Source organism: Hemiscyllium ocellatum, chromosome 7 (genome assembly GCF_020745735.1).
Source record: "Hemiscyllium ocellatum isolate sHemOce1 chromosome 7, sHemOce1.pat.X.cur, whole genome shotgun sequence".
Classification (NCBI taxonomy): Eukaryota; Metazoa; Chordata; class Chondrichthyes; order Orectolobiformes; family Hemiscylliidae; genus Hemiscyllium; species Hemiscyllium ocellatum.
In genome coordinates, this window is record NC_083407.1 from 60,508,053 (window position 1) to 61,661,485 (window position 1,153,433).

The 1,153,433-nt window shown below is 40.6% G+C and overlaps 8 protein-coding genes across 15 annotated transcripts; 4 read left to right on the forward strand and 4 right to left on the reverse strand.

Annotated features, from left to right (window-relative positions):
• Window positions 1-6,280: 6,280 nt before the first annotated feature.
• Window positions 6,281-52,834, reverse strand: ccdc14 (coiled-coil domain containing 14). 2 transcript variants are annotated; one of them, XM_060827905.1, is made up of 13 exons: window positions 52,499-52,834; window positions 43,601-43,656; window positions 41,441-41,516; window positions 41,259-41,331; window positions 40,319-40,459; window positions 37,207-37,440; window positions 36,904-36,998; window positions 33,097-33,613; window positions 27,682-27,823; window positions 19,288-19,370; window positions 17,178-17,396; window positions 16,941-17,073; window positions 6,281-7,382 (listed from the first exon to the last, which is right to left on the reverse strand). In XM_060827905.1, the coding sequence occupies exons 1-13, from the start codon at window positions 52,556-52,558 to the stop codon at window positions 6,386-6,388; spliced, it is 2,826 nt and encodes a 941-aa protein (XP_060683888.1). In that variant the 5' UTR covers window positions 52,559-52,834; the 3' UTR covers window positions 6,281-6,385. The 2 variants fall into 2 exon arrangements, with proteins under 2 accessions (XP_060683888.1, XP_060683887.1); XM_060827904.1 differs by having other exon boundaries at window positions 33,097-33,616.
• Window positions 52,835-95,179: 42,345 nt separating this feature from the next.
• On the reverse strand, window positions 95,180-133,583 carry LOC132817356 (ropporin-1-like). Its single transcript, XM_060827765.1, has 5 exons — window positions 133,471-133,583; window positions 119,224-119,347; window positions 106,481-106,642; window positions 103,602-103,771; window positions 95,180-95,228 (listed from the first exon to the last, which is right to left on the reverse strand). Exons 1-5 carry the CDS (start codon window positions 133,581-133,583, stop codon window positions 95,180-95,182), a joined length of 618 nt encoding a protein of 205 aa, XP_060683748.1.
• Window positions 133,584-147,302: 13,719 nt separating this feature from the next.
• kalrna (kalirin RhoGEF kinase a) lies at window positions 147,303-892,270 on the forward strand. Of its 5 annotated transcripts, XM_060827256.1 has the most exons (61): window positions 147,303-147,906; window positions 454,403-454,477; window positions 457,143-457,257; window positions 467,972-468,164; window positions 471,849-472,361; window positions 491,739-491,861; window positions 502,667-502,858; window positions 508,200-508,331; window positions 508,963-509,193; window positions 549,091-549,213; window positions 560,433-560,624; window positions 582,143-582,312; window positions 583,112-583,286; window positions 586,652-586,847; window positions 590,302-590,468; window positions 592,484-592,603; window positions 595,684-595,902; window positions 596,591-596,740; window positions 600,236-600,350; window positions 600,871-600,986; window positions 601,523-601,645; window positions 617,470-617,652; window positions 622,470-622,588; window positions 627,880-627,946; window positions 631,631-631,740; window positions 635,616-635,685; window positions 640,785-640,874; window positions 643,587-643,679; window positions 644,389-644,500; window positions 656,049-656,239; window positions 661,665-661,766; window positions 663,811-663,953; window positions 671,568-671,670; window positions 702,463-702,709; window positions 778,275-778,558; window positions 779,233-779,385; window positions 796,607-796,699; window positions 802,224-802,351; window positions 811,945-812,011; window positions 813,281-813,384; window positions 819,700-819,769; window positions 822,669-822,755; window positions 828,718-828,810; window positions 829,888-829,938; window positions 830,241-830,318; window positions 832,129-832,314; window positions 833,626-833,797; window positions 834,682-834,926; window positions 840,913-841,160; window positions 842,394-842,529; window positions 843,808-843,867; window positions 861,354-861,381; window positions 861,524-861,686; window positions 866,754-866,875; window positions 867,964-868,095; window positions 869,613-869,784; window positions 871,011-871,019; window positions 871,941-872,009; window positions 882,076-882,276; window positions 890,810-890,948; window positions 891,556-892,270. In XM_060827256.1, the coding sequence occupies exons 1-61, from the start codon at window positions 147,840-147,842 to the stop codon at window positions 892,099-892,101; spliced, it is 8,973 nt and encodes a 2,990-aa protein (XP_060683239.1). In that variant the 5' UTR covers window positions 147,303-147,839; the 3' UTR covers window positions 892,102-892,270. The 5 variants fall into 5 exon arrangements, with proteins under 5 accessions (XP_060683239.1, XP_060683234.1, XP_060683235.1 ...); XM_060827251.1 differs by lacking the exons at window positions 147,303-147,906; window positions 454,403-454,477; window positions 457,143-457,257; ... (22 more) ...; window positions 890,810-890,948; window positions 891,556-892,270 and having other exon boundaries at window positions 592,487-592,603; window positions 595,711-595,902; window positions 779,236-779,385; window positions 840,913-843,112; XM_060827252.1 differs by lacking the exons at window positions 147,303-147,906; window positions 454,403-454,477; window positions 457,143-457,257; ... (24 more) ...; window positions 890,810-890,948; window positions 891,556-892,270 and adding an exon at window positions 840,802-840,904 and having other exon boundaries at window positions 592,487-592,603; window positions 595,711-595,902.
• An 18,584-nt stretch (window positions 892,271-910,854) lies between these two features.
• On the forward strand, window positions 910,855-974,266 carry LOC132817100 (kalirin-like). Its single transcript, XM_060827257.1, has 12 exons — window positions 910,855-910,933; window positions 922,660-922,762; window positions 928,251-928,317; window positions 930,513-930,616; window positions 949,389-949,458; window positions 953,743-953,829; window positions 955,238-955,330; window positions 956,751-956,801; window positions 961,514-961,591; window positions 963,278-963,463; window positions 964,113-964,284; window positions 972,333-974,266. Exons 2-12 carry the CDS (start codon window positions 922,698-922,700, stop codon window positions 972,467-972,469), a joined length of 1,110 nt encoding a protein of 369 aa, XP_060683240.1. The 5' UTR covers window positions 910,855-910,933; window positions 922,660-922,697; the 3' UTR covers window positions 972,470-974,266.
• A 6,132-nt stretch (window positions 974,267-980,398) lies between these two features.
• On the forward strand, window positions 980,399-995,081 carry umps (uridine monophosphate synthetase). The gene is made up of 6 exons (XM_060827907.1): window positions 980,399-980,556; window positions 981,066-981,219; window positions 982,546-983,250; window positions 989,167-989,342; window positions 991,173-991,287; window positions 994,765-995,081. The coding sequence occupies exons 1-6, from the start codon at window positions 980,422-980,424 to the stop codon at window positions 994,941-994,943; spliced, it is 1,464 nt and encodes a 487-aa protein (XP_060683890.1). The 5' UTR covers window positions 980,399-980,421; the 3' UTR covers window positions 994,944-995,081.
• Window positions 995,082-996,033: 952 nt separating this feature from the next.
• Window positions 996,034-1,011,575, reverse strand: LOC132817461 (plasma membrane ascorbate-dependent reductase CYBRD1). The gene is made up of 4 exons (XM_060827908.1): window positions 1,011,043-1,011,575; window positions 1,009,597-1,009,805; window positions 999,165-999,319; window positions 996,034-996,719 (listed from the first exon to the last, which is right to left on the reverse strand). The coding sequence occupies exons 1-4, from the start codon at window positions 1,011,227-1,011,229 to the stop codon at window positions 996,422-996,424; spliced, it is 849 nt and encodes a 282-aa protein (XP_060683891.1). The 5' UTR covers window positions 1,011,230-1,011,575; the 3' UTR covers window positions 996,034-996,421.
• A 35,729-nt stretch (window positions 1,011,576-1,047,304) lies between these two features.
• Window positions 1,047,305-1,098,318, reverse strand: dcaf17 (ddb1 and cul4 associated factor 17). Of its 3 annotated transcripts, XM_060827259.1 has the most exons (16): window positions 1,098,259-1,098,299; window positions 1,097,734-1,097,934; window positions 1,095,091-1,095,380; window positions 1,093,841-1,093,944; window positions 1,091,700-1,091,790; window positions 1,085,836-1,085,972; window positions 1,081,715-1,081,793; window positions 1,080,329-1,080,418; window positions 1,075,498-1,075,605; window positions 1,073,748-1,073,853; window positions 1,073,511-1,073,653; window positions 1,067,925-1,068,034; window positions 1,066,789-1,066,876; window positions 1,063,304-1,063,384; window positions 1,054,872-1,055,027; window positions 1,047,305-1,048,076 (listed from the first exon to the last, which is right to left on the reverse strand). In XM_060827259.1, the coding sequence occupies exons 3-16, from the start codon at window positions 1,095,274-1,095,276 to the stop codon at window positions 1,047,954-1,047,956; spliced, it is 1,602 nt and encodes a 533-aa protein (XP_060683242.1). In that variant the 5' UTR covers window positions 1,095,277-1,095,380; window positions 1,097,734-1,097,934; window positions 1,098,259-1,098,299; the 3' UTR covers window positions 1,047,305-1,047,953. The 3 variants fall into 3 exon arrangements, with proteins under 3 accessions (XP_060683242.1, XP_060683241.1, XP_060683243.1); XM_060827258.1 differs by lacking the exon at window positions 1,097,734-1,097,934 and having other exon boundaries at window positions 1,098,259-1,098,318; XM_060827260.1 differs by lacking the exon at window positions 1,097,734-1,097,934 and having other exon boundaries at window positions 1,048,009-1,048,076; window positions 1,054,872-1,054,972; window positions 1,098,259-1,098,318.
• Window positions 1,098,319-1,098,456: 138 nt separating this feature from the next.
• mettl8 (methyltransferase 8, methylcytidine) lies at window positions 1,098,457-1,144,161 on the forward strand. Its single transcript, XM_060827261.1, has 10 exons — window positions 1,098,457-1,098,490; window positions 1,102,986-1,103,190; window positions 1,103,802-1,103,893; window positions 1,104,794-1,105,164; window positions 1,109,109-1,109,158; window positions 1,119,602-1,119,662; window positions 1,120,043-1,120,185; window positions 1,135,910-1,136,016; window positions 1,139,588-1,139,653; window positions 1,143,842-1,144,161. Exons 2-10 carry the CDS (start codon window positions 1,103,030-1,103,032, stop codon window positions 1,143,994-1,143,996), a joined length of 1,206 nt encoding a protein of 401 aa, XP_060683244.1. The 5' UTR covers window positions 1,098,457-1,098,490; window positions 1,102,986-1,103,029; the 3' UTR covers window positions 1,143,997-1,144,161.
• Window positions 1,144,162-1,153,433: the final 9,272 nt, after the last annotated feature.

Below are 1,153,433 nucleotides of genomic sequence, written 5' to 3' on the forward strand. Positions count from 1 at the left end.
CATTTGCTACAATCATGGATTATTCCCAGGTCTTGAGGGAAGCTATTGATAGAGGAATATTCAGAATGGGTAACAAGGCAGAGCTGAAGCTACAGACCCATTCATTTTAACATAGATCCTTGCTAATATTCCCTTTAGTAACTATCTATCTAATCACCTTGCTAGAGAATTGGTTATTAGAACTCTCAACGTGGCTTCTAGAAGAAGATAGTTCAATCTAACCAACATGTTCAGATTTTTTAAAGTTGGTACTAGGTTGGTGGACAAAAGTTAAAATCCCCATGACTCGCATTTTGTATCAAGAAAATGATTACATTATCAGATTTAATATAATCCTGTGATGTTGCGGGGTAAATAATAATTGAACAAAGAATTGGTTGCATTCTTCTTAGATACAAAGGTAGCTCTTGATAGGAGGTTTCATTTCAGGCACAGACTATTGTGGATCAGCATTATCTTCATAAGTCTACATGTCAGAATTTACATTTGATGAATGGCGTCAGTAAAACATTACAAATACATCAAAATTTTAAATAAGGCCCACATCTAGCACATTTAGAAGCACAAGAGCAGGAGTTAACACCCCCCCCCCCCCCCCCCCCCCCCCGCACTTCACTAAAGACTTATTTATTACAAAACCATCAACTCCCACATACCTTTATACACTTCTTCACACCCTATATCGTGCAAGAATTCCATTCCATTCTCTCAGTTTTTCTACTCCATTGCATTTGTTCCAATGATACCACCTTCCTCTGATATGTCCTCTTTTTCCCTCAGCCGACAATTCCCCACTACTGAGGTTGACAGGACCCTCAGCCACATCTGATCCATTACGCACACTCTATCATCATCTCTTCCTCTCATAAAAATGGTGTGTTCCACTTGTCATCACTCTGTATCCTACCAGCCTCTGCATTCAAAGGTTCATTCTCCACTATTTCCACAACCTCCAGGTTACCACCAACAAACACATCTTCCCTGCTTCTCCATTATCAACATTCTGCATGACTGTTCCATCCTCGACACACTGGTTCACTCTTCCATCACTCCTAACAGTTCCTCACCCCATCAATGCACCTTCCCATGCAATTGCACAAGATGTCACACTTGCCCTTTCACCTTCTCACTGTCCCATGTCCCAGTCTCACATTCTAGGTGAAGCAATAGTTTAATTGTATTTCTTTCAATCATATCTACATGCTGCTCACATGGTCTCATTTACAATGGCAAAACCAACCGCAGACTGGGTGACCACTTTGTAGAACATGTCTCCTCTAAGAATGACTCCAACCTTCCAGTTGATTGACATGTCAATAAACCATCTTGCTCCCATGCTGTCCTGGGCTTGTTACAATGCAATGAAGTGGGTTGGACATCGTCTATATGGAGTAAGGAGTTGAACAAGGTTCTGCAAGTAGATTGGCTAGCAAGGTTAGTTCAAATGGAATACAGAGCGAACTAGCCATTTAGATACATAACTGGCTCTTAGGAAGGAGACAGAGAGTGGTTGCATTTCGGATTGAAGGCCTGTGACCAACGATATGCCACAAAGATCGGTTCTGGGTCTAGTGCTTTTCGTCATTTTTATAAATGATTTGGATGTGAATATAGGAGGAATGGTTAATAAGTTTGCAGATAACACCAAAATTGAAACAGCGAAAAAGATTACCACCGAATACAACGGCACCTTGATCAGATGTAAGGAGTGGCAAGTAAGAGTTAAATTTAGAAAAATGAAATGTGCTGCTTTTTGGTGGGGCAAATCAGGGCAGGACTAATGGACTTACTGGTGAGGTCCTGGGGAGTGTTGCCAAAACAAGGTGACCTTGGACTGCAGGTTCATAATTCCTTGCAAGTAAACAGGGTAGTGAAGGTGGCGTTTGGTACACTTGCCTTTGATACTCAATGTGCTGACCAATAAAGTTGGGAGGTCATGTGGCTGTACAGGACATTAGTTAGGCAAATTTTGGAATGTTGCATTTATTTCTGGTTTCCCTGCCACAGGAAAGATGTTGTGAAACTTGAAAGGATTCAGGAAAGATTTACAAGGATGTACAAGGGTTGGAGAGTTGAGCTATTGGGAGAGACTGAGGCTATTTCCTTGGAGTATCGGAGGCTGAGGGGTGACCTTATAGAAGTTTATAAGGTCATTTATAAACTCTGGAGCAGTTCTAGCAGATGTGATGCCACTGTTTAAAAAGGGAGTTAGACAAAAGATGGGAATTATAGACCAGTTAGCTTAACTTCTGTAGTGGAGAAAATGCTGGAATCTATTATCAACAAAGAAATAGCAAGGCACCTAGATAGAAATTGTCCTACTGGGCAGAGGCAGCACGGATTCATGAAGGGCAGGTCATGCTTGACTCATGTTTTGGAATTCTATGAAGACATTACGAACACAGCGGACAATGGGGACCTCGTAGATGTGATGTACTTAGATTTCCAACAAGGTGCTGTACAAAAAACAGCTGCATAAGGTAAAGATGCAAGGTATTACAGGCAATGTATTAGCATGAATGGAGGACTGGTTAATCAACAGGAAGCAAAGACTAGGAGTAAATTAGTGTTATTTTGGTTGGCAGTAACTAGTTGTGTGCCTCAGGGATCAGTGTTGGGACCGCAATTATTCACAATTTCCATAGATGATTTGAAGTTGCGGATCACGTGTAGTGTGTCATAGTTTGTGGATTACACTAAGGGAGTGGTAGAGCAAAGTGTGCAGAGGATTGTGAAACTTTGTAAAGGGACATAGATAGTTTAGGTGAGTGGGCAAAGGTCTTGCAGGTAGTGGAGTACAATGTTAATAAATGTGAAATTGTCCATTTCGGTAAAAATAACAGTAAAATGGACTATTACTTGAATGGTAAGACATTGCAGCACGCTGCTATGCAGAGGCACCTGGGTGTCCTTGTGCATGAATCACAGAAGGTTGGCCTGCAAGTGCAACAGCTAATTAAGAAGGCAAATAGAATTTTGTTCTTCATTGCTAAAGGGATTGAGTTTAAAAGCAGGGAAGTTATGTTGCAGCTGTAAGGGTGCTGGTGAGGCCACACCTGGAGTACCGTGTGCAGTTTTGGTCTCCTTTTACTTGAGAAAGACTGTACTGCACTGGAGGGGATGCAGAGGAGTTTCACTAGGTTGATTCCGGAGTTGAGGGGGGTTGGCTTATGAGGAGAGACTGAGTAGACTGGGATTGTATTCATTGGAATTTTGAAGAATGAGTGGGGATCTTATAGAAACATATAAAATTATGAAGGAATGGATAAGATACAAGAGCATATTTCCACTGCCAGGTGAAACTAGGACAAGAAGGCATAGCCTCAAAATTGGGGGAGCACATTTAGGACTGAAATGAGAAGGAACTTCTTCAAACAGAGGGTTGTGAATCTATGTAATTCCCTGCCCAATGAAGTAGTTGAGGCTTCCTCAGTAAATGTTTTTAAAGCCAAGATAGATAACTTTTTGAATAGGAACAGAATTAAGGTTAATGGTGAGAGAGTGGGTAAGTGGAGCTGAGACATGAAAAGATCAGCCATGATCTTGTTGAATGACTGAGCAGGCTCAGGCTTGAAGGGCCAGATGGCCAACTCCTACTCTTGCTCTTCGTTCTTACGAGGAGCATGGATAGGCTGATTAGTCAAGGTCCTTTCACCAGGGTAGGGGAGTCTAAAGCTACAGGGTATAGGTTTAAAGATGAGATAGGAAAGATTTAAAAGGACATAAGCAGCAACTTTTTCATGTAGAGGGTGGTGTGTGAATGGAAATTAACTGCCAGAGGAAGTGGTGGAGGCTGATACAATTACAACATTTAAAAGGCATCTGGAATGGTACGTGTATAGGAAACGTTGACGGATATGGGCCAAATGCTGGCAAATAGGACTAGATTAATTTAGGATATCATGTCTGCATGGAAGAGTTGAACCGAAGGGTGTGTTTCCATGCTGTACATCTCTATGACTCTCAGTGCAACTAAAAATGGATGAAGAACACCTCATTTTCTATCTAGGCACATTATACTTAACATGGTTGAACATAATCTCTGTCCGCAATTTTGATAACTACAACCTCCCCACCATTGTCTTGTTTGCATTTTGTTGGGTTTGCTGTTCCCAGAGCAAAGCCATTTTCTCATTTCCACAGCTATCATTTATACCCATTTTACATCTCTGTCATGTACAACCATTAGCACTCCCTTTGTCTTTTGCTTTGGACACCCTTGCCACCTCTTCCACGCATTCTTCTTGCCCTTCTATCACCATAAAAACCACAATATTCCAGACCCTTTCAGTTCTAAAGAAATCATATCAGACTTGAAACATTAACTCCGTTTCTCTCTCTACAAATGCTTGAGATTTTCTGTTCTTATTCCAGGTTCCAGCAGCTGCAGTATTTTGCTTTTACTTGACATCAGGGAGATATGGCTGAATCATTTGAAATAATTATAGGATTAGATAAAGCAATTAAGATACTGATGCATGGAGAGATAGAAATATACAGTATATACTTACGGAGGTAGAGTAAGATGGATAAAGAGAGAGAGTGAAGGAACATATATTAGCTATGCAAACACAGAACAAGGGTAAATGTGGGGAGGTTTTACTTTCATTTCCCTCAAAAGGACAATGACTTTTGCAAATTGTTCAGCTCATCTATTAAGATTCAAAAAGGGACCGAGATAAGCTCACAAATTAAACAAATATCAAAGCATAAAAATGGTGGGGAAGATTGGGTGATGTACCACAGGGCTATAATCTTAACCTGGAAATTGTTTTGATCGCTTTCAGTGGTCACATAAATTACCAGATTTGATGTTTTAATATTAGTTTTTATTGTTTGTAATCTCCTGAATGGAATTGCTGCTGGTGGATGAGAAGCATTGGGAGTCAAGATGCATGACTATACAACATCAAACTAGCTCCAAAATGGTGGTTAGGATCAACTTTGGCTTTATCTCCATTAGAACCTGGATTAAGGCTGCCCAGATTTATAAGGCATAGGACTTTAAGCTAGGATTCAGGAAAATTGCATCTTGTTGATTTCAGCTGCATCTGGACTTGTGCCTTAAAGAAGGTGGAAAGCTTGAGTGGAATATTGTTGAACTATTGGGGGTCTCATCAAATCAACTGAAAAGTCAGCCAGAGGCCTACATATGAATAAGGATCAAGAGTAGGCCAACTTGGCCCTTTGAGCCTGCTCTGACATTCAATATGATCATGGCTGATCTGATTTTGATTTCAATTCTACAGTCCTGAATATCCTAATAATCTTTTATACCCAAGATAATCAATAAGCTACCTACCGCTGCCTTAAAAAAATTTAAATATTCTGCATTGTCTTTTAAAGAAAACAATTCCAAACATTCTTCATGCTCAGAGAAAAAAATGTTTCCCCATTTATTTTAAACCAAATTTTTCAACCTCAGTTTTAATCTGCCTCTTCCAGGGCAGGCCTGCTGAATCACATGCTTCTTGGGGAATGCCCAGCGCCAGCTATGGCCTTCCCACTGCCTCATTAGCAAGACCCTGCAGCCAGAAGTTCCACCCAATGAGAGCTACTGGCAAATCAGAATCAAGCAGAGTGTTGGAAAGGTTGACCTTAGGCTTGGACTCATTCAGGGTTTGAGAAGGGAAGGTACTGGAGTTCGGGTTTGCCACAACCTGTCCAAATAATTTTCCATCCCACCAACTGACCATCTTCAGGACCAGAAGATTGGCCTCAGTGTCTAACATACAGCACCAGTCAATCGCTCGAAGTCACAGTTCATCCGCAGTCAATTTTAATTTAAGCATTAGCAATTACAACATATCCAGGTTAAACAAAGGATAATTAAAATGGTGCCGTTTTGGATTGCATTAGAAGTGCCCACATAGGGCAAGTCTGATGATCAGTTTATTGAATATTCAGACCATGCACAGATGCTTTACATTGATGTCCCACAGATGCCAGGAAATAATTTGAGGATTGATAAACTGTTGCACTTCAAAAGGCTTGGAAAGTAAAGTCTTCTACATCTTTGACAGAAGTGACTAAGGCCTGTACACACATGGAGTCAAAAACAAATCTGTACAAAATGTAATTTCCTCTTAAAGAGACCTGATCTTTATAATTCATGAAGTGCAAGTACAAATTGAAAGAATTTCACCCAAATGAAGTTTCATTTGGTTCTAGACTGAAAACAAACTAGTAAAGAAGCACCAGAGTCTATTTTCTGAAATTAAAATCTAACAAGAGAAAAAGAAATCTGTGATTATAAAACAAGAAAAAAAACTTACCTAAATATAAAATTCAGTGCACAGTATTAAAAATAATATTCCATTAAATCTAATCATATCATGTTAAAAAAAATCAAAGAACACAATTTATAGATAAAGGTCACTCATTATTAAATATTTTGAGATCGATTTATCTCAAGGTCCACCTGCAAGCTCTTTTGTAGTCTTGCAATGTTAGCATCTAGGGCTGCTAAACTATTCTTGAAGTCTTGTTCGTCACGAGAATTAAATGAAGAAATAGATGACATACTCCAACCTGATTTTACAGATTTATAATCAATACTAGAGAAACTTGAATCTACTGCTGAAAACTTGTCTTTATACAATACTGTCCTGTTTCTCTGATCTGAATGAGGTGTACATGAATTTAAATTAGATTTTGGAAGATCTATAATATTGTGTGGAGAATCAATACTATTTAGGTCTAAATGTGTCAACCGAATCTGCTTATTTTCTGCCTCTGCCATTCTTGATGTACAGTTGTTTACCAGAGACTTTTCCTTTAAGTTGTGAGTAACAGGTATTTCTTCTGGAAAAGGCTTTTCTGGTTTTTGTAAACCTTCCAGGATACATGACACTACTCCCATTCCATTACATGAACTTCCATTGTCATAGTGCAACTTCTTTGATCCACTGTTCAAATGTAATGGTATACAATTCCTCCTTTCAACGGATTCATTTTCTTGCTTGGTGGCACTGCCAACTAGTGGAATGTATGTGGTTTCATCCAGCGTAGAGTCCCCACTTCCTCTACTAATATGGCATTCAGTCTGTGCACTGAACCTGCAAAAGCTTGTGGGTGAAGACTTTGCTGACAGGACATTATTTTGGCATGTTCCTGTGGTTGCAGATGTTAAGTAAGGGGGATCTTGCATGGTCAAAGGTTCAGATTCAGGAACTTTATCAGATGGTAAAGCTCGAGAGTTGTATTCAGCATTATTATCCAGATTTTTAAGGTAAGCTGTCACAGAACTCAAACCTGGAACATCCTTTAGTTGTTTCTCATATTCATGTAGAAGGTTTCTGGTAAGTCTGGATGTGGGTTTGGTTTTCATGCAATCTATGCTAAGGTCTGAAAGGAGTCTTGCCATGCTGCCTTGCAGTTTCCTGTAAAAACAAATCAGCAATATAGTCAGTTGATGAAAATACTAAACATTTCTTAACGAATACAAAGCTAACACACTATTAGTAGTGCAACTGACACAAAAAGATTGCCAGGTCTGTAATTTAAATGTGATTGAATGAAGCACAAAGGTTTTGGAAGAGGAATCCATTTCACGTTCTTGACAATGAATCACAGACAGAAACTAAGATAAAATAAATATGAATTCCTGGTTTATTAGCCATTCTTAGCTTCTTGATTGAGTATTATTTGAGCTATGTAATAGAAGAAAAAGGAGGAAATAGTAAGGAGTTCACAGTGAAGACTATGAACAAGGCTACAGCAGAATAAGATGAAAGATGAATGAGTGATTGATTGATTGATTCCAAATTGGAAATTTGGTTCAAAGTGGAAACTTGATTCAAAGGCTGACAGAAGTGCTTTAACTAAGGCTTACTGCAAGAAGCAAATTCTCCAGAGTAACAGGTGAGTGGGAGAGGATAAAAGGTGTAGATTAGGAGGTCGACCTGCATTGAGATCAGCAGTGGAGTGATACTACAAATCACAGAATATTGGTGAATACTTTTTAAAAGTAAGATCTTTAGGTTTCCTGTTTTTCTTCTTTTCTGACAAAGAACGGTGAAATTATTAGTCTGAATTTTCATTTTAGCTAATAAAAACAAACTATCGTTACAATTCACCCTAAAGAGCAGGGAATCTTAAATAATTAAGTTAAATCAAAATGGTAATGATGGCATGACAGGTGATATGCTGTTGCTGTGACATGTGAAAGCTGCTGGATAGCAATGTGATCCAGAGTGAACACATCTATAGTAAATGTTCATAGCTCAAGAAACTTTGGATCTGAATTGAGGAGCTGAAGTCTGAACTGCAGACATTACGGCACTTGAGGGAAGGGGACAATTACCTGGTTATTTTACTCCAGAGGGCAGTCATACCACTCAAATTTGGTTAATCAAAGATGGTCTGTGATCAGGAACAAGACAGTGTGACTGCAGGTCAAGCAGATAGGAGGATCTGAGGTTAATACTGAGAAGCCTTGCCCTCTGCAATTGTCCAAAGTTATGAGGTTTTTGCAAGCTGTGAGGACAAGAATGGGGACCGCAAAGAGGATGAACACAGTACCTTGGTAGAGGGGGTACATTAAGTGAGGAGCTGAATTAGGAATGCTTTTTCTGGTAGGGAGTATTACAATTAGGGATAGTGTTCCCTGTAGCCGTGAGCAGGCTTCCTGAAGGCTGTGTTGCCTGCCAGGATCCAGGGTTAAGGACATTTCCTCAGAACTAGGGAAGAACTTAGGAGAGGGTTGAATGGGATCCAGTCATTGTCATCCATCATCTCTGAAGCTACTTACTTTAACGTCCTATAATGCATCCCATTGGTAAGGAATTTATCGATCTTTAATCCCATTAGTTTCTCTAATATATTTCCTCCAGTGAAAGCAGTAGTATATATTTCCTTTTCTCTTTTTGCCCTTTTATTAATTAGAAATTTTTGGAATGTTATTGGTATTTTTTACGGTGAAGACTGATTCAATTTCTCTGCCTCTTATATTTCTGCAATATTATTTCCCAAACCTCATTCTCAATGTTCACTTTGGTTTTCTCTTTATTTTTTACGCATTTAAACAAGTTCTTGCTGTCAAGCTTGACAAGAATTGCAAGTTTACCTTCAAAATTTATCTTTTTTTTGGTGATGGTTTTTAAAACTTTCATAATCCTCTGGCTTGCAGTGTGCCAATAATTATTGTATGCTTTTTCTTTCCATTTGAAATCCTTAATTCCTTTGGCCAACCACAATTGGTTTATTCCCTTCTGAGAATTCATCTTCCTCGCTGGAACATATCATTGCTGTGGGCCATGAACCGTTTTCTAGAACACTGGTCATTGTTCCTCAACTGTCTTTGCTGTTAAACTACTTTCAACACCCATATCTAACTCCCTCTGATATTAAAGCAAGCTACAGAGATAGTGGGTACACTATTAATAAACTTCCAGGAATCCTTAGATTCTGGAAAACTCGCAGAAGTTAGAAAATTGTCAATGTTACAAGTTTGTTGAAAAAGAAAAAAGGAGACAAGAAACAGGTAGGTCAGTTAGTTCACGGGGAAAATATTTGAGACTATTATAAAATTTAGAAATACATGTAATCAGCAGAGTCATGAAACATGGCTTCATGAAAGGCAAATCTACCCATCAAATTTAATTGAATTCTTAGAGGTAATAAGAAAGATAGATAAAGGAGAAACAAAGGGTTCAATATATTGGATTTTCTGATTTTCAGAAGGCACTGGATAAGATACTCCACATTAGGATTCTTAGTATGATAAGAGCCTATGATGTTGGAGATAGCACTAGTATAGATAGAGTCTTAACTAATTGGGGACAAAGAGTTGGGATGGGGGGGGGGAAAGCATGCGGTTGAATGGTAACTTGAACTACCACAGGGATCAGCATTTGGACCACAATTATTTACAATGTTTGCTAATGACTTTGATGAGGAAAATTTATGTATTGTCACTGAGTTTGTGGATGACACAAAAGCAGGTCGGAAAAATGATGGCAATGAAGCAGGAGTCTGTAATGGGATATAAATATGTGAAGTGAGTGGGTAAAAACATGGAATTTAATATGGGAAACTGTGAAGTCATGCACATCGGCAGGAAGAACAGAGGAGCTGAATATTATTTAAATACAGAAGGACTATTAAAAAAAAGCACGGGAATTTGAGTGTTCTTCTGCATGAATCACAAAAAGCTAGAATCTGAGTTCAGTGATGTAATAGTGATGTTTGGGCGGCACGGTGGCACAGTGGTTAGCACTGCTGCCTCACAGCGCCAGGAACCTGGGTTCAATTCCCGCCTCAGGCGACTGACTGTGTGGAGTTTGCACGTTCTCCCCGTGTCTGCGTGGGTTTCCTCCGGGTGCTCCGGTTTCCTCCCACAGTCCAAAGATGTGCGGGTCAGGTGAATTGGCCATGCTAAATTGCCCGTAGTGTTAGGTTAGGGGTATATGTAGGGGTATGGGTGGGTTGTCGCTTCGGCGGGTCGGTGTGGACTTGTTGGGCCGAAGGGCCTGTTTCCACACTGTAAGTAATCTAATTTAGTAAGTAATCTAATTTAGAATTTAGGAAGGCATTTGGAATGCTCACCTTTACTTCAAAGGGAATGGAGTATAAAACTAGGGAGGCTTAACTAAAATAATAAAAAGGTACTAGTCAGACCACAGCTGAATTACTGTGAACAGTTTTGGGCTCCTTATCTAAAGAAAGAATATAATGTCATCGGAGGAAATCTAGAGAAGATTTACTAGGCTAATACTAGGTATAAAGGGCAAGTCTTATGAGGAGAGGTTGAGTTGGTTTGACCTGTACACCTTGGAACTTAGAAGAATGAGGTGACCTTATTGAAACATTTCAAAGTCTTAGAATATTGACAGTGTACATGCACAAAAGTTGTTTCCCCTTGTGGTATAATCTAGGGCCAGAGGGAATAATTTAGAAAAAGAGTTCACAAATCTAAGACAGACATAAGGAGAAATTTCTTCTCAGATGGTGATAAATACCGCCAGAAGTTTGTCACAGCTGGGTAATTAGTTATTTTCAAGGCTGAAATAAAAGGGAATCAAAAGGGTATTCAGAATAGAAAGACAAGTGGGAGTTCAGGATATCAGATCAGCCATGATCTAAGGAGAGGTGATTAGGCACTCTCATATTGGAAGCATTCATTGCCTAACATCTGAGAATGTTATTTGCCATTTATTGCCCAAGTGTAAATATTGGAGCATGGGTAATAGAGAGTCTTATCTCATATCTAAGGAATTTAAATGAAGCCAAAATGAAGTCAGTGAGCAGAATACTTTGGACCTTCAATGAGGAAGCATTTGAAGATGTAACTCAAGACAAGCATGTCCAAGGCTCAGATGAGAGAACATGGAATAACTTTGTAAAAAAAATGTTTTTCACTAGCATTTAAAGAATCTAGCGGTCATTCTCAATATACAGAAATAAAAAAAATCATTATTCAAGAAATATGATGTCTTGAAATACTTTGTGCTTGGTTTGGGAAAAGTAACCCTCCTGATTTTCTCATGAAGTTTAAACCTAGCTGGAGAAGGAACTTACTTTGTAGATCTGAGTTACTGATCCAGATATTTCCTATAGCAACCTGTTCAGAGGCATCACTATACATTTCAGAAGAAGGTGGGACTTTGAACCCACATTTTCTTGCTCAAGAGAATCATAAGACCCACGCACTATGCACAGCTCTTCCAGGAGTATGGAACAAATAAATCCACAGCCTAAAACATTTAGACTGTTGCATGAACAATATTAGCACATTAATACTTTCTTGTATCCTGCACTTAAGCCATAAGTATAATTCTTAAATTAGCATACAATGCAACTTTGATACTTCTTTTCAGGAATAATACCATCTGAACGTATTTGTCATCCAATCATATGTCAATGAGGGCCATCAAGTAGTCAAAATTATTCTATAAAGAGTTGCAACCCTGCTTCCCTCAAATAATTATCTTTTCCAACCATAATATCAACACAAAAGAGAAAGTCTGTTATAGCAAATTAAATCTCAGTTGGGATTAAAATCAACTATATGACTCCCTTACATGGACCATAAGACATGGGAGCAGAAATTAGGCCATTCAGCCCATCGCGTCTGCTCTACCATTCAAGCATGGCTGATAGGTTTTTCAACCCTTTTTTTTGCTTTTTTCTCATAACCCTTGATCCCCTTGGCAGTCCAGAACTTATCTCTGTTTTAAATACACAATGGCCTGGCCTCTACACCCACCTGGGGTAATGAATTCCACAGATTCACTATTCTCGGACTGAAGAGATTTCTCCTCATCTCTGTTCTAAAGGGTCTTCACTTTACTCTAAGGCTGTGCCCTCACGTCCTCGTCTCTCCTGTCAACGGAAACATCTTCTCAACATCAACTCTGTCCAGGCCATTCAGAATTTTGTAAGTTTCAATCAGATCCCCACCTCATCCTTCTAAACTCTATCAAGTATAGACCCCAGGGTCCTCAAACATTCCTCACATGGGTTAAGCCTTTCATTCCTGGGATCATTCTCGTGAAAAATACAGTAGACACCCTGCGGGGGATATGTTCCAAGACCTACTGCGGAAGCCCGAAACCGCACATTGGAGCAAACCCATTCATTTAAAATGGGAAACTTACCTTCCCAGCAACCCCCTGGTTCCAGAAGGTTCCTTATAATATGTTCAGGCCACGGAAAACGATTCCACGGATACGGGGGGGGTCGCTCTGTATTAAATGTTTTGACCTCAATCACTTTCTGTGGCAGATAATTCTAGGCTCAACATACTCCAGGTGAAGAGATTTCACATCAGTTCTAAATAACCTACCCCATATCCTTAGACTATAACCCATGGTTGAAAATGTGTTGCTGGTTAAAGCACAGCAGGTTAGGCAGCATCCAGGATCAGGACAAAGGGCTCTGGCCCGAAACGTCGAATTTCCTGTTCCTTGGATGCTGCCTAACCTGCTGTGCTTTAACCAGCAACACATTTTCAGCTCTGATCTCCAGCATCTGCAGACCTCACTTTTTACTATAACCCATGGTCATGGATTCCTGACCATCGGGAACATTCTTCTTGCTTTTACCCCATCTACTCCTGTTAGAATTTTATAGATTTCCCTATGAGATTTTCCTCCTCTCCATTCTTTTAAATTCAAGTAAAAATAATTCATAACTGATCCAGCCTCTCTTCATACTACAGACCTACTATCCCAGATCTGTTAAACTTTTGGTATCCCTTCTCAGATAAAGATGACCAAACTTGGATACAATACTCCAGCAGTAGTCTTACCAAGGCCCTGTTCAGGTATTATGATCTTCCTCCTCCTGTACTCAAAACCTCTTGCTATAAAAAGTCAAATTACATTTTGCCTTCTTTACCACTTACTCATCTGCATGCTTATTTTCAGTCTGGTGTATGGAGTCTGGAGGGCATCCAGGTCTTGTTGCAATTTCCCCTTCCAAGTCGGTTGTTGTTCAGATAATAATCGGTATTCCTGTCCTTGCTACCAAAGTGGATAACCTTATATTTATTTACATTACACTTCATCGGTCATGCAACTGCCCACTCAACTTGTCCAAATCTGTGCATGCTTCCACCCGGCTTGTATCATCTGCAAATATGGAGATGTAACCATCAATTCTCTCATCTAAAAATCAATAACGTATCGAGAGTGGTTGGGGTCCAAGCACTGATCCCTGCCGTAGCCCACTAATCTCCACCTGCCACTTGAAAGAAAGATCCATTTATTCCTATTCTTTATTTCCTGTATGGCAAATATTACTTAAATTTAAACCACACAGGTTGTGTTCTGAGAAATAAATCAAAGAATGTCTCAATGTAAGATGACAAACTTTAGGGAAGGAAATATATCATCTCTATGCAGTCTGGCCTACTCATTGTAACTATTGGTGACACTGAACTGTGTTATGACTCACTGGGGTAGCGTGCTGTAAATCAAGCCCAACCATTCTTCCAGAAAATGTCCCCAAATAATTATTTACAATACACAGATCCAAACCATTACGACACAACACTACTAACTAAAACTCTATAACCTTTGTAAATACTATTTTGCACAGACACACAAATAGGGAAAACAGAAAAACTGGAAAATGAATTCAGTGGTCTTTGCTTCCTGGTTCCGATGTTGCGATGATCCTTCTTTAGCTAGACAGTCCTCTTGTTGGCCAAGTTTGTAAACAAACAGGTTTACTTGCAAAGTGGGGCTTATTTAATCATTTCAAAAGTCACAAAAAGCAAGTGGTTTACTTCAGGTTTAAACTGAGTCTTCGAGCAGATAACAGGCAATTTCTAGGCTGGGAGAAGATTTATCTCCCTCAGGTTGCAACAAGAACTGCAACAGGACACACCCTCAGCTCTACATCACCGACAATCTGAAATTCCAATTACTGCTTGTTCAAACAGTTGTTTACAATGCCTGCCACAGGTATCAGATTACTTTCTTTTAAAACTGATCCACCCTTTCAAATTCTGTTCTTAAAATGGCTTTTTCATATTTCAGTCCCCAAGTTTTTAAATAATATAATCAGTCCTTACAACCTGAAATGGCCACTCAGTACAAGGTCAATTAGGGCCAGGCAACAAACACTGTCTTTGCCAGCAACACTTGTTGCATGAAAAGTAACAGAAATATTTGCTGAATGGATGTGGAAGCATTTCAAATGCTGTGGAGAGTACGAGGGGCCATTAAGAATTGGTGGGTGACACAGGTAAGAAGATTCTTGCAATCAATGCTATGTTTCACACCTCTTTAAAAGATGCTATTGACAGGGTGGGCTCTCCATGAAAACTGGTGTGTATGAGCTACAAGTTGCTAGGAATGTACCAGACAGATCAAAATTTTTGAACATAGGCTCACTGTCCATTCATTTCTCCCTTGCTTGTAAAAACTGGGAGCACTAGGAATGGGGGTAGGAGGAATGTGGCCCTGTCAACTTGGCTGACACCATGAAAATCTCGCCCACTGCGTCAAGTAACTTGAGCACCTTAAAAAAGCAGGCAAGTAAAGTGGCAAGGTTTAAGGAGTGAAGACATGAACTCAGGCAGCTGGAGGCACAACTGGCAGTAGTGATCAAAATGGGGGATGTTCAAGTTGGAAATAGAGGAGCACAAATACCTTGGAAGGCTGGAAGACATTGCAGAGGTTGGGGGAGGCAAAGCAATTCCAAGCTTTGAAAACAATAAGCAGAATTTTAAAATGCTGGTGCTACTTGATGCCAACAAAAGCCTATATACATTTGAAAATCACGCGTTCCGATCAAAGACCAAAAGTAGCTCCATATAAATTTCAATCTTTCTTTTTCCTGCTGCAACATTGATAAAAATCTTCAGCTGCCTTATTCCAACACTTAACATCCTCCCAACCTTGCTAGATCAATGTGCCCATTTAACCACCTTCCCATTTTCATCTTGAAGCACTGAAGTTTTATAACATTTACAATTTTGTACAACTAAAAGACATTGTTGTTCATCTTGCCTCGAAATAGGGCAATGAAATATCTTATGTTCCCTAGAGAGATTAGGAGGGACAATTGCAATTGCCAAAACTTCAGTTAATTGTACTGGAAAATTCAAATCTTAAAAAAAAGCCAAAAGTTGTCAAGAATGCCAATTAAAATTTTAGAAAAGATTGACAGTACATAAACAATCTTTTGTCATTATCTTCATACTGGAGGGAAAATTATACTTAAGAGGATCTGCTTCATTTATTAACCCTCTCATTCAGCTCAATGTAGAGCTTTGAGATACATCCCAAATGGATTTAGAATCTGATCATAAGAGAAAGGATTGCCAGACAAGGCCAAATATCCCACAAGGGCTGGATTACAATCCTTCACTCCACATCACTCTCTTCAGACATAAAATCCTGTGCACTATTACATGTTAGAAAGTTAGAGTTAATAATTACATTCAATTATATTGACCACATCTAGTCTTGGAGCAACAGATTTTCTAAGGATAACAGGGAAATATGCTTATAAGTAGGAAGAATGGATTCTGTTCTGCTTTAGACCTCTGATCATCACATTGTAAACCAGGAGTGATAATTAATTAGTTTAACAAACATGGTGAGTGATAATGTTGAGACAAAAGATATTGACAAATCTTGTAATTCCATAAAGCCAAGCATGCTATCCCTGAGACAAGGACAATTATCTTCAATAAGTCAAAAGATGGAGGATGAAGCCAATTCAGAATCTACAAACTTTAATGACACACAATGGACATTTGTTGTTATGTGAGATATCTGGACATGTCTAATTTGTTTGGGGCATGGTTTGTTCTTTTCACTGCTCTTGTTTTTCCTCTCTATTTATAATCACTGGATTTCAAAACGTTGAGATCCTTCTCACAAATGCTACTTTTAACTTGTTGAATCCAACATGATAGTTGCCTAGGAGTTGATGTGAATGTTACATTTCTGCATGTTGGCTTTTAACACATTACTGAAGCACTTCTGTCCTTCTCAATAAGCTACTCGCATATCTCTCACAGCCAGTTGTCAAAATGTTCATCCACAATCATGGTAAGACCTCCCACAACAAACCAGAGGCTGAAGCACTTATGAGATAAATTGTAACATACAAATAATTTACCTGGAACTGGAGAAAATGCAACAATTATCCTAAACACATTTCACGGCAAAAATGCAAACCACAGAAGTATACATTCAGACAGGCAAAGCCAACAATCTCAATTTTCCAGCAGATTACTAGAATACTAGCAGGCAAGGAACTCTCCTCCCTCGAAAGACTGTCTCCCAACCTTGAGGTGAAGATCAAACGGCTTATTATTCCAAGCATAGACACATTAACACATCAATGTACTTCTCACACAAGCACTACAGAATTTTAAAAAAAGGTGCAACAAATTTAAAAGCACATTTGGAAATAAAAACTTTATTTTTTAAATATTGAAGAAAAAATGTGATGAATAATTTACATTAAAAAGTTACCTGGTTAGTTCTCGTAATCTGTTCACTTCTGCATCACGTTGTCGAAGTGTTATTTCCAAAATTTGATTTTCCTTCTCGGAAGCCTCCAACTTAAGCTGAATGTTTCGCATTTTTGTCAAGGCTTCACCTACTTCTATAGGAGTAACACTAATTCAGTAAGAATTTATGCTTCAATCTAGTAACATTCATTGTTATTTTTTAAATTTCTTAATAAAGTTAAAAAAAAATCTGACCTACCAATTTTGACTCGAGTTGTGTCCATCTCACATTGTTGGCTCTTCTGAAACAGATCCTGTTCTTTCCCCTGCACTAATTTGAGTAGCTGTTTGTTCTCCTCTCGCTGTTTATCTATCACATTCATCAGTTCTTCATTTTTCTTTTGCAAAGATTCCAGCCCCTTCAGAGACTCTGTCAGCTGAGCTTGCAATGTTGTATTCATGGACTGCAAGGAAATCACTGCAAAATGAGAAAGAGAGCAAGAGCAAAAGAATCAAAGACAAATGTTGTGACATTTGTATTAAAAAGTACAACAAAATAAGTAATGTAAAAGTAAGTCATTTCTTAGCCCATCCAATTTCCTTTCCCACTGAATGCAAAAAAAGCACTTGCATGCCCAGAAGAATTTTGGTATGTTAAAATATCAAGAATTGAAAAATACATAAAATTCAACTTAACTGAGCAGTAGAATGCAGGTGTTTTATTTTATATTGTATTGATTTGATTTATTATCCTTACTTTTGACATTTTACTTCAACAATTCAGACTTTATTAAAAATAAATCCAGCACCCCTTTATATTAAGTTCCAAATTAGCCACATTTCTGCAACAGCATTAACTGGAGATAGTTGATTCGTACATTACCTTTTCATACCATGTAAAATAATAGAGAATCACAGAACCCTGAACTTATGTTTATAAAGTCATAGAGTCCACAGGGCAGTAACAGACCCTTCAGTCAACTTGTCATACCGACCAGGCATCCTAAACTAAACTATTGTGTTTGGATCATATCCTTCTAAACCTTTCCTATTTATGTAGCTGTTCAAATGTCTTTTAAATGTTGTAATTGTACCCGCCTCTTCCTCTACCAGTTCATTCCATATATGCACCACCCTCTGGCAATTCATCTGATGACCCACATCTGAGAATTATATACAACAACCTACAAGGATGTGACTGTTTGGCCCCTTATGGCCCGCATCATCATTCTAGATCATGGGTGACATCTACCTTATAACTTGTTTTCCTGTCCTATCCCCATATCCATTAATTAGTATTGTGGAATCAATCAATTTCCTTTTGAATAAACCCAATGACGGAGTTTCAAGAGACTTTTGGAGGCAGAGAATTCCAAAGATTCATTACCTTCCAAATGATGATATTCCTTTTTTCTAAATGGTAATCGCTTTGTTGAGAAACTGAGACCCTAGTTCTAGATGCCCTAGCCAGGGGACACATTCTTTGTACATTTACCTTGTCTAGCTATTTAAGAATTTAACATGTTTCCATTACATCACCTCATTCTTTTAAATTATAGAGAATAGAGATTCAGTTTCCTTAGTGTCTCTGTAGGACAGACTCTCAATTCCAGGAGTTAGACTGCACTCCCTGTGGTAATACATCATTTCTTAGGGATGGAGACCAAAGCTGCGAACAATATTCCAGGTATAGTCTCACCAGCAGTGTTCCCTCTAATTTTCTTCGCGGTTGGTCCGTGTGCAGCAGTGACTTCGGGATCTGGGAGTCAATCCTGCCATCACTGATGGTTGTGTTCAGAACATTGGAACAGCTGCATGCCCATAGACCAGTTCAAACTATTGTCCCAGTTTAGAGGGAGAAAAACCAACTTAAAATCAATCACTTACCTACTCACCTAAATTAATACATCCAAGCTGCAGCTAATGGGTCTCTCTATCTCCAGCTGCTTCCCCTTAGGCCATTCCTTTTCATGAAAAGACAGAATGGCATCTCCTCCCTGACTACACTGAATTCTCTCACTTATAAAATTCTCACAGTTAAGCACTCAGCCTCACTGCTCACACAGCTGTGTTTTTATGTGTCTAAATGATCAACCAATATGAAGTTGAGATTTTCCTGAGAATCTAAAATTTTAACTATTGTGGTAATCAACATAATTTACAGGCAAATATGTTTGTGTTATTGTTATTTTAAGTTTACTTCTAAAGGAACTCAGCACAAAAAACAATACACTAGCCTCTGATTTCCGAGGAAATGTTTTTTTTAAATAAATAAACTTAGTTGCTTTCAGATTATATAATTGCAAGGATTCAGGAATGAGCTTTCGGTTGTAGTATAATTATTAAAAATAAGTAAATGTGCTATATACCTTCAAAGTTGTTTTCTCCAGATCTGGAGTCTTTTTCAGCTCTTTCCCGTTCTCGAAGTTGCTGGTTTAATATCCTTAATCGTCTACAAAGTAGAAAAGGGAAGAACAAACTTACATTTAGAACTAAAATCAGATCTACAGCAAATATTTACCGGTGTTCAAAATATGCTAAGAGCTAACATTTTAAATTGAGAGGAAAAATTCAAGATGTAGCAACAACATTTAAACCCAAAGTAGAATATTGCATCTGCTGGAGATCTGAAATAAAAAAAACAGAAAATGCTGGAAATTCTCAAATATATTCTGACTGCAAAAATACAAAGAGCCCAGATATTTGCAATGAACAAAGCTGAAACATTAGCTGACTGCCCACAAGAAATCATATCTTGTCTGCAGAGGGAACTTACTTTCCCTGGTACAAAAGGGCACATTACCTGTTTTACTCCTGCACCCCACCACCATACAAGTAGTATGAAATATGTTTGATGTTATAAAGATTTGGTAAGGAGAGTAATTGTTATTATTGATGAAGATCTTCCACTGAATTAAAATACTTCAATTTAACTTACTTATGGAACAATCCAATTCATTTTGGAAAAGTAACAGTACAATTGAAAGTTAGACAGCATATGGGACAGCATTTCTTATAAATGAACAAAAATAAAGCAAAAAAAGTTCTAATTCCATTCTAACTTTAAGTTTTTCAATTTTACAAGAACACCTTCTTGCTTCAAGTAAACAAGCAAGTAGATTTTTAATGCCATGTGCAGCTCTGTTTGAATCTTTCCGCTAGTATCATTACATTTGACTGAAATAATATCACATTGATTTAACACTGTTGTATCGAGCACATTATATGCCACTCATTTAAGACTCAAGATTACAAGTGAAATTAGTCTAATGCGAATAAAAAATAATCTGTATCATAGCAACAACTCTCAATATTTGTATTCTGCTTATAATGAGTTCAGTGAAAGTTGCAAGATTTTAGGGCACTCCAACATGGCTGCATCAAGATCCACATCTGCTTTCATTCAGTCCAGCTATTTTTCAGAATTATTATTTTTCAAAATTCACCCTACTGGAGCCTTTGCAATGGTGGATTAATTCCTCTACCTGCTGTATCAGGCTTTTGAACAAAAAAAAAAATTTGAAAGTTACACTATCAGTCCACATTCCTCAATTACAGGACAAGGTGAGACCATCAACATGGACACTTGGGAACCATAGGAGATGAACTGTGATTTGTGCATTTGAGCACATTGGAAATGATGGTTTAGTTGTACCCCTCAAGGCAATGAGCTTCTCAGTAATTGCTGCTGTTTAGAAAAGGCTCAGTCCATTGTTTCAAATAAATGACCTTTCATCAGAACAGTTCTCACTCTCCACAGATATCACCAGACATACGGAGTAATTTCAACATTGCTTATTTTATTTCTGGCTCAAAAGCCTTGTTTTTTATTCACAGACAAATGGCTATAGCAGAATGAATCTTTTGAGAATTGAATTTATACAAATGAAACTACATACTTTGGTTTAACAGCAGCAAATCTACAACTGTTAAAATTAATAATTACTTTGAATATCAAAAGGAATATTAATTAAAAATCCATTCTTAGGGTGTGGCCACTGGGGCAAAACCAGCTTTTACTGCCCATCCCTGTTGCCCTAAGGTGGTGGTGAGCAGTCTTCTTGAACCATTGTAGTATGAAGGTATTCCCGACGTGCTGTTAGGGAGGGAGCTCTAGGATTTTAATCTAATGGTGATGAAAGAATTATGATGCATTTCCAGATCAGGCAGTGTGTAACTGACATATAATGATGTTTGTATGTGCCTCATGTCCTTGAGGAGATCGTGGTTTGGGAGATGCTGTCAAAGAAGCCTTGACAAGTTATTGCAATGTACTTTGTTCATGTTACTTACTGCATCAATGGAATACCAATGGTAGAAGTGAATATTTAAAGGCAGTGAATGGGTTGCTAATAAAGCTGGCACAACTTGTCCTGGAATCCTATATGTTTCAATTAGATCACCTCTCACTCTTCTAGATTCCAGTGAGTCGAGTCCCAACCTATTTGATCTGTGCTGATAAAATATCCCTCCAAATCAGGGATCTTGCTATTGAACTTTTCTGAACTGCCTCCAATGAAATTGTATCTTTCCTCAATTAAGGAGTCAAAAACTGCTCACAGTACTCCAGATCTGGTCTCACCAGGACTTTGTAGAGTCGCAGAAAGACTTCCCTACTCTTATACGCCAACTCCCTTGAAATAAAGACAAACAATTCATTAGCCTTCCTGATTACCTGCTGCACCTGTGTGCTGTCTGCACTTTGAACACAAGTACACCAAGTCCTTTTGTGTTATGGGTTTCAGCTTGTAAAATACTGTTTTTTGTTCTACCTTCCAAAATGGGTAACTTCACATTTTCCTAGATTATTTGACAACTTTTTACCTACTTACTTAACCTATTAATCTCCCTCTTTAAACCATTAAGATCTCTTTTGCAATTACTATTTCCATCTGTGTCTCATCTGTAAATTTAGTTACAGTAAATTAATTTCTTCCTCCAAATCATTAATATATATTATAAATGATCATGCTCTCACTACTGATCCCTATGGAACCCAACTAGTCATCAAACTGAAAAAGAACCCCTTATTCTCACTTGCTGTTTCCTATCCATGAGCTAATTCTCTATTCTTGCTAAAATACCACCTCCAACATCATAGGCTCTTATTTTATGACAACTTTTGAGAGGTACCTTGTTGGGTACTTCTTGAAGGCCAAATACATCTATTTAATCCCTTCTATCCACTCTCATTGAAACTTGCTCGAAAAACTCTCTCAATCAGACACAGTATCCCTTTCATGAAGCTATGCTGACACTGCTTGATTAGATTATGATTTTCCAAATGTTCAACTGTTACTTCCTTAATAATGCCTTGTATAACTTAGCAAGATCTCCCATTTTTATACTTCATTCCTTTGAAATACTGACCAACAATCCATTTGCCTTCACTATTATTTATTGAACTTAGTGTACTAGCTTTTTGTGATGCATACCAGAGGACTCCAGATATCCCGTGTACTCCAGCCTTCTGCACTGCCTACCGTGTTTAAAATATATTTTACTTCTTTATTCTTTTCTCTCTATTTTTCTTGCCAGAGTGGAATACCCCATATTTTCCCATTATATTCCATCTGCCAAGATTTTGTCCACTTACTTGATTATTCTACATCTATCCTGTGGAAGCCTTGTGTCATCACTATCTGGTTTCCTCGTATTTGTGTCATCTGCAAACATGATGGCAATATATTCACTTCCCTCATCGAAGTCATTTATATATTGGAAATATCAGTGGCCCCAGCAGTGAGTCCTATGGCATTGCCATCCCAAAATTGCCTTACCCATTTCAACTTCATCTTCTATTTGTGAGCCAGTCCTGTCTACTCTAATACATTACCCCCGACACCTTAATTATTTTATCCCAGGTTACCTCAAGATAAAAGGACTACAATGTTAAATTCTGACCAAAAGAATTTCAGAAATCCAAATACATTACAGCCCTTGTTCCCCTTTATTTGTTACCTCCTCAGAAGAATTATATTTTTTATTAATTAATTCATGGCAGGTGGGCATCATTGGGCAATAAATGCTGGTCTAGCCAAACATATATAGCTGCCCTCACCCTGATCAGCTGTCTTCTTGAACCGTTGCAGTCCATGTGCTGCAAGGAGATCTATGATATTTCAGATCCAGTCCCAGTGACACTGAAACAATGACAATACATTTTCATGTCAGGATGGTGAGTGGTACAGTGGGGAAGCTGCAGGTTGTAGAGTTCCAATGTATTTGTTGTCATTGTCCTCCTTAGTGGAAGTGATTATTGGTTTGGAAGGTCCAGTCTCAGGAGCTATGGTAAATTGTTGCAGTGCATCTTGTAGATGATACAAACTGCTGCTACTGAACTGAAGTGATAGAGGAAGTGAATGCAGTAGCAATCAAGCAAGCTGTTTTATTGTGGATTACATCAAGCTTCTTCAGTGTTCCTAGAATTGCACTCATCCAGGCATGTGGGATGTATTCCATCACACTTCTCTGACTTATGGCTTCTAGACGTGGACAGAGGTGAGTTACTTGCTGCAGAATTCTTGTATCTATTGCATCTATTTGTACAGCCACACAATCCCTTTGGCTCATCAAGTCTGTGCTGACCTATCTACACTTAACCCAAATTCCAGCATTTGGCGCATAGCCTTGAATGTTGCAACATTTCAAGAGCTCACCCACATTTTCTTTAAAAGCTTGCCTGCTTTTTCACCTCTACTACCCCCAACCAGTGCAATCCAGATTCTCACCGTTCTCTAGGTGAAAACGTTTCCACAAATGCACTCCAAACCTCCAATCCTTGACCTTAAAATTATGCCACGTTAGTGACCCTTAAACTGAGGGAACAGATGCTTCCTATCCACCCTGTCCATGCTCCTCAAACTTTCGCATCACAATCAGATCTTCACTCAGTATTTTTTGCTTTAATAACCAAGCCTCTCCAGCCTCTCTTTATAACTAAAAATGCTCCATCCCAGACAACATCCTCATGAATCTCCTCTGCATCCCACCAGTGCTATTACATCCTTCCTATAGTGAGGCAATCAGACTCAGACAATACTCCAGCAGTGCCCTAATCAAAGTTTTGTACAGTTCCAGCATGACCTCCCTACTCTAATTATCTATACCACAACTGATGTCGGCTAAGTATTCCGTATGTCTTCCTAAGTTCTCTTTACCTCTCCTGCCACCTCCAGGGGACGATGGACAAACACCCTGTGAGTTTCCTTATATCCTGCCATTCATCGAGTACTTCTTTATCCTGTTACTTCTTCCAAAGTGTTTTTCTCTCACTTTTCAAGGTTAATTTCCGTTAATCTGTCTATCTGACCAACCCATCTATATCCTCCTGTAACTGAGGACTTTCGACCTCATTAAACAGCCAATCTTGAACTTCAAAGTCTCTCTTCCTGAATTCTATATCTACATCTTTCCTCCTCTGAGTAAAGACAAGTGTGAAATACTTGTTTAACATCCTACCAATACCGTCCAGTTCCATGTACACAATTTGGCCCCATGATCTTTGATGGGCCCTGTTCTTTCACTGTTTATCCCCCTCTCCTAATGGAGTGAATATCTTGGGGTTCTCCCCAATTTTACCCATCAGTGTTTCCTCATTCCTTCTCTTTGCTGTCCCACTTGCTCTCTTAAGTTGACCTTTAAACTTTCTAGACTCCTCCATTGCTCCATTGATGTACTCCCTTTGTACCTGCTAAAAGCCCATCATTTTATCCAATTATAAATATTCATAGACATCCAGAGATCTCTAGGTATGTTGCACCTAAATGTCTCCCTAAAGGGAACATATTGGGCCTTTTTGAAAACACACACACACACAGTTCCACTGAAGACTTTCCCACTCTCCCCAATCTACTTTGCCCAAATCGTGCCTTATTTTAATAAGGTCTATCTTCCCTAATCCAAACCCAATTTTTTGCAGATCATCTTTTTCCTTTTCCATAACAAATTTAACATTGTATTGTGTTGTGGTCAATATCACTAAAATGCTTCTCACTGCCACCCCATGTCCCATCGAACTGAATTAGGCCCAGCACAGCACTGTCCCTTGTTGGAACTTCTACATGTTGACCGAAAAAATTCTCGTCTATACATTTCAAGAAATCTGCACCATCTAAACCCTTTTGAACCATGACTATCCCATGTAATTTTGGCAGAGTTTGAATCTCCCAAATTCCCTATTAGTATTGTTTTTACAGATGTCTCTGCTTTTCTGTTGCCTGTTGATTGTTTGGGAGCCTATAACATACCCCCAGCAGTGTGACTACCCCTTTTTTATTCCTAACCTCTGCCGACAATGCTTCATTTGAATACCCTTCCAAGATAATGTCCCACTTTGATTAATAACGCGACATCATCTCCTCTTTTATATACTCGCCCATCTTGCCTGAAGATCCTATACCCTGGAATGTTGAGTTGCCATTGGAATGAAGTCAGTCAGGTGGACCTCATAGAATACAATTCCCTGATTGGATCAGATTAACAGCCCAATCAGGGAGTCCTGGCTGACAGATATAAATAGGAGTGTCAAGGGTTCTACTCACTCAAGGAACTGGTTGAGAGTTAGGTGTGCTATGCTCATGTAACTAAAGGGTGACTTGTGATCGGATACCGGCCTTCATGGAGTTATTTCAGCCAATCCTGCCCCTCCCTCAATGATATCTATGTGATGGCAACAATATCACAATTTCATGAGTTAATTCACACCCTTCACTCATCTGCCTTATGTATAATACTCCTACCATTTAAAATAAGGGTCATCCCTAAAAGCCTACTCACTTAAAACTCAAACTTGGCTGAACTCTGTCTGACTCAGTTCTTTCACTATATTGCTATTGTACTATTGCTTTCTCTCCCATCCTCCTGCCAAACTAATTTAAAGTCCTCCTAACAGTACTAGAAAGCCTATCTGCAAGAATGTTGGTTCCAAACTGGTTCAAACGCAGACCATCCCACCTGCACAGGACCTACTTCCTCAGAAACCACTCCAGTCATCCAGGAATCTAAAACCCACTATCCTGCGTTAATGCTTGAGCCATGTATTCCCCTCCCACTCCCCCAAGGACATGGAAGTCTTGCGCCTCATCCACTGTAAAATCAAAGTCACCCAATAACTGGAGGAGGAACACCTTATCTTCTACCTTTGGACCCTTCAACCACACAGCATCAACAGACTTCACTAGTCTCCAAATCTCCCCCCACACCCCCCCCCCCCCACGTTATCCCAGATCCAACCCTTTTGACCTGTCCTTTCTGTCCATCTTCCTTCCTACCTATTTGCTCCACTCTCTCCCGACCTATGAAAATTTCCCCCACCTGCATCCACCTATCGCCTTTCCAGCTACCTTCCCACCCCCACAACACTATCCCCACATTTATCTCAGCTCCATTCCCCCTCCACATTCCGGATGAAGGGTTTATGCCCAAAACATTGACTCTCCTGCTCCTCGAATGCTGCCTGACCTGCTGTGCTTTTTTAGCATCACATTTTGTCATGTATTCATCTGGCCTCTTCTGCCGTTTCTGTGCTTGCTAGCATGTGTCACCATGAGTATTCCAGAGATAATAATCTTTGAGGTCCTGCTATTTAATATACTGCTTAGCTCCCTGAATACTTGATGCAAAACCTTATCCCTCATTTTACCAGTGTCCTTGGTCCCAATGTGTACCACGACCTCTGACTTATCACCTTCACCTTTCTAATTGGCTTGACAGCAGTGTCCTACTAATGGAAAGTACCACTTATGTTGTGGGTGCATAGTAACAATGTGAAATGACAAGCTTCACCAGTTATCCATGTCTTTGAGATACCTTACACTTCTAAGGTAAAGAGTAGACTGGACAGTTTTGAAGGCGCAAAAGACACAGCTAACACCCATTCATGAATACACAATGAGCAGTAATTAGATCAGGATAACCACTTTCTCACAGTTATAGCATTGAAGCAACACATTTCTATATAAAGCTTGCAGTGTGAGCAAATGGCTCAGGCCAAAGAAGCTGAAAATGTGTTGCTGGAAAAGCGCAGCAGGTCAGGCAGCATCCAAGGAGCAGGAGAGTCGATGTTTCGGGCATGAGCCCGAAACATCGACTCTCCTGCTCCTTGGATGCTGCCTGACCTGCTGCGCTTTTCCAGCAACACATTTTCAGCTCTGATCTCCAGCATCTGCAGTCCTCACTTTCTCTCAGGCCAAAGAAGGCAAGCTTGAGCAGAGAGCAGATAACACATTCGCAGATTTCAACTATAATGTCAAGGAAAGGGAGCTTGTTAAATTGTATCACTTCAAAGTAATATTGAGCACCAGATGGTGCACATTAAGCTTTGCTTTTGTAGACATTCTGACCTGGATTCAAGTACCACCTGCTCCAGAGGTGGGTAATATGTTTGAAGAGGTTAATTGGAAAATACTTTAAAATTATTTTTTAAAAAGACATTCTTACATAGCGTCAACAATAGCAAACTGATCTATATGTTAGAAATCTGAAAAGGATAGAAGGATTGGATCATTCCAAATTCCTCAAGAATTTCCATGGAAACGAAAAAAAACTGATAGTGAGAGCTCAGCGTGGGGCTGGAATCCCATCTCAAAAGGTGATCAGCAAATCATATTTATCTTGCAGTATGAAATGGAACTAGTAAGATGCTTGTTGCCTGTACTGGTGATTCCTTACACTAACTGCTATTTTAGTTTGACAGTCAAGGGAGGAAAATTAAAAAGGAATAAAAGGTGCAAAACAGACATTAGGATAGAAATATTACTAACCTACGCAGCTGTGCATTCTCACTGCGTAGAGGTTGGAGACTCAGAGCTATTTCTGCTTGTACATTTGTGCTTCCAATCACAGTTGGTAGTAGAGAGATACTATCCTCCAGTTCCATTATCAATCTGTGAGCCTCAGAGTCATCTGCCAATAAAAAGACATTAACAAATCCTATCAATATATGTTGCATATTAATACTTGATCCATATCAATGCACATCTTACCCACAATGTACTAGATCATGGTTTCAATTCCAAAATATTTATCCAACATTAATCAGATGTAGCTGCTTAGCTCAAAAATGGGATTCCTAAAGCCTCAGGCGACTGTCTGTAGAATTTGCACATTCTCGCAGTGTCTACATGGGTTTCCTTTCACAGACCAAAGGTGTGCAAGTTAGGTGGATTAGCCATGCTAAATTGCCCATTGTGTTCAGGGATGTATAGATTAGGTGTTTAGCCATAGGAAATGTAGGGTTACAGGGATACGGGGATATGGGGAGGGGGGGGGAAACAAGTCTGAACGGGACGCTCTTTGGAGAGTTGGTGTGGTCTTGTTGGGCTGTACGGCCACTTTCTAGGGATTCGATGATCTATGGTTTTGCTTCTGAGTCAAGTATCGGAGATTTACCAGCTCACCTTGCCCCCACCTGTTGAAACCATCACCTCAGGAGAAACTCACCCAAAAGGTGGAATCTTTGACCCTGGATGGGCAGAAGTACGTGCAGGATGGAGTCAGGCTTGCTGCCGACAAATGCATTTTGAGGCTGCCATAGGGGCTTCTGAGTGCTGAGGCAGGCTAGTTTAAAAGGCCCACTTTGGTTTTCTGGGACTTTTGCTCCATTGTTTTTTTTTGCACATTAGACTCTTATAGCCCTCAACATCCCTCACCAACTCCCCATATCAACTTAACACTGACTGAGACACTTAACTAAACACAATCTTTGTAAGCAATTTAAACTGTAGAGAAACATGTCTCTTGTATTCCTCTTTTAAAGTCCTCATACAATTTCACTTTCCATAGAATTAGAGTTCTTTTAGGGAACAGCCAAAAATCCTTCCAGCAATTGAAGAGTTTACATATTCCCGGTTTTTTTGGAGAGTAATATCAAGTGACTGTCCCCCACATTTAAGACCAGATGACAAAGGAGTAGGCCATTCTGCCCACTGAAGCTACTCCACCATTCAATGAGATCTTGGTTGATCTTCTACTCAACTCCACTTCCCTGTGTTTTCGCTATAATCCTTGATTCTGCAAAATATTGTTCAAGGAAACTGTCCCAAATACAACTTTGAAATGCCATTTATTTATCTGTCTTTGCCACATCAATGTTCAATCAAAATTGATCTGCAATAACTCTGCCTATCTCTATGTTGACAGTGCCTTGCTTGAGAAAATACCAACTTATTGAGTCTGATAGCGATGTCACCTTGTGAGACAGAAATCTGTGTTTTCAAGCCCAAAAATAAATCAATATCGGACCTAGATCATCATAACATTGCAACATCTTTCAATTAAGGCTTTAAATCAGTTCCAGACAGATATGATTTCTCCAAGCGTACAACAAGTTTCTCCAAGCATACAAAAGATGGTGCAGGCGCAAGGGAAGCCAGTCATTGACATAAATTTGCAGAGTGGAGAAATGGGACTTTTCAAGGATGCCATATGGGCAGGATATGTAGTTTATAAATGTATGTTTGCTTGATTATAAACCTAAAAACAAAACAACGTTTGCACTGAGCCAAAAGGTTGTTAGATCCAGTCTCCTATTTCTACTGGATCTTCCATATCCAAACCACGTTACATTGTCAAAGAACTCTAATAAATAAGTAATCAAACACAAATTTCACAAAACAACATTTATTCAGTCAGATTATGTAACGATTTTCTAAATTTCCTACTGCTATCTCACATTCTTCAAAGAAAAATGTTAACTAGCCGAGAGTATCCTGCTTTCTCCCTTTCTCTCATTCAAGTGCGACACTTTTATGGTTTTCCTATCTACGGAGGTCTTTCCATAATCTTGAAATTTCTGAGAATTACAACTAAATTTGGTTTAAATTTCATAAACGAAAAAGATGTACTTTTTTGGTTAATTACTCAGAAAAAATACATTTTAATTTGGTGAATGTAACATCATAGAGTCACAGAGACGTAAAACATGCAAACATACCCTTCGGTCCAATCTGTCCATGCCAACCAGATATCCCAAGCCAATCTAGTCCCATCTGCCAGCACTTGGCCCATATCCCACTAAACCCTTCCTATTCATATACCCATCCAGATGCCTTTTAAATGTTGGAATTATACTAGCCTCTACCACTTCCTCTGGCAGCTCATTCCATACGTATACAATTTTCTATGTACCACCTTCTGCGTGAAAAAACTGCCCTTAAGTGACTTTTATAGCTTTCCCCTCTTACCCTAAACCTACTAGTTCTAGATTCCCCCACCCTAGGGAAACGACTTTGTCGATTTATCCTATCCATGCCATTCATGATTTTGTAAACCTTTGTAAAGGTCATCCCTCAGCCTCCGACACTCCAGGGAAAACTGACCCAGCCTGTTCAGCTTCTCCTTATAGCTCAAATCCTCCAAACCTGACAATATCCTTGTAAATATTTTCTAAACCCTTTCAAGTTTCACAATATCTTTCCAATGGGAAGGAGACCAGAACTGCACGCAATATTCCAACGGGGCCTAACCAATGCCCTGTACAGCCGCAACATGACCTCCCAACTCCTGTCCTCAATACTCTGACCAATAAAGGAAAGCATACCAAATGCCTTCTTCACTGTCCTATCTACCTGTGACTCCACTTTCAAGGAGCTATGAACCTGCACTCCAAGGTCTCTTTGTTCAGCATTACTCCCTAGGACCTTATCATTAAATGAATAAGTCCTGCGAAGATTTGCTTTCCCAAAATGCAGCACCTCGCATTTTTCTAAATTAAACTCCATCTGCCACGTCTCAGCCCATTGGCCCATCTGATCAAGATCTCCTTGTAATCGGAGGTAACCTTCTTTGCTGTCCATTACATCTCCAATTTTGGTGTCATCTGCAAACTTACTAACTATACCTCTTATGCTCACATCCAAATCCATTTATATAAATGACAAAAAGAAGTGGACCCAGCACCGATCCTTGTGGCACTCCACTGATCACAGGCCTCCAGTCTAAAAAACAACCCTCCACCACCACCCTCCATCTTCTACCTTTGAGCCAGTTCTGTATCCAAATGGCTCGTTCTCCTTGTATTCAGTGAGATCTAACCTTGCTAACCAGTCTCCCATGGGGAACCTTGTCAAACGCCTTACTGAAGTTCATATAGATCACATCTACCGCTCTGCCTTCTTCAATCCTTTGTTACTTCTTTAAAAGACTTAATCAAGTTCGTAAGACATGATTTCCCACACACAAAACCATGTTGACTATATCTAATCAGTCCTTGCCTTTCCAAATATATGCCTTTCTATTCTGTCCCACCTCCAACATCAGGCTCACTGGTCTATAGTTCCCTGGCTTGTCCTTACCACTTTTCATAAACAGTGGCACGACGTTAGCCAACCTCCAGTCTTCCGGCACCTCACCTGCGACTATCGATGATACAAATATTTCAGTAAGAGACCCAGTAATCAGTTCCCTCGCCTCCTGCAGAGTTCTAGGGTACACCTGATCAAGTCCTAGAGATTTATCTACCTTTATGCATTTCAAGGCATCCAGCACTTCCTCCTCTGTAATATGGACATTTTCAAGATGTCACCATCTGTTTCCCTACAGTCTATATCTTCCATATCCATTTCCACAGTAAATACGGATGCAAAATACTCGTTTAGTATCTCCTCCATTTTCTGAGGCTCCACATTAAGGCCGCCTTGCTGATCTTTGAGGGGCCCTATTCTCTCCCTAGTTATCCCTTTGTCCTTAATGTATTTGTAAAAACCCTTTGGATTCTCCTTAATTCTATTTGCCAAAGCTATCTAATGTCCCCTTTTTGCCCTCCTGATTTCCCTTTTAAATATACTCCTACTTCCTTTATACTCTAAGGATTCACTCAATCTATCCTTTCGATGCCTGACATATGCTTCCTTCTTTTTCTTAACCAAACCCTCAATTTCTTTAGTCATCCAGCATTCCCTATCCCTACCAGCTTTTCCTTTCACCCTGACAAGAATATACTTTCTCTGGATTCTTGTTATCTCATTTCTAACAGCTTCCCATTTCCCGGCCCTTTACCTGCGAACATCTGCCTCCAATCAGCTTTTGAAAGTTCTTGCCTAATACCGTCAAAATTGGCCTTTCTCCAATTTAGATTAGATTACTTACACTGTGGAAACAGGCCCTTCGGCCCAACAAGTCCACACAACCCGCCGAAGCGCAACCCACCCATTCCCCTAGATTTACCCCTTTACCTAACACTACGGGCAATTTAGCATGACCCATTGTATGTTTGGAGTTAAAATCCTTGACCATAACCACCCTATTATTCTTCCAGATAACTGAGATTTCCTTACAAATTTATTTCTCAATTTCCCTCTAACTATTAGGGGATCTATAAAACTCAATAAGGTGATCATCCCTTTCTTATTTCTCAGTTCCACCTAAACAACTTCCCTGAGTGTATTTCCGGGAATATCCTCCCTCAGCACAGCTGTAATGCTATTGCTTATCAAAAACACCACTCCCCCTCCTCTCTTGCCTCCCTTTCTGTCCTTCCTATAGCATTTGTATCCTGGCATTAAGCTGCCAGTCCTGCCCATCCCTGAGCCGTGTTTCTGTAATTGCTATAATATCCCAGTCCCATGTTCCTAACCATGCCCTGAGTTCATCTGCCTTCCCAGTTAGGCCCCTTGCATTGAAATAAATAGTTTAATTTATCAGTTCTACCTTGTTCTCTGCTTTGTCCCTGCCTGCCCTGTTTGACTCACTTCTGTTCTCAACTGTACCAGTCTCAGATTGATCTCTTTCCTCACTATCTCCCTTGATCCCACCCCCACCTGACTAGTTTAAATTCTCCCTAGGAGTTCTATAAATCTCCCTGCCAGCTCTAACAAATCTCCCTGCCAATATATTACTCCCCTTCCAATTTAGGTGCAATTCGTCCTTCTTGTACAGGTCACTTGTTCCCCCAAAAGAGGTTCCAATGATCCAAAAATATGAATCCTTCTCCCGTACACAAGCTCCTCAGCCATGCATTCACCTGCTCTATCCTCCAATTCCTGCCCTCACTAGCTTGTAGCACCGAGAGTAATCCAGATATTACTACTCTCGAGGACCTCCTTTTTAAATTCCTGCCTAACTTTCAGAATAGCACCGGAAAACGTAAGCCACAGTAGATGCAAAAGATTAAGTGAGTCGTTAGTAGATATTCCACTTGCAAAAACCAAAAAGAAAATTGTAGCATTTATTGCACTTACCTTGATCAACAATTACAGCCTTCAGTTCACTCAGCAAGTATCTGATAGTTTTCACTTTCTTGGCTGTTTTGTCAGGACTTTGCTTTTTAGGTTTTGTGTGCTTGTCAAAGCTTGTCTGACAACTAGTGTCTTTTACTGATGTAATATCCACAAAATTTATGTGATCATCTTCACTCGTCCCATCACTTTGCTCAGTATCTGATTTATCAGTCCCTTGCGCTTCCCAAGCCACTTGCTGAAACACTTCCCCTTGATGCATTGGAGTTGAATGACACTGGATACACTTCAGTAGCTCTTGTTCCTTTCGTTGTTGTTGTGGGCAGTGACTTCTCCCTGTGTCAGCGTCACAAACCATCTGAGCTAAAGGATATGCAGTGACAGCAGATGTGACTGCAGATGGAGGAAAAGTCACCACAGGTTGTGTTGGAGGGACAATGGTAGCTGAACATGAATACGCTGGTACAAAGTTCAATCCTTTTTGAAGAACAGGTTGATCACAAAGCTCAGTGGGTATATTCTGCTAAAACAATGGAAAGTGAATGAATAAAAAGCATTTGACAAAATAGATAGTGATGACCAACAGTTCTTTCCTCAGGAATTAAAATTTATTATGGAAGTATAACAATCCAAGTTACTTAAAAATTTAATGTGAGGCAATGAAGGTTATGAGTGCTCTGTCTTTTCCACACACTCCTGAGAGATTCAATCAACACCAACCCAGTGCTCCTGCTGCCTTTCCCCTTCCCAGGACGTACCAAGAGATTAATGCTGGTAAGACTACATCCCCACAAGGCTACCCTCCTTAAAAGGTAAGCTGCCTGTGGAATTGTAACAAGTACCAGTAAGTTCAACCAAAATGTTTAGATAGCAGCCTAACTTTGGAATAGACTTAGGCCTCTGTTGGGCATACATTGCCAATGCAGGATCAACAGGCTCTGATTTTTCACTCTACATTTCTCTACCAATTAAAAAAGGTAGACTAATAGAGTTGTAGTACCAATAACAGATAACATAATGAAAAATTATTCAAAGGTGTACATTTTTCCTATGTGAGTCTTTTCAGCAGTTCTAACGAAGAGCAACCCCCAAAAAATTAACATTGCTTCTTTGTCTGTGGATACTATCCAACTTGCTAGTTTCCATTCTTTCTGTTGTTTCCGATTTCTAGTATCTGTAACACTATTTTAACTGATGAGGACAAAATAAAACGAAAGTTTACAATGTTCTAGCAAGATCAAATTCAGATTCAGCAGCAAAAACAATTATGGTTGCTACAGTTAAAAAAAAAGTACTATTGAACAGGGTACATGAAGATTTCTATATAGTCTTGAAATATTAGTCAAAATATAAAGCATACTAGATTATGGAGAAAGGCAATGCAAATCATGAATAATAAAAACAATGACAAACTGAATTTTCTTTTCCTGAATTTAAACAGCTATTAATATAAAAGAATATAAAAGGGCGGCACGGTGGTTAGCACTGCTGCCTCACATCGCCATAGATCCGGGTTCAATTCCCACTTCAGGCAACAGTTTGCACATTCTCCCAGTGTCTGTGTGGATTTCCTCTGGGTGCTCCAGTTTCCTCCCACAGCCCAAAAAAATGTGCAGGTTAGGTGAATTGGCCATGCTAAATTGCCTGTAGTGTTAGGTGAAGGGGTAAATGTAGAGGAATGGTCGGGGTTGCTCTTCAGAGGGTCGGTGTGGACTTGTTGGGCCGAAGGGCCTGTTTCCACACTAAGTAATCTAATCTAATCCTCAGAAATCACTAGAATAAATTCAGTAAGAGAAAGCTGTAGATTCAAAAACATTTGGTGTTAGCAATGTGAAAATCAGTGTTCAGGAGATAGATTGTGATGGACATGTCAATCATTTCCCATCACGAAACTAACTTTTTCATGTTAACCTTTTTTTTAAAACCCCAGATGTAGGGTAAACATTTATTATATATACAAATGAAGACATTCTATAACAGCACAGCTAGAATTTCAAAATATTTAATGTTTTTAATCATTAATTATAATGAAATAAACATACTCATTCATTCTGGTCCTGAACAACAAAGAATATTCACTTAAATCATTTTACTGCCGTATTCATTTTCTGACGTCCTCATTAGCTGGAATGCCATTTATGAGGATGACATCTTCACAGATGTCAATTCCATCAGGTTTTAATGTTAACTTTTCTTAATATCCAGAAGTGCTATCATATACAATGAAATTATTTTTTTGCTAACTATTTTGAAATAAACAAATTGTTCCAGCTATGCTATTAAATATTGACACAAAGTGGTACCGAATAAAATTTAAACAGAGCTGTTCGAGACATACTAGTCAGTGGTGTCACTGAATTGCACAATGCAATAACTATTTGTATAATGTAGGAAGTATTCCCCAATAAAATAAGAGGGACATGACTTATTTTTAAAATCTTGAGACTGCCTGTGGACCAACTTACCCACTTTATGATTGAGGATTCAATTCAATTTCAATTTTTAAAAGGATATTTTGTTTAAAAGACCATTTCTAGTCAGCATTTTAAAAACTGAGAATTTTCTTGAAGAAAATTATCAAGTTAATCAATTTATTTAACATTTTGTCCTGAAGTAGTAATGTGTATTTTTGAAAAAGGATTAGCTTAAATTGAAGAAATTTACATATGGTAAAGTTGTCAAACCAAAGGAACGGAGAATAATTTTGAATGTAAAACATGAAGGGCATGCATTTCCCTTATAGAGTAGTCCCACTGAATCCTAAAGCTTATGAGAGAGATAACTGATGGTGGTTTAACTGGAAGCTCAGCATGCCTCAGGAATGGAGAAAAGGTTAAGGAAGAGTCTTTCATAATAACTTTAGCCTGTGTGTGAATTGAATCCACGTTGTTGGCATCACTTTTCATTACCTGGCCAACCGAGCTAATCAAACTTTATTTACTCCTTTATAATAACACCCCAAATTTTTAAAAATTAGGATCTTACCTAGAAACTGGCAACAGTCATGCTTCAGTGTCCAGGGAATGTGTTCAATATAATCAGGTCCAACTAAACAAGATCACAGCACTGCCAAACTTCTTTCTTCTTGAACAACTAAAACCACTCCATTTTAGTTTTTATGGCACAAGCTTACGAAGATGCAGAGTGTGGGAAAAATCCTGTTTCTCCAGGTTGTACAGAATCTTGACCTTTTCTGTTGAGGTATTGGATTTCTCAACTTCTCACAGAAGTTTCAGAAGGAAAGTTAGTTGTTTTGGAGCCAACTTAGTTGGGGGTCACCCAACTCAAAACATTTGCCCAGTTTTTCTCTCCTCAGATGCTGCCAGGCCTAAGTTTCTCCAACATTTTATGTTTTTTGGTTCAATTATTTAATTGACCCCAAAGCCTATTAATTTAGGCCAATATTTGGCTGAAGGTATTTTCTTCCAAAGTTAAACACATCTCCAAAAAAATCAGATAGAAGAATGTGACAGAGTGAAAAAGGAGGTTGGGATCAGAGAAGTCCAAGAATAGTGTAAAATGGATGTTAAATTAAATAAGACAAAGTGGAAATAGACTCAGAAAATAAAATTTGGCAGCCCCAAAAGAATGAAAATAAAATATTTATAGCTTAAAAGATGGGTTTTCAATCAGTTATCAAAGCAATAAACTACTTCTAAGTATATTTTAAAGCTTCACTTTACAAAGTACAAATCTGATTATCCAGGAAGATTGAACCCTCCATAACTGATGCTTTTACTGTTATCTACATTATGTTCCAGATATGATATATAAAAAATTTATTACAGAACAATCCATTTATATACTCACTGAAGGTATTACTAATGAAGGCTCAACATTCTTTGGAGACATAGTCGGTGTAGAGGTAGGCAGTCGAGAATTGAACGTTGACACAACTTGGGGTCCTAAAGTAAACATTATGAATATTTAATATGAAACTAATGGTAGTTAACGTAAACAAATGAAAATTGTGGTGTGCTATTATTGGCACAGAAAATTATATCAAGCATGTACTGATATCTGTAAATCATCCTAAGCATTCCAAATTAAAGAATAACATCGAGTTTTTTTTAACTACATCATTTGCTGTAAAGAAATTAAGCGTGATCTTACCAGAGTCTAAAACTGTGTAGTAAGATCGAGGCGATATCCTTACTGAAGGACCTACTGGAGCATGGTCATTTATAAGACCCATTTGTGTCTGTACATGATCAGAGAGGCAATGATTTATAACAGGAGAGTTCTGACTTGATGAAATTGTTGAGTATGGCTTCGTTGACATATGAGCAGTGTTGTTCACATCTACTTCAGCTGCATCAGGAACCCTCTTGAAATTTGGTGTTGAAACTAAGTAGAAAATTAATTTAGTTTGGTAACGTTAGCCAGTATAACACAATCCATTCAGATTAATTAGCTACAGATACAATATGAACCTTATAATATTCACAAATGCTTTTAGAAAATCATAATTTAAAATCCTCAAAACAGGAAGTGATTTGGGAATATAAAATCCTGTAAATCAGACAGTAACCTGCAAAGTCAAGCAATTTTGAGAAATGTTTGTGATCAAGAGTTACAAAACCACCAGACTGACAATCTGAATGGATCTTAAGAAAAAACACTAATATTAACATTAATTAATTTTCATATTTCCCATCAGACAAAGGTTTGGAGTGTATAGGTTCCAGATGTCTGCATGGCCGCCATCAGTGGTGCTCAATGTCAAATGACTATAGGTGTAATTTAAATGAAGTAATAAAGAAAGTAGGCATCAAATAGGCATCTGTCACAATAGCCATCTGGCAGAAAGCTTTGGGTCCTTGTTTCACAGGTAGAAGCTTTTGATACAGCTTATGAATTAGAGTTAACAAAATTATTTAATCAGTGTAACTCTTGATGATCTGTTCAGTCAGATTATCTTTCTGTAACAATCTTTGGAAATAATCCAAGTAGTCATAATTAGTGATTTCCTGCATTTCCCTTGAACCAATGAGAAAGCTGTTTTGGTTGCTGTAGTAAAAATTGTTTCAAACATACCTATAACTTGAATAAAAAGTGAAAAATTCTGGGTTTTCATCCTAAAACAGAAACACTAAACAAAGTAACATTTATTTTTAAAAATGTTAATAAATATCACAAGTCACTTCTAAAGTTAAACTGAAAGCAGTAAACGTTTGTACCTTTGAAACGGAGTCCCAAATTTTCTATAGGAAGTGCTAGAGAAAATCAGGCAGTCTGGCAGCATCTTGCCTGGATGGATGCAGCTTCAACAACACACAAGAAGCTTGACACAATACAGGACAAAGCAGCCCACTTGATTGGCACCACACCCACAAGCATCCACACCCTCCACCACCAACACTCAGTAGCAGCAGTGTTTATTATCTACACACAATCAAAACGTTTGGCACTGGAAAAGCACAGCAGGTCAGGCAGCATCTGAGGAGTGGGAAAGTTGACGTTTCAGACATAAGCCCTTCATCAAGAATGCTGATCAGGAATTCCTCTGATGCTGCCTGACCTGCTGTGCTTTTCCAGCTCCACACGTTTCAACTCTGATTCACCAGTATCTGCAGTCCTCACTTTCTGCTGTACTATCTACAGAATATTGCAGAAATTCACCTAAGATCCTCAGATAACACCTTCCAAACCCACAACCACTTCCACCTAGAAGGACAACCGCAGCAGATATGAGGGAGCACTACCACCAGCAAATTCCCCTCCAAGCCATTCACAATCCTGACTTGGAAATATATCACTGTTCCTTCTATCACTGGGTGAAAATCCTGGAATTCTCTCCCTAATGACATTGTGGATCAACCCACACCAGGTGGACTGCAATTGTTTAAGAAGGCAGCTTGCCACCACCTTCTCAGGGGCAACTAGGGATAGACAATAAATGTTGGTCAGTCAGTGATACCCACATCCACAAATGAATTTTTAAAAATCCATAGACAGTATTTATTTACATAACCCCATGGCATCATTTTTTTTCAAACTGAATAATCTACAAGCAATGTTTACTCCAAAATGTGAAGTTTTCAGAAAAATCATTTTGTCTTTTTTGCAAGCAGTTTAGTCCATCAGAAAGGCTCCAAGCATTAAAGCCAGATGATGGAATATTAAATTTTTTTGTCCAAATTTTACACTATTACACACCACTTCATTCTCCAGGTTACCTATTCTTTGTTGTTTTGTAGCAACCTGCCTTTTCAATTGTTTGATGAAGTAGAACTCAGGAATTGAAAATGACTTGAGACATTTGGGGGATGTACATTCTACCATGGATGTTTTAGTTATTTCCAGAATTACTTGGCACCAATGGCTTTGGAAGCTACAGGAGTGTGTGGTCAGATTCGATTTTTACAGGTAATAATTAAGCAGAGCTTGCAGCTATAAAAATCTTAACAGTGAGCAGCTGACACTCCTTTCATGTGCAAACATTCACTCTGCATCTTCTATCTTCACTGTTGAACGATTTTGTGAAGCATGCAGCATGCCATAATAATTTTGAAGTCCCTCACTGACAAGTATTCAAATGCAGTTTTATTTGTGTTCAAGCTTCAGAATGGCTCACTATACTTAATGATGCATTTAGTCATTCATTGGAGCTCGAAACAGTGCATCGGTTAGGTTTCTCTGCATGCCAGCAGTAACATTTCAAGAAGGTATTCTTTATCTCTTAGCCTACATTTCAAATCTGCTTTCATGTTCAAAGACATCAGTGAGTTTGGAATGCCATAGCATGACAGCATCATTGCACGCAGCATCAAAAGGATATCCAGCTTTGTATTGGAGTGAAAGTCCTTTTGATTAACACATACCCTGGATGATCATAGGGTGTGCAGATTGCCACTTAGGCAGTAATACCTCTGTGAAACGAACTAGAGGTTTAAGCCAATGCCCACTCATTATGATTGCACTTCAACGAATAAAGCTACCACAGTTGTTTAGATTTGGTAAATAAACCAGTTATTTGTATTACACGCATCTATCGACCAGGACATCTTGGCTATGTTAATGGAAAAGACCTGAAGTGAACCAGAGGTAGAGGTAAAATGACTGAAGGTGATGATGACTTTATTTCATAAATAATTCATGAATTATGGATTTATCAAATTTTTGCACCTATAAAATTTGAATTACAATATGAAACATCACACAACTGTTTCATGATACAAGCATTCACATATATATTACTTAGTTTATCTTTTCTATAACTCACCAGTCTCTTGCTGCACACAAATAGCACAGGAAACAGGCCTGTTTTTCTTGACTTCCTTTTTACTATTTTCTCCTTTGTTGGAAGGCACTTTTGCTTTTCTAACATTTGTCTTCTTTGAAGGCAGAGCAGCAACTTTCTGATCTAACAGTGGTTTGCATAAAATAGAGCATTAATACATTTTCTAATATGTACAAATGTTGACATCATACTGTCTGATTAAAAAGATTGATAAATTCTTGATGTCACAAGGAATTAAGGGCTACTGGGAGAATGCGGGTAAGTGGAGTTGAAATGCCCATCAGCCATGATTGAATGGTGGAGTGGACTCGATGGGCCGAATGGTCTTACTTCCACTCCTATGACTTACGGTCTAAAATTTTTTGCCAATATTTCTGATCATGATTAGACAGTGAACTTCACCACAGGAACAAAGCAGAAATCCATTTTCTGCAAGAATGGCCCCAATCTACATATGGTTGTCACTTCAAGTCACCCTTCCATTTCACCTTCTTGACTTTGACTTCTGACCTTATTCCAATCAAAACTTCAGGAACAGTCTACTTGCTTCCTAGATATTCCACAAAGCTCTGGTTTGAGTCTAGTGATGAGAGACTGTTGTTGTCTTCCCATTTTATTACTGGCTTCTTTTATTTATATTCTACTCTGCTTTTGTTATGAGTGGTTTTCCTGGTTGGTCCTTCAATGCACTTTTACAACTTGACAAAATTGACCTTTTGCACACACATCTAGCACATTTCATCTGAAAACTGAAATCCATTTTCAACCCTATTTAAAATGCTAACTCATCTTTTCAGATGCTGATAGTCATAAACACTATATCTATCAAATTTTGTATGCAAATGAGATTACATTAAAATCAATGTTGGCATATGAAATCACATTGTACTTCGAACAAGTGAAGAGTGACAAAATAACATACCTGCTGTCTCATTTTTCAAAATATCCTGCAATAAAGCTGCACATCGATCAAGGCCTTTATGAATATCTGTAACCTTTGGAAAAAAAATAACCATTTATGCTATCAGGTGAAATCCAAGTATTTAAGTGAAACAATACTACAACTAACACTAGAAGAGGCAACCATCTTATAGATGTTCATACCTGATCTTCAGAATCTGTGGAATACAGCGAGTAACCAGACTCTACAGAATTTGTTGAAGCTTTTCTACCTGTAAGCCTAATAAAAAAAAACCAAAATGGGATCAATAAAACATTTGCTTTCCGTGTTTAATATAAAAAGGGAAATATTTTGCCTCAACTGCTGCATAGTGCAAAATCTCACAGGATTTATAGCAATTTTGTGTTTCAGGGCAGTAAAAAGCTGCTGTATGTATGCAGCCTGTTACATGCACAAAAGGCAGCTTACAACCAATTAAGTATTTTTGAAGAAGTATAATCACTGTCATAATGCTAGAAAGGCAGAGGCCAATGTGCAAAGCACCACACAGTAATAGAATAATAGGCAGATTGTCTACTTTTGTGACATTAATATGGGGTAAATATTTGCCAGGATACGAAGATTAACTCCTTCACCTCTTTTAAAAATAGTACTGTCAGATTTTCACATCCCTCTGTGTCAGAAAGCTGGTTTATTTTTTCTAAAAGCTGTTCCTTTTCTCAAGGGTACTGTGTCCATGGTTGTTTTCCAGAGTGATAATAAACCACTCTTGGTGACGATTAGTCTGGGTTGGTACAGAGATTAATGGGTATTGAGAGGCCTTTTTGTTTATATGTAAATAGATGAGACTTTAGGCCAAAGTGGTCATGTTTTAGAAGTGACCTGTATAATAAAAAGGGAAGTGGCCAGCTCTCCAGCTAAGCAGCTTTGTTCAGTCCATTACTGGTTTGGAGTTCAACAGTGAACTGTGTGGAGGCTCTCTCTCTCCCTCCTTCTAACTTCAACCTGTAAGCAGGTGTTCCATTTGTACTGGTTTTTAAGGGAGTTTGCTTATTGGGACTGTTGTATATATTCAGAACAGCATAATTAAGTCTAGTTTGGAAAGACTGAGTTCTGTAGGGGTTCTTTTTTCTGTTTTTTTGTGTTTCATTGTGTAATCTTGTGAATACATTTTTGTCTGTTTTAAAATCGCGGAGTCAACCTAACTACCTCATTCCAGACAATTTTCACTGTACACTTATCGAAATAAATTGCAAAGTTATGGTCTGGGCTGCCTGCTTAAGAATGTTTTGAGTGGTCTGGTCTAGTCCATATCACCCGAAAGAGCAGGAAGAACTTTGGTTTAACATATACAGAAAATGGCAGCTCCGAGTGCAGAACTGTCTCAACGTTGGAGAAAAGTATGTCTACATTTTTGTGCACAAGATTTTGGAATGAGACTTTAGCTGGTAACCATCTAATTCCAAGGCACATGCATTGTTGACACTTACTATTTTCCTCAATTAATGTTTCTATCAGCATTTGTTTATAAAAAAGGATGGTATCTAGAATGTTGCAAATTCATCAGAATACAATCAGTCCCTGAGTTGCAAATGGGTTCTGTTCTTGTATCTGTTCACAGATTAATTCATCCACAAGTTAGAATACCATGCAGGACAAATAAAAATAGTTGTTCATAAGTACAGGAAATGTTTGCAAGTCAGATCTTTAAAAATTCCACTACTGTATGGTATCATGTTACTAATTGCAAGCATTCTTAAGTTACATGTTTGTAAGTCAGGGAGCCCTGTACGGCTTTTCTAGGGCTCTTGGGTTGCAGCAGTTGGGTCCCTGCCTCTAGGTCATTAGATCAGAATTCAAGTTCCACCTGCCCCAGACATTTGTTAGATGGATCTTAAAATAATGTACAGCATTCCATTTAAAAAAAACATGTTATGAATTAGCATGTTAAGTTAAACCTTTTACTAAACAAAAGATATATGGTGGCAAGAACACAGCAAGGACTGCATGGCTTTAAATCTTGCATAATTATGAGAATAGTGTAAATTTCACTTTTTAAAAAATCTTACAAGTCTCAAGAGCAATCTCAGCCAGATTTGCATTCCTGAAAGCTGGGACACAAAAAATTAGACTCCAAATGAATAATAAATACAGATAAATACAGAACTCGGTATCAGAGAAATAGTTCTATCCATACATTTTTTGCTCAGATCTCAGAACTTGAAATATGTATAGCTGCTATAACTTTTCCCAAAACGTTAAAATGTTTTCATATTACATAACATTAAAGTGATTATAATTGAAGCTTTTAATATAAAAAAGTTAAAAATTCAGCAAAATGGCCAAACAAATGGACACCTTACCTCCTTTTCCCACTACGTTGCTTGTAAGAGCCTACTAACCTTCCTGAAGAAAGTGCCTATCAAGAAAAATGAGACCACTTTTATGCATTAACACAAAAAAATCCTTAAACATGTTGACAACTGGTAACTAAACTGTACTAAAAGGTGGGCCAAAGGAAAGGGAAAAAAGTCACCTGACTCCTCAGCATGTATTGTTTTTGTAGCAACACCTCTCACATGTGCATCACAATTTGAAAATAACAGTTGTTAAATTGACAGAAAACCATGTGATAAAATTTTACATCAAGTTTTTGTCCACTAAATTATTAACAACTGAGGGTGAATTATACTAATCAAAAAAGTAAAATTAGCAATGCAAAAATTAAAGATGAATCATGTTTGATACAATAAAATGAAAATATTTCACAAATTTACATGAAATTATCTACTGTGTTTTCTAACAGCATTAAAGTGTTCACTAGAACTTTTCACAGCTGCAGTGACAAGTTGAAGGTGAACACTACATGTTAATGTGTGCAATTTCTGATTGGCTACCAAATACTTGTCATTTTACCTCAGTTCTTAGAGTTTTCTTTAATTTCTTGAAATACATATTCAATTGTTTGTTCAAATTATTGCCTCAATTATATGATCCTTCAGTCAACTATTTCACAGAATTCAACAACTTTAGGTCATATGTCTTGGTAACAATTCAGCTTTTTCCATATACACGTCCCCATGACCATTGGTTTTCAAACTTATTGTCTGTGGCCCATTTAGGCAAGGCTGAATACCCACAGGTCACCACTATTCCTAACTTAACTGTTTTCATTTACCACTGCAAAAACAACTTAATAATATATTGGCATGGACAGAGGTTTGATTAATAATCAGGAATCAGGGAGTATTGATACATGGGGCATTTTCAAGTTGCCAAGCTGACTGGTGGAGTGCCACAAGGCACCAGAGTTGTAGCTTCAGTTGCTCACAATCTATGTTAAAGGACAGAATGAAGAGACAGAATAGTGCACCTCAGTTGCTCATGATATAAAGCGGAAATGCAGGTGAAAATAAAAAGAGAAATAATTCACTTTTGAGGGGATGCCAGAAACAACATCAAGGAAAAAAGGGGGTCATGCAAAAAATATACTGCAATAACCATGTGTGACTTCAATATGCACCTAAATTGAATCAACCGAATCGGCAAAAGTAGCTTGGAGGGGTTCATTAATTATTCTAAGAAACTGTCCTGAATACAATGGGTTATGGAAACAAACAGGGAACTGACAATTTTATATTTGCTAATGGGGAGCAACAATCATAAAAGTGATGAATTAATTTAACAAATCGGTTTTTGTCCCTATGCCACAAGCTTTTTTGCCAAATAATCTCTCCAGTCTTCCATAAACCCTCCGTTTTGTTTTTCTACAAACCTCCCTTATTTCACCTGTTTATAACAGATTACATTCTTAACATTTCTCGACCTTAAACCTAGTTTCTTAACTTCGGGTCTGACATAATGCATATCCCCCATTTTAGTCACTCAACCGCGTAGTCCAAGACTTCCCAAAGTGTGGGGGGCAAGACCCAAGTGAAGTCGCATGCCCTAAGCACAATGGCTATTGTGGAACTTTGACAGAGTTTTAAGGGCTACACATGCCCTCAGAGATTCCCACACTCCCCACCATCCCACAACTAATTCTTACTGAGGGGATGCCACAACTTTCAAGACTCAAAATGGAGTCAAGGGCAAACATTAGGCTTTCCCTTCTTAAACTTCTCCCTGGTCAATCCATCTTTAATATGCTTCATGAAGGCTACTTTAAGCATAGCAAAGTGGTGAGCACTGCTGCCTCACAGTACCAGGATCCAAAGTTCGATTCCAGCTTCGGCTGACTATCTATGTGGACTTTGCACATTCTCCCAATGTCTGTGTGAGTTTCCACCAGGTGCTCTAGTTTCCTTTCATAGTCCAAAGGTGTGCACATTAGGTGGATTGGCAATGCTAAATTGCCCCATAGTGTCCAAGGACATGTAGGCTAGGTGGTTTAGCCATGATAAATGTGGGGTGGGGGGATACGGAGTGGGCTTGGGTCTCAGAAGGATTCTCTTTGAACAGTTGGTGCAGACACAATGGACCAAAAGATCACTATCTGCATTGAGGACATATTGTGATTTTTGTCAAGCGTGTGGTGCTGGAAAAGCACAGCAGGTCAAGCAGCATCAGAGAAACAGGAAAATCAATGTTTCCGGCAAAAGCCCTTCATCAGGCCTTTTGCCCGAAACGTCGATTTTCCTACTCCTCAGATGCTGCCTGACCTGCTGTGCTTTTCCAGCACCAAATGCTGGACTCTGATCTCCAGCATCTGCAGTAGTCACTTTCACCCTGTTATGATTTTTGACCAAACTTACTTGTTAGAACAGGGTTTCCTGATTAGTAAGAAATGAAATTAAATCATAGTAAGAAACAAAGTAAGATCAGAAGGGTAGAATTGAGGAAATGCAAAGATGAAAAAAAAACATAGTTGCAGTTATGTACAGGCCCCCAAACAGTAGTCAGCAACTGGGGCACAAGATACATCAGAAGATAGAAAAAGATGTGTAGGAAAAGCAACATTACAGTGATCACAAGGGATTTCAATATGCAGGTGGACTGGGAAAATCAGGTTGATACTGGATTGCAAGAAAAAGAATTTGTGGAATATCTACGAGATGGCTTTTTGGAGCAACATGTGATGGAGCCCACTAGGGAACAGGCAATACTGGATTTAGGGTTGTGCAATGAGGAAAACTTGATCAGGGAGCTTAGGTGAAGGAACCCTTAGGAGGCAGTGATCATAATATGATTGAATTTACTATGCAATTTGAGAGAGAAAATAGAACCAGAGGTAACAGTATTACAGCTGAATAAAGGTAACCACAAAGGCATGAGGGAGAAACTGGGTAGAATTGACTGAAAGAGGACCTTAACAGGAAAGGCAGTGGAACAGCAATGGCAGGAGTTTCTGGGAGTAATTCAGGAGACACAGAAGGGATTCATCCTGAGGGAAACGAAGCATGATATAAGGAGGATGAGGCAACCGTGGCTGACTAGGGAAGTCAGGGATAGTACAAAAGCAAAAGAGAAAGCATATTGTGTGCTGAAGGACAGTAGGAAGCCAGAGGATTGGGAAGCTTACAAAACCAGAGGACAACAAAAAAAGGAAGGGAAAGATTAAATCTGAAGGTAAGCAAGCCAGTAATATAAAAGACTGTAAGAGTTTCTTTAGACATATAAAGAGCAAAAAAGAGGCAAAAGTGGACATTGGACCACTGGAAAATTACCCTGGAGAGAGCAGTGGCGAAACGGCCGAGAAAAATGGCTGAGGAACTCAATAATTAATTTGCGTCAGTCTTCATGGTGAAAGACACAAGTAATATCCCAAAAATTCAAGAGAGTGAGAGGGCATAGCTAAGTATGGTGGCCATCACTAAGGGGAAGGTACGAGAAAAACTGAATAGCCTGAAGGTGAACAAATCACCTGGACCAGATGGTTTACATCCAGAATTCAAAAGGGACATAGCTGAAGAGATAGTGGAAACTTTAGTAGTGATTTTTCAGGAATTGCTAGAATCAGAGAGGGTTCCAGAGGACTGGAAAATTGCTAATGTGACACCCCTGTTTAAAAAGGGAGTAAGGCAAAAGATGGAAAATTACAGACCAATTAGCTTAACCTTGGTTGTGGGTAAGATCCTGGAATCCATTGTGAAGGATGAGATTTCTGGATACTTGGAAGTGTAAGATAACATAGGGCAAAGTCAGCATGGTTTCATCAAGGGGAGGGCATGCCTCACAAATCTGTTAGAATTCTTTGAGAAAGTAACAAGCAGGTTAGACCAGGAGAGTCAATGGATATTATCTATCTGGACTTCAAGAAGGTCTTTGACAAGATATCACACAGGAGGCTACTGAGTAAGATAAGGGCCATGGTATTAGAGGCAAGAGGCTCGCATGGATAGAAGCTTGACTGTCTGGCAGAAAGCATAGAGAGTGGCAATAAAAGCGTCCTTCTCAGAATAGCAGCCGTTCACAAGTGGTGTTCCACAAGTCTCAGTGTTTAGACAGCAACTTTTCACTTTATACATTAATGATTTAGATGAAGGAACTGAAGGCATTCTGGCTAGGTTTTCAGACGATACAAAGACAGGTGGAGGGGCAGGTAGCATTGAGGTTGTGGGAAGGCTGCAGAAGGATTTGAATAGGTTAGGAAAGAGGGCAAAGAAGTGGCAGATGGAGTACAATGTGAGATACTGTGAGGTCATGCGCTTTGGTAAGAAGAATAGAGGCATGGATTATTTTCTATACAGGGAGAAAATTCAGAAAGTTTGAAGTGCAAAGTATCTTGGGAGTTCTAGTCCAAGATTCTCTCAAGGTAAACTTGCAGGTTAAGTCATTAGGAAGGGAAATGCAATAATGGCATTTATTTTGAGAGAACCTGAATACAAAATCAGGGATGTACTTCTGAAGTTTGTAAGGCTCTGGTCAGATGAGATTTGAGCCCCATATCTCAGGAAGGATGTACATGTCCTGGAGTGTGTTCAGAGGAGAGTCACAAGAATAATCCCAGGAATGAAAAGCCTAACATCTGAGGAATGTTTGAGGACTCGAAGTTTATACTCGATGGAGTTCAGAAGGATGAGAGGGGGATCTAATTGAAACTTACAGAACACTAAATGGCCTGGGCAGAATGGATATTGGGAAGCTGTTTCCATTGGTAGAAGAGACTGGGAGCCGAAGGCACAGTCTTGAACTGAAAGGAAGACCTTTTAGAACGGAGATAGGGAGAAACTTCTTCAACCTGAATGTGGTGAATCTATGGAATGCATTGCCACAGAAGGCTGTGGAGGCCAGGTCATTTAGTATATTTAAAACGGAGATAGATAGGCTCATGAGTATCAAGGGGATCAAGGGTTACTGGGAGAAAGTGGTAGAATGGAGTTGACAAACATATTAGCCATGATTGAATGACAGAACAGACTCGATGGGCTGAATATCCTAATGTCTGCTCCTACGTCTTATGGTTTAACAGCTATTGATATGGCTCAGTTTGCACAGGGCATAAATATATTATACAAATACAAGGTTTTGTTAGAAAATTTCAAAGTTCTCCACTAAAGGGTTAAGGAAAATGCAAAGGGATTTTATGAACTTATGAAGGACAAAAGGGTAACTAGGGAGAGAATAGGCCCCTCAAAGATCAGCAAAGCAGACTATGTGTGGAACTACGGGAGATGGGGGAAGATACTAAACAGGGAGCTCATGGAATACATTAAGAACCAGCCATTTGGAGACAGAACTGGCTTGAAGGTAGAAGACAGAGGACGGTGGTAGAGAATTGTTTTTCAGATCCTTTGGTCCAACCCATTCATGCTGACCAGTTTTCCCAACCCAATCTAGTTCCACATCCCAGCACCTGGCCCATATCCCTCCAAACCCTTCCTCTTCATATACCCATCCAAATGTCTTTTAAATGTTGCAACTGTACCAGCCTCCACCACTTCCTCTGGCAGCTCATTCCATACAAGTACCACCCTGTGTGCGCAACGGTTGCCCCTTAGGTCTCTTTTATATCTTTCCCCTCTCATCCTAAACCTATGGCCTCTAGTTCTGGACTCCCACCCCAGGGAAAAGACTTTGCCTATTTACCCTATCCATGCCCCTCAATTTTGTAAACCTTTATAAGGTCACCCCTCAGCCTACGACGCGGCAGGGAAAACAGCCCCAGCCTGTTCAGCCTCTCCCTATAGCTCAAATCCTCCAACTCTGGCAACATTCTTGTAAAATCTTTTCTGAACCCTTTCATGTTTCACAACATCTTTCTGGTAGGAAGGCGGCCAGAACTGCATGCAATATTCCAACAGTGGCCTAATCAATGTCCTGTACAGCCGCAACATGACCTCCCAACTCCTGTATTCAATACTCTGACCAGTAAAAGAAATGTCTTTTTCACTATCCTATCTACCTGCGATTCCACTTTCAAGGAGCTATGAACCTGCACTCCAATATCTATACGGAAAGGCTGAATGGGCTGGGGCTATTTTCCCTGGAGTGTTGAAGGGTGAGGAGTGACCCATAGAGGTTAATAAAATCATGAAGGGCATGCAGAGAATAAATAGATAAGGTATTTTCCCTTGGGTGAGGCAGGCCAAAACTAGAGGGCATAGGTTTAGGGTGAGAAGGGAAAGATATGAAAGGGACATAAGGAGCAACATTTTCACGCAGAAGATGGTGCGTGTATGGAATGAGCGGCCAGAGGAAGTGTGGAGGCTGGTACAATTGCAACATTTAAAAGGCATGATGGGTATATGAATTGGAAGGATTTCAAGAGATATGGGCCAAGTGCAGGCAAATGGGACTACATTAGGTTGGGATATTTGGTTGGCATGGATGAGTTGGACCAAAGGGTCTGTTTCTGGGCTGTACATCTCTATGACTCAATGAATATTGTGCAGTGTTAACTGTGGAGAAGGACATGGAAGATACAGAATGTGGAGAAATAGATAGTGACATCTTGAAAAACGAGTAGCACTGAAAAAGCACAGCAGGTCATACAGCATCTGAGGAGCAGGAGAGTCGACATTTTGGGCTTAAGAAGGGCTTATGCCTGAAACACTGACTCTTCTGCTCCCCGGATGCCGCCTGACCTGCTATGCTTTTCCAGCATCATTTTAACTCTGATCACCAGCATCTGCAGTCCTCACTTTCTCTACGTCTTTAAATGCATAAAAGTGGGTACATCCCCATGACCTGATAGGTGTAACCTCACTCCTGCCCCCTGTCCCCCACCCCCGCCAATGGGAAGATAGAGAAGTGATTGCTGGGCCCCTTGCTGAAAAAGTTAGATTATCGATAGTCACAGGCGAGGTGCCAGAAGGCTAAAGGTTAGCTAAAATGGTGCCATTATTTAAGAAAGGTGGTAAGGAAAAGCCAAGGAACTACAGACCAGTGAGCCTGACATCGGTAGTGTGTATGTTTTTGGAGAGAATCCTGAGGGACAGGATTTACTGCATTTGGAAAGGCAAGGACTGATTAGTGATAGCCAACATGGCTTTGTGCATGGGAAATCATGTCTAATAAAGTTGATTGAGTCTTTTTGAAGAAATAACAATGAGGATCGATGAGGACAGACCTCTGCTTTTTCAGCACCACACTCTTCAACTCTTCCTCATAACAGTTCCTCAGTTCTGAAGATGATTCCTGTTGGACTCTAAACGTTTGTTCTCTCTCCATAGATGCTGCCAGACTTAAGTTTCTCCAACATTTTGTTTTTTATTTTGAACTCCAATATCCAAAATGTTTTAGTCTACGCAACACAATGCTCTCAACAAACAATGAATGTCTTAGTTTAGTGGAGGGGTTAAATGTTGGGCAAATCAGGAGCGACGGTTGCCAAGTTAACTTATACTCCATCACAATCACACACACACACTTTACCAAGATTTCACACACACAAACACACTCTCTCTCACATGCACTCATACTCACACACACACACTCTCCCCCATGTACATGCACAGACATAATTCTATTGGTGAATTTGTATTTGCAGAATTATATTTGCAGATTCATTCTATTTTGCTCAAAAAATGCACAAACCGCAGGCAGTCAATTTATATTTTGTAAATTCCACTTTGGAAATAGAACCAGTCTGACTCAAGACTGGGTACAGCCAGATCCAACCACACATCTTTAATGCACTGTCTGAGCTGAGATGTCACCTTTTGTTATAAAACCTTAAGTTATCTCAAGAAGGAGACTTAAAAAAAAGTTCTGGGATTTACATACTAATGAATCAAAACATTCTAAAAGATGAATGACTTAATCCAGGTTTGTTCAATATATCATTTCAGTTGCATGACAGTGCAACTTTTGCTATAAATTCTGTGTCTTATGGTCTTATTCCCCACAATCACCTGAATAGTCAGCACTCTGAAAGCTAGTGCTTACAAATAAACCTGTTGGAATATAACTTGGTGTTGTGTGTTTTTAGTAATAACTTATGACCACTCAGCATTGCTCAGAGATTCTTGCTTGGATAAGAAAAGTTTATTTATTTAACGTATCATACATTCCTGAAATGTTTAGACAAATGCAATTTCCCACTTACTGTAAAATGTGGCAGCACAGTGGCTCAGTGGCTAGCACTGCTGCCTCAAGGGCCAGGGACCTGGTTTCACCTCCAGCCTTAGGTGATTGCCTGTATGCACATTCTCCCCATGTCTGCATGGGTTTACTCCAGGTGTTCTGCTTTCCTCTCAGTCCAAAGATGTGCAGATTAGGTGAATTACCCATAGTCTTTAGGGAAGTGTACGTTAGGTACATTGGTCAGGGGTAAACACAGGATAATAGGGTAGGGGAATGGGTTTGGGTGGGTTACTTCCAGAGGGTTTGTGTGGACTTGTTACACACAATAGGGATTCTATGAAAATTTTCAGTCCAAATATTAGTCAAGTTATGAATCTGTGTCCTCAAGTTTCACATTAGAGATGACTGTTAAGTGGATGTTTTCTCCCAAACAATGAAAACAAAACAACTAAACACCAAACTGAGTTTGTAAACATCCAAAACAATCCAAACAAATCCTATCAGCAATCGAATTTAAATTAGTATATAGTACCCTCAAACTAAAATCATATTAGAAATCACATAGCTCACTAACAAAAACAGAAATTGGAGAAACTCAGCAGGTCTGGTAACATCTGTGAAGAGAAAATAGGGTTCTAAAGTTCGAAAGGGTCACTGAACCCAAAACGTTAACTCTTTTCTCTCGACGTATACTGCCAGACCCGTTGAGTTTAGTTTCTCCAGCAATTCCTGTTTTGTGTCAGCTTTCCAGATTACGCTAACAAATGTTTGCAACAATTCTCAACATTTCTTACCTTCGAAGCCTTCCCAGGTTTCATCTTGATTGTGGTCTCCCGATTGTATCCGAAGGGCATCTTCAAAGCAGTTTATATGCCAATGATGAAAGGATGTTCGACCAAATCAAGATGTTCCCTGCAGGATATCTGACAGCAAGAGCATGACTCCAATACCACTATCCTCTCCGAGCTTCATAACACTGCCCCACTCGCCCACAAGATACTCGCCAGTGACACTTTAAGCGATTTTAATTCAAGACGCACCAACGTTTTAGCAATTATTTATAAATACATTGTCACACCAGCACCATCCCCGGGGAACATCCACCTCACTGTAACAGAAACTTTTCCTTCCAGCCATCACCAGCTGACAGCGGCACCTCAGCGGAATTTCCGTCTAAGATAACCGCATTGATTGGCTGCGCTGAGGGAAAGGCCCGCCCCTAGGAGGAGGGGCACGCGGTGAGTGGTGGAGGGAGCTGCCGTTCACGGATTCAGCCCAATCCCCTGACAGGGGAATTTCGAAGGCAGGGCGGTTGGTGGCGCGGGCCCGGCCGTTAGCTGCTGCTGCCCGGGAGGACGGAGGATTCGCGGGGAACAAGCCTCCTGTCCCGCTACTCACTCACAAAGTGAGGCCACTTCACGGTGCACACTTTGAAATAACCTATCATTTGTGCATGGTACTTCTGGATATGAGAAAGCTGGCTTTACGCAATTATTTGGAGATGCCGGTGTTGGACTGGGATGTGCAATGTTACAAATCACACAACACCAAGATATAGTCCAACAGGTTCACTTGGAAGCACTAGCTTTCCGGGTGCCGCTCCTTCATCAGGTGGTTGTGGAGTGCAACCGAAAGCTAATGTTTCCAATTAAACCTGTTGGAGTATAACCAGGTATTGTGTGATTTGTGGCTTTTCGTAAGTAAGCGTTCACTCTAAATACATAGAGTCATAGAAATGTACAGCATGGAAACAGACCCTTCGGTTCAACCTGTCCATACAGACCAGATATCCCAACCCAATCTAGTCCCATTTGCCAGCACCCGGACCATATCCCTCCAAACCCTTCCTATTCATGTACCCATCCAAATGCCTCTTAAATGTTACAATTGTACCAGCCTCCACCACTTTCTCTGGCAGCTCATTCCATACAAGCACTACCCTCTGTGTGAAAAAATTGCACCTGAGGTCCCTTTTAAATCTTTCTCCACTCACCCTAAACCTATGCCCTAGTTCTGGGCTCCCCCACCCCAGGGAAAAGACTTGAGTCTATTTATCCTATGCATGCCCCTCATGATTTTATAAACCTCTGTTAGGTCACCCCTCAGCCTTCAAAGCTCCTGGAAAAACAGCAGCCTATTCATCCTCTCCCTGTTGCTCAAATCCTCCAACCTTTTCAAGTTTCACAACATCCTTCTGATTAGTGTATAGTATCTGGTGTCATCTGAAAATGTGGGTGCAGTGCAAAGACTTGACATGCATTTTTTAAAAGAGCGTTTCTAATTGACATGTTCAGAAATGTTGGTGTATGGGCTGAAGCAGGTCGACCTTGAACTTGGGCCTCTCAGGTCTAGATGCAGGCATGACCACAAAAGGACCCTTGGCAAGCAATAAACATGGAAACATAGAAAATAGGAGCAGGAGGAGGCCATTTTGTCCCTTGAGCCTGCTGCACCATTCATCATGATCATGGCTGATCATCTACCTTAATAGCCCAGTCCTGCTTTCTCCGTATAACATTTTATTCCATTTTCCCCAACTGCTATATCTAGCCACCTCTTGAATACATTCAATGTCTTTGCATCAACCACTTCTTGCAGTAATGAGGTCCACAGGCTCACCACTCTTTGGATGAAAAAATGTGTCCTCATCTCTGCCCTAAGGTTTTGGACACACCCATCATCAGGAACATCCTCCCTGCATCTATCCTGCCTAGCCCTGTTAGACTTTTATAAATCTCTATGAGATCCTGCCACATTTGTCTGAACTCCAGCAAAAATAATCCTAATCTAGTCAATCTCTCCTCATATGTTAGTCCTACCATCCCTGGTAAACCTTCGCTGCACTTCCGCAAGAGCAGGAACATCCTTCCTCAGAAAAGGAGACCAAAACTGTACATAATATTTTAGGTGAGGCCCCTCCATGGCCCTGCATAACTGCAATATACACCTGCTCCTGTACTCAAAACCTCTCACTATGAAGGCCAACATAACATTTGCCTTTTTTACCACCTCCCAATTTACAGCAATTCAGGTAGTAATCTGCCTTCTTGTTTTTGCTTCCAAACTGAATGAACTCACATTTATTCAAATTATACTGTATTTGCCATTGATTTGCTCACTCACCCAACCAGACTATGCTGAAGGATGACTGCATCCTCATCAAAGTTCAGCCTCTCACTCAACTTGGTAACATCTGCAAACTTTGAGATGTTACATTTTGTTCCCTCATCCATATCATGAATATATTTTGTGATTTGTTGGGGTCCCAGCACAGATCCCTGTTACTACCTGCCAATTTGAAAAGGATCCATTAATTCCTACTCTTTGTTTCCTCCCTGCCAACCAGTTTTCTATTCATCTCAATACACCTCCCTATTCTCATATGCTTTAATGTTGCTCAATAATCTCTTATGGAGGGACTTTGTCAAACACTTCCTGAAAGTCCAAATATACTACACCAATTGGATCCATCTTGTCAACTCTAAATGCCTTCATGGAATTTCAACAGATTTGTCAAGCATGATTTCACCTTCAAAAATCCATGCTGAATCTGTCACTGGCTTCTAAATGCTCTGCTATAAAGTCCTTGATAATGGATTTGAGAATTGTACCCACTACCGATGTTAGGCTTACTGTTCTATAATACCTTGGTTTCTCTCTACCTCCCTTTTTGAGTATTGGAGTGACATTAGCTACCCTCCAATCTGCAGGAACTGTACCAGAGTCTATTGAATCCTGGAAGATAACCACCAATACATTCACTATTTCTAGAGCCATTTCCTTAAGTACAGGTAGTTTTGGGAAATGCGCATTTTGGCAGCATGATTTGGCTATAAAGCGCTGAAGAATTAGGGAACAGTATTTTCGAGAATGCTTCCCTCGAGAATGATTCCAACGGGGATCAGTTCATGTGCTTCATTCTGCACGTGCACCAATGTCCGGACTGAAGCCTCCACACTGTTCTGCGCATGCACGATGTTGACACCAGCCTTCATGTCATTCTGCGCAAATGCTGATGTCAGCTGACTATGAGAGGTACTGTACAGAGAGCAGCATTTTTACATTTTTTAAATGTACTGTGTTAGCTTTACTTTTGTTTCGTTAATAAATATGATTTCAAACATCATTCAGGATGTACTGTACTTTGCGTTAGACTTCTGGGTGATCTTTGAGTGATATTCTTTGCTGGTCTGTCCCAACCCCACATTTCCCATAGGCCCATTATTTCTATTAGGCAAAGTTTTGCTGGAATGTAACTATGGCATTATAGGAGAACCACCTGTACTCTGTGATTTAGATTATCAAGCCCTGGGGATTTATCTGCCTTCAATCCCTTCAATTTTCCCAGCAGCATTCCTCTACTAATGTTGATCTCCCTCAGTTCTTCCCTCTGGCTAAACCTTGCATTCTCCAATATTTCTGGTATCTGATTTGTGCCCTCTTTTGTGAAGACAGAACCAAAGTATATATTCAGTTGCTCAACCATCTCTTAGTCCCCTATTATACATCCCCAACACCCCCCCCCCCACTTTATGTTTGTAGGGGACCTACATTTGTCTTCACCAAATCTCTTTCTCTTCACATACATATAGAAACTCTTAGTGTCAGTATTTATGCTCGCAGCAAGTATATTTTTGTCCTGTATTTTCATCTTCTTAATCAATCCCTTGGTCTTTCTTTGCTGAATTCTAAACTGCTCCCAATCCTCAGACCTATTATTTTCTTAGCCAATTTGTATACTTCTTCCTTCAATCAGTTACTATCTCTAATTTCCTTTGTAAGCCATATTTTAGCTCTCTTACCCATTTTGCTTTTGTACCAGACAGTAATGAAGAGTTGTTGCAGTTCCCCCATGCATTCCTTGAATGTTTGCCACTGACTATCCACCGTCATCCCTTTAAGTAATTCTCCCCAACCAATCAAGGCCAACTCACCTCATATCTTCATTGTTACCTTTATTAAGATTCAGCATCCTAGTCTCCGAATCAACTATCTCACTCTCCAACTTGATAAAAAAATTCCATTGTATTATGGTCGCTCATCCCCAGATGGTCTTGTACAGCTAGATTGGCAATGATTCCCTTCTCATTATACAGTACCGAGTCTAAGATGGCCTGCTCTCTATTTGGTTCCTCCATAGACTAGTCAAGAAAACCATCCCATATACACTCCACAAATTCTTACTCTACAGTGTTGTGGCTAATTTGATTTACCCAATCTACATACAGATTAAAATTACCCATTATCTCCAACATTCCCTTATAACATGCATCTCTAATTTTCTGTTTAATTCCATTCCCAACAACACCACTGCAGTTTGAGTGTCTGTATATGACACCCACTAATATTTTTAGCCCATTAATATCTTGCAACTCTACTCATACATACTTATCATTGTCAGAGCTAACATTCTTTTTCATTATTATGTTAATTTCCTCTTTAAGCAGCAATGCCACTCAGCCACTCCTTCCTTTTTGCCTGTCCTTCCTAAATCCTGAGTACCCTGGAGCATTCAGTTCCCACGCCTGGTCACCCTGCAGCCATGTCTTCATAATCCCAATTATATCATGCTTGCTCTCATCTATCTGTGATTAGTTCATTCATTTTATTGCAAATATTTCCCGCATTAAGGCACAAAGCCTTTAAGCTTGTCTTTTTAACATTGTTTGTCTTGCTCCCAATATTTTTCTCAATAGCCCTGTTTGAGTTTTGTCCTTGGTTTCTCTGCATTTCACTTTTCTTATTCTCTTTTCTACCTTTTGTTTTTGTCCTTGCTTCCTCCTTCCCTGACTCCTTGCATAGTTCCCATCCCCCTGGCATATTAGTTAAAACACTCTCCAACTGCTCAGTCCCAGTCCTACCCAGGTGTAACATGTCCAATTTGTATAGATCCCACCTCCCACAGAACCAGTCCCAATACTCCCGGAATCTGAACCCTCCCACTGATACCATCTTTTCAGCCACGTATTTGTACAAGGTATCCTGTCATTTCTAATCTGATTAGCACTAGGCTTCGATGGTACTCCTGAGATCACTACATTTGAGGTCCAATTTCTGAACTTGCTTCTTAGGTATTCTGCTTTTAGGACCTCATCCCTTTTTTCTAACCTATGTCACTTGTACTGATATGTACCACAATCACTGGCTGTTCACCCTCCCCTCAAGAAGGTCCTGTACCCCACCCGTAGATATCCTTGACCCGAGCACGAGGGAGGCAACATACCATCCTGAAGTCTCATTTGTAGCCACAGAAACACCTGTCTATTCCCCTTACAGTTACCCCTATAACCATTGTTCTGGCACACTTTTTTCCCCTCTGCAGCAGAACCAACTGTGGTGCAATGAGTTTGGCTGCTGCTCCTGCCTTCCCCTGACAGGTCATTCCCCCCAACAGTATCCAAAATGAAATATTTGTTTTGCAGGGAAATGACTACAGGAGATTCCTGCACTATCTGCCTATGCCTTTTGTTCTGTCTGGTGGTCATCTATTCCTTCCTGCCTGTGGAATCTGAGGCTGCAGTGTGACCACCTCTTTATACATACTATCCATGACACTCTCTGTCCCCAGCTGTCGCTCCAGCTCTGAAATCAGAGCTTGCAGCAGCTGTAGCTGAAGGCACTTCCTGTACATATGCTGACCCTGAGAACTCCAACTGACAATGGCTTGCCACATGGAGTAAGAGGAGCAAACCAAGACTTTGAGCTCTCCTGCCATGGTTAACCTCTTTAATTTAAACTTTGGAAGGTACTTTATATTAGGTTAAATCCAGTTATCTGAGGCCCTTCTTTCCTGATCCATGTACTACTACCCTTACAAATAAGAAGCCTAAAAAAGGACTGTAAGTGATAGAAGTTGTAAGGATTTACCTGCCTTACCCACTACTCACCACAAAGCTCTCTCCCTTGTCACCTGCAGCAGGGCAAGACTACTCACTGTTCTTTGACAACACTCCCTCCATAAACTACTGTTTGGTGGTGGTGACTGTGCTGATGCAAATCTTCACCCTGACAGTCAATCACCAGCGCCACAGCCCTCTGTTGGATGCTTGTCTTCACCTGAACTACACAAACCATTGTTTGGTATTAGACAAACAGGTGGCTGGAAGAACTCAGCAAGCCAGCCAGCATCAGGAGGTGGAGAAGTCAATGTTTCAGGTTGAGACATTTCATCAGGTTAGGGGAGGGGGAAGGGAGCTCAGAAATAAATAGATGGAGGGAGTTGGGGCTGGGGGAATGATAGGTGAAATATTGGTAGGTGGATGCAGATGGGGGTTTAGTGTGTGAGGTAAGTGGGAAGGTGGAGCAGATAATTGGAGGGAAGATGGACAAATAAGGTCAGGTCAAGGAGGTGGGGGGGGGGAGAGTAATGGCTGGACATGGGTGAAATTGGTGGTGGGGCGATAGAGAAGCTGATGAAGTGGGAAGTGGAGTGGAAGGGAGGAGCCAGGGCTGGTCAGGGAGCTGGCAGGTGGGTGGAAAGGTTATTTGAAATTTCACTTACTCAGTTTCCCAAGTCCCTTGGTTGTCTTATATATCTACCGTATGTCCCTAAAGAACTAGTTTGAGAAATGATTTACAATCTCACAATGATCCTTAGCAGAAACCTGTGATCCAGAGTAGGCATCATCCTCAAATTGAGGGACAGTCAGCCAGGATAACAGAACTCAGTTACAACAAAGGATTTGGATCTCAGTTTTGTGGTAGAATTATGTTGTATTCATTAGTGTAAATTTAAAATTTAAAAAATATAGCAACTTACTGGAAATTAGAAATAAAAGTACAACATTGCTAGAAATTTTGTGAACAGATAAGTGGTAAACTAGCTGTTTGTTTTTTCCACTCTAGTTGACTGCAACAGATCTTTTTTTGGGATTTGCCAATTCAGTGAGTGCTTAATTATTTTACATGCTGTGACTGTAAAAGAAACACACACAGATCTGCTTGTACATTTAAATATAAAGGGTAAAAGGATTTATTATCCATGACTGTTAATTTATGGAAATACACATGTTCACATACATACACAAAATAAAAGGGTAGATATAGTGATTGGAACGAGGGCCATTGAGTATGAAATCACTGGTTGGAGTTGTTACCCTCAGCCTGGATTCCAGAAAAAAACAGAAGTTTCACCCCAAGGGCTTGTACTTCCCCTGGGAACCTGTGCCCCACAACCTGAGCCACCTCCGGAATTTTAGTTTTGTTCCTTTTAAGGACATAAAACAGCAGGTTTGTATCAACTGCTGCTGCACACCGTCCACCTCTTCTTCCTCATCCACCGCCCAGACACGCCTTGGCATGGCCATTTGCCACCAGGCGGTGGAGATCCCCAGTGGAGGGCTCTCTACGCAGGAGTCCTCTCCCTTTCTCTCGGAGATCTGAGGTGGAGGGTGCTACATGCAGCGGGCCCCTGCAACCACAGGTTGCAGTGGTTCACGGACTCCCAGCCCAACTGCTTGTTCTGTGGTGCTGTGGAGTCCGTGGACCATGTATATATTGGGTGTGGGTGCTTGCACTCCCTTTTTGATTTTCTTAAAACTCTTCTTCTCTGTTTTTGGTTGCACTTCAGAACCACACTCCTGATCTTTGGGAGAGCCCGGGTGTCTCTGGAGAAGGAGTGTGTAGTGTCTACCAACATCCTCGAGATTTTCAGGGGAAGATGGGCACTGCAGGGAGTGGAGTGTAACATCTCCCCCTCCAATTCCATTTGGATTTAATCCCTGCCCTCCCCTTCACTTTTTGATCACACAACGTTGCCATTTCTCGAGAAGGGCACTGCTTGTCACTAGCCACTCGTGTGTTTCCTTTCTTTCTGGTGGTAGAACATAAATAAAGATTTATGCACTTGTTGTTCTTCACTGTCTCTGACACCTGCACAGACACAACTTTGGTGCTGGGGTACAATAAGCACTATTGCTGTCGGGGGAAAATAGAGAAAAGAAGATAATTAGAAGTCTCGGAGATTCTCTTCATTCTAGGGACTGGCTCTGAGCTGGCTGGTCAGAGTCCATATAATATGCACATGTAAATAAAGGGTGACTTGGTGACAGGATGCCAGCCTCCATGGAATTACTTCAGTACTTTACATCAAAAGAATGCTGATTATATATAGATCCTGTAAGTTGTTAACTTGGACGGTTTCAGACTGGGAGAAAGTGAGGACTGAAGATGCTGGAGATCAGATTCGAGAGTATGGTGCTGGAAAAGCACAGCAAGTCAGGCAGCATCCGAGGAGCAGGAGTTTTTGACTATTCAAGCATAAACCCTTTATCAGGAATGAGACTGGTGGGCCGGGGGGCTAACAGATAAATGGGAAGAGGTTGGGGCTTGGGGAAAAGTAACTGGGAATCTGATAGGTAGATAAAGGTGGGGAGGGGGGAGGTGGGAAGGTGATAGATTGGAGAGGAGGGTGGAGCGGGTAGGTGGGAAGGAAGATGGACAGGTCAGGAAGGCAGTGCCAAGTTGGAGGCTAGGGACTGGGATAAGGTGGGGGTAGGGAAATTAGGAAACTGGTGAAATCCACATTGATGCCGTGTGGTTGCAGGGCCCCAAGCTGGGAGATGAGGCATCCTGGGAGTAGATGAGATGGAGGAATTGGGAATAAGGGATGGCATTTTTACAGGAGGCAGGGTGAGAGGAGGTGTAGTCCAGGAAGCTGTGGGAACCAGTGGGTTTGTAGTAGATGTCCGTGGTTAGTCGGTTACCAGAGATGGAGATGAAGAGGTCCAGGAAAGGGAGGGAGGTGTCTAAGATGGTCCAGGTGAATTTGAGGTCAGGGTGGAAGGTGTTGGTGAATTTGATGAACTGTTCAATCTCCTCCTGAGAGTACAACGTAGCGCCGATATAGTCACTGATGTAGCTGAGGAAAAGGTGGGGAATGGTGCCAGTGTAGCTGTGGAAGATGGATTGTTCCACATACCCATGATGGAGAGGTCCACAATCCCAGTTACCTTACTCCGGGCCCTACCGCTCTCCCATTTTTTTCTCAGCACCCCGACCCACAAGGCCTGATGAAGGGCTTATGACTGAAATGTCAATTCTCCTGCTCCTCGAATGCAGCCTGACTTGCTGTGCTTTTCCAGCACCACGCTCTGGTTTCAGACTGGGCTGGATTGTCGATTCACATTTGGCTTCAAAGTAATTAAAGGTACTGACAGATGATTTCTGTCTTTTCTGGAGTCAACAGTTGCTAGGCTGAACTTTGCCGGTCAATGTTCCCTCTAATCTGTGCTTGTGTGCTGCCACTCCAGCATTCGGCACACGGTGATCAGGATGCAAATGCACATCGCAGCATTGCTTTTCGATTATGTAAGTTGCTGCCGCCCAGAGACTTTGGAGGTCCAAACAGAAGTAAAAGAATTAGAGGGAACACTGCTGGCCAAACACCAGGCAGGACCCAATTTTGCAAGATAGCTCAAACAAAGCCCACTCAAGGCTCTTCAGGTCCCATATCAGACTGCCTCCCCTCTTCTGACTGGCCCAGAGAAAATCAGCTTAAGAAGGCAGTTTTCATTATTTTTTTAAAAACTGGGTTTTATAACAATATAGATTGCTAATCATCTGAAGAGATATATTAGTACACTTTTTTGATTGTATTGAAGTTCAAACTTTGAAACATTTTAACCCAAAACAGAGTGGAAACCAAGAAATGTTAAGGCGTAAAAACATGATGTCCAATATTTTGGGCCTGTGCTGCACTTTGAAATTTCAATGAGGCACAACTTAGTCCTGCCATTGTGCAAACAGCAATTACTTGTATTTATATTGCGCTTATAATTTGTAAAACAAAGTGCCAAGGTACTTCACAGGAGCATAATCCAATAGAACCAAAGAAAGGGTGGCAGTAAAGCTTAACCAATGATGTATGTTGAAAAGGGCTTCGAAAAGGAGAGTGGGTACATAGGGTTGGGGATGGAATTATAGAGCTCAAGGCCTAGATGACTGAAAACTCAGCCACCAATGCACAATAAAGGTGATGGATGTTGTACAGGAGACTAGAATTAAAGGAATGCTAGTCCAAATTCTGGGAGGATTCTCTCACATCAAGTAAAGCAGATGTTACAAATGTTATAAAGGGTCAGTATAATATTTGCTCCAGTGAGGGCCATTGTAAGCAGGAATGTTACTTCTATTTTTAAAGTATTTGACATAGTTGGGTCAGAAATTACATGAAATAACAACATGAAATGCTTCATGTAATATGTTGTGCCAATTAAGGCATATGTGGAAATTCTGGCTGAGGTTTTCAGAAATGATAATAGTCTCAAATATGTAGGAAGACCATCTTGCTGCAAATCAAGTGGTCAGCTCTTACTGGATAAAAGCAAATTACTGCGGATGCTGGAATCTGAAACCAAAAAAGAGAAAATACTGGAAAGTCTCAGCAAGTCTGGCAGCATCTGCAAGGAGAGAAAAGAGCTGATGTTTCGAGTCTAACTGACCCTTTGTCAAAGCTAGTGTCGAGTGCTTTCATGTGGTGATGCATGGCCCTGAGTGTGGCTTTTAAGATGTGGCGAGAACAGCAGTTGGAAAAATGTTGTGTATCGTGCAAGTACCTGTAATCTTGGAGGCTGCATGCAGGGTGGAATTTGAGTTGAAATCCACGTGGAGTAAGTCGGAGGCAAAGACAGTCACTGAGGAAGGAAATATGGCTGTGGAAGCGAGTCTTAGTAAATACCTTGTCTAACACTGAGAGAGAAAAGGAAAGCAGTGAAGACGGACAGGGGGAGAGAGACAAACAAAAATCCTGTTGGAGAGAAGGACAGTGCTTCTTCAGGGTAGGCATTCCTGGAAGAGAGGTTGCAGTGAGTTAAACACTGGATAAAAGCAAATTACTGCAGATGTTGGAATCTTAAACCAAAAAAAGAGAAAATGCTGGAAAATCTCAGCAAGTCTGGCAGCATCTGTAAGGAGAGAAAAGAGCTGATGTTTCGAGTCTAACTTTGTCAGACTTGCTTAGATTTTCCAGCATTTTCTCTTTTTTGGTCAGCTCTTACAATCATCATAAAGGGTTAGTCTCTTTGAAGGGCTTTGCAGGTGAGCTTTTGTGTATGGTCAATTTGCCTTGGTTACATAGAATCATAGAGTAGTAGAGATGTACAGCATGGAAACAGACCCTTCCATGCTGACTAGATATCCCAACCCAATCTAGTCTCACCTGCCAGCACCTAGCCATATCCCTCCAAACCCTTCCTATTCATGTGGGCATATCTACCATTTTTGAACATCATAATGAAGATACTAGTCATCTCCTTTGCAGAAAATCAGGCCCACAAATAAATCTTCATTTTTGATAAGCCTAAGCTTATGACTTAATATCGATAGATTGGTGAACCATAGGTGATCAGAAAGCTTGTTCACTGAATTGACCAAGTCCTCTCATATTTTTCTCCACCTCTAAACCCGAAGGATAAGTGCTATTGGAGGATGTAACTTTGACTACAAATTGCAGATATAGCTTATGAGATTTTAAAGTGAGAAAGCAGTGAATAATCAAGACAGCAGATTTCACTTGAATACACTGTCCCAATATTTTGATTGCTTCGTAAGGCAGAAAGCTGATGGATATTGCTCAGTGTTGAAATATGGATTTGTTGAGTTTCTTCTGCACTACCAAAGTTTTTTGAAAATGAGAATGCATTAGCTGTAACAACACAACAGTGTTAAAAACTAAATGAAACTTTCCAACCTAAATTTCATTACTTTCTGTCAAGCTAAATAGCTGAACTTTCATAAAAGAAAAGCAAATTGTTCATTTTTCAGGATATCCCAAAAACAACATCACAGAGTAACAATACTGGGTTTAAGATTCCAAAAAATACGTTTAAGATGAATCCTTAACTCTCAATAAAAGACCTGATACAATCAAGGTTGCACTGTTTCCTTTCTAGTTCCACTCCTCTACTGGGCACAACAGATATTAAATTAATCAAGTTGATGATAATGGCCAGCTATATAGGTCTCAGATTGTATCAGGTACAGTATTAAGAACAAACCAGCTAGGTTTCTTTGTTCAGCAACAAATTATTTATTCACAATAATAATATACTCAAAGGGGCAAAACTTAATGACATACAGTTTCAATTTATAAATGCATCCTTTTGAGAAAGAAATATACACACAGGCAAGTCTGAGGAAAAACAAAAAAAGACCAAAACTCTGCAGAACATTGACTTTGAAATACATTGGCCAAGCAAAGCACAACAAAATGGATGTCAACGACCATAAAACCGTTGATATAGGTGCAGAAAAAGGTCAATTAGCCCATCAAATCTGTTCTACCATTCAATGTGATCATGGCTCTTCTGATAATCCTCAACCCCATTCCCTGCTTTCTCCATATACCCCTTAATTTCCTTACTGATTAACTATTAGGTGGCTCAGTGGTTAGCATTGCTGTCTCATAGTGCCAGGGACCCAATTCCACCTAGGGGGTGACTATGTGGAGTTTACATGTTCTTCCTGCATCTCCTTGGGTTTCCTCCAGGTGCTCTGGCTTCCTTCCACAGTCCAAAGATGTGCAGGTTAGATGGATTGGCCATGCTAAATTGTCCAGGGATGTGCAGACTATCTGTGGAGAAATGCAAGGTTATGGGAATAGAGTAGGGAAGGTGGGATGCTGTTCAGAGTGTTGGTGTCAGTTCATGGGCTGAATGGCTTGCTTCCTCACTGTAGGGATTCTATGATATTCCTCTCTTTGTTATTTCTTGTTATGTCTCCTTCCCTTTGTTATTTCTTATCTCTGCCAATATCTTCTGATCCTAGATAATTTCTTACTATCGTACTTATTTAATCTTGTGCAAATAATACAACCCCACTGTAGTGATTGGAACAAGGTCAGCCAGGTGGATATCATAGAATATGAATTCTCTGATTAGGGCTGTTAACCTGGTTCTGTCTGACAGATATAAATAGAAGTGTCAGGGGATCTATTCACTCAAGGGGCTGGCTCTAATCTAGCTGGGTCAGTGTCATTTACGATGCATGTGTAAATAAAGGGTCACATGGTGACAGGATGCCAGACTTTGTGGAGTTATTTCAGTAGTGATGAGAGAAAAATGCCCTTGAAGAGATTTGGTCACAACGGCCATCTTTGAATTGAGCATAAGCATTTCTGCCATCATGCCGCTATTTGGGAGGCTTGACTCGTTCAATCCTACTGTCAAAGACTGGGCTGAGTATGAGGAAAGGATGCATTATTTTTTCCAGGCTAATGACATTGGGGCAGATGAAAAGCAATGAGTAATTCTCCTGACAGCTTGTGGACACACAGCTTTTTTGGTTATCAGAAGCCTAACTTTCCCTGAGCCACCAGATACTAAAATGTTTCAAGAGTTGATGAATTCAGCTCAGGAATATTATGACTTCAAACCTCCTCTAATTCCAAGATGCTATCAGTTTTACTCAGCAGTTCAAGAACCAGTGGAATCCATATTGGGATTTTTGACAAGATTAAGGTGACTAGCAGAGGCACGTGAGTTTGCTTTAACACTAAGTGAGATGCTGAGAGACGGTTTGGGAAGTGGGATTAGTGATGTGATCATGCAAAAGCATCTACTAGCTGAAACCCAACTGGACTTCAAACGGGCACTACAGTTGGCTTTGTCATTGTAAAATGCAGCAAATGGAGGATATGAATTACAAGGTACGTCGATGGAAGTGGACACTCTTGACAGGCTGACTGTGTTTGGGAGTACATCTCTTGAGTGGAGGTGATCGCATTCATAATATATCCTGAACAGAGGGACCCTAGATCAGCCCACAGCTGAACTCCAAAACAAAGCCAAGCAGTTAAAATTTTCCTGAAGATCTGTGCCAGCAGGCCATTTTAGTTGCTGCCAGTACACAGATTTTAGACATTGATGAGTCCCACTAGGCCTGAATTGAGCAAGAGAACTTATGGTATCCAGTAGAGTGCACATCCTGGGAAGTTCAACTACAACTCGTTTGGAACAATTAAATTGCTTAGCAACATTCAAATCAGAACCAATAAAAATTCTAATTCCAGTTCTAATGGAGGTCAATATTGGGTGCAGCTGTATCGGTGATTACCAAAATTTGCTCTGAACTCCAACCCTTAAGTCAGCCAGGTTGAGAATCTATACAGGAGAACATCTACAGCTTAAGGGTACAACTTGGGTTTGGGTTTCTTAATTAATCAACTGCTTCTCATAAAAGCTTGATGGGGTGAAATTGGTTAAGTGAGGTTCAACTTGATTGGCTCAATATTTTTCGATTTAGAAATGGCTGCCTGAGTGAATGTCCAATTAAGTACCCGGAAGTTTTTCAGAAAGGTCTACAGACTATCAAAGAAGCCAAAGCTTGGGTAAGAAACAATTCCATGATTCTGCAAGGTGCACCCAGTGCCATTTGCCTTACATGCAAAAGTAGAGGCAGAAGTCAGGAGAGTGGATAGCACAGGAATCATCAGTCTTGTACAGTTTGTAAAATGGGGAGCACTGATTGTACCAATTATGAAGCTCAATGGGTTGCTTCACCTTTGTAGCGATTTCAAACAAATGGTAAACTACTTTTTCACAGCTGAATAAATACCCAATACATGGCATAGAGGACCTACAAGCAAAACTGGTGGGGTTGGTGGGGGGTGCTGTCCTTCATGAAACTGCACATGAGCCATGCACACCTGCAATTGTGATTAGATGAGGATTCCCAGAAACATGTTACAATTTATACCCATAAGGGTTTGTACCAATGTATGAGAATGCCTTTGAGGTATCATCAGCCTGTGCTATTTTTCAGTACATGATGGAGAACCTTTTTCCCAGGTTGCCATTTGTCTGGTTGACATGCTAATAACTAGGATGACCAATAAAGAGTATTTAGAACTGGGATCTGCCCCTCACAGTTTGCACTGTACCCTTATATTTATATCAGGTTTGCACTGTATCTTATTGTGTAGATTGTGGTTGTATCGTATTTCCAAATGTGCATTGTGTTTTCTGTATCTCTGGGAAGAGTTAATTTTGCTGGGGTACTGGGGTATGGGTTTCCTTTTATGCACTGTTTTTCAGCTGTTCACTTTGTGTTTTTATTTAGAGGATTGTGATGTGGTTTACTTTGTTGGTTGTGTGTAATGCTTTTCCTGTTTGTTATAGGAGGATTCGAGGCCCCACTTCTGCACAGTTTTTTTTTCTGTTAACTGTTAGTGTGTTATATGTATTGTCAATTTGTATAATTGACAATTATGTCTGTATATTTGAATAATAAAAAAAAGGAGTATTTAGAGAACTTAGACACAGTGCTTAAAAGTTTCTCCAAGGTAGGTGTATGCTTTTGGAGGGGAAAATGTGTATTCCAGGCACCACAAATGACCAAACTGGGCTACAGATTCAACAAGACCAGGTTACACCTATTAGAAGATAAAGTGAGGGCAATCAAGATGCCCTGGCTCCTATGTCTTTTCTGGAGCTTAAATCTTTCCTTGAGTGAATTATTCAGAAAATTCATAAGTAATCTGGTCTTGATTCTATTATCCCTACATTTGCTATTGAAAAAGGGTCAGCCTTTGCAATGGTCTCAGTCAAGATGTAGCCTTTAGGGAAGTGGAGAAGTAGTGATCGTCATCTTAGGTGTTGGCACATTACAATGCCAAGTGAGATGTGATGCTGACAGGTGATGCCTCCTCATATGGTATTGTTGGCTCACCAGTGGCCCAGTGGAGAGGAATGCCTCATAGCTTCCCAGACTTTGGCTGATGCTGAACGAAGACATGCCCAGACAGCGAAGAAAAGTTTGGCATGAGAAAAGTCCACCAATACCTTTTACGGATGTAAATTTCTAATAGTAACAGCCCACAAACCCTTGCTACAGCTACTCAAAGGGAACAGGTCCATGCTGCCCATAGGTTCAGGTTGAATTCAGCTGTGGGCTGTTTTTCTAAGTGCATACATTTACAAGTTGAAACACCTTCTGGAAGGCCAAGTAGCAAGGGTTTGTTACGGTTTTTAACTTTCTGGACACCCTTCCAGTCACCACAGGATTGTAGACACAAAAAGATTCTGTCCTAGCAAAACAAATGGTGGTAATAGGAGAAACATAAGGACCATCACAACCAGAATTGAAACCTTTCTGGAGCTGGCAAGACCTGATCACCATAAAGGACATCATAATATGGGGAGCAAGAGTGTTTGTTCCAAGCAAAGATTGTCTTCAGATACTGGCTGATCTCCAACAGGATCATTCAGAGGTTTCCAAAATGAAGATATTGGTGAGATAGTGGCCAGGATTGGATGTGAACTTAGCCACATTGGTGGACCAGTGCCCAGAATGCCAACCAGTAGCAGCTCTCCCACGTTAATGGAAATGGCCACATAAATCCTGGGCTTGGTTAAACATCAATTATCCTTTCATGGGCTGTATGTTTTTAGTCATTATGGAAGCCCATTCAAAGTGGTTGAACCTGTATAGAATCCATTCATCATTGGGGATGACAATTGAAATGTCGCAAGCATCTTTTGCAACGCACAGACTCCCAGAGGCATTGGTCACAGACAACAGGCTATCATTTATTAGCAGGAAATTGGAGAATTTCCTAAAATCGAATGGCATTTGGCATGTAAGGACAGCACCGTAGCATCCATCATTCAATAGTCTGGCAGAAAGAGCAGTCCAAATGTTGAAGGCAGACTTAAAGAAACAGCCTACAACTTCACTCAATTCCAAACTGTCCCAGTTCCTGTTTGATTATAGGACCATCTATGATACAACCACGGACAGCTCCAGCAGAGTTGCTAATGGGGAAATGCCTCCACACCAGGTTAAATTTAATCTTCCGGGAATGGGGTGTGTGTGTGTGTGTATGTGTAACAAACAGCATTCAGGAAGCCAATGCCGGACACACAACCCCTGTAAGGGGGAGAGGCAGTATATTTCAGGGTACGAGGTGTGATGGGAATGACCCTGCAAGAGTTCAAAGCATGATCGATGCGGGGTTAGGTCCTGCGAAGTTTAGGTAGGAGAGGTGGTCCTGAACAAGCATGTGGACTACATCGAAGCTGCAACCTCACAAACGGTGCAGGAGCAAAACATACCCGGCCCCTCAGAACATCCAGCAAGGTTGTCAGAACCCACTTGTAAGAAACCTCTGAGAATGAAATGGACATGGAAGATGTCACAGCCTCAAAGTCATTACAGCTTGAACAAAAGAATGAATTTTGGCCAAGAGGCTATGGACACAAAAAGCAGGCTATGTTCAGTACATGCCATCTGCATGCAAGGCTGTATAGAGGAACCGGACCTGGTGAAAAAATGCCCTAGGAGAAGCTGCAGGAAAAAGAACAGGATTATGTCTCAGGACTTACAGGGAGAGAGATGTAGTGATTGGAATGAGATCTACCAGGAATAGAACATCATAGAATATGAGTTCCCTGATTGGAGCAGTTAACTTGGTCCAATCAAGGAGTCCTGGCTGACAGATAATAAACAGGAGTGTTGAGATTCTGTTCAAGGAGCTAGCTCTGAGCCATATGGGTCAGTGTCATGTACAGTGCACTACCATGGTGTTATTTAACCCACCATCCTTTCATTCCTGCCTGTTCTTTCAAAAAGTGACATGTTTAGTTCTCAGCTTTAAGCTCCATCCTAATCATGTCTCCATGATGTCTATAAGGTCATACTCATTTACCTAGTAGTGCTGTTAATTTTTTGATTTTGTTTTAAATACAGTTAAAATTAAAGTAAAGCTTAATCAGTGATGTAAGTTTAAAAGGGTACTTTAGGATAGAGAGAGAGAGAGAAAATAGAAGGGATTATTTGTTCAACCATGACTGATCTGAGTTAGCTGGTTTAATTCTCATCTTCATTGATTGTCCCAAAGACTTATATGATTTAAATGACAGACTGCTGCCTGGAGTACCATGACAATTTGGCTTGTGTAATCCTTTACTCTGCTAGATATACTTTGAGCTGAAAATGTGTTGCTGGAAAAGCGTAGCAGGTCAGGCAGCATCCAAGGAAAAGGAGATTCGACGTTTCGGGCATAACCCCTTCTTCAGGAATAACTTGAGGATATACTTTGACTTTGTCAAGGAAAATTTGTAAAGGAAATTATATTGCTAGTCTTGTTTTAGCCACTGACTCCAGATCGCCATCCTTAACAATTGGCATTTTTTTCAATTTTAATCAGAGGACTAATCTTTTGTTCCTATTTTTTGTCTATAAACCTTGTGAAATGTTACCTCCAATTCCAAGTGTCTTACATTGGGAAATCTTATCAAATGCTTTTTTGAAATACACACAGATGAAATCTGTAGGTGCAATCAAGTTATTGAATATATTTAAGGTTGATGTAACTTAAATCTTTGGTCTCTCAAGGAATGTTGGGAGCTTGTAGAAAAGCTCTCCTCAGATGCTGCCTGACTGGCTGTGTTTTTCCAACACCCATCTTTTGACTCTGCAGTACTCACTTGCTCTAGCTTGTAGAAAAGTGGAGTTGAAGCCAAGGCCAGATTATTCATGAATGACAGAGCAAGCTTGATGGGCTATGAAAGCTACACTTACTCCTATTTCTTATGGTCACCATTTACCACAATGCAAAGGTGTAGGTGTTGGACTGGGGTGGACAAGGTCAGAAGTCACATGACTCCAATAGGTGAAGTGAAGAGAAGCACATAGATGCAGAATTTATTGGCAGAGAGATCAAAATATTGTACAAATGATGGGAGCGGAGTGTCGACAGCCTTAATAACAAGTCTCTGCAGGTGAGCAAAAGAGTCAGATGGTGTGAGTGAAGTGTCAAAAGTTGAATAGCAATCGACGGGATGACCTATGACCCAGTTAATTGAGGCAGATAGATCATTGCAAAAAACAAAATGGTGCTGGAGACAAACCAAATGGCTAGAATATCATGATAGGTACAAGAATTGCATGCTGAGAGTCTAACCAAAGTAACAAGTAATCCAAAACTGTACAAACTAATTAAATCATAATAAGTTATCAAGGTGATGTTAAAATAGGACAGTAAGGAAGATTTTACAAATACAGAAGAGTATGGTAGAGTTACAGGTATTGCAATATGAACCCAAGATCTTGGTTAAGATCATCTTCTTGGGTACAGAACTTGGTTATCAGTTTCTGTTCAGTGATTCCATGTTGTTACGTATCTCAAAGGCCATCTTGGAGGGCGCTTACCTGAAGACTGGAGACTGAATGTCATTGACTGCTGAAGTGTTCCCTGGCTGGGAGGGAACATTCCTGTCTAGTGATTGTTGTGTGGTGTCCATTTATCTGTGTCATAGTATCTGCATGGTCTTGCCAATATACCATGCTTCAGGGCATCCTTGCCCGCAGCTTGTGAGGTAGATAACACTGGCTGAGTCACACGTGTCTGCCATGTATGTGTTGGTGGTGTTCCTATGTGTAATGGTAGTATCCATGTTGATGATCTGACATGTTTCGCAGAGGCTGCAGTGACAGGGTTGTGTGGTGTTGTGGTCGATGTTGTCCTGAAGGATGGGTAGTTTGCTGTGAACGATGCTCTGTTTAAGGTTTAATAGTTGCTTGAAGGTGGTAAGTAGAAGCATAGGGATGATCTTGGTGAGATGCTTGTCATCATTGATGAGATGTTGAAGACTGCAAAGAATATGATATTGTTTCTCCACTCCAGGAAAGTACTGGACGGTGAAGGGCACTCCATCGGCCATGTCCTGTGTCTGTCTTCTGAGGAGGTCATCGCAGTTTCTTGCTGTGGCACATTGGAACTGGCGATCGCTGACTTATGAGGGTGTCTTTCAGCACCTTTAAATGTCTGTCATGTTCCACCTTGTCTGAGCAGATTCTGTGTATATGCAGGGCTTGCCATAGGGCATGGCTTCTTTAACATGTTTAGGGTGGAAACTAGAGAAGTGCAGCATTGTGAGGTTATTTGTAGGCTTGCAGTAGAGGTACTGATGTGTCCCTCCTTGAAGGAGATGCATGTGTCCAAGAATGAGACTGATTTTGAAAAGTAGTCCACGGTAAGTCTGGTCGATGAAACTTGTTGATATTGTTGTTTAGGCTTTTCAGTGGTTCATCTCCATGAGTTCAAAAGAAGAAAATATTGTTTATGTATCTGTTGTATAGCATTGGTTTGAGGTCCTATGCTGCAAAGAAATCCTGCTCGAAGTTGTGCATGAAAATGTAAGCATGTTGGGGTGTAAATTTGATCCCCATGACTGTTCCATGTGTCTGGATGAAGAGCTGATTGTCGAAGGTGAAGATATTATGGTTGAGGATTAAGCAGATGAGTTGTAGGATGGCATCTGGAATTGGCAGTTGTTGGTATCCAGTACTGAGGCTGTTGCAATGATGCTGTCATCGTGGGGGATGTTGGTTGAGATTGCCAAAACATCCATTGTGACAAGTAATGTTCCTGGTTCAACTGGTCTGTGGGTGTGGAGTTTCTGTAAGAAGTATGTAGTGTCGCGACAGAAGCCGGGGTTTCCATGTACACTGGGTTTCAATATACCCTTGACATAGCCAGAGAAGGTTTCACACAGGGTCCTGTTGCCTGATAACAATGAGACATCTGGGTGTGCTGATACTGTGTATTATTGGAAGGCAGTACAAAACTCCTATGAGAGTGCATAGGATACTGTCAAGGTCTGGATCAAAGATCTTGATCAGTCTGTTGAGTTGGTGGGTGTGTCCTTTGGTCAGATCAGTAGGTTGTTGTCTTCAGTGTTCCTGGTTGTTCAGTTGGGGGTATACTTCTTTCCAGTATTCTGTTCTATTCTGAATGATGATGGCTCCTCCTTTGTCTGTTGGTTTGATAACAATGTTGCGATTGCTCTTGAGAGCATGGATGGCGATGTGTGACATTCTATGCTATCTTGTGAGCACGGCTGATGAATCTGGCATTAACGTATCTCCTGATGGCTTGAGTATACGTGTCGAGCCACGGGCAGGGGCTGTCTAGAGGGGTCCAATTCTTCTTTTGATGCTGCATTGTGGATCTCTCTGTTGACTGTTTTAGTTCATTTGTTTTCTCATTGGGCTCATTGCTGACATCTTGTGGTTTGCAGAAGAATATCCAGAGCCTCATTCGCCTGATGAATTCCCCTGTGTTTGCCGAAAGACCAGCGGGATCCATTTTGGTAGAAATTGTACCCTCAACTGAGAACTTCGATTTCATCCGGTTAAAAGGTGTGGTTAGACAAGTTGGCAATGGATTTCCTTGTGGTGATACCGGTTTCAACTGTGGTACTGGAGGAGGCTTGGTTACCACTGGTGGTGATGCCATGTTTCTCCAGTTTCCTATTCTTGGTGTGCATGTAGGTGGCATGGTTTTGTTGCCTCGTCTGCTTAGCAGTGACTCATAGCTGATTCACTGTATCCTGAGTGCAAGCTCAGAATATGGACAATGATTTCAAGGTTGCAGCATCTGCTGTAGAGCTGGTGGATGAGATGACTGAGGAGTGTACGAGAACTACGACAGCAGAGTCAATCAGTGTAGCCTGTATTGTAGTTCTTTTGGGATCTTCTCTACTTTCTGCATCTCTGCAGAAACTTGATGTCTGTGTTGATTGGTGTAATCTTCTTGGGGATCCTCAAAGCTTTGAGTTGGCATTTTGTGATGTCAATGGTAACCATGATGTGGAGGTGCCAGTGTTGAACTGAAGTGAACAAGGTCAGAAGTCACACAACATCAAGTTACAGTCCAACTCGTTTATTTGAAATCACAAGCTTTCAAAGTGCTGCTCCTTCATCAGGTGAAGTGTTGTGAAACACACAGGCACATAATTATAAGCAGAGAGAACAAAAGATTGTACAAGTGGAATGAGTGAAGGGTCAACAGGTTTAACAACAAGTTTCTGCAGGTGATCAAAAGTGTCAGAAGGTGTCACTTGGCCAATGTTGTCTACCTCATACACTGCAGGCTTAGCATGTTGATGAGACCACGTAGACGTTATTCCAGACATTTTGGTTTTGTCTCCAGCACCTTTTTTTTATATAATTATCCCTCTGCCTCGATTACTCAGTTCAAAGGTTATCCCTTCACTTGTTATTAAGCTTGTCGATACTCCACTCACACCATTTGTACGATTTTTTGATCTCTCCACTGATAAATTCTGTGCCTGTGTGTTTCTCTTCACTTTACCTGATAAAGGGGCAGCGCTCTGAAAACTTGTGATTTCAAATAAACCTATTGGACTATAACCTGGTGTCATGTGACATCTGACCATGACCATTTATCACATTTGTAATTTCCTCATAGAATTCAATTTAATTAGTTGGATTTAATGTTGACATAAACATCAGCATAAAAGCTCCCTGGGAGCAGCCAGGTGCATCTCTTTATTTGTAAAGAGCAATGTACAACTGGTCAACGGCCAGAGATGAATAATACATGTTTGTGCTTATTTCCTAATTAGATATCACAACATTTACATTTACAGAGCTATTTGAAGACTCAGCCCAGGTTGATGGATGGATCCTTCATGATATAATGCTAGTGAGGTATGCTGCTAGAGGCAACATTGAGCATGCCACTGGACTTCTTAAAATGTACCTCTACTACCTTGACGGGTCCAGAGGGACTTTAAAATAGAATATTACAGGTGCATCTGTGTCTGCTCTTCAAGCAATTTAACAGCATTATAGATGTATCAACTCATATGAACATTCAAGAAAGAATGCACATCAATGCAATACATTCCATTCAGGAATAATGTCAGTGTCCCCATTTCCTCTCTCGCCATTACATTGTAAGAAACATGGGATACTCCATGACCATTATATCTCGTATAGTGACAGGCCCCTATATGTCTCAATAATGATATGTCATACAGGAAACAAATCATATTGTGTGTATTTCAACAAATGAGACAAGCATTAAAAAAATCATTCTTGCCACCTTAGCGCACATACATTCTTTCAATTTTCTTTTTCTACCATGATATCTAGGCACAACGCCAACAGCATCCTCAGAAGGCATGGCACAATGAGGGCTCCAACATCTGAACTACAGATGTATGATTCAGTGGTGGAGAGGATGAGGAGATGCCCCTAACCCTGGAGATGATTACCCTGGGCAGCTGCATCTCCTTGCCTTTCAGAAAGGAAGGTATTCCTAGAGGGAAGTCTGGGTGCCTCATACCCTTTTACATAGTCACTGCTGCACCCTCCCCAGAAGTAGAGCAGTGGAATGCGGGTCACAGTGCCCACAGATCAGATGTGCAAACTTGCTCTCCATGGCAGTCATCACCTCCTCCTATGGATTAAGTCAGGTGCTCAAATGCCTGAGACATGACAGAACCCGTGCTGCACACCTACTGTAAAAACATAAGAAATAGGAACAAGAGTAGGCTATTAGGCCTCTCCAGCCTACTCTGCCATTCACTAGGATCTTGGCTGATCTGACATTCCTCATGTCCACGTTGCTGCCCTTTCCCCGTAACCCTCGATTCCCTTACTGAAATAGATTCTATCTATCTTAGCCTTAATTATACACAAAGGCTCTGACCCCACAGCTCTCTGTGGAAAGGCATTATGAAGAATTACAAACCTGGAAGAAATTCCTTCTCATCTCAGTTTTAAATTGGCACCCTTAATTCTAAGACATGCCTTCTTATCCTAGACTCTCCCTTAGGTGAAACATCCTTTCCACATTTACTATGTCAAGCCCCTAAGGAATGCAATTTGTTTCAAAGAGATCACCTCTTTTATTCTTCTAAGCCCCAGTGAGCAGAGTCTCAACCTGTTTAGCCTTTGCTCATAAGACAATCCCTCCAAAGCAGGGATCATCCTAGTGAACATTTTCTGAACTACTTCCAATGAAATGATATTTACTTAAATAAGGGGACCAAAATATCTCACAATATTCCAGGTCTCACCAGCACCTTTCCAACTCTTATACTCCAATCTCATTGAAATAAGCTCCAAAATTTCATCAGCCTTCATCATTATCTGCTGTACCTCTGTGCTGACTTTTTGCACTTCACGCACAAGTACACCCAAGTCCCTTAGTGTTTGAAGTCTGTTAGATATTTTCTGCATTTAAATAATGCTGTTCACTTATTCTCCCTTCCAAAGTGAACAACTTTGCAAAGTACACTAAAAAATTTGACAACATTTTGCCTGCCTCCTTAACCAACCAATAGTTCTCTGTAAACTGTTTGCATCCCTCTCAACTTGCCTTTCCACCTATTTTTGTGTTATCTGAAAATTTGGATATGTTATTGATGCTTCCATTCTCCAAGTCATTAAAATATATTATAAATAGTTGCAGTCCAAACACTGATCCCGATGGAGTCCCAGTAGTCATAGTCACCAACCTGAAAATATCCCCTTATCCCCATTTGCTGTTTCCTGCCTATTAGCCAATTGTCTTTTGATGCCAATACACTACATTCAACACCGTGGGCTCTTATCTTATTGCTTAACATTTTGGGAGGTACCATGTTGAATGCCTTCTGGAAGTGCAAGTACAACACATCTAATGGTTCCCCTCTACCCACTCTGGTTGAGATTTCCTCAAATAGAGTGATTGGCCTTTCATGAAGCCATGCTAATTCTGTTTGATTAGATTAGATTATGATTTTCCAAATATTCTGCTATTACTTTCTTAATTGATTTCAATACTTTTAAATAGATGTTAGGCTAATTGGCATGTAGTTACCTACTTTTTGTTCCTCTTTTTTTTAAAATAAGGCATCATGTGACATGTATTTAGTCCTCTGGTACTTCTCCCCAATCCAAAAGGTTTTAAAAAATTACAATCAATGCATCCACTATCCTTCCTATCGATCCCTTCTGCATCATAACTGCTTCAATAAATTCACCTCTTATATTCATTGGAGTTTAGAAGAATAAGCCCTAACTTTCTTCAGTGGATAAATCCCTCATCAGAGGAATGAGTTAAGTGACCATCCCTGAATAGCTTCTAGCACATTATAATCTACAGACAGCTCATTTAGTTATGTTGTTGCTGAGTCACTGTTGGTGATGACTGCTTGAAATCTGCTTCCCAGAGTACATTGTCCTTACTATTCTCTCCTTCTTAAATGTTAATAATCACACTATACGAACAGGTCCAACAGGTTTATTTGGAAGTACTAGCTTTCATCAGATAGCTGTGCAGCGGGATCAAAGACACAGAATTTATAGCAAAAGATCACAGTGTCATGCAACTGATACGATATATTGAACAAACCGAGATTGCTGTTAAGACTTTCATCTTTTAGAATGGGTTACCGGTTTCGGTTCATTAATATGTAAATCCCAGAGCTTCTTTCAAGTCATATTCTTGAGATAACTTAAGGTTTTATAAAAAAAAGTGTCATCTCAGCTCAGCCATTGTGTCTCTCCACCAATGCTGCCAGACCTGCTAAGTATTTCCAATATTTTCTGTTTTTATTCAGATTGATCTGAATAAGAACTGAGAAAAATTTGAACTGTCACTAGTTTTGAGCAAGGGATGTGTGGGAAAAGGTGCAAATAAAAAAGTAAATACTTGTATGGCAGACAGGGAAGTTTGGCGGGTGGAGTTTTGTGAAGGAGGGCCAACTCTAAGGATATTTAAAGATGGTGCGCAGGATCGAAACGTGGAAGTCTCACCTCCAGTTTTTGACACAGTCCATTTGTGTTGGTCGAAGAATGGGAGCTGCCATATATCACACAAGTGAAAAACTCAAACTCAGCAGAACCATTTGAAATGAGTGATGAGTTCAAATACACTTTGTTTTTGCTGTTCCAAGGGCGGTAACCTGCAGCACAGGAGTAATGAATTTATAGAGTAGCTGTAAACAATCTTGAAGGGTGGGTAAGATGTGTTTAAGTGTCATGACCTGTAGTTTTTCTAAAAATCTCCAGCCTTTTAAACATCGTGTTGTTTATACATGGTGTGGTGGTTAACGCAGAACTAATGATCCTTTACCTAAGGCTAATGGTGTTAGCCAGTAAATCCACCATTAGATTTCTGGGACACTATGTCTAGAACTGTGGATGATCCTGCACAGATAGATTGCACCAGAACAGAGCAGAGATTGAGTTTCTTGCAGGGAATTTTGCTAGTTCTTGTTGTGGGTCTTCGAAGTAACTTGCCCGGGGTGTGAGAACCATGATAGTATATTCAAGATCAATAGCAAGATATGGAGAACACCTGGGAGATACAGATAGAGTTAGAATAGTAAGTTAATAGGTAGAGTTGCAGGAAGGAAATAAAATTGTGTCAAAATTGCAATGCTAATGTATTTATGTGAATACAGAGAGTGTGTTAACTAAGACTTGTTAGTTATGGATGCAGATTGCCATGTAGAATTATAATGTTATGGTTATAACATGGGTATGGCTCAAAGAAAGCTGGGATTAGATGTTTAATATTTCTAGCTGCAAGCTGTTCAGAAAAGATAAGAAAGGATAAAAAGGTGGAAGTGTGGTAGTAATAATTAAGAAGGTCTTTGCAGCACTGCAGAAAGAGTATGTCCCAGAGAATTCAAGGATAGAATTAAGGAACAAAAAAAAAATCCAGTTACATTACTCATTGTAGTCCATAGTTTACCAACTAGTGGGAAGGATGTAGAGGAACAAATTTGCAAGGAAATTAGAGAGGGGTGTAAACATTGTTGAATAGTTATAATGGGTTTTTTTAATTATCCAAATACCCAGAATAGTGGCACAGTAACAGCAGAGGGGGCAAATATTACTAGATTGTATGCAGGGGACTTTTCTACAGCACTACATGCTCTGTTCAGCAGAAAAGAAGGCATACTAGACTTGGCTGTTGGAACACAATGGGCTAAATAGAACAAGTGTCAGTGGGAAGCATGCAAGGGACAGTGCTCAAATTCATTTGGAGGTTTATTTCGATGGAGGAAAGGGACAAAAGACATTTTCAGAATGAGAGTAATTAACTGAGGAAGAGCCGACTTCAAAGGGACAAGAACAGAGCTGGGCTGGACAGAATGGAACTGAAGGTTGATGGCATATACTGGAGCTAAACAATGGACTACCTTCAAAGAAGTTATTGATCAGGCATACCTGGCGTCTATTCCCTCAAAAGGAAAAGTTAGGACAAATAAACCCACAGTTCTCCAGATGATAAAAAAGAGATTAAAATAGGAAAACCTGCAGAAATCTGAGGGACAGAATTAATCTCCATTTGGAGAGGCAAAAATTGATTGAAAATAGTCAGCATGGCTTTGTCAGGGGAGATCATGTCTGAAGTGACTAGATTTCTGGTGTGAGTGCTGCAGTGGATGTCCTCAACATGGACTTCAGTAAGGCTTATGGCAAACTACCACTTAGAGAACTGGTCAAATGGTATTAGCCAACAAGTCGTTAACAGGGGGAATTGGAATCAAAGTTGGTTTAATGGCAGGGGACAGAGGGTAAGGGTCAAAGGTTGTTTTTTGTGCCTGAGCACCCATGTCCAGTGACTTACCACAGTGTCAGTGAGGTAACAGTATGAGTTGCTGAAGGTAATGCTGCTGATGTGGTTCCAGGATGAGACACTTCATTTATGATGATATACTGAAGAAGTTGGGACTGTTTTCCTCAGAGAGGAGAAGGCTAAGAAGAGATTTGATAGTAGTATTCAAAATTATGAGGGTACTAGACAGAGTAGATAGTGAGAAACCGTTCCCTGTCATTAAAGGAGAGAGAACAGATAGCATAAATAGGAAGTAATTTGCATAAGAAGCAAATGTAACAGGAGAGAAAAAAAACTATACTCCTTATAGGTATGGTGGAGGCAGGTTAAACTGGCATTCAAGAGGGTATTAGATATCTATTTAAATGAAAACAATATTCAGGATTATGAGGAAAAGGCAGGAGAATTGCACTAAAGTGTTCATTCACCAACTGGTTCAGACAGAATAGACCAATCTACTTCTGCATTGTTACAAAACTGTGATTTAATGTAGGTTCAGAGGCCAGCCAATTAGAAGTGATTGGAGAGTTTGAGTTATAAAGAGAGGCTATAATGTTGGGACTCTTTTTCCCTGGGGCATAGGAGGCTAAGGGGCGACCTTATAAAGGTTTATAAAATCATGAGGGGCATAGATAAGGTAAATAATCAAGGGTAGGGGAGTCAAAACTAGAGGACATAGCCTTAATGTGACAGGGAAATATTTAAAAGAGACTTGAGGGGCAACTTTCTCACACAGTCAGTGATGCAAATATGGCATGATGCTTATATGTATTCTTCCTGATTACAGAGGAAGTGGTAGAGGCAAATACAATTTCGACGTTTAAAAGTCATTTGGACAGGTACATAGATAGGAAAGTTGTAGGGGGATATGGACCAAATAAAATGAAACTGGATTAATTCAATTTAGGAAACCTGGTCAACATGAAAGAGTTGGGCCAAAGGGTTGTTTCTGTGCTGTATGACTCTAACTGTATTCAGATTTCAGGAAATGGAAGTTTATTATCATAAATGGGTTAAGTCACGCTAATAAAGAGAAATTGTTTCCAATGGCAGAAGGTTTGTTAACCAGAGGAAAATGATTTAAGGGTTTTGACATATGAATCACAGCTAACACATAAGGAAAATCTTTTTTGACACTGTAAATGGTTAGGATTGAGATGCACAGGCTGTTAGTGTAGTGGAAACAGATTTAGTAGTAGCCTTTAAAAGATAAATGAACAAGCACTTTAAGAAGAAAAGATTTGCTGAGATAAAGAAAAGACAACCACAGTGCGACTCATTGGATTGCTGTTCAAGAACTGGCACTGATCCAAAGAATGCAATGGTCTTCCCATATGCCATTCTATCCTGTGATTCCATAATTAACTTGTTGAATCCTATGTAATCAAACAGATTTCAATTAAAATAACTTCCATATTTATTTAGGAATTAAATGGATAGGTCTTAATTAAATTCCCCAGTTTGATACCGTGTTGTGACACGAGGTAAACCCCTCTACTAATTTAAACTAGCCACACAGAAAAGATTCATCCCGTGCTGTAATCTGTTAACATTCAAGAGGCAAAGAACTATTCTTTAGGTCATAATTTAAAATAAAAATTAACAAATATATTCTTTAAGTCCAACAAAGAATATTAAAACCAACAACTATTTACAACTCCTTTCTCTTAAACCTATCTTTTACCTCCCACTCTACAGTACTAGTCTGATAAAAAAAATCCCAAATAATTTTTACAAAAAAAGCCTCCCGTTTCAAACCCAGCCAGATTTGCTGATTCTCCTCTGGTTTTTCTCTGTAGATTCTCTCCAGGTCAGCCTCGATGTCCTCCGGCACAAACTCATAGGCAGGAAGCTATCAGATTCTGCTGGCCGTCTGGACTTGTTGGTGACTTGCCTGTTCTCCCTCTAAATGTTCAAAATGTATGGTTTTATACCCCAAAGCATTGGATCATTTCATTGGTTTTAATATTATCAAAGTACTAAACTCAAATTTTGGTATCTTGGGGCATAATTTAAACTGGCTGAATTTGAATTTGGTTTTGTTCTATAGCAACACCATTCCAGCTGCTGCTGTTTGTTTCAATAAAGTGTTACATTGTTACCTTTTCAGGACTTTCCGTGCTTAGTCAGTCCTTCCTAGCTTTTCAAGTCTCTTAAAGGTACAGTATATCTCTACACCTTCATTACAACTGTGAAAGAAATTACTTTAGATTGTACATCAGAAACCATTTTTGCGAGTACTGCATAACAAGTTATTAACTGATTCTGCAAAAAAGCAGTAAAAGCCTTCAGATATGCGAATCTAAGTCATTTCAGCATCACCTACAGATGATAACACAATATTGTAGTCCATTATGAATACTTTGGGTCATGTTGATGGTCTTGTACATTTCTCACACGCTAATATGAGTTTAACATAGCAGCAAACAATGTGAGTAAACCAAAGATCAGCAGTGCAAATTACTAAGAGTGAAACAAATGCTGATATTTTACAAGGTGTACTATAAAACTCAAATTGTGATTATAGTTTAGTATGATCAATTAAAGTTTCACACACATCCTCAGACAGGTGAAACAAAGACACACATGAGAATTCTTAGAGGCGTGGCATTCTAACCAGAACTTCATCAATAAACACATCAATTTGTACCCTATCTACCTTCCCTTGAAAAAAGAACTGGAAATGACATCACCCATCTTAAGAAACCAAGACCTATAAATAGAGACGTGGGACATACCACCTGCACTTCATCCGAGAATCTCACTGATGATGTTACTTAGTATGGTGTTGTAACGTCTGAAAACAAACTTTCAAGCTCAGCTAGCTAACTTTTATACTTATCATCAAGCTGAGCTACAAATCTTCTCAAAAATCGCTATCGGTATCTGCAATTCAGGATAATCTTAATAGATGTATAATAAAGCACCATGAATGTTTACTAATGATTGGATCCAGACATGATGACCAAAAGGTACACCAAATCTATTCACATCACACTATGGAAGTGCTTGTTGTGAGTAGACACTACTGAAGGGTGAATAACTGTAATCTATTTTTAAATCGATAAAATAAGTCACATCTGGCACAAATCTGTTGCCTCTACACAAGAAAAGTAACATAATTGTGACAAAATAAGCAATTTATTTCTTGAACATTTTTTTCTTTCTTGATGGTTACAGGACAAATGTTTAATATCATTTTCTGCAAGCTTTGGAATATAACATATGGCTTTGAGCCAAAAATATTAATATACATCAAAAGTTCAATTCTTTTCAAACATAAATTTGTTTAGAAACTTAATGGCTGCTCAGTGTGTCAAACAGTGATCTTAATAGCAAAACAAAATGGATTGGGACATACATCCTTTACAACAGAAAACTTATGAAAATTTATTATCCTAGGTAAAAATAAGAAATACAATTTTCTAATACTGTTTTTGTATCAAGGGATTGTGTATATGTCTGTATCATGCCAGCTCATCAGCAAGAGAGTCTGAGGCCAACAGACAGACAAACTTAAGTCTGGCTCCCTGCTAGCATTTGTCATATAATTAGTAACTGCTAATGGACTAAAAATCCATCATAAATTAAGAAATAGTACTAATCAAAGTGCTTGTTATTTTGATATTTTGAGAATGATGACTTCTAATTATTGGAAATACATTGTTTATATTGAGAACTGTTTATACACTGTTTAATGCCATTTAAATGTGTCTATTGATTTGAAGTCTGAGACTCGACCTGATATATTCCTGCATTTATGAAGATGAGGTCATGCAACAGCACATGACATATTCCAGTAAACTGAATGGTGCTGGAAAGGGTTGTTTACTTTATTCTGGAGTTTCACATCACTTAACTAGAAACTTGACAAGTAAATATAATTAAGTGGAATGGCCACTCACCCGTGGAATAAATTTATTGTAAAAGTTCAAACAAAAGTCGGCACAGTCGCTCAGTGGTTAGCAATGCTGCCTCACAGCACTAGGTCCCAAGTTCGATTCTAGCCTCGGGTGGCCATCTGTGAGGAGTTTGCACATTCTCCCCTTGTCTGTGCAGGTTTCCTCCAGGTACTCCGGATTCCTCCCACAGTCCAAAGATGTGCAAGCCAGGTGAATTGGCCATGCTAAATTGCCCATAGTGTTAGGTGCATCAGTCAGAGGGGAAATGGGTCTGGGTGGGCTACTCTTCAGAGGGTTGGTGTGGACTGGTTGGGCTGAAGGGCCTGTTTCGACACTGTGGGGAATCTAATGCAACATACGGAATCATCAATCTTAATACAATCTCCTGAGGCAAAATTCTGTTGTTGCTTCCTGCCCAATCCAAAAATTAGCTGAATGTGATTCCGTAGTAAAATATTTACGCCTTACTTTGTCTTTTCAGATATTTATAGTAAGATTTACCCACAACGTTTTCATAAATGCAATTTAATCTGTGAACAACTTTATTCGTCCTTCCTTCAAAAACCTCCCATTCCCAGCTAATCACATAAAAAAGTTATCTTATCAAGTCATGGAGTAGTTGAATTTTTAAGATGAAATTTTTGTGCCAAAAGTCGTGGGTGTTAAAGGATGTCATCATATCTACCAGAAGGCAAACGTGAAGACTGCAGATGCAGGAAACCAGAGTTTAGATCAGAGTGGGGCTGGAAAAACACTGCAGGTCAGGCAGCATCCGAGGAAACGTTGATTTTGCTGTTCCTTTTATCAGGAATCCTAATGAAGGGCTTTTGCCCGAAACGTCAATTTTCCTGCTCCTCGGATACTGCCTGACCTGCTGTGCTTTTCCAGTAACGCTCTGATCTAAACTCATACCTACCAGATACATTTGAGATGCCTTGGGTAGATTCATTGCCACCAGCCCATCATATTGTAATTAGTCTAAGTTACTGATATCAAGTGGGGAGGGATGTTCACACAAATTCTTTGGCAGAACTGAGACTTAGTCGAAAAGAGTGATGCTGTAAAGCACAGCAGGTCAAGTAGCATCTGAGGAGCAGGAGAGTTGACATTTCAGGCATAAGCCTTTCATCATTCCCGATGAAGGGCTTATACCCAAAATTTGACTCTCCTGCTTCTCAGATGTTGCCTGACTTGCTGTGCTTTTCCAGTGGCACACATTTTGTCTCTGACTCTCCAGCATCTGCTGTCCTCACTTCCTCTCAGAAGTGAGACTTAGTCTTGTTGAACAGAAGAGATTTATTACATAGTACTTAATTGCTAATTGCATTATATCTGAGTTGCATGATAGTCTCTTGTGAGATCTCAGGTTAGAGTTAAGATACACATTTAGCAATGTGGAAAGTAACACGAGAAAAATAACAACCAAAATGTTTGCTATTCCCAAGAGCGATCCTTAATATTCTGAAAGATAAACCTTATCTTATGCTGTGAGTTAACCCTTTCAGGTACTAGATGTCTTATATAACCATGGGGTCAACAGTTGCACGGTTAATGCTTTGTGGAGTTGACATGTTGCTTGATTTACTGCCAGAGAGATCACTGTATTGAATAAAGTGAAAACATAATACCATACTAAAGAATTTATATTTTATATCTAATGCTTATTTGTTTTTTAAAATTACAAATTATGTACATTTCACCTTTCTATTTTTATGTAGAAATGTTTTTAAAATGAATCACTTAATTTTCATTACTTTCTCACATTTACAATGAAATTGAATCATTAATATCTCCAAGATTATACTTTGAAATTTTTGATCTTTGAATCCTGAAAAACTAGTCAACCTTTTACATAATGTATATGAAAAGTACACTTAACACTATTCTAATGTGTACCTCACTGGCTTCAAACAGTCTGTCCTCCTAAACATAATGTCATCTAAAACATTGCTGCTCATATTTTAACAGGCACTAGTTCTGCATTCCCTATCTCTGCTGTGCTCACTGACCCATGGTGGCACCGAGTCAAGCAATTTATTGATTTTACAATTCTCATCTTTGTTTTCAAACTCTCCTTGGGTTCTCCTCTATCTATCTTTTGTGATTCCCACAAATCCTCAACTATCACAAATACATGTACTAATTCTGGCCTTGTGCACCCCAATTTTAATTGCTGTACCTCAGGTGGCTATGTTTATTAGTTGCTCATTCCCTCTTAAAGTGTTCACATGGGATCCCATCCCATCCAGTGGGATGATTTATTATTTTAAAGGCACTGTTTAAATATAATTTGCTGTTTGTGAGATAGTACTTGAAATGTGAGTGCTCCTGGCAAGGCCAGCTTTTATAAGCCATACCCAAGTGTCAATTGAAAAGATGATGATGAGCTATTTATTTGAACAGCACAGTCTATGTGGTATAGGCACACCATGGTGCTGTTGGATAGGAAGTTTTAGGTTTTTGACTTAGTGACAGTAAAGGAACATTAGTACAGCTCCAGTCAGGAGACCAAATGACTTACAGGGAACTTTCAGGTGGTGGCATTTCTGTACATCTGCTGTTCTCATCAATTTTGGCAGTACAGCTGCTGTTGAGGGATCCTTGATGAGTTTTAGATAATGCAAGGTGTCATTGTGCACCAATGGAGAGAGTGAATGTTTAAGTTTATAAATGGGCTGCCAATTAAATTGAATTCTTTGTCCTCTGTTGTCTAGCTTGAGTGTAATTGGAGCTACACTCATCCAGCAAGTGGGTTTTTCTTCTTCCTCCTGAAGTGTACCTTGTAGGTGGAGAACATGTAATAGAGAATGAGCAGGTGAGGCTACTGCATTGACTTTGTGGAGACAAAGTCTCTTCACACTGAGAACGCGCTTCATAGAGTTATAGAGATGTACAGCACAGAAACAGACACTTCGGTCCAACCTGTCCATGCAACCAACTATCCCAACCCAATCTAGTCCCAACTGCCAACACCCGGCCCATATCCTTCCAAACCCTTCCTATTCATTTACCCATCTAAATGCCTTTTAAATGTTGCAATTGTACCAGCCTCCACCATTTCCTCTGGTAGCCCATTCCATACACATACCACCCACTGCGTGAAAAAGTTGCCCCTTACGTGTCTTTTATATCTTTCCCCTCTCACCGTAAACTTATGCCCGCTAGTGCTGGACTCCCCCACCCGAGGGAAAAGACTTTGTCTATTTATCCTTTCCATGCCGCTCATAATTTTGTAAACCTCTATAAGGTTACTCCTCAGCCTGCAACGCTCCAGGGAAAACAGCCCCAGCCTGTTCAGCCTCTCCCTATAACTCCCTGGCAACATCCTTGTAAATCTTTTCTGAACGCTTTCAAGTTTCACAACATCATTTCGATAGGAAGGAGACCAGAATTGCACGCAATGTTCCAACAGTGGCCTAACCAATGTCCTGTACAGCCGCAACATGACCTCCCAACTCCTGTATTCAATAGTATATGTGGAACAGTCCATCTTCCGCAACTACACTGGCACCACCCCCCACCTTTTCCTCCGCTACATCAATGACTGTATCGGCACTGCCTCGTGCTCCCACGAGGAGGTTGAACAGTTCATCAACTTTACCAACACCTTCCATCCCGACCTCAAATTCACCTGGACTGTCTCAGACTCCTCCCTCCCCTTCCTAGACCTTTCCATTTCTATCTCGGGCGACCGACTCAACACAGACATCTACTATAAACCGACAGACTCCCACAGCTACCTGGACTACACCTCCTCCCACCCTGCCCCCGGTAAAAACTCCATCCCATATTCCCAATTCCTTCGTCTCCGCCGCATCTGCTCCCAGGAGGACCAGTTCCAATACCGTACAGCCCAGATGGCCTCCTTCTTCAAGGACCGCAGACTCCCCCCAGACGTGATTGATGATGCCCTCCACCGCATCTCCTCCACTTCCCGCTCCTCCACCTTTGAGCCCCGCTCCTCCAACCGCTACCAAGACAGAACCCCACTGGTTCTCACCTACCACCCCACCAACCTCCGCATACAGCGTATCATCCACCGTCATTTCCGCCACCTCCAAACGGACCGCACCACCAGGGATATATTTCCCTCCCCTCCCCTATCAGCGGTCCACAAAGACCACTCCCTTCGTGATTCCCTCGTCAGGTCCACACCCCTCACCAACCCAACCTCCACTCCTGGCACCTTCCCCTGCAACCGCAGGAAATGTAAAACTTGCGCCCACACCTCCTCCCTCACTTCCCTCCAAGGCCCCAAGGGATACTTCCATATCCGCCACAAGTTCACCTGCACCTCCACACACATAATCTATTGCATCCGCTGCACCCAATGTGGCCTCCTCTACATTGGGGAGACGGGCCGCCTACTTGCAGAACGCTTCAGAGAACACCTCTGGGACGCCCGGACCAACCAAACCAACCACCCCGTGGCTCAACACTTTAACTCTCCCTCCCACTCCACCGAGGACATGCAGGTCCTTGGACTCCTCCATCGGCAGAACATAACAACACGACGGCTGGAGGAGGAGCGCCTCATCTTCCGCCTGGGAACCCTCCAAACACAAGGAATGAACTCCGATTTCTCCAGTTTCCTCATTTTCCCCTCCCCCAACCTTGTCTCAGTCGGTTCCCTCAACTCAGCACCGCCCTCCTAACCTGCAATCTTCTTCCTGACCTCTCCGCCCCCACCCCACTCCAACCTATCACCCTCACCTTGACCTCCTTCCACCTATTACATCTCCATCGCCCCTCCCCAAAGTCCCTCCTCCCTACCTTTTATCTTAGCCTGCCTGGCACATTCTCCTCATTCCTGATGAAGGGCTCTGGCCCGAAAAGTCAAATTTCCTGTTCCTTGGATGCTGCCTAACCTGCTAATATTTAACCAGCAACACATTTTCAGCTCCTGTATTCAATACTCTGATCAATAAAGGAAAGCATACCGACCGCCTTCTTCAGTATCCTATTTACCTGTGACTCCATTTTCAAGGAGATATGAACCTGTACTGCAAGGTCTCTTTGTTCAGCAACACTCCCTAGAACCTTACCATTAAGTGAATAAGTCCTGTTAAGATTTGCTTTCCCAAAATGCAGCACCTCACATTTGTTTGAATTAAACTCCATCTGTTAGTTCTCGGCCCACTGCCTCATCTGATGAAGATCCCGTTGTAATCTGAGGTAACCTTATTCACTTTTCACTACACCCCAATTTTGGTGTCATCTGCAAACTTACTAACTATGCCTCTTATGCTCGCATTCAAATCATTTATATAAATGACAAAAAGTAGTGGACCCAGCACCGATCCTTGTGGCACTCCACTGTTCACAGGCCTCCAGTCTGAAAAACAACCCTCCACCACCACCCTCTGTCTTCTACCTTTGAGCCAGTTCTGTATCCAAATGGCTAGTTCTCCCTGTATTCCATGAGATCTAACCTTGCTAATCAGTCTCCTATGGGGAACCTTGTCAAATGACTTACTGAAGTCCATACAGACCATATCTACTGCTCTGCCCTCATCAATCCTCTTTTTTACTTCTTCAAAAAACTCAATCAAGTTTGTGAGACATGATTTCCCACGCACAAAGCCATGTTGACTATCCCTAATCAGCCCTTGCCTTTCCAAATACATGTATATCCTGTCCCTCAGGATTCCCTCCAACAACTTCTAGGAAAAAGTGAGGACTACAGATGCTGGAGATCAGAGCTGAAAATGTGTTGCTGGAAAAGCGCAGCAGGTCAGGCAGCATCCAAGAAGCAGGAGAATCAACGCTTCGGGCATGAGACCCTTCTTCAGGGATGATTCCTGAAGAAGGGCTCATGCCCGAAACGTCGATTCTCCTGCTTCTTGGTGCTGCCTGACCTGCTGCACTTTTCCAGCAACACATTTTCAGCTCCCTCCAACAACTTGCCCATCACCGACGTCAGGCTCACTGGTCTATAGTTCCCTGGCTTGTCCTTACCACCCTTCATAAACAGTGGCACTACGTTTGCCACCTCCAGTCTTCTGGCACCTTACCTGTGACTATCGATAATACAAATATCTCAGCAAGAGGGCCAGCAATCACTTCCCTTGCTTCCCACAGAGGTCTACGGTACACCTGATCAGATCCTGGGGATTTATCCACTTTTATGCATTTCAAGACATTTAGCACTTCCTCCTCTGTAACATGGACATTTTTCCAGATATCACCATCTCTTTCCCTACATTCTATATCTTCCATGTCCTTTTCCACATTAAATATTGATGCAAAATACTTGTTTAGTATCTTCCGCATTTTCTGCAGCTTCACACAAAGGCTGCTTTGCTGATCTTTGAGGGGTCCTATTCACTCTTTTGTTACCCTTTTGTCCTTAATGTATTTATAAAAACCCTTTGGGTTGTCCTTAACTCTATTCGCCAAAGCTATCTCATGTCCCCTTTTTGTCCTCCTAATTTCCCTCTTAAGTACATTCCTACTTCCTTTATACTCTTCTAAGTATTTACTTGATCTATCCTGTCTCTACCTGACATATGCTTTCTTCTTTTTCTTAACCAAAGCCTCAATTTCTCTAGTCATCCAGCATTCTCTGTACCTATCAGCCTTTCCTTTCACCCTGACAGGAATATACTTTCTCTGGACTCTCGTTAACTCATTTCTGAAGGCTTCCCATTTTCCAGTCATCCCTTTCCCAGCAAACACCTGCCCCTATCAGCTTTTGAAAGTTCTTGCCTAATACTGTCAAAATTGGCCTTTCTCCAGCTTAGAACTTCAACTTTTAGACCTGGTCTATCCTTTTACATCACTATTTTAAATCTAATAGAATTATGGTTGCCGGCCCCAAAATGCTCCCCATCTGACACCTCAATCACCTGCCCTACCTTATTTCCCAAGGGTAGGTCAAGTTTTGCACCTTCTCTCGTAGGTACATTCACATACTGAATCAGAAAGTTTTCTTGTACGCACTTAACAAATTCCTCCCCACCTAAGCCCTTAACACGATGGCAGTCCCATTGTATGTTTGGAGTTAAAATCCCCTGCCATAACCACCCTATTATTCTTACAGATAACTGAGATTTCCTTACAAATTTGTTTCTCAGTTTCCCTCTGACTATTAGGGGACCTATAAAACTCAATAAGGTGATCAACCCTTTCTTATTTCTCAGTTCCACCTAAACAACTTCCCTGAGTGTATTTCCGGGAATATCCTCCCTCAGCACAGCTGTAATGCTATTGCTTATCAAAAACACTACTCCCCCTCTTCTCTTGCCTCCCTTTCTGTCCTTCCTATAGCATTTGTATCCTGGCATTAAGCTGCCAGTCTTGCCCATCCCTGAGCCATGTTTTTGTAATTGCTATGATATCCCAGTCCCATGTTCCTAACCATGCCCTGAGTTCATCTGCCTTCCCTGTTGGGCCCCTTGCATTGAAATAAATAATTTAATTTATCAGTCCTACCTTGTTCTCTGCTTTGTCCCTGCCTGCCCTGACTGTTTGACTCACTTCTGTTCTCAACTTTATCAGTCTCAGATTGATCTCTTTCCTCACTATCTCCGTGGGTCCCACCTCTCCCACCCCCCCACCTTACTAGTTTAAATCCTCCTGAGCAGCTGTCACAAATCTCCCTGCCAGCATATTTGTCCCCTGCCAATTTAGGTGCCATCAATTCTTCTTGTACAGGTCACTTCTACCCTAAAAGAGATTCCAATGATCCAAAAATTTGAATCCTTCTCCCATATACCAAGTCCTCAGCCATGCATTCATCTGCTTGATCCTCCTATTCCTGCCCTTACCAGCTCCTAGCACTGGGAGTAACCCAGATATCACTAATCTCGAGGACCTCCTTTTTTACATTCATGTCTAACTCTCTGTAATCTCCTCTTAGTGTCTCAACCTTATCCCTTCCTATGTTGTTGGTTCCAATGTGGACAATGATCTCTTGCTGTCCCCTCTTCCCCGTGAGAACGTTCTGCACCTCTCTGAGACATCCTTGATCCTGGCACCAGGGAAGCAACACACTGTTCTGACTTTTGCTGCTGGTCACAGAAACGCCTGTCTGTACCTCAGACTAGAAAGTCCCCCAACACAATTGATCTCTTGGAACCCGACATACCCCTCATTGCATTAGAGCTAGTCTCAATACCAGAAACTTGGCTGTTTGTGCTATGTTCCCCTGAGCATCCATCACCCCCTACATTTTCCAAAACAGCATATCTGTTTGAAATGGGGATAGCCACAGAAGACACCTGCACTAACATCTGATTGAAGATTTGTAGCTCGGGTATCCGTTGTTGTGGTCCCTAGCCAGGGAACGAAACGTTTGCAGCAAAAACTTCCAGCTCGGCGAGCAGAACCACAACATTCCTGCACTAACTGCCTACCTCTCTTACCTTTCCTGGAGTTAACCCATCCATGTGACTGTATCTGTGGCTTTTCTCCCTTCCTACAACTGCCATCCATTACATCCCCTTGCTCTTGTAAATCCTTCATTGCCTCTCACTGTCTCTTCAACCAATCCATTCGCTCTGATAGGATTTGCAACCAATGGCATTTCTTGCAGATATAATCTACAGTAAACAGTAAACTCTCCCTAAACTCCCACATCTGACAATAAGAGCATATCACTCTACTGAAGGCCATTTTTGCTCCTTCACAATCTACAGACCCAGAAAATTGCATCGTTGTATTCATCTACAAAACCCTGCTCCAATTTAAATTAATATTTTTGGCTTATATTTTAAATTTAATCAAGAGACATATCTCAAAAAACATATAATCAAGAAAGAACCCACTCTACTCACTACTGCAGACCTACAGTAAGGCCACGCTTAAATATTCACTTCTGTTTCCTTGCTGAGACCTCTCCCAAATAGGTTCCTCCAAGATTAGTTATGAATTTCACTGTTTGTTCATCTTCCCAGATGCATTCTGATGTCCAGCGATACATGAATTCAAACAGCAAAGCCAGTAACTGTGCAGGTTCACTGCTCTGTCAGTCTCTCTGTCTCGCTCTCTCTCTCCTGCATTGACCTCACCATGTGCTTCCTTTGTCTGTTACTCTCCCTTTTAAAACTGCTGTTGTTTTGACATTTGTTTTCTCCAAAATTTGCAAAACAATGCAACAGCATATAGAACAATAATTGCTACTCCTGGAATTTGAGGAAATCACCCCCAACACCTAAAATACCTCAAAAAAGGTGCAGGCTGTTACAGCCAAAAAATTTTCCTGTCCTCCATCTTGGATTACCCAGAATCTTCATTATATTGTATGACAATGCCAGTGTGTTAAATAGGTAAAGAACTGATGAAGCAGCTCAAAATGGAACATTCAATAAGCAAGCAGAAATGCATTCTACCAAAAATTGTAACCTCACGGTCTGGCATATTCTTATTCCAACATTAAAATTTAGTCTGGGAATCAGCCCTGGTTTAACAACGATTGCAGGAGAGCTTCCCAGAAAGCAAACCAAGCATGCCTAAAATTGAGGTGCTTTCCTGGTGTGACTACAATACAGAATTATAAACATGCCACAATTGAAACACAATTCTAAAGACTGCTATTCCACAAACAATGGATCAGACCAACATGTTGCAATCCTTTCATATGTAGATTTATCAGTAGCAGACAATTCAACAATTAGGGAGCTTTTTAAGGGAATCTTAGACTCAACTATTTTCAGCTGTTTTTCAATCGTCACCCCTCCATCATAATATCAGAAATGTAAATGTTTGTTGATAATTACTTGGCATTAATTTGTTTTTCAGCTCCACAGATAAGCTTCAAGCTTGGGTTGATATGTTGCAAATTAACATCCAGGATACGCAAGTGTCAGATAATGAACATCTCCCATAAGAAAGAATGTAATCATTTCTTCATGATTTTCAATGGCATTACCATCATTAAACCCCACACTATCAACATCCTAATGTATTGCCATTTTCCATAAACTTGGCTGATCCAGTCTTATAAATGTATTAGCTACTATAACAGATCAAGGATTGGGTATTCTATCATGAATAACTCACCTCTTGCAAACATTCCACTTGCCACATATTCCACTTGCCTTCTTGCAGGTGTGAAAGAATTCCTTGTTTTGAAGGGATTCATGACAAGAATGATTTTGTAGTGCTATACAAGCTGGAAAACAATAATTTCATGAACTTGACATTCATCTAATAATTAACTCGGCCCTTATAAGAATTGGGAAGAGAAGAGTAAGGGCGGGAAAATTTGGTGGATTTCCTGATCGCCATCAGAATGTCCCAGAGGTGCCTGTTAGGTTGTGAAGTAGCCTTCACTGTGTTTGTATTTTGAAGTGGCCAACTTTGGAGAGCAGTGTCATTTTAGGCAGTCTTTTGAAGAATTGCTGAATAGGCTTTGGATTTTTCTTTTCATTTTTATAGAAGAAATTTGCAATGCTTAAAACGGGTGACATCTTCGCTCTGAAGAAAATTAGTGCCTTAAACTATAACATTTTCCATCTATTTGTTTTTCATCTAACTATGCTTCCAGTGCGATATCTGGCACAGTACTCAGTTACAACATTTCTTTGCATTCAATCTTCTCAAATCTCTGAAGTATATTCACCCTTTTTTCCAAATGGCTCTTCTTTTTCATCCATAGGATAAATGAATAAAATTACAGAAAATGTTTCTTGGAAAGTAAGTTACAGAATGAGTGGGAAAGCATATTTGATGCATTATGGGTGATAAAACACTTGGAGATTCTCAGCAATAAGTAGATAAGAATTGTTACATTTGAAGTTTTGGATTTACACTTTTGTTATACTTGCACACAATACATTACATAAAACTGATATCAACCAGTAATATAACATGTCACTTTTTATAATTGTTTTTAAAATGAACATAATAAAACATTAATTAATATTGAACTTGCTAAATTTTCTGCTAATGCAACGCTGATAATTATGTTGATTAGATATGTCCTCAGATAATAAGAAAGCAAAATTGTTTGAACAAATCAATGAGTTGCTTTATGGATGTTAACAGCTAATAGAACATGTCTGTTATTGATACATTAAACACAGACCTCAGAAAATACATGACCTCACTAGAGTAAGAGGTTTATTGATCTATGCAACTTATGCAGCACTACTGACACAGTAACTCCATTATCAAGAGGTGAGTTTTCTAAAGATGAAATTAATTTCATCTATTACGTAACCTTCAAGTTTCTGAAGTCGCTGGATGATATATTACTTGTTCGGTCAGCAGTTGGTGAAATCACTCACTCTGACAAGTCCATCATTTTCAGCACTGTAGGTCACAAGGAAAAGGTACAATAAAGGTGCAAACAGCACAGCAGTAAATACTTCATAAATAATTGTTTACTATGTAAACAAAAAAAGACTTGATTGCTTGTTCCAGCTTTCCTTTATATAGATATAACATTTATGACTGAAATTATAATTTAAACACAATTATAAATATTATAAAATTTCAATTATGAATGATCAACCAAACAATCCATATCAATACAAAAGGGGAAAATTTTGATTAGGTCTGATAATGAATGTGGAGACCATGATATGTACTCAAGCCTAATCATACTGAGGCAGATAATATGGAAACTACATGCTGCCTGCTTCATCAAAGATTGTATGGTGCCCAGTGTGAAACGTACTGCCAACTGATTAGACATTCAGAAAGGGCTCACCACTGCATGATTAGTGTGGCATACAACTAGCTGCACTAGCTCTGTGGCCCTCTTGTCAGGGAGGTGCATGTAATCTGCAGCTAGAAGACTTTGGTGATGAAAAGAGAAGTGGTGTTACATCAGGGTGAGGATTCCCAGGTTCTCAGATGCAGCTGATGGAGTTGATAAGGTTCCACATGGTAGGCTTCTCTGGAAGGTTAGATCATATGGAATACAGGGGGACACTGGCAAATTGGATACATAATTGGCTTGATGGTAGGAAGCAGAGAGTAATAGTGAAGGATGCTTGTTAGTGGAAGGAGGCCTGTGCCAAGTGATATACCTTGAGGGTTGGTGCTGGGCCAATTGCTGTTTGTAATCTGTATCAATGATTTGGATGAGAATGTACAAGGCATAATTAGTAAGTTTGCTAATGACATTAAAATAGGCAGCATTGTGGGCAATGAGGAAGGTTATCCAAAATGGCAACAGGACCATGATCAGCTGGGGAAGTAGGTCAAGAAAATGGCAAATGGAGTTTAATATAGATAAATGTGAGGCGTTACATTTTGGCAAGTCAAATCAAGGTCTGAGTTTCATGGTGAATGGTAGGGCATTAAAGACTGCAGTGCCACAGAGGGACCTTAGAGATCAGGTACAGGCAGACAGGGCAGTGAAGAAGGCTTTTGGCACATTGGCCTTCATCAGTTAGGGCATTGAGTATAGAAGTTGGAAGTTATGTTGCAGTTGTACAGGACATTGCTGAGGCCGTACTTGGAGTATTCAGTTTTGGTCATCTTGCTAGAAGAAGGATGCTATTAAAATGGAAAGAGTGCAGAAGAAATGTATAAGGATGTTGCCAGGATTCAACTGTCTGAGTTATAGGGCGAGGTTGGATGAGCTAGGGCATTTTTCTTTAAAGCGTAGAAGACTGAGTGGGGTTCTTATGGAAGTGTATAAGATCATGAGGGGCATGGAGAGAGTGAATGCAGTCAGTCTTTTTTCAAGGGTAGGGAAATCGAGGACTAGAAGGCATCAGTTTAAGGTGTGAGGGGAAAGAATGAAAGGGAACCTAATGGGCAAACTTTTTACACAGAAGGTGGTACGAATGTGGAATGAGCTGCCAGTGGAAGTATTTGAGGTAGGTACATTAACAACATTTAAAAGGCATTTGGATAAATGCATGGATAGGAAAGGTTTAGAAGGATATGGTTGAAAATGTGTTGCTGGTTAAAGCACAGCAGGTTAGGCAGCATCCAAGGAACAGGAAATTCGACGTTTCGGGCCAGAGCCCTTCATCAGGCTCTGGCCCGAAACGTCGAATTTCCTGTTCCTTGGATGCTGCCTAACCAGCTGTGCTTTAACCAGCAACCCGTTTTCAACTGTGATCTCCAGCATCTGCAGACCTCACTTTTTATTAGAAGGATATGGGCCAAGTGCAGGGAAATGGGGTCAGCATGGATGGACATTTTGGTCAACATGGACCAGTTTGGGTTGAAGGGCCTGTCTTCATGCTTTAGAACTCTATAACTCTCTATGAATAGAAGGAGACGGATCTCGTTTCTGCAGGGAATTCAGAGGCTCTTAAGTCACACCCTGTAAAGGGAATGGGAATAAGATACAATTTGAATAAGTGGCCAGGGAAGTCAACTCCTGGAGTCTAGCTTGAGAACTGAGTACATTGCCAGAAAAAGTAAATGATTTCTCCAGTGTTTCAATGTCCATGAACAACTTCCATCCAAAATAGCACCAATGTCTTAGGTGTTAATTGTATGATAGCCCAGTTGATTATATCCATCAATTATCAGGACACATATTTAACATTTTGATGCTTGGTCTCACTTTCACACACATGCTAGTGCTGCCAGCCTCTCCCTCTCTCAAAGCTTCCACATGCTGTCTGGTTAATGATCATGATCAAAGAATTGATTGTGGGGTGGGGTGAGGACTGATCTTCACGAAGCTGGATATGAGCCATGCGTACATGCAACTGTGATTAGATGAGGATTGCTAAATCTCTGCTACAATTAATACCCATAAGGGTTTGTACCAATATACAAGACTGCCATTTGAGGCATCATCAGCCTGTGCCATTTTCCAGAGGACGATGGAGAATATTTTGCAAAGTCTACCCCTGGATGACATGCTAATAACCAGGAAGACCAGTAAAGAGCATTTAGAGAACTTGGACATAATCCTTAAATGTTTCTTCAAAGTGGGTGTACACCTTAGAAGGGAAAAATGTGTGTTCCAGGTACCCAAAGTGACCTACTTGAGCTGCAGAGTTGATAAGATCACCCTATACCCATTGGAAAATAAAGTAAGGGTGATCAAAGGAGCCCTGGCTCCCGCATCTGTACCAGAACTTTGGTCTTTCCTTAAGGTGATGAATTATTATGGAAAATTTACAAATAACCTGACCTCTATTCTGGCACCCTTACATCTGCTTTTGAAAAAGAGTCAGCCTTAGAAATGTTCTTGTCGCCAAGATGTAGCCTTCAGGGAAGTGTAGAAGCAGTGATCTTCATCTAAGGTCACCCAGGATCCCAAGTGAGATGTGGTGCTGATATACAATGCCTTCCCCTTCAGGGTGGTGTTGCCTCACTGGTGGCCTAGCGGACAGTAACACCTGATAGTGTATGCTTCCCGTCTTTGGCTGATGCTGAACAATGATAATCCCAGATAGAGAAGGAAGGTTTAGCGATCATAATTGATGAGAAAATTCCACCAATACCTTTACGGATATAAATTTCTAATAATAATGTTCACAAACTCCTGCTAAGTCTAGTTAAAGAGGACAAGGCAGTGGTGCCCATGGCTTCAGTGTGGGGCTGTCATTCTAAGTAGGAGAAAGTGAGGTCTGCAGATCAGAGCTGAAAATGTGTTGCTGGAAAAGCGCAGCAGGTCAGGCAGCATCCAAGGAACAGGAAATTCGACGTTTCGGGCATAAGCCCTTCTTCAGGAAACTTCTTCAGGGAAATTTCCTGAAGAAGGGCTTATGCCCGAAACATCGAATTTCCTGTTCCTTGGATGCTGCCTGACCTGCTTGCGCTTTTCCAGCAACACATTTTCAGCTGTCATTCCAACTGCATAGGATTACAAGTTGGAACACCGTCTGGGAGTCCAAGTGGCAAATTCGGATATCTTGAGCCGCCTCTGGTGGTGCCGCATTAGAACAGTCCATTCTCTGGCAGTGCCCAGAGTGCTAACAAGGTTAAAAAGTACCATTACCAGCTGCCCTATGTTCTTGGGAAAGGCTGGGTAAAGCCTGGACTCGGTTTAATGCCAAGTATCTGGTCCTTTCATGGGGTCTAGGTTGTTAGTCATTGTGAGCGCCCATTCAAAGTGGTTGAGCATGCATAGAGTCCTTTCGTCAAATATGAGGATGATGATTGAAAAGTTGTGCGCGTATTTGCAATACACAGACTCTTGGAGGTGTTGATCACAGATAACAGGACCTCATTTACCAGCAGGTGATTTCAGTATTTCCTAAAGTTGAGTAGCATTCCTAATGTAAAGACAGCTTCATCCATTGTCCAATGGCCTAGCCGATGGAGTAGTCCAAACTTTAAATGTAGGCTTAATAAAACAGCCCACAGCTTCACTCGATACAAAACTGTCCTGGTTCTATTTGATTATAGGACCATCCTTCATGCAACCACAGGGATAGCTCCAGCAGAGTTGCTAATGGGGAGAATATTCCACATCAGATTAAAATGGATCTTTCTGGATTTTGGGGTGGGCAAGTTAAAATGGCATCAGGAATTTCCAATGCCAGACACAAGACCTGTCTACTTGATAGAGGCAGTTTATACTGTCGGTATAGGAAGCAGAGTCACAGGAACCGGACTTGGCCCAAAACAGCCCCAGGAGAAGCTTCAAGAAAAAAAAACGGGCCTTTGTCTCTTCAAAGGAGAAGGATGTGGTGATTGGAACAATGTCAGCTGTCAACCTGGTCTAATCAGTGACTCCTGGCTGACAGATATAACCAGGAATGTTTGATGTGAAGGGCACTGCTTGTCACAGGCCACTCGGGTGTTTTCCTACTTTTCCTGGTGGTGGAAGTTGAATAAAGATTTGTACACCTTGTCTCTCACTGTGTCTCACAGCTGCACACACACACCATGGGTACTGGGGATAAAAATAATAAGCACTACTGCAGTTAGGCGGTAGTGTGGGGGTTAATATATAAAAAAAAGAAGAAAAAAAAGAAAAAAAAACCAGGAATGTCAAGGGTTTTACTCACTCTACAAGCTAGCTCTGGCTTAGCAGGGTCAAGGTCATGCACTATGTATGTGTAAATGAAGGGTGACTTGGTGACGGGATTCCAGCCTTGGTGGAGTTATTTCACAGATCTTCTTGACATTTAGTTTTGTTCCTTAAGAGCTTCCAACTCATTTTGAAGTTTCTGTACTTGCACTCGATTCTTCCAGTACTGTCAATGTTCAGCTTCCTCTTGGCCAATATATTTTCCTTTTCATGACCTGCTCTAAAATGGTTCAGCTGCTCCGTGTTTATTTTCCTTTTTGTTTCATTGACGTACGGACCTCTTACCCTTTCTGCTTCAGTGGTTGTTTGGTTTCCTCTATGTCCTGCCTGAGTTCTTTTTCTGCAGCAGTATAGTAGGCAATTATTTCTGAAAAGACTGCCCAATAAGAAGCTGTTTGTTGTGCACTTTGTGCATCGCGACTTGATTTTAAAGATCTGATAATTTCTTCAGAATTGCTTTTCAGCTCAATTCTATGCCTCTGGAGTTAGTCCAGCTGAAGCTGATCTGTTTCATGTGTGGTTTATTCCAGATCTTCTGGTAATAGATAATAATTTCATTGGATTGATGACACAGGTGTTATAGTTTGTTTTGCTTCCTTGTTCTCTTCCAGCTCTTCAATCACCTTGGTGAACTGTGTGGAAGTATCCCCTAAGGACATCACCATCTCAGAGATGGTATTCTCATTTTTGGATTTATTCTGAATAAGTTGTTTTCCTCTTGGATTTTCATTTTTCTCTCCACAGAGCAGAGCTGATATTATAGCCCCACTAATTTAAAATAAGTGAAGTATTCTATTCTTCACTGATGTTCAGTTCTGCAAGTGTTTCTTGTATTGTCTGCTTTGATCTAGTTGTGTGTTCAACATTTGATTGATTCCAATGATTATGACAGATGCAAGATTAGGGCACATTTTTGGACTTGCAATTGTTGGCCTAACAGTATCAATGTTGTGGAATATCCGTAACATCAAATAAATTGATTATATTTGCACTCCAACATTATTGACTCTGCCCGTGGAAGTAGCAAACTGTTGTATATTGGAAGTCGTATATTCACCGTGGCTTCCTATACCCGTAGATCCATGTCTTTTTTCAAATTTGCAGATGAGGTATATTACTACTTGCCCTACTAACTTTAGCCAGTAACAAACACTTTTCTGAGAATAGATCATTTAAACTTTTGCAAATACTTTTCTGGTTTGATTTCGTTGATATTTTCCACAAATCTGTCAGTATGAAACATGTGCTTACTACCATTTGTGTGCATTGTTAGAAGGACCTAGTATATCCCTCCTTCTGGTGTCCATTTCCTTAGCTTCCCTTGCAGCACATGCAGAAACTAACCACCATCTTATTGGTCAGACTGAAGTCATGAGATTCATGCTTGTTATTACACTAGCCTATCTTGGTGCATACAGGCTAAAACTAATTCTAACATGCCTGTGGGGACCAGTGCTTAGACGGGCATTCAGGCTCTCAAAGAGGTGCAGAAATCTGTGTTTTCACTGTTGGCATCTCACAAAAAAGCAAATCAACTGTTCAGTCCACTGAGTTAATAAATGTACAGGCAAAGGTACCCACATGATAATGATAAAGAGAACATACGAAAGTGTACGGTTCTGTTATATGTATATTATTGGAAACTCTGTATTTGTTGCTATGGCAATTGCAAGGGAGCACTCACAGTCCATAGACCACTGTGTCTGTGATATCACTGCCAGCGAGGCTGCAAGATGTGTGCAATGGCTTCATATTTTGACTTTACATTTATTTAATGTAATAGCTTGGTTCTCTTGAAATAAATTGCAACGCTTGGTGGCTTAGAGAAGCTCTGAGTAAGAGCCCTTACTGTCTTACCCTATGCCCCATTCTCTGCCCTACTTCTCGAGTTAAGTGCCAGGCCAGATGATGAATGGGGTGGTCAGAGGAAAGGATGAAGCAGCAAGGGGAGTGATGAGCAGGTCACCAAGAGCAGTGGCAAGTGAAATGGCTAAACCATCCAGGATAGCAGACATTCATAAACATAGTAGGCATTCACAAACTGACTCTGCTATGCAAGGGCATACCAACTGTATGATCATTGAGCTGTTGTGATATGTTTCCTATTGATATATGGAGTCCACAGAGCCACGTGCAGGTAGTTAGTGGCATCCTGCACTGATGGAGATTCCACAAGATTTGAAAGGTTATATAGCCAGTCTTCCTCTTGTAAAAGGAAATTAAGGTGATGAAGTTCCCTCCCCTTTCAAGCTGGGTCTGTCTCATCTTCCTGATGCAGCAATGCATGGCATGTTGGCCATTTTTACCTACTTCAATATTGAAAGATCCTGAGGCATAAAAAATCAGGACACAATTGTTTTTGTGGCAACTGGCACACCCTCCTTGCTCTGCTATACACCATCAGGTCAGGTTTGTAAAATATAGGCACTTCAGACTCTACTACTGTCTGATGTGGGAGTAAGAACTGTTCTTGTTGGTAATTGTGAGTTGTAAACTCCCTTCCTCCTCCTTCTTCTAAACACACCTGTCTTATTCTATACACAACACACCATCTACAAGAGGGACTGCAATGATTATGCTTACTATCGAAAGCATACTTCCTCCTGACAGTAAAAACATACTTCCTGTATAAAATCCATCAAACCCCTTCAATGTATCCAGCACCACTTAACCATGAATTTAGAAACTTCTATAAAGCCCTCCAATAGCACTCAACATTCCCACAAACACTTTAAAGAATTCAAAATCACCTCATCCTCAGTGGGAATAGTGATCTCTCTAACTCGGGCATATGAGAGCCCCATTATACCCGTTCACCTAACACAGATTAATAGTGGACAGTAACATAACCTATCTGCCCAAACTTGCAGTTGACTTGCCAAATCAGCATTCGGTGCAATTTAACATTGTGATCTGTTCACACTGCTTGTGTGTGGCACACCATGCTACTCTTGTACCTGCTACTTCCAAAAGAAGAATGTTGTACATCTGTATGCATATAGATGTGTAATGCTAAACCTTTAGATAAACTGCATCAGATCTATGTAGCACATAGTGAGCTGAAGGGCTGGTTCTAAACTAAATGCATCAAAATAAATGGTTGATTGCCATGTGGCAAGAAAAGTCTTGTCTGGCTCAATTAAGTGGCCTTCTAATGGGTTTACTCAGGGAAAGTACATGAATTTTAAATGATTTTTAATGCGGTGTATTTGTAAAGCAATATGTGGTGAAAACCACAAACTTTTAAAAAGAATCATTTTGTTTTGATCCGACTCTTAAAGAACAGTTGATCATTCTAACTGTGACATCCAAGGTTGAAAGGCTTTTTTCATTTTCTGCTGTTATGTCTCCAGCAACTAGTAGTCATTAATTAAAAAGGATCTCTATCTATATGCATGAAAGTCAAATCTGTAATTCCTCATGCTTCTTTTCTTTCAGAAGAGCCCGGCGTGTTTCTGGAACCTATTTGTCTTTTCACTTTAAAAAGAGGTGAATGAACTAAATGAACCTTGTAGAGTGCTGAAAGAGATGTTCTAAAATGACTTTCTTGACATCTAACATCTCCTAAACTTAAATCATTTCTCTTATTGCCTTCTGTAACTCACCTGATATCCGACTTTATCATCCGTGATTTAAGGAAGGAGTTTAAAGAAAACTGGTAACCCTTGTATGTCATGTATGTCACTCAATATATATTTACATCATACAAAACACAATGTACTTACACTTGCCGCTCAATGTTGTTCAACATTTTCTCAATCTGTGATCGATGAATTTCACCATCTATCATGGCAAGGTAACTGTAGAGGAATCGAAATGTGGTATAAGGGATTCGACCACCGTCTTCACTTGAGCTTAAAATTTCAAAGGCATATTTCATGGCGTTCGTAATATTCTGTGAATAAAAATCAAAGTCTTCATGATTTGCTGGCAGGTTACATTCCAACATAAATCAACTCTAATATTGTGGCTATACAATTCTTTTTCCTGTATATTTCCATATTTGCCACCTATGGAACAACTCCCACTTGCCAGCAATTAAGTGACCACTAAATATACTTTTACTCACGTTTCCCATCACAAATATATTTCCGTTCCTAATTAAATCTGACCCATTCCTAATTAAATCTGGCATCTGAGGAATTTGTATTACGTTTTCCAAGTTGCAAAATTCTTTAGTGAATGGACTATCTTAAACTGGGCACAATATCCAGCTACTGCCTGATTATTATTTTGTACAGATCAACCCTTTCCTTTTTTTATCTTCAGAAAGGAAATTATGAAACAAAGCTATCCATGAAGCGCGGTTGAAGATTGGTAATATGTTCTGTTAATGACAACAGATCAACTGTAAATTTTAAATCTGAATTGATAGATTTTTGTTATCCGGAAGTATGAAGGAACAAAGGTACTTGAAGTAGATTTTTTTCTTGTCACCAGGTGGAAACAGGAAAAAGCTTTGCCTTTTGGTCAGAAACTCACCTTCTGTAGGAAATTGATTGAAGTTCAGCTTTTCACAGGATGAACCCTTAACTGATATGTGTTTCCTGACCATTAAAGCCAATGGGTGTTTGAATGGAACCTGGTCAAATGCAATGTGGGACTCATTAGACACTGATGGTTGTCATCATTGATGCTGTTTGTTGACCTGCTGGAAAGGTCTGTGATTTATATTAAAATCTGCATAGAGGAACGTAAGAATGCTTGACACTCAGGGATTCGTTTCAATGATGACAATTTGAATGGAATTGTAATGGTGGGAGGGCGTACCTCTTTCCGAGGTATATAAGAGAAGACCATTTTACCGTGCAGCACAGGTACCTCTGTTCTGTGTTATCATATTCTACTTCCAATTCTTCATCTTGTTTTTATCTCCAGCTGCCATTCCTCCCCAAATGAAGTGTATTTTTCAATCTCTCTCTCTATGTTATGTTATGCCGACCACTACCATGGCTGAGATCTTTGCAGGAGAATATTTGAAGACAATAAAAGCACATCTCCAGAAACCTATTGACTCTTCAAAAGTTGTTCTGCTGTGCAAGTGTTAATGGTTGTTTGTCTAGTACTCCTGTCAAGCAATGAATGGCCATTTCTTCAAGGAATTTTTCATATCCTTGCATCCTTCCATGTATGTTGGGGATTGGAATGAAGATTTGAGGTAGATTACATGGCCGAAGGTGAAAGGATCATTGTAGCTGTGAGCAAAGCAAGCACATACATCATGAAGGCTCCTGTATTCACAAGCCCCCACTTAGACATTGAGTGTGTTCACACTCTGCTTTAGGATGAATTTCACTCAGTGCTCTGGTGGTTAAGTGAATGTAATAAGTGATGCTCTGCATCAGAGGAATCCAGCAATGGAGGTAAAACCCAATATCCAGTGCCCAGTGAGAACAGGGCCTGTTGATAAATGGATGTGCTGTCAGCTCTATTGAAAAGGACATCAATGACCAACAAGATGTAGTAATTTGCTACCCTATGTGAGGTACCATCAAGGTCCACATCTTATCCTCGAATGAAGGTAAAAGAGAAGTTCACAGCCACATTGAATATAATGGACAGTACTAAGTTCTGACATCCAGTTGCTGCCTAGTGTAAGGTTGGTGACATGAAAATATTTACCTGTGAACATTTTCCTGGAGTGCAAAAGTCTGAGAAATTGTGTGTCTATCAACCCCATGTAGCTGCTTCCTCAGTAGTAGATCCTGTATTATTAGATGGGCTTCAGTTGTCTTCCTGCCCTTCTTTCCTCTCTCATGGTCATTTGATGCCTGATGTTTTGCCCTTACTGTGAAGGGTGTTGTCCCTCTTCACCATGGGTTCCAAAATCTGATGGTTGGCTTTTCACTGGAAGCTGAAGCCATAATTCTGAATAGGTGACTGCCTGAATATCTTTGACAACTTTGTCACTTGCCATACTGTCCATGATGCCAGGAGATGGGGAATGGTACCAATGTTTTACCATGCTCTGGTGCTGAGTTTTTGCTCTCCCTGTCACCTTTAGATGGTCACTTTCTGATGGTACAGTACGTCTGTCAGTACTTAAAAAATTGAAATGTCGGTCTCTGTATGTCCTAAACATATTTTGTAACATGTTCAATTGGCCTAAATGAGAGGAGAGTTGGGCATCTGTTCTGCAGTGGTGATCATTGTCAGCACCAGGATTGACTCCCTGAAATTGAAATACCCATTGGTACCAACATTTTTGAGACCACTTCCAAACCCCATTCCTGACGTCTAGGACCCTGAAAGTTTAGCCCAGGAATTAGGTCACAGATCAGAAATTATCTCACTGAAGGGAAGAACAGGTATCTGGGTATAAAACACTTCTTACAATTCTTATATTCCAATGTATTTAAATGTCTAATACACATAATCTACAATCTGATTAACCTTTTTGAAGACTGCTTCTATCTCCAATTTTAATATTAAATGTTTCATTTGATAAGATCGCTTGTTTTCTGCACATGTAACTTCTTGACATCTTGGGTGGATCTAGTGCATTCCAGTTAAATAAACTTATTTAACTTAGTGAACAGTTGCCAATCATCTAGGATGTTTGCAGCATATTGTTAAACTAAATTATAAAATAAGGAATACTTACAGGATCAAGAATGCTGCAACCCAACGCAAAAAATTTCATCCATTCAATCTCCACGCCAAAGCCACCCACAGTCATTATACGTCTTAGAATGTCTGGTGGCAGACCAAGATCATTCCATTTTTGTTCAATTTCTTTTGATTGGACAATTAATCTTCCATTTACCTTTAGGCAATAGATGATAATTATATTAATTTTAAAGGTGATGTACCAGAAAGGTTAATGGTAATTATATGAAATAAGATATTTGAATGAAGTTTGAATAAATCACAAATTGAATTACAAAGGAAGGGAATACAGTAATTTTTTGATCAAAATGAGTAAATCACAACAAACAGTATTGTTTTATGAGGTATTATTACTATTGTAATTTACACAATGTGTCAGCCCAATTGCACCCTACAATGTCCCACTTTTGCACCTGTTCCCACCTTTGCATCCAGCAGTTGAACTTCTATGAAGACTTTGTGCAGCAACTTTGCACACTAAATCAGCTGACAAGTTGATTTCAAAATGAGCAACCTGCAGTTGAGTTCATGAAAAATAGAAGGCTTTTTAGTTATGCACATCCTACACCATTTTTCTGAATCCCAACTGCAACTTTGAAGAAGAAGTGCATGCAGCATATTTATAATGCCAGTGGCATTTCTTCATGTGCTTTATTTTATTCATCCACAGGAAGTGTGTCGCTGTTTGTACCATCCCTAATTGCGCTCAGAAGTTGGTGCTGAGCTCCCTTCTTGAATTGCTACAGTCCATGATGAGAAGGTGTTGTAAGGGAGAGAGTTCCAGGATTTTGTTCCAGCAACGATGGCTCAGTGGTTAGCACTGCTGCCTCACAGTGCCAGGGTCCCAGGTTCGATTCTAGCCTTGGGCGACTGTCTGTGTGGAGTTTGCACATTCTCCCCGTGTCTGCGTGGGTTTCCTCCGGGTAGTCCGGTTTCCTCCCACATTCCAAAGATGTGCAGATCAGGTGAATTGGCTATGCTAAATTGTTCATAGTTGTTAGGTGCATTAGTCAGAGGGGGGGAGATGGGTTACTCTTCGCAGGGTTGGTGTGGACTTGTTGGGCCGAAGAGCCTGTTTCCACATTGTAGGGAATCTAATCTCAACAGTGAAGGAATGGTAATAAATTCCAATATGTAGCTTGCATGGAAATTTGCAGGTGGTAGTGTTCTCATGATTCTGTTGCTCCCATTCTTCTGGGTGTTAGAGGTGGTAGGTGCTGGCAAAGGAAATTCAGTGATTAGATTAGACTTACAGTGTGGAAACAGGCCCTTCGGCCCAACAAGTCCACACCGACCCGCCGAAGCGCAACCCACCCATACACCCCTTTTACCCCTTACCTAACACTACGGGCAATTTAGCATGGCCAATTCACCTGACCCGCACATCTTTGTGACTGTGGGAGGAAACCGGAGCACCCGGAGGAAACCCACGCAGACACGGGGAGAACGTGCAAACTCCACACAGTCAGTCGCCTGAGTCGGGAATTGAACCCGGGTCTACAGGCGCTGTGAGGCAGCAGTGCTAACCACTGTGCCACCGTGCCGCCCATAAGTTGGTGCTGAGCTCCCTTCTTGAATTGCTACAGTCCATGATGAGAAGGTGTTGTAAGGGAGAGAGTTCCAGGATTTTGTTCCAGCAACGATGGCTCAGTGGTTAGCACTGCTGCCTCACAGTGCCAGGGTCCCAGGTCCCAGTGAGTTGTTGTACAACTTGGAGGTGGTACAGTCTGCTGCTGGTGTGCATCAGTGGCATGGGAATGAACGTTGAAGGTGTTAGGTGGATGTCATTCAATCTGGCTGTTTTGTCCTGAATGATGTTAAGCTTTGGAGTATTCCTGGAGATGTACTCATCCAGGCAAGTTGAAAATATTTCATCACACTCCTGACTTGTGCACAGGCACTGAGGAGTCAAGAGGTGAGTAACAATTCACAGGATTTGGCCTCTGACCTACTCTTATAGACAGAGTTTACATGGCTGGTCCACTTCAGTTTCCAGTTGAGTTGTAACCCCCTGAATGTTTGTAGTGAGGGATTCAGTAATGATGATACCACTGAGTGTCAAGGGGCAGTTGGTGGATTCTCTCTTGTTGGAGATGGTCATTGCCTGCAACTAACCTGGCATGAATGTTATTTGTCAGCCCAAGTCTGGATATTATCCAGGTCTTGCTGTATTTGGACTTGAGTCGAAAAGTGTGATGCCAGAAAAGCACAGCTGGTCAGAATGCTGCCTGACCAGCTGTGCTTTTCCAGCATCATACTTTTCAACTCTGACTCTCCAGCATCTGCAGTCCTCACTTTCTCCTAGTTGCATTTGGACTTGGATTACTTCAGTATCTGAGGATTTGCAAATGGTACTCTTCTGCAATCAGCAAACATTTCTACTTCCCACATTATGATGGGGTAATTGACATTGATGAAGATGCTGAAGATTGTTGGGCTTAGGACACTGCCCTAAAGAACTCCTCAGAGATGTCCTAGAGCTGAGATAACTGACCTCCAACAACCACAGTCACCTTCCTATGTGCTAGGCATGACTCCAACCATAGAGCGTTTTCCCCAAATTCCCATTGACTTCAGTTTTGTTAAGGTTCTTTTATGGCACAGCTGATGAAATTCTATCTTGATTTCAAGAGCAATCATCCTCACTTCCCCTTGAATCCATGATTGTTCTAAAACAGTAATCAGGTCAAGAATTGACTGGGCCTGGTGGAACCCAAATTGAGCATCAAATTGTTGTTCGTAGGTGCTGCTTGATAGTACTATTGACCACACCCTTTAGATCTTGCTGATCAATGAGTGTAAGCTAATAGAGCTATAATATGCCAATTTGGATTTATCCTTTTTTTTGGACAGGCATACATGGGCAAGTTTCCTCATTGTAAGGTATAGGTTGTCTAGGGGCATGTCAAGTTCTGCAGCATAATTATTTAGCATTATTATCAGAATGTTATCAGGGTCCATGGCTGTTGCAGTATTCAGTGCCTTCATGTCCCTTGATAATCACAAGGAGTGAATTAGTTTGAATGAAGGTTAATATCTGTGATGCTGGGGACGTCAGGGTGAGCCCAGGATGGATTGTCCTTGGCATTTCTCATTGAAGATTCTTGCAAATGCTTCAACCCCGTCTTCTGTATTTATATGTTACGTTCCCTCATTGAGGAAGATGATTTGTGTGGCCTGCTTCTTCAGTGAGTTTAATTGTCTCCACAATTATTCCTGATGAAGGGCTTATGCTCGAAACGTCGAATTCTCTATTCCTGAGATGCTGCCTAACCTGCTGTGCTTTGACCAGCAACACATTTGCAGCTGTGATCTCCAGCATCTGCAGACCTCATTTTTTACTCCACAATTGTCAGCTGGATAAAGACAGGACACCAGAGCTTAGATTTGATCATTTATTTATGGGATTGTCTAGTCCCGTATGTTGCTTGCTTCTCTGCTGTTTTGTACCCAACTAGTCCTCTGTTGTAACTTCACTGTATTGACATCTTATTTTCAAGTAAAGCTAGTATGCCCTCCTATACTCTTCATTGTTATAAGGCCAGCTGTTCTAAAGGGTATTATTGAAAGCATCTCCAAACATGTAAGTGTTTACATCTTGTACATGATTTATCTGGAGCAAAATTAGCAAGAATACTTCTTGGCTTCCATAACAATCCTTTTGCATTATACTGCGCCTTCATTTAGATCTCCATCACACTAATGACATGGAAAACTGAGCAGCTGGAGCAGGTGCATATAGTTTTCCAGCTGAATGAAAATAAAGCCGAAACCTGAAAACAGTTCATACCATCTGTCATTCACACTGAGTTTGCACTGTGACACTATTGCTAATGCCACACCCATTCTGTGTCCAAACCAACTGACTTCTTATATGTTCAGTATGTTGGTTCAGGGACCAATGGGAGTGTTTCTCATCAAAATTCAAAGTACATGGTATAGTGTTGAATAACAGCTCTGCATCTGCTCCAATTAAAGCAACACTGATTAGATTGGTTATTGTGTTTCAATGAAGGAGACTTATATTTCTTTGAAAGTTTCTTTACCAATATGGCAACAGTTTTTATTTCAAAATAATTTCTGTTATTAATTATGATATCTCATTGTACAAACCAGTACATTTTCTTTCTATTGAATTTTTTCACTTACCAAGAATTCATATTAAAACATCAGTCACAAAATTAGTGCTCAGTCTTTCATTTTTGATTGCATCAGATAGTTTTGCTAAACTGAAATTTTCATTTGGCTGTTAAGGTTAACTTATAAAACTATTTAAGTTCCATCATTTTGTATTTCTTCTGGTATGAAACACGACACAAAGCAAAACAACTGTTAATTGGGAAACTAGTGCTAAGATTTTGCCACTTTTTCTCCCTCTTGCTTATTTTCAGCACTATCGGGTCAGATTTAGTGTCATATAAATAATGTTAAATGCAAAAGAAAGAATATTTATTTGATGTTTTAAGTTTTGCCAGTTGTTCAGAAATGTACCTGTGCATAATTTTATCTTAACTCAGGAATGCAACAACAATGGATAGCTGATAAGATATGGCTAGATCCGAATTATTCATCTGTTTTATTCTGTTATGATCCTTGAGGAGACTGCCAAATTTATGTTTCAGTCAGGGTTGGAACATGTAGCATTTTTTTTTGCTTAAAGTAGATAAAGTTTGAAATCTAGGTACTTACTAAGAAAATAGAGGCACAAAATTCCAGTTTTGGACAAAAAGGATAAACTTTACTGTACAAAATTATAATTGTAAAACAAAATGCATGGTTCAAAACAACTTACAGTCTACCATCCAGAATTAACACATTTGTAAATATGGCTGGCAGACAAATGGTTTTCAAACATCCACAGAGCATATCCTAGAGTGGATACAATCAAGACAGATCCCGTTGATATTTCAGCAATCTCTCAATTATAGTAACACTGTGTTACCCATATTTCTTAATGCATACTTTTGTGTTTGTCTTCGCAAGAAAATATGGATGATGCAGACATTCAGAAGGAGGAATGTGAATTATTGGTTGAGCAAAGAAATATTAAGGGGTTTAGCATCTTTGAAAGGAAATGATCATCAGGCACAGATGAAATATATCCCAGAGATATTAAGAGAAGCATGAAGGAAATATTGAAGGTTCAGTCCAATCTCCTATGACTGAACATAAACATTCAAATATCAGAAGTGAACAGAAAAGGACCATTTAGGCCCGTAAGCCAGCTGCCCCATTCAATAAAATCATGGCTGATCTGTGCGTTTAGAATTCCTCAATTCTATATACCCCGATAACTCTTGATTTCTCTGTCTATCAAAAATCTATCAATCTCTGTCATCAACTCCACTGCCTTCTAAGGCAAAGAGTTCCAAAGTTGCACTATGTTCTGAGAGAAAAAAAATCCCCCACTTCTGTCCTGAAAATGCAATACCAAACTTTAAAACAGTGCCTCCTGATTCTGGACTGACTGCAAGAGGAAACATTCTATCCATGTTCTCTTTGTCACGACTATTCTAGTGTCATACATTTCAATCAAGTCAGAATTGACTCTTCTAAACATTAGTGAAAACCAGCTCAGCCAGTCCATCCTATCCTCATAAAACAACCTGCTTATTTCAGATATCAATCAGAGTAAACATCTTTTGAACAACTTTTAATGCATTTCCATCATTCCTTTACATGAGAACAAACTGCACACAGTATTCAAGATGTGGTTCTTCCAATGCCCTATTGTAACTGAAGCATACTTATTTTTATGTTCAATTCCTCTCATAATAAAGAATGGCATCTCACTAGCCTTCATGATTACATGCTGTCAGTGTAGACTAATGTTTTGTGACTCATGCACCAAACATCTAAATCTCTCACTTCAGAATTCTGCAGTCATTTTCCATTTAAGTTGTACTCTACTCTTATTCTTCATGCTAAAGTGATCAACTTCACATTTCCACATTATATTCTATCTGCTTTTTTTTCCCTCCACTCATACAATCTGTCTATATCCATCTACAACTTCCTTATGACTTATTCACAGTATACTTTCCTACTTATCTTGATGTCATCTGAATATTTAGCTACCATGCCTTCACTGTCCTTATCTTAGTTATTGATGTAAATTGCCTACAGGGCTCCACTCATCACATCCTTTGAATCAGTAAACAACCCTTCTATGCATACTCTCTGTTTTCTACCAACCAGTCAGTCTTCTCACTATACTAATGTAATGCCTCCATACCATGAACTTTTATTTTGCACAATATCATTTGATGTGACACCTTGTCAAATGTATTCTGAAAATTCAAGTTTGGTATGCCTATACAATCCCCTTTAACCACAGTGTATGGTACTCCTTCAAGAAACTTGAATAAATTGGTTAAACATGATTTCCTTTCAACAAATTCAGTGCCGATTCGTCCAAATTACCTTATTGTTTAGAAATGTGTGTAGCAACAATGACTTTATGATTTATCTAACTACCTTTCCACAATAAATGCAGCTGGTCTATAGTTTTCTGTTTTCTGCCTTGCCCCCATCTTGAATCAAAGAGTTATATTTGATGTTTTCCAAGCTGATAGAACTTTTCTTGAATCAGAGAATTTTGGAAAATTAATACCAATGTTCATTGGCAACCTCTTTTAAGATGCTAGAGTGAAGTTCATCTGGATCCAGAGACTTGTCAGCCTATAGTTTCATCAATTTGTTCTGTTACCACATCATACATGATTGTAATTTCACCAAGTTCCTCTCTTGCTTTCATCTCTTGATTTACCACCATTACAGGAATGGTATCTTTATATTCTGTATAGTGAAGGCAGAAGCAAAATATTTGTTCATTTCATCTGCCATTTCCTCATTATCTAAAATTAATTCTTCATTCCTTTCTCACAATGGCCAGCATTCATTTTACTTAGTTTTTTAAAAATACCATTAGACACATTTACATTCTGTTTTTTACATGTTTCGTTACCTTCCTCTTCTACTTGTTTCTCCTTCTGTTAATCTTTTCATTATTGTCTGTCTTTCTTCATATTCTGAGTGATCATCTGTCCTGCCACTCTTCTTTGTGCAGTTATATGCTTTGTTCTTAAATCTCACACTTTCCCTAACATCTTTAGTTAGCCACTGATAGTGGATTCTTCCTGTACAATTTTTTTTAATAGCTGGAATATTCCTCTTCTGAGTATTCTGAAATATCCCCTTATCTGTCGCTGTCTCTCGATTGTTCCAACCCATAACCTAGTCTGCCAATTCACTTAAGCTAGCTCAGCATTCAAATCCATATAGTTGACCTTATTTAGGTTTAAAATTCTAGTCTCAGACCTAATCTTCACCCTAACAAACTGGATGTAAAATTCCAAACATACTGTGTCACTCTACACAGGGATACCTTTACTCTGAAGTCATTAATTACTCCTTTCATATTTCACAATACCAAGTCTAATATAACCTCCTGTCAGTTCCTAGGCATCTCTCTGAAAACCATTCTGTGAATTCCTCATTCCAGATTACTACTGCAAATCAGATTGTTCTAGTTTATATGCTGATGAAAGTTATCCATGATTACTGCCATCTTATTACACATGATTATTGCTACCTCTTTGTCATATGTGTCTAATATTACTACGTTAATACTTTATGCCCCATTGTAGATACTATTAGAGGGCCTGTAGATCACTTCCGCCAGTGATTTATTTTCCTAAATATCCCTCATCTCACCAAAACTAATTCTACATCCTAATCTCCTGAATAAAGGTTATCTGTAACTATTGCACAAATGTCATTCCTTGATTAATAGTTCTATGTCTCTGCCTTGAATGTCATTACCCCGCAATATTCAGGACCCAATCATTGTCATCAAGAAGACATGCTTCCATAATGGCTACCAGGTTATACTTATTTACTTCAATGTGTGCTATCAATTTGTTTACTTTGTTTTGCATGCTGTACTCATTCAGATGTCCAGCCTTTAGTTTTGTCTTTGTGTTCTCTTCAAAACATGAAATCCTGATTTATTCATTTGTTCCTAGATTTTTTTTTCTGTCTGTGTTCTTCCTGCCATTTTTTGGATTCTTACTTCCTTCACATATTATTAATTCCTCACCTTACTCTTAGGTATATGGCATCTTTCAACATTTGATCCCTTTCCCCTTTAATTTTAAACCCTCTCTACTTCCTTATGCAGTTTGCAAGAACACTAATCCCAACATGGATCAGGTTTAGACCGTTGAAATGGTACCACCTCAATTTTCTCCGATACTGGTGCCAGTGTTCCACATACCAAAACCAACTTCTTCGAAACCAGTCCCTGAATCATGTATTCACCTCAGTAATTTGCAGTAATTTAATCCAAAGTTTGCACATGGCTCAGGTAATAATCCAGTGGTTATAACCTGAAAGGTTCTGCCTTCCATTTAATCCTGGAAGTCTCTAACATTTTATCATTATTTAGGAAGAGAAAAAAGTTGAACGAGTAGTTTGTCAGTCTACCTTGTTGATAGACAAAATATTGGAAAATGTATGATGTACAGTATTAATCTTAATTTAGAAAAGTACAGATCAATTGGTGCAGGCAGCATCGATTTGTCAAGGGAAGGTAATATCTGACTCTCAAATTTGGGAGGTAACAGGGAAGGCTAATTGGAGTGATGCATTTGATATCGGGTATTTAGGGGATTTTGGCAAGACTTTTGACAAAGTCCCATGTGGCAAATTGATCAGGAAAATAGATGTACCTGAGATCCAAAGGAAAGTAACAAATTAACTCAGTGCAATGAAGCAAAATGTAATGGTTGCCAGATGATTTTGAGACTGAGTCTGCTACCTCTGAGATACTTCCCAATTCACTACTAGATCCTTTGCTTTTCCTGGTATAAATCAATGATTTGGACTTAAATATCAAATTCATAATTACAACGTTTTCACACAATAAAAAATTGGCTGTCTAGCCGATAGTGAGAAAGGCGGTTGACTACTGCAAGAAAATAACAATAGAGCTGTCAGGTGTCAAAAGGAACTTAATCTGTTCAAGTGAGGTATGCATTTGGAAGTGGGATATAAGCCAGGGGCACACACAATAAAGAGTATGGAAAAGGTGATCAAATAAGTTGTTAAACTTGAGAAGATGCTGAAAAGATTTGCAAGGATGTTTGAATTGTGGGGAGAGGCTGAATCGTCTGGGGCTTTTTACCTTGAAGCATTGGAGGCTGAGGGGTGACCTTTTGGAGGGTTATAAAGTCATGAAGGGCATTGGTACGGTTAATAGTCAAGGTCGTTTTCCTCGGGTGGGGCATCCAAAACTAGAGAGCAAGATTTAAGATGAGAGGGGAATGATTTAAAAAGGACCTGAAGGGCAACATTTTCATGCAGAGGGTGGCATGTGTATGGAATGAGCTGCTAGAGGAAGTGGTAGAGTTGGATACAATTCCAACATTTAAAGGTATCTGGATGGGTACGTGAATAGGAAAGTTTTAAAGAGATATGAGGCGAATGTGGCAATTAGGACGAGATCAACTTCAGATGTCTGGTCTGCACAGATGAGTTGGGACCAAAGGGTCTGTTTCTATGCTGGATGACTCTAAGCATGCAGAATACTTTCCTTCATTAATCAAGGCACATATTCCAGCTATCCCAATTTAGCTCACATAGCATGTTTCTAAGAAACATTGTACAAAATGAAAATGCACAGACAGAAATGACTTTGCCATAAAATATTTTTAATGTTCTTGCTGTGGAGGGAATATTTCCCACAACTTTTACTCTGCTCATTGCAACCTTAGCACAGATATAGCAAGCAGTGCCTCAAAGAAACCTAAATGGCACCTGAACTAACAACACACAATGGAATCTGCCAGTAATCTTTCTTATAGTAATGGAAACACGCAATCAGGACAAGGAGTAGTTCTGACAGCACCACAGTTACATGGTTTGTGTTAGATCCAGAAGGCTAACATATGACTGCTGCAGAATTTGCAAAGGAATCAGGTGGAGGATGCCTGCCTAAGCATTAACAGTAAGTTCAAGAATTGCACCAAGCCACTCTCAGTCATTGCCACCCACATCCACTTTGACCATGAAGATAACCTTCACCACAACATTGCTCTGTCTCATGGGATAATTTAGAGGCAAAAAGTTCCAAAGTTGCATGTTCAGGTGGTCAGCAGGAGTCTGCAACTGGGCCGGAGCTTGGCGAATATGGAGTGATGGCCATATGACCCAGCCAGCTACTGAAGTACAGAGGTATCATCAGGATTGAGTACCAAGAGCTCGCTGTGCTCTATACAGAGGTATTTTATAAAAACTCAAGCTGTTATGAATGCTGCAAGTGTTGAAACTGAAAGTAAGTTTCGGTGAAGGTTAATTTCTGCTACAATAACTTAATGATCATGTTAAATCAAAACTCAAGGTCGTGGTTGGCAAAGCTGTTGTAGAAAGCTTTTTAAAATCATTCTAAAATGAGTATGCATTAATAGAATATGCTCCAAACTGTGGCTATTGATAAAGTAGCAGAAATATTATGTTAAAACTGTTATAAAATACTCATTAGGCCATTGCTAGAGTATCGTGTACAATTCTGGTTATTGCAGGAAGGATGTGATCACTCATGAGAGCATTTATAGAGTAATTTACAAAGATGTTGCCCAGAAAGAAAAATGTCAATAGAGTTACATGGTTTGTTTTCTTTTGAATGAAGTGGCTGATGGGAGATTTATTTGCAATGTATAAAATTATAGGGTGAATAGGAAGTTCTTATCCCTAACCAGGGAACATGGCTGAAAAAAACTAGAAAGAAGAAGGAGAAAAATGTTTTCATCTGTCAGCAGTAATGGTCTGAAATTCATTTGCCTAAAAGAGTTCAAGCTGAAGAAACCCTCTTAACATTTAACAATTTCTCGGACAGGGACATGACGTGCCATAACCGACAAAGCTACAGATCAAGGGCTAGAAAGTAAAACTAGGCTAAACAGCTCTTTTTCAGTCAGCACAGGTAATGATTGCTGAATTACCTTCTTCTGTGCTTTAAATGTCTATGATACATTTAATGAAGGACCTTGTGGGATCTTGGGAAACATTGCAAATGTTGATGATCCCCAACTAAAAAGAATTGTGTATAGGAATTGAGAGTGGCATCATGGTGACTGTCAAATGCCTTTGGGAAGTAGGACAGTATTTCAGATCTGCTTTCAGCTTCATGGAGGTATTCAATTTCTCCATTGCTTAAATCCATTCAGTATATGCGGAGCTCGAGCAATATTGTCTTGAATGACATTTTCTCAATGTTGATTGTCTGTTGGGGCAGTGGATGCATTTAGTCAGCTACTGGTCATGGTATCTCATTTGACAGACCTTCCCCTCTACTCCTCTTCCAGGTCATCTATCATAATCAGAAACAATAGGCTACAAAACAGATAAAGCAATTGTATTGCTGTTCTAAACACCTCTCTATTTTTGTACTCTGGAAATTATCAGGAAACTAACAAGTATAGATAGCAACAATGTCAGAAAATGAACTGCTAAGATAGATGAAAGGTATTAAATACACGTAGAGATAATTCACATCCTGTTGGAGTGAAACCCCACATTGCACTATTTCTCTTGTGGACTCTAAGATTGATAACCATAAATCCTGTCATTATTACGAGTCTGCTAGAAAATTAATTTCAAGATATAAATGCCTGCTGTGATGTAGCTTATGATAATATTTCAAATCTAACAATTTCACAATCACAGTAAAATTCAAAAGGACTCCTTGCCATGAAAACACCCAGCTATATATTGACTTCAGTGAAGCAAATGTTGGAGTGGTTAGGAAATCTGTGGAAGAGTGGAACTCATGCATATGTCTTTTTCCTTGTAAATTTCTGGATTTTGTACAAATTGACAACAGAGTATAATGTAAATGTCCATTCTAGTGGTGTGATTTCCTAAACTCCCATTATCCTCTTGTGCCCATGCGACCTGTTAGCCACTGCAGCGCAGACACAAACAGTCCCCTGTGATTATCCATGTGGTTGATAAGAAATCAAGTTAACCAACAAACTACTCCTGCTCCTGGGAATTTCACATTGTAAACTCTGTGTACCCAGGCTTCTGAACCATAATATATGTAATGAACCAAAGGTAACCATTTGATGACTGAGCTGAAACTGCTGACTGGTAAGAGATTGGGGTTGCTTTTAGCCATCAGAAATAGTGGTCGGGATGTGGTTCCCTCCTGTTTGCCCTTGCTTCACTGCTTAAGAATAATGAGGTAAAACAGGGAATCCACCAGCTGTTTTCGAACTCTTAATTGTCACAGCAAGGATCTCTAGTCAACCATGCCTTTCACATATTCGCAAGTCTGTTAAGATATGTTTTACTTCAATGTGTACATTATTTTTCCAATGCTGTGTTTCAATACTTGCTAATAGAATGACTAAGTTAAGCTACCCAAAAATAGTGTAATTGACTATAAAATGAGTTGATTGCTTATCAGGTATTTAGTTGAGTGAAACCTTACAATATCTATTTCCACTGAAAATGTTAAAGTAGGTATTTCATACTCTAAATATGACAACATTCAATGCAAGTGATTCAGAATAATTAATTACAATAAAAATAAAACTTTGTTGGGGATTTTAATATATTCACAAAAAATAAGTAGAAATATGTTTTTTTTGTAAAAAAAAACTGCATATGTGTATGGTTTTAATTAATGAATTTGTTAATAAAAGTGAAAGCTTGCAGACTTTGCTTTCTTACTTGTGCATGCAAGGCCCGTAATAAACCAGGTGTAAGTGTTGGTTTGCAGGGGGGTAGAGATGATGATCGTTCTTCTCTTGATTTTCCTGGACGGTATCCTCCAATTGAAAGATTTTGAAAATAACTACAGAAAGAAGACATATATAGAACAATACACTCCACAAAAGAAATCATGACACATTTAAAAAAAAAAATAACTTAGTAGGTGAAAGACTAAAGCGATTTTCTACTTAAACTGAAGTTAAATCATCTTTTCAGTTAAAATTATAAGAAATGTATAGCCCTTTAATATTGCACTGCCATTCAGTAAGATTATGATGGATTTTCTGTCCCAAGCTCTTTTATACCCATTTCATAGAGTCATAGAGAGGTGTAAAGCATGGAAACAGACCCTTCGGTCCAACCCGTCCATGCCAACCAGATATCCCAATCCAATCTAGTCCCAACTGCCAACACCCGGCCCATATCCCTCCAAACACTTCCTATTCATATACCCATCCAAATGTCTCTTAAATGTTACAATTGTACCAGGCTCCACCACTTCCTCTGGCAACTCATTCCATACCTGTACCATCCTCTGTGCGAAAAGTTGCCCTGTAGGTCTCTTTTATACCTTTTCCCTCTCATCCTAAATCTATGGCCTCTAGTTCTGAACTCCCCCGCCCCAGGGAAAAGACTTTGTCTATTTACCCTATTCATGTGCCTCATAATTTTGTAAACCTCTATAAGGTCACCCATCAGCCTCCGATGCTCCAGGGAAAACAGCCCCAGCCTATTCAGACTCTCCCTATATCTCAGGTCCTCCAAACCTGACAACATTCTTGTAAATCATTTCTGAACCCTTTCAAATTTCACAATGTAATTCTGATAGGATGGAGACCAGAATTGCAAGCAATATTCCAACAACGGTCTAACAAATGTCCTGTACAGCTGCAACATGACCTCCCAACTCCTGTACTCAATACTCTGACCAATAAAAGAAAGCATACCAAAAGCCTTCTTCACTATCCTATCTACTTGCGACTCCACTTTCAAGGAGCTATGAACCTGTACTCCAAGGTCTCTTTGTTCAGCAACACTCCCTAGGACCTTACCATTAAGTGTATAAGTCCTGCTAAGATTTGCTTTCCCAAAATGCAGCACCTCGCATTTATCTGAATTAAACTCCATCTGCCACTTCTCAGCCCATTGGCCCATCTGGTCAAGATCTTGTTGTAGTCTGAGGTAATCCTCTTCGCTATCCACTACATCTCCAATTTTGGTGTCATCTGCAAACTTACTAACTGTACCTCTTATGCTCGCATCCAAATCATTTATGTAAAGGACAAAAAGTAGAGGGCCCAGCACCGATCCTTGTGGCACTCCACTGGTCACAGCTCTCCACTCAAAAACAACCCTCCACCACCACCCTCTGTCTTCTACCTTTGAGCCAGTTCTGTATCCAAATGGCTACTTCTCCCTGTATTCCATGAGATCTAACCTTGTTAACCAGTCTCCCATGGGGAACCTTGTCGAACGCCTTACTGAAGTCCATATAGATCACATCTACCACTCTGCCCTCATTAATCCTCTTTGTTACTTCTTCAAAAGGCTCAAGTTTGTGAGACATGATTTCCCATGCACAAAGCCATGTTGACTATCCCAAAATCAGTTCTTGTCTTTCCAAATACATGTACACCCTGTCCCTCAGGATTCCTAACAACAACTTGCCCATCACTGACGTCAGCTCACTGGTCTATAGTTCCTGGCTTGTGCTTACCACCCTTCTTAAAGAGTGGCACCACGTTAGCCAACCTCCAGTCTTCCGGCACCTCACCTGTGACTATCGATGATACATATATCTCAGCAAGACGCCCAGCAATCACTTCTCGAGCTTCCCACAGAGTGCTAGGGTACACCTGATCAGGTCCTGGCAATTTATCCACATTCATGTGTTTCAAGACATCCAGCACTAGCTCCTCTGTAATCTAGACATTTTGCAAGATGGCACCATCTATTTCTCTACAGCCTATATCTTCCATATCCTTTTCCACAGTAAATACTAATGCAAAATACTCATTTAGTATCTCGCCCATTTTCTGCGGCTCCACGCAAAGGCCGCCTTGTTGATCTTTGAGGGGCCCTATTCTCTCCCTCGTTAGCCTTTTGTCCTTAATGTATTTGTAAGGTATTAAGGTATTCTCCTTAATTCTATTTGCCAAAGCTATCTCATGTCCTCTTTTTGCCCTCCTGATTTCCCTCTTAAGTATATTCCTACTTTCTTTATATTCTTCTAAGGATTCACTTGATCTATCCTGTCTATACCTTCCATATGCTTCCTTTTTTTTCTTAACCAAAGCCTCAATTTCTTTAGTCATCCAGCATTCCCTATACCTACTAGCCTTCCCTTTCACCCTGACAGGAATATACTTTCTCTGGATTCTTGTTATTTCATTTCTGAAGGCTTCCTATTTTCCAGCTGTCCCTTTACCAGCAAACACCTGCCCCTATCAGCTTTTGAAAGTTCTTGCCTAATACCATCAAAATTGGCCTTTCTCCAATTTAGTTGAAAATGTGTTGCTGGTTAAAGCACAGCAGGTTAGGCAGCATCCAAGGAACAGGAAATTCGACGTTTCGGGCCAGAGCCCTTCATCAGGAATGAGACTTCAACTTTTGGATCAGGCCTAATCTTTTCCACTATTTTAGAATTATGGTCGCTGGCCCCAAAGTGCTCCCCCACTGACAACCCAGTCACCTGCCCTTCCTTATTTTCCAAGAGTAGGTCAAGTTTTTCACCTTCTCTCGTAGATACATGAATCAGAAAATTGTCTTGTACGCATTTAACAAATTCCTCTCCATCTAAACCATTAACACTATGGCAGTCCCAGTCTATGTTTGGAAAGTTAAAATCCCCTACCATAACTACCGTATTATTCTTACAGATAGCTGAGATCTCCTTACAAGTTTGTTTCTCAATTTCCCTCTGACTATTAGGGGGTTCCACAATACAATCCCAATAAGGTGATCATCTCTTTCTTATTTCTCAGTTCCACCCAAACAATTTCCCTGGATGGATTTCCGGGAATATCCTCCCTCAGCACAGCTGTAATGTTATCCCTCATCAAAAATGCCACTCCCCTTCTCTCTTGCCTCCCTTTCAATCCTTCTTGTAGCATTTGTATCGTGGAACATTAAGCTGCCAGCCCTGCCTATCCCTGAGCCATGTTTCTGTAATTGCAATGATATGCCAGTTCCATGTTCCTAACCATGCCCTGAGTTCATCTGCCTTCCCTGTTCGGCCCTTTGCCTTGAAATAAATGCAGTTTAATTGATCAGTCCTACCTTGTTCTCTGTTTTGTCCCTGCTTGCCCTGAATGTTTGACTCACTTCTGTTCTCAACTGTACCAGTCTCAGATTGATCTGCTTCCTTACCATCTCCCTGGGTGCCCTCTCTCCTGCCGCGCCCCCAACCTTACTGTGTTTAAATCCTGAGCAGTTCTAGCAAATCTCCCTACCAGTATATTACTCCCCTTCCAATTTAGGTGCAAATTCTTGTACAGGTCACTTCTGCCCCAAAAGAGATTCCAATGATCCAAAAATGTGAATCCTTCTCCCGTACACCAGCTCCTCAGCCATGCATTCATCTGCTCTATCCTCCTATTCCTGCCCTCACTAGTTCGTAGCATTGGGAGTAATCCAGATATTACTACTCTTGAGGGCCTCCTTTTTAAATTTCTGCCTAACTCTCTGTAATCTCCCTTCAGAATCTCAACCTTTTCCCTTCCTGTATCGTTGTTTCCAATGTGGACAATGACCTCTTGCTGGCCCCTCTCCTCCATGAGAACATTCTGCACCCTCTCTGAGACATCCTTGATCCTGGCACCAGGGAAACAACATATCATTCTGCTTTTTCTCTGCTGGCCACAGAAACATCTGTCTGTACCTTGGACTACAGAATCCCTGAACACAATTGATCTCTTGGAAGCCGACGTACCCCTTGTTGCATTAGAGCCAGTCTCAATCCCAAAAACTTGGCTGTTTGTGCTACGTTCACCTGAGAATCCATCACCTCCTACATTTTCCAAAACAGCATACCTGTTTGAAATGGGTATATCCACAAAAGACTCCTGCCCTAGGTGCCTACCTCTCACCTTTCCTGGAGTTAACCCATCCATGTGACTGTATCTGAGACTCCCCCCCCCCCCCACACTTCCTATACTGCCATCCATCACATACTGTTGCGGTTGCAAATTCCTCATTGCTTCTACTTGTCTCTCCAACCAATCCATTTGATCTGATAAGATTCGCATCCAAAAGCATTTATGGCAGATATAATCCACAGTAATACTTAAACTCTCTTTAAACTCCCACACCTGACAAGAAGTACATATCACTCTATTAAAGGCCAGTTTTGCTCCTTCACACTCTACAGATCCAGAAAATAACACCGTCTTATTCCTCTACAAACACTGACCCAGGTTAAATTAATAGTTATGGCTTATATTTTAAGTTTAATCAAGAGACATATCTCCAAAAACATAATCAAGAGAGAATCCACTCTACTGCAGCCTTTCTGTTGGACACACTTAAAATAATGATTAACTTATCTGATTCTGTGCTGTGAACTTCGCCCAAACAGGTTCCTCCAAGATTAGTTGTGAATTTCACTGTTTGTTAATTTCCCAGACGCACTCCAATGTCCAACAATACATGAATTCAAAACAGCAAAGGCAGTAACTGTGCAGGTTCACTGCTGTGTCAGTTTCTTTCTCTCTTTCTCTCCTGCACTGACCTCACCATGTTTATTGCCTTAAGGTTCAAACATCTATCTTAGTTTTGATTTTACTTATCACATGAGCATCTATACCCTTCTGAGGTACAGAATACAATATCTCATAAGTCCCTTGAGTAAAAGAAATAGTTCCTTACATCAACTAAAATGGCTAAAACCTTGTCCTGAGACCATGCAGCCATGCAATTTGCGTTAGCACTGTGTGCTATTTTGCTTTTAAAGAGTGCACTGGTGGTGTACATATACATTGGTGCGAATCATTCTGGATCCATTTTGATGAGACATTACTGCACCTAGGTGATCCTGCCACGGTAACTACACAAAGCAGGCAGAATATAGTACTAATTAGCACATAATGCAGATTTAGTACTGGCACTGTGAGTTTAGAATTCTATGCTTCATCTAAGGTTATCTCTGACAAATTCACAAATGTATGTCTTCATTTTTCTAACTCGTTCAGGGGAAGTGATGATTGTACCAACATTTATTGTCTATCACTAATTGCCCTTGAGAAGGTGGCAGAAGAGCTGATGACTTGCCCTGCTCCAATCCATTCAGTTAGGTACATCTACAATGATGTCAAGTAGGGGGTTCCAGGATATTGACCTAGTGACAGAGAAGACTGGCAATACATTTCCTGGTCAAGATAGTGAGTGGTTTGGTGGGAAACTTGAACATGATTTTATTGCCATGTATCTGCTCCCTAAGGAACATGGTTAAAAATCACTCCATACCAGGTTATACTCCAATAGGTTTATTTATAAGTACAAGCTATCGGAGCGCTGCTCCTTTGTCAGGTAGCCAATGCAGTAGGATCATAGGACACAGAATTGAGAACAAAAGATAAACATGATGTCTGTGTCAATATTTACTTCCAAATAAACTTGTTGGACTATAACCTGGTGTTGTGTGACCTTTAACTTTGTCCACCCCAGTCCAAAACTGGCACCTCCACATTATGGTGACCATCGACACCACAAATAGCTGGCTCAAAGTGGAGAGGACCTCCAAGAAGATCATGTATAATGACACAGACATCATGTTTATTTTTAGTTATAAATTCTGTGTCCTATGATCCTACTCCACTAGCTACCCAATGAAGGAGCCGAGCTCTGAAAGCTTTTACTTTCAAATAAACCAATATAAACTGGTGTTGTGTGATTTTTAACTTTGTCCACCCCAGTCCAAAACTGGCATTTCCATATTAAGGAACATAGGTACATTTCTACAGTACATCTTGTAGATAGTGCACACTGCTGTCCTGTACAACAGTGATGGAGGGAATGGATGTTTAAGAATATGATGCCAATCAAGTGGGCTGCTTTGTCCAAGATGGTATCAAACTTCTTGAGTGTTGCTGGAGCTGCACCCATCTAGGCAATTGTGGAGTATTCCATTATAACCTTGACTTGTGCTTTGTAGATGGTGGACAGGCTTTGGGAAGTCAGGAAGTGAGTTACTTGCTGCAAGATTTCTAGCCTCCAATTTTATTTAGTGGCCACTGAATTTATTTGGCTAGTCCAATTCAGTTTCTGGTCAATAGTAACACCTGGGCCGTTGATAGTGCAAGATTCAGTGATAGTAATGCCACTGAATGTCAAGGGGCAGTGGTTAGATTGTATCTTATTGGAGGTAGCCATTGTCTGGCATTTGTGTGGCATGAATATTACTTGCCACTTTTCAGTCCAAGCCTGGACATTATCCAAGTCTTGCTCCAATTGGACATGGACTACTTCTGTGTCTGAGGAATAGCAAATGGGCTGAATATTTTGCAATTATTTGTGAGCATCCCTCCTTCTGACCTCATGAAAGAGTAAAGGACCTTATGATGAGGAGAAGGTGAGGAGATGAAGAGGCATTTCTTAACCCAGAGTAAGCCTACGGAAATTTCTAATGCAGAAAGCAATTGAAACCAAAACATTGAATGTGTTCAAAAGGGAGTTATGTATAATTGTTGGGCTAAAGCGATCAAAGGATATGGAGATAAAGTGACAACAGGTACTGAGTGGGATAATCAGCCATAAGAACATAAGAGGTTAGAAACAGGAGACTTCAGAGCCTTTGACTTTGATCTTTATGTCGTCATTGTCAACAGGAATAGTGCTAGAAGACTGGAGGATAGCAAATGTTGTCTCCTTGTTCAAGAAAGGGAGTCAGGTCAACCTTGGTAATTATAGATCAGTGAGCCTTACTTCAGTTGTGGGTAAAGTGTTGGAAAACACAACAAAGTTTTGTGAAGGGTAGGTCGTGCCTCAAATTCCTAGTGAGTTCTTTGAGATGGTGACCAAACAGGTGGATGAGGGTAAAGTAGTTGATGGGGTGTACAGAGGAACCTCGATTTTCTGAATATCAATTACCCGAATATTGGATTATCGAAGGAGAACTGGAGGTCCTGATAGAAACATTACATCAAAGAGCTGTTTCAACCCTGATCACGTCTTTTGTTTACAATGATTAAAAATGATCTTGGCTCACTGAAATACTGCTGACAACAGTCCTGGATATTGATAGGAGCCCAGGCACCATCTACAAATGGTTGATCTCCCACCCACTCTCCCTCTCCCCACGCACTTTCCCTGGAGTTCTACATAAGGGTGAATCCTAAACCACCCCCTTCCCAGATAATCTCTCTAACATTGTCTCTACAGGGCAGAGGTGGAACTTGTCAAAACGTTGTGCCTATGTGTGTGGCTGTGTGTGCTGGGGGGGGGGGGGCACGGCGGCCAGGGGCGGGGGTGCAGATGGGGGGGGGGGGGCGCGGGCGGTAGATGGGTACAGATGGAGGGGGGCTTGGGGCATTGCTGGCCGGGATTGTGGGGGGAGGGCGGTGTTGGATGGGGTTCCGCGATGGGTGGGGTGGTTGTGTTGGACAGGGTTAGGAGGCAGGTGGGTGGCGGTGTTGGATGGGGTTGGGGGTGCAGGTGGAGGACAGTGTTTGATGGGGTTCGGGGCAGGTGGGGGGGGCGGTGTTGGACAGGGTTGGGGGGGCAGGTGGAGGGCAATGTTGGACAGGGTTGGGGGCAGTTTTGGATGGGGTTGGGGGCAAGCAGGGGCGATGTTGGATAGGGTTCAGGGCAAGGGGGTGGTGGTGTTGGATAGGATACGGGGGCAGGTGGGAGAGTGGTGTTGGACAGGGTTTGGGGGCAGGCAGGGGTCAGTGTAGGATGGGGTTGGAGGCCGACGGGGGGATGTTGGACAGGGTTGGGGGGCAGGTGGGTGGGCAGTGTTGGATGGGGTTCGGGTGGATGGGGGGGTGGTGTTGGACAGGGTTCAAGGGCGAGCTTGGGGAGGTGTTGGGGGGTGGGGGTGGGGGTGGGCAGGGTGACAGTGCTGGTGGGCGATGTTGGATGGAATACGGGGGGCGGTGTTGCGGGGCTGGGGCGATGTTGGACGGGGTTGGGACAAACCGTGGAGGGGGGTGGTCGCAGGGGCTCATGAGCGATGTGCTGTAGTCTCCTGAACAGGAAACAGGCTTCACAGAAAACTCTTGGGTCCCAGAGGAGAGGCATTGAATCGATTAACCGAATAATCAGTTATCTGAATGAAATAGTGCCCGCCCATCTCGTTCGGTTAATCAAGGTTCCTCGTATATGGATTTCAGTAAGGTATTTGATAAGCTTCCCCATGGCAGGCTATTGCTGAAAATACATGGGATTGAGGGTGATTTAGTGGTTTGGATCAGAAATTGGCTTGCTGAAAGAAGACAGAGGGTGGTGGTTGATGAGAAATGTTCACCCTAGAGTTCAGTTACTAGAGGGGTACCACAATGATCTGTTGTGGGGCCATTGTTGTTTGTCATTTTTATAAATGACCTGGATGCGGACATAGGAGGATAGATTAGTAAGTTTGTGGATGACACTAAGATCGTTGGAATTGTGGATAGTACTGAAGGATGTTGCAGTTTACAGAGGGGCATAGATAAGCTGCAGAGCTGTGATGAGAGGTAGCTAATGGACTTAAATGCAGAAAAATGAGAGGTGATTCACTTTGGAAGAGGCAACTGGAATAAAGAGTACTGGGCTAATGGTAAGATTCTTGGTAGTGTCGATGAGCAGAGAGATCTCGGTGTCCATGTACATAGATACCTGAAAGATTCCACACAGATTGATAGGGTGGTTAAAAAGGCATTGACTGTGTTAGCTTTTATTAGTAGAGGGATTGAATTTCGGAGCCACAAGGTCATGCTGCAGCTATACAAAATTGTGGTGCAGTCGCACTTGGAGTATTGTATACAGTTCTGGTCACTGCATTGTAGGAAGGATATGGAAGTTTTGGAGATGGTTCAATAGAGATTTACTGGCATGTTGCCTGGAGGGAGGGTCTTAAGAGGAAAGGCTGAGGGACTAGAGGCTGTTTTCATTTGAGAGAAGAAGGTTGAGAGGTGACTTAATTGAGACATATAAGCTAATGAGAGGATTAGATAGGGTGGACAGTGAAAGCCTTTTTCCTCAGATGATGATGCTAGCATGAGAGGACATAGCTTTAAATTGATGGGTGACAATATAGGACAGGTGTCGAAGGTAGTTTCTTTACTCAGAGAGTAATAGGGGTGTGGAATGCACAGCTGAAAATGTGTTGCTGGTCAAAGCACAGCAGGCCAGGCAGCATCTCAGGAATAGGGAATTCGACGTTTCGAGCATAAGCCCTTCATCAGGAATGAGAGAGAGTAGCCAAGCAGGCTAAGATAAAAGGTAGGGAGGAGGGACTTGGGGGAGGGGCGATGGAGGTGGGATAGGTGGAAGGAGGTCAAGGTGAGGGTGATAGGCCGGAGTGGGGTGGGGGCGGAGAGGTCAGGAAGAAGATTGCAGGTTAGGAGGGCGGTGCTGAGTTGAGGGAACCGACTGAGACAAGGTGGGGGGAGGGGAAATGAGGAAACTGGAGAAATCTGAGTTCATTCCTTGTGGTTGGAGGGTTCCCAGGCGGAAGGTGAGGCGCTCCTCCTCCAGCCGTCGTGTTGTTATGTTCTGCCGGTGGAGGAGTCCAAGGACCTGCATGTCCTCGGTGGAGTGGGAGGGAGAGTTAAAGTGTTGAGCCACGGGGTGGTTGGGTTGGTTGGTCCGGGCGTCCCTGAGGTGTTCTCTGAAGCGTTCCGCAAGTAAGCGGCCTGTCTCACCAATATAGAGGAGGCCACATCGGGTGCAGCGGATGCAATAGATGATGTGTGTGGAGGTACAGGTGAACTTGTGGCGGATATGGAAGGATCCCTTGGGGCCTTGGAGGGAAGTGAGTGTGGACGTGTGGGCGCAAGTTTTACATTTCCTGCGGTTGCAGGGGAAGGTGCCAGGGGTGGAGGTTGGGTTGGTGGGGGGTGTGGATCTGACGAGGGAGTCACGATGGGAGTGGTCCTTGCGGAACGCTGATGGGGAGGGGAGGGAAATATATCCTTGGTGGTGGGGTCCGTTTGGAGGTGGCGGAAATGACGGCGGATGATACGTTGTATGCGGAGGTTGGTGGGGTGGTAGGTGAGAACCAGTGGGGTTCTGTCTTGGTGGCGGTTGGAGGAGCGGGGCTCAAGGGTGGAGGAGCGGGAAGTGGAGGAGATGCGGTGGAGGGCATCGTCGATCATGTCTGGGGGGAATCTGCGGTCCTTGAAGAAGGAGGCCATCTGGGCTGTGCGGTGTTGGAACTGGTCCTCCTGGGAGCAGATGCGGCGGAGACGAAGGAATTGGGAATATGGGATGGCGTTTTTGCAGGGGGCAGGGTGGGAGGAGGTGTAGTCCAGGTAGCTGTGGGAGTCAGTCGGTTTTTCATAGATGTCTGTGTTGAGTCGGTCGCCCGAGATAGAGATGGAAAGGTCTAGGAAGGGGAGGGAGGAGTCTGAGACAGTCCAGGTGAATTTCAGGTCGGGATGGAAGGTGTTAGTAAAGTTGATGAACTGTTCAACCTCCTCGTGGGAGCACGAGGCAGTGCCGATACAGTCATCGATGTAGCGGAGGAAAAGGTGGGGGGTGGTGCCAGTGTAGTTGCGGAAGATGGACTGTTCCACATATCCTACGAAGAGGCAGGCATAGCTGGGGCCCATGCGGGTGCCCATGGCAACTCCTTTAGTTTGGAGGAAGTGGGAGGATTGAAAAGAGAAGTTATTCAGGGTGAGGACCAGTTCAGTCAGTCGAAGGAGGGTGTCAGTGGAAGGGTACTGGTTGGTGCGGCGGGAAAGGAAGAAGCAGAGGGCTTTGAGTCCTTCGTGATGGGGGATGGAGGTGTACAGGGACTGGATGTCCATAGTGAAAATAAGGCGTTGGGGACTGGGGGAGCGAAAATCCTGGAGGAGGTGGAGGGCGTGGGTGGTGTCCCGAACATAGGTGGGGAGTTCTTGGTCTAAAGGGGACAGGACCGTGTTGAGGTATTGGGAGATGAGTTCGGTGGGGCAGGAGCAGGCTGAGGCAATGGGTCGGCCGGGGCAGGCAGGTTTGTGAATTTTGGGCAGGAGGTAGAAACGGGCGGTGCGGGGTTGTGGGACTATGAGGTTGGAGGCGGTGGATGGGAGATCCCCTGAGGTGATGAGGTCATGGATGGTCTGGGAGATGATGGTTTGGTGGTGGGAGGTGGGGTCGTGGTCAAGGGGACGATAAGAGGAGGCGTCCGCGAGCTGGCGTTTGGCTTCAGCCGTATAAAGGTCAGTGCGCCAAACTACCACCGCGCCTCCCTTGTCTGCGGGTTTGATGGTGAGGTTGGGATTGGAGCGGAGGGAGTGGAGGTCTGCACGTTCTGAGGGTGAGAGGTTGGAGTGGGTGAGAGGGGTGGACAGGTTGAGTCGGTTAATGTCACGGCGGCAGTTGGCTATAAAGAGGTCGAGGGCGGGTAGGAGGCCAGCACGGGGTGTCCAGGTGGATGGGGTGTGTTGGAGGCGGGAGAAGGGGTCGTCAGAGGGTGGGCGGGAGTCTTGGTTGTGAAAGTAGGCACAGAGGCGAAGGCGGTGGAAGAATTGTTCAATATCTCGACGCGTGTGGAACTCATTAATCCAAGGGCGTAGGGGAGCCTACAACAGTAGTAGACTTGCCAACCTTATGGACATTTAAATGGTCATTAGTTAGAAATATGGATGAAAATGGAATAGTATAGGATAACTGGGCTTCAGATTGGTTCAATTGGTCAGCGCAACATCGAGGACTGAAGGACCTGGACTGTGCTGCAATGTTCTATGTTCGATAGAGGAGAAGGAGGCTATTTGGCCCAATAAATGAACTCCACCATTTGATTGTGGCTGGTATGTTTTTCAACTCCATTCTCCTGCCTTTTCCTTGTAACCCTTGATCCCCTTACTGATCAAGAACCTAGCTATCTCTGTCTTAAATGCATTCAATGCCTTGGACTCCACATTCCTCTGAAGTAATGAGTTCTGTAGATTCACCACCCTTTGACTGAGAAATTCCTCCTCATCTCAGTTCTAACGAGTTGTCCTTTCACTCTGAGGCTGTGCTCTCAGGTCCTACTCTCTCCTATTAGTGGAAGCATCTTCACAGGTCCAATCTTTCCAGGCCTCTCAATATTCTGTGAGTTTTAATATGATTTCCCTCATTTTTCTAAATTTTATTGAGTACAGAACCAGAGTCCTCAACTGCTCCTTATCTGACAAGCCCTTCATTCCAGGGATTATTCTTATGAACCTCCTGTAGAGCTTCTCTAATGACAGTATATCCTTCCTTAGATAAGGAGCCCGAAACTGCTAACGATATTCTGACTAGAGTCTTGTACAGCCTCAACAGTATACCTCTCCTCTTGTATTCTAGCCCTCTTGAAATGAATGCTAAATGAACCTTAAGAGAATCTGGAACTTGGATTTCTAAGTCCATGTGTGATTCAGATTTCTGAAGGCAGTTTGCATTTAGAAAATAGCTTATGCCTCCAAAGCGCACAATCTCACATTTTTTCACACTGTATTCCATTTTCCACTTCTTTGCCCATTCTCCCAGTCTGTTCATGTTCTTCTGCAGCCTCCCTGCCTCCTCAACATTACCAGTCCCTCAACCTATCTTTGTGTCATCAGCAAACTTAGCAACAATGCCTTAGTTCTGTCATCCAGATTGGTAATGTATAATGTGAATAGTTGCAGTCCCAGTACTGACCCCTGCAGAACTCCATTAGTCACTGGCTGCCATCGTGTGAAAGACCTCTTTACCCCACTACCTGCCTTCTGCCAGTCAGCCAAAGCTCCTGTTCCCCAGCTCTTCAGCATCTATCAGATCACTTCATTGCCTGCTCCAATTGTGTAGAACATAGTATGCTAGGATGATGTGGTACACTCAACCATCAAACAGATACTGACTCCACTTACCTTGTATATTGTCCCAGACATTTCCTTGTTGCATTTCGCATCTAGAGAATGTAAAGTAATGGCAGGCAATATATTTCATGGTGAACACCATCAGTACTAGTCCCCACCTTGTCACTAAATATCCCGGCAGAGCCTTCTGTTTCCTTTTATCTTGCATTTCTCCCCAGCCCATTTCCACCCATCTGCATCAACTCAATGGAGACTCACCACATTTAAATATGTCTACAATTGTCCTCCCTGCCTCATGAACACCAACATTACACTTTAATGATATCCACTCTGGATCACCATGCTTTCTTGTGAAGGCCACAATTGTGGTCACTGGCAATAACCCTCCTTCCCGTGTAGCCTATCATGACTTCCAATGCTTTTCTACTTACCTTCATGTACTAGAGACTCCCCCCAGCTCTGTCCTAATCCCCACTACTACAAATGTCTCTGTTTTCCACCCTCCTGCAATGACTACCCACTCCTTTCAGCAGGGATGTCACCTTTGCCCCTACACTCCCTTTGCACCCATCTCAACAACAAATGCATGGACTTTGGGCCCAGCAATGTCTGGCTGGTCGTTGGTCGGAGTTAGATTGAGGTTGGGTATTGAATCTAGCAGGGATGGCTCCGTGGCTGGAGTTACATGGGAAGATGGAATAGAGGTTGGGGATGACCTGGTCATGGGGGTAGTTTTCTGAAATCCATGGAGTAGAAAGATTTAGGAGCAGGCATAGCTAGGGCAGGGGTGCAAGTGGGGGCTTATTTTAATAGCTACACATGAGTTAGAGTCAGTTTTAACATTTTAAGTTTACATTATAATTATTAAGCTTCAGCGAATTGGAACCCTCCAAATTCTCCTGCTTTAGAATGGGTTACAGATACTGGGAAAATTAGGAAGTTAATTTTCTGGGCAATTCCCAAGGAGTTTGCTGCTCTGGAATTCCACATATTAACTGCAGAAGCAACTATTTGGCAATTGGAATATCTGGGCACTAGCCTCATATTTTCTGTAAAATGCAATAATTTTTGATCTCATTGTTCTTGGTGCCTGTTCTAAGCCAGTGAAGTGAATATTCATGTCAGAAATCATAGAGAAGTCCATGTCTTTTCAACCACTATTAAAGCATAGACCATTTGTGTGAAGGCCAAATGTAAAGAGATAAATCATGAATAGAATAAGATAAAAATACACTCTAAAAATGTAACCTACTCTGTAGACCATTGAATAATATCAGCAGGCTGAGCCCTAATGCAGTCTTTAGTATATTGTTTCAGGATGTCAGGAAGTTGTGCTACAGATCCAAATTTATGCGAAGAAGGCATCCTTACTGGTCCTATGGAAACATGAAATTGATAATTGCTTATGTGAACAAATTATTGACAACAAATGAAATATTCTTCCATTTTAAACAGCTGTATTTAAAAGTAAACATGCATTCACAAACTGGTACATCAGTTTTTATAGTTACAGGCTCATGTGCCACAAGTGAAAAAAACTTTATCAATAAAACAGAAATTCCAAATCTTGATTTGCACTTTCTTTTGCCCCAGAGCAAATTCTGAAGTCTAACTTTACTTCTTAGTTGATACTAATTGTGATATTTTCCCAGCTGGCCACTCCTGAAGCCTTGTGGTAATTGCTACTTTTACCAATATGTGGTCATGGATAAGAATTTGTTGAGGTAGCTCATCATCATCAATCTTACTTTGCATTGTTTTGGGCCCATCCATTGATTTCTGGTAGAAGTTAGACCAACATAGAGCATCTACAGAGAGACACTATTGTTTTATAACTGCAATATATATTAGTCATAGAGTCATAGAGATGTACAGCATGGAGACAGACCTTTCGGTCCCACTTGTCTGCACTGACCAGATATCCTAAATTAATCCAATCCCATTTGCCAGTGTTTGGCCTATCTTTCTCTAACCCTTTCTATTCATATACCTATCCAGATGCCTTGTAAATGTTGTAATTGAACCAGCCCCCAACACTTCCTCTAGAAGTTAACTCCATACACACGACTCCCTCTGTGTGAAAAAAAAATGACCCTTAGGTCCCTTTTAAACATATCCTCTCTCACCTTAAACCAATGCTCTCTAGTTTTGGACTTTCCTGGGGAAAAGACCTTGACTATTCACCCTATCCATACCCCTCATGATTTTATAAACTTCTATAAAGTCACCCCTCAGCCTCTGGCGCTCCAGGAAAAACAGCCCCTCTCCCTATAATGCAAACCTCCAACCATGGCAATATCCTTGTAAATCTTTTCTGAACTCTTTCAAGTTTCACAACATTTTTCCTATAGCAGGGAAACCAGATATGATAGTAACAAGTTACATTTGGTCAAGAGCAATTATTGGGATCTGAGGAGTCTAGTCCAAATCCATCGTGTCCTTCCAAAAATTAGAACAGAACTACTTGGTTCTACTTACAGACTGTAGGTGACATCTATGGCCTGGGCAGAGCCGATGTAAAAGGAACATTAATCCCTTCAGAACAGTTATCTCATACGTTCCTCTTAAGCTTTTCCCCAAAGTTAACCCATTCTACAGCCAGGTACATAACGACAGTATACTACATTTGTCACTACTCCATCTATACCTCAAGTCTGTATCTTCACAAATGTAAAGTTCTCTGGATGTTTGCCTATTTCGCAGAATGTACTTTTTACAGACACAGATGAATGGTGATCTTTCACTTGAAGATTGTTGAACCTGGTTCTGATCTGTGGATCATTTCTCTTTTGGAGCATCTTTTATCTTGCTTTATGGAAGATGGTGTTATTTGTAGATATGGTTATAGCTCCATTACCTTATCTAGAGACCTTAATTCTCATGAATTTTCTTTGCAGAGGAATTCCTTTCTGCAACTCATATTATGGACTAGGCCAGACCACTCAAAACACTCTTAAACAGGCAGCCCTAAACCTAATTTTGCAATTTGTTTCAGTAAGTGTACAGTGAAAATTACGCTGAGTACGATAGCTAGGTTGGCTACTAGATTTTAAAACAGACAAAAAGATCTATTCACAAAATTACACAATGAAACACAAAGAACAGAATAAAGGCCCCCAAAGAACTCAATCTATCCAGCTAGACTTAATTAAGCTGTTTCAAATACACACCACAATCCCAATAAGCAAACCAGTACAAATGGAACACATGCTTACAAGGTTGAAGTTGAAGGACAGAAAAGAGAGAGAGTTTCCACACAGCTCCCTGTTAATTTCCCAGTTCAAGACTGAACTAAAACAGCTCAGCTCAGCTCAGCTAAAGAGCTGACCGCTCCCCTTTCATTATACAGGTCACTTCTAAAGCATGACCACTTTGGCCTGAAGTCTCATTGTTTACACATAAACAAAAGACCTCTCAAAATCCTTTCCATCTCTGTACCAAACCAGACTGATTGGAGCCCGGCCCGGTTTATTGCCCCTCTGAATAAAGTCAAGGTCAGAGTCTCCTTGAGCCAAGGAACAGCTTTTAGAGAAAAAAGGGACTAGCTTTGTGACACTCACATAGCTAAAATCATCGAGGACCCTTAATCTTGTGAATACCCATTGTGGAAGACAGCTGTTCAGTCAAGGAGAAAGTGAGGACTGCAGATGCTGGAGATCAGAGCTGAAAATGTGTTACTGGAAAAGCGCAGCAGGTCAGGCAGCATCCAAAGAGCAGGAGAATTGACGTTTCGGGCATGAGCCCTTCTTTAGGAATCATTCAGGAATTCCTGAAGAAGGGCTCATGCCCGAAACGTCGATTCTCCTGCTCCTTGGATGCTGCCTGACCTGCTGCGCTTTTCCAGCAACACATTTTCAGCTGTTCAGTCAAGACAAGTACATTCTTTCTCATCATGTCCTGCAATTCTGGACTAGTTGATAGCTTTCTGATGGCATTTGTGGTGAATAAGATGCTTCAACTGGACCATTCCATCCTTTTCACCATGTCCTTGTTCTGTGGACATTGGCCTAGCTCTCACTGAGTCATTTGGAACTTGTTTTTCTTGAGTTGTTGATCAAGGCTGGGCATGTTACTGTTGAAGTAAATGCTTTCAGATCCTCAGTAATTTCTCTGAAAGATTAATGCAAACTTAGCATCATCTCTGTCATTGGCATTGGCAGTTAACTGGGCATGTCTTGGAAATGTTCCTGTTTCTGAACACCCACAGAAGCATCATTTGGTTGTCTATCCAATTGGCTGAAATTGAGGTGTCTAAGAGAATCAAAGTATAGAATTTCACCTGTGGTTAGGTACTTCAATATCCACCAGCAACAGTTCTTGGCAGCACGTCTATTGAACATGCTGGTTGAATCCTAAAGGACATTGCTATTACACTCGACATGCCACAAGTGGTAAGGGAAGCAATAAGAGGACAAAACTTACTTGTTCTCCTCCTCACAGATCTACTTGACCAGATGAATCTGTCCATTTGTCAAGCAGTCCTTAACCTCATGACCTGGCATATCAGCCATTCTAGTATCACCTTCAATCAAGGAAACGTGCAGCAGACTATGCCTGGAGCAGTATCGGGCATAACTAAGAATGACATGTTAACCTGGTGAAGTTACAACAAGTGGAGCTGGAAAGACACAGCAGGATAGACAGTATTGGAAAGTTGACATTTCGGGTCTGGACCTTTCACCAGTCCTGATACCCGAAACATTGCCTTTGCTTGTCCTCCAATGCTGTCTGATCTGCAGTGCCTTACCAGCTCCACATTTTATTAACTCTGACTTCCAGCATCTGTAGACCTTAACTAGCTCGAAGTTACAAGGACTTTTGAAACATGTGTTGCCTGTAACGTAATTACATCACCAACACTTTAAGCACTGTTTCTAAAGCTCGATTTTTCTATAATATGGGGTCGCACAAGAATACATTATAGCGGAATGACCTGTATGCAATAGATTAAAAAAATCACAACAAACTGATCAGACCCTGCCACATTCAGTCAAGAAAGGTGGAGTGCAATTCAACAACTCAATGGAGGAGGATGCTCAACAAGTATATCCATCCTCAATGATGGGGGACTCTAGCACCTCAGTGCAATTGACAAGGCTGAAGCATTCACAGCAATCTACAGCCAGATGTATTAAGTGAATGATTCACCTAAACCTCCTCTTGATATCCCCAATTCCACAAATTCTAGCCTTAATCCAATTTGAACCACTCCACATGATATCATGAAATAGTTCAAGGCACTGGATCCTATAAAGGTTATGGACACCTTTCATTCACTCGTGGGACATGGGCATCACTGGCTGCCCATCAATTATTGCCTGTTCCTAGTTGCTCTTGAACTCAGTGGCTTGCAAGGCACTTCAGAGGGCAGTTGAGAGTCAACCACATTGCTGTTGATCTGGAGTCACATGTAGGCCAGATCAGGTGAGGATGGCAGATTTTCTTCCCTGAAGGTATGGGTTTTTCCCTTACAATTGACAATGGTTTTACGGTCATCGGTAGGTTCTTAATTCCAGACTTTTTTATTAAATTCAAAATCCACCATCTACCATGGCAGGATTTCAACCCATGTCTCTAGAACATTAGCTGAGTTTCTAGATTAATGTCTAGTGGTAATGTCACTAGGTCATTGTCTGGATGGTATTGAGCTTATGTTTTGGAGCTGAAATCATCCAGGAACATAAAGTATTCCATCACAGTACGGTTTTGCGCTTTGTAGATGGAGGATAGACTTTGTGTAATCTGGAAGTGAGTTACTCATTGAATTCAAAACCTCCAACTTAATATTGTAACCATAGTATTTATATACTGAATGCAGTTCATGGTCCACGGTAATCTCCATGATGTTGATGCTGGGGGATTCATTAACATTCTGACAATATTCTGACAATAACACTGAAGATTTATGCTCCAAAACTAGCCATACTCCTAGCCAAAGTGTTCCAATCCAGTTCAAACACTGGCATATACCTGATAATGTGGTAAATAGCCCATCTAAGCACTATTCACAAAAACCATAACAAATTGAACCTGGCCAATTTAACATTGTCTGCCAGTCTATTCTCAAACATCAACAAAGTAATGGAAGTAAAACAAAGTAATTGAATATTTCACTAACTGCCATGGCAGAACTTTAATCCATGCACCTATCACGTCAGGCTCACTGAAGTCACCTTCTTGGGCGGCACGGTGGCACAGTGGTTAGCGCTGCTGCCTCACAGCGCCAGGGACCTGGGTTCAATTCCCGCCTCAGGCGACTGACTGTGTGGAGTTTGCACGTTCTCCCCGTGTCTGCGTGGGTTTCCTCCGGGTGCTCCGGTTTCCTCCCACAGTCCAAAGATGTGCGGGTCAGGTGAATTGGCCATGCTAAATTGCCCGTAGTGTTAGGTAAGGGGTATATGTAGGGGTATGGGTGGGTTGCGTTTCGGCAGGTCGGTGTGGACTTGTTGGGCCGAAGGGCCTGTTTCCACACTGTAAGTAATCTAATCTAATCTAAACATTAGGCTGGACTTCTGGATTAGATTAGATTAGACTTACAGTGTGGAAACAGGCCCTTCGGCCCAACAAGTCCACACCGACCCGCCGAAGCGCAACCCACCCATACATTTACCCCTTACCTAACACTACGGGCAATTTAGCTTGGCCAATTCACCTAACCCGCACATCTTTGCCACCGTGGATGAATGGATAATAATACTACTATGCCACCAACTTCCCTTCCAAACTTATGACTCCTACCATCCAGAAGGATAAGGGCAGTGGATATATGGGAACACCCTACTTGCAAGTTCCCATCTAAGGTGCACATCGCCCTGCATTGCAATTATATTGTTGTTCCTTTGCTGTCACTGGGTCAAAATCCTAAAGCCCTGCCTAACAGCAATGTGGTGTGCTCCACCACATGAACATTAGCACTTCAGGAACACAGTTTACTACTACCTTTTGAGGGAAATTAGGGATATTCAATAAATATTTGCTTAGCTAATGATGCCCACATTGTGTAAACATATTAAAACTAAGGGAGCTAACTTCACAGAGAGAGCAAATTGAAAGTAAGAGTTTGCGTGTTCTCGCTGTGTCTGTATGGGTTTTCTCTGGGTGCTCCAGTTTCCTCCCACAGTTCAAAGATGCACAAGTTAGGTGAATTGGCCATGCTAATTTGCCCATGGTGTTCAGTCATGTGTAGGTTAGGTGCATTAGTCTGGGTAAATGTAGAGTAGGGTAGGGAAATGGGTCTGGGTGGGTTGCTCTTCGGAGGGTCGCTGGGAACTTGTTGGGCCAAAGGGCCTGATTCCACACAGTAGGGATTCTAAATTTTTAATTATCTGGTCTGATCTTCCATCTGGATGCAAATATTTTACCTCCTAGAACCATCCATAGTATCAGCAGTTGTGGATTTATTATGAATTTCCATAAGTTAGTTCATTAAATGATGAATCAAGAATAAATATGGAATCTGATGTTGATTTTTAAAAAAAATTCAAGTACAGGTTGAGGATGATATTTTTATGGCCAGCATGTATTCATATCCTGAATTGTGTTTAAGAAGGTATTGATGAACCATTTAAAACATTGTAGTCTGTGAGGTAAATTACAGTGAAATATCTTCCATCTTTCTTTGTGTACTACTTATTATTAAATGTATGTTTTGTTAACCTGTGAATGAAACAAAAAAACTTACTTTATATGAAAATGACCATAATATCAGTCCGCCATATTACTTTTGTATCAGCAGTTCATGGCAGAACATCTTCTTGCTTCAAAGTTTTTGAGGGCAACTTGGCAACTGAATTGAGAACACCCAAAACTGAAACTAATTTGGTCCTGGATTAGTTAATACTTTCCTTTTCAACCTTCTAAAATTCACATTTTAATTCTGGTATCCATACTTAACATGAATGAAATCTATTCAATCTTCCAGAGATAAAGTGATTGCAAACAAACGAGGGTACAATTCTAATTCTTGTCTCACTGATTTTCAATAGTGTTTTTCGATCTACAAATGCAGCCACTTTTATAACCATCAAATTTGCTTCTTTTTTTCTCTCATTTTAAAATGCTTCATTAATTGTTTGCTTCCCCCTTTTACATTTCCCCAAAATGTATTTTTGCTAATGCCTTTTTGTCATTGATGCATTGCACACTGTCTTTTGCATCCTCAACCCTCTTTTTAAATAAAACTAATGACTTACCCTCCTTAAGTTATTAGCTATTCACTTCTAAAGAAACACTAATAAATAAATATTATAACATAACAGATGGCAATATCTGTCACAATAAATACTACAAACATGAATTATTTATAAAAATAAATTATGGAGCTGAAGTTCAATTTGTGTCAAGATAGTAAATGGGAAATTATAGATTGTGAACTGTTACACATCTTGCCTAGTTTTAACTTTCCAACTTGAATTCTATCTCTAATATTAAATGTGAGACCCTTTTTAAAAAAAAATTCTTAGGATGTGTGTGATTCTGGCAAAGCTGCACTAGTTTTTCCTAGAGCCCTGAGAAGGAAGTAATAAGCTTCCAGCTTGAACTACTACAGTCTTTCGGTGAGGGTGCTCCAATATTTTTCATTAAGTATGAAACAAAGGAAGATAGTGACAAAGTACTTTCTTCATCCTACTTTGTTTTCTTTCTGTTGCATTCAAGTAAAATATGCAAACATTCTATTTAAATACATTTTTGAGAACACACAGGCACAAGCTGGAAGACAGACAGGTACAAAAGGATACAAGTATAAAGGAAGACGTACACCTGGAGTCTATCACAGCAAAAGTAACAGAGTAAATGAATACCGGACACTAAATGGTTATCCTTTAAAACATTTGTCCAATTGGAAGATAGAAAAATATGCTGTGCAGAGTGACCAACATAGTCCTTTCAGGAGTGACCTTGCTGAGGTGACAAGAATATTAAAAAAATGATAACATTCTGAATGAATGCTAGGAAAGGGCAGAGTGGTTGCTTTGTTAGTCAGGCATGCAGAGATGACATTAGGTCAAAATACCCCAAACATAGATTCAGTTTGGATAGCAATAGGGAACATAGGAAGTCACTTGAGGGAGTAGTTTATAGCTTGCCTAACTAAACACACTATGGAACAGGACATATGGAATACATAATAAGACCATAAGACATAGGAGTGAAAGCAAGGCCATTCGGCCCATTGGGTCCACTCTGCCATTTAATTATGGCTGATGGGCATTTCAATTCCACTTTCATGCACTCTCCCTGTAACCCTTAATTTCTTGCGAGATCAAGAATTTATCAATCTCTGCCTTGAAGGTACCCAACGACCCGGCCTCCACTGCGCTCTGTGGCAATGAATTCCACAGGCCTACCACTCTCTAGATGAAGAAATGTCTCCTCATTTCTGTTCTAAATTGACCCCCTCTAATTTTAAGGCTGTGTACATGGGTCCTACTCTTCCTGCCTAATGGAAACAACTTCCCAGCATCCACCCTTTCTAAGCCATGCATTACCTTGTAAGTTTTTATTAGATCTCTCCTCAACCTTCTGAAGTGGGCGGCACGGTGGCACAGTGGTTAGCACTACTGCCTCACAGCGCCTGAGACCCGGGTTCAATTCCCGACTCAGGCGACTGACTGTGTGGAGTTTGCACGTTCTCCCCGTGTCTGCGTGGGTTTCCTCCGGGTGCTCCGGTTTCCTCCCACAGTCCAAAGATGTGCGGGTCAGGTAAATTGGCCATGCTAAATTGCCCGTAGTGTTAGGTAAGGGGTAAATGTAGGGGTATGGGTGGGTTGCGCTTCGGCGGGTCGGTGTGGACTTGTTGGGCCGAAGGGCCTGTTTCCACACTGTAAGTAATCTATCTAAAAAACTCTAATGAATACAATCCCAGGATCCTCAGCCGTTCATCATATGTTAGACCTACCATTCCAGGGATCATGGGTGTGAATCTCTGCTGGACACGCTCCAGTGCCAGTATGTCCTTCCTGAGATGTGTGGTCCAAAATTGGACACAGTATTCTAAAGGGGGACTAACTAGAGCTTTATAAATTCTCAGAAGTACTTCGCTGCTTTTATATCCCAACCTCCTTGAGATTTCTTAATCACAGAGTCAACCTGCGAATCAATCTTTAGAGAATCCTGGACTAGCGGCACGGTGGCACAGTGGTTAGCACTGCTGCCTCACAGCACCTGTAGACCCGGGTTCAATTCCCGACTCAGGTGACTGACTGTGTGGAGTTTGCACGTTCTCCCCGTGTCTGCGTGGGTTTCCTCCGGGTGCTCCGGTTTCCTCCCACAGTCACAAAGATGTGCGGGTCAGGTGAATTGGCCAAGCTAAATTGCCCGTAGTGTTAAGTAAGGGGTAATATGTAGGGGTATGGGTGGGTTGCGCTTCGGCGGGTCGGTGTGGACTTGTTGGGCCGAAGGGCCTGTTTCCACACTGTAAGTCTAATCTAATCTAAAAAAAAAGCACTCCCAGATCCCTTTGTACTTTGGCTTTATGAATATTCTCACAGTTTAAAAAATAGTCCATGCCTGTATTCTTTTTTCCAAAGTGCAAGACCTCACACTTGCTCACATTGAATTTCATCAGCCATTTCCTGGACCACTCTTCTAAACTGTCTAAATCTTTCTGCAGCCTCCCCACCTCCTGCCTGTCCGCCTAACTTTGTATCATCGGCGAACTTCCCCAGTCCCTTCATCCAGATCATTAATATATAAAGTGAAATGGAAGGTTTAAAAAAAAGGTCCAGTGACAATCATGGGTGATATAGATTAAGTGAATCAGATTTGCAAAATTAGTCTGGAAGATAGGTTTTTAGAGTATTTTTGAATAATTCTTATGGCAGCACATGCTAGAGCCAACTAATGAGCAGGCTAATCTGGTAATGTGAAATAAAACAAGATTAGTTAACTAACTGATAGTAAAGATGTTCCTTTGTAGCAAAGATCATACCATGATTGAATTTCATATATACATCCAGGAAGGGGAGACTGGGCCAAATATTAGTGTTATAAACTTAGTTAAGGGTAATTATAGTGATTAGAAGGCAAATCTCACTAAAGTTAACTGAGAAATCATTAAGGCAAAGGTCAGCAGGGATGCAGTGTCAGACATTGATACAAATACTTCACAAAATCCAGCAAAGATCCTTTCTAGTGAGAAAGAAAATATCTGACTATCTGGGATAGGCACCCAATCCATGTCGAAGAAAGTTAAATATAGTATAAAACTTCAAAGTATAAAACATAAATAGAAGATTGGATTACATGTTTAAAAATTAGAATATGAGTAAAAATTGACTGGAAATGTAAAAGCAAAAGTAAGAGTTTACTGGTATTTACAAATATAAAAATAAGTCATGAATTCTGGTTCTCTTCTCAATGAGCCTGAGAAGTTAATAATGTAAAATCAGGAATGACAGACATATTGAACGGATATTTTGCATTTCACCATAGAAAACTGGAATAATATTCCAGAAATAAGTCTACACCAACAAGTGAAAGTGAGGGAAGATCTTAAAATGATTACAATCACCATTGAAAGTTTACCGAGAAAATTATTTGAACTAAAAGCTGACAAGTCTTCAGGTTCTGATGGACTTTATTTTAGGATCTTAAAAGAAATGGTTGCTGATACAGTAGATGTGTGGATTTTAATTTTGTAAAATTCTTTAAATTCTGAAAATGGGATAGGAAAATAATGCATATAATCTGTCCATTAGGAAAGGTTGGAAACAGAAGCAGGAAATTACAAGCCTTAACTGTTGTTGGAATCTATCATTAAAGTATTTCAATACAATTATGCAGCATCAACATTGCTTTATGAAATGACAATCATATATGATACATTAATTAGACTTCCTTTAGTAAATAAAGGCCAACCTATGAAGGTCGTCAACTTAGATTGTCAGAAGGCATTTGACAAGGTGTGCCATCAAATAGTACGACACGAAATAAAATTTCATGGGGTAGGAGTAACATGTTAAAAAATAGGAGCAGAATTAGGCCATTTAGCTCATTGAGTCTACCCCACTATTTGATCATGGCTGATATGTTTCTCAACCCCCATTCTTCTGTCTTCTCCTGTAACCCTTGATACTCTTACCAATTAAGAACCTATCCATCTCTGTCTTTAAGACAATCAATGACTTGGCCCCACAGTCTTCTGTGACATTGAATTTCGCAGATTGACTACCCTCTGGCTAAATAAATTCCTCCACATCTCAGTTCTAAAGACCGTCCCTTCACTCTGAGGCTTTGCCCTCAGATACTGGTCTTCCCTACTAGAGGAAACATCTTCTCCATGTCAACTCTATCCAGGTCTCTCGCTATTTTGTAAATTTCAATGCGATTCCCCCTCATCCTTCTAAACTCCACAGAGTATAGACTCAGAATCCTCAACCACATATGACAAACCCTTCATTCATTAAGAAAGGATGGAGAATTGATTGGCTAACTGGAAATGGGAAGTCATTTTTGGGTTGATAAAATACAATAAGTGGAGTGTTGCAGGGATTAGTGATTCGACTTCAACTATATTTACAATATGTTCAATATATATGAAGAACTTGGATGATGAAACTGAATGTTTGCCTGGTAAATTTGCTGCTCGCATAACTATAGGGTAGGAAAGAAAGTTGTGAAAATAGCAGGAGTCTATATAATGACATGGATAGGTTACACGGTTGGGCAAAATATTGGCAAGTGGAACATGATGTGTGTAAATATGAACTTGTTCATTTTAGTTGGAAGAATAAAAAATGTATTTTAAATTGGAAAAGACTGCAGAACATTGAGATACAGAAAGATCTGGGTGTCCTGATACTTGAATTATTAATGTACATTAAATGATTAGGAAGGCAAATGGAAAAATGGAATATTGTTTATTGCAAGGGAATGGAAAATAAAAGTAGGAATGTTGTGTTAAAGTTGTACAAGGTGTTGATGAGATGACATCCACAGTTGCTGGATACAATTCTGGACTCCTTATTTAAGAAAGGTCATAATTACATTTATGAAAGTGAGGACTGCAGGTGCTGGAGATTAGAGTCAAAAGTGTGGTGTCGGAAAAGCACAACAGGTCAGGCAGCATCCGAGGAGCAGGAGAATCAACATTTCAGGCAAAAGCCCTTCATCAGGAATTACATTTGTGATAGTTCAAAGAATATTTACTTGACTGATTCCTGGGATGGAGAGTTTATCTTATTGGGAAAAGTCAGACTTGTGGGGCCTGAATCCATTGGACTTTAGAAGAATGAGAGGTAATCTTATTGAAGCATCCTGACAGGACTTGACAGGGTGGATGTTGAAAGCATGTGTCCCTAGTGGCAGGAACTTGAAACTTAAAAACAAGGAACCTTCATTTCGGACAGAGATGAAGGTAAGGATAGGCAGGAAAGTGGGGTTGAGGCCACAATCACATCAGCCATAATCATATTAAATTGAGGAGCAGATCTGTCAGGTCCAATGGCCTACTCCTGGTCATTACTCATATGTTCCTATGGAGTGGTGGAAGTTAAATTGCAGGTCTGCAATTAGCCAGGAACTCTAGACCTCATTGCTAATATTTAATTGCTGGAAAGTATGTATGTAAATGACAGGCTAGGGATGAGCAAAACTCCTCAAACTCAAGCCATCACTTACCAATCATTATTATGACTCACAAGTGAAGAATGGCCACTGGGGTTGTAAACCATAACGGGTCTACATGTCGACTTCTGTCATTGGTTCAGGGAGGATGGAGAGCAGAAATTGGAGAAATGTAGAGTTGATTTAAAAAAAAGGAATTTGGGCTTGGTTGTAATTTTGTCACTAAAATAGAGAGGACCAATGTAAAACGTGACATCATAACCAATATGTTTTAAGCTATATCACGACTATTAACTTTTTATGGCGTGTAACCAATACCTGTAAACGTCTAGACGGCTCTGTTCTGGCGTTATTTAAATGGCAGCTTATTAATAACACATAATTCAAGTATCGCACTGATTTTTCTCTGTTATGGGTCATTGTCTTTTTCCTGCGCTTACGCCGTTTCTTAGCAACTCGGTGACCGCACAAATGATTTGACGACGTTCTGCCCTTGCCCCTCAGTTTGTGTGGTCAATCTGAGCAAGTTCTGCACCCGCGACACCGTGAACAAGATCAAATCCCACTCATTTCATCATTAATAGCCTGAAATAGAGTACAGCAAGCGCCGGCATTACTGACCTAACGTCAATTGTATTTGAGAAAAATAAAAAAAAAGATATTTTTTTTAAAAATTACTATCGTATTGTGGAAAATAATGAAATGACCCTGTTAATGACTGTCAAATGTAATGTCCCTCCGTTTATTTACATAACACGGAGATGTTCCGTCTAAGTCCAGGGAGAAACGGAATTGGTGTGATGAATGAATCCACTATTGCTAAGGCTGATGTCGAGCAGATGGGCTGTGGTTACAGGAAGTATTTTGGGGACAACAGGTGGGCTTAGGTCTTTAGGGAATGTCTTATTCCAACTTCTCATTAATTCAATTAACATAAACGCTCTTCAGAGCGATATGGCTTTTTTTTGGAGCCAATTCTTCAAAGTTGATAAAGAGCTATACCTAAAAGTAATATATTTTCCCTTGATCGATATTGACAGATGCACTGCATTGTGTTGACATTGTAATGAGAGCATTTGTACTGCTTTACAGAAAGGCGTGAATGGGTGAACGGTCCCAAAAATAACCTTTGAAGCCAGCTTGATAATGATTGATACAATGTAACTCCTGGAGGACTTACTCTATGATTGCCTTATTGGGCAAATCAACGACGAATTATCATCACTTTCAATCAGAATACACTTGTATCTACCAGACTAACCCCTGCCATTTTGCATAAAGCAATTTAATTTGGATCATATTCTAGTCTGATTTGTTAAATGCGAATGGTGTATTTATTGTGCACTGGGCTGAGAAAAGTCGGATGTGGTTCAGTACATCGACAAACGCTAGAAGGCGCCATGTGGCCATTCCTCGGCACACAGCGAAGTTGCAAGTCACAGGGACAGTGATCTGTGTTAAATGAGATTTGAACCATTCGGCTGAATGTGAGAATAGTTTGTTGAAGCAAGACTCAGTGCTCCCCTTGTTGTCCCAGACCGCCGATGTCCGGTTACTGACACCCCGCCGTCCCTCAATGGTCTTTGTCAGTACTTGTTTTTCTCCTAATTTTTTACAACCCCACACCCCCAAACAAAATGCAGACAGCCCTCCGGCCGGTGTAACTGTCTCCGGGCCTCTTGTCATTGGGATCATTTCCACGGAAGGCTCCGGAAAGCTGATAACATTGAAGTTGGCTGCAAAGAAGACTTTCATTTCACGGAATTCTCCAGTAACGCAAGGCCTAATCGGGGGAGAGTTGAAGTAGTGGTGGCAGGGCTCCGGAACTGTCCGCTAGTGAAAATGCATTGAGCGAGCCCATGTGTAGCCTATTGTTGCTATTGTGATGCTGCTGTTGGAGAGAGGAGGGCGCCTTTGAACAATAGAGGACAAATATAGAGGCTCTTGGTCGAGCACAGCCTTCCCCAAAACACCACTGCTTAACAGCACCGAATATGGAGCCTAGCCTGCAGTAGAAGTGGATGTAATTTGTTGTATTTCTGCACCGAGCCAACGATGAATTCCGCAGAAGGGGCAGACGAATGCGTCAACGATGGTGACATTGCAGCATTTTTCAAGACAGGTAAGTGGGAATATGATGGGGAGGAGAGGGGCAAAGGGCTTTGTGGGGGCTGGCAAGTGCTTTCACCCTCGTTCAATGTATGAAGCAGCATCCCCAGCATTGCTATCACAATCCACGAGTTCGTGTGGCCCCTGGCAGGCCGACTCGCCCACTGTATTCATGCATGTGTACATTGAACAATGAAACTGTTTCAGGAAATCTGATGCTGGAAAAGAAAATCTCGGATGAAGTCTTTGACAACTGACATAAAGATAACCAGCAGTGCCCTTTTATTTACTCTGGCATATTTTTGAAATTGCGGTAATTGATAACATTTTATCACTCTGTAAATGGAAAGGAACACTGATGTTGTCTTGCTGTAATGACACTCCTCGGTTGCCAGGCTAGGGCAGTGCTCGTAGCATTGAAACGAAAGCTCAATGGCGCTTTGTGCCTGCTCGGAAATCAAGATTGCATCGTTTGAATTTTAACCAGTTCATGTTTTGTGTAAAACTAAACGCTGTGCAAATTGTATTGATTTGAAATTCTTAATTCTGAGAACCGTACTTCGAGAATTGATGGATACACTTGCTAGCATTTCAAACAATAAGACAGTACATTTTGACTATAGTTAAATCCATTTCAATAGACAACCTTTATCGTGAATGTGTGCCACCGTTTTTACTGTCCTGGAAGTTGCCATCTAGCTACATCTCGAATACCTATTGCAATGTTAGCTCTCTATGCACGCCAACGGGGTGACTTGTAGGATTTGCTGGTGGAGCTAAGCACCGCCTCCGCTGCTCATTTTTAGATATGCTGCAGCTGTATCGAAAAATTGTCTCAGGTTACAATTTGTAATCAATAAACATGATAGCTAACTTTATGTCCTCAAAGTCTGAGTTCTTCCTCCTTTCAGAAAGAAAGGTTACAGGCAGTTGACAACTGCCTTCTCAAGGACATTTAAGGATGGACAATAAATGCTAGTCTTGCCAGCGACGCTCACACCCTCATGAAAGAACCAAATAACTAGTGATCTAATGACCTTTTCTTTATGTTAATGTTCACAGTACCCGTGGTGAAACATCACGGTATGAACTAATACATCTTTCCCTTTAACAATACCACTGAAACCTGATTATTTTGCAGTCGTAATGATGTGCAATAATCATTGTCTCACATTACATAAAATCACCACATTAACATACACATCAACAGCAGGTACAAAGAGATTGTGATTTTTTTTGGAGTAGAACTCAAGGTTGTGCGATAACTTTACCACGCCCCACCTCCCCCGTCCCCCCACCGCCACCGTGTTTCAAGGATTTAAAATGACACTCCCACGCTGTCATGGATTTTTCTGTCCTTTTAAAAAAAATATCTAATTTTGCATTTGATGTTGTGTTGCAGGTCATCACTTACTAGCATGTCCCTTTTTTTATGATAGGCTAGCGTCAGGTGTGACAACTGCCTGACAGCGAGTGCATTTGATCTTCATCTGTGCTGGCTGGTGGGTTATGGATGTACAACTGTTGCTCCCCAGCATGCCAAAGGTTAAAAATAACAGGCATCATGGAGATGCAGGGCTGCTCTTGTCACGTTCTATTGTTTTAAAAATCTTATTAAGATATGCCAACAAAATACATTGAATGATGACTTTGAAGTTTAAAGCTTCCTGTTAGTGGATAGTTGCCTTTGGAGTTCCATGATTTGTATCCACTTAGGCCATAAACAAACCTGTCTGTCATTTTTGTGATTATAGGCTGTTGAGGAAGTTGACAAGTGCACTCACATTCTCAGCATTGTTAGCTTGATAATCAATGTTACACCCTTAGAGCACTTAGTGATGGCTTGCCATAAATTTGCGGAGAAAAATTGGTTTGTTTCTAATTTTCAGTAGTTATGTGGGTGATAGACACAAATGCGACATATAGTTGAGATATACCTATCTCAGAAACCATGACTGAATACAAATTTAAAACCATGTTCCTGCCTTTTCTCTCTCTCTTTGTTAAATATTGGCAAAAATAGTGGATGAACACTGAGCAACCTTTGGCATATGTAATGTTTCTTCGGAATGACTCTGTTCTCTTATTAAGAGTTCAGATAACACATGCAACATTGCAAAATATTGAATAACTCATGAACTAATAATGTGCTTTCATCAGCACATGGTCATAGCCATACATACTAAATCCTATGTGCCTTTTAAAATGCCAATAGTTACAAATAATAATCAATAATTAAACGTTGTAATTCTTTGACTTTAAGACAGCTTATTAGTCTTTTGATATTTATAATATCACAAAATTCATTTTTATTAACATTATTTTATTTCAAATGTTTTATTCAAAAATTGGGTGAAGTAATCAAAGTTTAAGAAAGGTAACAGTATTTTTTAAATAAAAATCTGTGTTTTCTTGCTCCCATCTATAATGCATTAAAAGTGTTATGTATAGCATATTTTTGAGTAAGCATCACATTTACTTCCTGGCATTCATTACCCATGATGATTAACACATTGCACTTTTGTGTAGTCTCAGCCTCTTTGTGAAACTGCCATGTGACATGTTTGTAACATCTAAAAGGTCTTGTAATTATTGAATAGTTCCTGTAAGTGTCACTTTCCTGTTACAATTTGTTCATAATATGCCTATTGTTAAAAATAAATTGTGTTATTTGCTGATTTATTATTAGAGACACACTGGTTATAAATTAGAAGTTGAGTCACGTACAAGTTCTAGTGTGTAATATGCATTGCCTACAGCTATCACTTTCGACTGATACCTTCAGATTTATGTCACAGCATATGTCAATGTATCAGAATAGCACTTTTTCAAAATACTTTAGTTATTATACTTAATTTTAAATTCAATCAATTTACGTGAAGTACATGATTTTTGTCTTGCTAACTGAATGTTCAAGCTAGGTGGTGCTGTGATCGTCTCTATTTTTAACTCTCAGCACTTCCTGCTATTTAAATTTATTTTCATTAGGACTGCCCCTTCTTTGTTTCTACACAGCGCATTGCCAGTATGCCAGCTGCCTGATTCAATTTTAGGGCATGAAGCTGTACCATTTAGAGTCATAGAGTCATAGAGATGTACAGCATGAAAACAGACCCTTCGGTCCAACCCGTCCATGCCGACCAGATATTCCAACCCAATCTAGTCCCACCTGCCAGCACCCGGCCCATATCCCTCCAGCCCTTCCATCCCCATATACCCATCCAAATGCCTTTTAAATATTGCAATTGTACCAGCCTCCACCACTTCCTCTGGTAGCTCATTCCACACATGTACTATCCTCTGCGTGAAAAAGTTGCCCTGTGGGTCTCTTTAATATCTTTGCCCTCTCACCCTAAAGCTATGCCCTCTAGTTTTGGACTCCCCCACCCCAGGGAAAAGACTTTGTCTGTTTAGCCTATCCATGCCCCTCATAATTTTGTAAACCTCTATAAGGTCACCCCTCAGCCTCCTAGCTCCAGGGAACCAGCCCCAGCCTGTTCAGCCTCTCCCTATAGCTCAAATCCTCCAACCCTGGCAACATCCTTGTAAATCTCTTCTGAGCTCTTCCAAGTTTCACGACATCTTTTCAATAGGAAGGAGATCAGAATTGCACACAATATTCCAACAGTGGCCTAACCAATGTCCTGTACAGCTGTAACATGACTTCCCAACTCCTGTACTCAATACTGTGACCAATAAAGGAAAGCATACCAAACGCCTTCTTCACTATCCTATCTACCTGCGACTCCACTTTCAAGGAGCTATGAACCTGACTCCAAGGTCTCTTTATTCAGCATGTGGATGTACCTACTAGAGAAGGTGCAAAACTTGACCTACTCTTGGGAAGTAAGTCAGGGCAGGTGACTGAGGTGTCAGTGGGGGAGCACTTTGGGGCCAGCGACCATAATTCTATTAGATTTAAAATAATGATGGAAAAGGATAGACTAGATCTAAAAGTTGAAGTTCTAAATTGGGGAAAGGCCAATTTTGATGGTATTAGGCAAGAACGTTCGAAAGCTGATTGGGGGCAGATGTTCTCAGATAAAGGGACGGCTGGAAAATGGGAAACCTTCAGAAATGAGATAACGAGAATCCAGAGGAAGTTAGGGTGAATCCTGTTAGGGTGAAAGGGAAGGCTGGTAGGTATAAGGAATGCTGGATGACTAAAGAAATTGAGGGTTTGGTTAAAAAAAAAGGAAGCATATGTAAGTTATAGACAGGATAGATCGAGTGAATCCTTAGAAGAGTATAAAGGAAGTAGGAATATACTTAAGAGGGAAAGCAGTAGGGCAAAAAGGGGACAAATAGAATTAAAGAGAAACCAAAGCGATTTTACAAATACATTAAGGACAAAAGGCTAACTAGGGAGAGAATAGGGCCCCTCAAAGATCAGCAAGGTGTCCTTTGCGTGGAGCCACAGAAAATGGGGGAGATATTAAATGAGTATTTTGCATCAGTATTTACTATTGAAAAGGATATGGAAGATATAGACTGTACGGAAATAGATGGTGACATCTTGCAAATGTTCATATTATAGAGGAGGAAGTGCTGATGTATTGAAACTGTTAAATGTGGATAAATCCCCAGGACCTGATCAGGTGTACCCTAGAACTCTGTGGGAAGCTGGAGAAGTGATTGCTGGGCCTCTTGCTGAGATATTTGTATCATCGATAGTCACAGGTGAGGTGCCGGAAGACTGGAGGTTGGCTAACGTGGTGCCACTCTTTAAGAAGGATGGTAAGGACAAGCCAGGAATTATAGACCAGTGAGCCTGACATCAGTGATGGGCATTTAGTTGGAGGGAATCCTGAGGGACAGGATGTACATGTATTTGGAAAGGCAAGGACTGATTAGGGATAGTCAACATGGCTTTGTGTGTGGGAAATCATGTCTCACAAACTTGATTGAGTTTTTTGAGGAAGAACAAAGAGGATTGATGAGATTGTAGATGTGATCTATATGGACTTCAGTAAGACGTTCAACAAGGTTGCCCATGGGAGACTGATTAACAAGGTTAGATCTCATGGAATACAGGGAGAACTAGCCATTTGTATACAGAACTGGCTCAAAGGTAGGAGACAGAGAGTGATGGTGGAGGGTTGTTTTTCAGACTGGAGGCCTGTGACCAGTGGAGTGCCACAAGGATCGGTGCTGGGCCCTCTGCTTTTTGTCCTTTACATAAATGATTTGGATGCGAGCATAAGAGGTACAGTTAATAAGTTTGCAGATGACACCAAAATTGGAGATGTAGTGGACAGCGAAGAGGGTTACCTCAGATTACAACAAGATCTTGACCAGATCGGCCATTAGGCTGAAAAGTGGCAAATGGAGTTTAATTCAGATAAATGCGAGGTGCTGCATTTTGGGAAAGCAAATCTTAGCAGGACTTATACACTTAATGGTAAGATCCTAGGGAGTGTTGCTGAACAAAGAGACCTACCACTCCCTGAGAAAAGGATCAGGAAATGATATCACCACAGAAAAATTACATCACCAACCTAAGGAAACCTGAATATGGAAATAGAAAGTGGGCCATGCCACCAGTGCTTCATCTGGAGGCTCACTGGTGATGTTACCTAGTATGGTGATGAAATATCTGAAAAAGAATCTTCCAGCTCAGTGAGCAAACCTACATCAAGATCATTAATGCTGTCTTGATGAAATAAATATTTTCTTCTCATCAAATCTGTCAGCTAACTTTTCTAAAATCACTGATGAGCATCACTGGCCACTCCAAATTATGAGGGCAACTAATAAACAACAACATTGCTACGGATCTGGAGTTATATGTAGGCTTGAACTGATAAGGATGGCAAATTTCTTTCTCTTAAGGGTTTTTAGTGCAAGCATTTACAGTAATCATGGACACTAATACAGAGGTGAGCTTTCAATTCCAGAATGTATTAATTGAAAGTAGTTTCCACCAGATGCCATCGCAGGATATTAACCCACATTCTTCCCAGAGCATTATCTCTGACTCTGATAGCACCACTACCAGCTCCCATGGCTAATACTATGAGATCCAGAGCTATATCGCATATATTTAAAGTATAGATCAACTAGGAGTAAGTGAGGACTGCAGATGCTGGAGACCAGAGTTGAAAAATGTGATGCTGGAAAAACACAGCAGGCCAGGCAACATCCGAGGAGCAGGAGAATCGGTGTTTTGGGCATAAGCCCTTCCTGAAGAAGGGCTGATGCCCGAAACATCGATTCTCCTGCTCCTCGGATGCTGCCTGGCCTGCTGTGTTTTTCCAGCATCACATTTTTCAACATATATTTAAAGTATGTTTTATTTTACACAGGAATGCTTATGGCTTTGCAATATCAAATTTTATGTCATTTTACACCGCTGTCTTCTTCAGTCTTTTCGGTTAACAGTGGCATAACTTTTCACATATTACCAACCTTTAGACCAATATTATGACAGCCTTCCTTTTTAATTTTTGAACTATGATGAAATAGGAAAACTGGCCCCAACAAGTTGTTATAAAACATCTGAGGAAGATGGTGCAACTGCTATTGAGGTAAGAAAAGTGAGTGGTATGACAGATGAATGATTGGTTCCAGGATGCAAGATGAACTCTTGCTCCTTGAGTTTTTCTAAATGGATTGAATTATCAGTCTGTGTTAGGTAATACAAGCAAGATTAACTAGTAACTGACAAAGCAATTAAATAGTTTTTGAAGATTAATCAAATTCAATTACTTTCTCTTTCTCTGGATTTTGAGCTTATTGAAATCAGGTATTCACTAGTTTGGAAGTGCTTGATAAGCAGCTTGGCTACTTTAATTGACTTGCAGTTTGGTTATCAATTGAACTAAAAAAATCTTTGATTTGTTAGACTCTTCTTTGAGGGCCCAAGGCATTATGGTTAATTAATTCACTACTCATCGTCAATTGTGAGGTCTGTGTTCAGTATAGATGTCCAGTATTAAGTCATTTCTGGTGCTTGTGAATGATGTGGAATAGTTTTCATTTTTTCCTCAATGAAAGGAGAAAAATATGAGAATTGTTGCCTGGTACTGTTCTAAATATTTCTGGCTCAAATATAGAATTTACCCATCAGAAGTTATTGTAGTTGAATGTGGTGCCGTGCAATTAAGAATATTGCACTGTTATGTTTAAAATGACAATATTTTACAGCAATATTTTATAATAATTGGTGATGTGTGCTTTATTAGTCTGTGTAGGTTATGAACCTGATCCTTTAAATACATGGAACATATGACTTAGGATATGAACAGGATTAGACCATTCATCCCTTGAAGTCTCCTGCCATTCAATGAGATCATGGCTGATCAGATTATAATCACACATCAATGTTCTGTCCGATTCCCATAACCCTTTTCCAATACTCTACATGAGTTAGCTGCTGTCACACACTGGGGTTGTGTGCGTCGAGTCTCAACACAAGATGGTGCATTGTGCCAGAAGCAGCTACTAATGCAGAATGTATTCCCCAAAGAGTAATCAGCTTCTGTAGCACTGCATCCTGTAGGCCTAGTTTGTCCCTCAGTATTAGAGGATGTACCCTGGGGCATGGGGTGGAAGGAGGTGCTACCAAGGCATGGACTTGTGTTCACCTCTAATCTGAGATGGACAGACCTAAACATTTTAACATTGGATTTGAAACTATTGACTCTGCTGATATGTTCAAGAATTGTTAGAACATGTACCATGGAATGTTATGAACTGCCAGACTCATTTATTGAATTACTGAGTCTGCTCCAGAGCAATGACCTTGCTCCAATCTTTCATAGCTGGCATGCATTCAGAGAGCCATCATGTTCTAAGGGAGTAACCCCTCTCCATCAAAAAGGATAGTTGTTAATTGGTTCTTAGATAGCTGACAAACACTCCCTCATTAGCTAGACAGTGTGTGCAAGATAATCTGCACAATTTTACTCCATTCTCAATAATCATACATGATTTGTGCAATCTTGTTTAAGCATTCAAAATGGGTCCTATTATGTTATGGGGACAGGACTATAAAGTTAATATTACAGATCCCTTGGAACTGTTTGGACACATCTTAATTTTATTGCCTGTTATCAATAGATTGGTGGTGAATCAAGCTGGATAGCAATTGTTCAGCTGATATTGGGGGTCATTCTTGTAAACAATAGAACATTGCAGAAAATGAATTTTGAGGTGTCAGTTATGTAAAGAATTAATTAGCCGAGTAAAAAGCGGTTTCAAAATTATTTCACCTATGGTGAGCCAACTCCATCAGCTGCTGACAAAGAACTGGAAATAAAGGTTTCTTCTAACAATCAAGGGAGTTGTTTTTTTGTCTTGGGAACACTGTGTATTAGAAATGCTCTTTAAAGCACATTTGCTATTTTCCTAGATGTTTCATTTTTATTCTCATTCAGTTTTTACCCTTCCTTTAATTTTGTAAGGCCTGTTTCATGTCAAAATTAATATTTGTCTTGAGGTCAGTCCAATCTGATAGCCTAATACACATAGCATGTTCACCTGAATTTCCCATTAAATTTTTAATATTTTACAACAAAACTCATAAAACTACCAACTTTACATGCAAACAAAGTAGTTCAGTGGCAGATTCCCCATGGTAAATGTTATTGTAGGTAGGGGAGCACTTAATCAGGCAATGGAATTGGAGACGGGGATCCCATCGCACTCCTGCATCCGTCCTGATTAAGCTTGTGGGCGAAAACTCGTACATGACATTGCTGCTCCACTGCCAATTAAGGTTCTCACACAGGCCATTAATAATTATTTAAGAGCTTGATCCAGCCATCACTGGTGTTAACTCAGCAGTGGAAGAGTGTCTCATCATTCGAGGAGCACCATAAGGAAACTCATGTCAGGTTGCAAGTGGTCCCCACTTAAGGTATAGTGATTGTTCAAAGCACTTAGCATCAAGAAAGGGGTCTTGCTGAGAACCATGCCTCTGCTCTTGCTGCAAGGTCCACCCTGAGACACTCTTCCTGCGACCTCTTACCTTTGACCTCGTGGGTGTGGCACTGACAGCCATCACCATCTTCCCACCGGTGTTGCCATACAGTAGAGCTGTCGGCCTTTGATATGTTGGCATCTCTCAGTGAGTAAGACCTCCTCGTCTGGGCTACGCCTTGATATCAGGGAAGGCTTTTGCTGCCCAGGTGTCTAAATAGTTACGTAACTCAGCAGGTCTTCCCCATGATGAGGGATTGCCACAAGCTTTCTAGCTGACCAGTGAGATCCCCCATTACCCCTCACAATGTGGTCCAGTGCTTCAAACATTTTTGTTCAATTTACATTCATAATATTTTTAACTACTTTGCATAACATAAAATTTGACAGCTACATTGATAAATTGTAGATTAAAGGTTAACAGACAGTTAAAAAAGGGCAAATGAATAGGACATGTGTGTGTTTAAAGATTTTTATTGAAGCCACTAAGTTTGAATACTGACCTTTCAGCTATTTATTGCCACAATTTGAATTCTCTATACTAGTTAGACAACATCAGTCTGTAAAGACAGATCACTCAAAAAAGGTATTTGGGTTCATTTACTACCTCACTTTTATCTCTGTAAGATAACACTATTTGACAGGTGTGGCTGCCATTTGTAGATAAATGCTATACCAAAACAGTAGTATTTTCACAGCTGCTGTAACCTTGAATTCCTGAGGAAAGCCAGTGAAGCTATCGTATGTGCTCCAATGCTGATAATCATAAGGAAGTACAAATCAGTAACTAGACATGTTCTATATCAATTATATAATTTGTCCTGTAATTTTAATTGTCCATTGTTGAATAGTCTGTTCGTGTTCTGGCTCAAAAATGTAGAATAAGCATTTGAGAAATTTACCAGACCATTATCAGTTTTTACTGGTCATTGATTTTTTAAAGAAAGGTCAAACTAAAAACCATGAAAAAAATTGCAAGAATAAATACATTTTTGTGTGCCTTCTGGGCATACCAGGACCCAGCTATTGTTAGTTAGAACAGACAGTTTTGTACACAAACTTAGAAATGTTATGTCCTTTGAATTTTTCTGTGCACGCGTTTGACCATCTAGTATATCTAATAATAATCATCTAATATAAATCTTTTGTATTTATTTTTGCAAGTGCATTGATTGATGGTGGTTCTATGCAGAGTGCAACAAGACATACAAACACAGAAATATTGTTCAAATTTCTGAGTTTTGCAACAATGGAGTTCTGCTAGTTCAATTAATAGGGCTGCCATAATCCATTAGAAAACAAATTTTGGTGGAGACACTGCAATAGTAATGTACAGTGGAGATATATGAGCCATTTTACACCTTTTGAAGTTGAAGATCTTTGGGGCAGCACGGTGGCTCAGCAGTTAGCATTGCTGCCTCAAGCACCAGGGTCCTAGGTTTGATTCCAACCTTGGGTGACTGCCTGTGTGGAGTTTGCACATTCTCCCTTTGTCTGTGTGGGTTTCCTCCCACAGTCCAAAGATGTGCAGGTCATGTGAATTGGCCATGCTAAATTGCCCATAGTGTTAGCTGCATTAGTCAGAGGGAAATGGGTCTGGGTGGGTTACTCTGCGGAGGATCGGTGTGGACTTGTTGGGCTGAAGGGCCTGTTTCCACACTGTAGGGAATCTAATCTAATCTTTAAGTTGATTCACAAGTGCTATGCCAAAGAAGGCTGGGATAAGAATCAGATTCTACTTAAAACTTAGGTGCAAATTGCATTGAAGAATAAAAATCAAAATCAAAATCTGCATTGTCACTTTCGACAAGCAGAGAAAAGGCTTACCGATATCAGCATAACAAACATCTACTTCTCACCCTTCATCATATTTCTTATCAAGGATGACATGAACCAACATATCCTCCACAATTACTATTGCACACAAACTTTCATTATGTCAAATTTACTTGTACACTTTTGTCACAGACAGCGATAGTAGAAGGAATGCAACTAGCAATTGCTCAAGCTTGCAACTCAAAATTCATCCCTGCAGTTCAGAAATTTCTTCAGTGTCAGGATCCAGGGATGTAGACATTAGTCTAGGTCTCCCTAACCCCTAACCCCTGCATTATTTCTTTTTTGGAAGCCTGAAATCAAAGTTGATTATTTTAATAATAATATTGTGGTAGCTTCCAGGATGATAGTCAATGTTGTACATAATATTTCCATGGCCAGTTCATTTGATGAGTGTAAGTTGTTTCTCTGAACACTGGCTGCAGGATTATTGTGTGAGACAATAATGTATTTTTTTTACACTTTGTACAAGAAGTATGCCTAGACCACTCCAATCTATGCAAATACTACCTAATATTTCCTTTGCAAGTGACAGTGGTTAAGGTGTAGCTTCTTGTAAACAAGTGTTTATTATTTGTTTTATATGGATAGTCATTGCAGAATGTCAAACGTGGCACACATCTGGCTTCATATTGTGATAACCATCTGTTCTTCAAAAAGAGCCATCCCTAATACTGATATGATCTATAGTTAAAAATGTGTTGCTGGTCAAAGCACAGCAGGCCAGGCAGCATCTCAGGAATAGAGAATTCGACGTTTCAAGCATAAGCCCTTCATCAGGAATGATCTATAGTTAACCTACAGTTATTTTGTGGTGGATGTTTTGAAATAGAGATGGTGAAGGTAGATTTCTGTATATGTTAATGTTAGAAGTTGGGTCATGATTTTATCTGGAAAGCTACAGATACCAATGCAACTCTATTTAGCTGTCCCTCAAGAATGATTCATCCAATATATTTACAAGCTAACAAGCATGGATTCCATTTTGTATGCCATTTAAATGCCAGCAATTACCACATATTGCAAAGCAATACAAATCCATGGTTGAATCAAGTCTCAATGGAACATGTCTAGAGGACAACATGCAGGAAAAATTACCAAGAGACGTAGGCTTGCTGAATATTGCTATACGACATCACTAAGAAGCCTGCTGGAACAAGACACTACACACAACTGGATGAGCAAAATGCCTTGATCAATACTCTGAATCTCTTGCAAGGTAATTGATTTACATAGTTATTCAACTTCAGTTAGAAGGTACAACTTGATCGCATTATTCAAACCTTTGACTTCAATAATCATCTGTTTGGAAACTGAATGCACCCATATTTGAAAAAAAAGAATTGTCAGCTCAATATACTCAAAAGTAAAGTACTGCAGATGCTGGAAACCTGAATTAGAAACAAAATTGCAAGAGAAACTCAGCAAATCTAGTAGCATCTGTGGAGAGAGAATTAGAGTTAATGTTTCAAGTCCAATAAAGAAGAGTCATATTGGACTCAAACATCAATTAACATGCACTCTTACCTTTGCATTCTTCCCTGTTGCCGCATAATAGAAGTTGTGCTCCCACCACCATATTCATGTAATTGGGTTACAGCCAACACACGTTTTAAAAGTTCATGCTTTAGAAACAGTGTTCCCAATCCATCAATTGTATTACAGTGAATTCATAATAATGAAATGTACGCTGTAGCAAAATGCCCTTTAGCCCATCGCGGAATTCCTGATGAAGGGCTTATGCCCGAAACGTCGAATTTCCTGTTCCTTGGATGCTATCTACATGAGCCCCACTTCCCTGCACTAGGCCCATAGCCTTAAATGCTATGATGCTTCAAGTGCACATCCAAGTACTTTTTAAATATTCTGAGGTTTTCTGCCTCAGCCATCCTTGCAGGCTAGAACCCCACCACCCTCTGGGTTTAAAAGATTTTCCTCAAATTCCCTCTAAAACTGCTGACTTTCACTTTAAAGTTATTCTCTCTTGTCATTGAATCTGCAACTAAGAGAAACAGGTGTCATCCTGTTTATGCCCCCCTATAAACTTTTATTCTTCATCAGGCCCCCTGTCAACCTTCTCTGCTCCAAAGAAAACAAACCAAGCATAGCTAGCCTCTCTTCATAGCTATCCCAGGCAACATATTAGTGAATCTCCTTTGCATCCCCTCCAGTGCAATCATATCCTTCCTTACATGTGGTGACCAGAATTACACACGGTTATTCTGCTGAAGCTTAACCAAAGTTCTGTACACCTCCAACATGACCTCCCTGCTCTTATAATCTATGCCACAATTGATAAAAGCTAGAGTCCCGTATGTTGTCTTAACTGTTCCATTAACCTGTCCTTTCTCCTTTAGAGATCTGTGGACAAGCACCTCAAGATCTTTCTGCTCCTCTGAGCTTCCCAGTATCTTGCCATTCATTTAGTACTTCCTTGTCTTGTACCTTCTTAAAGAAGTGTATCATTTCATATTTATCAGTGTTAAGTTCCATCCACCACTAATCTGCCCATCTCCTGTAACCTAAGACTTTCCCCTGCACTGTCAGCCACCTGGCCAACCTTTGTGTCATCTGCAAACTTACTTATTGTCCACCTGAGTTTCTTATCTATATCATTCATGAATATCAAAAACAATAAGTGACTAAGATCCCTGTGGTATGCCACTGCACATCAGGCTCCAGTCACACAAACAGCTTTCTACCCATCACCCACAATTCATTTCTTGGTGTAAGTCCATAATAAATCAAGTCAAACATTAAATATTCAAGCAATGCAGCAAATTTTTTTTGAAATATTCTATAATAATTAAAATAGTCTATGGATAAAATTAATTGAATGAATTATAGAATTGGTTTAATAAATAGCTCTCAGTCAGAGGATAGATTTTTCTCTTCAGAAAGTGCCAGGAATGAATTTACTTGGTTGTCAAGATATTGGTTTCACTGATCTGTTGAAAGCATTATTGTGTATGTTCTAGCTTAGTCAAGTCGAACTATCTCCAGACTTGTCAATAGCAGTGCTGACAGTATTTGCTAATGAATATATTTAATACTTAGGCTGAACAAATTTGATCTTACTAATTGAAATTAACAGTACAAAGTATGTGGTCCTACACTAAAGTAAAATTAAACATCTATTGTTTTGATTTAACCCTGTGTAACATGCCATTTGAATACACAGATGAGTCAAATGTCATGAAGCAGGAATTCTTTATTCCACTGGCATCAGGCCAATAGAAACATGAAGAGAAATTAAAGTCAACCAAGGAAGACTCAAGGCAGAATCTTCCCAGACACTGAATGATGGGGTTTTGGTGAGCAAGTGGGAAATATATGTGAGATGACAAGCAAGGAGCTTCTCCGAACTGAGAACAAAATGTTTCATTTTCCAACCAAGTGTTGAACAGCGAGTTGAGATTCTCACCAGTGAGTGGTGAGAGGCTTGATCTCGCCTTACTGATATACAGCTTCCCATTCTCCCCGCTGCCAGATAGAAACTGGACAGTGTCAAGTCTTGACATGAAAGTCAGTTACTTGTTGGCTCCAGCTCACTGCTTGCTCCTCTGAACCAGTCAGCAATATCTTAGGGCACACTTTATTATCAGTACTCACTATCCATCCTCATCAACTTATGTACTCATACTTTCCAAGAGTCTCAGGCTCTGAGGCAGAACATCTGTGCTGGGGTCTGGGTTGCTTAGCTTCCTAGGCAATATTAAATTGGTGGCTTCTGCTGCTTCTGTTTCCATCTCCTGACAGGTCATCTCTGCTCCATGTTTTAGGGCAGGTGTAGGCCTCTTCCATTGGAAGCATCGACTGGATTCACAACACACAGGATCCCTCGCCACTCTTTGATCCAGCACTTAAGGTATCATGCATCAACAATATCACTGAGGGAGTTTCTTGCTTCCGCAGTATCTACAGACTTCTCCTCAAACATTCCTCCCACCCTTCACTCCAGAACCATTCACAAGGCCTTTCCCACAGCTGCCAGTTGAACCACATTGGTGTAGCTGCTGAAGTCCAGCCATTTGAAGACTCTGTGGGGTTCAGGATCTCGGACATACTGTATTTCATTCTGACTGATGGAAGAGACCACCTTCCTCTCTCACCCTCTCCCCCCCACCAACTCAACAGTTATCATGCCAGTTCCTTAGAAGCTCCCATCAGCTGGCAAAGTATTGGTGAGTGTGCAGTCTATTGATGCTGGTATCATGCAGCTGAAACTGTCTGAGATCCTTTTTCTTGATAAATGGCAAAAGCAAAGTATGCCTGGCTCTAACCCCATCTGGAACCTGATTTGGTTCTGAATTGGAGACATTGCAATGAGTTGAATCTTTGACTGAATCATGGGGAATCATGGTCAGATTCTGTCAATCCTACAGTACTTGTTTACACGTGATGAACAGGTTTCAAATGACTGCAGTTTCTGCTGTTGATACCTTAAAAGGTCTGTATGATTGATACTTCTATTGGTCTGAAGTAACAAATATATTCTTGAAAGAAATTGGCAAATAAGCAGTGATTAACTGTTTTCTTTTTTACTATCACAAGGAAAGGCACGATGGCACAGTGGGTGGCAATGCTGCCTCACAGCACCAGAGACCTGGGTTCAATTCCTGCCTCAGGCGACTGACTGTGTGGAGTTTGCACATTCTCTGTGTGGGTTTGCTCTGGTTTCCTCCCACAGTCCAAAAATGTGCAGTTTAGGTGAATTGACCATCTTAAATTGCCTGTAGTGTGAGGGGTATGGGTCGGTGTAGACTTTTTGGGCTGAAGGGCCTGTTTCCACACTATAAGTAATCTATTATCACTGTCATAGTTCTTCATATTGAATCTTTGACTGAATCATGGGGAATCGTGGTCAGAATCTGTCAATCCTACAGTACTTGTTTACATGCGATGAACAGGTTCAAACGTCTGTAGTTTTTGCTGTTGATACCTTAAAAGATCTGTATGATTGGTACTTCTATTGGTCTGAAGTAACAAATATATTCTTGTAAGAAATTGGCAAATAAGCAGTGATTAGCTGTTTTCTTTTTTATTATCACAAACTATTATCACTGTAGGTGTCATAGTTCTTTATATGGGATAATGGATGAATGAGCATAAAATTGAAATATGTTGACAAAGGAGGCATAAGTTTTAAATTAGATTACTTACAATGTGGAAACAGGCCCTTTGGCCCAACAAGTCCACACCGACCCGCCGAAGCGCAACCCACCCATACCCCTACATATACCCCTTACCTAACACTACGGGCAATTTAGCATGGCCAATTCACCTGACCCGCACATCTTTGGACTGTGGGAGGAAACCGGAGCACCCGGAGGAAACCCACGCAGACACGGGGAGAACGTGCAAACTCCACACAGTCAGTCACCTGAGGCAGGAATTGAACCCAGGTCCCTGGCGCTGTGAGGCAGCAGTGCTAACCACTGTGCCACCGTGCCACCCAACTGTGCCACCGTGCCGCCCACTGTGCCACCGTGCCGCCCCCACTGTGCCACCGTGCCGCCCCCACTGTGCCACCGTGCCGTTTGAATGGAGGGCTATGAATTGGCATGTTTGGGTCATACACAGTGTATGAAGGCTCTGAGGCTGTGATGACTAAGACCTTAATGGCTTTACTTTTATCTTTATAATTGGGATGATGTTGCTTTGAGCCAAGGTAGCCCTTTTAAGCTGTTGGCCTCAGCATCCAGCAGCCTCTTTGGCTGCTTTTGAAGTTGTTCCTTGGATGGCTGAGCCAACCCATCATCCTGGAATGAAATCCTGCCTTTCCAGGCACATTCATTCAAGGTATGTGAGCCAAGCCAGGAATTTTCCTGACTCCTTGATGTTACCATTTTCCTAGATGGCTGTAATTAAACTTTTAAAAAAAGTCATATTTTGTCAAGAAAACCAGTGCTTGCATGTTAGCATATATCACTTTCAGTATGTACAGTGTGCTAACTGTGAGCCTAAGTGACAACCCTAAACTGGGTCTCCATGTAATTTCTTGCATACACAGGATTATTTAGGAAATGTTGTCTATTTGTAGAATCAAATCATTGCAGACTGAAATAATGTGTATTTACTCTGTGCCTGTTTAAAAACAACAAAAAAGGTGACAGTCCAAGTCAAATGAGGACATCTGAAGTATTTTGGGTCTGAGACCTCGTGACCATGCAGAAAGCACAGCATTTATGTGCCAATGTTCTGGTCTGGTTACAGGGACCTGGGGTATTGTGGGAGGCTTCTGGGGAGGTGTTGACATATGGTGCTGGTGGGAATAAGATTGAGGAGGTCTGTAGTATTGCACAGGGCTTCATAATGTGGGGTGAGAAACTGAGAAGTTATGGTTAGGACCATAAGACCATATTTATGGTTGTGGTAGATTCTTGATCAGTAGGGGACCAATGGTTACAGGGAAAAGGTAGAAAACTTCATGTGAGAACAATCGGGGGTGAAATGGCATACTCCTGTTTAAAGTCTTATGATCAGGTGGGGTCTGAATATCAGTGCTAAGAATTAGGTCAGAGATCTCAGGGCTGGGAGCAGAAGTGATCAAAGTGAGTATCCTGTTTTTTTTTACATTCCATGCTGCTCAGCATTCATTATGTTAGAGGCAATCAGAACTCTGGCCTCAAGGACAGCGAAAGTTATTGGAGGAAGGACAAATGGCATTAGGTCACTTAATTGCCATTCTGAAGTGGGAAAAGGATACTTCATGCTTGAGACTTGCCAAAATGTTGGCTGGCAAGGCTGGTACAAAGACTCTGTGGTATGACTACAAACTCGGACACAAAATAGCACCTAATAGTGAAATTCCAGGTCAGTGCTCATGAGGGTGGAGGTGTATTCAAGTCTTCCCATTCATTACTGCTTGGAATCCTCTGAATTTCTGACCAGAGGAACATCTGGCATCTGGGTACGCATCAGTTACAGACAGAAGAAGATCAGGTGAAATGAAGAAAATTAGTCTTCTTACTGCCTTACTTCCTTGAGAATGTTTTTCTTGTGTCTATTGTAATCACAGTTTTGTCTTTTGCAAAATGACCTGAGCATCATAACAGGGATGGAAATGTGCTATAATCAGACATCTCCCTTTTATTTCTCTCTCTACTTCCAAGGAACTGAGCATTATTAAGTTCTACAGAGAAGAAAACATAGTCTTTATACTATTAAGATGTGAAAGTCTGTTTTTTTAATAAATTCATCATTTTCTTTGCAGTTGTTTCATGAGTTGAAAGTAATTAATGACACTATTTGTTCAATTTTTACATTTACTGACAAAAATTATTAAAATTAAATCTTACCCATGTTGAACTTTACGTTATTGTCAGCTGCCTGAAAATTCACTGTCATAGAACAGTAATTAATGTGGACTTTTTCACTTATTGTTCAATTCTATTTAGGAAGTGTCAGAATGTACTATTTAATGTAGGATATGACCTTTAATCCCTGTCGTATTAATTATTTTTCTTGACATTTGTTGTTATAATTTAGAAAAGCTCCACACTGTGGTAAAGTGAGTAAGGAAGAGTGTGGGGCTTTACGTTTTCATTGTAAACAGGGTTGCTTGTAGCTCTGGTCTTGGAATCTGCTTGAAGGGAATATGATAAGGTGGCTGTAGAAAAGTCAGTACTGCTGGCTTTTTCACAACTGATAGTCGTAACTCTGCTTCAAAACAATGCAGCTAAAATTACGTCTGTCAGATTGAACAATAGTTTGGGTAATGAACTGCCAATGGCTTTTCATTGGTTGGAAAATATTCCATGAAGAAATAATGCAGCAATGGCAGATGGTGATTTGGATATGATAAACCAATAGGGCTGTAAAGATAGTGAATGGAGCTTTAATCTTGGAAAATAAAGAAATGATCCTAAAAATACTGTTCACTTTATTTTGCTTCACAGTGTGTTTTTATGGCATGGGAGGAATAATTATTTATATTATTATTTTAATTAAGATGTTTGATGTCCTTTTTAAAATGTTTGCAAGTATTTAATGCCTCACTATTCCCATTTTCTAGTTAGTTACTCCATCCTACCTTTACTAGGCATCCCATTATTGTTTCCTATAATCTAGTGTTTAAATCAGCCAGGTGGATAAACTGGTTTATGGTTTACTATTGGTTAATAGGTTATAGAATGGAATTGGGCAGTCTTTTATTCTCTTCTCTTTCTTCTCCAAAGAATTAAAATGCTTCAAAATGTTGTTTAGTTGTTAAAGTCAATGTAAGTCTCCCATTGTTATAAGATGTAAACCATCCTTAATATAAAATTACTATTAGTAGTTACTCCTATTAGTCAACTGCTATTAGTATTTTGTCTCAACATTAGTTATTTTTGCTCATAAGATGCAACGATGCTAATCTTTTGTGAGCAGATTTTGTTCATTGAAGTGTATATTAAAGTCTTTGAGGATGAATTTATTCTTTTATTCCCCAAAAAACAATTACAAGACCCTTTAAATTTAGAATACATTATTTTAGCTTGATAAACACATGAAGGAGTTCTGTCATAGAGTCATAGAGATGTACAGCATGGAAACAGACCCTTCAGTCTAACCCGTCCATGCTGACCAGATATCCCAACCCAATCTAGTCCCTGAAAATTTGGGGCATGATTATGACACAATGCTACAAGACAACAGTGCTCATTGGTATCTTGCAATTGTAATGAAGAGTAAGCCTGCCTTGTTGGTTCTGGGCAAACCATAACATGATATATTGAGAAAGAAAAATGTATTTCTGATGCTTTGGACAGGAACTACTGCAAATGGTTTATAACTCTCATGCCATGTAAGGCCGCAGCCCTTGACCACTATCACTTCCTTTGCCTGGGTTAAAGCAATGATCATCTGCAATATATATTGCAGTGTATATTTGGATTCATTTTTTTAGCATGTTTGTGAGATTTGATCTATAAATTTGCACATTGAATGAATTTCTCTAGTACAACACTTATTATCAGGTTTCCATTTTGAAACTGGCTGACACGTTTCCAAATACACAATATTGCTTGCTGTTGGGCATCAGTACTGACTGGGTCCCATTTTGAAAGCTGAAAACATTTTTTTGACAACCCAGTTTCTTTCATTCTTCAGTTGTACCACTGTTGCCACATTCCACACCATCAACCTCTTGAACTGGACCCGATATATTCTTGCAAATCGTGAGTAGATGCCTGGATATTCTCTTGTTAAAGATGGTAATTGCTTCACATTTGCAAAGCTGGATTTATCCAGATTTTTGTTTTGTGGACAAACCATGCCTGCATATACCACAGTGAAGAGTCTTGTAATTGTTATTTGGGAATAAATGGATAAATTCATCTTCAAAGGCTTTAATGTGACTCTTCAATGAACAAAATGTGCTTGCAAAGGATTAGCTTCATGACATCTTATAAGCTAAAAATAACTAATGTCAAAGCAAAATACTCCACTTCACCCATAGTTTTATATTAACGGTGGTTTACATGTTACATTAGCCAATTCTTAGTTATATGGGAAAATCTTGATGAAGGGAGTAGGCAGCTCTGGTGCATTGGCCATCTTTCCTTAGCATTTATGTTCAATGCACTCAATTGGTTCTGAACAAAATATGAGTGGAATTGAATTTATTTGATACAGATGTTTTGATGTTGGGGATTTTGGGAAAAGGAACTGTAGACTGCTCCACTTGACACTTCTAGCTTTAAGTACTTGCTCTTCAACTTTTTAACCGTTGTTCTTTTGGCTATTTTGCAAAGGTGTCACCGTCACTAACTGTAATAATGGATAGATTATATGCAATGAATGTTTATTGAAAAAAGAGCATTACTTTATACAAAGAGACATTCTCATTCTTACATTCATATTCATCCTGCCCACATGCATAGAGGATGCATATGGTTTGGAAGATGAATTACACCAGCTTTAACCACAGCTGCCTCATCAACTTAATGAGTTTTATAATTGAATTGAAGAACAAAGCTTGCTTTATGTGATGCTTGATACATCCTTAGCACAAAAACAATTTACAACCAATGAATTACAGTACTTTTTTGAAGTATAGTTACCTATTGCAAAATGAAACACAGCAGCCAATTTGTGTACAACAAGGACCCACAAATAGCAAATGACATATATGACCTGTTAATCTATTTTGATGGATAAATGACAGCCCAGAGAACTGTCTGCTATCTGTGTGAATTTTTAATTTTTTTTTGTTATTTATATGGTTGAACTAGAGAACGCATGACACTGTTTCGACATATTCACATCTGCAGAGAGAACTAGATAGCTTAGTTTATTTTCCACAGGAGGGCTGGTTGTTTCTGTACATAAATAACATTTAATAGAAGTGGTCTCATGTTGTTGAAATGTTAAGGACCTGACTTATGATGCCTATTGGGTATTTAAGGCAAGACATCTATTTAACAGCAGGCAAACTATTTAATATGTAAATCAGGTGACAAGAGCAAACTATGCCACCAAATTCTCAGAGGTCTGCTCTTAACATCCTCTCTAATTAAATCACAGAATTGGTTAATAATGCAATTGTTGTCCCAATACATATAAACATATGAATTAGGAGCAGAAATTGGCAACTCTTCCCTTCGCTCAATAAGACATTTATTTCATATTTCTGCCTACCACTGAAAACCTTTCACTCCTTACTTATCAAGGATTTATTTACCTCTTCCTTAAAAATATTTAATTACTTTGCTACCGCCACCTTTTCAGGAGAGAATTCCAAAGACTCATAATAATTGGTGAAAAAAAATTCTCCTCGTCTTTATATTAAATGGGTGGCCTTTTGTTTAAAAAGACAATGTCCCTGCATTCACTAGGTTCGCCAAAAAGAAAGAGCATCTTTTCTGCATCTACCCTGTCAAGACCCCTCAGAATCACACATATTTCAATCAAATAACCTCACATTCTTTTTAACGCCATTAGATACAAGCCTAACTTGTCTAACCTTACCTCTTAAGGCAAACTGCCATTCTAAGTATTGGTCTAGTAAACTTTTAAAAATTCCTTTAGCCAAAATAGAAATTTTTACCTTTTCCCATATTATACTCCCGTTTGTCAGCTCTTTGCCCACTCACTTAAGCTGTCCATGTCCACTTGGACCCTCATTATTTCACCTTTACAACTTATTTTCTCATCTGCATGCATGGCCCTTTTCACCCAGTCATTTATGTAAAATGTTGAGGCCCTAGCGCTGATCCCTGTGACAAGACTTATTACATCTTGTCAATCATAAAATGACCCATCAAAGCCTACCATCTGCTTTCTGTTACCTTGCAAATCTCCCATCCATGCGAATATTGTCACCCACTACATGGTGAGTTTTTATTTTCCACAATAGGCTTTGATGTGGCAATTTATCAAATACCTTCTCGAAGTCTGAATACAGTACTGGTTCCCCTTTATTCATAGCATGATGATTTTTCATGAAGTTTATTTCACAGAACAATGTTGATTCTGCGTGATTAGCTTGAATTTTTCTAAGTTCCTTGTTATAATAGTGGTTTTTAATATCTGAATGGGGCTGGGGATGGAGGTAATAGGTCAGGGAGGAGAGTGGAGTGGATAGGTGGAAAGGAAGATAGGCAGGTAGGACAGGTCATGGGGACAGTGCTGAGCTGGAAGTTTGGAACTGGGGTGAGGTGGGGTAAGGGGAAATGAAGCCACTCACCTGCAATCTGCTGACACCCACCCCCCCCACAGATCCCACTGTCACCATCCCTGCCCCTCTGAACTCTGAGGGGAACACCACCCCTGCTCATGACTCCACCCCGATTCCCCCACCACCACACCCACTCCAGTTACAGGCTCCACCCCTACTCCCAGCTCCATACCCACACCAGGTCCCAGCTCCCAGCTCCCAGCCCCCAGTTCTGCCGAGTTTTCACCATCCCTCCAGACCTCCCCCTCACTGAGGACGAATGAGCAGTTCTCAGCAAAGGACTCACCTTCATGCCCCTCCGCCCACGCATCAATGAATTTAATACACGCCGTGACGTCAAACACATCTTCTGCCGCCTCCGCCTCTGAGCTTACTTTCACAATCAGGACCCTCGCCCACCTTCCGAGGACCCCCCCTTCGCCCACCTCGAACACACTCCATCTACCTGGACACCCAGCGCTGGCCTACTACCCGCCCTCGACCTCTTCATTTCCAACTGCTGCCGGGACATTAACCACCTCAACCTGTGTGCCCCCCCCCCCTCCACTCCACCCTCTCACCCCCACAACGCGCAGCCCTCCAATCCATCTGCTTCAATCCTGACCTCACCATCAAGCCAGCAGATAAAGGGGTGCAGCATTAGTCTGGTGCACTGACCTCTACACCGCTGAAGCCAGACGCCAACTCGAAGATACCTCCTCCTACTGCCCCCTTGACCATGACCCCACCTCCCATCACCAAACTGTCATCTCCCAGGCCATGCAGAACCTCATCACCTCAGGAGATCTCCCACCCACAGCATCCAACCTCATAGTCCCCACACTGCCCGGCTCGACTTCCTTCCCAAGATCCACAAGCCTGACATCCTGGCCGACCCATTGTCTCAGCATGCTCCTGCCCCACTAAACTCATCTCTACCTACCACGACACTGTCCTATCCCCCCAGTCCAGGAACTCCCCACAAACGTTCGAGACACCACCCATGCCCTCCACCTCCTCTAAGACTTCCGTTTCTCCAGCCCCCAACGCCTCATCTTCACCATGGATATCCAATCCCTCTACACCTCCATCCACCATGACCAGGGCCTCCAAGCCCTCCGTTTCTTCCTCTCCTGATGTCCCTAACAGTACCCTTATACCGACACTCTTATTCGTTTGGCTGAACTGGTCCTCACCCTCAACAATTTCTCCTTTGAATCCTCCCACTTCCTCCAGACCAAAGGGGTGGTCATGGGCACATGTCTGGGCCCCAGGTATGCCTGTCTCTTTGTTGGCTATGTAGTTACACCAGCACCACTCCCCACCTCTTCCTCCGCTATATTGATGACTGCATTGGCGCCACCTCGTGCTCCCACGAGGAGGTTGAGCAATTCATCAACTTCACCAACACATTCCACCCTGACCTTAAATTTACGTGGACCATCTTTGACACCTCCCTCCCCTTCCTGAACCTCTCCATCTCCATTAATGACGACCAACTTGATACCAACATTTTTTACAAACCCAGACTCCCACAGCTACCTGGATTACACTTCTTCCCACCCTACCTCCTGCAAAAATGCCATCCCGTATTCCCAATTCCTCCACCTCTTCCGTATCTGCTCCCAGGAGGACCAGATCCACCATAGAACACACCAGACTGTCTCCTTCTTTAGAGACCGCAATGTGGTTAAAGATGCCCTCCAACGCATCTTGTCCACATCCTGCACCTCCGCCCTCAGACCCCACCCGTCCAACCGTAACAAGGAAAGAACTCCCCTGGTGCTCACCTTCCACTTTACCAACCTTCGCATAAATCAAATCATCTGACTACATTTCTGCCACCTCCAAACAGACCCCAACACCAGGGATATATTTCCCTTCCCAACCCTTTCCACCTGCTTCAAAGACCATTCCCTCTGTAACTACCTGGTCAGATCCATGCCCTCCAACAATCCACCCTCCCATCCTGGCACCTTCCCCTACCACCGCAGGAATTGCAAAAGCCACACCTCTTCCCTCACCATCATCCAACGCCCCAAAGAAGCCTTCCACATCCATCAAAGTTTTACCTGCACATCCACCAATATCATTTATTGTATCCATTGCTCCCGATGCGGTCTCCTCAACATTGGGGAGACTGGACGCCTCCTAGCAGAGCACTTTAGGGAACATCTCTGGGACACCTGCACAATCAACCACACCGCCCTGTGGCCCAACATTTCAACTCCCCCTCCTACTCAGCCGAGGACATGGAGGACCTGGGCCTCCTTCACCGCCGCTCCCTCACCACGTGACGCCTGGAGGAAGAATGCCTCATCTTCTGCCTCGAAACACTTCAACCCCAGGGCATCAATGTGGACTCCACCAGTTTCCTCATTTCCCCTTTCCCCACCTCACCCCAGTTCCAAACTTCCAGCTCAGCACTGTCCCCATTTCTTGTCCTACCTGCCTATCTCCTTTTCCACCGATCCACTCCACCCTCCTCCCTGACCTATCACCTTCATCCCCTCCCCCATCCACCTATTGTATTCTATGTTACTTTCTCCCCACCCCCACCCTCCTCTCATTTATCTCTCCACCCTGCAGGCACTCTGCCTGTATTCCTGATGAAGGGCTTTTGCCCGAAACGTCGATTTTCCTGCTCCTCAGATGCTGCCTGTACTGCTGTGCTTTTCCAGCACCACTCTAATCTAGAAACTGGTTTCCAACATCTGCAGTCCTTGTTTTTACCCTGTAGGAGAGATTAACCAAACAGCTGAAGCAAAGCCAGCAGTTGGTGTTCAAAAAGCCTGGATCAATGGTTATGATTTGAAAATGTTGAACTCGATGTTGAATCTGAAATATTGAAGTTTCTCATAATAAAATGAGATGCTGTTCCCTGAACTTCTGTTAAACTTTATTGTGACAGTGTGGAGTACTAAGGACAGAGAATGGCAATGAGATACAGAATTAAAATGGCAAATGGCAAAAAAGCTCAGGTTCGCACTTGCAAACTGAATAACAAAACAGTCTTCAATTTGCACTTAATCCAACCAGTCTAAATAAGACCAGATCATTTCACATAGTAAATTGTAAATGGTATAAATATAGTGCTTCTTCAACTGGAAAGATTGGTTCAGGCCTTGGCAGGTGTGAAGGAAGGAGGTGAACAAAATGATGCTGCATCTCCTGCACTTGCATGAGAAGGTGCTGTAAAAAAAGAAAAACAGAAGTTAGAGTTGATGGAATGGAGGAAATGGACCCTTTAAATGTTGAATGGGAAAGGGAAAGTGGAGGGAAAGCTATGTTATCACAGTGAGTGGTAGAATTGCTGATCCATTGAATATGGAATCTGATGGAATAGAATGTGGGGGCTAGGGGAACACAATTGTGATTCTGGGAGAAATGACAGGGCTGGAGCTAGCAGTATGGACATTGGGACATTAAGGTTAACAGCTTTGCCAGCCATAGCAGAGGAGAAACTTCAGTTGATGAAAGAGGAAGACAGAGCCAAGTCATTGGTTTGGAAAGTGATACCACCAACAGAAGCTGTATCACCAAGATGGAGAAACTGGGAAACATACAATGAGCCAAGAAAAGAGGCAAGTGAGCAGATTTGATTAGGAATGAAATAGAATGCTCCGTGTATCTGATAAATGTGCAGACAAAACCAGGATCCATATGGATTCCCACAAAGGCATTTTTTTATTTGGATGAAGTTAAATGAAACAGTATTCAAAAACATAAAAGCATGTTCACTTTGGCAAAAAGAGTAATGATGGATCAAGAATATTTGGGCCTCCATTAAGGGAAGATGCAGAGAGGCAACTAACTATCTTGAAGAGGGTTAAAGTGTAGTAAAACTAGATATTCATGGCGAAAGGACAATGGTTAAGGCCAAGAAGCTTTTAAGATGGTGGATGTTAGTATCTAACAGGATACATTATGCAGTATAAACAAGTGTGTTTACAGATGAAACCATCAAACTATGATGTTTTTTTTTCCCAGTTAGGTCCATCCTAACAAAAACACAATGTATTCAATTAAAACCTGATGCAGCAATGTTTTAGTGGAGCTGTGAAGAAAAAAACTAGAATGCATTTTCTTGAAATCTGTAGACAATTTCTTATGGAGGAGATCTCAGGCATTTGAATAAAATAATTAAATCTTGGAAGTTGGACTTTGGGAGCTTTTAAATGTATAGGGTGGGACGTGAGACAGACTGTCAGGAATAATAAAGTGTCAATGGTCATACCTAGAGAAAGTTAACAAGATCCTGATAAATTGGCGAAAGTGAGGACTGCAGATGCTGGAGACTAGAGTTGAGAGTGTGATCCAAGATGCAGGAAAATTGACATTTTGGGCAAAAGCCTTTCATCAGGAATGAAGGGCTAAGATGGACAATCAAGTCTGCTCTGCCATTCAGTACAATCATGGCTGACCTTGGCTGTAGCTCCACCTTCTCACTCACTCCCTGTATCCCTTGACTCCTTGAGAAATGGAAAGTCTGTTTCAGCCAGCCTTCAATATATTCAACAATTATGTACCCATTAATCCCAGGTGTAGAGAATTTGAAAGATTCACAATCTTTTGTTTGAAGTAATTTCTCCTCAGTCCTAAATGATTGGCCCTTTATCCAGAGATGGGACCCATGTTTAGTTTTTCTGATGAAAGCCTTTTGCCCGAAATGGCGATTTTCCTGCTCCTCGGATGCTGCTTGACCTGCTGGGCTTTTCCAGCACCACACTCTCAATTCCTGATAAATTGGGCCCAATCCTCACAAATGTGAGACTTACAGCAAAAGAAGTGTCAGTTCAGGTGAGAAGCTTAGTTGGGCAATTAAACTGGTAATGCACACAAAGACCAGACTCTGATGTATTAGAATTCAGCACCATGCCAAAATTTGCTACTGTTAGGAAGTGCAGAAAGCAAATAAAAAATGAAAGGAATTATATTCAGAACAGTGTGCACTCAGAATTCCACCCGTGGTTGACCCAGAAAGTGTGAAATTAGTCATCTTTACTGGTGCCTAAAACACTAATCTTCCATATGGTTATTTAATGATCCCAGGATCCATTATATTTTTATTTATGAGAAATGATCAATGTTCTTTATTGGCCTGAGAATTGAAAGAAAATAAAGAAAATGATTAAAAGCTGTGGAGATCACTTGTGCTGGTAAAACTGAAAGATATGTTTTGTGTATTTATCAAGGATTTTAAAAGAACTCCTTTGTCAGAGGCAATTGGAAGAAATGTGTCTCTAGAATGTTATATTGATGACTATTCATTCTGCTATTTCTTTCACGGAAAAGTTGTTGAGGATTGATCTTGTGAATATAAAGGAACTGTTAGAAAGGAAGGAGATCTCTAAAATAACTTACCTTGATGCAAGTCAGCAGGTAAGAGATTGTTGGACAAAAGAATTGAGAATCTGAAGATATTGTTGGGTGTCCTCAAAGAGAGGTAACGAATGAACTGTGAGGATGTGATGTAATCCAATTTTTTTTGTATGTTTTCAAGATTGGGAGAATGTGAAGTATGTTTAGAATTGATTATTATAATATAACAAAAGTGTACTGTATCTTTTATGAATAATTTTTCTGTTTATATATTAATTTAGAGACAAAAGAGGGAAATCTGTTAGTATCTAATCGATTCTGTTGATGGATGCTAACTAACTGGTTGTTGAAGGTAGCAAGGTTTACAAACATTGGATTTTGTTTCCCTAAATATACATAGATGTCTAGGGACCTTGACCATTGTTTCCTTAATTATATACAGATGTCTAGGGGCTGTACCTCTGAATCAGGATGTCTGTGTTCAGGTCCCACCTGCTCCAGAGTGTACAATAACATCTCTGTATAGGCTGATAAGGAACAATGCCTACTTAGGTGTCTAGATAAAGATGATTCAGCCAGAACCAGGGGAGGAGAGACTTTATAAGATATACGTTGTTGCACCAAAAAAGGTGGAGAAGGTGGAGCTACAGCCAAGGTCAGCCATGATTGTACTGAATGGCAGAGCAGACTTGATTGTCCATCTTAGCCCTTCATTCCTGATGAAAGGCTTTTGCCCAAAATGTCAATTTTCCTGCATCTTGGATCGCACTGCTGAAGCATTCCAATCTTGATATTGTCTTCATCACCAGGGTTGGATGCTTTCTAACAGTGAGGGGCATTAGAGGACTGACAGATAAGGGCCGCAAGGCAGTGGATAACTGAATCCTTGCAATATAACTACACTGCTGATGTATCATTAACCTGGGAAATCAGCTGACAGCATTGCACAGCACTATAGTAAGATCTTCTTTGCAGTAACCTAGCCTGCTGTTAGTGCAGACCGCAAGCACAAAAGTAATTTCTCCACGAGCAGAAATCAGTTTGATCTTCTGACAGATCATGTCAAGGAAATAGAAGCTGGATTAGTTATATGGCCAATCATGCCTGCTCTGCCATCAATAAAATCATGGCTGGCCTTGGTTACAGCTCCAGTTTCTCACCCACTCCCCATACTCCTTGACTCCTTGAGAGACGGAAAGTTTGTTTCAGCAAGCGTTCAATGTATTCAACAATTATGCACCCATAAATCCAAGGTGTAGAGAATTTGAAAGATTCACAACCCTTTGTTTGAAGTAATTCTTCCTCAGTCCTAACAGATTGGCTCTTTATCCAGAGACTGATCCCCATGTTTAGTTTTCCCAGCTGGTGGAAGCAATCTCTCATCATTTACCTTGTCAAACCCCTTCAGAATTTTGCATGTTTCTGTGGGATCAGCTCTCATTCTTCTAAACTCAAGAGTATACAGATCTCCTCCTGTAGGGGCCAATTGAGCCAACCTTCTCTGTATCACCTCCAACAAGTAAAGGAGAGTCTTTCCCCTAGCCTTAATAATTTAAATTTGATAATACTGCAACAAGGATATGCCCTGCAGTGACTGTAACCTTGTGCCTCCTAATGCACCTTTTGAATTAGATTAGAATTATTCGTTGATCAAATGTTTGTGGATTTAAGAATTATTTAACATTGCTGAAAAATGCATATTCAAAGCTTTTCAGCTTGCACTCATCAGAAAATTAGATAAGCATACAAATTGATGTGTAAAAACCTGCTTTAATACTGCATGAGATGGCAGTGCCGATTGGTTGGTGAGTGTACCCTGATGGGTAGAGGAGTTGCTGTGGAGAATGTACACATTGATGCTGATTAACAGTTAACGGCCAAGTTTTGTTGAAGTTTTACATAAGACAGGTTGTTTTATGATTGGTTCGGCATTGTCCTTAGAAATGAATCAGCAAATGGTTCTTACCTCTTTAGCTGAGGTGAAACAGCCACAATGTGTGCATATTTCATAGGTTTGCAACAAAAAACAAGGTCCTCTGTGCTAATAAATGTAATTTTCAGTAGGTGAGATTGCATCAAACTGCAAGCCTGGCAGGCAAATTTAAATGTATTGTCATAGAGTCATAGAGATGTACAGCATGGAAACAGACCCTTCGGTCCAACCCGTCCATGCCAACCAGATATCCCAACCCAATCCAGTCCCACCTGCCAGCACCTGGCCCATATCCCTCCAAACCCTTCCTATTCATATACCCATACAAATGCCTTAAATGTTGCAATTGTACCAGCCTCCAGCACTTCCTCTGGCATCTCATTCCATACATGTACCACCCTCTGTGTGAAATAGTTGCCTCATAGGTCTCTTTTATATCTTTCCCCTCTCACCCTAAACCTATGCCCTCTAGTTCATGACTTCCTGACCCCAGGGAAAAGACTTTGCCTATTTATCCTATCCATGCCCCTCTTAATTTGTAAACCTCTATAAGTCACCCCTTAGCCTCCAACGCTCCAGGGAAAACAGCCCCAGCCTGTTCAGCCTCTCTCTATAGCTCAAATCCTCCAACCCTGGCAACATCCTTGTAAATCTTTTCTGAAGCCTTTCAAGTTTCACAACATCTTTCCGATAGGAAGTAGTCCAGAATTGTACGGAATATTCCAACATTGGCCTAACCAATGTCCTGTACAGCTGTAACATGACCTCCCAACTCCTGTACTCAATACTCTGACCAATAAAGGAAAGTATACCAAACGCCTTCACTATCCTATCTACCTGTGACTCCACTTTCAGGGAGCCATGAGCCTGCACTCCAAGGTCTCTTTGTTCAGCAACACTCCCTAGGACCTGACCATTAAGAGTAGAAGTCCTGCTAAGACTTGCTTTCCCAAAATGCAAATCTTCAACACGATTCTTAGGACACTTGGGATTATTTAGAAAATATTGTCCAATTTCAGTAACAAATGTAATGTTGAAGTTGTGTTTTGAGTTTTGAAAGCATAAGCTGATTATGTAGAAAAAGTACCTTGCAGGTTGCAAACAGTCAATAATTTGAATTAATGAGAGCATTCTTCATGGCAGTATTTCTACTGATTAGAATCCATTTGCCAACCAACTAATACTGTCCTCTTATGCCATTTAAATGTTGATTTTCCCCATGAATTTGTGTTCTTGTGAAATGTCTAAATGAATGCAAAATAGAAATCTTTGAAAGAATGTTGCTTCTTTCAGCAATAACTCAAGTTCTGTACGACCAAACAACAAGTTATTTATTAATAAAAAGGTAGGGTGTAGTTCTGTACCATACAGATAGACAGCTGCAAACTGCTAATACAAAGTACTTTCCTCCAAAGCTTTTAGCACCAAGCTTTGGGGTATTGATCGTCAGTTCCAAAAGACTTCTAACCAATCCCAGAGATTTGACATCTTAGTCTGAAAGTAAAGCTCACATGCAACATGTCATACAAATGTGACTTACAATTAGTGGAAACAAAAAATAAATTAAGATTTTAGTTAAGTAAATATTTATCTGTTGATTTATTTATTGTCACATATTTTGTTACAAAATACAATGAAAAGCATTGTATCATGTCGCCGCTCTCCAGCGCCATCTTTAAAACAGAAAAATACACCAAAACACAGAATGTAAAGGCGGGAAAATAAAGAAATAAGGAAAAAGTATTCAACTTTACAGTCCTTCATGTTAAGTGCTCTGCCACAGCCAATGGGTCTGGGGTCCAGGCACAAATTCCCTTTGCCACACTGGAGGGTGGGTCTTCCCACACTTAATGGACCATAGTGATTCAAGAAAGCATCTCTCTACCACTTTGTTGATATCTACTAGGGCTGGCTGGACCAGCCAGCAAGGCCGAGATCTCAAACTGCAATAGCAACCTAGAGGTCCTGTATTTATAACCGTGGGGCCTTTTCCCACAAAGAGATTCAGGTTAACGACCACCATCTTGGATCTGAACTACACCCTACCTTACTTTTAATAAATAATTTGTTGTTCGGTAAAGAGAACTTGAAGTGTTGCTGAAAGAAGCAACATTTCATTCAAGCTTTATATCTTGCATTATGAATAAAATATATAAAGTGTGAAAAATTAAAATGCAGATAAAAACCATATTGGACATGCAGGCGACTTGAAAGCAAGTAAATTAAATTCATATTTATGCTGCATATAATGCATTCTATAGATACTTAATTGAAGGGATTAGCTTTCATTGTTTTGTTTTATTTAAGACAATATGTTTCATATTTGTGGTCACTTCAACTTTCTGCATTTGTTGACAGTTGTGAAATGCTGCTTTGGTAGGCCTGCAGTAAAGGATACTGCAACTTTCAATAAACTTCAACAGGAAAGTGATTTGTTGCAGTACTTTAATGTTGGACTTGGCACTTTCGTGCTGTATTATTTGCTAAATCAATGGCTGTTTTGTCCTTCTGATCTTGGGGTTGCATTTTGGCAGAAATGCAGTTAATCTTCACATTTGTCCTTCTTCTTTAGAGTCTTTTGCAATTGGTATTGAATTTCACACACTATCCAAAAAAAGCTGTAACAAAATATAAACCAAATTTTCTTGTTACATGTAGATGAGTTAGCGATAATCAGAATGTGGCAAGAAGGAACAGAGCATATTAACACAGTGGTGTACACAGCAAATAGGTTTGGAATAGGGAAAGTATCTGAATATACACTATTTGTAACAAAAAAAATGAACACAATCAAAAATAGTAATAAACTGATATGATCTGAATACAGAGATGTAGCTGCAAAGTGACCAAGGGTGGAAAATAAACAGTGATACTTAGTATTTTGAAGAGGTATAAGAAAAGGAAAATGAGGTAGAGATGAATGAATGAACAGAAGTTAGAAAGGAGCATTGTTTAGAAAACTAAGATGTAGAATCAGTTTGGATGGAGATAAGAAATAGCAAATGTAAGAAAGCATGATTAGGAATAGTCTATCGTACCCATAAACAGTGATTACAATGTAGTTAAGAGTATGATTGGAGAAATGATCAAAGCCAGAATTAAAAATATTTTCAGGGCAGTTTCTTAGAACAATAGGTTATGGACCTCACCAGAGGAAAGATTTGTAGTCTTGCAGGATAGGACACAACAACTTCTAATATCCTTCAACTGGAAAGTGATTTGTTGCAGAGCCATTGCCTTCTGAGGCACCTATTCATGAGCCATGTAGAACTTCTTAAGGAGGCCTGATTTTCCACATCACTCTTAGAAACCAGCTGAGATTATGTCAGTATTTGACTGGCATTCTCTTTTTATTTCTCTTTTTTTGCCTGTGAAGGTGTGAGACACCGTGAAAGACACAAGGCTCATGAATCTTTATTCAAATCTCCACCACCTGGAAGAAAGGAAACACCCGAGTGGCTAGTGACAAGCAGTACCCTTCACATCAAAGGGCAATGCTGTGTGATCAAACAGTGAAGGGGAGGGCAGGGATTAAATCACAATAGAGTTGGAGGGGGAAGTAATACGCTACACTCCCTGCGGCGCCCACCTCTCCCTGAACAACTCCAGGGTGTTGGTGGACACCACGTGCTCCTTCTCCAGAGAGACCCAGCCTCTAACGTAACCGAGGAAGAGGGGCAGGCAATCGGCCTTAACGACCCCCTCTACGGCCCGCTGCCTGGACCTGTTTATGGCCAGTTTGGCCAGGCCCAGGAGCAGACCCACGAGGAGTTCTTCAGACCTGCCCTCCCTCCTTCGTACCGGGTGCCCAAAGATCAGGAGTGAGGGAGTGAAGTGCAACCAAAGCAGAGGAGGAGAGTTTTAAGAAAATCAGAAAGGGAGCGCAAACGCTCACGCCCAATATACACGTGATCCACGGACTCCACAGCGCCACAGAACAAGCAGTTGGGCTGGGAGTCCGTGAACCACCGCATTCTGCGGTTGCAGGGGACCGCTGCGTGCAGCACCCTCCACCCCAGATCCCCGAGAGAAAGGGGGAGGACTCCCGGATAGAGAGCCCTCCACTGGGGATCCCCACTGCCCGGTGGCAAAGGGCACGCCAAGGAGTGTCTGGATGGTGGATGAGGGAGAAGAGGTGGACAGTGTGCAGCAGCAGTCTATACAGGGCACGCCTTTTTACCCCTGAAAGGGAACAAAATTAAAATTCCAGAGGCGGCTCAGGTTGTGGGGCACAGGCTCCAGCGGGAATTACGGGAGCCTCGGGCCAATGTGAAATTCCGTCCGGGCTGGGGTGAGCGCGGACGGGATCCCACCGCACACCTGAGCGTCCTCCAACTGGTGCACTACGTCGGGTCCGAGCACCACCGTTTTAAGGCGTTGGATGGCGGTGGCCACTTATCGGACATCTACTGCTGCCCTGCTCGCTATGTCTTAACTGGCATTCTCCCCAACAACCTGTCTTTTGTGGTTGATGGTGACACTTAATTGGGTACTTAATTGCCTCAATTGACCACCTCACTGCGGTGTTTCCAAAACATAAGTGTGCACCCAATGAATGAGGTTAGAATAGGGGAAAAACTGTAGAAACGTATGATGCTGACCCCTCCTGATGACTTTCCTAGTCATTTTACCAGTCTTCTACTTCTCAGCTGGTCTTCAAAGGTCTGATATAATCAACCGTGTAACATTCTTGCAACATATCAAAGTTTGCAGCATAGCTGTAACAATTAACCAAATTAAATGTAAACATGGATCTATGGTGGCACTCTTACCTTCCACCAAGAAGGTGGTAGGTTCAAGCTATGAAGACGTACTGATCTGCCAGGGATGTGTTGTTTCATTTGAGGCATAAAATCAACATTTTCCCTGGCCTCTTGGGTGCATGTGAAAATTCCATGGCATTATTTGAAGAAAGGAGAAAGTGAGGACTGCAGATGCTGGAGATCAGAGTTGAAGCGCATGGTGCTGGAAAAGCACAGCCAGTCAGGCAACATCGGAAGAGTAGGACAGTTGACGTTTCAAGCATGAGCTCTTCATCAGGAATGAGGGTGTGGCCCAAGGAGACTGAGAGGTAAATGGGGTGACCAGGAGGTGGAGGGTTGGCTAGGGGGAAGTTAGCTGGGAATGCGATAGGTAGATGAAGGTGGAGGTGTGTGATTATGATAGGTCAGTGAGGAGGGTGGAGCGGATAGGTGGGAAGGAAGATGCATGGGTAGGACAGTTTAAGAAGGCGGTGCTGAGTTGGAAGGTTGGATCTGGATAAGGTGGGGGAGGGGAGATGAGGAAATTGGTGAAATCAACATTGATTCCGTGTGGTTGGAGGATCCAAAGGCGGAAGTTAAGGCGTTCTTCCTCCAGACGTCAGGTGGCTAGAGTTTGGCGGTGGAGGAGACCTAAGTCTTGCATGTCCTTGGCAGAGTGGGAGGAGAGCTAAAGTGTTTGGCCACAGGGCAGTGAGATTGTTTAGTGCATGTGTCCCGGACATGTTCTCTGAAATGTTTTGCAAGTTTGCGTCTTGTCTCCCCAAAGTAGAGAAGACCACATCAAGAGCAATGGACACAGTAGACAACATGCGTGTGGAAGTACAGGTAAACCTCTGTTGGATGTGGAAGAATCCTTTGAGGCCTTGGACGGAGGTGAGGGGAGAGGTGTGGGTGCAGGTTTTGCAATTATTGTGGTGGCAGGGGAAGGTGCCAAGAGTTGAGGGTGGGTTGGTGGGGGCGTGGGCCTAATGAGGGAGTCATGGAAGGAATGGTCTGTGCGGAACACAGATAGGTTGGGGAGGGAAATATATCCCTGGTGGTGGAACTAGTGGAGTATGATGCATTGGACCTCACCTTCCACCCCACCAACCTCCAGATACAATGCATCATCCTCTGCCAATTCTGCCACCTACAAATTGATCCCACCGCCGGAGATATATCTCCCTTCCCACCCCTATCAGTGTTCCGCAGAGACCATTCCCTGTGCAACTCCCTTGTTAGGTCCATGACCCCCACCAATCCGTCATCACAAGAAGTGCAAAACCTTACTCACAGCCCCCCCACCCCCCCTTCACCTCTGTCCAAAGCCCCAAAGGATCTTCCACATCTGGCATGTGTACTTCCACACAGGTCATCTACTGTGTCTGTTGTTCTTGATGTGGTCTCCTCTACATGGGGAGACAGGATGCCAATTTGCAGAACATTTCAGAGGACATCTCTGGGACACACGCACTAAACAACCCCACTGCTCTGTTGCCAAAAATTTCAAATCCTGCTCCCACTCTGCCAAGGACATGCAAGCTCTAGGCCTCATCTACCGCCAGACTCTAGCCACCTGACGTCTGGAGGAAGGACGCCTCATCTTCCACCTTGGGATCCTCCAACCATACGGGATCAATGTTGATTTCACCAATTTCCTTATCTCCCCTCTCCCCACCTTATCCCAGATCCAACCTTCCAACTTGACACTATCCTCTTGAACTGTCCTACCAGTCCATCTTCCTTCCTACTTATCCGTTCCACCCTCCTCTCTGACCTATCACCATCACACCTGCCCACCCACCCACCTTCATCTACCTATTGCATTCCCAGCTACCTTCCCCCCAGCCATTCCAGTCTCCCGTTCATCTCTCAGCCCCCTTGGGCCAGCCATTTGTTCCTGATGAAGTGCTCATGCTGGAAAGGTTGACTCTCCTGCTCCTTGGATGCTGCCTGACTGGCTATGCTTTTCTAGCACCACGTATTTGAAGTAAGTCAAGGCTGTTTTTCTGGTGTCCTAATTAGCATTTCTCCTGCAATAAAATAGATAAGCTGATCACTGACCAGCTTGTTGTGTATTTGGGAACTGACAATTCAAAAATAGTTGGAGAGTCTTGGAAGACCTTCAGGATGTGAGATATGCTTTTTAAATGAAACTACTTTGTTGCTTTTCTTTCCTGTTTGTCTTTCCTTTCCTTCTTACTATTTTTCCAACTAGGTGCGATTAGATAAATCTTCCAATGAAGCAATGGATATGTGATATTTATTTCAGGATAATTAGTTGATGTGTCCATTAGTGCATTAAAAAGCTAGGAAATGATTAAAAACAGAAACTCAGTAGGTCTGGCAAAGAAGTCATACAGGACTTGAAATATTAACTCTGTTTCTGTCTCCACATACACTGCCAGGTCCACTAAATTTTCCAGCACTTTCTGCTTTTATTTCAGATCTCCAGCATCTGCAATATGTGCTTTTCTACAGAAAAATAAAATATTTGGCAATGGAATTGATAGTGCACAATGCTCGGATGACTAATGCAGTCTTGTCATGGCATTGGTGTGGGTTTCATGGTTGTGAGTCAGCACATATTTCAATGGATAACTAATTTGGAGTTTGATGACTTTTGAGGCTGAGGAGTATTTATGTAATTCTTCCCATTAGGAAAAAGTAAGGATAGACTAGATTCTCATCAGAGTTGAATATTCTAGATTTTTAGGTGGGATTTTTGGAATGTCTTTTTCTTTTTCCTTACATTATTATGTTCTTGAAATAGGATCTCAGTAACAGAAGTGACCCTATAAACAGTTTGCTGGCATTGTCCTACTGTGGAGTAAATGCTCTATTTGCTAAGCTACTAGACTAGAATTACATCCATTACAAGTGTAGTTCCAGATAGAAAATGTTACGTTTTGCATTCTAGCTTACATTATTTCATACCTTTGATATCACTTGGTATTTGTTTTTCATTATTGAGTATTGAGAAGGATTTTTTAATCCTTAAATGTATCAAGGTATTTGGCCCATTTTGAAAATGGACTAATTCATTTCTGTGATTTTATGATGGCTTAAGTACATCATAATGAATGAGGACTGAGAAGCCTTATTCAAAAAATGTTTCTTTTTTTTCCCAACACCACTCATGAAAGGATAAACTCCGTTCTGGACACACTTCCACATGTTGTGACCTTCACTCAGGTAGCTTTTATCCATGTGAGAATTAACACAATAAATTTGAGGTCTTTCACCTGGGCCTTGTTTGCATTCAGACTTGTAGTTTCAGCAAAGGTTGATGAATAGTGATTAGAAATGTAACTTGAAGTAGTTTTGTTTTAATTTACAGTTTAACTAGCTGAGGTTTGGCTTCCTTTATAAGTACGCATAAAACATCATTTATGATTTTCCCACAATATACAGCTGGCACGCAGAAATTGTCTAAAACCAAAACCGAAAAAATGAGCAAGATGTAAAATAGTCACTAAATGCAGCCAAACCCTGTAACCCTAAAACTTCTGAAACTTTCCTTTACAAAATTAACTACAGATAAAATGGCTCAGAGCATGATCAAGGAATCAGTACTATTTTTATTAATAAATGCCGACTGGAACAAATGCACTTAGACAATGTGTTAGCTCACAAGGCATGAAGCCCTTTATCCACTTAAATGACACCATATGCATTGGGGCAATTGCAGGCAGTTTTTGAAATGTGATAGTTTACTGTACAGTGTACAGATGTCTGCGATTGAAAGAAACCTCTGCTAAGCATTAGCACATTAAATAATATTTAATCTGTAACTTTAGTAGCATAAATACTTCAATAGACTCTCATAATGCTTAAATTAACTACACCTTTTCAAATTGTCCTAATACATTCCAAAAGGATTAAAAAAGCAATTTGTACTTTGTATATTATGATTTGCACTTGAAAGGAGTAACATGCGAGTGGTGCATTACTGTTAGTACAGAACTTGAGAATTGCTCAAAAAAGGCAAAATGTTTCCAAAGCTTTTTGAGCAAGTGGTGGAGGCTGGTACAATTGCAACATTTAAGAGGCATTTGGATGGGTTTATGAATAGGAAGGGTTTGGAGGGATATGGGTTGGGTGCTGACAGGTGGGACCAGATTGGGTTGGGATATCTGGTCGGCATGGACAGTTTGGACTGAAGGGTCTGTTTCCATGCTGTACATCTCTATGATTCTATGATAATACCAATTCCAGGGCAAAATCAAAATTTACGCTACATGACAGGAGAGTGCAGATTGGCCAACAAGTGGACTCCGATTGATGGAGGCATTGTTATGGGGAATGTATGGGTCATGGTGATTGAGGGTTAACAGCTTTGTTTAAATTTTAAACAGAGGAAGTTGACTTTGATTTGTCGGTGACATGCCCTAAGAAATAAATCAACTGTTACATATTAGGTGGAGTTTGAACAAGTGCAGTGCATGTACATATTCTTTCTGTCAGCAGAGAAACAAACCCTGTGTATTAATGTTTGTGACATGTAGGCGTGTCACACTGTAATATTGACTTGTCTTACAGTCCTAATCTGGTTGTCAACACAATCATCACACACTCTGGATTATCCAGCAAATGTTAACCAATTACAAAATCACATTTTGGATACTATGTTGTGAGTTTGCAAGTGTGGGATGATTGGGTGTGACCAGTACTTTTGCTTGTTACATCTAACAGCATATTACTTCAGCTGTCTGTAACAAGCAAGATGCTGACTGTAACCAAGCAGCCCACACTCTTAAAACTCACAACACAGTGTTCAATTTCAGATGTGATTCTGCAATCGAGCAACATTTGCTGGATAATCCTGACTGTGCAAAGAATTACAATGAGGAGAAAGTGAGGTCTACAGATGCTGGAGATCAGAGCTGAAAATGTGTTGCTGGAAAAGCGCAGCAGGTCAGGCAGCATCCAAGGAACAGGAGATTCGACGTTTCGGGCATAAGCCCTTCTTCAGGATTCCTGAAGAAGGGCTTATGCCCGAAACGTCGAATCTCCTGTTCCTTGGATGCTGCCTGACCTGCTGCGCTTTTCCAGCAACACATTTTCAGCAAAGAATTACAATGGCAACAATGAAAGATTTTCAGATGAACTCATAGTGTGGCACACGTTTGTATGCTGGAAATAACATATGGTAATACATGGAGCCCTTTTTGCAAACACAAACAACATGTTTTGTCTTTTTCAACTCAAGAAAATAGGTGACAACCATTTGATTATTTATTTCTCAGTGCAATATTCCAAATAATCAGAGGTATCCTGTCAGGTTTTAAATTCAAACAGTCCCTGGCAGTTAATTAACAGTCAGTCATCATTAAATCGTCCACTCTGCATGACAATGCTTCTACCAATCAGAGTCCAAATGCTGATGAGACAGCACTCTCTTCTAATGCAATATAGGTTTTGATATTCCCCTTGGAGAAGTATTCTTGCTCATTGTCCTGAGTGAAAAACAAGAAGCATCAACAAGCTTATTTTTCACAAAATAATTACTCTAATTGCTACTTGCAAAATGCCGAACAACCTACAGAAAGTTAATAGTTATGTTTGCACATGATGTATGTGCGGGATACAGGGAATATTATTGGACTAGTGGATCAGCTGCTCACTTGTAGATAGTGTTGGGGGAAAATATGTGTTTTTTTTCAGTATTCAGAATACAAACTGTGGGGAATGTCCATCAGTTACCCAGTTGTGAATAGAGGAATAATACTCAATGTTGTATATAATGAAAACTGGGCGAGGGGTAGTGGGGGGAAGGGATTACAATAGGCACTGTTACCATCTGTTCATATTGTTCATAGTGAAACAGCATTACAATCAGCAGAAATAATAGCTTTCATTTATATAGCACTGTTGATTTAGAAAATCATCTTAAAATGCACAAATGATACAATCAGGCAAAATAGATGTCAAACCACCAGCGCAAAATATTAAGAAGTACAATGAAAGTTTGACTAAAGAACCAGGCTTATAGGATGAGAGTGAGGTGGTCAGGAAAGGAGAGAATTTGAAATGTGGTTGCCTCACTGATTGAAAGAATGGTTATCCTAATAAGCTGAGGAGCAAGGGGGTGCAAAAGACGTTGCAACCAGGAATGGAGAACTTAGAAAGCTACTTATAGTGCTAGACTAAGTTACAGATATGATAAGGAGTGAGGGCAGATAAAAATTTAACAGAAGGATGAGAATTTTAAAATTGGGAGCCAGTTAAATAACAACACCATGACTCTATAACACAGGAATAGGTTTTGTGGGTAATCAGGAATTTACTGTCACATAAGATAATGTTCGATAGATACAGAGGTTTGGGTGATTTAAATTTATAGGGAGTGGAGGATGGGAATTCAACCATGCAAGCCTGGAAGTGGCAAAGTCATAGATAAGGAAGAACTGAATTATTTGGATGGTGGGCTATGTTATGAAGCAACAGATTGCTCTAGTGGGATTACACTGCAGTTCTGAATCAGTGTTATGGTGATGGGAAAGCCAATTTAAATGATTTTCAAAATAATTCTTGCTATGATTAGTATATTTGCTGATTTCAAATAAACTATGATTACAATTATAATTCAGCAAACTTGTTCACAAAAACTTTAGGTCGATTTTATTTCTGGAAATTCTGGCAATATATATTCATCATGCGCAGACACAGGAACTGTTAAATATTCTGTCCTAAATTCAGACATGTCCTTCATCTTGTTTTCTAACTCCCTGGTACTGACCTCACCCACCGCCTCCACAACCAACTCCAAGCTCCCTGAAAGCTAGAGAAGAGATACCTGTTCAAGGCCTTTGCCAAATTCTTAGGATGTGCAGTGACTGGAAATATCAAAGAAGGAAGATTAGAATGCTTCCCTCTCTCTTTATGCAACTGATAATAACATCCGTCTGACCAATCCTGATGCAAATCCAATTCAGCTCTGTCTCCTATGTTGGAGTCTGTGTATTGTACAGAGGAGATAAGTTTAGAGTAATGGTGAGCTCACTCCTTTTTGTTAACAATTTATACCTGAGAAGAGGTCAAGCCAATTACATCTAAGAACACAAACTTTGCATTTAGATCAATAAGCTAACTTTATTTTGAAGGAAACAGGTTTAGTTGCTAATGATCATGATTATTTGATGCTTGTTTATCTACTGGGCCCATGATTTTGAGCAGATGTATTAAAACAGACGATGGGAGCCCAGACTCCAGTTCAATCAAACTTGAATACTGGCTAAACAAAACCAGAAAATATTGGAGAAACTTAGCAAATCTGGCAGAGTTTGTGGAAAGAGAAACCGAGTTAGAGTTTTGATTCTGTTATGGCTCTTCTTCAGAGTTTGAGGATTGTGGATTTTATGTAGAATGGAGATTGAATGTAAAGAGATAGTCAATTCAGTTTCAAGCAAAACTAAAGAACACATACTAAGAGCATTGATCAAAAAGGCATGGTTAAAACAGGCAAGTACAGTTGATATACCCTCACTGTGAGATATAATTTTGAATCTGATCCATGTTTTTGCTTTTGTCTTCTAATCACTGCTAGACTATCAGAATTAATGAACCTGACATACTTTGTGCCTAGGAGAGATGGGAACCACATCTATGTTACATTATACATTCCAACGTGCTTGCTGAAAAAAAACTGTTACATTTGTTAGTGGCCTTGATAATGGCATTGGTAAGTTGGAAGTGGTAACAGCAGTTGTGAAAGGAATGAATTAGTTTACAGGAGATAGCAGTGATAAAGCTTGAAAAGCAAAGTCTGGAAAGGATATTTATACTTACAGAGGACAGATTAATCCAGGATGATAGTGTGCTGCTACAGGAAGCCCTGATTTTAAGAAAGCAATGGAAATTTACAAAAGGAAATAGCGAGCTTTAGAGTGAAATGGTGGCACTTTCAGGAGGAAATTGGAGAGAAACGTTCATTTACACAAGATTGTGATTAAATTGAAAATGACTATTTGGTCTACCATACGGAAAATAATGTTTCAGTTACAATAATTTTCCTTACATAAATATTTTTGAATTTTGCTTTTGGCTATGTTACAGTCTTTTTTGTTTTTTCCTTTGCCTTCACCTACAACACAGAATGTGAGAAATGAATATTATTTATTGTGAACAACATCAAAATTGAGACAAAGATTAGTTTATTTCCTGGTAAGAATGAATGAATGAATGATGACTTATTGTCACTTGTACTCTACAACGAACAACACAGTCAAGTACAGTGAAAAGTTTCAACTGTCGCCACAATCTGACATCATGTTGGGTAGTTTCAGAATGAAAAAAATAAAAAGGTAGAGCTGAAAGAGTGTCCATCTTCGTTCCCCACCTCTGCCATTGAGTCCTGGGCTCTGAGACGAATGACTCATGACACTTGTGCCGCCACTCCTCTGCCGCCTGCTCCGGATCCACCAACACCAGAGTTGCCCCTCTTCAGGTGTTCTCACCGCTGGACAATGAGTATGTTAATATAAGTTGCCTTTGTTAATTCAGTTGAGAATTTTTGAAGAGAACAAATAGCAAAGATGGAAGAACGGAGTGGACTGAGTGTATATGGGTTTTTACATAGTAATTAGTAAGTATTTCACAGAATTCATATTATGATATCAGTGAATATGCAGCGGCTTGATTTGAGAACAGTTTCATGACTGGAGTCCAAATGTTTCAATGACTGGATGTTTGGATTGTGATAATGTGCAAGTTTGCCATTGAAATATATAAATGACTTGGATTTTGGCAGAACCAGCAAAATTTCTGAATTTGCTGACAATAGTAGGGCTTTGCTAAACAGTGAAGGAGACTAGAGAAATATTCAGCCAAACATTGTCAGCTTAATGGGAAAAACAGGCAGGTAACAGACACAAAGTATTATACATAAAGCTGAGGTAAGATGTTTGGGAGGAAAAACAAGGAATGGAGTTATGCATTAATAGAAATAACTTTATTGGTAGAAGGATTGAGTTTTGGAGCCAAGAGGTCATGCTGCAGCTGTACAAAAATCTGGTGCGGCCGCATTTAGAGTATTGCATACTGTTCTGGTCACCACATTATAGGAAGGATGTGGAAGCATTGGAAAGGATTCAAAGGAGACTTACTGGAATGTTGCCTGGTATGGAGGGAAGGTCTTATGAGGAAAGGCTGAGGGACTTGAGGCTGTTTATATTAGAGAGAAGAAGGTTGAGAGGTGGCTTAATTAAGACATCTAAGATAATTAGAGGGTTAGGTAGGATAGACAATGAGAGCCTTTTTCCTCAGATGCTGAGGGCTAGCACAAGAGGACAAAACTTTAAATTGAGGGATGACAGATATAGGACAGATGTCATAAGTAGTTTCTTTTCCCACAGAGTAGTAGGGGCATGGAACACACTGCCTGCATTAGAAGTGGACCCACCAACTTTAAGGGTATTTAAGTGGTCATTGAATAAACATATGGATGAAAATGGAATAGTGTAGCATACATAGGCTTCAGGTTGGTTCCACAGGCCAACAGGCCTGTACTGTGCTGTAATGTTCTACGTTCTAAATGTAGGAAAGTACATGAGTTAACAGGGTCCAAGGGATTCAGATACATATTATCAGAAAGAATCAGTGTAGGTGCATTTAGCTTCAAGATTTAAAAATATGGATTTGAGAAAATAAAGTTCAAAGTATCTGAGCATTTGTGGCTCAGTATCAAAAGATTTAATTGATAATATTCCCGTGAAGTGCCTTAAGATGTTACAGTCACCAGTTATAGAATAACTAAGCAATGTTAACTTTATTCATTAAATATTGGTTAGGCAACAGTTAAAGCACTGCATTCAGTTTCATGTTCATTATTAATAAGAATTTTTTTAGTGTTCAGTTTTGGTCACCTTATTACAGGAAGCATGTTATTAAGCTGGAAAGAGTGTAGAAGAAATTTACAAGGATGTTGCCAGGAATCAAAGTCTGAGTTAGAGGGAGAAGTTGGATAAGCTAGGATATTTCTCTTTTGAGCATAGGACACTGGGGGGGGGGTTTATAGAAGTGTATAAAATCATGAGAGGCATGGATAAGGTGAATGCACTCAGTCTTTTTCCCAGAGTTGGGGAATCGAAGACTAGAGAGCATCAGTTTATGATTAGAGAGGAAAGAATAAAAGGGAACTTGAGGGGCAATGATTTTACACAGAGGATGGTATGCAAATAGAACGTGCTGCCAGCAGGAGTGGTTGAGGTGGGTACATTAACAACATTTAAAAGGTATTTGGGCAAATACATGGATAGGAAATATTTAAAAGAATATGGGCCAAATGTAGGGAAATGGGTTAACGTGGATGGACATTTTGGTCAGCATGGACCAGTTTGGGCCTATCTCTGTGCTGTAGGATTCTATAAGTCTAACCTTGGCTCCATTCTGGTGGAGTTATGCTGAATGTATTCTCTGGATTTTATTATGAGGAGAAACTTCAGATACCGAACTCTTTCCACTAGAGCAGCGAAAGCTAAGACGTTTTTTAAAACTATAAAAGGTTTTGTTAGAACAAACAAGGAAAGACTGTTTCCTCTGCTCTGGGACTCAGTGATGGCATTGATTTAAAGTTGATGCCCAAAGGTTGAGGGAAGAATTGAGCAGAAATTTCTTTACACACTGAGATGCTGGAATGTAGTAGATTTTGCCATAATGATACAAAAATCACTGCACATTTACAGAGAAACTGATACTCTGAGAAAATCAAGACATTAAGCTAAAAGAGAAAATCAAAGCAGTAGGATAATGTTAAATTACTTTAACAAAGGGTACAGCCCAAACACAAAAAAAAAACCAAATGGAATTCTGTAGCATAAATGTCATTGCGCACCAAAAAATATGAGGAACATTATCAGTCAACAATTGTAATGCGGCGCAATTCATGTTTAAAACTGACTAAGTTCTAACCACGAAACCAATATAGTGAAATTTTAGAATACCATACTCTCTGTCATTCTTTGTGCTGGTATATTTCCTGTAGCATTACTCATGGTGAATCAGAAGATATTCTGTTTCATAAGAAACATTAGCAATTGGTGCAGGCTGACACCAGATGGCTTCTCAAACGTAGACAGGAAGATTTTGGCTGATCTTTCATCTCAAATCCACTTTCCAACCTCAACCCAAATACGTAGATTCCACAGTAATTACAATGTTAGACTAAATATTCTATTCTTATGTTTTATAAAGCTAACTCTCAATAAAATTATGTATGCACACACTTCAGATGAAAAACATTGAGTTCGAATGCCTCCTGGAAATATGCAGAATGGACAGAATGTGACACCAGTGAGCTACACTGATTAGATGCAAAAAGTGCCATTTTAGTGCTCAAAAATATCAGCAAGTCTTTCACAGTTGAATCAGCACTCAACAGCAGGTAGGATGTATCCCACAACTACCACTTGCATTTTTAAAAAGGATCATTGGCAATTTATTTGTTTGTTACTGGTTTGCATCTCCTGGCTTTTACTAATTCTAGAAATGATTGGTTCTTCCCATGGCTGTTTGAAGTTGCAAAAGCACATAGGGTGTGGTGTATTGGTTAGTGAAGGACTTTTGCTGACTTCAAGATGTCTGCATAAACAAGTTGCTCCCAGATATGGGTGTGGTAGATGATGTGAGTTTGCCTCTAGCAGAGTGCTTTGCCTTATGCAGCAATGCTTTTTATGTCATCCCCTGTAACATAAAATCCAGTGTGTGATTGAAGAATCCAACAGACATTGTTACAACTAATTATTATGTGCAAACATTACATTCACAGGCACATAGTACTTGGGCTAGTATTAATCTATAGTTTCACATCAGAGTAACATGATTCTAGTAGTGTGTCATGCTTCAAGTAATCCCAGAGTAAGGGAGAGAATAAAATGTTTTATACCCTCAAGTCAAATGCTATATACACTACTGATACCATGCGCATGTCTCTTAAGGATAAACTGATACACTGTCAAACAACACAAAATTGCCTGCCTTGAAAAGTTTTTAACTTATCCTCAACAAGATATACATGGTTCCATGGGCATATATTGTCAGTACAGTAAATACACAAGCGGGTAAAATTGAGTTTATAAGATTAACATTTCAAACTTCAGAATAATCCTTTGGAGGTATGACAACCCATCCAGACACAAACTATGTGCTTGGATTACCTTGATTCCTTATGATTTCTCAGGGCTGAGTACCACAGTCAGGAGAAATTTTAAATATACAACTGTGATGCCAAGGCCAAGTGCTAGAAAATGAGATTAGAATAGTAGCTGTTGTTGAAAGATACAGACATGATGGGCCAAAGAGCTTTTTTCTGTGCTGTAGACATCTATGACAATGAATATGAAGTCGGTTCCGGAACTGGCATTGACTGACATCCTAACAACTAATTGTGTCTGTGTGGCTACACTGAGACCTGGACATACTGGTGGCCCTGCCACTGCTGGATCATTGGTATCTACCAGGTAAAAGACTAAAAGGAAATGGCAACTATTTTGCTTCAGTCTACACTATCGGGGAATGCAAAATAATAATATCTGTAAAACTGGAGGTTGAACGAAGTGAGGGACATGCGTGGAAAAGAGGATTAATAAGTGAAATTAATCATTTCTGGGAGTGATCTATGGACTCCCAAACAGTAATCATAATATAGGATTAATTGTACAGAAAAAGGGTGCTTGTGATAAAGGAATGGTAATGATTGTGGGTGGTTTTAATCTATGCACAGATAGCTAACAGTAATTTTGATGATGAGTTCATAGAATGCATTTGAAATGTTCTGGTACTGACCAGAGACCAGGCTAAACAAGATTTGCTACTGTGTAATTAGAAAGAAGTAAAGATACTTCCAGGTAGCAGTGATCATAATATAGTTGATTTTTATATTCACTTTGACAGAGGGAAGAGTGGGGCTACAACCCAGATTTAAACTTAAAAATGGGCAACAATGTGGGCATGAAAGCTAAGATAGCAGAAGTGAACTGGGGATATTAGACTAGCAGATAGATCAGTAGAGAAGCAGATTTTTAAAGTGATAGTTCAGAACACTGAAAAATAAGTACCTTCCCGCTATAACTGAGCACTTCATAACATTAGTAGCAATCGGGAAAAAATCAGCATGGTTTTGTGAAAGGGAAATTGGTATTTCACAAAATTCTTCAAAGCAGTACCGTGCATTATGAACAAACTGGACCCCACTGATGTTCTGCGCTTGAATTTCCAGAAGGCATTTGACAAAGTTCCACATATTTACTTATATTGATGTGTTGAGTACTAAGAGCTATTCCTTATCAATCCCACAGCAAGGTGGGAAGCAAAATGTGCCAGTTGAAATTCAATACCTGGACTCCAAAAGACCCTGTTCTGGCACCAACATTGTGATTAAATGTTGTTTCCAGTCACTAGAAATCTGTCTAATGAGAGAGCAGCTCTATGGTCCCAGTAAACTTTACTTTTTTTTTAGAAAAGCAGTTGGATATAAACTGCCTGATCTAGTGGGGAAAGTTTCATGTCTGTAATCAAGGATAAAAACTTAAACAATGAATGAGCCATCTCTAAGTTTGTCATGGAGCCAGAGGGGTCAAGGGAAAGTGCAATAAAACTACATGGGAGATAAATAAAAATCATATGGATTGCTAAAGAAATATTGTGTTGAAGGTTACATAATTAATTTGCTTTCTGTTTGAATCATCCCAGAGCATGCAACATAACCATAAAGGTGGTGATCCATGATGGAGCTTTTGTTAGAAGGTTGTTTTGTTTAAATTGTTTGAGCATTTTTTGCTAACAGAAGCAAGCAATTCAGTTTATGAGCAAACAGAGACAGTTGCAGTTTTGGTCTCGATGGAGGCTACAAATAACTGAGCTGATAAAGCCAAATCAATTAAATGTCAATGAGTTTGACCTGAAAATGCTACATTTTTTTCAGTCATTGGGAGGGACATGGTGAAGTTCTGTATTAGTTTGGATTTCATGAGTGAGAAGCAACTGCAAGATATTCTGTAGCTTGCAGCGAGTGAAATCATCTATCATGGCCCTCACAGAATCTAACAGCAGAAAGCATTTTCCAGAATTATCTCAGAAAACCGTGGTAAGCCAGTTGGGTTTCCACAGCAACCTGAATAAGGAGCTGAGGCATCCACAGTCACACAGTCTGGAAGGAAAACGTGGAAGGTCGCCAAAAAGCTAATGCAAGAGCCCAGATAGATTCTTACCTTGAAGGATATCTAGAATATTGAATATTGAAGGGAAATAAAATGAATTCCAGAAGTCTGCAAAATGGAATCCACACCACCATTCACCATATGGTACTCTTAGTTAGAGGGAAAAAAAAACTGCAAATGCTGGAATCCAAAGTAGACAAACAGGAGGCTGGAAGAGCACAGCAAGCCAGACAGCATCAGGAGTTGGAGAAGTCCAACGTTTCGGATATAACCCTTCTTCAGGAAGAGCTATGCTCTTCCAGCCTCCTGCTTGTCCACCAAATGGTATCCAGCACTGATGTCCTCCTGGCATACCATCTTTTAATATGACAAGATGCATGAGTATTACCCCACTGGTACATTGTGGTTGGGGCAGGACCAATCCTCTCATGCTAGTCCAAACCGCTGTTCAGTTGTGGAGGAGAGCCCAGGAATAATTCAAAGCAGCAGAGGCACTTATTTTTCATAAATCAATATATATCAATATGTCAATCACTATATACTGGTTATATTAACTCTAAAGCATATTAACTATTATTAACCAGAAGTGGAGAAGACATGTATGCTTTCATGAGGTGACCATTCCACAGTCTAGCAGCTGTCTTCTTGAACCTTCACCCAGTGGCTGTGTTTTATATATTAGACTGGACAGAACTTCAGCACTACTGACAAATTAATTTTTTCACATCCATTCACTTATACAACAGTCTGTGGCACAGTAGTGTACAGTCAGGAGAACGTTGCCCTGGGAGTCCTCAACATTCAGTCCAGAACCCCTGAAATCTCATGGCTTCAGTTCAAACGAGGGTAGGGAAACCTCCTGCTGGTTATCATCTACTGTCCTCCCTCCGCTGATGAATCAGTATCCTTCCATGTTGAACAACACTTGGAGGAAGCACTGAGGGTGGCAAGGGTGCAAAATGTACTCCGGGTAGGAGATTTAAATATCCACCACCAAGAGGTGCTCTCAGCAGCAGTACTACTGATTTGAGCTGGTCGGATCCTAAAACATATAGCTGCTTGACTGGGCCTGTGGTAGGTGGTGAGGGAACTAACAAGAGGGAAAAATGTACATGACCTCGTCCTTACCGATCTGCCAGCTGCAGATGCATCTGTCTGTGACAGTATTAGTAAGAGTTACCAACGCACAGTGTTTGTGGAGTAGAAATCCCACCTTCACATTGAGAATACCCTCCATTGTGTTGTGTAGCACTATTACCATGCTAAATGGAACAGACTTTAAGTAGATCTAGCAACTCAAGACTGAGCATCCATGATGCATTGTGGGCCATCATTAGCAGCAAAATCATACTCCAACACAATCTGTAACTTCATGGTCTGGCATATACCCTAGGAGAAAGTGAGGACTGCAGATGCTGGAGATCAGAGCTGAAAATGTGTTGCTAGAAAAGCGCAGCAGGTCAGGCAGCATCCAAGGAGCAGGAGAAGGGCTGAAGAAGGCTCACACCCGAAACGTCGAATCTCCTGCTCCTTGGATGCTGCCTGACCTGCTGCACTTTTCCAGCAACACATTTTCAGCTCTGGCATATACCCTACTCAACCATTGCCATTAAGCCTTGGGATCAACCCTGATTCAGTGCCAAGAGCAGCACTAGGCATTCCTGAAGATGGTGTCAACCTGATGCAGTTACCAAACAGGACTATTTTCATGCCAAATAGCATAAGCATTAAGTCATCATCAGAGCTGAGAGATCCCACAACTAAAGGATCAGATCCAAGTCTTGCCCCATCCAATTGTAATTGGTCTTGGACAATTAAACAAGTCACTGGAGGAGGAGACTCCACAAATATCCTATTCCTCAATGTTGGAAGAGCCTAACACATCAGTGCAGAAGTCAAGGCTGAAACATTCGCAGCTGTCTTCAGCCAAAAATGTGAAGTGGATGATTCATCTCAGCCTCCTCAAGTGGTCCCCAGCATCACACCTACCAGTCTTCAGCCAATTTGATTCACTCCACGTGATATCAAAAAATGGTTGGAAACACTAGATGCTGCAAATATCATGGGCCAAGATTACATTCCAGCAATAGTATTCAATACTTAGCTTTCAGAACTAGCTGCTCCCCTAGCCAAGCTGTCCCAGTACAGTTACAACACTGGCATCTACCTGTCCAATTACTGCCCCATCATTGTACTCTTGATCATCAGTAAAGTGATGGAAGGTGTCATCAACATTGCTATCAAGCAGCACCTGCTCAGCAATAACCTGCTCAGTGTTGCCCAGTTGGGTTCTGTCGGGGCCTCTCAGCTCCTAACCTCATTATAGCCTTGTTTCAAATGTGGATAAAGGAACTGAATTCCAGAGGTAGGGTGAGATGAGACTGACAGCCCTTGACATCAAAGCTGCAGTTGACCGAGTGAGGCAACAAGGAGCCCTCACAAAACTGGAATCAATGAGAATCAGGGGCAAACTCTCTGCTGGTTAGAGTCATACTTGACACGTAGGAAGATGGTTGCAGTTATTGGAGGTCAGTCATCTCAGCTCCAGTGCATCTCTGCAGGAGTCCCCCAGGATAGTGTCCTGGGCCCAACCATCTTTAGCTGCTTCATTAATGACCTTCCCTAAATCATAAGGTCAGAAGTGGGGATTGTTTGCTGCTGATTGTGCAATATTCAGCATCATTCTTGGCTCCTTAGACACTGAAGCAAATCATGTTCAAATTCAGTAAGGTCTGGATAAGATCCAGGCTTGGGCTGACAAATGTCTGGAGTGTGGTGCTGGAAAATCACAGCAGGTCAGGCAGCGTCCAAGGAACAGGAGAATCGACATTTCTGGTGTAAGCCCTTTATTCCCCTTGGGCTAACAAGTGGCAAGTAACATTTGCACCACACAAAATCCAGGAAATGACCAACTCCAATAAGAGACCATCTAACCACTGCCCCTTGACATTCAATAACATTACCATCACTGAATCCTTCACTATCAATATCCACAAACTCAACTGGACTCATCACATTACAAGAACACATGAGAGTCTAGAAATAATGTAGTGAACAATTTACTTTCTGGCTCCCCAAAGCATGACTATCATCTACAAGGCAAAATTTGGGAGTGTGGTAGAATACTCCCTACTTGCCTAGATGGGTGCAGCTCCAACAACACTCAAGAGGCTTGATACCAGCCAGGATAATGCATCCTGCTCGACTGGCAACCTATCCATGAGCATCCAATCCCTTCATCACTGATGCTCAGGAGCAACAGTGTGTACTATCCACAAAATTCAATGTAGGAATTCACCAAAGATCCTTTGGCAGCACAATCCAAACCTATAACCACTTCCAACTGAAAGGACAAGGGCAGGAGATACATGGGAGCACCTCTATCTGCAAGTTCTCTTCCAAGCTACTCACCTTCCTAACTTAGAAATATATTGCCGTTTCTTCATTGTTATGAGATCAGAATCCTTGAATTGCCTCCTTAACAGCATTCTGGGTCAACCTACAGCACATGACCTGCAGTGATTCAAGAAGGCAGTTCACAACCACCTTCTCAAGGTCATCTAGGGATGGGCAATAAATGCTGGACAGCCAGCGATAACCATGTCCCACAAATGAATAATCAAAAAAATTTGGTCACAGAAAGAATGAATTAATCTTTAAGATTTTGTACGAGAACAGAACTCTTAGGAAGTAAAAGGTGGAACTGAGTTTTTTGTACACATCTCAATTAGTCTTAGTGATCAGTTAACAGTACTTGATTTGTTTCATTCTTTTTGATGTACAACAATGTTTATTGTTTTTAAAACATATGAGGCTGACTTATTACAAGGGTAGAATCACATAACAGAGGGGTTTAAGTCAAAATGATGTTTTCTGTCCGAAATGACACTGTTTCCGAAGGGAATCTTACAGTTTTTTAATATTCATTCATGGGATGAGGGTGTCAGCCAAGCCAGCGTTTATTGTCCATCCTTAATTGCTGAGAGGGCAGTTAAGAGTCAACGACATTACTGTGGTCTGGGGTCACATGCAGGCTAGACCAGGTAAGAATGGCATTAGTGAACCAGATGGGTATTTCCAACTATCATCAATGGACTCAATCATCATTAGACTCTTACTTCCAGGTTTTACTGAGTTCAAATTACACCATCTGCCATGGTAGGATTTGAAGCTGGGTTCCCAGAACATTACCTGGGTCTCTGGATTAATACTCAAGTGATAATACCACTAGCTAAGAAAGGCATATGCTGCATTTTTGCCATCAAATTGTACTTCTTTTGGAGGGATTTTCTTAAAATATTCTGTAACTCTGCAAACGGGTTTCCAAATATAGATTGCCCCTCTATGTGACATGTATGCTAGAGCAGGAAGAGGTACCAAAGAATTCCTGATTATAGAGATTTAATTTTGGCTCAATACAGAAGTCCTGGTAAAGGCCTCATTTTAAAGGGGATGTGCAACATTCATCAAAAGCCTGGACTATCTTTACTGTGAAAATCAAAATACTCCTTCATTTTCTAGACAATGGATCATTCCCGCGGATAACTTGCACTTTTTGTCAGGTTAGTCAATTTCCTTGTGGCAAGTAATTAATGTACAGATCAGTAAAGTTCATTAGTTGTGATGCGGTGTAAAGGTAATCAATAAGCCATGATTTTTTATCAAATCATTGTGTTTCTGTGAATGCTAGAAGAAATAAATTATATTGATGGTCATCAGATGTCCTATTGTCAATCTGCAACAATCCGATATAATTTCACTCTCTTTTTGAAATAATGCATTATTTTAGATACAGATTGCTGCATTTCAGTATCCAGAATGCATGGAACTTCCTTAATATGTTCATACCTCAGTCGACTCACGTTGCACTTTTTCAGCAGCTAGTACAATGTGAAGGCTGGCATAAAGGAGATGAAGGATATTCAGTCTCACAGTTTCTATTAATTCAGTGATCAAGAATGAACCACAGCATGCTCCACTACATAAACTTTTAATAATCTGTTGAAATTTCAGAGTCTGGGAGTCCTATCAGTACATATTCGCTGTTGTTTATCGAATTATGTTGATCTGATAAGTCATTCATTTTCACTCCATAGAATTTGGAATTAAAGTTTCAATGTGAGCCAGAGTGAGAGATGAATCTCGATGTGAAAAGAATTTTCTTCCTCCTCAGAAATGGTCTATTTGTCTCTTCTAATGGGTAGAAAATATAATTTAGTTTATGTTTGCATCTACCTTCCAGTCCCATATTGCATTCGTGATTCACACTGGACTAATTCACTGCCCCTCTGACCTTGTAACTGGTGGTCTTACACGTGATTTTGATGGACCCTGTGCAAGTTCTCACAGTACACCTCACCCACTGGAATAAATAAGGATCAAAAACTCTTGACAACAAAGTCATATGAGAGTTATAGAAACTTATATCTGATTAGTCACATAACAATGCAACTGTGTACTTGTTTTATGACTTCATAAGTTTTACTTGGTTCTATTCCATCATATTTTCTAAATCCCACTTGAGGAGTTGGGTTCCGAGATGACTGCAAGTTTCTTGGAGCAATTGTCATCTCAAGACCATGAATTTCTGCAAGGGAGCAATGTTGTCTAGCCGTGCCTTAGATAAAGCATTTATAGTCCTTTGAAGTTTGAAACTGTTATAGTCATGCAAAGTATCATTTGGTTCTTTCAAAACTGCTATTAACAGCTCTTCCTGAAACCTTTTCCTACAGATATTGCCCCTATACTTGACAAACATAATATAGATCTTCATAGAATTACCAAGGATATCACACACTATTGAAGCACACTCAGTTACCATCTATAAATGCAATAATGTTGTTCATGAGCTACAGTTCTTCATGTGTACTGCCTATATGGCCAAGTCTGTCTTGGCCCAATGTTTTGAAAAGAATTGGTGGCAACGCATACCTGAAATCTTTGTGTTTAGTGATATCTACATGCTTCTTATATGTCAAAGGGACATACAAGAGTAGGTCATTCCCCCCATCCAACCTGCACTGCCATTTAGTAAGATCATGGCCTCTAATGCACATACCAATCTCCCCCAAATAATCTTGAACTCTCATGCTAGTAGTTTTTTCCTCAAATATTCATAGGATATGGGTATCACTGGCTAGACCAGCATTTACTGTTTTTCTGTAATTACCCAGAGAACAGTTAAGAGTTGACACATTGCTTTCTGTTTGGGGTCATCTATAAATCAGACTAGGTAAGGAATTCCTTCCTGAGAGGAAATCATGAGTGTTTATTACATTGACATCCTTAGCCCATCTTTTATTTAATTTTTTTATTGAATTTCATGATCACTGGCTTGTTTCAATTTCTGATTTATTATTTGAATTTAAATTTTGCAAACTGTGGTCGAATTCAAATTGAAGTCCCTAGAATATTAGCCTGGAGTTCTGGGAGTCTAGGTTGCTGACATCACGTCTCCATCTTTTCCTTACATGTCTTGCCTTCAAACGAAATGGAACTTGTGAACTGGCATATTGAACATGATCCATCTGTTTCTTTTCCTGGTTGATCATAAGTATGGAAAATCCCTTTGAGGCTGATTGTTGCAGTAGCAAATGCATACTTTAGAGAGCCATTTTCTCTTTACAGTGCATTTTAAATCTTGCATTTGTTTTACTCCATTTGTACAACATTCAGTCAGCATGGTAGCTATGGAAACTAATAGTTCAGTGCCATGTATCCTACTGCTAATTATAGCAGAAATGTCCTGGATTTTTTTTTCTCTCTACACTTACGATTATTATTTAAACAGTTGACAGATCCCTTAGTGAAAGCTACATATTGTACGTCACTTACGCATTAAACATAGTTCGACATGAGAAATTTAAAGACAGAAATGCTGATGTGTTCTGCAGCTCTGCCAGTATCCAGGGAGAAAGAAAAAGAAATAACGTTTAAAATCAATCACATTTCATTGGAACTCAGATTATCATTGTCATTTTGAGTGATTTTATGACTAGGTTACTCACACGTGGACACAATCTGTAAAAATACTTGTTTCTGCCCATTTTCAACTATAACCAGGTTACCCCTCAAATGCATCAAGAAATACATTTCTAATGATAAAATATACTTTGTTTTATATATTTTTTGCATTGGTTTAAGGAATTTTCACATTTATATTCAAATGAATGTTTGTACAAACTAAAATGGAATCTACTCAAAAGAGTTTGAAGTGGATTTGGGCCACTATTTCCTGATTGTGCCCAAGCAGAAAATATGGGCAGAATTTTTTCAAGGGCTTTGATTCTTTGGCATCAGGAGAAAATGGGAGTCTAAGTCCTCTTTTGCTGGCAGGGGGACTTGCTTCATGATCTGTCCAGAGCAGCTTCCACATTAGCCAAAACTTGGCATGGTGGGCACTGCTGAGGTGTGCAGAAGAACCTGGGTGTACAAGTTACGTTTTACCAGTAAAACCCAGAGAACCAAGCAAGCAGATCTCTGGATGGCCTAATGGGGTCAAAGGTGAAGCCTTCCCTGTCTGTGACCCCTCTTTGCAGCATGGAGCCTCTAGTTTCAATGATTTCCTGAGCATTTGTTTGGGATAACAATGCTATTCCTATAAGTATAATTCTGAATGCCTGGTGGATTTGTCAGATTCCAAGCAATTGAACACATTCCTGCTGCCCAAAACGTTAATTCTCCTGCTCCGTGGATGTTGCTCGACCTGCTGTGCTTTCCCAGCGCCATACTTTTCGACTCCAAGCAATTGAAGTCTGGAGCACAAACAGACATATCCGTGGTCATCAGTGAGACATTAGAATGGTGTGTTGCCTCGCTGGTGGCGGGGTCAAGAATGTCTCGGAGAAGGTGCAGAATATTCTCAAAGGGAAGAGTGACCAGCAGGAGGTAATTATCGTTGGTACCAATGACATCAATAAGGAAAGGGACGAGGTTCTTCAGAGAGAATATAAGAAATTAGGCAGGAGGTTAAAAAGAAGGTCCCTGAGGGGAGTAATATCTGGACTACTACATGACATGTGGTAGACAGAGTAGGAATAGGAGGATAGAACATATTAGTGATGAGGAGCTGGTGCAGGGGGCAAGGATTCACACTTTTGGACCATTGGGATCTCTTCAGAGGTAGAAATGACTGTATAAGAGAGACAGGCATCACCTGAATTGGAAGTGGACCAACATCCTTCCAGGAAAATTAGCTAGTGTTACTCAGGAGGCTTTAAACTAGTGAGGGAGTGCGGGGGAGGGAGGGGGTGGGTGGGTAGTAGTAGTGTTCGTGGGAACCAAAGCAATGGTGAGAAAACAGAAAAGGCTGAGGTTGTTACAGTAGATAAGGGGAACAAGTCTAATAGTCAAGGCAGACAAGAACATGGCAGGTAACAAGGTAAGACTGATAAATTAAACTGCATTTACTTCAGTGCAAGAGGTCTAACAGGTAAGCAGATGAACTTAGGCCATGGTTGGGAACATGGGATTGGGACATCATAGCTATTACAGAAATGTGGCTCAGGGATGGACAGGACTGGCAGCTTAATGTTCTGGGGTATACATGCTATAGAAAGGAAAGAATGGGAAGCAAGAGAGGAGAGGGAATGATGTTTTTGGTTAGGGAAAATATTACGATTGTGTTTAAAAAGGATATTCCTAGGAAATCATCCACTGAAGTTTTATGGGTGGATCTTAAAAATAAGAAAGGATGATCATCTTATTGATATTGTATTATAGGCTTCCCCTCAGTAGTCAGCAGGGAATTCAAAAGCAAATATGTAAGGAGATCTCAGATATCTTTTTTTAAAATTGTATTGGTAGGGCATTTTAACTTTTCAAATATAGACTGGGACTGTCATAGTGTTAAGGACTTAGATTAAGAAAAATTTGTCAAATGTGTACAAGAAAGCTTTCTTATTCAATATTCGATTGGACCTACTAGAGAAGGAGCAATACTTGACCTTCTCTTGGGAAATAAGGCAAGGCGGGTGACTGAGGTGTCAGTGGGGGAGCACTGGGGCAGGTGATCATAATTCTATTAGTTTTAAAGTAGTTATGGAAACGAATAGGAACTGATCAAAAAGGTTAAAGTTCTAAATTGAATTAAGGCCAATGCTGACAGTTTTTCGCAGAAACTTTCAAAAGTTGATTGGTGGAGGTTATTTGCAGGTAAAAGGAGGGTTGGGAAGTGGGAGGTCTTTAAGAATGAGATAATGAGAGTTGAGAAATAGTATATTCCTGTTACTTTGAGGGTCAAGGCTGGGAGGTGTGATGACTAGAGAAACTGGTCAAGAAAAAGAAAGGGGCATTTGTCAGGTGGGATCAAGTGAATCCCTAGAAGAGTATAAGGGCAGTAGGAGTATATTTAAGAGGGAAATCAGGAGGGCAAAAAGGAGATATGAGATAGCTGTGGCAAATAAAGCTAAGGAGAATCCAAAGAGATTCAATAAATATGTTAAGGGCAAAAGACTAACTCGGAAGAGAATATCAATAAGTCATTTATGTGTGGAATCACAGGAGATGGGTGAAATACTAAACAAACTATTTCATTTTAGTAGAGAAGGACATGGAAGCGAGGGAACGCGGTGAAACAAATAGTGATATCTTGAAAATTGTCCATGCAACTGAAGAATAGGTGCTAGAAGTCTTAAAATGTATGAAGGTAGATAAATCCCCAGGATCTGATCAGGGGTTTCCCAGAACCTTGAGGGAAGCCATGGAAGAGATTGCTGGGCTCCTTACTGAGATATTTGTACGATTAATAGCCACAGGTGAGGTGCCAAAAAACCGGAGGTTGGCTAATGTCCTGCCATTATTTAGGAATGGCTATAAGGAAAAGCCAGAAAACTATAAACTGGTGAGCCTTTTGTCAGTGGTGGGTATGTTGTTGGAGGGGATTCTGAGTGACATGTGGAAAGGCAAGGACTGATCAAGAGTAGTCATCATGGCTTTCTATGTGGGAGGTCATGATTGAGTTTTTTGAAGAGGTCACAAAGAAGATTGATGAAAGCATAGTGGTAGACATTGTCGATGGGACTTCAATAAAGTGTTTGACAAGATTCCGCCTAATAGACTGGTTAGTAAGGTTAGATCACAGGGGATCCGGCGAAGCTAGCCAATTGATTGCAAAATTGCCCTGAAGGTAGGAGACGGAGGGTGATGTTGAAGGGGTGTTTTTCAGATTGGAGGCCAGTGACCAATGGTGTGCAACAACGGTGTGCTTTTTGTCATTTATATGAATGATTTGGATGTGCTTATAGGAGATATGGTTAGTAGATTTGGAGATAACACCAAAATATAGGTATAGTAGACAGTGAAGAAGGATATCTCAGAGTACAATAGGACCTTGATCGAATAGGTTGAGGAGTGGCAGATGGAATTTAATTTAGATAAATGTGGGGTGTTGCATTTTGGTAAGGCAAACCAAGGCAGGACTTATACAGGAAATGGTAGGGCCTTGGAGAGTGCTGCCGAACAAAAAGACCTTGGGGTACAGGTGCACAGTACCTTGAAAGGGTGGTGAAGATGGTGTTTGGTACACTTGCCTTCATTGGACATAACATTGAGTATAAAATTTGGGAGGTCATGTTGTGGCTGTACAGGACATTGGTGGGGTCACTTTTGGAATACTGCATACAATTCTGGTTGCCTTTCTTTAGGAAGGATATTGCCAAGGTCTTTTTCTGAGGATGGGGAATCTAAAATTAGAGAACATATATTTAAGGTGAGGGGAAAGATTTAAAAAGGACTTGCAGGATAATTTTTTCATGCAGTGAGTGATGTGTGTCTGGAAGAAGCTGGCAGAGGCAGTGGTGAAGGAAAGTACAATTACAACGTTTAAAAGTCATCTTGATGGGTATACGAATAGGAAGGGTTTAGAGGGACATGAGCCAAAGGCTAGCAAATGCGACTCATTCAGATTGGGATATCTGGCCAGCACAGATGAGTTGGACCGAAGAGTCTGTTTCAGTGCTGTCTGACTCTGTTAATGACTACATGAGTTGAACTTTTATTGCAGTAAATAACTGTCTCAAAATTGTGACTATGGATGTTATTATTAGTATTTAAGATGACTGTTATGTTATCACTGTGTCTAAGCATTTGGATATCAGCTTGGTAGAGGTCATTTTCTGCGCTGAACTTTATGCTTCCTACCAGTGGGTTTCCATTTGGAAGGCTTGTTAAATCTAGGGTACAATCTGTCAAATACCCACATCTGTCCCCAACTCAATTATTACCATCAACAGGCCTGACATTGGCAGTTAGTGAGACAGTTGAGGCCTTTATTTGGTAATTCATTTTCACTTAAGCACCTCAAGATACCACCGTTAGGATTCAACACACGATAGAAGAGGCTGACACCGAGCAATTAGCTTGGTAACTTTCAAGCAATACTGTGTAAGCCACATCACAATGCGGATCAAACCCACTTTGAAATGATGCCTTTGACTTCACCTCAATATTCTTTGGTAGTGCAGTGGCTCAGTGGTTAGCAATGCTACCTCACAGTGCCATGCACCTGGGGATGATTCCACCACTGGGCGACTGTGCAGAGTTTTTGCATTCTCCCTGTGTCTGTGTGGGTCTCCTTTGGGTGCTCTGGTTTCCTCCCACAGGCCAAAGATGTACAGGTTAGGTGGATTGGCTAAATTGCGCACAATGTCCAGAGATGTGCAGGGCCCAGTGGGTTAACCATGGGAAATGCAGGGTTACTGGGATAGGGTAGGGAGTGCGTCTGGATGGAGCAATCTTTGGAGGATCATTTTCTGTGGACTTGGTAGGCCAAATGGCCTGCTTCCACACTGTCGAGATTATACGATTCTGAGCAAGCTGCAAGTGCTGTGCTGTCTCCACAAATAAGGAAAAAACCTTTTGGGCAATTCTGGTAAGTCGCAGGAAGGGCAGAAGATAGTGAGGTGGATAGTAGGTGGGGGATCAGTTGTAGCTAGCATCAGGCCATCTTTAGTGCCCATTGGAGCAAAAGCAAAATAATTTAGAATAAAAACTAAAAAAAAACATTGTGGAGCCTGAAAAAGTCCTTCTCCTGTTGGCTCCATAATAATATCAAGTAACACATTTTACTCATCTTTATGTTGTGGACACTTCCATTGTAGCAACCTATAGTGAGGGGCAGATCCGGTGCTGAAACCAAATCACTTTCCTTGATGGTTCTCATTTGGATATGAAAGATGCCCAGCAGTTGTGTGGCCTTAAACATTTGCAGAAGACCTTGGATACAATGCGTAACAATGCAAGATTAATCATTTTTTGCCCTATGTTTTTGTTCAGCTATCTATCAGCCATTATGATGACTGATTACTACCTCAAAATATATTTCTTCATGATGAAAGAAGAATTACATATCTTTCTTATACAATAAAATACTTTTAATAGATAAATCAAGTAAATGTCTCAGAAGATTAACCAAAGAGAAATATTTGCTGTTATTTCATCATGGTGTAAGATTTCAGTGTCATGGGAAGCAGAATGTAATTTGGTGAAAAGTACTGAATATTTTACTTTACCAGACACTGATAACAATGGATGATCTCTGCATCTGGCAGAAATAGAAAGAATCAAGTAGCCTTCAAAATATCAAGTAATTGTGTTAATTCAGGAAAGTTGCATTGTCAGTGGTAATTATGTTGCTTGTATTAAGTATTCTTCTTTTGAAGTTTATTGAAATGCAACTTGACAAGACATATATGGTAATAGTTCTACAGAATGCAATCATTAATTGGTTTCTACTTTGATACAACATTCCTGAATAGAAACAATGTTCAATTTATCACCATTAACTTTGGATTCTTCAGCCTACTGTGGTTCATTTGCAAGTCTTCAAATATAGAATGGGATTCTCCTTCACCCATGTGGGTACAGGCATTCCCTTGTGAATGGTTTACCAGTTGTATGTATTGGTGGCCACCACTTTTCATTCAAACATTGCATGAAATACAGCATTGTATTGTGCAATTTTAGGAAAGAGACTGCAGTGCATAAGGACAATGGCTTGAGTCTCCAGTGTGTATTTTGTTGTGTGTTCTACTTAGGATCACATTCATATCATGTTTCACAGTAAGTGGTTCTCTCTTAGTTTCTCTCTCTCTCTCTCTTTCTCTCATTCTCAATCTATCCACACACCCCCCCCCCACACCCTTTGTTTAAAACACTTGTTAAGCTCCTCATCATTTCCATACAGTTTGTTCCATCTGTTTGTCAATCCCAGAAATAGTGATCAGTCAGAAGTATGATTCTAATTCATATTCAATTCTGGATAAAACACACTGTCCTGAGGTAAATTGTTTGGGAGATTTTCCTGGAATGAATATTTGGGAAGCAACTCCTCATTGGTTTAGAAGGCTTTTAATTCAGCTACTAGGATTCCTTCTTTCAAGTGAAACAGTCTAGGATAACATTTCCATTTAAATGAGTAGGCTCACTCTGGTGTTAGTTTCTCTCTCTCTCTCTCTCTCTCTCTCTCCTGCATTGACCTCACCATGTGCTTCCTTTGTCTGTTCTTCTCCATTTTAAAACTGCTGTTGTTTTGACTTTTTTTGCCAAATTTCCAAAGCATTGCAACAGCATGTCAACCAATAATTGCTGCTCCCTGGAATTCAAGGAAATCACCTCTAGCACCTAAAATACCTCAAAAAAGGAGCAGCTGTTACAGCCAGAAATTTTTCCCGTCCTCCATGAATATGAATAGGAAGGATTTGGGGGGATATGGGCCGGGTGCTGGCAGGTGGGACTAGATTGGGTTGGGATATCTGGTTGGCATGGACAGGTTGGACTGAAGGGTCTGTTTCCATGCTGCACATCTCTATGACTCTATGAGGCTGGAGGAATCGATCCTACTCTTCCGACCCCCTTTCTTTTGGGGTGTTAGTTGAGAACTAGGTACAGGAGTAGCTGGGAGACCCGGTGTTGCACCTTCTAGCTGGACATTTTTTTTGTCAGAGCATTAGAAGGGAGAAGAGATAGCAGTGCAAAAGAGAAATGTGAAAGTGAATATCAATTTCCATTTTTTGGGTCCCCAATAATCTGCGCTCCTGGAGACCTATTGGCTCCTATTCATTGACATTCAGTGAAGTTACAAGAAACCACAGAGACTGTTGCCACAATGTAGCAATTTTTTGTTATTTTTCTAATGCCAGCCATAAAGTTCAATTTCATAAATAACAATGGGCATTTGTCAGAATGGCTTCTCAGCTGCAAGATCTGTACTGTATTTTATCATTGTTTCCCACTATCTGTATCCAGAACACTCAATAAACATATAGATGAGCTAATAAACAAACTGAATGTCATAAAAAAGGTAAGCATATTTATTTTAAAACAAATTTTAAAAGCATTTAATTTAAAAATTACATAATTTATGCTAGTGTTCCACATTAGTTTCTCAGTTCTGATGAAGTGTCATCAGACCTGACTCTGCATTCTCTCCACAGATGCCTACAGAAGTGTTACGTTTTTCCAGCAATTTCTGATTTTGTTTCTGATTTCCAGCATCTGCAGTTCATTTTTTTTTTGTTTAATTACCTGGCATCCAGAAACCTCTGAAAAGAGTCTCCAACTCTTACTTAGAGTCAGAGATTTCGGATGGTCCCAAGTGACATGGCTTAATAGTTATTTAGGGAAGGTTACAGGAATTACAATCTGTTTTAAACTCCTGCATGTTTACCAAACTGACCAAATCCACCCAAACCCAATGACTCACACTGACTCTCTAACTTGATCCGACCCCTGACAACACTCCTGATCTTCCTGAGAGATTTGACTGCTCCTGGATTCTCCTCAATTCCCCTGCCTCCTAGATCCATCATGCCCTTGATAAGTTTTCCCTTGAGTTCGATATCCTTCCCTGACACGTCATTTCAAGTTAGCCCACTAGAACCAACCTGACCCCTGACTCCTTCTGACCACTCACCAGGACTTGATTCCATCACTAATTCCCTTCTCCCAGAAGCCTGACTGCCTCCACATCTTCACAGATGCATCCTCTCATTTCAATCTGACCTGACTCCCCTACTCGATTGCCAGTATCTTGTCCTGAACCGTACCTGCTCCTGCCTCCACGTTCACAAACTGGCACCCCTGACCCAGAATAAAAACTCATCTATTTACCAACCACCAAATCCCCTTACCCACTTGTTGCCCAATGCCCTTACCCACCTGGTACCCAAACTCTGTCCCACTTGGCACCTCAGCCTTCACTCCTCTGGTCTCCCAAACCCTTTGCTCACCCACAACGTCAAACCCATGACCAACTGGGAATCTTACAAACCACCCCACCCACCCACATGGAACCCTGTCCCCTTATTTAGCTTACGTTCTGACCTTGTTTCACTGTCTGTGAAAGTGGTTTTAGCACCTTTAGGTGCTGGGATATGGCAGAAAATGTCATACCAAACGTTTCAGTGCTGATCCACTTTAGTTGTGGCTTCCTGAATTCTTGGACTATGCCAAACCTTCAGCTGAGTGGGCTCCTGGCCAGATATTCATTTGATAAAATCCTCTAAAGATAAGTGTGTTTCATTTTCTATGATTGGAATCATAAATTACTCTATCTCTGCCATTGATGCTGCACAAAAATACTGCTGAGTGTTTCCAGTAGTTTTTGGTTATATTTCATAGTCCCGCCATTACTCTGATGTGAGTCCAATGGAACAGATTGAAAAATTGTTAAAAAAGATGTGGTTTGTTATATGTAGGGGGTTGTCTGAGATTTTCATATACAGTAATCCATAACCTAATCATGCAGGTCAAATGACTTGATCTGGCCCCCAAAATTAGATTACTCTTAAATCATTCCTGAGTAAAAGTTATTTTATGCAGAATACACACCGGTTACAGAATTCTGAATCAACTTATCACGGGTTTTGTAAAAGAATTGGAATGCTTTGCTTTTTGTACATTTTCCAGACTCGTATACAGTGCACTAGTGAATGATGTTCCCAGAGCAAGATAGCAACTCCTTAGTGACATCATTAAAGCAGGAAAATAACTTGCAGCAGATTTCAAGGGATCTCCTTCGACTGACTATGCTTTAATTTACTGTCATTCTTTCACATAGCTTGTATCTTGCTGTGCTGCCAAAATGTTTCTCTTGAGAGTGGAGGTTTGTATTGTTAACCTCCCTTGGTTTTAATTGGCTTGAATGCAATAATCTGGATAATAAATGCACTCTAGACAAAAGCAGGTGGTAAGAGCTTGGCCAATGCTGTCGTGCATTTTAGCTGAAGGTTGTGCATTATCCCATAAAATGACCTCGTGCTGTAAGTTGCTTAAACACAGGAAATGCATTATGAAAATTGAAACACATTTACTTCAGTCATTCAACTATTTCTTCCAGAATGCCTTTCCATTGAGACCAAAAGAAGGAAATCGCTCCCTTTCCTAGTATATCTTCATTTGACTCAGTTGGTCATCCTGTATACAGTCAAAGTGTTCCTTGCCTAGTTACCAATTTTACATGCATACTTGGCATATTTCCACAATACTGGCATATTGCCATTAGGAAATGAAGGGTTTTGTACAGAAACAATAGATCAGTTTAGAAATGATTTCATAATGAAGCTATTACGTATTAGACAGAGCATAATTCAAACCAGCATTCTGATGTCTGTGAAACATTGATGTATTAGAGCAATATGGCTTTGTGTCTAAAATAAATATTAACTCCAAGAGTTTTTTTCACTGATACTGTCATCATTCAGACTGCGAAGATGTCACGGCATCTCAAAACTTCACTATCTCTTGAATAGTTGAGTAAGGCAGATAAAAAAACACTGAAAAATGTATAAAGATATATATTTTTTACTAATATTAAGCAACTAAAAGACTTGTGGCTTCCTTCCTGAGTGTTTTGACATTTTAAAAATTAATTCATGGAATCTGTGCGCAAGATACTTAGGCCACTGTTTCAATGTGCAGTTTCTTTCTTACCATTGCACAATCCCTATCACATTTCCTCTAATTTTTGAGTGAGTATTGATGTATCAGCTTCTAGATGATATGCTGTGGTCCTGTTGCACTCATCCACCAAATGGAGACTGTTCAATAATACTCCTGTTCTGTTCTTTATCAACGATGGATAAGCTTTGGTGAGTTGAGTGTTACTGACCACAAAACTCCCTGATTTGTTGTTGTTATTATAGTATTGATGAAACTAACATAATCGCAACCTCAGTCATGCTATTTGAGGTTTACTGGGATGATCGCTGTCATTGGTACTGAGCATTCTTCTTGGACAGATAAGGAAATGAACTTTTATACTTGAACTTGCATCTGCTCAGCATCTAACATCAGACAAATCCGTCATTGCTATTTGTTCACCAAGCAGTGTTGCATTCTGAGTTATCTCAGTTAAAGATTAATCAATGAACACAAGTTGGTTATGCTGCTCATTGGCTATCTAATTGCTTGTGTCTTCTCAAAAACCATGCAGATTTTTCAGTGTGAACCCTTATTAGTGTTGATAACAGTGAAACACCTTCTGCCAATCACGTATGGTCACACTTGTCCATCTTGCTGACAGTATGCAACAAGTTATATGCCAATGTTATTAACCTTAATTAATTCTGTCTTCTGTTTGGGTTCCACCTTGAGTCCAAAGAACCCTATGAAATCTATTATTGGTCCTTTGTCCAGTTGTTCTATGTTCAGCAACTGAATGTTCTTTGACCTGTTGTTCCATGACTGAATGCTCCTTGACCAGTAGCATTGCATACCCTTAAATCTTTCAGACCTTGACATACTTGTACAGCAGGTCTCTCAAGCACAATTGTTTAGACATCAGAAAAGGTGACTAATTCCAATGTGCATCCAGGCCACTATAAGAGGAATCACAGCACCTACAACAAACTACATTTCTGGCCTCACATTTGGAATTCCTCCAATGCAGATTTCATGGGACTATCACACTGTCAAAATTAAGCTACTCCAAGTGGATACTGATCCAACTCAAAATCCCAAGTTCGTCGTCAGATGAAGTTAATATTGCCTGCAGTTATGCCTGCTGTTTTGCAAGAATCCTCCTCAAATTGACACATTGATGAGACTTTTGTCATTTGCATAGATGATTTGGATGCGAGCATAAGAGGTACAGTTAATAAGTTTGCAGATGACACCAAAATTGGAGGTGTTGTGGACAATGAAGAAGGTTACCTCGGATTACAACAGAATCTTGACCAGAGGGGCCAATGGGCTGAAAAGTAGCAAATGGAGTTCAATTCAGATAAATGCGAGGTGCTGCATTTTGGGAAAGCAAATCTTAGCAGGACTTCTACACTTAATGGTAAGGTCCTAGGGAGTGTTGCTGAACAAAGAGACCTTGGAGTGCAGGTTCATAGCTCCTTGAAAGTGGAGTCACAGGTAGATAGGATAGTGAAGAAGGCGTTTGGTATGCCTTTCTTTATTCATCAGAAAATTGAGTACAGGAGTTGGGAGTTCATGTTGCGGCTGTACAGGACATTGGTTAGGCCACCTTTGGAATGTTGCGTGCAATCCTGGTCTCCTTCCTATCAGAAAGATGTTGTGAAACTTGAAAGGGTTCAGAAAAGATTTACAAGGATGTTGCCAGGGTTGGAGGATTTGAACTATACGGAGAGGCTGAACAGTCTGGGGCTTTTTTCCCTGGAGCGTCGGAAGCTGACAGGTGACCTTATAGAGGTTTACATAATGATGAGGGGCATGGATAGGCTAAATAGACAAAGCCCTTTCGCTGGGGTGGGGGAGTCCAGAACTAGAAGGCATAGGTTTAGGGTGAGAGGGGAAAGATATAAAAGAGACCTAAGTGGCAATGTTTTCACACAGAGGGTGTATGGAATGAGCTGCCAGAGGAATTGGTGGAGGCTGGTACAATTGCAACATTTAAGAGGCATTTTGATGGGTATATGAGTAGGAAGGATTTGGAGGGATATGGGCCTGGTGCTGGCAGGTGGGTCTACATTGGTTTGGGATATCTGGTTGGCATGGACGAGTTGGACTGAAGGGTCTGTTTCCATGCTGTACATTTCTATGACTCTATCTGAATCTCCAGGCTCTCCATGCAAAAGATGAAATCTCCTGAGCACTGTTCTCAACATTTTTCTCCTGTCATCTATTCCTAGTTCTTCTACTTGGGTTATTGTGCATAAGATTGCATGGGCTCCTCTGATCCTATTCTCCATTCAACCTGCCCAACCCAGACATTTCCCACCCTCTTAGGAGCTCCAGTAATCCAATAGAGGACTAAGGGGCAGAGTACATTTATGAAAAAAGAAAGTAAAATGACCACCATTGCTTTAGAAGCCATGTGGTGCCTTTGAAATCTAATTGTATTGAATATAGGCTTTAATGGTGTGTTAATATCAGAATGCTACATTCAATAACATTTCAGATTATGGTTTTAGTCAGGTGATTGTACATGAGGATGTGAGCCATGGAACACTTCCTGGTGAAATCTTTAATTATAAATGTCATGATGCAAACACATAGCCACTGTTGGAATGTTTAAATCTGAGGAACTTTGTTATGTATTGGCACATATTTAGTACAGTGTCTATTTGAAAAGTGGGTAACTACTTTTGTCCAATAGTCTCATTGAAAGCTATGCAACAAAAACTGAAATTGATACTGTCCTGATGATCTCTTTCTGTTCCTCTTGAGAGTCCTCCTTTGTCAGTACGTAAATGCTTTTAGCTCCTTTATTTTGACCTCTTGCAGGAGCAGTGCTATATCAGCATTAGTAGAGTGGAACTTGGGTCCTACAACAGTTTGTGTGCTGTTTATTACACAACCAACTATTTGTGGTTTGGAACAAGCAATATTCTGATGAATACTTGTCATACTTTTAAGTTGCTGTAAGTGCTTAAATATTCCTACAATACACTGTTTCCTGCCACTTGGAAACTTTTCTTATGCTTGGAAGTGATATTATGCTCTCCCAGAATGTGATAGGTTTGGCATTAGTACATTAAGACTGGTGGAGATTCTCACTTAGTCCCCTTCGAGGCATGATCACAGGGACATAAATACAGAAATATGGTCATTCAGCCCCCTCAAGCCAGTTCTGCCCATTCATTTAGATCATGGCTGATCAGTATTAGAAGCCCATCTATCTGTCTGAGTTCCAGAACCTTTAATAATCTTGCCTAAGGAAAATCTGTCACTCACAAGTTTGAAGCTTCTGGTTGACATAGCCACAACACTTTTGAAGAGATGAATTCTAGGCTTATACTACTTTGTGAGTACTTTCTGACACTACCCTTGAGCAGGCTGGATTAATTTTAAGATTCTGTCCCCTAGATCAAGATTCTTCCTCAAGAGAGAATAGTTTTTCTCTATCCATACCATCAAATCTATTACACTTCTTAAACACATCAGTTAGATTTTCTTTATTCAAGGGTATCTGCATTTTTCTAAGGAAAACTCAGTCTGAGTTCACTACATTGAGAAAACATGCCATTACCTGTAAAAGTACAAACTCTCTCAGGATATGAATTTAAATCTACTGTGCATTTATTGCCTCCAATTTGTATGATTACAGAAGAGGAAGTGCTGGTTGTCTTAAAACACAAAAGGTAGATAAATCCTTGGAACTGGATCAGGTGTACAATAGAACTTTGTGGGAAGCTAGGAAGTGATTGCTCGGCCCCTTGCTGAGATATTCGCATCATCGATAGCCACAGGTGAGGTGCTGAAAGAGTGGAAGTTGGCTAAAGTGGTGCCATTATTTGAGAAAGGTGGTAAGGAAATGCCAGGAAACTATTGACCAGTGAGCCTGACATCAGTGGTGGGCAGATTGTTGGAGGGGATTCTGAGGGATAGGATTTACATGTATTTGGAAAGGCAAGGGCTGATTAGCGATAGTCAACATGGCTTTGTACATGGGAGATCATATCTCATGAACTTGATTGAGTTTTTTGAAAAAGTGGCAAAGAGGATTGATGAAGACAAAGCAGTGGAAGTTGTCTGTATGGACTTCAGTAAGGCATTCAACAAGATTCTGCATGGTAGATTGGTTAGCAAGGTTAGATCATATGAGATACAGGGAGAACTAGCTACTTGGATACAAAAATGGATCAAAGATAGGAGACAGAGAGTGGTTGTGGAATGTTGCTTTTTGGGCTGGAGGCCTGTGACCAGTACTGTGCCACAAGGATCGGTGCTGGGTCCATTGCTTTTATCACTTATATAAATGATTTGAATGTGAATATAGGAGATATGGGAGTAAGTTTGCAGATGACACCAAAAATTGGTGGTGTAGTGGACAGAAAAAAAGGTTACCCCAGAGTAGAATAGGATCTCGATCAGATGGGCCAATACTCTGATGGACTGAGGAGTAGCAGATGTAGTTTAATCTAGATAAATGTAAGGTGTCGCATTTTTGGTAAGGCAAACCGGGGGCAGAACTTATAAACCACTGGTAAGGACCTGGGGAGTGCTGCAGAGCAGAGAGACCTTGGAGTGCAAGGTTCATAGTTTGTTGAAAATGAAGTCGCAGGTAGACGGGTTGTTAAAAAGATATTTGCTATGCTTACCTTCATTGGTCAATGCATTGAGTATACCGGTTAGGAGGTCATGTTGAGCTGTACAGGGCATTGGTTAGGCCATGTTTTGAATACTGCATTCAATTTTGGTCTCCCTGCAAAAAGTAAAGTGGTGTCAAATTTGAAAGGTTCAGAAAAGATTTACAAGGATATTGCCAGTGTTTGAGAGTTTGAGTTATAGGGAGAGGCCGAGTAGGCTGGTGCTATTTTCCCTGGAGTGTCAGAGGCTGAGGGAGTGACCGTATAGACGTTTATAAAATCATGAGGAGCATGGATAGGGCAAGTAGACAAAGTGTTTTCCTTGACTAGTGGAGTTCAAACCTAGAGGGCATAGGTTTATGGTGAGAGGGGAAAGATTTAAAAGGCACCTGAGGGGCACCTTTTTCACACAGAGGGTGGTGCATGTATGGAATGAGCTGCCAAAGTGGTGGAGGCTGATACAGTTACAACATTTAAAAGGCATCTGGATGGGTACATGAATAGGACGCGTTTATAGGGAAATGGGCTAAATTGGACTAGATTAATTCAGGGTATCTGATCAGCACAAATATGTTGGACCGAAGGGTCTGCTTTCATGCTGTACAGCTCAATAGCTCTATGACTGTAACGAATTCAGCAACTGAGACAATTATTTCTTTGTGGTTCAGACAAAAAGTTGACTTCTACATTTGAATTGCAAAAGTTTGGGATACAGCAGAGAAGCAACAATTGCATTTCAAGTGGGAAGATCTTGGAACACTGAAGAAGAATGGCTTTGAAAAACTAGGATTAGAAGTTTGAAAGCATTCTGAAACTTTTTTAAAAATTGCAAAATAAACATTTTTTAAACTACTTGGCTGAGATACAATGATGAGTGGTGAATGGGATTGGTACAAGTTACATAGTCTAAGCAGACTTGTTAAATTTAGAATCTGTTGAATGTTGAAGATTAGCCGGTAGGGCATTGGCATAAAACCTGAAATTATTGGAGAAACTCAGCAAGTCTGGCAGCATTTGTGGAGAGAAAGCACAATGTTTTTGGGTCCTTTCTTCAGAGAATAAACTGAAAACATTAATTCTGCTATCTCTATGCAGATGTTGCCATACCTGCTGAGTTTCTCCAGTAATATTTATTTTTAGATTAGATTAGATTACTTACAGTGTGGAAACAGGCCCTTCGGCCCAACAGGTCCACACCGACCCACCGAAGCGCAACCCACCCATACCCCTATATTTACCCCTTACGTAACACTATGGGCAATTTAGCATGGCCAATTCACCTGACCCGCACATCTTTGGACTGTGGGAGGAAACCGGAGCACCCGGAAGAAACCCACGCAGACACGGGGAGAATGTGCAAACTCCACAGTCAGTCGCCTGAGTCGGGAATTGAACCCGGGTCTCAGGCGCTGTGAGACAGCAGTGCTAACCACTGTGCCACCGTGCCGCCCACAGATTTCAGATTTCCGATTTCAGATTTCCAGCATTCACAGTTTTGTTTTATTGCAGGGTATTGGTATAATTCTAGAGGTGACAAATGTATAACTGAGGACTTCAACAGCTGATGAACATGCAACATATGCAAAACTGTGTGCTGTTATGGGGGTCCAAATAGGTAGTGTTAATAATGGTGCAAATATGAGGTTGGAAGCTCACCTGGAGTAAATATGATACCAGCCTTGTGAATAGACTGGTTTGATCAAAGAATATTCCCAGAGTGATGGAGTCTGCAGCTGGGGAATGGGGTTTAGTGTGAGAATTGAAAACGATATCTTCAGCTTCCCCGGTGTTTAGTTGGAGCCAATTTATGTTCATTTAGTGATGGTTATTGGATAAGCAGTCTGATGATATACCAGCATTGGAGGAGTTGAAAGAAATGGTGGTGAGGTAGACCAAGGTGTTCAAGCCAAGGGTGTGGTACTGGAAAAGCACAGCTGATCAGGCGTATCTGAGGAGCAGGAGAGTCGCCGTTTTGGCAAATGCCCTTCATCAGGAATGACAGTGATGTGATCTTTGTGTCAACAGGCAAGGTGTTGTCAATGTACTTTGAAAACCACTGTTGTGCTTTCCAGTGGTGTTACCAAGGGATTGCATCTAGATGATAAATTAAAGGAAGCAAAGATAGATTCACAGGGACACCAGAGATACTTGTATATGAGCAGGAAGAGAAACTATCGCAAGTGATATTCTGGATACGATTAGATAGTTAAGGACAGAACTGAGAAGAGTATCCCATCCAGGTGAATGATGATGAAAAGGCCTTAGAAGACAATGATGTGACTATTTCTGTCAACAGGCAAGTGTAGAAGAGCCATAAACAGTATTGCAGTCAAGAGGGATAGGTACATTGAGTTATTTTAATGTTTTAATCTTTTTCTAACTACTAAGAGGTGGTTTGTAATTTGTTCTTAATTCTTTTCCCTTTTAAAAGTATGCAATGCTGTTAATTCCCAAGTCCTGCTTGTGAAATCCAAGTTATAATGGACCCACAACAAAATATTTTGGTTTATAAAAAAAAGTAGGATTTATAAATGCATTCAAGATCCAAGGGAAGAGTTTGGAATAAACAGTTATACTCACAAACATTCAAGAAAGAAAGAAAGCACAAAAGGAAAAGAAGTTGCAATTATAAATGACTTAAAATCAAAAATATGATCATTAATTCATGTGAATAGAAGTCCAATAAATCAAAGTCCAATTAAGTCTTTCAGTTGACAAGTCTGGCAGAATTTCCTCTAATAGGAGCTTGAATGCAGATGACTGTAATTGAACGCACAGCAATATAATCCTAGTAGACTCAGAAATTAGTTCACTTCTCTACCAAAGTTGGATTTTCCTGTATACAGGATGATACTCGAAGTAGACTGAAGTGAAGCCTGGAGCTGCTTTGTTGTGGACTGTAACAATGTAAAAAGCAGATTATAAATAAAAGTTAGCACTATGTCATTAAAAGCTATTCAAATAAACCAGCAGTTTCAGTCATTGGGTAAGGCTCCTAGTTCAGGCACTCAGGTAAAGGGATGGTTTTGATGATTCATCAAAAAGCATTGCATTCTTTAGAAGATACTTGCAGTGATCATGAGTGTCATCTCATTCACTGTAAGCTTCAATGGTGTCCTTTGTTTCAGTCTGTCTGAGGAGACATTTTGCAGAGTGATATTTTATGTAGGTTTGTCTGGGTTGTCTGTACAGTGCAATGTGCAATATTCAAGCAGGATAGGATAAGCTTTTGTGCTCTAGTCACTGCTGATTGGAACTTAGCAGAAGTTATGGTCAAATGGCATATGTGATCAATGGTATTCACATTGTTAGTCCACCAAAGTGCCCATTTAAAACAAATACAAGAGAATATCATTTTTTAAAAACTTCTTTCTACACACCATCTGGACATAATGGTCATGTTGGATCTCTTTTGTGCCCGAAAAAAAAAGATTCAAACTTAGATTTCCAGGAATGATGGGAATTGATTTGGGAGGTAACAAAGCATTCAAGGACTTTAGCAGGAAAAGGGAATTTTGTGATGGGATGGTTGTTTACAAGGACAGGGTGGGAGGCGAGTGTGGTAGCATGTATAAGTTTTCCCTAACTTTCTAAACCCATGAACTCAACCAGCTATAAGGACACGCGCAGTGGATGCTTGGGAACACAAAATCTGCGAGGTCCCCTCCAAATCAGTCACCATCTAGACCATGGAACAATATCGAAGTTCTGTCATTGTCTTTGGTTCAAGATCCTGAAACTGTCTTCTTAACAGCAGTCTGTTTATACCTTTACAATGGGCCACAGCAGTTCAAGAAGACACTTCCTCAAGACTAGGGTTGGAGGATTTGAGCTATAGGGAGAGGCTGAGTAGGCTGTGGCTGTTTTCCCTGGAGCATTGGAGGCTGAGGGGTTACCTTATAAAGGTTTGTAAAATCATAAGGGATATGGATAGGTTAAATAGACAAGGTCTTTTCTCTGGAGTGGGGGAGTCCAGAACTACAGAACAGGTTTAGGGTGAGAGGGGAAAGATTTAAAAAGGAACGAAGGGGCAACTTTTTCTCGCAGAGGGTGGTTCATGTACGGAATGAGCTGCCAGAGGAACTGGCAGAAGCTGGTACAATTACAATATTTAAAAGGCAACTGGGTACATGAATAGGAAGGATTTAGAGGGATATGGGCCAAGTGCTGACAAATGGGACTAGATTAGGTTAGGATATCTGGTCGGGATGGAAGAGTTGGACCGAAGGGTCTGTTTCTGTGCTGTGCATCTCTATGACCCTATTTCAAGGGCAAGAAGCGAAGAGCAATAAATGCTGGCCTCGCCAGCAACATGTCCATCCAATGAGCAAATAAAAAGGTACAAGTTCAGGGCTAAGGCATGGGGGCCATAAGACTATAAGACATAGGAGCAGAAATTAGGCCATTCAGCCCATCGTGTCTGCTCCGCCATTCAATCATGTCTGATAACTTTCTCGGTCAAGAGTGTGGTGCTGGAAAAGCACAACAGGTCAGGCAGCATCTGTGGAGCAGGGGAATCGATGTTTCCGGCATAAGCCCTTCATCGGGAATCCAAATAAGTTTCTCAACCCCATTCTCCTGTTTTCTTGCTGTAACCCTTGATCCCCTTGACACTCAAGAGCCTATCTCTCTCAGTCTTAAAAATACTCAATGATCTGGCCTCCACAGCCTTCTGTGGTGGTGAATTCCATAGATTTATCACTCTCTGACTGAAGAAGTTTCTTCTTATCTCTGTTCTAAAAGGCTTCCCTTTACTCTAAGGCTGTGTCCTCAGGTCCTAGTCTCTCCTACCAGTAGAAACATCTTCCCAACATCCGCTCTGTCCAGGTCATTCAGTATTTTGTAAGTTTCAATTAGATCCTCCCTCATCCTTTCAAACTCCATTGTCAGCAAATGTTCCTCATATATTAAACGTTTTATTCCTGGGACCATTGTCATGAATGGGATAGTGGGCTTTAGGATGCTTTATGTGGAGATCTAGCTTGGTAAGATAGTAAAAGGGCAGGACACAGCAGAGGCAGCGGATTGAATGGTGGGAATTTTGTGACAGACCAATCCGTGCACATGTTGGAAGTGAAGGTTGTGGAAACAGGGAGAAGGGCTTAAAAGATCTGCATTAGAGAAATTAATTTACAGATTAATTTTGCATTAATTGTGAATTATCCTGAAATAGTGAGCAATTCTTGCAGATGAAAGGACGTCCTAATAGTGTTTTATCTGCTCAAGCCAGCTGTGGTGTTGTATTGCTAAACCATATGTCTGTCCTTTCAAATCTGTGCTCTGTGGATATAAAGAAGTAAAGATAAGTGCCAATAGGGCAATGGCAAGAATGAAAGAAAGTATTGGTTTAATTGGAGAGAAAGACATAAAAGATAGAGGTGAGGGTGGAATTGACCAAATCAGTGGCTAGGGGTTACAAAAGTAAAAGTGACAGTAAGATCAAAAAGAGTCATAAAAAATAATAAAGAGTTTAGACTGTTCTGTAAACTTCAGTGTAGAAAGACCAAGCACTATTAAACATAGACTGCCAATTAATTATGAGCTTGTTTAATTTTCTGGCATGGACTAACTTTCCTCCAGGGCATCGTTTCCTGAGGTTTTTTTGAGCTTCATTGTAATAGTGTAGAAGGAAAGGATAAAGAGGCTGGAGTGCAAGTGGAAAGGGATTTTGATATAGCAAGTGATAAGGAGCTGAAGTTGCTGAAGTAGTGAAGAAACAAAGGTATTCAGTAAAGTGGTCTCTTCATTTACATTTCATTTCGCAAATTAAACCTCACCATTGATAGTGGATGCAATATCGAAGGTAGAGAATATGCAAGTAAATTGTTGTATCACTAGGGAAAAATGTTGCAGGGCCCTTTACGTCTAGTGTTGATTTTGGATTATTTTCTCCTTTTAATAGACAGATACGTAGGATGAAGACTCTCTGCTTGACTCCATATGATGTGCAACCAGGTGTCAAGAATCATTCCAGATAATAAGTCAAAGAAAGGAGCAACAGTAGATCATTTTCAGGCTATTATTGCTTCCTTTCATGTGGAGTCAACTTTCAAGAGAAGGAAGGAGGCAAGAATAATATACATGGTACACACTTCTGCTGATCCTTAGACAGTCTTCATCACAGTCGCACAAGATGGTTGTAAACATTTATTGTCATAAGATATCACTACTTTCTACCTTGACTAGTTGAGTCAATGACTCTGGCATTGAGTTGCTAGGTGAAGGTTATTGGAGGATTAAACTAACTGTAAAGGCATTATGGGGCCCTCTTGTCATGCAGTGGTAGTGTCCCACTGGACTGGGAACACCAGGTTCAAATCCCACCTGCTCCAGAAATGTGTAATAACGTCTCTGAACAGTTTGACTAGAAAAGCAAGTTAAGTTTTAAAAATTAAAAATTTAACTGCAAAGGCATTCTGTTTCCACTAAATCTGGGTTATTTAATTACTTGGAGAAAGTGAGGACTGTAGATGTTGGAGATCAGAGCTGAAAATGTGTTGTTGGAAAAGCGCAGCAGGTCAGGCAGCATCCAAGGAGCAGGAGAAGGGCTGAAGAAGAGCTCATGCCCGAAACGTCGATTTTCCTGCTCCTTGGATGCTGCCTGATCTGCTGCACTTTTCCAGCAACACATTTTCAGCTCTTATTTAATTAGTTGGCATCTTTCACTGGAGATAAATATCCTCTTTATGGTTTAATTTATTTGATTCAATTAAATCTGTAAACTTGTAACTTTAGGACTTTTCTACTCCCTTCAGTTTCTGCAGAAAAAAAACTTTCTTCGCCAGATTGAGGCCTTTGTGAACAGAGTAAGTAACTTTGTACCTTATTAACCAACCTTTCTATTCTCTCTATCTTGACCCCAAAGAACCTAATACACTTCATTTAGATTCCTCCGTCAGCTTTCTCTGCTCCAAAACACCAATCCTAGCTGCCCAATATTTCCTTAAAACTAAAATTGTGAAAGCCCTTTGAAATCTCCTGTACACTTTCTCAAGGGCTCTCACATATTTCCTATAATGCAATGATCAGAATTATATGCAACACTCCAGCTTTTATACTTTTGCAGAGTAAACGTCCTGTTGCAATGTTGCATGCATCGGCTAATAATGGCAAGAACTATTGCAACTTCTTGACATGTCCAGCTGCCTGTCCCAGCCATCTTTTGTGATCTGTGGACATTCCCTCCAAAGGCTCTTCTATCTTCAACAGTTCTCAATGTTTTTACCGTTTATTGTGTTCCCTTATCTTGTTAGCCTTTCTCAAATGCATTTCCTCACTCTTCTCTGGATTGAACTCAATTTCCCACAGTTGAGCCCAACTAACTAGTCAATAAGAAGTATTGAAAATTCCAAATGGCAACTGTATCAACAAAAGAATGTTCAAGCTGTGGTCAGATATTAGTTTTTTTTCCAGATTAACGCACGATGAACGCTTTGACTAAAATTCAAGAATGACTCCTGGATTAGGTCAGTAAGGGTTTCTTCAAAATGTTTTGCTTGAATGTAAATTTTATTAACTTGTAATGACATAATCTTTCATTGTAGTTATTTTTCAATGTGTGTTTATTTGAACATGACTAAAAGATGTGAAATTGATTAAGGACTTTCACAAAGGGACGTTGACTGCTCATGTTGAGAACTTTATGAGAAGATAAGATAGTCAAGGGTGATGGCAGTAGTAGGAGTGCTGCACATAGGCTTTCTAACTTCTATCTATTCCATCTTTATCTTGTGCTTGGATTGATTTCTGGAAACAGGAATGTCAGCAAAGATCCAGAATCATGCCCTGCCCAATAATTTTGAAGATCTCTAGTGCTGGTCTGATCAAGTTCTGCCTCTTTTTAAAATTCCACCCACTGATCTGGCACGGATTTACATCCAAGTTGTTGTTTCCAGTCCATGTCTGCTGAATGACATCTTAACTTAGTTGATTTAGTTTTAGTGTCAGAGTGTCGTATAGCATAGAAAAAGGGCTTTTTGGGCCCACCATGTCTACACCAACCAGCAAACACCAAACTTCACTAATCCTATTAACAGGCATTTGGTTCATAGTCTACCATAACCCACCATTTTAAGTGCTCATCCAGTTGCTTCAAAATATTGGTGAGAGTATCTGCCTCAACCACTATCTCAGGCAGTACATTTTGTATTTCTACCATCCTCTAGGTAAAAACATTTTTTTATCAGATCTCATCCAAGCCACTTGCTCTTTGCCTTAACCTATGTGTTCTGATCTTAGATACATCTGTCATGGGGAAGAGATTCTTATGATTTACTCTGTCTGTGCCTCTCATAATTTTGTACACCTCAATCAGATCACCCCTCAGCTTCCTCTGCTCCCGGGAAAACAAACCAAACCACTCTTTTGTCTCCTCATAACTGAGTCTTTTCATCCCAGAAAACATCTCAGTGAATCCCCTCTGCACCCTCTCCAGTGCAATCACATATTTTTAATAGTATGGTAGAATTATTGGTTTCCATCCATATTTCAACTGTGACCTGACCAGTGTTTCATAAAGGTGTAATAAGCTCTCTTTGCTCCTACATTTTGCACGTCAGTTAATGAAGGCAAGTATCCCCTATGCTGTCTTCACTACCTTTTGTAACTATGTTGACATCTTCGGGAATCTATGGACGTGTACACCAAGTTCTCTTTGTTCCTCAATACCAAGGACCTACCATTCATTATGCATTATGCATTCCTTATTAGAGCTTCCAAAATGCATCACCTCACACTTATCAGAATTAACTTCCATCTGCCCAATTTACCAGCTGATCAATACCAGACTGTAGCCTGAGACCATCTTCCTCACTACCAACAACACCACCAATTTTCTTGTCCTCTGCAAACTTACAAATTATATCTTCTACATTGACATCCAAGTCATTAAAATACATGATAAACAGCAAGGGTCCCAATATCGAACCTGGTAGTAGACCGCTGGTCACAGGCTTCCAATTACAAAACAACCCTCCACCTTCAGTCTTTACCTCTTATTTGGAAGATCATTTTGGATACAATTTACCACTTGTGTTGGATCCAATGAGCTGATACCTTTTGGATCAGCTTTCTGTATGGGACTTTGTCAAAGACCTGACTGAAGTCCATGTAAGAAACATCAACTTTTCCCCAATGGAGAACTGTAGAATATAAGTCACACTGGTAGTTCAAACTATTGACCAGCTCACTCTGTGCCATTTTAACACAGTAGTTCAGTTCCTTTTTTGGTTATCTTCTGATCTTTGTAGCTAGAATGATCAGAATCTGTAAATCAGAAACTGAAATGTCATAATTATTTCATTTTGAAATGTTATTTGAAACATTGCAGTGATTTTGTGCCTTTTACAAAAAACTATTAATTTTCCTAAAAATATTAGTGCAACTGTAAATTGGGAAAATGTATATTAAACTTGCATTGTTTTCCCCCCACTCCTTCACCATTGGAATCAGATTCATATGCCAATGCTTAATAATAGGTTCAAAGTTCATTTGTTTCTGTTTCCATTTCATAAATTTGACATGTTTCTGTTAATTTCAACCAGCATGTTGGAAAAAAAAGGAGACATTGCATCATGACATAGACTTGAGCCATTAGTTAAGAAGACGTGTCTAATAGGATAGACATTGGACTGCAATCAGTGGAAGAATGAAAGCATGTTCCAACATCAATTAATAGTTTTTTTTTATTTTGTTTTGCTTGACTAGCAACTGATTGTACTTCAAATGCAACATGTGCATGTTGCATTCAGGACATCCGTGATAAGGCATTGTATAGATAAAAGTTCTATTAGATGTAAAATTGACTTCATTTATTTTCCTGGGATTTAATTACAAATGTTTAATGCAACTCTCATAAAAATTAAAACAAATCTGTAAATATCTACATATTTTAGTATCGGTAAAGAAGGTCCTGCCCTTCTTTTTGACAATGTTGTTGATTGTAAATTTTCATAGAGCGTGTCTGATTTCATGCTCCTATAGTGTGTTCAATATTTTTAAATGTATTAAAATTCGTATAAGTTTTTTATGTACAAACAGATTGCAGATTACAAAATAATCTGAGCTTGGAAATATAGAGCTTGGAAAAATGTGCTCCTACATTTTCAGCCCTTCTGTCTATTCAGGACTAGATATTATAGAACTTCCACAATCAATCATATTAATAATTTAACCAGGTTAGCATTAAGGTTGGGAATGTAAGTTCAGCCTGTGAATATATGCATACAAAAATATTTTCTTTTTACTTTTTGCCCAACATGAGTCTATATTTGAAATTAATGAGACAAATTACATTTTATAAGGTGAAATAGTGCTGTCAAAATGATGATTTTCAGGATTTGTGCTACCTAATTAGTTATATTCAAGGAAATTGTCATGACTGATGATTAAAGCTATGGAAGTGTTTTACAAATATTATTAGTGTTATCTGAAAGATATATTGTTATTTTTAGAGGAAAATAAGAGTACAGACTTGTAAAAGTGTGATGTCAACAGTCCAGGGACAGTATGTCCCTGTTAGGGTGAAGGGGAAAGCTGGCAGATTTAGGGATCTCTGGCTGATGAGGGATATTGAGGCTCTGGTCAGGAAAAAGAAGAAGGCATTCATCAGGTTTAAGCTATCGGGCTCAAGTGAATTCCTTGATGACTGTAAAAAATGTAGGAGCACACTTAAGATGAAAAACAGAAGAGCAAAAATAGGGTATGAGATGGATCTGGCAGATAAGGTTAAAGATAACCCTAAGAGGTTCAATAATTATAATAAGAGTAAAAGGGTGGCTAGGGCAAGAATAGGCCCCATTAAAGATCAGCATGTCCATTTAGGTATAGAGCCACAGAAGTTGGGGGTGGTATTTAAAGAATATTTCTCCTCAGTGTTTACTGAGGAGAGAAGCATGAATGCTACATAAATAAGGGAAACAAGTGTTGATGTTTTGGACTGCATGCATTTTACCAAAGAGGAGCTGTTTGCAGCCTTAAAGTGCATTGAGATGGATAAATCCCCTGGGCCTGATAAAGTTCAACCTCAGTTGATGTGGGAGGCTAACAAAGAAATTGCAGAGGCCCTTGCAGAGATTTCTGCCTCAGCTTTAGCCACTGGTGAAGTTCTGGAAGACTGGAGAGTGGTAACGTTGTTCCATTGTTTTAGAGAGGTAGCAAAGACAAACCAGGGAACTACAGGCCAGTGAGCCTGACACCAGTGGTAGGCAAGATGTTGGAGAGGATACTGTGGGATAGGATCAATCAACATTTGGATAGTCAAGGTTTGATTACGGATAGTCAGCGTAGATTTGTGCTGACAAATCTTTTACAATTTTTCGAAGAGGTAACGAAGAGGATAGATGAGGGTAGGGCAGTGGATGTTGTCTATATGGAGTTTAGTAAGGCCTTCGACAAGGTCCTGGACAGCAGGCTAGTCATGACGGTTAGGTTGCATGGGATCCAAGAAAAGCCAGCTAATTGGATTCAAAACTGGCTCGATGGTAAGAAGCCCAGAGGATGATGGTTGAAAGTTGTTTCTCGCAGTGGAGGCCTGTCACTACTTGTGTACGACAGAGTTTGGTGCTGGGACTTCTGTTATTTGTTATTTACATAAATGATCTGGATGTAAATGTATAAGACATGATCAGTAAGTTTGTGGATGATACAAAATAGGAGGTATTATTAATAGTGATGAAGTTTATCAAAAATTAAAAAGGGATCTTGATCAGATGGGGGGGGGGGGTGGGCTGATGATTGGCAAATGCAATTCAATACAGATAAGTGTGAGGTGTTGCACTTTGGAAAGTCAAACCAAGGTATGACTGGTACGATCCTGAGGATGTTGTAGAAAGCAATGTCGCAGGGAGATAGGGTGGTGAAGGTGTTTAACATGCTGACCTTCATCGGTTGAGGCATTGAGTCCAGGAGTTGGGACATTATGTTACAATTGTATAAGTTCTTGGTGAGGCTGAAGTTGGAGTATTCTTCTGCTCCCTTTGCTCCAACCCCAATCTCACCATCAAACCAGTGGATAAAGGGGGTGCAGTGGTAGTTTGGCCTCTACACCGCTGAAGCCAGGTGCCAACTCGAAGACACCTCTTCCTACCTCCCCCTTGACCAGGAACTCACCCCCTCCCCATCACCAAACCTCATCACCCCAGGAGATCTCCCACCCACAGCTTCCAACCTCATAGTTCGGGAAACCGGCACTGCCTGATTCTACCTCCTACCCAAGATCCACAAGCCTGACTACCCTGGCCAATCTATTGTCTCAGTCTGCTCCTGCCCCATTGAATTCACTTCCACTTAACTTGATACTGTCCTATCCCTCCTAGTCCAGGAACTCCCCACGTACTTTCGGGACATCAACTGTGCCCTCCACCTCCTCCAAGATTTCCGTTTCCCCAGCCCCCAATGCCTCATCTTCACCATGGACATCCAGTCCCTCTGCACCTCCATCTGTCATGACCAAGGCCTCCAAGCCCTCCATTTCTTCCTCTCCCGATGTCACCACCAGTACCCTTCCACTGACACGCTGAATTGGTCCTCACCCTCAACAATTTCTTCTTCGAATCCTCCCACTTCCTCCAGATGAAAGAGATAGACATCGGCATCCAAATAGGCCCCAACTATGCCTGTCTCTTTGTCGGCTACGTAGAACAGTCCATCTTTCAAAGTTAAACCAGCACTACTCTCCATCTTTTCCTCCGCTACATTGATGACTGCATCAGCGCCACCTCGTGCTCCCGCGAGGAGGTTGAACAGTTCATCAACTTCACCAACACATTCCACCCCGACCTTAAATTGACCTGGACCATCTCTGACACCTCCCTCCCCTTCCTGGACCTCTCCATCTCCATCAACGATGACTGACTCAACGCTGACATTTTCTACAAAGCTACCGACTCCCACAGATACTTGGACTACACCTCCTCCCACCTTACCTCCTGCAAAATTCTATCCTGTATTCCTACTTCCTCCACCTCTGTCCCATCTGCTCCCAGGAGGACCAGTTCTATCACAGAACACACCAGATGGCTTCCTTCTTTAAAGACCGCAACTTCCTCTCCCACATGGTTGATGATGCCCTCCAACGCATCTCATCCACGTCCCGCACCTCTGCCCTCGAACCCCACCCTCCAACCGCAACAAGAACAGAATCCCTCTGGTCCTCATCTTCCACCCCACCAACCACCATTATCCACAGACATTTCCGCCAGCTACAAATGGACCCCATCACTCGGGAGATATTTCCCTCACCACCCTTATCCACTTTCTGGAATGACCGTTCCTTCCATGGCTACCTGGTCAGGTAGAGGGAGATGGACCAAATGCAGGCAATTGGAACTAGCTGAATGGGCACATGGTCCGCGTGATTCTTGATGAAGGGCTCACGCTCGAAACATCGATTTTCCTGTTCCTCAGATGCGGCCTGACCTGGTGCATTTCCAGCACCACTCTAATCTTGACATGGTTAGCATGGTCAGTTTGGACCAAAGGACCTGTTTCCATGCTATATTACTCTTTGACTTTTTGACGATAAGTCCAAAGCAGAGTTTTGTCCGTGAAGCCCCAATTACCGTGGCAGGACCTGGAATTATGCACCACTTTCGTTTTCTTGCTTTTCCCCATTTTGGATGTGATCAGAATTAAAATTTCAAGTGCTGGCAACATGCAAGGGAAACACATGCAATTCCATGACAAGAGAAGCTCCTTCATGATGACACTGCTGTATCTAAAGGTAGGATATAGAAGAACTTCCTGGGGAAATAGGGAAGCTCTGCTTCACAATGAAAGTCCTTTCTGACCAAAAGCAATGCCATTAACAAAATACTTACTGAGAGCACAAAGGTGGCATAGATTTTGTTTTTTTTTCAACTTTAAATTTTACATCTAAACAATTCAAATTCCATTGGTTTCAATTTCTTCATGTGTGCATTGTATCATCATTATTTATTGAAACTAGCTTGCTGAGATGGCTAAATGTCATGGTGCACCCTCATGATTGGTATGTGTTGATGGTTCCAGGAGAGTTCAGGCAGAGCATTGAGTGTGGGAGTTGGGAGGCCATGTTGCAGTTGTATAGGATATTGGTTAAGCACTTGTGGAATATTGTGTACAATTCTGGTCTCCCTCTTACTTGAAGAATGTTGTGAAACTTGAAAGGGTTCAGAAAAGATTTACAAGAATGTTGCCAGGGCTGGAGGGTTTGAGTTATAGGGACAGGCTGAATGAGCTAGGGCCATTTTCCCTGGAGTGTTGGAGGCTGAGGGGTGATTCTATAGAGGTTTATAAAACCATAAGGGGCATGGTCAGGGTAAATAGACAAGGTTTTTTCCCTGGAGTGGGGAGTCCAGAACTATAGAGCATAGGTTTAAGATGAGAGGGGAAAGATTTAGAGGGACCAAAGGGGCAATCTTATCACACAGAGGGTGGTGCACATGTGGAATAAGCTACCAGAGGAAGTAGTGGAGGCTGATACAATTACAACATTTAAAAGGCATCTGGGACTGGATTAATTTAGGATAACTGGTCGGCATGGATGAGTTGAACTGAAGGGTCTGTTTCTGTGCTGTATGTCTCTGTGACTCTATTGGAAGAAACATTGTTATGTTTTGTATTTACTCTTTATTGAATATTTATTCAAGTGTCCAGTATTGTACTCTCAGCAGGGATAACTGAAATGTTATAGGTGAGCTTAAAATCTTGCAAGGACTGGGACAGTGTCAGAGGCCACATCTGGACACAACTCCTTTGGGACCTTCTCCATTTTGATTGACTGTTCTTTACATACATATACTCCCTACCTCACCATTGATTGACCCTTGTAATTCAAAGTGTTCATGTACACTGCCATTCTCCTGTACAGCTTTGTGTCATCGAGTTCTACAAGGAAAGCTACTGAGATTGGATGCAACTATACAAAGCCAACTGGTACACAACACTGTTAAACTAATGTGAACCAGGTGAGATTGTCATGTACCACTGGCTTTATCTTAAAGTATGGCTTTCTTAAAAAACGTTTTGCACTATGAGTCTTCATTGGCATGCAAATGTATTACAAATATGAGCCCATCAGTGCTGGCATGAGGTACTATCCACTGCAAAAACCCACCAACGTTATCTTTACATCTCTACTCGCTGTTGCGAAAACACAATTTCTGTATCGTGCCAAATTCAATCACACCATCTGCCATGTTTTCCAATCATGCAGCTCCTTAAAATCCACTCCAAGGATACTAGTAACCTGTGAAAAATGCCTACAAATCTTTATTGTCTTATACTGCATACCAAGTTGTTTTTTTACAAGCATTTTTATTGTCATCTATCTTAAAGTTACTTAATCAATTTTAAGTAACTAGATTAGCTGTGTGAAGATCTTCTTGAGTCATCCATCATTGTTGCTAGGATAAGAGTTCTACAGTTTGATTTACTGTTCATGAAGCAGCATTTGGAACAGTAAAATATGCATAAACGCTTAAACCTTTGTGAATCTATAATGGTAGTAAGACAACAAAGAAAATAAGGTTGGTCTTCAAAGAAAATAATAGTCCATGTACTTCCTCCATCCACATAAGTAAAACGTTGTAGACTACTACACAACATCCGTTTATCATTTTGGCACCACAGTGCACATTTTAACCAGTAAATGATAGCTGAAAGATCAAAAGTAAATTGCAATTGAATTTACTTACAGTCATAATTCCACAGGACTGAAATAGAATTTTATTATTTCCATTTATCCATTGTATACAAGCTAAAGGGATGGCAAGTGCATAGTTGTTCTTAAAGCTAGTAATGGACTTTTCCTGTATCAATATAGCTGTATCTGAAGGTAAGAGACTGTTTCTTAATTGTCATGAAGTTGAAGGCATATACTGTACCTTTAAGAGAAGAGTGAACGTGGTTTTGCACTAAGAGCTGACAAGCACTTGTCATATGACTAACTAGCAGTTCCAGAGTGTACTGGAAAATTGAAAATATGTAGCATTTAGCTATGAAATAGATATCTGAGGTGGTTGCTGTTTTGACAACAACTTGAATTTGACCAATCAGTTTAAATTGTTTCTTAAGGTCCTAAAATTCAATTGAGTTTGAATGTATTGTTTTGCCAACATTGAACTAATGAAACGATCTGATGTTGGGACCATAAAAAGACAGGCAGTTTGAAAGTCAGACAAAATAACTGCCATCGATAGAGTAACTACCATCGAAACATTCTCTATCAAAGATACCTTTTCATATGAAACATCTTCATAGTAAAAAAGAAAGAAGACAACCCAGGGATATCTTCAGCTGAAAGAAGAAAGACACCGATGACGACAGCTGCTGCATAGTTTTGAAATTAAGTCGATGTAAGTTTAGTGAGTGTTTCATTGGAACAGTATAGTGTTATAAAGTTGGAGGCAGATAATAAGCATTTCAGAGAAAGTTGGGGGGGGTGGGGGGCGGTGGTGATGGGGGGGCTACCAGTTGTGCATAGTTGTTGTTTAATGTTCACTTTTAGAAATTAAAGAATAAATTGATGTTATTTTCTTTAAATGGTAGAATTTGGGAGTTCTCTGTTGCTCATATATTTTAACAAATTGCAGGGCAAGATGATCTTTTCTGGGTGTTTACTTTAGTTAACAGAGGGATTCACTGCCATGTCATAATGCTAATGAAAAGGGAAAAGGAAATGACTGTTTTTTTCTAAATGCATGTTCAGGGCATTTTGTCAGACTCAAGTAACATGTTGCTACTGGAGATTTGAAAATTAATCCTGTTGAGAGCAGATTTAGCTGAATGTCATTAAGCATTTTAGTAATACTGGGGCTTTTGCTTTAACACATGGATGACAACTCAAAGTTGATGCTTAGCATTTATTAGGTGATTTTAGAATTATGTTATAAGAGCCTTTGGATTTGTACAAAGGAACCCAAGAAGAGTTAATAATGTGGAATTCTAATTCATTTAAAAATAATTTCCAGATTTTTTTTGTTCCGTCATGCTTTGTGATGAAATGCTAAGCTGCAAAACAGTTGAATTTTGTTTTATCCTGTACCTTGCAAATGGTTCCTTTCAAATCACTGCACAACCCTGTCTCTTCCCCATCACTATAGGAACGTAGAAATAGGAGTAAGCTATTGAGCCTGCTCTGTCATTTAATGTAGTCATGGTTGATTGAGCACTTCAATATCTTTTACCCACATTGTCAAACATCTATCAACCTCTCCAGTTGTCAATAACATAGAATTCCAAAGACTCACCACTGAGTGTAAAGGGAGGCAATGATATATTGACAATGCCATTGGACTAGCTGTCTAGAACCTTAGGTAACTGTTCTGAGGATATGAGTTTGAATTCCACCATGGCAGATGGTGAAATTTGAATTCAATAAAAATCTGGAGAGAAAGCTCGCCAATAGTGACCATATAACCATTCATTAACTAATTTCCTTTAGGAAAGGAAATCTACTGTCTTTACCTGGTGTGGCCTGTATGTGATTCCAGTTCCACAGTAATGTGGTAGACTCATGAATGCTGTTTTTGTAAATAGGGATTGCCAACAAATGCTGCCTACTCAGTGATGCCCAGAGATGAATGAATAAAAAGAAGTCCTCACCTTGGTTCTTAATGAGATTCCCCTTCTTTGTAAATTGTGCCCCCTGGTTCTACACTCTCCAACCAAGGGAAACAGCTTACCTGCACCTACCCTGTCTAACCCATTATGTAATTTGTACATTTTAATGATCACCTCTCATTCTTTGGAGCTCTAGAACTTTAGGTCCAGTTTACCCAATCTTTCTCATAACCTGAGTACAAACCTGATGAACTATTATTGTACTCCCTCAATGGCAATAATATCTTTTGCAAGACAAGGATATCAAAACTCGGTATCCCAGGTGTGGTTTAACCAATCTTCTACACAATTGAAGCAAGACTTCCCTATTCCTGTTTTCAAATTCTCTTGCAGCCAAGATAAATATTCCAACAGCCTCCCTAATATGTTGTTGCACCTGCAAATACTAGCCTTCTGTGATTTATTAACAGGAACAGAATATTTATTTATTTGGCTCAGTATCATAGTTAGTTTTATAATGTTCCTGTACAGTTCCTTGGAGCATTTGATTGTGTTACTGGAATCACTAATATTAGTTGAAGCTGTTGATCCGGTGAGAAGAGGAATAAGTGACTGGACTGACAGTGACAATGTCTACATCTGCCTGCAGCCTTGCGCAAATTATCTCCCAGATAAAACAAATTCTGGCTGTTTGGATCATTTATTGACATTCTGGATATATACTTTATGAGGTGTTAGGACCACATCATTCATATCTGGACCTGGTAAAGGGTTACCAAGATTGAAAGCTTTTATCATTCGGATAAAATGAAACATTTTTACCCATGATGGATATTTTTATTGGATTATTTCTTGCTGGGAACTATGGCATTAAAATTAGTTTCAGTTGCCTGTATTGAAAGTGTAAATTGTATTTAATACCATTTCATAGGCACTAAAATGCATCTGGTTGTTCAAGGGGAGTACAGTTTGGTCTTATTAGATATCATTAATCAACCTATACAGACATGTTATGACATATGTCTGGAGCAGTTGGGACTTGAACCTAGACTTCTGGCTCAGGGTGTAGGGATACTACCAGTGCACACCAAAAAACTTAAATCTTGTTTTATTAAGGTCAGTTAAAGGTAAAATGTTGTCATCAGTCAGTCCATCAATTTCTTCAATAATAATTAAGTTTGAAATGCATGTAGTCTCAAGCTGAAAGAACTAAAAGAGATCAGTGATATAATGGAAGGAGCCATACCACAATTCAATTCAAACATTTGGTGAATAGCTGCCCACTTATGTATGGGAAGCACAAGGGGAGTGGTTCCACTTCTTGGAAGCCCCATGCCACCAAGGTAAAGTCCAGCAGTTTTATTTGAACTCACAAGCTTTCAGAGCACTGCTCTATCATCAGGTGAAGTAGAGGGAAGCACACAGGCACAGAATTTATAGGTGTCTATGTGCTTCCCTCCACTTCACCAGACCAAGGAGCAGAGTTCCAAAAGGTTGTGATTTCAAATAAACCTGTTGGACTATAACCTGGTGTCATGTGACTTCTGACTTTGCCCACCCCAGTACAACACCAGCACCTCCACATCTCCGAAGGAATAGTGTTTATCCATTGTTCAGGTTGCTTCCATGCATTCCATGGCTGTACCGGTCCTGTGACTCAATATGCTGGGTGTTTGTCAGGAAAAGACTGGATGCTTCCCACAGCATCCTGCACTTCCTCTGATAGGGATGTCCTCTCAAAAGATGGACAGAACTTCCACAGCTTACAAGGCATTAAAGTACTAACACCGCATTCTGAAGTATTTGGATCTCTGCCCTTCTCGGCAGGAAGATTATTCTAATCTACATTTTTGACAGGAAGGGTATTTTCTATGTTTTATGTTCAAACTGGTGCAATTTTCTTTTTCTTGCAAAAAGTAAGTGATAATACTTACTGGTATTCAAAAGTTGTCAGTTTATTATGTGTTCAGTAAAGAGTACATCATTTTTAATACTTTATTGGATTATTCACTTTAATTGGAAATTAAAATAGCTTTGCTTTCCAAAGCTGTGGTTGTGGAAGTTGGGAGGTGGGGGTGGGAGGGGAGGGCGGTGTACAGATGATGTAAATAGTAATACAGTCAAAGACTAAAGTGGAAGTGATTAAAAATAATACCTGTACAGCTGAATAAACAGTTTAAGACCTCTCCAAGGGCAGATCGTAATCAAATTAGAATTTTTGCCAAAAGTCCTCCATTTCAGGAGTTTATTTGCATCAGCATTTTAGAGTTGTCTCAAATAAGTTGTGCACTTTAGCCAATGGCATTTTATTGTTTGAATTGATTACTTTTAACATTGAATGAAACAATAGGAGGAATGGATAAAGCACAACTAACTGTGAAATATGAATTGAATCTGCAAGATTGAGTTCTAGTTAGTCTCTTGGGGGGGGATACATTTATCATATCCAATGATCTATACTCTATTTATAGCCTGTGAAATGAGGAAAGGAAACTAGACATACAACTCTGTCAGTGTAATATTATGCCAATGGAAGCAAAGCTTTTGTTAAACTTCCAACTAAAACTTGAGAGAATTGGTGAAGTGATGAAATAAGCCATTTTTAATCTTGGCGTGATTTACTTTCTCTGACCATTCCAACACCATTTTTAACACTATGTCCCACATGAATAACTTTAATACATCAGTCTGAAATGTTGACCTATTGCCATCTACATTTCAAGCTATTAAATTGATTTTCCAGAACTATATAAGTTGAATGTTACACTTCAACATGTTTAGAAACACAAAAACACAGAAAAATAGGAACTTGAATAGGCCATTCAGCCCACCGAGCCTGCTCTGCTATTCAGTATGACCATGTTTGATCATCCAACTCTGTAGCCTGTTGTAGTTCTCACCCCATTCCCTTTGATTCCTTTAGCCCTAAAACTACATTTAACTCCTCCTTGAAGACAAGAAGAAAACAAGTTTTGACTGGAGGATAACTGGAATGTGCCTTCAGGGTGGTCATGTGACTGTGTTCTGAACTTAGTGACTTTGTGCATTATTGCTGCTTTCATTTAGGAGTTCATCCCTGCAGATTGGTGGTGGAAGATTATAGAACTTAAAGCTCTTGCAGTTATCGTTGGCCATTGGGCAGATACTGAAGTGGATGTCAGCCCGATTTTCCTGCTGCAGCTCATTCTCCAAATCTCAGATTTAAATTTGAGTCATTTGAAACAGCAAGCCAATGATGGGAAGAGTGCTGAAGTCACATTTCATGTAAACAACTAAAGGAAATACTGTCACAGAATTGGGAATACCTTTCGAGAGAAAAAGATAGCTCAATTCATTATCAGTTTTCATTGAGGAGGCAAAGGAGATATCAGCAATAAATAAGGAAAGACAGGCAAAGGAATATTGCTTGATGTGAACAATGAAAGGATACTGGCTACTAATCACTCTAACTGTGCTGCCTTTCATTTACTGCCACTGAAAAGATAACTAACTATGGCCAGGCGCCTCTGAGAAAGTATAAGACATAAACAGGTTTTATGTGGTGAATGATTGCAAATGAATTTTACTGGAGTTTACAAGTGCTTGCTTTATGTATTTTCCCTTTCAATATCCTAGCATCCAGCATGTATTGATTTTGTCTTTCTGCCCATCAAACTGACACTGGCTCTGCTCACCCTGGACAATGTCCCAGATATTTTCCAGTTGCATTTCTCATCCAGAGAAAGGCAAGTGATGGAAGAGAACACTCTCAGCACTGGGCCCTGCCTGATGTCACCAGTACTTCTGGCCCATGAGCCTCCTTGCTATCTTTTACCATGCTGGACACCAACAGACAATTTCCATTCATTCATTCATGTTGGAGGCCTACCACATTGAATGTAACCTCCAACTGTCCTTTGTAGCCCTGAGGGAATGACATTATACCTTAATGCAGTCTACAGTTCTCCTCTATGCTCCCATGTGGAGGCTACAGTGGTGATCACTACCAGAATGATGTTGTTCCACCTACTCCCCATGTACTTGAGTTTCCCATTTGTCCCCGCCCTTTTGCCTACCTTTATCTATGCCTCTGCTGCCCACCTGGTGAGTCAAGGCTCTTTTTAACAGTGATTGCCCCACTTTGTAATGACAGTACCCTCTTACACCATCCTCAATAACCAATGCACAGATTCCTATGGTCTCTGGAAGACTTCGAAAAGCAACCCCTAGACAGACCCCGACCACTGTGTTTGCAAATCCCCCGACAAATAAAACTAATCATGCCCCATTCCCTGAACTGTAGTCCGACAAATCCCCTGAGTGTGATGACTTAAGTGGATGACTAACCGTGGCCAAGCCCCACAGATTGTACCTATCACTGACAGGATGGGGGCCCTCTGACTCGGTTGAGAACTAATCTTCAGACAGTTTCTGACATGGGCATTTTGTTGACTACACATGCAATGTGTTTGTAGTGGAGGCTGCTGGCACATTAATGTCTCCATTTGTTGGGTACTGTTCGGAGAGATGATGCCCACTTCCCCCTGGACAGATCTCCAAGGACTACCAGACAGTTTGTGGGACTGCAATAAAGAGTATGTCAGGACAGCACTACTGATAGCCTTTGTCTATGGCTGAAACACCAATGTACCAACAGGGAGTTAACATAGAGGGCCCATTTTCAGTGGAGTACCACAGGGATCAGTGCTGGAGCCACAATTATTTACAACATACATTGATGACTTGGATGAAGAAAGTGAATGCACTATCACCAAGCTTGTGGATGACACAAAAATAGTTGAGAAGGCGACAGTGAGAATGACACAAGGTGACTATAGAGGGATATAGACAGGTTAAGCAAGTGGGCAAAAAGCTTGGTAGATGGAATATATGTGGGAAAATGTGAGGTTATGCACTTTGGCATGAAGAACAGAATTGCTGAATATTATTTAAATGGAGAAACTACAGAAAACAGCAGCATTGAGGAATTTGGGGATTTGTTGTGCATGAATCGCAAAAAGCTAACATCTTATTTCAGCAGCAAATAGGGAAGGCAAATGGATTGTTGACCTTTACCTCAAAGGGAATGGAGTATTTCACACAGTACTTCACACAGAGGGTGGTGGGCGTTTGGAACGCATTGCCAGCAGAGGTGGCAGAGGCAGGCACGGTAGATTCACTTAAGATGCATCTGGATAAATGCATGAGTAGGTGGGGAATAGAGGGATACAGATGCTTAGGATTTGACCGACAGGTTTAGATAATACATATGGATCAGCTCAGGCTTGGAGGGCCAAAGGGCCTGTTCCTGGTCTGTAAATTTTCTTTGTTCTTTGTTTTTATAAAAGTAGGGAGATTTTGCTAAATCTATACAAGACTCTAGTCAGCCCATAGCTAGAAAACTGTGAACAGTTTCCTTATCTAAGGAAAATATATTTGCATTGGAGGGAGTCGGGAGAATGTTCATGAGGTTGAATCTGGGTATGCAGGAATTTTTGCATGAGGGAATGTTGAGTAAGTTGGGCACAATAGCGTTTAGAAGAATGAGAGACAACCTTATTGAAACATGTAAGATTCTTGAGGAGGGTGGGTTTGATAAAGTATATGTGGAAAGGTTGTTTCCCCTTGTGGGAGAGTTTTGGACTAGAGTGCATAATCTCTGAGTAAGGAGTCATCCATTTAAGACACAGATGAGGAAAAATTTCTTCTCTTGGTGGTTATTGAACTTGTAGAATTTTTTAACTGCAGAGACCTATAGGCAGAAAGTGGTGCTAAGGATTTTCAGATCAGTCATGATCTCATTGAATGTTAAAACAGACCTTGGGGCCTGAATGGCCAACTTTGCTCCTACATCTTATGTTCTAACAAGTAAGGCATGACAAGGCAAGGCAAGACGTTGATAAGCGTGCAGTTAGGCACTGACTGAACGAGTGCTAAGGGAGCAAGCAGCAACTTTGCGATACAGCCTGGTCCAAAGTGTGTGCTGGGCATCTGCATTTCAATGTTTATTGTCAGTACACCTTGCAATGCAAATTTGTGTTTTTAAGGATCCTGTAAGATAATCGGAGAAATGCGAGGATGATTGTGAGGGTTGGCAAATGTTAGATGTCAATGGCTGTGGTTGAGGGGTGCTTGTGATTAGTGCTTATGTATCATGCCCTGAGTTGTCGTTTGGTGCTGAACAACATGGAGACTTTTCACAGTCAACAGCGAGCTGAAGTTGCCAGGTACTTCTGACTTCCATGTTGAGAATTCTTCATTGCTCAATGAGCAAAACTTGCTCATTGCATTTGGCAAGATAGGAAGTGGAATGTTATCGAGGCAAGTTGAACATTAAAAAGTGTTCAACAGGCAGTAATACTCTCTTACTTGGCAACTTGGCACTCCTCGCAAGAAACATGCCTTGTCCCTTGGAAATTGCAGAAACAATCCAGTGATTTGCTCCTGATGTTGAGATGGCCCTCACTGAGCTTCTTATCCAAATCTGCCACCAATTTCTCTGTAGCCTATGTCATTCAGACTCCTATAAGATTTTCATCCACTGCCTCTGTTCAAGAAAACCATTTTTAATGGGCTACAAAGACCCACTCCATATTGTTGGCTTACATACTGTGAATGTTACTGAGAACTGAAATAAATTAAATTGTGCAAAGTGGTGGGTTAAGATCAAATGAAACCAAAATATTTTTCTTCAGAAATTATAAATAATTTCACAAAGTTCTGCAGATATATTTGATCCTTTTCTCCTTACATTTTTCTTTCCCTGTGAGTACAGTATCTAAACAGGTTTCCTGACTCTGGATACTGTTTCAAGTAAAATCAGTGGTATTGATGCCCGGCTTAACATTATTATAGGGTAAAACTGGGAGCCCATCTGTTTGAGTGTCTTGTTGTTGACTGCAGACAGGGTTCTTCTGGCACTGCCTGATTAAAATGGTTGTGGCTATAATCCAGCCTCCTCCTTGTCAATGGTCTTCCTGCGGAGCACCTGCTGTATAAAGAAGCATTGAGCCACCTGTCTTGTCAGTCTGTGAGATAGAGTTGCGACAAAATGGTTACTGGAAAGCTGTCTGCTGCCACGACAACCCACCATGGATCCCTTTAGCAGTGTTTAGGAGCAAAGCCCAGTTACAAAGCAGTAAACAAACCCTCTGGGTCACTCTGATCTGCAATTGTGATGATAAGAATTACAATTTGGATTGACCAAACAGGATTAAATTAATTAATAAAATCTGTAGGTGGTTCTGTACCCTGGAAACTAAAAAGGCTTTGCATATAATTATAAATAAATGCTTTCCATTAAAAAAATTGCTGTCATGCATAATGACTAAAATGATTACAATTGTCTTTTGCACAGTGAGCATGTTACATAATGGAGCTGTTCATGAATATTAGGGCACATGTCAGGCCCCTTGCTTTCTCCCTCAGGACATTGTCTTCGAGGCATTTGTGATCAACCTCAGCTGCTCCTATGGAGGAGGGAAACCTGTTTCCTGTGACCTCTTTATCCAAGAAGCCAATCTGCTCTTGTAATATTGGTTGTTGGGTTGCATTCGGGAGAAGCTCTAGATAAGGAAAGTAAAAAGGATATGTAGCAATACATTAGGAAGAAGGTGGATGGCTAATGTTCATTTTGTACTTGATTGTATGAAACGAGAATATGATTTTGTACTATTTTCTTATTTGCAAAGCATAGGGTTATTTGTTTCTTATCCACTTATTCAATAGTATGATCTTCAGTGACATTGCCATATAGTAGCAAAGCCATCCCATCTGATAACATGACAGATACTGGATGGAAAGATTGATCTGTTATTTGAAGATGAAGGGAGAAGGCATTGTGATGAGAAGACCCAGATAACTATGTTCAATGTGTCAATACGTAGCACTTACAACATAGAAACATGATATTGGGCCTAAAACATCTATGTTGCTATGCATCTGCCAGGTGGGCAGTAATGCTAATCATGTGGGCGGCATGGTGGCATAGTGGTTAGCATTGCTGCCTCACAGCGCCAGAGACCCGGGTTCAGTTCCTGCCTCAGACAACTGTCTGTGTGGAGTTTGCACATTCTCCCTGTGTCTGCGTGGGTTTCCTCCGGGTACTCCGGTTTCCTCCCACAATCCAAAAATATGCAGGTTAGGTGAATTAGCCATGCTAAATTGCTCATAGTGTTAGGTGAAGGGGTAAATGTAGGGAAATAGGTGGGTTGCTCCTCGGAGGGTCGGTGTGGACTTGTTGGGCCGAAGGGCCTGTTTCCACACTGTAAGTAATCTAATCTAATCAGGTTCACATATCCTGAAATTCCTTTTCTCTCACCCCCTAGTCTATTCTTAAATGTTCTGGTGAATGCTGCTTGCTTCACTACCTCCAGTTGTGTATTCCATAGCCATGCAAATCTCTGAAATCTGTATCTGTCATCTTTGCAAAGAACCTTTTTCATGTTGAAATAATTTGATACTTAATAAAATATTCCAAATTGTACTATCACTCACATAAAAATAATGGGTCTGTAATCAACTGGTGAATCTTTCTCCTTTATTGAAAATAGTTGCTCTGTTGGTCACTCACCAGTCAACAGGCATGAATCCACTGTCAATAAAACTCTGAACTCCATTTCCAGTGCCTTCACTATTTCTTTCCCATGGTCTTTACACCTCCTTCCCTATGCATAGCCTCGCTGTTTCACACAGAATTCCCTATGCAGGTTCTGGCACTTCCTTTCTGTTTGCCTTACTTAACTTTTATAACAATTACCATTTTTATCTGACCTTTGATGATTCTGCTTTTACTGTGATATGTCTTGAATACATTACTGTTTCTTTTTGCATGTTTTGGGATTCCCACCTGACAGCATCTTCTTGTTTTCTTATCTTTGTTTAATTTCCTTCCTCTATTTCTATTCTTTCTCAGACTATTTACCATATCCAAATCCTCCAATTTTAGTTTGTTTCAAACTTCTAACATCCAGGGCTTTCTGCAGTTTTTAATGGCTTCCTTGCAGATTTATTTCTTCTGAAGTTGTCCTTTCAATATTCACTTTAGTAGAGGTACCTTGTTAACTAGTGCTCCTCTCCTGCAGCTTAGCTGCTCTCAGTGAGGTTACTATTCATGTGTGTGAGAGCTAGACTTTGCTAGTTACAAACCACCCATTGACATGATTATGATTTTTGAGGAGGTCAGATGGGAACCACATTTTGAAGGAATTGTGATGACTGGCAGTATGATTTACAGTAACACGTGATGTCCTTTTTCACATTGTGCGACACAGTTTTCATCTTCAGAAAATGGAAGCCTGTCTTTTTTGAATAGTTGAGTGTGTAGAACTTTGTAAAACACAATAACTGAAACTATTGCATCTTAGATGCTGGGATGCATCAACAGCCTCATAAAATTATTATTCCTTGCTATGAAGCCAAAACCAATTAATTCTGTAGCTCTCCAGTAAAGTGCATTAGCCATGGATGAATAGATGCCCAGATTGAAGGCTGAGAGACAGGTTCATAGACCAGCTCACCACAATGGCATCATGGGTCGGGTGGGGTCTGTGGGATAGTGGTGATGCAATTTTAGTCCAGAGGCTTGGCTAATGCTGTGGGGACATTGATTCAAATTACACTATGGAAACTAAACTCAATTCATAAGTCTGGAATAGAAAGCTATTTTCAGTAATACAGATTGTTCTGCTGTAATGTGCGTTTCATCAATGCGAATTCGCTGTAACACGATTGACAAATTGGGGATGCTGTTTCTAAAGCGCGAACTTTTAAATGTGTGTTGCTGTAACGTGATTACTTTAAGTGCTGTTTCTAAAGCATGATTTTTCTATAACGTGAGGTTGCACAAGAAGGCAACCATCACATTATAAAAGAACTGGCTGTAGTAACCATTAAACTATCACTGATTTCTGCACTAAACCCATCCAATTCCCAAATCTCCTTCAGGGAAATAAATCTGCCATCCTTACATGAACTACCCTACATTCGTTTCCACTTTCACAGTAAAGTGATTGGCTCTTCATACTCCTTGGAAGCTGCTTAGACATTAAGGGTGTTAGAGTTGGGCAACATATAGAACATAGAAAAGTACAACACAGAGCAGGCCCTTTGGCCCACGATGTTGTGCCGAGGTTTAATCCTAATGTAAAATATAATAACTTAACCTACACATCCCTCAACTCACTGCTGTCCATGTGCATGTCCAGCAGTTGCTTAAATGCCCCTAAATACGCTGCTTCCACCACCACAACTAGCAACGCATTCCATGCATTCACAACTCTGCGTAATGAACCTACCTCTGACATCTCTTTTATACCTTCCTCCTAATATCTTCAAACTATGACTCCTTGTACCAGTCAATCCTGCCCTGGGGAAAAGTCTCCAGCTATTGACTCTCATTACCTTGTATACATCGATCAGGTCTCCTCTCTTCCTCCTCTCCAGAAAGAAAAGTCTGAGCTTATTCAACCTTTCTTCAGAAGGCAAGCCCTCCAGTCCAGGCAGCATCCTGGTAAACCTTCTTTGCACCCTCTCCAAAGCCTCTGTATCTTTCCTATAGTAGGGCGACCAGAACTGGACACAATATTCCAAGTGTGGTCTCACCAGGGACTTGTAGAGCTGCAGCAAAACCTCGTGGCTCTTAAACTCGATCCCCCTGTTAATGAAAGCCAAAACGCTGTTTGCTTTCTTAACAACTTTCTATCCACTTGGGTGGCAACTTTGAGGGATCTATGTACTTACACACCCAGATCCCTCTGTTCCTCCACACTGCCAAGAATCCTGTCTTTAATCCTATTTTCAGCATTCGTGATTGAACTTCCAAAATGCATCACTTTGCATTTATCCAGGTTAAACTCCATCTGCCATTTCTCAGCCCAGCTCTGCATCTTGTCTATGTCGCACTGCAGCCTGCAGTAGCCTCGATACTATTGACGACACCTCCAACCTTTGCGTCATCTGCAAATTTATTAACCCACCCCTCAACCTCCTCATCCAAATTATTTATAAATACTACAAAGAGCAGAGGCCCAAGAACAGAGCCCTGCGGGACCCCACTCAACACTGACCTCCAGGCAGTATACTTTCCAGCTACAACCACTCCCTGCCTTCTGTCAGCCAGCCAATTCTGAATCCAGATAGCCAAATCTCTCTGTATCCCATACTTCCTGACTTTATGAATGATCCTACCATGGGGATTAAATGCCTTGCTGAAATCCATATAAAACACATTCACTGCTCGACCACCATCGACCTGTCTTGTCACCTCCTCAAAGAGGAGGGCCTTTCCAGTGCTGCTTAGTTCACATGAAAGAATAAAGAAAGAAAAGTCCCCACTATAATTGCCTGAAATGACCCTGTACCATAAATTCCTTCACTGTCACTGGGTCAAAATCCTGGAATTCTCCCCCTAAAGGCATTGTGGGTCTACCTACAGCACACGAACTGCAGCAGTTCAAGAAGACAGCTCACCAATTCTTCTGCAGGAGCAACAAAGGATGAGCAATACGTATTAGCAAAGGCAGCGATGCTCATATCCATGAGTGAATGTAAAAAAAAAACAGATATAGATATCAATTCCATAACCACTGGGAATACAGTGTTGATAGATGAACATGGCTGGATGTCCTCTGGAAGTAGATTGTAGATTGGGAGAAGGCAGATTTTATTAAAATAAGGCAAGGTCCGGCCTTGAGTCAGTGAATGTGTGTGTATGTGTCAGGTCTAACATGTCCCTTTTAGGGTGAAATGTAGGAGCAACACTTTTTTTTTTGCCCCGATTATGGTAGGAATTTGGTATCCACTGCCTGGAAAGGTAGTTAGGATGGGAAATCTCATGATCTTTTAAAAAAGTACTGAATGAGTACTTGAAATATCACAACATTCAATGCTATGGGCCAAGAGGTGAAAAGTGGCACTAGTGTAGATTGAGAGCAATTTTTGTCAGGGCAGACTTGATGGGTCAAAGGGCCTCTTCAGTCCTGTATGATTCTATGATTCCAATGAGTAAGGCTCAGCCTACTTACCTTCTCCTCATAATACAGTCCTTCTAAACCCAGGATCAACTGGTCAGGGAGGGGTGTCAGGCTAAGAGTGGTGTCAGGGGGCTGGAAATTGTGCAAGTGAAGAGATCAGTGCTGGGGGAGTGGAGAATGTTGGGATGATGGATCTAGGAGATGGAGGAAAACTTGAGAGATGAAGTTGAGTCTGGTGATTCGTGTCCATATGTGATTCGGGATGGAGGGAGTCAAATCCACGTGAAGTCAGGATGTTGCAGGGACTTGCAAGCAAAGTTTCTGCTGTGATCGTCTGACTACAACTTCTTGTGATCTGTACTGGTGCCCCCCCAATCTCTTGATTGCTAGCTTCATTTCCATTCCACGACTCCCTACTCTGCCATCTTGGCTGGTCCCCTTTCTCCCTGCAGATTGTCGCTCCTTGGCTGTAACTGACTTTTCCACAAGTAATCTGTGCTGGACACAGAGTTTAAAGAAATAAGATCCTGCTGTTAAATTCAGCAGGATCTATATGTTCTTTGGTTTCTTCCCTTTAACCACGTTCCCTCAATCCCTTCCCACATTCCTGCTGGTATCGAGGCCATAATGTTTTTCTTTTTTACAAGTGAAAATTGTCTTACATTGAGCATACTGAGTTGTAATGAATCTCTATTAACTGAAATAATAGAACACTCAGAAAAGTCTACTTTGTCTAAATTACCTGGTTGAGTCAGTTGTAGATGTGGTTGGTAGATGCATGTGTAGCTGATAAAATTGGTGTCCAACACTGATCCCTGATGGGACATTTGTAAGAATGTTTTTTATTATCAGCATGACGCTGTGGGTAATAGCAAATGGGTCAAAAATGCAGCTGCTGTCTGGAGTACATTTGTAGCTCCTTTAGGATTCATTACACAGCAAAAAAATTCCTGAAGCGAACCATATATATTAAATTCATAAACTACTGGAAGAGACCTCTGCACTACTGTACATTTATGGGAAAACCTGAATGTTATTGCCTGTTAACAGCGTAGTGGACTAAAGCAATAAAGAAAACTACTGTCAAATGGTGTGTTGGAGCTGTATGGAGGTGAATGTGAAGTGACCCACGTCACCTTTCCTTGCCAGAAAAGTACAACGCCTCTGTCATTCTTGCCCCAAGTTAAAGATGCCAAAGTACTTTCAGCTGAAACAGGAGAACGTTCGACATTACTTTAAAGCAAATGGCTGAACTATGCTTCTTTTGTGGCATAATACTTTTATCATTAAGCCATGGGCAAGTGACTAATTCCGATCCCATCATAGCCATTGAGTAATTGGGTATGAAAAAAAACCATTATTTTATGGGCTGCACCAGGCAAAATGACCATAAAGGTTGTAGATTGTCATAATATCTCATGTCCATCAGGAAGGTTCCTCCAGCCACTACCCAGTCTAACACACAACCCACATTGAATATTAATATCCTGAGGACAACTAGGGATTGGCAATAAATTGTGTCTGGCTCAGCATTGCCCATTTTCTAAGCCACATTTTTAAAAATAAAACTGATATAATGGAGTCAGCTCAGCTGGACTATTGACAACATTCTGTCCCAAAACATTTAGGGATCAAAATAAATGTCAAGACATATGATCTTGCAAGAATTAGTAATAGGCCAAAAGATTGGGAATATTTTTGAAACCAGCAAAGGATTATTACAACAACAATGATGCAAGAGAATCAAAGTTGAAGAGAAAACATAAAAGAAAGAGACAGTAAAGCTTCTACGAGCCTATAAAAAACAAAAGTGCGGCATATGTAAGCATTGGACTCTTAGAAGAGGACACTGTGGCATTACAAATAGGAGTTTGAATAAATAATTAATATCTGTCTTCTTAGTAGAAAACGTAGAAGCAACTCATAAAACAACAGAACAAGGGGCTGAAGTGAAGGAGAATCTTAAACCAATGGCAAAGAAAGTATAAGGAAAACGAATGGGACTAAAAGTAGACAGTTCCCTTGGACCTTGTTGCCTTAAAGGAAGTGGCTACAGAGATTGTCGATGCACAGCTCCCCAGCCCATCATTCCTACAGCAGAGTGTCCATTTCTTTTTCCTACAGAGCTGGTCTTGCTAAATCAGAGTTAGTTGGTCAGTGATTAGATTGAGAGACAATGCCAGTATTTAAAAATGAATGCAACAGTTGCTTGATAGAAGAAGGAATGAAGAGGTATTCCAGCTGTTCCTTTCCCTTCATTAACTTCTCTGTTTCTGAGATAGGCTATAGCTACAAATCTAGCAACATCACAACTACCTGCCTCGTGCTTCCTCTCACCCCACTTTTCATTTTCCTATTAGAAAGTCCAGCATGGTACATGGATGTTATGCACAAAGTTAAATGTTTTTGGAACAGAGATCAGGTCCACACGTTTAGTGAGAGCTTTGTTTCAGTTCATCACACTCCATAAAACTCTCACCCCACTGATTACTAGCTTCCCATATTTATGCAACTGATTGTCACCCAATTAACCCTTAATTAATACATCATCATGTGTTCCCTTGTTCCAGTAGATCTTGGGCATCCTTTCAGGTTTAGGGTTCTTTGGCAGGTTTTACATGCTTCTTTCATCCCTTGCTATTTTGCATTAACCATTCCACCTCCTCTGGTTCCACTTAATACACCAGAACTTGTCTTATTATTGTCTCCCTTTACTTCGTCTCATCATCCTGCTAACTTATTACGATCTAGTTCCTTTTGTCCTCTTTTTGCCTTTCGTTTTAATGTCATTTTATTTGCTTAAAATCCATTATGCTTTTAACTTTTTTTGATTCTGAAAACAGGTATACATCTGAAATGTTAACTATGTTTTTATTTCCACCAATGCTGCCTAACTTGCTGAGTGGTTCTCATATTTTCCGTTGTAAGTAATGTCCCTTTAAAGAGAAAACCATTTCTCGTGTAATAACAAAATTATTAACCCAGACTGGATTTCAAAATCAAAATCAAAACTTTTGAAGACTTAACTTTTTAACCTTGCTGGAAAAATATATTGTCCTAAAATTCCATTATTTTACTGTTCTCCTTTCCTTACCCATTCGAAGAATGAAGTAGAGTTGCAGTAGTTGGAAACACATTTTATGCTTTTAATGCACTGCTCCTTCGTTATCTGCCATTGGCTGTCATCTATGAAAAATGCTGCAAACTATGCTTTCATGGAGTAAAAATGTCAGTATTTACTAGATCAAGAACAAATGTGGACTTTGACAAATATTTGCTTATGCCAGGAATTTTGCCCACACTGTGTTAGGTTAGCACAATTGCATAAGGGCTTTGAATTAATTAAAACCTGGTTTTGTAAATACATTTATTAGCAAAAAAAACTTTTTTTGGCTTTAAAAAAATATAAAGTTATAAAAATTATAACAAATACCAGTATAATGAAAAAACACAAATTTCAATACAACTACTGTCTATTAACTACTAACCTCCTCTATAAAACAAAACCAAACACTGTGCAAAACAGCACCAATAAATAAGAAAGTGACTCAAGGAAAACAAAAGAACACACATCTCAAAATAACAATGCTCGGTGCAAAGCTCCCAAACAGAAATGGGAGTGTTGTGTATATATCCGCATTAACTCAGGAGACCCCTTCCAGGGCCCAGGGCTCAGCAAACTTAACCATCCTGGTTAAACAAATGCCCTAGTTAAGATAGCAGACGAATCAGTGTCCAAATAACTCAAAAAGAGCTGCCATCTCATTTAAAATGGTCTGTTGTGTGGTGCACCATATTTGTGAAAAATTTCAAGGAAATGTGTTCCATAATTAATTTCTGCCATCCCAGCAAGCCTGACGGGTTCTCAGACACCCAATTCATCAGAATGGTCTTCTGTGCACAGTAAGTAAGAATGTTGGATAGTTTCTTCCCAGGCCTGTCTAAAGGTGATAAATTTGGTAGACCTACAAGGAGAGATGTTGAGTCTACTTTAACTTGGGTCCTCAATACTTTCCCTTTCTCTCCTGCCTCCATGCTCCAATAAACACCGAGCCTGTGGCATGTCCAGAAGGAACAGGTAAGAGTACCTCCACTTATTTTACATTTGGGGCACATTGGAGATGTCCCTTTTTTAAACTTTGCCAGACAGTCCAGTGCCAAATGAACTCTGTGCAGAACTTCTAACTACATAGCGTATGAAAACTTGCTTTTAATAAAATACTCATTTTCTGAAGTGCATTTGACTCTAAAAGGACTACAGCATGTTTTACAGCAAGGGACTGTAAAACCATCACAATTTTTTGACAAGTTGCAAAGGATTTCAGATACAGGTTTTTCACACCAAGAAAAGGTTTATATAATATTTAGAGTGACATTTCAATTTTAAAACAATTCATAGGTATTAGTCATCACTGTGTAATCCCATTTGTACATTTCTCAGTCAGCTGTTCAGCAGTGCTAGAACGCCTGACCACAGCAGAAAGATTCCTCTTATTAACATGACAAAATGGCAAAACCATTTCAAGGTACAAAAACTTGTTTTCATTTTCAAATGTTCTTTATAATCAACACCAACAATGAAAGATTTTTGGCGCAAATATTTTTAAATGTTTTAGATGTGGTTGAAGTGATTTATTTGTTATCTTGTGTCATTGTTAGTTGTTTAAAACAGAGGAGATTGAGCGGAGGGTACCTGATTTTAGGTTTGCATGAATAATGCGTCTTATTGTGAACAGCAGCTGGAGCACCAGGATCCATTATCACTTCACCATATGTGCTTGTGGCTTAAATGACTCTAGGGCTTCCACGAAACCAAAGTAGATTAACTATTTAAGTTCAAGATAGAGGCAATTTTATTCATACAATAGATGTAAAAAAAATGTATGAAAGCATTTGATACTCAATCCAATGCTACAGAATTAGTGTAATGAACAAATTGCTTTCTGTAATGGTTGTGTTTCTGCACAATAAGGAACAACTTTAACTTAATTATAATTTTCCCCGTCATGATTGAAATCCTCCTCTGATACTCCAAAAACTACAATTGTGAAAGATTGCTTATGAAGAGGTATGTTTCATCCTATTGGTATGCTACATCATTAATGTTCATATAATGGGTAAATCATAAAATCATATAAAGCATATCCACAAATGGTAATATTTGGTAATCCATTGGCCATCTTTCTACAGTAATTGAAAGCTTAGGATATGGTGCTATTAAAAATTTCCAACTGTGGTAAATTCCTCAAATCTGAAAAATTACGAGAACTATCGTTTGCAATGTGTAGGAGATGGGATCAAATACCTTCACAGGTCCAGTGCTCAAACAATGACTGCTCTTGTTTTTTTTGTCACCTACTTTTGTGCGATCTAATAAAAAAATTGATATATTTTGCATTTTATCTGTGAGGAATTACAGTGCGTTGTCATGGGAAAAAATGTGTTTGATAGCAAAGCAGATTGATGGCAGTGTACCAGCATATCTACTGTGATTGGAATTTTGACCTTTGAATTTGAGGATTAATCTTTTAATTGCAGGGGAGGTGTTAAAGATGTGATTATATAAATTGTGAGCGCATTTCTTACAAGATAATAACTTGCATCTGCTAAATAAATAATTTAGACTGTACCTTTTGATCAGTTTTGGTGCTGGTTTTGAAAGAAAGCAGAACCTGTACTTTCATGAAGCATTTAATATGGTAAGCAGTGGCTGTCAATGTAACCTGAATACAGGAATCAACTGAATAGTGGTTCTTTGTCAGAATTTTCTGTGCTGCTTTAGGAATGATGTGTATTATGAATAAAAGGTGAGTGTATCATAAGACCTTCTCTCGTAAGAATATGTCCCTCCATTTAAAAAAAAGTATCCAGTGTTCCTTTGCATTATTTGGAATATTTTGTATTAGATTTATTGGGGATTCTGACCAAATTGGTACACTTGCAGGACCTTGTTTTATGACTTTTCTAACAGGATGAAAATGTATAACTATTATTGTTAACCAATGTACCCTGAAAAGTTTCATTAGTGTATGTGTTTTGTCAATATGCAATACTTCAAATGTTTTTATTTGGCTGCAGCAAGAAGTGTGTAGTATTTAACATGGACAAAGGCCTGCACAATACCATTCAGACTGCAGTACAGCATAGAGAGAATATTCAAATAATAGCCAAGTACTGCAGATCTAAAATAAAACGGAGAAACCTGATTGGTCTGGGAGTGACTGTGGAGACAGAGACAGAGAGTTAATGTTTTGAGACCAAATGATTCAGGAACTGAAATGTTAAGTTCTCCGTAGAGGAACACTGTTGCTGATGTTACCCTGAATGGCATTGCTGGCATCTTCCACATCTGCCAGTTAAGGTTTAGAGTAAAGGTCATTCAAAATAGTTCACAATTAAAGCAGCATAATAATTTCATTAACACATAAGTTGTTTGATTAATAATAGTTCTTTTGAATCCTCTTTATTTTAGAGGTCCAAACTTTTTCTAATAGAGGTTAAGAAGTGTTGTACTATGAAATGAAAACAGAAATTCCCATTTTTTTCAGATTTTTATTCAGCAGGTATTAGGGTTATGAATCCAATACAGGTAAATGGAGTTCGGATACAGAGCAGACATGATCTAGCTGAAAGATAAAATCCATGCTAAATGGCCTATTGCTGTCTCTATGTTCCTAAAACAGCTTGGAAACAGTGCACTCTTGTAGAATATGAATTCCCATACAATTCCTCACACAGTGTGTCTCTGGATTTGGTTATATTCCATGTTTTTTTTTCACAGTGAGGATGAAAATCACTGCAAGTTTACCTCAGGGCTTTCTCATGACTTTCTAGCAGCTGCTCAAGAATTGATTTGTTGGAGGCCAGCAAATAGATTGTGGCTTTACGTCAGGGACTGCTGTTTAGAAAGTAAACAAAGAAGAGACAGAGAAAATAAATGAACAACTATCAATATCTGTTGGCTGTTATATTTAGAGCAAGAAAGGTTTCAGTGATCAATAATCCATTAGAAGAGTTAAAATACACTCTACTAAAACATAAAATTCCTGTAAGTTCCACTGAGATTGGCAGTGAAATGTTAGAATTGATTATCATAATTTTAATGTAGTATCAAGAGTTGATCTGTTCAATATGTTTCTTGGGAAATCCCTCAGGATTAAGAATGATCTGCTTCCACTCTGGTGTTCTGATTCCTGAGGTAGCTAAATAATCCACTGCTGGATCCACAAACCTTGCCACTGTTTGCTGAAATGGGTATTTGAATTTCTTGTGTTTCTTCTACTGTTTGCATTTTTTTCTGAATCTAGGCTCAAAAAAGTTGGTTCCTTCACAGATGTCATTTCTCCAAATTGGACATTGTTGGGCCTGATATCTCCATGAGTTGGCAAGAATATTGTATCTTTTTCAGCATTTGAGAACATCTTTGAAGCATTTCTGATAATCACTTGCTGTGACAAAGCCTGGAATCGAAACATGTTTTGGAAATTTTGTGTCAGGTTTACAGATGATGTGGTCCATTTAACACAACTGATTGATTATTACCAATCCCTCAATGGATACATTGGTATGAGAGAAGATTGTGACGTTGGAACACCAGTGAATTTGCAGGATTTTCTGGAGGCATGTCTGATGCTGTACCTCAAGGGATTTGTGGTGTCTGCAGTTCATTGTTTATGTCTCTGATTTCCACTGCCCTGTAGACCATAATTGTGATATCAGGTTTGAGATATTTGTTGTCAAATACTTTGTTCCTCAAATGACCAAAGGCTGTACTGATGGGTGGAGGCAATGTTGACTTTCATCATTATTATCTGCTCTCACTGAAAAGAGGCTCCCAAGGAATGTGATTTGATTCATTGTCCAATGACTCATTGTGAATCTTGACATTTGGAGAGCACCATTTGCTCCTTTGTCTTCTGGATCCTGAAGGCCCATTCTCTTATACTCCTCTATGAATGCATTGATGATAATTTGGAACCCAGACTCTGAATGTGATGTGATGCCTTCACAAGAAGGCTAATTCTTCATTCTCCACCTGCTACACAACAACGTGCAAACCATGAGTAACATTGATGGACCATCCTCAGACCTAATAAGAATGCAAATGGGGGTTAAACTAGGCTGCGTCATTGCACCAATGCTCTTTTCCATCTTCTTCATTGCAACTTTTCACCCCATCTCCATGGTGTCACACCACACCAAATTGGATCACTCTTTTTTGTGAAGCTATAGTGCTTTCATGTCCTTTCAGCCTCTAAATATTGTATAAAACTAATGAATGCTTTAGCATTTTTATTCACTGTCAAGATGTGGACCAGCATTTACTTTCCCATCCCTAATTGCCTTTAAAAGGGCTGTGGCGAGCTGCCACCTTGAACCACTGCCATACATTTGATGTGTAGGTAGACCCACAACGCTGTTAGGGAAGGGAGTTCCATGGCTTTGATCCAGCAATACTGAAGGATGGTAATATACTTCCACATTGCATGATGAGTGGCTTGGAGTGAACTTGCAGGTAGTATGTTCCCATGTTTCTGCTGCCCTTATCCTTCTAAAAAGTAGTGGCCTTGTGTTTGAAAGGTGCTGTCTAAAGTGAATTTCTACAGCGCATCTTGAAGATCTTGAATGACTGATTGTCGGTGTAGAGGGCCTGAATGTTCGTGGATGTAGACCTAATCAAGTGGGCTGCTTTATCCTCTAGACAAGGAAATAGGATACGTGAAAAAAACATCAGTCATTCATTGATAACTTTCAACTTTAAAAAAATACTTTATTTTTCTCTGCAGAACAATAAATATATCAACTATCTACAACTGTTAAAGTATCAGCATCAGAAACTACATGTTCTTGAATCTTTGTATCTTGAATAAATAAATATTGTACAATTAACATTAAAGATTGGAGAGCCAGAATTGCCAAACAAGCAGTGTTTTTCTCTGAAGCACAGACATTCGAACAGTCGAATGGACACCTGGGCTGTCAGTGCTCTCACTAAAGTGTTGAACATTTATGGGGATTTATGGAAGTGCTTATAGATCTTCATCTCATTCCTCTGGTTTTGTTTCCTGGCCCAAATCTTAAAGACTATCTGTTTTCAATGGTATCTGTACACGGTGGCACAGTGGTTAGCACTGCTGCCTCACAGCGCCTGAGACCCGGGTTCAATTACCGACTCAGGCGACTGACTGTGTGGAGTTTGCACGTTCTCCCCGTGTCTGCGTGGGTTTCCTCCGGGTGCTCTGGTTTCCTCCCACAGTCCAAAGATGTGCGGGTCAGGTGAATTGGCCATGCTAAATTGCCCGTAGTGTTAGGTAAGGGGTAAATGTAGGGGTATGGGTGGGTTGCGCTTCGGTGGGTCGGTGTGGACTTGTTGGGCCAAAGGGCTTCTTTCCACACTGTAAGTAATCTAATCTAATGTAATCTAATCTAATATTTAGAGTCATACAGCACGAATCAGAGGGCTTTACATTTCCTGCAGATTCAGGGCACTGGTCCTTCTCACATCTCCTCAACTAGCGTCTTCAGCATATCATCCAGAAACGTTCACACCCGATGTGTATCATGACATGGAGATTTCAATCTCAGGTCAGAATCAGTTAGAGATGGCTTTCAGCATCTGTTCCAGTTATGTTGGACTTTTTCCTTAAAAACTTCTTGTTAGCTTGAAGTAGTCAAGACTAGTCCTAAGTAATGCAAGCATCTCAAGGTTTTAGTACCCCTACTGAGGCCTGCAGCTGGTTACCAATGCAGTTCGCACTTGCTGCATGCTGAAATCATGTTAAACAGCAGGCAGCATGAAATTGGCCTGCTGCCTGCATCAATTTGGATAGATAATTGTGCATAGGCAAAAGTGAGGACTGCACATGCTGGAAATCAGAGTGGTGCTGGAAAAGCTCAACCAGTCAGGCAGCATTCGAGGAGCAGGAATATTGATGTTTTGGGCAAACACCCTTCATCAGGTGTTAGCATCGCTGAATCTTCCTTCCCACCTATCTGTTCCACCCTCCTTTCTGACCTATCACCTTCATCCTCACCTCCATCTGCCTATTGCACTCTCAGCTACCTTCTCCCCAGCAGCAGCACCCCCCCCACCTCCCCAATTTATCTCTTCACCCTGGAGGCTCCCTGCCTCATTCCTGATGAAGGGCTTTTGCCCGAAATGTTGAATTTCCTGCTCCTCAGATGCAGCCTGACCTGCTGTGCTTTTCCAGCACCACTCTAATCTAGAACATTGTGATGCAATCCCTGCATTTGTTTGCAGTAGCTGTTGAACTTAGCCTGTAATGTATTTCTAAAAACGAGAACTGTGGGAATACCTGACACTAAAACATTTTTAATTTATTTAATCAAAAAGTGAGACTCTACACTTACTTATTTTGATACAGAAATGCTACGACAGGGTACTAGAATGGTACAGTACCATTTTACTGACCTAAAAATGATATAAATGACTTCTTATTTTCACTGAAGCTTTTCCTTTATCTACTGTTAAAGTAATGTTTCCCAATTTAGTCTTACTGAATTTTATTCAATGGACATGATATAATAGCTAGAAGGAATAACAAATTAGATAAGGGTTTGGTTAATGGTAACATCGAGCTAAAATCACCCAGATTACTTTTCCAGAAATATGAATTCAAATCCCACAATGTGAACTGAGGGATTTAAATTCAATTAATTGATAATTTATGGAAGAATAAGCTAGTCTCAGTAATGGTGATCATAAACCTGATGGATTGTCATAAAAAATGATCCAGTTCACTAATTTGAGAAGCAAATCTGCTATTCTTACCCATTCTGGCCTGCAGAGTAATATGTTTGACTCTTAACTGCACTCTGAAGTTGCCTTGTAAACCACTCAATGATCTGAAATCACAGCAGAAAAATCGAAGGCAAATAAAAACGATAGAGTACTTGACAGTGACCAGCCAGTCCAGCCAACCATGTAATGTCCTCCTCATCAATATCTGGAAAACATACTAAAATTGGCAGTTGCACAGACTAGCGAGGCAATAGCTTTCCTTAATCATACTCACTGAATTGTACCTCACACTGAATATTCTAGACTCCTCCACAACTACTTTATAGCATGCTCTCTGCTACTGTTAGGAAACCCAGAACAGCACAGTTGAATGGGTGTAGTCTTGATACTCAATGCAGCCATACGAAATCAAATGTGGGCATGGAAATCTTGTGCTGAAATCTTCTGAGCTGATGAACCAATACTCCTCCTTGCTGAACGCTACTTGGAAGATGCATTGAGGTAATGAGTGTGTAGAATGCACTCTGAGTGGGGTCTTCAATCTATATCACTAAACCTTGCTCAGTAGCAACAGACTGACCACGCTGATCAAATTTTGAAAGACCTATCTGCCAAAAGGGCCTGCAGCAGATGGTGAGAGAATCAATGAGAGTGAAAACCATGTTTGCCTTTGCTCAGATCCATCTGTCAATTACATTATTGGGAAGAGTGAGCACCAGACTCCCCTTGTGGAGATAAAGTTCACATGTTCCATTGTATTGTTTGACACACCCGCAACAGTAAATGGATAGGCCAAAACAAATTTAGGAGCTTAAAACTGCAAATCCATTCGTTTTTGTGGCCTGTCAGCAGGAGCAGAGCAATATTCAATCACCCTTTCTCGACAATTAGCATCAAGCTACAGGTCCAATACAAATTTAATAAGGCAGTTTCAGAGGGCACATGACAAGTAATGGGTTAAAAACAATGACTGCAGATGCTGGAAACCAGATTCTGGATTAATGGTGCTGGAAAAGCCCAGCAGTTCAGGCAGCATCCGAGGAGCAGTAAAATCGATGTTTCGGGCAAAAGCCCTTCATCAGGAATAAAGGCTGCCAGGCATAACTTAAAATGCGGCACCAACCTGGAGAGGCTACAACACATCATGCAAAACATGAACAGGACAAAGTAAAGTGATCCCACACTTTGTGGTTCAGATGGAAGCTCTGCTGTTGTGCGACATGCAGTAGTGAATGCTGGTGGATAATTAAATAACCAGAGCAGGAGTCTCCTAAGAGATACCCATCCTCTGTGATGGCAAAGCTCAGCACATACAAGATACAAGAAGATGCAAAATATAAGAATGAAGCATATCTTTAGCCAAATGTGCTAAGCAGAAGATTCATCCCAACCTCTTTGTGAGGTCCCCAGAATCGCAGATGCTGTTTGACTGTAAATTCAGTTTGTATACATGTTACTGAGAAATGACTGAAGGCACTGGATATAAGGCTATCGGCTCTGACAACAACTAGACTGTTGTTCCGAAGATGTTAGGTTAAGAAAAGTAGCAATTACACATCAAGAAACTGCCAAATGCTGTTCATTTTGGATTTCATCAGAGTCATTCAACTCTAGATCTCATTACCTCTTGGATCAAACATTGTAAAAGAGCTGAATTTCAGAGTGACTGTTCTTTACATCAGTGCAGTACGTGACTGTGCATGGCAAAAACTGAAGTGAAACCCCTCTACTATTTGCATTCTTTCCTAACAAAAGGGAAGGAATTTATCAACAGGTGCAAAATTAGGAGCACGAAGAGATTAATCTGGCTCTTGAGTCTATTCTATCATGTGATTCGGTCATGGATGGACTAATTGTTGTCCCAATTCTACTATTCTGCCTACTCACTTTACTCTTTGCTGATTGTCAATCAAGAATTTACCTCACTCAATCTTGTGCCGGTGTCTTTGCTGTTCTCTGGGGAGTTGTTTCTGGAAAACAATCATCATAATCCTAAAATATCTCTGCAAGAGTTCCTTAGGGTAGTGTCCTAGACTCAACCATCATCAACTGCTTCATCAATGATATTCCACCCTTCAGAAGGTCAGAGTGCAGATGCCTGCTGATGATTGGACAATATTCTGCATCATTCATGACTCCTCAGATATTGTTGCACTCTGTCCATATGCATCAAGACCTGGACAACAGTTTGACCTGGGCTGACAAATGGCAAGTATCATTATAAATGTTAGGCAATGATAATTTCCCGTAGAGTCTAACATTCTTCCATTGACATTTAGTGGCATTATCATCACTGAATCACCCTTATCAACACCCTGAAGGTTACCCTTGAACAGAGCTTATCAGAGTCAGCCATATGAATATGGCTATAAGAGCAGGTCAGACACTGGAAATTCTAAACAAGTAAATCAGCTTTTAACTCCCCATGCCTGACCACTTTCCATGACGTACACGACAGGAATTTTCTTCTCTTACCTAGGTGAATGCAGCCCTAACAACACTCAAGAAATTTGGCACAACCCAGAACAATGTAGCCCATTGATTGACCCTACATCTGTGACCTTAAAGTTCAGTCCATTCAGTACTGCCACACAGCAGCAGCAGTGTGTATTACTTATAAAATAGACTGTATCAACTTACCAAAACTCCAAAAAACAGTACTTCCCAATACAAGAAAATTCTACTTCCCAGAAGAACGAGGACAGCAGATCATGAGAACACCACCACACATAAGTTCACCTTCAAGCCACAAATTGGTCTGACTAAGGAATATATCACTGTTCCTACCCCGTCTCTGGATCAAACATCTGGAGTTCCCTTCCTGACAGAACTGTGGGTTCACCTACACCAGATGGACCACAGTAGTTCAAGAAGGTTCACTCCTACCCTCTCAAAGGTGATTAAGAATGAGCAATGAATGTTGGCCTTGATAGCAATTCTCACATTCCATGAACAAAAATGCCTGGTGTTTTTATTTGAATTCCAGCATTGGATGTGGGCATTGTTGACCAGGCCAGAATGTATTGCCTATCCCTAATTGTCCTTGAACTGTGTGGCTTGTTTCACCATTTCAGAGGATATTTAAGAGTCAACCATATTGTGAATCTTGAGTCATGTGCAGGCCAGAACAGGTAAGGATGGCAGATTTCCTTAGTGAAAAGGAAATGAGTGAATCCTTAGTGGGCTTTTTACAACAATAAACCTTAAATTGGCATTAGACTAGCTTTTAATTCAGATTTCCCCAACTGCATTTGTGGGTTTCAAATCTATCTCCCCAGAACATTAATCTGGACTTCTAGAATTACCAGCCCAGTGACATCAACACTTGTATGGTTTAGATTCAGATAATGCTTTGTGGAGGTTTCAGCATTAAGAGTACAAATCTATTTTATATATTGTGTAAGATTATAGATCTGGAAGATTATTTGGAATAATGAAGATTGCAAACTAGAATTCTGATTGATAGAACATTATTTCACAAAAACAGAAGTGTCACATTTGTCAACAAACCTGAATTAATTTTAATATTGAGTTTCAATTTAAGGTATTGACATTGGGAACTTAACCAATTGGTATGTTCTCAATCCCAGTTACTCAATGAACAAACAAAGTCAGACAAAGAAAGTACTAAATATTATTTGGATTATTATCCATATTTTGAAACACAAGATCATTATTAGATAAACTCAAAATGATAGGCAAATTGGAGTCAGTAAACTTAAATGGCAGAAATAACAAGGAAGGATCTGGGCGGCACGGTGGCACAGTGGTTAGCACTGCTGCCTCACAGCACGAGAGACCTGGGTTCAATTCCTGACTCAGGCGACTGTGTGGAGTTTGCACGTTCTCCCCGTGTCTGCGTGGGTTTCCTCCAGGTGCTCCGGTTTCCTCCCACAGTCCATAGATGTGCAGGTTAGGTGAATTGGCCATGCTGAATTGCCCATAGTGTTAGGTAAGGGGTAAATGTAGGGGTATGGGTGGGTTGCGCTTCGGCGGGTCACTGTGGACTTGTTGGGCCGAAGGGCCTGTTTCCACACTGTAAGTAATCTAATCTAATCATAACTTGTCTTGACAGACCACTTTGCATAAATCATCAATCTGAGTCTTAAAAATCCATGAAAATACAATCCTTCTCACAAGGACTCTCAGTTCCTCATTAAGGATTCATCTAGCCTGATTGCCAGTAAATAGCGGCATGCAACCATCCTGAGTTCCACAGACACACATTAAAGTGACACATTTCTTGACGATGTTATCGTCAAGTAACAGAAGCAGCTGTAGCAACTCTATATGGGTCTAGTCTCAGCTTCTGAATTTTGCTTCTTTATTCTTCAGCCTGCTTTTACTGCACCACTGGAATCATCGCCTGTGATCTGACAAATCCCTGTGCCTTTTCGTATTGTTTCAGTCTTCCCAAAAGTTTTAGTTTCAAATTTCAGTTTTGGCTTTAATTTCAGAGGAAAGGTCAGTCTCATTTCACAATTTTCCTATTCGATGAGGTAATCTCTGTTGGGATAAAGAGAAGGGAACATACAGAAGATTGGATTATGCAGAGGTGTACATGGTAGAAGATGTAGAATAACGAGAATTGAAGAGGTACTGAAGGATTTGTGAATGAGGCAATTAATTTTGAACTAGATGTTTTGGGATACTCAGAATCATTGATACAGAGTCATAAAGATATACAGCATAGAAACAGACACTTCAGTCCAACCCGTCCATGCTGACCATATCCTAAATAAGTGCCAAGAGATGTGGGAGTTCTAGACCGGGATTCTCTCAAGGTAAACTTGCAGATTGAGTCAACAGTTAGGAAGGCAAATGTAATGTTGTCATTTATTTTGAGAGGACCTGAATATAGAAGCAGGCATGTACTTCTGAGGCTCTATAAAGCTGTAGTCAGATCACATTTAGATTACTGTGTACAGTTTTGGGCCCCATATCTCAGGAAGGATGTATGGCCCAAGAGCGGGTTCAGAGGGAATGCATGAGAATGGTCCCAGGAATGAAAAACTTAACACATGAGGAATGTTTGAGGACTCTGAGATTAAAATCAATGGAGTTTAGAAGGATGAGTGGGGATCTAATTGAAACTTAGAGAGTACTGAGTGGCCTGGACAGAATGGATATTGGGAAGATATTTTCATTGGTAGGAGACTAGGAGCTGAGGACATAGCCTTAGAGTAAAAGGAAGACATTTTAGAATGGAGATAAGGATAAACGTCTTCAGCCAGAGAGTGATGAATCAATGGAATTCATTACCACAGATGGCTGTGGAGGCCAAGTCATAGAGTATATCTGAGATGGAATTAGATAGATTCTTGATTGTCAAAGGGGTCAAGGGTTATGGGGGGAAAGTGGGAGAATGGGTTTGAGAAACTTATCAGCCATGGTTGAATGACAGAGCAGACTTGATGAGCAGAATGGCCTAATTTCTTCTTCTATTTCTTATGGTCTTATAAATCTAGTTCCATTTGCCAGCGCTTGGCCCATATCCCTCTAAAGCTTTCCTATTCATATATCCATCCAGATGCCATTTAAATGTTGTAATTGTATCAGCTTCCACCACGTCCTCTGGCAGTTCATTCCACCCTCTCACCCTCTGCATGAAAACATTGCCCCTTACGTCCCTTTTCCTCGAGTTTTGATCTCACCAGCCCAAAGAAAAGACCTTGTCTATTTACCTTATCCATGCCCCTCATGATTTTATAAACCTCAGCCTCTGACACTCCAGGTAAAATCGTCCCAGTCTATTCAGTCTCTCCCTTTACCTCAAACGTCCAACCCTGGAACATCCTTATAAGTCTTTTCTGAACCCTTTCAAGTTTCACAACATCCTTCCTATAGTAGGGAGACCAGAATTGTACACAGTATTCCAATAGTATCCTTACCAATGTCCCGCACAGCCACAACATGACCTCCCAACTCCTATACTCAATACACTGACCAATAGAGGAAAGCATACCAAACTCCTCCTTCACTATCCTATCTACCTGTGACTCCACTTTTAAGGAAATATGAACCTGCAGTCCAAGGTCTCTTCATTCAGCAACACTCCCCAGGATCTTACCAGTAAGTGTATAAGTTCTGCCCTGATTGCCTTTCCAAAATGCAGCGCCTCATATTTATCTAAATTAAACTCCATCTGTCACTCCTCGGCCCATTGGCCCATCTGATCAAGATCTTGTTGTACTCTGAGGTAACTTTCTTCATTGTCCACCTGTTATGGACCAGGCCAGACCCCTTCCAACATTTTTAAAGCAGGTGTAAAGTGGATATTCCAGGAGTGACACTGCTTAAACAAAACAGAATGTATTTACAGACTACTGAATGGAACGTGAGCAAAAGAGGACTGAATTTAGAATAACTAACCTATCTGAAAACCCACTCGACTCTCTTGCAACTTATTGATGCTGTTCCAAATACTTGCAACATCCCCATAAACAACCCCTTGGCAAAATAGGTAAAATACAACACGGTTCTGACAGGTGAGATGTCAGAGAGAGAGAGGATCAGCATGGAGATGTTTCTTTGACCAGCAGCCTTAAACAGACTGCTTGCTAAAACCCAAACCTGAAAAACCCTTAACTGAGAGAACTGGCTACCTTCCTTTCATTGTACATGTGTTTAAAAAAAACATTCAAAGCCTTTTCAGGTAGATATTTCCAGATATATTGGAATCTCTCCCTTTATGACATCTCTTGAAAATAACCCAAGGACAACATAACCATGTTAAAGAAGCAGCATTGCAACACACTACATCTCCAATTTTGTGACTGGGACTCAGGGCTGGATTTTCCTGAGGGCTTAGGGGTTTTGTTGATAGGGTTAGGTTTCTGCTCTGTGCTTGGCAGAATGATCAGCCAAGGAAGCTATTGGATGGTTGCCTTGTTCAGTAATATTCTATGCAGGGATGCATGAGGGATTTATTTTCATTAAGAGAAAATATGCTACCCTAGTCATAGTGACTGTGGAGATGTTGGGATATGGTACAGATTGAAAATTGACAAAAACAAGATACTGCAAAACTTGGCTTAACTTAAAGTTGGTCAGGCATCATGACCAGATGAGATGCATCTGAAGTTGCTGAAGGGTGTGTGGGCACTGCGGAGAATTAAATATAATCTCCCAACCAAATAACATTTTGTTCAGTCTGTCACCAATTTGTCTTAGTGTGGTGGTGCGGTACATGTTTTGCACTGCCATGCATGCCCAATAAGTTAGTGGCCAGCACAAGCTCAACCTTGGCCATGAAACTCTAAGGGAAAATTGTTTAGCCAAAAGGGATGGTGCCAAAGGAATGAAAAATTACAAATGTTTCATTTTACGTCACAAAAGAAATAAGGAAAGACCCAACAACTACAGACTAGTGCAAACGTTTTGACATAATACTTTTATGCAAAATTAATTAAACTTGAACAAGTGCAGATTAATTAAGGAAAGCCAACAGTAATCTACTACAGTCAGATTGTGTTTAACCTTCCAGTTTGAATTTTAACAGGGTGGGTTTGATATGCTGTACATGGACTTCTGAACAGCCTCATAATAAAACTTGTCACTGAAATTGGAGTCCATAAAGTAAGAAGGCTGATGACAGCATGGTTCTGGTTGAGTGACAGAACACAGTCACAGTGAAGTTTTTTTTAAGACAACAGGAAGGTATGTATAAGCGATGTTCTGCAGGAGGGAGAGTTTTCGCTGATGTACATTAATGACTTGTATTTGACAAAATTTCAAAGCTTGAAGAATAACACAGAACCTGGATATCTCGGGTGCCATTTAATTTAAGCGTTGGAGGACTTACTGACTGGCTGAACAGCCAGCAAAACTCCTGCATCACCTTTTTAAGAAAAGGTCTGCTTGTATTAAGTGGCTCTTAGGAAGAGATTTAGTTTTCATATCTTTTCATAAGGAAATTATGGAGGGGAACGGAGGTTAGTGCAGACTTGTGACTCATGGTCTTGAGATAAAATGAAAACAAAAAGACTACAATCCAAGACAAGTGAAAATAATGCCTGCCCTGTGATTTGCTACATTAAATGGTCGGGGCATTTGAAGCTCGTGATGTATTTATGCCTCCATCACCTTGAAAACTCTACATGTGCGTAACTTGTTTCCATGGTGAATATGAAAGGAATTGCAGCATGTTTTGTGGATGAGGTGCTTTTTTTGTTGTTGGCTAAGCCTGTTTGATGTTGACACTGGCACGGCTAAATTGCTGGTATCCAAGAACAAATATGGCAGATCAACATTGAAGCGGTGTTGGGCAAAATTGCCACAGGCAAAGCTCTGCTCTTTCACTGAAACTTTATTACAATCCTAATTAATTCCACCTACACCATTGAGCAACTATGGAGAGCAGCAGCATGTTGGAGTAAACAAATTTGATTCAAATTTAGTATATCCTGAAGACTTCTGTTATAAGATCATAAGAAATAGGAGTAGGAGGAGGCCATTCAGCCCAGTGAGCCAACTCCACTATTCAGTAAGATCATAGCTGATAAGAACTGTGGCCTTAATTCCATATTGCTGCATGTACCCCATTGTTCTTAACTTTCTTCCTAATGAAAAATCAGTCTGACTCAACCTTAAATGCTATCTGTTGAAGAGACTTCTGAAGACTAATGACCCCCTTAGAAAAGAAAATCTTCCTTAGCCCTAACTTAGGTGGGACAGTCCTTATTGTTAAATTGTGTCCCTAAATCCTGTAACATTTAACTTGATCAGCTCTCTTAGAGTCTGATGAGTTTCACTAAAATCACCTCTCATTCTTCCAAACTTAGCTGAATTGGCTCATGATAAGACAACTCCTTCTTCCCAAGAATCAGCATGTGAATTTTGTGAGCTTCTTCCAATGCAGTGCAATCCCTCCTTAAGTAAGGACTCTGAAAGTATATGCAGTACCACAGGTGCAGTCTCACTAATGCCCAATATAGTTGTGGCAAGATTTTCCTACTTTTATAATCCATCCTCCTTGCTAAGATTTTATTTGCCTTCTGAATTACTTGCTTTGCACACTCATTTTTGTTTTGTGATTCACAACCTAGAGCATTCAGCGCCTTCTATCCTGCAGCATTCTGCAGTTTCTCTCCAATTAAGTAATATTTTGTTATTCTATTCTTCCTACCAAAGTATACAACCTGATATTTTCTTGCTTTGTACTCCATCTGCTGATTTTTTTGCCCAGTCACGTAACATATATAGATTCCTATACAGACCTTTTCCTTATCAAAATTTGCTTTCCTGCCCATCTCTATCATTGGCAGATTTGGTAACAATATAGTGAGTGATTTTTGAGAAGATTTGTAGTTCAGGTTGATGATAAGTATGTAGGTTTCCTTGCTGAGCTTGAAGGTTTATTTTCAGGTGTTTCTTCACTATACTAGGTAACATCATCAGTGAGAGTCTCCAGTGAAGTGCTGGTTGTATGTCCTGCCTCTCTATTTATAATAGAACTCCATCAACAAACACATCGATTTAGATTCTATCTACCTCCCCTTGAAAACAAGAACTGGAAATGACATCACCCACTTTAAGAAACCAAAACCTATAAATAGAGAGGCGGACTTACCACCAATGCTTCGCCAGACACTCTCACTGATGTCGTTACCTAGTATGGTGATGAAACGTCTGAAAACAAACCTTCAAACTCAGTGAGCAAACTTACATACTTAACAATATAGTTTGTCCCTTCAGCCATGGCATTGATATAAGATCTGAGAATGTGTTGCTGGTTAAAGCACAGCAGGTTAGGCAGCATCCTAGGAACAGGATGCTGCCTAACCTGCTGTGCTTTAACCAGCAACACATTCTCAGCTCTGATTTCCAGCATCTGCAGACCTCACATTTTACTTGATATAAGATCATGGATTAAGGAGACAGCAGTACTAATTCCTACTGTACTCCAATAGTTACAACTTGCCAAACTGAAAATGATCAATCTCTCATAACTCCCTGTTGCTACTCTGTTCCTTTTCGTCTGTTTGTAGAAGCTTTTTCTATTTGTTTATAGGTCTCTTACTAGTCATAGTCATAGAGTAATAGAGATGTACAGCATGGAAACAGACCCTTCCGTGGGGAACCTAGTCGAACGCCTTACTGAAGTCCATATAAATCACATCTACCGCTCTGCCCTCATCAACCTGTCCACACCAACCAGATATCCCAACCCAATCTAGTCCCACGTGCCAGCACCCAGCCCATATCCCTCCAAACCCCTCCTATTCATATACCTATGCCCTCTAGTTCTGGACTCCCCGACCCCAGGGAAAAGACTTTGTCTATTCACCCTATCCATGCCCCTCATAATTTTGTAAATCTCTATAAGGTCACCCCTCAGCCTCTGACACTCCAGGGAAAACAGCCCCGCCTGTTCAGCCTCTCCCTGTAGCTCAAATCCTCCAACCTTGGCAACAGTTTTGTAAATCTTTTCTGAACCCTTTCAAGTTTCACAACATCTTTCCGATAGAAAGGAGACCAGAATTGCACACAATATTCCAACAGTGGCCTAACCAATGTCCTGTACATGACCTCCCAACTCCTGTACTCAATACTCTGACCAATAAAGGAAAACATACCAAACGTCTTCTTCACTATCCTATCTACCTGCGACTCCACTTTCAAGGAGCTATGAACCTGCACTCCAAGGTATCTTTGTTCAGCAACACTCCCTAGGACCTTACTATTAAGTGTATAAGTCCTGCTAAGATTTGCTTTCCCAAAATGTAGCACCTCACATTTATCTGAATTGAACCCCATCTGCCACTTCTCAGCCCATTGGCCCATCTGGTCCAGATCACTATTGTAATCTGAGGTAACCCTCTTCATTGTCCACTACACTCCTAGTTTGGTGTCATCTGCAAACTTACTAACTGTACCTCTTATGCTGTATTCCAAATCGTTTATTTAAATGACAAAACATAGAGGGCCCAGCAGCGATCCTGGTGGCACTCCACTGGTCACAGCCCTCCAGTCTGAAAATCAACCTTCCATCACCACCCTCTGTCTTCTACCTTTGAGCCAGTTCTGTATCCAAATGGCTAGTTCTCCCTTTATTCCATGAGACCTAACCTTGCTAATCAGTCTCCCATGGGGAACCTAGTCGAACGCCTTACTGAAGTCCATATAGATCACGTCTACCGCTCTGCCGTCATCAATCCTCTTTGTTACTTCTTCAAAAATGTCAATCAAGTTTGTGAGACATGACTTCCCGTGCACAAAACCATGTTCACTATCCCTAATCAACCCTTGCCTTTCCAAATACATGTACATCCTGTCCCTCAGGATTCCCTCCAACAACTTGCCCATCACTGAAGTCAGGCTCACTGGTCTATAGTTCCCTGGCTTGTCCTTACTACCCTTTCTAAACAATGGCACCATGTTTGCCAACTTCCAGTCTTCCGGCACCTCACCAGTGACTATCGATGATACAAATATCTCACCAAGAGGCCCAGCAATCACTTCCCTAGCTTCCCAAAGAGTTCTAGTGTACACCTGATCAGGTCCTGGGGATTTATCCACTTTTGTACGTTTCAAGACATCCAGCACTTCCTCCTCTGTAATCTGGACATTTTGCAAGATGGCACCATCTATATCCCTACAGCCTATATCTTCCATATCCTTTTCCACAGTAAATACTGATGCAAAATACTCATTTAGTATCTCGCCCATTTTCTGCGGCTCCACACAAAGGCCACCTTGCTGATCTTTGAGGGGCCCTATTCTCTCCCTCGTTACCCTTTTGTCCTTCATGTATTTGTAAGGCATTAAGGTATTCTCCTTAATTCTATTTGCCAAAGCTATCTCATGTCCCCTTTTTGCCCTCCTGATTTTCCTCTTAAGTATACTCCTACTTCCTTTACACTCTTCTAAGGATTCACTCAATCTATCCTCTCTATACGTTACATATGTTTCCTTTTTTTCTTGACCAAACACTCAATTTCTTTAGCCATCCAGCATTCCCTATACCTACCAGCCTTTCCTTTCACCCTAACAGGAATATACTTTCTCTGGATTCTCGTTATCTCATTTCTAAAGGCTTCCCATTTTCCAGCCGTCCCTTTACATGCGAACATCTACCTCCAGTTTTCAAAAGTTCTTACCTAATACTGTCAAAATTGGCCTTTCTCCAATTTAGAACTTCAACTTTTAGATCTGGTCTATCCTTTTCTATCACTATTTTAAATCTAATAGAATTATGGTCGCTGGCCCCAAAGTGCTCCCCCACCAACACCTCAGTCACCTGCCCTGTCTTATTTCCCAAGAGTAGGTCAAGTTTTGCACTTTCTCTCATAGGTATATCACATATTGAATCAGAAAATTCTCTTGTACGCACTTAACAAATTCCTCTCCATCTAAACCTTTAACACTATGGCAGTCTCAGTCTATGTTTGGAAAGTTAAAATCCCTATCATAACCACCCTGTTATTCTTACAGATAGCTGAGATCTGCTTACAAGTTTGATTCTCAATTTCCCTCTATTAGGGGGTCTATAAAACAATCCCAATCAGGTGATCATCCCTTTCTTATTTCTCAGTTCCACCCAAACAACTTCCCTGGATGGATTTCCGGGAATATCCTGCATCAGCACAGTTGTAATGTTATCCCTTAACAAAAATGCCACTCTCCCTCCTCTCTTGCCTCCCTTTCTATCCTTCCTGTAGCATTTGTATCCTGGAACATTAAGCTGCCAGTCCTGCCCATCCCTGAGCCATGTTTCTGTAATTCATATGATATCTCAGTCCCATGTTCCTAACTATGCCCTGAGTTCATCTGCCTTCCCTGTTAGGCCTCTTGCATTGAAATAAATGCAGTTAATTTATTCGTCCTTCCTTGTCCTTGCCTGCCCTGACTGTTTGGTTCACTTCTGTTCTCAACTGTACCAGTCTCAGATGGATCTCTTTCCTCACTATCTCTTTGCGTCCCACCCTCCCCACCTTCCTAGTTTAAATCCTCCCAAGCAGTTCTAGCAAATTTCCCTGCCAGTATATTAGTTCCCCTTCCAATTTAGGTGCAATCCGTCCTTCTTGTACAGGGCACTTCTACACCAAAAGAGATTCCAATGATCCAAAAATGTGAATTTTCTCCCATACACCAGCTCCTCAGCCATGCATTCATTTGCTCTATTCTCCTATTCCTGCCCTCACTAGTTCGTAGCACCAGGAGTAATCCAGATATTACTACTCTTGAGGACCTCCTTTTTAAATTTCTGCCTAACTCTCTGTAATCTCCCTTAGAATCTCCACCTTTTCCCTTCCTATATTGTTGGTTCCAATGTGGACAATGACCTCCTGCTGGCCCCTCTCCCCCGTGAGAACATTCTGCACCCTCTCTGAGACACCCTTGCTCCAATATCAGCTTGCCATTATACTTTCAGTCATCCTTTGCTGGTTTATAAACATTTCCTAGTCTTCTAGCTTACCACTAAACTTTACAGAATTGTGCATCTTACTGTCAACTTCATTCCATCCTTAACTTCCTTTGTTAGTTGTACATTATTGTTAATGGTGTTGAGAATTGGTGCATTGCAATATCTTTGGAATTGTCTGCCATTTTTCTCTTTTTTAAGTTTTGAACTATTTTTCATTCCACTTCAACTAATCCATACCTTCACAATTGCCTTTATTTAAGTTTAAGCCAGTCATTTCAGATGCAAATTTCTCATCCTCGAACTGAATGTGAAATTCTGTCATATTATGATCATTCTTACCTCAATCATCCTTTGCTTTGTAGTCACTATTTCATTCTGTTTCTTTACACATTATCAGGCTTAAACTAATCTGTTCCCTAGTTTCTGCAATCTCCTTTCACCAATTTGATCATTCCAATCTTAAGAAAATTAAAACACGCATGATTAATGCAGTATCATTCTTACAAGGCCCTCCTACTTATTGTGTTGTCCTCACTGCAGTGTCATTGCTAAATCCACCCACTAGTGTCTTCCTTCCTTTGGCATTTCTTATCACCACCCAACTGATTCTACATCTTTTGAACCAATATCATTTCTCACAACTGTACTGCTCTCAACAGAGCACCTCACCTTTCATTGTTCTCTTCCTTTCCTTCCAAAATGTTAAATATCTTTGAGCATTTAGCTCCAGTCTATAGTCAGTTGCAACCATATCTCTGTTTTGTTCATCATATCGTACTCATTTACTTCTGTCTATTCTATAAGTTCACCCATCATTTTTAAAAATCCTGCATGTATTCAGATAAAGAGCATTAATTCTGTTTTTTAGCATTTTACTATTTGATTCTTTATATGATTGCAGTATTGTAGTCTTAGTCTCTGTCACTTCCTGTTACACCTGGTTCTCAACACCTTTATCTATATCCTGCAAGATTGTCTTGCTCTTCCTTTTTAACTTCCCAAATCTCTCCCCATTTAGAATGTCTTAATGGTACAGATCTCTGTTTCCCCAGCATGGTGTCAGTGCCAAATGAATTGAAATACATTTCTCCCACACTAATCTTTGAGTATACATTCAGCTCTTTGTTCTTCTCTACCTGATGTCAATTTGAAAATTCTATGTGATGTGAGCATGTTTACACTTGAGCTGAAATACACCTTAAACATCACCTTCTCACAATTATAAAATACATTTTTAGCTATTGGACACAATTTCTCATTCCATATTGAAACAGGTAAATGTAAGACTTCATGCTGCCAATCAGAGTGCCGATTTGTCGATGTCATTCCCACTCACAGGTCATTTTGTTTGGAAGCAGAGCTGGGAATACGAGGGTAAATGATGGGTTGCCAATCATGGGAAGTGAATGGCCACTCAATCTCAATTAACAGAAAATGACAGGAATCTTCCAGTTGGACTATAGACCTCTCTCTCCCACCCCCTCAGTGTTGGGAATGCAGATAGAATAGCCAGTATTCCCAGCAAGCTTTGTGTTCTTGCTCTTTGCCTGACCACTGTGCTGTCCACTCACTCCCCTGTTGAGGAGTTTCCTCTCCATGATTTTAGTCCAGATTCTGTGTCCATTTGTAAACATTGTAGAGATAGTGTCTCAAAATGGAGGCATCCTCTTTCTTATCAGGAATGGGAAGCTGCTGCCCATTCTGGGCTCAAAGGTTTCCTGGGGATCCTCCTGTGTCGAGAGCTTACCATTGTGTTTAATTGCAGGTGAGCTGCCCCCGGCCCTTAATTGCCCAATTTGTGGAAAATCGCTGCTCAGTGGCTGCTTTCCACTCTGCATCCATTCTATCCTGAACCATTTGTTAACTTAACTTCCATTGGGATGGTTCCCAATTCCAGTTAATATTGAAAGATATTGATACTCCACAATCTATTTAACAAACTCACCAACACCCTTCGGCGAGAAACTTGTAAATTAAGTACACTACACATTGTGTTCTATTTTACTCTGTCCTCTTCATTATGCCTCCATTGCCATTCTATTTATGTAGGAAATGTATAAGTTGTTAAATAGTCCTGTGCTGTATTTTTCTTATTATAGTCTTGTCTGTTCTCTCTTTACGTCTATCGTTTCTTGGTTTTCTCTGACAGTACTTATTCAACCATACCTGTTAAGTGACACAATATTCCAAGTTTCTTCCTGGCCAATATCTTTCAGGCCTTCAAATTGATTTTACCTTTCTGTTTTGGGCTTGATGCCATGGAGCCAGTTGGAACTTTAAATATCTTAATGAGGTAGCAAGACTCATTAATTGCTATTCTACTTTCCAACATTAACTGTGCTCAGTTGGTTTTTTCAACCCAAGGAAGTTGAGAAATCTGACGGCATTATCTGTGGTAATAGATTTCTGGATCCAAGAGGTGAGTACCTTTACAATGACCTGTTGGATCCAGTGCATTTCTGGGCAGCTCCTACTTTATTTCCCTGACTCTGCCATGTGACCATTGGTCCCTTCATTTTACTCCTACCAGACCTTTAGCATCCACTCCAAGATCCACTCTGATCTCTCTTCCAAGGCTCAGATTGCCATCCTACACCTTTGGTCATGTCCAATGTACTGAACGAGTTGCTTCTCCTCCATTAAACCTCTACTCAGGATTGACTTCCATTATTCTTTCACAATTGCATTAACCTTCTTCCTCTGTTGCTGTTGGATTTAATTCCTTTATCATCCCACCTTAATCCCTGCTGATTAAATCCCACCCTGCACCATCTTCGCTGCTGGTTTTCACAGACCAGTGCCCTATTCTATTGGCAACTAAGTCAAGCTGGTATCTGGCAGGAGGCACAATGGTGATATCATGTGAAACAATGGGGTAAAATGGATTAGAATTCCCTGTGCTTTTCAAATATGACTTGTATGTTTGGTAAATAAAAATTACATTAATAATGTATCACAGGAGTTTGGAGTATGCCAGTCAAGGTAGGAATGGCAGGTTTATTTTCCTGAAGAACATAGGTGAAACAGTTGATTTTTTAAAGCAATCCAGCATCTTATATTGCCAACATTTTGGTGACTTATTAAAATGAGATGATGATGGGGTTTGTACACATATCTTTTGGGCTGTAGGCCATGTACCATAGGTTGAAAGCTACTTTATATCTTTCTCAGAATTATGTGGAAGGCAGTTATATCTTGTCACCAGTTATAGCTATGTCACACTCAAAATAAACTAATAAGTTGTCACCTTCAGAAAGTCAGGCCTCCCTTAGAAATGTTAGTCTGCAAAACCTTTGCAATTTACTCTAATAATAGGCATTAAACTTCATAGCATAAAAATATACAATGACAACTTGTGTTTTCCAAGGGTATCCTGTGATAGGGTACTCTGATTAGATTATGTCTGCAATTAAAGTTAAATATTTCTGGCACTTGGTAACTATTTACCTAAACTAACATCTATTAGTAATTGACTATATTGATTTGATTTTTTATTACATTTACTTCGTGCTCAGCCAATTGCATAGAAAACATTCTCCCAGCTTGCAGTTGCAGAAGGTCATTTTAACAGGTTGTAAGAATCTATATTTAAGCTAAGAAACAGAATTAATAAAGGATTCACAAAGTGTGAAAATATACTCTATAACAAGAGGGTATAGTTTTAAGGCAAAAGGCAAGAGGTTTATAAGGGATTTAGGGAAAACTTTTTTTCACTAGAGGAAACTTCACGACCTTTCAAAAGTACTTAGATGAGTACTTGAAATGTCATAACATTTAAAGCTATGGGCCAAGTGCTGCTTTGTGGAACTGGTGACGATTTAGTGTAGTTTTTTTGTGGTGGGGACTCAATGGGCCAAAGGGCCTCTTCTGTACTGTTTGATTCTTTGATTCTATGACTGCAAATACTTTTTGACCAAAGCAATAATATATATATATATATATTAACAGTGATGTATACAACATTTGTAATGTTACCACATGAGTACTGAGTCTTTCTTTTTGGATTTTATTTTGCTCACTGCTTTGCCAAATTCATTTATTAATACATTTGAGCTAATGTATTCATGAAAAGGATGTACAGGGGTATGGTTGCACACCAATATTGCAGACAATGATTTCAACTTTATTGTGTAAAAAATAACATTGGCATTTGTATGATATGTAATTCATAGAAAAGCTGTAAACGGTGCAGGAGAACTACTTGGTACATAGATGTGTGTATTGTTTTTACTGTAAGTTGCTGCACCTTCATTGCAATTTGTCATGTTTTGCTGAAGTGAAAATATTGTGAAAACCACGGGCCTATGGTATCCCAGTTCAGAATTTAAGAATAATGGGCGGCACGGTGGCTCAGTGGTTAGCACTGCTGCCTCACAGCACTAAGGTCCCAGGTTTGATTCCAGCCTCAGGAGACTGACTGGGTGGAGTTTGCACATTCTCCCCGTGTCTGCGTGGGTTTCCTCCAGGTGCTCCAGTTTCCTCCCACAGTCGAAAGATGTGCAAGTTGGTGAATTGGCCAGGCTAAATTGCCCAAAGTGCTAGGTGCAATAGTCAGAGGGAAATAGTACTGGGTGGGTTACACTTTGGAGGGTTGGTGTGGACTTGTTAGGCCGAAGGGCCTGTTTCCACAATGTAGGGAATTTAATCTATATAAAAACTACATGCAAGGGCAGTTGTGACTTGTGGTGTTTTCGTGCTCCATCCGTGCAATATTAAGGATAGCCTATCTCATTGATACTGCATTACCACAGGAGATAAAGCTGTCAGAGAGTCATATTTAGCTGTTGCCTGAAAACCTATTTGAGTGTAAAAAACCAAAACAAGCTCAGTGTGACCTCTAAGCTTCAGTTGGTATAAGGTCAATTGTAATCAATAAAAGGATGGGAGACATTAGCTTGGAAACAAAATACTGCAATCTGTAACCTTGGTGGGGTTAAGGGGGTTTGGTGGCTGTGGAAGAGGGATGGTGGAGAGTGGAACCCGCAGAATTGAATTGTTGGTCTTATTATAAAATATGCATCACGCAGTGAAAATTGAATTGCAAAACATTGATGATCCAATGAATTTGTTACAAATCAGCCTATGATAGTGTCAGCTTAGTTTAGATCTCCATGGCATCAGTGAAACAAGCTGTACTTTAGAACAGTGCAATGCTTCCACAGTCAGCATTGCCCAGATTATAAAAAGAAACATTAACAACTTCATAATACTGAAAGTCTGCTGACCTTAATAACCAAATACACATCCAATAAGATCTATCGATCCACAGAAAGGAAAAAATTATTTTGTACCAGCAAATGATAATCATTTCTAAGCGAAATTAACATGCCAAACTTTACAACAATACAAATGGAAGGTGGGTGGTTGGTGTGTGGGTGGGTACACTGTGCAAGAATTAACATAAACCAGAAATCTGAAATGATTACTTGAAGCGAGCTTGGGAAATTAAAACTATTACTGTCCGATATGCACAGTCATTGGGTAAAAATTCCTGGCCTCTGTGTATACTGAGACCATGTTCTACATCAAAACTCGATTGATTGACTGTTAAATACTGGTCCCTCATAATATGTTACAAGGTCAGCCCAATGGATGATGATAGACTATTGTATCACTTTTCTCCATGAAATATTCTGAGGTTTTTATATAAAATGATCTAAATGCATAACTAGAATGTTTGCAATTTCTTTTCAAAGTGACAGTGTAGTAGCAACTACTCAACAATATCCTTTGTTAAAAAAATCTACATTTCACTAGCTAGCTGATACGTAGAGACCTTCAGCTTAAGAGCCTCCAAAATGAGCTACTGCGAAATTCACACAAATAAACTCTGGGCTTGCCCAACGTGCAATGCCTACTGACATGTTAATGTTAACAAGACAATTACTGAATTCTAGACAGTGTAGGTGAACATGACAGCACATTTTCAAATCCCTCAATTATACAGAAGGGTGCTGCTGTGCCGAAGACTGTCAAACCATATAGCCAAGAGAGAATACTAGTAAGCTGCCCAGGGACATCCTATCACCTCAGCTAATTGCTTGCAGAGATCTCTAGAACCAGACAGGAACAATCTCACCTGGCAGTGACGTGTATAAATCAGCAACCTATTAAGGTATCATGATAAAACAAAATACAGAATCACAGTATTTGTACAAACACAGAGAATGCTGTAGAAATTCAACACTCAAGAAGAGTTCTGAAGAAGTCATATCACACTCAAAACATTATCCTATTTATCTCTCAACAGATGCTGCCAGATCTGCTGAGTTTCTCCAGCATTCTGTGTTTGATTCAGATTTCCAGCATCTGAACTATTTTGTCTTTATTCATAATATCGTGTACATGGCCTTTAAATATATTTAATGTCACAATAATTTAAGAAGCAATGATTTTAAAATAGAATGTCAAAATCTGCAGGTTTGATATCAATTAAAAAAATGTCCTTACTGATGGGAAGATTAAAAGGAGAAACGTATTGACTGAGTTAGTGGTATGAGATTGCAGAGTTCTGAGTTGCAGCGAAACCTGAATGGCCCCTAGTACATGAACCATAAAAGGTTAGTATGCAGGCACAGCAAGTAATTAAGATAGCTAATAGAATGTTAATGTTTATTGCAAGGCCAACTGATTGTGAAAGCAGGAAAGTTATAAGGTTTGTAAGGAAATGCCCAGCAGTTACAGATCGACTCACTTAACTTTGGTTGTGGGAAAGTTTTATATCAATATTAATTTGGTATCAAATTAATAGTCACATGGACACATTTAGATTAATTAGAGAGAACCACCATTGATTCTTAAGGGAATATCATGTCTAACTAACTTGTTGAAGCTCGTTAAAGAGAGAACATTGATATTTCATTAAAGCAATGCTGTTGATGTCACATACATGGACTTTCAAAAGGCATTCGCTATGGTCAAATATTATAGCCTAAGGAATAAAAGGGACAGTAGCAACATGGATACAAAATTGCATGAGTGATAGAAAGCAGAGTCATGAGAGTCAATTGATATTTTTCAGGCTAAAGGAAGTTTTAGAGTAGGGATCGCCAGGTGTTGATAACCGGACAATTGATTTTCTAGATTTAATATTAATGATTGAGATCTTAGAGTTCAGAGGATAATTTCCAAGTTTGCAGACAGTACAAAACTTGGAAGTATTGTAAACTGTGAGCAGAACAGTGTCAAGCTTCAAAAGAACATAGATAAATTGGTGGATTGGGCATATGGATGGCAGATCAATGCGGAGAAATGTGAAGTAATTCATTTTGGTAGAAAGACCATGATGAGGCAGTATAAAAAAGGGGCCTATTCTCAAGGAAGTGCAAGATCAAGTGGAACTCAATATGTATGTGCGTAAGTCATTAAAGGGGTTCAATCAATGTTTCAGAATCATAAAACATCGAGACAGAATAGACAAGGAGAAATTGCTTCTGCTCACAAATGGATTACAACTGAGAGTTCACAAATCAAAAATCATTTGTAAAAGAAGTAAATGTGATGTGAGAATAAACTTTTTCACTTCGTGAGTGGTCCAGGTCTAGAATGCACTGCATGGAAGTGTGATGGTGGCTATTTCAATCTTTTATTTATTCATGTGACATGGGTGTCACTAGTTAGGCCACCATTTATTATGTATCCTAAATTTCCCTTGAGAAAATGGCGTTGAGCTGCCAACTTGAATCACCAAAGTCCATGTGCTGACCGTAAACCAACAATGCCATGAGGGAGATCATTCCACAATTTTGACCTCATGACACTGAAGAAACAGTAATATATTTCCAAGTCAGGATGGTGTGTAACTTAGAGAGGAACTTGCAGCTGCTAGTCTTCTCATGTATCTGTTACCCTTCTACTTGTGCTGTCTGACCAGCACTGGTGAGTCTTTACAGAATATCTTATAGATGGTTGACACTCCTGCTGAATGTTGGTCATGGAAGGAATGGAATTTATGGATGTAACACCAATAAAGTGGGCTGCTTTGTCCATAAGACCATAAGGTATATGAGCAGAAATTATGCCATTCAGCCCATTGAGTCTGCTCCGCCATTCAGTCATGGCTGATAAGCTTCTCAAGCCCATTCTCCACCTTTCTCCCCATAACCCTTGATCCCCTTGATACTCAAGAAGCTATCTCTCTCAGTCTCAAATATACTCAATGACCGGCCTCATCAGCCTTCTGTGGCAATGAATTCCATAGATTCATCACTCTCTGCCTGAAGATGTTTCTCCCTACCTCCATTCAAAAAGGTCTCCCTTTTACCCCAAGGCTATGCCCTCGGCTCCTAGTCTTTCCTCCCAATGAAAACATCTTCCCAACATCCACTCTGTCCGGGCCATTCAGTATGCTGTAGGCTTCAATTAGATGCCCCCTCATGCTTCTAAACTCCATCAGGTATAGTCCCAGAGTCCTCAAACGTTCCTCATATGTTAAGCTTTTCATTCCTGGGACCATTCTTGTGAACCTCCTTTGAACCCACTCCAGGCCAGTCCATCGTTCCTGAAATAAGGGGTCCAAGCCTACGCACAATACTCCAAATGTGGTCTGACCAGAGACTTATAGAGCCTCATAAGTACATTCCTACTTTTATATTGAAGTCCTCTCAAAATAAATGCAGTCATTGCATTTGCCTTTCTAACTACTGACTCAACCTGCAAGTTTATCTTGGGAGAATCCTGAACTAGAACTCCCAAGTGTCTTTGCATTTCAGACTTCTGAATCTTCTCCCCATTTAGAAAATAGTCCATGCCTCTATTCTTCCTTTTGTCCTGGATGGTGTCAAGCTACTTGAGTGATGATGGAGCTGCACCCATCCATGTAAGTGGGGAGTACTCCATATTACTCCTGACTTGTGTCTTGTAGATAATGCATAGGATCTAGGGAATCAGGAGGCAAGGTACTCACTGCAGTATTCCGAATCTTTGACCTGCTCTCGGAGCTGCTGTAATTACATGACAAGTCCAGTTTAGTTTCTGTGCCACTGGTGCCTCCCAGAATATTGATAATGACGGCTACAGTAATGACAAGTATCAAGGCTTTCAAGGGGGTTTTACAAGATTATTTAAATCGCAATAACATGCAGAGTTATAGGAAAAAGGGATGAGAGTGGAACTAAGACATGATGCTCATTTGAAAAGTCAGTACAGATATGATAAACCAAATAGTCTCTTTCTGCCCCATAACAATTCTATGATTGTGAGGTTATGCTTCAGTTATACAGTGAATTGGTGAGACCTCATCTGGAATACTGTGTACAGTATGGTCTTCTTATTTAATGACGAATGTACGTACATTGAAAACAATTTAGAGAAGGCTGAATGGACTAGTATCTGAAATGGACACATTGTCGTCAGGTTAGAGAGGATAGATTTATGTCTGCTCATGTTTAGAAGAGTGAGAGACTGTTTGAAACAAATGAGACCCTGAGGGGTCTTGATGGGGGTGGATATAGAAAATATGTTTCCTTTTGTGGGAGATTTCAGAACTTGGTGTCACTATTTAGAAATGTCAGATCATCAATTTAATACAGAGATGAGTCGAATGTTTTGTCACAGAGGGTTGTGAGAGTTTGGATCTCTTGTTGAACAGCCAGTGGAGCAAAGTCTTTCAATCTTTTTTAAGGCAGAATTAGATAGATTATTGATTGTTACTGGGAGAAAGATTACCGTCAGTAGGTGGGAATGTGGAATAATCAGATCAGCATGATTTTATTGAATGACAAAGCAGACTTAGGGGGCTGAATAGCCTACTCCTACTCCGAAATCATATGTTTTTAGATGCAAACAAAAATCATGAAACATCAGAGCATCACAACTGGATACCAGAGCAGTGAATAATATCTGAGTAGCTCACTGACCAGTCATGATACTGTTGTTTCAGGTAACCTACCTTTGCTTCTTTTGTGAGATCATAAACAACAACAAAAAACTCTTCCTGCATTGTTGTGAGTCTGTAGAATTATATAACACTTGCTACCATCTCCTTTCACATTGCTGTATTTGATGCTTATTACCAATGTAAATGATAATGTTCTTTTGGGATCTTCTTTTGTGACAAGTCAGATATTTAGATTGTTGTCAGATAAGCTTGTATCTCAACATCTCAAAGCTTCAGCAGCTGCTGAAATGCATGCAGTCCTCTCAATTTTGCGGTTCTACCTTGTTCCATTTGGGAACATCCACCTGTTATATCTTACCACATTCTGATGATACGTAAATCCTGCATAATTCAAAGCAATTAATCCTCGGGTTTCTGATGGAATCACTTTATGCAACAATTACAGCAGCAAGGTGACAGCCCTGGAATTTCAGGAACTAATTCAGTAATACAGGTTGTAATTTCAGGCTTGACAAGAGGGAAAATGAGAGGTTTGCTTATTTGCCTTGTATCTTGTGAGATTTAGAGACCTTGCACATAACCCTCTTTTGAAATTGCACATTTTAGTAGCAGATGTGTCTCTATGCCCTGGCAATCTGACTTTGACGTCAGTCATATTGATGCATGCATTTCCTATTCATGATTTGTCCTGTTTGAATTTCATGGTCCCTGAAATTTGAGCAACACTGCCTTAAATCAGAACATAAGGATCCGTTAGTATGGTAACTTTCGATGTAGGGAATTTAACTTTTCATTAAAACTTGTATTTAAACTATATATGCGGCTTTAATACTTCCTTTTTGTTGATCAGACAAAAGCTTAGCTGTATCTGTTCCTAAAAAAATCAATGACATAGGAAACAAAAATGTTCCTATGAGGAACATCACACTATTTTTAAAACCTTCACCCAAGCACTGCAATATATAATGCTATATTCAAAGAAGTTTAACTAGCTTGATACCTGGAATGATTGTGATGTTGTGTGAGTATATGTTAACCAGTCTGGCCTTGATTCTACCGGAGTTCAGATGCGTGAAGGGTGACTTGATTGGAGTCTGTTAGATCCTGAATGGTCTTGAGAAGGTGTACACGGAAAGGATGTTTCCTGTTATGGTTGAGTCCAGAACAAGTGGGCACTGTTTTAAAATTAGCTATCACTCGAATGGGGGAATGGCTTAAATGTGCTCCTATTTTGTATGTGCCTGTACAATAGTGATGACTGGAGGACATAGCAAAATTGAATTTTAAATTGTTTGAAGATGTTTAATCCAGCTCCAGGAAATAATCACAATAACTATTTGACTTTTGTTTTAAAAAATCGGCTTTGGTCTGCGTATGATATCAGTGCCAGATATCCAGTTGAATTAAAGGGAAGTGAATATATTCTGTCCACATGTTGTGTCAGTTTGTTTTGGTTTTCTTGTAAAATCTTTATCAACAACAAGATTTTCTTTGAAATTTCATGGAGACTACAGAGTTCTAGGCATGTTACGTGTTACCATCTCCTTCCACATGACATGCAATGCTGTTTGATAGTTTATCACCACCAAAATGGCAACCTTCCTTTGGGGTCTTCCAGGAAGCTCATCTTAAATTGTTGTCAGAAAGATTTACATCCCAATGCCCTGAACCTTCAGAAAGTGTCATGTCCTTTGTTGTATCAATGCTGCTTTGAAATATAAGCAAAATGTTAAATCCTGCTAATGGACCTTGCTTTTATTTGCTCAGTGTCAGTCATGTACATATGGTTAATGGAAAATCAGCAGCCAGTATTCTGTTCAATTGATCAGACACAATGAGAAATGTCCTTTTTGATTCTCTATAAGTTCATTTCATGCTACTGCCGCTCGTAATTTCATTCCCAGATATCTCCAGAGATTGTTAATAAATATGGCTTTGTTCACATCCCATAAGCACAGATAAAATGTATCACTTGTTATAAAAATAGTTGTGTAACTAGTTTTTTTATACGTGTTTCATTGATTAAATAATTTAGCATTTCATCATTGAAATATTGAAAATTAAGTTTAAAATTATTACATACAAATTGTTGCTGAAGTTATTTATTGTTTTAATGTACATTCTCTGCAGAGCATTAACAATGCATGCTTTATGTAATGAAATATTATTAAAGCTTCAGGGATGTTTATGTTGAGTTGCTGCAGCGGCTGAGAGGAATTGGTGTTAATGGTTTCACTCTGAACAGAAAGTCTGCCTTGGCCCTCAGGCTGTAGTGACTTGCCAAGAATAATTTGACATAAAATCCTGTAAATATATGTATTGTATATTTGGCAAGATTTATTTTAGTTTGGGGAGGTGGGAGAGAGAGAAGAACCTTGAGCATTAATTTTCTTCCTTGATAGAACACTCAATTTTTAAACAGATCAAATTATAAAATTATGCTGAGATCTAATGATATGACAGTGAGGTACATTCTAAATTGTTAATGCAGTTAGTCCTGCTAACAAATATGAATACTAACGAAGGTCAGATAGCTGATATTGACAAAAATGTCATTTACTAAGCTATTCTATACCTGAAAGCTGTGAAGGTTACAGATGGTCCCAGTCTCAGTTCCAATTCCAGTTAACAGGCATGTCCAGGAAAGAAATGTCATAAAGTGAAATGTATCAGTTTTGTGCTGCATGAGTAGGTATACTGACAAAACAACCTGGATTCCAGGAACGTTCTGGCAATCTACCACTAATGGCTTTTGATGTGTCAATTTCAAAAATGTAAATAAGACAATGTTACCGAGTTTTCTCTATGAAAATAAAATCATATTAAACTGTTGCATCTTGGAACTGTGCTGAGCTGTTATAAATTGTAAAAGGCTTAGTAACATGTTCCTCAATGAACATTAATTTTTATGACTGACGTCAGGTTGTGTTATAACGCAAAAAGCAGCAACTTTATGCATATACCAGTTTTATTTCTTTGGCAGCTGGTGCATTGCCTCAGTTAGGTAGGTGCAGATAGGGCTAAATATTAAATATTTATTTGGTGAATTGTGGTCATAGCCTGCCAGCGCTCTTTTGGCAAAGGTAAGTGTTTCATGTCCTGTCAAAATCAACAATTACAGCTGTAATGGCTATGTTTTAAACCCTTTCCCACAACAGTTACTGGAAGAGGTTTCTATTTTTAGCAGTGTAGATCATTTCAATACAGTACTATCAGCAGTATGAAAAATGGTGCTGAATAATAAATGAGAAGATGATGGCTTCTGGAAAGGTTGAGTGTTGTATAATATGTGGAATATTTTTGCCATGCTGTTTATGCAGTGAAATTGTGACACGATGTACCCCATGTGGTAACATTTCTGTTACAAGCATGCCCACACATAATGGACTAACTTGCAGTGGGCCTGGAACCCATTTATCCAAGAATGAACTCTGTTCTGGCACTTTAATTATTCAGGACATTATTCTCCTGCTTCCAGGTATCTGACCAATCAGAGAATGCAGGTGGGATGCACCACTTCTTATTAAAGAGAGCCTCGTTGGGGAGCAGAAATGATTCAGATGAACCTGCATGGAAATTGGAAGGAAGTTAGGAAAGCTATACCATGGATACCTGCCTGGAGGCTCTGCTGTGGAATCTGAGGGTCTGAAGTAATGTTGCTATTTTCCTGCAGGCAGGAGGGCAAGGATAGCCTCAGAATCCGTTCCAGACAGACAATGGAAGTGCCTGAGGAAGTGAACAGCAGAGGTTGGCCCCTCAAACCTGCAGATAATGAACTAAGCTGTCCAAGTGCTTCAGTTGCAGAGGACAAATAAACAGCATAACACTTATAGATACCAAACCCCTCATTCTAACTTCACGAGGGGAGGTGATTGTTCAGTGTTATTACCTAGACGACCAATTCATCAACAGCAATAGACAGGCCAACAAGAGGTGAGGCCATACTGGATTTGGTTCTGGGTAACGAACCAGACCAGGTGTTAGATTTGGAGGTAGGTGAGCACTTTGGGGACAGTGACCACAATTTGGTGACTTTTACTCTAGTGATGGAGAGGGATAAGTGTGCACTGCAGGGCAAGAGTTATAACTGGGGGCAGGGAAATTATGATGCGGTGAGGCATGACTTAGAATGCGTGGCTTGGAAAAGTAGGCTTCAAGGGAAGGGCGCAATCGATATGTGGAGCTTGTTCAAGGAGCAACTATTGAGTGTCCTTGATAAGTATGTACCTGTCAGGCAGGGAGGAAAGGGTCGTGTGAGGGAGCTGTGGTTTAATAAGGAATTGGAATCCCTTGTTAAAGGGAAGAGGGCAGCCTATGTAAAGATGAGGCATGAAGGTTCAATTGGGGAGATTGAGAGTTATAAGGTAGCCAGGAAGGATCTAAAGAGAGAGCTAAGAACAGCAAGGAGGGGACATGAAAAGTCCTTGGTTGGTAGGATTAGGGAAAATCCAAAGGCTTTCTATAGGTATGTCAGGAATAAAAGTATGACTAGGGTAGGAATAGAGCTGAAAATGTGTTGCTGGAAAAGCGCAGCAGGTCAGGCAGCATCCAAGGAACAGGAAATTCGACGTTTCGGGCATAAGCCCTTCATCAGGAATGAGGAAAGTGTGTCCAGCAGGCTAAGATGAAAGGTAGGGAGAAGGGACTTGGGGGAGGGGCGATGGAGATGTGATAGGTGGAAGGAGGTCAAGGTGAGGGTGATAGGCTGGAGTGGGGTGGGGGCGGAGAGGTCAGGAAGAGGATTGCAGGTTAGGAAGGCGGTGCTGAGTTCGAGGGATTTGACTGAGACAAGGTGGGGGGAGGGGAAATGAGGAAACTGGAGAAATCTGAGTTCATCCCTTGTGGTTGGAGGGTTCCCAGGCAGAAGATGAGGCGCTCTTCCTCATGTTGTTATGGTCTGGCGATGGAGGAGTCCAAGGACCTGCATGTCCTTGGTGGAGTGGGAGGGGGAGTTAAAGTGTTGAGCCACGGGGTGGTTGGGTTGGTTGGTCCGGGGTGTCCCAGAGGTGTTCTCTGAAACGTTCCGCGAGTAGGCGGCCTGTCTCCACAATATAGAGGAGGCCACATCGGGTGCAGCGGATGCAATAGATGATGTGCGTGGAGGTGCAGGTGAATTTGTGGTGGATATGGAAGTATCCCTTGGGGCCTTGGACAGAAGTAAGGGAGGAGGTGTGGGCGTAAGTTTTGCATTTCTTGCGGTTGCAGGGGAAGGTGCCGGGAGTGGAGATTGGGTTGGTGGGGGGAGTGGACCTGACAAGGGAGTCACGGAGGGAGTGATCTTTTCGGAAGGCTGATAGGGGAGGGGAGGGAAATATATCCCTGGTGGTGGGGTCCGTTTGGAGGTGGCGGAAATGACGGTGGATGATACGCTGTATATGGAGGTTGGTGGGGTGGTAGGTGAGAACCAGTGGGGTTCTGTCCTGGTGGCGGTTGGAGGGGCGGGGCTCAAGGGCGGAGGAGCGGGAAGTGGAGGAGATGTGGTGGAGGGCATTGTCGATCACGTCTGGGGGGAATCTGCGGTCCTTGAAGAAGGAGGCCATCTGGGCTGTATGGTATTGGAACTGGTCCTCCTGGGAGCAGATGCGGCGGAGACGAAGGAATTGGGAATATGGGATGGCGTTTTTACAGGGGGCAGGGTGGGAGAGGTGTAGTCTAGGTAGCTGTGGGAGTCAGTTGGTTTATAGTAGATATCCGTGTTGATTCGGTCACCCGAGATAGAAATGGAAAGGTCTAGGAAGGGGAGGGAGGAGTCTGAGACGGTCCAGGTGAATTTGAGGTCGGGGTGGAAGGTGTTGGTGAAGTGGATGAACTGTTCAACCTCCTCGTGGGAGCACAAGGCAGCGCCGATACTGTCATCGATGTAGCGGAGGAAAAGGTGGGGGGTGGTGCCAGTGTAGTTGCGGAAGATGGACTGTTCCACATATCCTACGAAGAGGCAGGCATAGCTGGGGCCCATGTGGGTGCCCATGGCAACTCCTTTGGTTTGGAGGAAGTGGGATGATTGGATAGAGAAGTTGTTCAGGGTAAGGACCAGTTCAGTCAATTGCAGGAGGGTTTCAGTGGAAGGGCACTGGTTGGTACGGCGGAAAAGGAAGAAGTGGAGGGCTTTGAGTCATTCGTGATGGGGGATGGAGGTGTACAGGGACTGGATGTCCATCGTGAAGATAAGGCGTTGGGGACTGGGGAAGCGAAAGTCATGGAGGAGGTGGAGGGCGTGGGTCGTGTCCTGAACGTAGGTGGGGAGTTCTTGGACTAAGGGGGGACAGGACTGTGTTGAGGTATGCAGAGATGAGTTCGGTGGGGCAGGAACAGGCTGAGACAATGGGTCAGCCGGGGCAATCAGGTTTGTGGATTTTGGGCAGGAGGTAGAAACGGGCGGTGCGGGGTTGTGGGACTATGAGGTTGGAGGCGGTGGGTGGGAGATCCCCTGAGGTGATGAGGTTATGGATGGTCTGGGAGATGATGGTTTGGTGGTGGGAGATGGGGTCATGGTCAAGGGGGCAGCAGGAGAAGGTACCCGCGAGCTGGTATTTGGCCTCAGCAGTATAAAGGTCGGTGCGCCAAACTACTACCGTGCCTCCCTTGTCTGCCGGTTTGATGGTGAGGTTGGGGTTGGAGCGGAGGGAGTGGAGGGCTGCACGTTCCGAGGGTGAGAGGTTGGAGTTGGTAAGAGGGGTGGACAGGTTGAGGCGGTTAATGTCACGGCGGCAGTTGGCTATAAAGAGGTCGAGGGCGGGTAAGAGGCCAGCACGGGGTGTCCAGGTGGATGGGGTGTGTTGGAGGTGGGAGAAGGGGTCGTTAGAGGGTGGGCGAGAGTCTTGGTTGAAAAAGTAGGCACGTAGGTGAAGGCGGCAGAAGAATTGTTCCATGTCTCGCCGCGTGTTGAACTCGTTAATCCGAGGGCATAGGGGAATGAAAGTGAGGCTTCTGCTGAGGACTGATCTTTCATCCTCAGAGAGGGGGAGTTCTGGAGGGATGGTGAAAACACGGCAGGGCTGGGAGCTAGGACCTGCTGTGGGACTGGAGCTGGGAGTGGGGGCGGGGTTAGGCGCAGGGGCGGGAACGGAGATCGGCGTGGGGGCGGGGTTAGGGTAGGAATAGGTCCAGTCAAGGATAGTAGTGGGAAGTTGCATGTGGAGGCTGAAGAGATTGGGGAGACACTGAATGAATACTTTTCATCAGTATTCACTCAGGAACAGGACATTGTTGCTGATGTGAATATTGAGTCACAATTAATTAGAATGGATGGTTTTGAGGTATGTAGGGAAGAGGTGTTGGAAATTCTGGAAAGAGTGAAAATAGATAAGTCCCCTGGGCCTGATGGCATTTATTCTAGGATTCTTTGGGAAGCAAGGGAGGAGATTGCAGAGCTGTTGGCCTTGATTTTTATGTCCTCATTGTCTACAGGAATAGTGCCAGAAGACTGGAGGATAGCAAATGTGGTTCCCTTGTTCAAGAAGGGGAGTAGGGCTAACCCTAGTAACTATAGGCGGGTGAGTCTCACTTCTGTTGTGGGCAAAGTCTTAGAGAGAATTGTAAAGGATAGGATTTATGAACATCTGGATCGGAATAATGTAATCAAGGAGTCAGCATGGTTTTGTGAAGGGCAGGTCGTGCCTCACAAATTTTATTGAATTCTTTGAGAAGGTGACTAAGGAGGTGGACGAGGGTAAAGCGGGAGATGTGGTGTATATGGATTTTAGTAAGGCATTTGATAAGGTTCCCCATGGTAGGCTAGTGCAAAAAATACGGAGGTATAGCATTGAGGGTGAGTTGGAGGTTTGGATTAGGAATTGGCTGGCTGGAAGAAGACAGAGGGTAGTAGTTGATGGTAAAGGTTCATCTTGGAGTGCAGTTACCAGTGGTGTTCCGCAAGGATCTGTTTTGGGACCATTGCTGTTTGTCATTTTTATAAATGACCTTGAGGAGGGGCTAGAAGGTTGGGTGAGCAGGTTTGCGGATGATACGAAAGTCAGTGGAGTTGTTGAAAGTGAGGAAGGATGTGGCAGGTTACAGTGGGATATAGATAAGCTGCAGAGCTGGGCAGAAAGGTGGAAAATGGAATTCAATGTAGGTAAGTGTGAAGTGATACACTTTGGTAAGAGTAACAAGAAGATGGGATACTGGGCTAATGGTCGAATACTTGGTAGTGTGGATGAGCAGAGGGATTTTAGTGTCCATGTACACAGATCTCTGAAAGTTGCCACCCAGGTAAATAGGGCTGTGAAGAAGGCATATGGCGTACTGGCTTTTATTGGTAGAGGAATTGAGTTCCGGAGTCCTGAGGTCATGTTGCAGTTGTATAAGACTCTGGTGCGGCCACATCTGGAGTATTGTGTGCAGTTTTGGTCGCCATACTATAGGAAGGATGTGGAGGCATTGGAACGGGTGCAGAGGAGGTTTACCAGGATGTTGCCTGGTATGGTAGGAAGATCGTATGAGGAAAGGCTGAGGCACTTGGGCCTGTTTTCATTGGAGAAAAGAAGGTTTAGGGGTGACTTGATAGAGGTGTACAAGATGATTAGGGGTTTAGATAGGGTTGACCATGAGAACCTTTTTCCACGTATGGAGTCAGCTATTATGAGGGGGCATAGCTTTAAATTAAGGGGTGGTAGGTATAGGACAGATGTTAGGGGTAGAGTCTTTACCCCAGCGAGTCATGAGTTCATGGAATGCCCTGCCAGTAACAGTGGTGGACTATCCCTCTTTATGGGCATTTAAACGGCATTGGATAGGCATATGGAGGATAGTGGGCTAGTATAGGTTAGGTGGGCTTGGATCGGCACAACATCCAGGGCCAAAGGGCCTGTACTGCACTGTATTTTTCTATGTTCTATGTTCTATGTTCTAGGAGAATTGTACTCCATCACAGTCTACAACCTCATGGTCCAGTATATCATTCACTCAACCATTACTATCAAGCCAGGGAATCAACATTCAATGGAGGGTGCAGGAGGGCATGCTAAGAGCAGCAATACGCATGCCTAAAAATGGAGTCAACCTGGTGAAGCCATCAAAGAGAACTACTTGCATTCCAAACAGCATAAGCAATAAATGACAGACAGAGCTAAGCAATGTCATGACCAACAGATCAGATCTAAGCTCTGTAATCCTTCCACATCCAGTCTTGAATGGAGGTGGACTATTAATCAAATCACTGGAGAAGGAAGTTTCACAAAGATCCCCATCTTCAATGATACACGTGTCCAATGCATCAGTGCAAAAGATAAGGCTGAAGCATTCGCAGCTATCATGACTGGACTATGTTCACAACTCTGTCATTTCGTATGGTCTTGGGGAGAGCAGTTGCCATACCATGCTGTGAGGCATCCACATAGGATGCTTTCTATGGCACATCTATAAAAGATGATCACAGTCTTTATGTCACGATGAATTTCCTTAGCCTCCTGAGGAATTCGAGGTGTTGCTGTGCTTGCTTAACTGTAATGTCAATATAGATGGACCAGGACAAACTGCTGGTGATCAGAACTTGATGCTCTCAACCATCTCCACCTCAGCACATTGGAGCAGACAGGGACGTCCCCTCCACTCTGCTTCCTGAAGTCGATGACCAGCTCCTTCGTTTTGTTGACTTAATGGAGAGATTGCTTCTTTACACCATGCCATTAAGTACTCTATTTCCTTCCTGTACTCTGTCTTGGCGTTGTTTGATATCTGCCCTATAATGGTCATGTCATCAGCCAGCTTGAAAAGGAAGTTGGTGTGGAATTTGACCACACAGCGGTGTGTGTATAAGGAGTCTATTGGGGACTGAGTACACAGCCTTGCGGGGGACTGATGTTGAGGATTATCATGGAGGAGGTGTTGTCACCTATTCTTACTGACTGTGGTCAATTAGTCAGGAAATTGAGAAACCAGTAACAGAGCAGGAAGCAGAGACCCAGGTCCTAGAGGTTTGTTTGGAATTATGGTGTTGAAGGCGAACCAAGAGTTCCTAAATAGGAGCCTGACTTAGCTTTCTATATCCAGATGTTCAGGGATAAGTGTAGGGCCAGGAGGATGGCGTATGCTGTGGACCTGTTGCACCAGTAGGTGAATTGCAAGGCATCAACGCAGTCTGGGAGGCTGGATCTGGGAGGTAATCTATAACCAACCTCTCAAAGCACTTCATGATTATGGATATCAGAGCCATCGTGGAGTAGTCTTTGAGGCATAATTTTTCTTTGGCTCTAGGATGATGTTGTTTTCTTGAAACAGATAGGGACCTCAGATCGTAGTAAGGAGAGGTTTATGATGTCTCGAATACTCGTGCCATCTGATCCAACAGGAGGCTGATGGGACAGGTGACATTGTTTCACTGCCCTTCTGTTAAAGTGAGCGTAGATGCTTTTATGTACTCTTGCCTGCGTTCTGCTTGACTTAGCTTTGCAGCCCATTGTGCCATGTATGCCTTGCCACAAACAATGGATGTCTGTGTAGTTAGTCTGGGTCTTGAGCTTAGTTTGGCATTGCCTATTGACATCTCTGGCCTTACAAAGGTCACACTTCCATTTCCTATAGAGATCAGGGCCACCCGATGTGAATGCCTCAGGCCTGGACTTCAGTAAAGTGTAAATCTCCTGGTTTATCCGTGGTTTCTGATTGGGGAATGTTCAAATTAATCTGAACGGCATGCAGTCATCTACACCATCTGTAATGGTAGTGGCATACTCATTTAGGTTGGCCATTGAGTTCTTGAATATGGACTTGTCCTTTAAACCCTTCTGTTTCCTCTGATTCACTCCATGTGATATCAAGAAATGATTGGTAGATGAAACAAAACTTTGGGTCCTGACAACATTCCCGCATTAGAATGGAAGACTTGTGCTCCAGAACTTGCCACTCTCCTAGCCGGTACAATTACAACACTGGCATCTACCCGGCCCAGCTATGCCCTGTACACACAAAGCAGGACAAATCCAACCTGACCAATTAATGCTCAATTAATCTATTCTTGACCATCAGTAAAGTATTGGAAGGTGTCATTAACAGTGCCAGCAAGCAGCACTTGCTCAGCAATAACCTGCTCTCTGACATACAGTTTGAGTTCTGCCAGGTCCACTCAGCTCCTGACCTCATTCCAGCCTTGGTTCAAACATGGACAAAAGAGCTGAATTCCAGAGGTGAGAGTGACAGCCCTTGACAGCAAGGCCATATTCAAATGAGTGTAGCATCAAGAAACTCTCACAAAACTGGAAACAATGGAAATCGGGGGAAACTGCACTAGTTGGAATTTTATCTGGCACAGAAGAAGATGACTGTAGTTGTTGCATCTCAGATATCTCAGTTCCAGGATATCTCGGCAGAAGTTCCTCAGGGTGGAGTTCTATGCCCAACCATCTTCAGCTGCTTCAACAATTGACCTTCCCTCCATCATTAGGTCAGCAATGGGCATGTTTGCCAATGATTGCACAATGTTCAGCACAATTTGCAACTCCTCAGCGTCTGTGTTCAAATGCAACAAGATGTGGACAATATCTAGGCTTGAGCTGATAAGTAGCAAGTAACATTTACATCACACAAATACCAAGCTATGACCATAACCGGTCAGAGAAATAACTTCATAGAGGCTGGTCTTCCATCTCTAAGTCACCCTTTATCTACACATGGGAAGTCTTTAACACTGATGCAGCTTCCTCAGAGCTAGTTCTCAGAGTGTCAGGATGTCTCACGCTCCTCTTTTTATCTGTCAGCCAGGGCTCCCTGATTGAATTAGTATTAAATTAATAGTACTAAATTAAGAAGGAATTCCTTGACCCAGAGGGTTGTGCATCTATGGAATTCCCTGCCCAGTGAAGTGGTCAAGGCTTCCTCAGTAAATGTTTTTAAAGGTGAGGTATATGATTTTTTGAACAGTAAAGGAATTAAGGGTTATGGTGAGAGGGCAGCTACGTGGAGCTGAGGCCACAAAAAGATCAGCCATGATCTTATTAAATGGCAGAGCAGGTTCAGGAGGGCCAGAAGACCTACTCCTGTTCCTGGTTCTTAAGTTCTTATGTTCTAAACTTGACACCATCCCAGACAAAACAATCTGCTTGATTGACACCACATCCAGAAGCAACCACTTCCTCCACCACCGACACTCAGTAGCAGTAGTGTGCATTATCTATGAAATACACTGCAGAAGTTTTCCAAAGATCCTTAGACATGTTCCAAGCCCACGAGGAAGGACAAAAGCAGCAGATATATGGGAACACCTCAACTTGCAAGGTTCCCTCCAAGCCACTCACAATCCTGACTTGGTAATATATCACTATTCCTTCACTGTTAAAATCACACAACACCAGGCTATAGTCCAACAGGTTTAAACCTGCTGGTCTATAACCTGGTGTTATGTAGTTTTAACTTTGTACACCTCAGATCAACACCAGCATCTACAAATCATTCCTTCATTGTTGCTGGGCCAAAATCCTGGAATCCCCTCCCTAAGGGCATTTATTGATGTCTACAACATGTGGAGTGCATCGGTTCAAGAAGGCAGTTCACCATCATTGGAGAAAATGCAGAGGCATGGGATTGAGGGTGATTTTGCAGTTTGGATTAGAAACTGGCTTTCTGTAAGAAGGCAGCGATTGGTATTTGATGGAAAATATTCAACCTGGAGTCCAGTTACTAGTGCTGTGCCACAAGGATCTGTTTTGGACCACTGATGTTTATCATTTTTATAAATGACTTAGAGTCAGGCATAGGTGGATGGGTTTGCAGATGACACTAAGGTTGGTGGAGTAGTGGACAGTGTGGAAGAATGTTGCAGTTTGCAGAGGGACTTAGATAAACTGCAGAATTGGGCTGAGAGGTGGCAAATGGAGTTCAATGCAGATAAATGTGAGGTGATTCACTTTGGGAAGAAAAACAGGAAGGCACAATACTGGGTCAATGGAAAGATTCTTGGTAGTGTGGATATGCAGGGGGATCTTGGTATTCATGTACATAGATCCCTGAAAGTTGCCACCTAGGTGATAGTGCTGTTAAGAAGGCATACGGTGTGTTTGGTTTTATTGGCAGAGGGATTGAGTTCCGGAGCTTCAATATCATTCTGCAACTATACAAAACACTAGTGCGGCCACACTTGGAATATTATGTACAGTTCTAAACGTCCCATTACAGGAAGGATGTGGAAGCTTTGGAAAAGGTGCAGAGGAGATTTACTAGGATGTTGCCTGGTCTGGAGGGAAGGTCTTATGAGGAAAGGACTTGGGTCTGTTTTCATTGGAAAAAAGAAGGCTAAATGCGGATTTGGTGGAGATATACAAGACGATCAAAGGATTAGATAGGGTTGACAGTGAAAGTCTTTTTCCTAGGATGATGATGTAGGCTTGTACGAGGGGGCATAGCTACAAATTGAGGGGTGATAGATTTAAGACAGATGTCAGAGGCAGGTTCTTTACTGAGAGAGTAGTAAGAGTGTGGCCTGCCAATATAGTTAACTCAGCCACATTAGGGAGATTTAAACAATCCTTGTATCAGCACATGGATGATGGTGTGATAGTGTAGGGGGGTGGGCTAAGATTAGTTCACAGATCGGCGCAACATCGAGGCCGAAGGGTCTATTCTGCACTGTATTGTTCTCTGTCCTATGTTCTGTCCACTTCTGGCGGGAAAACTAGGGTGGCAATAAATGCTGGCCAGCTAGTGACATCTACATTCCACAAGGGAATTTTAAAAAAACTAGCATTCAATAGCACAACACTTTGTTCAAACTCCATGCCTTGCAATATCTCTCATCCCTCTCTTTCAAGGCACTTGCTTCCTTCTGGGTGGCACGGTGGCTCAGTGGTTAGCACTGCTGCCTCACCATGCCAGAGACCGGGGTTCAATTCTCGCCTCAGGCAGCTGTCTGTGTGGAGTTTGCACATTCTCCAGTGGGTTTCCTCCGGGTGCTCCAGTTTCCTCCCACAGTCCAAAAATGTGTAGATTAGGTGTATTGGCCATGTTAAAATTGCCCATACTGTTAGGTGGAGGGGAATGGGTCTGAGTGGGTTGCACTTCGGAGGGTCGGCGTGGACTTGTTGGGCCGAAGGGCCTGTTTTCACACTGTAAGTAATCTAATCACCATCTGATCAATCAGCATTCACAATCACCTACTGTTTCGTCACCTAAACCACACAGTCATTATTCACAAAGGTCACCCCTTCCCCCTGCCAATCCATTCAAATACAAATGCAAATTGTTGTGCAGATTTCAAGTACCCAATGGAAATGAAAATGGTTATGACTGCACCCAGAATGGGCAGCTTAAGTGCCTCATTTTGTGAGAGAAGGGCCTACAACTCTCAAAGGGTAACACCAGTAGACACACGCCCAGAAAGTGAAGGTAAAACACACTGGTGAGCTCACCATTCCATGTAGCCCTTAGACGTTAGCCTATTAGCCTTTATCTGAGCTCTGCTGAAACTTTCATGCACCCAACTAATGTTTGTGATGTAATAGCAACGTCAGTGTATTTGGAAAGATGGAGCCGAGTCACAGGAAGCTGAAAACCCACAAGCCTGTTCATAGTGCAGCAGCTGCGAGGCACCTCATGGAACACTGGCAAGGGATAAGGATCAGTAGCTTCAGTACTTTAAAGTTTGCAGTTTGGTGACACAGAAACTTAGGCAAACAGATAATAATCACAAGTGAACATATATTTACAACATAGGCACTTACTTACAATCAACTGCCACCAATATCCCCTCAAAGGTTTTTTTTTTACTTAGATTAGATTACTTACAGTGTGGAAACAGGCCCTTTGACCCAACAAGTCCACACCGACCTTCCGAAGTGCAACCCACCCGGGCTCATTCACCTAATTTACGGGCAATTTAGTATGGCCAGTTCATTTAACCTGCACATTTTTGGATAGTGGGAGGAAACCGGAGCACCCAGAGGAAACCCACGCAGGCATGGGGAGAATGTGCAAATTCCACACAGAGAGTCGCCTGAGGCGGGAATTGAACCCGGGTCTCTGGTGCTGTGAGGCAGCAGTGCTAACCACTGAGCCACCTTGCCACGGTTCATCTTCCTCTCCCTCCCAGTATGTCTCAGTAGAGCCCATTAGCCTTGGACTCTGGATTGGCCAACCTTGGAGGTATTGGTGTCCAGAAGGCTCAAACATGCTGCATATATCCTTGCCAGATGCAAATGTCCCCTCCTGGTCAAGCAGGGAGGTGTTGGGAGGCCCAGGCAACTTTAGGAGACCTCTGGGTGGCCTGCATTTGGTTCTTCCTCCTGGTGTGGAACCACCCACCTCGTTGTGTGGAAGGAGTGAGTGCCTCATCCCCCTTTGTCCTCACCTTTTATGCTGGGGACTAATGGCTAGAGAGAAGGTGTGTGTGTATATCCAGCAGACTCTGAGACTGCTGGGCCTGGCTTGCCATGGCTAGACAATCACAGATTGTCTAGCAGCCAGATTTCAGTGTCATTGCTGCAGTGCTGCAGCCTGCAGGTTAGGTTGTCAAATGCCCCCAACAATCCAGCCCACAGTACCTGTGTCAGCTTGAACATATGTATGAAGTCTGTGGCAACACCATTGTGGAGGAGGCATGTCTTGTGGGGGAGGCCTTGACTGCAACCACCATGTACAGACACCGCTGGTACCTGCAGGAGCCAAAGGAGAGAAAATGTTACGATAGAGGGTGATGAGGTCTGCAGGTGAAAAATACATTGATGGCAGCCATAGACCCACAGTGCCATTGGCGAGGGACATTCAGGATTTTAACCCAGCAATAATGAAGGAATGGTGATATATTTCCATATCAGGGTGGTGAATGACTTGGAAGGGAACTTGCTGGATAGGAATGTCTCCGCAAAACCTCACAGAACTCTGTCCTCTGTAAAAAGGTTGTAAATACTAACATCGGGTACCTGACATTCAGCCTTAATGAGCGCTGTTTCCTTTTGTAACCAGAGCACTGGAGGGATTCAGTGAGATAACATTAGATATCCCTGTGTTAGTACTGGTTCAGGTGAGGGAAAAATGGTGATATGTCCTGAGTGAATGAGCAGACAGCTAAGAGGTCATGTTGGATCAATGGTAGTGTTGGGCTGGATAAGGGTAAGTGAGAGAAGATACTGCATGCAGTACTGAGAGTGGTGGAGCAAGAACCTTGGTTGGGAGGTGGGTGTAGTCGCAGAAATTGACAGTGAGATAACAGAGAGGAAGTAGTGGCACTTATCCTGGCGAAGTGGAAAAGGTCGTTGACCTTCTCCCAGGATGTTCCTCCAAATCACAGAGGCTGCACTCACCTGGGTAGCAGCTTCTGACCAGGTTGGCAGGACCTGGTCTCTTTGCCTCCTCTGGCAGCTCTCGGGAAAGAGGATGTCCTTCCTCTGTACCACCCTACCCACCAGAACTGGCAAAGTAACTAAAATGTCCCTTTGTCTTGCATTGCATCCACCAACTGTGTGCACAGGGCAGCTCCAGAATGCTTGTCTGAGTATGCAGTGGCCTTTCAAATTTGATTCCAGAGCCAGAGATGCTGAACTATTCTGGGATAGCTGGACAATGATGAGCAAGTGGGAGAATTAGGCATGCATCAGCCAAGAGGGGTGCCTGAGGGGTGTGATAGGTAGTTAATGAGTTGACTTTGGGATGATAGCATGAGAAAGCTGTTTAGGTCTCATGGAGAGAAATTCTTCATTAAAACTTGACAAAAATGAAACTTAGCCAATTAATGGTAAGTTTCAGCTCCCAGGTAGAGCAAACAACCAGGAAGGCAAATGGTATGTCAGTTTTTGTTGCAAAAGGATTGGAGCATCAGAATAATTATTACAATTACAAGGACATTGATAATACCACACTTGGTGTACTGTGTGTTGTCTTCCTCACCTTTCCTAGGAAAGGGCATACTCATACTTGAGAGATAGACTCCTGGAGTATTTCAGCATGAAAGAGATCCTTCAGCCTGTTCTGCCTACATTGATCATCAAATGTCCATCTATTTTCTAATCCTATTTTCAAACACTTGACCTGAAGTCTTGTATGATAAAAACAAGGGCTGCAGATGCTGGAAACATCTCTATGTTCTATTCCTGATGAAGAGCTTTTGCCCGAAACGTCGAGTTTCCTGCTGCTTGGATACTGCCTGACCAGCTGTGCTTTTCCAGCGCCACTCTAATCTAGACTGAAGTCTTGTATGCTGTGGGAATTTCAAGTGCTTGTCTAAATAGTTCTGAAATGTTTTGAAGGTTCCCACCTTTGGTGCCCCTTCAGGCTGCGAGTTTCTGTTACCCACAACCCTCTGGATGAAAAGATGTTTCCTCAAATCTTCTCTGTATCTCCTGCTTCTTACAGTAAATTACTGTAGTTATTGACTAGTGTATTAATTGGCAAAATCTCTCCCTATCTACCCTGTCTATGTCCCTCAGAACTTTATGCACCTCCTTAGTTTTCTTTGTTGTAACTGTAATAAACCAACCTAACATCCCTTCATATTTGAATCTTTCCAGCCCCGACTGATGAATTTCCTCTGCGTATTGAGTTAGATTTTTCTTAACATTACCTGAGCATTAAACAGCATTTCGGTCAGGTGTTAGGACTCCGATTTGAATGCTATCTCCTGAATTCCAAACCATTGAATTTATCGAGTCATAGAGATGTACAGTATGGAAACAGACCCTTCGGTCCAGCCTGTCCATGCCGACCAGATATCCCAACCCAATCTAGTTCCACCTGCCAGCATCCGGCCCATATCCCTCCCCTTCCTATTCATATACCCATCCAAATGCCTCTTAAATGCTGCAATTGTACCAGTGTCCACCACATCCTCTGGCAGCTCATTCTGGATACGTACCACCCTCTGCATGAAAAAGTTGCCCCTTAGGTCTCTTTTATATCTTTCCCCTCTCACCCTAAACCTATGCCCTCTAGTTCTGGACTCCCCAACCCTAGGGAAAAGATTTTGTCGATTTATCCAATCCATGCCCCTCATAATTTTGTAAATCTCTATAAGGTCACCCCTCAGCCTCTGACACTCCAGGGAAAACAGCCCCAGCCTGTTCAACCTCTCCCTATACCTCAAATCCTCCAACCCTGGCAACATCCTTGCAAATCTTTTCAGAATCCTTTCAAGTTTCACAACATCTTTCCGATAGGAAGGAGACCAGAATTGCACACAATATTCCAACAGTGGCCTAACCAATGTCCTGTACAGCAGCAACATGGCCTCCCAACTCCTATACTCAATACTCTGACCAATAAAGGAAAACATACCAAACGCTGCCTTCACTATCCTATCTACCTGTGACTCTACTTTCAAGGAGTTATGAAGCTGCACTCCAAGGTCTCTTTCTTTAGCAACACTCTCTAGGACCTTATCTTTAAGTGTATAAGTCCTGCTAAGATTTGCTTTCCCAAAATGCAGCACCTCGCATTTATCTGAATTAAACTCCATCTGCCACTTCTCAGCCCATTGGCCCATTTGGTCCAGATCCTGTTGTAATCTGAGGTAACCTCCTTCGCTGTCCACTACACTCCAATTCTGGTGTCATCTACAAACTTACTAACTACCTCTTATGCTAGAACTCCAGTCTGAAAAACAACCCTCCACCACCACCTTCTACCTTTGAGCCAGTTCTGTATCCAAATGGCTAGTTCTCCCTGTATTCCATGAGATCTAACCTTGCTAATCAGTCTCCCATTAATGCAAAACATACCAGGTCCGTACCAGGCACATGATGTTACCCATCTAATTTCCTCTCTACATGGTATAGATAATGCTTGACCTCAATGTCATAAAAACTAATATTGACCTGACTTTAATTTCAGTTGCAATGTTTTAACAGTCCTATTCTGTATAAAGGAATTGCTCTGAGACATTCCTTTAATCGAAATTTGTTAAACTACAAGGTATCGTGCAATGGTTTTTTGAATGTTAAGTGGGATAATTTGTTCAGGGAACCCGAGTGTTAGAAAGACTAAATGATTTCAGGTTGATAATTTCCAGAAGACTTCATTCTTGTCTTTTAACTAGAAGCTCCCAGGTCAATTCCCATTCCAGGACTTGATGGCCACAAATAGCGTATCTGTAATGTGACCATATAAGTTTATTTTAACCTTGCAAGTCCTTCCACTGTGGCTGTGGCAGGTGGTAGGAATGGGAAACATGGTCAGCCATGTTTGATGCAGACAGATAGTACTATAACCTCTGCTATCAGGCTTGCAACGTATTCCAGGAAAATAATAGTCACAGAGACAATTGTAAGCATGTGCTGTGTCTGGCTTTTTGATTTTTTTTATACGTGTTCATGACGTTTTCATGGATCTAACTACATAGACCCCTAAATCTCTCAGGACCTTCACTGTTTCTGGACTTTCCCCATATATAAACTATGATGATCTATCCTTTTAGGTCCAAAGTGGATGACGTCATAATTCTTTGTGTTAAAATCATTTGCCAAAGTTGTGCCCATCTACGAATCTATCAATGCTTCTTAACATGCTATCTTTGCATCATCAAAAAACCTGGATGTGTGGCTTTCTATTTTGCTATCAAAGTTAATAATAAATATCGTGAATAAATGAGGCACCAGTACAGTCCCTTGGAGGATACCACTAGCTGTATCTGGTCAGTTAAAGTATCTGTCCATTATCCTTACTATCTTCCTCCTGCCTCAAATATAATTTCTGAAATAGATGAATAACTTGTTTTTGACTCTATGAATTTCAACTGTTAACTTCAATGTATGAGGGACTTTGTTGAATGACTTCTGGATAATCTTTATAGAAATTCCCCTGCCTATTACTGTATTCAGTTATAGTCTGTCCATTATAAAATCTTGCTGGCTCCCTCTGATTAGGTAAACATAGACTACATATGTGAGGAAGCAGGTCATTTGGCCCATCAAGCCCACACAGATCCTTTGAACTTGACACACAAGGTGGCCACCAGATCACAATATGGAGAGAAACAGCAGAGTAGGTACAGACTCTGCCTGGAGCCACCAGAATGCCAGCACAATGCACTCTCAACCCAATTGATTAGTTTAAGGCGGGTGGGGTGAGAATGCACATGAGTAATGTACACTACCCGTCAAAGTGTCTGGGTCCAGCCAGCACCTCTTATAGAAATGCTAACACCTTGACACAGACTCAATATGAAATGCTAATAGTCAGGGCTGTAGTAATCATCCTTCTCAGGAAGAGCGATTAGCGCCCATTACTACAGCAATGGATTTTCGTGCAGACATTGAAACTGACAAAGTCTACACTGAAACTAACAAAGGCTGCACTGGAACTGACAAAGACTGTACCGAAACTATCAATGATTCTGCAATGTTTGCCATAAATAAACCATGTTACGAAGACAGTAATCTCATCACAAGATGTATAAACGTTTCTTGACATGTTCTCTGGGTTGAGAGTAGACTCGCAGCCGACTACTGTTGGTGTCTTTGGCTGGAGCTCTGGTATTTTCTTGTGCAATAAACTCTGTCATTGAACCTTGACTCTGACTCCAAGACTGGTGTTTTTTCCCTCACAACAATACTATGGACAAATTAGCATACCCAATCCACCTCACCTGCACATTTTGGACTGTGGGAGGAAACCGGAGCACCTGGGGAATGTGTAAACTCCACATAGACTGTCACCCAAGGGTGAAATTGAGCCTGGGTTCCGGCATAAGAGGTAGCAGTGCTAACCACTGAGGCATCATGCCACCCCAACATGCTCAAAGTGTTCAGTTAGTCTTAACTATCTTCCTGAGTTCTCTATCTGGAGGAAAATTTTATGCATTGTGACAAAATCTCCACCATCGGTAAAGAACCAGTTTCTGAATCCATCCCAGCCAGAAGGAGGATTGCACTCCATGCTGTGTATCAATATTATCCATGTCAAAGAACCAAACAACCAGCCCCCACAGGATTTAGGTTAGATTAGATTACTTACAGTGTGGAAACAGGCCCTTTGGCCCAACAAGTCCACACCGACCCTCCAAAGAGAAACCCACCCAGACGCATTCCCCTACCTTTACCTAACAATTTAGCATGGCCAATTTACCTAACCTGCGTATCTTTGGACTGTGGGAGGAAACCCACGCAGACACTGGGAGAATGTGCAAACTCCACACAGACAGTTGCCTGAGGCAGGAATTGAACCCCGGTTTCTGGCGCTATGAGGCAGCAGTGCTAACCACTGTGCCACCATGTAATATACAATTTGATATACATATTGTAAGCTGGAGCTATGGATAGTAATGTTATGCATTCCAGTTGCTTTCATCACATAGATCACCAGGCAGCTCTCTGGCTCTTACCCCTTGCCATTGACATACATTGGAAGGGTGTACAATTTGACACTCAACCTGTTTGTTAACATTATGAATGCACAACACACCTTCCTTGATCTGTAATTATAGACTCTAGTAAGTTCCTGCTAACAGATGTTATCTCATCTTTAATTCTCTAGTTTCCCTCACACTTTCTTAAATAATAGTGACATCTGTAGTTTTCTAATCAAAAGGAGCAGCACCTGAATTGAGGGAACATGAAAGATTATATTTAGGGCATCAGCATAAGCACACTTACAACAGCAGAGATGGAACCCATTGGACAAATTTGCAACTATGCTGCTTCTTGTTCTTCGGATTGTTCTTACTACTCGATTCATATGTTATTTTGCTCTCCTTGTACCTCTTTATGTAAAGTTTGTGATAACCTATTTATCAAAATATCTAATTGTTTCCTTTGATTAGCACCACTGCTCTTGGATGTGAAGTGATCATGAATTTTCGTGCATACTCTCATGATTTTTGGCATTGATTATGGGATTAAACTGAATTATGATGGAATAACTTTGCTTGTATTCTTTTAGTTTTGCAAAGGTGAACACGATTGTCTTTCAAGGCAGTGCCATAATTGAAAAACTGAGTATATCCATATAGTGAAATAACTTTGAAAGTTAATCATTGTTCACTTATGTAAATCTTCTGAATTCAATGAGTGATAATTTATCTTTTATGACGTGCACAGGTCACTTATGTAAAATTTCTACTTATTTGCATGGTGATAAGATGGAGTGGATTATTGTTGAAAGTAGTGAACTTATGTTTAAAATTCACACAAAATTCCTCTGCCAACCTCTTTAACAATGGTGTTAACCAGAAAAAAGAATTTCAATAACAGCTTTTTAAAGTGTATACTGTCTACAATGACACACAGAAGCACTTTTTAAAATAATTAATGTCAAAAATTAAATGTTTCAGTTTTGTGATAAGAAAAGCTAGTGCAGCTATATTCTTGTATAAGTCAATGAAAGAGATTATCAAAAATAAAAATCTTGACATACACAGATATGCTTCACTGGAAGGTTAATTATTGACCCACTAAAGTCTTCATTTTTAATACAATGGGTGAAATAGAGCTCTCAATAACGATAATGTGAAGTAGGATGCTCTGTGTATTAATAGTACAATATAAGTAATTGGAAACATACGTGTCTGCAGGTGATGGCAATCTTTTAAAACCTTTTTATGTTTGTGATGACGAGATGAGTGACTCACTGCACCTCTTTAAAATTCAACAGATCTGTTCTTCTCCTGAGAGTGTATACTGAGAGTGTATACTGTAGTTGCTTGCGCTTGGCACGGAATAAGAACTTTAACCATTACACTGAATTTTATTCAAAGGTGCATGCTGCAGCTGGCTTCTTCACACTGTACGTACTCCCTCCCTGAATATACCAGTTTAAGGAATTCTTGCTATCTTTATTTAGCTGGATAGAATTAACATGTATCGTATTTCAATCAGTCTGCTTTCTGATTTCCACACTGACATTTTTCTGATGCTTCCTGAGCACAGTGATAAACATGCTCAGTCCTGACCCCAGTTGGAAGCCATTACAGATAAGTAACCAGCTCCAGATAGGTCCGTAGGAATATAACCCTCACTGTCTGCATTGCACTTCATATTTCCGGCAGCAGTCCTGAAGTGTTGGTGTATAAAAGCGCTCAGAATGATGGAGATCGCTGGATCAGCTATTGTCAGAATTCCAGGCGTGTGTGCAATATGACAGCTGTGGTTCTGTTATGCTTCATGTCTTCAGGCACTATGAGTTTCCGCAAAGGTAACAGTATACATTGATTCTAATTTAATGTTATAGTGATTCTCTCAAACATTTTTAGTAAATGCTGCTACATTTTGTCATCAAATGTATTACATTAAAAGCAGCGTTGTCGTGTGGGATCTGTATGTTTCAATAATGTGATGAGCATGAAGTTAATTTGTGTTTCAGAAAAGGTGCTTTATAGTCATTGAGCTGTCAAAAGTTATTATTTGTTGGTATCATAACCATATTTCTTAAATGTAGAAATGGCTGTAGTCACTATCTGCAGTTCATCCCATGGTGAATAAGTGAAAGCTGTTCTTCTGAATTCATGTGGATGAGATTGTAATCTTTTCTATGGCATTGCTGCATTCATTGCTGTAGAATATTTGCAAACTAACTAAATACCAACTGATTTTTTTTTCTGGTGCACTTCATGTTTGTTCTTTGCATTTGTATTTATCAGAGATCTATGCTTGGTAGTGGTGATCGTTCAATGTTTCATAACCTTTTCTCGTGTCTAATAATATCAGATAGCATGCAAAATGATAAATAAACTTAAGCCATCACCTTGGTTTTGATTTATAATGCATTTAAGCAATAGCGATATTAATAAATTGCATATTTAACATAAGAAAGGGATTTTTCAAAATAAAAAAACCCTCCCATTTAGGCCAATAGAACAAGAAAATAAAAATACTTTTGAATTTCATACTTGGTGCTCAATAGACCATCGACTAAGTTCCTTTAGCAATTTTGGTCACTTGCAATAACCTTGTATAGAGGAAGCTTAGGTTATATTTTCAATGCTGATTTCTTATTATCTAAATAGTGATTATAGCAGCAGAACATCCATCTGTCCAAAATCCTTGAAAAAGGAGGTGGATGCATTATTTTATCTTTATTTCTTTGTGGGTTTTTTTTTCCTCAGAGTACTCAGTATTCTCCAAGCAAAAGGACAGACAAATGACCTGCTCCCCAAGTCTGCCAATAATCCTATTTAAATGTTAGGAGAAGTATAGGAGAAGCCTGTTTTTTCTGTTTTGAGAAATACCTTACTCTGGTTCAATGTTCAATGTTAATTGTTCAATGGTCTGTAATTTTGCTGTCCTTCCATTATTAGGGAACAATACTTATGGAAAACATGAGGATTTTCAAGAGATCTGTTTCATAGCATTGGAGTATTTTAAACCAGAAACAAGTTGAGAACCAAACAGGAGAACCAAGCCAGATAGAGAGCAAGACAATTGTAGAAGGTCCTAGTGAGAAAGATAAGAATGTTGAAATACACAGGGAAGGAACAGAATAATGAGAAATAGAGAATTCAAGTAAAGGAATGTCAAAAATACTTAAGAGGTGCAAGATTGGAACATGGGGGGAATATAGTGGAAAATATAAAGAATAACAAAATATAATTTACACATAAAAGGAAAATAGAAGAATACAAAATAAATTTACTATTTAACAATATTAGTGACAAGCTGGTAGCGCAGGACAACAAATTTGAGAAATGGTTAAATTACTCATTCTGACAATTTCCGCTCATGGTGCTGATTCACCTAGAATTGGGTTATTCTAAAGTAAATAAGTAAATGCTGCTCTCATTTTCTTGGAGCAAGAAAAAGCAGCAATAAGTAGTTTAATGACAAACCTGCAAGCCTTAGTTTCACTGTGGGAAAAGTGTTTGAGGTTTTGCTAAGATATAATGTCTGAAAGGACAGATTCCGCTTACAAAGGGCAAAGCCCAAATGATGTCCAAACATTTTAATAGATTTCTTTGACAAGAACTTTCAGATCTGACTGATAGTAAGATAGTAGATATGCTACTATGGATTATAGGAAGGGACTAAGCACTATACTTAAAACATTCTTATTCATGAGGTGCTTTGTTTTGAGATACGTGAGAGAATATTAAATCAATGAATGTTTAAATGATAGGTAAGAAATATCTAGTTAAACCCTATTGCTGTTCTGGTGGTAAAAGGTTCCTAGCCTTCATCTGTAAAACTAACTCTTTCAATTTGTACAAAGTATGGTAAACTTGATCATAAATGGGCATTATTGTTTTGTATAAAGTCATAAGAATGGTTTAGTTTAAACAATAATGCAGTTTCTTTTTTAAAAATATACTATGTGGAAACTTGCACAGTTTGTGTATTTTTTTTGTAACTGCATCTAAAACATACTTCCTGTGTGTTTGACTCTTTGTGTTACACTAATCGAAGGAGCCATTTGATTTAGATCTCTGGACTAAGTATGTCTTATAATTTTTATAACCTTAAAGCAGTTGCAAAAGTTTGGTGTATGCACCCCTTGGAGATGGCAGATGTCTCTAAGAGATTCCTTTTATCTTGATTGTGTAATTGGGAATTTTCAGGGATGAGAATATTTTTCCAACCTCTGGGTCCTTCTGTTCATTCTCCAGGAATTCCCAAACACAAGTGGATATTATGCTCAGGCTATCACCACCACTTGCCTTCCCTTGTTTACTGCTGTTCTGATCTCAGGTTATTTCACTCATGCTTGCTCCTAATGGATTCACAGTTAGATATGGTCATGTTTATCAGAGAAATAATCAGTGATTGAAGGGCCAGTGAGCAGTGGGAAAATATCCAGTGGCACGTGAGGCTGAGCACTAGCTTACTGCTAGAATCCAAATGGTTTCGGAGAGGGAGGGGTGGCTGGGTGACCGGTAGGTTAGTAGACTGCTGGGTGGACTTGGCCTGCCTGACCAAGGCTCTCATCCAGTTGGAATTAAGAAGAGGGACTGCTGATTGAGTGAGTAGTGGGAAGAGAGGCTGCTGATTGAGTGCAGGAGCAGGGGGTGTTAATTATTAGTGAGTAAATGTTTTCACAACATGGAGATAAAAAATTGTAATTAGCTTCTCCACCCTACTTTTAATATTTAAATTATAATATTTAAATCTTTCAAGTGTACCAGTGAGAGAATGGTAAACTTAGTATAAAATTATGTCCACTATATCTTCTGTTATGACCAGGTAAGGCAAGGTGTTCCAGCTGCCTCTACCAAGACTCTTCAGCTGGCTGCAACAAAGATTTATATTCTTTTCAGCATGAGGCCATGCCTTTCCCTATTAAACATGCAGTTACGTAAAGTTGGCTATGTACGTAAGGAGAAGAAAGTGAGGACTGCAGATGCTGGAGATCAGAGCTGAAAATGTGTAGTTGGAAAAGCGCAGCAGTTCAGGCAGCATCCAAAGAGCAGGAGAATCCACGCTTCGGGCATGAGCCCTTCTTCAGGAGCCAAGGACAAGGTTTATTTGAGTGAAAGAAAGCAATCTTATTATCTGCCAATCAGAAAAAAATTTTAAAGCTGTGACATCAGGCATACAGATGCATACAGGAACAAAGTTTGTACTATCAATAAGATGCACTAAAGAAATTCACCAAGCACCCTTTGACAGCACCTTCCAAACCCACAAATACTTCCATCTAGAAGGAGAAGGGAAGCAGACACATAGGAATACTACAATCTGCAAGTTCTCCTCCAAACCACTTGTGGTTCTGAATTAGAAATATACAGGGCCAAAATCCTAGAATTCACTCTCTAACAGCATTTTGCATCAACCACAGTACATGGACTGCAGCAGTTAAAGAATGCAGCTCACCAGCACTTTCTGTAGGTAAACTAGAGATGGACAATAAATGCTGGCCAGCCAGTGACACCCACGTCCCACGAATGAATAAAAACAACTCACAAGGTATCCAGTGTGACAGGAAGATGAAATGAATGTACAGCCCTTAGTTGGTAGGGTGTGCTTGAAGTTTAAAGATTTTAACCTAAGACCATGACTGTTTAATTGACATCTTATATCCTCAGCAGTGAGGATGGTTGGTTTGACAAAGCTAAGCTAATTTGTTTGGTCATTGAATTGCTGTGGTCATTTTAAATCAATTTCTATTCCATTTTGAAACTATTTCAGACCTTGGAAGTTCCACATATTAAAATCAGATGCAGTTTGAAAATCAATACTCTGGATGTGTCACATTAGTGATAAGATACAATGATCATATAATATGTCATCAAACTGTCAGCCTTTTTGGTTATAAGTATTTTAGATCATGTGGTCATTAGAAGGTTACTTTAAAATAAAATAAATTGCTCATTCAGGGTACTCAAACATTTCAAATATCTGAAGAGGGGTACACAATTAAAAACATTTAGAAACCAAAAAAAAACATCAGTTCAGTGGCTGCACGTTTTGCTACTTGCAGATGTTTCATTTCATGCCAGTGCTTCTGCACAGGAAGAATCACTGTGGTAACCAAGTGAAAGAAAGGATGATATTCACTTTCCTAGTTCTCTCAATCATAGTCACAGAAGCTTGAAAAGGAATATTATTTAAAGGATAGTGCAATAAAAGCTTCAAAGGAGATAAAATAGCATTTTGGTATAATACTTGAAGCTTCGTTGAAGATTTGCTTGCTTTCAAGACTAATATTCCTATATTGAACTGAAAATACATTTGGATTTTTTGGAGCATAACTGCTATTATGTCTTTTGGGTCTGTTGAGTAGTATCTTTTCAGTGCTTCAATTTGTCTTTGTTTAAAATCTTTTGCAGCATACAGTTAATTAAAAGGATATATTTTAATGTGAAGGTGAGTGGAAATTAAGTCACTCATAAAAAAGGACAAAAGAAAATCCCACCTTGCATTTCACAATTGGTCTGTACTGTTGTTTAATTTATTAATGATATCTGCAGGGTTCTCCATGCCAGCAGTAATGACAGTGCTATGGCATGGCAACAGCAATTGGCATGTTTTTAAAAAAGTAGAATTGTAGGGGTGCTTACTCAGAAGTCACAATGAAACTGGAAAACGTCATACATTGAAATTATTTTATGTGACACATGGACCTGCAGCTGCCAAAACAAAATAGCCTGGACATTTTATCATTTGCTTATGGTGTTAATATAGAAAAACCAATTATTACAGGGTAGAGATTAGTAAAAGTGAACTAATACTAACTATTGTTGAATCTGCAGTTAGAACATTTAGCTAGTTTGGGAAGCTTATTTTAGAAAATAAAATGCACATAAATTGTAGCAAAGAACCATCACTTTTACATGGCCGTAATATATCCTTCTTATGGATGTAGTTGTCTGGTTTTATAGACAAGATGCTTTCGTTATGAAAACCAATATGAGTAGCTACTTTCTATCCTTTAGAACTAAGAAGGGACCTGAGAGATGTATTCCAAAATTTGAGATGACTATGTTAAATAGAGAAAAAAACTCTATCCACTGATCAATGATTGGGCAACTAAAAGGCACACATTTGAGATGAACAACAGTGGATGAGGTTTGGAGAACGGATTTTGGACAGATGTTTTTCAAAACATGGAGTGCTGAACTGGAAACAACATTGGGAGAGGGACATAGAAGGAAGATTCACTGGAACATTAAAAACAATTTGAATGCATGGAACAAACAACTTTAAAAAATCAGGAGAGGGTAATGGAACAGCAAAACAAATAGCTGAGAGTGAGTGCCTCGCTTGTCAGAGCATATATTGCTCCAACAAAATTAGCGATTAATAGTTGCTTGATGGTGCAAAACGTGAGTATTGCTGAAGAAAAGACACATGCTATCAAAGCATTTTGTCTTCCACTCATGAGGACAGAACCATATGGATATCAAATCTTAAAAGGAACAACAGTTTCTGCTGCATGAGAACTGACTGACTCACAGACTTTGATTGGCAGAGGTATTGTTCCAGGTAACAGCCAACTTCCAAGCTTTTGTTCAACCTCAAACCTGGAAAGTCAACTCGAATTAGTTGACAGATTATTATGGATTTATTTAGAAGGAATGGCTGACCTTCAGGCTTTTATTCGATTGAAAAAGTTTGAATTCATTCTGCAGATTTTTTTTTAATCAATGCATTACTACACACCTCTGGAGGAGGTAGACTTAAACTTGCCTTCTGGATCAACAGGCAGGGATACTGTCAGTGTGCCACAAGACCTCCATGAACCAGATGTGACTTTTCTCCACAGACAATTGGCATTGGTTTCAGTGTCATCACTGGACTCTTCTAATTCCAATTTTTTATTGAACCCAGATTCCATCATCTGTAATGGTGGGATGAGCCCAGGTCTCCAGAACTTTATCTGGAACTAGGGATTAATAGGCTAGTAACAATACCACAAGGCCATCATATCCCCATGTTCATTCAATTTGCAAAGGACTGGGCCCTGTGAGTGAATATAGGTGGCTTCTAGAGTAAGTGATTCTGTGATCATTAAAATTAGTTATTCATGCAACTTTTACCTCAGACAGGGTGGAGATGTTGCCTTAGGTCCATTCATGAGTTTTTAAACTGTGCAATAATCTGTGCTCTGATCAAGGTAACCATTGTCCTCCAAGATACCTTTTCACTCTGAAATAGCGCAGGGTCAGTTTGAGAACGTGTAAGCACGAGGCCACCAGCTTGTCTAATATTCCACAAGATCTAGAAATGTTTGAGCTGTCATTTGAAGCATCTGTAGTTAAACTGGCCCATAAAATTATGTCTATAATAACAACTTGTTTTTGATGGCCTTGTCATTCTGGGGACTCCTGCACTGGCTTTTTGCCTGGGCCTCTCTACAACCGGCAGTGGGCATCACTCCCAATGACACTGCCAGCTCTTGGAGGTAGGAAATCACCCCCTAAAGACATCGAGGACTTTGTCATAAACCAGGTTACTGGCCGATTTGGCATTAAGCTGTATTATTGGCTGATGGGGGAACAGGGTTGTTTCCACAGAAAGACAATGGTGGTGTTGCCACTCGCTTTCAAGCCAGTGAACCACTGCATGACCATTAAATTCTATCCATTGTTTCAAGTTTAGAACCTGTCAGAGGTAATTGGCCCAATACATTAACTGCTTTTCTCTCCACAGATGCTGCCAAACCTGCTCTGTATTTCGGGAACTTGCAGTTTTTATTTTACATTTCTAGTATCCATAATATTCTGCTTTTATGTTGTTATAAGTTTCTAATCACTGTTTAAAGACTGGCCTGTTGGAATTATTCTTAATGCATATCCTTTAAACTTTATTTTGCTGATTGTCATACACTTAGACTGGCACCATTTTTCATTTTCTTGGGAAATTGGTTTCATCATTTAATGCCATTAGTATTTAAACATTACTGCGAAGTTTTTATAGGACACTTAAGTTAACAATTTATAAAAAATTTTCATAATTCAACAAGTTCATACTTTTATAATTCAAGCATCTTGAATATTTTTGAATTTTAAAAATATAGATTTATCAAAATGCAGCTTATCATTTGTTATCATTTAGTCTTCTTGGTGATAAATATCACAATCTTCATGGCATCACCCACTTTGTAAAACTGATTTTTTAAATCTATGTTGAGTAATCCTGCAAATGATTTACTTTTTTTCTAAAACACCTTCAGTATTATAGTTCTTGTTAGTTTTCTTTTTTTCCATTTGTACTTTCTTCATTCCTTTTGTTGCTATTAAACTGTAGTGAACAGTTTTACTAGGTATACATTTTCCATTTTTGTCAAATTTGGAATCGGTCAAGATAAATTTTATACAAATTATACCCCTCATAAAGCCAACAGCTCAGTTACATTGTTAAATTTAGACCTTGCCTAACTTGTGTCATGGAACACAGACTTGTTAAGACCATAGTTATTTTTTGTTGCAGTACACAGAAGTAAGGTATGCAGCCTTGATGAAGGAGAGGATATGAATGCAGAAGGCATGATGTTTATGCTATAGATACGTCTTGTGGCATTTCCCCAAAGGAAGCATTGATTGAAATTTCATTTGGTGCATTTTCTAGAATTTTGCTGTTGATAATAGAATGTAAACCTGTGTATTCTCAGTAAAACTCCACTGCAGCCTGAACTCTCCCTTTCTTTCCAACACATTGATACTGAAAGTTGAGACTCAAGTAAAGCCAGTTAATATATTCACACTAGGAAATGTTATCCTTATTTTCCAAAGAAGTTACAATTAATCTTGTGTGGAAAAAACTTTATATAAGAACAGCTAGCATTTTCCAGAAAGTCTTTTTGAGGCAAAGGAAAAAGTTTTAAAAACTGCATCTAAACTTATCGGAGTAAGTATGAAATGATCAAATCTCCCAAGAACCAACAGTTTATTTAACATTTTGCTATCAGGAGTATATAACAAACAGTTTAGAAAGTAGGCTGGTTGGTTCTCACAGTCCAACTCTCAACCTGATATAATCAGATCAAACAGCCATTAGTCCTGCTTTCCAAGTACTGCTGTGTGCTGTTTTGTGTTCTTCCTCATCTTTACATATATGTGGCCCTTACTCACAGGATCTGATGAGATAAGCTCAGATTTCAAATGAATGCCGATTGCCTGTCTACCACTGTTCGTAACCTCATCATTGCCTTTGTATTGTCAAACATCCTATTTTGAATGAGTATCAATTTTCTGTAACTAAAGTTATAAAGCAACTGAAGTCATTATCTTAAGTGTCTGTCACAAACTATTTATTCTTGCTGTCAGTTCCGTCCCTAATTTATCTCTCAGCTCGCTTAACCCCCAGCCTTATCACCACCCTCCCCCCCCATTCACGATGAACCTCTTATGCCCAAAACATTGATTCTCCTGCTCCTTGGATGCTGCCTGACCTACTATGCTTTTCCAGCACCACAGTTTTTGACTCTCCCAAGTGTAGACCAAACCCAGACTATTTGAGGATGAGCAGGGTGGAACACTGTTTTTTCTCCCAGGGAGTACTATTATTGCTTGACAGGTAATTGTCAACTTCTTGGAAGCACGTCATCTGTCCAGCATTTCACTTCACTTTCCCGCAGCTTGCTTTCACTAAGGCATGGGAGTAGCTTCAGTGACATTATGTTCTACCTCTGCTAAGGGGCCAAAAGTAGAGGCTGGATCACCACCACCAAGTCCATCAGCAACAGCAACAGCGAATACCTTCTCTTCACCCTCATGCCCCTCCATGGCGCAGAGGGAATGGAGACAGGAATTCAGCTCGAAACACAAATACACGAAACACAGATTTGACAAGTAGAAAGAGCAACAGTTCTTTTGACCTGTCAGAGTAACAGGGCTTCAGGAGGCTCAAGCTGTCATGTCAAGTCACTGTTTACATTGGCAGACTCTTGGAACAAGGTACCAGGTGGGCTTGCATTGACACGTGGTGTCAAAGTGCTGTCTTGGAGATTAGCTCAAACCCAAAACAATCCCCATTCTCTATCTTTCATCAAGATATGTGAACTCTTTTTGTGCAAGGAGAGAAATCAAAGTGATGACTGTAATGGCTTGTATGGAGAGGAAGGAAGACACAATTCATGGAAGGCTCCTGTTGTGAGAGGGGGCAAGAGGCTGAAAGTGCATGTGAGTATTGACTGGCAGGTATATGATGAGGTGCCCTGAAAGAGTGAACTGAGTGGAACTGCAGTTGGTATCACTCTGAGGTGTGGTATGTAAGAGAACACTGTGAAAATCAGAGTGTGACTATTGGCTCAAGAATGTGACCTTTCTCACCTTTATGAAGTCTTGTTTCCTATTGATGTAATGTCTTCATGTGGAAAGGACCACATCCTGTTGCTGACTTCCTCTGCCTGCTTGATTGGAGAGGTTGTCCTGTTCCTCTGGCCAATGAGGAAAATTACCTTACTGCAGCTCCTTAGATCTTGCAGCAAGACCTCCAAGTATGAGGGGGAGGTCGCAGAAGCAATATTTTCAGGTCTCCTAACAATTCCTCTTGTTGTTATAGCCTCAAAAATACAAGCAATGGTGAGCTTGACTTATGCATCCCTTTCTTAAATAGGGCTTTTCAGCTTTCTCACTGTCCCTAGTTGGGCAAAGATTTGGAGGTGCGATGACCAAAGCATGGTGGGTGTTAAATGGCCAGTTGCAGTGGTACCTATTCCACACTTGAAAACAGTTTCATTCTTCCAGCAGGGCAACAGTGATAAAGTGCTGTCTCACAAGCTGTTCACCTCCTTCTCTTTTCTTCTTGGCCTACCACAGCTTTTGGGCTCAGGACATCTTTAATTTAAAATTGTCATCCACTTTTAATTCCTTCATGACTGTATCCCTGTCTATCTCTATAGATTTGCCAACTCGACATATCGGCACTCATCATCCTCCATCACCAACTCTTATTTATTCTTATATTTTTTCTTTGCATTTACCCTTTCCTTCTCATTACTACTGTCTTCAGCCACTTTAACTCATGCTTTGAATTTCTTTCCAATAAGGAAGAAATATTTATGCATGTCATTGTTGTTTTGATTTGAATTGATGTTATAACAACTGATTTTTAAAAAATGGATTCTTTACATAAAGCTGTGAGTATTTTTGGTATTTTTAGAGTAGACCTTCATTTTTCCGAATTGAATTTTATTATATTATGTTCTGAATTCTATGTATCATGCCATTATATATATTCCGCTGAATCAGAAATCAAAGCACAATCTGATATAGTTTTTGGTCAATTTGTTTGATAATTACCATCTGGAAGTTGTTTCCTTATTGTTTGGACAATGGAATTGCTGTTTAGCTAGTTTGAGTTGTGATGGTTCATTGTATAGTTGTCGCTTGACCGGAACTTTCACATAATACTTTCTTCTTGTTATTGGTAGCCATTTCCATTCAGATCATAATGGTTTCTTTCAGTTTTGTGTTTAGGTTTGTACTAAATGCAACCTTAATTATCAATAGCTGCTCAATATCAGTCAATCTGCTGTTGCATTGCTCATGAGTTGTCTCCATATTGGCAGTTAATGGATCATGGACCCAAATTAGTTAGCCACATTGAACATTGAACTGGGATTTTTAAAAATTAAATGGACTCCACAAGTCAAGAATGGCTGAAAATGTGAATATAGAAAATTGAATTTGCTGACTGTTAAAGGTGTCTGGGTAAACTTATGGAATATCACACCTGTAGAGTGTCAGGAAAACTTTAAACAGAGAGACTTAAAATAGAGAGATAGATGGCTTATACTGCTTAGCCCACTCAGCAGGAATGTCTGTGATTTATATTTAGAGTATGGACCAAGTGACATGTTTATGCAAGGGTTTTAGTGGGGTGATGCACTAGAGTGGACTCAAGTGCTTTAAAGGTCACAGCTTGAGGCATCTCTGCCCTATAAGTAAAGAAAACAAATTGTTCTGTGTGCTAGAAGCCACACCAGTGAGTGAAATCACTACAGAAAAGGAACTGGGACAAAAGCCTGCCAACTAACTTCCAACACTTTACCCACAACCAAAGTAAGGCTCACTATACTATAATTACCAGGGTTGTCTCCACTCCCCTTGAACAAGGGGAAAACATTTGCCATTCGCCCATCTTTTGGCATTATTCCTGTAGACAATGACAACACAAAGATCAAAGCCAAAGGCTCTGCATCTCCTCCCTGGCTTTCCAGAGAATCCTAGCATAAATCGCTAACAGCCCAGGGGACTTATCTCTTTTCACACTTGCCAGTATTGCTAACATCACCTCCTTATGAACCTCAATCCCATCTAGTCTAGTAGCCTGTATTTCAGTAGACCAGTTAAATGCCTTTAAAGTTGGCAAGTCTACTACTGTTGCAAAAGGTAAAAACAATGACTGCAGATGCTGGAAACCAGATTCTGGATTAGTGGTGCTGGAAGAGCACAGCAGTTCAGGCAGCACCCGAGGAGAATTAAATTGACTTTTTGGGCAAAAGCCTTTCATCAGGAATACAGACAGAGAGCCTGAAGGGTGGAGAGATAAGTGAGAGGAGGGTGCAGGTGGGGAGAACGTACAATAGGTGAGTGGGGGAGAGGATGAAGGTGATAGGTCGGGGGGGAGGGGGGAGTGGATAGGTGGGAAGGGAGATAGGCAGGTAGGACAAGTCATGAGGACAGTGCTGAGCTGGAAGTTTGGAACTGGGGTGAGGTGGGGGAAGGGGAAATGAGGAAACTGTACCCCTACAACTACTCTCTGGGTAAAGAAACTACCTCTGACATCTGTCCTATATCTATCATCCCTCAATTTAAAGCTTTGTTCCTTCGTGCTAGCCGTCAGCATCAGAGGAAAAAGGCTCTCACTGTCCACCCTATCTAACCCTCTGATTATCTTATATGTCTCAATTAAGTCTCCTCTCAACCTTCTTCTCTCTAACGAAAACAGCCTCAAGTGCCTCAGCCTTTCCTCATAAGACCTTCCCTCCATACCAGGCAACATCCTAGTAAATTGCTCTGGACCCTTTCCAAAACTTCCACATCCTTCCTACAATGTGGTGACCAGGACTATACACAATACTCCAAGTGCATCTGCACCAGAGTTTTGTACAGCTGCAACACGATCTCGTGGCTCCGAAAATCAATCCCTCTACTAATAAAAGCTAACACACCGTATGCCTTCTTAACAACCCTATCGACCTGAGTGGCAACTTTTAGGGATCTTTGTACATGAATACTGAGATCTCTCTACTCATTTACACTGCCAAGAATCTTACCATTCACACAGTACTCTTTATTTCTGTTGCTCCTTCCAAAGTGAATCACCTCGAACTTTTCCTCATTAAACTCCATTTGCCACCTCTCAGCCCAGTTCTACAGCCTATCTATGTCTCTCTGTAACCTGCAATATCCGTCAGCACTATCTACAACTCCACCAACCTTAGTGTCACCCACAAATTTATTAACTCATTCTTCTATGCCTTCATCCAGGTTATTTATAAAAATGACAAACAGCAGTGGACTCAAAACAGATCCTTGTGGTACATGACTCGTCACTGAGCTCCAGGATGAACATTTCCCATCAACCACCACCCTCTGTCTTCTTTCGGCTAGCCAATTTCTGATCCAAACCGCCTAATCACTCTCAATCCCATGACTCAACATTTTCTGCAGTAGCCTACCATGGGGTACCTTATCAAACCTTACTGAAATCCATACACACCACATCAACCTCTTTGCCCTCATCCACGTGTTTGGTCACCTTCTCAACTCTATAAAGCTTGTTGAGGCACAACCTATTCTTCACAAAACCGTGTTGACTATCCCTAATCAACGTATTCCTTTCCAAATGATTACAAATTCTATCTGATTAGATTAGATTACTTACAGTATGGAAACAGGCCCTTTGGCCCAACAAGTCCACACCGATCCTCCGAAGGGCAACCCACCCAGACTCATTCCCCTATATTTACCCCTTCACCTAAACTACAGGCAATTTAGCATGGCCAATTCAACTAACCTGCACATTTTTGGATTGTGGGAGGAAACCGGATCACCTGGAGAAAGCAATGTTATGCTTACAATGCTGTAATGTTCTATATTCTATGTTCTAGGTTGATATCCCATCATCAAGTCACCCTTTATTTACACATGGAAAATCCTTGACACTCATCCAGCTTCCTCACAGTGTGAACATAATCTCAAACACTCCTATTTATGTCTATTAGCCAGTGCTCCCTGATTGGACCAGGTAAACTGCCCCAATCAGGGAACTCACTTTCTGAAGTCCATTTGGCTAACCTTGTTACAACCATTACAGTTTTCAGTTAATATGGTATTCATTTTGGAGAAGTTAACAGATGTATGTAACATATTTTATTTAGATTTATGCCTGGGTATAATATTTTATAGAGACCAGGCACTGATAGTGTTCAGTGGCATAACTTATCTTTCTACAGTATTTTTAAAAAATTGTATATAAATGCTGTTCCTACTTCCTGTTATTTGACTTTTTGTTGTCATGTTTCATGTTGGACTTCTCGTTAACATTTTCCTGTTTAATTTCTTATGACCAAGTTGGTAGATATTGCATTTGGAACATTGTGAGCAGTTTTGCCACCTTTTCCAAAGGATGAATTCCTTGCTTTTCCTTCAACTTTATTCAGTTGTATTAGTATTTTGCATGCTTGAATGGATTCACTTTTTCCCTGTGTGTGAAGGTTCACAGACTTCTGGCAGCAGTATCAATGTCCTTCTCCTCATCCAGGTAGTAGTGTTTTATTCTACAGAAGCTTTCACTGATCATATTGATTCTGCTCACAGATCAAAGATGGGTAAGCTAGATTTGGTTGTTTCTCTTTTTGTGCCCTAGTACTCTTCACTAAATTGTCCACCACTGCGCCTCCCTGGGAATACTGTCTTATACATAAATTGTGCATATTTACGATCAACTATTTCCTGCTTTTGTGTTCTTGTGCCAAGAAATCACAATATGTTGTTTGTTGATGTATCTATGCTCACATATATGTGGAGAGGGAGAATAATTCCAAATGATTTGAAGACTGATATCATCATGTTTTGTTAGATTTAGATAAGTTAATGATAAATCCTATCATTTTTGAAGGCTTGATGTTAGCAAGTGAGATTTATAAGGTTGGTGCTGTAGATGTGTTCAGTAGTCCAATTTAATGTATTATTTTGGGGTGTAAATGCATTTGCAAATTAGGCCCAACATTTACTATATTTTGGTATGCAGCTGTATTCCTCTGGAACATATAGATGCGTTGGGAACGAATGAAGTAATCCATAGCGGGTGCTTAATAGGACCATTCAACTGCAGGGCAGAATAAGAGAAGTTTTAAGAAAGGAATAAAATTTGAACACTGATATGAAAAAGTCAACAATAGAGAAAGATTGTATGGCACAAAGGCAAGGTGAGGGTGTGACAGGATCATATGACAGGGCATCTGCTGGAAAGAAGGACTAAGGAAGGTGAAGCATTAAAGGATATCATGCAGAGCGTAGTAAATGAGTAAAGGAAATGCTTCTGAGGCCATGCAATGGTATAGTGTAGGTGGTATATTGTAAAAGTGAAAAGTTTATATCAAGAAAGGGAAAATTTGGTGACTACAGGAATGTATGGGGAAATAGATGGAGATTATGCCATGGCAAAAAGGGATCTAATGGAAAATATGGTACAGGAGCAAAAAAAAATTAATTAGGATCTAGAGTTATATTGAGCAATGCACAACAAGGAACAAACAACAACATACAGCCTAACACTATTTTCTTTGCTGAAGGCATTTCCTGAGTGATGTGGGGATAAGGTTTGTGTACCTTGAACACAGTAACTACTGCCTGCCACCCACATATCCCCACCCCAACCCAAGATTTCACTGAAACTATGGTTAACCCACCTCTCCAACCCATGAACCCATTGTTGTCCTGATATTTTCTGCTCTGATATTTGTAGTTTTTCAAAGTATTGCTCCCTCTTTTGATTTATTTTGGTGCAATAATGCTCTTGTACCTTGTATTATTTTCAAATTCTGTTTATTGTTACACTTGAAAACATACTGTCTCCACTTTTTCCTGTTCTTTTCTAGTGTTATGTATAGAATAAAATACCACTTGTTTTCATTCCTTACAGAATTTGGACTTTGATCCTCAAAGCACCAGTATTATTATTTAATAAGAATAGAATTTGAGTTATTTGGTCTTTGTAAATCAGTAACCCAAATGTTATCCCATGTATATTTTAAAGCAAAACCTTGTCAGTATCGCAGTGAACATTATCATGGAACACTCATGAAAATATAGTGAGATCAGGTCAGGAAATACCAAAAAAGGTAACCGATTGATTGTGTAAATAAAGGTGAGAGGCACCAACGTAGAAATTGGAATCTGACTGTGAACGGTAGGTAGCAGATAACAAAATAACATTTAATTTTAACATTTTCTTTTTTATTTCAAAAATAATAGTGGGCAGCCTGAGGGAAAATTTGATACAAGAATGGATTAGCTGCAAGGAGCAATAATTAATGGACAAAATGACTGAAATTTCAGAAGATGAAAATAACAGCTAATATCAACAAACCTTTAAATTTTCGTGTTCAGAAAGACTTCAATGTCCTAGTACATGCAAGAGCAACAAGCAATTATAAAGATAAATAGCCATGCTGACCTGTTTTGCATGAGGATTAGAGTAGAAGAATAAGCAAATCTCACTATAGTTACATACAGCTTGTTAACTTGGCATGAATGTAATGGGCTGAATGAACGTCTTTTGTCCTATTATGATGCTTTGGAGCATACAATGCTCTTCAAAGGGCCTGACAAGGTGCATACTGGATAGGCTTCCCTTGCTAGGAAATCTGGAGAATGAGTCTGAGGAAAAGACATCAGTTATTTATGAACATTTATTTTCACTCAGCAGGTCTGGCAGCATCTGTGAAGAGAAATCAAAGTTAATGTTTCAGGTCCGGTAATCCTTCCTCAGAATCCCAATTCTGCCAGACCTGCTCAGCTTTTCCAGCAGCTTTTGTTTCTGTCTCTGATTTACAGCACCCACAGGTCTTTCGGTTTTTATTTATTTTCACTCAGTAGATACCAAATCTTTGGAATTCTGTACACCTGAGAGTCGTGGATGATCCATTGTTGAATATATTTAGTCTGAGATATGCATATTTTTAATCAAGAGATGTGAGGAGCTGGCAGAAACACAAGACTTTTGGTCAAAGAATAGTTTTGATTGTGCTCAATGGTCAGGGGGCTCAAGGGGATGTATGATCTACTCCTGCTGTAATTTCTTGTCATCTTATGATCTTGAATTTGTAGTACAGAACTGGATATGTAGTGAGCCCAGGGGGTATTTCAATGCCATATGGTGACAGAAGGCCTGAAGCTATGTAATGTCAGACAATCAGACTTTTGCTATTCATTTTAGGCTGCGAACAAACTCCTTTTACTTTTATGTAATATTGAAGGCATGACAAGTAGCTTTCCATTTTAAATGCTGAGATAAGTGTAATACTACATTTGTGAAATAAAGGTAAATCTAGTCAGTAAGTCAGTATCCATTTGCAAGGTCAAAAAAACAGCCTGCCTAATTCAGATGGATATCTTCTTATTTGAATCCTTGGTGTAATATTCAAATAATAATAAGTGAAGCATGAAAATGCTCCTCCAAATGGTTCCTGACATAGAACCACCAAGTGAACGGTTGATACAGGGATCACTCTAGAAGCTGCAAGTGTAAATGTTCAGAGTGAATCTTGTCCAGCCAGAAGAAGTATAAGTGCCGATCTGTTGTGACTCAGATAACCCTCTTCCTCTTCTGACTGGGATTCATGGAGAAACTATTCAGTTTTTCACATTCCCAATTAACAAGATGTCTGGGACTCCTGGTTTAGCATGTACAACATGAGAGCTTCTTGCTGAGGACGTTAAATGATCATGTTACTCACTACCTTTCCAATATTAACTATTAATGAAAATTAACAACATCTATTTACAATATTATCTTGGCTTTTAGGCTATTGTCTCTCATCTTCCATTGGTCTCTCTGCTGGACTGATCTAGGTCAAGTTAAAAAAAATCACACAACACCACACCATGTCATAGTCCAACAGGTTTATTTGGAAGATCTTAACCTCCACAACTACCTGCTGAAGAAGCAGCGCTCTGAAAGCTTGTGCTTCCAGATAAACCTGGTGTTGTGTGATTAACTTTGTCCATCCCATTCCAACACCGGCATCTCCAGGTCAGATCTAGCTCAGAGATAAAAAACACCTTCTTGTATTGCACACCACACACAGCCTGAAACTCTGACCAATTTCTTCGGTGTCTTCATTGGAACGAAGCCTATTGATTTATAATTGCACATCCAAGCTGCAACATGCAGCCTTTGGCCTCCCATTGGTCGTTATATTTTTGCAACTAGGAGAAAATGAGGACTGCAGATGCTAGCGATCAGAGTCAAAAAGTGTGGTGCTGGAAAGGCACAACCGGTCAGGCAGCATCTGAGGAGCAGGAGAGTTGAGTTGACTTTTTGAGCATAAGCTCTTCATGGCAAGGGCCTGAGGGGGTTGAGTGATAAATAGGAGGGGGAGTGAGGCTGGGGGCAAGGTAGCAGGGAATGCAATATAAATGTGGGGGGTGATGGTGATAGGTTGGAGTGGGGGCATGGAGCAGATAGGTGAGAAGGAAGATAGACAGGTAGGAATGTTCAAAAGGGCGGTGCCGAGTTGGTGGGTTGGCTTTGGTATAAGGTAGGAGGAGGGAAAGAGATCAGGAAACTAGTGAATTTGACATGTCAATCTACTCAAACACTTTCTCATCTCCAATATTGTGGCCCTTGTCCCTAACGACACTGTTACATCTGAGTTAAAGACATTTCAAGAGAACTTTATTCATTCGTCATTTCAAAACCACCCCCTACTTCCAGCCAAACTCGAATCTTGGCAATTTTTAAGTAATTTTTTTTGAGAAAGTATGTCTGCACTTGGGGTGGGATGGTGTTCGGTTAAAGCAATTACCAAGCACTGGAATTGCGACACACGGTTATCCATTGCCTGGTTCAGTTGAGGCAGGAGGCAGCAAACGTTTGTGCTGCTTGCTTATCAACTTTATAGCAGTGTGCAGCACAGAACAAAACACTGCTGACAGTCTGTGCCCTCTGCAGGGGGCAAAGATCCTGTAAGATTAACAATGACTAGTTTTGATTTTTTTGTGAAACTTGAAAGGGTTCAGAAAAGATTTACAAGGATGTTGCCAGGGTTGGAGGTTTTGAGCTATAAGGAGAGGTTGAGTAGACTAGGGCTGTTTTCCTTGGAGCGTCAGAGGCCGAGGTTTATAAAATCATGAGAGGCATGGATAGGATAGATCGACAAAGTCTTTTCCCTGGGGTGGTGGAGCCCTGAACTAGAGGGCATAGGTTTAGGGTGAGAGGGGAAAGATATAAAAGAGACCTAAGGGGCAATGTTTTCACACAGAGGGTGGTACTGGTGTGGAATGAGCTGTCAGAGGAAGTGGTGGAAGTTGGTACAATTGCAACATTTAAAAGTCATCTGGATGGGTATATGAATAGGAAGGGTTTGGAGGGATATGGACGGGGTACTGGCAAATGGGACTAGATTAGGTTGGCATATCTGGAGGGCCTGGACAGGTTGGACTGAAGGGTCTGTTTCCATGCAGTACATCTCTATGACTCTAAGCCCTCCTTAAAGGGGACATACAGTCAGTTAGTGGAATAGTTTCAGCATAACTTTGATGGAAAGAAGGAGACTGCCAATGGAACAATGGGAATCGGTCAGATGTGAAGCAGGAGTCCTGATTTCTGTGAAAATCAATGAAGCAAATACTTTACCACCATTCACCCTTGTTTTCAAAATATGCTAATATATTTGGCTACATTCTTTGGTTCATTGCAAGTAACACCACAGGAAATTAATTAATTCCTTCCTCTAAAATGTAAAAGTATTAATTTCTGTGATTGTAATTCCTACACTCTGGGTGAAAAGACCTTTCCTCATCTCCCCCTCTAATCTTTCTACCAACCACTTTAATGTTATGCACCTGGTTACTGACCTCTCTGTTAAGGTAAACAAGCCCATCCACTCTATCCAGATCTGTCACAGTTTTATATGTTTCAGTCAAATGTACAAAACCTTCTCTGTACCTATTAAAATGACCCCAGCCTATCCAATAGCTATCCCCATCTTCATAATTGCATTTGTCCATTCCCAACGACATCCTTGTAAATTTCCTCTGCACACTCTCCAGTGCAATTAAATCTTTTTTGTAATTATGTGACAGTATTGCATCCAGTACTCAATTTTTGGCTTAATTTGTACAGTCCCAACATAACCTCTCTGCTTTTGCATTCTATACCTCATCTCATAAAGAAAAGATTCCATAAGCTTTCTCAACTTGTCCGACTGCCTTCAGGGATTTAGAGACATTCATCTTGGATCCCTCACTTCTCTGCATCTCTCTCTATTTTCCTTTTAATTGTGTATTCCTTTGCCTAGCTTAGTCTCTCCCAACTGCAGTACCTCACACTTCTCAAGCTGAATTTCATTTGTTACTTGTCTAACTGACCAGTTCATTGTTACCTTCCTGCAATCTAAACTGTCTTCCTCAGTAACAACTGTTGTCCAGTTTTTGTGTTGTCTGTAAACATCTTGATTAATCCCCTATATTTATCTCCAACTCATTAAATGTGTACCATGAAAGCCTACTAACCTACTACTAACCCTGTGAAGCCCCATGGGAAACAGTGTTCCCATTGTAGAAAAATATCTGTCTCCTAATACTCTTTGTTTCATGCCACAAAGCCAATTTTCTATCTAAGTTGCTGCATTTGCCTGAATCCTAAGTATTTCTATCCAGTCTGCCAGGTGGCATCTTGGAAGAAGTTTTTTGCTAAAATCCATATATGCTTCATCAACAGCACTACCCTCATCAATCCTCACTGTTGCTGGCTCAGAAACTTCAATCAAATTGGTCAAACGTGCTTTTCCCTTAATAAAATCATGCTCTTTGATCATTAATGATTGATCCTCATTTTTCTATCCTATCACTCAAAATTGATTCCAACAATTTTCCCACTACTGATGTTAGACTGACTGGCATGTCATTTCTTGTTCTCTTTTCAAAAGAAGTTCAATGTGAGCAGTCCTCCACATCAGTTTCCATGGAGGATTGGAAAATAATACTCAGGCCCTCCATTATTTCTTTCCTAGCTTCTTTTAACAGCCAGAGATACATTTTGTCGAGACCTGGTAATGTATCCATTTTTATGGATGTTCGTCTTATTCCTCCCTATGTTTATTGCACACAATATTTCACTCTCCTCCTCTTTGGCTACAACATCTGCATTGTGGCTCTCTTTTGTGAATACATTCACAAAAATTCAACATCTTTCCCCTCAACATAAACATTAATTTTTTTGTGCTTTATGCGTTCTAATCTTTCCTTCCTTACCCTCTTACACCCACAATACTGCTGAAATACATTTGGCTTCACGTTGATTTTGCTTATGAATATTATTTTCTTACCTCTTTTTGCTTTACTAATTTCCTTCGCTCTAATTTCTATAATTGTTTTGACTTTCTGTAGTATTGAGTTCTTGGAGTCAGATCTAATCATTCTTGCACTGCCTTAAGTTATCCTTAAAAGCACCTTGACATCCAGTTTGCTCTAGATTTGATGGCCCTACTTTTTTTTTTGCTTCGTGGGAATATATACTCTTTGAATCTTCTCTTTAAATGCTTCTCATAGCTCTGAGACTGGTTTACATTTAAGTATCTCCAATCCACTTTTGCTAAATCACTCCTCAGCTCAGTAAAATTAGTTCTGCCCATATTTAGAACTCCTACTCTTGTTCTGACTTTGTCTTTTTCCATAATTGTATTGACATTAACTGAGTTGTGGTCACTACCATCAAAACATTGTCCCTTTCCAACTCCTTTCACTTGCCCAGCTTCATTCCCTAAAACTCACTCCAGACCTGCACATTCTGTTGTTGGACTTGTTAGAAACTCGTTGTAAAGGTTCTACTGAATCTAACAATGCAATGCCAATAACTCCAATCATTTCACAAGAGAACTATGTCACTTCAGACTGTGGAAGTGAAAGACCTGTTCCTTTCCTGTCCTAATGTTGCACTTCTCAGAGATTTGTTTACACATATGCTCTTCTCTTACTCTTCAGCAGTTTGGGGCTCTACATTATACTCGCAGCAGGAGGTTACTCTTTATTACTTAGCTCAATCCATGTTGGCTTCATTTGTTGATCCTTTTAACATATCACCCCTCCTCAAAGCAGGAATTGTTTGTTAATACAAAATTGCCACTACCTTTTTTTTAATCCCCCTCTTATCTGGAAACTCATTTATCAGAAACATTGAACTGCTATTCCTCTCTTTTTAAGCCATGTTTCTGGAACAGTTGTGATATCATACTTCCATGTTTCGACCTGTTCCCCTTAGGCTAGCTCAGTCCAGAAATGAAAACTCAATGTTTTGACTAACTCTGTGTCCAGCAACAAATCCAAGCTTTCTTTGGGACCCAAGATGTGAAACCTAACTCCTTGTTTAGTGTATAATTTTAATATGACAGATAAACCTCAATGAAAAATGCTGGACATCACCTTGCATAAGAACAGGGTGGATTAGAATTTGTCAAGTTTTTGTAATGGTTTTCACTAACAAATATCGAAAATAATATTTAGCAATTCAATTTAAATTTATTTTTTGTTTTTCTTTTCGGAATACAATATTGAGTGAGCGCAGTGGAATTCTATCTTACTCTTATGTCACAACATAAGATAAATATTTCTATATAACAATTAACTAAAACAAAATACACATTCCAAAAACATATTATGTTTACAAGTTTTACTGTCTTATTATGATAACATTAAGAATACCTTTCCTGAGACATGACAATTCGATTTGATTTGTATTTGAAAATAAGGACAACTAGAAAACTGATCTATTTCCCCTAAGTACAACAAAATACTCTTGAAAGACAAGAAAATTAGATCATAGGCTGGTAATTCTACAGCAAACACAGGTTGACTCCCCAAAAGGTGTTCACTAACTGTACAGCATATATTCAAAGTGTGATGGACTACTATCGACTTTTGGTGAGTATGTGCGGCTCCAGCAACACTCAAGAAGCTCAAAGCCAAAAATCAAAGCAGTATTTTTGAAAAACAACCCCGTCCTCAATCTTAAACAGTCAGTCGCTCCACCACTAATGCACAGTGGTAACAGTATGCACGATCTAAAAGATGAACTGCATCAATGAGATAAGCTCCCGACAATCATCTGTAGTGATTGTAACAAGGTCAGCTAGGTGAACCTCCTAGAATGAGTTCCTGGAATGGGGCTGTTAATATGGTCTAATCAGGGAGCCCTGGACAACAGATAAGAACAGGAGTGTCAACCATCCTGTTCAGTCTGAGAGCTGGCTCTGAGGGAGCTGGATCTGTGTCAAGGACTCTCCATAGCTAATTAAAGGGTGATTTGGTGACAGGATACTGGCCTCTGTGGAGTTACTTCACCATCCAAACCCTCAACCTTCACAACTAGGAGGACAAAGAGAATACCAACACAAGTTCCCCTCCAATCATTACATCATCCTGACTTGAATCTATATCATTGTTTTTTTGTTGTCCCTGGGTCAAAAATTTGGACTCTTCTTCTAATCGCTGTGGGTGGACCTCCTCCACATAGACTGTAGGGTTCAAGATTCGCCTGCACCTTTTTGAGGCTGCTTAACAATGGGCAATAGATGCTGTCATTGATACTGATGCTCACTTCTGAAAAAGAAATTAAATCATGAGTCGTTAGAAAGTTTTACAGTTTGGAATTCATGCTATCTTCAAAGAGCAGATGGTAATGGAGTAGTGGGGCTGAGCTTGGAGCTTGTCCACTCCTGCTGGTTTTCTTTCTTTCTTTTTCACTTCTGCACTTTTTTTGTTGTCTTTTTTCTTTGTTTCCTGTTCTTTTAAGCCTGGAGAGTGGTGATTGAGGGAGAAGGCCTCTGGTAGCGGTAACAGTACCAGGAAGAGATGAACCTAGCACAGCCACCTCAGGGTCTCACAGTGAGTGAAGGATGGGTCCTGGAGCTGACTCCCCTGGCCTGGACCTGCAGGCTAGGCTGAGGTTCTAAGTCCACAGCTAAGTCCAGGCACCTGTGTGGTGCTCTTCTTTATCTTGAATGTGCAGGTATTCCAGCAGCCTGGCGGGCGATCTTGGTCAGGAGTGGCGGTCTTCTTCAGCAGAGGCCTCAAGCCCAGTATTCCAGCAGCCCAGTGTAAAGACCTTGTCCCAGCTGTGTCTTCAGCGTATTCCGTCATTCCATAATCGACTTTCTGTGAGCCCAGGAGCCATTAACTGAACTTGACGAACTTTGTCTTAATTTTATTTTTGTTTATTATTAGGTATGATTTCTGATCTTTGTAGGGGTGACTTATAAATCTTTTCACTGTATTTTTCACATGACAATGAATTTCTCTTCTATTCTATTAGACACAAGCCGTTAATAAAAATGTTGCAATTGTATAGGGACTTGATGACACCATACGTGAAATACAGTGTGCAGTTTCGTTCTCTTTTTCTGAGGAAGGATGTTCTGGATATGGAGGGAGTAGAACAAAGAATTACCAGATTGATTCCTGGGATGGATTTAGGACTGACGTCCTAAACCCAGGATCAGAATTAAAGAAGAATGAAGGGAGCTGTCATGGAAAACTATAGGACTATATAGGATTAATAGAGATGGGATATTGCTGATGACCAGGGAGTCCAGAACGAGGGGTCACAGTTTAAGGATATAGGCTAGGCCATTTAGGACTGAAATGAGGAGAAATTTCTTTACTCAGAGAGCGCTGAGCCTATGGAATTCTCTGACACAGAAGGCCATTGAGGCCAAAACATTGTACGTTTTCAAGAAGGAGTTAGATATAGCTTTTTAGGGCTAAAGGGATCAAAAGGCATAGGGTGAAAGAGGGAACAGGGAACTGATTTGATGATCAGTCATGGTCGTATTGAGGGTGGAATAGGCTTGAACGGCTGAGTAGCTTACTTCACTCCTATTTTCTATGCTTCTAATAAATTATATTAATTAGACTTAATTTATATATGTAAATTGTACTTAATGTAAGACAGGAATTTTTTCTTTGTAATTTAAAATCAATATTAAAACTTGATATGTATAGTTGAAATTAAGTCTCTAGTTTTCTAATTTAACAGAATAATTGTGAAAAAAAATTATAGCCCAATAATCACAATCTTCAGCTACATTTTAAATTCATGAACTTTTATATTAAATAGATTCCTGTTTAAATATATTAGCAAACAGGCAAAGCAATCTAATACTGATAAGATTTACTGTACTTTTACACATTGGAGAGCTTGGTTATGCAAGAAAATCTTTCGGATTTATCTTTCAGTAAGATTGATTTTAAAAGGCTGGACTGGATTTTTTATTTAAAAATAGTAAAAAAAATTGTTCCGTTAAAATTAACTACCTACTAACAAGTTGTACGAATATATATTTTTAAAATGTATTATTCATCAAAATATTGATTTATCTATCAGCAATGGAAAAGTAACCAATTACAACACAACTGAGTATTCATTCTTTGTTGCTTATAAAGTAATTCATAAGCCATTCCCTAACATTTCCTTATGTTAACCCTAAATTTGCTTAGTATTAGGTTGAACATATGCTCTTGCTGTCCTGTTGCAGGTTAATTTGGAGTAATATCCGTAAGAGTCTTAAAGCCATTGTGACACCGAAGATTATTTTATCTAGCAAGAGCAATCTAGTCAGTCACATTTCCCACTCTGTTCTTGTAACCTTGTAGGTTCATCTCCTTCGAGTACCTATCCCGTTGAAATCACATATCAGCTCTGCTTCAAAACCCTCATATACAGTAAGCTCCAGATCATTACAAGTTGCTGCTTAAAAGTATTCTTCCTCAACAACAGCCCAACCCACTCCCAGCCCCACCCATGCTTCGGTCCAAGACATTCAATCTGTGTCCTCAACCTTCTACAACCAGCTAATGGGAAAAGGTTTTTTTTAACGGGTTGTGAAAGGAAAGCGAAAAATGGGTGTAAAATGATCAGAAAAGCATCATAAATAATTCAGAGCATTAAAGTATGGGAACATTGTAACAGAAGTTTCTTTGATTGAAGTAACAGGAAGATAAATGCATCTGTTAGAACATAGAGCATAGAACAGCACAGGAACAGGCCTTTCGGCCCTCCAAGCCTGCACCACAACATTTTGTCCTTCCATACTAGAACTGCCTTCACTTACAAGATCCATATCCCTCTATTCCCTTCCCATTCGTGTATTCATCCAGGTGCTCTTGAATGCTGCCATTGTGTCTGCTTCCATCTCCTCTGGCAACGCTTTCCAAGCACTCACCGTACTTCGTGTGAAAACAAAACCTCACACGTCTCTTTAAAATCTCACACCTCGAAGCTGTGTCCCCTAGTAATTGACCCCTCCATCCACTCTATCCAATAATTGGTCCATTCTTAGGAATTGCAGTTGAAAAACAAGTAATGAACCCACAATTTTCTGAAATGCTGTCCCTGAATTATTTACTTGCACCAGGTTCAGTTTCTGCTTTATTTGTGCAGTCAATGTAACAACAAAGAGAGAGGATTTAATTTTCCTCTTTCTGAAGTCGTGAGAACAATGGCAAGTGAGATGACTCAATCAGATGACAGTTAAAAACTCAGATCCTCACACCTTATAGAGAATTCAAAATTGCACTGTTGGGTAGCGAGAAGGTTATTTTCATACATTTGCATCTCATTTACTTGCATAATTTGCTGTATTAACTTCACAATCCCAATATTCTTTTCCACAATTGCGAAACACAGATGGTACAAAAACCTGAGGGGTAAGACGAAGCAGACACCTGTTGACTTGGCTTGTCAGCATCAATTGGAGCTCGCAGAATGGCTGTAGTGCCCAACAAGCTTCTGTTTACATAGAACCACTCCTTCTGCTCAGCTGCCCCCATGGTCAGTGGACACAGTCTTCCACACAACTCTGCACTGGCAAAGCACCAGCCTCATGCTAGTACTCAAGTCAGCTTGAGGGCTTCAAACCCTTACATTCGAGGTGAGGGAGAACCAGGGCTTGCATGCCTATGGCAGACCATTCTCTGCAGATTTTTAGCACTGACAATGGAGCCAGGTATCTTCACTGTCTTAACTTGCTTTGTAGCACAGGAGGAGAGGTAGGCAATATGTGGTGGTGGGGGACACTGACGGGTCAATGTTTCAGTCACAGAATAGTTGAACGTGTTGCTTAGTGCTATATCAGTGTCAGAGCTCCAGCATGTGCCAGCAACCAGCACAACAAATACACTGTGTGTGCTTGAAGAAGCTGGCAATCTGAGAAGGTCAAAATGGTGGCGTGTTTAATGTGGTGAAGATGGACTCCAGTCAGTCAGAGGGTACTGCCACACTTAGTCAGAGGGCTGGTCTAAGAGCAGTCTAGGTGATTGGCCACAGAAAGTGAGGCATTTGGTCCTAATTGAATCTGGGCGTGCATATTGTTAGAACCTGGGAATCGGGTCACAATCAGTTGTCAAGGTCAAATGGAAGCAGTTGAAGATTACATGTAGGTCAGTCAGGGTGCAGTTGTGAGATCACTCCAAGGAATTGGCCTTATCATTAGGGCTGTCCTGCCAAGTCAATACAGACTGCATCTAGGCCAGGCTCTGGCAACCTCCCTTTGCAGCACCTTTAGCCTAGGAATCTTCCACATGAAGGTGTGCATCTTGACTACAATCCCAGAAGTTAAAGCACATGGATTTCTAATGGATGAGACTGATGTTTTTGTGAGATATGATCGTTTGCCGATTACAATATCCTATAGCCTTGAGCTGTGAGAAGAATCTCCTTATCTGTCTTGTGGGTCTTACTTAACCCACTCCTTCAGAAGCAATATACTGCAGCAGGCATTGTAACAGGGTAAGTGAATGTATATTTACTAAAATGATAGCTTTATTTACAATAACCTGTAATAGTTACAGGTCCTCAGTATGTTCTCTTCTTTCTCTCCCTTTAACAATATCTATTCACAGGCTTGACTTTCAAAGCTGGAGTGGAGGCAGCCAGTTCTGTGGTTGGACCTGTTAACTTTGCTAGTCGTCCCCTGCAGCATTATAGCTCAGGGGGCCCAGTCTGTTGACAGTCTCCCACCAAGGTCCAGGCTCAATCTGTTTGGCTTGAACTGACTGCAGGCTTTGCGAACTAAGGTGATGGTGTGGAAGGAGGGCAGTGCACCTCTGGAATGCCCTGAGAAGAAGCTTCTGGGGTACCTGGATGTTACTTCTCCTTCCTGTGGGTGCCTGGCTTCCATAGAGGAAGAGGCACCTGGAGGTTGTAGGCATTTATTTCCAGCTTTCCTTGCCATTGAGTCTACTCTGGATAACAATAAACCAAGGCAGTTCTAACAACGGGATTTACCTAATGTACTTTACTACAATACATTACAAAAAATGCAATAACTGTAATACATGATTAGCTTAGGTGCAGCAATGCTTACACTCAGAAGTGGAGACTTGAGAAAGGGTCAGATTGAAACAGGCCTGCTCCATCTCAACCTTCAGACGCTGACTAAATGACCCTTCCTGAACTAGCCAGTTATCACCCTAAGGCCATATTGCATTTGTTCCATACAAGCTAACTGCGTGTTCCAACTTTCACCTTCCAGTCGCCAGCAATTAGATCAGTTTGATCACTGCCAAATATCACAAATGTGTTATTTCCCTATGGTTGGTTTGATCAATTACTCAGAAAGACATTTGCTCAATTCTTGAGAAAGAGACTTATCTCCCGTTTTAACAAACTTTGATCTCAGGCTTAGCTTGCTCAGGCTGTTGTAACCTTAATGTCATTTACTCAACTGAATCAAATTTACCCAGGCAATTCTGTGATCAAGCAAACTCAATTTTTCTGATAAATTGTGTCCATTATCATATCCAATGTCCTGGTCTGATTTAAACAGAACTTCAGCCAGACACTTGTTATAGTTCGGCTATCAATGCTGAGTTTTAACACTTAATTAAACATGCACATTCTTTCAGGGAGGCCCAGAAGCATTAACACCACTGATCTTCCTCATCATTATGTCATCATCTAACTATTGAATTTTCATGGAGCAGGCTTCATAATTTTTTCTATTCTTGCAATTTCATTTCAGCTAACACATCAAATTTATGGTTAATATCTACAAGGTCCTTCAGCTGCTTTTGCCTTGCCATGAATGCTGAGAACACATGGTTAAAATGATGGAATACTTGCTGGCATCCTTTCTGTGGAGATGGCCAACAGCCCACGTGCCAAGAATGCTACGATAGTGAGAATGTTGCAGGATCCATCCGTCCATCAGCCCACCAAGTGCTGTACCAACCTGATGTTGCTGTGTCTGTCTCTGCAGATTGTCAGCCATGACTGAGAACAAGGGCATTTCTTCCATATTGACCTGAGCAGCTGCCTGGTATCTGGCAGTTCTCTGAGTATCATGCATCTCGGATGTTTCTTCCTTCATTGTCTAGGGAGATATGACAGTAATCTGGTCACCAGATTGTACTCTGACTCTAATTCTGATACAGTACTTGCTGGAGTGAAAATTTCTTTGTTGCTGGGGGGTGCATTTGACTCTAGAAAGTTCAGAGTCTTTCTCCTCTGAGGTGGAGCTGTCACCCAGAGGTTGAGGATGTGGAGTCTACCTCACTGAGTGCTGCTATTGGCTGCATAAGAGAAAGGAAAAGGTAGATAAAAATTTATGTGGAACGTGAATTCATAAGTGCTTGTGGTAATTGTAGAGGAGCATTGCACAATGGAGTTTACTTGATTGATTGCCCACTGTGGTCTCCCTGCTGCTGCATGAGCAGTCCTGGTCTTTCCTGACCTGCTCAACTGCCTTTGTCCTGAAGAATTAAAGGACTTGACATCTGTCACCTCTTCACCTGCCTTGGGCCTCTCAGCTGGTTATGGGTTATTTCTCCTGAGATGAAAGAAAGAGAAGGATTAAGTATTTTGGAACTATGCAATGGCAGTTAGTGATTGTGCATGTGTATGAACAGGAAAGGCAGTAAGTGTACTCAGTGAGTGAGTAAGAAACAAAGAGGGCTGGAAGGGTCAGTAATTCGAGAGGATGAGATAAGTGTGAGCCCTTGCGTGAAGGTGTGGAGATGCTGGTGTTGGATTGGGGTGGACAAAGTCAGAAATCACATGACACCAGGTTATAGTCCAACAGGTTTTTTTTAAAATCACACCTTCAGGTGTCGAAGGAGCAGAACTCCAAAAGCTTGTGAATTCAAATAAACCCTGCTGGACTGTAACCTGGTGTTGTGTGACTTTTGCCCTTGAGTGAACATAGTGCATGTAATTCTGAGAGTTGTAATCCATCGCATTTTGTGAGAAGTGCATGCAGTGACAGAGTTGAGTAAGGGATTGTCTTGTAAGTGTGAGGTAGTAGAGGTATAATGGTATCATTTACTCTCAGAATTAAGGGATCATTGACCTCCTAGTCACACTGTTGGCTGTCCCTTTTGGCAGTCAAGACAGCACTGAACTGTGCCAGGCTGTCTGGGTTTGGGGAGTGTCAGAAAATATTTAGTTGAATAAAAATAGGAACACAAGTCCAGAGATAAGTTATTAATACAATTTTTCCTCATACTTTAATTCCAATTAAGTGAAATGGAGTACTCAGATACTGAAATATTCAGTAATACACTTGTAATTTTCTAGCAGATTCATTTTGATTTCTGCTACAACTCAGACGCAAAGTCTGTATAATATGATGCAGTCAGGCTGCTTTCTGTTCTCCTCTGCATTCTTCGACAAATACTGGAGAAATACATGGAAAGTACAACTAGTATTTTGCTATTTTTTTCTGTGTTATGGGGAGCAGTTTAAACCATGTATAATCCATTGAAATAGGTCTAGATTTGTACATAAACTATATTTATAATTTGGTTTTTAAAGCAAGATAAACATAACAGTCTAGCGTCAAATCTGACATAATGGTTTCCTCTCCAAAATAGAATTATTCCAGTGACATTATCGCCCACTGTCCTTCCTACTTTGGTTGTCACTGTTACTATGGTAACTTTAGAAGTATTCAGGGGAATTGAATAAAATTTAGCAAGCAATCCTTATCCCCTCATTGTCTATAATCATTTTTCAACAGTGTTTGCACATAGCATATGTATTAACACGTTTCTTTCATTGCCATAAGATGACTACATCTAACCTGCAATTAACTGTTCCATATAAATTAAAGTGATTTTTTTCCTACTTGGTATCAAGTGAAATTTTGCTGGGACCATGACAGTGATTCAGAATACAACCCAGTACAATCTTGAGGACATAAGGTGGCCATTCTTGTCACTTGGTTTTCAGCCTGCCAGTTAATAAGAGGACATTTTGACAGATTCACTATAAATTTAGAATGCAGGCTTAGTTATTCATACTGTGGGCACATTTGAAATTGGCTGCTTCCTTTTGAATTTAAAATGATTGTCTATGCATTATTGTTTGAGTATTCCTGACAGCTTCAGTATTCTGACAGCTTTTCCTTCATTACGTTATCTGGCTCTACATAACAATGATGTATGGACATTTTTTTGAAGTTTAATTCATTAAAGTTTCTTTTATCCTTTTAATAACCTAAGAAATTGTGATATTTCTATGATTCTGAAACTGACAAGCCTATTTAAATGTTCAGTAATTTAAATTGAATTCGATAATGGATTGCTCGAGTAAAAATGAAGTAATTAATTGATTTAGTAATGAGGATCTATCTCAAATGCTTAAGAAATATTGTATACTAGAAGTGTTAGTGATCTCGAACATAACATGTCAACATTTTGGAAAATATTTTGCTGTGTTCAATCCCAGTAGAGGGGAGCATAAAAGAGGTCCATTTGGCCCATTGAACCTGTGTGAGCTCTTTTGAAGAGCAATGCTTTTAGTCCCATTTGATGACTCATGCCCCATACCATTACTTTTTTGCCTTTAATGTGTTTGTCCAATTCCTTTTGAAAGCAATTATTGAATCTGTTTCCATCACTTTATCAGACTGTGCATTCCACATCCTACTAAATGATTAGAATGATTATTTTGACATAGATCCAAAATTAGGTGGCTTGCTTAATTGAAGTGATACCTCCTTTCCTTTATAGATGGATATGTAGCCAAAACATTTCTGATGAATTTGAAGATATTTAAAAAGTAAAGTTTCCTTCAAGAGTAAAATACTTCCATTTTTAATGCCATAGTAGGCTTTTGGTTCAATATTTGATGACTTTGCATGAAATTTGATTGGCCGATTCTGATGTGTTAACCAAGATCATGATCTCACCTTGATAATTTAATTGTTCCATGTTTCAGCATTTGTGGGGGTAATTTTCTTTTTCAAAATTGCTGTTTTAACTAAAGGGAAGTGGTAAACTGTTTGACAAGTTCAGCCTGGTCATAGTTTTTCAGTTCTGTACTGAACAGGGATGCAATGAACTTTGTCCTTGTCTTTTCTTCAGTGCATAAAATGTCGAGTGCAAGTTAAAACATATGGCAAAATAAAATCGTTGAATGGTTACACAAAGCCATTCAGCCTGTCAATTCCATATTAGTCTCTACAAGAGCAATAAGGAAATTCCATTACCCTGCACTTTTCCTGGAGCCTTAAGGTCTTCCCTGTACAAATGATTGAAGCAACCTTGGAAGTTTGCAGCTCAAAGGGGGGTCAGTTGGTCCATCATATTTGTTCTGGTTCATTGCTGAATGTTACAACACGTGGTAACCCTCCTGCTTAATTTAAAAACAGCAACACAGAAAAGATTTATCCTGTGAGTAAACATCAAGTGGCCAAGAACTATTTAAAGTAAAAATTAACAACTTTATTTCCTAAAGTATAACAGAGAATAATTAACTAACCACTATTTACAATTTCTTTTTCTAACATATCTTTTAACTTCTCTTTTATAATATTAGTTAGATAAAACTCCCAATTAAACTTTACAGAACAACACTTCTTGTCTCAAAACCAGACAGCTGTAAGTTCTTGTCTTTGGATCTTCCTGTGTCTTCTTTTCTCCTTGTTAGGAATTTCTGCGTCATAGGTTACTGAATGAAGAGGTACTTTTAAGAGAGAGCTATTTTCAAGCAGTCAGTTTACATGCTGGGCCATGGCAGTTCTCCTCTCAACTGTTCCATTTGCCATGGTCTTATACTCCAGAGCATCAGATTGTGTCATTGGCTTTTAAGATTGTCAATATACTCATTTCAAACTTGGTTGGCAATTGGTATTTTTTATCGGGGTATAATTTAAACTGATTGGCCGGATTTGAATTTGTTTTTGTCTCCAGGCAACAAACCACTCGAGTTGTTCAACACAGTGTTATGTGCATTGTTGCCTTATTGAGAACACTTAGTGCTGTGCCCGGTAGTTCTGCTGCTTTTAACTCTCTTAAAGGTACACCCACATCTTCATAACACTGAAGCAATCCAAAACTATTCCCACTGTTCTGTTCTCTCTCTCTTCAGTTCTGTATTTTGTTTCTTCAAGTGTACACAATCACTTTCTCTTTAAAAAAATTGCAAAGGTTTCTGCTGTGATCACTGACAGAGGGAAAAAGAAATGCTCAAAATACATGGTCTGTGTTAAATGTGAAGCAGTGCCCTTAATAACCCCACATTTTAGGTAAATAATTTATGTTTCCAAGATCAGAGATCAAGCAGTGAATGACCAAAAGGAACAAAAAATGATCAGAACACACCAATCTTGCCACTCAGCTGCCTAGAGAAGAAGTTAGCCTCACTGCAGGCATGAATCGTTTCCAAAATCCAACAATTATGATGTGAAGTAAGCAGTTGATAAGTAAACTTTGTATTTAACATCAATTTTTGACACCTGAAATCTCAGGTGTACATGGAGAATAAATACTTTCTCTGACCCGAATGTTGACCTCCAGTTGACCCTAAAGGCCTCTGGTTCTATAGAATAAGTTAAATAATTCTATGTAATCAAAGTGGTTGGTACTTCACAAAGCAGCTGTGTAGATGTGCAGCTCATTAAAAGAGTATGGTCATTGTATAGATAGTATGGTCATTGTATAGATGGTCATTGAGACTAGATATGGAGGCTGGATAGAAACAATAACCAGTTGGTACAGCAATACAAGACCAGACATGCTCCTATAGCTAAAATGTAGTGCCCAGATTATTAGATTGTAGTGAAGTGAGTAGCTGCAGAAGAAGTTCTGCACCACCAACTGACACATGCAGAGAATACCCAGGACATCCCAAATTGTAGATTCCACCAAAGGAAATACTATAATTTCAAGTGTGAATGCTGTTCTAATACAAGCTGTAAAGCAATAAAATAAACAATTAGATAGTTATTTTAAAATTCCACATGGCCAATTGCATTACTTTTATACAGATTGAAGGCGATAAAGTGGAGTATATTTACTTAATTGACTTTTCACTGAACTTCATGGAGCAGTTTGTGTGTGTATTTATTGCTGTAGTGGTGGAAAACAACTTGTTTACAATGGGAATAATGCTTTGGGAAGTGTGGAAATTAGAGCGTAGCCTGAGTTAAAAATGGTGACAGCAGTCTTGAGGAACAACAAATGAACAAAGAAGGTGCTTGGATCAAAGGTTTGACTGTCAGATAGACTGCCTTGATATTTTATGCCTTTTTTTTGCTACTTTACAAGCTTCCTTGAGAATTTGGCAGTGGCAGCCAAATAAAGGGTATGACACTGAAGCAGAAATGACAATTCCACTGGGTGCAATTGTAAATTCTGCTGGATGAATAGAACACAGGAGAGATAGAGTAGTGGATACCCAAGGCTTTAAAGCCTGTCAAAAAAAGCTGATACATTGTTGACTTACTGATACATTGTTGAGCCAAGTGACACAAATAATGAGTGCCAACTCTCTATCCTCCAGGATTCCAGACAGGTTTCAGAAAACATTCAGTAATCTGACCAGGGCAGGCAGAGTAACACATGAGAATGGGCAGTAACACAGAAATATTTTAATGTTCTTTTTATGTTTATTTCACTTTACTTCCAGGAATACATACTTTGAAGAGGTTCTCCTCTTCTCTCAGGTGGAATTTCTGTTGGCTCTTCCATCTTATTCGCCCTCATTGTGTTCTGTTTTCCTCTCCCATTTGATCAGATATTTAGGAAAAAAGCTCTTCTACAGCTAAATTTATTTGATCAGCATTTATCTCCAGCTTCAACCTACATACTGTAGATTCTATTTTGCTGTAATGTAAGCTGTTTCTTTCCAACTGTTTTTCCAGTTTTTTTCAGAATTCTAAATCTTTTTTTAAAAACTTATACTTGTTCTGCTTTTGTAGACAGTAATGGTTCAGCGAAGTATTAGATTTTAACATTATTGTATCATATATATGGCACAATTCTTTTAATGCATAATTATGAAAAGCAGCAAGTTTCACAGACCCTGCAGTTTACTACTTGCAGTTGTGAAGTAAGTTGTAGTTAGTATGCTATAATATCCATAAACACCATCAGGAAAAACCATGTTCTCTTTGCTGCACTTCCTCTGCTGACCTATGTATTTTGAATTTGTTCAAGAAGTGTAGGTATCGCTGGCTAGGCCAGCATTTATTGTTCATCCCTAATTGCCAGTGAGAAGCTGTTGGTAAACTGCGTTCTTAAATCACTGCAGTCCTTGGGGTGGAGGAGTGCTGTTATGAAGTTCAAGGATTTCGACCCTGAAGGAATAGCGATTTATTTCTAAGTCAAGATGCAGCTTAGAGAGGAAATTGCAGGTGGTGATGTTCCCACTTATCTCCTTTCTCATGGTAGTTATCATTGACTTTGAGGTGCAGCTGAAGGAACCTTGGTGCATCTAGTAGATGGTACACATTCTCCTGCCATTGTGTCAGTTTAAATTTAAATGTAATTAATTTAAATTAAATATAAAATATAATTATTTAAATATAATTTATAGCAAAAATATTAAAAAGTAAATCACTGTTTTGCTTTCTAAAATAAACTAAGTAAAAAATAGGAAATAATACACCACATACTCTGTTATTGCTCTCTTTGTGGTCTCATTCATAGACCTTAGCCATTACCAAGTCAATGTATAACAGACTCAAAGAGTGTGGCGCTGGAAAAACACAGCAGGTCAGGTAGCATCCAAGGAGTAGGATAGTCAATGTTTTGGGCATAAGCTCTTCATCATCGTTCCTGACGAAGGGCCTATGCTTGAATGTCGACTCTCCTGCTCCTCGGATGCTGCCTGACCTGCTGTGCTTTTCCAGCGCCACATGTTTTGATCTGATTTCCAGCATCTGCAGTCCTCACTTTCTCCTAGGATACAACAGACTGTTTAACAAGATTTTTGGAAAGGCTTTCTGACTTTAAGTCCATGGCTGCTTTGTATTGAGTGTTTGCTGAATGCACTCAATGCACAAGCCATTTGTGCACATGCTTATGCAGTATGATGAATGTGGGAGAAGAAATTAAATGTGGTAATTTAATCTGAGATTTGCTGATGTTCGTAAGCTGCAGATAATGTTGTTGAAAGGTGTTGCCATTCCAATGGCACTGTTATACAGTTTTTTGATTTTCATCTGAAAAGGAATATTTGTATACTTCATATTTGCAAACAGATTGTTTGCATCGAGAATCATAGTTACTTTGAATTATGTTTGTTGTTGAAGTCAGTTTCAAGAATAGATGAGAAAGATCTTTATAGGCCAGAGCACCCTGAAAATAGCATCAGCACTCCCTACTTGACTTTCTCTTGACTGAAGCTTTTAGTAGGTACTTTTCAGCACTAAATTGGCGGGATGAGATTGCTCTGCAGACCTTTTCCCTCCACTCTCTGCCCTTGGAGCCTTTCATGTGATTACTTTACCCTTACCACTTTTATACCTTCTTCCAAGAAAAATAATTGTGTTGGCTAGATATGGGGGACAATTGTTAATAAACTAAACTCTGACCCTGCTCTTCACTGGATAAGTGAAGGATTGGCAATTTGTGGCCCTGCTCTATGTAGAGAGGTGTGCTAGCCTGTCAGAGGGTTGAGACTGCTGTGAATTTCACTGTCTGAGTTCTCCTTCATTGTCTGTCACTAACCTTCCCAAGAGCACAAGAGAAAAACCTAATTACAATTGCCTTAAAAGGTAGTTAACACAAAACCTGAAGTTTTTGAGAGCCAAGCATTGTTTGTTGATTTCAACAATGCAAACAGTTAATGCTGGCTTAACTCACCTTTGCTGGCAGCATCTGTAGAAAGAGAAACAGTTTATGGTTAGAGTCCAATGGAACTCTTGTTCAGAATGTCTGATTCATTTATATTTGTGTTTCATAGATAACTAACTTGCCATTACTCAACACATTATAAGTCCATATACAATATTTATTCATAACTTGTCAAGTACGTTTCTCAAATGAGATGGTTAAGAATAATTTACATAAATTACTTGATGTATTTTGCAGAATGCTTCTGATTTAATATACAGTGAGGTATCATAAGAGCCCAGAATCAATCAGTGAATAAATACATATTTGAATTAAAAATCAGTTGCCGACAGGCTTTTCTTGTTATAATAACACTATATCTGAAATAGATATAATTCAAAGATGTATTAATAGCGAGAAGCTTTCAAAACACATCAAGATCCAAACCTTGTCATCTCTGAAACTGAAGGTTCTGTGTTCCATTTCTAAGGCTTGAACATCTGATCTAAGTGCTGAAGTAGTCTTGCACTCTCAGACATGCATCCTTTTTGATGACAAATTAAGCTGAAGTCCAGTATGGCTTGCTGAAAATGTGTTGCTGGTTAAAGCACAGCAGTTAGGCAGCATCCAAGGAGCAGGATATTCGACGTTTCGGGCCAGAGCCCTTCACTCCTGATGGACGGGCTCTGGCCCGAAACGTCGAAGTTCCTGCTCCTTGGATGCTGCCTAACTGCTGTGCTTTAACCAGCAACACATTTTCAGCTCTGATCTCCAGCATCTGCAGACCTCACTTTTTACTCCAGTATGGCTTCTCAAGTGGATGACACTTCATACAGAACAGCAGTGAAATTAACCCCAATCTGTCAACATTTATTGTTCAGTTACATCACTAAGAAAAAGAAACAAGTGATATGATCATCATTTAATTGCATGTGAAACCTTGTGACAAATTGATTGCATGTCAATGGATACACTTCCTACATTACAACGAGGCTACATGCCAAAAATATTTCCTTGGATGTAAAATACTTTTGGTGTCCTGCGATCATAAAAGACATTCTATGTATTCAAGTAATTTATTTATTTTTTCTTTAAATATTGCAGCTTGGCAAATGTATTATCTTCTTAAATTGTGAATTATCAATAAATTGCAACTGAACTGAGAAATAGTCCAGCATCCTACAGGTTGGTGAGGGTAGGGGAGGATAGTATAGCAGTAGATACGTTTCTTCACTGAAGGTCTTACACCCTGAAATAGATTAAAGTGGAGTGAAAATTGGTATGCTGCATTGGATTAGAATGTCTGAGTGACTTGTTTTGTCAAATGTTGTTCTGGGAATCCCCATGGCAGCTGGGAACTGTATTTCCCAACTGCATAGGATAAGCAGGTGCTAGGGATTTGCCCATAGTGCTACTTGTGTACACATGTCCCATGCAGGTCTCCACTTACACCGCAAACTCCAGTGGCCACAATCTGAGGCTAACTGTTGTGATCAGGTTCAGAAGAATTCTGAGGCCAGTGGACTTCCAAATCAGCAATTTCTTGTTCCTTGGAATTCATTGCCTGCTAAAAGCTTTCCTGTTTATTAAAAAATACACTGTTTGAAGTAAACATTTTCATTTTAGTGGCATTTTGACTCTGATATCAAAAGATAGAAATAGAAAAGTATCTTGTGGTATCAGAGCTAAGTACTGCCAAGTGACTAGGATTGTTTTGCTTTGCTTGAGGTTTTCAACCATTCCTCTGCTGTGAGATTTTTTTTTAAAATCCTTCTTTCCTTTCGTTGCTGTATGGTGAACCATAAATGTCCTGTAATGATACTGGAGTTGCCTAAAAACCACATGGTCCAACTCATGACAGAAGAATGTTTTCTTTGCCACATGATATTTTTCCTTTACTTTTGTTTTTCCACTATATTTGTGCTTGTATTTGCATAGTACTTGCTGTTATTTACTCAGTTGGTAATGCAGAGATGTCAAAGCAAATTCCCTCATTTTTTGAAATATTGGGTGCTTAATATACTGCAATCTTTGAAATGATGAAACTCTGAATAAACATGTCTGTTGTAACACACCTGTAATGCACAGGCAATGCACAGGCATTTCTAGCACAGATATTTGTGTGGAATTTGCTGTAAAAATTTGCCTGAAGTCTGTTGACTGGTATTTTATAAACTAGTTACACAGGATGCTTGAGGCACTATATGTGATTTGTCCCTGATTTGCAATATCATGGCTAAGTACCGTACAAAACTTTCAGATGTTGATCTGGTAATTAGAACTGAGTTCTTAAAGATATTCCTCCTTGGTTTCTAGGTGAGAGGTAACTTCTGTATTTGCTTTTTACTGTCATGAATAGGAAGAGTTTCCAATTAATTAATGAGTGTGCAGCATGCAACCACATAATATTGGTAGATGCCAGGTGCCATGATTCATTTATTCTGTGGCATTCAACAGTGTTACCATCATTTAATGGAGTTTTAAAACATGGCATCTGTGGCTTATGACTGCATTCCTAAACCAATGAACTGCAGCTGAAAGGAAGTAAAATGGAACACATGCCCCAAGATTACAAATTGATGATACCATTGGCATTCTAAAGCAAAGTTTCCCTTTGCTTGCCTAAGTTGGTGGTAACTTATTGCTTAGTGATGAAAATGGTCCCACAGGGAACCAAGCCTACCAGTTGTATTTATAGAAGTTTTAAGAATTTAACTTAATTGCCAAAAACTCATGGACCAATAGAAATCTCATTATCATTACGGTTGAGAATCTTTTTTTTTGCTCCCACGTGGAATATCTCTTGCAATATGTGTGAAGAAGAAAGGAGGCAGAATTGTCACTTGTATAACTGCGCATATTTTTCCTTTAACTGGGTGGAGAAAGGCAACAGAAAACTAGACCAAGTCACTTTGCATGTATTTGGGCAGATCCACTAATTTCATAAAATGCTGAAGTAACTAGTATATAAGAAAAGCTGAAACTGAATAAAGGTAAAATTATATCCATTAAATTGTACAATAGATGCTAATTAGACACATCAATACAAATCCAAAAATACTTAGATTTGAATTTGTTAGCGTACCATCTTTTTTTAAATCTACTTCACATTGAGATTTCATTTTGTTGGTAGTTTAAATCCAAAGACCCCAAGTGTTGCTTTGAAATTGACCACCTTGCTTCATTGAGTTAGTGAATGAGTTGCATACATTAGGGGTGCTAATAGAAGCATTATTGGGTTACAGTTGTTGATCAGTGAACCTCATAGTTGTAGGCTTGAAAGTACCCAATGGATGAACATCCTGTGACTGTGTGTGTGAAAAACTTGAAGTTTCTCAAAATGACTATTGAAATTGAAAATGTCAATGTTTAGTAAAATATGTCATTTGGTTGCAATTGCAACCGGCAATGTCGATTAGGAAGAAACGTTTTCCCTTGATGAATTGATCAATGATTGAGGCACGGATTTAACGTAAGGATAGAAGGTTTAGAGGAAACGTGAGGAGCAGTATTTTTCACCCAGAGGATGCTGGAAATCTGGAACTTATTGCCTGTACACGTGGTAGAGGCAGAAATGCTCATAACATTTAAGAAGTTTTTAGCTGTGTACATGCAGTGCCAAAACATGCAAGGCTCTGGGTCAAGTGCTGGAAAATGGGATTAGAATAATTAGGTGCCTGTTTTTGACCAGTGCTGATGTATTGGGCCAAAGGGGCTTTTTCTGTGCTGCAGGTCTGTGCACAGATCATTCTGTGCCAATTTGCAAGAACACAAATTCAATGGAAAAAAAAACCCAACATTTAGACTGTTAGTCTGAAGAGAGCTAATAAGTCAGCAAGTGGACACTGATTGATAGGGGTTTTTGATAGGGTTACTGTGGTCCTTAATGGTCTTTCTCTCATTATCATTTTACTCCGAATGTGGCTGTAAAACAACTTAGGATTCTCAATAATATTGAAAGAACTGTGGATGCTGCAAATCAGAAACAAAAACAGGAATTGTTGGAAAACCTCAGTAGGTTTGGCAACCTTTGTGGAGAGAAATCAGAGTTAAGATTTCGGGTCAGGTGACCCTTCCTCAGAATTCAGGACTTAGGATTCTCCTTTATTTTATCTGCCAGTATCCTTTCATATTCCCTCTGAACTCTCTTCACCTTTTTAAGTTCCCTCCTCCACATTCTATATCATTTAGGGCTTCTCCTGTTTGCGCCCTCGGTACCTGCTGTAAGGCTTCCCTTTTTGCTGAATTGCATTGTTGTATGTCCCTTGATATCCATGGTTCACAGGATTTTATAATCCACCCTCTTTCTTTATTGGAACCTGTTGGCCTGAGTCACATCCCACTGTTCTGAGACAGCTTTACCTGGAAATATCTGTTCCCAGTGTACTCTGGACAAATCATATCTGATCTTATTAAAATCAACCTTCCCCCAGATTAGATCTTTGATTTCAGACCTTGAATTTTTCCATAAAAATCTTGAATCTAACAGAGTTATGAAAACAGAAATTGCTGGACAGGATCTGGCAGCATCTGTGGAGAAAAAGCAGAGTTAATGTTTTGAGCCCAGTGACCCTTCTTCAGAACTGGAAGGAGTTATGAGCACTGATAACAAATACTCCCCCATTGATACTGCAACACTTGCTGATCCAGGATTGCCCCATCACTTAGAGGGCTTCCTATACTGGCATAAGAAGCTCTCTTGAATGTATTTTACGAATTCTGCTCCCTCCAAACTTTTCCCTGTATGGTTACTTCAGTTAATGCTGGGAAATTTGAGGTCTCCTTCCATCACTACCTATTATTTTTATACTTTCTGAAATTTGCCTCAGCATCGGCTCTTAGAACAAAGAACAAAGAAAATTTACAACCCAGGAATAGGCCCTTCAGCCCTCCAAGCCTGAGCCGATCCAAATCTACTGTCTAAACCACCCAATTCCTAAGCATCTGTATCCCTCTGCTCCCCACCTACTCATGCATCTGTCCAGACGCATCATAAATGAATCTTTCACCTCTGCTGGCAATGCGTTCCAGATGCCCACCACCCTCTGTGTGAAGTACTTGCCACGCGTATTCCCCTTAAACTTTCCATCTCTTTCCTTGAAAGCATGACCTGGTGTTATTGATTCCTTCACCCTGGGAAAAAGCACGTCTCTATCCACCCTGTCTATACCCTTCATGATTTTGCAAACCTCAATCAGGTCATCCCTCAATCTCCTTTTTTCTACTGAAAACAAACCTAACCTACTCAACCTCCCTTCATAGCTAGCACCTTCCATACCAGGCAACATCCTTGTAAACCTTCTCTGAACCCTCTCCAAACTGTCCACATCCTTTTGGTAATGTGGCGACCAGAACTGTGCACAGTATTCTAAATGCGGCAGAACAAATGTCTTGTACAATTTTAACATGACTTGCCAGCTCGTATTCTCAATTCCCAGTCCAACGAAGGCAAGCATACTATATGCCTTCTTGACCACTCTATCCACCTGTGCAGAAACCTTCAGGGTACAATGGACTTGCACTCACAGATCTCTCTGCCCATCAACTTTTCCCAAGGCTCTTCCGTTCATTGTATAATTCGCTCTAGAATTACTCTTGCCTAAATATATCACCTCACATTTGTCTGGTTTGAAATCCATCTGCCAATTTTCTGCCCAACTCTCCAGTCTATCTATATCCTCCTGTATTCTTTGACAGTGCCTTATGCTATTTACCTTGGACTGCTCCTGTTTGGTTTTTAAGTTTCATTGGTGTTGAAAAGTGTGGTGCTGGAAAAGCGCAGCAGGCCAGGCAGCATCCGAGGAGCAGGAGAATCGACATTTCAGGCATAAGCCCTTCTTCAGGAATTAAGTTGGTGTGCCAAGTGGGCTGAGATAAAGGTAGTGTGGGGGGGGGGGGGAGGATTTTGCGGTATGGGCGCTGGAAATACGATAGGTGGAAGGAGGTGAGGGTGAGGGTGATAGGCCGGAGAGGGGGTGGGCGCGGAGAGGTCGGGAAGAAAATTGCAGGTCAAGAGGGCGGTGTTGAATCTGAGGGTTGGGACTGAGATAAGGTGGGAGGGAGGGGAAATGAGGAAGCTGGAGAAATCTACATTCATCCCAGTGGTTGGAGGGTTCCTAGGCGGAAGATGAGGTGCTCTTCCTCCAGGTGTCATGTGGCCAGGGTCTGGCGATGGAGGAGGCCAAAGACCTGCATGTCCTTGGTGGAGTGGGAGGGGGAGTTGAAGTGTTGAGCCACGGGGTGGTTGGGTTGGATGGTGCGGGTGTCCCAGAGGTGTTCCCTGAAACTTTCCACAAGTAGGCGGCCTGTCTCCCCAATATAGAGGAAATCAGATAGGGTGCAGCGGATACAGTAAACGATGTGTGTGGAGGTGCAGGTGAATTTGCAACGGATATGGAAGAATCCATTGGGAGGGAGGTGTGGGCCCAAGTTTTGCACTTCTTACAGTTGAAGGGGAAGGTGCTGGGAGTGGAGCTTGGGTTGGTGGGGGGTGTGGACCTGACGAGGGAGTCGCGGAAGGAGTGGTCTCTCTGGAATGCTGATAGGGGTGGGCAGAGAAATATATCTCTGGCGGTGGGGTCTGTTTGGAGGTGGCGGAAATGACGGGGGATGATACGATGTATCCAGAGGTTGGTGGGGTGGAAGGTGAGGACCAGTGGGGTTCTGTCCTGGTGATGATTTGAGGGGCGGGCTTCAAAGGCGGAGGTGCGGGAAGTGGAGGAGATGCGGTGGAGAGCATCGTTGACCATGTCAGAGGAGAAATTGTGGTCTTTGAAGAAGGAGGTCATCTGGGTTTTTCGGTATTGGAACTGGACCTCCTGGGAGCAGATGCGGTGGAGGCGAAGAAATTGGGAATATGGGATGGCGTTTTTACAGGGCAAAGGGTGAGAGGAGGTGCAGTCTAGGTAGCTGTGGGAGTTGGTCAGTTTGTAGTAAATATCTGTGTTGAGTCGGTTGCCCAAAACAGAACTGGAGAGCAAACCTCGGGTGATCGACTCAACACAGACATTTACTACAAGCCGACCGATTCCCACAGCTACCTAGATTACACCTCCTCCCACCCTCCCCCCTGTAAAAACGCCATCCCATATTCCCAATTCCTTCGCCTCCGCCGCATCTGCTCCCAGGAGGACATATACCACTCCAAACAGCCCCAATGGCCTCCTTCTTCAAAGACCACGATTTCCCCTCCGATGTGGTCGACGATGCTCTCCACCACATCTCATCCACTTCCCGCTCCTCCACCCTTGAACCCCGCCCCTCCAATCGCCATCAGGACAGAACCCCACTGGACCTCACCTTCCACCTCACCAACCTCCGGATACATCGTATCATCCTCCGTCATTTCCATCACCTCTAAACAGACCCCACCACCACGGATATATTTCCATCCCCACCCCTATCAGCGTTCTGGAGAGACCACTCCTTCCGCAACTCCCTCGTCAGGTCCACACCCTCCACCAACCCAACCTCCACTCCTGGCACCTTCCCCAGCAACCGCAAGAAGTGCAGAAATTGCACCCACACCTCCTTCCAAGGCCCCAATGGATCCTTTCATATCCATCGCAAATTCACCTGCACCTCCACACACATCATTTACTGTGTCCGCTGCACCCGATGAGGTCTCCTCGACATTGAAGAGACAGGCCGCCTACTTGCGAAACGTTTCAGGGAATACCTCTGGGACACCCACATCAACCAATCCAACCGCCCCGTGGCTGGACACTTTAACTCCCCCTCCCACTCCACCAAGGACATGCAGGTCCTTGGCCTCCTCTGTCGCCAGACCCTGGCCACACAATGCCTAGATGAAGAACACTTCATCTTCTGCCTAGGAACCCTCCAACCACACGGGATGAATGTAGATTTCTCCAGCTTCCTCATTTCCCCTACCCCACCTAATCTCAGTCCCAACCCCCGGATTCAGCACCGCCCTCTTGATCTGCATTCTTCTTCCTGACCTCTCTGCCCCACCCCCTCTCCAGCCTATCACCCTCATCCTCACCTCCTTCCACCTATCGTATTCCCAGCATCCCTCCCCCAAATTTCCACTCCCCCGCCTTTTATCTCAGCCTGCTTGGCACACCAGCCTTATTCCTGAAGAAGGGCTTATACCTGAAACGTCAATTCTCCTGCTCCTCGGATGCTGCCTGGCCTGCTGCGCTTTTCCAGCACCACACTTTTCAACTCTGGTCTCCAGCATCTGCAGTCCTCACTTTCTCCAAGTTTCAAGGATGTGTCCAAGGTTAAAAGCTTCAGCAAAAAAGAATATGTTCACACCTTGAATTACCTTCGAGTCGGGCAGCCTATAACTCCAGATGCTTATTCAATGGCCTTACATCGTCACTCCTTTTATCATTTAATGTGTCCCGTCTTCCTCCTACTCACAGGACTTCATTTCATATCTTATCCTTCCTCTCTCTCTATCTCTGCGTTCATGCTTGCTGAAATCCAGTTCTTGTCAAATGTTTTCTTGTTCTGATGAAAGATCTTGAACCTGAAATTTTAACCTTAATTCTCTCTTCACAGACTCTCCCCAACCGGCTGAATATTCAGCAGTTTTTATTGTCATTTCAGATTTCTAGCATCCACAGCATTTTCTTTTGCGTCTGATATACAGTGACCATTATGGATAGCATCGGACAAATCACTGTTTTTGTCATGTAGCTTAACTATATGGATTAACTTCGAAATAATGATCTAATATCTACATTAAGAAATGGGTCATGCACTTGATGTCATCTGCAATTTTAATTCACTAGATTTTTGGTCTTTGTCAAGACCCCTCAAATAGATTATTTACAACTTAGAATTGTTTCTCCTTGTGATTAATCAGAGTTCACACAAAATCACGTTCACAAAATTCAAGTATTCTTATATTTGGTTCGAGAGTGATTTATCATAGAGACCAGACACTCTTCCATTTTTGTGTAAAAATATATTTAGTGTCCCTAATTGAAATATTGTCAAGTTTCATGAGAATATTCACTAAAATTGTTCAAAAACACCTCATAGCATGCAGTCAAATTGCAATCAGTTTTAGTGTTAAAAGTTAATTTTTTTTTTGTTTCTGTTCTCAATTGGTTGTGATTTTGCCAAGGTAAAATGAGCATTTAAATTTTTCTTAACATGATGAATGCTGCATCTCTGTTAATGAGAACATTTGATTTTGATGGTTTCCTAATGTGAAAATAGGCCAAGGAAGTTGCTATGGTTACCTTGTGAAAGAGGGCAAACCAGGAGCAATGAAAGGAGAATGGTAGAGTAATGTGGTTGATTGAACCTGAATTTAATGAAGCACAGTCAATGATTAAGGTTCAAGGTTATGTAAGAATGTCATATTGCAGGAAATCAATTCTAAACCATACCATGTGACACTTCCTGTGATAACCCTAATTTGTTTTAAAGAGGATTTTCGAACACTGCTTTACAATAACATTCCAGAGATTGTCCTTGCATTTGGACTGCAGTGAAGACATGGAATAAAAACTAAGATCTTTACTCCTTTTTTCTTTCATTACAGGACCATTTATTTTGTTGGCTTAGGTCAATTTACAGAGGACTGACTTTGGCTGTCACTATTAGTTGCTTTTATAGATATTGTATATGAACTAAGCATTACCAAAGTCACGTGAGTTAGAACTGGGTTGCATCCTCAAGGACTACAGCGTTTCACCTGCACATTAAAATTTGTACATATATTTTGAAACAGTTTCCAGTCAAAATGAAAAATAAGTTAATTTAAACCAGTTGCAACTTCTACACATTTTGCTGTACAGGGGAAAGATGTTGACCGGCATTGAAGCATATAAAAATATGTACATTGCAGTATTATACAATGCTGAATTGTTAACCATGCACGCCAGGCTCTCAAATAAACTTAGAAATTTACAAGCATCCTGTATTTATCACCCTGATACAATTTAATTGTCTAAGAAATTTTTTTATTTTTATCGCTTTAAAGTTTTGATTTCATTTTGTGGGACAAGAAAGATGCAAAGTAAAGATGAGAGAAGGAACAGCCATAAAGAAAAGGATCCTGGAGTAAAAATTGTATTTTTAAAGTGTTTACTAATAAGCTATTGTTTGAGGTGACTTCATTAAGTTTTAATGAAGCTTTGTGTTTGGGAGAAATTAGAGAGTGCAGTTTCAAGCCTTCATAGTAACCTTTATAATAAATCTACTCTTTACATGTGGCTGATTCTTGTCAGAAATTGGCTAAATGTCATTTTAGTCGAGTTTCATGAGGCCAACTAGGATTTCTCATACTTATGTCACAAGCGTGCCTCATTACCTAGGTACCAGATTGGTAAAGCATTCCTGTCGTCCACTGAAAACCCGGTACTCCCATTTGCTATAGGCAGCACATGCTCTTGTTGGGATGCCTGGCACTGACGCCATCTTTAAAAGGTCATCATGAACTCCGACAAGCCTGTCAGTGCAGGTCTGCATTGTTCAATTCATGACATTTGCACTGGGGAAATTGGAGCCCTGTTGTGTTGACAGGGAGGTCCTAGTGGACAGGATGGTGCAGAGGAGGGATGTCTTCTACCCATAGGACAGCCAGAGAAGGCCACAAACTAGATACTGACAGCCTGGTGAGAAGTTGCTAGCTGGGTCAGCACAATAAGCTATCTAGAGAAATGCCCAGCAATGCCCCAAGGCAGTCAATGACTTCCTCCACTTCACCAGGTTAAGTGCCATCATCTCTCTGCTGCCTCAAACTCACTCTGTCTCTTTTACTGCACACAACCTTCTGTCATTTTTACTATTTCATGCAACATCTTCCCTCAATCAGTCTCGCCCACCATCTCCTAACCCTCCATGCCCTCTGCCTTGCCTGCCCACTCACTGCTTTTCCCCCAGCTGCAACAGCTCCTACAGCTGTGCCACTCATTTTCATCTCACTCAGTGCCTTTCTTGTCCCTTTCCAGGAGAGAACAATACATGTTAGGGCTGAGGGAGCCATGGTGAATGAGGGGCACCCAACATTTGGCTCCTGAAAACCTATAAGGAGGTGATCCTGGACCATACTGATGAGGACTGGGTATGGTCCTGTGCAGACACAGAAACATCCTTTTCTCGACAGCCAAGTAAGAAGCAATGTCCATTGCCGTGTTACATTCCTATTACAGGTCTCCCTGAATGCTCCTCGCAGGACAGCTTGGAAGTGACTGGTTCTTCCACTTCCACCCTCAGGCCTGTGTAAGTTTGAGTTACAGAGGGTATATTCAGCCTGTATGGGCCCTCTAGTGATGAAGGGGTCACTGGATTCGAAAGATTCTGCCAGACTTTCAGTTTCTCCAGCAGTTTTTGTTTTAGTTTCAGATCTCCGATATTCGCAGATCTTTGATTATTATCTGGATCTTCCTTTGACCAATTTACCCCAGCCCCAGGCATACCATACCTAGTAGTGCTCTCTGTCTGTCCTAGTGAGGACAGGGTATTGCTGACTGTTGATAATCCCCATCCCACTTCACCTCTTTCCCCTCAATGGTCTATTGTATTGAGTTGCTCCCATCACTATTGTATCCCTTCTGTACCTCAGGACTCTCCTCCAATCCCCACCAGAAACTCCCCAGTGTCCTTCCCACAGCATTGTCTCCTAATAATACCTCTCCCCATCTTTGACCTTTAGTGCCTGGACCCGTAAGACTGACCATGGACCACACCCCACCCCCAATCGCCACCCCTTGAGCAACTTAACTGTGCAGCCCCAAAAGTTGAAGGATCAGACTGATACACGTACAGCTCCCTAACTGTGTTCCTGAAACTCACCAAACAAGTAGCAGTGGAACCTCAGGACTGACTGGGACCCACTCCATAAACTGTACAGATGTGTTCCCCCAGCCCTGGGTAACTGTCTGAATGCTACCACATCCTTGGACAGATGCCAGAGGTGTCTTTGACTTACTGCACAGTCTGTCCATGTCTGAAGGGTATCTCCCCGGACTTGACTGAGGAGTGCTCCCCTTTAAAATGGCTGTTGGCTTGAAGCATATGTCTATGTTAGGCACATACATGGCTGGTACTTGGTGCAGATGTAATACTTAGGTAGGATAGTGCCATTGCTATTACATATCCTTGACAATTATGACAAACTGTCAGGCTTTACTTTGGCTCTAAACTTCAAATCAGGATGAAAACACCGTGAACCTTTAAAATTTGGTTGGTGTGGCAAATTGTATAAAGACAAGGCAGCTATGTTGTAAATAACAAGTAGACACAAAGTGAGTGAGCAAGGAGCCCAAAGGTGCACCGTGGTCCAAACCATGAGCTGAATGCCTATCCCTGCACCCTGCTGTCCCTGTGCTTGTAGCAGTTTTGCAATGAGACGTATTGGTGCACTCCAAAACTAAAGTGCAGAAGAGTGCTGTCAGTGGATCCGAGATGTGCAATGATGATGAAGTGAGGCTGGCATGTCAGATGTCAATGTCCCTGGGCGTGGGGCTCATGCAATTAGAGTCATAGAGATGTACAGCATGAAACAGACCCTTTGGTCCAACCTGTCCATGCCGACCAGATATCCCAACCCAATCTAGTCCCACCTGCCAGCACCTGGCCCATATCCCTCAAAACTCTTCCTATTCATATTGCCATCCAGATGCCTTTTTAATGTTGCAATTGTATCAGCCTCCACCACTTCCTATGGCAGTCCATACATGCACCACCCTCTGCATGAATATGTTGTCCCTTAGGTCTCTTTTATATCTTTCCCCTCTCACCCTAAACCCATGCCCTCTAGTTCTGGACTCCCCCACTCCAAGGAAAGGACCTTGTCTATTTAGGAGACAGTGAGTTCAACAGATGCTGGAGGTCAGAGTTAAGAGTGTGTTGCTGGAAAAGCACAGCAGTTCAGACAGCGTCCGAGGAGCAGGAAAATCGGCGTTTCGGGCATGAGCCCTTCATCAGGGATGAGGCCTCATTCATGATGAAGGGCCCTGCCCCAAAACATTGATTTTCCTGCTTCTCGGATGCTGCATGACCTGCTGTGCTTTTCCAGCAACACACTCTCAACCTTGTCTATTTACGTTATTCATGCCCCTCATGATTTTATAAACCTCTATAAGGTCACCCCTCAGCCTCGGATGTTCCAGGGAAAACAGCCCTAGCCTATTCAACCGCTCCCTATAGCTCAAGTCCTCCAACCCAGGCAACTTCCATGTAAATCTTATCTGAACCCTTTCAAGGTTTGCAACATACTTCTGATAGGAGGGAGACCAGAATTGCACACAATATTCCAATAATGGCCTAACCAATGTCCTGTACAGCTGCAACATGACCTCACAACTCCTGTACTCAATACACTGACCAATAAAGGAAAGCATACCAAATACCTTCTTCACTACCTATCTACCTGCACTCCAAGGTCTCTTTGTTCAGCAACACTCCCTAGTTTTTGCCATTAAGTGTCTAAGTCCTGCTAAGATTTGCTTTTCCAAAATGCAGCACCTCACATTTACCTAAGTTGAATTGCCACTCCTCAGCCCATTGGCCCAACTGACTAAGATCCGGTTGCAATCTGAGGTTTGCTCCTCTTGGAGTGTGCCATGAGATTTTGGTGACTGGTGTCAAATTTGAGGCAGCAAGCTGGACTTGTCAGGTTCCTGCTCTGACTTTCAACCGTGGAATTCTCAGCATCCATTTTTCATCCATAGGATGGGAAAATCCATATAAATAAGGTCAGATGGGCTTATAATGAGTGATAATGAGCGATAATCCTTGCAAATAGGCCTCCTGCTGCTGACTAGCAAGAATCTCATCTCACTGGCCAACACTTGGAAAATGGGTCCTTCTGACTTCAGTTTTGGGAAGGACTTTGCTGGACGTCTCACTTGATTTTCCCAACTTTCATGCCATGGCTCACATAATTTAGGAGCTGAGAATGTTCTGCCCCTGTTATTTACACCATATAAATCCAGTAGGCACAGATTGATGTTTGTGCTGTTCTTATGTTTCTTAACATATCATTCTATCCTTCTTCCAGTGCTTAGATAGCTCCCCTAAAGCTTGGAGGTGCCGGTGTTGAATGGGGTGGACAAAGTCAGAAGTCACACAATACTAGGTTATTGTGCAAAAGATTTATTTGAAATCACAAACTTTCAGAGCATCGCCCTTCATCAGGTGAAAAAGCAGTGCTCTGAAAGCTTGTGATTTCAAATAAATCTTTTGCACGATAACCTGGTGTTGTGTGACTTCTGGCTTTTCCCCGAAGTGCACCTCTGCCAAACTTTAAGAGAGTGTTAGGTTATAGGTAGCGGGAATTTTTGGATGAATTCAAGATCATGAAAGGTGGGAACTAGATGGTCAGGGGAGCACTACAATGATATTTTAATTGCACTTGTTTTATTCTTATATTTGTGAGAAATTTACCAATGCAGCATTTCTTATGAATATTAGTTGAAAATTTGTATTAAGTGTTGCAGAATATATACTAGGTATGTATGGCATTTATTTTGTTCAGTTTAATTTTACAGTGTGAAGGCATGTGGAAGCAATGAAAGCAAGTAAATGTTCAATGGAGTTTCAATCCGTTTGTTAAGATGGGCATGTTATTAAATTCTCTTATTCGCATCACTTAAACAGCCATAATTCTGGAAACTGATAAAACAAGTGCACTCATTGTGCATTTTCCTTCAGTCCAAATATTGAGTCTCCTAATGATTAATCTGGAGTGTGTTGCAACTTCCAAAGTGTAACCAGCCTAGTGCTGAGACTAGTTCCATAAATTATGAATTATCTTGAGGGACTGTGTCAATTATTATGTTAAGGAGCTCTGTGTTCACCTGTGAGAGCTGAATTCAAATCCAACTGTCGCAGCTGGAATACAAATCTAAACTCCCGACAGTTATTAGGAATCCTGCATAAAATGAGTCTAGCTTGTGTGGACACAGTCTGCAATTGCCATTACTTTCTAGCAAGAATTGTCTTTAAATTTATTGAACTTAACACTAAACTGCAGAGTCTGTAGGGAGTATTACGCTGAAGTAAAGGTTAGGAACATTGTTATTGTTGTCCCAGAAAGGGAATTGTGTTTTCCATCTGTACTGTATTTTACCTGAAAACAAAAAGGCTAGTTATTTAACCTACTCAATGTATCAGCTGCCTGTTATATTGCATATTACAACAACATCCATTTGTATTACACCTTTACAAACAAAGGATGTGAGTAGGCCCTTTGAGTTACTCTGCCATTCAATGATGTCATAGCTGATCTATTTTTAACATCAACATTACATTCCTGCATCTTCCAATAAGCCTTCAATCTCTTCATAATTAAGAATCTATATACCTCTACCTTAAAAATATACAAATAATCTGCATCCACTGCCTTTTGAGGAAGGGAATTCCTCTGAGTGAAAAAAAGAATTTCTCATCTCTGTTTTAAATGGGCAATCACTTATTTTTGAACTATGACCCCGAGTTCTAGATTCTCCCATGTCTACCTGGTCAAGTCCCCTCAAGATCTTATAAGTTTGAAATACATTTTGGACTCTAGTCTCCAACATCTGCAGTCCTCACTTTCACCTGTTTGCATTACGTCACTTGTGACTCTTCTAACTCTAGAGGATACAGGCCTAGCCTGTCTCACCTTTTCTGATGAGGCAATCTACTCATTTACTGCAATAAAACATCTCAACGCATTCCAGGGGGGCAATCAGACAAAAATAATATTAAATTTCTATTGGAAGGGATGTTCAAAATTTTAAATTCAAAGAAAATTCTGAATAATTCATCTCATTTCTATCCTCCATTTCAAATTTGACCTTCCTTTCCTCTTCTCTGACAGCTTTTAGCAGGAGGGATCTCGAAATTAGTCAAGCTTACAATTATTTTTGCTGTATAGCTGTTTGCTAATAATGTATAAGAAATAGGATGAGATAAATTTAGGATATCAGTTTGAAGTGGATGAGTTGGACTGAAGGGTCTGTTTCCATGCTGTACACCTCTATGACTCTATGAGTCTAAGTGGACTGTGTAGAGCAGACACCTCAAGACATTGGAGCAGTGCCACCAATGCTCCCTGTGTTAAATCCTGTGAATTGGCTGGAAGGAAAGATGCAGCAACACCAGTATCCTTGACCAGGCCAATATTCCCAGCACTGCGACACTGACCATGATTGATTGGCTATGATCAGCTGGGCACATCATTCACATGACTGACATGAGATTCCTCAAGCAGATGCTCTACTCCCAGCATTGAAAAAGCAGGCGGACAGAGGAAGCACTTCAGTGATATCATCAAGCCTCCCCATGAATGCACATGAAAGCAATGAAAACAAGTAATTGTTCAATGGAGTCTCAATCCTTTTGTTAAGATGGGCATGTTATTAAATTATCTTATTCACATTACTTAAACAGTCATAATTCTGGAAATTGATAAAACAAGTGCACTCATTGTGCATTTTCCTTCAGTTTGAATATTGAGTCTCCTAATGATTAATCTGGAGTGTGTTGCACCTTCCAAAGTGTAACCAGCCTAGTGTTGAGGCTAGTTCCATAAATTATGAATTATCTTGAGGGAATGTGTCAATTATTATGTTAAGGAGCTCTGTGTTCACCTGTGAGAGTTGTGGAATTACCACAGACACTTGGTAAATCACTAGCACAAGACCATCCAAAAATGGGAGAGAAGCATCTGGGAAGTTGTTGAGCACCTCGAGAATTGTCATCAGGAAACAATGGAAGTGAGGCGAAAACAGCGTAAGAAGCACACTTCCACATCAAGATGTCACCCATCCCTTCCCATTTCCGCCACCTTTTCCAAGTGTAACAGAACCAGTGGTAGTGGTATCAGTCTGTACAGCCATCTAGGAACTGACCCTGAGGGTAGAAGATAGTCACATTTGTCTGCAAGGGACTGCCAATGATATGAAGTTCGGAGTTGAGGACTGACAAAACCTTTTTATAAATCTGGCAGGCTTATAGACAAGAATTACGCCAGGAGCTAACTGAGGAAAACATAAGCAGTTTCTAAATTGTTTGAAATGTTACCACACTTTTTTGGATTGCTTGACCATTTTTGTCCAGGACTACTTGCAATAAAATTATTTCTAAATGCTGAACTTTTAAAGCAAATGTGTTCCAAATCAAAAGAATGCTAAGATTAAAATGTTGGTAAAGTAATGTTTTGCCATCCGCTCCATCAAAGTTGTAAAAGAATAAACATTTTTTTGGCTTTTGTTGCTAATTAGTAATGACTTCACACTCATTGAGTGAAATTTTGTGCTGCTACCAGGACCAGGAACAAAGGTAGGTGGACAAACGTAATCGAGTGAAAAGCTAAACTTCAGAATTTGAAGAACAGGATGAAATTACATCTTTACAACTTTGAAGGCTGACAGAGCCTCTCGATAGCAAGTGACGGAAAGCCCTTTTGCCTGCATTTGCAACCCATGAATCAAACATAGAATGCTGGAAAAGCTCAGAAGGTCTGGCAGCATCTGTGGAAGTGAAAGAGAGTTAATATTTTGAGGTCAGTATGACTGGTCTTCAGAACTGAAAGTATATAATCGAAATGGCAATAGTAAGGCATGGTTAAATATTGGACACTTAAGTACATTTTTGAACTTAAACTGGTCAACCTATTGATGGAAATATTTATGTTGTGTAAACGATTATCTATTGTATATTGTCTACATTATTAACATATAAAATTGTATATAATATTTATAACTATATATAATATCGTATGCACTATTATATGTTATGGTAGACTACAACGAAATGTTAGTTTTGATAAATGTGAGGTGTTGCATTTTGATAAGGCAAACCAGGGCAGGACATATCCAGTTAATGGCAGGCCCCTAGGCAGTGTTGCTGAACAAAGAGACCCAAGGGTATAAGCCCATAGTTCCTTGGAAGTGGAGTCACAGGCAGACAGGGTGATGAAGGAGGCTTTTGGCATGCTTGCCTTCATTGGTCAGTGGGTTGAATAGAGAAGTTGGGATGTCAACTTACACCTGTACAGGACAGTTGTGAGGCCACTCTGAGAGTATTGTATTCAGTTCATGTCTCCCAGTTACAGGAAAAAGTTTGTGAAACTTGAAAAGGTTCAGAAAAGATTCCCAAGGATGTTGTTGGGATTGGAGGGTTTAAACTATAGGAAAACTGAATAAGCTCAGGCTTTTTCGCCTGGAGTGTTGGAGGCTGAGGGGTGACCATATCGAAGTTTATAAACTCATGAGGGGCATGGATAGGGTGAATAGCCAAGGTCTTTATCTCGGGGCATAGGTTTAAGGTGAGGGAGGAAAGATTTAAAAAGGACCTGAGGGGCACCTTTTTCATGCAGAGGGTGGTGCGCACCACGGTACGAACTACCAGAGGAGGTGGTGCAGGTGGATACAATTGTGGCTTTTAGAAGGCAGCTGGGTGGGTACATGAACAGGAGTGATATGGGCCAAATGTTGGCAAATGGGTTTAGATCAGTTTAGGATATCTTTCAGTGTAGAAGAGTCTGAAGGGTCTGTTTCTGTGTTGTAAAACTCCATGACTCTATGACTAGCCCTGTCGTTAGAACACAATTGACTATTATTGATTAGTTTACTCAAAATTACTATGTACAAAAGTAATTTTGCTGAAGTGACCTACTATGAGTACTTATTTGATTTATTATGATTCCAACATCCAATCCTCTGTAAACAGAACTTTTTCCAACTAAGATTTGAGAAAACCAAAGATATATTTAGATACCCTCTGTAAATTTAACTGTCTATTTACCTAGCCACCTAGAGCAGCCTTTTCTCTGTTGTTAAGTTTGAACCAAACTATTCCCATCATATTTGGCTCTAAGACTTGTTTCCAATTACATATCCGCTCCATCATCAAGAATGACTACTCCTACCTCGATAATATTTCCCATTTCTAGTTTTCACTTGCCTTTTCCTCAAATAAGTCTATTCAACTACATTCCTTTGTTAGCCTTCCATTTTCCACCCTTTATAAACATTCCTTAAAATCTACTCATTCAACCAAACTTGAGGTTCCTATGCTAATGTCTCCTTATTTAGATAAGATTAGATTAAATTGTGGCTTGTTGTCAATTTTTGTTTGATAACATCCCTGTGAAGTGCTTTGGGACTTTTCACGCACTATATAACTGCAAGCCATTGTTGTTAAGTAGGAAGGATAAAGAAACATAGAAAATAGGATCAGTAATAGGCCATTCAGCATTTCAGGCCCAGTTCCACCATTCAGAATAATTATGGTTGATCATCCATCTCAGTATCCTATTCCTGCTTCCTCCCCATACACTTTGACCCCTTTAGCATTAAGAACTATATCTAACCTCTTGAAAGCAGTCACAAGTCCCACAAACCCAAGTTATAGTCCAACAGGTTTATTTGAAATCACAAGCTTTCAGAGCATGCTCCTTCATCAGGTGGAGTGTAGCGAAATACACAGGCATAAAAATTTATAGGCAGAGAGATTAAAAGATTGTACAGTTGATGTGAGTGGAGTGTTGACACTCTGCCGATAAATTCTATGCCTGTGTGCTTCTCTTCACTCCACCTAATGTGGGAGCAGCGCTCCAAAAACTTGTGATTTCAAATAAACCTATTGAACAATAACATGGCGTTGTCTGATTTCTGATCGTGTCCACCCCAGTCCAACAGCGGCACCTCCACTTCTTGGAAGCATTTAATGTTTTGGCCTCAACTACTTTCTACAGTAGGGTATTCCACAGACTCACCACTCTGTAAGTGAAGAAAATATCTCCGTACGATACTGAATTGTGGCCATGGTGCTGGATTCCCCTGAGATCTGGAACATCCTTCCTGTGTTTACCCTGTGTCTAGTCCTTTTAGAATTTCACAGATTTCCATAAGAACTCCCTCATCCTGAACTCCAGTGAATATAGACCTAACTGGTCCAGTCTCTCTTCGTGTATCAGTTCTACCATCCCATGGATCAGCCTACTAATAACTTGTTACACTTCCTCACTAGCCAGACAAGGAAACCAAATTGCAATCAGTATTTCAAATGTGATTTCACCAAGGTCCTGTACAATTGCAGCAAGACAGCCCTGCTCTTGTCCTCAAAATCCTCTTTAGATTAGATTAGATTACTTACAGTGTGGAAACGGGCCCTTCGGCCCAACACGTCCACACCGACCCACCGAAGTGCAACCCACCCATACCCCTACATTTACCCCTTTACCTAACACTACGGGCAATGTAGCATGGCCAATTCACCTGACCAGCACATCTTTGGACTGTGGGAGGAAACCGGAGCACCCGGAGGAAACCCACGCAGACACGGGGAGCACGTGCAAACTCCACACAGTCAGTCGCCTGAGTCGGGAACTGAGCCTGGGTCTCTGGCGCTGTGAGGCAGCAGTGCTAACCACTGTGCCACCGTGCCGCCCACTATGCCACCGTGCCGCCCACTGTGCCACTGTGCCGCCCACAAAAAGGGCGACATGACAGGAGTGGGATGATGCTATGATGGCCTAGATAAATTTGCCTTCTTCACCCCCTCCTGTATCTGCATGCTTCTTTTCAGTAACTGGTCTACCTAGACATCCAAATCTCATTGCAACCCCCCACCTTTTCCAATCTGTCATCATTCAGATAATAATCTGATAATCTGCCTTCCTTATTTTGTTACCAAAGTGGACAGCATCATATTTATCCTCATTATATTTGCTCTGCCATACATTAGCTCCACTCACTCAACTTGTCCAAACCACACTGAAGCATCTCTGCATCCTCATCATAGTTCACCCTCCCATCCAGCTTTTTGTCATCTAAAAAATTGGAGATGTATTTAAATACCTAATTTAGATCATGAATATGTGTTGTGCATAGTTTGGCTTCTAACAGTGATCATTGCAACAATACACTTGTCACTGCCTGACACTCAGAAAAAAGATCCATTTGTTCTTACTTATTTTTTCTGTCTGCCAATCAGTTCTCTATCCATATTAGTACACTAACTCAATCCCATGTGCTTTCCTTTTTCAAGCTAGTCTCTTTTGTGGGACCTTATTGAAAGACTTCTGAAAGCCCTGTCTACTTCCTATTTTCTATAGTGAGGTTCATTAACTACTCTCTATTCCATTGAAACTATTTGACTCCACAGAATCTTGAAAGATCACCAATGCATTTACTATTTCTATTACCACTTCCTTAAGTGCTTCAGGATGTAGATTATTAGGCCCTGTGGATTTTTCAGCTTTTAATTGTATCAATTTCTCCAGCGCTATTTCCCTACTAAAAATAATTTCCTTCAGTTTCTCCTTCTCATTAGATGCTGCATTTCTAACAGTTTTGGAATCTTATTTTTGTCTACTAAAATTTGGATTTAATTGTTCTGCCATCTCTTTGTCCCCCAGAATAATCTTCCTCTGTTTCTGACTGTAAGGGAACTACATTTGTCTTCAGTATTCTTTTTCTCTTCACATGCCTATAGAAGTTTTTACAATCAGTATGTGTTTTCTTTCAATTGTACCTTTGTACTCCTGCTCCCAATCCAGGTCCACTGCTTTTTTTGGACAACTTGTATACCTCTTCCTTGGATCTAACACTATCCATAATTTCCCTTGTTAGCCAAGCTTGGGCCACCTTGCCCATTTTACCTTCACACCAAACAGGAATAACAATTGTTTCAGTTCCTCTATGCTCTCCTTAAATATTTGAAATTCCTTATCAACGTTTAAATAATGCCCCCCCCCCCCAATTTATCATAGCCAGAATCATCCTCAATTTGCAACAATAAAGGAAATGATCAAGTAATAAAATACTGAGGATCAGAAGATAAAGATTTATTGGGGGGAGACAGATTTCCCTCATAAATGATTTATACCCAACGGAAGAGAGGGATTTGCTTGTGGCAGATTGAAACTGAAATGGATGAAGTATGAAATTAAGGTTAGATGTGATGATTTCAAAAACTGCATCGATGCAGACAAGTTCTGAAATAGCATGTTATATGTAGGTTTAGTAAAAGGCAAGTTAAAATACTTGACAATGATGGTCTACAGCTGTGACAAAATATGATTGATGATGAAATATAATGCAATTAAAATAGATCAAAAAGGATCCAAAACCAGTAATTGATGACTGGTAAGGCATGTGCCTGATTTGATTGAGGTCATCAAGCGTACATAGGATGCTAAGCCATATCCAATAGTATGCTATCCTTATAGGAAATCTGACGGTTTGACAGCAATGTTTGATGATTTTTGTTCCATTAGTAGTCCTGATCATAAACTCTAAAAATGGAAATAAGTACAATCAATTGAATGTTATGCTAAGATCATAGATCCATTTGAGGGAGATGTGTGTTTCTTGAGAGTTAGCTGCCTAAAGTTTTTGCTGATTTAAAAAAATATTATTCAAACATACAATAGTCTATCTTTATCTAGAAATCAATTAAGAAATGAATTGTTTCCTGACTTTTGTATACATCAGTGATTCAGGTCTTGATGTCAGGTTGTTGATGCCTTCAGGATCAGTACCTCCTTCCCTGTGGGTCAGGTGGACACACATTCCCAGTGCCTATTACTAAAGGGCTGTCTCTCATTCCCAGGGACTATTACTGATGGTCCCCCCCCCTCATTCCCAGTGTCTGTTATTCAAGGTTCCCCCCCTCATTCCCAGTGTCTGTTATTGAATGTCCCCCCCTCATTCCCAGTGTCTATTACTGAATGTACCCCCCTCATTCCCAGTGTCTATTATTGAAGGTCTCCCCCTCATTCCCAGTGTCTATTACTAAAGGTCCCCCCTCATTCCCAGTGTCTTTTACTGAATGTACCCCCCTCATTCCCAGTGTCTTTTACTAAAGGTCCCCCCCCCCTCATTCCCAGTGTCTATTACTGAAGGCACCCCCTCATTCCCAGTGTCTTTTACTAAAGGTCCCCCCCTCATTCCCAGCGTCTATTACTGAAGGAACCCCCCTCATTCCCAGTGTCTATTACTAAAGGCCCTCTCTCATTCCCAGTGTCTATTACTAAAGGTCCCCCCCTCATTCCCAGTTTCTATTACTGAAGATCTCCCCCTCATTCCCAGTGACTATTACTGAGGGTCCCCCCCCCCCTCATTCCCAGTGTCTATTACTAAAGGTCCCCCCTCATTCCCAGCGTCTATTACTGAAGATCTCCCCCTCATTCCCAGTGACTATTACTGAGGGTCCCCCCCCCCTCATTCCCAGTGTCTATTACTAAAGGTCCCCCCCTCATTCCCAGTGTCTATGACTGAAGGTCCCCCCCCCTCATTCCCAGTGTCTATTACTAAAGGTCCCCCCCTCATTCCCAGCGTCTATTACTGAAAGCCTCCCCTCATTCCCAGTGACTATTACTGAAGGTCCCCCCCCTTCATTACCAGCGTCTATTACTAAAGGCGCCCCCTCATTCCCAGTGTCTATTACTGAAGGTCCCCCCCCCTCATTCCCAGTGACTATTACTAAAGGCTCCCCCCCCCCTCATTCCCAGTTTCTATTACTGATGGTCCCCCCTCATTCCCAGTGACTATTACTAAAGGTCCCCCCCCCCCATTCCCAGCGTCTATTACTGAAGGTCTCCCCCTCATTCCCAGTGACTATTACTGAAGGTCTCCCCCTCATTCCAGTGTCTATTACTGAAGGTCCCCCCTCATTCCCAGTGTCTATTACTAAAGGCCCCCCCCCTCATTCCCAGTGTCTATTACTAAAGGTCCCCCCCTCATTCCCAGTGACTATGACTGAAAGTCTCCCCCTCATTCCCAGTGTCTATTAATAAAGGTCCCCCCCTCATTCCCAGTGACTATTACTGAAGGTCCCCCCCACTCATTTCCAGTGTCTATTACTAAAGCCCCCCCCTCATTCCCAGTGTCTATTACTAAAGCCCCCCCCCCTCATTCCCAGTGTCTATTACTAAAGGTCCCCCCCTCATTCCCAGTGTCTATGACTGAAGGTCCCCCCCCCCTCATTTCCAGCGTCTATTACTAAAGGTCCCCCCCCCCTCATTCCCAGCGTCTATTACTGAAAGCCTCCCCTCATTCCCAGTGACTATTACTGAAGGTCCCCCCCCCCCCCATTCCCAGCGTCTATTACTAAAGGCCCCCCCCTCATTCCCAGTGTCTATTATTGAAAGCCTCCCCTCATTCCCAGTGACTATTACTGAAGGTCCCCCCCCCCATTCCCAGCGTCTATTACTAAAGCCCCCCCCTCATTCCCAGTGTCTATTACTGAAGGTCCCCCCCCTCATTCCCAGTGTCTATTACTAAAGGTCCCCCCTCATTCCCAGTGACTATGACTGAAAGTCTCCCCCTCATTCCCGGTGTCTATTACAAAAGGTCCCCCCCTCATTCCCAGTGACTATTACTGAAGGTCCCCCCGCCCCCCCACCCCATTCCCAGCGTCTATTACTAAAGGTCCGCCCCTCATTCCCAGTGACTATGACTGAAAGTCTCCCCCTCATTCCCAGTGACTATGACTGAAAGTCTCCCCCTTTATTCCCCTACTCTGGTCACTATCTCTGTCTGTTGTTCTGTTAATTTTTCTCCTAAAAGCAGTGTAAAAAAATGGATTTTGTGGAGAAGTGGAAAGGACAACCTTTGTCCTTTGAGCGTTTGGCACCAGGTCAGGATGACTGTGAGTTTCAACCATTCAGATGAAAATATGATGAGAGATTTGGATAGGTGAGGAATGGGTGGAACTGTAAAGTAGGTTAATTTGCAGGGTGGTTTTGCTCAATGCTCTGGGTGCACTACCTCTAGGGTTGAGAAACCACTTTGCTGCTGCTCATTTCCTTGACTTGCTTGAAGAGTCTAGCTGTGATAGTTGAAAGTTTCTGCGCTGATCCGGATGTACAAAGGGCACCCCTTGAAACTCGTGCCTCCCTTCCTTTCCACCTTCCAACCACGTGACATCTGAAAAGCTGCCTTTCCAAGTTCTAGCTGCCTGACCACGCCAACCATACTATGGTTTTGGCAATGTACAGTTTGTATCAGTTGGAATGTTAACAAGCTTAATTGCCCTTTAATGTTTGACTAAAGACTGCGATTTCACCAACCATGTGCTGACTTTTTTTGATGGGAACTGGGTCAGGGTGGGCAAGCAAGCAGTGGACAAGCTGTCTGAAGTATCATGTGCCAAAAAGATGCCCAGCAAGAGGCCTTAAATTCTAGCTTGATGCTTCGTTGTGAACACAGAAATAACTGAATAGGGATGGTTGATGTACTGTTTGGTCGTCTGGTTTGTTTGACTTTTCAACTATTAACACAAAAACGATGTCATGTCATTTATATAATGAGTACAGTAAGCAGTTTTTCATGTGTTGGAAATGTGTGTTAAGTGGAAATGATGTTGAGAACAAAATATAAATGATGCATAGGAATAAGGTAAAATCTGAAAACAGGCAATTAAAAGGCTAATCTAAATAAAACAATTCTTTGTTTTAATTAAAATAGAATGAATAGATTAGGATGAAGGCAGGATAAAAATGCATTTTGTATGCTTTCCTTTATTGGTCAGAGAATTTAGTACAGGATTGGGAGGTCATGTTGTGGCTGTACAGGACATTGGAATATTGTGTGCAATTCTGGTCTCCTTACTATCAAAAAGCTGCTGTGAAACTTGAAAGGGTTCAGAAAAGATTTACAAGGATGTTGCCAGGATTGGGGAATTTGAGCTATAGGGTGAGTCTGAACAGGCTGGGGCTGTTTTCCCTGGAGCATCGGAGGCTGAGGGGTGACCTTATAGAGGTTTACAAAATTATGAGGGGCATGGATAGAGTAAATAGGCAAAGTCTTTTCCCTGGGTTGGGAGAGTCTGGAACTAGAGAGCATAGGTTTAGGGTGAGAGGGGAAAGATATAAAAGAGACCTAAGAGGCAACTTTTTCACACAGATGGTGGTACATGTATGGAATGAGCTGCCAGAGGATGTGGTGGTATAATTGCAACATTTAATCGGCATTGGGATGGGTATATGAATAGGAAGGGTTTGGAGGGATATGAGCTGGGTGCTGGCAGGTGGGACTAGATTGAGTTGGGATAGCTGGCATGGATGGGTTGGACCGAAGGGTCTGTTTCCATGCTGTACATCTCTATGACTCTATGACTAAGAGAAGCAATAGAATGACCAAAATGTGAGGTAGAATAACAGAAGAACATTTTTAGAATTAAACTGAGAATGCAAGCGTAAGTACCCTAGTATACTTGTTTCAAACATGAGTTGAGTTCAGCATTCCTTTTAAAGTAAAACATTGTTTAAAATATTATTTGTACATTTATGCAGTGATAATGAAACCATTTCATTCTGTAATAAGAAATTAAACATTCATGTAATTGATGTGATTGCCATTTATTATTTTCAATGAAGGAAGCAGAAGCAATTATGGATAGATGAACATTAAAAGTTTGCTTAAACAAGCGGGGAATGGCAATATTTGAACAAAGTTGTAGCGATGAGTACTGATTCCTAACATCCTCCCTTTGATCTACACTTCTAATAAATTACAACAAGAAGTACTCAATTGATTGTGAAGCACTTTGGGATGTCCCAATGTCACATAAGATGCTCTGTAAATGAAAACTCTTTCTTTTGTAAAATAGTTGGAAAGGTTTTCAATGTATATATGCCACTATAAATCTGATTCAGAGAAGACTGAATCATAGAACAGCTATAGCACAGAAAGAAGACATTCATCCCATCAAGCTCATACCAACTCTTTGTGCCAGTACTTTGAAACAAAGAAACTAATGATGTTCAAATGTTTCTGCTTTAAGGTTTCTTCTATAACCAGTACAAAAGTGCTGCTATGTTTATGGAAGTAAATTTGGCAGGCAGCTCATGACTGATGTGGTTAAGTCCTTCAGCAGGGTAAATAGTATGTACAGTATATTTGTAACGATGGGAGAAAAGATCTTAGGATTAGCAAATATTTATGACTCATATTTTTAGTTTATAAAATATAATTAAAATTGTTCCATTGAATCATAATGAGTTTTAAGATTTAAAGGTCTTGCCCAATCAAGGAGCATGGAGTTTGCACAGAGTTCATAAAGGCATGTTTATGCATTTTTGCATTAAGGGATTTTTAAATTCTGTAACTTGATTCTAGAAATGTTTTACCATTTACTGAGTCTGTGTAATTTCAAAAACAGGCTATTAAATCGACCGAGTTTGAGATTGCTACACCTCAGGCTAAAAATGGGATTGGTACCATTTTGGGCATGAGATTGTGATTCTCGGTTAGTCCAAAACCAATCAATTTGAACCCAAATCCTCTCTGCTGCCACCTTGTTTCAATTAATCTGGCAGTCAACTGCTTCCCTGGCTGGTCCAATGCTCACTGGGCACTCTGAGGCTGTTTTAGCAAGCCTGCAATTCGTGAAGGCAGTGTGCTCTTTTAAATAGAAGGTTCCTGTGTATAGAAGCTACTGCAGTTGGCGCGCCAGACAAGAAAAAGGGCTTTCAGGTTCTTGGTTGAGGTACTTCAGGAATTAATCAAGGTTTTCAATTGGAGGAGAGAGACTGTATTTCCATGGAAGGTCTGGAGGCTCTGAAGGAACACACTGAGTAAGAAATGGGAGTGATGAAATCTTGCCCTGAGTACCTGACTGTGATGTCATAACACATTGAATGGCCACACACAGATAGCCGAGATCAGTGAATGGAAATGTGACATCTCTAGCCACCTGCCATACTGCTCAATGTCTCTCAATAGGATTGCCTGTGACCTTCAACCCGATCAATTCTTATTCCAGATTACGCCTCAGAGGTACCAAGCCCTCTAAATACCTCAACAACAACTGTGGTACTCAACAACACTTGATGTTTCAGTGCTTTTGGGTTGGCAGTGTTAGGATCCTACCTGCCACACTAAATTCTGCACTCCATAAAATTGAGTTTTCATAGATAGGGTATCGGCTGCTGGATAGTAACTGGAAAAAGATATTGCAGTATTTGTGGGTTCGGGGTAGGGATGAGTGGCACCACAAATTAATGACTCTCATGAATCGCAGTAAATGGAGGTTCGAAGGCTGCAATAGCAGAAGTTTAACTTTAACATCTTTGAAACTGAAGCAATGTTTTATTAGACATATTACAATTCAATTCAAGTAATCTTATTGATACATCAAAGTTCAGGTGGAACAGAATGATCCTTTTCTGGGAATGTGTAAAGAATAAAAGGGGAAAACTAGAGGCCATTCTTTTTAGTTAAAAGTTAGTTTGAAAGCATGTTTGAAGAATAAATAGGCCAAATTGGTGAGAAAATTGAAACCTCAATTGTTGTCTTGTCATTCCAACATAAAAGAATCGCTATGAAACCAAGAGAGACTTTTATCCTGTCTCCATGTTAACCATACTGTTTAAAAGAAGTCATACTCATTTTCAGTCTTCTTCAACATGTCCACAAAGTTTTACATATAATTTGTACATACAATGTATGCAGAACAAAATCTAAAGAGACTTCATTTTAAACTTCCATTACTATATTTCAGAATGGTTCCATTTTTTTCTTAACGGATCAGTTCAACAAATGCAATTTTGTCAACCACTACCTTAGCATAATTTATAATGCCAGATATTACAGCCAACATATCCGACAACTATGTGTAAAACAGATTTCAAATGGCAATTGTAAGTGCCTGAAATGTGGCAGAGTGATTAATATGGTGAGGCAGAAATTGTTTGATTTATTGCCAAGTCACTAAAAGGAAACCAAATTTTAGATTTTTCTTTTTTTCAAGATGCTATTTGCTAGACAAGTCATCATGAGTACAAACAAAACAAAATGCTTGTGTTAGTTTGTGTAGGTGCTGTCATTATAAGCATTTCTTCATTTATACTCATGAGGACTTACCCAATAAATCACATTGAAATTTGGTTTCATTCTAATGATACAATCAGCAGCAGAAATGATTTCTTTGATAAATGTGGCTTAAGTGCAATGTTTTATGCACATTTCTGAGTGCAGAGGAAAATGAATATATGTTCGTAGACCCCTGGTGAATTTGTGATATTTGCCACACAACTTCTAGTCAGGTGGTTTACAAAGCTTTCTTTTAACTCGCGGTATATAATCATTTTCAATGTTTGTGCTTTGGATATCTTACTGAAGGACTTTGTAAACCAGCTAAGTTAACCACAGACTTCCCAGACTGCTTAGTAATGTCTGAAAGTGATGTCAATTAGCTTTCCGTGCTATTTTAAACTGTAGTATCACTTTCCTGCAGTCTTTTTGACAACTTCAGTTCTGCAGTAATTCATTAAAAGAACACATCTATTTATTTTCTTTTTTCCATTTCACAGCCATGTACAAGCAGACCATCCACTCCCAGATGTCTGCACTTCTACTTTATGACCATCTACAGACGTATATGAGAAGAGTGAGGGCAACACACCTTGTGATTTTGTCCTACTCAGCTAGTAAAGGCACCATTTCTGTTCCACTGACGGCTTGAGAAAAATTGGCAAGTTGTTGCGTGGGGACTTGTGATTGTAAACATGCATTCTACTATGCAGTGACAAAACATTAATATATCAGTGTTCTTTATAACTAGGAATTTACATGTAGACAAATATAGTAAAACAAAAATAGTTCTTTTACTAAAAGAAGTTGAGATAAACTTAAAGCTCAAAAAATCCAAAGTACCTTTAAATATTTTAACTTCACCAATCTAAGTCTGAATATGCACAAGTTCAACAAAGTTGATATTGTAGTTCTGCAGGATGATAATGCAACATTCAAGAGTTCTGAGATAGGCACAGTGAGGTGAACAAACCATCTTGAAAATATTGCGAAGGAGTGACATGACAGATGTTACAACGATTTATTTGGATGTTTATTTTACTTAGTGGAAACTTTGGTTTCACAATTTGACCTTCTCTTTTATTAGAGTTGCCATATTTGCTGGACCATAAGATAGTTTCTTTTAACTGGAAAACTTCTCCTAAAATTACCACATGTCACATGCCCCACAGGTTGCCCTCAGTCACATAAATCATTACCAAGTGTCTCAGAGTTACACACATTTGTTAGAGTGTTGTGGTTGTTTTGAAAGCTGGTGTGAATGTAATGGATACAAAACAGGAAAACAATGTTCTTATCAAAGACATTTTGGTCCGTTTTTAACTGAAAAGATTATTTGGGTTTAAAAGAAGCAAGAGAAAGAATTATTGGAAATAGAACAATACTTGGACAGGTTCAATTTGTTCACAATCCGGCACTTGTATTTAAAAAATGTAGCTTTAATACAGCATTTATCAAATAGAGATATTGTGTTACATAGGATACTATTAAAAGTTCAAGTCCACAAATTGTGATGAGACATGACTATGCAGCAGAACAAAATCTTTTGAAGCAATTTATCCGCATTTACTTTATCATAAGGTCATTTTTATTCATAACCAAATGCTGTGCTGAGTATTGAGTTTTTTGCATTTCTTTTTATATAATGGCTGCCATCAAACATTTTCCTAACCCAACATGACTGCCCATTTATCTTGGCATCTTCCAATCCTGGCTGGCACAGAAATGGGCAGAGCAGCATCTTCTGTCGTCTTGCAGTCTGCAGTTTAGAGTTGGGGAAGATATGACAGACCCCCCCTTTTTATAGCACTATTGCCGAATGCAAGTAAATTTTAAAAAGTCCTGCCTTTGAAAAATTGGTGAATGGGTGAGTGAGTGAATGGGTTGGAGGATAAGTGGGTAGCTGGGACCTAGAGATAGTGAGATAGTTGGGTGGGAGAGATTAAATGTGTGGTTGTGGGGTAGTACAGTTGATTAGCAATCAGGTCTGGTCAGGAGAGTACATAGGTGGTTGAAGGAGGGGCAGTGTGACTATGGACAGTCAGTTGTGAGTTAACCTTCTTTGTTGTTTAAACTATCTAACATTTCCTGGGTAAGTCTGCAGATAAGTCTTGCACATCTAGTTCAAATCTCCTTCTGATGTTCCGTGACAGAGACGTTCACAGAGGGCCCTGAGTAGCCGGGAATTCACCCATCAAAAGTTTAAACTTCCTGGGCAATTCCCATGTACATCCATGAGCCAGGACTTCTGCAGCTGTCCTGATAGGAATTTTCCATTGCATGTCTCGCTGTCATTGATCTGGAGATCAGAGGATTTGGGCCAATAGTTTGCCTCTATGAGAAAGCAGTTAGCTTGATTTAGTTTTACTAGAAACCTGAAATAACGATAGGTTTAAATAGAAAACAAGTTCATGAATGAATTACTTAACATTACCTAACATAACTGCTTTTGTTTGTTTGGAAACCTATATCTGGGAGTGCGGAGGCTTACGTATGTTGAAATAATTTTGAGAAGCAAAGCTGTCCTTTGATGCTTTAAAGTATATCTAATGATCAGAAATACACCTGGACAAATTGTGTAAAAATATAGGCAACCATTTGATTGTAGTCTGATTGTGCTGTCGAAGAAAAGAGCCATACCACCAGAGTCAACCAGCCTTGACGACAAATTTCACTGCAAGCTGGAAAAACAGCAACTCATTTTTCACTTGGGGACTCTGCAGCCTTCAGAAGGCAATCAAGAGTTCAATAATTTAAAGGACCTGAGCACTTCCTCTCATGTTGTTACTCCCAACTTCCACAACCAGACCTTGCCACCATATGGGCTAGACAATCCATTTTCAGCTATTGATTCTCCCAGGCTGACCATTACCCGCTTCTTTGCTCGTTTGTTGTTTTCTCACTCTCTCTGGGCTCCATCTCCAAATACCGTTTACCCCTTCCCCCTCCCCTACCCCATCTTCAATGTATATACCAAACTTTTCAGAGCTGCAGTCAGTTCTGAAGAATGGTCACTAGACCTAAAATGTTAAGTATGCTGAGTTTTTTCCAGCAATGTCTGCTTTTGTTGTAGACTAAAATAGTGGTTCAGGACAGTGCATGCAATGCATGGCAGAGCAGGAGGAAGATTAATGATCTCCTGTGCTCAGCAAATGTAAATGACATCGTCTTCCTTCTGCACTTGACTGTAGCCAACCATGTGGACTGGAAACAGGCCAGTCCCTGACATGACTACAGCATCCCCCTAGTCCCACTGAGGATCCGTCTGACTTTAAGATATGACCATTTGGTTGAAGCAATGCAGTCTGTTTGCTGCATAAGCTGCTGGTATGTGCTGTCAGTGTGACATAAACATAACATGGTACTGTGCGGTGACATATCCACCTCCTTGACTGTTCAGTGTTCTGAGCCTTGACAAGCTGCCTGCCTTTTCACCAAAAAGAAATGCAAACCACAGAGGCTAGTCGTGTCCAAGTGAGTGAAAATGCAGAAAAGAAGCTAATAGCTTCCAGAGTACATGCGTTTGTGTGCAATTGTGGCCCTGTGCAACTGAGCAGAAACTGTCATGAATATCTCTGAGCTGTAAAGTGCAGTCCCGGAGGGCTTCAGGGCAAAATGAAGGGCATAATGTTGTGGTGAGGCTGGTATCTTGCTGATGATGACCTGCATGGATGAAGGGTAGAAAATAACATCGTCCCCAGAGCATGCAGGATCATTGCGCTGAAGACAGATGTGGATAAAGGTCTGGAGAAGCAATTGGCAAACTGCTGTTGTGAGATAACCTCTGTGATTTTTGTCTTCAGCATTAGCACTATCCAGATTTCCTGGGGAATGACAGGAGAATTGGAAGTGGCATAGAAATGAGCTGAGTTGGCTAATAATAAGATGCAAATACATGGAAATACGATTGTTGTGCTGCCCAATTGTAAGATTCTCACACTTTAAATCCTAAGAGGAAAACGTCTCTGTTGATGTTGAGATGCTAATGCTTCAATTTTCGTTATACTTTCCCACATTTCTCACCGTTGCCCTCATTGCACAAAGGAGCAGTAAATTCTGCCCAATGTAATTTGACAGGTAAATTGTCACATTCCAGTAAGCAGAGAAGAGTGTCGTGATGTGATCATTTCATAGTAACAGTTATGTTTGAAAAATAATTAGAATCCTTCAAAATTTCACACAACGTTGTAAATTTAATTTGGTAGCATATTGCATGGAATGATGTTCAAAGAAAAAATGAAAACATCTTGGACTTCAATGCCAGTATTTATTTAAGAGGCTAATGACCGTTTACGGAGCTCAAAGTGTTAAATGAACGCATTCTTGTGATTTCATACTTTAATTTTTCAATCCATTAATCCTCCTTTCCTGCTGAAGTATTATGTAATATGCTTGAGGTTGAATATGTGTTCAATCAGGCCAAAAACTAGGGAAATAAGTGCTCACTTTTACAATGATTGAATGGAGAAGAAAGGTTATGGAAACAATTTAGGTTCATTTTTAGAAGAACAATAATCAAAGCAAGGTAATACTAGGAAAGAGGAAAGAAAGTGGTTATCAGAGACTGATAGAAAAGTTGAAAAAATCAGTCACTTCTTTCATCCTGCAGTGACTCGTTGGTGCCCCTTTAACTGGACTGATTACTTTGCATAAAAGCAAAATGCTGCAGATGCTGGAAATCTGAAACAAACACAGAGAATGCTCGAGATACTCAGCAGGTCTGTAGAGAGAGAAACAGAGTTAACATTGAGTCTGGTATGTTTCCTCTTCCTTAAGAAGGATGGACAGAGGTAATGTTTTGTATGATCAAATTAATTAGGAATCAAATGGAGCAGGCTGTTGGCCCCTCTAGTCTTCTGTTCCATTTATTAATCACGTGATTGATCTGATTTTGAGTTCAACTCTGCTTTCCTGCCTATGCCTGATAATCTTTGTGAGTCAAGGACTTAAATATTCAGTGACTGTGCTCCACCACGTTTTGGGGAGATTTCCAGAGGCACATCACCTTCTCAGAAAAACCAGTAAATGCTTCTCATCTCTATTTTCTTTCCCCACCTCATCAGTCTGCTTGTCAATGATACATTTCAGAAACTAACTGACGGATTTTAATGATTTGCAGTGTGCAGATAAAGCCCAAAAATGGTTAGCTTTTTGCAAAGATGTAGATCTGATTTTGGAATGTTCTTGAAAGATTCATTAACGTTTGAAGATAAGGCAAATTGACTAATTTGCAATGTTGTAGCTTGTTTTATTGAGAAGATTTTGATTGTTTCATAATGCTTTTGCTTTACTGTTGCTGAGGTGGAATTAATCAGAGCTTTTTATATGTGAGCAGAGTTTTTCAAATAGTTTCTTGAATGTAGATTAGTTTGAAGTATGATGGAAGTTCTTAATGGAAATATTTACTTTTCAGCTTAATCATTATGTAGCATCAACCAGACTGGGAATAGCCGTAAGGAAGAATTCCACTATTTTCTTAGCATTAAGTTAGGACAGTGTTATAGAGCTTGGCACTCTATTGAATGTCTCTTCATTGATTATTTTAATGTTACTTGGGTGATTTGTCTTAGTGTTGCATGAGCTGACACTGGATTTTTGATGTGTCTGGGAGTGCTAGATATTATACTGTTAATTAATTTTCACATAGCTTGCAAAATACATCCTTGCATTCAATGTTAACAGAATTTATTGAAAAATTTAGAGAAAGGTACTATAGTATTGTGCAACTGCTTTAGAATAATGTGTTTAACTTTTTTGGGGGATGTGGACCTCACTGGCAAGGCAAATTTGTATCCCATCTGTGTACTCTGAAGATGTAAAAATGCAACTCCAAGATCTAAGATTGAAGTCCAGAGTATGCCAAACCAGGTAGGGATGGTAGGGAAGGTCTAATTTGCTTTTCACAAGGTTACATTTTCAGCATTAGCCCACAAATTTCTGTTGTGACTATTTTGCCAGTTATCTGACTTCTGTCTGTTTGTTAACCTTGATACTATAAAGATAGCTGGCCCCCAGGTTTACTGGGCATTTAGAATGTTCCTTGTTTCAGTCCTACTCTGGCTGCCACCCACAACACCTTCTCTGGTACATCAATGGCATTATTAGTGCTGCTTCCCTCTCTCATCATTGAAAAAGTTCCATCGATTTTGCTTCCAATTTCCATTCTTCTCTCACCAAATCCATCTGCCTCTTCCCTTCCTTTCCTGGCATTCCTGTTTCCATTTCTGGGGATAGGCTGGCCACCGATATGCATTACAAACTCACTGACTCTCCCAGTTACCCTGACTATACGTCCTCACACCCTGCTTCCAGTAAAGACTCTTCCATTCTCCCAATCCTTAGTTTTCATTGCACCAGTTCCAATGATGCTAACTTTGACAAGGGAGCCTCCGAAGTGTCGACCTTCTTCCTCAACCAAGGATTCCCCACCACTGTAATTGACAGGATCCTCAGCCGTGTCTGACCCATCTCCTGCAATTTGACCCTCATTGCCCTCCCGAAACAGCGATAATGTCCCCCTCATTCTCATCTTACACCCACCAGCATCCACATCCAAAAGATCAGGAGCTACCATTTTTGCTGCCACCAGCAGGATGCCACTATCAAGCACATATTCCTTTGCGATCTCTTGTCAGCTTTCCAAAGGGATCATTCCCTCCAGGATCTTGTTCCACTCCTCCTCCATTCCCAACACCTCCCGACATCCTCACAGCACCTTCCATGCAACTGCAAAAGATGTAATACCTGCCCATTTACTTTCTCCCAGTTCATTATCGAAAGCCCCAGGCACACCTTCCAGGTGAAGCAGCGATTTACCTGCATTTCACCCAATCTAGTGTACTGCATTCGCAGCTCACAATGTAGTCTCCTCTGTATTGGGGAGACAAAGCGCAGAATGGGCAACCACTTTGCAGCATACCTATGTTCCGTTCTCCCTGTACAAGGATCTCCGTGAGTCTCTCTCCCACTGCACAACCCCAAGTCATCTCCTCTGCCCTGAAGCCCTTCAGACTCCCACCTCCATTGAACTATCACATTCTCAGTTACCCTCCCCCAGCCCCAGCCCCCCTCCCATTTATCTCTCAGCCCCCTTGGCTCACAAGTCTCATTCCTAATGAAGGGCTCTTGCCTGAAATATCGATTCTCCTGCTCCTTGGATGCTGCCTGACGTGCTGTGCTTTTCCAGCAGCACACTCTCTATATTGGTGGAAGTGTTTGGGCATGTGCATTTTGCAACTGACTACATATGAAATTGGGCATTTTAAACAGACGATGTCTGTGTCTAGCTGAAGCGGCTGATGACTTTTCAATTGGAAACTAGAAGAAATAGTTGGGTTCACAGATTGTGTCTTGGCGACCAGGACCTGACTGAATCATAATTTGTCTTATCCATCTCTAAATCCAATCCATTGGATTTTCTGTTGAAACGGAGGGTGATCAATTTCCTTCATGAATGCTTCAGTCGAGTCATCATTTGCCTCAGTTGGAGTTCTATAATAAATTCTAACCAGACAAATTTTTTTTTTCATTTTCATCAGCTTATTATGAACTGTTTTAAACAAAATATAAATAAAATCATTCAGAAAATTGATTGTTCCTTTCATTGAATGTAGCAGAAAGCCATTTCAGAGAGGATGTTCAGTTTGTTAGGAAAATATATTATCTGTCCTAAGTAAAGAAAAAGGAAAAATAAGTATATTCTAATTGAACCATTCTGTTTCTTTCCCCACATACCATTCCATACTATTTTATAGTGTCATTGAAACATTATCATGGAAGAGCACAGAGTCTGTTTTATTTCTGATTTATTTTCCCATCTTTCTGTCGGATATATTCTGTTTTTATATCCACTGTGTGCTCCTAATTTTTCCCCTACTCTTTTCTCTTCCTCAGATCTTTTAAAATTTCTTATAACTATTTCATATCTCTCATTCTATATTCTATAATTTATTTGTTATAACTGATGAACTGAAGAAGTGGTGGAAGGTGCACTGTGAGTATTTCTCCTTTTAAGTGATCAGCGTCAGTTTGGAATCCATTTAAAAACCTTGAGCTTAAGTCAGTTTTGACCTACGGCTGCACATTTGAACATATGTCTGTGAGGGTATATGCCACCAGAAAGCAGGAGTAGTACCATTGATCCAGATTGTTATTCAACTGACAGCTGTTTAAAAGGATTTTTATCAGTAGCCTTTCAAGATTTGGTAATTTTACAGATATAAAAACACAGGAAACTGTACTGGTAATTTAACAAATTATTGATATTTCTGTGGCAAAGAGTAACAACTAAAAAAAAATTCTTCAGAAAGTACCATCACTTGACATTTGTGTCAGCATAAGAGGTGACATTAGATAATTTCAAAAGATCAATTATGCCAAATGTAAGGTAAGCAGTGAAAGTTAGTTCTGATTAAATGTTTGAATTACAATCTTAGATCCTTCTGAGAGTCAAATCAGCCAACTACAGGTTTTTGAGTTTTACTAGATCACAGCTGTTCTGTTTTAATGTAGATTACTAGTGATTCATCTCTCCATGGAGTGAGCATACACTGCTGTGGTCAGTGCTCACATGCAGTCATTGTACTGCCTCTTTGTCTCAGCACAGAGTGCAATCTGCCTGTTGAAATTCATTCAAAGATTTGTCACAGATGGAGATTTTTTTAACCTTCGTTAACTTTTAAGTACTAATGTTGTCGTGACATCAGATTTGAAGGAGCCATTGGCAATGAGATACAATTGTTTAGGAACCAGATCTTTGGGGCTACAATTGATGTTTTACGTGTAAACACTTCCAGTTTGGTGAATACGTGAGGGGGTGTATATAAAAATCTACTGGGGAGAAAAATACTCTTTAAATCAATCTTCTCAAATATGTTGTAACAAACCTTCAAGGCTGATTGGACATGGACCCTGAGCTGGTAGTCCAGAGATAAGGACAGTAACATTGTGATACAAGGACCTGAGAATCCACGTGAAGTATGCAGAATTGGTAGAGCACTGATTTGACACCAGCGCTGCCACTTGGGCTGCAGAACTCAGCCAATGGCCTCTCTTCATCTTGCACAGCTGAATGCAGGTGCAACAATATGCTAATGTAGTGCCACTATTTAAGAAAGGTGATAAGGAATAGCCAGGGAACTATAGACCGGTGAGTCCGACCTCAGTGATGGGCAAGTTGTCGGAGGGAATTCTGAGAGACAGGATTTACATGTATTTGGAAAGGCAAGGACTGATAAGGGATAATCAACATGGTTTTGTGCATGGGAAATCAAGTCTCACAAACTTGATTGAGGTTTTTTGAAGAAGTAATGGAGGATTGATGAGGCCAGAGTGGTAGATGCAATCTGTATGGACTTCAGTAAGGCATTTGACAAGGTTCCTCATGGGAAGCTGATTAGCAAAGATAGATCTCATGGAAAATAGGGAGAATTAGCCATTTGAATACAGAACTGCTTGAAGGTAGAAGACAGAGGGTGGTGGTGGAGAGTTGCTTTTCAGACTGGAGGCATGTGACCAGTGGAGTACCACAAGGATTGGTGCTGGGTCCACTGCTTTTCGTCGTTTATATAAATGATTTGGATGTGAACATAGGAGGTATAGTTAGTAAGTTTGCAAAATGGGAGGTATAGTGGACCGCGAAGAAGGTACCTCAGAGTACAATGGGATCTTGATCAGATGGGCCAATGGGCTGAGGAGTGGCAGAAAGAGTTTAATTTAGATAAATGCGAGGTGCTGCATTTAGGAAAAGCAAATCAGAACAGGACTTACACACTTAGTGGTAAGGCCGTAGGGAGTGCTGCTGAACAAAGAGACTTTGGAGTGTAGATTCATAGTTCCTTGAAAGTGGAGTCTCAGGTAGATAGAATAGTGAAGGCGGCATTTGGTATGCTTTCCTTTGTTGGTCAGAACATTGAGCTGCAAAGTAGAAATGCTGATGCTGCAAAATAGGATTGTTTTATAATTTATAGAGCTACCTAAAATTGCAGTTATCTCTAGGAAGTGGTGTGACATATGCTAAAATATTTGATCCTAACTTTGAAGATTCTACAAAACCAACTTGCTTCCAGCTCTGGGTACAGCAGTAGGTATTCCTCTGGAACTATATCATGACAAGGAGGAATGCAAAGGCAACACAGAGTACGGCAAGCTACTGGACAGGGAAGAGGGTAAAAGGGGAGAAGGCATCTTTCCAGGAGGCAAAATCCACCAAAGGTGTCCTCGGAACAATTCCTTCCCTTGAACTTCAGCAATAAATAAGCTTGTTAAATGTTCCCATTTGATTAAGGTCAACATCACTGAAATCTGACTAGTACTTCTACAATAACTACAAACTCAGAACAAGACAAACTGGATTGCAGCTGTCCTGTGATACAGAGCTTCAGTGACCTTCCACAGCAAGCACATAGGTTTGTGAGAATCACAGACTTGTCCATTGTGCAGTGTGCCATTTACTGTTTCTGTCTCCTGTCTGGAGGTTTGCCTGCAAACTCCGAATGTACTACAAGGAGATATTCCACTCTCTTAATGTCCACCATGTAGTCAATTCTGATATATGGCTTATCTTGCAGGTCAGTGCCTAGCATCAGTAATCATGAAACCCTTATTCTGCAGCAGACGACGGTGCCACCTGTATTTCAATCACTGACGAATCAAAGGCCAAAAACTGAGCAAAAAGAGGTAATGTTTGATGTAATGGCACATGATATTAGTGTGCAATCCATGCACATGTTGACAATAGGTATGCAAGGAAAAACATGCTGTCACCTAAAAAGATGATAAAACAGACTATTGGTCATATTGGTGCATTGAAGCAATTCTTCCTCGACAACAAAACCGGAAATAGCAGGAAAAGCTCAGCAGGTCTGGCAGCATCTGTGGAGAGAAATCAGGGTGAACATTTTGAGTGACCCTTCCTCAGAACTCAATACTTCCTGGACTCTGGAAGAACTGTTCAGTGCTTAGAAGAATTTCTGTCAATGTCCACTTTCAGCTGCAGCATGGTGGAAAATTTTCCACTGTGATGGCAAAGCTGTTGCTATTGGCTCTGCATCATTTGGCTCAGGAGAAGAAGGAAGAGCAGGAGGAGAGAAGGAGGAAACACCTTTCTGACCAGACTGTCTGTGAGCAACTCATTCAAGTAAACCTAACTAAATTCCCCAGTCAGCGACAGTTCTGCATTTTAACATCTGTCAGTTACCAATCATCACAGCATTCACTTGGCCATAATACAGATATTAAAATCAATACAAATTTGAAAAACCAAATTTATAAATGAAACTATTGCGATTTGCGTACAAACATAAGCCACTCATTTGTATGTATTTGCATAGTATCTGTCTTAGTAGTGCCTTTGATCCCTCAGCCATCTTGCAACTACCCCCCCACCCGATGAAGGGCTTTTATCTGAAACTAGGAAAAAGTGAGGACTGCAGATGCTGGAGATAGAGTTATGTGTGTGCCACTGGAAAAGGATAACAGATCAGGCAGCATCTGTGGAACAGGGAAATCGATGTTTCGGGCATAAACCCTTCATCAGGAATGAGGCTTGTGGGCTGAGGAGGCTGAGAGGTAAATGGGAGAGGGTGGGGCTTGGAGTAGGTAGCTGAGAATGCAATGGGTAGATGAAGGTGAGGGACAAGGTGATGGGTTGGAGAGGAGAGTGGAGTGGATAGATGGGAAAGGTGATGGACAGGTCAAGAGGCTGGTGCTGAGTTGGAATCTTGGGACTGAGATAAGGGGGGGGAGGGGAAATAAGGAACCTCGTGAAATCTACATTAGTCCCATATAGTTGCAGGGTCCCAAAACAGAAGATGAGGTGTTCTTCCGCAAGGCATTGGGTGGTTAGGGTTTGGCAATGGAGGAGACCTAGGACTGCGTTTCCTTGGTGCAGTGGGAAGAGGAGTGGAAATGTTCAGCCATGGGGCGGTGGGGTTGGTTTGTGTGGGTGTCCCAGAGATGTTCTCTGAAACAATCCGCAAGGAGGTGTCCTGTCTCCCCAGTGTGGAGGGGACCACATCGGTGCAACGGATACAGTAGATAACATTTGTGGAAATACATGTAAATTTCTGTTGGATGTGGAAGGATCCTTTGGGGCCTTGGATGGAATTAAGGGGGCAGGAGTGCCAGCATCTTTGCACTTCCTGCAGTGGCAAGGGAAGATGCCGGGAGTGGGGTGTGGGCTGGTCGGGAGGGCGCTTGGTTCTGACAAGGGCGTCACGGAAGGAATGGTCTCTCCGAAATGCTCATAGGGGTGGGGAGGGAAATATATCCCTAGTGGTAGGGTTTGTTTGTAGGTGGCGGAAGTGACAGAGGATGGTGCGATGTATACAGAGGTTGGTGGGGTAGAAGGTGAGGATCAGGGGCGTTCAGACCTTGTTGTGTTGGGAAAGTTGGGGTTCAAGGGCAGAGAGGTGGGAAGTGGAGGACATGCGCTGGAGGGCATCGTCAACCATGTGAGAGGGGAAATTGCGGTCTTTGAAGGAGGAGGCCATCTGGGATTTTCTGAGGGGGAATTGGTCATCCTGGGAACAGATGTGGCAGAGGTGGAGGATTTGGAAATGAGGGATGGCGTTTTTACCGGAGGCAGGGTGGGAGGGGTGTAGTCCAAGTAGCTGTGGGAGTCCGTGGGTTTGTGGTAGATGTCTGTGGTTAGTTGGTCACTGGAAGTGGAGATGGGGAGGTCCAGGAAGGGGAGGGAGGTGTCCCAGATGGTACAGGTGAATTTGAGGTGTTAGTGAAGTTGATGAACTGTTCAACCTCCTCATGGGAGCACGAGGTAGCGCTGATACAGTCATCGATGTAGTGGAGGAAAAAGTGGGAGATGGTACCAGTGTAACTATGGAAAGCGGAAAGTTAAACATACCCGACAAAGGAGCAGGCATAGCTGGGCCCTATGTGGGTGCCCATGGCTTACACTTTGGTTTGGAGGAAGTGGGAGGATTGGAAGGAGAAGTTGTTAAGGGTGTGGACCAGTTCAGCGAAGTGGATGAGGGTGTTGGTGGAAGGGTATTGGTTGGGGCGGTGTGAGAGGAAGAGATGGAGGACTTGGAGGTCTTTGCTGTGGCTGATGGATGTGTGCAGGAAGTGGATGCCCGTGGTGAAGATGAGGCGTTGGGAGCTGGGGAAACAAAAATCTTGGAGGAAGTGAACGGTGTGGGTGGTGTCCCAAATGTAGGTGGGGACTAAGGGCAATAGGACATTGTCAAAGTATGCAGAAGTGAGTTCAATGGGACAAGAGCAGGCTGAGACAATGGGTCGACCGGAGAAGTCAGGTTTGTGAATTTTCAGTGGTAGGTAGAATCAGGCGATGCGGGGTTCACAGACAGTGAGGTTGAAGGCTGTGGATGGGAGACCCCCAGAGGTGATGAGGTGTGTACGGTCTGGGAGATGATGGTTTGGTGATGGGAAGTGAGGTTGTGGTCGAGGGGCCAGAAGGAGGCAGTGTCTGCGAGTTGGCCCCTGGCTTCAGTGGTGGAGAGGTTGGTGCGCCAAATTACCAGAGTGCCATCCCCCTGTTCTGCTGGTTTGATGGTAATGTTGGGGTTAGAGTGGAGGGAGTGAAGGGCAGGGGGATGGGATCCGGACTTGTAGTCCAGCAAGTAGGTTAGCTGCTTTTCAGGATGTCCAAGAATGTAGGGAGGCTGTGGAGAAGGTAGCACTGACAGGAAATACTTGCGGACACAGAGATGGGCTCAAGTGTGTATACTTCAACGCAAGGAGTATCAGAAATAAGGTGGGTGAACTTAAGGCGTGGATCGGTACTTGGGACTATGATGCTGTGGCCATCACGGAAACGTGGATAGAAGAGGGACAGGAATGGTGGTTGGCGGTGCCTGGTTACAGATGTTTCAGTAACATTAGGGGGAGATGGTAAAAAAGGAGGGTGGCATTGCTAATTAGAAATGGTATAACGGCTGCAGAAAGGCAGTTCGAGGGGGATCTGCCTTTGCAGGTAGTATGGGCTCAGAAATTAGAAAGGAGCAGTCACCTTGTTGGGTGTTTACTATAGGCACCCCAATAGCAGCAGAGATGTGGAGAAACAGATTGGGAAACAGATTTTGGAAAGGTGCAGAAGCCACAGGGTAGTAGTCATGGGCGATTTCAACTTCCCAAATATTGATTGGAAGCTCTTTAGATCAAGTAGATTGGACGGGGCGGTGTTTGTGCAGTGTGTCCAGGAAGCTTTTCTAACTCAGTATGTAGACTGTCTGACCAGAGGGGAGGCCAAATTGGATTTGGTACTTGGTAACGAACCGGGACAAGTGATAGGCTTGTTAGTGGGTGAGCATTTTGGTGATGGTGACCACAATTCTGTGACTTTCACCTTGGTTATGGAGAGAGCTAGGTGCGTGCAACAGGGCAGGTTTTACAATTGGGGGAAGGGTAACTACGATGCTGCAAGACAGGATCTGAGGAGCACAAATTGGGAGCATAAGCTGTCAGGGAAGGATGTCGTTGAAATGTGGAACTTTTTCAAGGAACAGATACGACGTGTCCTTGATATGTATGTATCTGTCAGGCAGGAAAAAGATGGTCGTGTGAGGGAACCTTGGTTGACGAGGGAGGTTGAATGTCTAGTAAAGGGGAAGAAGGAGGCTTACATAAGGTTCAGGAAACAAGGTTCAGACAGAGCGTTGGAGGGATACAGGATAGCCAGGAGGGAGCTGAAGAAAGGGATTAGGAGAGCTAAGAGAGGGCATGAAAAATCTTTGGCGGGTAGGATCAAGGATAACCCCAAGGCCTTTTATGCGTATGTGAGAAACATGAGAATGACGAGAACGAGGGTAGGTCCGATCAAGGACAGTGGTGGGAGACTGCGTATTGAGTCGGAAGAGATAGGAGAGGTCTTGAATGAGTACTTTTCTTCAATATTTACAAATGAGAGGGACTGTATTTTTGAAGAGGAGAGTATGAAACGGACTGGTAAGCTAGAGGAGATACTTGTTAGGAAGGAAGATGTGTTGGGCATTTTGAAAAACTTGAGGATAGACAAGTCCCCCGGGCCTGACGGGATATATCTTAGGATTATGTGGGAAGAAAGAGAGGAAATTGCAGAACCATTGACAATGATCTTTTCGTCTTCACTGTCAATGGGGGTGGTACCAGGGGACTGGGTAGTGGTGAATGTTGTGCCCCTGTTCAAAAAAGGGAATAGGAATAACCCCGGGAATTACAGGCCAGTTAGTCTTACTTCGGTGGTAGGTAAAGTAGTGGAAAGGGTACTGAGGGATAAGATTTATGATTATCTGGAAAGACACTGCTTGATTTGGGACAGCCAGCACAGATTTGTGAGGGTTAGGTCTTGCCTTACAAGTCTTATTGAATTCTTTGAGGAGTAAGCATGTGGATGAGAGTAGAGCAGTGGATGTAGTGGACACGGATTTTGGTAAGGCATTTGATAAGGTTGCCCCCGGTAGGCTTATGTGGAAAGTCAGGAGGCATGGGATAGTGGGAAGTTTGGCCAGTTGGATGGAGAACTGGCTAACTGGTCGAAGTCAGAGAGTGGTGGTAGATGGTAAATTTTCAGCCTGGAGCCCAGTTACAAGTGAAGTTCTGCAAGAATCAGTTCTGGGTCCTCTGCTGTTTGTAATTTTTATTAATGACTTGGAAGAGGGAGTCAAAGGGTGGGTCAGTAAATTTGAAGACGATATGAAGATTGATGGAGTTGTGGATAGTGAGGAGAGCTGTTGTCAGCTGCAAAGAGACTTAGATATGATGCAGAGCTGGGCTGAGGAGTGGCAGATGGAGTTCAACCCTGTCAAGTGTGAGGTTGTTCATTTTGGGAGGACAAATAAGAATGCAGAATACAGGGTTAACGGTAGGGTTCTTAGTAAGGTGGAGGAGCAGAGGAATCTTGGGGTCTATGTTCGTAGATCTTTGAAAGTTGCCACTCAGGTGGATAGAGCTTGTAAGAAGGCCTTTGGTGTATTAGCGTTCATTAGCATAGGGATTGAATTCAAGAGTCGTGAAGTGATGTTGCAGCTGTATAGGACCTTGGTAAGGCCATATAGTAAGGAGTACTGTGTGCAGTTCTGGTCGCCTCATTTTAGGAAAGATGTGGAAGCTTTGGAGAGGGTGCAGAGGAGATTTACCAGGATATTGCATGGAATGGAGAATAGGTCGTACGAGGATAGGTTGAGAGTGCTAGGCCTTTTCTCATTGGAATGGCAAAGGATGAGGGGTGACTTAGTAGAGGTTTATAAGATGATCGGGGGAATAGATAGAGTAGACAGTCAGAGACTTTTTCCCCGGGTACAACAGAGTGTTAAAAAGGGACATAAATTTAAGGTGAAGGGTGGACGGTATAGGGGGGATGTCAGGGGCAGGTTCTTTACCCAGGGAGTGGTGGGGCATGGAATGCGCTGCCTGTGGGAGTGGCAGAGTCAGAATCATTGGAGATCTTTAAGCGGCAATTGGGTAGGTACATGGATAGGTGCTTAAGCTAGGACAAATGTTCGGCACAACATCGTGGGCCGAAGGGCCTGTTCTGGGCTGTATTGTTCTATGTTCTATTGCGAAGGCGGAAGGTTGGGAGGTGGTCTATTTCACTGTGGCAGTTAGAAATGAAGAGGTCAAGGGCAGGCAACAGGCTAGCACAGGGTGTCCAGGGGGATGGCCTGTGTTGGTGGCCAGAGGAGGGATCCTCAGTGAGTGAGCAGGAGTCTTGATTGAAAAAGTGGGCATGGAGGCAGAGGTAGCAGAAGAGATGTTCGATGTCGCAACACATCTCGAACTCATTAATCTGGGAGTGTAGAGGGATGAAGGTGAGGCCTTTGCTGAGGACTGAACGTTCATCCTCAGTGATCTTGGGGAATAGTAAAAACATGGCAAGGCTAGAAGTTATGACCTGGGGTGGGGCGGGAGTTGCCACTAGAGTGGGTGTGGTTACTGGGTGGGAAGTGACATCACCAAGGGAAGTGACGCTCACCATGAGGGCCTATAATGGTGCTTGTGGGGGCAGACATGATGTAAGATGTGACGTCAGTGACATCGCCGGTTGAGTTCCAGTGAGTGATGTAACTGATGGTAGAAGTGATGTAGTTATCTGTGATCCAGTCAGTTACATCTCTAGGGGCGGAAGTGGCTATAGCAGTGACAACTGCAGGGGCAGAGGTAAGTATTGCATCAGTGCCGGTGATGGTGGATCCAGCGATAGTCGCGGCGCTGTGGATCCTGCGGTGGTCACGGAGGCAGTCGTCTTTCCAACGATTGCAGAGGTGGTTGTCTGGACAGTGATTGTGGAGGTGGTTGTCTGGACAGCGATCGTGGAGGTGGTTGTCTGGACGGTGATCGTGGAGGTGGTTGTCTGGACAGTGATCGTGGAGGTGGTTGTCTGGACGGCGATTGTGGAGGTAGTTGTCTGGACGGCGATCGTGGAGGTGGTTGTCTGGACGGTGATTGTGGAGGTGGTTGTGTGGACGGCGATCGTGGAGGTGGTTGTGTGGACGGCGATCGTGGAGGTGGTTGTCTGGACGGTGATCGTGGAGGTGGTTGTCTGGACGGCGATTGTGGAGATGGTTGTCTGGACGGCAATCACGGAAGTGGTTGTCTGGACAGTGATTGTGGAGGTGGTTGTCTGGACGGCGATCGTGGAGGTGGTTGTCTGAACAGTGATTGTGGAGATGGTTGTCTGGACGGCGATTGTGGAGGTGGTTGTCTGGACACTGATTGTGGAGGTGGTTGTCTGGACAGTGATCGTGGAGATGGTTGTCTGGACAGCGATTGCAGAGGTGGTTGTCTGGACGGCGATCGCGGAGGTGGTTGTCTGGACGGTGATCACAGAGGTAGTTGACTGGACAGCGATTGTGGAGGTGGTTGTCTGGACTGCGATCGCGGAGATGGTTGTCTGGACAGTGATCATGGAGGTGGTTGTCTGGACAGCGATCGCGGAGGTGGTTGTCGGGACGGCATTTGTGGAGATGGTTGTCTGGACGGTGATCGCGGAGATGGTTGTCTGGACAACGATTGCGGAGGTGGTTGTCTGGACAACGATTGCGGAGGTGGTTGTCTGGACGGCGATCGCGGAGATAGTTGTCTGGACGGCGATTGTGGAGGTGGTTGTCTGGACGGCGATTGTGGAGGTGGTTGTCTGGACGGTGATCGCGGAGATGGCTGTCTAGACAGTGATCACGGAGATAGTTGTCTGGACAGCGATTGCAGAGGTGGTTGTCTGGACGGCGATCGGGGAGGTGGTTGTCTGGACAGCAATCGCGGAGGTGGTTGTCTGGACGGCGATCGTGGAGGTGATTGTCTGGACAGTGATCGTGGAGGTGGTTTTCTGGACGGTGATCGCGGAGGTGGTTGTCTGGACAGCGATTGTGGAGGTGATTGTCTGGACGGTGATCGTGGAGGTGGTTGTCTGGATGGTGATCGCGGAGGTGGTTGTCTGGATGGTGATCGCGGAGGTGGTTGTCTGGATGGCGATCGCGGAGGTGGTGTGGTCAGCGATGGCGGAGGTGCTTGTCTGGACAGCGATTGCGGAGGTGGTTGTCTGGACGGCGATTGCGGAGGTGGTTGTCTGGACGGCGATTGCGGAGGTGATTGTCTGGACGGCGATTGCGGAGGTGGTTGTCTGGACGGTGATCGTGGAAGTGGTTGTCTGGACGGCGATTGTGGAGATGGTTGTCTGGACGGTGATCGCGGAGATGGTTGTCTGGACAGCGATTGTGGAGGTGGATGTCTGGACGGCAATTGTGGAGATAGTTGTCTGGACGGTGATCGCGGAGGTGGTTGTCTGGACAGTGATCGTGGAGGTGGTTGTCTGGACAGTAATCGTGAAGGTGGTTGTCCGGACGGTGATCGCGGACATGGTTGTCTGGACAACAATTGTGGAGATGGTTGTCTGGATGGTGATCGCGGAGATAGTTGTCTGGATGGCGATTGTGGAGGTGGTTGTCTGGACGGCGATCGTGCAGGTGGTTGTCTGGACGGTGATCGCGGAGGTGGTTGTCTGGACAGTGATTGTGGAGGTGGTTGTCTGGACGGCGATTGTGGAGGTGGTTGTCTGGACGGCGATCGTGGAGGTGGTTGTCTGGACTACGATCGTGGAGGTGGTTGTCTGTACGGTGATCGTGGAGGTGGTTGTCTGGACGGTGATCGCGGAGATGGCTGTCTGGACGGTGATCGCGGAGATAGTTGTCTGGACGGCGATTGTGGCGGTGGTTGTCTGGACGGCGATTGTGGAGGTGGTTGTCTGGACGGTGATCGCGGAGATGGCTGTCTAGACAGTGATCACGGAGATAGTTGTCTGGACAGCGATTGCGGAGGTGGTTGTCTGGACGGCGATCGGGGAGGTGGTTGTCTGGACAGCAATCGCGGAGGTGGTTGTCTGGACGGCGATCGTGGAGGTGATTGTCTGGACAGTGATCGTGGAGGTGGTTTTCTGGACGGTGATCGCGGAGGTGGTTGTCTGGACAGCGATTGTGGAGGTGATTGTCTGGACGGTGATCGTGGAGGTGGTTGTCTGGATGGTGATCGCGGAGGTGGTTGTCTGGATGGCGATCGCAGAGGTGGTGTGGTCAGCGATGGCGGAGGTGCTTGTCTGGACAGCGATTGCGGAGGTGGTTGTCTGGACGGCGATTGCGGAGGTGATTGTCTGGACGGCGATTGCGGAGGTGGTTGTCTGGACGGTGATCGTGGAAGTGGTTGTCTGGACGGCGATTGTGGAGATGGTTGTCTGGACGGCAATCACGGAAGTGGTTGTCTGAACAGTGATTGTGGAGATGGTTGTCTGGACGGCGATTGTGGAGATGGTTGTCTGGACGGCGATTGTGGAGGTGGTTGTCTGGACACTGATTGTGGGGATGGTTGTCTGGACAGTGATCGTGGAGGTGGTTGTCTGGACAGCAATTGCAGAGGTGGTTGTCTGGACGGCGATCGCGGAGGTGGTTGTCTGGACGGTGATCACAGAGGTAGTTGACTGGACAGCGATTGTGGAGGTGGTTGTCTGGACTGCGATCGCGGAGATGGTTGTCTGGACAGTGATCATGGAGGTGGTTGTCTGGACAGCGATCGCGGAGGTGGTTGTCAGGACGGCATTTGTGGAGATGGTTGTCTGGACGGTGATCGCGGAGGTGGTTGTCTGGACAACGATTGCGGAGGTGGTTGTCTGGACAACGATTGCGGAGGTGGTTGTCTGGACGGCGATCGTGGAGGTGGTTGTCTGGACGGCGATCGTGGAGGTGGTTGTCTGTACGGTGATTGTGGAGATGGTTGTCTGGACGGCAATCACGGAAGTGGTTGTCTGGACAGTGATTGTGGAGGTGGTTGTCTGGACGGCGATCGTGGAGGTGGTTGTCTGAACAGTGATTGTGGAGATGGTTGTCTGGACGGCGATTGTGGAGGTGGTTGTCTGGACACTGATTGTGGAGGTGGTTGTCTGGACAGTGATTGTGGAGGTGGTTGTCTGGACAGTGATCGTGGAGATGGTTGTCTGGACAGCGATTGCAGAGGTGGTTGTCTGGACGGCGATCGCGGAGGTGGTTGTCTGGACGGTGATCACAGAGGTAGTTGACTGGACAGCGATTGTGGAGGTGGTTGTCTGGACTGCGATCGCGGAGATGGTTGTCTGGACAGTGATCATGGAGGTGGTTGTCTGGACAGCGATCGCGGAGGTGGTTGTCGGGACGGCATTTGTGGAGATGGTTGTCTGGACGGTGATCGCGGAGGTGGTTGTCTGGACAACGATTGCGGAGGTGGTTGTCTGGACAACGATTGCAGAGGTGGTTGTCTGGACTGCGATCGCGGAGATGGTTGTCTGGACAGTGATCATGGAGGTGGTTGTCTGGACGGTGATCGCGGAGATGGTTGTCTGGACAGCGATTGTGGAGGTGGATGTCTGGACGGCAGTCGCGGAGATGGTTGTCTGGACAGTGATCATGGAGGTGGTTGTCCGGACGGTGATCGCGGACATGGATGTCTGGACAACAATTGTGGAGATGGTTGTCTGGATGGTGATCGCGGAGATAGTTGTCTGGATGGCGATTGTGGAGGTGGTTGTCTGGACGGCGATCGTGCAGGTGGTTGTCTGGACGGTGATCGCGGAGGTGGTTGTCTGGACAGTGATTGTGGAGGTGGTTGTCTGGACGGCGATTGTGGAGGTGGTTGTCTGGACTTCGATCGTGGAGGTGATTGTCTGGACTTCGATCGTGGAGGTGGTTGTCTGTACGGTGATCGTGGAGGTGGTTGTCTGGACGGTGATCGTGGAGGTGGTTGTCTGGACGGTGATCGCGGAGATGGCTGTCTAGACAGTGATCACGGAGATAGTTGTCTGGACAGCGATCGCGGAGGTGGTTGTCTGGACGGCGATCGGGGAGGTGGTTGTCTGGACAGCAATCGTGGAGGTGATTGTCTGGACAGTGATCGTGGAGGTGGTTTTCTGGACGGTGATTGCGGAGGTGGTTGTCTGGACAGCGATTGCGGAGGTGGTTGTCTGGACAGCGATTGTGGAGGTGATTGTCTGGACGGTGATCGTGGAGGTGGTTGTCTGGATGGTGATCGCGGAGGTGGTTGTCTGGATGGCGATCGCGGAGGTGGTGTGGTCAGCGATGGCGGAGGTGCTTGTCTGGACAGCGATTGCGGAGGTGGTTGTCTGGACAGCGATTGCGGAGGTGGTTGTCTGGACGGCGATTGCGGAGGTGATTGTCTGGACGGCGATTGCGGAGGTGGTTGTCTGGACGGTGATCGTGGAAGTGGTTGTCTGGACGGCGATTGTGGAGATGGTTGTCTGGACGGCGATTGTGGAGATGGTTGTCTGGACGGCAATCATGGAAGTGGTTGTCTGGATAGTGATTGTGGAGGTGGTTGTCTGGACGGCGATCGTGGAGGTGGTTGTCTGAACAGTGATTGTGGAGATGGTTGTCTGGACGGCGATCGCGGAGATGGTTGTCTGGACACTGATTGTGGAGGTGGTTGTCTGGACGGCGATCGTGGAGGTGGTTGTCTGAACAGTGATTGTGGAGATGGTTGTCTGGACGGCGATTGTGGAGGTGGTTGTCTGGACACTGATTGTGGAGGTGGTTGTCTGGACAGTGATCGTGGAGATGGTTGTCTGGACAGCGATTGTGGAGGTGGTTGTCTGGACACTGATTGTGGAGATGGTTGTCTGGACAGTGATCGTGGAGATGGTTGTCTGGACAGCGATTGCAGAGGTGGTTGTCTGGACGGCGATCGCGGAGGTGGTTGTCTGGACGGTGATCACAGAGGTAGTTGACTGGACAGCGATTGTGGAGGTGGTTGTCTGGACTGCGATCGCGGAGATGGTTGTCGGGACGGCATTTGTGGAGATGGTTGTCTGGACGGTGATCATGGAGGTGGTTGTCTGGACAGCGATCGCGGAGGTGGTTGTCGGGACGGCATTTGTGGAGATGGTTGTCTGGACGGTGATCGCGGAGGTGGTTGTCTGGACAACGATTGCGGAGGTGGTTGTCTGGACAACGATTGCGGAGGTGGTTGTCTGGACGGCGATCGTGGAGGTGGTTGTCTGGACGGTGATCGTGGAGGTGGTTGTCTGGACGGCGATTGGGGAGATGGTTGTCTGGACGGCAATCACGGAAGTGGTTGTCTGGACAGTGATTGTGGAGGTGGTTGTCTGGACGGCGATCGTGGAGGTGGTTGTCTGAACAGTGATTGTGGAGATGGTTGTCTGGACGGCGATTGTGGAGGTGGTTGTCTGGACACTGATTGTGGAGGTGGTTGTCTGGACAGTGATCGTGGAGATGGTTGTCTGGACAGCGATTGCAGAGGTGGTTGTCTGGACGGCGATCGCGGAGGTGTTTGTCTGGACGGTGATCGCAGAGGTAGTTGACTGGACAGCGATTGTGGAGGTGGTTGTCTGGACTGCGATCGCGGAGATGGTTGTCTGGACAGTGATCATGGAGGAGGTTGTCTGGACGGTGATCGCGAAGGTGGTTGTCTGGACAACGATTGCGGAGGTGGTTGTCTGGACGGCGATCGTGGAGGTGATTGTCTGGACGGCGATCGTGGAGGTGATTGTCTGGACGGCGATTGTGGAGGTGGTTGTCTGGACGGTGATCGCGGAGATGGTTGTCTGGACAGCGATTGTGGAGGTGGATGTCTGGACGGCAATTGTGGAGATAGTTGTCTGGACGGTGATCGCGGAGGTGGTTGTCTGGACAGTGATCGTGGAGGTGGTTGTCTGGACAGTAATCGTGAAGGTGGTTGTCCGGACGGTGATCGCGGACATGATTGTCTGGACAACATAGTGGAGATGGTTGTCTGGATGGTGATCGCGGAGATAGTTGTCTGGATGGCGATTGTGGAGGTGGTTGTCTGGACGGCGATCGTGCAGGTGGTTGTCTGGACGGTGATCGCGGAGGTGGTTGTCTGGACAGTGATTGTGGAGGTGGTTGTCTGGACGGCGATTGTGGAGGTGGTTGTCTGGACTTCGATCGTGGAGGTGGTTGTCTGTACGGTGATCGTGGAGGTGGTTGTCTGGACGGTGATCGCGGAGATGGCTGTCTGGACGGTGATCGCGGAGGTGGTTGTCTGGACGGTGATCGCGGAGGTGGTTGTCTGGACTTCGATCGTGGAGGTGGTTATCTGGACGGCGATCGTGGAGGTGGTTGTCTGGACGGTGATCGCGGAGATGGCTGTCTGGACGGTGATCGCGGAGGTGGTTGTCTGGACGGTGATCGCGGAGGTGGTTGTCTGGACTTCGATCGTGGAGGTGGTTATCTGGACGGCGATCGTGGAGGTGGTTGTCTGGACGGCGATCGGGGAGGTGGTTGTCTGGACAGCAATCGCGGAGGTGGTTGTCTGGACAGTGATCATGGAGGAGGTTGTCTGGACGGTGATCGCGAAGGTGGTTGTCTGGACAACGATTGCGGAGGTGGTTGTCTGGACGGCGATCGTGGAGGTGATTGTCTGGACGGCGATCGTGGAGGTGATTGTCTGGACGGCGATTGTGGAGGTGGTTGTCTGGACGGTGATCGCGGAGATGGTTGTCTGGACAGCGATTGTGGAGGTGGATGTCTGGACGGCAATTGTGGAGATAGTTGTCTGGACGGTGATCGCGGAGGTGGTTGTCTGGACAGTGATCGTGGAGGTGGTTGTCTGGACAGTAATCGTGAAGGTGGTTGTCCGGACGGTGATCGCGGACATGATTGTCTGGACAACATAGTGGAGATGGTTGTCTGGATGGTGATCGCGGAGATAGTTGTCTGGATGGCGATTGTGGAGGTGGTTGTCTGGACGGCGATCGTGCAGGTGGTTGTCTGGACGGTGATCGCGGAGGTGGTTGTCTGGACAGTGATTGTGGAGGTGGTTGTCTGGACGGCGATTGTGGAGGTGGTTGTCTGGACTTCGATCGTGGAGGTGGTTGTCTGTACGGTGATCGTGGAGGTGGTTGTCTGGACGGTGATCGCGGAGATGGCTGTCTGGACGGTGATCGCGGAGATAGTTGTCTGGACGGCGATTGTGGAGGTGGTTGTCTGGACTTCGATCGTGGAGGTGGTTATCTGGACGGCGATCGTGGAGGTGGTTGTCTGGACGGCGATCGGGGAGGTGGTTGTCTGGACAGCAATCGCGGAGGTGGTTGTCTGGACGGCGATCGTGGAGGTGGTTGTCTGGACAGCGATTGCGGAGGTGGTTGTCTGGACAGCGATTGTGGAGGTGATTGTCTGGACGGTGATCGTGGAGGTGGTTGTCTGGATGGTGATCGCGGAGGTGGTTGTCTGGACGGCGATCGCGGAGGTGGTTGTCTGGACGGTGATCGCGGAGGTGGTTGTCTGGATGGCGATCGCGGAGGTGGTTGTCTGGACGGCGATCGCGGAGGTGGTTGTCTGGACGGCGATCGCGGAGGTGGTGTGGTCAGCAGTGATTGCGCCTGTGGCGTGGCAGGGGCTGAAGTGATGTCATAATTCACTGCAGCATTTGTGGCTGGATCGGCTGCATGTCTAATGGCATCAGAACAATTCCAGAGGCCAAGAGAAGCTTCTGGAAAAATCGGAGAAACACGAGTATAGAGGTAAGTACATGAAAGTGTGTTTAACTTTCACCCCATGGCTGAACACTTCAACTCCCCTTCCCACTCCACCATGGACATGCAGGCCCTGGGCCTCGTCCATCAGCAAACCCTAACCACCCGATGCCTGGAGGAAGAACACCTCATCTTCCACCTTGGGACCCTGCAGCCACTCGGGATTAATGTGGATTTCACCAGTTTCCTCATTTTCCCTCCCCCCTATCTTATCCCAGTCCCAAACCTCCAACTCAGCACCACCTTCCTGATCTGTCCATCATCTTTCTCATCTATCTGCGCCACCCTCCTCTCCAATCTATTACTTTCTCCCTCACCTTCATCTATCTGTTGCATTCTCAGCTACCTTCCCCCCAACCCTACCCACCTCCCATTTGTCTCTCAGCCCCCCCTGGCCCACAACCCTCATTTCCAGCAGCACACTCTCAATTTATGCCTGAAACTTTGATTCTCCTGCCTGACCTGCTGAGTTTTTCCACCACCACCCATTTTGACTAGTGCCTTTGCCTCTCCTAATGGTGTTACATGATTCTACTTCCGGCTGCATCAATGTTGTTGGAAGGTTGCTTGCTTTCATTGAAGGAGTCTGCAGATATATTGCCCTAGACCATCTCCAGGTCTGAAAGACCCAGCTTTGGATTGTACCATCTCAGACTAAGCAACGTGGGTTTGGGCCTGTGAGCTGATGGACAACAGCAAAGGCACTGATGGTGTGGCAGTGATACAGTGGTGAATGCTGTCATCCTGAGAGAAAGTAGCAAATTGAAGGGAATCACTGTCACTCTCCTGAATAGATCTTTTGCAACCATGGTAATCTGTTGCTTGACCCTTGGTAAGTTCACATTCGGAGTGTTGTGTTCAGTTTTGGTAATTTTTATAAAAAGAATACAGAGGCAGTGAAGAGGATCCATGCATGTACATGAGTACCAATTACCAGGAAAGGATTAACTAGCTGTTTTTTTTTGGGAAAAAAAAAGCAGCGGGATAACCTAATAGAGGTCTTTGAAATTATGGAATGTTTTGATAGGATGGATTAAAAAGAAAATGTTTTCCGTTCTGGAGAAGGGTCTATCTAGAGATCGTCCTATCAGATAACGAATCACAAAATTGAATCGGAAACTCGGAAGAAAAGTCATCACCTAAAAAATGATTAGAATATGGAACTGACTGCCACAGGGAATGCTTAAGAGAATAGTATTGATGCATTTCAGAGGAAACTAAATGAACATTTGAACAAAGTTGTGGAGGTGAGTACGATGCTGAAAATGTGTTGCTGGTTAAAGCGCAGCAGGTCAGGCAGCATCCAAGGAACAGGAAATTCGACGTTTCGGGCACAAGCCCTTCATCAGGAATGAAGGGCTTGTGCCCGAAACGTCGAATTTCCTGTTCCTTGGATGCTGCCTGACCTGCTGCGCTTTAACCAGCAACACATTTTCAGCTCTGATCTCCAGCATCTGCAGACCTCACTTTTTACTCGAGGTGAGTACGATTACAGCATTTAAAAGATATTTGGACAGGTACGTGGATAGGAACGGCCTAATGCAGGCAAATGGGACCAGTTCAGTTTAGGAACCTTGGAGTTAGCATGGATGAGTTTGATGAAAAGGTCTGTTTCTGTGCTGTATGATTCTATGAGAAGCGAATAGGAAGTTACAATGTTGAAATTAGATGAGAGAAAAAGAAGAGAGAACATTTGATGGGAGCATAAACACCAGCATGGACTGGTTGGGCTGAGGGCCTGTTTTACGTAACTTGATGAGATTGCTGTAAGACTCTGCATGCTGCTGTCTGAGTTGACACCATAGCACCACTAAGACATCAGCCATCATGCATTATATCATGGTTGGTTCTGCTCGTACGTTAATGAATTATGGTTAAAAATATAGTTTCCACGCTCTGCCCTCAGCCCTGTGCCAAATTGATGCAGGACCCCATGGTCCTTTATGGTGACAACAAGCTTTTTGGTAAACCTACCTATGTACCAAACATTGTCATGTGCCACCCACATAATTAACATTCTTCTGTAGGCTGCCCATTGAACTGCTCATCTGAGATATCTGGAACAGAACTCAAATATTGGCACTTGTACAACTTTGTTCCTTTCTCTTACTGCAGGTCCCTTGTGCCTGGTATCTCGTCACGGTCAAACATATGAATAGGAGTAGGAGTAGGCCATTCAACCCTTCACATACATCATGGCAGTTCTGTTTGTGTTCAAAATTCCACATTCCCATCTACCCTAATAATCTTTGATTCCCTCACCTAACAGGATCTACCTCTGTCTTGAAAGTATTCTTTTACTTCCAAGTTTGCTGCCTTCCGAGGCATAGAGTTTCAAAATCCTAAGAGAAAAGTTTACCACTTATCTCTTTCCTAAATCTCTTCCCTTTATTTTAAACAAATAGTTTCCACTATTTTTCTGCTGACTTATAAGACAAAATATCCTTTCTGCTTTCACATTGTCCAGACCATTCATGATATTGTACACTTTCAATCAGATAACCCCTCACTCTTTTAAGCTTCAGTGAAAACAAGCCCAGTCTGCCCCATCTTCCTCATACTACAATACAGTGCATTTATACTCTTCCTTAAACACGGAGAACAAAACTGCAAATATTATTTGAGCTGTGGTCTCACCAATATGCTCCATATAACTGAAGCATAACCTTCTTAGTTTTTGGTTTAATACCTCTTGAAATAAAGGAGATCATTCCCAATCCATTGCTGTACTTGAATTCTAACTTCTTGTGACTCATGCATGAAAGCATCTACTGTAAATCCTTCTGCACCTAGGAATTCTGCAGTCATTCTATATTCAATCAATACTCTGCTTTTTCATTCTTCCTGCCAAAGTTAGCAACTTCACATTTCCCGACATTTGTCACATTTTTCCCACTCAGTTTAACTAATCTATATTGATTGACATCCTTGTAATGTCATCTTCACAACATACTTACCTATCCATCTTTCAATCATTTGCTACCTTAGCCTCTGTGCTTTCACCCCTTCATTTAGGTCATTGCTATAAATTGTAAAAAGTTGAGGGCCCAGCGCAGACCACCGCTGCATCCCACTGATTAGACCTTCCAATCTTAAAAAGATCCATTTCTGCACACTCTGTTTTTTGTCAGCCAGCCTGTCTTTCATCTGTGTCAACATGATACCTTCTTGGCAGAAAGAATAAAAAAGAGAAGTCTATTATCTGAATATCAAAGTTTGCAGAGGTCTAAGGTGCGGAGTGATCTAAATGTCTTAGCACATAAATCACAGAAGGTTCGCATGCAAGTGCAGCAAATAATCAGTAAAGCTATTGGAATGTTACGGTTTATTCTGAGAAGAACTGAATAGAAGGGAGTTTATGCTTCAATTATGCAGGTTCATTGGTGCTGCAGCTACATCTGAAGTGCTGTATATAGTACTGGTCAGCGTATTTGGAGAAGGATGTTAATGAGTTAGTAGTCGTAGTAGTTCAAAAAGCTTTGGGTGACTAATACCTGGAATGAGTGGATTACCTAATGAGGAAAGGGGGGGTTTAGAAGAGTCAGACCTGACTCAATTGAAACACATAAGTTGCTGAGGAGACCAGATGGATGTTGAAAGCATGTTTCTTCTTGTGGGAGAATCAAAAAGTAGGAAGTCAAAATTTATAAACTCAGGGGCAACCATTTAAAATAGATGAGGAAACATTGTTACTCTTGGAGGATTGAGAGTCTTTGGAATTCTCTTCTACAAAAGGCAGTGGAGCTAGAATCTTTACGTATTTTTAAGGCAATGGTAGATAGATTCTTGAGTGAAAGATTATTGGGAATATGCAGGAGTAGAAACTAAAGTTGTGGTAGTCCCAGAGGACCATAGGTCTACTCTTATTTATGGGCAGCACAGTGGTTAGCACTGCTGCCTCACAGCACCAGAGACCCGGGTTCAATTCCTGCCTCGGTCAACTGTCTGTGTGGAGTTTGCACATTCTCCCCGTGTCTGCGTGGGTTTCCTCTGGGTGCTCTGATTTCCTCCCACAGTCCAAAAATGTGCAGGTTAGGTGAATTGGCCGTGCTAAATTGCCCGTAGTGTTAGGTGGATTAGTCAGGGGTAAATGTAGGGGTGTGGGTTTCTCTTCAGAGGGTCGTGTGGACTTGTTGGGCCGAAGGGTCTGTTTCCACACTGTAGATAATCTAATCGGAAGAGAGGACTAGTAGTGAGTTTAATCTGAGGTCCCCCAGTCTCAGGTGAGGGATAAAGTTGAGAAGATAAGATGATCATGGTAATGTCAGCCGGTACAGTTAGGGTTAAAAGCAGATCAACCATGATCTTACTGAATGAAGAAAACATTTCAAAGGGCCAAATGGCCTACTTTTGTTGTTTATTAATTTTGTGTACTGTTTGTGCTCTACTGCTGGTCACAATCTCAGCCATAGCTGCTTCAATGGTGGAGAACTATATCTATTCCATTAGGCTATTTCCTGACACCCTGTTTACAGGCCCAATTTAATTTAATGGTCACTGGTGCCAGCAAAAGACATCATCAGACTCATGGTGAAGCAGTGATCCTACTGGATTTGGAAAGACGTCCTTCTCATATACTCAGAAGAGTAGGTTAGTACTGAAGTCAATGTTTTTTGTGTGGATTGTTAATGTGTAAGTCATCTAACCCATTTAAATTGTTTCCTGCCTCATTTTCTCCAAGGGTCTAAGGTTAAAATCATGCCAAATATTCCTAGACATTTATTTGAAAAGGGATAAAAAAAAGAAAACGTGTTTAAATTTACATTATTTTGTGTTGTTAAGAATCTTTCTTTACTGTTGAAACCACAAAGGCAAGCTATTACTCAGCTACATGTCCTTTGACCTGAAGAATTACATGCGGAAGGGAATTTGGTACTATTAGTGGGGGGGTGAGGGTGTTTGAAAATAACAGAGAAAACAATCTTGCAAGTAGAAAATCAAACTGCTATGAAAACATTTTTTAAAATCGTTACAAGCACTGTAAATTTGTTTAACGTTGGAGTAATTTTTTAAAATGGTAAAAACAACTGACTACCTTATTCAAATACGTTTATTTATTCTGCTAGATTGATTCTAATGACATTTAAATTAAAGCTATGCTCACAGAGTCCAGCTGTCTCTCAGGAAATGCCTTGGTGCCTTCCATACAGTGATTCCTGAGAAACTAAATCTATTTTACAGCAATAAAAAGGCCATAAAACACACTGAATAATTTATTGCAAGCTTTCTGTCAACGAGAAGGTGTGGAGAGGTTTTGCAGAAGAGATTGCTTCAGGAAAGAGGTTTTTTTTGCATCTTTGCTTGATAATTTATGAGCACGTACACTGCGAGTTAGAGTACATCAGCAAGTTGGAAATATAATACATTGTCAACAGTACACTACAGTGATTCACAGGCCACAAGCAACATTCTGGTCCCATCCAGCTCTGATTAATGCAACTGATCAGTTAGGATTTTTGTGGTAATTCATTGTTTATAACTTTAACATTTTATGTTATTGCGAGTAGGATTCCTAGTAAAAATATGGCAATTTAATTAGCAATTAAATCTGCAGTAATTATGTCAAAATCATTCATCCTTGTGTACAAATAAGATTGTCCATTGGAGAGTGATGATGGCTTGCAGCTGCATTTATACACATTACCAACATAAAAGAAATTGAAAAAAAGTACAAACGCCTGCTACACAAACATTAAAACTGTGTGATCTTGAATCTGAGTAGATATTGCTCCAAAATTCTTCAGTTGGGCTGCACTAAGTTGGCTATTACACAATAGCAAACTTGTGGATTCTGGATTGGTATGATGTATACTTCAGTAGCACCTCAACATAAATTCTGTTGAGTTTCAGGATGCAATGAAGATTCCCCCCTCCCTCTTTGTCACAGCCTCATATTATGGAATTGGGATGGAATGTTTCCAATTTGATTGCTTTCTTGGGACTAAGTTGAAAATCACGTAACACCAGGTTATAGTCCAACAGGTTTATTTGGAAGTACAAGCTTTCAGAGCACTACTCCTGCATCAGGCAGCAGTGGAATAGGATCATAGTAAACAAAATTTATAACAAAAGATCATAGTGTCATACACTGATGCGATATATTGAACAAAACTAGATTGCTGTTAAGTCTTTTATTTTTTAGAATAGGTTGCAGGTTTCGATTCATCAATATGAAAATCCAGAACTTCTTTCAAGTCACATTCTTGAGATAACTTACGTTTTTATAAAAAAAACGGTGACATCTCAGCTCAGACAATACATTAAAGGTGTGACATTAGAGACAATCTGTATTCCAATCTTGAGTCAAACTGGTTCTGTTTCCAAAGTCGGAATTTACAAAGTGTTACATGGGTTTTTTTAAACAAAATCAAATGTATCTGGAAATGCAATTCTGCAATTTGGAAAAGCAATCAGAACAGGACTTACACACTTTGTGGTAAGGTCCTGGTGATGTTGCTGAACAAAGAGACTGAGGAGTGCAGGGTTCATAGTTCCTTGAAAGTCGAGTCGCAGGTAGACAGGATAGTGAAGAAGGTGTTTGGTCTGATTTCCTTTATTGGTCAGAGTATTGAGTATAGGAGTTGGGAGGTCATGTTGTGGCTCTGCAGGACATTGGTTAGGCCACTGTTGGATTATCGCATGCAATTCTCATTTCATAGAACAGAGAACATTATAGTGCAAAATGCCTCAATATAAATTCTGTTTATAGCCCTTTGCATACAGCCATTCGTCCCTCAATATTTCACCAAATTGTGAACCAATCTGAAGCCCATCCAACCTAAACTATTCCATTTTCATCCATAAGTATATCCAATGACCACTTAAATGCCCTTAAAGTTGGATTCTACTACTATTACAGGCAGGGCTTCACATACCCTTACTACTCTCTGAGTAAAGAAACTACCTCTGATATCTGCCCTATATCTGTCACCCCTTAATTTAAAGCTATGTCCTCTCGTGCTGGCCATCACCACCCGAGGAAAAACGCTCTCACTGTCCACCCTACCTAACCTCTGATTATCTATATGTCTCAATTAAGTCACCTCAACCTTTTTCTCTCCAACAAAAACAGCCTCAATTCCCTCAGCCTTTCCTCATAAGACCTTCCCTCTATATGAGGCAATATCCTAGCAAATCTCATCTGAACCCTTTCCAAAGCTTCCACATCCTTCCTATAATGTGGTGACCAGAACTACACGCAATGCTCCAAGTGTGGCTGTAGCAGAGTTTTGTACAGCTGTAACATGACTCATGGCTCTGAAACTCAATCCCTCTACCAATAAAAGCCAATACAACGTATATCTTCTTAACAACCCTATCAACCTGGGTGTCAACTTTCAGGGATCTATACACATGGACATCGAGATCTCTCTGTTCATCAACACTACTAATAATCTTACCATTAATTCAATACTTCTTTATTCCTGTTGCTCCTTCCAAAGTGAATCACCTCACACCTCTCTGCATTAAACTCCATTTGTCTCCTCTCTGCCCAGCTCTGCAGCTTATCTATGTCCCTCTGTAACCTGCAACTTCCTTCCGCACTATCCACAACTCCACCGACTTTAGTGTTACCCATAAATTTACTGACCCATCCTTCTATGTCCTCATCCAGGTCATTTATAAAACTGAAAACAGCAGTGGCCCCAAAACAGATCCCTGCAGTACCCCACTAGTAACTGAACTCCATGAATATTTTCCTTCAACCACCACCCTCTGTCTTCTTTCAGCTTGCCAATTTCCGATCCAAACCACCAAATAACCCTCAATTCCATGTCTCCGTATTTTGTGCAATAGCCTACCATGGGGAACCTTATCAAATTCCTTAGTGAAATCCACATATACCACATCAACTGCTTTAACCTCATCCACCTGTTTGGTCACCTTCTCAAAGAACTGAGTAAGGTTTGTGAGGCACGATCTACCCTTCACAAAACTGTGTTAAGATCCCTAATCAACTTACTCCTTTCTAGATGATTATAAATCTTATCTCTTATAACCTTTTCCAACACTTTACGTACAACCAAAGTAAGGCTCGCTTGTCTATAATTACCAGGATTGACTCTACTCCTCTTCTTGAAAATGTGGACAACATTTTCTATCCTCCAGTCTTCAGGCACTATTCCTGTAGACAATGACAACATAAAGATCAAAGTCAAAGGCTCTGCAATCTCCTCTCTGGCTTCCCGGAGAACTCTAGGATAGATCCCATCTGGCCCAGGGGACTTATCTTTTTTTACACTTCCCAGAATTGCTAATACCTCCTCTGTACGAACCTCAATCCCATCTAGTCTAGTAGTCTCAGTATCCTCCTCGACAAAAATGCATTTTTCCAGTGTGAATACTGACAAAAAGAACCATCTGATGAAGAAACAGCACTTCAAAAGCTCGTGCTTCCAAACAAACCTATTGGACTATAACCTGGTGTTGTGTGATTTTTAACTTTGTACGTCCCAGTTCAACACTGATCTCCAAATTATATTCATTCAGCGCTTCTTCTATCTCCTCTGACTCCCACACAACTTCCCACTGCTGTCCTTGATTGGCCCTAATCTTTCTCTAATCATTCTTTTATTCCTGACATACCTGTCAAAATCTTTAGTGTTTTCCATGATCTTATCTGCCAGTAACTTCTCATGTCCCCTCCTGCCTCTTCTTAGCTCTCTCTTTAGGTCTTTCCTTGCTAACTTGCAACTCTCAAGTGCCTTAACTGAGCCTTCACATCTCATCTATACATATGCCTTCTTCTTCCACTTGACAAGTAATACACCTTTTTTAGTAAATCACAGCTCCCTGCCTTACAGGTACATATTTATCAAGGACATACAGTAGCTGTTCCTTGAATAAGCTCCACACTTCAATTGTGCCTATCCCCTGAGGTTTCCTTCCCCATCCTATGCATCCCAGATCTTGCCTAATCGCATCATAATTGCCTTTTCCCCAGCTTTAACTTTTGCCCTGCATTGCATATCTATCTCTTTCCATCATGAAAGTGAACGTAACCCAATTGTGGTCACTGTCACCAAAGTGCTCACCCACCTCCAGATCCAGCACCTGGCCTGGTTCATTACCCAGTACCAAATCTAATGTGGCCTCGCCCGCTTGCTGGCCTGTCTACAAACTGTGTCATGGAAGCTCTCCTGCACACATTGGGCAAAAACTGACCCATCTAAAGCACTCTAACTATAGTATTTCCATTTGATATTGGAAATTTAAAAGTCTCCCATAACATCTAGCCTGTTACTATCGCTCCTGTCCAGAATCATCTTTGCTATCCTCATTTTCGCCATATCCCTGGAACTATTTGGAGGGCAATAGAAAACTCCCAAAAGGGTGACCTCTTCTTTTCTATTTCTCACCTCAGCCCATACTACCTCAATAGATATGACCTCAACTGCCCTTTCTGCCACAGTAATACTAGCAATGCCACACCTCCCCCTCTTTTACCACTTTCCCTGTTCTTATTTAAACATCGAAATCCCCGAATCTACAACAACTATTTCTGTCCCTGCCCTATGCATGTCTCCAAAATGGCCACAACATCGAAGTCCCAGGTACTAACCCATGCTGCAAGTTCACTCACCTTATTTCAGATGCACCTGCCAACAAAATAGACACCCTTCAAACCACCTTCCTGCTTGCCACTGCACTCCTGTGACCTTGAAACCTTATTTCTGACCTCACTACTCTCTACCTCCTGGACACTAGGGCTGCAATTCAAGTTCCCATCCCCTGGCTGAATTAGTTTAAACTCTCCTGAAGAGCATGAGCAAATTTTCCCCCAGGATAATAGTACCCTCTGCTTCAGGTGTAGACCATCTTGTTTGTAGAGGTCCCACCCACCCCAGAATGAGCCCCAATTTTAGAAAACCCAGTTATCCGAAACCTTCCCTTCTGCACTATCCGTGTAGCCATGTATTCAACTCTTGTCTTTCCCTATTCCTCGCCTTGCTAGTACGTGGCACAGGCAACAAACCAGAGATAACAACTCTGTTAGTTGTAGCTCTAAGCTTCCACCCAAGATCCCTGAATGTCTGCCTTAAATCCCCATTCCTTTTCCTTCCTATCAGAAGGATGTTGTGAAACTTGAAAGGATTCAGAAAAGGTTTACAAGGATTTTGCTAGGGTTGGAGGATTTGAGGTACAGGGAGAGGGTGAATAAGCTGTTTTCCCAAGAGAGCTTTTGCCTGATAAATCAGTTTTCCTGCTCCTCGAATGCTGCCTGACATGCTGTGTTTTTCGAGTGCCACACTCTCGACTCTGATCTCCAGCATCTGCAGTCCTCACTTTCGCTTGTTTTCCCTGGAGCATCAGAGGCTGAGGGTGACCTTATCGAGGTTTATACAATCATGAGGGCCATGGATAGGATAAATAGACAAAGTCTTTTCCCTGGTGTGGGGGAGTCCAGAACTAGAGGGCGTTGTTCTAGGGTGAGAGGGGAAAGATTTAAAAGGGACCTAAGGGGCAACCTTTTTATGCAGAGGGTGGTGCATGTATGGAATAGAGATAAAAACAATGACTGCAGATGCTGGAAACCAGATTCTGGATCAGTGGTGCTGGAAGAGCACAGCAGTCCAGGCAGCATCCAATGAGCAGCGAAATCGATGTTTTGGGCAAAAGCCCTTCATCAGGAATAAAGGCAGTGAGCCTGAAGTGTGGAGAGATAAGCTTGGGGAGGGTGGGGGTGGGTAGAGAGTAGCAATGGGTGAGTGGGGGAGGAGATGAAGGTGATAGGTGAGGGAGGAGAGAGTGGAGTGGATAGGTGGAAAAGGAGCTAGGCAGGTCGGACAAGTCCGGACAAGTCATGGGGACAGTGCTGAGCTGGAAGTTTGAAACTAGGATGAGGTGGGGGAAGGAGAAATGAGGAAGCTGTTGAAGTCCACATTGATGCCCTGGGGTTGAAGTGTTCCGAGGCGGAAGATGAGGCGTTCTTCTTCCAGGCGTCTGGTGGTGAGGGAGCGGCGGTGAAGGAGGCCCAGGACCTCCATGTCCTCGGCAGAGTGGGAGGGGGGGTTGAAATGCTGGACCACGGGGCGGTGTGATTGATTGGTGCATATGGAATATGCAGCCAGAGCAAGTGGTGGAGGTGGGTACAATTGCAGCATTTAAAAGGCATCTGGATGGATATATGAATGGGAAGGGTTTAGAGGGATATGGGCCAAGTGCTGGCAAATGGGATTGATTAGGTTAGAATATCTGGTCGGCATGGACGAGTTGAACTGAAGGGTTCATTTCCATGCTGTACATTTCTATGACTCTGTGACCCTGATGCAAATTCTCCTCATGGACTTATGTGTGTGTGCATGCATGTGAGGGAGTGAGAGTGTGTATGTGGGAGAGAGGCAGAGAGTGAGAGAATGTGTGTGCATGTGAGAGTGTGTGCAAGTATGTGTGTGAGCATGATGCAATTTATGCCTGTGAGAGGGTGTGCGCATGGGTGTGAGTGTGGAGGGTGTGTGTGTATGTGAAGTTGGATAGAGCATTAGAAAGGCTTAGCCTGGTGAGGGGTTTCCAGAGTTTAGGGCCGAAGCAGATAAAGGCAACACTGCCAATGGTATATTGATTAAAATTGGTGATGCATAAGAAGATGGAAGTGAAGAAGTACAATGAACTTGGGAGGTTGTAAGGCTGGAGGAGCTTACAGGGGTAAGCAAAGATGAGGCTACAAAGAGATTTGAAAGCAAGGAAATTGGAAACTCAAACATTGATAAACACTGTTTAGAACAAAGAACAAAAAAGAAGTACAGCAGAGGAACAGGCCCTTTGGCCCTCCAGGCCCATGCTGATCATCATGCCCTAACTAAACTACAAAAACAAACCTGCTGCCTTTATTCAGTTTGTATCCCTCTATTCCCTCTATATTCATGTCACCATCCAGATGCCTCTTAAATGTTACCAACATACTTGCTTCCACCACCTCTTCTGGCAGTGCATTCCACACTCCCACCACTTCTCTGCATGACAAACTTGCCTCACTCATCTCCCTTAAAACTTTCCCTCTCTCACCTTGAAACTGCAATTGAAACTCCAACCCTGAGAGAATGTCTCTATCCACCCTATCTCTGCCTCTCATAATTATGTAGATCTCTATCAGGTCTCCTCTCAGCTACTGCAAACAATCTTAGTCCTTATAACCTTTCCTCATAGCCAAAGCCATAGCCAATTTCTTGGGGACACTTTCAGCTATATGTTGCATTCTAATGGAAAGTATTGAATTTAAAGAAAATTACTTAATGAGGAATTGGTTTGCATAACGGGCAATCTCATATGATTCTGACGTTAACTGACATATCGGGGAACAAAACAGAGAAGTGGGAGCATGAGGATGCTGTATGGGAAGCTGGGTTATTCAGAGAGCCTAAAGGACAGTCAGACTTATCCAGCAGAAATGATTAACCCAGGAATATTTTCTGTAGAGTTTGTGTTGGAGCTCTGGCTCCATTTCATCCCAGAAGTTTTGAAGGAGTTGTAATTATTGCTGTAGCCAGATTTGCAACTGAGTTTGAAAGTAAGGAATGTAGCAAAGAAAGGATCCGCTGCTTTCATCACTTAAATCTCAACTTTGTATCATAATTTGGTATTTTGCCGACATTTTATGAGGAAAGTTGTAATTGGAAACCAGATTAAAGAATGCTTAGAGACATTAAATAAGGAAATTGTATGTAATTTCACAAACTTACTGAAGGAAGGTGGATTGCCACATCGCCAATCCCAGCCACAAGGCTTAAGTTGAAGCCAGATTGCTGTCAATTGCTCATCATGTGGTGGATGTGTACGTTCGCTCTTTTAGAGACTCAGCATTTCTTAGCATTTTGTGTTGCCTTCTCTTGCTGGAGGAATATATTATGTTTATTTATTTCTACAGTTTACAGATCCTACAATCACTATTTGACATGAGCCATTGAATGTGGATAATAATAGAGTGTACAAGGATCTAGGATGAGGACCTCCATCCATTGTATTGAACTAACAATAATGACCGGAAATGAATCAAAATTAAATTTTATGGAACCTGTCCTTGAAATGCAACCCTAAATCCCTGGCATCATCCTAAAATGACAATGTGGCAGTTTCTGTTGCACTCTTTATGAATTTCCCATCCCAGTATATCTGACTAGCAACTGGAACTCCATTGAGGAAGTGAATTATTTCAGATTTTTTTAATGGAATCATCTTTTTTCGATCTTGGTGGATTTGTGTCCCCTCTTGTAGCACTTCCAGCATTGCAAATGGAATTGCAGCATGAAAGGAGTTGGGAATTTCAGAGCCCAAGTATTTTTCACAGCTGTAACTGTGACATATGAAACAAAAACAGATACGCTTCACAGACAATGCAATCAGTCCACACCATTGATGGATGACCATTGTGCATAGTGCTGCGGATAGACTGATAGTTGGTGAATGATTGGTCTGATTGAGGGGTGAGCAGTAAAATGGAGCTTCTAGTCCAATGAATCCTGCTACATTCACATTATATTTCACATCCAGTGCGGCACCGTGGCTCAGTGGTTAGTACTGCTGCCTAACAGAGCCAGAGACCCAGGTTCAATTCCCGCCTCAGGCAACTGTATGTGTGGAGTTTGCACATTCTCCCCATATCTGCGTAGGTTTCCGCCGGGTGCTCCAGTTTCCTCCCACAGTCCAAACATGTGCCGGTTAGGTGAATTGGTTATGCTAAATTGCCCATAGTGTTAGGTGAAGGGGTAAATGTAGGGGAATGGGTCTGGGTGGGTTGCTGTTCGGCAGATCGGTGTGGACTTGTTGGGCCAAAGGGCCTGTTTCCACATTGCAAGTAATCTATCTATCTACTTAGCTGGTTGGTAAGCTAAGAGCCTCTGCCCGGCAAAAAAAAAATGTTTTTACATGTCATCTAGATATACGTTGTTCTATCTGGGAGAAATTGTGTACCATGTCCCTTTTAAAATTGCTTTAGAATCGTGTGGGTGTTAACAAAACAATTGCATTAGTACCAGACTGCTTCAAAATGTTGCCCTTTTGTAGGAAGAGATTCTGAACTAGTATGTCAATAATCTGTTTTTCTGATGCCTTGTCTATAAACTTAAAACACTTATCAATTATTTCCCCATCTATAATTACGTTCTGTTAAATGACAAGCTGTTACTAATTATTTAATGTATGTTTAATCATAGATATTATTTGAGAGGTTTGAGAGAATTACATTGTAGGTTGTGAAATGGATAGACCTAAATGGGCATCAGTAATGTTGTTTCATAGTACAATGTGAATATTATCTGTAAAAGATTAGTTTAGTGTTTAAAATGTGTATGGAGATTTCATGCATGTTATTTCAGTCTATTTTTAATGATGTGCACATACTGTGAAAGTTACTGTTAGCAGTATTGGGAAAGGAACACATCTGCAGAGCTCACATTGCCATATACGTTTTTCACATTATACTTCATGTCATGTAAATTGCCTTATAAAATAGCAACTGCATTCCACATTACAGCTGTTTCCTGAAAAATATTGACAATTTCCAATCCAAAGATGATGACAAAGTGTGTGGAGATGCACCACTATGGCCTGTCACTGAACACATACTGTTGACAAAACAGAACTCCTGGAGGATATTATTTGAATTTCAAGATCTTTCATGGGGCCATCTCACAAGAATAATCATTGTTAATACCAGAAAAATGCACCTAGTTAGAAACTTACACAGCAGGTCTGCACAACATATGGGTAAAAACAATGACTGCAGATGCTGGAAACCAAAGTCTAGATTAGAGTGATGCTGGAAAAACACAGCAGGTCAAAAGCTGTGTTTCGGGCAAAAGCCCTTCATCAGGAATACAGGCAGAGAGCCTTCAGGCTTTTGCCCGAAACGTCGATTTTACTGCTCCTCGGATGCTGCCTGAACTGCTGTGCTTTTCCAGCACCACTCTAATCTGCACAGCATATGACATGGAAATAATCATTCCAAAAATAGCTATAATACTGACCTCAGTAAGAGACTGCAACGCAAAAGTAAGCCCCACAATGCTATAGAAAAGTTAATGTTGTGCCTTATTTTTATGATTAATATGGTTAAATGAATATTCCACAGATTATTTTGGGCATATTACCTGAATATATTTGATACAATTATGATTTCTAAAGAAAATTGAAGTACAGTCTATAACTAGAAGAGCAATTAATGCAATATATTTATTTCTTATTTCACCTTTCTGCTGGGATCATCTAGGATATCACTTATCTGTTAAGTTAAAATGTGAATATCTCTTGTGAATGCTTAATAAGTGGCTTGCTCCTGAGAACAAAAAGAAACAGTGAAATTGATAACATTGAAGTGTGAGACTTACATAAAACCTATTAGGCAGTAACTCAGATATGACAAATGGTATGAAGACTGGTGTCTGACATGTTTGCCTTTAGCTTGTGATGCACAAAATGTGAAGTACAGTTGAAACTGTACACTTTTTTTGCATGTTGTTCCCATTCACCTGAATTTATTAAAATGAATTAAAGTTTTTGATATTTTGCCAGAAGTTCTTGAAAATGAATTTTCTTTCTGTTTTCAAAATATTTCCAGTTCATAATCTAGACCAGTATTTGTTTTGTAATTTCAGAAAAATTGAGGAAATGTTGTGTCAATCTTGCTTTTCATAATTAACTTCTCTTGCATTTGTTCACCTTTCTATAATGTTGTTGCCACATCTCTGTTTTACAATTAGATGGCAATGAGGGCCAATGGCACTGCAACTGTGAGTTGCCTTCTTTTTCAATTGCATTACATTCAGGATGCTTTAGTCTGCAATTTATAAGGCACAGCTGTAGCCTGGATCAGCTTACTCAGGAGAAAATGCAGAGTTTCTGAGACTGAAGACTGCAAGGACTTTCACTCATGATTTTTTGCAGCTGCACAGCAGTTTCAGGATACTAATGTTTTTTATTTGGCATTTTTCGTACCCTGACATAGACTTGTGGAAGACAAAATTTTGCCTCTCATCACTCCTTACCCAAACTGAAGATTTCTCAAGACCAGGTATTACATTCCCCATGAGTTAAGAGTTCCAGTCCAGGATCCTCTCAAGGTAAACTTGCAGGTTGAATCGGTAGTTAGGAAGGCAAATGCAATGATGGTGGTGGGCAAGTTGTTGGAGGGAATCCTGAGGGACAGGATGTATATATATTTGGAAACGCAAGGACTGATTAGGGATAGTCAACATGGCTTTATGCATGGGAAATCATGACTCACAAACTTGATTGAGTTGTTTGAAGACATAATAAAGAAGATTGAAGAGGGCAGAGCGATAGATGTGATTTATTTGGACATCAGTAAGGCATTTGACAAGGTTCACCTTGAGAGACTGATTAGCAAGGTTAGATCTCATGGAATACAGGGAGAACTAGCCATTTGGAACTGGCTCAAAGGTAGAAGACAGAGGGTGATGGTGGAGGGTTGTTTTTCAAACTGGAGGTTTGTGACCAGTAGAGTGCCACAAGGATCAGTGCTGAGTCCACTACTTTTTGTCATTTATATAAATGATTTGGATGCGAGCAGATGACACCAAAATTGGAGGTGTAGTGGACAGCGAAGAAGGTCACCTCAGATTACAACAGGATCTTGATCAGATGGGCCAGTGGGTTGAGATGTGGCAGACTGAGTTTAATTCAGATAAATGTGAGGTGCTGCATTTTGGGAAAGCAAATCTTAGCAGGACTTATACACTTAATGATAAGGTCCTAGGGAGTGTTGCTGAACAAAGAGCCCTTGGAGTGCAGGTTCAAAGCTCCTTGAAAGTGGAGTCGCAGGTAGATAGGATAGTGAAGAAGGCATTCGGTATGCTTTCCCTTGTTGATCAGAGTATTGAGTACAGGAGTTGGGAGATCATGTTGCAGTTATACAGGACATTGGTTAGGCCACTGTTGAAATATTGTGTACAATTCTGGACTACTTCCTATCGGAAAGATGTTGTGAAACTTGAAAGGGTTCAGAAAAGATTTACAAGGATGTTGCCAGGGTTGGCGGATTTGAGCTATAGAGAGAGGCTGAACAGACTGGAGCTGTTTTCCCTGGAGCGACGGAGGCTGAGGGGTGACTTATAGAGGTTTACAAATTATGAGGGGCATGGATAGGATAAATAGACAAAGTCTTTTCCCTAGGGTCGGAAAGTCTAGAACTAGAGGGCATAGGTTTATGGTGAGAGGGGAAAGATATAAAAGAGACCTATGAGGCAACTATTTCACACAGAGGGTGGAACGTGTATGGAATGAGATGCCAGAAGAAGTGGTGGAAACTGGTACAATTGCAACATTTAAGGCATTTGTATGTATGTATGAATAGGAAGGGTTTGAAGGGATATGGGCCAGGTGCTGGCAGGTGGGATTGAGTTGGGATATCTGGTCGGCATGGACGTGTTGAACTGAAGGGTCTGTTTCCGTGCTTACATCTCTATGATTCTATGACATTTATTTTGAGAGGACTTGAATATAAAAGCAGGGATGTACTTCTGAGACACTAAAGCTCTGGTCAGACCACATTCTTATGGAATGTGATACAGTACTCTGTACTAGCCTGGATGAGTGCAGCTCCAATAACGCTCAAGAATCATGACTTGGAATTACACTGCAATTCTGACATTGATGCTTGGTTAATATGCTGGAGCTACATTCCTAACATCACTGTTGTATAATGACACCAAAAGGATTACAGTCGTTTAAGAAGATAGCATACAACATACTCTAAGGGCATGATTTGGAAGTGCTGGTGTTGGACTAGAGTGTACAAAGTTAAAAATCATGCAACGATCTTACATGGATTCAGGCAACATCAGGTTTATTTGGAAATACTAGCTTTCAGAGCGCTGCTCCTTTACCACATTGTTGTAGAGTATAAGATGTAAGATGGTGAATTTATAGTAGAAGTTTACAGTGTGATGTAACAGAAATTATGTATTTTAAAAAGACCTGGATTGTTTGTTAAGTATCTCATCTTTTAGAATGTTAAAACACACGCAACACCAGGTTATAGTCCAACAGGTTTATTTGGAAGCACTAGCTTTTGAGGTGCTACTTCTTCATCAGGGGGTTGTGGGACATAACCATAAGACACAGAATTTAGAGCAAAAGGGTTACAGTGTCATGGAGTTGTAATAATATATTAAACAACTTTAGTTAAAAATCACACAACACCAAGTTATTGTTCTTAAACAAATTTAGATTAAGTCTTTCACCTTTTAGAATGGGATATGGTGGTTTAGTTTCTTTAATATGTTAATCCTAGAATTACATTCTCAAGATGGCGTTAGCTTATCTAATAATAGGTGTCATCTCAGCTCAGACAATGTATTAAATGTGCGATGATAAAGTCTGTACTAATGTTGAGTCAATTCTATTTCTAAAGTGGTGATTACAAAATCTGACATGGGTTTTGCAGTTTTTGAGCAAAATAAAATGTAATTCTGCAAACACAAATTCACCTCATAAACTTATAAGTGTGTGCGTGTGCAGTAGAGACAGAGTGAGTGTGTGCATGTGGGTATGAGTACATGTGAAAGAGTGTGTGTATGTATGTAAGCTTGGTCAAGTATATGTGTGAGTGTGATGGGGTATAAGCCTGTGAGAGGGTACGTGTGTGGTGTGAGTGTAGGGTATGCATGTGTGTGCGTATGAGAGAGAGTTTGTGTATGAGAGAGCGTCTGCGTGAGTGTGCAAATATGTAGGAGTGTGTGTGTGTGTGTGTACCTACGATTGTGTGTGTGTGTGTGTGTGTGTGTAAGAGTGAGTGTATAGTGCAGTGGGGTCCTTGTAGTATAACATGAACACAGTCCCAGTTGAGGCCTTCCCATTGGTGTCCAACTTGGCTATCAGCTTCTGCTCGGCCACTTTGCATTGTTGCTTGTTGCATCTTTTAGAATGACCATGATGGTTTCAGTTTTTTCACATGTAAATCCTAAAAGTTTTTTTAATGTTACATTCTCAAGTGAACTTTAACAATAGGTGCCACGTCAGCTCAGATAATGCATTGAAGGTGTGAGGTGCCCTGTATGAGGCTGTCTGTGCCCCAATGTTCAAACAGATTCGATTTCTGAAAAAGGGATTTACAGAATCTTACATGGATTCATGCAGTTTTCGAACAAACAAAAGTGTAATTCTGCAAGTACAAATTCACCTCACAAACTTGTGTCTGTGTGTGTCTGTGTGCATATGGGTGTGCATGTATTGGGGGGAATGTCAGTGTCTGTGAGCGTCTACTCCTCCTCCAGAATAACAATGCAACAAACCTCTTTTTCCCTCCATGAATCTGCTAATAAACATCATCATCACTACATCAAACATATACACCCTTTCTTCTATCTAACCTTCATATGCAATAGGACAAACTACCAGTACATAATTGGTTCTTCTGTGAAATCCAAATTGAGCAGAAACCAATTCTTTAGGAACACTGTGCTTCCCTGATACCTCAATGTACCTTTCTAATAACTAATCTAATACTTTCAGCTGCAGCTTGGCAGCTCATAAATGACAGTGTTAAGAGGCTGAGATAACATTCACTCCTGGGCAGCTGCGGCCTCCAATCGCATTGCACTGGCATGATGTTCTGTCAGGGATAGATGTAGGTCTGGCCTATGTTATAGTCTTGGGAAAGTCCTAGATGATTTGTATGGTTAGAAATACAAGCAGTTCACCTACCTATAGGGAGCCAAAGACATTTAAGAGACAGAGGGATGGATAATGGTAAGCCAGGAGGAAAGAAATGCTACCAATGAATACCATAAACAGGTGAAAGTGGGTTGGCTGTACTGAAAGCAGGCCATGTAATCAGAGGATCTGATGTGTGGGGATGGGTAAAGGACATGGAAGAAGGTGTTCAGGCCCAAAAATTACTGACCTCGATATTGAGTCTTGAAGGTTGCAGAGACCCCAAATGGAAAATGAGCTTAGGCTGAGCTTTGCTGGAGCACTGTAAGAAACCTGAGACAGAGATGTTGGCCAGGGAACACGGTGGTGTGCTGAAGTGGCAGGCAACTGGAAGCTCGGAGTCTTTGTAGACTGCAAAGTGTTTGCCCTATCTGTGTTTCATTTCCTCAGTGTAGAGGACTCCACATTCTGAGCAAAGAATACGGTAGAGTAGATTGAGTGAAGTTAGAGAAATCAGTGCTTCACCTTCTCCAAGATACTATCAGTTATAAAGAATGGCCATAGAGCCTGACATATTAACTCTGCATCCTCTCCACAGATTCTGTCAGACCTGCTAAATTTCTCCAATTATTTCTGTTTTGTGTTATATTACCAATATCTGTAACTCTTTGTTTTATTTTAATGAGAGAATTGGTAATTGTTGCCACTATTATGTCTATTCAGCTAGCAAGAGTATGATTTCTGGGAGGTTTGGTGGCACTAATACCCAGCAGTCCATGACTCCTTATCCTTATTATCTTAATGACATCTTCAAAGTTTAATTCTGTAAAGGTTGGGGTGGTTCTTTCGTAATGCCTGGATGCCACTCTGCGCTGCCTGTTGCAATGAATCCTACTACATATACACTTAAAGGTACACCTGTTGAGGTTGAATTAGTATTCCCTAAAGGCTCACCATAACATTTTGCTTTTGTACCTTATTATTTTATTTATAAAGCCAATGATCCAATCTGTATTGTTTAATACACACATTCTGTCCAGCAGCCTTCAATGATTTGTACACTCAACATCATGTATATCCCTGTATGCCTCTGGGGTTGCAACCCCTTGGGAATTATATCCTTTATTTTATTTTTCCTCAGCTGTCCTTCTTCCCAAAATGTATCATTTAATACTTTGCATTACATTTCAGCCTCTCTATGACCTCTGGAAGTTAATCACAATCCTACATAGTTCACAATACTTTCAATTTTATGTCAAATACAAATTTTGAAATTTTCCCCCGTACCTTAAAGTCTTTATACATATCAAGAAAAGCAATGGGTGCAATGAATCTTTAAAAAAGTCTATTATCTAACTATCTCAAGACTGAAAAAAAAATTCACTACCATTCTGCTTCCCATCATTCAGCCAGGATTATACCCTTGCTGCTTGTGTCCCATCTGTTCCATACCTTGTTTTGTGGTATCCTATCAAATACTTTCTTTGCAATTTCATGCAGCCTCTTCAACTCCAAAACATTAATCAAACCTGCCTGTTACCTCATCAAAAAACTCAATCAAATTAGTTAAACATGCATTACCCTTTATGCTGATTAATGCCAAAAACAGTTCCACTGAATATGCAAGTGGGCTAAGCCTGGAACACCTCCTACAAATTTTTTGCTGATTGCCATCAGGCACAAATCTATTTTCCATTGGCATAGCAACGGAACATATCACTATGAGCAGCTATTTAATTGAGGGCAGACTGAAGTTTGTGAAATAATATAAAGGCTTCACATCCTGCCTTGTAATAAATGGTTAGAGTGGGTTGGGATGATAGAAAAACGCTTTTGCCTTTCAGCTGTGTCCAGCATTTGGTGTAAGTGCCGTGAATTCTAAACAAAGGGAAATGGCCATTTAAATCAATCAGACAGCATTTGAGCAGGAAGTTCCAAATAAACCACACATTTGAAATCTTGTATAAACAGTTGAATCATAAAATATATACATTCTGTGGTATTCTGCAAACTATTTGGATAAAATCATGACCTCTAAATGTTTGTGCAAACCCTATCATATTGCAGTTTCAGCATTTGCTTGATGATCCAATCAAGATTTGTAGTATTTTCACAAAAGAAGATAAACTGCCAGTTTAAGGATTTTTGGAAGAAGTGTGTGAATATCAGAAACCTGAAGTGAAAAATAAGCACTTCAGAAATGCAGAGTCAGCCAGATTGTATCTTTTTCAAATGAGTCGCTTTCTGAATATTTTCAGAATGTTCTCTGAGATTATTTTAAAACTATTTTCTATATTTCAGCAATTTTCTTATGTCAGCCAATTACAAGTCAATCCATTCAAGAGACAAAAATGCCTCACCCAATGTGCACGTTTGGATATTCAGCAGGACAGATGAAATCATGATAAGGAGAATTAAGCTGAAACACTTGATTGAACTGTGATCCCATTTGAGATTGGATATATCAAATAGATTGGGGATTGAATTGGCTTTCCATTTCATTCTCCACGGCAACCACCTACGTTGTGACCAAGGACGTTATTATGACTTGGAATTCAAGGTACCTTTCTTCATGAAAAAACTGGGACATAAACAATATTACTATACATTTTGGTCAGAATCTACTTGGAAGGATGCATTTTCTTTGATCACCTCATCCTTGTTTAGCTATCAATAAACAGATGCAAAGTCAAGTAAGTGCAGGGCAGGTCGTTACTTTGCACAGTGGTCAATTTTGAGGGTGTGGTGCTAGAAAAGCACAACATCTGAGGAGCAGGAGAATCGATGTTTCGGACATAAGCCCTTCATCACATTCCTGATGAGTAACTTATGCCCGAAACATCGATTTGCCTGCTCCTCGGATGCTGCCTGACTGGCTGTGCTTTTCCATCACCACACTCTTGACTCTGATCTCCAATATCTGCTGTCCTCACTTTCTACAAAGTGGTCAATTTGTTAGTAATGTATTTATGGTTCTGGTAGACATCGAATACCATTGTGTTACTAAATTTGCTTGATCCCTGGGTGTAAGGAGAGAAAAGATTTTACAAGTTCAGGTCACAGACACCAACAAGGCAGTCATGTTACAGCAAGCCTCAAAGAAACAAGCTTTACCCAGGAGAGTCCAAGCTTTAACATGAAGTCAACAATTCACTGAAGGGTACATTTCAGGTGTGTTCTTCATTTTTGTAATAAAATGAGATGAGAAGTGATACTGATTTATCTTTTGTATTCATAAACCAAACAAATATTCTTCCTTATATGTTTTCTCAAACATGGAATAAATCAGAATTACATTTCTCCTCATGTGAACATGGTCCACTTCTTTTTAGCAAGAACCAAAGTATGTGCATAAGACTCAGATATCTACACCAGAATGCAAGGCAAAATCATTACTACAGTCATGCGTCTCAATGTTATCCGAGCAAATGGAAGCGATAGGAATCAATTTCCATAAGAGTAAGAGAGACAAGGTATTTTCCCTGGAGTGGGAGAGTCCAGAACTAGAGGGCATAGATTTACGGTGAGAGGGAAAAGATTTAAAAATGACCTAAGGGGCAACATTTTAATTAAGAGGATGATGCATGTATGGAATGTGCTACCTGAGGAAGTGGTGGAGGCTGGTACAAGGAATGCTTGACACCACTGAACTGGGTTAGATATCTGCTACAGATCCAAATTGATAGAAGATAACTATAACTGTCTATTTTTATGATGTTATCATATTTATTGTTGATTATTGTATGTGTTCTACATAGATTTCAATAATACAGTAAGTAAGTAATTCACTAATCTAAAATGAGAAGATACTTAAGGTTAGATTAGCATGTTTATTCAGTGAATGGAGCTGATTCAATAACACAAATGACAAAGTTGTTCTGTCCTTGGACAAAGCTTGTTTAAATGTAGACTCAGATGAGTAATTATGGCATTCATAACTCATGAAGTAGCTCCAATTTTGTGATCAAAATAATGGTGACACTAATTGCAGTCACACTAAGTGCAGTTAAATGGTAAAGATGAAGTCACCATAGTTCTACTAAACCATAGGGTTGCTCTCTTATTAAAGAAAGACAACTGATGTGTTTTCACCTGAGGATCACCTGGGGCAAGGGGAGTGCTTGAGAATAAGAGTCCTTCATAGTAAGCTCAGCTAGCCTGAGAATTGCACACAGCTCTCTGCATTGCAAATCAACTGTTCCAGCCAACTGAGCTAGAATTATGCAATGAAATTTACATTATGAATATTTGACTGAGCTCCAAACCCCACCAGATTCACTTCAGCAGGGGATGTTTATACAGCTGTCAAAGGTATTCTGAACTTTATTTTGATTCACAATCCTATGAGTTCTTAGTTGGATTTTGTTGATTTTTCAATACTTTTAATAAAATAAATGACAGTTTCTGGTTATGTAAGAGTTTTGAAGTATTTTTTCAAATTAAATTTGAATTGAGCATTTGATTAATGGTATTAAGAGCACTTCCTAAGATGAAATGCTGTGTAAAGTACTTTAAGACCATAAGATGTAGGAGCAGAAATTAAGCCACTCAGCCCATCAAGTCTGCTCCACCATTCAGTCATGGCTGATAAGTTTCTCAACCCCATTCTCCTCCTTTCTCCACGTTACCCTTGATCCCCTTGATATTCAAGAACCTATCTATGTCAGTCTTAAATATAGTCAATTCTGTGGCAATTAATTCTATAGATACGCCACACTCAGGCTGCAGAAGTTTGTTCTTATCTCCATTTTAAAAGGTCTTCACTCTTCTCTAAGGCTATGCCCTCAGGTCCTAGTCATTCCTACCAATGGAAACATCTCTCCAACACTAACTCTGTCCAGGCCATTCAGTATTCTGTATTCTTTAATGCATCTGAACACTTTCCCAATTCTAATCCTTGTCTTTTCCAAAGTAAAAGCCATATCATCAGTCATTGTTTAAAAGACACACTTGAATACTAATTATGACATTTGAAGTTGTGAATCACTTTTAAACTTAAATGGTTGTATAACAAAATTGAGGGTCACAGTAGAAGAGCCAGTATTAATTCGAGTGAAAGATTGGCTGAAGGACAGAAAATAAAGATTTGTAGTAAATAGCTAATTTTTCCTACTGTATTTTGAAAATGTTCTGAATATTTATTTTTATTTTGAAAGTTTAATGAGTATCTCACAGACTTCTGAACATTATTATAGAGCTTGTGACATATGTATTTATTGGATACTGGGTAAGTGAGCATATGGTGATATGAGGGAGGGATGCAGGGGAAATGCGATATATATTTTGCATAAGAGAGTGTAAGGTGGGAGTGTGTAAAAGTTGAGGGGCAGGATTCCTAACTCTCATATATGTAACTGGGCTGCTATCCCAAAGACTGGTCTTCTAACCTACCATCTTGGCTTTCACCTGCTACAGGCTGCTTTGGGAAATGCTGTCTGGTATCCCATGCCTCTGGTATCCTTTGATAAAAATAACACTGATGTGCACTGCTGCCCAAGAGATGGAATTGCAATATGTGGAAAACTCCTGACTCACAATTCCTACCTAAGGAAAAGTCTCACCCAAGCTCTTTCTTCTGTCAGCTGTGCACTATTCACTCAAATATCCTGCATGAATATTTGATTGTTAATTACCTGTCAAACAGACAAATCATGTTTTACTTTAAAACATGTTCAGTTGCGTAAAATTTCACAAAATAATTTTGAAGAAAACATGTATAGTCACTGAATCTTTCTGAAAGGACTATTCCAATTAAAAAATCTTAGTCAACAGCACAGGACATAAATCAGAAAGAAATTGAAGTCCCAAATAGCAGGCTTATTAATGAATGCATGCAGCATAGCTATTACCTTTATCCAGCCAGGTAATGGACCAGGATTCAACAATATGGCGCAAGTTTTAAATAGGCATCGTCCCTGGAATACACACTGCTGCACAAACTCTACAAATGCAGTGTAATTATAACGGTTATTTCTGCATTTACATTATTGAACAAACCGTAACAAAAATAAAAACCTCTTCACGTTCTTGCTTGCAGTGTTTTGGCCTGCACAAGAAAGTGTTCATCAAACTGTGCTGTATCAAATCACTCTGTCCTTGTTAAATAGGAACAGATAGTAATAATTACTCTGGACATTCTCACTTTACTTGTGCACATTATTTTTTCATTGATGTTGTTTTCTAAAAAAAAGTTGTTATACTTTTTTTAGAAAACAAAATCAATGAAAAAATGTTTTTGGTTTCCACAAATTCATAGTAACATATGTCTGGTAATAATCTCAGGTTGTCAAAGCTAGAAATATAAGAGCAGTGCATCGAATTGATGTATAATTACTTTACTGGTGCAGCAGTCAAACAGGGAGATAGCAAACAGATTTTCTGCTGGCAGCTGTTCAGCCTGCACCCTCCTTAACCTTTCTCGACTTTGTTGCTTTCCTAACAATGACTGCAGTGCCTTCCAATCTCCGACATTGAGCTTCCTGGACTGGACTTTATTTTGTTGTTTCATTATGTTGCTTTAAATTTGTTAAGCTTTTGAGTGCTGACTTCCTGGAACTCTACCACTCTTTCTACTTTTAAAACAATGGATCTGTAATCTTTTATTTCTACTATTTGAAATGTATGGGATGGCTTTATTTGTTTTGTTATTTTCATAGAAATCATAGAAATCATAGAACAGTACAGCACAGAACAGGCCCTTCAGCCCACGATGTTGTGCCGACCACTGATCCTCATGTATGCACCCTCAAATTTCTGTGACCAAATGCATGTCCAGGAGTCTCTTAAATGTCCCCAATGACCCTGCCTCCACAACTGCTGCTGGCAACGCATTCCATGCTCTCACAACTCTCTGTGTAAAGAACCCGCCTCTGACATCCCCTCTATACTTTCCTCCAACCAGCTTAAAACTATGACCCCTCGTATTAGTTATTTCTGCCCTGGGAAATAGTCTCTGGCTATCGACTCTATCTATGCCTCTCATTATCTTGAATACCTCAATTAGGTCCCCTCTTCTCCTTTTCTCCAATGAAAAAAGTCCAAGCTCAGTCAACCTCTCCTCATAAGATAAGCCCTCCAGTCCAGGCAGCATTCTGGTAAACCTCCTCTGAACCTGCTCCAAAGCATCCACATCTTTCTTATAATAGGGCGACCCGAACTGGATGCAGTATTCCAAGTGCGGTCTAACCAAAGTTTTATAGAACCGCAACAAGATCTCACGACTCTTAAACTCAATACCCCTGTTAGTGAAAGCCAAAACATCACATGCTTTCTTAACAACCCTGTCCACTTGGCTGGCCATTCTAAGGGATCTATGTACCTGCACACCAAGATCCCTCTGTTCCTCCACACTGCTAAGAATCCTATCTTTAATCCTGTACTAAGCTTTCAAATTCAACCTTCCAAAATGCATCACCTTGCATTTATCCAGGTTGAACTCCATCTGCCACCTCTCAGCCCATCTCTGCATCCTATCAATGTCCCGCTGCAGCCTACAACAGCCCTCTATACTGTAAACGACACCTCCAACCTTTGTGTCATCTGCAAACTTGCTGACCCATCCTTCAATCCCCTCATCCAAGTCATTACAAAAATAGACGCCCAAGGACAGAGACCTGTGGAACGCCACTCACCACAGACTTCCAGGCAGAATATTTTCCTTCTACTACTACTCGCTGTCTTCTGTTGGCCAGCCAATTCTGTATACCCTGAATCCCATTCCTCCTGACCTTCTGAATGAGCCTACCATGGGGAACCTTATCAAATGCCTTGCTGAAGTCCATATACACCACATCCACAGCTTGACCCTCATCAACTTTTCTAGTCACATCCTCAAAGAACTAGCCACATCCTCAAAGAACTTTTGAATTTTAAGAGAACTATATGCAAAAATACAAAGAACAAGATTACAATTTTGCCACAGTGGACACTCATCTAACACTATATTGTGACCTTTTGCTTTCATCACAGTATTTGTACCTGTTGAGGCAACACCTATGTTAGATCCCATAACAAGATGTAGTAACAAGGTGCTGAAAGATCCAGCATACACTCATTACAGCTCTGGGCCCGCACATATTTTCTGAGCTAATGCTAAGCTGTTCAATTACAACAGTAGCACGCTTCCATCAGCATGTCATGCTTCATGTCTAAGATGGAGTTGGAGATCCTTTCACCATCAAGTCATACATATGATATCTCAAGCATGTCTCATAAAGGTATACTGCATACTAGCTGCAAGACATAACTAAATTCACACAAATTCTTGATCTAAAGAGTTTTCATTCATTCAATTCTTTGAATTATTAACATGGGTATAAATATTCTGTCATAATCTAGGAGATGGAGTGACATACTAACACAAGTGCTGAATGGCTTTCAAAGTTGTCATGCATGCAATTTCCAAAGCAGCAAGTTGTTTAAGTTCCTTGATTAGAACTTGTGTTATCATTCCATATGGACAGATAACATTTTCAAAAGGAATTAATTAACTTCCATTGGTTGCTTGGATATTTTCAATAGGCAATATTTTCACATTTTAAGAAGGCTTTGACTGTAAAAAACCAGCTAAGTCAACATAGATCCAGCATTACTTAACAGAAAACTAACGTCAAACTGAAGAAAATGTACTTTCACATTAACTAATTAACTCAATTGAGATGCATCTTGCAAATCCTTTCCTATGTGCCATGCTTCCGATAGCTGTGTAGGATTAAACAAACAAGTCCACAGTTAGTTCCATCTCTCCAGCAGTCTCACTTTTGTCTGAGGCACTCAGTCAAAATTTCTATTGTCCTTCCAAGATTGTTCCAGTCAAGTCTAAATCTTCAGAATTCAATCTTCACCAATAAGTCCTAGCTTGGCATCTTCTTATTCCTAAAATCACCAAAATTCCTATCTATTTTGTCTCTTTCTTTTTGAGCCAAAGGCAAATTTTGCAGCACGGTGGCTCAGTGATTAGCACTGCTGCCTCTCAGTGCCACAGACCCGGACTCACTTCCAGCTTCAAACGACTGTCTGTGTAGAGTTTGCACATTCTCCCCATGTCTGCATGGGTTTCCTCTGAATGCTCCGGTTTCCTCCTACAATCCAAAGATGTGCAGTTTCGGTGAATTGACCTCATGAAATTGCCCATAGTGTTCAGGGATGTGTAGGTTACATGCATTAGTCAGGGGTAAATGTAGAGTAATGGGTTTGGATCAGATACTTTTCGGAGGGTCGGTGTGGACTTGTTGGGCCGAAGGGCCTGTTTCCACACTTTCGGGATTCTAATTCTTATTCTAATTCTAATTCTTCACAAGCACCCTACTTGGTTGTTAGCAACATATGGTGTTGAGAAAATGTCGATAAGCAGGGAAAGAAAAGAAAGAATATAGTTTTGTTGCAGTCTATCCTCAATCGTAAGTTAAGAGAACATGTGTATTTCAGAGATGAAATAATGAAAAATAGTGAAGAAAATTGAAGAAATGTTTAACAGTTAATCAAGTCACTTGGCATAAAAATACAATGTAATTGGCCTTGCCATCACCAAAACCACAATATTAAGTGTTATATATTCTCTACGTTTATTGTCAGGTTATGAGTTTAGAAAGTGGAATCTTCATCACCCCTGTCAATACCAAAAGCCAGTTGATCTGGAGCCCATTGCAAAAATCTGTGTAATGCTATTAAATATTAAAAAAGAAAATAGCATGATTCAAATTAAGGAAAAAGAACATTTTCATTTACTTAAAAGCTATAAGCTAGTAAGGAGTGGGAAGTTAGTGAAGATGGTTAATGAGTTGAACTAACAAGTCATTTTGAATTTGCTGCCAGGCTGTTTCTTGAGTTAAACTTGGCCATAAATGTCTTAATGAGGGGCCAGAGATCCTTTGCATGATTCAGCATGACAAAGAGTTTGAACATCATGCCTTAAAATACATTCCTGATTGTATAAGTGCAGTTAACATATCTAGTCTACTTGAGAAAATATTTTTACTTATTCTTGTAACTGATTGTGAGAGATGGTACATTTTTGGATTCTGTATTCTCATAAAATAAGTTGAGGTCTGTACTTATTTCACATCATATTCTGATAAAGTTCGCTACAGTATGTTCATTAACCAATACTGGGTCAGAACATACTTTGCCAATAACTGACAATTCCTCCTTCTCAAGAAAATATCAGTTCAATAAATAAAAGGGCCAAGCCTTTCAAATGTATAAATGAATTAGGTACTGATGAAATCAAGTTCAAAATGAAAAGTTTTTAAAAGGACTATCAATACCATCCTGTGCAGGCAAACATTCCATCTGCACTAGATTTGTTGTAACATTCCAATAGAAACATTCTTTGAAAAATTAATCAAAGTTGTCAAAACAAAATGATTAATTATTTCATTGATAGCTTTGGTTTTGATTCTAGCCCACAAAATACTTTAATTTTTGTGTTGCAAATGTAAAACTATTTTAATTATATGCCTGCAGTTTTGAATTCATTGGGTGATGTGTTCACCCACATAGCTGGATGGGAGTATAACAGTGCTCACTATTATACATAAAAATCAGTCTGCAACTTCCAATGACTACAAATGAACTATTATACACTAAGTAAGGAAATTGTTGTTCAAGATGTCTTGCTGCATGAGAAGCTAATAGGTAATTTTATCGCACAGTGAGCTTTAGCGTTAAAATAGATGGAATGTTTTGAAGGTGCTGCACTACTGAATATCTACCTACTAAACCCATCATAAAAAATTAGGGCTTATCCATTCCAATGAAAATACTCCTTTAATTGCATAATATATTTTGACTGCTTCATCACCAATAACCCCTCTGGTATTGGAAATTAACTTTAACAAACATGATCATTCATTCTTTCAGATTTTTTTTCTTCCTGAAATTTTAGAGAAGTAAGTTTGTCTGTCTCTAATTTCTCTTGATCCTGTCTTTCTTTCCCTTGCTTTCTGTATCAGGTTTAACATTGATAGCAATGTTTCCACTAACACGTATTAGTTCACATTCTATCCTGCTATTAATGATTCTTCCATTTGCTTTGTTAAGAAGATAGGCACAGGCACCATACGTACTGTAGAGGTCAGTGTGCTTTGTAGATAGTTGGCCAAAAGAACTTCCAGTGCAAAAGCCCAGAGGAAGTGTATCTGCAAATAAAAGAATGACAAACATCTGGTTCCTTTCACTCAGCATGCATCGTAAAATCTTGTTCGATATGGTTTTGTGAAAAACATTTTTGCTTTTGTTCCTGTTTTGATCATTTAATATGGAAGTAACCCTTTATTGCTAATTAAGACACTTCTGCCTTCCAACAAGCTGGTCATTTTGCTTGCAATATGCTTGCACCTTTGAGGCTTGGGTAAGACACTGGTATCCACAGGATGTTAATTTGAACAGCTGTCTGCCTGCCAAGAGTTTTGGCCATTTGAGTTGAGCTGACATAAAACATTCAGTAAAAATCTGCAAGAAACTCTTTACAGGATTTCTGCAGAATCTATTCAACTGCTTTTTTTTAAAATCTGGTCTTTGCTGGAGTCCAAAGATTTTCTGCCAGTGGGAGAGTTATTTGTGGCAGATGTTATAGTATGGTGTAGGTACTCTATTAAATTGTAGGTACCTGAACACGGGGTGTTCGTCCATTTGAAATTTACACAGACATCCCACAGATGAATTCTTTTTAGATGTTATTAAGATTTCATATTTGACTTTAGATCTTGACACCATTTGGAGTTAATTAAATGACCTTAGAAATGTTTGAAGAGATTGTATGAATTTCCAGAATAAAGATTTGCTGTTTCATATTTCTTGATTATACATCCATAATTCTTGGTTGTGTGCTATATGAATATAAAGTAGAATGTGGTACTATGCTCTTTTTTGCCACAAATATTTATACTCAGCTTTACTTAGAGAAAGGATTTTTGCAAAACATCCTTAAATGCTGCACACTTAATCTCAAGTAAAATAACAACATTTTACCATACTGTATATCATTCAGGGAGAAAATTTGCTGTTTTTACCTGGTTTGACTTTTAGGTGACTCCAGACTCAATGTCTTAGTTAACAGTAAATTGCCCCCTGAAATGTCTGAGCAAAACAGACAATTCATGGACAATTCAGGATGGACAATACATGTTGGCTTTACATTCTCATCCCAAGACCAAATTTAAAATATTTCAGAAATCATTTGAGTTATGAATGTTTACTGAATGTGAAGTTGGGAAGCTTTGTTTTACTGGAACAACATTATGAAGCTCTGAAGTCAATGGGACGTTTTAAAAATACTTTTACAATTACCTTTTTGTATGACTCTTTCATGAGACATGAAAATTCAGGATAATAAATTGATTAAAAACAGTTTCTCTACACCTAAGTTCCTCTCTTCTGTCCATTGTTCTCTTATTTTCATACCCTAACTATTTTACTGTGTGCTATCTCATCCACACTACTATGTCATTCATGTTGCCCAGTTACCCTCAAACCTTCTCTCATTTGTCTAGATTCCATCTGTGTTTATCTTGACTTTCCCATTTTGCTCACTGAACCTATACCTACCAAAGTTCCAGTGCTCTTTCTGAGCCTGACACCTCCCCTTCTCAAAGCCACCTGTACTCTCACCTTCTATGAGTCCCCACCACAAGATTGTACATTCCTTATCTCTAACTAGCACTCGACCTTATCCAAATCCTCGCTATAGTGGTCACCACACTCTCTGCCATGCAGTGCCAACAGACAGACCCCAGACAGAAACATTCCACAGCAATGACCTAGCCCTGGACTGCCAACTATGTGAAGCAGCCTTCCTAGACATCTCCAAAGTCAGCCATAACAGGACAGAAAGATACTGAGATGTCTGCCTTTCCACTCTTTTCCTGACTGTGATCTTCCTATTCCCACAGACCTTTCCTCTATTTACCTGCTTTTGCACCACTTGAGTTTATTCTAACCTGATATAAATCCATAAGGACAGATCAATACGTACTAACTCTGAATTTTTGGAAAGCATTAAATTCAGAAGGTACAAGCCTTTTACATGCATTTAGCTATCTGATTGGGTAAAGCTTTATTCAAAGCTGAAAATGTGTTGCTGGTTAAAGCACAGCAGGTCAGGCAGCATCCAAGGAACAGGAAATTCGACGTTTCGGGCCAGAGCCCTTCATCATTTCCTGATGAAGGGCTCTGGCCCGAAACGTCGAATTTCCTGTTCCTTGGATGCTGCCTGACCTGCTGTGCTTTAACCAGCAACACATTTTCAGCTCTGATCTCCAGCATCTGCAGACCTCACTTTTTACTTAAAGCTTTATTCAAACCAAGCACGTATTTACACTGATTGGTGCTTTTATCACAAGATTTGGGTACATGCAGATAGGCTACAGAAGCCTGCAGTCATGAACATTGACCTGTCTTTTGTGGTCACTGAATTTGAATGTCAGTTTATCTCCCTGGCAGGAATCTTACTTTTTGACTCTAGCACAGTTAAGGAATCCCCTCCTCCCATCCCTGCTTTCACTGAGGTTAAAAGATTTCCTTTGTGTATGTTTCCCTTTCTCTTCTTCCTTTGACTATCCTTGTTCTTTTCTTTTTTGCCTTACATCCCTCCTTCTCTCCTTCTTTGTAGCTGTGCTTCATCCAGCTGTTGCAACATGCATTTGTGTTTCTGTAAGACTTGCCTTCCTGCGATAGCACTGCCACAGTTATCAGTCCATGTATAATCAGGATTTGTTTTAAACTCCGCACCAGAGCTTTTGTTCACTTACTCTCAGGAGACTTCCACAACATAGCACCATAGTTATAACTGAATAAGTACCTGACATGGTCATGTAAATACAAAACGGTTGAACTTCTTGTTTTTGAGGACAAATTTTCCAAACTTTGTGACAGCATACCCACTTCAGATTAGCATTTCAAATGTTTATTGGTATTGCTTATAATCTTTATATGAATATTTATTGTCCATTCTCCTCACATTGTCCTTGATTCAAATTTATATTATTTTTCTTTCTCCTTCATTCAAGCTGGTACCATTCCTCTGCCCCATAATTCATACTGAAACTTTTTTTTGCCCACTCCTTCTCAGTTAATATTGACTCTCCCCCTCCCTATTCTGAAACACCACTCTCTCTTCTCTCCGTTTCATGTCAGTGATCCATTTTTCCTCCCTTCTCCATAAAGCACCATTTCCACTGCCTTCCCAAATCCTTGCTTTATTTACCTTCCGCTTCATTGCTCCTGAATTTCATTACCCTCTCCTCTCCATTGTCACCTCCCACTTCCTTCAACTTGTTTCTCTCATGATATTCTACTTCCATCTTGCCGTACATTCTTCCTTCTCTTGTATTCTCTTCTGTGTTGCATATTCTTATTGCTATTCATTTGCTCTTGCATGTCCCTTACCTGAGAACTTTAGCCAATACACCATAGAGTCATAGAGATGTACAGCACGGAAACAGACCCTTCGGTCCAACTTGTCCATGCCAACCAGACATCCTAAACTATTTGCCAGCACTTGGACCATGTCCCTCTAAAGCCTTCCTATTCATATACCCATCCAGATGCTTTTTAAATGCTGTAATTGTACCAGCCTCCACAACTTCCCCTGGCAGCTCATTCCATACACGCACCACCCTCTGTGTGAAAAAGTTCCCCCATAGGTCCCTTTTATATCTTTCCCTTTTCACCCTGAACCTATGGCATCTATTTCTGGACTCCACCAGCCCAGGAAAACGACCTTGTCTGTTTATCTTATCTATGCCCCTCATGATTTTATAAACCTCTGTAAGGTCACTCCTCAACCTCCAATGCTCCAGGGAAAACAGCCCCAGCCTATTCAACCTCTCCCTATTGCTCAAATACTCCAATCCTGGCTACTTCCTTGTAAATCTTTTCTGAACCCTTTCAAGTTTCACAACATCCTTCCATTAGGAATGAGATCAGAATCGCACGCAATATTCCAAAAGTGGCCTAAGCCAAGCAATATTCCAAAAATGTCCCATACAGCTGCAACATGACCTCCTGTAGTCAATACTATGACCAATAAAGGAAAGCATACAAATGCTGCCTTCACTGTCCTATATACCTGTGACTCTACTTTCAGGGAGCTTTGAACCTGCACTCCAAGGCGTCTTTGTTCAGCAACACTCCCGAAGACCTTACCATTAAGTGTATAAGTCCTGCTAAGATTTGCTTTCCCAAAATGCAGCACCTCACATTTATCTGAATTAAACTCCATCTGCCATTTCTCAGCCCATTGGCCGAACTGGTCAAGATCCTGTTGTAATCTGAGGTAACCTTCGCTGTGCGCTGCACCTCTAATTTTGGTGTCATCTGCAAACTTACTAACTATACCTCCTATATTCACATGCAAATCATTTATATAAATGACGAAAAGCAGTGGACCTAGCACTGATCGTTGTGGCACACCACTGGTCACAGACCTCCGGTATGAAATGCAATCCTCCACCTTCACCCTGTCTTAAAATTTTGAGCCAGTTCTGTATCCACATGATTATCCAAATGCAACCAGGCTGGCATGGTGGCTCAGTGGTTGGCATTGCTGCCTCACAGCGCCAGGGACCCAGGTTTGATTCCTGACTTGGGAGACTGTCTTTGTGGAGTTTGCACATTCACCCATGTCTGCATGGCCTTCCTGCAGGTAGTCAGGTTTCCTCCCACAATCCAAAGATGTGTAGGTCAGGTGAACTGTATATGCTCAGTTACCCATAGTGTGAAGTGCATTAGTCAGGGTAAATATCGTGTAATGGAATGGGTCTGGGTGGGTTATTCTTTGGAGGGTCGGTGTGGATTTGTTGGGCCAAATGACTTGTTTCCATACTGTAGGGAATGTGATCTAATCTATATTCCATGAAATCTAACTTTGCTAACCAGTCTCCCATGAGGAACTTTGTTGAATGCCTTACTGAAATCCACATGGATCACGTCTGCTACTCTGCCCTCATCAATCCTCTTTGTTGCTTCTTCAAAAACCTCAGTCAATTTCATAAGTGATTACCTCACTCACACAAAAGCCATGTTGACTATCCCGAATCAGTCCTTGCCTTACCAGAGATACTTTATTTAAGCATGACCTTAGTGTTAAATAATCTTATTGCCACTTCTGTGTAATGGAGGCAGACTGTGCTGACTTCTATATATTGTATTACAGAAACTGCAATCTATGCCAGAGGTCCTCAGGTTGAAGACACCTCAAAATGCATAGAGGCTTTTCCACAAAATAATGTGAAAGTGCTTCTTGAACAGGACAATATAGATAGGTGATGTGGACAAGTGCACAAGACATGTAGCTGGGAGATGACGTGGTTATGCATAAGTGAAAGAATGGCAAATAAATGTGAGAATGCAGCCACTGGTGCAATGCAGGTTGGGATGACTGCTTCACTTGGAAGGGGATTATGCATTATGAATTCCTGAATGTGCCACTCAGATCACTTGTCGTCCTGCTGTACCCAAGGTTTGCATTGTGCTCAGCCTTCAAGAAAGAGGAGATTTTCGTTGAAGTATTTATGTGCTGATTACTAAATGAAAGGGTGACAAAAACGTTTGTTCAGAGCAACATTTTTTCGGGTTTAAATAGAATACTGTAAGATGGTCATAGAAGTTGGTTGTTTGTGATTTCAAATCCAAATGAAACAGAAAGGTTCAAAAACAATTGAACTCTGCCATTGTGTTAAGAACAAGAGAAAACACTGTTATAGTGAAGGCATTAGATTGGAGTGGAGAGGGGATCCTAGCTCTCTGACTGCAAGTAAATATGGAGAAAGTGAGGACTGCAGATGCTGGAGGTCAGAGTCGAGAGTGTGGTGCTGGAAAAGCACAGCAAGTGAGGCAGCATCCGAGGAGCAGGAGAATCGACGCTTCGGGCATAAGCCCTTCATCAGGAATGAGGATTGTGAGCCAAGGGGTTGGCGAGATAAATGGGTGGGGTGTGGGGCTGGGGGAGGAGGTAGCTGAGAGTGTGATAGGTAGATGAAGGTGGGGGTAATGGTGATAGATCGGAGACGAGGGTGGAGCAGATAGGTGGGAAGGAAGATGGACAGGTAGGATAGGTCATGAGGATGGTGCCGAGTTGGAAGGTTAGATCTTAGATAAGGTGGGGGAGGGGAAATGAGGAAACTGGTGAAATCCACATTGATGCCGTTTGGTTGGAACGCCCCTAGGTGGAAGATAAGGCATTCTTTCTCCAGGCAATGGGTGGTTAGGGTGTGGCGATGGAGGAGGCCCAGGACCTGCATGGCCTCAGCGGAGTGGGAAGGGGAGTTGAAGTGTTTGGCCACATGCCGGTGGTGTTGGTTGGTGCGGGTGTCCTGAAGATGTTCTCTGAAGCGTTCTTCATGTAGGCATCCTGTCTCTCCAAAGTAGAGGAGACCACATCAGGGGCAACAGATACAGTAAAGTGTAGGTAAAACTCTGATGGATATGGAAGGCTCCTTTGGCGCCTTGGACGGAGGTGAGGGGGGAGGTTTGGGTGCAAGTTTTTTTAATTCCAATTGTGGCAGGGGAAGGTGCTGGAGGGGAGGGTGGTTTTGTGGGGGTCATCAACCTGGCAAGAAAGTCGCGAAAGGAATGGTCTTTATAGATGGGGGGGGGAGGGAAATATATCTCTGATGGTGGCATCCATTTGTAAGTGGTGGAAATGTTGGCAAATAAGTATATTGATTAACCCTTTCAAACAAGAACTGATTTCTAGCCCCGGTTTTCCAGTCATTCAAACTGGCACTTAAAAAGACAGTCACCATTTTCCAAACATCATAGGAGGCAACTCTTTCAATTGCCATGTAATTAAGGATATTTGCCACTATACAGTAATCAATTAATCATTATTAATATAATTTCTGTGAGCTGGTTATTACACAATGGAGGAGTCAGTTCCCAATAAATGATTGTGTCATTAATCTTTCACAATTTTTTTCTCTCTGAGCTGGAATTGATGCATTTTAGAAAATATCCTTGTTAATAGTCCTTTGTAAGATTTTGATTGCCTGGCCTTACTGGTCCAAGATTAGTATTGGGTGGCAAAATTGGACATTGCTACAAGAGGTAATCAAATGTTATGACATCTTTGTAAACAGTACAGTAGCTGCTATGTAAAGGATTCTAAGATATGGATAGATTCCGCGTGCTTAAAATGAAAAAAAAAAAATCAATAAAAATTTCATATCGTGGCTGAACCTCTTTTTGTTCTTGTTGTTTATGCCCATGTTAAACCAAAAGACATAGAAGCAGAAATAGACGATAGGCCTATTGAATCTGCTCTGTCATTCTCTGAGGTCATGATCGGTCTGATAATCCTTAACTCCAGTATCCTGCCTTATCCCTGTAACTCTTGATCTCCCTTTCCTGATTAAAAGTCTATCTTACCCTTGAATATACATAAAGACCCAGTCTCAATAACCCTCTGTGACAAAGAATTCCGCAGATTTTAACCCTCTGTATTAAATTATGTAACTTTTATTTTCAGTTTTATGAACTGTGTAAAGATTAATATGCGATTTAACAGCCCAGGTATTTCAAACATTTTCCTACTTTTGTTGGGGATGGGGTGAGTATATATGGACACGCTCCTGGGGAAGGACCAGTCCTCAATTTCAAACTCCAGGAGATAGTCCCAGCTACCTAAAGGCAAGGGTAAGACTTTTTTTTATTACTGTACAATGTCAGTAACCCAATGAAGTGCAGCAAAATTACTATTGATTGTTAGTTTAGATTAGATTCCCTAAAGTGCAGAAACAGGCCCTTTGGCGCAACCAGTCCACACAACCCTCCGAAGAGTAATCCACCCAGACCCATTTCCCTCTGACTACTGTATCTCGCGCTATGGGCAATTTAGTATGGCCAATTCACCTGACCTGCACATCTTTGGACTGTGGGTGGAAACCGAAGCACCTGGAGGAAACAATGTTATGCTTACAATGTTTCATTAAATTGAGTGAATATAAATTTTTGTCCTCTAAAGTTTAGGTTTTTATTGATAATCCTGATGGAGAGAATTTCACTCGCCACACAGTCTGTGTGACTGATTTCTAGATAAGGAAACCGGTTTCTGAGTAATATTGCTAGAGTTTATAAACTGTACCAGTGGATGGCCCAGTGGTAACATGGATCAGTGACTAAATACACCTGATTGTACAGTGGTACAATCTGGGCTTGGCTCTATGATTGCCTAGAGTTACTGATCATTAAGTGTAGAAAAAGCTACAAGGTTATACTTTGTTGCATTAAGAGAAATAAAAATATCAAAGAGTGAAGCAGCTCAGGCTTCACTGTATCTTGTTAGCCAACTCAGATCTGCTTCAATGCAGAACTGGGACAGTTCACGTGCCTATCCTCTCTTTTGGGGAAGAGAATGACACAAGGGAAATTAATGAAACGGGAAGACAGAAACTGCTTGAATGGTATTGTTGCTGCATCAATTTCAGACATTAATTTACTGTTTACCTTGAACTGAAACTTCAACTTTAATTTATCAAACAGTAGAAGTGCTTCACAAGTCTATATATCACCTCATCATTTTTACTGTACATTATGTAAGTATAGAGACATTGAATTAATATTTTATTCATTTGTTGATGGAAATTTGTGAATATTGCACTTGTATAATTATAACTTCAAATACCTTTAACTTTATTCTCCTCAAAACGTACATATGAAAAGTTTTGTGTGTTATATGACCTGATTATTACCAGTGAAACTCTCTCCTTGTGGAGAAATCCTGAGTGTGAATAGTTTCCCATTGGGAATCCAATGCTGGAACATTATTGTCGGTAGATTATCCTGCTCATGAAAAATGACTCTAATAAAAAGCAGATATGTGCTGGCAGGTACCAGATGCTGTCACCATCTTTAGAAATTATCAATTGTAATTGTTTTATATAAGCAATTCAAATTTAATATGTACAATTATATTCTAAAGGTAACTAAGTGTTAAGGACAATGACCTCAGAAATCCATGGCCAAAATCATACAGTAACTTCAGCTGGGGTTTGACAGAATATGCAACTTAGGGAGCAATAAGTCATCTTTACTTGTCAGACAGAATTTTCACACCTAATTACCAAAGTTGTAGGAGAGGGCTGCAAATGGAGATTATTGGTATTCCTCCTTTCCCAGGCCTCAGTAGGACCTGCTATCTGATCGGCAGTGCAGCAGTTTGCCCAATTAAACTATATGTGTCAGTATTAAAATTGCAGATATAGGGATCACGGTGGGTATTCAGGATGCCAAGTAACCTGAGAAGTTTGTAAGGTACAGATTTCCATCCACATTAGGCTTACAAAGAGAGAGAACTCAGAAAAACAAAAGTTTATCAAATCTGCTCCTACTCACAGTCCGCCATGGACTTCCTTCCACATCACCACTTGCTGATCGAAAACTTTAGGGACCACTCCAAACTTCAACTTAAACAGAAAGTTAAATATTCCTCGTGTTTCCAAAAGAAGCAGAGTTTTAAGTAGTACATTTTTGTACCTGCACATAACTAGCAAATTCTTGATTTAAAGAAAGATATTTTGAAGAGTGGCACTTTTTCTAACCTTAACAGATCACACCAACCATCACATTGTTTCCAGTCAATTCCTGTATCTCTGAATGTCATCAGCATGTCTCCCCTCCCTGTATGAAGTTATAGAATGAATCTATGTATTGCACCTGTTTGTGCATTTTTCACAGTAGCCACTGAAACATGAAATAGGTTTAAATTTTTGCTTGCTGGAGGCTATAGTAATTGAGTTAGAATTTTGAGCTGCACTGTTATGGCTATACCAGCATGATTATTTAATGTGGCATTGAATTTTATTTTGTACCACTTGAGACAAATGTAGTCTGTAATATAGTTTATAAGGATGAACCTTCTGACCATTCCCTATGAGTTAAACAATGTGGTCTTTGTCTTTTCTGTTGTCAACAGATAGTAGCCATCTTCTATAAACCAGAATAATTATATTATCTTTGGCTATGCCAAAGGGAATAGTATGTGTTTATTCTCATTTTCTGGTGACTGTGTTTCCAAGTAGACCATATAACAGAAAGAATGAGCATTCTTACAGTTCAAAAAAACATAATGTTCACAATTGATCAGTCAATAGTAAATATTCATTCTTAAAGGGAGTCTGCCTAAAATGCTGTTAATCATAGTTCTGTTTGACCTAATTTTTTTTAGTATAGAACAGGATGTGTTGCTATGGGTTACTGTCAATGGTTGATAACATTGGTTTTCCCACGGGTTGCTTATGTAGCAGCTTGCACACCTCACCCAGGAGACTGGGAGATTGATGGGCTGTGCTTTGCCTTGCAAAATTTCATTTTTCTTCCATTGTGAGAAACTGATTTAGTATTACACACAATGTGCCTTTATTGTGTTCTATGATATTTCAGTTTATTAGCCGTATTTATTATTCCAATCATGGTACAAACTTCCGGCAACCTCAATTAGTATTACCAAATAAAAACTGTATTAGATACACAGGTTCATTTTAATTTTTCACCATGTAGCATTTTTTCTATAACTGTATATTGTGTTATCTCTTCTTCTTCCTTATGTGGCAGCTTTTTCTTTCAGATGTATCCTGTCTCCTCCTCCCTTGTCATTAATGTCTTTTTTCCCTTATTCAGTGACATCATTCTCTTTGTTTCCTTACACATTGGATTTGTAAGGCGAGCTCATCCTTCATCTATCAAGCACCGTTTTTTGTTCATGGTGCCCTCTGGTGTTTGATTACTGTCATGATTACACATTTTATCATAACAGTGGAATAGATGGTCACTATTTTTATTTCACACTTTCAGGGAAGCTTTCAAATTTGGGCATCTTATGGTTGCAGAAACTTTCAGTATCCTGTGGATAGCACTTTAGGTCTTATTATCTTTGGAGCTCAGTTTGAAGGCATGACAAAAGAAACATATGTTTTTTTTCCTACTGCTGCAAGCTCATTCATGTTCTGGAATTTATTTTTGTCTTCAAATTTGGAACAGTACCACTTTGTCCTAAAGAGGTATTCTAGCACATCATTGTCTTACTGCCACATTACCTTGTGCCTTTCAACTTGGTTTCCTGTGGTAGGTGAAAATACCTGATCAAAATACTACAAAGTAATACCCTGATTTGATATTGGATTTTCTATCTGATATCTTCAGATCTCTTTTACTAATGCCATGTTTTCCTCATTAGGAGAAATGTTTCATTCTTATTTTCTCTGATTGCTGTTAGTATGATCACATCAGGACAAGCTCATTGCAATGTTAGTCCTAACAATTCCACAAAGTGAGCTGTTAAATGAATAGAGGCCTGTAATCATTTTGACTGTTTCAAAAAATAACTCTTGGTTCTCCGTGAATTAACTGAAGCACTGTGTGTGATCTGGCAATGTTACAATGGTAGAATTCCATGAGTATAACCCACAGTCAGCTTTGAATTGCAGTTGTGTGTTATGAGGTCTCATGCTACCACTGAAATATTGTATCATTCCAAACATGATGCTGATTTCAGTTCATGTAATGCTTTGTGCATGTTCGAGTGAAAAAAAAGCAGTCCAAAAATATCATTTATTTACAAAGCAAAAACAGAAACAGCTGGAAGTACTCAGCAGAGCAGACAGGCTCTATGGAAGTACAGAAGTTAGTCAATCAACTATTAGGTCTAAGATCTTTCCTTCGTGTTGGAAACTATTACAAAAAAGCTGCCATGGAAAAAAGGAACAGGAGAAAATGGGGAAGGATAAAAGAATGTTATGACATGAAAACTAATGAACTACTTAGATGGTGAACACGAGGTGGTTAAATGGCAAGTAATAATAGGAGACTTTTACATTAAGAGAAATGAACAATATATTGAGATGCAGAGAGTGTGCAAATAGCTGGGAGCAAGTGAACAGTGAAAAACTAGCAACGCTAAGGAGTCTAGTGAAAGAAGAAAGCAGGTCAGCATGATGGATTCAGGTCACAGGTAGGTTGAAGGGGTTTCTCAGTAATAATTAGCCCCCTCCTCCATCTCCAGAAATAGCAGCATTAGCTGTTACCATCATTAACTTTTACAGAGATGGCAGCAGAATCTTCTGGATCCCACATGGGGTTGAACTTTAAGGCAGATGAGAAGACATTTTGAGGAGAGACGAGTCAGGTAAGCAGCTCAAGGTATTTCCACCTCTAAATGATCTTCCCATAAAAATAGCTGGAGAGTCTGCCATCGAGCAGCTTTAGATAGACTACCTACTGAGCTTCAAGTAATTGGGTGGCCAACAACACCCATGAGGATTCCTGTAGGACACCTTCCGACAAACATTAATCACTCACATCACTGTGTTAAATTATATCTCCTTGTGTTGAGGTGTTTCATTGCTGTCTGTGTTCTCATGTGGTTTACTAGTCTCCTCTTCATTTTTTATTATATTTCAGAGTTTTGTGCTATCTGCACCCTTTAAAATGATGCACTATATGCCCAAGTCCGATTCTCTAATGTACGTCTAAAAGAGTAGTAGTTTCAACATTGACTCCTGGGAAACCCACTGCAAGCGCAGACAAAATTTAAACATGATGGTAGAGGCTTTGGTGATTGGAGCCTAAACCAAAAGTAATCCTTACCTCAGATGATGAGAGATCTCTTGGCTGCATTTTATGTCCATTCAGAGATGAATCAATTGTGTTAAGGTTCCCATCCCATTAAAATACAGGAACCTACCCTAATAATCTTCCAGCCAATCAGAGCGTGTCAGCTGTCACTTAGTTTCAGCAGTGTGAGTGGTGACCATTTTTGAGGCTGGACCCTGTCAAGAGCTATAGCAATGAATGCCACCTGTACAGCAAGTGGGGCCAGGGTCACTGGGGCCAGTTAGGTAAATACCAGTGAGGACTGTTGCATGGATAGTTTAGATTAGATTAGATTAGATTCCCTACAGTGTAGAAACAGGCGCTTCGGCCCAACAAGTCCACACTGACCCTCCTAAGAGCAACCCATCCAGACCCATTCCCCCACATTTACCCCTGACTAATGCACTGAATGCTATGGGCAATTTAGCATGACCAATTCACCTAACCTGCACATCTTTGGACTGTGGGAGGAAACCGGAGCATCTGGAGGAAATCCACGCAGACACGGGGAGAATGTGCAAACTCCACACAGACAGATGGTTGATGAATATAAGGAATGTTGACACTTGGCAGAACGTCACTATGGTGGGGCCCCAGTTTGGGTTACAGATTGCTAATTGGAGGTGCCATCCTTCCAAGTCCATAGGGACACTGCCATATTAAGCACTTTATTTCTGTCAATAGCAGCTGTGCATGCAGCTCACCACCACTTTCTCAAGGACAAGTAGGGTCAATAAATGCTGGCCCAGTCAGTGATGCCCACATCCCACAGTCACAAGAAAACTCAACTGAAGCTGGAAAACTGCCACTGGGAATGGGGACTGCTGAATGTTAGCCCCGACCCTCCTGACGTTCCTGATTTCCCCCACCACTCCCTCCCCACCTGGCAACCATCTCACTGCATCTCCTATTCTACCCTTCCTCATTTGTAGTCTGAATGTGTCACCAATCCTGGGTCTTGCAGGATGCAGTGCTGGTAGATACCCAAGGTGCTTGGTTGATGCTGATGGCAATAAGGAGTAGGAATTCCACCTGGGTTCCAGGCCCTGCTGCTGGTCACTTACTGCACACTCTCCTGAAAGGATGTGATTCAAGACTTCTACTGGCTCTCCAGACTACAGGCAAAGCTTCCATTATCTAGGTCAGATGTTGTCTTTTGTGTGGAGAAGGATAGTTCTAATCCAATTGTGAGCTACTGATGTCAGCATTGTAGCAGAAATTGATGTTTATGCATTGGTGCATTTTTATTGCCATTAGTAGCCAACTGGGTAACCTGTTGGTGGCTGGAGATGTTTAATTGAAAGCTGGAGCCGGGCGAGCACGCGGCAAAATTGTTTCTTCTACAATGTAACAATTTGCAGGAGCTGCCTCAGCACTGGTAATTCAGTTATGGCCACATAATGCCTTGCTTCACATCAGCACTCAGCCACTTTGAATGACACAGCTATTTGAAACAGAACTAAGTTCAAGCTGTTATATTGGAAGTGGACTTTAAATCTGACTACCAGCAAAGAGAAGGAAGGAAAGTTGTGAGCAACAGCTGTCAATTTTAAAGTTGTCGACTGTACAATGACTCTTTTGCATATTGGTTGTTCACCCAAAGCAAATACATAGTAGGCAAGTTATGAAAAGTTGTCTCTAATTTCAGTTGTTTTAATAAGGTGCCATTCGCTGATTCTGAAATCAATATTTACATGTTTGAAATTAAATAAGCAAGTTCTTTTTTAATTTGTGTTTTTTTTATCTGGTGCATTTATTATAGCATGAAATATTTAGGAAATTTAGTTCTGGTCAATCAGTTTTGGAAAAGTATTTTTCCTACATACCTGATTAATGATTATTGTGGATAAAATTGTACTCATCTTTGGTTTGTGTTTCATTTGAATGCTAAAAATAATATCTTGTATCAAGCAGATTAAAACTTTTATTTTGATGGTCTTTATTTTGATGGAGCAACTGTTGCCCCAGCCTGCTGATGCTGGCCATTCTGTTGGACACATCTGAATATCATTTCTGTTTATGGTTTGGAAATAGTTTCATGAAAAGATTCACACCTTATCTCAAGAGTGCCTTTCTGACCCAGAGTTTGGAGAGTTGCACAAACTTTATCAGGCAACAATTCCGAATAGAACCATTTGTAATAGACTGAACCCACAACACACAACACATTTGTTTCGATCTGAATGTGACTTTATATTTAAATAGAATGTTCTTGCAAAAAGTGAACTGGAGATTGTGAATTTCTGAATCTAGTTTCCCACTGCCATTACTGGAACAGCCATTGAATGTAATTCATTTTACTTTGGTCCATTTGAGAAAATAATTAGCACCTTATTGGTCACAGAGGAGCAGAAGAATCTTTGAATGCATTCAGCCTTTCTTTTGGCAAAGTTTGTTTTTCTGACTGCTATGAGTCTTTTGAGAAAACTGAGTGAATACCACGTGGTGCAAGATGAGGAAGTGTACGACTGTTTTTTGGCTTCATTGTTGGCAATGAAAAATGCATCACCATCGCTGTATTTTCTCATAGCACAGTGTTTTACTTTTATAGAGTCATAGAGTCATAGAGTCATAGAGATGTACAGAATGGAAACAGACCCTTCGGTCTAACCCGTCCATGCCGACCAGATGTCCCACCTGCCAGCACCCAGCCCATATCTCTCCAAACCCTTCCTATTCATACACCCATACAAATGTCTTTTAAATGTTGCAATTGTACCAGCCTCCACCACTTCCTCTGGCAACTCATTCCATACACGTACCAACCTCTGTGTGAAAGAGTTGCCCCTTAGGTCTGTTTTATTTCTTTCCCCTTTCACCTTAAACCTATGCCCTCTTATTCTGGACTCCCCCACCCCAGGGAAAAGACTTTGCCCATTTATCCTATTCATGCCCTTCATAATTTTGTAAACCTCTATAAGGTCACCCCTCAGTCTCCAACGCTACAGGGAAAACAGCCCCAGCCTGTTCAGCCTCTCCCCATAGCTCAAATCCTCCAACCCTCTCAACATCCTTATAAATCTTTTCTGAACCCTTTCAGGTTTCACAACATCTTTCCAATAGGAAGGAGACCAGAAATGCATGCAATATTCCAACAGTGGCCTAACCAAAGTCCTGTACAGCCGCAACATGACCTCCCAACTCCTGTACTCAATACTCTGACCAATCAAGGAAAGCATACCAAACGCCTTCTTCACTATCCTATCTACCTGCGACTCCACTTTCAAGGAGCTATGAACCTGCACTCCAAGATCTCTTTGTTCAACAACACTCAAGTATATAAGTCCTGCTAAGATTTGCTTTCCCAAAATGCAGCACCTTGCATTTTTCTGAATTAAACTCCATCTGCCACTTCTCAGCCCATTGGCCCATCTGGTCCAGAAAACAGTGACACCGCATTTGCCAACCTCCAGTCTTCCAGCACCTCACCTGTGACTATCGTTGATACGAGTATCTCAGCAAGAGGCCCAGCAAACACTTCTCTGACTTCCCACTGAGTTCTTGGGTACACCTGATCAGGTCCTGGGGATTTATTCACCTTTACCTGTTTCAAGACATCCAGCACTTCCTCCTCTGTAATCTGGACATTTTGCAAGATGTCACCATCTATTTCCCTACAGTCTTTATCTTCCATATCTTTTTCCACAGTAAATACCGATGCAAAATAGTCATTAAGTATCTCACCCATTTTCTGTGACCACACAAAGGCCGCCTTGCTGATCTTTGAGGGGCCCTAATCCCTCTCCAGTTTTACGTGATGAGCAAGTTATTTGTTTCTCTTGTATCATTAAAATTTACGTGGCTTTGGATAGCAAAGCCGAGGCAGATGGACATCAGTTTTTATGTTCTGATCTGGTTATGGTGGGTATGTGGCAAATACAAAATGTTCACTAGCATCCATGAGGTTCCTTATTTTCAAACACATGTAGCATCAAAATGGAGATGCCTCTGAAGAGATTTGACATCTTTAACATTAAATGATGACAGCTTCCAGGCCATCATCATGAAGGAATATTTAATGACTGGTATTAGTCATGTAGGGTGCCTGACAAGCCAACCCTCTGAGGTGGCTTGCAGGCCCTTGGAGGTGGTTGTTTTGGGAGGGTGTTGAGAGTGGACGCATGGCCCCTTGTTTTCAAGCGTTCAGTGCATGATTGGGGAAAGTGGGGTGTTGTTGGATGCTCCTTAGAGCTATCCCTGCTCTTGCTGCTGACCCCTTCCGAAGACCTCCACTGCACAATTCCTTTGTGCCGTCATTCTCCAACCACAATGACTCCAGCACCTTGTCTCCTAGCAATCCTATAGGCCTCAGCTGGGTGTCTAGTATCATTAGGAAAACGAGATAATTAGATTAAAGTTTTGCAGAGTGAATAAAAAAGGTGAGGTAGAAGGTTAAAAAACAGAACCTCAAAAACGGTAATCTCTGGCTTACTCCTGGTGCTAAATTCTAATGAAGAAAGGAAGGGTAGGGTGGATAAATCAATTGCTGAAGAGGTGATGCAGTGTGCAGTGATTCAGATTTTTGGACCATTGTGATCTCTTCTGAGCTAGAAAAGACTTGTTCAAAAGGGATAGCTTTCATCTGAACTGGAAAGGGACAGATACCCTGGTGGGGAGATTTGCTAGTTCTATTTTGGGAGCCTGTAACCTATTGGGTAAAGGGATTCCTAAGTAGCAATGAAAATAGAAAGACAGATGAGGATGGTACTGAGTCAGAAAATATCAGGCTATTTAGAAAAGACAGACAAGAGCAAGTCAGAGAACGAGGTAACTGAAGAACTATACTCCATTTATTTAAGTGCAAGGACTCTTACAAGTAAGGCTGATGAACTCAGGGCAGATATCGGAACATGGGACTGGGATGTCATAGCTATGATAGAAACTTGGCTGGGGGATGGACAGGACTGGCAGCTCAGTGTTCTGGGTTTCAGTTGCTATAGGAAGGATAGAAAGGGAGGCAGGAGAGGAGGGGGAGTAGCATTTTTGATTAAGGAAATTTTAGTATTATAATTACAAGAATAGAGAGGATTGTCCAGTGGAAATATGTGGGTTGAAATTAGAAATAAGAAAGGGATGATCACCTTGATGGGATTGTGCTCATTATGTTGCTCAACAATAAGGAGCTGCCAGCCTCTCATTAACAGCCAGTTTTTGCAAGACAAGGCCTCCATCCCTGATCCTGGAAAATTCTAGCTAAATCATGTGTGTTAAGCACTTAACTGACAGAGGCATGCTTTCTTGAAAAAATATATTGTACATCTGTTGGAGTTTCTGATCAGGCATGAAAGACCACTGTCAGCTCCATAAAATAATGGGCAATAGACAATATACTGAACACAATGTACTATCCATTGCTTTTGAGTGGGTCACTTTCACTCTTATCCCCATTCCCCATTCCTTCTATTGCTGTGGAGAAATGACTGTGGCAGAAGATGGGTATGTCCATCTACAGAGTGCAATTTTTAGCCCACAATCTGCATTTGACAATTCAGCACGTGATTTTGAAGCTGCCCCTATCTGCCTCTTCATGTGCCACCCTTGTTGTCCGCGGGTTGCTAATCGAGGCTTAGGCAAAGATCTCAGGCAGCATCAGGCAGATGTCCAGGCAGCATCAAAGGAGAATTGACGTTTCTCAGGATCTCAGTGAGTCCGCATTCCCAACACCCCTCCCCGAAGTCCCATGATTTTGTATATGTCAATCAGATCCCCCCTCGGCTTCCTCTGCTCCAGGAAAAACAAACCCAGCCTATCTACCTCCCTCATAATTGAGCCTTTTCATTCCAGGCAACATCCTAGTGAATCTCCTCGACACACTGTCCTGTGCAGTCAAGTCCTTCCAGTAATGTGGTAACTCGAACAGTACATACAGTTTCAACTGTGACCCAACTAATAAAGTTTATAAAGTTGTAACATGGCTTCCTTGCTCCTATGTTCTACACACAGCTAACAAAGGCCAGCATCCCATATGCTTTCTTCCCCACCCTGTCTGCCCGTGCTGACACCTTCAGGGATCTATGGACTTGTAAACCAAGATCCTTTTGTTCCTCAGCATTCCATAAGGATTTAAAATTCATTGTGTATATCCTTCCCTTATTAGAACTCTCAAAATGCATCACCTCCCACTTACCAGGTTTAAAATTCTATCTGCCATCGATCTGGCTAATTTACCAGCCAATCAGTTTGCGGCACGGTGGCACAGTGGTTAGCACTGCTGCTTCACAGCACCAGAGACCTGGGTTCAATTCCCGCCTCAGGCGACTGTCTGTGTGGAGTTTGCACATTCTCCCTGTGTCTGCGTGGGTTTCCTCCGGGTGCTCCGGTTTCCTCCCACAACCCAAAGATGTGCGGGTCAGGTGAATTGGCCAATCTAAATTGCCCGTAGTGTTAGGTAAGGGGTAAATGTAGGGGTATGGGTGGGTTGCGCTTCGGCGGGTCGGTGTGGACTTGTTGGGCCGAAGGGCCTGTTTCCACACTGTAAGTAATCTAATCTAATCAATACCAGACTGTAGCCTGAGACCAGCCTCCTCACTCTCAACATGACCACCAATTTTCATAGTTAAAAATCACACAACACCAGGTTATAGTCCAACAGGTTTAATTGGAAGCACGCTAGCTTTCGGAGCATCGCTCCTTCATCAGGTGATAGTGCGTCGCTCCGAAAGCTAGTGTGCTTCCAATTAAACCTGTTGGGCTATAACCTGGTGTTGTGTGATTTTTAACTTTGTACACCCCAGTCCAACACCAGCATCTCCAAATCATGACCAATTTTCATGTTATTTGCAAATTTACTAATTACATCATCTACATTCACATCTAAGTCATTGATATAGATAATAAATAGCAATGGTCCCGCATTAATCCTTGTAGTACACTGATGATCAGAAGCCTCCAATCATGAAAACAACCCTGCAGCATCAACCTTTGTCTCCTGTTTATGGAGGTGCTGATGTTGGACTGGGATGGACAAATAAACCTGTTGAATTATAATCTGGTGTCATGTGACTTCTGACTTTGTTCTATTTGTGAGACAATTTTGGATCCAGTTTGCCAACTTGCTTTGCATCCCATGGACTTTTCCTTATCTTTTGGACCAGCCATTAATGGAGGATTTTGTCAACGGTTTTACTAAACTCCATGTAACTACACTACCCTCATCAATATATTTAGCCACCTTTTCAAAAACCTCAATTATATTAGTCAGACAGGATGTCCCTCCAACATATCCATGCTGACTATCCTTGATCAATGCCAGCCTTTCCAAGTATTGGTTAATCATATCCTTAGGGAAGTTTTTCAAATAAAAGCCCTGCCACTGATGATTGGAGATGTCGGAGGTTGGACTGGGGTGTACAAAGTTAAAAATCACACAACAACAGGTCATAATCCAACAGGTTGAATTGGAAGCATTAGTTTGTGGAGCGTCGCTCCTTCATCAGGTAGTTGATGAGGAGCTGAAAGCACCTGATGAAGGAGCAGTGCTCCAAAAGCTCAAGCTTCCAATTAAACCTGTTGGACTATAACCTGGTGTTGTGTGATTTTTACCCCTGCCACTGATGTCGGACTAACTAGTCTGTAATTACCTGGCTAATCCCTGATGCTCTTCTTGAACAAAGGAGCCACATTATTGTCTTCCAGTGATCTGACACTTCGGCTGTGGTGAGTGAAGTATTAAATATGTCTGTCATGACTCCAGCAAGCAACTTCCTTTACCCCACAGCAGCCTGAGATACATCCCATCAAGCCCTGGTGATTAATGCACTTGTATGCACATATAAACATCTAATACTTCCCCTTATTAATCTTAACGTATTCAAGATCCTCATCATCTTAAGTGAAATCTCTGGCTGCAATGCCTTTCTTCTCTCTGAAAATAGATGAAGTTAAAAATCACACAACATCAGGTTATAGTCCAACAGGTTTATTTAAAAACACTAGCGTTTGGACCACCACTCCCTAAGACTTCATCCACATCCACTGGCTCCATGCACAGATCAGCCCTTGGTCTCTATTATGGTTCCCTCTTTCTCCAGTAATCCTCTTACTCTTCATATACTTATAAAAAGCTTTGGGATTGTCCTTGATCTCATCTGCCAGAGTTATTTCATGGCCCCTCTTTGCCCTCCCAATTTCCTTTCATTAACTCTTTCAAGACTGTTTCAATCTGACTGCTCCATCATGAACCTGGAACAGAATCTTCCCAGTCCCTGAATGACTTGGGCTATGGTAGAAATTTGGGGAAGTTGGGTGGCATGTCAAATGATGCCTATTCTGACATCAAGACCAAAAAAAAATCACATTTTCCAACCAAGATGAGACTCTTGCTTCTGGGCATCAAGAGATCTATTAACATGGAACATTCCTCATTATCACCCTTATACTGTTAGAGAGCTCAAAGACCACTCCCATCAGTGTATTTTTCATCTCGTTGTTTCTTACTGGCACCAATATGGATTCTTCATCATGAGATGATGGCCTCGTGGTATTATTGATGGACAGTTAATCCAGAGCTATAGAGAATGGTTTGTGGACTTGGGTTTGAATCCCACCATGGCAGATGATGGAATTTGAATTCAATGAAAATGTGGAGTTAAGAATCTAATAATGACCACGAAATCTTCATTGATTGTTGGAAAACCCACTTGGTTCATGAATATCTTTTAGGATAAATGAAAATGCCATCCATATTTGATCTGCTTTCGTCTAGATGTGACTTCAGACCCATAGCAATGTAATGGACTGTCAGCTGCCGTCTGGGGAAATTAAATTTTGGCAATAAATGCTGATCTAGTTGGCACTGCCCACATCCCATGAATCCCATGAATAAAAATTTTAAAAACTCTGATCCAAGATCATTTCTTGTTAATGCACTAATTCTGTCTCATAATATCTCACAACTCTTCCTTTCTGTCCTTTGAAAAGATCACATGTCTCTGAATAATTAGTTTCCATTAGTAGGCACGGGGGAAAAGTGTAGCAATGATTTAGACAGGGCTTGAAGATAGGATGTAGCCATGAGCAGGTAAGCTGAATGACCTGGAACCTAACAGAAATAGAACATTACAGAGTAGTACAGACCCTTCAGCCCTCGATGTTGCAGTGACCTGTGGAACCATATCTGAAGCCTATCTATCCTACAGTATTCTATTTTCATCTATATGTCTATCCAATGACCATTTAAATGCCCTTAAGGTTGGCAAGTCTACTGCTGTTGCAGGCAAGGCACTCCATGCCCTTATTACTCTCTGAATAAAGAGACTACCTCTGACATCTGTACTATATCTCTCACCCCTCAATATAAAGCTATGTCCCCTTGTGCTAGTCATCAGCATCCAAGGACAAAGGTTCTCACTGTCCACCCTACCTAACCCTCTGATTATCTTATATGTCTCAATTAAGTCACCTCTCAACCTTCTTCTCTCCAATGAAAATAGCCTCAATTCCCTCAGCATTTCCTCGTAAGACCTTCCCTCCATACTAGGCAACATCCTAGTAAATCGTTTTTGAATGCTTTCCAAAGCTTCCACATACTTCCTATAATGCGGTGACCAGAACTATATGCAATACTCTAATTGTGGCCACGGCAGAGTTTTGTACAGCTGCAATATGACCTCATGGCTCTGAAACTTAATCCCTCTACCAATAAAAGCTAGCACACTGTATGCCTTCTTAACAACCCTATCAATCTGGGTGTCAACTTTTATGGATCAATGTACATGGACACTGAGATCTCTCTGTTCATCTACACTACCAAGAATTTTACTATTAGCCCAGTACTTTTTATTCCTGTTGCTCCTTCCAAAGTTGAATCACCTCACACTTTTCCTCATTAAACCCCTCTCAGCCCAGCTCTACAGCTTATCTATGTCCCTCTGTAACCTGCAATATCCTTCCGCACTTTCCACAACTCCACTGACCTTAGTATCCTCTGCAAGTTTACTAACCCATTCTTCTACGCCCTCATCCAGGTCACTTATAAAAATGACAAACAGCAGTGGACCCAAAACAGATCCTTGCAGTACAACTCTAGTAACTGAACTCCAGGATGAACATTTCCCATCAACCATCACCTGCTGTCTTTGTTCAGCTAGCCAATTTCTGATCCAAACTGCTAAATTACTCTCAAACCCATGCTTTCGAATTTTGTGCAATAACTTACCATGGGGAACCTTATCAAACGCTTTATTGAAATCCATATACAACACATCAACCGCTTTACCCTCATCAACCTGTTTGGTTCTCAAAGAATTCAATAAGGTTTGTGAGGTATGACCTACCCTTTACAAAATCATGTTGACAATCCCTAATCAACCTATTCCTTTCTAGATGATTATAAATCTTATCTCTCATAACTTTTTCCAACACTTTACCCACAACCGAAGTAAGGATCACTGGTCTATAATTACCAGAATTGTCTTTACTCCCCTTCTTGAACAAGAGGAAAACATTTGCTATTCTTCAGTCCTCTAGCACTATTCCTGTAGACAATTACGACATAAAGATCAAAGGCAAAGGCTCTGCAATCTCCTCCTTGGCTTCCCAGAGAATCCTCAGATAGATCCCATTTGGTCCAGGGGACTTATCTATTTTCATACTTTCCAGAAATGCCAACACCACTTCCTTGTGAACCTCAATCCTGTCAAGTGTAGTAGCCTGTATCTCTGTATTCTCCTCGACAATATTGTCTTTTTCCAGTGTGAATACTGATGAAAAATATTCATTTAGTGCTTCCCCTGTCTCCTGTGACTCCACGCACAATGTCCCACTACTATCCTTCCTCTAGTTATTCTTTTATTCCTGACATACCTATCGAAAGCTTTAGGGTTTTCCTTGATCCTACTTGTCAACAACTTCTCATGTCCTCTTCTGGCTCTTCTTAGCTCTCTCTTTCGGTCATTCCTGGCTAACTTGTCACTCTCAAGTGCCTTAACTGAGCCTTCACGTCTCATCCTAACATAAGCCTGCTCCTTCCTCTTGGAGAAAGTGAGGACTGCAGATGCTGGAGATCAGAGCTGAAAATGTGTTGCTGGAAAAGCGCAGCAGGTCAGGCAGCATCCAAGGAGCAGGAGAATCGACGTTTCAGGCATGAGCCCTTCCTGAAGAAGGGCTCATGACCGAAACATCGATTCTCCAGTTCCTTGGATGCTGCCTGACCTGCTGCGCTTTTCCAGCAACACATTTTCAGCTCTGCTTCTTCCTCTTGACAAGAGATTCAACATTTATAGTAAATCACAGCTCCCTCGCTTGACCACTTCCTCCCTGGGACATAGAGTAGCTGTTCCTTGATGAAGCTCACCTTTCAACTGTGCCCATTCCCTGCAGTTTCCTTTCCCATTCTGTGCCTCCTAAATCTTGCCTAACCTCATCATAATTTCCTTTGCCCCAGCTATAGCTCTTGCCCTGTGGTATATACCTATCCCTTTCCAACCCTAAAATCAACGTAACCAAATTATTGTCGCTATCACCAGAGTGCTCACCTGCCTCCAAAGCTAACGTTTGGCCTGGTTCATTACCCAGTACCAAATCCAATGTGGCCTCACCCCTTGTTAGCCTGTCTACATACTGTGTCAGCAAACCCTCCTGCGCACATTGGACAAAAACTGACCCATCTGCAGTATTTCCAGTTGATATTTGGAAAGTTAAAGTCTCCCATAACAACTACCCTGTTACTATTGCTCCTATCCAGAATCACTTTACTACCCTTTCCTCTGCATCTCTAGAACTGTTCAGAAGCCTGTAGAAAACCCCCAACAGGGTGACCTCTCCTTTCCTGTTTCTAACCTCAGGCCATTGTGGTTGAAGTAGTAATGTGCAGTTGTAAGTGCATGGAAGTATCAGTCATGTCACTTATGTGGCGTGAGAAGTATTGGTTTGTGGCTTCTGTTCTATTATATTGATGGCAAAGATTGACTCTGGACTGCCAACACTTGACTAGCTGCGTGGCTAAGGATCAAAGATGCCACTGGCACCATGGATTCTGAAATATCCTGACAATGGCAAGTACTCACATCTACAGTGAGTGGGAGAATCTGACTAGCATTGGTGCCAAAGCCATCAAAATCCTGGAACGCACTTCTCAACAGCATTGTGGGTGTTTCTACACCACAAAGACTGTGTGGTCCAGGAAGACTGCTCTTCACCACCTTCTCAAGCGCTATTAGTGATGAGTCATATTCAATGCTTCCCTAGACAGAGAAGCCCACATAGTTTGATTTGGAGAAAGAAACAAAACAAAATGAAAACACTAATGGATCTAATTTCCCAGCATCCAAATGATGATGGACATTTTATATTGCAGCAACTGCTTTACCTACAGAAATAGGAGATTTTTACTGTGCAGAATGGCATTTGAACTTACTAGTGGTAAGAAGGTTAAACATTATAAAAAGTACACACATATTGTATGTTCGTGCATGTATGTATTAAGATAAATAATTTAGCTTTACTTTTCCTTGCAAAATCATATTAGAGAAAAGGAAAGCATTAGCAGCACATTACCCAAGCCATGGAAGAGATACCGAACACAGTTCCTTTTTTTTTGTTTTGAGAAAGAAAGCAACAAGTGATCAAACCCCCAAGGATATATCCAACTTTGGTTGACAACCTTAGTTTGTATTCATTTTCCATTGGCATTTAAAACAGCATATGATTGGGATAAAATCCTTCATAAAATGTGAATACCATTTGTGGGTTTAAAAGCCATTTGTGACTTTCTACCGATTTTCACAGATGCTTAAGGGATCCATTGCAAAACACTTACGCCAACATTCACAATTTGCTCAAAATATATCCTGAAGTGTTTTATCTCTGTGGACATATTTAAAATTCTCAGTTGACCTTATTGTAATCTTGGTGTAAGATGTTACAAGCCCCTTTTTTTTTCCCTGTCTTGTGACTTAAACAACTCAGCAGTTACAACAGTAATTGTTTATTTTGCAAATGAAAGAAACATTAATATCAGACCTTCAGTTGAAAAGCTCTATGGTGGCGCATAAGGTGAACTTTATAAACTAATGAAAAAGATCTGAGTATTTTCAAAGGAAAACATGTTATGGAAGTTTGGATGAATATACAAACAATCCAAGCCTCATTCATATGGTTCTTGGCAAGATTTGCTTCCCCATGAAGTATGTTACAGATTTGTAAGGCAATCATAAGCATGTTCTCGACCATTATTTTGAATATTCAAAGTTGGTGAATTATAAAGTTGCTTTTGAGTTGATTTGAACTCTGATGTCAATTTTAAATAAATAATACTTGGTATAATTGACAAATATATGATTTAACCATTTAATAGTTTTAGTATTGAAAGCCAAATTTACTTGTAGTTAATGAATTTGAACTGAAGATGAAACTTTGCCCTCCACAAGTCATTGACTAGGGCCTACATCCTTCAATAGAATTGCCAACATATTTATATTGAATTCTGGTGAGTGTGTGGAGGACACCCCACTGCACATAGGTTTCATACTGGCACTGAACCAGAGGCAGAAATATGTAAACCATTAGCAGATTTAGTTCTGTAAAAAAGTACAGCTATGGTGTACAATGTTAAAGTATCTTGCTAGAAATAATTGTTTGCTTATGGTGGAAGGCGTAATAGTGCAAAAGTGAATTACATGGAAATATTGAGTACATTTGATATTATAATTAAAAATGAAAATAAAATTTGCATTTAAGCAGCTTTCTTTCCTACAGCAACATACTGTTTATTGTGGATTGATTATGACACAGAATTTACTTTAGTGGTTTTAGAGTAAGTTATTACAAACTGTTTATTTCTGAGATTGTTGCTTTCTGAAATAGTGTGGAGGCAACAGCATTTATGCCATAGTTTGGGGGGAGGAGGGTGTGCATTGGGGGTAGTGAGTGTACGGTGCCAGTGAAGAAAAACTGTTGATAATTCAGTTTAAGTGATTGGAATGTGAGAATGGCAGAACAATGGTGTGTCTCCTGCCAGACTTGAAAGGATAGTAAGTGGCATAGGGAGGAAATGAGGACATGATAACAAGCTGAAAGAAATGGAAGAAATATTCACAATTTAAAGGTGTTGAACTCAACATTAAGTCTAGAAGGCTGTAAAGTGCCTAGTCTGAAGATGAGATGCGCTGTGCTTCACTGGAACACTGCAGCATACTGAGGACAGACTAGTGGGCATTTGTCTTTCCAGGTGAAGCAGCATTTCACCTGTACCTCCTCCAATCTTGTGTATTGTATTTGCTGCACCCATTGTGGCCTACTCTACATTCAAGAAACCAAATGCAGACTGAGTGACCGCTTTGCAGAACACCTGTGGTCTGTGCACAAGCAGGACCTCACCTTCCTGTAGCTGGTCATTTCAATTAAGTGTCCTGCTCGCATGCCCACATGTCTGTTCTGAGCATGCTGCAGTGTTTCAGTGAACCACAGCGCAAACTGGAGGAACAGCATCTCATCTTCAGACTAGGCACTTCGCAGCCCTTCTGGACTTAATATTGAGTTCAGTAGCTTTAAATTATGAACATTCCTTCTCTTTGTTTTAGACTGTTATCATGTCCTCCCCTCTTCTCCCCCATCCCCCATCCTTACAAATCTGGCATGAAACATACCATTGCTATGTCGTTCTCATATTCCGATCACTTAAGCTGAATGATCAACATCTTTTCTTCACCAGCACCCTACACCCACTACTCCCACCGGCGACCGCCCCCAAACTTAAACATAAATGCAGTATTTCAGCTCTGATGAAGGGTTTTCTAGACTTGAAACATTAGCTTGCTCTCTCTCCATGAATGCTGACTGACCCACTGTGATCTCCAGCATTTGTTGTCTTCAGTACAGATTTCAGCATATGCAGTAATTTATTCCTGCATTTGCTACCAAAGTAAATAACCTCACATTTATCCACATATTATTTCATCTGGGTACATTTGCCCACTCAGCCAACTTATCTAAATCACCCTCAAGCATTTTCTGCATCTTCTTCATAGTTCACAGTGCCAACCCAGCTTTATGTCATTTGCAAATTTGGAGTTAGTATATTTAGTTCCCTCATCTAAATCATTAATAAATATATAAATTATGAATATTGTGATCTAATAGCACTATTTATCAGTAGATTATTCTGGTATCCTAGCCAACAGACCTGTCACAGTCAGTATTTGCAAAATGACGAAATTTCTGTTTAGTCTCATTGTAAAATCTTTCTGTGTACGAAATTGCTGTTGTATATTTTCTCAATGGGTCACTACATTCAAAGTGATTCACTGTCCACAAAGTATCAGGAACTTTTGTGTGGTGTATGATGAATAATTGTATAAAAACTACTCTTTTATTTAAAGTTTGCATTTAAATTTTGAGGGAAAAATTCACAAGTTGTCAATTTTCTTACTTTGTTGAAGAATTATAGTCATGGAGTCATAGAGATGTACAACACAGAAATAGACCCTTCGGTCCAACTCATTCGTGCTGACCAGATATCCTAATCGAATCTAGTCCCATTTGCCAGCACTTGGCCCATATCCCTCTAAACCCTTCCTATTCAACTACCCATCCAGATGCCTTTTAAATGCTGTAATTGTACGAGCCTCCACCACTTCCTCTGGCAGCTCATTCCATACACGTACCACCCTCTGTGTGAAAAAGTTGCTACTTAGGTTCCTTTTACAATTTTTCCTCTCAGCCTGTGCTCTTTACTTCTGGACTCTCTCATCCCAGGAAAAATACCTTGTCTATTTATCCTATCCATGCCCCTCATGATTTTATAAACCAGTATAAGGTCACCCCTCAGCCTGCAACACTCTAGGGAAAACAGACCCAGCCTATTCAGCCTCTCCCTCTAGTTCAAACCCTCCAACCTTGGCAACATAATTGTAAATATTTTCTGAACCCTTTCAAGTTGACCAACATCCTTACGATGGGAAGGAGACCAAAATTGAATGCTCCTGCATGGTTTCTGCCTCTGTTTAGTTGGAAGTAGATAATTACTGTTGGTAAATTAAGGACTTCTTATGTAGCTACAAGTCTTTGCTTTAATAGAATTCATCTGACACAGAATAAACCTTGGTTAAGAGCTGCTCTGCAAAGCCCAGGAGACATGTCATCCGACTGGAAATGGAACGGACATAGTCTGCTGAAAGAGATGCTTGTGGAGTGTTCGCCAGCTGTTTATAGATTTTTTAATACAATTTATTTTCAGGATTGTTTGAGAACTGCTTTTCATCTTTTTGTTTTTGGGTTTTATTCCAACCATAAAAAAACACAAAAATGGCTCCTTATCAGACTTGGAAAAAATACATCCTGAAATCAATAGTTTTTAGCAAGGGAGTGCTCAAGGATCACCTTCCTGATACTATTAGGTGTTCACATCCAGCGGTATAAAATATCAGTCTCGTGAGTACTTTGGATGTCTGTTCAAGTATGGATTAATCTGTACTCAAAGTAGTCTATTAAACAGGAAGTCTGTGTGATGCATAAGGGGTTTAGTTCTTCCTGTTAATCAATTTTAACTGGAATAGTATTCATCTTCAGTGACTATATCTTGAAGATTTCCAAAGTAGATAATTACAAATGTTTGTTTTGCAGGACCTTTCAGAAATGATGGATTAAAAGTATCTGATGTGATGCCTATAATGAAGGAAAAAGTAGCCTTTGTTTCAGGTGAGTATAGATATACTAAATTAACAGTTTATACAGCTTAGACTTCAGAGAAATTGAAAATAAGCTTATCTAATAACTGAGCTCTTTCCCAGTGACTAGTTAAGCTGTACAGACCAGAAATGTCACAGGACTGATTTCAATGGGTGGTAGTCAGAGTGATAGAAATTGCATTGGTGCTGATGGAAGAAGCAAAATCTTCCAGGATTCTCTTGCCACATTGCTGCCTAGCAAGCTCTGCCAAAAATGTAAACATCAGTTAATGTCGGCATTAGCCTCAATTATGATGCTTTCCATAATTGAATAAAAAGTTCAGTTGCTTCTAATATTATTTCTCCACTTTTTGTGAATGAAAAAAGATAAAGAGGTGTTTACCATTAACATTGTATTCTAAACTGTACTGTCCCGTACAGAGCTTATTAGGCTTTGCTCAGAATCAAACCCATTATCCTCAGTGTTTCCAGCTACACCTTCTTGATAAAATCACAGCATTGTTAGCTCCTTCTAGAGAGTAGTAACTCACCTCAAAGGAGTAGGGCAGAAAATCCATTTCTATTTGGAATAGCTGATATGGCCATTTTGTGTTAGTAATAATAAAATACCACCCAAGTTTGCTGTGTTTTCCAAACATTGATCTATAATAAATTCAACTTTATTAAGGAGGATCCAGCTGTTTCAGCCTGAGAGAAGAACACCCACAAAGGGCAATATTTATAATTTCCAACAAACCCCCATCTGGTGCCTGAATTTCAAAGAAATTCCACTGACCACTTCAGGGTGGCCAAGCTTAAGAGAGACACTATAACCTTGCAATAATGCATTGAAAGAACAATACTTTTAAGTTTATAACTTTACTTTCATTTTATCAACTACCAGCTGCAAATCACTAGCTATGTCTGATTTTATTCTTACATCGGATTGGGACTTCACTTGCAACGCTGGTATATGTTGCCCTTTCCTAATTGCCATGGGCTGACAGGCCATCTAGGCCATTTCAGAGGGTGGATAAGAGACAACCCCATTGCTGTGGGGCTGAAAGTCCCTAAAGGATATCAGAGAACCAGATGGGATTTTTATGACAATTGGTAATGGTGCCGTGGCATCCGCCAGCAATCCCAGAAATTCTTGCCATGGTAACAGTGGAAAATGCTAGGATTAAAATGGTATTTTAAAAATTTAAAAGGGCACCAACCAGAGGGATGGTAGTCTTAAACACTACGTCAGTTGTCATTTTGATCAAAATTATGCCATCAGTGACTGTTTTAGAGCAAGTTGGGGAAATGCCTGCATAAAACAGTAGTAGAATAACCCCTAAAAGGGAACTATAGAAGAAATCTGCATGTTATTATGCGACAAGTTGCAATTGTCAGCAATGGAGAACAATGATGGCAGGGCAAACTGGTCGTGAGCTTTGTTAGCTGAAGGCCTTTCTTAAAATGTGCCTGACAACTGACACAACTAAGCTATTCATAAGCAGATAAGGAATAGGAAAATAGAAGCAGGAGTAAATCATGTGGCCTTTGGGGCCTATTTTGCCAAATCCAATGATGGCCAAACTTTTTATTTTTCATCCTCCACCAGTATCCCTTGGTTTATTGAGAGACAAAAAAAAAATCTGTCTGTCTCAAGCTGATGTTTGGTCACAGATGGAACATTCACAACAGTTTGGGGTACAGAATTCCGAAGATTCACAACTCTTTAAATGAATGAGTTTCTCCTTGTAACTGTCCTAAATGATCAACCCCTTGTCCTTAGACTGTTTTGAATGTACAACACAGCAGTATGTTCAACACACAGTCTTTTATTGATGATAAAGGAAAAAGTACAATGTGTGTGTCTTATGGAAGAGGTCACATGACTACAACAGATGAGGAGGGACATTTATGCATGGTTGCATTTCATTTCAAACAAGACCGGTGCTTTTTGTGTTCCAGAAGTCCCAGTACGTGGAAGCACCCTAAAAGCATCAACCATGTCAAGCCCATTTAGAATCTGAATGCTTCAATAAGATCACCTCTCATTCTTCTGAAGTCCAGAAAATATAAACCCAAGTTAAACAGCCTCTCATCATAGAATAAGGAGCCAATTTACTAAAGTTTTGTTGTGCTGCCTCCAATGCTAGTATTTCTTTCTTTAATTTGTAGACCACAACTTCAAATCTTCACACAGATTTGAAGTTGTGGTCTCACCAAAGCCCTGCACAGTTGTAGCAAGGCTTTCTTAGATTTGTACTGGCAAAATGGCTAACATACCGTCTGCTTGCTATACCAACAAGCAAACTTTGTGTTCCTTGCGTAAATACATCCAAGAAGTGTTGAACATTAACAATTCAAAGTTTCATGCCTTTTAGAAAATATTCTGCTTTTCTGTTCATATTAGCAAAGAAGTGAATTCATAAGGGAATGACATTACTGAGGATGTGGGATGAAGTATTTTACCTGGATTTGCAGTTAGGAGGGCTAGGTTTCAGCTGGCAGGAGCCTCAGCACTCTTACAGAATCTGTTCAGCCTGATATCTTTGCAGAGCTGAGAAACTGGGGAGGCATTGTTTCTGAATTCCAGTACACACAAGAAAACATGCAATGAATTTAAACAAAATCTTCATCAGTTGTATATCCATACTGAATTAATTTAAAGGCTTACATCAATACATATAATTTCATTGCAGGAGGACGTGATAAAAGAGGTGGTCCAATCTTAACGTTCCCAGCTCGGAGTAATCATGATAGAATAAAACAAGAGGATCTCCGGCAACTTGTCACATACTTAGCAAGTGTGCCCAGGTAAAGAACCAACTTTGTGTTTAAAACATTTTAGGGACAAACTTATTATGAGAATTTTGTTCTTAGAAGTACAAAATTTTTTGTGTTAAATATTATTTAAATATAGGTAAAATTCAATATGTATTTTTCATACTTAACTGGAACTAGCAACATAGATAAAAGCTCATGGTTTTGAGGTAGTATTAGCGTGAATAGAAAATTGGCTAACTAACAGAAATAGATAAATGGATCACTTTCGAGTTAGCAAACAATACATAGTTAGCCACTGCACAGATCAGTGTTGGGGTCTCAACTATATTAACTTTGATGAAGGGAGCCACATATATTCTGGCCAGATTTGCTGGTAGTAGAAAGGTAGACAAGAAAGCAGGTTTTGAGAAGGAGGATTCAAAGAGTCTGCAATGAGAACATTAAAAAAGTGGAAAAAATTTGTAAAATTCAATGTGGGGTTATTTTGTAAGAATCATACAAAAGCAGCATATTTATTTAAATGGAGGGCGACTGCAGAATACTGATTGAAGGGATTTGGATACCCTTGCATATGAAGCACAAGACATTAGCATACAGACACAACAAGCAATTAAGAAAGCAAATGGACTGCTGGTCTTTATTGCAACAATGACAGAGTACAAAAATCAGTAACCTTTGATACAACTGTCCAGGGTGCTAGTGAGACTGCATCTAGATAGAACTTGCTTATTAAAGGAGTCAGTTCAGAGAAAGTACACTTGTTTGATTTCTGGTACCAATGGGTTTTTCCTGTGAGCAAAGTTTGGTTCTTTCCTCATTCAAGTTTATCAGTAAAGGAGTGATTGTAATGAAAGTTGTAAGATTCTGAGGGCTTTTATAGCACACATGCTAAGAGAATGTTTTCCCGACAGTACGATTTTTTTAGATCAGTTGTGAAATCAAGGGCGATGAGGGGGCCGGGCCGGAAAGTGGAATTTGGCTAAAATCAAATCAGCCATGATCTTTTTGGATGGAAGAATAGGTTTGAAGGGAGAGGTAGCTAACTTTTATTCATTTTTCCCATGTTGTTATGAGCCGATGTTATCCATGTGATGTTATCCATGGTTTCATAGCCTGCTGATGTTCACTGCTTGGTTTTACTAATTAATAAGGTCACTTGAACAACGTATCAGAGACCATGCTTTATAACAAACTCAAGAAAAATGCTTAAATTAAGGACAAGTACAAGAAAAAATGAGAAAGTGTGGCAGAGAGTGGCAAAAAATTGTGACATAAAACCGGGGAAAATCTTATCTGGTTGTATTTTTTTGTTCAGGACTTCAAGTACTGCAGGCAATATTATTGATTAAAGATGATGCCTAATTCATCATCCTGACAGAAGTAACTTGATCCTTACCATTCAAACTGGTAGTCATTAATTAAACATCTCCCATCAATTACAGTTGTACTCTACAACAGTTCATTTCTCTGTGACCTGCTATGTGAAGGTATGAGATAAAACTAAGCCTGTAGTGTCTAGCAGTAGAACAGCAGGATTTATACTGATCAATCATCATTTGTGTTGTTCTGGAAACACTGAAGGTAACATTTACTTCTTTTGAAGTTTGACATGTAGATTACAGATCATTAAGTCAATGATTTGCAGGTGATGTCAGAAATACTGGTACCTGACTATGATATGATATACTGTGTAATAGTGTCACACAATATCATGTTATAACTGGAGTGAAACTATCCCCATTGGTGGAGAGGTCGTGAATCAAAGGAATCAATGCTTTTTTATTCATAGAATTCCTGCAGTGGGGAAACAGGCTATTTGGCCCACACTGACCCTCCGAAGAGTATCCTACACAGACCCATTCACCTACCCTATTGCTGTACATTTCCCCTGACTAACGCACCTAACCTACATATCCGTGAACAATGTGAACAATTCAGCATGGCCAATTCACCTAATCTTTACAGCTTTGGACTGTGGGAGGAAACTGGAGCATCCGGAGGAAACCCATGCAGGCACGTGGAGAATGTGCAAACTCCACACAGCCTGTCACCTGGATCCTAGCACTGTGAGGCAGCAGTGCTAACCACTGAGCCACTGTGCCACCCAGCTGACATGAAGAAAATCCTTTTACATGCTAAGCAGTTAGGATGTGGCATACACTGCTTGAGAGTGTGGCAGAGATTAATTCATTTATGGTTTTATAAGGGAATTCGATGGTGAACTGAAGAGAAACAAATTTGAAGAAAATGGCAGAGGGATATCCCAGATTGAATTGATCACGCTTACACAGACACACAGGGCTGAATAGCCTCCTTCTGTACTGTGACTGGTCTATAATTGTATAATTGTTGAATGTCATTTCAGTCCAGTTTTATTTAGAATTAACTTATTGCAATCACACATTTGCAGAACAAGAACAGATTTTCATTGTTACAGTATACACCATTATGCATTTTAATTTCTCATTTATTGAAGAAGTCAGACTTTCTTCATGTTGATGATTAAAAGAATAGCTGTCAGTAGAAAGTTGCAATATGTGTTTCTGTTCAGTATTGTTGTTGCGGAGCAGTTGGAGACTCTGGTCACTGACAAACAGCTACTGTGTACGTGAGTTTTATAATATAGTTTACTGGAAGAATGGGGACTTTATTTAAAGGACGTCTATGGCTCTAGTGACTCTTTGATTCAAACAGCATAAACCTGAAACTTGCAAGCATAAAATCACAAGGAGGAATATCCTTTATTTCAGATTTCCAGTATCTGCAATATTTTGCTGTTATTTGAGTCTTTAATCTGTTTTCAGCAGCCATGGTATCCTGAACAAGCTTTTTGAAATATTGCCAATTGTACATTCCACACAACTGTATCGAGTTCTTTCTCATTTATAGGACATTTATCCAAGAAAATATTCAGATCTGATTTTCATTGTATGTTGGATTGTAATTGGAAGCAGGGATGCTCTCTCATAATAATAATAAGAACAATACATTTCAACAGCACGATAACCAAAGGCATTCAGCCATAGTCATGGGGAAAGGGCTACCTGCTGAGCTTCATTCTTTGAGTGGTGGTATTTTCTCTGAATGAGATGTTAATTTCAAAAAAGTATGATTTCTACCATTTATTTGTGTTAGTACTTTGAATCAAGAAATGCATTTTCACCTTTATGTAGCTTGATGCTGTTGCATATGCATAACACATAGCATATTAATAGTTGTAACAAAATCATCATTATGCCAATGAATATTGAAGTCAGAATATATTAGGCACATTATTTTAAAAAGTTCCCATTACTGATGATAGAAATGCACCACTGTTGAAAATAAAGTTCTAAATTATGCTTAATTTTCCTTGAAAGCAGCTTTGAAAATGTTCAATAATGGAGGGAGAAATCTGTTCTGAAGGTTGCTGACTGATCTTTCAACTTTGGTTGGGGTAGAACCTGCCAGTCTCAGAATGAACGCTAGTTATACACACCCACTGTTCTTTGCATTGATGTCAAAGCATTTTTACCTAATATAAGGTACAAAGTATCACACTGGAGATTACATCACTCACAAAATGGGAAGAATGATTTGCACACCAATCCAAGTGATCTTTTGCAGTGTGACTATTTATAATCTGAGATTCAGACTCCACCTTAAATTATGGGAATAAGGACATTTGATTGCCTGAGAACAAGTTCTGTTGAGGCTTCTCCAGGGCATATAGGGTGGAAATCCCAGGTAACAAGTTCAGATGCAATCCCTTATAGGTTGGAAATGTTTTTAAGCATATTTTTAGGGCTCCAGTTTGGTTTTTGGGGGCACTTGTTTTGGTCTCGCTATCTCATTTATCAGGTGATGCAGTCATGTTTTAGCAATACCTTGTGTGTTTGTGTTGACATATTGAGTATTTGAATTCACACTTAAGTAGAATTCAAAGAATTGATTGATATCCTCAATAATTATAAACCTTGTTTTAAACGTAATGCCACAACACACAAGGGAAACATTATTTAAACAGTATTTGAATTGTCAGAAGACAATAGGCATAAGTTAACAAAAAAAGTATTTTTTTCAGAATAACTAAAAAAACTTCTACACACAAAAAGCCATTACCCAAAACATACCTTCCACATCTTTGGGTTGTGGTGAGGATGGCGGGGAGGAGAAGGTCAATAGATACATGCTATACAATTTGCATCTCGGGAAACAGAAAAGATTATGGGATAAGGGTGAAGTGGGAAGGAAGGAAGATTATATACAAACACTCATCTTCAGTGGTTTCAGCCTTGCTCATTTCACGGCTTCAGTCTTGGTCACAACAATGTAGTTTGCTTTTCAACTCTTCCTCATTTACAGTTTTAATGGAGAAGCGGGGAAGGATGGAAAAAGCAAGAGTGAGGCAGAATTTGTGATACTTATCTGTAAAGCACTACTGCATCTCCTACAAATTCTTTGAAGAGGTGACAAGTAGGTTAGACCAGGGAAACCCAGTGGATGTGGTCTATCTAGACTTCCAAAAGGCCTTTGATAATGTGCCACTCGGGAAGCTGCTGAGCAAGGTGAGGGCCCATGGTATTTGAGGTGAGCTACTGGTATGGATTGAGGATTGGCTGTCTGACAGAAGGCAGAGAGTTGGGATTAAAGGTTCTTTTTCGGAATGGCAGCCGGTGACAAGCGGTGTCCTACAGGGTTCAGTGTTGGGGCCGCAGCTGTTCACATTATATATTAATGATCTGGATGAAGGGACTAGGGGCATTCTAGCGAAGTTTGCAGATGATACGAAGTTAGGTGGACAGGCAGGTAGTACTGAGGAAGTGGGGAGGCTGCAGAAGGATCTAGACAGTTTGGGAGAGTGGTCCAGGAAATGGCTGATGGAATTCAACGTGAGCAAATACAAGGTCTTGCACTTTGGAAAAAAGAATAAAAGCATAGACTACTTTCTAAACGGTGAGAAAATTCATAAAGCCAAAGTACAAAGGGATCTGGGAGTGCTAGTCGAGGATTCTCTAAAGGTAAACATGCAGGTTGAGTCCGTGATTAAGAAAGCGAATGCAATGTTATCATTTATCTCAAGAGGGTTGGAATATAAAAGCACCGTTGTGCTACTGAGACTTTATAAAGCTCTGGTTAGGCCCCATTTGGAGTACTGTGTCCAGTTTTGGTCCCCACACCTCAGGAAGGACATACTGGCACTGGAACGTGTCCAGCGGAGATTCACACGGGTGATCCCTGGAATGGTAGGTCTAACATACGAGGAATGGCTGAGGATCCTGGGATTGTATTCATTGGAGTTTAGAAGATTAAGGGGAGATCTAATAGAAATGTACAAGATAATACATGGCTTGGAAAGGGTGGACGCTATGAAATTGTTTCCGTTAGGCGAGGGGACTAGGACCCGTGGACACAGCCTTAGAATTAGAAGAGGTAAATTCAGAACAGAAATGCGGATTCATTTCTTCAGCCAGAGAGTGGTGGGCCTGTGGAATTCATTGCCGCAGAGTGCAGTGGAGACCGGGACACTGAATGTCTTCAAGGCAGAGATTGATAAATTCTTGATGTCACAAGGAATTAAGGGCTACGGGGAGAATGCGGGTAAGTGGAGTTGAAATGCCCATCAGCCATGATTGAATGGCGGAGTGACTTGATGGGCTGAATGGCCTTATTTCCACTCCTATGTCTTATGGTCTTATGGTCTTAAATAGTAGAGGCTATTATAGGGAACCTATACATGTAGGGTCAGACAGTTCAGGAGCAATGTTTGGAAGCATTTTCACACACAAACGTTGGTAGATGTTTAGAAATCTCTTCCAGAAACAACATTGCTAGGTTAGTTGTTAAATTTAAATCTGAGGTAGACACATTTTTATCAAGCATAGGTTTTAATGGATTTGGACCAAAGGCAGATAAGGAAGTCCACAGATCAGCCATGATCTCGCTGAATGGTAAAACAAGCTTGATGGGCTGAATGGCCCACTCATGTCCCTATGTTACTATCCCTTACCTCACCCAAAAATAAAATCATTATCTGGATTTATGCTTTAATACACCTATTATTAATGACAAGAAGCTTGTCATGATGCTATACTTCCCAGTATATATGTATTTGCCCTTTGATTCAGTGCATAGCCTCAAGCAAGCTTTTCAGGAAATGATTTGCTGCTGTTGTACTCAGGGTTCATGGCACTGTGGTGACGCTCCTTTCATGGCTGCTCACTCTTTGAACTGAGTGATTACTGGCTGCACATCTGGAGTTTGTGCCTGGCAGGCAGCTGGGTATCAGCTCCTTAATGCACCTCTGTGAAGTTAGGAATGGTAAGGCTATTGCCTGGCAAGTGCTGCTTTCTAGTGAAAGGCAGCCATCTGCAAGTAACCCCTAGCTGTCACTGTTTCACAGGACCTTGGATCTGCGTGTGCCTCTAATAGCTGCTGCTAAGATCTTCAAAAACTTTGAAATTTCAGCCTCCAGGACTAAAGGCTTGAATGGAAGTTGATACTTTTGTGACGGAGAGGACTGAGCCATTACATGCTGTTCTAAAGACACCAACAAAAATAGCTTCTCTGATTCAACATTGAGTCACTCATTTAACTTCCCTTTTCATTTTTTTATCCTTAGTGTCACTGTCTTGTATCTTTTAGAACAACTTCTCCAGGTTGTCACTCAACAGCCCACCTTTTCAACCTTTCCTGATATAACATTCATTTCCTCTAAAACCCCATAATTGTCTTGGAAACTAGAAGTGAAATGGATGCCCCTTAGTTCCAAAAGACTATTTTTTGAAACAGAGTATAGTACAGATGAATGTGGTCATGGGTTTAGAAGATGCTGACTAAATATATTTGGTGAAATTCTACAGTGCTACTGAGCAGTGGTGGTGTGGAATGAATGTTTGTGGATGTGGTTTCATTCAAGCAGGCTAACTTGTGCTGGATGATATCAGGATTCTTGAATGTTGAGCAGGTGTTTGCTTGATTGCACTGTCGATGATACATTTTATCACTTTGCTGATGATTGAGAGTTGACAGATGGAGCGGCAATTGGCCAAGTTGGATTTGTCCTGCTTTGTGTGTAGAGGAAATACCTGAGTGATTTTCCACATTAGCAGGTAGATGCCAATGTTAGAGTTATACTGGAACAGCTAAGCTTGGGATATGGCAAGTTCAATGGCACCTCTCTAGCTGGTAATACCTGGCTGTTCTCTCTGAAACGAAGCCCGCATTTAGGAAGAAGAAATGATTCCACAATTTTATACTGTTTGTTCTAAATTCCATCAGAACTGAGGGAGGGTATGAGATATGTCTAAGGATGGATTTGGGTCAGGGTGACATCACCTTTCCTGAATCCATCTAACATGCACCACTATCGAAGATGACAAATCAAAACAGCCACTGAGGAACTTATAGCAAGAGTATTGAGAGTAAATTAATGTTTTCTTATGCCATTATGTTTTGTTTTGGATTAAAGACTTTTTTTGTGTGGAAAATTTCCATAAAATATCTGAGAAGTTTGCAGTCTTGTTTCCCCAGGGAGAATTCCTCTGCTAATCATGTTGGATGATGAATGAGAGAGGGCACCAGTTAAGAAGCTCAGAAACTAGGCTTATATCTAAGCATCACAAGGCATCCTAAACCTCCTGTTCCTCTGATTACAAGAGAGTAGAAACACAAAAAATCCAAAATCTTCCTTGAGCTTTTGTGTAAGGAGGTAATAGTTTACCACAGAAACCCTGGAAGAATATTGCATTATCTTACAGAGAGCATTTCAGAGTTTGTGAAGAAACAGGAGGTGGTCATTACTGCACAGAGTTTGTCTGACGCTAGCTAATTCCAAGAGAAATGTGTGAGCTCTGGCAGGTCAGTCAGTTTGCTTCAATAAAGACACATCATTAATGACTTGTTTGCTTGAGAAACTAGGTTCATTACACTTGACACTAAAAAAGACAATTGAACAAACAGGCCATTAATTTTGGTCAAATAACAGTATCTGGAAGACTGCTTAGAGTTGCATTCAAGTGCCTATCAGTCACAACTGTAAAGTAAATGATTTTGTCAAGTGAAAAGGTCTTCACTCTGTTAACATCCAATTAGTGTGTAATTGCATCTTAATACCCACAATGTAGGGAACTGCCATGATTCATTTGTCCTTTAGCAATCTTGTGTCTTTATTGTGTTTCAGAATCAAGGAGTAAAGTAGTTTGTTTTGGAAACAAGGCATATCCACGTCTCTTCTAGTTTCTAAAACTACTGCAGAGAACCACCACTGAAACTTAACGATGCAAGATTCTTAACATTGAGCACAGCTCTAGTATGTTGAAAGGAATGCCCAGATATCTAAATAGGTCTGGAGGCTCTTTCAGTATGCTCCCAGTATTGTCTTGCATGTTATGGTGCCATGCCCTCTGTAATTCCAATCCTCAGAAAGTCATGTATGTTGACAATATGTAAGAGAGGTTCAAGTCAGAACCTGAGCCAAGATATCAGTTGTGCACACAATAAAGCAGGTGTCAATTGCTGGGAGAAAGTTGCAAGAAAACCCCTTAGTTGGCTAATGAAAAGAAATGCATGAGCTTCATACATTTGATATCATCGTATCATCCGTCGTCATTCCCGCCACCTCCAAATGGACCCCACCACCAGGGATATATTTCCCTCCCTCTCCTATCAACGTTCCGAAAAGACGACTCCCTCGTCAGGTCCACACCCCCACCAACCCAACCTCCACTCCCGGCACCTTCCCCTGCAACCGCAAGAAATGCAAAACTTACGCCCACACCTCCCCCCTTACTACCCTCCAAGGCCCCAAGGGATCCTTCCATATCCACCACAAATTCACCTGCACCTCCACACACATCATTTACTGCATCCGCTGCACCCGATGTGACCTCCTCTATATTGGGGAGACAGGCCGCCTACTTGCGGAACGTTTCAGAGAACACCTCTGGGACTCCGGACCAACCAACCCAACCACCCCGTGACTCAACACTTCAATTCCCCCTCCCACTCCACCAAGGACATGCAGGTCCTTGGGACTCCTCCATCGCCAGACCATAGCAACACGACGGCTGGAGGAAGAGCGCCTAATCTTCTGCCTAGGAACCCTCCAACCACAAGGGATGAACTCAGATTTCCCCTCCCCCCGCCTTGTCTCAATCAAATCCCTCGAACTCAGCACTGCCTTCCTAACCTGCAATCTTCTTCCTGACCTCTCCGCCCCCACCCCCACTCCGGCCTATCACCCCCACCTTGACCTCCTTCCATCTATCACATTTCCAATGTCTCTCCCCCATGTCCCTCCTCCCTACCCTTTATCTCAACCTGTTGGACACACTTTCCTCATTCCTGAAGAAGGGCTCATGCCAGAAAAGTCGATTCTCCTGCTCCTTGGATGCTGCCTGACCTGCTGCGCTTTTCGAGCAACACATTTTCAGCTCCCTTCGTACATTTGGTCTCAGTCAGGAAGTGGGGCACGAGAGAGAGTGTTCATGATGCCATTTGGTTTGGAGATTAGTTTTGTTCTTCAGGATGATGCTGGAATAGTGAATGGTTTCAGAATAGAGAGTAATGTCCAGAAACACTTGTTGAGAAGGTGGGTACTGCAGATGCTGGAGATTAGAGTCAAGATTAGATACCTGCTCCTCGGATGCTGTTAGACAGTATTCGAGGAGCAGGAATATTGACATTTTTGGCAAAAGCCCTTCATCAGGAACACTTGTTATGGTCCAGTCATGAGAAGTGAGGTTGAGATGGTAGTGTTTCTGGGTCAGCAAGTGTAACGAGCTGTTGGCTATAAAGTGTAGAGAAACAAATAATATGATGCATGGGGAGAAATTTGAGTGAAGGTGAGAAGGTGGTAAACAATCAGGATATTTAAGTGAAATAAGATGTGCTCCTTGAAGGAGGAGAAGGTGCCAGAGGAATTTGGAGAGACACAAAAATGGGAATTGGTAATAAGAATGTGACCACTATCAAGGTAACTTTAAACTTAGGAGCTATGAAATAGGGTTTCTCAAATTAGTAAGAGGAAAAATAGATAGGTGCCAGAAAGTGTCTTCTCTCACAAAGAGTGTAAAACCTTGAATTTCACCTGCAAATAAGACATTGAAGCAAAAATGCAGGAAAAGTTCAAGACTCAATTGAGTGTTTGAAAAAAAAATGGATGTTAGGATTATTGTGAAAGGGGTGAACCAACATATGCCAAATGGTTTTCATCATCCTTAATTATTTTCTAATCTGATCATTGGACTTGCAGTACTTGAGCCCCATATATTCTGAATATGCCACCTCATTTGGATCAATGTAATGACAGACTTATCATTCTATTTATCTTCTATTGAGGGTTGGTTAGCTCAGTTAGTTGAATGGTTGGTTTGTGATGCAGAGTAAAGTTAACAGCATGGATTCAACTTCCACATTGGCTGAGGTTACCAAAAGGTTCCAGTTACTCAACCTCTCCCTTCATCTGAGGCGTGGTGACCCTCAAATTAAGCCATCACCAGTCATCTTGCTCAAATGAGACAGCAGCCTATGGTCTTGTGACTTTATTTTTACTTTTATACATTATGTATTTAAATATTCATATGCATATGCACACATCTATGTAGATATAAAACATATACTTTTGATAGCATTATGTTATATCATATGCAATAAAATACAATACTTCCATTTAGAAGGAATCATTGGACTGAATAGACTCTCTTTGCTGAATAATGTCATATACATGGATCATTCCAGTAAAATCCTCTTTACATTTTAACAGTGAAGATGTGAGTAAAAGAGGATTTACTGTTATCATCGATATGAGAGGTTCCAAGTGGGATTTGATCAAGCCTCTACTTAAAACTCTCCAGGAATCTTTCCCTGCTGATATCCATGTTGCACTGATTATCAAACCAGATAACTTCTGGCAGAAGCAAAAAACCAACTTTGGGAGTTCAAAATTTATATTTGAGGTAAGCATTATACTTAAAATTATATGCTCCAACAAATGAAGGATAAATTGTTGATTATTGATGTTTTTATTAACTGTTTATTTTTGCAATAAATATGACAATGCAAAAAATATTGTTTTTAAAGCAAGGGAGGAATTAAATAACAGAGGCCAGGGGCAGGCAAGTAAAGACTTCAAAATAGAAGGTAGAGATAAAGGTAGAGACAGGCACCTATTGCACTGTTTAAAATAATAACTCTTCCCTCAAGTCTGAGAATCTTGAACACTGAGACACATTGAGTAAAAAGTGAGGTCTGCAGATGCTGGAGATCAGAGCTGAAAATGTGTTGCTGGTTAAAGCACAGCAGGTCAGGCAGCATCCAAGGAACAGGAAATTCGACGTTTCGGGCCAGAGCCCTTCATCAGGAATGAGGAGAGGGTGCCAGGCAGGCTAAGATAAAAGGTAGGGAGGAGGGACTTGGGGGAGGGGCGTTGGAGTCAGTTTCATTGAGATTGTCTAAGAAGCTTCCCTTATTGTCCTTCCAAATGAAAACAGCAGATTGAAAAAAATGACCCGAACTTAATTCCTGTTTGTTCCGAGCAACAAGTGATCTGGTGAAATAAATGCAGACTAAACAATGAAATAGGTCAGGTTTCATTTTCAGAGCTGCAGGAGATGTTTCTTCACGTCACCACTTACCTGCATGCAATATGGCGGAGTTAGAGCTAAAGCTGTGACTGCTGCTTTAATTTAGGGAAATGCAGTGGATGATATACACATCAAGTGATCACTATTAATTATATAACCATTGTTTTTAATTTATAACCAGGGTTTCACTTGAGCCCACAAGAAAAGTCACAGGTTAAAATTGAGACCACTTGTTCATACATTTATGCTTATACAATTTTGTAAAATATAAAATCCCTAAAGTTTGGCTCTAGGCCTATCCTTCACCACCTTGCTTTCTAGAACAGAACGGTGTAGCAGAGAACAGCTGCCAAAAGGGATGTTTGGTTAAGAATAAGTATTTAGACAAAAAAGCCACAATTTCTTGTATGAATTGTGGAAATAGAAGGAAGTAGAAGTTAGAATAGGGACACCATTTGGTATACTCAGAGTCTGAACTGTATGAAAAGTAGAACAAATGAATGGCTTTGTGGACATGGGTTATGCTCCTACCATAAAGGAAATAAGGTATAATTTTGGTGTTGACATTTCTTACAAGAAGTGAAATCAGAAGTTTAGCATTTTGTAAGCTGGATTTGCATCACTTGAACTGAAATGAAAGTTTGCAAATTCTATTGGTGTCCTTCTGTGAAATTTACAAGAAAGATGATCTGTTAAATAGATCTGAGACATGATCAGAAAGTGATAGATTGGAAAAGACTATGTATTACATCAAAGATATTACTGGATTGTACAGATGATTGCTGAAATTCAATTTCAAATTACTGGATTGTGCCTGTTTGGATAAACATGTTTCTAACTGGAAAATGGTTCTTGGAAAGGGACTTCTGTTGACTCTGGTATATTGTGCCTTGAAAGAATTTCTGGAGAAATTATTTCTATCAGCCTGACTGGAACAAATAGAACTTAAAACAAAAACCATCGTGAGAGAAAAAGTATTACGAACGTTAGTGGAATTTAAGGATGACAAGTCCCCTGGATCTAATCACCTGCATCCAAGCACCTTAAAAGAAGCAATGCAAAGATAATGGATGCATTGGTTGTATTTTTCCAGTACTCCCTTGTTTCCAGAAAATTGGAAAATTATAAATGTACCACCCTGTTTAAAAAAAGTGTGGAAACAGAAAGTAGGACACTATAGTTCAGTTAACCAAGCATCTGAAAAAAATGCTCAAATCCATTATTAAAAATATATTAGCTGGACATTTAGAATACCATAATACAATGATAAAAATTACACAACACCAAGTTATAGTCCAACAGGTTTAATTGGAAGCATTAGCTTTCGGTTGCACTCCACAACCACCTGATGAAGGAGCAGCGCTCGGAAAGCTAGTGTTTCCAATTAAACCTGTTGGACTATAACCTGGTGTTGTGTAATTTTTAACTTTGTACACTCAATCCAACACCGGCATCTCCACATCATAATACAATGAGGCAGAGTCAACTACCGTTCTAAAAGGAAAATCATGTTTGACAAATTTATTACAGTTCTTTGAGGATGTAAAAAATTTGGTGGAAAAAGGGGAAGCAGTATACATGGTGTATTTGGATAACACACAAGATAGGAACTGCAGAGCATTATTGAGACCACGCTTAGGATACAAACATATTATTAATTAGGAGCCTAATCCTGACCCACTCCTGCACCTTGATTGACAGATTTTGAAATGGTCCAGCTCCTTGTCACACGTTTCAATAAAAGTTGGAAGATCAGCAGTTAATGCAGAAGATAGAATTGGAACATTGAAACAGTATTAATGGGCAAATTAATCTCAAGATTGCCAAAGCGAAAGTTATTAGGTGCTTATTCCATTATTTGAAGTATTATTGTTTGTAATGAACCTCCTGAAACTGAAAAACAGCAACCTCATAATAACACATGATGCAGAGAATTCTAAAGAAGATGATGGAAATAATTATATTTACCAACAAATTATACTGCTCACAAGGGTTTTAGTCCTATGTTGAATGTATTAGTCATGGTCTCCTTTAACTCTACACTGCTAGATAGTGTTTGTGCTTTGATAATACATTGGAACAAATTTGTTGAAATGTTACCTTGACTTTTTAGGTGGGTTAAGAAAGTATTACCTGCTTTAGGTTTGGTATTGACAATATATTGAAATCAGTAAAGACAGTTATAGCTCCATGTAAAATAACTAGGGCAAACCATTATATCAATCCCAATATATTCTCCAGTGAGCCATCTGTATTACTGAATAAGCTTTGTATGGAAAAAACACAAAAAAACTTGATATCAGGTACCATAGTCAGTTATTTTTATAAAGCCAGTGGATCTCGTCTGTGCAGTCAGGACTTTATTGTATCTCCTTAACAGTCATGTGGCCTATTAAATAGACACAATTTAAAATAAGATTGCAGGGTAATTAAATTATGTTCACAATGTATAATTCTGTAAATAAATATGAAAGTGTCTAAAGATTGGCTTCCGTTCCATCTTTCATTAAATTACTTTTTAGAATGGATCACACAAACCATAGTAAGATAAATGAGCAGGCAGTCTGCTTTTTCTGTCTTGCTTAAGAGATTAGCTAGGTCACCGGGGTATTCCATTCATCTTTGAATTGTGTCATGGGAACTTTTACATGCATAAGGGCAGAAGGAGCATAGGCTTACAGTACATTTGCGCCCTTGACAGTACAGCACTTTCCCATTGTTTCGAGAGTGTCAGCCTTGACTGTGTGCTTAAGTTTCCATAGTGGGGGTTGAACACTTGACCTTCAGTTTGGAATATATCCTCACAATCAAGGCTGACAGTTCAAAAATAAAAATAAAAATCCAGCTAAGCCAATTTTTAAAAAAAAAGTAATGGTAATGTAAAGAAGTGATTTAAAGTCTAATATTCTATACCTGCTGGATCCGTGTCAGAAATCTTGGGGTGTGGGGGTTAAGGGGTGTGGAGAGTGGATAAACTCTTCTTGCTCCTGTAAATTTAAGATTTTCCAGTTTTAATGCTGAAATGCTGATTCTAAAACAGTGGGATATCTTTTTCAGACAAGTATGGTATCTGTAGAAGGACTTTCTAAGTTGGTGGATCCTTCCCAATTGACTGAAGAATTTGATGGTACACTGGAGTATAATCACGATGAATGGATTGACCTTCGACTGGCCTTGGAAGAATTCATAAGCAGTGCTGTGCATTTGTTGTCCAGACTAGAAGACCTGCAGGAGATGTTGGCAAGGAAAGAGTTTCCCCTGGATGTTGAAGGTTCTAGAAAATTAATTGATGAACATACACAATTGAAGAAAAAGGTTATCAAAGCCCCGGTGGAGGAACTGGACCATGAGGGACAAAGATTGCTGCAGTGTATAAGGTGCAGTGATGGTTTTTCTGGAAAGAACTGCATATCTGGCAGTGCAGATTTTCAAAGCGTTGTGCCAAAGATCACCAGTCTACTGGATAAACTACACTCAACTAGACAGCATTTGCATCAAATGTGGCATGTTCGGAAACTGAAGCTAGATCAATGCTTCCAACTTCGGCTGTTTGAGCAAGATGCAGAAAAGGTAAGATTTCATCTATGTAGTACTTAACTTAATGTGCTTGTTAGAAGGTTAATATGAATTTACTTGATTCTCACCCATCTCTTTTCTCTTATATAATATCAAACAGAATTCACTTTCGAGGAATCACATGCAATTTCTAAACTGAATAAACTGCAAATGGTACTTTACATTGAGTTTCAACAAAAATTGAAATGTGATCAAGTTTTCTTGCGACTTTATTCAATATTGTTTGAAATTTTCATCCATTTTCACTTGATAATTGACTACCAGAACAATAATTGTTTAAAAAGTTAGAGAGTTATGCTATATATTTGTTTCATATGGCTGGAAAGCAGTTTGGTGTCGAGGTTAACAATCCATCCAACAGCTTCAGCTGATTCACTGTGAGTGGTTAAGGTGCTATAAGGGATCAATCTATCAGGGCTGGCATTCAGTATATGCAGGATGGTCTGACATGAATGATCACAGTCACAATTTGAGCTTTTCCTCAAGTTCCACCTGTGGAGCAAGTGGCCAAATTCTCTCTGGCCTGTCTTCAAGTGTTTGAGGGTTGTCCATATTTTCCATGGAAGATTGGCTCTTGAGACTTCATCACTAAATTCAGCTTCCTCTTTGTGGTCAACCGGGAGGTGTGCCATTAAGAGGTGGGTCAGTCATCAGTTGTACGATGTGATGTTGTTTCCAGTACGGGTGACATGACTTGAGGCTCTGTGACAGTGGAGGTGCTTTGTTCTCTGTCAGCCACTGGTTTTCTTTAAGGAAGATATTTTCCCTGTGAATATCATGTGGTTCAATGTTCTCCCAGTACACATCAGTACATTACTAAATCAAAATTATTATTAACTCTAAACCATGAGCCCAGTTGTTTCATTCACATCCCTCCAAATGCAAAGTTGTTGAAGACATCAGGACTGGCGCAAAAGGTGATGGATGTTGCTAGGCTCAGCTTTCTGTAAAGCTATGCTTGTAAGATTGCTGTCAATTCTAGAACATCCCTAGACTAGATGCATATACCTTTCAGAACCTCTGTTTATAGACTGAATGACTTTTCCTCAATACACAACCAGTTTGTTCTGGGCTTGCAAGCTTCTGTAACAAACAATTCTATATTTAAAACAAAATCCCTGCCCATTGTCAGTGATGATCCCAGAATACTTTTCTCCTGCAAACTGTTGGCTTATACTCTAGTGAAGGCCATTGGGGACTGAGGGCAGTATTTAAGACATGGTCCACAGATCTTGAGGAGTAGGTCAGAGCAAATAGATTTTGGTACAAATTCTAAATTATCTTACGTCCCTTTTTGTTGGCTTGGTTAAAAAAATCAAAAAGGCTTCTTTTTGAAATAAAAGTGCTTGACACATGAATGTTTCTGGCATATTTATGCCAACTTTAGTTGCCCTGAGAATGTGGTGTTGGTGAATTAGCTTCTTGAGTGTCATTATAGTGGTGCTGATGAAGTTAAATAACTATCTTGTTGGATGCTTGAATGGACATCAGCTTTCCTTCCTAGAGAATATTAATAAACCATTTAACTTCTATGACAGTGCAATAATTTCATGGTTGTTTCACTTTTACTTTTTTATAAATCAGCATCATATTTCCAGTATTTTTAACTGAATGCAAATTTTCAGAATAATGAATTCAGATTTATTGATTATTAATGCTGAAACCTAACCAATACCCAGCTGTAGTTATGCTGTAAAGTGTGAGTGTTTCTAAGTAGGGCTTAGTGAATGTACTTAAGATTTATTCAGTGGTTATTTTTAATTAACCTTCTCAGACATCTTAAGACAAACCTCTAGGGTGGCCTTCTGGACTAGAGATAGGGTGCTATCACTGCATCACAAGACCCTCAAGACTTATTGAGTAGTTTGTTCTTTTAAACAACCTGTACAAAGATGTTATTACAAGACTTGAACATGGGCCTCCTGATTGAGAGGTTGAGATGCTACCACTGCATCACAAGAACCTGAAGATTTATAGAGTCGATATTAATAATCAGATTTTCCAGATATGTTATGTCACACCTTTGGGGCAAGTCTGACTTAAATCTGGGCCTCCTGGCTCAGAGGTGGGGGCACTGCTACTGCACCACAGGAACCCTAAGATTTATTGAGTGTAGGTTTTTCTAATTAACCTGTTCAGCGATATTATTCTATGCCTCCAGAGCAGATGGGAGAAGAATCTCAGTCTGTTGGCTCAGAGTTAGGGACACTACCACTGTGCCACAAGACCCCTAGAGAAAATTGGCAAATTGATACCACTGAATAGACATGAAGTTCAAATGGCATTGAACCTTATTTCCATTAATTTTCCCCTGAATTTCTCACATGACAATTAAACATTGGTAGATGTAATCCACAAATAATTTTCATGGTCCTCAACAATAAAGACGTTTTATTTATTTCTCTTTGACATTATAATGTTGTCAGAATTCAAAACTAAAACCAAAAATAATCAATTTATTCCACCTTGCCAGCTAAAATCTTAAGCCCTAAATTCCCATGATTTTACTGATGATACAAGAGATTCACTTTCTTGATTATAAATTGAAGATGATGGAAGGCTCAGCCATGGACATTCACAAATCATGATTAAATGCGACATTTTTAAAAAAGATACATTTCATTGCTTGGGTTAAGGTCCACTCAACAGACACCTTATCCATGCAGTTTAGATCAGGAAATAAGCTCAATTCTTTTGGAGCATCTTAAGACAAGGGGCTGGATTTTGTATGCCTTTACTGGATTGTTGTTGGTGAAGGAGCATGTAAAGTAGGTCAGCTAGCACACCCACTAACTTCTTACCTGTTCCTGAACTGAGCGCCATAATTCACAAAGTGGGCAGCGATCAAAATCTGCAGCTTGCCCATCATATGTAAATAATTAACTAAAGGTCAATTAGGTATTTGACTACCCTATTGACCTGAATAATATGTTGCCTGTACCAAATTATGTTGGCATGGCCAGTCACGCAGCAGTGTTCAGACTGTTCCTTCTGGTCTACATGAAAAATAGCAAGATGGAAGCAGGTTCACCTCTTTGGGGTGAAGCCTCATTCCTTGAGGGATGCCAAGTGTGTATCAGGTGCACCTGCCCAAAGATGGCACTGACCCAGTCCTTCATTTTATATTGCCAGCCCTGCAAAACTGGGTCCCTTACACACTCCTTTGCCTTTCCCTAGACTCTAGGGTCTGTTTTAAAAACTTGGGATTGACCTTTCTGTGCAGCCATTATCCTCTCCAGGCTTATTCCTGCAATCCAGGCAGTGCTGGGGTTGATGTAGCTGCTGGTCAGTCAGATTGACTAAGCTCTTCAGGCAAGACTTCCTCCCACTGAGAGGCAGAATGCCATTGTTCATGAATTTATCTTCCTCTCAGCATGCTATAGCAGTCAGCTTCTAGCTATTTTTCTAGAGGCTTTGTACAGGTCATTTGCTTTTCTCTTTCTGTCCATCTCCCTTAAGCCTTCCCGTCCCCACCATCACCAACCAGTTAAACGCAGCCCAAGTTTGCTGTTGTTTCATACTGAATGCTGGAAATACAACTATTGGTGTGCCTAACTCTTTCTTTGCAGTTTGAACATATTGTGTACTTTTACTTTTTTTTGTATTTTTGTATAAATCTTTATTTCACTAATACACCTGGGAGGAAATTGACGTATGTAAGCAGTACAAAAACAGCTTGTAGCAAATTGGCAGCTGATGTATCATTGTGTGCCTTCTTTCCACTGGAATTCACAGAACAGTAGTTCAAATCCTTTTTTGGAAACTTATTTCCTGGTCTTAATGTCATTTTTACTTGATTTGAGATAATAGTCTTGGCAATATTTTGCAAGAAAATATAAATTAAGAACTGCCGGAGTGTATAACAGGTTGCCAATGTGTTGCAATTCTTTTTTTGTGTTGCTTTAATTGACTATTTTGCTCATTGCCGAAATGGATATCAAGGCAATTACAATGGTGCTGAAAGTTACAACTGATAAACTTGGGAGGAGGAAATACTTCTCCCTTTTCTAACAGTGAGGCATTACTTGGATTAGGAGAGCAAATTTATGAGGGTGCAAATCTTGATGCCTAATGATACCTGAAGGTGTGTACTCACTACCCTCAATATCTAAAGACTCGTCTTTATAGGCAAAAACATTTACTCCCATGTGGCACAGCACTCTTGTCTTTGACATCTCAGCTTCACTGCAGAGCCAGTGACAGCTAGACCATCTGGAGCAGGCTGATTCACAGACAACTTCACAAAATTCATGGGCACTCCAACAGTTGTAAAGGTCACTAAAATCTGAATGCGCAATAGAATCCTTCCAGACCACCCTAAGGGACATGTGTTAAATGAGACAGTCTGCAAGTCAGACCTATATAAAAGCAAGTGACTGTTTCCCAGAGGCAGCACCAGATTCACTTTCTCAGTGGAAAGAAGACACCAGCTAAAGTGTGCACGGAACCTTTACTGCCTATCATGTCACCAGGGAGTCCAGAGCATTGTGGATAAAAACCCATGTGGCTATCAGGACTTCTCATAGCAAAATAAATGAATATATCATTAGGAAAGGGTATCATTTGACAAACGAACCTTGTTCTGCTTCTATTGATCCTTGACTAAAACCACTATATTCTGGATTTTCCACAGGCTGTAGCCAAGTTAACAAGAGGGTGTAATGCATTTTCAAAGGCTATCCTAGTGTAAAATACAGGGCTCTAAGCTCCAAGGAGACCCACAGTTTTGGGATTAAAGGTCAAGGCTACTGTACTGGAGTCAGGGGTGGGTTTGATGTCCTCATGTCTGGGTGGGGATGTTGTATATATGTGTGTGAATACATTATGTTTTGCACATAGCTAATTTACTGCAGTTATTATTCTTGTGCAAAATGGATATGAAAATGCACTGCATAGAATCACAATAAAAAAGATGACCATTCAAGCCAATATGCGTGTGCTGGCTGGTAGAGATATCCAATAAGTGTCATGCCATCTGCTCTTTTGCCTTGCCCCTCTAAATGGTTTGCTTCAAATTATTAGTGGAGTTTCTTCTAAAAATTATTAATCAATCCATATAACTTGGTCTTACTAGCCAGATTTATCCCTGTCCCTGTTTTGGGACAGATGTATTAGTAGTACCACATATCTTTGGAGGACTGGAAGATTATAATTAGAGCCTCCACAATATCCATTCATACTTTCTTCAGTAATATATGATGCATCCCATCAAGACTTTCCTACTTTGATGACTTTCAACCTTTGAATTATTCCATCTTTATTGATTATCTCCTTTCCATTATCACTACTGTCTCCTTCTTTACTGGGGCATTGGCACCATTCTCTTTTGTAAAGACATCTTTGCTCTCTGCCTCCACAGCGAAGTCTTTTTTGGTGTTTCCATCACTTCACCATTCCTTTGATTCTCTTCATGGTAAGCTTGAAAATGCCTTTTCCATTAACATTGAACCTTTCTGTTATCACAACTTTTGAAATAACGTTTAGAGAGTAAGTGCATGCATTTTATTTTGCTTTTCACGATGCTGAAAGACATCACTGCTAAACCTGGAACCATAACCTCCAATGTGATCCCATGGATATAAATTAAAAATAATGATGAGGAATAGCAAAGTGCAAAACTTCAAAGAACTGAATGAACTAAGTGTTGGGATACATGGATTGCTGCTGATCCACTTCATTGGACATTGATCACTTTTCAATGTATTATACTTCTCAATGTATTATATGATTGGATCCAAACAACCGCACTAGTAAATATCAATACAGCCTCCCTTTTCTTTTGTATCTTGAAGGTGTAAATATTGCACTAACACACAAGAAGGTGAGGGGATTTTCTATTTGTCAGTTCAGCACAACAAACATAACTGCTTGCTGCTTATGCAAACATTGTGGGTGTATTGGTCCACACTCCTTAAGCTATGATGATTTTTCTTAGTTATAGAGAGCCACCATTTAGACTGACCTCTCAAAAGCCACCTGCAAAATATAATATTGAGGCAGGATTTTCAGCCATATTTGGGGATGGGTACTGAGGCTGAATATCAGACAATATACTGGCTTGCTGGCACAATATCACACTAGAATTTTCCATATTGCCCTTCAGATTTCCTGAAACATCAGGGACTAGGCTAGCCACCTGAAGTAAGTGTCCTTGTGACAGAGCAGGGTAGGGGAGCAGGACAGCATTCTAACCAGGCTCTGAGGTCTTTTCTGCTCACCCTGGCCACAGCTATATCCACAGACCAGGGATCCCACTCCACAATGGTCGCCCATCTGTTGATTCAGTTTTCATTTAAAAGTTTAAATGTGGCAGGGAGGGCACATGTGCAGTCTCTTATTGGAATGGTAGTTTGCAATAACTGAGCTGGAGAGCCTCCTATTGACTTCAAGTGTTCACCCACAATCCTTAATTGGATGACAAACCTATTCTCTGACCACACTTTGGCCATTTGGTTCCCAACAGGGGTTTGTGATCCTCATTTGAGCTCAATATTTGGGTTCTTACCCAAAACCCTGCATTTCCTGTTTTGATCAAGAATTGATAATACAGTATAAAAATCCTATGTTGCCATAGAATAGATTGTAAAGTTTTATTGCGTAGAATAATTGAATAATTCAAAATGTTGCAGGTTATTTTAATGATGGCTAATTTATTATACCTTAACATTCATCAATGTTAGATATTGTGGTTTGATCAGTAGTTTGAGCTTTGGACATGAGAGAAGAAAATATGTATTGAATCTCAGAATGAATGAATGAAATGAGTACCACACATTATAATGTCAGGGAATCAACTAAATTCTGCAGAAGATTGTGTGGACTGGTCACACTGTGGCCACAATATTACACAGTATTGTGTGTAATCCCAGCTAATACTCTTACCCTTACAAATCCACATGCCTCTGTTTCCCAAATATTCCAGTAATCAAAATGCAATGATGTTGTCCTTCAAGTGTTAGTACCTTCTGCCTCATGTACTCACATGTACAAGATCTAGAAATGTTGTTGTATTGGTGAGTGTTTAACTGTGCAAATTGTTTGTGTTGATTTCACTGTAGAAAAGAATGACTGATAAAATCACTGTGTCTCTGGCTAGCGTCCATATTTAATTATGATATTGACAAATGCAAGTAATTTAGATTAGATTCCCTACAGCGTGAAAACAGGCCTTTCAGCCCAACGGGTCCACACCAACCCTCCGAAGTGTAACCCACCCAGACCCATTTCCCTCTCACTAATGATCCTAACACTATGGGCAATTTAGCCTGGCCAATCCACCTGACCGGCACATCTTTTGGACTGTGGGAGGAAACCAGAGCACCTGGAGGAAGTCCACACAGACACGGGGAGAATGTACAAACTTGACACAGTCACCCAAAGCTGGAATCGAACCTGGGACCCTGGTGCTGTGGGGCAGCAGTGCTAACAACTGAACCATAGTGCTGCCCATTAATTGTAATATTTTTATTTCGCAGGTAATGTAAGAATCTGTGAAAAGTGATCATATTTGCTTCTATATTTTTCATTTCTTCAAATCCAAGAAATTTGCAGTGCCATAACAGAATGTTGGAATTTCATCTTTAAATTGAAAAAAAGTGTTATTAATGAAACACAAACTGGTATTCCAAGACTAATGCATCTTCTGAATCATAATGATGAATGGTTTATGGATTGTAAACTAGAGCTAGTTCATAGGTTCAAGCATGTCTGATTTCCCAGAGGAGAGTTGTTAAGCCCTAGCTTATTAAAGCAGCCAGCTGGAATTAGTTCTGCCTGTTAGGATATTTTCCTTAAGGGGTGTTGTTTTAATGTTTTGAGAGACAGAATATTTCACCAAAGAAAGGCATTCTTTTGACAACAAATTGAGTGGTTTTGCCTTTCCGTATCACATACAAGTGCTGGAACTTTAAATGTCAGGGGAAAAAATTCTTTTAGGTTGACTTGCCTGCTGAAGACTAATATGTCACATTTGAGTTAGATAGTGAACAGACACTGTACTGTCAGTCTGAGTAATCTCAGATTTGAGGCTAGAACAAAAATGAAGACATATATTGGACAACATCATGATGCTGTAAACTAAGTTCAACACAAGGACATGCTCTGTGCTACTGTTTTGAAAGATGTTGATGGCAGGGGTTTCAGTGACAGTAGCAACATTGAATATCAAGGGGTGGTGGTTTGATTGTCCCTAACTGGTGATGGTCATAGCCTAGCATTTATGTGAGGCAGATGTTACACAGAGGAGATATTTTTATTCTATTATGGTCGTGCTTGCCACACAGTGCAGCTTCAGACTATAATCCAACATCCACGCATTTCTCCCCTGGACTCTATTATCTTTCTTTGAGATTTTAAAATGAAAATAATTGAAAAAAAACATAAAATTAAACAGTGTTGAAATTAATTAATGAGAATTGTGGTCTGAAAGAAAAGATTCATCTTTCGAGGAGATTTATAAGTAAAAAAAGAAAAAAAATGGGTTGTTGAGAAGGAATGGCCTGATGAGACAGAAGGGCCATCATGAACTCAATGTTTACATCGAGCAACAAGATGGTGAGTTTATGAATGACCCAGAACATATTTTGAATTTATAGACATGATGTAACATTGGAGTTGAAATTATTCTTAAGGAATGGAATTGTGTTAGAATTTGAATTCAATAAATGTCTGGAACTAAAAGCCATATAGTGATCATGAAATCATTGTCAATTGTTGGAAAAACCCCTTGTGATTCACTAATATCCTTCATGAAAGGAATTGCAGTCCTTACAGCCTGGCCTACGTATGACTCCAATCCACAGCAATATGGTTGACTCTTAAATGCTCTATGAGCTGGCCTAAAAAAACTATCCAGTTATAGCAACAGTAATGAGGAAATTGGAATTAAACCAAATGGACCACTTGTCATTGAATAGGTAACAGAAATGGCAATGCAAACGCAGTTGTGTCAATACAACAAAGTTTTCCTGACATAATCGTCCCACAGAATCATACCCTTTAAGACAATGTCCACCCCTAGGAATGTCCCATCCAACCAGTAAGACAGGCCCAGCAGAGATGATGGCACAGTGGCATACAGTCAGGAGGGACCTGTCCTAGGAGTCTGTGGACTCCATGAAGATTCATGGATGAGATCTGACATGGGCAAGGAAAACATCTATTAATTCCATATACCATTCACCATGAATTAGTGCTCCTCCATTTTGGACAGACGTTGGAGGAAGCCCTGAGCTTGGCAACAGCATGCTGCGTCCATCACCAAGTGTGGATTGGCAGCAGCACCACCCATCGAGCTAGTCCAGTCCTAAAGGACATGGCTGCTAGACTTGGTCTGCAGCAAGTGGTAAGGGAACCAACAAGAGGAAAAAGCATCTGACCTCATCCTCACCAATCTGCCAGCTGCATATCACAGAATCAGTTAGAGTGACCACTATACAGTTTTTGTCCCACCTTTGCATTGAGAATAATATCCATTATGTTGTGCGACACTATCCCTGTACTAAATGGGGCAGACTTTGAACAGATCCAGCACCTCTGGACTGGGCACTCATGAGGAGCTGTGGGCCCTCAACAGCAGCAGAATAGTAATCCAATGTAATCTGCCTCATAATGGTTCCCATATCCCCCACTCTACTATTACTGTAGAGGAGCAGGAGAATCAATGTTTTGGGCATAAGCCCTTCTTCAGGAATTCCTGAAGAAGGGCTTATGCCCAAAATGTCGATTCTCCTGCTCTTCGGATGCTGCCTGGCCTGCTGTGTTTTTCCAGCACCACATTTTTCAACTCTGTTCTCCAGCATCTCCAGTCTTCACTTTCTCCTAGTTGATCTTAAGGACCTTGAACCAAACTGGAGCCAACAGAAATCAGGGAAATCTGTCTGTTGGTTGGAGACATATCTAGAACATAAAAGGATGATTGTGGTCATTGTTGGTCAGTTGGCTCAGCTCCAGGAGCCCTGCAGGTGTTCCCCAGGGTATTGTCCTAAGCCCAACCATCTTCAGCTACTTTATCAAAGAGCTTCTCTTTATCATAAGTGGGGATGTTCACCGATGATTGTGCAGTGTTCAGCACTTATCACTGTTCCCAGCTACTGAAGGAGTCCATGCCCAAATGCAGCAAGATCTGGACAATATCTAGGCTTTGGCTGACAGATGTATCACAAATGCAAGGCAATGACCATTTCCAATGGAAGATAATCTAACCATTGCCATTTGACATTTAATGGTGTCACCATCACCTAATCTCTCTCTATCAAAATCTTGGGTGTTGACCAGAAACTAAACTGGTCTAGTCATATGAATACTGTAGTCACAAGAGCAGGTTAGAAGCCAGGAATCTTGCAGGAAGTAACTTACTTCCTGATCCCCCAAAGCCTGTTCACAACACTCAGGTCAGGAGGGGATAAAATACTTCCCACTTGCCTGGATGGGTACAGTTCCAGCCACACTCAAGAAGCTTGACACTGTCCAGGACAAAACAGCTGTGCGTCCCATCTACAAGATGCAGTGCAAAAATTCACTGAGTCTTCTTAGACAGCACCTTTCAAACCCACACCCAGTGCCATCCAAAAGGGCAACGGGAGTAGATACATGGGAACCCAGGCACTGCAAGTGCCCTTCCAAGCCACTCGCCATCCTGATTTGGAGCTAAATTGCTATCCCTTCACTCTCACTGGGTCAAAATCCTGGAGCTCCCTTCTTTAATGCACAGTGAATGTGTCTCAGGACTGAACTTCTTTAAGAATGCAATTCACCAGCAAATTCAACAAGGGCAATTAGTGATGGGCAACAAATGCTGGCAAAGCTGCTGAGGCTCACATCCCCAGAATAAATAAAACAACAATATGTATGAGTGCACTTCCTCAAGAGGCACAGACTGGTGAAAACATACACTGGAACTCGGATGGAGCTGGGCATCCTGTTGAGCTCACAGTCAGCAGCATGTTCAACAATGAACTGCAAAAGAAGCATTGAAATGAGGCAGTATAAAATTTGTGCATTATGAAACTCACACAGAAAAACAGGAGTACTTGAAGTTTTGCTCTTCTATATTTTTATTGGATATTTTCAAATTTAAACTTTCTGCATTACTGAGTTGGTTTGACAGTCATCTGTATTCTAAAATTTAGTCCACATCTGCAACCATCCATTTATCTCTTAGCAACATTCTGTCTGGTCATTCTTTCTTCAACCTTTACAATATCTTTAATGATTGTTATTCTTTTCTTTGCCCAATTCACTTTCCAATTCCTGAGAAAGTTCCACTTGGTTTGGAATTGGACCATACATCTGTCAGTTCCAGTGGGGAGTTCCATTGATTGTGTGCCGAAATCTCCAAGACTGCTTCTGAGCATTGAGCAAGTCGGGAATCACAAAGGAAACCAAATAAACATCAAAAGTTATCAGTGGTCTTGATGATTCAGTATCCTGTTGACAAATTAAGCTCTGCATTGTCACTCATCTGTCCTTAAGCATAATTTGAGAATAAGTTTTTGCTTCCAGTGATTAACATTATTATTATTCAATACGTATATTAATCTACATTTCTGCAACACAGCCCAGTTTTAATGACATTTAGTAATTCCTCATTATAATGTGGCCTTGCTTCTTCTTCCCTCTTGCTCCCATGTAATAGCCGGCCGTGAAAAACAAACACAGGAAACATTTTGAGTCATCAGAATAAAACAATTGTGGTTATTGTGCTCCAGTATATAGCCTGGATCCTTAAAATGTTCAGACTGTTCCAATAAATTTCTGCATGTAACTTTAAAGCCCTAGGGGGAAGTTAACTTGAATTAAGTTAGCTTTTGTAATAGCTGCAGACTGTGCCATTTAGTGATTCTACTGTTGTACAGAAAATTTGAAGTTACAAACCTTTTCAGAAACCTTAACTAACTGTACATGTAATTCTTTCATTTGGAGGAGATATTTTCATCTGCTGAGACTGTAGATAGTATGAAGGGTTACCAATTGTAACATGATAAATCTAACATGATTGGACGGCACGGTGGCACAGTGGTTAGCACTGCTGCTTCACAGCGCCAGAGACCGGGGTTCAATTCCCGCCTCAGGCGATCGACTGTGTGGAGTTTGCACGTTCTCCCCGTGTCTGCGTGGGTTTCCTCCGGGTGCTCCGGTTTCCTCCCACAATCCAAAGATGCGTGGGTCAGGTGAACTGGCCATGCTAAATTGCCCGTAGTGTTAGGTAAGGGTTAAATGTAGGGGTATGGGTGGGTTGCGCTTCAGCGGGTCGGTGTGGACTTGTTGGGCCGAAGGGCCTGTTTCCACACTAAGTAATCTAATCTAATCTAACCTTGGATAACCCTTAAAGTGGAACATTTTCAAATGTACAAGTTTGTTTTGAAAATTAAATTTAAAGGGAGTTAATTAAGAAATTGACCTCCAGATGCCACAATGAAGGTAGCACTCAAGAAACTAAGCATTATTTTTCTGAGATGCTGTGCTGACTCTTATTTGTGAGCCAGTGTGTGCTATTGAGAAAGGATTCATCACTGACATTAGTCCAGCCGTCTGATGAAAATCTGTTCAAAAATAATTTCTTTATTATGTTCCATGTCAAGTTTCATTTGTGCCTTTTTCCAGGGAAATTTAGCACAACAGAATAAGTATCTCAATTTGAAGTGACTTACTCCTGCTATTTTACTTGGTTTAGCACATGATTGCAGAGATGTCATTAAAACCACACCAATACTAGTCTATTCCTTAACATTGCATCAATCATCACTACTTAATGAATCAAAGTAATGTCTTAACTAATATAATAGATATCTCTATCTAATATCATACAATGACCATGACCAATACATTCATTATATGATTAAAACCATTATCTTGAATTTTCCAAGCTTCTGGTGATGGATTAGCAGGGGAAGGGCCTGTAAGATGTCACAGGGTATCTCCACTCTTACTGTACTTCTGCCATGGGCAGGAAATCTATAGAACTCCCCTCCCTGGTAGTGTGTTAATTGAGGCCTTAAGCAGCAAATTCATAATCCAGTAGGTGAAGGTGAGGACTGCAGATGCTGGAGATAAGAGTCAAGATGAGAGTCGTGCTGGAAAAGCACAGCAGGTCAGGCAGCATCCGAGGAACAGGAAAATCATGATTTTCCTGCTCCTCAGATGCCGCCCGACCTGCTGTGCTTTTCCAGCACCACTCTAAGCTTGACTTGAAATTCATAATCCAGCCTGGTAGGGTGCGAGCTAGTGACGAGAGAGGAGTAGAGGGCCACCTTCACAGGCCTTCAAGCAAATTGGAGGATGCTACTCGCCAATGTCCCCCACCATTACCCTCCCGCCATGATGGTGGGGACTCTGGAGCAATGAAAAAACAGACCCTTGTGAACAGTACAGTCCATTCAGGTTCAACATTATCTTCATCCTTTTCTCAGGGCTGCCTTTCTCGTGTGTCATTTCAAAGATCCCTCCTCTTTATTTTTGGAACATTCCATTAATATTTAGTGAATCAAATCTAAAGCATCTGTTAGCTTTTCCTGGGGCATTCCTGGGATTCATTTGCCTACTATTACCATTCCAATTTTGACTCCTGCTAATATAACCAGATTTCATAGTTATGCTTTTATCCGGATTCTATCTGTCTTTAATTCTTCCATTACCTACTTCTAAACCTGGTAACTATTGAATTTTCTATTCTTTGGAATAGAAAATGAATGATTCACAAGGAACCTTTTCAAGACAGCTGATGTCTGAGCAAACATTTTTTCAGAGATCTAAACTCCAGGAGAACCACTTGTTTGTCTACAGGAGGCAGCTCAGCACAATCTAGCAATTTATGTGTGAATACTTATCCTGATCTTTATCCAGCTTTTGTACAATGTGGTAAAGTCTGTGATATGAAAGATGCTGTATGAACTATAGTATGTTGCTTTTGTGAAATGACTCGCCATTTACTGAAATCCATCAACTTCTGACCAAGCCTCAGAGGAATTTAACAGGATCTTTCTTGGAGATTTCATCCAGGAACTCTGTTAGAAGATCCAAACCTTTGTCACTATCTAACTCACATGTATGGCAAAACAATTTCCTTTTGATTTTATTTCCTGCAACGAGCAACATCCATTTCTCTTTTGTGGAATAGTAACCTTGCCCACATTATCAATCTCACTGTTTCACTGATCAAGTAATCCTGACACTAGAAACATTGGAGGGTAATTATATCCCAATAATTTATCGAGTTGTAGAGTCATAGAGATGTTCAACACAGAAGCAGGCTCTGGTCCAACTCGACCAGATATCCTCAACTAATCCACTCCCTTTGCGAGCACTTGGCCCGTATCCCTCTAAATCTTTCATATTATTATACCCATCTAGATGCCTTTTAAATATTGTAATTGTTCAAACTTCCACCACCTCTTCTGGCAGCTCATTCCATACATGCAACATCCTCTGCATAAAGAAGTTGCTCTTTAGACCCCTTTTAAATTTTCCCCCTCTCACCCTAAACCTATGCTCTCAAGTTCTAGACTCCCCCAGCCCAGGAAAAAGACCTTGTCTGTTTACTCTTAGTCATGCCCCTCATGATTGTATAAATCTCTATAAGGTCATCCTTGAGTTTCTGACACTGCAAAGAAAGAAATTGCTTTCTGTAATTTCGATTAGGGCCACGAGGACTTCAGTTTTATGGCGAGAAAACTTGTAGATTCCAACCAACGTCATTAGACAACCATCTCCTGTTACTGCTCTAAAACTCAGATAATCAGCTAGTGAAACAAAGAACTGGAGGCTAATCTTAAGAGACTGTGAAGCTTTTGTTTATAGAAACTAATATGAAATATTATGTACCTCCAATTCAACAACCTCAATTTCAGCCTGCTCCAGTATAAATGTGAGCACTAATAAGTCCCCAGTTAATGCACACTATATGATTACAACTAAAATCCAGTTGATGTACAACTAACAAATGGCAGTTCTTCAGTATCTGAAAACAAGAAATCAGAGGGAGAAAGTTTGTGTGAGGAATGGATGTTTATGGAGTGAGAGGCAAGAGGTCAATGGCAACTTCACAACAGTTCACCCATTAAGCCATAAAGATGGGAATATACCAGGGGTTGAGAAAGGGCATAGATAGGACCATATTGTCATCCTCAATGGTCTCAGCAATAGCAGATGCCAAGAGCTCGATTGCAACCAACTCCATGTTTTTGAAAGCCATCGCCTTCACAGGATTCAGGAGATTCTTGTCCTCTTGACATCTCTGCGATTACCTCCTACTGTATCACACTTTGTCCTCCAAGAGACAGGGCCGAATGTCATTGATTGTTACTGAACAGCTGGAGATAAGTGGAAGCACTGAGGGATGAGTGAAAAGCTGGTCTTATTGATTTGTTGGTGAAGATGTGGTGGAGAATCTAGAACGTTGGCAGAAGTCTTGGGTGCTCAGCAGTGTTGCTGTGGAGAGATGGGACTATGGGGCATTGAGCAGCGTGATTATTTGGTGGAGTGGTGGGTTGGGCATTTTACATGGGAAGATGCATTCGCTGACCTTGACTAACCACCTTGAGGACATTGGACTTCTTGTGGTGCCGCTACTATATCCTAGGATTGAGTTCTGGAGGAGGTGGTGGCATGCCGGTAGTATCACTGGGTTAGTAGACCCAGAGTGATGTTCTGATTACATGGGTTCAAATGCCATCATGGCAAATGGTGAAATTTGAATTCAATAAAAATCTGGAAGTAAAAGGCTGGCCTAATGATGACCATGTAATCATTGCTGTTTTTTGTAAAAAACCAACTGGTTCAGCAATATCTTAAAGGAATGAAATCTGCCACCCCTATTTGGTCTGCCCTACATAAGTCTTCAGATCCATAGCCAAGTAATTGGATGTTAACTGCTGTCTGAGCAACAAGAGTGGATGATAAATGTAGGGCTGACCAGGGATACCTATGTTCACAAAAGAATTTAAAAATGACCTCCTCGCTCACCTGTTCCCATTTTTTTTTCCGAGGGTGGACCTTGAGGGTCTCCTAAGATATTTCATTCTGCCCAACCTATAAGAGTTACCTAACCTGTTAACCAATGGAAAATAGAAGGATTAAGGCACTCTCTAAAAGCTAAAAGAGCCAAGTCCTACCCCAGGTAGAGCATAGTGAACTTTGCCAGAGGACAGGAAGGTGGTGTTTAACAGACAGAGCACAGGGAATATCAAGTGGAGAAAATCAGGAAGAAAACATTACTGGCGGGTCACAGTACATTACTTCACAGTTAAAGAAACAAGCAGCTTTAAATTCAATTGAACAGTGCCTCCTGTCTCTGCCAGCTCATATTCCTGTTTGTCAGCTCAAATACCTTTTATTGGGACCTGAAAGGCAGTTCACTCTTCTGTTGTTGATGTTCATGCAACAGGAAATGAGATGCAGTATGCAGTAGAGCTGTGCAATACGAAACTCACTTAAATCCAAAGAAGTTTATTCAAATTACAGCACCAACCATCTCTTGCCCTTGTGTCACTTCAGTTGCACTGAAAAATGGTACCAGACCTGGGTGAACTATTGACGATAGCCATAAATAGTTAAACAGAGAACAGACAATACTCAGACTGAGTTTTCATTTAAATAATATGCATGCAAGTTGTGTATGCAGAAAATGTTCTTGACAAGTTTGAAAGTGGGATTCATTCAGTGCTTTGTGGAGCAAAATTGAGGGAATTAATGAGAAGACCTTAAGTGATATCTTTGTAAGGGGAAAAGTAAGATCAATATATAAGATATAGAGGAGATAGATATTGTTCAAGACAGAAGATCTTTTAATATGAATAGCACAATTATGTCTTACATATGGCACTGCATTGTCCATCACGATCTGCCGATGTTACTGCTGCTCTAATTAGGTATCTTCTTTGAAGCTTTCTTTTCCAGGCTTTCATTTTATGCAGCCTTTTTGTGCATTGTGTGTTACATTAATGGAGCATTACAATCATGATTTTGAGATACTTCCAATCCATTCTACATTTCTGAAACACGACTTGAACATTGCTGCTTGATTGTGTCTCTGATGGCAGGATAGGCCTTGTTACTGTGGTGTTCAGATAATGGCCTGGGAATGTGCAAAAGTATCATCAATCATGGTTTGAAATGGGAACCTTGATAAACCACTCAGCATTTTTACAATCAGAAGAGGTGATTTATTGAAAAGCAATAAAATGAAGGCAATGCAGTGGCTCCCCAAGAAAGTAGGTTTTCCATTGCACACTGCAACTCAATATACAGAGTGGCTTTGTTTTCTGTTGATGAACACAATGGCATTGATCCACAAAACACATACTGTATGATCACAGGGGTCCAATCAATGGTGTCTTAGAGCATGAGAAATTTTTCGACCATATTTTAGGCTGTTTTTGTTGTTCAAAGAGGAGAAATAATTGCTCATTCTGGCAAATCTATCGTTCTTGACTTGATCAGTGTATTTGTATACTACTAACATTACTGACATCTTAAGGACTGTAGAGCACAGTTCAGGATCATTGTGGCTGCCACAGCAGAAAGCTGAGTGATGCAAAGTGTGAGCCTCAGGAAATCTTAATGAACGTGGAATGGAAGGAGACCTGATGTAATGGGTGTCCATGCCTTTTCTAATTTCCAGCACTTGGAGTGGTATAGTCTCGGTGGAGGTAGATTGTTGATCAAGTTGCAGGATGTGTCATCACTAGTTAATAGCAGTTTCTGGAAGCACTGCTGCAGGCATAGCTGAAGCAAATGCCAAGGCCCAGATAGTCCGGAGTTAGAGTATAGGTGGGCAGGTGTGTCTGTCAGTCCAAAGGTGTACAGGCTTGGCGAATTAGCATGCTAAATTGCCCATAGTGTTAGATACGTTAGTTAGAGAGGAATGGGTCTGGGTGGGTTTCTCTTCAGAAGGCTGGTGTGGACTGGTTGGGCACTTGATGACACTCTATAATACCCAAATAGGTGAATTGACTTATTTATTGTTTCACCAAAAAAACTGAGTAACAGGAAATCTCCTCTTAATAAACTGTACAAGGGAATTTCCAATGAGGCAAACCCATTATTCTTTCTTTAAAACTGTCAGCAAGTTAAAAAAGGAGCCTCATAAAGAAGGTGTCAGGAACAATAGCGAAACTTCACACAGAGTCATACAGCACAGAGGCAGACCCTTTGGCCCAGTTCATCCACGCTGACCAGATATCCCAATCTGACCTAATCCCATTTGCCAGCATTTGGCCCATATCCCTCGAAACCACAAGGTACTGATCCAGCTGAAAAATAATTCTTTACTAATCATTGTAAGTGACAAGTAAGTTCTTGAAAACCTCTTCTATTTTATCCAATTTTAAAAATTGCATCTAAGCATAAATTATGCAGTAATGGTCGAAAATGTGGAATTATAGTGTCATCATGTCATTATCACTTTCTTGAAATGCTGAGTTGAAGACGGGAAATTGGTCAAGCAGGAGAAAGTGAGGATTGTAGATGCTGGAGGTTCCTGAAGAAGGGCTTATTCCCGAAACATCGATTCTCCTGCTCCTTGGATGCTGCCTGACCTACTGCGCTTTTCCAGCAACACATTTTTCAGCTCAAATTGGTCAAGCACTCATGTCTGCAAGGAGTAAAGATCCAACTTTCCACCTCCTTGCACCTGTCAGATGATATTTGCAAAAATATTCAGTGTGTTACAATTTGTTATTGGGCTGCTGCCAAATGTGATGTGGAGGAACAGGAAACTAATTCAGTCAACTGTGTATTTCAAATAGCTCAGTCACTGGAAATCTGTTGTGAACATTGTCAAATTCTTCAGTGATCTGTGGGTTAATATGAAGAGGTACCAAGTGAATTTTACAAAGCAAAGTTGACCTGCCTGCTGTCTCATCAGTGAACATTATTATATATGTAAATGAAAAATGCATCTAACTGATGAAGCAAACCTTGGTTATTTTGTACACATACTTGAAAGTGATGTACTTAGAGAATGAAGAATTTAGACATGAAGAAATAGGACTGACTCGGTGGCTTTTTGGTGGGGAGCTAGCACAGACATGATGGGCTTAACAGCCTTCTGCTGCACTGTAAAATTCTGTGATTCTATAATACATTCTTTTGTAGACACATGATTCAATTCTTCAAAACTTTGAAAGCTGACATAAACCGGAGTTGCTGATAGGAAACAATCTTCATCTGTGTCTCTTTCTGTTGATTTTTTAACTTCATTTGCATTTTTTCTCCAACTCTCTGACGTTTACTTGTCAAATGACTCTAAACTGTTTTAATTTTGATTATGTGCCTGTTTCTTTCTGATATTCCGTATAAGTGACAATTTCCTGTTAACATCTTAAGAGAGGTTTCATCTCGGAAGCAGTTCTAACCTATTTTATTTTTATTTAGATGTTTGATTGGATTAGCCACAACAAACAATTGTTTCTTCAAAGTCACACTGAGATTGGAGTGAGTTATCAGCATGCTCTGGATCTACAGACTCAGCACAATCACTTTGCTATGAACTCAATGGTAAGCACTTATGACTTGTAATTAAAGAGAAAGATATCAAAAATTGCTGGATGGAAATGAGATTATTTAACTACATTTCACAGAAAGCATTGTGAATGCACAATAACTTATATTAAAAGTATGCATTCATGTTGTACTTTACTGCAGTAAAATATTTGAAAGAGCTTCACAAATTTGAAATTATTTCTAAAAGAATGGAATTCTAGTCCTTATGCAGACAAATGTTACAATCGTTCACTACCAAATGTGCCCAATGTCAATGCCTAGACAGCTGATGGTACAATTTAAATTCCCTTCTCTTTATTAAAAGAATATACAGTACCTTTTGACTTCTTTGATTCCACCACACAAATATAGAACAAATGAGGACAATCAACAATTTGATTTTTCAAAATTCGTTTGAGAAGTTAATGGACTGGATTTTGTGATTCTTTTGATGTCAAAAAATATCATCTTCACTGGAATTACTTTGTGAGACTGACTGCATCTTTGGGTAACTGCACCTGTGCAGGTAAATGTGGAAGTCCAAGAATTGCCTTTGTTGGTTCTCTGCTGCTCCTGTGCTGTTGAAATCTCCACACAGACTTCATTTACATGTACATTCCTTTGCTCGCATTATCTACACTGAAAGGACGACAGTCATTCAAGAAGGAAGCTCTCATCTCTTTCTCCAGAACAGTTAGAAATTGTAGGCTGCATTTCCTTTGATCCATAAACATTTTTTAAAAAAATCCCAATCATTATTTCATCCTCTGTAAAATGTATATAAAATAATGGATAATCAATTTTTTTGGGGGGGGGGTTTACTCAGACAGTAGTAAGGACGTGGAATGCTCTAACTGCCAAAGTAGTTAACTCAGCCACATTAGGGAGTTTTAAACAATCCTTGCATAAGCACATGGATGATGATGGGATAGTGTAGTGGACGAGCTGAGAATAGTTCACAGGTCGGCGCAGCATTGAGGGCTGAAAGGCTATATTGTTCTGCGCTGTATTGTTCTATGTTCTATGTTCTATCTATCCGAATGCCTCAGAGTGGTTCATTGCTCATCTTGCTGAATAGATTTTTATCAACCACTGAACTGATGAGAACTTGCCCTTGATGCTGTAGTAATGCTGTTTTTTAAAAATCCCCCAAACACTTATGCCTGTTAATGTGGGGGAATTGAGTTTGTACTACTATACTACTTCAAACTACTAATGAGAAAGCATCTCTGGCTCTGGGAACTATTTTTCTGTTTGTGAAATGTTGTTATTCCCATTAGGAAAAAAATGTTGTTTAGTTTTCTATTTTATATTTGAAAAGTTTGTTGACGTTCTACTACATGAATGTGCTGGAATACTCCCCAGTTGCTTGGATGAGTGGAGCTCCAAAATTACTCAAGAAGCTCCACAGAATCCAGGATGAAGCAAACCCTCTTGATTGACAGCCCATCTAACACCTTCAACATTTACTCCCTTTACCGCCACACACGGTAGCAGCAGTACGTACCATTTACAAGATACCGTACAACAATTCACTAAATCTCCTTCAACGGCACCTTCCAAACTCCCAACCCCATTGCCATCTAAAAGGATAAGCACAGCAGACAGGAACACCACCACCTGCAAGACCCCTTTCAGGTAAAACACTATCTTGACTTGGATCTATATTACCATTCCTTTGCTCTCACTGGGTCAAAACCTTGGAATTCACTTCCTAAGAGCACTTTGGATGTATCTACACCCAAAGGACTATAGTATTCAAGAAGGAAGCTCTCACCATCTTCTCCAGAACAGTTAGGAATTGGCAATAAGTGCTTGACTAGGCAGCAATTCCTTTGATCCATAAACATTTAAAAAAAAAATCCCAATCATTATTTCATCCTCTGTAAAATGTATATAAAGTAATCGATTATCAATGATTTTATTTTTTGGTTTGCTATCTATCAGAATGCTTCAGTGTAGTTCATTGTTTTTCCTTGCTGAATAAAGTTCATGGTGCTGGTGCTGCAAGTCCCCTTGTAAAAGTGACAGAATCAAGTAATTGTCACCAAATGTAAAATCTATACCACAGAGATTTCTAGATCTTTGTTGGCAGCTTTCTTCAAGTTCAGCAGCAAGTACCATTCAGACCATTGTCTATAATTTTAGTTCAATTTAATCATTCGCTAATGAAAAAAAATTCTTATTTTTGTAGTACTTCACAGGAATGGTTGTTTGCAAAATTAATAATATTACAATTGAAACACACAAAGCAATGAACTTGTGCTTCTGAAGGACAATCATTGGATTGGAAACATGTCTCCATAGATCTGTCAGATCTGCTGAGTTTCTCTAGCAATTAGTGCTTTTGTCTGAGATCATCAGCATCTACAATTCTTTGTCTTTTATTTTATTTTATGCTTCTATTGTCCTGAGCCTCAATCAGACTCATTCTGAATTAGTGCTTGCAGTTTGGGCATGTTTAAAATGACAAAGGGGTGCAACGCATTAGATACAAAAACTATTTATTTTGGTAGGGGCATAACCCTAATGTTAGAATTAGACCAGTTGGGCATCAAATCCAAAGCATTTTTACATATGAGAGTAATGAAAATGTAGATCCCTTTCCCCTAAAAGACTGAGTTTCATCAAATGAAACTGTAAAGACACAGATCAGTTGTTTTTTAAGAGGCAAGGTTGTCAAGGGATATGTAGCAAAAGTAGATGAGTAGAGTTGGGTGCGTAACAGAACAGACTCCAATTTCTAATGGTAAGCAAACTGTAATTTTCTCACAAGCACTATCCATCATTAGCTTCAGTTAATTTTGAAGCAACTTTGAAGCAGTGTTCTTCAACTACCAATAAATGTTTCACATCATTTGAGAGATGGGCCACTATTGCAGCTTTGAGCAAAATTTCAATGGACTTTTAAAATTTTTTTTTATTATTTATGAGGCTCTGGTACGCTGTCAAAAGTGTTTTAAGATTACTGCCTCACCCAAGGTGACAATTTAGGAATTTTATGTTACAATTAATTTTTCCAGTGGCCTGTTATGCCCTTGAACTTTCCTGCCTGCAGTGAAAAGAAAATGGCTTTACAAAATTCAGGCCTCATCAGTCTACTTAATGACTGTTTGACACGGTCTCGTTATTTACTCATCATATACTAGGGGAATTGTTAAAACAATATGAATTTATTAACATGGTCATTGTGAAGTCAAATTTGTTGGCAGCAAAATAAGCAATTTAGGGCAAAGGGTACTTTAGTCCCTGTTTGGTTGGGAAAAAAAAATTTAAAATCTTCCAACAGTTTATAAAAACCAGCAGACATTCAAACTGGTCAGTAAACATTTACCATTCCAACAGCACTGAAAGTTTTCAATATTTTGTGTAAATGTGGCGCCAGTAAATACAATGAGGACCACCCATCAAAAACATTTGCTACATGTTTTGCTGACCAGTCTGGATGAAATTTAATACAAGCGGCAGTTAATCGTTGCTTATAGATACAGAGCTGAAGGAGCTCAGTGAGCTCATTGTCTCTGTGCCAGCCAAAATCAATGATCTGATCTAATCCTACCTTCCATCTCTTGGTCCTGGAAGTGGCTGCATATCTGAGGTCATATCCAAGGCTGGATTTTACATGCTTCTGCTGCTGGGCTTGAAGGCACAAGAGGTTCATAACATTCAGCACAGGGCCTTCACATCACCTACATGCCTGCCCTCAACCAGTCAGAGCCTTCAGGTAGCTTGGCTGTCCTCACGCTTATTGAGGTTCTTAAGGTAACAATTAATAGCCTCTCAAGGATCTCATCCCAACACCTTTAGCTGTTTAACCCACAAACTGCACGGATTGATGTTGGGTCAGGGGCATTGAGCCAGGGGTGTGGGGTCTAGCCCCTGTCAAGGCGTGGGCTGCTTTCAGCCCAGCCAACCCATTTTCACCTACTTATGGTCCCCGTTATCAGCTTTTCTGACTCATTGGCTTACTATTATACCTCCCTTGGTCTGCTTAACTGTCTTTCTCTCCTTCTGGGTTCCATCTCCACCTATTGTTTCTTCGTTTAGCCCTCCTACCCCCTTCCCACCCTTGTTTTCAACGTGCATGCCATCTTTCACTGTACTATCTTGTTCTGAAGAAGGGTCACTGGGCCTGAAACCATAACGCTGCTTTCTGTCCACAGAGGCTGCCAGACCTGCTGAATTTCTCCAGCAATTTCTATTTTTATGTAAAAGGCAATTCTGAATTTGGTTATTTTGGAAATAAATCTGGCATTATTGAAGTTATGATGATGAAAGAATATTTTAATGGCAGTGATCATAATTTAGAGGTAGAGTTGTTATGAAATACAAGGTTAGCACCTCATCACCCAAAGCAGTCCAGATGAGTCCTCTCCTGAGTTGCAATACTCTTGTGAGGTATTTTAAAAATTCAGCTGACTGAATTGGCTAAAAGGAGAGGTCAACACTTGGTCAGAAACATAGAAACGCAGAAAATAGGCCATTGAGCTCACTGCATCATTCAACATGGCTGATGCGCTAACTCTACACCATACTCCTGTCTCTTCCCATACCCTCTGACATCTTAGAAATCCATCTAATTCTTTATTAGCTATGTTCAGTGACTTCATCTCTACAATTTTCTGTTGTAGAGGACTCCACAAATGCACCACACTTTGAGTGAAAACATTTCTCCTCACCTCAGTCCAAAATAACGTACTGGGTAATGAGGATTTGTTCTGGATCCCCAGCCAGGGGAAACATAATCTCTACATCAAGTCTACATAACCCTTTCTGAAAGTTATAATCAATTCATGATTTAAATGAGATCCCCTCTCATTCTTCTAAGCCGCAATGAATACAAGCCCAGTAACCAACGTCTCTTGCTGTGCTCCATTCAGCAATCATTTTTTCTCTGAAAATTAGATATTTTCCCACATACCAAAACTACACATAATACTCCATGTGTGGTCTCACCACGACCCTTACAACTGCAGTTAAAAAAATCCTTACTTCTCACTTATCTACAGACCCATATTGCACCTGCCAAATATTTGACCACTCATTCAACTTGTCTAAATCACCCTAAATCTCCTTTATGGCCTTTGATCTAATTTTGTGTCAGCAAAACTGTAAATAATGCACTCAATTCCCTCATCCAAATCGTTGATATATACATTGCTCAAGCACTGATTTCTGTGGTACCCCACTAGTCACTGTCTTCCCCTTCAAAAACAACCGTTCATGCTCTGTTTTTCCTATCTGCTCAATAATTCTCTATCCATGCTTTTCTCGTATTACCAAACCCATGTTCTTAGCTTTTGCACAATAATTTGATGCCATCCTTAATTGGTTTTGTTAATCATGTTTGGACCACTTTTCTACTTGTGATTTCACACACCTCAAAGGAATGTATAAGTGAATATATTAGATGCACAGAGAGCCTTAAGGAGGCAGGGACTGTCTGTGAGATAGCAGAGGCAAAAACAGGCAGCTGCTATATCAGCAGCGGCTGTTGACTTGCTGATTAGAGCAGTCAGCTGCTCTGGAGGCCGTGGAGGTGGAACAAAAAGGAACACAGAGGCAAAGTTTAAGAGCAGCAAGTATACCAGTGCTAGTTGGTCCCACAGATCAGATTTAAGAACAATTACAAATAATTTTACTTGTCACTTGACACAAAATCAATGGCTAGCACAAGCATGGATGAGACTGTTTAGGCTCACCAGACATTTGAAAACTTCAAACCTAAATCATGCCCATATTAAGCACCTAAGATGGTGACTGTATTTCTCATTGATGACACACAGGCACACACGCGTGCTAAAATGATCCCGGAATCATCAGGATCCTGAGATGAGCTGCAGGAGCAGGGCTTATGCCCGAAACATCGAATTTCCTATTCCTTGGATGCTGCCTGACCTGCTGTGCTTTAACCAGCAACACATTTTCAACAGTTCTTAATTCCTGCCAATATTAGATCTTGACCTTGAGGCCTTTTGAAAATCTGGCCTGAACAGCGGCTGTTTGGGAAAGGGCCAATTCTATTAAGCTGTGATGTGATTTGACAAAAGTGGACTAGAAACAGCAACTTGTAGATAAATCCATGTCGGAATAATAGGAGACAAGAAGGAGCAACAGAGACTTAAGAGCAAATATCATAAACAAACAAATGTTGAGACCTCCCTAGTGCTCAAGAACATGCAGAATAGGATAATAAAGGTTTATATCAGATTCCAAAAGCTCAAAAGTTCCTGAAAGCCAAGGAGCATATATTAAGTTCAGGAATTAAATGAGAAAGGTAATTAAAGAAACAAACAGAAGGCATGAAGAAATATTTCAAGTGATATCATGAAAAATCAAAGATGTAGTGTGTAAATATTACATTGTATATATGTAAGGAGCATGATAACAGCCAAAGAAAGAGTAGAACCAATAAAAGACGATGGAGGTAATTTGTGTATGGAGACAGCGATGTGGTCATTGTGCTTGATGAATACTTTAGGCCTCCTGCTCCCATATATCCTCATGTCCCCATATCTGCGTGCTCTTCTCATTTGCCCCTCTTCTTTCATATCTCCACTACTCCCTGCAATAACTCCACAGAGGCTGGCGGCTGGTATCCTGTCACTCGTTCACCCTTTATTTACACATGGAGAGTCCTTGACTCTGATCTGGCAGTGTCTCACACTTCTGTTCTTCAGTGTCTCACACTTCAGCCAGAGCTCCCTGATTGGACCAGATTAACAGCCCCAATCAAGGAATTCATATTCAATGAGGAATTAAATGTCATAGCCATTCAAAACCTATTTTTTTTTAAAACTTTATCTTATTAAGAAGCCATAAAACTGTCAAAAATAGTTGTTTAGTAATCAATTACTCATTGGCCGACCATTATCTTTCCCTTGGTCTGCTTAGCAGCATGTTTTTACAAGTTCATAAACATCCATATCAGTTTGCCCTGTTGAACTGAATACAATAATGGAGTTTAAAGTTTAGTCAAAATCAAAATCAGGTCTAATGCTTCAAATGCTGAGCAGGGACAGTACGGTGGCTCAGTGGTTAGCAATGCTGCCTCACAGCACAAGGGACACAGGTTTGATTCCAGCCTTGGGCAACTGTCTGTTTGGAGTTTGCACATTCTCCCCATGTCTGTGTGGGTTTCCTCTGGGTGCTCTGGTTTCCTCCCATAGTCCAAGGATGTGAAGTTCGTGCTAAATTACCCATAGTTAGATGTATTAGTCAGAGAGAAACGGGTCTGGGTGGATGACTCTTTGGTGGGTCAGTGTGGACTTTTTCCACCCTGTAGGGAATCTAATCTAATCAGATGCATAATCTGTCAATAAATGAAAATATCAAAGAACAGGATAGAAATGACACTGCAGTTTGAAGCTAAAAACTGTTTAGATTAAGTTCCCTACAGTGTGGAAACAGGCCTTTCAGCCCAACAAGTCCACACCGACCCTCCGAAAATTAACCCACCCAGACCCATTTCCCTCTGACTAATGTACCTCACATTATGGGCAATTTAGCATGGCCAATTCATCTAACCTGCACATCTTTGGACTGTGGGAGGAAACCAGAACACCTGAGGAAACGCACGCAGACACAGGGAGAACGTGCAAACTCCACAGGCAGTTGGCCGAGGCTGGAATTGAACCTGAGACCCTGGTGCTGTGAGGCAGCAGTGCTAACCACTGAGCCACCGTGTCACCCAGTTTAGTATAGAGCAACACTTTTCTCGACTGGATAATACAATGTAATTCATCTGAAAACTTTACCATTTTCATAATACTAATCGACTTAATGGTCACCTGCCATAACTAAGGTCATAATATTCAAAAACATTTAATTTATCATACATGTTATGATCCCTCTTGTGACTGATATCTTCAAAAGAGGTTCTTGAGTTCTGAGAGGGAAAATTCATAGTTATCTGCCATTATTGCAACTTCTCTTATGTTCAGAACTTTATGGTCTGAGTCTGTTAACAATACTACTCTAAAATTTCTAAAGTCTTGATCAACCATTATAACCAACATCTAACAAACTATATTTCCTTTAGTAAAGTCCATAGAAACAACTCCACGTTCTGTATTCTTCCTTAAATTTCTAAACCTCTACCTGTACGCTTCTGGCACTAATCCACATGTGTTAAGAACAGCAATCTTCCCATTTTATAATAATAACTAGTTTGTAATTCATCGAATGGTCTTACAGCCATGATAGTACTATAGCAATTTTGTCAAACGTTTCAAGTCCTTCATTGAATTTGGGCAATAGACAAATATTCCAAGTCAAATCAAAGCTGGGATTTTAATCTGAGCCATCATGATTTTTTAAATGCTAGCACCATTACATAATGTAAGCTTCTGGTCCCCACTTCCTATTTTGGACTTGCCCTTTATGAGTTGTACTTTCCTCTTTTATTCCTTGAAAGTCAAGTTCATGTTTTTGCACTTCCCTTCATTTTCCTCTTCAAATTCTCACTCTTTCTTTCTGTTTTTCATTCCTTTCTAATTTGAGTCTTTCATTTTCTTTTTCTAATTTCCATTGTTTATAGCCAACTCAATCTGCATGCTGTGGAGATCACCTTCCTCTTCCTCAAAAGTCAGGTTGAGACAATACTTCAGCAATTGCTGCTTTTTTGCACGGACTTTTACATCTAACTCCAATTTTTCTGCCAATGTCTTCAAATTACGCTTTGTTAATTGTCACAAGGCATTTACAAAAAGGTTCTCCCTTTCTAAAAAGTGTCCAGGCAACATAGCAAAGTTAACTTTTAACAGAATGCCGCAAAAGTATCTGAATTTTTGCTTATTTAAATGCTTAGTATTTTAAGTGTGCATATCCCTGCTTCTGTGTTTTTATCCTGCAAGAGCTCTCAATTTATGATCCCCGTAGAGACCAATAACTTTCAAAACCAGATTTGAACTCTCAGTGATTGATTTGAATGAGTCAGTAACAGGATTTCAAGTTTTAAGATGTTTGCTATCTTAAACAAACAAACTTAACACCAACTAAATATTATTTAGTAGGCAATTAATATTTTAAGTTATAAAAACGCTAACTTATCAGTTCCTTAACATCAATGACAACCCCATCCATCATTTATATTACCTCATGCTCTCTGCAGGATTAGAATGTGCAGGATTCAGGCAAAAGCAATACCCAGCTTCCTTTGGCTTGCTTCTCTTTGTTTTGCTGAGCCATAAGGTGACCATCAAAGGTCCTTTCCCTCAGTTTTCCAAGAAATTCTGAATTGACCTTCAGCAGCATAGCTCAATTTGAGGATTATTTCCTCTTGTCAGGCCAAGTTAAATTTACCGTAGTCTTTAGGTTTCCATGAATTCCACCTCTTTGATCAGAGTGTTTTTCCTTTTCTGCATTCTGTCTGGTAGACAGCAGAAAAACCTGTCTTTATCCTTCGACTGATTGCAGGAATTCCTCCTTGTTTCTCCCTGCATTCAACATTTCTGAGCCTTGAGAAACTCTGCAATGGTGAAAACATTTGCCTTTCCCTTTGCCTTCAACTGTTAAATGTGGCACATGCATAATATTAACACTCATACTAGGCCTCCCAGACCCCCATTGTAACCAAGCATCAGAAGCTTGTTATCAGGCAGAACTCATGGAAGATTGCATGACTTTCTTTATTATTAATTTTGAAGGAATCCCAAGATTGGGTCAGAATTTGAAAACATGCTTGCTATCAATCTGACACTGACAGAGACATAAAAATCCAGTCTATGTGTTTATATTTATAAAAGAGGAGGGCAAAGCTGACTTTATAATTAAGAAGGAGAGGTATGACATATTGAATCAGATAAACGTATTGAATGAGGAAGTATTAAAGTTTGTAACATTGTCTTTATCAGCCAATGCAACAGATCATCAATTTCCCAATTTTGTCAACTAAACAGAGAAATTCGTATTCCCTAATAGAACATTGTAACATTAGTTGACATTAATTTCTCTGTGCGGGGGTTATAGTCTAGTAGCTACCATGGGCATTTCGTGCAGAGCCTGGGAAGAGGGTTTCATTAGTCTCCAATAATCATGGGCTGGCACCCTAGAGAACCTGTTGCGCTTGGCTCAGGGACCAGTGTCCTGGGCCAGGAGCAGTACCAGTCTCGGTAATTTTTGTTCCTACCCCACTCTACTCTATGCCTTATTCAATATCACATACTGGGTAGGGATTGGGTGTATCCAAAGCAAGCATGATGTGAGCTACAAGTCAATCTGCTATAACGCATGTTTCATTAACGCCATTGACAAATTGGAGACATCATTTCTAAACCACGAACTTTTAAAATGTGCATTGACTATAACGAGACTACATCACCAACATTTTAAGCATTGTTTCTAAACCGTGATTTTTCTATAGCACAAGGTTGCACAAGAACACAACCATCATGTTATTGAAGATCCACCTGTAATGCCATAGAGCAAATTAGGCAGTGCAAGGAAATTGGAGACCTAATTTTGCTGTTTGTTTTCTTAGATTATTCATTTATATTCAGGTTAGTGTTTTGAATCTTGTAACGAACAATTTGGCTGTGTAGAATATAGAAATTGGGAAAGGTAATAAAATGTTTTATACTTTTGCACTGCTTTGTCTGAATAAGTTCCTTTGAGTGTACTTCTGATGCATTCAATTCAAATAGATTGTTGTGACATTTTAGATTTGCATACTAATTGGAAAAGCATTCTTTTGGAATTATAATTCTATTTATTGAAAAGGGAGAATGACTGCCTGAAAAAGATCGAAAATAATTTAGAAATGTTAATTTATGAACTTAACTACAATTCATTTTGTAATTGGCAATCTTCTGTTTTTTCAGAATGCATATGTCAACATCAATCGCATCATGTCTGTTGCATCAAGGCTTTCAGAGGCTGGTCATTATGCATCCCAGCAGATCAAGCAGATATCTGCCCAACTTGATCAAGAGTGGAAGAGTTTTGCAGCCGCTCTAGATGAACGTAGCACAATCTTGGCAATGTCTGCTGTATTTCACCAGAAGGCTGAACAGGTGGGTTTGAGGAAAAAGACTATGGCATGTATCTCAGAATCAACATAGGACGATAACCTACAGAATCAACATCTCTCTAATAGGATCAATATTACATTATATTATTTTAATGCTTAAAATTAATAGTAATAATGAGATTTTTTTAGCTGCTTCAATTTAAACTATTGCTGTTCCATGGTTTTTCTAGGTTGTATGGTTAAAAGGGCATGGTTAAAATTGCTATAATGTATCTTTTACAGTACTAAAATCATTGCTGAATGGATTGTGGTAATTAGTTTAAAAATTGATTTTTGGGACCAAGGAGGCTATTTTACAAAACTGTAACAAGTGTTAGCTTTATGAAGTATTGTATTGCTGTCAGGTTCTGTAATTCAGTCTGTGAGGTTAACATTGTTTAAATTTATTTGGAGGCTGTGATTAAGAAATCCTAGGACACCAGTAGAACTCCCATGCAGACTATCTCAATTCCACAGGGCAGACAATGCCCCATGTCAGGGTTGCACAGGTACAATGGTACCAGTGGGCAGTGCTTTGCAAATATATTTCTCTCCCCTGCGTATTTTTTGCTTTCCATTCCGAATGCTTCGTGTAAAATGTATTTTTATCTGCAAAAGTACACAAACTGCCTCACAATAGCAATCCTGCTACAAATGATTATAATTAAAAACGTCCCCTTGCGTTGTATACATTTTTTAAGTTCTAATTAGCCAGTCACTCTCATTATTAGAAGAGTTTTAAATAGTAAACATGTTACACTCAACATTTAATTACAGTTTTGAAGTGTCAATTAAAGGGGTTTTAGGAGGTTATTGTTATAGATGTGCAATACAATTAGCTGCATTCAAATTGATTGTAATTTCACGATGTGTTAAGAACTGACAAACATCTTGAATATTATATCTGGAGCCACTTTTATTATAATTCAATATGTAAATTTTGTATTGATTACTTGGAATTTCAAGCTTGTGGGGATCATATTCCTTAATACAATTCATTTTTCTTTGAATACCAAATCCAGTAATCTTGCCTGCAATGTATGGAAATAAGCAATGATACTGAGGAGAATCATAGAATCCCTATGGTATGGAAACAGGCCCCTCCACTGATCCAGTCCACACTGACCCTCTGAAGAGCATCCCAACCTCCACCTTACCCCTGCATTTCCCATGGCTAATCTACCTAGCCTGCACATCTCTGGGCATGATGGACAGTTTAGCATGGCCAATCCACCTAATCTGCATAGCTGGACTGTGGGAGGAAACCAGAGCACCCAGAGGAACCAGCCTGCTAGGGCAGAAGAGAAGCTGAATAACTGATCATGAGAGTTGAGGTCAGCAAAGAATGGGTAGTCTGTGCTGAAAGCAAACCATGTAATGTGATAATAGGCCTGAGAGTGGATGAAAATGGGTTGGCTGTGCTAAAAAGTGCTTGTGTCATAACAGGACTGGGTATGGGGGTAGGTAAAAAACACAGAAGAATGGAATCTGGCTCAAAAATTATAGATGAATCTGCAGAGTTCCCCAAGTGTAGGAGCTTGTGCTGAGGCTTGCTGGAACATTGACATGGGAACATGGTGGTGTATTGAAGTGGCAGGTGAAAGGAAGCACTGAGTCATTTTTGTGCACACAATGTAGGTGTTCTGCAAAGGATTCACCTACTGTGCATTTTGACTGTGCAAAGTAAAAGAGATCACTCTGAGAACAATGAACACAGTAGACTAAATTGAATGAAGTGCAATTAAATCATTGCTTCAACTGCAAGCTGTGTCTGGGGCCTTGGTTAGTGAGGAGAGAGGACATAAATGGGCATTATTATACCTTCAGTGATTTCATGGCAAGATGCTATGAGGTGAGGGGAAGTGTTGAGAATGGAGGAGGAGTGGACCAAGGTATTGTAGAGGGAACAGTTCCTGTGAAATGCTGACAAGAGAAGGGAGGGAATAAGTGTCTGCTGGTGGTATCCCACTAGGAGTGATGGTTAATGATCCTTTGGATGTGGATGTTGGTGAGATGATAAGTGAGAATGAAGGAAGCCCTATCATTGGGTTAGGAAAGAAGGTGTGAGGGCAGAAGTGCGGGAGATAGGTAGGACATGGCTAAGAACTCTGTCAATCACGAGAGTGGGGAATTCTCAGTTGAGGAAAATGTGAACATTTCTGAGGTCCTCTGCTGATCTCAACTCTTATTATTCAGCTTCTATTCTATTCTGCCCTGCCATACATAATCCTCTGGTTTATCTGCCCCTTTTATCTCTATGCCTCTGGGCCCCACCTATCTGCTCACCTTTCTTTTCCCCAACCCTCCCCCAACATCACCTTCAGCATAAATACCAGTTTTTCCTCACTGCTATCCATTCTGATGAATAGTCACAAGATTCAAAATGTTAACTCTGCTTTCTTCCCACAGATGCTGCCAGACTTGCTGAGTTTTGCCAGCAATTTCTGTCTTTGCTTCAGATCTCCAGCATCAACAATTTTTTGTTTTATTTCAATGGATCAAATCCCTAACATTAAAGTTGCAAGCTTCCAGCTAATGCAATTCCTTCTACACAAAGTCAGGAAATGACCACTAGATACTGCAAAGGCTATAGGCTATGATGACATTCCAGCAATAGCACTGAAGATTTGTGATCCAGACTTGCTGTTACCCTAGCCAAGCTCTTCCTGCGCAGCATGGCATCTACCCATTAACATATAATATTTCCTAGATATGTCCTACATACACAAAGCAGGATCTATCCTAGTCAGTAAATTATTGCCCCATTGTCTCCACTCAATAATGAGTAATGTGGTGGAAGTAGTCGGTGACAGTGCTACCAACTGGCTCTTCCTCAACAATAATCTGCACACTAAAATTCAGTTTGTGGTCCAACTGGCCCATTCATCTTCTGACCTCATTATAGCCTTAGTTCAAACTTCGATAAAAAAAGCTGAACTCCTGAAGTCAAGTGAGAGTGACTGCCCTTAATATCAAGGCAACATTTGATCAAGTGTGACATCAAGTAGTCCCAACAAAACTGATGTGATACTGAGTACATAAAAGCTCCAGGATATTACTGCAGGAATTCCTTCGGGTAATGTCCTCGACCCAACCACTTACAGCTGCTTCATCAATGAGCTTTGATCCATCACAAAGTCAGAAGTTGCTGATGATTGCCCAATGTTGAGAACCATTTATGATTCCTCAGACACTGAAGTAATTCATGTACAAATGCAGGAAGACCTATAACATTCTGACTTGAGTTGATCAATAGCAATTATAATTCACAGCACACAAGTGCCAGTCAATTACCAACCTAACAAAAGAGAATCCGCCCTTGTCATTCACTGAATCATTATCACTAAATCCCTATTAACAACATCCTTGACCAGAAACTGAGCTGGACCTGCCATATAAATACTTAAGCAACAAGAGTAGATCAGAGATTAGCAATTCTACAGCAAGTAACTCATGTCCTTATTCTCAAATCCACCCAGCATCTATAAGGCAGAACTCAGGAATGTGATGAAATACTCCCAGTTGCTTGGATGTGTGGAAATTCAACAGCACCCAAGAAGCTTGACAACATTCAGGGTATAGCAGCCAGAGTGATTGTTACGCCATCTAACATCTTCAATATTCACTGTCTCTACTGCTGAGACATGTTGGCAGCAGCATGTACCTTCTACAAGATGCAGTCCAGTAACCTCATCCAGACTTCATTACCTCCATCTTCCAAACCTGTGACTTCTGGCATCCAGAAGGATAAGTGCAGAAGATACATGGAACCACCTTCTCTTGCAAGTTTCCCTTCAAACTGCATAACATCCTCACTTGGAACTATATTATAGCTCCCTCACTGTCATTGAATAAAAATCATGCATCTCCATCCCTAACAGCACTGTGGATGCACCTACACACTAAGTAGTGGTTCCAGAGAACTACCATATTCTCAAGAACAATTAACAATGAGCAATAGATGTCACTCTTTTGTGCTGGGCTCCTGATCCTGGGCTGAGAGTGTGGTGCTGGAAAAAAGCAGCAGGTCACGTAGCATCCAAGAAGCAGGATAATCGATGTTTCAGGCAAAAGCCCTTCATTCTGATGAAGGGCTTATGTCTGAAACGTTGATTCTCCTGCTCCTTGGATGTTGCCTGACCTGCTGTGCTTTTCCAGCACCACACTAAGGACTTTGATCTCCAACATCTGCAGTCCTCACTTTCTCTGATCCTGGGCTTCAATTTATCCTGTTAAAAGAAAGCCTAACCAACTATGAGATAAAAGCAGCAAACAAAAAGCACCCCTTTCCCTCTGCACTGAATATGAGGCTATGCACTTGCATAGGAAGTATAAATGTGAAGAGTATTTTCTAAATGGAGAAAGGTTTTGGAAACTGGATCCCAAGGGTGAAGAGTTTTTCATATGAGGAGCAATTTAGGACTCTGGGCGTATACTTGATTAAATTTAGAAGAATGAGGGAGGATCTGATTGAAATCTACCAAATACAGAGAGGAGATGATAAATAGGAGGGGGGGGGGGGCGTGAGGCTGGGGAGAAGGTAGCTTAGAGTGCAATAGGTGGATGGAGGTGGGGATAAAGGTGATAAGTCGAAGAGGAGAGTGGAGCGGATAGGTGGGAAGGGAGATTGGCAAGTAGGACAGGTCATGAGGATGATGCTGAGCTCTAAGTGTGGAACTGGGGGAGGATGGGGGGAGGGGAATGAGGAAACTGGTGAAGTACACATTGATGCCCTGGGGTTGAAGGGTTCCGAGGTAAAAGATGAGGCATTCTTCCTCCAGGCGTCGGGTGGTGAGGGAGTGGTCTTGGAGGAGGCCCAGGACCTGCATGACCTGCATGTCCTTCGCAGAGTGGGAGGAGGAGTTGAAACGTTCGGCCATGGGGCAGTGGGGCTGATTGGTACGGGTGTCCCGGATATGTTCCCTAAAGTGCTCTGCGAAAAGGCCTTTAGTCTCCCCAGTGTAAAGGATACAATAAATGACATTTGTGGATATGCAGGTGAAACTGTGACGGATGTGGAAGGCTCCTTTGGGGCCTTGGATGGAGGTGAGGGGGGTGGTATGGGTGCAGGTTATGCAATTCCTGTGGTGGCGGGGGAAAGTGCCAGGAGGACCCAGCCTCATTTCTGATGAAAGGTTCCTGCCCAAAACAAATTTTCCTGCTCCTCGGATGCTGCCATTCAATACAGTTTTGAAGCTGTTTCCTCCATTCTTTCAGAAATGCATGGATATTGTAACAAATTGGTGTATAAAAGATTCTCCTTATCTCTCTTTTGCTTAATTTCACTGAGATTTTATAAGGGAAAAATATGTTTAGTATTAATACCTGCTTCCAATTTTATTTAGTATTTGTCAAGTGTTGATATCTGGTGCAAAACCTGTGCTGAAGGAGGACTTCCATCTGAAATGCAAGATTTGGAGATTGCAATTCACCATCATCAAACGCTGTATGAACAGATCACGCAGGCATATGCAGAGGTAAAGAACTGACGCATTCATTTGAAGAAGGTTTACACATAATCACCACACTGCTTTCATTGTTCTATCTTTCTGCTTATTATAATTCAACTTCTGCTCTTTTATTAGTTGCTCAACCTATTCAATTATAAAGCAATTCTCAATCAGTTACACTATATTTCCCTTGACGTTTCTGACCTGACTTTTGTAAGTTTGGCAGTATAATTCAGTCAATGTCCTACATAAAATATCTACTATTCTATTTGTTCAGTCAAGCCATCTGTAGTGTTTACAATTTTTGTTCTATGTAATTTATAACAATCCTATTTTATGGTCCTTTGCCTTGAAAGTTTGTACAGTTCCAGATAATTGGTTATACTTGTCAGCTTGTTTTATTGATGAAAATGCTTTTTGAGGCCATGAAACAGCTTAAGTAAGCCATTTTAGCATGACAGTTCAAGCCAGGCAGAGCTAATGATTGTAAATAAGGTAGAGTCGTTTGTAAGTTTTAAATAAACATATTTAGCAGTATAAAACAGAAAAACATTGAAGGAAGTTTAGCAAATTTAGGGGCGACTGATGATTAGTGCCAGAATCAATTGTTCAGTTTGGTATAGCACATTTGATACAACTCATATGATATTTATCACAGGTAAGTCAGGATGGCAAAGCTCTTCTAGATGTACTGCAGCGACCGTTAAGCCCAGGGAATTCTGAGTCACTCACTGCAACTGCAAATTACTCCAAAGCAGTCCATCGAGTCTTGGACATTGTGCATGAAGTGTTACATCACCAGAGAAGGCTTGAAAGTATCTGGCAGCATCGCAAAGTACGTCTGCATCAACGGCTTCAGCTGTGTGTTTTTCAGCAGGATGTTCAACAGGTAAAGCCTTGACTTATCAGATCACTGAGATGTGAAGCATCTTTTGCTTTACTGATGCATGATTTCTTAATCTCTAACTTTCAAAATGTTATTATTTCATTAATGGTTGTCATCATTGTTGCAATGTATAATTAATGCAGACCTTTTATGTGATAAAACATTCCAAAACATTTCACCATAACATTGGACAAAAATTGACAGTGAGCTACTTGGGACCTATTAGGACAAGTGATCAAGATTTGGTCAAAAGGCCAGATTTGAAAGGGGAAAGACAGAGAGGTTTGGGAAGGAAATTACCAGTGATGAAGTGATGAAAATCAGCAATGAGCAGAAGGTCAAAATTGAAGGAGTGCAGAAATCTTGAAGGATTGGAGACTATTTCAGAAATAGGGAGGGGTGAGGCCATAGAAAGGTACTAAATGCATGGTCAAGATATGGCATACAGATGATTGCTAGAGGTATGATTATTGTGCAGTGTTTATTAAATGGGCTAGTGATTATGTAAGAGATTGTTTTTAACAGGATCTTGACCAGATGGGCCAATGGGCTGAGAAGTGGTTGATGAAGTTTAATTCGGATAAATGTGAGGTGCTGCATTTTGGAAAAGCAAATCTTAGCAGGACTTATACACTTAATGGTAAGGTCCTAGGTAGTGTTGCTGAACAAAGAGACCTTGGCATGCAGGTTCATAGCTCCTTGAAAGTGGAGTCGTAGGTAGATAAGATAGTGAAGAAGGCATTTGGTATGCTTTCCTTTATTGATCAGAGTATTGAGTACAGGAGTTGGGAGGTCATGTTGCAGCTATACAGGACATTGGTTAGGTCACTGTTGGAATATTGCGTGCAATTCTGGTCTCCTTCCTATTGGAAAGGTGTTGTGAAACTTGAAAAGATTTGCAAGGATGTTGCCAGGGTTGGAGGATTTGAGCTACAGGATGAGGCTGAACAGGGCAGGGTTGTTTTCCCTGGAGCGTCGGAGGCTACAAAATTATGAGGGGCATGGATCGGATAAATAGGCAAAGTCTTTTCCCTGGGGTCAGGGAGTCCAGACCTAGAGGGCATAGGTTTAGGGGTGAGTGGGGAAAGATATAAAAAGAGACCTAAGGGGCAACCTTTTCACACAGAGGATGTTACACATATGGAATGAGCTGCCAGAAGTTGTGGGGGAGGCTGGTACAATTGCAACATTTAAGAAACATTTGGATGTGTATATGAATGGGAAGGGTTTGGAGGGATATGGGCCGAGTGCTGGCAAGTGGGACTAGATTGGATTGGGATATCTGGTCAGCATGGACAGGTTGCACCCAAGGGTCTGTTTCCATGCTATACATCTCTATAACTGCATATGGTAAGATGAATGGGGAATATCATTGTGATTACATCCTGGAGATGTTGTGAAATATGGTTGAAGGGAAAATTCACATCATGGAGAAAGATTTGGTGCAGTGTAACTAGTAAATCAGAAAGGGAAAAGAAGGGCTTGCTGGGTTTGCAACAAGGTTTCTGTTGGTATTAAATCTACTCCACGAGGTGGATTTTCCCCTTAGAGGTGAATGGCTCAAGTTTTTGCTAACACTGTGCACCCACCTCGGAAACGGTATCCTGAGCAGTGTGATTTCAGTTCTGTAAAAACTGGATCATTTTCTCTTCCTGTATTTTTGATTGTAGACTGAAATGGGAAAAGAACTGTTTTGTAATCCAAGGATTCTGGAATGATAGTTTAAAAGTAAGCTATCAGCGCTTGTTGCAAGTATGGTTCCCACTACTGTTTGTTCAAACAGTGGGAGAGATTAAGTTGCAGAACTAGAACCAATAACTATGTATAAATGAGATTTGGCTAGCAGCAAGTAGCTGCTTAGTCTATGGAGTGGTGACTGGTTGTTGATGACAAAGTCTTTGTGGCTGCCAATAGCAGTGGCTCCCAAGGAATTGAACAGTTTGTGGGTGTGAATGTCAGAAGCCATCAGATCTGACCTCTGAAAGGGCAGGTGGTGTCCTTTTCTCTGCAGTTATCATACCTAAGGCCTGAGGAAAGCCCATTTATTTTCCCTTCATTTGCCATAATCTATTGCTTTTAACTATTACATCAGAGACTTTATACATTGCGAATCAGTTGTTCTGTACCACTTGCAATGAAGTAAAACCACTTGAAGGAAGTGATCAATAATAGTGAGTCCTGACAAGTCACACGATTGTCTATGCAAGCCATGTAAACAGGGATCCTTGAACTGCCTTCCCAGGTTGTTGCTCCATCTAATACCAATGTTTCTATGTCTATCGGTATGCATGTGTGTGTTAAGAGGTTTATAAGTGGGTTAGAGTAGTGCGAAATGATGACAGCTCATAATTGTTTACCTGTGGTTAGAATCTATTTATTTGTAATAAACAGTCTACCTTGTTAAATGCAGAAACCTGGTCCATGTTTTCTATCAATCTGTGTCTAAAGGACAGGTAAACTGGGCAATTTTGCTTTTATAAAATCTTTAATGTTTTGACAACTCTGGGACTAGCAGGGCTTGATTTCCAGTCTGCCATCAGGCAGCTGAGGAATTAGGTCAGCCCCTCTGCCCCACGACACATATCAATAGGAGCCAAATACCAGAGTGGTCTGCTGAAAGAGACCTGCCTCAGTTCTCTGGGACTTTGTCCAAGTTAAGTATTTGTCAAATATTTGGCCCTTTAACCCCCACCCATCACTCCCCTTTATCCGTCCAAGACACTCTCATAACGTCAATACCAACTCATGCACCCTCAACCATGATAATGGTCCCACGTACTTTCCACACCAACTCATAGCACATCTATTCCCATTCACCCAGCATTCCTTCCTCAAAACCCATGAACACTTTTGTGGAAATGACATAAGTGGGAATGTTTTAAAAAGCAGAAATACATAGCATTTTTTAAAAACTTGCTGTTACTACAACACTATGAAAGTGTCAATCAACCAGCACTTTTAAATCACTTAATACTTCTTCATCTTGTGTAAATAAACATCAAACCATTAGTAAAATAAGTCTAAGAAAAGAATGCTTGGGCTGTCAGTGATTTAATGTTTCCCCTGTGTACTTAGTTCAACAAACTAATGGAACTCTGGGCTCTTAGCCCCTTTGTTCTTTCATGGTGTGTGACCATTGTTGACAAGACCAGCATTTAGTGCCCATCCTTATTTGCCATTGGTCTGATAGGGCCAATTCAGGGGACAGTTGTGAGTGAACCATCAGGCTATAGGTCTGGAGTTACTTGGAGGCTGTACTCTAAGAAACATCCATTAATTAATAGATACTGATGGATGTTTCCAGCAATCAACTATGGTTTTGTGGGCACTGTTAGACTAGCTTACAATGCCAGATTCTTTTCATTAATTAAATTTAAATTCTACCAATTGCCATGGCGGGATTTGAATCTCTGTGCCCAGAGCATTAATCTGGGTCTCTGGACTTTTAGCCCATATGCGTTGCTACAGTGCCACTGCCTCTCCCCCTTATATAATTAACAAATAAAATGATGTCATATTCCAATATTACATTAATCACCTTCTACGTTTCCTCTAGTATCTGTCTTCCAGGTGCCTTTGCCAGTATTCATGCTATCACAGTGGTTGCTGATTTCCCTGGAGGTGGCTAATCTCAAGCTGCTGTGCTCCTGGATTGCCCATTTTTGGAATTGACAATTTACACCCTGGAAAGATAGGGCTTTGAGCCTCACACAAAACCCAATGCTTAGATTGCTGGACTGCCCCATGCTCCTTGTTATTGCATGCAGTATTCTCATATGTTGTGCAAACCACCTAGAATTTAAAAATGCATTCCCATTTATTTTGTTCTATAAAACTCCTATCAAAGTGCTTGTCTGAGTCCTCTGCAGCAGAATTCACCCACCAGGAGCATGAACCTTTGCTACCCATGCCCCCATAGGCAAAAGTGAGGACTGCAGATGCTGGAAATCAGAGTCTAGATTAGAGTGATCCTGGAAAAGCACAGCAGGTCAGGCAGGAAAAATCCGAGGAACAGGAAAATCAACATTTTGAGCAAAAGCCCTTCATCAGGAATGGAGGCAGGGAACCTCCAGGGTGGAGAGATAAATGGGAGGTGGGTGGGGCTGGGGAGAAGGTAGCAAAGAGTACAGTAGATGGAGGGGGATGGGGATGAAGGTGATAGGTCAGAGAGGAAGGTGGAGTGGGTAGGTGGGAAGGAAGATTGGCAGGTAGGACAGGTCATGAGGATGATGCTGAGCTGGAAGGTTAGAACTAGGGTAAGGTGGAGGGAGGGGAAATGAGGAAACTGGTGAAGTTCACATTGATGCCCTCTGGTTGAAGTGTTCCGAGGCTCCATGCTGTACTCATGACCCCTTGCCTGGCTGCAGCCAATTCATTTCTAGGTAGAGTTTTTTTGAAAGATCAGATTCCCTGTAGTGTGGAAACAGGCCCTTCGGCCCAACAGTTCCACACCTACCCTCAGGAGAGTAACCCACCCAGACCCGTTTCCCTCTGACTAATGCACCTAAAACTATGGGCAATTTAGCATGGCCAATTCACCTGATCTGCACATTTTTGAATTGTGGGAGGAAACCAGAGCACCCAGAGGAAACCCACATAGACATGGGGAGAACGTGCAAACTCCACACAGAGAGTTGCCCAAGGCAGGAATCGAACCCGGGTCCCTGGCACTGTGAGGCAGCAATGCTAACCACTGAGCAAGCCCTCGAGTTTGCCATGATTTAAGGGCAGCCCACCACCCCTTGTCCTAATTGATGGCCAATCTGCCCATCTCAGGAGAAGGTCAGTGGTAGGCTGGGATGAGGGAAACTGGGCAGATTAGCGTGTTTGAGCCTCAGGTGGACAAAAAGGGAGCGGTCCTTTACCATCAGCTCACTTTTTATTTCACTAGCATCTGAATCCTGCTTGCCCCTCCAGCCTTTGGAACCTTTTCATTCCTCCCCCAACCTCACACCACCAATTCCAGGCTTGTTGTTCAGCTAATCACTAACCTCAGGAGCCCTCACACTTACCTTACATCTGTTTCTCAGCTCTGTTTTCTGGAATACAGTACCAAACATTGACACTGCAAACAGAGACTGGATTTCCTCCCAAGATGGAAAGCCTACCTCCAGCTATGTCATACTCCCCAGGATGTCTGCTGTGAATGTGGGGAGCCCACTGCCTTTATAGGTGGGGTTGCTGGAAACCACATCACCCATTTTGTTTTGCCAGTGGTGTTGTTTTCTGCTTGGTGATGATCTGGTTGTGCTGCAATGAGCAGTCTACAGGACTAGTGGTACTGATGATAGGATGTTGAAAAATGTGGTGCTGGAAAAACACAGCAGGCCAGACAGCATCCGAGGAGCAGGAGAATCGACGTTTCAGGCATAAGCCCTTCTTCAGGAATGAGGCTGGTGTGCCAAGCGGGCTGAGATAAAAGGTAGGGGGGGTGGGAATTTGGGGAAGGGGGCGCTGGGAATACAATAGGTGGAAGGAGGTGAGGGTAAGGGTGATAGGCCAGAGAGGGGCTGGGGGCGGAGAGGTCGGGAAGAAGATTGCAGGTCAAGAGGGCAGTGCTGAATCCAGGGGTTGGGACTGAGATAAGGTGGGGGGAGGGGAAATGAGGAAGCTGGAGATATCTGCATTCGTCTCGTGTGGTTGGAGGGTTCCTAGGCGGAAGATGAGGCGCTCTTCCTCCAGGCGTCACGTGGTCAGGGTCTGGTGATGGAGGAGGTCAAGGACCTGCATATCCTTGGCGGGGTGGGAGGGGGAGTGGGCGGCACGGTGACACAGAGATTAGCACTGCTGCCTCACAACAATAGAGACCCAGGTTCAATTCCCACCTCAGGCGACTGACTGTGTGGAGTTTGCACATCCTCCCTGTCTCTGCGTGGGTTTCCTCCGGGTGCTCCGGTTTCCTCCCACAGTCCAAAGATGTGCAAGTCAGGTGAATTGGCCATGCTAAATTGCCCGTAGTGTTAGATAAGGGGTAAATGTAGGGGTATGGGTGGGTTGCGCTTCGGCGGTCGGTGTGAACTTGTTGGGCAGAAGGACCTGTTTCCACACTGTAAGTAATCTAAACTAAAGTGTTCAGCCACAGTGCAGTTGGGTTGATTGGTGCGGGTGTCCCAGAGGTGTTCCCTGAAACGTTCCGCAAGTAGGCGGCCTGTCTCCCCAATGTACAGCAGGCCACATCGGGTGCAGCAGATACAGTAAATGATGTGTGTGGAGGTGCAGGTGAATTTGCGATGGATATGGAAGGTTTGGGCGCAAGTTTAGCACTTCTTGTGGTTGCAGGGGAAGATGCCGGGAGTGGAGGTTGGGTTGGTGAGGGATGTGGACATGACGAGGGAGTCGCAGAGAGGAGTGGTCTCTCCGGAACGCTAATAGGGATGGAGAGGGAAATATATCCCTGGTGGTGGGGTCTGTTTGGAGGAGGCGGAAATGACGGAGGAAACAACGCCTGGAGGAAGAGCACCTCATCTTCCGCCTAGGAACCCTCCAACCACACGAGATTAATGTAGACTTCTCCAGCTTCCTCATTTCCCCTCCCCCCACCTTATCTCAGTCCCAACCCCTGGATTTAGCGCTGCCCTCTTGACCTGCAATCTTCTTCCCGACCTCTCCGCGCCCCCCCCACCCACCCCCTCTCCGGCCTATCACCCTCACCCTCACCTCCTTCCACCTATCATATTCCCATTGCCCCTCCCCAAATTCCCTCCCCCCTATCTTTTATCTCAGTCCGCTTGGCACACCAGCCTCATTCCTGAAGAAGGGCTTATGCCCGAAACATCAATTCTCCTGCACCTCAGATGCTGCCTGGCCTGCTGTGTTTTTCCAGCACCACATTTTTCAACTCTGGTCTCCAGCATCTGCAGTCCTCACTTTCTCCTCCCTGATGATAGGAAGTGGCAGCTCAATGTCAGCATGCTGCCTGAATCAGAAGCGTGGGTCCAGGTTAAATTTGCATCTCAATTCCAGGGACAACCCAATTGAGCCCCCTTCCCATTTCCATATTAAACCAATTAGCCAGTAAAAGTTGTTCAATTTGAATCATTCTTGTGAAATGACTTCCATGTGTCGCACAACTGATGCCAAAATTTCTCAGCAACTCTTCCTGACACACCACATTTAGTCATGCTAATATTTCTGCCTGTTTCTATTTTAGTACATGGCTTGGGAAGCAATTAGAAATGACCACCTGTAAAGGCAAACCCCTAAATTTGTTTTCTTATTTGCTGAATTCACATTTCAGGACTTGAGGCTTTTCTTTCCTAACACCATTGGCTTACATGGACGGCAATGACTGATTACTTTCCTTCCATTTGAAAAAGGTTTCTCACGTGTCTATATATTGCTCTTATCCTAGCAACTGGAAAGCGTGTCTGTACTGTTATCCTTTATGGAGATCTCTCTCACCATCTGTTTCGCTAATCACCTTGCCCTTTCTTTGAACCAATACTTGTTTACTGGTGTCATTGATATTTTGTTTACTGGTCCAACCTCTGACTCATCAATAGCACCATGCGAAGGTACAGCTTTAAATCTCTTAGAGCGCCTAAGTTGATCCGAGCTCGTTTGTTCAGAGTTTTTCTTTCAGTTTTCCCTGTCTCCCCAGTGGTCATCCATCTTTGATGCAATTCTGTCTTCTCTCCATTTCGTAACAGTGTTACTGTTGTCATGTGCTTTTGGAACATTTTAATTGAACGAATGTTCACTTTATGCTACGAAGAAATAAAATACTTTTATCTAATTGTTTGGAGCTCTCATGTTATTTCGCTTCCATGGGTTTCAGATAGCTAACTGATAACAAAAAAAATTGGACTGATTTTCTGAGTCCCATTCCCATTCCTGCTCTAAAACTGAATATGAGCACTGTTACTCCAGTTCTGTCTGGGCTCGGGAATGCTATTATTGCCTGTCCTGTGCTGTTAGCGTGGTACAAGGATACCCTGGCACAGGGCTACTCCCTTGCTTAGCCTTGTGCTTAGAACAGAAAGTATATCTGCAGACTGCTGAGATATGGGCCTTTTAAATGATGATGAGGATTGAAGGCCAAATTGAATCTGTTAGTTAGGGTTAGGGAATGGCAACTGTGTTGCTTTAAGCTAAAAATGACTCAAAATATATCGTCTTGAAATATTTATCTTTCATCAAACATCTAAAATATCTAGGTTATCAACTAATTATTCAGTTCCTATTTGTAGTATCTTGCTGTTCCCAAATCAGCTGCCATGTAACTTATTTATGTTTCAACCTTGATTATTCTTTAAAGGTTCTTTTGTTGGTTGCAAAGTGCTTTGGGAAGTCCGAAGGTCATACAAAGTTCTTCTATCTTTCTTTATTTATTGGTCAGAATGATTTGAAATGAATATTTCATACTCCAATTACTTTTAAATTGTTTGGAAGCCCTGTGGAACTCTTCAAACAACTTGAATTTTGTAGTTACTGTATTTACTGTGTATAACTGACTGAAATAATCCTATGTGGGTTCTTTGCTAAGAGATGTGTGAAACCCCCTAATAAAAGTATAAATTGCATTCCTCGGCTGATTTTCTGCTGCGAATTACAATTTTTTGATCAGTAGAACCAGACAGAAATTCAGGGCCAGTGTCTGAGGAATGCATGCTTGCTTGACAGATTAATGTTTGTTTTCCCTTTTTCAACTGTTAATTGACAAACCGGGCATGATTGCTGTTGTTGAACTTCAGTATCCAAGTTAACACTTGACAGAAGAATGAACGAATTAATTGCCTGAAAATAGAAGGGAATATAGTTCAGTTTGTAAGTAATACAAATAAAAAGAATTTCAAAGAAAGATTAACCTTCTCAGATTTTGATTGGTTTGCATTATTAAAGTATTTATAGCAAAACGCGAACAAATGAATGAATTAGTATTTTATAGGAGACGTTCTTACTATTCCGGTTGTTATCTTAAATTGAATATTTTATGGATAATGCCCCGACTGGATTTTTTTGAGCACTGAAATTCCTTTTAAAAATAACATTTTATAGACTTGTGAAAAGAGAATGGAGAACTGCTGTGGTTAATCCAGCAAATTAATGGGACTGGTTAAGTGGTAATGAAAACAATAATTACATAATTATGCAGCCTGTGTAGCCTGTGAGAGCCCAAAGACATATTGTCACTGTACTACAACTAGAATGATTCTTAACCATTTAGTAACCATGCTAAGTAACGGATGATAATGAGAAATAATGAAGTCAGTGGTATAGCCTGTATATAATTTAGATTTTAAATTATTATATGACTATGCTCCAAAATTCTTTGGATCTGGGTGGAAAGGTAGAATTGGGACAGCTTTGGCCTTCCTCCTCTATCATCAGAAATCGTAATTTGAGTGGGAATGGGCTTCTGAATAACATTGAGAACAAGAAATGGCTCTTTGTCCCTGGCATTCAGAGTTTATTTAAACAAACAAGGTTGTTACCTCTTCCCTGAAGGAGATGCTTGTATCCTGGAGCCTCCAGGAATCAGTAGAGAAGAGGTGAATGATGTTGCACTGATGTTATCAGTCCCTGGGATTCTTAAGCGACATTTCTCAAAAATTATGCATATTCACTTCAGTTCATGTCACATCGTAATCTAAAAGCATTGCTTTTTTCAGTTACCAACCCAAATACTGCCTCTGATTGCATTTTAATTAAATTCAAAGATTAAGAATTCACTACAGGAGCTCCATAATCCAATTTTTGTAAACAGAGCATCCAGTTAGCCAGACAAAACAGATTACACAAAGTGTAGTTTGTAGATCCCATCAGGACCAAATTGTCACCTTCTGAGCATACTGTGTAAACTTCTCATATCACCATATGGACTAACAGAGGAATGCAATGTGGATATTATTTAATCAGCCAGCCTGCTGTTAAAGAGCGCCTGTGATGTAAGATAAAATGCTGATAGAACAGCATGGATAAAATAGTAGAAAGACCAACAAAGTGTAATGTCTGTATCCTTTAATGTTGGCATATGCTTGTCCCCATGTGCATTGCTTGTGAAATTTCAGCAGGTTTTTAGTGATCAAGGATTTTCTACACTGCCATGAAACCAGATAGAACACTTTCTAACAGCAATGATTTAACAGTTTTCACTTTAACTGTTCTACTTATTAACATTACCACTACTTATGTGAATGTTATGACCTGTTTTGAATTTGAGACTTTAACAACAAAAAGATGGCAATTGAAAATTGATTTATCAGAAAATTTGAGAAAATATGCTACCTGATGTTCTTAGTTCATTGAGATAATGCGTATGGCTTCAAAAACATATATTTGCATAAATATGAATTCATAAAATAAACTTCCATTGAGTTTGTTCTTTTATGCATCATGAAGACAAGGTAATTTGCATATATGAGTAGATTATGGTTCCTAAAACATAAAGCTTACTGATTTTACAAATCAGTTGTCGTTAAAATTTATTCACAAATTTTTGTTTTTAAGCTTATCTGTTTAATGTTTGGACAAATTATGAGGTCAATTTTTATTAACAGAAAAGGATATGTGAACTGCTTGGCTGTTTTAAAATTGTTCAGTACAAAATAATTAATACATATGAATCATGCAACAGAAATACAAATGAGATAGCTTTGGCAAATAGAACTAAGAAGAATCCAAGAGTTTTTACAAATACATTAAGGACAAAAGGGTAACGAGGGAGAGAATGGGGCCCCTCAAAGATCAGCAAGGCAGCCTTTGTGTGGAGCTGCAGAAAATGGTGGAGATACTAAATGAATATTTTGAACAGTATTTACTGTGAAAAAGGATATGGAAGATATAGACTGCAGGGAAATAGATGGTGACATCTTGCAAAATATCCATATTACAAAGGAGGAAGTGCTGGATGTCTTGAAATGGGTAAAGGTGGATAAATCCCCAGGACCTGATCAGGTGTACACTAGAACTCTGTGGGAAGCTAGAGAAGTGATTTCTGTGCCTCTTGCTGAGATATTTATATCATCGCTAGTCACAGGCGAGGTGCCAGAAGACTGGAGGTTGACTAACGTGGTGCTACTGTTTTAAGAAAGGTGGTAAGGACAAGTCAGGGAACTATAGACCAGTGAGCCTGACGTCGGTGGTGGGCAAGTTGTTGGAGGGAATCCTGAGGGACAGGATGTACATGTCTTTGGAAAGGCAAGGATTGATTAGGGATGCTGCAAATGTGTTGCTGGTCAAAGCACAGCAGGCCAGGCAGCATCTCAGAAATAGAGAATTCGACGTTTCGAGCATAAGCCCTTCATCAGGAATAAGAGAGAGAGAGCCAAGCCGGCTGAGATAAAAGGTAGGGAGGAGGGACTAGGGGGAGGGGCGATGGAGGTGGGATAGGTGGAAGGAGGTCAAGGTGAGGGTGATAGGCCGGAGTGGGGTGGGGGCGGAGAGGTCAGGAAGAGGATTGCAGGTTAGGAGGGCGGTGCTGAGTTGAGGGAACCGACTGAGACAAGGTGGGGGGAGGGGAAATGAGGAAGCTGGAGAAATCTGAATTCATACCTTGTGGTTGGAGGGTTCCCAGGCGGAAGATGAGGCGCTCCTCCTCCAGCCGTCGTGTAGTTGTGTTCTGCCGGTGGAGGAGTCCAAGGACCTGCATGTCCTCGGTGGAGTGGGAGGGGGAGTTAAAGTGTTGAGCCACGGGGTGATTGGGTTGGTTGGTTCGGGCGGCCCAGAGGTGTTCTCTGAAGCGTTCCGCAAGTAAGCGGCCTGTCTCACCAATATAGAGGAGGCCACATCGGGTGCAGCGGATGCAATAGATGATGTGTGTGGAGGTACAGGTGAACTTGTGGCGGATATGGAAGGATCCCTTGGGGCCTTGGAGGGAAGTGAGTGTGGAGGTGTGGGCGCAAGTTTTACATTTCCTGCGGTTGCAGGGGAAGGTGCCGGGGGTGGAGGTTGGGTTGGTGGGGGGTGTGGATCTGACAAGGGAGTCACGAAGGGAGTGGTCCTTGCGGAACGCTGATAGGGGAGGGGAGGGAAATATATCCTTGGTGGTGGGGTCCGTTTGGAGGTGGCGGAAATGGCGGCGGATAATACGTTGTATGCGCAGGTTGGTGGGGTGGTAGGTGAGAACCAGTGGGGTTCTGTCTTGGTGGCGGTTGGAGGAGCGGGGCTCAAGGGCGGAGGAGCGGGAAGTGGAGGAGATGCGGTGGAGGGCATCGTCGATCACGTCTGGGGGGAATCTGCGGTCCTTGAAGAAGGAGGCCATCTGGGTTGTGCGGTGTTGGAATTGGTCCTCCTGGGAGCAGATGCGGCGGAGACGAAGGAATTGGGAATATGGGATGGCGTTTTTACAGGGGGCAGGGTGGGAGGAGGTGTAGTCCAGGTAGCTGTGGGAGTCAGTCGGTTTATAATAGATGTCTGTGTTGAGTCGGTCGCCCGAGATAGAAATGGAAAGGTCTAGGAAGGGGAGGGAGGAGTCTGAGACAGTCCAGGTGAATTTCAGGTCGGGATGGAAGGTGTTAGTAAAGTTGATGAACTGTTCAACCTCCTCGTGGGAGCACGAGGCAGCGCCGATACAGTCATCGATGTAGCGGAGGAAAAGGTGGGGGGTGGTGCCAGTGTAGTTGCGGAAGATGGACTGTTCCACATATCCTACAAAGAGGCAGGCATAGCTGGGGCCCATGCGGGTGCCCATGGCAACTCCTTTAGTTTGGAGGAAGTGGGAGGATTGAAAAGAGAAGTTATTCAGGGTGAGGACCAGTTCAGTCAGTCGAAGGAGGGTGTCAGTGGAAGGGTACTGGTTAGTGCGGATGGTCAACATGGCTTTGTGTGTGGGAAATCATGTCTCACAAACTTGATTGAGTTTTTTGAGGAAGTAACAAAGAGGATTGATGAGGGCAGAGCGATAGATATGATCTATATGGACTTCAGTAAGGCATTCAAGAGGGTTCCCCATGGGAGACTGATTAGCAAGGTTAGATCTCGTGGAATACAGGGAGAACTAGCCATTTGGATACAGAACTGACTCAAAGGTAGAAGACAGAGGGTGGTGGTAGAGGGTTGTTTTTCAGACTGGAGACCTTTGACCAGTGGAGTGCCACAAGGATCAGTGCTGGGTCCTCTACTTTTTGTCATTTGCATAAATTATTTGGATGCAAGCATAAGAGGTACAGTTAGTAAGTTTGAAGATGACACCAAAATTGGAGGTGTAGTGGACAGCGAAGAGGATTACCTCAAATTACAACATGATCTTGACCAGATGGGCCAATGGCAGAGAAGTGGCAGATGGAGTTTAATTCAAATAAATGCGAGGTACTACATTTTGGGAAAGCAAATCCTAGCAGGACCTATACACTTAATGGTAAGGTTCTAGGGAGTGTTGCTGAGGGGTGACCTTATAGAGGTTTACAAAATTATGAGGGGCATGGATAGGGTAAATAGGAAAGTCTTTTGCCTAGAGTGGAAGAATCCAGAACTAGAGGGCATAGGTTTAGTGTGAGAGGGGAAAGATTATAAAAGAGACCAAGGGGCAACCTTTTCACACAGAGGGTGGTACATGTATGGAATGAGCTGCCAGAGGAAGTGGTGGAGGCTGGTACAATTGCAACATTTAAGAGGCATTTGGATGGGTATATGAATAGGAAGGGTTTGGAGGGATATGGGCCGGGTGCTGGCAGTGGGACTAGATTGGGTTGGGACATCTGGTCGGCTTGGACGGGTTGGACCGAAGGGTCTGTTTACATGCTGTACATCTCTATGACTCTATGACTCTAATCAATCAATAAGAGTCGAAACAATGTTTAACATAATTTTTTTCATGTCTGCTGCCTGAACATTTTTCAAGTCAACTTGTGGAGATGAAAGTTTCCTCTCTTTGATGACTGTAAGAATAATTGTAACTGCTTATAACTACCTTCCAACATTTATTGCTAATTGGTAACTTTTCCTTCTATTTGAATATATGTTGCATTCCAGATACCTTGTGCATTCCCTACAAGCATGAATTTTGGATGAAAATAAAATCATTCACGCATTCTTTAGCCTACACTCCACGCCTTGGATATTTAATATGTCAGCAAATGCACCACCAAACACTTGTATTTTTCCAGCACTTTCCGTATGTGGGAACACAGCTCAAAGCATTTAACGTTGTGGGGAGGGAAAAATAAAATGATAAACAGGAGGCGAAAAGGGAAAAACAGCTAAATAATTGGTGAAAAGAGGGAAGTCTTTGAAAGCAGATTGGGAATCAGCTAAGTAGTGCAAGACAATGGAGTCCAGAGGGCAGGGGAGGAGTCAATAAATGAGCAGCCATGAACAATGTGATGAAACAACCAGAGGACAAAAAGCCTGGAATATACATGAAAGGGTTTCAGATTGAAGGATATATGGTTCAGTGAAGTGAGGCCATTGGGAGGTGTGAAAGTAATGATGTGGATTAAAATTCAACTCACTGGTATGGAGTAGGAAATGTAGGTTGGGAACATGGTATTGTGGAGTTTAGTACAAGTGAGGATGCTAACGACAGCATTTTAAATAAGTTGAAATAGTTGAGACAGGAAGATGAATAAAGAAAATTTAGAAAAGTTAACTTTTGAGGCAGTGGAGGTATAGATTAAGGTTTGATGGCAGAAATGGAGGGATAGAAGAAAGAAGTGGGAATATTGGAGGTGGAAGAATGTGGTCACGATAATTAATAAATTGAACATGGAACAAAAAAAACCTGAGATAGATATCAAGAAGGGGGTTTCGCTAGTTCAGAATCAAATGGAGTAAAAGCTCAAAAAGTTGACAGAAGCCAATGATGCACAGATGTAATCATGAAGCTGGTTTCACATTTACTGAATTTGAAAAGGAGAAAACCTTTTGCTGATCCAGGTCATATCTGAGACTAGCAGCTTATGGATGAACAGAAGTGGTAGACAGCTAGAACTGCATATTATCAACATTAATGTCAAAGATCATTTTCTGCATCTGATGGTAACAATGTAGAGGAGAACATAAAGTTGAAGAGTTGATCAAGAGCATACTGCTAGGGGAAACCAAAGGTACACGCAGAGGGCAAGAAACAGTTGAAGGAAATCTAATGCTTCCAGAGCAGATACAATAATTCAGTTCACCAGATTGAAGCTTCAAGCTTGAGGGTCAGGACAGCCCCTGGCTAGGTAGAAGACAGTGAGAGGAATTGATCACAAACATAAAGGCAGAGTGACTGGGATCAACATGATTGTGGTGGGACTTACAGGAATACTACTGCTCCTCCAAGTCCCACAAAAAGTAATTCAACACTTGCTGGAGCTTTTAGCTCCATCACACCTGGAAGTGGGCGAAGTATGAATGGTGATCAGTGCTGACACCAATCAATTCTAACCTAATATGGCGGTCAGATACTCTTTACAGTTTATCTGAAATAGGCGGACACTTTAAATAGCCATTGACCCTATTCAAAATGGATCTACCTGCATTACTGAGATTAACAGGTGAGGCAAATTGCCCCAGTTTGAAGGTGATGCTACTCTCTTACTCCCAGGCGGAAACAATGAAAATTGTCTCAATTGGAATAATTTTAACCCCAAAAACATGGGGAGTAGGGCAGTTGAGAAGATAATTGGTTAAAAATGCAAAACTAGAACCCAATCTGCCTTCAACTCAACCATTCTGATTTTAAAAGCAGCAGGATGAAAAGTGGGGTATTTTGTAAAAAAAAACATTTTAATTTTATTCATGTGTGAGGTGTGGGTGTCATTGACTGGACCACCATTTACTGCCCATTCAAGTTGCCTCAGAGAATGTTGTGGTGAGCTGCTGCTTGAACTGCTGCAGTCTATCTGTTTTCGGTAGACTCATAGTACCATTAGGGAGGAAGTTTCAAGTTTTTGACCCAGTGACAGTGAAGGAATATTTCCAAGTCAAGATGGTGAGTGGCTTGAGTGGAATTTACAGATGGTGGTGTTCCCACATATCTGTGCATTTTAACTTGGTCAGGTGGTAACTAAAAGATTTTGTAGGCTGTGTGTGCCAACATTTTAGTAGGAATTCAATTTTTTAGTCTACATCAGCAGGCTTCCTTAGTTCTCAGGAAGCCCAACAGGTAAAGTGAACCAAAGAGGCTGATCCAGAAGGTAAATTAATTTCCAGCACAGCTATGGGTCAGGAGAAACAGGTGTGTTACCCCCAGCCCAAAACTAAACCTGTCCACACCAGTCCCACTGCTACAGTCATGTTCCTGGCATCCCCTTCTTGAATCCCTGAGTGGTAGCTGAGAGTTCCCAGCACTACCTAGGATTCCAGCTGCCATGACAGATGTGAGACACAGATTGAAGCATCATAAATAATAAATATCAGGGGAGCTAAGAGAATACTTTCAAGACAATGATGTGCTTCAGCACCTTTAAGAGAAAGACTTGCTGAGGAAGTGAAGTGGTGTGGTCAGGAGTTGAGCAAAGAAGATTTGAGGAAATAACTGATAGGCTTCACCAGATCTGTGTGTTGGGCATTGAGGGGAAGGTCGGGAAAAGCAGCAGAGAATGAGGTAGATAAGGTTTTGGGATAAACAAGATTGCTGGAAGTATAGGAAAGTGTAGGTAAATTAGAAGACACAGTGGAAGAGATTTCCCAGTCTTTGATTTTGGAACTACAGAAGTAACACAACTAGGGAAGTGCAATGCAAGAGAATAGGCAGATGTTTTGAACATTACAATTATGAATGTAAATGTAGTATTTATAATATTGCAGTTTTCAGATTTACTTCCAAGAGCATCACGTTTCATAGGGGCTTCTACTCAGACTTGAATTAAGTTCTGAATGTATTTTAAAATTTGTACAAGGAACACCACCTTGTGGCTATGATTAAAATATTTTATTGGCATGTGAGTATTTCTGTCATTTTTTTGTTCTTCATTTGAGGAATTTTTTCTTCATTTGTATAAACAAGTACAAAGCATTTGATTATGTTAGCATACTAGTCTCTCGATTGAGAAGGCTGAAGGCAGACCCTAATCTTGATTAATGCTCTTGCTGAGGATTTGCTAGAATTGGAACAGCCCTTGTGCAGTTTATGTAATCTTGCATTATCTTTGTGCATTGTGACCCGCAGGTGGCACTTTTACAATCCCTGTGATTAATTGAGCTTCACAGAGAGCATAAGAATATGATAAATAGGAGCATGAATAGGCCATTCAGCTTGTCAAGTCTGTCCCAACATTCTATAAGTTTGGAAGGCAACAGTCTAGTTGCATAATTGGAGGACTGTTAATCCAGAGACCCAGGTAATGTTCTGAAGACCTGGATTCAAATCCCACCGTGGCAGATGGTGGAATCTGAATTCAACAAAAAGAATCTGGAATTAAGAGGCTAATGATGACCATGAATCCATTGTCGATTGTTGGAAAAATCCTTCTGGTTCACAAATGTCCTTAAGGGAAAGAAACTGCCTTCCTTACCTGGTCTGGCTTACATGTGTCTCCAGTCCCACAGCAATGTGTTTGCCTTTTGACTTTCGTCTGGGCAATTAGGGATGGACAATAAGTGCTGACCCAGCCAGCAACATCCTAATCCCATTAATGAATGAAAGTCTGATCTGCCCCAGACTTCAAATCCTCTTTCCTGCCAATTCTTCGTAACCCCTTGATTTTTGAAAAATCTTATCTACTTGCTCTTTAAATCTAGCCTCCACAACTCTCCAGAATTCCAAACATTCACTATCCTATGAGAGAGGAAATTCCTTCAAATCTCATTTTTAAATGAGTGTTCCCTTATTCTGTGCAACTATATCTCCTACACCAGGATTCTCCCACTGGTGGAAAGATCTTCCCAACATCTTCTCTGTCAACTCCCCTCAGAATCTTCAATATGAATCTTCAATAAGAACACTGCTCATTCTTCAAAACTCTAATGAATAAAGCCCTAACATAGAATGCCGACAGAATGTAAGTAGGCCATTTGGCCCATCAGGTCCTCCAAAGACCATCACACCCAGGCCCACCCTCTAACCTTCCCATTGTTCCTGTCACCCTGCATTTCCCATGGCTAATCCACCTACCTTACACATCCATGAATATTATGGGCAATTTAGCTTGGCCAATCCATGTAACCGGCACTTCTCTGGATTGTGGGAGGAAAGCACAGCACCAGTGGAAACCCACACAGAACGTGGGGAGAATGCACACATCTCCACATAGACAGTCACCCGGGAGTGGAATCGAACCTAGGTCCCTGGCATTTGAGGTAGCAGTGGTAACCAGTGAGCCACTATGCCACCTTATTTTAGATTAGATTAGATTAGATTAGATTACTTACAGTGTGGAAACAGGCCCTTCGGCCCAACAAGTCCACACCGACCCGCCGAAGCGCAACCCACCCATACCCCTACATTATCCCTTACCCCTTACCACTATGGGCAATTTAGATTGGCCAATTCACCTGACCCGCACATCTTTGGACTGTGGGAGGAAACCGGAGAACCCGGAGGAAACCCACGCAGACACGGGGAGAACGTGCAAACTCCACACAGTCAGTCGCCTGAGTCGGGAACTGAACCCGGGTCTCCAGGCGCTGTGAGGCAGCAGTGCTAACCACTGTGCCACCGTGCCGCCCACGGTTATCTTCAGCAATTCTTGATAAGCAAAGTCCTTTATCCTAGAAATCAGCCAAGTGAATTTCTTTTGAACTTCTTCCAATGCCTATATATCCTTTCTTAAATACAGCGACCAAAGTTGCAATCTCTACTCCAGGTGAGGCCTCACCAATAACCTAGACAAGTGTAACAAGCCTTCTGTATTTTTAAACTCTAATCCCATCAAAATAAAGGCTGAAATTCCATTTTCCCTCTTAATTAGTTGCTGCAACTCCATTGTAAGTTTTTGTACTTCATGAACAAGAATACCCAAATCCCTCTGGTCGACTGGAGTTTTACTGTTCCCTGTTCTCAGATCCCCAGCTACATCTTTGAAGTGTCACACTCTTATTTTAGCTACTCTCTTTCTTCTCATATACCCATAAAAACCCTTAATGTTCATATTTATATTTTTTGGCAGTTTACTTTCATGTTTGTCCCTTTTTATTAGCTTTTTAGCTATCTGCTGATTCCAAAAAATTCTCAATCCTCTGGTGTACCACTATTTAGTTTTTCTCTTCATGATCACCTTACTTCATCCTTCTCATTAAATCCTTTTTTGGAATGGAATAATTTGTTGCAGTGTGTTATGAAATAGCTGCTTAAATGTCTTTCACTGCTTATCACTAACCTTCTCCTTGTCTATTTTCCCAACCCACTTTAGAAAACTCTTTATTTATACCTCTATTATTATGCTGATATTGTTTGAGAGCAGTGGCATGTGACCTGAGGTGCTCCCTCTAAAGCTGGACGTGAAATTCTACAATGTTGTGATTGCTATCCCTTTGAAGATCCTTAACTGCAAGATTGCTCATTAATCCTCTTCCATTATACTTTATTAGATCTAATATAGTTTCCGGTAAGGTTGTGTAACCTACTGCTTTAAGAAGCACTTCCTAATCCCTCTATAAATTCATCTTTGATTTTACCCTTGCCAGTCTGACTTTAACAGTCAGAATGCAGATTAAAATCACCAATGACAATTGTAGAGCCTTTCTTACACACCTCCATTATTTTCTGATTTATATTTTGTCCTGCAAGGCAACTCTGTGTAGGCCCAAAGATGACTCCCACTCATTATTTCTTTCCCTCGCTGTTCATTATTTCCAACTGATTCTACGTCACAATTGACTGCATGTATATCACATAATCATCACTGTACTGATGCGTCCTTTATTAACAGTGCTCTACCACCTCCTTTTCTGTTTTGCTTATTTTTCAAGAACCTCAAATCACCTTGAATATTGAGTTCCCAGTCTTGGTCACCTTGTAACCACATCTCTGAATGGGTTCTCAAGATTAGTAACAGCTACTTTCTATTTCCAGTGAGCATTATGATTTGCATCAGTCTGAAAAGCAACACGAGTCATATTTGGCATTGTGAGTATCAGGCTCAGCTCAGTAATTAAGGGGCCTCCATGTCCATTTCTTCCTGGCGTTCCTTTTAGAGCCCATAAGTTCAGAGCTGTCTAAAGTTACCAAAAATCAATTAGAATTCCAAACTCATCTCCCGATGTTATCCTCTGAGCCCAGCCCCAGTGCAGCTTAACCGTCTGTGCTGCACTGCCCCCACCCCCCCCCCCCCCCGTCAATCGACACTAGGGTGGTGGTGACCATTGATGACACTTTTTCCCACAGGAAGTCATTTGCTCTAATACACTATTGGTTCCCCCCCAGTCCCCCACCTCATAATATTGTTTGGGTTTCTGACCCTCAGTTATCGTGCTTTCTGCATAAAACAGCATATTACCTCCAAACCTCAAAATTGGCATCTCCCTTGCCCACCACAGCAATGGCTCCAATTATCCCCCTTGACTTTGGTTAAGCTGAAACCCAGGACTGACATGACCCACCCTTCCTGACTTGGACAGGCATTGCTGGCACATGGTGCAGGTGAGAGATTGACACCATAACTTTGATTAATGGGTCCTGTATTAAAAGGCAAGACAAAATAGAAGCACAGTGAGCATTTAAGCTCTAGTAGACTGGGCGAAGCACGAAAAGACAAAGCATGGCAAAGATGCACCAAGTGAAAGAACACTAAGAGAGAAAGTAAGGCATTCTGAGATGCAGCCTGGTCTAATCCAGGTGGTAGATTCCTGTCCCAGTACGCAATGTATCCTGGTAGCATCATTACAATGACTGATGCCAGTGCATCTAGTATAGCTTTTAAGAGAAGAACCACATTGTAACTGGATCAGAGATGAGACATGTGGGTTCAGTGAGAATATGAGTTCCCTGATTGAGGCTGTTAATCTAATATAAAAGGGTGAAATGTCAGGGACATTTGGCCCCTGAATGCTTAACAGTGAGAGGCATTGCTATGTAAAAGGCTTTGTATTTGTAAGTAAAGGGCGATTGGTGATAGGGTGCCAGCCTCTGACGAGTCATTTCTGAGGAGAAAATGGGTTTCATGATGCCAGCACTGTGGAGGTGGTGGAAATGGTGGGGGATGACCTGTTTAATATGAAGGATGCTGGAGCAGAAGGGAAAGTAGTGAGGCAGGTTTCTCACTAAGCAGTGGCGAGTTGACAATTAAAGGGGGATCACAGCTTATTAAATGCTTTCCTAATTCTACGGCTTGCCTTATTAATATTCACCCTCCTATCTTACCAAACACACCAAAAAATATATCAATATTTTGAGGACAGTCAGGAGGCTAAGGGAAATAATGTTGCTCTGATATTCAATGTTGACATCAGGGCAGTGCTGAGAGTTGATTTAGGTTCTATGGGGAATAAGGTTGAATCGATTTGAGTGGAAATTGGAAATTCTAAGAAGAAAAAGTCACTGATAGGCATAGCCTATAGCCCAGCAAATAATAACATCACATTGGGATGGTCAATTAACAAAAAAAACTAATGTCTGTAAAAATGGTATGGCAATTATTTTGGGGCATTTTAATCTACATGCCCGTTGATCGAACCAGCTTGGTCATGGTAGCCTTGAAGAGGAGTTTGTTGAGTGTATCTGCGAAAGATTTCTTGAACGGTATATAATGGAACCCATGAGGGAACAAGCTATGCTAGATCTGGTCCTGTGTAATGAGACAGGAATAATTAATGACCTCATAGTTAAGGATCCTCTTGGAAGGAGTTGGGAACCACAAGCAGTGTGTCAAAGTTTGCCAATTACACTAAAATGAGTTGCAGAGCAAAGTGTGCAGAAGACTGTGAAACATTGCAGAGGAACATAGATACAATAAAATGGGTGGGCAAAGGTCTGTCAGATGGAATACACTGTTAATAAATATGAAGTAAACCATTTTGGTAGGAGTAACAGTCAAAAGGACTATTACTTGAATGGTAAGAAGTTGCAGTATGCTGCTGTGCAGAGGGACCTGGGTGTCCTTGTCCATGCATCACAGAAGGTTGGTCTGCAGGTGTAACAGGTAATTAGGAAGGCAGAGAGGTTATGTTGCAGCTGTATAGGGTGCTGGTGAGGCCACACTTGGAGTAATGTGTACAGTTTTAGTTTCCTTATTGAGAAAGGGTGTACTGGCACTAGAGGGGGTGCAGTGGAGGTTCATTAGGTTGATTCTTGTGTTGAGGGGGTTAGCGATTGAGGAGATACTGACTGAACTGGGATTATATTCTTTGCAATTTAGAAGAATGGGGAGTATTTTATAGAAGCACATAAAATTCTGAAGGGAATAGGTAAGATAGACATGGAGAAGATGTTTCCATTGGCAGGTGAAACTGGGACAAGAGGGCATAAACTCAAAATTAAGGGGAGCAGATTTAGCACTGAATTGAGGAGGAACTTCTTCACCCAGAGGGTTCTGAATCTATGGAATTCCCTGCCCAGTGAAGTAGTTGATGCTACTTAAGTAAATGTATTTAAAGCTAAGATTAATTTTTTTGAACAATGTAGGCATTAAGGGTTACAGTGAGAAGGCAGGTAATTGGAGCTGACACCACAAACGTTCAGCCATGATCTTATTGAATAGTGGAGCAGGCTCGAAGGGCCAGATAGCCTAGTCCTGCTCATTCTTATGTTCTTAACATGGAGGTCAGAGCGACCTCGGCTCACTGCTAGCTGCAATAACCTCCAGGTTGCTCAACATTAAACAGCATCTCAGGACACGATTCACTGACACCAAATGCGCACACCCTCCAACCATAGACATCGGTACCTGACATTTGCCATCCCCTCATAATCTACTTGGCATCTCTCCGATCCACCTGCAGGACACTTTGGAATTGCAGACCTGTGGCCTTGGGGCACGCCAGCAACTAGCATTGAAAAGCTGCTGTGAGGCCAGTTTAGAATTTAGAATTAGATTTTATTGTCACATGTACCCAAGTACAGGGATACAGGAGTGCAATGAAAGGTTTACAAGTCGCCATTCATCGTGCCATCTTAGGTACAAGGTACCTAGGTACAAAATCTTAAGCAAAAAGTAGAAAAATAAAGAAATAAGTCAAAACTCCAATATTACAGTTCTTATAAGTATTCAGTAGTAAATAAGAAATAAAGTCAAAAGTTTGAACACAAGGACTGCACTCTGCTCACAGATCCAAGCAGAGTGCACCTCAAGGCTACTAGCTTGGTCATAAAAGAATTCCTCACTCACTTCACACCTAACAGCATGCTTGGACCATCCATAACTTGCCTTACCTTGCCTTTGCCATGCCCATGATATCAGTCAGACAACAGGGTAGTATACCTGGATGGCCAGCTGTTTTCATATAAGGGGGCAGTGTGCAACACCAATCTCACATCTGCTCCCTGTGCCAGCAGCATATTCAGCAAACACATAACTAACCCGTCATGTACCATCTGCTGTATCATGCTCTGTACCATGCATTCACAATTAGAAACCCCAAGATACATGACAAAAATATCAAAGAGTATAAAGAAAAATACTTCCACATGATGAGATAAACAGGAAATACTTTTCATCAGCAGTGCTTTTTTCCCAAAGGACAATGTCAAATTATGCTCCTTCATTTAAAGTATACAATGCTATTTTTATAATTTTATAATTAAAGTAATTCAACGCAGGCCATCAAAAATCAATTTAATCATTCTCTGCATTTCAGATCATTTAATAATTAATCTCAACCCTTTTTTGGCAGTGTGCCTGAGAATATAAAATAAAATTGACATTAAGTAATTAGACTTTTATCCTGAAGCTCAGCTGCCAATATTTTCTTGGTATAAAATTCAACTGATTTTATTTTGGTTCAGTGGCCATATGTGTGGCACAACTCAATGTGGTTAAAAAAAGCATTAAAAAACCCCACCATTAAGTGGTTACAAGGGTCTATAAAATACATTCTTTTTCAGTAATTTGAAATGGAATGTATAAAATAAATTTCAGATTGGACAGAAAAAGTTTGTGTGTGTGTGTGTGTGTGTGTGTGTGTGTGTGTGTGTGTGTGTGTGTGTGTGTGTGTGTGTGTGTGTGTGTGTGATATATTTTATATATATATATAGGGATTTGTAGTGCATCACTTGTAGTGATGCTAAATATGGAGTTGTACACACAATCCATTCTGGAATGCACATCTTAATTGACAGGATGTTGACATGTAAACCACGCAAAACCATATTCTTTCTTTTCTAAAGATGAAGGACATCATATAAACTCTGTGCTTTTAGTGATGTACCCAGGTGTCTTGTTTGGGATGAAGGTCAGGTAGATCTCATTGAGTATGAGATTCCTGATTGCAGTTGTAACCCTGAGCCAATGCAGCTGACAGATTTAAACAGGAGTCTCAGAATCTCTCACTACTGTAGGGATGGGCTCTGAGCTAGCTGGTCAGAGTCCTTGTTCTATGCATATGTAAATAAAGGGTCACTGCTGACATATATTAGATGGTGGACACAAGAAGATCCTGTCCTGGCAAAACTAAAACAACCAGCAATGATAGGGGAAACAAAAGGACCATTACTACCAGAAGAGAAAGGTTTCTGGACCATGTGAGACCAGATTAGAGGCATATTATTATGGGGAATAGCAGTGGTTATCCCAAGTAAAGGTCATTGCAGATACTGGCTGAACTCCACCAGAATCATCCAGGGGTTTCCAAAATGAAGGTGTTGGCAAGAAGTTATGTCTGGTAGCTAGGATTGGATGCCAACAAAGCTGCTTGGATGGAGCAGTGCCCAGAATGCCAACAAGGATAAAAACTACCACCAGCAACGTCCCCCACATTCGTGGGAATAACCAATCAAATGTGGACTCAGTTACACAATAATATGCCGGTTCTTTCATGGGCTTACTGTTCCTGGTCATTGTGGATGCCCATTCAAAATGGTTGGACATGCAGAGCTAATTTATCAAACTTGGGGATGACAGTTGAAAAGCTGTGAGCATCATTTGCAAAACACAGACTCTCAGAAGTATTGGTCACACAAAATGAGAAGTCATTTACCAGTAGAGATTTCAAGTATTTCTGAAAGTGGAATGGCATTTAGCATATTCGGACATCTCCATAGCATCCATCGTCCAATGGTCTGGCAGAAAGAGCAGTCCAAATGATTAGATTACTTACAGTGTGGAAACAGGCCCTTCGGCCCAACAAGTCCACACCGACCCACCGAAGCGCAATCCACCCATACCTCTACATTTACCCCTTACCTAACACTACGGGCAATTTAGCATGGCCAATTCACCTGACCTGCACATCTTTGGACTGTGGGAGGAAACCGGAGCACCCGGAGGAAACCCATACAGACACGGGGAGAACGTTGTTGAAGACAGGCTTAATAAAACAGCTGACAGCTTCACTTGATACCAAATTGTCCTGGTTCCTGTTTGATAACAGGACCACTCCTCACACAACTGCAAGGATAGTCCAGCAGAGTTGCTAATGAGAAGACTCCGCACCAGATATTCCTGGACCTGGGAGGGAGGGTGAAACAACATCAGGAATGTCAATGCTTGCCACGTGCCTCCACTAAGTGAGAGGGATGGTTTACCTCAGAGGACAGTTTGGTGTCGAAATCATGAAAACAGCCCTGAATGGGTACAAAGTGAGGTCAATCTGAGGTCAGGTCCTGTGACAAATAATGTTCGAGTAGGTGAGGCAGTCCTGAACAAACATGGATCATCTGAAAGTTGTTACCTCGCAATAGGTACAGGATCAAAACATGCCTCGTCCCTCAGAACAGCGAGAAGGCCTGTCAGAAACTGTGGGTTATCCCCCTCTGTCGAGCATCAAAGAATCCTCAGAATCCAAGATGGATACAGCCTTGATGCTGTTACCACTTGAAGAAGAGGAGGAATTCCTTCCAAATGATCTCGGTGCAAGTGATGGGCTACAGTCCAGTTCACGCTGCCCATGACTGACTCAGAGTCAAAGAAATCAGAACTATTAGGAAAATGTCCCAGGGGAAGTTATATGATAAAGAACAGGCCATATCCCCAGACTTGGGTGGGGGAGGGGGTGGATATTGGAATGAGAGGCAGGTGGATCACATTGAGTATAAGATCTCAGATTGGGGTTCTTGACCTGAGCTAATCAGGGAGCTCTGGCTGACAAATATAATCAGGAGTCTCACAGACTCTCGCTCCTCTTGAGATGGGCTCTGAGCTAGCTGTTCAGAGTGTGTGTGTAAATAAAGGCTGGCTTGGTGATGGGCTACCAGCTTCCTTGGAGTTATTTCTCCAGGCTTCCTAAAATGCAGGCAAGTTAGAGAGAATAAAAGCAAAGTTATGGTGGATGCTGGAGAACTGAAATAAAAATAATATGTGCTGGAGAAACTCCGGTCTAGCAACACCTAAGAACTGCAGGTGGTGGTGATTGAAACAGCCTTTAGCTCAGCTGAGATGCTATTATTTGCTTCAAGGACGATCTATTTTGTCATAAGCACATTTGATAAATGGTTTTGAATTGCTACCTTCAAGTAAATCAGCACAGTAAACATATACACAACAACAATTGGAATTTTGTTCAGCATGTTTGACAGGATCAAAAAGAGTGGCACTGGAAAAGCACAGCTGATCAGGCGGCATCCAAGGAGCAGGAAAGTCAACGTTTCGGGCATAAGCCCTTCATTAGGAATGTGGAGAGGAAAGGGGGATGAGAGGTAAATAGGGGGTTGAGGGTGGGGCTGTGGGGATAGGTGAATGCAGGTGGGGTAATTATGATAGGTCAGAGGAAAGAGTGGAGCAAATAGGTGGGAAGGAAGATTGACATGTAGGACAGGTCAAGAGAGTGGTGCTGAGTTGGAGGGTTAGATCTGGGATGAGGTGGGAGGAGGGGAGATTTGGAATCTGGTGAAATCGATGTTGATGTCATGTGATTGCAGGGTCCCAAGGCAGAAGATGAGGCTTGCTTCCTCACGTTGTCAGATGTCTTTGATGTGGTGGTGGAGGAAGCCCAGAACTTGCGGGAATGGGAGGGGAGTTGAAGTGGCCAGCCACAGGAAGTTGGATTATTTGGTGTGTGTGTGTGTGTGTGTCCCAGAGATGTTCCCTGAAATGCTGTGAGTTGGCATCCTCTCTCCCCAACGAAGAGGAGAGCACATCGAGAGCAATGGACACAGTAGATGAGGTGGGTAGATGATGTGCAGGGCAATCTCTGCTGGATGTGAAAAGATTCTTTGGGGCCTTGGATGGAGGTGAGGGTGGAGGTGTGGGTGCTGGTTTTACACTTCCTCCAGCAGCAAGGGAAGGTGTCAGGTGTGGAGGGTGGGTTGGTGGAGGGTGTGGACCTAACAAGGGAGTGACAGAGAGAATGGTCTCTGCTAAATGCAGAAAGAGATGGAGAGGGAAGTATATCTCTGATGATGGGGTCTGACTACAGGTGGTGGAAATGGCATAAGATAATGCACTGTATCCAGAGATTAGTGGGGTGGAAGGTGAGGACCAGGGGCATTCTATCCTTGTTGCAGTTGGAGGGGTGGGATTTGAGGGCGGAGGTGCGGGAAGTGGAAGAGATACACTGGAGGGCATTGTTGATCATGTGACAGGAGAAATTGCAGTCCCTGAAGTAGGAGGACATCTGAGATGTCCTGGAGTGGAATTGCTCCTCCTGCGAGCAGATAATGCAGAGATGGAGGAATTGAATTAAGGGATCACATTTTTCCAGGAGATGGGGTGGGAGGAGGTGTAGTCAAGATAGCTGTGGGAGTCGGTCGCCGAAGATGGAGATGGGGGGGTGCAGGAAGGGGAAGGAGGTGCCAGAGATGGTCCATGTGAACTTGAGGCCGGAGTGCAAAATGTTTGTGATGTTGATAAACTGTTCAACCTCTTTGTGGGAACATGTGGCTGCGTCCCCACTTGCATCCATCTCTTGTCTTTCCACCAGCCTTGCCCCCAGGTCCACTTGGTCAAATGCAGTCTTAACATCAAGGGCAGTCATTCTCACCACACCTCTGGAATTCAGCTCTTTTGTCCATGTTTGAACCAAGATGAATTAGGTCAGGATGAAGTAGCCCTGGCAGAATCCATACATAATGTATGGAAACTACATATGATAACAGAAATATATGTCACTCTGTAAACGTAGAACATATAACACAGAACAGTACAACACAGTACAGGCTCTTCAGACCTCAATGTTGTGCAGATCTTTTTTTCTGCTCTAAGCTCAAACTAACTTCCTTGCCCTTAATTTTACTATCACCCACGTGTCTATCCAAGAGTAACTTAAATATCCTTAATGTATCTGACTCTACGACCACTGCTGATAGGGCATTCCATTCACCCACCCACTGACCTCTGACATCTCCCCTAAACCTCCCTCCAATCACCTTAAAAGTATATCCCCTTGTGATAGCCATTTCTGTGGTGAAAAGTCTCTGACTAATCATTCTATCTATGCCTCTCATCATCTTGAACACCTCCATCAGGTCACCTCTCATCCTTCTTCGCTCCAACGAGAAAAGTCCTAGCTCCCTCAACCTTCCTTTGTAAAACATGCCCTCCAATCCAGGCAGCATCCTGGTAAATCTGCTCTGCATCCTCTCTAAAGCTTCCACATCCTTCCAAAATGAGGTGACCAGAACTGAACACAATATTCCAAGTGTGGTCTAACCAGGGTTTTACAGTGCTGTAACATAACTTCACGACTCTTAAACTCAATCCCCTGCTAATGAAATTCAACATACCATATGCCTCCTTAACAATCCTATCAACTTGGGTGGCAACTTTGAGGGATCTATGGACATGGACTCCGAGATCCCTCTGTTCCTCCAAACTGCCAAGAGTCCAGCCTTTAACCCTACATCCTGTCTTCAAATTCAATCTTCCCAAATGAATCACTTCACATTTTTCTAAGTTGAATTCCATCTGCCACTTATCAGTCCAGTTTGACATCTTGTCAATGTCCCATTGCAACCTACAACAGCCCGCCACACTATTTACCTCTCCACTAACCTTCATGTCATAGGCAAACTTACTAAATCCATTCCACTGTCTGGTCTAAGTTATTTAGAAAAATCACAAAGAGCAGAGTTCCCAGAGCAGATCCCTGCGGAACACCACTGGTCACCGAGCTCCAGGCTGAATACCACCCTTGTCTTCTGCGGGTCCATCAATTCTGTATCCAGATAGCCAGTTTTCCCTGTATCCCATGACTCTTTACTTTCTGAATGAGCCTGCCATGAGGAGCCTAATCAAATGCCTTGCTAACATCCATGTTCACCACATCTACTGCTCTACCTTCATCAATGCCTTTTCTCACATCCTCAAAGAATTCAGTAAGACTTGTGAGGCATGACCTGCTCATCACAAAGCCATGCTGACTATTTCTAATCAAACTATGGTTTGCCAAGTAATCATAAATCCTGTCCTGTCTCTCAGAATCCACTCCAATAATTTACTCAGCACCAACATAAGACTGGCTGGTTCTTAATTCCCAGGATTATCCCTGTTCCCTTTTTTGAACAAGGGGATAACTTTTGCCACCCTCCAATCATCTGGCACTACTCCAGTGGACGGTGAGAACACAAAGATCTTCGCCAAAGCACGGCAATTTCTTTCCTCATTTCCCCTAGTAACCTTGGGTATATCCTGATCAGCTAGGAGAAAGCTGCAAATGTGTTGCTGGTCAAAGCACAGCAGGTTAGGCAGCATCTCAGGAATAGAGAATTCGACGTTTCGAGCATAAGCCCTTCATCAGGAATCGTTTCGAGCATAAGCCCTTCATCAGGAATCTTTTTACAGCTAGGAGAAAGTGAAGACTGCAGATGCTGGAGACTAGAGTTGAAAAGTGTGGTGCTGGAAAAACCTAGCAGGCCAGGCAACATCCGAGGATCAGGAGAATCGACGTTTCGGACATAAGCCCTTTTTCAGGATATCCTGATCAGCCCAGGGGATTTATCTATCCTAAAGTTCTTCAAAATTTTCAGCACATCCTCTTCTTAACATCAACCTGTTCAAGCTTATATGCCTGCTTCATGCCATCCTCACAAATGTCAAGGTCCTTCTCAGTAATGAATACTGAAGCAAAGTATTCATGAAGGACCTCCCATACCTCCTCTAACTACCAGGCACAGATTCCCTCGCTGATCGGCCCTACTCTCACTCTGGCGATCCTCTTGTTCCTCACGTAAGTGTAGAATGCCTTAGGGTTTTCCTTGATGCTACCTGCTAAAGCTTTTTTAATGCCACCTTCTAGCTCTCCTAAGTCCATTATTTAGTTCATTTCCGGCTATCTTGTAACCCTCTGGAGCCCTGTCTGATCCTTGCCTCCTCAGCCTTAAGCAAGCTTCCTTCTCCCGCTTGACTAAATGTTCCACATCCCTTGTCACTCAAGATTCCTTCATCCTACCATCCCTTCCTTCCCTCAGTGGGATAAACCTATCCAGTACTATTACCAAGTTCTCCCTAAATAACCTCTGCATTTCTGTTGTGCACTTCCCTGAGAATATCTGTTCCCAATTTAGGTGCCCAGTTCCTGCCTAATAGTATTGTAATGCCCCCTTTCAGCTCCTATCCCTCTCCATGAATATAGTAAAGGTAAGGGAGCTGTGATCACTATCACCAAAATGCTCTCCAACCGAGAGATCTGACATTTGGCTTGGTTTGTTACCAAGCATCAAATCCGAAATGGCCTCCCCTCTATTCAGATGGCAACCAGAGCTACAGATCTGAGAACAGAGTAGCTAGTGAACAGCCAGATACAGTGTGCAAAGAGTCTGTGAGGAGGGATGGACAGTTGATAGGGCATAGTTGCAGTCAGTGTGATGGGTTGAAGTGTGTCGACTTGAACACAAGAAGTATCAGGAATAAGGGTGATGAACTTAGAACTTAGAACTCTATTCAGCCTATCTACATACTGAGTCAGGAATCCTTCCTGGACATACCTGACAAAAACTGCTCCATCCAAACTATTTGAACTAATAAGGTTCCAATTAATATTAGGGAACTTAAAGCTACCCATGACAAAACCCTGTTACTTCGGTACCTTTCCAAAATCTGCCTCTCATATGCTCCTTTGTGTCTCTGTTGCAATTGGGGGTGGGAGTGGGAGTGAGGGGTCTGTAGAAAACTCGCAACGAAGTGACTGCTCCTTTCCTCTTTCTGACTTCCACCCATTCTGACTCTATAGACAACCCTCCTCGATGACCTCCCTTTCTGAAGCTGTCATACTATCCCTGATTAGCAATGCCACTCCCCCACCTCTTTTACCCCACCCACTATTTCCTTTCTAAACCCTGGAACATCCAACAACCATTCCTGTCCCTTTGATATCCAAGTCTCATTGTGGCCACAATATCATAGTCCCAACCACTGATTAATGCTCTAAGTTCATCACCCTTATTCCTGATACTCCTTGTGTTCAAGTCGACACACTTCAACCCATCACACTGACTGCAACTATGCCCTATCAACTGTCCATCCCTCCTCACAGACTCTTTGCACACTGTATCTGGCTGTTCACTAGCTACTCTGTTCTCAGATCTGTAGCTCTGGTTGCCATCTCCCTGCCAAACTAGTTCAAACAAAAGATAACAACTTCTAAGATACTGAGTCTCTTCAATCTGGTTTCAGAGTCTGCAATACTGAGACTGCCTATTTACAACATAAAGCTGGAAAACCCACTATGTTGTCTGATTGTGGGATGTGACAACTATACTATATACATGAGAATTTCAGGATTTGTCACATTAAACACACAATGACTGCTGAGGTCAAATTACCATTTTTTAATTTTTGATACAGACATGTACTTTCCAAAAGGAGCAACTGATTGGTGTTCAGAAGTGGTGGGCTGACTGGCTGATTCGCTCCCCAACCACCACCACTGCACCCCCCCCACCAGCCATTTTGTTCTGCTGCGGGACATCTTGTGGCTTGGCGATCGCATTGCCAACCTCTGGGTCCAAAGCTCTGCTTCAGGTCCCACACAAGGAATTCCTAGCTGTTGAAAGAGTGACTATGTCCATGATGTATTTCAACAGGCTAACAGATAGTGTAGGAATGCTGCCACACCTCCACACTATTCCTGAGAAAGGAAAAAAAAATTGTGTGAAGATGTACTTATTAAAAACCTCATCTGATTTCCTTCTCCCAACCTTAAAACAATGAGGAAAACTTTGCTGTCTTTTCTACCGCTCTGGTTGAAATGACCAAAACCAGAACATTCCAAATACTTGGTCTGATGCCATTTTAATCATTGCAGTTACATACCACCCACTTTGTGAGCCCATTCGTTTGAAAAAAAACAAACCACCACCAAATCACTTGCATCTCTAATTAAATTAGAAATTGACAAGCAGTGCCCACCAGTTCAACAATATCTCTGAAATGAACGGTGGGAAAAAGGACACTAAACCAAAATAGATTTGGATGGGGAAATAAATCAATCCAGCTTCCGCGGTGCCCACCTTGCTTCAAAAGCTTTGATGGGCATTGGTGGATATGACATGCTCCATCTCCTCGGAAACCCGGGCACGAGCATAGAGGAGCAAGCAGGAAATCACTGCACCCTTCATGGTCTGTGCCTGGACCTGTTGGTAACCATCTTGAACGCCCACTTCTTTTTAACATTTTTTTCAATATCCAGAAAGTATTTCATTTATGAATCTCCATGTTACTTTTTTAAAAACTTGTTTTCTCACCAAATCACCCATATCACCCATTTCTGTCTTTTTTTCTTTTTATATGCATAATGTTAACACACAGAGACACACACACACTGAATGACTTCTTTTTGCAGCACCCAATCACATGTGGGAATTTCCATTTATTATCTGCCACACTAAAAATCACCTGTGTTTTTCAATTAACCAAATTATGTGCAAAATGGCAGAAATGGGCCATTTCTCTCTTTTTAATGAAGCCCACTATATTACAGGTCATTAAAGATGGCACTTTGTTTAATGTTATGCTGATCATTCAATTTATTACCATTTGAATTCTGTCTCACAATCAAAAGATTCCAGTAAAAGCAAATCTTTAAGAAATGAGAGTTAGTGGGGAAACAGACTGATTTTGCAAGAGATTAAGAAGAACATTCAAATATTCAATAATACAATATGGCTTTTCAGTCCATTTGGCAATGGGTGTCTCAGCTCAAGTGTGATGCTTCGATAAAAAAGAATTGGAAAGCTGTCTGTAATACCAGGATTAATAGTTTGGATATTCAGTGATGCAAGGGATTAACTTACGCATTTTATGGCCTTACGTTTGTTCAGAAAGAAAAGTTCACTTAGATAACATGTATATAACAAAATAAAACACTGGTTTATTAGCTAAACTAAAAAGTAAAATATTATCAGCTTTAAAAATCTGGGATCAAGATCCACTACAATACTGAGGGAAGGTTGCATCAACAGATGTACCAACTATGGGTGTGTCATCAAACCAGGGCCTTGAATGCTTTTTCAACTGTTTCAAGTGGACAATAAAGGACCCATGATACTTTGTGAAAATAGAAGACTTTTTCTTTTGTATCCTCCCCTCAACCAACAACATTGTTAAAGCAAATTGGCTAATTATTTCTCCCTTGCTGATTATGGCACTCACTGGAACAGAATAGGTTTTTTTAAATTCATTTTTGTCGGAAGTGGGTGTCGCTGGCTGGCCTGCATTTTTGGTCTATCCCTAGTTGCCCTTGAGAAGGTGGTGGTGAGCTGCCTTATTAAACCACTGCAGCCCACCTGCTGAGAGTTGGCCATTAGGGAGAGAATTCCAGGATTTTGATCCAGTGACAGCGAAGGAATGATGATATATTTCCAAGTCAGGATGGTAAGTGGCTTAGAGAGGAACTTGAATGTGGTAGTATTCCGGATTAGCGGGGCTGGAAAAGCACAGCAGTTCAGGCAGCATCCGAGAAGCAGTAAAATTGACATTTCAGGCAAAATAACGTTGATTTTACTGCTCCTCAGATGCTGCCTGAACTGCTGTGCTTTTCCAGCCCTACTAATCCAGAATCTGGTTTCCAGCATCTGCAGTCATTGTTATTACCCTGTGGTGGTATTCCCATGTACCTGCTGCCCATGTCCTTCTAGATGGAAGCAATTTTGGGTTTGTAGGTACTGTTTGGGGATCTTTGGTGAACCACTGCAGGGCATCTTGTAGATAGTACACATTGCTGCCACTGACGTTGGTGGAGTGGATGCAGCACCAATCAAGCGGGCTGCTTTGCCTAGGATGCTATCAAGTTGCTTGAGTGTTGTTGGGGCTACATTCATCCAGGCAAGTGGGGATTATTCCATCAGACTCCTGATTTGTGCCTTGTGGTAGACAGGCTTTGAGAAGTCAGGAGGTTAGTTACCCGCTGCAGTTTTCCATGCCTCTGACCTACTCTTGTAGCCACTGTGTTTATGTGATGAGTCCAGTTGAGGTTCTAGTCAATGATAACTCCCAGGATGTTGATAGTGGGAGATTCAGTGATGGTAACACCATTGAATGTCAAGGGGAGGTGGTTAGATTATCTCTTGTTGGTGATGGTCATAGCCTGGCATTTGTTTGGCAAGTAAGTTACTTGCCATTTGTCAGCCCAAGCCTGGATATTGTCCAGATCCTGATGCATTTGGACATGGACTGCTTCAATATGTGAGGAGTCATGAATGGCGCTGAACATTATGCAATCATCGGCAATAAATTCCCACTTCTGACCTTATGATGAAGGGAAGGTCATTGATGAAACAGCTGAAGCTGATTGGGCCTTAGACACTACCCTGAGGAACACCTGCAGAAGTGCCCTACAGCTGAGATGACTGACCTCCAACATCCATGACCATCTTCCTGTGTGTCAGGTATGACACTAACCGTGGGAGAGTTTGTCTCATGATACCCATTGATTCGAGTTTTGCCAGGGCTCCCTGATGCCACACTCGTTTTGAATGGAGCCTTGATATCAAGGGATGTCACTCTCACCCCTTGAATTCAGCTCTTTTGTCCATGTTTGAACCAAGGCTGTAATAAGGTCAGGAGATGAGTGGCCCTGGGTGTCACTGAGCAGGATATTGCTGATCAGATGTTGCTTGATAGCACTGTTGATGCCACCTTCCATCGTTTTACTGGTGGGGCAGTAACTGGCTGGGTTGGATTTGTCCTGCTTTTTATTGCATACTTGGGCAATTTTCCATATTCTCAGGTAGGTGCCAGTGTTGTAACTGTACTGGAACAGCTTGAATAGGGGAGCAGCACGTTCTGGAGCAGAAATCTTCATATTGCCAGAATGTTATCAGAGCCCATAGCCTTTGCTGTATTTAGTGCCTCCAGCCGTTTCTTGGTATTGCATGGGGGTGAATGGAATTGGCTGAAGACTGGTATCTGTAATGCTGAGGATCACTGAAGGAAGCAGAGATTGATCATCCACACGTTACTTCTGGCTGAAGATTACTGCAAAAACTTCAGCCTTATCTTTTTTATTGATGTGATGGGCTCTTCCATCATTGAGGATGGGGATATTTGTGGAGCATCCTCCTCCAGTGAGTCATTTAATCATCCACCACCATTCACAACTGGATGTGGCAGGTCTTCAGAACTTAGATCTGATCCATAGTTCGTAGGATTTTTTTTAGCTCTATCACTTGCTGCTTATGCTGTTTGGTATGCAAGTAGTTCTGTTTGGTGGCTTCACCATCTTCATGTATACCTCATGCTGCTTCTGGCATCTCCTCCTGCACTGACCATTGAACCAGAGTTGATCCTCTGGCTTGATGTTAATGGTTGTGTGGGGGATATGCTGGGTCATGAGGTTACAGCTTATGCTGGAGTACAGCTCTGCTGCTGTTGATGGCACACAGTGCCTAATGAATGCCCAATCTTGAATTGCAAAATCTGTTCGAATTTTATCCCATTTGGTGATAGTGCCCCACAACACAATGAGCATTATGCTCATTGTGAAGATGGGACTTAATCTCGACCAGGACTGTGTGGTGTTTGCTGTTAATGATCCTGCATTGGAGAGGTGCATTTGCAGCTGGCAGATTGTGTAAGGATGATGTCAAATATACTTTTCCCTCTTTTTGGTTCCTTCACCACCTGCTGCAGACCCAGTCTAGTAGCTGCGCCCTTTAAGATCCAACCAGCTCGATCAATAGTACTGCTGTGAAGCCACTCTTGATAGTGGACATTGAAATCCCCCACCCAGAGTACATTTTGTGCCTGTGGTGTCCTCAGTCCTTTCTCTAAGTGTTGTTCAACTTGGAGGAGTACCGCTTCATCAGCTGAGGAGGATGGTACGTAGGAGGTTTCCTTGGCCATGTTTAACCTGAAGCCACAAGATTTCATGAGGTCCAGAGTCAATGTTGAGGACTCCCAGAGCAACTCCCTTCTGACTGTATACACTGTGCCACCACCTCTGCCGATTCTGTTCTGCTGGTGGGACAGGACATATCTGGGGATGGTGATGGTGGTGTCTAGGACATTGTCCATAAGATGTGATTCTGTGAGTATGACTATGCCAGGCTGTTGCTTGACTAGTCTATGAGACAGCTCTCCCAATATTGGCACTAGTCCCCAGATATTAGTGAGAAGGACTTTGCAGAGTTGATAAGACTGTTTCTGCTGTTGTCTTTTCCAGTGCCAAGGGTGATACCAGGTGATTAATCTGGTTTCATTTCATTGCAGCAATTGGTACAATTGAATGGCTTGTTAGGTCATTCAAAGGGCAGTTGGGAGTCAACTACATTGCTGTGGGCCTGGAGTCATATGCAGACCAGATCAGGTGAAGATGGCAGATTACTTTCCCTGAAGGACATTTGTGAACCAAATGTGTTTTTCCAACAATCAACCATGATTTCATGGTCATCATTAGACAGTTTTTTTTAATTGAATGCAAATTCCACCATCCATTGTGGTGAGATATATCTCCTGCTGTTTAGAAATAATCGGACACAGTGCAGCATGTGTTTCCTGTGAAACAATGTTTTATAGTTTGATAATGAAGACAGAATTCTCCACAGGGAATATCAGAAGCCAATTTCTCTTCTGTTATGTGTCTAACAAATCAGAGTTGACCATGCATAGGGCAGAAACAGAGGCAGCAAAGACACAATTAAGTCTCCACTTACATTGTATTGATTTCCTGGAGTTTTCCAATTGTGTGTAACACAATCTGCACCTATAGGGGGCACAGATCCAATACTGGTATTTTCATGTGATGGACAAGCCACTCCAGCACTCCCTGTTATTTCTGATTCTCCCACTTGTTGCGTGTCAACCTTAAGCTGGTACTCTATCTGTCCCTGAAACTCCTCAAACTGGAAAGTACCAAGTGCCATCTCCTGTTTCCTTTCTTATCAACCTATGTTACCATTGGGCTTAACCGGGGAAACTCTTTTTGGTTTTTTTTCTGTTTATTCCATTAATTTATATTAAGCTGTCATTTGTATGCCATATATTTCTGTACTGTCAAAAGTAGTGACCAAAAATATGCTGTTTTACTGAAGATATAGCTTGAAAGTGGCTTTTCTGCCTGCCAATGGGTTAATAAAAACAACTTCACTCAGATATTATGATATAAGTAAACTTGGTAAAGTTTTGTAGTCACTGTTAAACTGGTTTTCTGACAGTTATCCAAATAAGAATCTAGCTGCAAATGTGTTGCTGGTCAAAGCACAGCAGGTTAGGCAGCATCTCAGGAATAGAGAATTCGACGTTTCGAGCATAAGCCCTTCATCAGGAATGGATGCTGCCTAACCTGCTGTGCTTTGACCAGCAACACATTTGCAGCTGTGATCTCCAGCATCTGCAGACCTCATTTTTTACAAATAAGAATCTAACCTAGTTAATTAAAATATAATGTGTAGTCTGATAGACTCAGGTAATCTATTTCTCTTTTCTCTTTCATGGGATGTGGTATTGCTGGCAAGACCACTATTTGTTGCCCATCCCTAATTACGTTTGAGGTAAATGGCTTGTTGGTCTATTCTATCAATCACATAAGAGTTAACCATGTGGACCTGCAGACTGGGTGAAGGTATCAGCTTTCCATCCTTAAGAGAAATGAACAAATTAGACAGGTCTTGCAATAATCAATGATAGTTTTCATAGTCACTATTACTGAGATCTGTTTTATATTCTAGATCTTTTATTTTTTGAATTTTAGGTTCCAAAATAAGATATGAGCCCAGGGCCACAGAGTATTAACCTGGGCCCTAGTGACATGACCACTTCATTAGCATCTGTCTGTCATTGAAGGCTTATTGAACAAGCTGTTAATTTCTTGAATCCACAGCTACTGTTTATGGAGGATTTTATCAATTTTAAATTCTTTATCTTTTTAAATTCTTAATTTTACTTTACAAATTTTAATGAGATATAATCCAACAGGACAGCTGTTTGATGTTGGCTGACTCCAAATGCCTTTAAAAATGGCTGGTGGGACACATAAGTGGAAGACCCTCATTTCAGCCAGATCCAAATTTGATCGAAACTCAACAGTGATCCATGAAATTAGTTGTGAGGTTCAAGCAGACCATATTTTCATAGTTACAAGGAGATAGGTCTGCAAAGCAGGAATCACAGATTAATGCAGGAGGCATAACCACTTTTGAAGGGCAGATAAAGCATCATAATCAAAAAGGCTTTTCTGCAGTTTGGGGGTTGGGGGGGTGCGGTGGAGAAGTCCAGAACTAGAGGGCATAGGTTTAGGATGAGTGAGGAAAGATTTAAAAGGGACCTCAGGCGCAACTTCTTCACACAGAGAATGGTATGTGTATGGAATGAGCTGCCAGATGAAGCAGTGGAGGCTGGTACAATTACAACATTTAAAAACTGTCTGGATAGGTATATATAAGTAGGCAGGGTTTAGAGGGATATGGGTCAAATGCTGGCATCTGGGACTAGATTAGGTTGGGATATTTGGTTGGCATGAGCGAGTTGGACTGTAGGGTCTGTTTCCATGTTGTATATCTCTTTGACTCTGTAACTCTAAAAATATTTTTCACGTGACTGCTAAGATCTGTCCTTAGTTTCTATATGTGGTGATTGGCTACAGAAGTAGCATGGGGGCAAAGAAGAGTAATGAGTGGAGTTGTTCATGATAGATGTGGTGAGAGTTGAAAGCTAGTGAGCCTAATTGTGTAATTTGTCTGAAGTCTCAGAAAACTGAGCCAGGCTTTCTAACTAGGACACCTCTGCACTCAGCCACTTCTGTGGCTGCCTCCTGAATGTTCTGTGCCGTCAACACCATTCCCCCCCACCCCCCACCCCGAAGCACAACTTGTGCCTGTGTGGGCTGTTTCCAGAGAGATGCGTTGCCAAGTCAGAAGATTTTCTGATTCACGATTCCCGCTCCCATGGTGAAAATTTAGCCCCTTGTCTGCTAACTGTTGTAGTTAGTAGAAATAAAATAATGAAACAACGACATGAAAAGCATAATATTAATTATGTTTGCAGTGCACTTGAAAATTATCTGTTATTTTCTTCTGTGTGACCAGTTAATAATGATTAAAACTGTAATAAATATATTTATTCTTTTAATATGTATTTAATAATTAATGTGTAAAATAATGTGCTTATGTTATTCCACTGCCTGTCAACAACAAGGAAAATCTTACAGAGACATGGAACAAAACAAGTGTTTGAAGAGGGATCTTTACCATTCTGTTTTGGTCTTGTTACAGTATTTGGTGGTTGTTAAAGATTGACTGAAATAGAAGAAAAATGATAATACTAAAAACTGACAAAATACTGCAGTAATCTCCAGATACCTTTCTTTGTCTTGCATAGTGAACAGTATACTAGCTACCTGGTTGTCAAACCTGGCAGTTCATTTCTCTTGGGATTCAATTAGTTGGTCCTTCATACAAATTGCTATTCCAAAATCAACTTCTCCCAATTATGGATTTCTGGTGAACTGATTACAACATCCTCTTAATCAAATATTATTAAGCTATGAAAAAACGTGTGCAGCATGATGCACTTCAGTGATTTACTTCTGTTGGTTGTCTTGCTGCTGTATCTTACCATTTGTGTTTTATTATTACAGGTTTTAGACTGGATAGAAAATCATGGAGAAGCATTTCTAAGTAAACACACTGGGGTTGGGAAGTCACTTCATAGAGCTCGGGCTCTTCAGAAGAGGCATGATGATTTTGAAGAAGTGGCTCAGGTAAGAATTATAGCTCATCTTATAACACTTTATTAAGACTTTTTTTTTAGATTAGACTTACAGTGTGGAAACAGGCCCTTCGGCCCAACAAGTCCACACCGACCCGCCGAAGCGCAACCCACCCATACCCCTACATCTACCCCTTACCTAACACTACGGGCAATTTAGCTTGGCCAATTCACCTGACCCGCACATCTTTGTGACTGTGGGAGGAAACCGGAGCACCCGGAGGAAACCCACGCAGACACGGGGAGAACGTGCAAACTCCACACAGTCAGTCGCCTGAGTCGGGAATTGAACCCGGGTCTACAGGCGCTGTGAGGCAGCAGTGCTAACCACTGTGCCACCGTGCCGCCCGTAATTATAAATAATTAGCAATACTTTAAATCTCTATGTTATTACTGATTTATAAGTCTTGGTTTTCTCATTATAACAATGGAATACTTTCTGAAGGAAATAAGCAATTAAACGAAGTACCTGTATAACACACAGTCAAGACTGTCCTCAAATGTCAGTCTGGAATAGTCAAATAACTCCCAATAGTCAGTGAACTCAACACACCATGGCCTTGCTAATCTTCAAATTGTCTAAAATCATTCAGTGAGATAGACTTCATTTCTTCATGCTCTTATATTTAATTTAGTGAACATTTCTTTAATTATTGGAGTCTTTATCATCTCTGATAGCACTTTGTTCATCGACAGACTCTAAAAATGTTTATTTTATTCAATTAAATACTCATTTTTTTGTTAATAAGTGCCCTATTTAATGCATTCTTTACTTTGTTGCACCTCAGAAGCCTTGGAGGCAATGGGGTTCAGTTTAGGTAAACTGGCAGGTGTTGGGTAGAACAAGTTACCCAGAGAAATTAGTTTGGCTTTCTCACCAACTTGTAAGTTACTCCTAGTTTTCCAGAGACAAGGGCTAGCAGCAGCTTCAATGGGAAGTGCAATTTTGTATCAAAATCAGAGAAGCACTACTTTGAAACTGTAGAGGAGGATATTTAGAAGCAAGAATATTTACATTTGCATCCTGAAATAACTGCACAGAGGCTGGGTCCCGCCACCAAGTCGCCCATATACCTTCTGGCTCTTGGCTGCCCCACCACACCTTCCAGTCACCGCTAGGACAGCCCATCCCACTCTCTTCTCAGGACAACAGCACTCAAGACGACCTTCTCATCTTCTGGCTCTCAAGCCGAGTGGCATCGAGGTGGTCTACCCACCTTCCGACTCTCGGAGAAGCCTCTCACCTTCTGGTTCACAGGACAGCCTAACCCCTGCCAGCTCTCGGGGTGACAGCTTTCAGGATGACCTATGAGCCTCCCATCTCACACTAAAGCCTGCCAGACCCAAGGACACACAAGACAATGCAAGTGATAAACCCAACAAACAAAAAAGCAGAGTCAGTGACCAAAAACAATGTCCCCTCTTACCAGGAACAGAGTCCACAACCGAAGACAGAGTCCCATCCCGAAAGCAGCAAATGCACACCCCACAGCACACACACACAGGTGTTCAGTCTCCCTGGAGGCCTGGTGTGTCCACAGAGGACTGGGCCCACTCACAGGAATACAGTTCATTGTAAAGGTGCAGTTAACTCACAGGGGCTCAGTTTACTCTTGAAGGCAGGGTCCACTCCAGTGTGCATCAAATGCTCACCTCCCAGTGCACACACAGGTTTTCAGTCTTTACAGAGGCCTCGTCCACCCACAGAGTGCCAGGCCTACCCATGGAGGAACAGTTCATCTGGAAAGGTGCAGTTGACTCACAGGGGCTCAGTCCAAACACCAAATAGTGAAAACACATGCAACAAGGAAAGTGCAGACTCTAAAAAGCCAGATGTCAATGGCTAAACCCTACCACAAAATCAGCATAGTCCTTTCTCAAAATAAACCAAAAACAAGAGTAACACACAGGCTGTAGCCAGCCAATGAAACAACAGTTCCCAAACGAAAACTGAAATTCACCTGTAGCACATTGAGTGTAAAGATCAGCCAGTTCAGAAATCAGTTCCCTTAAAAACAAAAACCAACAGCCATAAATACTGGCTGTGTGGCCAGCCAGCTCTGAGTCAGTCCTTAACTGAGGAGATTCTAATTTCCTGGCTCTATTGGTCAGACAAGGCTTTCCTGTTTGGAGTTATTAACCTGGGTCAATCAAGAACCTCGTAGTTAATGAGGTCCATGTAGTCCCAATCACTACATCCCTCTGACTCCTACATCCAGAGATATTGGCCTGGTCTTTCACTTGTAGCTTTACTTGAGATGGTTTTGCCCAGGTCCAGTTCCTTCACCTCAGACTCAGACACAGGTGGTGTATACTGGACTCTGGCCCATTTCTTGCATCTATAAAACCTCAGAAGAGTCTTCTCCCTCCTTCTGGTGGCAACGGTATTGAGGCCACATCCATTTTGGACTCTAAGGTTTCCTCAACACTAGAAGGACAGGGAACATCTACAGTTGCTGCTCACTGTTCGGTCTGTTCTGAGGGGCTAGGTATATTTTGTTCCTACCTGTTTGTGAGGTAATGGCTTTCAGGTGATCACATGGATGTCGGTTTCCTCGCTGAGCTGGAAGGTTCATTTTCAGACGTTTCATTACCATACTAGGTAACATCTTCAGTGAGCCTCCGGACAAAGCGCTGATGATGATTCCTGCTTTCTATTTATATGGTTGGGTTTCTTTGGGTTGGTGGTAACATACCCTGTTGTGATGTCATTTCCTGTTCTTTTTCTCAGAGGGTGCAAAATGGGCTCCAAGTCAGTGTGTTTGTTGATAGAGTTCTGGTTGGAATGCTATGTTTCCAGGAATTCTCGTGCATGTCTCTGTTTGTCCTAGGATGGATGTGTTGTCCCTGTTGACGTGGTGTCCTTCCTTACCTGAATGTAAGGATACTAGTGAGAGAGGGCCATGTCATTTTGTGGCAAGTTGATCTTCATGTATCCTGGTGGCCAGTTTTCTGTCTGTTAGTCCAATGTAGTGTTTGTTACAGTTCTGGCACAGTATTTTGTAATGTAAAGCAAAACTAATATCAGGTTAAACCTGGTGCAGAGTCTTCTCCCCATCAGCAACTCTGCTGGAGCTATCCGTGTTGTCGCATGTGAAATGGATTTATAATTGAACAGGTACCAGAACAGTTTCATCTCAATTGAATCTGTGGGCTGCTTGTTTAAGCTTGCCTTCAACATTTGAAAACAGCTGTCCTTATATGCTAAATGCCAATGGACCTTAAGAATATTCAAACTACCTCCCTGCTGTTAAATGATGTCCCATTGTCTGTGAACAATACTTTCAGAGGTCCCTATTTTGTGAACAATGCTCACACCTTCTCACCTCTCAGCTCAGAGTTTGCTGAAAGATCTTTATGCATGCCAACGACTTTGAATAGGCATCCACTCTGACCAGGGATATTGAGCACATGAAAAGACAGGCATACTTGACATGTAACTGAATCCAGGGTTTATCTGGCCATTCCCATGAATGTGAGGTGCCAGTGGTGGCATTCTATTGTTTTTGTTGGCACCCTGGGTACTACCCCACCATCGCAGCTATGCCAGCATCCAACCCTGGTCACCAGATATAGCTTCTTGCCAGTATCTTCATCTCGGAAACCCCTGGATGACCCTGGTAGAATTCAGCCAGTATTTGGCCGTGAGCTTTACTTGGGATAATCACCCTTTCTCCCCACGTAGTATACCATCCTGGTCTCACCGGGTGCAGAAAGGTTTCAATCTGGGTTGCAATGGCCCTTCTGCTACCCCTATCATCACCAGCTGTTTTAGTTTGCTAGGACAGGATATTTTTGTGTCCACAGTCGGGTATTGTTTGTGGTGAGTGGAAAGGTGTCCAGAAAGTTCAAAACCTAAACAGAATTTCCCGGGGAAGGCATCAGGCAGAGGAGTATCCACCAGTGGGAGGCAGCTCAAGACATCCACATTAACTACTTGGCTTCCTGGATTGTGTTCTAACTTGTACTTGTAAGGTGCTGAGAATAAGGGCCCAACACTGAATTCTATGGGAAACTATGAGCAGCACCGCCTTGTCTTCCTTCAGTAACCCTTGCAGGCATTTGTGATCTGTTACTATAACAAATTCCCATCCGTAAAGGTACTGGTGGAACTTCCAAAGACGACCGTCAAACTTTTCAGTCCGGGAAGCATACACTATTGGGTGTTCCTGTCCGTTGGCCCATCAGTGAGCCAACACTACCCCAATACCTTATGGGGAAGCATCACTTGTCAGGTAGATCTCACTTGATATCATAGTGGGCCAACACCTTAGATGATGATAGCTGCTTTTTAACTTCCCTAAAGGCTGCTTCTTGGCTCTGTGACCCTTTCCAAGGCTCACCCTTTTTCAATTGCAGGTGTAAGGGTGCCAAGATGGAGGCCGGTTTACGTATGAATTTTCCGTATTAATTCACTAACCCAAGGAAAAACCTAAGCTCCGGTACAGAAGTGGGAGATGGGGATCCGTTGATCACCCTCACTTTCTCTTCTCACGAGTGTAACTTTTGTCGACTCTGTAGCAAAATAGGTCACTGGGGTGCATGAAACACTTTTCTTTTCACTTCTAAGGTATATGACCACTTGGGAGAAATGTTTAAGCGCTGTTTCCAAGTTCTACAAGTGCTCTTTATTGGTCTTCCATGTTATTAGTACATCATCCAGATAAGTGGCCTTTTAAATGTTCTCCGTGGTCCGCTGGAAAAGAGTGCAAGCTGATGATATCCCAAATGGCAGTCTTGTATGCTGATATAAACCCTTGTGGGTATTAATTGTTGTGTACTTATGGGACTCCTCATCCAGTCGCATTTGCAAATAGGTGTGGCTCATGTCCAACTTCATAAAGGGCAGCCCCTCCCCACCAGCTTTGCGGATAAGCCCTCTATGCAAGAGATCAGGTATTTATCCAGCTGCAATAAGCAGTTTACTGTTTGCTTAAGATCCCCACAAAGGCGAACCTGAGCTCTCAGGCCTCACATTCGGTATGACTGGTGCTGCCCATTCTGCAAACTGCAATGGCTTAATGATTCCTTCACTTTCCAGTCTTTTGATTTGCACCTCTACTTTTGCCAGCAAGGCAAATGGCACTGGGCAGGCATTGCAAAATTTCAGAGTTGCATCCTGGTCAACATGTAAAGTGGCTTTGACACCTTTGATAGTCCTGAGCCCTTCTTGAAAATCCCCTGGGTACTTAACTAGGACTTCACTGAGACAGCTATTTTCCAAACGAAAAATGTTGAACCAATCAAGATGAATCTTTATCAACCAATTCTACCCCAATAGGTTTTGGCCAGAGCTTTTCCTACCATCAGAGATAAGCAGGCACCAATGCTTCCCATAAGAGGCTGGAATTGAAGTCATTCCCTTAATCTGCAAACAGTTCTCCAGTGTATGTTCTCAGTCTGGCTGAGGTCTTGCACAAGCTTAAAGGTTAGAGTCCTAAGCAAATCTTGTTAAAGACAGATTCTGCAACCACAGAAACAGCTGCGCCAGTATCAACCTCCATGGGAACTAGGTGACCATTTAAAAAAGCATTAAATTTAATTGGCTCTGATTTGGGTGTCATTAAGCAACTTAATTGTTCCAACCCACATGTAGAGTAACTGACCAGTGTGTGCACTGTTCTGGGTAACAGCTTATGAGTTTTCCTGCTCAAGTCAGACCAAGACTCCATGCTGACTTGAGTCCGCATACTGGCAGCAACCAATGGCTTGCCGCCCCAGATCCTGAAGAACTGTTTAGCCACTTGGCTGATGTTCTGCTTTGGCCTAGGGTCTCTCTGCTCAGGACATGCTCTGTATGAGGCTCTGTGATTGCCTGCACTCAAGTGGTTTTCCCCAGGCTCAGTTAGGCAGTTCGTGGTTTCCACTTCCACTGGGATGCCCATGCTCCACTTGCCGCATTCTCTCATGACAAGGCCAGCTACAGAGCCTGTTTGAAATCTAGTTGGGCTTCAGTTAGTAAGTGTTTCTGCTTGGTTACATTTTAATCCTACATGCCAAACCATCTTTCAACATCTCATTCAGGATTTACCCAAAATCATATGACTCTGCTAGTCATGGTAACCTCATCAAAAATCCCAATACGAATTCCCCCAGTTCTCTAACAGCCGAATAAAACCAACAGTGTCTCAGGATTAGAGGAGGTTTGGAGCCATAATATTCCTTAACCAACTCTGTCAACTCTTGGAAGGTTTCAGTGTTTGGTGCCTCTGTGAAAGTTAAGTGCCCGTATAACCGAAAATGCTGTGGGTCCACATGCAGTCAGAAAGATTACTTATCGCTTTTCATCTGTCCCAATGTTTTTTGCTAGGAAAAGATATTGTATTCTTTCCACATACTGGGCCCAGTCTTTGACAGCAGGGTCAAATGAATCAAGCTTTCCAAATAGAGGCATCATCCCAGAAAAGCTTACCCTAACTCCAAGATGACTATTGCAAGTGAATGTTCTTCAGGCATGTCCTATTTACTCCCATAGGCACTGAAATAACTGCACAGAGACCAATGTTGTGTCATAAAGTCACCTTTTATTTATTAGTGCACAGTAAAGTGGTTGTGGCCAGCCAGCTCAGAGTCAGTCCTCAACTGAGGAGATTCTAATCTCCTGGTTATGTTGATCAGCCAAGGTTTTCCTGATTGGCTCAGGTTAACAACCCCAATCAAGAATCTCATAGTTAACAAGGTCTACCTGGTTCCAATCAGCAGAAGTCCTGAGTTCTTTTCAGGTACAACCACAGAGAGCCTGGTGGGAGAATTTCAGAATGGAGCAGAGGTCCTTTTCTCTTTGGAAGACTGCTGTTTGCCAAAGGAAATTGGTGAGCGGGCAGGGTGAAGTGTGAAACAATATGTCAGCATAAACATATTATCCCCAGGATCTGGCTGTTGTCCAGAAAGGAAGTCAGTAATGACATCAAGGGTGCTGAGACAGGAATCACCTTTAACTCACTCATACTTCTGCTGAACCCAAGTGGATTCAATAATTGCCTTGAGCCTGTTAATACTCCTCCCTTTATTTGGTGTACTGCCTACAAGACCAAATATGACTTCACAGAATCTCCTTTTTTTAATGGTTAGTCTTTGGAATTCTTTTCCATAGATATATTCATGGGTGAATTAGTTTGATTGACACGAGAATCATTGGTTGTTGGGCACAGGAAAAGAAGTATCATTAAGGTCTTGATCAGATCAGCCATGATTATTGATTAGCAGAGCAAGCTCAGTGGGCCAAATGCCCTCATGCTACCCCTGTTTCTTATGATCTTATACTCATAGCCTGAAATGCTGCAGTTCATTCTGAACTAGATTACTTACAGTGTGGAAACAGGCCCTTCGGCCCAACAAGTCCACACCGACCCGCCGAAGCACAACCCACCCTACATTTATCCCTTCACCTAACACTATGGGAAATTTTGCATGGCCAATTCACCTAACCTGCACATTTTTTTTTGGACTGTGGGAGGAAACCGGAGCACCCGGAGGAAACCCACGCAGACACGGGGAGAATGTGCAAACTCCACACAGTCGCCTGAGGTGGGAATTGAACCCGGGTCTCTGGCGCTATGAGACAGCAGTGCTAACCTCTGTGCCGCCGTGCCACCCACTAAGTGTTTATCATGCATCATGTGATATGTTTATTGAAATATTGTGAAGATTGACGATTTGGCAAAAGACACATGCTAATCCATGTTCACCCTTTGTGTGAAAGCTAGCACATAACAGGAAGAAGCTGCACACCACATTATGGGATCCCATCACATGCTAACACTTGTTCCCATGAAAGAGACCTCTCTTAGATCAGAAATCATACAACCACCAGCATGGAGGTGTCATGCGTGGAGGCATAGGACATTTGTTGGTATCTTCCCTTCCTCTTTGCTTTGTCTTTAACTTTTTGTGTTACACGCTGTCAATCCGCAGAACATTGCAGCTTGCTATTCCATAGCACAGCCAAAGATTTGCTAATGCTTACCTTCTTCGTTTTAGATATAGTCCCTGTTCCAATTTTCCAGAGCAATGAAATAATCAAGGTGTAAATTCAGATGGCAATGCATCAGCAACCATTCTTGCTTGGCCAAGTACCCAGCAGAGAAATAGTTGCTGTGAATGATTCAGATAGTGAGTCTGTGCGGCTGCATTACAAGATTCTCACATGAAGCAGGTGTGATAAAAACATAATGTTGAAAACATAACCAGAGAAAAGCAACAGAGGTGCATAGATTAGTTGTTGATTTCTACACACAAGCAGTTACTCAGTGCATAGTGTTGTCGGCAAGGGAGCAGCTAGGATAGGTTTGGTAAGTAGAGTGGAATCTATCAATTGATATATATGGTTGTTGTGAATTAAAGGATTGGTCAAAGCCAGCATGTATTTATGAAAAGCAGATCTATTGGAGCTTTTGAGGATGTAAGTGATTTAAACAATTTGAGTGAGTGGGAACTCATGTGGCAGATGCAGTACAATGTGGCTAAATATGGAGTTATTACACTTCTGTGTGAAAGGCATAGTATTATTGAAATGGTGATACGTTGGGAAATGTGGATGTACAGCCTAAAAATAGCTTAAAATTACAAAGGGATATTGATAGACTAGAAGAATTGCCAAAACTGTGGTAGATGGAGTTCAATCTAAACATGTGTGAGGTTATCCATTTGGGCATGTAAATAGAAAGATTAGGGTACTTTCAAGATGATATGGTTAAGTACAGTGTACGGCCAAAGAGACTTGGGGGTCCAGTTGCATAGATTTGTAAAATACTAGGGACAGGTATAGAAAATAATGAAGAAGACTAATGGATTGCAGCCCTTTATGTAGAAAGGACTGAAGTATAAGGATGCAGAAGTTATATGCTACCTAGACATGTCTTGGAGTACTGCAAGCAGACCTGGGCATCACACTTTAGGAAGGATATCTTGACCTTGGAGGGAATACAACATGGATTTATAAGGATGATACCTGGACTTCAGGGGTTAGATTATGAGGAGAGATTAAACAAATTAGGTTTTTAACATCTTGAATTTAGACGGTTAAGGGGTGATCAGATCGAAGTCTCAAAGATATTAACAGGAAAAGACAAGGTAACTAAATATAAATTATTTCCACTGGTTGCACTGATAACAGAACTGGGTGCATAGTCTGAACGTTAGGGCCAGACCATTCAGGAGATATGTTAGGAAGCACTTCTATAAGCAAGAGTGGTAGGGATTTGGAACTCTATTCTACAACTAACAGTTGATGTTACATCAGTTGTCAACTTTAAATTTGAGAGAGAGAATTATTTTTTAAGCAAAGTTATTAAGGGATATATGCCAAAGGCAGGTACGGAGGACAAAAAAACAAAGAACTGCGAATATTGGAAATTTGAAAGAAAATGGAATCTGAGTTCTATAGACCAGCTAAATCTGCTTTCTCTCTAAAGATGCAGCTAGACTGACTGAGTTTCTCGAGCATTTTTGTTTTTGTGGCAGGTATATGGAGTTAGACCACTGAATAGCCATGATCTCCTCGAATAGTGAAACAGATTTGAGGGGCTGAATGGTCTACTTCTATTCCTGTGTCCAAAGGAATCTGGCTGTCCTTACATACAAGTAAAAAGTGAGGTCTGCAGATGCTGGAGATCAGAGCTGAAAATGTGTTGCTGGTTAAAGCACAGCAGGTCAGGCAGCATCCAAGGAACAGGAAATTCAACGTTTTGGGCCCGAGCCCTTCATCAGGAATCAGGAATCAGGTGCTTTAACCAGCAACACATTTTCAGCTCTGTCCTTACATACAAGTCAATATAAGCAGGCAAAAAGGTGCAGCAATTAATTAGAAAGTCAAATGGTATATTGGCCTTCATTGCAAGCAGATTTGAGATGAGAAGTACGGATGTCTTAATGCAGTTAATCAGGGTTTAGGTGACACCGCAGCAAAGTAATGCATTTAGTTTTAATTCCTGTTAAAGTTCCAGAAACAGGCTGAGCTGGACTGAAACAGAAACAGACATTACTGGAGAAACTCAGCAGGTCTGGTTGTATTTGTGGGAAGAAAGCAAAGTTAATGTTTCAAATCCAATGCCTCTTCAATAGAACTGACCCAATTGACCTTGTTGTTACAATGAGGCAGGTGAGACAAAAGCAAACATTTTGTAAGTTGGTTTAAATCAAAAATATAGAAGTTCATACAAACTTGCTGATTGATTTGCAGAATTTTTATAACAATTGTTTTCAAATTAGCCATAGCTCATGTACGTTATTTTGGATTATGAAGAATTGTGCATATTCAAAAATACGAAGCAGCCCAGCTCCCTGTAGCTCACCTGTGTCCTGGGACATGTTAAAGCCCAGTCAGCTTTCTTAATTGATGTTAGATTTTATTTTAAATCACCTTTTAAAATGTTACTAGTTACCTATAATGTAAATCAACACTAGTAAATTAAACAGAATTATTATTATATGGTCCATATGCCTTCACATAAAGATTTAGGATGAAGTATTTAGTAACTCCACAAGTTGGGGAAATTTTGCATACCTCGGGTGGTTGATCAAAAGGAGACAACAGACGTGTAGTTTTTTGAAGGAAGTTGTTCACTGTATAAGAGGCTGTACCAATGATTCAGAATCTGAGAAAATTTCAACTCCATGATGTCTGGAAAACTATAACAAAGCAAGCATTAATTTTCTGAAATGCTGAGTAAAGCACTTTTGAAATGCAGAAATATTGAATTAATTTTGTGGACATCAGTGCATCGTATTTGTGTGTTTCTTACATTTGTGTTAATTTGGTTGTTTTTCCTATAAGTATTAAAATGTATCCTTGCTATGTCACATTATCTGATAGACCCAGAAGGTGTTGCAGTTGTTTGGCCAAATATTTCTGTGTTGAAGATGAATTGCTGTAGTAATAGGCTGGGAGAATCAAATCACACGATAACTGTTGGAGATTCCAAGGATTTCATAGATAAGCATGCACTTTTGTGTTCATGTACATGACGATCTAGTTGTGGAGCAATGTTCCATTTTAAATTATACACTGTTTGGTACCAACTGTTGAAAATGGAATCTGTGCTGACTGTTTTGCCAGATGTTTTTTTTTCTCTCCCTTTTTCTAAAGGAAATTATTAATGTGGTTTATTTTAAGCTAAAAAGATCATCTGTAAGCGTATTACTGAGCACGTAAACAGCCACAACAGCTTTCAGAATTACAAATCCGTTCAATTTTCTTCCATTTTTAACTAGAATACTTATACAAATGCTGATAAGCTGTTGGAGGCAGCAGAACAGTTAGCTCAGACTGGAGAATGTGATCCTGAGGAGATCTACAAAGCTGCTCGACACCTTGAAGTACGGATTCAAGATTTTGTACGAAGAGTGGAGCACAGGAAACTTCTGCTCGATATGTCAGTGTCATTTCACACCCACACAAAGGAGGTAAGATAAAATGTCTCATGGCTTTGAAACTGCCTGAAGCTGACGTTCAATTTAGAGCTACACGTAGATTTGAAAGTATTCTGGGGTAAGTTTTAGAATATTTTGTTCCTGGTACAAGCCTCAGTAAAGTACAAAATGATTTGTGAAGCTGGCTTTACATGCCCATATACTGGGGAATTTTCCCTGACAGATCTTTTAGGCTATCAGGGAAAGTATGTTAAAAGTCCAGTAAAGCATCACTTCATGTAATCTAGATGGATGCAACACTTGGCACTGAGGTTGCTGACATGACATGGGTATAGGAATATAATCTGTAGCCTTTCCTGCTCTCCTTATATTCTTATTGTTATTGAACTTTATTGACAATTTTGGTTTACAATTAAAAATCTTATTTTGCTGTTTAATTCTTGCACCATCTTTGCATTTTATTTCCTTTTTACCAATACCTTCCGCAGCTCACTGCTGAAATATTAATACTCCATAAACATCTGCCAAAGATCAGAATTTCTTAGAGCGTTCCAACCATGCAGCATAGTTTATTGAGGAAGGTGAGAGGAGTAGCCATACCATTGATAATACATGAGCCCTGAAATCTTAAAAGGATGGATAATATGAAAGTTAACTAGAAACTCCATAACTGCAGAAAATATCTGATACAAAGCCAGTTCATCCTGCAACCAAAAGAGAAAATGCTGGAAAATCTCAGCAGGTCTGGCAGCATCTGTAAGGAGAGAAAAGAGCTGACGTTTCGAGACTAACTGACCCTTTATCATAGCTTTGACAAAGGGTCAGTTAGACTCGAAACATCAGCTCTTTTCTCTCCTTACAGATGCTGCCAGACTTGCTGAGATTTTCCAGCATTTTCTCATCTGGTTTCAGATTCCAGCATCCGCAGTAATTTGCTTATATCCAGTTCATCCTGCAACTTTCTCAGAGTGAATATAAAACATTTCCAAGGGAAGTCTAGATAGCTGTGAGTAAAATGTTGAAGACCTGTCTTAGGGTCAGGAAAGTTTGGAAATTGTAGTGGGGCATACCATTTGGACCAGAGGTTTTAATGAACTTCAAAAACTGGAGGAGCTATCAAATTTTCCAGGGACAAAATTTGATGTCAACCATGATGATTGAATAGCATGGCCATGGTCAATCAGCACATACATGGCAAGCAGTATAAAAACCTAAGGCACTGATGATTGCTTCATATCAAGTAAAGAGAGAAACTAAATGGCCAATTGACAGTTACAGGCTATATATACCATGCTAGGCAATACTGAGGAGACATAAATGGGACAGAACTTAAGTGCAAAGATTTCAACTTACCTTTACAACAACTCACCTGACATTGTTTCTCCAAATTGACCTCTGTGATATCCAGTGCATTAATTTATGGAAGTCTGCAGATCACTCGACACCCAGTTTTATTGCTTCTGGTATGGTCATGTTAGTAAAGGCAACTTCGAAGTGAACTGTACAGATCAGACATTTGATCCCATTCTATGCTGTCAGATCGAAACCATCTTGGTATTAGGATCAGGAGCATTATCCTCAGCATCTCTAGATTAGGGTGTGTAAAGTCAGTTAGGATTCTGTCTCCTGAACACTATCCATTGGCTGCTGCTGGAAATTGTATTTGTACGAACCTTAAGAACAAATTTGAGCTTTGGCAGATGTTTCTGTCATTAGATACATTGCAGCACTTTCTACTAGATTATTGAATGAAGAGTGACCACTTGGTTAAGTTTATTGTAAGATATTTCCTAACTATTGAGCTGTACTGCAATAGCAGTCAAACTCCTCAGGAGAGGAAGATGAGAGAAAATTTTAGAAAAAAATGTTGAAGCATACACCACATTACTCTCATACTAGAATTCCATTATTCATTCACAACAAAATCTGTAAAGATGTATATCTATGTTTTGCTCCAGTAATACAATAAATGTAGTCAATGATGAAATTGGGGAATTCTAAACAACTGCAGCTCATGGATATCATATGGACTCCTACAAGCTGCTTATCTGCTCCACAAAGCAGCTCAGTCTTGTTTATGCTTAGAGTTCATAGTCAGCAGTTAACTACAGAGTAATGTTATCCAACTGTGCTTGTTCCCCATAGCCCAGGAAATATTTCTTTTTCAAGAATTTATTAATTCTTCTTTTGAAAGTTATTATTGAATCTGCTTTCAACATGCTTTCCGATGGTGCATTATAGCTTATAACAATTTGTAACAAAGAAATTGTTGCCCTCATGTACCAAACACCTTAACTCGGTCCTCTTATTCACATTAATACTGTCTTTGGAAACAGTTTCCCCTTTATATTTTTAAATCCCACTGTATTAAAATCATTGAAGCCTTTGATCACCTCTACCAACCACCCCTCTCCCTCATCTACATGTACTTAGTCTTTTCTAATGAGAAAAGATATAGTTTTTCCAGTGTCTTCAAAAATTGTTCATCTGGTAAATTCTGGATTAGTGGTGCTGGAAGAGTACAGCAGTTCAGGCAACAACTGCTCCTCAGATGCTGCCTGAACTGCTGTGCTCTTCCAGCACCACTAATCCAGAATCTGGTTTCCAGCATCTGCAGTCATTGTTTTTACCACTTTGGTAAATGACCTGTTTATTTTGTGGTGTGGGTTCTTGAAATTGCCTTGTTGTTGCATTTAAGTCAAACACTCAGTCCTGTTTATGCCAGCAACATCAAATATATGTGGATATTGTATCTTCTTGTATTTTCTGTAAGGAGCTAGGAATGAGTGCAAGTGTTCCAGTGGGCAACGAACATGGCTGATTTGGAGAATCAAGTATTTAATTTAATATGACACTGTCCTGAACAGTTTTCTGAGCCAGGCAGCATGACAACTTAGAATGAACACCATGAATGTGGGCACAACATGCATGGGGGGAGCATCGCTTAAATTCATGCACACTTGCCTAAATAGGTTTGGCTTTAAAATTGGTGTGGCTGTGAATATGGGGGTGTGGGGAATGTGGCATTAAAGTGGGAAAGGGCATGCAAAAGTGGCAAGAGAGGTAGGAAAGAGAGTCTGAGAATTGTGACTGAAGGATGGAGGGGAGGAGAGGATAGGAGAGAGAATTAGAACATTGATAATAAGAGTATTGATTGAAACATCAGCAAGGTTCATGGTGCCATGAACTTTGCCAGGAAGCTTGGATAGCCTGGATGGATATTCCAGAAGTGCCGTTTGAATTTGAAACAGTGAGAAGTTGGAAGTCACAATTCCTTAGTTGTCATTACCAGAAAACCCTCCCAAATATAGAAGAACCTTGATTATCTGAAGGACACAGGCGGGCAGTATTTCATTTGGTTAATCGAATTCTGGATAATCGAATGCCGGATAAAATAGTTTAGCTAAGCATTGAGACCTTGTGATCTTGTTGGATAACCTGTTATTTGGCTAATTGAATGCAGGGTGATTGAGATTCCTCTGTATATGAATTCCCATCAGTCAGAGCATTGTATGATGGATGATTACTTGGCACTCCATAGCAGAAGTCATATGTCAGTAAGGTTTAAATATAAGACTACACTAAAATTCTTCTGTGCAGTTCTTTTTGTAATCACAAACCCATGATAATCTTCCAATAAACAGTTATTGGCAGTGAGGTGTAATAATATCGTGAAACTTCACAGAGGCCATCTCCGTTGTGAGCATAGGAATTTGGAATGAGAAGCGTTGACAGGAAGTGCAAACAGATGTTTACAGGATCTATATCAAACTGTTTTCTACAGTATGTACTCTTAGCAATAAATATTTTGTGATGGAAAATGGTCATCCACTGGCCAACTACAGATTATGAATCAATAAACATCTGAATTAATGTTCAACGAACCAGTCGATAGTTATCAGTTATCTTTTGGGGGTTTATTGTTAAATATTTGAAATGTTGGGATAGTGAAAACACAAGTTGATTAGTAAATCCCCATGTGAATAGCTGTTCATAAAACACAGTTGGAACTTTTAATTAATGTACTTTGATTCTGTAATTAACTGACAATGTAATTTGCACTCAAAAGTAACAGTTAACAAGCAGGATGTTTTATTGCCTTGGTGTTACTTTATGGAGAAGCTTCAACCCTGAATTACATTAGGAAGAATTGCAAGGGACGCATTTTCAGTGAAAACAGAAAATTTCATTTATCAAGTGCCTTTAACATCCCATGGTATTAAAGAGATGGAACTATTGATATTGTTTCCACAAAAGAGCAGCACTACTGGACTTTTCAGAACTTCCAAAAATGAGATTGTGCTGATTCCACAGTTACTGTTTTGTCTTTTCTGCACTTACGATTACAATTTCTCTTGTTTGGTGTTTCAGTATTGAATTGTATTTATTCTGTTTATGAAATTGGCTAATTACTTTCATCCCTCATACATATAAAAAACTTACCTTAGTATAGTGCTTTTTTCCAACCACTTAAGTGTTTACAGTCAATTAAATACTTTTGAAATGTAGCCACAGTTATAATGTAGGAAACATGACAGCCAATTTGAACACAGCAACCTCTCACTAACAGCAATGTGATAACATAATCTGTTTTTGTAAAGTTGATGAAGGATAAGTTTAAGCAAGCTATGATATAATATTTATTCAATGCTGTTGATAACAACCCTTTTTATTTTAAAAAATGGTCTTACACTCTGAGGAGAATTACAAATGTTGTCAATATTCACTCAACATCATGGCATTAAATTGTATAGTTGACTAATAACCTGAACATTGCAAAGTCAGCATTGGTTTAACAGTTTGAATTTGTTGTACAGTAAAATGCACACTGCTTGCTCTTTCAAACAAAGAACTCGCATATATATAGCACCTTTAACATAATAAACTGTTCCAAGGATCTGAAAACAAGGTACCAGTAGGTGTACAGTATGCTTAAAAGAAGGCAATGCCTAGATATCAGAATCAGAGAAGCCATAGCAGATGTGTGGGCATAGTACCAGTCCTACTGGTAGAAAATACCATCAATATGTGGTTTGTCGTGAAAAATATCAATCACTGTTACAGCTGGGAAGAGAATGAGACCTGAATTCATGTGTCAGAGAGCCTATAAATTGAACACTGCAATTGGTTGTATTTTTAGAACTACAATATAATGCATTAAAATCGGCTGCTGGCAGAAACCTATATAAGTCAGAGATAGAACTATATCAGTACTATAGCAATAGTTTCCCACTGCTGTCCTTTCCTACTGAGGAAACAGAAGGTCGGATTTTCTTGTGTTCTTCGGGACTAAATGAGGGTCTTCAGTATTCATTTACCAGGAGTCAGCCCACAAAGCCTATTTTCTGGGAAGTAACCTCCTAATTGTCCACCATCTAGCTTGCCAACGAGTTAAGGATGGCAAATAGAACATTCTGGAAAATAATTACTGATTTTTAAATATTCTAGACAATGCAATCCTGGCAGAAAGAGCTGCAAATATTTGAAATTGTTAGGTGTGATATTAAAATCTGATCTGCAATGATATATGATGAAAATAAGTTAAAATGTATGTTATATATCATGCCTGTTATCAGCAGAATAACTACTGTTCTCAACAATGGAATTGCATAAATTGAACACTTCTGGTATAGTTCAATATTTAATGATTCAATGCATCACTGAGTGCATTAATGAAAACTGTCCAGGGCTGGTGAGTTCAGAATATAACAAGTGTTATTGTCTCATTGTTTTATCTTAGCCCTAAAATAGTTTGAAAGTTGTCCAGTGTGTATATTTTAGTAAAGATGATTATAATAATTAGATCTCTTTGGACCACATCTGTTCCTCATGAAATCTGTCACGAAGGACACAATTTTTTCTCTTCCTGGTGCAAGTCCTGTAAGTAGGTGTTCCTTTGTCAAACTCTGCATGTGCAGCCAAAACGCCACCTGCTGGATCTGAATCATAATAATCATGAGTCAGAGGCCGATCTGCCCATTGTCCGATGCTAGTGCTGGCTTTTCAACTATAATTAAAATTTATATTTTTCCCAATTCCTGCATGTTTTCATAATATCATTTTTCAAATATTTATTCAGACTGCTTCTAAATTTCTGCCTCAAGAATTTACAATGCAGGTTATATTCTAGTAACCATATGCGTGAAAATACTTGTATTCATGTTCCTACATTCTTGCAGTGCAGAACTTGACTTTAAACCTGTTGTTTGTAATGAAGCTCGTGAGTGAAAGCAATTGCTTGTGTAGCCATGTGATGCCCACTACATTTATCTCTTCATGGGTTTCACATAAAACTCAAACGGTTGCCATCCAAATGAAGCAATGAACCTGAGACTTCTCACTATTGTAACAGCCACAGGAGCCTTGCCATGTCTCTAGCCTACTCTGTATGTAAGGCCTGTAAGTTTGCAGTTCAGTCCTTTGCTTCTTTTGTCAGCAACAGAAAGATCTTCTCCAGCTTGAGACTAATTGATGTTTTCTCCTTTAATCCTACCAAGCATGAAGGTGACCAATCTGGCTCCAATGGACTTTCCTCCTTTGTCAGGTTTTAGAGGATGCTTTTTTGATCTCTCATAATTTGGAAAGAGCTCAGTCAGTTCTCCTTTAATGCAAGTCTGTCCATAACCATTGTTCAGATTGTTCATAGGAGTAAGTTGTTTAGATTGAGCACTGTTTTCATTTTAACGGTTCTGTTGGGACAAACAGGGTGTGCTTGTACAGAATTTCACTAAACTAGTCATTGATGTCATAAAAGATCTGAATGCAAGTGTGTTCATCAGATATATTCAGAAACCTCTTGGGTAAATGTTACAACTTGTGAAGGACACAATGAAGATTATTTGCAAGCTACTGTTCTTTTTTTAAATGCTTGAGTCATGCACCCAAAATGAGGTTTGAGCAAGTCCACTGCACCTGGCCTCTGGATAACTGTCATCATGAGCCTCAGAGTTCCTTCAGAGCTGTTTGATGAATATCTGTTCCATAGGTTTGGCAGATTTTACACAGCACAGCATTTTAAAGTAATTTGTTCACGGAATGTGGACGGCACTGTCAGTGCCAGCAATTATAGCCCTGAGAAGCTAGTGATGAATCGCCCCGTTCCATTAGACCTAGATTCATGTCCAGGGTAATCATTGCTGTCTTAGAGTGGAGGAGCTCATGACCCCAATTGCTCACCTCGCACTGGGGTTTGAACCCTGCAGTCAGTAACACACTTTAGCGAAAATAGTGGAGGAAGTGAATACTTAAGGAGGTGGATGGTGTGCTCATCAAGCAGGCAACTTTGTTCCACTGAAATTTCTTGAGTGATATTGTAACTGCTCTTAGAGCTGTTGTAGCTACACTAAGCCGAGTGTATTCCATCACACTTTTGACTTGTCGTATATAGATAGTGGAAAGGCTTCAGGGCTTTGAAGTGAGTTACTCATCACAGAATCATTAGCTTCTAATCTGCTCTTGTTGCCTCAGTATTATGTGGTTGGATCACTTATGTTTCTGGCTAAAACTTTGGATGCAATGTGCTAGCCTTTATGATAACTAAGACAATCAAGTTCTATTAATGGAACTTGGAAATGTTCTTGTCAAGCACAGAGTGCATACTTTTCATGGACTTGGAACTTAGCTGGATTTTATTACAGGAAGAAGATTTTGTTTATAAAAAGCTAAATCTCTACAGTCATGCTGCATTTCTTGATAACAATATTTTAATTTATTTGATTAATACCCGCATATAATTTCTGAAATTCATTAGGTGCAAGCTAACATTATTGAGACTTTAACATTGTTATGTGCTTGACTGAGATCTCACAAACATTCTGGATCATACACCAGTTGTATACTTTACAGACTGTGGAGATCTGTTCCTCATGAGGTTCCAATGGGATGCTTGCTGATTGTGATGTATGTTATTGATTTGGAATTAATTGTAGGTAGTATGATCAAGAGATTTGCAGATGAAATTAAATTTGGCAGAGTAATAAACAGTGAGGAGGATAGATAGCTGTAAACTCCGGGCGTAAAGCCACAAACTGCTCATGGAGGCAGAGCTGTAATAAAAAGAATTAAGCTCAGAAAATTGTGTGGTAATACACTTGGTGTGGGCTAACATAGCATGAGATTCATCATTATGAGTAGTAGGACACTAGAAAGTACGGAAGATCAAAGGGACTTTGTGCTTATCCACAGATCCATGAAGGTAGCAGGGCGGAAAGATAAGGTAGTTAAAATGCACTCTGCTTTAAATCTGCCCTTCACTCTTTCACTCAAAACAAAATTGCTGGATCGGAAAGAGGGGGGGCTGAGCAATCTTGATCTCATTCCAGGTGCCACATCCCCTCAATGGATAACTAAGGGAAGTGCTATTGTGATCAACAGGGAGGAGGGGCAGCAGGTAGGCACAAAGAAATTGCCCTCTCTCCAGAGGTAGCTTGCTCTACCAACTCCCCGCTGCTAGGGGCTCAACTGTCTCCATCTGCTCAGACTGAAGAGTATTTACCTGCATCTGTCTGAGAGACCCCCAGCAGACTGAAGCCCTTCAGCACAGGGCCAGCCGCTAAACTCACCAGTGGCAAAGCAGGAAAGGAGTTTGCAGACTTTCAGCAGAATAGCTGTGGCTGCTGTGGGAGCCCCTAGCAGTTGTGGTTGAAGCAAAAGATTGAAGAATATTGAATGCATTTTGGGTTTAATGATGTAGATATTTTGTAAAGCATTTACTTGTAGGTACATAGGTTTTCAAAATCCTTTGGTCTCAGTCAATCACTTTATATCTCTAAGAGTTTCTCACTCACTTCTGGAATACTGAGAGGGGTGATGGTCATTCTGAATGTGCTCATACACTCCCGGTTAAGGATTACAAAGAGTGATGATGTCCTTATGGACAGATCTCATCTGGGAGGAGCATAGTCTCTAGCACGCAGGAACTTAAATTACATGGATGTTTTGCTGAAGTCAATCAGCATGCTGTAGCCTGTTTACATCTCCCTGATAGATAAATATCCCTTATAAACAAAGGTCTATGTGTAATGAACATAGACTGCATGTAAACTGCTGGCGAGGATCTTTGCCTCCTCACTCTCCACAGGAGTCATACCGGAGGATTGGAAGGAGGCGAATATTGTTCCACTTTTCAAGAAGGAGAATAGAGAAATCCCTGGCAATTACAGACCAGTCAGTCTTACGTCTGTGGTCAGCAAAGTAGTGGAAAGCATTCTGACGGATAGGATTTATGACTACTTGGCAAAGCATTGTGTGATTAAAGGCAGTCAGCATGGCTTTGTGAGGGGCAGGTCTTGCCTCACAAATTTTATTGAGTTCTTTGAGGAGGTGTCAAGACAAGTTGACGACGGTCGAGCAATGGATGTGTTGTATATGGACTTCAGCAAGGCATTTGATAGGGTTCCCCATGGTAAGCTCATTCATAAAGTCAGGAAGTATGGGATACAGGGAGATTTGGCAATCTGGATTCAGAATTGGCTGGCTGACAGAAGGCAGGGAGTGGTTGTAGATGGAAAATATTCTGCCTGGAGGTCAGTGTTAAGTGGGGTCCCGCAGGGCTCTGTTCTTGAGCCTCTGCTCTTTGTAGTTTTTATAAATGACTTGAGTGAGGAGATTGAGGGGTGCGTTAGTATATCTGCAGATGACACAAAGGTTGGAGGTGTCGTCAATAGTGTCGAGGGCGACTGCAGGCTGCAGCACGATACAGACAGAATGCAGAGCTGGGCTGAGAAATGGCAGATGGAGTTCAACCTGGATAAATGTGAAGTGATACATTTTGGAATGTCGAACTCGAATGCTAAATGTAGTATTAAAGACAGGATTCTTGGCAGTGTGCAGGAACAGAGGGATATGAGTGTGCAAGTACATAGATCCCTCAAAGTTGCCACCCAAGTGGATAGGGTTGTTAAGAAAGCATATGGTGTTTTGGCTTTCATTAATAGGGGTATCGAGTTTAAGAGCCGCGAAGTTTTACTGCAGCTCTACAAGTCCCTGGTGAGACCACACTTGGAATATTGTGTCCAGTTCTGGTCGCCCTACTATAGGAAAGATACAGAGGCTTTGGAGAGGGTGCAAAGAAGGTTTACCAGGATGCTGCCTGGACTGGAGGGCTTGCTTTATGAAGAAAGGTTGAATAAACTCAGATTTTTCTCTCTGGAGAGAAGGAGGAAGAGAGGAGACCCGATAGAGTTGTACAAAATAATGAGTGGAATAGGTAGAGTCAAGAGCCAGAGACTTTTCCCAAGGGCAGGATTGACTGGTATGAGGAGTCATAGTTTGAAGATATTAGGAGGAAGATATAAAGGAGACATTAGAGGTAGGTTCTTTTCGCAAAGAGTCGCGATTGCATGGAATGCGTTGCCAGCTGAGGTGGTGGAAGCAGGGTCATTGGGGACATTTAAGCGACTGCTGGACATGCACATGGATAGCAGTGAGTTAAGGGGTGCATTGGTTAGGTTACTATGTTTTACGTTAGGATTAAGTCTCAGTACAACATCATGGGCCAAAGGACCTGTTCTGTGCTGTACTTTTCTATGTTCTATGTTCTAAACCAGAGAACTCTATGCAGACACTCCAGCTATCAAATTGAACAAAAGTTTATTGGTTCAAAGAAAACAAAGAAATGTACAATATGTGGTAAACAGGGCAACATTATGTTCCCGCCATCATTAAACAAGCATCTGTTGAGGGCAGCATGTGATTTGGTACAACAAACAAGGGTTGGGCTTATACAATTAATGGTAGGACCCTGGGTTGTGTTGTAGAATAGACAGACCTAGGGGTGCGGGCACATAATTCTTTGAAGTTTGTGTCAAAAATAGATAAGAGGGAGTACAGGACATTGGTGAGGCCTTGTCTGGAATACTGTGTCCAGTACTAGTTGCCCAGTTATAGGTTGGATATTATCAAGCTGGAGAGGATTCAGAAGAGATTTAACACAAAGTTGCTGGGAATGGAAGATTTGAGTTATAAAGAAAGGCTGGGACTTTTTTCACTGGAGCTTAGGAGGCTGAGAGGCGATCTGGTAGAACTTTATAAAATAATGAGAGATATACATAGAGTTAATAGTGGTTGTCTTTTCCCTAGAATGGGGGATTTTAAGACTGGGGGGCAGATTGTTAAGGCGAGAGAGGAGAGCTTTAAAAAAGACATGAGTCAAATTTTTTACACAGATGATGGTTCGCTGAATTTCCTGAGAAAAAGGTGAATGCAGGGACAATTACAACATTTAAAAGACATTTGGATAGATACGTGAGTAGGAAAGGCTGGGAGGGATATGGACCAGGAGCAGGCAGATGAGTCTAGTTTAGTTTGAGATTATTTCGGCATGGACTTGTTGGACCAAAGGGTCTGTTTCTGTGATGTATGACTCTATGTATGCTTCAAAACTAGCTAGTACTTCTGTGTGTCCACACATTTTCAAGCAAAGTCAACAGTTATCAAGTGTTGCTACTATCAGGTTCCTTCAGGTCTCTCTGCTTTGCCTCACTACTGACCTGGCCTCCTCAGTATCAGAATGCTCTCTTTCAGCATCACCATCAGACTCTTGTTCCTTTTTGTCTGAGGAGTCAAGTGGTTGCCTCATCTCTCCCTCATCCAGGTTCTTACCCCATCACTCAACTAGGCTGTACAGGGTGCAGGATGCAATCGCTATATTGGAGACTTTATCCACCAAGTATTGGAGTGCTCCTTTTGAGCAGTCTGGGTATTGGATATACTCTCTGTTCAATGGTGAGACTGCTGTGCTGCTATTTGCCATCACTGGGGTCATTCGTCATGCATTTTGGATTTATCCCTTGTCACCAGTGAGCCAATCCTAGAGTTGATGCAAGGGAGAGAACATTTGAGGAACCAGGAATCTGTGTAGAATGTCAGTATTATGATGGCTCCCTGGATTACAGGTACACATCTACAGGAATTGTTACCAAGGAACTGGATTGTCACAAAGGAACTGGACACTGAGGGAGGTATATTCCTTCCTGTCCAGGAATCTAGCTGGATAATGCCATGGAACTGAGTGCCACATGTACACAGTCAATGACCCCTTGTACCCGAGGGAACACAATCGAACTGCAAATCCCATCGGGCAAGTAGGTTTTCTGTTGTAAGCTCAATAAACTGCATTGCTTTCCTGTAAAGGGAACCAGAGAGCTCACAAACTGGAACTGCAATTGGGAGATGCCATTCTTGTTCCCAATTGAAGTTTGAAGGGAACCAATGGCTAAGATGTTCAATGCTAGTCTGATCTTCAACAACACAGGCGTGGCACTGCCTCACAGATTGCCCAGCTGCAAATCTGCCTGCAGGAGATGGCAGAAGTGGGTGAGCTTCTCTAGTCATGCAAGTCTATCTCCTGCATTAACTGTCAGTCATCGGGAGGCAGTCAGAATGCCTTAGCTCCATTCTGTGCAAACTGGTTGACAGAGCTGGAGAGTCAGGATCCCCTCTTAACGCACTGTGTGCTCACCCACAGCTACTGTCCAATGAACCTCATGTCTCTGATTTGCTATCATTTCCATTCCCTTCATCTGCTTCTCCTTCTCTGTCTTCTCAGTTTTGTTTTATGAATTCTAAGACAGCTTCTGGGTTCATAGAAACATAAAAAATGGGAGTAAGAGCAGATCATTCAGCATATCCAGCTCACTCTGCCATTTAATATAATCACGGTTGATCTTCTATCTCAATGCCATACTCCTGTTTTCTCTCCCCATACCCTATAATTCATTTACCTTCTAGAAATTTCTCCATTCCTTTCTTGAATATATTCAATAACCTGGTTCCTGCAACCACCACTGTGGTAGAGAATTCCACTTGTTTAACACTGTCTGAGTGAAGAAATTTCTCCTCATCTCAGTCCAAAATGGTTTCTTCTTTACCTTGAGATTGTGATCCCTTATTCTGCCACCCCTGTCCTCTCCAGAGGCCAAGGGGAATATCTTCTATGTTTCCAGTTTGATCAGTCCTGTCTGAATTTTATGTTTCAATGAGATCACCCCTCAGTCTTTTAAATTGAATGAATATAAGCCTAGTCAATTTAATCTGTCCTCAAAATTCCAGTGATTCCAACACCAGGCATAGAATTTCTGCTCACGAAGATAGAGCAGGAATGTGGTGTGTATTAACATTTACCATCTCGACATTGAGAATATTTGCAAAATCAGTTGATACAAGACCCTTGAACTCCTGTCCTTCACCCTCTACCCCCTACATTTTGTGTGTACTTCCTCACCTCCTCCATCCCAGATATTCCTGCTGTCCAGGTATGGCATCTCCTCATTGCCGAAAGGTCATTAAGAGCCAACCACATTGTTATCAATCTGGAGTTACATGGAAGCCAAGCCATGTAAGGACAGCAATTTCCTTCCCTGGAGGGCATTAGTAAACCAGATTAGTTGATACAACAATCAACAGTTGTTACGTGGTCATCATTGATCTAGCTTTTCATCATTGGTCATCATTGATCCAGGTTTTCATTTAACTCAAATTTCAATATTTGCTGTGGTGAGATGCAGACCCACATCCTCAGAACCTTCATGTGGGAGTTTGGCATTATTAGGCCAGTGACATTACCACTATGCCACTGCCTGCAGGTTTACAGAAGTCAGCCAGTGTGACAACCTCACTTGGGTGGGCAGCTGTGTCCATTGAGCCCTGACATAATAATTATTTAAGGACAAGATGGCAGACATCATATGAATGAGGCTCCTCATGACCTGACAAACATAGGGAGGCTTCAGCCCTAATACTGTAGATATTCACACAAATAAACAGCTTTTTGCTGAGGCATCCAAGTTATTTGAGAAGATTTTACTCACCAGCGGTTGGAGGACATTGTCAACTCTGCTGGATACACCGTTCGCATATTACTGCGTGTTTTTCAACAGACATGCTTCCTGTTTTTGGTCCACACAAATCTCCATGCAGGCACAGAAGATCTGACTGTGAGTCCAAACTGTAGCTGACTTAGGATCTTACATTTTGAGATTACTAAATCTTAAGGTACTAAGAGCCATATAAGGCATTATCCTAAGGCACAAGAGCGTCATAAAGGCTCCAAGCTTGCTTATTATGCATTTATCCTATTTTCTACAAATAAATTTTAACTCTTAAAACTACAAATTACACACTAAAACTAAACAGAATATTCTAAAACACGTGAGCCATATGCTATTCACATAGCTATTCCCAAGTGTTAATACAGGAATACACACTGACAATGTGTATAAGACTGCAATCATATATGGAACTCTAACTATATATTCACCACTTACAGAAATAAACTTCCAGCATTTTATAACATAATGCTGAGGTTTACACACTTCTTCAGTTTATTTCTAAATTGCAACATTTTGCTTTTCATTCGTCTTTTGTGAACTAACACAGATTTTGTGCTGTCAGCAGTCACTGTGGTGACCAAATGACATTTACGTTGAAAGATTAGTAGATTTGGATGTCACTAAAAATAGATTTCAATTTCGAACGTGAAAATGGCAGTTATTCTGTAATATTCAAAGCACAAGGCAATCACATTTTGCTGTATCGATAGATTACATCAGGGGAAGATAGTGAACTGCACTTCGTTGATAATTTTTAAATGTAATTTAGGTTTAAATTTTAACTGTGATTGTGGCCTCAGTGCAATGGAATAGCTGAAACCAGTTTTTAAAAAATTCTTGTATCTAAAGGTCAGATTTTCCTCAGTCTGTGTCTTCAAGGTTGCATTGTAAATATCTGTGCATAATAAATGTATATTTATATTTATTATGCACAGATATTTATATGTATATATATTTATACATTTATATTTACTACTATATTTGATACCTACAGCTGAGTGATTTTTTTCCATCACAAGAACAAATTTTCTCCTTTAGGTAAAAGTGGCATTGCTGCATTTAGAGCTACGAAGTTAATTTATGAGTTACAGTTTAAACAAAATGACAATGGGTACACATTGTTACATCCTGAGATACCTGATAAACTATGTGCACTAATCTGGATTCACATGGTATTGAAAGGTGTAGCCTAGAAATTCTGACTGATTGAGTCTTTAATAAACTAATGGTGTACTGGTAAATTAAATAGCTAGTCTGCACATTGGATGCAACGAGCAAAAGTAGCTAACTGTTTGCCAATGTTAAGGTACCCCAGATGAGATAGGTAAAATCAGAGAGAACCTGTGGAACTAGACTTTCAGCACTGACTCCCAGTCACGAAAAATGAAATTACATTGAATTGAACCTCAGAAATACCAATAACTCAGAGAAGCAAGTAGTTGCTCAGATGAAAAGGAATAGATCAGAACAAAGTAATACTGCAGCCATAGATTGCTCAATGGCAAAAGTGATTGACCATGACAGGAATATCAAATATTTGCTGCTTCCCAGGTATTAAGGTTTGGACTCAATGAAGTCAGTCACATAAAATCCTGAGATGGGAAAGGAAGAAACTATTGGTCACTTATGTAACATTCTTAACATTAGCTGAGATTTATTGTGAGGTGAATGTTGGAGAAAATTCATTTGTGTCCTTCAGGCATCTGTTCCGGAACATTAATGGTAGAATTTTATAAGGACCTGAAAAACGTCAGCTGTGGCAAGCAATATTACATCTCAGTCATGCCGCCAGTAAATCAGACAGTAAAACAGAACCTCTTTGCCTTAAAAATCAGAGGTAGTGCAAATATCTGTCAAAATTCATTTTGTCTGTTAGAAACTGGGATGATGCCAGATATTCAAATAAAAACACAGCTGCACCAGAAAATCTGAAACAAAAAGCAGCGATTCTTGCAAATAATCAGTAGGCTGACAGAATCTAAAAGAAAAAGATCAATGTATTAGGTGTCAAGTATTTATGGCTATTGTAATTGTAATTCCATAAAATAATAATGGGGATTAATTATATCTTGGAATAAGCTCCATAGTTATTCGATCATGTTGTATTTATACTGAAGTCTGCTTTCCTCAAAGCATTCTTTGTTAGTGTTCAGCTTAAGACATGATTGATTTGTTATCGTTACATCACTCAGTTATTGACTGCTTTGTTTGTTCATGTTAGTGAAGAGATTACCCAGGAATTGGCTTTGATAACCCAAAGATAAATGCTGAATACCACAGCAATCTGCCAGAAAATGCCCTATCATTTTATGTCTCTTGCTTTTGTTATCAGATGGTGTATGGATTTGCTGCAACTTAAAGCAATCGAATGCTACAAAAGCGAAAGAAAATATTACATAAGCTTTCTAACAATGATTCATTTTAACACAATGAAGAATCCATTTTGCAATTGCATTCGAATTGAGTCAGCCAAAACAAATTTTCTTCAACTAAAAAGTGATCATTGTCAGGTGTTCAAAGGCATGTGATTTGTTGCAGCTTGACGTCTTGATCTGTATGAATTTTGAACAAAAAGTTTGGAAGTTCAAATCTGAGACCATCTCCACGTCAGACCTCCTGCTTTTCAGGAAGTTTTAACTCTTAACAGTGTTTTGATGTGAACAAGATGAGATGTTCAGTGTTAAGGTGTGGAGTAAACTTACATTGCCTCCTAAAAACTTCCTGCCATCTGATTATGAAGAGTAATTGATGAAGTACTCTATTAGCAATTATAAGTCAGATCAATTCGCTCTTCAGGACTGGTGGATATTTTGCAAAAATGAATTACACATTACAAAGGACAAAATATATGACCATTGGCATTTGGTTTGAATAAAAACGTTTTCAAAGACAGAAGGGTTAACCTTACCTTATTTTGGCAAAAGTATAATTTTTGTTGAGTTCTGTAGCACCAAGTCAATCTCTGTCAGCTTGGATCTACCCTTAATGACATTTGCCCTAAATATGGCAAAGAGGGTGAAATTACTGCCTTGACCTAGAGATCCTGCTGGTTGGGGTAGTGTGAAGGGTGGAAGACTTCTTCTCACAGAGGAGGCTACAACACCAGATTGGTCTGAGATGCTACCCAGGTCAGTGCAGTCTCAGCCATCTGAAGGAATGCACAGTAATGTAGGAAGGAGGTCAATGACCTCCATTTCACTGGGGTAAGTGCCACAATCTTTTTCTGTTACTGAACACTCACTCTATCTATGCTATTGCACCTACCTCCCACCTTGCTTCACCACCCTCACTAATGCCTGCAATACCTTCCCTCAATCCCTTTTACTCACCCAATTCCCTCTCACCACTAACCCTTTATGGCCTCTGTATTGCCAACTCACTCACTCAAGTCATCTCAGGATTGTTTCCCTTTCTGAACTAGCACTAACAGTTGTGTCACCCACTTTCATGTCACTTAATTCCTCCCTTTGTCTCATACCAGGAGAAGCCAGCACATAATAGGGCAGAAGTAGTGAAGACAGTTGAGGGGATTAGTGACATTCTGTTATTGGCCTCCCCAAGGAGAGGATCCTGAGCTTGATCGTCTCAAGCAGCTGGACTTGATATCAAAATTTGCCTTTGATTCGTAATGCTGGGACCTGTTGACTGAGGAGCATCTCCCTCATCTTGGCTGTGGACAGATCCCCTTAGATTTTGAGACATGACCATATGCTTAAAGCACATGCAGTGTGTTTGTTGTGTGCGCAGTTGGTACATGGTACTAGTGTAAGACTGACATGGCACAGTGCCATACAGCAAAATGTCCCCCCTTGACTGCTGTCTACTCTACTACAAGCATTACTAGCTGCCAGGCTTTGTATTTGTGCCTGTTAGTCCTGGCTTAGGAGGAAAAGTGCAAAAAAGCAAGACAAAACAAGGAAAGACAGGAATGCTGTGGCTATCTAGGTGGAGTGTTGTGAGTGAGCATTCAGAAAGCAAGCAGCTCTTAGATACATCCAAGTGTAATTCATGAGCTTGTCCCCATGAGCAAGGTTTCCTTGCAGATGCATTGCAATGAGAGGGGCCAGTGCACTCGAAGTATATAGCATTGGAGGGTAGAAGCATCTTTTAAGTGCATCAGAAATATTCCTTGATGATGTGGAAGGGTTGGCATGTGTGGATGTGGGTGCACATGTCTGCTGGTGTGCAGTGTGCCCTGAAATGTTGGTGCTGGGCTTCCAAGGTGACAGTCCAGAATGTTAAGTGGTAAGATAAATTCACTAGGTAATTACCTTGACTTCCGTGGTGCAAATTCTCAGCATTTAGTTTCTATTTAACAGGTGGTAGAATGGGAGCTTGCATATTAATGAGAAGTGATAGACTGAGATATTAAAGGCTTGTAAGAAAAATGCTGCTACAGTAATCATGGGGTCTTCAAGATGCAGATGGATTGATAATATTAGGTTGTTAGCAGATCCCAAGAAAAGGAGTTTATGGAATGTTTGAGAGATGATTTTTCTGAACAGCTTGTGGTAGAGTCCATTAGGGAAAAGGCAAGTCTGTATTCGGTGACATGGAAAGAGACAGACTTAAATCGTGAGCTGAAGGTGAAGGGACCCCTAGGCAGCAGTGACCATAATATGATAGAATTCACTCTGCAGTTTGAGGGAGAAACTGGAATTAAATGTAATGGTATTACAATTTAGGAAGGGTAAATACAAAGACATGAGGGAGGAATTGGCCAGAACTGATTGGATGGGGAGCCCAGCAGGAACATCGGTAGAGCAGCAATGGCAGGACTTTCTAGGGGAACTTGAGAGACACAGCAGAAATTCATCCCAAGGAAGAAACATGCTAAAGGAGAGGGTCAGTAACCATGGCTGGCATGGGAGGTCAGGGACAACATAAAAGCAAAAGAAAAAGCATGCAATATGGTAAAGATTAGTGGGAAGTCTTTTAAAAAACCATCAGAAGACAACTAAAAGAAAATCAGGGAAGGGGAGATGAAGTATGAGGGTAAGCTAGCGAGTGATGGAAACAGTATTGTAAGATTTTTTTAGAGATATATAAAAGGTAAAATAGGCAAAAGTTGACATTGGACCACTAGGAAATGAGACTGGAGAAGTAGTAATAGAGAATAAAGAAATGGCAGAGATACTAAATAGGTACTTTGCATCAGTCTTCACGTTGGAATGCACAAGTAGTATACTAGAACTTAAAGAGAGTCAGGAGGCAGAGGTGAATGTAGTGGCCATCATTATGGAGAAAGTGCTGGGAAAGTTGTAAGTTGATAAATCACCAGGACCAGATGGACTACACCTCATGATCTGAAAGAGATAGCTGAGGAGATTATAGAGACATTGATGGTGATCTTTCAGGAATAACTGGAGTCAGGGAAGCTCCCAGAGGACTGGAAAATGGGCAATGTAACCTCACTGCTTAAAAAGGAAGGGGAGCCCGTTAGCCTAACCTTGGTCACAGTAACACTTTAGAGACCATAACTAAGGATGAGATTTCAGAGAGTACGTGCAAGTGCTCTGGTAATATAGGGTTGAGTCAGCACTGCTTCACCAACAGGATACTTTGAATTCTTTTGAAAGGTAATGAGCAAGTTAGACAAAGAAGAGTCAGTGGACACAATCTACTTGGATTCCAGAAAGCGTTTGACAAGGTGCTGCATTGGAGTATAACAGCAAGGAACTGGCATGGATAGAAATTCAACATGTTAATATTGAGCAGTCTGTTGACAAAAGAATGATAACAATGCCATCTAGCAATCAAAACATGCAATTACATCATGACCCGTGATCATTAATATAGAGGAATTGGATGGAAAATGTAGAAAAAGGAATATGTTGTAGTAACAACCAAGCATGAAAGTGTGATCAGAAATGATGACAGCAGGGAATTTGTGAGCAGGAAGCATATATTGTATGTAGGATTTGCAGTGTTGAAGTATTTTTAATCAGTTTTTATTCCTGGTGTCTCAACTTCGATATTATTATATAAAACAAAAATTGTTAGAGAAATTCAGCAGATATGTTACATTTGTGGAGAGAAAATAGAGTTAATGTTTCAGATCCAGTGACTGTTCTTCATAACTCTACAGATGCTGCCAGACCTGCTGCGTTTCTCCTGGATATGATGTTTGCTCTGCAAAGAAGGATTATAGTAAAGTTTCTCAATAACACAATCTTTTCTTCCATTTGTAACTTAATTTCCATTCACGATATTGTATTTGTATTAGTAATAGCAATCAATGTTATTATTGCTGTCATTGTTTTGCAGATCTTGTTAAATGTTAGGGATTTTATGATTTAGCTTAATACATAACTTACTCTAATAAGCAATGTTACCCTTTGAACTTGCTCTTCCATTCAGTATAATCATGGCTGATCATCCAACTCAGTACCCTGTTCCCACTTCCTCCCTATACCCTTTGATCCCTTTAGCTCTAAGAGCTATATCTAAAGCCTACTTGAAAACAGTCAATGTCTTAGCCTCAACCACTTTGCATGGCAGGTATTTCCACAGGCTCACCGCATTATCTGGCTGAAGAAATCATCTCAGTCCTAAGTAGCCAACCAAATATCTTTAAACTGGTGAGGTCTCATCAAAGCCCTTTACAGTTGCAGCAAGCCATCCCTGTTCCTGTTCTTGAATACTCCTGCTATGAAGGCCAACATAGTATTTGTCTTCTTCACAGCCTGCTGCACCTGCATGGTTAATTCTAGCCACTGGTGTACAAGGAATCCCAAGTCGCATCACCCTTTCCCAGTTTATCATTAATCAGATGATAATCTGCCTTCCTGCATTTTCTAACAAAATGATAGCCTCACATTTATCCACATTATACTTCATCTACCATGCATTTACCTACCTCCTCAACTTGTCCAAATCACACTGAATATCTCTACATCCTCCTCAGAGTTCACTCCTCTCAACTTTGTATCATTTGCAAACCTGGAGATATTGCATTCAGTTCCTTCATCCAAATCATTAATGTATCATAAATCGATGGGCCCAAGCCTTGATCCCCACAGTGCCCCACTGTGGAAAAAGACCTGTTTAGTATTAAAGCTCTGAAGAAGGGTCATTGGACTCAAAACATTAACTCTGATTTCACTCCACAGATGCTGCCAGATCTGCTGAGTTTTTCCAGCAATTTCAGTTTCTGAATTCTACCATCCGCAGTTCTTTCGGTTTTCCATTTATTCTTCCTGTTTGCCACCAATCCACGTCAGCACATGACCACAAATCTCATGAATTTCAATTTTATGTGCTAATCTCTTTATTTACATTTATTCCAAACCTACTATCAATAGATTATTTTATAAACAGAAATACAAGTGTATGATAGGGTTATAATTTGTGTGTAAGTGTTCAGAGTTTTGTCAGGTGTCATTAGTTCATTTGCAAAGACTAATATTGTTTTACAGAGACATCTTTTAAGACACTGCTTCATTCGACAGGGCTTCAGAAAAAGCTGAAGTGGCCTTTCCCCACAGTTGTAATTATGTCTGAAGTGATGCATTACACTTGGAAGCTTTCAAAATAAATCACGTCAACTACATTAAAAGCAGGACAAACTGTAAAACTGATTGCTTCAGTAGCCAACTACTAAAGTGGCAGATGGTCTTCAAGAAATATTTTAAGGTTTTAGATATACCTAGTGAGGAATACATAGTCAAGAAAAGTTGCTATGTTAATTTCCATGTAATTCCAGTTTTTAACCTCTTACAGCTCTGGGCGTGGATGGAAGAGCTTCAAAAGGAGCTGTTGGAAGATGTTTGTGCTGACTCGGTGGATGCAGTGCAGGAACTTATCAAACAGTTTCAACAGCAACAAACAGCCACGCTTGAGGCAACCTTGAATGTCATTAAGGAAGGGGAGGACCTAATTCAACAACTCAGGTGAGTACTGCTGATTACAGGTGAATATTGACAGAAATCAAATACATTCATTATCCTGAGCAATGTTTCAGACATAACACAGGAGAAAGTGAGGATTGCAGATGCTGGAGATCAGAGCTGAAAATGTGTTGCTGGAAAAGCGCAGCAGGTCAGGCAGCATCCAAAGAACAGGAGATTTGACGTTTCGGGCATAAGCCCTTCTTCAGGAATCTCATTCCTGAAGAAGGGCTTATGCCCGAAACGTCGAATCTCCTGTTCCTTGGATGCTGCCTGACTTGCTGCGCTTTTCCAGCAACACATTTTCAGTTCAGACATAACACAACCAGTAATGCAACAAACTGCCTTTACAGTATGCTTAATCATCCATAAGATATCAATTTAAATGGTATTGTAAAAATGTATTATTTTCAGATATAGTATTTATTTTACAACAGACTTCATTTATTCGTAACAAGCATTGGCAATCTTTTTGTTTCTGTAAATTTGTTTAGAGAAGTGTTAAACATTTTTTAACAGCTTATAGCCTTTGAAAGAAATCAGTGTGGATTAATCTACTTCTTGCCTTTGTTAGTGTATTGAGGTCAAATGTCAGATAATGCAAAAAAGTATGTTCTTTGTTTGAACGTTTTTCAAGTAAGTGTTTTTTTATGCTTATCACACCGAATGAACGTTGAGTACACCTTCATCAATCCTTTTCAGTTTTGTATATTTCAACAGTTGTGAGTGCCATTGAAAATTTGCAGCCACAGCTTTCTGCTATGTGAATTGCTTTAAATGTTAAATTTTCGGTTTGCCACAGGGACTCTGCAATTTCCAACAATAAAACCCCACACAATAGCTCCATCAGCCACATTGAAAGTGTTCTCCAGCAGCTCGATGAAGCCCAGGGACAGATGGAAGAGCTTTTCCACGAGCGAAAAATCAAGTTAGATATTTTCTTGCAGCTTCGGATTTTTGAGCAGTACACAATTGAGGTAAGTCTATGATTTACATAGCAGCATTGACCTTTACCAAGCAGTTGGAGTACTTCCCTAGGGAGCTGTGACTGTTCCATCAGATTTTGAGTCTCCAGAGCTCAGCTGCTAACACATAAATTGTAGGGGAAAGATATGGGTGGGGTAGGGATAGTGGAGTCAGAATGAGGGTGAATGAAAAATGAGGATGAATATGGAAAACAAAGTTTTGAGCAGAAAATAGGATGACATTTTGATTTTATTTTTGTGAGTAAACATCTCTTATTGCTGCAGGAACTAGAATTGCCCTGTATCATCATATTTAGTGTCAGACTCCTGTCATAAGTTTGATAGTATGAAATAAAAGTGCTGCCTTCTTTAAAGTGGAAACATTGACAGAAAATCTTTATAGAGTTTTAGGTCTTCTAAGGATACTGGCCAATTATTGCCTTTCATTTGCAACAAATTGCACAATGTTGGATAAGAGGCACTTGTTAACTGGAACTTATAAATTACCTGTACTTACAATATATGAGTAAAGATAGAGATCAGTAAAAATGATGATTAGTGTTCCATAGTAGTAACAGTAGTAGATGTAGTTTTTGTAGTAATGGTTAGATTTTACATGGAAATCAACCTCTGTTTCTCCATATAATAGAACTCAAGGTGTGGATAAATGGTTAGGATTGTCAATATTTCTCAGTTTGTAATTTTAAGAATGTGAGAGCCACATCCTGCTACGACTCCATGAGTTAAGGAAGTTATCAGAGGGAAGCTAGGAAGTGTAGGTTAGTCACCTGAACTTCTGTTGGTGAGAAATTAGCAGTCTATTGTGATGGCTCGGATGACGGAACACCTTGAAAATTTCAGCTGATCAGAAAGGTTGTACATAACATAATTCATTAAATGTTTTGAAAAGGTGACTATATAAGAAATTAGGGTGACTATTTGGACCATCACATCTGTGACAAGTCTTTGAAAGAGCCAAGGTTTCTCAACCACTCGATGATCAATGTGTTCTCAGATTGCTTATACAACAGCCATTACTGGAACGGTCACAATTTCCTTCTCCACCACCTCGCCCCAAACCCCCAACAACAAATACCATATGTTAACCACTATTTATAACATCTTTTCCTGTCATTGTCACAGGTTGAACTGGACTGTTTGCAACTTCAGTTTCATTTTTAGCTTTGTCTGATAGGTTGTTCATTGAAATGACAGTGTATTTCCATCTCTATAACCTCATTCAGCAGAACAGCTGCCTATCTCCATGCCATTGTCAGCTCTGGTATTCTCCTGGTCAGCCTGCCATTCTGTGACCCCTGTTAGCAGCAACTTGTCCAATGCTGTCCATCCCGTTCCAAATCTGAATCTCCCAACAAATGATACCTTAAAGCACCATGCAGGCTATCTAACATGGAGGTCTGAGCCTCAATATCCAGCTTTGGCGTTCCCTGTACTTGCACAATGTACTTAACCTTTACTGACCCTGTCAGGAACTCCTCCCCAACAGCCTATCTGAGCTCTAAAAACAGGAACTCCTGAATTACAACTATCTAGGGAAAGAGAGATAGTGAGGACTTCAGATGCTAGTGAAGTCAGAGACGATAAAGTGTAGTGCTGGAAAAAACACAGCAGCACCTGAGGAACAAGAGAGTGGATGTTTCAGGCTTAGCCCTTCATCAGCACACTTTATCAACTCTAAGGAAAGAGAAACTATTAGCCAGCACAATGTTTAGAAGGAGTTTGAACAGGATGGATAAGTGTTATTAAAATTATTTGCTGACATGAAGTCTAAGCTTTGACATTGTCTGATTGAACTAAATGATCTTCATTATAAAGAGGAGGTTGACCCTCCTCTGAGAACTAAAACCAAAATACCCAAAGAGGACACCTGTCCCATAATCTATAAAAGGAGTGTGAGAAGGGGTGTAATCTGTTTTTTCAGCAACTTCTAGTGGTTAAATAAAATAAATCCCTGACACTCACTTTAAAATCAACAAGTAACAATTTATTTATCTAACTCTAATTAACCAGGCTATTAACAAACCACATAAATCCTGAATAAAGCAAGATTCTAATGGTATACTGTTCCAATAAATATAACTCACATCTATATTAAAACAAAACTAGAACTTAGTCCTTTGAAATTACAGAAGAAAGTGAGGACTGCAGATGCTGGAGATCAGAGCTAAAAATGTGTTGCTGGAAAAGCGCAGCAGGTCAGGCAGCATCCATGACTCTCCTGCTCCTTTGAAATTATAACCAGGTTACATGTCTTCTGGAATGTCCTGTCAGGAATACCTTCTCCGCCAATTCTTCTATCAAGGATATTAACTAGTTGGGTCATTGGTATTGTTATTATTTAGATTGTGCTTTCTCTAAGTCATAGAGGATACTATGAGAGCCAGTAATTCTCTCTCGATCACTGAAGGCCATTAGCTCTGGCAGATGGTAAATAGCTTTGGGGTCTTTGTCCAGCTGCCCCTTCTTTTTATGCCCATGATGACATATAAATATTTCTCACAATAGGATCAGTCCTATGTTGTCAAAACCATTATTCATAAATTTAATAGGTTTTCAGTATCTGAATACCTCGTTCAAATTGATTGGCTAAATTCAAAAACCTGTCATTTTGGTAAAAACTGCTGCTTGGCCTGCTAACTATGTGGCCTTTTGATACAAATGTTTCAATTCAGGTGCTGGCTGTGTACTTGGAAACTTTCAAGCTGCTGCTCACAGACATCCATTTTAAATCTCTAAACACAGGAAAAGTTCATGATGTTTTAAAGGGGCCACACAATGCTTTCCCCGCTCGCACTTTACAGACAACAAACTCTAACTTCCTGCCTCCCAATCCTCAAGTGTTCTATCCAATTTCACAATCCCTTTTTGTAACTTACATGTTTTTCTGTGGCGAGTTTCCATGCTCGTGTTGAATTGGCTGCATGCAAAAGCTTCACAAACAAAAACAGAAATTGCTGGAAAAATCCAACAGGCCTGGCGGCATCTGTGGAGAGAAAGCAGAGTTCACATTTTGGGCCCAGTGACTAGGAGTTCTTTGGTTATTTTTCTTTAACAACTTTACAATCTTATTTCATGAGCAATGTCAGCTGTGTTTTTTTTAACTTGTTTTTGAAATCAGGTTACCTTACTTGAGTTTACACCTTATTGTAAAAGTACACGCCCATTGGCAGGGAACTATACAAAAGGAGAGGCACTGCTTAAACGTTTCAAGTGGTTTTGGTTAGTTACAGAACATAAAGCTATTTCCCTTTCTCTATACATCAGAGTAATTAGGACTTTCACATCAATCTTGAACATAATGCTTCATTTTATCACCCATTTTTCATCACTCATCCATATCTGTACTACTTTATTAGGTGACAGCAGAGTTAGATGCCTGGAATGAAGATCTGCTTCATCAAATGAATGATTTTAATACAGAAGATCTAACTTTAGCTGAACAGCGACTGCAGCGACACACAGAGCGCAAACTGGCCATGAACAACATGACATTTGATGTCATTCAGCAGGGCCAAGATTTACATCAGTATATCATGGAAGTGCAAGCCTCAGGTAATGTAGAAGCTTAGTTCCTTTAACCACTTCTTTGCAGCCTGTTCTATAATTTAGTGTGGAACTTTGTGCATTAGATTCATCCCTCCAATGCTGTAGTTGTGCCATTACTGAACAGGCAGCCTTTCAGTTAACCCATTGATAAAAAGCCTGGCAGCAGGTCACTTCATAACTCAGCTTGTGCACAGGAGATGGAGAGAAATCAGTGAATGGAACAGATTCCTGAAGGCTCCCACCAGAAAGGAAGTTGATTTTTGGGCTGAGTTATGCTCATATAGTGTTACTCCGATGACTGCAACTCAGCTGGTGGAAGGCTGCTGGAAGAGACTGCAGATGGTCTCTGAAGATAACCTTGTGCTGCTCTGGATGTCAAAGGCCTGATGTTGGACTGCATCATTTTTACATGAGCGGGAACAGTTTGGGCAGATGGACAAGCAAAAACATGGCACAGGCAAAGTAGCTGTTGTGGGAAGATGAATGTTGCCACTGTGAGAAAGGATAGTAGGTTCATGTTCCATTTGACCACTACCACTCCAACATGAAGGCACCTCGGTAACCCGAGGAGTATGTTGGAGGACAGATTGCTGGACTCTGGTGACTAGCTATCTTTCATTCATTCATGAGATGTAGGTTTTGTTGGCTGAGCCAACGTTTACTACCCATCCCTTAGGTAGGAGTGGTGATGAGCAACCCTTTTTTTAAACAGCTGTAGACCACATGGTGTAGGAACAGGACCTACCTGGGTAATATTCCACATTGTCAGGTAGATGGCAGCGTTGTGGCAGTACTGAAACAACTTGGCTGGGGGCATGGCAAATTCTCGGTTGGGAGCATAAGCCTTCATAATGTACTGCAAAATTTGCCAGATCCAGTAGCCTTTGCAGTATCCAACGCCTTCTTGATATAACATGGTGTGAATCAAACCTTTTGAATAAAATTCAGGCACCAGTTCACTCTGTGTACAAGCAACTAGCAATGAAATTAAATCTCCCAGAATTGTATGCTATTTATACATGGGTTTGGCAGTCAGATCACAATGCATAACTCATGGTATAGAGAAGTAACCAAATGGCATGATCATAAAATTGATACTCAAGTGAAATTCAGGTGAAATTTAAATGAAGTAGATAATTAAAAGTGACAGAATAAGAGGTCAGCAATTTTTACAGTCCTTGGTAAATCTGTCGACATGCTTTACCAAGGCTGAAGCTAAATCCTGAAATGGCAATCACAAACACTTAATGAAAGGAATAATCACAGAACCAGGTTTGGGGGTAAGTTAGTAGCATAATACTGGAATGCATTTAAATTGTTTCTAAAAATGAAGGAGCAGTGCTCCAAAAGCTAGTGCTTCCAAATAAATCTGTTGGATTATAACCTGGTGTTGTGTGATTTTTAAACTTATGGCAAGAAGAATCTTATTTGTCACTCTTTAACATCATCCATGAAAGTCAGCATTACTTTGTGTCTGGAAAATAGTAGAAGTAGGTATAAGGTCACAGTGAGTCTTTAGTGATGGCAGTTTTGTGAGCGTGAAAGCAGTAGATAGCCTTGCAGTAGATGGCACTGCTCGATAATTGACTCTCACTGGTCCAAACCTATGGAAGCACTTTTTTGTATTGTTCCCAAATGGGTGTGCCAGGGCCCACAAATACAATTGGTATTATCTTGGTAGTTGCAGTCAGTGATGTCATGTTTGCTGTTGATTACCTGAGAGTTTTCTTCTTCCTTAAAGCAGGAACTGTATTACTATAAGTGAGGCACTCTCAACGAATCATTGTGAATTGAGATTAGTAGGGCCTTCATATATCATTGAGTCTGCTCCTTACATTTATATTTGAATGTGGAACTGCTGCATCCACATGCACTAACCTTCCAAAAAAATGTTTTGCTCAGTGGAGTTCAAATGCAACAGCTAACTAATACCCATGCTGTAATTGGAGAACCACAATTGACAGATCTCACATCATTCCACAATAGTACTATACGAAAGTGATATTTCAGGGACATCTTGTCATTTCCAACCAGAAATGTATTTTTAGTTGAATACAAATTAATGAACGGTTAACGAGTCTAATGTAGCTAGTAGTACATTTAAATATCATTAGTTTTATTTACAAAAGAAGTTCTAACGAAAAGTTATCCAATTTATTTAAGAAAGTGTAAACTTTTAGTTGTGCAGTTCGGTTTCTAAAGACATTATTTTCTACTGAGGATAGTATTACTTCAAAGTGATAGGTCTTGAACATGAAACCGTACACATTAAGAGCAAAAGTAGGCGATTTGACCTTTCAGCCTGTTCCACCCTTCAATAAGTGCATAGCTGATTTGCTTGTGTTCCAAATTCCACATTTTCGTCTATCTTTGATAATCCTTGAATCCCCACTCTTTTGAACTCGAGCGGAGAAACCCAAACCAATCTTTCACTGTAAGGCCTTCATTCCAGGTATCAATCTAGTAAAACTGCCTCTAATATCTTTATGTCCTTCTTTAAGTAAGGAGGCCAATAAATAAATGCAGTAACCTCCACATCATATTTGAGATGTGGTCTCACCAATGCCCTGTATAATTGAATATAACTTTGGTACTTTTATTTTCGGCTGCTCTCAATAAAGGATTGTATTCCATTTGCTGCTGTATCATACAAACCTTTTGTGGCTCATACACTAGAACATCTGGATCCTTCTGTACCTTGGAATTCTGCAGTTATTAGAGGAAGACTTCTTTTATTCTTCCTATCAAAATGAGCAACTTCACATTTTCCCATATCATATTCCATCAATCAGATTTTTGCCCTCTCACTTAAACTATCTATATTGTTCTGTGTCTTTGTTATATCATATTCACAACACACTTACCTACTTATCTTTGTGTGATCTGAAAATTTAGTCATGATGTATTTACTCTCCTCATCTAAGTCATTGGTATGAGTTGAACAAAGTTGGAGGCGCAGCAGGAGCTCCAACTTCGTGCACTAACATTTTATGTGGAACCTTGTGAAATGCCATCTGGAGATCCAGTATAGTACATCATCTGTCTCCCTTTCATCCACAGCACAATTTCCGTCCTTTAAAGAATTCCAATAAATTGATTAAACAGGACGTTCATAAAACTGTGCTGATTTTTGGTTACCTTGAATTTTGCAAGTGCTCAGTTATAACCTTCTTAATGATCTATTCTGACTCAACTTCCACAACAGACGTTTAACAATTGGCCTTTAGTTTCCTGTTTTCTGCACCTTTCCTTTCTTTAGTTGTAGAATTTTTTTTATATTTTCCATACCAATGGAACCTTTCCAGAATCTAACATTTCTGAATGAAGGCTGGGAGTTCTGTGCTAATACAGGGTAACCTTACTTTCTAATTCAACAATAATGAGTAGAATCCAGGTGCTGAGACGTGTGAAAAAGACAGAGATTTTCAAATAAGCTATGAAATGTGTTTATTTTAATCAGGAATTGAACTAACTTGTGATAAAGACATGGATCTAGGAACACAAGTGCAGGAACTGCTGGAGTTTCTTCATGATAAACAACAAGAGCTCGAGTTGAATGCTGACCAGACCCAAAAGCGCCTCGAGCAATGTTTACAGCTTCGTCACCTACAGGCAGAGGTTAAACAGGTAAAGGAGAAAATAAAGTTTAAAGTGTGTAATCTGTGTTTTGAGTCCTTACTGTTTTTCATTTAAAACTGGAGGACAGAGTCATTTTTTTTAATCAAAATCCCATACCCACAACCTAACCTTGCATTATTCTTCAACCAAACTGACAGACAGGAATGTAGATCTCCAGTCTTTATAGGTGTGGAATTTGGTTATCAATTTACACAAACTAAGAGAAAAAAATAAACTAGTGGAAAATGTGGAACTTTCAGCAAGCGTTTAAAGAGAGAAATTTGAAATCCCTTCACTCCTGATTTAACATCACACCAAGAAAGCAACCTTTACAAGTGTTGATTCTCTTGCCTCACAGATTATTTTCAGCACTTAACTGCTAGCTGAGTGGGCATACTTTATTACACTCCAAAGAACCAGTTCGTGATGGCTAGGACTGAATCTATGTTTATATACTCTTCTATAACATTCATTTACAGAGATATGCATTTCAAGCATGTACCTCCTAATTCAAAAAACACAATGTTTCAGTCTGTGTCTAATTATAAGGGTACGAGTGAATCACCAATAAATCTACACTGCCTGCACAAAATTAAACATTATTAATAAATTCTGAGGAAGGGTCACTGGACCTGAAACATTAACTCTTATTTTTCTTCATAGATGCTGCCAGACCTGCTGAACTTTTCCAGCTAATTCTGTTTTTGTTCCTGATTTATAGCATCCACAGTTCTTTCTGTTTTTATAATTAATCAATAATGAACACCATATACAATTAGCACCTCTTCTCATTATGAGTGAGAATAAATGTGATTTATTTTACCAACTCCAATGAGCAACATTGCACACCTTTGTAATATCCTGTTTAGCAAACTTGAGGCTTTTAAATTTCTTTCTTGTGTCCCTGCATCTTTTTTTAAGAGTGTGAGGGTAACGCTAAGATTAAATTACAGAAGAATCTTTCATAACTAATTTTGGTCATCAGTTTAGTTGCAAAACATGTTAGATATAGCCACATATTTCAGTTAGATGACCTTAAAGTTGTGAATGACACTGAATGGGAGCAAACTAATAGTGACTAAAGCTCAAGACAAATCGCAGAGACGTCACTCTATCAACTTCAGCTACAATAAATGTCTTGTATTTTGAAATTGAGAGAAGTACTTGGCCAATATATGTTGAATAAATTAAATGGAGAAGATTCTTAATGCTGTGTGACATTGTATGATAAAAGAAATGAGTATGCTGAATGGAAAGTAATTCCAAAAGACTTGATGTTACTCAACAAGTGGGAAGTACTCCTTTATCTGGGCTCTCCCTTCAGTAATCAAATTTCTCAGGATTACTGCCTTCTGTCATTTATATCTTTGACGGTTGAATGCTGAACAATGTTGTCTTAAATAATGATGGGCCTATACAAACATTAATGTTTTATTTGAGTCCCACAAAACTTTCTAATTGATAGTAATGTCCATACATATTATAACATGGTATTCATGAAAATAATAACTAATTATACTTGATCATAATACAGAACTAACTAATTGAATGTTTTTGTTTCTCCCAATATTTGTCAAATTTAAAGTAGGGCTATCATCATAAATGTGAAAGCTATGTTGATAATCCCTAATATTGTGGATAAATGCTGAACAATCAATGGTGTTTTGCTCTAGATACAGATTGTGCTTACAATGACTGAGTTGAATCTGTATAATATAGTAGCAATACTGGAATCTATACATTATTTCGGGACAAAGAGTAATCCTGACAATTCTATAACTTTGTCCTCTTCCTTTTCTTCTCAACAAAAGAACAGCTGAACCATCTGTCTCTGATCCCCTTAGGGATTATTATTGACCATGGTGCATGCACTGTGCAGGCAGGATTGTTAAAGACTGAATTTCACATCTTTGTACTTCCAGAAGATATTCATCTTTAACCAATTAAAAGGGAAATCAGCGAACATACTATGGTGAGAATGCTTTAAGAGGATACAATATTGAACTACTGTTTTTCTCCTGCAGGTATTAGGCTGGATACGAAATGGAGAGTCTATGCTCAATGCAAGCCTTGTTAATGCCAGCTCACTATCTGAGGCAGAACAGCTTCAGCGAGAACATGAGCAATTTCAGCTGGCCATAGAGGTAATACTTACTTTTGTATTGGTATTTAAATTGAAAGATTTGTGTTCTCTCTTGAATGGATTTACTTTGCATGTCCTTTAAAAACTAACAAACAGCACTAGATGTATCTCTGACTTTGCACATGTTTTTCCACTTGCTTTATGTTGTAACACAATAAAGGTTCACAGTTCCTTAGAGAGTGAAACAGATGAATTGGCAAATACATATGAAAGATCCAAAAACTTCTTAAAAATAATAAATTAGCATGTGATGTGACTAAATGGAAGATCATTTCCTCAGAGCTGTTCCTGACCGACTTGTGGAACTTGGCTAGAAGTGTGATACAAAAACTCTATTTACATTTTATATTGCAGCTCTCGCTATGTTATCACATTGGAGCTTAAAGGAAATGAGCTGCAAAAGTCATAAAGAAGATTTGTAATGAATTGCATTTATCTAACTTATAAAAATGATATCCTGTGCTATAAAAAAAAGTTCTAATGCATCAAGTAAAGTGTAATAAAAATAAGCCAGAAGGTGTTAACAACCCATTTCTGCAGTACAACTGATGGAATCACAATGGATCATACTGAATTTATTGGAATACCTAACTTCCTTTTTATTAGCTAAGCTTACATGATTTTTTCTGAATTATTTCAGACAAAATTTCAACAAAAGCCATTTTAAGGTCAATGATTTAAAAACTCTTGCTTTGTAAAAGTGGTATCTTCTACCTGAATTTTCATACCAAATTCCAAGTGAAAATTCTGTGTGATGATTTGCCCTTTCCCCTGCTTCTCCTGTTTCAGTATTCCAGTAATTAATGACAAATAGGCCATCCTTATATTTCTGTTTCCTTCATTCCCATTTAATAGTGCACAAGACATTATCCTGAAGAATTGCATGTCAGGGCCATATTTACAGTCTTGATTGTTCATTGGGGTAAAAGTTCATTTTACAGCTGTGCAGCACTCTGATAAGACTGTTTTTATGACTCTATGTTCAGTTCTGGGCATCACATCTCATGAAGGTTAATTAATAATGGAAGGGTAATGGAATTTCTCCAGAATGAGACAGAGATTAAAGGGTGTCTATTATAAGAATAGATTGCAATGGATAGGCTCACATTCTTTCAAATATGGAAGATTAAGGGGTGATCTAATTGAGCTGTTTAACACCTTGAGAAATAGGACAAGGAGTAGGCGGTTCGACCTCTCAAGCCTGCGCCATCATTTATAGGATCATAGCTGATCCAACATTCCTCATATCCGTTTTCCTGCATTTTCCTTGTAACCCTTGATATCCCTACTGATCAAGAATCTATCTAACTCAGCATTTAGTTGAAACAAGGACTCTGCCACCACAGTTGTCTGTGGCAAGAGGTTCCAAAGATCCTCAACTCTCTGACAGAAGAAATTCCGCTTCACCTTTGGTTTATTAGCACCCCCTTATTCTGAAACAATGCCCTCTAGTCCAAGACTCTCCCATGAGCGGAAATGTCCTTTTAGTATTCGCTTTGCCAATCCCATTAAAAATCCTATGTGTCTCAATGAGGTCACTTCTCATTCTTCTAAATTCCAGAGAGTAAAGTCCCAACCTATTTAGCCGTTACTCGTAAGACAATCCCTCCATGCCGGGATTACCTTAAGATGCTGAGTTATTTTAAATGGTCACATGATTTGCAAGGGTGGGACAGAGCCTTAAAATTAGATTGGCTGTTCAGAGACGATAACAGAAAGTACATCACCACACACAGTTTCTAGCTTAGGGTTGTAGTTGTAGTATTCAGCTATTTGAAACCCAGTTTTGGTGCTATGAATACTGGTTAAGATTTCAAAAAAGCAATGGAGGTATGTGTGCACAATTCCAGTGTGAAATATCCTGGACACCATTTTGATAAGGGTACTAATGTGCAGGGACCTTAAGCTCTCAGTCCATGTTAAAAATATCCAAAGACATTCCCATATATTGTATACCACATTTTTTTGTGATAGTCTCAAACAATTAACCTAATACTTACATGATTTGTTCATATTTGTCTAATGTTCCATCCATAATTAAAGATTCTAGTAACTTGCCCACAAAAAAAATTAGACTGATTGGTCTATAGTTTCTGGGTGTTTTTCCTCTCCCTACCTTTGTTAATTGTAAATTGACATTGGCAATTGATTAGTCCAAAAAGAAACACCAAACTGCCTGATGTTTTATCCAAAATCATCTTCTTGCATCATAAAGCTGCCAATCTGTTAATCTATTTTCCACCAACATTTTTTTGAGTAAACTAGTTTAACAAAGGGCTTTGATAGGAAGGTCTTGATTTATTTTTCTCTCATTTTGTAGGCAAGTACTATTTGACCGTGACATCTGCAACCTGTTTGCTTGCAGAACAAAACCACACCTTGTTATGGAGCTCTATTTTCAAACCCTTTTCAGTGGATTTGAGTTTGGCAGAAGAGGGAGGCAAATATAAAACAAAAACCAAGAGTTATTTTGGGCACTTTTCTTACCTTGCATCTCTACTGATGAGATGACAGGTCCATGCTGAGATAGAACATTTTTAAAAATAAAATCTACAGCATTTAAATCTTCCACTGCTACTTTTCAGGCTACACAAGGTGGAATCATTTTCCATGGCTTTTTATTTTGACTTTGAAAACACTGGAGATGAGGGAAATATTACCAAAACATTGTTGCCACTAGATCCACTACTTTTCTATGTACAAATTAAATTGGACATAATCCATGTGAATGTTAGATCACTCATATTTCTCCTTCTCCATATAGTGCACAATTAAAAAGCAACTGTAATTATGGATTCACATGAGCCCCTGCTGACCTCAATTTTAAACTTAATGCTTTTAAACACTTTGAGATAAAATCAGATCCTAACTATGAAGATCAAAGTATGTCAAGAATGCAAATTTTGTTACGTCCCTTAAAATGATATTGTCCCTCTCTATTGTTGTTGGTTATTAGAATTAACACTTCATTGCAAATCTTTAAAAATGTTTAACTTTCCTACATCTCATTACTCACACCTAATCCCTTTTACCATCTGTCTGGCATTTCTATGCAAACCTCTCTTTCCTCCCTACACATAGTCCCTCTTTCATGCCACTTCTTTACAGAAAACCCACCAAAGTGCCCTTCAAGTACAGCAGAAGGCTGAGACCATGCTACAAGCTGGCCACTATGACTCAGATGCCATCAGAGAATGTGCTGAGAAAGTAGCACTTCACTGGCAACAGCTAATGCTGAAGATGGAAGACAGACTCAAACTGGTTAACGCATCTGTGGCTTTCTATAAGACATCTGAACAGGTAGAAAATTCAAACATGCATTTTATCTAGACATTATACATAGATATTTAAATTCTGAAATTCTGAATTATAACAGAAAAAACATAAATGTTTTTCACTAATTTATTGATAAATGCTGCATTATAATGAGTTTCCACTTGATTGTGTCTTGTACTTTGTGTTCACAAATTTACTTAAGTCATATTTGACAGATGAGCTCTGGTTTATAAATTCCATGCACTGTGAATATAATTTCAGAGTATAACTGAGATAATTAGTCACTTAGCAACAAAATGAGACAGATATTTATGCCAGCTTCCAGTGTCAACTCTCCTGAACTCTTGGCTCTATTTTGTGAAGAGTTGCAATCCATCCACCAGGTCCTGACAGACATATGTCTTCTCCAGGATTATAGGAGATCTGTTCTTCCACTAGAAATAATACTTCGGTATTTTTCATTGACTTGAACTGGAAAGCGTCTCTTATAAGAAAAATCATCTCTTCTGGTGCAGCTCTCCCCTTAGCATTATGCTGAAATATTAATCTAGATTATGTGCTGTTGGATTGTGATCCTTGATCCTGGGACTTAGAGGTGACAGTGCTATTATTGAGTCAAGGCCAATATGGTAGTCCTTGACCATATAACTGCTTAATCTTGGAAGCTGTGTGTGTTGAGTTGTCCACTCTGATGTTTGTTCCCTGTTATCAGGTGTGCAGTGTCCTTGAGAGTCTGGAACAAGAGTACAGAAGGGATGAAGACTGGTGTAGAGGCCAAGATAAATTGGGGCCAAATGCTGACACTGACCATGTGACACCATTAATAAGCAAGCATTTGGAACAAAAAGAAGCCTTTCTTAAGGTAATTTATCTTTCCCAGTCTGCTTAAAAAGTTATGGTCTGAATTTCCTGAGGGCCTGCTCTGCCAACACATGTCCTGGATTGGAACTCAGTACCCCCTAGTTCCAGACCTGAGCCTCTAACATGCCAAGCTGACTGCTGGAGGCTGCATCAAAAGTGTGACCCCAAATTTGCTGGCATCAAGCCATTCCATTGGCAGGGAGTTGGGGGTCACAAGGACATGCTGTCTCTTATTTGAATTTTTACTCCTTACAAAGAAAACTTCAAGTACAGGTTGTTCTGCTATAATGCGCATTTCATCAACATGAATTCACTGTAATTCAATTTTCAAATTGGGGACACTGTTTCTAAAGCACAAATTTTTACATCGCCAACACTTTAAGCATTGTTTCTATAATGTGGGGTTGTACAAGAACACAACCATTGCATTGTAGAAGAACTATCTGTGTTTAAAATATAATCCCCTCCAGAAAGTTTCTGTTGGAAACTTCTGGGACCCTTCCTGAAGCCTCATTGGATCACATGCTAGCTCCTGGAAAAATCTCAATGTACCTGAGCTCAACCTGAAATGTTGTTGCAGTGCTCACTCTGCCTGTGGCATGCTCTCTCTGACATTCTCCACTCCCAACAGAATTCAGGCTTTCCACATACTTTGTCTTCAAGAATTTCAAGCCCTTTTTAAAGCACTCAAGTGGCCACAGTAGAAGTAACGTGCTTTAAGTTCTGTCCAAACAAAATAAAGTCCTCATCAGAAGTGGACTAAACAGTGCATAAAATATTTGGCAATGGTTCCATTAATTCTATTAAAGGCACCGCCACTGTATTTTCTTGAGGAGACTTTAAAATAAAGTAAATCCCTGTACTTCAGTACCCTGCTATCTGCCTCCACTGTTAAAACCACTGTAAGGGTGTGACATTTTCCAATTTCCCCTCTTAACCAACCTGTAATCTCCCTGAATTAAATGGTCATCTACTGATTGTTTTGGGTTTTTTTATATCAGTGCTTTAAACTTACTTAGAAGTAAATGTTACAAAAAATGTGCAATATGGACCATTTAGTCCATTCTGGGTTTTATGATCCACATGAATCTTATTCCACTGCCCTTTGTCTAACTCAAGCACTCTAGCCTTTTAATTCTTTCTCCCTCAGGTGTTTATCTAATCTCCCCTTAAATGCACCTTTGCTATTTACCTCATCTATTCCTTGTCTTCATGAGATTCGTATCCAAACACACTTAGTCTATCAATGTTAAGAGGTTTTGTCCTGAATTCCCTATTGGATTCATTAGTGAATATTGTATGTTTAAGTCCTCTAATTCTGCTTTTCCACGCAACTGGAAACATTTTCACTGCACTTATCATTTGAACATGAAAGGATTAATAAGACAATTAATTATTTTAATGATATTGCTCATTAATAAAACATGCTTCTCAGTTTGGATTCTGATTCCCTTTATGGCTAAATAATGCGATGGCTCAAAGCACATTATAAATTTATTGATTTGGGATGCTACTGCACTGATGGCTGATGAGCTTTCCTCCTATCAGTACAGCCTTGGAAAATTACTCCTTTAATGTTCAGAACCCTGCAACGCAACATTGCAATTAATTAAACTCAGCAATTATTGTCTTTAAATGCTTCCAGTTGAATAACTGACAAATAAACAACTACTAATTGTTTAATTATTACCTTAACTTTCTTTCTATTTTGTTGATATATAAAAACCTTGGACAAAGCAGTAGTGAACATTTGTTCCTCCTCTAACTCCTTTGAAGCATTTCCAGCATCCAGTTTCAATAAGCTCCAACTCTTCTTCAGGTTCCCCCTTTTGCCAAAGGATGAATGTAACATTATGATAGTTGCTTCCAATGTAAGCAATCAGATTGCATTGCTGACTTTTATTTAATCATTCATTGATGTGGGCATCATCAGCTAGGCCAGAATTTATTAGCCATCCCTAATCGTCTGGAAACCAGTTAAAAGTCAACCACAATGCTGTGGGTCTGGAGTCACATGTAGGCTAAACCAGATAAGGTTGACAGATTTCCTTGCCTAAAGATGATTGCTTGCTTTTTATGACAATTGACAATGGTCACATAGTCTCCATTTAGACGGAGAGGTTGAGGGAAAGCATATAGAGCTTAGGACCTAGACTGTGGAATACTCCACCATTCTAGGTCATAATTGATCATCACTTCAATGCCATTTTTCTGCTCTATCTTCTTATTTCTTAATGTCATGAGTCTCTAGAAACCTATTGATTTCTGTCTTGAACTATTCAATAACTGAGCTTGGGGGTAGAAAATTTCAAAGATACGCCGCCCTCCGAGTGAAGAAATACCTCCTCATCTTCTGTTGTATCAAAGTAGGAGCCCACCATTGGATAGTGAAGAAAGGAAATGTAAAATACCTCTCCTCTGAAAATTCCTTTTGCTTGAAGTCTCCATTCAGTTTGCAAACTACACAGAGACTCCTGTATTTTTGGAGCTACACTGCTTGAACTAGTTTGAACTATTTACCTAATTAACCAATTAAACATTCTCTAGTAAAGCTTGTATACTGTGCGTAAAGCTGGAAAAAAACTTGCTCCATCTTTTACCTAACCTTTAATTCTTGGCCCAGTTTTAAAAAATCCATACTAGTGACAAATTTTATAAAGATATTGACAGTTAATAACTCACCATGCCCAAAATGACTGTTTGAAATCTCCATTCCCTTACAATGTTTTATTACATTAAAGGGTTGTATAAGTACCAACTGTCGTTATTTCACCCAAAGCAGATTTGTAAGTTTGCTGGGCATCTGTCACATGGGCTGTACGGAAAATTTTGAATAATGTTTTGGTTTGGGCTTCCAATACAGTCAGTGTGCTGCCCAGTGCTCTTTGGTCACTGGTGGGCAGCATGCCAAACTGGGGAGTGGAATATCCCGGGACTCTGTGGGTGAACCAAATGGAAAATTAACACTAAAATGTTGTGGTATGGAGAGGTGGTGTGGTGTGGAATTGGTTAATGAAAGAGGAGGATGGATTGAAACCTGCTCAGTTACAGGTTGTAATGTACTTGTGGGTTCAGGGTGGATGTTTCCTCAAAATTGCCTCCCCAATCTGTTTCAGAGTGTCATGAGATTTGTATTCTTTAAGCATCTATCCATTTTTTAATGGTCCCTTGTTAGACTGCCCATTGCCTGGTCCGAATGGGCATAGCATTTGTGACACAAGGTCCTGCCATTTTGTTTTAAAAATTGCTGATGGTTTCTGACAGCTGGCTGAGACTGTGACTTGCATTTGGAACTGCTCTCCTGCCTGCTTCAGATTGCAGTGACGGACACACATTCCCCTGAGCATGGCATCAGATGGGAAGGGCAGCCACTATTTCCTTGCTTTGTAAATCACTCCTTCTGTGTTTATGTATGGAAAGCATGAATGATGAGGAGTTGGTGTGGTCAGTTTGAAGGGAACATGGATTCTGATGAGCTTGTTGTTTGTGTTCACAGGCCTGCACTCTGGCGCGTAGGAATGCTGAGGTATTTTTGAAGTACATTCATAGGAACAATGTGAGTATGCCTGGTGTGGCTGCTCACACAAGAGGCCCTGAACAGCAAGTAAAAGGTGGGTTTGGCTCAAGAAAAGTTGAACAGTTGGGACACTTTTGTTACTCAGAAAATTAACTATATTCATTTTTGTCCAGCAACTTGTTAGTTCAAGTAATAATAACATTTTGTAAGTTTAGATTGCTGTTCAACAGTTAGAATCTGTTTTTTTTTGTTCTTGTTGTTAATTTTATCTTCTTCAGCTAGTTTTTATTGCATATAATCCAAATAAAACTTCTATTGTTTAAAACTCCCTGATTGAATGTTGTCATCCAGGAGGGTATATTTGAATGAATTTTCATTGGTTTACCTTCCAGCACTTTACTTTTACATAAACATTTTGAGTTCTAACCTAATCACAAATTTGTCTTTTAACTCTGAGCTTCCTGATGTTGACAGTTCATCTTTAACTGCACTGCAATTGAATCTTATTTCATCATTCTGAGCAAATGAAAACATTTAGTAGAAATTAATATTGGAAAAATAGCCCCACATGCTGTCAGAATTCAAGGAAGTGATGGTGTCATTTTGATTTGCAGCTATTCTGAGTGAGCTGCTCCAGAGAGAGAACAGAGTTCTTCATTTCTGGACAATGAAAAAGAGAAGACTAGACCAATGTCAGCAGTATGTGGTGTTTGAAAGAAGTGCTAAACAGGTATGTGTTACCTACACAATCCTTTGTTGATTATTAACCTGAAGCCTTGGTAATTTTTTTTGCATTCTTTGAAGTGCGTACATATTTCTGTTTCAAAGAAAGCAAAACTGTGATGAACATATAATCTTTCAAGGGAGCTCCTATAAATAATATTACCAAAGGGTTTTGGATAGAAATCATGATGAGGAGTACAAAGTTTAAATACATATTCTCTCAGTGTGCATCAGGAATAGCACAGTAAAAGCAACACTGTAAGCTTTCGTACTTTGTTTTCATTTCTTTCTCCAAAGGTTTGATTACCAGCTCTGGGGAAGAGGCAAAGACTTGCTATAATAAATTGCAGTTTAATACAATATTTTACATATGGAGCTGTGTCCTCTGTGATTTCTTTTTTTCGTGTGAAGCTCAAGTTTTATCATGATGTAATGATAATGGGAGGAGGACTAAAACAAACAGATGCCACTGAATTTGAGGAAAGAATTTTGCCATTTTAGGTGGAACATTTACCTTATTGTTAATTCCTGTACACCCAACAGGCTTTGGACTGGATCCAAGAAACAGGCGAATATTACCTCTCCACCCATACCTCTGCTGGGGAAACTACTGAAGAAACTCAGGATCTTATGAAAGAATATGGTGAATTCAGGATTTCTGCCCAGGTAAAATGAAATAGGTTCCCTTGAGTAATTCGTAACTTACCAATGTCTTTGGTACAGATATTCCAGAATGGCTTTAAATCTGTGTCAGAGTGAGAGCTGATACACTTTTTGTCCAGTGCCATCAATATTTCTGTTCAAAGAGAAAGAATATATTTGGTTGTTGAAATGTAATTTTTCTCACTGATGTGTACACTTAAAAAATCTGATTTTAAAAAAAGTTTTCTTTTTCCAAACTGATATAGACGACAGACATTTGCAATTATATGTGTATACTATCTCTGATACTTTTTCAAATTCAGTTGACACAATCATACCACAAAGGATGTTTTAGAATGTGTTTAACACCAGAAAATGAGCCTCTACTGTAATAAAATTACAACTTGTACTGATTAAAGTGATCTTATTATAAGTATAATCTTACAGATCCTATGTTAGGAATACCAACATATGTTACATGCAGGAGCTCCACACTGAAAATCTGCTTCATTCTTTTTTAGTCTGTGTACTAAAGTACTTCTGTCCTCAATTGTTTAACTTGTTGGATTATTCATTCTGTTATCTTTGTGATAAAGATTAAAAGACAGATTGTAACATAAATATTTGGTAAAGATTATGTTTACCATTCGTGGACTATACTCTTTTTTTCAAATTTCTGTTGTTAATTTGAGTGTTTTTTTTTGACATCCCTAATGTCCATATTTTTATATATTGTGATATGGTGGAAACTTCTAAAGTTCTCAATTCAACGTGTACACAGTTCATGAGGTAATGCTTATCCTGCTATTATTTTTAAAGTTAAGTGTTCATTTCTAACTTTGAATGAATCAGAAATGAGTTTTCTCGTGTCCCATTAATTTGCACTTCAACATCAGAAGGGTAAACAAGTTGAACAAACTCGAAAATTAATTTCTGTTTTTACATTATCCAAATTCCATGGATGAAGCCTCTAATTAGTGTAAGAATTAAAAATTATTAGTTGAGTATTTTCTTGCACAACATTTGTCTTTGGAGTGGGCATGATGGGAGAGAGCAATCAGTCTTTTCACTCCTTTACAGCTGTTTCTTAGTGGCATAATATATTTATCGATTGGTTTCATAAAACATTGGTGTTAGTTTAATCCATTCTTTAATGTTGTTGTTGCATGAGGGCTACAATGAGTTCAGTTAGTCAGAGATCTAGCATTTGTGTGCTTTGGATTGAGGTTTTGATGTAAAGGTAGTAAAATATATGGAACGATGGCAAGTAAATGGGATTTAAGCTTGATATGATGTAAAAGAATGGACTTTTGCTTCACAGGATACAGTGATTTTTCACTCCTTCTATAAAATCTCCTTCCTTTTCTGAATGAGATGTGTGTGTGTTTGTGTGCTGGGGAGAGAGAGAGCAAGAGAGAGAGAAAGAGAAGCCAGAGACAAACTTATTTATTTTAGCCATTAGCTTTAGACAGTATTCATTTTTTTATCTCTCCACCACCCCAAGGCATCCAGCCTCATTCCTGATGAAGGGCTCCGGCGTGAAACATCAATTTTCCTGCTTTTTGGATGCTACCTAACTTGCTGTGCTTTTCCCGCAACACACTGATCTCCAGCATCTGCAAATATCACTGTGTCTCCTAGTATTCATTTAGTACCCATGGTACCTTTTATTTCACCTCTCCTCCTTTACAATGTCTCTTAAAACCTACTAAATCTTCAATAAAATTTTGGTCACCTATTTGGTGGGTTTATCTTGGTGCCTCCTCTGAATGACCTCCATCTTGTCCATGAGAAAGTGAAGCATGATCATTAAGCGCCAACTGTGCCTTACCAATGTAATCTGCTGCTCTTCACCTCACTAACCAAACATTGGATTGTTTGGTGCCCATCTTATGTAAGCATGTATCAGGATAGGTGAAGGGCTTGCCACTGCTGAGACCATCTAGTGTTCGCATTGTTGGCATCGTATTTAAAGCCCAGTGGCACACAACCTCAAACGCTGCCAGCCCTTCATCCTGAGGACCTAAACCATTATCCCCAAAGAAATGGCCCAGAAAGATAGGTTAGCTGCTGTTTGCTGACAGCTAATGGTGGATGGAATGATGAAGAGGATGAGAGCGCTGTGATCTTGATGACTGGCAAAAGGAGATTATGCCAGAAATAAAATGGTGGCCTGGGTCAGTGCAGCATCCTGGGTGAAATGCAGTGCCCAGGAGTGTAGGCAGTAATTTAATGATCTTCAGTACTCCATGAGGGTAAGTGTCAAAATCTTCTTTCTGCTATTTCACATTCACAGGGCCACCATGTTCCTTTTACTAATGCTCATGGAATACAATTTTCAGTATTGCATCATGTCCACCCAATAGTTTCACCCACCCCATCCTACAAAATTACCAGACCTACCTGCCCTCTGCACTTACTCCCTACTCACTGGGAGCACCTTCCCATCTCTCCTGCTCAGACATTACTAACAATTGCTGTTTCTACCACTTTATCATACTCAATCACTGCTTTTGTCTAGTTGGGTAAAAACGACTGACCTCTGGACTGAGAAGGCCAAGACCAACAGCAGGAGGAGGAAAGGTGTTGGAAAGAAGGCTCCTCACGCAATACAGGTCATTCTGTTACAATGCGTGTTTCGTCAACGCGAATTCACTGGAATGCAACTGATGAATTGGGGACACTCATTCTACAGCGCAGTCTTTTAAAACATGTGTGGGCTGTAGTGCGATTACAACGCTAACACTTGTAAGTGCTCACGGATTTTCTATAACGCAGGGTCACACAAGAAGGCAACCATTGCATTATAGAAGCACTGACTGTATAAGAAAAAGATCTTGGATTGTGCACGACCACAGTCTTTGCAAATGGGGAGATCTCCATCGCAACCGACCCAATATCCTTCACTGTGCTGCACGCTCACCCATTATCATCAATACCAGCTCCTTCTTAACCAGCACCAGCTTTTATCTCTCTTACAAAATTAGTAACTTTTCTTCTCACCTGCACTTATTAAAGGCACCCAGTAAATCTTGGTGAAGAAGAGGTCAGCACCAGTTCCTTTCAGCTTCACCTTCAGCTCTGAGGAGGAAGCCAATGAAGCCTTAGGGAATATTATTAAACACTCACATGAGTGCCTTTTCTGAGTCTTTACGTCGCTCGCCAATGATGTCTATCCTCTAGCATTACAATGGGCCGGGGTCCGGGTCGTACTGATGTTAATTGGGGCAAGGTGTGATTGTACCATCAGTCCAGTGTTTGTACTGATTTTGTTAAATTAATGGACCTGCACCCTTAATTTTTTTTCTTGGCCTGGTCATTGTCTCCAGCTGGAGCTGGTCTGCGGCATTTATTTCTCGTTTGCTCACTTATCACTGAAGAGTTGTAGTAATTCAAGTGTAAATGATAAGGTAAGTCTGGTTGTCTGTGGGTAGATATTTGGAACCTTTCGATGCTGAGGAAGTTCATGAGGCTATTATTGAGACCCAGTCCCTTGCCTTGAGCACCCATTACCAAGCCAAAGAACTTAGACTCAGAGCCTCCCGTCAATCCCATTATCTCGGTGGTTGGATTTCAGCTTTTTCTCTTCCCCCACCCTTTCCAAAGCTTTGTTGTCATTTTCGTAACACACTGTAACATCAACTACCATGATCTTTTGATCCTTCTTAAATATGAGGTCGGGTTTCCATAGTGGGCTGTCCTTTGCACTAGTCATGGCTCAATGTATGTTGTCCAGCCATACTTACAGACGTACTTTTGCAACTGGTACACAATCTTATTATGGCGTTTAATTCTTGAGTTCTTAACAAATAAGCAACAGCCTGAGATGTATGAAAGGGTCTCACTTACAGCATCACATCTTCTGCGTGTTTTGTTTGTGTTCGGTCTTCCCCTTGATAGTGCAGATCTTGTTGGATATAGATCACTTCTTAAGAGCAGGCTGTTTATGAGCCATGAGGATTTCATTTGAAATACAGTTTAATCCACAAGTTTTGAGATTTTGTCATCTCTGTAGGTTGAATGTCCGCTCCTTCGCATTCAAGCATTCGCCACTTTTTGAATTCCCAATCTCACCATGCTGCATATCTTTTGCTGGTTTCTGTTACCAGTGTCTGCCTCACGAAGTGCTAGCATAATTGCCTGGATGAGGCTTATCAGGTCCATGTCACTTTCAGTATGACTTTGGGTGTCCGGCAGGAAGGTTTCCACTTCCTTGAGAACTTTGAGCATTTGCAGTCCTTCAATGGTGTCACTGTTGCCTTCACCTGAATGCTGAAAGGAGGCCCGTATGACCACATCCTTAGACATCTCCAGTACCTCACTTTTGTGGATGATTGCCGATAGAATCTGCACTTCCAGTTTTGGGATGCCCATCCTGCTGTTCCTGTTGCTGGATTTCAGGATTCCATTGTTGATCTGAGGTGGAAGATGTGGCATTGTGTATTATCCGAACCAGTCTTGTGAGCATATTCAGAGACACTTCGGAAAGGATCAAGTGAAGATACAGTCTGGGGATGACATGAGTTTTCAAGATTTCGAGGCGTTGTTTTGGTCAGAGAGATGCTGCCTGAAATCCACCTACCCATGTCTTAAGCTTCTCCTTCCACTGTCCTTCTGACACACCTGCCCACGGGTTGATATGGGTACTCAGGTATTTCTCAGTTTCTCCTGAGGATATATAGGAAATAAGGTCATCATGAAGCTTCCAATTGTCAAAATGATTGTATAGGAAGGTCTTCCTCTTAAATGGAAAGTCTAAGCCTTTTGTCTATGAAATGTTGATATTGAGGCCTGTAAGGTCACAATATGATTGGAGCAGTTTTAGATTCCTTCCCATACTGGTATGAGAGTCACTCAGAAGGGCTCTGCCGTCCACCAAGGCCAAAGCCGATCAGTTGAACTCTTCTGCCTCCCAGGGGCATAGCAACTCCTGAGTTGGCTTTTTCCAGCCAGCATATCAATGGATCCAGAGCAATGTTAAATAATATGGGTGAGAGTGGGTCACTCGCTTTTACACCCCTCTCAATGGCTTTGGTGTGGTATAAGTTCTGTTCCCTTCAACCACTGTTGTGTTGCCAGTGTACAGGTCCTTGGTCAGGCCCACAAAGGCTTTTGGGAGCTGTGTTCTCTGCAGGGTTTTCAAGAGTAGTTCATGCCCAACTGAGTCAAATACCTTCACCAGTTCTACAAAGACAACTACTAGGTCCTTCTGGTTGTTTTTTGCTCCCTTAATTATATTCTGTAGGATAACAATTTTCTCATTGCACCCGGGAGTAGCTGCTAGAAACCCTTTCCATCTTGGGTTAATTTTGACTGTTTCACTAAGGTGCTTTATTTCCGTGAACAGCAGCACAGGACTGATGGTTATTAGTCACCAGTTGTCAATGTTTTTCAGGCAGACTCCATCCTCCCACTTAGGAATCAAATCATTCAGCTCTTTTTTAGAGATTCCAATATTGTACTTGATTTTAACCATAGGGAGAAATGTTGAAGTAGACAATTTTCCTCCTCCTCATGGATGGATCTTATATCCATGGCGGCACGGTGGCACTGTGGTTAGCACTGCTGCCTCACAGCGCCTGAGACCCGGGTTCAATTCCCGACTCAGGCGACTGACTGTGTGGAGTTTGCACATTCTCCCTGTGTCTGCGTGGGTTTCCTCCGGGTGCTCCGGTTTCCTCCCACAGTCCAAAGATGTGCGGGTCAGGTGAATTGGCCATGCTAAATTGCCCCTAGTGTTAGGTAAGGGGTATATGTAGGGGTATGGGTGGGTTTCGCTTCGGCGGGTCGGTATGGACTTGTTGGGCCGAAGGGCCTGTTTCCACACTGTAAGTAATCTAATCTAATCCTCTAATTTCATGCTGTCAGGTCCTGCGGCACTGTACTCATCTATTGCCTTGATGGCCATCTCAACCGCTTCAACCTCAAGGGGTCTCAAAGATCTGTAATCTCCTTTGTCGGTATACTGAGAGTATTTACTGATGTTTGCTTTGTTGTTTGGGACAGACAATTTCTCTCAGAAACAATCTTCCAGTTCCTCTTTTGGGAGAGGACAAGCGGATGAATTTGGCGCCCCCATGATCTGAAATAGATCATGCCAGCTGGCATCTGTATGTTTCGTAGAGCTGCTGCGTCACTCTGAACAAGGCTTTGTGTCTTGCCCATCTCTTTCTCACATCGGTATTTTTGCTGGTCTTTGTGTCTCTTTTTGTTTGACCTCCTCGAGGCCTTTTCCGTTTTTTTCGGTTGATCTTCACCATTCATGAGTAGGTCAGTTATGCTTTCCATTAGTCCGCTCCCAAGGGCCAGAGTGTCTGGGTTGTTCCTCACACCCACAAGATCTTCAGCTTGTTTCAATTGGTTGCCTGTGTCCTTATGCTTAGGGATCGAAGCTAGTGGTCTATGATGAGATCTTTAGTGCAGGTTTGATTCCTCTGAATTATTGAGAGCATTCTATGCCTCAGATTTGTATGAATCCTCTGCTATTTTCACATCATTCGGGTTTGGACCTCTGCCAGGGTGTTTCCAAGGTTTCTGCATTTATCAGAGATTTGCTTTGGTGTTTTTGTTTTGAGGATGCTAGTGATCTCCTTATTAATAAATTTGCCTCCTTCAAATTTCTTGTCAAGTTTTCTCAGGAGTGATATTTCATCTGGAGACCATATGCGATCACTTCTTCCTGGTTTACCTTTGACCTTGAGTGCTGCTTTGATGCGATTTTCATTACAAAGAATGGGATGTTGATGCCTCTCATGTTGGCCAAGTCCAGCTTGGGTTGTGAACTGTTGGTCACATGCGCTGCATGGAACGTTTCCTGCTGAGGGGGGTGTTTCTTACCCTTGCATTTAGTGTAATGGCAGGAAATTGCGTGATACTCTCCTGCTTTCTCTCAGCGTGAATATTTTGTTCGAATGTTCTCTATTTGATGTACTTCGGTCATATGGATCTCAATTAGGTTCACCGTCCAGAAGAGAGCATCGCATTTTGTGCAGAGCAACCCATTGACAGGGTAATGGATCACTACCTCTCAGACAGATGTTCTGTCATATGCTGGTTTCATAACGACTCCTTCCATAAATGTATGATGAATTCTCTGTTCCCTGTTTCAGCATCTGATCATTCTTATTGTAGAAGGTTTGAGTAGTAATGCTTATATTGTCTGGTGGGTGGGCCGCCCACATGATCTCTTCAACAACATTATCAGTGACATCCACTACTGGGTTAATACATTCTTTGGGTGGAACAATCGAACTCAGCTCTAAGTAGGGCAAGAGGTATTGTCTCAAGATCATTGTCTCCATTTGAGTTGAGACTGATCTTGTTGCTAGTTCAAGAGAGCAGGCGTATTTGCAACTTAACAATTTAAGGCAGCTCGCAGTTGTGGACGAGGCTGCGGGGAGGTTATTTATCCGGGACGCTTCCCAACTGGACAGCTCCATCAAATATGGAAAACTTATGCTTTTTTGTGCGGGTGATATTGGAGTATCAGGTCTGTACAGACCATGGCTTTTCTCAGTCGTTTAGTCACTCAGCAGCCAAGGCTATTGAGCTTACCAGCAGGGCCTGTGAGGAGGCACGACAAAACTATGAGAGCAAAAATATGTCAAAACATCATAGTTACTCCCACCAAGACTTTCGCCTACTTCGTCCACCTCAGCTCAGATCTGGTGTGTTGGCTATCTAATGTAAATTCAGCACACATTCTGGGGTGAGCACATCACTGCCACGACTCTGCTGCTGATCAAGGAACAAATACTCCAGGCCTCTGGAACTCTTGAGGATTGCCGGAGTTCAGGTACCAAGCACATGACAATCCCATGGTCCTAGCCATGATGACTATTCGAATGTATAGTGTCAGAGAAACAGTAGGCCGGTTTGCCAAAGACAATTGATACACCAAATTGAAAGCAGACTGGTGACAAACCACTCACAAAACAACATGAATACAAGGAGTCACACCCGGAACCCAGGGAAAGCTAACAATGGCAAAGAATCCCACTGCTCAGGCTGCTTGACTCTCATTGCCACAGAGGAAGGATATGATTAGCTGGGATCTGGAGAAAATTACTATAATAATATCTTGGCTGCATTTTGTGGGTTGATGATTTCAGATACCATTCCAGTCACCATGGGACGAGCAGCTGCAGCTCTTGGGGGTGGCCTTGCCACCGAGTCCTACTGAGTGCAAGTCCATCTCTGACAGATGATACAGTTTAGTGCTGATGGTCCAGAGCATTCTTAATCTGAGCCTGCACTGTGGGAAGGAAGTTTTATTTCCTTAATGGTACTTCTCAGCCTTCACATCAAGCACAAGAAAGCCAAGTGTTATGTGTCATGTGGCAGAGCAGCTTCATAAGTAGACAATAGACAATAGGTGCAGGAGTAGGCCATTTTGCCCTTCTAGCCAGCACCACCATTCATTATGATCATGGCTGATCATACTCAATCAGTATCCTGTTCCTGCCTTATCCCCTTAACCCTTGATTCCACTATCCTTAAGAGCTCCATCCAACTCTTTCTTGAAAGTATCTAGAGACTTGGCCTCCACAGCCTTCTGGGGCAGAGCATTCCATACACCCACCTTGATAAGGAGGTCTGAACTATGTAATCTTGTACAATTGTATGTTTCACAACTATGGCAGTCATACTATATTGGCGGAGTCGAATTCTGGAAGTAAGCCACCTCAATAGCTCTCTCTTTCCCTGTCACTACCTCTGTCTCCCACAGAAGACACCCTTGAACATTACAGGCCATGTGTTTGCACATTTACAGTTCAGTGTGCAAATATGGCAACTCTGAAGTGTTGTTTTCCAGTGATAGCTATAGAATGTGTTTCAGAAATGCCGAGCCCAATAATGCTTTAAGTGACTTTGTTTGATCACATTTGTTTAACTGCCATGACAAAGAAGCATTAGCATAGACAGTGTATTGGTCATGATTGTTTGAGGTCATAATTTGTAATTTTCATTTTTGAACAATGCATGATTTGTTAATGGATGGGTGGTTTTACTGAATCAGTGGACGCATGACTTATGTAATTGCCTCGGGAAGATCTCAAATTCAGAGAATTTACTCCTCCACAAAGAACAAAATAATAACTTATTCCACCCACTTCACACACGGTAGCAGCCACTCTGGCTTATTATTGCGCAGTTGACTTTGGATCAAAAATGGCAAAGATTCTGCTTTGAGTCCTTGAGCGTGACCTGTAGACTTCTACTGCAATGTCGGATGATCTCCCTTTCTTTATGTTCTCTATGTGTTACTGTCCCAGTGTTTCTGATGACCTTTCATCCTCCCTCTGTTTCTGTTCAGCCACTTTATAAAACTATTTCTGTCTCCAATTTATCTAAGAGCACATTGCTTTGTGGATTTCAGTGCTCTTGTTGGTTATGAACTCCCCTCATGTAAAGGCCAGAATACTCACAATTGTGAGCCCTTTCCCCTCAAACAAACACACGCACACAAGCTATCATCTGTTCCTATACTCTGAGATCCAATCCTTCTATCTTGAACTGCTCCTTTTCACTGCATTCATCCCCTCAGCAATCCAGTCTAATATGCAGACAACTCAACCAAACTTGAATTAAAAAAAAACAAAAACAGAAGTTGCTGTTAAAGCTCAGGAGGTCTGGCAACATCTGTGAAGAGAGATCAAATTTAATGTTTCGGGTCCGATGATCCTTCCGCAAAGGGTCCAAAGAGAGAGAGGAACAGTTGGACAGATAAAAGAGTCGATAACGATGTGGCTGGGAGGGTGAATAGCTGTTAATGGAGACTGTTAGTGGCTCGCAATAGGTAGTGTGTCATGTCATGTGATAACAAGGCCTAGTTTGTGTGGTAAGGGCTAGGACACGGGGGAGTTCAAGTCCTAAAATTATTGAACTCGATATTGAGTCTGGAGGTCTGCAGAGTCCCCAAGTGGAAAATTAAGTGTTGTTCTTCCAGCTTGTGCTGAGCTTCGTTGGAGCACTGGAGCAACCCCGAGACAGAGAATAGGGTGGTGTATTAAAGTGACGGGTAACTGGAAGCTCATGGTTTTTTAAATGGGCATAATGTAGATGTTGTGCGAAGCGGTCACCCAGTCTATGCTTTGTTTCCCCAATGTAGAGGAGACCATATTGTGAGAAGTGCAGGTAAAGTGCTGCTTTAACTGGAAGATATGTTTGGACCCTTGGATACTGAGGAGGATTGAGGTAAATGGGCAGGTGTTACACCTTCAGGAGTTGCAGGGCAAGGTGTCATGGGGCTGTGTTGGGATGAAGGAAGACTGGACCAGGATGTCCTGGAGCGAACATCACTGTGGAAGTCAGACAAGGGAGGGGAGGGGCATATGTGTCTGATAGTGGCATATTGTTAGAAGTGATGAAAATGGCAGCTGATGATTTTCTGTATCTGGATGCTGGTGGGTCGGTCAGTAAGGACAAGAGGAACCTGATCACTTTTGTGGGAGGGAAGTGACGGGGTCAGGGCGGAAGTGCAGGAAATGGGACAGAACCGGTTGAGGGCCCTGTCGACAATGGTGCAGGGTAATCCTCAGTTGAGGAAGAAGGTGGGCATTTTGGAGGCTCCCTTGTCAAAGTTGGCCCTGTCAGAACATGTGCAATGGAGACGGAGGAACTGGGAGAATGGAATGGAGTCTTTACAGGAAACAAGGTGTGAGGATGTATAATCCATGTAGCTGTGAGCGTCATTGGGTTTATATTGGATATTAGTGGTCAGTCTATCTCCAGAAATGGAAACGGACTCGTCAAGGAAGGGAAGGGCCCAGTCAGAGTTAGACCAGGTGAAAGTGAGTGCAGGGTGGAAATTGAAAGTGAAATTGTTGAACTTTTCCAATTCTCGATCAGAGAGGGAAGCAGCACTGATGGTGGTTGGGGGCTAGAATAGGACTGGAACAAAGACTGTTCCAAATATCCCATGAAGAGATAGGCATAACAGGGGCCCACGTGAGTACCCATGGCCACCCCTCTGACCTGAAGAATGTGCAAGGAATTAAAAGAGAAGTTGTTGAGGGTGAGGATGAGCTCGGCCAAGCAGTGGGCGGTGGTGGTGCGTCGGGATGGTTCAGGCCTTTGCTCCAGGAAGAAGTAGAGAGCCCTGACACCATCCTGGTGGGGAACGGATGTGTAAAGGGATTGCATGTCCATGGTAAAGAAGGGGCAGCTGGAGTTTGCAAACTGGAAATTTTGAAACTGGCGTTAAGTGTCAGAGGAATCACGGATGTACGTGGGTAAGGAATTACTCACTTTCCTCAGCACTCCATGACTGTCCCTGAAGAGCTTTTGACCAATAATGCCCAAACCCTTATGAAATGACCCACCTCATCGAACTGACTTGTAAGGATCATTATTGATGTCTCCACAGCACCCAAACTGTTTGCATTTTACAATGTTGCCCAATCTCTTGACAACATGAACACTGATCCCCAAACTCTGTTAGGACAAAGTGCCTGATAACTGTGGCCAACCCCGGAAGTGGAATCCGATGTGCCCCTTGACTTACAATGACGATTGACCATAGCCTCCCTTTGACCCACAAGGAACTGCTGCCCTTAGACTTTAGACATGGACTGGTGGACCTGCCTTTCCCTGAACACTAAAAGCAATGCAAGCCCAGAGGTTGGCTGCCTGCAGTTAAGCACTAAACTGTCCTCCGACCGCACCAACACTCTGACCACACTCCCCTGACCCAACTTGAGCTAACCTCACTACTTGGGACTCACCCTGCCACCTGATTCATTCTCCCTTTACCTCAGTCACACTCAATCGCCATAGTACAGAAAAACTGTTTAAATATCCTAAAGTGTCTAGGTTTGTTAGCTATTAGATACTTAATGGAAAACAGCAGCTAGCACTGTAAAAGGGGACATTATGGCTTAGAATCCCCAGGCAATCCTACACTACGATGAAGGACCTAGCAAACCAGGTCTAGGCTACATTTCTGAAGAATCCTGCTTTGGAGGTGCAAGCCAGAAATATGGAACTCCATCATAGTATAAATAAAAAGAGTGAAATAGAATTCAATGTGATTGTCTCTAATCAGAGGTTTGAGGCTATGTCTTTGTATATGTCTATATTATATATGTAAAATTTCAAGAGTATTAATGTTTTATTGTCATAGCACCTGATAATGACCCATGATTGTAACATTACAGGACCATTTAGCACAGAAAGTCAATGGTTAGCACTGCTGCCTCACAGTGCCAGGGACCCCGGTTTGATACCACCCTGGGACAAACTGAAGTTTGCAGGTTCTCCCAATGTCTGTGCAGGTTTCCTCTGGATTCTCCAGTTTCTTCCCACAATCCAAAAATGTACAGGTTAGTTGGATTGGCCATGCTAAATTGCACATAGTGTCCAGGGATGTGCAGCTAGATGAGTTAGTCACAGCAAAGAACGGGAAGACAGGATAGGGTCACAGGGTTGGTCTGGATGGAATGGTTTTCAGAGGGTTGGTGTGAATTCAATGGGCTGAATAGCCGGCTTCTACACTGTAGGGATTCTATGATTTGTGCTCTGCCAGTTTCAACAGCAGTGTTTAACATTCACCACAGGGTGGCAATATTGTGGTGCATAGCAAAGCGAATGGTAGATGTATTGCTGAAGGCATATTAAAGTCCATTATATTCCTCTCACAGAGAACAGAAATCTGTGATTCCGGTTTAGTTCGCTTTTGTATTTGCTGAGTAGCGTGGGTGCAACCTATGTGACTTGTTAGCCTCTTTTTAGTGATAGTGTTGTCAATGTTGTGACTCTTTTGAATTGTTAACTGGCTCCTGCTCTATGTTGGCTGCCCCTGTTCCTGGTCTCACTTTGTCAGTCATCTGCTCATCTAGCTGCCTCACTTCACTCTGACATTCCCATTTGCCTGCCTCACTGGGCTTGCGATGTAGCCCATGTGATGGCTAACTAAAGTTGCTTGTAGGAACCCAATGGTAACCATTTGGAAAAGTTGGTTCTCTCCAGCCTCTTGGTAACCTTGAATTATTTTTTCCCTTCCCCTCTGCCATATCTTGTTTTCTACTTCCTCTGCCACACTAAATTCTGGGTCTTTCATTTCTATTTTCCTTTAGCCAGAAGCCTGTAGATACTGAATAAAGGCTCCAATTGATAGGTTTTTGTTAAGAAGCAGTACTATTGTTGGAGAACAAAGACAAGTAAAGACATTGATTTGCATATCAACCATGCTCAAATTCAGGGACTCTGCTTTTGCTTTTGAGAACCGCTCTGATATTATCAAACCTCTGGAGACCCTATAACAGAAGAAGTATAATTTTTGCGTAAAATTTAGCTCTACAATTCAGTTAATATGTTTCTTATTATTTTAGTTTTATTTAACATTAAACTTCTTGCTTGTGCGACACAATGATTCTGTCATGGCTAGGAAGTATTTTGGTGATTATGCAGGAGTGTACCATAGTCCACCTCTGTTCAGCTTTGGTGCTATGTTCTCATTTTGGATTTTCCGAAAATTCAAATTTGTGTAAATGGTTTGTACTAATGGTTCAAACATCTCCTATGCTGTAAAAGGAGCAGTGCTGCATTTCTTAGAGTATTTAGACCTGGAACTTGCGACCTCTTCATGAGAATAGGATCTCAGAAGGAGGTTATTCTGAGACTTCAGAGCAGAGGGAGTCCATCCGGTCCATCATGTTTGCCCTGGACCTTGCAGAGACCAGTTCAGTTCCTGCCAGCAACCAGTTCTTTGTCCAAAATCCTGCAATCCTTTGGCCACAGGTATTAATCCAGTTCCCTTTTGAAAGCTGTTACACTTTGTCTCCACATTGAAGGTACAGATTCCAAATATGTTTACGGAAGCATATTAAAACAGCCATGTTGCTTCAGTCCACCAGAAATATTCCTTAAGTCCCTCTGACATATCAGCAGATTTGGAGCAATACCTCTTCTCCTCCCCCATTGTATCATTTTGTAACTGATCAATGGCTTTCTCAAGAACTGATTCTGTGAGCTGTTCCTGACCCTTCTCTCTACATATTTCTGTGTGCTTATGGCAGCACTCATCACAAGCCTATCCTACCTACAGAATTAACCAGGACTTTCTTTTTCCTCCCTGCTCATAGCTTCCAGCCACAGTTATGTTTATGACTGTTTTTGTGTTCTGCTTTTTCCACATTTTACTCTTGGGACGTATTGATTCTACACACTTTTCTAACCACCTACTATCTGCTCTTTAAGATTCCTGCTGTCGCTTGCCTCTGAGAAAATGCCTAAATAGTTACCTTCCCTTTTCCATCTCAGGCTGAAAGAACAGCACTCAAAGTTGCAAGTTTCACTTCAGGCTGGCTGCTTTGCAAACATGTGCTACCTTCCACCCACGCTCAGGTGACCTATCTGTAGTACAGAATGTACTTTACAGTATCATCTGAGAATACCATGATGTACCTACTGTTCAAGTTCAAACAGAAACAGCTATCATCATGAAATGTTTCAGTGGCTACAAGCTCTGAGTTTGTTGCTTTGCAATTTTAATAACCTGAGACGTCTCTGTTGAAAATTCCATCCCTATGCTTGTGATAGTGCAAACAGAATTCCTACATTCACATGGAGATGTGGGATGGGTCTTACTTAATAAGAACAATAGTATATCAGACATCACCCAATCATAACTAACATTTTATTTGAGAATCTTAAAAGTGATAAAATATGTTAAATACTGGTGGCAGCTTAGCTAATGTCACCATTTAATTTTCACATTGAACTTAAGTACTAGATGAGAACAGATTGTAGAATGTTTGTAGGGCTGGAGAAGATCACAGTAATGGGAAAGTACAAGACCATAAAAAGATGTGAGCATTGGAAGGATCATTTTGAAATTGTGATGTTGCTTCGATACAAGCCATTGTAGGCTCGAGGACATGGAGATGACAAGGCAGGGGTTGGACAGGACCTCAGTGGAATAGTTAAGTCCAGAGATAAGAGAAGGATTTAGCAACAGACAAGCTGAGAGACAGAGTTGGCCAATAATAGAGAGAGGAATAGATGCACTTAATCATGGCTTAATAATAGATATGCATTTGAAAATATGACCCTTGGGTTGCAATCAGTCTGGGTTGGGTTGGTCCAGTCTCAGACTGTTGCTAGAGAGGCAGCCAGAGTCAGTAGCTAGGAATGGATTTTGGAATAGGGAGCAGAGGCAATGGCTTCAGTTTTCCTAAAATTGAATTAGAAGAAATTTCAGCAAAAGCCAGGCGAGCAAGCTGACAATTTTTAGATAGTGGATGAGTTAAGAGATGTGTTGAGGGAATGATCAGAGCAGTCAGCGTACATATGTGATCGATGTGTTCCCTGAATGACATTTCCGAATTCTCAGGTGAGTGAATTGCTGGCTCATTGAAAAGTGAGAGATCGAGTAGATCACATAGTGTTGACTATGATGGTAGCCAATCAATAAGAGCCAAGTTGATCCAGGGGGCTAGGATGACAATGTTGGGTGAATCTATGAGGTGGCAGACCTCTAAGAACCTTCAGACAGACCCCAAGGGGATCCTGGACCTCTGTGTGAGAACCTCTGATCATATTCAATCTGAAGCAACTCAAGTGATGAAATGCAAAGCATCTGAAAATTGTATTAGGTCATTTAAGAAATGTCTTTCTGGGACTTGATGTATTGCTGTTAAATGCAGTAAATACACCAGTCAGCTGATATGATGGTTACCAGCTTGTATTCCTAAAGTAAAAGTTTTAGAAATGCACTGACTCCAGGAAGAAGCATTGTAAGGCTAAAGGCAAAGGGCTTAGTAATTGCAAGTGGAATTGAAATCGAGTGAGAATTACAGCTGCATTTCATCCCCTTTGATCCAAACAATGTTTCTTTTCTGATCTAGCAAACTAAGGAAAAGGTGAAGCTCATCATTCAGCTGGCTGACAGTTTTGTGGAAAAGGGACATGCACACGCCTGTGAGATTAAGAAATGGGTCACAGCAGTCGATAAACGTTATCGAGATTTCTCACTGAGAATGGGAAAATACAAATCGTTTTTGGAAAAGGGCCTTGGAATCGCCTCTGAGGTAAGCAGGAATCACTCCGCCACATTGTATAAGACTTCGGGAATGATTATTATGGGTGTGTTGTCACTTTCGTTTTCAAGAGAATGCCTATCTGACTGCAGAACCCTTGAGCCAGATTTAATTAGAGAGCTTTTACAAGCATATCTGAATCAAAAAGTAATGCCATGAGTTTCCTTAGATTTTTAACCATTGTGCTGTAACGTCATTGCAGCTTTCAAACACATTCTCAATCACCACCTCTGGAAAAGTTCCAACAGAGCTGGAGCAGGAGAGAATCTTAATCCCAAATCTTCTATCTGGAATGCTATGTTAAATGCTAACACTGGCCATTTAATGTGTTACCAAAACATGACATTGTTTGAAAGGAGTCAACGAGCATTCATTAGATTTTAGATTTTTTTCATGGGAAAGTTCCTCTGGCCTTAGCCAAAGTTCTAAATCATACTTGTACTACTTAACTGAGTACTCAGCGTCTCTATAACTGTTCTATAGTTAAACCAAAGTGAGTTAACATTCCAATAATTATAACATTAGACCCTCTCAAAGCAGTGTGTAGGATTAATAAGAGCACTTGCTTAGCCCTGCAGAACAGTGCAAACAAAATTTGATGGTCAGTGACAGGATGGATGTCAAAAGGCTGTTTCCTCTTATGGGAGAATCTAATAGGAGATGTCATAGTTTAAAAATAAGGGATTGGCAGTTTATGACAGAGATAAGAAAACACTCTTTTCTCTCAGTGGGTTGTGACTCTTTGGAATTCCCTTTCTCAGACACACAATCTTTAAATATTTTTAAGTCAGAGGAAGGTAGCTCTTGACTTCCAAGGAATGAAAAAATGATCTGGGGTATGTAAGAATGGAGATTGAGGTTTAAATCAGATCAGCCATCATGTTATTGAATGGTAGAGGAGGCGCAAAGGGCCAGGTGACCTATTCCTGTTCCTTGTTCATATTGTTCAATCAGTCATGATTGTGTTAAATAGAAAAGCAGACCTAATGGGCTGAATGGCCTACTCCTGTGCTTATGTTCCTATAAATGGTTTAAAACAAAATGTTTGGACTGAAGCATTTTCTTGAAGATAATCATCTCCAGATCCTGAACATTAATCAAAAATACAGGCTTTTCAAAGTAAATAGTTCTGCCTCGTGAATATGATTGGTCCAGTAATAGTTCAGCAAAATCGCAAAATAGTGTTTTTTATACAGTGAATCCATTTCCTAGACTATGGACTGGATATCATATGATCCTGTCAGGTATGTTTCAGTGCTGGGGGTTTGTTAAAAGGGCGGCACGGTGGCACAGTGGTTAGCACTGCTGCCTCACAGCGCCAGGGAGCTGGGTTCAATTCCCGCCTCAGGCGACTGACTGTGTGGAGTTTGCACGTTCTCCCCGTGTCTGCGTGGGTTTCCTCCGGGTGCTCCGGTTTCCTCCCACAGTCCAAAGATGTGTGGGCCAGGTCAATTGGCCATGCTAAATTGCCCCTAGTGTTAGGTAAGGGGTATATGTAGGGGTATGGGTGGGTTGCGCTTCGGCGGGTCGGTGTGGACTTGTTGGGCCGAAGGGCCTGTTTCCACACTGTAAGTAATCTAATCTAATCTAATCATTTGACACTAATGTATCCTGCCCACACCATAAAATGATTGGCATAGTAGACTGATGGGAGCAGCATCCCAATTTTTAAAAATGGTGTTCTCTCTTTTCCCATGGGAACCTTCTTGAGAAGATAGTACACTTCCTTCCTACCTAACTGTGTTTTTGTCAAAACACACCCCTCCCTCCCCCTCCCTTTTAGTGGCCTCGCCCCACCTACCCCAAAGCTGGGAAAATGGTCCCTACTCAACAGCCTTAACTGACTTATCTCATTCTGGGTCAAAAAGTGTGGCGCTGGAAAAACATAGCAGGTGAGGCAGCATCACAGGAGCAGGAGTATCACCGTTTTGGGCAGAAGCCCTTCATCAGGAATGTGGGAGCAGGGGAAGGAGGCTGAGACATAAATAGGAAGGTAGGGATGGGGCTGGGGAGTAAGGTAACTGGGAAGGCGACAGGTAGATGCAAATAGGGAGTAATGGTGATGGATCAGAATGGAGGGTGGAGTGGATAGGTGGGAAGGAAGATGGTCAGCTAGGACAGGTCATGAGGCGGTGCTGATTTGGAGGGTTGGATCTAGGATGAGATGGGGGTAGGGGAGATGAGGAAATTGGTGAAATCAACATTGATGCTGTTTGGTTGGAGGGTCCCAAGGCAGATGATGAGGGATTCTTCTTCCAAGCATCAGGTGGGTAAGATTTGGCAATGGAGGAGGCCAGGACTTGAATGTCCTTGGCAGACTGGGAGGGGGAGTTGAAGTGGTCAGCTACAGAGTGGTAGGGTTGGTGGTGATATTCTCTGCAAGTTGGTGTCCTGTCTCCCCAGTGTAGAGGAGACCACATCGAGAGCACCAGACACAGTAGATGATGTTTAGGAAAATCTCTGTCAGATGTGGAAGAATCCTTTGGGGCCTGGGATAGAGGTGAGAAGGAGGGTGTGGGTGCAGGTTTTACACCTCTTGCAGCGGCAAGAGAAGGTGCCGGGAGTGGAGGATGGATAGTGGGGGGGTATGGACCTAACAAAGGAATCAAGGAGGGAATGGTCTCTGCAGAATGTTGATAAGGTTGGGGAGGGAAATATATATCTGATGGTGGTGTCTGACTGTAATTGGTGGAAATGGCAGAGGATGATGTGCTGTATCCACTGTATCTTGGGAGCAAAAGAGCATTTCCACACTATGACATCCGAGATGGCCTCCTATTTCAATGACTGCAATTTCCCCTCCCACATGGTTAATGATGCCCTCCTGTGACTCTCCTCTACTTCCTACACCTCCACCCTTGAACCCCATACCCTCCAACTGTAATATGTCAGAACACCACTGGTCCACACCTTCCACTCCACCAACCTCTGGATACAACGCATCATCCTTGATTCTCCTGCTCTTTGGATGCTGTCTGACCAGCTGTGCTTTTCCAGTGCCACACTTTTTGACTCTGATCTCCAGCATCAGCAGTCCTCACTTTCTCCTTATCTCATTCTGGGTCTAATGAGCCATGGACTGCAGTCTGGACAGTGCCCACTGTGGAGCTCTGGTATTGCTGGTACTGTAAGAGCTACCAGCCAATCAGCTTGAACTGCAGTTCCAGAGGGTGAGGCTTTGTCTGTCTTGGGGCAAGGTCTAACGTACCAGCTCTTTAACCTAGCCACAGCACACTCAGGCTGCAGGGCAAGCTTTCTTCTGGTCTATCAGCTTATTCCTGACTTCCCTTCTGAGAGAACAAACAATCTGCAACCCAGTGAATTTTCTGCCCTATGCTTTCTTGTTGGCTCATTTCCCCAAGTAGAATGTTGGACCCATAAGCAGTTTGTATTTGAAAACATTTAACTGCAGAATGAAATGTGGACAAGCTACTCTGTGAATTCATTCATCTTTTGTCCTAATTCAAAAAGATTACATTCGTTCTTTTTCAATACGGATAGCCTCACAATGCTGGTAAGGTATTAGCTGTGCCCTTGCAGTTACTGTGTAAACAGGTTTTACCTGAGATTCATAATGCTTTGTTGCTCAGGTAACTGATCAAATATACGTGTAATACTACACCTCTGAGTCATAGATGTGGCCACTTCACATTTAATTAGTTGATTTTGCCTTCAGTTATCTATTAAATAGAATATTTTATCATCTTGAAGTTACTAGGCTGGGAAAACGACAGATTGAGAGTATGTTGGACCAAGGGATATTGGGATGACCAAAGTAGACTGAGTTCCCTCTTAAAAAAAAAATTCCAACTCAAATTGCACCCATCTTCCTAATGTCTCACACTATGAAAGGTAATAAAGTACATTTACCCTAATTCTGTTATGTCTATTTCTCATCTGCCCTTGTGGATAAGCATCAATGTCTTAAAGGCACAGTGTGTTGTGATCCTTCAGTAAGGTGGAATTATTTGATATTTGAAATATTGATCGCCATAACTTTAGGCCATGTCTTTGGACGTATGACAAGAAACATCATTTGGACACTTTTACATTTTGAATTAATCTTGTAAACCATGGATTACAGTAGAATAGGGATGTGAGGGCTACACAATATGTTTCCCTTTGTGCTGAAGAAGTTAATTCAACCTAAGGATGGCGTGGTGGCTCAGTGATCAGCACTGCTGCCTCACGCACCAAGGACCCAGGTTCAATTCCAGCCTCAGCTGACTGTCTGTATGAAGTTTGGACATTCTCCCTGTGTCTGCATGGGTTTCTGCCAAGTGCTCTGTTATCCTCCCACAGTCCGAAGATGTGCAGGTTAGGTGGATCGGTCATGATAAATGTGGGGTGATGGTGGAAGTCTGGGTGGGATCCTCTTTGGAGAGTTGGTGCAGACTTGATGGGCTGAATGGCCTCTTTCCACACTTTAGGGATCTATAATTCTAATAGGAGGTGGCCAGGGTAGCCTGATTAAGCACCAAAAGTGAGTCAAACCAACTTGATGTTCCATCATCCCCAGCTGGATTAAAAGGTCCATATAGCTCTTGAAGATTTATCCATGAACTGCATTTGCAGCCTGTATTTAAATTACCTGCATATGGTGGAGTAGTTCTGTGTCCCCAAAGTTACAACGTTTCTACTAAGGTGTGCTAATATGCAGACTTACTATATCTGGGAATAGTAATGTTTCTTAAATATAATGAAATATTGACCTCAGATAATCCTACAGTCTTTTCTTCAAATGTGTTTTGTTTAAATGAACTGTGATATTTGATTGTCGAATTCCCCGGCTTGTGTTTGATTTGTAGGACAATAAAGATCTAGAACTGGACATCATTCCAGCGAGTCTCACTGACCCAGAGGTTAAGCTGCGAGATGCCAACCATGAAGCTAATGAAGAAAAAAGAAAATCTGCCAGAAAGAAAGAGTAAGGATCAAGTTATGATAGTGTGGTATTACAAGAAACCAGTTTTTCGGAGAAATTCATTCACTACATTCCTCGGATGAAAGGGATTCACTCACGTAGAAAGATTGAACAGGCCTGTGGACTTTAGGAGAATGAGGTTTCTTATTGAACTGTAAAAGATCTTGAGGGAACTGGATAGGATGGATACAGAACAATTTTTGCTCTTGTGGGGGAGACTAAAACTGTGGATCATATTTAAAAACAAGATATCTCCCTTTTAAAACGGGGATGAGGAGACTTTTTTCTGTCAGACGGTTGTTAGAACGTGAAAACCTCTTCCCCAGAAGGTAGTGAAGGCCGGGTCTTTCAATTTATTCAAGGCTGAGTAAGATGGATTGTTGATAGACAAGTGAGCCCAAGGTTATGTGCTAGAGACAGGAAAGTGGATATAAGATCACAATCATATCAACCATAATCCCATTGAGTGGTGAAGCAGTTTGAAGATTCAAATTGTCTACTCCAACTCCTAAGTCTTATGTTAATAACAGTTGATGAAATGAATTTATTTCTTGCCATGCATTTACCTGTGTAACAGAATGGGCAAAGCAGGAGGCAATGTATAATGCAAAATATTAAAGCAATAGGATGAAATACAACGGGAAAGATCGGACCTGCTGCCCGTTGCATTAATGTCTGGGAACTGCATGTGAGTAATTAGCAAGGAAGGAATTGAAAACCTGGACTTAAGGTGTGAAGTGAGCAAGGCTTATTAGAGTAATGGAAAAAGCTGCAAATTTGCCAAGTCATTTTGGAAATCAAATTAGTAGGTTTTTATTTGATGCTGGTACTAAAGTGGTCATGGTCAGAATTCAGTTACAGATTAACCATGTCCGGAATGAACGATGGGATAGGCTGTCCACGTACTTTCCTTATGATAGCTTGGTAGCTTTCCAGCTAGCCCCCTCAAACAGTTGCTCATGTTAATGTAAGGCTATAGGATGAGGCAGGAGAAAGTGGGGACTGCAGATGCTGGAGACCAGAGTTGAAAAATGTGATGCTGGAAAAACACAGCAGGCCAGGCAGTCTCCGAGGAGCAGGAAAATTGACGTTTCAGGCATAAGCCCTTCTTCAGGAATGAGGCTGATGTGCCAGGCGGCTAAGATAAAAGTTAGGGGGGAGAGGATTTGGGGGAGGGGTGCTGGGAATATGATAGGTGGAAGTAGGTGACGGTGAGGCTGATAGGCCGGAGAGGGGGTGGGGGGGCGGAGAGGTCAGGAAGAAGATTACAGGTCAAGAGGGCGGTGCTGAATCCGGGGGTTGGGACTGAGCTAAGGTGGGGGGAGGGGAAATGAGGAAGCTGGAGAAATCTACATTCATCCCGTGTGGTTGGTGGGTTCCTAGGCGGAAGATGAAACGTTCTTCCTCCAGGTGTCGTGTGGTCAGGGTCTGGCGATGGAGCAGGCCAAGTCCTTGGCGGAGTGGGAGGGGGAGTTAAAGTGTTCAGCCATGGGACAGTTGGGTTGGTTGGTGCGGGTGTCCCAGAGCTGTTCCCTGAAACGTTCCGCAAGTAGGAGGCCTGTCTCCCCAATGTAGAGGAGACCACATCGGGTGCAACGGATACAATAAATGTGGAGGTGCAGGTGAATTTGCGATGGATATAGAAGGATTCATTGGTGCTTTGGAGAGAGGTAAGGGGGCAAGTGTGGGCGCAAGGTTTTGACACTGCTAAACTGCGTCCTCTGAGTGGGGGCAAAAGAGACAAAAAAAACTACAGATGCTGGAATCCAAAGTAAATAGGCAAGAGGTTGGAAAAACATAGCAAGGCAGGCAGCATCAGGAGTTGTAGAAGTTGACGTTTTGGGTGTCACCCTTCTTCAGTCCTCTGAGTTGGCCAGCAGTTCTACGGGGCAGGCTACTGTCCTTAATCGATAAGTAACCCTGGTGGCAGGCTTTTGATTGGCTGCCACAGATAAAATGCCACCCAGGGCCCTGTACCGTGTATGCCCCAACCGCTCTCCATCCCTATGGCCCTCAGCCCTAGCTCACCTCCCACCTCCCACTGTAGCGAGGATACTTCTTAACTAGAGTTTCAACCTCTGCTGAAAAGTTCAGCCAAGTGTGTGCTTTAGATTGAGTGTGCATGCCGTGTAGGTTTTGAGCTCAGTCACCTAACTACTTAACTGACAAGGAAACAAATAATTTTCACTTTAACATTCACAGCATCGATCAACTCATTGTAAGTGACAGAAAAAAATACATGTGAATACAATGATAATAACTTACGCTGCAGATTAATTTTAGTACTGAATCCTCAAGGTATACTTGTAAACGGCAACAAACAGTGGTGGTTTGTTTAATTGCAACTTCCCTCTTGCAAAATATGACTCATCTGTTTAATCACAAAGTATCTTTCGGACTGACTTGCTTTTATTTTTGACTAGGTTCAAGGAATTTACTGAATCAACAATTGTAGATGAAAGAACCAATTGTTTTGACTAGATAGGAAAACAGACAGGGATGAGCAGAAATGTTGACCGCCTTCTGAAAGAAAATAAATGTTGAGTTTATTGGTTAATCTTGCAATGATACCTGTTGTATCTCTGCTCTGCTAGTTGTACAACAAGAATACAAATCAGAGTGGAAAGTGAATTCACAACTGAAATGTGATTCAGGTACTTGTCATGTGAACAAAAGAATGCAACACTCTTTGACTGCCAGTAATTCATTTCAGTGTGATAGCCTGGGAACAGTTTCATCTGTCTATTTATTTAACAATAGAAATACTGCTTCAGTTATGTCATTTTATGATGATGATTAAATTCTACACTGTACAGTAATATTAGTTGTTACTTTTATTGTCTCAGGACTATATTCATCAGCTTTCCAAAACAAACTGCAATCACAAAAGCTGAAAATTTATTAATGTGAGCAGGATTTGCCAATTAGAAGAAATTAGTGTGTCTTTGCTTAAACCTGTGCCTTTGTTACTTTTATTTTCTGTTTCAAATTATTGCAACAGAGCTTGTGTCAATCAGCACTGTTATGTCAATGTTGGAGCCTTTACACCCATTATTGGAATCTCTGGAATGCTTCTCTTGATTGCTTTGTTACATCAGCTGTCATTGCCTTCGGAATGACTAAAACTATGCAAATCTTAAGTTTTTTTTAACAGAACTATGGTTACAATTATCTGTTCCCATTCAAATGTGAGCAGTTGTCAGTCGTTTTCAATAAACTCAAGGCTTGGGCATGGGCAGGGTCTGTGGCAGTCAATCAACAGCCTACAACCAGGGGCTACATTAGGCTGCCCCCTAGATCTGCTGGCCCACTCAGAGGACTGGCAGTTCAGCAGTGTCACAGCTAAAAATGGTCACTGCCTTTTAAGTGTAAAGGGTGTAGGTTCAAGTTCCATTTCAGAGGCAACATTAAAATCTGGATTGTCACTCCAGTGCAGAGGAAATGCTGGATTGTAAACATGTCAGATATTAACAGATGCCCTGTTAGAACTCTCAGGTGGTTGTAGATTTGACAATCTTATTCAAAATCATGAAGGCCCAGGATAGAGTGGTTCGGGTAAAATGTTCACATTGGTTGAAGGATCGAGAACAAGAGCGTACCACTTTCAAGTAATTAACAAAAAGAAGCAATGCTGATAGAAGAAAAAGCCTTTTTGCGCATTGTTCAGTTTGAAAGCATTGTCTGAGAGTGTGGTACAGGCAGGTCTACAAGTCGTTCAACTGAAAAATGAATTATTAACTGAAAGAGAACAATGTGAAAAGTTCTGAGGAATAGCAGGGGAATGGTCCAGTGTTAAATGCTGCTGCAGAGAGTAAATAAATATGACTGGCTGAATGGCCTCCTTCTGTGGTGTGACAATTCTCTGATTCTGTAAAGATCTCTGGGCGGTATTTTGAATTTCTAGTCATTTTCATGTTATCATGTAGCATACTTATCAGGGAAGTGATGGTCTAGTAGTATTAATGTTGGACTATTAATCCCGAGATTGGGTTGAAATCCCATCAGGACAGATGATAGAATTTGAATTCAATGAAAATCTGGAATTAGGAGCCTAATGATGATCATGAATCCATTGTTATTTATCAAAAAGACCCATTTGGCACTAATGTCCCTTAGGGAAGGAAACTACCACCCTTACCTGATCTGGCCTACAAATTGTGCTAAGATCTACACAGGTTTGTTTTCCCTAGATTTTCAACATAAATTCACCTATGTTTCCCCAAGCAAAAAAGCTTGCACAATTATTGAACCTAGCAACAGTTATTAATTAACCTTGAGGTGGTGCCAGTAATATGGGTTGGCTAACTTCGAGCATGATGTATTTTAAACCAGCAAAAGATTGTAAAAACTCAAATAGTTGACTTTTGATTTAAAAATTTCCCTAAATCATTTGCATTGGTTATACTTATTTCAGTTGAATTGCACCAAAAACACCAGGGAACCAAGTAACAACTCTATCCCGCTGATGTTAAACACCTCAAGAGACAGTTCCTGAGATAGCAATCTAGTCTTACAAAGTCTACTGTTGTGAAAATTAACTCTTCAAAAACAAAAGATTAATCTTTGCATGGTTAAAAATCACACAACACCAGGTTATAGCCCAACATGTTTAATTGGAAGCACACTAGCTTTCAGAGCGCTGCTCCTTCATCAGGTGGTTGTCCAGCTGATGAAGGAGCGATTCTGCGAAAGCTAGTGCTTCTAAATAAACCTGTTGGACTATAACCTGGTGTTGTGTGATTTTTAACTTTGTACACCCCAGTCCAACACCGTCATCTCCACATCATCTTTACATGGAAATCAGCAAGTATGCAACAGATCTCTGCTGTTGAGTAGGCTCACATTTCAGCAAAAATAACTTTATGAAAAGCAAACCAGCTGTAAATCAGATGTGAGAATTTGTGCCAAGACTCCTGATTGCATCTGGAAATTTGAAAAAGTGATAGAGCTGCAACTCCATGGTGAGTAGGCCTGCTCAAATAAGCTAAATTTAGAGAAGATTAAGAGGACTCGTTTGTTAACTTGTAAAAATGGGTTACAGCTGTGGCTTGTGCTTTAGAGGCAGGTTGTATGGATTCATGTATGATTTCCTAGTTGTCTTGTTCAAGAAATTTCAATGGAACAAGAAACAAGAATCAATATTTAGGTTGGGATTAACATGCAGCAATCAGTTTTCCTATTTCCTGTCTAAATCTTTCTAGATTAGAAAATCTATTTTATTACTTGTTGCATTCTCTGACATGCACCATTTTAGTCATGAATTGGATAGAACATTCTCTCTGTTTATTCTCCAGGTTTATAATGGCTGAACTCCTCCAGACTGAAAAGGCATATGTTCGGGATTTACATGAGTGTCTTGAGGTATGCAATCTGCTTTTTTTCTGTCCCAGAATCTGTCCAATGTATGTTCAATCCTGTGGTGGTAGCTTCCATTCAAATTGTCAACAAATTTCTTCCTAAATAACACTTTAATGTGCTCTGAGTTGAAGGTATATAGTTTGGAATGCATTTTCTAATTCTTGATAATACAAAATTGATGATAACTCCAATGAGAATCGAACTTGAAGTGCACGAAACAGATGCTATGTAAGTTTGACTCTGTAAGAAGTAGAGCTCCATAACAACGTCAAACAGTAAATGTTCATTCCTCAATGTTGAAAGATGCTTAAAGGAGTAATTGTTGGATCCCTGAACTACTTAAGCAACTCAGAAGCAATTTTTAGGGCTGATTTTAAATGCTTGCAGAAATTTCTCCCTCTTGCAAGATTTTATTCAGAAACTAGAATCTGATTTAGAGCCAGCCAGTATGATCAGTGTCCATGATTGGATCAAAAATGTTAGAATCTAGTTCCTGTTATCTAAACCATTCATGTATTTCTTTTGGCTGGCCCTTTATTTTCTGTATCCCTTCATGTTGCGTTCAGATAATTGCCAACAGCTAATCACTCCGGTTTGGAAACCTTATTAAAACTAAGTTAAAAATCACACAACACCAGGTTATAGTCCAACAGATTTAATTGGAAGCACACTAGCTTTTGGAGCAACGCTCTTTCATCAGGTGGTAGTGGAGCCCTCCACCTGATGAAGGAGCTAGTGTGCTTCCAATTAAACCTGTTGGACTATAACCTGGTGTTGTGTGATTTTTAACTTTGCACACCCCAGTCCAACACCAGCATCTCCAAATCATTATTAAAACCAATACAGCTTCTTTACTGAATCAATTAGAACTTTTTTACAGTTTCTCATTAAGAAATATTTTATTCGTCAAGACCTTCTGCTTACCACCCTAACTTTTCTTGGTGCCTCTACCACCTTCCAAGTGTAAAAACTTGCATCGATTTTGATGAAAGATCATCAACTGAAATATTGTGTGAATTCTCATACTCTCAGTGGTGGTGATTTGAAGCTAGCAATGTAATTTAGTTATGAGAATTGTTGGAGGATTTGAGCTATAGGGAGAAGCTGAATTGTTTGGGGCTGAGGGGTGACGTTATGGAAGTTTATAAAATCATGAGGGGCATGAGTAGGATAAATAGACAAAGTCTTTTCCCTGGGTGGGGGAATCGAGAGCTAGAGGGCATAGGTTTAGGGTGAGAGGGGAAAGATACAAAAGGGACCTCAGGTGTAACTTTTTCACACAGAGGGTGGCACGTGTTTGGAATGAGCTGCCAGAGGAACTGGTGGAGGCTGGTACAATTGCAACATTTAAAAAACATCTGAATGGGTATATGACTTAGAAGTGTTCAGAGGGATATGGGCCAGGTGCTGGCAAATGGGACTAGGTTAGGTTGGGATATCTGGTTGGCATGGACGAGTTCGACCGAAGGGTCTGTTTCCGTGCTGCATATCTCTATAATTCTAAGTGTCATACCTGACCCCCTGCTACCTTCCTGTGTCCACTACACTCCAGTTCTAGATTGGAATGTCCAATGTCAAGCTTCCTGCCTCACTGCCAATTGAGACCTTTAAGTGGCTAATTACGGATCACTGAAGGGCATCACTAGCCACTGCTGAGATTAAACTAGCTACAAGCAGTGAGTTGCCATGCAGCGTGTCCAACAGGTAAAATGGTGTGACACCAGGATGGAATGTGAACGTCTTGATCAAAGACAATCTGTTCCTAATCGAGGAACTAGTAATTGGGGAGGGGGGTGATTGCTGAGGCGCACCTACATCTACCATTTCTTCTGATTACCCCTGCTCCCCTTTTCCCCACCTTTGAAACAGCCTCCCTTCTCAATCAACATATCTTCTACTTTGTATCTCTGTGGTTCTGGATGTCTTTTTGGCAGCAACCACACTGTTGGATTCAAGAGTTCTCAGCCTCGATTAACTAGCTGTTCTCATTGTCTGGGATACCCCAAATGGCCACAAGTCACCTCCCTAATATATAACTGGCACTAGACTGGGCAAACCTTACATTTTTCCTCTCCATCGATGCTGCCAACTGTGCTGAAAATTTCCAGCAATTACTGTTTTTATTTTGGATTTCTAGCATCTGTAGTATTTTGCTTCTTTATGCATTTGTTTCCTCATCCTGTAATAATCCATGTCATTTATGAATTACATTGTCAAATAATGCACAAATATAATTACTAATTTTCAAAGAAAATTCATTGACTAAAATTTCTAAGTGTTGATAATCCAGCTAGGATAGATGTATGGCTGCAAGATTGTCGACTAATACTCAGATCTATAAAAATGTCAGACTAATAATTAATATTTCCACTCAACCTATATGACAGAATCAATATATACCAAAAGTATGCTCTTCAAATTTGAGAATTTAAGAAAGTCTTCATGAAAGCATTCAGTCACTAGGAGATGCTGTTGCTCATTTTTCATAAGACCATATGACCATAAGACATAGGAGTGGAAGTAAGGCCATTCGGCCCATCAAGTCCACTCCACTATTCAATCATGGCTGATGAGTATTTCAACTCCACTTACCCGCATTCTCCCCGTAGCCCTTAATTCCATGTGACATTAAGAATTTATCAATCTCTGCCTTGAAGACATTTAGTGTCCCAGCCTCCACTGCACTCTGCGGCAATGAATTCCACAGGCCCACCACTCATTTGTTGGTGCAATGATAAATCAAAGGTAGATTTTAGAACCTACCAAAGAACATTAAAAGCAAAAGCATTTTGGAAATTCACTATCAAACTACTCTTTTTGTGATACTTATAATTATTGGTTGAAAATCTGATGAGCACAACTATCTCTTGAGTTTCTTTATTGTTGTTCGATGTTTAAAGTTAATGTATTTTCCAAAATAATTAATGCTTCTTCATATTTCTTGCAAACTGACATCTGAAAATGGAACGAAATGTATAAATTAAGAAGAAATACCATGTGACAACAGCACAAGCATCCTTTCTGCACTTTAGTATTTGCAAGTAGTGCCAAATAACTCAAAGGGACAGTTTCTGTCTGCCCTTTGATTATTTAGTGTTCGCCAATTTTATTAGATTCACCTACTTTCATGTCAGTAAACATTCCTAGAATAGAATGTTAACGAGATAGATGGAGCCTGATTTTTTTCTGTGCTCTTCTTGAACAAGATGCAGGATGACTTCCCTTCACATTTTTCTTTCCTGCCTCAGGAAAATGTTTCTTAGATGGTTCAACTGAATTTTGGAACTGCTATTTATGATTCATAACAGAAAACTGTATGTAGGCCATGAATATCATATTGTTAGGCTGCTCCAATGTGTCTCCATAATGGTCTTGATTATAAGGTGTAATATCATTCAGCCATAATGAAAGGCTACTTAATGTGTGATTGCAAGCAGCTCTTTTATAAAGGTTATAAAACACAGCAAACATTGTGTGAGAAATGGAAGTGTTCCAATATATTTATGAACTGAACATACATTTAAAAATCATAGAAGCATGCAGTCAAAAGACATTGCAACAAATTGTCACTTACATGCATTGTTTATACTGAGAATTGTGAAAGATTGTGAGGGAAGTGTGAAAAAGAAGCTCACCCCATACTATCCACTCAGTCATGGAGTTTTCTTCCCAATTATTACATTTCAGACCTATTTCTGGGAAATGACCTGTGGAGTGGAAGAGATTCCCCCTGGTATTATTAACAAGGAACATATCATATTTGGAAATATCCAGGAGATCTATGAATTTCATAACAAGTAAGTCATGAATGGCACACAGTTGAGTGTTAGGTCACTGGTGACCATTTTAAAGAATATCTTCAAGTGAAGTAACAGAGGGAGACAAGTGAGTAGGGAATTAGATAGAGCAGAAAATGAAAACACAATAAGATAAACCTGCAAACCCTCCTGAACATGTCCTGAACTAGTAAATCAGAGACATAGAGAAATAGTGTAGAGAATGAGAGTTCCAACATCACTGTGGCAGTGTGTGAATCTGAGATCAGTTTTAAAATGATCTGTAAATAACAAATTGCTAACAGTGCCCTTGAAGTTGTCTATTTGTTACCAAAATCCAAATGTTTCATGAATGTCCATGTCCATATGGAGAGGCTGTTGAGCAAGTCATTTGATTGTTAACAATAGGTAGCAAGTGCTGGCTTTGTTAGAGATTCACAAAATACTGAGATTATTGAAAACAAAGAAAAGATAAACTTTTCAATACTCACAATGGCACTATGTGTGACATGCACACAATGTTCATGAAGATCAGGGACCTGAGCGATCACCCAGTGTACACTAACCATCTTGGCAAAGAAGTGAAACTATCACTGTATTCTAATAGATGAAAGGCTTAACAGACAATCAATTTTTCAATGTATAATTTCAGTTACATCACGCTGCAAATTTTTGCTATAAATTCTGTGTTACGATCGAGCCCTCCAGAATCACCTGATGAAGGAGCGTCGCTCCGAAAGCTAGTGTGCTTCCAATTAAACCTGTTGGACTATAACCTGGTGTTGTGTGATTTTCATCTTGGCAAAGGAACTGAGGGCATAACACTATGTTTGCAGATTGTCCAAAGATAGGTAGAGGGACAGGTAGTGTTGAAGAAGCAAGAAGGCTGCAGAATGACTTAGACAAGCTGAGCGAGTGGGCAAAAAGAGTAGCAGACGAAATACAAAGTGGAAAAGTGTGAGGTTATGCACTTGGAAGAACAGAGACAAAGACTATTTTCTAAATGTGGAAAGGCTTCAGAAATCTGAAGAAGTGAGGGATTTAGGAGTGCAAGTTCAGGATTCTCAAAAATTTAACATGCAGGTTCAGTTGGCAGTTAGGAAGGCAGTCGAAAAGTGTGGCGCTGGAAAAGCATAGCTGGTCAGGCAGTATTCGAGAGTTGACATTTTGAGCAGAAGCTCTTCATCAGGAATGTAGGGGGGATGGGGAGGTGAGGCATGGAGGCTGAGAGAAAATTGGGAAGCAGGTGGAGCTGGGGAGTAGGTAGCTGGTAATGCAATAGGTAGATGAGGGTGGGGGGTGATGGTGATAAATCAGAGCAGAGGGTGGAGCTGATAGGTAGGAAGGAAGATGGACAGGTAGGACAGTTCAAGAGGGTGGTGCTGAGTTGGAGGGTTGAATTTGGGTTGAGGTGGGGGGAGGGGAGATGAGGAAACTGGTGAAATCAACATTGATTCTGTGTAGTTGGAGGGTGCCAACGCTTAAGATGAGGTGTTCTTCTTCCAGACATTGGGTACCTTGAATTTGGCGGTGGAGCGAGCTTAGGACTTGCACGTCCTTGGCGGAGTGGGAGAGGGAGTTGAAGTGGTCGGCCACAGGGTAATGGGGTTGTTTAGTGTGTGCGTCCGTTTAATCAGTTTCCTGATGATGAGTTTACACTTGAAATGTCGACTGTCTTGCTCCTCGGATGCTGCCTGATCGGCTATGCTTTTCCAGCATCACACGTTATACCTCTGAACTCCAGCATCTACTGTCCTCATGTTCTCCTACTTAGGAAGGCAAGCGCAATGTTAGCATTGATTTCAAGAAGGCTAGAATACAAGGGCAGAGATGTACTGCTGAGGCTGTATAAGGCTCTGGTCAGATATTCGTTTGGAATACTGTGAGCAGCTTTGGGCCTATATTTAAGAAAGGATGTGTTCACGTTGGAGGGTTTCCAAATGAGGTTTACAAGGATGAAGGGCTTGACAAATGAGAACCGTGGGTTTGTGCTCAGTGGAATTTGGAAGATTGAGGGGCAGTCTGATTGAAACTTACAGAATACTGAGAGGCCTGTATAGAGTGAACATGGAGAAGATGTTTCCACTAATAGGTGTAGCTAGGACCCAACGACACAGACTCAGATTGAAGGGATGCCACTTTAGAACTGAGATGAGGAAGAATTTCTTCAGCCGGGGATAAGTAATCTGTGGAACTTATTGCTGCAGAGGGCTGTGAAGGCTATGTCATTGAGTGTGTTTAAGACAAAGATAACTAGGTTTTTGATTGTTAAAGAGATCAAGCATTATGGAGTGAAGGCAGGAGAATGGGATTTTGAAACGTAATTTAATGGTGAGCAGGCTCGATGGGCCAAATGGACTCATTCTGCTCTGATTTTCTTATGATCTTATTGTCAATAACAGTTCTTGGAACTGTTCAAGCAGTGAGAAATGGAAATATTAGTAGCCCATCAAATTCACTGTGTATGAATTTCTATGAAACTAAACAGAGCCAGAAGTTCCGATATACTCACTTGCCCAAGGGCTTTACTCACCCCCTCTTAATTTAAGCCTCCTTACTTGCAGAATAGAACTGAGGGAGATAATGATTGGAAGCAGCATGGAAGATCCTCTGTTCTCATTGACTTTAATGATGACATTGCAGATCATAAGGAAGCTGATGATGGGGAGAAGGCAGTGATTAAGATTCTGTATAAGTTTTTTTATGTCCTCAGCCTCTTAATGTCACCCTTTATATCACCTGCTTTCTCATTTTGCTGTATTACAGAAGCAAAGGTTGTCAGCAATAGGGGACGAACTTGTCAGCTGCTATAGCCAGTCATTCAAATCCTGGTGAAATGCAGGCCTCTGTGTCTCCAGGCTTGAAGCATCTTACAGCTTCAATAAGAGTAGTTAACATTGGAAACTCCCCATTCTGGGGTGGCAGAAGTAGATCAATATCTATCTAATTTCTCCAGTGAAATAAGGATATTTGTTTAGGAAAGGTGTCCTGAGGAGCTCTGGCTAGTTCAACATTTGAGCTGGATTGCGTTTTAGATATGTGGTGTATATTAAAATTCCTTGGAATTCTGAACCTACTTTAAAAACATCAACAAACCATTCCTTCTTTGTAAGCTGAATTCAACATTCATTTCGGTGCAGCCATCTCAAACATTCCAATGTCATGGACTTGCTCCAGGTCGTAACAAATTTACATGTGGAAAAACTGTCATGCAGACCGAAAATTTACCAGGGCTTATCACCAAAGTATGTTAAATTGTCAAAGCTTAGCTGGGTACTGGAAGAGATACCTCTATGAACCTCAGCACTCCAAATTCTGAAATGAAAGTTGGCTGTGAATCCCCACTGTGGTTAAGCTGTCTGCCAAACTCATAGCCCATGTATATGCATAAGTAAATTCATTAACCACCTGTAACAATTATCCCACTGAATTCTGCTGCCACTTGTTGCTTCAGTCTGTAATGACTCAAGATGATTGAATTCTTGAAGCTGTCACTTGCTATGGGAGAACTGACCAACCCAAAAACAACGTTATAAGTTAACGCTCTAACAATTGGTTTGTTCCCTCGTTATGGAACACTCCTGGCATAGCGCAACTAGTAAAGTTGGCAGCAAGACCATGGTCAATAGCATGAACGTGTTTCAACTTTCAGAGACAGACTATTAACCTCAGGTCATACTTGTAATTTGTAAAGACATTAACAACACAAGATTATTCCATTACCTTTCCCAGTTTTAGCTGATAATTTTTTCAAGAAGTTAGTTTCTCAAAGATTATAATTTCTGATGTGAATGATACTCTCATCAGAAACAGAATTAGAAATGTAAACATACAAGAGCACAGATCCAGAGAGACATTGTAATTAATATGTAATTCAAACTGTCTCACCTTTTCAGCATCTTTCTGAAAGAACTAGAGAAGTATGAACAGCTGCCAGAAGATGTAGGACACTGTTTTGTCACATGGGTGAGTAAATACTTATATGGATGATCTTAGAATTATAATGATTTCAGACTTCTGCTGATGGTGTATTTTGGAATATCAGTTGGAATCTGGAAGAAAGAGCTGAAGAAACTCAGAAAAATGGCTTGCACCAGGTCCTGATGACTTCAGTTCTGAAGAAGAGTTGAAATGAACTCAAAATGTTAACTCTGTTTTTCTCTCTCCACAAATGCTGCCAGACCTGCTGAGTTTCTCCAGCATTCTCTGTGTTTGTTTCAGATTTCCCCAATTTTGCTACAAAATTGAGTTACAATTTTGCTATGAAGTTCTCAGAACACTTCAGGTGGGATGTTTTTTCCTCTCTTGCATTAATTAGAATGCAGTGAATACTCTCTGATGAACACAAGCTTCTTGAGTTACTTAGTCCCTCCATAACCAAGACACTTACAATGTAAGAGGTGAAGCCTACTCAGTTCAACCAGCTCATGAGACATCTTGTCAGCTGTAATCTAGCTTGTAGTTCTTAAATGCTAATAGTGTAAGGGATAAAGCCTCATAAGTTCATCAAGCCCGCCTGAGTGAGGTAGTCACACTATCAGCCACCAACAAATCTGACAAGGTTCAGAAAAAGGTGGGTTAAGATGAAAGGAATAGTGGGGAATGGAATACAAAAGGGTGTGATTGCAAGGGCACTGGAAGGACCCTGGGGAATAGAGGGAGGAAACTGAGATATAAAGTGATATGGGTAAGGGGACAAAAAAAGTAGGAGCTGCATTTTTAGGGTGGGGAACACAAAAGGTAGTCAGTTGTTCAGGGGAGGGATAAAGAGCAAATGAATTGAATAAAGGGTGGGGAAAGGCTAAGGTGATCAGATCTGGGTGGGACTAGGATTGGAGAAGTGCAAGAATATCAAGTAAGAGAATGAGAGGGCCAGTAGTCACAGGGGGATTAAAGAAGGGCAGAGAGGATGCCAAAGCTCAGTGGGTCCAGTGCAGCCAGTCCGGGGAGTTGCAGGAACACAGTCAGGGACTGTGCAGTTTTCAGTCAGGGGTGTGGTCCCCCATTGAGCAGGTCTGTCCAACCAAGTTACTGAAGGAGATGAGAGCACAGTCAGGTCAGGGGTTCCGGACTCAAAACATCAAGATGGGAGAGGGTTATCAGGGAGCCAATACTGCAGGCGACAAAACAGGGGAACTTAACAGTAGGGAAGGGAAGCTTAATGCTGGGAGGCAGAGTCATAGCGTCATATAGATGTACAGCATTGAAACATGTCCAACCCGTCCATGCCGACCAGATATCCCAACCAAATGTAATCCCACCTGTAGGCACCCAGCCCATATTCCCTCCGAACCCTTCCGATTCATATACCCATCCAAATGCCTTTTAAATATTGCAATTGTACCAGCCTCCACCACCACTTCCTCTGGCAGCTCATTCCATACATGTACCACCCTCTGCGTGAAAAAGTTGCCCTTTAGGTCTCTTATATCTTTCCCCTCTCACCCTAAACCTATGCCCTCAAGATCTGGACTCCCCCACCTCACGGAAAAGACTTTGTCTATTTATCCTATCCATGCCCTTCATAATTTTGTAAACCTCTATAAGGTCACCCCTCAGCCTCTAACACTCCAGGGAAAACAGCCCCAGCCTGTTCAGCCTCTCCCTGTAGCTCAAATCCTCCAACCCTGATAATATCATTGTAAATCTTTTCTGAACCCTTTCAAGTTTCACAACATCTTTCCGATAGAAAGGAGACCAGAATTGCACACAATATTCCATCAGTGGCCTAACCAATATCCTGTACAGCCGCAACATGACGTCCCAACTCTTGTACTCAATACTCTGACCAATAAAGGAAAGCATACCAAACGCCTTCTTCACTACCCTATACATCTGTGACTCCATTTTCAAGCAGCTATGAACCTGCACTCCAAGGTCTCTTTGTTCAGCAACACTCTCTTGGACCTTACCATTATGTGTATAAGTCCTGCTAAGATTTGCTTTCCCAAAATGCAGCACCTCGCATATATCTAAATTAAACTCCATCTGCCACTTCTCGGCCCATTGGCCCATCTGAGGGGATTATAACAGTGAGGGAGGGGGCTACTCAGTGTCGAAGGGGTGGGAGGAGAGATGATAGAGCATAGGATTGTAAGGGATCATGTAGAGGGGGGAGGGGAAAGTTATTGACAATTAGCTGCAACCTGATTTCCTGGGGCAGACAGTGAACTACGAACCATAACATGTTCACTTCAGATACCAGAGGCTGGTAGGAAGGTGGGCCACTGAAGACTTAGATAGACGGGTTGGATGGGTTTGAGTAAAAAGTGAGGTCTGCAGATGCTGGAGATCAGAGCTGAAAATGTGTTGCTGGTTAAAGCACAGCAGGTCGGGCTGCATCCTAGGAACAGGAAATTCGACGTTTCGGGCCACAGCCCTTCATCAGGAATGAGGAGAGGGTGCCAGGCAGGCTAAGATAAAAGGTAGGAAGGAGGGACTTGGGGGAGGGGCGATGGAGATGTGATAGGTGGAAGGAGGTCAAGGTGAGGGTGATAGGCCGGAGTGGGGTGGGGGCGGAGAGGTCAGGACGAGGATTGCAGGTTAGGAGGGCGGTGCTGAGTTCAAGGGAATCGACTGAGACAAGGTGGGGGGAGGGGAAATGAGGAAACTGGAGAAATCTGAGTTCATCCCTTGTGGTTGGAGGGTTCCCAGGCGGAAGATGAGGCGCTCTTCCTCCAACCGTCGTGTTGTTATGTTCTGGCGATGGAGGAGTCCAAGGACCTGCATGTCTTCGGTGGAGTGGGAGGGAGAGTTAAAGTGTTGAGCCACGGGGTGATTGGGTTGGTTGGTCCGGGCGTCCCTGAGGTGTTCCCTGAAGCGTTCTGCAAGTAGGCGGCCCGTCTCCCCAATATAGAGGAGGCCACATCGGGTGCAGCGGATGCAATAGATGATGTGTGTGGAGGTACAGGTGAACTTGTGGCGGATATGGAAGGATGCTGCAAATGCCCCATTGTCTGTACATGGTACAGGAGCTAGTGGGCACCTCAGGCCATGGAACACTGTTGAGGGATAAGGATCATTGGCTTCAATACCTCAAATTTTGCATTTCTGGCTACACAGAAACTTAGGCAAACAATAGATATGAATGAACATATATTTAGAAATTAAGAATGTATTTACAATCAAGTATCACTTATGCCATTAATAGGTCCTCAAAAGTTCTTTTTCCTCTCCCTCCCATTATGTCCTCAGTATAGTCCCTGTATTAGCAGCTAGAGTGGAGAGAACCTTCCCTACACTGGTGTCCATTGGCCTTGGACCTCCAGTTGGCCAATCTTGCAGGTATTTGTGTCTGTAAGTGCCTAGATATGCTGCATGTGCCCTTGCCAGAGGCAAGTTTGCCCTCTTTGACCTAGAACCGAAGTAGGGTTGAGATTGCATGGCAGGATAGAGGTGAGGGGCCTGACTACTTCTGGATTGCCAAAAGAGGAAGTTTCTGAAGGATTGTGTAGTTCTTCCTCTGGCTGGGCACCTGCTGACATCATCCATTCCCCCTGTGAGGAAGGGGTACCCAGAGTGAGGTCAAGGTCCCCCATTATTCTATTGCCTTGCAGTTGGTGCTGGACCCCCAGAGCAATGAGGTACAGAACTAGTCGGATATCCAGCAGATTCTGAGAGACCTGGATCTGTGACTGTGTTAGAGACAGTAACACTGTGGTACAAGGAGTAGCTGCGGTGAAATGACAGACATTGGTTACACGTGAGTAATCTACTGGAGTTGTCTGGTGCCCAATTATGTGTGTTACAGTCATCAATAGTGGTAACCTTACAATGCTAACTTACACTCACAGTGGTAAGAAGCTTTGAGTAAACAGTGGTATGTACCAAAGGTTCTGAGGAAGCATTTTAAAGGAGAAGGTCGAAAAAGCAGGAGGTTAGGCTCTTGAATACAATGACTTAGAGGTGGCATGAGGTGCTGGGATGGAAACTAGAGAAAGGGGGAGTTCAGGGCTGAGTTAGGAGTGTTTTACTGGAGGTTTGTCCCAGTGGCTTAGTAAAAGGGAGGCAGTCACTCAGTCTCAAATGTCTTGACAAAGAAATCCAGGAACACCTCAAACATTGTTGGAAGGTGATGGGGATTAGTGAAAGTGGTTTAAAAAACAGTTTATAATTGTGAAGAGAAGCTAGGTGTAATTCTTTGAATTATCAGATGATCCTGGAATACTGAGCAGTAACAGATGAGAGCAGGAACAACCAGTGCTTTGTATAGTCCAGCCAGACTTGTTCATGGATGCCTAAACCAGGTGTTTTGCCATTACCTCTCAAGCTCATATCCGTTGAACCTAATGGAGTGCTGTACCCAGGGAAAGATGAGGTGGGAGGCAGTAATGTTCTTAATCAGGACTACTCTATCAAAAGTGATTTAGGGAGGATAGGAAAGTACTAATTACAGGAGAGAGAAAGCATGACAAGACCAAACAGAGATTGAAATTCCTGAAGATTAAAAACTGTTTGGTGCAGAAGTTGAAGAGCAAAGCAATGAGGATGGCAGTGAAAAACTATTTATTGTACTGGGGGTAGATTGTGGAGAATGACGTTAAAAGTAAAATGAAAACAACAAAATGCGGATGCTGGAAATCTGAAACAAAAAACCAAAATTGCTGGAAGAATTCAGCAGATCTGGCAGCACCTTTGAAGAGAGAAACAATGGTTCGAGTCCAGTTTGACTCTTATTCAGAACCGAACTACAGTACCAGCCACAATTATTGTACTTTGTAGTAGGTACAATTCCAACTGTTGTAGTATTCTCCCTCTTAAATTCAGTTTTGTTAGGGCTCCTTGGCGTCATACCCAGTCAAATGCTGTCTTGACTTGAAGGGAAGTCAGATCACACCACAAGTCTGAAGTTTAACTGTTTGTCCATGTTTGTACCAAGGCTATATTGAGGTTAGGAGTTGAATGACCCTGACAGAAGCCAAACTAAGTATCAGTTAAAAGGAATTATTGAGCAAGTGCTGATTGACAGCACTGTTCCTTCACAATGCGGTGCATATAAAATCTTAATGGTGTATTAGTCTCTGTTACCAAAATCTAATTTGTTGTTTGATTTTATTTCTGCACAGGCAGACAAATTCCAAATGTATGTCTCATACTGCAAAAACAAACCTGACTCGAGCCAGCTAATCTTAGAGCATGCAGGCGCCTTTTTTGATGTAAGTAGGCTCAATTTTTGTTCCCCATACTAAGAATTGTTTTGGTTTACACAATAGTTTTAACCATCCATGTTACATTAAACACTGAAGGATGATTTTGACAAAAGCCAATATTTGGCGTTGTTCAAAATACAGTTCTGTTTGTATACATTGGTGGTATCATTCTTCAACACTGATATCTGTCAAAATCATATTTATGATTCTGTTCAAGTTAAAATAATTAACATTTTAAGATCTTTTATTTGCATTTTGTAAAATATTGCCAATTCTTGTATTTACCTGTTTCTGTGATTTCTGGCTTCACGTTCCTTCACGTTTGTGAAGAGTGTTCAAGGCTGAATACATTCCTGAAAGCGAAATTATTCAATGAGTCCTCTCACATTTAAGGGAACAGGCTGATATGCTGAGTGTTTTTTGCTTATTTTATATTTTGTATTATGTTATGAGCTCAATGTTTATTTTTTCAATGATTTTATCGGTACTAATCTGTGTTCAGGAACACATTGTATATTGGTATCTCCCACTGCTGGTATTTAGCCACCGTTGAGGATGTTTTGCTTTTCAGCAGACTATAGAAGGCACTTTGCATTTGTTAAGCAAGCCATACTAATGAATTGCTGTCCAGCCTGCCCCAAACAGAATGGGTCACAACTATTTACTCCAGGCTTCATTAAGGAGCCACGGACCAACTTCCTACCTGATGGACAGGAGTTGGGAAAGAAGCCATTCATCATCTGCAAAAAAACTAGGTTTGCCCTTTCTGTGTGCCTACATTTAGGTAATAACAGAAGAGTAGAATCTTAAAATGTCCTTGTAGGGCCTTAATGGAGCAATTTGGCTCCTGTTGTGTCTCATTCTTGGACATACTACAACCTTCAGTGCACATGAGCCAGACTAAACTCACGTGCAGGCCAGATATTTTAAAAACCTAAAAGTGGTAATATATTTCATTAAGTTAATAATGCAGCATTGATCCTTAAGTTGCAAAATTGTAAGAAATAGAGGCAGGAATACACCAGGTGGCTCATCAAACTTGCACCACCAATTAAATGATGTCTCAAATTACTTTCTCCTTGACTCCATTTCTTTTATCCATGCCCTATAATCATTGACTGCATAATGTAGTTCAAATTATGGCCTTTACAGCCTTAAATATATTCACAATCTCATCCATCACAGCTGTCTGAAGTAGAGAACCTGAAAAATTTGCAACTGTCTAAGAAATTAAGTTACTCCTCATCACCTAATTAATAAATGAAACTAATGTGAACCTGTGTATTCTAGTTTTAAGGGCATCTCAGCGTCTTAATTCCCCTCAAAATGTGTATGTTTCTATAAGGCTGTCATGATTGGAACAATGTCAGTAGGTGAATCTCATAGAATATGAGATCCGTGATTGGGGCTGTTAACCTGGTTCAATCAGGGATCCCAGTCTGGCAGATATAAACAGGAATATCAGAGGTTCTGTTCACGCTAGAAGCTGGCTCTGAACTAGCTAAGTCAGTTTCTTGTAAATAAAGGGTGACTTAGTGAATGGGATACTGCCTCTGTGGAGTTATTTGAAAGGCCACTTCTTATTGTGCTAATTTCTAATGTGCACAAACTACCTGCTCAAACTTTCATCATCAGACAACTTTTTTCATTCCAGGTATTAATACTGTGTACCTTCTCTGAATGGTATTCAATGCAATTTTTTTTTATATTTCTTGAAAAAGGAGACCTAAACTGGGCACAATATTCTGAATGTGATCTCACTAATGCCCTGTACAGTTGTCGCAAGGCTTCCCAACTTTCATAATGCACTTTCCTTGCAAACAAGGCCATTCCATTTCCCTTCCTTATAACTTGCTTTATCTTCATGGCAACATTTTGTGATCCATGTGCAAGGATATCCAGATAAGGATCTGTACTGCATTATATTAAGCTTTTTTCCATTTAAGTAATATTCTGCTTTTCTATTCCCCCCACCAAAGTGAAATCTTTATATTTTCCAACATTATTTTGCTAGATTTCTGTCCACTCAGTTCATGTATATATGTTCCTTTATAGACTCTGTGTATTCTCCTCGCAATTTGTTATTCCCCTGTCTTTTTATCAGCAGCAGCAAGTTTGGTTGCAATGCACTGAATCCCTTCATGCAAGTCATTAATGCAAATTGTAAGCAGTTGAGTCTCAGTACTGTCCTCCTGACACTCTGCTAATTACAGTTCGCCTTGTTCCGTTATTAAAGCCCTTACCTCACTTTCCGAGAAATACTGTCTGTCTTATCTAATTGCTTCAATTTTAGATATTTTTATATGATATTCCTGTCTGATTTTGTAAGTTTACTCTCATAATCCTCAGTATTCCTCTTTCTTAGCAGAGAAACCAATTGGTTTTTAACAATTACCCAAACTGCAGCATACCACTGCTCTTTGCAAGAGTGTGAAATTTTTCTTTCAATTTGATGCCATCCTTATCTCCCTTAACCTTGATTATTCACCTTTCTCATGGGGCATTTCCAAATGGACTATATATTTGTTGAGAATTATGAAATACCTCCTTTAATGCCTTCATTGCTTATTTACTATTCTAGTCTTCAATTTTCTGTTGTCTTAAATAAAATCATCTACTTCATTCACGAATTGTTAGTGCCATGAAATATTACATTTATTTAAGCATCATGGATCTGAGTAGAATCATCATTCTGTATTGTATAATTCTGTTTTTCAGGAAATTCAACAAAGACATGGTTTGGCCAATTCCATTTCATCCTACCTAATTAAACCTGTTCAGAGAATCACTAAGTACCAGCTCCTACTGAAGGTATGTAAAGCTTCCAGTATTTTTTTCAGGGCATATCCAATGGATTCAGCCAAACAGCTGCTTAAGAGGAATGCCTTTCTCCATAGAATTATAAAACTGACAGTAGTCTAGAGCAATGTGTTTCAGGCCTTTATCCAAACCTTATAGTGGAATTCCACTTTCCCATCATGTCCTTAATAACCTTTTCCAGCTGCCAAGTGTCATAGTTTTGGGCTCTGTGTTTTTTTGCACAGCACACTGCATTTCCTGATTTCACCTTGTACCAGACTGACAGTATTCTGAAATTGTTCCAAAATTACAGCCAAACCACTGCAAGACAGTATTATCTCTGTTTTAAGCAGTTTGTGTACAGTTCTGTGGGTTGGTGTGTTGGAGCTGGGCTGGAAGTCATTGGCTAAAAGCAGACATCATTCACACCCACTGGTAGGCAACAAAAACAGACAGTGAACCCTGGAAAGAATGTGACTAGGGAGTGGGGGACCACAGTTTCCAAAACAGAAATGAGAAAAGATTTCCCAGCTGTACATGCCTTAAATCCTTCGCTTTCTCCATGAGTAACAAATAGGATGTCAGTGACTCTGTTTAGTTTATTAAAATCTTGGAAATTGCTCAACCTGATTTATTAAAAAGGTGAAGGGAGGTAAGAAACCATTGGTAATGACCTGTTTTTTAATTTGATATATAGTATCTTTAACATTTCTGCCTTTAGGAACTTTTAACCTGCTGTGAAGAAGGCAAAGGCGAATTAAAGGATGGTCTTGAAGTGATGCTTAGTGTACCCAAGAGAGCCAATGATGCAATGCATGTCAGCATGCTGGAGGGTAAGATGATAAAAAACAGTAACTTTGTGGCCGGTACCACTGAAGTCAGATCTCATACAGTTTGTCAACAATGAAAATTTGTGCTTTTATAGTGTGTTTTGAATAGTTCACTTTCTTGAAAGTCCACGTTCTTAGCACCTACAGGACCATACTGTTTAATTATCACAGATAGCAAACAATTATTTTAACGTACGCAGTTGGTGTACTCGTGGATGTAAATTGCTTTGTCCAATGTATATAATAACCTACAGTTTATTTTTTCAGGACCAATCTTTTGGGTCTGACCTAAAAGGTTCAAAGGGGACAAGTTTGATAAAATTCAATGACCAGTGCAGGGATATCAGTGCATAGTTCCTTACTACTCAATGGTTGTGATGCAGGCAAAATTCAACTTGCTTATTTTTACAATTACAGTGAGCAGCTCAATGGTAGGTACACTGCTGAGTGGCTACACACTGAGCAAGAGGCCCAACTTTGAGCATGGCTAATACCAGTCAAAGCTAGCCTTCATGTTTAAAGGTGAGTCACTTCAGCAAGCCATTCAACTGGCTGTCAGTGATACCAAGAGCAGAGTAATAGAGCAGTAGAATGCAGAGAGGGTTCACTGGGTTTCACCTGTAGTATTGGATGTCTGTGTGCAGGAGGTAGAAAGGGGACCACAAAGCTCTCTGCGAACGTACTATGGGCAGATAGTCACAAACATTAATCTCTGCTGCCTGGCACTGAGAACCCATGGAAACTATTAAAAAAGATTCGGTGCCCTCATCTGAATTGGTCGCAATCAGTGAATGCATCTTCAAGGGCCAATCACATCTCTAATCTCTAACACTGTTCAGGGCACCACATCCTATCACTTACCCATTCACCAATCTCTAACTGTTGAGAATCGTATTTGACATTCATATGTTCCACCACAACTACTCACCTACCACTTTTGCAAGTCTTCTATCTGAATCTTATATTTTCCACATTCTACCAGCTATTCAGCACATCACCCAAACACATTGTAATATGATCCAGCTCCCTTACAGGTCTCCAGAACACATAGCAAAAGGGCACACCAACAAATCGATGGAAGACAAGAATGGCTGCAACTCCTTACCTCTGGGAGGAGATTGCACTTGACACTATTGGCACGGGTATTACAGACATTGTTATGACCAGTTTTACTGATTTCATCCAGGACAATGATATTTTCCTGCCTTATACATTTTCTGAACCTCTTAACCCTCCTCCTGCAGTCCTGTATGATGTATAAGCTGCTGATGATATAACCACACAATTCTTAGTTTCCTGTTCACACCCCCATTCTCATCCCAGCTCTCCTCTTGTGCATTTACACTTTCAAATACCCAAGAACTGCTTGATTAAAGACAAAATACTATGGATGCTGGAAATCTAACACAGATGACTCTGGATAAACTCAGCAGGTCTGGCAGTATCTGTAGTGCAGTCTTCAGTTCTGATCAGGAGTCATATCAGACTTGAAACATTCAGTCTGTTCCTCCCTCTCCACTAATGCTGCCAGATCTGCTGAGTTGCTCCAGCATTCTTACTGATTTATCAAGAACTACTGCCAGCCCAGCTAATGCTGCTTGAAGATGAAAGACTGGAGGAAGACATTGACACAATCAAGAACCACTGTCACTTGATCTGACACTCACAATCACCAACTCAGATACTAATAACTACTTGAAGCTTAGAGGGTGTATAGAGGTGATAAGATACAGAAAGTAAGTTCTGGACAAAGTTAGACTGCAGCCAGACCAAGCTGGAAGGTTATTGCATGAGTCAGCTCCCTGGAGGATGCAATTGCAGGTGAGTTTCACTGCACAAGATTCAAATGAGGACTTCAGGGAAGCCCTTTAATGGAAAAAGTTGATAAGCATGCACAGAGAGACTCTGAGTACACCAGGAGATGTGCTATTGTCACCATCAAACAGCAAGTGGAAGTCTGGCTTGACCTTGTCAAGGCTCCTTCATCAGCACCTTCCAAACTCATGACCTCTGTCATCGAGAAGAACAAGCAGCAGGCACATGGGAATAATAGAATCGGCAAGTTCGGCTCCAAGTCTTTCACCATCTTGACATGGAACTATTTTGCTGTTCCTTAACTGATGCTAGGTCAAAGTCCTGTGACTTCCTGCCCAGCACATTATAGACATACCTACACCTCAGCAACTGCTGCAATTGAAGAAGGCAACTCAGCACCACTTTCTTAGGATCAATTAGGGTTAGGTAATAAATTACAGACCTTACCGCTAATGCCAACATCTCAAGTACAAATTCACAAGTACCTCCACACAGGGTTTCTTTCAGAGCTAGAACCCATTCTTCTCAAATCAAAAGTGATGGTCAGCTCCAAGAGACAGCCTTGCTGCAGAATCTAGTCAATATCTTCAGCCACTAGGGTTGCACTAAGTAGGAGCACTAAGTCACCCATAAAACAGGCATTGAATCAAATTGAATTATGTGTGGATTATTGAAACCATTGATGGACTAAATTTACTATGGATTGGTTGCTTTGTGTTGGATTTTGTTTTAGGATTGTAGCCACAAGGATGTGGTGAAGGTCAGCAATCGAGGGATGGTAACATGGGGCAATGTTGAGTACCAAGAATCTGGGAAATCCAAAGGAATTGGAATGAGATGCCTAGCAATGTTTAGAACTCTGATATGTAGACTGTTTCCTCCTTTTCACATCCTATGAAGCTATGGCAGTAATGATTTTAATGTGAAGGATACAACAAACAAATACAAATCTTGCTCCAGTAAACGTTGATGGACTCCATCCAAGCAATCCAGGCAAGGAATTCACTGCTTCAGGATTCTAATAGTTTGCTCCATGATGTTCCTAGTTGGAGCATAATTTTCATTGTGGAAACATTACTGTAGGCCATGTGAGGTCAGATGGCTAAAGGGAATCATTAGGCATTGTGATGTAAGGTATGTGATTTATATATATTTTAATAAAATTGATTTTGCACTTTAGATTTTGAACTAGTGGTGTGTGGGTTTTAATTTGTGCATATGAAGGGAATTAATGATTAACTTGTCAACATTTCTGGAGCCATAACTTTTTTTTTCAAATCAATATAAGAGATGGAATTCTGTGGTGGTAATGAGAATTTGGATGCATTGGTAGAGTTTTATGAATAGGCAGATTAAATGTTGAGGAGCATTAGATTGCTTTCTGTTTAGAAGCATCAGGATTTTATTTTTGTTTCAGACATAACTCAGTGCTTGGAATGCTTTTGAGTTCAGTTTGGAAAGGTCATGGGAAGTTAGATGTGTGAAGCAGCATCTTCTGAAGAAAAGAGATTGTTTAGACTTGTTAGAACATAGGTTAATTCATCACAAGTATTTTAGTTTGAAAGTTTCAGACCAGAAGTACTTGGTTAGAACTTATTTGAAGTTAGGACAGTGGGAACTCAGATGTACGACTAATCAAGGAAGATGCTTCCAAACTCTCATGACCTAGAATTGAAAGAAACAGCAAGTCACGCCTATGGATCTGATAGATAATGCAAACATTCATAAAATCCCCACAATGCAGAAACAGGCCACTCAGCCTAACTAGTCCACACCAACCCTCTGAAGATCATCCCATTCACCTATCCTATCCCTGTAACCCTGCATATCCAATGGCTAATACAGCTAATCTACACATCCATGAACACTACTGGCCATTTAACATGGCCAGTCTACCTGATGTGCACATCTTTGGACTGTAGGAAACATCTGAAGTACTTTGCAGAAACCCATGCAGACACGGGAGAAAGTACAAACTCAGCATAAGCACATGAGACTGGAATTGAACCCAGGTCCCTGGCACTGTGAGGCAGCAGTGCTCGCCACTGTGCCTCTCTATATTTGAATGGTGTAAAGCAATAGTGTTAGGATAGATGGGGTTGTATTCTTACTGTGTGTTTCAAAGTAATTCAACTTATGTTATATACAAGTAACATGGTTTATTCTATTTCATTTTCTTCTGTTTTAACAATAAAATTGAAGTTTATTACACAAAATGAAATCTCCAGCATTGCATGCTTGTGTTTCAGTGAGAGACCACCTTTTTAAATAAAAAGCAAAATGAACTATGATCTTCCAACCTGAGTTCAATCCAGGATTTGACTTGTCTAGTAATAACATCATCTGGAATCATAACACAATGTGTGCAGTGGAGAGGCCTTCTCACTGAGCATTCACTCTCTGGTCTGTTGTGATTGTTTGAAAATAGCTGGAGCAGGTGGCTTGGACAGCATGAAGTGTGATTGCTTCCAGATTAGCAGGTATTTAACATAATGCTGTGAACTCCGCTGCACACAGCTTGCACAGCCAGAGAGCAAGATCCCTTGTGGTTTCAGTACATCTCCCTATTGAGATGGCCATGTATGTGCAGTCAATAAAGCCCTGCACCCTGGAGAAGGCTGAAGTCTTGACAGAGTTGTATGTCTGCTTTTTCAGCTCCTCTTTGAGGAGCAGTCTTCTCTCCTATCGCACAGGACTTTGTGACCTCTTGGTTACAGAGGTGAATGATGAACTGCAGTAAGTTGGCAATGTCATCAAAGGACATAAGGGCCACAGTCACATTGATAGCCACTGGCAATTGCATTCTCAATCTGCATTGCAGCTGCAAGTATGGTTTCAAAAACTGTCAGATTTTGTGACTGTGGGGAAGCACAGCCACTATAGAGACTTCTCCTTCCTGGGCTGGAGGTACAAGAAGGGATGTTTAGGAACCCTGGGTTAGGTAAGACCTCCTGCTATGAGCTCTCCACCTCCCCCTCCTCCTTTCTCTATTAGGAGCTTCTCTTTTCTGTTGCCTCTGTTCCAACTCCATCTGTGTGATGCTGCAGCTGTCTAAAAGGAACTGCCCCTATTACCGCCAAGACAGGAAGTTTTCAATCCCTTCCAAAATTTGAGCACCACTATTGACCTTCCTATTGACTCAAAGATCTTCTATCAAATTCTCCAACAAAAAATAATGATTTTGGAGCAGCAAAGAGATGGCCAGAAACTCATTACCTGAATATTCAGGAAGTGGAGTCCCTAATTTTGGCAGCCTGTGTTTAAACAGAGCATTAAAAGCTTTGGTGATGTTTGAAATGGAAATTCTCAATATCTAGTCAGAGTTAGACAGTGGCTAACAATATGATCCTTCCACCCCCCGTGTGCTTCTGTTGTGGCCTATCACCCTCCTTGGCACAGTGATCTATGTGGAACATCAGAAGGAGGTAATCCTTCACCACTTGATTTTTTTTTCCCTTTCATAGCTCTGAAGCTATTGAGTAAAGCAATTGAGCCACATTTTGCAGCCCTGATCTGTAAACGAACTGACCCCATTTCCACAGTTAATGACTATTCAACACAATGTAGAAAGAACTATTATATGTTATTCAAAATTTCATTAATTCACCATTAACAGTAATAAATGTTATTAGAGACAGAAGCCATCACAATTCCATACATTAATTAAGATTGGAATTCATTGGTATTTAAAGCAAGAGTAGCTGTCGGACTCTGCTCATCTATTAGCAAGCAAAAAAAGCTCAGTCACACAGATGACTGCTTTCACTGCATATTGATGAATTTGATCAAACTTAGGATTTATTATATAAACCTATTTCAAGATTGATTAAAGCTTATTATAAACTTTAGTCTGTTGCTACATCTTTGAAATCCATCACTTTTAAGTGCTGTTCAGCTTACGCTTTGTGGCTTACATTATACCTTAGATTTGGAGAGCTACTTAATCACTTAAATTGCATTTTTAAATTATAACTACACTAATTTGTTACAAACTATATATTTATTTAAATGCTAAAAATTTAAAAGGCCAAGCCCATCAACCTATCAGCCTGACTGAAATAGCAGCCTCATTGAAATATTTAAATAAACCGTCCTTCTCTTGGGAACTCTTATTTGTATAAGTCAACGTAGGTTTGGATTTGACATTTTTAACATCAGTATTTCTTTCCAACTGACCAAACTCTATCCATTTTTGATCATATCTTTATTTTAATAATTCAAATCATAAATCTGTGTAAGTTTAAAAAAAGAAAACATTGCTACAAATTCCAAATTTAAATCAGTGCTATATTTTTTACTTGTACAGTTAAAATGTATCCATTTCTTACAATTTTATTATAGATCTAGTAAAATTAGTATTTATTAAACCTGGTTTTCAATTAATTTGATTTTCAGATTAATCTTTAATTAATCTTTGCACAAAACATGCACCTGGGCAATTTGGAGATATTCAGACTATGTAAAAGTGGGACAAGCTACTATTCACTACAGTGTGGAAGCAGGCCCTTTGACCCAACAAATCCACACCGACCCTCCGAAGAGCAACCCACCCAGACCCATTCCCCTACATTCACCCCTGACTAATGCACCTACACTACGGGCAATTTAGCATGGCCAATTCACCTAACTGCACATCTTTGGCCAGTTGGGAGGAAACTGGAGTACCTGGAAGAAACCCACGGAGGCACGGGGAGAAAGTGCAAACTCCACACAGACATTGACCGAGGTGGGAATTGAACCCAGGTCCCAGTGCTAACCACTGAGCCACCCGTGCCACCCCAAGCTATGTAATTATCATCAAGTTGAATTTTGTGCTGTGAATTGCACAGAATAATGAATGATCCACCATGACTAAAGATCAGATTAAGCTCATTAGTTGGAGCAGATCTGACCAAAAAACAGTCTTTCTAGATTAGATGCCAATGTTATTATTTTTGTTTTCAATTGTTTCTGATATGATCAATAATAATGACATTTTTGTCTGCCAAAGTGTACATTTTTAACTTTGGTGGCATGTCAAAATCTTGTGCTACTTTCTGGCTGGAGTAATACTGAACACAAAGGTAAATGGTCCTTATCACTAACTTCTCAAGGGCAATTAGGGATTGATGATAAATGGTGGCCCAGCCAGTGATGCCCAGAAATAAATTTTTAAAATTCTCCTCTGCAATATCTACAAAATTCTTTGCTATTTCTATGTAGTTTTTTTTTCAGTATAGAATAAAAATCTAAATGGAGCTAAAATTTAATGAAAAACCTGCATAGTCCGACCCCAGGAAGACTAGTCTCTCAGACTAGCTGATTTGCTGACAGCTGAAGGATATTGACCTCTCAACAACTCAGTCTTGGTACTAACCAAAGGGACAGTCTGTAAGTGCAGGAAATGGGAACTAAACAAAAAAAAAATGCCAGAAATCCCAGGTCCATCAGTGCCAGCATCTCCTAAGGAGGACTTTTGAATTTCTGTCCTTCAAATGTGAAGAGCTTTTCTATTTCTGCTGTTCCTGGACCTGATGTTTTGAGGCATTTTCTGCATTTTTTACATTTCTAGCTATCTGACTCCTTTAACCTAAGTCCATGCGCAATAGGAGCATATTTGATTATTGGAGCACAAGTAGGCTACTTAGCTTATCAAATCTGCTCTGCCATTCAATGAGATCATTGCTGATCTGATTAAGCTCTGCTCCACCTTTTTGCCTTATCCTTGACTCCTTTACTGATTCAAATCTATCCAACTCAGCCTTGAATATTCATATTCTGCCACTTTTCTCCCCACCTTTCCAGCTCCTGAAACCTGGGAACCAGAGATAGCACCTCACTCAAGTAACAATTCTTCAAAATTAAGTTCAGATCGTGAATTTTGGCTGGCATTTAAACTAGTGGGGAAACCCAAAAAAAAAATGTGAATCCATACCCTCTGCGTGTCAACATTTGCCCATAAATTTACCATGCCGCTTCACCCAGTATCTGGCAACGAGGTGGTGAAGGAATCTACTATGCGTTGGGTTCTTTGCCATCACTTACTCTTCATTAAACACGGACCGCAACAGGGAAATGGCTTTGACAATATCCAGCGTAAGCAGAGTCAGTATCAATTTGATAAGTGGAAGTGCAGCATTCATGTCTACATAGACATTAGAAAGTTAAAAATCATACAACACCAGGTTATAGTCTAACAGGTTTATTTGGAAGCACTAGCTTTCAGAGCGCTGCTCTTTGATTAGGTGGTTGAGCAGCACTCCAAAAGCCAGTGCTTCCAAATAAAACTATTGGACAATAACCTGTTGTTGTGTGATTTTTAGCTTTGTCTACCCCAGTCCAACACCAGCTCCTCCACATCATAGACACTAGAACGTTGATGAGAAAATTGCTAAAATGCATCTATGTTTAATTTGAAATCATTTTAGTGTCCGTGTACAGTACATGCAAAGTGAACACATTTAATGTTCAAATAATGGTCAAAGACAAGTTACACTATATCATTGGTTCTTGCAAATAGAATATTGCCACTAAGTTGAGTTGCCAATAACTTAAAAAGAGGCAAATTCTGACCAAAAGTGACCCATGACTGGTAAAACCTGCAGGGGTGCTGGAGCAGGCAGAGACAATCTCTTCATCATCCATCTTGTTCAGTATTACAATGGATTCTACTCAATGTACTGAAACATTCCTTTTTGACATACTGTGTTGACCACTCAGCTGGAGTGGCACCTTCACCATATTGGTGTACATGCTGAGGCTGAGCTGAATGATCCAGTCGCCTTCCTGAGAATATAGGAGGACCAGGGCCAAAAGCAGAAGTAGCAGAACGTCAGTGCTGAGACTGAGCAGCACCTGGCTCAGGGAGAGGTTGATGTTTCTGTTTCCTCAGGATGCATTGCAGCTGTGCAAGAGCCTGAGCTTTTCATGTTGATCCATTTCCTGGAAATGAGCGAGACACATGGCTATGAAGGTTCCATCTCCCCCGAGACACTTGAGGCAGTTATACCAGCTCCTGGACCAAGACCTGAGGGCTGCAGGACTAAGACACCATCTTCTCCTGATGGCTGTGAAAGCCGCTTTGAATTTGTTTGCAACTGACTCCTTCCAGAGAGTGATCAGTGAGCTGTATGGGATCTCTCAGTTGTGCACTACAACTTCATCAGAACAATGACAAATGCCATCCGTGCAAGGTTACAAAGGTTTATTTAATTTCCCACGATGGGGTCAGTGCTGTAGCCTGGACAATGTGATTCAGAATAATAGCTGGCTTCTCCCAGGTGCAGGGTTCTATCGACTGAACCCAAATGGCACTCAGAGGGCTCCAACACACTGGGGCAGAATTTATCAACAGGAAGAGTTTCAGTCCATTATGTTCAGGTAATCTGTAATCACTGTTACCACTTCCAGGAGATGTGTGCCTGTTACCTTGACCATTGCCATGACTCCTACATTGAGTCATAGAGTTGCACAGCACAGAAACAGACTCTTCAGTCCAACTCATCTGTGCCAACCAGATATGCTAAACTGATCTAGTCCCATTTGCCAGCATTTGGCCCATCTCCCTCTAAACTCTACCTATTCATATATCCATCCAGGTGGCTTTTAAATGTTGCAATTGTACCACCTCCTCTGGCAGCCTGTTCTATACATGCACCATCCTCTGAGAACTATGGTTAGTAAATTTACAGATGACACCAAAAATGGAGGTAAATTTATAGAAGACACCAAAAATTGAGTGAAGAGTGAAAAAGGTTATCTCTGAGTACAATGGGCACTTGATCAGGTGGGCCAATGTGCTATGGAGTGGCAAATGTAGTTTAATTTTGGTAAGGCAAACCGGTTAACAGTGTCCTGGAACATTAAGCTGCCAGTCCTGCCCATCCCTGAGCCATGTTTCTGTAATTGCTATGATATCCCAGTCCCATGTTCCTAACCATTCCCTGAGTTCATCTGCCTTCCCTATTAGGCCCCTTGCATTGAAATAAATGCAGTTTAATTTGCTAGTCCTAACTTGTCTACCCTTGAGTGTGTAAGTCCTGAGGACCTCTTTTTTAAATTTCTGCCTAACTCTCTGTAATCTTCCTTTAGAATCTCAACGTTTTCCCTTCCTATATCGTTGGTTCCAATGTGGGCAATGACCTCTTGCTGGCCCCTCTCCCCCCTCCCCCGTGAGAACATTCTGCACCCTCTCTGCGACATCCTTGATCCTAGCACCAGGATAACAACACACCATTCTGCTTTTTCTCTGCTGGCCACAGAAACATCTGTCTGTACCTTGAACTACAGAATCCCTAACACAGTTGATTTCTTGGAAGCCGACATACCCCTCATTGCATTAGAGCCAGTCTCTATGCCAGAAACTTGGCTGTCCGTGCTATGTTCCCCTGAGAATCCATCACCCCCTACATTTTCCAAAACAGCATACCTGTTTGAAACGGGTATGTCCACAAAAGACTCCTGCCCTAGGTGCCTACCTCTCTTACCCTTCCTGGAGTTAACCCATCTATGTGACTATATCTGAGACTTTCCCCCCTTCCTATAACTGCCATCTATTACATACTGCTGCAAATTCCTCATTGCCTCTATTTGTCTCTCCAACCAATCCACTCGATCTGATAAGATTCGCATCCAACAGCATTTATGGCAGATATAATCCACAGGTAACCCTTAAACTCTCTTTAAACTCCCACATCTGACAAGAAGTACATATCACTGCAAAGGCCATTTTATGATTTCTATTTGCAAGCAAAGTGGTTCTCTACAGCATTAACCCACGCAAGCCATAGTATTGTTGTCAGGTGGTTTTCCTTTCATTCAAAACCCCTCAGCTTGATGCTGTCTGATTCTTTGTCTCTCACTGTTACAGGAAAATGCAACAGTTTACAATGTGCTGTGATTTGTAAAACTGTAGCCATCATTTTGCACAGCCTCCTTGGTTTAAAGCAGCATCTTCCCTTTTCATCCTCAAAAAATAAAGGAAATGAAAAGATGTGCCCTTTACAATTCTAAGTGTCTACTGGAGTCTTTATTATATTGAAAAAAATCCCTCATTCATAAAACACATCTACTAGATTGATATCGCTTCAACTAAAGAAAGGCTTCTAACAAGAAATATTTCAGCAAGTGCAGAATCTTTTATAAAGACCAGCATTGGAATTCATAGCCCTAAATTAGAGAGTCAATAACCATATCTGGCTGTCAACGAAACTGAAATCACGGGCACCCTACTGTGATAATAGGTGGATATGAAATCAGTCATGCATCCGCAATTCAGAAATGGAAGTCCTCTGGTCAATGAATAAAATAGGGCACCATTCTCCACTAAATTTGACTTTCCAAAGAAATTCAGGTGTAGGTGCAAAAAGCTGAATGGCCTTTTTCTGTGCCATAGCTTTTCTCTGACTCTCAAATTACAAACATCAAGCTAAGTGTTAAAGGGCCTACTCTGTAGACTTTGCCCCACTTCAGTGGAGGCAATTTAATGATTTAAATGACCAGCTAACTCTGTGAAATGTAAATGTATACATTGGCCCCAATCCCACCCCTGTGAAAACAGGAAGTGCCATTGGCAAGGGACTGTCCATGCATACACTCCTCAGGATGAATACATGCATATACAAAAGTATGTGCCAAAGACAATACCTGTACCAGTTGAATAATATTAATGACTATTATTGCTAGAGGGTCACAGAAATGAGTTTGCAAATTTGCCATTAACAGCATTAATATTTTCTCATCTTAAATCTATACTCAGGATTCGATGAAAACTTTGATGTTCAAGGTGAACTCATCCTTCAAGACACCTTCCAAGTATGGGATCCCAAATCTCTTATTCGTAAAGGACGGGAACGGCATTTGTTTCTCTTTGAATTATCCTTGGTATTTAGTAAGGAGATTAAGGATTCTTCAGGACACAGTAAATACGTTTACAAGCACAAGTTACTAGTGAGTGCAGTTCTTAATCTATTCAATTTATATTTATATTGTTTCAATTTATATTGACCTTATTTGCAGCAGTTTCAGAATCTTTAGCTTTCCATGTCACACAGCACATATGGACCAGTGTGTGGGCTGACGGCCAATATTCCTTCTGAACAATGTGAATGCATGACCATGCTGAAATTAGAAATGACCAACGTTGATGTGTGCATGCATATCTGTGGTTTAGTTGGAAAGGGACAGTGCAGTGCAACAAGCTGATGGCATACAGCAAACAGGAGTTAGGGGGAGCAATGGTGAGGACTCTCCCTCTGAGCAAAGTTGTCGGCACCTTTTCACCATTTAAGCATTATATCGGATATTCTGTTTATTTATAAGTTGTATATGCAGTTTATTCCATCACACTTTCCTTTCTTCTGAACCTTGTGTGTTGTTGATCAATAATATTATTCAATTTTGATGAAGGATTGACACTTAAAACGTTCCCTCAACTCAGCACCGCCCTCCTAACCTGCAATCCTCTTCCTGACCTCTCCGCCCCCACCCCACTCCGGCCTATCACCCTCACCTTGACCTCCTTCCACCTATCCCACCTCCATCGCCCCTCCCCCTAGTCCCTCCTCCCTACCTTTTATCTCAGCCTGCTTGGCTCTCTCTCTCTTATTCCTGATGAAGGGCTTATGCTCGAAACGTCGAATTCTCTATTCCTGAGATGCTGCCTAACCTGCTGTGCTTTGACCAGCAACACATTTGCAGCTGTGATCTCCAGCATCTGCAGACCTCATTTTTTACTTAAAACGTTAATCAGTCTCTCAGATGCTGTCTGACCTGCTACATGTTTTTAGTATTCACTGTTTAATTTTATGTATCCTGGTTGTGTATTAGTAAAATCTCTTTAATATCTGGTTTATGGTGACCAGAACTACACTTCCCCTTGCGCACTGATCTCTCTGCTACTTCATTTACTGCCAGTCTTATTAGTCCCAAAGCGCAGCAGTTGGTAGCATGGACTGTTATCTGTTGCTGCACACAATCCAGGTATCCATTTCACCGCAGACATGTTTGTTTGATGAATGAAGCTTAACAGACTGGAGAACTTTCTCTTTGCTTTACTACAAGCACTTCCATGCTTTGCAGTGTCATGACAAAAGGTGAACAGTTATCAAATACAAGATGAATAGCTTTGAATTGGAAAAGTGCCTGTATCTGCATGAAATCTAGTACAACAAAAGTTTAATAACAAATCAACAACCACATTGTCATTATTGCTAACAGATACGCCTATTTCAATAGAATGGCATCAATGTGTTGCAGAGATTCCCCCACATTTGCAGCAATCTAAATACAAATGCTTCTTACTGTCAAGATCCAAACTCATCGAGCCAGATTGTTGTGGAACTTGCAAGTTGCCATTAGATGTGTATGCTTGTGATACTTTTAATCAACCTGCTCAGACAGGTTTCAACACACCACTGGTGCAGGGATGACTTGCCACCACCACAGTACCACATGACCCCTATGATAGACCCCTATGCATGGCCTCATAGATATTTTGGAACATAGAACATAGAACATTACAGCGCAATACAGGCCCTTCAGCCCTTGATGTTGCGCCAACCTGTGGAAACAATCTGAAGCCTATCTATCCTACACTATTCCATTTTCATCCATATGTTTATCCAATGACCATTTAAATGCCCTTAAGGTGGGCGAGTCCAGTACTGTTACAGGCAGTGTGCTCAATACCCCCACTACTCTCTGAGTAATGAAACTACCTCTGACATCTGTCCTATATCTATCACCCCTCAATTTAAAGCTACGTCCCCTCATGCTAGCCATTGCCATCTGAGGAAAAAGGCTCTCACTGTCCACCCTAACTAATCCTCTCATTATCTTATATGTCTCAATTAAGTCACCTCTCAACCTTCTCTCTAATGAAAACAGCCTCAAATTCCTCAGCCTTTCCTCATAAGACCTTCCCTCCATACCAGGCAACATCCTAGTAAATCTCCTCTAAACCCTTTCCAAAGCTTCTATATCCTTCCTATAATGCAGTGAACAGGACTATATGCAATATTCCAAGTGCGGCTGCAGCAGAGTTTCTTCCAGCTGCAGCATGACCTTGTGGTTCCAAAAATCAATCCCTCTAACAATGAAAGCTAACACCCCATATGCCTTCTTTGAAACCCTGAGTGGCAACTTTCAGGGATCTATGAACATGGACACCGAAACGTCGCTGCTCATCTACACTACCAAGAATCTTATCGTTAGCCCAGTACTCTTTATTTCTGTTGCTCCTTCCAAAGTGAATCACCTCACACTTTTCCTCATGAAACTCAATTTGCCACCTGTCAGCCAAGCTCTGCAGCTTATCTATGTCTCTCTGTAACCTTCAACATCCTTCAGCACTGTCCATAACTCCGACCTTAGTGTCATCCACAAATTTACTAACCCATCCTTCTGTGCCCTCATCTAGGTCATTTTATGTGCGGAACCCCACTAGTAACTGAACTCCAGGATGAACATTTCCCATCAACCACCACCCTCTGTCTTCTTTCAGCTCGCCAATTTCTGATCCAAACTGCGAAATCACCCTCAACCCCATGCCTCCATATTTTCTGCAATAGCCTACCATGGGGAAACTTATCAAATGTCTTACTGAAATCTATATACACCGCATCAAATGCTTTACCCTTGTCCACCTGTTTGATCACCTTCTCAAAGAACTCAACAAGATTTGTGAAGCACAACCTATCCTTCAGAAAACTGTGTTGACTATTCTTGATCAACTTATTCCTCTCCAGATGATTATAAATCCTATCTCTTATAACCTTTTCCAACACTTAACCCTTACCAGAAGTAAGACTTCTGGTCTATAATTACCAGGATTGTCTCTATTCCCCTTGAACAGGGGGACACCATTTGCTATCCTCCAGTCTTCTGGCATTATTCCTGTAGACAATAATTGCCCATAGTGTTACGTGCATTAGTCAGGGATAAAGAGGGGAAATAAGTCTGGGTGGGTTACTCTTCGGAGGGTCAGTATGGACTTGTTGGGCTGAATGACCTGTTTCCACACTGCAGGGAATATAATCTAATCTAGATAAAGCTCAAAGCCAAAGGCTCTGCAATCTCCTCCCTGGCTTCCAAGGGAATCCTAGGATAAATCCAATCTGGCCTAGGGGACTTATCTAATTTCATACTTTCCAAAGTTGCCTCCTCCTTGTGAACCTCAATCCTGTCTAGTTTAGTAGCCTGCATCTCAGTATTCTCCACTGCAACATTGTCTTTTGCCAATGTGAATACTGACAAAAAATATTCATTTCGCGCTTCCCCCATCTCTTCGGACTCAATGCACAACTTCCCGCTACTGTCCTTGATTGGGTCTAATCTTTCTCTAGTCATTCTTATATTTCTGATATACCTGTAGGGAGCTTTAGGATTTGCCTTGATCCTATCTGCCAATGACTTCTCATGTCCCCTCCTGGCTCCTCTTAGGTCTCTTGTTAGGTCTTTCCTGGCTAACTTGTGACTGTCAAGCACCTTAACTGAGCCATCACATCTCATCCTAATATAAGCCTGCTTCTTCCTCTTGACAATAGATTCAACTTCTTTAGTAAACTATGGCTCCCTCGCTCGAACTCTTGCCCCTGCCTGAGAGGTACATACTTATCAAGGAAACGCAGTAATCGTTCCTTGAATAAGGTCCACATTTCAATTGTGCCCATCCCTTGTAGTTTCCTTCCCCATCCTATGCATCCTAAATCTTGCCTAATTGCATCATAATTGCCTTTCCCCCAGCTATAACTCTTGCCCTGCATTACATACCTATCCTCTTCCATCCCTAAAGTAAACATAACCGAATTGTGGTCACTATCACCAAAGTGCTCACCTACCTCCAAATTTAACACCTGGCCAGGTTGATTACCCAGTACCAAATCCAATGTGGCCTTGCCCATTGTTCGCTTGTCTGCATACTGTGCCAGGAACCCTTCTGTATACATTGGACAAAAACTGACCCATCTAAAGTGCTCAAACTATAGTATTTCCAGTCAATATTTGGAAAGTTAAAGGCCGCCATAACTTTTACGTGGTTACTCTCGCTCCTATTCAAAATCCTTTCCTCTACATCTCTCAAACTATTTGGGGGCCTATAGAAAGCTCCCAATAGGAAAACTCTCTCCTTTCCTGTTTCTAACCTCAGCTCACTCTACCTCAGTAGACAAGTCCTCAAACGTCCTTTCTGCGATCGTAATATTGTTCTTGACTAACAATGCCACACCTCCTCATCTTTTAACATCTTCTCTGTCTTTACTGAAACATCTAAATCACAGAACCTGCAACAATCATTCCTGTCCCTTCTCTATCCATGTCTCCAACATGGCCACAATATCGAAGTCCCAGGTACCAATGCATGTTGCAAGTTCACCCACCTTATTCCAGATGTTCCTGGTGTTGAAGTAGGCACACTTCAAACCACCTTCCTACTTGCTGGTGAACTCTTACGACCTTGAAACCTTATTTCTGATCTCGCTACTCTTAACCTCCTAGACACTGGAACCATAATTTAGGTTCCTATCCCCCTGCTGGGTTAGTTTAAACCCTCCCAAAGAGCATTATCAAATTTCCCCCTGCTCCCCAGCATATTGGTACCCCTCTGGTCCAGGTGTAGACCATCCTGTTTTAGAGGTCCTACCTACCCCAGAACATGACTTGGGGCAGGTCCCCCTCCCCCACAAGGATTCCAAAAACATGATCTGAGACATCAAGAACCCTGGCTCCTGGGAGGCAACACAACGACCGCGAGTTCCACTTGTTCCTATAGAATCTCCTATCTGTCCCCCTAACTATGGAGTCCCCAGTGACTGATATTCTACTAATCTACCCCCTTCCCTTCTGAGCAACAGGAACAGACTCTGTGCCAGAGACCTGTAACCTCATGGCTTACCCCCGGTAAGTCATCCCCCCCAAAGTATCCAATCCCAAGTTTTCTAATCGACTGTTTGGAGAAATTATTAAACAACTCTGGAGTAGATGAGACTTGAACCCGGGCATCATGGCTCAGAGGTAGAGACACTACCACTCTGCCACTAGAGCTGAGTGCCCAGTTACTATTGGCCCCACAAATGAGCTGAGCTGATCTAATTCATCTGTGTGCTTGCATTCCAAATGTCTGTTGGAAGACCCTGGAAAGTAGTTTGTGCATTTTCGAGAATAATGGATATGGACGGATTGCACATCCAGATTTCGTGTAAACAATCTTTTTTTCAGACTTTGTTCGGAGCAGCAGCAGAACAAACATATGGAGAACATTGTATGCTTGTCTGTATCCAGTATTTGCTGGAAATTCCCTTTTATTCCAATGATGTAGAAGAGATAGCTATGAGAATTCATTTAGTTATACATTCCTGTCATCTCCTTTAATTTGCAGACATCAGAGTTAGGGGTAACAGAGCATGTGGAAGGTGATCCTTGCAAATTTGCCTTGTGGGTTGGCCGAACGCCTTCTTCAGACAACAAGACTGTCCTAAAGGTAATCTTATTTAATCTGAAAACTCATTTTTTGAATGAAAATAAATAACGTTTTGCATTTAGCCCTAACTTTTCAGAAAAAATGAAATGCATTTGTTTTCTTTGCAATGCTCCCTACTTCACCTGTGTCATTTGTGAAAACTCTAACCTGCTTTGTGTCACTGATTGGATCTTGTTCAAGCTAAAGAATTAGGAGCTGATCTTCCCAAGGACTGACTGCAAAGTAGGTTTTCGTGATTTGTGCAGGTTGCAGCTTGGGTGTTGTACCTATTCAAAATAATGATACTGACAGCAAATTCACCTCACATGCCAGTGCTGTTGTTTGGATCATTAGCAATATTTGCAGAAGTCGGCCTGTTGTCTCCTCGATTCTACTCTGCCATCCAGTAACATTATGACTGATCTGATTGTGGCGTTGACTCCACCTTTCTGCCAGGTCCCCTTCACACTTACTTCACTTATGGATCAAATGTCTGTCTAGCTCACCCTTTAGAATAGTTAGGTGGCTGTTTCTGACCGGCACAGATTCAATGGACCATAGGGCCTTTTTCTGTGCTGTAGACCTCTACAACCCCTATATCTGTATAAATGCATTCAATGACTCAATCTCTATTGCTCTCGGACATAGAGAATTCTTGTGACCCTATGAGAGAAGAAAGTTTTCCTCATCTCTGCCTTAAACAACAAACCCCTTATTTTGAAGCTGTTTTCCCTGGTTCCAGAGATACCAGGAAGGGAAACATTCTCCCAGCATCCACCCTATCAAGTGCCCATCAGAATTTTATATATTTCAATAAGATCACCTCTCATTCTGCTGGACTTCAATGGGGATAAGCCCAACCTGTTCAACATTTTCTCATGAGACAACCTGGAATTCCTTCATCCCAGGAATGAACCCAGTAAATCATCTTTGAACTGATTATAATGCAAATATATGCCTCTTTCAATAAAGACACTCAAGTTGTTTGCAGTCCTCCAGGTGTGATCCCACCAATATCCTGTCCAGTTATCGCAAGACTTGTCTACTTTTGTAATCCTTCTCCATGCAATAAAGCCCAACATTTCATTTGCCTTCTTAATTACTGACCAGAGCTGTGTGATAATCCTTTATGATTCATGCACAAGAACTCTCACATCCTTCCATAACTACAGCCTTTTGCAGTTTCTCTCCATTTGAATACTATTCTGCTTTTCTGTTCTCATCAAAATAGACAACCTCTCATTTCCCCACATTATACTCCATGTGCCACATTTTTGCCCACTCATGAAACCTATCTATTTTTCTTTACAGACTCTTTGTACCCTGCTTACAACTTGCATTCCTACATATATTTATATCTTCAGCAAATTCAGTTACAATAACTGAGCCACTTCATCCAAGTCATTAATACAGCTGATCCTTTGACACACTACTACTTAAAGCTTACCAAATGAAAAATATCCCATTTATTCCCAACAGTCGATTTCTTGTTAGTTTCAGAAAACTCTGTTTATTGGTGGCCAAATGACCAGTAACAATGATTAAAATCTAATAAGGCGATACAAAAGGTCTTTGCTGGCCACTGATCTTAAAACAATAATGTTTAGGTTCAGTTATCACCTGCTGCACAAGAACGACATAAAAGCAGCTTTAGTATAAGTATATTTTTAATCATTCAAGGGATGGAGCTGTTGCTGGCAAGGCCAGCATTTATTGCTCAACTCTAATTGCTCTTAGAGCAGTTTTCATTCAACTGACTAACTTACTAGGTCACTTCAGAGGGCAGTTAAGAATCATCAACGTTGTTATGGATCTGGAGACATGGATAGTAATAAGTAAGGATAGCAGATTTCCTTCCCAAATGGACACAAGTGAACCAGAAATATTTTCATGACAATCCTATAGCTTCCTAGTTGCCAAGATTAATATTAGCTTTTTAAATCTCCAATTCACTTAATTAATTGAAGTTAAGTTTCCCAACTACTGTGATTGAAGTGAGAACCCTTCTTGCTGAATTCATTGGTCTAAATCTCTGTATTTTAAACAATGCTGTACTTTTCTTTAGGCCTCAAACATTGAAACAAAACAAGATTGGATCAAAAATATTCGGGAGGTCATACAGGAAAGAACTATCCACCTGAAGGGAGCTTTGAAAGAACCTATTCAGCTACCTAAAACCCCAGCAAAACAGAGGAATAACAGTAAAAGGTAGGTTTCTCCTTGGTATTGTGCAACCATGTATGCCATAATAGCAACTAATGTTTGAACTAAATAGCATTTTTCATCAATATTTATCTTGTGATTGTGTGATGTATCGAACAACATAAAATAACCTTAGTGTGTCCATTCCGAAAGACAGGATGGCTCCATGAGCCATCTGTCTATCCCCACATTGAGATATCAGGTTATTAAATGATTCCAGTGTATAATCCATACTTCTGTATCTAAAAATCATTTTCTGTACCAGTTTGTGTGAAGAAGGACTTCTGGATACCAGTTCCAGGTTCACATTTTTCTAGTTTGAAAGACAATTGGATACAAGCTCACAATTTAATTTGAAGTAATATTCTGAATTTTCATTTTTATTACCATTATTTAGCTTTTAGACCTTGATTAAATCATCTTTCAGTCTCTTCCTTTCAAAGTTGAAATCCTGTAATTTTTTTTCACAAAACACAGAACTTTGACAATACAAACAGGGATCTTCATCTCACTTTCATAACCTGGTTACGTGAAACTCTCATGTCTTGATTGCCAGAATTGGTCCCAATACTCAAAGCGTGGTCTCATTTATGCTGAAACCAATTTAAGCGAGGGACCTGTTTAAACCTTTTCTGTTTGTTTTAACTGTATTGTTCAGCATTGTTCTTGTTTTGTTGAAGCCAGTGGTTTGTCATATTTGTTATTCTTCAAAAAACACCTCAAAAAGTCACTTGAGAAAAATCAGAATTAGAGAATTATGGACCAGGCCAGACCCCCTCAAAACATTTCAAGAAGGTAGCCCAGACCCTAACTTTGCTAGTTGTGTTAAGCAGGTATAAAGTGGATATTCCAGGAGAGAATCAAACCACTTAGTTTTAAACAAAACAGAATTTATATGCAAGATTACCATACAAAACACAAGCAGGAGAAATCAGAATGCCAAATATCAGAAAACCCAACAGACTATCCCAGCTTAATGATGTTGTTCCAAATACTTGCACGAATCCTCACAAACACCTCTTGGCACAAAAGGAAAAATCAAACACAGGTTCTTAAAGTACAGAAATTAGAGAAAGAGTACCAGCCTGGACCTGCTTCTGTGGGTCCAGCAGCCTTTCTTTTCACTATTGCAAAAAAAACCAAACCAGAGAAAAACTGAGCTGGGAAAATTGGCCACTCCCCTTTCATCGTGCAAGTGTTTTATTAAAATCTTGAAAGCCTTCTGCCTGAGGTGGTCTGTATTAGCTATCATCAACTTGGCCCTAAAGCCCTTCAACCTCCAGACTTTTCAGAGTCTGTTTCATTTACAACCCCTCTGAAGAAAAAAGCCAAGGATTGCATTACCTTGTTAAAGGTGCAGCTTTGTCATACCTCCCCCTTAAAAAAAGAACCATCAATATCTAAAGATGTCTTCATTTTAAAACCCCTTAAAAATTTGTTAATACTCTAACACACACATTTGCATTACATTGACTATAAACGTGCAAACATTCACAACTACATTCCGTTTCAGTCTGTTGTACTCCTGTTCTCAAATGCCTCCACTTCTCATTCAAGTCTCGATATTGTGTCGGCATTCACATTTTCTAATCCTGCCACATGCACAATTTTCAAATTGAATGGCTGTAACATCAAGCTCCATCTAAATTTTTGTCCTTAGATTTCTCCACAAACTTCAATAGGTTATGATCAGTGTTTATGATTGTCTCAGATGTGTTACTGGTAACATAAACACTGAAATGTTGTAATGCCAACACCAAGCTCAAAGTCTCCCTCTCAACCATTGAATATTTCTGCTGATGAATGTTTAACTCCCTGGAGAAATACCCAATAGGTCTTTCTGTCTTCTCATCACCTTCTTGCAAGAGCACAGCACCAACACCCACATCTCTTGCGTCTGTAGTCACCTTGAATGGCTTTACATAATTAGGTGTGACTAATCCTGGGGCAGTAGTTAACAAAGCGTTCAGGCTGCCAAATGCCTTCAGAAAGCCCGCTGTCCACTGAAACCTCTTGCCTTTCTTTAGCAATTCAGTAGTGGAGCAGCTACACTGATAAAATTTGGCACAAATTTTCGATAAAATCCACTCAGTCCCAGGTACTGCTCATTTTGTCAATGGTAGGGAAATTCCCCAATTACCTTTGTGATTGCATCCCATGGGGCCACTTGTCTGTGTCCAGTAACATGGCCCAGGAAGGTAACGTAGCTTTTCAAATTCACTTTTAACCATTGGGTACTGTCTGGTTTTGGCATCATTTCTTTATGAACTCCAGTCACTGTAACTCACTTTGATCTTGGAGCATGCTTTCAATTTCCTTTTGAACTTGTACCAACTTTAAAGGGCTATGCTTATAAGGATGTTGCTGAATCAGAACAGCATATCTACATCCTGCATAATTAGGTGAGTATTTTCCAGCTTATTTCCATTTATTCCCCATGTGAGAGTAATAACGCTGCCAGGTCATTTCGATTTTCCTCTGGAAGGTAACTCAATAATTCCCCAATTTTTGACAATTTTAGAATCCTCTGAACCTGGTTCTTCCTTCTGTGTTGTAATCACTAACACCTTGTTTAAGACCTCTCTGAAAAAAAAGCCAAGGATTGCATAACCTTGTTAACAGGCAGCTTCATCACAAGAACAAATCTTTATGCACTTCCTTTACAAAGTTACGCAGAATAAGCATATCCATACTGGCCTAACAACCACCATTTCAACCTCTGTATATTTATAAGGTTTCTAGTAAGTTGAGTTAATGCCCACCAACTTCATACAATTAATACATAATTAACAGAATGGTGTTCCAAGTATACTGAGACCACTGGACCTGTTTCATTACATCATTAATTATTTTTATGTTCTTTATATCTCACCTTTTGTTTTCTTCTGAGGTGATGCATTTCACATCTATCTGTATTAAATTGTCTGCATTAAATGCAAGCAGTCATAGTTTCAGCAAAAAACCAAAAAAACTGCAGATATTGTAAATCAGAAACAAAAATAAAAGTTGCTGGAAAAGCTCAGCATGTCTGGCAGTATCTGTAGAGAGAAATCAGGTTACATTTTGGTTGAATGAGCCTTCCATTCTGAAGTAGGGTCATAGAGTCATGGAGATGTACAACATGGAAACAGACCTTCAGTCCAACTCGTCAATGCTGACCAGATATCCTGACCTAATCCAGTTCCATCTGCCAGCACTTGGTCTATATCCCTCGAAATCCTTCCTATTTACATACACATCCAGAAACCTTTTAAATGTTGCAATTGTACAACCTCCACCATTTCCTCTGGCAGCTCATTTCATACATGCACCACCCTCTGTGTGAAAAAGTTGCCCCTTAGGTCCCTTTTATATCTTTCCCCTCTCACCCTAACCTATGTCCTCTACTTCTGGACTCCCCACGCCAGGGAGAAGACTTTGTCTATTTATCATATCCATGCCCCTCATGATCTTATCAACTTTTATAAGGTCACCCCTCAGCCTCCAATGCCCCAGGAAAAACAGCCCCAGCCTATTCAGCCTTATAGCGCAAATCCTCCAACCCTGGCAACATTCTTGTAAATCTTTCCTGAATCCTTTCAACACCCTTCTGATACGAAGGAGACCAGAATTGTAAACAATATTCCAACAGTGGCCTAACCAATGTCCTGTACAGCCACAACATGACCTTCCTACTCCTGTACTCAATACTCTGACCAATAGAGGAAAGCATACCAAATACCTTCTTCGCTAACCTATTTACCTGTGGCTCCACTTTCAAGGAACTATGAATCTGCACTCCAAGGTCTCTTTGTTCAGTAACACTCCCGAGGACCTTCCCATTAAGTGTATAAGTCCTGTTCTGATTTGCTTTTCCAAAATGCAGCACCTCATATTTATCTAAATTAAACTCGATCTGCCACTCCTCAGCCCATTGGCCCATCTGATTAAGATCCCATTGTACTCTGAGGTAACCTATTTCACTGTCAACTTCACTTCCAATTTTGGTGTCATCTGCAAACTTACTAACTATACCTCCGATGTTCACATCCAAATCCTTTATATAAATGACAAAAAGCAGTATGACATCTCGAAAAATATCGATATTACAGAGAAGGAAGTGCTGGATGTCTTGCATAAAAGTGGATAAATCCCCAGGACTGATCAGGTGTACCCTAGAACTCTCTGGGAACCTAGAGAAGTGATTACTGGGCCCCTTGCTGAGATATTTGTATCATCAATAGTCACAGGTGAAGTGCTGGAAGACTGGAGGTTGGCTAACGTGATGACACTATTTAAGAAAGATGGTAAGGAAAAACCAGGGAACTGTAAACCAGTGAGCCTGACATGGATGGTGGGCAAGTTGTTGGAGGGAATCCTGAGGAACAGGATTTACATGTATTTGGAAAGGGAAGGACTGATTAGGGATAGTCAGCATGACTTTGTGCGTGGGAAATCATGTCTCACGAGCTTGATTGAGTTTTTTGAAGAAGCAACAAAGAGGATTGGTGAGGGCAGAGTGGTAAACGTGATCTATGTGGACTTCAGTAAGTTGTTTGACAGCAGCACAGTGGCTCAGTGGTTAGCACTGTTGCCTCACAGCGTCAAAGACCCAAGTTTGATTCCAGCCGTGGGTGACTGTCCGTGTAGAGCTTGCACATTCTCCCATTGTCTGCATTGGTTTCCTCCAAGTGCTCCAGCTTCCTTCTACAATCCAAAGATGTGTAAGTTTGGTGAATCTGCCATGCTAAATTGCCCATATTGTTCAGGGATATGTAGGTCAGATATATTAGTAAGGGGTAAATGTCGGAGAATAGTTCTGGGTGCGTTAATGTTTAGAGGGTTGGTGTGGACTTGCTGGGCCATAGGGCCTATTTCCACACTGGAGGGATTCTACCATCTTCTATCATCGCAAGGTTCATCATGGGAGATGGGTTAGCAAGGTTAGATCTCATTGAATATGGGGAGAACGATCCATTTGAATACAGAATTGGCTTAAAGTAGACAACAGATGGTGGTGGTGGAGGATGTTGTTTGGACTGGAGGCCTGTGACCAGTGGAGTGCCACAAGGATCGCTGGGTCATTCAACCCAAAACATGAAGTCTCATGTCTCTCCATTGTTTCAGCAATTTACATGTTTCATCCAATTCATTCTGCATGTTTGCAACCAGCTCCTAAGAACCAGCTGTTCCTGAATCAAATGGAGACCATTGTCCTTATTCTGTATTTGATGATCACTCTGTGGTTGCTGTCCCCCTGAAGAGTGCCAAGATTTTCAATCCTGATATATTGTCAGCTTATATTAGGGACTCAAAATTTGCTTTGCCTTTCCTGGATTTTCTAATGCAATGAGACATCAACTATCCATGTGTTCAACTTACCATGTCAGATTCTAGATTGCTTAGGTAGTCTCAAATTATTTATAGTTTTTATTATTTTTACAATTTGTGGGTTGGGACAGTCCCTGGCAAGGTCATCTTTTGTTGCTCAGCCTTAATTGCCCTAAAGAAGATGATATTTAGCTACATTCTTAATTGCTTAGTAATGTTGCTGTTATTCTTTTGGATCAGTACTTGGATAAAACAATGAAATCTGCCCCAATATGCAGGCATTCATTATATCCCATACTATGTGTTCACATTGCATAAACTTAAGGGTAATACAATGAGCCCAAGGTTTGACTGAGAGAACTTGCTTTAGCTGATTGGAAAAATAACATGTTACTGACACTTTCTGGAGCAGAGGAATAAGTACAGTATGAGATCTGAAGTTAGACGGCTGTCCTTTGGTCATATGTAGTGAATAGTAGACAGAAGAATGACCAATGAGCAGTGTTGAATGCAAACAATTCAGTTCCATTCAATACAATAAATAAGTTATGATTCTCCTAAAACCTGAAACTACAACATGTGTCCTCACTGCTAATACTCTATATGAAACTAACCCATTAGACATTTATGGCAAAATAAAGGCTCAGCATGCTCCAGCAGGTCAACAGTACAACAGTAGCTGAAATAGATTGGCAAAACTTAAAAGTTAAGTGGACCATTGACCTGCAAAGTCTACATACATACTTCTGGCTTTTCATAAACCTAGCCATATAACATGGGCAGTTTACAAGAATTTGAAATGCTTATATAATTTATGCTTGTTCCAGAACAAGCGCACTCCAATTAAATTCCAACTTCTTTTTACCAGCACAATTCCCTTAATACTTCTCCCAATCTTTTCTCAGCCATTTGCTCTAATTAATCCTTGATAGAAAACTCTAAAGCAAACGTTTGTCTTCTCTCCTCCAAGCAAGCTGGGAGGATGGGTGGAGACATATAATCAGGTGGGGACACTATCAGAAAGGAAGAGTCATGGATAGTCTTCCTGTCCAGAGGTTAATTGAGGTCCCTTAAGCAGCTAGTAACAGGCTTCATCCCCAGAGTCAGGTGAAGACTTTCAGTCTTGGCTAACCACACTGCACATCCAATCAGATTTACCTCTGGCTTTTTGAGAGTGGAGGGGTGCGGGGGAATGTTGGTGGGGTGCCTTGGTGTCTCATCTCGACCATGGAAAGAGGGTTGTCTACTGGAGGCTTTTCTATTGACCCCCATCTCCTCTCTACTGATGGGCGGCATGGTGGCACAGTGGTTAGCACTGCTACCTCACAGCGCCAGAGACCTGGGTTCAATTCCCACCTCAGGCAACTGTGTGTGTGGAGTTTGCACATTCTCCTTGTGTCTGCGTGGGTTTCCTCTGGGTGCTCCGGTTTCCTCCCACAGTCCAAAGATGTGCAGGTTTGGTGAATTGGCCATGCTAAATTGCCCATAGTGTTAGGTGAAGGGGTAAATGTAGGAGAATGGGTCTGGGTGGGTTGCTCTTCAGACGGTCGGTGTGGACTTGTTGGGCCGAGGGGCCTGTTTCCACACTGTGAGTAATCTAATCTAATCTAATCGATCCAGATGACCTCACTCCCAGACTGGGCTGGAATACAGTTTCGGTACTTGCTATCACTTCTCCTTTTGGTACTAGAGAGCTGTGAGCCTTTAATGACTCCATTGGAGCTTGGGACCCAGAGAGATCCTGCTGCAATTAAGATCTTTATTCCACTAAGGCTGTCAGAGATGGCTTTGTTTGGTATGCCACCAGATTTTGTCTCACTGGTTCAGTCTCTTTTCACCAAAGATAAATTCTGCACTTTGTTTCTAACAAGGCACATTTTAATTGTTGTTTAAATGCCGCCAATCTCTGATGGTCATGTCCTTTTTTTTGACATGAAATGGCCCAGTTACTGACAAAGATAGTAATTTTTTTTATCTATCTGTTTGCCCCACACTTACCATTAACCGTCTCAGTAATTTCCTTTCTATTCCCAATTACAAGGTGTACATGAGAGAATGTTATTTTGTTACCACTGTGTTTTGAATTTTCAGGTAACCTAAGCACCTGTGCCTCTAAAAATCCTTCTGTTCTTTCTCCTTACTACATTTGCCCTCAGATGTTCAATGAACCAAGGGTCTCTTTCTGTCATTCCAATATTTCTTCGAACTATTCCACAGTGTGCACGGCTTTCACTCCAGTTAAAACACTCGGCCCTACATATTTGGGTGAATGAGTGATCACTCAATAATGTGATGTTCCTCTTACCCTAGGGACATGGGAGAAGATGGGGATAGTCAGGGAGATGGCAGCAGTCAGCCAGACACTATTTCCATTGCATCAAGGACCTCACAGAATACGATGGACAGCGATAAGGTAAGTGTGACTGCAGAGAACCAATAGATCTGCTCCTGGAAAATTCATCAGCAACATGACAACGTTAAATATTATTTGGAGCATAAAATTGTTAAACAGCTTTGTGAACTTGAGTGATTTTCACCCTTGTTGAGGATGAAGGAAACAGATTGGAATTTTGGCCAAAGGTAGGATTATCCCAGGCTTGGGAAGAAATATTTGGAGACACAGTGGCCAGAGAAAGAGGTGGGTCCATATCAGATCTGCTTTCCAATACCTTCTCTTCTCTAAAGATTAACTCAGTGGTATACTGGGAACATAAAGAGGATCCTACTCCATGGACGTCAGGCAGCCATCTAAAACCACGATGGCCCTAATTAAATACTGTTTTCCAAGGGCATTGGCAGTCTCCCTCCTTCAGTGCAGTCCTCTATCCAGAGCTGATTGGAGGTGGAAGGAAACTACAGCTTTGAATATAACTGCTGTGCATTGACATGCACCAGACTGTTATGGTTCATGAAAATATAAAACTTTTGAAAATTACTTTCTCACTTTCCACTAGTTAGCAAACTCTTTCGGACTCACAAGCAAACAGTGTCACCATACCATTCTGAAAATCAAAGTGTGTCGGAGAGGTATTAATGAACTCACCATACAGCATTTTCAGAAGGGTTTTATAATGGCTGACCAATCCACGACATAGACATTTTGCATCCCCACCCTGGTTAAATTACAGCTTCAAATTTTTAAATCCAGAGGAATAAATTACAAAATATCGTAACATTACAGCATAGGATTTGGTTCGTGCCTCAGATTTCAAACATGCTAGCCGAAGAATGTTATTACTTCCTTAAAATTCTGTTAAAAGAAGAAGCATATGAATTTCAGCTTTAAGACATTTTTAGTGTGAATATACAATCCAGCTTTACATCTGTATTGCATAATGAATATATTGCCACTCACAATCATCCACATCTGGCTTAAATCCAACCAGATCTAGATCGTAGAACCTTGCTTTGTGACAGTCTTTGGATGGGATTTCAAAGTTGCCACGGAGTTTGTGTTGGGAATTTTTTTAACTAGTAACACATGAGAACAATGTTTCCTTTTCAGTAAGTAACCACTATCAAGATCACATTCTCAAAAGTCACACAATTTGATTAGAAATCATTCATTACAGTGAAAAACAGTTGAATTGGGTTTGGCTTTTGAACTGAAATGCAACATATTACGATCAATGTGGCTTGTAACATAATGGTAGTTGTAATGGTTAATTACTTTTTGCTTTATTGTGTTTTGCCTAACTGTAGAATGTTCTCTGCAGCTTTACCAATGTTATTAGTCCATTCAATGTTAAAAGGAAGAAGTTTAAACTGGAAAGTGCAGAACCCAAGTGGGAATATCATGTGCTTTATTTGTAACATCTGTATGAGTCATTTTATGTTCAGTTAATAAGAAATTTATTTGTCATTATGTTACCAGTTTCATAATGCAGTACTCTGGAACTTCTAACTGTGAACTTACACAATAAATCCAGCCTAATATTGAACATCGTACCCTGAAGGATATCGTAAAACACATTGAAAAGAAATTCACTGTGGCATACTTATTAGTTTTCCAGAAAGGAATTTTAGTCATACAAAAATAGCTCATTACTTCAAAGTTTGCTGCATTTTGGCACTCTGAGTAAATAGGTTACAGCTGATCAGAGGCAGAGTGATTTATGCTGAAAAGATGACTATGTTTGAGAGAATGAAGTTGATTGACCAACTTAAGAAAAGATAAGTAAGAATCCTATTGGGTGGATTTTTTTTAACTAATTATAGATCTAAAATCTGGAATGTGGCAGTTTTATTATGTCAAAAATTCAGTTGTTTTATTTCACATGGTTTATTTCATCATATTGAGACTAGGCTATTATCCACCGACTCCTGGAAGCAAGTATCTATTCGGCATCTGATGGTACAACACATAGCACATGCAGCAGTGATATATGTAAACGAGTAATTAACTCATTTGAAAGGTGAGGTACGAGACAGTGAAGTATTAGTCAGCAAAAGTTAAACCGTTCAAGAAAGATTGAGCAGGGTAAAAATGAAGCAAAGGATAAACACTTTTTTTCTTTTACTTTGCCTTCATTACAGTCAAAACAAGCTTGTATTCCCATTAACTGTTGCATTCTCCCTATAGAAGTTGTGGCTTTTTAAAATGTGTACATGTGACTGGACACTGAAATAGCAATATGAAAGCAACAGTTGCTGATGCCCTAAGCATGAAATGTCAATAGAAAAAAAAAGACTTGTGAACTGATGAAAGGATTAATATAAAACACATCATTGTAACTACATCATTGGTTGCACTAAAATTGGTTATGGCTCATTAGTATTTTATATCCATGCTACCAAATGTTCGTCATATGCATTCATCTGGAAACTTAAAATTACATTTTTTGTCAGGAGTCGAAACTTAAATTATTGTTAAGGGAAATTTTCAAATGCTGTGGTATCAAAAGCATCACATCATGATCAACAGCTCAAAGAGATATCTGTGCCCAGCTGACTTCACAGTGCAAGAGATTTCAGACGGAGCATTAAATCTAGTCACTTTGAGTTTCCTAGCTGAGCACTGGATTGCATGCTCATGTCTCCAAACTTCAATTTCTATCCATATCCTTCCAGCTGTATCAAAGCTGAAAGCAGGCAGGTGAAACACTTTGTATTTCCTACCAAGTAAAGCAGCAAGCTGTTAGCATATGTAATCAGGGTATCAAAACAAGTGGGAATGGGACTGAAGTGTAAAGGTTAGTTGATGCAGCACCTTGTGATTGCTGGAGAAATATATGGAATAATGCATGGCAGGGCTATGGCCCAAACTTCTGCAGGGAAATAGATGCATTGAAAGTTTCTTTTTACTCTTGCTGTAAAGTGTTTGCAGCGCTGATCACTAAGGATGATGCTTTGGGGGTTCACGTTGTTTCAGCTATTTTATCCTATATTCCACACGCACTTCTGCTTCTCATTTGGAGAATCTTTGGTGCTCTTGTGGTTCCTTAACAACTGCCCAGTAGTAGTACAGATATCCAGGACTGATTGATGTCCCATTCTGAGAGCTATTGTGTTATATCTCACAATCAGTATGTCAGTATGCATTTAAGAGAGACAATATTTCATTATGTTATGAAGACGTATGGTCACGATATCATTACTGCATCACAGCATGGGCCATGAGGAAATAAAGGTCCCCTATTCCATCTTACTCTGGATCATATATGACTTCTACCAGAAATATGCTGCATTGATATTGTCAATGACCATGGAGAAATGGCAGAAATTCCGAACAATTATTTTACTTCAGTATTCAGAGCAAAAAGGAAATAGCTTGCTGGAAGTCCCATAGAAATTAACACAGAATCAGGGACAGGCTCTGAATAAAATTAACTAGGCAAAAGAGAGGACTGCAGATGCTGGAAACCAGAGTTTAGATCAGAGTGGTGCTGGAAAAGCACAGCAGGTAAGGCAGCATCAGAGGAGCAGGAAAATTGACGTTTCAGGCAAAAGCCCTTCATCAGGAATAGAGGCAGGAATCCTCCAGGGTGGAGAGATAAATGGGGGGGGGGGGGGGGGGGCGACTGGGGAGAAGGTAGCAAAGAGGTGAATGGAGGTGAGGATGGAGGTGATAGGTCAGAGGAGAAGGTGGAGCAAATCGGTGGGAAGGGAGATTGGCAGGTAGGACAGGTCATGAGGACAGTGCTGAGCTGGAAGGTTGGAACTGAGGTAAGGTGGGGGGAGGGGAAATGAGGAAACGGGTGAAATCCACATTGATGCCCTGGGGTTGAAGTGTTCTGAGGCAGAAGATGAGGCGTTCTTCCTCCAGACATCGGGTGGTGAGGGAGCGGTGGTGGAGGAGGCCCAGGACCTGCATGTTTTCGGCAGAGTGAGAGGGGGAGTTGAAATGTTGGGCCACGGGGTGATGGGGTTCATTGGTGCGGGTGTCCCGGAGATGTTCCCTGAAGCATTCTTTGAGGAGGCATCCAGTCTCCCCAATGTAGAAGAGACCGCATCGGGAGCAATGGATACAATAAATGACATTGGTGGATACGCAGGTGAAACTTTGATAGATGTGGAAGACTCCCTTAGGGCTTTGGATGGCGGATGATATGGTTAATGTGAAGGTTGGTAGGGTGGAAAGTGAGGACCATGGAATTGATGTCAAATTACTGACATTGATAGAAAATTGATTAAATGGCAGGAAACAAAGAGTTGATACAATGGTTAATTCCTCAAATTAGCAGGACGTGACTAGTGGTTAATGGCATAAAAAGTAAAATGTCCAGATTTACTGATGACACAAAGTTAGGCAATATTGTAAATGACAGCATAAAATTATACCAGGACATTTATAGATTAGGAGAATGGACAAATCTGTGGCAAATATTAAGTTAATGTTAGCAAATATGAGGTTATCTATTTCAGACCAAGAAAGGAAAGATCAAGGTTTGTTTTAGAAGGCGCAAAGTTAAATACAGTAAGTGTTCAACAAGATTTCAGGACTCAGGTGCATAGCTCTTGAAAATGCCACAAACAGATGCAGAAAATAGCCAGAAGGCTGAAGGAATGCTGGCCTTCATATCTAAAGGGCTGCAGTACAGTGATGCAGAACATTTGCTGCAGTTATACATGACCCTAGTTAGACCTTTCTTATGATATTGTGAGAAAATCTGGGCACCAAAACTTAGGAAGGATGTTTTAACCCTGGAGGAAGTTCATAGCAGGTCAGATTAGATAAATTAGGTCTTTATTCTGTAAATTTTAGAAGGTTAAAGGTGATCTAACCAAGGTGTTCAGGTTACTGCTGAAAATGTGTTGCTGGAAAAGCGCAGCAGGTCAGGCAGCATCCAAGGAACAGGGGAATCGACGTTTCCGGCATAAGCCCTTCTTCATAAGCCTCCTGAAGAAGGGCTTATGCCCAAAACGTCGATTTCCTGTTCTTTGGATGCTGCCTGACCTGCTGCGCTTTTCCAGCAACACATTTTCAGCTCAGATCTCCAGCATCTGCAGTCCTCACTTTCTCCTGTTCAGGTTACTGACAGGGCAGATAAAGATAAACTATTTCCACTGATTGAAGATTCCAGAACCAGAGAGCATTATCTAAGAATTAAGGCCAGGCCTTTGGGAGAGGTGTTAGAAAGCACTTCAACTTTGGGGGTGGCACGGTGCGTCAGTGGTTAGCACTGCTGCCTCGCAGCACCAGGGTCCCAGATTCAATCCCAGCCCTGGGCCATTGTCTGTGTGGAGTTTGCACGTTCTCCCCATGTCTGCATGGTTTTCCTCCGGGTGCTCTGGTTTCCTCCCACAATCTAAAGATGTGCAGGTCAGGTGAGTTGGCTGTACTACATTGCCCATAGTGTTGGTGCATTAGTCAGAGGGAGGTGGGTTGGGGTGGGTTACTCTTCAGAGGGTCGGTGTGGACTGGTTGGGCCAAAGGGCCTGTTTCCACACTGTAGGAAATCTAAATCTAAACATGGTGAGAATGGTGGAGGTTCAGAACTCTGTTACTCAAATGGCGGTCGATGCTAATTCAATTGTTAAATCTAAATCTGAAATAGAGAAAATTTATTAAGCAAAGGTTTCAAGGGCTATGGGCCCAAGACAGGCATGTGGAGTTAGGCCACATATCGCCACGGCGAGGCAGGCTGAGGGGCTGAACCTGCTCATATCGTAAACTAATATCTTAATACCAGCCCAGATATTTATGTGTCTGAGGAATGTAAATGTTTGTATAGAATAGTTGGTTGTAATAAATATCAGTTAGATTCTTCACACCCATTGTCTAATATAGCATTGCCACATCAGGCAAAACACTTTGTTGAGGGCAAAACTCACACCGAGATATATTCCGTTTTTTTTAATAAGCTCTGACTTTGGATACAGGATAGCTTTCAAATGAATGGGCTACTGATCAACATTGCAAACATTTGTGCATTCCTACAATTAAGTAAAGTAAAATTCAACTGTCATAGTATGGACATTGGGCTGATGACATCTGATTAACATACAGCCATGTCCAAATATGATCTGCTGTAAAAACATCTATTACCTTCAAAAATTCAAATGATAGTGAATTGTAATTAAAAATGTAAAATTCATGTGATATACTTGACAAACTTATTTTTAAAAGAGAAAAACAGATCTAGTTCTGTATATGTGAATCACTTTTGTATTCTGTATCTGTAGCTAGAAATTTCCACATTGATGAAAGGCTGGCAGGTGGGAAGGCTGGCAAAGTAATGAGGAAAATTTCGCAAGTTGCCAATGTCCTGACACTTCCAAGTTATTTTGCTAACAGTAGGAAATGTGGTAGTTCCTCCTGGCTGCCCACTTGAAGCACTTAACTAAACATGTTCGAGTCTCTTCCCATTACACAGGCATTTTCTTGACTTGCAAGGTGAGTGCCTCTTCTTTTTGTGTTGAAAGTATTGCCTGGTGATGATGGATACCTCCTTAACAATGGCATTGCTTGTTGGCAACTGGCCTACCCTGACTCAAGCCCAGGTGACGCCAGAAATAAACGCTAGTTTCTGTTGAGAAAACACAGTCAATGATGTGTATTTATCACCCGGGGCAGCCCTACAACAACCATCACTTACAGTGGACCTTCGAAGCGGCCATATCTCTGACTGGACTGGCAGCTCATAGGGTAGACTGCCATCCTTAATACAGTAGTTTAATAGGCTTTCACTAGGCAAAAGTGAGGACTGCAGATGCTGGAAATCAGAGTCTAAGTTAGAGTGGTGCTGGAAAAGCACTGCAGGTCAGGCAGCATCCGAGGAGCAGGAAAATCAAAATTTTGGGCAAAAGCCCTTCATCAGGGATCACTGCCACTGCCAAGTATGAAACTCAGATCCCACTGCCTGTTGAAGTGGGGTCGCCCTCCACTTTGGGGCCCCCCACAGTGAGATTTCAGGCGCCTACACAGAATTCTGACCACATCTTTTATAGTCTGGATTGGTTTATTTTCTCTTTGTATTTCAGAACGCTTGGGTAGTTTAACATGAATTAAACCATATGTAATTTAATTTTAGTCACAAGGTTTCCAATGATTGGATTATATTGAAATTTCAGATCCAATAGTTGGTCAGTGTTTGCTTTTGCTGATGTCAAGGGGTTTTTAGTTTCAAGACAACAGGAACTTTCAGAGACTCTGCATATCAGAGGAGGCTCATTACACAACAAATAGCAGGAAAATAGCACACTGGCAATAAGTTGTAAAGCATAAGTTGGAAAATGTTCTTAGCTGTTTGAATTTTCCTCATTACCAATGGGTAAGATGTCAATGTCTTTGTCTAACTATAGAATAACTTGATTTTAAGTATCTGTGATGTTTGCTTTAATTCAAGTTTACATCTCGTTCTCTTACTGTCATACCTAAAAGTATTTTTGTTGGGTGGGATATTACCTGTTCCACTGAGCCACCATTTCTAAATCTAACAGCGATTGACAACACAAATACTTTATCAGATTCCATTATAATTAAATTTCACAATTAATTAAATGAACTGAAACAGTTTTTGTTTTTATTTTCTGCAAGTAAATAATTATGTATTTTTTGTAAGATATTACTTTAAGTTATTCTGGCAAGAAATATTTTTATTATTAAGAAATATACTCGCTGAAACTGTGTGTAGATTTCGTGTTGTGCAAAAGTGTAATGTTTCTCAAATAACATGTGGGATAGGTTTAATCTCATATGGACTTGATAATATAATGCAGTGCAGTACTTGGGGAGAGAAAAAGCTGTGGTCAGTTAGGAATGCTTGTTTAAGAGAAAAACAAATCAATGCTGCATTTATTCTTGTCTTCAAAAATTGCCTGTCTTCTGCTTCCATACGGAAAATTCATTTGGCTTCTTCATGACAAAAATAAATGGAATTTTTCTCTTTAATTGATCGACAAGCTAAAATACACATAATGTAATTTAGCCCTAACAGAACAGTTATTGCATAGAATTCACCACACAGAAACAATCCATTTAGCCCGGCTTATCACTGCTGGTATATATGTTTCACAAAGGCCTTATTCCTTTCCTCTTTCTTAAACCCTACAGCCTATTCTTTTTATTTCTCCCTCACAGCTTTCCTTTAAATGCATCTATGGCATTTTCCAATGCAACTTCTTGCGTGAGTCATGTTCCACATTCTAACCACCCTCTGGGCAAATAAGTTTCTCCTGAATTCTCTATTGAATTTATTAGTCATTACAGTATCTTATATTTATGGGTTTTAGACTTGCTGTGAGTGAAAACGTTTTCTCGTTATCTACCCTATTAATGTCACTTAGAGATGTAATGACTACTTTGTCCTTACAAAGTGATTTTTTTTTTAAATGCCAAATAGTTTTAAAAATTGAAGTCTTAAAATAAAGACTTTATGGTAAACAGGATCATCTTGTGCGACAACACTTGGTTGACATACTTCCTAACAGACTGATTAGCTCTGCTTTAATCTTTGCTAGAAACTTAAAGATTAAATATTTATTTTGCCAACTTCTTACTTAAGATGTCTTCCTCCAGATATTCAAATGTAGGTACAGCATTTTCATTAAAAATTATCATTTTCCATTATTGAAAGATATTCACTGGTGGATATGTGAGAGATCCCATTAAATGCTATCATGAGTGTACACCCACATCCTGAAACATAGGGCAGCACAATGACTCAATGGTTAGTACCGCTGCCTCACAATGCCAGGGTCCCGGGTTTGATTCCACCCTCAGACGACAGTATGGAGTTTGCACACTCTCCCGTATCTGCATGCGTTTCCTGCAGGTACTCTGGTTTCCTCCCACAGTGCAAAGATGTGGCAGTTAGATCGATTGGCCATGCTAAATTGCCCACTGTGTCAGTGATGTGCAGGGTAGGTGGATTAGCCATGGAAAATGCAGGGTTACCGGGACAGGATAAGGAGAGGTCTAGGTGAGCTGCTCTTCAGAGGTTTGGTGTGGATTCAATGGGTTGAATGGCCTGCTTCTATGATTCTACATTCATTTTTGTCCCTAGGATCATGGGGAGTGAATGTAGCAACCAGCTCAACTGCCAGTAAGTTGTCATACCTGTTTCTGATTAAGTAAATAAGCAAACTCCATGGCCTCACATCTCTAAGGAAAGAGATGTAAGTCTGTGAAAAATGGATAACTGTCTTTGTGAGTAACAAAAATCTTTAGAATATATAGAATGTGTGTTTTGAAGGAGAATTACATATTTTACCTATAATTTACATATCAGAAACAGCCATTTCGTTCAAAAGATCTATGATGTAATCAATGCTGCACGCAAGACCCCTTCCACTCTACTTCCTCTCACACTATCCATTTATCCTTCAGTTAGCCTCTCCCATATGCACTCGGCTAGCTTCCTTTTAAATACAACTATGGCATTTATTGATTTTGACACTGTCTACATATCTATCTTCTATAGTCAACCTAATGACTGGCTTTACTTTGCAATTTCATTCAGGAAAACTTTGCTGCACTGTTACAAATTTACTTTTTAATTTCAAAATATTAGCCTCAATTTTCTGGCACACAGTTTTTGATGGAGCTCGGGTTTACAGAAGCAATGTTAAAGGAAAACCCTTTGTAATTGACAGGCTAGGTGGTGTATCATTGCCTGCCCTATATGTTGGTGGTATTATTGGCACATGTCAGATGCCAATGTTTGTAGATATGGGGTGTGTGTGACCAGTGCCCATGGAGCATGCTTTGAAATGTTGGTGTCCAGAGACAGATGTCCAGCTCGTGGACTGGACTAGGCTGCTTCTCTGGGCTTTGCTTGCTCTCTTAATGTTTACTCACTCTGATGCTCATACCATCTGAATGCTCATACCATCTTTGCTATGCTTTTTGCACTTTGCTCTCTCAGGTAGAATTACCAGGCCCTCATTATAACTATTCTCTTGCTGTGCCACTTAGCATAGAAATAAAGCCAGGAAACTTGCCATGGCTGTGAGCAGGCCTCAGTTAAGTCAAAGGGATAGCCTTGCTTAGAAGATCCTGGCACAGTAAGTTATAAACAGCCTATATATCGGTCCAGTCCATGTTCTGCGCAGTCAGAGTCAGGATCCTCTGCTGACAAATTAATAGAATAGAATCATAGAATTTTACTGCACAGAAGGAGGCCATTCACTCATCACATCTGGAGGAGCTCCAAAAGAGCTGCCCAACTAGTTCCATTTTCCAGCCCTGTTGCCAAAGGCCTCTCGATTATTCACTTTCAAATGTATATCTGGCTCTCTTTTGAAACCTCCTCCAGAATGCACCTCCACCACTCTCCCAAGCAGTACATTCTAACAATCTTCTGAGTAAAGAACCATCTCCTTATCCACTGCTGGCTCTCTTGCTGATGATTTTGAAATTTTAACCCCTAGTTACTGGCATACCAACTACTGGAAACAGAATATCTTACTTATCCTGTCAAAATTGTTCATAATTTTGAATACGTCAATAAAGTCACCTTTTAATCTTCTCTGCCCCAAGAAGAATAAGGTGACTTTTTCTAACACTTCCTGATCCTAAAATCCCTTATTTGTGGTATCATTCTAGTAAATCTTTTTTGTACTCTCACCAGGGATTTGACATCCTTCCTTAAATAAGGCGGTCAAAGCTGAACAAAATTCTCCAAATATGGTCTGACCAGTGTAGTATCACTTCCTTGTTTTTTTGCTTTATTTATAAACTCATGGATCTAAAAGCCATCTCAACAAATGCGGTCACAACAGAATAGGAGCCGGGTAACAGACAGTGCAGTACTTGTCTGGACTCTTCTTGCTGTAATGTGGTCTGTTTTTCTCCTGGAGAGAGAGAGAAAGGCAGATCTTACAGGAGACGAAGGTAGATGGTACAGCTGTTACTGTTGGTGTAGGTACAAAGGTTTCCTGAGCGAGTCAGTGGGCAGCACTGAGGGCATGCAGGGTTAGCAATGTTGCAGGTAAGTGAAGGCACACAGTGAAGATGTTAAGGCATTAGTGAGAGTGATAGAGCATGATATTTGGTTTGGGGTGAGTGTGCAGTCGCAGAAAGAATGAGAGAAGATTGTGGTGCTTACACTGGTGGAGTGGAGACTTTCTTCCTTCAGTGCTGGGCTTTGCTGCAGGTAGCAGGGCCTACACAGGCCTAGGGGGCAGCCTTGATCCAGACTGGCATGGCCTGGTATCATGGCCTCCACTGCTGGTGCTGGGAGAAGAAGAAGATCCACCTCTGCGCCACACCATTCATCCTGATCTCCAGAGCCATGCCTACCAAGCAGGGACACTGATTTCCCTCTCTCTGCTCTGTCCAGGCAAATGGCAGAAACTGTATTGGACAACCTCAGAGGGATCATGCCTTTTAAATATGACACCCGGGATCACTGGTGACTGGCGAGTCGCTGTGGAAATGCCTGCAGAAAGATGGAGCTGATATCGAATGTGATACTCGCTATGCGGCTGAAATGCCAATTAATGTGGGGGTCTAGCAAGACACGGCAAAAAAAACGACCACTCACCTTCACAGCAGGAATCACTCTCAGTCACTCACACTTAGCCAAGAAACTGTACGATTCAGCCCTTTGTCTGATTAAAAGAGTTAGTTGGATTAATTCAAAGTTACTCTGGCTGTTGTGCAGGAATCCCGCTCTAGATCAGATGTAGGGTATTCAATTTCATAATAATAATGGTTACCCTGCTATACGAAAGATAGTATTAAATTAGAGAGGGTGCAGAAAAGATTTCCGAGAGTGTTACTGGGTTTGGTACTGAAGGGTTTCAGTTGTAAGGAGAGACTGGATAGGCTGAGACGTTTTTCCCTAGAGCATAGGAGGCTGAGGGGTGACCTTGTTGAAGTTTATAAAATCATGCGGGCCATAGATAAAATGAATAGCAAAAGTCTTTTCTCCAGGGTAGGGGAGGTCAAAACTAGAGGGCATAAATTTAGGGTGAAAGAAGGAAGATTTAAAAGGGACCCGAGGGCAGCTTTTTCATACGGAGGGTGGTACATATATGGAAAGAGCTCCCAGAGAAAGTGGTAGATGCAGGTACAGTTACAACATTTAAAAGATATTTGCACAGATACATGAATAAAAAAGGTTTAGAGGGATATAAATGAAATGCAAGCAAATAGACTAGTTCAGTTTGGGAAACCTGGTCAGTATGGATGAGCTGGAGGGAAGGGTCAGTGTCCATGCAATACAACTCTATGAATCTATGGCTTGATGAGGAATACAACCTAAGGCTGACCTATGGATATTAGATCCTTGGTGAAACTGCAGTTTGGCTGTTAATTCTTCTTGGCTGTTAATTCATCATCTTTTGATGTCATGTCTTATGTAGGGTCTGAACATGTCCCACACTAATAAGATGCAGTTTTTACATTGACCACCAACACACCTATTCCATGCATTATTAATTCATTACTTCACTCCATCCTCACTCATCCATTAGTTCTAATGGACGTGAAAAGAAATGCAAGCAGGGAACATGGTTTTCAGCATGGCTTTAGATTCTAAAATACAGGAGCAGAATTAGGCCATTTGGCCCATCGAGTCTGCTGTGCCATTTGATCATGACGGATACGTTTCTCAACCCTATTCTCCTGCCTTCTCCCATAAACTGTGATGCCATTGCTAATAAAAAGCTTTTACGTTAGAAAGCTACTTTGGTTTTAATTTTGTTGTACTTGCAGATGAGTACCACAACAATTCCACAATCTGGATGCTGCGTATATTGAAATTTGTGGATATTTCATCCAAGTTACCATTATAAGTGACATAATTAGTTCTCGTGTCTTTGCTGTTGTTGGGGTGAAGCGATGGAACTAGATCATTTTGGCATTGAGCTCTTTTGGTAGTTTCAGAGCAATTTGGTCTTCTGCAGCAACACTAGATATCTTTATTCCAGAAAGCAAAGGCACCAACAAGCTGTTGATCCAAAATCTTTGCTGGACTGAGGTTTGATTTAGGCCACTTTAAGTGTGTGTGTAAACTTTGCATTTCTGCTGACCAAATACACTGTTCTCAGGATCATGCCAATATTGATTGCTGTTCTCATGCTGCTTTTGGTCTTGGGTATATTCTTCAAGGTAGATTCACTTGTCCATTCTCACACTAACACTGAATTCACTCTGTAACACAATTATTTGAGGAATTAACAAATGTTATGACTTTTAGCCTTGAAAGACCCGTCCAGTTTCGTTGTTTGCCATGTGCAATCTCTTCTTTGTGGACCGGTCTTAAACTGCTATATCAACGGCTTGATGTCTTGCACCTGGTTCTGAGGTGCCACGAAGAAAACATTCACTTGTGGACTGTAAATCAAGACTGACTACTAATGCAGGCATGTCATAACTGAAAAGTGTGATGAGGATCAACTTATGTGCCATCACTATGCAAATTTTTGAAGCCGTAAAAGTGAGGTTGTCTTATATGCTGGATCACCTTATACGCCACAATCTACAATAATTTCATCAATGTCACTTCTTCCTGAACAACCTCTGTTTCCAATCCTCCCACTTCCTCCAAACTAAAGGAGTTGCCATGGGCACCTGCATGGGCCCCAGCTATGCCTGTCTCTTCGTAGGATATGTGGAACAGTCCATCTTCCGCAACTACACTGGCACCATCCCCCACCTTTTCCTCCGCTACATCGATGACTGTATCGGCGCTGCCTCGTGCTCCCACGAGGAGGTTGAACAGTTCATCCACTTTACCAACACCTTCCACCCCGACCTCAAATTCACCTGGACCGTCTCAGACTCCTCCCTCCCCTTCCTAGACCTTTCCATTTCTATCTTGGGCAACCGAATCAACACAAACATCTACTATAAACCGACTGACTCCCACAGCTACCTAGACTACACCTCCTCCCACCCTGCCCCCTGTAAAAACACCATCCCATATTCCCAATTCCTTCGTCTCCGCCGCATCTGCTCCAGGAGGACCAGTTCCAATACCGTACAGCCCAGATGGCCTCCTTCTTCAAGGACCGCAGATTCCCCCCAGACGTGATCGACGATGCCCTCCACCACATCTCCTTCACTTCCCGCTCCTCCGCACCTGAGCCCCGCCCCTCCAACCGCCACCAGGACAGAACCCCACTGGTTCTCACCTACCACCCCACCAACCTCCATATACAGCGTATCATCCGCCGTCATTTCCACCACCTCCAAACGGACCCCACCACCAGAGATATATTTCCCTCCCCTCCCCTATCAGCGTTTCGCAAAGACCACTCCCTCCGTGACTCCCTCGTCAGGTCCACATCCCCCACCAACCCAACCTCCACTCCCGGCACCTTCCCCTGCAACCGCAAGAAATTCAAAACTTGCGCCCACACCTCCTCCCTTACTTCTCTCCAAGGCCCCAAGGGATCCTTCCATATCCGCCACAAATTCACCTGCACCTCCACACACATCATCTATTGCATCCACTGCACCCGATGTGGCCTCCTCTATATTGGGGAGACGGGCCGCCTACTTGCGGAACGCTTCAGGGAACACCTCTGGGACACCCGGACCAAACAACCCAACCACCCCGTGGCTCAACACTTTAACTCCCCCTCCCACTCCACCAAGGACATGCAGGTCCTGGACTCCTCCATCGCCAGAACATAACAACATGACGGTTGGAGGAAGAGCGCCTCATCTTCAACCTGGGAACCCTCCAACCACAAGGGATGAACTCGGATTTCTCCAGTTTCCTCATTTCCCCTCCCCCCACCTTGTCTCAGTCGATTCCCTTGAACTCAGCACCGCCCTCCTAACCTGCAATCTTCTTCCTGACCTCTCTGCCCCCACCCCACTCCGGCCTATCACCCTCACCTTGACCTCCTTCCACCTATCACATCTCCATCGCCCCTCCCCCAAGTCCCTCCTCCCTACCTTTTATCTTAGCCTGCTGGACACACTTTCCTCATTCCCGCTGAAGGGCTCTGGCCCGAAACGTCGAATTTCCTGTTCCTTGGATGCTGCCTGACCTGCTGCGTTTTTCCAGCAACACATTTTCAGCTCTTCCTGCTATGGGCAAGTTTCCAGGCAAGAACTCTCTACCCTTAACTTAGTTCACAGGCTAGGGAGTTCACATTCCACATGTCTCTTTGCTCACACCATAATTCCCAGGGCAAGAGGGTCATCTCTGGGCTGCAGTCAGAGATATCATTGAGACTTTATTCAGGAGTACCATGGACTCGTTAAAGCACGTTTGATTAGTTTTACTGAATTTGGAATTTATGCATCTTTTTTGGGAGAGCAAGTCATGCTTGCAATTAACTGAATCAGGGCAGAGAAATTAGGTAAAAGTAGAAAACATATGTTTGTCTAGGTGGCATGCTGACTATACTTAATTTTTCAGAGTTGCTCGTTTTAATACAACATTTATTTTGAATTAATCCACTAAATAATTACTCAAATTAGTTAATCTTATCAGGGTTGTTGGAAAGAATTGTATTTATAGACTTTTATTAGAAATCTGATTGCTTATAAGTAACCATATCCTACTAGACAGATTTAATAACAAACTGTTTGTGGTCAGCAAGATAAATTCTATAAAATTTTAAACAAGTCATTTGTTTTTGATCAATCTTTGCAACAATAAATGAAACCCCTGAACCTGTCAGTTGATATTTGGTCTCACTTACAACCCCTATGTAAACTTCCTATATAATTCATCAATTTAATTCCCCAATAGCATATGAGCTGACAAAAGATTAACTGATCCAAAAGCGGCATAGATTCAAGCAATAACTCTTTGATCTGAAAACACTGTGAAATCCTATGTGCAGTTTGAATTTCAAGTGTTGAATTGAACAACTGTTTAAATATTGCCTATTTTAATCAAAGTGTCAGCAGTGCCTCGGTCATTAGTGCTCTTGCCTTGAAGTCACAGGGTTCTGAGATCAAGTTCCAGTCCTGAGCCTGAGCACAAAAATCTGGGCTGACATTGTAATGCAGTAAGAGGTAATGCTGTACTATTATGGGTGCCATTTTTTGACAAGATTTTAAATCAAGGCCTCATCTGCTGCCTTGGGTGGATCCCATGACAGCATTTCAGCAAAGAGTAAGGGAGTCATTCCCAGTGTCCTGACCGACATTTATCACATGAAAATACATTACTATATCTGATCATTATCATATTGCTCTCTGTGAGATTTGCTGTAAATTACCTGCTGTACTGCAACTGTGGCAACATCTCAAAAATATATAATTTATTATAAAGCACTTTGAAATGTCCAGTGGCCATTAAAAGCATTATACCTCTTTTTTAGTGAAGCTAACATAGTTTACAGTGCTGACCTGCTGGCTGCTTTGCAGGAAGATAACAATGTTCAAAGACAACTTGAGCCAATTTATTGGGGTGAAAGTTGGAAACAGGATAAGTAGGATTTTCCAAACATTGTTGTACAATGGGAAACTGTAACTTGGGTATTAAATCAAATTAAGAAATTGAACAAAATTCTGTTTTCAGTTGAAAGCTTTTCTCAAATATTAATTCTGAAATTATTTCCATTCTTTTTCTGTGCTTTTTTATGATATAGCATTTTCATTGAGTTCAGTCCTCATTAGGTTCAAATTTCTAGCTCTAAATATCCCAGCACAGAATTGGAAAGTCTGCTGACTACTCTGGTATTTCAGGGAGACATATTTCAGGGAGACGATTAAAGAAGCTGATCCCAATCTATTGCGTTTTATCAATTGGCATCATCATACAAGTGGGGTTAGATTAGCCAAAGTTCCAGACTTGGAATTGGTACATTGGAAACACTACTGATCCCAACATTGAGCAGAGGAACACACCAATCAGCCTTTCTTCTGAACCTGTCATTCCATCCGTGACCGATGATCTTTTTCTTCTACTTCACCAATTTCTTTTCCATTCTCAAGTTTTGCTTTACTCTTTTATCTCTAATCGTTTCCAGAAGTCTTAAGTGCACAACATTTTGCTAGGATTTACCACAATTATTTTGAGTTATCTGCTTCTATCTTCCTCATCCTCTGTATCCTAAATCTTGCCTAATCCCATCATAATTGCCTTTTCCACAGCTATAGAAGAGAAAGGTTAGTCAAATGCAACCAGGGAAGTCCAGAGAATCAGACAGCATTTCAGACAAGCCAGACCCTCTCAGATAAATTCGCCTACCACATTTGACAGTTCATGGCACTCTTCCCCTAACATCTCTTTGTAATTATGTTATATGTGGTTTTGTTTGACTCCTGAAGCCAGTTTAAATATGCCCTTCATGAAGATTCCTGAAGGGACAATTCATCAAGCCCTATTGTGCTGTTCTGATTAAAGGACAGCAGAGGGCTTGCCTGCAATCCATACTGGGAGAAAAGTGAGGACAGTGATGCTCACTGAACTGTAAGAAAATAAACTGGATGGAAGCTTTTATTATCCTGAATCTGTGAAAGAGTTTGCATTTATTCCTACTTGCAATAAATCGGACTCATTTGCTTGTCAATATTTCTACTTTGTTTTCCAAAGCCCACCAGCCGTCACTAAATCCTTCCATGTGAAAGGCAATTAGTAGCCTGGAGGCTGTACCATTAGAAATAGATGCTTTCGTCCCTGAAGCTGCGATTAGCTCCAGATAAAAGACCCTCTCTCCTGTTATCATGATTGAAATTGTCCCAGTCTATGTGGCATTCTATGTGAGGGGAGGGGAAGCAGCCCCAAGTCATGGTACACATAGGCAATAACAACATAAGTAGGTAAAGGGATGAGGATTTAAGGCAGAAATTCAGGAATCTAGAGTGGAAGCTTAGAGCGAGAACAAACAGAGTTGTTACCTTTGGTTTGTTGCCCGTGCCATGTGCTAGCGAAGCGAGGAATAGAGAGAGAGAGGAGTTGAACATGTGACTACAGGGATGGTGCATGAGGGAGGGTTTCAGATACTTGGATAATTGGGGCTTATTCTGGGGTGGGTGGGACCTCTACAAACTAGATGGTACTGAACCAGAGGGGTACTAATATCCTGGGGGGGAGATTTGTGAATGCTCTGCAGGAGTGTTTAAACTAATTCATTAGGGGGATGGGAACCTAAATTATTGCTCCAGTGTCCAGGAGGATGAGAGTAGTGAGGTGAGAAATAAGGTTTCAAGGTCGCAAGAGTGCACCAGCAAGCAGGAAGGTGGTTTAAGTGTGTCTACTTCAATGCCTGGAACATCCGAAATAAGGTGGGCAAACTTGCAGCATGGGTTGGTACCTGGGACTTCTACGTTGTGGCCATTTCGGAGACACGGATAGAGCTGGGACAGGAATAGTTGCTGCAGGTTCTGGGACTAGATGTTCCAGTAAGAACAGAGAAGATGGTAAAGGAGGGCGAGGTGTGGCATTGTTAGTCAAGGACAATATTACAGTGGCAGAAAGGACATTTGAGGACTCGGCTACTGAGGAAGTATGGGCTGAGGTTAGAAACAGGAAGGGAGAGGTCACCCTGTTGGGAGTTTTCTATAAGCCTCCAAATAGTTCCAGAAATGTAGAGGAAAAGATTATAAAGATAATTCTGGATAGGAGCAAGAGTAACAGGGGAGTTGTTATGGGGGATTTTAACTTTCCAAATATTGACTGAAAATACAATAGTTCAAGTAGTTTAGATGGGTCAGTTTTTGTCCAATGTGTGCAGGAGCGTTTCCTGACACAGTATGTAGACAGGCCAGCAATGGGCGAGGTTACATTGGATTTGGTACTGGGTAATGAACTTGGCCAAGTGTTAGATTTGGAAGTAGGTGAGCACTTTGGTGATAGTGACCACAATTGGGTTCTGTTTACTTTAGCAGTGAAAAGGGATGTTTATGTAATGCAGGGCAAGAGTTATAGCTGGGGAAAAGGCAATTATGATGGGATTAGGCAAGATTTAGGATACAGAGGATGGGGAAGGAAACTGCAGGGGATGGGCACATTTGATATGTGGAGCTTATTCAAGGAACAGCTACTGTGTGTCCTTGATAAGTATGTACCTGTCAGGTAGGGGGCCGTGGTTACTCAAGAAGTTGAGTCTCCTGTCAAGAGGAAGAACAAGGATGAGACGTGAAGGCTCAGTTAGAGAGTTACTTGAGAGTTACAAGTTAGCCAGGAAAGACCTAATGAGAGAGCTACGAAGAGCCAGGAGGGGACATGACAAGTAGTTGGTTGATAGGATCAAGGAAAATCTTAAAGCTTTGTATAGGTGTGTCAAGTATAAAAGAATGATGAGAGTAAGAAAAGGGCCAATCAAGGACAGTAGTGGGAAGTTGTATGTGGAGTCAGAGGAGAAGGGGAAGCGCTAAATGAATATTTTTTGTCAGTATTCACACTGGAAAAAGACAATATTGTTGAAGAGATTACTGAGGTACATGCTACTAGACTAGATGGGATTGAGGTTCACAAGGAGGAGATGTTAGCATTTCTGGAAAGTGTAAAAATAGATAAGTCCGCTGGGCCAAATGGGATTTATCCTAGGATTCTCTTGGAAGCTAAGGAGAAGATTTCAGGGCCTTTGGCTTTTATCTTTACATCATCATTGTCTACAGGAACAGTGCCAGAAACCTGGAGGACAGCAAATATTGTCCTCTTGTTCAAGAAGGGGAGTGACCAGTGACCCTTACTTCGGTGTAGGTAAAATGTGGGAAAAGGTTATAAGTGATAGGATTTATAATCATCTAGAAAGGAATAAGTTGATTAGGGATAGTCAACACAGTTTCGTGAAGGGTAGGTTGTGCCTCACAAACTTTATTGAGTCTTTGAGACGGTGACCAAACAGGTGGATGAGGGTAAAGTGGTTGATGTGGTGTATATGGATTTCAGAAAGGTGTTTGATAAGGTTCCCATGGTCAGCTATTGCAGAAAATACGGAGGCCTTGGCTTGAGGGTGATTATGCGGTTTGGATCAGAAATTGGCTAGCTGAAAGAAGATAGAGGGTGGTGATTGATGGGAAATGTTCATCCTGGAGTTCAGTTACTAGTGGTATACCACAAGAATCTGTTTTGGGTCCACTGTTGTTTGTCACTTTTATAAATGACCTGTATCAGGGCGTAGAAGGATGGGTTAGTAAATTTGTGGATGACACTAAGGTCGGTGGAGTTTGGATAGTGACAAAGGATGTTGCACTTTACAGAGGGACATAGATAAGCTGCACAGCTGGGCTGCCAGGTGGCAAATGGAGTTTAATGCGGAAAAGTGGTGATTCACTTTGGAAGGAGCAACAGGAATGCAGAGTACTGGGCTAATGGTAAAATCCTTGATAGTGTACATGAGCAGAGACATCTCGGTGTCCATGTACATAGATCCCTGAAAGTTGCCACCCAGGTTGATAAGGTTGTTAAGAAGGCATACGGTATATTAGCTTTTATTGAGGATTGAGTTTCTGAGTCATGAGGTCATGTTGCAGCTGCACAAAACTTTGTTGCGGCCACACCTGGAGTATTATGTACAGTTATTGTCATCGCATTATAGGAAAGTTGTGGAAGCTTTGGAAAGGATTCAGAGGAGATTTACTAGAATGTTGCCTGGTAAGGAGGGAAGGTCTTATGAGGAAAGGCTGAAGGAGTTGAGGCTGTTTTCATTACATAGAAGAAGGTTGAGAGGTGACTTAATTGAGACATATAGAATAATCAGAAGTTAGGTAGAGTAGACAGTGAGAGCCTTTTTCCTCAGATGGCAATGGCTAGCATGAGGGAATGTAGCTTTAAATTGAGGGGTAATAGACACAGGACAGACGTGCAATATCATTTCTTTACTCAGAGAGTAGTAGGGGCATAGAATGCCCTGCCTGCAACAGTAGTGGACTTGCCACCTTTAAAGGCATTTAAATGGTCATTGGATAGATATATGGATGAAAATGGAATTGTGTAGGTTAGATGGGCTTCAGATTGTTGCGCCGACCTGTGGAACCATCGAGGGATGAAGGGCCTGCACTGCGCTGTAGTGTTCTGTGTTCTATGTATCTTCCAAGATGTTATAATTACCTTTCATATGTATACACAATGGTCTGCATATATTGTTCTCTTCAGATTTACTCCACAAGAACATCATCTTTGTAAGTCAGGCACCTGTTTATGTATGTCCTTCATAAGTGCAAAGTCATCTCCCATATTGTTTGATATCCTCGTACTCTGTGACTTAGCCAGTGTGCATTTCTGGACTGGTGAATGATTATAGTAGAGGATATCCTGGAATTAAATGGGCCAATGTCTCTAACTTGGTACAAATGCTTGCTTTCTTGTCAGAATCACTTTAATCTCAGTCGTCAAAACTCAGGTATTATCAGTTCCTCCAGCTTTTCCTGGAAATCCATTGCAACAAAATGTGGCACAGAAAGATACACAATTATTTGAGAATGGAATCGATTCAGAGGACAAGAAGCATGGAAGGGATGAAGTTGAATTGAAACCATCCATGAGCTTGCCGAGAGGCCTCCTGCTCCATGTTACTGTGCAAGAAGCACCTCCAATTCACAGTTTCCATCCTCACTTTCACACAGCATTCATAGTGATTAGATACATTAGTGAGCAAATTTCATTAAAAATTCAAAGAGCACTAAAGAATTAAAGAAGTATGGAGTGGATATGCATATGTTATTTTCACAACAAAAGCTGAATAGAAGCTTGGGAATCCTTGCATAACAGATGGCATGTACTCATTTGAAAGAAGGATCTGCACTTACTTGCTGGCTTTGAGGTCAAATCTTCAAAAATGTGTTACAACTCAATGTGTGACTCATAGGTTGAAACCCCTCATTTGTGGTGACATCAGCAAAGGCTAGTTTTCTTTGCAGGCGCCAATGGAATGTCTGGAAACGTTGCTGGAATTCCAAAGGGAGTTGCAGCTAAAAAGCTGCTCAGGGAAGAAGACAAAGAAGCTGCCATGTATCTGATGGTGCTTCCCCATCCATGGATGTACAGGTTGAAGCTCTGATGACAATAGAACAGAGAATCAATTATATCCTGTGTAATGGCTTCCATTTCAGGGCACCCATTTCCCAGGATACATTCAATATTTCACACTTGTTTGCATTATATTACATGTGTTCTTTGTTTGCTTGCACACACATTTTACTGAACCCATTCTGTATTTTTGAACTACCTCCCCTGATTGCACTGTCACTCCTAGTTTGGTTGGTGCTTTACATTTACTGAAAAGCACAGTATTTTGTGGGAAGAAACTGTGTAGAAAGGACCTCGAAAGACAGATGGATTGTAATTTGGATAAATGTAGGATAAAGCACGGTGTAATGTATAAGTAAAATGGGATAGGATCTTCATTGATGGGAGGCTGTGAAAGAAAAGATTTAGAAGTGATTGTTAAAAAGATATTTGAAAATATGATTAGCATGTGATAGTACTGTAATCCCACATTAGCATGCAGCTGGAAGGTGTGAAACTACAGCTTGGATTTCACTCCACACACCATGCACTTTAAACTGGGTTTCATGCAGTAAATAGAATAAGGAAAGTTACCACTTCACATTTCCCACAAATTTACCAAATCTACACCAGAATTTCTCTCCCTCCAAAACAAAATCCCTATCTTCTTTTAAGGGTGGATCTTCAGTGGGCAGGGTCCCTGATAATTGTTGATTGAATGGTGTAGAGGAGGAATTAAGGCTGATCTCTATGATCTAATTTCCTCGATGTTCAATGCATTTTGCCTGAACTCTATGTGAGACAATTACTGACAATGTATAATGTTGAAAGAGACCATTGTTGTGGTGGTTTTATTGGAATGGCTCATCAAAGAGAGGAAGAAAAAGAAGAACTTGCAAAACAAAGGCTTTTGTATTGCATGGAGAAGTAGTTGTGCAATGTTATTATTCTTTTAGCAGTGTAAATATAGGGAGATCGTTCTCATCATCCAAAATTTTAAGCATTAATAATAGCAGCTTATTATGGATAAAATCCTGCAGTGTGAATGTAACTGACTTACATTATATTTCGGCTATAATTGAAAGGGTTATCATTGGAAAATTGGGCAAATGTGCAGGTCGTAAAATGACATTGTATTCTCTATATATTCTCTATCCAAAACTACATTAACTACATTGACCCAAACCATCCAATAACATAATGGCAAGGCATTTACATCCTCATCCCAGTTCCTCACCACATTGTAAAGTAAATGAAATTGGGCAACATTGTATTCCTTTAACACAGACTTCACAGGTAGCAAGTACACATCCATAAACTTTAAATGATATGTTCTGCTGTCTTATTATTAAATAGATACATTATCATGTTTTAGATTTTCCTCTTGATTTCAATTGATTTGTTTAGCCTCTGTGTGCTAAATATATTTGGATGATGTTCCCTGTTCTTGAATCTCTCTGGGTGGATTGTATACTCTATTTCTAACTCTGTTGATGAGAGAGCAGCATGGCAAGCACTAGCACTATATAGCTTTTTTAGAAATTTCTTTGTAAAAGCTGTTAAATTAGACCTCAATTAAAGCTTAAAATTGCTGCCTCTCTTCCTTTTCTAAAATGTCCATTCTTTTCTTGATTATCCTGCCCAAGAAAGTAATGTACCTGGGATTCCTGGATGTTAATCTGCCTGATGAATTCAAACATTCTCTTTCAACTCCTCGTGCTGTATGTTGGGAATTGAAGAATCAAATTGACATCTTGACCTGAGTTTTTGCTCCCAGATCGGGTGTACAGAGTCAGGATGATGTCCAGATCCACAACACCAGGGCTGGAAAAATGTGCTCCGGATGTCCATATTTTCATTGCAAGTCGACAGGTGACAGTGAGAGTTATACCCTCTGCCCCTGGAAGAGGAGGGGAGGCAGGCACGGGGATGGTGAGATGGGCTGCAGGGAAGGCTGACCTGGCTTTTGCACTTTGCTGCAGCTTCAAGAGAAAGATGAAACCAAACGCCAGCTCTCCAGCCCTCACATTTTACACACTCATCCCTCCCTCAATCCATTCCTCAACCGATCTCCATGCTACCTCCAGCCTCCTGTGGCCCTTCATACCCATCCTGCCAACCACTGCCCCTTAACAAACATGAAATGGGAACTATTCAGCCACTCAAGCCTGCTTCACTGTTCAGTAAGATTAGTTTGTGTCCTCACTTCTACATTGCTGGCTGTTCACAATAATCTCAGACTTCCTTGCTGGTCCTTCCTCCAGAGGTCCCCAGGAAGACAGAGCTGCTGCCAACACAGTCTTCAGCCAATTCAATTCACTTTATGTGATACCTGGAAATGGCTGGAGGCTCTGGATAATACAAAAACTGTGGCAACATTTTAGCAATAGCACTGAAGACTTCTGCTCTAGAACTTACCGCTCCCCTAACCAAACTGTTCCAGTGTACTTACCACAATGGCATGTTCCAACAATGTGGAATATTACCCAGATGTGTCCTGTACAATAAAAATCTAACTTATCAATTACTACCCCATCAGTCTACTGTCAATCATCAGTAATGATGTCATTAACAGCATTATCAAGCAGCACCCACTCAACAATAACCTGCTCACCAATGTCTAGTTTGGGTTCTGCCAGGGCCACTCTGCTCCTGAGCTCATTACAGCCTTGGGTCAAATATGGACAAAAGAGTTGAATTCAAGAAATGAGGTGAGGGTGACAGCCCTGGACATAAGGCCACATTTGACCAAATGTCAAATCAAGTACATCAAGGAGTCTCATAAAACTGGAGTAAATGAGAAATGAGGACAAACTTTCTGTTGGTTGAAGTCATAGGAAGATGACAGATAGGAAGATGGTGTAATTGATGGAGGTCAGTCATCTCAGCTCCAGGGCATTTCTGTAGAATTTCCTCAGAGTGATGTCATAGATCCAACCATCTTCAGCTGCTTCATCAATGACCTTCCTTCCACCTGATTAATGGTGCAGTGAAAGAAATTAGTGATGCACACCATTCCAGAACTGAGAAACATAGAATTCTTGGTTGAGGAGTCTTAGAGAGGAGGGAGCAGTTATGAGCCTGGGGGAGATTATGGTAATTGGAGGGACCAAGCCATAGAAAGATTGGATATAAGGATAAGAATTTTAAGTTTGAAATATTGTTGCACCAGGAGCCAAGGTAGGTGATGAACGTTGAGCGATATGTTGAAGCATGATTAGATGATTGTGGTATAAATGTAATAGATCTGCAACATTTTCTGTTCTTTCATTAGGCGTATGCATCCTAAATTGCTCTTGAATGGAGTGGCTTGAAGCAATGTTAAGAGTCAATCACATTATTTGGGCCTAAAGTTTCATTAAAGTCAGACCAGATAAAGAAGACAGATTCCTTACCTGATGTAAATGATTGGACCAGATGGATTTATATTCCTCAGTATTGATACTGGCTTTATATTCTAGACTTACTAATTGATTTTAAATTCCATTAGCTGTTGTGGTGAGATATGAATCCATGTCCTCAGACCCAGTAAGCTGAGCCTTTCAATTATTAGTCCAGTGGCATTACCCTCCCCTTTTTATTGAAGTCTTTTTGTTTTGTTCAGAGCACAAACCGGGTAATTAAGCAGAAAGAATTTCTATCTCTGAGTTGCGTTAACTACATCACTAATGTTACAGTGTCACTCATCTCAGGTTGGCCTCGGAAGAAAGATTTGCTTTGTTTCACTTCCCTCCAGAAAATTGCATTTGACATTCTACTGTGCATTTAGGGAGGGCTTGCTTTGAATATCCTTTTTCCCAAGAGTTTTTGCCTGAATCCTCACCATGCCCCACCTCACCTGGGCATTCTAATGGGCACCAATTCTTTTTGTATCAATCATTGGGCGGCACGGTGGCACAGCAGTTAGCACTGCTGCCTCACAGCGCCAGAGACCCGGGTTCAATTCCCGCCTTAGGCGACTGACTGTGTGGAGTTTGCACGTTCTTCCCGTGGGTTTCCTCAGTCCAAAGATGTACAGGTCAGGTGAATTGGCCATGCTAAATTGCTGTAGTGTTAGGTAAGGGGTAAATGTAGGGGTATGGGTGGGTTGCGCTTCGGCGGGTCTGTGTGGACTTGTTGGGCCGAGGGGCCTGTTTCCACGCAAGTAAGCTAATCTAATCTGTCATCTAATCACATATGCCGATGAGGCCATACAAATTTGTGTGATGTTTATGCCAGGTTTCAACATAACATAGCAAAGATAAGTGGGAAAATGGAGGACTGGGAAGCTTTTAAAGAACAACAGAGCATTACTAAGAAGGGAATACGCAGAGAAAAAATGAGGTACGAAGGTAAACTGGCCAATAATATAAAGGAGGATAGTAAAATTTTTTTTAGGTATGTGAAAGGCAAAAAAATGGTTAAGACTAAAATTGGGCCCTTGAAGACAGAAACAGGGGCATATATTACGGGGAATAAAGAAATGGCAAAAGAATTAAATTGGTACTTCAGATCTGTGTTCACAGGGGAAGACACAAGCAATCTCCCTGAGGTAACAGTGGCTGAAGGACCTGAACTGAAGGGAATTTATATTTGCCAGGAATTGGTGTTGGAGAGACTGTTAGGTCTGAAGGTTGAAAAGTCCCCAGGGCCTGATGGTCTACATCCCAGGGTACTGAAGGAGGTAGCTTGGGAAATCGTGGATGCGTTGGTGATTATTTTCCAGAGTTCGATAGATTCGGGGTCAGTTCCTGAGGATTGGAGGGTGGCTAATGTTATACCACTTTTTAAGAAAGGTGGGAAAGAGAAAGCAGGAAATTGTAGACAAGTTAGTCTGACCTCAGTGGTGGGAAAGATGCTGGAGTCTATTATAAAGGATGAAATTACGACTCATCTGGATAGTAGTAACAGGATAGGTCAGAGTCAGCATGGATTTATGAAAGGGAAATCATGCTTGACTAATCTTCTGGAATTTTTTGAGGATGTAACTCTGAAGATGGATGAGGGAGATCCCATAGATGTAGTGTACCTGAACTTTCAGAAAGCTTTTGATAAAGTCCCACATAGGAGGTTAATAAGCAAAATTAGGGCGCATGGTATTGGAGGCAAAGTACTAACTTGGATTGAAAGTTGGTTGGCTGATAGGAAACAAAGAGGAGTGATAAATGGCTCCATTTCGGAATGGAAGGCAGTGACCAGTGCGGTACCGCAGGGATCAGTACTGGGACCGCAGCTTTTTACAATATATGTTAATGATATAGAAGATGGTATTAGTAATAACATTAGCAAATTTGCTGATGATACTAAACTGGGTGGCAGGGTGAAATGTGATGAGGATGTTAGGAGATTACAGGGTGACCTGGACAAGCTAGGTGAGTGATTAGATACATGGCAGATGCAGTTTAATGTGGATAAATGTATGGTTATCCACTTTGGTGGCAAGAACAGGAAGGCGGATTACTACCTAAATGGAATCAATTTAGGTAAAGGGGCAGTACAGAGAGATCTGGGTGTTCTTGTACAGCAGTCAATAAAGGTAAGCATGCAGTTACAGCAGGTAGTGAAGAAGGCTAATAGCATGCTGGCCTTCATAACAAGAGGGATTGAGTATAGAAGCAAAGAGGTTCTTCTGCAGCTGTACAGGGCCCTGGTGAGACCACACCTGGAGTACTGTGTGCAGTTCTGGTCTCCAAATTTGAGGAAAGACATTCTGGCTATTGAAGGAGTGCAGCGTAGGTTCATGAGGTCAATTCCTGGAATGGCGGGATTACCTTACACTGAAAGACTGGAGCGACTGGGCTTGTAGACCTTTGAGTTCAGAAGACTGCGAGGGGATCTGATTGAGACATTTCAGATTATTAAAGGATTGGACACACTGGAGGCAGGAAACATGTTTCCGCTGATGGGTGAGTGCCGAACCAGAGGACACAGCTTTAAAATACGGGGTAGACCAATTAGGACAGAGATGAGGAGAAACTTCTTCACCCAGAGAGTGGTGGCTGTGTAGAATGCTCTGCCCCAGAGGGCAGTGGAGGTCCAGTCTCTGGATTCATTTAAGAAAGAGTTGGATAGAGCTCTCAAGGATTGTGGAATCAAGGGTTATGGAGATAAGGCAGGAACAGGATACTGATTAAAGATGATCATATTGAATGGTGGTACAGGCTTGAAGTGCAGAGTGGCCTACTCCTGCACCTAATACCTATTGTCTATTGTCTAACAATCGGTGAAGAGTGGAAACACTCAAAACAAAGTAGTTCCAACCGTTTCTTATGGTCAAGATCTTTCATGGTTCAACGCCACCCACCCCACCCTGCAAGCCAAAGGCCCTTTTCAAACTGTGATTTAAAATTGGGACCTGGTCCATCTGGATCCCAGCCTTTACAACCATTCTGCTAAGTTGTTGCCTGTTGCAGCAAGGATGAATAGGGTTGTTGTGGATTTTCAAAGTCTGATGTGGTTTATCCTTCAAGATAGGCCATGAATTTCACAATTGCCCATTAATTAAGCTTCATTTCATATGGCTGTGAGAAAAAGTCCTCTGAATTGCAATCCTGAAACTCTAAATGAGATTTTCCTACAAAGCATATAGTCTTGGAAATATTCAAACAGAATCTTGTAACCTCACTTGATGTAATTCATAAATAGATCTTTATCAGTTCAATGCAGTTCATGGTCCAAAATCTGGACTTCGAGCGGGCTGTTGGATATTCCAGCTTTATATCAGTGAATGCCATCAGAAACAATCAAAATGGAGGACAGGGTTCATAGTCTGAAGTTCTGAACGCTGTAAAAAGTGCCTTAACGGTAAAAACAGCTCCTCCATTTCGCATTGGGCTTCACAGGAATACTGTAGCAGGGCTAGGATAGAAATGTGAACATGAGATCAGGATGGTGTATTTGAATGGAAAGCAACTGGAAGTTGGGCACAGTCCAGTCACCCAGTCGGTATCTAGTCTCCCAGGTATAGAGACACTACATTGTGAGCACCGAATACAATAGACCAGATTGAAAGAAGTGCAGACAAATTGACCTTTCACCTGGAAATAAGTGTTTGCAGACTTGGGCAGAGGTGGAAATAAAGGATTGCATCTCCTGCAGTGCATGGGAAAGTGCTGTGGAAGGCGGATGAGGTATTGACCTCACTTCCCACCTCACCAGCTTCTGCCTTCAAAGGATCATCCTCTGCCATTTCCCCCACCTGCAGCATAATACCAATCCCAAATATATCTTCTGTCCCTTCCCCGTCAGCATTTCAAAGGTTCTGTTCCCTTGTTTACTCCTGTATCTACCCAAGACCTCATCCTCTTCTTATGATAATTCCAAAGAGGAAGCATATTGGACTTGAAAGATTAATTCTGCTTCTCTCTCCATTGTTGCTGCCAGACCTATTGAGTTTCTTCAACTTTTTCTGTTTCTATTTTGATGCTTGAGCATTCTGTGACAAAACTTTCTTTTTGTATCCCTTCAGTAAGCCATTAATCTATACTTATTATGATATTCTTGAAACAGACAGTTCCAAGGGGCTGCTACGTTTGATTGTTCTACTGTGATTTGTTTGTCAATAGGCCAATACAAGGTTTACTGAACAGTTAATTTTTAGAAAGTTGCATGGAGACAGTCAGAGGAGAGGTTTGCTAGCAAGTCAGGTCTTGAAGCAGGTTCCAAGAAAGGGTGCTGCTGCAGCAGTCTCCAAGGTATTGGAAATCATGAGAATTTCAGAGAGTCAGGAGGTGCTGCAAAGTGTTGATGTTAGGTTGTCCAAAGCCTTCTGAGCTCATGGGGGTCAAAAGAAACAATGTGCTATTTACAGTTTATTGCAGCTGAAAGTGAGGGTGAATGATGCCCACAGTTTGCATTTGCTTTGTGCAGCTGAGCAACTTTCAAGCTCAGAGAAACACAGGCAATGTCAGGTTGATGAAGCTAGCAGTCTGTGAAAAGCTGAAAATTGTTTCTGTGAATACATGCTGGAATGCAGTCTCTTGAGTCCAGGAAAGCATATAGCTGATTAGAATATGAGCTGGAATATGAATTGTTGATGAGGAGGTATGTGACTTAGCAGCTTTTGAGTGAGCTCGAAAGCTAAGTATTTCAAATAAAAGAAATTGGAATCCCTTGTAAAGTTTTACTAAGATTAGGGTAGGGTGTTGCTTTGAAACCTGTGGGATCCATCTTGACTACATTTGCTATTTGCTATGCTTCATGCAGTGTTTGATGCAGTGGGTGGGATCTTTTCAGCCTTTGAACAATGTGGACATTGGCAAGAATGTTGGGAGAATTGTATAAAATTGGCGGGAAGAGATTCCTGCATAGATAGGAAAATGTCTAATTTTCCAACTGTGTTGAATGGTGAGACAGATTTCTGTTGAGTAGCTCAGTTGACTGGATGGCTGGTTTGCAATGCAGAGTGATGCTAACAGTATGGGGGAGTTCAATTTCTGTACTAGCTGAAGTTACCATGAAGGTCTCTCTTTCTCTACCTTGCCACTTGTCTGAGGCCCGGTGACCCACAAACCAAGCATCGTCAATCATCTCTGTCTAATGAGAGAGCACTCCTATGGTCTGTTAGAACTACAATGACTTTATAGTAAAGTTTACTTTTGTTTGCTTAAAACCTTGAAATCTTGTGGTTCACTCTTAGTAAGTACCTGGGGTCTCACAATTTCTCAATTTTGTCAACTTAAAAAGAAAACTTACAGGTCCGTAGTAGGGTTGTAAATAAATTTGACATCTGGTTGAGATCCGAGTTTCAAGTTAATGATTCAATCTGTGAGCATTGGTTCACACAAAAGACAACATTGCTTAAGTTCATCAGAAATGTTCTGAAAAAAAAACCACAAATAGATGTAATGGAAAACTTATACTTTTAAAAGAGTTCTTCCTTTTTGCCAAGGATTTATCACTGAATTATATTAACCTCTTTCAAATGCTAACAATGTCTTAAAACAGTGTTTTTTCAATATCTTCCCCCCTAGCTTTCTGGAGGTTGTGAATTGACAGTGGTGCTGCAAGACTTCTTAGCAAGCAACGGCAGTGAACTCAGTATCCAAATAGGACAGACTGTTGAGCTCTTGGAGAGACCCAGTGAAAGGCCTGGCTGGTGCTTAGTACGTACAACCGATAGAAGCCCTCCACTGGAAGGTTTGGTTCCAAGCAGCACACTCTGCATTTCTCACTCCCGCAGCAGCGTGGAAATGGAATGTTTCTTCCCATCTGGAAAAGGTAAATGTAGCTTTTTAAATGCTTTCTTATCCTAGGACCTGGAATAATGGCACGTTTGAACTGCTTAATAATCATCCAGTTTAAAATCGTATGAAGGATTTGTTTTATGTTACTGCAATAAAACATCCTTCCTTCTTTAAAATAATAATAATGAGTTCAAGAAGGGTCTCACCTATTTTGCTCTAACTAACTGAATGATAGTAGAAGCAGTTTGAAATGAAACTGACCTGAGTTAGTTGTTAGCATCCTTCCCTCTGAGTCACAAGGTGCTGGTTTAAATTCCAGTCCTGTGCTTGAATACAAAAATCCTGGTTGAATTCTGCGCATTACTGGAGCATTGTTAAAGGTGCTTCCTATCAGAGGAGATGTTAAACTGAGGCCTCGTCTATTCTCTGAGGTTGACATAAAAAATGCCATGTAACTATTTTGAAAAAGAGCCAAAGTTAACCCCTCAGTCAAAATTGCAAGAACAGATTATGTGGTGATTATCACATGGTTGACAGTGAGAGCTCACTATGCACACATTGGCTGTCATCTTTCTGACACTACAATGATTGTATTTCAGAAGTACATCATTGGCTCAGTTGTAAAGTTTTTTGGATTGTCTGGTGGTCTTGAAAAGAAAACTTGTTAAATGCATGTATTTTTTTTCTTTGCATTGATTTGTCATTTTAGTTGAATCATTCAAGAATTGAAGTCAAGATATAGGAAGTAACCACATGTAAACCTGATGGATCATAATTAGACAATTGATGGCAATGGGGTCTTGCCTGCATGTTTGGACACTTAGTGAAATCTTAGTACTGGTATCATACAGGTCAGTGCATGGCCCCTACATCCTAACCTGGAATCAAGTTAACAGCAGTAAATACCGCACTACCAATGATGAAACCAGTTTCAACACTACTGCTCTGCAGAAGGGGAAAAGAGATTGAGAAGCAATTCACAGCTCAGCCAAAGTAATGAGGTAACGAGAACTTCCAGAAAATAAAGAACAAACGACTGCCCAAATACCATAGCTGAGGGCAGCGTGGTGGCTCAGTGGTTAGCACTGCTGCCTCACAGTGCTAAGGACCTGGGTTCGATTCCCCTGTGTGAAGTTTACACATTCTCCCCATGTCTGCATGGGTTTCCTCCGGGTGCTCAGGTTTCCTCTCACATTCCAAAAGATGTGCAGGTCAGGTAAATTGGCCATTCTAAATTGCCCATAGTGTTAGGTGCATTAGTCAGGGGTAAATATAGGGAAATGAGTCAAGGTGGGTTACTCTTCAGAGGGTTGACGTGGACTTGTGGGGCTGAAGGGCCTGTTTCCACACTCTGGAATCTAATCTAATCAAATGGGCTGAGACATAAGACTAGAATAAGAGAAACAAGTGAGATTTGGGAATAATATTTCACTGGAAGAGACTGTAGTAACAGGGCTGCAGAGAGGGATGGGTGATGTGTGAGCAAGCGATTGAGGGATGTAAAAATCCAGTGTATTAAAGTTGAAGCTTTAAGTTATGGAAAATGCTGTGTAGCTTATTGAGAACAGAGATGATAGGGATTGGATGAGGAAACATTCTCAATTATCTTCATTGACTTCTTTCAGTTTTTAAAATCACATTATGTGCTGGTTTTAGGAACCCAAAATGTCATTATTATGGGACTTTAAAGAGATGACTGAAGGTTACTCTAAAGCATGCAAGTCTGTTTGTATTAAAAAAAAAGCTTAAATGATCTTGCCCTCATAAAAATGCTGCAATACTCACTCTTTCCTACCCCACATTGACCTCCTGGCTTAGATCCACAGGGTGTATTTTTCAGCCCATCCTATTGCTGAGCTGCTGGTGAGCATAACTCCCTGTCATTACATAGATAATATGAAAAGCTCAAAATGTTGACTCTCCTGCTCCTCGGATGCTGCCTGACCAGCTGTAATTTTCCAGCGCCACGCTTCTTAATTCGGTTTTGCCAGCCAGCCACTCATTTTAACTCCAGACTTCTGCATTCATTCCAATGTACTTTTTTTTCCTACTTGGAAATTAGGTGGTGATATTAATCATCAACTTCCTATTTAAATACCTTCAGTCTAGTTTCCAGCACTCACCCACACTAAAATGGTTCTAGCTGAAGTCATGAACGAAACCAATGGTGTTATACCTTTCCTCATTCATATCCTGGATGTAGGCTGATCATTTTGAAGCATTGACAAAAGCTGTGTTTGGCAGAGATTTGATTGTTAATTGCTGAGATTTCTTTATACTTTATCATTTGACTATCAAATTCATTTTCAGCATAAACTGGGCAATAGATAGACAAAAATTATTCCCTTCATATACAAAAATTTTAAATGACAGCTTGTAACAAGAGCAGGTTTTCCAATTAGAATTTGGTGAACTATTTGAACCAATGTTGTGCTTAATATGTTGTCTGTAATCATGGTGCAAAATCAGAAAAACACAGCTGAGCACTTTAAATCTCTACAATGGTGCATGTTTTTATTTTGAATGTATCACTAATGACCAGGATTAAATGATACTGTATCACAGTTACTGCAGTAGTGAGAAAGTTAATGACTGGGTTTTCATCTTTGAGAAAGGAATTGTAAATCTGGCTATACCCCAATATCATGATCCTGGCCACACAATTTTTACTTTGGGGATTGGGTAAGATGGTGACTGGGATTCTGGGGTTGCCACTTCCTGAAACAGGGCAGAGGTGGAAATAGAGGACTGTTAGTCACCCTAGTCCTCACCCTTCAATTCTTACCCTCATTTCTCGACATTTCCCTGCCTCCTCTACATCCACTATGTTCCTTCCATGTCCCCATCAAGCCTCCTCTTTATACAACCATGCCCATTCACCCAGTATCCACTATAGACAGAAATTATAAGCCACCTAATAATATTTGGACATCTTTGAGATGTTCATGAAATACTCAGGCATAAGACTCATCCAACTATTGATGAAGGGCTTTTACCCGAAAAGTCGATTTTCCTGCTCCTCAGATGCTGTCTGAACTGCTGTGCTTTTCCAGCACCACTCTAATCTAGAATCTGGTCAATTAAATGATCACATTTCTTTTCTATTCAAAATATTTTCAGAAGTAACTGTATTAAAAAAGCTTATCATACCCCATTATAGCTGAAAAATACATGTGTCAAAGCTGTTCATCTTTAATTCATTAGAACAGTAAAATAGATTCAAGGGGAAAATCAATATTTCCACTATGTGAGAGGAAAGTACTGATTGCTTTGCAAGTGAATGCTAATTGATAGAGGTGTTGCCATGGAGAATGAACCCATTGATGCTGATTGACAGTTAACAAATAGGCTTTGTTTAAACTTTTAAACCAATTGGATTGACGCTGATTGATCAAGGCATCATTCTGATAACTGAGCGAGTGAATGGCTATCATATATTTTGTTGCGTTGAAACAGGTGTGCAGTGGATGTATGTGTGCTCTTTGACTGCAAAGAATCAGGCCTTGTATATTAATAAATATAGCTTTCAATACATGTAAGTGAGCCATACTGTGAGGCTGATTGACAATCCTAAATTGGTTGCCAGCATAATTACTCTCACATTCAGGATCATCTCACAAATGTTGTCCGATTGCAGAATCATATCTTAGATGCTGTGCGTTTTGCAAATACAAATGGTTGTGTATGGTTAGTACTTCATTGTTTTGAATATATAAACAGGGAACAAGAGAAGGCTACTCAGCCCTTCAAACCTGCTCTGCCATTCAATAAGATCATAGTTATCTGATTTTATTCTTAATTTTATATTCCTACATATCTCCAATAATCCTTCAAGCCCTTCATAATCAATGATCTATCTACCACTGCCTTAATAATATTTAAAAGTTCTATACCCACTGCCTTTTGAGGAAGGGAATTCAAAGGACACTCAATCCTCAGAGAAAATAAGGTTTCATCTTTGTTTTAAGTGGGTAACTCCTTATTTTTAAACTATGACCCCTAGTTCTGGATTCTCCATAAGACAAAACATCCTAACTACATCCACCCAGTGAAGTCCCCTCAGGACTTATATATTTCAATTAAGTCATCTCTGACTCTTCTAAGCTCCAGAGAACACAGGTCTAGCAGGCCTAGCCTTTCCCTATAAAGAAGTCTATTTATTGCAGATATTAATCATTTAAATGTTTTCTGGACTGCTTCCAATTATATGTTGACTAGTGCTGTACACTGTACTCCAGATTCAATTTCAATGCCCTGTACAATTGAAGCATAACCTCCCTACTCTTGCATTCAGTTCCCCTTATGATAAAACATATCATTTAATTAGCTTTCTGCTTACTTGCTGTAGCTCTACACTAACCTTCTATTATTTATGTATCAGGATACTCAGATCTCTCTGAATCTCAGAGCTCTGCAACCTTTCGCCAAGGCAGAGCTGGGCTGAGAAGTGGCAACTGGAGTTTAATGTGGAAAAGTGTGAAGTAGTTTACTTCGGAAGAAGTAACAGGAATGCAGGGTACTGGGCTAATAGTAAAATTATTGGCAGTGTAGATGAATAGAGTGATCTCAGTGTCCAGGTGCAGAAATCCCTGAAAGTTGCCATCTAGGTTGATATGGTTGTGAAGAAGGCAAATCGTCTGTTGGCATTTATTTGGAGGGGGATTGAATTTCAATGCCATGAGGTCATGATTCAGCTGTACAAAACACTGGTAAGACAGCACCTGGAGTGTTGCATACAGTTCTAGTTGCCGCATTATAGGAAGGATATGGAAGCTTTGGAGGGGATCAGAGGAGATTTGCTAGGGTATTGCCTGTTATGGAAGGAAGGTGCAAGCTCCACACAGTCAGTCGCCTGAGTCGGGAATTGAACCCGGGTCTCAGGCGCTGTGAGGCAGCAGTGCTAACCACTTCTTCAAAGAACTTCAATAAATTTGTTAAACGTGACTTCCCTTTGACAAAACCATATCGGCTCTGCCTGATTAGCTTGAATTTATCCAAGTATCCAGTTATAATATCATTAATGGTAGCTTCTAACATTTTCTCTATGACAGATGTGAAACTAACTGACCTTAGTTTCCTACTTTCTGCATCTCTCCTTTTTTTGAATAAAGAAGTTAATTTTTTTCCAAGCTAAAGGAACCTTTCCTGAATCTTATGAGTTTTGGAAAATTAAAACCAATGCATCAGCAACCTTACTGGCTTCTTGTGTTCAGACCCGAGGACGAAATCCATCAGAACACGGTGACTTGTCAACTCTTAGTTCCTACAATTTACTCAATTCTAGATATTGCCATGGCAGATGTTGGTGAACTCAAAACAGTCAAATGGTGTAACCTGAAATATCCCATAGCTTAGTACCAAATTGATTGTGTACTTCATTAGAGAATCACAAGTGATCAAAATTTGCATCACAGCCCTCCATGGACAGCCCCTGCCTACTCCACCCAGCACTACACCTCCAAATCTTAGCAAATTAGCATTCCAAGTGATCTAGAGCTGAATGTCAAATTCTACATCCCACTCATCGCGAAGTATGCTAACATCCATCTCCATAACCTACCTCTGAACTTACTTCAAACTCCATCATTGCTGAAACCTTAATTCAAACTTTTCAGCATATCTGGACTGCTTTTCCATTCCTTTATGTTGACCTTCTGAATTAACTGCTACATAAACATGAACTTGTTTAAAACTCAAATGGAAATTCCCCTACTCTCTCCTTGTCATCACTGATCTCCCTTGAAAGTAATAATCTTAGTTTCCTTTATAGATATCTTCTCTACAGTCTTGACCCAACACTGTAACCTTCTCCAGCCAAATGTTTCAGCTGTAATCTACCTGTTGCTATTCCGATCTGTTATGAATCTCTGATCCTCTGCTCTAGAGGCTTTAGCATCTTAACTACCGACCAGGAACATTGATCAGAAACTTTTAAAATTCTATTCTTAACCTCTCTCTGGCAATGGCTTGTTCATTTTTGATAATTTGTCTCTTTCTGCTACTGTATTCAGTGTCAGTTCACATTCTTTTCTCTTAATTTTCAACCGTAAAATGTGTTAAAGATGTTTACTACATTAAAGATGTTTTCTAAATGCTTTTGCAACAGTTAAGCAGAAAGGACTGGATCTTCATGAGCACAATTAGGGTAAACGCCAGCCTTTGTTATATTGTTAATGTCTCCTTGCAATACAAAACATGTTTAATGATAAATTATTTAGAAAAGGAAAGCAATGGTATGAAGTAATTTCAACAAAAACTCATCAGGATTTAATGAAGAATATTGCATAGACAGGTCAAGCAAAAATAGTAAATAGAAGGTGCTTTGGTAAACAATGCTTATAAGATATTAATTTGGAGAAGTTCATCCATTATTCCTCTGGGTTAAAATTAGATATTGCTAGTGATTTTATCATCTTGATAAATATGACTTGCTTCTGTCCACGTGAAGATCCTGCTGTTTTCTTAATTTGACACCAAAGTGTGTACCTAGAATAACTTGATTTATGAATTTCTGTGATCATTTACAAAGTCATCCAGGTGTCCTACTTTATCAAGAGAAATAATGTCCTAGATTTTCCTAGTTGTGTAGCAATGGCCATCTGTTATTTTTGTCCTGACTATTATTGGGGACGTTTTTCGTTTTAGGTCACCATAACCTTGCTGCAGAATATGTATAGTACAAAAAGTACCTTCTGCTGTTTTTGTTCTGAACCCAGATTGGATATACCTTCTTGAATGTTACCACTTCTCTTTCTAGTTCACTGGAGGATTACTGTGAATGCAAGGTCAAACAACAAGAAATAAAAGCTTGAAGTAAAAGCAAAATACGATCATTGTTCTAACTTTTAGCATATCTTACCCTGATTCCTTCTGAGACTCTTTTTTTCCACTGTGATTTGTAGTTAATTTTTTGTAGATTTGTCCAAAATCTAATTTTATTTGTCTGTAAATCTTGATTGTCTTGGATTCTGCATATTTCTAACTGAACTATCCATTTCTCATAACAAATCAATTTAAATCCCAACAGTTGTGAACTGACATTAATGGAAAGGTTTTTATTGTGACTAGACTTCGTTTTCATTTTCGGTTGAGTATGATGAATTTCTTTTGCTTATTCAATCATGGGATGAGGGCATTATTGGCTAGACCAGCAGTTATTGCCCATACACAATTGCCCAAAGGGCAATTAAGAGTCAAGAGTTAAGAGTCAGACTGTGGGTCTGGAGTCACACATAGGCTAAACCAGGTAAAGATGGCAGTCTTCTTCCCTCAAGGACCTTCATGAACCAGATGGGTTTTCTCAACAATTCACAATGGACTTGTGGTCATCATTAGAGTCTTTAATTCTAGACTTTTATTGAATTCAGTTTCCATCATCTGCGCTGGCAGAATTTGAAACATAGTCCCCAGAACATTACTTGAGTCTCTGGATTAACAGTCCAGATAGAATGATAGAATGTTTATCAAATAAGAGCAGATTTCCCCTTGTCCAACCTCGTTTGTTTTGAAGAGATTTTTTTTCCATGGTTTCTTCAGGGCTCAGATTGATTTAGAATCTATTTAACTCATTGAAATTTATATATTCAAACTAACAAGCATGGTAGATGGCTGTAACTATCAATGTGCATTGTTTTAATTGAGAATGTCAGAAAACTCAAATTTTTAAAAATTGTGTTTATGAAAATAGATTAGAACAATATATATTTAGTCTGAAGAAATATTAGAAGCATTTGGTAATTTTCACACTGTCCCTGTTATCTTCTGTACTCAACTTCTTTGTTCTTACACATTGTGTCATTAAAACTCCAACAAAGAATAATGCAAGTTTCAGTGACAAACCGATTCTCATCTGCATAATACCACAAACGCATTTTTAAAAGAAAGATTAGTAAAGCCAACATTTAAAATACATTAGATTATAAAAATGGTGTTTTTGACACTTAAATGCATAAATGCACATAAAGTCAAATTTATAGCATTTCACAGCTCATAACTACCCATAGACATTAGAAATCTGAGTTTTGCTTGCTTTCTGTAACTTATAAGAAAAAGGGGCCCAGTGCTAATATGAATGAGTGCATTAAACTTAAGTTTGAATCTAGTACAGTCTTATGGAATAAATATTGCCCCGAAGGTCTTAGTGGGCAATTACATACTATGCTTGCTAATAACCAGATCAGAATTTCCCAGTCTGCACTAGTTACCAGTAGACATAACTTTAAACTTAAAACTAATTTGGTACTAACTATTTCAACTGCATAGGCTGCAGAATGACCTGGTTCCATTGACCAGATGAGAAGGGGTGAATTGGTTTCCCTCCTCTTAGCCTCATTAGTTGGCTGCATCAAAAATTGATGTTCTTTTTAGCACAATGAAATACCACCCTCTAATAAAATAGAATGTAGCTAACCAAACTTTAGTCTGAGTCCATAGTTAGTTAATTAATGTCTAGTATTCTCAGCAGTAGTGAATATTTCATTTTAAGTTCCTTGTTTTCAGATGTTTCTCTCAAGTTAATGTTGTCACTGGGTGCTTTGTTCTTTGAGAGGCAGAGAGAGAGAGAACTTTCTGCAGTTGTGCAATCATAAATCCATCTCCACTGCTCTACCTCCTGAAGTACAAACCAGTTTGGGCATTTTAATGTTTGAATTCATTGTGTCAGGCTTGGGTAATTGTAACTGACATCTTTTATCTTTAACTTATCATACAGGTGCAAATCAAAATAAGAGATGAGGGTTTCTTCATACCTATTAGTTTATTTATTCCTGTTTCATTTTACAAGTCTTGCAGTCCAGCTAACCTGTTTTTTTTTAAAATCTCTTGGTTAGTTACCCAATTACTGTGCCAAATTTAAGTCCTTTTTAAAGCCATTTCAATTCTTGAAAGTTGCAGGTATTAAAATCAGATGATGGAATGCAAAAATCAGGAGTCTGTTTCTTGATGCTATCATGATAATGGATGTTATTTAAATGGACTTCCAGAAGATACTTTATAGAACCTCAACCTTTCACTGAATTAATAAAGATTTGATGGTAAAATTGAAAGTCAAATATCCAACTTTGCATGTGTATGTGGCTCTGCAAGTAAAGTATTCTAATGCAAACCTGTACAAAGTAACTAAGTAATTAATTAACTAAGCAGAGATGGCTGAGCAGGTGATGTGCTGTAGCTGTATGATATGGGAGCTGGCTGATCCCATTGTGAATGGCAGTGACCACATCTGCAGCAAGTGCTGGTTGCTGGAAGAACTCCGGATCAGAGTTGATGATCTGGAATCTGAGCTTCAAACACTGCGGCACATCCGGGAGGGGGAGAGTTACCTGGACGCTTTGTTTCAGGAGGCAGTCACACCTAGGAGATTAAGTAATTCACATTCAGCTAGTGATCAGGCACATCAGAGTGTGACTGTAAGTGAGGCAGGTCGAGGGAACCTGAGTTCAGGAATGCAGGAGCCTCAGCCCTTGACCTTGTCCAACAGGTATGAGATTCTTGCTCCCTGTTCGGATGAGGAAAAGGGCTCTGGATAGGATGAGCCAGCTGACCATGGCACCATGGTGCAGAAGGCCATTCAAGAGGGGGGAGCAAATAGACAAGTAGTGGTTATAGAGGATTCTATAATTAGGGGGACAGATAGTATCTTTTGCAAGCCGGATCGGGAGTCTCGCATGGTGTGTTGCCTGCCCGGTGCCAGGGTGCGGGACATCTCTGACCGGCTTGAAAGGATATTGGAGCGGGAGGGGGAGGATCCAGTTGTTGGGGTCCACGTTGGTACTAACAACATAGGCAAGACTAGGGTGGAGGACCTGTTTGGGGATTATGAAGCACTAGGCAGGAAATTGAAGCACAGGTCCTCAAGGGTCATAATCTCCGGATTACTGCCCGAGCCATGTGCCAATTGGCATAGGGATAAGAAAATTAGGCAAGTAAACACGTGGCTATGGAATTGGTGTGGGAAAGAGGGATTCCACTTCATGGGGCATTAGCATCAGTTTTGGAACAGGGGGGATCTATACCGTTGGGACGGTCTCTACCTGAACCGATCAGGTACCAATTTTCTAGCGAAGAGGATAAATAGGGTGGTCAGTAGGACTTTAAACTTCTGAGTCGGAGGGAAGGGAAAGTGAAAGTGACAGGGAGTATGGCGTTAAATGGAAAGATAAGCAACAGGGTAGCATATGTGCAGGCGGATTTAAACTCAAGACAGACTGGGAATGCATCAAAAAGGAAGGATAACTTCGGACATCTTATGACTTCCAATATCTCTAATGATAAAGTTAGCATTAAGGCACTTTACCTGAATGCTCGTAGCATTCATAACAAAGCAGATGAACTAATGGCACAGATCATAGTGAATGATTATGATGTGGTAGACATCACAGAGACTTGGTTACAGGGGGGTCAGGACTGGCAGTTAAACCTCCAAGAATTTTCAACTTATCGAAAAGACAGGGAGGTCGGCAGAGGGGGTGGGGTTGCCTTGTTAGTTAAGAACAAAATTAAATCTATGGCACTGAATGACATAATGTCAGATGATGTGGAGTCTGTGTGGGTGAAATTGAGGAACCACAAAGGCAAAAAAACCATAATGGGAGTTGTGTACAGACCTCCCAACAGTGGTCAGGACCAGGGACGTAACATGTACCGGGAAATAGAGAAGGCATGTCAGAAAGGCAAGATCACAGTGATCATGGGAGACTTCAACATGCAGGTGGACTGGGTAAATAATGTTGCCGGTGGATCCAAAGAAAGGGAATTCATGGAATGCTTACAAGATGGCTTTTTGGAACAGCTTGTCATGGAGCCCATAAGGGAGCAGGCTATTCTGGACCTAGTGCTTTGCAATGAACCAGACTTTATAAAAGATCTTAAAGTAAGGGAACCCTTAGGAAGCAGCCATCATAATATGGTAGAGTTCAGTCTGGAGTTTGAAAGAGAGAAGGCAAAATCGGATGTAATGGTGTTACAGTTAAATAAAGGTAATTACAAGGGCATGAGAGAGGAACTGACAAAAATAGACTGGAAGCAGAGCCAAGTGGGGAAGACAGTAGAGCAAAAATGGCAGGAGTTTGTGGGGATAATTGAGGACACTATACAGAGGTTCATCCCCAAGAAAAGAAAGATTATCCGGGGAGGGATTGGACAGCCATGGCTGACAAAGGAAGTCAGGAAATGTATTAAAGAAAAAGAGAGATCCTAAAAAGTGGCCAAGAGCAGTGGGAAATCAGAAGATTGGGAAGGCTACAAAAACAAACAGAGGATAACAAAGAGAGTAATAAGAAAGGAGAGGATCAAATATGAAGGTAGGCTAGCCAGTAATATTAGAAATGATAGTAAAAGTTTCTTTCAATACCTAAGAAACAAACGACAGGCAAAGGTAGACATTGGGCCACTTCAAACTGATGCTGGAAGCCTAGTGATGGGAGATAAGGAAATAGCAGGAGAACTTAACAAGTACTTGGCGTCAGTTTTCACAGTGGAAGACATGAGTAATATCCCAACAATTAAAGGGAGTCAGGGGGCTGAGTTGAGTATGGTTGCCATTACAAAAGAGATAGTGCTAGAAAAGTTAAAAGGTCTTAAAATTGATAAATTTCCTGGCCCCGATGGGATACATCCTAGAGTTCTGAGAGAGGTGGCTGAGGAAATAGCGGAGGCATTGGTTGAGATCTTTCAAGAGTCACTGGAGTCAGGGAAAGTTCCAGATGATTGGAAGATTGCTGTTGTAACCCCCTTGTTCAAGAAAGGATCAAGACAAAAGATGGAAAATTATAGGCCAATTAGCTTAACCTCGGTTGTTGGTAAAATTCTAAAATCCATCATTAAGGATGAGGTTTCTAAATTCTTAGAAGAGCAGAGTCTGATTAGAACAAGTCAACATGGATTTAGTAAGGGGAGGTCATGCCTGACAAACCTGTTGGAATTCTTTGAAGAGGCGACAAGTAGGTTAGACCAGGGAAACCCAGTGGATGTGGTCTATCTAGACTTCCAAAAGGCCTTTGATAAGGTGCCACACGAGAGGCTGCTGAGCAAGGTGAGGGCCCATGGTGTTCGAAGTGAGCTACTGGGATGGATTGAGGATTGGCTGTCTGACAGAAGGCAGAGAGTTGGGATAAAAGGTTCTTTTTCGGAATGGCAGCCGGTGACAACAAGCGGTGTCCCGCAGGGTTCAGTGTTGGGGCCAGAGCTGTTCGCATTATATATTAATGATCTGGATGAAGGGACTGGGGGCATTCTAGTGAAGTTGGCAGATGATGCGAAGTTAGGTGGACAGGCAGGTAGTACTGAGGAAGTGGGGAGGCTACAGAAGGATCTAGACAGGTTGGGAGAGTGGTCCAGGAAATGGCTGATGGAATTCAATGTGAGCAAATGCGAGGTCTTGCACTTTGGCAAAAAGAATAAAAGCATAGACTACTTTCTAAACGGTGAGAAAATTTGTAAAGCCAAAGTACAAAGGGATCTGGGAGTGCTAGTCGAGGATTCTCTAAAGGTAAACATGCAGATTGAGTCCGTGATTAAGAAAGCAAATGCAATATTGTCACTTATCTCAAGAGGGTTGGAATATAAAAGCACCGTTGTGCTACTGAGACTTTATAAAGCTCTGGTTAGGCCCCATTTGGAGTACTGTGTCCAGTTTTGGTCCCCACACCTCAGGAAGGACATACTGGCACTGGAACGTGTCCAGCGGAGATTCACACGGATGATCCCTGGAATGGTAGGTCTAACATACGAGGAACGGCTGAGGATCCTGGGATTGTATTCATTGGAGTTTAGAAGATTAAGGGGAGACTTAATAGAAACTTACAAGATAATACATGGCTTGGAAAGGGTGGACGCTAGGAAATCTTTTCCGTTAGGCGAGGATACTAGGACCCGTGGACACAGCCTTAAAATTAGAGGGTGTCAATTCAGAACAGAAATGCGGAGACATTTCTTCAGCCAGAGAGTGGTGGGCCTGTGGAATTCATTGCCGCAGAGTGCAGTGGAGGCCGGGACGCTAAATGTCTCCAAGGCAGAGATCGATAGATTCTTGATGTCTCGAGGAATTAAGGGCTACGGGGAGAATGCGGGTAAGTGGAGTTGAAATGCCCATCAGCCGTGATTGAATGGCGGAGTGGACTCGATGGGCCGAATGGCCTTACTTCCACTCCTATGTCTTATGGTCTTATGCAAGCATTGTAGATGAAAACATAAAACTACAAAGCAATATTGATAGGTTAAGTAGGCTGAACTGTGAATTCTCATCGTTATATCTAGAGGGCTAAAATACAAGGGGTAGATGTCATACTTCAGCTATGTAAAGCTCAGATTCGATTGCATGTTGAGTATTTTGAGCAATTATGAATATGACATGTTAAGAAGGTTATTTGGTCTTGGAGGGAGTACAGCAATAACTAGATGCCAAAGGATAGATTACTACAAGAGATGCACAAACCAAAGTTGCATTCCTAAAATTTAGCATTTTAAGTGGTGTTTTGTTTGACGGTTCTTGGAATTTAAATATAATAGGCAAGTTAGATAGAAAAAGCTATTTCTGCTGGTTGCCATTCTAAAATTAGACCGTGTAAGGTTGGAACCAGACCTGTCAGGAGTGAAATTAAGAAACATACTATGTGGGAGAAGTTTAGAACTCTCTCTTGCTCGCAACAACTGATGCAAGATCAATTATTAATTTAAAGTCTGATGTTAGTAGGTTTTGGTTAACTGAACGCATCAAAGGAAATGAGGCAAGTGGATTGTGTCACAGATCAGCCATGATCTTGTTGAATGGCAAAACAGACTTAAGAGACTTACTCCTGTTTCTAGGTTCCTAAAGTTGGTGAATGCACACTTGAACGTCTCTGCCATACAATTCCCTTAACCATCCAATAACAAATCCAGCACTCTGGCCTCTCTCCGCAGTGCCAAAACCATTAACCATACCATGATCACTCTTTGAATATCAACATTCAATTCTTTAGGCGGCCTCCTTGGTTAAGAGCATTGCAGTGAATAGTTTGAAACAATGTTCCCTTTTTTCGCTGTGCATTGTTTATTCATTTAAATAAGCTGTCGTTATAATATTGTTTTTGCACAACCTCAAAAGTGCAGTAACTTGAAAGGGCCCATACACACTCGGCCTGGAGGAGGACCTTTGGTGCAGTTCTAAGGAAGGATCACTGGACCTGAAACGTTAACACTAATTTCTCTCCACAGATACTGCCAGACCTGTTGAGCTTTTCCAGCAATGTTTGTCATTTTTTTTGATTTTCAGCATTCTCATATGTTTTGGTATTTTTTGATAGAAAGAATGCGTTTCGGAGATATAAAGGGATTATGTTGAAATATTTCACCCTGACTGTATTTGTTTGCATGTGGATTCTTAGATAAATTCATTTCACTTCCAATCCAGATATTAAATGTAATCAGACTGCTAGATGAAGGATTTATTCTCTTTTTCAGTCAGTTGTGGGACATGGCCATTGCTAGCTATGTCAACTTTATTGCCCATCCCTAGTTGCCCTTGAGAAGATGGTGGTAAGATGCCTTCCTGAACTACTGCAGTCATGATACTTTTGGTACTTCTGTCCCACTAAATACAAATCTGCTTTGGGTTCCAACAATTGAAGTACCATATTCTAGCCTTTAGGTTTTTTTTTGTCTATAATTAAACAGTTACTTCCCACAGTGTTGGAAAGCTAGCCATTTCTGTAGGCACTGCATGCCCTAGAAACTAATGCTTTATTTAATTATCTATGTTGTAATTTTAAGAGGAGTCAATCATTTCCTGCAATATTTGCCCTTAGGTTGCCGGCAGGAGAACCATTTGAACAGGAGAAAGAAACACCTGTTCAAATACCACCTGGTGTGAAGAAGAAATGCGATGATTAGCAATTATTAATTTGCTGATGATTAAAGAGAAAGTGCACTTATTTTGTGTTCAGTTCTACATCCTTCATGTTGGCAACTCAAAGTCTAGTAGGTTCAGAAAGGCCTGATAGAATGTGAATTTTCACGTTGTTGTTTTGCATTGGATTAATAGATCTCAACCTGCAGCAGGGAGCGGTGAAATGGTAATGCAGAGACACACTTAAGCAGAGGTGTTTCTTCATTATTTGAGTCATGTTGCACCTAAACAATTTTTGCGGAATCCTCTAATTCTACCTGCCCGTAAGCTCTAGTCCTCAGACTTTACCTCTGAAATAAAGGGAGTTAGCTCCCAAAGGTTCTCCCTGGCTAAACACTATTTTGACTGCAAAGTTGCAAAGGCTGTAAATGGCAGAAACTTGAAGGACTACAGATTTATTAATATAATTCTCATTAGGTAGCCCTCAAGACAGGTCAAGGTATTGAACTTGCACCTCTAAAATCACTCTGAATGTTTTACTTATAGGTTTACAAGAACCATTTGTCTCATTGCAGCACTTGTTCACACTTCTTGCCAGATATCTAGTTAATTCAGGTTCTTCCATTAGATAAGATATAGTGATACAGGATAGTGAAGTAATTCTTTGCTATGCTTGCCTTTATTGGTCAGTCTGTTGAGTATAGGAGTTGGGAGGTCATGCTGCGGCTATACAGGACATTGATTAGGCCACTTTTGGAATACTGCGTGCCATTCTGGTCTTTCTGCTATAGGAAAGATGTTGTGAAACTTAAAAGGGTTCAAAAGAGATTTACAAGGGTGTTGCCAGGTTTGGAGGATTTGAGCTATAGGCCGGGGCTGTCTTCCCTGGAGCGCCGGAGGCTGAGGGGTGACCTTATAGAGGTTTATGAAATCATGCAGAGCATGGATATGGTGAATAACTAAAGTCTTTCCCCTGGGGCAAGGGAGTCCAAAACTATAGGGCATAGGTTTAAGTGAAAGGGGAAAGATTTAAAAGGGACCTAAGGGGCAACCTTTTCACACAGAGGGTGATACATGTAAAGAATGAGCTGCCAGAGGAAGTGGTGGAGGCTGGTATAATTGCAACATTTAAAGGGCTTCTGGTGGAAAAATGAATAGAAAGGGTGTAGAGGAATATGGGACAAGTTCTGGCAAATGGGACTGATTAATTTAGGATATCTGGTCGGCATGGACAAGGTGCACTGAAGGATACATTTCCATGCTGTACATCTCTATAACTCTGTGACTGTGTTTCAGCTAATGAGTACAAATGTGTCATGGTAACCTTCAGCAAGTTTAACATTGTAGAGACTATATATGAGGAATGTCAATGAACAGGTGTTAACCTCTTCAATTCAGTAAGTGTATGAAGTTTACTGAAGAAGTTTGCAATGTTGTTCTAGTGCCATCTATCAGACCTTTTGATTTGAAGTTCCAAGCAATGAGATAAACTTTATGGCTGGCTCACCCTGTTGCTTAATTGTCATGACAATCTGGTGAATTCCTTTACATTCTTAATGTTGGTGTCTGTGACCTGAGAAATATATACCCTGACAGAACCTTGTTGGTATTAAACATAGCCCCTCAGCCTGCTTGGAATAGGGTGATTACACAAAAAGAAATGTTAGTACTATTGTCATGCTTGCTCCCAGAAACAGAACTGTAAAGACAGTTAATCTTGGCTCTATGCACTCATGCAAGCACTTTGCTGAAACACTTTTTTCTCACACAACCCCTCATGAAAACCCTCAAAAAAATCAGTAAAATATATAAATGACAGAGCAGCTCCAAACTCATCCTGCATAGCTGAAAATGGAACTTCAATTCGATCGTGATCCATCATTTCCAACTTTCACAAGTTTTAGATTACCTTTTTCATGCTACCCACGTGATCTATAATTTGTTTTCTGCATCCTATCTTGTAAGATGCATCATCACAATTGCTGTCTCACCTTCCTTTATTCTATCTTCCATTGCTGCTCCTCATTCTCTACTGGAATAGGGGATTCAACAACTAGATCTCAGAACCTCTGAACTTGTTTGGAGTTGGATCATCTTCCTTGGCTGTCAAAGCAGAATCAACTCTGTCCTGGTGCGAAGCCAAAAATAAAATTAAAGGCATTTATAGCTTCCTTAGGCTGCATAATGCAAGCAGTAACACATTACGGTTAGCCGAAGCTGTCGACAAATGCGCCTCTTTTGTTTCAGTGTAAACAGGATAAAAGCAGGATTTTGGAATCCTTTCATTGTTTCAAGTTATTTAAATACATTCTAAGATGATTGTGGCATTTATATCACATACGTTGTTCAAAATCCACAATTAACATGAGAAAGGACAGTGCATCCTGTGTGGAAATGAATCCAAGCAAAAACCATATCTGTCCCAAGTTATAGGCCCCATTTAAAACAAACGCCCATTTTAATGCCAAGGAAATATTGAAACAAGTGAATATGTTTCTCAGACAAAACTTCTGCTAGTATTGTAAAGGAAATAACATGCTTGGGTAAATTTTTCAGAAGAAAAAGTCCTAAACTGCCCAAAAATAACATGTACAGGAGCAGACGCGAGATCTCAATTTTCATGTTTGCAGGTCGAGCTGCATGAATTCTGACAGTGATTTGCAATGTATCAGACACTCCACATAATAATTGATTCCTAATATAATTACTTGTATTGCCCTTTATAAATACTGACCATTTTAGTCTGGATATTGTGGATACCGTTCTCTGTTCTTGGACATGAAGAGAGAGGAGGCAAAAGGGCAAATGGTAAAACTTCTATGATTGTTTGGGATGGTGGTGCCATGGGAGGTGAAGAAATGTTATGAAAGACGGAAGAGTGGACCAGAGGTGTAGCAGAAGGGAGAGTCCCTATAAGATACTGAGAAGAGAGAGAAAGGAAGGTTTTTGGTTGTGTATCCTGTTGGAGGAAGCAGAAATTCATGGAAGAATGTTTCGAATGTTTGGCCAAGGCATGAGGTTCATTGATTAGCAGAATGGGATGAAATTAAGAAAGGTAAGACATACTAAACATGGGTCCAGAAGTGACTGTTATATCAGAAAATTATTATTTACCTTTCAATATTGCGAGAGGATGACTTTCAAACAGAATTAAATCTATTTTCAGAGCAATTATTTCTGAAATCACCAAAGAATTAGCATATTGAGGAGGAAAATTGGAAACATAACAAATGACTCCATAGCCGAAATTATTTTTCAAGAAAGTGATTCTTTTTCAGTGTTATATTTTCCTGAAATGTTTTATTGATATCTTAGAGGAAAACATTCAGATGTCTTCTTGAAGGCTGTTGATGAATGCTGACATGATGCCTTCGATCTCTTAGTGTTAATTGCTACATGCTTGGATTTCTGGGATTGAGTTAGTAATTAGTATTTTATTTTGTGTTAGTGGTGCTGGAAGAGCACAGCAGTTTAGGCAGCATCCAAGGTGCAGCAGAATCAACGTTTCGGGCAAAAGCCCTTCATCAGGAATAAAGGCAGTGAGCCTGAATCGTGGAGAGATAAGCTAGAGGAGGGTGGGGATGGGAGAAAGTAGCATAGAGTACAATGGGTGAGTGGGGGAGGGGAAGAAGGTGATAGGTCAGGGAGGAGAGGGTGGAGTGGATAGGTGGAAAAGAATATAGGCAGGTAGGTCAAGTCCAGACAAGTCATGGGGACAATGCTGAGCTGGAAGTTTGGAACTAGGGTAGGGTGGGGGAAGGGGAAATGAGGAAACTGTTGAAGTCCACATTGATGCCCTGGGGTTGAAGTGTTCCGAGGCGGAAGATGAGGCGTTCTTCCTCCAGGCGTCTGGTGGTTAGGGAGTGGCGGTGAAGGAGGCCCAGGACCTCCATGTCCTCAGCAGAGTGGGAGGGGGAGTTAAAATGTTGGGCCACGGAGCGGTGTGGTTGATTGGTGCGGGTGTCTTGGAGATGTTCCCTAAAGCGCTCTGCTAGGAGGCGGACAGGTTTTACAGTTCCTGCGGTGGTTCCTCCAGACTAAAGGGGTAGCCATGGGCACATGTATGGGCCCCAGCTATGCCTGTCTCTTTGTTGGCTACGTAGAACAGTTGATCTTCCATAATTACACCGGCACCATTCCCCACCTCTTCCTCCGCTACATTGATGACTGCATTGGCGCCACCTCATGCTCCCGCGAGGAGGTTGAGCAATTCATCAACTTCACCAACACATTCCACCCTGACCTTAAATTTACCTGAAAATGTGTTGCTGAAAAAGCGCAGCAGGCCAGGCAGCATCCAAGGAGCAGGAGAGTCGACGTTTCGGGCATGAGCCCTTCTTCAGGACCCTGAAAAGACTCCTGAAGAAGGGCTCATGCCCGAAACGTCGGCTCTCCTGCTCCTTGGATGCTGCCTGACCTGCTGCGCTTTTCCAGCAACACATTTTCAGCTCTGATCTCCAGCATCTGCAATCGTGACTTTCTCCTTAATTTTACCTGGACCATCTCTGACACCTCCTTCCCCTTGCTGGACCTCTCCATCTGCATTAATGACGACCGACTTGACACTGACATTTTTTACAAACCCATCAACTCCCACAGCTACCTGGATTACACCTCTTCCCACCCTACCTCTTGCAAAAATGCCATCCCATATTCCCAATTCCTCTGCGTCCGCTGTATTTACTCCCAGGAGGACCAGTTCCACCATAGAACACACCAGATGGCCTCCTTCTTTAGAGACCGCAATTTCCCTTCCCACGTGGTTAAAGATGCCCTCCAATGCATCTATCTTGTCCACATCCCACACCTCTGCCCTCAGACCCCACCCCTCCAACCATAACAAGGACAGAACGCCCCTGGTGCTCACCTTCCACCCCACAAACCTTCGCATAAACCAAATCATCCGCCGACATTTCCGCCACCTCCAAAAAGACCCCACCACCAGGGATATATTTCCCTCCCCACCCCTTTCCACCTTCCGCAAAGACCGTTCCCTCCATGACTACCTGGTCAGGTCCACGCCCCCCTACAACCCACCCTCCCATCCTGGCACTTTCCCCTGCCACCACAGGAACTGTAAAACATGTGCCCACACCTCCTCCCTCACCTCTATCCAAGGCCCTCAAGGAGACTTCCACATCCATCAAAGTTTTACCTGCACATCCACTAATATCATTTATTGTATCCGTTGCTCCCGATGCGGTCTCCTCTACACTGGGGAGACTGGGCGCCTCCTAACAGAGCGCTTTAGGGAATATCTCTGAGACACCCGCACCAATCAACCACACCGCCCCGTGGCCCAACATTTCAACTCCCCCTCCCACTCTGCCGAGGACATGGAGGTCCTGGGTCTCCTTCACTGCCACTCCCTCACCACCAGACGCCTGGTGGAAGAATGCCTTTTCTTTTGTGTGTCTGAACTTAATTATTAACTTGTAATTATTTCATATCCACAGTGGATTCATTTAAAAAAAGAACAGTTTTTAAAGTCTGGCTGTCAAGTGAACGAATTTTGGTGCACTAATGACCTTTTGATTGTGATACATTTTTTGTGACCCAGCATGTTAAATAATGGGGCCTCAAAAGTTTGTTAGACAGTTCTAGGTTTTTTTCAAACTGGGGAAGCTCCCTTGGCTGAGTGCAATAAACTTTTAGTTTAAGTAGTGTTCATCCTGTGAATACCTTGAAATAAGATAGCTATATGGCGCAATGTTCCTGAGAATTGGAGAATCCCTATAGGTCCATTCAGCCCATTGAGTCCACACCGTCCCTCTGAAGAGCATCCTAACCAGTCCAACCCCCTCCTCCCCCCCATCCCTGTAACCCAGCATTTCCCATGGGTAATTCACCCAGCCTGCACATCACTGAGCGCCATGGGCAGTTTAGCATGGTCAATCCACCTAACCTGCACATCTTTGCTCTGTGGGAGGCAACTGGAGTGCCTAGAGGAAACCCGTGCAGACACGGGGAAAATGTGCAAACTCCACACAGACAGTCCCCTGAGGGTGGAATTGAACCCGGGTCCCTGGAGCTATGAGACAGCAGTGCTAACCACTGAGTTACCATACCATGGAGGTGATGGTGTAATAATATTATTGTCGTCAAGAGTGTGGTGCTGGAAGAGCACAGCAGGTCAGGCAGCATTTGAGGAGCAGGTTCAACAAGGCAGCTCACCACCACCTTCTCAAGGGCAGCTAGCGATGACCACTAAATGCTGGCCAGATAGTGTTACCACATCCCACAATTACATTTTTAAAAGGTACTTTTCACTGTATCTCAGTACATGTGACAATAACAAATCAAATCAAATCCCAACAAGGCCGAGACATAGAGTTTAACAGGAGGGAAATCATTCTGAAACGGTATAAAACATTGGTTAGGCCATAGCTAGAGAATTGTGAGCAGTTTGAAATCCACATTATTGAAGGGAGGTGAGTGCACTTGGAGAGGGTGCAAAGGAGATTTACCAGGATGTGGCCTGGGCTGGAGAGTTTCAGTGATGGAGAGATTGGACAGACTGGGATTGTTTTCCTTGGAGAGGGCTGCAGATGCTGGAGATCAAATTCGAGAGTGTGGTCCTGCAAAAGCACAGCAGGTCAGGCAGCATCCGTGGAGCAGGAGAATCAACATTTTGGGCATAAACTCTTCATCAGGGATGAGGATTGTGGGCCAGGGGACTGAGAGATAAATGGGAGGGAGGTGGGGTTGAGGGGAAGGTTGCTGCGAATGCGACAGGTAGATGAAGGTGAGGGAGAAGGTGATGGGTCTGGGGGAATTGTGGAGCGGGTAGATGGGAAAAGTGACGGACAGGTCAGGAGGGCAGTGCTGAGTTGGAGGCTTGGGATTGGGATAATCTGGGGTCGGGGAAATGAGGACTGTTTGAAATCCACATTGATCCCATGTGGTTGCAAGGCCCCAAGGTGGGATATGAGGTGTTCTTCCTCCAGGCATCGAGTGGTGAGGGTTTGGTGATGGAGGAGGCCCAGGACCTACATGTCCTTGGTGGAGTAGGAGGGGGAGTTGAAGTGTTCAGCCATGGGGCTGTGGGGTTGGTTGGTGTGTGTGTCCCAGAGATGTTCTCTGAAATGATCTGCAAATAGGCATCCTGTCTCCCCGATGTAGAGGAGACCACATTGGGTGCAACGGATACAATAGACGACATTGGTGGAGGTTTAGGTAAATTTCTGTCGGATGTGGAAAGATCCTTCAAGGCTTTGGATGGAGGTGAGGGGAGTGGTATGGGCCCAGGTTTTGTACTCCCTGCGATGGCAGGGCAAGGTGCCGGAAGTGGGGTATGGGCTGGTTGGACTGTGGACCTAACGAGGGAGTCATGGATGAATGTCTGTGCGGAATACTGTAGGGATGGGGAGGAAATATGTGTCTGGTGGTGGGTCTGTTTTAGGTGACGGAAGATGATGTGATGCATGCCGAGGTTGGTGGGGTTGAAGGTATGGACTGCGGGTTCTGTCATTGTTGCATTGGGAGGGATAGGGTTCAAGGCAGTGGTGCGGGAAGTGAAGAAGATGTGCTGGAGGGCATTGTCGACCACGTGGAAAGAGATATTGCGATCTTGAAAGAAGGACGCCATCTGGGATTTTCTAAGGTGGAATTGGTCCTCCTGGAAATAGATGTGGCAGAGGCTGAGGAATTGGGAATAAGGGATGGTGTTTTTACAGGAGATAGGGTAGGAGGAGGTATAGTCTCGGTAGCTGTGGAAGCTGATGGGCTTGTAGTAGATGTCCGTGGTTAGTTGATTGCCAGAAATGGAGATGGAGAGGTCCAGGAAAGGGAGAGAGGTGTCCGAAATAGTCCAGGTGAATTTGAGGTCAGGATGAAAGGTATTGGTGAAGTGGATGAACTGTTCAACCTCCTCGTGGGAGCACAAGATAGCGTCGATGCAGTCATCAATGTAGCGGGGGAACAGGTGGGGGTTCATGCCAGTGTAACTGTGGAAGATGGATTGTTCCACGTACCTGACAAACAGGCAGGCATAGCTGGGCCCCATGCAGGATTCCATGGTTATCCCTTTGGTTTGGAGGAAGTGGGAGGATTGGAACGAGAAGTTGTTGAGGGTGAGGACCAGTTCAGCTAAGCGAATGAGTGTGTCATTGGAAAGGGACTGGTTGTGATGACATGAGAGGAAGAAACGGAGGACTTGGAGGTCTTTGTCATGGCGGATCAATGTGTACAGCGAATTGATGTCCATGGTGAAGATGAGGCATTGGGAGCTGGGAAAACAAAACTGTTGGAAGAGGTGAAGGGTGTGGGTGGTGTCCCAAATTTAGGTAGGGAGTTCCTCGATTAAGGGGGACAGCCGGTGTCGAGGTATGCAGAGGTGGGTTCAGTGTGACAGGAGCAGGCTGAGACAATGGGTCGACCGGAGAAGTCTGGTTTGTGAATTTTTGATAGGAGGTGGAAATGGGTGGTGCGTTGTTCATGGGCAATGAGATTGGAGGCTATGGATAAGAGATCCCCAGAGGTGATGAGGTTGTGGATGGTCTGGGAGATGATGGTTTGGTGATGGGAGGTGAGGTCGTGGTCAAGGGGGTAGTAGGTGGAAGTGTTTTCCTTGGTGCAGAGTAGATTGTGACAGGACATTATTGAGATATATAAAACTATGATGGGTATGGATAGGATGGATAGAAGGAAGCTGTTCTCCTTGATGGTGGGACCAAGGACTAGGGGACATAGATTTAAGGCAAGGGCCAGTAGGTTTAGAGGGGATGTGAGGGCAGTGAGAATCTGGAACTCACTGTTTGTGTCAGGGTGGTGGAGACAAAAACCCTCATAACGTATTTTATGTACACTTGTCGTGCCAAGCCACAGAATTCCTGATGAAAAGTTTACGCTTGAAATGTCAACTCTCCTGCTCCTCAGATGCTGCCTGACCAGCTGTGCTTTTCCAGCACCACACTCTTCAATTTAAAATATTTGAGTTTGTATTGTTAGTGGACTGTTTGGATTTTTCCATTTATCCTGTTCCCTTTGTAATGAACTTACATTTTGTTGTTAAGGCTAAATCTGCAGCATTACATGCTTATAGGTCAATGGGAGACAACGTCTTTAAAACCATATTGAGATAAAATATGATCTGTCAAGCTGGGTTCTTGATTTGGAATTGACTTGTCCTGTAATGACATCTGCTGAGAAAATAACAATCCAACAGAGGACCAACATTCATTTTACTTACTCTTTTCCTTATTCTATTCCTGCAGGAACTCTTGCTATCTGTTTTGATGTTGCTAGGTAGCTTCCTTTCATATCCTAATTTATTTAGTCCTGATTAACTTTGAAGACACTGTCTACCATTGTTTCTATGTTGATCATTCTTCTGACTTGCCACTCAGACTTTATGCAATTATGAGTTTCTTTCATAAGTCTGATTTTTTTTTAACTTCTTTGGTTAACCACAAATGGTGGGGCACCCCTTGGAACTGTTCTTTTTCATAGGGTTGACATTATCTTGTCCTTATTCTGAAATATCCCAGTAACTATCTGTCACACTTTCTGGCCTAACTTCGCAGTTCACTTCAACTGGCTCAGTTTTCATGCATACACAATTCCTCTTATTTAAGCTTACAAAACTAGTCTTAGCCCATTCCTCCCCTTTTTATACTCAATATAAACTTCAATCATGTTGAGACCACTGCTACCTTAAGGTGGAGTCACTCTGAGATCATTAATTGACTCTGTCACATTACATAACACCAAATCTACCAGCGTCTGCTATCTGGTCCATTCAAGAATGTGCTTCTCTCAGAAACTATCTCAAATGCATTCTATAAAGTCTTCATCCAGGTCACACTTACCAATCTGATCTTCCAGTTTATATTTAAATAAAAATTGCCCCAAATTATTTCTGCCTCGATACCACTCGTGCACAATATTTCTTTGTTTATAATTCATCCTGTGTGTAAGTTTTCAGGAAGCCTGTAGATCTTCCCCATAAGTGCTTTATTTCCCTTACGATTCCTTATCTCCACTCAAACAGATTCGGCATTCTGATTTCCAGAATCAAGGTAATCTCTAACTATCATACCAATACCAGCTTTGATTAGAACTTCAATCCCTCCACCTTTACTTAGCTTCCTACTCTGCTTGAATGTCATACACCCCCTTAAGATTCAGATTTCAATCCTTGCTCTCTTTGGTACTGTGGTACATTCTTTTCAGCTCAAGACATAATTCCTCCATGTTTTCCAGGACACCAAGCTCTTACTTTCAACTTCTTATCTTGTTGACATTTTTGTTTGCTGGATCTCCGTAAGACTCTAATTTAAAGTTCTCATCCACTTTCAATCCCTTCAGAGGTTCATCCCTGACTAGCTCTGTAATCTAGTCCAAGCCTACAGCCCCAGAGAAATCTTAGTTCACCAATTCTGACCTTTTGTGTGTCTCTCCTTCATTTATCCCCATCATTTTAAAATATCCCAGCTGTCTAGATGCCTTGCTATTGAATTGTTCTCCTGAGCCTTTCCAAATTATTTAAAACTTTCAGTAAAACACACCTCTTTGACCGGACCTACTGATATTTCTGCTTGAGGAGTCTTGTGGTACAATAATAGTGTTTTTACCTATGAGGTAGAAGACTTGGAAGCATAATCCCACCTTGCCCACTGGTATGTCTGAACAGATTGTTTAAAAAATCTAGGCACCCCTGCTCAGCATTTGTTTTTGGCAATTAAAGAGATGTTTTTCCTGAGTGTTTCCAGCATTTGTACTTATACTAATTCACTGACTCACAAAGGAAAACCAAGAGGGAGGGTGTGTTCAGGCAAGTTGGAAACACTCAACTCAGTGATGAAATGGTGCACCTGTAATATTTCAGATTCTCAGACTGCTGTCAGGAAAGCAATCAGTGAGTGTGTGGGATTTGAATTTCCTGCTTTAAATATAGTCTTTAAATTAATCGATTATGACTTGACAGGAAGGGAACATAATTCAAGAAAAGATAATTCCAGAAATTAAAATGCAATATCAAGTCTTGTGTGATGTTTTAAACTACATTTACTTCTGCCAGTGTGGAATAACTAGTTTGTTGTCAATGTATAAATTTTTTCAAACATTTTTTCACTTACATATTTCAAGAGAATGTGTTTGAAATACTGTCCCTTTCTTCCTGTTGTAGCCACAATGATGCTGTAAATTTCTAAATTATTTCCAAATTAATCTTTTTTTAAAGTTTTCAATAGCTTATATTTCACAGTAAGAACCTTTACAACATTACAATTCTAAGTAAATTCTTTAAGTGTGGAAAGGGACAGTATGACCTGTAGCATGTCTGAACAAGTGTGGTCACACCTCATACACCCATTAGGAATCATATTCGTAGAATAGAATTTCTTTAGGCTTTGAGAATTGAGAATTCATCTTTTGGACCAATTGTGCAATGTGCTTTTTACCATGTTTCATCTTTCCAAAACAAGTATAAAAATCCTTATTTTGGAAATAGCTTATACCATAGAATAATTTTGGAACATGGATTTATTGGCTTAGATTTTGGGTGGTAACAATAGCAAAAAAAAATCACATCATCATTACCACTAAATCTGACAGCAATTCCACCCATTCTGTAGCCATGCATAGAATAACAAGGAAATCCAGAAGCTGCTGCCAGTGATTCTGCTGTCGCGTGTTGTTGAGACATCTCTTAGAATGCAGTCTCTAAACTGGAGCTTCCCAAACCATTTCCCTTTGTGAAGCTGGAGGATTGGTCTCCTGAGTGAGCATTGTGAGAGAATGAATTGTGAAGGGTAATGTCGGTTGTAGTCTGAAGGTGAGGGGAAGGTTTAATCTTCAAGGGTTTTAACAACCTACATTTTCACTGAGTTTTATGGAGCTGGAATTGGACTTCAGAGGTCAGCTAGGATCCTCTCGCCATCAAAAAAAGGATTTAAAAGGGCCTCCTAGCTGTTAACACTCAGTTTTGAAGCCTTCTGACAGACATTACTCCCTCAGAGCTTGTGACCCCAGGAATCCCTTCTCAGAACCCCACATTGCAATATCACCCATAGTTGGGAAATCCTGTCCTAAGCAATCAGCATATTGGTGAAAACTTACACTTTTATATTTCTGGATTCACTGTGGAAAGCTTGTAAAAGTTACTTTATTAGGTGAGTTATAATTGGAATTACTAAGTTTAGAATTTCAGCTATGCACAATCACTGGCCTTAAAAATATGATTTTCGATTGTGTGGAATGTCAATTTTATCTTTTACAATAATTTAGCTTTAATCAAAGAACAAAGAACAAAGAAAATTTACAGCCCAGGAACAGGCCCTTCAGCCCCCCAAGCCTGAGCCAATCTAAATCCACTGTCTAAACCTGTCACCCAATTCCTAAGCATCTGTATACCTCTGCTCCCCACCTACTCATGCATCTTAAATGAATCTACTGTGCCTGCCTCTACTAACACTGCTGGCAACGCGTTCCAGGTACCTACCACCCTCTGTGTAAAGTACTTGCCGTGTGTGTCCCCCTTAAACTTTTCACCTCTCACCTTGAAAGTGTGACCTCTCGTGACTGAATCCTTCACCCTGAGAAAAAGCCTATCTCTATCTACCCGGTCTATTACCCTCCATGATTTTGTAGACCTCAATCAGGTTCCTGCTCAATCTCCTTTTTTCTAATGAACACAATCCTAACCTACTCAACCTCTCTTTGTAGCTAGCACCTTCCATACAAGGCAACGTCCTCCTAAACCTTCTCTGCACCCTCTCCAAAGTGTCCACATCCTTTTGGTAATGTGGTGAGCAGAACTGTACACAATATTCTAAATGAGGATGAACCAATGTTTTGTACAATTTTAACATGACCTGCCAGCTCTTATACTCAATACCCATCCGATGAAGGCAAGCATAACATATGCCTTCTTGACCACTCTATCCACCTGTGCAGCCACCTTCAAGGTTCAATGGACCTGAACTCCTAGATCTCTCCGCTCATCAACTTTTCCCAAGGCTCTTCCATTCACTCTAGAATTAGACTTCCTAAAATGCATCATCTCACATTTGCCTGGATTGAACTCCATCTGCCACTTTTTCACCCAACTCTCCAGTCTATCTATATCCTCCTGTATTCTTTGACAGTCCCTTTTGCTTTCTGCTGCTCCACCAATCTTTGTGTCATCTGCAAACTTGCTGATCATACTAACAGTGCCCTCTTCCAGATCATTTATGTATATTACAAACAACAGTGGCCCCTGCACAGATCCTTTTCTCCATTTCGAGAAACTCCCTTCAACAACTACTCTCTGTCTCTTGTTACTCAACCAGTTCTTTATCCACCTAGCTAGAACATCCTGCACACCATATGACTTCACTTTCTCTATTAGTTTACCATGGGGATCCTTATCAAGTGCCTTACTAAAGGCTATGTATATGACATCAACAGCTTTTCATTCATCTATCAATTTGGTCACTTCCTCAAAAAACTGAATTAAGTTGGTAAGGCACGATCTCCCCCACACAAGACCACGCTGCCTATTACTGATAAGCCCATTCTTTTCCAAATATGAATAGATTTTATCCCTCAGTACCTTCTCCAGCAACTTTCCCACCACTGACGTCAGGCTCACTGATCTGTAGTTACCCGGCATAGCCCTACTACCCTTCTTGTGCCGGGGGACAACATGGGCAACCCTCCAGTCTTCCTGCACCTCACCTGTATTTTAAGAATGCTACAAAGATATCTGTCAGGGCCCCAGCTATTTCCTCTCTCACCTCTCTCAGCAACCTGGGATAGATCCCATCCGGTCCTGGGGATTTGACAACCTTAATAACCTCTAGCCTACCCATCACATCTTCCCTACTATGTCAACATGATCCAGAGCATTCAAACTTCTATTGCTAATCTCAACATTCATCAGCCCCTCTCCTCAGTGAACACTGATGCAAAGTAATCATTTTATCAGGTTCAACACACAGCCTTCCTTCCTTATCCTTAAGTTTACCAGTCCTATCTCTAGTTACCCGCTTGCTTCTTATATAAGAATAAAAGGCTTTGAGATTTTCCTTAATTCTGCTCACTAAAGCTACTTCATGACCCCTTTTAGCCCACTTGATTCCTCGCTTAACACTGGTCCTACTCTCCCGATATTCCTCCAGGGCCTGTTCTGTTCTTAGCTGCCTGGACCTTACCTACACTTCCCTTTTCCTCTTGGCTAGTCGTACAATTTCTCCTGTCATCCACAGTTCACAAATCTTGCCTTTCCTATCTTTTGCTTTCAACAGGGCATGCCTATCCTGCACTGTCTTTAACTTATCTTATAGCTGTGTCCAATCAACCTTTCCAAGCTCCTGCTTAATTTTGATATAATTGGCCTTGGCCCAGTTTAATACTCTTCCCTTAGGATCACTCTTATCTTTGTCTACAAGTATTCTAAAACTTTTAGAATTGTGGTCACTGTTCCCAAAGAAATTCCCCCACTGCAACTTCTATCACCTGGCCTGGCACATTCCCCAACACCAGGTCCAATATGGCCCCTTCCCTCATCAGACTATTGACATACTGCTCTAGAAAACTCTCCTGGATGCTTCTTACAAATTCTGCCCCATCCAGACCTCTGACACTAAGTGTATCCCAGTCAATGTTGGGAAAATTAAAATCTCCCATCACCACCACCTTGTTGTCTCTATATCTTTCCATAATCTGTTTACCTATTTGTTCTCTTCCTCATGCTCACCATTGGGAGGCCTGTAATACAGCCCCAACAATGTAACTGCACCCTTCTTATTTCTCAGCTCCACCCATAACGCCTCACTATTCAAGCCGTCCATTGTGTCCTCCTTTAGCACAGCTGTGATATCATCCCTGACCAGCAATGCAACACCTCCCCCCCTTTTACTTCCCTCCTTGTCCTGTCTGAAGTGTCTACACCTTGGAACATTTAGTTGCCAATTATGCCCTTTCTTCAACCAAGTCTCTGTGATTGCAATAATGTCATACTCCCAGGCATGAATCCAAGCCCTAAGTTCATTTGCCTTACCCACTATACTCATTGCATTAATGTATATGCACTTCAGGCCACCAGTTCTTTTGCGTTCATCTGCTCTCTGCCTACTCTTCCCCTTATTAATGCTAACTTCTTGATTCTTTCAGTCTCCAGTTTCCACCTCACTGTCTACTTGTCTTCTTTTCTGATCCCCAGCCCTCTGCCACATTATTTTAAAACCTCCCCAACAGCCGTAGCAAAAGCTCCCCAAAGGCATTAGTTCCAGTCTGGTTCAGGTGTAGACCGTCCAATTTGTAATAGTTCCACCTTCCCGAGAACTGGTCCAACAAATCTGAGCCCCTCCCTCCTAAACCATCCCTCAAGCCACATGTTCATCCTGCCTATTCTTTCATTTCCACACTGGCTAGCAAGTGGCACTGGTAGAAATCCTGAGATCACTACCTTTGAGGTTCTCCTTTTTAACTTCTCCCCTAGCTCCCTGAATTCTGCTTTTAGGACCTCATCTCATTTTTTACTTATATCATTGGTGCCTATATACACCAAGACAACTGGCTGTTCACCATCTGCTTTTAGAACGCTCTGCAGCCGCGCGGTGACATCCCTGACCCTAGCACCTGGGAGGCAACATACCATCCGGGAGTCTCATTTTCGGCCACAGAGCTGCCTATCTACTCCCCTTACAATAGAATCCCCTATGGCAATGGCCCTACGAGTCTTTTTCCTGCCCTTCTGAACAGCAGCTCCCACCACGGTGACATCAGAATCCATTTAACATTTATTACACTATTGGAAAATTCAAATGAAAGGTAAAATGTAATCCGACCATTTAACATCCCCATTTGCGATCTGTAAGGATATTTTGGTGATTGACTGCTTATCCAGCTTGAAAATGTGTTGCTGGTCAAAGCACAGCAGACCAGGCAGCATCTCAGGAATAGGGAATTCGACGTTTCGAGCATAAGCCCTTCATCCTGATGAAGGGCTTATGCTCGAAACGTCAAATTCCCTATTCCTGAGATGCTGCCTGGCCTGCTGTGCTTTGACCAGCAACACATTTTCAGCTGTGATCTCCAGCATCTGCAGACCTCATTTTTTACTGCTTATCCAGCTTGCTGATATCACTGCTGTTAGATGTCCAGAGATCTGTTGGATGGACCATACGTTTTTAAGCTGCTGCTGTAAAAAGAAAAAATTGCTGCAGAACAGTCAGTACGTATTTCTGGGCAGCTTTCTTGGAACTCAGCATGAATGCCTTTTAAAACTGTCAGTACCATTATAATGTCTGAAGCCTCGTCTTCCAATGTAAGAGGTGGATAGATTCCAGAAAATGAGGAATTGCACCCATCATCTACAAAGAGAAGCACTACTTTAGATGTCAAGATGCTCTTAAGGTGCAACTCCCTGACTCCAAGATCAGCCCAGCAACAATGCAAAATACAAGGACACATTTTAGTGTCCCAACTAATCACAATCCAGAAAGCACCCTGACTTCCCACCTTCCCTTCTGTGTCATTATGTAATCAGGAAGTGCAGATACACAAATATATTCCAATGGTTGGACCAGTTCGGCTGACATGCATTCATTAGGAGAATGCTGGAATCTGTTATGAAAGAAGTCCTAATGATGCACCTTGAAAAGTCACAGAATCAGACAAAGCCAATGTGGTTTTAGTACAGGAAAACCATGACAAATCTAGTGGAGCACTGTATTTTGAAGATGTAATTAGTTGAGTGGACAAGGTAAAACCTGTAGATGCAGTATACTGGAATTTCAAAATGTGTTCATAAAGTTGCCAATAGAAGACCATGTGAATTTGAGAATGATCAATTAGCATGGATACAGGATAGGAATGGGATAGGAAGCAAAGAATAGAGACAGACAGTGCATTTTCATATTTGTAGGCTCTAACTAGTGGTATCCTGCTTGTCCTCAGCGAGCTACAATCTTTATCAATTACTTGGACCAAAGAAACAGAAAGAAATGTGTCTGAATTTGTTGACAATGCAAAGCCGGTGGGAATGTACACTGAACATTCTTTGTGAACTTCCTACAAAGTAATATGGATAGTATAAGTGAGTGGGCAGCAAAATGATGAATGGAATATAATGAGGGGAAGTGTGACATTATTGACTGTGGTAGTAAAAATAGAAAAGCGGAGTAATGTTTAATAAATATTGGATCCTGTAAATATTGTTGTTCAAAGAGACTTCAAGTATATATGGCTCCCTGAATGAAGGTAGCAACTTCACATCTAAAGTAGTGCTTCTCTTTATAAACTATCGGTGCAATTGCTCATTTTCTGGAATCTATCTAGTCCAAATTCTCATACATTGGAAAATGAGACTTCGGACGTTATAATGGTACTGGCAGTTTTAAAGGGAGCTTTCCAATTTATCCTATTCCCCTGCTATATTCACAGAACCTTGTAAACGTTCCCCTACAAGCATCTATCCAGTTCCCTTTAATAAGTCACTATTGGATATGCATTTGCTTGATGTTCATTAAGTACATGCCAGATTGTAGTATGTATAAGAAAATTCTTCAGTGATGCATCAAATTCAAAGAAAAAAACACACAGTATGATAAAGATTAATAATAAACTGTAGGATTGGTTAAGTTTTAAACGTCAACAAAAAAATGACCAAAAGAAAATGAAGAAGGCAAACTATGTGGGAAAGTAGCAAGTAATATTAAATAGACAGTTAAAGTTTCTTTAAATATATGGAAAGGAACAGAAAGGCCAAAGTGAATGTCAGCCACTGAGAGAACATGCCTGAGGATGTAATAATGGTACAGGAATGGGCAAAGGAGTTGAATAAATTCTTTGCATCAGTGTACAAGGCATGTTAATAGCATTCCAAAAATACTAAATGGTCAAGCTGATGATGGAGTAGAAGTGGGGTTTGGGAAACAACTCTCATTAGAGAAAAAGCACTAGGGAAATTAATTAGGCTAAAAGCCAATAAGTCTCCCGGACTTCCTGGGTTGCATCTTAGAATTTTAAAAGAAGCAGCTACAAGGATAATGGACGCACTAGTAATCTTCCAAGAATCTTTCCCATAAATGCCAATGTATTGCCCTGATTCTAAAAAGAAGGGAGACAAAAAATACAGGTAACCTTAACATCTGTCAGTGGGAAAATGTTAGAGACTATTATAAAGGATGTACTGGCAGAGGATTTAGAAATAAATACTAAAATTGACATAAAACGTAGTTTCTTGAGGGGAAATCATGCTTGACAATTTTTTTAGAAATCTTTGAGAAGGTAGCATGCAGATAAAGGTGAGAGTTGTACAATAAATGGCAGAATGCTGAGCAGCATTGACATAGATGGATCTCAGCATACGTCCACAAATCCCTGAAAGTGGCAACATAGATGGATAAGATGATCATGAAGGCACTTAGCACACTTGCTTTCATCTGTTGGGGTATCGAATGTAAAAGTTGGCAAGTAATGTTACAGATATTTTCATCAGGATGAAGGGCTTATGCTCTAAATATCGATTCTCCTGCTCCTCGGATGCTGCCTGATCGGCTGTGCCCAATTCTATGCGCAATCAGCTACTACAATGAATCATTGTTTCTGTATCTGCAAGAATCTTGTTTTTCCAGTTCTACAATGCTGCCTCAGAACTCATTACTTAGTTCAGTCCACCTTATAAATGTAATACAGTTCAGAAAATGATTGGAACTTTACAGGTGATCCTATTACACGAGTGATTGCATGTCCAAAAGTATTTAATTGAGTATAAAACTCTTTAAGATGACTGTTGGGCATGAAATATGCTCCATAAATGCAAACACTACTTTTCCTTTTTTGGTCAGATAGATTATTGAATTCTTGTCAATCCAAGGCATATCAGAAATATAAAGCAGGTTTGTCAGCTTTTGTGGAGAGGACAGTTAAGATAAGATTTTAGGTCTCACATGACGAGAACTGGAAAGTACAGATGAACAGTTTAAAGAGGAAGAGCAAAAGGAATACACATACACGTGTCAGATTTAATGTGCTCCTACCAACTTCTGCTTTTCTTTCTGATTTCTGGTATTTTATTTATATTGATTCTTGACTGTATTGTTAGCTCTGAAATTCGACATCAAGTCCTCGATTTTCTACCTGATAGTGCGGGTTTAAATGAGATGAGGCTGCAGAGTGAACGTGGCAAAGAATTAACTTTTTCACTTTGGTAGGAAAAATAACAAGGTATTTTTGAATAGTGAAACACCTAGCAATGTTTGAATTCCGAGAGACCCAGCTGCTCATGAAGGACAGAAAGTTGACATGCAGATAAACCAAGCGATTAGGAGGTTACATGGGATGTTAGCTTTTCGTAGAATGGGATTGGAATACAAGATTATAATAATACAGGAAATTCATTCTTTTTTATATTCTTTCATGTGATATAGGCTTTCCTCACAGGACCAGCATTTGTAATTGCAATCGGTCTCTGGTAGGGGGTTAGAACATAAGAACGTGGAGCAGGAGTATGCCACCTGGCCCTTCGAGCCCACTCTGCCATTCAATAAGATCATGGCTGATCTGTTTTTGTCCTCAGCTCCACTTACCCATCCTCTCACTATAACTCAGCGTTGGGCCCTTATTCTCAGTGCTTTCAAGTACAAGTTAGAATACCGTTCGGGAAACCAAGCAGTCTTCAGTCACCTCCCATAGGCACAAAACTTGCCACCAGCTGCCTGCCCCTATATTCATGGGAAAGGCCTGGTAAACACTGGACTCGGTTGCATGTTGACTATAGGTGACCCTTCCATGGGCTCAATGTTCCTGGTCATTGTGGAAACCCATTCAAAGTGATTGCACATGTATAAAGTTTGTTTGGCAAACTCTGGGATGACAATTGAGAAGCTGTGAACAACGATTGCAATACATGGTTTCCTGGAAGTATTGGTCATGGACAATAGGATGTAATTTGCCACCAAGGAATTTGAATATTTCCTAAAGTCAAATGCCATTCCACACAATAAGGACAATGAGACCAAACTGTTAAATCATAGGACCACCCCACACACAATAACAGGGGTAGCTTCAGCAGAATTGCTGATGGGAAGAAGACTCTGCACCAGGTTAAAAGTTGCAGGTTGGGGGGAGGATAAAGCGCAGCAAGAATCCCAATGCTGGCCATATGCCTCCTGCAACCTAGAGAGACAGTTTCATTCAGGGGACCAAGTCTGGTGCCAGGACCATGGAAATAGTCCTGTATGGGGATGAGGCAAGATTGCTGCGAAGTCAGGTCCCATGACTTATAAAGTTCAGATAAGTGATGCAGTCCTGAACAAACACATGGATCTCCTGAAAGCTATTATCTCACAATCGGGACAGGACCAAAATATACCTGGGCCCTCAGAAAAGCCAGAAGGCCTGTCAGAAATTGTGGGTTCTCTGCCTCCATTTAGTGTTGAGGAACCCTCAGGGTCCAAGATGGATGCAACCTCAATACAGTTACTACAGGAAGGAAAGGAGGAAACTCTCCCGAGACGCTCGGATGCAAGAGATAGGCTACAGTCTGATACACCCATCCAAGTCAAAGTTCAAATCAGAGGAATCGGGCCTAGGGAAAACATGTAGCAAGCAAAGCTACAAGAGAAAGACCATCCTCTGACTTAGGAGAGAAGGGCTGTAGTGATTGGAGCCACTGGATCTGGTTAACTACAAGATCCCTGATTGGGGTTGTTAACCTACTCCAATCAGAAACGTCCCGGCTGACCAATATAACCAGGAGATCAGAATCTCCTCAGTTGAGGCTTGACAGAACAAAAAAAAATGTAACCAGGAGATTTAGACTCTCCTTTGTGCAAGGGACTGACTCAAAGGTGATTTGGTGATGGGCCACCAGCCTCTGTACAGTTATTGCAATGAGGAAAGTCTTTATCACTTAACATGTACTTCAGATCTGGAATACACTGCTGTAAAGAATTATGGAAGCAGATTCAATTATGGCTTTCAATAGAGAATTGGAAAATATACAAAAGAGCAGCAATTAATAGCTATATTAATAATTTTAGTTGCAAATGTTAAACATCTTTAGCTTCTGCAGAACATGAATCTCCAGTTATCAGTTAGAAACAACCAAACATACAGCTTATTGTGGTAGTGGAACAGATTCATTTTGTAAGTATCAAATGACAAGGCAATTCATTGGCAGTAAGCTGAAGCTGAAGAGAAGAAAAATGGTAAGGCTTTGCAGAAAAGGGCAGGGGATTGTGATTAGTTAAATTGCTCTTTTAGCAAGCTGCACAGACACAACGGGTTGCATGACCTCTTTCTACGTTGTAACCATTTTAAAATTTATTTGCACTTAAGCTCTTTTGCGAATCGTAGTTAAGAAAGGATTCTTAACTACTTGTCCCACCAGAAACAACTCCTATTCTACTTGTAACAGTTTTAAGAAAATGTAAATATTACAAGTGTTTTGGGTTGTTTGTTCAAAAATACCAATGTTTAAACAGAATATAAAACCGATCATTGCAATTTGCAGTTTATGCCTCATGATTAGAGTGGAGCAGGTCAGGCAACATCCGAGGAGCAGGAAAATCGATATTTCAGGCAAAAGCCCTTCATCAGGAGCTGTGAGGGGCAGAACGTGACTATGTTCAGGGCATGGGAAACCCTCCAGCATCTACAGTACCCACTTCTGCCTAGTTTATGCCTTATGTCAAGTACACTCATATGAAGAATATCATTAACAGTGGGCACCAAGAGCATTTTCTTGGAGCAATTTGGAATAATTTATCAGAATTCTTCAGCTGCACAGCAGTAGCTGCTGGAACCTCCACCTTGGATAAAGGAAAAGTTGGAAGGTTGCAGTCACATTGAAGAATTGGAAGCAGGTCATGCGATGTTTTCATAATCATATATCACTGGATTTTTTTATAATTCCACAAATAATTGAAGGAGTACTAAAGGTATATCAATGATTCTTATCATCGGGTTTGAAAATTATTACAGGCTAATATACAAATGAGTGCTCAGTTAACGTATGAACTATAGAAACCATATCCACACAGATGTCAGAGTTATTAATGTTAGAAATTAAAGTAGCATTACAAAATTCTTGTTTTACCACTGATGTAATATTTTAGATGGCTGTTAGAGTGGCACTAAGATGTTTCACTGGAATAAATTTGTTGTTAAAAATGAAAGAAACAATTAAGAGAATTTGAGAATTGAAAATTGGGCACAACATCCTATTTTCTCCATTTTTGTGCAGTTGGTGAAATAGAACATAGAACAGTACAGCACAGAACAGACCCTTCAGCCCACGATGTTGTGCCGACCACTGATCCTCATGTATGCACCCTCAAATGTCTGAGACCATATGCATGTCCAGTAGTCTCTCAAATGTCCCCAATGACCTTACTTCCACAACTGCTGCTGGCAACGTATTCCATGCTCTCACAACTCTGTGTGTAAAGAACCCGCCTCTGACTTCCCCTCTATACTTTCCTCCAACCGAGCTTAAAGCTATGACCCCTCGTGTTAGCCATTTCTACCCTGGGAAATAGTCTCTGGCTATTGACTCTATCTATGCCTCTCATTATCTTGTATACCTCAATTAGGTCCCCTCTTCTCCTCCTTTTCTCCAATGAAACAAGTCCGAGCTTAGTCAACCTCTCCTCATAAGATAAGCCCTCCAGTCCAGGCAGCATCCTGGTAAACCTCCTCTGAACCCTCTCCAAAGCTTCCAAATCTTTCTTATAATAGGGCGACCAGAACTGGACGCAGTATTCCAAGTGCGGTCTAACCAAAATTTTATAGAGCTGCAACAAGATCTCACGACTCTTAAACTCAATACCCCTGTTAATGAAAGCAAAACACCACATGCTTTCTTAACAACCCTGTCCACTTGAGTGGCCATTTTAAGGGATCTATGTACCTGCACACCAAGATCCCTCTGTTCCTCCACACTGCCAAGAATCCTATCCTTAATCCTGTACTCAGCTTTCAAATTCGACCTTCCAAAATGCATCACCTTGCATTTATCCAGGTTGAACTCCATCTGCCACCTCTCAGCCCATCTCTGCATCCTGTCAATGTCCCGCTGCAGCCTACAACAGCCCTCTATAGTGTCAACGACACCTCCAACCTTTGTGTCGTCTGCAAACTTGCTGACCCATCCTTCAATCCCCTCATCCAAGTCATTAATAAAAATTACAAACAGTGGAGGCCCAAGGACAGAGCCCTGTGGAACACCACTCACCACAGACTTCCAGGCAGAATATTTTCCTTCTACTACCATTCGCTGTCTTCTGTTGGCCAGCCAATTCTGTATCCAGACAGCTATGTTCCCCTGAATCCCAATCCTCCTTACCTTCTGAATGAGCCTACCATGGGGAACCTTATCACATGCCTTGCTAAATTCCATATACACCACATCCACAGCTCGACCCTCATCAACTTTTCTAGTCACATCCTCAAAGAACTCGATAAGGTTTGTGAGGCATGACCTGCCCCTCACAAAGCCATGTTGACTGCATTTAATCAAGCCATGCTCTTCCAGATGGTCATAAATCCTATCCCTCAGAATGCTTTCTAACACCTTGCAGGCGACAGACGTGAGACTTACTGGTCTGTAATTGCTGGGGATTTCCCTATTTCCTTTCTTGAAGAGAGGAATTACATTTGCCTCTCTCCAGTCCTCAGGTACGACTCAAGTGGAGAGCGAGGATGAAAAAATCTTCGCAAGTGGCGAAGCAATTACATTTCTCGTTTCCCAAAGCAGCCGAGGACAAATCTGGTCCAGGCCTGGCAACTTGTCAATCTTAATGTTTGACAAAATTTTCAGCACATCAGCTTCCTCTATCTCTATCCATTCCAGCATGCACACCTGCTCTTCAAAGGTTTCATTCACTCCAACGTTCGTTTCTTTCGTAAAGACAGAAGCAAAAAACTCATTTAGGGCTTCCCCTACCTCATCAGACTCCACACACAAATTCCCTATGCTATCCCTGATCGGCCCTACTCTTTCTTTGACCATTCTCTTATTCCTCACATAAATGTAAAATGCCTTTGTGTTCTCCCTAATCCGTTTTGCCAAGCCTTTCTCGTGCCCCCTCCTGGCTCTCCTCAGACCATTTTTAAGCTCCTTCCTCACCTGCCAGTAATCCTGTAGAGCTGAGCTTGACCATAGCTTCCTCCACCTTATGTAAGCTACCTTTTTCCTTTTGATGAGAAGCTCCACCGCTCTCGTCATCCAAGGTTCCTTTATCTTACCACTTCTTGCCTGTCTCAGAGGGACATATTTATTCATCACTCACAACAACTGTTCCTTAAACAGTCTCCACATGTCTATAGTGCCTTTACCATGGAACAATTGCACCCAATCTATGCTTCCTAACTCATGTCTAATCGCACCATAGTTTTCTCTTCCCCAATTAAATATCCTCCCATTTTGCTTAATCCTCTCCTTCTCCATAGCTATGTAGAATGTGAGGCAGTTGTGGTCACTGTCACCAAAATGCTCTCCCACCACAAGATCTGATACCTGCCCTGGCTCGTTTCCGAGCACCATGTTTAGAATGGCCTCTCCCCTCGATGACCTGTCAACGTACTGAGTTAGGAAACCTTCCTGAACACACCTTACAAAAACAGCTCCATTCAAATCTTCTGCTCGAAGGAGGTTCCAATCAATATTGGGGAAATTAAAGTCACCCATTACAACAACCCTATTACGTCCACACTTTTCCAAAATCTGCCGACCTATGCTTTCTTCCATCTCCCTGCTGCTAATGGGGGGGCCTGTAGTAGACCCCTAAAGAGGTGACTGCTCCCTTGCTGTTCCTAATTTCCACCCATACTGACTCGGTAGGCAGATCTTCCTCTACAATGGAAGCTCCTGTAGCAATGATACCCTCTCTGATTAGTCGTGCTACACCCTCTCCTCTTCCTCCCCCCTCCCTATTCTTTTTAAATGCTCTAAACCCTGGAACATCCAGCAACTATTCCTGCCCCTGAGAAACCCATGTCTCTGTTATGGCCACAACATCATAGCACCAGGTACTGATCCATGCTCTAATTTCATCAATTTTATTCCTGACACTCCTTGCGTTTAAGCAAACACACTTTAACCGATACCTTGGTTCCTTGCCAGGAAAATCCTTCCCACTAGCTGGTCTATCTCTTGCTATTGCCTCACCTGCATCAACTCTCACCTCCGGTTTACAGCTCAGGTTCCCACCCCCCTGCCATATTAATGGTGCCAAAATGTGGTTACATTTTGTTTGCTGATACAATTACTGGACTGGAAAGTCAGACAAGCAGGAATAGAATAAGCTGAAGGAGTAGTGGAGTTTTGGGAAAAAATGTATGTATAAAATATTCTGTGGTTTGAATTATTTGAGTATGTTGGTATTGGAAAAAAGCCTCAGACCTTATAAATGGCTGTTTGATAGAATCCACTATATTGAGTTAATGTGATTTAATGTAATCTGACTGTTTTGTCTTATTTTTCTAACAAAACACACCAATTGCAAATTTTAAATATTGAATATCCTTATGAAACGTTGCCACTTTTCACTATCTGTAAAACACAGTTGGTGATTCAAAACTGTATGGCCTGGTATCAGTGACAGCATCAAGATATAAAAGAGCAGCAATTAATAGGTATATAAATAATTTTAGTTGCAAATGCTAACATCTTTGGCTTCTGCAGAACATGATTTCCAGTTATCAGCAAGAATCTCTCAGTAAAACCAAACATACAGCTTATTGTGGTAGCAGCACAGATTCATTTTGTAAGTATCAAATGACAAGGCAATTCATTGGCAGTAAACTGAAGTGTCACAAGGCCACAGTGGATGGTGCAAATTGCTGTTGCTTGTCAGAGTGGAGAGGTTGGGGGTTACTGGTAGTGACACAAGATTAGGAAGTGGAATGTTAAAAATTGAGGAGTGTCATTAACGAAAGCAAAGAGTGGTTGTTTATTGCAGAAGTTAAAAATAAATCATAGAATTAAACTTTGCAAATAACTTCCTCATACAAAATTTGCAATATTTGAAATACATGTCATTCTGCAATAATGCTTGTTTTGTCAGCTTGGATTGGCTATAATGCGATTGACTATTTGTGGACGTTGTTTGGATAACACAGACTTTCTACTGAATGGGGATAGCAATTTTGTATTAGTGATCTTCTATAATGCGATTTTCTATAGTGGTTTTCCATAGCACGATTTTTGATAAGGCAAGAATGCAGAGGAATACAGGGAGAACTAGCCATTTGGATACAGAACTGTCTCAAAGGTAGAAGACAGAGGGTGGAGGTGGAGGGTTGTTTTTCAGACTGGAGGCCTGTGACCAGTGGAGTGCCACAAGGATCAGTGCTGGGTCCTCTACTTTTTGTCATTTACATAAATGATTTGGATGGGAGCATAAGAGGTATAGTTAGTAAGTTTGCAGATGACGCCAAAATTGGAGGTGTAGTGGACAGTGAAGAGGGTTACCTCAGATTACAACAGGATCTGGTCCAGATTGGCCATTGGGCTGAGAAGTGGCAGATGAAGTTTAATTCAGATTAATGCGAGGTGCTGCATTTTGGGAAAGCAAATCTTAGCAGGACGTATACACTTAATAATAAGGTCCGAGGGAGTGTTGCTGAACAAAGAGACCTTGGAGTGCAGGTTCATAGCTCCTTGAAAGTGGAGTTGCAGGTAGATAGGATAGTGAAGAAGGCGTTTGGTATGCCTTCCTTTATTGGTCAGAGTATTGAGTACAGGAGTTGGGAGGTCATGTTGTGACTGTACTGGACATTGGTTAAACCACTGTTGGAATATTGCATGCAATTCTGGTCTCCTTCCTATCGGAAAGATGTTGTGAAACTTGAAAGGGTTCAGAAAGGATCTACAAGGATGTTGCCAGGGTTGGTGGATCTGAGCTACAGGGAGAGGCTGAACAGGCTGGGACTGTTTTCCCTGAAGCGTCTGAGGCTGAGGCGTGACCTTATAGAGGTTTACAAAATTATGAGGGGCATGGATAGGATAAATAGACAAAGTCTTTTCCCTGGGGTTGGGGAATCCAGAACTACAGAGCATAAGTTTAGGGTGAGAGGGGAAAGATATAAAAGAGACATAAGGGGCAACTTTTTCACACAGAGGGTGATACATGTATGGAATGAGCTGCCAGAGGATGTAGTGAAGGCTGGTACAATTGCAACATTTAAAAGGCATTTGGATAGGTATATGAATAGGAAGGGTTTGGAGGGATATGGGCCGGATGCTAGCAGGTGGGACTAGATTTGAGTTGGGATATCCGGTCGGCATGGATGGGTTGGACCGAAGGGTTTGTTTCCATGCTGTACATCTCTGTGACTCTATAACTGTCATGTTATAGCAGAACGGCTTGTAGTCTCACGTTTAGTCTTTGGTGAAGACTAAAATGTTTGACTCATTTAAGAAATAGATGTTATTGTAAGAAGGAATAAAAGCAAAATGAGCTAAGGTGGTGAGAATGGATTCTAGCCATCGATGCTGTGATCAAGCAAAAACAGAAATTGCTGGCAAAACCTGACAGATCTGGCAGCTTCTGTTGGAAGAAAGCAAACATTTTGAGGCCATTTTGAGAACATTTTGATGCTTCATCAAAAATCTATGATTAAAACAGCTCAGATCCCCAATGGTCATCTCTTAGAGATCAGGATTTTTCGTACAGTTGGGTTTCCCATTTTTCCATCCAAAGGAAAAGTAGGGAATGCCCACTGCAGATACTGCCTTCCTCATAATCATTTAAACTCTCATTCAGATTCTCTTATGAGAGCTGTACCCTATCTGATTGGCCAGCAGCTCTCTAATCTCAGCAGTGTCAGAATCTGCAGTGAATAGTCCACACTATGTAAGTTCCAGAATTCAGGTCTAGACAAGGATGTGGCTCACAAACCTTGGAGGGAAGGTGGTGAGCAGGGAGGGTGTTGGTGGAGGAGCTGGACAAGTGGCACCCATGTGAGATAAATGTTGTGGGATGTGCTCAACATAAAAAAAAAGAGGCTATTGATAGAGGTGCCCGACCCATTCTATTCCATTCTTTCCCATGGCCTGAGCAGAGTCATTTTTTGCCCCTCACAGCTGCTGAATTCTTCACGCTGCCCTGAAAATGAAGCCTGGATGGCAATCAGGCCTGAGGTGCACAATGACCCACTCCAGGGTCTCAACTGGTACAAGGCCTGGAGGCAGCCAATATAGTCCTCAGTGATTCTACCAACAAATTACAGAGTGGTTGGTGCAGACCAAGGGCCAGCTGGTGGAAGAGCATCAAGGGAATTTTAAAGGTCACCTCCCAAATCCTCCACCCCATGATCCTGCTGGCACAGGAATGCAATGTTCTAATGCTTTTACAATAGATTGAGGGACTTGGTAGTAACTGATTGTATTTTGCTTGAAGTCTGTGGGACACCAAAGTTGAAAAGAGCACATCCTGTCTTTTGTAGCAGTCACCTACATGATTCTATACAACAAACATCTGGGGCAAATGTATGATGCAGTGGTAGTGTCCCAGCTCTGAGCAAGGAAGCTTGGATTCCACCACACCTACTCCAGAGGTATGTTGTAATATGTCTCAGCAAATTGATTAAAATGACTATCAAAAACTGCAAGCTGCATCATGTTTTCTTTGGCTAAGTATGAATTTCATTAGGTTTTTGAGGACTTTTTGGCATGAGACCTGGCATGATTTCTAACCATTTTTACCATAATCACCTCACACAATGCAGCATCTCGCATTTAGCTGCATTAAACTTCATTTGCCATTCCTCGGCGCACTGGCGCAGTTGAACAAGATTCATATTGTTCCCTTCGATAACCTTCTACACTGTTCATATGCCAATAGTTTTGGTGTTATCCCGCAAACTAACTAACCACACCTCACATAATCTCATCCAAATCATTTTTGTAATCTATGAACAACTGTGGACCCAGCACCATTCCTTGTGGCACACCACTGATCACAGGCCTCCAGTCTGAAAAACAACCCTCCACCACCACCCTCTGTCTCCTACCATTAGGTTAATTTTGTATCCAATCGACAACAATCACTGGATCCCATCTGATCTGATAAACAGATTTAAGGTAACAGAGGAAAGATTTAAAAGGGATCAAATTTTCAAAAGAGGGTGGTGCATATATGGACTGAGCTGCCAGAGGAAGTTGGGCCAAAAGGCATGTTTCCGTGCTCTCTGACCGACCATATATCTGTGATACTCATCTTGACTAATTCTAGCCACTTTCTATCGCTCACCATTCCCAAAACAATTTGGTATTGCCAGGATATCCCAGAGTGGACCAGCATCCCTGGCACTGATGTCAATTTTAGAAGTCCATTGTACAGCCAGACAAGCATTGTTGCCAGAAGTTGTCCTGCACCATTCCTGACATTTATCCCAGACCTGACAAAATCTGGAGCCTTGCTTTGCCTGCAGAGAGCTGGAGATCCAGCTGGATGGGGTGGTAGAGACACAGAGCATTGTCTTTCCCAAGGACAGATTGGAGACTACAATACCAGACCATGCCAGCCTGATCCAGGGTTTGCTCCTGGTGAGTGCAGTCTCAGCCATCTGGAGAAAGTTCCAGAACTATGGGAACAAGATCAATTATCTTCTCCACTCCCCCAGCGTAAGTGCCACCATCTTCTCTCCAATACCTCACACTCACTCTCTCTCTGCTACTGGACCCACTTTCCACCAAGACACATGCTCTACCACCCTTACTGTTGTTTGCAACATCTTTGCTCACTCGCTCTTACCAATCATCGATCCTGAACACAACTCACCCTCATCACTTGGTGCACCTCACCTGCACATTGTTAAAAATCATACATCACCAGGTTATAGTCCAACAGGTTTATTTGGAGACATCAGCCTTCGAAGCACTGCTTCTTCACCTGGTGTTGTGTGATTTTTAACTTTGTCCACCCCAGTCCAACACCGGCACCTCCAAATCGCCTGCACATAGTTGTGCCACCTTCTTAAATCTGCCTTAGTACCTGCCTGTCTCTCGTTCTAGGAGGAAAACAACCCCCAGTAGGGCCAAAAGAGTCAAGCTGAGTAGTGCAGTACCCAACATTCCACTCCGGCACGGTGGCACAGTGGTTAGCATTGCTGCCTCACAGTGCCAGAGACTGGTAACTGTTCAATTCCCGTCTCGGGTAACTGTCTGTGTGGAGTTTGCACATTCTCCCCATGTCTGCGTGCGTTTCCTCTGGGTGCTCCAGTTTCCTCCCACAGTCCAAAGATGTGTAGGTTAGGTGAATTCGCCATGCTAAATTGCCCATAGTGTGAGGTGAAGGAGTAAACGCAGGGGAATGGGTCTGGGTGGGTTGCTCTTTGGAGGGTCGGTGTGGACTTGTTGGACCGAAGGGCCTGTTTCCACACTGTAAGTAACCTAAAAAAAGTAATCTAATCCTCACCCCTTATGTGGAAAGCATCCTGACTCCAACTCCTCCATGCAGTTGACTGATCGTATATCAGAGGCTATCCCTGATCAAAAGAAATCTACGTGACTTGACAGAGGATGCTTCCCGGTTTTGTGTCTGTGTTAAGTGACATGGGAATATAGCAATACTATGAGCCTGGTATCTCTGTTGAGAGGGCAAAGTGCAAAAAGGCAAGTCAAGGCAACACAAGACAGAGATGCTGTCCAGCTAGGCTCAGAGTGAGTGAGTAAGTATTATGAAATCAAGCTAACAAGCTGCACTCCATGAACTGGGTACATGTCTCTGAGTGCACACTGTTCTTGCTGCAACATTACACTGATAGTTGCTGATGCAGCCCAAGGTACAGCATTGGAGTGCAGAAGCATCCTGTAAGTTGATCAGAGATGGGCCGTTGAAATTTCTTAGAGGCTGGTAACTGTTGGATATCAACGTCCGTGGATGTGGAGTGCACCTGGCTGATACCTTTAGAGCACTCCCTGAGAATGTTGATGCCCAGTATTCAACATAAAGGTCCTTTGGTACACACAGTGAACTGAAGTTGCTAGGCACCCATTCTGACTTACATTTTAAGAATTCTCCCCGTCTGGCTTGTTTGGCATGTTTGTCAAGATAGGAAGCTGAAAATTAATGAGGTGAGTTGTATCATTAATAAGTCCTTTAACAAGTTGTAATCCTCTTTAACTGGCAACTCACTGCTGCCTCGGGAGAAACATACCTCATCTCTTGCCAAATGCATAATAGTTGCTCCCAAAGTCGAATTAGATCTCGTGGGACATGTCACGTGATTCTGCCACAAATCTGCCATGGCATACATCATTCAGGCCTCTATAACATTCCATCCTGTATTTCCAGAACTTAACTGGAAATACCTAAAACAAGATGCTGAATATTTTATCCCAGTGCATTCTGTAAATTTTAAAGGTTTCTTAATAGCAATCTAGTTCTATAATTTCACATTTGTAAATGATTGAAAGAACATATCTTGACAAGTTTATTCATGTTTGTTTAATTCCATCCAAATGACAATGCAAGCTAAGGATAGCAACAGAATGCTATACATCTTTTTCATTTGTGAGCACTTTTCAGAAACATGATGTGGTAGTGTGCTGTGAAGTGTGACTCAGCATCCTTGTTCACAAGGACTTGATTTTAGTCACCTTCCTGCAATATTTGGAGCTTAATGAATTGCTCCATTGAAAAATTAGTATACATGTAAAAATGTACGTCCAGACAGTAAGTAAACAAGTTAGAGTTTGGTTGGTTGCATAACAGTAAAGATTAAATGTTGCTCGTGCAGCCCAGTGCCCCAAACCAATGAGGCAACTGCACATGTCTGCATTCATGCAGTCACTACTCTTGTACAATCAAAGTATTTATTAACATCTGAAAGGACTATATTACACATATTGATTTCTGTGTTACACACACGTTGATTTCTGTGTTACATACATATTGATTTCTGTGTTGAAACATTTTGGAATATCTATTTTATTTTTAAACAGTATGTTACATTTATCTGCTCTCACTCATCAATATGGTGAGTCTAGAAAATTATACACAAGCTGGTCCAGTACATTATACAGGCAACAAATGTTCTGACAGAATAATAAAAAAAGTTTTCTTCCAAGGTCAGACAGTTTATCTTCAGGTGTTCTATCATGGTCGACATTGCGAAGGAATAAAATCACCCTTCGTTTCTACGATCGTCCAGCTGAGAGCAATAAGTTTGAACCAAGCTATAGCAGTTTTGAGTTTGAGGCTGACTATAAAGTAGCTAATCACTGGGTTATTGAAAAAAAAAGTACAGGACTGAATTCCATTTGCCTTTCTGACCGCTTTTGTAAATGTAATGATGACCTTGTATAAATACAAACTTTTCATAGCTAAGCAGATTCACACTGCCTGTGGTGAATCTAACATCAAGGCGTACTACATTTATGTTTTGTTGTGTCACCATCTCAATTTTAGGTTGGTGAGTCAAAAGTGTTTGGTTAAATACAGTAATAAGTAGTGGATTGTGTTGAACTGTGATCATGAATCATTGATAAGTGCAGTGCAGTGATTGATTCCGCTCACAGGTGTGTCTGTTCGAAGTTGTTTGTGTAGGTCACTGTTTACATAAATTTGCTAATGGAAGCTCTCTGCAGCAGCCTCGGTTTGACTCCACCCTCAGCTGCGAAGTGCTTTTGCCATTACTCAGTACAGCAGACTGGAGAGAGTAGGCGATGTTAACTGCAGCTCCTTCTAACATCTGCTGTGTGTGGTGATTCAGTATCAGTGCTTACCTGTCATGAGAACAGCCAAAGAAACATGAGAGCTGGCAGTGAGTGCTGTCCCTGCCGGTGTTGTATTAAAAGGATCCTGGCAAAGTGTTACTGCTGCTGTTGGAGCTGTCGAGGTCAGTTTCGTAGATTTCATTTTCTGGGAAATGTAATGAGAGCTGTGATTGTTCAACAACAGAGCAGCTTTTTTCCAAAGTAAACTCGTGTTTTAGTTTATCTGGAAATGTAATAAATTAGTTGTCCAATGTTTTTAAGTTGAACTAAAAATTCCTGTGGTCCTGTACGTAACAAATCTTTGGTATTGTACATGGAGTTGACTTGTGCTGCAAAATATAACAAAAGCCATAACTTTTAAATAAATAATCCACATTATTCTCAGAAATTCTATTGAATTGATGAAGATTTTGAACAGGATTACAAGTGATAAGTCTCTTGTAAAGGATGTTTCCATATTTCAAACTTTACATGCCCTATACAGAAATTATTTACAATAAAATGTTTCCTGTGTATTGGTGAGAGCTGTTCCTACGTATTATGTGGAGTGAATGCTTGCTTTGAAAGCTTTTGGATTTGTGAAGTTTTAAAATATAATGTGTGTTTTGAAATTCCTTTCTATTTAAGATTTGCTTTAACTGTTGGAGGAGGAAGTTTCAAGATAAATTCCCTGTGCAGAATTGTTGTACTTGCTGAATTGGTTGTTTTTTTGAAGTACTTGAGGGTGGTAACAAGATAGGTAAATTGTGTTCTTGCTGACTAATTCCCCCATGGGAGGAGCTGGAATGTAAGAGAGCATCGCAGCCATGCATAAAGAGAGTCATTTAACTTCATGTGTCTTCCACAATTGGGTGTTCATGTAACCCAAAATTTCCAGAGTAAAACCACATTGTTTTAAGTATCAACATGACCTGTGAGCATTTCCTTCTGTTGTCAGGACAACATCAAAAGTATGAGTGGGTTTTTTTTAAATAATTGCAGACCTGTGATCCTTACCTAATTATCTGAATTCATTCTGAGTTCCTTAAACAATCTTTCCCTTGCTGGAGTTAAACAATATTAGCTGAAGGGAGTAACTTTGTTTCTCAGTATCACATAATACATAATTCTCACCCAGTTTATGTTGTAGCTTTCCATGCATGATTTGGATTATTGGTGCACAAACCTTCACTTGAGGCATTTTACCTTGTCATGAGGATTCCCTGGATGCTCATAACTCATACATCATTGAAATTAATTATACAATTAAGCATTTGTTATTTTTAGCATACTTAAATGTGGAACTTGTTGGTCATCCATATTTTCAAATCACTCCATGTCCTCACTGAGCTCTATGTCAAACTGCCTCCAAACCCTAGAGCCCTCACATCTCTGCATTCTTCCATTCAGGCCTCTTGTTCATTCCATTGCTATACCATTGATGGCTGTGCCTTCAACTCAATCCTTGAGGATCCTTCTGGTGGTCCACTAGCTGGTCCAAAATGCAAGTCACTAACATGCAGCACCACAGCTGAGGCCAAATGAGGAAATAGGCCAGACCACTCACATGTCAGCACGCAACTAGATCAGCACCTGTGTACAAGGCACTGGTTGTCATAAGCATGAGCAATAGCTGCAGAAGCAAGATTAATTTTAGTGTTACAACATATGACTGCAAGGTTGGACTTTCAATACTTGTTGGGCTGAAAATAAGAAGGTGACCTAAGTGGATGTGAAGTTTGATGTGAGGCTGAAGCTTTCTGGCTTGAATCAAGACATCACTTCAGTATTATCAAATGTAGCACTCTTCTTCCCTTTAATTCCAGTGAGTTTTTTTAATGGTGACAAGCACACGGGGATGGGAATACCAGTAGGTGCTCCATGGAATCTTTTGTCTCGGCCAAATAAGTCCACAGATAGAAAATGCTTTAGTTGGCTAGTCCAGAATTCCAACTCATTCCTTTCATCTCTCCACCCCACTTCATTCTTGTAAAATGCTCTTTAAATCCCCCTGTTCATTTCAGTTTTTCAGTTACCTGGATGAATATCTCATCCTGTAGCTCGGTATCAAATTTTTATAATACTTGTGAAGTGCTTATGGACATGTTACTCAACCGGTGTGCGTCTCCCTATATACAGAAAAATTGTTGTTGAGGCTGTGGACTTCCCTGGAATCCTGCACACAGAATGGAAGATTGGTTTGGTAACATGAGCAAAACCATGCCTGAGTCGACAGAATAACTGGCTTAAATCAGTGGCAGCTTATTTAGGAGGTGTCATCTATTATCTTCTGACTTTAAGAAGTTTAATTGAACTAATTGGTAAAATAATCCTCACCTTGGAAGATGCCTGGCTGTGTTTTCACTGTTTCAACGCCAATGCAACACTAGTTTACATAATTTAGTTACCACATTTCCTACTATACAACCATAATTATGCTTTGAAAAGTACTTAATTGTAATTAAAACAGCTTGGGGCATTGAGCAATGGTAAATAAATGATTGCAAGTCTTCGTTTTTGATAGGATTTGAACACTTGAAGTTTTAAATTTCTTGATCATTTTCTTCCAACATTTTAAAGGCTTTCCTCTTGTAAGCTGATTAAATGCAGCTCTTTCTCTCAAAACTCCGGCCACTGAGGAGCAGGTGCTGCAGGCAATCTGGTCTGTGCCTCTGTTAACATGAATGAGAGGCACTGCCCTGAGCTCCCCATTTGGCCAGAAACTAGCTGATGAACACTGCCAAAAAGCCTGTTTTCAGGGCTTAATTCAGTTGAAAGAGGAACATGGTGAAGCTTGCTCATTTGGTGTAAATTTTCATTTTAATTGGGAGTGTTTTTTGTCTTTCTAACTAATCAAAGAAACAAATGAAATGTTTTGCAGACTCTTGTGGAGCCACAGAACAACAGTTTAGAATTTCTGGTGTTGATCAGTGGCTGATCTGGTGTAGGTTTGTTACCCTCCCTCTACCCACAGCTAAAATCTGGCTGTGATTATGAATTATTTGTGAATGTCTAAACTTTATATTTAGAAACCAGGTAAAATACACCAGTTTCTGACTGCAAATTTAGTTCAATACAACAGCAAGGTAAACAGACATGTGGTATTTGAATGGCCTATTTAAACACATTCTATTCATGAGATGCCAGTAAGGGAATTTCTCAGTTAAAAATACAATCTTACATATTCCTCATTTAAAGTTAAACTCATTTTACTGATTTAGATTGCTGAAATATAAACTTGTCCACAGGAAAGTACAATAAAAGTAGATCTTAAAGTACTCTATGGCTAGGTTATGTATTTTCTGCTTTGTGTAAAATTGTACAGAACTACTCGAGAAGTAAAGAAAAATAGAAATGACATGCTAAAAGAATAAAATAAGACTTGCATTGATGTTGCACTTTTCATTCCCACCACATGTCTCAAAGCACTTTTGATGTGTTGTCACTGTTGTAATGTCAGAACTGTTTGTAGCAAGCAATCAGTGCTCAGCTCACTCTCACAATCAGTAATATGATGACCAGATAAGCTGCTTTTTTTGTGTGTGATGCTGACTGCGGTACAAATGTTGACCAGGACAACAAAAATTACTCCTCTGCACTTTTTCACAATCGTACCATGTGTAACTTTTGCATCCACCTGTTAAGATGGAAAGATGCATCTATTTAACATCTGATCTGAAAAGCAGCACATCCAATAGTACATTGCTTCCTCAGTACTGCACAGGATTGTCAGCTTCAAGTTTTATGCTCATACCATTGAGTGAGACTTGAGCCCACAACCTTGTTACTCAGAAACAAGTGTGTCACCAACTGAGGCTGGGCTGTTCAGCCTGGAAAGGAATTATGTTAGAGCTGATCAGATAGAGTATGTAAGATTTTTAACTTAAAAAATAGAAATAATGACAGGAAGCATTGGTACAAATTAATAAAAAATGTTTTAAATTAATTTCAGAAAATGTATAATCTCAGAAAGGATGGCCAATATGTAGAAAAGCATCTACATAGGGATAGTGAAGGCATATAACTTTAGGAGAGGTGACAGCCTAGTGTATAATCCCGAGCCTCAGGCAATGCTCTGGAGACTTGGGTTTGAATCCTGTAATGGCAGATAGTGGAATTTGAATCCAAATATTTTTTAAAAATCTGTAATTAGGAGTCTAATGATAACCATGAATCCATTGTCAATTGTCAGAAAAATCCCATCTAGTTCACTAATGTTCCTTAGGGAAGGAAAGTGCCATCTTTACCCGGTCTGGCCTACTTATGACTCCAGACCCTCACCAATGTGACTGACTCTTAACTGCCCTCTGGGCAATTAGGGATGGACAATATTTGCTAACTTGGCCAGCAATGCTTTCATCTCGTAAATTAATTTTTAAAAAATTAAAACACCTTGGAATCATTTGAAATAAATAAATATTGCAATGGAACACCACAAGGATCTCGCTCTAAGTGGATGAGTTATACCTCCCTATCGGTCATTATCCAATGATTGATACTGCTCCAGATTCTCACTAGTTACATTGTAGATGGATTCAAGTGTAACAGAATCAACACAACACAAATAGCCCAAACCCTTTTACGATCATGCAAGATGTCGCTGCTCCTGGACTCGAATCCTCTCGCCTTGAAGCAAACATACCATTTACCTTCTGCACCCCCATCTGATGCACCTGCATACTTGTTTTCAGTCGCTGATATACAAAGACACCCAAGTTTCAATGCACTTTCCCCTTTCACATTTATCCACATTAAACTTCATCTACTTTATATTTGTGCACTCACTCAACTGTTTCAAATCACACTGAAGCATCTCTATATCTTCCTCACAATTCACCCTCCCACCGGTTTTGGATCATCTGCAAACTTAGAGATATTGCATTTCGTTCCATCTTGTAAATTGTTAATATATATTGTGAGTGGCTCGGGTCCAAGTGCTGATTCCCACAGTACCCTGCTAGTCACTGCCTGCCACTCAGAAATTGACCCATTTATTCCTACTCATTGTTTCCTGTCTGCAAACTAGATTTCTATCTATATCATTCCTATGCATTTTAATTTTACATGCTAATCTCTTACATACAACCTGATCAAGAGCCTTCTAAAAATCTAAATAAGCCACATCCCCCTCATCAACTTTATGAGCTAATAATTCCAGTAGATTTGTCAACTATGATTTCCCGTTCATGAACCCATGCTGACTATGTCCAATTCTTTAATTATCCCTGCTGGACGTCTCGTGAATTCTGCCTCAATCCTGCTATAATCGACATCATTCAGGCCCCTATAAAATTCCACCCACAATTTAATTAAATGATTATTTCATGATGATATTTTCCAAACTGTTCTGCAACAAGCAAAATGTTTGTTTCACGTTTTGTAAATTAGACTGAGATCCTTCATTGTGCATGTAATTTGACTTTCAGCACACTTGCAAACAATAAATATGATCAAGTCTCAGTAGTTTTGGAATTATGAAATATTTGATTAAGCTTTGGGTGTGTTCTGTGTCGTTACCTACTTTGGTCAGCTGTGAACTGGAATTATTTTCAAATGTGGAATACTCCCAAAAATACTTGCTAATGCTACAGTTCCTTAGAAAGCTGTTTGTGGTTGAGTTTGGAATATTTGAACCTGCCTATGTAGGGGTGTGTGCTGCAGCTGTGAGAAGCCCTGCTCTGAGTTCTGTTGCTCGGAGTAAAATGACTGCATCAACATTTACTAGATCACAAGGTAATCACACCCATGAAAGGTCATTTGGGCCAATTTCATTTACCATCTTAGAAACCTCAGAATACCCAATCACAACATCTAAATTATTTCTAAAACAAATACAACATTTCCATCTTTATTCTATTCATCTCTGTGTGAAGAAGGGAAAAAACAATTTGCACTTGTGTTTTTCCAGAGGGCCTCTCTGGAGCATTAACAACCAATGTTTGATAGCAAGCAGCATCGGCCAGATGGCCAAAAGCTTGACAAAGGTTTTAAGGAGCCTCTTAAAAGAGAAAGAGAGCCAGAGAGATGATTAGGAAGGGAGTTCTAAAGATTGGGGCTAACAGTTAAACTAGCAATGGTATAACGATTAAAGGCTAGGCTGGAAAAGGTTGCACAGATAGAGAGGAACCAGGCCATGGTAGGATTTGGAAATACGAATGTTAATTTTAAAATCAATGTGAGACTTAGCCAAAATTGACAACAAGCATGGGTGTGTGAATGCGATTTGCTGCAAGTTGGAGTACTGGCTGCAGAGTTTAAGATGACCTTAAGTTTATTCAACTGGAAGATTGGAGGTCAGTCAAGAGTGTGTTGAAATAGTCAAATATAAAGGTAACAAATTCTTCCATTGGCATTTTGGCAGTGGATGAGCTGGACAGGAGCTGTGTTGGAAGTGAAAAGATACATTCTTAATATTAGCACAGGTTATATGCTTGGAACCCAATCTCTGGGTCAGATAGTGACATCAACATTGTAAACAATCCCATTCAACCTCATACAATTCTCATGGAGAGGCATGTGGTGGGGACTGAAGAGAATGGCCTTACTTTAAGTAGTACAGGGCGACTCCCTTACCCACAGAATCATTTTCTGCGGTTTCAGTTACCTGCAGTTTCCAGTGGCCTGTACACACTACAGGGGGCTTTCTGGACCAGGAGGCTGCTGGGAAGGTAAATTTCCCGTTTAAATGAATAGGTTCACTCCTGTCTGCAGTTTTGGGCTTCCACAGTCCCACGGTAGGTCTTAGAATGCATCCTCCTTGGGTATAGGGGGACTACTGTATTTAGTTTGAGGAAATCTCTATTTATCCACAGTCAGAAATTCTGTTACAGAGGAGGGTTGAGAGGGTCGGAGGTGATGTGAGTTGGGTGCAGTCAGTGAAATCCTAGCGGTGTGCATCTGAATAATGTTACCAAAGCAATAAGAAATAGGAAAGGACCAATATTGGTTCTTTGGAGTACAGGAGAGCAATTGGCACAAGATAGACAGACGAGCCACCTCAGCTTTTAGTGGATCGATAGGACTAGAATCCAGTGAGTACTGTCTCAATCAGCTGAACAGCAAAAAAGACACATTGGAGAAAGTTTATGTGGCCAATTACTGCAGGTAGGCCCAGAAGGATAAGGAGAAAAGTATTTGTGATTTAGTTAAGAGCCATTTTGATGTTGTGGTAGGGGAGAAAATCAGATTGGAAAGAGTAAAACATGGAGGTCTGTTAATATTGGGCATGGATTTGTTTAGTGATCACATGTTCAAGGGCTTTGAAACAGAAGGAGAGAGTTTGGAGATGGCTGTTTGCAAGGATGGAGACGTCAAGGCCTTATTTGAAGGAGAGTGCAATGATGACAGATTTGAAGACAAGGGTAACAATCCTTGAAGTGAAAGAACTGTTAATTGTATCAGCTAACATGGGGACCGTGAAGTGAAGTCAGATGGTCAGCATCTTAGTTGAAGTAGGACTGAAGGAAGAGGCAATGTGTCAAGATTAGATTAGATTAGATTACTTACAGTATGGAAACAGGCCCTTCGGCCCAACAAGTCCATACCGACCCGCCGAAGCGCAACCCACCCATACCCTTACATATACTTCTTACCTAACACTACGGGCAATTTAGCAATTGGCCAATTCACCTGACCCGCACATCTTTGGACTGTGGGAGGAAACCGGAGCACCCAGAGGAAACCCACGCAGACACAGGGAGAACGTGCAAACTCCACACAGTCATTCGCCTGAGGCACGAATTGAACCTGGGTCTCTGGTGCTCTGAGGCAGCAGTGCTAACCACGGTGCCAACGTGCCGCCCACCAAGATAAAGATGGATGCAAGTTCATAGCTAGGGTGGGAAACTTAAGAAGAAATTTGAAAAGTGGGTTAGGTAAAGAGAGTGAAGAGACAGCAAAATAGAGCTGCACGTTGAAATGATGTTAATAAGGCATTAGGAAACAATATTTAATAAGATGATTTGCAGTACAGAAAAGAAGTTGATGTAAACTTTCCATTCAAAAGATGATCCTACAACAGAGAGCAGGTTTGTTGGAAGAAATGAGGACCTGATCATGTTTTATGTGATCCAGACAGACCTATCTATGAATAGCTAAACTAATTTATCTGCAAACACTTTGATGTCTATGTCCCTTGGAATTAAATTGAATCACATGTGGTGCCCATCAGATTCAGGTGTATCGTGAGGCAGGATCAGGATTTGAATGAGGGGTAGGAAGCAAACTCCAAGTACGGAATGAATGTGGAGGTCAGTAGCAGCAGAAATCTATGCAAAGTTGAGGCCCAACACTAGTCATTTGGGATTATGAATGTTTAGTTGCATGCAATCTAGAACAGGTTATTTTACAAGAGGCAGATATAGGATTGGGAATGACAAGAAGGTCATGGGTAGTGAGCAGTAAAAGAAAGAGATCAGAGATCAGAGATAGCCTCACTTGAGATTAACATTTCTCTCAGCAGCTTCTCTTTCTCCCAGTTCTCCATTGGCCAAAGGTAAAAGTATAAGGATATGTTCAAAGTCGCCCTAAAGCATGAAGGCATTGGCACCACTGACTGGGAGGAAGAAGCTGCCAAATGCTTAGCATGGTACTTCCTGATCTTTCAAGGTGCCAGTCACTTCAAAGCTGAGTGACTTGATTTTATGGTGGCATGGTGGCAGTCGAGGAAGGAGTAAGAAATGAACTCAGCTGGAAATGCCATTACCCCACAACAGCATGTCGCTGCTGTGGAAAAAGCATTTGGATCCAAAAGGGGGCTTCTCAGTCTTCCAAGGACTCAGCTAGCCTGACAGATGTCATCCTCGATTCCAAGGGACCACCATGACACAGTACAAACTGAAAATTCAATCTGTAGCATTTTCAAATCATGATATTCATCTTTACCACATCCATTAGGCTAGTGCTAAATCAGTTAGAATCCTGCTGTTGAGTAATTATGTTCCCTAGCATCACATTTCGGTTTAGGATATAAATGAAATCCAATTAAATTCACTTATTATTGTCAAAAGATCTGAAAATTTAAATATTATTTGCGTCACTCAATTATCTGCACTGGGATTATCATTAAACATGTATGGCTGTTTTAATACCAAAATGACTGTTCTTCTGTCATATTTAATCGATAGTGGTTTGGCCATGGCAAAAAAAAATGTACCTTAGGATCTGATCTGAATTTTATTTTTTAAAAGTCCTCCTATACTATAAATTACCTAAAGCCACTCTACTCTGTCAGTAAGGTGTGCACAAGTGCTCTGTACACTATACAGCATCTTCTGTAGAAATAGATTATAATGCCTATCCTTTTTGTCCATTGTTATACAGTAAACTGCATATTTGCCTGGAAACATAACTTTATCAAATATTGTTTGAAGGTTTCTGGAAATTGCCTTGGGATCATTTTGCCACATTAATGGCATGACATAAATGCAATTTGCAGTTTATAAATTAAAACAAGTTTTTTAAGTTCAGAAATCTGTCACATTAAGATTTAGTGCCATCATCTGAAAGTTCAGATTTTTATTGTATGAACAGGGTTACATTTGAAAGGTTAGTTCCTTATTTAATACATTTTGTTCAAATGCGTGAAGATTGTTATTAAGATTGGGAACCATGGTGTCTATTCCCTTTACTGTAGATGGTGGAGGTCTTGTGCCTCATGGTAGAGTCCTGATTTCTGGGCCAGTGGCTCCAGGTTCAAGTCTCTGCCAAGATTTGTCAGCCACAGAAGGGACATCACGGGATGTTTTGACAGGTTTAACAAGCGGCAAATCCTTCCACCACTTCCCCACTATTCGTCCAAATGAGCAATTGTGTGTGTGAAGATGGGTCACGATAAAGGAGAAGACCATAGTTGATGTTCAACTGGATTTGAACTGACATTGCATAAATTCATAATCTTGCTGTCATAGTTCACCCCAACATGAGTTTGTGATCATGAGATCAAATTAGGCCTGCATTCATTGGAGTTTAAAAGAATGAGAGGTGTTTTTACTGAAGCGTACAAGATCCTGAGGGCACTTGACAGGATGGATGCTGAAAGGATGTTGACCCTTATGAGACAGACTAAAACTAACGAACACTTTAAAAAGAAAGGGCCTCCCATTTAAGATGGAGGTGAAAGAGGGTCGTTAGTATTTTCCATTCATCGGAGAGCAGTGAAGGCAAGGTCATTGAATTTTTTTTAATGCTGATTTGAATAGATTCTTGACTACTAAGCCAGTCGAAGAGTGTCGGAGTAAGACAGGAAAATAGAGGTCGCAATCAGATCAGCCATGACGTTAGCACATGTAAAAGCAGGCGAGTGTCAGATAGCCTCCTCCTGTTGCTAATTCTTCAGTTTCTATGTTCATGTCAAGGCCATCAATAAGGCTGATGACTTCCACTTCTGTAACATTCTCCAAACCCACCACTGCCTCAGCTTATCTACTCCTGAAACTCTCATCTGTATCTTTGTCACTGTGAGACTTGACTATTTCAAGACCTTTTTGGTCTGGTCATTGATATTGCACTGTCCATATAGTCTTCATTGTGAGCATGTTCTGACACATGTTTACCCCATGTATGCTCTCAAGGAGCAGTATTCATCCTGGGAACTTCTTTGTGATTGGGCTCCATTAGTACTCAGATGTAGGAAGTGGCAGGACCATGGACTTTAAGCTCAAGGGCTTGGATTTTTCAATAGCCCTGCAGAAATTTCAGACCAAATTATTTATTCATTTTTAAATTTAACTTATTGATGAGTTGTAGAAAATGCAGAACTTGTATTCTTGCTAGCATGGTCACATCCAAATCCTAACTGTTATGTAGACATATGTAATTTATTAAGTGCAGAATGTCAAAGTCCGTTTAATGGTCGACTAATCTCAGCTGTGAAAATAGTGGAGATCCCTGTGGTTTTATCACGGGTGCACTGCTGCATAGCAACAACTGACTTCACTAACATCTAGTGCCTACAAAAGATATGTTACATATTTGTTAAAAAAAGGAACATATTCAAAAACTTTGATTATAACACTTGCAAATGTTTTTAGCATTTGGAAAGAACGTACAAAAGTTTGTTTAAATTGTATGTTTTGGTCAAAGGATTGGGTAATGAAAGTTATTTGACAAGTGTACAAATAATATTGATACCAGAATGACTACAAAATGCTACAGCTAGGCTTTTATCCACCTGTCAGAATAATCGGTCAGCAGTTGAACCCAATTTATTACAGTCCCTACGTTTTGCAGAGCAAGAAGAAAGGTTGCCCTAGAGGAGAGGGGATTGAAAGATTGCTGGTATAAACTGAAGTTGTGAATAATGACAATGTGAACTAGAGTGATGGGAGAAGAATGGAAACATCAGTTGTTATTCATGCATTGCCCTAAATGTCCTTCTCCTCTTTTCCCCACTTCATGCTGGCCCTCATTCTGCCTTCCCTTCTACTGGGTTTGGGAGGTAACAAGTCAAGGCTCTCATGGTCTCGGTACAGACTGTGAATCAATGGGTTGGTGATGATTCACCACGGCAGATTCGTCGCCAATGATTAGCCACTGCCTGTTCTCCACCAGCGTTTCTCCATTGGGGTTGTTTGACCTCTGGAGACTATTCACCACCGGAAATATATATATGTACTGATTGTTTTCCCTCCCACCTGTTCTTTCATACTTCTTAGTCCCCTTTATTTATACAACTACTTACTACATATTGATAAAAAAGAGGTAAAATAAATATCATTTTATTGGTTTATATACAAAAATGAGTTACAAACTTTAACAAGCAAAAGGAAATATATTTTTAAAATCTTTATAATGGCAGTAAAATATCACATTAATATTAAACAATTAAATTTCAGTTCATTTGATAGTTATGCGCTATTCCTCTAAGATATTCCAAACAATCTCTTTCACCGTATTCAAGAACAACGCAACGCAAACACTACCTTAACCAATATAAAACAATTTTATATAGTTTAGATATGCTTGTTCTCTAACATTTTAAACGTTGTTAAATTTTTTTAAAATCTATTAACAAAAATAAATGGTTATTAAAACAAGTAAACGCTACCACCAATATTCAAAATATATGACTTATTTGCGGTGGTGAATCACCTTCAGTGGCCAATGGGCATTGGCTAAGCGTCCTCAGTGGCTAATGGGCGGTGGCTAAGGGTCCTCGGTGGACAAAGGGCAGTGGCTAATCGTCGGTGGTAAATCTACTGTGGCGAATGGTCCCACCCCAGAATCAATATGGGATTGGGGCATTGTTACCAGTTCTGGCAGTGGGTAGAGATAGGTTTAATCGACTCCTACCTCTTGGTTCACAAGTAGTACTACACAAAACACTTACCTTCTGTCACCAACAACTCTCAGCAATCCTAGATGCTGCCTGATTTTATGAATACCATTAAATTATATTTAAATCAGGCTCTTGGCTGTGCAGTGAGAGTCTTCATTTACATGATAAATCAGTGTCCTCCTTCTTAAATAGCATATGTCAAATCATACCACTGCAAAAATGACAACAGGATTGAACAGCAATTGGGCATGATTTCCATATTGCTTTGTGGGGTTTAAATCCATCATACCCAAACTTCTCAGATAAATTGTAGAACAGTGTTGGATAACAGCAAGCTTTTAAAAATATTATGTCAAGAATGTGGGCATCGCTGACTGTGCTATAGCCATCTGCTGTTTTTCTGTACTTAAATAATATTAGGCTCTTCTATTCTTCCTGCCAAAATGCAAAATATCACTTTTTCCCATTTTATATTTCATAACCAAGTTTTTTCTTTACTACTGATTTATCCTGCGTGTATCTCTCTGCAAATTCTTTATGTCATCCTCTGCACTCGCCTTCTTATCTATTTTTGCATCATACAGACTTGGCGACAATACATTCACTTTTCTCATCCAAGTCATTAAAATGCATTTTAAATCTTTGTGGCCCCAACACTGATCCCTGTTGCACTCCACCTGTTACAGATTATCATTCTGAAAATTTCTCCTTTATCCCAATTTTCTGTCTTCTACCAGCCAATCCTCTATTCCTGCTAAAATGCCACCTCTACCACACGGGCTCTAATCTTATTAAGTAGTATTAAGTACCTTTTCAAATGCCTTCTGAAAACCCATTGCTTTCCCATTATCCATCCCTGCTTGTTATCTCCTCAGAGAATTCTAATAAATTTGTCAGGCGTGATTTTGCCTTCATGAAGTCATGTTGACTCTGTTTGATCATCTTTTGCATTTCTAAATGTTCTGCTATTGCATCCTCTATAATAGACACTAATATTTTCCACTTTATCTTTTGCTCCTGACACCATCACAATCTGTTTCACTTGTTCCTCCTCTCCCTCTGTCAACACTGTTTTCTAGCCCCTTTCAGTTCTGAACACTGGACTCAAAATGTTAACGCTCTTTCTATCTCCACAGATACTGCCTTGGTTAGCATGTGCTACACATTTCCTGTTAAGTATTGGATTGGCACTATAAAGACATGCAAAAATATTAATCAGTAATCTTTATTCAATATAATGCATAAGCAATTGGGGATGAGTTTATGCGCTATAGTACTTGGCTGACAATCACAGTGATCAAACCTTTGGTTGGTGGTCTGCAGCTGTTTGCAGTTCTGTTTGCCGTTGAAAGTTTTCTTCCCACCAGACTGATTTCAGATGTCATTAATGCAGCAAGATTTTTTATGAAAATTTTGAACTCTTTCCCCCCCAAACAGACTGAGAATATCTGCCATATTTTTGACAGCAGACAAGTTTAGTGCAGCTAAAATGTTTTTCTTCACATTATTACCAAATACACAGCAGTACAGAGTTTACATTAGGGAGAAATGGAGCTTTCATAGGGTATCAAAATGGCAATGTGCTTTTTCGGAATTTTTAAACTTTTTTGAAATCTGCAATTATGTGAAACAGGCTGGTCATATTAAAGAATAGCTAAGTAGAAAGGGGGTCACATAATTTGGATTGATTCATATGTGCACAAGATTTATCCTCATGGTATCATACCAATCTTCATCTTTTGTATGTAAATTAACTTGCAAAATTGGATGTTTTGCAACAGTGAATGTTCTATAAAGAATGGGATGAATCTGAAGGGAGAAATGAAGTAGGGAGGATTGACAGCCCCAACAACTCACTTTGGGCGAAAGTGCTTGCAAAGAGAGATTTTTTTTTGTTGCCAGGATATGAGGGGTCACAGTTAGAGGCTGCAGGCAAATCAATCAACCCAGGAAATAGGTCAGAAGCAGCCACAGCAGCTGCTATGGTGATGATGGGGGCAGTTTCAAAGTCCCACTTTATTCTATGGAATTTACCCTCAGTTATAATTTTAAAAGCTAGGCCCTCTCGCCCTCAACACTGCTGGTGCCCCACTTCATATCATGTCATGCTCCCGGTTCCAGGCAAAACATCCCCCTCCCCCACTGATCCTGGGTGCACATGGAAACATGCTGTAAGCTCAGAAATCCATTATTCTTTTGAAGGATCGGTGCTCCAGAGAAAACACCGTTTGATTGATAGCTGTGGATCTCTGATTTCTGCTGTCAATTGTGCAATTTAATATATCTTATGTTAAGATGTATCAAGATATTTTTAATTTTATTTTTATTTTTATCAAATTATTATCTTTCTGTTATTGATAGTTAAAGGATCATTGCCAGGTCGTCAAAGGACTTTCTTGGCGTAATGAATAATGACGGTTTAAAAGCTGTTTTTAACATACTTTATGATCACTTGGGTTTATTGGTTCTATACATTGTGTGGGCATGGAGGTGCAATAGATTGTCATTGAGGTATGTAAACCCACTAGGGCATAACCTGATGCAGGGGTGCTAGGAAAACCTTTGATTCCCTAATGCAACCAGTGGTTCACAATGCATCTACTGACTCTTTAAAAATCTGGCCATGAAATGTTCAGCAGGCAGGATATACTTAGCTGTGCAATGGAGACTGGGTCAGGTCAGGAATGCCACATGATTTGAACCAGCCCATTCCCTTGGAAAGCAGTCCTGAAAATCAGAATGCCTATAAAGCTGTCATGATTCCCTGAATTATAACAACCCAGCATTTTTGAGGTGACCTCAAGCGATCTTGACTCAGTGTAAGCTGAAAATATAAGATCACTGGATAATTCCTTGGGTTAACAATTGTAATTATTGAGACATTGAATCCAGAAACAGGAAGAGGTTTGAAGTTTATTTGCATTTTATATGCATAGATCTTCCCTGTATTCATCTAGACATTGGTTGTGAATAGCAAGACACCCAAGCTGTTCCTGTCGTACCCTAAATTTTACTAAGCAAAAATGTTTGTTCTGTGCTGTGCAAGTCAGAGCACTGGCCCCTTCAGCTTTTACTGACAATGGTACCCTGATAGTGAATGAGTAGGAACTTTTTAGCACAGAGGCCAATGAGGTGAATAGCATTCGGAAAGCTAAAGAACTCATAAGATAGGAAAGATAGACAGTTATGTTCATGGGATTAGATAAAGACTGGTGAGGCCCATCTTGTGTGGAACATTAATATTTGCGTGAGCCACTTGGACTAAATGGCATGACGCTAAGCTGTAAATAATATGGAAACAAAATAGTCCAACTGAGAAAGTGAGGACTGCAGATGCTGGAGATCAGAGCTGAAAATGTGTTGCTGGGAAAGCTCAGCAGGTCAGGCAGCATCCAAGGAGCAGGAGAGTCAACGTTTCGGGCATAAGCCTTTCTTCAGGAATGAGAAAAGTCCAGCAGGCTAAGATAAAAGGTAGGGAGAAGGGACTTGGGGAAGGGGCATTGGAAATGCGATAGGTGGAAGGAGGTCCCAGAGGTGTTCTCTGAAACGTTCCGCAGTCCTGCAATCTTCTTCCTGACCTCTCCGTCCCCAACCCCACTCCGGCCTATCACCCTCACCTTGACCTGCTGGACACACTTTCCTCATTCCTGAAGCAGGGCTCATGCCCGAAATGTCGATTCTCCTGCTCCTTGGATGCTGCCTGACCTGCTGCGCTTTCCCAGCAACACATTTTCAGCAATTGATATCTTCCCTTTGCTATGTGTCTATCAGTAGCATGAGTGTTCAGAAGACTTTTTCAAAGGCCTGTGTTCAAAGGATGTGATTATCCAAGGCAGCAACATATGATAATTACAATGAATGATCTTATTAAGTTCTTCAGTATCAAGGGGATCTAGGGTTATGGGAAGAAAGCTGGAAAATGGGATTGAGCAACTTATCAGCCATGATTGAATGGTGGAGTAGACTCAATGGGCTGAATGGCCTAATTCCTCCTCCTATGTCTTATGGTCTTATAATTGAAAGATAATGAGTTTTACTCTACAGCCAGAACTCAATCTATCACAGTAAAAGTGATCATCATTCTAAATTTCTTTAGCACCAGATCCTTTCAAAGTGCCATATCAACAGTCATGGGGGCCATTTGACTAGTCATAGATATAATCTTCATCAAACTCCAGAGCTCATTTGTCCACTTAGGAATAGAAGGCAGGGGACAGATGGAGAGAGCAGGGAATTCTACCACATTACTGAATCTCTGCACTGTTATGAAGGTCACACGTAACACATGTAGGGAAGGGACAGAACAGCCACTGCTATTTTTACAGTGGTTAGCACTGCTGCCTCACAGCGCCAGGGACCTGGGTTCAATTCCCGCCTCAGGCGACTGACTATGTGGAGTTTGCACATTCTCCCCGTGTCTGCGTGGGTTTCCTCCGGGTGCTCCGGTTTCCTCCCACAGTCCAAAGATGTGCGGGTCAGGTGAATTGGCCATGCTAAATTGCCCGTAGTGTTAGGTAAGGGGTATATGTAGGGGTATGGGTGGGTTGCGCTTCGGCGGGTCGGTGTGGACTTGTTGGGCTGAAGGGCCTGTTTCCACACTGTAAGTAATCTAATCTAAAAAAAATCTAATCTATTCCAAAACTGTAAGGAGTTCCAATCATAATATTTAGAAGTCTAGAATGCCAACCAAAAGGTTGTGTATGAATACAAGGTATGTATCAAATGCTTTTATTCTCCAGCACTCATCACTACCCGATTCTTGTAGCACAGCCAGAGCTCAAGATAGCTTCATGGAGACAACACATAGACTACCTCCAATTCCCAAAGCAACCTCCCTAAGAGCGTACGTACCCTGGGCCATGGAGAAATAGGACTTGTGATGGAGTGAACCTTTGGACTATTGATGAGCAGGTTTCCCTGGAGATCTGATTGTGTTCTGTAGTATATCACCCAAAATATCACAAGGATTGCCAGAGCATGTTGTTCTCTGCACCATTATTTACTGTAGGAAAACCATCAATTCAGCTTTCATAACAAAAGCTAATATTTTCCAAAGAAAGGAAGTTACAGACCATAACAAATTTTGATGATGAATGATAAATAAACTGATACCAGCCTATTGCATGAATCGTGTGATATCAGATTGTTTGAGTATTGACCCACTGATCAGAATTGTAGAATCCCAGAATTGTTACCAGACTGAAGGAAGCATTCAATCCACCTTGTCTGCACTGGCTCTCTGTATCTGAGCATTTTATGTTAGTACCAATCTTCTGCCTTTCCCCATAACATTGCACCTTGTTTCTATTTAAAGAATTCTTTAATGTCCCCTTGAATGCATAATTGAATCTGCTTGCCCCCATACTTCCAGGCAGTGTATTCCAGATCCTAACTACTTGCCCTTTGGGTCTTAATTCCTTTCCAGGCAGGAAAACACTCTTAACTTCCCAATCTTTTCACATAACTGACATATATCATCCTTGAACCATTCCCTTAAACTTTTCTGTTCTGTCTACAATGCTTTTACATCCTTCCAAAAGGGTAGATCCCAGAATTATGCACAATACTCCAGCTGATGTCTAACTGATGTTCAACACAGCGTCCCTGGCCTTGAACTCAATGCCCTTGTCATGAAGTGAAGGGTACAGTAAGTTTTGTGGAGAACATCTGTCCCTATCCTGCTAACCTTAGTGCTTTTTACACTCAGGTGCATGTGCACTCAGGTCTCTGTGCATCTGTACACGCTGTAGAATAGTACTCTTTCATCCTAAAGTGTCTCATCTAACATTTAGAGTCATAGAGTCATAGAGATGTACAGCATGGAAACAAATCCTTCGGTCCAACCCGTCCATGCCGACCAGATATCCCAACCCAATTTAGTCCCACCTGCCAGCACCCGTCCCATATCCCTCCAAACCCTTCCTATTCATATACCCATCCAAATGCCTATTAAATGTTGCAATTGTACCAGCCTCCACCACATCCTCTGGCAGCTCATTCCGTACACGTACCACCCTTTGCGTGAAAAAGTTGCCCCTTAGGTCTCTTTTATATCTTTCCCCTCTTACCTTAAACCTATGCCCTCTAGTTCTGGGCTCCCCCACCCCAGCAAAAAGACTTCGTCTGTTTATCCTATCCATGCTCTCATAATTTTGTAAACCTCTTTAAGTTCACCCCTCAGCCTCCCATACTCCAGGGAAAACAGTCCCAGCCTGTTCAGCCTCACCCTATAGCTCAAATCCACCAACCCTGGCAACATCCTTGTAATTTTTTTCTGAACCCTTTCAAGTTTTACAACATCTTTCCGATAGGAAGGAGACCAGAATTGCATGCAATATTCCAACAGTGGCCTAACCAATGTCCCGTACAGCCGCAACATGACCTCCTAACTTCTGTACCCAATACTCTGACCAATATAGGAAAGCATATCAAATGCCTTCTTCACTATCTTATCTACCTGCAACTTTACTTTCAAGGAGCTATGAACCTGCACTCCCAGGTCTCTCTGTTCAGCAACACTCCCGAGGACCTTACCATTAAGTGTATAGGTCCTGCTAATATTTGCTTTCCCAAAATGCAGCACCTCGCATTGATTTCGATAAAACTCCTTGAAGGGCTTATGCTCGAAACGTCGAATTCTCTATTCCTGAGATGCTGCCTGACCTGCTGTGCTTTGACCAGCAACACATTTGCAGCCATAAAACTCCATCTGCCAATTCTCAGCCCATTTGTCCATCTGATCAAGATCCTGTTGTAATCTGAGGTAACCTTCTTCGCTGTCCATTATACCTCCAATTTTGGTGTCATCTGCAAACTTAATAATGCTACCGATCTGCCCATTCTACCAACTTGTCAATGTCCTTTTGAAGTTTTATACTGACCTCCTCACAGTTCACAATTTTCCCAAGTTTTGTGTTGTCTGTAAATTTTGAAATTGTCCTTTGTACACCAAAATCCAGATCATTATATATAGAATGTTACATATATATATATCAGGAAAATCAAGAGTCCCAATTCTGAACTTCTACAAACCATTTCTAGCCCAAAAAATATCCCTTCAATGTTACCCTTTGCTTCTATCCTTATTATTCCAAGACCTATGACTTTCCTGACTAGCCTGTTAGGTGGCATTGTATTGAATGGCTTTTGGAATTCTATGTACACCATATCAATAGCTTTTCCCTCACAAGCCCCTTTAATGAGCCCTTCAAAAACTCTAGCAAGTTGGTCAGACATGATTTTCCCCTTAATATATTTCCACGTGACTACTGATTCTATCCTGAATAATTATTTCTAGACACCTCCCCACCACCAAAGTTAAACTGATTGTAATTGTTGGAACTTTGCCCTCTGGCACCATCTGTGAATTCAGGGAAGATTGCAAATTTATTGCCACTACTACTGCAATTTCACTCGGACTCTTTCGATGTCCTTGGAAACCTCTTATTAGTCATGACGCTTCATCAACAAAAACACCAGCAGGTTGTCAAATATCTCTGCCTTATCAGTTTTAAACCTTTCCAGTGACTGAGTTTCCTCTTCTGTCTCCATGGCCTGAGCGGCATTTGCCTCTTACGTAAAGATAGGTGCAAAGTATTCATGGAATGCCGTAGTCATGCCTCCAACCTATATGTGTACATACCTTTTTAGTCTGTAATTGGCCTTAATTTTGCTTTTGTTGTTCTTATAGGAAACTTTGGGATTTTCTTTTATGTTAGCTGCCAGTTATCTTTCATAATTCCTCTTTGTATTTCTTATTTGCTTTCTCATGTCCCATCTTCTGTTTTCAGCTTGGTTCTCAGCTGTACTTACTCCCTGTCATTTATTACAAACAGATATTTTCTTCTTTAGCTTAATTTCTATTCCTTGTCATCTACAAAGTACTGGCTTTGTTTTCCCAGTCTTGTTCTTTTGAGGGAAAATACATTGAATATACCCACCTCTCCTTTGAATGTAGCCCAATGTTTACTTGCTGTTTTACCTGCCAACCTTTGGTTTGTCTGTCTAGTCCAGCTCTGTTCTTATGTCATTGAATTCTACTCTCTAGAAATAGAAATTCTTCATTCTTGCTCAGAAATCAGCTCCATGTTCAGTGCTTGGAAATTTTTATTTTCCCTGTGTGAGTGCAAAAAATGTTCACAATTGCAGGAGTTGAAACACATCCCCAAACAGCAGTTGCTTTACAACCAATCAACTCCCGACCTTGCTGGGTTGTCACTCTTAAACATTTTTCAAATTCAGCTGAGCAGCCAAGGGACTGTGTTCCCTCTCACCCCAGAAGTAAACTACAGTAACATACTACACCATTATGTTCTTCTGTAGAAGTCACCAAAAACAACTTTCTTTGAAAATCTACCAACCTGAGCACATACTGAGCAGCTCTCAAAAGCCCAGAAAATGAATATCCACCTCTGCCTTCCCTGAATAATGATTAATTCTGCATTCAGTTCTGATCTTCCTGCTATAGGAAATATGTTGTTAAACTTGAAAGGGTTTAGAAGAGAATTACAAAGAAGTTGCCAGGTTTGGAGAGTTTGAGCTATCGGGAGAGGCTGAATAGGCTGAGGTTATTTTCCTCGGAGTGTCAGAGGCTATCGGATAACCTTGTCAAGGGTTATAAAACTATAAGGAGCATGGATAGAGTAAATAATGAGTGAATATTCAAGGTATTTTTTTCCAGGGTAGGGGAGTCCAAAACTAGACAGCATAGGTTTAAACTGAGAGCGGAAAGATTTGAAAGAGTCCTAAGGAGCAACATTTTCACACAAAGGGTGGTGCATGTACGGAATGAGCTGCCAGAATGTGGTGAGGGTTGGTACAATTACACCATTTATAAGGCATCTGGATGGGTATATTTAATAGGAAGGATTCAGAGGGATATGAGCCAAATTCTGGCAAATGAGACTAGATTAATTTAGGATATCTGGTCATCATGATCGAGTTGGCTGAAGGGTCTGTTTCTTTGTTGTACAACTCTGTGACTCAATAACATCTAAGTCACAGGCAGGGAGTCTGCAGCTGCTAGTGGAGAGAGCAGCAACAATCTCTCCTCTGGCTTGGAGGGGGACATTGGATGTTTCAGTCAGAAGGATCCAATGGCAGGGAGCTAGTAGCTGGCTTGGCTGGGAGAGGCCACTTCACTCTCTGATGGTCTTAGTCCAGATGCAGAAAGTTACATTTTCTTGGAGCTGTCCTCACAACATCTAAGCTGTAAGATTTCCTGAAACACAGCCTTTTATGGTTAAAATGGAGACTATCATATTCATGACAATATTCAAATACCCATCCCCCATCCCACCTTGACAAAGTCAAAAGTAGATTCCATTTTCTGGATGGGTTTCAGATTTTTAAATGACTTTATATCTCATTGGACCACATCATATTCATTTTTGGTGTTAACATTATCCTCTACTTAAGTACACTTGTGAACTAGTATTTATGTTATAGTGTAGAAACACATTAGTCATGTGGAAGAACAGCACAATGCCTCAATTAAATTCACAGCTGAAGTTCAAAATACAAAATGGATGTACGAAACTACAAATTTAGTGCATTAGTTTGCAAGATTTTCTATTGGTCTATTCAGATGGAAAGTTGGCCTTATTGATTCTATACCTAAGCAACGTTCTGTGTAAAACTATTATGCCTCATGGTACAGTTTCAATCTGTTCTTGTATACTCAGCTTTCTATTTTATTCCCCTACATAGCTGAGTTTTTAATGCAAATTTACAGCTTATTCCTCTTGTTGAGCAATGAGTTTTTGATTGAGGGGCAAAGATGCAAATAAACAAATGTTCAATATTAACTATATTTCAAAATTTCGTGTCTGTTTTAAACTCTGAAAACCCACTGAGAAATCGAAGAGTAATTACATTTTAAACATCATGTTAGATTGTCACTCTTAAAGTGCAGAAACACAATCAAACAAGCCAGAAAAGTGGAAAATGAAAAACAAGGAAACACAAAGAAGAACAGTAAAAAATTCATTTTAACCTAGTCATGTAATGTCTCTAGCACTGTAGTTCAATGTAGCAGTCGCATTTAGCTCTCTAAAGTGTTACTTTAGCAGGAACTACTAAAGAATAACTCTGTTGTCTTTTAAATCAGACAATCATGTTAATTCTTTTTGCATTAAATAGTTATCTGGATAACTAGTTTATTCAAAGTCCCTAATAAGGGCCCTACTCAACCAGTGATGACAACAATAAAATTGTTTTTTTTTTGGCTTAATTCTAAAAGCCTTCATTAACACAATTTCAAAACAGAGTGACAGTGTTTAACTTAAATGATGATAGATGGGAAAAGATTGAAGTAAAAAGACATTTGGAGACCCTGGTCACTGAAAACAAGCATACAGATGCAACAAGCTCTCAGGAAGGTAATTGGTGTCTTGGCCTTCATTACAAGAGTAAAGAAGTCTTACTGCATTGTTCAGGGCTTTAGTGAGACCCCACCTGGAATATTGTGCGCAGTTTTTGTCTCCTTACCGAAGTAAAGATATACTTGCTATCAGGGGGAGGGAGTACAGCAAAGGTTCAGCATATTGATTCCTGGGATGACAGGACAGTCCTATGATATTGGGTTGATTGAGCCTATATTCACTGGAGGTTAGAAGAATAGGAGGAGAGTGCATTAAAAAGTATAAAATTCTAGTAGGGCTGGGTAGGTTGCATGCAGAAATGATAGTTCCCCTGATTCAGAACAAGAAGTTGAAGTGTCAGGAAATGGTAAGGCCATTTTGCACTTGAGATGAGGAGAAATTTCTTGACCCAGAGAGTGGTGAACCTGTGGAATTTGCTAAGAAATACGGCTGTTTGAGCTAAGTTGTTGGATATATTTAAGAAAGAAATCAAGACACCCCCTCATCTTCTAACTCCATTGAATACAAACCCAGAGTTCTCAACCACTCCTCATTTGACATGCCGTTTATTTTTGGTGTCATTCTTTTGAAGCTTCTCTGGACCCCCTCTAACACCAGCACATCCATCCTTAGATATAGGACTCAAAATTACTCACCATATTCCAAATGCAGTCTAACCACAGTATGTCTCTTCTCATGCATTCTAGCCCTCTCGCTTTGCTATTACATGTTTTGGAAACCTCAGCTGAGCCCTCTCCCTCTTTAACTAGTTTATAGTCCTTGTGACCACTCTATTTAACCTTTCTACTAGGATCCTGGTCCCAGACTGATTCAAGTGAATCCTGTCCCAATGATACAATTTCTTCCTGTCCAATACTGATGCCACTGGCCCACAAAATGGAAGCCCTCATTCCCACCCCACTTCTTGAGCCATGGATTTAATTTCTGAATTTTATTATCTCTTTGTCAGTTTGCACATGACGTGGGTAATAATCCAGAGATTGTAATGCTTGAGTTTCTTTTTTAAATTTTGTTCCCAATTCCTGATATTCCCCAAAGAGTACCTCTTACCTACTCTTGCCTATGTTTGTTGGTTCCAACAGCTGAATCCTCCCTCTCCCACTCCAATATTCTTGCAAGCTAGCTTGAGATGTCCCTTACCCTGATGAATCTTTTCATCCTGCACCCATCAGGCCAATTCACAAGAACACCAGTTTAAGAGGAAAACCAATATACTGTATGAAAAGTAAATATTGATTGGTTGGCAAGTGGACTGTCAATAACAGAGGCATTCAAATGATTAATGCACAGTTAGTGATAATTTACAGTTAACTGCCAGTCTTTGTTTAATTTTTAAGCCAGGCAGGTTGACTCTGATGGGTCAATATATTTTCCAATGAAATGATCAGCAATCTCTGTCAACTATTTTGTTCAATTGAAATGAGATTGAAGAACTCATAGGCCGGCAGATTTTGATGCGGATGTAACAGGGTTGTTGTTAAGGGTGACTTTAATTTTCCCAATATTGACTGGAACCTCCTTAGTGCAGATGGTTTGGATGGAGCCGTTTTTGTCAGGTGTGTTCAGGAGGGTTTCCTTACTCAGTATGTGGACAGACTGGAGAGGGGAGAGGCCATTTTGGTTTTGGTGTTCGGCAATGAGCCAGGACAGGTGTCAGATCTCACGGTGGGAAAACACTTTAGTGACAGTGAACACAGCTGCCTCACATTTACCATAGCCTTGGAGAGGGAAAGGGGCAGTTACCAAGGCAAGATATTTAATTGGGGAAAAGGAAATTATGAGGCTATCAGATAGGAGTTGGGAAGTACAGATTAAGAACAATTATTCCATAGAAAGGGCACAGCAGACATGTGAAGGCTGTTTAAGGAGCAGTCATTGCGAGTGATGCACAAATTTGTTCCTCTGAGACAGGCAAGAAGGGGAAAGATTAAGAACCCTTGGATGGTGAGAACAGAGGAGCTTCTCATCAAAAGGAAGAAGGCAGCTTGCGAAAGGTGGAGGAAGCAAGGATCTAGCACAGCTTTAGAGGATTACAGGCTTGCTAAAAAGGAGCTCAGAAATGGACTGAGGAGAGCCAGGTGGGGGCATGAAAAAGGCTTGACAGGAAGGATTAGGGAGAACCCAAAGGCATTTTGCTCATACGTGAGGAATAAGAGAATGATCAGGGAGAAGGTAGGGCCAGTCAGGGATTGGGTAGGGAACTTGTGCACGGAGTCTGAGCAGATAGAGGAAGCCCTAAATGAGTTTTTTTGTTTTGGTTTTCACTAGGGAAAGGGACCTTGATATGAATGAGAGTTGATGTGCTGGAAAATGTGTCAAACAATAAGATTGATAAGTCCCCAGGGCCGGACTAGATTTATCCTAGGTTGTTCCAGGAAGTGAGAAAGGAGGTTGCTAAGCCACTGGTGAAGATCTTTGCTTCCTCACTCTCCACGGAAGTCATACTGGAGGATTGGAAGGAGGTGAATGTTGTTCTTCTTTTCAAGAAGGAGAATAGAGAAATCCCTGGCAATTACAGACCAGTCAGTCTTACGTCTGTGGTCAGCAAAGTTTTGGAAAGAATTCTGAGGGGTAGGATTTATGACTATTTGGCAAAGCATAGAGTGATTAAAGGCAGTCAGCATGGCTTTGTGAGGGGCAGGTCATGCCTCAAAATCTCATTGAGTTCTTTGAGGAGGTAACAAGACAGGTCGATGAAGGTTGAGCAGTGGATGTGATGTATATGGACTTCAGCAAGGCATTGGATAAGGTTCCCTGTGGTAGGCTCATTTTTAACGTCAGGTGGTATGGGATACAGGAAGATTTGGCTATCTGGATTCAGAATTGGTTGGCTGACAGAAGGCAGGGAGTGGTTGTAGATGGAAAGTATTCTGCCTGGAGGTTAGTAGTGAGTGATGACCCGCAGGGCTGTGTTCTTAAGCCTCAGCTTTTTGTAATTTTTATAAATGCCTTAGATGAGGAGGTTGAGGGGTGGGTGAGTAAATTTGCCAATGATACAAAGGTGGAGGTGCCATTGATAGTATCAAGACTATTGCAGGCTGCAGTGCGACAAATACAGGCTGGGCTGAGTAATGGCAGATGGAATTCAACCTGGATAAATGCGAAGTGATGCATTTTGGAAGGTCAAACTTGAATGCTGAATATAGGATTAAAGACAGGATTCTTGGCAGGGTGGAGGAACAGAGGGATCTTGGTATTCAAGGGCATAGATCCCTCAAAGTTGCCACCCAAGTGGATAGGGTTGTTAAGAAAGCATATGGTGTTTTGGCTTTCATTAACAGGGGATCGATTTTAAGAGCCACGAGGTTTTGCTGCAGCTCTACATGACTCTGGTGAGACTATGCTTGGAATATTGTGTCCAATTCTGGTCACCCTATTATAGGAAAGATACGGAGGCTTTGGAGAGGGTGCAACAAAGGTTTACCAGGATGTTGCCTGGCCTGGAGGGCTTGCCTTATGAAGAAAGGTTAACTAAGCTTGGACTTTTCTCTCTGGAGAGAAGAAGGAAGAGAGGTGACCTGATCGAGGTATACAAGATAATGAGAGGCATGAATAGAGTGAACAGCCGGAGACTTTTCCCCAGGGCAGGATTGACTGGTATGAGGAGTCATAGTTTTAATATATTAGGAGGAAGTTATAGAGGAGACGTCAGAGGTAGGTTCCTTATGCAGAGAGTTGCGAATGTTTGGAATGCGTTGCCAGCGGTGGTGATGGAAGCAGAGTCATTAGGGACAGTTAAGCGACTGCTGGACATGCTCATGGACAGTAGTGAATTGAGGGGTGCATAGGTTAGGTTATTTTATTTTAGATTAGGAATAATCCTCGACACAACTTCGTGGGCCGAAGGCCCTGTTCTGTGCTGTACTTTTCTATGTTCTATGAAACGAATGCAATGCACCTACAGACTCATTTTGTCTGCAAAGAACAGGGCACTCTACATTAATATGTATAGTTTCCAAAACACTTAAGTGTGCAACACTCCAACTTAAATTGATAACCCTAAATTAGTTATCTATGTGGATTTTTGCATACTCAAGATTATTCAGCTAATATTATCCAAGTGCAAAATCACATTTATTGTTCACTGTGTTGCAAGTTTACAAGCATGCGCTGGTTGGATACAGTCTTTGGGACATACGACCTACATATTTGGCACCACACTGGCTAACACGTGGATTCTGAAATTTCTGCATATCCTTATATTTCATGCAGAGTGATTTTGGAAATGTCTATTTTTAAAAAGTGTTCTTCTTTGAAATTGCCTTCCTTTTTAATGAGGATTACTAAGGGAAGAAAATGTTTCAAGATTTTGTTTTAAACATCATAAAGCCAGTGACCTTTTCTTCCCAGAAGGAGCTAGGTAATGAGAAATAAGTATTATGTACGTTTGTCTTCTCTAAATGATTTACGAATAAGTTTTAGTTTATTCCTGACTTTAAACCCATATTACTAAAATCATACGCTCAGGATTCCATACATTAAACATGTGGAATGCTTTTTAAAAAATGTTTTTTTGATTGTTATGAATAAAGAACCTAGTCAAATCTTTTAATCTGAGACAAAGTAAGAAAAATTCCCTCAGAAAAGCTACTACCTCAAGCATTAGAATTTGAATGAATTATCGTTAGAGCTTTCTCTGAGGGATTTCAGCATTACTTTGATTTTTGATCCAGTTTTGCTTGTGGTTGTAAAAATGAATAAACATAGAAGCGTAAGAATACTTTAAGCTCGAAGTGTTATAAATAAGCTCTAAGTTCAAAATATATTTGAGCTTGTGACATATTTTAAGTAAGAGAGAAGCTTTGTGGGAGTTTGCTACATTAGGAAGGTTTTTCCTGGCTATAAAAATCTATGTTATTTGTAAAGCAGACAGACCACCATTAGGACTATGGTGTTTCAATATTGTGGCTGCTTTGCAACATTATCGCCAATAGTTGTTGCACAAGGATACTGGCAGTCAATCCCATATGCTGTTATCTTTCATTCCATCATTCTTTGTACAACAGTTCATTTGGCAGTAAAACTGTCAGTTTTGCAGTTGTCATCCACTTTGCTCTTCCCAATGCTTACTTAGCTGTTGAAATATATCTTATTAAATAACAATTGTTAATTCTTATTATTCTCTGGTTGGACCACTTTCTAAATGTTAATATCTACTATTTAGTCAACCTCGTGAATACTATAAAATTTGTGGCCAGCTACTTTTGTTGTAATCATGAAAGACATGATTAAATTATACAAATTAAACTAAAATTAAATCTGTTCATATTCCAAAATATTTGGCTGACAGTACTTTAATTCTGCAAAGTTACAGTTACATCTGGAATTTCTTTCCTTCTCACGTCAATTTAGCTTGCTTTATAAATTGAGCTATACAATCAATAATCTTAGGATCTCTACACAGGGAATTATGCAGAGCAAGGATACGTTTCTCAATTTTAATCTGAGTTTGCGTTTGTATTGTGTTGTTTCCAGATGCATATTCACCAAATGACAATGGAGCAAAGTCTGAATCTGTTTCAAACCTTCAGCCTCAGCCTTCGTTAAACTCCATGCAGAACTCCCCAGGACCCAAGCGTTCAGGAAATACACTGAAGAAATGGCTGACTAGTCCTGTCCGTAGACTCAGCAGTGGCAAAGCTGACAATCGGAAGATTGTTAAGCAGAAAAGAAGCAGGAATGGCAAGGCGAGCATAGATCCAGCTTCACCCAAGGCAGGGGAGAATGAAAGTGCACCTCAGGAGGACAGTGCAGATGAGGTATGTTTCTTTTGGCACAGCTCTGAATGCTTTATTTTGAGGAGGGAGAATTCTTTGATAGGTCCAGTCTTGAAATAAAAACATGATCATGTGAGCCAACACTTTATTAAAACTGAAAATAGATAATGAACTCCACGCTAGCTTAACTGCTAAGTACACGGCCCAATGTCAAACTGATCATCAGACCATTAATTTCACACATTGAATTCTGGCTCTGGCTAAGTTTATTTATCTTGGCAGAAACAGTAATCTTAGATTTGGAGGAGAAAAATTAATTAATCCCCCTCAGCTCCCAATTCCTATCAATGTAAGCTTGTTGCCAAGAGTAATAGAAGGAGGACAACAGGTACTGATTTGGGCTGAATTGCACTGTTTCTTGCCATTCACTATCATATATATATATATATATATATATATATAAAATACTATAAATAATTGTATACACTTTTGGCAGGATAAAAGCAGAAACATGGAGGAGGAGAAATGTTGCATACTTCCCATGCAATAAACCAACTTAGTTATCCTTACATCAGCAAGGAACTATTAAAAGACTAACATAAGATTTTATTGAGAATTTCTTTGTGTCACTGGTTTGTTTGACTTTAAATCACTAATGATCTTTGGAAGTATTGAAATATATATTGTTTGATCTGTCATGGAATTTCTCACAACAGAAGGGAAGGAAAGATGAACCACCCAGTGGCACTTTATCCAAGTCTTCTTCTGGAATGCAGAGTGGAGGAGAGGATGAACCAGATGACGAGTCGCATACTCCACTTCCTCCCCCAATGAAAATCATTGATAATGATCCATCACCAGAGGATTGCGTATGTAACCCAGCTTTCTAATGTCAACACGGTCATGAGTCAGTTTGTCTTGAAGCATGGATCTGTAGCTTGAGAAATGAAAAGGCATTTTGACACTTGCTCATTTTTACTCACCAGTTTGATAATTTGACTTCCCACATGGTGAAAGGTCAGCTGAACAAATTTGTCATTATTTGTCATTTACACTGAATTGCTCAATTTTGCACAGTGAATAACTATTTTTGTTTCAATTCAGCCCAAAAGATGTTATGCTTCCTTTAAATGGATTCATTAATATAGACATAGTTAAACAAACTCCTTGTGCATAAGCTTAGCAAATTCTATTGTTGACATTCCTGATTATTTAAGCATCAAAGTGTTGTGAAGAAAACATCTTAACTGTAGCATTATTTTGTAAAACAAAATTGATTAATATGGAAGTTTTCATAGAACCTAGAATTCCCTACAGTATGGAAGCAAGCCTTTAGGCCCATCAATTCACACTGATCCTCCAAACAGCATTTTGCCCAGACCCACCACAACCTACTCTATCCCCATAGCCCTGTATTTCCCATGTCTAACCCACCTAGCCTGTAAATCCCTGGATGCTATGGGCAATTTAGCATGGCCAATCCACCTAACCTTCTCACCTTTGGACTGTGGGAGGAAACTGGGCGCTGGAGGAAACCTGCAAAAGAACAGATGCTGGAGAGAAATTGTTTTGGGCAGCGACTCAAAAACAGGCAATAGCAAATTAAAAAGGTAGTTAAACAACACAATGCTCCTTCTAAGCATTCACAAATGTGCAGTAACCTGGAAAGTACCATAAGAGGCTGTTCACAAATTGTCCCAAAGGCTTAGAAGATGGCAGGTGTAACACCACTATTCGAAATAGGTGGGAAAGGGAATGCAGAAGGCCACAGGCCAAAGATCCTGATATCAGTTGTTCAAAAAATGCTGTAACCTATGATTGGGGAAGTGTTAAATATGTGCTCAAATCATAATATAGTTAATTGGAGCCAATGTGATTTTATCAAAAAGACAGCACCTTAAACAGCGCAGCACCCCTTCATACTACATGAGAGTGATAGCCTCAATCTTTGTGCATTCAGTATGTTTGGATTTCCAAAATGCATTTTGGCATAAACTTTATTAGAGCTGAAAATGTGTTGCTGGAAAAGCGCAGGAGGTCAGACAGCACCCTAGGAGCAGAAGACTCGACATTTCGGGCATGAGCCCTTCTTCAGGAATGAGGAAAGTGTCTGTCCTCACTTTCTCCTATGAAATATTATTACCCAAGGTAAATGTTCATGGGGTTTGGGTCAAAATATTAGCATGAATAGAGGATTGTTTAAAGTACAGAAAACAGAGTAGAAATAAACAGGACATATTCAAATTCACAGTTGTAATCAGTGAGAGCCTCAGAGATCAATGTTGGGCCTTAACATTTTACAATCTATGTTACTGACTTAGATGAAGGGGCTGAGAGTAATCTACACAGGTATTCTGATGATACAAAAGTATATGTGACATTGAACAGTGAGGAGGACAAGACGGATGATTGGTCAAGAGGATAAAACATTCCTTGGGGAACTGTGAAGTGAAGTAATTTACTGTGTTATGAAGGATAGAAAGGGAGATTAAAAAAATGTTGAGTACTTTTATGCATTGATGCTCACAGAGACTTGCCAATACCTGTGTGAAGGTTGCATGCGGTTATAGCAAGTAATAAAGCAAATTGCGCATTAGTATTTATTATACAGGAACTAAATTAGTAAGTTTTTCAACAGTTGTATAGAACTTTGATGAGACCATACCTGGAGTGCTATGTGCAGTTTTGGTGTCTATTATCTGAGCACAAGATCAAGCAGCTGTTACCTTACATTGGTTGTCTAATAGCACAATGCCATACCCTTCAGGACTTGGATATCTGCATCACTGGTTCTCTTCTCTCTTTTGAAGTTCTTTGCTTTCCCTGCAATGCTCAGCTGTGTTCCTGGCTTTATTGTGCACATTGAACCCTTTCCAAGACTCAAATGTTGCAGTCTTCTTCATTTTATCCAGATTGGTCTTCCAGTACTCTTGACCTGCCTTATTCTGCTTTATTTATCAGTAAAGGGAAGGAATGAGAAAAAATACTTTTCTTGGCTAAAGTTCAGTGATTTATATATTGACAAGTAATTTGACTTTTTTCTAAGTTGAGGAAGAAGGGTAATACAGTTGATGGGGCAGAATAGTGACTGCTTTGGAGTTGAGAAAGAGGTCGATGGGAAGACAGATACAAGACGGAATAGGCAGCAGAAATTATTACTGAACAAAAGCGAAACATAATTACAGTAAATGGAAAAGTGAACAATAATCTTTTCTTGCATGTGAGAAACTCTAATGGAATTCAACTGATACCAGTGTAACCAGTTCAAAAGACTGCATAATTTTAAGCAAAGATTTGTGCTCAGCTATCAAGTTTCTGCAATCATTTAACTTTTATCTGAAAGCGCTGCATTGTAAGAATGCACTTCCCATAAAACTGGCCAGAACCTCAGGGTGAATGGATCTTCATTGAGTGTTTCTATTAATTGCATTCATTTTGCACTCCTTCAGGGAAGCTACAAAGACTAAGCTGTAGCCTTTGGATCCAAGAACACAAAGAGGAAGATTTAGAAAGGTTTTGAATAATTTCCAAAAGAATACTTCAGAGGGAACAGACAGCCCCAATCAAAAATAAACTTATATATTTTTAAGACTGCTGACACCCAGGAGCATGCATAGTAGCAGCAGGTTTTCTGAAATAAATTAAAATAAAGAGTGACAAAGACCTAACAAACACCTAAAAATATCAGTGAAGAAAAAAATTATAATTACACAAAGTAGATTTTCTTTTTCCAATTGAAAAATCAGTTTTATGTTGCACGTGTGGCTTAAAAAAATCAGAATTGCTGGAGAAGCTCAGCAGGTCTGGCAGCATCTGTGGGAAGAAAGCAAAGTTGGCTTTTCGGGTCCAATGATTCCTCATCAGAACCGGGCTCCAAGCATTAACTCTGCTTTCTTCCCACAGATGCTGCCAGACTTGCTGAGTTTTGCCAGCAATTTATATTTTTATTTCAGATCACCAGCATTTGCACTTTGTTGTTTGATTGACAAAAATCAGAGGTGAGTGTGTGCAGTCAGATTGTCAGTGTCAGCAGACTTTCCATATCTTTAAATTAATTTCCAATATTTAGAATCAGGTTAATTGCAGTCTTGTAATGATATTGTGATTAAAAGTTCCTAGTTGAATATGTTGTGCTGAACTCATTCTAATCTGGAATTAAATTTGACCTAGATTCTATTCTAAAATCTATTAAAGCAATATTTTCTCTTTTCTAAAAGAAATCTTTTAAACACCGTCAGATTGTGCACGGTACATTTTACATTAACAGAAATTTGAGGTACAGTTGGCAGTTTTAAGGGGAAATTTGCAGGAAGAAAAATACATTTTGAAACAAGTTCAGTTTAGTTTGGGATCATACCAGCACCCTAAGTGAGAACTTCAGCTCAGTGTACTATGTCATGCATGCTTGTGCACATGCTGTTTGGGAGCTTAGCTGTCTGCACTACATACATGTCTATTAAGTTTATAGTAGATGCAAAGAGGTTTACCCTGCTATTCGAGGATTCTTTTGGAGAAATAATTTATTTCTTGTAGCATGAACTTTCTATTATTAACTGCAGTCTTTTATACAGTCAATTTATGGCTGTAATCAATGTGTAGAAAATGCCGTGAAGTACTGACAGAATGTAGTTTGAATGTGTGTATGTTTCAATGAAATGACAATGTCAGTGGAAGTAGTTTCAAAAGAAGAGCTAAGCCATCAGCCTTACCTATGAATTTCAACTGGTTATAGAAGCAGATGTCTCATAAACAGCTGATGCCATAATCATAAAACTGCATTCCAGCATCTTCCTATACTTATAAATCCCACAATAAAGCAGTCTGAACATGTATACTATGGAAAACCCCATAAGGAAGAGAACCAGCATAATTAATGTAATAGCAGGGGATAAGTGTGCATGTCCACAGATAACATTTGTGACAGAAAATGATAAAGGAAGCTAAAGAACAGGATACAAAAATAGTTTAGCAACATTAGATGTATCTGAAAGTGTTTCTTCAAAATGTGGATCAAACCACCAATATCATAAGATGGACCACATGGAAAACAAAGGACGTTTTGTTCGTCCGGAAACTGTGTACTGGATTTTACAACTCTTGGTGGGGTGAGCAAAGCAGAACAGAAAGTGCACTCATTCCTGCTCCCACTGTCTCAGCACAATGAATAACGTGTCAAAAGGAGACTCCGCATTTAATTAGGCTGCTAGGCCAGGTCTTCAGGCAGATGAGGGGTTATGTCATGAACAGGGATCAGTCAAAGCAATCAATTCAAAGCCCTCTTTATTCTCTCTATCTCTCCTTATTCCTTATAACAAACTCAAATCAATGAAACAATGAAGTCAGAAATCATACAAAAGCTCATGATTTGGAGATGCCGTACTGGACTGGGGTGTGCAAAGTTAAAAATCACTTGACACCAGGTTATAGTCCAACAGGTTTAATTGGAAGCACTAGCTTTCAGAGCGCCGCTCCTTCATCCGGTGGTTGGCCAGCACTCTTAAGACATGTCTCTGAGCATGTTGGCCTACAGTTCTATCAGTTTGCTTAGCTAATATCCTTTGTGATTGTAATTTTTATCAAACACCACTTTTTCCCTACGAGAACTTGAAAAAGCTAGTTACAGCTGTTATCAAAGTGTATCCTCTATCGTGAAGCTAAAAGCAAAATATTTGTTCACTTCATCTACCATTTCTTGATTATCCACAACCAATTCCCCATTTGCACTCTGGAGAAACCACACTCACTCACTCTTTCCCTTTTAAACACCTGTAGAAACTCTCACTATCTATTTTCATATTTCTGGTTAGTTTTCTCTCAACCCTTTATTTCTTTCTTCTCCTCAATCTTTTAGTCATTCTCCACCACTCTTCAAATTCTGTCTAATCACCTGAACCGCCACTCAACTTTGTGTAATTATATGCTTTTTCCTTCACTTTGATTCTTCCATTAACTTGCTTAATTAATCTCCCATGGTGGATCCTCCCCTTGGAACATGCATATTCTGAGTAATCAGAAATATCTTCTTAAATATCTTGCCCTGCTCCTACATTGATCTGCCCCTGAGGCTCATTGATAACTCAATAGCTTGTTAACGAGCTATTTCAAAATGATGATTGGGCTTTTGGTTTCCACGCTTGCTCAACTTACAAGATAATGGCAATTAAAATGAAGACATGGAGTTGCCGACCCAAACATATCACGCTATACTCAACACGTACTGGGACTGGGGCCACCTGGATTTTCAGCCTTTTTGTGATGCATGTATGTGTCAAAGAGAGAGGGTCCTTAATACTGAAACGAGCACTGTAACCTGCTTCTTCATCGTACTCCTACTTGGGCTGTTTTCATTCAACCACAACATGTGTAAATTGCAAAAACCAGAAATAAAACACTGCATTTACGTCTTTTAAATGCTGCCATTAAATAAACTTCTGAATAAAATATTGTTCATGTTTCCTTCAAAGGTGCTTAGTCAGGCAGTCAATGATTTATTGTAATGGATATAGGTTTGCTCGCTGAGCTGGGAGGTTCATTTCCAGATGTTTAGTCACCCTACTCTGATGTCATTTCAACCAGAACTCTATCAACAAACACATCGAGTTAGACCCCATCAACCACCCCTTGAGAAAAAAAAAGGAAATGACATAACCACAGGAAATAACATCACCAACCCAAAGAACCCCAAACATATAAATAGGAAGCAGGAATCATGTACACTGCTTCACCTGAGGCCAACTGAAGATGTTACCTAGTAGGATGACGAAACGTTTGGAAATGAACCTCCCAGCTCAGCGAGCAAACCTACATCCAGAAGCTTGACATGCGCTACAAATCTTCTCAAAACTCACTAATTTATTGTAATTTTCTGATAGTTTGTTGAGTTTGTTAAGAAGCAGTAGTTTGGAATTGATACATTAATTAATTAGATGAAGCATGTATACATAGAGTCAAGAGATGTACAGCATGGAAGCAGACCCTTCGGTCCAACCCATCCATGCCGACCAGATATCCCAACCCAATCTAATCCCACCTGCCAGCACCCGGCCCATATCCCTCCAAACCCTTCCTATTCATATATCCATCCAAATGCCTCGACAATTGTGGATGGTTCACATACTATAAGACAAACAGTCTGTTGTATGCAAGGACTCAGTCTCATTAAAGCCGTGAAGACAGCATCAGGCTCTGTAGATGAGGCATTAGGGAACACTTCCCCTGGTCTTCCTCCTCTCCTTCTGGTCCATCTTGCACCTGCCTGACACGGACTGCTCGGTGATGATGGCAGTCTGGGAAAAATCCCTTCTACCCTGAGTCTACTGTATTCTTGGTCCCTGTGCAGATCCTGCAGCGTGGATTTTACCTAGGATCAGCGTGATTACTGCAGCGTGGAATCTGGCTCTTTTAACTCTGTTGGCCTCTGCATGATTATTCCAGAGCAGAATTGCCCTGGCCCCTGCAGACTTCCCTCGATACCTCCTGTCCTGAGTATTCCTGCTGTCTGAGCCTGGAACTTCTTGTTATGCCTTTTTCTAGGGGCAGATTACTTTCTCTGTGTGAACGAATTGTCTGAACCCGTCAGTCTAATGGCCATAGGACAGCCACTCATAACGTCAGATGATCATCGTCTCTTTGTCTGTGCTTGTTGGAGAGTTCTTTAAAATCTTTCTTTCTAAGCTTGTTTTAAGAAAACAATGCACTCATAATGGGGTGCGTTTGATACCAGATGAATTATTGACGCTAGCCCAATGAGCATAATGAGTATTTTTCATTATTCTTCCCTTTGCCTTCATATGCTAGAATTTTGGAAAGTTAGTTACTTCTGTAATAGCTGTTAAAAGTAATTTCATGCCATACAGTAAATACTTGGAAAACACAGATTTTAATAGACCCCAATATTTAATTGTTGATGGTCACATTTTTATTCCTTTTGTCTCCGATGATTGCTGTTTGTGCCAGTCCTGGGATTTATAGATGTATTAAAACAGTCTTGTTTGTTTTTCTTGTTTGCCTGCTCTGAATTTTTTTCTGAGCATTTTGACTGAATGCCAGTCTTTGGCTTTTTCCTGTCTTTTCTCAGTAGCCTGCATGTTGTTTTTCAATTTACATAATCTGCAATGCCCTCTTGAATTACTCATTGAAACCTGCTTCCATCACATTTCCAGGCAGTGCATTCCATAAACTTATGATTCACTGTGTGAAAATGTTTATTCCACGTTACACTGTCTAATGAACAGGAAATGTTTCTCCCGATCTATTCTGCCCAGATCTCTCATACTTTTGAAAACTTCTTTCAAATCTCATTTTCATCTTCTCATTCCAAATGAGAAAAATCCCACTTTCGACAGTCCACCTTCATACCTGAAGCTTCTCATGTCCTGCATTCTTTTCAATGTGTTTGCATTCTCCTTAAACTATCACAACTAGAACTTACACCATACTCCCACTAACCTCTAACCAGTGACCTGTACAAATTCAGCATAACCTCCCTGCTCTTGAACTCTATGCCCCTATTTTTAAAACTTGGAATACTGTTTGCTTTATTGACTGCTCGCTCTGCTCCTGCACACTATTTGAAATAGCACGCTTTATTTCTCTTCCTGTTCATTGGACTGAAATGTATCACCTGTCTGTACACTAAACTTCATTGGACTCCTGTCCCCACACTCCATCAACATGACATTGCCTTTTAAAGTTCTATACTGTTCTCTTCACAGTTTACAACATTTCTAACAACTTGTCAGGATGGCCAAGTGGTCTAAGGCTTCAGGCCAGAGGAGTGTCATTCCTTGCCTTGCTGAAGCCTGGTGAATTCTGGTTCACTTAGTGCCTTTGTGGCACAGTGACAGTATCACACCATCTAGACTAGGAGGCCCAGATTCAAGTTCAACCTGCGCCAAAGGTGTGTAATACCAAACTCAGACAGACTGATCAGCAAATATCTACAATATCTCCAAGTTTTTTATTGCCCACAAACATTGAAATTGTCTTCTGCATAGCAAGATTGAGGAAATGTGAGGATCCCAATACCAAGTCTGGGGAAGTCCACTGCCAGCCTTCCTCCAGCCCAAAACATAGAGGGATATGGGGCGGGTGCTGGCAGGTGGGAATAGATTGGGTTGGGATATCTGGTCAGCATGGTAGGTTGGACTGAAGGGTCTGTTTCCAAGCTGTGCATCCCTATGACTCAATGACCATTCCTCCTTGTTTCCTATCTCTCAGGCCAATTTTCTATCCACATCACTTTTGTTATGCCATGACCTGTAACTTTCTTCACAAGTCTGTCATATGGCAAAAATATTAAAAGATATCGCAAGTTTTCTTAATGTTGTTCTTTGATAACAAACAAGAGAAGTTTCACTGTCAGTGTGGACAGTGAAAATATGCATCAGTTGCAGCGAGTTGGGAGCACAGTGAAAGCATAGCACAATGTAGAGAGCTGTAGATAATGGTGGAGATATTTCTCAACAGGTCTGGCTGTACATCAAATTGCTGAAGCTATTGGTCTGAGTGGGATGTGACAGTTGCTGTGTCCAACCTTTTACCAGCTTGCGAAAGCATCATTTACAGCAGAATAAGTAGATGCATAAACTTTGCAGCTGTTCTTTAATGGTCCTTAGACCTCTCACATCTGCGTTCCTCCTCCCCCCTGTAATTCTATTCCAGCTCTGTCAGTACATATTCAGATAAAATGCCATCATAAATAACATCTGTAAAAATCACTGTGGAGCCATATCTTCCAACCAGCCAGTGTAAATACATCACAGATTTTAAGGATGTTCTCTTTAGTGCTGAGACACTTAAAGTAACTGCATTCAGCTGTTAGCTATAGAAACACTTCCTGGTCAGAAGCAGTAGGCTAGATTTAATCCAGCTGTCTTCATGCTAAATATGAGGTCTGGTCCCCATAATGATAAATAGGCTCTGTGCCAGTCACCCAGCAGTGGGAAGCTATGCTTCATGGTTTGTCATGGTTCTGAATTTTTCACACCAATTCTACTGTTCCAGCAAAGCAATGAACATATTCCTAATATTGACATGAACATTTTCCAACAGAAGCTTCAATTCCATTGCAGCCTGACCCTTCAGTAGTTATCAACCTCAAATTGGCTTTTTACATGTTGTTGATTTTTCTATGTTGGCTGTGTTTTCTTTGTTGTATGTTGTTTTATGCAATGTGTAAACTCCCAGGTCCCATGGTGAGTTTTAGTTTCATTTGATCAGATTATTCCTAAAATATTATATGATTTGCAATCCACTTTCTGTTTCACACACATTTTCCAAAGGTCTGAATCTGACAATAACTCCCATGGGAAATCCCTTGGAATTGCTTCCACTCCACCCCGTAATGCAGCATTAATTTTGTTTATATGTTAACTAGATTTTGTCTCAAATTCCTGTGATGTACCAGTGGTAGATCAGACCCACCAATGTGAACATTCCCATCTGTCTTTGAAAGTTTATCCAGATCTTTGGTGCACTTATTGTAGAAAGTCTGGCTGGTGCCTGTGAGAGAGCTTCCCTCTAAGATCACTTACTGAATTTAGTTTGAGAAGTCTACAGCTTGTTTCCCCTTCCAAATTAAACTGATTTTACTCCCGATTCCTCCTTAGAAATAGCCGTGGACAGGACTTTGCATAATTATGGATGGTAGTTAAAGGTGGTTGTACCTCTCATTCAAAATATGTAAACATTTCATTTAAATATTGAAACTAGAGGGACTGCACAAATTTCATTCATGCAGTTAAACATGTAGGATGTCCTATCATCCTGAATTGAAGAGTGCTGATGGGGACTGAAACGTCTGGTGGAAGTTCACTTAAAAGAGAGAGCAATGTAAAATTAAATATTTTAGGCTGTTCCTGGAGCATTTTTGATCATATTTCTTCACCTATCAATTAGGTTCTCATGAATATTCATATGAATTGTTCTAATTAGCTTTCTTTTGCCCTGTCATCAATACTGTACACATTTTCCTTAGAATAAAGGAAAATCAGATCTCTAGAGTGATGTGTGTAGACTGCATTGTATATTGAGATATTTCATTTCTACTCAGATCTGTGGGCAACTGTGACCAATCCTTTCTTCAGCAGATGATTCTGCACATGCAGACTCCCATTCCCAAAGGAATCAAGGACTGTAGACTTGATTGGAATATTAGGATAGTTGCAATGCCTGACTCATTATAACGTCAGTGACTTTGTATGTCAAGTTTTCAATGGCATGGTATGAAAGAAGGCAAAGAAAAATGAGCAAGAGCTGAGTGCCCTCTTTGTTACATCTGTCAAGATACCACCAATGACATCTGCAGACTCTGGAGCCCACATGGGAATGATCAAAGTGCAGAAAATGTACCATCTACAACCAGGATATCTCCAACTGCAATGTGTCATGCTGACTACCCTTGGCATAGAACATAGAACATAGAAAAATACAGTGCAGTACAAGCCCTTTGGCCCTCGATGTTGCGCCGATCCAAGCCCACCTAACCTACACTAACCCACTATCCTCCATATGTCTATCCAATGCCCGTTTAAATGCCCATAAAGTGGGAGAGTCCACCACTGCTACTGGCAGGGCATTCCATGAACTCACGACTCGCTGAGTAAAGAATCTACCCCTAACATCTGTCCTATACCTACCTCCCCTTAATTTAAAGCTATGCCCCCTCGTAATAGCTGACTCCATACATGAAAAAAGGTTCTCATGGTCAACTCTATCTAAATCCCTAATCATCTTGTACACTTCTATCAAGTCACCCCTAAACCTTCTTTTCTCCAATGAAAACAACTCCAAGTGCCTCAGCCTTTCCTCATACGATCTTCCTACCATACCAGGCAACATCCAGGTAAACCTCCTCTGCACCTGTTCCAGTGCCTCCACATCCTTCCTATAGTATGGCGACCAAAACTGCACACAATACTCCAGATGCGACTGCACCAGAGTCTTATACAACTGCAACATGACCTCAGGACTCCGGAACTCAATTCCTCTACCAATAAAAGCCAGTACGCCATATGCCTTCTTCACAGCACTATTTACCTGGGTGGCAACTTTCAGAGATCTGTGTACATGGACACCAAGATCCCTCTGCTCATCCACACTACCAAGTATCCGACCATTAGCCCAGTACCCCATCTTCTTGTTACTCTTACCAAAGTGAATCACTTCACACTTACCTACACTGAACTCCATTTACCACCTTTCTGCCCAGCTCTGCAGCTTATCTATATCCCGCTGTAACCTGTCACATCCTTCCTCACTGTCAACAACTCCACCAACTTTTGTATCATTCGCAAACTTGCTCACCCAACCTTCTAGCCCCTCCTCCAGGTCATTTATAAAAATGACAAACAGCAATGGTCCCAAAACAGATCCTTGCGGAACACCACTGCTAACTGCACTCCAAGATGAACCTTTACCATCAACTACTACCCTCTGTCTTCTTCCAGCCAGCCAATTCCTAATCCAAACCTCCAACTCACCCTCAATGCCATACCTCCGTATTTTTTGCAGTAGCCTACCATGGGGAACCTTATCAAACGCCTTACTGAAATCCATATACACCACATCTACCACTTTACCCTCATCCACCTCCTTAGTCACCTTCTCAAAGAATTCGATAATGCTTTTGAGGCACGACCTGCCCTTCACAAAGCCATGCTGACTATCCTTGATCACATTATTCCAGATGTTCATAAATCCTATCCCTTACAATTCTCTCTAAGACTTTGCCCACAACAGAAGTGAGACTCACCGGCCTATAGTTACTAGGGTTATCCCTACTCCCCTTCTTGAACAAGGGAACCACATTTGCTATCCTCTAGTCTTCTGGCACTATTCCTGTAGACAACGAGGACATAAAAATCAAGGCCAATGGCTCTGCAATCTCCTCCCTTGCTTCCCAGAGAATCCTAGGATAAATGCCATCAGGCCCAGGGGACTTATCTATTTTCACCCTTTCCAGAATTTCCAACACCTCTTCCCTACATACCTCAAAACCATCCATTCTAATTAATTGTGACTCAATATTCACATCGGCAACAATGTCCTGTTCCTGAGTGAATACTGATGAAAAGTATTCATTCAGTGTCTCCCCAATCTCTTCAGCCTCCACATGCAACTTCCCACTACTATCCTTGACGGGACCTATCCCTACCCTAGTCATTCTTTTATTCCTGACATACCTATAGAAAGCCTTTGGGTTTTCCCTAATCCTACCAACCAAGGACTTCTCATGTCCCCTCCTTGCTGCTCTTAACTCTCTCTTTAGATCCTTCCTGGCTACCTTATAACTCTCAATCGCCCCAATTGAACCTTCACGCCTCATCTTTACATAGGCTGCCCTCTTCCCTTTAACAAGAAATTCCAATTCCTTATTAAACCACGGCTCCCTCACATGACCCTTTCCTCCCTGCCTGACAGGTACATACTTATCAAGGACACTCAATAGTTGCTCCTTGAACAAGCTCCACATATCGATTGCACCCTTCCCCTGAAGCCTACTTTTCCAAGCCACGCATTCTAAGTCATGCCTCATCACATCATAATTTCCCTGCCCCCAGCTATAACTCTTGCCCTGCAGTGCACACTTATTCCTCTCCATCACTAGAGTAAAAGTCACCGAATTGTGGTCACTGTCCCCAAAGTGCTCACCTACCTCCAAATCTAACACCTGGCCTGGTTCGTTACCCAGAACCAAATCCAGTATGGCCTCACCTCTTGTTGGCCTGTCTACATATTGTGGACAAACACCGACCAATCTAACGTACTCGAGCTATAGCTTTCCGAGTCAATATCTGGAAAGTTAAAGTCCCCCATAACAACCATCCTATTACTTTCACTCTTCTCCTGAATCATTCTCGCAATCCTTTCTTCTACGTCTCTAGGACTATTAGGAGGCCTGTAGAAAACTCCTAACAGGGTAACTTCACCTTTCCTATTTCTAAGCTCAGCCCAAACTACCTCAGATGACGAGTCTTCATCCATCGTCCTTTCCACCGCTGTAATACTATTTTTGACAAGCAATGCCACACCTCCCCCTCTTTTACCTCCACCTCTGACCCTACTAAAACATTTAAAGCCTGGAACCTGCAACAACCAATCCTGTCCCTGTTCTACCCATGTCTCTGTAAGAGCCACAACATCGAAATCCCAGGTACCAACCCACGCTGCAAGTTCACCTACCTTATTTCGTATACTTCTCGCATTGAAGTATACACACTTCAAGCCACCTTCATGTTTACAGGCACCCTCCTTCGAGATTGATGCCATGTTCCTAACCTCCCTACACTCCAGGTCCTGCACCCTAAAGCTATAGTCTAGGTTCCTATGCCCCTGCAGAGTTAGTTTAAACCCCCCAAAGAGCACTAGCAAACCTCTCCCCAGTTTCAAGAGTTTTACCCTCAGGTCAACATCATGCTCTTTCTAGGCATGTTGCAATGCTGACTTTTGGTAGCAGTATCTCTGAACAGAAAATAAGGCCACCTTCTCTCCACTATCACCTGCAGCACCATTCACATTTCAGGAGCTATCAACAGCAGCTCAGCTGTGGGCTGCCTGCAAACCTGGCCCCGAATCTTCATCTCCTTTTAATTTCATTTTTGGTTATTGTCTCTTTGCCCAGTGCTGAAGCTGTTTTGACAAATGCTGGCGGTTGGTTTAAATTCTTCTTCAGCTTTCTCAAAGTGTGTAAAACATAATTATACTTTGGTTGCCAGCTTGGTGTTTAAGCTTCACCTGCAGGCACATTTATCCTTTCACTCATAGGGCTGAATTTCTCCATGGACTACAGGAAAATGTTCTCAGCATCAAATGGGGTTCCTGCTTCCATACTTGTCAGCAGTGAGATGAGTGGCACAATTACCAGGTACACAATGCCTAAATGGCCATCTTCACTGAACTTTTAAGGATGGAAATGGTCATTTGATCCTGCCAGCCCAATCATAACTCTGGAGACATGGGTTATACTCATGGGCAGATTGGATGCCAATACAAGCACCTCAGTGTGGGGGTGTTGTCAGCTGTTGACACAGAATGACTGCGCTGCAAACTCCTGGAGCAAGTAGGGATATTGGGATGAGGAAAACCCTTCCGAACAGGCTGATTTGGCCTTTCATCCCCAGGCCCCCATTATTGGAGCCTGGGCTCCTATAGCCCTGTTGCCTATCATTGGGAGTCACCTGATTGAGCTGGAATCTTGAGCACCTTGTTTGGTGAGTGGGGGTTGTTCATCTTTGTGGAAAGGACAGTCGACCTGCATCCTAGGGTGCTCAAGCGGGTGTTCCTCAAAGGCATAAATATATCAAGGTACCACCCTGACAGAATCATCACTTTTTTAGCTGTCTCTAACCACATCATTATGGGGCCATCAAAATGTAGCCCCCTGCTATGTCCATCATGATCTAACTGAACAGTGAGGTAGACCTGATGGGCTGAATGGCCTACTTCTGCTCCCACATCTTATGCCCATATGGTTATATGTGTCCATTCCAAATCTGCATCTGGAGTTTGGCATAATGATGCCAATAAGCTGACTAACAGAATTGAGAGCAAGTAATCCAATACTATTCTGACAAGATTTGTATCACTCCTTGTGTCATTTACACCAAATGCCATCCTTAAGCAATATAACAGGAGAGCATGTCGTCCATTCACTTTGACGAGTTCAAATCTTGAACTCTCGCAATGTCTTTCTGGTAATTAAGTGGTTCCTTTTGCTGATTGGCTTGAAACTGCATTTATTTAAGCCCCTGGATTTATCCTTGATCACTAATGGCCTGTAATTCCCTTGATCCTTGAGCTATCAGGTGACAGCCTTAGATTGAGATTTAGCAATGTTAACTCTGCTCTTAATTCCTTCTTTCGTATGAGTCTTCATCCAGTTTGAGGTGCAATTCGGAAAGCCTGTTGGATTTGAACAAATATTCAGTTTCCAAATATACATCAATGTCATGGTTTCCCATGGTCAACCCTTTTGACTGTATAAATATCTTCTGCTCAGCAAAATAAACCTTCTACCAAGTTGCCAACACGACATATCTCTAGGTCTTTTTTAACACTGTTTCATTTTATAATTTTGAAGATTTTTGGATATCTTAATCAGTCCATATTTCAGGTTGTGTATATTGAATGATTTATATCGGATCACATTTAAAACTCATTGCGACTCTTCTTAAGGATTGCATCATTGTTAGGATTCTCATGATCAGAGAAAGTTTATAGTAGAACTGTGGAGATTGCTGAGCTGGCACAATATCAACATGAATTTTCCTGAACATCAATACATATCTTGGACTTATATCTAACAACATAATGACAGGCAATGGGGCAGGTCGACAAACATTCATTGTAATGGGGAAGTTACTGCATAGTCGCAGGAATGGGGTAGGTTACCACACAGTCACAGATAGGCGTTCCTTTGGGCTTTAGACACAGGTGAGGGGGCCCTTTGGCCACTCTGTCCTCACCTTCCACCCCACCAACCTCCAGATACATCGCATCATCCTCCACCACTTCCACCACCTACAAAAGGACCCCACCCCATCTGTGTTTCAGAGAGACCATTCCCTCCACAACTCCCTTGTCAGATCCATGCTCCTTCCCCCTGCCCAACAAGCCCACTTACCACACCCGGCTCCTTCCCCTGCCACCGCAAGAAGTGCAAAACCTATACCCGCATCTCCCTCCACACCTCAGTCCAAGGGCCCAAAGAATCCTTCCACATCCAACAGAAATTTACCTGTACTTCCACACAAGTCATCTACTGTATCCTTTGCACCGATGTGGTCTCCTCTACATTGGGGAAATAGGACTCCAACTTGCGAATTGTTTCAGAGAGCATCTCTGGAACACCCACACCAACCAATCCCACCACCTTGTGGCTGAACCCTTTAACTCCCCCTCCCATTCCACCAAGTATATGCAGGCCCTGGGATTCCTCTATTGCCAAACCCTAACCACCTGACGCCTGGAGGACCAACACCTCATCTTCCATCTTGGAACCCTGGAACCACATGAGATTAATATAGTTTTCACCAGTTTCCTCATTTCCCCTTCCCCAACTTATTCCAGTCCCAAGCCTCCAAGTCAGCACTGCACCCTTGACCTGTTCATCTTCCTTCCCATCTATCCGCTCCACCCTCCTGTCTGACCTATCACCTTCCCCCCACCTTCATCCAACTATCACATTCCCAGCTACCTTCACTCCAGCCCCACCCCCACCAATTATCTCTCAGCTTCTCGACTCACAAGCCTCATTCCTGATGAAGAGCTTATGCCAGAAACGTCAATTCTCCTACTCCTCAGATGCTGCCTGACCTGCTGTGCTCTTCCACCACACTCTTGACTGTCTTTTCCAGCATCTGCAGTACTCGCTTTCTCCTACAGCCACAGATATGGGGTAATTTACTGAACAGTCACAGGAATGGGATAAGTTTCCACACAGTATCAGGAGTAGGGTCAGTCACCACACAGTCACAGGAATGGGGTAGGGTACCACTGTTAAAATCCACTCATTATTCTAATTGGTGTAGAGGAAAAACATAGAAAATCATAAAACAAAGACATTAAGTACAAAGGTCCTGTTATCATGAGTCAGCATTTCTGAAAAGACTAAATTGCTGAGTACATGATAATCTGCTGTGATATGGAGGTTGAATGTCCAAGTGTCTAATCAGTTCAAAATATGAGCACTTTAATAGTAACAAGCCAGAAAAACCAACAAAGATATTGTGCAAGTTTCTTACAAGCTGTGTCTGGTGTACCGGTATAAATTTTCAAGGGTATAAAATTGGCAGTAAACTAAGTGCCGCCATATTGGACACCAGTTCTATATGCCAGCAGTCATTTGAAGATCTGCCCCATTATGTAAAGACCTAGTCCACTTGTTGCTGGATTGCTTTATTTGAGTTCTGTCAGACAATGTTGAGGCTTGTAACAATGCTTTGCTGTCACCCTAATGCTATTTTTACCTTTAATGTATACCCTACTTTACCCTTTTTCCTCCCTGTGGCATTACTAATGGCTTGTTATTTTCCTTTTCCTTTTCCTGCTCTCACCTTGGTAATGCTCCCCTCGTTTCTAATCCTGCAGTCCTCTTTGCATACTGCCCGTCAGAGTGCTTCTGAAATTCCCAGTGCTGCGGACCTTGTCAGTGCAATCGAAAAACTGGTTAAAAGTAAACTGGTAAGTTTAGAGTTTCTAGAAAAAAAGTAGAATTATAGTGCATCTTTCAAGTACTTCTCCAGTTCCAGTTTTAAAAAGTGATAGATAATCACAAGTTCACACTGCAGGCCAGGAGAAGCCCATGATCCATGGTTGATGCTTCAGTTCAACATTGTTAAGACTCCATCTTTTGGTTGGCATTAACCTAGACTATGTTTACCCACTCAAATGGACATGAAATATCCCATTGCACTGTTTGAAGAGGAGCAGGGAATTGTCCTTATGTCCTGGAAAGCACTTGCCATGCTGCCTGTATAAATCAAACGTATTTTCTTCCTAATTGTCTTGTTGCAGTTTGTTGGCCCGTGCACTGTACAGATTACCTGATGGGTTCTCTACACCAATGCCTAAACTTCAATTAAGTGTGTCACTAGCTGTGTAACTCCGTCAAGCATGCTGAGATCACAAAGGACAATAATTTAAGTGCGTTGTTTTCTTCAATGTGTCTCAACAATGCAATTACCATGAAGTGATTTGTGACAATACATTGCTCATGAATGACAGTGCTTCTGCCGAAGGACTGAGTTTCAGTTGATTACGTTCAGTTGGTTTCTGGACCACAGTTATGCTGAGGGATGCTACCGGTTATCAGCAGATACAGGAAAGCAGTGGCTTTGTCACTGGACTAGTAATTCAGAGTGCTAGGCTAATGCAGTAGGGACATGGTTTTGAATCCCACCCTGGCGGGGTGCTGAAGCTTGTATTCAATTAACAGATCTGGAAGTTAAAAAGAAACTAGTTTAATATTAGCTATGAATTGTTAATTATAATTTTAAAAAAAACACCTGGGTAACTAAAGTTTTCCCTTTAGGGAGGAAAATCTGTTATTCTCACCTGGTTCCGGCCTATGTATGACTCCTCATCAACCACAATTTGGTTGGCACTAAAACAGCTTATCAAGCCATTCAGTTGCATCAAACATGAATGAAACAGAACAGACTACCCAGCATTAATTAAGGCACCAGAAACAGATTGCATCTCAGCTGTGTCTAACCCATTCCTTGCGCTCTGCCCTCATCAGTTGCCTTTCCCTCTCACAACAATGACAAAGTCCTTCTCGACCTCACTTTTCACCTCCACCTTTTGCATCTAAATGATCATTAGCTGCCATTTCTGCCACCTCCAGCAGGATGCTGTCAGCAGACACATATTCCACTCCCCTCCCTTGTCAGCCTTTCGCAGGGGCAATTCCCTGCAGGACATCCTGGTCCACTCCTCCTCAACTCCCAACACCACCACCACCACCACCAACTCCCCCCCACCACCCCCCCAAAGCCCCATGGCACCTTCCAATGCAAATGCAGAAGTTTTAAAATTTGCACATTAACTCCCCTCTCCTCTGGGTCTGGGGACCCAGACACACAACTTCCACGTGAAACAGTGATTTATCTGCACTTCATTCAATCTAGTCTACTGTAGCTGTTGTTCACAATGGGGTTCCTCTACAATGGGGAGGCAAAACACAGACTGGGTGTCTGCTTTGCTGAACACCTATGCTTTGTCCATTAAAATGTCGACGAGCTTCCAGTTACCTGCCACTTAAGCACATTATTTGTTCCCTGGCCAATAATACTGTCTCATAGTGTTCCAGTGAGGTTGAATATAATCTGAAGGAACATCACCTCATCTTCCATCTAAATACCTTACAGGTTTCAGGATCCAACATTGAGTTTAACAATTTCAGAATGTGAATGCATTGTTAATAACATTATCCCCACACCCTTAGGTTTATCTTGTTTAGATTGTGCCCAGCACAGCCAACCCATTTTCAACCATTTACACTTCTTCTAAGCACCCTACCAGACATTTATCTCTCAGCTTATCAGCAATCTCTTTGTTTGCCTATCCCTTTTTTTCCTCTCTCTCTATGTCTCTCACTGGGCACTGTCTTCATGTAATTACCACCACCCGTCATCAGCATAAATATGATTCTTTCCCGTGTTAACTCTGTCTTTCTGTTCACAGATGCAGCCAGACCTGCTGAGTTTTTCCAGCGCACTCTGTTTATGTTTCTGACTTCCAGCATCTGCAGTTCTTTGATTTTATCATCTGTTTACTGATGCTCAGTTCCGGTTCTGCCAGGTCCATTCAGTTCCTGACCTCATTGTAGCCTTAGGTTGATCGTTTACAAAAGAACTGAACTCAAGAGAGCAAGTAAAAGTGATTTACCTTGACATAAAAGCACAATTTACTGAGTGTGGCTCAAGGTGCCTTCACGAAACAGGAAGAAATGAGTATCAAGGAGAACTCTCTGCTGGTTGGAGTCAAACTCAGCACAGAAGAACATAGTTGTGGTTGTTGGAGGTCAGTCAACTCAGTCCTAGGACATCTGTGCAGGAATCCCTCAGGGTAGTGTCCTGGGTCCAAACATCTTCAGCTACTTCATCAATGGCGTTGCTTCCATCATATTGTTAGAAATGGGAATGTTAGCTGATGATTGCACAATATTCAGTACTGTTCACTGATGTGGTCCCTGTCCAAAATGCAACAATACCAGGCTTGGGCCGAGAATTGGCAAGTAACATTTAGATTAGATTAACTTCCCTACAGTGTGGAAGCCCAACCAGTCCACATCGACCCTCCGAAAAGTAACCTATCCAGACCCATTTTCCTCTGACTAATGCACCTAACACTATGGGCAATTTGCCATGGCCAGTTAACCGGACCTGCACATCTTTGGACTGTGGGAGGAAACTGGAGGAAACCCACACAGACACAGAGAGAATATGCAAACTCCATGCAGACAGTAGCCCAAGGCTGGAATTGAATCTGGGACCCTGTTGCTGTGAGGCAATGACCATTTCCAGCAAGAGACAATCCAACCATTGCACCTTGACATTCAGTGGTGTCACTGTTATTGAATCCCCCATTTTCAACATTATGGGGTTTACTATTGATCAGAAACAGAACAGGGCTGGCTATATAAATACAGTGGCTACAAGAGCAAGTCAGTGGCTAAGAATTCTGCAGCAAATAACTCAACCCCTGACTCACTAACAGTTGTCCATTTACAAGGAATGTCAGAAGTATGATAGAATACTCCCACTTGCTTGGAGACTCCAAATCTGACAACATTCAAGAAGCTTGACACCCATCAGAGACAAAGCAACCTGCTTGATTGGTACCACATCTAACTACTTTAGTAACATTCACTGCTGATGTACAGTGGCAGCATAAGTATCAGCTGGAAGGTGCATTGAAACAATTCACTAAAGCTTCTTTTGGCAGAACCTTCTGAACTCATAACCAATCCCACCGAGTAGGACAAGGACAGCAGATATATGCGAAAACCACCACCTGCAAGTTCCCTTGAAGCCACACACCATCCTGGCATGGATATATATTGTCATTTCTTCGCTGTTGTGGGGTCAAAAACTTGGAACTCCTTCCTGATAGGACTCTGTGTGTCTCTACACCATATATACTGCAGCGGTCCAACTCACTACCACCTTCTCAAGGCAAATTAGGGATGAGTAATAAATGCTGACTCAGCCAGCATAGCCAACATCGTGTGAATGAATTTTAGGAAATGGTTTTGGAACCGCAGTGTAATGAAAGTTACAGAGGTAGCTTTCAACTTTAAAGTACAAAAAGTCCAACATTTCTTCCATTGCAGGTACATTGTTGTTACTTGACAGCAGGGTAAATAAATTGTCTGCCCCAATCCACTTGAACTGAAATCAGCTCTTCTTTTTCAAATTTTGCCTTTATCTGTCGTGACTGTTTTGAGCTACAGAATAATAGATTGTAGAACTGGTAACAGGTACATTTTCAGTTGATGAAAAAAAGATTAGCATACAAAGCATATCTTGAAACAGCATGAAAAAGTGTTGGTTTCATTGTAATTTTCCTGCAGTGTATTGAGAGCAATAAATTCCATAAGCTTTGTCAAGCATTGTGATGATAAATGGAGAGATTTTGAAATATGAAGCTGTGGTTTAAATTCCTTTGCTGCCACAGTTGCACATTCCTTAAACCTATACGCATGACATAAAATTCAAAAGGTGCACAATGTCAAAATGCAAATAAATCCATCTTGATCTAAGCAGCCTGACATGTTAGTACTGTCTGGGTAGCACAAATGTTACTCAGAATTCCTTTGCTGAAGGACTGTATTGGTTTTGGAGATTCTGTCTGCAATTTTCGTGACTTCATTGTCAGGAAATCATAGATAAACCTCATCTTTTTCTACCAATTGGTTACTTCATTGACTATAAATAATACAAGCATAAGAGAAAAAAAATAAATTCATACATATCAAGCACAAACTAAATTTTCAAGTTTTTGAAAACTATGCTATAGTGTTAGTACCTAAACATGTTTTCAAAAGTATAAGCATATTAACTGATGTTTTGTCAGCATTTTCATCCCAGAAATCCAACCAAAAATATTATAATCTTGGCAACATTAGGATGGGTAATTAGTTGTTTCATTATCTATTATTTCATTGATGCAACTTGTCCTATGTTATCTATGTACAAGCTGCTGTGTAAGTCCTCTCCACAATGCCAGAAATGATATTGTGGATTCAGGTGTTTGTAACTGTGTGTGTAATATGAAAGTTGGAATTAGACTTCTGGTGCAATGTGCCACCTTTAGCTTTCCATAGATCATTTAACATGATGAAAAGTACCTCGGAAACATTTTCATGCTTGGACGTTTCTTTCCCTAATTGAGAAATGGACATTTGGCAGTTACTTGCTATAACTGTTATAACTGACAAGGCAGACTTATTACCAATTCTACAGACTACAAATTGGACAGACATTGAATTGTGCTGTTAAGGAGATTTTCTGAACTTATTTTGTGTAATTTGGAACTCAGTGTAGGATTCAGGCCATGGGGGTATTTCTAAACCCCATGGATCCTGATAAATCATTTGGTTTAGCAGCACAATTTTCAAACTGCACATATAATTTATATTCTTACTTCTGGTCTATATAATGTTGATTTAGATTAATCTAAGGCATCAAAAAACATTTAATTAATCACAATGCTGACATTCAGAAATTCATTTTGGCTGTTGTTTGTGAGGTTAAAGCCTGTGGCAGCATTAAAAGACTGTACTTATTTTAATTCCAACATTATAAAGGAAGGCTTGTATTGCAGCTACATAGTAATGGTGTGTCCTGTTTGCAAATAAGTAATATTTTTCATTCTTTCTTTCAGCCACCTTGTTAGAAAAAGCTCTATTTAAGCTAAAATAATTTTAAAAAGTGATCTGGTTAGCAATGATGATGACGAAAGGGTTCTGATAATGGCCTTATGATTTGTGTCTTGTGCCAGTCCTAAACTTTTATTACCCCAACAACCTTTTAGAAATGAGTGGAAATGAACACTTCAGTGGGAATAGGTCTGAAAGCGTCAATGGAATCATGTAATGAAGATTGGCCTGTTATATGTTTGCAGGATATGCAGCATCAATGTATGGAATTTTTGCTTACTTTGTATTAAAAAAATTAATAAATCAATAATTATTTTCTAGACTCTGGAACCAGGCTGCTCCTTTCGAAGTAATTTGAAAGATCCCCTTAGTCCTGAGTCAATGAATTCTTCAATGTTACCTGGAGATCTTGATGAAGAAAAGCGAGCCAAAGCACTCAAAGGCAGAGCGTAAGCTTTTTTTTCTTTAACATTACAGTGAAATCTAACATAAAAACTGATTACAATCAGTATATTCAAATATATATTGCTTTGCCTCAAAATCTTTCAGTACATGTTTTCATATCTAAATAGAAGTTGGAAGTCTAGATTAAGTAATCACCGTGGGCAGCACGGTGACACAGTGGTTAGCACTGCTGTCTCACAGCGCCTGAGACCCGGGTTCAATTCCCGACTCAGGCGACTGACTGTGTGGAGTTTGCACGTTCTCCCCGTGTCTGCGTGGGTTTCCTCCGGGTGCTCCGGTTTCTTCCCACAGTCCAAAGATGTGCGGGTCAGGTGAATTGGCCATGCTAAATTGCCCGTAGTGTTAGGTCAGGGGTAAATGTAAAGGTATGGGTGGGTTGCGCTTCGGTGTGGACTAGTTGGGCCGAAGGGCCTGTTTCCACACTAAGTATCTAATCTAAAATGGAATCATTGCAGTTTTATGTACCATTTTAGGTTAGCTGCTAAGGACGATTAAACATGTTGTATACAGTATTCCTATTCATTGAACATTGAGCTAGTTGCAGAATGTCATAGATCGGATGATCAGCATGTGACTCAGAAACAGTAATTGCATTACCATCTAGATTAGTTATAACAGCTGAGATAAAGTCTCACTGATTTGACAGCTTCATGCATTTGAAGTATTTTCTATTTGCAAGCTGTGTTATCAGATGTTTATTTCTACTTTTAGCTCAAACTTGGGTTTCAGGTTCACAAGGGTTAATAGAATTCAAATGCTACCTTTTGATCATAGATAACTGATTCTAAACTAGTACTTCAGTAATATAACCCAGTTTAAAATTAATTTTAATTAGCATGCACGATATAATTATTGCATAATTAGAAATTGATGCAGAAGTGGCATTGCACACAATTAGATGTTCAGTCCAAAAAGATGTAAAGTGACCAGTCAATAGATGAGGTGCTGTTCAGTGAACTTGTATTGAGCTTCCTTGGAGTGCAGCAGCAAGCCAATGAAAATAAAATGTTGAGATTAGGAACAAGATGGAGCATTAAAATTGCATCAAAACATAGATTGAACAGAGGTATTCCACAGAGTGCTCACAATTTGATCTCCCCATCGTAGACAAGATCTTAAAATCCTCAAAAGGATTTGGGAAATATATAAATTTGCTGACTTCCAATGTCCATTTAATTATGTTTTTAAAAAAAACTGCAACACAGTGATAATCTCTTGACAAAAAAAACTGCTAAAACAAGGGATCTGGGAACATGCTTCACTTCTTGATTAGTAGTTGGGAATAACATAGAAGTAATGCTTAGATCAGAGTCAGATTCAAATGCATCAAAACATGTAATTGTGGCAGAATCACAGGCTACTAGGCAATGCAGCATGCAATCCTTAACACTTACCAATCTTTGATTACCTGGACCAGATCCACATTGCTCTGGGAGTTTGTTATTATTGAAGATTGATGATGATGGAATAATCATTTCGAGTTCAGATGTATAAACATTTCTTCAATCACAGAGTTGTGAACCTTTGGAATTCTGTACCTCAGATAGTTGTAAATACTCACCATTGATTGCATTCAAGGCTGAGATGGATAGATGTTTGATTTACCAGGAGGTCAAAGGATACAGGATGTGCGTGAGAAAGTAGAATTGAAGCTGTGGTTGTATTGAATGGTAGAACAGGTTTGAGGGACAGTCAGGTTTACCCCTATTCCTCTTTCTTGTATTCTTAAACCTTGCACCCCTGCTCTGTGCAATCTTGGAGGTTCCAATAATCAATAATTGTGTGTTGAAATGGATTACTGATTTTGAATTTTCAAGTCAATAACTTGAAGATATCCTTCTGAGAAGCTAAAACCTGTCACTCTACATTTGGAGGCAATCATCGTCGTGTCCCACAATACTTCATTGAACACTTAATTTATATTCTTTCACAGGAAGTGGATGTCACTTGGTAAGGCCACTTCAGAGGACTGTGAAGAGTCAACACATTGCTGTCAGTCTGTAATCACATGTAGGCCAGACCAGACACAGACAATGGATTTCCTTCCCTAAGTGTATTAGTGATTTTTACAATAATCAATAGAAGTTGTCATGGTCACCCTTACTAAGACTAGTTTTCAATGTTAGTTTATATTCAATGAATTTAAATTCCTCCAGTTATCCTGATGGGATATAGATCTGTGCCCCTGAGGTTTTCCTAGATTATTGGATTCACTAGATTAGGACCTCAAGATTACTAGCTTAAAAATGTGTTGCTGGAAATGCGCAGCAAGTCAGACAGCATCAAAGGAACAGGAGAATTGACGTTTCAGGCATAAGCCCTTCCTGAAGAATATTTTACTTCATGCTTTAATTACTTATCAAACTATGATACTGCTAGGAATCCAAACTCCCAAAAAGTTTGGTAATACTGGGGGTTATGTTCTGTAAAATATCAGAAATAACAACCTGAATGTTCCAATGTAGAACGTGAAAGGGAATCATTGAAAGGTGCCTAATGTGCCTGAGGAGGCAGAGGATTGCCCAATGCCCTGTATTTTTGTTTAAGATAATGGTTCTAAATGTGTGATGAAAGGTGTATAATTTATATATATTAATATAACTTCTGGAATTTGGTTATCAAAATAGATTCATGTGGGTCTTGGGTACTTCTGTATGGGGTTTTCTTTTTTATAAATGTCAAAGTTCTTCTATAACAATGATTTAAATCCAACATTTTGTCAGAGAGAAGCTGACTGTGCATTCCTGTGGTGTTAATCAGAAGATGGTTATACTGTTGCATTTATGAAAGGTAGAGTTATTGCATAAGATCATTGCCTTTATTTTCAGTTTGGAAGAATTGAGAATTGAGTAAGTTCTTTAAACTCAGTTCAGAAGAGACCAGCATTGCACTTAGGAGCATGTTTAGATTATCTTCTAGAAAAAGGATTCAAGGCAGTTCAGGGAACAATTCATTTCAGCAGAAGGGTTTAATTTTAGAACTTCCAAACCAGAAGAGTTTAAATGAAAATTTGAAGCTCATTAGTGTGACAAGACTATGGCTTTAATAGGTATTTTTTTTTGTTTTTAATGGAGAAAGGTTGAGACAGAGATACCAAGTGATCTGCTCAAAGCCAATGAAGTAAACAGCTTGTGGGTTTTTTCTTAAACTTGGAACAATAGAAGCAGCTTGAATGGGTAAAGTCAAGCTCCCACAGAAACAGGATTTTTAGTTTTAGCTTTCTGCAGTTGCTGAGATCTTGAAGCTGGATGTGAAAGTTCTTATTCCTCTCTCTGTTGCAGCTAAAAGCTGGGGTTCTCTTCCAGCTGCTGGAATTGCATGAGAGACAGTCGATTTTACTGAATTGGCCTTTGCCAAGGGTGTGTTTATATATTACTATATTACTATATTGTTTATATTTTGGAGCAGATAATTAGTAGTAGTAAATATATATATTATTCTGCTAAGCATTTTGATAGAGTTCAGTTAAGTCAATTATTTTATTTTTATTTTGTCTGTGTGTTCATTGTAGTGTAAAAATAAAGTATATTTTGCTTAAAGTTGAGTAATTTGACCAACCAAATTGCATCTGGAAAGCAGTGCCTTATACTTACCTTTAAGATAAGAAATTGTTAGAGTCCAAGCTATCTTCTTAATACATTTTGAGGGGGTTCAAGTCCATAACACTTGAACCAAGAAAGTTGAGAATCTAATTTGTGAAAAGTTCATATTGGCAGCTTTAGAAAGAATTAATTGAATTATTTCACAGTCCACAACAAAGAAATTGCCACAAGTCATTGAAGTAGAATCCTTAAGAATAGTGATAGGGGTATAGTTTCTTTGGACTTGAATCTCTGAAATGAGTGGTGTTAGAAAACAGGTTGAAACATTGTTTGTCTCTGTGTTAAGATCATTGTTATATCTATCGATACCTTGGTTTAGTTTACTTATTGTATGTGTAATAAACATTTGTTCTGTTGTTAAGGAGAATGTACAATCACGTTTGAATATGTCTCAGTGAGTAACCACCACAATAGCTAATGCACTAAAAAAAATGATCTGTCAAACCAGATTTCATTTTAGGATTTGATTTGTCCACTAGTACCATCTGCTGGGATCATAACAAAAAGATTAATGTTGGAAACTGTATTAAGCTGTTGATGTCATACAAACTTGAGTGGAGAATGAAGAATCTAGCTCAGGATTCCATGGGTGTCAGAGGTATAATCCCTGTCTTCTAATAGTTTTAATAATTATTAATAAATATTTTAAAGGGAATGAATGATTCCCTCATAGATAGATGGAGTGCCACTTAAGTGGGCTGCTTTGTCCTGGATGGTGTGGAGTTTCTTCATTGTTGTTGAAGCTGCATAATCCAGTCAAGGGGAAATGTTCCATCATGTAGCTAACTTGTACCCCTAGGTGGTGGTCACTTTTGTGAAGTCAGGAGTGAGTTACATACCTGGTGCTATGTCATTGAATTCTCGATATTAACATCCTGGAGGTTACCATTGACCAGAAACACAGGGCTACAAAAGCAAGTCAGAGGCTAGGAATATTGCAGAATGTAACTCACCGCCTGACTCTCTAAAGCCTGTCCATCATCTTCCAAGCACAAATCTAAAGCCGCTTCCCATCCTGACTTGGAAATTTATTACTTTTCCTTCATTGTTACATGTCAAATCCAAGAATTCCCTTCTTGAGTACATTATGAGTCAACCTACAACAGGTGAACTGCAACAGTTCAAGAAAGCACTTCACCATCACCTTCTCAAGGGAAACTAGGGACGGGCAATAAATGCTGGCCAGCCAGAAACAACCACATCCCATGAATGAATAAAAAAATTCACAGAATTCCAAACCCCAGAGCTACTCTTGTAATCACCTTATTTATATAGCTGCTTCTGTTAAGCCACTGGCCGATGGTAAGCCTTGGCCATAATACTATCATTGAATATCAAGGCTAAATGGTTAGATTCTTTCTTGAAATGGTTACTGTCCATGACTTGGGTTGTATGAAAGTGATTATGTACTTACCAGCACAAATCTGAGTGTTCTCTATGTGTTGTTACGTGTTTGTATGAACTACCTCAGAACCTGAGGAGCTGTAAACCTCAGCTGTCAGCAAACATCTGCATGTCTGACCTGATGATTGAAAGAAGTCATTGATGAAGCAGCTGGAGATGTTTGGACCTGGGATGCTGTCCAGAGGAGCTCTTACAAAGTGTCCTGAGCTGAGATAATTGGTCTTCAATGTCACAACCAGAGGAGCACTTCCCCAGATTCCCATTCACTCCAAGTTTGCTGGGACTCCTTGAAACCACCCTCAGTCAAATACTGCTTTGATATCAAGGGTAGTCACTCTCACCTCTTGTTTGCCTGAGGTTTGAACTGAGTTTGTAATGACTTCTGGACCAGAATGTCCTTAGTGGAACCCAAATTGACATCAGTGAGCAGATTAGTGATAAATGCTTGGACAATTCCTGAATTGCTGGTCATTTATATTGTTGTAACTGTATTGGAGCACCGTGGCTATGGACACATATTTTATTTGGAACAGGAGTCTTCAATATGATAGCCTTAATATTGTTAGGCCCCAAAGTCTTTGTTGTATCTAGTGCCTTTATCTATTATTTGATTTTATGTGTAGGGAATTAATTTGGCTGAAAGTTGGTATTTATGATGTTAGAGACCTCAGGAGGAGGTTAAGGTGGATCATCTACTCACCATATCTGGATGAAAATGTTTGCTCATGTTTCAGCTTTGCCTTTTGCATGAACACACTAGGCTCTACCACAGCTAAGGTTGAATATGTTTGTGAATTCTCCTTCTCCAATTAGTTGTTTAATTGTGTGTCAACATTCATGACCAGATGGAGCAAGTCTCGAAAGCTTTGACCCAATCAATTGGTTTTGGATTGTTCAGTGCTATGCATACTTGTTGTTTCAGCTGCTAAACATGAATGTAATCCTATGTTTTGAATCATGCTATTGGTCCTGGCATGGTCTCCTGTACTCCTCACTGAATTAGGATTGGTCCCTGGTTTGATGATAACAACACAATAAGGGATCTGCCCATGAAGTTACAGACTGTGGTTAAGTACCGTTGCTGCTGATGGCCCACAACATCTCATTGATGCCTAGGTTTGCTACAATATCTATTCTCTATCTATTGTTTTTACATGATCATTGTGCTATACTACACATGGAAAGTACCCACAATGTGAAAACTATACTTTGTGTCCGAAAGAATGGTGGTCACTCTTACCAGTACTGTTACAACAGATGCATTTACTATGGATAGATTAATGAAGATGACTCCAAGTAGGTTTCTACTTTCGTAAATTCCCTTACCACCTATTGCAGGCCCAAGACTCAAACAATCAATCAGTAATGCTGTTCTATGCCATTGGGGGAGGCGACGACCTAGCGGTGTTATCACTGGACTGTTAATCCAGAGACCTATGTTCAAATCCTGCCACAGCTGATAGGGGAATCTGAATTAATTGTAAACCTGAAAATAAGAGTCTAATGATGACTGTGAACCTATTGCCAGGGGAAAAAAAATCATTCACTAACGTTCTTTAGATAAGGAAACAGCTATCCTTATGTGGTCTAACCTACTTGTGACTCCAAACCCACAGTAAAGTGGTTAACTCTTAAGTGCCCTCTCGATGATTAAGGATGGGAATTCAATGTCGGCCTGGCCAGTGATGGCCACATCCTGTGAATGAATGAAACAAAATGAATTCCATCAGCTGTGGGAGATCTGTTCAGCAGAAGGACAGGATATACTCTGCGATGGTGATGGAAGTTTCTGGAATATTGGTCGTAATGCATAATTCTTATGTCAGGCTGTTATTTTAGTAGTCTGTGGGACTGCTTCCAATTTTGACGCAAGTTCCCAGATGTTATTCAGATGGACTTTGCAGGGTTTTCTAGATAGATTGTGCCTTTGTCATCTCCAGTGTCTGAATCAGTGCAAAGATCTATCCATTTTTACTCGCGCTGAGCTTTTTTTTTGTGGTGGTTTGATCAAACTGATTCTTAGGCCCACGCAGAGGGCAGTTAAAAATCAACTACAGGGCAACCTTGATTATCCCAACAAGATGGGCGGGCGCTATTTCGTTCGGATAATTGATTATTCGGTTAATCGATTTAATGCCTTTCCTCTGAGGCTGATAGTTTTCTATTATGTCTGCTCCCTGTTCAGACTAGGCAGCAGCACACAGCGCGTGAGCCTCCGCCCTCTCCCAAACCCATCCAACACCATCCCCACCCACCACCCCAATCCCGTTCAACATCCCCCTGCCCACCCCAAACCCAGTTTAGAATCATGCCTCCAGATCATTATATTGGGTCTCTGAATTATTAATTTAATAACATTACAATTATACTGTTCTTAGACTATTATTAGAAGTCTCATTCTTGTTTTTGCCAATGCATTGTTTGCGATGATTTGAATTAGAAGAAATTATTGAAAACAGAAATTAATTCAAATTTATTGTTAGTCAAGGAAAAAGTAAGCAAATTCCTTCAGGGTGATGATAATTTAGTTTGTATGCAAATAGAATATAATGCACTCTGCTGATGTAACTAAACACTCCATTTCTGGTTGGACACCTTGGATTACAGCATACAGCCGATAGTGTCATCGCATTGGATCACACCTCTGAAATACTATGAACAATTTTAACTTGTATTTCCATATGGATGACACAGTCAAAACTAGCTATGAAGATAACTTAATTGATTTCTTAGAGAGAGAAAGGGAGACCAGTGGAATGCAAGAAATGTAACACTTGAAGGTGGACTGTGATCTGTTGTGACTACAAAAATACCAATGCTGAGAACCCCTACTCAACAGAATGATGTCTCCTGTGGTTTATATCCAAAGCTTCAAAAATATTTTGTGTTTTCCCCATTGAAGAATAGGTAGTGAAAAGGCAGTTTCAACTTTATTGGAATGTGCCAGTGCGACTAAATATTCTTGTCCACCTCCCTGTGTTTGAGCATTAGTGTGCAATGATGGTCACATTTGAAGAACTACCTCCCAGTCATTCATGGGATGCAGATAAAGACCCTCTCTAACTCCAGTTAAAAATGAAACAGGACAGTTAGGGACTCTTTGTCATTCTGAATATTGGAATTCAATCAAAGTCAAAAGGTTTTAGAGCTATAGAATATCAATTAATCTGTAAATGTAAGAACTGTGAATCTTACTATTCACCTACCAATGTCAATGCTACCAGTAACCTCCACTGCACTGACTGCAACATTCAACTGTCAACTGCTAATCATGGACAATTGAGAGATGACCCATGTAACTTTTTTTGACAATTACCTTGTTGGATTCACCTCATTTCTAAGTTGTGCATACATGTCTTGTGTTACTATTTCTCATTGCATTTAGTAATGAATAATCTCACCATTTTGTTATTTCAAGAAAACCTGGTTAAATTTGCTTATTTTAAAGTATAAGTTCTTTGGATCTGGAAGAAAGATGTCCACAGAGGAAGTGATCATTTTCAAAGTGACCTTGTTGTGACCAACGAGAGGGTGGGTGAATTGAGGAGCCAGTTTATCACTCCTCACCCACGAACTTAACAGTTTGGGGTATCCTGTCTGGAACTGTAGTGAAGTGAGAATCTCAACTGGGGACTGGTCATAACTCATTTTTTATATATAAATTCCTACCTTCCACTGTCAAAAAATATTATAAAATTGAAAGGGAAAAGTCTGAGGTGATGCTATATTTCATTTTAAAGTTAAAGGCAAAGTGAACATCGAATCAGTCAGCTATTATTAATAGAAAGCATATTTTGTTTGGAGCAAAAGTCAATACCAACTCTGATCGATAATTTATGTTTTCTAATCCTTATTATCTCTCCTGCCCTCTGCCCAGACAACTCTCCCCCAGTAAGTATCACCTCCCACACCCACTCTTCCAACTCACCTTTGAAATCTCTAAACAATCCTAAAGACATTGGTTTTCTCTCAATCTTAGTGTGTCCAATCAAAGATTAGTCAAGAAAGAATTGCAAATAATTTTATTTCAAAAATTGGCCAGAAAATAAGTTATCAATTTTTTTCCTGGTCACTGACAGAGAAAGGGGCCCTGTTCCTGACTAGCACATTTGGACCATGTTATTTTGATGCTTTCTGAATTCTTCGATTAGTTTCTGCACTATAATACACAGAGGCTTCCAAAACTTCAAAAGATAAAAACAAAACAGTAAATGTTGGAACTCTGGAAGCAATGCAATTAACCCAAACAGAAAGTGCTGACCTGCCTTTCTTCTTTCCAAACTATCAGACCTGTCATGACTTTCCAGCATGTGTTAATTTTACTCCAATCTCTTCCATACATGCAGCTTTCTAAACAAAATGACTTTAAGTTTTCCCTAATTATTTTGTTTATTATTAAGCCCAAGTGGTAATTAGTTACAAATAGTCATAAAATGATGCAGATTCTTCATGAAACAACTTGTGTCTTGTTCTGTGGTCAGTCATCAATGTTGTAAATAATTGCAGTTGAACATAACCAACTTAACAGAATACTATCAGAATTCAGAACTATCCACATCATCTTGTTACAGATATGTCCTAAATGAGCTTGTTCAAACTGAGAAGGATTATGTGAAAGACTTGGGTGTTGTGGTAGAGGTAAGATGTGTTGAATTTAATTTGTATAACACTTAAATGAACATAATAATATTAACTGTAAAGAGTTATCACACTTGTTAAGAAGACTAACTGCATTGAATTAATTTATTTTCATACTGGGAATTATATAGGACAGAATTTGCCCTTTGATCATCATCCCAACAGTGGCATTTTATGGATTGACAGTCCTCTACTGGGTGGGAAATATCATTCAGCAGGAATGTGCCCCAAATTTAGATTGTTTATTATTACATTCTGTCCTCTCCTTCAGTTTTCCAGTACTTCAGTGATTGTTGCACTGGGAGAGATCAGTTAACTCAGCGTATACCAAAAATCAAGCTTTCTGTTCTTTCTGATCTGCACACTTCAGTACCATAGATACCTTGAGACTTTAGAGTGTATTTTGTGTCTCATTTTAATCTCTTAATGATTATAATTATGCTTTGATGAATTTTTTTTGTCTTGCACTGGTCGGTTAAATCCATCTAATTATGCCATCTTAATGGTTTCCAACAGAGATTTAATTGTAAATCTGAACTGTGAGGCTATCTGATTTATCATATGCAGTCATGTTGCAACTAAGTATCACCGGTCCTTCAATACTTTCCACTGACTGGCATCTAGTTAATCTCCAGAATGAAGAAGAAAAGATTTTAAACAACCTCCGGGAAAGGTTGCTGTGGGAGATTTCTCTCTAATTCCATGACCAATCAAAGCAAGTTTCAGTCAACCACAAAGCACACCTAATCTATATTTTTTTGTCTGCATTGTTATCAGCCTAAAACAGAAATGTGACTAACTCACTTATGTTTGACCGTTTATCGTGTTGCACTATGGGGGTTGGTTAGTTCAGTGGACTAGACAGTTGGTTTACAGTTCAGAGAGCTGAAATGATGTGAGTTCAGTTCCTGCTCCAATTGAGATTATCTTCTCAACTTTGCCCATTATCTGAGGTGTGGTGACTCTTAAGCTAAACCACCACCAGTTGTCTCCCTGTATGTTGTCTCACCAGCCCTGGGTTACAGGAGGCCTGTGACAACTGTATCATGTTTCAAAAGTTGAGCACCCTTAACAAAAATAGAATTATCTTGACACCTAACTTTATTTATGTAACACTTATAAGTTTTATTCTGGACTACACAACGGTAGAATCCTTCCTGTGAAATTCTTCAGGTATTTACTAAGAAATAGAATGATTTGTTGACTTGACAAGTACTGCAAGTTTAAAGTTTTGCTGACAGCAGTTTAAACATACTTTTGATGTTTTAGGGTTTCATGAAAACGATAGAAGATAAAGGAGTTCCTGATGACATGAAAGGAAAAGAGAAGATAGTTTTTGGAAATATTCATCAGATTTATGACTGGCACAATAGGTGAGTAGTTAATGTGTTATATTTTGTCTGAAAGAAAAGTCAGCACTTTGCATTTGATGAAATACTGGTTAATGTTAATTGTTACAAGCATTTCTTAATCATCTCAGACTTTTTTTCCTTAAATCTAACTTCAAAAGAACCTTGGCAAGTTGGTGGACAGTGCAGATAAGTGGAAGATGAAGTTTTTTGTGGAGTAGTGCAAGGTGCATCCTTTGGTACAAAGATGACGGAAGGACTGTATAAAGTAAAGGTACGATTCTAAAGGGTGTGTAAGAGCAGAGATCTGGATATATGAGTCATTAAAGGGGGCAAGGCAGATAGACGCAGGTGTTAACAAAGTACTAATAAGGTATTCTTGGCTTCATAGAGAGGGGTATAGAGTTCAAGAGCAAGGAGGTTGTACAAAAAAAAACATCATCACTGTTGGAAATCTCTTCCACTCTCAGGATGACTCTCTTCTACTCTCAGCATGTGTCCTTATGGTTGTACAGATCAATGCTCCTTCCCCTGACTCTGGGACACTCAGGGCTGAAGGTGGTCATGGAAAGAGATGGGTGAGGCATTCGTGTGGGAGAATGCCCCTTTCATTGCTTTCACCTGGCTTTTGCTTTTTCCCAGTAGCAAGTCTGAAGGTGCTTGAGCCTTCCCAATACTCCCCCTTCACTTTGGACAGTCTTGGGCCAGTGATTTCCAGGTGTCTGTGAGAATGCCGCACTTTGCTAGTGAGGCCTTGAGGGTCTCAAGTGAAATGCGTACTCTGTCCATCTGGGGCTCGCATGCTGTTTGGAAGCTGGGAGTAGAGCATCTGCTTGGGGAGTCTCATGTCTGCTGTGTGGATGACCTGGCCATCTATTGTAGCCAATCAAAGGTAATCAGTGCTTCAATATTGGGGATGTTGGCCTAATCAAGGACACTGGTGTTGACATCTTTCTTCCCAGCGGATTCATAGGATCTAGCACAGGCAGATTTGGTGGTACTGCTTCAGCGCCTTGAGGTGTCTGCTGTAGACAGTCCCTGTCTCAGAGTCATATAGGAAAACCATGATTTTGGTTTTGGATCTGATGTTGTTACCCTTGAACGTATATAGGACCCCAGTTGGACATCAGCTGAAGGATTTTGTACAGTTCTGGGTGCCACAGTATTTCACACTAAGTGAAAGAATTAGAGAAAGTGCAGGAGAAGTTTGAGAATGGTACCAGTGGTAAGACATTTCACTTTTGAGAAAAGATTGTAGAAAATATGAGTCTTTTCCTTGGAGACATGAAGGCCAAGAGGACAATCGATGGAAGTTCCCAAAATCTTGAGGGGTCTCGTTCGAGCAGATAGGAAGAAAGTGTTCCTGTTGGTAAAAGGATCATTGGCATAGCTTTAAAGTGTTTTGCACAAGCAACAGATGTGAGGGGAGGCAAAGTATTTTCATGCAACAAATAGTCAGGGTCTGGAATGCAGATTCAATTGAAACATTTAAGGGGGAAATTGATGATTATTTAAATGGAAACAGCATGAAACGTATGGAGAAAAATCCGGAGATTGGTATTAAATTAAAATGCTCAGAGAGCTGATGTTTTGAACAGTCTCTTTGTGCATAGAAATGGAGGACAGTTCCAGAACTCAGTATTGAGATGAAGAGGCTTGAATCTGCCTAATCAGCAGATAAGGTGTTGTTTCTCCAGGTTGTACTACACTTCATTGGAACACCATAGAAGGCCCAGGACAGAAATGTTAGCACAGGAACAAGATGAATGAAATGGCAAGCTAATATGGAGTTGGGGTCATTTTCACAGATAGGACAGCAGTGTCAAACAAAGCATTCTCCAAGACTGTGTTTCATTTTGCCATTATTAGGAAAATTACATTGTGAGCAGTGAATACTGTAAATTAAATGAAAGAAATACAAATGAAATGCTGCTCCTCCCAGAAGGTGTATTATGGGTATGGGGCAGTGAGGCCAGGCAGCATCCAAAGAGCAGGAGAATCGACATTTCTGAAGAAGGGCTCATGCCAGAAACATCGATTCTCTTACTCTTTGGATGCTGCCTAGCCTGCTGCGCTTTTCCAGCAACACATTTTCAGCTCTGATCTCCAGCATCTGCAGTCCTCACTTTCTCCATGGGGCAGTGAGGGACAAGTAGGTGAATGGGCACGTGTTGTACCTTCTGTAATTGTATGGCAAAATGCCATGAGGAAATGAGCGTGGATTAGGAGTGATGGAGAAGTGGACCAGGATGTCACGTAGGGAATGATCCCTGCAGATTGCTGACAGTGAAGGGAAGGAGAAGTTTTTTTTTGCTGGTGGTATACTTTTGGAGATAGCAGAAATGGTTTGAAAGGAGAGACTGGTGATGTGGAAATGAACGACAAGGAGAATACTATCATTATTCTGGGAAGGAGCAGCAAGAGTGAAGGCAGAATCTTGACAAGGTTGAGGGCCCTGGCAATCACTGTGGAGAAGGATTCCTTGAGTGATGAACAAGGAGGTCTTGTCACAGACACCCTGGTGAAAGGTGGCAATCATCAGAACAGATGTCACTGGAAGAATGGAATGGAATTCTTGCAGGAGGCAGGGTGAAAGGAGGTGTAGTCAAGATTTATGGATGTCAGTGGGCTTATAATGGATACCAGCGGACTACCTCTCCTCAGAAATGGAAACATTAAAGTCAAGGAATGGAAAGGAAGAGTCAGAGATGGATCAAATGAAGATGAGAGAAGGATAGAAATTGGAACCAACTAATGACTTTTTTTGAATTCTCAATGAGAGCAGGAAGCAGCACTGAAGACATCATCGATTATATTACAGAATATGCTGTGGGTGAGGGCCCAAGTAAGACTGGAACAAGAAGCATTCCATATGCATTACAAAGGAGTGCGTATAGCTGATATTCTTGCATTTACCCACGATGGCCGCACCATTGATTTAGAGAAAGTGACAAGTTAAAGGAAAAGACAGTCAAAGTGAGAATGGGCTCAGTCAGGCGAACAAAAGTGGTTATGGTTGGATCTTATGTAGACCAGTTTTCAAGGAAGCAGCAGAATGTCTTCAGACCATCTTGATAGTGATGGCCATGTAGAGGGATTGCATATCCATGGCTGAAGAGGAGAAAGCTAGGACCAGAAAACTGGAAATCATGGAACCAACTGAAAGTTTCAGAAGAATCATGAATGTAAGTGGGAAGAGACAAAACACATGGGTAAAATAGAGTCAAGATACAAAGAAATATTGTCAGTGGAGCAGAAACTGGCTGAAATAATATGTCTGCCAACGTAGTCTTGTTGTTGATTTTGAGAAGAAGGTAGAAGCAGGCTATGGGAAATTGTGGAACAGTAAGTGAGACGCTGTGGAGGGAAGATCTCCACAGAAAGCTAACAGTTAACAATCTTTTCCATTGACGCAGAAAAAACTTTGAATTGCACAGCACATTGACTTAATTGACTATTTTGATTTTCTAGCTGTTGACTGTGTATATGTCTTCTCCTGTATCTCACCCCCATCATTTAATGGTATGTAATGTGCTGTGGAATTGCACCATTTCCTTTTTATTCATTTATTCTGTTTGTTCTTTACCACGTTCTTCCTTGAACATCCCTGCAATCAATGCTGTAATAAAGTCCTTTATTTGGAGCACTACCACATATCTTCCTCTTTATTTCATGTGAACATGTAATATCCAGGAATATAAGGTTCTATCTTCCAGTTTTTAGTTTAAATGTTTTGTGTGTTCGTATCTGGAATATAACACATTCACTACTGAGACCAGAGAATCTGTTCTGTGTTGTTTATCTATAGGAAGAAGAAACTTCCTGATATTTGGAGGTAGCTTCCTGTTTTCCTCTTGTCCTATCTCCTCCAGTTTGATTTAAAGTAATATTACAGATAATTCTTTTTCACTCAATTTATTATGTCGCATATATTTAAAGGAATATCTCTCTGACAACCTTCCAGGCTTTAAAGAGCCAAGTCTTTTCTGTCTTTTATCATCACCCTCATGTTGGACAGAGGATGGACAGGGGTGAGGGATTAGACTTTTTGTTTAGATGAATGGATGGTAATGCATGTGAAAAGCAGGTTTAACTGAAAATGTGATGGGATACTGACTTCAACGTGCCGACTTTAACTCAGGCAGAGCAAGGGACAGGTAAGTATCCTGCTTCAAAGATGTGTATTGGCATTGCAAATGTGCTAAAGAGGCTGGAAGGCATTGACTTGCTAATTTCTCCAGATCTGAAACATCTTGACAGCTGCATTGGGGCAAATACTGCCTCAGGAAGAAGGTCTCCACAATGTTCTTTAGGAATCTGGAACAGCAGAAGAGTTTCCTCCCAAGCATCCATCATCCCAATCTTATCCCAGGGTCCAAGATCAGTCCCCCTTCAGGGTCAGACCTGGAGTTGGGGAAGTAGCCTAATGTTACCTCTGAACTGTCCAATCATGTTCCCTGTTGACTAGAACCCAAACCTTCAATCAGGCTGATCTCTGGGCAAGAAACCTACAGCTGGTGAATGATGCATACAATGAAGTTAAAGCATGTGTGAAAATATGGACTTCTGACTTTCTTGTACTCCTGAAGAAGGGCTTCTGCCCGAAATGTTGATTGTTCTGCTCCTCTGATGCTGCCTGACTTGCTGCGCTTTTCCAGCAACATATTTTTCATTTCTTGTACAATACCAGGCTTCACTTCAACTCTCAAAATGTTAGGAGGAAGTGAGGAAAGCAGATGCTGGAGATCAGAGTCAAGAGTTTGATGCTGGAAAAGCACAACAGGTCAGACAGCATCCGAGGATCAGGAGAATCGACATTTCCGAATAAGCCCTTCATCAGGAATGAGGCTTGTGGGCCAGGGGGCTGAGAGGTAAATGGGGGGTGGGGGATGGGGTTGAGAGTGCAATAAGTAGATGAAGGTGGGGGTAATGATGATAGGCTAGAGAGGAGAATAGATCGAATAGATGGGAAGGAAGATGGACAGGTAGGACAGGTCATGAGGACAGTGCTGAGTTGGAAGGTTGGAACTGGGAGCAGAAATGAGGAAATTGGTGAAATCCACATTGATGCCAAGTGGTCAGAGGGTCCCAAGGCGGAAGATGAGGCATTCTTCCTCCTGGCGTCAGGTAGTTAGGGTTTGGCAATGGAAGAGGCCCAGGAACTGCATGACCTTGGCAGAGTGTCTACCCCCTCGGCTTCCAAGTTTCATTCCTAATAAAACAAACGGTCATTTCTCCTGCTCTCGGATGCTGCCTGACCTGCTGTGCTTTTCCAGCACCACATTCTCAATTCTCTAAATGTTGTCATTTTAAAATGCCTCCTCAGGGATCAACTGTGAAGTGCTTTTCATCATAGACTCCAGTGCTTGAATGTCAGTTTCTGTTCCTCACAAACAGAACCAAGCACAACATCCAAAGTATGGTCTGATTAGAGGCTAGTACATTTGGGTTATTAGTTCCTTCATCTTGTATTTTGCTTCTTTGACTTTGAAGTTCATTTTTGTTGACTTAGTTGGTTCCTGCTTTGCCTTGGTCTGACATTTTGAGAATTGCACCACTGAGATTTTTAGGTCTTATTTTCATGAATTTGACTATTTGTAAGCGATTTCAATGCCATGCATAAAATTGGCATATCACCATTTTTCCTTCGTAGGCAACGTATTTTACACCTCTCTGGTTTAAATTTTGATCTGGCATTCTTCTGTTGATTCACACAATGTGTGCAATTCATTCCATAGTTAGAGGGCTTTGCCTCCATTTTAGTTACAGATTCAAATGTTAGAATAGTGCTGCACAGAAGTCCATTTTGGTTGTGTTTAGTTTTAGAAAGATTATCCATTTTAGCTTTCCCCCATAGCCTTAGTAAATTTGCCCATTCTAACATTAATCCAATTCATTAATCTCCTCCCATCACCTACAGGCAATATAATCAAAAGCATAACTCATTGTGTGGATGTTTTTTATTTTCATGTTGGAAATTGGCATTAAATTTCAGAATTTAAGTCACTGATACAAATTTGACTCAGTAGTATTTGCAAAACTCAGCATTGGGGCATTCTATTCAATGATTACCACACCCCTTCTCACAGCCACTCTAACAGTAACACTCTTGCAAAGACCCTTGGTTTCTCTCTCCAGGCAGTTACTTACCTATTCAAGGTTTTGGTCTTAATCCCAACTAATTTATGTTTATTTTGTTTCTTTTCATTTGGAAGTTTGAGTCAACTTTCCTAAATGGTTCACTCGTAATTTCATGCTGAAATATTCATCAAGTTTAAAGGAACTATGGACCCACTGAGACAGAGTTTTAGAATAATTACTGTTCATATTTCTTTTCAGCTATTTCCTGGGAGAACTGGAAAAATCCCTTCAGGAACCAGAGCGTTTGGCAGAGCTCTTCATCAAGCATGTAGGTTTTTACAATGTCCTTTCAGGGCTTTGGTAAAAATAGAAACTTGACCCATTTTAGTTCCAAATTGGAATATATTCTGTAACAAAAACTTTGTACACCTCCCTGATCACCTGAAAAAATGTAATTTACCATAAATGTTGCAAATGATAAAGAAGAATAATTATATAGGGAATTTACTATATGACAGTCATAAGTAAATTTTGAAAAGTTCATATTCTATTTCACAAAATTGTAGAATTTCTAAATCATGATGAGCATACTAATAGCTTAATTGAAACATGACAATAACATTAGCAGAATATCATTTGAGATATAGCATTATATTATAGCTATGTTCAATGTCCATGGTTATTATATGACTACTGAGTTTGAGTCCAAAGTTTTAATAAAAAAAGATAAACAACATGCTGTCCATTACCCCTTCCCTATATATGTCCCTTTTTTTTTGACCTGGAGTTATTTGTGTTAGATTATGCCTCTAGGAAATGCCTTTCTGCAATTAGAAAAGGATGTTATTATATAGTACCTTTTACATTGTAAAGCATCCTTAGATGCTTCACATTATTGAACAAAATTTGACACTGAGCAACAGAAAGGCATACTCGGCCAGTGCCTGGCCATGGGGATTTGTTTTAAAGTATTTCTTAAAGGAATAAGAGAGGGTCAGAACTGGAGAGGTTTGGGAATGGAATTCTGGGATATTAGCAACTGAAGGTACAACTGCCATTCGTGGATAAATTAAAATCTGGAATGTGTAGGAGACTAGAATTGGCAGCTCAGATATCATCAGATGTTGTATTGTCACATTGTTCTTTGTGGTACTTGGTTGTAGTGTAAATTGGCTGCCACATTTCCTGCAGTGACTACACATCAAACTTATTTAATTCGCTGTGAAGTGAATCGAATGTCCTGAGGTTGTGTGAAGCACTGTATAAAATATGTTCTTCTTTTTAAAAATAAGGAAAATTACAAAAACAAATGGGAAGGAAAAGACTAGGAATGGATTTAAAAACAAGCAATGATGGATGAATATGACACAGTCTGAGTCTAGATACAGGCAGCAGAGTTTCAGATGATGCCAAGTTTATGGTGGGTATAATGTGGGAAGCTAGCCACATGTGTGTTGAAATAATCAAGTCTAGGGGTAACAGTTTCCATGAATGATAGATTCTGTTGTAGTTGAGGTGAAGGAACAGCAGACTCTGGCAATGTTATAGATGTGGAATAAGGCTGTCTCTACATGATGGTGTTGCTATGTGGTCAGAAGGTTTTTAGGGTCATATATGACAGCCAGGCAGTATATAAATGCAGTTTTTCCATGAGATGTTAATTTGAACTCACAAGATGATTGTCACTGTATCATTAGTAGGGAGGTGAGCATATTAATATAGCCAGCTTTCCGTATTTAGCAGAACATTTGGAAGTCAGACATTTTACTCCTAGTGATGTCTGGAATCTCTTCAGAGATGTGTCGGTGATAATTCATTATTCTTATTATCCCTTTTCCTACTTTAGCTAAAGTTGCGCATTAGGTCTCTGTCTATACTTACAAATTATAGGCAGAAATGGGCCATTGGACACTTTCAGTTATCTTCATTATTCAGTCTGATTGCAGTTCATCTTCCACATCAATTCCACTCCCCTGCTCTTTGCCTATATTCCTTGATTTCCTGAGTGGTCAAAAATCAATCGATCTTAATCCAGAAGGTATTCAACACTAAAATATCCACAATGCTCTTGGGTAGAGATTTTCAAAGATTCACAGTTCTCTGCATGAAGAAATCTTTCTTTCTCTCAGTCCTATATGATTGTCTCCCCAAGCAGGGAGCACTACCTCTATCTCCATTTCAGACTCATCGTAATGTTTGAGTCCAGAGATACACTGTAATAATATACTTTATTTGATGCTTAGGGAATTATGCTAATGGAAATAAAGAACCTGCTTTTATATAGCAGTGTTCTCATGCTCAGAATGCCCCCAAAACATTTCATAGCCCATGAATTACTTTTGAACTGTAATTACTGTTATTCAGTAAATAATTGCAATGACCGATGTCAAACAAAGTCCCTCAGTCAGCAATGAAATATGTGAGAATAAATGAATTAATGATGCCAATGTTCTTAATTGGTTAGTAGCAGGTAGGTACCTTTGCATACTTAAAGTTTGTTCACCTTGTTATTCGGAGGCCGGTCTGAATATAGATTTTTCATTTCATACTGTAAAATACTATCAGGAAAGTCCTTCTTCAAGTGATCTTCAAGGTTATTTGGGAATAACATGAAGGATCATTTTACCTTGAATCTTTAGAAGAGTACATCACTTAGATCAGCATTGATAGCATGTCTTCAGCTCAGATTGAGAACAGGCTATAAGCGAAACCTGCCAGGGATCCCAAATAATGTCATTTTGGCTCAGAAGCAGTGAGAGGCCTTTCCTGTCTATCTTTAACTATCACAATTTCTCATAATGACTTTTGTATGTGACGCCTGTTTGGCTCATTTCAGGTCATACATCATCCAGTCCAGAGTTACTGAATTATTGACCATATCAGTTAGTTGAACATTTCAATCCAACACTGAATAAAGAAATGAATTATTTCCTGTCAGAAACAACGAAGACTGAGAGCACAAAGTGATGTGGTATTGATAATGGTATATTATCAGACAAAATATTCAAGGAAACGGTCCATAAGTGACAATACAAAGTTAAATAGCAACATTTGCAGTAAATTCTTTATTTCAGTTGTAATATCTGATCATTATGAATAGAAGAAACATAAATGAGTATTAATATATATCTCTAACAGTTGCTTATGTTTACTAAAGTGAAGACCTAGATTGTCAGAATGTTGTGAGAAGAATTTTGTTAACATCATTGCAAATTATGTACTTACAGGAGAGACGTTTAGGCATGTATGTGGTGTACTGCCAAAACAAGCCAAAATCTGAATATATTGTGGCAGAATATGATGCCTTCTTTGAGGTGAGTTTTTGGTGCATTTTTATTCTCTGTGCTTTAGACTTAGGGGCAGGCATTGGGAAACAGTTTTTCAAAAGATGTGGTATCAACATGGTATTGAATCTTCCAGTAATTTATGAAGGTTGCTCAATTCATCACTCATGAACTGAGGGCCGTTATCACTCATCACAATGTCTGGAATGCAGTGAACATCCCTACAATCTCACTAGTAATCATTGAAGTCAGCTGCCCTACCTAACTGTGGTCAGAATAAACTGTGGTCTGTGGTCATAAGATAATCAGCTCCTGTGAGGGTGAAAACAACTACCTCCAACTTTATCCAGGGTCTCTTTTGGGAGTCATGTACCTTCAGTGACTCTCTAGCTTGCTTACCTGTATTCATTCCATGCACTGCACTGGCTGATGAAGTCCTTGATTATATTACTCAGATATGGACAATACAGCACTTCTGCCCTCCTCTGATTTGATGTAATTCCTTTATGTTGTGTGGATGCACTTTATCATCTCTCCTCTCATCTCCTTCGGGATAATGACTAAATTTCCTTTGTACAATATGCCACCTTAGCCTACCTGTTCATCTTCAATAGCAACTTGGGCAAGAGATTTGCCAAATATTCACAGATACTTTTAGATTTGTTGATTGCTGAATCAGTGCTACAGTTCTGACCTTTTTGCGATCCAGGTAAAGTCCTTTTGCTGTCAGTACCATGTCCGTGACATCAGACATCTTATTCAGCCTCGGATTCACCTGGTGAACTTAGCAGTGCAACTAGATTGTGAGCATGGTCAGCAATGGCTTTTTCCATTGTGTGTCCACATCCATAGACAGCAGATCATCCTCTGTTGCTTCCACTTAAGGAAGAGCATGACTACTTCATGGTGTTTGTGTTGATACTCTTCTGGAGCAGTGGAAATGCCAAATGGCATGCACTCTTACCTGCATCTCCCAGACTGTATCCAGAGCCAATTTAGAAAGCTGCTGCCTTCACCCAGCTTCCACTTGTAGTAACCATTCTTCACGTCTAGGGTGGTGAAGATTGTTTACCTTTACTAGTCCTGGCAAAGTTCCTTCAATGGTTGGCATGGGTAGTAACATCTCTTCAAAGCATGATTGAGATACATTCATGCACACTGTTACAACATGAAGACAGACATCCAAATTAAATTTACCTTCCTAACTCTGTATACATAATAGTAAAATTATACTTCTCAAAGACCCTTAAAATTGACCCTTATGGTTCCTAAACAGATATTTTGAATAACCACTCCCTAATTCTGTATTGATTTGGAGATGCCAGTGTTCAACTGGAGTGTACAAAGTTAAAAATTACACAACACCAGCTTTTGACGCGACACTACCGATTTCTTACAGAAACTCAGCACCCAATGACCAGTCGAACCGGGAACATTCCTCATCACAATGGACGATTCACCAACGTCCCCCATAATGACGGCATTGCAGCAATAGCCTCAGTACTCAACACCAATAACTGCCAATCGCCAAGCACCATCCTACAACTCATCCACTTTATCCTCGACCACAACCTTTGACAACCAGTTCTTCATCCAGACACACAGAACAGTCATTTGCACCAAATTTGCACCCCAATATGCAAACATTTTCAAGCACAGTTTCAAATAAGACCTCTTATCTATGCAGGATCTCCAACCAACACTATACACCAGGTATATTGATGGCATTTTCTTTCTTTGGACCCATGGCAGGGAGTCACTGAAACAACTAGACAGTAATACCAGCAAGTTTCATCCCACCAGCAAGCTCACCATGGGCTAGTATCTGTCTCATTCTTGGACACATGCATCTCCATCAAGGTTGAGCACCTCAGCATGTCACTCTACCACAAACCCACGGATTACCTCACAATGCTACACTTCTCCAGCTTCCATCCAAACATATTAAAATAACCATCCCCTACTGGAAAGCCCTCCGCATCCACACGATCTGTTCAGTTGAGGAGGAATGTGACGGGCACCTGGACGTACTCGAGGATGCCCTCATAAGAATGAGGTGTGATGCTCAACTCATTGACCGCTAGTTCTGACGTGTCACAGCAAGAAACCATAATGCCCTCCTCAGGAGACAGACATGACAGGGTACCCTTCGTTGTCCATTACTTCCCAGGAGCTGAAAAACTACGCCATGTTCTTCACAGCCTGCAACACATTATCAATGAGGATGAGCACGTCACCAAGACCTTCCCAACGCCTCCACTTCGCATCTTTAAACAACCACCAAACCTCAAACAGATCATTGTTCGCAGCAAACTGCCCAGCTTTCAGGACAGCACCATACAACCCTGTCATGGCAGATGCTGCAAGATGTGTCAGAGTATTGACATGGATACCACCATTACACATGGGGACACCACCCACCATGTTTGCAGCAGGTACTCATGTGACTCAACCAACGGTGTCTAACTAATACGCTGCAGGCAAGATTGCCCTGAGGCATGGTACATTGGTGAGACCAAGCAGAGGCAACAGCAACGGATAAATGGACACCGCACAGCAATCAACAGATAGGAGTGTTGCCTCCCAGTTGGAGAATTCTTCAACAGTCCGGGACATGTGACCTTGGACCTTCGGGTGACCATTCTCCAAGGCGGACTTTGGGACAAGCAACAATGCAAAGTGGCTGAGCTCACAGACACACACACACACTCACGCAGACCATCTCTCACACACAAGCTCTCTCTCATATACACACCCACACACGCCCTCTCACAGACTTATTCCCTTTACACTCGCACTCACAGACACACTCTCTCACAGACACACAGCCACATGCACACACACACACATATACGTTTGTGAGGTGAATTTGTACTTGCAGAATTATATTTTACTTTGCTCAAAAACTGCATGAATCCATGTAAGATTCTGCAAATCCCTTTTTTAGAAATATAATCAGTCTGAACATTGGGGCACAGACAGCCTCACACAGGGCACCTCAGTGCATTATCTGGGCTAATATGGCACCTATTGTGAAAGTTCACTTGAGAATGTAACTTTTAAAAAACGTTCTGGGATTTACATATGAAAGACCTGAAACTATCTTCTAAAAGATGAGAGACTTAACAAACAATCTGGGTCTTTTACAATATATAATTTCAATTACATCACACTGTAAACTTTTGCTATAAAGTCTGTGTCTTACAATCTTATACTCCACAACCACTTGATAAAGGAGCAGCGTTCCAAAAGCTAGCACTTCTAAATAAACCTGTTGGACTATAACCTGGGTGTTGTGTGATTTTTAACCTGATCCTGTGAATAATCAATTCCAGATACTGGGTTTATAGCTGAAACAAAAGACTGAATAATTTATTAACATTGCATGAACTTCAGTAGAGCAAAATTAAGCAACAAAGTAATCTAAGTGATGTCTATGATTTAAGCCCAATAACCTTTGTTTTCAGCCCATTTACATAAAAGACAGGCAGACAAACACAGTGAAATAAATAAAAGAAAGCAACAAAGCTGTCCAAAATACTCAGCAGTTTTCACAGTGCGTTGTTTGACAGGCAAATGTGGTTGTTTCTTTGTGACTTTTTGAAGATGCTGATCAAGTCCACCTTTTCAGCTCATTGTAAGGAAATCAGTGACACGTACCACTTAGTTTCTATTCTCTGAAATTCCAGTAGCTGATAAGTAATAGCTTAACCTTCCAAAACTAGGAGGTTAGGCAGTGAGCTTTTGAACTTTCATGCTGTAACATCAACAATCAAGTTGCTTCTCATAGAAATGCAGTCAAAAGGCAGTTCACAACTTGGGCCCATACCACTGTTTGATCATCATCTTCCCTTCCAGACTTGCTGGCACCAATTCCCAACGACTGTTCTTGTTAATGGCTAAACATCTGCTATCTGGTTAAACATATTGTTTCCCCTTGGTATTGAAGAGTCTGTCGCATCCCTTTGATTAAAAACCAACTTGCTATTAACGTCCAGGCCTGGCTTCATAAACAACAAATTGTTTGTTCTTTTTTTGTTTTTAACACAAGCTGCTGCTCTCAATTGAAAGGTGATCTTGGGCTCACAGTTCTCAGTCACAACTCCAAACCAAATTTGGTAAAGAAAATAAAATATAAATACTTGGAATGTTTAGAATCCCTATAATATGGATGCAGGCCACTCGGCCCAACAAATCCATGCCAGTTCTCCAGACAGCATCCCACCCAAACACACACCTTGACTCCATCCCTGTAACCATGCATTTTCCATGCCAATCCACCTAACCTGCCTATGTTTGGACTATGGGAGGAAACTGTAGCACCTGGAGGAAACCCATAGGGAGAAATGCAAACTCCACACAGACCTTCACCCGAGAGTGGAATTGTACCCAAGTACCTGGCGCTGTGAGGCAGCTGTGCTACCCACTGAACCACTGATTTTCAAATATTGAATATCAGGGAGTGTTCTAACAATGTTCTTATCTTTCCAGATTGTTTCACTGCTCCCCTGCTACTAATTCATTCTGCAGGAGTTGGGACATTCTTGATTTCTTCCTTCGTTTCCACCTCTTCTATTTTTTATAAGCTGACTTAGAGAACAAGTGGAACTCCTCTTGCAGATGCTGATTATGGTTTTACAGTTTCATTTTCTTTACAACTATATTCTCCGGACAGACATTCTGACCCTGAAACACATTGTTGTACTCTTCCAGCACTAAACGTAAAAGCATTTTACATGGTGACTATTTTAGTGTGCTGTGACACCTATTACAAATCTCTTTCGGCATGATAAGCATTACCAGTCCCTGGCTGAGATGGTGGCTTTTGCTTGCTGACTATAACCTGGAACTCCAGGTCTTCGTTCTTCTCATTGCAGTGGGCTCTCAGAGTAATCCATCCTTTTGGCACAAATTTGGTGCCACCAATCATATGGCCTCAGCCTTATCTTCAAATGGTTCATTTCTGAATGATCATATTGGATGCCACTTCACACGGGGTGTGTGAAGGACACAATGTTGCATGGCATCCCGGTGTCCATCCAACACTTTACATTGGCTTGATGCTCTCTTTCTGCAGTCAATGTTCCAACAATTACAAACTATTTATCACCAATTAACTTGACTGAAACAACCTGTTCTATGGTGTACATATTGTCAAAATCTCTTGCACTTATCTCCAGTGACCACATGAACCTGCTTGGTATACTTCTCTTTAGCCAAGCCCTTGTGTGCAATTTGATTCCATTTCTTTCAGTGAGAAAATTTCTTTTTTAACATGCTGGACATGTCTTTTATTTCTCCTTAATGTTTGCTTCGAGCCCTTAGTAACATTGATGTCCTTCAAGTCTGAAATACGTATCAGCATAACGCAAGGCCTGATTTGTCCTGCTATGAATGCGCTCTGGATGCTGATTTACAACATTCAGCACATCTGATCACTTGACTGAGAATGCGTTCCTTCCCCCTTATTAGACCTGCTCTCCCTGCAGGATCTCTTCAGCATAAGGCAACCTTGTTTGAAAATAGGTAAACCTTTTAGTGGCACAAATTCCCAAGAGTCTGTGAGCTATATTAATACAGTCACAAACTGATCATTGAACTCTTTTGCACCTTGCTCGCTAACATTGAATATGTATCATTCATAAATTATGTTTGTTTGGGATTCAAAGCATGCCTTCTAGTTTTTAAAATGTCTGTGGTCCTTCATATGTTCTTGAGAGAGGCTTTTCCCAGTTGAATATACATTGCAAGTCTCTCCTCAATTTATAGCTGCTTTGGTTTGTTAATTAAATCGGTCACAACTTCCAAATTTTGCCATTGCAGGTGGAAAAATTGCCATTTCTACTTCATATCACATTAAACAACGTATTTAATTACTAAACATTTTTCATTCATTAAAAATTTATTGGAAGTAGACAGAAGCGATAGTGACTAAATATATTGTAAAAGATATTACAGAAGCAATACATGTCATTTCTGCCTTATTTCACAGGAGATAAAACAGGAATTGGGTCAGAGACTTAGCCTGAGTGACTTTCTTATAAAGCCTATTCAGAGGATAACAAAGTACCAGCTACTTATCAAGGTGAGGACTTTGTTCATCTCTCTCTCTCTGTATCTGCACCTTCTCTACAGTTGTAACACTGTATTTTGCACTCTGTTCTGCTACCCTGATGCACTTTGTATAGTAGGCTCTGACCGTCTAGCATGCAAAAAGACATTCTTCACTGTATCTCACTTTACGTGGCAACAATAAATCAAACTCAAACTCAGACCTCTTAGGCAAGAACAAATAAAGTAACAAATAGATTTTATCGTTCTGTTTCAGCATCCAACACCTTTGCTTTTAATATTTTTTATATAAGTAAAGTGCATGTTTAAAATGCATGGTTTGAAGTACTAGTAACAGCATAGTGATTTGTATAGTAAATCTTTAGGATGGCTGGCTCAACATCTAACCATGTTTTGTACCTCTTCTGTCCTGGGTATAATCCAGTGATGGAAAGTGCTTTCTATCAATCAGGCCATGGAGCTGGTCTCATCAAACCAGCAGATAAAGGGGGTGCAGTGGTAGTTTGGCGCACTGATCTCTACATGGTTGAAGCCAGACGCTAACTCGAAGACACCTCCCCTTACCACCCCCTCGACCATGACTCCACCCACCATCACCAAACCATCATCTCCCAGACCATACAGAACCTCATCACCTCAGGAGATCTCCCACCCACAGCTTCCAACCTCATAGTCCAGGAACAGACTAATGGAATGTCCTAAGATGGTCTTAGGTTGCCTTGTCTCAAGACTGACAATTTATTGGTGTCAGGTGGTCACCCCAGTGCAGCTCCCCAGTCACCAGGCTCAGTCCAATTTGAGAACCAAGCTTCAAAGACTTCAGGGATGATGTGCTGCTGGCAGTAAACAAGTGTCCAGTGACAGCCATAAGGAATACTATTGGCAAAAACATTACCTGAATATAAGCCTCATCTCTTAAATTGGCCTAATCTAAATTCAAGATTAGAGAGCTGCTGGAAAAGCAGAGCAGGTCAGGCAGCATCCAAGGAGCAGGAGCCCTTCATCAAGAAATTCATGCAGTGCAGTTTTTATTGTTCAGTTGTAACCTATTCAAATGCCTGCTTTAGTGATGCAAATTGTCTTGTTGCAGGACTTTCTGAAATACAGTGAAAAGGCTGGACTTGAATGTTCGGAGATTGAGGTAAAATCTGCACCTTGTTTGGTTGACAAATATTTATATGTTTTGATTTGTTTCTCCATTCTCAGAAGAACAGGAGGTGGTACACATTACACCACAAGACCTCACGCTCGTCACCTAATGGCAAACAAAAGCATAGTTTTATTATTTTACAAGTTATTTTGAAAGAAATAAGGAAATGCAAACAAGAGTAAATCTTTTGGTTTCACTCCAAAATTATTGCTCTCCATTATCAGCAAATACTCCTATTAATAAAAGCTGTGGCCATCAGTAGCCCATTATATTTGTTTTGTGTTTTATAATAGAAAGCTGCTGATGTGATGTACCTTGTACCAAAACGCTGCAATGATATGATGAATTTGGGAAGACTTGAGGATTTTGATGTAAGTCTTTTGCTTTTTCCTTCTCCCTGCATCACTGATTATCTTGTAAGTTGACCAGGAATTTTATTTTTTGAAGGTTAATGGATAAAACAGCACGATGCTTCTGTTTTAAGTTTTGCTTGGTGCAGGATATAGGAGGACCTGTCCAAAGTCTCTGCTAAGAGCCTGTGCCATTTTGAAAATATAGGAAATAAGAGCAGAAATAGAAATCCTTCACCATCTAATAAAATCGTGACTGATCATTTATATCTCCAATTTCCTGCCTGATCTCTATATCTCTTGATTTCCCTAATGCCTGGCAGTATTGATCTCAGATTTGAATATTCACTGTCTTCTGGGTTACTGAATTTCAAAGCTTCAATGCCCTTTGGATGAAGGAATTTCTCCTTATATCTGTCCTAAATGGCTGACAGTGCCTCCTTAAACTATAACTCGCTAGTTCAACTTTCCAGCCAAAAGGAGGGGTCAGATCTATTTCAACATTAATGGTGAATTGCTTACAGGCAACTCACTGCTTGGAGGAGAAGGTTTCAAGACGTCCTATCATAGGACGATTGCAGTAAATTACCTTCAGGATGGCAAAGAGGGTTGGCCTTCAGCAAGCTAGAGGTGTTTTCTGGGGACGAGGAGGAGTACGTGTATTTTTTTCCTGACTACCAATTGGGTGGTTCAGCTTCAAATACCAATGGCTGAAATGTACAAGGCATTTCAAAATTACATCCTGGTCTTTTGTCTATCATTGTACTATCATTGCCAAAGGATTCTGAAATGAACTGGTATTTCACTTTGAAAAATTGATCAAAGCGACAGAATTACACTCTGAAGTTTTTCAGGACGGCTGTGAGAATATTACCATCGACTAGAATATGCAGATGGTAGATGGAATCTTGGTGTGATTTACATAATGTGCAATGTCTCCCATCCCCATTTTGATATCCTAAAACCACTCTATGTAGTGCTTATATGATGATCTTATTTTGAAAATGTTGGTGGTCTTAAGTGGGACTGGACTACCATAATGTATGTTCTGACAAAACCTTTAAGCTTAACAGTTTTGTTTCAAATTTCTGATTAATTTCATGATTCTCAGACAGAGTTGTATTTCTGATGAAAGAACATAATATTCATTTCAACCAACATCTGGCTGATGAATTTTGAAATCTCGTTTCCACATAATTCTGATTGTTGATGCTATGGCTGAATTAGTTACTTCTAGTCCTTTATTATTTCATAATTCATTAAAGTTGGACTTTGAAATCAGAATAGAGGATGATTGTATATAACTTGGTAAATAAATTCTAGATCAAAAAGTACATTAAGAGGATGGAGCTCAGGTCTGTCAGTACATGGTCAAAGAGATTTGAGTCTACTGTTCTATTCACTGTGTGTACCCAATTTCAGATGAGCTCTCTATTAGAGATAAGCAATTCTCCTCTTCTGTGCTCATCTTTTAATCAGCTGTCTACAGCATTAGAAGTGTAAAAGCAGAACCTGATGAAAGGTCATCAGGTTAATTCTGTTTATTTCAACAGATGCTGCTCCCTAACGTGCTGAGTCTCTCCAGCTTTTGTTGTTTTCATTTTGGTTTGTTAGGGTCCATGGTATTTTGCTTTCCTAAAAACAGATTACCTGACTGCTGCTTATCAGGAAAAACAGTTTGTAATGAAGATAGGAGATTGAACCTCAAAGAGGAAACAAGGAAATGTCCTTCTGGAAGCAGGCTGCATAAATGTTCTTACAATTTTGCATGTGTACTGATAAACGATGGCAGGAAGAACTGGATGCATTCTGAATGGTTTGTTGTTTCCAGGGCAAAATCACAGCTCAAGGGAAATTGCTGCAGCAGGATACGTTCTATGTAACCGAACAAGATTCCGGAGTTCTCTCCCGAAGTAAGGAACGAAGGGTCTTCCTGTTTGAACAGATTGTAATCTTCAGTGAACTACTGAACAAGGGTTCCTCAACACCAAGGTATCAATTCAAGAACAGCATTAAGGTAAATACCCTATAGACTTAATGAAAAGTTGCATTGACTGATCACAGAGTGGGAACACAATAATAACATAACAAAAATGACAATCTTCAAAGGAGCATATATTTTTCAATTTACTCAATAAACCCCACCATTTTATAAAATTTTTAGTGGTATCTGTTCTTTCCTAACAGTAGTAAGTTATGTTTTGTGTATAATTCAATGCACTGGTAGGTCCTGAGTACTTCTGTGGCAATGCACTAAGTATGAACAAGCTTTGAACCAAGTTTCAGAAAATTGTATTTCTAAGGCACAGGATTTTTTTGTGCATAAAAAATAGGCTACCCTCTTCAGAAGATGCAGAATGTTCATATCATGACACCAGAAAGTAGTCACATGCAGGCAGTACTAAAAAGTTCAGGGCACGGGGATAATGCAGAATCTGAGAAATTGGTGACTATGGCCAGGATCAGCTGTTAGAGACAGGATATAGGAGATTCCAAATGTAAAAAGGAGTGCATTTCCTTGAGGACTCTCCTGATAAAAGCGTGGGATCTCAATGATTTTTCCCAGAATTTCAATGTCTTTTCCACAAAAGCTGTGAGTGGAGGAGTGCAAGAATCCCTTTAACGTGGCCTTGATGTGACTACATCTTAAATTGTATTTTCCATGGTTAGTCAGCATAAGTTCGATGACTAGCTCAGAAAATTCTTAATACATTCATGATACTCCCTGCTCTGTCACGAGGAATCTCATGGAAAGTTGTTGGACATGCAACATCAACAATAACAGGAAGAAACAAGCATTTTTGTCTTGCTCACAAATTCCATTTCACACATAAACTGGGAGACAAGGTGACCAAGCTCATATCCAGTTATTATGGAACAGGGTGTGTTTTCACTGAATCTATTCTATGCTAAGTAAGTTATCTGCTCTTGTGTAGTTTGAGTCGTGATTGAATTAAATATATATTTGGTTCCCCTGACAAAGATGAAGACAATTCTATTGAAACATATGATGCATTTTGGTATGCCAGCTTATACAGTGTCACGATATTCTGGATTTGACCTCTGAATGTTGCTATCATATATTTGAATATTCAGGAGTTAAATGATGTTCAGTAGAACACCAAGCACAGTGTAAAACTCAAAAATAAAACATTTGGATTTTAATTTGAAGAGGACTATAAGAGAGCACCTTGTGGAGCGAGATAACACACACATAATGCTCAAATAACAAAACAAGAATCTTGCTAAGATCGCTTGACTTGTGAAAAAAAATTAATCGATACAGATTTTCAGCAACTGTTGAATCTTTTCTGTTGACCTATTTCAGATGAGTTATCTTAATATTGAGGAGAATGTGGAAAATGAACTGTGCAAGTTTGCTCTAATATCCCGTGGAACCTCTGAGCGGTTCATCTTACAGGCACCGAGCATTGAGGTCTGGCAGGCTTGGGTTCAGGATATCAATCAAGTTCTTGACGCTCAGCGTAATTTCTTAAATGGTATACCAATTTTATTTCTTCTGTATTCCACGTTGTACATGCTGTGAATTTTAGATTTGAAATCATACTAAAATTCAAATAACTGTGCCTTATTCATTACATATTTTTTTTCTCTAACACCCTTGATATTCTCTTGAAGGTCATTTTATCCATCGGACCCATCTCCTGCATCCTCAACCATGTTCCCGCTAAAATGTTGACCCATAACCTCTCTTCCTGGTTCCCAAGTTATAGCCAATATTTTCTCTCTTCAGGTATTGTCCCTCTCCCCTACAAATCTGCTTTCTTCAACCTGCTCTTAAATAAACAAATGCCAACACTCTGCCCTTGCAAATTACCACCCCATGTGCAGTCACTGTTCTCTCCCAAGCCCTTGAGTGTGTAGTTACCTCCCAAATCCATGTCTGTCTTTTCTGGAGCTCCATGCCTGAGATCTTGCAATCAGATATCTGCCCCTAACTCACTACCAAACAGCTCTTAGCAAAATCGCAAAAGATATCCTGTGTGCATGCCTTGCCTCTTTGTCCTTTGACACAGATGACCACACAATCCTCTTCCAACACCTCTCTTCTATTGTTCAATGGGGTGAAACTGCTCTTACTTAGTTGCATTCTTAAACATCTACTCAAACTCAGAGTATCACTTACAATGGTTACTTGTCCCACTCCTCCATAATTATCACGTGTCTCTCACAAATCTGTCCTTGTCCCCCTTCTAGTTCTAATCCGCAAGTTGTTGCTTGGCTGCATCATCTGAAAGCACGACACTGCTAATAAGAATCAAAGTTACACACCATAGTTTGTTTTTTCTGATAATGCCAATTATGTGTAATCTGTACTTAGTTTATCTTGTTCCCTCTATGACATGGTTGACTTTTATTGCAGCACTCCAATCACCAATTGAATACATGAAAAAAGAAAGTGGTAGTCAATCCTTAGTCAAAACACAAGCAAGCCGGATACCCCAGCCCAAAATCAGAGCACTCTCCACTCCACAGGTGGGGTCTGAAAAGCCACCGAAGTCATCGGCTCACAATCCATCACTACCAGCTTTAAAGCTATCTACCTCCAATGGCACTACAAACTTCAATGACGATCAGCAATACGGAGATAATTACGAGCAAATCAAGGTACCTACACAAAAAAGTCCTTCAACTTTGTTAAATAATTTTTGACTAACCAGAGGAGACAAACTAATCTATCAATAGCTCAAGTTGCTTGGACTCTTAGTTTTCAAGATATTTTAAGGTTTATCCAGTGCTACAGTCTATTTCGTCTTATCAGCAAACTAACCATTAGACTAATAATCTGAAGTCAAGACATGGACAATATTTACAATAAATGATGAAACATTTGTGACAATCATTTATTCTCACTGGGCTCTGAATGGTAGTATGTCATCAGTAAAATGTGAATGCTATCTATGTAACAGAATTTACACAAATAATAATATAATGCACAAATTAAGTCAACATATCAAAACCTACTGCATATTCACATAACTGTACACATAGTTAATGGGCAATCTTTGCAAATTGCAAATTGAGGCATCATGCTTGGAAACAGTTCTTTTCGTTGATGGAGTTAACGTAAGATATAGGAGAGGGATCAAATATATGCAAGTCTTTTACCAATGAGATTCCTTAATGTTTCACCAGTCTTTAGCCGTTAATAGACATTAGGTTGTTTGATTTGCTGCATTGTTAACTGGATTTCATGATGACCATTTGTTTTAAATAATGTACTTCCACAATTAAAGTAATCTGGTTTAGGTTATTTAATGGGTGCTCCATAAAGAATATTTATACCTTCAATGCCTGCAGCATTAATCCAAGCCCCACACCTCACAAAGAAGACAATCCCTACCCCCCACCCCACCCCGACACTGTATCTTCCTTCATATACAACAATGTTAATAGAACAATGAAAATGAATTAATGCCTTTAAACACCAGCAAAGTTAAAAAGGGTGAATTGTCAACACATTCATGGCATAGCAATGGAGGCATATTTTTACAAGCAAGGACGTTTTGTTGTAAGTGACATTATTCTCCAAGTTGCCTTGTTTTTTTCTATGCCTTCTACAAATTTGCTTGTTTGAGTCCTCATTGATTTTATTTGAATATGCTCATTAATGACAGCCAGTGTCCCAGCAATTGAGAGTTTCCTGTTTTACACCTGGTTAGACTGGTTTTCACTGAATACTTTGGATAACTTGAATAGTCAATCTGGAATGTGCAATGCTGCAAGGCCAAATTGGCATTTGCATAAGTCTGAAGTGCCTGGAAAAGTAATGTCTGCAGTTTTCTCATATTTTTCAACCTTTTATTAACTGTATATTTTTCTATACAAAGATCTGAGATTGCCTTTTCATTGCCTCTCTTTTAACCTAATGGAAGATTTGTGTACCTTTGTTTACAGCAGGGCATTAGAGGAACAGATACAGCATTCTCTATGGTATATCATTTTATTGCATTATCATTGAAGAAATCAGAAAGCAACACTGGATAAAGTGAAGAGAGTCAGCAGCTAGATTATAAAAGCTATAGCATGTGTCATCACTGAGGTCCTTTCTTCTGTATATCACATACTGCATTAAATCTTTTTTCTTCACTTTCAAACAATGGGGCATTATATTCAAACACTAGAACTGCTACCACATCATTTGTAGCCTTCTTTCCCCATCTTGCTCATGTCAAATATTATCACCCTGAATACAGATTTCTTGTTACAAAAGTGAGCACTGTCCTATGTGACTGACCTCCAGTAATAGTGAAGTGTCATGTCAGTGCACATTCTGTTTCATGATGATAAATGTCAAAGTGCACATGGTTTACTTTTTTTTAAAAAAGGATATTCCCCTCAGAGATGCCAGCTGCATTTTTAGACCTGTGGTCCTTCCAGACAGCAGTGATTGTCAAGGGGATTTCAGCCAGTGCCTTGGCTCTGTGGCCATCATGATGGCTGGTCTAATACTAACTATCATGTCCTGCCATCATTGACACAAAGCTGCATTGCATTCTGACCCTACTGTTTCCAGAGCTGCAGTGCAGATATAGTCACCAACTGGTTCCTGGACACTTCTCAACTGCTTTATTTATTGTGGAGCCACTAAAGATGCTTGAAAGGAAGTTAAAAACCACACATCATGTTTCTGCACAGACACCCACACCCGTCATGCATTGTCAGAAATCAGTCTAAAGGTCTGCATGTAAGTGTGATATTCCTCAAAACTCTTTCTTCTCAAATGCAGTTCATGAATTGAGCACTTCCATGATTCACAGGGAGCTTTTTGCCCAGCCTCCAGGAGAATGTAACTGTTCCTTACCCATACTTCCAGTTCCAATGTACCCTGTGAATTATGTGATGCCACAACCTTGCTACCACTATCTAAACATCTCTGGGTGGATGTCTTTTGATCTGGTGTCTGGGAAAGAGGAAGCAAATGTGATTAGGGTATTAAGTTGGAGAAGGTGATGCAGAGTAATGTTAAACAGGACAAAGCAGCTAGAAGGCCTTGTCTTCATCTTCCCGTTTGTCATCAGTTTCTTTCTCCTATGCTATTATGTTACTGTGGTGGATTTGCAGGAAAGGTGGGTAGAAGGTAGGAATTTGTGAATGTTACTTCTTCAGAATTAAGAGACCTGAGAAAATGATTGTACCATTCTGTGTGGTGCTTCTGAAGAACACAAGGATGAGATAGCTTTGGCAAATAGAATTAAGGAGAATCCAAAGAGTTTTTACAAATACATTAAGGACAAAATGGTAACTTTGGAGAGAATAGGGCCCCTCAAAGATCAGCAAGGCGGCTTTTGTGTGGAGCCTCAGAAAATGGGGGAGATACTAAATGAATACTTTGCATCAGTATTTACTGTGGAAAAGGATATGGAAGATTTAGACTGTAGGGAAATAGATGGTGACATCTTGCAAAATGTCCAGATTACAGAGGAGGAAATGCTGGATGTCTTGAAATGGTTAAAGGTGGATAAATCCCCAGGACCTGATCAAGTGTACCTGGGAACTCTCTGGGAAGCTAGAGAAGTGATTTCTGGGCCTCTTGCTGAGATATTTGTATCATTGATAGTCGCAGGTGAGGTGCCGGAAGACTGGAGGTTGGCAAACGTGGTGCCACTGTTTAAGAAGGGCGGTAAAGACAAGCCAGGGAACTATAGACTGGTGAGCCTGACCTCTGTGGTGGGCAAGTTGTTGGAGAGAATCCTTGGGGGACAGGATGTACGTGTATTTGGAAAGGCAAGGACTGATTCGGGATAGTCAACATGGCTTTGTGCGTGTGAAATCATGTCTCACAAACTTGATTGAGTGTTTTGAAGAAGTAACAAAGAGGATTGACGAGGGCAGACAGTAGATGTGATCTATATGGACTTCAGTAAGGCGTTCGACAAGGTTCCCCATGGGACACTGATTAACAAGGTTAGATCTCATGGAATACAGGGAGAACTAGCCATTTGGATGCAGAACTGGCTCAAAGGTAGAAGACAGAGGGTGGTGGTGGAGGGTTGTTTTTTAGACTGGAGGCCTGTGACCAGTGGAGTGCCACAAGGATCGGTGCTGGGCCCTCTACTTTTTGTCATTTACATAAATGATTTGGATGCGGGCATAAGAGGTACAGTTAGTAAATTTGCAGATGACACCAAAATTGGAGGTGTAGTGGACAGCAAAGAGGGTTACCTCGGATTACAACTGGATCTGGACCAGATGGGCAAATGGGCTGAGAAGTGGCAGATGGAGTTTAATTCAGATAAATGCCAGGTGCTGCATTTTGGGAAAGCAAATCTTAGCAGGACATATACACTTAATGATAAGGTCCTAGGGAGTGTTGCTGAACAAAGAGACCTTGGAGTGCAGGTTCATAGCTCCTTGAAAGTGGAGTCACATGTAGATAGGATAGTGAAGAAAGCGTTTGGTATGCTTTCCTTTATTAGTCAGAGTATTGAGTACAGGAGTTGGGAGGTCATGTTACAGCTGTACAGGACATTGGTTAGACCACTGTTTGAATATTGCGTGCCATTCTGGTCTCTTTCCTATTGGAAAGATGTTGTGAAACTTGAAAGGGTTCAGAAAAGATTTACAAGGATGTTGCCAGGGTTGGAGGATCTGAGCTACAGAGGGAGGCTGAACAGTCCGGGGCTGTTTTCCCTGGAGCGTCGGAAGCTGAGGGCTGACCTTATAGAGGTTTACAAAATTATGAGGAGCTTGGATAGGATAACTAGGCAATGTCTTTTCCCTGTGGTCGGGGAGTCCAGAACTAAAGGGCATAGGTTTAGGGTGAGAGGGGAAAGATATAAAAGAGACCTCAGGAGCAACTTTTTCACGCATAGGGTGGTACGTGTATGGAATGAGCTGCCAGAGGATGTGGTGGAGGCTGGTACAATTGCAACATTTAAGAGGCATTTGGATGGGTATATGAATAGGAAGGGTTTGGAGGGATATGGGCCGGGTGCTGGCAGGTGGAACTAGATTGGGTTAGGATATCTGGTCGACATGGACGTATTGCACCGAAGGGTCTGTTTCCATGCTGTACATCTCTATGACTCTATGCACATCTACATTGTGATTTCCTACCTTGTGTCTGAAGGGTACTGCTGATCTCACCATTTACTGTGAAGGCTCATGGACTTGCACTCCAAACGGATGAAAGGTTTAACGGTGGAAACACCCCTGGCAGTGATAAGCCTTTACGAGCATTGGTGAAGAGAAACAGTTAACATTCGGAGTCCAGTGGCCCTTCTTTGGAAAACCCTTTTTTTTGCTTGCTGTTCAGTGAGGAGGCCATGATCTAAGGGAAGGTATGAGGAAGTGCCTCAAGAGTTGGTGCTCAGCTTCTGCAAGGTAGAGGTTAGCACAACAGGTGGCAGCAGCACCAGCCTATTGGCAGGTTCAACAACAAAAGGGGCAGTGAGGTCTGCAGATGCTGGAGATCAGAGTTGAGCGTGTATTGCTGGAAAAGCACAGCAGGTCAGGCAGCATCCGAGGAGCAGGAAAATTGATGTTTCGGGCAAAAGTTCTTCATCAGGAATGAGGTCTCATTCCTGATGAAGGACTCCAGCCCGAATTGTCGAATTTCCTGCTCCTGGAATGCCAACTGACCTGCTGTGCTTTTCCAGCAACACAATCTTAACCCAGGTTCAACAACAAAGTCAGGTTACGGTTATGAGTGTTATTCATTGAGATAGGAGCAAAAAGAGATAGGATTAAGTCCTTTGCTGAGCATTACAGAAGTAAACATCAGATGGTATGGTGAAAAGGTTGTATAAGGGGAAGGGAAGGAGTTGGAGGGGCGAAAGAATCCAGAGGGGCATCAACACCGGTGAATTCTAAAGAAGACTTACACTGGACTTGAAATGTTAACTCTGTTTCTTCAGAGATGCAGCCAGACTTGCTGACCTTCTCCTGCACAAGAAGTACATCAGTTTACGTTGGTTTTGCACCAGAAATCCCAGGAAACCTGGATGCAATTCTTTTTGCAGGCTTTGGGAATATGTTCCTTTTAAAAAGGAGACAACAATGGGATCGCTTCAGGAAAATTCTTACTCATTCTTCACTGGGTATTTGAAAAAGAGCTGGAATTTTTTTTTAAGTGATATGGTGATTGTATAAACTTATCTCTAAGGGGAGTCACTGGATTAGTCCAATTGTTTACATCTGAAGATACTTATTTGATTTACTCCACTTGTTATGTGACTGATGCTATATAAGGTATCAAATAAATTCCAGTGGCCAGCATTTTATGAATGTTTACAGAAATATTGTTGCTGGACAGAGAATAATTTGATTGTCAGTGAGATATATCACAAAAAAAACCAAAGAACTGCAGATGCTGGAAATCAGAAACAAAATCAGAAATTGCTGGGAAAAATAGAGTTACCATTTCAGGTCCAGTGACCCTTCTCCAGATCTGATTCTAGCTAGGAAGCAATTAAGTAAGGATGAAAAGTAAACTTAAACATTTTATTCCTTTCAATTTATGAATTGATTTTTAAACCAGCTTTCCTGAAGATCAACATTAGAAAATCATGATCCTCCTCTAACCGCTACAGGCTCTCGGAATGTGAATGCAGACAGTGAATGTTAATTGGATGCTGTTTGCTTTGCACAGAACAATACTGCTGGATGCAATGGGACCTCTACCATGTTGGTCACTCAAGATTATGGTGCAGTGAAGGAGAATGAGATCTGCGTATTTCAGGGAGAAGTGGTTCAGGTCCTCGCCATTAACCAGCAAAACATGTTCCTAGTATACCGACCTGCAAATGAACACTCCCCTGCTGCTGAAGGGTGGATTCCAGGCTTTATCCTGAGTTATACCAGTGATTACTCCACAGAGACTGACGAAGGATGCATCAAGTAAGTGCCAAGTGGCTGCCCTGGAAGCAGCGTGTGGATGTAAAGAAAAAGATGGCTGGTTTTCCCTCCTGATTTTATCCACAAGGCTATTGGAACAAACTTCAGAAGTACCCAGTGAATGCTGGATCTTCATCTTAAAGGAGCTATGTCTGGCAGCTCCATTTTTCTGTTCATGTTCGTAATACAAGTGACATTTATGAAGTCATGGCATGTTTTACTTTTAACACTACACTCACGTGAAAATGATTGGACTGGAATTATATTTATGTTGTGTTACTAATATGTTTGTTTTGACTTTTATAATCATTGGGCATCAGGCCTAATGTTGAACTGAGGCCTGTCTCCTCCAGATGGAGAGACTTTTTTGTTGTCTATGGCAATTTGTACAGCATGTAATTTTTTAAGAAATTCTTTTTGTTTCAAATTTATTGACAGTATATTGTAAAAAAAATCTTACTTTTTTTGTTTCGCCAGGACTCCTTCTAATACATTCCTGTACAAAAATATTTTGCACTATTTAATATGCCCACATAAATAAAGTCAGGTTGTGCAATATAGTCAGAATGCTCTTCGTTGTACCTGTAATGTATCTAATAATAAATGTATTTTAAATATGTAAATTAATCTTGAATATGAGCATGCTTTAATTAAGTAAAATGGCAAGAAAACTGTTCTGCTAAATTCTAAAGTGCAGTGATTAGAGGTGCAACATTTGTACAGGCTTGTAATTAATATTCCCTACAGCACGCATTCCCTGAGCTAATGATGTTTTGGATTTACTGGCACACCTCACTTACTTTTAGCTTCAGATTTTATCACATGACCAATATTTAATTATTGATTTTGATTAAATAATCATCGCTTTTTGCCAACACATTCTGCAATTTTCAATCTGCATATCCCATAGTCTCATGGGATGTTAAATGTGCATTATCACTGAGATTTGAAAGAAATGCAAATGCCAAATTCAGATCTTGTGAGATTATGCGATATTCAGCAGAGAACTAGTGAAGACTTCTGACATTTTGGGTCTCGTTTTCCACTAAATCTGTTAGATTTTCGGCAGTGGAAATAAGTTCTCTTGTTTTTTTTTGTGGGAGCGTACCATATTTGTTTTGTTATATTCTGCTGATGGCTGCCAGAGTTTTACGAATGAAGAGAAATGTTTTTGGCCCCATTTCCATCAGAAGCCTAAGATATTCAAGTTATTTGGTGCATTTTTTGGTACAACAGGAAGTCATGTTCTTGGCATACATCACTGCATTTGAGAAAACGTGGAGAAAAGGAGAGCAGTGTGAAAAATGAAGGGAGGTTTGAAAATGATGATCGTAAATCCAAGGATATTCTGACCAACAAAGCCTCTGCTGATGTGAGTAAGTCAACGTTTAGGAGCTGTGTGTTGATACCGTTAAGGTCTAGTCAAAAAGTAGTACTCATGGAGGGTCGATTGCTTAGCCTGCTTTCAACCAACACTTTTGCAGGAGAATCAAAATGGTTAATGTACACAAACTTTTTCAACGGCTTTATCTCACCTAAAACAATGCGTGAGTTTTTTTTCTAAATTGCAGATTTGTTTTGAAGCACCCGGTTGAGATTAACAACATTGACTATTCACTGGTACAAACTTATTGAACAATTGCAAAATGCAACATTTCTACAGTGGTGGAAATATATAAAATTCCATACCAGAGTCACATGACTTAAAAAGTTCCTAAGTAAATGCAAGCCTTGTCACTTGACCTTTAAACAACAGTCTGCTTCAACAGCCCATTATTAACACTTAACTTTGGAACTAACTTTATCAGAATCAAGCACATCTATGTTCACAGTAATCATGCTGCTGATTTGTTGCCACTAAATGCACTTCTCTTTGTGAGTGAGTCTGAAGTTCAGAGAATACAATGTACCATAATACGTTCGCTGCAATTGTGAATAAATTAATTTTTTAACAACGTTGTTGTCTGTTATCTTACTATGTGTAAAGTGTGAACTCACTCAAGGCATGGAACAACGTTTGCTTGGACAGCTGAAAACATTTTCAAGATCTAACCAGCTGTCTAAGAATGTACTTGAAAAGAATCCCTTAAGCCATTTCTAATTTTTCTGTAATAAATGTCTCTTTGCAACTTCTTTAAACGTGTACTAAAGTATCAATTAAATTGCAACCTTTTTCCTTGCAAAGCAAATTACAGTTGCACACCCACCAACCCAAAGTTATTGCCGCAGTGTTCCTGAATAAACTAGGAACTGTTTTATTGTGGCCTAGTGATTATCTTTCTTTATTTTTGGTCAGCACTTGTTGTTACTGTTGTGGATTAAGTAATGTTATTTACCAGGTGGAAAAACATGGAAACCAGCTTGTGGCAGCTTGAATACAGTCATAAAAAAGTCTCAATGCATCATGCCATGCTGTCTGTACGTTTTTGCAGAATTTCTGAAAGTGTGAAGCTAGAGTAAGCTTTTTAATTATCATTAATTCTGAAATAAATTTACTTTGCTGCAGAGTTTTTGCAAAAGTGGTTAATGATTTCAGTCATTGATGTGCAGGTCATAGTTTTGGTCAAGAATTGTATTTCAAGCTTAAATATAACTAACTGCTGTCTGAAACCTAACTTTGCTCTTTTTCTTCCCTCATGCTGCATTAAAGGAATCTAACAGTTCTGAGGAATCCGAATGTGATGATCTTGACCCTAAAACTAGTATGGAGGTAGTAACAACTGTTTTGCATATGATATTAAAATAAATCTGCCTGTTGAGTATTGGTGATGAAAGGACAGTGATCAGCAAGCAAAATATCATTTCCTTTTTTTCTTCAAGTCAGAGATTTTCGTTACTGATTTGTAAGTTTCTTGCCAGTGGAGTTATGAGTGTGCTATAAAGAACTGTAAAATCCTCAATGTTGCAAGATTGATTTCATCCAGGCCATTAGAGAAGACACTGAAATGAGGTGAATGTTTGGCCTTTTGGAAGATCTAATGATTAGGTTTCCACTATCTCCAATTCCACTTCATTGTGTCACTCAAAACTGACCAATTTCAATCATTGACAGACTCTCAAGATATCTGATTTTATCTGTGAATTTTCCCAGTTGTCAAGAAAATAGAAATCATTACCTAGTTATCAAAAATGTAATTTAGCTTTATACTTTTAGCTGCTTCATTCTACATCAGTTTAAAAATATTTTAAGTATACTTTATGTTGACTGAGGAAGAACGCAAGACAGATGGTTCAATCTGACAGATACATTCCATCTAGATGTCTAGATTAACAGTGTTGTAATGTTGTAAATTGCCTGTATTGGCAAGTTTTAATTTCATTTATTAAAAATTTGAGTGTTTAATTGGAATTATGGTAAGTATAATGACAGTGTAAAATGGAAAATGTCAAATGTCTTTCCTGGGACAGTTCAAAACTAGAGTAGATATTTTTAAGATGAGAGGAGAAAGAGTTAAAAAGAACACGAGGGGCAATTTTTTTATACACTGTGTTCATGTGTGGAATGATCTGCCTGAGGAAGTGGTGGATGCTGGTACAGTTGTGACATTCTACAGAAATTCGGATAAGTACATGAATAGGAAATATTTGGAGGGATATGGGCTAAACACAGGCAAGTGAGACTAGTTGGTTTTGGGAAAATGGTCAGCGTGGACTAGTTGGACGGAATGGTCTGTTTTCATGCTCTGTGACTCTATGACATTTTTATTTGAGAATAAAAGTAATTTTACTAAATCTTTTTCAATCAAATAATATTGCACCATCCCATTGTTCATCTAACACTGCCAATGAAATCCTCACTCCACTTCACTATCATCCCCAAGACTCCAACTCCACAACCATTCCTCCATCAAGACCTTTGTGGTCTCCTACATTAATTAATCCACTGATGTAAATTTCTTCTGCACACACTCAAGGGTAAAACTTCAGGCTGAAACAAATGATACAGGACTGCCCCTATCAGTGAGCATCATCACTCAAAGTAGTAGAAGGAAAGCAGAAAGTAGTTGAGGCCAAAACATTGCTATAATTTCACAAATAAGTTGGATAAAGCACTTGGTGTTAAAGAGTTGAATGGCCGACTCACATTTTTATTTTCTGAGCTTCTGTTTCTATTTTGAAACATTATATACAAGTAAATTGTTGCCCACATGTATGTCAGTGACATCCCCACTTGGTAAACAACCCAGGCCACCTATCTGAGAGTGAATCGGTACCTTCTCGAATTGAATATTAGATAAACTGGACCCATCTTATTGACTTCTACAAAAGAACTATCTAATCTTGCTCCTTACAGAATCTCTGAGTCAGGCTAAATCATATGGTCCAAAGCCTCTATGCCCTGCTCAATTCTCTGCATCCAATCCTTCACCAAATCAACATATCGGAGATCTTTGCTGAGATTTTATAGGTCTAGTGGAGTGTGCTGGAAGTTGGAGGAGTGCTATGTCTGGTGATATGGCAAGGGTGCTGGGTCCATCACCTTACCACCAATGTTTGCCTTTTGAAAAGTGGTGGCTATTGTGTAAGGTAATGGTTGTGAAGGGGTTAATTTCTACGTTACACTGGCTCCATCATTTTACTAATGACACACAGTGTATAGGTGAAAGCAAAGAGTTCCACTCTAACTGTCAGAGGAAATAAATATTTCCATGCCTGCTCCTGAAGGTCTTAATAAATATGCCAAATTAAATGTAGTTATATTTATTGTTTCCATGTGATAAACTTTCTTGTTAGCTAGGAAAAGTGCCGCTTCTATTGATGTTGTATCGTGGTGCATCTTCTCCACTAATCGCTAGAAAGCCCCAAAACAAAGTAAAGAAAAAGTAGGCTAGGTGTTAGCAAACTGGCTCAAGCAATCCAGTACCACATATGGATAGAGGTGGCAAAGACCAGGCGGTAACTGGAGTGGTCATCTGGGGAAATACCACAAGGTTGCAGTGGTGCAGATCTAAACCCTACTATGAGGAAAATGAATTCAGAAGACACTGAAGAAAAAAAAAACTCAAGCGAGTTTATTACTTTAGGAGCATTAGCATTCTTAGAAGACACAGTCAGTCAATAGCTGAAACATGATTACTGACCCAAAAGAGACAACAGCAGCCATGGAAGCAACAAAAAGGCAAGCCATCATCACCTTTACACTGCACAAGTTATAGGTATGAGAAACAGTGAAGGCCAGAAAGAAATTTAGACCGGGCTTAAAGAATCAGGAAGATCTCAGATTTTATTTAAATTGAAGATGAGAACATTTGAAGAAGATTAGTGGAAAAGTCTTGCAGGAGAGGAAAAATTATGAAAATAAAGATTTAAAAGAACCAGAACTCTGTGATTAAATCACGGTTTCAGCAGACTTTGGGCAGCATTGTGGCTCAATGGTTAGCACTGCTGTCACACAGCACCAGAGATCCGGGTTTGATTCCAACCTTGGATGACTATCTATGTGGAGTTTGCACATTCTCCCCATATCAGTATGGGTTTCCTCCGGTCCTTCAGTTTCTTCCCACCGTCCAGGTTAGGTGAATTGGCCATGTTAAATTGCCCATAGTGTTCAGGGATGTGTCGGTTAAATGCATTAGTCGGGAGTAAATGTAAAGTAATAGGGGAAAGGGCCTGGGTAGGATACTCTTCGGAGGGTCAGTGTGGACTTGCTGGGCTGAAGGGCCTGTTTCCTCACTGTAGGTGTTCTATGATGATATTCATTTAATCTTTTTTGTGGAGATAAGGGCATGGTGTTTTAGACTGTGAGGGGAGAGAAAATATTGATTTTACCTCGGAAAACATAGGAGGTCCATCTTTGACTGCAAAAAGTTGAAAAGTACTACAAGAAATAATTTACCAGCAACTTAGTTGTTATAACAGGCAGGAAAACCAAGTAGGCAGTATAGATGTATTCTAAACAGAGAACATTGTAAAAATACTGAAAGCACTAAATTAATATTGAACAGTCAGCAATACAATTTAAAGTTTTATTGAGTTCTTATTTACAATGGTGGGCAATACAAACTTTAAAAAAAAGAGCTGTTCACAAAGAAAATGTTGTCAAATCTAGCAAGCTCCAGAGATCTTTGGTGAATGCAAGAATACATCTGAAAGAATAACACTTCTTAAATAATAGTTTAAAATTTTAAATTTTAAGCAATTTTAAAAAAACCTCACTTGTAATAGGTTTAGATTAGATTACTTACAGGCCCTTCAGCCCAACAAGCCCACACTGACCCTCCGAAGAGCAACCCACCCAGACCCATTCCCCTCCATCTAACACTACGGGCAATTTAGTCACGGCCAATTCACCTAACCTGCACATTTTTGGAGTGTGAAGGAAACTGGAGCACCCAGAGGAAACCCACGCAGACACAGGGAGGATGTGCAAACTCCACACAGACAGTTGCCTGAGGCAGGAATTGAATCCGTGTCTCTGGCCCTGTGAGGCAGCAGTGCTGACCACTGTGCCACCGTGCCGCCCACAAGATTATTTGAGAAGAAATTGAAAATGGGAAATTACTTCCTAGAATGTCAGAGTAGGACTATATAGCTCATAAGATGGGACTTCATGGAGGTGACAGTTCTTACGACACAGTAATATCTCAAATCAAAATCTAAATGCAGAGCTAGCATCCAGTTATGGAGCTTCAGGAAAGGAGAAAGTTACACAAGTGAACAGCACAATATGGTGGAGCAATTTGCTTTAGAAAAGAACGAGGAAATTGATGATTCCAGTGATCCAGATTTCACAAGACTTATTTCTGTCAATGAACATACTTAATTTTAAGCTTGATGCAGTCCCGAGGCAACTGTCATATCCAAGAAATTACTACGGTTGAAGAATCAGATGCCACAGCCAACGGAGATTTGACTTTGTGGTGTAAGTGAACAACTATCAAGAGTATAGGTATGCAACCAAATTGCACTGCAAAGGAGAAGAGTCAGTCATAAATGTGCTTATAGTTTGCAATTGACACTGCTCACGTTTGAGCTTGGGTCTTAATGTCCTAAAGATGTCAAAAGGAGTCCCATCAGTTTCAAAAGAACAACTACTCTAGGCACAAACTATAGTCAACCAGCCATTTAAGTGATCAGATTCCTAGAGCCATGGTGGAATGCGAAATGAAAGAATCTGTTGGGTTTGCCTATGAAATTTCTTTGCCTAAAAGTAATATTTCAATTTGCCAAGAGGAAACAGTGGTCAGCAAGCTAAAGAAAGCCCTGGGCGACTGTCTGTGTGGCTTCCTCACACAATCCAAAGATGTGCTGGTCAGGTGAATTGGTCAGGATAAATTGCCCATAGTGTTAGGTGCATTAGTCAGGTTTAAATAGAGGGTAGGGGAAAGGGTCTGGGTGCGTTACTCTTCGAGGGTTGGTGTGGATTTGGTGGGTCAAACGGCCTGCTTCCATACTATAGGGAATCTAATCTAATCCTGACCAATGACCCCATTCAGCAAGGTTCTGAGTCCACCTCCAGCAATGCTACTGTTGCTGGGTTGCGATCCCAGCAGTAGCCACTCTCCCCATTGATGTCAAGGGAGCCGAAGAGCTGCTGACTGAAGCTGCTGGTGCTGCAACCCAGTCCCTCAAAGGGACAGCAGGCATTTAGAAAATTGAAATGAAAATGAAAATGGAAAGTGCTGCAGAAGTTCAGCAGGTCTAGCAGCATCATTGAAGAGAGAAACAAAGATTGCTGCAGTTCCCTGTTACTTAGCATCTTTCACATTGTCTTGTTGCCTCTTCCCATTGTGCAATGCACAGCGTAACAGTATGGTATGGCACACTCTGTCTGGCCAATACTTGAGGTCCTCGAGATTGGTCCAAGCAGCAGAACCACATCTTCAGCAGGCCCAATTGTCTGTTCCCCACAGTCTTGTTGTCGCACCATCATTAACTTTGCAAAAGTGTCACACCAGCTGAGTGACTGACACATAACATCCAAAAAGTGAATGCCAGAACCCCTTCCATCCCTGATCCACATCAAGCACCATTGTATTCTGCAGAGTCCGGCTTCCCTCATTCACAGCAGCTTTGGAAGTGATGGGACATTTTTGGTCAGTATTCATCTCTTTTCAAGCCATTATATTTTCCTCTTCCCCTATGCCTTGACTGCTGCACTCCTTTAGCACCCATTGCCCAATCAGGGTCCCTTGGAATCCTCACAATGAATAACACATGGACCTGCTGGACCGTATTTGCCCCAGAATACGTCCAACTGACAAACTCCCCAAAAACATAACAAACCAGACCTCTGTCTATTTGCAGATCCCTGACCAACAATATGCAATTCCCCTGAATGTGTGTGATGGCTGTACATGACCGACTATTGCATACTCACTAAACCATTGTTGGACATTTGCCATGACCAGTCGTGCCTGACAGATGACTGACCATGGACTGTGTGCCAACTGTGCCTGTGACTGATAGTCTGGTGCCCCCTGAATGACAGCAGCCCTCTTTTACTGAGAACAAGCTGCCACCCACTTTCCAACATGGACATTTGGTTGAATAAATAGGCAGGGTATTTGCTGCCCAGGCAGATGGTACACACTGTAGTTGTTAGACTGGCATCTCCTGCTGTACAGCAAGAAACCCTTCTTTTCCTGCCCCACTCAGGCAGATCCTTACTGATAAGCATAGTTAGCAGGCTGTGTCTCCATACAAAAGAGCATGTCAGTACAACAGGCACCCTTTGGCTGTGGCTAAAGTGCCAGAGGGCAAGGCACAAGATCCCAAGGCAAGACATGGCCAGGCATGGATGCCGTGAGCGTGCATGTAGGCACTAAGAGAGCAAGCAAGTAGTCCTCCTGAGAAGCAGCCTGTGAGCTGGGTGCCTGCACTATGTGCAAAGTTCCTTACAGCAGCCTTTCTATTCTCATCTATAATGTGGCTTGCAATTCAGGTCTGTGCTTCCTAACTGCCCCAGAACTGGATTGGAGAGATGCCATGAGGATCATGAAAGGTTGGCAAATGCAGGATGCTAATGTCTGTGGATAAGGGCTGTGTGCAACTGCTTCTGCTCCCCTTGATTCATGTTCTGACATGTTATTTGGTGCCGATCAACATAAAGGATCCTTGCAATAGCAGCAAGCTGAAGTTGCCAAGCACCTGTTCTGATCTCCCTGTTGAGAACTCTTGACACCTAGCTTATTCAGCACATTTGGTTAGGTAGGAAGCTGAGTCTTAATGAGGCACATTGTGCTGTTACTAAGGCAGATAACAAACTATAATCCCAGTATAATTGCATATTTGGCAAGTCACTGCTGTTTAGTGAGAAACTCACCTTGCCACCTATGAGATGCAGAAAGTTGTAATGAATTGTTCCAAGCATCAAGATCAATGGATTTTTCACACGATTCTACTCCCAATCTCACCACAGTCCACCTTGCTCATGCCCAATAAGACTCCATATAAATTATATAAGGGTAGATTTTCCTGTGCCCTCTACTGCTGCTTTCAGAGTTGTCCTGGATAACAAGAGTGAGGTGCAGTTTCACAGAGTGGTGTGAATATGTTTTGATACCCCAAGGAATTCAGTTGTAGAGTCATAGAGTCGTACAGCACAAAAACAGACCTTTCAGTCCAACTGGCCCATGCTGAACATAATCCCAAACTAAATTAGTCCCACCTGCCTGCTCCTGGCCCATAACCCTCCAAACCATTCCTATTCATGTACTTATCCAAATGTCTTTAAAATGTCATAATTGTATCTGCATCCACCACTCAGGAAGTTCATTCGACACGCAAACCACCCTCTGCGTAAAAGATTTGCCCTCATGTCTTTTTTAAATCTCTCTTCTCTCACCTTAAAAAAGTGCTCCCTAGTCTTGAAATCCCCCATCCTAAGGAAAAGACAACTACCATTAACTCTATCTATTCCTCTCATTATTTTATAAACTTCCATAAGGTCGCCTCTCAACCTCCTACCCTCCAGTTAAAAATGTCCCACCCTATCCAGATTTTCTTAATAACTCAAACCTTCAATACCCAGCAACATCTTGGTAAATCTTTCTCAATCCTCTCCAGCTTAATATCCTTCCTCGGGAGTGCCTCAATAACTTCTGTATATGGCTAGACGGAGCAATGTATAAATTTTAGATAATATTCAAGTTGGATGTGCAGCAAGGATAAAAGGAAGCTGCAAAGAGATATTAAGAAACCAATGGTCTAAGCAAAAGCTAAGTGTCTGATAGATGTCAGCAGCAAAAATGAGACAAAACAATTTGGCTAAAAGTCTTATATTTTGAAATGAAGAATGTTTGAGATGAAGAAGATGAACCTGAATTTCAAGTTCAGTTCATAAGACATGAAAAATAATATCTCACTAGGTAAAGCCATAAAATAAAACAATTATTACAGGGACAATTTTTGACAATAGCTACTTGTCATGACAACTTTGAAGTGGCCAAGATAAGGTCTTGATCTGATAGCCATTTAGCTCGTGTTTAACCCAAATGTCGCCTTGGAATGCATCTTGAATGGCTGTCTGGTGAATCATTAGACTAACTTTCTTGTGCTTATTAATAAGGCCGCATAAAATTTTGATGGATAGCATTTGATAAGCATTACAATGAACTAGTTATTTGAGGGTGAGGGGTTATTGCCAAAGATTTTGAGCGCTATTTAAAGTATATCACCTTCAAGGTTCACTTGCTTCTGGAATTTAAAGAGGACACTTGAAAAACATTGGAAGACCTTTGAGGGAATTGAGGGGAGTAAATGAGTTGAAATGAGGCAGCACCATCTGTTTCAGGACAGAGGGTTAAGAGGATGAGGTAGACTCCTTCCTGCCTGTGGATGTATGGCTATCTCCTATTAAGCTTCTCCACCAGGAATTCCAGAATCATACACATGAACCTGTTCACCCCCCAACATTGACTCTGAGCCATCCTGAAACAATGTTATTGTGTACACTTTCAATTTTGGTTATAATATTGAAAAGCGCACTTTGAAACATATCTCATTCGCAAAGCATCTACTTAATGTCTGTTTCAACCTGACACTGTTCACTCCTTTGTCCGATAAGTGGAATGTATGTTAACAGTGAATCGATATGAAACCTTAGCAAGACCACATTCTGAGTATGTTATCCAGTTTTGCACTGCTAATGCTGGGAAAGACGTTAAGTAATAGATTGGACTTCAGATTTACTGGAATGCTGTCAAGTATGAGGAAACACAAGGAACAGAGGAAATTAAGGTGTGATTTTTAAGAGATGTTTATGATTATGAAGAGTAGATAAGAAACATACTTGCATTGTTCAAGGGATCTGAAGTGAAGGGATGTGAACATAAATTAAATTTAAGAAAAATAGAGCACAAGAGGAACTTAGTAGTTTCGGATTGTGAGGCTGTGGAATTTGCTACCATTGTTCGTGACTGAGGCAAGAGATCATGTCATTGATTACAAGTAGATTACCTCGATGTTCCAGTGAAAGGAATATTGTAATGTAGGGACAAAGCAAGGATTTCAAAACTATTATTCATATGGTTAAACACAAACATGAATCAAACAGGCTGTTTTCATGCTATCGTTTCCATGTGATCCTACTGGACTTGATACTGAGCATCTGAAAAATGTGGAACAACAATCCACACAGTCAGCTCTTTCGATCTCAAGATCATGTCTGTTCTCACAGATTCTGTACCTGATATCAAGTCATGCATATGTCACAATTTCCTTCAAATACATCCGCTTCAGGATTATCAAAGTTTACAAGACTGTCACCCATTTCATTTACTAATTTAAAAAAGTAATTAACCACAACTGAAATCCCAAATAAATTCATGTGGCAAAAGGATTAACATGGATCAACTCAAGGTGAAAAAATCCTTGGTAAGACTTCAGTTTGATAACTGGGTACCATTTAGGATTCACATTTGAGGCAATTCAGTGCAGGGTCACTGGCATGAGGAAGCCCATAGAGAAAAGACAAGAAAAATCAGGCATCTATTCATTTGTGTTCAAGGTGGTTAAAGGGAGAACTGAGAGATTTTGTTATTCATCCATAAGCTATTGGTATCACTAGTTAAGCCAGCATTAATTACCCATCTTTCATTGCCGTTGAGAAGTGATGTTAAACTGTCTTGTTGAATTGCTGCAATATTTGGGTTGTAGGCCCATCGACAGTGCTATTAGGAAGGTAGTTCCAGGATTTTGATTCAATGACAATGAAGGAAAAGAGATATGTTTCCAAGTCAGGATGGTGTGGGATCTGGAGGAAAAGTTGTGGCAGGCATCTGTTGTCCTTAGCTCTGCAGGTGATTGTGATATGGCTTTGGTGTTGTCAGAGGGTCCTTGGTGAGTGACTCAGTACCAAAGTTTCAGTGTGTGCTGTGATCATGCCTGGAAATCTTAGACAGACCTGACTTCCAGTCTGGCAAGGAGGATGCAGGAGTAGATCACTGCCACAGAATTGTTGCCTGCTGCTGCTGCAAGGTAGTAAGTCAACACCGGAATTATCATTCCATTCTGACCAAACACAAAGAATTGTGGTCCTTTTTTAAATGTAAAAAGTAGGATTAAGAGCAGAAGGAATGTTCATACACTAAGGATTGTGAGAATGTGGAATGATGTAATGGTGTAATTCATTATAATATTACAATATTACATTTCAACAGTGACTACACTTCAGAAATATTTACTTGGCTATGAAGTTGTTTGTATAACAAATGGTTATGAGAAGTGCAATATAAACATGTCAGCTTCATTCTTTTTAAAGCCGATCCCATGCCAAGATTTAACTATAGATATGCTGAAGGAAAGTGAATACAACAATTGGAAATAGAATGGACATTTTGATTAGGATTACTGGTGACACGGAGGAGAAAAAACTGTATAAAATGCTTACAAAAAACTGTTCAGTTCATAAGCCATGCAATGAAAACTTGCCAGAAAATATATCTACCATGTGTGTATTTATTTCTTCAGTTTTAGATTATGAGTGAAATATTTGTGCCTTTAGGCTTGACTATTTCAAAGTACTGACTATCTTGTGTAAAACTGCAGTCATCCAGAACTCTGTCTCTGTCTGAACACGCAAAAATCCCTATCATCCCTGTGCTTGCTGCCCTACATTGACTCCCATCAGGCAACCTCTTGACTTTAAAATTCTCAACCTTTCTCCAAGATTGATACTCAGCCCTGCCCTTCTTATCTCTAGTCTTTCTATCCATCTGAGATATCTGCAATCTTCTAATCCTGGGCTTTTGAGCACCCCCAACTTTAATCACTCCATAATTGGCAGACAAGTATTCAGGTATGAAGATGTTAAACTCTAATACTATCCCGAATTGGCTGTGTCCTTCATCCCCCTATATAGGCAGCCCTTAAACCTTGGCAAAAGTGAGGACTGCAGATGCTGGAGATCAGAGTCGAGAATGTGATGCTGGAAAATCACAGAAGGTCAGGCAGCATCTGAGGAGCAGGAGAATTGATGTTTCAGGAAAAAGTCCTTTATCCTGATGAAGGGCTGTTGCCCGAAACATCAATTCTCCTGCTCCTTGGATGCTGCCTGACCTGCTGTGCTTTTCCAGCACCACACTCTTGAGTTCTCAAAGCTTGCCTGTTTGAACAAACCTTTGGTAATTTCCCCTCATATCTCCTTTTGTGGCTCAATTTCAAATTTTGTTTAGTAAAATTCCTGTGGGACACTTCACATAGTAAAGGTTAAATGTGCCACATAAAGGCAAATTATTGTTACTTAAGTTTATCAATTTGAATTTGCACCTAAATTAGATATCATGCCTTGTCTATTGCTGTTCCATATGTAGCATTCAAAGAATTTACTGATTGTTGAAGTATGTATTCAGATCATTGTGAAATCCATGCCTGGGTGATGAAGATTAAGGAAGAATGGCCCTTCATAATTCTGTTAAATACTTGTAGACTATTTCCACATTCCAACTACAATGTTTATCTGCTGTTTGTGCAGCTCTTCTGTGGAAGTTACATCAGACAAATGGAAGAAAGTGGAAATTCATTCTCCTAAGATTTTGCCTCAGAAGTGGGCAATTTTGCATTCTCACTTTTATATGTGTTTAATTTATATTCAACCTTTCAAGTGCAGGAAGTAAAGGATAAAAGTTTCAGGCTGTTTGTGTCAGTTTGACCAATATGTGTAAAATGTTAACTTGAAAAAGATAGATCAGATAGTTCAGATACAAATTTCATTTCCTTCCCACCAAAGGGCTGACGTATCTTTTAATTCATTCTTCCCAGCCTAAATCTCCCTTTGTTTTGAGAAAATATGCTACTTGGACACCAAGAAAATTGTTAAGGGCATAAAGAAGCATAAATATGTCTTTGGGGTATATGATCCATATTATTTTTATCTATTATTAATGCTATTTAAAGTGTATGCAAGCAGATTTGTAAAATAATTGAGTTTGCAAAAAGGGATTTAGCACTTACTTTATAAAATGCCATTAATTTCATTGAGAGAAAACAATCAACCTGAAATTTTCCTATCTATTGGAATGTTAAATCTGATGTATCAAAGGGCCAGAGTTTGTTATATGTTCTCCAATATTTTGAGTTTTCCTTCTATTGAAGGTTCCAAATTATAAAGGGAGGGGAGGGAATTGGACATTCTTAACAATTCGAGATAGAAGAGTGAGGAACTTCTGGTTGCAATTTATCCAGCAGTCACTTGAGGTCGCCCTTCCCTACCTCTGGGATGCACATTTGACAAAATTCGAGAAGCAGTTTGCTATGCTCTGATTTGGCTAACAGAGACCCAAAATTGCTGTGCCAAGTAATGAGTGTTGTCACTGCACAACCATGGAACAGCAGCAAGATGTCAGTTTGTTTACTTAGCACTCCAGAAAATTATTGTTGGTTCAATTATTATACATAAATATAGAATGCTAAAAAAAATGAAATAGGACACAATCGAATCAATACTTTCGCCAAAATAAAGCCTTCATGTCATTGCAAATCAGTCTTGAAAGGGATTGAAAATAATATGTAACACAGTCACAGAACAATGAAGCTTGAAATTCTATCCTTCCAAAGGACAACAATATCTGAAATACATGATGCTTGGTAAAAGCTTTATCCCTATATTAGGTAGCTCCAATCAGAAATTGAAGCAGACACACTGAAAGAGCACTATAATCAGAGTTATAGGTCTACAAGAACACAGCACAATAGTCAGTATCTTGTTACAGAGATTGAGCGATATGTGTGGATCTATCCTCTAAAATAACCCTGAGAGAATCTGTAAATTCATTGTGGTAAGCTGCATGGTACATAAGTTCACCATGCAAGGGGAACCTTTTGAATGAGCAGAGAAGGAAAAGCAGGAGGAGCAAGAGAATAAAATGACCAAGAAGCCATGAATGAAGGGGAAGAGTAAGAATCAGTAATACGCATTGTCAGAACTGCATCAGCAGTCCTTATACTGGAGGTACCATCATACTGAAAGATTGGAAGGAGGTGAATGTTATTCCTCTTTTCAAGCAGGGTAATTGGGAATTCCCTTGCAATTACAGACCAGTCAGTTGTACATCTGTGGTCAGCAAAGTTTTGGAAAGCATTCTGAGGGATAGGGTTTATGACTATTTGGCAAAGCATAGTGTGATTAAAGACAGTCAGCATGGCTTTGTGAGGGGCAGGTCATGTCTCACAAATCTTATTGGGTTCTTTGAAGGAAGTGTTAAGACAGGTCGACAACGGTCGAGCAGTGGATGTAGTGTTTTTGGACTTCAGCAAGGCATTTGATAGGGTTTCCCATGGTAAGCTCATTCATAAAGTCAAGAAGTAAGAGATACAGGGAGATTTGGCTATCTGGATTCAGAATTGACTGGCTAACAGAAGGCAGAGAGTGGTTGTAGATGGTAGGTATTCTGCCTGGAGTGGGGTCCACAAGGCTCTGTTCTTGGGCCTCTGCTCTTTGTAGTTTTTATAAATGACTTGGATGAGGAGGTTGAGGGGTGGGTTAGTAAATTTGCAGATGACACAAAGGTTGGAGGTATCATCGATAGTATAGAGGGTTACTGCAGGTTGCAGCACAACATATACAGGATGCAGAGCTGGGCTGAGAAATGGCAAATGGAGTTCAACCTGGATAAATGCGAAATGATGCATTTTGGAAGGTCAAACTCGAATGCTAAATATAGGATTAAAGATAGGATTCTTGACAGTATGGAGGAACAGAGGGATCTGGGTGTTCAAGTACATAGATCCCTCAAAGTTGCCGCCCAAGTGGATAGGGTTGTTAAGAAAGCATATGGTGTTTTGGCTTTCATTAACAGGAGGATCGAGTTTAAGAGCCACGAGGTTTTGCTGCAGCTCTACAAGTCCCTGATGAGACCACACTTGGAATATTGCGTCCAGGTCTGGTTGGCCTATTATAGGAAAGATACAGAGGCTTTGGAGAGGGTGCAAAGAAGGTTTACCAGGATGCTGCTTGGACTGGAGGGCTTGAAGAAAGGTTGAATTAGCTTGGACTTTTCTCTCTGGAGAGAAGGAGGAAGAGAGCAAACCTGGTTGAGGTGTACAAAATAATGAGAGTCAATAGCCAGAGACTTTTCCCCAGGGCAGGATTGACTGGTAGGAGAAATCATAGTTTGAAGATATTGGGAGGAAGGTATAAAGGAGACGTCAGAGGTAGGTTTTTTACATGGAATGCGTTGCCAGCTGTGGTGTTGGAAGCAGGATCATTGGGGACATTTTAGCGACTGCTGGACATGCACATGGATAGCAATGAGTTGAGGGGTGCGTAAGTTAAGTTACTATATTTTACATTAGGATTAAATCTTGGTACAACATCATGCCAAAGGGCCTGTTCTGTGCTGTACTTTTCTATGTTCTATACACTAGGAGAAAGTGAGGACTGCAGATGCTGGAGATCAGAGCTGAAAGTGTGTTGCTGGAAAAGCGCAGCAGGTCAGACAGCATTCAAGGAGCAGGAGAACCGATGTTTCGGGCATAAGCCCTTCTTCAGGAATGAGGAAAGTGTGCCAAGCAGGCTAAGGGAGGGAGGAGGGACTTGGAGGAGGGGCATTGGAATGCGATAGGTGGAAGGAGGTTAAGGTGAGGGTGATAAGGTGAGGGTGATAGGCCGGAGTGGGGGTGGGGCGGAGAGGTCAGGAAGAAGATTGCAGGTTAGGAAGGTGGTGCTGAGTTCAAGGGTTGGGACTGAGACAAGGTGGGGGAAGGGGAAATGAGAAAACTGGAGAAATCTGAGTTCATCCCTTGTGGTTGGAGGGTTCCTAGGCGGAAGATGAGGCGCTCTTCCTCCAGCCGTCATGTTGCTATGGTCTGGCGATGGAGGAGTCCAAGGACCTGTATGTCCTTGGTGGAGTGGAAAGGGAGTTGAAGTGTTGGGCCACGTGGTGGTTGGGTTGGTTGGTCCGGATGTCCCAGAGATATTCTCTGAAACGTTCTGCAAGTAGGCGGCCTGTCTCCCCAATATAGAGGAGGCCACATGGGGTGCAGCGGATGCAGTAAATGATGTGTGTGGAGGTGCAGGTGAATTTGTGGCAGAAATGGAAGGATCCCTTGGGGCCTTGGAGGGAAGTAAGGGGGGAGGTGTGGGCGCACGTTTTGCATTTCTTGCGGTTGCAGGGGAAGGTGCCGGGAGTGGAGGTTGGGTTGATGGGGGGTGTAGACCTGACAAGGGAGTCACAGAGGGAGTGGTCTTTTCGGAACACTGATAGGGGAGGGGAGGGAAATATATCCCTGGTGGTGGGGTCCGCTTAGAGGTGGCGGGAATGACGACGGATGATACGATGTATATGGAGGTTGGTGGGTGGTAGGTGAGGACCAGTGGGGTTCTGTCCTGGTGGTGATTGGAGGGTCAGAGCTCAAGGGCAGAGGAGCAGGAAGTGGAGGAGTTGCGGTGGAGAGCTCCTCATCTTCCTCCTAGGAACCCTCCAACCACAAGGGATGAACTCAGATTTCTCTAGTTTCCTCATTTCCCCTCCCCCCACCTTGTCTCAGTCCCAACCCTCGAACACAGCACCACCTTCCTAACCTGCAATCTTCTTCCTGACCTCTCCGCCCCACTCCGGCCTATCACCCTCACCTTAACCTCCTTCCACCTATCGCATTTCCAACGCCCCTCCCCCAAGTCTCTCCTCTCTACTTTTCATCTTAGCCTGTTTGGCACACTTTCCTCATTCCTGAAGAAGGGCTCATGCCCGAAACATCAATTCTCCTGCTCCCAGCAACACATTTTCAGCTATGTTCTATACACTGACAAGACGAATCGCCTACTATTATACATATTCATGAGTATTGGCCTACCAATAACTGACCCTCAAGGTCAAAAATGACTTGCTTCGACTCTGGATCGGGAGGCCCTGTGGTAACTGAATAATCCAGTCCTGGCGCTGTACACTCTGCCACCGGGGGTGTTTGAGCAAAGAGTCGGTGGGAGGTTCTGGATTCTGTGCACTCTTTCTGCTGCTTGTGCTTGGCCTTCATGTGCTCCACATAGTGACACTCAGTGTGGTTGAGGCCTTTGTGGATTCTTCTTCTCCAGTTTGTGTAGTCTTGTGCAAGTGATTACCACGTGTCAGTGGAGTTAGTGTGTTTGTTTCAGAAGGCTTTCAGAGTGACCTTGTAGCTCTTCCTCTTCCCTCCCAATGATCATTTACCACTGTGGAGTTTGGAGTAGAACACTTGTTTAGAGAATTTTGTACCTGGCACATAGACAATGAGGCCAACCCATCACAGTTGGCTGTGTGTAACCTGTACCTTGATACTGGGAATATTGGCCTGGGAGAGGACACTCATGTTGATATTTCTATCCTGCCAGTGCATTGCAGGATTTTCAATCAAGTGCAAAACAGTGAAGTTGGATCTCAGCAAAGAAGCTTGTCACGATTGTCTAAGGGTTAAATGTGGTGACATTTGAAACCATTCTAGTGATCATTTCTTATTCTGATGTTTCTAATGGTGCTTCCCCAATGCCTGTGCCATGACAAGTGGAAAGTTGTCAGACCCCCACTAAGGGCTGTTGAGATGGTCTTGACAGGCAGCTACTAGAAACTCCAGCTGTAAAAGTTGGAGTCAGTCTGGCTCTCTCTGGAACTTAGACCATCCTGAGTGTCTTTTGAGAGACTGGTCAGGAAGCAGGCATTGTGTCATCCTGATAAATAGTTTCCATTCACTATCCATGCATGCCCTTTGGTGATTGTCTATGATGAGAAAGGGAGTATATGTTGTATGTAGCCTGATGAAGAATTGTGAGGATACATCTCTTGGGGCAAAAAAAGTGTTGTTCATACATGAAAGATAACACAGGTCTGAGGAATTGAGGGAAGCTAGTATATTTGAGGTGATGAGAAGCCAGGGTTAAGGAGGCCAAAGCTTTCCTTTTAGAGCTGGGCGAACATTGAAAATGTACTGCCTTATAAAGAAATAAGAATGAATTAAGTTTATCTTCATAAGACTCCTGTGTTTTGAGTGGTTTTGCCTGTCAGGGAGCCTTATTTGGATACCCTGCTTAAATTTCAGATTAAAATACAATAATGATCCCCTCTAACCTTGTCAGACACCAATGTGCTCATTTAAAGAAAACGCACCCAGCTTTGGATGGATGTCTGATGAAAGGTTGAGGGAGTTGGGGCTTTTCTCACTGGAGTAAAGAGGGATGAGAGATGACTTGATAGAGATGTACAAGATGATAAGAGGCAGAGATAGAATGAATAGGTAGAGACTTTTTCCCAGGGCAGAAATGGCTATCACAAGGGAACGTAATTTTAAGGTGATTGGAGAAAGGTTTAGGGGAGGTGTCAGAGGTAGTTCTTTACATAGAGAGTGGTAGGTGGGTGGAATGCACTGCCAGCAGTGGTAGTACAGTCAGCTCCATTAGGGATGTTTACATGACTCTTGGATAGGCATATGGATGATAGTAAAATGAAGGGTATGTAGATTAGTTTGAGCTTAGAGTAGGTTAAAAGGTCAGCACAACATTGAGGGTCGAAGGGCCTGTAGTTTTCTATATTGTATGTTCTATGTCCTTGGCAGTCCTCCAGATTGAAATTACTGAACATCAAAGTGCATATATTCTAGAGTGCTGCGTTATTAAGATGATTGAAAATTGTTCTGTTTAGTATCAGTTTAGTAATACCGTTTTATGATTAGATTTTTTTTAAAATACCTGTCATACCAACAACTTTTTCATTTAATTTAAATGACAAACCTTTGGAAAAAGCTTGCTATGAAATAATCTACTGACCACAAATTCTCATTTTTTCACAGTTGCTAAATCCAAATTTTATTCATGAAGGTAAGTTTATCATTTTCTGCATCCTCAGTGCTGAAGCTTTATTTATTACAAATGATTACAATACTGATTTATTTGACCAGATTTGGATCTTTTACATTTTAGATTTTGTTTTCACTGACAACAGTCTTTCTCTTTCACACAGTGCCACCTGAATTTCTCATCCCTTTAGCTGATTTGACATGTGCTATTGGTGAAACAGTCATACTACGTTGTAAAGTATGTGGACGACCCAAACCTACTGTGAGCTGGAAAGGACCAGATCAAAACGTACTTGTTAATGACACTCGCTATACCCTATCATTCAGGTAACTTTATCAGCTAGATCTCCACAAAATGTAACATAATTGTAGAAGCAATAACATTTTCTCTCATACAGAAAAAGAATGTGTGTCTACTGAAGAGGTTTCAATCTTTTCTCATCAGATAAAGCTTCAGAACAAAAACTAAAGGAAGTAAAACTTACTTATTTTCTGCTCATGTCCTGGTTGTGGCTTTTCCTACCAGGAGATCTGCTATTCCACAACCTGTCTGTCTTGCACCATCCTCACATATCCACTGTAATTCATCTGTAGCCACTCTGTGATATCCATCATCCAACTAGACTTAGGGTTGAATCCATTTCCTGCTGGCCTGCACTTTGCCCTTTGGAAGAGATCTGTTCCTAGCTCAGGTAAAATGGTCAAAATACTGACATTTGTTTTTTTTGGAGATCACTTTTTTGCAATGTTGAACACCTCTTTATTCATCTTATGATCTTTCTGTGAAATTTTAAGCAAACCTCTGAGCGTCCACATTTCAATGGCCTCGAATTTCTTTGACAGATTTAATGTAATATCTTGATGTCATTAGAGAAGAAAACTCAGCCAAGCTCTAAATTACCATATGCCATTAGAGATCCCATGACCTCATTGACGCATGGTGTTGGATGGTAGAAGAGTGTCTTAAGGCATCAGCAAAAATCCACTGTGCTACGTTTCCCCTCTAATATCTGCACAGTGCCAGAAAGCAGAAAACAACTGCCTCTGCATAAGCAAAAGTGCCAGAGTATGCAGTAAAGCTATCCTTTCTTTTGGAGACAGTAAGGACTGCAGATGCTAGAAGCCAGAGTCAATAGACGTGAAGATGGAAAAGGTAAAAACAATGAATGCAGATGCTGGAAACCAGATTCTGGATCAGTGGTGCTGGAAGAGCACTGCAGTTCAGGCAGCATCCGAGGAGCAGTAAAATCGACGTTTCGGGCAAAAGCCCTTCATCAGGAATAAAGGCAGTGAGCCTGAAATGCGGAGCGATAAGCTCGAGGAGGGTGGGGGTGGGGAGAAAGTAGCATAGAGTACAATAGGTGAGTGGGGGAGGGGATGAAGGTGATAGGTCGGGGAGAAGGGTGGCGTGGATAGGTGCAAAAGAAGATAGGCAGGTAAGATAGGTCATGGGGACAGTGCTGAGCTGGAAGTTTGGAACTAGGGTGAGGTGGGGGAAGGGGAAATGAGGAAATTGTTGAAGTCCACATTGATGCCCTGGGGTTGAAGTGTTCCGAGGCGGAAGATGAGACGTTCTTCCTCCAGGCGTCTGGTGGTGAGGGAACCGCGGTGAAGGAAGCCCAGGACCTCCATGTCCTCAGCAGAGTGGGAGGGGGAGTTGAAATGTTGGGCCACAGGGCGGTGTGGTTGATTGGTGCGGGTGTCCCGCAAATGTTCCCTAAAGCGGTCTGCTAGGAGGCGTACAGTCTCCCCAATGTAGAGGAGACCGCATCGGGAGCAACGGATACAATAAATGATATTAGTGGATGTGCAGGTAAAACTTACATGAATGTGGAAGGCTCCTTTAGGGCCTTGAATGGAGGTGAGGGAGGAGGTGTGGGCACAGGTTTTACAGTTACTGCAGTGACAGGGGAAGGTGCCAGGATGGAAGGGACGTGGACCTGATCAGGTAGTCAAGGAGGGAATGGTCTTTGCAGAAGGTGGAAAGGGGTGGGGAGGGAATTATATCCCTGGTGGTGGGGTCTTTTTGGAGGTGGTGGAAATGTCGGCAGATGATTTGTTTTAGGCGAAGGCTGGTAGGGTGGAAGGTGAGCACCTGGAGCATTCTGTCCTTGTTACGATTGGAGGGATGGGGTCTGAGGGTGGAGGTGCGGGATGTGGGTGAGATGATTGGAGGGCATCTTTAACCATGTGGGAAGGGAAATTGCGGTATCTAAAGAAGGAGGCTATCTAGTGTGTTCTGTGGTGCAGATACGGCGGAGGCGGAGGAATTGGGAATACGGGATGGCATTTTTGCAAGAGGTAGGGTGGGAAGAGGTATAATCTAGGTAGCTGAGGGAGTCGGTGGGTTTGTAAAAATGTCAGTGTCAAGCCGGTCGTCATTAATGGAGATGGAGAGGTCCAGTGAAGATGGAAAAACACAGCAAGTCAGACAGCATCCGAGGAGCAGGAAAGTCAACATTTTGGACTGAAACCCTTCATCAGGACTTTGTTTTTGCAAAAGCCACCTCAAGCAATGCACATTGGTGTGCAGTAATGCATACCATCAACTGAAAGTCAGATTGACAGGATGGATGTTTGCTGATATGATACATAGTTTGTCTTAATTTGTGGAAGTGTCAAGTTTGGGAATAATGTAGGGAGTTAGAATAATGGTGAGTTTATGTGAATTAATATAAAATCACAGGAAGAGTGATATACGGTTTTGAAACATCCATAAATACAACAATTTAGACTCTGTGTGGTGTGCATGTTCCCATGAGAAAGATATTCAGTTCCATTAAAATCAAAAGCTTCCTTTGGAAATCTCTAAATCACAGCAAGAACAACTTACTTGTATAAATCATTGATGATATCCAAAAATGTCAAAGTTGAATCACAGGGTCCCTATAAAACAAAATTTGACATTGATCCATCTAGGGCAGATTATAAAACAACTTGGTCAAAAAGCATGATTTTAAGACTGATATAAATAATGAAATGGTAGTTTAGGCTGGAAATTCCAGAGTTTAGGACTGGCTATCAATAGAGACATTTGATGGAACACCACCATCTGCAAGTTCCTCTCCAAGCCACTCACCACCCTGACTTGGAAATATGACGCTATTCCTTCACAGTCATTGGATCAAACTACTGGAACTCCCTCCCTACCGACATTGTGGATCAACCCACAGGAAGTGGACTGCAGCAATTCAAGAAAGCAGCTCACCACCACCTTCTCAGGGCAAACAGGGATGGGCTATCAATGCTGGTCAGCCAGTGACACCTAAGTCCCCCAAATGAATAATAAAAAATTATTATTTGGAGGCTGGACTTGAAAGGGAAGACAAAAGAGGGATTTGAAAACAAGGACAAGAATTTTAGAATCAGTGTGTTACTTTAGATCAGGAGTCAGTTCAGATCAGCGCAGGATAATAAATGTACAAGATTTGCTGTTTATTATGATACATGCACCATTGTTTTGGCTAGTCTCAAATTTAAAGAAGCTGCAACAGATGTTCACAAAATCTGCTAAATTTGTGTCATGCTGCAGTCACAACCAACTTCTGACTCTTAACATGCCCTAGGGCTTTATTCAGAACTGTATAATTGGTCCAATAATCTCTTGCAATTGCTGATGGTTGTTTAAACTTTTCATTTATCAGACATGTCATCGTGACTTGAAAGTGACAAGTAGCTTAAAGCCTCTTTACAGCATGCAGAAGTTGCCCTGATTTTTTGGACTATGACAGTTACCTGGGAGTCCCTCAGATCATGACATATCTCTGGCATTGCATTTCACAGATTGGCAATGGATTCTTCCTAAATTCCATCATCTGGATCACAGAATGTATCATATCAATACTCTGCTAAAGTAGCTCTTTTAAGGACAATTATCCAGACGTCTTGGTCCTTAGTCAGTAGCTCATTTAATTTTTAAAATGTTAAGGGACAAGGATAATGCAGAAGCAAAGACATTGGAGAGGTAATGGCATAGTGCTACTGTCACCGGGCACTATGTTGTGGGGACATGGGTTTGAATTCCACTATGGTGGATGGTGAAATTTGAATTTAATAAAACTCTGGAATTAAAAGTTAGTCTAATGGCAACCAATATCGATTGTCCTAAATATCCACCTGCTTCACTGTGTACTTTAGTAAAGGAAACCTGTCTTCCTTATCTGATCTGGCCTACATGTGACTCCAGATCCTCAGCAATGTGGTTGACTCTTAATTGCCCTCTCACTTGGCTCAACAAGCCATTGTGTTCAAGGGCAATTGGGAGAGGCAATAAATGCTGACCCAGCCAGCAATGCTCACTCCCAAGAACGAATAACAAATAAGGTTTGACTTTAACAACAGGCTGGTTCTCTAAAGTTAAACCCACTGGCTATCTCTCTGGCTTGTTCTAGTTGGGATGTTGTTGGCAAATCACCCAGCCCAGAATTTGCCCACTGACCTCATGTAAATGACAGGATTGAATATGGGGACTTTGAGTTAGAATTAGAATTAGAATGTCCTTTATTGTCAGGTGTTCTCAAGTACAGAAATACAGCAGTTCATGTGACAATAATGGATATTCTAATGGTGAAAAGTTTACAATGTCACCCCATATGGCACCATCTTAGGTTCAGATCTTAGATACAAAATACAGAAAGAATAGGGAAAAGAAAAGTTATGTTACTTGCAAATGTTCACAGTATATGTTAGAAAAATGAGAATAAAGTTAAAAAGATTAGCATTACAGTCTTTCAATACAAGCCTGCAGTAGATCAGCACAGGAGGCTTCCACACATGGTCTGCTTGAGCTCGCAAGCCGCTGACACCCATACCAGTCCCCAATCCAACAACCGTCCCCAGCGGGGAGCGGGGGAGGAATATCCTTGACATCTGTTCATGACAACAATAGACAATCTCAGTCAACTTGCTCCCAATGGCTTCAAGGGTTTTTTTAATATATCAGCTTACTCACTTCATTAACATTTGTTCAAATGTAAACAATAAGTATAGACTTTGGTTTATTTGCCTCAAATAAGATCCATTGCCCCAATTTCCACTCTAATGATCTGGTTAATTGTAGAGACTGATAATTTTCAATTGATATCATTGGGTTATGTTAAAATACTTGAAGAGAAGCAATAAGTACACAAAACGTTCGTTCTAGAAAATGCAAAGGTTTATTCTTCTTCAAGAAATTAAATTGGCTTAAGCCATAGTAAGGTAACTGTGCATGGTCTGTGGACAATATGAGCTCCGTGTACAAAAAAAACCTCATTTTGTTTGAATTTAAAGACTTTATGGATATGAGGTTCATCATGTATGGAACTGCATTAACATTCATATTTTAAATTGATGATGAAAATTGGTCAACATTCCTTTTTGCTAAAAGTTTAAATTTGTGATTTCCTTTTATAGTGATTCAGGAGAGGTTATGCTTAAAATTTGCAATATCATGCCTCAAGACAGTGGAATATACAGTTGTCAGGCTATGAATGAAATGGGATCAACATCATCTTCAGCTACAATTAAAGTGCAGGGTAACTGAATCTTTTCAAATCATTTTAATAACAGACTGCTTGATGAACTGTTTGATGAACACCTTCTCCTTGTCGAAAGTTCTTCTCCTTTATATTTCTATCTGTTTTTGAATCTCTAATTTTGGATATTAAATAAGTAGTTCAGATATTTCATTGGTTGACAGTCATCAGGTAAATTTACTTTGAAGAAAAGGTTGACATCTCAGATTGAATTTGCATTGTGAATAATCACTGGGGATTGAGGCTGCATGGGATTGAGATTCAAATCTTCAATGACAAAGATCAGGCAAGCACAATATTAATAAGTGAACCAATTGTTTATTTTATCATGCTATTGGTGTATATGACTATAAACTGAAGGAAATGAAAAAATACTTGAACTCACTGCAAGAAATGTGAAGATACATTTTCTGTTAATCTCAGTTCCCCACATTTTAAGTAAATTTGAAAGTGTATTGGAAAAAGCAACAACCCTTTTAATCTTCCCATCCCTGCAATGATAATTCTATTTACAAGGATGTCTTTTTCCTGGTTCTGTTTTAAATAACCATCAAGCTTTCACTTGCCTCTTATTTTGTACTGTGAGCACAATTTCATTACACTTGTAGCACAATTAAAAGATGCTGCTTTAATAGTGCTTTAGTAAACATCATTTGGGATTATTCTTATTAATGGGGGAACAGGGAATTTTAACTCCAAGGTACTATGAAATTGATGGGAGGCAGACAGTAATCCAGTGAAACAAATCATGCCAATAATGTTTTGAAAACCATCATAAATATTCTAGGCTTAGTGTGAGGGTGTTAAACCAAGAGAAAAACAGTTATCTGTCTCAGTGCAAATGTGTTGTGGTAGACTGCTGCAATTTTGTTTGTGATGGAAAACTTTTATGGGTTTGCAAGTCATCAAGTATGAGACTTCACTAACATTGACAAGCATAAACAGATAATTCGTTAAATTATTTAAAATTCCTGACACCCTCATCCTTTCCTCAAATATTGAAACAATTCCTGTTCCAGAAAGTATTTCATGTTCAGTTATGACTAATTGCTCTGGACCTGCTGTGTTGATTATCTCCCCATTTTCAGGTGTGCCAGCAGCTCCAGGCCGGCCTATAGCCCAGGAGAGGAGCAATAGCTCTGTTATTCTGAGATGGTTACCTCCAGCCAGCACAGGAAACTGCACCATTTCCAGTTACACTGTTGAATATAGAGAAGAAGGTAATCAATGAACAATATACGATGTCTTCCAGAACATTGTATTTCAACAACATTTTATTTTCAGTAAAGATTGTGTATATGTTCTGTCAAGCTGTTCTTCACATTTACTTGCAAGAAGTGTGAAGATATATTTTCTGTTCATCTAAGTTCCCCACATTTTAAGTAAATTTGAAAGCGTATTGATTAAAATAAGAAGAAAAGTAACTTGAAAATGTTTTGGTAATTAGCTATTCAAATAAGGAATTCAGGTACATGGGAAAAGTAATGTGGGAATAGGAGCAGGCTGGTCAACTACTCAAGCCTAATGCTATGGGTCAATTAATCCATTGGCCAGCCTTAGGATGTGTGCCTTAATGGGTTATTCAAGCATTATATTTGCACCAAATGGAAATGGTGGATGTTTGAAAGACAAAAAAGCTTCACAAAGAGTGGAAATATACATGTTGCTCCACTTGATGTGGTTTTCTCATAACGTGAAAATTCTGCCTCAAGAATTTTCTGCTTTTCGAAGTATTTCAGTCATGGTGATATCTTTATATAATTCATTTATTCAGTAAGCCATGCCATGCTATTCAATATGAAGTATCATATTATTTTGCTTTTGCATTTCTGAATGGTGACCACTCATATATATATTCACAATTCACAACAGACTGCCTCTATGAAAATATTGTTGGATCCTTCAGAGTTGACTTATACATCTCAATCTATGGTAATTTTGATGTAGGTGGGGTATTTAGCATATTTGGTTACTATTAAGACCTTCTGCCAAGTTTTCACAATCTTCCCCAAACAGAACTCTTAAGGCCATTGTTGAGAACAACTAAAAGCATGCAGTTGTTTTCATTAATGTTTGCAAATATTAGTAGTTCTAAAAAACTGCAGTTTGTATATTTCTCTGCATATACAATTTCTAAAGTATTACTGAATAAGATATTTTCTTTAATATGTTTTTGTTGATCTTATTCAGATATCCAGATACAAATGATCAATAACTAAGTGTTAATGTAGCTGTTATCACCTTTGTTATGATATGTAACTGGCTTACCTAACTCCAGCTCAGTGTCCACCTGTTTTGACAGCAGTCAGATTTTCTCAATGTTTTGTACATAAATTAGATCTATCCTTTGTTAATTCATGCCTGAAAGCTGGAGCAGCCAAGTTGTAGGTTACATCTACCACTCTCTTTTGTTCAAATGTTCTAGTTCTCTGACAACGGAACACTTCATTGCATTTTGCTGAGCAGATTAATATGCTAATAGAAGTAAAACTTTATGTATGAGCATTCCTAACTTGTTTTGATGTAATGCAGAAACTGAAGTAAGTGGCTATTTATCTTTTAAGTTCAGTAGTGATTTCTCACAATTGTCAGCTGACCAGTAATATCCAGCAATGTACCTGCCATATTAGTTTAAATACTGTGACTTTTTAAATTGAAAATAATAATATCATTGACAAAATCAAGTACTTGCACTGAAATGGAAGAAAAAATAATATTGGAGTCCTTCAATGTTTAGGAACACTGGCATGGCAGCAATCAGTAGCATCCACTTTGGACACCTACCTTGTGATTGAGGACCTGATTCCAGGCTGTCAGTACCAGTTCCGAGTCAGTGCAAGTAATCCTTGGGGAATCAGCTCACCAAGTGAGCCATCTGATTTTGTAACACTGTCTTGCAGCAATGGTAAGTGCAGCTGAGTTCTAATTAGCCAAATGTCTTAGAAAATGTTCACTGAGAGCAATTCTGAAAGACGAAATACTAATTTATCGAGGATTACAGACCCTTATCATTTCTGCTCTTTATATTTATTTCTCAAGTGAAAAGATTCAAAATAGATAATGTACTGACACTGAAAAATGTGGACAACTACTTATCTAGGCATGGCAATGCAATTTTACAACTTGAAAAGCATTGCTGTTGGTGGTTTAGGAATGAATCAAATGCAAGAAATTTCTGATCAGAATGTCAGAACTCCATCATATTTAACCAAACTCTAATCAAGCATGAGTTAAATTTCCACTGAGGATCATTGGCCCAGGTTCTCCTACCTGAGGATTAGAAACCTTGTCCAAAAAAAATACTCACTTCTGCCTTCAAATTTTCTGCCAGGTAAGAGCAAAAGACCCATCCAGGAATGTTCGCATCCAGAGGTGATGGGTTGTTGGGTCAGGGGCTTTCAGGGATCAATGAGAGCATAGTCAGATGGTATCTCAGGGGCTTCAGTTTAATAATGACTCCAGAATTAGAGCATGTTTAAAGTTCTTCAACTTTTCCTGGTTATCCATTAAATACAGTTGAGTAGGAATCCTCTGAAATTCCTATCACTACTTCAAAGCTAGGGACTTTCCTGGAGGATTTTAGGTGCCAGGAAATGACAAGTTTCTGGGTAATTCCTGCAGAGAGAGCCACATCAGGATTTCCTCATGGTCCTGACATGTAATTCCAATCTTCACTATTGCAATGACCAAGTCCCCATCAGAATTTCTGGGATCTTTATTGTTTATTCAGCCCATGAACCCAATGAAAATTCAAAACAAGGTTCAATGTACATTCCTGTAGGAAAATTGGGCTCGTTTGGTCCTAAATCAGGCAAGGGTTAAAAGAATTGAATTGGAAAAATGTCTGTGTCATTCCTTCATGGAAGCATTGTGTCAATGGCTAGGCCAATATTTCCTGCCCAGCCCTAGTGAAATGCTGATGGTGAGCTGCCTTCCTGTACTGCCATCATCAATGGGGTGTAGAGATACTTTGGTGCTCTTAGGAAGGGAGTTTCAGGATTTTGATCCAGTGATACTGCAGGAACAGTGGGTGATATATTCCCAAGTTATGATAGTGAGTAACTTAGCCACTTGCACATGGGTGGTGCTGCCATGCTTCTACTGCCATTGTCCTCCTTTATGTTTGGGTTTGCAGGTTCAACTAGTCCTGTGAAGGACTCTCAGTCAGTTGGTGCATTCACTGTATTTGCCCACTTCCAGAGAATTACAAGTGTTGGAATCCATGTGGTAACAGTAGTGTACTGCTCAGCCTCCCCATTGGAAAACTGGAGCATTCCACCCCCCCCCCCCCCCCCCCCCCCGCCCCCCCCCACAAAAAAAATCAAGGTTGCCTCTCAGTGAAACCATGTCCTGGGCAGCCTAAATGAGCATTGGGTCTGATTTCTGTCCTTCAGTGGGAGGAAGTCCCATCATGGGTCAAGAAGCCCTATGATAAGAAGAGCAATGAATTATCTGGTAAACCCAGGAATTTTCACAGGGAAGAATCAGATATCCTAAGGAGGAAATGGGGCAGCATGATTGGGAGGCCAGTTGGGGAGGGAAGAGGGAGGTATATCATCTTGAGGATGTGCACAGGGCACCATCCCAAAGGATGGATCTCTAGTTTGCTACTTTACCATGTCAGATGCTGAAGAAGTGGATTGTTCACTGTTGGCCATCAACTGCATGATAACATGGACAACATATTAGGTCAGTTGGCTTGTTAACAAGCTTAAGAGCACATTTTTTTTTAAAATGAAGAGTGAGTCGCAAATTTCCACTCTCATTTGCCTACAATATTCTCAGAAATTAACATGTTGAATGTTGGGTACTTGGCATCATCATGCTGATATTACTCTCATGTGATGTGGCAGAAATCTTGATTTGCAAACAGAAAATCCCATTCTGACACTGATTTACAACTCACAGTTACTTATTGTAAGCCAGACCAGCTAGTGGACCATCACTGCTGTCGGTGCAATTGCTCTCAGTATCTTCTTTGCAATTTTTAAAAATGAAGTCAATTGAAACCTGACTCAAAATTGTTTCTTCTAATTACTTTTTATTTCTACTCAGAGCCTACAAGTGATGACTCAAGAATTCCATGGAAGGATAACTTTGAATCTGCTTACACAGAACTATTTGAGATTGGAAGGTAGTGTAAATCTGGATTGCAAAGGTGTTTTAGAGAGTTGGGAGGTATCTTACACCTTTGGTACCTTGAACATCTTACTTAATTGGAAGCTTCTGTCCAGCAATGTCCTTATATTTATTGCCAGGCCCAAGTTATCCTCTGTCTGGCAATACTAGTTTCTCATCTCATGAGTATTGATGATATTTTTTTCCGCAAGAAATTGCAAGTAAAAACAAATAGTTTTTATACAATTGCTGAAAACTTTCACAAAATGAGAAAATACATTCAGACTCAACGTCTTTGTAAAGATTTTGTCAAGCTGTGCTTATATTTGGATTTGTCAATGTTTAGAATGTTTGGAGCAATTTGCAATATCCTTTGAATTGACTTCCTCAAATGAATCCTGCAGAACTCCACATTTTCTAAAGGGTAAATGATAAGCTTTCGGATAATCTGTGGAGCTCTCAAGAGTTTAGTTCTGAATTTAAGAGATAATTGAATGACCCTTAAGCTTGGTACTTTATGACCTTTTACTTCAGAAAAATATTGAGGCATTAAGTCTAAATTTTTGTTTGATTTTTTTCTTCTATTGCTAATCTGAAATGCCCCAACTTAGATCAGTGAGCTCAGGACAACAAAGCTAAGTGCTTCTTGTCTGTAAAGCCTAATAGTATTAGATGCCTTTTTCCACTGGGCTATTGAGACAGAATTTTTCTACAAGAGGAACACTTTTTCTTCTTTGCTCCTATTACGAAATATTTAGACAAATGACTCTGCATGGTTTTTCTATTTGAATGGAAGTATGTATATAATTTTTCTGTGCACTGTGAAGTCTTGTGAGGCAGAATTTAATGCAGTTAATGCAGGTTCAGTGCACAAGCAGAACTAGTATGAAATCCTGTCAGGTACTCAGTTGGGCAACTTAGAGTCTTCCCTGGGATTCAGAATGCCTGACGTGGCAGTACTGTCCATCTAGAGCTGCCTGCCAATCACAGCTGTCAGTACATGCAGTGCCACCAGTCCAACTTCGGTTGTTGTTGGTTATCCTCAGAGGCCTAATGTCAGATCCCAGGGCATGGGCACCAGAGATGTGGGGACAATGTAGCAAGAGGGGCATGAGAGAAAAGTACTGCTGATGTGGCTTTCCCCTGCACTGACTTCTCTAATAGGGTTTGCTCAGTAACTGTCAGGAGACATGAGAAAGCCAGCAAGTTCAAAAGAATCTCTGAGCCACAACTACATTATGGTGGGTTCAGAAAAGAATTATCTTTAAGTGATTCATCATTGAGCCTAATTACCTGAAGTACTGCATTACCCACATCTCATTCTTGTCTCTCTACATTTACTAGAGACTGTGAGGACAGAACAGATCTGGGTTAACAGCAGTGGCTGTTTATAAAGAAATGACTCCCAGCTATCACATCAGGATCAACTCCTTGCGTTAAATTTTAACTGGTTGCTGAAGTTGAAAATGGAGACAGACAAATCTACAATTTCTCAGCACTGGTTGGCAAATTGGTTTGCTGGCATGCTACCTCCCAAAAGCCATTTAGCACTGGATGGCATGCAAGCCTGGGTAGTAAATTAAAAGGCTTATTGGGGACATCCTGTGCAGATGCTGACTGGAAATTTCTAAGTCAGGACTGGGCCCTAACCTAAGTCTAAAACACAGCCCAGTGAGGCAGTCTCCTGGGAGTAGACTGGGATCCAGGTAGTAATTGATTCAATATGCTGTGACCCCTTCCAAATCCACCACCCTCCCCAATAAGTTATCGTAAATTCCCCCAGTCCGGTACAGCCACAGTCTGGCAAGAGTGATCTCAAATTATAACAATTATAACAAAGATTTCAGAAGGCACCTCCATCTATGTTGCTATGTTCCTTTTCAACACAAATTGACAGCTTCCAACTTTAATGTGAGGCTTTCAGTCTCTCAGGGCCTCCTACTGATCCTCCAGCTTTAGGAATCAGCCTGGCCTCCTTAATTACATTACAAACATGCTTCCAGGCCAACAATTGGCCACTGCTTCAAAACTCACAGCTTCTTCTGCTGCTTAAACTGATCACAATTTCTAAAGTTAATAGAGCAAAAAATAGAAGTTACCATAAATACGTCATCAATGGTTTGTGCTTTTATCAAGTAATCTCTTGGTTACGAACAAAATCATACGTGCACACAAATGCATATATATACTGTATATGCATCTGTTTTCATTACACACAAAGCTGCTTTGTTTTGCAAATCATGCAAACATTCTTTTAAAACCAATGTAGCCTGAAGTTATTTTTTAGGGAGAAGTAATAGAATAAACAATAATAGCATGACGCAGTTAGAAAATGCAGTGTGCTGGATATAATCCATAACATAGTGGCTACATCATTTAGTCACAGGAGAGGTCACACGTCAGTCTCTGAGCCATGGGAAAACCTTGTGAGTGTAAATGGGAGGCCTATAGGAAGCATGTCTGCTTGCACTAGGTTGTCTATTAGTATCGTTATTGAGTTAATTGACATCAATTCTCCCTGAGTCCACTAGAATTTAGTGGTGGTGCAGGGATTACAGAGAGTGGCACAGCTTTTCTTGCTGTTGCCCTAGAAGATTGCCAGGCAAACCTGTGAACTTCTGGGGTCCAGAGGTTAGTGGGAGGTGCTCTTTCTTTCAAAGGCTCTTAGTGCATGATCAAGGGACCTGGTATCAAATAGGGGATTAGTCTTTGAAAGATAACCCTTACTTGTGTCTGCAACTCCCCTGCTATGCCCCTGCCCCTTCACAATCCCTGCCACATGGCCTCCATCCCACTCTCACTCACCTGTAGCTTGGTCCCTCTTTAATTCTAGGCCTGTACATGGGTGTATTACAGGCCCCAGTCACCAGTTCCAGTGGAACTGCCTGCAATGGACTGCTGCTGCCATCTGATTGACTGACACCTTCTCCTTCAAAGTCTTTAGTTTTGTGGCGAGTCCAATGTTGGTCTGTTGTGTGACTAGACAGACACTTAATGATGTTGGGCCTTCTGCTTGGAATTAGCAATGTGAGAATTTGTTTTATTTTAAATCATTCATGAGATGAGAACATCACCGGCTACGCCAGAACTTATTACCCTTCCTTAATTACCAAGCAGGCAGTTATGAGTCGGGAGTCACACGTAAGCCAGAGCAGGTAAAGATGGCAGTTTCCTTCCCTAAAGGACATTAGTGAACCAGATGGCTTTTACCAACAGCCGGCAACCAGAAAGCAGTTCACAAAATACCAAAACGAATCTAGAGATTCTTTAGACATTCAAATAATCCAGTAATTACTTAGTGTGGGATGTCTGCACCTCGCCCTTAAACCAGTTGGAGTAAGCCCATACTTTTGTCTTTCTTGTCCTGTTGATCCACAACAGGAATCTACCCATGAGTCATACCTTCCATGCTACCCAAATGTTCAAAACTCCAGTTCCAAAAACAACCTGCTCAGAACTATTCCAGCTTGCTTGTAAACTTTCCATATTCATAAGCAACATTTTATTATTTAGCTTGAAATTGGATGGCACCCATGTCACTAGGAACATGCTTATGTATTCACTGTATAAAAATACCTCAGAGGTAGCACCAGAAACTGCACAGTTGTGCCTCCAGAAGCCTTCTTGCGAGGGGACACTTTCAAAATTGTATTCTTTCTACAAAGCTCTTTGTTATTCAGGTGGGACCTATAGCTACTACTATTCAAGGGTCTAAGTTTTGTTAGGTCAAGCATACCATCAGAAACCATAGGCCAAGTCATTCTGAAGATGTGAAGTATACGGACGCCTGAAATAGGAATGGTTCACATGTTTGGCAAAGAAAGAAGAGGTTTCAACCCTTGTAGGTCAAACAGGATATGTGGAAGCAATGCTGGATCCTGGATCCTCCTCCTTGCCTAGTTTTCAACCGATTCCTGTTAAATGTGCAATCAGAGTAAATCAGAATATCCACAGATAATGTTGGTATATCTTGCTGACCAGTCTATTTTCAGTTTTAAATCTGGAACGAAATTTAAAAATGTTAAATTAATAGGCAACGTAACACTTAAATAAAAGGCATTCATTCACAATTTTTAATGTTGTGGTATTTAGTACCAAAGCATGAATACATTGCAAGTATTCCACTCAATTTACTGAAATAGGAATTGTTTAATCAAGAAATAGCCCTCATGTTATATCCCAAATGACATAAATGCCCATTGCTATTCAGCAGTTGTAGGCCATCCTTTTCCCCAGGTCCACGGCTTAACTTTCCTTGTTCGATAGTTTACTCTGAATAGCAATGACTCAACATATATTTACTTGATTTACAAACTTCTATTAATCTAATCCCATAGCAGATAAATTATTATCAATGTAAAAATATTAATACAAATATCTGCTAATATATATTCCCTCGTCAGATCCACACCCCCCACCAACCCAACCTCCACCCCCGGCACCTTCCCCTGCAACCGCAGGAAATGTAAAACTTGCGCCCACACCTCCACACTCACTTCCCTCCAAGGCCCCAAGGGATCCTTCCATATCCGCCACAAGTTCACCTGTACCTCCACACACATCATCTATTGCATCCGCTGCACCCGATGTGGCCTCCTCTATATTGGTGAGACAGGCCGCTTACTTGCGGAATGCTTCAGAGAACACCTCCGGGCCGCCCGGACCAACCAACCCAATCACCCCGTGGCTCAACACTTTAACTCTCCCTCCCACTCCACCGAGGACATGCAGGTCCTTGGACTCCTCCACCGGCAGAACATAACAACACGACGGCTGGAGGAGGAGCGCCTCATCTTCTGCCTGGGAACCCCCCAACCACAAGGTATGAATTCAGATTTCTCCAGTTTCCTCATTTCCCCTCCCCCCACCTTGTCTCAGTCGGTTCCCTCAACTCAACACCGCCCTCCTAACCTGCAATCCTCTTCCTGACCTCTCCGCCCCCACCCCACTCCGGCCTATCACCCTCACCTTGACCTCCTTCCACCTATCCCACCTCCATCGCCCCTCCCCCAAGTCCCTCCTCCCTACCTTTTATCTTAGCCTACTTGGCTACTCTCTCTCATTCCTGATGAAGGGCTTATGCTCGAAACGTCGAATTCTCTATTCCTGAGATGCTGCCTGGCCTGCTGTGCTTTGATCAGCAACACATCTTCAGCTGTGATCTCCAGCATCTGCAGACCTCATTTTTTACTCTAATATATATTCACAGTCTTGTTGCTTAGTTTCCTGAGAGATAGACAAGATCAGGCAGATTAACCAATCAGTTCTGACCAGGCTCTCCTCCCTTCTGACAGCAACCATGGGACTCCTGTGTGATCAGTTCTTATTCCCTTCCATTGGACTTGCATACGATATTTTCAGTAATGCTGCTTTCCCATTGGCACACTGCTTACAGCGTTTAGATCAGAGTGGTGCTGGAAAAGCACAGCAGGTCAGGCAGCATCTGAGGAGCAGGAAAATCAATGTTTCGGGCAATTCCTGATGAAGGGCTTTTGCCCAAAACGTCGATTTCCCTGCTCCTCGGATGCTGCCAGACTTGCTGTGCCTTTCCAGCACCACTCTGATCTAAACTCTGGTTTCTAGCATCTGTAGTCCTCACCTTTGCCTACACTGCTTACAGCCTCAAGTTATTCCCCCCCCCCCCCATAAGTTTTTGGGGTCATCAGAACTGTCTGTAGCAATACGTGATTCAAACATCACCGGGCTGGTGCTTTGCTTCAAGGTTGTGTGTGGATGCAGTTTGATTAATTTCTGCTGACATACAGCATGTTCTTTCTCTTCTGGTCATAATCTGTCCATAACCTGATCCTCATCCCATCACCTATTAGTCCAGCAGGCAACCATTGTGGTTTACAACAAATATATTGTTCAATTGCTTATGCAATAGTGTAACTTTTATAAAGAAACATTGGAGCTTTTCAAAAGCGTTTCAAAAAACGTGTACAACTGAAGCAAGTTGATAAAATATCAGTATCAACCTTTATAATATCAATTGCTGGACAGTTTCCATTCTGACAATTTCATGGTGATCTTGTTCTCATTCTCTATTGTAAACGTTTGTGGTTCAGTTACAGATGTTATTTTTTTACTAAACCACACTGCCTGCTGTTTAACAACAACAGATAGGTTCCTATCGCCAGGTTTATTTACACTTCTGTGCCCATGCAATGTAACTTCAATCTCATCAGCAATGCCATTAAACAGTAAATGTACAAATACATAAATCAATATTAAGTTTGTTTTCCTGAAATAAAAATTATTGTTGTCAAACTTATACACTGTCTGTTAAAATGAAAATGTTCCAACCAGATGCACAGGGGTTTGATGCAAGTTATATCGAGTATGACCAGCAGGGGGCTGGAAGAACACAGCAAGCCAGGCAGCATCAGCGGGTGGAGAAGTCAACATCTCAGGTGTAACCCTTCTTCAGGACGTTGACTTCTCCACTTCCTGATGCTACCTGGCTCACTGTGTTCTTCCAGCCTCCTGCTGGTCTACTTTGGATTACAGCATCTGCAGTTTTTTGTCTCTAACTTAACAGGAAGTATGGCATCAAGGAACCCTAGCAAAACTGGGGTGCATGGAAATCAAAGGGAAGTCTGTCCTATCCGCTCAAGAATGTCTGTAAGAGTTTCTAGGACTAGTTATCTTCAGCTGCTTCATCATAAGATCAAAGTGTGGGCGTTTGTCATTGATTGCAAATGTTCAGTTGCCATACTGATGTAGTCCATGTCCAAATGCAGCAAGACCTACGCAGTATTCAGGTTTGGCCTGACAGGTGACAGATAGCATTTGCACCACACTGGATCCAGGCAATGATCATTTGTAACAAGAGAGAATTTGACCATCAAGTGGAAAGAATGCATACAGTATGCTTGCCTTCATCTGTCAGGTCATTGAGTATAAATGTTGGCAAGTCATATTGCAGCGATATAAAAGTTTAGTTAGGCCAAAGTTTGGAGTATTTGGTGTGGTTTTGGTTGCCACACTTTAGAAAGAATGTACAGGCTTTGGAGAGAGTGCAAAAGAGGTTACCAGAACGTTGCCTGGGTTAGAATGCATAAGCTATTAAGAGAAATTGGACAAACTTGGATTATTTTGACTAGAGTGACAGAAGTTGAGGAGTGACCTGATGGAAGTACAGATAGTTCCTCTATAACATCATAGTTACATTCCAGCAAAACCTTGCTTAATAGAAAATAGTTCAATAGAAATAATGGGGCCTATAGGAAAAGAGGGATATCGAGTCATAGAGTCATAGAGATGTACAGCACAGAAACAGACCCTTTGGTCCAACCCGTCCATGCCAACCAGATATCCCAACCCAATCTAGTCTCACCTGCCAGCACCTGGCCGATATCCCTCCAAACCCTTCCTATTCATATACCCATCCAGATGCCTTCCACCATATCCTCTGGCAGCTCATTCCATACACGCACCACCCTCTGTGTGAAAAAGTTGCCCCTTAGGTTTCTTTTATATCTTTCCCCTCTCACCCTGAACCTATACCCTCTAGTTCTGGTCTCCCCCACTCCAGGGAAAATATCTTGTCTATTTACCCTATCCATGCCCCTCTAGAAGGTCACCCCTCAGCCTCCGAAACTCCAGGGAAAACAACCCTAGCCTATTCAACCTTTCCCATAGCTCAAATCCTCCAACCCTCGCAAAATCCTTGTAACACTTTTCTGAATCCATTCAAGTTTCACAACATCCTAACGAAACGAATGAACCAGAATTGCATGCAATATTCCAAAAGTGGCCTAACCAATGTCCTGTACAGCCTCAACATGAGCTCCCTACTCCTCTACTCAATGCTCTGCCCAATAAAGGAAAGAATACTAAACACCTTCTTCACTATCCTATCTACCTGTGACTGTACTTTCGAGGAGCTATGCACCTGCACTCTAAGGTCTCTTTGTTCAGCAACACTCCCTGGGACCTTACCATAAAGTATATAAATCCAGCTAAGATTTGCTTTCCCAAAATGCAGCACCTCACATTTACTAAAATTAAATTCCATATGCCACTTCTCAGCCCATTGATCCATCTGATCAAGGTCCTGTTGTAATCAGAGGTAACCTTCTTCACTCTCCACTACACCTCGTTTTGGCGTCATCTACAAAGTTACTAACTATACCTCTTCTGCTCACATCCAAATCATTTAAATAAATGTGGAAAAGTAGTGGACCCAGCACTGATCCTTGTGGCACTCTACTGATCACAGGCCTCCATTCTGAAAAACAACCCTTTACCACCACCCTCTGTCTTCTACATTTGAGCCAGTCCAGTATCCAAATGGCTAGTTCTCCCTGTATTCCATGATTCCACCTTGCTAACCAGTCTCTCATGGGGAACCTTGTTGACCAGCACAAAATATAATTTGCAATCACTCAAAAATCACCCAAACGTCTGACACAAAGTATAGCACAGCCTGAATAAATCATATTTATCAACAAAAGAAAAGGAAATTTAACATAGAAAATTTTAAAGGTATTGTTAATGCAGGGACAGAGGGTCATCATGATGCGTAAGGTAGACTCCCTCATTCCTGTTAAATGAGCTATATCACATATTATCTCCTTGTGCTCAAAATGGTTTATAATATCAACATTCTGTTCCAGTGTTATAGCCTTTCTTTTGCATTCACCACCCACAATTGTATCACCAGGACACTTCTTGCTAACATTCTTATCACTATGCCCCTCCATTTTTCTTCTAAAAATGGGATAATCTAGGAGTAGTGTACCTTTCACAGGAAGCTGCCCAAGATATCTCTCTTAGAACACTGATCTATGTACAGTTCCTCTCACAGAAAGCCGCTCTAACGGCAGCTAACACTGGCGCATATGTAGAACGAAGCGCGCAAACCGATTCCCGCTGGAATCATGCTATCAGAAACAGAGGTTCTCAAAATAACCATTCCTTACTTCTACAGCAACATTATAAGCATATCATCCTGCCGCAATGTGCGTTATCCAAGAACTATCTGTATGTAAAATTATGAGGGACATAGATAAGGTAATTAGCCAAAGTCTCTTTCCCAGATTAAAAATGTCAAATACTTATCAACACAGGTTTAAGGTGGTTGGTGGGGGTGGGGTGGGGGGGTGGGAGAGGAGAGAGAGAGAGGTGGAGAGTTAGAGAAAACATGCAATACAATTTTTTTACACAGAGGGTGGTAGGTGCTTGGAATTCACTTCCCAAGGTGGTAGAAGCAGATACGATCGTAACATTTAAGAGGCAGTTAGGTAGACACATGAACAGGCAGATGGAATTAGATATGGCATAGATATGATGGGCCAAGGAATCTGTTCCTATGCTGTACTGTTCTATGTTCTATTACCCACTGATATTCAACAGCATTGCCATCTGAATCTCCTATTACCAACACCTAGGGCTTACCATTGTCCAGTAAGTGAACTGTCATAACCATATAATTACTGTGACAAGACCAGATGAGAGGTTCAGAATTCTGCAGCAAAGCCTTTCTTCCATCTGTACAAGCCAGGTGTGTAATAGAACACTCTCCATTTGTCTGGATGAGTGCAGCTCAACAACACTCAAGAAACTTGACAACAATCCAAGTCAAAGCAGCCGCTTGATTGGTATCACATCCACTCTGTCCAGCAATGATACATAGTAAGCAGCAGTGTGTACCATCTACAAAATGCACGACAAGAGATTACCAATACTTCTTCATATCTTTCCAATTCTCAATTACTAGCATCAAGAAGGACAAGAGCAGCAGCACCGCCTGTAAGTTCACCTCTAATCCACTCAACATCCTGACTTGGAGATATGACACTGTTTCTTCAGTGTCACTGAGTCAAAGTCCTGGAATTCCATCCCTAATAATACTCTGTGAGTGTACCTAAACCAAATGAACTGCAGCAGTTCATTACTACCTTTTCAATAAATGTTGACCCAGCCAGCAATGATCCCATCCCCTGGATGAATTAGAAAAAAGACTTGGAACCTAAATGTTGATAAAAAGACTTGGAACCTAAATGTTGATAAAAAGACTTGGAAACTAAATGTTGATTTCTGTCTATTTAAGTTTTGAATATTGTTCTGTGTTACAGGGGTCGTTTCTCTGTGGTGAAAAAATGTATACAAAAGTCAACTAAAAGGGAAGTAGCTGTCAAATTCATCAGCAAAAAAATGAAGAAGAAAGATCAAGTAGCACATGAGGCAGCGATCTTATTAAATCTGCAACACCCACAATTTCCTGCAATATGTGATACATACGAGTTTCCCTCTGGCTACATTTTAGTTCTCGAACTGTAAGTATCAATTTTGTATCCTGTAAGCCATCACAATTTGTTTGATAAAATATAATTTGCATTTACCTGTGAGATTGATTTGCATCTTATTTAATTATTCATGTAAATTACTTTCCTTCATGCCAACATTTCTTTTCCTATACTTGCACCTTAGTTTTCTCTCTTCTTCCTGTTCTCCAAGCTCTTTACTGGAAAATGTTTCATGGGCACCACTCTGTATGTATCCTCTCATCACTGATCAGCTGGTTATCACTCTATAGCAACTGGCAGCAGGAATCCAAGTCATTTTTGAGGTCTTTATCTCTTCCATAGTCCAGAGACACAGAAGGCAATTATAGCTTCTCTTTTGTCATTGCAGCCAGAATCATCAAACTCAACATGGTCTAGAAATTTGACCTGTCTTCCTTGATTTGCATTCTAGCAACTCACTGCTTTAACCAGTTGAGTCATCAGGGAAGCTTAAGCGTCTTTTATGGTATCTAAATGAGATTTTTGGGACACAGATATAGTACTTGCCAGTGGTTCAATCTCCTTCTGTAGTGACCAGACACTGAGCGAACTTCCTCAGGTTATTACACTTTCAGATGGATGTCCAAGTCATTAAGCTGCTGGGTGAGGAGGTGTGAACTAGCTCCCCCTTCATTATTCACCCACCTTCTGGTTGGTTGTAACAAAATTCATTTAAAAAGGATCCTTTCCTTGTGGGTATCTTCCTCTTAGAACAAATTAATTCACATTTTAAATATATCCAATTTAATCAGGCCTTCTTTAATTAACAAACAAGTGTTTTGGTTACAAAACATGAAAAGATTTAATAATACACCAATCATATACATAGATTAGGAATGAGAAGTAAGTCCAAAATAAGTCGGGCGGCACGGTGGCACAGTGGTTAGCACTGCTGCCTCACAGCGCCAGCGACCTGGGTTCAATTCCCGCCTCAGGCGACTGACTGTGTGGAGTTTGCACGTTCTCCCCGTGTCTGCGTGGGTTTCCTCCGGGTGCTCCGGTTTCCTCCCACAGTCACAAAGATGTGCGGGTCAGGTGAATTGGCCATGCTAAATTGCCCGTAGTGTTAAGTAAGGGGTAAATGTAGGGGTATGGGTGGGTGGCGCTTCGGCGGGTCGGTGTGGACTTGTTGGGCCGAAGGGCCTGTTTCCACACTGTAAAGTAATCTAATCTAAAGTCCTCAGAATTCTTCATGAATATGTGCTGTTGAGACTGGGACATTAAGTAAGGTATAATTATTGCTGCAATCTATTTTTTGAAGCTATTAAAAACATAAAGGTGACATTAAATTGGAAAACGTTTGTGCAGATCGTTAGGCTAATACAGTTTCAAATATGTTGAGTTTTACAATCAGTCTTAAGGCATTAGATGATAAAAACAAGCTTCAGACATCTTTAAGATTTGATTTTAATATTCCTTTTACTCTGCACTTTTTGGTTGAATCGACAGATATTTATTCAACATATATTACTGAACTACCAATCAAAAACAGACAAATTGCATTGTATTAGGGGTTGATTTAGCTTAGTTGACTGGAAGGCCAGTTTGCAATGGAGAGTAACACCAATAGCATGAGTTCAGTTGTGGCACTGGCTGAAGCTATCGTGAGAATTCTCCTTCTCACCTCTCCTTTGCCTGAGGCATGGTGATCCTCCAGTATACCACCAGTATTCTCTCTCTGAGAGAGTAGCCTTATGATCTAGTAAATAAATGGTAACTAACTTTCCTGTATGTGGGAATATGTATATTACAGTTAGCTATCTAGTTTCAATGATTATACTTGTAAGTAATTTTATACACAAAAAAATCATTCTCATACATAGGGAATTACATAAATTGCAGTTCTTTAGTTGCAAAAGTATTGTTACAATCATGGACCAGACTGAAAAACGTTTGTTACTGGTGAGCTAGGAACCAGTAATGCATTTTGTAAAAATGAGAATCAGGGGAGTTATTAAGTCCAGGGTTTTGAAAAAAAAAACAACAATAATTATTTTATACAATAATTAATCTAGCCTTGAAACTCTCTCTCAGGAGCAATTTTGTCATGGACTGTTTCAATGACTGCTCTATACTGGTTGATCAACAGTACAACATGTTTAGAACACTCAGAATTAACATGTAGTAAATAAGCACAAAGGATTGTAAATACCCCAGTGCACATCCAATTGCAAATGCAATCAAGGTAGATCCCATTGATTTCTCAGCAATTCCCTTCAGAGTTTAATATTACAGTGAATCATCATGCCTCATTAAGTTTCCAAAGAGATTATAATTGTTCACTTTTGCTAATCTAGCCTTAAAACTCTCTCTCAGGAGCAATTTTGTCATGGACTGCTTCAATGACTGTTCCATTCTAGTTGATCAACCTTCTTTCCTGGGTCAGCTCTCTACTTTACTCCAAAATCTATATTTCAACACCTACTTGCAGGCAGAATCCCATTTTTTTTTTGTGACAGCCAGGTTCACAATGCTAGAAGTACCCCTAGATTTTTCCTTGAATTCTAATCTTGGTCAATTGCATCAAACAAATACTTCTTGTGTACTTTTTAACCCCCACTTTCAGCTGCCATTTTATTTGTCCTCATCTTCACAGCTCCAAGGACTTGTCTCCAACACTTAACTCCTAGAATTTGCAGCTGAGTTCTAACAGGACAGAGATATCCAACTGCTCTTGGAATTTCTCACTGAGACCTGTACATAGAATCCATATAGTTTAGTTGCTTTCCCAGTAGTAGAGTTAAAAGCAGCACTGTATGCTGTAGAGTTTGACTTACAGTCTCCTCTCCAATGACAGTTGAACTATATGAATGGTCTATTCAAAACCTTGCAACCAGGACTGCAACTACTTCTAGGTAGAATTGCACATAACTAATATTTTGAAATTGCCAAATGTATCAACTCCTTGGAACTGAGTGTGCCCTGAATGTTATATTCTCACAGAATGCTGGATTCTACAGTACAAAGAATGCTTATAGACAAAAATTCATCACACCATTTTCCTTGGAAGAAAGAACATAGCAAAATTGTGGCTTTTCAATGGCTTTGAAAGTCCAAGTTGTTTCATGAACTCCTAATGAGAAGTTTAATACAGACTGTACACATAACCCTTTCGGTTACTCACTTATATATCAATTTAACAAGGCTATAGAGGTTAAACAATGTTACAACACAGGATAAACCTTCCTGATAATTTAAACCAGATACACAGAAAAGCTCACCTTACCTCATAATCTGTAAAAGTATGAGCGACAAAGATCTTGGTATCTTGGGGCATAACTTAAACTGATTAGCCAAATGCAAATTTGTTGTGTACCATAGCAGCTGAGATCCAGCTATTTGTTTCACAGCCAAATGTTACATTTCTAAATTTTTCAGCAGATTCTATGTTTGTTAAATTCTTGCCAGCTTTCACTCTTTCTTCAAAGGTACAGTACATACCTATACTTTCATAATAATTGAAACAAAGGCAAATACTCAGAACAGAACTTAAACATTACATAATCTGTTACCTAATGATGATTTTTTTTTCCTAATGCCCTTCCTCTAACTCTGTAAAAATGTTTTAGTTAAACCTAAGGCCAGCTGGGAATGTGGGGAGGTGGTGTCCTAGAGGTACTATCATCGAGCTATTAATCTAGAGTTCTAGGCAGTGTTCTGGGGACCTGGGTTCAAATCACACCATGGGAAGTGGTAGAGTTTGAATTCAATAAATATCTGGAATTCAGGGTCTAAGTGATGACCATGAATCTATTGTCAATTGTGAGGAAAAATACATCTGTTTCACTGATGTCCTTTCAGGAAGGAGGCTGCCATCCTCACCTGGTCTGGCTCAAGACCCACAGCAGTGTGGTTCACATTTGACCCTCTGAGCAGTTGGGATGGGCAATAACTCCTGGCCTAGCCAGAAACACCCACATCCTGTGAATGAATAATAAAAATAAATTCCACCTATAAGCTTATTTTCTGCACTCACCCAGGGTAAGTTCTCAGTTTGAGATGATATGGTCAAAATGGCTGCTGGGTGTGTGACAATTTCTTTGCTGATTGGAATTCTTTCGGGTTTTATTCAAGAATGTTATTGAAATGCTTTGATGTCCCAATCAATCTGTTTTATTCCTTCCAGTTTTGATCTCCGCACCCTTTTAGATCCTTAATTTTCACCTGATTCCATTTCATACTGACCTTATTTTACTCTATCCAAGTGATATCCATGGCTTCATCGTGTTGGATTTTGAGTTTTCTTTCCAATATTTTTAATCTCCCATAAGTTCACTAATTATATACTTCCAATCCCCACTTGCTTGGCTTCCTGCTGTTGTATCCAGTACATCAACACTAACAAGTGCTCCTTTTATAATAACAAATGACAGTGACTCTTTGAGGTGAATTAATGGTCTCGGTCCTTTCTATTGAAAGGATTTACAGAGCAATTTTACAAGACTTTATACAACCTCTATCGTGTCCATTACTGATGTGGAAATATTATATTTCTGCTTCAACTAGTTCTTCCAACTCAATTATAAATAGGCAAAGAGATTTTTCTTACAGAAACAACTTCAGAATTACTCAACTTATTCAACTGCCAAGATTGCAAGTGTTGTCCTTTCAGTGACGTTTTGCACATTCAGCAGATGTGATTATCTTTATTTCTGTCTCTTCACCAAAATACAAAGATTTCACCAAACACACTGATTTTCCCTCACTTAACTCGAAGAAAACCTCATGGCTTTTTGCAATGATGTTGACTATTTTTAGGCTGCTGTACAGTGCATTTGCTAGCACGGCCCTTTATGTCTGAACTGAAACTGCTTCTGGTTACTGACTATGCCACTTATCCATCTCTGGATCATAAAGCTTAACTTAGTAAACATCTCAACCAAGTAGGCGAAAGTGAGGACTGCAGATGCTGGAGATCAGAGTCAAGATTAGAGCGGTGCTGGAAAAGCACAGCAGGTCAGACAGCATCTGAGGAGCAGGAAAATCAATGTTGAGGGCAGGTGACCTCATTCCTGATGAAGGGCTCCTGCCTGAAATATCGATTTTCCTGCCTGACCTGCTGTGCTTTTCCAGCACCACTCTAATCTTAACCAAGTAGTTTTTCTAGTCCTTTAGCTTAAGTCACGTGATTTCTAAGAAATGCTACTTTGAATGCAACAAAATGAATTTCTGATCCTATAAATAAGTCATCTTCACAGAATTGAAAACCAAACTACTAGTTATTTAGAACCCAAATAATAATCATAATGATATTTTTAAAAATCTTTGTCATGCGCAACAAAGTCAGGGCCAATGTAGAAGATTGTGCCACAGGCAATTAATGGTCATCAGAACAATGGAATAACTGTCTCTGTGGTCCCAGCAGCATGGACAGGAGCGACAGCATTTTGGAAGATCGAATTTGAAAGCTGAGTACAGGATTAAGGATAGGATTCTTGGCAGTGTGGAGGAATTTGGTGTGCAGGTACATAGATCCCTTAAAATGGCCACCCAAGTAGACAGGGTTGTTAAGAAAGCATATGGTGATTTGGCTTTCATTAACAGGGGGATTGAGTCTAAGAGTCGTGAGAACTTGTTGCAGCTCTATAAAACTTTGGTTAGACCGCACTTGGAATACTGCTTCCAGTTCTGGCCGCCCTATTATAAGAAAGATTTGGATTCTTTGGAGAGGGTTCAGAAGAGGTTTACCAGGATGCTGCCTGGACTGGAGGGCTTTCTTATGAATAGAGGTTGACTGAGCTCAGACTGTTTTCATTGGAGAAAAGGGGTCCTAATTGATTAGATTAGATTACTTACAGTGTGGAAACAGGCCCTTCGGCCCAACAAGTCCACACCGACCCGCCAAAGCGCAACCCACCCATTCCCATACATTTACCCCTTACCTAACACTACGGGCAATTTAGCATGGCCAATTCACCTGACCCGCACATCTTTGTGACTGTGGGAGGAAACCGGAGCACCCGGAGGAAACCCACGCAGACACGGGGAGAACATGCAAACTCCACACAGTCAGTTGCCCGAGTCGGGAATTGAACCCGGGTCTCTGGTGCTGTGAGGCAGCAGTGCTAACCATTGTGCCACCGTGCCGCCCTATTGAGGTATACAAGATAATGAGAGGCATAGAGTCGATAGCCAGAGACTATTTCCCAGGGTAGAAATGGCTAACACGAGGGGTCATAGTTTTAAGCAGGTTGGAGGAAAGTATAGGGGGGATGTCAGAGGCGGGTTCTTTACACAGAGAGTTGTGAGAGCATGGAATGCGTTGCCAGCAGCAGTTGTGGAAGCAAGGTCATTGGGGACATTTATGAGACTCCTGGACATGCATATGGTCACAGAAATGTGAGGGTGCATATGTGAGGATCAATGGTCGGCACAACATCGTGGGCTGAAGGGCCTGTTCTGTGCTGTACTGTTCTATGTTCCTATAACTCTTTCATCTCAGGAATGAATCAAGTGAATCTTTTATGAACAGCTTCCAGCATAATTACATCTTTTCGCAAATAAGGAAATCAAAACTATCCACAATATTCCAGATGTTGTCTTGTCAATACCCTGTACAGCTGAAGTAAAACTTTCCTACTTATGTATTTTATTCTACTTGATGTAAATAACATTTTATTTGCATTCCTAAATATTTACTGTACTGGAGTACCCAGATTCCTCGCTACCACTGATTTTTGCAATCCTGAGGGGCAGGGTGAACATGTATTTGGAAAAGCAAAAACTGCTTAGAGATAGTCGACATGGCTTTGTGCGTGGGAAATCATGTGTCACAAAATTGATTTGAGTTTTTTGAAGAAGTAACGAAGAGGATTGATGAGGGCAGAGCAGTAGATGTGATTTATATGGACATCAATAAAGTGTTCGACAAGGTTCCCCATGGGAGATTGGTTAACAAGGTTGGATCTCACGGGAGAACTAGCCATGAGGATATAGAACAGGCTCAAAGGTAGAAGAAGGAGGGTGGTGGTGGTGGAGGGTTGTTTTCAGATTGGAGACCTGTGACCAGTGGGGTGCCACAAGGATCGGTGCTGGGTCCACTACTATTCATCATTTATACAAATGATTTGGATGTGAGCATAAGAGGTATAGTTAGTAAGTTTGCAGATGACACCAAAATTGGAGGCGTCGTGGACAGCAAAGAAGGTTACCTCAGATTACAACAGGATCTGGACCAGATGGGCCAATGGGCTGAGACATGGCAGATGGAGTTTAATTTAGATAAATATGATGTGCTGCATTTTGGAAAAGCAAATCTTAGCAGGACTTATACACTTAATGGTAAGGTCCTAGAGAATGTTGCTAAACAAAGAGACCTTGGAGTGTAGGTTCATAACTCCTTGAAAGCAGAATCGCAGGTAGATAGGATAGTGAAGAAGGCATTTGGTATGCTTTCCTTTCTTGGTCAAAGTATTGAGTGCAGGAGTTGGGAGGTCATGTTGCGGCTGGAGATTTGTTTGGCCACTTTTGGAATATTGCGTGCAATTCTGGTCTCCTTCCTATCGGAAAGATGTTGTGAAACTTGAAAGAATTCAGAAAAGATTTACAAGGATGTTGGCAGGATTAGAGGGTTTGAGCTATAGGGAGAGGTTGAATAGGCTGGGGCTGTTTTCCCTGGAGCGTCGGAGGCTGATGGGTGACCTTATAGAGATTTATAAAATCATGGATGAGCATGGATAGGATAAATAGACAAAGTCTCTTCCCTGTGGTGGGGGAGTCCAGAATTAGAGGGCATAAGTTTATGGTGGCAACTTTTTCATACAGAGGGTGGTACATGTATGAAAAGAGCTGCCAGAGGAAGTGGTGGAAGCTAGTACAGTTGCAACATTTAAAACGCATCTAGATGGGTACATTAATAGGAAGGGTATGGAGGGATATGGGCTGGGTGCTGGCTGCTGGGACTAGATGAGGTTGGAATATCTGGTTGGCATGGACAGGTTGGATCAAAGGGTCTGTTTCCATGCTATACATCTCTGTGACTCTTTGACTCTAACTGCTCTTCTATCTTTCCTGGCAAAATGTATGAGTTCACATTTAACCATATTCTATTCTATTTCCATGATTTTGCCCATTGCTCGAACCTGTCTGTATCCCTTTGCAGACTCTCTATTTCCACTTGATAACTTTGTTTCCTACCTATCTTGCTTTAGATCTTCAGTCTAAATCATATACATAGATTGTAAATTGTTGAGGATGTACCATTGAGAATGTCAGGTAATTGTGTGTAATTCTAACTTAATCCTAACATAAAATGCTTGGCCACACATTTTATGTCCCCATTCAATTTATTTTCCATTGAAGACACAAGGGTAGAAAAGTAATTAGGTTTACCCCAGAGTTCAAGTATTAAAACTCATGATGTAAGTCCTTATAAACAGCACACTTGTACACTATCTGAAATGTGAAGTAGGTCTAATCTGTTTCAATCAAACACTCCTTTAATTTTCTTTCTTTGTCACTTGGTATGATTAGTATGTACTTTTACTATCGGCGCATTCTAAATACTTCTGTTTTTGTGCCAAAGCTTGGATAATGGTCGCTTGCTTGAATTCTTGGTAAATCAAGGGGAACATTTGGAAGAAAAAGTAGCCTTTTACATCCGGGACACTTTGGAGGCTCTCCAGTATCTACACAATTGCAGAGTTGCTCATTTGGATTTGAAGGTAGGATTTTACAAATAAAAACCAGTCCATCTTCTTTCTGGTCATACCAAAGCCAGGCTTACTGTTTGTGGCATGAGTTTGAGTTGTCACACAGAAAGGGGGAGCTGCGCCTCTGGCGGGAAATGTGTTTTTTTGCCGGAAGACTCCAAGGAAGTCTTGGTAACATCAGCTACATGGAACTTTGGCAATGGAGAACTGCTATAGATATATTGGAACTTCCTTAAAAAGAATCAATGAAATCTTTTGTGTTATCTTTAGACAATTAGAAATCTGTTCAATGACAATAATTGACAATGATCCTGGAAGCAGAGATCTAGCCATACATGAATACACTGCTGAAGAATAAGGTGTCCTGTAAGATGATCTAGAAACACAGTTTCTTCTGTATCATGAGGGAAAGGAGAATTTTGGAAGTTGTAGATTATTGAACCTATTGTTTCATATTAGTGGACATGTTCTATGTAAGCTAAATGCTGGTCCAGCCCTGACACCCATGTCCCACAAGTGAATGTAAAAAAAGTCAATAACTTGCATTCATACAGGCTGAATTATGTAATGCATAAGTTAGTGTTTAAGCATTATTAACACATATCTTTCTTTCTGTCAGCCCGAAAATCTATTGATTGATCTTCACACGCCTGTGCCACGTGTCAAGCTTATAGATTTGGGTGACGCTGTTCAAATCACAACTTATTATTATGTACATCAGTTGTTGGGAAATCCAGAATTTGCAGCTCCTGAAGTAATACAGGGAACACCAGTTTCACTGAGTACAGACATCTGGAGTCTTGGAGTTCTCACGTATGTGATGCTGAGTGGGGTATCCCCCTTCTTGGACGAGAGTGTAGAGGAAACATGTATGAACATTTGTCGACGGGACTTCAGTTTCCCTGATGAGTATTTTCAGGGAATTAGTCATGTTGCACGAGACTTCATTAGGGCACTGCTTCAGGGAGACTTTCGTTGGAGACCTACAGCTGCCACTTGTTTACAAAATCCTTGGCTACATCCTCAGAATGACAGCTATTCCACAACTCCACTGGATACCTCAAGGTTGGCTTTGTTTATTGAACGCCGCCGACATCAAAATGATGTGCGTCCTATCAGCAATTTGAAAGGTTTCTTACCAAGCAATCTTGGATCAAGGATGTGAAACAATAATGACCTGTACGTATTGAGTCACTGAATTGCTGAACAATGCGTTGAGAGCAGTTTTACTCCACACAGTACTGGAGTGTAGAGGCTGAGCACAACTTGAATCGGATTTAAACTGGTTAATGTTACTACAAAATCACACATATATATATAGAATATTCCTGAAATACTTAAGATACATGGGAAACCAGATGAACAAATTTCAATCTATTTACTTCAGATTGAATGTAAATGTTTCAACCCTTTGAGAAATGAATATTGCTTGAAATTTTAAAGAGCATCGAGTTTTGTATTGCATATAACAACTGCAAAGTTAAACTCCTTTCACATGCTAAATGTTACAAACTAACAAGAAAATGATAAAAATTACATCAGTAATCACGTACTCTGAACAAAGTAAATTAGATGTTTTAAATTATTTAATTAATTGATTCAGAGCTGTTTTAGCCCTTGAAATGTTAGCAGACATTCTGTAAAATCTGTAATATGAACTAAAGATGAAGGACCTCACTGGTACCTATGCATTTTCAAAAATGGTGTTGGCATAATTTACTATTCCTTAGTGACAGTGAACCCACACCCTCACAAAATGAGGAACTGCCAATGATGTCTCCTCTAGTGGCACACATTCATACAATAAACGATGTGGCGTAGTGAAGCATTTTCAAAAATTACCTTCTCTCAGCCCAGTCTTTGCTCCTTGGTATCTGGGAGGCCTCAGGTACTTCACCCAAGTGCCTCTCTTCATGTGTGAACCAAGAATGGTGAGTGTTGACGGGTTATTATAGCCAAATATCTGCTTACATACTGTCCAATTCTGATAGAAAAATATCAATCAAGATTGTGAACTCTAGTTACCTTTTCTTATTCTCCTCTCTAGTTCACTGGTGTTAAGGTTAATTTTACCATCTCTAGTTGCAGCCTTGTTTATATCAGTTAATTCAATGATAATCATTAAACCTGGCACTTTTCTGTTCTGTGTGGCTAGTACCACATCTTGTGATGTCTTTAACTGAGTAAAGGTTAATGGCACTTTATTCAAATTCGAACACCCCTTTGGCTCTTTTGAAGCAGCATTGTCATCTGGAATGAAATCAGTAAAAAGAAATGTTCATTGTATAACTTTAGTCGAAAGTGTGGTGCTGGAAAAGCACAGCAGGCTAAGCAACATCCGAGGAGCAGGTGAATCAGGAATGCTGTATAATCTGTTAATTTTCATGTTATTTTCACAGACATCTAAAGATGAACAATTTAAATAGGAAGTATGAAAATGTGTTTTTCAAATATGGTAGATTTGGAAGCCTGCTCTCATTTAAGCACCCTAACACTACTTCTATGTACGTGTTAGAATGTCTGTCTGCAAGCTTAAGATTCTGCATTACGAAAATCCTTGTTAAAGGGCTAACTGTTTTTTATTTTCATTCTTTTTATGAATGGGGCCACTTTCACTTATGGTACATGCTGGAGCACTAAATTATGCAGCAGGAAGTCCTTTTTTCCCTTCCCATGAATTTCCTAGTTGGAGATATGGCTGAAACTACAACTGAAGCCCAACCATCTGATGAAGGAGCAGCGCTCCAAAAGCTAGTGTGCTTCCAATTAAACCTGTTGGACTATAACCTGGTGTTGTGTGATTTTTAACTTTGTACACCCCAGTCCAACACCAGCATTTCCAAATCATGAAGCAAATAAGGCATTCATTTGTTTTGGGGTGTCATCCAAATGATTTTGTGGCATGCAAGGAATGACTTCAACTTTAAAAACTGAAATGCAGATACACGCTCTTTGTTTCCTCAAAGCAAGCCGAGCTTGTAAATGCTGGATGCATTTTTAGGAATGTAAGTCGCCATGTTGCAATCTTGATCTAAGGGGGGTGGAAGAAAGGGCAACTTTTGCTGAAAGTTCCTCACGTAGTTACCAATCCACATCAGCTATCAAACAGAGGTTTGGATGCTGGACTCCACTATCATTGTTGAGAGATAGATGTGTTTTTTTTTACTGTTTGCTTCAACTTTACCTGCCAGTTTTAATTGCCTGTTCGGTCTTCCTTATGAAAGGCTGACCAATCTTTTGAGGCTCTCCAAAGGCTCAGAATTTTTATGCCTTTATTGCTTCTGATTTATTTGTTAGTTTCCTCTTCTCATCATCAATATGCACCTACACCTGTGTCTACATGCATTGACCTATTGTTATGAATAATTATGCAAGTGAACTCATGCAGGAGAATTAAGTGTTATTAGCATTGAGAATGTTGTTAACTTCTAATATGAGATTTGTGAATGTTTATTATTATTTCAGAATTGATGTGCAGCATAGGCTACAATCAGCCCTAATTCATTTTAATAATGGGCCAGACTTTGCAGTGACTATCACTGCTCATTATTATTAATAAGTAAATCAGACTGCACCTTTTGCAGTCTGTACATGTTCTGTTAAAGACAGAAATAAAAAAAAGTTTTGTTCAAGTTTCATGCTTCAGCAGAAACTCTAACAGAATCTTACTGACAGATTTAGTATTCACATGAATGAAATGGCATGAAGTTAATAGATACTCTTAAACGTTACAGAAAAAGTTAGGGCTTGTCCATTGGGCAGGGATAGGTATATACTGCAGGGAAAGAGGTATAACTGGGGGAAAGGCAATAATGATGCAATTAGGCAAGATCTAGGATGCATAGGATGGGGAAGGAAACTGCAGGGGATGAACACACTTGAAATGTGGAACTTACCCTAGGTACAGCTACTGCGGGTCCTTGATAAGTATATACCAATCAGGCAGGGAGATAGTTGTCGAGAGAGGGAGCCATGGTTTACTAAAGAAGTTGAAGCTCTTGTCAAGAGGGAGAGGAAGACTTATGTGGGGATGAGGCATGAAGGCTCAGATAGGGGGCTTGAGAGTTGTGTTAGCCAGAAAAGATCTAAAGAGAGGGCTAAGATGAGCCAGGAGGGGACATGAGAAGTTGTTGGCAGATAGGATTAAGGAAACCCCTAAGGCCTTCTTTAGGCATATCAGGAATAAAAGAATGACTACAGTAAGATTAGGGCCAATCAAAGACAGTAGTGGGACGTTGTGTATGGAATCTGAGAACATAGGAGAAGTGCTTAATGAATATTTTTCATCAGTATTCAGGCTGGAAAAGGGCAATGTTAGGGAGAATATGGAGATACAGGCGACAAGATTGGATGGGATTGAGATTGACAAAAAGGAGGTTTTAGCAATTTTGGAAGATCTGAAAAATAGATAAGACCCCTGGACCGGATAGGATTTATCCATGATTCTCTGGGAAGCCAGGGAGGTGATTGCCGATCCATTGGCTTTGATCTTTATGTCATAGAGTCATAGAAATGTACAGCATGGAAACAGACCCTTCGGTCCAACCTGTCCCTGCCGACCAGATATCCTAACCCAATCTAGTTCCACCTGCCAGCACCCAGCCCATATCCCTCCAAATCTTTCCTATTCATATACCAATCCAAATGCTTCTTAAATGTTGTAATTGTATCAGCCTCCACCACATCCTCTGGCAGCTCATTCCATACACGTACCACCCTCTGCGTGAAAAGTTGCGCCTTAGATCTCTTTTATATCTTTCCCCTCTCACCCTAAACCGCTGCCCTCTAGTTCTGGACTCCGTGACTCCAGGAAAAAGACTTTGTCTATTTATCCTGTCCATGCTCTTCAAAATTTTGTAAACCTCTATAAGGTCGCCCCTCAGCTTCTGACGCTCCAGGGAACGCAGTCCCAGCCTGTTCAGCCTCTCCCTATAGCTCAGCTCCTCCAACCCTGGCAACATCCTTGTAAATCTTTTCTGAACCCTTTCAAGTTTCACAACATCTCTCCGATAGGAAGGAGACCAGAATTGCACGCAATATTCCAACAGTGGCCTGTACAGCCATAACATGACCTCCCAACACCTGTACTCAATACTCTGACCAATAAAGGAAAGCATACCAAACGCCTTCTTCACTATCCTATCTACCTGTGATTCTACTTTCAAGGAGCTATGAACCTGCACTCCAAGGTCACTTTGTTCAGCAACACTCCCTAGGACCTTACTATTAAGTGGATAAGTCCTGTTAAGATTTGCTTTCCCAAAATGCAGCACCTGGCATTTATCTGAATTAAACTCCATCTGCCACTTCTCAGCCCAGTGGCCCATCTGGTCCAGATCCTGTTGTAATCTGAGGTAACCCTCTTCACTGTCCACTACACCTCCAAGTTTGGTGTCGTCTGCAAACTTACTAACTGTACCTTTTATGCTCGCATCCAAATCATTTATGTAAATGACAAAAAGTATAGGGCCCAGCACTGATCCTTGTGGCACTCCACTGGTCACAGGCCTCCAGTCTGAAAAACAACCCTCCACCACCATCCTCTGTCTTCTACCTTAGAGCCAGTTCTGTATCCAAATAGCTAGTTCTCCCTTTATTCCATGAGATCTAAACTTGCGAATCAGTCTCCCATGGGGAAACTTGTCGAACACCTCACTGAAGTCCATATAGATCATATCTACTGCTCTGCCCTCATCAATCTTCTTTGTAACTTCTTCAAAAAACTCAATCAAGTTTGTGAGACATGTTTTCCCACGCACAAAGCCATGTTGACTATCCCGAATCTCATCATTGTTGTCAGGAGTAGTGCCAGATGACTGGAGGATAGCAAATGTTGTTCCCTTGTTTAAGAAGAGGAATCAGGAAAACCCTGGTAATTATAGGCCAATGAGCCTTACTTCGGTTGTGGGTAAGGTATTGGATAAGTTATAAGAGATAGGATTTATAATCATCTGGAAAGGAATAATTTATTTAGGGATAGTCAACACATTTTTGTGAAGGACAGGTTTTGCCTCACTAACCTTATTGAGTTTTTCAAGAAGGTGAGAAAACAGTTGGGTGAAGATAAGGCAGTTGATATGGTGTATATGGACTTCACTAAGGCATTTATTAAGGTTCCACATGATAAGCTATTGCTCAACATATGGAGTTTTGGGATTGAAGGTGATTTAGCAGTTTGGATCAGAAATTGGCGAGCTGAAAGAAGATAGAGGGTGGTGATTGGTAAGAAATATTCATTCTTGAGCTCCATTACCAGTGGTGTGCCGCAAAGATCTGTATTGGGGCCACTGCTGTTTGTCATTTTTATAAATAATCTGGATGTGGGCGTAGAAGGATGGGTAAGTAAATTTGCAGATGATACCAAGGTAGGCAGAATTGTGGATAGCGTTGAAGGATGTTGTAGGTTACAGAGGGATATAGTTATGATGCTGAGCTGAGAAGTGGCAAATGGAGTTTAATGCAGAAAAGTGTGAGGTAATTCATTTTGGAAGAAGTAACAAGAATGCAGAGTACCGGACTAATGGTAAAATTCTTGGCCGTGTAGCTGAACAGAGAGATCTTGGAGTCCAGGTGCATAAATCCCTGAAGGTTACCACCCAGATTGATAGGGTTGTTAAGAAGGCATATGGTGTGTTGGCATTTATTGATAAGGGGATTGAGTTTCAGAGCCACAAGGTCATTCATGCTTCAGCTGTACAAGACATTGGTAAGGCTGCACCTGGAGTATTGCATCCAGTTCTGGTCACTGCATTATGGGAAGGATGTGGAGGCTTTGGAAAGGTTTCAGAGGAGATCTCCTAGGATGTTGCCTGGTATGGAAGAAAGGTCTTATGAGGAAAGGCTGAGTGAACTGAGGCTGTTTTCATTGGAGAGAAGAGGATTGAGAGGTGACTTAGTCGAGACGTATAAGATAATCAGAGGCTTAAATCAGGTGGACAATGAGAGCCTTTTTCCTTGGATGGTGAAGGCTAACACGAGCGGACATAGCTTTAAACTGAGGGGTGATAGATTTACATATGTGGGCGTGGAGTCTCAGTTCTTCAGCTCTGTTTTTATTTGAGTGATCAGGTTTATTTAACTTGTATAATTCCATTCGCATTTGTCAACAATTAATGATGCTCACAGTATATTTAGTTTTGCCATCACCACTGCCCAATTTCTCCTTATTTGGTAAAATAACCCTATATCATTTCATCAAATGTCACATGCTTTCCAACCATGGGGCATCTACAGTGCAAATAAAGAATCGGGATCCATTTGTATTTGGCCTAGCATTTCCTGTAACTAGGTATCAGTTTCTTTGTGCTTTTGTTTAAAATTTTCATCAACAAATTTGTCACTAATAAATGGACTTGCCGCCCATGCTGTTGCATCTTATGAACTCATCACCCTGGCACATGAAGCCAGAAATTATTCCGTGGAATGTTGAATTCTTGTAACCAAGCCTCTTCCCACCAGTGCTGAAAATGTGTTGCTGGTTAAAGCATAGCAGGTCAGGCAGCATCCAAGGAACAGGAAATTCGACGTTTCAGGCCAGAGCCCTTCCTGATGAAGGGCTCTGGCCCGAAACGTTAAATTTCCTGTTCCTTGGATGCTGCCTGACCTGCTGTGCTTTAACCAGCAACACATTTTCAGCTCTGATCTCCAGCATCTGCAGACCTCACTTTTTACTCTTCCCACCAGTGCCCAGAACATTTCTGCAGTTTTTGAGGTCACATCAGCAAAGAGCTGCACTTTGATGTTGCTTCTGGCAGGATGTACATGCAGGCTTCTTGCTGTTCACCATGGCACTGGCAGGGTTGTGCTCACTCCAGTTGGCAGGGAAAACTAATTCAGGTATAAATCATGCAGACTTTCCATAGTGGAAACCATTAAGTGGGGTTTAGACTTGGGGACCTTCCTGCTTCGGCAGGAGCACTACCAAATGAACCATTCAACTTCAAAAGACTCAGTTTGAGTGAGTGACATTCCCAGAGAACAGGGAGGCAGACTTCACTCCTAAAAGCAACAGCCTTTAACACGGAAGCTACATGCATAATGTGGAGCTGAAATGCAAGGCCAAGAGATTGAGTTTCACAGTCTATTGCCTGAGCTGTGCTAGGCACCTAGTATTAAAATACAAAGTCCACTGAGCATTACCTGAAGCTTTTGGTTTATGGGCCTCAGGAATAATTCTTCAATCTGATTTGTTAAGCAGACACATCTTTGTTTGCCCTTTTCACACAGCCTCCAAATCCTTTGCAGAGGATACTAAGTCAGTTTTGGTCTTAATAGCCACAAATTCTGGTAAATTTAATGAAAGCAGATCACGTTCATTCACTTCTAGCTGAAAATTCCACACCAATGTATATAATATTGTAATGTACAGAGTTGTAATGGGAAAAATTCGACACTGTAAATGGCTACTCATTTTAATAAGATGCTTGACTCGTTGGAATTTTGAACATTTTATTCTAGTGTATGAAAGGGATTTTAATGGCTTGAACTTCTTGCATTAAATAAATCCCACAATTAAGAATGAATTTTCTAAATTATACAGAAATATGGTACTTATATCAACTAATGATTTTTGAAAACATTTGTAGCTCAGGTTGATGATAAGTATGTAAGTTAGGTCGCTGCTGATTTACACACTTACGTCAACTCTCTCCATCTGTCAAAATATCCCAATTTGTCTGCTGTTATATTTGTCTATATAACAGTGACTACAATTGAAAAGTAATTTGTGTGAAGTACTTTTGCGAGTTTCTCAAAAATCATGTGGTGCTATGTAAATCTCTGTTCTCTTTCTATTCAACTGCCAAGCAGATAATAATAAAGATCAAGCCCTGACAGTTTAATAAACTCATCCGTTGAATAACTGAGTGACACAGAATAGAATGTTGCCAAGTTCAATTTTATTGAATTAGATTGAATATCAAATTGAATTAGATTATCTTATTTGACTGATATCAGTTCAGCAACATTGGATCTCAAGGATCAGAGAGGAGAAAAACAGACTTTGGATTTTTTGCCATTGTGTAATTATCCTTGAGCAGGGTTAACCTTTGCAGGGACACTCCTAGTCTCTCATTGTCACACATGAAGAATAACTGGTACTGGGGAAATTACACCTGTGGATATTTTATGCGAGTAACCTTCAGGGGGTGTGAAAGAATTCTGAATAAAACAAAAATCAAATAATGTTTTGTTGCCTAGAAACAATTTAGTGGCAGTGAAGGGTGGTAGACATTTAGAAAACATTGGGAAAAATAGATAAGAAATGCATCATATTTAAATCATTACTTTAGACTATACACACACCACAATACTTATATAGTTTTCATGTGCCTCCAAGAAGTGCTGTATAAATATCTCACTTTATTGATTTTTTTTAATGTAAGAATAAGTATTCCCTGACATGTAATCAGTTAACAATGTTGAGCAAAGTCCAGAAACCTGTGGTGGTTCTTAAGTGAAAACAAACATCAACTTTACAGATAATAAAGCACATTGAAGAAGGAGCATGTTAAGGAAAGTGTAAAAATATTGATCGTTTGGCGGTCTCTGGAAATGCTTCGCCAAGGAAGTTTGAGCAGCATCTGAAGCTCTCATACCTGATACAGATCAGCACCTTAGTGACATTCACAGATAAGGTCTGATAACATCATTGAGAACCAGGTTACATTTTATCAGCAACAGTCTGGTGCTCTCATTCGAGAAATCCAGTGCACAGATAAACAGCCCCAGAAAAAGGCTGAGGGAAGAAAATATTTTAGTTTTTAATTGATTTCAAGGGACAGACCCCATAAAGAAGTCTTGGGTCTCCCAGGCTCTACATGGATTTCTATTTGGGACCTTGTCCAAAACTTAGACGAACCTACTGCTTATTTATCCTGTAACCTACCCACTGGCATCTGGTGACCCCACCCAACTCCCATCTGTTTGCCAGGTATCATTGATGTTGGGTGCAAGCCAGCATTGACCCTGTTGTATTTATATGAAGATGTTAAAAAGCCTTGGATCCCACATTAGTGAGCCTGGATGAATTTTATTCTCTACTGGTCCATGCTTGCCACATGCCCTGAGTTAGAATCTAGGTTTAAAATGTTTGCTTTGTACTATAGGAAAATCATTGAGATTGGATGCAATGTTTTAAATGAAAAACAATTTCTTTTTATACTGTGGAATATAATAACAGGGTGCTATAATGCAATAGGGCTCGAAGGGCAATTGCTAATTCCAATTCCAGAGCAGAAACTGTCACACAGCACAAGGAGACAATAAAGTTTTTGAGAAATATTGAAGCCAGTGCACTTAACAAGTTGCAGAACATCCCTTTTTCTTAATACACTGTATTTTCCTATTCGCATTGAGCTGAGTTCAATTGGCGCAAATTTTAAAACTTCCTAGAATTGCTATTATTTTATTTCTGGACTCAACTTTCTATATTCTTAACTGAATGCTCAGAAATTTCTGAAATGTAAGTTAGACCGACAAGATAATTTTTTCTGAACTGATACATTGAATTATTAAGGTTTTCAGTTATTTTTCATCACCAGTGTAAGAACAAATCAAAATTAAAGAAGAATTCCATCATCATCCTCCTTGTTCTGCCACAATTTTGCTGGAATTTATTATCTAGAATTTGATTGCAATGAGACTCCCGATTCAAAAGGAAGTCTAAGTGATATTGTATACTTTTGAATGATATTTGCCTACTGACATAGCCAACGTAATGATTTTCTTAGTATCCTTGAAGACCATCTTCAGGAGCCAATTGTTTTCCACAAATGTTGGTAATGATTGGATACTGCAGTTCAGCATGTTGTTGTTGAGTGGCAAGAGGTGACCTCTTATCTGAAGGTTGCTTGTGCCTGATATCCATGTGTGGAAGTCACAAACAATCTTTTGTTCATATTCTATCAGCAATAATGCCACTGCACCTGCTGAAAAGAAAGAGGTTTGTTGAATTGTCTATGCTGCTGGAAGACATTATGAGAGGCAATGTCCATTCAAAAGGATTGAACAGAAATCTAAGTGGTTGTGATAAGGAACTAACATTGTTTCCTCCTTCACACTGTTCCTTTGTAGGCAATAGTGGCTGACCCTGATCAGTCAGCAACAGATATAATGTTTGCTGCTTTTCACTGTGGGAATGAACTCGTTGGCTGTACCATTCCAGCCAGCAGCAGCCCAGCTGAGATTAAACAGGAGTACTTGATCTCATCATCTTGTTACAAGATAATTGCTGGTATATTTGGCCTACTGCTCTATACATTTGGAAAGTCTATTTCTAAATCTATCTCAGATTGAAACCTTAAAGGTTGGTTATCCAGGCCTCTACTTAATTCAGTACCTTTCAATTTATTGGATTTTTGTGACAGCTGCCATTTTAATGCGTTACCTCAATCTGTTGAGAAATCTTCATATAACCACTAACAAAATATGCTACAACAATTTAATAGCCACACTGACCTCAGCATGTGTGGCATTTACACCTGTGTTCCTTAGGATTTCTTGGTAGTGGTTGTACTAAGACACACGTTTTAATGCATATGCAAATCATCTTTTCCATTCTTGGTTAAAATTACTTTGACTGAAAGTGCTGCACTTATAAAATTCAAACTCAGATTTTTAGGTTAAAGATTGTTTTTGACATTTTCAAAGACTACAAACACCTATATTGTTTACAAGTACTTACTTTAAAACCATTTCATTCAAAACTATTTTTAAAGTTGGCATTAGATGACGTGTGAACTCAGATGGTTGAAGTACCAGAAAGGCAAATGCACCGTTTGTAAAGTTCAATGTTCACAAATGTGTGCAATGTTGTCAAACATTTATGAAAGTGCTGATTATGTTAGCTGAGTTTTGTTGTCCTAGAAACTTGCTACCTTTTTGGCTTATTATATATTTCACATTCTGCACAAAGCAGTTCTGTACAGTTAGTGTTAGTAAACAATCAGACCAAACAAAGCATTTCTAAAGCTGACTTTTGAAGCAGTAATGATTTATTTTTACATTATAGAATTTAATAAGGATACATACAGCTTTACAGCCTTAAGGTATCTCAATTGCTTGCCTCAGCACTATTCCATGTCAGCTTTTTATTGATCATTAAGCTTTGTTGCATATTTTTAGTAATAAATGTTATATAAAGTATGGTGTATATATTTAATTTTTGATGATTTACAGAGAAAATATGTTGTAATTTTTGGAAAGTGGAACAGGAACATTTTAGTAATTGCTAAAGATTCTTTTTACTTCTCAAAAGCTAGCAGACTGTATATATGCATATAACAAATTTGAACCTGCATGCAACATCCTGTATCTCATATTACAAAGTTTCAACAAGTAATTCACACACATTATTAGAATAATAAAAGTTAAAATATTTCATACAATGTTTCGCTTTGGTTATATGTTAGCAAGAATCCAAATCAGGCCTTTACTGTTTCACATGTGCCGGCTGTTTGTTATTGAATATTTAATACATTATTAAAAGCTTGGTTTCTCAAAGTATTTCTCTCTTCCTCATTTTGCTGAAGTAATAATTCAAGTTTAGATTGTGCTGATGTATTCTTTCTTATTAAAGCTTTAATATCAAGGAAAACTTCATAAATTTCATCATCATAGTCATCAAGATCTACAGCACTAAAAAGTCCCCTTGACCCCAATCTCTTGTTAAACGTTTATCATACAAGGATGCCTTCCTTGAAGAAGCTCTCTTCCTATTCCTGATGAAGGGCTTATGCTCGAAACATCGAATTCTCTATTCCTGAGATGCTGCCTGGCCTGCTGTGCTTTGACCAGCAACACATTTGCAGCTGTGATCTCCAGCATCTGCAGACCTCATTTTTTACTCGAAGATTTTAACCTACTGCGAATCCTCTTACAAGGATGCCTTCCTTGAAGAAGCTCTCTTCCTATTCCTGATGAAGGGCTTATGCTCGAAACGTCGAATTCTCTATTCCTGAGATGCTGCCTGGCCTGCTGTGCTTTGACCAGCAACACATTTGCAGCAGCAAACGTTTATCATAGTCTATCCACTCATATATCTAATTCTACTGAATGGCTGTACCCTGTTTACACGTGAATTCTATGTAGTAATATAAAGTGTGCAGTTGTTAACACCAAATTGTAAAGCAGAAGTAGGAGGTTCTCAAATCTCCTGCAGCCCATGAGTTACACAAATCGTTAGGGCAACAATTTAAATTGAGGACTGTGTTATATTTGATCATTTCACCATTGGCAGTGATCAAATATAACACAGTCCTCAATTTAAATTGTTGCCCTAATGATTTGTGTAACTCATGGGCTGCAGGAGATTTGAGAACCTCCCACTTCTGCTTTACAATTTGGTGTTAACAACTGCACACTTTATACTACAACATAGAATGCACATGATCAGAGGAAGAAAAGAACCAACATTGCCTCTTCTGGTTGCTAATAATTGCTGGAAGACCAGGCTGTGAAGTTCAAGTGGGACATTTGCTTTGAAACCTCACACGCAAGTAATGAACATTTCAGTAAGATCCTGGGGTATCAACATACCACTACCTATGAAACATTATTTTAGTAAGAAAGGTGACAGCCTAAATTTCTACACAACGACAGCAGCTACATCCTTTTTTTTTGTAAGAGGAAGTTTCCACAATGTCTCTGCCTTCATTTACAAGTTTATGGAAAGCCTTTGGCAGTTTGGGTGCATATTTGTGGTGCCTACCAGAAAAGGACTTTAAAATACTACAGTAAGGTGGTTGGCCAGTTTTAGGAGAAAGGTGTGAGTGAATTTCACAGAAGGACTTCTGTGTCAGGAGGTTACTCTGAAATGTTACTTCCTGACTCCTGATTCTTCAGGTCAGGATTACAACGATGGCCTGCAGCCCAAGGTATGCCTCATGTCCATCATTATTGCTAAGTGCATCTCATGCAACTTAGAATTATTGTGGTAATGCTGCATCAGATCACAACTGAGATCTTAATTGTGCAAACTCTTGCCATATCAGATCCTCTTTACACTAATAACCTTGTGGAGGCAAACACGGCTCTGCCTCCCACACACCCACTCACCCACCACCCCCTCTTCCCTCTGCCTTTGCCATGAAACCACTTAAGCCTCAAAGCAGGGAACTGTCGCATCAACCACACAATTCAGGTGATGAATAATTTTCAGAAGAGGAGAAGGGGCGAAAGCGTAAGTGTAAAAAATTAAAACATACATATATTGTAAACTGAAACAAAATATTATCCAGGAATTTCCTCAGAACTATTTCACCTCCAGTATAAAACCTTCACTGGAAGAGTGGTAGCAACTCAATTCAGCCTGTTAAATGAAATTTCCATTGCACTTGTGGTAAAACAAAAGTTGCAGAGTGAGGGAAGTTTCAAGGAAATTCCCAGCCAATAATGCCTCTGAATAATGCATTCACATTTCACACAAATATTTTCTTACATGCCTATCTTTGAAATATCTTACCACAAGATGGTGTACCTTTTAAGTAACAGATAAAGAGTTAGTGCCATAAATCAACCCCAAGGTGAGGTCCTAATCTAGACTGTTTTAACAAAGAGACAAGGAGAAACCAAATTCTTCAAATCGATGGAATTCACATCAAAGAGAGGCAGTGAACATGGTCTGTTACCATACAAGTACGGTAATCGCAATGATTAATGTTTTTGTCCTTTAGTTAGTGGCTGTCTCTATACATCGACTCAAATGTCAAAAGATACAATTGGAGAACAGTTAAATTTGACCTTAATCAGAAGACATTATAAAAAACATGAGTAAGTTTAGAAGTGTTCATGGATATTAATGTTTCAAACTGGCTAACTTCTGCATGCATTCAAGAAACTTGATGTACTTTTACTGAGATAAAAGTAAAGCAAAGGATAAGACCGAGGAAAACTCTGAGAAAGTGTCATGCTCAAGAGCAAACTGCAGCAGCAATGAATGATATAAAAAAAAGCCATTTTCATTTTGGGGAGGATAAAGAATTCATAATTTGAAGTAGGCACCAAAGAATTAACTTCTCTCTCTGTTAACGCAAAAATAAAATTTATACAATGAGCTATGGATCTAGGTATCTCCATCTGTAAAATTGCTCTGTCTTAATGGTAATAAAAAACAACCATTATAGTAAGATTTTTCAGCTTCAGTTGATTTTTACTTCTCAGGACCAATCACATGCTATCAAAGAACCACGACTTATGAAACCTCCTTTCAGTAAGAAAGGCAACAGCCTAAATTTCTGCATCAACTACAGCAGCCCAATCCACGTTTTAGGGACTACAACAATTAATCCCCTAAATACTGTTGAGAGTGTGTTGCTGGAAAAGCACGGCAGGTCAGGCAGCATCCGAGGAGCATCTGAAAATCGACATTTCAAGCCAGAGCCCTTCTTCAGGAATGAGCCCTTCTTCCTTCTTCAGCCCGTCTTCACCTAAATACCATGTGAGGAAATTTCCTGTGCCATTGCTCAATGACTTATAAGAAGCATTTAAACCAAGAACACACAAGGATTACTTATATTTTAATTGCAACCTAATGCAATGAAACATCCCAAAAGTCTTCATAAGAGCATTATCAAACAAGACGAGACACTGAACCATATACGATGAGAATAGAAATGAAAGATATAGGTTTTTCAGAGTGTCTTAATGAAAGAGAATAAGGGCAATAGGTTGAGGTAAAGAAGTCTAGATAACAAGATAAATGTGAGCTAAGGGTTAAGAAAGGGCATAAAGCAGAAATACACTATGATCTTCAATGTCTTCCATGACTTGGATGCCAGCAATCCTGTTCCAAAACATCCCATGATGTGGAGGACCATATGTTACATAGGGCTGAGGAGATGTAAGTGTTTTTGACCCTTGCCAACTCTGTTGTGCTTCCTTCTGTAGGAGCAAATTACTGCAAAATCTAGAATCCATACTGAAAGCAAAAAATATTGGAAATCACAGAGGGTCAGGCAGCATCCATGGAGAAAGAGCTAAGTAGTGTTTCGAAACCAGATAACTCTTCATCAGAGTCATCTAGACTAGAAATGTTAGCTTGCTGTCTCTCTATGGATGCTGTCTAATCTGCTGTGATTTCCAGCAATTGTTGCTTTTAGTGTTCCCTTCTATATTGTGTGGGCCATCTCATCTTGGAAGGGAGAAAATGTCAGTGATTATATACATTTGTATTTGGGTGATGTATTTCCCAGAGCTGAACAGCTGGAAATATTTGAAGGCAGCAAGAAATGGTTGTGTAGCTGACAACATAGGAAAGTGCAGATAAGAACATAAGAACTAGGAGCAGGAGTAGGCAATCCAGCCTCTTGAGCCTGCTCCGCCATTCAGTAAGTTCATGGTTGATCTTTTTGTATAAGTCAGCCCAAGCCCACAGCAATATGACTGACTTTGTGGAATGGCCTAGCAAACCTTTCCGTTTCAAGGGCAATTAAGCATGGGCAACAAATGTTGACCTTGTCACTGACACCCACATACCCCGAAAAAAAATTCAATTAATTTTGGCTGCTCAATAAACACAGAATATTTTTAATACATATGAAATTTTTAAATATTGATGTTCAGGGACTTGAATGTACACACACAAGGAACAGTGATAAATAGTTTACAGCTTCAGTAAGGAAGGCAAATGGCAAGTTGGCATTTATTAATGGGATTTGAGCACCAAAAACAGAAGGGTCCCTTGACCCAAAACGTTAAGTCTGATTTCTCTTCACAGATGCTGCCAGACCGGCTGCGTTTTTCCAGCAATTTATGTTTTTCGTACCCCAAAAATTGAAGTATTGCTAAAACTGTGTTGATAACATTGTGAGATTAGTGGGAGCCGTATGCTCAGTTTTGGTCTCCATCTCTAAGGAAAGATATATTTGCCTTAGAGACAAGACTGTAAAGACTGGTTTTAATTTGCACGAGGAACGCAATTTTGAATTCTTCTTAGTAATCACTCAGTTCAGAGAAGTGTGAAGTTTGGTAAAAAGAGAAACCTGCTGGTGGTAATGTAAGTAAGAAAGGAGCAATATTGTGAGGATTTCATGGATGAAAGGGCAGCTTGGAATAAAAGAGGGCACAGCACATACAGACTACAAAAGTAATCCTGTTCCTTAGGGCCCCACCAAGGGAAGACCTTTTAAACTTACCATAGCGAAAGATCACTTTAATTTGATTATTAATTGAGAGAAAAGTATTCTAAAGGTTTACTCATACTGATTAATTATGAGACCCATTCCAATAAAAATACATTTCACAAGTTTTATGGAATTTATTACATTTGTCATAACAAACATAAAATTCATACTTAATAAAAGAAATGGTGTTTAGTTGATCCACGTCAGAACACTAGTTGACTGGGGACCAATCTCTTGATCTGTTCTGTTGACTGACACTTTCCTTCAGTCTCCAGGCTTCCTTTCTTGTGCTCCAAACAACCAAGAATAATGATTTGGTAGCCCCTGCTACCTACTTGGCTAGAGTCGAAAAAAACTGCTGGAATCCAGGAAAACAAGCTGGAGGCTGGAAGAACACAGCAAGCCAAGCAACATCAGGAAGTAGAGAAGTCAGTGTTTTGGGTGTAACCCTTCTTCAGGACTAGGGGTGGGTGTGGGGAGAGTTGCAGATAAAGAGAGTGGCAGGGGTAGGGTGGTGAAGTGGGGATAAGTGAAGACAGGTAGAGAATACAACCTAGTTGGTCAGTGGGAGGATGAATCCAGTTGATGGCTGAGAGGAATGGAATGAAGGAGGAGGGGCTGGGAAGGAAACCAAGTGATGGGAAGGGTGGTTATTTGAAATTGGAGAACTCAATGTTGAGTGGTCCGGGCTGTAGGCTGCCCAGGTTGAAGATAAGGTGTTGTTCCTCCAATTTGCAGTCTGATCCATTCTGGCAATGAGGAGACCAAGGATGGTGATGTTGGAAAGGGAGTGGGAAGGAGAATTAAAATGGACAGTGACTGGGTGGTCTGGTCGGCCTGCTGGAATGCTCAGTGAAACGTTTGTGTCGGAAAGGGAGTGGGAAGAGGAATTAATTATTTCAACATTTTGTTCTTCAATTTCAAATAACCTCCCTGCCCACCACTGACTCCCTCCCAGACCCTCCCCTTCCCTTTCATTCCTCCCATCAACCAACCAGGTCATACCCTCTACCTGTGTTCACCTATCCCCACCTCACCACCCTGAACCCACACCCCCCCCACCCCTTTATATGCCACTCCCCTAACATCCATCCCAGTTCCAAAATGTTGACTTCTCCACCTCCTGATGCTGCCTGGCTTGCTGTATTCTTCCAGCCTCCTGCTTGTCTACCCTGCTAGCTACTAGCCTCTGCACATGATCAGAGACATCCTAAACTCTAATTACTTATTAATGCACCAACAGTTCATGGTTAATTTTGCATTGGCTCATCAGTCTTTGCACAATATCTGAGTGGTTTCTTTAAAAGTAATGATACTTCCGGTGACATCACTTCCTGTTGACTTTTGATTCATTCCTTGATATGTCCTCACTTTGTGAGATCTTCCATTTTGTAAATTTTAAGGTGTGTCTCTCTTATTTTAACAACAGATCTTTACCAAGATAAGGAGGCACAAGTAGAACAATGTTTGTTTGCTTAGAGTACATAATGTCACCTTCTAATAAATTAATACTATTCACATATCCCAATTGATACATTTAAGCATTAATCAAAATATATCAATATCCTTGAATAAAAACAAACACGTGTGACTCCCCAACAAATGGTCTTTTAAAATTAATTCATGGGGTGTGAATGTTGCTTGATAAGCCAACATTTATTGCTAATCCATAATCATCAAGATGGCTATTAAGAGATCACTACAGTGCCTTGATTCTGGAGTCACTTATGACCAAGACCAGTAAGAATGGTAAACTTGCTTCCTAAAGGACATGGTTTTCCCAAAAATCAACATGATTATCATTAGACTAGCTTTTTATTCCAGATTTTTTAAAATTGAGTTCAAATGTCATTGTCTACCATGGTGCAATTCAATCCCTTTCCCCATTGCCTGGGGCTCTAAATTACTAGTCCAGCAATATTACCACCCAACTAACAGCTCACCTAAAACAAATTAAAGCTCAAAATAACCATACAATCTAATATATGAAGGCCTATTGCATAGTTTGAGTTACAAAACTAAAGCATTTTAAAACATTACTGTGTCTTTTGATGAAAATTGCTTTACGTAAAGCTTTTTCACACTTTACGTTAGCTTGAGCCATAAGAAACAACAGAAAACTATGACTTTACTTTTAATATGGTTATATAAGCTTAGACACAGTGCTTTACAACTAACTACAAGTAAAAAAATACAATTTAGTTCCTCATTTGCTTAATGAAGTCAGAATTATTTATTATTGAAAAATAACTTACAACAGTGAGCCATGAAAAATTTATCTGTTAAGCTTAGAAGCCATTTAAAATCTAATGACTATTCTAAATACAGTACATCACAGCCTTTTGATTTTAAATTAATAGTGAGGCTATCACCAGAGACCAACAGAAATTTAGACCATGGTATTATAATCACAGATCAATCAGAATGGAAGGAAGAATTGACCTAATTTTTTTACTGCTCCCTCTGATCCATTCCCTATGGCCTGGGAAAATAAAGATCCCTCTCTCTGAAGATTTGATTTTAATCTTCCTTTATGTTATTTGCAGCTACTGAAAACAGTTGAGGCTTTATTCAGAATACTATTGCATTATGTAACTTGTTGATGTAAATATGGATCGTATGAATGTTCATTGTAGTTGATACAATGTTTACCCTTGTACGAAACATGTAAAATATATGCAAACTATTATACTTTTTATTATTAATAAACAAATTATTAATATTTACTATGGAAATTTCACAAAAGCAACACACATAATTATACATATTCCTCCCATTCCCTCTGTGGAAACAAATTAATTTGCTGCTGCTGTCATTCTCTGCAGTTTGAATTTCGACTAGATGAGTCAACTGTGCTTGGGTTTTCAAACTATCTTGGTAAGGTTTTACCCCAAGTGTTGAACTGAAAATGTTTCCTTGTCTTATGTTTGTAAAATTTGCCTGGATATGTTTAGCTCATTGTTCTCTAAGTATTTCTTATTTTTCAATAACCGCCAGTGGTTACTTTATGAAAAGTTGTCTGTGATCTATTATAAATCAAATTTCACTCTGTGACTTCAGTCTGCTCTCCATTTGCTAACGTTGTTCTAAATGGACTCTTAAACCTGTTAAAATAAATATTTGGTTATTTGCTTGCTTTAGCTCAGGAAAAAGAATGTAGGAATGAAGCTTAACAAACATGTATTTTTAATTCTAAAGCTGTGAATCAATAGTTGTTTCATGGTATTGTCTTGGAGAAAGTTGGAAAGTGCACCAGTTGTGTACTGCACTAGGACCACAATCTCAGTGCCAAACTGTGGTCTTGGGTCATGATTTCTATATGCTACATATGGACCAGATACATACAGGCAAGTGTTTTATCAGACACTAGGGCTGGAATTTTACAGCTCCACACCACACCACCAAACCACACACACACACAGGGATAGGTTAGTTGGTGGCAGGGGCCTGTAAAATTTACTGGGTGCCAGTCCCACAATATAATTGATATATTCCACTGCAGTTTTACAGGTGGAAACTTTCCCATTGTGAGATTCGTAAGTGAGAGAGACCTACATCAAGTGCCACTTCTGTGGCTAGTGGCCAGGCAAAGTTTGGCCTGGGAGGGGGCAGTGCATGTGATGCTGATCACCAGGACCTAAACCTCTACGGTGGCACAGATTCATTGGTTGAGTATCCTGTCATTCTAGATGGCAATGCCCAAACCTATTATCAGTTAATAAGCACGTGCCAGTCTGTGTACATCCTCTTTGCTTTTTTGTGCATTTGTCAATTTTTTTTAAACTGACTAATGTATTGCATTGAGATTGTGTTTTTTTTTGCTTAGTTGTTGGTATGTTTTGTTCATGTCTTTTTTTCAAATTTGTGTTGTTATGATTGTGGTGAGAAGACTGTGTTGGCAATCAAGGATGTTATTCCACAAGTTTACAATATATATTGGTGACTTGGAGGAAGAAAGCAAATGTACCATAGACAAATTTGCAGATGATACAAAAGTAAATGGGAATACAGGTTTCAAGAGGGATAAAGTTTCTAGAGAGATATTGATAGGTTAAATAAGTGGGCAAGAGATTGGCAATTGTAGCATAATGTGGGGAATGTGAAGTTGTTCATTTTGGAAGGTTGAATAAAAGAACAGAGTGTTATTTAAATGGAGAAAACTGCAGAAAGCTGCAATTACTTGGAGTTACTTGTACATGAAATACAGAGAGGTAACACACATGTGCATCAGGTAATCAGGAAGGCTAATGGAATTTTAGCCCATACTTCAAAGAGGTTCACAGTCCGAGAATAGGGAGGTCTCAAGGCAACCATACAAGATACCACATCAGGCATATTATGAGCAGTTTTGGTTCCCTTATTTAAGGAAATATATTATTTTATTTGAGGCAGTTCAGAGAAGTTTCACTACAATCATCCCTGATATGGAGGGATTGTCTTAAGAGCAAAGGCTACACAGACAGAGACTTTACTCATTGGAGTTTAGAAAAATTACAGGTAATCTCATTGAAACGTATAACATTGAAACATTGAAAGGATTCTTAATGTGCTTGACAGGGTAAATGCTGAGAGGATAATCCCCATCATGGGAGAGTCTAGGACTACAGACCATATTCCCAGAATAAAAGGGCACCAATGTAAATTAAGACGAGGATCAATTTCTTCTGTCATAGGGTTGTGAGTCTTTGGAACGCCTTGCCACAGGGAGCTGTAAGAACAGAGTTCTTTTGTATATTTAAGGCTGAGATAGATGGATTCTTGATCAGTAGAACAATCAAGGTTATGTGGAAAGGGCCGTAGAGAATTGAGAGATCAGCCATGATCCTATAAAGTGGTGGAGCAGGCTTGAACAGCCAAACAACTTGCTCCGTTCCTAGTTGTTATGGTCGTAAGCTGCAACAAAAGTTTTGATTAATCACCAAAGTAGTCAATTTATTTATCTTTATGACTGTCCAGAACAAAAGAAACTATCTTTTAAAAGCTCAAAATATTATTTGTTACAAACAAATGTATACTACCACTAAATGAAGTGGTTAACAATTAGGCTACTATACAGACTATACAACTATATCTACATCATCACAAACATGTACAGTCAAGCAACAGTCAAGATAATGCAACTTTGCAAGATGATTTGGTTTTTAAGATAAAGCAAATGGGAAACTACCCCAGTGGGGCCAGCAGTCTAAACTCAAGGGATACTGAAAGGGAAATCATCTCACAGTCTAGATGACGTACTGTCATTGAGATTGCAATGATGACAGCCACAGAATCAATGGGATATCTTTAATCAGACTTAATCTTACTAAAGAATTGGTAAGACTTAGGTCTTCGATTTATAAGTTCAGCTTCCAGAGTATCAAAGCAAGTTAAGTGTAAGACTTTCCAACGTTCCCAGATGATATTTTACTGAGAGATCTGTGCAGCTTGGTCTGCTCAAGGGTAAGAGAGAGGAATCTTTCTTTTCTTGCTGTCAACTTCCTGATTTGTTGCTTCAACTGACCCACCTATGTGTGCACTAAAACAAACTTTAGTGCAGATATTGTTGCTAGGCAATCGTCAGTACAGGGCCCCATCTTTACAAGCCAAGTTTGTCAAGCAATTAAAGCCACAAAACTCAACTCTTAAAATCTTGCTTTGTCCGTTTTCCAAACATCATTTGACCTCCAACCAAAGCTGCAGGTGGTAGCTTGCCCTCATTAAAGTTTGACTTCAATAACCATTGCAAACACTGCACCCAAAAATCACATGTCCTTTTAAAGCCCTTTCAAAATTTCCAAACTGTCCAGTTTTTCATATGTACTCCCAACTTGTTCAGCATTTCCCAGATAAATTTCCCAGTTATGCAAGTGTGTCACCCTATGAATAACTTTGTGACACCATAGCCATGATGAAATCTACACCCATTGGAAGGTGATGGTGGTAGGGCAACAACATCATGCAAAACATCAGGAGAACAAACAATGTGAAGCATTTAGAGAAAGGTATTTGTACTTTGTGCCTTTATGATTTACCATAGTCACATAGCCTGTGCTGTAACTTGTGTTCATGGTAGCTTGAGAAGCCATTAAAACACACTATATGAAGCATCGAGTGTGAAGCTGAAATTGTGTGGATTTTCAGATCTATAAGAGAGCCAGCTACAGAAAAAATGTATTGGCATTGCAGTCTGCAACTTCTATGAACTCAGCAAATGGGAATGGTTATAAATTTTCCAGTCTCTGTTATTGTAGAAATTATAAGATAATATAAAACAGATTTAAATTCTTTCAATCTCATTGGTGAAATTATGAAGTAGCAATGAAATTAATTAAAAAGCCTGAACAAATAACATTAGCAGCTCAGCAATCAGTGTCAGTAAAAGAATGCTGCAAACTGTATTGCAACCTTGAGTTCACAGAGGAACTGAAAAGCCAGACTGGAGAAGGCTTGAAGACGTATAAGTTAAACTTTGAACATTCTGCTAAACTAACTTACAAATATTTCATGTTCAACATCAACTTGAGGGGTGAGGGGGAATATTGACCAGTATATAATAACAATGATACCATTAGCTGAATCCTGTGAGTTTAGAAATATTTAAAGATAATCTCACTAGAGAAGACCATTTTAGGCATAAGAAATATCATCATGTGAGCACACCTACTGGGCATTTAATTTTACACTAAGGAAAGATATTGACACATATAGATACTCTTTGACAGTCAGTCATAAGCTAGAGAGTATTAACTGGAGAGCAGATACAGCTTTGATGAATAGGTGAGAGGAGACACCAAGTCAGACTGTTAGTTGTGCCCAGAAGATCAGGGCTGACAAGGAAACAAGCAGTCAGCATCACCTCGAGGAGTAAGGTTAGAAAAGGATTCCAAGACATCCAGTCAGAGCTAGAATCTTTAGGGCTGACTGTTGAGTAGCTTCCTATCTCCAGTTTAAAATAATTGGTCTGAAAGTGAGCTCACAGGATGGCAGGACAGCTTGGCTGTGGTGAATGCCTGTCCTCTGCCATGTGGGGATTTGTAGACACATCGTATGGCCTAGACAATCATGTGCAAACCTACCCTCAGCCTCAAAACCTTAAGCTTGGGATTTTGGAATATGAGTGGCAGATGGAGTCACTGTGGTGCATCTGCGAAACTGAAAACTAACTCGGACATTTAATAAGATGATTCCACCGCACATTAAGACCAGGCAGACAGATAGAAACTGAATTGATGCGAGGCAGTCTAGAAAGGAAGTGAGTGCAGGAGTCCTCTGAGTCTATCTCCTCCCCACTTAATGAGTTTTCCATTTTGGATACTCGTGACGGTGATGGTACATCAGTAAAATATAACGAGATCCATGCTTTTGGCACCACACGCAACTCAGCTGTACAGGGAAGAAGAAGAGTGGAAGGGAAATTATGACTGGCAATTCAATTGTTGTGGAAAAGATGGGATTTTTGTGCTGTACGTATTACTCCAGGATGGTATGTCACCTCCCTGGTGGCATAACCAAGGATCTCACAAAGTGGCTGTGAGGCATTCTTTTAAGGGAAGGAGATGGCCTAGTGGTATTAACATGAAACAATTAATTCAGAGACCTGGGTAGTGATCTGGGGACTCAGGTTCAAATCCCACCATGGCAGATGATGGAGTTTGGATTCAATGAAAAATCTGTAATTAAGAGTGTAATGATGACCACAAAATTGATGCTGATTGTCGAAAACTCCATTTGGTTTACTAATATAAGGAAATCTACTATCTTTACCTGATCTGCCCTACATGTGATATATCAACGTTGTTTACACTTAACTGCTTTCTGAGTAATTAGGAATGATAATAAATGATGGCCTAGCCAGCGATGCTATATCTTATGAATGAATAAAATAAAAGGATAAACAACCAGATGCCAGTGTCCACATTGGTATCAATGATGTAAGTAGAAAGAGAAATAAGATCCCAAAATTTGAATTTGGGGGCCAGGTACAGATGCATAATCCTTTATCAATGTGACCTGCTGGTTTTCGAAATTCAGAAATTTTTGAATTTCAGAATAAGTGGCAGTTCGATGGTAAATTTTTTTAAAAGTCTTTCCGTAGAACAGACTTACTGTGAGTAAAACAGCCCTGAAATAAAATTGAGGCCTGGCAGTGCTGGGCAAGGCCCCACACGTCACATCTGAGTGACACACATCGAATGGGTTAACTGATGGAAGCCAAACAACTTTGTCAATGAGAAAAAAAACCTTCACAAAAATATCTTCCGACTTTGGCGCTTTTTCGGGATTTCGGATAAAGGGTTGTCTACCTGTGATAGTCTGAAAGCAGTGCCTCAAAGGCAGTAATCTCAGGATTGCTCTCTGAACCACATGAAGGTTAGTATAGAAATAGGAACATTGAATGAATGGACACATAGCTTGAACAATTAAATAAAAACAGAAATTTCTGGAGAAATGCAGTAGATGTGGAATGAAATCAGAGTTAATGTTTTGAATCCAGTGATCTTTCATCAGAACTATAGTAGCTAGGAAAGAGTGGTATGTATGCTGAAGGCAGGTTGTGGGGTGTTGGGAGGGTACGCGGGAAGGGAGTAAGAGGATAGATAGAGACAGAACCCAGAGGGAGTGAAAGACAAGTAATAAAGGGATGGATAATGGTAAGCCAGGGAAGGAGAAAAACTGAAAATGGGACAATGATAGGAAAAAATGCATTGTGCTGAAAGATGGGTAAAGGACATGGGACAAGATGTTCAGGCCCTAAAGTTATTCAACTTGATATTAATTCCTGAAGATTGCATGGTCCCCAAGTGGAAAATGAGGTGTTGTTCTTCCAGCTGGCACTGAGCTTCGCTGCAATACTGCAACAAGCCTGAGACAGAAATGTTGGCCAGAGAACACGGTAGTGTATTGAAGTGTCAGGATCTTTTTTGCAGTCAGAATGTAGGTGTTCTGCAAAATGATCACCCAGCCTGTGTTTCATTTCCCAAGGCAGAGGACACCACATGGTGAACAGTGAATATAGTAGGCTAGATTGAGTAAGTGAAGTAAAATTCTTGCTTCACCTGAAGGGTGTGTCTGGGACCTTGAATAGTGAGGAGGAAGGAATTAAATGGGCAGATGTTTCACCTTCCACAGTTGCATAGGAAGATAACATTGAACTGTGGGCTTCTTTGGGAGTGCAGCAGGAGTGGACTAGGATGATCCGAAGGGAACAGTCCCTGCAGAAAGCTGGCAAGAGAGGGGAATATATGCCTGGTGATTGCATCTTGCTGGGAGTGGTGGTAATGGCAGTTAATGATTCTTTGGATGTAGAGGCTGGTGGGTGGGTAAGTGAAGACCAGATGAACCATATCATTGTGGTGGGTGGGACGAGAAGGGGTTGGGCAGATGTTTGAGAAATAGTCATACACGGCTGAGGCTCCCCCATATTGGTGAGGAATCCTCAGTTGAGGAACAAAATGGACATTCCACAGGTCCCCTTGTAAAAGTTGACATAATCAGAACAGATGTGACAGTGATGGAGAAACTGTGAGAATGGGATGGGATTCTTACAGGAAGCAGAGTGTGAGGACATATAGTCAAGGTAACCATAGAGTTAGTTGATTTGTAACTGGTATCAGTGGCCAGTCCTTTCCCAGAAATGAAAACAGATAAACATTTTTTTCTTGTTCAGAACAAGAGTAGCAGCACTGATGATATCATGGATGTATCAGAGGAAGACATCCCAATTTAGAACAGAGCAAAATGGAAACAATTGTAGTCTTTTCCACATACAGTGAGCCTTTATTATTTCTGGAAATCACTTGTGTGCAAATCCAGTAAGCATAGGAGCAAGCCTAAAACTTTCACTGTCTAGGATCACAATAAACTAATGTTACTGGTTTGGTGTTATGCTGCTATCTCTTTTCCTACTTCAGAACTTCACGTGAATTATTGCATATCCAGACCTAGTGATGGAGACAGCTCTAGCATTCTGGCAACCCATATATTCATCCTCCCTTTGAAGAATTTGTTTTATTTTGAAGTAAACAAGGGAAAATAATTACAAATTCCCTCAGCAAGCCTTACCATTACTTGTTTGGCCCCTTTGAGGCATTAATAATTATTTTCCTGTTACAAAGCAATAATAACATCCTGCTTTGACCATGTCACAGATTCATCCAATCTGCATTTAAAAGTAATTTCTCACAGTCAAACTTGTACTCACCTCCTAACTCTAACTTTAAAAATACAATTGAGTTTTATTGCAGTGTGTTTTAATAGTTTCTGAAACTAAAGTGAAAATAAATTTACAGCAGATATCCCGATGACAAGTCAAAAGTGAACAAAACTGTAAATGAATTTCTTCAAACATTCCCTATTTAATAAAAGAAAAGCTTTGTATATCTTATCATTTGGAGCTATAAGCCACTCAATATATGAATAACAAGTACCATCATTCACAATGAAACTGCATTAATTCAAGCTGTTGTTATCTGGCGTACTGGCCTCTACATTGTATAGGCAGAGTGCCAGCTTTTCCTATCTCTCCTTTGGCCATGGCTCCATCAAGCATCAAGCTACTGTATACATGATGGCCACTAATCTCATTGTATCTGGTGATCTCCCCCTTACCGCCACCAAGCTCATTGTCCTCCTACTCTGTACAGTCCACTTCTATCTTCTTTGCTAAATCCGTAAACAGGACTGCCCAGACAGACCCATTGTTTCTGCTGCTCCTGCCCCACAGAACTATCTATCTCTTCATACCTCGATTCAACACTTTTTCCTCATCCTGGCCCTCCCTTCTTACATCCGTGATTCTTCTAACATGTTACATCCCTTGCAGAATTTCCAGTTCGTGGGCTCCAACTGTCTCCTCTTTACCGTGGACGTGCAATCCCCTTATACATCCATCCCCCATCAGGATGGTCTCAGGGCTCTATACGTCTTCCAGGAAAAGTGGCCTGAACTGTCCCCCATCCACTACTACCCTCCTCTGCCTTGTCGAGCTCGTTCTCATTCTGAACAGCTTCTCCTTTTACTCCTCCTACTTTCTTCAGGTCAAAGGTGTGGCTATGGGTACCCACATGGGCCTCAGCTATGCCTGTCATTTTGTGGGGTATGTAGAACATCCCTTGTTCCAATCTTACTTGGTTCCCTCCCCACAACTCTGGAACCGTTAATCTATTGTTGCTGCTCTCCCAACAGGATGGACTGTGATCAGATAGCTATCCTGATTGTGAGCCAAGGCACTGATCTATGTGTGAACTATACAGTGACTTACAATGACCCCCAATACATCCCTTAACTGAATTAAGGACAAGTCCATACGCAGTTTCCAACACGTCCATTTGCATGTGCAATGTATTTGCTGTGCAAGCAGCTGTCAGTATTACATAGCCATGTTAGTGGAGAAAGTGAGGACTGCAGATGCTGGAGATCAGAGCTGAAAATGTGTTGCTGGAAAAGTGCAGCAGGTCAGGCAGCATCCAAAGAACAGGAGAATCGACATTTCGGGCATGAGCCCTTCTTCCTGAAGAAGGGCTCATGCCCGAAACGTCGATTCTCCTGCTCTTTGGATGCTGCCTGACCTGCTGCGCTTTTCCAGCAACACATAGCCATGTTAGTGTAATGTACAAGGAGATGCCCCCCACCCCCCCACAACCCTGAACAGTTTCCTACTAACAAGCATGACAGCAGTCTGCCTAACTGCCTGCACGTAGGAGCACCTCTGTACGCCTTTGGCTCTCACAGAAGTGCTATTATACTAGCAGGCATTGTATGGCATGGCAAGACAAGGAGTGAATGCTGCCAGCCTGCAGGCAGGTGCTAAGTGAGTGAGTGCCAAGAGACCTGCCCTGAGATGCAGCCTGAGTATTCTGCCCCTGTGTGCAAAGTACCCCTGCTGTAGCTTTTCAATGCTGGTATGATTTGCAATGCAAGTAAAACCATATGATATAGAAGCAGATTAAGCTATTTGGCCCTCTGACACTGCTCTGCCATTTGATCATGGCTGATATGTTTCTCAACCCCATTCTCCTGCCTCCTCATAACCCTTGATCCCCTTAGTGATCCATATCCTATCTATCTCTATCTTAAAGACATTCAGTAACTTGGCTATATTTAAGACCAAGATGGGCAGATTCCTAATTATTTGTGTTTCCTCAGTGTCCTGCAAGTATATCTGAGGTACACCTGTGGATCATGACAGGTTGAGAAATATTGAATGCTAATGACCGTCCAAGAGGGATGCATGTGACTGGTGTCCATGGATTATGACCTGAAATTTTGTTTGTTGTTGAGCAACATGGAGGCTCCTCACAGCCAATAGCAAACTGAAGTTGCCAGATACCTGCTCTGATCTCCACATCAGGAGAGCTTATTGTTGAATGTGTTTGGTGCCTTTAGACAGATAAAAGGTTGAATATTACTGAGATGAACTGGGTCATTAACAAGTCATTTAACAAGCTATAATCCCCTTTAATTGACAATCTGCCACTATCTAGCAAGAATCTCATCTTGGCAAAAGCAGAAAAGGTAGGGCAAGATGTTCCTGATGTCAAGATAGGCCTCACTAGAACTCCCATCTGATTCTACCACAAATCTCACAACATCCCAAACCATTCACACCCCTACAGAATTCCGCCCTACATCACCTTCATACTAAAAAGGGTAAACCCAATCGCTATACAAAGTCCTATGCCCAATTGGTGCTAGACTCCTCTGTGCTCTGGACTGTAATCCAGAGGCTTTGCAATGCACCAAATATTTGGTCATGTACATTCACCAACATCCATCAGCAGCTGGGCCTACCAAAATCCTCACCTAGGTTTTCTGCAGCAGAACTCAATCTGGTCAGCTGACACCTGAACTCACCTTAGCCATTTCTTTGACTACAGTGTACTTGTTGCCTTTGCAGATCAAGCTTTAGGACTATCTTTTATGCAATACGCAAATAATTTTTTTTAAAGCTCTATATAGACATAACTTATATATATCTTCTCATAAATAGCAAAAGACTTTCTTTTTCCCAGCAGTATCCTTTAAAGACACTCAACCCCAACCCCAGTGATGATCTTATCTTCACTCAGTTTTTTTACACAACTGACAAGATTGTAATCATTTCATTTGCACAGCTTTCTGCACATTCACTAGATGTGATTCTCCACCTTTCCCTGAGATGCACAGACACAAGCTAACTCACTGACATTTCTCACTGAACTCTCAGAAAAATGAACTCAAAGCTTTTCCCACATACCTACACTCTGTTCGCTAAACATCAACTGCTGGTATTTGTCTTTTTTTTACATCAACCTGTTTCTGGCCTTTGGCCTGTTCACCTGGCTCACTCTGGAATGTGAAAGCTCAACTCCATTCAAAAAGCCAGCAATTATCTCACTAGGTTTTGTGTCTAGTAATTTAGCTTAAATCAAATAATTTCTTAGGAATGGCATTTTGACCCACTCCCAAAAAAGATGAGTTTCTGACCCTTAAAAAGTCACGTTCACAAACCTGTAAACCAAAAACCCTAGAACTTGTGTTTCCAAACAATAATATATTACAAACCGTCCCCATAATATATTACATTAATATCTGAGCTGTTTGCTGCAAGATCAATGATGGTTTTGTCTGCAACAACACTGTTTTCTTAGTCTTCCTCTATTGGTTGGATAGTTCTTTTGTATGTGAGTGTAGAAGGGCAGAGATATAAAGTTGTGGGTGAACAGAAGGAGGAAAACAAGTAGGCCTGCTTACTTTCTGCAGCTTGTACTTCAGATGCAGATATGATATGAGGGGAAAATGGAACACGAGAAGGGAGCTAGGCAAGAAGATGCTGTCACCCTTGATGGATTCAACATTCACCATGGAAGGATCTTAAAAATAGCCATTCCCAACATGGTCAGTATTGTTTCCTTAATGAGGGTTTGACAGTGCAAGTGACTTTCTCTTCCTTTGGTTAGTTCTTTCTGCCTCAGCTTGCTATGTATCTGACAAGTGATGGTCCAGTCAGCAGGCTGTTATTTGAAGATGCCTTACTTGATCTTACTGTAAGATCATTAATCTTCCTGAGGCACAACTTCAATGTTATTGGGGGAAAACCTTTTCAACAGACATAGATGGCTAATAGGTCCTACTAGCCTCTAATTGAAATACTACCAGAGGTTCTTCTGCAACCACCCATGCCACCCAAAGATGTCCTCAAAGATAGAAGTTAATGGTTCAGCTTTACATTGATTCCATCAGCACTTCTGGCACAGTCTCAGAAAACCTTGGTACTTGCTGTCTCCCATTGTCAGCCTTGTTGACTCTTGCATGCTACTGTTCTCAATTATGTCATCAATTTAATAGGTACAAACTAGCTTGAAGTGGTGCTAACAAATAGCAAAGTAAGGCCTATGCTGTTGTGTGCAGCCAATGAACAAGGTGGCTATAGCTGGTTGCATGTAAACATCATTATACGGAACAGACAATATCAAGTTTCTATGCATTATAATTGAAGAGAGTTGGGTAATAACATAACTAATCCTTCTGCCCACTTTCAGGGATCTTCAATATGGCCCACATTCAGAAATCAAAAATCTAGTTATTGCTCATTCCTAATAAAATAGGACAAATTTTTCATATGAATCTTCATTCTCTTCTAGATCCTGGAACCAGACTGCTGTATCTCCACCATTCCTCAATGAATTCTTCAGCATCACCTGGTGATCATAATGAAGAACAAGCCAAAGGACTTAAAGGCAGAAAGTAAATTAATTTTCTTTATAACGTTCTAAGTGAAATACAACAGTAAATATTAACTGAATATTAACATTGTACTGCCTAAATGCAATGAATATGTTTGGATAGATATAATTGTTTGCCATTTCAAATAACACAAAGAAAATGCAGCATACAGTATCTGATATTGAACCAAATTCAACCGTTTGTATCGAATCTTACCAAAAATTGGCTTAGTGTCATTTTTGACTCTGATCTCCAGCATCTGCAGTCCTCACTTTCTCCTTCGTGTCATTTTTGTCAATTTTCATAGAGGCTTTCTCTCTGTGAGGCCTAGTGAATTTCTCATGCAATCTTCCTGAACTCACCTCATCCTGCCATCTCATAATGGCACCTGCCTCATCAATACTTGCCTGTTTTTCCCACTCTCTGTCAGTGGAAGTGTTTGTCCCTGTTGAGATATTCCCTTATCCCTGATACTAGTGTCACCTTTAAAAGGTTGTTGTGCACCCAGTAAAGTGCTGTCAGTCTTGATCTGTCCAGCACAATTTGAGATGTTTGCCCCAGAAATAGCCAACAGGGAAAACTTGGCTCTCCGCTTTGCAGACAGGGGGAATAGATGTACCATTGGGAGCATCATCCTGTTCTCTTCCCAGGAACTTGACAGAGGACTCCACAACACCAGCTATTTCCAGCCTAGTGAGAGGTTGCCACCCAGTTAATGCAGATTCAGCTGTCTGGAGGAATGCCCAGCAGTGGACAAAGAGTGTGAATGAACTTTGAGGCACTGCCTGGCTAAGTGTCCCCCAGTCTTCTCTCTGTTACCTCACACTCATTCTTTTTCTGTTACTGTACCTACCTCCCACAAAGACTCATGTTCCATCACTGTCACTATTGTCAACATCTTCCCTCACTCACTGTCATCCACCCAAACCCTAAACCACAAACTCTACATAACAACTGAGCTATCTACTCACTAACTCAGAACACCTCACCACCTTTCCTCCACCTCCACTAACACTAACAGCTTTGACACCAGCCTTCTCTCATTCAAGCCCTCCCTTCTCTCATTCCAGGAAAAACAGCCCACAATGGGGTAGAATGAGTCAAGCCGTGTGGTGGGGTGCCCACATTTGCTTCTTCATATTTTACTCTGACCCGGATTGCACTGAGCAGCTAGCTGACCTTGCTCAAGCTCCTGGATTGATAATGACATACTGTGCCAGAATACATGTCCACTGATCCCTGTTAATCTGAATGACTAGTTGTCTGGTTTTGTACCTGCATTGAAAGTCAAGTCAAGACAGAAAAACCAAGACTCTGTTAGATCTGGTTGAGAGGACAAAATGTAAAATGTTATGGCAAGGCAGAGCAGAAATGGGCATCAAAATGAATGAGTGAGCAGCCCTGAAATGCAGCCTAGTCCAATCCATGATCTAGGTGACTGTCTAAGCTCTCACAAGTTCTTGTTGCAGTATTCTAATGAGACGTGTCAATGTGGTCCAAAGTGCAGCATTACCGTGCGAGAAACACATTGTTGGCAGATCAAGGGTGCCATGAGGGTGCAGTGAGGCTGGTATATTGCAGATGACAAGGCCTATGGATGTAAGGCGCATGCAGTTGCTGCCCATACAGTGAACCCTGAGATGTTGGTGCTAGGAGTCCAAAACTGAGGTTCAAAGGAATGGCAGCAAGCTAGCATCACAGATACCTGCTCTGACTTCCATATCGGGGATTTTCGACATCTAGTTTCAGGAAAATGGGGAAATTGCATACTTGTGAGGAGAATTAAGAAGTAATGTGGGTGATCAGATGGGTATGGTCTGGGTATCATTAACTCCACCTCTGGTCCTGGGACAAAAGGAAGACCTGCCTGTGTACCATCCTGTCCAGCAGGATCTCCAGGACCATACCCACAAAATAAGGGCACCAATATCCCCTTGGCTGCCATCTCCTGCAGGGCCAATGTCAGAAACTGGGCAAGGCAGCTCTGGATTGACAGTGCTTGTCCAGGTGCACAAAGGCCTTTTAAATATGTCAGGAATGCCAGGGAATTCCAGGATCTACATGTAAGTGGCAAGTTGTCTGGAAACCAATTGTCATAAGATGGTCTGAACATCCTATTCACCATAAAGGCTGAAATGCCAACTAATATGGCAAGTTTTGTAACATATGACAAGAACACTCACTCAAGCCTTTCAGCAAGAATCACTCCACCAACTCAACTTAGCCAAAACCTGTATGGTTCAGCCCTTAACATAAGCATTTGTAGTTGAGGAAGAAAATAGCAAGTAAGACATGGCAAGAAAGCTAACATTTAAATCAGGGTTAAGACAAAACTTAACATGGTCAAATGAAGTATAATCAAGAATGTAATTGTACAATAGCTCAACAAATCTCTGGGGCTCAGTTTGGAACAAATAGATGAGAACATTGACATTACAAACTCTGATCAAGTCAGGAACCAGTCCTAAAATCCTTACAGTGCAAGAGCAAGTCAATCGGCCCATGGAGTCCACTCTGAGCCTCTGAAGAGCATCCCATACAGACTCACCCCATCCTCCTAGCCCTGCATTTCCCATGGCTAATCCATTTAGCATACACATCCCTGTACAACATGGGCAATTTAGTATGGTGAATCCACATGGCCTGCACATCTTTGGACTGTGGGAGAAAGCCCACACACACACGGGGAGAACATACAAATTCCACACAGACAGTTGCCCAAGGGTGGAATTGAACCCAGGTCCCTGGTGCTGTGAAACAGCAGGGCTAACCACTGAGCCTTTGTGCCATTCACATTGTCCTTTAATTGGAAGTATGGACATGTAACTCCACTATTTAAGAAAAGTGCAAGGAACAATGGAATTATAGACGAGATGGTCCAACATCTGACATTGGAATTTGTTAGAAGCAGAAATGAAAGTAAAATGATAGGACACCTTTGAATGGTTCAAGCTCATCATGAACAAAACTGTGACAAATGAATTTCAATATAAGGATCTATGACAGCATTCACTTTGACCTGAAAGATGATAGGTCAGAATCCTTTCTAAACAGTAAAAAGCCAGTAGCTATGGAAGTCCAAAGAGATGTAGGGATCATGTACACAGATCATTAAAATGTCCAGGATAATACAAAAAGACTGAACAAATGGAATTCTGTCCATTACAATCTGAGGACTAGAATAACAAGGTTAGAAATTGCTTCCAACATGCCTTCCTTTGTCCAACACGTTTTCTGCACTCACCCCTTCCCTTCACTCTTATAACAACTGTAGGCTTCCCCTCATCTTCACTTCCCATTGCACCAGTCTCTGCAATCAAAGAATCATTCTCCGTCATTTCAGCCACCTCCAGCAGGATGTCACCACCAAACACATCCTTCTCTCCCTTGTCAGCATTCTGTTGGGACCACTCCCTCTGTGACACCCTGGGTCCACTCTTCAGTCACCCCCATTACCTTATCATCACCTTACCCTCATGGCACATTGCAGAGGAATGACTTTGTCCTTGTTTCTTTTTCTCCCTCATTATCCAAAGTCCCAACCTCACCTTCCCAGTGAAGCAGTGATTTATGTATAGTTCATTCAATCGAGCCCACAGTATTTGCTGCCCATTAGGCATTGTCCCTTAACAACTGCGAGATCAAATGCAGACTGGGTGATCACTTTGTGGAATGCCTCCATTCTGTCCATAGCAATGAGCCAGGCCGACAGTTGCTTGCCATGTCAATGAACCATCTTGCTCTCACACTTACATTGCTGTCTTGACCTGCTGCAGTGAAGCACAATGCAAACTGGAGGAACAGCTACCCATTTCTGCTAAGGCACTTTATAGCCTTCAGGAGTTAACATTGAGTTCAACATCTTCAGACCATTAACAAATCCCTTCACTTTTATAATACCTCCTTTCTTTCCTGCCATGCCTTTTATATGCATTTGCTCTCTGCAAAAGTAACCTATATTTTGGCATTAACGTCTACCATGAACATCTTTTCTTCATTTCTATCCCTCCTCAAATAAAATATGCGCTCCCTCTTGTCTTTTGCTCTGGGCACCATCACCATCTGTTTCACTCGTTCCTCCCAACCCTCTCTTCCTCTCCTTTCTCAACACCATAGAAAAAAAAATGTTCTTGCCTTTCAGTTCTGACAAAGACTCATACTTGTCTCAAACAGTAACTCTGTTCCTGTCTGTGCAAATGCTATCAGACCTGTTGGGTTTCACTAGCACTTTATGTTTTTATTTGGGTTGGAAACTCTGTTGCAGTTATACAAAATGCTGGTGAAACCACAGCTTTTTCTTTGATTCATGAAAGGATGTGATGTCACTGACCAGGCCAGTATTGATTACCCATTCCTAAATAAGACAGATAGTGAAATGCCTCCTTGAACCATCACTGTCCCAATACCGAAGGGGTTTATTTAGGCACATATTTATAATACAACCAAGTGGTTTGTTAGGCTTTTCCAGGTGACAGGCAAGAGTCAATAAAATTGGAAAACACAACATAGTTCTGGATACCATAGCAGAGCAAGGATATATTGACAATGGATGGATCACAGCATAAAGTTACCAGAATGATACCCAGACTCTGCACATTAACTTCCAAGAACGGGTTACACAAATTAGGATTGTGCTCCATGAATTTATAACATTCAGGAGTAACATGATGGAAGTGTTGAGGTATTAATGAGACTGATAGGTAAGATAGAGAAAAGTAATTCTTATTGATTGGAAGATATGTGATTCTGCAACAACACTCAAACAAGACAGCATGCCTTTCAGGAGTGAAATTTAAAAAGATTTTGTTGCAAAGGAAAATAACTCTCATCTATTAAATAGCAGTTCAATTAAATGTTAATTTTTAATCTGTGATTATTGATTTCTGTTAACAAAAGAATATTAATGGATATTAATGAAAGATATTGGGCATAATATTAAAGAGCTGATGGTCTCGCCCTGCTGGTTGGACAGCCTGAGAGGCATCTGCTTTATTGGAAGGCCAATTGACCCTCAAGCAAGTCAGTAAGGCCACCACAAGACCTTCCTCACACAAATATTGCCTAGTGAGAACTGCCAGCCTATCAGTGGCCAGCATCTCTTATGTTCACTGTGCCAATGGGGAGGCCATAGCTTTTGCGGGGAGAACATTCACCTGAGCTCCTGAGTCATTGGTCTCTAGAGCAATCCGGGCCACAGTAATGTGGAGGTGGGGCGCTTCATTGGGTGGGGGCTATTGGGAAATGGGTGTTGGGAGTTCAGCAACATGAGCAGGTAGTGGGATTCTGGTATCCCACCATTCTACCTAATAAAATGCCATTGCTGCCTCTACCCTCACCACCAGTTGGAGCAGAGGTCTCCACCCATGGTGTTAAATTACAGATCAGATTGATCTTATTGAACGGTGAATCAGGTTCAAGGGGATAGAGGGCATGCTCCTTGTTCTTAAGTTCCAAAGAGAATCCTTAACTATTGGTACATTTAGTTTTTTCTTCTATATCTTATTTATAGGTATGTCCTAAATGAACTTGTTCAAACAGAGAAAGTTTATGTTAAAGACTTGGGAGCTGTGGTTGAGGTAAGATGAATTGAATCTAATTAGAGTAAGTTGGAGTAAGTTTAATAATATTCATGGTGAGAGGCTCTCTCATCCAGGTGGGTGATTTGGGAGCCAACATTTTCTTAATACAGTGCATCTCTGGGGCAAGACTTCACTCACAATATTAGTCTCCTCACTGCTCACCAAATCTAACCCATTTTCCAGATTCAGAGTCATTTGAATAGATCCCACTCAAATTTGGAGAAGGCACATTAGGGAGTTTTCCCACAGGATATTAAAGTTTGCACCTGCAACTGGCTAAAAAGTTTTCTAACCTTCTTAACAGGAACCTTGGCTATTAAGAACAATGTTAATTTTAAGTTTAAATCATATTTTATATTCTGTGTGTTAAGAAAAGGCAGATATGGTTAGTCATTTTTAGAGTTTAAGTGAGAACTCAGAGCACTGATAATGAGATGTCTGGAGGTCTGTTTTATGAACATGCATTTTAATGAAGTTTAAAACAATTCAACACATCATAAAAAGGTGGAGAAAAATACTGTGCTGTTGCTTAGTGACAGAGGTCCAATGACATACAAATAAAGATATAACAATCTAGAAAAATATATTAGCCAATGTGATGTATGACAGAGAGTGACGGACTGCTGGACACTGAATATAGGGAACTCATGTAATTGCTCTCAAGTTAAAGTCACCGTGAGTTTAGTTTGCAGTTTATTTTAGGTACCTCAGATGAAGACACTAGATGAGAAGGGAAAGCATCTGATGAATGCACAGAAATTTACTGAAAGGAAACTGGTTGTAGCTGTACCAGCCTGAGTCTGAGCCTTAGTGTCAAGATGATAGAAACTCTGAAGTCTGAGTGTTTGTAAGGATATTGCTGCAATAATAGGATTAGTGCTAATTTGAACCCTTTTCTGATATCTGTAATGAGTCTTTCCAACCTTTCATTTGTCTTGTGAAACATCGTTCGCGTTTTCTTGTTTAGTAAACATTTTATTCTTTGTGATACAAGTACATGGGTAGCCTTCTGTGAATGTGTTCAGTAACTAACCTCTACGGTTTAAAAAACAAAGTTAAGACCTACCAAATAAGGTTTCACTCTGAAAGTTGGCTCATCTAGTATTACCATCTAGAGGGGAAATCAGAAGATTGATAGAAAATTTACACCTCATGCCCTACAGCCATCTCTTTGCTCCAGTGATGTAAATTACAAAAGATCAATTGTATTTCAGTCATATTGTGTATAGCCAAGACCAAGGCCCAGAAACTTTTGTCCTCCTCCTACTTGCCAATGTTGGAATGGGAAAGAGGGCCAGCAGGAAAGCATTCCTTCAAATGGATTCACCACATCTGAATCAAATCTACGTAGTGATGATAATGTCAGGAAGCATACTGTAGCCAGACCATTGATGAAGTGGGACTACCGGGTCCTGCAGCGGACAAAAAGGCAGCTTAGCACCACCTTCTCAAGGACAATCAGAGATGGACAATAAACTCTGAACAAACCAGTGATGTCTATTTCCCATGAATGATTGAAATAAAGCTGCAGAATCTGAACATTTGAAGGTGACCCAGGCAATCATCCCGCACTTGAAGCCTAAGGGCAGCAACCAGCAATACGAAAGCTAGGTGACCAGTCTAATATCCGAATTCTGGCAGAGTCTAGGCAGTGGCACTTACTCTGCTACATGAGTTGGTGGGGCAGACCTAAAGATTTTAACACTAGCGACACAGTGTCTCAGTGGTTAGCACAGCTGCCTCGCAACACCAGCAACTAGGTTAGATTCCAGCCTCAGGCAGCTGTCTGTGTGGAGTTTGCACATTGTCCCAGCGTCTGAATGGGTTTCATTTGGGTGCTCCGGTTTCCTGTCACAATCCAAAGATGTTCAGGTTCGGTGAATTGGCCATGCCAAATTGCCCATAGTGTTTAGGGTTGTGTAGACACTATGTGTAGACCCTGCCTTAGTCAGGGGAAATGTAAAGTAGTAGGACAGGGGAGTGGGTCTGAGTGGGATACTCTTTGGAGGGTCAGTGTGGACTTGTTGGGCCAAATGGCCTGTTTCCACACTGTAGGGATTCTATGATTTTCAGGACTTTTACTAGTTTGGGTTTCTGAATTTGTAAGAAATTATAATAATTGTACTAGCATGGCATAATTATAGGAAACTTCAGTTGTAACACTAAATTTCTGCATATTTCTGACACTTTAGGGTTACATGAAAAAAATGGAAGAGAAAGGAATTCCTGATGATATGAAAGGAAAAGACAAAATTGTTTTTGGAAATCTTCAACAGATCTACGAATGGCACAACAAGTATGTAGGTAGCCATCTTAGATAGTTACTGCTAAAGAAACAAAATCAAGAATTTGTGAAGAGAATTTCTAATCATTTTCTTAATGTTTCTCTGCTAATACTTCCTCTTTCTCTGAAGATTTTAAAACTTTCTTCACATAATGACACAGCTAGCAGTCACCTTTTAGTCATTTGACAAGTTAGGCATTTTAGAAAACTGATATAGAACATAGAACATTACAGTGCAGTACAGGCCCTCTATGTTGAGCCAACCTGTGGAACCAATCTGAAGCCTATCTATCCTACACGATTCCATTTTCATCCATATGCCTATCCAATGTCCATTTAAATGCCCTTAAAGTTGGCAAGTCTACTACTGTTGCAAGCAGTGTGTTCTACACTCTCACTACTCTCTGAGTAAATAACTTACCTCTGACATCTATCTTATATCTACCACCCCTCAATTTAAAGATATGTCCCCTCATGCTAGCCATCATCATCTGAGGAAAAAGGCTCTCATTGTCCACTCTATCTAATCCTTTGATATGAAAAGGAGAAAACAGTAAATCAGGAAATTATGGTTAGGTAATATTGAACTTGTGTTTTCAAAACCTAAAATTGGTAACCAACAAAATAAACTCTCTAACACCAACACTGCGATATCACTACATGACAAGGACTAAAGAAGTTCAAGAAGGCAGATCGCTGTTGCCTCCTTAAAGGGAAAGTGGGAATGGGCAATAAATGTTAGCCTCACCATGAACACCAATGTCACATGAATGAACTTTTTTTTTTAAAACTTACATATTTCTCCTTGATTATGACTACCTTCAACGTTTACAACATTAACCAACTATCCGTCCTAATTTAACTCTTGATGTCTGCACTTTTCTTACAACTATTTCCAAACTGTTCACTTGCAACACTTGCATCAAATAACAGTGCAAATCAGTCCCATCTTGTTTAGTAGTCTGACAATAGACAATAGACAATAGGTGCAGGAGTAGCCATTCAGCCCTTCAAGCCTGCACCGCCATTCAATATGATCATAGTTGATCATTCCTAATTAGTATCCTCTTCCTGCCTTATCTCCATAACCCTTGATTCCACTATCTTTGAGAGCTCTATACAAGTCTTTCTTAAATGAATCCAGAGACTGGGCCTCCACTGCCCTCTGGGGCAGAGCATTCCACACAGCCACCACACTCTGGGTGAAGAAGTTTCTCCTCATCTCTATCCTAAATGGTCTACCCCGTATTTTTAAGCTGTGTCCTCTGGTTCGGCACTCACCCATCAGTGGAAACATGTTTCCTGCTGCCAGAGTGTCCAATCCTTTCATAATCTTATATGTCTCAATCAGATCCCCTCTCAGTCTTCTAAACTCAAGGGTATACAAGCCCAGTCGCTTCAGTCTTTCAGTGTAAGGTAATCCCTCCATTCCAGGAATTGACCTCGTGAACCTATGCTGCACTCCCTCAATAGCCAGAATGTCTTTCCTCAAATTTGGAGACCAGAACTGCACACAGTACTCCAGGTGTGGTCTCACCAGGGCCCTGTACAGCTGCAGAAGCACCTCTTTGCTTCTATATTCAATTCCTCTTGTTATGAAGGCCAACATGCTATTAGCCTTCTTCACTACCTGCTATACCTGCATGCTTGCCTTCATTGACTGGTGTACAAGAACACCCAGATCTCTCTGTACTGCCCCTTTACCTAAATTGTTTCCATTGAGGTAGTAATCTGCCTTCCTGTTCTTGCCACCAAAGTGGATAACCATACATTTATCCACATTAAACTGCATTTGCCATGCATCTGCCCACTCACCTAACTTGTCTAGCTCATCCTGTAATCTCCTAACATCCTCATCACATTTCACCCTGCCACCCAGCTTTGTATCATCAGCAAATTAGCTAATGTTATTGCTGATACCATCTTCTATATCATTAACACTTTTTGTAAAAAGCTGCGGTCCCAGCATGGATCCCTGCGGTACCCCACTGGTCACTGCCTGCCATTCTAAAATGGAACCGTATATCACTACCCTTTGTTTCCTATCAGCCAGGAGAAAGTGAGGTCTGCAGATGCTGGAGATCAGAGTTGAAAATGTGTTGCTGGAAAGGCGCAGCAGGTCAGGCAGCATCCAAGGAACAGGAGATTCGATGTTTCGGGCATAAGCCTGTTTCCTATCAGCCAACCAATTTTCAATCCAATCTAGTACTTTGCCCCCAATACCATGCGCCCTAATTTTACTCACTAACCTCCTGTGTGGGACTTTATCAAAAGCTTTCTGAAAGTCCAGGTACACTACATCTACTGGATCTCCCTGGTCCATCTTCAGCGTTACATCCTCAAAAAATTCAAGAAGATTAGTCAAGCATGATTTCCCCTTCATAAATCCATGCTGACTCTGTCCTATCCTGTTACTACTATCCAGATGTGCCGTAATTTCATCCTTTATAATAGACTCCAGCATCTTTCCCACCACTGAGGTCAGACTAACTGGTTTATAATTTCCTGCTTTCTCTCTCCCACCTTTCTTAAAAAGTGGTACAACATTAGCCACCCTCCAATCCTCAGGAACTGACCCCGAATCTATCGAACTCTGGAAAATAATCACCAACGCATCCATGATTTCCCAAGCTACCTCCTTCAGTACCCTGGGATGTAGACCATCAGGCTCCGGAGACTTATCAACCTTCAGACCTAACAGTCTCTCCAAAACCAAATCCTGGCAAATATAGATTCCCTTAAGTTCAGGTCCTTCAGCCACTGTTACCTCAGGGAGATTGCTTGTGTCTTCCCCAGTGAACACAGATCTGAAGTACCCATTTAATTCTTCTGCCATTTCTTTGTTCCCCGTAATATATTCCCCTGTTTCTGTCTTCAAGGGCCCAATTTTAGTCCCAACCATTTTTTTGCCTTGCACATACTTAAAAAAGCTTTTACTATCCTCCTTTATATTATTGGCCAGTTTACCTTCATACCTCATTTTTCCTCTGTATACTTCCTTCTCAGTAATCCTCTGTTGCTCTTTAAAAGCTTCCCAGTCTTCAGTTTTCCCACTTATCTTTTCTAAGTTATACTTTTTCTCTTTTAACTTTATATGTTTCTTAACTTCCCTTGTCAGCCACGGCCACCCATGCCTCCTTCTGGGATCTTTCTTCCTTTTAGGAATGAACTGATCCAGCAACTTCTGCATTATACACAGAAATATCTGCCATTGTTCCTCCACGGTCATCCCTGCTAAGGTATTGCACCATTGAACTTTGGCCAGCTCCTCCCTCATAGCTCCATAGTTCCCTTTATTCAACAGAAGTACTGTCACTTCCAACTATATCCTCTCCCTCTCAAATTGCAGATTGAAGCTTAATGTATTGTGGTCACTACTTCCCAATGGCTCCTTCACTTCAGGGTCTCTGACCAATTATGCTTCATTACACAATACCAGATCCAGAATTGCCTTCTCCCTGGTAGGCTCCAGCACCAGCTGCTCTAAGAATCCATCTCTGAGGCACTCCACAAAGTCTCTTTCTTGAGGTCCAATACCATCCTGATTCTCCCTGTCTACCTGCATGTTAAAATCCCCCATAACAACTGTAGTAACATCTTTGTGACAGGCCAATTTCAGCTCCTGATTCATCTTACATCCGACATCCAGACTACTGTTTGGGGGGCTGTAGATGACTCCCAAGAGAGTCTTTTAACCCTTAGTATTTCGCAGCTCTATCCACACTGACTCTACATCCCCTGATTCTAGGTCCCCTCGCGCAAGGAACTGAATATCGTCCCTTACCAACAAGGCCACCCCACCCCCTCTGCCTGTCAGTCTGTCCTTTTGATAGTACATGTAGCCTTGAATATTCATTTCCCAGGCCCTGTCCACTTGAAGCCACATCTCAGTTATCCCCACAATATTGTATCTGCCAATTTCCAAAAGAGCCTCAAGCTCATCCATCTTATGTCTAATGCTTCGTGCATTCATATACAGTATTTTTAATTTGTTCCTGCTCTCACCCTTCCCATCAATGCCTATTTCACTCAACCTTACAGCATGATCCCTTTCCGAGTTTTCTGCCTCATTGATACAGTTGTCTTTCTTGACTTCTCTTGTTCTAACTTTCCCTTCAATTTCCTTTTTAAACATCCAGTTTGTCCCCTCCACCCCCCCCCCCCCCCCACCGGCTACATAGTTTAAATATAGCGGTGTTGCAGTAGATAACCTGCCTGCCAGAATGCTGGTCCCTAACCTATTAAGGTGCAAACCGTCTCTCTTGTAGAATTTATGCTTACCACAAAATATACCCCAGTGATCCAAGAACAGTGATCCAAAAAGGGAAATGTTGCATTTCAATTGGATAAGCAAATGAGAAAGCAACATAGCATACACTAAACAGACAACAACAGAATTGATACGATGGGGTTTTGCAAGGTAGACTGATTTACATATTATTTTTACACAGGCAAGGTCAGTTGCATATACATTTGCAGGACCAGGGAAGGGACAAAAGAGAATAAAACTTGGGTTGAGCAACTCTGTTGACCAATACCATGAAGCGGGTAGATCACCTAACACTGGATACCACAAAGTATTGTTAAACAATTGCTCAACATTGACTATACTCATGAGTTTTGAGAAGATTTATAGCTCAGGTTGAGGTTCTAGATGTAAGTTTGCTCGCTGATCTGGAAGGTTCATTTTCAGATATTTCCTCACCATACTAAATAACATCATCATTGAGCCTCCAGTGAAGCACCCGTGGTATGGCCCACGTTTTATTTATGTGTTTAAGTTTCCTTGGTTTGGTGATGTCATTTCCTGTGGTGATGTCATTTCCTGTTCTTCTCTTCAGCAGGTGGTAAATGGGATCCAAATCAATGTGTTTGTTGATAGAGTTCCAGTTGGAGTGCTATTCTTCTTCTGGGAATTCTCGCGCGTGTCTCTGTTTGACTTCTCCTAGGATGAATGGGTTGGCCCAGTTGAAGTGACGTCCTTCCTCATCTGTATGTAATGATACAAGCGAGATTGGGTCATGACTTTTTGTGGCAAGTTGATGTTCATGTATCCTGGTGGCTAATTTTCTGCCTGTTTGTCCAACTTAGTGTTTGTTACCATTCTTGCACGGTATTTTGTAAATGACATTAGTTTTGCTTGTTGTCTGTAAAGGGTCTTTCAAGTTCATTAGCTGCTGTTTTAGTGTGTTGGTGATTTTGAGGGCTATCATGATGCCAAGGAGTCTGAGTAGTCTGATAGTCATTTCCAAGATGTCTCTGATGTAGCGGAGAGTGGCTAGGCTTTCTGTCTGCCTGTTTGCGTAATGGTCTCCATTGACATAGCAGCCCTCTTCACATCCATCAAGAGGGTGCTGAGTTGGAAGGTTGTCTTCTCCCTGAGACATTCAGTGAGCTACACTGGGGAGACAGGATGCCAACTCGCTGAAGGTTTCAGCGAACGTCTTTGATACACATGCATCAAACAACCCCACCGCCCTGTGGCCGACCATTTCAACTCCCCCTCTCACTCAACCAAGGACATGCAAGTCTTGGGTCTCCTCCACCGCCAAATCCAAGCCACTCATCTTACACCTTGGGAGCCTTCAACGACAAGGCATCATCAATGTCACTAGTTTCCATATTTCCACCCCTCCCACCCCTCCTCGCACCCCCCCCCATCTCATCCCAGATCCAACTCTCCAACTTGGCACCGCCCTCTTGACTTGCCCTACCTGTCCAGCTTCCTTCCCACCTATCTGCTCCACCCTCCTCTCCAACCTGTCACCATCATCCCCCACCTGCATCGACCTATCGCCTTCCCAACTACCTTCTCCCAACCCTCACCCCTACCCCCACATTCCTATTTATCTCTCATCCCCCTTTCCCCCAACATTCCTGATGAAGGGCTTATACCCAAAATGTCAACTCTCCTGCTCCTCAGATGCTGCCTGACCTGCTAGGCATTTCCAGCACTACACTTTTTGACTATGATAAGGTGTTCTCAATGTAATGTATGTACAGTCTACAGTGCTCTGCACCTGGAGGATGCCTGTTACATCAGCAATGTTTACTGTCCAGGCTGAGCACTGACCTTGTCATGGGGAAACAGATGACATTGTGTCACAAATTTGATGATATCAGCCTTGATGCAGTTGTAGTTTGAGGACTGATCCTCAATACTTCCCAGTGGATCCTCAGAAACAGCCAATTACATAAAAGTTAAGTGTTGCTGTCACCTCGATGGCCACTGACATAGGATGGTCACTTACCTCTTCAGATAGCAGGTCGTGTTCCAGCAGATGACCCAGTGCTGTTACAGTATCCCGGGATATCCATACTCAGCACAGGCACTGCATCTTGCTCATCTGAAGGAAATGACATCATGAGCAATAGACTCTGGACTTCCTGTAGCTTTGCCACATTCTGTGCTGCCCATCTGCTGCAACCTCTTCACATGGAGACAGTTCGACAGAAGCTGCAAGTTGTTGCTGGTCCTGGGCTCGCTGAAGCATGTGTTCCTCTTCTATGTCTCTGCATTTCTGTTGTCCATAGTGATGGTAACCCTTTCAGTGGATGGATCCTATGTCACAGCTCTAATTAGCTTATTTGGGGAAGGGAGAAACACAATAGCTCCTTGGTAATGTGAACAGGCAGCATTAGCTGCACTCTCAAATGAGTAGCTACCATAATCCTTGATACAGTGTGACATGGAAGTCTCCAAAATAAAGGGCCATAGGATTCCATCAACCTTTGACATATAGACAAACCATGTCATGCAAGTACAGTAGGAGAGTGTAAGTTCAGTAAGCTTTTTGAAAACTTATCCCATCCCCATGCCCCCACATCACCCAAGAAATGCAGTATTGCGTGTAAGGACATGCTGTCAAATACTTCCAGGTGAGAGGAAAGCAGCTCCATACTCTTGTAAAGCTTACAAGACCTTGAAATGTATTTTGTATATGGTGCTTTTTCAGTCCCCTTTGACTGCTTCTGCTTCACAGAGATGACCATGATCAATCTGCAAAAGCCAAATGACATGACCAAATTTTCTTGTGGCTAGGATTGATATCCAACATCATTGATCATTACATGTGTTCACATGCAGAGTTCTATATTACTGGTGTCTGTAAACTGCAGTGTGTTAGTGCTTGATTAAAGCATTTGCATCTTGAAGGGCCTTGTATCATTCATATGTGGAAGCTGCTCACTCAGGCAGGAAAAAAGAACACTTAACCCACCTACCTGGGTGTGGTGGCAGTCATTTCTCATTATGCATCTGTGATCAGGAATTGTCACAGTCTAATTTCTCTCTGCTCGCTGGGAACATAGCAACTTATGTATAAATGAGGCAAGAATAGGTAATGATATGTAAATATAAGCAATTAGGGCCCTTGTCACTCAGTTGTGAGATTCTCAATTTGCTGGTAAAACATTAAGTGTAAAGTTAGACTTTGATCTCATCTCAAGAGCAAAATTTTTTCAACCTTACCATATTTTCCCAACTGACTTGGTATGGGGCTGTCCTTATAGGTTGAATGCATTTGACTTCAGGAAATTCCCAAATTCTCTGCTGGTAAACTGTAGCCCATTACCTGTGACCAACATTTCCGTGAGTCCTTGTATTGTAAAAGATGCATGCAATTTTCTATCGCCATCCCCATGTTAGACAAATGAACTCTGAACACATCCAAGTACCTTGAGTGGACATCCACAATGACTAAGAACATTAAGTCCATGAACGACCTGCGCAGTCCAGGTGGAACCAAGTCCAGGGTTTACCTGGCCATTCCCGCGAATGTGGGGGAGTTGCTGACAGTAATTTGTGTCCTCGTTGGCACTCTGGGCATTGCCCCACCATGCTCAGGATAATCGCTTCTGCTTCTCATAATAATATGTCATCTTTGACTGTGATCTGGATTCTCCAGGTCCAAAAAGGTTTTCAGTTCTGGATCCTTTGGTTTCTCTATCACCACCAGCTGTTTCAGTTTTGCCAGGATCAGATCTCTCTGCACCCAAAGTCCGATATTCTCAGCTGTGAGTGCAAGTGTGTCCAGAAAATTTAAAACCATTACAGACTATTCCAGTGGTGGCACCATCAGTAGTGTATCTTCCAGCGGGAGGGGGCTCAGTGCATCTACATTTGCTACTTAGCTTCCCAGACACTGTTCCAACTTGTAATTATCAGCCTGAACCACGGGCAGCATTACCTTGACCTCTTTAAGTAGAACTAGCGGGGATTTATAGAAACAGAATCCCTACAGTGTGGAAGCAAGCCATTTGCCCCATCGGGTCCAGTCCAACTCTCCAAAAAGTATCCTACCTATTCCCAGACCACCCACCCCCCCCCACCCCCCGATCCTATCACCCTGCATTTCTCATAGCTAATTCCCAAGCCCAAATATCTCTGGATACTATTGGCAATTTAGCGTGGCCAATCCCACCTAACTTGCACATCTTTAGACAGTGGGAGGAAATTGGAGCACCCAGAGGAAATCCACAGAGTCCCAGAGAATGTGCAAACACCACGCAGACAGACACCCAAGGGTGGAATCTAACTTGAGTCCCTGGGATTGAGAGGTTGCAGTGTTGGCCACAGCAGACACTGTGTGGTTCATTATTCTTACAAATTTATGTCCATAAAGGTATTAGTGGAATTTCCTGACTCCACATATAACTGCCAAACCTTTCTTCTCTATCTGGGCATATCTACAGTCTGCATTAGCCAAACTCCTGGATTCATACACCATTGAGAATTTCTCTCCATTTGGCCACCTATAAGTTTATACTACCCCAAAGAGGTATGGGGAAATGTCACATGCCAATACCAGATATTACTTGGGATCATACTATGCCAACACCTTCGAGGATGGTAGTTGTTTCTTTATTTCCCTGAAAGCTAGAGCTTGGCTACACAACCATTTCCAATGCTGACCCTTTTTTTAAAAGAGTTGATGCAAGCATACCAGGATGGAGGCCAGGTTAAGTATGAATGTTCTGTAATAATTCACCAGCCCAAGAAAATTCCTGTACAGATTTAAGAGCCAGGGCACCTTTTATCACCCTCATTTTATTTCCAATGGATCTAACCCGATCTCATTGACTCTATAACCCTGGTAGCTCACATGGGGTGGCTGGAACACACATATTTCCCTTCTAAGCCATACACCCAGCTGGGAGAAACATCTAAGTGCTACATACAAGTTCTCTAAACGTTCTTTATTGATCTTCTCTCTTCTCAGCAAGTCATCTCGATAAATACCGACCTGGGGTAGGACATTGTAAAGTGTTTTCCAACCTCTGCTGAAAAATTGTATTGGCTAACAAAATCCCAAATGGCAGCCTTGTATATTGGTACAAAGCCTTATGGTATTAGTTGTAGCATACTTCTGGGAATCCTCATCTAATCATAATTGCAGGTACACATGGCTCATGTCCAGGAGGATAGTGCCATGAAGGATAGCTACCTTCCCAACAGCTTTGTGTATAAGTCCTCTTTGCAAGGGATTAGGTATTTATCCAGCTACAAAAGGCGGTTTACCATTTGTTTAAAATCCCCTGAAAGGCAAACCAACCTATTGGGCTTCACAATCAGTGTTGCCCATTCCATATACTGGACTGGTTTGACGATTCCTTCATTTTCCAACCTTCTGATTTCTGACTCTACTTTTGCATGTAAGGCAAATGGCACTAGGTGAGCCTTCTAGAATTATGGAATGGTCAACATGCAAGGTGGCATTGGCTCCTTTGATAGTCTCTGGACCTTCCTGAATAATTTCTGGAATTAGTACTTCATTCAGGCAGCCATTTTCTCATCGAAAAATATGGAGCCAATCTAAGTGAATCTTTCTCAAATAATTTCTACAGTCAGTGTGAACTGAACCAGCAGCTTCTCATAAGAGACCAAAACCAAAGTTGTAACCTTAATCTGCGAAGGTTCCCCATTATAGGTTCTTCGTCTAGCTGAGGCCTTGTGCAAACTTAAGAGTTGGAGTCCAGAGCGAATCTTGTTAAAGATTGGCTCTGCAATCACTGATACAGTTGTACCTGTATCAACTTCCATTAGAACCAAGTGACTACTTAACCAGACATTTATTTTGTTTGTTTCTGATTTGGATGTTGCTAAGCAATTTAGTTGTTCCAAGCCAGAAGTAGGTGACCTTTCGAGGGTGAGCATTCCTGCATACCTGCCTGTGAGTTCTCTTACTTAATTTAGTTGGGTCTTTTTGCTGTCTTAAGTCCGTATACTGACAATGGCTTGCTGGCCTGGATTCTGAAGAAATCATTAACTGTTTGGCCAAGGCTTGGCTTTGTTTTGGGTTTTTTCTGTGGGCTGACCTCGAGTTCCTCTGTTTAGGATATGTCCTGACTGAGGCTATGCAATTGCATTCATTCAAGTGGCATTCCTTCATACTTCGAGGGTGCCCACATCCTTTGGAATATCTTCAAACTCATTTGTGGGCGGCACGGTGGCACAGTGGTTAGCACTGCTGCCTCACAGCGCCTGAAGACCCGGGTTCAATTCCCGACTCAGGCGACTGACTGTGTGGAGTTTGCACGTTCTCCCCGTGCCTGCGTGGGTTTCCTCCGGGTGCTCCGGTTTCCTCCCACAGTCCAAAGATGTGCGGGTCAGGTGAATTGGCCATGCTAAATTGCCCGTAGTGTTAGGTAAGGGGTAATGTAGGGGTATGGGTGGGTTTCGCTTCGGCGGGTCGGTGTGGACTTGTTGGGCCGAAGGGCCTGTTTCCACACTGTAAGTCTAATCTAATCTAAAAAAAAAATGTGCTCCACTTACTGCACTTTCCGATGATAAAGCCAGTTCTCTTTTGGTTTCAGATTCCAGCATCCGCAGTAATGTGCTTTTATATTTTAGTTATAGTTATAGTTATAGTGCCTGTTTGAAGTCCAGTTCGGCCTCAGCCAGTAGATGCTTTTGCACGATTACGTCATTAATCCAAAAATCAAATTGTCTCTCAGCATTTTATTAAGTGTTAAACATGCTTTTGCCAGTTATCTTAATCTTGTTAAAAATCCCAATATGGATTCCCCTGGTTCTCGAATTGCTGAATAAAACCAAATAATGCCTCATAATTAGAGGAGGACTGGGGTCATAATATTCCTTAGCTAAATACATCAACTCCTGAAAGGTTTTAGTATCTGGTGGCTCAGGGAAACTTAGGCTCCTAATAATCGATAAAGTTGTGTGTCCACAGGCTGTCAGAATTACTCATTGCTTTTCAACTGCCCCAATGTCATTCGCCCGAAAAAGAAAATACATTCTTTCCACAAACTAGACATGGTTTTCAATGACAGGATCTATTGGCTACAGAAAATAGGCCATCATTACCCGGCAAGGCATTTGAGTGTTTCATAAAGTCGAATGATATTCCACATATAAGGACAGCTCCATACCATTCTTAATCCAATGGTCTAGCAAAAAGAGCAGTCTGGACTTTGAAGGCAGGCTTAAAGAAATAGCCTACAGCCTCACTTGATACAAAACTGAGGGATCACCTGTCATGAAACTGCAGAGTTAGCTCCAGCAGAGTTGTTAATGGAAAGAAGATGCCGGACCAGGTTAAATCTGATCTTCCCGAAGCTGTGATGGGGGGGGGGGGGGGGGGGGGAGATTGAATCAGGAACACCAATACTGAGCACATGACTCCACTAAATGGGAGAAACAGTTTATTTCAGGGAAGACTTTTGGTGTAGGAGCAACGAGAAAAGCCCTGCATGAGTAAAAGGCATGGTCGATGTGAAGGAGGGTCCAGTGATGCATAAAGTTTGGATCGATGCAACAGTCCTGAACAAGGACATGGACCATAAGGAAACTGCAAACTCACAAACGGTTCAAGAGAAAACATGCCCGGATCCTCGACTGTCTTTCTGACTGCTCTGGAACCTATGGGTTTGCCCTCTCTGTCAAGTGTTGAAGATGCTTTGGAATCTGAGATGGACATGGCAGATGTCACTGCTTTTGCCACCAGAAGAAGAGAATTAAGACCATAAGACCATAAGACATAGGAGTGGAAGTTAGGCCATTCGGCCCATCGAGTCCACTCCACCATTCGATCATGGCTGATGGGCATTTCAACACCACTTACCCACATTCTCCCCATAGCCCTTAATTCTTTGAGACATCAAGAATCTATCAATCTCTGCCTTAAAGACATTTAGCGTCCCGGCCTCTGCTACACTCTGCGGCAATGAATTCCACAGGCCCACCACTCTCTGACTGAAGAAATGTCTCCGCATTTCTGTTCTGAATTGACCCCCTCTAATTCTAAGGCTGTGTCCAGGGGTCCTAGTCTCCTCGCCTAATAGAAAAAATCTCCTAGCGTCCACCCTTTCCAAGCCTTGTATTATCTTGTAAGTTTCTATTAAGTCTCCCCTTAATCTTCTAAACTCCAATGAATACAATTCCAGGATCCTCAGCCGTTCCTCGTATGTTAGACCACCATTCCAGAGATCATCCGTGTGAATCTCCGCTGGACACGTTCCAGTGCCAGTATGTCCTTCCTGAGGTGTGGGGACCAAAACTGGACACAATACTCCAAATGGGGCCTAACCAGAGCTTTATAAAGTCTCAGTAGCACAATGGTGCTTTTATATTCCAACCCTCTTGAGATAAGTTACAACATTGCATTCGCTTTCTTAATCACGGACTCAGCCTGCATGTTTACCTTTAGAGAATCCTCAACTAGCACTCCCAGATCCCTTTGTACTTTGGCTTTACAAATTTTCTCACCGTTTAGAAAGTAGTCTATGCTTTTAGTCTTTTTGCCAAAGTGCAAGACCTCGCATTTGCTCACGTTGAATTCCATCAGCCATTTCCTGGGCCACTCTCCCAAACTGTCTGGATCCTTCTGTAGCCTCCCCACTTCCTCAGTACTACCTGCCTGTCCACCAAACTTCGTATCATCTGCAAACTTCGCTAGAATGCCCCCAGTCCTTTCATCCAGATCATTAATATATAATGCGAACAGCTGTGGCCCCAACACTGAACCCTGTGGGACACCGCTTGTCACCGGCTGCCATTCCGAAAAAGAACCTTTTATCCCAACTCTCTGCCTTCTGTCAGACAGCCAATCCTCAATCCATCCCAGTAGCTCACCTCGAACACCATGGGCCCTCACCTTGCTCAGCAGCCTCCCGTGTGGCACCTTATCAAAGGCCTTTTGGAAGTCTAGATAGACCACATCCACTGGGTTTCCCTGGTCTAACCTACTTGTCGCCTCTTCAAAGAATTCCAACAGGTTTGTCAGGCATGACCTCCCTTACTAAATCCATGTTGACTTGTTCTAATCAGACTCTGCTCTTCTAAGAATTTAGAAACCTCATCCTTAATGATGGATTCTAGAATTTTACCAACAACCGAGGTAAGGCTAATTGGCCTAAAATTTTCCATCTTTTGTCTTGATCCTTTCTTGAACAAGAGGGTTACAACAGCGATCTTCCAATTATCCGGGACTTTCCCTGACTCCAATGACTCTTGAAAGATCTCAACCAATGCCTCTGCTATTTCCTCAGCCACCTCTCTCAGAACTCTAGGATGTATCCCATCGGGGCCAGGAGATTTATCAATTTTAAGACCTTTTAACTTTTCTAGCACTTTCTCTTTTGTAATAGCAACCGAGCTCAACTCAGTCCTCTGACTCACTTTAATTATTGGGATATTACTCATGTCTTCCACTGTGAAAACTGACACAAAAGTACTTGTTAAGTTCTCCTGCTATTTCCTTATCTCCCATCACTAGGCTTCCAGCATCAGTTTGAAGTGGCCCAATGTCTACTTTTACCTGTCGTTTGTTTCTTATGTATTGAAAGAAACTTTTAATACATTGGAATTAATTTCTTTTTAGATACTCCGGGCATAAGAGGAAAGCTACTGTGTATTACACTCTGCCCATATCTGAGGCAGAGTTGGAGGAACCTGACTCAGTGCTAAAACACTCAAAGAGGAGTATCAAAAAGAATCAGCCTATGTCCTCAGACTCTGGGGAGGGTGTAATGATTGTAATGACGCCAGCCAGGTGGACCTCATAGAATATATTCCCTGACTGGAACTGTTAATCTGGTCCAATCAAGGAGCCCTGGCTGACAGATGTAAACACGAGTGTCAGAGGTTCTATTCACTCTGACAGCTGGCTCTGAGGAAACTGGATCATTGTCAAGGACTCTTCACATGTTAATAAAGGGTGACTTGGTGACAGGATACTGGCCTCCATGGAGTTATTTCACCTTCTATTTGCATATAACATTTTGCAGCTTTATAAGGGAGATTAGGACAGTGGGATCCTTCATTCAGGTGTCTTTTCAGCATTGCTTGGTGTCCAGGAAAATAAGGATGCTTCTTTTAGTCCTCTGGACTAACCTCCTTACCTCTAGCTAACTGCCTGTTTCCACTCTATGATTGGATCATGGCCCATGATCTAAGACCTGATTGGCCACCCTTTGTCTCCAACTCTTTACTGCATACTGCAACAATGCTTGGATCCTTACACTACAATCACTAGGTTCTCCAAGGTAACCTGCATTTCCAGATATGTTTCATGTTTTAAAAGATATATCCTCCTAATTTTAATGATAGTTATGCCAACCAAAATAAACCATGTGGTCATCGTGAGCAATTTACTATTTGTCATTCAAAAACATGAAGACAAACATAAAGATGCATTAATTTAAGTTAACAATAGCTGTGACAATATAACAAATAAATCACAAGTTTAGGCACTGAGTATTAGGTAAAATTATTGGAGTTTCTATTAATGGGAATTTGAATGAATTAGAATAGACAACAGTTGTTTAAGTCTTCACGTAAGTTTCTTAACTATAACATACATTCTATATTTAAACGTAGGAACCACTATAGTCAGATTAAATTTATGGAATCCATTGGTCTATGTAGATATCCCTCTTTGATTGAGACACAGATTGTTGGTGTCATTACTGGGGTCATTTGTAGTGTCAGTGTTACTTTCCAAGTTGTCATTTTCCTTTCTCAGTTTCTTTATGTTTTCTAGTTTAACTAACCCTGAATGTATACTCCTTTTTTGCATCATGATCCTTTCATTTTGCTCTGTGGGTTCAGAGGCTGACATTATGAAATAATGGTTGTGATATAATGTACAAATTTAGCTTTTGTTTAATTGAAAGTATAATCTATCCTAATTTTTGAATTCATTCTAAGTATTTTCTGCCTTTTGAAGGCCTGTTGCCAAGACCTTTTGTAATTTGAAGGAGCGTTACATGATCAAAGCTGCAATCTTTTCAATGAGATGGGTTTCTCAAGTGCATGTTAGGAATTCAACTAATTTTTGAAGAAGAATTATTTAGGTGCCCCAATCATTGATCCTCTGACAAACATTTAAAACATTTATTTAATTCATGTCAGTGGGACTTTATTGTGTACAAGTTGCTCTATCATATTTCTCTACACAGCAATGAGTTCAGGAAGTCATTGCCACACATGAGCTTCAGAGGCCCCCACAGTCAGAAAGAAAATTAGAGAGAAAACTGGCTGTGACTACACTTCAAAAGGATCTAATTGGCTCTGACGCATTTTGGGAGGATCTGAAAGGTGCCTTATAAATGTTGATTTTTTTTCTTCCTCCTTCCAATCAGCACCTCCATTTATGATCCAGCCTTATATGTTCAGATCACTTGTCCTCAGTGCAAATATTTGCCAGCCACCAAGTTGTACAAAGGATCTGGATTAATATGAGCAATGTAAAGCATGCAAATAGTTATGCTGAAGTATTCTTGCACATTATGTGTAATTCATCAAAATCATTACATGAATGTAAGAGTGTTCCTGTTCAAAGTAAACCACAGTATTCTATACTTATCATTTAACTGTAAATGTAGGAAAATATTGCACATTACTTCTTTATGTGCTGTGTTTATAATTGGAGGCTGTTTACATTTCAACTATGCAGGCATTATCATTACCAGAGAATCACCTGCATTGTGTTCTCTTCCCAGTCCTTCACCATTACACCTCGAGCTCCCCCATGACTTTACCATTGGCTGCCTTCTATTTCTTATCTATCATTCAGCAACATTATTCAAAAACACAAGTTTCACGTGAATGATACCCCACCCACCTCACCAACAACTCAGTTAAACCATTTCAAATTGTCAGACTTTTTATCTGGATGAGCAGCAATTTCCTACAACTAGCAAAACCAAATTCATTGTAATGCCATGAGCCCTAGTTCAAGCCAACAACTCCATCTCTCTTCCTGTCCACCGTTTAAGACTGAAGCAAATGACTTTATCCTCCAAACTATCTTTACCAGTCTAATTTGTCCTATCTATAGAAGACTAAAATCACCCATATTTATTGCAGTATCTACTGCACAGGTCCACATTATTTTTTATTTATAATCTATTATGCATTGTGGCTACTGTCAAATGGATTATAGTACCCTTGAGTGACCCTTTTTCCCTTACAATTACTTGCCTCCAATCAAATTCATTCCACATCTTGATCTGAACATTTCTTTCTACTTTCATTCCTGTCCTTTTTTAACCCCACTATTATTCTTTACACTTTCTACTTATCCTTACAAGATGTCAAATACTCCTGCATATTCAGTCTCCAGCCTTAGTCACCTTGCAATCATATCTCTACATTAGCTTTGAGGTCAGCTGTCAATACTGAATAATTTGAATAATGTTCTATATAGATTCTTATAACTTCTTTGTTTTTACACCATATTGCTCAATTTATAACACCTAGGATTCTATGTGTGTTACTAAAAACTTTTATTAACCTGCCATACCATCTTCAATGATTTGCAAACATATATTCCCAGGTTCTTCTGCTCCTGAATCCCTTTTAGAATTTTACCTTTACTTTCATGTTGCCTCTCCTTGTTCTTCTAACAAGATATATTCACACTTCTCTGTACTAAATTTCACACCCATCGATTTCATCAGCCTGTATAGTTTCTTCTGAGGCCTATCAGTGTCTTCCTTACAGTTCACAGTACTTCCAAGTTATGTGTCAACAATACGTACAAATTGCATTTGTTCTGGCATAGTGTTCAGTCACTTTGGTTTAGAGTAGGAATTATGCTAAAACAAGAATAAGTACAACGAAAAAGAAAGGAGATTCTTATAATGTTTTGACTGGTTAGGCTGAAAAACCTGTTTCTGTGCCCGAGAGTCATTCAATTGATGATGGAACTTGATAAAGTTCCTCTTAGAGCTTAGAATGTGGGGGATCTGGGGTCTGAATAGAACTTTGATCTGTCCCATGGATATGCTGCCCCCCCCGGCCCATCCTTAATCCTGGGGGCAAAAATATTTATATATTGTGTAACTAGCCCAAATTCCACATTAGAGATCTAGTTAACAGCAGTTTGATCAAATTATAGGGGTGTTCCAAATTTAGGGGGGGCAAGGTAATATATAAAGAGTACCACTACAGACAGCTCTACACAAGCTGTAATGATTCTCATGGGTAGACAGAGTCAATGGTCATGATCTGAATATGTGTGTAGGTTTGCTCACTCAGTTAAGTAAAGGATGCTGCACAGGCTACACAGATACGTTTGCTATCAGGCAGTTGACAGAGAACAAATTCATCCCTTAGTGTGTCATATTATGAATGTGACAATAATATACACTACTGCTGTTGAGTGTCAGTGGTGGAGGGAGTGATGTTTGTGGTTGTAGTGCCAATCAAGCAGACTGCTTTGTTGTTGGAGCCGGACCCATCCAGGAAGTGGTGAGTTATCCATCACACTCCTGACTGTGCCTTGTATGTGGTGGGCTGGATTTGGGGAGTCAGGAGGTCAGTTATTCACCTCAGTATACCTAGCCTCTGATTTACTGTTATAGACCATTATTTTAAACTGGCAAGTCCAGTTGAGCCTCTGGTCAATGGTAACCCCAGGATGTCTATAATGGGGTGTTCAATGATGGTAATGCCATTGAGTGTCAAGAGACAGTGGTTAGATTGTCTCTAATTGAAGATGCTCATAGCCTGGCATTTATATGATGCGAATGTTGCTTGCCACTTGTTAATCTGACTATGAATATTGTTGTACTCGGAAATTGACTCCTTCAGTGTCTGAGGAGTTGGGAATCATGCTGAAATCATCGGTGAACATTGCGATTTCTGATCCTATAATGGAGGGAAGGTCATTGATGAAGCAGCTGAAGATGGTTGGGCTGAGGGCACTACCCTGTGGAACTGTAGAACACTATCCTAGAGCTGAGATGACTGACCTCTAACTGCCAGGTATGACTCCAACCAACACAGAGTTCTCCCCACCGATTCCCATTGATTGCAGTTTTGCTAGGGCTCCTTGATGCCACACTCAGTCAAATGTGACCTCGATGGCAAGAGCAGTTACTTTTATCTCATCTCTGGAATTCAGCTCTATTGTCCATGTTTAAACCAAAACTGTAAGGAGGATAGGAGCTGAGTGGCTCTGGCGGAACCCAAACTGGGTGTCAGTGAGCAGCTTATTGGAGGAGAATTTATAAGTTTCCATACATCAGCCTTGTTGTTCTAGGAGCTATAGGTGTTCTTTTGGAAGACATTATCAAAGGAGACTTGGTGAGTACTTATTAATATTCACAAATGTTGGCCATTTCTCCAACTGGCCTGTTGGATTATTATCTAAATAGTATATCCCTGGAGTATGTACTCCATTTTCTGATGCAAAGAATTTTCCACGCTTCTTAAGTGATTGATTATGTTATGTGACTCAATATTCAAGTGGTAAAGAAAAATATGTATTAATTGTAACAAGGCTTTGGAATGATATCTGTTCATATTTCTTTGCAGTTATTTTGCAGGGCAGTTGGATAAATGTCTTCAGGAGCCAGAACATTTGGCAAAGCTCTTCATCAAGCATGTAAGATTTGCTAGTTTACATCAAAATGTTGAATAAAAATAGAAACTTAGCTTATGTAATGTAATAATGTGACAATTTTTCTTTCATCATCATAGAACTGGCATCATTGTGGTTTACTTCAAAGTAACTTCTCGATTACAGAGTCATAGAGTTATACAGCATGGAAACAGATCTTTCGGTCCAACTCATCTGTGCCAATCAGACATCCTAAACTGATTGAGTCCCATTGCCAATATCTGGTCCATAGTTCTTTAAGCCCATCTTATCCATGTACACATCAGATACTTTTTCAATGTTGTAATTGTACCAGCCTCCACCACTTCCTCTAGCAGCACGTTCCATCCACACACCACCCTCTGTGTGAAACAATTGCCCCTCAGAACCCTTTTAAATCTTTCTTCTCCCACCTTAGACCATAAGACCATAAGACATAGGAGTGGAAGTAAGGCCATTCGGCCCATCAAGTCCACTCTGCCATTCAATCATGGCTGATGGACATTTCAACTCCACTTACCCGCATTCTCCCCATAGCCCTTAATTCCTTGTGACATCAAGAATTTATCAATCTCTGCCTTAAAGACATTTAACATCCCAGCCTCCACTGCAATGAATTCCACAGGCCCACCACTCTCTGGCTGAAGAAATGTTTCCGTATTTCTGTTCTGAATTTACCCCCTCTTATTCTAAGGCTGTGTCCACGGGTCCTAGTCTCTTCGACTAACAGAAACAATTTCCTATCGTCCATCCTTTCCAAGCCATATATTATCTTGTAAGTTTCTATTAGATCTCCCCTTAAACCTATGCTCTCTAGTTTTTGACTCTCATACCCTGGGAAAAAAAGGCCTTGGCTATTCATCCTACCCATGTCCCTCGTAATGGTATAAGCCTGTACAAGCTCAAGCTCTGACGCTCCAGGGAAAATAGCCCCAGCCTATTCAGCCTCTCCCTACAGCTCAAACCCTCCAACTCTGGCAAACTCCTTGGCAATCTTTTCTGAATCCTTTCAAGTTTAACAACATCTTTCCTATAGCAGGGACACCAGAACTGTAGGCAGTATTCTAAAAGTGGCCAAACCAATGTTTTGTACAGCTGCAACATGCCTTCCCAACTCCTATACGCAATTTTCTCACCAATGAAGGCAACATGCTACACACCTTCTTCACTGCCCTGTCTATCTGTGATTCCAATTTCAAAGGAACAATGCACTTGCACCCCTAGGTCTCTTTATTCAGCAACACTCACCAGGACCTTACCATTACCTATATAAGTCCTGCCCTGATTTGCCTTACCAAAATGCAACACCTCGCATTATTCAAAATTAAACTCCATATGCCAATCCTTAGCCCATTAGCCCATTCGATCGAGGTCCCATTGAACTCTGAGATAACCTTCTTCATTGTCCACTACACCACAAATTCTGGTGTCATATGCTAATATACTAAGCATGGGCGGCACGGTGGTACAGTGGTTAGCACTGCTGCCTCACAGCGCCTGAGACCCGGGTTCAATTCCCGACTCGGGCGACTGACTGTGTGGAGTTTGCACGTTCTCCCCGTGTCTGCGTGGGTTTCCTCCGGGTGCTCCGGTTTCCTCCCACAGTCCAAAGATGTGCGGGTCAGGTGAATTGGCCATGCTAAATTGCCCGTAGTGTTAGGTAAAGGGGTAATGTAGGGGTATGGGTGGGTTGCGCTTCGGCGGGTTGGTGTGGACTTGTTGGGCCGAAGGGCCTGTATCCACACTGTAAGTAATCTAATCTAATCTAAGCATGCCTCCTATATTTGCATCCAAATCATTTATATAAATAAAGAAAATCAGTGGAACCAGCACCGATCATTGTGGCACACATTGGTCACAGGTCTCCAGTTCAATTTAGGAGGGTGAAATTAGCTAGGGTTCCAGTAAAACCCCTAATCACAATCCGTTAGTCTTTTTTGGCTAATTTATATATATATAATCATGTGAGTTTAAATAGCATACACCCTCTCCATTTTCTCAGAACCATTTTGAATTGTACTTTGTCTTTCCATATGAATCTCTACGGACTGGTGCATAAGAACAAAGGGATAAAAAATTAGGTGATATGCCCAGAGATTCAGGAACCTAGAACCTCTTCCTGCTGCTCCCTTCACTGCCTGCTGTTGCTCAGCCTTTAGAAGGAAGCAACAGATGAAGTGTACTGACCAAAGTAGGATCTTGCCTAATTATAAGAAAAGTTGTGTTTCCTTTACAGAGCTGAGACAAGCTGCAGATTGCTTAAGGTGCTTACAGGTTAAGGTGAGGGGGTTGAGGTGGGGGTGGGGGTGAGGAGGGAGTCCACAGCCAAGAGGGTTGGTGAAGGACTTCCCAATTTTCCAATGCTGATAATCTATACTAATTGCATCCACAGTGATGATAACACTTCTTCATATGGAGACAGGATATGAACATGAGAGAAACACCTGTTGTTTCCTGCTTCTCCTTTGGTGCTCCTTCAGTAAAAGTACAGATGTATGAAATGCATGCAGGTATCATTCAGACATGAGCAAATTCCATCAATCAGTCAGAAGGAAGTAAAGGCATGGAAATGAGTTTTCAACTCTTCTTTATTTGAGAAACATTTTATAAACTGGGTAATGGACATTGGAACGCAGACTATCACCATAACCCTTTATGCTGCTGGTCATCAGAAATCTACAAACTTTATTTTAAACATACTCAAAGACTGACCTTTCATAAATTATAAAGATTCACAACAATTTGAATTAAAAAAAGATTCTTCTCATCTTAGTCCTAAATGGCATCACCCATCTCTCACGTCACCTCTGTAACATTGTCAGAAGTGTTATATTGATATTAGGAGAATCACATTTCCAGCATTATGAACAGTTTGGAGCAGTTATTATAGACAAACTTTTTAAAAACATTATAAGCATCTACTATCAATTAACCTGGGTGATGCTAGGAATTTGATATAATAAAAATGCCATATCCACCTGAACAGTGGAAGCTAAAAAATTTAATGCACTGATTTAAAATTATAAAGATATTTGATACAACAAATAGCAAATTAATATTCCTTGTGGTTGGAGAATGAGTGACAAGGAGTCATGAATCTGAAAAATGCTACTAACAGTGTGAAAAGCGATACTAGGATGAAATACTTTGTCAAATGGATGTAATTAGGGCCATTAGATTATTGCATTATTCAGATGTTCATAAGTCCTATCCCTTACAATTCTCTCTAAGACCTTGCCCACAACAGAAGTGAGACTCACCAGCCTATAGTTACTAGGGTTATCCCTACTCCCCTTCTTGAAGAAGGGAACCACATTTACTATCCTCCAGTCTTCTGGCACTATTAGTACTGCAATGTAGTACTACAATGTAGTACTGAAGTTTGGATCAATATTATCAATATTATGTGGGCGGCACGGTGGCACAGTGGTTAGCACTGCTGCCTCACAGCGCCTGAAGACCCGGGTTCAATTCCCGACTCAGGCAACTGACTGTGTGGAGTTTGCACGTTCTCCCCGTGTCTGCGTGGGTTTCCTCCGGGTGCTCCGGTTTCCTCCCACAGTCCAAAGATGTGCGGGGCAGGTGAATTGGCCATGCTAAATTGCCCGTAGTGTTAGGTAAGGGGTAATGTAGGGGCATGGGTGGGTTTCGCTTCGGCGGGTCGGTGTGGACTTGTTGGGCCGAAGGGCCTGTTTCCACACTGTAAGTCTAGTTTAACTCTGAAAAATATGAAAATTTAATAAATATTTGAAACAGAGCTATGTGTGGATGGTGAGATTGGTTTGGACTGTTTTAGCAAAGGACCAATGAAGATGTGGTGGACCAAATGGCCACGTTTTGAACTATATTCTTCCTCAGTTCAATGTCATCTGAGGAGGGAGTGTGGAGTTGAGGCCACAATCAAATCAGCTCTGATCTTGTTCAACGGTAGAGCAGGCTAGCAGGCCAACTGTCCTGCATCTGTTCCTAATTCATATGTTTACAGAAAGTATTTAAATCTTCTATCTACTTAGTCTCTAAATATCTGGCAAGTAACAGGAAAAAATTTTATATACTTACTATCAGATACTATTCTATGAACTTACAGAAGGGATAGAAATTCTGAATGATTTTGATTGTCAATTCCATTTACAAGCAGTGCAATTTTAGTTATTTTATTGTTAGTATTTTCATCAAATTTTCATGAGACATTAAAGGTAATAGTATGTACTACTCAGTTCCAAGAGGGGTAGATGAAAATGGACAATGTGGTGAAGTTAGAAATCATAAAACTACTTGCCCTTTTTGCAGGAGAGACGCTTAGACATGTATGCAGTGTACTGTCAAAACAAGCCAAAATCTGAGCATATTGTGATTGAATATGATGCCTATTTCGAGGTGAGTCACGAATTGTCTCTTTTCAATGGCAATAATAAATAATGAACATCAACTGGAAATGAGTAGTTTACAGCAATCATTGACTGTTGAAGAATATTAGTTATTTATGCTGACTGACATGACTGGAATGTTCTATTCATTCAGTAAGGATAATTTAATTGATTTTTCTTTCTGCTTATTTTGGCAAATGAAGTAGCCTCCTGTAAAAAGGTTTATTGAAAGGTGTAAAATGTATTGTAATCAAAATTTCAAAGCATCTATTCTTAAAATATTCACTAGTTAAACAGACTGAAATTTGATTTCCGAGCCTTTACAAAATTTCTTCCGGTTTTTTCCGCTTTGTTTCTTGAAGACAGGAATGACTGCTACTTCGTAATAGCTCCATGTGGGTGGAAGCCCTCAGAGCTTCCTTAGCTTAAATATCAACTCTGTGTGTGATTCTAAGACTAATTACAATCCCTTCAATCCAGACAAAAACAGACATAAGTCATCTAACTTAGACAAGAGCTGAAGCATAAAGGGTAAATTTTGCAAAATCTCATCAATCAGGTGCACATGTTGGAATTTTGAGCAGAAGCTGCACATAGATTTTTGGCAGTTAATTTGAAGTATCATAAGATCAGATATATCCCTGACCCAAGGGTGTGGGAATGGTGGCTTGTGGTGGTAATGTCATTGGATTAGTACTGCAGAGGTCCAGTCTAATGCCCAATAGAGAGGGTTCAAATCTCACTAAAGCAACCAATGGAACTTAAATTTAATTCATAAATTCGGAACATAAAGATAGTCTCAATAATAGTGACCATGACTACAACCACTGACTGTTGTAAAGACCCATCTGTTTCACTAATGCCCTTTAATAAAAGAAGCCTGCCATTCTTACCCTGTCTGCCTAAGGATGCAAATGCATTGGAGGCAGTTCACAGAAGGTTTGCCAGACAAATGTCTGAATTGGAGTACTGAATCTTTTGTAAGGTAGAGGTAGATAGATTCTTGTTAAGTAAAGGTAATGTAGTGTAGGCAAGAATGTGGATCTGGGGTTCCAATCGGATCAACCATGGTCTTATGGATGCAGTTCCAAAGGGCTGAATAGCCGACTCCTGCTCTTGAACTGTCTGTTCGTACATGTAACTTAAGATCCACAGCAATATGGTTACATTTTAACTGCCCTTTGCAGTGGTCTAGCAAGCGACTCAGTTCAAGAGCAATTAGGGATAATCAACAAATGCTGGCCTAGGTTAATGACACGTTTGAACACAACACCTTCCTAAGAAGCAACATACAAAATCTATCTACCTATATTGTTCAATACAGTACTGCACAGCACTTTTCCATTGAACAAATAAGATATCCAATTAAAATAGTCAGACATGACGTATGTGAGTCAACATTTTGCTTTTTTTTTCAGGAGGTAAAACTGGATTTGGGTGAGACATTTAGCCTGAGTGACTATCTCATCAAACCTGTACAGAGGATAACCAAGTATCAGTTGCTGCTCAGGGTGAGAGTTCATCCAATTGTTAAACTGACACAGAAACATAGGGTGGTACTTAGCAAAGTTGCCAGGAGTCTTATATGTTCACTGGAAATATGCTGGAAGCCTTTCATCACTATGTCTTGGGAAAGGCTGCTATATACAGAGGATCAAAGATCCCCTGGACAGAGGACTCACTTGCCAAGCACTGCTGGCTAGCCAGAGACTTGTAACTTCTCATTGCTCAGCAGTGCCACTGAAGTGACGTGACCCACTGCAGCCTCACCCAAGTATTGGCTTAACCAAAGGCACAGGCAAGGGTGGAGGGGATATGTGCTTTCAAAATGGAGTTCTTGGGTTTGGGAGATTGATGGCAAGGGCAGTGGTTGACTCTCAGACTGCCCACAATTCCTGATGCTGGGTCCCTCAAACATGAAACAAATGTCTTTGGACTAATTACCCCTTCCCTCTTTTCCCTGCCTCTCCAGCAGCTGCTGCCTATTGCCACCACATACTTAATTAAGGAAGAATGGGAAGGTAGAAGATACCATCTTGCCACTGAATTAAATGGCCCTCACCACCAAACTCAGAGAACATTAAATTCTGTCCTTGGCAACTGTTTGGCCTTCCAGTTTAATCTTTTGAGGACCATTATTAGGCACTCAATAGACATGAATGCAGCAACGAAGCTTAATTTTGGGAAAGGATCCTCAAATTTTTCTAATTGCCATTTCAGATCAAGTTTGCGAATATCTCAAGTAGAACTTTATCAATATGGTGTCTTATGTGCTCCTGGTACAATATGGATGCATACCACCCAACAGATTAAACATTTCATCACACATCTTGTTATAAGGGGGAGAGATGATATCATCTAATTTCTGGGTATTCTCTGCCTAATCTGAATGACAGACAGTTAATCATGCACATTATGCTCTCAATTCAGTTGATTGGATGTATGTGAGCAGAATGCAGTGAATACACTTTTAAAGGGATTACAAAATATACAGCATTTGAATTTTGTTAGTCAAGATCCTGTTCATTAAGATTTTTTAAAAAAAGAAAACAATCATGCTTTTAATTTGAGATATGACAATATCTCGCGTTCTCATTAAAGAGCGACCTCTGGTGCTGGTTTAACTTCAGATAATTGCACCTCCGGCAAGGATGGTAACCTGAGCTGGTACAAGAAATGAACCCTGCTATTAGCGTAAATCCATATTGTGAACCCACAGTACAGCTAACTAAGCTACTAACCACTGACAGAGTAATGGTATGGTGGATATTAGCACCAAAACTACTTTCACATAGATTAAAATGTTTGCTGACAAGACAAAATTTGTAATGAGCACTTCAACTGCAAAGTTGTTTCATATTGTTTTCATGCAATAAAGTTATTTGCTTAATGGGAAATAATAATTAATAAAAGAAAATGATCTTGTTGCAGGACTTCCTTAAGTACAGTGAACAAGCTGGGCTCGAATGTTCAGAGATTTCGGTAAAACTTGTTTTCTTAGATTGACAAACATTTATAGTGCAACTACATTTCTTGATGTATCACTGACAGCAAATTGGAAGAAGCGCCAAGCAAATTTACTAAAGGAATAAATCACATTCATTTACTATGATTATTTTAATTATTTATGTTATAAATTAAATAGAAAGGTACTATAATAGTGTGAAGTAAATGTACAATCTATTAACTAAATTCTGAAATAAAAGTGTAAGGGAAACTTTTTATTAAGCCCTGATGGCATTTATTGTAAGCCAATGAATGAAGTGAGTGAACAGATAGCAGAAGTCAATTCTTTTTAACGTTTATAAATCATCTAAGTTGTCCTTTCAGCCCATTAAGAGTATAGGAAAAGGAATAGACTTTTACTCCTCAAGCCTGTTCTGCCATTCAGTTTGTCATAACTGATCAATTTCCTTAACGACTTTTATATTTGCTGTTCAATGAAGATATTATGGGCAAGCTCACTATTTATTGTTTCCACAATCATGAGAGGGAGTAATTGAATTACCTTCTTGAACTGTTGCAGTCCACGTGCTGTTGGTATATCCCTTCTTCTAACACTGTCATCAAGACTCAGGATGATTCTCCTCGACTTCAGAGTTGGGGGTCCTAATGTGACTAAACAATCCAATGATGGTTCTACACATGTCTCATAGGTGGGGCAACTGGAGTTTAAAGAAGTAAGAGGTGGGGTGGGATGCTTGGGTTTTCACACACTCCATCTGTGTTTGAGACTGACCCCGACCTGGGCCTGACAGAAATGTTCGAGACAGTTGGTACATTCGCAAATGTTCCTTCTCCAATTTGGGCAGTTCTGGGCAAGAGATTCTCATGAGTCAGTGGAGCATTGCATTTTTGTCAGCGAGGTTTTGAGGTATTCTTGAATTATTCTCTCTATCCTCCTGAGAACTGCTAGCCATGTGTTTGGAGTAGAGAACTTGTTTTGGCAGTGTTGTGTCAGTCATGCAGACAATGTGGCAGATTGATAGTAGCCAGTGCCTTCATACTGGGGATGTTGCCTTAAGACAGGAGACTGATATTGGAATGTTCCTCCTGTCATTGGATACGCAGGACTTTCCAGAAACACACGGCTGATATTTCCGTAGGGATTTGAGATGTCTGCTGTACATTGTTCTTCTCCAACACATACAGAAGAACAAGTAACACTTTACCCTTTAGACCATGAGTTCAGTGCTGGGTTTGAAACCTTTGTTATTCAGTACTTTGTTCTTCTGATGGCCAAAGACTGCACTGACATGTCAGGCACAATGTTGAATTTTAGTGTTGATGTCAACCCTTTTAATATATGGAAACTGACCCACCTGGCCAGGAGCCCATCATGAATCTTAATAGTTTGCGACAGTTTTGCCTGGTGGAAGCAGGCTGCTGGAGGATCTTTGTCTTCCAAATGTTTAGCCTAATGCCCCTACACTCATAGGTCTTTATGGATGCATTGATGATGGTTTGGAGCTCAGCCACTGAGGGTGTGTACATGCAAGTATCAGCTGTATGCTGCAGTTCACTGACAGAGATTGGTGTGGTCTTAGTTCTTGAATTAGTTCTGTAGAGGTTTCCCTCTTATCCCATAGAGAAGCTCTACTCCAGCTAGAAGCTTCATGGAAATGGGATGGAGTGTTGCCATGAAGAAGAAGGAGTACTCAATTGGTGTGATAATATAGCTTTGCTTGACTCCATTTGCTCACGTATTCGGCCCAAGGTAGATCCGGATGTTGTGCTGAGGGTCCTGGCATGCAGCAGGCACAGAATGTTAACAAACATCCTGGAAGTCCCTCACTTGGATGATAATATACTCAAGCAGGTGCAAATGTCTGGACTGAATATGTTTCCATGAGGTCTTATTCTTGTCTCTCTGATAAAACAGAGTATTAGTTATGACCAGTCCATGATCTTCATGCACCTGCTGTCCATTACATTCTAGATGGTAGAGGGTGGGAGTTGGAAGCTTCTGCCAAAGGAGCATTGACAAATTACGGTGGTGCACTATGTAGATGGTACACACTGATACTACTGTGCAAGAGTGGTGGAGAATTTGAATGTTCAAGATGCTTAATGCAATTCTGGTCAGTGGCTGATTTGTCATGGAAGGTGTTGAGCTTCTTGAGTGTGGTTGGATATGCATTCATCCAGGTAACTGGAGACTATTCCATTACACACCAGACTTGTGTCATGCAGATGCTGGATAGATTTTGCAGAATTGTGACATCAGTTACTCACAGCAGAATTCCCAACTTCTAAACTGCTCTTGTAGCCGCAGTAGCTAGTCCAGTTAAGTGTTGACTATAGGTGACTCAGTAGGGGTAATACTGTTGAATGTTAAGGAGAGTTGGTTAGATTCTCACTTGTTAGAGAGGTTCATTGCCTTGCACTTCAATTGAAAGATAATACAAGCCTCAGTGATGTCCAGGTCTGGTACCAAGCAAGTGTAGACTTCTGTTGTCTGAGAAGGGATGAATAGTACTGTCATCTGCAAATGCCCCCAGTTCTGACCTTATGATGGAGGAAAAGTTATTGATGATTGGACCTGGGATTGTGCTGATGGCTGAACTGAGCTTATTGACTTCCAAAACCCACAAATGTATGCATCATATGCTGGATATGATTCCAGTGAGTGGAAAGGATTTTCTTCAATTCTGTTTGACTGTAGTTCCTTGATGCCATATAATCAATTGTTGCATTGATGTTAAGGGAACTCTCTCATCTCTCTTCTGCAGTTCAAGTTTTTGAATATGTTTGGACTAAGATTTTAATGAATTCTGAAGCTGGAACACAAATAAGCAAGAGCATGTCGGTTATTGCAGGGTAAATGCTGTTTGATAGAACCTACCCTCACTTTGTTAATACTGTGAATTGGCTGAAGACTGGCATCTGTGATGCTGGGATCCCCAGGGGGAAGTGAGGATGAATCACCCACTTTGCAATTTTGGTGAAAGATAATTGCAAATTCTTCAGCCTTTTCTTTTGCATTGGTTTGCTACGCTCCAAAATCATTCAGAAAGGTGATGTTCACACAGCACACATTAGTTGTTGAATTGTCCGCCACCATTTATAGTCACATATGGTAGCTTTGATTTAATTGCTTGGTTTGGAATGATTTAGATCTGATATGCCTATCCTCTTTCTGCTGTTAAGCATGCTTTTAGTTGGTGTATTTCATAATTTCACTGTTTTGGTACCTATTTTTAGATTTGTTTTGGTGCAGCTCTGGTCATTGCCCTTTTACATTCCTCACTGATCCAAGGTTTGCAATGGTAGAGTGAGGGATTTCTCAGGTCACGAGGGTGAAAATTGTGGTGGTGCACAACTTTGCCGCTGCTGGTCCACAGTGCTTTATGGACACTAGTAGGATAGGATATACTCCAAGGCTGGAGAAGAAGAAATCTGGGACACTGGGTTTAAGATATAATTCTGTGAATATGACAATGTCAGGCTGTTGATTAAACTGTAGGACAACTTCAATTTTGAAACCTGGTAACCCAGATTGGACATACAATTGTCATACTGGATGCTTTGTTTTGATTATTTAATTCTTCTGCAGTGGTGTATACTATTGAGTGGCTTGCATTTAGTGTCACATGGAGGCCAGAAAAGGTAAGGAATCCATTTAAGGAAGCTTTTGCCAAGTAAGGTTTGTGGACAGGACATCTCCAGATTTTGGGCACCCAACACAGGAGCAAAAGTTATGCCTTTGGACATACTTGTTAGTGTATCTCTAGTTTCACCATTTCCAAATTCCCTTTAATGTTTTTGTTCACATCCAGTTTAAATTTCAACTTATCCAGAACTCCACTGACTGTATGCTACCTTTGAAATCTTGTGAGTTCATAACTTTGTTTTGCATAATCTCTGGTGTGACAGTTTCACTAGCATGTTTGCCTTGCTTATAAATATCTTCACAGTCTGTACCAATGATTTGTACTTTGCAGGTTTCAGACTCTGGTCCTTTGCACAGTTGTTAAGGAAGTCATCTAGAAAATTGTTACAGTATATCAGGTTTCTTTGCTTGAACTGCTTTTTATTTCATTGAGATTTGGTAAAATTGAGGATAACCTAGGAACATTTTTTTCTCTCTCTCCTGAGGCATAGACAAAGCTGTATTTGCAGAATTTCAATTCTCAGTTTCTGGGATGAAGCAATATTGTCCCTAACAACTTGTGATACAGTTACCACCTTCAAAGGTTTTCTTATATCCTGCCTTTTCAAAACCTCCTTCGAGTATATGTTCTAATTTGACCCTTAACCTCTGCTGGATGCTAATTCATCCTTGGAGACATTTAAACACTCTACTGGTGGAAGTTGTTGGAGGTTTGGCTGCCAAGTAATATTAAATTCTGAAGTTATTTATGACATGAAAACATCAATATTTTATATATATTACTAATTACAGTTCAAATGGATGATTTGATATCAATAATACTTAAAATACAATAAAATTATCTCTATTATATGAGACTTATAGTTTATTTCCATGACTCCATGTTTATTTTTCAAATATAATTTAATGGCATTTCAATATTATAATTTTGTAATTTTTATGAAAATGATATCAAAAAATATGGGAAATTGAATGTGAATCTGTTGGATGGATTCCAAACATGTGAGGTGAAAAATGCTTATATCTGCAAGAGCTGACAGTGTCAGAAACTGTTAATATTGAAGTGTGTTTCTTTTTGCAGAAAGCGGTTGATGTGATGTACCATGTGCCAAAACGTTGTAATGACATGATGAATTTGGGAAGACTTGAAGGTTTTAAGGTCAGGTTATTCCCTTTCCTCTGCCCTGGATTATTATTTCACCAGTACTCATTACACCATAATTTTATGATCATGGAGTGAAAAGGACTCAGAATACATTGGCAAATCTTATTCCGTCTTTCACGTAGAGGATGAGAATAAATGTTTTCTGGAAGGGGTAATCAAGTGTACAGGCAGTTTATCTCAGATAACAATTTCTGGAATACAAACTTTCCAGCTGTGAATTGAGGCGCTGCATTTTGGAAAGACTCGTTAGGGCAGGACTCACATGCCTTAATGGTAAGGTCCTGGGGAGTGTCGCTGAACAAAGAGACCTTGGAGGGCAGGTTCATAGTTCTTTGATAGCGGAGTTGCAGGTAGATAGGATAGTGAAGAAGGTGTTTGGTCTTCCCCTTTATTGGTCAGTGCATTGAGTAAAGGAGTAGGGAGGTCATACTGTGGCTGGAAAGGACATTGGTTAGGTCACTTTTCAAATACCATGTGAAATTCTGGTCTCCCTGTTATAGGAAGAATGTTCTGGAATTGAAAGGGTCCAGAAAAGGTTTACAAGTATGTTGCCAGAGTTGGAGGGTTTGAGCTAGAGGGATAAACTGAATAGGGTAGGGTCTGAAGAAGAGTTACACCCGAAACGTCAACTTCTCCACCTCCTAATGCAGCCTGGCTTGCTATGTTTTTTCAGTCTTTTGCCTGGCTATTTTCTCTGGAACATTGAAGACTGAGGGGTGACCTTATGGAGGTTTATAAAATCATGAGGGGCATGAATAGGGTATAAAGTCTTTTCCGGGGTGAGAGAGTGCAAAACTAGAGGTCTTAGGTTTAAAATGAGAGAGGAAAGATTTAAAAGAGACAACTTTTTCTTTCAAAGGATGATGTGTCTATGGAATGAGCTGCAAGAGGACGTGATGGAGGCTGGTACAATACTAATTTAAAAGGCATCTAGATGGGTATATGAATAGAAAGGGTTTAGAGAGATATTAGGCCAATGCTGGCAAATGGGACTAGATTTATCTAGGTTATCTGGTCAGCATGGACAAGTTGGACTGAAGTGTTTGTTTCCAGGGCTTGTATACACCCCTATAACTTGGTGTTTATAAAAAGATGTGCCTTATTGCTACATTCATGTTTGATAAAACTGCTTTGGATGCAATGATCCTACTTAAAACATTAAGTTTGTGTTCTTTCCACAAATGCTGCCAGACCTCCCAAGTTCCTCTGGAAATTTCTGTTTTTGTTTTAGATTTCCAGAATCCACAGTTTACTTACATTACTTACAGTGTGGACACAGGCCCTTTGGTCCAACAAGTCCACATCGACCCTCTGAAGAGTAGTCCACCCAGACCCATTCCCCTACATTTACCCCTTCCCCAAACACTACAGGCAATTTAGCATGGCCAATTCATCTAACCTGCACATCTTTGGATTGTGGGAGGAAACCGGAGCACTCAGAGGAAACCCACGCAGACACAGGGAGAATGTGCAAACTCCACACAGATAGTTGCCCAAGGCGGGAATTGAACCCGAGTCTCTGGCGCTGTGAGGCAGCAGTGCTAACCACTGTGCCACCGTACCATTCTTTATTTTACTTTAAGGAAAAATATCTATCTGTTTTAGAAATGAGAGTAGAAATATTTTTTTTAAACGAAATGCGAAAATATTTAACAGAATTGAATCATTTGTTACTTCTAGGGCAGACTCACAGCACAGGGGAAACTGCTGCAACAAGATACATTCCTTGTGACAGAACAAGTTTCTGGAGTTCTGTCCCGAAGTAAGGAAAGACGAGTTTTCCTCTTTGAGCAGGTTTTAATCTTTAGTGAACTACATAAGAAGGGTTCCTCAGCACCAATATATCAATTCAAGAATAGCATTAAGGTAAATATGAACAGGAGTAAGCAAAGTTTGAAGGACAATGATACTCAGTCCTTTACTATCAGCCTGTAAAATCTACCTGCGTTTTTGTCAAATGGCAATCAAAATTCTATGTCATTTCAATCATTGCCTTGTCCATAGGTACCAATGATTTTCTCTATGTAACGAAATAGTTGATCCTACTGGGTGAGACTAGACTTTCACAATGTGGCAGCCTGTTCAACAATGGGAAAAATCACAGCAACATCTTGTCCCATTACCTACAACATGGACTTTTCCAGAAAAGGTCACAAGATAGCGATCAATTGCATTTTCTTAGCCTGACATTTTTTAAATCATTTGGTTAGCTTAGTCTAACACCAAAGATCAATACAACATAGATGGATACTAAACCTACGGCTTTCCTGGGGTGGCTCACATCAACTAGAGTTGATTCTCTGCTCTCCCTACCCCAGTCCTTATTCTTACCAGTGCTCAAGAGTTTTACTGACTGATAACCTTTCTGATTCATTGACTACTTTCTTCTAAGTCACTGCTTCTAATATAAGATGTAGTGCAAGCTTGATGGGTTGCATTGCTTCCTATGCTCTAAGATTCTATGATTCAAACATGTACATCTTTTTAACAGTTTTGTCTGTCTGATCTATTTAAGGTGAGTGCACTAAACATTGAAGCTGACGTGAACAATGAACCATGCAAGTTTGTTCTGAGATCCCATGGAACGTCTGAACAGTACATCTTACAGGCACCAAATACTGAAATCTGGCAAGCTTGGCTTCATGACATCAACAAAGTGCTTGAGATGCAACAAAACTTTTTGAACGGTATACAGATCTTGCATTATATTTTGCTCCACATTAAATTTATTATCTTTTAATTTTAAACAAAATCTCTGGAACTGCCACACATCCAAAAGATCACTTAATGAAATATCCCTGTTTGGTTTCTAATGATCTTATGTATGACACTACAACTACAAAGGTGGCATCTACATTACTCTGACCCTAAGCATAGGTTCTGCTTGAAGACCCTACATTTTACTAGATTCAGTACTAAATATCACCTACTTAATCCCATGTCAAATTTGTGAATGTACAATCATGAAGAGGCAGCCTTGCAATAAACAATATTTTAAGGTAAGTAAATAGCAATAGAATAGTAATGTAGATGCCACCTTTGTAGTTGTAGTGTCATACAGTTCTGGTGAAGTTAGTGTCACAAAGATACAGAGGCTTTGGAGAGGGTGCAAAGAAGGTCCTGGACTGGAGGGTTGGCCTTATGAAGAAAGGTTGACTAAGCTTGGACTTTTCTCTCTGGAGACGAGAGGTGACCTGATTGAGGTTTACAAGGTAATGAGAGGCATGGATAGAGTCAATAGCCAGAGACTTTTCCCCACGGCAGGGTTGACTGGGATGAGGGGGTCATAGTTTGAAGACATTAGGAGGAAGGTATAGGGGAGATATCAGAGGTAGGTTCTTTACACAGAGAGTTGTGAATGTATTGCCAGGGACATTTAAGCGCCTGCTGGACATGCACATAGACAGCAGTGAATTGAGGTAGGTAAGGTTATTTTATTTTACTTTAGGATTAATTTTCTGCACAACATCGTAGGCTGAAGGGCCTGTTCTGTACTTTTCTATGTTCTATGTTGTATGATTTTATAAACCTCTATAAGGTCACCCTTCACCATCCAAACCTCCAGAGAAAATAGCCCCAGACTATTCAGCCTCACTCTATAGCTCAAATCCTCCAATCCTGCAGTACTGTGCATAGTTAGGGTCTTATTTAAGAAAGAATATTAGTGCATTACAAACAATTCACAGAATTTTCACTTTACTGCTACCTGGGGGGGGACATAGTTATCTTTAAAGGAAAGATTCTACGAATGGTTCTTGTTCCACTAGAGTTCAGAGGAATAAAAACTGATCTTTTGAGATGTACAAAATCCCGACAGCATTTGGCAGCGTCTTTGCAGAAAGGATGTTTATTCTGGTGGAGGAGGTTACAACGAGAGAACACAGTTTAAAAACAAGGAAGTCTCCCATTTAAAATTGAGATGATACAGAAGATTTCTCTCAGAGGGCGAGTCTTTGGAAATCTCTTCTCCCAGAGAGCAGTGGAGGCAGGTTTATTGAATATTTCTATGAAAGAGATAGGTACATTCTTAATGAATAAGGAGATCTCTCCTGGTGAGCGAGGAGCCAATCCCAGGCTTAAAACTCCCAGTCCAGACTTGCAGGCTGAGCCGAGGCTTCAAGTCCAGTGCCTGATGGCTGAGGTGGCGATGTCAGTGAGTTTGGCGCCAGTGCAGGACCCTGCGGCTCCGGCAGTATCTGCATTAGCCAGGTTGGCGTAGCGTGAGCTCATAGTGGCGGTAGCCTTGGTGAGGGCGAAAATGTGCTGGAGAATGGCGACTCTTTGTTCCGGCGGCGGCAATGACTTGGTGAAGGCCGGTTTAGCAGCGGGGAGTTGAGGCATTGGAGGTAGAGGTGCTCGGATCCATACCCATCGCTGAGAACCCCTCCCCCCAAAAGCTGGAGCTGTTCCAAAGACCACCCAACTTTCTTGATGAACTTTAAGATGAACGTTATTGTTTTATATTTCTGGCTTTACGTTCCGTCTTTTTGCTTATTTTCTATGTTTTAAGAAGGTGCTAGAGAGTGGCGACACTAAACAACAATTTTCACTTGAGTCAAATGAGAAAATTTCACTGAGACAGGAACAGACAGAAATTATTCAGTCATGTCTTGTTTCTGCATCTTGAAGAAGAGTATAAGAATGCTGTGTAATATAGGAAGCAACGATGTTAAAAGTGATGAGGGTGACAGAGCAGTGGTGATGTTGGTAAGGGAGTGTTGCATGGACCCACCAGCTCATTAAACCATCTGAATTTCTCATTCAGATAAAGATTGCTGCCACCTTCCTTTCGAAGCACAGGAAACCACAGGGCCTGCTTGGTCAGTGTGGTAGGGGAAAACCATTTCCGGCTCTAATAAGAATAGTCTCTTGTACTTAACAAGGCATGACTTGCTGCATGGTAGCAACTGGTTGCAGTATACATTGATATGACAAATGTTGTCAGAGAGACTTTAAAGGGGACCAAATGTTGAGTCTCACTTCTTTCAAATCCTGAACTGTACTGCCCATGAGTCCATATGACATCATTATAATTAGGTAGTGCCTCTGGCACTCTGGAGTATTAACCCTTTCAGACTGATGTACAACAGAGAGGGGGATATCTTAAATGGAGAAGTGATTCGTGTGGAAATTATGATATGATGTACAATAGTGAAGTCATGGTCCATCATGAGGAAAAATTATAAGATAGTTGTTGCTCCTTGTCAATAAGGAAGAGATTAGAATATAAAAACATAAGAAATAGGAGCAGGAGTTGCCATTCAGCCCCTTCATGTCTGCCCTGCCATTCTATAAGTTCATAGTTCATCTGCCCCAGGTCTCAACTCTTCTTTTGTAACATCTCCTTATAACACTCAACTCCCCATTACAGCATAGTTCAAAACAAAATCTATCCACCTCCTCTTTAAATACTTGCAGTGACCTAATGTCCTCACCTCTATGCAGTAGAGAATTCCAGACACACACTACTCTCTGAGGGAAGAAATTCCTTTGCATCTCAGTTTTAATGAGTGTCCCCTTACTCTATAAGTATGTTCCCTAGTTCATGATTTGTCCACTAATAGAAACATCTTCTCAACATTTCCCCTGTTAAGATTAGATTAGATTACTTACAGTGTGGAAACAGGCCTTTAGGCCCAACAAGTCCACAGTAACCCTCCGAAGAGCAACCCACCCAGACCCATTCCCCTACATTTACCCCTTCACCTAACACTACAGGCAATTTAGCAATTCACCTAATCTGCACATCTTTGTACTGTGGGAGGAAACTGAAGTACCCGGAGAAAACCCACGCAGCCACGGGGGGAATGTGCAAACTCCACACAGACAGTTGCCCGGGGCAGGAATTGAACCCGGGTGCCTGGCGCTGTGCCACTGTGCTGCCCCAAATCTTGTTTATTTCAATAAGGTTATCCCTCATTCTTCTAACTTCTTTTATTTATAACAGAATAGTAGAATGTATTATGTCACAAAGCTATATTGAGACACAAAATAAAAACAAGAAAGTAGCAATTAAATAAAACTAGAATTTGTAACCTTGATACTGACTTCCCTATGGGGTGTCCTAAAAACTGAGGAGTGTGTTTGCATCCAGGTATGGGAGGAATTGTGCACAGTAAATGAGGAGGTACAAGTTTCCAAAATATAAAGAATAGGACATGTTTCAAAAATATCATTTTAGTTTCACAGTCCACAATCAGTCTGTTTGGCAAGACAGGGACACGAGATAGCTTTGGCAAATAGAATTAAGGAGAATCCAAAGGGTTTTTACAAATATATGAAGGTCAAAAGGGTAACTAGGGAGAGAATAGGGCCCCTCAAAGATCAGCAAGGCATCCTTTGTATGGAGCCACAGAAAATGGGGAGATACTAAATGAAAATTTTGCATCAGTATTTACTGTAGAAAAGGATATGGAAGGTATAGACTGTAGGGAAATAGATGGTGACATCTTGCAAAATGTCCAGATTACAGAGGAGGAAGTGCTGGATGTCATGAAACATTTAAAGATGGATAAATCCTCAGGACCTGATCAGGTGTACCTGAGAACTCTGTGGGAAGCTAGAGAAGTAATTGCTGTGCCTCTTGCTGAGATATTTGTATCATCGATAGTTACAGGTAAGGTGCCGGAAGACTGGACGTTGGCAAACGTGGTGCCACTGTTTCAGAAGAGAGGTAAAGACAAGCCAGGGAACTATAGACCGGTGAGCCTGACCTCAGTGGTGGGCAAGTTGTTGGAGGGAATCCTGAGGGACAGGATGTACATGTACTTGGAAAGGCATAGACTGATTTGGGATAGTCAACATGGCTTTGTGCATGGGAAATCATGTCTTACAAACTTGATTGAGTTTTTTGAAGCAGTAACAAAGAAGATTGATGAGGGCAGAGCAGTAGATGTGATCTATATGGACTCCAGTAAGGCGTTCGACAAGGTTCCCCATGGGAGACTGATTAGATCTCATGGAATACAGGGAGAACTAGCCATTTTGGATACAGATCTGGTTCAAATATAGAAGATAGAGGGTGGTGGTGGAGGGTTGTTTTTCAGGCTGGAGGCCTGTGACCAGTGGAGTGCCCTCTACTTTTTGTCATTTACATAAATGATTTGAATGCGAGCATAAGAGGTACAGTTAGTAAGTTTGCAGATGACATCAAAATTGGAGGTGTAGTGGACAGCGAAGAGGGTTACTTCAGATTACAACAAGATCTGGACCAGATGGGCCACTGGGCTGAGAAGTGGCAGATGGAGTTTAATTCAGATAAATGCATGGTGCTGCATTTTGGGAAAGCAAATCTTAGCAGGACTTATACACTTAATAGTAAGGACCTAGGGAGTGTTGCTGAACAAGGAGACCTTGGAGTGCAGGTTCATATCTCCTTGAAAGTAGAGTCACAGGTAGATAGGATAGTGAAGAAGGCATTTGGTATGCTTTCCTTTATTGGTCAGAGTATTGAGTACAGGAGTTGGGAGGTCATGTTGCGGCTATACAGGACATTGGTTAGGCCACTGTTGGAATATTGCATGCAATTCTGGTCTCTTTCCTATCGGAAAGATGTTGTGAAACTTGAAAGGGTTCAGAAAAGATCTACAAGGATGTTGCCAGGGTTGGAGGATCTGAGCTACAGGGAGAGGCTGAACAGGCTGGGACTGTTTTCCCTGGAGCATCAGAGGCTGAGGGGTGACCTTATAGAGGTTTACAAAATTGTGAGGGGCATGGATAAGATAAATAGGCAAAGTCTTTTCCCTGGGGTTGGGGAGTCCAAACTAGAGGGCATAGGTTTAGGGTGAGAGGGGAAAGATATAAAAGAGAACTAAGGGGCAACTTTTTTCAAGCAGAGGGTGGTACATGTATGGAATGAGCTGCCAGAGGATGTGGTGGAGGCTGGTACAACTGCAACATTTAAGAGGCATTTGGATGTGTATATAAATAGGTAGGGTTTGGAGGGATATGGGCCGGGTGCTGGCAGGTGGGACTAGATTGGGTTGGGATATCTGGTCAGCATGGATGGGTTGGACCTAAGGGTCTGTTTCCATGCTGTACATCTCTATGACTCTATAACTACGTGTTATATTTATGCAGTCCCTTTTCCATGGGTCCTTTGGGGACACAACATGCTGACACATGACAACAGGAAGAGGAGCCATGATATTTGATACTGTTGCTATAAGATAAATAAGAGTGGAACTGGTTGGTTGCAGTGCCCCACTCCTCAGTTCAATTATAGTGTAGACGTGTTGGAACAGAATGGTGTTGTCAGCTGTGTCAAAGACAGTTTGAGAAGGACAGTAAGGGATATTTACTTTTCATTCTGCACAAGATGTCTTTTGTGACTTTGTTAAGAGCTATTTTGGTACTGTGACAATGGTGGAAATCTGCTTTGTGAACTTCAAACATTGTATTCTGGGAAAGATGGATGTGAATATTGAAGATGACAACGCCGAGACTCTGGAAAGAATATAGAGATGAAGATTGCGTGGTAGTTTGTAAAGACAACGAAATCCAGAGCTAATTCTCTGAGGCCAGAGATGATGAGAGAGAATCTCATCTGAAAAGAGAGAAAAAAAAATCTGTTAACATGAAGAGCATTAATGATGCCTTTATCACTTAGAATCATATAGTCATAGAGCTGTATGGAAACAGACACTTCAGTCCAACTCGTCCATGCTGATTAGATAAACTAAATTAATCTAGTCCCATTTGCCAGCACTTGGCCCATATACAGTACATCTAAACCCTTTCTATTCATGTACCCATCCAGATGCTTTTTAAATTTTGTAATTGTACTCTCCTTCACCACTGCCTCTAGCAGTTTATTCCATACATGCACCACCTTCTGTGTGAAATAGGTGCCCCTCAGGTCCCTTTTATATTTCTCCTCTCTCACCTTAAACCTATGCCCTCTAGTTCTGGACTCCCCCACCCTAGGGAAAAGACTTTGGCTATTCACCCTATCCAATATCCTTCATGATTTTATAAACCTCTATAAAGTCACTCCTCAGCCTCTGATGCTCCAAGAAAAACAGCCCCATCCTATTTAGCTTCTTCTATAGTTCAAACCTTCCAACACTGACAATATTCTTGTAAATCTATCCTTAATCCTTTCAAATTTCATAACATCCTTCTTATAACAGGCAGACCAAAATTAAACAGTATTCCAACAATGGCCTAACCAATGTTCTGTACAGCCGCAACATGACCTCCCAACTCCTATATTCAATGCACTAACCAATAAAAGCAAGCATACCCAATGCCACCTTCATTATCCTGTCTACCTGCGACTCCACTTTAAAGGAACTATAAACCTGCACTCCAAGGTCTTTTTGTTCAGATACATTCCCCAGGACCTTACCATTAAGTGTATAAGTCCTTGGATGCTGCCTGACCTGCTATACTTTTTTCGTACCACACTCTCGATAGTGTATTAGTCCTGCTCTGATTTGCCATTCCAAAATGCAGCACGTCACATTTATTTAAATTAATCTGTTACTCCTCAGCCCACTGGCCCATCTGATTAAGTTCCCATTGAACTCTGATGTAACCTTCTTTGCTACTCACTGCATCTCTAATTTTGGTGTCATCTGCAAACTTACTAACCAGGTATCCTATGTTCACATCCAAATCTTTTATATAAGTGATGAAAAGCAATGGGTAAAAAGTGAGGTCTGCAGATGCTGGAGATCAGAGCTGAAAATGTGTTGCTGGTTAAAGCACAGCAGGTCAGGCAGCATCCAAGGAACAGGAAATTTGACGTTTCGGGCCAGAGCCCTTCATTTATGATTCCTGATGAAGGGCTCTGGCCCGAAACGTCGAATTTCCTGTTCCTTGGATGCTGCCTGACCTGCTGTGCTTTAACCAGCAACACATGAAAAGCAATGGACCCAGTACCGGTCCTTGTGGCACACCACTGGTCACAGGCCTCCAGTCTAAAAAGCAGCCCTCCACCACCACCTTCTTCTTCTACCTTTGAGCCAGTTGTGTAACCAAATGGCTAGTTCCCCCTGTATTCCATATGATCTAACCTTGCTAACCAATGTACCATGCGGAACCTTGTTGAATACCTTACTGAAGTCCAGATAGATCGCATCCTTTTTTTTGTGTGTCTGGGCAGATCTCCATAGAAGAAACGTTGTAAGGTCTGAAATCCACAAACATATATCCCCTCTCCATAACTTCCCTATTAATATAACCTGGTCAAGATTGAGTTTAAGTTTTATGCAATATATGATGTCTTATGAGATAGCTCACCATCACCTTCTCAATAGCCTCTAGGAATGAGCAATGACCGCTGGCCAGCCAGGAATGACTAAAAAAAAGTGCTTATCATAGGAGTGATTGTAAGCTAGTGATCTATATGGTCAGATTAAGTATAACTATAAGTAACAGTAAAACTCTGTAATACAATTGACAAAAGAAGTATTTTGAGTTTCACTGTATGTTACAAATCATAGACCAAGAATATTTTGTAATCTTCCTTACAAAGTGAGCAATAAAGTAAATAATTGCTGGCTTTATTAGAATAGCCATATTTAGGCATTAGGAGCAGGATTAGTTTGTTCAGACCCAAGAGATTGTTCTGCTATTCAAAAGGCTATCTTTCTACTGCTATAATTTGTACAATCAGAATTGTGGGTATCAAGAATCAATTGACCTTTTTTTATTCTCTCTAACATCACTGCCAACCAACTTCTTTGATTATTGCAGTCCTTCCATTATTGTGCATTTATTTTCATTTCAGCCCTACAATCACCAATTGATTACCAGAAAAAGCAACTTGGTCCTCAATTTTTCAGAAGCGGGACAGAAGCAAGAAAACTGTCCCAACCCACCCTTGGGCCAGATACTGCCAATGAGACTCCAAGCTTCAATGCGTAATAACAGCATGCAGCCAAAATGAGCAAAACAAGATACCTACAGATGCCAAGGAAGTCATTCAACTTAATACTGAAAGCATGTCACATATCAATAGTTAAAACATGGTAGACATTGTCCCCATACTAGTATCATTTATTAAGCTAAACACAATGAGCCATCAGAAAGTGATATTCTTATTAAGAGTATGATTAATGAAGTACCTGAATTAAATTATGGAACATTTTTAACAATTCAATCATCAGTGATTCAGGTTTTTTTTGGCTGGGCTATTGAATTTATAAAAACAAACCAATTGAATATGTGATAAAAATCACTAATTACGATGGCATGGACCTGGGGGCTGGACTTTCCTGAATGCTACTTTCAGTTAGTTGCAGATTGCTCCAATTGATTGGATGTTCCCCACTTGCCTGGATGGCTGCAGCTACAAAAACACTTACGAAGCTTAACACAATTCAGGACAAAGCAGCCCACTTGATTGGCACCACACTTACAAACATTCAATTCCCTCTACCACACTGCTTGGTAGCAGCAGCTTGTACTATCAACAAATGAACTGCAGAAATTCACCAAGGCTCCTTAGACAGCACCTTCCAAACTCACAATCACTACCATCAATAAGTACAAGGGCAGCAGTTACACAGGAAGACTGGTACTTGCAAGTTCCCCTCCAAGCCTTCATCATTCATACTTGGAAATGTATCACCATTCTTTTGGTGTCACTGGGTCAAATCCTGGAATTCCTTCCCAATTTGCACTGTGGGTCTACCTACACCAAATGGTTACAGCAGTTTAAGAAGATTGCTCACCATCACCTTCTCAAGGGCAGCTAGGTATGTGAAACAAACGCTGGTCCAGCCAACAACATGAGTGAATAAAAAAAAGTCTTTTAACTCCTCCCTTACTGTACACAGCAACACTCAGACTTTAACAAAAATATGATTGATATAGCATTGTACTCAGAGATTCAAAGCCAAAGCAATAATCAGATTAGCAGCATTAGAGAGCAGAACTGTAATTGTTCCCAGTCAAATAAGTGAGGGATAGAATGGGGTGAGGTGAAAAGAATGGGAAAGAGTAAGAACAACCACCAGAACAGAAACGTAGAAGTACCTACACCAAAAGGACTTCAGCAGATCAGGAATTTAGTTCTCCACCATCTTCTCAAGGGTAATAATTCCTGGACCAGCCAAAGATGTCTATATCCCATGAATGAATAAAAGAAGTATGATGGGAACTTGGGTGTGGGAGGTGAAATTAAGGGGAAAAATTAGTTGTTATTCACTTATGCACTCACTCTAAAATGGCTATTGTTCATTTACAAAACTGAGGTTGTTACGCAATGATCAAGATCTGCTCTGTTAGTAGTCCTTTTAAAAGTAGACACCAAAGTAGAATCACTGTTAAAAGTTCACAGTGCTGCATTCTCATCCTGCATTCTGATATATTCTCGTAAAATTACATTTGAGTAATAGCTGGACTTGTATTATCAATACCTTTGCTGAAGTCCCTCAAGGTTACTGCACATCTGATTCAACTTAACTGGTGCTCATTGTGGCTTCATTGTGATTGAAGTGGTAAGGTTTTGCTTGATCTGCACATGTAACTAAAGTGCCATCCAGTGGTCTGACTGAGTAATCCCAAGCAACAAAGTAAACATGATTATATTTGTAACTGCCTGTCACAACATCATTTTCATTACTCCATACTGTGCAAAAGTGAGGACTGCAGATGCTGGAGATAAGAGTCAAGAGTGTGGTGTTGGAAAAGCACAGCAGGTCAGGCAGCATCCGAGGAGCAGGAGAATCAGGATGAAGGGCTTTTGCCCGAGACGTCGATTCTCCTGCTCCTCAGATGCTGCCTGATCTGCTGTGCTTCTTACTCCTTACTGTGTTGAATATGCCCCATTTTTTTAATTGGCTGTAGATTTGGTGGTGGTGGAAACTCCAATGTGTCTTGTGTGAAGAAGGCAAAGTGTGATCACAATTTATAGGGAATTACAGAAGTTCCAACATTCCAGATAGCTATCTTGTAGAGGTGATCATTCTTTGTGACAACAAATGAGACTGTTTTGAATTTGATCTAGTGATAATAACATTGATGTTTGGGTTGCTATCAGAGCTCTTGCATTTACCATAATAAATATTTCTGAAAGCCTTTTAGGTAATACTATGGACTTTAACTATTATAGTTGTCATTAAGATATTTCAATGTGTCAAAATTTCTTCCAGCATTTCATAATTAACCTGCTGTTGTTAATAAATCAACATATAAACAAATTTGTACACAGCTTTGCTATACATAGTATGAATATAATATATACATAAAATGCATGCAGATAAATAGACAAATTATCTAATTGTCAATTTATATTAAACAGGTGTAGTTCATCATCTGAAACTATGTATGGATTAATTGAAAAAGGAACAAAAGATTTGAACAGTGTGTTATTTCAGTCTTTCTTAAATTTGTGTGATTTTGGGCATACATTCGGTACTGTTATATTAACCTTAGTTTTATTATATGAAAATTCTTCGGGCACAAAACATTATTATTATTTACACACATTTTGCTTAAATCAATTAAAAATGTTATTACTTTCATCAGGTATATTTGGCTTGTTCTTATTTGGCTAAGTCCATGTTGTGTTGATGTTTTTGGAGGGTTTAAACAGTGAACCCTTGCGAGTTCTTCCATGACTCCTTACCAAGTGCTTTGCATAAAAGAAGAAAGTGAGGACTGCAGATGCTGGAGATCAGAGCTGAAAATGTGTTGCTGGAAAAGCGCAGCAGGTCAGGCAGCATCCTAAAGAAGGGCTCATGCCCGAAACGTCGATTCTCCTGCTCTTTGGATGCTGCCTGACCTGCGCTTTTCCAACAACACATTTTCAGCTTTGCATAAAAGACCTACCACCCAGGTTTAGTATCTCTAACTTCCGATTCCAACCCTATCTCACCGTGCGCCATTCGCAATTCTTTTTATCTGTGCTGGCCGGTCACCCGGAAAAGCATGATCAGTGCAGAGCTGCCCTACACAGTTCCTGACATTTGCTCTGGACATGGCAGATAAGGACGCATGCTCCACCTTGCAGGCAGAGTCCTGGAGGACCTGCTGCACAGGATGATCCAAACATGGGACTTTCTGTTCCTCCAGAATCAGCAGTGGAAGTTCCTCAGGCTCTAGACAATGCCAATCTGGCCCAAGTCTGCCACCCAGGTCAGTGCAGTCCCAGCCGTCTGGAGGAATGCACAGCAATGTATGAAGAAAATCCATGACATTCTCCACTCTTCTGAGGTAGGTGCCATTATCTTCTATCTGATCCCTCACATTCACCCTTCTCTGCTATTCTACCCACCTCCCACCAAGGCTTATGCTCTACCGGAGGGTCTGTTTCCATGCTGTACATCTCAATGACTCTAAAACCACTCTCACTCTTGCCTGTAACATCTTCCCTTACTTGCTCTCATCTACCACAAACCCCCAACATCACTAGTGCTACATGCCTTCTGCACTACCTATTCATTTGGTTGGGACTCCTCTACAACTGTATCAACTGTGCCATTCATTTTCATTTCCCATCGTACCTGCCTCTCTCTCTCTCTCATTCCAGTATGGAAAGAACGCACAATAGAGCAGAAAGTCAGCTCCTCCCTCTCTAGAGGAAGGGGATCTTGACTCTGACTGCCCCAAGCAGGCCTTAGACTGGTATTTGGTCATCTTACCTGATGATGGGTGCTCTTGCTGTAGAGGGATTGCGTTTAAGATTTACCAGACTGAATCCTGGGATAGCAGGACTGACATTATGACAAGAGATTGGATTAATTATGGCAATACTCACTGGAGTTCAGAAGAATGAACAAGACCAGACAGGGTAAGTGCAGGAAAGATGTTCCTGACGACTGGTGGGGGGGGGGGGGGTCCAGAAGCCACTTAGAACTAAGATGAGGAGAAGTTTCTTCACTCAGACAGTGATGAGCCTGTGGAAGTGTCTCCCACAGAAAACAGTTGAAACCAAATATTGAATGTTTTCAAGGATGCATTAGATATTATTCTTAGGGTAAAAGAGAAAGCAGAGTTCTGAGTTAGACGATTATATTGAATAGCAGAGGAGGTTCGAAGGTCTGACTGGCTTACTCCTACTTGTACTTTCTACATTTCTATGTATTTAGGTGTATATCTATATTGCAGTTACTGATAACCATCTACCCCAAGTCTCTGACTTTACAAATGCAGGTGGTGTGGACCTTTCAATATGGTCATCTTTCTACATAATTTTGGTGAATGGTTACATATTCTTGTTTTGTTCTTGTCAAATTTGGTTGCGCCTATATTGTCTTGCTGGCAACTGTTTTTTTGTGCCCATAGAAACATCTCTTTTATGGTATCTTGAATAACATCAACAGATTTCTTTTCAGTTTTGGGTTTTGTCAGGAGTGTAGGAAGTCCAGAATTCTACCAGATCCCCCTTGACCAGTTAGGAGAAAGTAAGGACGGCAGATGCTGGAGATTAGAGTCAAGAGTGTGGTGCTGGAAAAGCACAGCACGTCAGGCAGCATCCTAGGAGCAGGAGAATCAATGTTTCGGGCATAAACCCTTCATCAGGAATGACCAGTTGGTCAACAACTGTTGTTTCTGGATCAGTTGCTCCTTTGACCTAGTGGTCATTCATGCATATTGAACACCAAACATGCATGCAGGTTCAAATTTAAGAGTTGTTGATTGCAGAACACATAACCAGTTTGAACTCTGTGCACTGTAATCTGGAGTGCACACACGCTCTCAACAGTTGCCCCTTGCTGCTTCTCTGTAGGCTACAAATTTTGATTCCTCAGGAATGGTATCTGATCTGATAGGCCAATGACACTGGCACTTCTTTCAAACTTAAAGTTAGCAGAACACCTGTTGCTAGATTCAAGTTCTTTGAATCCCAAATCATTATGATTATTGGTTTCCCCTATGAATAATTAGGGTACCTTTTCAAAGGTGAAGCTTGAGCCACATTAACAATGTTGTACGAGGAAGTTGACCTTTATTCTGTTCTGAATCTGTGCCTTACTTCTGCATATGTCCTGGAAATGATCAACAGTCTTATAGATGTAGCATTGTTTTGTTATGGCAGGTATTATCTCTGCCTGTGAAGCTTTATTGTTCCACAGTGCTGATACTGACGCTTAATATTTGATATTTATCGACAAAGCATAAATAATTAATTTGTTTAGCTTCAGATTTGGTGTTTAAATTCTACACCATACAGTATTTAAGAGCTGCCTTCTCCAAGAAGTCATAGAAACATAGAAAATAGGAGCAGGAGTGTGCCATTCAGCCCTTTGAGCCTGCACTGCCAATGAATATGATCATGGTTGATCATCCAATTCAGTACCCTATTTCCACTTTTCCCCTATACTTTTTGAACTCTTTAGCCCAAAGAACTATATCCAACTCCTTCTTAAAAGCATTTCATCAATCACTTTTAGTGGCAGATAATTATCCAGGCTTGCAACTCTCTGGGTGAAGAAATTTCTATCATTTCAATCCTAAATTATGTACCCCATATTCTTAGAATGTGATACCTAGATTCCCAGTCATCAGTAGCATCCACCTTATGTTTATCCTGTTTAGTCAAATCTTGTGTTCTGTTTGATCCATCTCTGATCTTGAATCTGTTAGGAAATTTCACTCTCCTTCCGTTTGGTCTCAATTTCTTTAGTAATTCTTATACTGTGAAGCATTTTTAAATCTGTAGCACGTCAATGCTGCATGTATTCTGTTTCTCTTTAAGATTATATTCTTGCATTAATCAATGCTGCTTTAAATTCTGTGGGCATAATCTTATTGGGAAGTAAAACAAATAATAAGGATGTTGCCAGGGTTGGACGATTTGAGCAATAGGGGGAGGCTGAATAGGCTGGGGCTGTTTGCTCTGGGCCATTGGAGGCTGAGGGGTGACCTTACAGAGGTTTATAAAATCATGAGGAGCATGGATAGGATAAATAGACTAAAGTCTTTCCCCTGGGGTGAGGGAGTGCAGACCTAGAGGGCATAGGTTTAAGGTGAGGGGGGAAAGATATAAAAGAAACCTAAGGGGCAACTTTTTCAGAGGGTATGGAATAAGCTGCCAGAGGAAGTGGTGGAGACTCGTACAATTGCAACATTTAAGAGGCATTTGGATGGGTATACAAATAGGAAGGGTTTGGAGGGATATGGGCCGAGAGCTGGCAGGTGGGACTAGATTGGGTTGGGATATCTGGTTGGCATGGACGAGTTGGACCGAAGGGTTACATTTCCATGCTGTCCATCTCTATGACTCTATAATGTTCAGGAATGTGTAAGTTTGGTGCATTAGTCAGGGGAAATGTAGGGTAATAGGGTAGGGGAATGGATCTGGGTGGATTGCTGTTCAGAGGGTTGGTGTGGACTAATTGGGTCAAAGGGCCCGCTTCCACACTGGATGGAATTCTGTAGCCAGGGCTGTCCAGTTAGGTTACCGAAGTGTGTAGACACTCTCAGGCCTATCCATCGAATCTATAAGTGGGCTGGAGGGGAGAGGGACAATGGGGGCTGCTTTCATCAGAAGGAGACCATGGAAACATATTCTTCCTTTTAGTGTAATACATTTTTCTTGTTTTCTGTTAAATATTATTTTTAATATTTCAAGTTGTTGTTCCATAGCAGTGATTGCCAGTTTGGTTGTCCATTTTATTTTCTCAAGTTCTATTCACATTACCACAAAAATCAGTTTTTATCCTCTTTATTCATGTGGTTTTTGTCATACTTATATCCTCATCTATCTTTATTTTACAAACTGCTATGTAATGGTCACCACTGCTTAGACGTTCCCAATTTTTACATCTCTTTCTGTTCTAATTCAATGCCCATTATGTGATTCCTTGGTGGGTGTTTTCACATATTAGGTTATAAATAATATATAGCATACGTATTGCATATAGTGAAACTTGAACATTAATTTCAAAAGTAATACTGCAAGTAGGGTGAATGTCAATTGTGTTTGTTTTCGTATTTGCGTTCTAATCTAATTTGGCATTTCACTGATCAATGTACTGTACAGAAGCAGGTAAAGTCACCATGATCCTAAGGCTGCTCTCACATGAGACAACTGATGATGGTTTAAAAAAAACTGAAATAACTCCAGCTGCTGTAAGTTAAAAACAAAAACAGAAATTGCTGGAAAAGCTCAGTAGTTCTGGCAACATCAGTGGAGAGAAATCGGAGTTTACATTTTGGGTCCAGTGACCCTTCCTGAGAAATTTAACTCTGATTTCTCTTCACAAAAGCTGCCAGAACTGCTGAGTTTTTCTAGCAATTTCTGTCTTTGGTGGTGGTTTAAGCTGAGAGTCAGCACACTTCAGGTGAGGGGAGATGTTCAGAAGGGGTATCTTGCATGGTCACCTCAGTGCTGTGGAATTGAACCCATACTGTCGGCGTCACTCTGCATTGCAAATCACATTCAACCGAGTTGAGCAACACTCTTGTAAAATTAAAAGTTATGACAGAGCAGCTCTATGGGATGACGCACAGAAGCAACGAGTAAAGCAATTACGGATAAACAGACAGTGCATTGAAGACTTGCAGTGGGAAATTGGCTAGACGCACAACCTCACTGGAAGGCTGGCAGCTTCGAGCACGCAGGCGCATTGGAAATCTAGCCGATCTTGACGCACATGCGCACCGGCGGTTAGGCCAGTCCTGGCGCACAGGCGTACTGGTGGCCAGTCCGATATTGACGCGCAGGCGTATTGGTGGCCTGTCCGATACTGACGCACAGGCGTACTGGTGGCCTGTCCGATATTGACGCGCAGGCGTATTGGTGGCCTGTCCGATATTGACGCGCAGGCGTATTGGTGGCCAGTCCGATATTGACGCGCAGGCGCATTGGTGGCCTGTCCGATATTGACGCGCAGGCGCATTGGCTGGCTGATTTTGGCGCGGGGAGCATGGAGTTGTTGGTGGCGAAGCTGTTTGAGGTTCAGGCGGTGAAGTTTGGGAGCTTTGTGTTAAAAAGTGGCATATTGTCGCCTATTTATTTCGATTTGCGGGTGATTGTGTCCCATCCGACTCTGCTTAATCAGGTAACATTTCCACACGATTGGTTTAGTTTAGGCCCTAAGCCTAAACTGTGTAGCTCTGAGCCATCCAGGTAAAACCAATGACTGCAGATGCTGGAACCCAGATTCTGGGTCAGTGGGGCTGGAAGAGCACAGCAGTTCAGGCAGCATCTAAAGTGCAGCGAAATCGACGTTTCGGGCAAAAGCCCTTCGTCGGGAATAAAAGCCATATAAAAACCATCTGCCTTGTTTCAGGGGCGGTTTTGCAAGTGGCTGCTCCTTTGTCAGCAGAGTCGCGGTACTTGTATTTGCCAACTTTCTGTTAAAGTATCGCGGATACTGGAGATCTAAACTAAACTGGTTCGGTAGTATGTATGGAGTGAGAAACAGAACCCACTGAGGCTTCAGCCACGTGCTATTAATTAATAAATACCTCGTCCTGTATCCTATTTTGGGGTCCTCCAAAATGTTTACTTTTGCTTCCAAATGTCTGTTAATTTAGAGATTACAGTGGACCTTTTTTTTCCTGTTAGGTTTCTGATCTCCTTTGGAAAACTGCACAGAATGCTGGAATTAAATGCAATTCTATTTGTGGAGTTCCATACACTGCCTTACCTCTTGCAACTATTATCTGTTCTGTCAATAATATCCCCATGCTCATTCGTCGAAAGGAGGCAAAGAATTACGGTAAGCACACATTACAATGCACCATTTACCCAGAACCATGCTGGAGATTAATTTCAATACTGTACTGAATTTTTTTGTGATCCATGTGGTAATTGACACTTGAAATGTTTAGAACTTCAGGGTGGTCAGATGACCTAGCACTTTGGTATTTAATTTGTTTTGAAATTTAATCTTGAAGGAAAATATCTTTCATATTAGTAACAGTTCAACGCAAAACAAGGTTTTTAAGTTATCTTGAATGTGTTGTTTTATTCTGTTCCAAAACATGACAAAGTAATAAATCATAATATTTGACAATATGTTTTAGTTTAGATTAGAGCTGGTTATATCTTAAAGAGAGGCGGCAATGTACTTTTGTATAGCCTGATAATGAATTATTTGTATATTTAAAAAAATACCAAAACACAATTGTGAAATTTTTCATGTTCTCTGACTGGATATTGAATAATTCCTTTTCAGATTTTTTCAGTTTTCAGCTGAATTCCATATATTGACAACTCATTCCATTTTCACTGAATATTTTAAAGATTGAAGTGTACAATTCCATACAAGTGTGTGGAATGGAAAAGGTCAAAAGTTTATTTTAAATGTAATTTGCAACAAAGGGCAGGTGAATAAAGTTCAAAATAATAAAAAGCTAATTTAAGGTAAGATCAAGACATCATTTTTCACATGAGGATTGATTACTGTATGCAATTGACTTGGCATTCAGCAGATCATCTGTGGAATGAATTGAAGAGCACTGTTTCAACAGATCAAGATAAGGGCAGCCATTAGTCATTCAACCAGAATAGCTCTCAAGTCTTGAGCATCTAACTGCTCCTCAGCATATTCTTCATGGTTGCTTGGAGTGGACTACAAATTTGCAGATAATATAGGAGTTATTAGAAAGTGAAGAGTAACTGCTCGTAATCCTATGTTGCACAGCAATGAGGATCAGAGTGCTGCAACTGACAATGTACCTGATGATGGACGCATCAGTTCTGATGAGACCTTTAGTCCCAAAGGACAAATGGCAAAAGTATAATGAAATCAAGTAATTACCAGAAGGGGGAAGTAGGTGATTTGGAGTGGAGGGGCTGCTTATAATAAAAATTGAGAGAATGTACAGTGGTGTGGCCATGCACTTCTCATTGCCTTGTATGTGAGATGAATGTGTTTTACTTGAATACACCTAGCTGTGTAAAACTAGACTCTTTAAAAAGTATCTAAAATACTCAACTTTTACAGGAGTATTTAAGGGGTGCATTTTCACTTTGAAATCCATTAACTTTTTAAAACAAAATATAGCATTGTTTATTATAACTATTAATTCTCTAATTAAAGGTACAAATCGTTTGGTGGAAGGTGCTATTAACCCAGGAGAAATCTGTCTTATTATCGAGGATGTTGTCACAAGTGGTTCCAGTGTCTTGGAGACTGCAGAAGTTCTTCGTCAGGAAGGATTAAAAGTCACAGATGCAGTGGTATTGTTGGACCGAGAGCAGGGAGGAAGAACCAGATTAGAAGAGGAAGGAATACGTTTGCACTCTGTTTGTTCTCTTTCCAAATTATTAGAAATTTTACATAGCCAAGAAAAAATTGACAGTGAAACAGTAGAATGTGTCAAGACATTCATAAGAAAAAACACATTGCCAACGGTGAGTAAAACGATGGATGGTTCAACGAAACAGTTTAATACTCAGCCTGATGGAACACATGCAATAAAACTCTGCCAAGAAATTAGTTATGGTGCTCGTGCTCAGCTTCCTGGGATTCATTCAATCACAGCAAAGCTTTTTAAAATCATGGAAAAGAAGCAAACCAACTTGTGTCTCGCTGCTGATGTCACAAACTCAAAAGAGTTACTGCAACTGGCTTGTTCACTGGGTAGTGAGATCTGCGTATTGAAAACACATGTTGACATCTTGAATGATTTTGATCTAGATGTGTTCAAAGAGCTGAGAACGATTGCTGATAAGCATGAATTTTTGATTTTTGAAGATCGAAAGTTTGCAGATATTGGGAACACTGTTAAACACCAGTATGAAGGTATCTTGTCATATTTTAAAATGTTGGAAAGCCTGTGATGGCTATATTGAATAACTAAAGAATACCTGAGTATATTACAGCTTATCCTCAATGATAGGTTGCATTTCTTTGCTTAATCACTTGTGAAGGCCTTGATAAATGTCCAATATTCTTTTGAATTCTGACAAAAATAAGTAATCGTTACAATTTTTGAGCTGTACCAGATTTGAGTTCTCTGTGGTCACCATTCTGTGAGCAAAGACAAACCTTTGTTTTCAGCAAATTGCAATGTAACCTTGTAAGAATCTACCAATTCTTGCTGCTGCTTGATCCTTGCACGTTAGTTTTTAATTATTTGTCTTTGCCAATGTTTTGCTTTGACAACTCCCTTATTACTTTTTGGCGAAACTAGCAGAAAATTGTGAGCTCTGCTTCATTGCAATGGCAGAAACTCCAGTTAGCTCCTTCCTCAGAAATGGAGGGGAACATACTCTGCCTTGCAAACCCCAGCTGATGAGTTCATAATTTTGAGGTTTCATTCAAATGTGCAGTGGTATCTAGTTACTGAGAGAAAGTGAGGACTGTGCCTGTTGCTCTCGGTGTGGTCTCCTCTACATTGGGAACACAGGACGCCAACTCGCAAAACGTTTCAGGGAACATCTCTAGGGCACATGCACCAAACAACCCTAATGCCCTGTGGCTGACCACTTCAACTCACCCTCCCACTTCACCAAGTCATGGGCCTCCTCCACTGCCAAATCCAAGCCACCTGCCCAACAACTGGAGGAAGAACACCTCATCTTCCCCCTTGGGACCCTTCAACCACACAGCATCAACATCAACTTCACCAGTTTCTTTATCTCTCTCCTCCCCCCATGAAACAAACAGTATGCAAAATAGTATCAAAACTCCAAAGTAAAGAGAGTGTATCTCAATGTAGCATTCTCCAGTTGGTTCGAGCATTAAAACAAATATGCAAGCTTCCAATTAGTATATTGTAATTATCAAAAGATGACAGTATAAACTTATACTCGGATAGATTGACTCCAAGTATATATATCAATAGACAATAGGTGCAGGAGTAGGCCATTCTGCTCTTCGAGCCTGCACTAGATATTGGTATACGTCCTACAATTTTTTTTGTACGTATTTACTGTGTGACCTCACCTCATTTCTAAAGGACACTGCATCTTGAGGCTAGCAATGATCTCTGTTAGCTTTTGTACTTTCAGAACAGATCATTTTGTGGTAGTTACTCCCAACAAGTATAGAACTATATTGACAGAAATCTTAAGCTCTTGTTGAAATATCCTTACTGGCTAACTGTTGATTTGTGAACAGGTTATATCTTGTGGCTGCGAAGTCATTGCTTTAAAGCAAGCATGAAGCAAAGGATGGAGAGAATTTTGTATGGGAATGGAAATATATACGTGGGAAACTTGATTTACACCTCAGTTTCTGAAGCATGGCCAGATCTTGGGAGGGAGTGGTGCTGGAAAAGCACGGCTGGTCAGGCAGCATCCGAGGAGCAAGAAAATCGATGTTTTGGGCAAAAGCCCTTCATCAGAACTGAAACATCGATTTTCCTGATCCTTGGATGTTGCCTGACTGGCTGTGCTTTTCCAGCACCATTCTAATGTAGACTCTGATTTCCAGCATCTGCAGTCCTCACTTTTGCCTAGGTAGCAGTGTAAGTCATGTTGGGTGGGGTGAAATTGTTGCACTGTTCGGAAATTAGAATAGTCTGGTGAAATCTTGTTAGAAAACATAGAATAGTACAGCACAGGAACAGGGCCTTCAGTCCACCATATCTGTGATGAATGTGGTATGACCATCTACCTGTACATGGCCCATATCACTGTATTCCCTGCTTGTTCGTGTGACTGTCTAAATGCCTGTTAAACATTGCTATTGGATCTGCCACCTTCCCTGGCAGCATATTTCAGGCATCTACTACTCTGTATGTAAAAACTTTATCTCACACATCTCATTATAACTTTCCCCATATCACCTTAAACCTATGCCCCTACTCTTTGACTTTTCCACCCTGGATTCCAATTATCCATGCTATCTGGTCACCCTCGACCTCCAACGCTCTAGAGAAAACAGTCCAGGTTTGTCCAATCTCTCCTTATAGCTACTTCACTCCAAACAGGTGGCTTTCCGATAAACCACCTTTGCACTGTCTCTGAAGTCTTCACATTCTTTCTATCGTGTGGCAACCGGAACCACGTAAGTGCTCCAGTAACCTAATGAAAATTTTATATAGCGCTAACAGACTTGTCAACTTCTATATTCAGTGCCCTGACTGATGAAGGCAAACATGTCAAATGCATTCCATAGCACTTGTGTTGCCACTTTCAAGGAGTTGTGGATTTCCCCCCCCCCACCAAATTCCTGTTGTATATCCATACTCCTAAGGGTCCTTCCATTAACTCCATACTTTCTGCTTGCATTTAGTCCCCAAAGTGCATCGCCTCACACTTGTATGTCTAATTCAAAGTCCATCTGGTGTTGGGTGTTTCTGAGCCTTTCATCCTAGTTTGAATTTATGAAAAGCTTAACTTGAGATATCTTAATTCATAATTAATACCCATAATTAATACCCATAATTCCCTGAAATAAGTCATGCTCAGGATTAAACTATGAAGGAAATCTGTTCTTTCCTTTTTGCATTTGCATTTCATACTTTAAATGGGAGTAGACTTCTGCTTCTCAAAAATGTCCTGAATTTCAGTTCAGTCAAGGCTAATCTACATGTCCATTCTATTTACTTGCCTTTTATCTGTATCACTTGGTAACTTTATCTAACAATGTGTCATTTTCAGCCTTGAAAATTTCAGTTGATACAGCATGCACGCTCTCTTGAGGCAGAAATTTCAGATTTCTGCTATGGTAAATGAAAGCATGCTTTATAGTTCCCTCCTAAATAAGATCTAATTGTGCCCCCACCAAAGGAAGCAATTTCTTTGTCTACTCAGTCAAATCCTGTTATCATTTTAAGTACTTCACTTTGGGCAAATCCTCAACTTTGCTAGTAAATACCAGCCATGTCAATGAACTTGTCTTCACAGTTTAAATCTTTATGACCTGGTATAGTTCTAGTGAGCCTGCACAGGATCCTTTCCAAAGTTCCTGAGGTCTGATGCTTAAAGTGAGGTAATCCAAATAGAGTCTAAGGCTACGTACAGCTTTATTTCCTCCCTTTTTGAACTCCACTCACCTTAAAATAAGATTAATGTTCTATTAGCCTTTCTGTTTACTTTTTTTACTTACAATAGCTGTTAGTGATGGGTCTATGGACAATTAAATCCTTGTGATCTTCTGCAGCTCGTAGCCTGTCAATGCTGAAACCTGAAAGGGTTCATAAAATTTTGCAAAGATGTTACCTGGGTTGGAGGGTTTGAACTATAGGGAGAGGCTGAATAGACAGGCTATTTTCCCTGGAGCATCAGAGACTGAGGGGAGACCTTATAGAAGTTTATAAAATCATGAGGGGCACCGCTGAGGTAAAAAGATAAGGTCTTTTCCCTAGGGTTGGGGAGTCCAAAACTAGAGGATATAGGTTTAAGGTGAGAGGAGAAATATTTAAAGGGGCAACTTTTTCACACAGAGAGTGGGTGCATGTATGAAATGAGATACCAGAGGAAGTGGTGGAGACAGTTACGATTACAACATTTAAAAGTGTGGGTTTATAAACAGGAAGGGTTTAGAAGGCTATGGTCCAAATACTGGCAAATGTGTCTACATTTATTTAGGATATCTGGTCAGCATGGACAAGGTGGACCGAAGAGTATTGGATTAAAAATGATTTCCCTCATTAACCATTGATGTGCCTAGCTGCTTAATCAATCTGTGCCTTTTTTTAACAACTTAATCCAATTTACACAACATACTATTCCATCTAAATTATGGAACTCATGGGGGGGGGGCATGTGGCCCCGCGTTCCTGTGCCAGCTTTTTAAAACAATTGCCTAATTTAGTCTAATAATTTCAACTTCAGCCTCCAAAATTTGATTTCGCTTGTTTGTTATTGCATTCCAGATTACAACAACACTCTATACAAATAAGTTTCTTATCATTTGTTCTTTGGCTCTTGTCAGTTGTTTTAAATATAAAACCTCTGATTATTGAGGCTTTAGAGTAAATAATTTATCCTTCCTGGCTTTATTTAAAAACTCTCAATTTTGAATACCTCTATTAGGATTTCCACTTAAATTTCTCTGAATTAAGGAGAGCAATCTCAGATTTTCTAGTCCTTCCACTTCGCCAGTGATTTTCATTCTTTGTAAACTTCTTTTGTACCTTTTCCAAGACCTTGTTACCTTTCCTAAATTTGGTCTAATCTGCAGATTTGGATTTACTGTCCTGTTCTTTTATCAAGAGAAAGTGAGGACTGTAGATGCTGGAGATTAGAGCTGAAAAATGTTTTGCTGGAAAAGCGCAGCAGGTCAGGCAGCATCCAAGGAGCAAGAGAATCGATGTTTCGGGCAGAAGCCCTTCTTCATAAATCAGTCTTTTATCAGTCATTTGATTTTCTGGGGAAAAGCTGAAATCCAATGAGTTGTCACTTGTCACATCCCACAAGTGTTTTCTTTATCACATTTGTCTGTCCCTTTCACCCAATCAGTTTCACAAGCTGTGTTAAATTCCTTGCATTTTTATTTTTGCTAATCTCTGGAAGATTCCTGAATTACTGTGGAAATCCATATGGATAACATCTGTAGATACTGAATTGAGCCTCTCTTTCCCCCCGCCCCACCTTTAAAAAGGCCAAATTGACTAGTCCTGTGGACTGTCACTGATCAGCTCTGATTCAAGTGCTCAGTTGTCCTTTGCTGAATTGTGTATTCCAACAAGTTCCCATAATGAATAATTTACAAAATTGCTTTACTATCTGACTTTGTGAATGCTGTGTCCTTTCCTAAATAATTGAATAATATTTACAATATTCTAATCAAGAGTCTCAATTCCTGAATTTAGAGAGCTTTTGAAGATTATGACTGATTCTTCTGCGATATCCCGAGGCTTTTTTTTAATACTCTCATATATAAATCATAAGGTTATGACAATTTATCTACTTTAGGTCCCATTATTTAGTCCGTTAACATTTTGCTTGTATGTAGTGTATTTTCTTTTTGACTTGCTTTTACATTTTCATGGAACCTGGTTTTTTTTTACTCTTCCACTACTATGAAAACAGATTCTAACAAATAATCTGTTAACTTATTTCTTAGATGTTTGCCTCTAAATGGCTTGGAATTATTCAGCTGTAGCCCTGCCTGTAATATCTGAAAAGTATAGTCGAGACTGGGATTATATTAATTCTTCATGTTTTTGCTGGTATCGGAAAGTATGACATATTTTAGTGGTGTATTCTTCAGTTTTAAGCCTTAAAGTTATTAGTCGCAACATAAATCAGCTGTCTTCTCCTGGACATTATTTAACAAGGACAGTGTTGAACAAATGTTTGGTAAGTTTATTACATTTAATTTTTAATTTCTTCACTCCTTTCCAACTTTTGTACCTTTTCATAAAAATACTAATGTTTGGTTTCAGTGGTACTTCACAGAATTGGTTTTGAATGTGCTGTAGGAAATGTAAGATATTGCAGGTTATAGTCTTCGTCACTGACAAAATAACTTTGTATAAGATGGAAATGTGTGTGAGAGAGCTGATTTGTGTACAATGTCTCTTTGCATCATATACTGAAGTGGCTTAATATTAGGCCTGATTTAAGGAACTCCTAGTACTGTCAATACATTGTGAAAACCAAGAAAGAAGGATATACACAGGCATTCAAATGGCATAGATTGATATGTTTACTTTTCACGTGGTCATTACTGTGTAAGACTTTAGAATCCTTACTGTTGTATAGCAGTGGGAGTCTGCGATGTAAAAATGCTTTATTTGATTAATTCTGTCTTGTTCTTTAGGTGGAGTATACAAAATTGCTACATGGTCTGACTTTGTGAATGCTCATGTGGTTCCTGGCCCTGGAGTAGTGAAAGGATTGAAGGAAGTTGGATTGCCTCTGAACCGAGGCTGCTTGCTGATTGCTGAAATGAGCTCCGAAGGTTCCTTAGCTACTGGGGACTACACCAAAGCAGCTGTAATTAAATTATTCTAACCTATTGGCAAATGAAATAGTAATGTGAAAAAGATATCTGAAAACTGTAAGAAGTGGAATGGGTGGATCTTTATCAGAAGATTTTAATGTATTTCTGCAACAAATCTAGGCTTTTGTTAAATTGAGATTATGGGAACAAATAGTTTCATTTCTCTTTCATGATTTAGCTTCTTAATTGAAATGTATGTTATAAAATCATGCACTGATTACAGAGGGAGACCATTGGCCTGTCATGTTTGTGCCTACTCTCAACTCAGTTTATGCCATTCCCCCTCTGTAACCCTGAAATTTTATTTTTCAGAAATTTATTCTTTTTTTAAAAATTCATTCATGGCCTTTGGGCATTGTTGGCTGGTGAATACTCATTGCCCATGCCTCATTGCTTGAGGCGGTAGTAAACTGCCTTCTTGAACCACTGCATTGAAGGGAAAACCTTGTAGGATAAGTATGAAAGCCTTATACGGGTAAATGACAAAGACCAATAGTTTAGTAAATTTGCTGTACATTGTAGAATCACAGGAATCAATTGTAAAAATACTGTAAGAATCTAGTGGCCATGCCAAACATTATAATCACTTTATTTTTCAGTATTTTAACCAAGTAATTTATTTATGCTAATCTACTAACTTCACTGCCATATTCAACATTGTGAAGTTACTAATTTTGGATTAATTATCTGAGAGTTTTAAACATGGAAATCTTTGTGGTGCATTCAGGTGCCATTTAGTCTGAGGTGTCTGTCAGCTGATAAAGGCTACTGAGGCAAATCTCAAATTTCAGCTCTAGTTCTGAAACCCCATTCGTTTTACAACCTCAAGTACATGTCTAGGTGTTCCTCCTATGAACTGAGAATTTCTGCCTCTCCCACACTTTGATATTGACTTCGAACCCTCTCCTAATATCTGAGTGAAGAAATTACTCCTTCACTGTCCACTAATCCTTTTGCCATTTATTTGAAATTGTACCAATTATTGTTTCTGAAATTTCTTGATTCAGAGTTTTTACTTATGTACAGAGAGAGATGTGGATGCACATATTCAATATGCCTATGGTCAAGGTAGATGGATCTCTGGATGGGGAAATGGAGTTGAAGATAAAGATCAACAATGATCATATTTATTGAATGATGGAACAGTTCCAGAGTGTATATGGTCTACTCCTCCTTTTTGTAACATTTTTATTAGACAGATTGGTTGCAATTACTGTGCCATCTTGCATTTCATCATCATAAAATTGAGCTTCCTGAGTGTGAAACATTTTGACTTGTTATTAAAAAGAATTGAGATAGAACTGCTCTAAACCTTCATGAATAATGATCACTACCTCTGAAATTATTTTTCAATGATACCCTCCCATCTGCCCAATTCACTCCCAAACACTGAGTCCAGAACAGCCTCTTCTTTCGCTGGATTTGCAAAATATTGTTTTTAAAAAACATTGTAAATGTATCTTAAGAATTTGGTACTTTTGATAACCTTTTGCACTAAATTTATCCACGTTAATATGACTGATGTTGAAATCACCTCAGTTACTGCCCACTATTGTTTCTGCACTTGCAAGCAATTTGTCTACGTATTTACACTTCTATCTCCATGTTTGCTGAGTTTACAATACACTCTCTTAGAAGTATAATACCGCCTTTTTCAATCATCAGTTCAATCTACTTAGTTTTATTTGATACTTCTTTGAGCAAATCACTGGTCCTTATTGCTATGATATTTTTAAAATTATGGATAGCCTGAGAATTTGTGTTACTACATAAGTGATAAAATTTATACTAATATTAATTTCTGCCTGTTTTTGTTTATGTAGGTAGAATTGGCTGAAAAACATTCCGATTTTGTCATTGGATTTATATCTGGTTCAAATATCAGCAATAGATTAGAGTTTATACATATGACCCCAGGAGTCCAGATGCAGATTGGAGGTAAGGGTGCCACTTCACATGACATTTACTCTTAATACTGCATTTTATATTGCAGTGGTAGAAGGCAAAGAGTTCCTGCTGGTCACTGGACCTTCTTTTTTGAGCGTAGAGGGAGTAGATTATGGGAAGTTTCAACCAGTAACAAACTCTTACATACTTACAATTGCTTAATTGGGAAGAGCTTTTTTTCTTAAACAAGTCAACATTGATTTTTTCTACACTTAGCAGAAATGCACTGCAAAGACATAATAGATTTTTAAAACACATTTGTTGGTGTCATCCAGTGTTAAAGAACAAATATGTAATCTCATCCTGCATATCACTTCCTGTGTGAATTAAGATTTTTGCTTAATTCAACTCCTGAGGGAGTACAGTTGAGCTCTGAACTTCTTCTGTTGATTAGTGTCTGAAGTTGACCTCTCTGGGTTCATCTCGATGTTAATGAAATAGTGGTCAATGTGAAACCATCAAGAGATTACATAATAATTATAATCATTAACACTGGCCAAACTGGCAGTTGTCTTATTGAGAGTTAAATGTTACACAGCATTCTACATTAATGGATTGTTCATTCCAACTACTAAGTGGGCAGACAAGTAGTAGCCCTAAATACTTACTGATGAGTAATCAATAACTAATAATATGATTTCTGGCACTTCAACCTGTTTGCTTTTTCATATTCCTCTTTTATGGCGTAATTTAAAGGTTTAATTGCTTGCTTGTACACATTTGAATGTTTGAAAGTGCATTTATCACATCTGACCAGTCCCTTCATAATTCTAAATCTCTTTGAATTATCAAAAAAACCTCAGTTATTTAATTTTCTTTGTATTTGGATTTCCTCGTATTAGAAACTATTCTGGTGAATCTGTTTCTTCATCCCAATTCTTCTCCGGTTATAGGCATCATTAGTATTTTATAGCCTTTACAAGAAGTTCTTGACAGGTGGTGGTGGGTTGTATTGTCATCCATTGTATGTCCATGTTCAAATAATGTGTGACCTGGAGGTGTTGGTGTTTCCTTGCATCTATTTCTCTTGTCCTTTTAAGAACTGATGATCCCAAGTTTGAATAATGTTGCAATAGATGCCTTGGCATCATACTGTAGTGTATCCAAGTAGACGAGGGTGGTAGGTGCATAGGAACGTCACCACCTGCAAGCCATACACCAACTCTAACTGATCCTTCAGTGTCGCTCAATTAAAATCCTGGAATTCTTGTCCTAACAGCACTGCATATACGTACACCACATGGACTGGAAAAGTTCAAGGAAGTGTTCAGTTGAAGGCTAGGTTGGGTCAAAGAAGTAGAATTCAATGTGCATTTTAAATGAGAAAGTAGAAGAGTTCAGAGGGAGATTGCAGAGGTTAGGGTTTGGGCACCTGGAGCAATAGCTGCCACTAGTGATTATCTAGAAGTGCACTTCTTGATGTCAAAGTATGACAAAATATATAGCCTATATAAGGAAATAAATAATGATTATTTCTCAGATGTGTGGTGTTTTCAAACCAACCAGCTCTGTCATTTTCAGAGCTAACCCAGGGTTCTAAGCAGCACAACAAAGAATAACTGGTAGTATCTTCATTACTGTGTACAAATGAGAAAATACAACTTCAAATGGAACTGGTAATTTAACAATCTGGGGTCTCACAGAAGTATTTAATTTATAACGCAACACTCCTTCACATGCTCTTCAAGGTATCACGCGGGTGATATACATATAAACGCCATACTTTATAATACTTAATGTTTTTTGAATTTGAGTTTCTATATTTGTAGTTGGTAACTAATTAGTTTTATCTGTATCTGAAGTTAATAATTTATGTATTTCTGTAGCTGGTGATTTATTTTAATAGTTTTGAGGGCTAGCTTTAGAATTAATACAACTTTGTTCATAACTGGATTTTTTTTTTGTTTTGCAACCTGGTTTTGGTAAATAATGGGGCTTCAAGGTTTGTTAGTGTGTTCTGGAACTTGTTCTTTTTAAGCTTAAGGGAAGCATCCATAGATAAGAAAGACTTCTGGTTTCACTTTTGACATTGAGCAGAGCAATCCTGTCAATGTAGAAAAGTGCTGCTGGGAAGGAAAGGAACATATAGTGAACTAGATTACCTTCGAGTGAGGAGTTAGTACTGGACCTGAAGTATTAGGTTAAAACCCTGAAGAGATTACATAAAGTCAAGTACATTTTAATCAGGTGTATGCCAGGTCCAGGAAGAAGCTATCTGTGGTTCTCATCTAAACATCAAAATCCAAATGACTTAAACCTACCAAGGTAATGGATACAGGGACACAAGTGTTTATATAATATATAGTGCTTTGGGTACTATACAAAATATTTTTGTTTAGGTTTATAATGGATTATACTTTTATTATTAATTTAAGTCTTTTTTGAATTATAAACAGATTCAAGTTGGATTATTCTATTTTATCTTCACTTTTCTAATAGACTTCTGCTTTATTATTAAAAACAAAGTCTGCAGTAGTGTGCACTTACCTTTCAGGAATAGGCCACTTAAAACCAAAACAAATAAAAACATGATCATACTATGAGAACTGGTTCTTGTCTGGGATGAGACGTGACCACTAATAACATTAGCTGAGATCATAACACTAGAAAACGAGCTGTTAAATAGCTCTACAGCAGTGACATTTTTCAGTACATGTTTCAGCACTAACCGAAATCAAAATAAGTACAGAGGAACCTCGATTATCCAAGTGCCAGTTAAATGAAGGAGATCTCTAGGTCCCAGTAGAAACATTACATATCATAGAAGTGTTTCCAACAGTGATCGCACCTTTTTCTTTTACACAGTGATTAAATAGGCACTGTCTCCAAATAACTGACCTCCCACTCTCTCTCTCCACACACTTTCCCTGGAGTTCTACAGAGGGGTGTACTCTAAACCCCCCTTCTCCCGATAATCTCTCTAACATTATCCTGTACAGGGCAGAGGTGGAACCTGTCAAAAAGTTGCAATAAAAAGTTGTGTGTGAGCGTGCGCCATTTGGAGACTTACACCGCACAAAGGTAGCGGCAGTCTTGTTGTTGGTGTCCACTCCACCCGCCCCGGAGAGGGGGTGGAGGTGGACGGGGTTGGAGGGGGCGCGCTATTTCTGTAGTCTCCTGAACAGGGAGCAGTCTTTAACTCAGAGTCCCAGAGAGAAGGCATTTATTTGATTAACCGAATAATCGATTGTCCGAATGAAATAGTGCCCGCCCATCTCGATCGGATAATCAAGGTTCCCCTGTACCTTCATAGCTTGGCCAGTAAGCTGAAACAAAGTTGTACCATTTTTTAAAAAATATTATACAGTGCAAAAGCAAATTCCTAAATGTCTGATTTGACTCTGCCTTAGGAATAATGATGATTTTAAATTGATATTCACAAACTATATTATAGAGGCAGACATTTGGAATATATGCTGGGTATAGAATCAATTCAACAATTTCTAACTGCATCACATTTCCTCTTAGTGGATAATCTGGGCCAACAGTACCTGAGTCCTGAAGAAGTGATTCACAAGTATGCCTCTGACATCATCATTGTGGGCAGAGGGATCTTGTCTGCGAAGGATCGTGTGGAAGCTGCAAAAATGTACAGAAAGGCAGGATGGGCAGCTTACATGAGCAGGTTGTCATCTGTTACCAACTGAAAGTTTGAACAAAGGAAACAGATGACGAATTTCATGCAATCTGAAGTCAGTTTGTTGTTTTTCCTTGATTTTAGTTTGTAATATGGTACAATTATTGAATGTGCTTTTTAAATAAAACCAATTTAATCTATTTTAAAAGGTGATTTTTTTTTTTATAATTGCACATTGAAAAGTGAGGTTAATTGTTGCAACCAAGCTGATAAGTTAGCAAACATAGATGTTGCATCATTCTCTGATTACATGGGATGAAGCCAATTGACCATACCATTTCTTCAGTAGAGATACCTAATCCCTGATATTAGCCCATACCCATGCAAATCTTTTGCCTTCAAGTATTTATCCAATGCCTTTTGAATGGAAATGCTTGACCTGAAAGGATGCCAGAAGCTCATTCAGAACAACTAGGTGTGAAGCAAAATATTCATATTACTCCTTGATCTGATGAAGGGTCACTGGATGCAAGATATTAACTGTTTCTCTCTTCAAAAATGCTGCCAGACCAGTTGAGTTTTTCTTTGGGATACTGATGATCTGAAACAAAGTTTTGTTTAATTTTACATCCAATGCAACATCAAAATAAAATTTTAAAATAGAACAGTTGCTGAGTATTACATCTCAAATTACTGATATAATTGTATCCCTATTTCAATCAAGCAAAATTTTAATATTTTTAATTAACCGGCTCCAGTGTACTTTATGATGAAATCCCTGAGCCAGTAGGCCCTGAGTTTGCACTACAAAAAGCCCCTCAGTTATATTAAATCACAACTCCGAAGCTTTTGACACTTTGGGAATAGATGGGGATTTGAACTCTGACTCTTGGGCCTCCTATCGGAGGTTCCCTTTCTCCTTCAGAACCTCCATGCTCCCATTATCACTTACAAGTACTTGTATGTCAGAGCTAAAATACAGGATAACTATTTGTGCTACTAAAATAAGCAATAGCATTTTTTTTTGCCTTAAACTTCAATAATGGTAAGGATGAGAAATACTCAGATATACAAATATTTTATTTATGTAAATACAAGATGGAGCAAGCTAATGTTTACTGTGTACCATAATTAATACTGAACATAGCATTTTAAATGGCTCTCTTTTCTGAAGTGGTACCTAAGTACATTTTGACTTCTATCAAAATATGAAAAGTTCAGACATGCATATAATATCATAGCAGTAATTCCAACAGTATTTTGGCCCTTCATGACTAAGTAATTGCACTGGGAATATATTTAACTTGTTTTTGTAGAGGCCTTGTTAACAAGAGTTGAATCTTTAAATTATTCTATAATTTTAATTGTACATTAAGATGTCAAAGCATTTAGTTTTGGTCAATATTTTCCCTCAGTGTTTCTGGAACAATGTTCAAATACTTAATGCAATGTTTTGGCTGGCATGTTCACTTAACACAAATGGCTACAATTTAACAAACAGAAGTATTCGGTGCTAATTCAGCATCTCAGTAAAATACAATTCATTTCTTAAAATGTTGACCTTTGACCCACATCTTCCAAGTTGAGGTGTGTCAATCCTGCTCCTCTTTCATGAACACGTTCATTACTGGTTTCAGCAGAAACTTCTGTTGTTTTGTTTAAAATGGATCGTTCTTCATTGCCAATGTTTTCCTTTACATGTTCCGAAGGGCGCTTCCACTCTGGATGTTTGGTAATCCACAAGATACAGCCTCCAAAGAGGAGAATGAAAATTCCCAGAGTATTGACTAATATTGCCTCAGGTGGTGACTGGGAATATGGGAGTGTATTATTGCTACCTGACCGTCTGGAAAATAAAGTGTAGAAAGTATAGTGATAATAAGGAGTTACTTTGTACTGACTAAAAATAATCTCCACTCTGAAAATGTTTAAACAAATATTTTGAAATATCAGAATTCATAATTGAGAAGCTTTAAAAGCGTACAGTTTTAAGATAAAGTTATGTCTGGTATATTTCTAGATTTAAACTGAATCAAGCAGCTATCAAAAATTAGATGCTTTTCCTCTCGGACAAGAAAAACAAATACATTCATAAAACACCCTGATGCTACATGTATTTCAAAAGGTGAAATTCAGATCATTTTTAAAAATGTGAATATACGACTATGATACCTAAAACATTCAGTTTTGTGAAGAACGAGCCTTTTCAGAATCAAATCACCAGCAAGTGACATTATGAATTCTAAGTATATTGTCATCCTACTTCTCCCAACCACCACACAAAGGAATAACAATGGACACTGCAACATTTTTAAAAATGTTGCAACAAGTTCTAAGAAACTAGGTGGAATATTCTGCATAGGAAGACCAAAACATTTCCTTCTTTATCTGTAGATGAGCATAGGGTTGAAGGGAGATTGAAACTTACTGCAAATTAAGAAATAAACAGTTAAGTTTTGAATGACCGTTAGCTATGAAGAGGGGAGAATGAGAGAGACTTAAAAAATGCTCTGGAACAGCTGCATCCAGAGATAACAAAGGGATGAATGAGGGTTTTAGCAATAGTTGACTGCCCAATTTGGACTGTCTTTGATGCATCAGAGGTGAAAATGGGCAGATTAAATGGTACAAATCGGAAATCAGAAGATAGTTTTGGGAACAAATGCAGCATCAAACAAAATCAGGCTGGCTTAATCTTTGGCTGTTACCATGGGAGACAGGTGGATCCAGTAGCACACAAACAGAATTTTGAACAGAGGCAGAAAAATACTTCAGTCTCCCCAAAATTCAATTGGAGAAAATTTCTACTCAGATGCTGTATAAGAGCAGTCTTATGAATTCATCAAGAATGGAGGATTAGAAAGAGGTCATGGATGTAGAGCAAAGTATCATAAGCATACAGGTGAAAAACTAATGCTGTACCTTGGATGAAAATGATGTCAATGCTGAACTATACACAGATTTTCACATCTTTCTATATAAATTTGTATTGTACATTCTAGGTTTTTACAAAATGTGAAGAAAATAAAAGAATTTCAAATGATCCAGAAGCATGCTTGAAGCGAGCATGAATTAAATACATTAGCATTCTGATGACAATGGATCAGAACCCTGAAGTATATATAGAATGAAAAATTCAAAAAATGTCTATAAGTGTGTTCTTCTTAAAAGGGCTACAAAAGAAAAACTGGATTTAAATTTGGTGACTGGCTTGGTGAAGGAATGTTGCACACGCAAACTGTCAAACTTCAAAATGGGGAAAGACTTAACAGCAAGGTAATAAGGGGGCGAGCTATCTCTAGGCAAAAGTGAGGACTGCAGATGCTGGAGACTAGAGTCAAGATTAGAGTGGTGTTGGAAAAGCACAGCAGGTCAAGCAGCTTACCAGGAGCAGGAAAATCGATGATTTGGGCAAAAGCTGATTCAGCCCCTCGGATGCTGCCTGACCCGCTGTGCTTTTCCAGCGCCACTCTAATCCTGGCTAACTATCTCTACCCTCCTTACAAAAAGCCAACTCCAGAACACGTCTGCTTTAATCTCCAGAAATATGCAAAGACAGGACTTAAAAAGCCAGTTTCAACTCTTGCAACTAACTAGGAAGACTGAATGATTCTGTCTGTACCAGACTTAGTTTGAGCCTTAAATGTCCTGTGAAGGTCACAGTTGAAGAACCGTCCCCTGTTGCATGTAATACTTTCTCTAACTGAGTCCTGCAAACCAAGTTAAGAAGGACAACATGATTGAGGAGTATAATATTATGAGGGTTTGGACAGGAGAATAGGAAACAACTGTCTTCCTAGTTAAGGGGGTAATAACAAGGAGGCATAAGGTTAAGACGAAAGACAGGCAATTTGAAAGTTTTTTTTCATCTGCATATGATGGTGGGAATCTGGAGTGCACTGCCTGGCAGTATACTTTAGATGGGAAACCTCAAGTACTTGGAGAGCACTTTAAACATCATAACATTCAAGAGTATACAGGTCATACAGTCACAATCATAGCACGAAAACAGACCCTTTGGTCTAACTCATCCATGCCAACCAGGTTTCCCAAATTAAACCAGTTCTACTTGCCTGTATTTGGCCCACATTCCTCTAAAGCATTCCTAATCAATGTCCAAATGTCTTTGAAATATTATAACTGCACACCTCTAAACAATTTGTCTGTGTGAAAAAGTTTCCCCTCAGGTCCCTTTTAAATCTTTCGCCTCTCACCTACTGTGAAGGAATTTCTATAATTTATATCCATAGACTTATTATACCTTTGTCTTGTTCATTAATTTTATACTTACAGAGAGAAAATAAGTTTTTCAGTTATTCCCATTTCAGCTGCTGTAATCGACATTCCAAAGACGAGAAGACCAGTAAAAATATGGATTGACATGTAAAAAGTCTTGATAAACATAGGAGTGAAGGGCATCAGGAAAATGCATAATCCTAATACTATCTGTAAGACAAGTAACATTTCATTGTTATGTTACAACATTTTCACAATCAGCAATTCCTCATGAAATAATTGGAGGAAGCTTTCTGGAGGAATACATCCACATGGAGAAATAAGAGAAATAAACCAGAATAGTTTGAATGATTTAGAATTCTTACCTAATGGAAGAATACTTATTGGCTGTCCATTTGATGTTTTTACAAAATCCAGTATTTGATATAATTTTAAATGACACATTAAATTCATTAAATGACCTCTGATTAAATGCAGTGAGAATAGGCAATAATCTGAATTAAAAAGAACACTGTGGACAGAAATACTTCTGGTCAAGAGTGGTGGCAGAGAAGTAGTTGTGGTTGGGTATTGCAAGTTTCTGAGTAAAAACTAAAAATCTTGAGCTCAAAAATAACCAAGAAAGCGTGAAAAATCAATGGGTGCAAATATCACATCCACAAATACTAAGGAGATATAAAGACTGCTTTCTAACAGGGGGAAAATTAAATCAGGTAATGGTGGCATTTCAGGATGAACCCAGAAGGCAGGCTGACGGATGGATCAACTGATTGTTAGAGACAAAAGGATAAGAAAAGACAGCACGATGAACTGCAGCCAAGTTGATGCCACAAGTGGGTTACAAAGGTAGATTGAAGTAATTTTACAAGATGTGAATTCATTTGGGTATTTGAAAAAAAGGGCAGGTTGGACATAGGCTTTGAATTAAAAGCAATATCTGAAGAATATTTTAATTGGAATAGTTTGCAAATCAGAGTTTTGGAAGGGCAGAAAGAATATTAGATGAGAGGAAAAGTTTTGAGAACAAGAGGAAAGAGCTGAATATACGATTGAGTCTAAGGATGATAATCAAGGACACTAGATTTCATGAAAGCAAGTATTTCACTAACTTTAGGGGAGAAACTGAACAAGTTGTGAAGCGGAGAGTTGAGATAACAGTTGTATCAATTCAATTTTAAAGATAGTAGTCTAGTGCTAGAGGAGAGAGATTGTGGGTGGGAAGTTCATTGGAGTAATTGCAAAAGGACTTCCAGGAATTAAAGCTTTAGACCAGACTGCTTCAGTTTGACAGGATTCCTGATGAAGGGCTCTGGCCCGAAACGTTGAATTTCCTGTTCCTTGGATGCTGCCTGACCTGCTGTGCTTTAACCAGCAACACATTTTCAGACAACAAAGGGCACTAGTAGAATTGCAGTGGCAAGAGGGTAAATGCTAAAATCAAATAGAGGACAGCAGATTCCTGCTCCTTGAAAGTTTTGCCACTTTCCTGAGGTGGCATGTCAACAATTAAAACATACAGCAGTATAGCACAGCAATAGGCCCTACAGCCCAACACGATGCCATTTTAAACTAATCCTATCTGCCTGTACATGGTCCATATCCCTCTCTCCCTGCCTGTTCATGTGTCTGTCTAAATGTCGCTGTTGTAATCTTATGCCAGGGATTCCACATTCACTTAATAGATTAGATTAGATTACTTACAGTGTGGAAGCAGGCCCTTCGGCCCAACAAGTCCACACCGACCCACCGAAGCGCAACCCACCCATACCCTACATTTACCCCTTACCTAACCTTACCCCAATTTAGCATGGCCAATTCACCTGACCCGCACATCTTTGGACTGTAGGAGAAAACCGGAGCACCCGGAGGAAACCCACGCAGACACGGGGAGAACGTGCAAACTCCACACAGTCAGTCGCCTGAGTCGGGAATTGAACCTGGGTCTCAGGCGCTGTGAGACAGCAGTGCTAACCACTGTGCCACCCATAAATTGCTCTAAAAGCAAAATTACTGCAGATGCTCACCTTACACTTATGCTATCTACTGTCTGAGATTTCCACCATGGAAAAAAGATGACCAACCCTATCTATTTAGATTAGATTCACTACACAGTGGAAACAGGCCATTTAGCCCAATATATGCACACTGATCCTCCGAAGAGTAACCCAACCAGACCCATTTCCCTCTGACTAATGCATCTAACACTGTGGCCTATTTAGCATGACCAATCCATGTGACCTGCACATCTTTGGATTGTAGGAGGAAACCGGAGCACCCGGAGGAACACCATGCAGAGAAAGTGTAAAGTCCACACTGACAGTCTCCCGAGTTTGGAATTGAACTTGGGTTCCTGGCGCTGTGAGGCTGTCGTGCTAACCGCTGAGCCACCATGCCGCCCTGAAATGTTTCTTAATTTTAAATGCTTCAGGCAGATCACCACTCAGCCTTCAACACTCGAGCAAAAACAATCCAAGTTTGTCCAACTTCTCATTACAGCTAATGCACTCCAATCCAGGCAACATTGCACTCTCTCCAAAGCCTCCACATCCTTCCTATAGTGTGGCAACCAAAACTGCAAACAATGCACCAGATGTGGACTAACTAAAAAGTTTTATCCACCTACAACACAATTTGCCAAATTTTTAGAAGATTTATAGCTCAGGTTGAGATTCCAGTTGTAAGTTTGCTCACTGAGCTGGCAGGTTTGCTTCCAGACGATTTGTCACCATTCTAGTTAACATCAGCAGTGAGCCTCTGGTGAAGCATTGGTGTTCAGTCCTGCTTTCTATTTGTGTGTCTTGGTTTCATAAGGTGGTTGATACCATTTCCAGTTCTTTTTCTCAGAGTTGGTAAACTGAGTCCAAATCGATGTGTTTATGATGGAGTTCCAGTTTGAATGCCAGACCTCTAGGATTGCACGTGCATGTGTCTGTTTAGCCGGTCCTAGGATGGATGGTTGTACCAGTCAAAGTGGTGGCCTTATTCATCTGTATGCAAGGTATATGACGCAAACCAGAAAAGGACTTCTTTGCAGAATCAACCCTGAAAGACAACAGACTCACAGAAGAAACCCAGCAGATCATTAAACAGACACTAAGCAGGAAGAAGGAAGTGAACACCATCAACACACAGGAAAGAAAACCCTAGAAGAACTCAAAAAACAAAAATTATAATCCTACCTGTAGACAAAGGCGCATAACTGTCATCCTTTACAGAATACACTACATTTAAAAGGCAAACTCACTGCTTGCAGATACCAACATTTACCAACAGGTGGCAATAGACCCAACTCCACAGCGAGAAAACTGTATCACAGTTTATTGAAGAAGCTTCATAAATGTGGCCAAATTAACAAGACAGATTTCCAAAAAATGAAATCTGATGGATCCAACACATCCCTTTCTACAGATTATATAAGGTACACAAAGCAGGGGCCCCCCTCAGACTCTCAGTCTCACTCCCTGGCACACATACAGACCAGCAAAGGAATTCCACTGAAAATGGAAATACCTAGCAGAAGTCTCATGCCACTCCATCCACTCCACTCAAGAATTCCTGAACAAAGACACCAAGATAGAAGATGATGAAATAATGGTGTCCTTTGACTTTCACATCAATTAACATCAGCCTGGCCAAAGATACACTGACTGCACTACCAGAGGAACCAAGAGCATAAACACAAGGGAGCACTAACTTTATCAGCAAGGATAACATCCTCAAACTAGTAGACCTGTGCTTCATAACCCACTTTACCTTCAATGACAAGACCTACAAACAAATCAACGGAACACCCATGGGATCACCAATATCAGGCTTCTTAGCAGAAGCAATAATGCAGATGCTCGAATAAACAGCCTTCCCCATAATCCAACTCAAACTTTGGGTCTTCTCTGTGGATGACACCTTTGTCATCACAAAATGTAACAAATTAGAGGAAACCTATATCATCAACAACATCCTTACTGGCATAAATTTCACAAATGAGGAGGAGAACAACAACATACTCCCCTTCTTAGATATCACAGTGGAACAATCAGTTAATCTGCCATTCAGATCAGTGTCTACAGGAAAGCAACACAGACCAGATAATTACCTACAGGAGCAATCATGCCAACACCCACAAACGGAGCTGCATCAGGACATTATTTAAACACGCAGGCCACAACACACTGCAGCACCCAGAAAGTACAAGTAGCAGAAGGAAAATACCTCTACAGATTCAAGATTGGGTACCCAATAAACACAGTCCGCCGATTCTTCAACAACAAACCCAAACAAGTAGACACAGAAATTGTAGCCACACTATCATACAAACACACCTCTGAGATGACTACCAGACTACTCCAAACCCTTGGCATCATGGTAGCCCACAAACCTCCCAACACACTGAAACAGCTACTGATGAACCGAAAGGACCCTATACCAACAACCAGCAAAACAAATGTCATTTACAATATACCCTGCAAGGATTGTAAGAAACACTATGTAGGACAGACAGGCAGAAAATTAACCACCAGGATACATGAACACCAACTAGCCACCAAAAGACATGGCCCACTGATCGCTAGTATCCTTACATACAAATGAAAAAGAACACCACTTTGACTGGGGCAACACATCCATCCTAGGACAGGCTAAACAGAAACACGCACATGAAATCCTAGAGGCCTGGCATTCAAACCTGAAATATATCAATAAACACATCCATTTGAGCCCCCTTTACCAACCTCAAGAAAAAGAACCAGAAATGATATCACTCATCTTAAGAAACCAAGACTCAAACAGAAGCGGGACAGAACACTAATGCTTCACCAGAGGCTTTCTGATGATGCTACTAAGCATGGTGACAAAATGTCCGAAAACAAACCTGCCAGCTCAGCAAGCAAACTTACAACATGTCAACTTTTGTACTCAGTGCCCCTACTGTCAAAGGCAACCATGCCGTAGGCCTTCTTTACCACTTTAATGCACTTGCATTGCCACTTTCAGGGAGCTATGGACTTGTACCCCTAGATCCCTCCATATATCAATCCTCTTAAGGGTTTTGATATTCATGTATACTTTCCTCTTGCATTTGACCTCTCAAAACAGATCACCTCACACTTGTTCACATTTAACTTCATCTGCCATTTGCCACTCGACTTTCCAATTGACTGACATCTAGTTGTATCCTTTGACAATCTTGCTTATCATCCACAACTCCACCAATTTTCATGTCGTCTGCAAATTGACTAATTGGATGATCTACATTTTCATGTAAATTTTTTTTTAAAAAACACACACCTCCTCCACAACCACCGTCTTTTACGACCAAGTCAATTTTGAAGCTAATTAACCAATTCACCATGGATTGTAGTGATGTAATCTTCTGGACCAGCCTATCATGTGGGACCCTGTTAAATGCTTTAGTGAAGTCAATGTAGACAACAGACCTACCCTCAATCATCTTTGTCATTTCTTCAAAAAACTCAGTCAAATTTGAGACAAGACTACCCCTGCAAAAGCCATGCTTACTACCCATCATAAGTCCATTTGTTTCCAAATGTGAATAAATTCAGTCCCTAATTCTCTCCTATAATTTCTCTACTGTTGATTTAGAGACCACCAGCCTATAATTTTCTGGATTATCCTTATTGCCTTTCTTCAAGGAATAACATTGGCTATTCTCCAGTCTTTTGGGACTCCTTTTGTAGCTATAGAGGAGCCAAGATCTCTTTCAAGGTCCCAATCTCCTCCCTTGCTTATCTCCATAACCTGGAACAGATACAGGATTGTGCAGCACAGTGACTCAGTGGTCAGCACTGCTGCCTCACAGTGCTAAGGATCCAGGTTCAATTCCAGCCATGGTCGACTGTGTGGAGTTTGCATATTCTCCCCTTGTGCGCGTGGTTGTCCTCCAGTGTCCTCCCACAGACTGAAGATGTGTACATGAGGTGGATTTGCCATGCTAAATCACCCAGAATATCCAGGAATGTGCAGGCAAGGGGGATTAGCTATGGGAAATGAAGGAGTATAGACACAGGCAAGGTGGAGAGTCTGGGTAGGATGGCAAGACGATTGGTGTGAACTCAACAGGCTGAATGGCCTACTTCCACACTGCAGGGATTATGGTCCCAAACCCATCAGGCTTGGGGATTTACCTATCTTAATGTTTTTTTTCCAAAACATCTAAAACTTACTCATTTTTAATGTTGACATGACCCAGAATATCATCATACTTCTCCCTAATCTTATCATCATCCATGTCCTTCTCCCTGTGAACACTGATACAAAGCACTCATTAAATTCTTCAATTTACTCTGGCTTCAAAACCCTTTATTATTCTGAACATCTGTATTAAGGGGTACAGGAAAAGAAGTAGGTCAGTCTTCCCTTTAAGACTGTCCTGTTATTCATTGACATTTAATCCTAATATATTTAATGGAATGCTTTTGAGGATACTAAAGGAAGTAGCTTCAGGGGTAGAGTGAGTGAAGTGGTAGTAAACTTCCAGGAATCTTTAAATTCTGGAAAAGACTCAAGATTGGAAAACTGCTACTGTAACATATTTACTTTAAAAAGGAGAAAGAGCCAAAAACAGGTAACCAGTGGCCAGTTAGCTGGACATTTGCTATTGGGAAAATGTCTATATAAAGGATGTAGTAGTTAAACATTTAGGAATATATAATATGTTCAAGCAGAGTTCTCATGGCTTTACAAGGGGGAAATCGTGCCTGACAAACATATTAGAGTTCTTCAAGGAGGTAATAAGTAAGGTAAAGGCAAAGCTATGGATGTAATACATCAAACATTTTATTAACCGGCACCTCTGGGACCAGGGGGATATCAATTGATCAAATATTCAGGTTGATCAAGAGGCCCATCTAATCAAATGTAAAAATATATTCTAAGTAATGGAAACATAATGCTGCAGAAACACACATCACTGATATACTTTATATACAGCATAAGTTACTTTAATAGTGCAACTTTGCCTTAAATAAAACTTACTGGCAGAGAGCTCGTCATTCGGACCCTCAACCAAGTACATGGACATGGCAGAGATCACAATAATATAGTAAACTCTCAGTAATTGAGGTAAATAATTAATGCCAGTTTATAAAGAGTGCCATTGCTGTACATTTGAATTTTCAGAAGTTTTCTTCAAATAAAGTAACACACATTAGGTCACTCAGAATAAGTGCCCATACAGCTGGAGGCAATATATTAGCATGGAGAATACAGGACCAGCGAACTAATAAAAGAGTTGGGATAAGGGGGACATTTTCAGGATTGAAACCTGCAACTCCAAGCTCTGCTGAGATCAGTAGTCTGACTACAAATGTTTATAATACAGTAATAACTTGGATGAGGAAAGGGAATGTACTATAGCCAAGTTTGCAGATACTATAATAAATGGGAAGGATGACACAAAGAGGCTACAGAGGGATAAAGACAGGGTTAAATGAATTAGCAAAAACTTGGCAAATCTAATACATTGTGGGGAAATGTAGGGTTGTGCATTTAGCAGAAAGAATGTATCGTAGCTGAATATTATTTAAATGGAAAAGATTCCAGAAAGCAACGGAACGGGGGATTTGGGAGTCCTTGTTCGAGAGTCACAATAAGCCAGCATGCAGCAGGTAGTAGGAATGCAAATGGAATGTTGGCCTTTACTTCAAAGGGAAGGGAGTATAAAAGTTGGGAATTTTACTGAAACTATTCAAAGCCCAAGCAGGCCATAGCTGGAATACTGCAAACAGCTTTGGTGCCCTTATCTAAAGGAAAGATAAATAGCTCACTAGGCTGACACCAAGTATGGAAGGACTGTCTTATGAGGAGAGCTCGACTGGATTGGGTCTATGCTCAATAGAGAGTATAAGGAGAGGTAACCCACTTGAAACATACAAGATTCCTAGTGCACTTGATAGGTTAGAGGTTGAAAGATTCTTCTCCCTTTTGGAACAGGGCCAGAACACAATCTCAAGATGAACAGTTTGCACATTTAAGACCAAAATGAGAAGGAATTTCTTCTCTTTGGGCTAGTAAATCTGTGGAATTCTTAATCTCAGTTTTTGAGGCTGACTCATTAAATATATTCAAGAAAGATTTTTTTTAAATTGGTAAAGAGATCAAAGCTTGTGGGGAAAAGGCAGAAGAATGCAGTTAAGGATTATCAGATCAGCCATGATCTCACTGAATGACAGTAGATTCAATGGACTGAATGATTTACTTATGGCCATAAGATGTTGGAGCAGAAGGTCTAATTGCATATATTAAATCAAACTAGAATCTGTAATACATGTGGCATGAGGAAAATAACAACTCACCATTACATTCCATTTCCTATCTTATAGTTAGTTATGTACCCATTCTGTTACTGCCCCTTTACACAACATTAAAATGTCCTAACTCCAACTAGGAAGGATGTTGTGAAACTTGAAAGAGTTCAGAAAAGATTTTCAATGATGTTGCCAGGGTTGGAGGATTTGAGCTATAGGGAGAGGTTGAATGGACTGGGGCTATTTTCCCTGGCGTGACAGAGACTAAGGGGTGACCTTATAAAAGTTTATAAATCATGAGGGGTATGAATAGGGTAAATAGACAAAGTATTTTCCCTGGGGTGGGGGAGTCCAGAGCTAGAGCGCATAGATTTAGAGTGCGAGGGGAAAGATTTAGAAGAGACATAAGGAGTAACTTTTTCACTCAAAAAGGTGGTGTGTGTATGGAATGAGCTGCCAGAGGGAGTGGTGGAGGCTGGAGGCTGGTACAATTACAACATCTAAAAGGCATCTGGATGGGTACATGAATAAGAAGGTTGAGAGGGATTTGGGCCAAATGCTGGCAAATGGGACTAGATTAATTTAGGATATCTGGTCAGCATGGACGAGTTGGATGAAAGGTCTGTTTCTACACTGTACATCTCTATGACTAATCCAATTGAATACTTTGGACACTATTTGCTTTGAACAAATCAATGTGAACTATCATTTATTATACTTTAGTTTTACAAATAAATTTATGAAGTGTATTAACTCATGTTTTTCCAAGTAAAAACAAATTATGATGTTTATCAATTCTCTATTTCTGATCACTATGATAACTAAGTTCATCCATCTTGGTCAGTATCTCTGCTATATTCACCACTACTTCTGCCAGCAACTTAGCATGCATCCCATTCTAACTTCTATACGATGAGCATTGTCAACCTTTCCGAGCCTCTATCTATTTTGAGAATAAATTTCTCAGGCTTATCTCCTTTATAAGGATAGTATTAAGTACATTTGCAAATATTCATTTATTACCACTGACCTGTCCTCTGGCAACATTAGATTTTCTCTGTGATGCCAAATTGTTCCCACTGCAAAATCTCTTAACAGAGGTTTTGTAACATATTTTGGTATGTAGGACCATGGTGGGAATTAGAGGAGAAGTATTTTATATTATTGACCAGTCGGGTTTGAAAGGTTCATTGCATACAGCAATCAAGATTTGAACTTCACAATATACATGGGACATTACTGACAGGTTTCTTGCTTAAGAGACAGCCTGGTTGACAGGCTTGGCATTCAGTAAGGGGCCAATGTAGCAGTGGAGAACAGCAAGCCTGCAAGTCTGAGCCTTCTATGTCAGGAGGACAGCAGTCCAATCCTGGACCTTACTTTTGGGAGGTGGAGATGGGGTTGCGAGGGGAGTTACAGAGGCTTTGGAATGTGGAAAGCTCATTTAAACATTTCCGTAGTGGTAGAGTTGTGATCAAAAACTCACTGTGGAGGTTATGACAGTTCAGAAAGGCTTTGAGTGGGGTGGGGGGGTCAGGTGCAGGGGGACGGAGTAGCTTGTTCAATTGAAGGCAGCAATGGTATGTAGTTCTTGGATCCTATACAACTGATATATAATTCCAAAGTCTTAGAGATTCCAGCTGTCCACAGTTAAGTTCAAAATTGCACAAAAATGAGGCATGTAGTGTGATTATAATCATTTTAAGCGCCACTTCACCTTTTGACAGAACACTTGCAATGTGACCCACCATACCTGTGTTAGAATTGGCAATGGATAGGTTGGGGCTGGAATTCAGAACTTTAATGCCCTACTAGATTCAAAGCCAGGCACAGTTGGGGTTGACATTCTCCCAATTCTTCTCTTATTAGGAACTCACAACCAGGACAACAATCAATTTAAAATTATCAGCAAGCATGAGAAAAGAATTTTATTTACAGTGGATTGATGGAGCATATGCCTATTTACAATGAGCAGAAACTATGGTTGAACAGCAAAAATTGAATAAAAGATTTGCAACAGCAAGACATGGAGCTGGGGAGAATTGAGGTAAATTAGAATACGTAAATGTTGGTTTAGGAGAAATTTGACACATAGAATAAGCTAATATGCCTCCTTCTGTACTGTTATAAACTTGAATTTATGTTTGCATTTTATTAAAAAGATAAACTACAAATTGTACCATTTCTTTTCAGTTTAGATTGCATTTAAACTATAAAATCACTTGCCTGTAGAGCATGAATAATAACAGCAGCCAATCCAACCCAGCTGTGTAGACTGTACATATTAGGGATCTTCTTAGCATTATGAAAGTCGAAGACTGCCACAAGTGAAATGACCATGAGAACAAAGATTACAATATTCAAGCCAGCATGAATGTACTTCATCAGAGGCTTACTGATGTTCCATGTCCAGGGCAACCTGTAAATGATGAGACCTGAAAAGAAATGAAAACATTTGATTTCAATCTGTAAATTCAGAATAACATTAAATTTCACTGCCACAAACCATGCAGAATCCATACTCTCTCGGTGTGTATTCAGAATGCAGGGATGTAGGAATGCAGCACTTCTTGAAGATGTTATCAGGATAAGTTCTAAAAGGCTTTGGTCCATCCAAAGTAGATAAGCAAAATGACTTAATGGTATTGGCTGGAGAATAAATACCACAAAGTATGAAATCTGTAAATCTTTGGATAGTAGTCTGTTTTCCCCCTTTTAGTCTGAAAGTGACCTAATTCAATTACAATTTCAAACTTTAATTCTGATGAAGAAAGTTACCATGAGCATACACAGTTAAAAGTGCAAATTGTTTCATAAGTGTTAATTTTAATCTGCAATATATTGACTATCTACATTTTTAGAAAGTTATATAATTTATGTACACCACCATCATTTTGCAACATAGCCGAATGATAAATGCTCATCAAGTATTACTTTTCTGAAAAAGGAAAACTAAGACACAAAGCAGATGGGATTACAAGTTTTTAAACCGTGGTGAATCAGTGAGTGATAACTAATCACTGATATTGTTGCTGCTTGATGTTTATTCAATATTTAATCATCACCCAAATTTCTAAGGATCACATTTTATATGCCAATAGAATATGGTACTTTTAAAACCTGAAGACATAGGAGCAGAAATACGCCATTCGACTCATCCAGTCCCCTCAGACATTGCACGAGATTACGGCTGATGTGATAATCCTCAACTCCACTTTCCTGCCATGTACCCTTAATTTTCGATTCCCTTGTTAACTAAAGAAAGAATATATACGAAGTAGCCCATTGCTCTGCTATTCCACGTGAACATGTTTTCATCTCACTTTCCACATTGCTTGACTTCTGAGACCAAAAATCTACATATTTAGTTATCAATCTAATCCACCGATCTTTCCCTGAGGAACGCAAAATTACCAAACTATTTTAATCTGACATTTGAATTAAGTCCAATCTGCCGCCAGTCAGTTTATATTATTTAGCTTCATGCAGCATCCTTTGTGTTTAACAGAGTCCGAAATTGTTGGAGAAATTCTGAACTTGAAACATTAACTACTTTCTCTGCACAGACCTTCTGAGATCCTCCAGCAATTTGTTTGCGTTTCAGAGTTCCAGTATTCACATTTCTTTGTTTTGTCTCACCCTTAAAACGTGTAACCAGGAATGTGCACTCACCGAATCCATTAATGAAGATAAACCCAACGGTGCTAAGGACTGGATGCCAGTTAAATTCCCGTAGTCCATGGTCCCACGCTAATCCCTCTCTCCAGTGGAACACCCAAATCAAAACAAACACAACCGACAGGGTGCCCAGGAAAGCTGCGCCCACGAGAAACCCAACAAACTGTCGAAAGTTCTCCATTTTTCAAAGTCTGCTTCTTGCCAAGGCGGCACAGCTCTGAGGGAGATGGCTGCTGGAGGGAGTCCGGTTGCTGCAGAGAGGGTGGGAGACAGACTCCGGCTGCTGCTGCTACTGGAGTGACCGAATCCCGTTCCGGAGTGTAAACGGGAGGACTCCGGTTATTGCCAGGGCGTCTGGGGAAGGGCGTGGCACTCTTCTGGATGGCATTCAAATCAAACAATAGTTTGCCTGAATTGCAAACAGCCACGCTACATTGAGATGTTGCTAATTTTTTGTTGTTGTTTTCTGTCAGAAGACCTTGTGTTATAACTAAGACGCCCCTTTGAATAAACAAAAGAACTTACCCAGCTTTATACCGGAGTGCGCATGCTCGAGTTGTTGCCGAAACTTCGCTGGACAGTTTTCTTCATGACCCTCAGTAACTGGGAATCCATGGAAAACCAGTAGCTGTTGCTCAAGGAATCCTCCTGCCTGAGCAACCTGCCAAGGGGCATCCTGCCAGAAACAAAAAAAAGCTGATGTTGTGGTTATTGCCAGCCATGCGATTGATAAATTATACTGTTTCATTTTAAGCATCAACTGAGAAAGGATATAAGTGAGCTGTATTTATTTTACTACTGATTTTGAGATTTAGAAATGCCTTTAAACTGTTCCACTGAAGCAGTTCATTGTTGCCCAATTTTCCGGAGGTCGGAAAGCCCAGTGTGAATCAACAAATTAAAGGCAAGAAAAGATGGGATGGAATGAGAGGAAAATAAACATCACTCCCGTTTTAGGACAACTGCCAGCGTTATAAGTGAATTATTGCATGAAAGGCACTTATTGTGCAGTGTATTATATTTGGTTCTTAAAATTGTAAACTATTATTTTTGGATTTGTTTTAGGACTTCACACGCTATATATCAGTTAAAATCAGAAATTATTGTTTCCACCTTTTCAATCTCTTCGTGTCACAAACTAAAGTTATTTTTCATTAAATATATCTGCATGATTAAATTAAATCTACTGGTCACCCATTATTGCATTTAGATATTTTCTTAAATGCACTTTGAATACTTTTACCCTTTAATCCTTTGTCATTTCTAGCAGGTAAAATTAACCTTCTTAAGAGAATGAGAGTGTGAAGATAATGTAGAAGGTTAACTTTGGACTTTTAAATATATCTTTACTTATCCTGCTGAGGTTTGTAGTTTTGAAGTTGTAATGCTCAAAATTCAAGACAAAAATAAGGAAGATGATGGCCATTCAACCCAAACTACTCTTTTCTATAAACCTATAACTTTCCATTCTCTATACATAGTGTCTTTTGATTGATTCCACAATCAGGTATCCACAACTTTAACCCTGACTACTTATTTTCTAAAAGACAGTGCATATAAGTTACATTGCCCCAAGTTCAATTTGGTTTGGTCCTTCAGCAACCACTTGCTCCATAGTTCCAGCCTCCCACGTTAGTTTCAAAAGTATTTCATCCTGAATGACTGTTTATCAATTCACGATTGTGAGGATCCTTACCTCCTTTTTTTCTTAATTCCAATGGCGGATACTAACTTCTTCCTCACTAGCACATTGTTCCTATATACAGTATATGTCTAGAAAGACATTCCAGGCCCTCCACACATATAGTCATTCCAACACAAACTATCCCAGCTCTCCAATACTGCATCAGCATCATGGCCTGCAGCCTCCACTGTTTTCTTTCCCTCCTCGTAACAAACTTTTCTCTGAAAAGTTTAACACAGCCATTCTGATTATTTAAACACTTAAATGTAAGTAGAATATAACCTTTTTGCAGCCAAATCTTAAACAGAAATGAAAAATGTAAATTTAAAATCTGGTCTTGGCTCACAATGTATGTAGTGACAATTTAAATTAACAATATTGTAAGTGAGATGGAGTAAGTCCCAAACTGGCTTTTATTGAACTTACTTAAACTGGTGTACTTATTTATTACTTATTTTTGTCCCAATAACCTTTTATAGTTATTTTTACATTTATAAGTGTTAAACATCTCTACCGACATCAATTGTTTATCTTCAAGGTCATGCATCACTTCCACCAGTGTTAAGATATTTTCAATTTTATTCCTATCTTCACCTTAAGTTATGAACAAAAGTACTCATTTCCATTTATTTCTGTTTAAAATTATAACTGCTGATAACATATTAGATGGGCTAGCAAAGAGATAGATAAAGTAACAAAGCAAAATGTACTGGAACAATAATGATCAGTGTTATGCAGTCAGTGGCAAAACAACAGCACTCGACATAGGATCACAAACTAACATTCACACTTAATGCAACAATGTGGGCAAGAATTTCACCAGACAGCAGAATTCCTTTGACGCAGGCCCAGTGTGGTTCAAAGTGTCTATTTAAGCTCCCTGAACTGATAAAAAGACACATTAATATTTTGCAACAGTGACTGGGACTAAACAGTAACATTTTAGAACAAGTTCATACGCAACATTCACATTTGAATTGAACTGTTCTGTTCCCCAAAGATTGCTACCATCTAGTCAGCTGATTGTTGCAACAATGTATTAAGTTGGATTAAAGAAGGATCTTGGACTGAAATTAGTTTTAGGCTGTGAAATACGATAGCAAAAATATCTTTCTCTCTAAAATATATATTATCAATGTTGTAAAGGAATGCACATTCTTCAATACACAAAGGAATATGTCACGAATTCTTCCCAGCTGAATATGCAGAAGGTGTGTTAAGACTGTTTGCAATACTGGTACTATTAGATTTTCTGTCAAAATATATAATTTTGAAATTATTTTGATCTGAATAAAAATTAGTCCTTTGGACACTCACAAGGTTATTTCAGAATGAATAATATAGGCACTTGGTTCCACACGATTGATATAGACAACAGGTTTATGAGTTATACTATCTGATGCAAATGTCCAACGTGAACATATAGCAAACAGTCTATGACCAGTTATAGTTACGTATGATGCATCAGTCAGATGGCTAAGTTTTTCATTTACCTTCTAATTAACTAGCAACAAGAGTGCAACATAGCTTCCCATGCATTGCTGATTTGCTAACCTCCAGAGGATCCTTAAGATGAATAGCTTCCATCACCTTGTCTATGCCTTTTCATTCAATTTGGAATACCTGTATCCTTTGGGTTCATGAAAGCTTGCAAATAATAACAGTGAGTGGAGCACTAGGTTCTATGAGATGCTATCTCATCTCAACCTGCTGATAGCCTGTTGCTTCAGATCTAGAATTACAGAAAAATGTCTTGATTTGGAGATGCCGGTGTTGGACTGGGGTGTACAAAGTTAAAAATCACACAACACCAGCTAATAGTCCAACAGGTTTAATTGGAAGCACTAGCTTTCGGAGCGTCTATCACCTGATGAAGGAGCGTCGCTCCCAATGCTAGTGTGCTTCCAATTAAACCTGTTGGACTATAACCTGGTGTTGTGTGATTTTTAACTGAGAAATTATAAGTTTGTGATCTCCTTGGTGAGTAGCCACAATGTATAAATATGTTGGAACTCCTGTTTCCACAAAGTTTTTTTTCCCCTTTATATGTATTGTTTCATTCAACTTTGAAATATACTCTTTATTTTCACATCATAAATCAGAGTTTCACATTTGTGATTGTATCCTGGGAATTTTAATCTATTATGATACAAATAGTAACCAGAGATATTGCTTGAATTGTTAATGCATGTTGTTGGCATGAAAAAATCTGCATTGAGTGAGGAGATTCAACGACAGAATAGTTCAAGCAAAAAAATGACATCATTTTAAATATTTTTTAATCAACCGTGGAATTCCATCTGAGGATCTTTACAATTTACAATGTAATACTTACAATTTCGTTGCTGAAAAGAGAGACATATTGCTGAGACTTTCCATCAGGAAAAATGCTAGAATTTCAAATGATCGCAGTAATTAGTGGTACAAGAAAATAGGGTTGCAATTAGTTGGCAAGTTAACTCTAATTAGCCAAGGCTTTGCTATGGTGACAGCAACAGGATGCTCATGGCTCTCAAAATTGTTGAGTATTTTAGAAAAGGTATAAAGTTTGTACATATTCTTTTTGTTTGCAGAAAAGAAGCCCTTGAGTATAAATGTATGTTACTTCAAGTAAGTGCATATAGGCCACATTATAAATTTAATTGATTATTTTAAGTTGGTTGTTAGTGTAGCTGTTATTTCACTTGGGATTATTCAACAAGTGCTGTTCAATTGTGGAAATATATCTAATAGTTAATGTTGTCTTTGAGTTTTGCAAGAATGGACTAGTTGAATATATTCTGTAATCTGCCAATTACAATCAGCAATATGAACGCATTATTTGATTTGATCAGCCAGTTGTTAAGATGTATAGGCCGTGTACCTCGTATCATACTGGCACTGGAATATTTACACAGTCTTGTTCGTCTAATCATGCATATATATTTGAATCATCTATATTTGAGTCTGCAATTGCATCGAAGATTGTCCATACCTTAAAAAGCTCCATTCCACGCACAAATTCCCTTTTGAAGTTGAACTGATTAATTAGTAGCCTTTTCTTGACATACTAGATGGGATATCCATTAATGGGTTCTCTACGGCTTAACTGCAAGCCTATCTTCACTGGTCAACATATGCACTGGGATTGCTACAGTTGCAAGATTGACCTTATCAGCAACCTTATCATCTATTTTGTCATGTACAAGCTTGGCACAAAAATAAGGGACATCCCACTATCCTGTAGGATAAGGCTACCCTGATTAGATCATTGCTTGCTTTGTATCATGCATGCTCACGAATAGGCATATCACCACCATTTTCAGGCTTGAAAAGTGTCCGTTCTAACTTAAATTACCCTAGAAGAGTAGAGTCTCTCAAAAGTTTGAACAACTGGTAAAGCTACCTGTTTCATACTGCTAATGCGCAGTAACAAGACATGATTTTCTCACTAACAGGTTGCTGCAACCAAGCCAAAAGAAATCCCAAATATTCTGTTCAATGTTGGAAACCCCATTTTCAACCTCAACTGGACTATGAAAATACACAATTTACCTATCTTTGGAGTAGTTCACTGTGCAAACCATTGAGTAGGAGTGTTCCCAGTTCAAGCATTCTAGACCAAGAATGCTTGGTCAAGCATTCTACCACCAACAGCAGAGCGCATCCTCTTTAAACAAGACTCTTTGCTTTGACATAAGCTGCTGTGTTCAAGATTTTTTTTTAAATCTGAAGGCACTTTGATAGATGCTGAGGGAGAGTAGGAAAGGTGCCAAATAGGCGGGGATTAGGGAGGCAGGTTGATAGTGGGGTAGGGAGCCAATTGTCAGGGAGTAACAGGGTGCCAGTGGATATGGAGTGGGATGCCTGTAGGGAGAAGTATGGTGATAGATGAGGGAATGGGGTTAGAGTTTGATGACAGATTGAGTTGAGAGTGTGTCCTGTTGGATATGTGTCTTGGGGATCAGTGTAGGAGGGATGGACCTTGTCCAGGCTGGGCTGTCCAAGCCAGGTCAGGTCAGGAGCCAGAGTAAAGAGAGCATATTTAGATATTGGGGGGAGTGGAGGGGGAGAGAGTGGAAAGTGGGATGGATATGGTTCAGTTTAGAGCAGGATCAGAGCTGAAACATGGAAGGATAAGTGGATACCAGTGAGGGTGGGGATGTAGATCCCCACATTCATAGAGTCTCACATCTGTCGTCTGCAAGGTGTTAGAAAGGATTCTGAGGGACAGGATTTATGACCATCTGGAAGAGCATGGCTTGATTAAATGCAGTCAACACAGCTTTGTGAGGGGCAGGTCATGCCTCACAAACCTGATCGAGTTCTTTGAGGATGTGACTAGAAAAGTTGATGAGGGTCGAGCTGTCGATGTGGTGTATATGGACTTCAGCAAGGCATTTGATAAGGTTCCCCATGGTAGGCTCATTCAGAAGGTCAGGAGGAATGGGATACAGGGGAACTTAGCTGTCTGGATACAGAATTGGCTGGCCAACAGAAGACAGCGAGTGGTAGTAGGAGGAAAATATTCTGCCTGGAAGACAGTGGTGAGTAGTGTTCCACAGGGCTCTGTCCTTGGGCCTCCACTGTTTGTAATTTTTATTAATGACTTGGATAAGGGGATTGAAGGATGGATCAACAAGTTTGCAGACGACACAAAGGTTGGAGGTGTCATTGACAGTATAAAGGGCTGTTGTAGGCTGCAGCGGGACATTGACAGGATGCAGAGATGGGCTGAGAGGTGGCAGATGGAGTTCAATCTGAATAAATGCAAGGTGATGCATTTTAGAAGGTCAAATTTGAAAGCTGAGTACAGGATTAAGGATAGGATTCTTGGCAGTGTGGAGGAACAGAGGGATCTTGGTGTGCAGGTACATAGATCCCTTAAAATGGCCACCCAAGTGGACAGGGTTGTTAAGAAAGCATATGGTGTTTTGGCTTTCTTTAACAGGGGGATTGAGTTTAAGAGTCATGAGGTCTTGTTGCAGCTCTATAAAACTGTGGTTAAACTGCACTTGGAATACTGCGTCCAGTTCTGGTCGCCCTATTATAGAAAAGATGTGGATGCTTTGGAGAGGGTTCAGAAGAGGTTTACCAGGATGCTGCCTGGACTGGAGGGCTTTCTTATGAAGAGAGGTTGACTGAGCTCAGACTTTTTTCATTGGCAAAAAGGAGGATGAGAGGGGACCTAATTGAGGTATACAAGATAATGAGAGGCATAGATAGAGTCGATAGCCAGAGACTATTTCCCAGGACAGAAATGACTAACATGAGGGGTCATAGTTTTAAGCTGGTTGGAGGAAAGTATAGAGGGATGTCAAAGGCGGGTTCTTTACACAGAGAGTTGTGAGAGCATGGAATGCGTTGCCAGCAGCAGTTGTGGAAGCAAGGTCATTGGGGACATTTAAGGGACTGCTGACCATGCATATGGTCACAGAAATTTGAGGGTGCATACATGAGGATCAATGGTCGGCACAACATCGTGGGCTGAAGGGCCTGTTCTGTGCTGTACTGTTCTATGTTCTATATCCAGAGGTGGTTCATAGGGATAGACATGGTCTGCTCCAGGGTTGGGCTAATGGTGTGCTTATGTTGGTAACTATTCAGATAAATAACTTGGAATCCTCTGAAGTCTTCACCTCTACCTCAGAATAAGGGACCATTTCAGAGGATTACAGATGCCAGTTAATTGCCCATTGGAATTTGTTGAGAACTGTACAGAAATTTTTGTTGAATTCTATGACTATGCCTAAACCTTATTTCAAACATGGACAAAAGAGCTGAATTCCAGAGGTAAGGTGAGACTGACTGCCTTTGACATCAAGGCCACATGTGACTGAGTGTGACATCAAGGAGCCTAAGCAAAACTAGAGTCTATGGAAATCTTCATCAGTTAAAGTCATTACTGACATTAAGAATGTGGTTGTGGTTGGTTGAAGTCAGTCAGCTCCAGGACACCTCCACAGGAGTTCCTCAGCGGAGTCTCCTAGACCCGATTATCTTCAGCTGCTTCATCAACAACCTTCACTCAAACATAAAGTGGGGATATTCACTGGCGATTGCACAACACCATTCATGGCTCCTCAGATACTGAAGCAATCCTTGTCCAAATGCAGCAAAACCTGACAGCATCCAGATTTGGACTGCAAAGTAGAAAGTAACATTTGCATCGTGTAAGTGCCAGGCAATGGCCATCTCTCCTTAACATTCATTCATCGCTGAAACCCCCAACATCAATATTCTAGAGTGACCATTAGCCAGAAACTAAATTCGCCATATAAATATTTTGCTAAGTCAAAGGTTAGAATACTAATGAATAACTCAGCTCCTGATTCCCCAAAGCCTGAAGTATCTACAAGCCAGATTGGTTTTCCTGTGCATGTGAAAGAATTAATAATCAACAAAAGTACTTCAGTACTCACCTTTCTTTTTTAGTTTTCAAATGTGACCGGTTTTTATTTGCCTTAGGAGAGTTTAGGATCTAACAATTTATTTACCTATTTAATGTGCCTCAAATGTTTCCAATAGAAATTTCTGGACTTAGAATCATGGAGATGTACAATATGGAAAGAGATCCTTCAGCCCAACTTGTCCATGCCAACCAGATATCCTAACCTAATCTAGTCCCATTTGCCACCACTTGGCCCATATCCCCTTAAGCCTTCCTACTCATATACCCATTGAGATGCCCTTTAAGTGTTGTAATTGTACCAGCCTCCACCACTTCCTCTGGCAGCTCATTCCATACACGCACCACCCTTTGCATGAAAAAGGTTGCCCCTTAGGTCCTTTTTAAGTTTTTCCCCTCTCACCCTAAGTGGGTGGCATGGTGGCTCAGTGGTTAGCACTGCTGCCTCACGGTGCCAGGGTCCCAGGTTCAATTCCCACCTTGGGCGACTGTCTGTGTGGAGTTTGCACATTCTCCCTGGATCTGTGTGTGAGTTTCCTCTCACAGTACAAAGATGTGCAGGTTAGGTGAATTGGCCATGTTAAATTGCCCATAGTGTTAGGCGCGTTAGTCAGGGGGAAATGGATGTGGGTGGGTTACTCTTCGGAGGGTTAGTGTGGACTGGTTGGGCTGAAGGGCCTGTTTCCACACGAGAGAATCTAATCTAAACCTATGCCTTCTAGTTCTGGACTCCATCACCCCAGAAAAAAGACCTTGTCTATTTACCTTATGCAAATCCCTCACAATTTTATAAACCGCCATAAGGTCACCCCTCAGCCTCCGATGCTCCAGGAAAATAGCCCCAGCCAATTCAGCCTCTCCCTATAGCTTAAACCCTCCAATCATGGCAACATCCTTGTAAATCCTTTCTGAACCCTTTCAAGTTTCACAACATCCTTCTTAGAGGAGGGAGACCAGAATTGCACACAATATTCCAAAAGTGACCTAACCACAACATGACCTCCCAACTCCTATACTCGTGCTTTCTAAGGAAAATTAAATATAGAATGTAATATAAGGAAAACATCTTTAACTTTTGCCACTAAAACAAATATTAATGTGATAATATTTTATGGCCTGATATATCTTTGATCATCATAGTCATAAGATTAAAGAGCATTTAGAGATTTATCAAAAGTAAAATAAGCAATAGTTTCTCCTTCTCAAGACGTGATGAACGATAAGCAGTTTTTTAAAAAATAACAATGAAAAGGTTCTGTTGAGTTTTCAGTCATGCATTTACTTGAACAAGGTAGTGTTCATATAAACAAAGTCTGTCACCAGTTGGATGGATTTGTTTGAAATAGTGGTTTGAAAATGAAAAAGGAATATTTATTTTCCAGAATTACAGAGCTACAGAAAGAGTGGGAGCTGAGTGCAGGGGGGAAAGAGTGGAATTGATGAATTGCTTCAGTATGAGTACAATGTGCTGAGTGGCCTTCTCCTGTGTTGTAATCATTGTGTGATTCTGTATTATCTACCTGTAGTAAATTCAGCATTGGCACACATTTTGCTTTCATCTCTCTCTGACCAAAGACAACATTTTCTTAAAAAAAGGGTCTCTGAACTTCTGCCTTAATTGTCAGTAACAGGCACGGACAGATAAATGTTTATTGCACAACATCCAGCTGTGTGCAACTACAACTCACCTTCACACAGATGCAAGCACATTTATGAAAAGAGTGAAATGATAAGAGTAACAGGCATTTTATGTTTTATGGTTTCAAGAGTTGTTTGTCACATTTGCTTTATCATGAAGACTTAAAATAACTAAATGTGTAATCCTTCTTGTCTCCTGGAGAAGAAGAAGGATGGATATTCTGTTGTTTTATGTTTGCAGTAGTTGATTTCACTTAATATCCTCCAGTCATGGTGCAATAGAGAAACACGATACAGTTCCTCAGGTAGACAGTTCAAGACCAATTTGAGTCTATGCTTACATATTGTTTGAGAGAGATGTTCTAAGACAGGATATTTTCCATTGATTATTGTAAATGTTTGTGAGTCTGACCAGAATATGCCTTCTTAAAACCTTTTCCTGAAACTTTGTCTGTCATGTGACAAGATCATCTCTTTCCACTGATGTCACAAATAGCTTCTGATGATTAGGACGTTGTCAGGCAGTGGCACTCGGGTATTGCTGGTCCACAGTCGTTTTTGGAAGGCTGTGTACTGACTACATGAACCATGTAGCTTCACTGTATTCCATTCTCATTGTAGCACTGTAACTGATTAAATAATTAGTTATTCTGGCTCATTAATGAACGTGCAGAGGTAGAATTGTTAGTGGAGTGACATTTGAACTAGAACAAAGAACAAGACAGCACAGCAACAGGTCCTTTGACCCATCAAGACTGAAAACCCTTTGCCTCTATGTGGTCCCTCTATATATGTATCCCCTATTTCCTACCTGTTCATATGTCTGTAAGATGCCTCTGAAACATTGCTATTATATCCATCTCCATCACTTCCTCTGGCAACAATTCAAGGCACTTACCACCCTGTGTATTAAAAACTTGCCTCTCACATCTCCTTTAAACTTACCGGCTTTTACCTTAAACCTATGTCCACTAGCAATTGGCATTTCCATCATGGGGAAAGGACTCTTACTATCCTATCCAAGTTTCCCACAGTTATGTAAACTTGTAGCAGGTCACCCCTCATCCTTCAGTGTTCAAGTGAAAGTAAACCAAGTTTGTCCAATCTCTCCTCATAGCTAATACCCTCTAAGCCAGGCAACATCCCAGTAAACCGTTTCTGTACCATTTCCAGAGCCTCCACATACTTCTGTAAATGTGATAACCAGAACAGTATGCAATATTCCAAATATGGTCTCAGTAAAGTTCTACACAGCTGCAACATGACTTGACAATTTTTATATTTTATTCTGAATGATGAAGGCAAATGTGAATTTATACCTTCTTGATCACCTGATGCACTTAGAACCATACCGTTATACAGTACAGAAAAGACCCTTGGGACCAACTCCTCCGCACTGACCAGATATCCTAAACTGATCTAGTCCTATTTGCCTGCATTTGGCCCATATCCTCTAAACCATTCCTATTTATGGACCCATCCAGATGCCTTTTAAATGTTGCAATTGTACCAGCCTCCACCATTTCCTCTGGCAGCTCATTCCATACATGCACCACTCTCTGTGTGAAAAAGTTGTCCCTCAGGTCCCTTTCATATCTTTCTTCTCTCATCTTAAACCTATGACCTCTAGTTTTGGACTCCCCCACCCTAGGAAAAAAGATCTTGGCTATTCACTCTATCCATGCCTCTCATGCTTTGAGGAACTTCGATAAGATCCGCCCACAGCTCCCACACTCTAGGGTAAAAGCCCCAGCCTATTCAGCCTCTCTATATAGCTCAAACTATCTAGTCTCAGAAATATCCTTGTAAATCTTTTCTACACCCTTTCAAGTCGAGCAACATCCTCCCTATAGCAGGGCAACCAAAATTGTACGCTAAAAGTAGTATTTCAAAAGTGGCCTCACCAATGTTTTGTACAACTGCAACACAATGTCCAAATTCCTATACTCAATGCACTAACTAATGGAGGCAAGTATACCAAATGCCTTCGTCACCTTCCATCAATCTGTGAGTCCACTTTCAAGAAAGCCATGCACCACTAGTTCAGCAAACTTTCCCAGAGCCCAACCATTCACTGTATAAGTGCAGCTTGGATTTGCCTTATCAAAATGCAAAACCTCACATCTATCTAAACTCTTTCTGCCACCCCTCGGCACCAGCCCATCTGATCAAAGTCCTGTTGAACTCTGAGATGCCCTTCTTGACTGTCTACTACACTTCCAGTTTTGGTGTCATCTGCAAACTTACTAACCATACCTCCTACATTCATATCAATATCATTGATAAAAATGACAAAAAGCAGTGGACCCTGCACCAATCCTTGTAGCACATCACTGGTCACAGGCCTTCAGTCTGAAAAACAACCCGCTACCATCACCCTCTGTCTATCGTGTTGCCATTTCTAGGACACTGTGGACCCGTACACCTAAATCCCTCTGTTGACATTACTAAGGGTTCTGTCATTTACTGAAAATGTGTTGCTGGAAAAGTGCAGCAGGTCAGGCAGCATCCAAGGAGCAGGCGAATCGACGTTTTGGGCATGACCCCTTCTCTGAGAACAGCCAGGGAATTCCTAGAGGCACAACACTCATTCACAGATTCAATCAATAAGCACATCGACCTAGACCCAATATATCGGCTACTGCAGCGGACAGCTGGAACTGACAACCGGAAGCGGGAGAGACAAATCACTACAAATGCCAGAGGAAAGATCACAGAAGCGCTTCACAGGAGGCTCCCAAACACTGAGGATGTCACCTAGACAAGAGACGAAACGTCTGCAACACAAATTCCCAGCTCGGCGAACAGAACCACAACAACGAGCACCCAAGCTATAAATCTTCTCACAAACCTTGAATGGTCACTATTCCTGAAATGCTCTCCCACTGGAACTTTGATCGCTTGGCTGGGCTCATTCCCCAATACCAAGTCTAATATGGCTCTTCCCTAGCTGGACTACTTACATGCTGTTTCAAAAAACTGTCTTGGGCACACCTAACTACTCCCATCCCATCCAATCCAAGCCCCGGCAGTAAGCAAGTCCCAGTCAATACAGGATATGTTACAATCTCCCACTATAATAAACCCGTTGTTTTTACATGTATCCATAATCTGTACATGTATCTGTTCCTCTATCACTCACTGACTGTTGGGAGGCTTGTAGCACCATCTCCATCAAAGTGATTACATCCTTCTTAATACTGAAATGCTATGCATGTAGTCTCACTGGATACACCGCCAAGGTAATCTCCAGCTGTGATATCCTCCCTAATCAGTAACACAATTACTTCACCTCTTTACATCCCTCTCCACATGCCTGCAATGTCTATAAGCCAAAACATTAAGTTGCCAGTCTTGTCCTCCTCTCAACCAAGTCTCTGTAATAGTTACAACATTATAGCTGGATTAATTCAAGCTCTACATTCATCTGCCTTACCTGTCATACTCCTCACATTAAAATAAATACACCTCAGACAGCCAGTTCCATCATGTTCAGTAATCGCCCCCATGTCTGTTCTTCCTCTTCAACTTACTGACCTTGTCTATGATTACTCCTCAGTCATTTTATTTGCTACCCTATTGCTTTGGTTCTCCCACATGGCACTAAAAGACCTACCTGCCAGGATATTGATACCTATCCAATTTAGGTGCAACTCATCCTTCTTGTCAGGTCCCTCCCGCTGTGGAAGACATCTCAATGATCCACATGCTTGAAGCCCTCCCTCCTACACCAGCTGTTTAGTCATGTATTTAACTATACTTTTTTTTGTTTTCCATGTGCACCTCTTTAATCTGAAGGAAGTGGGAGGAGTTAAAGGAAGAGTTGTTCAAAGTGAGGACAAGCTTGGGCAGATGGAGGTCGGTAGTGGTAGTGGTGAATGGAGATGGTTCAGGTCTTTTTTCCAGGAAGAATTGGAGAGCTTAGATACCCTCCTGATGCGGGGACTGGATGTGTAAAGGGATTGCATGTCCATGGTGAAACAGATGTGGCTGGAGCCGTGAACATTTTCAAAAGGTATAAAGTGGGAAGGGACTGGACAAGGCAAAAAAAAATCAAGTCAAGGTAGGAAGAGAAAGGTTCTGTGGAGCAGGAACATGCAGAAACAATGGGTCTGTCCGGGAAGTCCTAATGTGGATTTTGGAAAGAATGTAGAAGGGGGCTCTTTGGGAAAAGGGGCTATGAGATTGGAGGCTGGGGGTGGAACATCCCTGGGTGAGATGAGCTTAGGGGCAGTTGTGGAAACAATAACTTGAAGTTCAATGGTGGGATCATGGTTCCGGGGAGGTAGTCACAGGTTTCTGACAGTTGGCACTCATAGAATCATAGTGTTATACAGCATGGAAACAGACCCTCTGGTCCAACTTGTCCATTGTGACCAGGTTTTCCAAACTAAATTAGTTCCATTTGCCTAATTTTGGTTCATCTCTCTTTAAATCTTTCCTATTCATGTACCTGAATGTTGTAACTGTACCCACATCCACCACTTCCTGTGGCTGTTCATTCCACAAACAAAATTACGCTCTGTGTGAAAGTGTTGCCTCTCAGGTCTCTTTTAAGTCATATTGAGATTGTACAGGACATAGATGAAGGCTTTTAGAATCATAGAATCCCTACAGCGTGGAGGCAGGCATTTGGCCATTCAGCCCATTGGGTTCACACCAGCCCTCCAAACAGTGTCCCACTTAGACCCAACCCCTACCTTATAACCCTGTAATCCCATGGCTCATTAAGACTATCAGTACTCACGGTGCAGATTTTACAGAGCCTGCAGTAAATGTGCAGTTATTCCTGAGGCTGGCTATTGTGAAGACCTGTTTTCTTTTTAATTGGTCTTCTGAGTGATCAACAGCGATGAACCCAGCATATTTACATAGGCAACAAAAACAGAGGTTGCTGGAAAAGCTCAGCAGGTCTGGCAGAGTCTGTAAAGAGAAATCAGAGTTAACATTTTAGGTCCGGTGATCTTTCCTCTTTTGGTTTTTATTACAAAGTTTACATTGGTGGCATAAAACATGCACCTTGCAAAGTAATAATCCTACCAACCTGTTAAATAGACTACATAAGAACTGAAAGAATGGTTAATTCAATTACCCATTAGTTGGTGACAGTGAACTCAATATCCTTCTGTCGGTCCTGGCCTTCCTAGTCTTATGGTAATATTGGGGTTTTAAAATATTTTGAATGAGGAGATACAACTCTAGAACATTAAATGCTATGGATCTAACCATGTGAATTTACTAAACAGGCAGTTTATTAAAGGAGCACATTTCTTGTTAATACAATGGCTTAAATGCAGACTTAATCATTACTTTTGAATCATTGCTGACTTCAAGTTGAAGATTGTCTTGATTTTGACAAATTTAAATCTTTATTTTATTTCCAGCAAGCACCAGGCTTATGTTAATAAGAAATTTGCCTAATTGGTTTCAATTAAATCATGTTATTGGATCATTTAATTTATAGCCGAGACATGTTAAGCCTTATGACAAACATCTACCTGTAGCAATATGTGATCATTGCTAATAAGCTGTAGGCTTTCAAGTCACAGACTGTTCATGTGGACTATAACTTGTTCATGTCACTATGGCAACATGCAGTCAACCAGGACAAGAATCGTACCTGACTTTAACACAAGAAAAAGCAGAAAGCAGCAGAATAGCCACAAATCACTTGGGGTTTTTCTGTCTATTACAATGCATTATGCATTAATGTTAACAGAGACTTCATTCGTATCCAGTTTTGAGTTGGGCAGGCTGGTTATCACTTTGGCTGCTTGTTCATCATTGCTAGTTAAAGCCAGGTGTTGAAATGGCCGTTTTGTTTTTCATATATTGACAAAGCAAAACAAAGTCCGCATTGTGGCAAAAAAAAATGGTTCTGATTGCATTTCTAGGCAGATGACTTGAATCTTGAAAGATACATTTGGAGTTCCCTAAGTGGTACCAAAGCACAAATAAATCCCAAGTGTCTATTACTCCTGAAGAATCAAGGAAGGCTCAACCACTAAATAGATACAATGTTGGAAAATTGTGCTTGTCACCTCCTGATTAGAAACATTTCTGGATGCTTGCTCCGTTCAGATCACATGGCACCACAGCCAACAATCTTGTTATATGCTGTTTATGAATATTATGGCATTCATCTTACAATAGGTCCCCTTTAGTTGAGTATTAATGTTTAGCGTTTCATGCCTGCAGTTCTTCATAGAATCATTCAATAGAGGCCTGGAGGCCTTCTGGCCCACTGTCTGCTTGAGATATTGTGAAAACCAGGAGACGACCCCAAGCAAGTTAAAAAGTATGTTCTATTCTTTCACAGGATGTGGGTTTGCTGGCTAGGTTGGCATTTATTGCCCATTCTGAATTGGCCTGAGACAATGATAGTGAGTTGTCTTCTTGAACTGCTGCAGATGGTGTGGTGTAGGTACACCCAAAAATGTAATTGCAATGTGAATTCCTGGACTTCAGTCCAATGACTGTAAAGGAGCAACAATATAGTTCCATGACAGGATGTGCATGATTTACAATGAATCTTGTGGGAGATGGTGTCAATTCATCAGCTGTCCTTGTCCATTTAGATGATAAAGATTACAGGTTTGTAAGGTGCTGTTGAAGGAGCCCTGATGAGATGCTACAGGGCATCTTGAAGATGGCTGCTATTGTGCATCAGTGGTGGAGGAAGAGATCATATAAGTTGTTGGTTGTGGTGCTAGTCAAATAGGCTGTTTTGCCCTGGATGTATAGAATATTGCATTACATGCCTGGCTTGTACCTTGTGGAATGTGGACAGACACTAGGAAGACAAAAACTGAATTCCCAGCCTCTGGACTGCTCTTGTTGCCGCAGCATTTGTATGGCTAAAAGAATTGAAGCTGACATTGGGGAAAAGGGGAAACTGAAGGTAGGATGGCTATTTGACATGGAGAAATCAAAGTTGGGTGGAATATTGAATTTCACCAGTAACTGATAATAATTACTGAAACTGTCTCAGTTACTGATTATAATGACAATAATACTTGGATTCCTCTCATAGTGAACAATGAAACAATAATTCACAGAAACTCTACCCATCTAACACCATCTCGCTCTCTCTGCAGTCAAATTTCCATTCATTGACTCCCGGTTTCCTTTCATGTCTGTCCCCGAACATGAGTCCTAATCACAGGCAGTCTCTGTCTGTTTCTCTATCTGCTGAATCCAACTCCTCTTACTAAATCTCTGGTCATCTCTCTCTTTCTTTCTCTCATTCTCTCCAGTCAGCAGTTACTCTATCCCTGACTTTTGTCCCAGTCTCCAGAGATCAATCTTATGTTCCCCAATTCCCTTCTACATTGTCTGTGTCTGATCTCTTTGAACACAGCCTTGCTTGTCTCTCTTTCTCATGTGCTCCCCAAGATTTATGGCCATTCTTCCACAAGCCAGTCTAGTTTTCAAAATCATTGTCTTTAAACTACAAGAAAAGGAATTACATTAACCATATGGACACTAGTACTTAGACATCATTTTAAGGTCCCAAAGTATGTCATTAAATCCTAACTTTTGAATTAATTCAAGATTGAAAATTTGTGACAATAGTTCTGTGACTTACTCTAAATTTGTTTTTAAGATATTGTTTATTTAATCCAGTTTCGGAATGGTTAAAACAGGGATACTACAAATTGTTTGTCATTATACTCTTCTGCCATAGTGGGGCACTGTTACTCTTTATTAATGCCTTGCAAATGTTTAAAATAAGAAAAGGATCTGCAGACTGTCAACCGAATAAAGGCTCTCTGGTTGTGAGAAATGGTCATTTACAACATAACAATTCAATGACCTCCACAATGATAATGAATGACCCACAATAGATGCTATGTCACAGAAACGTCTACAAAATTATAATAGATCATGCATAGCTCAGGGAATTCTCATTCATTGCCAACACGTGCAGAAAATTACATTTGACAGAAAATAAGTGGCACAATAAGGGTTTTTACTGTTTGTGTTATTTATTTCTGGTCTGTGGTAGAGTTGGAGAAAATCTAGAGACATAATTGTCTTAAAATAAATTTCATCCTCGCCTGTAATCGTTTCTGAATCCCGGTAATCCAGAGTTTCAATCACATGCTCAATGTTGTTCATCTGTAGAATGCATTTTAGAAGCTGAACAGGAAAGAGCAAAGTCAAAGAATGTTGAATTTCTGTGGAATATATTACAGTAAAGTACAGGACATCATCTCTACTGTTTCCAAGAGCCAGTAATTCATACGAAATAATTTGATTACTCAATTTGTTGCAATTTGAAACATTGTATACTGTTACTTTGGAAACAGAGTGAGTTTTTTTCAATCGTGTTTTCAACCACACTGGCCATTACTGTTCATTTTATTCCACGGCCCTTAGTTTCCCTTTCATTTTTGTAACTTAATGTTTCAGGTTAAGTTTCTGCCTTTCTCATAAATTATCATAAATTTTTCAAATAACTTACGAAAAGCAATCAGTTGAGTACAATTTATTCCTGTATTTAACATTGTAGATTATCCTCCAAGCCAATCAAATGAAGGCACCATCAGAAATAGAACCAAGCAATAAGTCATTGCGTCAGGCACAATGTCCTCAGTTCAATTTTTGATCTGTATGAATTTAGGAAATGTGAACTGGAGCAGCATTCAGGTTCGCACAGGTAGTCTTCCGAGTAATAGTAAAGCTCTTGTAGCCACAGAGATGAAATGTCGGCTTTAGTTTCAAAAAAATATGCCAGTTTATTTTTATACAATAGTTACAACAATTATTCATATTGCTGAGCCTGGCAAATGAGGGAATGGTTAATCCATTTGAAGTATGTTTCTTTTGGGATTGTTCCAAATATGTTTGATCAGATGTTCCTTTTGATTTTATTTGATGATTGCTATTTTCCTGAATTAGTTCAGATTGTTTTGGAAGTATAAAAATATTGGACTTATTCAGGATTGTTACCATGGTTTTGTAAGAGATATGTCTTACCTCATAAATTTGATTGAGTTTTTTAAGGAAGCGGCAAAGGTGATTGATAAGGTTAGGGCAGTGTAGCTTGTACACATTGACTTTACTAAATCATTGGACAAGTTGCCTCTTGGTAGGCTTGTCTTGAAGATTAAATTGCATGAAATCTACAGTGTGGCAGTAAGTTGGATACAGAATTGCCTTGATTATAAAAGACAGAGGATAGTTGCTGATTGGTATTTCTCTGACTGGAGCCCTGTGACCAATGGTGTTCTGCAAAGATCAATGCTGGACCTCTGTAGTTTGTAATTTATATAAATAATGTGGATGAACATGTAGATGGTCTGATTTGCAGATAACATGAAAATTGATGGAGTTCTAGATAGTGAAGAAGGTCATCAGCATACAGCTGAATATAGATCAGTTGGGTGGAGAAATGGCACATGGAGTTTAATTCAGACAAGTGTGAAGTGATAAATCTTAGGCGATCAAACGCAAAAGGCAAGTACACAGTAAATGGGAGGACCCTTTGAAGCATTGATATACAGAGGGATCTTGGGGTGCAAGTCCATAACTCCATGAAAGACGCATGAAAAGGCAAGAATAGAGGGATATAGACCAAGTACAGGCAGATGGGATTAGCTCGGAATAACATCATGGTCGGCACAGACATGATGTGCCAAAGGGCCTTTTCTTGTGTTGTCGCATTTTATGTGCTATTTATCAAACTTGATAATTCAAATTGAAAGTAGCTTATCTGAAGCTTTCATCAGTGAGGTTTTCTGTGCATATTATGGAGGAAAATAAACACTACTCTAAAGTATCTTACAGTTAGGTGAAGATTTAATATTTCTCATTCATTCAAGATGAACATACATTATAAAATCTACTCTTTGGCACTACTCATGTTCACTCATTTAAGGCCAAATGTTGAACATGTCTGCTGAAGAAAGCTGCATGGATTGTAGTGAAATGTTCTATTTGTATCCATTTTTTGTATTGAGCAAGTTGGCACACTGTGAACTGTAACATTCTGAGCTGCTTAGTCGATTCTGTTTATTGCAATAGGTCACTCAGGATAGGTCAGAGGTCACTGGACAGGAATTCAAGGCAACAGCTAGAGATTTTGAGAAGAGGCAGAGACAGGAGCAGGCTCTGTGCTGGGGGCACTGATGTTGACTGTAATATAGGGAACTTAGCTGAATAACAAACAATCTATTTAATGATTTGGAGGTAATGGTGTTGGACTGGAGTGTACAATGTTAAACATCACACAACACCAGGTTATAGTCCAACAGCTTTATTTGGAAGAAGTAGCTTTCAGAATGCTGCTCCTTCATCAAGTGGTTGTGGAGCATAAGATCGTAGGACACAGAAATTATAGCAAAAGTTTACAGTGTGATGGAACTGAAATTATATATTGAAAAAGACCTGGATTGTTTGTTAAGTCTCTCATCTTTTAGAATGGGCATGTTGGTTTCAGTTCTTTCATATGTAAATCCCAGAACTTTCTTAAAGTTATATTCTCAAGTGAACTTTAACAATAGGTGCCATGTTGGCCCAGATAATGCCCAGAGAAGAGCTAGAGCTGTGCTTGAAGATGAATGCTGGAGTGCAGTTTGAGGTGCTTCAATCTAGGAAAAGGAAGATGATTGACCAGAACATGAATAGTAATTGTGGTAGTCTATGATGAAGCAGCTCTTGAGATGGAGTTTCATGTCCGGACCAGAAAAAGTGAAGCATTGGGATTCCTCGTGAAGTTGATTTAGTTATCCACTGTGTCATTAACATCTGAGGGAAAATTGTTGAGAACTCAATAGGATCTGTTTTGATCACATTTGCCATTTGAGATGTGTTGTGGAATGTTTGATCTCTCTTCGCTATATTTACCATTTTAATTCCCAGTGTTCAAGATAAGCTCTACATCTATTGCAAATTGTATTGCTGTTCTAATGTTTTAAAGTTTATTGTTCCTTGAACAAAACCCCCATAGAATCTTGTAGTTTTATTATCTTAGACAAAGTGTGAGATCCAGGGAACTTACTACTTTGAAAAAAAAGTTACAGGCCTCTAGCCAGATTGAATATAATTTTGGCAGTCTGGGCTGGGATTATAACAAGGTGGGTAATTCAAAGTAGAGTAGAGGATCTATTTTTAATTTCTCATTTTATATATAGACATGCAGGCATAAGATTAAGATTATATTGGGTTTCCGTATCAGCCAGATGGAGCACAATAACTCCTTTAGGCCATAAAATGAATGAGCATTAGGCCATAAAGCCCCTCAAACCATTATATCATCCAACTAGACCATGCTGATGTACTTATCCTTGAAAGTTCCTTATTAACACTGGCTAACAGAAATCTATCAGATACCTCAGATTTAAAATTAAGAATTTATGCAGCCTTTTTTTGTCTTCTGTGGAAGAGAGTCTAAATGTCTAAGCCCATCCATATGCAAAAATGTTTCCTAATATTCTAACTGACCTGCTTCTAATGTTTAGATTAGTTCTCCTAGTCCTCAGTTTTCCAACTAGTTTAAATTAATTCTTAAAATCTTGAAAACTTTGCACAAGTTCGTGCTTAAACTCTTAAATTCCAGGGATTAAAATCCTAGTTTGTGTAATCTTCTTTCAGAAGTTAACTTTAGTGATGAGATTTCATTCTAGTTCTTCTCTTCTGCAGTCTCTTCCAGGCCAAAACAGATAGTCACCGTCAACATGGTGTGAAGGGCAACTAAGGCTTCATGGATTTTGAGCCTGTCATTGTTATAGGTATCCACAAATTTAGGACATGAGATTGCTTAATAATTAAGAACAGATTTATTACAATTTCAAGTAAACTATATTAACAAATGTAGGCCAGGGTTCTTGTGGTGCAGTGGTAATGTCGCTTCCTTCTGGACAAGGAGGTCCAGGTTGAAGTTTTACCTGCTCCAGAGGTGTGCAAAAATATCTCTGAACAAGTGGATTAGAAAATACCTACCTACAACTTAGGAGCTTTTGTGGTATTATGTAGTGTGCTTACCTTTGAGCCAGGAAGCTTGGGTTCAAGTCCCAACTGCTCCAGAGGTGTGCAATAACATTGCTGAATAGATTGATTAGAAAAATATTTGTCAACAAATTTAGGAGCACTTGTGATGCAGTGGTAATGTCCCTATCTCTGAACAAGGAGGCATGCGTTCAAGATCTATGTGGTCCACGGGAATGCAATGACATCTCTGAACAGAATGATTTGCAAATATCAACAAATTTGTGGCACTATAGTGGTGTCCTTATCTCTGAGCCAGGAGGCCCAGATTCAAGTCCTATCTGTTCCATAGGATGTGTCATAACACCTCTAAATAGGTTGTCATACTGTCTGACATAAGCAACATGCTTCCTATATTCAGTAGGGACTTTTCCACTTTTAGCTTTGGTTTTCAAGCTTGCTTCTTTCTTTCTCTCACTCTCTCTTCCTCTTTCTCTCGTCTTCTTGCTTCTAGTTTATTTTGCAGTGTGCACTGACTGGAAACATCTCTTTTATTCTGAGACTAAATCAATTAAGTGCTTCCTCTTCCCAATCATCTTTAGCCCAATGTTGATCATGCCCTGAGTATGCTTTCATTGACCAATCAAGTAAACATACTGTGGCCGTTGCTAGCCTGGATGTTTACATAATGCCCTTGTATTCGCTATTGTTTCTCAAGCCTTCTATTTCCTATGGTCTTTTATACACATATATATACAGAGCGAGAGAGACACTTCTGCATTCCATTCATACCTTTCGTACAAGCAGCCTTCAGGCTCTTTTATCTTTTAGTTGCAATAAGACCTTTTAAAAAAATCTCCAGCCTTGGCCTCTTTTTTTACACTGCGCACTATTTCAAGTTTTCCCTCTCTCGGGAGAAGGGTTTCTAATGAGGTTAAGTATTAATAGCCTTATTAATAACCTAATGTTTGACATGTGGGTGTTGTTCAAAGACTTACTGATCAGAGTTCAGGACTGGCATGTTCCAGTAAGAAGGAAGGACGAGAATGGCAAAATAAGTGACCCTTGGATAATGAAAGAGATTGTGAGTTTAGTCAAAAGGAAAAAAGAAGCATATGTAAGATTTAGGAAGCAAAAATTGGACAGGGCCCATGAGGAATATAAATAAGGCAGGAAAGAACTCAAGCAGGGAATTAGGAGAGCAAGTAGGGACCAAGAAATTACCTTGGCAAGTAGTGTTAAAGACAATCCAAAGGCATTCTACACCTATATTAGAAATAAGAGGATAACTGAGGGCAGGGCCACTCAATGAAAAAGGAAGAAACTTGTGTTTGGAGGCAGAGAATGTGGATGAGATCCCAAATGAGTACTTTGCATCAGTATTCACATGGGAGAAGGATATGGAGGATAGTGACATTTGTGTGGAGCATGCTAATATGTTACAGCATTTTGAGATCAAGAAAGAAGTGGTGTTGGGTCTCTTCTAGATCATTAATGTGGATACATCCCGAGGGCCTGATGGTATCTATGAGGAGAAAGTGAGGTCTGCAGATGCTGGAGATCAGAGCTGAAAATGTGTTGCTGGAAAAGCGCAGCAGGTCAGGCAGCATCTAAGGAACAGGGAAATTCGACGTTTCAGGCATAAGCCCTTCATTTCTGATAAAGGGCTTATGCCCGAAACGTTGAATTTCCTGTTCCTTGGATGCTGCCTGACCTGCTGCGCTTTGCCAGCAACACATTTTCAGCTCTGATGGTATCTACCCCAAGTTGTTGAGAGACATGACAGGAGATTGCTGGGTCTTTGACTAAGATCCTTGTATCCTCGTCAGCTACTGGAAAGATCCCAGAAGACTGGCAAGTAGCTAATATTGTTTCTCTGTTCAAGAAGAGAAGTAGGGATAATCCAGGAAACCATTGACCAGTGAGTCTCACATTAGTGGTTGGGAAGCTATTGGAGAGGATTCTTAGCCATAAGAATTAAATGCATTGAAAACGCATTGCCGAATTAGGGACAGTGGGCACAGCTTTGTGCAGGGCAAGTTATGTCTTACTGACTTGATTGAATTTTTTGAGGTGACGAAGGTGAACAATGAGTGTAAAGTAGTGGATGTTGTCTACATGGATTTTAGTAAAGCTTTTGTCAAAGTTCCTTATGGTATGCTGATCGATAAGGTAAAGGTGCATGGGATCCACAGTAACTTGGGATCCACAGTGACTTGGCTGCTTAGATTCAGAATTGGCTTGTCCATAGAAGGCAGAGGGTATTGGTGGAAGAGTGTTTTCCTGGTTGGAAATCCATGACTAGTGGTGTTCCGTCGGGATCCGTACTAGGGCCTCTGCTGTTTGTGATATAATTGAATAAAAACATACATGGGCAGGTAAATTTGCAAACGACACAAAGATCGATGGAGTTGTAGATTGTGTAGGAGGTTGTCAAAGGATACAATGGGACACAGATCTGTTGTAGATATTGGGGGAGAATTGGCAGATAGAGTTTAATTTGGGTAAGTCTGAGGTACTGCACTTGGGAAATCAAATGTTAAGGCAAAGTAAATAGTTAATTGCAGGTTCCTGAACAGCATTAATGTACAGAGGATGTTGGGGTTCAAGTCCATAGCTCCCAGAAAGTGGCCACACAACTAGATTCAAACAATCATGCTATGCCCTTTTGGATGCTTCAATTGAGAATTTCTCTCCTACACTTCCCAGCAAAGTATTCCAGACCTTAACTTCTCAGTGTGAAAAGAGTTTTTTTTTCCTTATTGCATTTGTTTCTTTTGTAAATTACTGCAAATCTGTGACTTCTCATTCTTGATCCTTTTACAAGTGGGAACAATTTCTCCCTAATTTCTCTGTCCAGATTGTGCACGATTTTGTACACATTGTAAACCTTTTCTGCCCTCTTTCCAATGCATTCACAATGAAGTGTGATGCCCTGAACTCTACTGTTCTATGCTCAATGTTCTAATAATCTTACACCAAACCATGTGTTGCTGATCTTACTTCCATTTTTCATTAAAAGAAATACCAAAAATAGGTCAGCTGCTCACTTCCAGACAGGTTTCTTTTAGGAGTTCAGCATGGCCTCCTCACTCCAGTACTCTATACCTTTATTAATAAACCATAATGTACAGTTTGCTTTATTAGCTGCTCTCTCCATCTCTTCTGCCACCTTTAATGAGTTATGCACATATACAGCCAGGTCTCTTTTCTCCTGTACACTCCCCAGAGTAGTCCCCTTTTATTTTAAACTGCCTTTCTATGTTCTTTCCACCTAAATGTAGCATCTCACAATTAAGAGTCATAGAATTGTACAGCACAGAAACAGATCTTTCGGTCAACTTGCCCATGCTGACTTGATATCCTGATCCCATTTGCCAACATTTAGCTCATATCCCTTCTCTGCATTGAACTTCATTTGCCCATTGCATCAAATTAGTCTTTTGAAGTTCTACATTGTCTTTCTCACAATTCATAAAGCTTAATTTTTTCTAATCATCTGCAAAATTTGAAATTATCCAACATACCCCAAAATCTCGATCATTTGTTTAAATCAGAAAGTAAGGGTCCTAATACACATTTTTTGGAAACTCCTCTACAAACCTTCCTTCAGGTGAAAAACACCCATAAAACCATTCCTCTGTTTTTTTATAGTGCCACCACTTTTATATCCACATTGCTACGTCCCTTTTATTCCAAGAGCTCTAACTTTGATTACATCTGTTGTGTCTCTATGTACACAACAAAAGAATTATTCACATCAACATTTACTATTATCTCTATTAAAGAAACCACGCAAGTTAGCAACACAATTTCCTCTTACAAAATCCATGCTGACTGTTCTTACTGAACTCACATTTGGCCACATGATGAATAATTCTACTCCAAATGACTGTTTCAACAAATATCCCCACCACTGAAGCTACCTATATGCAGTTGCTGGGTTTATCCTTGCACCCTTTTTTGAACAAGGATCTATTGCTTGCAGTTCGTAAATCCTCTAGCAAAACTCTCAAGTCTAAGGAACACCGAATGATTATGGCCAGTTCCTCACTATTTCCAATCTCTCCATCCAGATGCATCTCATTCAGTCACAGTATCTTGTCAAATTTAAGTACAGACAGTTTATTCAAATGTCCTCATCAATTTGGAACCCTTCTGGTGACTGCATTTCTACCTCTGTCACCATGGCCTGGGTAATATTTACTGACAGAATTTTCTGTGACAACACAACAGTTGTGTTCCTCTGCAACCTCGTGCTATAGAAATCGCGTTATGGAAAACCATTATAGGAAATCGCACTGTAGAAGATTGCTAATAAGAAATCGCTATACCCCTTCAGCAGAAAGTTTGCATTATACAAACAACATTCACAATTTGTCAATCACGTTATAGCCTATTTGCATTAACAAAATGTACGTTGTAACAGAATGACCTGGTCTTGGTAAAGACAGATGTGTGTATTTACTACCTCAGCCATACCATCTGCTTCTAATATAAATCCCAGTTTTGGTCCCTAAGGAAGGGGAACACATAGTGCACTAGTCACCCAAAACCTCAGGCTAATTTTCTAGACACGCGGTTCGAACCCCACTATGGTAGTTGGCGAATTTGAATTCAATAAAAAATCTGGAATAAAATGCTGGCCCAATGGTGACCAGGTAACACTGTCAATTGTCTCTTTAAAAAAATGATTCATGAATGTCAATTAGGGAAGCAAATCTGCTTTCCTTCCTGGTCTGGTATAGATGTAACTCAAGAAATATGGCAATGGGGTGGACTCTTAACTTCATCTCAGCAATTAGGGCAAGAAATGTTGGCCCAGCCAGCAATGCTCTCACTCATGAATAAAACAGTTCTACTCCTCCTTTACCATCCTGTTAGTATTTGTGTATCTATAGTGGACTTTGCAATTCCTTTTTTATGTTAGTTTCCAGAACCTTCACTAGCCCTCTTTGTTTCTTTTATTTATTTTTTCACGTCCATTCAGAATTTTCTATACTCAGCTTGATTCTCAAATGTCTACCTAATGTAAGCATGCTTTTTCATCCAGGGAGCTCAGGATTTGTCTGTGCTACTTATCCCTTTTGAGGGATATACCTTTACTGTGCCTGAAAACTTTTCTTTGAAGGCAGCTCACCATTCAGCTTCTGGCCAGCTCTTGGTTCTAGTTCTATCTGGTCCAGTCCATTCCTTCCCCATTGTAATCCACCTGCTCCAGCTCCATTTCTTCCCCATTGTAATCTATCTGGTCCAGCATCATTTCTTCCCCATTGTAATCTATCTGGTCCAGCACCATTCCTTCCCCATTGTAATCCATCTGCTCCAGCTCCATTTCTTCCCCATTGTAATCTATCTGGTCCAGCACCATTCTTTCCCCATTGTAATCCAGCTGCTCCGGGTCCATTCCTTCCCCATTGTAATCTAGCTGGTCCAGCTCCATTCCTTCCTTCCATTGTAATTTATCTGGCCCAGCTCTGTACCTTGGAAGTCGGTTTCCTGCAGTGCATTATTCTTTGCCGCTATCAAACAAAAACTTACGATACAAGTGTCCCCTAAATTTTACTACACTGTCACTTGATCTACTTGGCCCTGTTCATTCTCAAGAACAGGAATTGCTGTGCCTCCTTTCATGTTGGACTGGACACATATTACCATATTATAAGTAATCTTATCTCTGTCTTTTACACTTCTATCCTAGTCTACATTTAGATAACCAAATTCCTCCAAAATAACGACTCTATAACTTCTGCCCCTTTCAGTAATTTCAGTCCAAATGTGTTCCTCTATATCATTCTAGCTAGTTGGTGACCTAAAGATTACAGAGAGCAATGATATTATAATGTTTTTATTCCTTGGATGTAGCCAAAATAATTGTCTTTAAACCCTCCTTTTCTCCAAAACTATCATGCTTTCCTTAACCAATATCACCACACTTTTCTAGCAACACACTCTCCACTCTGATCTCCAGCATCAGCAGACCTCACTGTCTCCCAGACCCATTTTCCCCAGAGCCAGTCCCATTCTCCCAGGAATCAAAATTCAATCTTATCCTCCTGTTTTTGCACTCAGTTGCATGTGACACTGGAGGATTACAGCAATTACTAGTTTTGAAAGCCTGCTTGCTAATTTTCTACCAAGATTCTTATATTTATTGAAAAAATTTCACTTTTACAAAAAAACAAAAGGTTATAAAAGTACAGAAAAGTAGAAATAATATCATACTATTATATTACTGTCATGTTCACAATAAACTGTCTACTACTTTTCAAGATACAGTGGTCTCATACTTACTTAACTTAACCCAAGTTAAAATAAATGCAAATTTAATAAAATAACACTAAGTTGCAATCCTGTAAAATGACATTGCACTACATTACATTGCTCCACTTTGTGCCCATCCACTGGAGCTCCTGTCCATGGGACCAACAGTTATTATACTTGCATTTACTAGGCCTCACCCCTGGACCACCACATAGGGCCGTCATTGCTATATAAAAGCCGTAATTCATATCGTCGACAGGTCCATGTCTATGTAATTAAGAAAGGGCCACCATGTCTTATTAAATTGCTCTGTTCCATAGTGCACCATGCTTGTCAGATAATCTTGAGGGTCACGTTGCATCACAAGTCTGCACTACCCTGCCAGACCTGGAAGTTTTTCTGATATTCAGTTCATTAGGATGTTCTTCCTCACATTGTGTGTGAGAATATTGAATAACTTTTTCCCATGCTCACTCAAGGAGGACAGATTTGGTAGTCCCAAAAGGAGGGTAACTGGATCTTCCTTAACTTCTTTCTTAAACTTAACTTCTTTGTTGCCATATAGGCCCTGTGGAGGATCTTCAATTACATTGCCTGTGCCTTATTGCATCCTGAAATTTTCATTACATGCCCCCACGGGAGGGAACAAGATGAGTCTGTAAGACACACAATCCTTGGGGTCTTTTCCTTTCTTTAAAATTAGGCAGTCCTGGCTATACGAATGACTATACATTGCCAGAAGTGGTTCAGCTAACATGTGTATAAATTCCTTGTAAAATTCACTCGGGAACCCGTCAGGACCGATTGCCTTACCACCTTGAAGCTGCCTTACAGCCCCTTGCACCTCCTGTACCATCAGGGGTGCATTTAAAAGGGATACCTGATCTACGATTATACAAGGGAGATCCAGGTTTTCAAAAAAGGATTCCATTCTCGCTACTCCATCCTTGCAGTCCTCTGACCGGTATAACTCTGGATGTTTCCGATGAGATTTCTTCGCCAACTCCTGATTCCAAATCTCTTGGAATCATTCCATATCCCCCAAGATGTTCCCTCTCTGCAGATGATATATGGTATTAACTGAGACAGCACCCCTACATTGGAGCATTCGTCTTTCTACATCTGACTTGTGGGGTTGGGCCAAGAGTGTGGTCTTCTTCTGTATGTAATCCCTAACATGGAAGTTTCAGAAAAGATCCCTATCAGGGATCCCATATTTCTGACCTAATTAGTTGAAAGACATCAAGACCTCTCCCTTGAAAAAATCTCAGAGACTGGAGGTTCCCTTACCCGCCCGTGCTCTGAAGCTGGAGTCCATTGACCCCATCTAAATCCTGAGGCTCCTACTAATGGGGTGAACGGCGAAGTCTTAAGCAAATTGCCCTCACTCTGCCACACTATCCTCCATGCTTTTACTGTATTTATAATAATCAGCCTCTCACACTGCTTAACTACAAATTTCATCTTAACCAGGAACAGTAAGTTTATGAGGGGACATCTCGCCTGCAAGGCCGCAACATCAAGCCATATCGACTTTGAGTCATTATATTCTCCTAAGTATGACAACAGGGCATCTATTTGGTATCTCTTCAGATCTGGGAGGTCCATGCCCCCCATCCCCTGCAGAAGTTGCAGCTTTGTAAATTTAATTAGGGGGCGCCGACAGCAACAAATAAATGATCTAAGCCATCCCGTAAACCTCTGCAGCACCTGTTGGGGTAATAACAATGGAAGCATCCTCATAGGATATAACAACCGAGGAAGAACATTCATTTCAATCAAGGCTATACGGCCTAATCATGATATGGGTAGTCCCTCCCACCGCTTCAAGTCCTGCTTTATCCTCTCAAATAACCATCTAAAGTTAGCTCTCTACAGCTGTCGGAAGGTAGGGGTAATAAAAATCCCCAGCTAGAGAAAACGTTTGTGACCATCTAAAAGGAAACCCCATTCCGCCCTCCAGCTTCGGTACTTCCACCAATCCCCCCACGGATGTGACTGCCAACTTTGTAAAACTTATCCTGTAGCCCGAAGAGCTGCCGAATTACTGATTTTTTTGCATTAGCCGGGGTATGGACTTTTTCAGGTTAGCCAAAAACAGAAGGACATCATCCACACAGAGAGTAATTTTGTGTTCTCCAACTCCCACCTTTGGTGCCACTATGTCAGAACCCTTTTGGATAGCCTCCGCCCACGGTTCAAGTACCAAGGTAAACAGCAACAGCAAAAGGGGACATGTCAGCTGCCCCGCCCCACACCAAAGTTGCTCAATTTAACCCAATTCATGATAACCGCCGCCTTGGGGTCTTTATATAACACTGCCACACACCTAGCAAAGGCCCCTCCAAGACCAAAGCGATCTAGAACAGCAAAGAGATCCAACCATTCCGCCTGATCAAACCAGGACCTCCAAACCAGGAATCAGTCTCTGATGATATATTTGCACTATGTTCAGTACCCGACTGATATTGTTGGAGGAGTTGCGGCCCTTGATAAAACCTGTCTGGTCCCCTTTTATAATAATGGGCAGCACCTTCTCCAACCTTAGAGCCAGTATCTTTGATAAGATCCTGAAATCTCCATTCAACAACAAGATGGGTCTGTATGATACACAATCCTTGGAGTCTTTCCCTTTCTTTAAAATTAGGGAGCTATTCGCCTCCCTAAGAGAGGGTGGAAGGCAGTCCTGGTTATATGAATGACGATCTATCTCCAGAAGTGGTTCAGCTAATGTCTATAAATTCCTTGTAATATTCACTTGGGAACCCATCTGGACCAGGTGCCTTGCCAACTTGAAGCTGCCTTACTGCCTCTTTCACCTCCTGTACTGTCAGGAGTGCATTTAAAAGGGAGGCCTGATCTACATTTATACTAGGGAGATCCAGGTTTTCAAAAAAAGGATTCCATTCTCGCTACTCCAGTCTGGCAGCCCTCTGACTGTATAACTCTGGATAGAATTCCCAAACTCTTCCATTGATCTTTTTCAGTTTGCGAGTGATGTTGCCAGTTCTCTCTCTGATAGACATAATGGACATGGAGCCTTTTTCTTCCTAGCCAGCTAAGTCAGGTATCAACTTGGCTTATCCCCATACTCAAACAGATTTTGCTTTGCAGAGAAGACCCCTCTCTTCGCCGCTTGTGAGTGCTGAGTCCAGAGCAGCCCGCAGAGCCATGACCCGTTGTAACTTGATCCCAGGAGGTCTGGTATAATATGCCGACTCGGCTGCTCTCAGCTGGGCTTCAAGCATCCGCTGCTGCTCCCCTCTCTGCCTCCTTCTCGTTGTTGAATATGAAATAATCAGACCCCTTAAGAACGTTTCTGATCTCCCAGAGCACTGATGGATTACTGGTCGTACCTCAATTGATGTCCCAAAAAGCCCTAAACACCCTTGTAATGTAATATACAAAGTTGCCATCCTTCAAAAGAAACAGATCCATGCACCTGTACCGCGCGCCTATTCCACTACCCTTGGTCTTAACATCTAAATACACTGGCACATTGTCCGAAATAGTCATGTGCCCAATCCTGCAGGCCAACATCAAGTCCAAACAAACTGACGGAACAAAGAATATCAATTCTTGTGTGGCACTTGTGCAGGTTGGAGTAAAAGGTAAAGTCCCTCCTATTCGGGTGGGGATATCTCCACACATCCACTAGCCTAAACTCCTCACAAAAGTTTGCTGTCTAGATTGTGTACCCGACAGACCCATTGGCATCCTGCCTACCCCAGGATTCATGAGACGATTAAAGTCTCCTTCTATAATTTTATGGCACACTCCAACAGCCATTGATTTACAGACTGCATCAACTAAAAATTTAAGAGCTTGCGCTGGGAGACAGTAAATATTCAGAATGTCATACTCTTCTCAGAGTACCAGAGCTTTGAGAATGACTAACTGTCCATATTCATCCTTGATTTGATCTGTCACCTGAAATGAGAGGTCCCTTTGTACCAGTATGGCCATTTTTCTGCTTTTGGAGTTAAAGGAGGAGAATACCCTACTGTATCCCCCCTGCTGTGACTTCAGATGTTCCCTATTGGTCAAACGTGTCTCTTGCAACAGAGCGATGTCAACCCTTTCCTTCTTCAGATTTGAGAGCACCTTTTTCCTTTTATAATGGGGGAATGGCTCCCCTTTGTATTCCAGGTGCACCACTTGAACAGATCGCTAGCCATGACCACACACTGCAGCCCACGATCCCCCAAAAGGAAGAAGTGTGTGATGAGTGGAAAAAAATACAGACTTTATCAAATCTAAAGACTACTCCTACAAACACTACTAAAACTAAGAAATTAACAACTACTCCTAACTTGAACAAATAAACACAAAAATCACAAATCTCCAGAGATCCCCCGCCCCCCACCCCTTGCCTATAGGGGGCATTCACTCCCAACCTTAGAGCCATCCTGGCACCTTCCAGTTAAGGCCACGCCCTAAATCCAAGCAATGGTAAAAAACATGTTATTTACACTCCTGCAGGTTAACAATGGATGCCCACCCCTCTCCCTCCACATCTCAACCCCACACATCTTTACACCTAAGAAGTAACAACCTGCCCGGAAATACAGAACAGTAGAATAATAGTTAACTACCAAATGGATATAATATAAAACAAACCAGATTTTTCACCAAAGCAATACCAAGCCTATACGGCCCGCGACCCCAAAAAGAAAAAGAACAAAGAGAAGATTAAAAAAATTATGTCATTGTCCACACATGTTTCCTCTTTCCCCCTCATTCAAAGTCCATTATTTCAGCAAGTTCAAAAATTATTTTACTTTTTCCACAGAGTCGAAGTTGTAGACAACTCCCCCATGATTGAAACATAGCCCTGCCGGGTACCACAGAGAATACTGAATGTTTAAACCTCTTATTTTTTCTTTACATCATCAAATGTCTTCCTTTTCTTAATTATGGCTCAAGAAAAGTCATGAAAATACATCATCCTCAAATCTTTATAAACCAAAGCCTGTGGATCTCCGCCCAGTCTTCTGGCTGCTTCTATTATTAAATGGTTTTCCTTATAGTGCTGGAGTTGCACTGGACCAGGCAGGGATGGTGTTCTGGCGCAGATCTATGCATCGTAATCCCAGTGGGCCAGCTCCGCACTCACCTGGTCTGATTCGATCTCCAGCCCTGGCAACTGTGGAAGCTACCTCCTGAGAATTTCACCCACCTCACGCTCTGGAAGACCAAAGACACGTAAGTTTTTCTCTGACCTCGGTTTTGAGATCTACTTGATCCAGTAGAGCCCGAACCTGGCCTTCCAAGGTTCGGACCCACCCCTCGGAGTTCTCCATTGTGGCCTCCGAGGCTGTGATCCTTTGTTCCACCACTTCTACAAACCGATCCAGAGCACAGATCTCCTGCTCATGTTTTGTCAGCATGACAATAATTGGCTCCAGCGCTCCTTCGATTTTTCTAGAGTTTTGCAAACTCCATGAGTAGATACTGCTGCTCCACTGAACTTAAAGGCACTGCCACAGGAGTCAAGGCAGTGGCTGCGGATGTACCAACCATAGTAGGGGAATGCCCTGCCTGCTGCACTCCCCAAGCTCCCTTTCCTTTAGATGTCTTCATTTCAGCTCCAGATCCTCCAAATCCTAAAGTAAAGGGGGTCCAGGTGCACTACCTACTTTATACTACAAATTTTCCTCAGGGATGACTAAATGGGGGAGGGAACGGGGGGGGGGGGGGGGGGGGGGAGCCCATGTTACCTGGGGTATGGCACAGAGCCCAGCACAGCAGACTGGTCAGACTGCCATCATCTTGAATCTCCCTTCTCCCAATGTTCTTAAATTCTTACTTCAGGATCACATCCCTCTACCTACCTATATCTTTGGTACCAAGGTGGACCACAACAACTGACCATTCATTCTCCCTTTGAAGAATGTTCTGCAACATTCTTCACCTTGGCACCAGGGTGTAAAGTAAACCATACCAGAGTCATGTCTATGGCTGCAGAAACACCTGTCTGTTCCTCTAACAAATCCCCTATCACTACTGTTTCTTGTACTCTTCCTCCTTCTTGGCTATAGTGCTAAGTCACCCCCAGTGGCATGGACTTGCCTTTTGCTGCATTCCTTTGAGGAACCATTGTCCTCACTAGTACCTAAAACGGGAAACTGATTAGTGGGCAAAATGATTTCAGAGGACTCCTGCATTACTTGCCTAGTGGCCATCCATTCCCTATCCTATAGTGTGGCCATTTCCCTAATTGTGCTGTCCATATAGCTCTGCCTCACAGACGCATGTGACTCTAGCCTCTGGTCAAGCTCCAAATCTGAAGCCTAAGTTTTGTAGCCATTGGTACTCTGCACACGTGAGATCATGAAGTATCCATAACGTTCCATGTCAAAGATGGACATTCTGGTGTTAATCTGCCCCTTCATATCTTAAACTTACTTGGAATACCAACTATAAACTGGAGATTAGAATATGGAAGAGAATTACTTCATCCAACTCATCAACAGTCGAAGGGAGTGTTGCATCGTCAGTTGTCACATTGTTGTGATGAGACAGTAAACCAGGACCCCACCTACCTGCTCATATGGATGTAAAACATCCCAAGGCACTATTTTGAATAAATAGTTGTACAGTTATGTCTGGTGTCTATTTATGTCTCAACATCACAAAAATAGCTAAACTAGCTATCATCACATTGTGGGAGTGTCCTGTGCAAATCAACTGCAAAGTTTCCCACATTACAGTGAAGACACCTCTTCAAAATTCTGTAACACACTTTGAGATGCCAGGTGGTCATGAAAAAAATCTCCTTTCACAATCAGAACAAACTATATTCTCTTGTATTATTATTGTTATTATTAAGAAAGGAGAATGGAGTTTAAATCACTATGAAATAGATGCGATTGTAGTAGTGGTAGAAATTAAGAGGGATGTGACAATGATGGAGAGGAGGGGAGATCAAGATTACATCGTTTTGTAGTGCCAGTGGAAAAGAAATGAAGATAAAATGTAATCAAATTATAATTAACTGGTGTATAACAAACTTCAGGAAATGCAATAGCACTGTCTATGAAGGCAGCAGGATAACAGATCTGGAAAAGGCTTTTATTTTGTTTCTTCTTCCGTGCTTTCTCTTTCCGGTTAAGTATTTGGTAAATATTTTTTCAGCACCTCTCCTGCTCTAAAGCAATATTCTAAAATATTTATGGTTACAAATCCTCCCAAAGTGGCTTGCTAAAGAATAAAGAAATGGGTCTGAACTTTGAAAATAATCCAGTCTTGTACAATGTTACAGGATGGTCCAGAGATAGCATTAGTATTAGTTTTTTTTAAAAATTTTAATTGATTGAAAGATTTTGGAGGCGAGGCGAGCAAGAGTTGAGGCTGCTTTCCCAATCCTCTTGTCGATCTCTGTGTCCAAGGAGAGTTTGTCAGTGATGATAGAGCCAAGGTACATAAACTGATGGACGACATTGAGTTCGTAGCCGTTGATGATGATGACCGGTGGTGCCTCTGTGCCCTGTCCCAGGACGCTCGTCTTCTTCAGACTGATAGTCGGCCTGACATCCTTGCAAGTGTGAGAGAGGCAGTCTAATCAGTAACTGGAGATCCTGCTGGGTGTGTGCTGCAGTTGCAGCATCATCGGCAAACAGCATGTCCCTGATGAGTGCCAGATTTACTTTTGTCTTTGCTCTGAGGCAGGCCAGGTTGAAGACCCTGCTGTCTGATCTAGTGCACAAGTAAATCCCCTCCGATGCAGTGCCAAAGTCATGTTTCAGGAGCATAGCAAGGATGCAGCCTTGTTTAATGCCGCTTCGGATGTCAAAGGGCTAGGAAGAGCAGCCGTTGAACTACACTATCCCCTTCATGTTACTGTGGAAGGATTCTATCACGTTCAACAGTTTTGGTGGACAGCTGATTTTCAGGACCTTGAAAAGGCTGTTTCTGCAGACCAGGTTGAGTGCCTTGATGAGGCCGTTGAAAGTGACACACAGGGGCATTTTCTGTTCTCTGCACGCCTCCTGCAGTTGGTGATAGGAGAGGATCATGACTACTGTTGACCATTTAGTTCAGAAGCCGCACAGTGACTCTGGGTATACACGTTCTGTCAGTTTCAGCAGGCGAGTCAAAATGGCCCAAGCAAAGACTTTGCCGACAGTGTTGTGGAGAGAGATGCCTCTGATCACTAAAACTTTTAATTAAACAATAATTTTTAAGATGAGTTGAAAGTTGGTCTTATCAATGTGTAACAACTTCATAGAAATATACAAGACTTACTGAGGCCTGTCCAATAGCTACTTAATTATAATCTATTGCCTTCTATCAGATCACATGCTTTATTTAAATGAAGTGAGAAACCTCTCAAATTGGAAAATTACTAGCTTAGTTTTTATAAGAACACATTTATTATGTACAAAGTCCTAAAAATTGTCAGGCTATATGTAGTGTTTGTACAGTACAACCAGTGCTGAAATGTTCTCTGTAAATCTGCACTACATTCCTGTTGAATGCTCTCTTTTACAACTGAAATCCTGCTTCAAGAACCAGCATAACGCAATGCTATGTGAAAAAACAGCTCAAAGATAATAGGAAGTGCAATCTCCCTTTGATAAGCTTTACAAATGTTGCAAAGATTCATGGGATCAACCAAAGCTGTGTCACTTTCTTAGTGTTCCAATGTTTGTATAAAACATTCAAGTTTGGATATTCTGGTTTAGAATCTCATCCAAATGTTGCAAGCGTTACAATCTTATGACACATTTCCAACCATCTGTCACAAGTGACTGGTGCCTCACAGCTCTCAGTTATATAACCCTGCGAGCACAAAATATTTTTGTTTTTACAAAATGCTATTTTGCCTGAAGAGATTTTATTGACATCTGAAGTTACTTGTTGGCCATTTTATGATTCAGTATCCCCACAGTTTAATCATCTTAGACTTTGCAATTACAGTGAAAAATAAAAGGCCAGATCAAATGGCTCTTCATTCTAAGTAACAGATTAGCAAACTTGGATGCATCATTCATTATTTTAATCTCCATCTTCACCCATATGTTGATCCATTTTGTAAACATGACAGCAAAATGTTCGAGGTGGCAGCAGTTCTATATGTATAATTGTGTCTCTGTCGAAGAACAGTTGATGGCTATAGGTCTGCAAATTTAAGAAAACAAAATTGCAAAACTGGGTAAGAGAAACCACAGGTATTTTTCCATGTTTTTTTTCACTCACATTGTAAAACCAAACTGGAAAAGTTGCAGGTATAATCCCCATTCTGTGCTGGCACAGCTATGACAGCTTCAGGTGAGGCAAATATAGTAGATTTCCTCTTGGCCTCACCTTTCAGACCTGGAATGAGAATATTGCTGAACATTCCTATGGCTGATCATTATCCAGAAATGCGTACGTGTTTACCAGGTAAGGACAAGATTGGGTTCAGCTGCGGGAATCTCTGCAATTGAACAGATTACACACAAATAATGTTTGCCAATTGTACTGTGTATTCAATTGCAGAGGTTACTGCAGCTGAACCCAATCTGGTTCTCATTTGATAAACACATATGCATTTCTGGATAAAGATCAGTCATACGAATGTTAAGCAATATTCTCATTCTAATCTTACAGAGCGAGGTCAGTGAGAGCTCTGCTGCTTTTGCCTCAACTGAAACTATCACAGCTATCCCAAATCCCACATAATAATCTCATATTTCTATGAAACCACACGCAATGCAAGGAATCAGGATCTGCAGAAGATCAAGGGAAGGAAGAACTTTAAAATAAAAATGGCTAGTGTTGGAAAAGACCATTTCCATTCTGTGAATTCCATGATTCTGACCACAGTATTTTAGACTTTTGTCATTACTGAAAAGATTAATAGGGTATAAGGTTGAGAGACTATCAACATTATGAAGGTTATCAAGTAAACCTTGCTCTCATTGTCAGTAAGTAGGTACAAATTTGAGGTAATTTTGAAAATTTAATGGAATTTAGACAATTCTTCTTCAGTGGGTAATTAAAGTATGAAGTTCTCAGTGACAAACCATTATGAAATATGTCTAACATTCCTTAGGAATTTTACATAGTTGCTTGAAATAAACAATAAAAAAGGGAATGGAAAGGATTAGATTAATGTGAAGCAAAATGCCAGTGTGGTCCTGTCTTGTCAAATGGCCCATTTCTGTATTGTAGCATCTTATCACTGTACAATTGGAAATTACCAATTGATTATATTACGGTACATTGAGTAAATCCTGAAAAGGACAAAGTAACAAATGTGGCAGCCCTCGTAAAGTCAGAGCTTAGAAGTTCCTTAGTAGTCATCAAAGAGTAGATCTTGTAGGTTCAAGCACATTCACAGGCTGCAAGACAGTTGCATGCCCAAGAACCATCTAAATGCTGAGGTAGACAAAGCCAGATGACCAGCAGGACATCCAAAGCTCTGCTTCAAGAATGCTTATGGGCATGGCGTGAAGGCCCTTGGCAAAATTCATTTCAACCAGGCACCATTAGCTGTTATATAGAACAGCAGCGCCCTTTAGCTGTTCACAACAGCAAGGTAATGACCATACTCAACCAGACCATGCTTGCAAAATTTCAAACATTCCAAACACTTGACATGCTTCTGCAATTGAGCAACATTTGCTGGATAATTCTCAACATGCCATAAATTACACTGACAAGTAATTTTGATTGTCTGTTGGGCCAGTGTGGCACACTTGTGCCAACTAGAAGCTACATTTTTTAATATCAGGATCCTACTCTTCGAAGATAGAAATAATAAGTACACACCACACCTATTCCAGTTCGACAAAATAAGTGTCAGCCATTTCCTGGTTCATTTCTCAGGGCAATAACCTGATCAATCAGAGTGAATCTGCCTGCTTTAAAATTTAACAAAGCTTAGCTGTGAACTGTCAATCACCATTAATGGTACATTCTCCACTGAAAAGCTTCTATTAGTCAAAATCCACTTGCCAACCAGTGCTTTCCTCCCATGCTATTTAAGTATTGTTTGCTCCTTGAATCTTTATTCTTGCAAAATATTCCAATGAGTTAAGGTCAGAGGGGAAAGATTTAGAAGAGACCTATGGGGCAACTATTTCAAGCAGAGTCAGAGATGTACAGCATGGAAACAAACCCTTCAGTCCAACCTGACCATACCGACCAGATATCCCAACCCAATCTAGTCCCACCTGCCAGCACCCGGCCCATATCCCTCCAAACCCTTCTTTTATTCATATATCCATCCAAATGCCTCTTAAATGTTGCATTTGTACTAGCCTCCACCACATCCTCTGGCAGCTCATTCCATACTCGTACCACCCTCTGCATGAAAAAGTTGCCCTTTAGGTCTCTTTTATATCTTTTCCCTCTCACCCTAAACCTAGTTCTGGACTCCCCAATCCCAGGGAAAAGACTTTGCCTATTTAACCTATCCATGTCTCTCATAATTTTGTAAACCTCTATAAGGCCACCCCTCAGCCTCCAACGCTCCAGGGAAAACAGCCCCAGCCTGTTCAGACTCTCCCTATAGCTCAAATCCTCCAACCCTGGCAACATCCTTGTAAATTTTTTCTGAACCCTTTCAAGTTTCACAACATCTTTCCGATACGAAGGAGACCAGAAATGCAAGCAATATTCCAACAGTGGCCTAACCAATGTCCTGTACAGCCGCAACATGACCTCCCACGTCCTGTACTCAATACTCTGACCAATAAAGGAAGGCATACCAAACGCCTTCTTCACTATCCCATCTACCTGTGACTCAACTTTCAAGGAGCTATGAGCCTGCACTCCAGAGTCTCTCTGTTCAGTAACACTCCCAAGGACCTTACCATTACGTGTATAAGACCTGCTAAGATTTGCTTTCCCAAAATGCAGCACTTCGCATTTATATGAATTAAACTCCTTCTCAGCCCATTGGCCCACCTAGTCAAGATCCTGTTGTAATCTGAGGTGACCCTCTTCGCTGTCCACTACACCTCCAATTTTGGTGTCATCTGCAAACTTACTAACTGTACCTCTTATGCGCGCATCCAAATCATTTGTGTAAATGACAAAAAGTAGAAGACCCAGCACTGATCCTTGTGGCACTCCACTGGTCACAGGCCTCCAGTCTGAAAAACAACCCTCCACCACCACCCTCTGTCTTCTACCTTTGAGCCAGTTCTGTATCTAAATGGCTAGTTCTCCTTTTATTCCATGAGATCTAACCTTGCTAATCAGTCTCCCATGGGGAACCTTGTCAAACGCCTTACTGAAGTCCATATAGATCACATCTACTACTCTGCCCTCATCAATCTTCTTTGTTACTTCTTCAAAAACACAAGTTTGTGAGACACGATTTCCCATGCACAAAGTCATGTTGACTATCCCTAATCAGTCCTTGCCTTTCCAAATACATGTACATCCTGTCCCTTAGGATTCCCTCCAACAACTTGCCCACCACTGAGGTCAGGCTTACTGATCTATAGTTCCCTGGCTTGTCTTTACTACCCTTCTTAAACAGTGGCACGTTTGCCAACCTCCAGTCTTCCAGCATCTCACCTGTGACTTATTGATGATACAAATATCTCAGCAAGAGGCCCAGCAATCACTTCACTAGCTTCCCACAGAGTTCTCGGGTACACCTGATCAGGTCCTGGGGATTTATCCACCTTTAACCGTTTCAAGACATCCAGCACTTCTTCCTCTGTAATGGGGACATTTTGTAAGATGTCACCATTTATTTCCCTGCAGTCTATATCTTCCATATCCTTTTCCACAGTAAATACTGATGCAAAATATTCATTTAGTATCTCCCCCATTTTCTGTGGCTCCACACAAAGGCCACCTTGCTGATCTCTGAGGGGCCCTATTCTCTCCCTAGTTACCCTTTTGTCCTTAATATATTTGTAAAAACCCTTTGTATTCTCCTTAATTCTATTTGCCAAAGCTATCTCATGTCCCCTTTTTGCTCTCCTGATTTCCCTCTTAAGTATACTCCTATTTCCTTTATATTCTTCTAAGGATTCACTCGATCTATTCTGTCTGTACCTTACATATGCTTCCTTCTTTTTCTTAACCAGACCCTCAATTTCTTTAGTCATCCAGCATTCTTTATACCTGCCAGTCTTCCCTTTCACCCTGACAGAAAAATACTTTCTCTGTATTCTTGTTGTCTCATTTCTGAAGGCTTCCCATTTTCCAGCTGTCCCTTCACCTGCGAACATCTGCCTCCAATTAGCTTTCGAAGGTTCTTGCCTAATACCGTCAAAATTGGCCTTTCTCCAATTTTGAACTTCAACTTTTAAATCTGGTCTATCCTTTTCCATCACAATTTTAAAACGAATAGAATTATGGTTGCTGGCCCCAAAGTGCTCCCCCACTGCCACCTCAGTCACCTGCCCTGCCTTATTTCCCAAGAGTTGCTCAAGTTTTGCACCTTCTCTAGTAGGGACATCCACAAACTGAATCAGAAAATTGCCTTGTACACAGTTAAGAAATTGCTCTCCATCTAAACCTTTAACACTATGGCTGTCCCAATCGATGTTTGGCAAGTTAAAATCCCTGACCATAACCACCCTATTATTCTTACAGATAGCTGAGATCTCCTTATAAGTTTGTTTCTCAATTTCGCTCTGACTATTAGGGGGTCTACAATACAATCCCAATAAGGCGATCATTCCTTTATTTCTCAGTTCCACCAAATCACTTTCCTGGATGTATTTCCGGGAATATCATCCCTCAGCACAGCTGTAATGTTATCCCTTATCAAAAATGCCACTCCCCCTCCTCTCTTGCCTCCTTTTCTATCCTTCCTGTAGCATTTGTATCCTGGAACATTAAGTTGCCAGTACTGCCCATCCCTGAGCCATGTTTCTATAATTCGTATGATATCCCAATCCCATGTTCCTAACCATGCCCTGAGTTCATCTGCCTTCCCTGTTAGGCCCCTTGCATTGTCCTACCTTGTCCCTGCCTGCCCTGACTATTTGATTCACTTCTGTTCTCAACTGTACCAGTCTCAGATTGATCTCTTTCCTCATTATCTCCCTGGGTCCCAACTTCCCATCTTACTAGTTTAAATCATCCCAAGCAGTTCTAGCAAATTTCCCTGCCAGTGTATTAGTCCCCTTCCAATTTAGGTGCAAACTATCCTTCTTGTACAGGTCACTTTTGCCCCGAGAGAGATTCCAGTGATCCTAAAATGTGAATCCTTCTCCCATACACCAGCTCCTCAGCCATGCATTCATCTGCTCTATCCTCCTATTCCTGCCCTCACTAGCTTGTAGCACTGGGAGTAATCCAGATTATTACTACCCTTGAGGACCTCCTTTTTAAATTTCTGCCTAATTCTCTGTAATCTCCCTTCAAATCTCAACCTTTTCCCTCCCAATGTCATTGGTTCCAATGTGGATAATGACCTCTTGCTGGCCCCTCTCCCCCGGGAGAACATTCTGCACTTTCTCTGAGACATCCTTGATCCTGGCACTAGGGAAACAACACACCATTCTGCTTTTTCTCTGCTGACCACAGAAATGTCTGTCTGTACCTTGGACTACAGAATCCCCTAACACAATTGATCTCTTGGAACCAGACGTACCCTTCATTGCTTTAGAGCCAGTCTCAATACCAGAAACTTGGCTGTTCATGCTATGTTCCCCTGAGAATCCATCACCCCCTACATTTTTCAAAACAGCATACCTGTTTGAAATGGATATATCCACAAAAGGCTCCTGCTCTCGGTGCCGACCTCTCTTATCCTTCCTGGAGTTAATCCATCTATGTGACTGAATCTGAGACATTCCTCCCTTCCTATAACTGCCATCCATCATATACTGTTGCTGTTGCAAATTCCTCATCGTTTCTATCAGTCTCTCCAACCGATCCACTCGATCTGATAAGATTAGCATCCAACAGCATTTATGGTAGATATAATCTGCAGTAACCCTTAAACTCTCTTTAAACTCCCACATCTGACAACAAGTACATCTCACTGCAAAGGTCATTTTTGCTCCTTCACAATCTACAGATCCAGAAAATAACACCGTCTTATTCCTCTACAAAACACTGCACCAGGTTAAATTAAGAGCTATGGCTTATATTTTAAGTTTAATCAAGAGACTTATCTCCAAAAACATATAATCAAGAAAGAACCCACTGTACTCACTAATACAGCCTTTCTCTTGGACAGACGGTGGTACATGTATGGAACGAACTGTCAGAGGAAGTGGTGGAGGCTGGTACAATTACAATATTTAAAGGCATCTGATGGTACATGAGTAGGAAAATAATTATAGGGATATGGGCCAAATGCTGGCAACTGCAACTAGATTTATTTAGGATATCCAGTCAACATGGATGATTTTGACTGAAGGGTCTGATTCCATGCAGTACAACTCTATGACTCTCAAAGAGGTCAAGACAAAAAGCTCCGACAATTTTTTTTTTGGCAATACTCAAATTCTGTCCTTCCAAAGAACCATAAGAATAACTAAGTTTTGGTATAAAAATTACAGAAGTTCTTCAAGTGGAATTAAGTAGCTGTATAAATTAAGATGTCCCATATTAATTGATATCTAATACTAAAGAGATGTCACCTTTCCCACTCAATTTCAAAGTAAGCACAAGAAGGTTTCTTCTTCTCATTTCCCTTTCTGCATTTTCCCAAAGAATCCTCTATTCACAATTAAAGAGGGCAAGCTGACAAAGCTATTCCCAGGCCTCCATTAATGGAGCTCTGGTAAGTGACAAAAGGCATTTAGAAGTGGATCAGACTAGCTCCTGATCACCTTTATTCTCTTTTATCCTGCTTCCATGAAGAAGTGTTTGGTCTGTCTATCATGGTGACATGACTGGGCCTGGCAACTCAATCTCTGGAGAACCAAAGGTATGAACATGTCAAAGTCTCTGGTGCTGAAGCAAATATTACATTAAACTAAATGACAGTTTTTTGGTCATACTTACAACATTCCATGGTTCTCTTAAAGGAACACTCTTAATTAAGATACCAGATTGGTTGTCATAAAAATCAAGATGAATTTTTTCTTCGGTGTCTGTTGGAGGTACTGCCAAAACAGTCAACAGTTCTAGTTCATCCTCGTATTCTACTGTTTTAAAAGTCTTAAAAAGTGACAAAGCAATAAGGGATAAGAATCATTCAGTAGTAATTACAAATCACAGACTAAATGGAACAATCCATGCAGAGGGTTTCATACTGAACATTGTTCTGCATAGACTAAGATATGGTAGTACAGTAAATACACCAGTGTTTTAGAAACTTATAACAATGACATTAGACACAGATAAATTTGTACCTATTTGTATAATTGATTGTTCTATTCTAAGGTCACTTTTTCTCCAAGATCAATGTTTTAAGTGTATATTAAACAATGTGTCAACTGTATTTAAAAAATCAAATAGACTGAAGGCCATAACATGAAGAACCATGAGATAGAATTATGTTGATTAATCAGATGAATAGATAGTTCTCATCTGTGTGAAAGGTACAATCTGCACTGATTGGGATACATAATTTTCATTCATGGTTCTTAAAAATCTATTTATGCTACACAATTAATATTAGGATAATAACAAAAATGAGAAATATATTCAACTTAAATTAGATACTTAGGGTAGTCAAGAGCTCATGTATATGAATCATATATCTGCCTGCCCAGTTGGCTACACTCTTGATTTTAGAAGCTAACATTAAAAACTTCCCTAATCTCAAATCTTTTTAAACTTAACCTTCAATTCAGGAATCACCTTGTGAATATTCTTTGAACTGTCTCCAATTCAAGAATATTCCTCAAATAAGGAGACCAAAAACTACATGCAATGTTCTAGGTGCTGCCTCACCAATGCCTTGTACAATTGCAGCAAGACTTTTATAATCCAATTTCCTGCAATGAAGTCCGACATTATATCTGCCTTCCTAATTACTTGCTGTACCTGCATGCTAACTTGTTGTAATTCATGTATTCTGCAGATTAATTCCATTTTCTGATTGGTCAGTGCTGGTCAGGTGCTAGTTTGTGTTAACTCTTTCATTCCCTTGATGCTACAGGTGTAGTCTCACTGCAGTAAGTATCTCTCAGTCTTTCTAAATTAGTACACTTGGTCCATTTTCTGGTTAGCATAGGGAAGTCAGTTAAGTAGTAAGTTCGGGGGGGGGCTATTTGTTAGAAAGTAATAACTGTAATGTTTAGGCAACTAATTAAAATTTAACTTGTAATCTAACAGCCAACAGAGGGTCATGTCAGTTGGTGGGGCTTTGTATTCTGCCTGCAAGATGTGTCAATCATGGATGCTCAGAGCATCCGAGATAATTACATCTGCAGGAAGTGTACCCAGCTTCAGCTGCTCACCAAACGAGTGGATCAGCAGGAGCTGCAGTTGGAGATAGTAAGGAGCACACATATGGTGGAGTGTGTCATAGGCAGAATTTAAAGAAATGTGTACAGGAAGATACATGGGTGACCACTAGAAGGAAAACGTGAGGACTGCAGATGCTGGAGATCAAAGCTGAAAAGTATGGTGCTGGAAAATCACAGCATGTCAGGTAGCATCCGAGGAGCAGGAGAGTCAACGTTTCAGGCTTAAGCCCTTCATCAGGAATGGGGGAGCTAAGAGACAAATAGGAGGGTGGTACAGGGAGGGGAGGGCAAGGTAGGTAAATGTAGGTAGGGGTGATGTGGTAGAGTGGAGAGGTGGGAAAGAAGATAGATAGGTAGAAGGCAGTGTCAGTTAGAGGGTTGGATCTGAGATGAGGTGGGAGGAGGGGAAATGAGGAAACTTGTGAAATTGACAGTGATGCCAAGGCGGTAGATAAGTTCTTCCTCCAGGGGTCAAGTAGCTTGGATTTGGCGGTAGAGGCAGCCCAGGACTTGCATTTCCTTGTCGGAGTGGGAGGGAGAGTTGAAGTTGCCGGTCACAGGGTGGTGTTGTCATTTAGTGCATGTGTCCCAGAGATGTTCCCTGAAACATTCCGCGAGTTGGCAACCTGTCTCCCCAATGTATAGGAGACCACATCGAGAGAAACAGACACAGTGGATGAGGCGTTTGGATGCGCAGGAAAATCTCTGCTGGATATGGAAGGATCCTTTGGGGCCTTAGACAGAGGTGAGGAGGGAGGTGTATGTGCAGGATTTAGAGTTCTTGCAGCTGCAAGGGAAGGTGCCGGGAGTGGAGGTTGGGTGGTGGAGGCATGGACCTAACAATTGATTTGCGGAGGGAATGGTCTCTGCAGAACACTGATAGGGGTGGGGATGGAAATGTATCTTTGATGGTGGGGTCTGAATTTAGGTGGCGGAAATAGCAGAATATAAATGCGCTGTATTTGGAGATTAGTGATTGCTAGCAGGGGTAGGCAGTCAGTGCAAGAGTCCATTGCAGCTGAACCCCTTGGTCAAACAAGTATTCTGTTTTGAATAATGATGAGGGGGTTGGCCCAGCAGGTGACATCAGCAACAGCAGCCAAAGCAGTGTCACCTCGGCTGGCCCTGCTGTACAGACAGAAGGGACAAAGCGTAGTAAAGCAATTGCAGTTGGAGATTCGAAAGTCAGGGGGACAGATAGGTGCTTCTGTGGCCACAAGAGAGACTCCAGGATGGTGCCACAGTCATGGATGGGTACAGGAGATCATGAAACAGAAGGGTCAACAAATAAAAGTCATTGTCCATATTGGCACAAATGAGATCGGTAGGCAGAGTGACAAGGTCCTGCGATGACAATTCAGGGAGTTAAGTAGTAGACTAAAAAACAGGACCTCTTGGGTAGTAATCTCAGGATAACGCCCATGGTATGTGCTATTAAGGCTAGGAACAGCCTCAGGGCTAAGGAGCTGGTGTAGGGGGAGCCCTTCAGATATGCAGATCATTGGGATGTCTTCCAGGGAAGGTGGAACCTGTACAAGAAAGACAAGTTGAATAAATATCCTATCAGGAAGATTTGCTGGTGCTACTTGGGAGAGTTTAAATTAGTGTGGCAGGGGGTTGCAAACCAGGGAAGCAGTTTGTTAAGTGTAGAGACTGGAGAAGAGCTGGAGACAAGGGCAAATATATCTAATAGGAAGAGCAATCAGGGAGAGGTTGCTAAACTCAGCAGAAATGGAGGCTTGGCTGTATTTGCTTCAATGCAAGAAGTATAACAGATGAACTTAAAGCCTGGATTAATGCACATAATTATGATGTTGTTGCTATCACAGAGACATGAATGAAAGAGGAACAGGATTGGCAGCTTAATGTTCTGAGATATTGATGTTTTAGACAAGGCAGAGGAAGAATCAAAAGAAGTGGGAGAGTTGCATTAATGGTTAGGGAGGACACCCTGGAGGGATCTCGCAGTGAAGCATTATGGGTGGAGCTCAAGAACAGAAAGGGTGCAATCACAATGCTGGGAGTGCACTACAGATCTCCCAGCTGTCAGTGGGAGATGGAGGAAAATATGTAGTCAAATTCTGGAAAATAGCAGGGTTGTTGTGGTCGGTATATTTTTATTTCTCCATATTGACTGGGATTCCCTTTGTGATGGGGGTTGGATGGGGAGCAGTTTGTTAGGTATGTCCAGGAGAGCTTTTCTGAAATAGTATGTGGATAATCCAATGAGGGAGGGGACTATTCTGGACCTGGTATTGGGAAATGAGCCGGGCCAGGTCATCAAAGTTTCAGTGGAGGTGCGTTTTGAGAATACTGACCATAATTCCCTAGGTTTTTAGATACTTATTGATAAGGACAAGAATGGACCTCAGAAGAAGGTATTAAATCGGGGGAAGGTCAACTACAACCGAATTAGGCAAGAATTGGAGAATGTGGATTGGGCGAGGCTGTTTGAGCGTAAATCGATATCTGACATGCTGGAGTCTTTCAAAGGCCAGTTGATTAGAGTGCAGGACAGGCATATTCCTGTGAAAATGAAGAACAGAAATGACAGGATTTGGGAACATTGGATGACAGGAGAAATTATCATTTTAATCAAAAAGAAAAGGAAGCAGACCTCAGGTCTAGGCAACTGAAAACAGTCCAAGTCCTTAAAGAATATTGAAGAATATAGAGAAAGTAGGAAGGATTTCAATTGGGGAGTTAGGAGGGCTTAAAAGGGCTATGAAATGTCCTTAGCCAGCAGGGTTAAGAAGAAGGCCAAGGAGTTTTATACATATATTAGGAACAAGAGGGTAGCTATGGAAAGAGTAGGACAATTCAAGGATGAAGGAAGGGAGATTATATGTGGAGCCACAGGAAATGGGCAAGATTCTTAATGAGTGCTTCACATTGGTATTCGCCAAAGAGAGGGACACGAGAGATGTTGAGGTTGGGGAAGTGTATGAGAATACTGTTGGGCAGGACAACATAATGAAGGAGGAAGTGAAGAGTGTCTTAAAATTTATTAAGGTAGACAAGTCCTCAGGGGCAGATGGGATCGATTCCAGAATATTGTGGGAGGCAAGGGAGAAAATAGCTGGGGTCTTAACAGATATCTTTGCATTCTCTTTGACGTCAGATGAGGTTGTAGGGACTGGAGAATGACAAATATTGTTCATTTGTTTAAGAAGGGAAACAGAGATAATCCATGTAATTATAGGCCGGTGAGCCTAATGTCAGTGGTCGGCAAGCTGTTGAATGCATGACAAGATTTACTCACATTTGGAAACAAATGGACAGGTTAGTGATAGACAGCGTGGGTTTGAATGGAGAAGGTCATGTCTCACCAACTCAATTGACTTTTTTGAGGAGGTGACAATGATGAGGGAAGGGTGGTAGACTTTAATAAGGCATTTGATTAGGTATTTCATAGCAGAATGGTATAAAAGAAAGAGTCTCATGGGATCCGGACGAAGTGGCTAGATGGATACAAAACTGGCTTGGTTGCAGAAAACAGAGTGGCGGTTGAAGGCTGCTTTTCGGAATGGAGTTCAGGAACTAGTGGTGTTGCGCAGGGACCTTTGTTGTTTGTAATATATATAAATGATCTGGAGGAAAATGCAAGTGATCAGATTAGTAAATTTGCAGACTAAATTTGGCAAAGTTATAGACAGTGAGGAGGTTTGTCAAAGGATATAGATAGATTGCAGATTTAGACACAGAAATGGCAGGTGTAGTTTAATCCGGACAAATGCTGGAGGTGACGCATTTTGGAAGATTAAATTTAGGTGCAAATTGTACAATACATGGCAGAACCCTTCAGGAGCACTGACATGCAGAGGGATCTGGGCATTCAGGTCGACAGATCCCTAAAAGTGGCAACGCAGGTGAATAAGGTGGTCAAGGTGGCATACAGCACGCTTACCTTCACCAGTCGGGACATCAAATATAAAAGTTGGCAAGTTATATTACTACTGTATAAAACTTGTCAGCCCATGTTTGGAATGTTGCATGCAGTTCTGTTCACCACACTACCAGAAGGACATGGATATTTTGGCGAGGGTGCAGAGAAGATTTACCAAGATGTTGCCTGGTCTGTGGGTTTTAGTTATGAGGAGAGGTTGGATAAATTTGGATTGTTTTAACTGGAAAGGTGGAAGCTGAGGGGTGATCTGATAAAGTCTACAAAATTATGAGAGCATCGATAGGGTGGATTGTCAGAGGCCTTTTCCCAGGAAAAGTTAACTACAAGAGCGCACAGGTTCAAGGTGAGAGGGGGTAAGTTTAGGAGAGAAGCGCAGGGAAAATGTTTAACAGAGAGTGGTGGGTGCCTGGAACATATTGCCAGTGGCGGTGGTGGAAGCAGGCACGTTAGGAATATTTAAGGCGTACCTTGATAGACACATGAATGGGAGACAAACTGAGGGATAGAAACAATGTATGGGCAAGAAGTGGCCGGTCCAAGTAAGAATTAGAAATTGGTGCAGGCTTGCTGGATGGAAGGGCCTGTTCCTATGCTGTATTGTACTACACATTGACATAATATTTGATTTTTCTATTTTACTGGTCACAACCTCAAGGTTTCCTATACTATATTCCATTTGCCAAGGTTTTGCCTAACTCACCTACCCCCTCCCATATCCCTTTGCAGACTCTGATGTCCTCACAATATAGTTTCTTATTAATGATTATATTATCAGCAAATCTGGCTACAACACACTTGTTCTCATTACTTAAGTCAATAATATTGATTGTAAAGAGTTAAGGGCAAATAAGAAACAGAACAGGTTTACAGACACCTTGTGCTATAAACTCTTAGATTGCAAACATGGTAATTTGGTAGTTTTGCCTTGCAGTATTTCAGGGGTGTCATTTTCATCCTCAATTGCTCTGGTATCAAGCAGATATGATGCTCTATGCAGAGCTTAAGTATCCTCTCACACATACACCAATAGAATGCTCACTTCACTAGCCATTAAACACAATGGTCAAGAGCTAGCCTGCTTCATCAACAATGTCTATACTGCAGGGCAGTATGCGGATGGGGAATTGGGGGAGCCAAAGTTTATTTGGTACTTCTCAAAATTGTGGAGCGACATAAATACGATGGGATGAAGCTGCTCTTGGAGGACATTCCCGGAATTTGTGAGCACTGACAAGCGAATTACAGGATTGAGCAATAATCAGGAGATGATTTTTTGAGAGGGCTAGATCCTGAGGCTCAGCGAAACTCTGAGGGTATTTTGAAGTACTGAAGATTTTAAAATATTCAGCCAATAAGTTTTCTTCCAGAATAGAATCTAACTTACTTTCTGACTTGCCAAAAATAAAGTGATTCAAAATTATTTCAACTGTTAACTTATATTTCTGAAGAGTTTGTAAATTAATTTCCATGTAACTATTTCTTCATGAATTCCTGTGGAACGAACATGAAAAATATCCGAATTCAGAATGGAATAAAACTCTTATGTACAAATCTGTCACATGGATTGTATGCATTAGAAAAATGTTATGATGATCAGATTCAGAAAGTAATCAATTTCATAAGAATAAATGATAAGCAAGATATAAAGGGCATTTTAAATTGAAAGGAGACTTAGGAGAGAACATTTCACATTTGGAATACTAAATTGTAGTGATAACTGAATACTGAGATGAGAAAACATGTAGCTATAAATGTGACACATTTGCTGCAGAGAATGTGAAAAAGGGCTTGTTCAGAGGAATTGAGGACATCTGTTCTTAGTGTCAATGGATCGGTGTAAATAAGGTGATAACGTGTGGCTGTACTTCCTGCTCACGCTGGAGGCGCGTATTTCACAATAGGATGTAGAATAACTAAATTGCTGGATTACATCAAAGATTCTTAACAAAATTCATACTCAAAAGGAAAAGAACTTGTAACTTAATAACTGGAATATGCATGCAATAGAACAATCCTGATAGATTTTCATGTATACCACACTGAGCAGATTTGAATTTATGAAGTTCAGTTCCCTCATCTTGACTGTGCTGGAATGTGAATGTCTCATTACCCTTACAGGTTTGGAAAAACTGACATAGTAAGGAAATTGGAAGGTGTTTATGCGAGAATGAGAGAGAGAAAACATTCTTCTGTAAATTACATTCATTGACTGAAGGGTTCAAGGGAGAGAGAGAGAGAGAGAGAGAGAGAGAGAGAGAGAGGTGGGGGGGGGGGGGAAGAGAAATGGAAGCTGGTGGAAAATTAACCCTTTATGGTCTGATTTGAATGAATGCTGGTTTGTCGTGGACTGAATGTTTGTGTGTTATTCCCAGTAGCTCAAGGTCCGAGAATGTGACAAATTTAATTTGCATTCTGGGAATCCAACATGATTTTAAAAGAAAAAGCCATTTTGTAGGACAATAGTACTGAACGTGCTAGCTGAGCAAGGTTACCTCATGACCTTTTCACCAATCTCTCATTATGATGTTCTAGCCAAAGCAAATTAACCATTTGGCTTGGCTGGATCTAGGTTTCCCACTTTGATGTGCCTGTAACTTAATTAGTCAAGTGTACATAGACCGACCAATGATTTTCTCTTCCTCTGCAAACTTTCGCCATTTTATTGCTGCTTATCTGATTAAGGACATGTGGCATTTTTGTAATTTTAATACCGAATTCTGTATAAAGACAGCTTGTTTGCAGCAATAAAGGGAGTAGCCTGAGAAAGCTCTGAGGGGTAACAGATACTCTGCTGATACTCTGCGAATGGTTTTAGAATCTGAGCTCAAGCCTGGTTTGTAGATATCTGTGATATAGTGTAGCATTGATGCCATTGGTAAACAAAGGTAATAACTTGAACTAAACTGTCTGCAAGAAGTTTATATTCCAGACTACCACAGAGCACGATCTCCGGAATGAACCGGAGAATCCATCAGGGATTCCCTAAGTTGTTTCAAATAGGTACTTTTACAGAGATAGTCAGTCAATCTCAAATTAAATTACACTGGTTTCAAGACCTGCCAATTATAAATAAGTAAGCCCTACACATTAATGCGTTCTAAATCAGCAATTACCTCATACTTGTCATCGTCTAATTGAGAAAATCTTCTTTTCACAACTCGACCATAAGCTGTCACTCTCACTGAGCTCTCCACCTTAAAGAGGGACATTTTATTGAACAGTTAAAATTCAACTTTCTTTTTATTAAATGTTCATCTATATCTTATACCTGCATAACTCTTCACAAAGTCAGCAAACATCCTAAAATTACTCTACTCAATAAATTTTATGAGCACAGATGCATATCTTTATTTATACAAGAGATATATGTCTGGGATGGTGCATACAATAGTAAATTAGCTTTGTTATCATGGCTGTGTATGTACAAGTGGAAGGATGTATTAAGCATACAGAGAAATTTGTTTTTGTTCAGTTCTCTGGGGCTTGGCTATGGTGTAGGATCTATGTATGTTCAGTGGTGGTTTAGATTATTATTCTTTTTATGTTTTAAGTATGATTGGTGTTTGCTTATTTTCATTCTGTGTTAATTTTATTTCTCTCATGGTGAATTTTCTTGATTTTGGATGCAAAATTATGCTAATTGAACCTTCAGGATTCTTATCACTTCTAGGCATAAACTGAAATATTTGGATTCGATTATGTCGCACAGTTGTATGTTTATTGAGGAAAAGGAAAGGCTCCCTTCAATTCGTGGCAATTATTTCTGGTAACTAGCACGTGGAAGGGTTGGGGTTGCTTCATTTTCTCAATAAGTTTAACACTTGCTCTAATTAGTCCAGAAGCTGATTATAGAGAAGAATCAGTAATACCTTGGAAATTGGTCCATATCTTTCCCTTGGTTGGGATGGGTACATTGCATCAGTGTGAGATGAGGGGAGCAGATAGTAATAGTGACATATTTACAATTTATTTTGGTGAGAATTATCTCCTCCTTCTGATAAAACTATGACCATCATGGAATATTCTCAGTTGAAAACAATCCTGTCACATGCAACATACTCATTCTATGCTCAAATTTTATCAACTGTCATTGGATAGCCCCACAAAGATTTTGCCCCATAATCAAACCCGGTCTTGGGTAGTGCACCAAGTAAATGACCTACTGCTGAAAGACATTAAGTCAATATCAATGTGTACAGGTTCAACGGCACTAATTAAATAACATAGTCTGACCTATGTTTGTACTTCAGTCATCACCAGCATAATTAGATCCTCATCACGTTGCAATTTGCATTATATGAAAATCAGGTGCTCTGTTTCACTGTATTATAAATAGTACTGTGCTGCAGCAGTATTTCATTGGCCAAAATGCACTTCGGAATATCTGGAGATTACGAGGTGCTAAATAATAGCTTTTTAAAATTGGATGGTAATTTCATATTTGCTCATAAAATTCCTCATACATTGGTATAATTGCAGCAGTTCTTCCAATTGGTCATCATAACATCAGTGAAAAGCTCTAGTATTCAAAAATGGGTAGGATGCAAGTTAGAGAACAGTTTATGCCAAGGCGTCAATTATGTCATTGAATGTCAAAGGAAGACAGTTAGATTTCTTTTGTTGCAGTGGTCATTGCCTGGCAATTGCCAATTAGTAACCCAAACTCTATTTTTAATTTGTTCATGGGACATGAGTTTTGCTGGTAAGGCCAGCATTTATTGCCTAATGATAATTGCTCTGAGGAAGGTAATGGTGAACTCCATTCTTGAATCACTGCAGTCTTTGGAGTTTGGACAGTCGGGAACAAGTTCCAGGATTTTGACTTTGTGATAGTGAAGTCACAATGATATATTCCAAGTCTGGATGGCGGATGGCTTGGCAAGAGTTTACAGCTGGTGACTGTACCATGCACATGTTGCCTTATTGTTCTGGGTGGTAGAGGTAACGGGTTTGAAGGTGTTGTTACAGGTTCCTACAGTGTATCTTGGAGATGGTACACATTGCTGCCAAGTTGGTAGTGAAGGGAGTGAAGGTTGAAGTGGTGGATGCAGTGCCAATCAAGTGACTGCTTTGTTCTGGATTGTACTAAGCTTTGAGTTTTGTTGGAGCTGCATTTAACCAGGAGAGTGGATGGTATTCCATTACACTGTTGAATTATGCATTGTAGATGGTGAACAGGCCTTGGGAGACAGGAGATAAGTTTCCCACAGAATTCCTAGCTGCTGACCTGCCCTTTTAGTCAGTAGTATTTGTGTGGCTGTTCCAGTTCAGCTTCTGATCAATGGTAACCCCCTAGATGTTGATAATGGGGGATTCAGTGATGGGAATGACATTGAATGTAGGTTTCCACTCTTTAGAGATAATCGTTGCCAGGCATATATATGCTGAGAATGTTACTTGCCACTTATTAACGCCAAGGCTGGTGCTGTTGTTGTCTTGCTGAATATGAGCATGGACAATATTAATATCTGAGGAGTTGTGAATGGGACTGAGAACTATGCAATGATCATTAAGTATTCCAATTTCTGACCTTATGCTAGGTGGAACATCATTGTAGGTGGTTGAGCATAGGACGGTACCCTGAAGAACTCCTGAGAGATATTTGTCTCCAACAAGCACAACCATGCTTCTTAGAATGAGGTATGACTCCAATCACTGGAGAATTATCCCCATTCCCGTACACCAATAGTGATTAATTTTGAAGCTCCTTGGTGCCACATCAAGTTACATTTTTCATTTCTCTCGTCCGATCTCTTAACATCTCCTTCTCTCCACCACATACAAATGTTCCCTTTACTTAATTTTAACTCACTAACCAGACCCCACCTATTTTACTTGCTCAAAATTGTTTACAGTACCAATGCTTTTCCAGTTCAGAAATCTGGAATGTTAATTTTGTTACGTAACTTCCATTTTCACTATTCAATATTCTGAAAAGGATTACAAGGTCCTCAATTTAAGCATTCCCCTTGCAAAGGTGAACAGGCCAGAGTCTGCCTTAGGCAGCAACCATTAGAAGGAGCTTAATCATCCTTGGTGTAATTGTGAGAAGAACGAAACATTATATCACTTGTCACTTTAAATAATAAATCTTATTCTTTTATATCTCAAAATCGTCCAGAAGACTGAATTAGTGTAACTGGCTGGAAAAAGACTTAACTTTCCTGAAACAGAGAGAACATCCCTGTCCAGCATATTCTTAGAAACAAGGGTACAAGAAACTAAGCACCTTTTCTTCTAAAGGATGAATATACAGGAACATCTAGTTTCAAATGGTTTATGGGTTATAGCAATGCATAAATCCAATTGTCTATGCAAACACAACTCTCCTACCATATCCAGCAAAAAAAGTCTTGCTTGTTCCTACAAAAGCAAGCGTAGTAAAAGAAATTCCCCGTCACCTCCCTCCATTGGCTGAGAATAAAGCCCAGCAAAGCCTTGACATAGTACACAAGATTCGACTCAGAGGCTTCAGGAATTGATAACAATGACATCACTAGCTAGCTGAAAGGAGGTTTGCTACTTCCCTTGGAACCCTGAGGAGTTTCCCAATTTCACAATGGATCAATGCAATTAAAGGTGGAAGAAAATGATTTACCTCTCTTTCTCTTGCAGAATAAATAGTAAAGGCTCGGAAAACTTGCCATCTCTGTAAACCTTCAGATTTTTCAGACAGCTGCAATACACTGGCAAGCAGCGTTAGCACAAGTGATAAGTCATGTTAATTTATGTCATAAAGGAAATATGTTTTCATACTTAATATTTACTTTTTTTAATATTTAAAGCTTTTCAATAACATTAAATGCTTTCAATTCAGTGAAAAATTCACATCAAGTTATCCTCATTAATAGACTGGCAATCAGCCCGATTGTGGAATAAGAAAAAGTACCTTTAAAAAAAACTGATGACATTTAACATTAGTCTTACTGTTACTTCTAAATTGACTTTAAATTTTATAATTCTTTCTTGCTGCTACTAGGGATAGTCAACTATTACTTTCATCTCGGGAAACTGCCGAAATGTCTCTTGTTCCCAGTTAATATTAACTGGGCTGGTTATGCTGCTGCATTCGCCTGATTATATGTTTGCTTTCAGTTTATTTTACATTATTCACATCTGGATATCTCATCTGTGAAATCCGGAAACTTACTTCACGACTAATTCTCAAATCCATCTAATGCCAGACAGATCATTGGTTTATTGAAAATCATTATAGCTTTGCTGTCAATTTGTGATGATGATATAAATAAAGCTTGTAACCATAATTCATAACCTTGCAATAAACAATTGTACAAAAATTACAATACATTACAAAATTCCAATCTCCTTAATGTGTAGTATAAAAATAAAAATTGCATTGTGTATTAAAGTCCACTGATCATATTTGTCAGGTTGAATCAATCTAGTCTCATTTCTCACTGGTATATTTAACTAACAATCTTACAACATTTCAAATTTCTGAGTGATGTTCTTTTTCAATTTCTTAGCCAGTCAAAAATTGCAGCAACTTAGATCAGCTATCATTTAGTATTTGTATTGGTCTTCCAGTATTCTCTGGGAGGCTGATTATGCACACATTCCTTATTATTTCTTAGCAAGAGGCCTCTTCACCCCATTTTCCATCCACATCTGCTTGAAAACAGATTGTATTTGAGAGGAAATGGAGATCTTTCTCTAAAAGTAATAATCAGCCAGATTTGCTGAACAAGGATGAAAGAAATTATACAAACTTACTTAATTTGCGTTGGTCCAATGTGCATGATCCTTCCAGAATCATCTGGATGAAAATATATCCAATCAGTATCTAATGAACAACACTGCATCTCCTGAATTCCATTCTCTGCCTAATTGGACAAAAATACATTTGATAGTCTGTGCCCCTCATAATATTTAATCAAAAATAATCAAACTAATCAGAATAGAAATCTTACTATGAGGGCAATGTCATTTTTTTGATCATTTTAATTAACAATTAAGCACTTTTGCATGCAGTTTTCTCACTGTGCTATGTTTTTACATTTAAGACTATTTAAAGGAAACACCTAATGGCCATCTAAAATGGGTATACAACTCTGGTTTCCCATTCACAATGCTTCTGAAATACAGTACAAAACTAACAGAGACACCACTTGTCCAACTGACAGTAAAACTCTCATTGGATATTCTGAAGGCAGTAGAGGGGGCCACCCCAACATTGGTAAAATACAAACGCAAAATGACATGAGTGTGGCTGCAACTGCCCACCTCCATAAAGTAGGTAACAGCCAGGACCATCTCCAATCCTGTCTTCATTCAGTCAGGAGGATCCAGCCCAAAGAAAATAGCAATAAAACGGCTTTGTTTGTATTGGAGAAAATAGCCTAAGGTTAATTCTAGACCAATTTTATTCTTAGTAAATACAAATGATTTGAACTTGCACACAATCTCAAAACATTGCTGTCAAGATCTGATAAAAACCACGAGATCTTAAAACATAGAAGCAGACGTAGGCCATTTGGCCCAAGAGGTCAACGGCTAATCTGATAATTCTCAACTCCACTTTTCTGCTTTATCGGTATAACTTTTGTTTCTATTAATGATTAGAAATCTGTCTTTATCAGCCTTGAATATACTTAAGAACTAAGACTCGACAGCCCTCTCTGTTAAAGGATTCCGCAGATTCATCATAGAGTCATAGCGTTGTACAGCATGGAAACAGATCCATTTGTCCAACTCGTCTATGTCAAACTAGATATCCTAAATTAATCTTGTCCTATTTGCCAGCATTTGGCCCATATCCCTCTAAACCCTCCCTATTCCTGTATCTGTCCAGATGCCTTTTAAATTTTGTAATTGTACCAGCTTCCACCACTTCCTCTGGCAGTTCATTCCATACATGCACTACCCTCTGCATGAAAAAGTTGCCCCTTACATTCCTTGAAAATTTTTCCCCTCTCACTTTAAATCTATGTTGTCTAGTGGAAAAAAAACCTTAGCTATTCGCTCTTATTCATGCCCGTCATGATTTAATAAACGTCTATGAGGTCATCCTTCAGTATCCGATACTCCAGGAAAAATAGCCACAGCCTCTTCAGCCTCTCCCAATTGCTCAAACCCACCAACCCTGGCAACATCCTTGTGAATCCTTTCTAAACATTTTCAAGTTTCACAACTTCCTTCCTATTGCAGGGAGACCAGAATTGAATGTATTTTCCAAAAGTGGCCTAAACAATGTCCTGTACTGCTACAACATGACCTCCAAACTCCTATACGGTATTGCTTTTCGGAAAGGCAAATCAGGGCAGGACTTATACACACCACTCTCTGAGAAAAGAAATTCTTCCTCATCTCTGTCTCATCTGGGCACCTCCTTACTCTAATATTATGCCTTTGGGTCCTTGGGTCCTAGTGTCGTCTTCTTTTAAATTCCAATGAGTACAAACACAACCAACTCAACCTCTCCTCAGAATCTCTCCACGCCCAGAATCAACATAGTGAACCTGCTCTGTACTGCCTCCAATGTCAGTATGTAGTTCCTAGCTGTGGTCTAACTTCTGCCTTGTATAGTTTTCACAAGACCTCCCTGGTTTTATACTGTGAAATAAACATCATGCTGGAAGTAATGAAGTAAAGATGCATTTATACAAAACATCTGTTTAATTTATTTTGGCTAGATAAGGGCAGTTATGTGCAACAATTTTGAATGGCAGGTAAGCTTAATTTCCCACCTCCATCCATTCCCTCCCACCAGCCATTTCCCTGCAAATGATATTCTTAGTGATATTCTCCTGAAAACAAAAACTAGCCAACTGACCTCATTAACTATCAAATTATGCTTACTGTCAGAGATCAAATGCAATTTTCTTACTGGCCTCCCTGTTTTCCAAGGGCATGGCAGCAAACAGTGTTACTGCCTGCAAGCTACCTCCTGGTGACAAGTGCAGCAGAGGATCAGAACTCCAAGCCAGTTTAAAGCTTCTCCACGGCTTTCTGACTTTATTCACAGGTCATCCTATGAATGGAACATCCCTCCAAAATTGTGGTCTGGTGTTAAAACTAGTAAGTTAAAAATGTTGGAGACAGGGCACCTCCATCTTTGAGTGTCCTCTTCCTCACCTTGTTGCTTTTATTGGTCTGTTAGCCTGCCAACTTCAAGAACCTGCTGCCATCCTTAATTGGATGGTGCTGTCTCCTTCTGAACATTAATTGGCCAACAGGCAGAAAATCAGAACCAGGTAACAGGTCCTCACACAGGGAAGATTTAGAGTCAAAGAGTCATAGAGTTGTACAGCATGAACACCGTCCCTTCGGTCCAACTCATCCATGCCAACCAGCTATCCCAGATAAATCTAGTCCCATTTGCCAGCATTTGGCCCAGATCCCTCGAAATGCTTCCTATTCATATACCTACCCTGATGTCTTTTAAATGTTGTAACTGTACTAGCCTCCAACACTTCCTCTGGCAGCTCACTCCATACATTCACCATCCTTTGTGTGAAAAGGTTATCCCTTGGGTCCCTTTAAAATCTTTCTCTTCTCACCTTAAACCCACACGCTCTAGTTTTGGACTCTCCCACCCCAGGAAAAGGCCTTGCCTATTTACCCTATCCATGCCCCTCAGTCTCAGACTCTCCAGGCAAAATAGCTTCAGCCTATTCAGCTTTTCGCTATAGCTCAAACCCTCCAACCCTGGTAACATCCTTCTAAATCTTTTGAACCCTTTCAAGTTTCACAACATCCCTCCTATAGCATGGAGATCAAAATTGCACACTGTTCTAAAAATGGCCTAACCAATGTGCTATACAGCCACAATATGACCTCCCAACTCCTATACTCCATACACTGACTAATAAAGGGAAGCATACCAAATCCTTCTTCACTATCCTATGTACCTGGGACTCCATTTTCAAGCAACTACAATCCTCCATTCCAAGGTCTCTTTTTTTTCAGCAACCCTCCCCAGGGCCTTACCATTAAGTGTATAAGTCCTGCCCTGATTTGTCTTTCCAAAATGCAGCACCTCACATTTATCTAAATTAAGTTCCTATTGGCTATCTGACCAAGATCCTGTTATACTCTGAGATAACCTTCTTTGCTGTCCAGTACACCACCAATTTTGGTGTCATCTGCAAACTTACTAACCATACTTCCTATGTTCACATCCAAAACATTTATATATGAATGACAAAAAGCAATGGACCCAGCAGCGATCCTTGTGGCACACACTGGTCACAGGCCTCCAGTCTGAAAAACAACCCTCCACCCCCATCCTCTGTCTTCTACCTTTGAGCCAGTTCTATATCTAAATGGCTAGTTCTTCCTTTACTCCATGAGATTTAACCTTGCTAACCACTTTACCATGAGGAATCTTGTCAAACACCTTAATGAAGTTCATGTAGGTCAAGTCCACCGCTCTGCCTTTATCAATCTTCTTCCTTCTTCAAAAAACTCAATCAAGTTAGTGAGACATGACTTCCCACGCACAAAGCCATGCTGACTATCCCTAATCAGTCCTTGCCTTTCCAAATACACATAAATCCTGTCTCGCAGGTTCCTCCAATAATGTGCCCACCACTGATGTCAGGCTCACTGGTCTATAGTTCCCTAGCTTTTCCTTACCACCTTTCTTAAATAGTGGCACCACATTAGCCAACGTCTATCTTTTTGGCACCTCATTTGTAGCTATCAATGATACAAATGTCTCAGCAAGGGGCCCAGCAATCACTTCCCTAGTTTCCCACAGAATTATCAGGTACACCTAGCATTTGTCCACCTTTATGCATTTTAAAAAAAAGATTTCAGTTGCACTCAAGCTAGGGAGGATTTCTGACCCCTTATCAGACAATGACAACAGGACTGAGAAATCTGCAGAGAAAATGCTGGCCATTGTCAGACAATAGCGAAAGAACTATGTGCGCGAGTGTGTGTTGGTTTGCTTACTGTTTAATTGTCATGTTCCTTTTTATGGCCCTATTCTTTCCAGCTTTTTTGGATCCGGAGTCCGACTTCAAAAAGCTGGTTAGTGAAGTAGTGCCCTCCATTAAAAACCACTAGGATTTCAAGTGGTCCTGTTGACTCAGTTAGAGATCCATGACAGCTATTGCTGCCTCAGAATTTGTGACCCCAAAATCTCGTATCTTGATTCACAGTTCGGAAAAATCGAACTAAAAAAGTGAAAGTTAGTTTCACCAATTTTATGTTCAGAGTGGGAAATGACAGATGTGAACATTGACTTAGCTGACAGTGGATTTTCAAAGGCACAAGAGAATACTGAGAGAACTAAGTATGCCCAGTCCTTGTTATCCGCTTATTTGCTACTCACGGATCTGCTTACTCGCAAAGTTGGCCCCATAGCCCTTATTGAATTTTCCCATTGTATTGTTCAGGTCCATACACAGTCTGCCTCAGAAAATATTGCATGATCCTTTGCAGTACATAGGAGAGGGCTTTAGTGCTAACCATATTTTCTTCCTATCCATGGAATGTCCATGCTCCTAACCCTTAACAAGATCTCAGCATAAATGGGAACACCCTACACTCTCAATATGGGAATCACTGACTTAAAGGATATCAATTTAAAATTCTCACTACACATGGGGGACAGGTTAAGAAGAATGTATTTGCTCAGTGTTACTAGAACAAATAAATGATTTGTTACAAAGAATGGTTGAGATGGATAGAATTACATCTTTTAAGATAGTTGGAATCAGGTCTAAAAGGAAGAAAGCAGGATTGTAGATTAGTTTTAGATTGATTAACAAGTCAGCAAATAAACCAAAGACTTAGGAATAGGAGAAAACCATCTGACCCTTTAAGCATGCTCTAGCGTTACATCTCCACTTTACTGTCCATCTAACATATCTAACTCAGTCTTGAATAAAGTTAAAGTCTCAAACTCTATTATCTTCTGAAAAGAGGTCCACACTCTAATATACCCCCAGAGAGAAAAAAAGAATTATCATCTCTTTTTTAAAAAAGAGGGCTCCTCATTCTTAGGTCCCTAGTTTTAATATCCCACACAAGAACATTCTCCAGGCATGCATCCTATATAGTTTCCTCAAGACCTTATATGTTTCAATGAAATCACCACTCATTCTTCGAAACGTCAATGGATATAGGTTATAAATTGTTCAATCTTTTATTCATAAGGTGAACCCCTCAACCCAGGAATGAATTGAGTGAAGCTTCTTGGATCAAGGTGAACTAAATGGATTCCTTCTGATTTCAAATCTGATCAGGTTCCAGATTTGTTTACAAACAAAGATGAGAAATTTCTGTATATGTGACCCAACAACAAAACCATGTTCTGTAACAAATGCCAAAACAATTGTGATACATTACCAGCTTTTTATCCTTTAAAGAATAAATGTGGTAGATGCCTTCTTGTTTGCGTTCATTAGGAGTAATGATATAATGCCAGGGATGTCCTCCAATCTGCAATGCACTTTTAAGACAAGATACTTCAAATAGGACAGGCGGACAATCTGTGAAAATAGGATTTCTTATGTTTACCTCGATAGGGCTGCCTGTTTATCCTAATTCTGCACAATACAAATTCAAAACGTTTTTAAAAAATACCTGTTATTTTAATATTACATGGAATTCCAAATGGAGAAGCACCCACAATTCCGGTTGTGTTGTTCCATTCACAATGTTGTCCAAGAATACATTGTTTCTGTGTAAACTGTGTAATGACAAGAATGTTGATATTTATTTGTAAAGAACAGTTCAGTCTGCTAAGTGAACTACTTTGATGTTTGCTCTAACTGTCAAGGTTATTACATGCTTTTAAAAAAAACAAAGTGATCGAGCATAGATTTCATAATGGTACACTGAAATTTCTCTTAGCTTTTATTTAATATCTACAAATTATAAAACAGTTAAACCAAAACAATATACAAGATAAAATAATCATGCTCTACAAATAACTTCTTACAAAGTAACAAAAACCATAAATAGTACACGTCATTCTGTTATAACGTATATTTCATTAACACAAATTTGCAGTAATGTGATTGACGAACTGGAGACACTGTTTCTAAAATGCAAACTTTTAAAACGTGTGTTGGCTGTAACACAATTACAGCGCCAACACTTTAAATGCTGTTTCTAAAGCACCATTTCTCTATTAAGCAGGGTTGCACAAGAATGCAACCATCACCTTAAAGAAGAACTGACTGTAGTTTTTATGATCATGGGAAGATTGTTTTGAAACATTTGGCCAGGCTCAACTTTATTTTTTTTATATTTTTTACTGCACCGGGACCTTTAAAACTATTACTCAGAAACCAAGGCAAAGAACCAAGATGGTACAAAATACAGCCAAAACTGAAAATAAAAAGTGAAATAAAAACATCACAAAATCAAATGTGATTAAGTATTCTCATCTTAAATTTAAAAATGGAAAGGTTGTAAGAGAGAATCATCTGAAATGTTAAAAAAAGTCTCAAGAGAGAAACAGTGGTGAACCTTGATCTTCATAATGTATTGTGAGAAGTGAGAGAGAAAGAAGTTGAACCATACTCTTAACATAGAAGGAACCAGAAAGTACATATATTGTAAAATATCAATAAAGTGCTGGAAGAAATTGAAGGTTAGAAGTGAAAGGAATCACTTATTAACATACATGAAACGTGGCTGAATAAGTAACACAGTTGCCTCTCGAATCAGAAGGTTGTGGATTCAAGTTGCATTTTGGAATTTAAGCACAAACAAAGTTGACAGTCTAGTATTCTCCAAAAGTAGTGCTGCCCAAGGTGAAGGTAATATTCTTCCAATGAGACATTTAAGTCAAAGGAGCATCCAATATTCTAATAGCATTAGCCTGTAATTGTACTAAATTAAATGTTGCTGAAAAGAGATAGAGGTTGAAGCATTTGTCTTGTGCTTACTAGAACTCAAGAAACAGACTTGAAAAAAAGAGACACTATTTTATTGACATAAATTTATTACATCTCAAATGTTGTGAATTTCCATCAAAAGTATCCTGACTTCATTTCCTGTTCTCATTAAGACCCAACTTTCAGTTCTTTAGCTCTTCGACTTCGCCTTGGGAAATGATTCTTATATCAAAGTCCAATCCAGAAGGGTATCAGTTTACCTTTGTTTAATCTGCCCTTGACTACTACAATACCTCACTTTATTCACCTGTTACCCTGATTATGCTTTTTGCACTTGTCAATCAAAACTCTCTCTGTGGTTAAATTATCATTGTTGTAAACTTCATGAATAAAGCGATGATTTTTCAGATTGCAGAGCTGTTCCAACTAATATGCTTCATGCTCAACAGATTCAGCAATCTCCAATATACACTGTATTCTTATTTTACCTTCTCAATAATCCACTGCAAACTGTAAAGCTTGACCAATCCCACGCTGTACATCACAATGAGTAAACCATGAGAAACAGTGGCATCGGTTACATTGTTTCCAAAAATCTATAAGTTGAAGAATACAGTATTAAAAAGTTTTACTATGTTATATCAATCATGGGCGTCACATTTTGGCATACTATTTGTCGAACTCATTGTTGTATTTAATATTGCAAAATTGAGTTGGTTTTCTAATTGAAACAACTTTAATTCATGGACTCCTAGTTTTGGCCAGAAACATACTTTTGGAAAATGTAGTGTCAATGTATAAATACAACCCACCGCCCATAAGTCGTTAACATACATTACATAGTCACATGTTTTAAACAGCTGCAATAGAATTGTAAACCACAATTATACAGAAACAAACTATTCATTTCAACTGATCCATGTCAGCTTTTACACTCTAGGGTGAATTCTTTTTTTTCTGACTTCTAACCCAACCCTTTAATGCTAAATTTGAAATTTTTCATTACCAGCCTAAGGACCATTAGAAACTGTCATATTTATCTCAGTATAACACTTTGTAATTCTGAAGACTTCCTCACCGCACACTAGAACCATTGTACGGTTTGATGTAAAACCCAAACTTTTCAATTCTGTCTGCATCGTGGGAATGTCAGTCTTCAATAGTACCTCACTGAATTCTAAAATAAAACAAAGAACACGGGATGCTGGAGATCAAACAAGATTTGCTGGTGAAACTCAGCCGATCTGACAACATTTGTGGAGAGTTAATGCTTCAAGTTTAGTGACCCTTATTCAGATGAAGAGTCTGAAGGACTCAGAAGTGTCACTGAACTTTAAAGGTTAGCTCTGCTTTCACTCTCCACAGACTTTTACAGACCAGCGGAGTTTCTCCTGATTGAATTTTTCAGCAATACTGAATGTAGATTCACAGGTTGTTGACATTTTCTGACTCATTAGAACAAGCAAGAATGTCAAATTTCACATGCAGTAAATTTGCCAATGGGTTACCATGGAGATTGCACCACTGTCCCTCTCTCTTTTGCTTAATCGTAAAAAGCCATGATGTCTGGATGTTCCTTAGACAGCACCTTCCTAACCAATGACCCCTACCATCTAGAGGGACAACAACAGCAAATACTTGGAAACACTACCACCTTCATGTTCTGCTCCAAGCCACTCACCGTTCAAACTTCGGGATATGTCATCATTCCTTCTGTGTCACTGGGGCAAAATCCTGGAATTCCCTTCCAAACAGCTTTTGTGGTTCTACCTAAAGCATAAGGATTAACGGTTCAGGAACGCAGCTCACAGAATGTGAGCAACCTACAATACCAGTCCCGATTGCCTTGACCCTTTCCACCCTATTTTCCTTATGAAATTAGAGGCAGATATTACAGGAGATGAAAGTGGGTGACACAGCTAATATTGTTAGTGCAGGATGGGATATACTCAGCATGAATGGGCAGCAACAGAGTCCATGCAATGTTAGTGGTATTGGTGAGTGTGAGCAAGTAACAGAAGATGTTGCATGCAATAGTGAGAGTGACAGCATGAGTTTTGGTGGGAGTTGGATGTAGCAGTAGAGTGTGGGTATTGGAGAGTGGATGGTGGCACTTACTCTGGAGGATTTGAGAAGGATGTTGACCTTCTTCCTACAGCAGAGCATTCCTCCAGATGCTGAGACTGCTTCAACATGGATTGCAACCTCTGAACAGGCTGACATGACCTCCACTACTGGTCCCAGGAGAGGAGAAAGTTCCATAGCTGCACTATCCCTCCAGCAGGAATTCCATGACCTGTCCACAAAGCAGGCTACTGAATTCCACCTGTCCAGCACATCCAGGGCAAATATCAGGAATCACCCAGGGCAGCTTTGGACTGTCAGCGCTTGTCCAGATGCAGAATTTTCTTTTTAAAGATGGCATAGATGCAAGGGATGATGGTGAATTCTGGGATATTTGTGAGGTGATTTGTTCCAGGAATGGTGCATAGTAAAAAGGAATAGAAATTGGAAGTGAGAGGTGCCATAGGAACATGGTAGAAAATTAATGAGGTGAAGTTGGAGAAAACTGATGGCAAGAAACCTTCAAAAAAAGCATGATGTAACACTGATTTAACCAAAATGATTCAGTCTAATATGTCTAATTTAAGATGTGATTCTGTGATTTGGAAACACCTGCTGAAAAATCCCAGGCGGTCGAGGAATTACACCAGCAACTAATTTAAGATGATGAGTCTGGCTCACAATATGACTCACTTAATTTGCTAGAAGTTATATATATTCATAGACTGGGGACCAGGTGTCTGCATGCAAACTGAATATCTTATTATTCACTTATGGGATGTGAGTACCCCTGGCTGGTGTGTTTATTTGTCTATTTATTGTCTATCCTAAATGCCTGAGCAAAGGCTACCCCCACCCCTTGCCTTGACTGAGGCCTGCTGACAACTATGATAAGGTTCCTAGCTTTGTGTCTGCACTAATCAGCATAGCAAGGTAACAGTAATATAAGCCTGGCATCTTTGCCTGAGGGAGAAAAGTGCAAAAAGGTCAAGACAAGGCAATGTAAAGCAGGGATGCTATGAGCATCTCGGTAGAACGTGAGACAGAGAGTGCTATGAGAACAAGAACAGGGCCCAAAGATGTAGTGTGGTCCAATCCATGGATTGGATGCGTGCCCCTGAATGCAGTGTGTCCCAACATCGCATTTCGTTTGACAGATTTGCTAAGTTGGGAGGCTAAGTATTAATGAGACGTATTGGGCTGTTTGCAGGCATTTTAACAACCAATAATCAATCAGTCAGTTGGCAACTCACTCTACCTAGGGAGAATTTCACCATGCTGCTTGGAAAAAGTATAAAAGATGGTTGAGATGGGTGTCACCGCACTTGTTATCTTATTTGACCACACATAGTCATATTGCTCAAATCCCAACAATATTCTGCCCTAAATTTTGAGTTTTACAGCACTGGCTAGCTGTGTACTGTCAGTAATCTGCCTATTGCAACTGACTGAAAGAACATGATGTTTGATATGATCGGCCAAATGTTGGGACTTAGAGTCCAACATACAGGCATAACATGGCCGGGTGCTCTGGTTTCCTCCCACAGTCCAAAGATGTGCAGGTCAGGTGAATTGGCCATGCTAAACTGCCCGTGGTGTTAGAAGAAGTGGTAAATGTAGGGGTATGGGTGGGTCGTGCTTTGGCGGGTCGGTGTGGACTTGTTGGGCCGAAGGGCCTGTTTCCACACTGTAAGTAAGTAATCTAATCTGAATACCTAGAACAATCAAGAATCAACCAAGCAACATCCTGTTCTCAAAGTACAATTTCTCACTCCCTTTGAAATTTACAATCTTGCTCATGTCCTGTTAAATATAAAATGAAAAGTTTCAACAGCACCTTTCTTTTTAAGGTAACTTTCAGGTTGTCTAATATCAATTCACTGTTGCAAACTGATGCACAATCTTCCAAAGACAACCTACATTATTGAACAAACTCAATATTAATTTACCACATTGTTATTCCATACTTACAAACATAAGACTAATGATTTCATCTTGAAATTTTATAGACTGCAAGTGGCACCGATCATATCATAAAACAATAGTTTATCCAACTCAATGTTCTAGACAATCTAAGGAAACCCAAAAATGTATAGTAGAACCTCTAGTTTGAGGTCCTTCAGTCAGCGTGAGCAGTGGTTCGCTAAGTCACTTGACTATTTGAATGCAGGCAGTGGCATAATGATAACATCACTATATAATCTAAAAGCCAGGCTGAAGCTCTGGGGACAGAGTTTCAAATTAATTTTCCCAGCTGATGGAATTTAAAGTATAATTCATAAATCTTGATCAGATATTAGTCTCATTAATGGCGACCATGACATTATCATCGATTGTTGTAAAAGCCCATCTTGTTTATTAACTTCCTTTAGGGAAGAAATCTGATCATAAAATCATAGAATCCCTGCAGTATGGAAGCAGGGCCATTGAGTCTACATCAACCCTCCAAACACTGTCCCTCTCAGACCCAACCCCCCTAGCCTATCGCAGTAAACCTGCATTTCCCATAATCCACCTAGCTCGCACATCCCTGGACACCAGGGGCAATTTAGCATGGCCAATCCACCCAACCTGCACACTGGGAGGAAACCAGAGCACACAGAGAAAACCAATGCAGACATGGGGAGAATTTGCAAACTCCACACATAGACATAGACAGTCACCTGAAGGTGAAATTGAAAAGACCATGCAGAATAACAAGTTTTTTTAAACAATTCAGTAACGTAGAAGCAAATGATAATGAAGTGAGGAACTCCAAGTCTTGATGTGAGAGAGGTGGATATGGGCAGTCTGAGGCGGTAGACTTGAGTCTCAATGAGATGAGACGGAGAGCATGCACGAAATAACTGAATGACAATTTATTTCTCAGAAATGAGTCAGGTCCAGCTGCTAGGATCAAGGTCTAACCACAAGAGGTAGCTCAGAGTGTGTAGTCCACACGCACAGAATAAAAATCAGCCAAATATAAACGATTTGTATGTGCAGATGGTCAGCACAAACTACTGAGAGCTGCAGACAAGCCATAAATTGGATGAAATCCTATTCATGACAAATACATGACATACATGAGAAGATATAGGGAGAAAAGCTAGTTTTACATAGATTGAGAATTCACTGTTTTATGGATTCTCAGATCTAAACAATTCGGTTATTGGGGTAATTGTTAAATCAGGGACAGAAAACGTGCAGGAAGTAGTTTTGATGTAATTAATGCAAATTACAATATAGAGATCCTTTCAAAAAAAAGAAACTTACATTTTTATCAATAGCCAGCATTCCTACAAATCTAAGAGGTAGAACTCTGAACAGAGCTAAATGTAAAAGAACTGAGTGTTGAATTCCAGCCTGAAAGACAGTAACAATTGTTATTTAAAGTAAGGCAAACAGAAAACAATCCAATTTTTGTAGAGCAAGAAACATTCCAATATTCAACAATTCTAAATCAGGGATCACCTTGTCCCAAGAGAAGTAAAGAGAATATCCTCAGGCAGATAATTCATTTGGGTTCAACATTGCAAGTGTCATGTCAATTTGGGTATCACAAGGGATCTCTTGAATGTATTTTAAACATACCAGGAGTTAAATTAAGTATTAGTGCAGATGTGCTGTCTGCATACCCGACAAGTATTGGCTCACTGAACCCCATGTTGCTACTCTCGGTACAGTAAGCGATATATACACAAAATGTGAAGGGTGCTGAGTTATAACTCTAGTACAGTCAGCTTGTATAATAATTTATCTGCTATTTTACTTTAAAACTAGAACATTTTAATAGCACAACTAAAGCCAGTTTATGTAATAAATAAGCTGTGCAAACGTAGGTTTAAAATTAAACACCACAAACAGATAATAGGAAGAAAAGGAAGGTCTTTTTAAGAATGCCTTCAAGGGCCAAGTAATGAGAATCGTTTGTACATTAATGAGTTGCACCACAGTGTGACAAGAGTAACTATAGCCTGCAATACCTCATCCAGTAATTTCAAAGTAGTGATAGATTCCCTAGTTGGAAGCAAAGTAGTTCCCTGATGCAAAAAAAAAGTCTAAATGTGCTTTCTCTGCAGATAGCTTAAAAGCAATTTGGTCAAATTAATTAATCTATTTAAAACATTTTGCCAAGTTGATTTCCTTAAGGTATTGTTTAATGTTACTCATTGTTTGTTACCACCCCGCACATGAGGATTAAACATTCTGGTGTAATCATTACGAATTGGTCGAATACTGCCAAAGAACAACTCTCGTTCTCGTTTGGAAATTTACCAATTTTCTGAAATGGGTTGCATTAAAAAAACTGCCATTAAATTGACGCAGTAGCCAGTATTCATCAAAATTAAGTGATATTTATTGAGTGCATATTGCAATTATAGGTAGCAAATGCTTTGTAGAGAATTGCTAACAACATTGTTAATCTTCATCTGCAGAAAGACATAAGTAGCACTACAGCAAAAACAAAAAAAATGTCTTTCACAACTTAGTCATTTCAAAAGTCTTTCCTCCAAGCATGTTCAAAATGAATGTTGACTATTAACAGCAGCTAATTAGCAACACCAAGAAGCAGAGAATTCCAGAAAATTCAGTGTAGTTTTATACCAAGATTGCACTTAAATCATCACCTCCACACTGTAGATCATCGCCACAACTCACCGCTCTAGCTACAGCTGTAACTTTATTCTGTGTAGTCTTGGCTACTATTGTCTCTTGAGTATCGTCCCAAGTCAAATACCTGTTAATTATAATTAATTGTACAAACATCATAGAACATCAAATTATACAGAGTCTGAAACACAAGTAGGCAATTTGGCCCAACTAGTCCATGTTGATGTTAGATCCTCAAAAGCTTCCTCCCATCACTGTTAGTTTAACCTTTACAGTAAGGCTTTCTGAAGTGGAAGTTGAGACCCTACACAAGGTTATGAACTCCAAGGCAGCAACGGCCACTATGGAGCTGATTCCATTACAACAGCTGTGCTCACATACTAACAGACACCTTCACCCATACCCTCCCTCCCCAGACATCAGTTCTGACTGGTATCACAAGAATTTTCAAGACTTGAACTGAAGTCACTGTGGGGAAAGGTTTGGGAAACATTGCTTTAAATCATGCTCTTTTATTCTTTTCTTTCTCATGTATTTATCTAGCTTCCCCTTACTGCATCTAGGCTATGTGTTTCAATTACTTTAGTTATGAAGTTGAAGGTGCGTACTGTATTTAAGAGAGAGTGAATGCTGTTCGGCACTGACAGCTTACAACAGCAGTCTCAGAGTATACTGGAAAATTGAAAATATGTAACATTTGGCTGTGAAATACATACCTGAGTTGGTTGATTGCTGTTTTGACAACAATTTGAATTTAATCAGTTTAAATAATACCCCAGATACTACAATCCAATCGCGTTTGAATTTATTGTTTTGCCAACATCGAACCAATGAGATGATTCAATGTTAGGGATATAAAAAAGGCAGGCTGTTTGAAAATCAGACAGAAACAACTGCCATTGAGAGAAACCCAAGACATTGAAACATTCTCGATCAAAAGGTACCTTTTCATATGGAACATCTTCACAGTAAAAAGAAAGAAGACGATCAAGGGAGATCTTCAACCAGAAGAAGAAAGACACTGAAGGCAGTGGCCACAGAATGGTTTTGAAATTAAGTTTCTGTAATTTTAATAAGTGTTTTATTCGAACAGTATATTGTTATAGAGTTGGAGGCAGGTAATAAGCAGTTAAGAGAAAGGGGAGCTAACAGTTGTAAATAGTTGTCGTTTAATGTTCACTTTTAGAATTAAAGAATAAATTTATATTATTTTCTTTAAATACTGGAATTTGGGAGTTCTCTATTTTAACAGATTATGAGGCAAGGTGAGCTTTTCTGGATGTTTGATCTAATTAACAGAAGTGTTCACTGCCCATGTCGTAACACTCCATGTGGTAGCACATTTCATATATTGAGCATCTGTTGGGTAAATAAGCTTTTTTTCCCTGAATCCCCCATTGTATTTCTTAGGGAACAGCTTCTTTCTGTTTTTATTTCTACCTATATTTGAATTCCCCTCAAGTACCAAAATCTTTTACCTTGCCTATTCCTAACATTTGTAACCTCTCAATTCTAGTATCATCTTTGTAAATCTTTTTTTGCACCTTCTCCAATACCTCTACATTCTTTTTAACACTATGCATGATGCATAGTAAAGTAACTGTCATCTATGTATTTTTAAATCAACCTGTTTGGGTGTGTTATGACACATCTCAGAAGAAGATGACATGAATGTAGGCTCTACCAGGGACACTACCACTGTACCACAGAGCCTTACTGACTCTATATACTCTACATACATATGTATCTCTGTTTCCAATTGTAGCCCAAGCTTTTATAAAGTTTGCATTATTTATTGTTTTTAAGTTCTATTCCTCTAGCAATGAAACTCAGTGATTGGTTTGCTTGGTCTAATTAACTTGCATTGGTAGTTTTGGTTATTTATGTACCCCATAACCCAAGATCTCTTTGCTCTTTTGTCCATTAAGAATGTTAATATCCAGCAGTAGATGGCAGCTTTGACTTATCTACCAAAATGATCTGTCTCACCCATATTTGATCAAAACTCACTTGTCAGTTAAGGACTATCTTGAGCACCATTTTGTCACACTTTGGTCTATTATCTTCACAGATTTTCAGCTTGTTTTGCTAAACCATTAACATGAATCATCAACAGCTGGATTCCTAGAAGCAACGGAAAGCATCTTTTGCCAGTCTGTATAGCTGAGCTTAACCTTTACATTCAGTTTCTGCTTGTAGAAATCTTGCTATTAACTCTGCCACGTTTTGCCTGATTCCATACAGACATTTTTAATCAATCTATTCCGACATGTTATGACACATCTATGGAGCAGATGGGACTTGAACCAGACCTTCTTGCCCAGAGGAAGTCACACTACCTCTGTGCCACAAGTACCATTCTGATTCAATATAGACTGACCCTAAGTCAACTCTATTATGTGGAACTTATCAAAGGTTATTTTAGAATTCAAATTTATTACATCCACTACACTATCCTTGTTTAATCTGTTAGTTCTTTGTAAAATTCTAAACGGTTGGCTGAGCATAGCACTCTCCATTGAAAATAATCTCCATTGTATTTTCAGTTTCTAGTTTTTATTATTACATCTGTACCAATGATTCCTTAATTTTTTTGTTACCACTTATGCTTAATTAACTTATGTATAGTTTCATGAATTCAGTCTATGGCTGAAACTTTCCCCTCCATTGAGGGTGTCAGAAGGGAAAATAATTGGTCGAGTTTTCCTGTAGACAGAGAGATAGAGAGCGACAGAAAGACAGACAGAGAAACAGAGAGAGAGAGAGAGAGAGACAGAGTGATAAGGTCCGTGATGTATTTGACCCACCACAAATTAAGGTCCTTCATTACTCAATTAATGGTTACTTACAGGCCTCAATTCACCACCTCCCTGATTACCTGCTTTCCAGGCGTGTGGGATTGATGACCAGTTTCAAAGGATAACTTGACTATTGGGTTGGTGGAGAGGCCTCCAGTTGCCCAATCAGCGGGCTAACCAACACCAGCCTTTGACTCCAACTCCCTTCTCCCTAAACATAGACTTGGCTTCCTGTCAATGGATCCACCAAGGAATAGGACTCAACCAGTTGTCTTTAGGTTCCAGAAGCTGCTAGCCAATCTCAAAAACAGTAAGAAGGTCTGCAATAGGCTGGGAAACTCACCCATGCTTACGTGCCAGCATTTAATAAGCTGAATGGAGCAGAATTAGTTGCATATTCTCAGCACTGAGGTTGGCATGTTAGGCACCAACATGCCCACCCCAACACATTTCAAAAAAGGTAAAATTGCTCCCTATATCCTTTATGATGTATGGAATCATAGTAGCTGCTTTCTTTACTATATTTTTTTCTAATACATTGTTTACACAAGTAATGTTGCTGCCATCTCTTCGCCAAATGTTGTTGTTATGTAGAAGCAAGCTATTCAGATCAAAGGTTTATGCTCTCAGTTTGATCTCTTTGTCTATTTTATGTCTTTAATTGTTTTTTGTTCTCTCAGTTTCACCAGGTCTTACTCAGAGTATTGTGGCTAAGTCTGGACACCACAATATAGGAAGAACAGCAAAGCTTTGGAAGAGGGTTCAGTGTCGATTAATTAGAATGGAAGCACGAATTCATTTACATGAAGAAATGAAAGAAACAGGAGTTATTTTCCATGAAGCAAACAAGGTAAAAGGGAGATTTAATAGAAGGATTTTGATGTGGTAAGTTAGACGGAAACTGATTCCGCTGACAGAAATGTCAGGAAGGGGCGGTCAAAAATTTAAAGTTATTCGGCAAAGTACAAAGAAGTTTATTTTCAAACAGCAATTTGGAACACACACGTGAACAGGCACTGGACGCAGATCTATAACTTTCAGAAGGGAACTGATATACTTAAAAGGGTAAATTGCACCCAGGAGAGTCAGAGTATTGAATAGTTCTTTCAAAGAGCCTGCATAGACATGGTGAGTGAATGGCTTCATTCTGTGCTATGTTAAATAGACTGTTTCTATGTACGTATTTGAATTGGCACAAATGAATAAAGACTCCACAAGCACCTATGAAATGTTCCTTATTTTTAAATTTGAAGAAAAGAAGTAGAAAAAATGGTAAGCTATTCTACAACAGCAAATATTGGACTGCATAATGAAACAAATTATGCTTTATCACTCAAACAAATCTTTTACAAGAAACGATAGTTTGAATACCTGAATTTCCACTGAGACGAGAGGTAGATTTTTTCTAGAATTTCTGCAGTCTTAACTGACATACGAATGAGCCAGTTGTTTGCAGTCAGAGCGAGGAGTGATGGTACATGGTCTGATGGTTTGGGCAACATTTCTCCCTTAAATGTTAAAAAAAATTGAATTCTGAAAATGATTTAAAATTTAATGTTTATACACTATAACTTCATACAAACAAAAGAATCCTAACAGAAAGCCACTGTTACAGTAAAACACATATGAAATCATGTGGCAACGAGGTGACATGGTCTGGTTATGGTGGGGTTTAGGGAAAAAAAAGAGATGACAAGGCTTTGGAAAAGTGGGTCAAGGGTGAAAAAGAATAAGTCAATAAATATTACTGCTTTCAAATATTACCCCATCTTCCTAGAATCTCTCCACAATTCTGTTGTAGCCATACCACTTTGTGCATTATTCAGTCGAGTAAAAATATTCAGAATAAATCCAAGGTTTTTAAAGATGCAGAAAGGACGATGGGCATGAAGGACCATCAATACTGATAACAAAATGTACAACTGCAAATTCAAGATAACAACGCTGTGCCTCAAAAGTTCCACAAATAATATCCATTCCATACTTATTAAAGTCTTGTCACCAATTCACCCTTTCTTCCCAAAGATACTGACAGTTTGCTACTTGACAGCGATGTTGTTGAAGATAAAAGGGCAGGCATTTGGATATTCTTTTGTTTAAGATTGTCATTACATTGATCATCACTGACCAAACAATGAACTGTGGCTATGAGAGCAGTTCAAAGTGGAGTAACTCATCTCAGCAACTGCCCACCATCTACAACGCAGAAATCAGGAGTGTGATAGAATACTCTCCAGTTGCCTAATGGGTGCAGTTTCAATAACACTGAAGTAGCTCAAAACCATCCAAGAAAAAGCTGCCCCCTGGAGTGTCATTTTATTCACTACCTTCACTCTTACAGCACCATAGCTGCAGTGTGCACCGTCTGCAAAATACACTGCAATAACTTACCCAGACTCCTTCAGTCACACTTTTCAAATCTACAATATTTACCAGCTAGAAGAACAAGGAAAACAGATACAAGTGATTGCTACCACTTACAAATTCTCCTCCAATCCACTTGAAACTATACTGCTATTTCTTCAGTGCCACTTGGTTAAAACCCTGGAACTCCCTTCCTGTGTACCTACACACCAAGGACTGCAACAGTTCAAGAAAGCAGCTCACCACCACCTTCTCAAAGTCAGTCAGGAGTGGGAAATAAACATTGGCCTAGCCAGCAGCATCCATATACCACAAACAAATAATAAAAAAAACGATGTGATATAAATATTACATGTCCTTTGTCAGTCAAAGTTGGTTGTCAAAACATTACTCATAATTTATACGGATTTTGCATTAATGGAGAAGTTGTGATAAATGGAACAGTAGGAAAACTAAGTAACATAATTATTGTCACCTTTTGCAACTGATCAATCATATTTTCTCCTTGACATTAAACTTTTAATTAATTCATAGTTACAGAGTTCCATAAGTGGCCAAATCACACAAAGAAACTGGTTTCTAACATTTCCACTCTAAGTGTTGAAAATGTATTTGTGATGAGCCATGTCAATGTATCAGAACCACTAAATAATGAAAGCTAACAACAGAAGAGAAGCATATGAAAGTTACAGCACAAAAAGAGGCCATTCAGTGTGTGTGTCAATGCTGCCTGAATTAACTAGCCACCCATTCTCATCCCACTTCCCAGCACCCGATTCACAGCCTTTCAGGTTACAGCATTTCTGGTTCAGATGAACAAGTAAACACAAATAAACATAGAATAAAACCATGGAATATCAAACGTATTAATCTACACTCTCTATTTTCAATCTTAGAGAACTTGTTCACCCTTTAGAAATGAAATGACATCTTCATTGAAGAACTCATAGGCGGGCAGATTCTGGAAAAATGCAGAAGTAGCAGGGTTGTTGTTATGGGTGATTTCAACTTTCCCAATATCGACTGGAACCTCCTTAGTGCAGATGGTTTGGATGGAGCCGTTTTTGTCAGGTGTGTTCAGGAGGGTTTCCTTACTCAGTATGTAGACAGACAAACGAGGGGAGAGGCCATTTTGGATTTGGTGCTCGGCAACAAGCCAGGTGTCATATCTCACGGTGGGAGAACGCTTCGGTGACAGTGATCACAACACCCTCACATTTACCATAGCCTTAGAGAGGGAAAAGAGCAGTTACCGAGGGAAGATATTTAATTGGGGGAAAAGGAAGTTATGACGCTATCAGACAGGAGTTGGGAAGTACAGACAGGAGTTGGGAAGTACAGACTGGGAGCAATTGTTCTACAGAAAGGGCACAGCAAACATGTGGAGGCTGTTTAAGGAGCAGATGTTGCGAGTGATGCACAAATTTGTTCCTCTGAGACAGGTAAGAAGGGATAAGATTAAGGAAACTTGGATTATGAGAACAGAGGAGCTTTTCATCAAAAGGAAGAAGGCAGCTTATGTAAGGTGGAGAAAGCAAGGATCTAGCACAGCTTTACAGGATTACAGACTTGCTAGAAAGGAGCTCAGAAATGGACTGAGGAGAACCAAGAAGGGGCCAGGAAAAGGGCTTGGCAAGAAGGATTTGGGAGAACCCAAAGGCATTTTACTCACATGTGAGGAATAAGAGAATGATCAACGAGAAGATACGGCCAAAAAAAGATAGCGTCAGGAACTTGTGTGTGGAGTCTGGGCAGATAGGGGAAGCCCTAAATAAGTTTTTTGCTTCGGTTTTCACCAAGGAAAGGAACCTTGTTGTGAATGAAATCTTTGAGGAGCTGGGATACAGTCTTGACCAGATCAAGACTGATGAAGTTGATGTGCTGGAAAGTTTGGAAAACATTAAGATTGATAAGTCCCCACAGCTAGACCAGATTTATTCTAGGCTGCTCCGGGAAGAGAAAAAGGAGGTTACTAAGACGCTGGCAAGGATTTTTGCCTCCTCACTCTCCACGGGAGTTATACCGGAGTATTGGAAGGAGGCGAATGTTGTTCTTCTTTTCAAGGGCAATAAGGAAATCCCTCGCAATTACAGACCAGTCAGTCTTACGTCTGTGGTCAGCAAAGGTTTGGAAAGAGTTCTGAGGGATAGGATTTATGACTATTTGGCAAAGCATAGTGTGATTAAAGGCAGTTAGCATGCCTTTGTGAGGGGCAGGTCATGCCTCACAAATCTTATAGAGTTCTTCGAGGAGGTGACAAGACAGGTCGACGAAAGTCGAGGAGTGGATGTGGTGCATGTGGACTTCAGCAAGGCATTTGATAAGGTTCGAGCTGAAAATGTGTTGCTGGAAAGGCGCAGCAGGTCAGGCAGCATCCAAGGAGCAGGAGAATCGACGCTTCAAGCAGGAGCCCTTCCTGATTCTCCTGCTCTTTGGATGCTGCCTGACCTGCTGCGCCTTTCCAGCAACACATTTTCAGCTCTGATCTCCAGCATCTGCAGTCCTCACTTTCTCCTATTTGATTAGGTTCCCCATGGTAGGATCATTCATAAAATCAGGAAGTATGGTATACAGGGAGATTGCCTACCTGGATTCAGAATTGGTTGGCTGACAGAAAACAGAGAGGTTGTAGATGAAAAGTATTCTGCCTGGAGGACAGTGTTGAGTGGGGTCCCACAGGGCTCAGTTCTTGGGCCACTGCTCTTTGTAGTTTTTATAAATGACTTCGATGAGGAGATTGAGGGGTGGGTTAGTAAATTTACAGATGACACAAAGGTTGGAGGTGCCATTGATAGTATTGAGGGCTACTGCAGGCTGCGTGACATAGACAGGACGCAGAGCTGGGCTGAGAAATGACTGATGGAGTTCAACCTGGATAAGTGCAAAGCGATGCATTTTGGAAGGTCGAAATCAAATGCTGAATATAGGATTAAAGACAGGATTCTTGGCAGTGTGGAGGAACAGAGGGATCTGGGTGTGCAAGTGCATAGATCTCTCAAAGTTGCCAGCCAAGTTGATAGGGTTGTTAAGAAAGCATATGGTATTTTGGCTTTCATTAAAGTGGGATTGAGTTTAAGAGCCGCGAAGTTTTGCTACAGCTCTACAAACCCCTGGTGAGACCACACTTGGAATATTCTGTCCAGTTCTGGTTGCCCTATTAAAAGGAATGATACAGAGGCTTTGGAGAGGGTGTAAAGGAGGTTTACCAGGATGCTGCCTGGACTGGAGGGCTTGCCTTATGAAGAAAGGTTGAATAAGCTCGAACTTTTCTCTCTGGAGAGAAGGAAGAAAAGAGGAGACCTGATCGAGGTATACAAGATAATGAGTGGAATAGATAGAGTCAATGGCCAGAGACATTTCCAAAGGGCAGGATTGACTGGTACGAGGGGTCACAGCTTTAAGATATTAGGAGAAAGGTATAGAGGGGATATCAGAGGAAGGTTCTTTATACAGAGAGTTGTGAATGCATGGAATGTGTTGCCAGCTGTGGTGGTGGAAGCAGAGTCATTAGGGACATTTAAGCGACTGCTGGACATGCTCATGGATAGCAATGAGTTGAGGGATGCGTAGGTTAAGTTACTATATTTTATATTAGGATTAAACTTCGGCACAACATCATGGGCCAATGGGCCTGTTCTGTGCTGTACTTTTCTATATTCTATGTCTATGTTCATGGAACTAAGTAGCACAGGAATATGTGAAGTACACATTAAACATCTGTATACTGCATTTCCACTGTGAAACTTCAAGGCATATCTCATATATGACCACTGCAAGGCTAATAATTATTTCCACTTTGAAGTTTCTTTCTGAGCTGCAATTGAAGATCTAAGAAACAAAGATCAAACTGCCACTAACCTCAAAGAATTAACTTATTTTTATCCCAGCACAATATAAACTGAGCATGATCCCATTTAAGTGTTAAGACTTAGACTTGGTTCTGGTGCAAAATGAAAATTGAAGTATTGTCTCAAAAATGATCAGTCCCTCTTTCCGTTAGTAATTTGAATGGGCTCAATACCATTTTTCATTTTCTTGCAAATCATGCTAATCAAGCATCCACAGTATGGCATAAAAATGGCCTTAACTTAAACAGTTTTATTCATTTTAAAACAATTTGCTAATTTCATATATTGTTCATAAAACACCTACTGATTGTTAAAACAATTTAGTTATTTCCACAACATTTAATAGAAGAATGACAAGTGGTCACACAAATTTCAATGGCACAGCAATTTTACTAAATTTTCCTCTGCCTATATATAGGGAACACGTAACAGCACAGGTTAAAAGAAAAAGAACTTAAGTATCATCATGTCAGTTCTGTGCCTTACCATTGTTGCCCAGGATTCCCTGAGTTTACCCTATAATCTTGAACTGGTCTAGGTGCCAATGTACTGTAGTTACTTTAATGAGACTGAAGTGTTATCCCCATCCTCCGACCCATTTTTCTGAAAGGCTGTCTATTTGGTAGAGGAGTCCTAAAGAGGAGGTCAGTAATAGACAGACCAGAAATGAGATGGGCCAGGTATTAATATAACTTTTAAAACTCTAATGGGCAATTTCTATCTCCAATAGCAACAAAAAGACCCCAATCTCAGCAGCAACATGACAATTATATCTCTCCATTGACAAGGTGCATTGCTCAATCATAATTTGGATCTGGCCAGGCCTTTCAGTCTTAAAGTATCCCCACAGAGAAAATCAAAGAAGTCTCTGGCTTCTCAAATGTACCTAATAAGGGTATTTCACATTTTCATATCTGAGGTTGTGTTACAGGTTTGTAAGAAGTCTAGCTAAAGGAACACTATAGTCTTGATGAGAGAGTTTAATAACTTAGTACCTAATAAAAGGAAGAATTAGGAACTCACCAATGGAGATTCACAAAGTAATGCATCCTCAATTTTCTGAGACTTGTGAAGTTTCGGTAGTTCATACAGCAAAGTTGGCTTAGGACCAATGCTGACACAAAAGGACAAAAGTAAGGAAAACAAAGGTTTTTGTAGCTGCAGCATACACTTGATAGTCTTCTCATCAAATGGAAGCACCAAGACCAACCTGATGAGACTGATCATAAATCATCCATCCTCTCAAATAGAACCAGTTTGCACATGGTCACCCTGCTAAAGGAAGGACATTAATAAATTGGATGGGGTTTGGAGAAGATTTACTGGGATGCTGCCAGGATGGAAGCGAAAGGCTGGATAGGCAGTGACAGGCAGTTTTTTGTTGGAGTGTAGGAGGTTGAGGGATGACTTTATATAGGTTTATGAAATCATGAGGGGCACGGATAAGGTGAACACCAAAGGTCTTTTCCCTTGGGTGTCAGAGTTCAAAACTAGGGGGCATGTTTTTAGGGTGAGAGGAAATAGATTTAAACATGACATGAGGGGCAAGCTTTTCACACAGAGGGCGATTCACACGTGGAATAAACTGCCAGAGGAACATTTAAAAAACATTTAGACTGTTATATGATTAGGAAAAGTTTATAGGGAGATGGGCCAAAAGCAGCTAGGTGGGACTAGCTTAGTTTGGGAAACTAGGTCCAGCACCAGGGTCCCAGGTTCGATTCCAGCCTCGGGTGACTGCCTGTGTGGAGTTTGCACATTCTCCTCGTGTCTGTGTGGGTTTCCTCCGGGTGCTCCGGTTTCCCTCCCACTGTCAAAAGATGTGAAGGTTAGGTGAATTGGCCACGCTAAATTGCCCGTAGTGTTAGGCGCATTAGTCAGAGGGAAATGGGTCTGGGTGGGTTACTCTTCGGAGTGTCGGTGCGGACTTGGTGGGCCAAAGGGTCTGTTTCCACACTGTAGAGAATCTAATCTAAAGGTTGACAAGTTAGACTGAGGTATCTGTTGCTGTGTTACATGATTCTATGCAAGTTTTCTATTAGCTCCACAGTCAACATCTAAGCATCGTATCTACAAAAATTCCAAACACAGCACGTTTTATGGGAAATACAGAATGATTGCTGGAACACAAAAGTTGATGGGCTGCAACGTCTAGCTGAGAGACATGATTTATGCCTTTACAATGTGTGGAAGACTGTATACGGACTACCCAGACGGTATACGGACTACCCATTACAGCATTGCTGATACACTTACAGCTGATAGGGAAGAAATAATTAGTGATAAGGCAGCTGTGAATGAAAGGTATTGCAGGAACAGATTTTCTCACATCTCAGACTCTGCATCAAACTGAGCAAGCTTGTCTCTTCCTCCTTCCACCTCTGGAATTCAGCTCTTTATCTCATGTTTAAACCAAAGCGTTAATGAAGTGTGGAAAAGCCCTAACAAAATTCAAGATTATTGTTCAGTCAGTGATCACTCGCACTCTCAACAGCAATTTCTATTACTTTGCAGATGATTGGGAGTAGGCTGTTTGAACAGAAGTTGACCAATTGGTTTTGTCCAGCTTTTTGTGGACTGGATATATCTGGGCAATTGTCAACATTGTGTTGGAACTGCTTGGATCGAGGCACAGTTAGTTCTAGAGCACACAACTTTAGTACTAGAGCCAGATATTGTCAAGGCCATTAGCCTTTTCTGTAACCAGTGAATTCAGTTCTTTCATGCCATGACATGGAGCTAATTTAATTGGTTGAAGACTGGATTTTGTAATGCTGTGGGATCTTAAAAGAAAGCCAAGGTGGATCATCAGTTTGATGAATGTTACAAGTATTCAGCCATGTTTTTTCTACTGATATTGTGGGCTCTCCTATTATTCAGGATCAAATATTTGTGCAGCCGCATTCTTCAATTAATTGTTGAATTGTCCACCAGCATTCATAATTGAACGTAACAGGATTGCAGAGCTTTGATATGATCCATTTTGTGTGGGATTGCTTAGTTGTCTATAGCATACTGCTACAATAGCATAGGACTCTAGGCAATCTCCACTTGGTTGGGGTTATGGTTTCAAGCCATATCTATATGGTAACAGTTTCACGCAATTATGTAAGGTGGTGTGACCAAACTTTCTCATCATTTTATGTTAATGATATTTGACTTACCTACAAAAACAACTTCTGTAGTTATCAAAGTAAATCCTTCCTTTTTCATAGACCACTGGTGAATTTGATTGTTTTGTCCAAACACACTCAAAAGTTGTAGATTTCTGAAATATATATTAATAATGCTAGATCATTTTCTAAAGGCTTTTTAAACTTTATTTAGGAAGTAGCATTGCATCACAATGCAAAATAATAGAAGGGTATTCAAAGTTTAACACACAAATTAACTAATCAATTCCAGTATTTACAATTCCTTAAAACCAAAACTTGGCAATTATGTTAGAAATTGATTCCAAACAGGTATGAAACCCTAAAAGAGGTTTAGTACTACATTAAAAAATTCTCAGTACACATATAGCATAGATTATACCTCATATTCATCATCTCTTTTTCTCAAATCAGCAAATGGGCTCTTCTAAATCAGTTCACAAAAGTTGCTCTGTTTCCACCAATGTTTGGACATAGCTAAACTTTACTTGAAACACTTTAATAAAGTTATGCAAAGTTCATTCCAGTAGATACATTTAGCCACTTACATTTTAGTTTGTTAAAAGCTTTTATTTTGGATATTAAAATTTCCAGTTGGTGAGGGGGAGAAGGCAGATGAAGTTTTCAAAGGGGTGTTAAATAATTCATCTAGTTCCTTTTAGTACTAATAGTAAAGATTATTCTGGATTAGTTTCCAAATTCTCAGTAGTTCCTCGCTGGGGATTTTCTTATTGCTTTTCTTGGTTTTGATCAGTACAATTACTTGTGTTTAACTTACATCAAATTTATAGTACAGAAAGAGGCCAAGACATATCAGTTTTTCCATAAATAGTTGTCCTAGCTCATGAGGCTGCCCTCTTCGGATGTTCCTTTATTCATCTCAAATCACCAATCTAATCTATTCTTAAAACTTGATTGTTTTTGCCTATTTAACCAGCTGCACAAGCTGTATACTTCAAAGCTTCACAACATCCCCATGTATAAAGAAAATAGTTTCTTCTGTTACTTAAATTACATATGTAATTTTACATCTATAGCTCAAGTTTAAGTAGTCCCAATCACTAAAACATTGTATTTATTTTTCTATGCTGTTGATTCATAAGCAGGTGTAAAACAATGACCTCCTCTATTCTTCAAAGTTAATTTGTATTCCCTTATTGCTATCAAAGTGTGATAATATAAAGATGTTTAAGTGCAAAACAGAAAGTGCATGCAGAATGCAAAATCCTGAGTAAACATTCTGTACAATAAACACAACTTACCTGACATACTAACTGACGGAGGATAATCAAGTTTTTTCTGAGCACTGAACCATCTTCATTTCCATACAAACCAAGAGCTCTTGCTGACAAAATGCAACAATTATTTTTTCTTCTTAAAGATGAAATGCTATTAGACTTCTTTGTAACATGTACTTTTATAGATCGTTTGATATCTGAATTATCCATGATGGCTGCCAAATGTCCTTTCAATGGATCTTAAGATTATGTTTTGTGTATCAGCATTTCTGACACAGTGAAGTGGAAATCCAGTTCTCCCCTGCTGATTCGGTCTGTGAAAGACATTTAATAATGCAGAAGTCTGAATATTTTTGAAACATATTGCAAATACTTTTTACATTTAGTTGGCAATAATTTTGATCATTTCCAACAAAGAAATTGTTTCAGCTAACAATTTTTATTAAATATAATTCATATAATAGAATGAGCTTCAGTGGGGTAATTAGGTTAGGTACTATTACCACATTCCAATATAATTACAACACTGTAGCAATCATTATGGGAATGCATGTTAGCTATAAGAAAACAAGCTGGAAAAACTACAAGAATATAGGTAACACCACCAATACCACCCACATGTAAGGTGAACAGCTCTACACCACAAATTAATACTAACCGCTCTTAATGCATAAAGCATGCTAGCTATTTTGGGAAGACTCATTTATTCCTTCAGCTGTTAGCACCTTGTTAAAGTGAGAACAATATGGATCTTAAAGTAGTCAAGTTACAGATGGCATTGATTAGCATCAATTGCAGCCACGAAAACAGCTGGAAAAAAGAAAGGCACAAGCCCCAGCATGAAAACAGACCTCCTAATTGGGTGAGTTACTGTGATAGACATACAACAGGCTATTCAGCCCACCATGTCTGTACTGAACATGATGCCATTCTAAACTAATCGCATCTGCTGCACATGATTTGTATCCGTCTATTCCTTGCCTGTTCACATGCCCGTATAGATGCACTTAAACTTGTTAATGTATCTGAGTCTTTCACTTTCCTTGGCAGCACGTTCCTAGTAGCTACCACCTGATGTCCTGCAGCACCTCAGTCTTATAAAATCTATGTTGTCAACTTCCATGAAGAGTTGAAAATCCGACATAAAATGGCAATAAAATTAACAATCAAGACAGAAAAAGGAAACATGAGGTTTCTCATGGATTAGTCTAGTAGGTGTTTTTCTACTGGATTCTGAATCCAGTGGCTCAATCAATGGCTCCTCTAGCCCAAAAGATCAAGTTCTATCACCAAAGTTATTAACCAAATATTACTCTTATTTCTTTTGCCAAACACCTCAAATTGGCATCTTCTGCATCTTGACTGTTCTGTGAATAGAAACAGTTTCCTGTTTTATCCTGGGTAGCCCTCATGATTTGAGCAAATCTCTTCAACTTTCATCTAAGCAGAACCAGCACAGCTCCTTGACTCTATCCACATAATTGAAGTCCTTCATTCCTGGAATCATTCTAATATCCTGCACACTCTAAAGCCTTCATGCTCTCCCTAAAGTGTGATATACACACAATATTCCAGTTGAAAATAAACCAAGCGTTTTATAAAGGTTCATCATAATCTCCTTGTTTTTATTATATGCCTCCATTTATAAAAATCAGGACCTCGTATGCACGTTTCTCAAAATGTCCTATTATCTTAAAGAATTTGTACACACACAGCACAAGATTTTGTGGCTCTGCATCAGTTTCAGAATTATACATTTTAGTTTATATTGTCTCGCCTTATTTTTCCTACTCAAATGTATCAATTCATTCTTCTATACATTTATTTTTTTTAAATCATAGAATCCCTACATTGCAGATGGAGGCCATTCGGCCCACTTGATCAATAAGAACCAAACCTCCTAAGAGCATTCCATGCAGCCTTCGTCCCATTCCCATAACCCTGCATTTACTCTGGCTAATCCATTTAACCTGCTCATCTTTGTATTTTGGGCGGAAACCAGAGCATCCCAGTGGAAATCCATGCAGACACAGGGAGCATCTGAAAACTCCACACAGTAAATAATATAGCCAATGATCCAATAATCCATTCCACCAGTCTTTTCTCTTACAGTTTCTCACTATCTTTCTCTCAGTTTACTTCTAAATCATGATAACCGCAACTATACTTTGTACACCTCTTGCATGGATATGCAAGTTTTTTGAATTACCTATATTTACTGCCAACATCTTCAAATGCTCACTCTTTGCCCCTATTAAATCCTTTCTCTCTTTGAACCATCTGTCTTCAGCCTGGTTCTCTCTTATATGAGAGACTTGACATCGGTCATTTACATCTCTTTCTCGGATCCATGATTTGTCCTACCTCTTGTGGGGAGATAGCTGAACCGTTTCAGCTATAAAGGCAACCTTTAATTACAATTACAGTTTTATTGTTATTTTTCGAGGATGGAGGCATTGCCTACTTGCTGATCTCTAAATTATGCAGAGATCATATCACATGCGAGTCAGACCAGACAAGGATGATAGAAGTGACATTTGTGAGGGATCAGAACCCTCCTTCTCTGAATGTTAGACTGGGACTGCAGATCTTAAAAATGTGTTGCTGGAAAAGCGCAGCAGATCAGATAGCATCCAAGGAACAGGAGAATCGACACTTCGGGCGTACCTGAAGGGCTTAAGCCCGAAACATCGATTCTCCTGCTCCTTGGATGCTGCCTGACCTGCTGCGCTTTTCCAGCACCACATTTTGCAGCTTTGATCTCCAGCATCTGCAGTCCTCACTTTCTCCTGGGATTCCAGATGACAAGTCCAGTGACATTACTACTATGCAACTCCTTCCTACGTTGATTCGACGACATTAAAACCTCTAGGACAAGAAAAACAAGCAGTTTGGGAGGGCAATTGCAATTCTGCACATGCACAAGTTTAACAGGTGAAAAATAACAACACAATGAATCTCGGTCACCATCAACCACCAGGAGTGATATACAGGACTGTCCCAGGAAATCGTGCACTCAGTTGGACTCATCTCTTGAAACTGACGATCGCACAATGAACGTTTTATTCTGAAATGCTCCTTGTCCTTTTTCTACAGTCAATCAGATGACTCTATACCCACTGTCCTCTTGTCCAAAGGGTTCTAATTCTGATAAAGCGCCTATAATTTAAAAAAATACTTTTGGCCGCGTACCCAGTACCAAAGTAGAAATAGAAGCTGCACTCGGAGCGTCTTCAAGCCGGATGCTGAGTGTGAGCAGGAAGGACCCGCGCGCCTGATTGACAGCTGAGGGAAGCCGCGGGGCCTGCCGGGTATTGTAGTCACTCCGCGGCGTCCGGCCTACATTCCCCAGAAGGCACAGCGCCACACATAGCCTGCCATGACCTTCAGCGGAAGTAGTTCTTGTGCCTGTGTCCACGGGAAGGTAAGTGCTCTGGGAGATATGATTCGGAGATGCTGGTGTTGGACTGGGGTGTACAAAGTTTAAAAAAATCTGGTGTTGTGTGATTTTTTTAACTTCCTGGAGATAGGGTTCTTTATCGCTTTTCGGAGTTGATAGCTAGTGGGTGATTCTGATTTCAGAGTAAAAAATGAGGTCTGCAGATGCTGGAGATCACAGCTGCAAATGTGTTGCTGGTCAAAGCACAGCAGGCCAGGCAGCATCTCAGGAATAGAGAATTCGACGTTTCGAGCATAAGCCCTTCATGATTTCAGAGCCTTGCCTTTGCATCATTTGGGAATAGGAAAGGGCTGCAGAATTTCAAGAAAGCTAATACAGTCCTGCAGCTCATCGGGACACCGCGCACTATCTAGACATTAATTCTCTGCTGCATGCTAGAAAAGGCCAGCACAACTGTGTGTGTTTGTTACTATTGTACTTAGCTGATGTTGTCTTTGGGTGGTTCAGCGGGGGAGAGGGTTCCCCTGCAGGGGATCAGTATTTGAGAGGGCATGTTCACACAATCTCAATAGCTCGGTGCGGTGGGGGCACATTTGAGATGCCCTAATGCAGTCAAGCAAATTTCTATAATATTTCAAATCTCTTCCGTGGAAATAACATAACCTGTGGTCCAATCTCCTAATTTTTGAAGGTTAAAAGTTTTACTTGTTAAAAAAGACTTCAAAAATGTGTTTGGTGTCGTCTTAGACAATGCAAAAACCTTGATAGTTCAGCCAAAGCATTCACAGCACACCTTGGCTGAACTTTGTATTGTCTACAAGATGCAGTCGCCACTTGCCACAAGCATTTTGGCATTACATTCCAGTCACATGACCTCCATCACTTAAAATATGATGCATATGGGTGAATAGGAAAATTAATTTTAGGTTCTTGATTGTGTCCTAAATTATCTGTACTTTAGCATGGTGTTGGAGCTGTAATTTGCGCTGCAATAGATTGCAGTAATTCAAGAAAAGGACTAACTGCACAATCTTGAGATGAATTAGGAATGTTAATAAAGGTTGCCATTTCCAATGAAGCCTGGTCATAAAAATGGATTTTTGAAAACGCTTTTTCTCCTTTCCCACTTCCAACCATGTCCATTCCAATTTGTCAGGGCCATGTTTCATCTCACCTACCTGTCTATAGTTGAATGTTTCCTTTCTATTCATTCCTATGCCTGCTCCATCTTTCATGCAATTTACTGTTGTGACTACCAAGTTTGTAATTATTTTTACACAAACCATGAAATCCGAATGCTTTCTTTCTTCATCTTGTGGGAAATAGAACCCACTCACTTCAATAATTTCAGTCCAAGACTAGATCTGAAGCAGCTGTATCGTTTATTATACGCTTGCAAGCATGGTGTCTAAAATAGACACACAGAGTTTAGCAAGTACATATCTTATATACAATTTGTTTCTCTTTCCCTCCTCCCACTGCTCCTCCCCTGTTTACATCTCCCACTACTCTAAACCCGGCTGTTTATCTCTGGCCTCATCCGACCTTGTGCATACCAAAATGTATGTCCTGCTTGGCCATTTCACCACATCCTGCTGTGATCCATTGTCATACATCTTCCTCCACTGCCATCTGCTTACTTGCTTGCTAAAGCAATATTTCCTTCCATTCTTTGCCCATACTGAGCCTTATGACCTCTTGGTTATAGTCTTTTTTGTCTTTGCAGAAGGGGGAAAGAGATGCTTATAACTACTGTTTGTACAAGCATATCTAGTTTAACCTACACCCCCCTCCCCTTATAGCACCTTATCTATTTATCTGTAACATCTACCATTGTTTGCAGGCACATCTCATGCACATTTTAGCTAATGCAAAAACAATTATATATTTCCTTCACATAGTTTTCATTCTTGTTAACTCAGCTCTTGGCTGAAACAAGTATGCAGTGGTGTAAGTTCATTTACCTTGCATAAGCAATTATGGTTGCAGAAATAACACTGCTTTACCTATATCCCACAATCTGATGTGTATTTCTTGTATACAGTTCCAAAGCAATATAGCTACCCTTCAGATATTTGACCATAAAATCTTGACTAGCACTCCACTCAGGCATCACAGAGTGGGTGCCTCAGAGATGAGTTATTTCTGATGCATTAAGCCCAGACTCTTATCAGTCCTTTTAGGTTAGCATAGAGAATACTATGCATTGTTTCAAAGAGGGGCAGTGTAGGTTTCTCTCATCCTATCCAATATCTTATTCCTCAACCAATGTAACTAAAACAGATTATTTGGTCATTATTTCATTATTGCCCTAACCCTTCTAAGCAAGTTAGCACCTTTATTTTCTTACATTATAAGAGTGACGGCATCAAAGTATTGTTTGTAAAGTACTTTGGAACAATCTGTGGTCAGGAGGGCATCAAATGATATCTTGTATTTCTTCAGGGATTGCAGAGGAGACTGTTTGTTTATTATGGAATTCCAAAAGCCAGAACTTGTCTTTTTTTTTCAGATTTTTTTTCGTGTGCTTTACAACTTATTTTATGCTACCATAGTGTTTAAATCTATTCTCCTTATGCTACCTTCTTTGTCTATCCCATATGCATTAAGTCCTGCCTATCTATTAGATAAGTCCAGAAAATGTCGCTCCTTAAATATTAACCTATTCCTCAATGGCCCTCTTTCTATCATTGTGTGGGAAGTCTGCCTTTTGGAAGAAGCTTTTTATCTTGTAAGGGATGATGAGATCTGTTGCTTGAGCTTGGAATTTCTGCTCAAAAATCTTTTATCATTTCATAAAAACATATTTCTTTCTTGTTAACCTATGCTTCCACAATAGTTCAGATATTGCACTGTGTGATGCTGCTGATGTACTAAAATGGGATAGTTGCAGAGCAGATTTAGCAGCGAAAAACAAAGTGGCAATGGGCCAAAACAGTATTATTGTGTTCCCCCATAACCTTGAACTCATGGTCCACAGAACTGCCATTAAGCTATCAATCCTGTTTAAATGGAAAGTGTAGGAAAGCAGGAAACTGGTGAAACTACAACATAGGAATACATGGATGTTAAACAGTAAAACCAATGTGCTCCAGACAGTTAAGCAATCCAGCAATTAAAGGATCAGGATATATGTCAGGTCTCCACAATTTTCTCACTTGAATGATGCTCATTTATTGTTCTGTGAACATTCTATCCTGGGTGATATAGAGAATCCAGTACATGATTGCAAAAGATAGAGCCGAACCTTTGTAACCATTTTCAACCAGAAATGTCCAGTGGATGACCTTGCTTGGCCTCCTCTGGGGGTCCCTAACATTACAGATGCTAGGTTGCATCCAATTAAATTGTGGTATCAAGAAATGGCTGACTTCATGGGCGCAGCAGAATTTATGGACCCTGACAATATCCTGGCTGAAAACGTGTGCTCCAAAAGTAGCCACACAGCTAATTTAGCTATTTCTCTACAATTTACAAAACTGAAATTTACCTGACAATGTGAAAAATTGCCCAAGTACATTCTGTCTGTGAAATGCAGGACAAATCCAGTCCAACTATTTCCCACATGGTTCGTCTTCTCTTAATCATCAATAAAATTATGGAAAATGTAAACAATGGTACTATTAAGTGGTATTTACGAAACAACAATCATTTGCACTTGGTGCATTCAACAGCATCACTAACATGGAATCTCCAAAATCAACACTCTAGAGTCCATATTTAATCAGAAACCAAACTGGACTAGCTATAAATATAAATTGTTTATGCAGGAAGATCAAAGGTTGAATCATCTGTGGTGAGTAACTTGTGTCCTTGCACATCAAAGGCTGTCCATCATTAAAAGTGCAAGCTGTGATGAAATATATCCCATTTGCTTTGATAAGTAAAGAGTCAACAAAACTCAAGAAGCCTGACACAGTCAAGGTCAAAGCAGTCCACTTGATCAATGCATCAGCCTAGTAAAATGTACTCTTTCACGTTGCCACAAAATGGCTGTGATGTGCACCATTTACATGATGCATTGCAATGACTCACCAAGGCTGCTTCAACAGCACCTTCCAACTCAAAAGTGCTACCACGGAGAAGGGCAATATTGGCAGCAGACATGCATATCAACTGCTGCAACACACATAAGTACCAATGTTAGAGCACTTGCAAACTAGAACTTGAGGTAAATCTTTCCTCCAATATCAAAAGTATGAGTCTGACTATAACTGGCTCATTTGCCTCTTACTAAAATTAAGCAGCTGGTCGTTATTTATTGGGAAGAAGAAAACGCCTTATGATAGACTATTTGAGCAAAACCGAAGACAAATAAGCTTCTTTACATCCAAGCACCCAGCTGTCTGTGATTCCTTATGAATATAAGTTTTAAGTGTAAGGAAAGCATCATAACACTTTGCTGTTTTCTGTTGTTGAAAATGAGGTGAAGGATCATTTTTTCACTTCAGTTTGCTAAGTTTTGTTTCTCAAAATGCAGTTATTACATTTAATTTTTTTGGATCTTTTTTGATTTCAGTAATTAGGTATATTTGTATTCCTTGGAACGGACATTAGATCAATATGAAGAGGAGATCACAAGTGGGGTTAATTCACACTCTGCATTTGGCATTGCTGAGGAAACTTGGCTTGCAGTGTAAATTCCAAAGTGGTAGACGACCAACTGCTCCTCTTGGTTCCCGGATTTTATCTGATCCTAGCAAAGTATATGAACATAATATGTGGTAAGTGCATGTTTTCCAAATCAGATTGTATTTACAAAGGCAAAATATTCAGGATGCTGGAAATCTGATATCAAAATGTAATTTCAGACTACGTGTTACAGGAAACATTACTTATGCAACATTTATTCCCTTGTTGGTCATTTTGCTCAAAATGGAAATGATCACCAATGTGATAACTTTTAATATGATTTCATCAAGTTATTAATTTGAATTTGAAGTTTATCTTTACTTCCTTCAGAACATTTTAAGCAAGGAAAAATGTCGAAATGAAATTTAATGCTATGTTCTTTAGGTCTGAACATTGATATGACAGTCATTAACATAAGTAAACATGGTACCAATTTATGTTAATCTTCTACAATCAGATGAATTAATAATATTTCTTCTCGAATGTGTTGGGACAAGCTCTTATGAATTTCTCACAAAATGATCCCAGTTCTTCTACATGTAGGAAGTTTTATGAGTAAAACAAAAGGGTGGCAAATAACTAGCCCAAAACATTCCAAATTTTTTTGTCTTCTATTTCAGTATGGGAAGAATATAAACCTGTAACTCAATATCATGCGTAGCACCCTCTACAATCCTTAAAAAAAATGAACTTCTTTCTCTAGGGATCACATCCAGTGGACACCTGAACAGGAAGAGCTTGCTAGACAAAAAGCTGAAGAAAATTCCAGCATTAAAGTTTCAATGGAAGACCAAGGTAAATTATTCACGTTTTCTCTGAACCCTGTGGTTTATTCTTTGGAGGTGCAACAAGTGGGAGACATAGGTTCAAATGGTACTCTGTAATAGAATAATCATGACAGACATTTATTCTCATTATAGTGTACATATGGAGTGCTGCAACTAAGTTTTGCTTTTCAAGATGATTCTAATAGAGACTAAACCTTTTAGAATAGTCAAATTAAACACATGCAGAGATTATTTTATCTTTGTTTAAAGGAATCAGTGTCAAGTCATATGTAAACAGCAACACTTATGGCCGAAAAGAAAGTAATATTATATATCAAAAATGCTAATACAGAAATGTTTTTAAAATGTCAACAAATTGGCAAAATGTATGCAGTTTCATTTCAGTAAATTTTAAAGCAAACATTTTCAACATTGTTATATGCAGCAGAAACTTTGGTGGGATGGTTTATGTAAATCATGGCATAGTTTATCCTGGCAGTCAACAGATATCCAGTTATGGACATTATTCTTGACAGATGATATTTTTACTGTAATTTTTGTCTTGGATCTCCAAATACACTAAATGAGATATATGTAATGAGATAGAAATGTACAGCTGAGTGCATTTAAATGAAATGATTGCAAAGTATACTAAAATGTGTAGAAGATAATGGAAAAACATTTTTTGTAACCTCAGAATGATTTTATGGATGCACTGCATTATATTCCTAAGGGAGAAATTGTAACTTATACTGTCTAAACTTAAGAATAATTTTATAATCTTTTATGTATTCCATCATGATCATAATCCTTTGTTATTAGTGGTTCCATGTTTTACTATGCCATGTTACAATTCCATAGACCCACTACACTTCAGGCTTTAACAGATACCTGTTCATTTTTCTTTTAATACAATTTGTTGCTGCAGTCCAATATGACAAAGATGCCAGTGTCTACTGGGACAAATTCTACAGAGCTCATCAAAATAAATTCTTCAAAGATCGTAGATGGTTGTTCCAGGAGTTTCCTGAACTATTTCCAAATAGAGCATTCGATGGGAATGAAGGGGTTAAGGAATCAACACATAATTCTGCAGGTTTGGGTCAAGCAAAGTTGGATTGTTTTAACAAGACATGTGATAAACAACATATTGCTGATACTGTACAGAAAGAAAATCCTGTAAAACAAACAAAGAGCGGCAAAAATTTGGAATATATGAAGCAAGACAAGAGGAGGACAGACATGTGGAAAAATCCAGAATATTTTCCTGGTATTGATTTCAACTTCAGAATTTTTGAGGTATCTTTGCAAAACAGAATAAACTTATCTGCATTTTCAGCCATGTTCAATAGCTTCTTGCATATTCAGTTTAATATAAGCATTTTTGGAAAACAGTGCTCTTATTCCATCCCAATGTAACAATAACTCTATCAGCTTTGCTGTTACGAAGTAGTGCCAAGCAGGATTTTGGTGATTCACACAAGCAAGCATATAAAATGTCCCTACTTCTTTATTGAATCTTCTACTATTTAGTTGCAAAGTTGCTGGAGTGCAATTAAGTGCAAAGAAATCCAAAAAGACCAATATAAAGATTTTTTTTCAAAAATTATATCTTCACTGGTTTGATGTCTCCGCTTCAATTTTTGGTGTGTTCAGGTATTTGATCTCAGCAGTGGATCTACTGGAGTGTATGATTGGTTTTGGTGCTATTACAGAATATTATTGCATACATTTGTTCTATTCGCTAGAGGGAAGGAGTGTCGAGAGGTGCAATATGCCTAAGCAAGCCATGTAAGTAAATAAGATAGCAGTTGATCAAAATAGTTTAAATATAAATCACAGTTGCACACTACAACTGAACTCAAGGATGTGCTATTTTCATTGTAATGTGGCATTCCAATGGTAACTACTGAAGAAGCTTATGTATATATCACAGTTAAGTTTTCTCATTTGCCTTATAATGTTCTAGATAACTTGCTTATACTTTCAGCTCTGAACTTTTTTGTGCTTTTGTTAGGATTCAAAGAAAGGGAGAAAGAATACATTCTCCCACTATTGCTTTAATTTTTTTTTGAAAATAATTGTATTACTACAGCAACTTCATCTCTTGTCATTTTTTGGTTTTCCTTCTATTTAACGTTCTGCAAATGCTTTGATTTGTGTACTTTACATAGTGAGATAATTAACCCACAGGCCCTGCTAAGAATGTAAATAATGGGAGCAGGAGTAAGCCATTCAGACCTTCAAGCCCATTCCATTGTTTTAATATTTGGTTTAAAGGAAAAAGATTTTATATGCACCAAGAAAATTTAAAGTAGGGAAAGATAGAAGAAACTTTAATGGAAACGGAGTTTGGTAGAGCAATCTCAAAAACAAATGCATTCTATCTGGATTCCATTTGTAGAGTTGACTCTTCTGGCTTGTCCAGAAACAACAACAAGGTTTCCTGATCTGAGTACTGTTTGTTCATGTAGCTGTTTTAGAGGTCTGAATTATTAATAATTATGTTAACATTTTGTTCAGGCCTGGTGGTTTATAATTCCATTGAATTTAATGATGGTAGATTTAACGTGTCAAATGCTCAAAACAAGGCTGACTTTATGTACATTAATGATTCTTATTGTGAAGTGAAAGTTACCATTGTACCAGAGAGTCATCGACTGCTCTCTAATTAAAGAGGGATATTTGGTCGTCAGTTTAATCTGAAGGTCGTCACACCTCGGGCAGTGGGCGAAGTTGAGACAACAGGGCCTTCATGCTCATCTCAGCCAGTATTGGGGGGTTGGTGACATAAATGCCCATCATGCTGTTAGGAATGGCATTCGATGGTTTTGGCCCAGCAACAGTCAAGGAATGGTGATACAGTTTTAGAGGCAAACTTACAGCTTTCATGTCCCTATGTTTATGCTGCACTTGTCCTTCTAATTGGAAGAGGTCATGGGTTTAGAAAATGCTGTCAAAAGGACCTGGGTGAGTTGCTGCAGTACATAATGTAGATTGTACACAGTGCTGCAAATATGCATTGGTTGTGAAAAGAGTGAATGTTGAAGGTGGCGATTATGGTGCCGTTCACACAGGCTGCTTAGTCCTGGATGATATTGAGCTTCTTGAATGCTGTTGGAGCTGTGCACCCAAACAAGTTTAGAGTATTTCATCAAACCCCTGACTTATAGGTGGTAGACTGGTACTGGAGAGTCTGAAGGTGACTCACTTGCTGCACAGTCAGACCCTCTAACCTGCTCTTGTATTCCTGTGACTAGTCCAGTTCAATTTCTGGTCAGTAGTAATCCTCTGCATGCTGGAGTTTGTGATGATTGAGTGTCAAAGGGGCGATGGTTATATTCTCCCTTGTTGGAGATGGTCATTGCTATTCATCAGGCCAAGCCTGGATATTGTCCAGGTTTTGCTGCATATGTACAGTTTGCTTCAGAATCTGAGGAGTTGTGAGTGGTGCCGAATATTATGCAGTTACCAGTAAACATCTCCAATTCTGACCTTATGATGGAGGGGATGTTGATGGTGAGGCGTAGGACGTTACTTATGGTGTAGTGATAGTATCCCCACCTTTGAGCCTGAGATTAATTTCCACCTGCTCCAGTGATATGTAGTAATATCTCAGAATAGGCTGACTAGAATTTTTTTTATATCGTGAGGAGCTCATGCAGAGAAGTTCTGGAACTCCAGAAAGTACAATCATCATCACAAGGACTCTGACTCCACAGCTGTCTGTGACAAGGAGTTCCAAAGAAGCTCAACCCACTGAGAAGAAATTCCTCCTCTTCTCAGGCTTAAATTGATGCCCTTTATCAGTGGAGAATTTACCCAATTTCTTAACAACTCCAGTATTACTTACTGATCCTTGATGCTGTTGTCAGTTGAAAGCTACCTTGATATCACAGGGAGTAATTATCGCCTCACCTCTGGTCCAGGCATGGTTAAAAGATCTGAACTTCAAAGATGTATTGAGAATTCACTGATGGGATGTTAACTAGCTGGTTTGGATTTATCCTACTTTCTGTGGACAGGACACACCTGGCTAGTCTTCCATATGTCTTGGTAGACACCAGTGTTGTATCTGTACACAAACAGCCGGACTCATGTTGCAACTAGTTCTGAAGCACTGATCTTTAGTACTATTGTTGGAATGTTGTTGGGGCCAGTAACTTGTGTGACATACTGTGCCTTCTGCTGTTTCTTGATATCAGTGGAGTGAATCGTATTGATTGAAGACTTGGCTTCCCCATCTTTGAGAGTGGGCATTTGTGGAGAATTAGTTGTTTAACTGTGTATTACAGTTCATGGCTGGATGTAGCTAGATTGCAGAGATTGGATCTGATCCATTGCCTGTGGGATTGCTTGGCCTTTACTGTTATTGACTGTTGTGTGCTGTTTCATGAAACCGGTTCTGTATTGTAGTTTCACAGAGTTCTTAAAGGATTGATTTTTTTAAATTTAAAAATTTTTAGTTTAAGAAGGACTAAAAGTACATCATTCATTTAAACAATTTTAATTATGACCTTTGTTCCTATAAATAAAAAAAAGCCAATGTTTTAAAATTAATGTTGTGACCTTTACTCTCCTGATGTACTAATGTTGTTGACTCGTGATTCTGCAAGTTTCAGAACCTCTCTGGTAGTTTATTTGATCATTGATTCTTCATATCTGAGTGTCACTATGTTACCAAAAATAATTCTGTGCTCACTTCTCTTTCACAAAATTACTTATCAGTGTTGGTCACTAGAATAGTTACACTGGATGTCCGTTAGCTCAGTTGACTGAACAGCTGGTTTGTAATGCTGAGGTTGCCATGAAGGTCCCACCTTCACAGCCTTGTCCCTCGTGAAGCGTGATGCTTCGCAGGTTAAACTCACCATTAGCTGTTGCTCTCTATTATGACAGCATCGCTATGACCATCTGGGACTATGGCAATTACTCTTACTTTTCTATAATGCGCACACATTTTCTGTATGCAGACACATGTAGCATTGAGAAGTAGTGTTTTAGCCAGTCTGCTGCCAAAAGGTGCTAGACGTGTTGCTGTATGCCTTTCCTGCCTGAAACACATTGCCAAACCATGGATTAGGGATTGAGTCTAAAGTATGTAGTATTCAGTCTGCACCTACTGAACTATAAAGTTTGAAGTTTATTTCAGAATCATACAAACTTGAACTTTGCTTTAATAATATGACATTAAAATAAGCTTATGAAAACTGAAAATTTGTACTTGATTTTGATATCCTCAGGTTGGATGTGGTGCTGGGAACAGTGTTTTTCCTGTTCTGGATGAAATTTGGTAAGTAAAGCATGGATATTAAGTCTAAAATGATAGAACTAAATTTTTGTTGATGATAGAGAGTTAAGCTGATATAAAATATTTCATTAACAATAATTCAAATATTACTTCACTTAAGCATAAATTCATGTATAAAGTAATTTGATATAACTGCCTTTACAAAGCAGTTATTTATGAAAAAATTAACTTGCGTTAAGAAGCAAAAGCAAAATGTGTGTGTGTGCGTGCAAATCACTTCGTGAAACAGTTAACAGTCAGCTAGAAGATTTGGAATAGATTTATTTGAATAAGGAAAATTGAATTTTCCTCTATTCTTGCACTCAACAAAAGCCAGCGGGATGCCATTAATTACATAGTTACTTTTGTGACAGGACCAGAAAGTTTTGCAAGAGGATAGCAAACTTGATCTTTACTTTCCACCTTGTTTCCTCAAGAAAGAAAATGAGGTTAAACCAGGAACTTATCAGCCACTTGCTCATTTTTCAGTTGCTAGTGAACTGCTGAAGTCCATAATACAGGAAAAAATCTCAACAGTTGGAAAAAGAAGTCCTAAGTTATTCTGGGCTGCTAGAATTAATTCCTAAACAGCAGGCCTGTTTGATCAAGACAAAAATAATCTTGAAAAAAAATTTTTTTAAAATGCTGTGGATTCTATTGAATTCTGAAATGGATTTCATAAGGCATCATACCAGAGAATCAAGGTAAAGGTAGTGCTATGTGAAATTAGGAAGGTGACTATATGCATAGAAACAAAAGGAAGATAATTTAAAAATAAAGGACAGACGCAAAAGAAAATGCTCCAATTAATGGCAAATGTTCTCTGCTGTCTCGCTTCTTCACATTTCAGCTTATGGGAACAGTTGCTGTGTGTACTCTGTGCAGTACCTCATGATTTTGAATATCTCAATCAAAACATACTTTGCCTTCTCTGAATGGGAACAACCCCAGCTTCTCCAATCCATGTAATTCAAATCCCTCATCCATGGGATCACTCTTGTAAATCTTTTTGCACTTACTGTAAAGATGACACGCTCTTCTCAAAGCTCATTAAACAGAATTGGGCTCACCACTCCAGTTGAAGCTGAACCATTGTTTTATAATCGTTTGCCATAACTTCCTTGCATTTTTACTCTCGTTCTCCCTTCACACTGAGCTAGAAAGCCGTACAGGATTCTAAACAATTTTCTGAATCTGCCTTGTCGTATGGACAAATAGCAACCCTAGATCACACTGTTTTTGAGCTTGTTTAACATGATACTTTTTAATCGCATTTTATCACTTGTCCTGCTTCCCTCCAAATGTTTGGAAGATTTTCTGTATGAATTTCCATCCTGCCACAGGCCCATGTGTCTCACCAGCCTGTCTAAGGCCTGTTATTGTCCTCCACACAACTACTATACTTTCACGTTTTGTGTCATTTGCAAATGTTGAAGCTCTGCCTTGTACACCTGAGTCTAAATGATTAACATATCTCAAGAAAATCAGTGATCTTGATGCTAACCACTGAGGAACCTCATTGCGTATCTTCCTGCAGTATGAAAAGCAACTGCTCACCTATACTTTTAGATTAGATTCCCTACAGCATGGAGACAGGCCCTTCGGCCCAACAAGTCCACACCGACCCTCTGAAGAGTAACCCACCAGCCCCATTCTCCTACATTTACTCCTGACTAATGTACCTAACACTATGGGCAATTTAACATGGCCAATTCACCTGACCTGCACATCTTTGGACTGAGAGATGAAACCCACTCAGACACATCGAGAATGTGCAAACTCCACACAGACAGTTGCCCAAGGCTGGAATCGAATCCAGTTTTCTGGTGCTGTGAGGCAGCATTGCTCACCACTCAGCCACCGTGCCGCTGCAATTTTGGTGCATTACTTTGTTTCCTGTCAATCGGCCAACTTTGTAATGTTTGCCTTTTAATTCTGTGGACTCAAACTTGCTTGCATGCTCATTGTGATGCTTTTGTGTTGTACAGCAAAATTTTTATTAACGGGCACCAATGGGACCAGGAATGTGTCAGTTGATCAAATATTCTGTTTGAGTAATATGGAACTCTTGATCATATTTAAATGTGTGTTTTTAGAGTCATAGTCATAGAGATGTACAGCATGGAAAAAGACCCTTCGGTCCAACCTGTCCATGCCGACCAGATATCCCAACCCAATCTAGTTCCACCTGTTAGCACCCTTCCTATTCATATACCCATCCATGTGCCTCTTAAATGTTGCAATTGTACCAGCCTCCACCACTTCCTCTGGCAGCTCATTCCGTACAAGTGCCAACCTCTGCGTGAAAAAGTTGTCCCTTAGGTCTCTTTTATATCTTTTCCCTCTCACCCTAAACCTATGCCCTCTAGTTCTGGACTCACTGACCCCAGGGAAAAGACTATGCCTATTTACCCTATCCACGCCCCTCATAATTTTATAAACTTCTATAAGGCACCCCTCAGCCTCCGACGCTCCAGAGAAAACAGCCCCAGCCTGTTCAGCCTCTCCCTATAGTTAAATCCTCCAATCCTGGCAATATCCTTGTAAATCTTTTCTGAACCCTTTCAAGTTTCACAACATCTTTCTGATAGGAAGGACCCCAGAATTGCGCGCAATATTCCAACAGTGGCCTAACCAATGTCCTGTACAGCTGCAACATGACCTCCCAACTCTTGTACTCCATACTCTGACCAATAAAGGAAAGCATACCAAACGCCTTCTTCACTATCCCATCCACCTGCGATTCCACTTTCAAGGAGCTATGAACCTCCAAGGTCTCTTTGTTCAGCAACACTCCCTTACCATTAAGTGCATAAGTCCTGCTAAGATTTACTTTCCCAAAATGCAGCACCCTTTCATTTATCTGAATTAAACTCCGTCTGCCATCTCTCAGCCCATTGGCCCATCTGGTCAAGTTCCTGTTGTAATCTGAGGTAACCCTCTTTGCTGTCCACGACACCTCCAATTTCGGTGTCATCTGCAAACTTACTAACTGTACCTCTTATGCTCACGTCCAAATCATTTATGTAAATGACAAAAAGTAGAGGACCCAGCACCGACCCTTGTGGCACTCCACTGGTCACAGGCCTCCAGTCTGAAAAACAACCCTCCACCACCACCACTCATATACTATATCTTCTATCTTTGAGCCAGTTCTGTATCCAAATGGCTAGTTCTCCCTGTATTCCATGAGATCTAACCTTGCTAATCAGTCTCCCATGGGGAACTTTGTCAAACATCTTACTTAAGTCCATATAGATCACATTTACTGCTCTACCCTCCTCAATCCTCTTTGTTACTTTCTCAAAAAACTCAATCAAGTTTGAGAGACATGATTTCCCACGCACAAAGCCATGTTGACTATCTCTAATCAGTCCTTGCCTTTCCAAATACATGTACATCCTGTCCCTCAGGATTCCCTCCAGTAACCTGCCCACCACTGATGTCAGGCTCACTGGTCTATAGTTCCACCCTCCTTAACAGTGGCACCTCGTTAGCCAACCTCCAGTCTTCCGGCACCTCACCTGTGACTATCGATGATACAAATATCTCAGCAAGAGGCCCTTAAGTCATAGAAATATAAAGCAGGGTGTATACATCACTGTTATAAATTGTTTACAGCATAAATCACTTAAATAATAATGCAAGTTTCCATTCAGTGAAACTTACCGGCAGAAAGCCTTCTCACTCACACCCTCAACTGACTACTCAGACATTGTGGTAGATCACAATAATAAAGTAAACCTCCAGTATTTAGTTTCTGCTGCGTCTCTGGTGTCTGTATTCCTTCACGTTCAGTGTCTCTTTGAAGTAAGATAAAATGTGAAACATATATTTTTTAAATTCTATATGAATAAAAGGAAAACGTCTATAAATTAGTTGGAATTCCTATTTATTCCTAAATTATGGAATGTGCAGAAAAGAAAAGTTTCATCACTAAATAAATAAATATCATCAAAAATGTTACTGACATATCTCTTATTTTGTTACATTTCTCATTATAATGTAATATCGTTGCAGTCCTGATATAAAGTTGCCAACCGATATACTTGATATCCAGTATTCATGGCACTTATATCCATCTATGTATACAGTACTGACAGAAGTGTGTCTTCTTAAGAATAAATTTTTATTACACTTGTAACAAGCCTAGACCATTTGATGTTGCATGCATAAAATGTTTCTAATTGAAGTGAGTTGCTAACCACCAAGTCAATTGTTGCACTGTGATAGGAGAGGATTCCTTTACTACTATAGAGCTTAACCCTGGCCATAAAATTTGCTAATCCAAATTTTATTCAGATGTATCCTAAATACTGCTTCCACAAGTCAAGATATTTTGCAAGATGGATTTCTAGAGATAAAATGTTTGGATACAAAATGTATTTGTGTGTTTTCAATGTTTACGTATTTATTTGGTATTTTTTGGCCATATTTATAGCACCATAACCTAGCAGAGGATGTTATACCCATTAACATTTTTCAGTTGTTGTATCTGAAGCAGAAAAAAAAATTGCTTTCTTAGCTTCAGCTTCCTCCCTTTGGGAAATGGAGTTGTGGTGCGCTGTGTAGGAGATCCCCAAGTGCGGAAGCACATACCCCATACATATAGTTGCATTCCCAGCTGATGGTAATAATCCCCGATTGAAATTAGTTTTGATATTTTTGCAATTTATTATCTATGTTGGCCAATCACTAAACACATTCATAAGAGGCTGTTATTGTACTTTTTAACAAAGACTCAACTTTATTACACACTCAGTTTAAAAAATTCCATTACATTTAAACCACTTGAAAAGATCATATTGGAAATATCAGAAATAAAGAATCCACTCTTCAACTCTCAACAAATACTTTACAGATGCTCAGTCCTGAGTTTAGGGTCACCTTGTTAAGTTAGCATAGCTACACTGGTTTCTTCCTCCAACTTCTGCATTAACTCAAGGATATCTTCAAGAAACTTGGGAGTTCAGATACATAGATCTTTAAAATGTCACCAAAAGATACAGCATGTGCCTCACAGTGCCAGAGACCTGGGTTCAATTCCTGCCTCAGGCGACTGACTGTGTGTAGTTTTCACATTCTCCCCGTGTCTCGTAGGTTTCCTCCGGGTTCTCCGGTTTCCTCCCACAGTCCAAAAATGTGCAGGTTAGGTGAATTGGCCATGCTAAATTGCCCGTAGTGTTAGGCGAAGGGGTAAATGTAGGGGAATAGGTCTGGCTGGGTTGCGCTTCGGTGGGTCGGTGTGGACTTGTTGGGCCGAAGGGCCCTGTTTCCAAACTGTAAGTAATCTAATCTAATCTAATTTAATCTATTCTAATCAAATAATCGAGAAAGTTAATGGAATGCTGGCCTTTATATCTAGAGGACTGAAGTTTAGGATGCAAAGGTTTTGATGCAGTTGTACAAAACCCTGGTTTAATTCCAGTTGGAGTGCTGAGAATAGATTTGGGTGCCATGCCTGAGGAAGGATATATTGGCCTTGGGGAGAGAGTACAATGTAGGTTCATAGAAATGATATCTGGACTTGAGTTCAGCTATGAGGAGCAATTATGCAAATTAGGCCTAAACAGAACTTAGAGGGCAATCTGATTGAAGCTTTCAGGATAATAGCAGAACCAACAGTGGAGGCTACAAGACTGGACCATTGTCTGCCTGTTCTGGGATTTGCACCCAGGTTAAAGCAGAAGAAAGTAAGCAGTAAGAAGAAAGCCAGTGCCTTCCTCCAGTCTGCTAGAGTGCATTCTCATGTCACATTAACTCTATCTCTGTTACATTACCACTTATTTTCCTTGACTTGACAGCCTGCTGACAACTCTAACAAACCTCCTAGCTTTGTGTCTGTACTAAATGACATGCTCAAGACAGCAGTAATATGAACAGTAATCTGTAGCTGAGAGGGAGAATATAACAGGGATGCTGTGAGCATCTGAGTGGCCTTAGAATGAGTGAGCACTATGAGAACAAAGAATCCAGAGATGTATCCAAGCCATGGACCAGGTGTGTGTCCCTCTGCACATAGTGTCCTTGTTAGCATTCCAATGATCATTTCATTTGCAGCCTGAGGTGCAGCATTGAACTACAGAAGTATCCTGAGGATCGGAGATTTGCCATGAGGGCTGTTAAATGCTGACGCATAGTGGAAGTCAGTGTCTGTGGACATTGAGTGCATTTGGCCTTGTGGCACATGCTGAGATGTTGGTGCATTGTTTCCAAAGTGGAAGTCGTAGGGATGTACAGGAAGGAAACAGACCCTTTGGTTCAACCCATCCATGCCAACTGGATATCCCGACACAATCTAGTCTCACCTGCCAGCACGCGGCCCATATCCCTCCAAACCCTTCCTATTCATATACCTATCCAAATGCCTTTTAAATTTTGCAATTGTACTAGCCTCCACCACTTCCTCTGGCAGTTCATTCCATACCCGTACCACCCTCTGTGTGAAAAAGTTGCCCCTTACATCTCTTATATCTTGCCCCTCTCACCCTCAACTTTTGCCCTCTAGTTCTGGACTCCCTGACTCCAGGGAAAAGATTTTGTCTTTTTATGTATCCACACCCCTCATGATATTGTAAACCTCTTTAAGGCCACCCCTCCACCTCCAGGGAAAACAGCCCGAGCCTGTTCAGCCTTTCCCTATAGCTCAAATCCTTCAACCCTGACAAAATCCTCGTAAATCTTTTCTGAACCCTTTCAAATTTCACAACATCTTTCTGATAGGAAGGAGAGCAACAATGCACACAATATTCCATCAGTAGCCTAACCAATGTCCTGTACAGCTGCAACATGACCTCCCAACTCCTGTACTCAATACTCTGACCAATAAACGCTAGCATACCAAATGCCTTCTTCGCTATCCTAAATACCTGCAACTTCACTTTCAGGGAGCTATGAACCTGCACTCCCAGGTCTCTTTGTTCAGCAACACTCCCTAGGACCTTACAATTAAGTGTATAAGTCCTGCTAAGATTTGCTTTCCAAAAATGCAGCACCTCTAATTTATCTGAATTAAACTCCATCTGCCACTTCTCAGCCCATTGGCCCATCTGTCCAGATCCTGTTGTCATCCTGTTGTCAACCCTCTTCTCTGTCCACTGCACCTCCAATTTTAATATCATCTACTAACTGTACCTCTTATGCTCGTATCCAAATCATTTATATAAATGATAAAAAGTAATGGACCCAGCACTGATCCTCATGGCACTCCACTGGTCACAGGCCTCCAGTCTGAAAAACAACCCTCCACCACCACCTCCGTCTTCTACCTTTGAGCCAGTTCTGTATCCAAATGGCTAGTTCTCCCTGTATTCCATGAGATCTAACCTTGCTAACCAGTTTCTTATGGGGACCCTTTTCGAACGTCTTACTGAAGTCCACATAGATCACATCTACCGCTCTGCACTCGACAGTCCTCTTAGTTCCTTCTTCAAAAAAAAATCAAGTGTGAGAGACATGATTTCCCATGCACAAAGCCATGTTGACTATCCCTAATCAGTCCTTGCCTTTCCAAATACATGTCCATCCTGTCCCTCAGGATTCCCTCCAACAACTTGCCCACCACTGACGTCGGGCTCGCTGGTCTATAGTTCCCTGGCTTGTCCTTACCAACTTTCTTAAACAGTGGCACCATGTTAGTCAACCTCTAGTATTCTGGCACCTCACCTGTGACTATCGATGATAGAAATATTTCAGTAAGAGGCCCGGCAATCACTTCCCTAGCTTCCCACAAAGTTCCAGAGAAATCTGATCAGGTCCTGGGCATTTATAATCTTTTATGCATTTCAAGACATCCAGCACTTCCTCCTCTGTAATATGGACATTTTTCAAGATGTCACCATCTATTTCCCTACATTCAGTATCTTCCATGTCCTTTTCCACAGTAAATCCTGATGCAGAATGGTAAATAGTAAATCCTGATGTAAAATTTAGGATTTGCCCCATCTTTGAGGGGCCTTATTCTCTCCCTAGTTACCCTTTTGTCCTTAATATGTTTGTAAAAACCCTTTCGATTCTCCTTAACTCTATTTAACCCAAAGCTATCTCATGTCCCCTTTTTGCCCTCCTGATTCACTCTTATGTATACTCCTACTGCCTTTATACTCTTCTAAGGATTCACTCGATCTATCTTGTCTATACCTGACATATGCTTCCTTCTTTTTCTTAACCAAACCTTCAATTTCTTTAGTCATCCAGCATTCCCTACACCTACTAGTCTTTCCTTTCAGATCAATCAGTGAGTTGAATCTCCAGATGCTGGCTCTGGTTTCCTTGTTGGGTTTTCATGATGTTTAGCTTGTTCGATGCATTTGGTTAGATGGGAGGCTGAATATTAATGAAGTGAGTTGTGCTGTTAACATGGTATTGAACAAGCACTAATCTCCATTAATTGGCATCTTGCTCCTGTCCAGCAAGAATTTTGGGACACTACTTGCAAAAAAAGCGTAAAAGATGGCACAATTTGCAACTGATGCTAATATAGGCCTCACTGCACGGGTTACCCAATTTAGACTTACCATAGACCACATCACTCACAGACTTACAGGAATCCCAGCATTGTTTCTGTTGTTTTTAATGCACTATGTGTGAACTTGTATTTCAACTTGGAAATTATAACCTTCATACCTGTGGTGTGGGGAAAATCACCAGTCTTGGAGTCAGAGTCGGGATTCATTGACCGAGTTTATTGCATAAGAAAATACCGGAGCTCCAGGGAGAGAAATACACCAACAGCACAGAAGTCAGCTGCAAGTCTTCTCTTGACCCGGAGCACATGTTGAGAAATTTTTATACATATTGTGATACGTCAGTAATGAGATTATTGTCTTTGTAACATGGTTTGTTTGTAGTAATTGTTACAGAATCACTGATAGTTTTGGTACAGTCTTTGTCAGTCCCAGCGCAGCCTTTGTAAATTTCGGTGCAGTCATTGTCAGTTCCAGTATAAACAATGTCAGTTTCAATATCTGCACGGAATGGGCGCTAATCACCCTTTCTGAGAAGGGCAATTACTGCAGCCCTGGCCGTTAAACATTTCGTACTGAGTCTCTATCAAGTTATTAACATTTCTGTAAGAAGTGCTGGCTGGACCCAGACATTTTGGCAGGCAGTATTCATTACTCGCGTATTCACTCCCCCACCTGCCTTAAACTAATTAAGTGCATTGTGCTCGCATTCTGGTGGCTTCAGGCAGTGTCTGTATCTGCTCTGCTGTTTCTCTCCATGTTGTGATCTGACGGCCATCTGATGAAGGGAGTTTACCCAAAACGTCGATTTTCCTGCTCCTCGAATGCTGCCAGTGCTTTTCCAGAACTACTCTAATCCATGCCATCTGATGTGTCAAGTTGGCCAACTGATGGCACAGTGGCCATCTTGTGTGCCCATGTGCCTCATGTCACCCTGCCCCATGCCATCTCCCTTTTCATCTGTTTCAGGCTTTTTTTTTTGGTACCTGCTTGGGGAAAAAGCTGTCCTGAATTGTGTTTGCCTTAACAATTGGATTGCACTTATTTCATTTCCTTTGCTATATGACATGTGGCCTCCGTGTAAAACTTCTGACATTTTTGTTTACAGCACTGAGTTTTTAAAAGGCTGTAAGAGTATAATGTGTTTATTATATGCACGTTTTCCTGGTAAACATTTATGGCTGAGGGGTAAAAAGGTTTGTCTCGAATCACACGAGGCGTATAACCTTTAAGAACCTAGGAGGTGTATTTTATTAAATATTTAATCGTACAACAAGAGTGATATCACCATTTTTTGCATTTCAGTTATTTTGAAGTATGTTCCTTGTGCAGCAAGAAACCATAGTTGGGAAAAGCTAATTTTAATAAGATAGTTAAATTTTGAAACTCCATTTTGTGGTGAAATCACGCCTTCGAATATGAGTTAGTGGAGTCAGTTAGCGCACATACATTGCAAACATAACACCAGAGAATTTAAATGAAAGGTTAGTAGAGCTGTCTGGGTAAATAAGTTAGTACTTTGCCTATCGCAGAGATACTGCTGCTCCATCATCAGATTACTGTTCTTGTCCCTGATCAACTGATCCATAAATTGTTTTTAAGCCCTTCATCCCTTCCTGTTATTTTCTTTGGAATAACTATCATTATCCTAATCAGAGGACAGGTGGATATCCTGTTTCTCAGACCTTTACCTTAGTTGCTGCATGTAAAGGTACTGTAAAGGAGCCAGACTGACATTTCTTCCATGACACCAACTTGCAATCTTTAGGGAATTGTAGATTTAAACTTTCATCATGTTAACTTCATAGCGATTTGGAATTTTGTACCTTGTAAAATACCTATGGCATTTTTCCTTTAATTTTTGTTGGTTTAATGATTACATGTTACATTGTTAAAAAAGAATTGTTAGCATACAGATGAAAACTGTGGAATGATAATGAAGGAAATGAAAAGATGTAATATTTTTCTCTATTCACTGCAGCAATCCCAGACCATTCCTTTATTGCTGTGACTTCTCAGAATTTGCAGTAGAGCTGGTGAAGGTACAAATCTGATTTTAGGTTTTTTTTGTAGAATTTTATAAATCACCTTGCTTTCACTTTCAATATCAATTGTAGTTAGTCAAATATACTGTAATTCTACACTGGAACGTTATGATCATGGTTACAGACTTTTTTAAGTTAAGTAAATCACTATTTGTATTTTTAGTAAAAGAAAACTGGCAGATGTAAAACAGATTAAGTTAATTTGTATGTATGGAACAAACAATACAAAAAAATTGTGCCTCATGTATATTTCTCTGGATTCTAATCGCACTATCTGCATCATTGTAAGAAATACCATTTTGATAAATTACAAATATTTATATTTGAACAATTAGCTGTTTTAGCCATATTCTTTTGTTTGTCTCATTGCTTTGTAGTCTCACCCCTCATACAATCCAAGCCGATGTTATGCCTTTGTTCACGATCTGTGCAATGAAGCAGGCGCCACTTACCCGTTTCCAGATGGAAGTATTGATATCATTCTTCTTGTATTTGTGCTTTCTTCTATTCACCCAAAGAGGTAGGTAAAGATGAAGGGCCACAGCAAAGATCTTCAGCTCATTGATCATCTGAGTTTATTTCATTCAAAATTAGGCTGAAACATTAAAATTTCATTTCACATCAATTATTGCTTCAAAAGCAGAGAATACTTAGGGAAAAATGTTTTGAATAAATAGTTTTTAAAAATAATTTGTAAGCTATTATGCATTGGTACATTTGTTTGCAACCTGAAACTGAACTCCTGAAGATTTAAAAAAAAATGATCCAGCAAATGTACAAAGGTACTGTTTTTTTTTTGTGTATGCTGTATAGGATGACATGTGACAGCAGTTGAAATAATGATTATGTGACTTGGACAAAAGCCAGAATGAGAACAAAGCCTTGGTATTGGACAGTAATTTAGTAGATTTAAAATGAAACAATAAATGACCAAAACCATTTTAGCAGAATAAATCTGAGTACTATTCATCTGCACTTCTGTAGAATCTTGAGGAAATCTCCGGCTTTTACAATATGGCCATCCATAGTCAAAGTCCTGTATTTATCTTTTTTCCAGAACTAGAAATCAAATACAGAAGTATAATAAATAATACTTTATCAATATGGTAAAATCAATGAGATCACAAAGGTCAATTAAAGCTGCTAAGAAATGGCTTTTAAAATTGAAAATGTTAGTAATCAATCTAATCTAAATGTCATTCTTGACATTAAATTTACACTGAATTCATTTTTCGTGCTTTTGAGCATGGTATCAATCTAAAGGCACAATTGAATTTCAAATTAATCTGTGATTTTTCTGTACCATGGTTGGATCCCAGATACAGACATGCCTCTTTTTTATTAAAAGATTGCTATTATCTAGTGTTTTTAGAGCTTTTATTCATGCTGGTAGCTTTGAACAAGCAGAAGAAAAATTTAAAGAAGCTTTTATTTTATTTATTCATGGAACGTGGGTGTTGCTGGCTGGCCAGCATCAAATTGTTATCACACCCTGAAAATTTTCTGCCATAGTTGAACAGTCTTTATCTGCCACAAGCTCCTTCAGGTCTATAAATATATGTCTGCAACCAAATTACAGTTTTACAATTTACTTTCAGTTTCTGCATTTAATGCACGACTGTTTACTGATTGTTTCCTCCTGTCGCTTTCATTTAAACAGCCAAAAATTCAATAAATATCATGTTTTGGTTTTCATATTTCAACTTAAGAAGATATATTGTTGTAAAAGAACCATTTTAAAAAGATACTGAGATTTTGATGGTACTCATTTAAAGGACTTAACACGTTCATGTGCATGTTGACCATGGTTTATTAAAATAAAAAGACCAATGAATATACATATGTTGAATTTTGTAGTTGAACACAAATAATACTGATTGTGGTGGCGGGAGGAAGAGAAAAGAGTAATGACAATAAATTAAACAAATTGCGATGTGGTTTTTTTAACAGCTTAGCACTTTTGTAAAGTCAAATTATGGGTATTTGAAAAATATCACAAATAATTGAGTCACAGTAGCAAATCTCTTTGTTATGATGTCTGTTTTTTTTAATACAAGTTTTATATTACTATGCAGATATTTTGATCTCAAAAATGAAGTATATTGTGACAGTTAAGAATATCAGTGAAATGATATTGACAGAAGAATCTGGCTTTTGAATTATGCCTCGTGATACTGATCAATTTGCTTTTTGGGGACATATTTACTGTTCCTTTCTGGTATTCTTGCTGCCTGTCAAGAAATTCCACGATGGAACTATTATATGATGAAAGATTTTGAGTTTAAGTCGCTATATGAAAGCTTTTAATGTTCTTTGCATATTATGTTAAGTCTATTGCTTTGCCTTTTTTCATGTTTCATGCAAAGTAATAGATAGTAGCAGTGGAGCTGCTCTAGCCTTCACATCATAGAATGTGAATAAAGCAGAAAATGTTTTCCTCTGAAGTAGTTTCTTTCTTCCTTTTCCATCTTGCCCCTTTGTGATCTATGCTTTATGCATCACCTCAGAGTTTTTTTGTCATCACTGTCTAAGCCATTCTTTGTGTCTCCGGATAATATTTCTTGCGTTGTTTATGAGAATGGGTGCATTGTGAGCTCTTGCTTGCAGAACAGCCTGCCTCTGGCTGCCCATTTAGCACAATGGGAAGAGTGTGTGTCTTTTTAGATTTAGATAGAGGATATGGATCAGCACAGGCTTGGAGGGCTGAAGGGCTTGTTCCTGCTCTGTAATGTTCTTTGTTATTTTTACTAGACCAACCAATCCATGCATCCCAATATAATTTGATTGTTTTTCCTGGTTCCAAATATGGCCAATCATATGTTTTCTGTATATTAGACATGAAATAAAAGATCCATTAACTAGCTTTCTTTAATGAACACACAATTATCGATGTATTATGAACAAAACTTATTCAATGAAAATGCAAAACAGGTTAACAGTTTGTAATATGCAAAAATGAATGTTTGCCCCCTCTAAATAACCCAAACCATACCCACACTATGGGATAAAGCTGATATATCTCTGAAAAGATTCAGAGTAAAAAAACACTTTTGGCCAATAATACTTAGTTCTCAAAGGAAGAGAAATGATACGGTTTGGAATGTTCATAGGCTACAGTTTCGGCACATGTAGATGAGTCCCTAGATATGTGCACTTTCTTCTGGGGTCTTGGAATATGCTGCTTGCTCAGGAAGTAGTCTTGAGATGTTTTCTGGATTTGCTTCATCTGAGCAATCTGGTTTTACATTAGAATGCACAAGAAGAGTGTTTCAGAAATAGGAGAGAGATGAGCAGAATAGCCTTTTCCTCAACTGGCAACCAAGTTATCGTCAAGAAAAACACTTCTCATATTTGACAGCTGTAAAACCTTGGCATGTTATTTGTCAGAAGTACGTCCAAGCAAATAGCTGAGGCCACGTGTTCGGAGAAAAGAATTACGAGTTTTTTCATTGATCTTCTTTTGAAAATAAAATCAAGGTATCTCCACAAACTTGAAATAGATCCGTTTTTTCTCAAACTTTCATAAGTCCTCAAAAAACTTTAAATGTGAACTTTCATGGCAGTGTATTCAAAACCAAGTTGATGTTTGAATTGCACAGGTAATATTACCCATTAAATTAAAGATTGGCAGCACTTTCTCCCTGCACTGCTGATCTCTAGTTACTGTAGAAGCTAAGAGAAAAGTACCACTATTCTAAAATTTAAGATCTAAAACATTAACCAGGAAATTCTGATTCTTTTTAACTACACCTGTGTTCTGTTTTGGTCGCCTCGTAACATGGACTATGAACCTAGTAGAAGTAGGCTATTTGGCCCCTTGAACTTTTTATTCCACTAAATAACTTCTGTTTGGGGACTCAACTCCATATCCCAACCAACAAGAAATAAACTTTGACTTCTCTGTTAGTTAATATTGATGTACCGTTGCCTATTCACTGACCTTGCCGCCACTGCTGTCTGGGTAAGAGTGTTCCAAAGTCTTATGACCCTCTGAGAGAAAAATAAAACGCTTCATTTCTGTTGGCGACCCCATATTTTCAAACTCTGTCCCTAGTACTAATCTCCCCCCGATAAGAAATATTCATACAGCGTCCAACCTGTCAAGTCCCTTCAGGAACTGAAACAAAAACAGAAATTGCAGAAGAAATTCAGCAGGCCTGGCAGCATCTGTGGAGATAAAGCAGAGTTAATATTTTGAGTCCAATGATGCATCTTCAGAATTGCTAGCTAGAAAAAGATGGCAATTATGCTAATGACTGTGTAGGAGGGGAGGAGTTACTGGCTAGGTAGAGATAGAGCCCAAAGCGAGGGAGAGGGCAACATGCAGAAAAACAGTCATAGTAAGCCAGAGAAGGAGCAACGCTTACAATGGGGACTATAAGTTGATGAAAATGGGTTATCCGTGCTGAAAACAGCCTATATAGTATTACAGCTTCAAATGTACATGGAAGGAGGTGTGAGAAGGAGGCCCTAGAATTATTGAACTCTATATAGAGTCTTGAAAGATGCAGGGTTCCCAAGCTGGACAAAAGATGATGTTCTTCCAGCTTGCCCTGAGCCTTGTTGGACGCTACAGCAAGCCCGAGACAAAAATGTTGCCAGAGTGCACAGCAATGTATTGAAGTGGTAGGCAACTAAAAGCTCGGGATAATTTTTACATTATGCAAACTGGTCACCCAGTCTGTGTTTCATCACTTTAATATACAGGGGGCCACGTTGCGAGCAACTGCTTTCTCTCTACTAATGCTGCCACTCCTGCTGAGTTTCTCGAGCAATTTCTGTTTATGTTTGGATTTTCAGCATCTAAAGTTCTTGGTTTTTTTCTCTTCAGGCTCTTGCAAGTTTCAGTAAGCTCTAAACTTCAATGGATACAGGCCCTGTTCAATGTCTCACCACTGTATGAGCACCTCTATCCTAGGTATCAATTAAAAACAGAAATTACTGGAAAGATTCAGCACATCCAGCAGCATCTGTGGAGAGGAAGAGTTAACGTTTCGGGTCCAGTGACCCTCCTTCAGAATGGAGCCAGTCGAGTGAGCCTTCTTCTGAACTGTTTCAAATTAATTTATATCATTTTTAACGTAAGGAGAGCGTGGTTGCAAATTGTGCTCCAGATGTGGTATCAACATTGCTCTTTACAACTTTAGCAAAGCACCCTATCTTTATAGTTCACTTTAAATGAATAAGATTCCATTTACTTTTGCACCTGCATAATAACTTTGTGTGATTTGTGTACAAGAACATTCAGATCCTTCTTTACCTCTGACTTCTGCAAACTCTCTCTGTTTAAATAAGATTGTACTTTTTTCTACTGTTCCTGCCAAAATGAACCAGCTCACATTTACCCAAATTATACGTTAGATACTTTTTTTGTGCCCATTCATTCACCCTATCTATTTCTTCAGGGATTGCTCGTCTTTTCTTCACAATTTACCTATCTTTGTATTCTCAGCAGATTTAGCGATCATACAAACAGTTCTTCTAAGTCATTGAGATATATTCTAAATAGTTGAGACTTCAGTCCTGATCCTTCTTGTTAATCCAGTTGTTAACGTGGGAGTGAACCATTTATGCCTATTCTTTGTTTCCTGATGGCTTATCTATGCTGATGTTTTCACCATGCCATGATGCTGATGTTTTCACCATGCCATGAGTTTTCATTTTGCTTAATAACCTTTGATGTGACATCTTGTCAAATAGCTCCTGAAAATCAAATTACAGCAAATCCACAGATTCCCCTTTTTCTATGTTGGTTGTTGCTTCCTCAAAGAACTTCAGAGGATTGATCAAAGGTGATTTCCCTTTCATACAAACCATATTGAGTTTATCTGATTATATTGAGATTTTCTATGTGCTCTACTATAAGATCCTTTAACATAGCTTTCAGCAATTTCCTAATGATAAGCCCACTGGCTTGTAGTTTTTGTCTCCCTCATTTCTTGAACGGAGAAATTGTATTCACTGTTTTCCACATTGACAGTACCTTTCCAGAATCTTGGGGATTTTAAAAGAAAATTAAAGCCAATGCATCTACTGCAATCAATCAATTCTTTTCAGACCCTGAAGTGATATCCATTAGTTCTTGGGGTTTGTCAGCTTTTAGTTTGAATAATTTTCTTATTAAATTTCGCTGGTGATTGCAATATTTTAAGTTCCTCAGTCCTATTTGCAATTGCTTTTGAGAGTTCACTTGTATCCTGCACAGTCAGTAGAGATGCAAAAATGTATTCAATTTATCTGTCTTTACTTTCCATTATTAATTTCCCAGACACGCATTAGAAAACCAGCACTCATGTGATTTATTATTTTTCTGTTACAAACTCTTACTTTCTGTTTTTATATTTCCTGATAGCTTTCTCTTATCCTCTGATTTCTTTGTCGTTATAAATATTCTAATTATTCTGTGTTGCTCTATATATCCTGGCCTATCTTTGGACATCCCACTCAGCTTTATAGAAATATGTTTTATTTCTCAGTTTGTACTAACTTTAACTCCTCAGTTAGCTACGGATGATGTCTCCTTTTGTTAGAATCCTTCTTACTCGATGGAATGTATTGTACTGGGTATTCAGAAATACAGGGTGACTGCTGTATCCGCAGAGTTGGTTTCCACGGTTCCAGTACCTGTGGGGGTTTACCACGGCCTGAACATATTACAGTGAACATTTGGGGAGCAAGGGGCTGCCAGGAAGGTAAATTGCCCATTTACACAAATGGATTCGCTCCTATCTGCCATTTCAGGCTTCCACTGTAGAGCTTGGAACATATCCCCTGCGGGCTGGGGGTCTACTGTATCTCATTTGGTGTCTGTCCCTGCAGCTTTACTGTGCTATCCCTTAACCTAATTCCCAGGTCACTTCACCAAACTTCACCATATTGCTCTTAAATCATTTTTTAAAAATAATCTTAGATTGATTCTTCTTGCTGTCAAACTGAATGTGCAATTCGATCATTTCATAATAATTACTACCTAGGGGTGCGTTCACTATTATGTCATAAATTTATCTTGTCTCATTGCACATTGCCAGACCTAGTATGGCCTGTTCATTGGCTCTTAAAAGTGCTGCTAAAAGAAACTGTTCAGAAAACATTCCATGAATTCACATTTCCACCACTTTTAGTTCCAAAGAATATATTGAGTTCAAAACATTAATTCTGTATCTCTCTGCACAGAAACTGCCAGATCTGCTGAGTTTCTTTTTTTGAATTTATTGATAGGATGTAGGTCTTGCTGGCAAGGCTAGCATTTATTGTCTGTCCATATTGTCCGGAGAAGGTGGTGGTGAGCTGCTTTTTTGAACTGCAGCAGTCCTTGGGATGTAAGGGTACCTACAGTGCTATTCGGAAGGAAGTTCCAGAATCTTGACCAGGTCACATTGAAGGAATGGTAATATGTTTCACAGTCAAGATGGTGTGTGGCTTGAACAGGATTTTGGTGTTCCCATATTTAGGTAAAAAATGAGGTCTGCAGATGCTGGAGATCACAGCTGAAAATGTGTTGCTGGTTAAAGCACAGCAGGTTAGGCAGCATCCAAGGAACAGGAAATTCGACGTTTCGGGCATAAGCCCTTCATCAGGGCTTATGAAGGGCTTATGCCCGAAACGTCGAATTTCCTGTTCCTTGGATGCTGCCTAACCTGCTGTGCTTTAACCAGCAACACATTTTCAGCTGTTCCCATATTTATGCTGCTCTTATTCCTTGTGGCAAATACAGGTTAGGGGTTTGGAAGGTGTGATTGGAAGAGTGAATTAGCGCACTATGTCTTATGCATTGTCCACACTGCTGCCTCTGTTCATTACTGGTGATGGGCAATATGTTCAAAGTGCTGAATGGGATGTCAGTCAAGTGGGATAGTTTGTCCTGCCTCATCTCAAGATTCCTGGGTGTTATGGAAGCTTCATTCATCCAGACAATGGAGGGTCGTATTCAAGTACTGCCTTGATGTCAATGCAGTCATTCTACCTCACCTCTTTGGTTCTTTTGCTGAAAATGTGTTGCTGGAAAAGCGCAGCAGGTCAGGCAGCATCCAAGGAACAGGAAATTCAACGTTTCGGGCATACGCCCTTCCTGATGAAGGGCTTATGACCAAAACGTCGAATTTCCTGTTCCTTGGATGCTGCCTGACCTGCTGCGCTTTTCCAGCAACACATTTTCAGTTCTGATACTCCAGTATCTGCAGACCTCACTTTCTCCTCTTTGGTTCTTTTGTCCATGCTGTAATGAGTTCAGGTACTGAGTGATGCTGGTGGAATCCATACAAAACATCTTTGACCAAGTGCCAGGTGATAATAGTGTTTATAATACGTTCGATCACTTTGCAGTGATGGAGTAGGGTGTAATTTTCTTTTAAAAGCGAGGTTGAATTTGCCCTGCTTTTTGTGCACAGGACATACCTACGCATTGTTTCACATCATCAGATAGACTTAATCCTCCATAGGAGTAACCATTGTACAATCCTACTAATCCTGTCATGGATGGACACATCTGCTCCAGATGGAATGGTGAGAATGAGGCCAAATAGGATTTTCCCTCTTATTGGTTTAGCGTTCAGTTGTTGAATAGGTCTACAAGAATGATTCCCAGTACCCCTAATTACTCTCGATGCTTTATAAAGCTGTATAGAACATAGAAAAATACAGCGCAGTACAGGCCCTTCGGCCCTCGATGTTGCGCCGACCAAAGCCTACCTAACCTACACTAGCCCAATAACCTCCATATGCTTATCCAATGCCCGCTTAAATGACCATAAAGAGGGAGAGTCCACCCTACTACTGGCAGGGCATTCCATGAACTCACAACCCACTGAGTAAAGAATCTACCCCTAACATCTGTCCTATACCTACCACCCCTTAATTTAAATCTGTGTCCCCTAGGAACAGCTGACTCCATTGGCGGAAAAAGGTTCTCACTGTCAACCCTATCTAAACCCCTAATCATCTTATACACCTCTATCAAATCTCCCCTAAACCTTCTTTTCTCCAATGAGAACAGCCCCAAGTGTCTCAGCCTTTCCTCATATGATCTTCCTACCATGCCAGGCAACATCCTGGTAAACCTCCTCTGCACTCGTTCCAATGCCTCCACGTCCTTCCTATAGTATGGCGACCAAAACTGCACACAATACTCCAGATGAGGCCACACCAGAGTCTTATACAACTGCAACATGACCTCAGATCCTTGTGGAACACCGCTAGTAACTGCACTCCAAGATGAACCTATACCATCAACTACTACCCTCTGTCTCCTTCCAGCCAGCCAATTCCTAATCCAAACCTCTAATGCACCCTCAATGCCATACCTCCGTAGTTTTTGCATTAGCCTACCATGGGGTACCTCATCGAACGCCTTGCTAAAATCCATATACACCACATCTACTGCTTTACCCTCGTCCACTTCCTTGGTCACCTTCTCAAAGAACTCAATAAGGTTTGTGAGGCACGACCTGCCCTTCACAAAACCATGCTGACTATCCTTGATCACATTATTCCTATCCAGATGTTCATAAATCCTATCCCTTACAATTCTCTCTAAGACTTTGCCCACAACAGAAGTGAGACTCACTGGCCTATAGTTACTCGGGCTATCCCTACTCCCCTTCTTGAACAAGGGGACCACATTCGCTATCCTCCAGTCTTCTGACACTATTCCCGTAGACAATGACGACATAAAAATCAAGGCCAATGGCTCCGCTTTCTCCTCCCTAGCTTCCCAGAGGATCCTAGGATAAATGCCATCAGGCCCAGGGGACTTATCTATTTTCATCCTTTCCAGTATTCCCCAGACCACTTCCCTACATACCTCAAGGTCATCCATTCTAATCACTTGTGACTCAATATTCAAATCAGCAACAGTGTCCTGTTCCTGAGTGAATACTGACAAAAAGTATTGATTTAGTGTCTCTCCAATCTCCTCCGCCTCCACGCACAACTTCCCACTACTTTCCTCGACTGGACCGATACCTACCCTAGTCATCCTTTTATTCCTGACATACCTATAGAAAGCCTTTGGGTTTTCCCTAATCCTACCAACTAAGGACTTTTCATGTCCCCTTCTCGCTGCTCTTAGCTCTCTCTTTAGATCCTTCCTGGCTACCTTATAACTCTCAATCGCCCCAACTGAACCTCATGCCTCATCTTTACATAGGCCGCCCTCTTCCCTTTCACAAGGGATTCCAATTCCTTATTAAACCACAGCTCCCTCACAAGACCCTTTACTCCCTGCCTGACAGGTACATACTTATCAAGGACACGCATTGTTCCTTGAACAATCTCCACATATCATTTGTGTTCTTCCCTTGAAGCCTATTTTTCCAATCCACGCATCCTAAGTCATGCCTCACCGCATCATAATTTCCCTGCCCCCAGCGATAACTCTTGCCCTGCAGTGCACACTTATCCCTCTCCATCACTAGAGTAAAAGTCACCGAGTTGTGGTCACTGTCCCCGAAGTGCTCACCTACCTCCAAGTCTAACACCTGGCCTGGTTCATTACCTAGAACCAAATCCAGTATAGCCTCACCTCTTGTTGGCCTGTACAGGAAACCCTCCTGTACACATTGGACAAACACCGACCCATCTAACGAACTCGAGCTATAGCTTTCCCAGTCAATATCTGGGAAGTTAAAGTCCCCCATAACAACCACCCTGCTACTTTCACTCTTCTCCTGAATCATCCTCGCAATACTTTCCTCTACTTCTCTCGGACTATTAGGAGGCCTGTAGAAAACTCCTAGCAGGGTGACCTCACCTTTCCTATTTCTAACCTCAGCCCAAACTACCTCAGATGGCAAGTCTTCCTCCACCGTCCTTTCCACCGCTGTAATACTACCCTTGACAAGCAATGCCTCACCTCCCCCTCTTTTACCCCCATCTCTGACCCTGCTCAAACATTTAAACCCTGGAACCTGCAACAGCCATTCCTGTCCCTGTTCTACCCACGTCTCTGTAATGGCCACAACATTGAAGTCCCAGGTACCAACCCACGCTGCAAGTTCACCTACCTTATTTCTTATACTTCTGGCATTGAAGTATACACACTTCAAGCCACCTTCCTGTTTACAGGCACCCTCCTTCGAGATCAATGCCTTGTTCCTAACCTCCCTACACTCAAGGTCCTGCACCCTAAAGCTACAGTCCAGGTTCCCATGCCCCTGCAGAGTTAGTTTAGACCCTCCCAAAGAGCACTAGCAAGCCTCTCCCCAAGGATATTGGTGCCCCTCAGGTTCAGGTGTAGACCCTCCTGTTTATAGAGGTCCCACCTTCCCCAGAAAGAACCCCAGTTGTCCAGAAACTGGAATCCCTCCCTCCTGCACCATCCCTGTAGCCACGCATTTAACTGTTCTCTCTCCCTATTCCTCGACTCTCTTTCACGTGGCACGGGTAACAAACCAGAGACAACAACTCTGTTCGTTCTAGCTCTGAGCTTCCAACCTAGCTCCCTGAAAGCCTGCCTAACATCCTCATCCCTCTTCCTACCTATGTCGTTGGTTCCAACGTGGACCACGATCTGGGGCTGCTCCCCCTCCCCCTTAAGGGCCCGGAAAACACGATCAGAGACATCACGTACCCTTGCACCTGGGAGGTAACATACCAATCGTGAGTCTCTGTCGCCCCCGCAAAACCGCCTATCTGTGCCCCTCACCATTGAGTCCCCAATAACTATCGCTCTACCTTTCTCCACCCTTCCCTTCTGAGCAACGGGGACAGGCTCCGTGCCAGAGGCCTGAACCTCGTTGCTTACCCCTGGTAAATCATCCCCCCCACAAGTATCCAAAACGGTATACTTGTTCTTGAGGGGAATGACCGCAGGGGGTCCCTGCACTGGCTGCTTCCTCCCACTCCCCCTCACTGTCACCCATCTCTCTATAACTTTCGGAGTAACTACTTCCCTAAAGCTCTGATCTATGACCACCTCTGCCTCCCGACTGATCCACAGTTCATCCAACTCCAGCTCCAGTTCCCTAACACGGTCTTTGAGGAGCTGGAGGTGGGTGCACTTCTTGCAAGTGTAATCAGCAGGGACGCTAATGGCTTCCCTCACCTCATACATGTTGCAAGAGGAACATTGCACTGCCTTCGCTGCCTTCCCTCTAAAAGGTAAACTTTAAAAAACTAGATCTAAAGAAACAAACAAGCAAAATGCAGCACTTACCTGCTTACCACAACGGGTCTTATTATTTAGGTTAGAGGAGGAGGGCGGGTGGGAGGCTCTACCCCTGTAGTGCCTCGGGTTCTTCGCCTGCACGCTTATATAAGAGAAAAAACCTTCCCAGGTAAGCTAGCGCGACACCAGCTTCCGGGTCCGCTAGGCGCTCAATAAAAACTTTAAATTTTAGTTGTTAAAAAACAAAAACTGGACTAAACCCGCGACTTAAAAAAAACACCACCAGACAGCCGTTACCTGCTCCGCCGAGAGAGTGTATCTATTCACATAAAAAATGACTGGACTCAGGGTGATTTGATAGAGCTGCGTCAAATAGATAAATATTCTTCTGAGAGATTATTTCATTTTGATGGACTGGGGAATGCCTGCGGTCATGCATACAAAATTACACAAGGACATAGCTGGGTTCATTTTAAGGTTGTGATAACCCTATGGTCTAGGTTGCTGACTCTCCATACTTGAGATTAGATTCGATTCCCTACAGCATGGAAACAGACCCTTCGGCCCAACAAGTCCACACCGACCCTCCGAAGAGTAACTCACCCAGACCCATTCCCCTACCCTATATTTACCCCTGACTAATGCACCTAACACTATGGGCAATTTAGCATGGCTAATTCACCCGCGCATCTTTGGATTGTGAGAGGAAACTGGATCACAGGGCGAATGTGCTAACCGCTGAGCCACTGTGCCTGTTAGTTTAAGCGACAGCTAAGTCAATATCTATTTGGGATGGAGAGCAAACTTGATTAAAAAGTTAATGAAATGCCAAGTGATAAAACTATGGTCAATATGAACTAGTTTCAATTATTGAGTCCGAGAGGAATTTTGTAGATTTTTTTTTTCCCCCTACTTGAAATTGGGTTTCTGGCTTACTCGGGAGATTATTAGATTCACTGCAGATTAGATTAGATTTAGATTAGATTTACAGTGTGGAAACAGGCCCTTCGGCCCAACAAGTCCACACCGACCCGCCGAAGCGAAACCCACCCACACCCCTACATTTACCCCTTACCTAACACTAGGGGCAATTTAGCATGGCCAATTCACCTGACCCGCACATCTTTGTGACTGTGGGAGGAAACCGGAGCACCCGGAGGAAACCCACGCTGACACGGGGAGAACGTGCAAACTCCACACAGTCAGTCGCCTGAGTCGGGAATTGAACCCGGGTCTTCAAGCGCTGTGAGGCAGCAGTGCTAACCACTGTGCCACCGTGCCGCCCACAAATAGAGGGTGTCTAATCATGATGTGGATATGGGGCAGGCTTGATGGTCTTGCTGGTCTTTTCCTTCCCTTCATTTTATCCATAACTTGTAATAATTTCATGTTCAGAATACTTAACTTTTTCAAACCATTTAACTTGTTCATGCACATAAAAACATGAATGAAGGGGATGTAATTCTCATAAGGAGAATATTCATTGTTCCTGTACTCAGTTCAAAACAAAATCAAGGTGCAATCTATTACGACTTTGGAAGTTAGTTAACCTGCAGCTAAGCTTCTGAAGTAAAACTATACACAACTTCTAATATATGTATAGCTTCAGACTGCTGTTGCAAGAACACGCATCACCTCTGATTCTGAGAGAGTGAGGCACAGTTCCTTTATCAGCTTTTTCTGTTCCCTCCCTGTTTTGAGTCACTGAGATGGGAACTCAGTCCACCAGATGTTTTGAGTTACTATCCTGAGGTGAATTTTTTTTCATGTGCGAGTAGGAAATTCCCTATTGTAAACCTTGGGTATATGCCCTGATTGTGCAAAGGAAGGGGGAGGGAATGAAGCTTTAGATATCACAATGAGTCAACTCTCAATGGTGTGATGTTGGGAATTGTATGTAACCATCAAAACAATATTGTTGAAATTAATTACTGGCTGCTGCTTTATTGTTGGAAAATTTTGAATCTAGTATTACAACAACATTATAAACTATCTAACAAAAAATAATTTTTCTACATGATCATCATAGGACAGCTGTCCTTGACTAACATCACTACATTTGGGCTTCACACCATGCATTTTCTTTTGCACTTCTCACTACACTGTGTGTCACGTAGCAGAGACTGTATTCACAATGATGGTTATATATTCCATGGCTGTTTTCTTCATTGGTGAGTTTTCATTATCTTAACTTTTGCTTCCCTGTGGAAAATGTAGAAGATATCTTGCATATCATTTCATGTAAAAAAAAAAGTGCTTATTGAACTGCAAAAAGTCAAAATTTCCGTGTTTAAACCTTTTTAATAATTTTAAAGATGCGTCTCCTGCAGCCAACTTTGTAAAATTCAAGGAAAAAAATGAACCACTGCAGTACTAATCAGTCTATTACAGGATGCTATATAAAAGTAATTTTGCCTTCAAGACAAAATCACAATTATTACAATGCAAAATTGCAACATAAGAGAGAATGGTATGACATCTGTTGACACTAAAGAAGAACATAATTCAAAAGCAGATTATATGGCTTTAATTAAAAGATATTCTGCAGCTAACTTGGATTCCTGAAGATAACCAGAAGATTGTAAATTGTGTCGAGTATTCAAATGAAGTTATGAGCAAGATTTTTGAGGAACTCATCACAGTCAGATCGCATGCAAAATAATAGTATATAATTCCCATATGTCTATTAATTGTTTGCAACGTTTATTTTTGAGTTCATTTCTACTTTCTAAATATTGTTACTGAATGAATACCCAACATGATTTGCTGCTGTTGATAGAAGAAATTTGGGCCAAAACATTAACAACTTTCTAGATGAATTATCAATTTGCATGTTTTACATCAATACAAATAGGAAATATCTGGAGCTGTAATTTTAACTGCTTAAAAGTCTTGCATGTATTTATGTTGATATTACTGATGTAACATTGGCAACTACAGCATAAACACACTTAGGATTTTGTTTGTCTAAAAGATTTTGTTTAACTAAAGCTGGCTGACCAGACCAGTCTGAGGGACAGATTATTGCAAAACTTGTGTGGTTTCCTAGAATTCATGAAGGCTTATATCCTTAGTTCTCCTTTTACCTCATCCTCAAAACACCAGATGCCCCCGATCTATCAATACCACAAATGATCCTGACTTTTATTCATTCCACTAGATCCCACGTACCAATCTTGGTTACCTTTCTGTTATGATCTAAAAGTACAAAACCACATTGTTGCAATCCACAAACTTCCTTTCCTTTTCTCTGAAAATGTCATGCTAGATCTGCTTAAACTTTGATAGATGTGTGTAGGTCGATGTGATAACTTTGATAAATTTTGATATCACTATGAATCAAAGGTTTGAGACTGAGCGACTGAGCTTGACTTGCCTGCATTGGCCTCTTTGCCCATTGAACACTTTGCATTAATCTTCCCCAGTTATTTTTCTACTTCATTTCATGGATTGTTGAACCGGCAGATAAATGACATGAAAGTAGGACAAAGGATAAATTTATATTTGATAAAGACCAGTATAACCTAGTTTAATTGTGAGTAAAGAATTGAAATATAACTATTTTCAAAAGTCCATTTTTTTTGTGTGTTGCGTAACTTCTACATATGCACTTCGTTAACTTGTATTACATTTTTATATTTATTTTCATTAATTTCTGGTTGCTGTTTTTAAAGTTTCTTTAAGAAATATGTGTGTTTTCATATTTCTAGGGGTGACTTTGTGTTGTATTGTTTTCCTGATTTTTGTTAAATATTCAATATGGCATACAGAATTAATGTCAGTTTGAAAAGTGGACTGTTTTCTAAAAACAGTGCTGTGAATATACAGTAGGTTCAGCAAACATCTAAGAAGGGAGAAACAAAGTTCCCATTTCCATCCAATGCTTACAACATGGCGAGTCTTCAAAAAGGTGCAGAAGCTAACTACAGAGTCTGATTTCTAGCAATTTTACTGTAAATTTAAAACATTCTTGCAAGTTTTTCAAAATAATTCAAGGAACTGCGTCCTTCAAAATGAACTATGTGCAATATTTTGATACCAAATAGTTATCATGTTTTAAATACATTTTTTATTGCAGTTAAATTATTATCAATCATTTAATATATGCATATTTAACTGAAATTTATTTCCATGCCTTCAGAATGCAGAATGTCATAAATAGACTAAGCAAATTGCTTAAACCTGGAGGGATGATATTATTTCGGGATTATGGCAGATATGATATGACTCAACTAAGATTAAAGAAAGGTAATTTCTTAAATTTTTATTTAAAATTTGTATGAAAATTCTGTAGGTCAATCATTTTAGATGTTTGCAATTAGGTTATCATTTTGTGTGAATTTCTATCTTCATTTTCTTCTCTTCCTTTTTTTGGTGGTGACTCCAGCATTGCTGCAATTCTGATATGATGGTCCCTGAATTTTGGGATGCAATCTAGAATATTTAGTGATTGAAAAGATGGTCACCATTTGCCATCAAGTAATAAAGGGTTTGTTCTTGGGACTAACTGAAATTCAAGGGGGAAGAACACAACAAATATTCATTAAAATGGTTCTAAAATTTTATTTACTCATGATTTTAAAAATGAGTCATTGATAAAGTTATTGTAACAAAATAATTTCTTTCTGGGGTTAGTTTCAGCAAGATCATTCAGATTCCAAAATTTAGTGAATGAATGAGAACTTACACGCAACTATAGATCTTTACATTTAACAATGACCACAAAGGTAAGTGCAAATGAGACAAGTTAATCATCTTACCTGGGTCATACATTCATGTAATCCTGCCGTTACAGCTCCTTATTTGATTAGACTTACAGTGTGGAAACAGGCCCTCCGGCCCAACAAGTCCACACCGACCCGCCGAAGCGCAACCCACCCATACCCCTACATTTACCCCTTACCTAACACTACGGGCAATTTAGCATGGCCAATTCACCTGACCCGCACATCTTTGGACTGTGGGAGGAAACCGGAGCACCCGGAGGAAACCCACGCAGACACGGGGAGAACGTGCAAACTCCACACAGTCAGTCGCCTGAGTCGGGAATTGAACCCGGGTCTACAGGCGCTGTGAGGCAGCAGTGCTAACCACTGTGCCACCGTGCCGCCCACATTCTTTAAGCATTGAAGGACTTTTGTCTTTGGTGTCCTAACTAAATCCTTCCAGTCCTTTTGGAGCAATGTAATAATAAACGATAAATAAACACCACATCCAGTAGCAGGTTTTGAGAAGATTTGTAGCTCATGTTGAGGTTTTGGATATAGGTTTGCTCATTGAGCTGGAAGATTCATTTCCAGACATTTCATTACCCTACTAGGTAACATCTTCAGTGGGCCTGAGGCGAAGCAATGCTGAAAATTATCTGTTTGGGTTTCTTTGGATTGGTGATGTTATTTCCTATGGTGAAGTCACTCCCTGTTCCTTTTCTCAGGGGTGGTAGATGGGGGTCTAATTCGATGTGTTTGTTGATAGAGTTCCGGTTGGAATGCCATGCTTCTAGGAATTCTTGTGTGTCTTTGTTTGGCTTGTCCTAGGATGGATGTGTTGTCCCAGTCCAATACTCTTAACGAAACATTAATCAACCAAATTCCTATTAGCCGGTAAAATACCCAATAAACAACAGACTTTCAAAAATTGATTATATGGTATGTAAATAAACTAAGAACTTTTTTTTACAAAATGCAACTTTCAAATGATAACTGCCTATTTTGCAATGATATAAAAGCTCTTTGGAAAACAATCCCTCAACAGGTCGTCATCAAGATTTGCTGCTGCATAAAGTAGTATGTCACCATTAGCTGAAACTTGTTGCTAGGCATAGCAAAGATAAGTGATTTTGAAATAGATGTCTGCATTGAAAGTTCCACCTGTTATTTCAGTGGTTGTGTTTCTGCTGGCCTAGTTATACCACTAGTATTCTCCCAAGGGTGCAGATTGCACTGAGAAGTCTTTCCTACTAGATGCCCCAATTGCAAAATTCAGAACAATTTCCTGACATGTTCAAAGATTATTAAAGTAATATCTGCAATTGTATTGTAAAAGCAAATTCTGGATTTGATCCAATCATACTTCAGTTGTCAGTTGTGATGCATGCTGTTTCATTCTACAGTGAGAGATCGTATGATTGTATCTTTTGGAAATGGATATGTTTTCCAGCTGACATAGAACATTAAATTTAAGTCAATCCAAGGTTTCAAAACTTTGCTTGTATTTCATAGCCATTTGTATATATTTTGTCAGATAATGAAGCCTATTTGTCTAATGCCTGCATTTCTGTCTTTCTCTTTGAAAGACAGCAAATTACTCATTTTAATTAATGTTATTGTCTGACCACCTTCTGCCACTTCTCTCTATACCATTTACAGACATTGCCAAAATGATTCTTTTTTTCTTTGAAATGCTTTTCAAAAGTCAGAATTTAACACGATGAATGAAAAACTGTCTCTTGCACTCATGCTTGCTTACACTGACTTAAAGACCATTTTCATGAGTTCTGAAGCTATCAGGAATACATCTTGCTTTTCAGGTTGATGTAGCAGGTGAAGCCATTGAAATTGTTGCTGTCGTTGTGCAGACATGCCAAAACACAAATTCAATTTGCTAAGATTTACACTTTATCTTAAGATTTCTGTGCAAAATTTTGGATGTGGTACTTATTTTCAATAATTGTTTTCTCTTTTTACATGACCTGATATCTCCCCCTCTTTCTGCAAAAAAAAATAGTGCTGTATCCCTACTGACTTTCATTCTTTTACTGGAGGTAATTTAGCAATCAGAAATCTTCTCTCAATATGCGAAATCCATTTTGAACTACCCCTGCTTTGCCAGCTAAATTTCATCAATTAAGCTGATTTATGGCATCACAACAGTGAACAATAGTAAAAATCTGCATGTCCCCTCTTCTGTTTTGTTTTCCACAAGAGTTCTATATTTAGTATTTGCCATAATTATTGAGCGAGAAAAGAATACACAATCAGCAGTTCCTAAACAAAGGTTTCATGGCTGGTATTTGTTTTGCTGTGTGGTATGGGTACACTTATACTTCTCCCAGAAACTTCCTTGGCTGCCCCAGCACAAATAAATGTATTGGCTTTTCTGGTTGGTCTAACTGGCAGCACAGTTGAAGCTATACTTATCTACAGCCTAGATGAATGGGAGAACTGGCTGCAGAACTACTGCTTGGGAATAATATTGTACAAGATGTTTGTAACTTTCTAAATAATTCTGGTCAAACCACTGGCTGGTTGCTGCACAATTTCCCATTAAACAGAGGCTCTATCAAAATAACTGTCTTTCCTACAAGAGGTTGAGCAATGGGTGTATATGATTAATTTCAGTTTAGGAGTATCATTGTTGAGCCCAGTCCAATTCAAGAACTGACACACATCACCCCTGCCAAAAGTCACTGGTTAACAGTAGGCTCAAGAGTTCTTGCAGGTTTTTTTTGACTTCCTACCCTACGAGTGTAAAGTGAATTGTAGAAGTGTGGTCTGAGATCACACATTTTTTTCACAAATTAAGATCAAAACCCTGCTTTGCATGGTTTGTGTGTAGCAATTGTGATTGTATCATAATTTAATATCCTAATTTAAAATTGTATTGTAAGGAATGCTTGCATTTATGTCATACCATCTCAGTTTTGCTTCACCTAGTAGGAATCTTTGGCCACAACAGGACACTGAGTGATAAATGTTACTTCATCAGAAATATTTTGAATTTAATATTCAGCTGAAGCAATATGAATGTATGTACAAAAGCGACTCGAGATTATTTCAGTTTAATTTCAAGAATCTAAATATTTAAATTTTGTTATTAGGTCGTTGCTTATTTGGGAACTTCTATGTTCGGGGAGATGGTACTTGTGTTTACTTCTTTACAAAAGGTATGAATTTTAGTGGAGAAGTTGGCAGTATGCTTTATTGAGAGACATACAACATATATTCCCCAGGTGAAGAGCTCTTCAGAACAAATATATGGCATAAATAATTTAGTGTTTTCATTAATTTTTTACTTATACTTTTCATAATAAAGCCAAATAAATCTTCCATGGAAAATGTTAACACGAGCAAAGGGTGTTTTAAAAGCTCTCATTGGGTAGTATAAGCCCCTTGCCTACTGTCTGCTAATCTGTGGCTGAAATGTTAAATTCTTCCATGAAGATGGAAGAATGACATTCATGTCAAAATTGGCTTGAAACAGACTATCTTGAGTTGCAGAAAAAAGGTAATGGTTTAACTGCAACTTCATTGAAATAACACTGGATCCTGAGCTTTGCAAGAATTTAATATGTAGATACTGCCAATTCATTTGTACACCGTTCAAGAGAAATCACTTTTGTCAATATTAGTGGATAAACTACTCTAACAGTGGTAATTAACCACTCATCATACTGCTGGCATTACATGAATTAGCAAAATATATTTTCGTACCAACGTTGAGTCATAGAATACTACAATACAGAAGAGGGCCTTCTAGCTTATACCTACCCTGATTCATTCGGCTGTCCTGTTCTTTCCACATTGCATTTTACTTAACTCCTTTTGAAGGTTTACTTGAATCTGTACTCACCACCTTATCGGACTGTGCATTTAAAATTTGAACTAACCATTGTGTAAAACCGTTTTCCAAATGTTGTCTGTCTTTTATCTTTATTTTCAAGTTTCTCCATGGCTATCACTCTTCCTCTTTAATCATCTTCATTTCCAATCTTCAAAATTAGTCCTCCCTCTGTTCTGGCTTCTTGAGCATCTCTGATTTTAGCCACTTCACTGTTGATGGCTTGGCCTTTAGCTGCCACTAAAGCCCTAAACTGTGAAATTCACTCTCTACACTTTTCTGCCTTGACTCCTCATTTGTCATTTAAGACACCTTAAAAGGGAGCTAGGGTGGAAGTTTAGACTAAGAACAAACAGTTGTTATCTCTGGTTTGTTGCCTGTGCCATGTGCTAGTGAAGCAAGGAACAGGAGAGAGCGGAGCTGAACACATGGCTATAAGGATAGTGCAGCAGGGAGGGTTTTGGATTCTTGGATAATTGGAGCTCTTTCTGGGGAAGGTGGGTCCTCTAAAGACAGGATGGTTTTCACCTGAACAAGAGTGGTACCAATATCCTGGGGGAGAATTTGCTAATGCTCTTCAGGGGGTTTAAACTAATGCAGCAGGGGGATGGGAACCTGAATTGTAGTTCCAGTGTACAGGAGATTGGGGTTAGTGAGGTCAGGGATAGGTTTAAAAGGTCACGAGAGGGCACCGGCAGTCAGGATGTTGGTTTGAAAGTGTGTACTTCAATGCAAAGAGCATTCGAAATAAAGTGGGTGAACTTGCAGCATGGATTGGTATCTGGGATTTCGATGTTGTGACCATTTCAGAGACATGGCTGGAGGAGGGACAGGAATAGTTGTTGCAGATTCTGGGATATAGGTGTTTCGATGAGTACTGAGAAGATTGGGTGGGGCTGAGGTGGGGGTGCAGGGGTGGCATTGTTAATCAAGGGTAGTCTTACAGCAGCTGAGAAAACATGCAACGACTCATCCACTGAGGTAGTTTGGGCTGAGCTTAGAAACAGGAAAGGAGAGGTCACCCTGTTGGGAATTTTCTGTAGGCCTCCAAATTGTTCCAGGGATGCAGAGAAAAGGATGGCAAAGATGATTCTGTATAGGAACGAGAGTAACAAAGTATTGTTATGGGGCCAAAAGAGAAAATGCTGGAAAATGTCAGCAGGTCTGACAGCATCTGTAAGGAGAGAAAAGAGCTAATGTTTTGAGTCAAACTGATCCTTTGTCAAAGTTGTTATGGGGAACTTTAACATCCCCAACATTGACTGGGAATATTATAGTTTAATTAGTTTAGATAGGTCAGTTTTTGTTCAATGTGTCCAGGAGGGTTTTCTGACACAGTACGTAGACAGGCCAACAAGGGGCAATGCCATATCCGATTTGGTAATGGGGAATGAATCCGGCCAGGTGTTAGATTTGGAGATAGGTGAACACTTTGGTGATAGTGACCACGATTCGGTTATGTTTACAGTAGCAATGGCAGGGATAGGTATATATCGCTAGTTCTCTCTGTATTCTATGTGATCGAACCTTGCTAACAGGTCTGCAATGGGGAATCGTGTCGAACATCTTACTGAAGTCCATATAGATCACGTCCACTGCTCTGCCCTCATTAATCCTCTTTGTTACTCCTTCAAAAAACTACCAGCTGATCCAAGCAAAGAGCACACCCGTGAATTAAACACATTGACCAGGACTTTGGATCTAGTCCTTCAGAGTTTCCTATGCGTAGGTGACTTCTACTGCCTTCCAAAGGTACACAAAGCCAACACACCAGGACATCCCATCCTGTCCGGCAATGACACCCTGTGTGAGAATCTCTCTGGCTATGTTAAAGGCATCTTGAAACCTATTGTACAGGGGATCCCCAGCTTCTGTCGTGACACTACGGATTTCTTACAGATACTCAATACCCACGGACCAGTCGAACTGGGAACATTCCTCGTCACAATGGATGTTTCAGCACTCTATACCAGCATCCCCCACAATGATGGCATCGTGGCAACAGCCTCAGTACTCAACACCAACAGCTGCCAATCTTCAAACACTGTGCTACAACTCATCCGCTTCATCCTTGATCACAACGTCTTCACCTTTGACAACCAGTTCTTCATCCAGACACGGAACAGCTATGGGGACCAAATTTGCACCCCAATATGCCAACATCTTCATGCACAAGTTCGAACAAGACTTCTTCTCTATGCAGGACCTCCAACCAACATTATACACCAGGTACATTGACGACATTTTCTTCCTCTGGGCCCATAACGAGGAGTCACTGATAAAACTACACAGTGATATCAACAAGTTTCATGAAACTCACCATGGACTACTCTGATTATCTGTCTCATTCTTGGACACATGCATCTCCAACAAGGATGGACACCTCAGCACCACACTACCGCAAACCCACAGACAACCTCACAATGCTATACTTCTCCAGCTTCCACCCAAAACATGTTAAAACAGCCATCCCCCTATGGACAAGCCCTACGCGTACACCAGATCTGTTCAGATGAGGAGGATCATGACGGGCATCTGGAAGTACTCAGGGATGCCCTCACAAGAATGGGGTATGATGCTCAACTCATCGACTGCCAGTTCCGACGTGCCACAGCAAGGAACCGTAATAACCTCCTCAGTAGACAGACACGTGCAGCAACCGACAGGGTACCCTTCATTGTCCATTACTTCCTAGGTGCTGAAAAACTACGCCATGTTCTTCATGACCTGCAACACATTGTCAATGAGGATGAGCACCTCGCCAAGGTCTTCCCCACACGTCCACTGCTTGCCTTTAAACAGCCACCAAACCTCAAACAGATCATTGTTTGTAGCAAGCTGCCCGGCTTTTAGGACAACTCCTTACAACCCTGTCATGGTAGGTGTTGCAAGACGTGTCAGAATGTGGACATGGATACCACCATTACACGTGGGGACACCTCCCACTGGCAGGTACTCATGTGACTCAGCCAGTGTTGTCTATCTCATACGTTGCAGGCAAGGATGCCCTGAGGCATGGTACATTGGGAAAACTGAGCAGAGGCTACGGCAACGAATGAATGGGCACAGCACAACAATCAACAGACAGGAGTGCTCCCTCCCAGTTGGGAAACACTTCAGTGGTCCAGAACATTCAACCTTGGGCCTTCGGGTGACCATCCTCCAAGGTGGACTTTGGGACAGGCAGCAACGAAAAGTGGCCAAGCAGAGGCTGATAGCTAAGTTCCATAACTATAGGGAGGGCCTCAACTGGGACCTTGGGTTCAAGTCACACTGCAGGTGACCACCATTGCACTATAGACACACAGGCACTCCTATATACACACACACACACACACACACACACACACAGACACAGTTCTTAGTTGCGCTAATTGTTTATCTAGTTTAAGGTTATAATTTAGTTTAGAATTTAAAGCATAATTATAGGCATCAAGTACTTACTTTAACGAGGCTAACTTTATGCAACTTAAAAATGTAATAAATTTTAATAAGTTTTTTTCTTCTCCAACAGAAGAAATTTCAAATATATTCACTTCGGCTGGATTGAAGGAAGTTCAAAATTTAATGGATCGACGACTTCAAGTTAACCGCAAAAAAAGAATTGCAATGCATCGTGTTTGGGTGCAATGCAAATACCTAAAGCCGTCTGTAAACTATTTAAGATAAGATTTAAAATGTTTATTTTTGCATTTTTTTTTAAATGATGTTGCTCCAGGTGGAAAAGTTTCACTACTGTATGCTGTTAATTTATTTCTGTTCCTTGAATGCATAGGTATATTTTTTCCTTTTTTCAAAATCTAATTTTACTTTAAATATTACAGTGAACCTGAAAGATGCGATTAAAATTTTGTTTGAAATATTTGATTCTTGTTATTCTGTATCTTTTTTTAACATGTTCACAAGATATTTCAAATAGCTCTCAAAGGTGCTACATGCCTGAATGCATCCTCTCTAGCATCAAGATGTGTTGCTATCATTCCTGTTATAAGAGAATAACTGTTGTGGTTCTGTTCGCCGAGCTGGAAGTTTTTGCTGCAAACGTTTCGTTCCCTGGCTAGGGAACATCATCAGTGCTATTGGAGCCTCCTGTGAAGCGCTGCTTTGATGTTTCTTCCGGTATTTATAGTGGTTTGTTCTTGCCGCTTCCGGGTGTCAGTTTCAGCTGTAGTAGTTTGTATGTGGGGTCCAGGTCTATGTGTCTGTTAATGGAGTTTGTGGATGAATGCCATGCCTCTAGGAATTCCCTGGCTGTTCTCTGTCTGGCTTGTCCTATGATGGTAGTGTTTTCCCAGTCAAATTCATGTTCGTGGTTGTCTGAGTGTATGGCTACTAGGGATAGCTGGTCGTGTCGTTTTGTGGCTAGCTGATGTTCGTGGACGCGGATTGTTAGCTGTCTTCCTGTTTGTCCTATATAGTGTTTTGTGCAGTCCTTGCATGGTATTTTGTAAACTACGTTAGTTTGGCTCGTGCTGGCTATTGGGTCCTTTGTTCTAGTGAGTTGTCTGAGTGTGGAAGTTGGCTTGCGTGCTGTTATGAGTCCTAAGGGTCGCAGTAGTCTGGCTCAGTTCTGAGACGCTCCTGACGTATGGTAGTGTGGCTAGTCCTTTTGGTTGTGGCATGTCCTCGTTCCGTGGTCTATCTCTTAGGCATCTGGTGATAAAGTTGCGTGGGTATCCGTTTTTGGCGAATACCTTGTATAGGTGTTCCTCTTCCTCTTTTCGCAGTTCTGGTGTACTGCAGTGTGTTGTGGCTCTTTTGAATAGTGTCCTGATGCAGCTTCGTTTGTGTGTGTTGGGGTGGTTACTTTCATAGTTTAGGACTTGGTCTGTGTGTGTTGGTTTCCTGTGTACCCTTGTGGTGAATTCTCCGTTGGGTGTTCTCTCTACTAACACGTCTAGGAATGGGAGTTGGCTATCCTTTTCCTCTTCTCTCGTGAATCGTATTCCTGTGAGTGTGGCGTTGATGATTCGGTGTGTTTTTTCTATGTCTGTGTTTTTGATGATTACAAAGGTGTCATCGACGTATCTGATCCAGAGTTTGGGTTGGATTTGTGGTAGGGCTGTCTGTTCTAACCTTTGCATAACTGCCTCTGCTATGAGTCCCGAGATTGGTGATCCCATGGGTGTTCCGTTGATTTGTTCGTATATCTGATTGTTGAATGTAAAGTGTGTGGTGAGGCACAGGTCTAGTAGTTTAAGTATGCCGTCCTTGTTGATAGGTTCGGCCTCCTGTGTTCTGTTATGTATGTCCAGTAGGTTGGCTATTGTTTCTCTGGCTAAGGTTTTGTCAATTGATGTGAACAGTGCCGTCACGTCGAATGATACCATGGTTTCTTCTTTGTCTATGTGTGTATTCCTGATGATGTCCAAGAATTCCTGTGTTGATTGTATGGAGTGTTTGGATCCGCTGACTAGGTGTTTCAGTTTTTGTTGTAGTTCTTTGGCTAGTTTGTATGCTGGTGTCCCTGGTAGTGATACTATGGGTCTGAGTGGGATGTCTGGTTTGTGTACTTTGGGTAGTCCGTAGAATCTGGGGGTGTTGTTGCTTTCAGGTTTCATTCTTTGCTGGTCCGCTTTGGTTATCTGTCCATTTTTTTGTAGATTCCTTAGTGTGTTGATTATTCTATTGGTGAGTTGTGGTGTGGGGTCGGAATCCTTCATTTGGTAGGTGTTGGTGGCTGCGAGTAGTTGTTGTGCTTTATTGATGTAGTCTGATTTATCCAAGATGACCGTCATTCTGCCTTTATCTGCCGGTAGTATGATTATGTTCTTGTCATTTTTCAGTGCTTTCAGTGCTTCCCTCTCCTTGGTGTTGAGGTTATGGGTATGTCGTTTTCTTATCATCATAGGTACGACCGTTTGTCTCACTGTTTGTTGTGTCTCTTCTGTCAGTCCATTGTTCCACACTCAGGACACACAACCAGACTTTAAAGAGAATAACTGTAGCAGCAAATAGGAATTGTTAGAGCCTAACAACCCAGCAATGTTTATTACAGGAGAATGCACTGCTATATTCAATTACAGTCGAGTATCCAAAACCCATTTGAAAGGTCTATATGGGAAATTGCGAGGTTGATGCCAGTGGAGCTCACTGTCAGAAACTGTTTATTTGTGATTTGGAGATGCCGGTGTTGGACTGGGGTGTACAAAGTTAAAAATCACACAACACCAGGTTATAGTCCAATCCTGGCACTGCAAGACATGTCAGAGTGTGGACATGGATACCACCATTACGCGTGGGGACAACTCCCACCATGTACGTAGCAGGTACTTGTGTGATTCAGCTAACATTGTCGATCTTAAACACAGCAGGCAAGGATGCTCTGAGGCATGGTACATTGGTGAAACCAAGCAGAGGCTACGGCAACGGATGAATGGGCACTGCACAACAATCAACAAACAGGTATGTTCCCTCCCAGTTGGGGAACACTTCAGCGGTCCAAGACGTTCGACCTCGGACCTTTGGGTGACCATCTTCCAAGGCAGACTTTGGGACCGGCAGCAGCGAAAAGTGGCTGAGGAGAGGCTGATACCTAAGTTCGGTACCTATGGGGAGGGCCTCAACTGGGACCTTGGGTTCATGTCACACTACAGGTGACTACCATTGCACTATACACACACACTCCTGCAGAGACATGCATTCCTAAACTCTCACATGCACCCTCACAGACTTACACTCTCAAACTCATATATACATTCACTCTCACAGACACCCACACACAAACCCACATGCCCAAATACGTTTGTGAGGTGAATTTGTACTTGCAGAGTTACATTGTACTTTGCTCAAAAACTGCATGAATCCACGTAAGACTCTGTTAACTCAGTTTTTAGATTAGAATCAGTCTAAACATTATGGCACAGACAATAGAACACAGGGCTAACACCAACATCTTATCTAACCTGACACCAATTGTTACAGTTAACCTGAGAATGTAACTTTTTAAAAGTTTTTTGTGATTGCCATATGAAAGAAGTTATTCTAACAAATGAGAGACTTAACAAACAATCAAGTATTTTTCAATGTATAATTTCAGTTACATCACACTGTAAACCTTTGGTATAAATTCTGTGTCTTACAATTGTGTCCTCCACAACCACCTGATGGAGTGGTGCTCCGAAAGCTCGTGCTTCCAATTAAACCTGTTGGACTATAACCTGGTGTTGTGTGATTTTGAACTTTGTTTAATTGTGGTTAGCTCTGCCCTTTATATGCAGACAATTAAATCAAGTGCTATTTTGCTTAATACTTTTTGAGAATTATTATTGTCAGAAAATGCTGTTGCAAAGTCAATTTCAAGTCTTTCTGCTTTTTCTAACCTAACAATTGATTTTTGAGACTTTTTTTACCCTCTTTCATGCCAACTAGCAACTGAAAGAAAGTTTTGTAAGTTACATTCCTATCTGAAAGAAAAGTGTCAATGAGACCATTGTAGTTCATCCTGTAGAAACCTGCATTCTCAGCATGAGAGCTTCAGTCTCTTCATGAACGAAATGAGATTTTATCTCTTCAAGCTACTGAGAAGACAGCACCAGTTATTAAACATGCTTCTTATGGGGAATTAGTTCCTAACGTGTTCTGAACATGTCATGAGTTTAAAGCCTGTTTTCTTATGTTAGAGTTATGGTGTGACTTGAAATAATTCTTGGATTGATCTTTTCTCTTTTTACAATCTACTCACACTTGCCTGAACATTAAGGAATCTGTGATTTTAGTGGTGTAACATAACCTAATCATCTGAGGATCAGTCATATGTTCCTTCCCCTGACTGCTATTCCTCTTTATGTATTGATACCCAGAACACTATACATTGTGAAACCATGTCCCACTTTCTTTTCAAAATGTGACAGGTTACCTTAGACTAAGTTGAATTTTATCTGCAGTAGTTCTGCCTATTTACAAACTCTAGTTTTTTGACTACTGCTTTTAAATCAACTGCTTCCTGCTACCTCCAATTTGGTATTATTTGCAACTGTTAAATTATGGAGTTGGATTTTAAAGTGGCCAAATATAATAATCTGAAAGTTGATGGGAATTAAAACTGACTAAATGGATAGCATTTTTGATTTGATTTATTGTTGTCACATGTACCTAAATACAATAAAAAGTTTTGTTTTGCAAATCCTACAGGCAGGTGATAGCCAACAAGGATACACGGATCATAAGGTGCTTAGATAGAGCGAGTCATACAAGGCTATGGCTGCATAGGAGGTGCAAATGGCAAGATCAACGTTATAGATATTAGAGAGGTCCAGTCAGCAGTCTAATAACAGCAGGGAAGAAGCTGTTTTTGAACCTGTGCGTGTTCAAGCTACTGTATCTTCTGCCTGACAGAAGAGGTTGAAACGGAGTATTACCAGGGTGGGAGGAGTCTTGGGAGGTTGGCTTCCCTGATGTTCTGGGCTGTGCAAACAACTTTGTGTAGTTTTTTTTATGGTCCTGGGCATAAAAGCTGCTATGACCCAGATAAAGTGCTTTCTATGGTGCATCTGCAAAAGTTTGTGAGGCTCCTTATGGGCATACTGAATTTCCTCAGCCACCTGAGGAAGAAGAAGCACTGTTGTGCCGATGTGGGAGGTCTAGGACAGGTTGTTGGTTATCAACTTCCTCCGAACTTGACAATCAACCATCTGCGCTTCAGCTCTGTCAATATAGATAGGGGCATGTCCTCCTCTCTTCCTGATGTTGCCTTCAATCCTTCCATCCGATTATCACTGTAGTGCATTAGGCTGTGTATGAGCAGCCGGAGAGCAGAAACAGTTTGCAATGAGCATATGTGAATTGCTCAGTTCGTTAGATAATGAGATGGATTCTGAAGTTTAACTTCGAGTTTACAGGCTTTTGAACTTCTTGGCGGTCACCAGCGATAGCACAGTGAGCGGATTATAGCAAAAAAGGTTGAAACCATATCAGGGAAATGCCAATAATAATAACATCGCAGTCTATTATACAGAAAGAGGTAATTCTGATCCATTGAGTTACCTCCCACACTACCCATATATCCCTGTATGTTTTTCAGATCCAAGTGTTTACTCAATACACTTTTGTTGGTTACTGTGATCTGAATTTGTATCCAACATATTGTTAGGTTGTGTTTCCTAATAACTGATTGCATAAAAATATTTTTCGGGTAAAAAATGAGGTCTGCAGATGCTGGAGATCACAGCTGAAAATGTGTTGCTGGTTAAAGCACAGCAGATTAGGCAGCATCCAAGGAATAGGAAATTCGACGTTTCGGGCATAAGCCCTTCATCAGGAATGAAGTTTCCTGATGAAGGGCTTATGCCCGAAACGTCGAATTTCCTATTCCTTGGATGCTGCCTAACCTGCTGTGCTTTAACCAGCAACACATTTTCAGCTAAAAATATTTTTCTTCATGTCATATATGATTCTTCTGCCAATCACCTGAAATCTTTTCGTCCTTATTATAATCTATTCAGCCGTTGCAAGTGGTTTCTTTGTTTGCTCTATCCTGATTTTAAACACCTTGATCAGATATCCTCTTGGTTTTCTTTAGTCAGAAAATGCCTGTTAATTTACTGTGACTTTCACGTCTTACCTAAAGTGCGGTGTCCAGGATTGGATAATGCTCCAGCAAGGACCCAAAAAAAAGTTTTATGTCTGATTTAATATAATTTTCTGGCTAATGTTTATAAACTCCAGGATCCCATTGCTTTATTAACTGTTTTGTTACACTGTACTGCTATCTTCAAAAAATATGCAGAAACATCCCCTGGGTTGAGAATGCCACTTGTAAATTCCACACCAACTCTCACAACACTCTGACCAGGAAGTATATTCCTGTTTCTTCACTGTCACTAAGTCAAAGTCCTGGAACTCCCTCCCTAAGTAATATCATATGGTTTGCAACAGTTCAAGAATGTGGTTCATCATAAATATTCCATACAGCTACAGGCTTATTTTACCTGCTTGTTAGACTGGATTTTTCACAGGTCTTTGGCTGAGAAGTTCCTTTTATGAACTTTGGAGGAAATCATCTTCGTCTTGAAGATTTGATTTGCATTTTGGAACTCTGATACTATATGGTTAATACAACCTTAATTCAACAAACAAGACTGCTGGTCATAGATCTGTAACTCTCAGAAAAGAGGATGATCAGAGAAGTGTAATTTGTATAAGTTTATATATACAACACAAGGTCAATTACAAAGGGTCGGTTTCCAGATGTGTAAGAATATTAGTGTGTTAGGAGGCTCAGGGTGTTGTGTGAGGTGGTGGCAGTAATCATGTGTTGGTGAAACAAGAACTACTACCAGCTAGCTGCACTTTATTTATGACCTACTGCCAAAGTCAACACCAATTTATTTTTGCCTCTGGGTCATTCTGGACTCTGCTAGAGACATTTGCAAGATCTTGTAGTTGGCAGTCCACAAATTCATTAAGTAGTTAATTGATGGCTTGTTTGCCAGGGCCAGTAATTGGATCAACTTTGTCTGCAATGCCACCAATCCAAAGGAATAGGTGCTTTATAGCTGTAGTTGGCCTCCTAGAGGTGCAGAGACATAACACACTACACATGCCTTATAGTTATGGTAACTACAGATCATCAGGGGTATCAATTTAAAGTGTATTATTGTGCAACTAGTATATAGCTATAGAATTATATTAATAAGTGAATGCACAGGATTCCCAGGGTCTTAGCTGGTCCTTTTGTCCCTCAGCAATCCATCTTCTAGATAACCTTGCTTTCAGATACAAAGACATCTACTGGCAGCTTGGAGGCAAGGGACATCACTTAAAACACGGTTGATGACATTTCTCAGCAACTTAAAGAACAAGTCAGGGAAGACTATAATGATTTTCATACGGCAATCGTCTATCAAAACAAGACATCGTGCTGAATTTCAGCAAGTGTTGAACAAATGCCTTTCAGCAGGGACCATTCAGGGTCCACACAAAGCTCATCATTGTTCAGAAGTAAAGTTTGAACTTGCAGGAAGGTCAAAGCATAGAACCTCTGGGGTATTCTATAAAGTGCAAATAAAGCAGAAGGTGATGATTGGCATTCACCACTATCACTATAAGATGCAGGTTTTTTCAATTCAATTACAATTGATAAGAATTAAATCAGTTAGATTATGTTGTAAAAGAATTCCAGACCTGAATAAGTATGAGACCACTCCAAGCATGTTTTCAAACATGTCATAGAATTTATTAAGTTGAGTATTGTTTTGCTCTTAATGTGATACTTAATAACGCAGTGGATTAGTTAAAAGTACAGCTCACAACCTCTGAGTGACAGGGCACACATATCTCATTTTGCTCTGTTGACTGAAGTTTTTCTGTTGTCTGATAGTGCACTGTTGAGTTACTCCTTAATAACCCTTACTAGCCATTACTCACGGTGCACAATGGAAGCCCTGAATTCAAATTTTCTTCCAAACGCAAGAAAAGCTCTTTATCAGTTCAAATTGGCTAAATTTCTGATTGGTTTCCTAAGGGTATTGGCCATCTTACTGATATCACTTCCTGTTATCTCCTGAGTAGTATTCTGAGATGTTGTCATTTGTGGAACCATCCTTTATCTTACAGCTGTTACCAATTAACTTACTAACTTTATTATTCATTACTAAGATAATAAAGCATTACAAAATAATTTGTCTGCCTACAGGAAATGTAAAATCCCATGCTAATGACTAAATAATGTTACAAATGTCTAATTGATACATCAAAATGTTTTGGAGAGTTCCAAAGCATATCAAGATATCTTAGTTAAAAAAAAGTTGTTAATGTGTGGTAGCGGTATCTTATGTTGACAACAGTTATACAGAATATGATACTAATGCCTTATTTGATTATTATACATAATTAAATTAAAACTAATTGCTGAAAAATAAACTCAGATCTATGGCACCCACTACAGGCACGGACTAAGTAGAGAGAATGAACTCTTTCTGTGCTACATCTCCTTTTGACTGTTCAACAAAAGGAACTAATTGTTGTACAGGCTGTTGCAAGAATCACTTTGCTCCTATCAATGCAACTACCTTGGAACCTCATGCATGAGCCATTTTCCTTCTGTCCCCACACGGTGTTTAACTGTTGGTTCACAATGCTATCAGCAGTCCTGTCAACAACAAATCACCCTTTTCGCATCTTTCCGTCCCTCAATTCATGTCTCCCCATTCATTTGTAAACAACTGAAAAGGCCACTTGATAACCAGCAGTCAAGAATAAACAACATAGGAAAGTGGTGCAGAACAATGGCTTTCTGTGCATCAATGTGTAATCTAGACTTAATGTACATTCTCCTGTGTAACTACAAATCTTTTGTCTTAAGAGACTTTGAGTCAATGAGAGATACCAATGCTACAGTTTATGAAGGCAAGACTTGGAATCACAGTAAGGCTTGGTTCAGTGTTCCAAGCAGGTAATCCCCTGTTTTAAATCATTTGCTTTAACATTGATCAGTTAATGGGCTCATATTCAGGTATACCATCGGAAGTTTTGTTTTTACATCATTTTGCACTGAGTCTGACAAATGGTTACCTGATCTGCATCATTCTGGAGTTAACTATGTTCCCTGATAAAGGGGAGAAAAGGTTGAATTCAAAGGAGATCTTTATCAATAGATCAGCGCTGCAGTTCAGGGTAGCAGAAAACCTATCCAGGTGTCAGTAGGAGGAATACAATTGAGCATTATCAATAAAATCAATGGGAATGAACACCTTGGATGCAATTAGTTGATTATGTATTTGAAATTCTAGCACAGGAATTTACTCCGAGCAAATGAAGGCATCAACATCTAATCATTGTTGATGCCTTCATTTGCTCGGAGTAAAACAAAGTAGCTATTGTGTTTTTATTAAGATTTTCTCTTTTTTCCTCACCTTTTAAAATTTATAATGAATTTCGACGTTAGTTATATTTCAACTCTGTTTTAAAGGTGTTTCTTATCTCCATTATCATAGGTCATAAGTTATCTTTAAATCAATCATCATGTTGGCCCCTTATATTGACCCTCGAATTAGGCTGATGGGATCTTTTCATTCTGAAACCATGATCAGAGAATGTTCACATTTGTTCTCAATGATGAATTCTGTTATTTTGCTGGTTGTTGATGCAACATTAGTGGGCTGATT

Bases quoted from the DNA above. Each gene is read 5' to 3' on its own strand.
- ccdc14 (XM_060827904.1), bottom strand. From the start codon at position 52,558: ATGCCCTTCGGATACAATCGGGAGACCACAATCAAGATGAAACCTGGG. The intron at 19,371-27,681 runs GTTAGTAATATT...TCTACTTTGTAG, and splicing joins GAGAATGCACAGCTGCGTAG to ACGATTAAGGATATTAAACC. The intron at 17,074-17,177 runs GTAGGTCAGATT...TTACTCCTATAG, and splicing joins CACAACTCGAGTCAAAATTG to AAGTAGGTGAAGCCTTGACA.
- LOC132817356 (XM_060827765.1), bottom strand. From the start codon at position 133,583: ATGCCTTCTTCGCATAAATTTGGATCTGTAGCACAACTTCCTGACATC. The intron at 119,348-133,470 runs GTAGGTTACATT...TTCTTTCTGTAG, and splicing joins ATTATTCAATGGTCTACAGA to TTATTTTCAAAATCTTTCAA. The intron at 106,643-119,223 runs GTAAGAAAGCAA...TATTGCCTAAAG, and splicing joins TACGGGCCTTGCATGCACAA to GTAAATGGAAGATTAATTGT.
- kalrna (XM_060827256.1), top strand. From the start codon at position 147,840: ATGAATTCCGCAGAAGGGGCAGACGAATGCGTCAACGATGGTGACATT. The intron at 595,903-596,590 runs GTAGAAAATTCA...CCCTGTTATCAG, and splicing joins TCTATAAGACATCTGAACAG to GTGTGCAGTGTCCTTGAGAG. The intron at 600,351-600,870 runs GTGGGTTTGGCT...TTTGATTTGCAG, and splicing joins CCCTGAACAGCAAGTAAAAG to CTATTCTGAGTGAGCTGCTC.
- LOC132817100 (XM_060827257.1), top strand. From the start codon at position 922,698: ATGAATTCTTCAGCATCACCTGGTGATCATAATGAAGAACAAGCCAAA. The intron at 961,592-963,277 runs GTCAGGTTATTC...TGTTACTTCTAG, and splicing joins GAAGACTTGAAGGTTTTAAG to GGCAGACTCACAGCACAGGG. The intron at 964,285-972,332 runs GTATACAGATCT...TTTTCATTTCAG, and splicing joins GCAACAAAACTTTTTGAACG to CCCTACAATCACCAATTGAT.
- umps (XM_060827907.1), top strand. From the start codon at position 980,422: ATGGAGTTGTTGGTGGCGAAGCTGTTTGAGGTTCAGGCGGTGAAGTTT. The intron at 983,251-989,166 runs GTATCTTGTCAT...CTTGTTCTTTAG, and splicing joins TGTTAAACACCAGTATGAAG to GTGGAGTATACAAAATTGCT. The intron at 989,343-991,172 runs GTAATTAAATTA...TTGTTTATGTAG, and splicing joins GGGACTACACCAAAGCAGCT to GTAGAATTGGCTGAAAAACA.
- LOC132817461 (XM_060827908.1), bottom strand. From the start codon at position 1,011,229: ATGGAGAACTTTCGACAGTTTGTTGGGTTTCTCGTGGGCGCAGCTTTC. The intron at 1,009,806-1,011,042 runs GTGAGTGCACAT...ATTTCTTTTCAG, and splicing joins TATCTTCATTAATGGATTCG to GTCTCATCATTTACAGGTTG. The intron at 996,720-999,164 runs GTAAGTATAAAA...TTTATTTTCCAG, and splicing joins GAAAAACTTATTTTCTCTCT to ACGGTCAGGTAGCAATAATA.
- dcaf17 (XM_060827258.1), bottom strand. From the start codon at position 1,095,276: ATGGATAATTCAGATATCAAACGATCTATAAAAGTACATGTTACAAAG. The intron at 1,085,973-1,091,699 runs GTGAGTTCCTAA...TTAACATTTAAG, and splicing joins TACTTTGTGAATCTCCATTG to GGAGAAATGTTGCCCAAACC. The intron at 1,075,606-1,080,328 runs GTAAGTTTCTTT...TTCAACTTATAG, and splicing joins TGCTGGCTATTGATAAAAAT to ATTTTTGGAAACAATGTAAC.
- mettl8 (XM_060827261.1), top strand. From the start codon at position 1,103,030: ATGAAGAGGAGATCACAAGTGGGGTTAATTCACACTCTGCATTTGGCA. The intron at 1,105,165-1,109,108 runs GTATCTTTGCAA...TGATATCCTCAG, and splicing joins TCAACTTCAGAATTTTTGAG to GTTGGATGTGGTGCTGGGAA. The intron at 1,136,017-1,139,587 runs GTAATTTCTTAA...TTTTGTTATTAG, and splicing joins TCAACTAAGATTAAAGAAAG to GTCGTTGCTTATTTGGGAAC.